The 1153433-nt window shown below is 46.0% G+C and overlaps 1 pseudogene; it reads right to left on the bottom strand.

Annotated features, from left to right (window-relative positions):
- Nucleotides 1-358639: 358639 nt before the first annotated feature.
- Nucleotides 358640-358762, bottom strand: LOC129343749 (U2 spliceosomal RNA; annotated as a pseudogene).
- Nucleotides 358763-1153433: the final 794671 nt, after the last annotated feature.

Raw genomic sequence — 1153433 nt, 5'->3', positions numbered from 1 at the left:
GTTACAAGAGGGAGAAAATATGGAGATGTTGAGAAGGGAAACTAAGTTCTTCATACAACACAATATGAATAGAGAAGTACCAACCAATAAGGTATGGGATACCTATAAGGCAGTAATTAGAGGCATACTAATGGACTTAAATGGAAGAGCCAGGAAAAAAAGAGAGGAGAAGAGACAGGAGATTATGGGGAAAATAAAAGCCAAAGAAATACAACTAAAGAAAAGACCAGGGAAAAAGAAAATATAACAGGACATTAAAATCCTTCAAGAGCAGTTGACGGCAATGAATAATAAAGAATTGGAATGGAATCTTAAGAGAATGAACCAAAAGTCGTTTGAAGGTGCAAATAAACCTGGGAAATATCTGGCGTGGCAATTGAAGAAGAGAAAGGAGAAGAAGACAATAAATAAAATATGTGAGGACAATAAAGTATATTTGGAACAGATGGCTATTAGTAGAGCCTTTTACAAATTTTATGCTAAATTGTACAACAAAAAAGAAGTGAATAAAGACTCAATAGCGGCATATTTGGGGGAAATGAAGCTCCCAGTAATTTCGGAAGGATGGAGAGATGAACTGAATAGTGAAGTAACGGAGGAAGAGATAAGGAAGGCAATACAGTCAACAAATCTGGGAAAGGCACCAGGACCTGATGGACTTACAGCCAAATTTTACAAGGTAATGGTTAATGAACTGGTGCCATTCCTAAAAGAAGTGATCAATGGTGTTATGAGGGATCAAAGGATTCCAGATACTTGGAGTGAAGCTTAACATATCATTGATCCCCAAAGAAGGACAAGATTTGACTAACGTTAAAAATTATAGACCTATTTTGCTACTCAATAATGACTATAAAATTTTTGCGAAGATATTGGCGGAAAGAGTAAAGGGATGGCTATCCGAATTTACTGAGGAGGAACAAGCTGGTTTTTTACCAAACAGACAAATTAAAGACAATCTAAGGACAACTATAAATGCTATTGAATACTATGATAAGCGTTGCGACAAGGAGGTTGGTTTCTTCTTTGTGGACACTGAAAAAGCATTTGATAATTTGAACTGGGATTTTATGTTTGCCACTATGGAACAGCTACAAATGGGGGAAAGATTCATAAGAGCAGTGAAAGAAATCTATAGAGACCAGAGTGCAGCAATTGTGGTGAATGACGAGGTGACTAAGAAACTGATTATAGGTAAAGGTACTAGACAAGGTTGCCCGTTGTCTCCACTGTTGTTCATTTTGGTTTTGGAAATATTGATGATACAGATTCGAGAAGATAATGCAATCCGTGGAATAAAAATAAAAGACTTTTCCTATAAGGTTAGAGCATTTGCGGATGACATAATGTTAATTGTGGAAGATCCAATTGAGAACATGCCAAAGGTAATAGAGAAAATTAAGGAATTTGGAGATCTGGCAGGATTTTATGTAAACAAAAAGAAGTCAAAGATATTATGTAAAAATATGACCAAACAAAAACAACAGTTACTAACGGAAATAACAGACTGTGAAGTAACAAGTAAGGTGAAATATTTGGGAATTGAACTGACTGCAAAGAATATAGATCTATTCAAGAATAATTATGAGAAATTGTGGACTCGGAGCAAGATTTGATTAAATGGAATAGATTGAATTTGTCATGGTTGGGAAGAATTGCAGTAGTTAAGATGAATGTGCTGCCAAGAGTGATGTTTTTGTTACAAACAATACCAATTATTCGGGACTCTAAGCAGTTTGAAAAATTGGCAGAGGAAAATATCAGATTTTGTGTGGGCAGGCAAGAAGCCTCGAGTGAAAATGAAAGTATTACAGGACGCAAAAGAGAGAGGTGGAATGCAACTGCCCAATCTAAGACTTTACTACGATGCAATCTGTTTGGTGTGGTTGAAAGACTGGATGATGCTGAAAAACCGCAAATTACTGGCCTTAGAGGGATACAAAAAAATATTTGGATGGCATGCATATCTGTGGTATGACAAAGTAAAAGCAGACTCTATGTTTTTACACCATTACATTTGGAGAAGCCTCTTCACAATTTGGAAGAAGTATAGAGATTACCTACAGGAAGGAATTCCCTCTTGGGTGGTTCCTTATGAAGTAATAGATCCGAGAACTGTTGATAATGAACAACAGTGCTTAACATATAAGGAGATAACACGAATAGAATTTTCTAAACTAAGAATAAAGACGCAAGATGAGTTGTCTCCAAGTTACGATTGGTTTCAATATAGACAGATTAGAGACCTTTATAACTCGGACTGTGTGAAAGGAGGGGTAAGAATGGAGAATTCGGAATTGGAGGAGGTAATTCTACAAGAGGATAAAAAGGAAATCTCTAAGACTTATAAAGTGTTGTTAAAATGGTACACAGAAGATGAGAGTTAAAGTGCAAATGGTGAAGTGGGTTATAAACTTTAATAAAGAAATAACAATGGAGGCGTGGGAGTACTTGTGGAAAAATACGTTGAAGATCACGACATGCACTAATATTAAAGAGAACGTCTACAAAATGATTTATCGTTGGTATTTGACACCAAAGAAAATTGCGCTAGGGAATTTGAACATGTCTAATAAATGCTGGAAATGTAAAAAGCATGAAGGATCTTTGTACCACATGTGGTGGACTTGTGAGGTAGCTAGGCAGTACTGGGGGGAAATAATAAGAGTGATAAGTGAGATTTTACAATTTCAAGTTAATAAGAATCCAGAACTCCTGCTACTGAACTTGGGAATGGAGGATATTCCAGCACAATACAGGACATTGCTATTTTACATGACAGCAGCGGCTAGACTTTTATATGCGCAAAAGTGGAAAGTACAAGAAGTGCCAACTATCGAGGACTGGATTTACAAATTGCTGTACATGGCGGAAATGGACAAAATGACAAGGAAACTGAGAGACCTTGATCCAGGACAGTTCAACATGGATTGGGAAAAGTTGAAGCAATATTTGGTGAAAAAATGGGAGGTGGGAGGAGAACTGTGGCAGTTTGAAAATTACTGAAATACAACAAAAGAAGAGGGAAGTGACTTTACCGGGGGGAGGAAAGTTAAATGAGAAATTCTAAGCAACTATTTTATTTGATTACTATATATAGTATTAAGTAATAGAGGTGTTATTATAAGAATTATAAGGATAGAAACTAACTGATTTTATTTCTGGCAGATAATTGTATAATGGAGAAACTATATAACTAAAACAGAATGAATATAAGAAAGGCGGAAAGAAATACATAGTAACATACAGAATATAAGTTAAATTGTTTGACTTATGTCGAATGTATATTGAGTTTACAGAGGTACTCAGAACTATGTAGAGTATAGGTTAAATTGATTGATCATTTCCAGCAGACAACTGTATAATGGAAAAATTATAGAATGAATATAAGATAGAAGGAAGTAAAGAGCAATATATAGAGTACAAGTTAAATTGATTGACTTATATTGAATGTATACAATGTTTATAGAAGTATTTAAAGTTATGTAGAATAAGGGACAAATTGTTTGTCCCATATTGACGAGATTAGAATGAATAAGATAGAATATAGAGTACAAAAATTAGACAAATGATTGTTATTATTAATGAATATACGTCAGGAATGGAATACTTAGTTGATAAGTTAAGTGGGAAAGGGAATAGAGATAGCACTGTGTTATAATAGATAAGCTTAGAAGAGAGTGAAAGTATATGCTTAATAGAACAAAATAAGTTTGAAATGAGTAAGGGGAAAAATGGATAAGGGGTTGGAAAACTGTTGTAAGTCAACAAAAGGGGGGGGAAAGGGAGGGGGGTTAGAACTGGAATATTTAAAGGAAATTGATTGTAATGGATATTATAGTGATTTCTAATCCAATAAAAAATTTTTTTTTTTAAAAAAAAGAGTCTCTCAGTTCGCCCTTGCAGCCAAGAAGATTAGAGCTAGGGCAGCACTGACTGGGGCAGTTTCATGATCTTTTGGTCAGAATTGTCTATTTTATTTTTTAAAAGTGTTTTAAACTAATTTTATCACCAGATTTTAAAGTTTTTATTATCTATTGTATCTTATGGTTTTGTAAACTTGTAGTGGCCAATGGCCAAATACAATAAAATTCTGACTCTGCAAGATAAGGGCATGGGGCTTCTCTCCAGCTTAGATGCTACTTAACAGTGGCAGCAGCTAATTTACTGCCACTGTGTGAACAGTCATTTTCAGACCCTGTAGCATTTAAAACACACACACACAAAGTCTGCCATACAAACTAATTTCTGTTTTTTATACACGAAGGATCTCTGCCACTTATTAAATAGTCCTGGAGCTCATTTTTCCACCTGCCTCTGCTAAATCCATTAATTTTGTACTAGTTGCAGAAGCATATATATTAATAAAATGACTTCTTGAAAAGTGAATTAAAGATATGTAATAGAATAAAAACATCCCTGTGGTGCATCTAGTCCAGCATTGTGTTTTGAACAGTGGCCGAATAGTTACCCTTGAGGGGCCAACAAATGAAGCTTAAACACTTAAACACATGAAGCTTAAAGGCATGGTGAATTTGGTTGCAATCACCCAATCTCTGTATCTCAGATATATTTGGAAGCCTGTTCTCTCTAGTCATATATACTCAATGCAGCCAAGGGGAAATCAACACATGTAAAGGGGGAGTGAGAACTTGCATGCTGGTCCCACTCCTGTGTATGTGCAGTAGTGTGCACAGTGTCTCTGTATGCAACATGTTTGCACATAGGTTCCATCTCTGTTGGGGAGATGCTGCTATTTTAAACGTTTGCCATCACAGGGATGGAGGCTATGTGCATATAGTTTATGAGTGTGGTTATTAGGACAGAACCATACACTTGTTCTCATTCCTCCTCTACGTACCGCAAAGTCACCCAGCAAGAGTCTGTTGCAGACTAAGGATTTGAACTCAGGTCTCTCAGATCCTAGTCTGACACACTAGCCAATACATCACACTGGTTTGTACAGGCTAATATGTATGTGTTAACCCTAATAATTGTTTTTAGGTAGCATTTTCATTTTCACTGAAGTCAAAATAGGGACAGGTCTAAAAAATAGGAACCTAGATACTTTTCATACGAGGTAGGCATAAATTGAGGGTAATTTTGGTTGGCAACTTTGTGAGTGTACATGCTTTCAAACATATTTGATTAGCAGGAAGGCAGGAACTGGAAAAAAATTGACATTCACAAATGTCAAAGTCATTCTGATCATCTTGATAGGTCTGCTTCAGATTAAATTAGTTGCAGGGAGCTATGAAAGGTATCTCTGTTGCTAGCATACAAGTGGCACAATCAGCTCTTTTTAGGAGGATTTGGATGACTCAAGTTGTAGAAAAAAAAATTCTTAATCCCAGACTTGGTGGCAGGCAGCTACGTGTCCTAAGATGAATCTTGGCTATTAAGCTCACACCACAGTGTATCCCTAATGGACTTTTCAATAGTTTTGTTTTCTTTCTTCTGGAAAGAAAAACTGTGCCATTTTGAAAAACCAGATTTTAAACTTTGCAGCAGTGAGGTTTTTTAATAATTATTATTATTTATGCCCTGTCTTGTGCTTTTCTGAGGTGTGTGCAGAAATAATCTTCAAAGAACTATTTGTACTATTTGGAATTTCTTAAGTATTTAAGCCTTAGTTTGAAGAAACATCTGGGAAAAAATATAAGCTTGCATTCCAAACATTAGGCTCTGATGATAAATATACCTCATAGGTTTTCTAGCACTTTTAGTTTATCCCCTGGAGAAGAAGGGAAAAAAAGAAACCTGTAATTCTAAGAGATCAGATTTTTTTTAAAAAAAATACTGCTCAATCAAGCTTTTTGAGAGTTCCTTTATTTATGTTATGGTATATGAGAAGTTCTTCTGAGAACCAGGGTAATGTTTCTTGTGCCTAGATATAAATAACCAAGGTTCTTTTCGTACTGAGCATTTCAGTACCTGTTCTGCTTCCCATGTTTGCAGGAGTTTCACAGCTGTAAGGTAGTCATCATGGGACACAGTAATGATGTTTGTCTGCGGTATCCCGGATTCCCCCCCCCCACGGACATATGGCAATTTTATTTTGAAGCTGCTGCCGAGTGACGTCTAGCCCAATTAATGTCTATACTCCCCTTCTGCTTCTCTTCTCCCCCCTCTCCTTTTCCCTGGGAGCTGATTGGTCTGTGCAGAATTAACCACTCCCACCCTCCTAAGCTCTCTGAACTCCTTTTCTGCCATTTTTATCAGTAAAGTGAGGTAAGGGTCATAAGGTGGCTTCTATGTTGGCTTCCTTCCTCCCCAGTATGCACACACTCTCTTATTTTTTTTTAAAGACAGGAACGATTCCTAATGTTGCTGCTTATTCCCTGCTGGTTTCAAAAGCCAGGAAAGGGTTAAATGGCTCCTTTTTCTCTTCCTTTCTCTTCCTTTGCCTCTTCTTCTTCTCTTATTTTTTTTTCCAAAGTCAAGAATGGATTGTAATGTTGTTACTGCACATTCCTCCTGACTTTAAAAGCCAGAAAAGGATTAAATGGCTGCTTTCCTCTCCCTCCTAGGCATGTTTCAGGCTTTACCATAAAGAAAAAAAACCCAAACATTTTGCACAGCCCTTTGGAAACAAAACGTCAGGAGATGAAGTAGCAGCATTTTAACCCTTTCTGGACTTTGCTTTAAAAAAATAAATGAGAGTGGAACAAGCATAGAGAGTACATGTTTTCCCCCAGATTCCACCACCAATTGCCTCTCCAGTGGGCAGGGGACTGCCCAATCTGCAAATACTGGGAGGATGGGTTCCAACATTGCAACATTACTTTTAAAAAGTGTGATGTGAATTGTGAACCCCGAAAGCCCGAAACTGCACTGAGGCTTCAAAGCCCGTCTAAAATGAAAAATGACTCCAAATCGAAACTGTCTTGGATAGTGTGGAATATGGGGATGCCATGCTAAAGCCGTTGTGATTGCAGCAAAAGCTCATAAATGGCAATTTACACTGTAAGTGTGAAAAGAGCCCAAGTTGGGTTTATTCCCAGCCATTTCCTTGGACTACAGCTCAGTTAATATCAAGAGCTAAGTGGAGCCCATTCTACACTCACTCCATTGGCTGCCCGTGAGTTATCAAGTTAAATTCAAGATATTGGCTATCACATATCCCTTCTTGGCCTTCGACACTCATATTTGCATGACCACCTCTATTCTGCTACAACAACTTTGCACAGGGTCTTCTCCTACAAATGAGCTATATCAACAACTGCCTCTGCTGTTATAGCCCCAATCTTGTGGAATGGCCTGCCTGATGAAGTTAGAAGGCTCTTACTCTTCTGGCTTTCCACAAACTATGCAAAACTGAATTATTCAGGTAGGCTTTTTTACAGACAACAGGGCTGTACTACAGAATTTATTCAGGAAGAATTATTACAGAATTTATTCAGGAAGAATAATAAAGTGAACAAGATGGTGCATTATAGTACTGTGTATAGTTCGTACTATCTGTTTTTGTATGTATTATCTTATTATTAAATTTCTGCATTATTTAATTTGCTGGGTTAATAGTTATGGTTTGTTTCAGCTTTCTTTGAGATCTTTCTTTGATTTTTAATTTCTGCATTACTTATTGGATGTCCCATCCTATTGACTACATTGATTTATACTGTGTAATCTGCCTTGAGTCTCAGTGAGAAAGGGAGGCAATAAATAACATAAAGAAATATGGAAGTCAGGTGTTCCCAGCTGGAGAACATGCCTGCAGCAACTGTTTGGTGAGCAATAGACAGGTGGTTTCTATTGCACTGTCAATTCAGTCTAGCCACCCAACACTTTTTTATCCATGCTCAGAGTGGTGTATGTGGTTCTCCCCTCCACTATTTTATCATCACTAATGAGATAAGTTAGGGCGAGAGAATATGACTGTCCCACGGATCACCTCATGAGTTTCAAGACTCAATAGAGTCTTGGTCTCTTGGTCTCATACTCCTACCATTGTACCACATTGGCTTCTCTGATTTGTGGATAGCGTTCTTTGGCTAAGGAAGCCTGATTTCAGAGTTCCACCCATGCTACTAAATGGCCTTGAGAAAGCTACTATACCTCAGTGTAACCCAGAGGAATGTCCAGAGAAACCTGACTAAGGTCTCAACAGAAGTCAGGAGTGTCAGGTTCAGAATGCTTTCTTGTATGCCTTTGCTTAATCGACTCCATTTTTAATCCTTTCAGTGTTTAAGTGCTCTCTTCACAGGTGCCAAGGTTCCCAGGCAGCTATCTCACAGAAAAGGATTGTTTTGGCTACCGATGTTCCACCATGAACCGGCCTTGAAGAACTTTCGCTTTCCTAACTTCAAAAGGCTTGTTTTGAGAACTGTGGGGGGAGGTTGGGCCTGCTGTGATCTGTTACTTTGTACCTCATGCTTTGCCTGTCATTGGTAACAATGCATATGTACCATCCTGAATATTGTATTCAGGCTAGTGGACTATAATGAACTAATTCTTCAGTAAAAACCTTTTGGAAACAATGGACTGTTGTCTGATTGCAGAAGGTAGTCTGGAGTAAGGACATTATTTAGCCACAGTTCTGACATTTTGTTACCAATCAACTTTTCCAATGCCTAAGCCGGATCAGACGGACTCCAAAGCTGTCCCAGTCAGGGATCCTTTGTTTGACCCGTATGCCTCTCCCGGCTCTCAAGGTTTGGAACCTCAAGGACCTGTACCGCGAGGAAATAACTCCTCGGTTACTACGCTTTATACCCTCGCTCCCAGCAGTGCAGATACCCGGCCCAGAGCTACAGCTGAACCACTGTTTTCCGTGCCCACTCCGACGCAGTGGGGCGCGAGACCAAAGGAGACAAGGGAACGGAGGGCCAGTACGATGTTCACGCAAACGCAGCTGGATAGCTGGCGCAGTTTGGAGTCTATACCCGAGCACGCCAGTAGCCGACCGTGGCTTTACTGGAACAGGACAACCGAACAAACGGAATGGGAGACGTCCCGGCGTGGCGCCCTGAGCTGGGATTATTCGGAAGTCACCCCGTGGTCAGGGCAACAAGAAGTAAGTGAGCACCAATGGGTGCAGCTTCAAAGCCGAACGATTGCAATTGACTCTGGAATATCAGCAATCACTGGTTTGGCAAAAGGGATCTTAGCCGCGAGATCTCAAGAAGAACAAGGAGTGGAAATACCCTTGCCGTGGCAACAGACAAAAGCCACGGGACCTCAGGCCGAAAATGTGCTGACCTCGCAGACTACTGGGGCTATGGGGTGCACAGAACAGGAGGAGGAAAATCCTGATAGAGTGCAAGTTTTGGAGACCAGACTAGCAAGCATGGAAGAAAGTTTAGCCCACGCAGTCCACCTGCTATCCGTACTCGTGGCAGGGGACAGTGGTCATGAACCGCCAGCTGGTCTGCCAGACATCAGCCAAAGTTTGTCTAACTTGCAAGATCTTTTGCCCCGTCCGGAGGGCCCTATCCAAACGTGGCCGCAACAGCCACCAGAAACGGGGGATTCTGATTCTGTAACTGGGGAAGGACCCTGCCCCGAAGACCCGTGTCCAGGAGAACCCTGTCCTGAACAACCAATCATACCAGATGCCGACGGAGCCGGTGGAGGAGGTGGAGAACCGAGTCCAGAAGACCCCTGCCCCGATCGTCCAATCATTCCAGCGGACAGTGGAAATGGAGGAGGAGGTGGGGAACCAGGACAACCGCTGGGGCCCGCTTCCTCTATAGTGCCTCCACCCACGACCCAAGCGAATCAGCCTCCAAGCCTCCCGAGAGGAGATACACCGCGAGTTATCCCTGGGACGAGCAGAATCGGAAGAGGTACTGTTCCCAGGCCTCATCCAACCCCGGGGCCACGGGGGGCTACGGCGCCTCTCCAACCCATCTATCCTCACCCATCTCCGTTGCAACCGGCACCCCAAGGGCCGATCCCCGCCCTTCTTATACCAGCGCCTCGAGGCCCACCGCCGACGCAGCCGGCACCCTTATGGCCAGCACCGCTACAACCCGCACCTAGAGGGCCTCCCCAGCCAATTCCAGGAGCGCCTCTCCCGTGACAACCTCAACCTCATCCTCAGCAGCCTCCGCCGCAGCTACCGCCAGCACCGCGACAGCCCCCTTTACAACTTGCCCTGCTCGACGTCTACCCGATGCCAGCACCAGCTCCCAGGCAAGAACTTCCCATGGGTTGGGTTAAGCTGGATGCTACATTTGATGGAGATCCTTCCAAATTGGGATTTTTTCTTGTTCAAGTTGTGCAATTTTTAAATCGATGGGGACATTTATTCGGAAGTGAAGTCAGTCAGATCGAGCACCTGGGATCAAGACTCCAAGGCAAAGCGGCTGACTGGTATGTAGGACTTTATGAAATTGGTGCCCCCGAGTTGGATACACTTCAAGGGCTAGTGGATGCACTTCAAGCCCAATATGAAGATCCCCTGGAGGAAACTAGAGCCCGGACTGAATTGCAGTCTATTAGGCAAGGCAGCATGTCGGCTAGAGACTATGCCACAAAATTCCAACAGCTCGCTGCCAAATGCCCAAGGTGCAAAGAATCCACCAAAATCATTTTAATTAAACAGGGTTTAAACCCTAAATTGTTGGACAGAGCTCTCATGCAAGATAATCCTCCTACGCTGTTAGGTTGGATCCAATTAACTTGCGAAGTAGAAAATCGCATGCTAGAAGTTCGTTTAGTGGAACAACACCAACAACCCACGAGCCAAAGGCGCTCCTCCGCTCTCGTCCGAGGAAGCCGAGGGGCTGGGTATGCTACTCGTGGAGCAAGAGATGCTAGATGGCAACAAGGGTTGTGTCTGCAGTGTGGCCAAAGTGGTCATTTTGCGGCGCAATGCCCATATTGGCCTGTGCAAAGACCTCTGCTCCAGCTAAGACGCCCAGCCCCCGCAGCCTACCCGGTGCCACCGCGCCCTACTCCAGCTCCCAGAACAGCGAGAGGTAGAGGAGCTTCTCGGAGAAACCCTCCTGAAAGAGGATTAGAATTGGAAGAAGTTATGGAATATGATCCAACAGCCCTAATGGGGGGGGGAGAATCCAGAGAGTCCCTCTTCGGGAAACGAAATGGATCTGTCGTAAAAGGACCCAAACGGCAGATCAAACCTCAGTCAGTTCCGGTTTCGAACCGACCCCATGGGTCCATACTCTTCATACCAATAACTTTGGTGAATCCTGACAAGAAAATGCACATCCGCGTGCAAGCCCTAATAGACTCGGGCTGCTCCAGAGACATTATTGCACCAGCTCTAGTAAATGGGCTAGTACTTCCTGTGAAAGAATTGGAAATACCTGTCATTTTTGAGCAAATGGATGGCACTAACATGAATCCAGTCACCACTGAAACCACTCCGGTCATAACGGGCATGGGACAGCATTGGGAAGTAAGAACATTCGTTATTAGTGCCACTGCCAAATACCCCTTGATCCTGGGAAGCCGGTGGTTGTGCGATCACAACCCCTACATCAACTGGGCAGAGGGAAGCATCACGTTCACCCATGAGTCTTGCAAAAATCATCATAGGAATCAAAATTGGGGTAACAACCCTACTATCACAGAGCCTGCTCTCCTCACCCAGGAAGAAATCAACCAGATACCCAAGCAATACAGAGCGTACACCCAAGCCTTCACAGAGGAAGAAGCTAATACTTTACCTCCTCACAGGAGGACGGACTGTGCCGTGGAAATTTTACTGGGCGCCTCGCTGCCCAAAGGCCGTCTATATCCCATGAGCCCTAACGAAAGGGAAGAGCTCCGCAAATTCATTGACCTGAATCTTCAAAGAGGATTCATTCGACCTGCTAACAGCCCCCATGCCGCGCCAGTGCTTTTCGTCAAAAAGAAGGACGGGGGCTTAAGACTGTGCACGGATTTTCAGGGACTTAACGCTGTCTGTTCCAGCAACGCCTACCCCATCCCGCTCATCAGAGATCTACTCAACGTCATGGCTCAAGGTAAGGTCTTTATGAAATTAGATTTAAAAGACGCTTACTTCCATGTTCGTATCAGAGCGGGGGATGAATGGAAAACCGCTTTTAACACGCCCCTCGGCCAGTATGAATATCTGGTTATGCCCTTTGGCCTGGCTGGGGCCCCCTCGGTTTTCATGTCCATGATCAATGAAGTACTGCATGAATTTCTATACAAAGGTGTTGCGGTGTACCTAGATGATGTTTTAATCTATTCGGAGACTGAAGAAGAACACGTAGACCTTGTAAAAAGGGTCTTAACCACTCTCATGAATAACAAACTGCCCATTAAGCTCCCTAAATGTGAGTTCCACAAAACAGAACTCACTTACTTAGGCTACTGCATTTCCCAAGAGGGCTTGAAAATGGATCCAGGCAAAATACAAGCAGTACAAAATTGGCAAACCCCCGCGACCCGCAAAGAACTACAATCCTTCTTGGGCTTTGCCAACTTTTATAGAGAATTCATTGCGAATTTTGCTCAAATTACACTCCCCCTAACCGAACTGTTAAAAACCAAAGACAAGGGGGACCAAGCCAAAAAACCAAGTGCAAGATTGTCTTGGACACCAGAATGCCAAATAGCATTTAATCACCTTAAAACGCAGTTCGTTTCGGAACCCGTTCTACAACACCCTGATGAAAACCGCCCCTTCATAGTGCAGGTCGACGCCAGCGACACTGCAATTGGGGGCGTACTGCTGCAGCGGGGGGAGGATGGGAAGCTCAAACCCTGCGCCTTCCTTTCCAGAAAGTTTTCAGAGGCGGAAAGGAATTGGAATGTTTGGGAAAAGGAGGCCTTTGCCGTAAAAGCTGCTCTCACTACCTGGAGACATTGGTTAGAAGGAGCCGGTCATCCTTTCGAGGTTTGGAAGGACCATAAGAATTTAGAGGCCCTACGCAGCCCCCGTAGGCTAAACGCCAAGCAACTGAGGTGGGCGGAATACTTCTCCAAGTTCAATTTCACATTAAACTTCCTACCGGGCAAAACTAACTTTTTGGCCGACGCTCTATCACGCATGCCCCAGCACAAAAGCAAAAGGGAGGAGACAATTGACACAGTCTTTTCGCCTACGCAATTAGGGGGCGTGGTGACCACACGCAGCCGCACAACCCAACCCCCTTAACCCGATCAGGGGTGGAGACAAAAACTGAAAGCTGAAGTGGAAAAGGAGGGGGGGGACGTGCCCAAAGACAAACTGCAACAATCCGATCAAGGGGAATGGCTTTGGGGAGATCGCTTCTATGTACCCAAAAGTTTAAGAAAAGAAGTTTTACAACGCTGTCACAATGCTCCCACAGCAGGGCACTATGGGTACTTAAAAACGCTCCACTTAGTGCAACGTCAATTTTGGTGGCCGGGCATGCGCAAGGACATTTCCCAATATGTAGCGTCTTGCCCCATTTGTCTCAGCGCCAAATCCCGAAAGGGCAAACCTCCAGGACTATTACAGCCTTTAGAAATGCCAAGTAGACCGTGGGAAATAATTTCTATGGACTTTATCACTGACTTACCCCCCTCAAAGGGGCACAACTGTATTTTAGTCGTAGTTGATTTGTTCTCCAAGCAAGCTCATTTTATACCTTGCACCACAATTCCTTCTGCTAGAAAACTAGTCGACATCTTTATAAAAAACATTGTAAAAATACATTCTTTTCCATCAAAGGTGATTTCGGATCGCGGCAGACAATTCGTTGCCAACTTCTGGCGGGAGCTTTTGCAACTGCTGGGCATTGAACAAGGTTTAAGTTCAAGCCATCATCCGGAAACCGACGGACAGTCAGAAAAAACTAATCAGATATTGGAACAATTTCTGCGCTGTTACATTAATTTCCAACAGGATAATTGGTTTGATTTGCTCCCCCTGGCAGAGTTCTCGTACAATAACAGCGGACACGCTTCCACAGGAGAAACTCCATTCAAAGTCATCTATGGCTTCCACTTCAAACCATTCCCGTTTGAAGTGCTCCCCTCTCCTACTACAGTTTCCAAGGACGTCTCCGAATGGTGGGGGGAAGCAGCTCAACAATGGACTCAAATTAGAAAACACCTCATCAAAGCCAAACAGGATTACAAAAAGTACGCCGACCGCCATCATGCGGCGGAATGGAATTTACAACCTGGTGATCTTGTCTATCTTTCTACAAAGAACCTGAAAGTAACCCAAACCAGCCGCAAGCTAGCGTTAAAGTTCCTAGGACCTTTTCCTGTTCGCAAAGTAATCAACAAAGTGACTGTTGCCTTGGATTTACCAAAGAACTTACGCCACGTGCATGATACCTTCCATGTCAGTCTGTTGAAAAAAGCTCCCTCTGCAGACCAGTGGCGCACCCGTGCCCCTCCAATCCCAACTTTAATTGATGATCAAACCCACTATGAAGTTCAACAAATATTGGACTCTAAACTAAAAAGAAATCAGCTGTTTTACCTTATCAGATGGAAGGACTTTGATTCTGGGTTTGATGAGTGGGTGAATTCCATACATGTTCATGCTCCTAGATTAATTAAAGCATTCCACTCTCGCTACCCACATAAACCTGGGGGAGAAGCATCTTAGAGGGGGCAGAATGTCAGGTTCAGAATGCTTTCTTGTATGCCTTTGCTTAACCGACTCCATTTTTAATCCTTTCAGTGTTTAAGTGCTCTCTTCACAGGTGCCAAGGTTCCCAGGCAGCTATCTCACAGAAAAGGATTGTTTTGGCTACCGATGTTCCACCATGAACCGGCCTTGAAGAACTTTCGCTTTCCTAACTTTAAAAGGGTTGTTTTGAGAACTGTGGGGGGAGGTTGGACCTGCTGTGATCTGTTACTTTGTACCTCATGCTTTGCCTGTCATTGGTAACAATGCATATGTACCATCCTGAATATTGTATTCAGGCTAGTGGACTATAATGAACTAATTCTTCAGTAAAAACCTTTTGGAAACAATGGACTGTTGTCTGATTGCAGAAGGTAGTCTGGAGTAAGGACATTATTTAGCCACAGTTCTGACAAGGAGTAGAGGCATAAGCTCAAAGTGAGCAGGTCACATACGCCAGGCCCTAGGGTGTATTGGCAACATTGAAACAACTGTCAGTTCTCCCATATAAGGAAATATTTGTCTTGTAATGTTTCTATTTTCCTTCTTCCCACTTTTTTATGAAAAAGGTGTAAAAGGTTATGAGGTGACTAGCAACAAAGCCCATTGTGGGAAAAATATAACAGGTTATAGAATCATAGAATCATAGATTCTATAGGTTCTAGAAAGGGGAGGGCTGGCGGGTGGGCATTGCCTCCTGCTCCACTTCTGATCCCCTCTGGGTAAAGGAGGGGGGCATTGCCACTGGCTCTGCTCCTGATCCCAGCCAGGTGAAGGGGGACAGGCATTGCCACTGTCAGGTCAGCGTACAGGCATGGCTGCACTTGACATACTAGTGCCTGTTTGGGGATTTTGGGTGGTGCCTTTGACTTCCTTAGGCTGAGGCCTCTCGACTCCTGCTTTCCCACTACTTGTCAAAGGCTTATGGTCAGCAGCCTGCAGGCCCCAATCGGGCATTGGGTTTATGACTGGAGAGGGGTATACATCACCCTCGCTCCCTCTTGTCCATTCTTCCGCCCTGCCTGCCTCTGGCCAGCCCTCCAACTCCCTTCCAGGTCTGTCATACTCCCTCTCCTCCTCCTCCTGCTGCTCCTCCTCCTCTCCTTCACACGCTTGTACCAACTCCTTAGCCTCTCTCCCCCTCATGGCTAACTCTCTACCCCTGCTTGTGTGTGTGCTTCCCTTATATTCCTTCACCCATTCCTGGTTCCATCTGCCAGCCACACACCCAACACTGTAGCCAGTTCCCTGGCTGGCCCAGGCAGCCACACTTGGGGTTGCTGTGTTGGCTGCTCTGGGCAGCCCCACCAGTGCCTTCTTTGCTGGCTGCAGTGCTTCCTTTGCTGGTTGCCTCAGGCAGCCCCACCTGTGGCTGCTTTGCTCCCAGCCTCTCCTGGTGTTTGCTAACCACTTCTAGCCTACCTGAGAGTTGGGGCGTGGCCTGGTGCTGCCTTGGCTACCTTTCCTCAACTGCCGGTAAGGTTGCTTGCTGGCTTGTTGCTGGCTGGCTGTCCCTGCCTCTTGTGCATTCTCACTCTGGTGGGCCCCCCTCCTGGTTACCCTCACTCTCTCTGCCTGGGCTCCCAGCTTCCCACTGGAGGGTGGGGCTGGCTGGCCTCCACCTGCCCTGTTTGACTCTTGGGTGTCTCTTTACTTCCCTCCATTGCTGGCAAGTTTGGGACTTGGTCTGTCAGTGCAGCTGAGTAGCAGCCTCCTGGCTGTCCCCTGCCTGTTTCTCCCAGCAAGTCCAGGGGCTGAGCCTCAGACCCTGGACAGCCACATATTCCACACCTCATTCCTGCTGAGTGAAGGGGGGTGGGCATTGCCACCTGCTCCATGCCTGATTGCCCCCAGGTAAAGGCAGGGGTCGGGGTGGGAAGGCAGTGCTGCCACCTCCCTGCCCTGATTTCCTCTGAGTGAAGGTTGGGGATGGGAGGGGTGGGCTGCCTTGCATGTGCTTCCCATCATAGTGGCACCCTCTGGAGGTGCACTAGGATAAGAAGTGAGTTGTCAGGAATATGGCTTGCCTTTTTATAATAGGATTTGTTCTAGTAGGAGACTCCCAGAACTCACACACATTAAAAATAAAGCTTTCAGGTTATAAGGAACAGAGTGGCTGTTTCCTGTTTCAGTCTGCCGGGGTAGCCTGGCTTGTCTCAAAGCACAAGTCCTCAGAACAGGGAGAATTCAATGTGAGTACAGGAGGCATAACCTTCTTAGTTATTTTAAAGGGTGAGCCCAGCCTACATAGTTGTTATCACCTTGGATGGCTTCATTTAATTTTCATTCGTGTTAGCTGAACAGTAAATAGTAGGGGTGAGCATCTAGAAAATTTGCATTGTGGTTTTGTACCTGAGGATGTTGAGTGAAATGTTTAACACGATTGAGTGGTTTTCCATTGGTGCATTCCTGGGTCACTGTTAAAATTTATAATTTTTTCCTGTTCCTGTGATTTTTGTGGCCATTCATTTCAAGGGGAAGGGGGATCAATCAGAGTCTCTAGGGCAGCTATTTTTGCACTTAATAGCCACAAAATCGAATAAAACACAGTCTTCCCTCTAATCTAAACAACCCCAGAGTTTCAAGCAGATTGAACAAAGGGGTGGTGGCGGCATTTTTACATACCCTCAAAGTAGGTGTCATGTCTGCACCTCATCCATGCCATTATTTTAAGTTGAGCTGTTACAATGAACCATTGCTGTTACTGTGAACCATTATTTGATGCTGTATCTTGATGTCACATTCCTAATGTCATAATTGCCTTGCTTTCACAGGCCTACTAAAGCTGCAGGTGCCTTATCTAACTGCTTTGAAGCTCCTAGGGCTTCTGACCTGTTCATTCTCATGAATTACTGTGTTTCAACTTTAATCTTATGCCTTCCTAATGTCTAGACTGGGTATCTAAACTATGCGAGGAGTACCAAAGACTGTTTCGTGCTGAAAGCTACATTTTACTAATGGGAGGGGGGATGAGTATCTGGGCTCTATAAGAAGAATGGATTTCACACTTTTAAGTATTCCTGTCAACTTGCTTAACTGCTTGCTTTCCTTCTGAGCAATCCTATGGACATATCTGTGGATTTGAATTGATTCCTGAATAAAAGGGGGTGTGTAACAAAGGGAGGCCCCACTCCACCCCCTAGGGGAAAGGGGCCAAGGTGGCTCAGGGTAACTGAGGGACGCCATTCTCCACCCCCTTGGGGAGACGGGCCAAGGATGCACCCCTGGCTGGGCTGCTCAGCATAACTGAGGGAGGCTCTTTGGGGCAACGGATACACTCCTGGACAGGCAGCTCAGGGTGAGAAATGTAGACCACAAACAAAACACATCATTCTTCCATGGTGGCCAGCAGGAAGCCTGGAAGAAGGAGACCCCCTTGGGGAGAGGAGTCACAGATGCACCACAGGACAAATTGGCCTCCCTCTCAGTGTGTGCTCACCACCAACAGGTTCCTCCCCCCACCTGTAACCAAGTAAAGCCTCTCTACACCCCCTTGGGGAGAAGGGCCAAGGATGCACCCCTGGTCGGGTGGCTCAGGGTAACTGAGGGAGGCCCCTCTCCACCCCCTTGGGGAGAGGGGCCAAGGATGCTCCCCTGGCCAGGCAGCTCAGGGTAACTGAGGGAGGCTCCTCTCCACCCCCTTGGGGAGAGGTGACATGAACACACCCATGACAAGGCAGGAAGGGTCACAAAAAAGCTCCCTTGGGCCAATGGAGGACGTGGCCACTGGCAAAACCCATGGTCCTGCTGTGGCGGCAGAGGTGGATGCCCTCCCCAACCATGCTAAGAAGAGGCTGCCACTAACATAACCCATGGGCCCTAGCCCAATGTGTTCCTTGTCTGAAGGCTCACAGCATGGTTGGCAAAACACTGGCAGAACCCATGGTTCTGCCGTGGTGGTGGATGCCCTCCCCAACCATCCAGAAGGTACTGTCAGAACTGTGGCTAGATAATGTCCTTACTCCAGTCTGCCTTCTGCAATTAGACAATAGTCCATTGTTTCCAAAAGGCTTTTATTGAAGAAATAGTCCATTATAGTCCACTAGCCTGAATGCAATATTCAGGATGGTACATATGCATTGTTACCAATGACTAGCAAAGCATGAGGTACAAAGTAACAGATCACAGAAGGCCCAACCTCCCCCCACAGTTCTCAAAACAACCCTTTTAAAGTTAGGAAAGCGAAAGTTCTTCAAGGCCGGTTCATGGTGGAACATCGGTAGCCAAAACAATCCTTTTCTGTGAGATAGCTGCCTGGGAACCTTGGCACCTGTGGAGAGAGCACTTAAACACTGAAAGGATTAAAGATGGAGTCGGTTAAGCGAAGCAGTACAATACAGCATTCTGAACCTGACATTCTGCCCCCTCTAAGATGCCCCCCCCCAGGAGTTTTTACAAGGTCCACATGTTCTGAAACAAACTGCGTTTTGAGGTGATGGAACGCTGTTTGGCATTCCGGTGTCCAGGACAATTTTGCACTTGGTTTTTTGGCTTGGTCCCCCTTGTCTTTGGTTTTTAACAGTTCGGTTAGGGGGAGTGTGATTTGAGCGAAGTTTGCTATGAACTCTCTATAGAAGTTGGCAAAGCCCAAGAAGGATTGTAGTTCTTTGCGGGTCGCGGGGGTTTGCCAATTTAATACTGCCTGTATTTTGCCTGGATCCATTTTCAAGCCCTCCTGGGAAATACAGTAGCCTAAATAAGTGAGTTCTGTTTTGTGGAACTCACACTTGGAGAGCTTTATGGGTAGTTTGTTATTCATGAGAGTGGTTAAGACCCTTTTTACAAGGTCCACATGTTCCTCTTCAGTCTCCGAATAGATTAACACATCATCTAGGTACACCACAACGCCTTTGTATAGAAATTCATGTAGCACTTCATTGATCATGGACATGAAAACCAAGGGTGCTCCGGCCAGACCAAAGGGCATAACTAAGTATTCATACTGGCCGAGGGGTGTGTTAAAAGCGGTTTTCCATTCATCCCCCTCTCGGATACGGACATGGAAGTAAACGTCTTTTAAATCTAATTTCGTAAAGACCTTACCTTGCGCCACGACGTTGAGTAGATCCCTGATGAGCGGGATGGGGTAGGCGTTGCTGGAGGAGACCGCGTTGAGTCCCTGAAAGTCCGTGCACAGTCTTAGGCCCCCATCCTTCTTTTTAACGAAAAGCACTGGCGCTGCGTGGGGGCTATTAGCCGGGCGAATGAATCCTCTTTGAAGATTCAGGTCTATGAACTTGCGAAGCTCTTCTCTTTCATTAGGGCTCATGGGATATAGCCGGCCCTTGGGCAGCGAGGCGCCCGGTAAAATTTCCACAGCACAGTCCGTTTTCCTGTGAGGAGGTAAAGTATTAGCTTCTTCCTCTGTGAAGGCTTGGGTGTATGCTCTGTATTGCTTGGGTATTTGGTTAATTTCTTCTTGGGTGAGAAGAGCAGGCTCAGTTACAGTAGGATTACTACCCCAATTTTGATTCCAACGATGGTCTTTGCATGATTCATGGGTAAACGTGATACTTCCCTCTGCCCAGTTGATATAAGGGTTATGATCGCATAACCACCGGCTTCCCAAGATCAAGGGGTATTTTGCTGTGGCACTAATGACGAATGATCTTACTTTCCAATGTTGACCCATGCCTGTTATGATTGGAGTGGTTTCGGTAGTGACTGGATTCATGTTAGTGCCATCCATTTGCTCGAAAATTACCGGTATTTCCAAATCTTTTACAGGAAGTACTAGTCCATTAACTAAAGCTGGCGCGATAATGTCTCTGGAGCAGCCTGAGTCAATTAGGGCTTGTATGCGAATATGCATTTTCTTGTCAGGATTCACCAACGTTAAAGGTATGAAGAGTATGGACCCACGGGGTCGGCTCGGAACCGGAACCGCCGAAGGTTTGATCTGCCGTTTGGGTCTTTTTACGACAGATCCATTTCGTTTCCTGAGGCGGGACTATCTGGATTCTCTCCCCCCGTTAGGGCTGTTGGATCGTCCTCCATGATTTCTTCCAATTCCAGTCCTCTTTCGGGGAGGCTTCTCCTCGACGCTCCCCTACCTCTTGGAGCGGTCCTTGGAGCTGGAGTGGGGCGCGGTGGCACCGGGTAGGCTGCGGGGGCTGGACGTCTTAGTTGGAGCAGAGGTCTTTGCATAGGCCGATATGGGCATTGCGCCGCAAAATGACCACTTTGGCCACATTGCAAACATAGCCCTTGTTGCCATCTAGCATCGCTTGCTCCACGAGTGGCATATCCAGTCCCCCGGCTCCCCCTGAGAGGAGTGGAGGAACGTCTTTGGCCCGGAGGTTGTTCGTGTTGTTCCACTAAATGAACTTCTAGTAGACGGTTTTCAACTTCGCAGGTCAATTGTATCCACCCTAACAGCGTAGGAGGGTTATCCTGCATGAGAGCTCGGTCCAACAATTTAGGATTTAACCCTTGTTTGTACAAAATAATCTTGGTGGACTCTTCGCACCTTGGGCATTTGGCAGCGAGTTGTCGGAATTTTGTGGCATAGTCTCTAGCCGACATGCTGCCTTGCCTAATAACCTGCAATTCCGTTCTGGCCCTAGTTTCTTCTAGGGGGTCTTCATATTGGGCTCGGATCGCATCCACTAGCCCTTGGAGCGTATCTAACTCAGGGGTCCCCACGTTATAAAGTCCCACATACCAGTCGGCAGCTTTACCTTGGAGACGTGATCCCAGATGCTCTATTTGACTGGCCTCACCCCCGAAAAGATGTCCCCATCGATTGAAAAATTGCACAACTTGTACCAGGAAGAATCCCAATTTGGAAGGGTCTCCATCAAACGTAGCGTCCAGTTTGACCCATCACATGGGAAGATCTTGTCTAGGAGCTGGTGCCGGCATTGGGTAGGCATCGAGCGGAGCGAGTTGTAAAGGGGGCTGTCACGGCGTTGGCGGTAGCTGTGGCAGAGGATACTGAGGGTAGGGTTGAGGTTGGTGTGGCAGAGGCGCTCCCGGAATCGGCTGGGGAATCCCCGGCGCCCCCGGAATTGGCTGGGGGATTGGCTGGGGTCCTCTTGGTGCTGGATGCACCGGTGCTGGCCCAGAAGGTGTCGGACGCCCCCTCGGTAGGCCCCCAGGTACTGGTTGAAGGGGACTGGGAGCTGGCTGCAACGGAGGTGGGAGAGGAGAGATGGGTTGGAGAGGGACCGTATCCCCTCGTGGCCCTGGTGTAGGAAGAGGCCTGCCAGCTCCTGGAACGACCGGCGGTGTGGTTCCTCCCGGAAGGCTTGGGGGCTGGCTCGCTTGAGTTGTAGGTGGTGGGACTATCGGGGAAGCTGGCTCCAGCGGTTGTCCTGGTTCTCCCCCTCCTCCTCCTCCAGTCCCACTGCCAGCCGGAGTTATAGGGCGATCGGGACGAGGGTCTTCCGGACATGGTTCTCCACCTCCCCCGTCGGCGCCGACATCACCTGATGCAATCGGTTGCTCGGGACGGGGTTCATCTGGACAAGGATCCTCTGGGCAGGGTCTTTCCCCGGTGATGGAGTCCTCGTCTCCCGTCTCTGGTGGCTGTTGCGGCCACAGTTGATTTTGCAGGTTAGCCAAACTTTGGCTGATGTCAGGTAGACCAGCAGGCGGAACACGGCCTCTGTCCCCCGCCACTAGCACTGAAAGCAGGTGGACGGCATTTGCCAAACTTTCTTCCATATTTAGGAGTCTGTTCTCCAACAGCTGTACTCGATCTGTAGTTTCCTCCTCCCGTAATTCCGTGGACCCCACATCTCCCATCGTCTGTGAGGTTGGTATAGTTTTGGGCGGCGGTCCCGTGGTTAATGTCTGCTGCCACGGCAAGGGTGTTTCTATCCCCTGTTCCTCTTGAGATCTCGCGGCTAAAACTCCTTTTGTCAGGCCAGTGATTGCTGATATCCCTGAATCAATGGCAATTGTCCGGCTCTGAAGCTGCACCCAGTGGTGCTCACTTACATCTGGTGACTTCTGCATAATCCCAACTCAGGGCGCCACGGCGGGACGTTTCCCATTCTGTTTGTTCGGTCGTCCTGTTCCAGATCAGCCACAGTCGGCCACCGGTTTGTTCAGGTATGGATTCCAAACTGCGCCGACTATCCAGCTGTAGCTGTGTAAACATCGCGCTGGCCCTCCGCTCCCTCGTTTCCCGTGGCCTTGCACCCCACTGCGTCGGGGTGGGCAAGTTGAAGAGCGGTGCGGCTGTAGCTCTAGGCCGAGTATCAGCGTTGCTGGGAGCGAGGGTATAAATCATTGTAACCGAGGAGCCGTCTCCTCGCGGTACAGGTTCTTGGGCTTCCAAACCTTGAGAGCCGGGAGAGGCATACGGGTCAAACAAAGGATCCCTGACTGGGACAGCTTTGGAGTCCATTTGATCCGGCTTAGGCATTGGAAAGGGTGATTGGTAACAAAATGTCAGAACTGTGGCTAGATAATGTCCTTACTCCAGTCTGCCTTCTGGAATTAGACAATAGTCCATTGTTTCCAAAAGGCTTTTATTGAAGAAATAGTCCATTATAGTCCACTAGCCTGAATGCAATATTCAGGATGGTACATATGCATTGTTACCAATGACTAGCAAAGCATGAGGTACAAAGTAACAGATCACAGAAGGCCCAACCTCCCCCCATAGTTCTCAAAACAACCCCTTTGAAGTCAGGATAGCGAAAGTTCCCAAGGCCGGCTCTTGGTGGAACGTCGGTAGCCAAAACAATCCTCTTCTGTGAGATAGCTGCCTGGGAAGCTTGGCACCTGTGGAGAGAGCACTTAAACACTGAAAGGATTAAAGATGGAGTCGGTTAAGTGAAGCAGTACAATACAGCATTCCGAACCTGACAGGTACTGGATTCAGCACCAGAAAGGGGGGGATCCCAATGTTGTGTGCAGCTGCAGAAACTATGGGCTGACCTTGGTGGAGTGGGAGGGCCATAAGTTCCATGCATACGGGGGCCCTCACACCATACTGTACAGCTACAGGTGCAAACCCTCCCTCATGAGAAGAGGCTGCTACAGGAAATGAGGAAGAAGGCCCCTCTCCAACCCCTTGGGGAGAGGAGCCAAGAATGCTTCCCTAGTTGGGCAGCACAGGATCACCAAGGGAGGCCCCTCCAGCCCTTGGAGGACATGGCCACAGAGAAAACCCATTGTCCAGCCGCGGTGGACAGCAGGAAGCAAGGAAGAAGGCCCCTCCCCACCTCCTGGGGAGAAGGGCCAAGGATAAACTCCTGTCCATGCAGCACAGGAAAGCAAAGGAAGTCCCTTCTCTAACCCCATTGGAGAGAGAGGCTGCGGATGAACACCTGAACACGCAGGACAGGGTCACAAAATACAGGCCTCACACTGAGACCAGGGGACCGTGTCCCTCTCATCTTGCGCATGGGGGCTGTGAAAACTGCGGCCACCAATAAAACCCACTGTCCAGCTGTGGTGTGTGGCAGGAGTGACTGGGAGTCTGGGACAACTGAAAACACACTCAGAACAGCATCACCCCCCCCCCCGCTGCCCAAGAAGACATGGCCTCCGACAAAACCCATTGTCCTGCCATGGTGGACAGATGACAATGATGCAGACCCCATCCAGCCCAGCAGGGAGATGGGTTGATGGACCCGGGGCCAAGCAGGACAGGGTCACAAAATACTGCCTCTCTGGCCCTTGGAGGATGTGGCCACAGACAAAACCCATTGTCCTGCCACAGCAACAGCAGGAAGCAAGGAAGAAGGCCCCTCTCCACCCCCTTGGGGAGAGGGTCCGACTATCTATGAACAAGGCTGGACAGGGTCCCTAAATGAGGCCCCTCTCCACCCCAGTCCAGTCCCAATGGATAGGGGCATTTTGCGCCCAAAAGGGACAGAGACAACAATCCCCGTTGAGTGGGACCCCTATCCCATTACACAGACATCCGACCTGAGAAGGGAGAACAGTTGCACAAAATAAAGAGATAGTAGCCCCCACACACCAGGCCATCACTGAAATGGCACTGTGCCACACTGGGGTCTTTCGGAAAGATCTGGAAGTACAGCCAGAGTGGGAGACTGACAAAGGGAACCAGTGTCAGGATCAGAGGGTTCCTGGTTATGGTGTGGAGTTGTGCCTGGAAGATGGAGAGAGGGTGGACAGCGAGCAGAGACAGAACCAAGAGGAGGAGATATTTGGGGTGGCAGGTTGCTCCAAACCCAAGCTATTTCTCCTGAAGTCCAGAGAGCCCGACCTCCCCACACACAGAGAGACCTGACCTGAGCAAGCAGGACAGGCACAGAAAGAGGAGAGAAGAAGAGGGTGACCTCTCAGCCAAGAAGAAAGTGACCCCTCAGCCAAGGTGGCCACTTGGCTTGGCCACAGAGACCTGGTGGCCCTGAGACCTGGGGGGGTAGACCCCAACCTCCCCACACACAGAGAGACATGACTCAAGCAAGCAGGGCAGGCACAGAATGAGGAGAAAAGAAGAGGGTGACCTCTCAGCCAAGAAGAAAGTGACCCCTCAGCCAAGGTGGCCACTTGGCTTGGCCCCAGAGCCTGGCAGTGGCCTAGAGACTTTGAGCCCGCATTGGAGGAGCTTGGAACTCAAGAACCCTATAGACTGGGGTGGCTCAGAACCCAGATAAGTCAAGGTCCAGGGAGGGATAGCCAAGAAGGTGGAGGTTGACCTTGATGAAAGACAACATGTCCACCAGGTCCGGGTGCAAGCATGCATGGTGGGGACGGAGGAGGTCTCCCAGGTGGGAGAACACCCACTCACTCTGGACACTGGTGGGAGGGCAGGACAGGATGTTAATGGCCACGATGGAGAGGTCTGGCCAGACAGCAGATTTTTGGGCCCAAAAATCCAGGGGATTCAAGTGGGGGGGCTCAGTGGGCTTGGCAAGGTATTTGCACACCATGGCCCCCGCAGAGTCCTCCACAGTGATAGATGCACCTGCTCTGCTGCTGCCAACTGCCCAGCTGACCGACGAGGACTAGATTTCGAATGGGCCCGTTTGAGGTGTGCTCTGATGACCTGGCACGTTTGCCTCCCCCCTCCTCCTCCTCACCCCTGCCCTGTTCCCTCCATCCTGCGTTTTTGGCCTGGAACCTGTGCGCCTGTCTGCAGAGCTTCTTCTTCCATTGTTGCAGCTCGCCCTGCTGCATGGCGATGCTGCCCTTGAAAAGGGGTTCACTGAGGCAGGCTAGTCTGTACAACACCTCCTCACAGAGAGGATGCAAGCAAGTGGCTATGCCCACCTGCAACCTCCTGATGAGGTCCCTGACCCTGGGCAGGAGAGCTCCCTCATGCTCTAGCTCTTTGTTCAGCACCTGGTCCAGCCCATGGATCAGGAGGATGACCTGACCCAGGGTGGCCTGGTTGGAGCAGAGGACCTTGGTGGCATCCTTAAATGGTTTAATGACATGCAAAATCTGGTATAGGACTAGTCAGTCCACAGAGCTGAGGCTGAGCTCCTCTCCCTTCTGCAGAATGGTCACCGATGACATTATCTTCTGGACCGGGGTTTTTTTGCTCCACCAGATGAATGATCATGTTGTAGGTGGAGTTCCAGCGGGTGGGCATGTCCTGGAACAGGTAGTGCTCGGGATAATCCTCCTCCCCCTGCCTCTGGAGCAGTTCACGGGAAGAGTTGATGCTGCAAGAGAAGTGGGCAGCCACACATCAGCAGCTGTCCAACAATTGGTGCAAGGCCAACGTTCCCTCATCCCATGTGTCCCCAGGCTTGCTACCTAGCCCGAGAGCATCCCTCATGACCAGGTGCAACTTATGTGCCAAGCAAACGAGGCCCAGAAGGGAGTCCTCTTTCAGGGCCACCAACATGTTGCTTCCCGCTTCGGTGACCATAAAGCCATGCTCAACCCCTGCCCCGGGCGCCCACTCCTTCAGACCTGCACTGATGGAGGAGGCGATGTTCTTCCCCATGTGCACATCATCCATCTCCTGTGCCTGGTGCAGAACCACCCTGTAGCCTGGCCCCAAGGGTGGCACCTCATTCGGGGGGCCCTGGTCTTGGCCTGGAACAGCAGAGGTCTTCTAGTTGCCACCAGTGGGCTGTCAGGCTGAGGTAACCGTGATGGCAGCTGCTCCACATATCTGCTGTGAAGTGCATGGTCTGGCCTTTAGCACCCGACAGCTCCTGATACACCATGTCCTGCACACACTGGTAGAGAGTGGGCATGACTCAACAGCCAAGGGTGCACTGCAAAGGCATCTGGAACCACGGAGTGAAATGATGGAACAGCCTGCAAAAGCCCACTTCCTCCACGATGGACAGAGGGAGTCCTTCCAGGGCAATCTTCTCTGCCACTATGTGAAAGCCTGCCTCCTCAGTCTTTGATCTCACTCTTTTCAAGGGCACTGTCCCCGACCCTGAGGGAACAACCTCCGCAAGGGTGGCCTGCCTGGGCGTCCCGCTCCCACCCACCGCAGCCTCGGGACAAGGCTTCTTGATCAGTGTGGACTCTCATTTCTCTCCCACTTCTCCCTGATCTGAACTTGAAGCTGCCCTCTTTCTCCCCCTGACGGATGTTTTGCGTGGCGAGGCTGGAGGCAACAGGCTCGGGTGGTGCCTCTGCAGGTGCTTGTGCAGGGCCATGGATGACAGGTGCTTAGGGTTGCAGCCCCTATGTACCACATCATCGCAGGAGCGGCACTGTGCCACACAGGGGTCATTGGGAACGGTCCAATAGTGCTTCCAGATAGCGAGATTGAAATGAGGACTGGCAGGAGCTGGCTCATGAGGATCACTGGCCACGGTGTGGTGTGTGGCCGGGAAGATGGAGTGATGGGTGGACTGCAGTCACTGTCAGTCCTAAGGGGTTGGGATGTGGGTGGGGTGGGGGTAAAGCCCCACCATTCCTCCTGAGATCCCTCCTCCTCCTTCTCTGCAAACAGTTTTCAGGGATCCTCCTCTCCCCCTACCAGTAAGACAGCTTCTGCTTCCTCCACAGGCCCCCCAGGCAGATGTTCTTTAGAGGGAGTCTCTGGTGCCACCGGGTCTTGCCCCTCACCAGTGCTGGTCAATGGGCAACCAGGATAACTTCTGCACTTCCCCCCATGACCACCCTTCTCCCCTGCTCTAAGCCTCATAGTGCTGCTAAGCATGTATAAGTGGAAAGCAGAAGAGTGAGTGTGACCCCTCAGCCGAGGCAGCCACTTAGCTTTGCCCCTGAGCCTGGCAGTGACCCTGTGACCAGGGGAATAGATCCCCACCTATCCATGCAGAGAGACACCTGACCCACCTGAGCAAGTGGGATAGATGCTTATAATAAAATAGAAAGAACTGCATAATAAACTCAAAAAGAAAGGTGGCCTCAGAGCCTGGCAGTGACCCTGAGACCAGTGGGGAGTAGAGCCCTACCTCCCCAAGCACATACACCTTAGGGGCACAAAATTTGGAATTAATAATTAAGCATAGAAGGAATGAGAGAAAGAACCCCCCCCCAATGAGGGTAGTAGGCCTCAGTCAAGCTAGCCCCCAGGCCAGAGCCAAGTGACTCAGACTCTGGGTGGGACTGGGGTGGAGTGGAGGAAAGAAGGCACCCTCCTCAACAATGCAGACTGAAACAGAAGAGGCTTTTCAGTCTCTTCAACCAGCCAGCAGCAGGCAAGTTCCCTTCCAAACCAATCCACTCCCTCTCTCCTTCTCTCCCTCACCCTCCAATTCCAGCAGCAGTTCTCCTCTCTCTCGCACTGCCTGCAGAAACAAAGTAAGAGCCGGTGAAATGTTCCTTTTATAACAAATGCTCTGCAGAGCAGGAACTTTCTGGTTGGCAGTCATGTATGTCTGTACCCATTCATCCATGCCAATTCTAATTCTGATTCTAATTCTGATTCTGAGGCTTAGTCCAGTTATTGTAAACATGATCCTGATGTAACTCTTTTGCTATAACTGTTTCCCAGGTGGTTATCTGTTGGATTCCAATGTTTATGACCTTGTATTTCCTCTCAGACTATGATATGTCTTTATATCATGCGCATATAGCAACGCATCGTGATATCACAAATATGTAAAATGTTCTTACAAAGAAAGAGTGGCAAAAGATTGTTTAGAATTGGGAGGGGGAGGAAAAGTGGACTAGAAAAGAGATGTATTTTTCCCTTGTTGTCATTCCTGTCAATTTTCTACTCAAGCTGCTTAGATGCTTGTCTTGCTCCTAAGTAGACCTATGGACCTGAATATAGAAATGATCTGATTTCTGAATAAAATCCATTTGACTAAGTACCCATGTCTTACTGCAAATGGGCCGGGGATCTGTCTGCTATATCCTGTCATCCATAGTCTGACATTTTGACAGGAATTCTGCTTTTCTTCTGTACCTGTAACCTCTGGCTACTGGATTCCAGCCATTTGAGCCAGCCCCAGGATTAACAACACCAGGAGACTCTACTTCCCACCCAGTCCTGTATCTGGGATCAGGTGCAGATGCTGGAAGAACTCCTATAGAGCTGGGGGCGATCCCAACTCCTAGACGATGGGCACCCAGGAACCAGGAGAAAAAGGAGAGGTGGAGAGGAGTGCTGTTTGGTCACTGCCTGAGTGAGACGGGAGCACCTGACATCTCCGTGGCCTTGCAAGTGACCTCCATCCTGGAGAACGATCAGAAGATTGAGCCCATGGGAGACCTTTCCCTCGAAACAGCCCAGACCACTTCAGCGAGAGGAGTGGAAAATATAGCCGCAAGCTGTAGGCATGGAGTTGGCATGCCACACAGCCTGCGTTAGCTGACTCTTTACATTCCTGGTCTCCTGGTCAGTTGGCATGCCACACAGGAAGAATCAGGGAGTAGTTCAATATGTTTCATCTAAGTCTCTCATCCTTCACAGAGCACAATACTCCCATACACTCTAAGTAATATTCTCATACACTTTAAAGCTCATGATGTACCTTTCGCCATGCTTCACAGATAAGACAAAGCATGATCACAGCATGTTTGCTTAGTTGGCTGTGACTGGTTTGGAATGTGTAACTGTTGCTGTAACTGTTGCTATAGACATATTTGGGCATTGCTCTTTTTCGGGTTCCTGAAAACTTCTTAATAAAACTCTCGCCTCCATGTTGGAGGGACAGACTTTGCATCTGGACCTTGGTCTCCTGTCGTTACTACATCTGGCGCCCGAGACAGGAACCCCTCCCCCAGCTACCAGCGCCTGGAACAGGCCCCCATTGAGTGCACTCCATCGTTCTGCGACCCCTTATCACTGGTAAGCATGGGAAATACTTTAACAGAGCCTCAACAGAGACATGTGGAGGAATTGCAATTCCTGATACAGAAGGCTGGCAGGCCCAGCTCTTCAGCTCGAATAGCTAGTCTCATTCAACATCTTCACCTCCATTGTCCGGCATATCCGGAAGGAGGTTCCCTGAACCTACGGGACTGGGAGAAAGTAGGGAGATTTTTGCACATGGAGCCACGAGCTCCGGTGGAATTATTGCAGACCTGGCATCAATGCAGATATGCAGTGGAAAAGTTTACGCCCTCTCCCTCTCCCACCACTGCTCAATTGTCTAAGGAATGTCCACCAAAGTATGCTGAGGTGCAGTGGCTTCCTCCAGCACCGCTCAGCTCTCCCTCCCCTCCACAACCTTCTGCACCCCCCAGTAAAGATTTTAATCCTCCACCTTCTGCTGGAGGAGTCTCAGTAGGTCTTGTGAGGGGGTACTGGAATGAGATCGCCTCCAGGCTGCTCTAGCCGAGGCTCCCGCTGAAAGCATTCTGGAATGCTGGAATGCTGTCAGTGCAGTCATTTCCAGTGCTGGAAATGCTGTCAGTGAGCTCAGTGCATTTCACGGGGGATGTGGATGCTGCAGAATTAACTGAAAAGCTTGCTGAAATGCCAGTTCATTTAACAGATCAGGCTGATGATCAGAGCCACTACAATACTGAAAGGGATGGATTCCAAAATACCAAGATACAGAGGGAAAACTCCCAGGAACCCCTCAACTGTATACTATATATATCAAAATTTAATTACACTATCGTGGTCCAAATACAAAGATATACACAATTTCATACAGTATTACAATATTACAAAAACTCATTCCATAATACAATCACATATTATACATTTCCCAAGGTGCTGTAATTGACAGGAGCCAATTCTGTTACACAGTTAAATCCTTTCCTATGCCAGTGGCTTGAAAGGAAACAAATCTCTATAGTCAAAGAGGTGTGAATTCCAAATAGCTGCAGATTTCATAGTAGGAAATCTAGATGGCAAATTCCGGAGTACACCATCCGGGTCCCTCCCCGGTTCTCCTGGTAGTTGGCAACGAGCCCACCAGCTAAAACTGCTCGTTTCGGATTCCCTTCTTCTCAGCCTCCTTTATATACATAACTTCCGAAGTCACAGTCTCCAAATTAATGTGCTCACAGCAAGGCTTTCTCTTTCCAATCAGTGATAATACACAGCCCTGACTTCGGAAGTTATGTATATAAAGGAGGCTGAGAAGAAGGGAATCCGAAATGAGCAGTTTTAGCTGGCGGGCTCGTTGCCAACTACCAGGAGAACTGGGGAGGGACCCGGATGGTGTACTCTGGAATTTGCCATCTAGATTTCCTACTATGAAATCTGCAGCTATTTGGAATTCACACCTCTTTGACTATAGAGATTTGTTTCCTTTCAAGCCACTGGCATAGGAAAGGATTTAACTGTGTAACAGAATTGGCTCCTGTCAATTACAGCACGTTGGGAAATGTATAATATGTGATTGTATTATGGAATGAGTTTTTGTAATATTGTAATACTGTATGAAATTGTGTATATCTTTGTATTTGGACCACGATAGTGTAATTAAATTTTGATATATATAGTATACAGTTGAGGGGTTCCTGGGAGTTTTCCCTCTGTATCTTGATGATCAGAGCCACCAGACTGTGGAATATAAGCCTCTCTCTTATACTGTTCTTACTGAGTCGAGAAAAACCACAGAGCCCTATCCAGATTTTATCACGCATCAAGTTAATAACACTGACTCTCAAGAAAAGCTGCTCCTTAACTTGGCTGAAGAGGATGCTACTTCTGAGTACCGAAGGGTTATTGCAGGTCTGGGGAAAAACCCGGAGTTGGCAGACATGGTTAGAACTTGCAAAGAGATAGGAAATCCCTCTCATGAAGCTTTTTTGCTTGCTGCCGCTCTCCCTCAGGGAGAATGCCAGGATCCTGGGGGTGGAGGTGTAAAACCAAGACCTACCAGCCCGACTGGAAATGAACCCCCTCACACACACACTTGTAGCTTTACAACAGCTTCTGGGTACTCTAAATTGGGTCCATCCCTCTTTCGCTCTTCCTACCAGTCTCCTAAGACTCCTGTTCTCTTCACTGACCACTGCAAAAAACATCCAGGTGATGTTATTCAAGTCTTACAATCAGTTAATGGCATTCTGGCTCAGCAGTGTGTTGATCAAATTCTTTCCATGAATTCAGGATTTTCCTTGTGCATTCTTCCTACCCCTCAGACTACTATAGGAGTTTTAGCAATTTCTCAAGAGTCTCTCCAACCTTATGGCCTCATTGGAGCTCCTGAAACGGTGCAAATTGTGGAGCTTTATACCTATCACTCCTTTGCAGCTCTGATAGTTCCTTGTTCAAAGTTCCCATCTCTGCTCACCCTCGTTGCTTTGCAGCAGCTCCTAAGGCAACCTTAATTGGGTGCAACCTTATTTTTCTTTATCTACCAGTCTGTTGAGTCCAGTGTTTTCCTCGCTTACTACCACAAAACATCCCAGCAATCTTATCACTGCTCCTCTGCCAACCTAGGGAGCTTTATAACAAGTAAATGAGATTTTAGCTCAGCAGTGTGCTAACAGAATCTCTGCGGGACTTGATGGCTTTCGCCTTTTCATCCTCCCCACACTCCCACTGGAGTTCTGGGAATACTACATCATGGGAGTGTCTTTCTTGTAAAATGACTGTATATCTCTCTCATGGCTCTCACAAAAATCCGTTTCTCTCCCCTACAATCAGTGCCTGTTTTCCTTTAATCTCCTCAGCCACTGCAGCTACAGTTTTTTCTAATAGTAGCCACTCCAGAGGAGTTATGTTTTTCAGAGCGAAGGTCACTGAATTACTAAATATTCTCTTCAAGCTCACCTCTCACTCACACTATGTTTATAAACTAATCAGCTGTCTTCCTGGTGCTTATTTAGCACCCCTATCAATTCTAATCTTATAGCTCTGTTTCTACACTCCTTCTTTCACTGTTATAAATGACATTCTATCTTAAAATCTTCTGCCTTGTAAGATCAACAGAAATCCTGGTATCAAACTACACAAAGCCTAAGAAATTTCCTGGGAGCTTCTTTGGTTCGGTTGGTTGTCTGTTCCTTAATTATTCACATTATTTCTAGTCTGTCTTTCTCACTGAAACTCCAAGTGAATTACAGCATGGGTCTGTAGATTCTCCTTAAAATCTTAAATATCTAAAGCAGCTCTTTAGCAAGGGTTTACTCTCAGTCAAAAGAAATAAAAGTTCAACTATTTGTGTTACTTATTTGCATGTAACCACTTAGTTTTCTAGTGAGGATTCCCACCATGGAAAGGGGAGTCTCTATTCTTCATGAGGTAGACTTAGAATTCTCTATTAGACCACTCCTCAGAGGGGAAAAACTGCTTCTCATGTTCTTTCCTATCTCCTGGGATATAACACTGACAGTTACTCTGGGATATAACAAAACAAAATAAATGTTTATTTTTCAAGAAGCGTATTGGTTTCATAAAAGTAGTTCTTAGTTCTTAAAGTTACTTCATCCAAACTCATTCATACAGATCTATTGTGAGGCTTTACACACAGCTAGCCTGCTTTCTTCTCACCCCCCTCCCCCACACTTCCACAAACAAAGCTAAGTTAGTGAACATTCCTGAGGTGGGAGCTGCTTGACTCTCAGCTTGCCGGCCACTGTTTCCAGGCTGCTCTACAGCAATCTCTTGCAAAGTCTTTGCATTGCTTCTAGTAATAACTAGAAACTCTTTAACAGCTGTTTGCAAAAACTTACTCATTAAAACCCTTCTCTCTAAACAATTACAACAAGGGGGAGGAGGGTACCAACACTGGGAATGACTATGCAGCAAATTCATAAATGTTTATTCACGTACAATCAGCTTAATTTTTCGCAGCCACAAGCTGCTGCCTCTCCACCTGCTTCTGCCTTTAACCGGCATTTTCGGCAGAAACCACAGCTGCCCACCCTGCAGGTGTTCTATCGGAGCCTGCCAGATAAGACCTGGCTTGGGCCAGTCCCTCTGTTAACGGGGGGGGGGGGAGGGTATGCTTCTGTTTTGTCATCCACAGGTCCTTTGTGGGTTCCTACCAGGCGTATCCAGCCAGCTCATGGCATCAAGTGGCAACCAACCCGAGATGGAAAAAGTCAGCCTGGAGCAAGCTCAGACTGCCAATTCACTTCTCATTCCTTGTGTGCTATGCTGTTTTCTTCCTCGCAAGTTAATGTATCACCTTTTGCCTTGAGGAGTCTGCTGATTAATTCCTCCTCTGTTGAAAAGTGCTATGCTAGATTCCAGCTGTGACTCTACAGTGAATCTCCTAAGTGATGAGAGGCTTTGTCCCTTGCAGCCTCTCTATGTTGGTGTTCCAGTGCTCACCATTGTGAACCATCGAACTCTTAGCAAAATAGCTTGTAGCCTGACTAAGACAATGAATGCAACTTCTATTGTAATTGCTGCCCTGAATGCTGAGCTCATAGAGCTCAGACGTGCTGCTTTGGACAATTGTGCTGCCATCTTTGCAGTTATTACTGCCAATTCTACACTCATTCTGTTTGTGCTTCTCTGTTCTCTGCCAATGACTGTACACACTGACACCCAGCCTCTGCAAGATCATCTTCAGTACAATTTGTGGGAACGGCTGGCTGCACAAGTGAACAGTTCCAACTATTGTCTGCAGAAAACAAATGGCATGAACTTATTGCTAGCTTCTTGCCTTATTCCTGTGTGTACCCCTCTTGCCTTACTTTTGAATGACACATCTTTAAGCATGTTTCTGAAACGTAGTAACATGAAATATACTCAAATGTACAATTGGAGTCCAACTGCGGCCCGTCCTCCATTGTTTGCAATGTCTCTTTACACTCCTTATGTAGCTTCCAATTCATCAGCAAATCAAACTGTTTGTGCTCGAATAGTGAACTGCACCAAGCACCGATCTAAGCCTCACTACCTTTCTGTAGGACCATATGTGCTTAATTGTTCAAAAACAGAAAATGTTACTTTTGCATTTGCATATACCCAATTACCCAAAGGTTGGTTCTTTACCTGTGGCTCAAGAACTTTTAATTACATACCTGCTAATTTGTCTGATTCTCTTTGCTGCCTAAGTCATTTGGCTATTGCTTTACCTTCCAAAGCTATGCTTACTACTTCTTGCGAGCATCGTTCAGTTACCCTTGATGCTACAATGCTCTGAAGAAACCGCTCTTGTTAATAAAGCTGAAGCTGTTGCTTTAGGGGCCTCTCTTATAGGGGTTCCAGCTCCTGCTATACTTAATGCTAACAATTTAAGGCATTTGGCTTGCAACTTAGCTAAAACTATTAATGCCACCTCTGTAGCTTTAGCAGCACTAAATTGTGAGCAACAAGAACTTCGCAATGCTGTTTTAGACAATAGAGCTACTATTGACTATTTGCTGCTTCTTCACCATCATGGATGTGAATCTGAAAAGAATATGTGCTGTTTTTAATTTGTCTGATAACTCTAAAACTATAAGCAAGCAATTGCAACAACTTTCTCACTTACAATCTTTCCTAAAAGAAGATGTCCTACCCTCATGGTGGAAAGCTCTGTGGAGCTGCTTGTCAGGTGGGTTCTTAGGTACCCTTGTGCAATATGGTGCATACGCCCTAATAGCGCTTATTGCAGGATGCTGTTGTAGTCAAAGTATCCCCTCACTTGTTGCTTTAGTAATTCCAAAACCACATCCTGCTGCATATTCAGTTACCACTTCATTGTCTAGTTTCCCAGCCTCCTGGCTTACATCCTCTGATTGTGAGGATGGGGAAGAAGATGATTGCTCTTGGAATGATGCCGAGAACATCCCATTGTTGGCTGCTTAACAAATAAAACAAAAGAGAGTGGAATGTAGACATGGAGTTGGCATGCCACACAGCCTGCATTAGCTGACTCTACATTCCTGGTTTCCTGGTCAGTTGGCATGCCACACAGGAAGAATCAGGGAGTAGTTTAATATGTTTCATCTAAGTCTCTCATCCTTCACAGAGCACAATACTCCCATACACTCTAAGTAATATTCTCATACACTTTAAAGCTCATGATGTACCTTTCACCATGCTTCACAGATAAGGCAAAGCATGATCACAGCATGTTTGCTTAGTTGGCTGTGACTAGTTTGGAATGTGTAACTGTTGCTGTAACTGTTGCTATAGACATATTTGGGCATTGCTCTTTTCCGGGTTCCTGAAAACTTCTTCATAAAACTCTCACCTCCATGTTGGAGGGACAGACTTTGCATCTGGACCTTGGTCTCCTGTTGTTACTAGAGCAAGCGCATCAGAATTTTGGTGGGAGGATGAACTGGGACATTATGTAACCCTCCCCTTGGAAAAGGAGAGTTATGTGGGCAGGGGGTTGGACTAGATGGTCTGTATGGCCCCTTCCAACTCTATGATTCTATGATTCTGTGTCATGGGGGTTGGAGCCCCCTCTGGATCTCCCTCCAGACATTGGCCCTGAGTCACAAAGGGATTTCCAGCGATGGAAAATCATTTGCCAAGGGAGATTGTTCGTTGCCCGGGACTCCCCCGAGATGGTGGATGGGATGGAGTTGAAAGAAGAGGACTGTTTGGAATACCTCAGTGAACAGCTCCAGGTGATGAGATATGACCTGTTGGCATTAACAGGACTTACCCAGGGTTGGATGAGGAGCGCAACAGATGCCCAATGTACCTATTTACAAATAACAGGGGACCCCATATTACCCCCTGGAAATGCTGCAGAGTGTGGTGGATTTACAAGTGACCCACTAAATCAGTGGGGAACGGGAGCTGCGGCTGAGCCAAGCAACCAGGAATGGGGCCAGATGCTGCAACTACCTATGCTACAAGAGGCGACAACACAATCAGTGTTGGGGGATGTACAAATACAGGGGGACCATGGATTAACCCCTGGCAACTGGCAAATTTCCCAGGATTATATGGGCAATGAGGGTGCCTACACCCTAGATTGGAATGTGGCCGGGCAATCAGTCCCATTTGGGGGCCAGATGCCGCAATCAAGAGAGGTGGGGAAAAGGTACCAGATCCTCGAGGCCCAAATGGGAAGGAGGAGAAAAGAGCTGGAGCAAACTGTCCAGCTAGTGAACAAGATGATGAACTTACCAGTGGGATCAAGTGCACAGCTACTGCCAGAGGAGCAGGGGGGAGCTCCACAAATTGGACAAGAACAAAGAAGCGCAAATGGGGGGGGGGGGTCAATTTTAGTGACTCCAGAACATTTTATGGGAACTCAAGCAACCTCCCCCCGCACAGTTTCCTATAGTTACAATGATGGGGGGATCTGTTCCAACCCACACCGTAGCAATGGCCTCTAACATACCCTATTGGGGAGAGGGAATGGGCCCAAGTGGGGCCCCACAGTGTTTGACCGTACCTCCAATTGTGCGAGGCGCAGGAGTGCCTGGTACCACAGCGGGGATGAGAGTATCAAGTAGCCTACCCATGAAAGCTCAGGCAAGCACAGGAGCATCAGTTGCAACCAGTGGGATGAGGATACCCCAAACAGGCCAACCACAAAGATCCCCCATTATTGTCCCTATGGGGGCAGGAGTACAAATAGGGCATACCCAGGGGGGCCCCTCAACCAAATGTCCCCCAGAGGATTCCAAGGGGACACATGCAAAGGGGGGTCCCCCAGTGAACATCCTACAGGGAGCCCAAGGAATCTGGGCATAAAGTTTTCAGCCACAACATGGAGGGACTCTGCAAGCTGCTCCACTGGACTTCGTACAAATTGGGCAACCAGAATATAGAGGGGTTCTGCAAGTTGCTCCATTGGGCTTTGGAGCAACTAGTGCCCACCAGATGCCTCGCATGGCACTGGGACATTTGCAACCACCTCCCTTTGGGGGGACCCCGATCCAACAGGCAGTGGGATACCAAGGAGCAGGAGCTCTCGCACCAGGATTACCGCAAGGATGGGTCAAATTGGAAGCCACGTTTGATGGAAACCTCAGAAATTTGGGATTTTTTATAGTACAAGCTATGGAGTTTTTCCCAAAACTGGGGGCATTTGTTTCCTATGGAGCACAGTCGAGTAAACCACCTGGGATCTCACATGGTCGGAGCGGCAGTTGAGTGGTACATAACCCTATACAACATGGGAGCACCTGAGTTGCATGACTTAAACATTTTTGCAAATGTGCTCAAAGCCTGATTTGATGACCCATTAGAGGGGGAAAGAGCCAAAACACAGCTTAGAACAATCAAGCAGGGGTCCAGAGCTGTCAGAGAATAAGCGGCCAAATTTAGGCATCTAGCCACCAAAGTACTGGGCTATCATGAAAGAATAAAAATTGAACTCTTCTGAAACCGTCTAAATGCTGATCTACTAGACCATGCATTAATGCAAGATGATCCACAAACTTGGTTAGGATGGATTCAATGAGCATGTGAGGTTGAAAATAGAACCCAAATAGTGAAGCTTGTAAGAATGCAACAACAAGCAGGTTCAAGGAGACCCACCACTGCGCCCGTAGGAGTCGCAGCCCGCTGAATTCAAAAGCCCCTATCTCAGTGCTTGGAAGAGAGGCACAATGGAGACAAGGACTATGTCTAAATTGTGAGGGCATGGGACATTTTGTGGTGCAATGCCCCAGGAAATTGGTGCGGGGAGAAAGAGCCAATTCCTACCCAAACCCACAGGGGCCCCTAAACCACCGGGATGGACCCACGGTCTGAAACTTGGGAAACCAGAGGCTGGCTTGGATGCCGATGAAGGTCCTGGATATACGGAGGAACCCACACAAAAAGAAGCAGAGGAGGATTCTACCTCACCGTCGGGAAACGAGGCAGACCTGCCATGAAGAGGCCTCATCGGCAGGTCCCCAAAAAAAGCTGAACCACCAAAGGTGAGAGAAAGGGGGGCCATACTGTTTATGCCCGTGACATTGTTAAACTCAAAAAAGGGGACTCATGTGCGGATGCAAGCTTTAATAGACTCTGGATGCTCACGGGACTTGATATTGCTAACGTTAGTCAATGGACTGGGCTTGGAAATAATTTAACTCAAAGACCCTATAGTATTTGAACAAATGGATGGGTCTAGTATGCACCCCACGCAGCATCAAACAGCACCCACTGTTATGGCCATGGGAGATCATTGGGAGAATGAAACATATATAGTTAGTGATGTAGCCAAATACCCCTTAGTACTGGGAAATTGTTGGCTATGGGATCACGATCTGTACATCAAATGGTCCACCGGGATGGTGGTCTTTAAAGGTGATTGTTGTGCAAAGCATGCATGGTGGGGGAAGGAGGCACCCTCCCCGTTAGAGACTGTACTGTTAACCACAGAAGAGGAAGGCGTCATTCCCTCTGAGTACCATGTTTTAAAACAAATGTTTGATGAAAAAGAAGCAGATGAGCTACCCCCACATAGAAAAACGGACTGGGCTATTGAACTTATTCCGGGGGGAAAGTCGCCTAAAGGTAAATTATATTCAATGAGCTCAGCTGAGATGAAGGAACTGAGAGAGTTCATTGATAAAAGTTTGGAGTGGGGATTCATCTGCCCCGCTAGCTCCACCCATGTGGCGCCTGTGTTATTCTGGAAAAGGAAAGATGGGAGGCTAAGGCTGTGTATGGATTACCTGTCATGTCTGACTGTACCCATTCATTCATGCCAATTATTTTGCTGTAGGCTTTATTCTGTCAGGGGTAACTCCATTTTGTATGCCTGGAAGTATTCTTGTTGCTAACGTTCCCAGGTGGCCGGGTGTTTACCAGTTTACAGACTTTTCCCTGCTTGTGCTATGTCTGTTCTCTGTGTAGCTTGATAACCCGAATATGCATAATGTTCACACACAAATCAAAACAACCCTACGTTGTTGGGAAGTTGGGAGGGGGATGGAACAGAGGGTAGAAGAGGGATGTAATTCTCCTGTGTATTCATTCTGGCCAACTTTCTACTAGAACTGCTCAGGGGCTTTCCTTGCTCTTAAGTAGACCTTTGGATCTGATTATGGAAGAACTGATTTCTGAATAAAAGTCATTTAATCAAGAACCAGTGTCTTGTTACAATGAACCAGGGATCTGTCTGCTGTAAACTATCATCCAGAGTCTGACATTACCAAGGGATAAATGCTGTCTTGTTGCCAAATGCATACCCCCTTCCCGTGATTAGAGACTTGTTCAGTGTAGTGGCATAAGGGAGAATTTTTTAAAAACTGGACTTGAAAGATGCTTATTTCTGAGTGAGGATAAGGGAAGGGGATGAATGGAAAACTGCATTCAATATGCCCCTAGGCCAGTTTGAGTACCTCGTCATGCCTTTTGGGCTACAGGGGGCGCCAGGTGTGTTCATGAACGTAATCAATGGAGTGCTTGCATGAGTACCTGTACAAAGGTGTAGTTGTTTGTCTTGATGACGTGTTGATTTATTATGCTGATAAAGAATCACATGTAGAATTGGTCAGAAAGGTACTGACTGCTCTGAAGAAACACAAATTGCCAGTGAAATTGTCTAAATGTGAATTTCATAAAGAAGAGCTGGATTGTTTGGGGTACCGAGTCTCTCATGAAGGACTGAAAATGGAGCCAGCAAAAATCCAAGCTGTAGTGTGTTGGGATGCCTCCAAAACAAGGAGACAATTGCAGTTGTTTCTAGGGTTTGCTAACTTCTACAGACCCTTCATAAAGAACTTTGTTCAAATCGCCCTCCCCTTGACGGACTTGTTAAAAACAAAGGGAAAAGGACTGCAAGGGAAAAAGCCTAGTGCTAAGTTGAATTGGATGGCAGAGTTTTAAGAAGCTTTTGAAGACCTAAAAAAGTTGTTTGTGTCTGAACCAGTTCTACAGCACCCTGAAGAAAACCAAAAATTTGTAGTGCAAGTGGAAGCGAGCAACTGCCCAATGATGAGGGGAAACTACACCCCTGCACATACATTTCTAAGAAATTCTCTGAGACTGAACACAATTGGAGTGTGTGAGAGAAAGAATCTTTTGCAGTAAAACTAGCCCACGAAACCTGGCGGCACTCACTAGAAGGAGCTAAAGTGCCTTTTTAAGTATGGACTGATCACAAAAATTTAGAGGCACTACGCACCCCCTGGAGACTGAATTCCAAAAAGTTAAGGTGGGCGGAATTCTTCTCTAAATTTAACTTCACATTGAAATACCTCCCTGGGTGACCAAACTTCTTAGCACATGCCCTTTCGCGCATGCCCCAACATGACAGCCAGAGGGAGGAGATAATTGATACAGTTTTTTCACCAGCTCAATTCAGAGGAGTGGTGACAACACGTAGCCAGGCAGCAAAAATGCAAAGCAAACCAAAACCTGATCTCTCAGACTGAAGAGAGAGTAAAAGCAGAAACTGCAAAGGAGGGGGGAAATGTGCGTAAAGGCGAATTGAAACAGGTGGAGGATGGCCACTGGTACAAGGGAAGCAAACTTTATATCCCAATCAGCTTAAGAAAGGAAATCTTGCACCAATGTCATGATACAAAAACTGCTGGACATTTTGGATATCTAAAAACATTACTGTTACAACCCTTACTTTGTCTAGGGTAGATTGTGCCTTTAATCTTTCCCTTAACAGCCTCTGGGTAGTTTGCTGCCACCAGGAATATTATATTCCAAGATATTTTATTTATGTTTTCACTTTTGTAACGTGTCTAAGCCTCAGGCTCCTTTGTGGTTCTATGTGGCCCTGAGGATAGGAATGGGATATAGCAATGACAGCTACTCTGGGATATAACAAAACAAAATAAACTTCAGGTAGATGCCATTCGTCATCTACCTGAAGAGAAAGCTGAGGAAATAAGAGGAGAGACGGCCAGGATTCTACGTAAGGCAAAACTTCCCACCAGCAATATAACACTCATGGAGAGGAACGCCATCAAAACCCTCAATGCGGATCCAGACATCATTATTCTACCAGCTGACAAAGGCAATGACACAGTGATCATGAAAACAGAAGAATACAAAAGGAAGATTAAGGAACTCCTGGACCCTTCCACCTACAAAAAACTAAAACGAGATCCAACCTGCAAAATCACCAGGCTAACAAATGCGCTGATCAAGAATTCCTCACTTCATCCTGACACGCTCAGAAAACTATGCAAGACAGAAGCACAGCCACCATGACTATATGGACTCCCTAAAATTGATAAGGATTCAGTCCCACTCCGACCCATCATGAGTGCCATAGGTTCACCAACATATGAATTAGCTAAACATCTGGCCAATCTTCTACAGGACCACATTGGAAAAACCACATCTTACATCAAAGATTCAGAACATTTTATCAACAAAATCAGTTCTCTGAAACTCAATCCACAGGACATACTTGTCAGTTTTGATGTTGTATCCCTATTTACCAAGGTTCCGGTGAAAGACACAATCGCACTTATTAATCAGATTTTTCCAGAGGATGTAACAGCCTTATTCCACCATCGTCTGACAACCAGTTACTTCAAATGGGATAACGAATTCTATGAACAGATGGATGGGGTGGCCATGGGAAGCCCTCTCAGCCCAGTTATAGCAAACTTCTACATGGAACATTTTGAAAAAACAGCTGTAGAATCAGCACCCCACAAACCTACAGTCTGGTTCCGGTTCGTGGATGATACCTTTATCATTGGGAGCCATGGGGAGGAAGAATTGATGGAGTTTTTAAACCACCTCAACAATATCCGCCTGAACATACAATTCACCATGGAGAAAGAAACCGAGGGTAAACTTCCATTTCTAGATACCTTGGTCATCCGCAAAGTAAACTTTCAGTTAGGTCACAAGGTCTACAGGAAACCAACTCACACGGATCGGTACTTACACAAAAACTCCAATCACCACCCTCGACAGAAAAGAGGCATAATAAAAACATTAGTAGACCATGCAAGACGGATATGTGAACCGCACTTTCTCAACGAGGAAATTAATCATCTAAACCACGCACTTCAGGCAAATGGCTACTCCAGAAATGAAATCAGAAGAGCAAGTAAACCAAGGATAAATCAAACAACTAAGGAAAAACAGTCTCCCACAGGAAAAGTGTTTTTGCCATATATCAAAGGAATCACTGATCAGATGGGAACGCTTATGAAAAAGTATAGCTTACAAACAGTATTCAGACCCACCAGAAAAATACAACAGATGCTACGTTCAGCAGAAGACAGTAGAGACCCCCTCACCTCTGCAGAAGTATACTGTATACCCTGCAGCTGTGGACAAGTTTACATCGGGACCACAAAGCGTAGCATCCGGACAAGAATAAAAGAACATGAAAGACACTGCAGACTTGGACAACCTGAAAAATCAGCAGTGGCTGAACATAGCTTAACTCAAACAGGACACAGTATCCTATTCCAGGACACTAAAATACTTGTCAGCACTTCCAACTACTTTGTCAGACTGCACAGGAAAGCCATTGAAATTCATAAGCATAAGCACAATTTCAACAGGAAAAAAGAGACTTTAAGAATGAATAGAGCGTGGTTTCCAGTCCTGAAAAACACCAGGCTAACAAAACACTCTATACCCGACAATAGCCCTGCAGAGAAGATTAGCACATCAAGCACCAATCCATATGCAAAAGAACCTCCTCAGGATACAGTGAAGCCTCCCTCCATTAGCATTCCACACCCTGGGAAACTCTTGCAGGATGACTCAGCTCAACCCCACCCCTCCTGAGTAGATATAAATGACCTGCCAACATCTTTTCCACACTGTAACACTGAGAGATCTCTGTCTTTTGGTGCTACACCTCTGAAGATGCCAGCCACATCTGCTGGCAAAACGTCAGGAACTACAATGCCAAGACCATGGCTATACAGCCCAGAAAATCCACAACCACCAAAATAAACTTTTATTTTTCAAGAAGCGTATTGGTTTCATAAAAGTAGTTCTTGGTTCTTAAAGTTACTTCATTTAAACTCATTCACACAGATCTCTTCTAAGGCTTCACACATAGCCTCTTTCTCTGACTCAATATTTCTCACAGATGTGCTTAAAGTTACTCAGGCAGCACACAGCTAGCCTCTCTTTCTCTGACTCAATATTTCTCACAGATGTGCTTAAAGTTACTCAGGCAGCACACAGCTAGCCTCTCTTTCTCTGACTCTATATTTCTCTCACAGAAATGCTGAAAACTCCTCAGGCAGCACACAGCTAGCCTGTCTTTCTCTCTGACTGAACCTTGCTTTTCACTCTCAGTCTCAAACTCTATTCACTCCGCCCACACTCTCAGTCATCAACCAATCATATCACTCACTCACCCCCACTCTTCACCTATCTCACACCAAGCATTTAAAGATACAAGCATTTAAAGATACATACTTGAAATCCTTACAGTTACACTTAGTGCAAAGACAGTTTTGGTGGCCAGCAAGGAGAAAGGACATATCTCAATACATATCCTCCTGCCCAGTGTGTATAATGGGAAAATCAAGAAGGGGGAACCCCCCAGGACTATTACAACCATTAGAAACTCCCCATAGACCATGGGCTGTAATTTCAATGGATTTTATTACTGATCTTCCCTCCGCCGAAGGACGCACAGTTATTCTAGTAGGAGTGGATCTCTTTTCAAAACAGGCTCATTTTATTCCTTGTACTACGATACCTACACCCAAGAAACTAGCCAGCCTGTTCCTGAAGCATATAGTGAAATTGCACTCATTTCCTAATAATGTGATCTCTGACAGGAGCCCACAGTTTGTTGCCAACTTCTGACAGGAGCTTCTTCAACTCACAGGAATTGAACAAGGGATTAGCTCCACCTACTATCCACAATCTGATGGGCAATCCGAACTCACAAGTCAGGAACTTATGTCAGGCTATGGCATTCCAGACGCACGAGTCTGCCTTCCTCGCTTTTGCAAGAAGACAAGGTCTTTTGGTTTCAAAAGGTTTTATTTGAAAGACAATATTCAGGCCCAGGTGTCCATACTCCAGGATCAAGTAGATCCTGGCTGAGCAAAGCTTTGTTAGGAATGAGGTACAAAATGAAAGTTGTTACACATCAAGCCCTCAGAACCCAGCCTCCCCCCAGAGTTCACATAGCAGGAACCTTCTCTGTGGGAACGCCAGATACCCAAGGTCGACTAAGAAGAACATAGATAAGAGATGCAGCATCCTCTCCCATGGAAAATTCGGTCCTGGCACTTGGGGGGGACCTGGAGGGAGAGAAAGACTAAACAACTATAGAAATATGGCATTACTTAGGCTGCATTCTCCCAGGATAACAGACCCTGACATTCTGCCCCCCTTAAGACCCCCCCTCCACTCCATCCACCTGGTTGTTCAGGATACCGGTGATGGAATTGTTTCAGGAGCCAGGGGGCTCTAACATGAATTGATTCTACCCATTCCCTATACACGTCCTCAAAGTCTTTCCAGTGAACCAAATAGTACAGCCTACTGTATCGAAGTTTAGAGTCCAAGACTTTTTCAATTTCATAATGTATCTGATCATTGATCATCGTGGGAATGGGAGTTGCAGTTGTAGGATGCCATTTATCTGGGGCAGGAGCCTTTTTAAGTAAGCTGACGTGGAATGTTGGGTGTACATGGCGTAGATTCTTTGGGAGATCGATTTCCACGGTCACATTATTAATCGCCCTTTTGATAGGGAAAGGTCCTAAATATTTCAGAGCTAGCTTCTTGCTAAGTTGCTCTGCTTTGAAGTTTTTTGTAGAGATGTAGACTTTGTCTCCAGGGTGCAATTCCCACTGTGCCGCACGGTGGCGATCAGCATATTTCTTGTAGTCAGCTTTGGCTTTGTCCAGAGCTGTTTGGATTGCTGCCCATTGCTTCGCAATAGCGGTCCACCATTGCTGTAGGTCTCCAGCGGGTGTGCTTCCTAGCTGCATTTCGAAGGGGAATGCTTTACCATCATATCCATGTACTATTTTGAAGGGTGTTTCTCCTGTTGAACTGTGGATGGTTTTGTTGTATGTGTACTCTGCAAAACAAAGGAGGTCTGTCCAATTGTCTTGTTGGAAGTTAATATAACAGCACAGGAACTGTTCTAAGATTTGGTTTGTTTTTTCCGATTGCCCGTCACTCTGCGGATGGAAAGCGGAACTGATTCCTTGTTCTATCCCAGTTAAGTTGGAGAAGCTCCCGCCAGAAGTTGGCAATGAATTGCCCGCCTCGATCTGAAATCACCTTAGAGGGAAAAGAGTGTAGCTTCACAATGTGTTTCATGAATATTTCAGCTAGTTTTTTGGCTGTTGGGATGGTTGTGCAGGGGATAAAATGTGCTTGTTTAGAAAATAAGTCCACAACCATTAAAATACAGGAACAGCCCTTGGAGGGAGGCAAATCGGTAATAAAATCCATGGATATCACTTTCCAGGGTCTACTGGGGGTTTCCAAGGGTTGTAAAAGTCCCGGTGGTTTTCCTTTCCTTGATTTTCCACTTATACAGGTTGGGCAGGAGGAGATATACTGGGGGACATCTTTCCGGATGCCTGGCCACCAAAATTGCCTTTGTATTAAATGAAGGGTTTTTTAATAGCTGAAATGGCTGGCAGTGCAGGCATCATGGCAACGGTGCAGAACTTCCTTCCTGAGGCTGGCAGGTATATACAGCCGGTCATTTTTAACCCAATCTCCCTCCTCCGTTTGAGACATTCTTGCTTTGGGTGCTCCCTCCCCTTCTTTTTCCACCTCGCTTTTTACTTTTGCTCTTCACCCCTTTTTGCTCTGTTTGGGTTTTCACTGTCTGGCTATGAGTGGTGACCACACCTCCTAGCTGACGGGGAAAGAAGACAGTGTCGATGGTCTCCTCCCTCTTGCTCTGATGTTGGGGCCTGCATGATAGAGCGTCCGCTAAGAAGTTGGTTTTCCCTGGCAGAAAGTTGAGCGTGAAATTAAATTTTGAAAAGAACTCTGCCCAGAGAAGTTGTTTGGCGTTAAGTCATCTGGGGCTTTTAAGGGCTTCCAAGTTTTTATGATCAGTCCAAACTTCAAATGGATGCCGTGCTCCCTCCAGCCAGTGGCGCCATACTGTTAGAGCTATCTTAACGGCAAATGCTTCCTTCTCCTACACATTCCAATGCCATTCCAACTCTGAAAACTTTTGGGGCAGATATGCACACGGTCTGGCTTTTCCATCCTCCCCTTTCTGTAGGAGCACCCCCCCCCAACCGCAGTATCGCTGGCGTCAACTTGCACTATGAAGGGGCGATTTTCATCCGGGTGTTGCAGGACAGGCTCGGACGTAAATTTATTTTTAAGCTCGTCAAAAGCCAGTTGGGCATTTTGGTCTCCACTCCAATTTGGAGGAAGGTTTCTTCACTTGATCCCCTTTCCTTTGGTTTTCAATAGATCGGTTAAAGGAAGGGTAATTTGAGCGAATCCTTCTATGAAGTCTCTATAGAAGTTGGCAAATCCCAGGAAGGATTGTAATTGTTCACGAGTGGAAGGAATTTGCCAATCTTGTACTGCTTGGATCTTGGCGGGATCCATTTTCAGCCCTTGTCCTGATATACGGTATCCCAAGTAATCCAGTTCTGTTTTATGGAACTCACATTTAGAGAGTTTGATAGGGAGCTTGTGGCACATTAAGGTGGTCAACACCTCCCGCACCAATTTCACATGCTCTTCTTTTGTTTTTGAATAAATTAACACATCGTCCAGGTAAACGACCACTCCCTTATATAAATATTTGTGCAATCCTTCATTGATCATGTACATGTATACCGATGGGGCTCCAGATAAGCCAAAAGGCATAACAAGGTATTCATACTGCCCTAATGGCATATTGAACGCAGTTTTCCACTCATCTCCTTCTCTGATTCTAACATGGAAGTAGGCATCTTTTAGGTCCAATTTCGAAAAGATCTTACCTTGAGCCATGACGTTGAGCTGATCTCGGATCAGCAGGATGGGATAGGCATTAGTTGCCGATACAGCGTTGATCCCTCTGAAATCTGTACACAGTCTTAGGCCTTCATCCTTCTTTTTGACGAAAAGCACTGGCGCTGCATGGGGGCTGTTTGCGGGGTGGATGAAGCCTCTTTCCAAATTTTTGTCTATAAATTTTCGTAGCTCCTCTCTTTCCAAGGGACTCATGGAATATAGTTTGCCTTTAGGCAGACTTTCTCCCGGAATCAATTCGATAGTGCAGTCCATGGCCTGATGTGGGGGGAGGCTGTCGGCTTCCTCTTCGCTGAAGGCTTGTTTTAGGTTTCTATATTCCTTTGGAATGCGGTTGATTTCTTCTTGGTTTAGGAGAGCCTCCTCCACCCGGGGTGGCTTTACGTTTCCCCATTTCACTTGCCAAAAATGTTGTTCACAATATTCTTTGTTAAACATGACAACTCCTTTAGCCCAGTCTATGTAATGGTTATGATCCCATAATCACCGGCTGCCTAGGATGAGGGGATACTTGGCTGCTTGGCTGACTACAAAGCATCAGCTTTCCAAGTGCTCCCCTATGCCAGTAGGTACTTGCTCTATTTCAAGAGTTACCGGGTTCATGTTAGACCCGTCCATCTGTTCAAAGATGATGGGGGTTTCTAATTCTTTGGTTTCTAAACCCAAGCCATTTACTAGCGCTGGTGCTATAATGTCTCTGGAGCAACCCGAGTCAATTAATGCTTCTATACGGATATGGGTTCCTCTCTTGGGATTTAGTGGAATCACTGGAAGAAATAATACAGACCCTTTCTCTCTCACCTCTTTGCAGGTGTATCTTCCCTTGATCTGCCGGTCGGGTCCCTTTACAACAGATCCATCTCGTTTCCCGACTGTGGGCTAGGGGCTTCTTCTTCACTCTCGGTGGGTTGCATATCTAACTCCATTAGCAGTTCCTCTGCTTCCAGGCCCTTCTCCAGTTGATTTCGCTTCTGCACCCCTCGCCCACGGCTCGTCTTCAGTGCTGGGATGGGTCGAGAAGGAATAGGGGTGACTGGGGCTAGTGTGCGAAAGGGACACTGGGCAGCAAAGTGTCCGCTCCGGCCACATTGGAGGCACATTCCTTGTCACCAACAAGTTTCTTGCACTCCGCGACTTGGAGGACCTGCTTGCCCCCCTTTGGCGATTACTGGGGTCCTTCTCGTCCCCATTGCCTGTTGCTGTTCTACTAACCTCACCTGTTGAATGCGATTTTCCACTTCACAGGCTAATTGTATCCAGCCTAATAGCGTTGGGGGGTTGTCTTGCATTAGGGAGTGATCCAGAAGCCTGGGGTTCATGCCACTTTTAAACATTACTATCTTGGTTCCCTCCTCACAATGGGGACATTTGTGTCAGATTATGGCATTCCAGACACGAGAGTCTGCCTTACTCCCTTCTGCAAGAAGACAAGGTCTTTTGATTTCAAAAGGTTTTATTTTGAAAGACAGCATTCAGGCCTAGACATCCATATTCCAGGATGTGAGACCCCGGCTGAACAAGGCATTGTTAGGAATGAGATACAGAATAGAAGTTGTTACATTTCACACTCTCAGAGCCCAGCCTCCCCCCAGAGTTCACATAGCAGGAGAGTTCTCTGTGGGAACACTAGTCAAGGTCGACTCGGCTTGCAGAAAAGATAAGACAGTGTCTTCTCCTATGGAAACGGCTCCTCGCAGGTGGGGCCTAGAGGGAAAAGAAGACTAAACAACTAAAGAATTAAACATGGCATTAGTCAGGTTGCTTCCTGTCAGGCAACATACAAACAGATCCTGACAATTTGGCTGCTAATTTACGAAATTTGGCTGCATAGTCTCGGATCATTTGCGTACCTTGTCGCAGTGTTTGTAGTTCAGTGCGGGCGTGGTCTTCTTCTAATGGGACCTCGTATTGGGCTCGCAACGTGGAGACAAAACTCTGCAGCGTGTCTAATTCAGGAGCTCCCGAATCATATAAAGTCACGTACCATTCGGCTGCCTTGCCTTCCAGCCTGGAGGCTAAACGATTGATCCGGCTTTCTTCATCCAGAAACAGGTAACCCCAACGGTTGAAAAACTGAAGCGCCTGGACCACGAAGAACCCCAGTTTCTGTGTGTCGCCATTGAATGTGGCTTCTAGTTTAATCCATCCCCACTGCAACTCAGGCGCCCCTTGTCTGTCCGGCGGCATCGGCCACGTAACCAGAGGGGGCCCGGTTGGCACCGGCCCCTGCATCAGTCCTCGAGGCCGGATCTGTTGCACTCATGGTGGGGGTACATGTCCTACAATCCCCTGCAGCTGGGGTCTGGGTGCGCCTCCAGGTGGTGAAGCTCTTGGCCCTTGCCCCGGTGGGCCTGGTGGAAGAAATCCCGGGATCGGCTGTGGGACTAGTTGGGGTCCAGGTAGTGCCGGTGCAGGTTGCACGGGAGGTGGTTGTCTCGGCGGCGGTGGGTGTTGGGGTGTCACCTGTCCAGGAGGCACTTGTTGAGGAGGCGGTGGTGGAGGAACTTGTCGTGGAGGAGGTGGTGGTAACTGCGGAGGAGATGGTGGTGGAATCACCTGTTGTGGAGGTGGCGGAGGTGGCTGAACCACTTGGCCTGGCGTTGGCTGAGGTGGAGGTGTGTGCTGGAGCTGCTGCGGAGGTGTCGGTAATATTTGAGGAATTTGCTGAAGCAGCTGTGGTGCTGGCACCGCCGGTGTTGTCTGGGCCAGTGGTGGCTGCAGTTGGACCTGTGGTGGTCAGCGTGGGGCACTGTTGGTTGAGTTCCTGGAGGAACTTGGCCCTGTGCCGCCAACAGCGTTGGAGCGGATGGGGTTGTCACTTGTCCCGCTGCTGCTGCTGCTTGCGTCTCCCGCTGCTCTTTAACCAACACATGGATAAGATAGATGGCTTGGGCTAGGTCTTCCTCCATTGCTCCCATTCTATCCTCCATCTGGCGGTAGTGGTCCGGAAGCCTCTCTGACGCTCCATCTTCATCGTGGTCGCTGATGTCCGATGGCTCCCGCGACCTCGGAGGGACATGATCCCTGGGCCATGGTCTTATTGGACCCTCTATCCCACCATCGGACCTCCAATCTGGGATTTCTCTAGTTGGTCATATCGGACCTTCCTCTCCTCCCCTTGCTCCTCCTCAATGGTCATGCTGGCAAGTATTCCTTTCAACAAGCCGCTGATGGCCAAAATTCTGGACTCCACCGCCTGGGCCCGACACTCCAGCTGCCGTGTGTGCCCTTGCACCCAGGCTCTGGCTGAATTCACATCTGTATAGTCCCAGCTTATGAGCTCATGTCGTGTGGCCTCCCAGTCCTGGGTATCTCCGGTCTCCCTCCAGGGGTCCCACTCTTCCAGGCGTCCAGATTCTGTGTCCCACCTATACCAATGTTGGGTGCTGGCCTGCACTCCTTCTGGAGTGCGAGCGGATCCAGTCAATTCCCACATGATGCTCAGGCCCTCCTGCTCCATCAACCCAATGGTTCATCTCACATCTATCATCAACCGGGAAAACATGGTGCCGGCTCATCTCTCCCTTGCCTCTCGAGGCCGGGAGCCCCACTGCCACGGCATTGGTAGCAAAATCAGATGATCCCCTCCGGGAATTCCGCGTAGTTTAGGCTGCATTCTCCTAGAATAACAGACCCTGACAACTTGAACAGTTCTTAAGGTGCTACTTTAACTACCAACAAGATGATTGGTTAGATTTTCTTGATTTCACCGAATATATGTATAACAATTCAGTACATTCCTCAACAGGAGCTACACCATTTAAAATAGTACACGGATATGAAGGAAACACTCTGCTTTTCGCTACAGCCCCTGAATCCTCACATTCCTGGAGGAATGGTGGACTAAGTTAACTTCCCAATGGGGAATCATTCAAAACACTTGGACAAAGCCAAAGAGGATTACAAAAAGTTTGCTGATAAATACCGCTCAGAGCAGTGGGAGCTGAAGCCAGGAGATTTTGTATACATCTCCACCAAGAACATAAAAGGGGAACAACCTAGTAAAAAACTTGGATGGAAATATCTAGTTCCTTTCCCTGTAAAGAAAGTCATAAATAATGTGACTGTAGAAATTGAACTCCCAAAGAACTTAAAACAAATCCATCCTGTGTTCCTCTTCAGTCTTTTAAAGAGGGCTCCCACACGAGATGAGTGGCATCCTGAAAAGGTACCCCCTCACCCCATGTTAGTAGATGGACATGTTCACTGTGAAGTGGAAGAAATCCTTGACTCCAAGATTAAACACAACAAACTCTTTTGCCTGGTCAGGTGGAAGGACTTTGATGATTCGTACAAGGAATGGGTAGAGAAATCCCATATGAATGCACCCAGACTGATTTCTAGCTTTCATAGATGCTATCCTGACAAACCAGGCCCTTAGGGAGAAGGGCCATCTTTAGGGAGGCAGAATGTCATGTATGTCTGTACCCATTCATCCATGCCAATTTTAATTCTGATTCTGAGGCTTAGTCCAGTTATTGTAAACATGATCCTGATGTAACTCCTTTTGCTATAACTGTTTCCCAGGCTTTCACAGGTCTGTTGGATTCCAATGTTTATGACCTTGTATTTCCTCTCAGACTATGATATGTCTTTATTCCTAGCAACGCATCGTGATATCACAAATATGCAAAATGTTCTCACAAAGTAAGAGTGGCAAAAGATTGTTTAGAATTGGGAGGGGGAGGAAAAGTGGACTAGAAAAGAGATGTATTTTTCCCTTGTTGTCGTTCCTGTCAATTTTCTACTCAAGCTGCTTAGATGCTTGTCTTGCTCCTAAGTAGACCTATGGACCTGAATATAGAAATGATCTGATTTCTGAATAAAATCCATATGACTAAGTACCTGTGTCTTATTGCAAATGGGCCAGGGATCTGTCTGCTATATCCTGTCATCCATAGCCTGACACTGCCTAACAGGGTTTTGAGGGATGAGATTGGAGTTCCCATGGCTACAGAAGGACTGTCTCCACCCTGCTCCTGGCTACCAGGAAACAGACTGTGTGTCAGGCTATGGCAGATAGATTGCTGTACCATTGCAGCAAAAAATCCAGGCTCTTGGTTAAATGGCTTTATTCAGAAATCAGATCATTTCCACAGATATGTTCATAGAATTACTCAGAAGCAAGGTAAGCATCTAAGAAGTAGGAACAGATTGACAGGAATAGTAACCTGTGGGAAAATCCTTCCAATTAGCACACACGTTTGCTCCTTCCCCCTCCCAACAGTAAAACAGGACTTTTGGCATGAACTCATTCTGAGAACATCTCACATATTTGTATTATCAAGTTGAGACACTGAGAAAGAAAGAGATCAAAGTTGAGACATAGCAGTGCATGGGAGTGAGTGGTGTACAAGGTCAGGAGCACTAAAAGTTTCTACAGTCCATTAGATAAGGCACCTGGAGCTTTAATAAGCCTGTGAAAGGAAACAGTTATAGCATTGGCAATATGACATCAAGTTATAGCATGAAACATTGGTTCAGAAACAACAGGTCAGCAAACAACAGGGCAGCATTGAGTAGTGGCATGGATGGGACACAGACATGACACTGGGAGCTCCACAGTTGGAAGAGAGACCTGCCTATCAAGGTAAGCTGGGCTAAGATTGGGGTTGTCAGGGCTTGTCGCTGCCACCGCTGGGTGGGGCCCCAGCTGGGCCGGCCCTGATGTCAGGGGGGCACCAGGGATGCTGCAGGACCCTGCTCTGTGGAAGGAGGGGTGATATACATCACCCTGACTCCCTCTCAATCCATTCGCTGGCCTGCTCAACCTGGTCTGCTTACCCTCTGCATCCTCCATCATCTCCTTCTCCCAGAACTCTCCTCCAAGCCTCCACTCTCACACTGCTCTCCTCTCACTCCACACCATCTCTCCTTACTCACACCCACCACCTCAGAGCTCTTCCTAGCCACCTTATATAGGGTTTCCTTTCCCCACCCCGCCCTCCTTCTAGGCTTGTTCCCTCTCCTGACTTGGCCCAGATGTGCCTTCCCTCAGGTGTTTCCCTCCTAGCACTAATCCCTTCTTGGCTTCCTTGCCTTGTTGGCAGGGTGGGGTTGAATGTGAGCCATCCCCAGCTGAGGTCTCCTTGGCCTTGCCCACGAGGAGCTGCCCCAGTAGGCCTTTGAACTGCTGAGCTTGCCTGGCCTTGCTCACAAGGAACTGCCCCAGCCGGCTTCTGTGCTGCTGAGCTTCCTTGGCCCTGCTCGCGAGGAATTGCCCTGGCCAGCTTCTGGGCTACCTGCTCATTGATGCTGGGCAGGGCTGCCCATCTCCTCCCCCAGAATGCCTGTGGCAGCTCCACCTGGAGGGGCTTGGCTCCTAGCAACTCCTGAGCCAGGCTATTGTCCTCTCGCTGGGGTGTGGCTCTGGGCTGTAGTGGCTGCTTCTCCTCCTTGGCTGGTAAGGGCTCTGTTTGGGCTGCTGCTGGGTCCCTATTCCCCCTGCCTTGGCCCTTTTCCTGTAGCCTGCTTAGCCCCCTCTCTTCCCCCTGGAGGGTGGGACTAGCTGGTCTCTCCCTGCTCCCTCCAGCCTTCTGAGGCTTTGGCCTTTCGCCCCTTCCCCCTGGAGTAGGCCGGTTCTGGCTCTGTTTGCCAGTCAGAGTGGTTGAACTGCTGTCTCCTGGCTGCCCCCCGCCGCTGCCTGTCAGCAAGTCTGGGGGCTGGGCTGCTGACCCCGGACAGGGGTCTCCACAGCAACTGAAGGTCTGCAGACGTTGCAGGCCTCCATTGCTTGGGAAATTAATGAACTGGCACCAGCCTGTCTGCGCACATGAACCACTCACGGACCAACAAATGGGGCCTGAAAACATCATGGGGATTTATTAACACGCGGCGCCACAAACTGCATGTTAATAAACCACGAACCAGCCCGGTTCATGCATTTTTTTGGGTTGTAATCCGATTTGTGTCCATCTCTAGTGTGAGTTTTTTCTGTTGCCTTCCTTAACTGCTGGGGGAATTTGCTGAGGTTACTGTGTGGGAGGACAGTATTTGGGGCTCTGTGAGAGTGTACAGCCTGCTGGAATGTGTTGCCGGAGTGTTTCTGTTTGTCTTTTTTGCCTTAGTTGGAGCTGATTGCAGAGGGGGATTGCTACTAACTGGAGAGTGTCTGTTTTGCCTGGGGCTAACTGCTGGCACTACCCTCTAATGAGTGAGCTTTGATTGAATTAGGCTCCTCCTCACCAGAGGCACATCAGAGCCATCTGGCCTCTGAGAAGGAGAAGGAAAGGGACCTGCAGCTAGAAGAGTACTTTTGGAATATACTTGGAAGGCGATGATGTCGGCAAAAGGCCCCTGTTTGGGCTGCTGCTGGGCCCTTGTCACCTGCCTGGAGTGTGCCATATTTGTTTTCCTCCCGGACAAGAAGACGGACTTCACCTGTAAGAAGTGTAAGCTGGTCAGGCTTTTGGAGGAGAAGATTCAGAGCTAGGAGGATCACCAGCCTTCAGGAAATCAACGAAAGGGAGGATTTTATTGAGAAGAGCTTGGTGGTTCTGCACAAGCATCAGAAAATAAGTCCAGGAGAAGAAGGAAGATCTCCCTTCTGAGCCTCCTCTTAGTTCTGCAATAGAAACTAGAAGACGTGGACTAAGGCGACGCTCTGGTCCACTGGAGCTCAAGAATCACTTTGAGGTGCGCTTGAGATGTTGACAGAGATGAGAGTGCAAGGAGAACCACAAAAACCTGGAGGAGGGAGTGAAGAGGACATGGGGCCACACGGAAGGGGAAGAAAATGGGAAGGTGGTGGTCATCGGGAACTCTATCTTCAAGGGTATGGAACATCATGTGTCCAGGCCAGATCCCCTACTCTGAGAGATGTATTGTTTGCTGGGAGCCAGAATTCAGGCTATTACAGACCAACTGCTGAAACTGATCAGACCAATTGATAGGTACCCATTTTTGCTGGTTCACATGGGAATGAATGATATGGCCACGAATACTATCACAAGAATTAAAGAGGACTATGAAACTCTTGGAAGGCAGTTGAAGACAGTGGGGGCACAGGTGGCATTCTCTTCTATCCTTCCTGTCAAGGGAAGAGGAATACAAAGGGAGCAGACCATACTCAAGGTGAATCATTGGCTGAAGTGGTGGTGCCAGCAGGAGTGCTTTGGGTTCTGGGACCATGGGATAAGTTTCCTTAGAGAAGGCCTTCTAGCACATGATGGGCTTCACCTCTCAAGGTCAGGGAAGAAAATGTTTGGGACGAACCTGGAGAGCTACATTAGGAGAGCTTTAAACTGATGCCGCAAAGGGAAGGGGATGATCAACATGGGAATTTCAATGAAGAAGTGATAACAGCGGGGCCCCACCTGAATAGGACAGATCCAACAAAGGTACAAGGCTACAAGTGCCTATATACCAATGCCTGAATTATGGGTAATAAGAAGGAAGAGCTTGAGCTTTTTTGCAAACAGAGGGCTACGATATAGTAGGAATTACTGAGACTTGGTGGGATGATTCCCATGACTGGAGTATGGTAGTGGATGGGTACAAGTTGTTCAAGAAAAACTGGAAGGGTAGAAGAGGAGGTGGAGTGGCATTGTATGTCAGGAGAGGGCTTGATTGTCAGCAAGTTCTGGAGAATGTGGTTGACAGCCCAGTGGAAAGTATATGGGTGGAAATAAGGGGAGGAAGGACAAAGGGTATTATTGTTGGAGTCTGCTACAGACTGCCTGACCAGGGAGAGGAAATGGATGCTGCCCTCCTTGAACAGATTGGTAGAGTATCCAGACATCAGAACCTTATAATTATGGGTGAATTCAACTTCCCCGATGCGTGCTGGGAGACAAGCTCAGCAAAGCGACAAGACTCACGCAACTTCCTGACTTGCCTGGCTTCCTTTTTCAAATGGTGGAGGAAGCTACAAGGGGCTCGGTCATACTAGACTTGCTATTAACCAACAGGGAAGAATTGGTAGATGGGGTGAAGGTGGTGGGGACCTGAAGGGGAACTGACAATGTCCTCTTTGAATTCCAGTTGCAGTGGGAGGCCAAGGAAGTTCATAGCCAGACTCGTAAGACAAATTTTCATAGGGCCAACAATGAACTCAGAGGCTTGATGAGAGTCATTCCGTGGGGGACTGTGCTGGAAGGGAAAGGAGCAAGTGAAGGATGGGCCCTTCTCAAACACAAGCTTTTGCAAGCTCAAGCCCTCACTATCCCAGCAAGACGGAAACATGGTAAGGGCTCCCAAAAACCGATGTGGATGTACAGAAAGCTCCAGAATAAGCTAAGGGAGAAAAAGGAAATGTTCAGGAAATGGAGAGAAGGACAGACCTCTAAAGAGGAGTATATGAGGGTTACTAGGTACTGCAGATCAGTCATCAGAGAGGCCAAAGCTCAGTACGAGCTGGGTCTGGCCAGGAGGGCTCGCTACAATAAGAAATACTTCTACAGATATGTGAGAAGCAAATGCAAGGTAAAAGAGGCAATTGGACCACTGTTGGGAGTAGATGGAGAAACTCTGATGCAGGACAGAGAAAAAGCCGACAGGCTTAATGACTTTTTTGCCTCTGTTTTCTCCCTGAAGAACTTGAGCCCATCTAGAGATGGTAGTAGACATGACAGGACACCTGGCTGGCTAGTTGACATTGACAGAGAGGCTGTGGAGAGACACCTGGCTGTACTCGACGAATAGAGATCTCCTGGGCCAGATGGTATGCCCCCAAGAGTTCTCAAAGAACTTTCTAGACAACTTGCAGAGCTTGTCCATCATATTCAAGGCCTCCTGGACGTGTCCAGTGGGGTGCCACAGGGCTCAGTTTTGGACCCAGTAACAATATTGTTATCAATGATCTGGATGAAGGCACTAATGGGTTACTCATTAAATTTGCTGATGATACCAAATTGGGAGGTGTGGCAAACACCCAAGAAGATATAGAGTTAAAATTCAACAAGACCTGAATACTCTGGAGAACTGGGCGCTTGTGAACAGGATGCAATTCAACATAGATAAGTGCACAGTATTACATCTGGGCCACAAAAAGGTGAAGCACAAATACAGGATGAGGGATACACTTCTGGGTAGTAGTGTATGCGAAAGAGATCTTGGAGTAAGAGTGGACTGTAAATATGAGCAGTCAGTGTGATGCGGTGGCAAAAAAAGCAAACTCAGTCTTGGATTGTATCAAAAGGGCCATAGCATCGAAATCGCAGGAGGTCATAGCCCCTCTCTATACTGCCTTGGTCAGGCCACACCTGGAGTACTGTGTGCAGTTTTGGAGGCTTCACTTCAAAAAGGATGTGGACAAAATTGAGAGGATGCAGAAAAGAACAAAGAGAACGATCAGGGGTCTGGAGACTGAGCCTATGGGCCAAGCTACACATGACGAATGACACTTGAACAGCAAGTGGATTGATTGGAGGGCAAGTGAACAGGGAGAAATACACTTGCTGTTCAAGTGTCATTCGTCATGTGTAGCTTGGCCCTATGAGGAAAGGCTGAGGGCCTTGGGAATGTTTAGTTTGGAGAAGAGGAGATCAAGGGGGGACATGATTGCTCTCTTTAAATATTTGAAAGGCTGTCATTTGGAGGAGGGCAAAGAGCTGTTCCAGTTGTTAGCAGAACATAGGACTCGAAGCAACGGGCTTAAATTACATGCAGAAAGGTACTGGCTGGATATTAGGAAAAACTTTTTCATGGTCAGAGTAGTTCAAAGGTGGAATCAGCTGCCTAGGGAGGTGGTGAGCTCCCCTTCACTGGCAGTTTTCAAGAAGAGACTGGATGAATATTTGTCAGTGATGCTTTAGGCTCATCCTGCAGGGTGTTGGACTAGGTCTGCATGGCCCCTTCCAACTCTGTGATTCTGTGAATAAAAATCTTTGAGGAATGAGCACCTGAGTTCCATATCTTGTGCCATTCTTTAAGTGAGAGTTTCCTACCAAGGTCTAGTTCCCATTTCTCCTGTGCAATTGTCTGGCTTTCTATGAAGACCTTTATGAGGATACTATAAATAGAAGCGAAAAGTCCTCTTGAGCCTCCATCATAGTTCTTACAAATAGTCACAAAATCTGAAAGCAGGAACAGGGAGGAAATGTTTAACAGTTTCTATACTATCCCTGGCTCCTGGCTATGATGTTTAAAAAGAACTTTCTCATTCATAGCATCATAGAATCATAGAGTTGGAAGGGGCCATACAGACCATCTAGTCCAACGACCTGCCCAGTGCAGGATCAGCCTGCACTGGGCAGTAATTTGTACTCCTTTCCCTTCCAGCACAGTCCCACATGGAATGACTCTCATCAAGCCTCTGAGTTAATCGAATTTGGCCCTATGAAAATCTAACCTATGAGTCTGGCTACGAACTTCCTTGGCCCCCCACAGCAACGGGAATTCAAGGAAGGCATGGTCACTTCCCCCTAAGGTCCCCAGCACCTTCATCTCATCTACCAATTCTTCCCTGTTGGTTAATATCAAGTCTAGTATGGCCAAACTCCTTGTAGCTTCCTCCACCATTTGAAAAAGGAAGTTATCAGCCAGGCAGGTCAGGAAATTGTGTGATTTATGAAGCTTTGCTGACCCTGTCTCCCAGCACACATTGGGGAAGTTGAAGTCACTCCTCATTACAAGGTTCTGATGTCTGGATACTCTACCAATTTGTAACTGGTTGGCCACTGTATGAAATAGGATGCTGGACTATTAGGAATGGGCCCTGGCTTTGTGGAAGAACATCTGCTTTGCATACAGAAGGTCCTAGGTCCAACCCCCATTATCTTAATTTATAAGGGCCAGGTAACAGGTGATGTGAAAAGCCTCTCTCCAAGAACTTCAAGAGCCACTGCCAGTCAGCATTGACATTATTATCTTTAACAGACCAATAATCTGGCTCAGTCTAAGGTAGCTTCTCATGACTAGATGGATATCTGATCTGATTGAACAGGATATCTCTTATGTTCATACTCTTATGTATTTCTGGCAATAAAATTTCACCTCTCCCCTAACCTACCTCATCATTTTGAAGCTAAAATATAATAATCCTAAATTCACCCCCCAAACCTTTAGAGGAAGGGTGATTGAAAATGGTGTTAATAAGTATATTAATGCACCGAATAATGTCAAACAATTTACTCTAGCACTTCTTACCTGCTTCTTATTCTATATCAATTATTGCCTCTTTTCGGCAGCATTTAAGAAGATAACATAAGAACAACCCTGCTGGACTGAAGCAATGGTTCATCTAGTCTAGCATACTGCGTCACACAGTGGCAACAGACATGGTAGAGAGGTCAAGGTAGGATTGCCAGTCCCTCACTGGGGGTGGGGGATCTGCTGCTCCCTCCCTCCACCCCTCGTCTCCATTTACCTGGCCAGCAGGGAAAAGGGGGAAAAGGTGGGGGAATGCACTTCCTGAGGTGTGCTCCCAGGCAATGCAGTATACACCCATGCTCCACAGTGGGCTGTTTTGGGCACCAAACAGGCTGAATCAGGCCCATTTGTGGCCTAAATTGGCCCATTGTGAAGCATAGGAGCACTCCAGGGCCTTCCCGGCAGCACTTCCTTGTTCTACAGTGGGCCAAATCAGGCCCATTTGGGGCTGAAATTGGCCACTGTGAAGCACGGGAGCACTCCAAGGCCCATCACACCACCCCAGGTGAAGGCAAGGCCTCCAGCCTCCCACCCAGAGGGTGAGGGAACTTGGCAACTAGAGATGGGCACGATCTGCATTACGATAAAAAAACACCCCACGATAATGGCATTCGCACAATCGGGACCTGGTGGGTCGTTGTCTTCCACGGCAAACGATCCAGCGGTCGGGAGGGGGCTGGACCGGGGCTGGACGGGGCGATCGTGATAGGATCAGGAAGCTAGACATTCAGGCGCCAACCATCTATTCCCCTGGCAACGGAGGCAGGAGAGGAAGGGGTTAAGAGAGAGAAAACTTTGAGTGCGGCTATCAGCAGAAGCTGTTTTGCGCTCCTCCTGAGTTCATTTAGTGCGTTGAAAGAGTTAACACTGAGAAGATGTCTCAGTGTTAACTCTTTCAACACACTGAATGAAAACAAAAACCCCTTGCTTTGAGAGCAGCTATCAACTGAAGCTATTTTGCACTCCTCTCCTGAGTTCATTCAGTGCATTGAAAGAGTTAACACTGAAAAGAGATATCTCTCTCCTCCTGGCTTCTCAGCCCAGTGCCTGCTTTTTGCAAGAAGTTGATATGTGATTTGATGTTTCATTTGTTTTTTTCCTATTTAAAAAACCATAGAATCTGCGAGGATCCGTGTGGATTCTGGTTTTACTTTTTTCCTGTTTAAAATATGCTTTTGGAAGACTGGCTGCTTGCTTTTAATATCAGGTGGGGAGGAATGGATTCTATCCCTTTTTTTAAAAAAAAGCTGGCTGAAACTTGTTGACGGGGTGTGTGTCTCTCTCTCTATTTGGAGAGGCAGGGATGGGTTAAAAACTCCCCCCCCTGCTGTAAGTGTGTGTGTGTGTGTGTGTGTGAGAGAGAGAGAAAACATCCCCTCCCTGAGGGGAGGCGGCTCGTCGCCGGGTTAAAAACTTCCCCCCCTTCTGTTCTAAGTGTGTGTGTGTGTGAGAGAGAGAGAGAGAGAAAATGTCCCCTCCCTGAGGGGAGGTGGCTCGTCGCCGGTTTAAAAACTTTCCCCCCTCTGCTCTAAGTGTGTGTGTGTGTGTGTGTGTGTGTGTGTCTGTGTGTGTGTGTGTGTGTGTGTGTGTGTGTGTGTGTGTGTGCAAATGTCCCCTCCCTGAGGGGAGGCGGCTCGTCGCCAGGTTAAAAACTTTTTTCTCCATCTGCTCTAAGTGTGTGTGTGGGGGGGGGGCGCCCCTCCAATCCCAGATCCCAGATCGGAAACGGGACTTGATCAGAGTGAATTGGTGATCTGGGGTCATCACCAGCGCAGATCCACGAACAGCTTGATTGGTATTTTTTTTTTTTATCGTGCCCATGTCTATTGGCAACCCTAGGTCAAGGCCTTCCTCTAGTGTTGCCTCCCAGAACTTGGATTCGGAGGTTTACTACCTCTGAATGTGGGGGTCCCTTTTAACCACCATCACTGGAAGCGAAGAACCTCTCCTCCATGAACCATTCTAACCCCCTTTTAAAGCCATCTGTGTTTACAGCCACTGCTACCTCCACTGGCATTGAATTCTACAATTTAACTAATTTTTGAGCAAAGAATACTGTCTTTTGTCTTTCTTGAATGTTCTGCCCATCAACTTTATTCATTATCCCTGATTCTAGTATTTTGGGAGTGTGTGGGGGGGGAGGTCTCTCTGTCCACTTTCGTCACCCCCTGCATAATTTTATAAATCTCTATCATTTCCCCCCTGAGTGATCTTTTTCTAGACTGAAAAGTCCCAGACTTTCTAGCCTTTCCTCATAGAAAGGTATTCCAAGCCCTTAATTATCTTGCTTGCCCTCTTAGCCTTCTTTTGTACTGTTTCCAGCTTCCCGATATCCTTTTTGAGATATGGTTTAACTTACCCAGCCTTTCTCTTCTATGACTTTCAAACCTCCTTAGTGCCACACACTTCACTTCTGTTTCCCGCCAACTCCTTTCTGTTTTTTCCCCTCATTTGTGTGTTATGTATTCCCTGTCGTATCATTTGCCCCTCATCCTCTTACCATACTGGGTTGTCCTCAGGCTAACATGAATAGCATTCTGTGTGTCTCATGCGAACTAACAGCAAATGCAAGGTAGCTTTTTTCTTTTAGAAGGGAGCTTATAATATCACAGATCTCCATTGAGAATTGTCAAATATGACAGGATAGGAACTATAGAAAATGTTGATTGGCCCAGTAACCCTATCTGTGTTTTATACCTCAAATGAAAAGAAAGGCTATGCTTCCAAAATTACTCACCCTCTGAGGTCCACTTCTACAAAATCAGATCAACGGTACCACTTTGTGCTGCAGGTGAAAGGATGTGCATGTTTACATATTTCTCCATGAGGGGGAGAAACCCTCACCACAGACAGAAATAGACAAGATGGGCACCTGTGAAGACTTATGAGTAGGATTGCCAAGCAATACCTGGCAAATGGTGGGAGGGTAGGGGGGCAGAGTAGCATGCAAAAAAAAAAATTAAAAGGACGGCCTCAGGTGATTACCGTAAGTTTTTACCAGAAATGACAAAGGGTAGCTCAAGGACTCACCAGAAACTCTATGGTTCTACTGTAGGGTTTCCAGCAGTTTGCCACTCCCAGTAAGAACGTTGATTAAGTACATGAAGCTGCATTAAATAAAAATTTTCTCCTGTCACCACTTGAAGTGGTAGCACATAATGGGACCTTGGGGCAGGGGATCCCCAGTCCCCATTAGGGGCATGAGAACCCTATGTGTGAGGGAGGGGAAATCCCCCATGGACTCCACTTTCCTACCTTTGTTTCCAGCATCATTTCCCACCCTCTGGCTGTGCTTCCATCCCAACCCACTCAGCACTTCCTTCCCTCCCTGTTCTCCTTCAGGCTTGCCGAGTCTTCTACCCTCTACTCACCTGCCATTTGGGGGAAGGGTGAAGAAGCTAGAACGGGACTCAGGCTAGAGCTGGCTGTAGCCTTTCCTGCTTGTGGTGGCCACTTCCACAGTGTACGGGAGTTGCTTTAGCAAGTCAACGTACCATTGAAAAACGGTGACTTTTTTTTTTGCAATATGCATTTATGTTTGTCCCCAGCAATTTTTTTTATTAAAGATTTTTTCCCGTCAAGCCTTAAATTGTACTTAGGGCTGGAGGTGTTTTCCAGATTTTTTTTTTATCCATCCAGCAACCAGATTTTGTCTATTAGCTGAAAAGACAGAATGTCAAGGAAGGCTCAATCCTTCTCTCTGACATGTTAGTTTTCCAAGTGTGGGCTGTTTTTCCAATGGGGAGCATTTAAATATATAACTTTTACCACCTGTATCAGAAGTGGTAAGCTAAGCTGAATGCCCCTCAAATTATGACATGTACTCTGCCCAAGCCTGCCTAGAGTGGATTTTGTAGCATGCAAAAACAACACATTTTATGACAGGGCAAACGTTTGAACCCAGTTGTCATGGACCAGCCCAGCCCAGCAGAACAAAGATGCAGAGGACTTCACTGAGAAAGAGGCAGCTGGCAAACTTGACTCAGATCCATGGCCAGTGGCAGAGGCACTGCAAGAGAAGGCAGTCTCTGACATAGACCCGCAGCCCAGTACATTGGCCCCTCCCCCCCCTTGTCACCAGAGCCTTGGGAATGCTGTCAGAGGAAGGCAAAGCGAGCCCTTCAAGCCAGAAGCCGCAGTGCTCGGCTAGCAGCTCAGCACCAGCCCACCATCAACAGTGAGGATGAGTACTTTTGTAGGAGCAGGCTGAGAGAGTAGGCAAGTGCATGATGCAGCACAGGTGGCTGAGCAGTGGGGGGCTTAAAGAAAAGAGTGGCTGTGTGGAAACAATGCACCTGTTTACTACTGACTTTGCTGCTTGCCTTTAGAACTGATTCCCTTGGCTTGTGATTGTGGATGATTCAGGATACTTCCTTTGGACTCGAAGCTGTGAGTGTTGTCTAACCCATGCCTGAACCTTGGAACCGTGATTAGATCTGCTATGACAACTAGGCAACTTCTCCTGCCTGCTGGCTGTGTGAAGCGGTAACCAGGACACTGGGGCTCCCAGATCTCAGTCCAACTTGTACGTGTGGTCATTGTTATGTACTCTCATGGTATATTATTAGAGATATAGGTGGGTATAGGCAAGATCCTAGACTGACACTTGCAAATGACCCCAACTAAAAGGCATATCCCACAATGGGCCCTGTGCCTCTGGATCTCTCTGAGGATTACTATTTAGGAATGATAATTCTCTCTTTGAATACCAAATACAAGGATCCAATCTGATAACAATCCAAAACATAATTCACTTTGTGAATTCACTTTGTGAAACATACAAACACTCACTTTGTATGTTTAGTTCTTGTCTGCTTCTCATTGAAATTACATGCAAGAGGTCGGTCTGCCAATACTGAACCCACTCTTCCTCCCCGTGCTTAGTATTCCTCGGCAGTTGTTTGCAAAACCATCGCTGCAGCTTCATCAACCTCATTAACACAAAGATGTGAGAAATTACTTTTCTAACCAAAGTCTAGCAATAGTTTGGGATGATTTACATTATGATGCAAAGCATAATATGCTTGTGGAAAATCTATACAGCTTTTTAAACATTCAGCACAGCTGCCCTTCTACATTGGAGATCTCTGCTGGTCACTTATTTAACAACTTGAACACATGGTGCATATGGGGAAAGATATCCAGTTGGGCTGATCAAGTGGCATACTGTGATCAAAGCATGGAAAACTATACCCTATACAGTGCAATACTAAGGACATTTTCCTGGGAGTGAGCTCTATTATAAATAAACTTCAGTAGGATTTTAAGTAGACTTTTTAGGATTGCTCTTTTATTCCGCCAACATGATGGACTGGTTAAAGTGCTACACTATGATGTGGGAGACCCAAGTTTGAATTTTCATTTGTCATGGAAGCTCACTGGGTGACTCTGGGCAAGTCACATACTCTAAGCACACCCTACCACACTGGGTGGTTAGTTGTAAAATAAAATGGAGGAGGGGAGGATGTTGTTGTGAGCCATTTTGGAGAGAAAAGCAGGATATAAATATGTGAACAAAAAAGAATAGAAACCTAGTATGAAGGTAGTGACTTGTTCACAATTACCATGGAGTTTTCAGGTTCATTTGGACTTCAATCCAGATCGTGCGCTGCTGGCTTCTTTTGTGCTCATTACTTTGAGGCAGCAGGACATGGGCTGGAATGATCTCTTCAGGTTCTAGCAGACCTCAAGAACACATGAAGCTGCCTTAGAATAAATCGCACCATTGGCCCATCAAAGTCAGGACTGTCTATTCAGACTGGCAATGGCTCTTTAGGCCAAGGTTCACATCACCTAGCAGTTGATTCTTTCAACTGGAGATGCTGGAGATTGAAACTGGGGCCTTCCGTATGCCAATCAGATGCTCTACCACTGAATCACAATGTCCACCACCAACATATCACTGGTTCTAACTGCCCTGGACAAATGTTTCCAGATCATACAAGGGACTTTTCCCTTGGAAACAATTTAACAGGGCAAGTTTGAGGCATTTTGTTACCCTGAGTGAGATAAACCCATTGCCTCCTTTCATAGAATCATAGAATCATAGAGTTGGAAGGGGCCATACAGACCATCTAGTCCAACCCCCTGCCCAGTACTTTCTTCCAGTACTGATGGCAAAGTCTGAGACAAGCCCCTATGATGTTGCCACAGAGGTTTGGTTCAGAGGGGGATGCCTGTCAGCTCGAACTCTGACAAAGAACGGGGGCAGCTGAGCCCCTGAGGCAAACCAAGCTGTTTTTTTGGGAAGTTTGGTTGAAGAACCAGCTGTGCAATCAAATGTAGGCCTTGCCTAAGTTGCTAGTAGGGCTTTTGCCGGCAGACTCACTTTTAAAAAAGTGATATTGGTTACGACACAATGTCACTTCCAGGTCAAACGTGGAAGGGACATCACAATGTAGCTGATGTCACTCCCCCCCCCCCCGCCATTTCCCTGTCCAAGGCAAGGCTTGGTAAACCTATGCAGCAACTTCCACATCTGCTACTGAGGCTTCTTTTAATTGTGGTTTGTTTGTTTATTTACTACATTTATACCCCACCTTGTCCCCCATTCGGGACCAAGACCAACTTACATCATTCTTCTGTCTGCCATTTTATCCTCACAACCTATGAGGTAGGTTAGGCTGAGAGCATGACTGGCCCAATGTCACCCAGTGAGCTTCCGGGGTAGAGGGGGGGGGGGGCGTTGAACAGGAGGTTTTCAGAGCCTGGACTGGTGCTTTAACCACTACACTACACAGGTTCTTCACAGTTTGACACAGTTGATGTTGGATTTCAAAGTGGTTGTTCTAATACATGGAGCTTTTCTGAATCGTTTTAGCTTTGGAAAAAAATGCAGCTATGTTATTTGTATGTCTCCATGGTGTTTTCTGCATTAAATGTGAGGGATAAAGGCACTAATATATATTCATTTATTTACACAATTTTTATTTCCCCTTGTTTGCCCAATCAGGGCTGCCATGGTCCATAACAATTAAAGGCAGAATATTATAAAGATATTATAAAACCAATTTTAATCCAATTTAAACATATACAAAAAAACACAAATCCAGCAATTTAAACCCGTGGTATTTATAGTTTATATAATAAACTAATATTATATAAGAAAATTGGCTTGGCTTCTCACTGTGCCCACACACAGAACAACATATGAATTCATCAACTGAGTGAAAAAAATGTAATCCCAATATAAATGCAAACAACAGATTCTGTAGAAAAGCTACCTCTAGGACAATAGTAGTTTAATTAATGGACTTTTTTTTCCTGGTGGTATATGATGGTATGCAGTACTAGCACCTCTTTCCGTAGTACCAGTACTTCTTTCAGCCAGCATGACTGGCTCCCCAAGGCAGTGAACATCATAAGTACTGGCAAACTCCAAGGACCATTTAGGGAAGACTGGGGCAGTGCTACCAATTTTTTAAAAACCGGTCCCTGCTCCTGTGCTTTTAATAGTCGTTTCATCTGCTGACCTTTGCAGGCAATAATGCAGTGAACAGATTTGTCTGTGGATGCCTACAGATCAAGCTGTGTTTTCACAACCAGTTTTTCGAGCAAGCCACTCAAGGGATCCCCCTGGCCTGGCATGATGAGAAGGCTTCTGATTGTCCACTGGGCACTGACTCACTCCCTGCTGTGGGTGGCATGAGAGACAAATGGGCATTGCCTCCTGCTGCTGATTGGGTCTGGGCTTAGCCAGGCTGCCAACAGGCCAGGAGAAAAATGTCCTGTGCCTTAGTGCGTAGAAATTGGGAGTGAAGACTTTCATGACATGGAGGTAAGTAACATTACCTGTGTGGTATAGTGGTTTGAGTGTCAGGTTAGGATCTAGGATCTAGGTCCCCTTAACCTCTTGGTGGGGGGGGGGAACCTGGCACTTACCTGGGAGATCTTGCATACGCTCTCCAAGCAGGCATGATGATGTCTCTTCTGGAAGTGACATCATTATGCCTGTGAGGAGCATGCCCATTGCGTGCTGACCTGGGAAGTTTCTTGCCCGTTCCCTGGGGCCTTTCCCCCCCACTGGCCAGGTAAATGGCAGTGGGAGGGTAGAGGCTGGGAGTGGGGGATTTTCCGTTCCTACCAGAGGACTGGAAGCCCTACCAGACTTGAACCCCCATTCTGCCATGGAAGCTTCCTGGGAGACCCTCGGCCAGTCTCACGCTCTTGGCCCCATCTACTTCACAAGGTGTTTTGTGAGAATAAAATGAAGGTAAAGCGAATGATGTAAGCTGTCTTGTGTCCCCATTGGGGAGAAAAGTGGGATATAAAATGAAGTAAATAAATAAAGTAACATGGTAAATGACATCCCTCTAAGTCTTTATTATCAGCTCAAATAGCCTAGCTTAGGTTTGGAGCTCAGCAGGTTGGCCATAGTGGGAGATCACCATGGAAGCTTGGGGTTGCTATGTGGAAGAAATGACCTGTGCATGTCTCTTGCCTGGAACACTCTGTGAATGGGGTTGCTGTGAGTCAGTTGTGATTCAATGTCTCTTTCTCTTCCTGCCTCTATTTAAAAAACAGGACTTTTTCAGGCTGTTGTCAACCCTAGAACCAAATTCCTGTGGCAGTGAGGAATGGAAAAGCTGTAGCTTGCTAGTGGGAGATGAAAATTCCTTGCACCAGCCTTTGCTAGGGCTGCCAGCTTTTAAAATGGTCCCTGTTGTTATCCTTATAATGATGATGATGATAAATTTATATACCACCCTTCAGGACAACTTAATGTCCATTCAGAGAGAGGTTTACAAAGTATGTTATTGTATCCTCACGACAATCACCCTGTGAGTTGGGTAGGGCTGAGAGAGCTCTGAGAGAGCTATGACTGACCCAGCTGGCTTCAAGTGGAGGAGTGGGGAATCAAACCCAGCTCTCCAGATTAGAGTCCTGCACTCTTAATTGCTACACCAAACTGGTTCTCAGTTTGGTGTAGTGGTTAAAAGCGCAGGACTCTAATCTGAAGAACTGGGTTTGATCTGCAGCAGATAACCGGGTGATATTATTGAGCTTTGTGCCATTGAAGAGCTTCATTTGCCCACTTCCACTCATTAAGCCTCTATTAGAGGGACAGAACATTTTTTTCTCTTGGCCAGTTGCCAACCCTAGCCCTGACAGTAGCAAATCAGGCTGTTTCTCTTTCTGGTCAGTTCTCAATGTCAGACTTTAGAGTGGAGGAATAGACCCATTCCACACTCCCCCCCCCCATGTTTCCAACCATGTATGATTAGGTGTAGGTATAATTCTGGCCATCTAATTGTGTTTTCACGACAGACAGATGAATGGAGATAGGAGGAGGCTGGTCTCAAACCTTAATTTGTGGGTGTGTTACATATCGAATTTCCAGTATTTAGCCAGTAGTTTGGGATGTGAATATTGGAAATACCAATATTTATGGACTTCCTGATACTTGAATACAAACAAGGCCGATTTTTTAAAAGTGAACATCCCTAGCCATTACTATGGGTGTGATCCAAATGAGGGCCTTTCTGTGGAAAACGTACTTCCATTCCTGTAAGGGAGTGGTTGTCTGCATTTTCTGTCAAGATCCAATTCCCAGTGCAGTCTCCCCAGCTGCATCCCATGCTGTTTCTGGTGGTCTCCCAGTCCTCACTCATAGCTTTTTAGGAGATGCAGAGCCCTTCAACAGGAGGGCAGAAGCAGAAAAGATATATTCTGCAAAGTAGACCACCACTTGCGGATCAAGCTGTAATTAACTAGTTTTGGGATGATTTTGTTGTGTGTTAAATGCCAGTATTAGTATTTTAAATGCTTCTGGGTTGAGATAAATTCATTGTTTGTATACAATTCTTGAGCCCTACCTTCCCTTCAAGAAGCTCAGGATCTCCCATTTTTTCTTACTACAGTCCTGTGAAGCCAAATACTTTGACTGGCCTAAGGACATCCTGTGAGCTTAGCAGGAATTTGAACCACAAAGCAATATTTAATTAATACAAGCACACTGGCTTTCCAAATAAATACAAGAGTAATGGCTTGTAATTTTCTTAATTTTCTTCTGATTAGACAGGTAGTTTTTTATTGGCTATCTTTACTGGACATCATGTCTCTGCCTTTCCCCCACTTCCTTCCTTGCAGAACGTTTTCCCCATGACTCTTTGCATTGTTCTCTGTGAGCCATAATACTTGGGATTAAAGAAGACGTTATAAATTGAAGCAGTCGTTGCAACAGTTAGTAAAATATGGAAGTAACAACATCTTTTTACTGGGGCTGTCATGCCAGATTGAACTAGCAGGGAAATCTGTCTGTTGTGGAGACAGATGGGGGAGCTCTGGGACTCTTTCTGGAATGATGCTGTGGCTGTTGTAGATGCTCTCCCTGCATCCTGACAATAGCTACACTCTGAAAAGCAAGAGTTTACATGTCTGAAATAAATTGTTTTGATTAGAACCTTTAGGAGAGAAAGTCATAAGGTACAGTTTTATTGACTACTTGCCAAACAAGAGAGCCCTGTGTTTGGTGAGCTTGTTTTGCACGTGTAAGTCAAGCTACCAACTGGGCTCCAATTTTTCGAAGGTTATGGGCTTACCACCACAGCACATTATCATTTTGCTTTGAATTATTATAATTATAACCACAGCACATTCAGAAACAAAGCACAGTTCGGATTTTAAATGTAGGTTTATTAAAAGAAAATATTTAAGGCCACTGTGACATTTTCTGTAATTTGTGTGCTCAGAGAGCTGAAAATGAAGTTCCTTTGTATGTCTTTTTTTCTTAATAAAGACACTGGATGAGATGGCAATGGAAGATGACAAATGTTTCTAGTTACTAGCCAGAAACTTTCCTATTTTACAAGTTTGATTTTTAAGTTTGTTTTCATAGCAGCATAGCATGAGGCCTAAGTTGTTATTGTTTCTCTATTTTTGTAGCATTGTCAATTTTGGAGAGTTGCATAAGTCTTGGGACAGGCAGTCGAGGAGCTTACAAGCTTACATTTTGATGAACAAGGAGATAATCCAGGGAGGAGAATAATAAAGAGGGAAGTGTGGCAGGAGAAGATATGCATATACTGTTATGTTTAGTTTCTGAGGAGATAAGGTCTAAAGATTAAGAAAAAAACTTCATGAACGACATGGCTCTTGAGGAAGAGAGAAAGGGATGGCCCAGCACCAGTAGTCTGGAAGGAGATCCAGGTAGGAGAAGCAGCAAGGGAGAATGGCAAGATTTGAAGGGAGTAGTAGGATTTTTGATGGAGAATACAGTTGCAGAGTTTAATATTAATGCAATAGAAATAAGTAGACATAGTTCTGTGGTTTTAGCTCTAGTAAAATACTTTTACTATATATCAGGGGAAGTGTACATTTGATGAGAAAATAAATGAATAGCTAACTAACTCCTACATCTCTAAATCTTGGTGATCAGACTAGAAGAGAAGAGAGACTGGACAAAGACTGAACAGAGAGCAATAAAACCTTAGTATATGTTGCTAGTTAATTGCCCCCCAATAAACTGGTTCACCCAATAGACTATCCTAGATTACTTCATTAAGACTAAAGACTCTCCTTTCTGTGGCAGGAACTTTTACTCAAAGCCCAAGTGGTGGTTCTATGCTAACTAGCTATCTAACTAAACAAACAGAACAATAATTTAACTCTTTCATGATTGAACGTAGGACACTTGCAAAAATCCCAACAAATGGATAGCAAAAATTGCCAGTAGATAAAATGTACAGCAATTTGCTCTGCCTCACAGAAGAATATTCATGCAGAATAGTTCTGCCTTACAGAGTTTCTGAAACATCAACAGGTCCTGGAGAACATGAGTGCCTTCCGACACTGTATTCCAAAGGGAGGGCACCATGATCTAAAAGGCCCTCTTCCTGGTGGAACAATTACATTCAACTACAAAACATATATACATAGAAGAACAATAACATCTCTCCATAACACCCAAGTACAGAGTACCATTCTTATATACAAACAATATGTAACCCCCAGAGCCCCGAGGACCAGGTTCAATGTCTAGAGATATGTTTACAAATTCAAAATATAACTGCAATTTATTTAAACATAGTTATGAAAACATTCCCAAAGTTATTAATACTGGATCAGTAACCAGTGATCCCAGAGCACAGTCCTACTCAGAATCCCTTGGTAAAATGTGCAGACAGTTCTGTGGATTTGGCCAGCGGCTATGCCTGGAACAGTGTCCCAAATATTCAGAAGGCCTTGCCACAGCAGGACGCTTTGTGAGGATGCTGTTTGAATCCTGGAGCTTGCTTGTTGCCCTAGGAGCAGTTCCCCTTTTCTCTTAGCAAGACGAAGTGGGGCAACTCTGTACTAGGGTGCTGGTCTCAAGCAGTCAATGAGTTGAACTGTCAGCCATTCCTGTTCTTTGCTCTTCTTTGCTTCTTCATCTCTTCCCAGCTACTGCAGTTCTCTCAGGGAGAAGGGCTCAGCTCTTCCAGCCAGCAGTTTCAGCTCTATGATCTTCTTCACTCCAAAGCTTGGAAACAAGCTTTGCCTTCCAAAGAGCAGTAGCATCAGCTCTCTCCCCCCTCTCCAGTCTTTACAGCTAGCGTAGTCCTATATTATACCACCTCTCCTAGTCATGGTGACCTCTTTTTTATACACATGCCCCATGAGCCTTTGCAAAACATGTAAACTGATACAACCCTAGGTACAGTTCAGTTATCTGCTAGTCTGGTCTATCCTTTTTCTAGTACAGGCTTACAAATACTTAGAACACCATTCAAATGATGATTAAGATATTCAATAACATATGAACTCCATTAAAATGTTGATTAGAATACACAACTCAACATCATTGAAATGTTGATTAGAATACACAGCTATGGGCATCTGGTAATTTTCCATTTTCAAAGGAAAAAATTCTTCCTCAGGTTTGAAATTCCTCATGTATAATGTTGTGGTGTTCCTGTGCTTATAGTTGTCTTCAGATTTTACAAACATTAGCAGCACAAACCATGCTTGCATTCATGAACATACACTATCACCCATTATTTCATATTGTATAGCATCACTGAGTCATAATCACCACTCATTATTCATCGGCGTAAACCTGTGAAGTTTCCAATGGTTGGCATTTAGTGTGTTCTTGACTTTAGCTGATTTTCTGATGTGTAGTTTACCTTGGAATTAAATATAATTGCACATGAACACTAAGGATTTCATCTTACATATTACAGCAGATATTTCAAATAACATTTATTTATGGTTTATTATACAAATCTATAATAGATTCATTTGCCTGCCTGCAGCAGGTAATTCCCTGCCTTTAAGAAATTGAGGTATTGGAGAATCATAGAATCATAGAGTTGGAAGGGGCCATACAGACCATCTAGTCCAACCCCCTGCCCAGTGCAGGATCAGCCTAAATCATCTCTGACAAGTATTCATCCAGCCTCTTCTTGAAAACTGCCAGTGAAGGGGAGTTCACCACCTCCCTAGGCAGCTGCTTCCACTTTTGCACTACTCTGACCATGAAAAAGTTCTTCCTAATATCCAGCCGGTACCTTTGTGCATGTAGTTTTAGCCCATTGCTTCACGTCCTACCCTCTGCTGCCAACTGGAACAGCTCTTTGCCCTCCTCCAAATGACAGCCTTTCAAATATTTAAAGAGAGCAATCATGTCCCCCCTCAACAACCTCTTCTCCAAACTAAACATTCCCAAGGCCCTCAGCCTTTCCTCGTAGGGCTCAGTCTCCAGACCCTGGTCATTCTTGTCTCTCTCCTCTGCACCCTCTCGATTTTGTCCACATCCTTTTTGAAGTGAGGCCTCCAGAACTGCACACAATTCTCCAGGTGTGGCCTGACCAAGGCAGTATAGAGAGGGGCTATGACCTCCTGCGATTTCGATGCTATGGCCCCTTTGATACAACCCAGGATTGAATTAGCCTTTTTTGCCACCGCATCACACTGACTGCTCATATTCAGTTTACAGTCCACTCTTACCCCAAGATCCCTTTCACATATACTACTGCCCAGAAGTGTATCCCCCATCCAGTATTTGTGCTTCCCATTTTTGTGGCCCAGATGTAATACTGTGCACTTGTCTTTGTTGAATTGCATCCTATTCACAGCTGCCCACTTCTCCAGAGTATTCAGGTCTTGTTGAATTTTAATTCTATCTTCTTGGGTGTTTCCTACTCCTCCCAATTTGGTATCATCAGCAAATTTAATGAGCAGCCTTTCCACTCCTTCATCCAGATCATTGATAAAAATATTGAAAAGTACCGGGCCCAAAACCGAGCCCTGCGGCACCCCACTGGACACCTCCCTCCAATCTGATGAAACCCCATTGACCACCACTCTTTGGGTGTGGTCCACTAACCAGTTCCTTATCCACTGAACTGTCCTATAGTCCAATCCACAGTTGAATTGCATCCTATTCACAGCTGCCCACTTCTCCAGAGTATTCAGGTCTTGTTGAATTTTAATTCTATCTTCTTGGGTGTTTGCTACCACTCCCAATTTGGTATCATCAGCAAATTTAATGAGCAGCCCTTCCACTCAGAGTGTAGTAAAAAAGCTGCAGCTTTCAGGGCACGTGGATACCCCAATTGGGTGATAGAACGCGCTCAAAAGAAATCGGATCTGACCCCCTGCTCCCAGCTATTATCCTATAAGAGACGTAACAGCCTCCCAAATAGGATCACATGGGCTATAGACTATTCCCCACTTTCAGGAGCAATTACAGGCATTATAAGAAAAAAATGGCACATTTTATTAGATGTGCCGGGGTGTGACTATCCACCTCAAATTGGCTACCGTCGCACTAGGAACCTGAAAGATTTTTTAGTACACTCTGACTTTAAGGAGCCAGAGAACACATCTACTTTGCCACGGGGTCACTTCCCCTGTGGTCACTGTAGCGTGTGTAGTTGGAGCGTTGACCTTAAATTCATCACACACCCGACCACTGGTTCGCCCTTGTTTTCGAAGCATTTCTCTACGTGCAGCACTCCGAATGTTATATATCTCCTCCAATGTAACTGTGTCTTTCTTTCCATGGGATGTACCTCTCGATCAGTTCGCCAACGAATTCAGGAACATGCTTCCAGAATTAGAACTCAGACCTTAGATACTCCTCTTTTACCAACACTTTCAGAATCACCATCCCATTGATAAGAATTTTAGGTTCTCAGTTTTGGAAACCTTACAGAGACCTGGCCATGCCAATCGGTTTCTTTTACAAGCCAAGGCCAGATGGATTTTTCAGCTCCAGACTATTATTCCTCATGGCCTTAATAATGAAGTAGAGTTTTCAGCCTTTTTATAATTTTAGGATCTCAATTTATCGTTCCATGACTCATTTGAAAAATATCACAAGTATTAATATATTTCTTTACTTTTGCTTCTCTCCCCTCCAACCCCCACCCCTTTTTTTACCCCCTTTTTATCCTTTTTGCTCTTTTGAAACCCATATGGGTAGTAAATTACACTTTACTTTTTACCAACAGGTCATATTACTATTAATCCCATGGAACGCGTAAACCCTAAAATAGGATTTTAAATGGAGTTCATAGGTTGTTTGATTATTTAAAATCTATTCAATCTTTTAAAACTTTATTTGTAATATATATACACAGCAACCTTTTAAAAAATGTACCTCCTTTTAAAAATTTTTAAAAAAACATGTTATAAATAACAAAATTGTAAAAATGTATTTATGTATTGATGATTTGTATCTATGTACCTATGAAATGTATTTAATAATTCAATGTGTGTGTTTTTGATGAAATGGGTATGTGCAATAACTAATTAATCCCTGTTGGTTACAGGTTTAAGTATTGGGTGTATAATACTTTAAGCACTTGGAGCCTGTCTGCTAATTACTGTATATAGTCTTGGAAGGGTGTTTCCTTATCACCCTTGAACTGAAATACCACCGCGGAAAAACGGACCTCTGAATTTTTTGGCTTTTGACTGTGAGCAATATTGTAAGTAACGTTGCAATAATTGGGGTAGAGTGACTGTTTGGTGGTCCAAAATAGTTTACATGCTTGTGATGACTAACTTTGTAGAGACTATGGCCTGATGAAAGATAACATTATCTGAAATGAGTGAAGAGAGATAAGGCCGGCTTGGCTCGTTGCCTCTCTATCAGCCTTACCTTCCACCCTCCTCCGGTGTTTGTGGCATTTTCCTCCGTTGGTTATCTTTGACCAAAATTCAGCTGACTCACCAGCAGTCCAGAGCTTCGCAACGATTCCTTTACACCTGCAGAAGAATTAATGGGACTTTTCCCTTTTCCTCTCAGATAAGCTGTTGTATAGCTCCTCTCCCTAGATGGAGTTTGCCTAATGTCTTCACTATTGTATTTATGACTTTTCCTTAAACAGTGATATTTATTGATATACGTTGCATTATACCCTTTTGATTGTGGGTGTTGTGACTTTTTCACACTGTTTTTTGTTGAATCCATTTATATTTACACTGTGTCCCAATTGTAGCACTCTTCCTTGTATTGTTGGTTGGTTCCATTGTGTCAGGAAGTGGGTCCCCTTTTTTTTGGTTATCAAAAGTAATCCAAAGGCATGAAAGCTTCTGGCTGACAGCGAAGCTTTGTTGACAATGACGTGTAAGTTACAAAAAGCAATACATCAAAACCTCCCTCTAGGTCCCCCCATCTCCCGGCTACCGTCGATGCCTGGGAAGGCAAGGGATGCTCCTCCAAGTTCGATGTCTAGTCTAGTCCTAGTAGATAAGGCCTCCCTCCCCTCCCTTTGGTTTTTAATAAGTTTGTTAAGGGCAGGGCTATCTGGGCAAAGTTTTCTATAATGTCAGACTATGGAATCCCAGTTATCTAGAGTTCGTCTCCCCCCTTCTGCAAGAACCACAAGGTCTCTTGGTTTCTTCTTCTTCTTTTTTTTTTTTACAAATTTTTATTGGATGGGTCATTATACAAATATAAAAACATACACAGTTAACTTTCCATCATATTGTAATACCCCCCCACCCTTTCCCCCCCTTTTCTGTTGACTTCCGACAGTTTTCCATTCCCTTTATTACCTCTTAAATAAAACCTTAACCAAGCTAAAATATATATAATATAATAATACCTATCTAATGATAAATACCATTATCTAACATTCCATATCCTTTAGTACTATCTATCCATAATATCCAATAACCTACAATATATGTCCCCTATATTAATAGCTATATACTACATTCTAAGAATGAGTCATAGTAATATATTTTATACCATTGCATATCTTTAGATATCACTATTACATATATCTATCATATCTATAATGTTCAAAATTATTAATATCTTTTATATTTTTATCCAATTCATGACGTTATAACCTAGTAAATTATAACATATTGTACCTACACATATCAATAAAATGGTATATTAGCACAAACTAGATTTTTTACCTCTAATATAATATGATTACTACCTCTATATTAATTCAAAGTAACAGAACACTATCCTCCCCTCAGAAAGTATCCAAAGACCACACCTTCCCTTTAATGTCCCACTTTTTTTCTATGTAATTCTTGAATTTCACCCAACTTGTTACATACTCATCCATATCTTACTCTCGAAGTTTCCTCGTTAGTTTATCCATTTCAGCCAAGCTCAATGTTTTTAAAATCCAATCTTCCACCGATGGTATCTCTTTTGTCTTCCACAGCTGTGCATAAATTATCCTAGCCGCCGTAGTCATATAAAATACCATTATTCTGTCCATTTTGTCAAAGTCTTCTAGATTCATACATAACAATAACAATTCTGAGTTTCTAACAACTTTTTTCTTCAATATCTCTGACATAGCGTCTACTATTTCCCCCCAGAAATGCTTAGCTTTTTCACATGTCCACCACATATGATAAAAAGAACCCTCATGCTTTCCACATTTCCAACATTTATCTGACATCTGACTATTTCCATTGGCTAGCTTTTTTGGCGTGAGATACCATCTATAAATCATTTTATACACATTTTCTCTTATCGTGGTACATGTTGATATCTTTATAGTATTTTTCCACAATTTCTCCCAAGCTTCCATCAATATATCTTTATTACAATTTATTGCCCACTTTACCATTTCAACTTTAACTGTCTCATCTTCTGTAAACCATTTCAACAAAATCTTATACACTTTAGATATCAATTTCCCCCCCTTGCAGTAGACATTGTTCCAATTCTGAATTTTCCACTCTAAACCCTACTTTCCTCCGATCAGTGTCATACAAATCTTTTATCTGCATATATTGAAACCACCCATATCGAAATGGCAATTCATCATTATTTTTAATATTGTATAGATTCTGATCCACTCTAAGAATGTTCTGATATGTCATCCACTCCGCTCCTTCATAGTCAGTTTTTGGATTCACAACCTCTGCAGGTACAATCCACATTGGTGTTCTTTCATTCAAATATCGCTTGTATTTAGTCCATACTGCAAATAGACTCCGCCTCACAAAGTGATGCAAAAACATCACATCAGCCTTATTCTTTCCATACCATAAATATGCATGCCATCCAAAGGTTTTATTGTACCCTTCCAATATCAATAATTTATGATTTTCTAACAACATCCAATCCCTCACCCAAACTAAGCATATGGCTTCATGATATAGTTTCAAATTTGGTAATTGGAGTCCTCCTCTTTCCTTTGCATCATATAACACCTTCATCTTCACTCTAGGCTTTTTTCCTGCCCACACAAAGATTAAAATTTTTATTTGCCATTTTTCAAATTGCTTATTATCTATCACAATTGGAATTGTCTGCATTAAAAACATTATTCTTGGTAACACATTCATCTTAATTGCAGCAATACGACCCAACCATGATAGATTTAACTTATTCCACACCATCATGTCTCTGTCTATTTGGTGCCAAAGCTTATCATAATTGTTTTTAAATAGATCAATATTTTTTGCAGTCAACTCAATACCTAAATATCTTATTTTATGAACCACTTCACAATCCGTTATCTTCATTAACTCTTGTTCTCGCTTAGACATATTCTTACAAAGCAGTTTAGATTTCTTCCTATTTATATAAAATTCTGCCAAATCTCCAAACTCTTTTATCTTCTCCATTAACCTTGGCATATTTTGTAGAGGGTCCTCCACTATCACCATCACATCATCTGCAAAGGCCCTCACCTTGTATGTATATCCTTTAATCTTCAAACTTTTAATTTCATCGTCTTCTCGTATTTGCCTAAGTAAAATTTCCAACACCATCACGAATAGTAGTGGAGAGAGTGGACATCCTTGTCTTGTTCCCTTTCTTATGTCCAGCCTTTTTGTTATTTCTTGGTTGACAACTATGGTTGCAGATTGATTCTTATATATCGCCTTAACTGCTTGAGTAAACATCTTACCCATCTGTACTTTTTCCATCTTTGCACACATAAAATCCCAGTTCAAATTGTCAAACGCTTTTTCAGCATCCACAAAGAAGAAACCAACTTGTTTTCCTGGATTTTAATCATAATATTCTATCGCATTCAATACCATCCTCAGGTTGTCTTTTATCTGCCTATCTGGTAGAAAGCCTGCCTGCTCCTCCCCTACAAACTCCACCAGCCAGGCCTTCAGCCTTTCAGCCAATATTTTCGCAAAAATCTTGTAGTCATTGTTTGTTAAAGATATTGGTCTATAATTTTTTACATTGGTTAAATCTTGTGTTTCTTTTGGTATTAATGTAATATTAGCTTCATTCCACGTTTCCAGCAGATCATCACCTTTTAAAATTGCATTCATCACTTTTTGCAGCAACTCTTTCAAATCTTCTGCCATTACTTTATAAAATTTAGCTGTAAGGCCATCTGGTCCTGGCGCCTTTCCCATCTTTGTAGCTTGTATCGCTTCCACAATTTCTAACATTGTTATTTCAGTATTTAATTTATCTCTCAATTTCTTGGGCACCGTTGGTAAAGTCAACTTTTGAAAATAATCCTCTATTGAATTCTTATCAATTAGTTTCTTCTGATACAACTTTGCATAATACTTAAAAAAGCCCTCTCTATTGAATTTTGATCAAACAGTTCTTTCCCATCTTCCACGATTTTACTAATTATTTGTTTCTCTCTTTTCTTCTTTAACTGCCATGCTAAATATTTCCCTGGTTTGTTAGCTCCTTCAAATGATTTTTGTTTTAGCCTTTTCAACTCCCATTCCACCTCCTTATTTTCCATTGCTCTTATTTGTTCCTGCAGTATTTTAATTTCCTGTTGTATTTTCTTTTTACCCGGTCTTTTCTTTAATTGCTGCTCTTTAAATTTGATTTTTTCTTGAATTTCTTTCAACCTCGACTCTTTGTTTTTCTTATCTTTGGCATTTAAGTCCATAAGAACTCCCCGAATCACAGCTTTATACGCATCCCATACTTTATAAATTACCACTCCTTGATCCACATTGTATTGTATAAAGCTTTTAGTCTCTTTCTTAAGAACATCCACATTAACATGACTACTTAACAAATCCTCATTTATTCTCCATCTCCTTTTTTCCCCTCTCATTCCAAATTTCCAGAACACAGGATTATGGTCTGAGCTAATTTTTGGCAAGATATCTGTTTCTTTTGAACATACAGCAAGCTCTTTTGATACCCAAATCATGTCAATTCTTGAAAAAGATTGATGTCTTGCTGAAAAAAAAGTATATTGCTTAGCACCCGGATTCTGTTTCCTCCATACATCCTCTAAACCTTCCTGTCTTTGAAATTCAAAAAAGGATTTTGGGAGCTTACCTCCTTTGTTTCTTATCAAGTTTGTTGTTTTATCAACTTGTGGATCTACCACTCCATTAAAACCCCCCATCACAATCACTTGATCATATGTCATCTGTCCAAATCAATCCTTAATTTCATCAAAAAATTGTTCTTTCGCCCTGTTTGGCGCATATATTCCCACAATCAGGGCTTTTTTGGCATTACAATCAAATTCCACAGCCAAATATCTCCCTCCTTGTCATTAAAAATCAATTTCGGTTGCAGTTCTTCTTTAATATATAACACAATCCCTCTTTTCTTTTCCTTAGTTGTTGCCACAAATTGCTTCCCTAATTTTTTATTTTGTAAATATTTTACATCCTGTTCTCTTATATGGGTTTCTTGTAGACAAATCACATTACATTTTTGTTTGGCCAACCAATGAAATATTGCTTTTCTCTTTGAAGGTGAATTAAGTCCATTTACATTCCATGATATTAATTTGTATTCCATAATTACAGTCTAGTTGATTTTGGTAAGTCCTTTTCAAATTCTGTCAAAAACACATCCATTGCATGTCTTGATTTGATGACTCGCATCACTGATTGAAACTCAGAGCTCAACCCTTCTGGAATTTCCCATCTGTATCTTACATTCATTGTTTTTAGTTTTTGAGTCAGGTCTCTGTATTTTTTTCGGTCTTGCAAGACCGATCTCGGTAACTCCTTCATAATTCGAACACGCTTCTCTTCAAGTACCAATGGGGATCCATAATGCTTTCTGATAATCTCCTCCCTCATTCTCTTGGTGATTAACTGGACAATAACATCTCTTGGCAAGTTTTTTTGCACTGCATACATGGAATTAACTCGGTAGGCAATGTATAGGTTGGCAGCGACTTCTTCCTGCTCTTTACTTAAAAATTCCGTGATTATTTCAGTGACTTGTTTCAATGCAGATCCCGCCATTACCTCTGGAATACCTCGAAAACGAAGCTGTTTTTCCATAGCTCTGCATTCCATTACAACAACTCTATCACTCACTCCTGCTGCCTCTGCTCTTATACTCTCCATTTTCTCCTCCACCTCTTGCACTTTTTGTTTCGTAGTTTGGAGCTCTGTTCTTATTTCATCAATACTCTTTGCCAATTCTGCAACCTCTGATTTTATTGCCTCTTTGATCTCTTTAACTAAATTCAATTGCAAGTCTTTCACTTGCTTCTGTAATTCCTGGACCATTTCTTGTATTTTTTGTATAGTCTCATTTGTTTCCTTATTGCCTTCTGTTATTTTTTTGTCTAAACTTTCAATTGCTGCCTGCCACTCTTTGTCCTTTTCCCCCGCCATTGGACTTGCCTTGGGACCCCACGAATCAGCTCTCTTTCTCAGCTCCGTCTTTTCTATTTTATTTTACTTAATTAGTTAAGTCCAATAATATAAATGGGAAAGAGGAAAAATCATTTAATCTTTTGCAAACTTTCAAAATGTTGGGCCTTTTTTCTCAATGGTACTCTCTATGGTTGCCCTCAATTTTTCCCTTGTCCAAAATGGCATACTCTGCTTCTTCTTTGAAATGTCAGGTACTCTTTCTCTTTACTGAAGCCTTCTGAAGCCTTCTGCCCTTCCCACACTCAAAATGGCTACCTTCCACTTCCTCTTCTGGTCTCTTGTTCTGCTTTGTTTTTCTTCCTCTGTTCCTGCCGTCTTCCTGCCCTTCTAGCCACCACTCACTTGTATTACAGGCGATTACAGGCAGTTCACTTCTCACGATGTTCCAGCCTCCAGCCTCTTCCCAGACTCTCCCCTCGCGTTGTTATCTCCCAAACCACAGGTATGCAAAACAAAAGTTCTTTTTGCTCTTTTAAAGCTCATTAAGTCATTAAAATCACTTTCTTCACTCCCGGCCACTTTTTAATGCCTTTTGCTTTAGGAATTTGTCTCTTTACTTTAAAACGTTTCAGTCCTTGAACAGAAATTAAGTCTGTTAGGGGAGATAGTGCTGTTTACTCTCTCTCACTCTCATAGGGTTGTACTCACAGCCTCTTTTGGCTCCCTTCTGGTTAAAATCTGTTTCTGAAGCTTGGGTACGAAGATCCTATGCCAATTAAATGACTCCAAAGGTTGCTGCAGAGATATTAGCCGCCCCTCTGGGAGGAGATCTTCAAAGCAGATGGAGAATCCTTGATTCAGAACCCCCCCCTCTGCCAACATCACACCCTCTTAGGGCTATCGAGCTTCCTTGCCCAATTTCTACCTGAAATTGGGGGGCTGTGGGTGATCAAAGCACCCCACTAGCCCAAAAACAGCAACCTGGATGGCTCAGCTCCCTGAGACACTTCAGATCTTTATGATCCCAAGCAGGAAGTCAAGGTCTCTTGGTTTCAAAAGGTTTATTGGAAGATTATGCTCAGGATACAGGGGTCCATGATCTAAGGACTTGAGGCCCTTAGCTGAACCAAAGCTTTGTTGAGAATGACACATAAAATGAAAGTAACAACACTTCAAACACCCCTTCCCAGCCTCCCCCCTTAGTCCTGTCTAGAAGGCATGGGAAGGCGAGGACATCAAGGTCGGCTGGACTGATAAGAAGTCTTTGTTCCCATGGATATAGGTGGCCTGGGCAGCACCTGGGCCTGGAGGGAGAGGACTAAATAACTACAGATTATAACAAGAGAACATGGCGTAGCTGTGGCTTGAGAACTTTCTGACATTCTGCCTCCCTTAAGACCCCTCCCCTCACCCTTCTGCCCCTGCTTTTTCTGGGTACTTTTTATGGAACTTAGCAACCAGTGTAGGAGCATTTACATGAGAAGCTTCCACCCACTCACGATACCCCTCCTCAAAGTCTTTCCACCTAATTAGGTAAAAGAGCTTATTGTATCTGCGTTTGGAATCCAAGATTTCCTCAACTTCATAGTGAACTTGGTTGTCTATCATGGTTGGGTGTGGCACCAATTTGCTGGGATGCCATTCATCAGGAGGTGGTGCTTTGTTGAGTAGGCTGATGTGGAATGTTGGGTGGACCTGGCATAGATTTTTTGGTAAATCTAGTTCTACAGTCACATCATTGATCACTTTCTTTATTGGGAAAGGTCCCAAGTATTTCAGGCCCAAATTTTTACTAGGTTGTTTTTTCTGAAGTTTTTTGTGGAGACATAAACCTCATCTCCTGGGTGTAATTTCCATTGTGTGACACGATGGCAATCTGCATACTTTTTGTAATCAGCTTTAGCTTTGTTCAAATTTTTTTGGATTTCCGCCCATTGTTTTGCCAGGGCGATCCACCACTCGTTCAAGTTTCCTGAGCGGTTGCTGGAAGGTTGTTCTTCGAAGGGGAATGCTACTCTGTCATAGCCATGGACGATTTTAAAGGGAGTTTCTCCTGTTGAGCTGCGTACCGTGTTGTTATACGCGTACTCGGCAAGATGCAAGAGCTGGGTCCAATTATCTTGTTGAAAATTAATATAGCATGGAAGGAACTGTTCTAGTACTTGATTAGTTCTTTCAGACTGCCCATCGCTCTGGGGATGGTGGACGGAGCTTATTAGTTGTTCGATGCCTGCCACTTGTAAAAGCTCCCGCCAGAAGTTGGCAACAAATTGAACTCTGCAATCCGATATTACCTTGGAAGGAAAAGAATGCAGTCTTACAATATGTTTTATGAATAGACTGGCCAACTTTCTTGCTGACAGAATACTGGAGCAATGGATGAAGTGGGCTTGTTTGGAGAACAGATCCACCACGACTAGTATACAGGTACAACCCTTGGATGGGGGAAGATCAGTAATAAAGTCCATAGAAATCACTTCCCAGGGTCTGTTGGGGGTCTCTAAGGGTTGTAGTAGTCCCAGGGGCTTCCCCTTCTGGGTTTTGCCATGACACACGTAGGGCAGGAAGCTACATATTGAGACACATCCCTTCAGATACTGGGCCACCAAAACTGTCTTTGTATTAAATGTAAAGTTTTTAGGTATCCGAAGTGGCCGGTGGTCCGAGCATCATGATATTGTTGTAGCACTAGACTTCTCAGACTAGCAGGGATATAAAGCCGATTTCCCTTAAACCATTCTCCAGCCACCGTTTGTGTCATTTTTCCTGTGGGCGCTTGTTCCCCCTCCTTTTCCACTTTGCTTTTCACTTTAGGTCTCCACCCCTTTTGGTCGTTGGACTGTTTGGTTGCCTGGCTATGAGTAGTAACCACTCCCCCTAATTGAGTGGGGGAAAATATTGTGTGAATAGTCTCCTCCTTCTTGCTCCAGTGTTGGGGCATGCGCAAAAGGGCATCTGCCAGGAAGTTAGATTTGCCCGGTAAGAAATTCAGAGTGAAATCAAACTTAGAAAAGAATTCTGCCCAGCGGAGTTGCTTAGCATTAAGGCGTCGGGGCGTTCTAAGCGCTTCTAAGTTTTTGTGTTCAGTCCAGACCTGAAAGGGATATCGTGCCCCCTCCAACCAATGGCGCCAAGAATCAAGAGCAATTTTAACCGCAAATACTTCTTTTCCCCACAAGCTCCAATTCCTTTCTGCTTCTGTAAATTTTCTGGACAAATATGCACAGGGCCGTACCTGACCACTTTCCCCTTTTTGCATGAGGACGGCTCCAACGGCAGAGTCACTGGCATCCACCTGTACTATGAATGTTTTATTCTCATCGGGGTGTTGTAGGACCGGCTCGGTAGTAAACAGATCTTTCAGCGTTTCGAATGCTAGCTGACAGCTTGGGGTCCAAAGGAGTCGGGCTGTGGGTTTGGCTGTTTGCACTCCCCTCCCTTTTGTCTTAAGTAATTTTGTAAGGGGGAGAGCTATCTGGGCAAAGCCTTCAATGAACTTTCTGTAAAAATTAGCAAAGCCCAGGAACAATTGTAATTGTTTGCATGTGGTGGGCGCTTGCCACTCTTGCACTGCTTTGACCTTTGCTGGGTCCATTTTTAGTCCTTGTCCTGATATGAGGTAGCCTAAATAGTCCAATTCTTTTTTGTGAAATTCACATTTGGACAGCTTGATTGGGAGCTTGTGCTGCATCAGGGTGGTAAGGACTTTCCAGACCAATTTTACATGTGCTTCTTTATTTTCTGAATAAATAAGCACGTCATCAAGGTAAACAACAACTCCTTTGTACAAAAATTCATGTACGACCTCATTTATCATTGACATGTAAACCGAAGGGGCCCCAGATAAGGCAAATGGCATGACCAAATATTCATATTGTCCGAAGGGGGTATTGAACGCGGTTTTCCATTCATCCCCCTCCCTTATTCTAACATGGAAATATGCATCTTTGAGATCCAATTTTGAGAAGATCTTACCCTGCGCCACTTCACTTAGCAGGTCACGGATCAATGGGATCGGATAGGCGTTGGTCATAGACACAGCATTGATGCCTCGAATGTCTGTACACAGTCTGAGCCCCCCCCATCCTTTTTCTTCACTAACAACACAGGGGCTGCATGTGGGGAGCTAGCCGGGCGAATGAATCCTCTCTCCAGATTCTTGTCTATGAATTTCCTGAGTTCTTGTCTCTCTGCCAGACTCATGGAATATAACTTTCCTTTGGGGAGCTTCTCTCCTGGGATTAGTTCAATAGCACAGTCTGTGTTCCGGTGCAGCGGCAGGCTATCCGCCTCTTCCTCACTAAAGGCTTGAGCCAAGTCTTGATACTCTGGAGGGATTAAATTTAGCTCTTTAGCGGTTAACATAGCGACCTCTGAATTCGTGGGGGCTACTGCACCCCATTCTGCCTTCCAAGGGTGTTTTTGGCAATATTCCAGATCAAATACTATCATTTCTTTGGCCCAGTTGATGTAGGGGTTGTGATCCCACAACCACCTACTGCCTAAGATGAGTGGGTATTTGGCTGCTTGGCTTACAATAAATGGACGCGCTTCCCAATGTTTGCCCATGCCTGTGGGCACTTGCTCTGTTTCCAGAACCGCTGGATTCATATTAGATCCATCCATTTGTTCAAAGATAATTGGGACTTTTAGTTCATGCGTTCCTAGTCCCAGTCTGTTTACTAGTGCTGGTGCTATAATATCCCGGGAGCATCCTGAGTCAATCAAGGCTTGGACTCGAATGTGGGTCCCCCTCTTAGGATTTACTAGCATAATGGGAACAAATAATATGGCCCCTCTTTCTCTCACCTCCTCCGGGGTGGTCTTCTCCTTGATCTGCCATTGGGGCATCCTCACAACAGGTCCATCTCATTTCCCAAAGGTTGGCTGAGCTCATCGGCCTCCGAGCTCTGGGCTTCAAAGTCTAGGCACACTTTTTCCGCCTCTAAACTGGTTTCTGAGTGCCCCTTCTTAGGTATACCCCTGCCTCTGCTGGATCATGGGGCTGGAGTGGGACGCGACGGGGGCACCAGCGCCTGCACCCAAAGGGGGCATTGGGCTGCAAAATGCCCACTGTTTCCGCATTGGAGGCACAGTCCTTGTCTCCATCTTGTCTCATGGGCTCCTCTCACAGCGGAAGCACCCCGTCTTCCCCGCTGACTTGGTGGGACTCTTCGGGTCCCCGTGGCCTGTTGTTGCTCCACCATTCAAACAACTTGGGTGCGATTCTCCACTTCGCAAGCCAGTTGTATCCACCCCAGAAGCGTTGGTGGATCATCTTGCATTAGCGCCCTGTCCAGTAACCTAGGGTTCATCCCGTTCCGAAAGAGTACAATTTTGGTTCCTTCCTCTGGATGTGGGCACTTGGCTGCCAGCTGACGGAACTTGGCTGCATAATCTCTCACTGATTGGGATCCTTGCCGTAAGGTTTGCAGTTCCGTGCGGGCCCGTCCCCCTTCTAGGGGGTCTTTGTATTGGGCTCTGAGTGTGGCAATAAAGGCTTGCTGACTTCCCAACTCTGGGGCCCCCATATAGTAGAGGGTTACATACCACTCAGCTGCTATGCCTTCCAGGCGGGCCACGAGGTGCATCACTTGGCTTTCTTCATTGGGGAATAAGTAACCCCATTGATTGAAGAACTGCAGGGCTTGTACGACAAAGAACCCCAACTTGCGAGGGTCACCATCAAAGGTAGCTTCCAGCTTAATCCATCACATCGGTAGTTCGCCCTCACCGGCTCCTCCCAAGTCAACCAGTTGGGCAGGTGGTTATCGCGGCGCAGGAGGTATACCTTGGGGATGCGGTTGAACCAGCGCATGTCTCAGAGGTCTGTGTCTTGGTAGTGCTCCTGGAGCAACCGGACGCGGCTGAGGGGGAGGTGGAACAGGGAGTCTCCCTGGTGGCCCAACTCCCCTTGGTCCCGGTTGCGGCGGTGGTGCCGGCCCTCGAGGTTGAGGTACTGCTGCCGCAGGAATGGCAGGCCCTGGTCCCATAGGGGCCGCTCCTCCAATGGTAGGAGCCGGGTGGCCCTGCGCTAGAGGGACTCCCGCTGCTGGACCCTGGGGCACTGTCCCTCCTTGTGCACCAATTGCGGCAGGTGCAACTCCTCCTGGTGGCGGTGGCAACGGGAGTGGTGGGCCTTGAGTGGGCGGGGCGGCCAGTCTTGCATTGCCCCTGGCCGCCGCTAGTTCAAGCAACTAGTCCAGTCCCGCTGGAACATGGGCACCGGTGCGTCCCGCACCTTCCTCCCCTTGGACTAGCAACGCAATCAAATAGGTGGCTTGTGCTAAATCTGCTCGCATCTCCTCTATTTGTGTTTCTAAGACTTGGTAACGGCTTTCTTCCTCTACGTTGAGGTCTGGCTGCATCTCTTCCTCTCCGGGCTCCTGGAGCAAGATCTCCTCCCAAGCTCTCTGCTGGTGGTCGACTCTCTCCACTGCTTCCTCCGTGGCTTGGGATTCTTGTGATTGGGCTTGGGGACCAGACGTCACAGTAGCCCCCGCAGGGCCTGACATCTCAGTCGCGCTGGCCACCCAACCCTTGGCAATTCCCATTGCTGCAAGTATTCCATACTGCATTACTCAGGCTCACTGATTTGCACTGTCCCAATGCCCTTCTCCGCCAGGGGCTGCTGGCTCTCTTCCCGTAGCTCCAGCTGGTTTGGCTTCCTTGCTGCCCCAGCCCAGCTTCGTGCACAGTGCCTCCCAGTCCGGGAGGCCCTCCTGAGCCCAGTAGTCGTGGGGCTGGGGATTGATTCGGAGGGCTTTCCGACCCCCTGGGCCTTCAAGCATGGAGCAGGAGAACGTGCTGCTAGCAAGTCGGTCCTGAGCATCCCGGGGCCTCGGATCCCACTGCCAGGACTTAAGCAGTGGTATTCGTGTACCTCTTCCCACGCTGATTTTTGGCTGGGCCCCCTCTCTAAGTGCTCTGTCCTAATTGGTACCACCATCAGGTTGTAGAAACTGCCCTTCACCCTCCGTGCCTGGCTCAGATGGGTCTGTTGGATGCGATCCGGTATCCATCTCCTCCAGTTGAAGGGTCGGGGAGTTAAAAGGGGATTCTCAACAAAATGTCAGACTATGGAATCCCAGTTATCTAGAGTTCGTCTCCCCCCTTCTGCAAGAAGCACAAGGTCTCTTGGTTTCAAAAGATTTATTGGAAGATTATGCTCAGGATACAGGGGTCCATGATCTAAGGACTTGAGGCCCTTAGCTGAACCAAAGCTTTGTTGAGAATGACACATAAAATGAAAGTAACAACACTTCAAACACCCCTTCCCAGCCTCCCCCCTTAGTCCTGTCTAGAAGGCCTGAGAAGGCAAGGACATCAAGGTTGGCCGGGCTGATAAGAAATCTTCATTCCCATGGATATAGGTGGCCTGGGCAGCACCTGGGCCTGGAGGGAGAGAACTAAATAACTACAGATTATAACAGGAGAACATGGCGTACCTGTGGCTTGAGAACTGACATTCTGACATATAAAGGGCCAATAGAAATTTGCCAATTTCAGAAAGGATTGTAACTGTCTTCGGGTCGAGGGCGCCCTCCATTCACTGACTGCTCAGATTTTAGCCGGGTCCATTTTTAACCCTTGGCTAGATATGTGATAGCCTAAATAATCCAACTCCTGCTTGTGGAATTCACATTTGGACAGTTTGACTGGCAATTTGTGTCGCATTAGTGCTTTTAGCACTTTCTGGACTAGTTCTACATGGGATTTCTTATCTTCTGAATAAATCAACACATCATCTAGGTAAACAATGACCCATTTATATAAATATTCATGTAGAACTTCATTTATGACTGTCATGTAGACAGATGGAGTGCCTTTCAGCCCGAAAGGCATCACTAGGTATTCATATTGTCCTAGGGGTGTATTGAATGCAGTTTTCCATTCATCCCCCTCCCTTATCCTTACATGGAAATATGCGTCTTTGCGATCTAATTTTGAAAAGATCTTACCCTGCGCCACCATGCTGAGAAGGTCTCGGATCAACGGGATGGGGTAGGCATTTGACATTGAGACTGCATTGATGCCATGAAAGTCAGTGCACAGTCTAAGGCCCCCATCCTTCTTCTTAACAAATAGCACAGGAGCCGCATGAGGGGAGCTGGCAGGATGGATAAAACCCCTTTCCAAGTTTTTGTCAATGAACTTCCTTAACTCTTGGCATTCTGCTGGGCTCATTGCATACAGCTTCCCCTTTGGTAACTTCTCCCCTGGCACCAGTTCTATGGCACAGTCCATGGTGCGGTGTGGGGGAAGTCCATCAGCTTCCTCCTCACTAAACGCCTGAGCCAAGTCTTTGTATTCTGGTGGAATCGTGGTCAATTCCTCCTCCGAGAGAAGAGCCACTTCTAAGGGGGAAGGTGCTTCCTTACCCCAGTCCATTTGCCATTCGTAATGTTGGCACTGCTCACGGCTGACCGCCACCATTCCCTCTGACCACTTAATATACGGATTGTGATCCCAAAGCCAGCGGCTCCCCAATATTAGAGGGTATTTAGCAACTTGGCTGACAATGCTTCCCCATGCCAGTAGGTATTGGCTCCGTTTCCCATGAGGCTGGGTTCATGTTAGAGCCATCCATTTGTTCAAAGATTATCGGGTTTTCCAGTTCATGGGTTTCCAATCCTAGCCCATTTACCAACGCGGGGGCTATGATATCTCGCGAGCAGCCAGAGTCGATTAAAGCTTGTACTCTAACATGCATTCCCCATTTGGGATTTACCAGTACCACTGGTATGAATAGTATGGCCCCCCTTTCCCTCAACTCCCTGGGGTTGGACACTTCAATCTGCCGTGGGGACCCTCTTACGGCAGATCCTCCCCATTTCGCGACTGCGAGTACACAACATCAGGCTCTTGGACTTGGTAGGTGGTTTCTTCACTCACTTCCTCCACTTCCAATCCAGCCTCAGATCATCCCCGCCACGCTGGGTTTTTTCTCTCCACATGGCTCGTACGAGGGGTGGGTACCGGTCTAACTTCAGTGGGTGGAGCAGGGGCTTTGAGTGGGCACTGTGCAGCAAAATGTCTGCTACTCCCACACTGGAGGCACAAACTTTGTCTCCAGCAGGTATCCCTCATCCCTCGAATCGCTCCAGGCCCTCCTGCGCCTCTGCCTCTCCCTGGGGCCGGGGGAGGTCATCTGGCTCCTGTTGACTGATGCTGTTTGACTAGGCGGACCATTTGAGTCCGATTTTCTACTTCGCAGGCTAGTTGGATCCACCCCAGGAGGGTAGGTGGGTCATCTTGCATTAAAGCCCGGTCCAGTAACAGGGTTCATTCCATTACGGAACATATCAATCTTCACTCCCTAGTGATAGTCTGGGCATTTGGCGGTGAGTTGCCGGAACTTGACCGCATACTCCCGGACGGATTGGGACCCTTGTCTAATGGCCCTCAGCTCGGTGCGGCCCCATTCGCCTTCTAGGGGGTCTTCATACTGTGCTCTTAAGGACACTATGAACGCTTGTAAATCCCACAGCTCCAGGGCTCCCATATCATAAAGGGTTACATACCATTCCGCCGCTATCCCCTCCAACCAGTACGCGAGATGGCCTACGCGGCACTGCTCTGATGGAAATAAGTGTCCCCACTCGTTGAAAAATTGCAATGCCTGGACAACAAAGAATCCCAGTTTTGGGGGCTCTCCGTCAAACGTAGCTTCCAGCTTAATCCAACCCAAGGGCATTTCAGCTCCTCGTCCCTCCGCCGGGGCTTGTGCTTGGCGTGGGGGAGAACGCTGCTGTGCAGGTATCTGCAGTGCGGCTCTCCGGGGCCCTTGTGCTGCAGGAAGGTTTCCCCTCCCTTGACGGGGAACAGGTCCAGCCATCAGGGGAACCTGGTACCCTCCTGGTAGTCGTGCAGGTGGCATTTGCCGGAGCTGTGGCCTTTGGGCTCTTTGTGCCACCAGGACTAGCGGGCCCGCTCCCCCTGGTTGCGCTGGAGGCGGTTGCGGGACCACAACTGGTGGGGCCGGGGCAGCAGGCATGGCCTGCATCGGGGCCACGGGAACTTGTACCAGGGTGGGTACAGGGAGTGGAGCAACTGCTGGAGGTGGTACAATCGGTGCCGGGATTACGGCAGGAGTAAGCACTAGTGGATAGACCATCGTGGTGGTTGTAGGCGTCGCCATTGCTGGTGAGGTGGCGGTGGCCTGCACTGGGTGAACTGGCCTGGGCTGTGCCGGAGACCCTGCAGCTCCCTGGACCATCAGCCTCATAAGATAGGCCACTTGCGCTAGATCTCCTCTCATGGCCTCCACTCGTGCCTCTAGATCAGCATAGCGGGCGGTGTCCTCTCTTCTTCTATCATCGTCCGCTGCCCTCTCTGCTTCTCGGTGCAGGCCCTCTTCCCATGCCTGTTGCATCTGTTGGGCTTTTTCCAGTTCTCCTTCTGCAAAGCTGATGGCACCTCCTGCTCCCAGGGTCGGGGTCGGGTTTAAGTCCAACAGTGGCTGCTCCCCCACCTCATGATAGCTTGAAGTTGACGAGGCTGAATCAGGGCCCGCTCCTGTCAGGGTCTGTTTGTATGTTGCCTGACAGGAAGCAACCTGACTAACACCATGTTTAATTCTTTAGTTGTTTAGTCTTCTTTTCCCTCTAGGCCCCACCTGCGAGGAGCCATTTCCATGGGAGAAGACACTGTCTTATCTTTTCTGCAAGCCGAGTCAACCTTGAATAGTGTTCCCACAGAGAACTCTCCTGCTATGTGAACTCTTGGGGGAGGCTGGGCTCTGAGAGTGTGAAATGTAACAACTTCTATTCTGTATCTCATTCCTAACAATGCCTTGTTCAGCCAGGGTCGCACATCCTGAAATATGGACGTCTAGGCCTGAATGCTGTCTTTCAAAATAAAACCTTTTGAAATCAAAAGACCTTGTCTTCTTGCAGAAGGGAGTAAGACAGACTCTCGTGTCTGGAATACCATAGTCTGACATCTCCAACTCCTCTCAGAGCTTCCCTCGGGCCCGTTTGCTCCTCCGCAGGAACCTCCTGGTAGGGTTCTTGAACCTCTGTCAGTGTCAGCGGTTGGGTGATCTCCGAAACACTTGCCATCCAGCCTTTAGTGACACCAGTAATGGCTAATAATTCATATTGCATAACATGTACTTTCTCTGAGAGTACACTCCACCGGTCCCCAGTGGCCTGGACCATATCACCTCCCCAGGTTCCGACTGAGCCCATATCATCATTGTCCCAGCTCAGTTGCTCCGTCCGGGGGGTGGGCCAAACTTGGGATCTAAACTCCTCAGGCGTTACGTGATACTCCACTAGGCATCCAGCCTCTTCATCCCACCAGTACTGGGGAATTGTGCTGGCCCACGCCGTGTTTGCGGTAGCAGTGGACGCTTGCAAAGCCTCCCATCCCGGGTCTTCGTGGACACCTATGGTCTCTGCAACCAGGGGTAGCTCTCCTTGGCCACTAGCTCCAGTCGGGCAGGAAAACATAGTTCCCAGTCATCGTTCCCGACTTTCCCGGGGTCAAGGTCCCCACTGATGAGGTGTAGATAATGAAATCACAGGCTGAATGCCTCTTCCGATACTGCTTCAAGGGCAGGCTCCAAGAGTGCTCCACGATACCCCTCCAGGCTGGACCACCTCGACATCAGGTTTAGAAGAGGTCTCTCCACCCTCCGTTCCAGGTACAGGAGGCTCATTCGGATTAGATCCAGTATCCATCCTTCCCAGGTGGGGGTTAGGGAGAGCAGACATGATTCTCAACAAAATGTCAGTTTATGGAATTTAAGTTACTCTGAATTCATCTCCCACCCCTTTGCTGCAAGAAATCCAAGGTCTCTTGGTTCAAAGGTTTTTATTGAAAGATTATACTTTGAAGTACAGGTGTCCAAAAGTAATCCAAAGGCATGAAAGCTTCTGGCTGACAGAGAAGCTTTGTTGAGAATGACATGTAAGTTACAAAAAGCAATACATCAAAACCTCCCTCTAGGTCCCCTCCATTGCCCGGCTACAGTCGATGCCTGGGAAGGTGAGGGACACTCCTCCAAGGTCGATGTCTAGTCCTAGTAAATAAGGCCTTCCTGCCTCCCTGGGAACACAGCTGCGAACCTGTGGACAGAAAACACTGGAAACTACAGCATGAGAAAGCATCTGAAAACAATATGGAGTCACTGTGGATAGCAGGCCTGACACTTGTGTGCAAATTTTCCTTTGCAGTATATTTTTCCCAGCAAAGGAAGTGTTTCTGTCAGTGTGAAGTAACTAGAAATACTTTGTTTTGCATCACACCTGAGTACTGCCTCAATAATGGAGCTAGGCAAGAGTAGCATAGACCATCTGGGGACCCAACTCATTGTATAAGAGGGGAAAAATTGATTTCCTCTAGTTATGTTAGCTAACGAGAATATAAGATTTTTTTTTGTTAGGAAATTAAAGGAGAAAAACTCTTTGGGGGTTCAGATTCCTTGAGAAAGCCAAAAGAGAGATACCATATATTTCAAGATGTGGATTGCTTACTTTGTCTTGCTGTTTGCTATTTTCATTTAGCTTGTTATCCTCTCTAATAGACTTTTGCATTCAAGATGGAGATAAAGCGCCAAATGAGAACTTTGACAGCAGACCCAGGACTCTGTTGAACTTCTAAAATGCAGCAATGGTACAATTTGGAGGACAGAAGTGGTAAAGGTCAACTGCTACCTGCAGCTTCTCCCCTGCAATCCCATGTTCCCATTATTTTCTCTCGGTGTTCCAAGATATGTGTGTGCTGTGTCCAGGAGGGAAGAACAGGGAGAAAAGAAGGTAAGCAAAGAGTTAAGAATCCTTCCCTCATCATTGCACTTCTTCTCCAACTTGTGCTCTCCCATCATCACTTTTTAGTTATTCACTAGATAGTAGGGTTCCCCAATCAGTTCTTAACTAAGTCTCTAATTGAATACAGAAATGGCGGCCTTTTATAGATAACACTGACCTAAATCCTGCACCTCCACTAAGCAAAATGCGAAGACTTCCTCCAGCCCAATGTACCTTCCTCTGACTTGAGAGACACTGCAACGTAGTGTTTAGAATACATACTAGCATCTGGGAATCCCAGGTTCAAATTGCCACTCGGCCTTGGAAACTTGTTTGGGGACCTTTGGCCAGTGGTCCTGAGGATAAAATTGAGGAGATGAGGACAATGTATGACACTTTGGTTTGTCACTAAGGAGAAAGGTCAGGTATAAATGAAGTAAATAAATAACCTTGGCTCTTCCACTGAAGCATTTCCATGGCTGAAAAGGGAAGAAGGGGTCCCCTTTGCCCACCAAAAAGTCTGTGCTAGGGATCATGGGACCTGCATGAACCAAAGCTATGTGGAACTGTGGTGGTAGCAGGGAGGGGAATTAGGTGAGACTGAGTTTAAAAAACTGGCTGGACCCAGCCTCTAACCGAGGAGTAGGTATTACAGATTTGTGAGGGCCAATTAGAGTAAAATTCATAGTGCATGTTCTTTCTCATTACACAATGTGATGGTAGCAGTTAGGGGTGTGCAGTTCAGGATTCCGAATCCCGAATCACCCCGAATCATCCTGAATCGATTCGGGAATCTCGAATCACCATACCCCAAATCGATTCGGGATGATTCGGGATGATTCGGGATTCTTCTTGGCGTCATTTTCCTAGGCGCTTGCTTTGGCAAGCGTCTAGCAAAAGCCTGCAGGAAGCTAAGCTAAGCTAAGGAAGCTAAGCTTCCTGCAGGCTCTTAGAAGAGGGGGGGGGAGTGAGTCACTCACTCCTTCTGTCAACCCCCACCCCTCTTGCAAAGGAGGGAAGGGAATCCTTAGCTTTGCCTTGCAAATGCAAGGTGCACTGCACTTTGCATTTGCAAAGCAATGCCAGCATTCTGTGATTCCCACCCAAATTAACAGGTAGGGGAGGGGGAGCAGCAGGAGGGTGACTGTTGGAGTGTGGGGGGGGGTAAGGCAAGGGAGGGGGGATTTAGGAGTCACCAATCCCACTGCTGCATCCTTCTGCCAGCCAATGGATTCAAATCTTTGGCTGAGGCTGCAGCAGGGGAAGGGGATTTAAATTTGGGGCAAGAGTGGTCTGAACAGTTCTGTTGCTGCGTGCTGACTGAGAGAGGCTGCACCTGGAGGACATCTGCCTGGAGGATCAACTGTGCTTGTCTGGACATCCTGAGAGGAGACCTGGTAGGCCTTTTTTTAATTTTTATAAATTTTTGGATGCTGGCTGGGCAATGTGCTGCTGTGGCCTGCCTATGCAAAATGTTGCTTCAGTTTAGTCTGTCTTGGCATGGCCTGGGGGGACATTTTCAGGTTGGGCAGAAGAGGAGAATGTTTGGGGGTGGGGGGGGGGCTTCCGCATTGGTTGTTGTGCTTTCTTTCTTTAATGTCTCCTTTGTTATGCTTGAATGTGGGGTGGTCTAACTCTTGATCTACTGTTTCCCAGGCCTTAAAAAATGAGTGTGCCAGCTCTGGGCCTACACAGGCTAGAAGCTCTGCTGGGTGGCTTTGGGTGGCTGTTTGCTGGCTGTCCTGGCACTCACAAGCATGCTTCACAAACTGGATTGGTGTGCCTTGCTTTGCTGTTTCTGGTCCCCTTCATCCAATGCTTCCCACCCGGCTCTCAAACAAGTGGGCCAGCCTCTGGCCCACACATAGGTCTGCTGCTCTGGCTTTGGTGCCTGTTTGCTGGCTGGCCTGGCACTCACAAGCATGCTTCACATAACTGGATTGGTGTGTCTTGCTTTGCTGTTTTTGGTCCCCTTCCTCCAATGCTTCCCACCAGGCTCTCAAACAAGTGTGCCAGCCTCTGGCCTACACACAGGCCTGCTGCTCTGGCTTTGGTGCCTGTTTGCTTTGCTGGCTGGCCTGGCACTCACAAGCATGCTTCACAAACTGGATTGGTGTGCCTTGCTTTGCTGTTTCTGGTCCCCTTCCTCCAATGCTTCCCACCAGGCTCTCAAACAAGTGTGCCAGCCTCTGGCCTACACACAGGCCTAATGCTCTGGCTGTGGTGCCTGTTTGCTTTGCTGAATGGCCTGGCACTCACAAGCATGCTTCACAAAACTGGATTGGTGTGTCTTGCTTTGCTGTTTCTGGTCCCCTTCCTCCAATGTTTCCCACCGGCTCTCAAACAAGTGTGCCAGCCTCTGTCCTACACACAGGCCTGCTGCTCTGGCTTTGGTGCCTGTTTGCTGGCTGGCCTGGCACTCACAAGCATGCTTCACAAACAGGTTGCTGACCGTTCGTGGACCTCTTCTGGACTGCACTGCACTGCACTTGGAGGACATCGGCTTGGAGACCTCTGCGTGTGTGGAGGATCAACTTTGCTGCTGGACATCTGGAGAGGAGGACTGGTTGGGTTTTTTTTTTAAAAAATTGTTTTTTGGATTTATTGCTACTGCTGTGGCAATCTGCTAGCATATGCTTTAGTTTGGTCTTTATGGCTTGGGCTAGGAGGGACATTTGCTAGTTGGGCAAGAGGACATTGTTTGGGGGTTGGGGGGGTTCAATATTGATTGCTGTGCTTGCTTTCTTTAATATTTCCTTTGTTATGCTTGAGTGTGGGGGGTGGGCTTGATCTACTGTTTCCACAGAAAAATGAGTGTGCCACCTTCGGGCCTACACACAGGCCTGCTCTGCAGGGAGGATGTGTTGTGTTTTACCACTGGTTGGCCCTAGCCTTTCTGGGGGGAGGTCCTGGATGACCTGAATTTTAACTATGGCACCGCTTCCTCACAATGGCTTCAGGACTGTCTAGGCCGAAAGCAGATCGGGGCCTTGACTTTTGGGGGTTGTGTGTGTGTTCAGCGTGTTATTGACTGTTAACATGATTCAACCTTTCTTGACAGCATAGTGGAGGAGAGGAGGACCAGCTGCACGACCGCCTGAACATCGCTGGACTGCAGGACTGGTGAGTGAGTCTGGGTTTACATTTGGGTGGGCTTAGGGGTGGGTTCTTGCTAGCTTGGGAGGGGGGAGGCACATTTTCAGACCACCACATCCACACCCCACACCGACACACCACAGAAACATTGTTCCCGCTAAATAGTGTCTTAGGTAGGTAGGCCAGTTGGTAGGTATTCAGTGACTAATTGCCCTCAATGTAATCGATGTCAACGGGCTTTTGTCTGATTGCAGAAGGTAGTCTGGAGTAAGGACATTATCTAGCCACAGTTCTGACAATCGATAGGGAAACCAAGTGTAGTTTTTTTTAAAAAACTAAATAGGGACTCAGCAGGAAAAGCATTAGTGAGTGAGAGTTAGGTTTGAATTCTATATATATACACATTTGGAATAGCTGTCAATAGGCTTCCCATTAGTGCCCCCTTAACTAGGGTTCCACTGCCCATCTCTGGCACCCATGGTGGTGCCAGGCCGGCCTGGGCATACTAGTGTGTGAGTGTCTAAGGCTGTCTGTCACCTACTGGGGTTTAGGGCCAGCTCAATTCCGGAGGAATTCAGCTGTTTGGCAGGCTCAGGTTCCCCGACATAAATAGGGTTGCTTAAAAAGGCACTTGATTGTCCATCTCCAAGTCACAGAGCCACTAGAAGCACAGATTTAGAGCAGGTAACTTAGGTCTCGAAAACAAAGTTGACCTTTGTTTTCCCAAGGTTTTCTGAGTGGTTAGTGTAGATTTTGGGAGGGGAAAGTATGTCAGAGAGGAAAGCAGAGAGGGCCCCGTGGGAAAGGCTAGGGAGAAATCTAGATGGGAGGAGGGGAGGGAGAGGGGGACTGCTGCGGCAGCCCCCTCATCTGAGTGGAAGAGGCCCTCCCCTGCGCTGCTGCCGTTCACCAGCCTGGCTTCTGGTGACAGGAAGAGGGTTCGCAAGACTCTCTTTCCTGAGGCAGCTGCTGGAGGGCCACCCCCAACCCAGGTGCGTGAGGCAGGGGCTGGCACTGGGCGGGGGCCTGCTGCTGAGGCTCCTCCTCCTCCAGTGGTTGCGAGCCAGCTGCTGGAGGAGGGGCAGCATGTGGTGTCTCCTGGGATGGACGTGGGGCATGTGACTTTTCCATCCCTCATGATCACCCCAGGAACCCAGAGGATGTTGGAGGAACTGCCTGTGAGACCCCCCCTGGGGCGGTCCACCCCAGTTTCCTCTGAGGCCAGCAGCAGGCCTCTCGCAGCTGTGCAGGAGGAGAGGATGCAGGAGGAAGAGGCAGAGACTGTGGTGGAAGAGCCCACATCTCTGCCCCTTCAGCCTCGTCCATCCCCACCTGCCCGGCCGAGAGTGGGACACGGTGTGTCCAGCCAGAGCACCTCACAGGAGGTGCCTTGGGGTGGTCCCAAAAGCGCTTCTCCTGTGAAGCATGGGATGCCCTTCACCTCCGAATTCTGGAAGCACTTCCAGACAGCGGAGGATTCCCGAACAGCCCAGTGCCTGCATTGTGGGCAGCGCGTCAGCCGTGGCAGAGATGCTGCGCATCTCACCACTTCTGGGATGAGGAACCACATGAAGAGGCACCACCAGGTGGTGCTTCTTCGGGAGGAGAGTTCAAGTGGCGCCACACAGCCGCCAGCTAGCCAGAAGGAGGCAGGCTCCTCTGGTGCTCTCCCCCCCAAGGGTTCCTGCAGGGGATCCGGAGGGCGGGCCGGCACCTCATGCGCCACATCGTCAACATGGTAGCAGTGGATGGGAGACCGTTTTCCATAGTAGAAGTCTTCGGCTTCTCAGGGATGCTCCACGATTTCTTTCCCTGGTACGCCGTCCCTGCTCACACGACGTTGAGCAGATCGGTGGTGCCCTCGTTTTACAGGGCTGCCAGGGACCATGTGAAGGCACAGCTCTCCCGGGTTGCCGGGAGAACTGTGCACTTCACATCTGACATCTGGACCTGCCCAAGTGTGCAGCAAGCATACCTCTCGCTTACTGCTCACTGGTGGGAACCTGAGGCGGTTCTGGGTGGAGGCCGGGGGGAGGTGCCTAGCACAGCTAGCCAGGGAAGGATGGGAGACTGCCAGGCCGGCTACTGCAAGGCCTTGCTTCATGCCGAGGTGTTCGACATGTCCCACATGGCGGAGAACATCGCTGCCACCTTGAGGAGACAGTTGGAAGAGTGGATAGGCCAGGGACCCGCCACCGTGGGATGCATGGTGACGGACGGTGGCAAGAACACGAGGGCAGCGGCGCATCTAGTAAGCTGAGAGTGTGTCTACTGTGCAGCTCACAAACTTCACCTAGTGGTGAGAGATGCGCTGGGGATGGGCTCCTCGAAGGAATCCCTTGATACCCGGACTCGTGAACTCCAGTTACTGATCCAGAAATGTCGGAGGCTCATGGGTTACATCTCGCGCAGCATGAAAGTCATGCACGAACTGCGCCAGACACAGGTCAGGACAGGTGTGCCGGAGCGTGCTCTGATCACTGACGTAAGCACTCGCTGGAACTCTACCTGCGCCATGCTTGAGTGCTTGGTGGAGCAGAAGGCCGCACTCCACGCGTGGCTCTCCGAGAGCCGCAGTGAGAGTCAGATGGGTGAGTTCAGCCGGGAGGATTGGCTCACCGTCACCCAGACAGTGGAGGTCCTGAAGCCCTTCAAGGACTTCACTGTGGCGGTCTCGTCAGACACGGCAACCCTCGGTCTGTTCATTCCCCTAGTGCACACGCTCCAGAGGAATCTGGCCACCCTTGCAGACCGGGTCGCACCCCGTGCTGACCTTGTTCCAGCGGTGCGCGCATTAGTGAGAAGGCTGCAGCAGGGCATAGCTGCCAGGCTAACTCCTCTCACTAAGGAAGAGTCATACATGTTGGCGACCATGTGTGACCCGCGCATCAAGGGCACTTTTGCCGAGCGGGACGGGAACCTCACCCAAGCCAGAGACGGGCTCTGCTCTTGGGTGAGGTGCAGGCAGGCTGCGAGGGGACACCTGTCGACAGGGGGGATGCGAGAGGGGCCCTGCCGTGTGGGTCCCTCTGACACCCCCTCTGCGCAGCCCCCCCCCGCGGCCACCACCGAAGTGCCGATGGAGATGGAGATGCTCCGTTGGGCCCTCATCCCCTCTTGGGTCGTGAGGACCGTGAGAGAGGATCCGGTGGAAGCAATGGTCAGGGACTACCTCGCGGAGCCCTGCGAGTCACTCTCCACCGATCCTCTCAGCTACTGGGCCAAGAAGGAGTCGGTCTGGCCGGACCTCTCCCTCGAGCCACAGCGGCTGCTCTCATGCCCTCTGACAAGTGTGGAGAGCGAGCGCGTGTTTTCTCATGTGGGCGACATTGTCGACCCACATCGCACTCGACTTCTCCCATGGAGAGTCGAGCAGTTGACCTTCCAAAAGGTCAACTCTCGCCTCTTCGATTTCTCAGGACTGGACTTCCAGAGTGACTGAGGTGAGCCCAACTTGTGGCCTGCATCCTCTGCGAGTCCAATCCTTTGGAATCGCGCTCTCCCCTGCATAAAACCCTGTAGACGCAGTTAAAACTGGCCAGTAGAGGGAGGGTGGTTAGGAACCAGTGGCAAAGGGAATCCACCCAGCAATTTGAAAGCCCCCCCCCAAGGGAATTCAAAACATCTCCCAGCACTGAGACAGACCCTGTGGGACCAAATTTATTCTGAAAAATAATGCCCCAGAAACATGGATTGCCACTGGAGGGAGAAATAGGTTAGATAGGGATTGCTTAGGTGGAGATTAGGGAATGGGAAAATGTCAGATCCTTCTGTTTGGAATGTTTAAAATGTTTTTCACAGTTGAAATCTTTGTTTAAAAAAAAAAACCCCAAAAAGTTGTAATAATGTTTTTTCAAAGGTGAAATGTTCAGGTATAAAAAAAAACCCAAAAAAGTTGTAATAATGTTTTTTCAAAGGTGAAATGTTCAGGTATAAAAAAAACCCCAAAAAAGTTGTAATAATGTTTTTTCAAAGTTGAAATGTTCAGGTATAAAAAAAAACCCCAAAAAAAGTTGTTTATGTTTTTTCAAATTTGAAATGTTCATGTAAAAAAACAACCCCCCCAAAAGTTGAAATGTTACTGTTTGGTTTGCGGGGGGGAGGGGGAATGCGGGAAGAGTTGGGGCTGGGCACCAGCCAATGATGATCTCTCACAGATGTTTCCGGGTAAATGCTGAGGCTGGTGTGGGGGTGGGGGGAAACCTCTGCAACACTGCTCCAGAAATACCACTGTCCAGTGCCTGGGCAGTGCCCAGTCCAGCTTTTTGTGGCTGAACTGGAAGCATAGCTGCAGGAAATGACATTGGTTCTGCTGGACCTTGTTGCAGTGGTTTCCCCCCATTAAGTTTGGTTATGGAGGGATGGTTGTATGAAGCTAGTAGTTATGTTAATCTTGTCTAGTGGACTTCTTTTTCCATGCCCTGTTGTGCAGCTCACAAACTTCACCTAGTGGTGAGAGATGCGCTGGGGATGGGCTCCTCGAAGGAACCCCTTGATACCCGGACTCGTGAACTCCAGTTACTGATCCAGAAATGTCGGAGGCTCATGGGTCACTTCACGCGCAGCGTGAAAGCCACGCATGAACTGCGCCAGACACGGTCAGGACAGGTGTGCCAGAGCACACTCTGATCACTTACGTAAGCACTCGCTGGAACTCCACCTGCGTCATGCTTTTTTTTTTTTTTGAAATTTGTTTATTATTTTTTAATATCTAACATAAAAAAACTACAGAAGACTACAAAAGTATAAAGGGGAGGGGGGGAAAGGGAGGGGAGGACTGGGAAAAGGGAAAATCAACATACAAACAACAAACACTACACTACATGTCTTGTATTCCCTTCATGCTGCAATTTTTCTTAAAAGTTAACTTTCTAATATGCTATCAGATTGGTAGGTCTTATACAATACAGATTATATTCAGGATCAGTACTTCTCCCCCCCCCCTTGCGTCTCCGTCTCAATTCTCTCTGCGCAGCTGGAGCAGCTGCGCCCGCTCTTTCCTCCCCCCCACTTTCCCCTTCAGACTTCGAACTTTCTTCTTGCTGAAACTCCTGATGGTTGAACAAAAAGTCTGTCAGCTGCGCGTCCGATGTAATCTTGTAAGTTTGATCTTTATATCTGAACCAGACGCCTTCTGGAAACAGCCATTTATATTTTATATCACATTTCCTCAAGAGAGCCGCAAGTCCTTTATACTTGAATCTTCTTTTACGAGCCAAAAATGGAACATCCTTCAATATTTTAACCTTATTGCCCAAATAATCCAAGTCCACATTATACGATTTGTCTAAGATGGTATCCCGAGTCTTCTTAGATGAAAAGTCAATAATAATCTCGCGAGGCAGCTGCCGCTTCATTGCATACTTTGAAGATGTCCGCCGGACTTCCAAAATATTGCTTTTTAACTCTTGTTTAGTTGCATTTGCGAATGGCGCCAAAAGTCCAGACACCAAATCTTTTAAATTTTCACTTTGCTCTTCTTTTACATTTTAAAGACGCAATACCGTTTGGGCACGGTCCACTTGTAATCCTATTATTTGATTCTCCAAAAGCTTCACTTCCTTACTTGTTGCTTTCATGAGTACTGCATTCTCGTGCGCAGACTGCTCTGCTACGGTCGCTATTTCTTTAATGGCTTTCACCTCGCTCTCCACTGAATCAACCTTTTGCCCCATTTCATTCAGTTTCGCTACAAAGGGCTGCACAGCATCGAAAACTGCTCGTCTCACCATCTCTTCCAAAGTTTCCCCCTTCCCCTGTAACGTCGCCATCACCGATTTACTCATTGCTGGGCTCTGCTTTCTTGTCGCCATCTTAGGGGGGGCGCCAACTAAGTTCCGAAACTCCGCGAAGGGGAAGAAATCCGCGCCTTCTTAGCTTCAACTCCCACCAATCCTTCGCATACGCTTAAAAATCAGAAGGGATTCGCTTACTTACAGGTCTTCACCTTAAATCTGCTTATTGCCGTTCTCCATGGCCCGGCCGCACATGTGGTGCTGCGCAAGTCTGCCGGCCTCCGTTGGAGCAAGCGGGCAATTTACCCCCTGCATTACTTCCAGGGGGTTCTTCCCGCGGCGCCCCGGATCCAGGCTCCCTCACTGGGAGTCCTGGGGGTTAACCCTCCCGGGTCAACCGCCCGGTCAGGCTGCTCAGATGGTTCCCCCCAGACCTGCGGAGAGGAACGTCCGACACGGCTGGGAAAACGAAACCAAATCTCTCCACCTGCGCCATGCTTGAGTGCTTGGTGGAGCAGCAGGAGGCACTCCACTTGTGGCTCTCCGAGAACCGCGGTGCGAGTCAGGTGGGTGAGTTCTGCTGGGAGGATTGGCTCACTGTCACCCAGACAGTGGAGGTCCTGAAGCCCTTCAAGGACTTCACTGTGGCGGTCTCATCAAACACAGCGACCCTTGGTCTGGTCATTCCCCTGGTGCACATGCTCCAGAGGAATCTGGCCACCCTTGCAGACCGGGTCGTGCCTCGTGCTGACCTTGTTCCAGCGGTGCGTGCACTGGTGAGAAGGCTGCAGCATGGCATAGTTGCCAGGCTAACTCCTCTCATGCAGATCGAGTCATACATGTTGGCAACCATGTGTGACCCGTGCATCAAGGGCAATTTTATCGAGCGGGACGGGAGCCTCACCCAAGCCAGAGATGCCTCTGCTCTTGGGTGAGGCGCAGGCAGGCCGAGAGGGGACACCTGTCGACAGGGGGGACGTGAGAGGGGCCCTGCCATGTGGGTCCCTCTGATGCCCCCTCTGTGCAGTCCCCCCCGCGGCCACCACCGGAGTGCCGATGGAGATGGAGATGCTCCGGTGGGCCCTCATCCCCTCTGGGGTCATGAGGACCATGAGAGAGGATCCGGCAAAGGCAATGGTCAGGGACTACCTCGCAGAGCCCTGCGAGTTGCTCTGCATCGATCCGCTCAGCTACTGGGCCAAGAAGGAGTCGGTCTGGCCGGACCTCTCCCTCGAGGCGCAGCGGCTGCTCTCATGCCCTCCGACGAGCGTGGAGAGCGAGCGCGTCTTTTCTCATGCAGGCGACATTGTCGGCCCACATCGCACTTGCCTTCTCCCATGGAGAGTCGAGCAGCTGACCTTCCTGAAGGTCAACTCTCGCCTCTTCGATTTCTCAGGACTGGACTTCCAGAGTGACTGAGGTGAGCCCAACTTGTGGCCTGCATCCTCTGCGAGTCCAATCCTTTGGAATCGCGCTCTCCCCTGCATAAAACCATCTAGATGCAGTTAAAACCGGCCAGTAGAGGGAGGGTGGTTAGGAACCAGTGGCAAAGGGAATCCACCCAGCAATTTGAACCCCCCCCAAGGGAATTCAAAACATCTCCCAGCACTGAGACAGACCCTGTGGGACCAAATTTATTCTGAAAAACAATGCCCCAGAAACATGGATTGCCACTGGAGGGAGAAATAGGTTAGATAGGGATTGCTTAGGTGGGGATTAAAGAATGGGAAAATGTCAGATCCTGCTGTTTGGAATGTTTAAAATGTTTTTCACAGTTGAAATCTTTGTTTAAAAAAAAAACCCCAAAAAGTTGTAATAATGTTTTTTCAAAGGTGAAATGTTCAGGTATAAAAAAAAACCCAAAAAAGTTGTAATAATGTTTTTTCAAAGGTGAAATGTTCAGGTATAAAAAAAAACCCAAAAAAGTTGTAATAATGTTTTTTCAAAGTTGAAATGTTCAGGTATAAAAAAAAACCCAAAAAAAAGTTGTTTATGTTTTTTCAAATTTGAAATGTTCATGTAAAAAAACAACCCCCCCAAAAGTTGAAATGTTACTGTTTGATTTGCGGGGGGGAGGGTGAATGCGGGAAGAGTTGGGGCTGGGCACCAGCCAATGATGATCTCTCACAGATGTTTCCGGGTAAATGCTGAGGCTGGTGTGGGGGTGGGGGGAAACCTCTGCAACACTGCTCCAGAAATACCACTGTCCAGTGCCTTGGCAGTGCCCAGTCCAGCTTTTTGTGGCTGAACTGGAAGCATAGCTGCAGGAAATGACATTGGTTCTGCTGGACCTTGTTGCAGTGGTTTCCCCCCATTAAGTTTGGTTATGGAGGGATGGTTGTATGAAGCTAGTAGTTATGTTAATCTTGTCTAGTGGACTTCTTTTTCCATGCCCTGTTGTGCCCTCCTACTATGTAACCTGAATCTGTTCAAAAATTTAGAGTTTGTTAAAAAAAATTTTTTTAAGATTCTCCGATGTGTAGTGAATTGTGTTGTCCTTTTCTGTGGGGGACGGTTAGTGTGATGATTTGCCGTGATGTGTTTACCTATTGTACTTTGAAAGTGAGAAAATAAAGTTTTCAAACTTGAATCATTGTGTGTTTGTGTGCTTCATTCTTTGATGTGAGGTTGGTTCCCAGCATAGGGAACAATGGGGCAGGCTGGCCAGCCTTCTCTGTAGGTGGTGGGGGTGTCAGGGGGTGGTTGTCTGTGTGTCAGATTCTCTTTCCCAGGGACAAGTTGGCACTCAGAAGTGTGCCCATCATTGTGGCACCCCTGGGCTGTGCAGAATTGCCCTGGGAAAGAGAGTTTAGAAGTTCCCAGCATAGGGAACAAAGGGGGAGGGCTGGTCAGCCTGTTCCTGGGGTTATGGGTGTGGGGAGCTGGGGGTGGATTGGGGTCAGTGAGGGGCTAATGTGGGGATTTGGGTCTGTGTATGGCAGCTTGGGGGAATTGGGTTTGTGTGGGGCAGTGGGGGGTGGGCTTTGGGGGCTGAAAGCACCTACTTGGGGAGGCCATGAGATGCCCCCCCAAGTGGGAGCAGGCTGAGCCTTGGTGGGGGGGTGGGAGGAAAGGTGGGAGAAGGGCCCTGAGGGTAGGGTGGCATTTTGCATGCAAAATGCCACCCCTGGCAAGACAAGCCTCCCCCAGCTGTAAGCGGTAGAGAACAGAGCACCTACTTGGGGAGGCCATGAAATGCCCCCCCCAAGTGGGAGCAGGCTGAGCCTTGGTGGGGGGTGGGAGTAGAGGTGGGAGAAGGGCTCCTGAGGGTTGGGGGGCATTTTGCATGCAAAATGCCACCCCTGGCAAAGGAAGCCTGCCTCTTCATTTTCCCCATAGGAAGAAATGAAGGAAGATCAGCAGCAGCAACCTAAAGCCATGCCCATTTTTAGGCGAGGATAGGGGGACCTGGTTTGGGGGGCCATAACATGGCCCCCCAAAGTCCAATTGGTCTGAAACTTGGGGGGTTGTTAGAGGGGAGTTAGAGGAAGGCCCCCACCAATTTTGGGTTGATTCAGTGGGAAAATGCCTCCCCCAGGCTTCAGAGAAGCCTGGGGAGGCTTTTTCCCATTGAAAAAGCTTTCCCGAATCATCCCGAATCGCCATTTCTGAATCGGCTTGGCGATTCGGGATTCGGGTTATCCCGAATCGGCTTCTCGATTTGGGTATACCCGAATCGGGAAAGCCAAATCGAGGTGCCTTTGCACACCCCTAGTAGCAGTTTCAAAAGTAGTCAGTGGAAAAACTAGAATATGAATCTAAATAATTTATGGTTTGAGAAAAACTAATCAGAAGGCCTCAATTCCCATTGTCCCTCCTCAAGTTCTCAGTTACGACACAGGAGAAGCTAAGAGACCAATAACACGATGTCTAGGATATAAATGAATTTTATTATTAAGGAAGATATTAAAGCTTACATAAATGTACCGAAGTAGCTTATCTAAATTCTACAAAGGTTGTCTAAGAATGTTCATTGTCTCCCCCTCAGGATTATTTCTTCCTTCTTACAAGACTCTGGCCTCAGTTTACAGTAGGCCACACTGCTGGCAGACATGAGGATCGAGTCCTTCCCCCAACCTGCCAAACTCAAATATGCTATTATTATTCTTTATTTAGATATTTATACCTCATTTTTCTGCCCAATGGAGACCCAAAGTGCCCTAAAACATCATTCCCATCTCCGTTTTATCGTCACAATAGCACTGTGGGTTTTTTTAGGCTGAAAGGGTGTGATTGGGCTATGATTACCCAGTGAGTTTCCATGACAGAGTTAGGATTCAAACCTAAGTCATCCAGTTCCTAGTCTGAGACCCTAACCACTATGTCTGATGGCTCTCTAGGCTTACAAATATCATTAAAAGATAGTCCTTGATGTCTTAAACCAAACCTCCAATTCTTGGAGATGGGAAGATTGTAGGAATGAAATTTATAATTATAGTAATTCATATCTGTAACCCTGCCCCCCCACCCTCTCACCTGGCTGATGAGGAAGTATTGCGAGGCTGGCTAGAGCCCCCGAAGCATGTGAAAAAATGAGGTATGCAAGCTCTGTAGGCCTTCACTGATGTCACTTCTTTTTAAAATCTTTTTAAATTTCATTTTTTAAAACTTTATTGACTTTTGAATCTTTAACACACATTACAATTACAAGTCAAGCATTAGAAAAAGAGACCACTAGATTGTGAGATAAATTTATAAATCAATAGACCAACTTTTAGCCTGAAGTACCCAAATAAAAAAACAATAAAGTAACTACACAGTAAAGTACTAATAGTTTTGATATTAATATAGAAATAACTGGATCCCAATACATTTGCATGCACTTAAATTTAGAAAGTAAAGAGTCTCCCATTAAAAAAAACATTTTGAGTAATTTGAGACATAATATAACTTTCCCAAATCCTATCATACCATGTTTCAAGTGTAAGTTTTGCAGAGTCTTCCAACGAGAAGCAATAGTCTGCCTGGCTGCAGCTATAGTCTGCCTGGCTGCAGCTACCAACAATGAAATAAAACTTCTCTTACATTTTTGCACTGGGATATCTGGCCAATGATCTAAAAGCAAAATTTTGGGACTAAGAGGAATATCCACTCCCAACTACTCCACAATTTGGTTCCTAACCTTTAGTCAAAAATTTGCTACCTCCGACATTCCCACCATAGATGAAAATATGATCCCAACTGACCACAGTTTTTCCAACCATATGGAGTGTATTTAGTGCCAGTTCTATGGAGACAAATAGGTGTCACATACCAATTTGCTATAAGTTTTAAAAAATAAGTTTTAACACTAAAAATTGGAGACAAGTTAGATGGTGACTGCCGTATCTTGTCCCAAACATCAAAAGACAGATCTATTGGTAGAGTCTTTGCCCATTTACTTACATAAGCTGGAGTAGATGACATATAGGTGTCCAAAATAATTTTAAAAATGTGAGAAAGAAGACCCTTTATATTTAAACTATATTTATCTATAATGGTCTCAACTCTCAAGAGCAGTCAAAGATTTAAGTGTAATTTTCCTGGGGTATATTTCCAACATGATGTTATGAACTTGAAGGTAATAGAACCAGTGGACCGACTTATGCAGTTTCAACTCCACCTCTTCCTTAGTTAACACTGCATTGTCTTTAAACTACTAAATAGGTTTGTCCAGACCTGCCTTTTGCCATAATAAAAAAGATTTAAAGTCGCTACCTTGTGCGAGTCAATGTAAGTTTAAGATACTCAAAACTGGAGAGAGGGGAGAAATTAGTCTCTTCTTGAGTCTGTCCCAAATTTTAAGAGTATTGCTCAAAGTTGGATTTGCAGCAACTGTATGAGATCTAAGATTTGGTTTTGATCATATTGTTCCTGGCAATGGGAAGAGTAATGTGTAAACTGATTCTATAGCCACCCATTTATCTTCTAGGCTAGAATGTAAAAGTTGTAGTAATTGAGTTATTTGAGCAGTCCAGTAATAACATTTTAAATTGGGCATAAATAGACCTCCCATTTTAATGGATCTACACAAAGTATAAACATTAATCCTCAGCATCCTCCCTCCCACCCTCAAAAAAAAATTATTAAAAGACTTGTCATTTTGCCAGTTTGGATTCCGGAAGTTCAGTTGGTATCATCCGTATAAGGTAAAGACGTTTAGGGAGGGCAAATGTTTTTAAAATTGCCAATCTATCTGCCCATGAAAGATGTGGCTTATTCCATTGCACAAATTTATTAGAAATATCTTGGAACAGTACATCATGATTATATTTAATGATCTTAGAAAAATTAATTGGGACTTTAATGCCAAGGTATTTCCAGCTATCCATAATCCACGTAAAGGGGAAAGCCTTTTTAATATCTGCAGCGGTATCATGGGATAGGTTAAATGGGTATATTTCTGATTTTTGTACATTTCAGGCCAGAAATCCATCCAAACTGTTCCAAAAGAGAAAGCAGGGGAGAAATGGATTCAATTGGAGATGTAATGTACAACACCACATCACTGGCAAAAAGAGAAAGCTTATGCTCTGTGTCACCTATCCTAACTCCTTTAATATCCTTATGACGGCAAATCACCTCAGCCAATGGTTCCATAGATAGAGCAAAAAGCAGAGGGGATGGAGGCAACCCTGACTGGTACCCCTTGTAATTGGAAATATTTGAGATCTTGTATTAACTTTAACTTGAGCTAAATTGTTCTTATATAAGGCTTGAATAGCTTTCTGTTGGTTAGGTCCCAAGTCTATGAAAGTATGACATTTCAATAGTATCAAAGGCTTTTTGCATATCTAAACTAAATAATATTGCCTCCATTTTAGTTATTTTACAATAATGAATTACAATAAAAGTTCTTGTATTATTGGATATATTATGACTAGGCATAAATCCCGTTTGATCTAACTGTATATGTTTAGGAATAATTTTTTCCACTTGTCAAAATAGATGTAAAGATTTTATAATCATTATTAAAAAGTGCAATAGGCCTATATGAGGCTGGATTTGTCGAGTCTTTCTCTAGTTTGTGTATTGGAACCAGTGTGGCATACGGCCAAGAAGGAGGACCAGTGCCAGTTGAGAATATGGAGTTGCATGTGGGGACTAGATGTTTAACTAAGATGTTCTTAAATGTTTTATAAAATTCTGCAGGGTACCCATCTTCCCCTGGAGCAGAATTATTTTTCATATGAGATACAGCATCTAACACCTCTTGTTCAGTGATGGGGAGATCTAACCATTCCCTATCCTTAGGGAAAATAAAAAAGTAGCATTTTGATTCAATAAGAAATCTTTAATTTCATTATGGTCCGGGTTCATAGAAGAATAAAGGTTGGTATAATAATCCTTAAAAATGGTAGCTATATCTTTAGAGACAGTTTTGATATTTCCATCTCCACTCTTAAGCTGGTGAATAGTTCTAGAGCATACCTGTGTTTGTAATTTCCAGGCTAAAATCTTTAAGGATTTAGCTGACCTAGACCAAAATTTTTGTTTAGTAAATATCAAATTCTTTTGTATTTGGTTAATTTCCAAAATATCTAGCAGTTTATTATTCCAAATATCTAGCATCTTATTATTCCAAAATATCTAGCAGCTTCCTTTCTGCTATTAATTTGCAATATACTTTCAAAGATCCCCCGTTTATATTGTTTTTCTAGCTGGTTTATCCATTTAAATATTACTTCTCTAATGTGTTGTATTTCCTTTTTTAAATTTGCAGTCAATTTAATTAATTCCCCTCAATACTGGTTTCCTCGCATCCCAAAGAATAGTTTCGGGCATGTCCAGATTATCATTGTTCTGAAAGTAGGATTCTAATATTCGTCCTATATATTGTTTATGTTCTTCATTTTGCAGTAAAGATTTATTAAAAGACCATCTAACTTCACTGACTTACCCATGCATTTTATTTAAATAGCAATATTAGCAATAAGTGGTCAGTTAAAAATTTAGAACCAATATCTACCAATAAAAGGTTGCCCAGTAGCGATCTCGAAACTAATATAAAATCAATTCGAGTATGAGTATGATGTCTAGGGGAGTAATACAAAAAATCTCTAGTGTTAGGATATAAGTATCTCCATGTATCAAATAAATCAGCTTTCTGGAGGAGTTTAGCCACTGGTGTAAAACTAGATTTCCTTCCCTTTACTGTGTCACACTTTTCAAATTCGTTTTATCTACAATTAAGTCCATAACTGAATTCAAATCTGTCCCGATGATAGTCTCTCCTTCCTGGAATAATCTAAGCTTATCTAAAGTCTCATTCAAAAATTCCCTTTGTCCTCTATTTGGTGCATATACAGAAGCTAACATTAACTTGCACCCTCCAACCTTTTATAAAAATATATCTGATGTCATTTCTAGCAAACCCCCACCCCCCCACAAAAAAACGGAAGCACAGCAGAGCAAAATAGCCCAAAACAATTGCACTATCTTTGGGGGCTGATTTGGCTCCACTGAGTCCCCATTGCTTGCATTTTTTAACTGGAAGTGATGTCAGCAAAGGGCTCTAGAGTATGTGCATGAGAATGAAGAAAAGGCACCCGTAGGCCAGCGCCCCCACCCACCCCTGCTATAAAGGTAAGGAGAAGTGGCAAACCTAGTCTCAGCTCAAATTAAAAACTCTTTGTGTGGGGGAGCATGTACAATCCAAAGATGCATTACCATATCTTGTAGTGTTAATAACCTACACACTACATATTAGTGATGTTATTGTAACTTCTCTTTCTCCTTCAGTTTGGTGTAGTGTTTAAGAGCAGTGGGACTCTAATCTGGAGAACTTTTTAATAATATTTTTTATAATATATGGGGAAGGGGTTACAACAGGCCATAACATTTATAAGATTCACATTCAAGACACATAGTCATCCATCTATATATAAAAAGCCATTATATATGTAATTAACGCCCCTTATACCTTCAAAATTCCCTTTTATTAATTTCTATATTTTAATCCACTTACTCTGTATCTTATATTTCTAGTAATTTTTTCTTTTATGCATATTACAAATAGATCACATTTCACCTCTTTTACCTTCTAATCCAGGATCTTAGATCCATAATCGCTCTAGGAGTGGGGGGTGGATATAGCAAAACATACCATATCAGCAGGACAGTAATATACAACAACTTAGGGATGAGAGCAATTTTTATATTAATTTCCTCTCTTTCTTATATCTGTTCTGGCCATGCCTTCCAAGCTTGTCTGCTTATATTCTCATAATAGTAAGGCTATAAAGGCCAGATCAATATCTAATTTGAGAACACTTTTACATTCTTTCAAAAGAAAAGAAAAAAGCAAGAAATATATGTGTATATATATATGTATGTGTGTATATATGTATATATATATATATATCTTTCCTCTATTTTGTTCTAGCCAAACCTGTTTACTTGGGTTTTCATATTGATAAGGCTAGGATAATCACATAGGTATATAGCTGAGACAATTTTACCTTTTAAAAATAGTAGCTCCTTCATCTATTTTATTTTGACCATCTGTACTTATTTTCTTGGATTTTCATATGCATAGGGTTACAAAGAACAGGTGATCATTTAACTTAGTCAGTATTTTATATTTTGAGAAGGAGTACAGTCTGAGTAGAGTTAATAGAATCCAAAAACCATTAAGCTAAACTATATAGTGTTATATAAAAAAGAGGAGGTAAGGAAAGAAGGGAAGGCTATTTCAGTAAGAGGTTAAATCTGCGTTAATAAGTCCTAATGTGTCCTAGAATTCTGATCGTTGTTTTTTCTTCTCTCTTCATAAAAAGTAGTACATCCAGTCCTTAGTCCCTCTTTCCCCTCTCAGTATTGGCATGTTTAATTCTTTCCATACAGATCTGCTTTTTTCTTCTTCTTTCTTCGTGAGGTGTAGTACATCCAGTCCATATTCTCTCTATACCACCAAATATAGATTTCCTTATCTTCCAGCCATTTCTGAGGGGGATCAGTGTGGATGCAATTACGGCTCTGTTCATTATTCTGTTTTAAGATCGGCTGCATTCTCTTCTCCCCTTTCTGTGTTAGTATGCCTGCTTCGCTCCATGCAGGTCTGTTTCGTGGCCCCAGCTTTTCTTTTGTAGTGATTTGTGTCTTAAAGGGAAAGTCCCGGTAAGATCGCCCATTTTGGAAGTTGTGACGCAGACTACTTTTCCGAGAATTTTGCTCCGTTGCCGTTAATTCTGTCCCTCCAGCAATTTTTTCTGTATTGTGGATCTTTGTAGACCTCTCATCTTTTCCCACTCCCAGTAGTGAATCTGCATTAATTAATAATTCCATCATTATTTTTGACATCTCTTGCAAGCCAGCAAGTATCTCCTCCTCCCACAAAGCCATTTCAGAAGGTGGTAAAAAACTTTGTTTTGGTTAATTATTTTCAAAGGTTTATAGCATTCCAGCAGTTCTGACAATTACTGAGAGAGCCTCTTTAGAATTCCTCTCCTGCCTCTGCCCCTCCCAGCTCACTCGAGCGGCCCACATAGTCTGGCTGGATTGCCCCATATAACCATAAATCTGTCCACTTACTTAATGGAAGGCTGTGGGGTCAGTAAAGAATTGTTTTTTTTTTCTTGTCTTGTTAAGAATCTGATTGATTTGCTATAGTTTCTTTCAGCCTGCTGGACTCCCGGTTAACAGTTAAGTAGCCATGTTGGCTCCTTCTTTGATCCTCGCTTCAGGAACTGGTATCTGGATTTCAGGAGGTTTGCCAGTCCACCTAAGCTCTTCCACCTTGTTCCAGCCTGCCTCCCCTCTCCGGGGGGAGGGCTTGGGGGTCCGATCTCTCAGCTCCCAAGGAACCAGGAAGGTCACGGCAGGGAGCTCATAAAACTCCCCTGTCATGGTTCACTGTCTCATCTGGAAGTCCTAGAGAACTGGGTTTGATTCCCCACTCCCCCACTTGAAGCCAGCTGGGTGACCTTGGGTCAGTCACAGCTTTTCCAGAGCTCTCTCAGCCCCACCCACATCACATGGTGATTGCCATAAGGATAATTATAACACATTTTGTAAACTGCTCTGAGTGGGCGTTAAGTTGTCCTGAAAGGTGGATTCGGTTTCGTTTTCTCAGCCATGCCGGACGCTCCTCTCGGCTGGTCCGGGAGGAAACGACCGGGCACCCTGACCGGGCGGCTGATCCGTAAGGATTAGCCCCCAGGACTCCCAGGGAGGGAGCCAGGGTCCGGGACGCGGCGGGAAGAACTCCCCGAAATCAATGCGGGGGGGGAATTGCCCGTTTGTCCCTATGGAGGCCGGCAGATGTGCGCGGCGCCTCGAGTGCCGCCGGGCAACGAGAAACGGCAAGTAAAAGAAACAGGCGGAAGCCTGTAAACAAGCGAATCCCTTCTGTTCTACAAGCGTTTGTGAAGGAGAGGTTGATCTGAAGAAGACTCGCTCTTCCCCTTCGTGGAGTTCCAGAATTTTGTTGGCGCCCCCCCCCCCCAAATGGCAGCAAAGAAGCAAAGTCCCGCTCTCGGTAAGTCAATCTCGGCCACCTTGCAGAAAGGGGAGTCGCTCGAAGAGTTGGTGCGCAGGGCGGTGGTGGAAGCCATAAAACCCTTTGTTGACAAGCTGAACGAAACTGATCAAAGGGTGGGCTTAATTGAAAGCGAGGTGAAAACCATTAAGGCAGCAGCGGGGGGGGGGGCAGAAAAGTCTGCTCTGGAAAGTGCGTCACTTGTGAAGGCTACAAAAAAGGAGCTGAAGTTGGTGGAGAACCAACTGATCGGGCTACAGGTGGAACGAACGCAGACAACTTTGCGTCTCCAAAACGTGAAAGAGGAGGAAAATGAGGATCTGTGGGATTTGGTCTCGGAACTACTGGCGACACCCGCGAGGACGACTAAAGAAGAGGTTAAAAGCGCCATTTTGGAGGTCCGTCGGGCTTCTTCAAAATATGCAACAAAGCGACAGTTGCCTCGTGAGATCATTATTGACTTTTCAACTAAAAAGATTCGGGACACCATCCTATATAACTCATACAATGCGGATTTGGACTTTATGGGTTTGAAAGTCAAGATTTTGAAGGACGTTCCATTTCTAGTCCGGAAACGGCGTTTTAAATATAAAAAGTTTGCAGCTCTTCTGAGGGACCATGAAATAAAGTACAAATGGTTATTCCCGGAAGGAATATGGTTCAGATATAAAGATCAGGCCTATAAGATATTATCAGAAGATCAACTAAAGGATTTTGAGAATAAAAACCCAGAACTCTGCTGCACCAAGAACGAAGAAAAGGAGGAGCCGGAGGGGGGGGGGGAGGAGGAGAGCATCGCAACAGCAGTTGCACAGAGAGAATTGCGTCCGGGACCTAGAAGGGGGAGGAAAGTTTAATCAGAATTTGAAATGTTTATTTTCTGTATGATTAACCACTCCATCATTATTCTATGGAGCTATTTTTGTATTATGACAGTATGAAGGGAAACATTGAAGTGTAGTGTTTAGTGTTTGTAGTTCATTCCCCCCCCTTTTTCTTTTTCCACTCCCCTTTGTCCTTTCCCTCTCCCCTTTCCTTGTGATAGTCTGGTGTAGTGTTTTGTAGTTATGAAAAATAAAAAAATTTATATAAAAAAAAAGTTGTCCTGAAAGGTGGTATATAAATCGAATGTTATTATTATTCTTATTATTATTCCCTCCTACTTCTTTTAAAATAACATTGGTGATTGTTGTTCCTTTAATTTCCCTTTTGGGGTGATTAATAAAACCTCAGGATCAGGAAATTACTTTGATATGATCCCTATTCATTAAAATTGTTCATGCATTATATTTATGAATATGTGCATATTTATGAGCATGTGCAAAATTGCATTAGAAATATTGAAAAGTTAATTAGATCATCACTTTGGTGGGGTTCTCATTGTCTCAAAGATCCTGGAATTCACTTTCACAATATCTTGAGAAACGTTTTTCTCAAATACCTGTGATCCCAAAATAACAACAACAACAACAAAGCCTTTATTGGCATATCTCAAGTTATCAATACAAGCAGTAAACAAATATAAAGGTAACGAGGGTAATTTGAGTATAAACATTTAGATATTTTTCAATCAATCCTTAATAACCAGACTTAAAAATAGGGCTAACGTTTCAGTTTTTTCAAATGAGTCATTCAAAAGATGGTACACTATCAAGGCCTCCAAATGACCCAGCATATTAAATAAAATTGGGTCTAAGAGATTAGAACTGGGAACAATAGAGTAGGATATGAGGAACCGACTCAACTGAATTTGAATTACAAGCACAGAGTCTTGCAGAATATGTGATCTCTGTTGACGTGATTTATCTGGATTTCAGTAAAGCTTTTGATAAGGTCCCCCATGACATTCAGATGGGCAAACTGGAAGACTGTGGACTGGACTATAGTACAGTTCAGTGGATAAGGAACTGGTTAGTGGACCACACCCAAAGAGTGGTGGTCAATGGGGTTTCATCAGATTGGAGGGAGGTGTCCAGTGGGGTGCCGCAGGGCTCGGTTTTGGGCCCGGTACTTTTCAATATTTTTATCAATGATCTGGATGAAGGAGTGGAAAGGCTGCTCATTAAATTTGCTGATGATACCAAATTGGGAGGAGTAGGAAACACCCAAGAAGATAGAATTAAAATTCAAGAAGACCTGAATACTCTGGACAAGTGGGCAGCTGTGAATAGGATGCAATTCAACAAAGAAAAGTGCACAGTATTACATCTGGGCCACAAAAATGGGAAGCACAAATACTGGATGGGGGATACACTTCTGGGCAGTAGTGTATGTGAATGAAATCTTGGGGTAAGAGTGGACTGTAAACTAAATATGAGCAGTCAGTGTGATGTGGTGGCAAAAAAGGCTAATTCAATCCTGGGTTGTGTCAAAGGGGCCATAGCGTCAAAATCGCAGGAGGTCATAGCCCCTCTCTATACTGCCTTGGTCAGGCCACACCTGGAGTACTGTGTGCAGTGCTGGAGGCACTGCTCACTTCAAAAAGGATGTGGACAAAATCGAGAGGGTACAGAGGAGAGCGACAAGGATGATCAGGGGTCTGGAGACTGAGCCCTACGAGGAAAGGCTGAGGGCCTTGGGAATGTTTAGTTTGGAGAAGAGGAGATTGAGGTGGGAAATGATTGCTCTCTTTAAATATTTGAAAGGCTGTCATTTGGAGGAGGGCAAGGAGCTGTTTCAGTTGGCAGTAGAGGGTAGGACCCGAAACAACGGGCTTAAATTACATGCACAAAGGTACCGGCTGGATATTAGGAAGAACTTTTTCACGGTCAGAGTAGTTCAAAAGTGGAATCAGCTGCCTACGGAGGTGGTGAGCTCCTTTTCACTGACAGTTTTCAAGAAGAGGCTAGATGAATATTTGTCAGAGATGCTTTAGGCTGATCCTGCACTGGGCAGGAGGTTGGACTAGATGGTCTGTATGGCCCCTTCCAACTCTATGATTCTATGATTCTATGATTATTGCCAAAATCATTATTTCTATTTCTTGAATATCCTTATTTAAAGCTGAAGAACTGAGCATGTTGGTGTAGAAGAGGAAGTGCAAATCTCACTTTGGTTCCAAATTTAATAGGTAGCCCCAGGAAAGCCACTCTTCTGTCCACCTCAGTATGATGTCTGCTATGTGGGGCTAAGCTACCTTACAGGGATGTTCTAGAGGTCACTGAGATAACGCATGGGAAGTGCTTTCTACATTCTACAGTTGTCAATGTTAAGCATTATTTCTCTGTGAGCAAAGATTTGAAAGGAGGTCTATATCCAGTAACCCTAACTATTGGCCTGGACATGTTGCATTGTTCAACATTCATTACTGATTGTCATCTAGAAATGGTAATGTAATTTCCTTGATAGATGGGAGCCTGCCTACCAATATCATGCCAATTGATATAGCTGGGGGTGAAAATGGCATGCAACAATTCAGCTGGTACAAGAGTAAGCACTTTAAGTTATTGCCAATATTTACACTTCCATCTACAAACTTTCCATTGCTAGCTAATTCTAATGTTACCCTTTAAAGGGTTTACAGGTCTGAAACCCATTATTAGCTTCATGTAAAGGCTTTCATTAACTGGGAACTTAAGCTTTCTAATAATAGTTTTAAATGACTGTAGTTAGCACTCACGCCATTTTAGAAAGAAATGAAACTGAATGAAATATTCTGTTGTAAATGGAAGGCATAAATCCAACTGTGGCAGGCGAACCTTGGACTCAGTATGGTGGAATGAACTTAATAACTAATGATAAATAAAAATAGTTAAAAACTCCTTCATACTGGATCTGTGACCACCAAACTGAACATTACCTGCTACCCATCTATAACAGCCTGCCAGATGTTTGACAACCTACCTGCACTTTCAGTCTGTTTATTGAGCAGCCAAAGAGAGAAGCATATTGATCTCTAAAGCTGACCAGTAAAATAGTTCTTAGGCTGAATTAGGCTTTGTGTTGGTGTGCAGGCCTGTTATATGCTTAACCAAGTCAATCTTAAATATACATAAGCTGAAGTGCCTTCTTATCAGATGGCAGACTTGAGTATCAGACTGAACTAGGGCTGCCAGTCCCCCAGTGGGGTGGTGGATCTGACGCTCCAGCCTCTGCCACTTCCACCACTTACCTGGATGGCAAGGGGGGAGGGAAAGACCTGGGGAATAGGCATCCTAGGCCAGGGCACAACAGGCACTCTCCTCACAGACACGATGATGTCACTTCTGGAAATGACATTATCATGCCGGGTGGCAGGCATGCTTCTGACTTTCACAGGGGCCAATTTTAGCCAATTTTGGCTCCTGTAAGAGGCAGGAGCATGCCTGCTGCCAGATATAATGACACCACTTCTGGAACTGATGTCACTGTGCCTGCTGAGAGTGCATGCACAAAGAGTACACACAGAAGAATCACTAAGGTAAGTGTCAGGTTCCCCCACAACCGTCACCACCACCGGGAGATTAAGGGAACTTGACAAACCTAGACTGAACATGGATCTTCCAGGAATTAATCCTACTATATAAAAGGCTAACTGTGTTACAGACAACTCACTTCCTACCCTGGTGTGCCTCCAGAGGGTGCTGCCGTGGAGGGAAGCCGAGAAGCGGCAGCACACTGTGGTGGGAAGCCCAGCCTGGGATCAGGTGCAGAGCAGGCAACAATGCCTGCCCCCCTGCCTTCACCCAGCTGGAACCAGGAGCAGAGCAGAAGGCAATGCCAGCCCCCCTTCACCCAGATGAGATCAGGAGCGGAGAAGGTGGCAATGCCTGCACCATGACTTCACCCAGCTGGTATCAGTAGTGGAGCAGGTGAAAATGCCTGCTGCCCCATTTTCATCCAGCTGGGATCAGCAGCGGAACAGGTGGCAATATAAGCTCCACGCCTTCACCCAGCTGGGATCAGAGGCAGAGCAGGTGGCAATGCCAGCCCCCCTTCACCCAGCTGGGATCAGGGGCAGAGCAGATGAAGATGCCCAACCCCGACTTCACCCAGCTGGAATCAGGAGTGGAGCAGGTGGCAATGCCCGCCACTTCATCCAGCTGGGATCAGGAGCAGTGAACCAAAACAAGGCCAACTCCTGGAATACACAACAAGAGAACAAGGAGGAACCACTCCCCAGGAGCACAATATTCACTTAAACCTTTTTTTCTTTTTTTTGTATACTGAACCTTATGTATTCATTAAACTCTACAAGGATGTGTTGAACTGCTTATTATTATTCACACATATCACATTCAGAGGAGCTAATCACAAAAGTACATTCTTTAAATACAGGACATGTATAGTAACACCTGATCAATACAAAAATTAGTTCCTCAAAAGTACATAAGAACCAGGAAGGATCGAGAGCCAAGGGGGAGCAAAGTTAAATTCATTTGTTCCATCAGAATAACATCTCAGTTCTTAAATCCCCCCAAAGGTGGCAGTGTTGGTGTGCCCGAAGTGACGGCGTCGACGAGTTGTTCCGCTCAGCTTTTCGTCTGCGACTTCCTCAGGGGCAGCCACCGTTACCTTATTCCACCATCCAGACCTTTTCTCAACCCTCCAGCAAGAGCGACGTTGCCACCTGCCTTCACTCAGCTGGGATCAGGAGCAGAGCTGGTGGCAATGCCTGCCCCCTGCCTTCACCTAGCTGGGATCAAGCATGGAGCTGAGGGTAATGCCTGCCCCCCTCACCCACCCTGGATCAAGAGCGGAGTAGGTGGCAAAGCCCTCCCCCTTCACTCAGTTGGGAACAGGAGTAGAGCAGGTGACAATGTCAACCTTCATCCAGCTGGGATCAGCAGCGGAACAGGTCTTCACCTAGCTGGGATCAGGAGCAGAGCAGGTGGCAATGCCCGCTCCCCCTTCACCCAGCCCAGATCAGACACAGAGCAGGCAGCAATGCTCGTCCACTTCACCCAGATGGAATCAAGTGCAGAGCAGGTGGCAATGCCGACCCCTTTCACTTGGCCGGGATCAGGCATGGAGCAGGAGGCGATGTCCAACCCCTTTTCATCCAGCCAGGAACAGAAGTGGAACAGGCCTCCTCTCTCATCCCATCAGGTTTGGATGCAGAGCAGACAGCAATGTCCGCCCCCCTTCACCCAGGCGGAATCAGGCACAGAGCAAGAGGCAACCCTGCCAGGATCAGTTGTGGAGCAGGTCCTCCCCCACTTCACATTGTCAGAATCAGGAGCTGAGCAGGTGGCAATGCCTGCCTCCCACCTTCACACGGCCGGGATCAGGAGCGGAGCTGGAAACAATGCCTGCCTCCCACCTTCACACGGCTGGGATCAGGAGCGGAGCCAGTAACAATGCCTGCCCCCTTTCACCCACTCTGGATCAAGAGCGGAGCAGGTGGCAATGCCAGCTCCCCTTTCAACTCACTGGAATCAGGTGTGGAACAGGTGGCAATGCCCTCCCCCTTCACCTAGCCAGGATCTGGTGCAGAGCAGGTGGCAATACCCGCTCCCCTTCACCTGGCTGGAATCAGGCATGTAGCAGGAGGCAATGCCCTCCCCTTCACCCTACTGGGATAAGTAGCAGAGCAGGTGGCAATGGCTGCCCCCTCTTCATGCAGCCAGGATCAGGAGTGGAGAAGGTGGCAATGTCTGCCCCCCTATTGCCTTTACCAGACCGAGATCAATCATGGAGGAGGAGGAGGCAATGCCCTCCTTCCCACCCTTCCCGTTCTAGAGCCTGTTGTATTTTTTCCCATAATGGGCTTTATTACTAGTTTACCTACTAACAGTGTCGTTCATTTTAATATTTATTTATTTAGACTTATATCACACCCTTCCCACGAATGGGCTCAGGGCGTTTCACATCATAATTAAAACATAATAAATTAATAGTCAACTTTAAAAACAGATTTGTTTACCGCTCTGGGCGGTGAACTACAGTTAAAATCAATAAAAACAAGAAAACAATAATTCTAAAATCAACATATAATAAACAATAATAAAATACATTAACCAAACACATTAAGGTGCAATGGTGAGGAGAACCCCCCATCCCAAAGGTGGGAGGCCGACATGGCACCACCCCATTCAACCACCGAACGCCTGGCGGAACACCTCTGTCTTACAGGCCTGGCGGAACAATAATACGTCCCGCTGGGCCCGGGTCTCTATTGACAGAGTGTTCCACCAGTCCTGGCTGGGGCCAGGACTGAAAAGACCCTGGCCCTGGTTGAAGTGAGGCGGGCTTCCTTAGGGCCGGTGACCACCAGTAAACATTTATCTGCTGATCGAATCAGTTTCCGGGGAACATACAGGGAGAGGCAGTCCCAAAGATATGCCGGTCCCAACCCACTCAGGGCTTTAAAGGTAAGAACCAACACCTTGAACCTGATTCGGAATTAAACCAGAAGCCAGTGCAGCTGGCGCAGGACAGGTGTGATACGTGACTGGAAGCATATTTTAAAACTTATATTAAAATACTCTGGTGCTATTATATAGAGGCTACTTTGTTTTTGTTTTTTTAAAGAATTTTTTATTGGATGGGTTTACAAACATACATATAGAAATCATTATCATTATTATTACCATTATCATTATCATTATCATTACCATTGCATTTTCCCCATCCTTCCCCCCCCCCACCTTTTCTGGTGACTCCCAGCAGTTTTCCATACCCAACTTAATCTAAAAAGTATATTATATAAATTCTTAAAGTCTATAATAATAATGTAATATATATCTATATTATACCTATCAAATCTCTTTAATTATCTTAACAATCTACACTAACTATATTGCTTATCTTAGTTAAAAATATAAAAATTATATAAGTAATAATAGGTACATATACTAACTAAAAAAACCCTACATATATATATGTAACATACTATTCCTTACATACCAATTAACTATATTATCTATATTTCACATATACTCCCTATAACCTTATTACTCATAATAATACTCCCCTGTAAATATACTATACTAATCCAATAAAATACAGTAAAATATACCCCTTTTTAACCTTAAGTAAGTTTCTATCTCTCCTACTTCTCCAAAGACCACAGTTTCCCCTTCATGTCCCACTTTTTCTCCACATATTTCTTAAATTTTTCCCAACTTAATGTATAGTCCAATTCTTCTTGTTCTTTCAATTTCCTTGTTAATTTGTCCATTTCTGCCATATTCAAGACTTTCAGAATCCAGTCTTCCATAGATGGTATCTCCTGAGTCTTCCACATCTGTGCATAACACATTCTGGCCGCCGTAATCATATAAAACACCATAACTCTGTCCATTTTATCAAAATCTTCTAGGTTCATACATAATAACAGCAATTCCGGGGTTTTATTTATATTCCTTTGTAAAATATCTGACATAACTTTAACTATATTACCCCAGAACTGCTTAGCCTTATCACAAGTCCACCACATATGATAGAATGAACCTTCATGCAGTTTACATTTCCAACATTTATCAGACATCTGGCTATTACCATTGGCCAACTTCTTCGGTGTTAAATACCATCTATACAACATTTTGTATACATTTTCACGCACAGTGGTACATGCTGAAATCTTAACTACATTTTCCATACCTTTTCCCAAGCTTCCATTGAAATTTCCTTATTACAGTTTATTGCCCATTTGACCATCTGAACTTTAACAACTTCCTCCTCTGTAAACCATTTCAGTAATATCTTATATATTTTAGAAATTATTTTCTTCCCCCCCTGAAGCAAACAATTCTCAATCTCAGAGTTTTGTAGTCTAAAACCATTTTTCCTTTTGTCTTTCTCATATAGGTCTTTTATCTGCATATATTGAAACCATCCATATTGGAATGGCAATTCTTCATTACCTTTAAGCATATAGTTATTCTGTTGTATCTCAAGAATTTCTTTATATGTCAACCAGTCTTCCCCTGCATATTCTGTTCTTGGATTTACTACTTCCGCAGGGATAATCCACATTGGTATAGTCTCTTCTATATATTTCTTATATTTAGTCCATACAGCAAACAATCTTCTTCTTACATAATGATGTAAAAACATAGAGTCTGCTTTTACTTTGTCATACCATAGATATGCATTCCATCCAAAGAGTTTATTATATCCTTCCAGTGCTAACAACTTCAAATTCTTCAATGTCATCCATTCCTTTATCCAGTCCAGACATATCGCTTCATGGTATAATTTAAAATTTGGTAATTGTAGTCCTCTACCTTTCGCATCGCAGAGTACTTTCATTTTAACTCTGGGGTTCTTTCCAGCCCAAACAAAGTTTAACATCGTTCTCTGCCACTTCTCAAATTGTTTACTGTCTTTAACAATAGGTATTGTCTGTAGTAGAAACATCATTCTTGGAAGAACATTCATCTTAATTACTGCAATACGACCTAACCATGACAAGTTCATTTTATTCCATCTAATCATATCTTTCTCTGTTGCCATAACTTGTCATAGTTATTCTTATATAAGTTAATATTCTTCACTGTCACTTCCACTCCCAAATACTTAACCTTGTTCACTACTTCACATTCCACCTTGTTCATCAACTCCTTTTGTTGTTGTTTAGTCATATTTTTGCACAATATTTTGGACTTCACCTTATTAATCACAAAACCCACTACGTCTCCAAAATCCTTCATTTTCTTCATCAATTTTGGCATGCACTCTATTGGATCTTCCACTATCACCATTATGTCATCAGCAAAAGCTCTTACTTTGTATTCAAATCCTTTAGTCCTCAATCCTCTTATTGAGTTTTCTTCTCTTATTTGCCTAAGTAAAATCTCCAGTACCATTACAAACAGAAGTGGGGAAAGCAGACACCCTTGTCTTGTTCCTTTTCTTATTTCCAACTTTTTGGTTACATCCGAGTTAACAATTATATTTGCAGATTGGTTTTTATATATTGCCTTTATTGCTTGTATAAATTTCTCTCCCAACTGCATCTTCTCCATTGTTGCAAACATAAAATCCCAGTTCAAATTGTCGAACGCTTTCTCCTCATCCACAAAGAAGAAACCAACCTGCTTCCCTGGATTTTTATCATAGTACTCAATAGCATTCAACAACACTCGTAAGTTATCTTTTATTTGTCTTTCCGGTAAAAAGCCGGCTTGATCTTCATCAATAAATTCCACTAGCCAAGTCTTAAGACTTTCCGCTAGTATCTTTGCAAATATTTTATAGTCATTATTAGTTAGAGATATTGGTCTATAATTCTTAACATTACTTAAGTCTAATGTCTCCTTCGGTATCAATGTAATATTAGCCTCATTCCATGTATCTGGCATCTCGACCCCTTCCAATATTCCATTCATCATTTTTTGCATCAGTTGTTTCAAGTCCTCTGCCATCACTTTGTAAAATTTTGCAGTAATTCCATCTGGTCCCGGAGCTTTACCAACTGTAGTAGCTTGTATTGCTTGTAACACTTCCATTATTGATATCTCAGCACTAAGCTTCTCTTTCAACTTCTCCGGTACCTTTGGTAAGTCAATCCTGTCAAAGTAGTCTCTTATCTTTTCATGATCCACTATTTTTTTCTGATATAACTTGGCATAATATTTGTAGAATGCTCTCTCAATCAATCCTTGATCATATAATTCCTTTCCCTCTTCTGTAATCTTACTTATTACTCTTTTCTCTCTCTTTTTCTTTAATTGCCACGCCAAATATCTCCCTGGTTTATTAGCTCCTTCAAATGATCTTTGCTTCATTTTCTTCAACTCCCACTCCAGTTCTTTATTTTCCATGGCTCTAATCTGATCTTGCAGTAAATTTATGTCATACAGCAATTTCTTTTTACCTGGTCTCTTTTTCAATTGCTGTTCAACTTGAATAATTTTTTCCTGTATCTCTTTTAATTTCGCTTCTTTTTTCCTCCTCTCTCTGCCATTTAAGTCCATCAAAACACCTCTAATTACGGCTTTATATGTGTCCCAGACCATGTGCGTTGGCACCTCTTTATCCACGTTAGACTGAATAAAAAACTTCGTTTCTCTTCTCAACACCTCAACATATTCTGGGTGACTCAAAAGATCCTCATTAATTCTCCATCTCCATTTCTTGTGTTTCATTCCAAATCTCCACATCACTGGATTATGATCCGAGCTAACTTTTGGTAATATATCAGTCTCTTTTGTAAACACTACCAGTTCTTTAGACGCCCAGATCATATCTATTCTCGAAAAAGATTGGTGACTAGATGAAAAAAAAGTATACTGCTTCAATTTAGGATTATATTTTCTCCAAACATCTTCTAAATATAAGTACTTTTCAATATTTTTATCAATGATCTGGATGAAGGAGTGGAAGGGCTGCTCATTAAATTTGCTGATGATACCAAATTGGGAGGGGTAGCAAACACCCAAGAAGATAGAATTAAAATTCAACAAGACCTGAATACTCTGGAGAAGTGGGCAGCTGTAAATAATATCTTCCCAGCAACAGAAGTCAGACTGACTGGCCTGTAGTTTCCCAGGTCATCCTTCCTCCCTTTCTTAAAGATTGGGATAACATTAGCTCTTCTCCAATCTTGTGGCACATCCCCAGTCCTCCAGGAGGCCTTGAAGATGATGGACAGGGGTTCTGCAAGTTCTCTGGAAAGTTCTTTCAGCATTCTTGGGTGCACCCCATCCGGCCCAGGGGATTTGTATTCATCCAGTGCAGCCAGATGCCTCTCCACTACCTCTCTGTCAATGTCAATTAGCCACTCAGGTGTCCTGCCACATTTTCTACTATCTCTAGATGTGCCTGAGTTCTTCAGGGAGAAAACAGAGGCAAAAAAGTCATTAAGCCTGTCTGCTTTTTCTCTGTCCTGCATCAGAGTTTCTCCATCTACTCCCAACAGTGGTCCAATTGCCTCTTTTACCTTGCGTTTGCTTCTCACATATCTGTAGAAGTTTTTCTTGTTGTAGCGAGCCCTGGCTGATCTGCAGTACCTAGTAACCCTCATATACTCCTCTTTAGAGGTCTGTCCTTCTCTCCATTTTCTGAACATTTCCTTTTTCTCCCTTAGCTTATTCTGGAGCTCTCTGTGCATCCACATCGGTTTCTTGGAGCCCTTACCATGTTTCCGTCTTGCTGGGATAGTGAAGGCTTGAGCTTGCAAAAGCTCATGTTTGAGAATGGCCCACCCTTCACTCGCTCCTTTTCCTTCCAGCACACTCCCCCACGGAATGACACTCATCAAGCCTCTGAGTTCATCCAAGTTGGCCCTACGAAAATCTAACCTATGAGTCTGGCTATGAACTTCCTTGGCTCCCCACAGCAACTGGAATTCAACAAGGACATGGTCACTTCCCCCTAAGGTCCCCACCACCTTCATCTCATCTACTAATTCTTCCCTGTTGGTTAATATCAAGTCTAGTATGGCCAAACCACTTGTAGCTTCCTCCACCTTTTGAAAAAGGAAGTTATCGGCCAGGCAGGTCAGGAAATTGTGTGATTCATGACACTTTGCTGAGCCTGTCTCCCAGCACACATCGGGGAAGTTGAAAGTCACCCATAATTACAAGGTTCTGATGTCTGGATACTCTGCCAATTTGTTCAAAGAGGGCAGCATCCATTTCTTTTCGCTGGTTGGGTGGTCTGTAGCAGACTCCAACAACAATACCCTTTGTCCTTCCTCCCCTTATTTCTACCCATATAATTTCCACCGGGCTGTCCGCCCCATTCTCCATAACTTCTTGACAATCAAGCCCTCTCCTCACATACAACGCCACTCCACCTCCTCTTCTACTCTTCCTGTTTTTCTTGAACAACTCATACCCATCCACTAGCACATTCCAGTCATGGGAATCATCCCACCAAGTCTCAGTAATTCCTACTATATCATAGCCCTCTGTTTGCAATAGAAGCTCAAGCTGTTCTTTCTTATTGTCCATACTTTGGGCATTGGTATATAAACACTTGTAGCCTTGGCTACCAAGGTGCTACACCTCTGAAGATGCCAGCCACAGCTGCTGGCGAAACGTCAGGAACTACAATGCCAAGACCACGGCAATACAGCCTGGAAAACCCACAACAGCCATCGTTCTCTGGCCGTGAAAGCCTTTGACAGTACTTGTAGCCTTGTACCTTTGTTTGACCTTTCCTACCCAGGTGGGTCCCCACTGTGTTCACTTCATCATTGAAGTCGCCATGTTGATCGTCCCCTGCCCCTTGCGGCATCAGTTTAAAGCTCTCCTGATGAAGTTCTCCAGGTTCGTTCCAAACATTTTCTTCCCTGCCCTTGAGAGGTGAAGCCCATCATGTGCTAGAAGGCCTTCTCTAAGAAAACCTATCCCATGGTCCCAGAACCCAAAGCGCTCCTGCCGGCACCACCATCTCAGCCAGTGATTCACCTCAAGTATGGTCCGCTCTGTCAGGGTTGAAGTGTTTGTATGTAACCAAAGAGACTCCATATTAATTCTTTCAGTATTCTAAGTGCTTTGTTCACAGGTGCCAAGATGTTCCCAGCAGCTATCTCACGGAAGAGGATTGTTTTGGCTATCGCTTCTCCAGCCTTGGGAAACTTTTGCTTTCTCATCTTCAAAGGGATTGTTTTGAGAACTATGGGGGGAGGTTGGGCCTGCTGGGTTCTGATACTTTGTAACTCATGCTTTGCCTGTCATTTGTAACAATACACGTGTACCAGCCTGGATATTGTATCTGGGCCCGTGGACTATAATGAATTCTTTCTTCAGTAAACTTCTGAAAACAACGGGCTTTTGTCTGATTGCAGAAGGTAGTCTGGAATAAGGACATTATCTAGCCACAGTTCTGACATTTTGTTACGAATCACCATTTTTCAATGCCTAGGCCAGATCAGACGGATTCCAAAGCTGTCCCAGCCAGGGACCCTTTGTTTGACCCGTATGCCTCCCCCGGCTCTCAAGGATTGGAACCCCAAGGACCCGTACCAAGAGGTAACGGCTCCTCGGTTACCACGATCTACACTATCGCTCCCAGCAGTGGGGATATCCAGCCTAGAGCTGCAGCCGAACCACTGTTTTCCGTACCCACCCCGACGCCGTGGGGCGTGAGACCAAGGGAGGCGAGAGAACGAAGGGCTAGTACGATGTTCACGCAACCGCCGATGGACAGCCGACGGAGTTTAGAGGCGATTCCTGAGCACGCCAGCAGCCAACCGTGGCTCTACTGGAACAGGACAACCGAGCAAACGGAGTGGGAGACGTCCCGCCACGGTGTCCTAAGATGGGATTACTCCGAAGTTACTCCATGGTCGGGGCAACAGGATGTAAATGAGCACCATTGGATGCAACTTCAAAGCAGAACTGTTGCGATTGACGCTGGTATTTCAGCGGTCACTGGTTTAGCGAAAGGGATTTTAGCTGGAAGATCCCAAGAAGAACAAGGCATGGGAGAAATAAAGCCTTGGCCCCAGACAGCTGCGACAGAATCACATGCCAAATATGTGCCGACCTCGCAGGCTACTGAGTATGCTGAGCTCGGGGAAAGAAACCCAGATTGAGTACAAGTTTTGGAGACCAGACTGGCAAGCATGGAAGAAAGCCTAGCCCACGCTGTCCACCTGCTGTCTGTACTCGTGGTGGGGGACGGTGGGCGAGAACCGCCAGTTGGTCTGCCCGACATCAGTCAAAGTTTGTCTACGTTACAAAGCTATATTCCACAGCCTGGGGGCCCGACCCAACCGTGGCTCCAGCAACCCGATGAACCCGGAGACCCTGAGCCTGATACCGGGGAAGGACCCTGTCCAGAAGGACCCTGTCCAGAAGGGCTGGTCGAACCCTATCCCAAGGAACCAGATGACAGGGGAAACGATGGAGACAGAGAAATACCGGAACGTCCTACGGGGCCCGCTTCCCCGGTTGCTCCCCCAATAACGACCCAAAGGAGCGAGCCACCATCTCTACCGAGAGGGGGTACTCTGCATCTCACCCCGGTGATGAGCGCTATTGGAAGAGGCACCCCCCCGACCACTCCAAACGCCGGGGCCAAGAGGGACTCCAACACCGAGTCAACCAGTTCCCGGAGGAACCCCTTTGCCTCTTCAGCCTACATCTCCGCACCCAACCCCGTTACAACCGGCACCCCCAGGATCGACTCCAGCTCCGTTGCTACCAGCGCCCAGATTGCCGGCGCCTCGAGGTACACCACCGGTTCAACCTGTGCCCTTACAGCCAGCACCAGTACAGCCCGCACCCAGGTTGCCCGTACCTAGGGGGCCTCCTCCCCAGCTGATCCCGGGGGGACCTCCTCCACTTCAACCTCCGCCGTGGCCTCAGCAACCTCCGTTGCTACCACCGCCCGCGCCTCAACAACCTCCATTGCAACTCGCCCCGCTCCACTTTTATCCGATGCCAGCACCAGCTCCCAGGCAAGAACTACCCGTGGGCTGGGTAAAGTTAGAAGCTACCTTTGATGGAGACCCTTCCAAGCTGGGATTTTTCCTCGTACAAGCAGTACAGTTTTTCAATCTATGGGGACATTTATTTGGAAGTGAGGCCAGTCAAATCGAACACCTTGGATCGAGACTTCAAGGCAAAGCGGCAGACTGGTATGTAGGACTTTATGATATTGGTGCTCCCAAGTTGAATACACTTCAAGGGCTAGTGGACGCGCTCTGAGCCCAATATGAAGATTCCCTAGAAGAAACTAGGGCCCGGACTGAATTGCAGTCTATTAGGCAAGGCAGCATGTCGGCTAGAGACTATGTTACAAAATTCTGACAGCTCGCTGCCAAATGCCCAAGGTGTGAGGAATCCACCAAAATAATTTTATTCAAACAGGGATTAAATCCTAAATTGTTGGATAGAGCTCTCATGCAAGATAACCCTCCTACGCTGTTAGGATGGATCCAGCTAACTTGCGAAGTAAGGAACCTCAGTCAGTTCCTACTTTGAACAGACCTCAAGGGTCCATACTCTTCATTCCAGTAACGTTGGTGAATCCAGAAAGAAAAATGCACATCCGTGTTCAAGCTCTTATAGACTCGGGCTGCTCTAGAGACATTATTGCACCGGCCCTAGTGAATGGATTAGTACTTCCCATTAAAGAATTGGAAACTCCAGTTATTTTTGAACAAATGGATGGCACTAACATGAATCCGGTCACTACTGAAACCGCTCCAGTCATAACAGGCATGGGGCAACATTGGGAAGTGAGATCGTTTGTAATTAGTGCCACTGCCAAATATCCATTGATTCTGGGAAGCAGATGGTTGTGGGATCACAACCCCTACATAGACTGGGCAGCTGGGAGTATCACATTCACCCATGATGCTTGCAAAAAGCACCGTTGGAATCAAAATTGGGGTACCAATCCTACCCTCACTGAACATGCTCTTCTCACCCAAGAAGAAATCAATCAAATACCCAAACAATACCGAGCTTACACTCAAGCTTTCACTGAAGAAGAGGCCAATACCTTACCTCCCCATAGAAGGACGGACTGTGCCGTAGAGATATTACCAGGTGCCTCTTTGCCCAAAGGCAGACTATATCCCATGAGCCCTAACGAGAGGGAAGAACTTCGTAAATTCATTGACACCAATCTTCAAAGAGGATTTATTAGACCCGCTAACAGTCCGCATGCGGCTCCAGTACTTTTCGTTAAGAAGAAGGATGGGGGATTAAGACTTTGTACAGACTTTTGGGGACTTAACGCAGTATCCTCCAGCAACGCCTACCCCATCCCACTCATCAGAGATTTACTCAACGTCGTGGCACAAGGTAAGATCTTTACAAAATTGGATCTGAAAGATGCTTACTTCCACGTTCGTATTAAAGCAGGTGATGAATGGAAAACCGCTTTTAACACGCCCCTCGGCCAGTTTGAGTATTTAGTTATGCCGTTCGGCCTGGCCGGGGCCCCTTCGGTTTTCATGTCCATGATCAATGAAGTGCTACATGAATTTTTATACCAAGGAGTAGTCGTGTACTTGGATGATGTGTTAATTTATTCAGAAACGGAAGAAGAACATGTAGAGCTTGTAAAAAAGGTTCTGACCACTCTAATGTGTAACAAATTGCCCATCAAATTATCCAAATGTGAGTTTCACAAAACAGAACTCACTTATCTAGGCTATTGCATATCCAAAGATGGTTTGAAAATGGACCCGGGCAAAGTACAAGCAGTACAAAACTGGCAAACACCCTCTACCCGCAAGGAATTACAATCCTTTTTGGGTTTTGCCAACTTCTACAGAGAATTCATTGCAAACTTTGCCCAAATCTCACTCCCCCTAACTGAACTGTTAAAAACCAAAGACAAGGGAGACCAAGCCAAAAAGCTAGGTGCCAAATTACGTTGGACACCAGAGTGCCAGATGGCGTTCAACCACCTTAAAACGCAGTTTGTCTCTGAACCCATCCTACAGCACCCCGATGAGAATCGCCCATTCGTGGTACAGGTCGATGCAAGCGACACCGCGATTGGAGGCATACTTTTACAGAGGGGAGAGGATGGAAAACTTAAGCCATGTGCCTTTCTGTCCCGAAAATTTTCTGAAGCAGAAAGAAATTGGAATGTTTGGGGAAAGGAAGCTTTCGCTGTAAAAGCAGCTCTTGCTGCCTGGAGACACTGGTTAGAGGGGGCCCGCCATCCCTTTGAGGTATGGACGGACCACAAAAATTTAGAAGCCTTACGCAGCCCCCGAAGACTAAATGCTAAGCAACTGTGGTGGGCGGAATACTTTTCTAAATTCAATTTCACTCTAAACTTTTTACCGGGCAAGACTAACTTTCTCGCTGATGCTCTATCACACATGCCCCAACACAAAAGCAAAAGGGAGGAGACAATAGACACCGTCTTTTCACCTACGCAATTAGGGGGAGTGGTAACTACGCGCAGCCGCACTACCCAACCCCCTCAACCCGATCAGGGGTGGAGACTAAAACTAAAAGCTGAAGTGGAAAAGGAAGGGAAAAACGTACCCAAAGACAAACTGCAGCAATCTGAACAAGGAGAATGGCTTTGGGGAGACCGCTTCTATGTACCCAAAAGTCTAAGAAAGGAAGTTTTACAATGCTGTCACGATGCCCCTACGGCGGGACACTATGGGTACTTGAAAACGCTCCATCTAGTACAACGCCAATTTTGGTGGCCAGGCAAGCGCAAAGACATTTCTCAATATGTAGGATCCTGCCCCATTTGTCTCAGTGCCAAATCCCGCAAAGGCAAACCACCAGGACTGTTGCAACCTTTAGAAACACCAAGCAGACCATGGGATACGATATCCATGGACTTTATCACTGACCTACCCCCCTCCAAAGGGCACAACTGCATTTTGGTTGTAGTGGATTTATTCTCCAAGCAAGCTCATTTTATACCTTGCACCACTATACCTTCAGCTAGAAAGCTAGCTGATATCTTTCTAAAACACATTGTAAAACTACATTCTTTTCCATCTAAGGTGATTTCGGATCACGGCGGACAATTCATTGCCAACTTCTGGCGGGAGCTTTTACAAAGTCTGGGTATTGAGCAAGGTTTAAGTTCAAGTCATCATCCACAAACCGACGGGCAGTCGGAAAAAACTAACGAAATACTAGAACAGTTCCTCCGTTGTTATATTAACTTCCAACAGGACAACTGGGTCGATTTGCTTCCCCTCGCGGAATTCTCGTATAACAACAGTGTACATGCATCTACTGGGGAGACTCCTTTTAAAGTCGTTTATGGTTTCCACTTCAAACCCTTCCCGTTTGAAGCGCTTCCCCCTCCTCCTTCTACAGCCAACGACGTTTCGGATTGGTGGGGGGAAGCTGCTCAACAATGGACTCTAATTAAGCAGCATTTAGACAAAGCCAAACAGGATTACAAAAAATACGCTGACCGCCATCGTGCGGCCGAATGGGATTTACAACCAGGAGACCTTGTTTACCTGTCCACAAAGAACTTGAAAGTAACGCAAACCAGCCGCAAACTAGCTTTGAAATTCTTAGGACCCTTTCCTGTGCGCAAAGTAATCAACAAAGTGACTGTTGCCTTAGATTTGCCAAAGAATTTGCGCCACGTTCATGATACCTTTCACGTCAGTCTTTTGAAAAAAGCACCAGCAGCAGACCACTGGCATGCTCGGGCCCCTCCTATACCAACCTTAATTGATGATCAAACCCATTACGAAGTACAACAAATTTTGGACTCTAAACTTAAATGGAACCAGCTGTTTTACCTTACCAGATGGAAGGATTTTGACTCTGGGTTTGATGAATGGGTGCACTCTTCACATGTACATGCTCCCAGACTTATCAGAACATTTCACACTCGTTATCCGCACAAACCTGGGGGAGGGGCATCTTAGAGGAGGCAGAATGTCATGGTTGAAGTGTTTGTATGTAACCAAAGAGACTCCATATTAATTCTTTCAGTATTCTAAGTGCTTTGTTCACAGGTGCCAAGATGTTCCCAGCAGCTATCTCACGGAAGAGGATTGTTTTGGCTATCGCTTCTCCAGCCTTGGGAAACTTTCGCTTTCTCAGCTTCAAAGGGATTGTTTTGAGAACTATGGGGGGAGGTTGGGCCTGCTGGGTTCTGATACTTTGTAACTCATGCTTTGCCTGTCATTCATAACAATACACGTGTACCAGCCTGGATATTGTATCTGGGCCCGTGGACTATAATGAATTCTTTCTTCAGTAAACTTCTGAAAACAACGGGCTTTTGTCTGATTGCAGAAGGTAGTCTGGAATAAGGACATTATCTAGCCACAGTTCTGACACGCTCCCGGTGTGCTCCTCTTCCTGTGACTGGAAGGATAGAAGAGAATACCACCTGAGCCCCCAATGTCTTCAACTGCCTTCCAAGGGCTTCGTAATCCTCTTTAATTCTTGCAACAGTATTCGAAGCCGTGTCGTTCGTTCCCACATGAATCAGCTCAAATGGGTACTTATCAGCAGGCTTGATGAGTTTTGGCAGCCGGTCGGTAATATCCTGAATTCTGGCTCCCGGCAAGCAACACATCTCTCGGAATAGGGGATCTGGCCCAGAGACATGGCATTCCATACCCCTGAGCAAGGAGTCCCCAACGACTACCTCTTTCCGTTTTTTTCCACTTCCATGAGGCCCCATGTCTTCTGCACTCCCTCTTCCAGATCTTTGTGGTTCTCCTTCCACTGTCACCTCTGTCACCATCCCTAGCACTTCAAAGCGATTCTTGAGCTCAAGTGGACCAGAGCATCTTCTTCGTTGATGCCTTCGGGTTTGTACTGTAGATCTGAGAGGAGGCTCAGAAGGGAGATCGGCTCTTTCCCCTCCTCCTTGACTTTCCTCTTCTTGGCTGTGCGGAGCCCCCAGGCTGTTGTCAATAAAATTGTCTCCCTCCTTGATCTCCTGAAGGGTGGTGATCCTTTCCTCCAGGCTCTGAACCTTTTCTTCCAAAACTCTGACCAGCTTACACTTCTGGCAAGTGAACTCTGTCTTCTCCTCTGGAACAAAAACAAACATGGCACACTCCAAGCAGGTGACTGCGAAGGGGGCTTCAGTAGACATGATTGCCTTCCAAATGTACCTAGAGTACTAGCAGAACCAGTATACTATCAGAGTTTCAGGTCCCCCAGGCAGATCCCCAGGCTAAGAGCCACAGGGCAAGAGCCCTTTAGCTCTCGCCCTTCGGCTTGCGCCAAAGGCTCGCACCTCTGGCGAGGAGGAGCCTTTTGTTTCAAAAGGTGTCTTCCTGCCTAGCCCAGCAGGGCCCCAGGACACTAGGGGGCAGGGCTTGTAACCACGAGCAACAGCAACCAGCTGCAAATAACAGCAATTCACTCAGCCCCCAACAGTCTCACACAGAACTTAACCAGAACCACTCTCTAGCAAGCTACCCAGAACCACTCACCCTCAGCTTCTCACACAGTACCTAGGAAAGGCAAAGGGCAGAAAGACAACAAACCCTTACCTTCTAGCTTCAGATCTCCACCATGTGCTCTTGCCTCAGCTCAGTAAAGCCTTTTGAAATCGATGGACTTTTGTCTCATTGCAAGGGGTAGTCTGGATTACAACTTTTATTCAAGCCACAGTCTGACTGACTGTATATACCGGCCAGCCTCAGGAAAGATGTTCTACAACATTGTCATGATGCCCGTACCGCTGGCCATTTTGGCTATTTAAAAACCCTTCATTTAATACAAAGGCAGTTTTGGTGGCCGGGCATCCAAAAAGATGTCTCTCAGTATATTTCCTCCTGCCCAACTTGTATAAGTGGAAAGTCAAGAAAAGGAAAACCACCGGGACTTTTACAACCCTTAGAAACCCCTAGTAGACCATGGGAGGTGATATCCATGGACTTTATTATGGATTTGCCTCCCTCCAAGGGCTGTTCCTGTATTTTAATGGTTGTGGACTTATTCTCTAAGCAAACACATTTCATCCCATGCACAACCATCTCAACTGCCAGAAAACTAGCTGAAATGTTTATGAAACACATTGTGAAGCTGCACTCTTTCCCCTCTAAGGTGATATTGGATAGAGGTGGGCAGTTCGTTGCTAACTTCTGGTGGGAGCTTCTGCATATAACCGGAATAGAGCAAGGAATTAGTTCCGTGTTCCATCTGCAAAGTGACGGGCAGTCAGAAAAAACAAACCAAATTTTGGAACAGTTCCTACGATGTTATATTAACTTCCAACAGGACAATTGGACGGACCAAATTCATTTCGCAGAATACTCATACAAGAACGCGGTCCACAGTTTGACAGGAGAAACCCCCTTCAAAATAGTGCATGGATTTGATGGCAAAGTGTTCCCCTTCGAGATGCAGCTGGGAAGCCAGCCCACCGGAGACCTGCTGCAATGGTGGACCGCTATTGCAGTGCAATGGACAGCAATTCAAACAGCTTTGGACAAAGCCAAAGCTGACTACAAAAAATATGCCGATCACCACCGTGCAGCACAGTGGGAATTGCACCCTGGAGATAAAGTCTACATCTCTACAAAAAACCTCAAAGCAGAGCAACTAAGCAAAAAACTAGCTCTAAGATATTTGGGGCCATTCCCTATCAAGAAAGTAATTAATAAAGTGACCGCAGAAATCGACCTCCCAAAGAATCTATGCCATGTACATCCAACCTTCCATATCAGCCTACTAAAGAAAGCTCCTGTCCCAGATAAATGATATCCTTCAACAGCAACTCCCATTCCCACCTTGATCAATGATCAGATACATTATGAAATTGAAGAAATACTGGACTCTAAAATTAAATACAACAAACTGTACTATTTAGTCCGCTGGAAAGACTTTGAGGAGGGATATAGGGAATGGGTGCAGTCAATTCATGTAAGAGCCCCCCGGCTCCTAAAACAATTCCATCAACAATATCCTGAGAAGCTGAGTGGAGGAGATGGAGGGGGGCCTTAGGGGGGCAGAATGTCAGTGTCTATTATACTGGGGGAATGCAACCTAAGTGATGCCATATTAACTTCTGTAGTTGTTTAGTCTTTCTCTCCATCTAGGTCCCTCCAAGTGCATTTTCCATGGGAGCGGATGCTGCGTCTTATCTGTTTTCTTCTAGTCGACCTTGGACAACCAGCGTTCCCACAGAGAAGTCTCCGGCTATGTGAACTCTGGGGGGAGGCTGGGTTCTGAGGGTTTGATGTGTAACAACTTTCAGTTTGTACCTCATTCCTAACAAAGCTTTGCTCAGCCAGGATCTGTTTGTTCCTGGAGTATGGACATCTGGATCTGAATACTGTCTTTCAAATAAAACCTTTTGAAACCAAAAGACCTTGTCTTCATGCAAAAGGGAGGAAGGCAGACTCGTGCATCTGGGATGCCATAGTCTGACAATGAGATGGATCTGTCGTGAGGAGGCCCCAACGGCAGATCGAGAGGAAAACCACCCTGGAGGAGGTGAGAGAAAGAGGGGCCATATTGTTCATTCCCATTATGCTATTAAACCCTAAGAGGGGGACCCACATTCGAGTTCAAGCCTTAATTGACTCAGGGTGCTCCCGAGAAATTATAGCACCAGCGCTAGTAAATGGACTGGGGCTAGAAACGCATGAACTAAAAATCCCAATTATCTTTGAGCAAATGGACTGCTCTAACATGAACCCAGCAGTCCTCGAAACAGAGCAAGTGCCTACAGGCATGGGCAAGCATTGGGAAGTGTGTCCATTCATTGTCAGCCAAGCCGCCAAATACCCGCTCATCTTAGGCAGTAGGTGGTTATGGGATCATAACCCCTACATCAACTGGGCCAAAGGAATGATAGTGTTTGATCCAGAATATTGCCAACAACATCGTTGGAAGGCAGAGTGGGGTGAAGTAGCCCCCACACATGCAGAAGTTGCCCTGTTAACCACCGAGGAACTAAGTTTAATCCCTCCAGAGTATCAGGACATGGCTCAAGCCTTTAGTGAGGAGGAGGCGGATAGCCTGCCACCGCACCGGAACACGGACTGTGCTATTGAATTAATCCCAGGGGAAAAGCTCCCGAAAGGAAAGTTATATTCTATGTGTCCATCGGAGAGACAAGAACTCAGGAAATTCATAGACAAGAATCTAGAGAGGATTTATTCACCCGGCTAGCTCCCCACATACCACCCCAGTGTTGTTCGTGAAGAAAAAAGATGGGGGACTCAGACTTTGTACTGACTTTCGAGGCATCAACACTGTCTATGACCAACGCCTATCCGATTCCATTAATTCGAGACCTGCTGAGTGTAGTGGCGCAGGGTAAGATCTTTTTGAAATTGGATCTCAAAGATGCATATTTTCATGTTAGAATAAGGGAGGGGGATGAATGGAAAACCGCATTCAATACCCCCCTCGGCCAGTTTGAATACTTGGACATGCCATTTGGCTTATCTGGAGCCCCTTTGGTTTACATGTCAATGATAAATGAAGTCCTACATGAATTTTTGTACAAAGGAGTTGTTGTTTACCTTGATGACGTGCTTATTTATTCAGAATATAAAGAGGCACATGTAAAACTAGTCCAGAAAGTCCTGGCCACCCTCATGCACCACAAGCTTCCAATTAAGCTGTCCAAATGTGAGTTTCACAAAGAGGAGTTGGACTATTTAGGGTACCGTATTTCAGGGCAAGGACTAATAATGGAACAGGCCAAAATTAAAGCAGTGCAAAAGTGGCAGGCGCCCACCACATGCAAACAATTACAGTCGTTCCTGGGCTTTGATATTTTCTACAGACAGTTCGTTGAAGGCTTTGCCCAGATCATCCTCCCCCTAACAGAGTTACTTAAGACAAAGGGGAAGGGAGAACAAGCCCCCAAATCTACAGCCCAACTCCGATGGAGCTCAAGCTGTCAGCTAGCATTCGAAACACTGAAGGATCGGTTTATTACCGAACTGGTCCTACAACACCCCGATGAGAACAAAGCCTTCATAGTACAAGTGGATGCAAGCGACTCAGCCATTGGGGGCGTCCTCATGCAGAAAGGGGAGGATGGGCAGGTGCGGCCCTGTGCATATTTGTCCAGGAAATTTACAGAGGCGGAACGGAATTGGAGTGTGTGGGAAAAAGAAGCATTTGCTGTTAAAATTGCTTTAGACTGCTGGCGCCACTAGTTGGAGGGAGCGCGTCATCCGCTTCAGGTCTAGACTGTTCACAAAAACATAGAAGCACTCCGAATGCCCCGGCGTCTTAATGCTAAACAACTCTGTTGGGCAGAATTCTTTTCTAAATTTGATTTCACTCTGAATTTCTTACCGGGCAAGTCTAATTTCCTGGCGGATGCCCTTTCACACATGCCCCAACACCAGAGCAGGAAGGAGGAGACTATTGACATGGTGTTTTCCCCCACCCAATTGGGGGGAGTGGTTACTACTCGTAGCCAGGCAACCAAGCAACCAGATAACCAAGAGGGGTGGAGAGGTAAAGTGAAAAGCGAAGTGGAAAAAGAGGAGGAGCAAGCGCCCACAGGAAAAATGACACAAACGGTGGCTGGAGAGTGGTTTAAGGGAAATCGGCTATACATCCCTGCTAGTTTAAGATGAATGGTGCTTCAACAATGCCACGATGCCCGGACCACCGGCCATTTCAGATACCTGAAAACCTTGCATTTGATTCAAAGACAGTTTTGGTGGCCCAGTATCCGGAGGGATGTGTCTCAATATGTAGCTTCCTGTCCCACATGTATTATGGCGAAACCCAGGAGGGGGAAGCCCCCGGGACTACTACAGCCCTTGGAAACTCCCAACAGACCCTGGGAAGTAGTTTCCATGAACTTTATTACTGATAAAGTCCCCCATCTAAGGGTTGCACCTGTATTCTAGTAGTGGTGGATCTATTCTCCAAACAAACCCACTTCATTCCATGCTCCAGTATTCCCTCAGCTAAGAAGTTGACCAGTTTGTTCATGAAACATATTGTAAGATTGCATTCTTTTCCTTCCAAGGTCATATCGGATCAGGGAGTTCAGTTCGTTGCCAACTTCTGGTGGGAGCTTTTACAAGTGGTGGGCATTGAACAAGGATCAAGATCCGCCCACCATCCTCAAAGTGATGGACAGTCCGAAAGAACTAATAAAGTGTTAGAGAAATTCCTCCGATGCTACATTAATTTCCAACAGGATAATTGGACCCAGCTCTTGCATCTTGCCGAGTACTCTTACAACATCACGGTACACAGTTCAACAGGAGAGACTCCCTTTAAAATTGCCCATGGCTACGAAGGAGTAGCATTCCCCTTTGAGATGCAACCCCCCAGCACATGTTCGGGGGACTTAGGCGAGTGGTGGACCGCCCTGGCAAAACAGTGGATGGAAATCCAAAAGAGTTTGAATAAAGCCAAAGCTTACTACGAGAAGTATGCAGATCGCCATCGTGTGGCACAGTGGAAATTACACCCCAGAGATAAAGTGTATGTCTCCACCAAAAACTTCAGAATGGAGTAACCTAGTAAAAAGTTGGGCTTGAAATACTTGGGACCCTTCCCAATAAAGAAAGTAATCAATGATGTGACTGTAGAACTGGAATTACCAAATAATCTACGCCAGGTCCACCCAAATTTCCACATCAGCCTGCTCAAGAAAGCACCTCCAGAACAAAAAAAGGGGGGTGGGAGATACTACTTCCTCCACACAGTGCTCAACACAAGAAGAAAAAAGGAAGTATGCCAATTACTTAAGCACAGATGTTTACCTATGCAATGTACAATACTAGTAACTACAATGGTTACAAAAATTATTATTACAATAGTGTAAGTGAGTCCAATATGAACATAGGGAGAGAGAAAATGTCCCAAAAAGTAATGTTCAAAATTATTCCTTCAGGAACTTGCTCACGTCGCCAGAAGATCCCGGTGCCAACGAGAACTGATAAATGGCCTCCAAAGTTGAAAAAGCAAAAAGGTGGCAACGAGCTGTACCGGATAATTTCTTTTTGCTCGTTTCAGAGGGGGGTCCTTCATCAGGCCACCAACAACCTATAATTCATAGTATACATTATAAAAGTCAACTAATTTACAGCCATTTCTATACTCCCGTTAAGCTATCGATACTTACAATGAGCCAGGCAAATTCATGTTAACAATCATATGTACCAATTGAATACAAAGTCCAGCTCCCATATAGCAGGTAAGGGGGGGAACGCACACAGTTCATTATATACAAATCTCATGTCCAATTGCCACCTAACAATCAATTAAGTCCGCAAGACATTTAAAGAAGCATACCTAAATACACGTCACAACATATTTCAAGAGAGAACCCGTTTCTATTGCACATACCTATATTGCACTGATATATCCATTATTACAAATAATCAAGAACAGTAAAATGCCTACAAGGTTCATCTCAGGAAAACGTTAAGAAAAGGAAGAGGGAGGGAGGGAACATCCCAAGGAGGCGCATACTGTCCAAGGTAGAATAGTTGAGAAGAGACTCATTAATTAAAGCAGCTATATGAAATTAAAGGAAGGCTGAATAGTCGACATCGTTATTCAAGCCCTCCGGTAGCAGCGTGTGTAATTTGAAAATCCATCTGATTTCTGCCTGCAAGAGGAGGCGTTTGTTATGGCCAGGTGTGTGCACCACCTCCAATACGGAGTATCTGAAGGTTCTATCACTCCCATGCACACTCCAAAGATGCTGATACAAAGGTGTATCCTCATTCCGAGTTTTAACCCGTGACACATGCTCTTGCATGCGCTGTCGCACTGGCCGGGTGGTACAGCCCACATATGACAGGGGGCAGCTGCACTGGAGGAGATAAACCACATTACCAGTACTGCAAGTGGAAAAGTGCCTGGGTATTAGAGGGTGTCTAAATTTCGGAAATTTCATCTTTCTAAGATCTATACAAAGAGTACATACACTGCAGTGACCGCAGGGAAAATGTCCCTGCGGCAGATTAATTCCACTAGAGGGCCTAATGAGATCTGAATGTACCAGTAGGTCCTTTAAATTTCTTGTTCGTCGATATCACCAGTATGGATAAAGAAAGATGGATAAAGAGGTACATAGAGGTACATAAAGAGGTACATAGATGACATCTTCTGTATAATGCGCAGCTCAGCGGAAGTAGAGGCTTTTGTGGGATGGCTGAACAGCCTGGATGGTAACATACGATTTACATACCAGGGCAGCTTGGATAGTGTTTCCTTTCTGGATGTGGTGGTCTTTAAGCGGTCCGCCACAATGCTGGGTGTGAAGCCCTTCCGTAAAGCTACTGATAGGGCAGCTTACCTGCAGTATTCCTCTTACCACCGTCCGATCTTAAAGAAAAACATACCCGTGGGTCAATTTCTACGTATTAAAAGGAACGCATCGTTCCAACGTGACTACCAGTACGAGGCAACCCGTATGGGGAATGCCTTCAAGGCACGGGGTTACCCGGCTTGGGTGATTTCCCGGGCCAAGGAGAGGGCAGACCGCACTATGCGAGCACAGTTGTTAAATTACAGACAACGTGAGGCTGATTTGACTGGAATAACTTGGGCTATTGATCATTCCCCCCTGGCGGGTTCGATTGTAAGTGTCATCAGGAAATACTGGTGTGTCCTCTCAGACATCCCAGGCTGCGAGGTCCCACCGAAGATTGGATATCGACGAACAAGAAATTTAAAGGACCTACTGGTACATTCAGATCTCATTAGGCCCTCTAGTGGAATTAATCTGCCGCAGGGACATTTTCCCTGCGGTCACTGCAGCATACGTACTCTTTGTATAGATCTTAGAAAGATGAAATTTCTGAAATTTAGACACCGATTTAGATCGGACGGTGGTAAGAGGAATACTGCAGGTAAGCTGCCCTATCAGTAGCTTTACGGAAGGGCTTCACACCCAGCGTTGTGGCGGACCGCTTAAAGACCACCACATCCAGAAAGGAAACACTATCCAAGCTGCCCTGGTATGTAAATCGTATGTTACCATCCAGGCTGTTCAGCCATCCCACAAAAGCCTCTACTTCCGCTGAGCTGCGCATTATACAGAAGATGTCATCTATGTACCTCTTTATGTACCTCTATGTACCTCTTTATCCATCTTTCTTTATCCATACTGGTGATATCGACGAACAAGAAATTTAAAGGACCTACTGGTACATTCAGATCTCATTAGGCCCTCTAGTGGAATTAATCTGCCGCAGGGACATTTTCCCTGCAGTCACTGCAGCGTATGTACTCTTTGTATAGATCTTAGAAAGATGAAATTTCCGAAATTTAGACACCCTCTAATACCCAGGCACTTTTCCACTTGCAGTACTGGTAATGTGGTTTATCTCCTCCAGTGCAGCTGCCCCCTGTCATATGTGGGCTGTACCACCCGGCCAGTGCGACAGCGCATGCAAGAGCATGTGTCACGGGTTAAAACTCGGAATGAGGATACACCTTTGTATCAGCATCTTTGGAGTGTGCATGGGAGTGATAGAACCTTCAGATACTCCGTATTGGAGGTGGTGCACACACCTGGCCATAACAAACGCCTCCTCTTGCAGGCAGAAATCAGATGGATTTTCAAATTACACACGCTGCTACCGGAGGGCTTGAATAACGATGTCGACTATTCAGCCTTCCTTTAATTTCATATAGCTGCTTTAATTAATGAGTCTCTTCTCAACTATTCTACCTTGGACAGTATGCGCCTCCTTGGGATGTTCCCTCCCTCCCTCTTCCTTTTCTTAACATTTTCCTGAGATGAACCTTGTCGGCATTTTACTGTTCTTGATTATTTGTAATAATGGATATATCAGCGCAATATAGGTATGTGCAATAGAAACGGGTTCTCTCTTGAAATATGTTGTGACGTGTATTTAGGTATGCTTCTTTAAATGTCTTGCGGACTTAATTGATTGTTAGGTGGCAATTGGACATGAGATTTGTATATAATGAACTGTGTGCGTTCCCCCCCTTACCTGCTATATGGGAGCTGGACTTTGTATTCGATTGGTACATATGATTGTTAACATGAATTTGCCTGGCTCATTGTAAGTATCGATAGCTTAACGGGAGTATAGAAATGGCTGTAAATTAGTTGACTTTTATAATGTATACTATGAATTATAGGTTGTTGGTGGCCTGATGAAGGACCCCCCTCTGAAACGAGCAAAAAGAAATTATCCGGTACAGCTCGTTGCCACCTTTTTGCTTTTTCAACTTTGGAGGCCATTTATCAGTTCTCGTTGGCACCGGGATCTTCTGGCGACGTGAGCAAGTTCCTGAAGGAATAATTTTGAACATTACTTTTTGGGACATTTTCTCTCTCCCTATGTTCATATTGGACTCACACTATTGTAATAATAATTTTTGTAACCATTGTAGTTACTAGTATTGTACATTGCATAGGTAAACATCTGTGCTTAAGTAATTGGCATACTTCCTTTTTTCTTCTTGTGTTGAGCAAGAAAGCACCTCCCCCAGATGAGTGGCATCCCGGTAAATTGGTGCCACACCCAACCATAATAGAAGATCAAGTTCACTATGAAATTGAAGAAGTCTTAGACTCCAAACACAGACACAATAAACTCTTTTACTTAGTTAGGTGGAAGGACTTTGAGGTGGGGTTTCATGAGTGGGTAGAAGCTTCTCATGTAAATGCTCCCAGATTGGTTGTTAAATTCCATAAGAAATACCCAGAGAAAGCAGGAGCATAAGGGTGAGGGGAGAGGTCTTAAGGGGGGCAGAATGTCAGAGTGTCAGTTTGCTAGTCAGTTCTCAAGCCAAAGTTATGCCATGTTCTTATGTTATAATCTGTAGTTGTTTAGTTCTCTCCAGGCCCAGGTGTTGCCCAAGCCGCATATATCCATGGGAGCGAAGAATTCTTATCACTCCATTCTGGCTGACCTTGATGTCCTCGCCTTCCCAGGCCTTCTAGACAGGACTAAGGGGGGAGGCTGGGAATGGGTGTTTGAAGTGTTCTTACTTTCACTTTGTGTGTCATTCTCAACAAAGCCTTTGTTCAGCCTTGGAATATGGATACCTGTATCCTGAGCATTGTCTTTCAATAAACCTTTTGGAATCAAGAAACTTTGTGCTTCTTGCAGAAGGGGGGAGATGAACTCTGGATCTGGGATTCCATAGTCTGACAACAGGAGGAGGTGTGTGCTGGTAACTGGGGATTCCCTACTGGCTACTGAAAGGGGTAGAAGGTAAAGTGTGCTGACCTGACTTGTCTAGAGAAGTATGCTGTCTACAAGGGGCACACATCCAAGATGTTACAGAAAGGGTAGGAAGGCCCACAGATTATTATCGTTTCTTGTTGATCCATGTGAGAAAAAATGATATTGCATGGCAGAGCCCAGACCACATTAAAAGAGACTATGAGGCTCTGGGTAAAAAGGTTAAGGACCTGGGAGCACAGGTTGTGTTTCTTTCAGTTCTTCCTGTTGGAGGCTATGATTTAGGAAGAGAAAGAAGAATATTGCAAATAAATGACTGGCTACGTAGATGGTGTCACCAGGAAAGGTTTGTTTTTTTGGGCCATGGCTTATGCTTTCGAGAGTTAACTCTTCTATCATGAGATGGTTTGTACCTCATGAAGGTAGGAAAAATGTGTTTGGTAAGAGTCTTGCAAACCTAATAAGGAGGGCTTTAAACTAAATCTTATGGGGGAAAGAGACAAAAATTCAAAGCCTATGACTGGAGATGGGAATATTGAAGATTTGTGGGAAGAGGCACAAATGCTAGGAAAAATTAACTCGCAAGTAAGTACAGAAAAAACCCTCAGGGCATGGATTCTGATGTTTCTACACTAATGTGCAGAGTATGGGAAACAAGCAGGAGGAACTTGGAAGTCCTGATGCAGGAAGGGGACTATGACATAATAGGCATTAATGAAACTTGGTTGAATGACACTCACAATTGGAATAGTAGGAATGAGGGATATAACTTTTTCAAAAGAGATAGACAAATAAGGAAGGGGGAGGAGTAGCATTATATGTAAAGGAGGTATATACTTGTGAAGAAACACGTATCTGGACATAGAAGGTCAGTTGAGAGTCTTTTGGTAAAAAAAGGAGTAAGAAACAATAGTGATATTATGGTGGGGGTCTGCTAAAGCCCACCAAGCCAGGCAGAGAACTTAGATGAGACACTCCTAGAACAAATTACAAAGTTCTCAAAGAGACGGGACACAGTGGTCATGGGAGATATCTGCTGGTAATCTACCTCTGCTAAAATAAAATGTCAAATAAATTCTTGTCTTGCTGACAACTTCCTTTTTCAGAAGGTGGAGAGGGAAACAAGGGGGTCTGCTATCTTGGTCTTGATTCTCACCAACAGGAAAGCATGGGTTGATGAGGTGAAAGTAGTAGGCACCCTGGGTAGCAGTGACCATGTAATTTTGGAATTTACAGTCTTGGGGAAGGGAAAAGCTGTACATAATCAGATATATACATAGGCTGGACTTCAGGAAAGCAAATTTTAACAAATTGAAAGTTATACTGGGTACAATCCCATGGTCAGAAATACTTAAGGAGAAGGGAGTTCAAGAGGGGTGGGAGTTTCTTAAAGGCAAAATATTGAAGGTACAATCACAACCGATTCCTATGATAAGGAAAAACAGGATGACCCTAAAGAAGCCAAAGTGGCTCCATAAACAGCTTTCTAAAGAGGGGAGAAATAAAAAGACTCATTTAGGAAATGGAAGGAGGGCCTTATAACCAAGGATGAATATGAAGAAATAACTAGTGCTTGTAGGTGTCAGGTCTGACTATGTTCTTTGTATGATTTAACCAAACAGACTCCATTTTAATCCTGTCAGTGTTTTAAGCTCTTCTCTTGCAGGTGACAAGCAGCCCAATAACAGTTATCTCAAAGAAGAGGAATGTTATGACTACAGCCTTTCCAGCCTTGGGAAAGTTTCACTCTCTCAGCTTCAAGCCGTTTTTTTTGAGAACTATGGGGGGAGGATGGGACTTGCTGGGCTTTGCTATTCTGTACCTTAACTTTTGCCTGTCATTCGTAACAGTACCCGTGTACCAGCCAAGATATTGCATCTTGGTCAGTGGACTATAATGGTTGTTTATATTCAGTAAAATCTTTTGAAACCAATGGACTCATGTCTAATTGCAAGAGATAGGCTGGATTGCAACTTTTAGTAAGCCACAGTCTGACATTTTGTTACGAATCACATCTGTTCCAATGCCTAAACCGGGGCAGATGGATACCAAGGCCACATCCAACAGGGACCCTTTGTTTGATCCTTATACCTTCCCCGGTTCGGAAGGACTGGAACCTCCACAACCCATTCAGGGAGGGATGGAGTCCAGACGTACTGCGCCGTACACCCTCGCACCTGATAGTAGGCCCAGGGCGGCAGCAGACCCTCTGATATCCCTGCCTACGCCAAGGCAGGGGGGTTCGAGGCCAAGAGACACGAGGGAAAGGAGAGCGAGTGCGGTATTTACTAAGTCGCAAATGGACGGGAAACGAAGTGTCGGCTCGATAGCAGAGCATTCAAGTAGCCAACCGTGGTATCACCGGAATCGAGAAGCCGACCAACTAGAGTGGGACCGAAGAGGTTCGGAAAGTACCCAGGTGTGGGAGACCTCCTGTCACGACATGATGAGTTGGGACTACACGGAAGTTACCCCGTGGATGGGGCAACGCGAGCCAACTGAACAAAGTTGGGTACAATTGCAGAGCTGAACCTTAGAGGTGGATGCTGGAATTTCGGCGGTAACCGGTTTAGTGAAAGGAATCCTGGCGGGGATATCGGAGGAAGACCAAGGTAACGGGGCCCGGGGCATGGGAGAAATTCGGCCATGGCCTCGTGCATTGGCTTCCTATGCGGAACATATGGAGACTACCCAAGTTCCCAATGAACCTCCTCAGCAATATTCGGAAACGGGGGGTGCCACGGCGGCCCCAGGACGTGTTCAAATGTTAGAGGAGAGACTTTGTAGTATGGAGGAGAGTTTAGCGCATGCGGTTCACCTGCTCTCCGTACTCATTGTAGGAGGATCAGAAGAGGGCACCTCACAGGGAGAGGGCGCCCACAGCTGAGTTGTTGGCCAGGGTCTGGCGACCCTGCAGGCTATTGTCCCGGGTCCAAATGTCACCCCGAGGGAGCAACTGCTCGTACTATTAGACAATCTGCAAAAAACGGTGCAACCTCCGGAACAACTGCAGGGGCCAGCAGACGAGAGACCGGAGGAACTACCCCCTGACGCGCCCGGAGGGCCTCCGGGAGGCGAGGAAGAGGCACCGCAGGAGCAGCCACAATAGCAACCGCAGGAGCAGCCACAAGAACAGCCACAAGAGCTTCCGGTTCTCCCAGGAGACCAGCCGCTACAGCCGCAGGAGGAGGCTCCGGTACTCCCACCGCCACCTCAAGGGCAGCCGCTTCTCCCACGACTTCCAGTGCCTAGGATACCTCCACCATTGAGACCGAGAGGTCCACCTCCGCAAGGCCCCCGGCTCCGCAACCGCAGAGACCGCAACTGAGGCCGCAGCATCTGCCAATGTAACCGCCCCCGCATAGACCTGACTGGCAGCCAAGGCAGGAACTGGCACCCGTACCTTACTACCCACTTCCAGCACCGTTTACCAGACCTCAAGAGTTACCGATGGGATGGGTAAAATTGGAAGCTACTTTCGACGGGGACCCAGCGAAGTTGGGATTTTTTCTAGTACAAGCACTACAGTTCTTCAATCATTGGAGACATTTATTTGAACAAGAGGCCAGTCAAATTGAGCATTTGGGGTCCCAGTTGCAAGGAAAAGCAGCAGAATGGTATGTAGCCTTGTACGAATTGGGGGGCCCAGAACTCGACTCCCTACAGGGTTTGGTAGACGCGCTCAGAGCGCAATATGAAGACCCATTAGAGGAGAGCAGAGCCCGAACAGAATGACAATCAATTAGACAAGGTAGCATGTCGGCCAGAGACTATGTTACAAAGTTCCGACAGCTAGCCGCCAAGTGTCCAAGGTGTGAGGAATCCACCAAAATAATTTTGTTCAAGCAAGGCATGAATCCCAAACTGTTGGATCGGGCCCTTATGCAAGATAATCCCCCCACACTTTTGGGTTGGATTCAATTAGCCTGCGAAGTGGAAAACCGCATGCAAGAAGTGCGTCTTGTAGAACAACAACAAACGGCAGGGCAACGGCGAACCTCCATAATTGTAAGAGGGGGCAGGGGAGCAGGATATGCAGCTAGGGGAGCGAGAGATGCTAGATGGCAACAAGGACTGTGTCTACATTGTGGCCAAGGCGGTCACTTCGCAGCACAACGTCCGTTCCGGCCTGTGCAGAGAACTCCATTCCCACCAAGGCGCCCAGCCCCTGCCACTCTTCCCCAGCCATCCCACCCAACACCTGCTCCACAAACTACGAGAGGAAGAGGAACTTTTAGAAGAAATCCCCCTGAGAAAGGATTAGAGCTAGAAGAAATTATGGACTTTGATTCAACCGCTCTAATCGGGGAAGAAGCACCCGAAAGTCCTAATTCGGGAAACAAAATGGATCTGTCGTAAACGGACCCAAACGGCAGATCAAAACTCAGTCAGTTCCCATAGTGGATAGACCTCAAGGGTCCATACTGTTCATGCCTGTTACGTTAATCAATCCTGAAAGAAATACTCATATTTGGGTGCAAGCGCTCATTGATTCTGGATGTTCCAGAGATATTATTGCACCAGCTCTAGTGAAAGGACTAGTACTCCCAGTAAAAGAACTTGAAACGCCAGTCACTTTCGAACAAATGGATGGCACTAATATGAATCCTGTCACCACTGAAACAGTACCTGTCATCACAGGCATGGGTCAACATTGGGAAACAAGATAATTTGTAATTAGCTCTACAGCAAAGTACCCTTTGATTTTGGGGAGCAGATGGTTGTGGGACCACAACCCAGACATAAATTGGACAGTCGGAAGCATCACCTTCAAAAGGGATAGCTGCAAAAATCATCGCTGGGACCAAAATTGGGGCAACAATCCTACCCTCATTGAACAAGCGCTCCTAACGCAGGAGGAAATTAACCTAATACCTAAACAGTATAGAGCCTATTTGCAAGCCTTGACCGAAGAAGAGGCCAACACCTTACCTCCCCACAGGAGTACAGATTGTACAGTGGAAATCATCCCTGGAGCCACATTGCCCAAAGGTAGACTTTATCTAATGAGCCCAAATGAAAGAGAGGAACTCAGAAAATTCATTGACACTAATCTCCAAAGGGGGTTCATTCGACCTGCAAAAAGTCCTCATGCTGCACCAGTATTGTTTGTTAAAAAGAAAGATGGAGGATTGCGACTGTGCACGGACTTCAGAGGACTTAATGCAGTCTCCTCCACAAACGCCTATCCCATACCTCTCATCAGAGATCTACTCAACGTCGTGGCCCAAGGTAAGATCTTTACAAAATTGGACTTAAAAGATGCTTATTTCCACGTTCGTATAAGAGAGGGGGATGAGTGGAAAACCGCGTTCAATATGCCCTTAGGACAGTACGAATACTTAGTTATGCCTTTTGGCTTATCCGGGGCCCCTTCGGTTTTCGAGTCCATGATCAATGAAGTATTGCACGAATTTTTATATAAAGGAGTAGTGGTTTACCTGGATGATGTGTTAGTTTACTCAGAAACCGAAGAAGAACATGTACACTTAGTGCAACAAGTATTAACCACTTTCATGTGCAATAAATTGCCCATCAAATTGTCTAAATGCGAATTTCACAAAACTGAACTTAATTACTTGGGGTATTGCATCTCAAAAGATGGGTTAAAAATGGATCCGGGCAAAGTGAAAGCTGTTCAAGACTGGCAAACCCCCACAAATCGTAAAGAACTGCAATCCTTCTTGGGGTTTGCCAATTTGGATAGAGAACTTATACAAAACTTTGCCCAAATAACTCTTCCCCTCACAGAACTCTTAAAAACTAAAGACAAAGGGGAGCAAGCTAAAAAACCAAAAGCAAAATTGTTATGGACACCACAATGCCAAGTAGTCTTTGATCAGTTAAAGCAGCAATTCATATCCGAATCAGTGCTGCAACACCCCGATGAAAATCGCCCATTCATAGTACAGGTGGACGCCAGCAATACCACAATTGGGGGTGTCCTCCTGCAGCGGGAGACAGACAATATTCTCAGACCTTGTGCATACCTTTCACGTAAATTTTCGGAAGCCGAAAGAAATTGGAATGTTTGGGAAAAGGAAGCTTTTGCTGTAAAAGCGGCACTCTCCACTTGGAGACATTGGCTAGAAGGGGCCCGCCATCCTTTTGAGGTTTGGACAGATCACAAAAATTTAGAAGCGTTACGCAGTCCGCGGAGACTCAACGCCAAACAATTGAGATGGGCAGAATACTTTTCAAAATTCAATTTCACCCTCAAATTCCTGCCTGGCAAAACTAATTTCCTAGCAGACGCCCTCTCGTGCATGCCCCAACTCAAAAGCAGGAGGGAGGAGACAATAGACACAGTATTTTCGCCTACCCAACTGGGGTGTGTGGTTACTACGCGCAGCCGCACAACACAACCTCCTCACTCCAATCAAGGGTGGAGACAAAAACTGAAAAGCGAAGTCGAAAAGGAGGGGGAGAATGTGCCCAAAGAGAAATTAATCCAATCTGCACAAGGGGAATGGCTTTGGGGTGATCGATTTTATGTACCAAATAGTTTAAGAAAAGAAGTACTGCAACGCTGTCACGATGCCCCAACAGCTGGCCATTACGGATATTTAAAAACCCTTCATCTGGTCCAAAGACAATTTTGGTGGCCCGGCATGCGCAAAGACATTTCGCAATATGTAGCTTTGTGTCCCATTTGCCTCAGCGCCAAAACGCGAAAAGGCAAGCCTCCTGGACTTTTACAGCCCCTTGAAACTCCAAGTAGACCGTGGGAAATTATTTCTATGGATTTCATCACAGATCTTCCCCCTTCCAAAAATCACACCTGCATTTTGGTTGTAGTGGATCTATTTTCAAAACAAGCCCACTTCATTCCCTGCACTACTATGCCTTCGGCAGGCAAAAAGATTGGCAGATATTTTTCTGAAATATATTGTAAAGCTTCTTTCTTTTCCATCAAAGGTGATATCCGACCGAGGCGGACAATTCGTTGCCAACTTCTGGCGGGAGCTTATGCAACTCATGGGAATTGAACACGGTTTAAGCTCCGCTCATCATCCGCAAACCGACGGACAGTCCGAAAAAACTAATCAATTATTAGAACAATTTCTCCGTTGCTACATCAATTTTCAGCAAGACGACTGGATTGATTTATTGCCTCTAGCAGAGTTTTTTTTATAACAACAGTGTACATGCATCCACCGGAGAAACACCATTCAAAGTAGTTTATGGCTATCGCATTAAACCATTTCCTTTTGAAGCTCTTCCCCCCGCAACAGCCTCCAATGACGTTTCAGAATGGTGGGGGGAGGCAGCTCAACAATGGACTCTCATTCAACAACATCTTAACAAAGCTAAACAGGACTATAAGAAATACGCTGATCGCCATCGTGCGGCCGACTGGGAATTGCATCCAGGAGACCTTGTTTATTTGTCTACAAAAAATTTGAAAGTCGCCCAAACCAGCCGTAAATTAGCACTAAAGTATTTGGGACCTTTTCCTGTTCGTAAAATCATCAACAAAGTGACTGTAGCACTTGATTTACCAAAGAACCTCCGCCACGTCCATCCTACTTTCCACATCAGCTTGTTGAAAAAAGTTCCCCCAGCAAATCAGTGGCATACCCGTGCTCCTCCCATTCCAACTTTAATTGATGTCCAAATCCATTATGAAGTGCAACAAATTTTGGACTCTAAAATCAAACGTAATAAGCTGTTTTACCTCATCAGATGGAAGGACTTTGATTCTGGGTTTGATGAGTGGGTGGAGGCTATTCATGTTCATGCTCCTAGATTAGTAAAATCTTTTCACAATCTCTACCCTCTCAAACTTGGGGGAAGGGCATTTTAGAGGGGGCAGAAATGTCAGGGCTGACTATGTTCTTTGTATGATTTAACCAAACAGACTCCATTTTAATCCTGTCAGTGTTTTAAGCTCTTCTCTTGCAGGTGACAAGCAGCCCAATAACAGTTATCTCAAAGAAGAGGAATGTTATGACTACAGCCTTTCCAGCCTTGGGAAAGTTTCACTCTCTCAGCTTCAAGCCATTTGTTTTGAGAACTATGGGGGGAGGATGGGACTTGCTGGGCTATGCTACTCTGTACCTTAACCTTTACCTTCATTCGTAACAATACCCGTGTACCAGCCAAGATATTGCATCTTGGTCAGTGGACTATAATGGTTGTTTATATTCAGTAAAATCTTTTGAAACCAATGGACTCATGTCTAATTGCAAGAGATAGTCTGGATTGCAACTTTTAGTAAGCCACAGTCTGACAGTAGGAAGAGTGTGAGAAAAGCTGAAGTTCAGTATGAGCTTAGGCTAGAAAGAGATGCTAAAAGCAACAAAAAAGGTTCTTTGCTTATGTTCAAAGTAAGAAAAAGAGCAAGGACATTGCAGGGAGAGGAAAGTGAAATTATAACAGGTGAAGAAGAGAGGGCAGAACTGCTCAATGCCTACTTTTCCTCAGCCTTCTCCTGTGAGGGAAATGGTGCCCAACATGGCAATAATAGCACATATGATGAGGGAAGGGAATTATAGCCTAGGATCGCCATAAGGGTAGTAAATAAACTCCTAGTGTCTTTAAATGGAGCTAAGTCCTAAGGCCAGATGAATTGCATCCAATGGTACTAAAGGAACTCATGGATGTAATTTCTGAGCCTCTGTCCATTATTTTTCAGAATTCTTGAAGAACAGATGAGGTTCCAGAGCACCCCCCTGTGTACGCCAGCCCTCTCAGGAACAGCTTTTTACCAATCTTTTTCATTCTTTATTTAGTTCATTATAATGTTACACACATTTCCCTGATTTTCATTCAAAAGTTAAGCTTGCCTTTAATTTTCCCCTCTGGAATCTTACTATATAATTGAGTAAGTGTATTTCAGACAACTCACTTTATACCCTGGTGCACCACCAGAGGGCGGTGCCATGGAAGAAAGCCTAGGCAATGCACCATGTCCCTCCAGAAAATATGCCATGGTGGGAAGCCCAGGCCAGTAGCAGGATGAGAGCAGGTGGAAATGCCGGCCTCCTGCCTTCACCCAGCTGGTATTAGGAGTGAGGCAGAAGGCAATGCTCACCACCCAACTTAACCTAGCTGATATTAGGAATGGAGCAAGTGGAAATGCCCACCCTCTGGCTTCACCCAGCTGATATTAGGAGTGGAGCAGCTGGCAATGCCCACCTCCACCTTAACACAGCTGGTATTAGGAGTGGAGTGGGTGGAAATGCCCATCACTCCACCTTAACCCAGTCAGTATTAAGAGCTGACCAGATGGCAATGCCCGTCCCCCTACCTTAACCCAGCTGGTATTAGGAGCAGAGCAGGTGGCAATGCCCACCCACCCCGCCTTAACTCAGCTGGTATCAGCAGCGGAGCAGGTGACAATGCCTAGCCCCCACCTTAATCCAGCTGGTATTTGGAGCAGAGAAGGTGGCAATGCCCACCCCCTCTCTTAACCCAGATGCTGTTAGGAGCGAAGCAGATGGCAATGTCCATCCCCCTACCTTAACCCAGCTGGTATTAGGAGCAGAGCAGGTGGCAATGCCCACCCACCCCGCCTTAACCCAGCTGGTATCAGCAGCGGAGCAGGTGACAATGCCTAGCCCCCACCTTAACCCAGCTGGTATTTGGAGCAGAGAAGGTGGCAATGCCCACCCCCTCTCTTAACCCAGATGGTGTTAGGAGCGAAGCAGATGGCAATGCCCACCCCCGCCTTAACCCAGCTGGTATTAGGAGCAGGGCAGGTGGCAATGCCCACCCCCTCTCTTAACCCAGATGGTGTTAGGAGCAAAGCAGGTGGCAATGCCCACTCCCCACCTTAACTCAGCTGTATTAGAATCGGAGCAGGTGGCAATGCCAAGCCCCACCTTAACACAGCTGGTATTAGGAGCAGAGCAGGTGGCAATGCCCACCTCCCGCCTTAACCCATCTGGTATCAGCAGCGGAGCAGGTAACAATGCCTAGCCCCCACCTTAACCCAGCTGGTATTAGGAGCAGTCGAACACAGAGGGAAACCACACCCACAGGAAACAGGTTAACAATTAGTAGAAAATTTGTAATTATTAAGTGCAATTGAAAGTGCAGAGGGCTACTAATTCATAAATACTTCCATAAATACAGGAGACAATAGTACATTCTTAACAGTCATACAAAAAGACCTTATCAAATAGTTCAACCCTTACAAGAACGTTAAGTTGAAACATGCCTCATTGCAGCTGTGATAATCCTACCGTGTTGAAGGACTGAAAAAAATAGAAGACTTCTGCATTAATGTATTAAAATTGGTTTGATGAATGGAGGTATTTGTATAAAGACTGCTAGGTACCCGGAATTAGTTATTTGATAAGGTCTTTTTGTATGACTGTTAAGAATGTACTATTGTCTCCTGCATTTATGAATGTATTTATGGAAGTATTTATGAATTAGTAGCACTCTGCACTTTCAATTGCACTTAATAATTACAAATTTTCTACTAATTGTTAACCTGTTTCCTGTGGGTGTGGTTTCCCTCTGTGTTCGACAGCTTGATACAGGAGCGGCTGATTTTGTTTGTCAGTATTAGGAGCAGAGCAGGTGGCAATGCCTAACCCCCGCCTTAACCCAGCTGGCATCAGCAGCGGAGCACATGGTAATCCCCACCCCCCTTTGAATCAGTTGGGATCAGGAGTGGAGCAATTGGCAATGCCCGCCCCCTGCCTTAACCCAGCTGGTATTAGAAACAGAGCAGGTGGAAATGTCCAGCTCCCGCCTTAACCCAGCTAGTAACAGGAGTGGAGCAGGTGGCAATGTCTGCCCCCTGCCTTAACCTAGCTTCTATTAAAAGTGGAGCAGATGGCAATGCCCATCCCCCACCTTAACCCAGCTGGTATTAGTGGCAAAGCAGGTGGCAATGCCCACCTTGCACCTTCACCTGGCTGGGATCAGGCACAGAGCAAGTAGTAAAGCCCACCGCCCACCTTCACCTGTCAGGATCAGGCATGTTGTAGGAGGCAATGCCTGTTCCTCCCTTCACCCAGCGGGGTGCAAGTGACAATGCCCACCCTCCTTCATCCAACTGGGATCAGGCTCGGAGCAGGCAACAATGCCTGCTCCCCTTCACCCAGCCATAGTCAGGTGCAGAACAGGAGGAAATGCCCCCCCTTTACCCAGCATGTGTCATGCATGGAGCAGGTAGCAAAGCCCACCACCCCTTCACATGGCTGAGATCAGGCAGATCAGTCATGGAGCAGATGACAATGCCCAGCTCTCTCCTTCACCAGCTGGAATCAGTGGCAGAGGAGGAGCAAATGCCTGCCTGCCTGCCCTCCCCTTTCTAGAGCCTGTTGTATTTTTTCCCACAACGGGCTTTGTTGCTAGTCAATGAATATTAAAGATTGCATCTTTGCCCTGATCTAGCTGCAACAAGGGCACCAGTTTTTGTTTTTGAGCCTGTCTAATCATACAATCCAATGTATGTTTATTCTGAAGTAATCCCCCAACCCACCGAATGCAACGGGGCATTTCATAATAAAGATACCCGCCTGAACTTGTTTTAACTCTCTTTCACATCACTAACATTCATGTGACCTCAAAGCAATTTATGTTGCATTTTGCCGTATGTATTAGGAATAATGAGCTGCTTTTGGACATGTGGAGAAAAGGATGGGTGCTCAAAAAGCCTTTGGTAGCTCCCCCAAAACTTAATTCACCCCCCCTTGCTTGATACAGCCTGGAATAGGCTCTATTAAGTCAGCAAACACATTGTAGAGAGACAAGAAAGGCGGAGGGGAGAGAAAGATAGCTCTTTTACCCCTTGTAACTGCTAGCAGCTGGCAGTGGGGGAGGTACCCGATTGACTCAGTGAAGGATGGGGAAGAAGTATGGGGGAGGTGTGCTTACACACACATAGAGAGGACGCTGCTCTGTGACTGTGCTCCATGACTCAGCAAAACATTACAACCAGCAGAAAGGTGGGAAAATGTTTTACACGGGGTGATAGCAGGCGGGCACCCCCTGTTTTTTGACTGAAAACCTCAAATACACACAGATGGGGAAATCCAACCCCTTCCTCACTTATTCCTGCCAAACATGCTGCAACGCTGATTAAGTTGGTGAGCATTTTTTTTTCTTGTCCATGGCTCCTCCCCCCACCCCCCATAGTGATCTTGTTAGGATTCTCGAAAGCTTATGCTACAATAAAGTTGTTTAGTCTTAAAGGTGCTACTGGACTCCTTTTGTGTTAGCTAAGGTTTCCCCGCCTCTAGCGGTGTGGGCTCTTTTGAAACTGAGAAAGAAAGCTTCTCTCTTTGAAAGACCCTGAAAGTTTTTTCCTACTTTTGTTTTTCAAAAAAAGAAGAAAACAAATCAGAATTATAGAACCCAGAACAAATAAATTATGGAATGGAGGTTGTTCAGAAGCCCTGGATCTGAAACGGAAATAGAAATTTTCTTGCAGCACACCTCTGGAAGCTAGTCACATTAGGAAATCCAGTTCCATTAATGTCAATGGGAAACACACCCTTCCTACATTATTTCTACTGTTTACTGTAACGTAAGCATATCAGGATGTGATGTATAGATGTATGTGTTTTCCTTTAAGTAACCCCTTATAAACTAGTTTCAGTTCCCACCTCCCCAAGGCATATGCAAGAAGGACTTTATTGGAGTCCGAATTCAGTGAGTTAACTACAGCATTCTACGAGTGCCAGTGTTCTTATCTTGTTGGGAGCAATCAAAATGATTGTCTTTGGGACTGCCCAAGGTCCATTCATACACATCCCAAACTAGGGGATACTACACAGGGCACCTAATGAAGTGAATGACCAGTAGATTCAGGACAGCCCAAAGAAAATTCTTCATACAACATGCAACTTGGATCATTCACTGCCCTAAGATGTTATGTGCGCCACTATCACTGAGTCTGCTTGTAGGGAGGGTTGGATATAGATAGATAGATAGATAGATAGATAGATAGATAGATAGATAGATAGATAGATAGATAGATAGATAGATAGATAGATAGATAGATAGATAGATAGATAGATTATGCTTGTCTTTAAAGGGGGGTTACACAGATTCATTGAGGGGATCTATGGTCCTTAGCCATGATGGCTATAAAGAACTCTTGCGTTTCATTGTTGGAAACAAGACAATGGACTAGATGAATCACTAGACTGATCTGCCACACTTCTTACATACTGCAAAACAGTCAACTAGTATTATACAAATCCTGCTCAAAAATGCAAAAGCCATTTCACAGAGTGGTCGATTTGGGACAAGGATTTCAATATAGCTCCAGTAAATGAATACAAAATACATATTTTCTTCCCTGCTGCCAGGATTGGTTATCATCCTTCTGTGGTCTGCACTGAAATTTGCTATCACACAAGCAATTACTTTAATGTCAAGATCAAGTACTTCAATGAGGTTCTTTCTTACAGTACCTGATCAAGTAATTTGTTGTTTTCATCCAATTGCTTCTTAGAGGCAAACATGGAAATTTACTTGCTTTGCCATATAAATTATTTACATCCTATAAATAATATACATGTGTATAAACAATTAAGAACTGTAAATAGAATAAAAAGCATCCATGGAGGCCTTGAACATAACCCTTTGTTTATGTGTTTTAGAGCTTAAATCCTGTTAAGGAATTGCTGAAGCCTTAAGAAAACATGCCTGCTGTTTTCTGCAAAGAGGTATTCACCCTGTAAAAGAGGCATTAAGTTAATAAATATTTTAAAATGAAAACTAAATTATTGATTTTTTTTAAATTCAATAATCTAGTGTGCATTAAAACACTTGTTTTACAAAAACTGTGCGTGGCTATATGGGCAAGATCAGAATTTTATTTCAATATTTATTCCCACTTCCCCACCACTCTGGAAACTCAAAGACCCTTGAAACATCATTCTTCCTTCCTCCATTTTATCCACCCAGCAATAATCCTGTGAGTTGGGTTGCCAGTTCTTCTGGTTTCATCTGCGAGAGGGGGGTCCATTACTCACCTAACCTGACTCCGGACATTTCCACACATCTTCTCCCCCTCCCGAAAAATGGCACAAAATGACTTTGCTTCGTGGTGCAATAACATCAGAAAACGCACCATGAAGCGAATTCATGATGGAAAATTGTGCTATGAAGGTGCCCCGTTCCGAAAGTTTTGTACCATTTTTTTGGGAGGGGGGAATGTGTGGAAATGGCCCCTACCTTGCATGCATGCTCCCGGTGGATGCAATGACGTCACTTCCAGAAGTGATGACATCAGACATCACCAGGAATACATGCACCATGCTTCAACCCAGAGTGCCTGTCAGTGGCAGGTGATCACCAAGCTGTTTGCAACCTCTCACCAGTTGCCAGCAACTGGTAAGCAAGGGAGCAAAATGCCATGGGTTTACCTGCCACTGGTGAGCACGTGAGGACCTTACCTGTGAGATAGGTTAGGCCCAAGGTCACCCAGTGAGCTCGATGGCTAAGTGGGAATTTAACCTGGCTGTCCTGGATCATATCCAGCACTCTAACCATTACACAAACTGGCTCTCAGAAGCACCATAAAAGCAGAGGCTTCCTGTTCTCACTTGTGAGACTAAATTTTCATGCATACCATGGAAAATGATTATGTATTTATGAATGATTCTTTTTCACAAAATCTTTCTGCTGGTCTGAGCTCGACTGTGGCTGGTTCATATGATGGCCGTATTGGAAGAGGAGGATCCAGCGCTGTCGCTCTCCTCAGGTTTCAGAGGGGGACAAACCAAAGAGTTAGAAAGACAGAGAGGTCAGAGCACTCTGTTTACTGTTTACTATTGTTTACTGCTCTGACTGTCCTTTAATATGCAGATTGCTATTCTCAGGATTTCGTCCTCCTGACTTCCTCCCTCTCACTCCTTCTCTTCCTGGATTTCTCCTTCTCTCCCTCCATCTTGGCAGCATGGATGCAGATCTTGTCCTGCCATCTATGTCCATCCTTAAAATTAGATAGGTAGTTAGGAGCTGTCTCTCCTCCTTTCCTATCAGAATATGGAGTTCCTGCAATAAAGAACTCTTATTTCTTTTCTAAATATAAACCAAGTGTATGCTTTTATTATTTTCATTCCTGCACACACACCAGTCTGCAGAACCAGCTCACAACCACCTATAATCTCGCTTCCTATGCCAAACAATAGACTTGGCTAATGGCCCAAACATGGAATCCTTTAATTAGGTTTCTGGGATGTTTACATAACTATTTATTTATCAGGCCACATGGTACATGAGCTTTTATTGACTTTAATTACTGGAGTTGCCATAAATACTATCATTGCAAAGCCTCCCACATGAATCAGGCTTAACCTACACCACTTCCTTCTTACAGGTCTTCTTCCGTCATTTGCTTCCCTCATTAGCCACTTATCCCTCTCCTCCATTCTGCTGTGCAGCTTCTTTGTTTAACCCCCTCCCCATCTGTACTTTTTGTCCCCACTCCAAGCTCACATTTTCAACATATTTGAAGATTATACAATAGGATCTTGACTAGGCCAGTCAGACTCCTTTGTTGCATAAACTCAAATGCCACTGTAGTTGCACATTTTAGGGAAAGAGTGGCACTAGTAGGCAATAAGGTTGCCAACTTCCTGGTTGGGCCTGAATAGGGTTTCCAGGGGCCCCAGAAGCCAAAGTGAGAGTGCAGCAGGCTGCAGGGCAAGGACAGTGGGATACACTTCTCCCCACCCCTGTGCCTCCCCCTGATGGCCAGATGAGTGGGGTCAGGGGTGACAGTTGGGGGGCAAGGATTCTCCCACCCTGAGTAGGCAAATGGCAAGTTTATGTCTGGAAGATCCATGACTCAATATGAATATGGGCAGAATGGGAGAGGGAGGGCAGGAAGGAATGAGCTGGTGCTAGGCTCTCGTGGCCCTTCCTGGAGACTGCAGCTTCAGAAGATGGAGTCTATGACATTACATCCCTGCTAAGCTCCCTCCCCAGACTCCCCAGGCACTATTTGGAAATCTCCGGGAATTTCCCAAGGTGGGGTTGGCAGCTCTGGTAAGCAACTGTCTTTCAAGGAACTTGGGCAGCCATTCCTGTTCTTCTTACTAAAGCTTTCAAGAAACTCAGAGGCTCCCCGTTGAAAACCGTTGAGCTCTTCTCTATATATTTGCACTTGAAAAGTTGATAATCTGATTTAATAGTTTGCTGTCTATACACCATTTTGATTAGGGATTTATGTTGCCTTTGAGATCCATAGGAAGCTCTTCCCAGTACAAAAGCTCAGCTGCTCTACATTAAAAATAATAGCTTGTATAAAATGTGCAGCTGAATTTTCTTGGAAAATTCTATAGGAATTTGGTGTCAGGTGGCTTGAAGTGCAATCCTATACATGTTTAATCAGAAGCAAGTTCCATTTTAATCTATGTCGTTTACTTTCTGGGTAATATTCTTTGGATTGTAGCTGCTATGTAATGACTCAATCAGAAGAAATATTTTGCTGTTTGAAAATAAAGGAAAAATAATTTTTGGTGACTGTATTGATTTATTGATATTGTCAGGTCTTGCTAGGTATTTTCCCCAAGCACTTCACTGCATCACTCAGGTATATGAGTTAAAGTTACTTTAGTAAAGAAGAACACCAGTACCAAGATGGTTAGACAGGATCATTGGCTGAAGTGATGCAAGATAGCAAAGCAAGGTTAATTATAGGGAGCAAGGTTAATTGCCCCTCCAAGTCAAAATAAAAGGCAGACACAAAGCTTGAGTATAAAATTGGGCCACTTTATTAATTTCAACATAAACTGTCAAGGCAAGGGATCTAGCAGTACAGGTCAAGCCATGGGGTCACCCATGACCTCCGCCTTGACCTGTCTGAGTGAGCCCCCACTCCTGTGGGGGTGAGCCATACAACACGTGCCCGATACCCAGCTGGCCAGGCAAATGGTTCCCCCTCCAAGCCTGCAGCACCTTGCCATACTGCAGAAGGGCCTTACTTGTACAGGGGAGCCACGTGGCAGTCTGCCCTCACAACTGGCTGCCGTGGAGCCCACCAGTCGCTCCTGACAGACCCCAATTCCCCAACCAATGGGGATGTGCCAAGGGGGTCACTGTCCCACTCATTTTCCCATCCTAACCTGCCACCGCTAGAGCCAAGCTTCTGCTCAGGCCCTTGCGCTCCACAGGTGGCTTATGGCCAAACTGAGCCCTTGCCATAAATCATCCAGGAATATGTCACAGCCAGCAACCGATAGGTAGACCCCATCCCCTCTGCAGAGGTTGGCAAATTCAGTAAGCCTGAGGGGCAACCAATAATGCCTTAGCCCTCCCCAAAAGTCATTAACATTCAGGTGAATGACCAAAACAGGAGGTGGAGGACTGCACCTCCCCTAGAACCATCAGGCCACTGCTTGCCCGGGCGGTGCAAGCTTGTGTGAGCCTGTAAGGAAAGTGCCATGCCCTGTAATTGAAGGTCAACACCCTTCAGGAGAATGACCAGCACGTGAGGTGGAGGACCGCATCTCCCCTCCTATCACCAGTCCACTCCTTGCCTGGGTGATGCAAGCCTGTGGGAACCTGTAAGGAAAGGGGCCATGCTCCCTTACCACAAAACACTACCACTAAGATCCGGAAACCAAGAAGCATCAGAGCTAACCTGAAAATTCTGCCTCTAAGAGCAGGTCCTCCTTCCAAAAGGCAAGTCCATTAAAGCAGTTGGACAACTTAACTCATCCTACACTGCCAAATCCTCCCTGATATCCCTAAAAGACTTAAGCCTGTGATGAAGAACCTATGGCCTCAAGTAGGGGTCCCAAGAAACTCTCTATCAGGTGCCATCACTCTATAGGCAAAATTAACCCTTGCAATGGCCAGAACCTGCAGAGCCCTCACTTGCAAAAAGAGCTGAAGCGCTCAAAGGCCACTAAAAGACAGAGCACTCCCTCCGAAGACCCCTGACTGTAAGATTGCCCTTATGATACTGCCCTATGAAGGGAAACCCCATGACACAAAATCTCTGAGATGGTGACTGAAAGGCAGCCTCAATGTCACATTTTGCCATTTAATTGCAGACCCCACATCACCAAGCCACCTTGACTGCTGGTCAAAGGACCTATATGAGCTATCACCAGTTGCAAAATAAGGATAAAACCCGGTCGGCCTTCCTTAATGACATTGCATCTCGATATACCATCCCAGATGAATTACTCCAGCCTTCAGGAAGCAATGTTGATTTAAGGGAATAGGGTTACAAAAAGGATGCCCTAATTGATAATTTTTTAATCAGTAAAACAAAATTTGCTCCATGGTATAAAACCTTCAAAAAAGACCATACTAGAGTGTGTTATCTGACTGACATCACAGTCTATAAGCTCAGGGTAGCATTTACGTCATTACACCTCCAGTCTATGCCAACTGAGATGCTACTTGGGTGATTCCAAAAAAACTCCAATTGATCAGCGTATATGTATCTGTGGAACCTCAATTGAAGGTTTACCACACTATGTATTATACTGTCCCCTATACCAGGAACCAAGGGGAAAATTTCTCGTGAATATTTTAGCTGGTCTCCATCTTGTGTCTGATTTTGGTAAACTAAATTTTATACTTTCAGATACAGACCCTTTTATTTTGAACAGGATGGCCCTCTATGCCCTGGCTGCTAGGAAAATAAGGACAAATGTGGCAACCAGGAGAGTAAACATCTAATATAGATTGTTTTATAAGGGGCTAGAATTTATTTGGTTTTAATGTTGTTAACTTTTACATTTTAGGTAAAATGCATTTCATAGTAATTTTACTTATATATATGTAATTATATCTGTATTCTTGTATTTTTTTGCTTTTTGATGGTTTTGGATTGTGAGGGCCTATGTCCATATACATTAAATTCATTCAGTATATGTGGAAAAGGAGGGGCATCAAAAAGGGGGGACACACCTTACCCTCAGCACACTCCTTTGCTATTTTGTACCACGACCCTAAACAGGGATCCAACATCCATGTGAAACCCACTAGGAAATAAAGGGGGATCTGGTGCCTGAAATATGCAGCCTAAAGATTTATGGGAACCTACAGATTTATGGGACAGGTTTCCTCTCCAGTTTGTTGTTGTTGGGACCACTGCTCAGCTTCCCACCAGGCCTACCTCCATGCCCCTGATGTTTGCAGGCCATGAAGGTGTTGGTGGGGGGGGGCCTTCAGATTGGGCATTCCTGGACAGATCTACAGAATTTCCTAGCACTACCCCTTGTGAGGTGAACTCCCAACAAAGCATCCAGGGTTGAGTGGACTGCACCACCAGGGACACAGATACTAGGATCAACAGCAGCCCTATGAACAAGGTGCCCGCTGTCAAAGCGATCCCCGTGTTGGTATTGCAGGAGACATCACCTGCAGCCCAAGCTGCTAGTGTATCCTATCCCAGGGTAAGCCAAGCTTGAGGACAGCCCCCACGCACTGAATTCCTCGTCACGCTGCAACCATGCAGCACTAGGTAGATCCTTATGCCCTTCATATTATATCCAGGTACCAAACAAAAAGATGGGGGGGCAGCCAGGGAGCCATTGAGCCCATTAAGGCCGAACCCTTGACTCACTGCCATGTCACAGGGACTAAAGCTGACCATGTGTGTGAACTGGCAACCTGCCTGCTTCATGACTGCGGCCACAAAGGCCACTGTCCCGACTAGCTCAGGCCCTGAGACATGCTAGCCTGGGTTCTGCCTGAGTGTAAAGCACCAAAGATGTAGGAACAGAGGCTGAACCCAGGGCTCCTACAGCCAAGCATATGACCGCTGTGTTTTAGTGTTCTAACCATCACGCTATAGGGCAGGCCTCTTCAGGCCAGCATGGGTGATCTGAAGCCACATACGCGTCAGCACCATCTGCCACCGGGGCTATGCCCCCACCGCCTTCACCTCTGAATCTCTTCCAGCATATATCCTCCTTCTGCTGGCTCCACAGCAAGCATCTGGGTCCATCGCTGCAACTTCCACCGCTGGCATGTCCCTTTCCTCATGATTGCCTATGGCAGAAGGTCCTTCTAGAGCAGAAAATCTTGTTAACACAGAGCAGCTGACTCCAGCTTCTTGAGCTGACCTGATCCTGGCCTTGAGATCCCTTTGGACTGCACATTGGCTGCAATGCCATCCAGCATATCATGTCTACTAGACAGGGTTGCCAGCTTCAAATTGTGAAATTCTTGGGGACTTTGGCGGGGGGGGGGGGAGCCTGGAGAGGATGTGGCACTAGTTGAGGAGAGACCTCAACAGGGTACAATACCACAGAGTTCACTCTCCAAAGCAGCCATTGTCCCCAGGGGAAGTGAGCCCAGCAGCCTGGAAATAAGTTGTAATTCCACGAGATCTCTCCAGCCACCACCTGTAGTTGGCAACTCTACTACTAAAGGACTCCTCCTATCAGAGGAGGACAGCACCGGCACAGCACTTTCAGGGGCTTGCCTCTTTGCTGGCTGCTTGCCTTTGGGCTTCCTTTGGCCTTTCTAGGGCAGCATGGTTAAACTGGGTACCGAAGTGAAATGGAAACTATTGGGTGACCCACAAAATGGCTGCTGCCCAATGCCCTAAACAAAGATGGCTTTGTTTAGATGCCCTAAACAAAGATGGCTGCCCCAGCATCACATAATGGCTACTGATAACCACACCTCTGTAGTTGCCCTAATAAAAGATGGCCACCAGTCCACACTACCAGTTCTAGCCTCCCTCAAGTAACAAGGCCTGCTAAGGCCAGAAGGGCTGCCATCCTATTTGCTACCCCAAGCCTCCAAAGTGTAAATGGGGGTGGGGGGGGGAGGGAAAAGCCCAGACAGGGAGGGGGGCCACCAGCATCTACCCTGTTAAGCCTGTGGCAATAGGATATGAAGCAATCCACCCCTCAGATGGCTGCAATTCACCCCTGTGGCCTACAGCAAAGCCTATTGCTGCTGCTGTGTCAGAACTGTGGCTAGATAATGTCCTTACTCCAGACTACCTTCTGCAATCAGACAAAAGCCCGTTGTTTTCAAAAGTTTACTGAAGAAAGAATGCATTATAGTCCACGAGCCTGAATACAATATTCAGGATGGTACATGTGAATTGTTACCAATGACAGGCAAAGCATGAGGTACAAAGTAACAGATCCCAGCAGGCCCAACCTCCCCCCATAGTTCTCATAACAATCCCTTTGAAGCTCGGAAAGCGAAAGTCCTTCGAGGCTGGAACAGTGGTAGCCAAAACATTCCTCCTCTGGGAGATAGCTGCCTGGGAACATCCTGGCACCTGTGAAGAAAGCACTCATAATACTGAAAGGATTAAAATGGAGTCTCTTTGGCAATAGCATACATAAAAGCATTCTGAACATGACATTCTGCCCCCTCTAAGATGCCCCCCCCAGGTTTATGTGGATAGCGAATATGAAATGCCCTGACAAGTCTTGGAGCATGAACATGCACAGAGTTCACCCATTCATCAAACCCAGAGTCAAAGTCCTTCCACCTGATGAGGTAAAAGAGCTGATTTTGTTTCAATTTAGAGTCCAAAATTTGCTGTACTTCGTAATGGGTTTGATCATCAATTAGAGTTGGAATAGGAGGGGCACGGGAGTGCCATTGGTTTGCTGGAGGAGTTCGTTTCAACAGGCTGACATGGAAAGTATCATGTAAGTAACGTAAATTCTTTGGTAAATCTAGGGCAACAGTCACTTTGTTGATTACTTTACGAACAGGAAAAGGTCCTAGGAATTTCAGAGCCAATTTGCGGCTGGTTTGGGTTACTTTCAGATTCTTTGTGGAAAGATAGACAAGATCTCCGGGTTGTAAATCCCATTCAACCGCACGGTGGCGGTCGGCATACTTTTTGTAATCCTGTTTGGCTTTGTCGAGGTGTTTTCTAATTTGATTCCATTGTTGAGCAGCTTCCCCCCACCAGTTGGTGACGTCTTGGGATGCTGAAGTAGGAGGGGGAAGTGCATCAAACGGGAAGGGTTTGAAGTGGAAGCCATAAACTACTTTGAAGGGAGTCTCTCCCGTGGAGGCGTGCACACTGTTGTTGTAAGAAAATTCTGCCAAAGGGAGCAAATCGACCCAGTTGTCTTGCTGGAAATTAATATAACAGCGGAGGAATTGTTCTAATATTTGATTAGTTTTTTCTGATTGTCCATCGGTTTGAGGATGATGGCTTGAACTTAAACCTTGTTCAATACCCAGTAGTTGTAAAAGCTCCCGCCAGAAGTTGGCAACGAATTGTCCGCCGCGATCCGAAATCACCTTTGATGGAAAAGAATGTATTTTTACAATGTGCTTTAGAAAGATATCAGCTAGTTTTCGAGCGGAAGATATAGTGGTACAAGGTATAAAATGAGCTTGCTTGGAGAATAAATCCACTACGACTAAAATACAGTTGTGCCCCTTGGAGGGGGGCAAATCAGTAATAAAGTCCATAGATATTACTTCCCACGGTCTGCTTGGCGTTTCTAAAGGTTGCAATAGTCCTGGTGGTTTGCCTTTGCGGGATTTGGCACTGAGGCAAACGGGGCAGGACGCTACATATTGGGAAATGTCTTTGCGCATGCCTGGCCACCAAAATTGACGTTGTACTAAATGAAGTGTTTTTAGGTACCCATAGTGTCCTGCCATAGGGGCATCGTGACAGCGTTGTAAAACTTCCTTTCTTAAACTTTTGGGTACATAGAAGCGGTCTCCCCAAAGCCATTCTCCTTGTTCGGATTGTTGCAGTTTGTCTTTGGGCACGTCCCCTCCTCCTTTTCCACTTCAACTTTCAGTTTTAGTCTCCACCCCTGATCGGGTTGAGGGGATTGGGTTGTGCGACTGCGTGTGGTCACCACACCCCCTAATTGCGTAGGCGAAAAGATGGTTTCTACTGTCTCCTCCCTTCTGCTTTTGTGCTGAGGCATGTGTGATAGAGCATCAGCCAGAAAGTTAGTTTTGCCCGGTAAAAAGTTCAACGTGAAATTGAATTTAGAAAAGTATTCCGCCCATCGCAGCTGCTTGGCATTTAGTCTTCGGAGGCTGCGTAGGGCCTCTAAATTCTTATGGTCCGTCCAAACCTCGAAAGGATGACGGGCTCCTTCTAACCAATGTCTCCAGGTAGTGAGAGCTGCTTTTACAGCAAAAGCTTCCTTTTCCCAAACATTCCAATTTCTTTCTGCTTCAGAAAACTTTCGGGAAAGGAAGGCACAGGGCTTGAGCTTTCCGTCCTCCCCCCGTTGCAACAGTACGCCTCCAATTGCGGTGTCGCTGGCATCGACCTGCACCACAAAGGAGCAATTTTCATCGGGGTGCTGCAGAACGGGTTCTGAGATAAACTGTGTTTTGAGGTGGTTGAATGCAGCTTGGCATTCTGGTGTCCAAGGCAATCTGGCACTCGTTTTTTTGGCTTGATCCCCCTTGTCTTTGGTTTTTAACAGTTCGGTTAGAGGGAGTGTAATTTGAGCAAAGTTCGCAATGAATTCTCTATAGAAGTTGGCAAAGCCCAAAAAGGATTGTAGTTCTTTGCGGGTAGCGGGGGTTTGCCAATTTTGTACTGCTTGTACTTTGCCCGGATCCATTTTCAAGCCATCTTTGGAGATGCAGTAGCCTAAATAAGTGAGTTCTGTTTTGTGGAACTCACATTTAGATAGCTTGATGGGCAGTTTGTTACACATTAGAGTGGTTAAAACCTTTTTTACCAGTTCTACGTGTTCCTCTTCAGTCTCCGAATAGATTAAAACATCATCTAGGTACACCACAACGCCTTTGTATAAAAATTCATGCAGTACTTCATTGATCATGGACATGAAAACCGAGGGGGCCCCGGCCAGGCCAAATGGCATAACTAAATATTCATACTGGCCGAGGGGCGTGTTAAAAGCGGTTTTCCATTCATCCCCTGCTCTGATACGAACATGGAAGTAAGCGTCTTTTAAATCCAATTTCGTGAAGACCTTACCTTGAGCCACGACGTTGAGTAGATCTCTGATGAGCGGGATGGGATAGGCGTTGCTGGAAGAGACAGCGTTAAGTACCCGAAAATCCATGCACAGTCTTAAGCCCCCATCCTTCTTTTTGACGAAGAGCACTGGCGCTGCATGGGGGCTGTTAGCAGGTCGAATGAATCCTCTTTGAAGATTGATGTCAATGAACTTGCGGAGTTCTTCCCTTTTGTTAGGGCTCATGGGATATAGACGGCCCTTGGGCAGTGAGGCGCCCGGTAAAATTTCCACGGCACAGTCCGTCCTCCTATGAGGAGGTAAAGTATTCGCTTCTTCCTCTGTGAAGGCTTGGGTGTAAGCTCTGTATTGCTTGGGTATTTGGTTGATCTCTTCCTGGGTGAGGAGAGCAGGCTCAGTGAGGGTAGGATTGTTACCCCAATTTTGATCCCAACGATGACTTTTGCAAGCATCATGGGTGAACGTGATGCTTCCCTCCGCCCAGTTAATGTAGGGGTTGTGATCACACAACCATCGGCTTCCCAGGATCAAGGGGTATTTGGCAGTGGCACGAATAACGAATGATCTTGTCGAAGGCTTTCACGGCCGGAGAACGATGGTTGTTGGGGGTTTTCCGGGCTGTATTGCCGTGGTCTTGGCATTGTAGTTCCTGACGTTTCGCCAGCAGCTGTGGCTGGCATCTTCAGAGGTGTAGCACCAAAAGACAGAGATCTCTCAGTGACACTGAGAGATCTCTGTCTTTTGGTGCTACACCTCTGAAGATGCCAGCCACAGCTGCTGGCGAAACGTCAGGAACTACAATGCCAAGACCACGGCAATACAGCCCGGAAAACCCCCAACAACCAACGAATGATCTTACTTCCCAATGTTGTCCCATGCCGGTTATGACCGGAGCGGTTTCAGTAGTGACTGGATTCATGTTAGTGCCATCCATTTGCTCAAAAATGACAGGCGTTTCCAATTCTTTAACAGGAAGTACTAATCCATTTACTAGGGCTGGTGCAATAATGTCTCTGGAGCAGCCCGAGTCTATTAGCGCTTGCACACGGATGTGCATTTTTCTGTCTGGATTCACTAAGGTTACCGGTATGAAGAGTATGGACCCTTGGGGTCTGTTCGAAATAGGAACTGACTGAGGTTTGATCTGCCGTTTGGGTCCTTTTACGACAGATCCATTTCGTTTCCCGAGGTGGGACTCTCTGGATTCTCCTCCCCGGTTAGGGCTGTTGGATCATATTCCATAACTTCTTCCAGCTCTAACCCTCTTTCGGGAGGGTTTCTCCGAGGAGCTCCTCTGCCTCTCGCTGTTCTAGGAGCTGGTGTTGGGCGCGGTGGCGCCGGGTAGGCTGCGGGGGCTGGACGTCTTAGTTGGAGCGGAGGTCTTTGCACAGGCTGGTACGGACATTGCGCCGCAAAATGACCACTTTGGCCACACTGCAGGCACAACCCTTGTTGCCATCTAGCATCTCTCGCTCCGCGAGTAGCATATCCAGCACCTCTGCCTCCTCTGACAAGAACTGAGGAGTGCCTTTGTCCCGTATGTTGTTGTTGTTCCACTAAACGGACTTCTAGCATGCGGTTTTCTACTTCACAAGTTAATTGGATTCATCCTAGTAGAGTGGGAGGATTATCTTGCATCAGGGCTCTATGCAACAGCCTAGGATTTAAGTCCTGTTTGAACAAAATTATCTTGGTCGATTCCTCACACCTTGGGCATTTAGCGGCCAGTTGTCGGAATTTTGTAACATAGTCTCTAGCCGACATACTGCCTTGCCTAATCGACTGTAATTCAGTCCGGGCTCTAGTTTCTTCTAGAGGGTCTTCATATTGGGCTCGGAGTGCATCCGCTAGCCCTTGAAGAGTATTCAATTCGGGGGCACCAATATCATAAAGTCCTACATACCATTCGGCAGCTTTGCCTTGGAGTCTCGATCCAAGGTGTTCGATCTGACTGGCCTCACTTCCGAAAAGATGTCCCCATCGATTAAAGAATTGCACCGCTTGTACAAGAAAGAATCCCAACTTGGATGGGTCTCCATCAAAAGTAGCTTCCAATTTCACCCAGCCCATGGGGAGTTCTTGCCTGGGAGCTGGTGCTGGCATCGGGTAAACGTCGAGCGGGGCGTGTTGTAAAGGAGGCTGTCGCGGCGTTGGCGGCGGTGGCAGTGGAGGTTGCTGAGGATAAGGTTGAGGTTGTCGTGGAGGAGGCCCTCCCGGGATCGGCTGGGGAGGCCCCCCCGGTACGGGTTGTAGCGGCGCTGGCCGAAAAGGTGTTGGCTGGACTGGCGGTGTGCCTCGAGGCGCCGGCAATCTGGGTGCTGGTAACAGAGGAGCGGGAATCGGTCCTTGGGGTGCCGGGGATGGGTGAGGAGAAATAGGCTGAAGAGGTAACGGAGTGCCTCCAGGGACTGGCTGACTCGGTATTAGAGTCCATCTCGGCCCCGGCGTTTGGTGTGGCTGGGGAGTGGTGCCTCTACCAATCGCGCTCATCACCAGAATGGTTCGCGGCGTACCCCCTCTCGGTAAAACTGGTGGCTCACTCTCTTGGGTCGTGTGTGGAGGCGCTACAAGGGAAGCGGGTCTCATGGGACGTTCCGGTTCCCCACCTCCTCCGCCGGTTCCGTTGTCATCTGGTATGATCGGATTTTCGGGACAGGGGTCTTCTGGACGGGGGTCTTCTGGACACGGGTCTTCTGGACAGGGTCCTTCCCTGGTATCAGATTCAGAATCTCCAGTTTCGGGTGGCTGTTGCGGCCACGGTTGGATAGGGCCCTCAGGGTGGGGCACAAGGCTTTGTAAGGTAGACAAACTTTGACTGATGTCTGGTAGACCAGCTGGCGGTTCTCGTCCACTGTCCCCCACCACGAGTACAGATAGCAGGTGGACGGCGTGGGCTAAACTTTCTTCCATGCTTGCTAGTCTGGTCTCCAAAACTTGCACTCTATCTGGATTTTCCCCCTCCTGTTCCGTGTACCCAGTAGCCTGCGAGGTTGGCACATATTCTGCATGTGGTCTCGTGGCTTTCGTCTGTTGCCAAGGCAGGGTTTCTTCCATGCCTTGTTCTTCTTGAGATCTTGCAGCTAAGATCCCTTTCGCCAAACCAGTGACTGCTGAAATCCCAGAGTCAATTGCAATCGTTCTGCTTTGAAGCTGCATCCAATGGTGCTCACTTACATCCGGTTGCCCCGACCACGGGGTGACTTCTGAATAATCCCAGCTTAGGACACCGTGGCGGGACGTCTCCCACTCCATTTGCTCGGTTGTCCTGTTCCAGTAGAGCCACGGTTGGCTGCTGGCGTGCTCGGGTATTGACTCTAAACTTCGCCGACTGTCCATCTGTGATTGCGTGAACATCGTACTAGCCCTCCGTTCCCTCGTCTCCCTTGGTCTCACGCCCCACTGCGTCGGGGTGGGTACGGAAAACAGTGGTTCGGCTGTAGCTCTGGACCGGGTATCTGCACTGCTGGGAGCGAGGGTGTAGAGCATAGTAACAGAGGAGCCATTGCCTCTTGGTATGGGTCCTTGAGGTTCCAATCCTTGAGAGCCGGGGGAGGCATACGGGTCAAACAAAGGGTCCCTGACAAGGACAGCTTTGGAGTCCGTCTGATCCGGCTTAGGCATTGGAAAAGGTGATTGGTAACAAAATGTCAGAACTGTGGCTAGATAATGTCCTTACTCCAGACTACCTTCTGCAATCAGACAAAAGCCCGTTGTTTTCAAAAGTTTACTGAAGAAAGAATGCATTATAGTCCACGAGCCTGAATACAATATTCAGGATGGTACATGTGAATTGTTACCAATGACAGGCAAAGCATGAGGTACAAAGTAACAGATCCCAGCAGGCCCAACCTCCCCCCATAGTTCTCATAACAATCCCTTTGAAGCTCGGAAAGCGAAAGTCCTTCGAGGCTGGAACAGTGGTAGCCAAAACATTCCTCCTCTGGGAGATAGCTGCCTGGGAACATCCTGGCACCTGTGAAGAAAGCACTCATAATACTGAAAGGATTAAAATGGAGTCTCTTTGGCAATAGCATACATAAAAGCATTCTGAACATGACACTGCTGCTGCTGCTGCTACTGGAAGAACTCCCTACCAACAGAGTGAAAAAAAGAAGGGGAGAGGAGCCTAGCAGGCCAGAGGCCTACAGGGGCTGGGCCTCACCCTGCTTTAGCCCTCCTGACTGATAGACAACAAGCTCCAAATGTAAATAAGGGAGGGGAATCTCTGCCAAACCACTGAGCCTGGCGCTGGGCCCCGGCTCTCCTCCTGCAGTTTGAAGGTAGCAAGCAGGGGAATAGCACAGCTTCTCCAAGGCAGCTACTGCTGCCTCAAACTGAGGGCCTTCAATAAAACCAGCCTCAGAGGAGCTCAGCTTGAAGTGTGCTCTGCTCAGGCCGAACAACAAAGACAACTGTGTGCTGGGCAAGGGCAGAGCAGGCAAATATGCCTTTAGCTCCACCCATCCAGCAATGCCCTTGGATGCATATACATAGTAGTATATGTGAAAGGGATCTTGGGGTAAAAGTGGACTGTAAACTAAATATGAGCAGTCAGTGTGATGCGGTGGCAAAAAAAAGCTAATTCAATCTTGGGTTGCATCAAAGGGGCCATAGCGTCGAAATCACAGGAGGTCATAGCCCCTCTCTATACTGCCTTGGTCAGGCCACACCTGGAGTATTGTGTGCAGTTCTGGAGGCCTCACTTCAAAAAGGATGTGGACAAAATTGAGAGGGTGCAGAGGAGAGCGACGAAGATGATCAGACGTCTGGAGACTGAGCCCTACGAGGAAAGGCTGAGGGCCTTGGGAATGTTTAGTTTGGAGAAGAGGAGGTTGAGGGGGGACATGATTGCTCTCTTTAAATATTTGAAAGGCTGTCATTTGGAGGAGGGCAAGGAGCTGTTCCAGTTGGCAGCAAAGGCAGCTGTTCCAGTTGGCACCCGAAGCAATGGGTTTAAATTACATGCACAAAGGTACTGGCTGGATATTAGGAAAAACTTTTTCACGGTCAGAGTAGTTCAAAGGTGGAATCAGCTGCCTAGGGAGGTGGTGAGCTCTCCCTTACTGGCAGTTTTCAAGAAGAGTCTGGATGATACTTATCAGAGATGTTTTAGGCTGATCCTGCACTGGGCAGGGGGTTGGACTAGATGGTCTGTATGGCCCCTTCCAACTCTATGATTCTATGATTCTGTGTATTTGGAGGTGGAGCCTGAAGAAAGGAGCGTTTAAGGAGACAAGGGACCTCAGCAGAGTAACGTGACATAAAGTCCACCCTCCAAAGCAGCCGTTTTCTCTAGGGAAACTGATATGTTTGCTGAAGATCAGTTGAAATTCCCTGAGACCTCCAGGCCACACCTGGAGGATGGCAATCCTACCTGAAGATAAACTCTGTTGCAGAGTGAGTGCATTGAAACAAGCTATATATTTTCCATTGTTTAATCTACCCATCTATGCTAGCAGCTCTTATGCAAATTTCTTTGCAAATATTTGTTTCACTGGTAAAATACCCCTCTCCCCTAAAAGTGACAGGCACAGAAAAGATTAGATAATCTAATCACTGTGGGAATACAGGCAGATTTACAGTTTCTGCTAACTGGATATATTAAATCTCCGTGTCTTTCATTATTGTTGTTATGGTTGCTGTTGCTGTATATGAGGGTTGAACTGGATTGTTTCTTCAGTTGTTCTACCTCAAAACTGGCTTAAAAATCAGAGAGAATTAATGTGCTCAAGGAGGGACATCAAATTGAAACCACTGATGGAAACGTTTACATGTATTAAGAAAACAGGATGGCATGCTGTGTCTAATATCCCCTTTGCAGATTACAAAGCAAATTGTGCAGCTCTGTGTTTGGATGTGTTCCAGATCCAGGGTGGTCGCTGGGATAGGCCTAATGGCAGTGATAGATGGACGCTCTTTGAGATAGGAAAACTACACAGGGTGCAGAGCAGAGGTTTGCAGGCAATTAGGTTCAAGTAATTATTGAAAAGACCCTGACGTTGGTAAATGGCATCCTTGGGCCGCCAGCTTTCTCTCTGCTGTGAACAGTTCTCCATGACATAAACCTCAGGTTCTAGAAGAGACACTTGATTATACACCTTATTTGCTAATGTTAATCTCAAAGGGAATTAATCTGAAGGAGAAATGCATGAGTGTTGTTGAAAGGTTCTAAATTTTCAGCTGGAAGTAGCTGGATAGTGTCAGACAAGACTATACTGGGGTGTGTAGAATCTTCCAATTTATATTCATGACTTTTCTGAACACTGGCATTGTGTGCTTGGGACACTAATCTGTCAAAATGGGTAGGCAAGTTTTAAATGCATACTATGCTCACAGTTGTCTAATAATTATTGCTTGCCCTTCTTATAAGCCAAAACACAATTGACTCTACTGTACATTGTTCCCCATTTGAAATTAAAGCACAGCCCCTATTTAATCGTCCACCAGTCACTATTTAAAAGTACAGTTCTAGTATTATTCCAAACATTGGCTTTATTATATTTCATAACTCATTCAAAATAAGACTTTTGTTTTTACATCTATAAAAGCAGCTAATGTGTTCCTTGTCTGGGATGCTTACCAGCAATAGTGACAATGTCATTTTTGTTTAGGAAGTAGAAAATCTGTTGTGACTTGCTTTGTATATGAATTCTGCTGAGAGTGAAGACCACTCTAACACTGCAAATCAGAATGCTTAGTTAATCTAATATGCACAAGTGATGGTGTGTGTGTGTGTGGGGGGGGTATCTGATATTTCCATCAAGTGGTCAACTCCATTTGTACCACAAAAGGGTAATGTGAGTGGTATGGTATGACCTCATTTCACAATGAAAGTAAGGCTGGCAGGATGAAGTATTAAACATGACTGTGCATTCCCCTAGGAGTTCACCATGTTTTTTTATTAGGAGGTGGGGCCAAAGTTGAGAACTTATTTGCATTGCAAGCAGAAGGTCTTTGGTTCAATTCCTGGTATGGCCCGCTAAAGGATAAGTTATATAAAAAAACTTTAGCCTGCTAGAGAGACACTGCCAGTCAGAGTAGATAATGCTGGGCTAGGTAAACCAATGGTCAGACTCAAAACAGAGCAGCTTCATGCACATGTTCATTCCAATTTTTAAGTAATTGAAGCCATCTTCTAAACAGCTCCTTCCTTGTGAATGTTTGAAGCAATGCAGACAAAAGGGCTTCTAAACATGAGACTCATGAGAAAATGCCTCATGATAGATGGGACAGTGTAGTAAGCTTCAATTATTTGTTGCAAGGATTTTGTTTTGGTTGTTGACTAACTTCTTCATGACTACATAAAAGGTAAAGGTAGTCCCCTGTGCAAGCACCGAGTCATTACTGACCCATGGGGGGACGTTGCACCATGACGTTTTCTTGGCAGACTTTTTACGGGGTGGTTTGCCATTGCCTTCCCCAGTCATCTACACTTTACCCCCAGGAAATTGGGTACTCATTTTACCGACCTTGGAAGGATGGAAGGCTGAGTCAACCTTGAGCCGGCTACTTGAACCCAGCTTCCGCCAGGATCAAACTCAGGTCATAAGAGAGCTTGGGCTGCAGTACTGCCACTTACCACTCTGCACCACGGGGCTCTCATGACTACATAGTTATCTGAATTATGATCTTTGTTTCTGAGCTATGAGCAATGAACTATAAACTATGTTTCTGTTTTATGGAACTCACATTTGGAGAGTTTGATAGGGAGTTTGTGGCACATTAAAGTGGTCAGCACTTCTCGCACTAGTTTTACATGTTCTTCCTTTGTTTTTGAGTAAATTAACACATCTAGATGAACAACTACTCCTTTATATAAGTATTTGTGTAATACTTCATTGATCATAGACATGTAAACAGATGGAGCTCCAGATAAGCCAAAAGGCATGACAAGGTATTCATACTGTCCTAATGGCGTGTTGAACGCGGTTTTCCATTCATCTCCCTCTTTAATTCTTACGTGAAAATAGGCATCTTGCAAATCTAATTTGGAGAAGATCTTACCTTGTGCCACGACGTTGAGTAGATCTCTGTTGAGCGGGATGGGGTAGGCGTTGGTTGCTGACACTGCATTGATTCCTCTGAAGTCGGTGCATAGTCTTAATCCGTCATCCTTTTTCTTTACGAAGAGCACAGGGGCTGCATGAGGGCTATTGGCCGGACGGATGAATCCTCTTGCTAAGTTTTTATCAATAAACTTTCTTAGTTCTTCTCTTTCTAATGGACTCATGGAATATAGTTTGCCTTTGAAAGACTTTCTCCCGGAATAATCTCATTGGCGCAGTCTGTAGCTCGGTGGGGAGGAAGACTGTCGGCTTTCTCTTCACTAAATGCTTGTTTCAGACTTCTGTATTCCTTGGGGATGCGATTCAACTCCTCTTGAGTTAGAAGGGCTACATCTAATTGTGGTGGTGCAGGCCTTCCCCATTCGAGTTCCCAATAATGTTGGGTGCAATAGTTAGTATTGAAGTCCACTGTTCCTTTTGCCCAGTCTATACGAGGATTATGATCCCATAACCAATGACTGCCGAGTATAAGAGGGTATTTTGCAGCTTGGCTGATTACAAAGCATCTCCTCTCCCAGTGGTTTTTCATCCCGGTGGGTATGGGTTCGGTTTCTAATGTCACGGGATTCATGTTGGATCCATCCATTTGTTCAAAGATAATAGGATTTTCCAGTTCTCTAGTTTCTAGGCCCAACCCATTTACTAAGGCTGGGGCTATAATATCTCGGGAACATCCTGAATCAATTAATGCTTCTACACAAATGTGCATTCCCCTTTTTGGGTCCGATAAAATTACTGGTAAAAACAAGATAGACCCCTTTTCTCTCACCTCATTTTGGGTGACTTTCTTTTCGATCTGCCGTTCGGGTCTCTTTACGACATATCCATCTCGTTTCCCAACTGGGGGCTGGGTGCTACTTCCTCACTTTCTGGGAGCTGTACTTCGAGTTCCATTAACACCTCCTCTGCTTCTAAGCCTTTTTCGGGTTGGTTGCGTTTGGGCATCCCCCTCCCTCTGCTTGCTCTCGGAGCTGGTACGGGATGCGCCGGGGTTGGGGCGGCTGGTGCCAGTATGCGTGTAGGGCATTGTGTCGCAAAATGTCCGCTTTGGCCGCATTGGAGGCATAGTCCTTGTCTCCAGCGAGTGACTCAAGCCCCACGACTTGGGGGCCCTGCTCGACCTCCTTTGGGTATTATTGATGTTCTTCTTGCTCCTATAGCTTGTTGTTGCTCTACTAACCGCACTTGTTGTATGCGGTTTTTGACTTCAAAAGCCAACTGGATCCATCCTAGAAGTGTTGGCGGATTGTCCTGTATTAGGGCTCAATCCAGTAAGCTGGGATTTGTCAGACAGTGGCTTGCTAAAAGTTGCAATCCAGACTACCTCTTGCAATGAGACAAGAATCCATTGATTTCAAAAGATTTACTGAATATAAGCAACCATTATAGTCCACTATCCAAGATACTAGGATCTTGGCTGATACACTGGTATTGTTACGAATGACAGGCAAGGGCTAAGGTACAGAATAGCAAATCCCTGCAGGCCCCATCCTCCCCCCCCATAGTTTTCAAAACAAGCGGCTCGGAGCTGAGAAAGTGAAAGTTTCCCAAGGCTGGAAGGGTTGTAGTCATAACATTCCTCTTCTCTAAGATATCTTCTACTGAACTGCTTACCACCTGCAAAAGAAGCACTTAAAACACTGACAGGATTAAAATGGAGTCTCTTTGGTTTGCACATACAAGAAACATAGTCAGAACATGGCCAGATTCATGCCTCCTTTAAACATCACAATTTTAGTCCCTTCCTCGCAGTGAGGACATTTGGATGCCAGCTGCCGGAATTTGGCCGCATAATCTCTGATTGGTTGGGCACCTTGCCATAAAGTTTGCAGTTCAGTGCGGGAACGATCCTCCTCCAGGGGATCTTCGTATTGGGCACGCAAGGCAGCCATAAAACTTTGTAAAGTGTCTAATTCTGGAGCGCCAGAATCATACAAGGTTACATACCATTTGGCTGCTCTGCCTTCCAGTCTCGATGCCAGATGATCAATTCTACTTTCCTCGTCCGGAAACAGATGTCCCCAACAGTTAAAAAACTGGAGTGCTTGCACCACAAAGAATCCCAACTTTTGTGTATCGCCATCGAACGCGGCTTCCAGTTTAATCCAGTTTAATGGTAGTTCTGGTTCTCTCCGCCTATCCGGCAGTAGCTGCACAGGGGCAGGTTGCGGCATCGGCCCCTGCATCAGTCCTCTGGGCCGGTCTTGTGGATCTCTGGGAATCCCTAGAGGCCATGGCCTGGGCAGGCTTCCAGGTAACGGGGCTCTTGGTTCTGGAGCCCCGGGGGGAATGTGTGTCAGAGGCAGGGGTTGTAATATTGGGGGTTGCTGGGGCGTCACCTGTCTTGGAGGTATTCGCGGAGCCACCAGTCTTGGAGGAGGAGGGAGTGGTTGCTGTTGAGGAACGATTTGAGGTGTAGGTGGTAGTGGTATTTGCTGTGTGGAGGCTGTCTGGAGTGGCGCTGGTTGTATTTGAGGCCGTACCGTCTGCGGAGGAGTTGGTAGCATCTGCGAAACCGATTGCTGTGGGACAGCAGTTTGGATTGGCATAGCATGGATTGGAGTAGCCTGCGCTTGTGTTGGTAGTGGACCCACTCCTGATCCTGGGGTAGACTGTGTGCCCACAGATCTTGGGTCACCCGCAGGTACTTGTCCTTGAGCTATCGCTGGCACTTGCCGTAATTGATTGGCCACTTCTCGCGCCTCTCTCTGGCGTCTCACCAACTCACCGATAAGGTAGACTGCTTGAGCTAATTCCTCTTCCATCACTCCCATCCGCCCTTCCATTCGGCAGTAATATTCCGCGGCTTCCCTGCTGGCCCTATCATCCCCTCTTTCACTGGGTTCCGTTGACTCTGGAGGAATGTAGTCCGTGGGCCATGGCCTAATCGGCCCCTCTTCACCTCCGAATGTCCTCCATCCTTGGGTTGTAGTTGTAATAATGGAGGGCTGTGTCGGCCCAACCACTGCATCACCTTGTATCACTTGTTCCTCTTCAATAGTCATGCTGGCTAAAATCCCTTTTGTTAAGCCAGTAATTGCCAAAATCCCAGTGTCCAGTACCTGGGTTCGATATTCCAACTGTTGAGTATCCACTACCTGGGTTTGATATTCCAGCTGCTGAGTGCGCCCACGCTCCCAGTTTTTGGCTGAGTTCACATCTGTATAATCCCAGCTCATAAGTTCCTGTTGAGTGGTCTCCCAATCTTGGAGATCCTCTGCCCCCCCTCTGGGGTCCCATTCTTCCAGGTGGCCAGCATCTACATCCCACTTATACCAGGGCTGGTTGCTGGTCCGCGTTTCTTCCGGAGTGCGTGCTGCTCTCCTTAGATCCCAGATGATGCTGGGGCCTTCCTGCTCCGTCGACCCGACGGTGCACCTCACATCGCTCATTGACCGGGAAAACATGGTCCCGGCTCTCCTCTCCCTTGTCTCTCACGGACGGGAGCCCGACTGCCGCGGTGTCGACAGCGAAAACAACAGATTCTGGTAACTTCGCGCACCTTCGGTCATGCACCGGCTACCGCCGGGTCGGCTTGCTCCCCTCTTCCGATGCCTCACCCAAAACGGATGTGTCTATCAAGACCCCTATAGGACACTGGATGTAATAGAAACAGATTGACTATCAGAGAGACAGCAGAAGAGAGGACACCCTTTCCATTTGATTGCAATAATATCCTGGAATATTATGGGTTGGGGGCCTAGAACAAAAGAACCAGATGCAAAAAACCTTATGAAGAAATTTGATGTTATATTGTTGCAGGAGACATGGTGTACTCACTCCCCGATGTTAGAGGGATATAGTTCATATGAGGTACAGGCTGAACCTTCTGTAAGAGGTAGAGCCAAGGGTGGTTTAGGAATATTGGTATGAACGGCCTTGAGAGTTAAGATTATCCAACTCCCTTCGTATGATCAAATCGCGATGGCCTTGATTTTGAAATTTAAAGGAATTGACTGCCTAGTAGTGAATGCCTACACACACACCCATTAAAACTAAAGCTCAAATAGAACAGACATGGGGAGGTTTGGAAATGTATATTTGGCAATTGATTAGAACAAACCCAGCCGCTCATGTTGTAATGGGAGGGGACTTTAATGCTAGACTGGGAAGAGATGATAACACCTTACACAATAGCTACAATGCTTGCCCCCCTAGTTTAGAAACATCCCACTTACCCTATACTAGGTTATCGAAAGATCTAAAAATTAATTATGCAGGATTCATGCTGGCACGTATGACGTATGCCTTGAATTTAAGAATCCTAAATGGTTCTCATATAAATGACCCTCCTGGGGAATATACATACTGGTCTGGCACAAGGTTAAGTGTAATTGACTACATGTTGATCTCAGAAAGTTTGGTTCATTTTGTGGAATCATTTGAGGTGGCCACATATTGTGGTGGCGATCACATCCCTCTCACTTTGATTATGTCAACTTCCAGCCTCAATCCATGAACTGAAGATAGTTATAAGGGCACCATCGAATATGGGGGGAATATCTTAAATTAAGATGGGATGATAAAATGAGGAAATATATGCAAGAGCTTCTTAATCAAGAAACTATTATAAAATTGGCAAGGGAAATCATCACATCAGACAAAGGGGATGAGACTATTAAATTATATGAGGTCCTCATTCACCATTTACACCCCCCATTAGAAGGGCATCCAACTGATCCAAAGAGCAAATCTGGGGTAAAGACAAATGGTTGGTTTGATAGGGAGTGCATACTGGCAAGGAAGGAGCTCGGTAGTACGTATCTGACATACAGATCCGACCCAGGGACTGCGAATAAAGAACAGTTAAAGTCACAGAAAGCCAAATATAAAAAGCTAATTAATAGGGAAAAGAACGAGGCAAGGGACCTGGCTTGGATACAATTGGGGCAGGCAGTAAGGCTAAAAAACTCCTCGCTCTTTTGGAGGATGGTGGCCAACTGTTCTGATAGAACTCCTTCCCAGGTCTCTAATGCTGTTATGCCGGAGGCCTGGAAAAACCATTATAAAGAACTATATGGAACAGCTGAGGAGCCAGTGCCTTTGCTGGAGAATTTAGAAGATTTATCAGAATGGCCACCTGTTAAGCCTTCGGAAGTAAAATCTCTAATTGAAACCTTAAAATCAAAAAAGGCTCCTGGACTTGATTTAATACCGGCCGAGCTGATTAAAGAAAATAGAGATTGGTGGGCTCCACTGCTCGCCAAATTGTTTACAGAAATAGACAGGACAGCAAGAATTCCTACTGGAGTTATAGTTCCTATTTTAAGAAAGGCAACAAAAGTGACCCAAATAACTACAGACCTATCAGCCTCCTAAGTATAGTAAGTAAGTTGTATGCTAGTCACCTGAAAGGAAAACTCTGGGAGTGGATTGAGCAAAATAATATTCTGAGAGAAGAACAGGCCGGATTTAGACCAAGATGCTCAACCTTGGATCACTGTGTAATTTTAGACCATTTGATCACTAAATACGCATCTAATAATATCGTTTCCCTGTATGCAGCCTTTATAGATTTTAAATCTGCTTTTGATATGATACATCGTAACCTACTATGGGAAAAGCTAAAAGGGATGGGTATTGAAAAGAGATTGCTGACCCTAATGAGGGCTCTATACAGGAATACTAAGATCCAGGTAAGGACAGATGCCCAAGGCCACCTTACAGAAGCCATAAAAGCAGAGAAAGGGGTTAAACAGGGTTGTATTTTAGCACCAACTCTGTTCAACCTCTTTATAAATGACCTAGGGAGTACTTAAACTGTCCGGAGGTACATGCCCCCAAGGTTGCTGACAGGCATGTCCCCCTTCTGCTATATGCAGATGATGCAGTATTAATCTCTAGAACCCCCAGTGGCCTTAAACGAGCTATGGAAATATTAGCTCAATACTGTCAGGCCAATTACATCAAAATTAATTATCAAAAATCAAAGGTTCTAGTTTTTGGAAGCAAGTGGCGAACTTACCAGTGGAAGATAGACTCGGTGGATATTGAGCAAGTCCGTTGTTTTAAATATTTAGGAACTGCCTTTCAGGCTTCAGGCTCTAGAAAAGCTCATGTGGACCATGTTACAACAAGCGCAGCTAAAAGTGCACGAGCGATTGAGAAATTTTATTGGTCTTCTGGGGGCAGGAATGTTGCAGCAGCAGTCAAGATTTTCAAGGCTAAGTCTCTTGCCCAATTACTTTATGCGGCGCCCTTGAGCATAACAACACATCAGTCTTATTGGCAGTCACTGGAAAAAGTGCAATCCAAGTTTTTAAGGCACATTTTGCAGGTTCACTTTTGTGTCTCTAATGCACATATTCGTTTGGAATCCGGTACGGTCACTGTAAAAGCACGCCTGTGGATTGCTACCATTGTCTATTGGTTTAAGCTAATAACTAATCCCTCCGGTTTAACCGGTTTAATAGCATGGGATTCTAAAGTACCACTTTGGATCAAAGAAGCGGAGCGCAAATTGGGTTATTATGGTCTTTCCAAACAGTTTTTGATGAATATGGAACATGACTTGGTCAAACCCTTTGTGAAACAAAGAATCCTGGATATTGAAAGGCAGAACGACTTGAGTCAAGTCAAAGGGTATTTCCCGGGAATAGATAGCCTAAACCAAGTGATAATGATGCCTTACTTACAAAGCTTGGATAAAGCAGATTATAGAAGAGCAGTTACCCTCCTCAGAATGGACACGTTACCATCAGCGGTCATGGAGGGCAGATATGCAAAACAACCACTCGAGAAAAGAGTATGTATATGTGGGGCTGGAAAGATAGAAACTAGGGGACACGTACTCTTTGAGTGTGAGCTTTATCAAAATATTAGGGCAATCTTCATAACTCCAATTTGTAATCGGTTCCCAGGTAGAAATGACAGATTCTATCTAGATAAGCTTTTAGCCGATAAGGACCATGAAATCACATTAAAGGTGGCAAATTTTGCAGTGCAAGCCATACGGATTAGGAAGTATTTTACAGGGGGAAATATTTAAATATTTTATAATGTTAAGGATTTTAATATTTAATAATTTGGTCTTAGGCACTCAGGTTTTAATGTTTTAAATATTTAAGACTCTGTACCCTGAAATTTTAGTGAATAGATTTGTAAATAATATGACTTACCATGACTGGGTTGTATGCTATTATTGTGTGGTCTATGACCGTAATAAAGATTGACTGACCCTCTTTCGATGGTCACGGACTCCGTTGGGGTGGCAGGAACCGACTCCGCTCCTTCTGTAGGAACCACTGAGGGCGCTTCAGTGGGTATTTCGCCTGGATCCGGAGCTTCCCCCAGCTCCCTTTCTGGCATCAGTGGTGTGGAGTCATCCCCCTCCTGTCCAGGGTTGACTAGATCAATCAAGGAGTCCTCGGTATCCATCTTCCCTGGGTGAGGGATTGTAGACTTCAAAAGGATGATTCCTAGCAAAATGTCAGGCTATGGCATTCCAGACTTGATAGTCTGTTTCACTCCCTTCTGCAAGAAGACGAGGTCTTTTGATTTCAAAATGTTTATTGTGAAAGACAGCATTCAAGCCCAGGTGTACATATTCCAGGATTAGAGATCCTGGCCGAGCAAAGCTTTGCTAGGAATGATTCATAGAGTAAAGGTTGTTACATTTCACACTCCCGGAGCCCAGCCTCCTCCCCTGAGTTCATACAGCAAAACTTCTCAGAGGCGCTCCGAGCTAGTCGAGGTCAAAACAGCAGATAAGACAGTATCCGTTCCCATGGAACCAGCTCCTTGCAGGTGTTGCCTGGAGGGAAAGAAATCTAAATGCTACAGGATTAAACATGGTGTTACTTAGGTTAAAACAGATTCTGACAAGGGGTAGCCATGGGCTGTTCGGCTGCCCCGAGCATTGCTAATCTCTACATGTCTAATTTGGAACATGTATTTATATTAAAGGAAGATGTAAATCCATTCACTGGGGACATAATTTTATATAAAAGATATATTGATGACTTTTTTTGGTTCTATGTACCACGGAACATGTTGACAGTATTGTACAGTGGGTAAATCAGTTGGATGAAAACATTCGTTTTTCATGGGAAGGCAGTCATTGTCAGATTAATTTTCTATTTTTTTTAAATTTTTATTGGTGAGTACATACAATGTTATTCAATACACAAATTCCCCGTCTTATCTAAATTATATCAGCCCCCCCTTCCCCCCCTTACTGACTTCCAACAGCTTTCCAACCCCAAACCCCTCTTATTACTCAAATTACTCTTAACCATAATTTTTCAAAATCCTATATATGTTATATCACTTATTCTAAGCATGTTCAAATTCTTCTATATCTCCAATTTTCTAATATATCAATCTACATTTCACTGTTTAAACTATCTATTTTTAATACAATCTCCTTATTACTAATATTAGCTTAGATTAATTAATAGCTAAGTTTCCCCATTAATGGTAAAGTTACTTCTCTCTCCCCTTTATAAAGTCACATATTAATAATTCTCAAACTGCCACAATCCTCCTTTCACATCCCATTTTTTTTCTAGATATTGTTTCAATTTCTCCCAGTCTGCAATATATTCTCCTGGATCAAGATATTTAAGTTTTCTTGTTATTTTGTCCATCTCAGCCACGTACAGCAATTTGTAAATCCAATCTTCTATAGTTGGTATTTCTTGCACTTTCCATTTCTGCGCATACAAAAGTCTTGCTACTGTAGTCATGTAAAATAGCAATGTTTTGTACTGCCTTGGAACTTCTTCCATTCCCAAGTTCAGTAGCAACAACTCTGGGTTCTTATTTATATGGGTTTGCAAAACCTCATTAATTATTTCTATTATATCTCCCCAGTATTGCTTAGCTACCTCACAAGTCCACCACATATGATAAAATGATCCTTCATGCTTTTTACATTTCCAGCATTTATCTGACATATTTGCATTTCCATGCGCAATCTTCTTAGGCGTTAAATACCACCTATACATCATTTTGTATACATTCTCTTTAATGTTGGTACAAGTTGAAATCTTCAAAGTATTTTTCCACAAGTATTCCCATGATTCCATTGTTATTTCTTTATGAAGGTTTATTGCCCATTTCACCATCTGGACTTTGACTGTCTCGTCTTCCGTATACCATTTTAAAAGTATTTTGTATATTTTCGAAATATCTTTTTTGCCTTCTTGTAGAATCACTTCTTCTAACTCCGAGTTTTTCAGTCTTATTCCTCCCTTTAGACAGTCCGAGTTGTAAAGATCCCTAATTTGCCTATATTGAAACCATCCATAGTGAGGAGATAACTCTTCTTGTGTCTTTATTTTTGGTATTCTATGTTCTATCAACATTATCTCTTTATAAGTTAAACATTGTTGTTCATTATAAACAGTTCTCAGATCTATTACTTCATATGGTACAACCCATGAAGGGATACCACTTTCCATGTAATTCTTATATTTCTTCCAGATTGTGAAAAGGCTTCTTCTGATATAGTGATGCAAAAACATAGAGTCCGCTTTAACTTTATCATACCACAAATAGGCATGCCATCCAAACAACTTTTTGTGTCCCTTCAAAGTCAGCAGTTTACGGTCTTTTAACGTTATCCAATCTTTTATCCATGTCAGACAAATTGCTTCGTAATATAATCTTATGTTTGGCAGTTGCAGCCCCCCTCTTTCTTTCGAGTCTTGTAATACCTTCATTTTCACTAGGGGTTTCCTGCCTGCCCACACAAAGTCTGAAATTTTTCTTTGCCATTTGTCAAATTGTTTGAAGTCTTGGATAATTGGAATAGTTTGCAGCAGAAACATCACACGTGGTAGCACATTCATCTTCACTGCTGCTATTCTTCCCAACCATGACAAATTTAATTTATTCCATTTTATCAAATCTCTTTCTATTTGTTGCCACAGTTTTTCATAATTATTTTTAAATAAATCTATATTTTTTGCAGTCAACTCAATTCCTAAATATTTCACTTTATTAGCTACCTCACAGTCCTATATCCATTAGTTCTTGCTGTTTTTGCTTCGTCATGTTCTTACACAGTATCTTCGACTTCTTTTTGTTCACATGAAATCCCGCCAAATCACCAAATTCCTTTATTTTATCCATTATTTTTGGCATATTGTCTATTGGATCTTCCACTATCAACATTACATCATCCGCAAATGCCCTGACTTTGTAGGAAAATTCCTTTATTTTTATGCCATGGATTGTATCATCCTCTCAAATTTGAATCAACAAAATTTCCAAAATCAAAATGAACAACAATGGAGATAATGGGCAACTAGTCTTGTACCTTTACCTATTTTCAATTTTTTAGTCAAATCATCATTAACTACAATCACTGCACACTGGTCTTTGTAAATTCCTTTAACTGCCTGTGTGAACTTTTCTCCCATTTGCAGCTTTTCCATAGTGGCAAACATAAAATCCCAGTTCAAATTGTCAAATGCTTTTTCCGCGTCTACAAAAAAGAAACCAACCTCCCTATCACAGTGCTTATCGTAATATTCAATAGCGTTTATTACTGTCCTTAAATTGTCCTTAATTTGTCTATTGGGTAGGAATCCAGCTTGTTCTTCTGCAATAAATTCCGACATCCATCCCTTTAATCTTTCCGCCATAATTTTCGCAAATATTTTATAGTCATTATTCAGCAACGAAATTGGCCGATAATTCTTAACGTTGGTCAAATCCTGTCCATCTTTCGGGATCAATGATATATTAGCTTCATTCCATGAATCAGAAATCTTTTGGCCTTGTAATATTCCATTAATTACCTCACTTAGAAATGGTGTCAGCTCATTGGCCATCATTCTATAGAACTTTGTTGTTATTCTATCTGGTCCCGGTGCTTTCCCTAATTTTGTTGATTGTATAGCTTCTTTTATTTCTTCCTCTGTCACTTCCCTATTTAACTTCTCTTTCCATTCCTCTGAAATTACTGGAAGCTTCACTTTCTCCAAGTATTCCGCTATTGAATCTCTGTTCACCTCTTTCTTTTGGTACAGCTTTGCATAAAATTTAAAAAAGGCTCTACTAATGGCTGATTGATCTGTCAATGTTTTATCTTCCTCTCGAATCTTAGTTATGATTTTCTTCTCCCCTTTTTTTTTAATTGCCACGCTAAATATTTCCCAGGCTTATTTGCACCTTCAAACGACTTCTGTTTCATTTTTTTAAAATTCCACTCCAATTCTCTATTGTTCATTGCTGTCAATTGTTCCTGCAGGATTTTCATATCCTGAAATATTTTCTTTTTTCCTGGTCTTTTTTTTAAGTTGTATCTCTTTGGCTTTAATTTTTTCCATAATTTCAAGTCTCTTTTCTTCCCTACTCCTCCTAGCTCTTGCATTCAGATCCATTAGTGTTCCTCTAATAACAGCTTTATATGTGTCCCATACCTTGTTAGTTGGTACATCCTTATTCAAATTGCACTGTATAAAAAATTTGGTCTCTCTTCATAACAACACCATATTTTCTTCCGTTTGCAGCAAGTTCATTTATCCTCCATCCTCTTTTCTTTTTCTTTTCCCCAAATCTCCACATAACTGGATTGTGATCTGAGCCTACCTTGGGCATTATCTCCACATCTCTAGTCCATACCACCAGTTCTTTGGGGGCCCAGATCATGTCAATTCTTGATATTGTAAAATGTCTTGCAGAGTAAAATGTATATTGTCTATTTTTCGGATTTTGTCTCCTCCACACATCTTCCAGACTTTCTTGTTCCTTAATCGCAAAACACAATTTTGGCAAAAGTCCTCTCTTTTTCTGTGCACTTTTAGATTTCTTGTCTTCTTCCAAATTTGTAACTCCATTGAAGTCACCTGCCAAAATTATTTGGTCATAAGTCACTTCATCTAATTGTTCCTGTAAGTCCTTGAAAAAAATTTCTTTTGCCCCATTGGGCGCATAAATTCCAATCACCAAAATCTTCTTAGAGTTCCAAATTATTTCCACTGCAATATATCTAGCTTCTGTATCACTTAGAACCAATTTTGGCTGTAGCTCCTCCTTTATATATAATACAACTCCTCTCTTTTTCTTTTTGGAAGCTGCTACAAATTCATTTCCAAGTTTTGCAAGTTTCAAATATTTCACATCCTGTTTTTTAATATGTGTCTCTTGCAAACACACTATATTACATTTTTGTTTTAAAAGCCAGTGGAAAGTAGTCTTACGTTTAAAAGATGAATTTAGTCCATTTACATTCCAAGATATGATTTTACACTCCATGATCAAATTTTAGCTCCTTTTGGTAAGTCTTTTTCATTGTCCCTGATAAACCTTTCCATCTCCTGGCCAGATCTGATGATTTTCCTTACACCACCAAATTCGAAAGCCAGTCCTTCAGGTATTTCCCATCTGTATCTGATTTTCATGTCTTTTAACATCTGGACCAGCTCTCTATACTTCTTCCTCTCCAACAACACCGATCTGGGCAGTTCTTTCATGATTCTCACCACTTTCCCATCAACCTCTAATGGGTCCTGAAATTGTTTACTCACAATTGACTCTCTTGTCTTTCTAGTTGTAAATTGCACAATCATATCTCTTGGTAACTTCCTTTGAGCTGCAAATTTTGAGTTAATTCTGTATGACACGTCCAGAAGCGCTGCAATCTCCTCTTCTTCTTTTCCCAGGTATGCCGCCAAAATTTCTGTAATCTGCTCTTGGGCTGTTTTTTCCAAAACTTCCGGGATTCCACAAAATCTCACTTGTCTTTCCATTTGTTTACATTCAGCTACGGCCATTCTTCCCTTCACTCCTTTTTTTTATTGTAAAATTTTTTATTTTTAATATCTAACATAAAAAACTACAAAAGACTACAAAGATGTAAGGGAAAAAGGGGGGACTGGGGAAAAGGGAAGAGCAACATATAAACAAAAAACGCACACTACACTATATGTCTTGTATTCCCTTCATGCTGCATTTTTTCTTTAAAGTTACCTTTCTAATATGCTATCAGATTGGTAGATCTTATACAATACAAGCTATATTTAGGATCAGGTCTTCTTCCCCCCCCCTGCGTCTCGGTCTCTGTTCTGCTGCAACTGCTGCAACAGTTGCGCTCGCTCTCTCCTCCCCCCCACTTTCCCCTTCAGACTTTGAACTTTCTTCTTGCTGAAACTCCTGATGGTTGAACAAAAAGTCTGTCAGCTGCGCGTCCGATGTAATCTTGTGGGTTTGATCCTTATATCTGAATCAGGCGCCTTCCGGAAACAACCATTTGTATTTTACATCACATTTCCTCAGGAAAGCCACAAGTCTTTTATACTTAAATCTTCTTTTACGAGCCAAAAATGGAACATCCTTCAATATTTTAACCTTGTTGCCCAAATAGTCCAAGTCCACATTGTACGAATTATATAAGATGGTGTCCCGTGTCTTCTTAGATGAAAAGTCAATAATAATCTCGCGAGGCAGCTGACGCTTCATTGCATACTTTGAAGATGTCCGACGGACTTCCAAGATATCGCTTTTTAACTCTTCTTTAGTTGCCTTTGTGAATGACGCCAAAAGTCCTGACACCAAATCTTTTAAATTTTCACTTTGCTCCTCTTTTACATTCTGAAGACGCAGTACCATTTGGGCATGGTCCACTTGCAATCCTATTATTTGATTCTCCAAAAGCTTCACTTCTTTACTTGTTGCTTTCATGAGTACTACGTTTTCGCGTGCAGACTGCTCTGCTCCAGACACTGTTTCTTTAATGGTTTTCACTTCGCTTTCCACTGAATCAACCTTTTGCCCCATTTCATTTAACTTCGCTACAAAGGGCTGCATAGCTTCAAAGACCGCTCGTCTGACCATCTCTTCCAAAGTTTCCCCCTTCCCCTGTAACATCGCCATCACCGATTTACTCATTGCAGGGCTCTGCTTTTTCGTCGCCATCTTGGGGGGGGGGCGCCAGCTAAGTTCCGAAACTCCGTGAAGGGGAAGAAATCCGCACCTTCTTAGCTTCAACTCCCACCAATCCTTTGCATACGCTTAGAAATCAGAAGGGATTCGCTTACTTACAGGTTTTCACCTTAAATCTCCTTATTGCCGTTCTCCATGGCCCGGCAGCACGCGAAGTGCTGCGCAAGTCTGCCGGCCTCTGTTGGAGCAAACGGGCAATTTACCCCCTGCATTGCTTTCAGGGGCTTCTTCCTGCCACGCTCCGGACCCTGCCTCCCTCACTGGGAGTCCTGGGGGTTAACCCTCGCAGGTCAACCGCCCAGTCAGGCTGCTCGGACGTTTCCTCCCGGACCTGCGGAGAGGAGCGTCCGACATGGCCGGGAAAACGAAAACGAATCCATTCTTCCCTTCACTCCTCTCAGCTCCATTCTCTGCACATCTGCCAAGGTATCAGCCGCCTTTTCTACTGCGTTAACTCTCTGCTGTGTAACTTGCATTTCTTTTTGAACCTGATCCATATTCTTCGCTAGTTCTGCCATCTCCGATTTAAGTGTCTCTTTAAAGTCTTTCAAATTTTTCGCCATCTCTTGCATCATATCTTTAAGCTCTTTATTCCCTTCCAAAACTTTTTTGTCTAGGTTTTTCAGTGCCATTTGCCATTCCTTCTTTGACATTGTGGGGCTAGCTCTACTTCGCTCCCACGAGTCTGCTCTTTTCCTTAGCTCCGTGGCGCGATTTTATTATTTTCCTTTATTTTTAAAAGTCAAAGTTTAGGTTATTTTTATAAAAACTGATATTTATGCGGTCCAAAATGTCGGGCGTCTTTTCTCTATGGTTTTATTCTGAGGCAACCGCCCTTACCCTTGTCTAAGATGGCCTACTTCTGTTTTTCTTGAAGCTGCAGCTTTGCCCTCTTCAAAAATGGTGATATTCCACTTCCGCTGCTTACAAGCCACTTCTCGCCAAGCTCTTTATGGTTCTGACTCACTTCCTGTTCCTCTCCATTTCACAGCAGTTCTCGCGATGTTGAAAGTTTCTCACAGTCCACTATCTCTCTCTAGCCACAGGTATGTAAACAATAATCATTTTTCCACTCTAACTTTTCTTTACAATGTCACTTTTTAATAATTTATTTGCCGGAGTTTTCTCAGTTATATATCAAGTCTTTTGCAGTTTTCTAGATCTCTTTGTCACTTTATTTCTTATTGTAATCAGTCCCGTAATGAGAGATAGCAATCTTTACCTTCTTAGATGTTTCTCTTGGGTTGTAATCACTGCTTCGATTATCCAATCGATTCAGGTTCCCTTCTTAGTTTGCTGAAGCTTGGGCATGTAGGTCTTATGCCAAAATTTGACTCCAAAGTCGCTGCAGAGATCTCAGCAACCTCTCTTCGGGTGGGACCTCAAGGGTGGATGGGGGCTCGTTATGTAGAACCCCCCTCACACCCGAGATCAATGCGCCCTCAAGGTCTTGAGCGTACTTGCCTGTTCTCTGCCTGAGGACAGGGGGCTGCGGGCAGTTTGCACACCTCCAGCCCTACAAACAGCGACTCGGACAGCCCAGCTCCCTGAGCTGCGTTAGACCTGCATGGATCCCAAGCTGGAAGTTGTCAGATTAATTTTCTAGATGTAATGGTTTACAAAATTGGTGGTATGAGACTAGGGGTGTGTCCTTACAAAAAGTCCACTGACAGAAGAACTTATTTACATTTTACTTCATTTCACCCTAGACCTTTAAAAACCAACATTCCTGTAGGGCAATTATTGCGATTGAAAAGGAACTCTATTGACAAGAGATTTCTTGCAGAGTAGCACAGAAATTATTAAGTCCTTCGTAGACCTAGGTTATCCTAGATGTGTTGTTATAAAAGCACATCAGAGACTCTTGCATATGGATCAAAGTACTTTATTAAAACTCAAAATTTCTAAGGAGCAGGATAACATCAAGTGGGCATTGGATTACTCCTCTCTTGCAATGAAAATCAGTGGCATTATAATAAGACACTGGCATATCATCAACGATTTGCCGAGATGTGGACTTTTGCCCTTTATAGGCTACCGCAGGACCCAAAATTTGAAGGATATTTTAGTGCATTCTAAGTATGAGGACATTAGCACAGTAACACCTGACTATAAAGGACATTTTTCTTGTGGTAACTGCAATGTATGCAGGTTTGCAGTCAAGGCTTCTGATATTATTAACCCTGTCACAGGAATTAGGTTTCAGGATGCTTTCTTTTGAACCTGCACAACCGTGTTTGTAGTTTATGTTATACAGTGCCCTTGCTTGAAATTATACAAAGGCAGTACCTTTAGACCATTGAAGTCTAGAATTCAAGAACACAGATCCAGAATTAAGAACAAAGTTTTGGACACCCCCTTAGTTTCCCATTTTGTAGAAGCCCATGGAGGTAATCAGGGGTGTAAATTTTCAGTATTGTTAGTCCTCAAAAGTAATGAGGTTATATATCCCCAACGAAAACTTTTACAGTACGAATCAGAATGGATTTACAAAACTAATTCCTTGTTACCAAATGGTTTAAACAGCAGCATTGATTTCACTTGCTTTTTGTAAAAATGTCTGTAAAAATGCCTGTTTATTTAGGAGCATATTCTGACATTTGAAATGATTTATGTACTGTTTCTTTAAGTGTACTGACTGACTTTGTAGGTTCAATTAACTGATTTTGCATATTAAGACATGATGCAAGAGGTGCACCATGGTACTGTCCATCGTAAATTAAATATATGGGAAATCAGATGAGATGATCGTGTATGTGAGTAGATGAGGTGTGGTTCTCTGGCAGTACATTGGTGGGGATGAGATTCTTGTATAGGACATTGTTTGATATGTGTCATTATTATTTCTTGAGAGATTGATAAATAATAAGCCTTTGAAAACGTGATTAATACGAAACGGGATGAGAATGCTGGCACACACCCGTTAGGCTACACCCAGCTCAGACCTCGTTCAGCTGTAAATGATTACACATCCCACATGTGTAAAGATAAGAAGCTTTATTACACTATGCTTGTGTTGTGCAAGTCAAGCTGTTTGGACTGCTTACAATGGAACTCTTTCCTCACACCTAAAAGAAAGCATGGAAAAAGAAATTAATTTTCTACAAGTTTTGGAAGGATCCACACTCACCTGAATTCTTTCGGTAGAGCATTGCATTGGGATCTCTGCTTTATTTAGTTTGTATAACTGCTTTTTCTAAAGTACAGCATAGTATTTAAAAATTACTGAGCAATAGCCATAAAAATTATTTGTTAAATTGCTGTTAAGTGTACGGTTTTTTTTCCCTCTGAGAGGTTTGCCTCTTTTTTCTGGACTGTCTGGGTGGAGCTTGCACTTGGGAGTGTGGCTCTGGTCATGGTAGCTCTCCTCCATGTGTTTCTGCAGTGGGAGTCAGCTTGGACTTTCCCCCCACAGTAGGAACAAATGGAATTGCTGGGGGCAGCTTGTGCCCAATATCCCTGAAACTTGGGGGGGGGGATGTCTTTTATTAACGGTCAGTAGTAGGTCCCCTCTAAATTTGGTGGATTTTACTTGCAAAAAGCCACCCCCAGCCCTCTGAATACCCCCCAGATAGTTTTCACCTTAGGGAATAATGGAAATCGGAGGTGGCTGGGGCACGTTTTTTGAGGGGCCATATAATGCCCCCCAAGGGTCCCATCTCCCTGAAAATTGGAGGGTATAGAGGACAGTCAGGAGTAGGTCCCCTGCAAATTTGGTGAAATTCAGTCGAAACCCTAAGGTGGAAGCTTAGCATGTTCTTATGCTAGACCAACCAAGCATCAGAGAAGGCTCACTTTCTGATGGATGGGTGAGATATGCAATAATGGAAACCAGTTAGAGATGTTTGGTAGGTAGCTCTTAAGTTTTAGATAGGCAGTGTTACTATTTAGCAACAGTGGCCATTTCCACATGTCTTACCTTTTGCCGGCACATCATGGAAGACAGTGTCTTCGTGCACAAAATCACGCCAGGAAGACGCTGTTATCGCGGAAGACAGTGTCTTCTCACGCGATTTCATGCGATAACAGTGTCTTCCTGGCACGATTTCGTGCGCGAAGATACTGTCTTCCACGATGTGCCGGCAAAAGGTAAGATGTGTGGAAATGGCCAGTAATGATTTCCTGTTTTAATGCCTGTTGCTTGAGTAAGAGTTTCATGCTTTTGGAGACACTCTTTAATTATTAACTTTTCCTTTTTGAGTCTGGAATTTATGTCTTATGTGTGGGTGCACTCCAGAAATGAACCTGATATTGGAAAGCTTGGCCTTTATGTATTTATGTATTTATGTATTTATTTATTTATATTTCCCCCTCCCTTCATCAGCAGGCTCAGGGTGGATTACAATCAGTATAGTAATTTAAAATACATATAGCTTTAAAACCAATAAAACCACATAAGTATTTAAAACATACAACAGCAGACTTCTCCAAAAACCATCACCCAACCATCTCCAAAAGTATTTAACAGTCTGGGTTAAGGGAGAGCTTTCAGTGAGTCCCTGAGAGGCAGGCACAAGAAAATGGGGAGAAAATGGCATGTTTTGTGTCTCAAGATGGATGTTGCAGCTACAATCTTGTAGCAGTGACAAATTTTGAAGGAAAGGCATTTCTTGGGAAGAGCCAGGAGCAAAATAGGTTAATAAAATTAAGCCCCACCAGTTTCTGCAGTGGGAGTCAGCTTGGACTTCCCCCCACAGAAGGAACAAATGGAATTGCTGGGGGAAGTTTATTCAGGGGCCCAATATCCCTGAGACTTGGTGGGGGAACCTCTCCCTGTATTATAGAATGCAATCACTGACCATTAATGAAAGGGATCTTGGGGTAAGAGTGGACTGTAAACTAAATATGAGCAGTCAGTGTGATGCGGTGGCAAAAAAGGCTAATTCAGTCTTGGGTTGTATCAAAGGGGCCATAGCGTTGAAATCGCAGGAGGTCATAGCCCCTCTCTATACTGCCTTGGTCAGGCCACACAAGGAGTATTGTGTGCAGTTCTGGAGGCCTCACTTCAAAAAGGATGTGGACAAAATTGAGAGGGTGCAGAGGAGAGTGACAAGAATGATCAGGGGTCTGGAGACTGAGCCCTACGAGGAAAGGCTGAGGGCCTTGGGAATGTTTAGTTTGGAGAAGAGGAGGTTGAGGGGGGACATGATTGCTCTCTTTAAATATTTGAAAGGCTGTCATTTGGAGGAGGGCAAGGAGCTGTTCCAGTTGGCAGCAAAGGGTAGGACCCGAAGCAATGGGCTTAAATTACATGCACAAAGGTACCGGCTGGATATTAGGAAAAACTTTTTCACGGTCAGAGCAGTTCAAAGGTGGAATCAGCTGCCTAGGGAGGTGGTGACCTCCCCCTCACTGGCAGTTTTCAAGAAGAGGCTGGATGAATACTTATCAGAGATGCTTTAGGCTGATCCTGCACTGGGCAGGGGGTTGGACTAGATGGTCTGTATGGCCCCTTCCAACTCTATGATTCTATGATTCTATGAAATCTGGATATTAAATGCTCTTTGAAAGCTGATCCGTGATTCAAATCTTCCCATTGTTTCCAAAATTACTGCCACAGGAATGATTCAGAAACATAGAATCATAGGGTTGGAAGAAACCTCTAGGGTCATCTAGTCCACCCCCCTGCACAATGCAGGAAACTCACAACTACCTCCCCCCAAACCCCCAGTGACCCCCTGCTCCATGCCTAGAAGAGTAGTGTTGGCTGCACTACTCGTCCGGTACGATCACGCATCCAAGAACATATCTCTAGATGTAGGAATCCAAATTTGGATCTTCCCCTTTATGAACATCTTAGAGTTCGACATTCTATGGATCGACTCTTCCAATTTACTGTCTTGGAAGTTGTTCCGAGACTAGGATTTCGAAATCGCTTTCTCCTCCAGGCTGAAACTAGGTGGATTTTTAGACTTCATTCTATGATCCCACATGGCCTCAATAACCATCTAGATCTCTCCTCCTTCCTATGAGTTTCCAGCCCCCGACCGTTTCCGGTCGGCTAGCATTCTCCTAAAATGTTTTAATTGAGTACTATTGAGCAGATAGTTATAAACATCATGGCATATGTTAGTGCCTGTCTTTTTTTAAAAAAAATTCTAATTAATAGTACAGTACTGTACCTTTAAATCAATTGCGTTCATGTTGCTATTGACCCACCTCTATGTATTTAAGCGCTTGAATTGTCCCATCCCCCTCACTCCGAAATTTTGGATAGGTTCCTGGGAGAATAAACTTGTGATTTGTAATGTAAGTACCATTTTAATGATTGGGGGACGGTTATGCATGTATTGTTGGATATTACTGCTTTATGTTATCCTCTAGATATTGTGGCCTGACGAAAGATTTACTCAAGTCTGAAACGAGAAAAAGAGAACGATCTGGCCGGCTCACGCTCGTTGCCCCAGTTGCTTTATTTCCGCTCATTTCACAGCGGCTTCCACAAGCGCCGTATTGGGACGGCTTGCCTTTCAGCGGCTCTCACGAGCGCCTGCCTGGGCTCCCGCCCGCCTCGCGGCAGGTTTACAAGCGCCTACAATCTCTCGTTATACAATTGGGAACTATATCGACTACAGTTGACTAATGGTTACACCAGTAGCAATATCTTGGCGTTTACTGGACTTTGAAATTGTTGATATACAGTGATTATTCTCGCATGTAATTTTGTATCATGTGTTTCCTTGCTGAAATTTTGCAAATTTGCCATTAATTCCGCCTTGGGCGTGCTTCCTTTTGTCGTGTTGTGTTGTTCCATGCCTAGAAGATGGCAAAACACCGTCAGGATCCTTAGCCAACTGGCCTGGGGAAAATTGCTACCAAACCCCAAGGTGGTGATTGGCATTACCCTGGGCATGTAAGAAGGGCCACAAGAATTAAGCACTGATGCAACCCTTCCTGTCCTCCCTGTCATGATCTGCCTAGGTTCACAGAATCAAAATAACAAAGTAGAGCTCTACACGTGAAGGACAGTCAGGGAATGTACATCACCACCAAAACAATGTGGAAATACACTTTGCCACAACTATGTAGTCACAATTTCCCCTTCATCAAACATATTCCAGAAATGAGTCACAACTCAAGATAATCATCAAAATATACCATCTATTGCAGTTAATTTAACATAACTAGACAAATTCCCTCTAATGGTCATAAATATATACAATACATATGTCTTTTCATATGTGAGTGAAGGGGCCTCTTACAGATTCTTTCTTTCTAGGTTCACAGAATCAGCATTGCTGTCAGAAAGCCATCTAGCCTGTGCTTAAAATCTTGCAAAGAAAGACAGCCCACCACCTCCCGAGGAATCCTGTTTCACTGAGGGACTGCTTTGTCAGGAGGTTCTTCCTAATGTTTAGCTGAAAACTCTTTTGATTTAATATCAACCCATTGGTTTGGGTCTGACCTTCTGAGACAACCAAAAACAACACTGCACCATCCTCTATATGACAGCCCTTTAAGTACTTGAAGATGGTTCTGATATCAACTCTCAGTCATCTCCTCTCCAGGATAAACATTCCAAGCTCCTTCAACCTTTCCTCACCATCTTGCCATCCTCTGGACACGTTCCAGCTTGTCTTTATCCTTCTTAAATTGAGGTGTCCAAAACTGAACACAGTACTCTAGGTGAGGTCTAACTAGAGCAGAGTAGAAAAATACTATCACGTTGCATGATCTGGACACTATACTTCTGTTAATACAGCCAAAAATCATATTTGCCTTTTTAGCTACCACATCACACTGCTGACTCATGTTCAGGGTATGGTCTACTAAGAAGTCCCCCCACTTTCCTAATATTGTACACAATAATAATAAACACAATAAATAGACATGGGCATGAACCAAAAAAAAATTAATGAACCAGCGGTTCGTGGTTTGGTGCCAATGACGATCCTGAAGTCGCGAACCTCAATGGACATTTTCCATTCCCGAACTGGTTCATGGTTCGTGGGGTGCAGAACAGCCCCTGTGGCACTTAGAGAGCCCATATTCCCAGGGAGTGTTTTGCAGACTCTCCTACAGCCATCACCCAAGTTTGGACAAGATTGCAAAAGGGATCTTGGAGTTATACCTTCTCCAATTCAAGGCCCCCAGGAAACTCCCACTCGACACAATTAGAGCCACTGGTTGACGTTGGCCCAGTGTACAGAAGATGGGTGTTGACGGCAGATGCCGGGCCTGGCAAGCAAGGGGAGGCAGCAACGAGCCACCTCTCCTTTAGGGGTGGGGGGTCTGGCCGCTCACTGGCGGCACCCCCCATGTGCCTGCCCACCAGGCCAAAGAGGAGCATGCTGGTATTCCCAGCATGGGTGGGAAAGGACATGTCATTCAGACGGGGGCCTGATCCCCCAGCAAGTGAGGGTCCTCGCCCGAGGGTCCCACTGAGGAACAGTACAGCAGCAGCCGACAGCACCCACCTTCCTGCCTTGCTGGAAAGGACGGGAGAGGAGATGTCATTTGGCGGGGAAGTGGGAAGATCCACCAACAGCCACGAGGCCTCCTCCGAAGCTCCCACTGAGCTACTCTGTGGCGGCAGCCAATAGTACCCGCCTTCCTGCCTTGCCAGAAAGGACAGGAGGAAGAGGAGATGTTGTTTGGAGGGGTCGGAGTGCTCCAGAGAGGGACAGGTCGAAAGAGGGTCTGTGAAGTCGGAAGATCCTAACAGCCGTGAGGCCTCCTCCAAGGATCCCACTGAGGAACTCTGTGGCAGCAGCCAGCATCAACCACCTTCTTGCCTTTGCGGAAAGGATGGAATAGGACAGGACTGGAGAGGTTGTTGGGAGGGGACTGAGTGTTCCGGAGAGGGCGAGGTGAGAAGAGGGACTGTGTACTTGTGTGGGAGAGGAGGGCCGAGCCTGAGGCTTCCTGGCCACATTGCGCAGCAGGACCGGGACGGAGGGACCCCACATTCACCCTGAAGGAGTGCACAGACTGCTGTGGCAGAGGCTTGTCCACTCCCCCTGTGTCACAGTGGAGGCTGTCACCAGCATCACTCACCTTCCTGCCTTCGTGGAAAGGACATGATTGGTTGTGGTGGCATTACCCATTTACCCCTGCCCAGAGGGTACCATTGCTGCTGTTGGCGGGGGCCACCATGACGTACAATTTTGTATGCAACAGCAGTTGATCTGTCCCTCGTGACCCAAAGCCGAAGCATCATACAGCACCCACCATCCAGCCTTCACGGAAAGGGGTGAGGGTGAGGGACCCATTCCCCCCTGCTCAGAGGGGGGCAGCAGGTGTCCATGGAAAGGGGGGTACTGTGCGGTGCCACACTAACACCAGCAACAGCAGCAGAGCTGCTCCTTGTGGCAGAAAGTGGCATCAGCTTACAGCACCACACCTTCCTGCCTTCATGGAAAGGACATGACTGGTCGTAGTGGCATTACCCATTCACCCCTGCACAGAGGGGACAGCTGCTGCTGTTGGCAGGGGCCACTGTGACATACAATCTTATGTGCAACAGTAGTTTATCTGTCCCTCGTGGCCCAAAGCTGAAGCATCATACAGCACCCACTGTCCGGCCTTTACGGAAAGGGTGTGAGGGTAAGGGACCCATTCCCCCCTGCTCAGAGGGGGCAGTAGGTGCCCATAGAAAGGGCGGGTACCATGCGGCGCCACACTAACACCAGCAACAGCTCCTGAGCTGCCCCTCATGCCCAAAAGCAGCAGCAGCAGACCTCAACCACCTTCCTGCCTTTGCGGAAAGGACACTTGACTGGTCGTGGGTCCCATTTTCCCCATGCACAGAGAGGACAGTAGGTGCACATGGATAGGGGTGCACCATGCAGCTCAAACCTGTCAAACTCAGCAAAAGCTTCTCAGCTGCACCTCGGGGTCCAAAGCGGTGGCAGCCGACATCACCCACCTTCCTGCCTTCGTGGAAAGGGTGGGAGGGACTCATTCCCCCCTGCTCAGAGGGGACACCAGGTGCCATGGAAGGGGGGGTACCATACAGTGCCACTCTCACATCGGCAACAGCAGCAGAGCTTTTCCGCGTGGCCAAAAGCAGCATCAGCTGGCAGCACCACACCTTCCTGCCTTCGCGGAAAGGATGGGATGGGAAAGACAGGAGAGTCTGGGAGGCATCTGAGCAGATCCAGAGAGGGAGAGGTGTGAAGAGGGAATGGGAACTTGTCTGGGAGAGGAGGGCAAAGGGTCACTAGCCATAGAAGTAGCCGCAAGAACTGAGGGAGGCTTGAGCCCGCTTTGGAGGAGTTGGGCCGGCTACAACCCCAGGTGGGCTCAGAGCCCGGGTAGGTCCAGGTCCATGGGAGGGTACTCCAGTAGGTTGAGGTTCACCTTGATGAATGTCAACATGTCCACCAGGTCCGGGTGCAGACGTGCACAGCGGGGATGGAGGAGGTCTCTCAGGTGGGAGAACACACACTCACTCTGCACGCTGGTGGGAGGGCAGGACAGGATGTTGGTGGCAAAGATGGACAGGTCCGGCCATCTGTCAGATTTCCTCACCCAATACTGCAACGGGTTGGCATGGGGGGCCTTGGTGGGCTCAGAAAGGTACTTGTGCACCATGGCCCTTGCTGAGTCCTCCACTGAGAGGGACACGCCCGCTGTGAAGTGGCCAACCATGCAGCCCACTGACGAGGCCCAGAGATCGAATGTGGCCGTCAGGGTGGCTCTTCCCTGGTGTGGCTCTCTTCCCACCTCCTCCCCTCCCCTCCCCCTCCTCCACTGCCTGCACCTCGCCGCTTCCTGGTTCCTTCTCTCCTGCCCTCTGTCCCTGGAAAAGGAACACCGCTCTGTGGAGCTCCTTTTTCCAGTCTGCATCTGACCCGCCTGTGTGGTGATGCTGCCCTTGATGCGGGGGTCACAGAGGGAGGCCAGGACCCTGGGGAGCAGCTGTTGCCATTGCTGGATCTCCTGGGCCAGAAACTGGTCTAGGCCATGGATCAGAGGGAGGACCTGACCCAGGCTGGCCTGTTAGGAGCACAAGAGCTCAGTGGCATCCTTGAAGGGTTTCAGGATCTGGGACATCTGGGCAAGGACTCTCCAGTCCATGGAGCTGAGGCTCAACTCCTCTCCCCTCCTCAGCACATTCAAAGAGGACAGGATGTCTTGCAGCACACCCTTCTGCTCCGCCAGATGACATATCATGTCATAGGTGGAGTTCTAGTGGGTGGGCAGGTCCTGGAAGAGTTGGTGCTCGGGGTAGCCTCCCTCCCCCTGATTCTCAAACAGCTTGTGGGAAGAGTTTACGCTGCGGGAGAAGTGGAAAGCGATGCGACAGCAGCTGTCCAGCACATTGTGCGTCCACAAGGTTCCCTCATCCCAGCTGTTCCTCGGGTTGCTCCCCAGCCCGAGCACGTCCCACATCATGAGGTGCAGCTTGTGCACCATGCACTCCAGGCCCAGGAGGGATGCCTCTTTCAGGGCTGCCAACATGTTGGCTCCCGCGTCCGTGACCATGAAGCCACGGACAAACCCTTCCACCCCGGACGTCCACTACCTTAGAGCCGCCTTTACGGTGGGGGCAATGTTCTTTCTGGTGTGGACCTCGTCCATCCCCCAAGCTTGAAGAAGAACCACCCTGTAGCCCAGTGTCAGGATGGGCACCTTTTTACAGCTGCCAGATCATGGTCTGGGGAGGCAGAGGTCCTCTGGTTGCCACCATTGGGCGGTGATGGCTGCCACTCCACAGGTCAGCTGTGAAGTGCACTGTTCTGCCTTGGGTGGCTGACAAGTCTCTGTGCACCATGTCTTGCACTACCTCGTACAGTGTGGGCACAAAGAGAGAGGCGGTGGCGACAGGCGGCGCAGGCTGTCTGGCCCAGTCAGAGACCGGGACACCAGCGGCTGCTGCGGCGGCCGGCTGGGCGGGTCTCCGGTGGTGTGGGCAAGGCTGGTGCCGCGCAGCCTCCTGGCACTCAGCAGTGCGATGGGCCCGCCCGCCATTCTTGCTGGCTGCACCGGCCGCACCCTGGCCTGAGATGCTGAGGCTGGTGGGTTGGTGGGTGGGGATTGGGACAGGAGGCAGGAGGGATGGGAGAGCACACAGGTGAAGGGGAGGCAGCCAGGTGGAGGAGAACCTGGGAGGCGAGGGCAGTGGAGGGCAGGGAGGGGCCCAGGAGTTTGGCCTCACCTGCTTCAGGTGATGGGTCTGGCCCTGGGGGCAGGGTCTTGGGAATGGGGTGGTGGTAGGCTGAAGGGGAGGGATAAAAGGAAGGGGCTCCAGAAGCCGAGGCCGATGAGGAGTGCTGAAAAGGGTGTAAGAGAGATCAAGCGAGCAAGCTGTGCTGACAGCAGGGGCAAGGTGGCTGAGGCAATCCAGCCCACGCCCCTTTATTCTGAGGCCTGTTAGGATGGAGCCCTCACCTGCCCTGGGCAGAAAAGGAAGTGGCCGGCTGGGCGGCCGACGTCAGGGAGGAAGCGGACCCGTCTGGGGGCGGCCAGGATGGCCACCCCACCCTCGGCTGCGCACGCGACCCCGCCAAACCCTGACAAGAACCATGGGGCAAAGAGCTGGAGCAGCTGTTGGAAGCCCACGCCCTCCACAACTGATAGGGGGAAGCCTTGCGGGGAAATCGTCTGTACCACTACACGAACACCCGCCTCCTGAGCCCCTGACCTCTCCCTTTTCAGTGGAGCCACCTTCGACCTCGATGGAACAACGTCCCCCATGGCGGCCTGCTTGACCCTTCCGCTCCCATCAGCTGCACCCTCAGGGCAAGGCTTCTTGCTCGAAGTGCATTGCGGAGACCCTCCCACTGATCCTGGATCAGAAGAGCTGGTGGCCCTCGGTCTCCCCCAGATGGATGTTTTGCTGGCCGAGGACGGAGACCACAGGCTCAGGTGGTGCCTCTTCAGGTGCTGAGGCAGGGCCGTCAATGACAGGTGCTTTGGGTCATTGCCCCTGCACACCAGGCCCTCACACACACAGCACTGCACCACGCAGGGGTCAATAGAAAGGGCCCGAAAGTGCCTCCAAACATTGAGGTTGAACCGTGGCCCACTAACAGTTCCAGGGGAGGGAGAACGAAGGGTTGCTGCTGGGTGTGCCATGGAGCTGGCAATGGAAGACGGAGTGATGGGTGGACTGCAGGCAGGGACAGCACCACTGGTAGTTTGGGATGGGGATGGGCTGGATGTTTCCTCGAACCCAAACCATTCCTCCAAGGATCCCTCGGCCTCCTCCTCCCCCCAAATTTTCAGGAGTTCCACTTCCCCCACTGGCAAGAGCTCTTTGGACTTCTCCACAGCCTCAACTGGTGATTTTGGGGGAGCAGGAGTCTCTGCTGCTCCAGAGTCCTGCACAGCACTGCTTCCCATGCTACAACCGGGAAAATCTCTGCACTTTCCCCCACAACCACTCTTGTCCCCCACCCGGAGCCTCATAGTGCCAGCAAACAACCACTGAGGGGAAGGAGATGACACTGAGAGCCCTCAGCTGAGGTGCCCACCGAGCTTGGCCCCAGGGCCTGGCAGCAGCCCTGGCACCAGAGGAAAGGAGGGACTAGAGCCCTAGCTCACCACTCCGACAGACCTGAACAGATCAGGCACTAATGTGAGCCCTCAGCTGAGTTACCCACTGAGCTTGGCCCCAGCGCCTGACAGCAGCCCTGGCAACAGAGGGAGGGAGGGACTAGAGCCCTAGCCCACCACTCCCACAGACCTGAACAGATCAGGCACTAATGTGAGCCCTCGGCCGAGGTGCCCACAGAGCTTGGCCCCAGGGCCTGGCAGCAGCCTTGGCACCAGAGGGAGGGAGGGACTAGAGCCCTGGCCCACCACTCTTACAGACCTGAACAGATCAGGCACTACTGTGAGCCCTTCACTGAGTTACCCACTGAGCTTGGCCCCAGCACCTGGCAGCAGCCCTGGCACCAGACGGAGGGAGGGACTAGAGCCCTAGCCCACCACTCCCACAGACCTGAACAGATCAGGCACTAATGTGAGCCCTCAGCCGAGGCACCCACCGAGCTTGGCCCCAGGGCCTGGCAGAAACCCTGGCACCAGAGGGAGGGAGGGACTAGAGCCCTAGCCCACCACTCCCACAGACCTGACCCGATCAGGCACTGATCAATAATCAATGTGATCCCTCAGCCGAGGTGCCCACTGAGCTTGGCCCCAGAGCCAGGCAGCAGCCCTGGAACCAGAGGAGATAGATCCTTATCCCCCAAATCAAAACTGAATTATACTCTGTCTCTCTCCCCAAAGGCTAGCAAGTGGCAAGCAAGAGCTCTGTCCCACTCCACTGCTCTCTGAAAGTGAAACCCAGCCTGGGAGCCCACGGCTATTTATAAGCACAGGTCCCATTGAGCAACACAGGAGGTCTGTGTTTGGCCGTCAGAGCTGCCTATCAGGGTTTGCAGGGATGAGATTGGAGTGCCCATGCCTTCCCCCTCCCTCCCCTGGGTGTCTTCTCCCAACTTGTAACTGCTTTGCAGCTCCGAGGTTGGAAGGAAGACCTGCCAATCAAGGTAAGCTGGGCTTCCATTTGGGTTTCCAGGGCAACAGAAAGAGCGCAGACAGAGTTCAGGCATTCCCCCAGCTCCATTGCCAGGGGAATTGATTGCTGGAGCCTGACTGTCTGGCTTCCTGAACCACGGCCGAACGCACTGAACCAGGACTCTCCCGAACGCTGGTTCGTTGGCCGTGGACAATCACGAACAGCTGGATCACGATCACACGATCGCCAATTTCGTGGGTTTTTGAAGTTCGTAATTCGGTTCGTGCCCATCTCTAACAATAAACCCCATATTCGTCTTTAACCCTTTAAACCTGTTTCGGTTGCTCTTTTCCTGCTGAATCATACTCCTCACAGCTACTAACACCCACCTCATTAGGTAAAGATTCTGGTTCCAACTCCCTGCAGAAACAAGCAAGCTAATTCCACATACCAGTCTGAATATGCAAATTCATGTGTTTGCAGGGCTGTGGTGGTGACACTTGCAAATGGTTCTGATACTTGCGAGTGCATGGTCCCAGGTAAATCAATGGGATAGGACCTGGTCCAACTGAAACCTTGCTAGATAGTCCCTCTACTTCATTTCTATCTTGCTCCTCTGTTTCCCAATCCACATCTCACTTAGGTCCTATGTGAAGGGCAGCATCTCAGATGTGCAGTTGAGCCTGTCACCTGCCATGTACAAGCAAAATCTTTATGCTCTCCCTCCATGCTCTGTTTTCCCAGCCAGCTCAATTAGTATAATTATCTCTGTTCACACCTCAGTTGACAGCAGAGACACTTCCAGTTAAATGGGCTGAGACAGAGATGAACTCAGAAAACAGTTCAACTGATTGTTCTCAGTTTCTAGCTGTTCAGTATATTTTATTCATCACTACCTACTTTAAAAATATCTTTCTTTTCTTTTTCATCCCAGCTTGCAAGTTCTTTCCTTGAGGAGTCATAGAATTAGTTAGACGGAGGAATGTAGGTTATCCAGTTTACACACCAACCACCTCCCTTGCTCCACAAACTCTTTACCCGAAATTCAAAAATTAACATGGGAAATGGTAAAATTTAGAAACAAACTAGTGAGCAGCTGTCTTCAGTGTGGGAATTATTTTGTGGGGTTCCACAGAGCACAGTATTATTCCCCATGTTATTGAATGTCTAAGTTAAAGCCTTTAGGAGAAATAATTTGTAGTTATGGAGTTAGATGCCATCAATATGTGGATAACACTCAGCTGTATATTTCTATTCACATTCCCTGGTGATTCAGTAGAAGTCCTGATCTGGTGCCTGACAGCTGTGCTCAAATGGCCAAAAGCGAACAAATTGAAACTGAACCCAGACAAGATGGAAATTATGCTGGTTAGGAAGTTGGAAATATTGAAGGATTCTGTGCTCTCCACTTTTAACAGGGTTGAGTTGACCCTTGCAGACTTGATAAAAAGCCTAGGGGTTCTACTGCATCCAGCACTGCTACCAGAGACATAATTTAAGGCATCTGTAAAAAAAAAAGCACCTTTATTTGTCTATGGAATGTTTATTTGTGTATGGAATGCTCTTGCACAGTTGTAGTGGAAGGAAGAATTAAATCCCATAGGCCAATGAGAAATGATTCTGCAGATGTCAGACTATGGAATCCCAGTTATCTAGAGTTCGTCTCCCCCCTTCTGCAAGAAGCACAAGGTCTCTTGGTTTCAAAAGGTTTATTGGAAGATTATGCTCAGGATACAGGTGTCCATGATCCAAGGATTTGAGGCCCTTGGCTGAACCAAAGCTTTGTTGAGAATGACACATAAAACGAAAGTAACAACACTTCAAACACCCATTCCCAGCCTCCCCCCTTCGTCTTGTCTGAAGAGCCTGGGAAGGTGAGGACGTCAAGGTCGGCCAGCAGTGGGTGATAAGAGAAGTCTTCGCTCCCATGGATATAGGTGGCCTGGACAGCACCTGGGCCTGGAGGGAGAGAACTAAACAGCTACAGATTATAACATGAGAACATGGCGTAGCTATGGCTCGAGAACTGAACAGCAGACTGACACTCTGACAGCAGAGTTCAGAATCTGAAACTTCTTCGTTTGACCTTGGTAATGGACATAGAAGATAGCTGAATATTCTATATAATATTGCAAATTCATGTATCTTGCAAGGCTTCTTACTTTTGTGCATTGATGATATCATTAGTGACACTTACTTAGTATAATCTGGGTAAAGCATAACCTTCTCTTTGCTGGGACCGCAATGCAGCTTCTATTTCTCTCTTGCCAAGTGCAGATGATCTATCGCGCTCACTCTTAAAACTAAACAATTTCTGGACATGGGTTGTTTGTACTATTAGGTGCACAATGAATCCTGTTAGGTGCATTCCATCTGCAACTGATAGTCAGATGGAAGCTGCAAGATCTACTAAGTAGTTTTCCCATGAATTCTATCAGCTTATTCTGAATCATCTTTTCAGACTCCTCTGAATGTGCAAGGACATGAAGATTAAATAGACAAGCAAAACTCTCAAGCTGGGATATTCAGCTGAATATATGAAGTTGAAACAGCTGTTTCATGAGTGACCATTCAGTCTTCCAAGCCAGCATTTTAGTTTCCATCTGTTGAACTTGTATGCTGATGGATTCAATTGACCCCTGAAGATGTTGAATTGAATTATCTGGTTAAGATGGTGGAGTAATCAGAAGCAACTCTGCGACACGCCTGTCTCTTCTGTGTGTTATATCCTGATTTGGACCTGTCTCATTTAATACCACAGCGATTTGCCTTTGCTGTTTGGTTTCTTCTTTGTTATCATTTTGTGATAAGTGGGCTTATAATCTTAAAATTATGAGCCATAAATGAAAAGAGGCAAAAATGGCTGCCTCTTACCCAGCTGGTGCTGATGCTTGAGAAGAAGTGCTTCCTTTGCTGGAAAAAAATGAGGGTAAGCTGGAAAAACAATCTGAGCAACTAAAACAACATTCTGCTAATGATAAAGCACCACTGGATTTCTGAATACAGTTCTGTTTGAAGGGCAAATGAGCTGCTTCTTGATTTTTCAAGAGCCCAGATCAGTTTCCCAAGGCAAATTCTGAAGCACGCCAAGGCATTGAGTAATTCCGAATGGTCCCAAAGCACAGAAGTCCTTTAGTAATGGCATCTACTACTTGACACGTCTTTGCCTGGCTGTGAGCTTTCCTTTCATTTTGCAGAGCTTTGGGGGTTGGCTTGGATTGTTCTTTTCTGCCGTGCCCTTAAGTTTTGCTAATTTGACATATGTTAGTGCTGTTGCTGTTGTTTTTACAGTGTTTTTTTTCCAGTAGTTGTATGTTTTCTTGTTATTGTATCAGTTTATACTTTATCAGGATTTCCAGGAGCAGCCTTTCTCAGGGTTGCTTTCATTGCCAGAAGAGGGCTAGGGATGTGTAGAATTTTAAAATTGGTTTATGAAAATGTAAGTTGGGAAGGAGGAATTAGAAACAGTTGTGCACCACAAATTTGTGTATGTGTGTGTAGCTGCTTCATCAAAACAATTTGTGATCTCATCCAGTCCTGGCTCCCCTGATTGACAGCAGCCTTCTGAATGCAATCCTTTGACTAAAAGTGCCAGGAACTGGATGGGAGACCTTCTGAAAGCAAAGCAAAAGCTCTACCACTGAAGTGGCCTCCTCCCCAACAGCCATTGCCTCTCTGGAGCTGTTTGTCCTTCAAGGCAACAGTATACCCCCAAATGTCTCTCAAGACTCCTTTTGGACAGACATCCACAATGTTTGGATTTTTAATACAACATCAACTGTATTTCAAACTAAAACAATAACTTTCCTTCAGCAACCACCACCCAAACTGTTACCTGGATGGGACTCCTTGTGAGTAAGAGGAGGGAATTAGTGGCAAGGAGTAGGCAATGCAAGAGGGGTAACAAGGGGATACTCCACCGACTTCTATGGGGTCCCCTCCCCAAGGCATCAGATGAGACCAGTGATTTTGATTAAAGAGTATTTTTATTTAAAGGTATATTTACCTATCCACACAGAGAGAAGAGTAGAGCAATCCATGTAGGAAGAGAGCTTAAAACGTCCTGCATCTTTGGCCACAGGAGGGCTGCGTCTGAGGAGTACTCAGAGAGAGAGACTCTGAGGGCTCTATGCTTGAGTAAGCATGTACAATTTGAATGGGGCAAAGCCCTGGTTTTTATAGGGGAAAACGTGTCCTGAGGCTGGGGAGCCCCCCTCAGCCATTGGGACAAAGACCGTGAAGATTGTCTCCGGGGAATGATAAAGGTTTGATTACTCTTGATTAATGCTACTGGAGTGTGATAAAAGAAATGCATATTTTCTCCTGGTGCTTCACAAGGAAGCAGTTTGCTAATGAATGTTCCCAGAGATAAGTTGATGAATCTGGATCTTGATTACATGTTCCCGGAAAGAAGTTAGAAACTTATCAGAACAGATTGATGGCTCTCAATCACAGAGTGGGGATTCAATCATGGAAGGAGGGGATATCGGAATGTGCTAAGTGGGGTGACTCAGAGAGAACCTTTCTTGTCATGGCTGCATGTCTGCAGCTGGAGGGGCTGTAAACCAATCACGCCTGGTCCTCAGCATTTGCATGAACATTCCATTCATGACTTAATCTCCTGGGCGGGACTCAGCAATGCTCTTCCCAGCTGGCTGGAATTTCCCCAATGCTGATCAAGCTGCATTAATTCAGGGGCTCTGTGATTTTTATATCACAGGCAGCTATTAAACATGGCAGAGACCGGGGTTGACTGCTCACAAAGCATGGGCATGTATGCCCCATATAAGGTTGCCAATCTCCAGGTGGGGCTTGGAGTTCTCCCAAGGAGTTGATCTCTTGCTTACAGAGATCAGTTTCCCTGGAGAAAATGGCTGCTTTGGAGGGTTGACTCTATGGCATTATATACCTGGCTGAGGTCCCTTCCCTTCCCAAACCCTGACCTCACCAAGCACCATCCCCAAATCATGAAGAATTTCTCAAATCAAAGTTGGCAACCCCACATGTTACTATCAAACTTGATTGGGCAGCAAATAGTGCAATTCTAAGCAGAGCTGGAATTTGCTAAATCCAATGAAATCAATGGACTTGGGAGACTATAACTCTGCTTAGGACTGCACTGAAAGTCTTAGAGACCAAGGTAACAATCCTAATCAGGTCTACTCAGAATCCTACTCAAGTTTATTCAGTGGGGCTTCCTACCAGGAAAATGTTCTTAGACTGGCACTGCAAAAATAGTATCTTTTGCTTTTTTAATGGCTCGAGTTATTTGTTGTCTTGAAATAAATAATTTTCTGATGGTGTTGAGATACCTTGTGTGTAGTAGCTACAAGAGGTGCAGAAGGAATAGGAAGGAAAAAGAAATGATGAACTGCCTTTCTCTGGGAAGAAGGCTGTGCAAATATACTTTGAAGTCCCAGTGAGTTGGATCCCACCAATTTTCTCAGAAGTGAAAGAGGGAGGAGGAGCTTAAATCCCTATGCTGGCATTTATGAGACCCACATGGGAAAAAGTTGTGCCGATCAGGGGTTTGGATGAGGTTGAGCAGAAAAGCTGGTAGAATCCAACCCACTGATTTCACAGAGACTTAAATCTTGAGTAAGTGTGCCTAGGATGGCATCCTGAGGGAACTAACCTATGCAGGTCTACTCACCAATAAGTTCTGTTTTATTCAGTGGTGCTTACACAGAGAAAAATGTGCTTATGATTGCAGCCTGAATCACCTACAGCACAAACTGTGAATTTTTTTTGCAGATTTTGCAAGCAATTGAGAGTCAGAAATGTACAATGGACTCAGAGCTGCATGTTTGCTTTTCTATTATTCATAACTACAGTAATAAAATTTGAATTGCATTGGAAATGTGTTTTTTTTAAGCTGAATCAAATGTATGTATTAAATATTAAGAAACAATGGGGGAGGGTCCAGTCTTTGAAGCCCATGTATTTATATGGAATTCTGGCTTTCAAATTTAGCATATCCTGCGCTGCATGGAATTTATTTTGACCTTCAACAGACAGCGGCGCTGGTGATTCTAGCTTTCTACATCTCTTGTGCTGATGGGCGGCAGGGAGGGGGGGGATGTGTAGAAATGCAAAGGGAGCAGCTCAGATTTGTTTTAGATTTGACATTATATGCTGCATAACTCAAGGGTACAAATTTTGATTACTAGGCAAGAATGGATGAATATATATAAAAAAAGGGAAGGAAGAGGCACTCATACAAAAGTTATTTCAATTTAATTGAGTTTTGAAATACTTGCAAATATATGACATACTGTGATGGCCCACACTGTTCTGTGATTCACAGTCTTCCTTTAGCTTTGCCATATGCAACAATGTATGCCAAAGTACGTGCCACCAAGCTACCTTTGGGTACAAAAGAACCATCTGGAGTAGGACTGGCAGGGGGAGGAGGGGGAGGCAGAGAGCTGATTTTAAAGATGCTCAGAAGAAAGTGAAGCTCTGAGTTTGGGGAGCTTAGCAAGCAGGGTGCAGACAAGTGGGGCAAACTGTTCTAGGACCCCTTAAGCTGACCCCACCCCCATTACCTACTGGTGCTTGTTGCCTGAGTTTAGTAGACAAAGTTTCACATGTTCACCTTTGACTAGAAGAGCCAACCAACAGGAGGGGCGGGAATTATCCTGACATTACAAATCATCTTCAGATGACAGAGGCCTGTTCCCCGGGAGAAAATGGCTGCTTTGGAGAATGAACTCTATGGCATTATACCATACTGAGGTCCTTCCCCTCCCCAAACTGAGCCCAATCCAGACTCCACTCCCCAAATCTTCAGGAATTTACCAAACTGGAGTTGGAAACCCTAACTTTGATCTTCAGGAAAGAAGCTTACAGAGCCTGTTTCCCGATCTAGTGAATTGGAATTCATGGATATTAATGAATTCATCATCCTCATTAAAAGCTACATACTAGGATATACCATGTTATTCAATATGCTGTGATAGCTTTTGGTGTAGAATGGAGGAAGAGGGCCCCAAGACTTCAATTTGCTCTGTCTGGGGGCTCTTTTTGCAGCCTCTCTGTACACTGTCAATTATACGGGGATTTATGTTGATGTGGAAATATGGGTTGGATCTAAACTGGCAATTGCCACCAATATCCCCTTTCCAGTGTGCTGCAGATTCCCTTCCCAGGAGCAGCCTTTCATGGAGATCAGTAGGTGAGATAGGAAGGAGCAGGCAGGAAAGTTCTGTTCTACGGATGGAATATTTAATTTGGGTCCATCCCTGTGTGTCTATTGCTACTCTGCCTGTTCAACTTCAATATTTGTGAGCAAGCAGATATTACAAGCTGTCAGTGCTTTTGCTTTACAAGCAAAACTCACTCTGAAAAGCTGTCCAGAGACTTTCTACTGTTTAGGGAAGTCTTTTATGTAGACCAGGTGATCTTGGCCATGTCTTTGGACTAATGTAGACATGTAGAGAACAGGGTGATGTTCTTGAGTTGTTCTTCAATTCACTTGATCATATTTGTGGGAAAGTGGGTTAAATTATTTTAACTCAAGCATTAAATGACTGGCCTAGGCTTGAATCCTGTTCCTGTCTTCATCCGAGTTCTTTTTCACATTTAATGTTTTTCTTTAGATCTTAACCCAGCTTAGCCTGTGCTCATCTGAGCTTGGGACCTAAGGATGGTTGGCCATGGTCAGAACTTGGGATAGGACACCACCAAGGAAGACTACAGTTGCTACATGAAGGAAGGCAATGGCAAGCCACCTCTGCTTGTCTCTTCCATGGAACACCATGACTTATGAAGGATAAGGTTGCCGTAAATTGGTTGAGACTTGACGGCACATTCTTCTGCTTAGTGGAGCTACTGAATTTGCTGTATTATCTTTTGTATTATCTCTTATGTACAGATGCCTGGCCTTTTGTTGTCAAATGATTTGTAATTAGAGTTCCACAAAATATTTTCTGAATTTTTTGAGGATGAAACAAGTATTTTCCATGAGTCGATTCCTCTCTAAAAAACCCCAATAAAATCCTATTTGGGGACATTGTTTTTCTTGGCTGATGCTGTTACAACATCATTCTGGCTGTTGCTGCTCCCTCCTTCCTTGACCAGTCACACTAGTGAATTTGTCAGTTCAGGAATGTGTTAAGGTCACAACACTATGTAGCCAATCAGATAGGCTGTCAATGGGACTAAAGAAAACTGAGGGCTCTGCAAATAGAGAAAAGGAATATTTTGATGTGGAATGCTGAAAAATTCCTGAAGCAGGAAGAACATTTGTGATGTAAGAATTTACAAACTCTAATTGTAGCTTTGCAGGTTATTTTGAGACAATAAGGTAGGGCAATGGTTCATTGACAGAGTATCTGTTTCACATGCAGAAGGTCTCAGTTTCAGTCTCTGGCATGTCCAGTGAAAAGGATCTGAATTGTAGGTGATGGGAAAGACCATGACCTGAGACCCTGGAGAACTGTTGCCAAGCTATTTGGACCTCAAAACAGCGATGGCCTGACTCTGAATAAGGCAGTCTCCAGTTATAATTTTTTTAAAGAGTGGCTAATTAAATGTTTGACTTTGAAATCATCCTTTTGCTTCTTTGAAAATGCTGCAGTTGTTTTAACCAAGCAGGATTCTCCCACTATGCTTCTAAGTTGGAAATTCAGTTTAATTCATTACCAATCTCAGCAAGCCCCCTTCCAAGAAATTAGTTTACTTAAAGCTATTTTTAGCTTTAAGAATATTCCTGGGCAGCAACAGCCAAATTAGCTTCACGTTTTGCTTGAAATGAAGTTTGGTAGCAATTTTAGTAGATATGTATAAAAGCCCAGAATTTCAGCAGGACTCTACAAGTAAATGCCAAGTTCTACACAAAAGGTAGTTGTCTGCTGCACACTGAGTGTAGTCAGCATGGCTGATAACATGTCCTGAAAGCCTTATTTCATTACATATATCTCTCCCTGACAAAAATTTATAGTAGCCAACAGTCAAAATAATACATAGCTTCAAAAGATTGCTGCAGCTCCTGAAAACATTTGACATTCATGGCAGATATTAATGCAAAAAAGAAAGATTGCTTAAACTTTAAATCCAATATTTATTTTTATTCACTCTTAGACTATACACACACATGCGTGCATGTGCGCGCGCGCATGTCTTTGTGAGTGAATTCATGGCTCCTTTATGAAATAACCATTTTAGCCTGCAGTTTTTTGAATTTTGCAAGTGTGTGTTTGTTTAAAATGAAAATGATGACTGTTTACACCAGAAAGTACTGTTTGGAAAAAAAAAACCCCTAGAATTTAATGGTAAAAGAAGAAAAAGGATATTCTTGATCACATTTTAATTTATGGGGTATGTTTGACAACAGCTATGATAACTGAAAAGGTATCATAGCTGACTAGCACTTCCATGATCAGAGGCAGTATATCTTTAAGGACCAAGCGAGGGTGTGTGTTGACATCACCCTCATTCCGGTTTGTGAGCTTTCAGGAAACAATGCAGAACTGAATGGGAATCCAATTCTAATTTAAAAACTCTTAGATCATAGATTTTTAACTTCAACATCCATAACATTTTAAATAGATCTGCTTAATAATTATAATATACAGTTACATCAGTATATATGGTACTTTATAAAGAGGTACAAGTTAGCTACATGAACTAGAAAATATCTTTACTAAAACATTTATATACTGATTTCCCCACCAACCACAGTACAATATATTTAGCTTTAGTGAACAACTATCAAATGTGGGGTGTTACAAAGGGAAATTTATAAGACTGTTTTGTATTTTTGACATATGAAAGGTCAAAGTGGCACTTTGATGGCCATTATACCTTTAGCAGAACTTGGTAGCAGCTCCTATCCAGTATCCCAGAGTACATAGCCATTGTCTTGTGTGCCCAAGTCTCTTCTCTAGCTCAGCAGATCAGTGCTAGACATGGGCACGAAAAGCATTTTGAATGGAAAAAAACCCACAAACAGGCTGTTCGGCTTTTCGCAAATGGGCCATTCGTGAGGCGCTATTCCAGACAAACAGGTGGTCATTGCAAGCTGCGTTCATTGCATTCGGCCACTGTTCGGGAAGCCAGATACTCAGGCGCCTTCAATCAATTGCCTCGGCAATGGAAGGAGGGACTGCCTGAACTCTGTCTGCACTCCCTCTGTTGCCCTGGACACCCCAATCAAAGCCCAACTTAGCTTGATGGGCAGGTCTTCCTTCCAAGTGTGGAGCTGCAAATTGGTTACAATTGGTAACATGGGAGCAGACACCAGGGGGGAGGGAGGGAGGAGACGGGTGTTCTGTAGCCATGGGAACTCCAATCTCATCACTGCAAAATCCTGTTAGGCAGTTCTGACTGCCAACCACAGACCTCCTGCTTTTCTCAATGAGACCTCTGCTTATAAAAGGGCACTACACTCCCAGTTCTGGCTTTCACTTTCAGTAAGCAGCGGAGTGGACAGAGCTGTTGCTAGCCTTTTGAGAGAGAGACAGGGAGAATGCATTGGAGCTGGGGTTTTTTCTGTGTGTGGTGGGTGGGATAGGAATCTATCCCCTCTGGTTCCAGGGCTGCTGCCAGGCCCTTGGGCCAAGCTCAGTGGGCACCTCAGCTGAGGGCTCACCCTGATTATTACTGCCTGATCTGATCAGGTATCTGGGCAGGGAGCTGTTCCAGTTGGCAGCAGAGGGTAGGATGTGAAGCAATGGGCTAAAACTACATGCATAAAGGTACCGGCTGGATATTAGGAAGTACTTTTTCACAGTCAGAGTAGTTCAAAAGTGGAATCAGCTGCCTAGGGAGGTGGTGAGCTCCCCTTCACTGACAGTTTTCAAGAAGAGGCTGGATGAATATTTGTCAGAGATGCTTTAGGCTGATCATGCACTGTGCAGGGGGTTGGACTAGATGGTCTGTATGGCCCCTTCCAACTCTTATGATTCTATGATTCTATGAGTGCTAGGCTAGGGCTCTACCCCCTCCCTCTGATTCCAGGGCTGCTGCCTGGCCCTGGGGCCAAGCTCAGTGGGCACCTCGGTTGAGGGCTCACATTATTACCAGTGCCTGATCTGATCAGGTTTCTGGGAGTGCTGGGCTAGGGTTCTACCCCCTCTCTCTGGTTCCAGGGCTGCTGCCAGGCCCTGGGGCCAAGCTCAGTGGGCACCTCAGCTGAGGGCTCACATTTTTATCAGTACCTGATCTGATCAGGTTTCTGGGAGTGCTGGGCTAGGGTTCTACCCCCTTCCTCTGGTTCCAGGGCTGCTGCCATGCCCTTGGGCCAAGCTCAGTAGGCACCCTGGCTGAGGGCCCTCAGTTTTCTCTCCCTTTCTTTCCTCCTTAATCCTTCACACATCCTAGGGGTGTGCAGAGAGATCAGGTGCAGCATGTTTGATTTTGCTCCCCCCTTGCTGGTAAGCCCTGTACAACAATGCTTGTTTAGCAGCTAAACTTTCAGGCAGAGGCCATTTCCCCTTTCCAGTGCATTGCAAATTCTCTTACATTGTTCATTAGACTCTCTAGGAGCAGCCTTCTATGGAGATCAGTGGGTGAGATAGGAAGGAGGAGGCAGGAAAATTCTGTTCTGCTGATGCAATATTTAATTTGGGTCCATCAGTATGTATTTATTGCTCCTCTGCCAGTTCAACTTGAATATTTGTGAGCAAGCAGATATTACAAGCTTCCAGTGCTTTTGCTTTTGTTCTGGCCAATACGATCTCAAGTAGGACATATGTTAGTCAGGCAGAAACAGTACTAAATTGGTTCTCTGTTTCATATGTGGTGGACTTGCCGTAAGGCTAGAGACTTTTGGGCTAAAATATGTGCTGAGATGTCTTTGATACTCCAGTATAATGTTGTTAAAATCGAGAAATGCTGTTATTATCTTTGCACTTAGAAGATGTTAATAGAAATGATAAGACATTGCTATATTATATGATAACATCAGCAAGAATATTATATGCACAATACTGGAACAAGGAAGAAATACCTGAAATTGAAGAATGGACAAGGAAATGGTTGTACGTGGCTGAAATGGACAAACTAACAAGAAACCTGAAGGATCAAGAACCAAAAACATTTTTGGAAGATTGGAAAAAGCTGAAAAAATATATGGAATAGAAATGGGATGTTAAGGGACAATTATGGTCTTTTGAAGGGTTTTAATGATACTAAGTAAGATAAGATATAGTTAGGATCTTTACCAATAACAAGATAAGAACAACTATAATATAGAAATAATGTGATATTAATAGCGGGGGGTTGGAGTGCTGTTGGAAGTCAACATCGAAAAGGGGGAGGGGAGGGGTGGGGAAATATACTTGTGGGAATTGAAATGGATTGTATTTGTGTTTTAATCTGACTATATATTGAACCATCCAATAAAAATTTATTAATTAAAAAAAAAGAAAAGAAACAGTACTAAATTGGTAAATGTTCCATTGCCATTCAGCCTGCACCTTGTGGGTAGGCCTAGGAGGCTGGAACTGGGGAGAAGGGGAGGGATATAACAGATGCTGAAGAGGCAATGGTGGAGAAGAGAGGAGGCTGGAAGAGGAGAGAAGGGAATGTCAGAGCCAAGCAAGTGTGAGCGGGAGAGTGGGAGGAGGTGTCAGACAGACCAGCCAGCCTGCCTGCCATACCTGTGAATGTATATCTACCATGAGTAGTAGTGTAGCTTTCCTCCTTCACTGTACCTTGGCTATGCTTTGCTTGGGTTGAGTGGTGTTATCAGTGCAGCTGGAACTGAACGTCTGGGAACCGACTTTGGGAAACTCAGCTCTGCATCTCTTTCAGGACTTTCGCTGACTTTAACTGACTCTTGTTTGAACTGAGGGGAGGGGACTGGAGGTATAACCTCTCAGGGAAGACTTTGCTTTGGTATTCCAGGCAATTACTATGTACATGTGCACTTCTAGAGAGCAGTATCTAATAACGACCTTTAACTCTTACAACTGTGTTTGATGAAGTGAAGAGTCTGAGAGAATCCCCTAGCCAGGACTGACAGGAGGCACTAGTGAGGGAGTAAGTAGTTGAGGGAGAGACTGTGAGCCAACTGAGTCAACCCCAGGGGTACCAAGCCAAAGACCAGTGTGACGCCACCCAATCCTCAGCAAAGGCTAGTGAGAGCCAAACAAGGGGCATAGTTGGCCTCCCCGAAGGCCCACAGCCTTTGAACTTAACCAAAAAGCATCAGCCATTAGCCCCATTCCTAGTCTAAACCATTAATCTGCTGAATTTTGCCTCACACACAATAACACACAGCAACAGACCCAAAGAAGGCATGTGTTGGTAGGTGAAGCAGTGGCAATGGATTGTTCTCAAGTAGGAGAACATTCCAGTGCAGCAATGTAGTACAGCGATATTAAAAACATTCCTGCTTCATGATCACCTTTTTCTTTTCCTACAGTGTCAGTGACGTAGTGCTTTTGCATTCTGTTGTTGCCTGTTGATTTATGTTTCCTTGTTCTTTGTGGTTTTGTTTCCACAATGAGGGGCAAATCCAAATCCTTCTATTTGATGCTCAACATTCCACTGCAAAATGGGACATTCTCACTGCCAATCTTCTCCATCACCCAAGCTCAGGCAGGCAGGCAGGCAGAATGATTCATTGAATCTCTCCCCCCCCACAACAGATCTATGTGTTCCCCATCACTTTTCCTTTTGCTGTGTGGACAAGAGGATTGTTTTTGAAAGGGCAGGGGGAGTAGGTACACATTTGCCATTTGACTCAGAAAAAGATAGAGCTCTGAAAGACTATGGAAACAAGCCTAAACAGGTCTACTCAGATATGTGCCATATTATTTAATAATGCTTACTTCCAGGGAAGTGTCTTTTGAATTGCAGCCTATAATTGATGTCTCCCATCCAAATGTTTGCAAGGCAGATAGGAGGGGAAGGGAGGGTTCTTCTCCCTCTTGTGAAGACCTGAGTGACAAGGAGGGAGAGAATGGTATATTCAGGTAGCTATGGAGAGGGGGGTGGGGAAATGCACTTCCATGTGTTGGTTTCATTCTCCCTTCCCTCCAACAGAGTTAATTAATAATGTAAGGTCTGTATCCCCTTGGGATCTGATTGATACTGTTCAGGAAAAAAAAGCTGCTGCTCTGCAAGGTGAGCCCAGTGCCTGCCTGCTGCTGGAAGGTACAAACCAAAATGAAAATCAGTATTCAGCATTCCAGAAGCTGCTTTAACTAGCCAAACCAGAGAGTTCTGTGTATATTTGCATACCCCAATTGAGCCAATTGAAAACAAAGTTGTCAGTTGGAAGGGAAATGGGAAGGCAACCCTTTTTCTTTTTCTTTTTTGATCACTTCCCAGGCAACAGCAGCCAGTGGAAACTGAGGGGAGAACTGCCAGTCTGATCCTTCCAACTGGTCACCTTGGAAGCCTGTCGCCAGGCAGTAACAGAAATAGCAGGGCAGGATGCAAAGGTAATTGTGCAGTGCACAAAACTTAGTGGGTTGATGGAAGAAGAAGGAGGAGTGCATTTGGTGCCATTTTGGAGCCATCCACCCTGAGCCTGCTGGTGTGGGGAGGGCAGAATATAAATAGAATAGAATAGAATAGAATAGAATAGAATAGATAGATAGATAGATAGATAGATAGATAGATAGATAGATAGATAGATAGATAGATAGATAGATAGATAGATAGATAGATAGATAGATAGATAGATAGATAGATAGATAGATAGATAGATAGATAGATAGATAGATAGATAGATAGATAGATAGATAGATAGATAGATTCTGAGCAAAGCTGGCTGCCCCAGAGCACCATTTTCCTCTCCCCCTGCCCTGTTAAGGACAATCAAGGAAGCATCACCCATTTTCCCGCCAGTGTGCGTGCCTGCCTGTAAACACTCACTCTTCTCCGGGGCTTGTTAAATGTATGTGTGTATGTTCTGCTTCTGCAGAAAACTTAGTGGGTCAATGGAAAGAGGAAGAGTGCATTCAGTGCCATTTTGCGGCCATTCTAAGTAAAGCCTGCTGCCCCAGAGTGCTGTTTCCTTCTTTCACCACCACCCCAGCAAGAACAGTTGGGGAAGCAGCAAATCACATGCATTGCTGCTGAAATTCATGTTATATAATGGTAATGAAACAAACAAAATCTGAAATGACACTGGAGCCACCCAAAACAAAATAATAACAGCAGTGGTTTCATTCCAAAACCCCAGAGCCGGATCCAAATCTAAAATGGCAAAATTAAAATTGCACACCCCTAAATCATAGGGCCCTTGGGCAGACCAACATGACTACTATGTTCCAGTCAGATTACTTTTCCTTTTAATTACAAAAGAGTGAGCCTAGAAGGAATTTTATTTAGGCCTGTTTTTACTCTGATCTTGTATGTAACAATAATTTTTGTGTCGTTTGGACTGCATTTCCCTCCTGATCTCTATATAAATATATAGCTACATATAGAAAGCTATGGAAATTATTTAAAGGACAAAAACTATATTTTACCACAATGTCAAAGAACTGTTTTTTCAGTGCTAAGAAAAAAAAAAGAACTGAAGTTGACATTCTCACAGCAATCTTAGCTCTCCCACACACTGCTGCTCACCTTCAATATACTGAATATCTAATTACAATTCAATCCAAATGGCATATTTTATAATACAGAGGACACCGCGCTCTGCCCTAAGGATTGCTCACATGACTGGTTTCAAGGGGAGTTGTATAAATGCAGTTTGGAGAATAGTGAGACTTTTAACTTTTTTTACACTTATTCACTTCAAGATCTATGAAAAAAAAGGAGAACGCATTCTGGATTAATTTCAAATCTAATATATGGTACCACACTAGAGATATACCTAGTAAACATAGTAGGTCATAAATAAATGCAACAGAAATAAAATTAATCGACAGGAGTTAATGGGAGTAATTATGTGAGATCAAAGCACCCTACGCTTGTAGTATAGGGGTTAGAGATGGGCACGAACTCGGAAAATGGCAGTTTGTGGCGGTGCGTGATTCAGCACATTGCATGAACCACAAACCATGAACTTACACAAAATTGCCCAGTTTGTTTGGTTTGTGATTCACCATTTCCAGAGGCCATAGAATGGCCCCCTTGGCAGTCAAAGATGCCAAACTCACAAGGAGTATTCAGCAGGCTCTCCTCCAGTTTGGCAAAGGTTGGATTTTGGATGTCTGAGTTATAGACCCCCCAAAGCAGGTGCCCTCAGGAAAGTTCCATTAGCTATAATGGGAGCCATGAATGCCAATTGATTGATTGATTTTATTTATTTTTATTTACGTCATTTATAGTCTGCCTTTCTCACTGATACTTAAGGCAGATTACACAGTATGAGGTTAACACAATCAGTATCAAGTAAGTACATTTCAATACAATACCATAAGGTAAACATATACAAGTTTAAAGACATAGCATTAGCAAGGATCCAAGACATAGTAGAGATACTGAAGCAAAACATAATCAATTCTAGGACTAACATTAGACAGCATGGAGCGATGGTTGTACATAGGAGTACATATTTAAAGCAGCAGATAATATATGAGGCAAAAATGGTGATGAAGTCTATGATCCCCAACTTGTTAGTGAAGCGCCTGAGACCCCATCCCTACAATGCAGCCCTCCCATTTGAGTAAAAAGCCTTTTGAATCATTCGGTTTTGCATTGTTTACAGAAAGCCAGGAGAGTGGGGGCTCTTCTGACTTCCTCTGGCAGGTCATTCCACAGGATAGGGGACACCACTGAGAAAGCCCGTGTATGGGCTGCTGCTGATTTCACCTGTGTCCAGTCTGGCACCTGCAGGAGACCCTGTTCAGATGAGCGAAGCTGCCATGGAGGAGCATAGGGAGAGAGGCAGTCCCATAGGTATGCCAGACTAAAGCCGTGAAGAACTTTGTATGTAATAACTAATACTTTGAACTGAGCATGGTAAACGATGGGTAGCCAGTGGAGTGACTGTAGGATGGGAGTGATGTTCATGCTCCTGCTCGCTCCTGATAACAATCGAGCTGCAGCATTTTGCACTAATTGGAGCCTCCTAGTTAACTTAGATGGGAAGCCAATGTATAGAGCATTACAATACTTAAGACTTGATGTTACCATAGCATGGATCCAAGTGGCCAGGTCAGCCATGTCAAGATAAGAAGCCATCTTCCAGGCTAGAGTGAAGTTGTAGAAAGCATTTTTTGCCGCTGCCTTAACTTGTTTTTCTAGTAATAATGCTGGATCCAGTATAACCCCTAAGCTTTTAACTGAGTCTGCAAGGGTCAGACAAACTCCATCGAAAGTGGGGAGTACAATGTCCTTCAAGATCTCTGCCTTCCCAACAAGCATCACTTCAGTCTTGTCTGGGTTCAATTTCAATTTGTTGTTTTTCAACCATTTCACCACGGCATCTTGCGGGGACCTGGATAGCGAGATATAGAGCTGGGTGTCATCTGCATATTGATGACATCCAACTCCATAGCTGTGAAGGAGTTCTCCTAAAGGCTTTATGTAGAGGTTGAATAACATGGGAGATAAGATTGCACCCTGCGGAACCCCACAAGATAGTTCCCATTCTGGAGATAGCTGATCTCCGACATCAACCTTTTGAGTCTGTTCTATGAGAAATGATTTAAAACAGTCCAGGGCCCACTTCTGTTTCTAAACGCCTCAACAGGATGGCATGGTCTACTGTATCAAAGGCTGCAGACAGATCCAATAGAAGCAGTAAGGAGGCATGGCCCTTGTCCATATTCAGATGGAGATCATCCACTAATGCTACTAGTGCTGTCTCTGTCCCATGCCCTGGTCTGAAGCCTGACTGGAAAGGGTCCAGAGCGTTAGAGTTATCCAAGAAGGTACTGGCTTCATTGAAATACATTGCAGCACCAAATGTTGCGATGAAAACATGGGATGAAGTTAGAGAATCTTCCTCTGAGATTGGATTATCACCCCCAGAGTGGAATAACAGTCCCTGGGAGCAAGAAAACTGCTCTGAGGCTGGAATGGGGACAGAAATATTCTTTGAGGGGACAGTCAAGGAGATGTTCTTGGGGAGACAGGAATATTCTTTTAAAGGACAGGAGGACAGAGACAATCTATGAGAGGGGGTTAATCTTGGGGAGAAGGAGTAGATGTTCTTTGGGGAGACAGGAATATTCTTGTACAGGAAAGGACAGAGGCGATCCATGAGGGGAGCTTAATCCTGGGGGGAAGGAGACCTTGGTGGAACAGAAATCTTCCTAGCAGGGAGGGGGATCAGGAATGGGGAGCCTGGAAGCCGGAAAGAAAAAGCCTTTTAATGTGGAAACGAACCCTGTGTAGAAGTTGCCGCAACAGCCAGAATCCATCTCCCCAATGGGGTGGCCAAGGGGGAAGCCTTCCACCACCAGAGTCCATCTCCGCAACCCACGGGGAAGGAGGTTAAAATTCCCCTTGTCAGGGGGGATTTGCACCTGGCAAGGACAGAGGGTGGTCCAAATTGCTGACCCACCCAGACACCTTCCCATCCGGGACAAGTGCTCTAAATAATAATGATACTGATAATAAGTATAACATATAAAAGGTTTATGTGAGTCCTCATAGGAATCCACTAGGCTTGGACCCTGGGGCTGGGCAGTGGCACTGAGACTGGTTGGGTCAGAGACCTGGGTTCCTATGACCCTCATAGGAACTCAATAGGCTTGGACCCTGAGGCTGCACAGAGACCTGACCCACAACCCAGGCACCTTCCCATCAGGGACAGGTGCTCTAAATAATAATGATACTGTTAATAAGTATAATATATAAAAGGCTTCTGTGAGCCCTCACAGGAATCCACTAGGCTTGGACCCTGAGGCTGGCAGTGCCACAGAGAATGGGGTGCTCAACATAATAATAAAAGACTCCTCAGATGAGTAACCCACTGTCAGTTCTGGGCAGGCAGATCCCTCAGTCCCTCTCCAGTGAACACACATTGGTTCCAATAGAAAAGGCTTTATTCAGGATTTTACAGTTCAGGTCTGATCACCATCACAGAGCTTGGTAGAAGTGACAATTCAAAACAGCAGGTGAATATTATACTTGAGTTTTCCCGCATTCCAGTAATGGTTACATTTTGGCATGCAGGGGTACACTGGTTCTGTAAGAACCTATTATAGTTATGGCTAAGAGGTGAGTACACAACACTGAATTCCCAGCATCTGGGCAAAGTAACAAAGGCAAGCGTTTGGAGTCTCCAAGGTCGTTTCTAGCTCGGAGATGCATAGTTCTGTAAGATAACAGGAGGCCCATCCTGGCTGGAAGGGATGACAGTTATAATGTGAAAATAATATGGTTACTGAAAGAATACAGCAGGTTAGACATTAGACATTCAATATACTGTGGCATCAGTGCAGAACAAACAAACGAACATGGCATGGATATACAGAGGCATGACACCCACTAGGCTTAGCCTCTGAGCCTGCCTGTGGAACAGAAGCAGGTGCTTCAGAGCATTGAAGGACCAGAGCACAAGCTTCAAATACCTCCCTCTGTGACTGAAAATCCAACCACAGTTCCTCCCTATCTAACTGGAAACTGAAACAAATCGCCTGATTGCTGGGGGGTTATATATCCTTCTGCTCTCATAGAGCAGAATGGGAACTCTCTGGTTGGCAGCCAGAGCTGCCTATCAAGCTTTGGAGGGCTGACTTTGCTGTGGCCAGGGCTGCAGAAGTTCTGCAGAAGTCTATCCCTCCATTACCTAGGGAATAGATTCATCAGTGCCAGGCTGTCTTCAGTGATGAACCAAAAACAAACCAAACGAACTGCCTTAAAAAACAGCAGTTTGTTGTGGTTCATCAGAAATGCCTTCTGATGAACCACTGGTTCATGAACCCAAAAATGGACAAGTTTGTGATGAACTTTGGTTCATATTTCAGTTTGTGCCCATCTCTTATAGGGGTGTAATGTCATAAATCAAGTAATGAAGATTGGACCCAAACCCTAATTGGAATATCAGAAAGGATCCTAATAGACAGAATTCCCTAGTTGTTGCAGCAGAACTGAGGAAGAAATATTCACACACAAAGTCTACTTTTATCATTAGTAAAGACATGAGTCCTCTGCTTAGGAGAGGAAAGGAGTAAAGATAGTATTCTCTTCTGTCTACACTAGGATGGTGAGAGATGCAGGAAGCATGTCCTGCCTTCATAGCTGCAAGATGGAGAAGGGACTAGAGAGGGTGCTAACCAGAAGGAAAGAAGAATCCCTGATAGTAGCAATCTCCACATCAAAGGGACAGCTCCAGAGTAAAGAGAAGGATGGGCAGGTCTCTCTACTTTATGTAGTCTCCTTCTGTAACCTGAGACTAGAGGACAGAGCAGAGTTCTTTACTTACAACAGTTCCTAATCCAGTCACAATTGTTTTTGCCATTAGGAAGTGAGCGGTAGTCATCCAATATGAAAATTCTTCTAGTGTGTTGCAGTTTTATTTGATTTCCTTTGCAATAACATGGGATTTGGCAACAGCATTAGCAGACACGGACATGTCAGGAGCACCATCCAACTAGAAGTCTGTGAAAGATTAGTGAGGGAGAAGGATCAGATCATTCTTCTTTGTGAAAGAAAACAGCATATTCATCAAGATTTGAGACCTCTCAGTGTCTGGTACTGATTGGATAAGCACTGAGCAGTCACATCTTTCTCTTAGTACAAACCTTCTCTGGCTGTTATTACTCCCATGCGAGAAGACAACCCCAGACAAATCCAGATAAGGGAATTCAGTTGGGCTGGGATATGGGGGTGGGGAATGCTAAAAAAATGGAGCTCAGAGTGATAAGACTAGGGGGAAGTGTTCAGGTCTCAGCAGTATGAATCTGACATTTTTACACACCCCTACTGTATGGTATAAAACAATGTTGAATTTAAAGCCCTGACTTGGACAGAAAAAGAACTTGAACCTTCTTACAGGTGGTCCTGCTCAGAATTTCATGGCTGCCATAATAACCATTGTTCCACCTTAGTTCATATGCATGCTTAGTTTGGTGCAGGAGGTGAAACTGGTGATGTGGATGAGGAAGAGTTTGATGTGATTCCAGGATCATGAACAGATCAACACCTGGTGGGGTTTGGACTAATGGTGGCACAGAGCCTGCACAGGGCCAGGGGGATAATTGTAATGCTCCCAGAAAAAAAATTGGGTCCAAATAGTTTTCTGATAGTTCTGGGGGATTCTCCAGTTATTATGTCTGGCAGTTATGCTGAGGAGACTCTTCTTAGTGTGGTGTAGTGGTCGGACTAAGACCTGGGAGACTCAGGTTCGAATCCCAGCTCTGCTATGAAGCTTTCTCAGTGACTTTGGGACAGTCACACTCCCTGTAAGCCAAACCTACCTCACAGGGTTGTTGTGAGGATAAAATGGGGAAGAAAGAATCATGTACACTACTCTGAGCTCCTTAGAAGATGATATATATATGAGGCAGGTACGCAGAAAGGGTGGTGGACTTCTGGAATCAGGAAGTCGCTCATGCAGTAAATACGTTTTTCTCTTGTCCAATCCCACCTGCTAAGTTATATCCAACCCCCTGTTTCTCAGACCAAACTCAATTTTGGGGTTATCTTAGAGCCTACTATGCAGCAGTAATAGAAACAGAGAAAGAATACATTCTTGTGTGTGTCCGGAGATGCTGTCCTAGCAACAGGCCTGTTACCTCTCCACTTCCAGGAGGAAAAGCAGCCCTGGAGGTGCACTGCAACTGATCTACTAACACTTTTTGGATAAAATCAATAATGTCTGATCCCACTTGAACACCCCATTAATTACAAGCGACCTGGATGTCCCCGAAGCTCTGGTGAGACAGGCTTCTAAGGATACTTACAGTTAGTGAAACCAGAGAATGTGAATATTTGTAGATGTGAGGCACACCAGCTTGTTTATTGGGTCTATCCCAGGAGTGGGATGTGTCATTGGGTGTTAAATGTTAGTAATAGACCCTTGACAGATGGCTCAGTTCCTCTGGCTTTAAAATATGCTGTGGGAAGTTCACTGTTGAACAAGCTACCTCTGGCTATTATTCATTTACAAGTGGGGATCTGCAAGGATTTGCAGGAGGTGTCTCATTTTCCACTCCCACACCATGTCTTCTTTCCCTTTCTTAGGCCCCGATAGCCTCCTCCCTTTTCCTGCTTCCTTCACTCCTTCCCACCACCATTGTCTTGCCCTGTTGTCATCTTTCTCCCTTCAACCGCAGGAGCTTCTCTCCATGGCCCAGTTGCATGACGCTGGCTGAGTCAGGACTAGACATGGGGAAAAAATGAACATGCTGTTCATTGTTTGTTGCTGACAACAAACATGAACAGATGAACAGTAACAAACATGTCCCGTTAACGAACAAGTTTGTTGTTCATTGTTCATGGGGGCCAGAACAGCCCCCGTTGGACTTAGAGAGCCCATATTCACAGGGGGTGTTCAGCAGGCTCTCCTCCAGCCATCACCCAAGTTTGGTCAAGATTGCAACAAGGATCTTGGAGTTATACATTCCCAAATCTGACACCCCCAGGAAACTCCCATTTGATACAATGGGAGCCACCAGTTGACTTTTGTCCTGTGTACAAGTGGTGGACTCTAGAGGGCGGGGGCTTTGGCTGCTTACTGTGCCCACCTGCCAGGCCTCCCAGGCCTCCCAGAAGCTACTTTCTGGATGGAAGTAAGATGGGTGATGTCGGTGGCTGCTGGGCCTGGTGGGCTGGAGGAGGTGTTGGTGGGCCACCTCCCCTATAGGGGGTGGGGGTTCTGGCTGCTTGCCAGAAGCACCCCCATGTGCCTGCCTGCCAGGCCTCCGAGGCTACTTTCTGCCAAGATATGATGGTGGGTGATGTCGGTGGCTGCCGGGCCTGGTGGGCTGAGGGAGGCATTGGTGGGCTGCTTCCCCTCTAGGGGGCAGGGGGTCTGGCCACTCGCCAGCAGCACCCCCCATGTGCCCGCCTGCCAGGCCACCCTGAGGCTACTTTCTGCCAAGGTCTGATGGCGGGTGATGTCGGCAGCTGCTGGGCCTGGTGGGCTGGGAGAAGTGTTGGTGGGCCGCCTCCCCTCCAGGAGGGAGAGGGTCTGGCTGCTCACCAGTGGCACCCCCATGTGCCCACCCACCAGGCCTCCCTGAAGCTACTTTCTGCCAAGGTATGACAGTGGGTGATGTCGGAGGCCGCCGGGCCTGGTGGGCTGGGGGAGGCGGTTGCAGGCCACCTTCCCTCTAGGGGGCAGGGGGTCTGGTCGCTTGCTGGCAGCACCTCCCATGTGCCCACCTGCCAGGCCTCCCTGAGGCTACTTTCCGCTGCAAGGCCGAAAGGTGGGTCATGTCAGCAGCCACCGGGCTTGGTGGGCTGGGAGAGGTGTTGGTGGGTTGCTTCCCATCTAGGGGGCAGGGGGTCTGGTCACTTGCCAGCGGCACCGCCATGTGCTCACCCACCAGGACTCCTTGAGGCTACTTTCCACAGCAAGGCCAAAAGGTGGGTCATGTCAGCGGCCGCCGCATAACCAAATGACCCAGCAACAGTCTGTAAAGAAAACCGTCCAGCAAGACATAATGATGAACGCGGAGGCCTTGCACACACAAACACACACCCTGGTGTGTCAGAGACACCAACATATGTCCACCAGATGGGGAAATCATGGCATCAGGGCCAATGCTGCTGTCCACACCTCATGTGGTGCAGAGACTGTTGCTGACAAAACACACTGGCTGAACATGGAGCATTGGATAGTTAGAACATGGGAGTGATAGGTTTCTGGATAGATAGGTGCATAGCTGCATGGGATAGGTGTACAGGATAAAGGGATGCATGGATACATTGAATACCTGTATTGGATTGACAGGAGAGACAGATACGATGTACAGGGATCTAGGGGAGACAGGTGGACTGCATAAATATCTGGGTTACCCCATCATTAGAAAGTTGGAAGGAAAGAACCAAGGGTGGGAGGTGAGGCCCACCCCTAACATGTAAAAGTGGAGGCTCACGTGCTGGCAAGGCAGTAGAGGATGCCTTCCCCTGTCATGGGGGAGGCATTGGTTCCCTTAGGAAAGGGGATTGTGGGCAGACAGGTAGGTGCCCACGTGGGGAGCTGTGGGCTGCCCCCCTCATCATCCACCGGCCTGCCTTCTCAGACCGTACAGAAGACAGGAGTTCCACAGAATCCTCTCCACTCAGAGACACCTTGCCTGTGCAGCCAGTACAGGCACTACTAATAAGTAGTGTAGGCTGCCGCCAGAATCACCCCCCTTCCTGCCTTCGTGGAAAGGACGGGAGTTGCGGCAGGGAACCATTCCCCCATGCTCAGAGGGGACAGCTGGTGCCATTGACAGTGGGTGCCATGCTATACAACCACATGTGCAACAGCTCCTGATCTGCCCCTCATGGCCAAAAGCAGCAGCAGCAGACAGCACCCACCTTCCTGCCTTCACGGAAAGGTCATGAGTCATGGGACCCATTACCTCCTGCTCAGAGGGGACAGCAGGTGCCCATGGATAGGGGGCACCGAGCAGTGCAACCTTATCTGCAACAGCAGCTGAGCTGTCCCTTGTGGCCAAAAACAGCAGCAGCAGACAGCACCCAACTTCCTACCTTTGTGGAAAGGACGTGAGTCGTGGGACCCATTCCCCCCTGCTCAGAGGGGACAGCAGGTGTCTATGGATAGGGGGCACCATGTGGTTCAACCATATCTACAACAGCTTTTGAGCTGCCCCTCATGCCAAAAAGCAGCAGCGAACATCACCCACCTTCCTGCTTTTGTGAAAAGGACGGGATGGACAGGATGGGAGAGGTCTTAGGGAGGAGTCCATGCGGTTCCAGAGATGGGGAGGTTGAAAGAGGGACTGAGAATTTGTCAAGGAAAAGAGGAGGACCAAGGCTTCATGGCCGCATTGTGCAGCAGGACCGGGAAGGAAGACCCCCACATTCACGAGCCATGAGCCGAGAAACCCACTGATTTTCTCAGTGGTGGCAGCGAACATCACCCACTTTCTTGCCTTTGCAGAAAGGGCAGGATGGACAGGACGGGAGAGGTCGATGGGAGGAGTCCATGTAGTTCCAGAGACTGTTGAAAGAGGGACCGGGAACTCATCAAGGAAAAAAGGAGGACCAAGGCTTCATGGCCGCATTGCGCAGCAGGACCGGGAAGGAAGACCCCCACATTCACGAGCCATGAGCCGAGAAATCCTCTGATTTTCTCAGTGACAGCAGCGAACATCACCCACCTTCCTGCCTTTGTGGAAAGGGCGGGATGGACAGGATGGGAGAGGTTGTTGGGAGGGGTCTGTGTGGTTCCAGAGACCGGGAGGTTGAAAGAGGGACCAGTAACTCATCAAGGAAAAAAGGAGGACCAAGGCTTCATGGACTCATTGCAGAGACGGACCATGAAGACAGACCCCAGCATCCACCGTGCTGGATTCCGCAGACTGCTCCGGGAGAGGCTTGTGCGCCCTTCCAGTGTCAAAGTGGAGGCTGTTGCCAGCATCACTCACCTTCCTGCCTTCGCAAAAAGGACGGGATGGGCAGGACAGGAGAGGTCATTGGGAAGGGTAGTATTGGTTCCATTCAGAGGGGGAGAGGTTGAAAGAGGGAATGTCCAGGACCTTGTCAGGGAGAGGAGGAAAAAGGGTTGTTTCAGCCACATTGTGGAGTGGGACCAGGAAGGCCCAAAGGCAGCAGCAGTGCCGTGGTAGTCCCTTGTACCAACAGCAGTGGCTGCAGACCACATGACCCACTGTCCTGCCTTCGTGGAAAGGATGGGATGGACAGGATAGGAGAGGTCATTGGGAAGGGTCGGAGTGGTTCCAGACAGGGAGAGGTTGAAAGAGGGACCAGGAGCCCCAAGAACTGAGGGGAGGGGGGTTGAGCAGTTCCACAAAATCCACACCACTCAGAGACACCTTACCTGAGCAGGCAGTACAGGCACTACTAATAAGTAGTGTAGGCTGCCGCCAGCATCACCCACCTTCCTGCCTTCGCGGGACCCATTCCCCTCTGCTCAGAGGGGACAGCAGGTGCCTTGGATCAGGTACACTGTACTGTACAACCACATGTGCCCAGCATCACCCACCGGCCTAACCCTAACCGTAATCCTAACCCTAACCCCCCTGTGTCGAAGTGGAGGCTGCCACCAACATCACCCACCATCTTGCCTTCGTGGAAAGGATGGGAGTTGCTGGACCCATTCCCCCCTGTTTAGAGGGGACGGCAGGTGCCATGGATAGGGGGCACTGTGCTGTATAACCATATGTGTAACAGCTCCTGAGCTGTCCCTTGTGCTCAAAAGCGGCAGCAGCTGACATCACCCACCTTCCAGCCTTCGACTAAAGGACAGGAGTCACGGGACCCATTCCCCCCTGCTCAGAGGGGACAGCAGGAGCCATAGATAGGGGGGCACCATGCTGTATAACCTATGTGCAACAGCTCCAGAGCTGACCCTTGTGACCCAAACAGCAGTAGCAGACAACACCTACCTTCCTGCCTTATTGGGAAAGGTTGTAGTGGTTCCATCTAGAGAGGAAGAGGTTGAAAGAGCGACCGCCCTGGAACTTGTCTGGGAGAGGAGGACAGAGTTACCAGCGGCATTGCAGAGCATGACCTGGAAGACCCAAACATTTGTGAGCCATCAACCAAGAAACCCACTGAGCTTGGCACTGGACTATGGAACCAGCCTCGGGAACTGAGGTGTGCTAGAGCACGACACCACCACACCCAGATACCTGACAAGATCAGGCACAGACAATACTCAATGTAAGCCCTCAGCAGAGTTGGCCACTGAGCTTGGCCCCCAACCTTGGAAGCAGCCCCATGAATTGGGGGGGGGGGGGCTAGAGCATGACACCACCACTCACAGAAACCTGACCTGAGCAGCCACAGGACAAGTAATAGCATTAAGTTGCCTTGTCCTGGAGCCAGTCAGCGGGCCAGAGATCTTGAGGCTGCTACAGAGAAGCTTTGCCAAGAACCACAGTAGACTGGGGTGGCCCAGGCAGGTTAAGGTCCACAGAGGGATATCCAAGCAGGTTGAGGTTGACCTTAATGAAAGTCAACATGTCCACCACGTCCGGGTGAAGAAGTGTGTGGTGGGGACGGAGGGGGTCTCCCAGGTGGGAGAACACCCACTTGCTTTGCACACTGGTGGGAGGACAGGACAGGATGTTGGTTGCCACAATGGACAGGTCCAGCCATATGGCAGATTTATTAGCCCAATATTCCAACAGGTTGGATTGAGAGGGCTTGGTGGGCTCCAAAAGGTACTCTCGTACCATGGCCCCTGCTGAGTCCTCCACTGCAAGAGATGCACCCACTGTGCTGCAGCCAACCACACAGCCCACCAACAAGGCCCAGAGATCAAGTGGGGGCGTTTGGGTGGGTCTCTTCTGGCGTGGCTCTCTTTCCACCTCCTCTCCCTCCCTCCCTCCCTCCTTCCTCCTCCTCCTCCTCCTCCTCCTCCTCCTCCACCGCCTGCCCCTCGCCCCTGCCCAGTTCCCTCCATCCTGCCTTCTCTTTCTGGTAGTGGAGGACTGCTGTGCGGAGCTCCTTTTTCCAGTGCTGCATCTGACCTGCCTGCAGGGCGATGCTGCCCTTGATCTGGGGATCACAGAGGGAGGCTATTTGGTATTGGACCTCATGATGCAGAGGATGCAAGCACTCAGCCACACATGCCAGAATCCTCTGCACAATGTCCCAGACCCTGGGGAGCAGCTCTTGCTCATGCTGGAGCACCTTGGCCAGGAACTGGTTGAGCCCATGGATCAGGGGATTACTTGAACTGGCCTGGCCTCATACAAGCACAAGAGCTCGGTGGCCTCCTTAAAGGGTTTCAGCATCCGGGACATCTGGCCAAGGACTCTCCATTCCATGGAGCTGAAGCTCAGCTCTTCTCCCCTCCTCAGAATGTCTGTAGATGACAGACCGTTCTGCAACGGGCCCTTCTGCTCCACCAGATGACATATTATGTCGTAGGTGGAGTTCCAGCAGGCGGGCAGGTCCTGGAAGAGTTGGTGCTTGGGGTCCCCCCTCCCCCTGCCTCTGAAACAGCTCGCGGGAAGAGTTGATGCTGTGGGAGAAGTGGGAAGCGATGCGCCGGCAGCTGTCAAGCAGATTGCGCGTGCACAAGGTCCCCTCGTCCCAGCTGTCCCTTCATTTGCTCCCCAGCCTGGGCACATCCCTCATCACCAGGTGCAGCTTGTGTGTCATGCACACCAGGTCCGGGAGGCATGCCTCTTTCAGGGCTGACAAAATGTTGCTTCCCGCGTCCGTCATCATGAAGCCATGGACAAACCCTTCCCCCCTGGCCATCCACTCCCTCAGAGCCGCCTTTACAATGGTGGCGATCTTCCCAGTATGGACCTCATCCATTCCCTGGGCCTGGAGAAGAACTACCCTGTAGCCCGGTGTCAAGCATGGCGCCTTTTTCTGGGGGCCAGTTCTTGGCCTGGGGCAGCAGAGGCCCTCTGGTTGCCACCAGTGGGTGGTGATGGCAAGGTACCCATGATGGCAGCCACTCCAGAGGTCAGCCCTGAAGTGTACAGTACGGCCTTTGTTGGCCGACAGCTCCCTGAGCACAATGTCTCACACAGACTGGTAGAGGACAAACAGGACTCAACACCCAATGCTGTGCCGTGACGGCATGGAGAACCATGGGGCAAAGTGCTGAAGCAGCCTTTGGAAGCCCACACCCTCCATGACAGATAGGGGGAATCCTTGCAGGGCAATCATCTCCGCCACCACACGAATGCCTACCTCCTGAGCACTTGACCTTACCCTTTTCAATGGCACTATCCCTGACCCCAATGGAACAACGTCCCCAAGGGTGGCCTGCCTGACAATACTGCTCCCTCCAGCAGCACCCTTGAGGCAAGACTTCTTGCTTGGGGTGGATTCCGGTGACCCTCCCACTAATCCTGGTTCAGAGGAGCTGGTAGTCCTCTGTCTTCCCCTGCCGGATGTTTCGCCTGCCAAGGACGGAGACCACAGGTTCTGGTGGCATGTCTTCAGGTGCCTTGTCAGGACCATCAATGACAGGTGCTTCAGGTCATTGCCCCTGTGCACCAGGCCATCACAGACATGGCACTGCACCACACGGGGGTCATTTGGAAGTACCCAGAAATGCCTCCAAACAGGAAGTTTGAACCGTAGCCCACTAACTGTTTGTGGGGAGGGAGGACGAAGGGTTAGTGGCTGCGGTGTGGAGCTGGCAATGGAAGACGGAGTGAAGGGTGGACTGCTCAGGAGGGGTGGGGTTGAGCTGAGTCATCCTGTAAGAGTTTCCCAGGGTGTGGAATGCTAATGGCAGGAGGCTTCACTGTATCCTGAGGAGGTTCCTGAGTAGATACAAATGACCTGCCAACATCTTTTCCACACTGTGACACTGAGAGATCTCTGTCTTTTGGTGCTGCACCTCTGAAGATGCCAGCCACAGCTGCTGGTGAAACGTCAGGAACTACAATGCCAAGACCACGGCAATACAGCCCGGAAAACCCACAACAACCATTACTTTTATCTGCCCCTCATTTTCATCTATATTTATTAATTTGCTTCATTTATATACTGCTAGTTTCCACAATGGGGACCCAAAGTAGCTTACATCATTCTCCTTGTCTCCATATTATCCTCAAAACCTTATACCCTGAAAATCTTGTTGGTCTTTAAGGTACTCCTTGGTTTTGATTACAAGTTGTTTCTTTTTTTCCCCCAACTAGGCCAAGTTTGCTTTGCATTGACAGTAGGTTATGTAGCATTCATATGAAGAAGAATTCTTTGGTGCAATTCTGCCAGCTGCATTGGGGTTTAAAGGTAAGTCACCTCAATCTTTACTTCCACTAACTGCTGCCATCTGCATAATGCTGGTTCATAACATTTATCTTTTGATTTATTGATTTGGAGCTTAGTCGACTAAGAATCAAAGTCTTGGACCTGAAGATGCTTTTGCCTTTTGATCCTGACTGGTGTTTTCCTGCTGTTCTCTATCATTTTGAGAGAACATGTGCTCTCATCACTTTTAGTGCTTGTCAGTCTATTTAGTGTATAAGAAGCTGCATGTTTCTTCCCTAAGGTGCATCAAAGAGCAATCAAATCTCATAGTGCTGTAGATTATACATAATTCATAGGCCAGAATTCAGATGAACATACAGGGGGAGATGGTGATCTGGCAAAATGGATGAAAGTGATAAAGGTCAAGACCATCCATTCAGTATGTATGGAGAAGGCTCATGCTGAAGACACTGATATTTAATCTGGATGATTAAACTTGACTCCAAATTGGAACTGTTTGCATTCTGAGAAATATGCTAAAAACAAGACCTCTTTCAAGCAACTGCTGAACAGTTTAGTGGTTTTAAAGCTGTGTTTCACAGTCCAGGGTTACTCAGAAAGCAACCAGAACTTATTTGATAAGAAGACTTGCTTGCCCACCACTACTTTTCCATCCAGTGTACTTTCAATTCGTGAGACTTAATGATGTGGACAAGCTGCTTAGAAGTGTGTGGCCCATCACATATAGACTTAACCCTTATCTTTTATAGCTATTGGTGGCAAGCAGGCTTGGGCTGGTTGCGTGGGTCCAGGATACAAAACATGTCTCTACATTAAGGTTTGAGTCCAGTGGCACCTTAGAGACCCACAAGATTTTCAGGTATAAGCTTTCAAGAGTTAAAACTCCTTTCATCAAATACCTGGTAGGTATGTGGTATCGGACATAAGGAGCTTTAACTCTCCAAAGCTCATACTCTGAAAATCTTGTTAGTCTCTAAGGTGCCACTCAACTCAAATCTTGCTGTTCTACTGCACACCAACATAGCTACCCATCTGAAACCTCTCTAAATACTTACCAGTGGCTAACATTCCTTGGGAGGAGGGGAGTATCACACACAGCAAAGCAGTGGACTCCTGATTGTCAATAAACAATCATGTGGGTTAGTGGACTACACAAGGAGGGTGGGGACAAAATCACCCCTCTTCCGTCTTCTGTAAATGGGGTTTTGCTGACAGAGGGAAGAGGGCCCCTGTCATGGCCAAAGGCCCCTGGTGCCTCAACCTAGCTGAGTGGGAAAGCCAGCAGAAGCCTATACGCCGGGCTAAACAAAGTTACCAAACTAGCAAGAGAAGAACAGCCCTCCAAATGCCCTCAATTCTGCCACCAGTACAACAGGGTTTCTCAAAGCTTTAGGAGGGGAGGAACACCGCTCCTAGCCTATAAGGGAACTAAAATAAGCAAAGTCTACCCTGCAAGAGTATTGTTGCAGGTAGAGGTCACAGCAAAAGGTATTTACCTGGTAGGTGGTTCACGAGAACTAGCAAAAATAGGTTCAGCAAAAGCACTTAGAGTTTTGAGACCCCAAAGTGACAACCCACACACAAAATATAATATAATTATTTATTAAAGTGCAAAGTCACATTACAATGTGCAAGACAGACTGTGAGGAATAAAATAACAAAACCTATAGCTTTATTAGCTCTACCTAATACATACCAATGTTATAGCAAAAGATAAATCTCAAAGTCGAAGACAAAGGCAAAAGGGAAAATCTCTGGTTGAGAGGCAAAAGTCAGTCAGGCTTCACAGCACAGCAAAATGGAAGGCCTTGTGAGCATCCATCCCCAGTCAGAGCCAGATTCTGAGACGCTGGGCGAGTTACAATGGAGGTCACTATAACCCACACAGGTCTAAGGACTCCATGATAGGTATTGAGGTTTTATGCCATTCTCACCACCTGGGGGGGGGGGCTGCTCCAATCAACAGGCGAGAAAACAATATCATAGTCAAAGGAGACTACATGCAGAAAGAGCCTAAGCACGAAGGCTGCAGTCCTTGGCACCCAGGTCCCTGTCTTGCAGGTGCAATTAGTTTCACAAGGCAAGAATGTTAATTGGCCTACTGAATGGCCATGGAGGCTCTCTAGCTCTCAGTGCCTTCTCTAATCACCAAGGTCAGAGTGTTGGGGAAGCAGGAGACAGCATCTTTCCCAAGAGAAGCTGCTAGGAACAGGAAAGAGGAGGGGTGTTTGGGTTAGGGGTGTGGAAGGCCAGCCTGATTCGGTAAACCCGATTCAGGAAACCGATTTGGCATTAAGGTATACGCATTTTGGCTTTGATTCAGGCTTGATTCAGCTTGATTCGGCCATTGTTTTCAATGGGAAAACCTGCTCCCAGCTTTCTGGGAGCCTGGGTGTGTGTGCATTTTCTCTCTGAATCAAGCCAAACTTGGGGGGGGGGGAACCTTCTCCTAACTCTCCTCTAACTACCCCCCAAAGTTCAGAATGTCAGACTGTGGTTTACTAAAAGTTGCAATCCAGCCTATCTCTTGCAATTAGACATGAGTCCATTGGTTCCAAAGGATTTTACTGAATATAAACAACCATTATAGTCCACTGACCAAGATGTAATATCTTGGCTGGTACACGAGTATTGTTACGAATGACAGGCAAAGGTTAAGGTACAGAATAGCATAGCCCAGCAAGTCCCATCCTCCCCCCATAGTTCTCAAAACAAACAGCTTGAAGCTGAGAGAGTGAAACTTTCCAAAGGCTGGAAAGGTTGTAGTCATAACATTCCTCTTCTTTGAGATAACTGTTACTGGACTGCTTGTCACCTGCAAAAGAAGAGCTTAAAACACTGACAGGATTAAAATGGAGTCTCTTTGGTTAGATCACATAAGGAACATAGTCAGACCTGACATTTCTGCCCCCTCTAAAATGTTCTTCCCCCAGGTTTGAGAGGGTAGAGATTGTGAAAAGATTTTACCAATCTAGGAGCATGAACATGAATAGCCTCCACCCACTCATCAAAACCAGAATCAAAGTCCTTCCATCTGATGAGGTAAAACAGCTTATTACGTTTGATTTTAGAGTCCAAAATTTGCTGTACTTCATAATGGATTTGGTCATCAATCAAGGTTGGTATGGGAGGAGCACGGGTATGCCATTGATTTGCTGGGGAGACCCTTTTCAACAAGCTGATGTGGAAAGTAGGATGGACGTGATGGAGGTTCTTTGGTAAATCAAGTGCTACAGTCACTTTGTTGATGATTTTACGCACTGGAAAAGGTCCCAAATACTTTAGTGCCAATTTACGGCTGGTTTGAGCAACTTTCAAATTTTTTGTAGACAAATACACAAGGTCTCCTGGATGCAATTCCCAGTCGGCCGCACGATGGCGATCAGCATATTTCTTATAGTCCTGTTTAGCTTTGTTAAGATGTTGTTGAATTAGAGTCTATTGTTGAGCTTCCTCCCCCCACCATTCTGAAACATCATTGGAGGCTGTTGCGGGGGGAAGAGCTTTAAAAGGAAATGGTTTAAAGTGATAGCCATAAACTACTTTGAATGGTGTTTCTCCGGTAGACTCATGCACACTGTTGTTGTAAGAAAATTCTGCTAAAGGCAATAAATCAATCCAATTGTCCTGCTGGAAATTGATGTAGCAACGGAGAAACTGTTCTAATAATTGATTAGTTTTTTCGGACTGTCCGTCGGTTTGCGGATGATGGACAGAGCTTAAACCTTGTTCAATTCCCATAAATTGCATAAGCTCCCACCAGAAGTTGGCAACGAATTGTCCGCCTCGGTCGGATATTACCTTTGATGGAAAAGAATGGAGTTTTACAATATATTTCAGAAAAATATCCGCCAACCTTTTTGCCGAAGGCATAGTAGTGCAGGGAATGAAGTGGGCTTGTTTTGAAAATAGATCCACTACAACCAAAATGCAGGTGTGATTTTTGGAAGGGGGAAGATCTGTGATGAAATCCATAGAAATAATTTCCCACGGTCTACTTGGAGTTTCAAGGGGCTGTAAAAGTCCAGGAGGCTTGCCTTTTCGCGTTTTGGCGCTGAGGCAAATGGGACACAAAGCTACATATTGCAAAATGTCTTTGCGCATGCCGGGCCACCAAAATTGTCTTTGGACCAGATGAAGGGTTTTTAAATATCCGTAATGGCCAGCTGTTGGGGCATCGTGACAGCGTTGCAGTACTTCTTTTCTTAAACTATTTGGTACATAAAATCGATCACCCCAAAGCCATTCCCCTTGTGCAGATTGGATTAATTTCTCTTTGGGCACATTCTCCCCCTCCTTTTCGACTTCGCTTTTCAGTTTTTGTCTCCACCCTTGATTGGAGTGAGGAGGTTGTGTTGTGCGGCTGCGCGTAGTAACCACACACCCCAGTTGGGTAGGCGAAAATACTGTGTCTATTGTCTCCTCCCTCCTGCTTTTGAGTTGGGGCATGCACGAGAGGGCGTCTGCTAGGAAATTAGTTTTGCCAGGCAGGAATTTGAGGGTGAAATTGAATTTTGAAAAGTATTCTGCCCATCTCAATTGTTTGGCGTTGAGTCTCCGAGGACTGCGTAACGCTTCTAAATTTTTGTGATCTGTCCAAACCTCAAAAGGATGGCGGGCCCCTTCTAGCCAATGTCTCCAAGTGGAGAGTGCCGCTTTTACAGCAAAAGCTTCCTTTTCCCAAACATTCCAATTTCTTTCGGCTTCCGAAAATTTACGTGAAAGGTATGCACAAGGTCTGAGAATATTGTCTGTCTCCCGCTGCAGGAGGACACCCCCAATTGTGGTATCGCTGGCGTCCACCTGTACTATGAATGGGCGATTTTCATCGGGGTGTTGCAGCACTGGTTCAGATATGAATTGCTGCTTTAACCGATCAAAGGCTAATTGGCATTGCGGTGTCCATAATAATTTTGCTTTTGGTTTTTTAGCTTGCTCCTTTTTGTCTTTAGTTTTTAAGAGTTCTGTGAGGGGAAGAGTTATTTGGGCAAAGTTTTGTATAAATTCTCTATAGAAATTGGCAAACCCCAGAAAGGTTTGCAGTTCTTTACGATTTGTGGGGGTTTGCCAGTCTTGAACTGCTTTCACTTTGCCTGGATCCATTTTTAACCCCTCTTTTGAGATGCAATATCCCAATTAACTAAGTTCAGTTTTGTGAAATTCACATTTAGACAATTTGATGGGCAATTTATTGCACATGAGAGTAGTTAATACTCGTTGCACTAAGTGTACATGTTCTTCTTTGGTTTCTGAGTAAATTAACACATTATCCAGGTAAACAACCACTCCTTTATATAAAAATTCATGCAATACTTCATTGATCATGGACATGAAAACCGAAGGGGCCCCAGCCAAGCCAAAAGGCATAACTAAATATTCGTACTGCCCTAAGGGCGTATTGAACACGGTTTTCCACTCATCCCCCTCTCGTATACGAACGTGGAAATAAGCATCTTTTAAGTCCAATTTTGTGAAGATCTTACCTTGGGCCACGACGTTGAGTAGATCTCTGATGAGAGGTATGGGATAGGTGTTTGTGGAGGAGACTGCATTAAGTCCTCTGAAGTCAGTGCACAGTCTTAACCCTCCATCTTTCTTTTTAACAAACAATACTGGTGCAGCATGAGGGCTGTTTGCTGGTTGGATGAATCCCCTTTGGAGATTAGTGTCAATGAATTTGCGGAGCTCCTCTCTTTCATTTGGGCTCATTGGATAAAGTCTACCTTTGGGCAATGTGGCTCCAGGGATGATTTCCACTGTACAATCTGTCCTCCTATGGGGAGGTAAGGTGTTGGCCTCTTCTTCGGTGAATGCTTGCAAATAGGCTCTATACTGTTTAGGTATTTGATTAATTTCCTCCTGGGTTAGGAGTGCTTGTTCTATGAGGGTAGGATTGTTACCCCAATTCTGGTCCCAGCGATGATTTCTGCAGCTATCTTTTTTGAAGGTGATGCTTCCGGCTGTCCAATTTATGTCTGTGTTGTGGTCCCACAACCATCTGCTCCCCAAAATCAAAGGGTACTTCGCTGTAGAGCTAATTACAAACGATCTTGTCTCCCAATGTTGTCCCATGCCTGTGATGACAGGTACTGTTTTGGTGGTGACTGGATTCATATTAGTGCCATCCATTTGTTCAAAAATGACTGGAGTTTCAAAGTTCTTTTATTGGGAGTACTAATCTGTTCACTAGAGCTGGTGCAATAATATCTCTGGAGCATCCAGAATCAATAAGCGCTTGCACCTGAATATGAGTCTTTCGGTCAGGATTGATTAACGTAACAGGCATGAACAGTATGGACCCTTGAGGTCTATCCACTATGGGAACTGACTGAGTTTTGATCTGCCGTTTGGGTCCGTTTACGACAGATCCATTTCATTTCCCGAATTAGGACTTTCGGGTGCTTCTTCCCCGATTAGAGCGGTTGAATCAAAGTCCATAACTTCTTCTAGCTCTAATCCTTTCTCGGGAGGATTTCTTCTGAACGTCCCTCTCCCTCTTGTAGTTCACGGAGCGGGCGTTGGGCAGGATGGCTGGGGAAGAGTGGCAGGGGCTGGACGCCTTGGTGGGAACGGAGTTCTCTGCACAGGCCGGAGTGGACATTGTGCTGCAAAGTGACCGCTTTGGCCACAATGTAGACACAGTCCTTGTTGCCATCTAGCATCTCTCACTCCTCTAGCTGCATATCCTGCTCCCCTGCCCCCTCTTACAATTATGGATGTTCGCCGGTGCCCTGCCGTTTGCTGTTGTTCTACAAGACGCACTTCTTGCATATGGTTTTCCACTTCACAGGCTAATTGAATCCAACCCAAGAGTGTGGGGGGATTATCTTGCATAAGGGCCCGATCCAACAGTCTGGGATTCATGCCTTGCTTGAACAAAATTATTTTGGTGGATTCCTCACACCTTGGACATTTGGCGGCTAGCTGTCAGAACTTTGTAACATAGTCTCTAGCCGACATGCTACCTTGTCTAATTGATTGTAATTCCATTCGGGCTCTGCTCTCCTCTAATGGGTCTTCATATTGCGCTCGGAGCGTGTCTACCAAACCCTGTAGGGAGTCGAGTTCTGGGGTCCCCAAATCGTACAAGGCTACATACCATTCTACTGCCTTTCCTTGGGAAGTCATGGGAGAAGCGGTTGCCCTTGAGGTTCCGGCGGTGGCGGTAGGAGTACCGGAGTACCGGAGCCTCCTCCTGCGGCTGTAGCGGTGGTTCTCCTGGGAGGACCAGGAGCTCCGGCGGCTGTTCTTGTGGTTGTTCTTGTGGCTGCTCCTGCAGTTGTTCTTGTGGCTGCTCCTGCGGTGCCTCTTCCTCTCCTCCCGGAGGCCCTCCTGGCGCATCAGGGGGTAGTTCTTCTGGTCTCTCATCTGCTGGCCCCTGAGGATGTTCCAGTGGCTGCACCGGTTGATGCAGATCGTCTATTAGTAAGAGCGGTTGCTCCCTTGGGAAGGTACATGGTCCCGGTACAATAGCCAGACCTTGGCCGACAACTCAGCTGCGTGCACCCTCTCCCTGTGAGGGGCCTTCTTCTGATCCTCCGACAACGAGTACCGAGAGCAGGTGAACAGCATGCTAAGCTCTCCTCCATACTACAAAGTCTCTCCTCTAACATTTGTACACGTCCTGGGGCCCCCATGGCACCCACCATTTCAGAATACTCCTGAGGAGGTTCATTGGGAACTTGGGTAGTTTCCATATATTCTGCATAGGAAGCTGTTGCCTGAGGCCATGGCCGAATTTCTCCCATGCCCCAGGTCCCGTTACCTTGTTCTTCTTCCGATATCCCCGCCAGGATTCCTTTCGCTAATCCGGTTACCGCTAAAATTCCAGCATCCACCACTAAAGTTTGACTCTGTAATTGTACCCAACTTAATGTTTGCATTGATGGAGAACATGAATTTAGGTAAAGAATTTATAAAAGCAATAAAGTCAATATATAAAGAACAGACAGTGACAATTTGTGTTAACAACGACTTGACAGAGAAGTTTGAAATAAGAAAAGGAACAAGACAAGGATGTCCACTATCACCATTGTTGTTTGTTATGGTCTTAGAAATATTATTATGGCAGATTAGAGAGGATGAGAATATAAAAGGAATCAAAATAAAAGGATCTTCATATAAGTTAAGAGCTTTTACAGATGACGTGATGTTTATAGTAGAAGATCCACTATAAACTCTGCCAAGATTGCTGGACAGAATTAAAGAATTTGGAGACTTGGCAGGTTTCTATATAAATTAAAAAAGTCCAAAATAATAACCAAAAACATAACAAAGAAGAAGCAACAAGAATTGAGGGAAGTAACAGAATGTGAAGTGGTACACAAAACTAAATATTTGGGAATAGAACTGACAGCCAAAAATATTGCTTTATTTAAAAATAACTATGAAAAGCTCTGGACACAAATTGAAAGGGATATGATAAAATGGAACAAATTAAACTTATCATGGTTAGGTCGGATTGCCACAGTTAAAATGAGTGTGTTGCCTAGAATTATGTTCCTTATGCAAATGATACCAATTGTTAAAGACAAAAAACAATTTGAAAAATGGCAGAGGAAAATATCGGAATTTGTGTGGGCAGGAAAGAAACCTAGAGTAAAAATGAAAGTACTCCGTGATGCTAAGGAAAGAGGTGGAATGCATTTACCTGATCTTCGACTATACCATGAGGCAATATGGCTAAAAGAATGGGTGTCTTTATCCAATCATAAACTGTTAATATTGGAAGGCTACAACAAACTTTTTGGATGGCATGCATATTTGTGGTACGATAAACACAAAATGGACGCAATGTTCCAACACCATTATTTGAGAAGAACTTTGTTTTTAACCTGGCTGAAATATAAAAAATACATTGATCAGGAGAAGCCACTGTGGATTGTATCAGCTGAAGTGATTAACCCGAATTTGGAATACAAAGGAAAAGAATGGCTTACCTTTAAAAAATTAACAGAAACAGAAGATAAGGAGCTAAAACTCAAACCAAATAAGGAATTGCCATTCAAATACGGCTGGTTACAATATCGACAGATCAAGGATTTATTTGACTCAGATCAAAGGAAGACAGGTTTTAGAATTAAAAATGCAGAATTAGAAGAACTTTTGTTAGGGGATAATAATAAAGCAATCTCTAAAATGTATAAACTGTTATTAAAGTGGTTTACAGAAGATGAGACAGTCAAGGTCCAAATGATAAAGTGGGCGATAAACTGTAATAATGAAATAACGATGGGGGCATGGGAGCAATTGTGGAAAAATACCTTAAAAATTTCAACATGTACCACTATTAAAGAGAATGGCTATAAAATGTTATATAGATGGTATTTAACACCGAAAAAATTAGCCATAGCTAATAAACAGCAGTCTAACAAGTGTTGGAAATGTAAGGAGCATGAAGGTTCTCTATTTCATATGTGGTGGAATTGTGGCAAGGCTAGAAACTTTTGGGCTAGAATATGTGCTGAGATGTCTTTAATACTCCAGTATAATGTTGTTAAAAATCCAGAAATGTTACTGTTATCTTTACGTTTGGAAGATGTTAATAGAAATGATAGGATATTATTGTACTATATGATAACAGCGGCAAGAATATTATATGCACAATACTGGAAGAGAGAAGAAACACCTGAAACTGAAGAATGGATACGAAAACTGTTGTACATGGCTGAAATGGACAAATTAATGAGAAAACTGAGAGATCAAGATCCAAAGGGATTTTTCGAAGACTGGGAGAAAATGAGAAAGTACTTAGAAAGAAAATGGGATGTTAAGGGACAATTGTGGTCTTTTGAAGTATATTAAATAAGATAAGATATATTTTAGATCTTTACCAATAGTAACAGACTAATAATTATAGCGTAGAAATATGATCAGAAAACGGGGGGTTGGAGTGCTATTGGAAGTCAACATTGAAAAGGGGGAAGGGTGGGGAACATATACTTATGGGAACTGAAAAGAAATGTAGTTGCTTTTAATTTGATTGTATGTTAACCCATCCAATAAAATTTTATTTTAAAAAAAAGGAAAATGTTACTCCCTCCCACCCAGACAAGCAAGGACCCACCCCTATGCCCACCCAAATGTAAAACATACAAGTCACAGACTCACTCACCAGTCCTGCAGTCCAGCGATGGTCAGGCAGACAGGCAGGCAGGAAGTCCTCTCCTCATCAGCAGCAGGCGAGACGAGGCTCTGCAAGCTGCCGCAGCAGCGAGAGTCTCAAGTCTCTCTAGGCCAGGAACAGAATGGTGGGAGGTTAGCAGAGATGCATAAACTGCACTCTCCCCAAAAGTTAAAAAACACCAGGCCCTGGCATAGGGGTGACCTGGCAAGGCCCAGAGCCACTGTGCACAGGCAGGCCACAGAGTTAAACAGAGCAAACATGCAAGCAGTGTGTCCAATCTTCCAGTAAAAATGCTCCCCCTTTGCTTCCCTGGCACCAAAAGATAAAACAGAGGACAATAATCCAGGCCTCAAGAAGACCCAGGCCCCCTTTGTAGGCAAAGCCAGTGTCACAGTGAAGCATTTTTAACCAGACACAAGCAGAGTGGCCCAGCATCAATTTAAACTCTGTCCCTTCCCTTCCTCCCATCTCTCCCCTAAATAAAAAATCTCTCCTACCTGTCCTCTCCTGATGTCCAGCCCTGAGTGAGATGATCCACAGGCAGAAGTCCACAGGCAGAAGTCCACTCCAGTCCAGTCCAGGAAGGTCAGGCCAAGGCAGAGACAGTGAGAAGAAGCAGTGTCTCTCTCACTATCTCTCTCCAGCAGCAACAGAAGCTGTCCCAAAGTCCAGCCTCTATTTTATATCCCCTGCTGCATCTTCTTCCAGAGAATCCATTGGCTGGAAGGAGGATGCCGCAGTGGGATTGGACACTCCTAACTCCCCCCTCCCCTGCCTGATCCCCCTCCCTCCTCCCCCTTGTACTCCTACTCCACTCATCCCCTCCCCTACCTGAAATTGTGGTGGGAATCTCTTGCTTGCTTTGCATTGCCTTGCAATGCATTGCATTGCCTTGCAATGCAAGCAGCTTGCAAAGCAACCAAAGATTCCAGCATTTTCTAGCAAGAGGGGAGAGGTGAGGAGGAGGTAGTGAGTCACTCACTCCTTCTACCCCCCTCCCCTCTTGAAAGTACCAGCAGGAAGCTGTAGCTTCCTGCAGAATTTTGCTAGCCACTTGCAAATGCAAACGGCTAGCAAAATGGCAATTCTTTGACTGCCAAATCGACCCGAAACATACCGAATCAATTCAGCAATCCCTGATTCGGTATTGCCGAAAATTTTTCAGAAAATTTTTATTGGTGAGTATACTTTTCAAATTCAATACACACATTCCCTCAATATCTAATTAACCCTATCCCCCACCCTTTTCCTCCCCCCTCTCTATTGACTTCCAACAGCTTTCCAACCCTTACCCCCTCTTATTACTTGATAATTCCCTTAGTCTAAGCACATTCTAATTTTTTTCCAGGTATTCTATCATATATATCAAATATCCTATCAATATAGCATGCTTCTATCAATTATACTATCAAATATTCTATCAGTATAATATACATCTATCAATTATACTATCAATATAGTATAAATCTTATACCCCTCAATATAGCAGACCAGTATAATATAATATAATATAATATAATATAATATAATATAATATAATATAATATAATATAATATAATATAATATAATATAATATAATATAATATAATATAATATATAACAAAAGTCTTAGTTTAAACATATTCTATTTCTTTTAAACAATATATTCTATTGTCATTATAATATGTATTAACACCCCTACTGTGCGCCCTGCCACCAATGTGGCACCGCACACAGCACCATACTGCACATTCATTATATAATATACAATCTGATCTACCAACATAATAGTATATATAGTATGCCCCATCAGTATATTTGTTTAACTATTCCCTTATTCATATACTCTGATAAAGGTATTACTTATCGTAACCTCCCTATCTTATTCTTTAAAAAATCAGTTCTAAATTTCACCCCTCTTCTGCTATATTATAATCCAAGCTTAGATTAAAATAGATATAAATTCTTAATGGTAAAGTCACTTCTCTCTTCTGATTAAAATGTCTTATTTCAAAAGTTCTCAAACTGCTACAGTTCTCCTTTCACATCCCATTTTTTTTCCAAAAATTGTTTCAGTTTCGCCCAGTCCGCCAAATACTGTCCCGGATCCAGGTCTTTAAGTTTTCTTGTCATTTTATCCATCTCTGCCATGTACAGCAATTTGTAAATCCAGTCCTCTACAGTAGGTACTTCTTGCACTTTCCATTTCTGCGCATACAGTAATCTTGCTGCAACTATCATATAAAATAACAATGTTCTATTTTGCACTGGAACATTCTCCATTCCCAAGTTTAGTAGCAGCAGTTCTGGGTTCTTATTTATTTGGGTTTGTAACACCTCATTAATTACTTCTATTATATCTCCCCAGTACTGCTTCGCTACTTCACAAGTCCACCACATATGGTATAATGATCGTGCTTTTTGCATTTCCAGCACTTATCTGACATTTTAGCGTTCCCCAGTGCAATTTTCTTCGGTGTTAGGTACCATCTGTATATCATCTTGTATACATTTCTTTAATATTCGTACACGTTGTAATCTTAATTGTATTCTTCCACAAGTGCTCCCATGCCTCCATTGCTATTTCTTTATGAAAATTTATTGCCCACTTCACCATCTGTACTTTCACTGTTTCATCCTCAGTGTACCATTTTAGAAGTATCTTATAGATCTTTGAGATTTGTTTCTTGCCTTCTTGTAGCATTACTTCTTCCAATTCTGTATTTTCCATTTTTATTCCTCCCCTTGAACAGTCCGATTTATAAAGATCCCTTATCTGTCTGTATTGAAACCAACTATAGCAAGGAGACAATTCTTCTTGTGACTTTATTCTTAATGTTGAATATTGTATTTGTGTTATCTCCTTGTAAGTTAAACGTTGCTGTTCGTTCTCGACAGTTCTCAGGTCTATTACTTCATACGGGACCACCCAAGAGGGGATTTGATCTTCCAGATACATCTTATATTTCTTCCAGATTGTGAAGAGGCTTCTTCTAATATAGTGATGCAGAAACAGAGAGTCCGCTTTTATTTTATCGTACCATAGGTATGCATGCCATCCAAATATTTTCTTATAACCTTCCAATGCCAGAAGCTTGCGATTTTTCAACGTTATCCAATCCTTTATCCATGTCAAACAAATTGCTTCATAATACAGTCTTAAGTTGGGCAGTTGCAAGCCACCTCTTTCTTTCACATCCTGTAACACTTTCATTTTAACACGTGGTTTCTTGCCTGCCCACACAAAATTCGAAATTTTTCTTTGCCATTTTTCAAATTGTTTAGAGTCTCGAATAATCAGAATCGTTTGTAACAGAAACATCACACGAGGTAAAACATTCATTTTTATTGTCGCGATTCTGCCCAGCCATGATAAATTCAACTTGTTCCACTTTATCAAATCTCTCTCTATTTGTATCCACAATTTCTCATAGTTATTCTTAAATAAGTCTATATTTTTTGCGGTTAGTTCAATTCCCAAATATTTTACTTTGTTTGTTACCTCACAGTCTGTTAATTCCATCAGTTCTTGTTGTTTCTGTTTGGTCATATTTTTGCCGAAAATTTTTCAGTATGCTGAAAAAGTTTCTGTAATACTGAAAAAGCTGAAACGAGCCTGATTCAGGTATTTTACCCGAATCAAAATACTGAATTGTACACCTCTAGTTTGGGCTAGAGGAATGTGTTAACAAAACAGCAGAGCCCAACAGAGCCTCTTGACCAAAGTTTTATGGAACCTGGAAAGTTTAATTTAAAAAATTAAGCATTTTTCTCCACAGCCCGTTTCCTCTCTTCACTACAATCTCTAGCTGTTTGTGCAAACAGGTTCTCTTATTCCAATAAGAAACTTTTTTGGTGTCAGAAAGAATTGCTGGTAGGAGGGGAGTTGGCAAGTGCCTTCTGCTGATAGACTTCTGGATCCAAGCCTTTTAAATATAACACCATTGATCTTTCTGTATTTCCAGAAATATGATATCCTTATAAAGAAGAATAAAAGAAAATGGATGCAAGAATTTTTAAAAGCACGAAAATAAACCAAAACCCCAAATAAACAAATGCACAAAATAAATAAATGCAGTGGTGGGAGATTTACCCATGTGTGTGTGTGTGTGTGTGTGTGTGTGTGTGTGAGTGCATCAACAACAATTACACCACAGATGAGACCCTGAAGTTACTCCTTTTGCACCTGGAAGTGACATCAGTGCATTATCTTGGATGCTTTAAGCATTTGAGCAAAACTCTATGGAGTTTTGCACATAGAGTTTTGCCCAAATGCTAGAACATCCCTAGCAATGCCCTGATGCCACTTCAAGTGCATGGGTGGGGACTTCCATCAGCATGTTGAGACTCCAATTGTCTTCCCATTTTCCTACCTTTTTACTCCTGTTGCTGAGATGAGCAGTAATTGGAAGTGGCCTCTAGTGGCAAGGGATCCCCCACCATCAGCAGGAACTGGCAAGTCCAAGCCATCCTTAGATGATTCCCATCAGGTTGCCAATCCACACATTGCCATCCTCCCCAGCATGAGGCCTCTTGGCATTCTTTTAGTCACACCTCAGTTGCACGCAGAGTCACACCTCTCTAAGCCCATTGACTTTAATGGACTTAGAAGGATACAAAAAGGTATTAATAACTTAATTAGGGCCTGTATCTCTTCCAATATGGCTGCAGGTGTTAATTACAGTTGCAATTTTCCATGTATTAAACCTTGTTGTGTCAGATATATGACCTAACAGGCTTAGTCAGAGATCTTTTGCATTTTTTCCTTAAAGGTCCACATTTGTCTAATAATATCATTTTTCATGTTTTGTTTCACTGGCTATGAAAAACTTGGGACAATTCTTTTCTTTAAAAGGAACATAAAAGCAGGATGTATGAAAGAAAAGAATCATACACTGGAGAGAGAGAGAACTCTGCTGTTAATATTGCCACTGCATTGTTAGTTATTTCATAAATGCATTGAACTTCAAGGGAGCGAAACCAGCAAATACAACAGACCACTCTAAATGCCAGCTTACTACTGTGTGTGAGCATTGTAAGTACCTGTCCTTGACAAGGCAATTCTAGAGAGAGAGAGAGGGAGGGAGGGAGGGAGGGGGAGGGGGGGAGAGAGAGAGACTCTTTCAACATGCCTGGCTTCACCTAAGCCAGAAGGACTGTGTGACATGTGAAAGGAATATACTATTAAGTGTGGGAATCAACTCCATTATTTCTCTAACAGATTCATTTCTCTGCTTCCACATTCTTTTTTTATGATGTCTTTTGCATTGGTTTGCCTTGTAAAAATGCTCACAGGGTAACTGTCATTATGTTGTGACTGCTCCCCCACCTCAAAGATATCTCTTTGGACCTGCCATGATAGAAATTTCTTTTCTCCTTAACCTGAGGTGTCATTTTTTGTAGGCTTGCACTAAAAAAGAACACAATCTTCACTGACTTTTTATGAAGTATTCTTATTTTTCTTCTTCAGGGCATCTCACAGTGGTCACATATAATATGTGCATATGGTTGTGTTAAGAGATATTAGTGAGTTGCTATGAAATCATCCGAGGAAGGCAGATAGAAGATTCAATGGGGTTATTCAGATGTCACGTCAACCAGGATGAAGACTGAATGTGCATGAAACATCTCCTGTGCCAGATACACTCTTCAGACAGCCTTCTGCTTATGAAGCAGAGGGGTTTTTTTTGACAGACTGTCAGTTCCTCGACCCTTGCCTGGTTTTGTGGCAGTTTAAACTATTTTTTCTAACCCTACAGTCAGTCTATTGAGCATATGCATTCTCAAACAGTCCCTCACTCTTGGTGCACCGCTGTCATATAGTGGTTTAAATATACAGGTCATTCATTCATTCATTCATTCATTCATTCATTCATTCATTCATTCATTCATTTATAATCTGCCTTTCTCACTGAGAAAGTCTGTCACTGACTCAAGGCAGATTACACATTGCAAATGTTCCAATCAATGGACAAATACAATAGGGTATGGGTTGCAGAAATTTAAAAAAAGGCATAAATCTGAATACAGAGATCAAACATTGCAGGAAAAAAGAATAAGTAATTTAACATGACATCTTTTAAAATGTGGAAACTACCTAGTTTGTCCATATCTATATCAACAGAAAGTACCCAGTAGAATAGTATACAGTCCGTGCCCCTTACAAAGGAATCTCTCAGGGACATTTCTCAGCCCTTATTACCTGAGTAAAAAAAAGCCCTCCCAGATCATTCAGATTTGTACAGTTTTCAGAAAGTCAGCAGAGTGGGAACTTTCCAGACCTCTTCAGGCAGGTTATTCCATAGGTGGGGGCTGCCACAGAGAAAACATGACTATAGGCAGCTATAGATTTTGTCCAACTGCGGATGGCACCTACAGAAGGCCCTGCTCAGATGAGTGAAGGTGCTCTGGCAGTGCATAGCAAGAGAGGCATTCCTGCAGATATGAATGACCAAGGCCATGAAGGGCTTTGTATGTGGGTAGCCAAAATTTTGAATTGAGCCCAGTAACTGATGGCCAGCCAATGGAGTGACTGCAGAATGGGAAGAAATATGCATACTGTGCCTAGTTCCTGATAAAAACTGAGCTATGTCATTCTATACCAACAGAAATCTCTAAGTTGACTTTGAGGGGAGACCTATGTAGCATTCATTGTAGTAGTCTAGTCTCTATGTTGTGGCATGAATCCAGGTGGCCAGATGATCAGTGTCAACTTATCATATAAATGAAGGCTATTTGTTAAAAAAAATATTGTTTGGTGTTCATCTAAGTACCCGTTTGTGCTGATTCATGTGGGAACGAATGACACGGCTGCGAATACTGTCACAAGAATTAAAGAGGATTATGAAGTTCTTGGAAGGCAGTTGAAGGCATTGGGGGCACAGGTGGTATTCTCTTCTATCCTTCCAGTCATAGGAAGAGGAACACGCAGGGAGCGGACCATACTTGAGGTGAATCGATGGCTGAGATGGTGGTGCCGGCAGGAGCGCTTTGGGTTCTGGGACCATGGGATAGGTTTTCTTAGAGAAGGCCTTCTAGCACATGATGGGCTTCACCTCTCAAGGGCAGGGAAGAAAACACTTGGAACGAACCTGGAGAACTCCATCAGGAAAGCTTTAAACTGATGCCGCAAGGGGAAGGGGACGATGAACATGGGGATTTCAATGACAACGTGAAAACAGTGGGGACCCACCTGGGTAGGACAGGTCAAACAAAGGTACAAGGCTACAAGTGTCTATATACCAATGCCCAAAGTATGGGTAATAAGAAAGAAGAGCTTGAGCTTCTATTGCGAACAGAGGGCTACGATATAGTAGGAATTACTGAGACTTGGTGGGATGATTCCCATGACTGGAATGTGCTAGTGGATGGGTATGAATTGTTCAAGAAAAACTGGAAGGGTAGAAGAGGAAGTGGGGTGGCGTTGTATGTGAGGAGAGGGCTTGATTGTCAATAAGTTATGGGGTGGACAGCCCAGTGGAAAGCATATGGGTAGAAATAAGGGGAGGAAGGAGAAAGGGTATTATTGTTGGAGTCTGCTACAGACCACCTGACCAACGGAAAGAAATGGATGCTGCCCTCTTTGAACATATTGGTAGAGTATCCAGACATCAGAACCTTATAATTATGGTTGACTTCAACTTCCCTGATGTGTGCTGGGAGACAGGCTTAGCAAAGCATCATGAATCACGCAATTTCCTGACCTACTTGGCCGATAACTTCCTTTTTCAAAAGGTGGAGGAAGCTACAAGGGGCTTGGCCCCTTGTCAGAGCTGCTTTAGGCTAATCCTGCACTGGGCAGGGCATTAGACTAGATGGTCTGTATGGCCCCTTCCAACTCTATGATTCTATGATCGAAGTCATCCTTAGTGGAATTAATGGCTGCTGATTTGTATGGATTTGTGGCAAAACGAAACTGACAGGCCAAGGATATGCACAGAAATCACTGTTCCAAATCATTACCTCAATTATCCAGAATGATAACACAAATTCAAGATGCTTTCAATATTGAAGCCCCTCCCCCTTCAAATCCTTTGTTTTTTTCATATTTCTATGCTCATCAGCTTAGCAACACAAACACATTTTTTCTCTGTATTGATTTTCTGGAAATAGCATCTTTCCCTTCCAATCAGACCTTTCAAGGGAGGAACAAAGAGCATTCCTAGCCAATCCAAGCTTCAGAGAGCTGCCACTCTCCCTCCCATAGAGTGGCCAGGTCCCTAAACCCTCCTAGCAGGAGCAGGAGACCTGGCACTTACCTTGTGCCATGTGTATGCCTCCTTGCACTTGCATGATGATGTCACTTCCAGGAAGTGGAGTCATCACACCGGCCATGGGCATGCTCCCATTCTTTGTGAGGGGGAAATACAGCCCACTGGGGAGGGCAAAATTGGCCCTAGCTAACTGCGGAAGCATGCTAGCTCCTCCACTTGGAATACCTGAGCAAGGTGGCCCACTGCAGCAAGATTGGGATCGCATAAGGCTCCAGCTGCCACTGCCCTTCCTCCCCTCCTTCTCCTTCACCTTTTCTATTTTTAAACTTTTAAGTTTGGTGGGGGGCAGGGCCCTCTGGGACTCCAGTTCAGAGTCCTTATGAGGCAATCACCAGCACCCAGATCCAGATCAGACAGAGTAATTCCTTTTGCAGAGGGTCACTGAAGTGCACAATTCCCTCTGGATTTCAACAGAGATGTAGGAACTCAATCGTTTTCCCAAGCAGAATCCCTCCTGGTTCAAAGGTGTTCATTGGAAAAATACCTCAGGTGTCTGTGGGCAAAATCCCACAGAATCTGTATGAGGAAGGCCCTACAAAGCCAACCTAATGAAGAATTCCATATCCATATGGATCTAGGATTCTTACCCACAAGGGGTTGTGTCTTTATATGGACTGCCTTGCTTGGTTCTGAAGGCTGGCACCAGCCTCGCATGGAGCTGGCCCCCTATCCATGGAATCCCCTCATCTTCCCTTCATCTGGCCAGTCACTGATGCTTCAATTTTGAATAGCCTCACCCTTCATCTTGAGCAGTCCATTTTGGTCTCTTGCTAAAAACCTCCTAGCTTGCCCGTTTTTGCTCCTTTTCTCAATTTTTTGGGCACACACTACCTAATTTGCATATGAGCATGCCCAAGGATGGAACAAAACCCTGATCCTTCAAGGCTCAGTGACACCCCTTTCATTTCACCCTTTCCCACCTAATCTCATTGCCACTGCCCTTTCAACCTTGAAGGAGACTAGTCACTAGACATGGGCACTGTCCGGGTTCTGAGGCTCAGCCCCCAGACTTGCCAAAAGGAACAGGTGGGGCACAGCCAGGAGGCAGCTACTCTGCTGCCCCAACAGACCAGGTCCCAAACTTGCCAGCATCTGAGGGAGGTAAAGAAGCACCCAAGCCTCAGAGGGCTAGAAGGGGCAGGTGGAAACCAGCCAGCTCCACCCTCCGCTGGGAGGCTGGGAGCCCAGGCAGGGAGAGTAAGGACTAGAGATGGGCACGGTCAGCATTATGATTTGAAAAAAACCCCGATAATGGCGTTCGCACGATCGGGACCCCGGCTAATCGGTGCTGTCCACGGCAACCGATCCAGCGGTCGGAGGTTTGCTTGTTCGGGGCTTGATTGGATCAATCAGTTTCTGTTCAGGATTGCAGACACTCAGGTGCCAGGAATCAATTCCCCTGGCAACGTAGCCAGGGAGAAATGCCTGAGCTGTGTTTGCCCTCCTTCTGTCACCCTGGAAACGCAAATGAAAGCCCAGCTTTCCTTCATCAGCAGGGCTTCCTTCCAACCACAGAGCAGCCAGCAACGCATCACCATTTGGGAGAGGAGAGTGGAGGGACGGGGGAAGGGGGTGTTCTGTAGCCACGGGCACTCCAAATGCTTTTTTGCTTTTTAAAAAAATGGGGCTTTGTAGGAGGAATGGCTGTTTTTCTGTCTGTCACTCTCTGTTTTTAACCAGCTTTTAAAACACTGTATTTTGTGGGAAAACCTCATTCACGGCTCTGTGTGTGTGTTTAAAAGGGAGTGGGTAAAAGCTGGATCCAGATGCTTTTAAATGGATACTCATGAATTCATATGATTTTTATATTGAAACAAAACAAAAAGGCTGTCATATTATAGATCATGTCCTAGTCTACAGACAGCAACAAAACAATCATGCATCCATTAATCCGTGGTGCTGCCACGGCACAAAAACATGCTAAAAAAGCACGGATCCGCATGGATTCTCTTGATTTTTAAGTGGGGCCACCCAAAATCCACCACACAATCACAGACCATGTCTGTTGCCACAAATGGGACCAAAAATTCAGCCATCCACTACTTCGTGGAACCGCCACAGCACAAAAATACGGTTCAAAAGCACGGATCCACATGGATCCTCTAGGTTTTTACATGGGACCACCTAAAATCCACCATACAATCCCAGATCATGTCCATTGCCACAAAAGGGGCAAAAAAATCAGTTATCCACTGCTTCATGGCACTCCCACGGTGCAAAAACATGGTCTAAAAGCATGGATCCTCATGGATCCTCGTGATTTTTACATGGGGCCACCCAAAATCCACCATACAAAACCAGATATGTCCATATCCCCAAATGGGACCAAAATAACATTCATCCACAGCTTTGAGGCAGTGCCACAGTGCAAAAACCTGGTTCAAAAGCACGGATCCTCATGGATCCTCTTGATTTTTACAAGGGGCCACCCCAAATCCAACATACAATCCCAGATCATGTCCATTGCCACAAATGGGACCAAAAAAATCATTCATCCACAGCTTTGTGGCAGCGCCATGGTGCAAAAACATGGTACAAAAGCACGAATCCTCATGGATTCTCTTGATTTTTACATGGGGCCACTGAAAATCCACCATACAATCCAAGATCATGTCCATTGCCACAAACAGGACCAAAAGATCTAAAATATGACAGCCTTTTTGTTTTGTTTCAATGTAAAAATCATATGAATTCATGAGGATCCATGTCTCAGATTCACGTTTTTTCACCGTGGCAGCACCAAATATTTCTGGATCTGTGTTTTTTATATTTCAGTCTGTGGACCTGGCTGTGATATGTGATTTGATGTTTCATTTGTGTTTTTCCTATTTAAAAAACCATAGGATCCGTGAGGATCCATGTGGATCCTGGTTTTACTTTCTTCCTGTTTAAAATATGCTTTTGGAAGACTGGCTGCTTGCTTTTAAAATCGGGTGGGGAGGAATGGAGGATTCTATCCCTGCTTTTTTAAAAAAAGCTTACAACCAACAGGAGCTGCTCTGGAAATACAATTGCTCACACAAAAAAACCAACTATCCGGAGTAAACCATATATAATCCAAATATCAAGCATTTAATAATACATATAAAGTGCAGAAGTGCTTCAGTGCTAACAGTCAATGACATTAATCAATACAATTCTTAACATATCCAACTGGTGGGAAAGTACAAAGACAGTACAAAGATATACTCACCACAAGAAGATTTAGGATGGGGTATGCCACAATTGGAAAGCTATTGTGAAGCGTTCCAAATAAGGATGTTGTTGGAAATTGATGGAAAAGGCTTGGATAAATGGGTGAGATGGGAGGACACTATAAATAGAGGAGCAGGCAAATTTGGAATATTTACACAGAAGGTGAAGAATGAAATTAAAAATACAATAGGCCCAAGACAAACAGCATTAAAAGTCTGGGGGAAACTGCAAACTAATTGGATGCCAAGACTTTCCAAATGGACCCCACTAGAATCCTTAAGTGAGGAATTTAAAAATGTTGAGAAAACATTCTGGAAGAAGTTAAAGGAAAAGGGTTATTTCAGAGTGAAGGATTTATACAATACTCAGGGGATATTGATACCAGTACAAGAAGTATTAGGGAAAGTGGGAGAACAATATTGGCTAAGGATCATGGCTTTATATAATATTTTGAAACAGAGAAGGCATTGTAGAATACTAAATAAGGAGGATACTCCACTCAAAAAGATATATTGTATTAAAGAGGGTAATAAGAAGGGTATTGCAAGGAAGATATACAACTTAATGAATAAAGACAAAGATTACATGACTGGGATAATACAAACTAAGTGGGAAAGAGAGGTGAATTTGACAGTACAGGAGATAGATAAACTAATGAAAGGAATATTGGAAATAAAAATAGAAAAATTTAGAGAATTGGAGATGAAATTAATATTGAAATGGTATAGCAGATTCCCAATTGTCCTATATGATGAAGGGAATGAATTCAAACTGTTGGCATTGCAAGAAGACAAAGGGATATTATGTTCATCTTTGGTGGGAATGCCCTAAAGTAACTGAATTTTGGCAAATGGTTCTGGAAAATTTGGAGGATTTATGTAGAGTTAAATTAGAATTGACAGGGAAGGTATTGTTTATGGGAGTTCTGGGGAATAATAAAGTAGATAAGTCTAAACAGGAGTTGTTCAAAACAATGATCTTTGCTGCACATGCAGTCATAGCTTATGGCTGGAAGGATGCGGCAAAGTGGACTATGGGTAGATGGAACCTGTATTTATATCAAATGATCCAATCAGACATTCTGTCCATATTAAAACAAGAAAAGACATGGGAGGATAATATATTAGAGATAAGGAAGAAATGGCTTGGGTATATAAATTGGGTAAGGGAAGGGGGGGCAACAAAGATACATTTGACAAAATCCAAAGGGCGTGCTTATGGTTGCAAGTATAAAGTATTATTTTTCAATTGGTCGCTTATGGGAGGGGGGGAGAGTAACATAAAGGGGAAAAGGTTGTATTGACATAGGATTATGTTAATGTAATGGAAGTGACTATGTATGGCTATGCAAATAAAGACATCAATACAAAAAAAAAAAAAGACAGTTTCATATACTCTCCAGAATGGTGCACAGGCATTCAGTAATACTGAATGCCTGTATTACTGAATGCCTGTGCACATTCTAGAGAGTATATGAAACTGTCTTTGTACTTTTCCACCAGTTGAATATGTTAACAATTGTATTGATTAATGTCATTGACTGTTAGCACTGAAGCACTTTTGCACTTCATATGTATTATTAAAGGCTTGATATTTGGATTATATATGGTTTACTCCAGACAGTTGGGTTTTTTGTGTGAGCAATTTTTTTAAAAGCTGGCTGAAACATGTTGACGGGGTGTCTCTCTCTATTTGGAGAGGCAGGGACGGGTTAAAAACTCCCCCCCCTGCTCTAAGTGCATGTGTGTGTGTGAAAACATCCCCTCCCTGAGGGGAGGCGGCTCGTCGCCGGGTTAAAAACTCCCCCCCTGCTCTAAGTGCATGTGTGTGTGTGAAAACATCCCCTCCCTGAGGGGAGGCGGCTCGTCGCCGGGTTAAAAACTCCCCCCCCCTGCTCTAAGTGCATGTGTGTGTGTGAAAACATCCCCTCCCTGAGGGGAGGCGGCTCGTCGCCGGGTTAAAAACTCCCCCCCTGCTCTAAGTGTGTGTGGGGGGGGGCGCCCCTCCGCTTTGGCCTCCCCGATCCCTGATCCCAGATTGGAAATGGGACTTGTTCGGTGTGGATCAGTGATCTGGGGTCGTCGCCGGCACAGATCCACGAACAGCTTGATTGGTATTTTTTTTTTATTGTGCCCACCTCTAGTAAGGACAGCCAGGAGGAGATCAGACCAGACGGAGAAAGCCCAGGAAACAGAGACAGACAGACAGCAGCAAGACAGTCAGCAGCCTTACCTGCAGCAGAGGAAGGGCAGCACAGGGCCACGCCCCAGCCTGCAGGCAGGCTAGAAGGAATCAGCCAGAGCCAGGTGGGGCTGAAAGCAAGGCAGCCACAGGTGAAGCTTCCTGAGGCCCTTAGCAGAGACAGCCAAGGCAGTCAGCAAAGCATCCACAAGTGTGACTGCCTACAACAGCCAAGGCTGTGGCTAGGGTGCTGGGGCCATGGCTGAGAGGTGGAGCCAGGAAGGAGGAAAAGGATATAAGGAAAGGCCACCCACAGGGCAAGGTGGGTTGTTGTGTAGGAGGGTGGTGGAGAGCAAGCGTGAGCGTGAAAGAGTGAGTGAGTGAGTGAGTGAGTGAGTGAGTGAGTGAGTGAGTGAGTGAGAGAGAGAGAGAGAGAGAGAGAGAGAGAGAGAGAGAGAGAGAGAGAGAGAGAGAGAGAGAGAATATGAGTGAGCAGTGGACAGGAGGAGGAGGAGGGGGAGGAGGAGGAGGAGGAGGAGGAGTAAGGCCAACAGCTGGATGGGGGCAGCTGTCATGGAAGGCTGCCAGGACAAGGTCAGGTTGAGGGGACCTGCGAGTGGACTGAGAGGGTGTGAAGGTGAGGTATACCCCCCCTCCTTCCACAGAGCGGGACCCCACATATTCCCTGAAGGTTCTTCAAGGTGGAGGTCAGGCAGGCCGGCAGCTCACCAGGCGGTGCCCTTGGCAGAACCTGACATCCCTGAAGGTCGTTTAGGGCGGCAGTCCAGCAAGGTGGCGTCTCACCGGTCGGCACCCTTGGCAGAGCCTGACAGGTATGAACAGCATTACGAACGAAAAAAACAAACCAACAGGCTCCTTGGCTGCTCGCGAATGGGCTGTTCGGGATGTGCCATTCCAGCTGAACAGGTGGTCAGCGCAAGCCTCGTTTGTTGTGCTCGGCTGCTGTTTGGGAAGCCAGACGCTCAGGTGCCTTCAATCAATTGCCTCGGCAACAGAGGGGGGTGGGGAGTGCCTGAACTCTGTCTGCACTCCCTCTGTCACCCCGGACACCCCAATCAAAGCCCAACTTAGCTTGATGGGCAGATCTTCCTTCCAAGCGTGGAGCTGCAAATTGGTAACAATTAGTAATGTGGGAGCAGACACCAGGGGGGGAGGGGGGGAGGGAGGAGGGGGTGTTCTGTGGCCATGAGAACTCCAATCTCATCCCTGCAAACGCTGTTAGGCAGTTCTGACTGCCAACCACCGACCTCCTGCATTTCTCAATCAGACCTCTGCTTATAAAAGGGCGCTATGCTCCCAGTTCTGGCTTTCACTTTCAGCAGGCAATGGAGTGGGACAGAACAGTTAATAGCGTTTTGGGAGAGCTGGGATTTTTTCTGTGTGGTTAGATAGGGATCTCTCTCTCCACTGGTTCCAGGGCTGCTGCCAGGCTCTGGGGCCAAGCTCAGTGGGCACCTCGGCTGAGGGCTCACATTATTATCAGTGCCTGATCTGATCAGGCTTCTGGGAGTGCTGCTGGGCTAGGGCTCTAGCCCCTCCCTCTGGTTCCAGGGCTGCTGCCAGGCCCTGGGGCCAAGCTCAGTGGGCACCTCGGCTGAGGGCTCACAGTGTTGTCTCCTTTTCTTTCCTCCTTCTTGTTTGCTGGCACAATGAGGCTTCAGGTGGGGGCAAAGGATGCTCGTCGGGGGAAGTGCAAAGATTGTCCCAGTGGCCCCACGGGAAGCAGTACTGGGCAGGGCTTTGCGGCAGCAGAGACTCCCCCTCCCCAAAAATCACCTGTGGGGGCTGTGGAGGAGGCCAAAGAGCTCTTGCCGCTGGGGGAAGAGGAACTCTTTCAAATGTTTGAGGAGGAGGAGGAGGAGGCTGAGGGATCCATGGAGGAATGATGTGGGTTCGATGAAAAATCCATCCCGTCCCCATCCTAAACTCCCGGCGCTGTCCCTGCCTGCAGTCCACCCCTCACTCCATCTTCCATTGCCTGCTCCACGGCGCAGACAGCAACCCTTCGTCCTACCTCTCCCAGAAGAGTTAGCGGGCCACGGTTCAAATCAGCTGCATGGAGGCACTTCTGGTCCCTTCCAAATGATCCCCATGTTGGGCGGTGCCATGTCTGTGGTGGGCTGGTGCGCAGGGGCAATGATCTGAAGCACCTGTCATTGATGGTCCTGACCAGGCACCTGAAGACACACCACCCAAGCCTGTGGTCTCTGTCCTCGGCCAGCGAAGCATCTGGTGAGGAGAGACAGAGGGCTACCAGCTCCTCTGAGCAGGGATCAGTGGAATGGTCACTGGAATCCACCCAAAACAAGAAGCTTTGCCTCGAGGGTGCTGCCGGTGGGAGCAGAATGGTCAGGCAGGCCACCCTTGGGGAGGTTGTTCCATCAGGGTTGGGGATAGTGCCATTGAGATGCTTGAGGTCAAGGGCTCAGTAGGTGGGCATTCGCGTGGTGGCAGAGACGATTGCCCTGCAAGGATTCCCCCTATCTGTCATGGAGGGCATGAGCTTCCAAAGGCTGCTTAAGCACTTTGCCCCGTGGTTCTCCATGCCGTCACGGCGCACCATTGGCCATTGAGTCCTGCCTGCCCTCTACCAGTCTGTGTGAGACATGGTGCTCAGGGAGCCGTTGGCTGCCAAAGGCCGTACCGTCCACTTCACAGCCAACCTCTGGAGTGGCTGCCATCATGGCTACCTTGCCATCACTGCCCACTGGTGGCAACCAGAGGACCTCCGCCACCCCAGGCCAAGAACTGTTCCCTGGAAAAAGGTGCCATGCTTGACATCAGGCTTCAGGGTGGTTCTTCTCTAGGCCCGGGGGATGGATGAGGTCCATACTGGGAAGAACATTGCCACCACCATGAAGGCTGCTCTGAGGGAGTGGATGGCAGGGGCAGAAGGATTTGTCCATGGCTTCATGGTGACGGATGTGGGAAGCAACATGTTGGCAGCCCTGAAAGAGGCATCCCTTCCTGGCCTGGTGTGCATGGCACACAAGCTGCACCTGGTGATGAGGGACGTGCATGGGCTGAGGAGCAAGCCAAGCGAAAGCTGGGATGAGGAAACCTTGTGGATGTACAATCTGCTGGAGAGCTGCCGCCACATCACTTCCTACTTCTCCCTCAGCAACAATTCTTCCCGCAAGCTGTTCCAGAGGCAGGGGGAGGGGGGACACTGAGTACCAACTATTTCAGGACATGCCCACCCGCTGGAACTCCACCTACGACATGATATGTTGTCTGGTGGAGCAGATTACAGGACATCCTGTTGTCCACGGACGTTCTCAGGAGAGGAGAGGAGCTGAGCCTCAGCTCCATGGAATGGAGAGTCCTTGCCCAGATGTCCTGGATGCTGAAACCCTTTAAGGAGGCCACTGAGCTCCTGTGCTCCTATGAGGCAAGCCTGGGTCAGGTCATCTCCCTGATCCATGGGCTCGACCGGTTCCTAGCCAGTGAGCTCGAGCATGAGAAAGACCTGCTCCCCAGGGTCTGGGACTTTGTGAGGAGGATCCAGGAGTGTGTGGCCGAGCACTTGCATCCTCTGTGCCATGAGGTGCCGTACCAAATGGCCTCCCTCTGTGACCTCCAGATCAAGGGCAGTATCGCCATGTGGGCGGGTCAGATGCTTCACTGGAAAAAATGAGCTCCGCATAGTGGTTCTCCATTACCAGAAAGAGAAGGCCAGCCTGAGTGAACCGGGCAAGGGCAAGGGGCGGGCGGCGGAGAAGGAGGAACAGGAGGAGGAGGATGGGTGGGGGGAGTTGGGAAGAGAGCTATGTTTCAGACTATGGATGACAGGATATGACAGGTAGATCCCTGGATCATTTCAGCAAGACAGGTCCTTGGTTAAATGACTTTTATTCAGGAAATCAGTCTTTCCCATATACACAGGTCCATAGGAGTACATGAAGTAAAATGCATATGAGCATGGCAACTTCTCTTTGAAAGGAATAAGTATTAAGGCAGTTACAAGGCTATATACTCAAACAACCCCCTCCCCCCTAAACCACAAGTTTAGAGGCAGCCTGCGAAACGTTTTCAGAGTTCACACACTAGGCAGACTGAGAACTGCAACATTTCAGACACCCAAGGTCAGTCCAGAAAATATCAACGGGAGAGATTGTCCACAGCTTTGCCATCTGCCTGGCTATGCTGTGGAAATGAGAAAATGAAAGTGATTTTCAAATGCTAAGGAACTTACTCATAAGTTACAAGATGAGATCAGGTACAATACTTAGGCAACTCAGGACAATAAGCATCAGACTTAACAGTGGCATGGATGAATGGGTACAGTCAAACATGACACCGTGCCAGATGAGACCCGCCCAAATGGCTCCATTTGATCTCTGGGCCTTGTTGGTGAGCTGCATGGTTGGCCGCAGCACAGTGGGTGCATCGCTCGCGGTGGAGGACTTGGCAGGGGCTATGGTGCGAGAGTACCTGGCGGACCCCACTGAGCCCCCTGACTCTAATCCCTTGGAGTATTGGGCGAGACCTAGAATCATAGAATCTTAGAATCATAGAGTTGGAAGGGGCCATACAGACCATCTAGTCCAACCCCCTGCCCAGTGCAGGATCAACCTAAAGCATCTCTGACAAGTATTCATCCAGCCTCTTCTTGAAAACTGCCAGTGAAGGGGAGCTCACCACCTCCCTAGGCAGCTGATTCCACTTTTGAACTACTCTGACCGTGAAAAGGTTTTTCGTAATATCCAACTGGTACCTTTGTGCATGTAGTTTTAGCCCATTGCTTCACATCCTACCCTCTGCTGCCAACTGGAACAGCTCTTTGCCCTCCTCCAAATGACAGCCTTTCAAATATTTAAAGAGAGCAATCATGTCCCCCCTCAACCTCCTCTTCTCCAAACTAAACATTCCCAATGCCCTCAGCCTTTCCTCGTAGGGCTCAGGCTCCAGACCCCTGGTCATTCTTGTCGCTCTCCTCTGCACCCTCTTGATTTTGTCCACATCCTTTTTGAAGTGAGGCCTCCACACAATACTCCAGGTGTGGCCTGACCAAGGCACTATAGAGAGGGGCTATGACCTCCTGCGATTTCGATGCTATGGCCCCTTTGATACAACCCAGGATTGAAATAGCCTTTTTTGCCACTGCATCACACTGACTACTCATATTCAGTTTACAGTCCACTCTTACCCCAAGATCCCTTTCACATATACTACTGCCCAGAAGTGTATCCCCCATCCAGTATTTGTGCTTCCCATTTTTGTGGCCCAGATGTAATACTGTGCACTTATCTTTGTTGAATTGCATCCTATTCACAGCTGCCCACTTCTCCAGAGTATTCAGGACTTGTTGAATTTTAATTCTTCTTGGGTGTTTGCTACCCCTCCCAATTTGGTATCATCAGCAAATGTAATGAGCAGCCCTTCCACTCCTTCATCCAGATCATTGATAAAAATATTGAAAAGTACTGGGCCCAAAACCGAGCCCCACTGGACACCTCCCTCCAATCTGATGAAACGCCATTGACCACCACTCTTTGAGTGCGGTCCTCCAACCAGACAGACAGACCTGTTTGTCTGGCCGGACCTGTCCATCGTGGCAACCAACATCCTGTCCTGCCCTCCCACCAGTGTGCAGAGTGAGCGGGTGTTCTCCCACCTGGGAGACCTCCTCCATCCCCGCCATGCATGTCTGCACCCAGTCCTGCTGGACATGTTGACCTTCATGTAGGTCAACCTCAACCTCCTAGGGCATCCCTCCTTGGACCTGGACCTATTGGCCCTCTGAGCCTCCCCAAGTCTATTGTGGCTCTCGACCAAGGTGCTGTGCAGCGGGCTCAGCACTTCTCAGTTCTTGGGGCTGCCTCCATAGCTGGCAACCTCTGGTCCTCATCTCCCAGACAAGTTCCCAGACGGTCCCTCTGTCTACCTCTCCCTCTCTTGATGGCAAGGACACATCCTGTCCTCTAGCTGACAATTCCCAGGATGGTCCCTCTTTCATCTTCACTGTCTGCGGTTGCAACTGCTCTGACCCCTCCCAACTACCTCTCCTTTCCTGCCCACCCCATCCTTTCCATGAAGGCCAGACAGTAGGTGATGCCAGCTGCTGCCGCTTTTGGCCACTGGAGACAGCTCTGCTGCTGCTGCTGATGGTGGTAGGAAAACACAGCCCGGGGGCCCCTATCTATGGACTCCCGCTGACCCCTCTGGGCATGGGGGGATGGGGCCCTCCCACCTACCCTTTCCACAAAGGCAGGAGGGTAGGTGCTGTTCACTGCTGCTGCTGTTGGCCACAAGTGGCAGATAAGGAACTGTTGCACATGTAGTTGCGGAGCACAGGCCCCCCCATCCATGGACACCTGATGTCCCCTCCCCTCTGAGCAGGGGGGTGGGTCCCCGCCGCAACACTTGTCCTTTCTGTGAAGGCAGGAAGGTTGGTTATGCTGTCAGCAGCCTGCCTGAACTGCCTTGACAGGTAAGCTGTCTCTGATTGGAGCAGATTCTGTGGAACTGCAGTCCTCTGTTGGGGAAACTGTTCCCCTTCCCTTTCTCAACCTCTCCCTGTCTGTATGGTGCCAATACCACCCCACCCCACAACTTGCTCTGCCCATCCCATCCTGTCTGCGACAGCAGGAGTGTGGGTGATTTCAGCTGCCGCTGCCTTTGGACACGGGGGACTACCACGCTGTGGCCGCCATCTTTGGACCTTCCCAGTCTCCGCTCTGCGATGTGGCTGTGACAAGTGACCCGTTGTGCTCCTCTGCCCAGCAAGGTCCTGGACATTCCCTCTTTCGACCTCTCCCTCTCTGGAACCCTCCGGCCCCTATGAACCTCTCCTTTCCTGCCCATCCCGTTCTTTCCATGAAGGCAGGAAGGTGGGTGATGTCAGCTGTCTCGAACTCTCCTCTCCTTTCCTGCCCACCCCATCCTTTCCGTGAAGGCAGGAAGGTGAGTGATGCCAGCTGCCACTGCTACCCAGCTCTGCTGCTGCTGCTGCTGCTGATTGTGGTAGGGCAACACAGCATGGGGGCCCCTATCTATGGGTTCCTGCTGACCCCTCTGGGCACTGAGGGGAATGGGTCCCTCCCACCCTTTCCGTGAAGACGGGAAGGTGGGTGCCGTATTGCTGCTGCTGCTTCTTGGCATGAGGGGTGGCTCAAAAGCTTTTGCAGATACAGTTTTGCAGAAAGGTAAGGTGCGCCCCCATTCATGGGCACCTGCTGTTGCCCTTGTGCATAGGGGGAATGGGTCCTGCAACTCACTTCCTTTCCGTGAAGGCAGGAAGGTGATGCTGGCATCAGCCTGCACTGTGACACAGGAAGGAAAGTGGGTGCTGCCTTGTGCTGCTGGTTTTGGCCACAAGGGGCAGCTCTGAAGCAGTTGCTGTATGTTCTGAGCAGGGGAAACAGATCCCACACCATGACAACCATCCTTTCCACAAAGGCAGGAAGGTGGGTGATGTGGGGGGCAGCCTACAGCTGTACATGTGGGCACCTACCTTTTTCCCTACGAGGGGGGGAGGGCATCCTCCACCTCCTCGATGGCCAGCATGTGAGCCTCAGCTTCTATATGTTAGGAGTGGGCCCCACCTCCCACCCTTCGTTCTTACCTTCCAACTTACTTTCCAATGACGGGATAATGCAGACAGTAATGCGATCCACCTGTCTCCCCAATATCCTTGAACACGGTATCGGTCTCTCCTGTCTATCCAATGCAGGTATTCCAGGTATCCATGCATCCCTCTATCCTATACACCTATCCCATACAGCTATGCACCTGTCTATTGAGAAACCTATCTACCCCTTGCACCTAAACATCCAGTGCTCCCTGTCTAACCAGTGCATTTTTGCAGTGACAGCCTCTGCACCATGCGTGGCATAGACAAGAGCATTGGCTCCAATGCCATAATGTCCCCATCTGGTGGATGTGTGTTGGTGTCTCTTACCCACCAGGGTGTGTGTTTGTGTGTGCAAGGCCTCTGCGCATGCCATCATGTCTTGCTGGAGGGTTTTCTTTGCAGACTGTTGCTGGGTCATTTGGTTATGCAGTGGCTGCATACAAACTGCCTTGGCGGAAAGTAGCCTTGGGGAGGCCTGGCAGGCAGGCACATGGGGGGTGCCACCAGCTACCAGCCAGACTGCCTGCCCCCTACATCGGAGGCAGCCTGCCTTTAGGTCCACCGCATGGGGCCAAAGTGAACTGGGGAGTGTGGCTCCATTTGTATTGAATGGGAGTTTCCTGGAGGCATCAAAGTTGGGAACGTATAACTCTGAGATCCATACTGCAATCTTGACCAAACTTGGGTGATGGCTGGAGGAGAACCTGCTGCACATTCCCTGTGAATATGGGCTCTCTAAGTGCTAAGAGGCCGACGAATCTCTGGAGCCGATGAATCCCGAACCTCAAACATTCGTTAACGGGACATATTCGGTTGGCTGTTCATGTTTGTTGTTGGGAACAAACAACGAACAGACTGTTTGGGTTTTTTTCCCCCATTTGTTCCTGTGTCTACTGGTCACCCAAAGGCCTCTGATCTCCAACAACTCCTACTTCAGCAGTGCAGCACTGGCTGTGTGGGTGTGGGAGGACCTTGCTAACTCTCTCTTAGATTTGCTCCCAACTTGCAGGCACCCCAGTGATGATCTGAAGCCTGCAGAACTGGGCTCCTGCAGCCAATGGCAGCTAGCTTCCATATGCCACCTCCTGGCTTTGAAAGCCTTGACCCAGTCAATTGCAAACCTGCAAGTGCCCAGCTGATTTGCCACAACTTGCAGCCACTGTGTAACCTCAGTGCTCTGGGCCTGGAGCCAGTGTTCAAGCTGCCTTTCTACAAGCCCCGCCGGCCCACACTTTGCCAGCAAACCTGCTGCTAGCCACTGACACTTCCCGCAGTTCCCTAGAGGCCATCCAAAGTTGCTTGGGGGTGAATCTACTGTGTGCCCCAATCACTGGACTCATGGGGGAGACAAGCAAGCTTAGGAACCTGTGAGCACTGGACTCCATAATGCCTAATCCACCTGATTCCCTTTTGGATACAGGGGGGGGGGCGGATTCCAACAGACATATTTCCTGTGCAGATTGCCTGCTTTGTTTCCCTTTGTGTGTGTTTGGATTTGATTATTTGCCTCTATTGATTCAAACTTGATCACTTTGTGTTTGCATTTTTCGATCATTTGATTACTTATGTATGACTTGTTTTGAAGTGATTGCCAATACTTTGATTACTTGTGTGACCGTGTTTTATGCTACATTTGTTTTTGTATTTATGCTGTGTGATTTATTGCATGCCTTTATTGTTTAATATTTAACATTTTGCATTAAAGTAGAATGTTAGAGATTCTTCTTCCTCTTGTCTCCTTAGTCTGAGAGAGAGCAGCTCTTGGTTTCCAAAATTATTTTTGCTTTTAATCAGACTTATTCTAAATTCTCCCGTTTTTCTGGTTGATGACTCTGCCTCCCTATTCCTCCTTCCTACACCCTCCTCCCTTTTTCCTCCCTGCTCGGAACTTCTGGTGCCAATGCCACTCCATGAATGTGAAACAAAGAACACCCCATGATCATGCAGTTCCTTTGTTGGTGGGGGGATTGTTAATGGTCAGGCTTGCCCTCACAATATTAAGAAGGCTTATGAATATGGCACTATCATTAGCTCCTCTCTGTATTTGTTTTAAAACACAAATTGCTGCCCAAACCAGGCAGAAAAATAGAAGCCAGATCCTGGCCAGGAGACAGAATATTACTAGCATGTGAAGTGTCAGGCAAGACCAGCTTCCAGCCCCTGTGCCCTGGAGATGTGCAAAGATCCTAGGGTCTTCCTCGAGTTCCTGAATTAATCAACTTAACATACCCTACTGATCTTCCCTTATCCCCTCTCCCAATTTCAGGTGATCAAGGGCTCTGATAGTCTTACCCGTCTATCCATCACGGACAGTCAGTCACCACTGATAACATTGGTTTCCCCTAGGAAAACTTTATCAAACCTTCCCATTTTATTGTCTAACCCCATAGACAGCTCCTGTTCAATTTCCCACCCTGGAGCTAACCTTCCTGTTCTTTGTCTCATCCCTGAGACAACCATTAAATTATTGTTCTGGGGGCAGAAGACATAATCTTGTCCCAGGTCATATTCCACAGTATAATTAGACTACCCCTCCACCATAGTTGTGTACATGCCCTCGGATTCAGCATCCACCCCTGGACCTCCATCTGAGCTCTTCCACACACACTCTTGACACACTGGTCACTCAACGTTCTCTTTCCTGAACACCCTCTTCTGGATGGTAACTATCACCCAATCTGTCAAACTCTATCCAATTGTCACTACTGCTTTCTAGATAGTTCTGTGTGTGTTGTGCATTTTTGTGAGCCATTGATCTTTATTCTTTTCAATAAAACCCCTTTTGATAGAACATCTGCCTATTTATCAAAAGAATTCGCTAGCAGGGGCAATCCTCGTATATATATATATATATATATATATATATACACACATACGCTAATTCCCCCAACTCTCAAAGAGACCTCTTTAGGGTAACAGGGTGGGCCCCAGTGGAGGATTGGCCCCCCTTTCCCTCACCTCGGGTGGGGTGGATTCATTTGCGACCTGATGCCGGGGTCTTCCTATGGCAGATCTTCTGCATTTCCCTGCTGCGTGGTCACCTCACCTTCTTGGGGGTGGTAATTCATCTCACCTGGCAGATCCTCCACTTCCAGCCCGGTGTCCTGCCTCCTGCACTGGGGTAGAGGTTTGCGTTTGGCTTTGGGGGCTTGAGGCACCGGTGTGGGTCGGGGGGCCCTCTGTCAGGCATGGGCTTAAGGGGGCACTGCGCAGCGAAATGCCCACTATTTCCACACTGCAGGCATAGGCCCTGTCACCAATGGGTGTCCCTTACTTCATGGCCGGGTCCAGGTCCTCCAGAGGTTGCTCAGCCATGGCTAGAAGAGCTGGGAGCCTGCTTCACTCCCGCGAGCTGTTGTTGCTTCACAAGGTGGACTACCTGGGTGCAACTTTCCACCTTGCACACCAGTTGAATCCAGCCCAGGAGCATTGATGGGTCATCTTGCATCAAGGCCCGATACAGCAGCTCAGGATTCAAGCCATTTTGGAATAGTTCAATCTTGACTTCCTCGTGATAGCTAGGGCACTTGGTGGCTAGTTGATGGAATTCAGCAGTGTGGTTCCTTACTGGTCAGGCACCCTGCCGGATGGCTCGGAGCTTGGTGCGAGCCCTCTCCCCTTCCATCGGGTCTTCATATTGGGCTTGTAAGGCAGCAAGGAAGGCTTGCAGGTTGAACAGTCTGGGGGGCCCGGTATTGTGAAGGGTCACGTACCATTCTGCCGCAGCTCCCTCCAATCTGGACCCCAGATGGATGTGGCTCTGTTCAGAGGGGAATAGGTGGCCCCACTCATTGAAGAACTGCAGCGCCTGTACAATATATATATATGTCCATAGGTTACACAGAGGCAAGTAAAAGCGTCTCGCTGTACACAGGTCTCTTGTTGAGAATGACGTACTGAGTGCTTGTTGCAACATATCTATCCCTCTACACAGGCCTCCACCCTCGGTGCCCATCCAGCTGGGTATAGTCAGTGGGAGAGCAAGAAGGAGCTGTCCCAAGGCCGCTGTGGTGAGCCATTCCAGATAAGAGCTCAGCTGTCCCAGGAACTAGACAGCAACTGTGGAAAACAGACACATGAGACTATTGCAACATACTCAGAGTAGGCAATATGGAGGGACTGTGGGCAACAGACCTGATGCATCCATGGAGAAAAGGATCAAAAATCAAAAACAGTGAAAGAGACAAACAGTACAGAATGTATCAGTATAATGCAAAAGACACTAGAATGTATGCACCAACATTAGAGAATGAATGTTACAGTTAGAGAATGGTATATGGTTGGAGAACTGTATGTAGAGACAGCTAGAGATTCCCGGCCCCTCCACACCGGGAATACCTGCAAGCTCCTCTTTGGCCTGGAGGTTGCGGGGAGGATCTTCCCACTTACTCCCCACATGACAGGTGCTCTCCCTCCCATCTTTTCCGGCAAGGCAGGAAGGTGTGTACTGTTGGCTGCCACTGCCGCACTGTTCCTCAGTGGGACCCTCGGGTGAGGACCCGCGGATGCTGGGGGATCTTCTCCCGCCCCTCCTCATGATGATAGGTCCTTTCCCACCCACTCTTGGGAATACCAGCGTGCTCCTCTTTTGCCTGGAGTTTAGGGGGGGTCTTCCCACTTACCCCCCACATGACAGGTCCTCTCCCTCCCATCCTTTCCGGCAAGGCAGGAAGGTGTGAGCTGCTGGCTGCCGCCACCGCACTGTTCCTCAGTGGGACCCTCGAGTGAGGACCCGCGGATGCTGAGGGATATTCCCCCTCCCCTCCCCCTCCTCATGATGACAGGTCCTCTCCCACCCACTCCAGGAATATCTGCGCGCCAGGCCTCCATCCTTCTTTTTGACAAATAGGACAGGGGCGGCATGCGGGGAGCTAGCTGGTCGAATGAAGCCTTGCTCCAAATTTTTATCTATGAACTTTCTTAGTTCCTGGCGCTCTGCTGGGCACATTGAGTAAAGCTTGCCTTTGGGAAATTTCTCTCCGGGAACTAGTTCGATAGCACAGTCAGTGCTGTGCGGCGGGGGGAGTTCATCCACCTCCTCCTCGCCCAGGCGGAGATCCCTGTACTCATGGGGGATGGCTCCCACCTCTTCCTCAGTTAGTAGGATGACATCTAAGGGAGAAGGCGCAGCCCCACTCCATTTCTTCATCCACACATGCGTGCTACACTGATTCCCTTTGAAGGTGATCATCCCCTCCGACCATTTGATGTAGGGGTCGTGATCCCAGAGCCAGCAGCTACCCAGAATTAAGGAGTATTTGGCTACATTACTGACTATGTAGGGGCGGGCTTCCCAGTGTTTTCCCATCCCGGTTGGCACCAGCTCCATTTCATAGGGGGCTGGGTTCATGCTTGACCTGTCCATCTGCTCAAAGACAATGGGGTTTTCTAGCTCGTGGGTTTCTAAGCCTAGTCCATTTACTAAGGCAGGTGACATAATGTCGCAGGAACATCCTGAGTCTATGAGGGCTTGTATCCGCACACGAGTCCACCATTTTGGATTTACTAGTATGACAGGCATAAACAGTATGGCCCCCCTGAACAGATCAGGCAGTTATGTGAGCCCTCAGCTGAGGTGCCCACCGAGCTTGGCCCCAGGGCCTGGCAGCAGCCCTGGCACCAGAAGGAAGGAGGAACTAGAGCCCTAGCCCACCACTCCCACAGACCTGACCCGATCAGGCACTGATCAAAAATCAATGTGAGCCCTCAGCCGAGGTGCCCACTGAGCTGAATTAGTCTCTCCCCAAAGGCTAACAAGTGGCAAGCAAGATCTCTGTCCCACTCCACTGCTTGTTGAAAGTGAAACCCAGCCTGGGAGCCCACAGCTATTTATAAGCACAGGTCCCATTGAGCAACGCAGGAGGTCTGTGTTTGGCCGTCAGAGCTGCCTATCAGGGTTTGCAGGGATGAGATTGGAGTGCCCAAGGCTACAGGACACCCCCTTCCCCCTTCCTCCCCTGGGTGCCTTCTCCCAACTTGTAAACGCTTTGCAGCTCTGTGGTTGGAAGGAAGACCTGCCTATCAAGGTAAGCTGGGCTTCCATTTGGGTTTTCAGGGTGACAGAAGGAGGGCAGACAGAGTTCAGGCATTCCCCTGGCTCCATTGCTAGGGGAATTGATTGCTGGTGCCTGAGCGTCTGGCTTCCCGAACTGCGGCCGAACGCACCAAACCAGGCCTCTACCAAATGCTGGTTCGTTGGCCGTGGAAAATCATGAGCCGCTGGATCGCGATCGCCATTTTCGTGGGTTTTTGAAGTTCGTAATGCGGTTCATGCCCATCTCTAGACAGAAGCACTGAGAGCTTCTACAGTCCGTTAGATAAGACACCTGCAGCTTCAATAAGCCTGTGAAAGCAAAACAGTTACGGCATTGGCAATATTACATCAAGTTATAGCGTGAAACATTGGTGCAGAACAACAGGTCAGCATCAATTAATGGCATGGATGGGGCACAGACATGACATGACCACGTGGCTTGACTTGTACCGCTAGGAGGCCCTTGCCACAGTTGTTAATAAACTTTGTTAGTTGAAGTTAATTAATAAAGTGGCCCTTAGAGCCAAGCCTGGCATCTGTCTCTTCATTCCAACTGGGGTTTGCAAATGACTCCCTATGGCCTTTCAGACAGGGGGAAAGGATGCAAAGGAAGACTTAAGCCCCTTGCTCCATGTGCCATCATCCCATTCCAAATTGGCTCCTTGCACGCCGGTGAACTCAATTTTAAAAATTGCTGGGAGTGCTGAGCATAGAACTCCCAGCACACATCCAATCTGGGACCCCTATGGACTTAACAAACCATCTTTCTTAGGAACATACTCTTTGAAAATAAAGCAGAGCAAAGCAAAAACCTTGCCCAAAGCTAGCCTCATGATCCTTATTATGTAAAATATTGTATCAGGTATTTTTAATATAGGTTTTTATATTAAGGTGAAGCCTTACAAAGAACTGGCTCTTCCCATTTCAGCCCATTTTCAAGTTTCATAAGAGCTTCTTTAAATATTTAAACTTAGAGTACCTCACCTCTTTCCTCTGGCTGATGAAAGGAGTACCTGCTTTTCATGTGTGGAAAACATGGAAGGATTGAAATCACTAAGAGAAATCCCTTCTTCCAAAAACACAGGCTTGCCACAGTAAACACAGAGCAGACAATTGCTATTCTGCGTCTTGGAAGCCTCCAAATTAGTTTTTTTTTAAAAAAAAAAACCTCCACCACTGCTCTTTTGTAGATCTGGGAGGAATTAAAGCCCCATATGAGCCCAAACATCTTGTGCAACATCAGGTGGCTAAAAGTAGAATGTGTTTTCTGGTCTGAAGTCTTGAAAGAGCTTTTCTGGGCTTTCTCGTATTCATGATCTGGACCCTTTTATGTTTTCTAAAGAACTGAAAGCAAGTGCTCATATGGTGCTTTAATCTCAGTAGACTTAGAATAGAACAGGATTGGAGGGGTGTTATTTTAAAATAACAGGGAAGTTTCTATGGCACAGAATAGTAATTGTCTGCTCTGTGTTTACCACACAGTTTGGCAACTATATAGGCAAGTCTGCCACACACACACCCTGGAGTTTTGCCAGTCAACTCCTACTCTGTTTCCCAGATCCTAGTCCAACACTCTAACCACTACAATACCTTCCTGCTGCTTTCCAGGTGTACCATGAACTCCCACTGCCTGTCTCCCAACATGCACACTATAGGCTCAGCATGCTTGTCTCTCAGCATGCACACTTAACATACAGTTAAAGTATCCTTTAACATGCATGAGTTACAATTGCAACAAAATACTACCTTTTTATAAATGCACTAAACTTGTTTTGAATCTCCATTGAATAATCAGCAACTAAGAAGGTTATTTTCACATATAATATTTTACATACACAGTTTCTCTCAGAGTCTCTACACAAGACGAATTACACGAAGATGCTCAGGTGAAGGAAGACACAATGTTAGCCAGGAAGCTGAGTTTTAAAAGACAGATCAGAAGACTCTGTCAGTTTCACATCTCTAGAGCAGGCATAGATCGTGCTTCAGAGGGTTTTTTATTTCTTCTTCACCACCTTGAAGGCTCTGTCAATTTCACTTTCCCTTAGGAGAGCAAAGAGGAAATTATCAAACCCTCTGAGGAGCAATCTTTGCTGGCACTAGAAAGGTGAAACTGACAGAACCTTGTGATGAGTTTTTTAAAACTCAGCTTCCTGGTTAACATTGTGTCTCCCTTCACTTGAGTGTCCTCGTGTAATTCATCTCATATAGAAAGACTCTCAGTGCTTTGAAAGTAGAAACTTGGTTTAATTTGTTCAAGTACTTTAATCAGATCCCTATTTCTATTCCTATTGTTTGTCCTTGTGAAGTAGTTCATGACATTGCCATTTTACTGGTGGACAATTGAGCCTGAAAACTTCTTTGCACTTTCCTTCAAGTTGTGTGACCCAAGCTGAATCATAGCACTTGGTGAACACAAGGAACAAAAGGAGACAAGGAGACAATACAAGGCAGGAATTTTAATAATAGGTTTTATTCTTCTGTCCCTCTATTCTGCTTTCTCCTCTATCTCCACTCATTTGCCATGGACAAATCCTGCAGTACATGTTTGTATGATTGTAAGTTTTCCTATACAGCCTAGCAAAGCAGCCTAGCAAAGCAGGGTGGCAATCCTCGCTCGAGAGTCTTTCTCCTTCAAGCTGCTCCCCACCCCTGAGATCTCTGGCATTGAATGTGTAGGCCTGGTGTGGGGTGCAGAGGAGAGTTTGGCCATCTGTCTGGTGTACCGTCCGCCTAGCACACCAGCAGATACCCTGTCGCGCCTGCTAGAGGTGGTAGCAGGGTGGGCCTTGGAGTTCTCCAGAGTGTTGGTCTTGGGGGACTTCAACATCCACACTAAAGAAGCCTCCTCTGCACAGGCTGTGGACCTAGTAGCTTCCATGGCAGCACTGGGACTCTCCCAATTTGTATCGACCCCCACACACAGAGTGGGCCACACGTTAGACTTGATCTTCGGGATGGGCCTTGATGTGGATCTAGAGGCAATAGAACCAGTGCCATGGTCAGACCACGCAGTTTTGAGAGCTCGACTGGAGATGCCACCCCCCCTCGCAAGGGTGGTGAGCTGATTTATGCTCGCCCGTGGAGACTTATGGATCCAATTGGTTTCCAGAATGCTCTGCAGGATCCTATGCTCCACGGTGGTTCGTTAGATGAGCTGGTGGAGGACTGGCAATGCCGGCTCTCTGAAGCCATCGATGAAATTGCTCCCTGTCACCCTCTTTCACCCATGTAAGACGGGCTCCCTGGTATATGTCATGTTCAGAATACTTTCAGGTATGCTAGTGCCAAAGAGACTCCATTTTAATCCTTTCAGTATTATGAGTGCTTTCTTCACAGGTGCCAAGATGTTCCCAGGCAGCTATCTTACAGAGGAGGATTGTTGTGGCTACCACTGTTCCAGCCTCGAAGGACTTTCGCTTTCCGAGCTTCAAAGGGATTGTTATGAGAACTATGGGGGGAGGTTGGGCCTGCTGGGATCTGTTACTTTGTACCTCATGCTTTGCCTGTCATTGGTAACAATTCACATGTACCATCCTGAATATTGTATTCAGGCTCGTGGACTATAATGAATTCTTTCTTCAGTAAACTTTTGAAAACAACGGGCTTTTGTCTGATTGCTGAAGGTAGTCTGGAGTAAGGACATTATCTAGCCACAATTCTGACATTTTTGTTACCAATCACCTTTCCAATGCCTAGGCCGGATCAGACGGACTCCAAAGCAGTCCCAGTCAGGGACCCTTTGTTTGATCCGTATGCCTCCCCCGGCTCTCAAGGATTGGAACCTCAAGGACCTGTACCAAGAGGCAACGGCTCCTCTGTTACTACGCTCTACACTCTCGCTCCCAGCAGTGCGGATACCCGGCCTAGAGCTACAGCCGAACCACTATTTTCCGTACCCACCCCGACGCAGTGGGGCGCGAGACCAAGGGAGACGAGGGAACGAAGGGCTAGTGCGATGTTCACGCAACCACCAACGGACGGCCGACGAAGTTTAGAGTCAATACCCGAGCACGCCAGCAGCCAACCGTGGCTCTACTGGAACAGGACAACCGAGCAAACGGAGTGGGAGACGTCCCACCGCAGTGTCCTAAGCTGGGATTATTCAGAAGTTACCCTGTGGTCGGGGCAACTGGATGTAAGTGTGCACCATTGGATGCAACTTCAAAGCAGAACTGTTGCAATTGACGCTGGTATTTCAGCGGTCACCGGTTTGGCGAAAGGGATCTTAGCTGCAAGATCACAAGAAGAACAAGGCATGGAAGAAATCTTGCCTTGGCAACAGACGAAAGCCACGAGACCACATGCCGAATATGTGCCGACCTCGCAGGCTACTGAGTACACAGAACAGGAGGGGGAAAATCCAGATAGAGTACATGTTTTGGAGACCAGACTAGCAAGCATGGAAGAAAGTTTAGGCCACGCCATTCACCTGCTGTCTGTACTCGTGGTGGGGGACGGTGGACGAGAACCGCCAGCTGGTCTACTAGACATCAGTCAATTTTTGTCTACGTTACAAAGCCTTGTGCCCCGTCCTGAGGGCCCAATCCAGCCATGGCCACAACAGCCAGAGGAACCTGGAGATCCTGAGCCTGATACGGGGGAAGGACCCTGTCCAGAAGACCCGTGTCCAGAAGACCCGTGTCCAGAAGACCCCTGTCCAGAAGATCCGGTCGTACCAGATGACAGCGTAACCAGCGGAGGAGGTGGGGAACCAGAACGTCCTATGGGGCCCGCTTCCCCTGTAGCACCGCCACCCACGACCCAAGAGAGTGAGCCACCAGTTTTACCGAGAGGGGATACGCCGCAGCTCATCCCGGGGATGAGCGCGATTGGAAGAGGCACCACTCCCCGGCCACTCCAAACGCCGGGGCCGAGAGGGACCCTAACACCAAGTCAACCAATCCCTGGAGGAACTCCATTACCTCTTCAGCCTATTTCTCCTCACCCATCCCCGTTACAACCTGCACCACAAGGACCGATTCCTGCTCCTCTGTTACCAGCGCCCAGATTGCCGGCGCCTCGAGGGACACCGCCGGTTCAGCCAGCACCTTTTCGGCCAGCACCGCTACAACCCATACCTAGAGGGCCTCCCTAGCCGATCCCGGGGGGGCCTCCTCCACGACAACCTCAACCTCGGCCTCAGCAACCTCCGTTGCCACCACCCACCCCACAGCAACCTCCGGTACAACTCGCCCCGCTCGACATTTACCCAATGCCAGCACCAGCTCCCAGGCAAGAACTCCCCATGGGCTGGGTGAAGTTGGAAGCTACCTTTGATGGAGACCCATCCAAACTGGGATTCTTCCTCGTACAAGCGGTGCAGTTCTTTAATAGATGGGGACATCTTTTCGGAAGTGAGGCCAATCAAATCGAACACCTTGGATCGAGACTCCAAGGCAAAGCTGCAGATTGGTATGTAGGACGTTATGATATCGGTGCCCCCGAACTGAATACTCTTCAAGGGCTAGTGGACGCACTCTGAGCCCAATATGAAGACCCTCTAGAAGAAACTAGAGCCCGGACTGAATTGCAGTCTATTAGGCAAGGCAACATTTCGGCTAGAGACTATGTTACAAAATTCCGACAGCTAGCTGCTAAATGCCCAAGATGTGAGGAATCGACCAAAATAATTTTGTTCAAACAGGGCTTAAATCCTAGGCTGTTGGATAGAGCCCTTATGCAAGATAATCCTCCTACTCTACTAGGATGGATTCAATTAACTTGTGAAGTAGAAAACCACATGCTAGAAGTCCGTTTAGTGGAACAACAACAACACACGGGACAAGGGCGCTCCTCAGTTCTTGTCAGAGGAGGTAGAGGTGCTGGATATGCTACTCGCGGAGCGAGAGATGCTAGATGGCAACAAGGGTTGTGCCTGCAGTGTGGCCAAAGTGGTCATTTTGTGGCGCAATGTCCGTACCGGCCTGTGCAAAGACCTCCGCTCCAACTAAGATGTCCAGCCCCCGCAGCCTACCCGGCGCCACCACGCCCAACACCAGCTCCTAGAACAACGAGAGGCAGAGGAGCTCCTCGGAGAAACCCTCCCGAAAGAGGGTTAGAGCTGGAAGAAGTTATGGAATATGATCCAACAGCTCTAACTGGGGAGGAGAATCCAGAGAGTCCCACCTCGGGAAACGAAATGGATCTGTCGTAAAAGGACCCAAACGGCAGATCAAACCTCAGTCAGTTCCTACTTCGAACAGACCCCAAGGGTCCATACTCTTCATACCGGTAACCTTAGTGAACCCAGATAGAAAAATGCACATCCGTGTGCAAGCTCTGATAGACTCGGGCTGCTCTAGAGACATTATTGCACCAGCCCTAGTGAACGGATTAGTACTTCCTGTTAAAGAATTGGAAACGCCTGTCATTTTTGAGCAAATGGATGGCACTAACATGAATCCAGTTACTACTGAAACCACTCCGGTCATAACCGGCATGGGACAACATTGGGAAGTAAGATCATTTGTTATTAGTGCCACTGCCAAATACCCCTTGATCCTGGGAAGCCGTTGGTTGTGCGATCACAACCCTTACATCAACTGGGCAGAGGGGAGCATCACGTTCACCCAGGATGCTTGCAGAAGTCATCGTTGGGATCAAAATTCGGGTAACAATCCTACCCTCACTGAGCCTGCTCTCCTCACCCAGGAAGAAATCAACCAAATACCCAAGCAATACAGAGCTTACACCCAAGCCTTCACAGAGGAAGAAGCTAATACTTTACCTCCCCATAGAAGGACGGACTGTGCCATGGAAATTTTACCGGGCGCCTCGCTGCCCAAGGGCCGTCTATATCCCATGAGCCCTAACGAAAGGGAAGAACTCCGCAAGTTCATTGACATCAATCTTCAAAGGGGATTCATTCGACCTGCTAACAGCCCACATGCTTCGCCAGTGCTCTTCGTTAAAAAGAAGGATGGGGGCTTAAGACTGTGCACGGATTTTCGGGGACTTAACGCTGTCTCTTCCAGCAACGCCTATCCCATCCCGCTCATCAGAGATCTACTCAACGTCGTGGCTCAAGGTAAGATCTTTACGAAATTGGATCTGAAAGACGCTTACTTCCATGTTCGTATCAGAGCAGGGGACGAATGGAAAACCGCTTTTAACACGCCCCTCGGCCAATATGAATATTTAGTTATGCCATTTGGCCTGGCCGGGGCCCCTTTGGTTTTCATGTCCATGATCAATGAAGTACTGCATGAATTCTTATACCAAAGGGTTGTGGTGTACCTAGATGATGTTTTAATTTATTCGGAGACTGAGGAGGAACACGTACAACTTGTGAAAAAGGTCTTGACCACTCTAATTTGTAACAAATTGCCCATCAAACTATCTAAATGTGAGTTCCACAAAACAGAACTCACTTATTTAGGCTATTGCATCTCCAAAAATGGCTTGAAAATGGACCCGGGCAAAGTACGAGCAGTACAAAATTGGCAAACCCCCGTTACCCGCAAAGAACTACAATCCTTTTTGGGATTTGCCAACTTTTACAGGGAATTTATTGCAAACTTTGCTCAAATTACCCTCCCTCTAACTGAACTGTTAAAAACCAAAGACAAGGGGGACCAAGCCAAAAAACCGAGTGCCAGATTGCCTTGGACACCAGAATGCCAAGCAGCATTCAACCACCTCAAAACACAGTTTGTTTCAGAACCTGTTCTGCAACACCCCGATGAAAATCGCCCCTTTGTGGTGCAGGTCGACGCCAGCGACACCGCAATTGGAGGCGTACTTTTGCAAAGGGGGGAGGACGGATAACTCAAGCCCTGTGCCTTCCTATCCCGAAAGTTTTCTGAAGCAGAAAGAAATTGGAATGTTTGGGAAAAGGAGGCTTTTGCTGTAAAAGCAGCTCTCACTACCTGGAGACATTGGTTAGAAGGAGCCCGTCATCCTTTCGAGGTTTGGATGGACCATAAGAATTTAGAGGCCCTACGCAGCCCCCGGAGACTAAATGCCAAGCAGCTGCGGTGGGCGGAGTACTTTTCTAAATTCAATTTCACGTTGAACTTTTTACCGGGCAAAACTAACTTTCTGGCCGATGCTCTATCACGCATGCCCCAGCACAAAAGCAAAAGGGAGGAGACAGTAGACACCGTTTTTTTGCCTACGCAATTAGGGGGCGTGGTGACCACACGCAGTCGCACAACCCAATCCCCTCAACCCGATCAGGGGTGGAGACTAAAACTGAAAGCTGAAGTGGAAAAGGAGGGGGGGAACGTGCCCAAAGACAAACTGCAACAATCCGAACAAGGGGAATGGCTTTGGGGAGACCGCTTCTATGTACCCAAAAGTTTAAGAAAGGAAGTTTTGCAATGCTGTCACGATGCCCCTACGGCAGGACACTATGGGTACTTAAAAACACTTCATTTAGTGCAACGTCAATTTTGGTGGCCAGGCATGCGCAAAGACATTTCCCAATATGTAGTGTCCTGCCCCGTTTGCCTCAGTGCCAAATCCCGCAAAGGCAAACCACCAGGACTATTGCAACCTCTAGAAACTCCAAGCAGACCATGGGAAGTAATATCTATGGACTTTATTACTGATTTACCCCCCTCCAAAGGGCACAACTGTATTTTAGTCGTAGTGGATTTATTCTCCAAGCAAGCTCATTTTATACCTTGCACCACTATACCTTCCGCTCGAAAACTAGCTGATATTTTCCTAAAGCACATTGTAAAAATACATTCTTTTCCGTCAAAGGTGATTTCGGATCACGGCAGACAATTCGTTGCCAACTTCTGGCGGGAGCTTTTACAAATACTGGGTATTGAACAAGGTTTAAGTTCAAGCCATCATCCTCAAACCGATGGACAGTCAGAAAAAACTAATCAAATATTAGAACAATTCCTCTGCTGTTATATTAATATTACACAGAGGAGCTTCGAGAAAAGAAGCGGGAGCTAAGATGGCTTGAACTAGTGTGGCGGTGATCTCGCGATGAAGAGGCAAGATCATCTTATAGGACGTTTATGAAAGCCTATGAGATGGCAGTGAAGGCTGTGAAGAAGGAGTTTTATACAGCCTCCATCGCATCAGCTAGCTCACGTCCAGCAAAAATGTTCAATGTGGTTCGGTCACTAGCCTCTCTTCAAGGGGGAGACTGCCAAATTCAGAATTCGGACATCAGCTGTGAGGCTTTGGGGAGCTTTTTTCTGAAAAAAATTTGTCTCTCCGCCGTGACCTGCCAGCCACAGTTGATACAGTGAAGGAACTAGAGACCCCTTGGCCGTCTTTAGGGTCAATATTTAATCAGTTCAGTCCACTCTCCGGGGAAGAGATTGACAGGACCCTGCAATCTGTTAGGCCCACCATGTGCCCTCTGGACCCTTGCCCATCGTGGCTTGTAAAGGTCTATGGTCTATGGTCCTCACTGGAGGCCATTGTTAACACATCCTTGGGCACTGGGGTTTTCCCTGGGCCACTAAAGGAAGCCGTGGTGAGACCGCTCCTGAAAAGACCATCACTGGACCCCACTGACCTGGTCAATTATCACCCAGTCGCGAACCTCCCATTTCTGGGAAAGGTGATTGAGCAGGCAGCGGTGGGACAGATGATGTCTGAATGATGTCTCGGCCCTAGATCCCTTTCAGTCTGGGTTCCGGTCAGGACCTGGGACAGAGATGCTGCTGGTCGCCCTCACGGATCACCTTCGCAGACATCTGGACCGAGGTGGTTCAGCACTGCTGATATTATTGGATTTGTCAGCAGCATTTGACACAGTCAATTACGATCTTCTGACTCACTGCCTCGCCGATGTGGGGATACGAGGGACTGCCTTACAGTGCCTTGTCTCTTTTCTCCACAGTCGGGGACAGAGGGTGGCGCTTGGGGAGAAATTGTCACCCCGTCCCCCATTGGTGTGTGGGATCCCACAGGGGGCAATACTCTCCCCTTTACTGTTTAACATCTATATGCGCCCCCTTGCCCTGCTGGTGCGAAGTTTTGGGCTTGGTTGCCATCAATATGCAGATGACACCCAGCTGTATCTGATGATGGACGGCCAGCCCGGCTCAGCCCCAGACGTCCTGGAACATGCATTTGCAGCCGTGACTGATTGGTTGAAACAGAGTTGACTGAAACTGAACACAACAAAGACAGAGGTCCTATACTTGAGCCATGGGGGACTGGATTCGGGACTCCAGCTCCCAACCCTCGATGGGGCACAGCTTGTGCCTGTTCCAAGGGTTAAGAGCCTGGGGATGATCCTAGATGCCTCCCTGAAAATGGAGGCACAGGTCACAGCGGTTCTCAGGTCTTCTTTTTTCCACCTGTGGCAGACCAGACAACTTGTCCCTTACCTGTCTACCTGTGACTTAACTACAGTGATCCAGGCAACGGTCATCTCTAGATTGGATTACTGTAACTCGCTCTACGTGGGCCTACCCTTGTGCCTGACCCGAAGATTACAGCTGGTGCAAAATGCAGCAGCGCACATCATTATGAAAGCACCAAATTGGGCACATATTACACCAGTATTGTGAGAGCTGTATTGGTTGCCAGTGGAGTAGCAGATCAGGTTCAAGGTTTTGGTATTGACCTATAAGGCCCTGTGCGGGCTGGGACCAGCATACCTGAGGGACCGTCTCTCCCCGTATATTCCCCAGAGGACTCTCTGATCAGGAGAAAAGAAATTGCTATCAGTCCCTGGCTCCAAGGAGGCCCGCCTGGCCTCAACTAGAACAAAGCTTTCTCAGTCCTGGCTCCTACCTGGTGGAACACTCTGTCTACCGAGACCAGGGCCCGGCAGGATCTAATATCTTTCCGCCGGGCTTGTAAGACAGAGTTGTTCCACCAGGCTTATGGCTGAGGCTGGGCCTCCACCGGCTGGAGGATATAACATCTACTCCCCTCCCTATGAAAGCTGCCCACCACTGTTCTGAAGCTGCTGCCATTTTCAATTGCACTGTTGCACTTTCTGTAATCAACGATATTGCCGCCACCAAGAAAAGAGTGCTGCTATTTTTAATATCTTTATGCAATGTTTTTAATGTTTTATGTTTAATGTTTAATGAAATGTTTTAAATGTTTTGATGTTGTTATCTGCCCTGAGCCTGCTTGCGGGGAGGGCGGAATATAAATACGATAAAATAAAAATAAAATAAAATAAAATATTTGTTCTGCAGTGAGTGCCTTCAAGTATTGGTTAAGTCTGCCACTTCAGTGTATTCTTTATATTTTTTCAATCTCACAGTATAGTGCTCTGGAGTTTATTTCTGAGTTCCAGTGTTCCTTATTATCATTAGCATTACTGTTGTTGTTATTTACTAAGAAGGTTGAGGTTATGCCACCACTCTGTTTTGTCTTCTTACAGGCATACTTCTAATTGAAAAACAACCTCCACTTTCTACTTTTGCTCACAGGCTTTTTCCTTTAAATCCATCTCTGCTTGTTTATAATGCACTCAGCTGCTGTCTCTCTACTTCTGACCTCCAGCATTCAAGTGTGTTTAAACAGCACAGGTAGCTCAGCAGGAAGCAACTGAATTGAGACAAATGAGACATAATGAATGAAGAAATCCCATCCCTGAAACACACAATGTTTGAGAACTTCTCTGAAGCTAATTTCATTCTGTAATGATGTTGCAAAGCCAGATAAATACCATCAGGTCATCTAGTTGTGTAGTGGGAAAAAATAGCTAATAAGCAAAGCTAAAGAGAGAAAAAAATTGCTGAGTGGGTGTTGGTAACTTTATGAAAATGCCTGCCTCACATCTCTCCTTTTCTGATATCAGGAGGTATTTTTATAAATCACATGTAGACGTACATCTCAAAATTAGATGTGTGTGTGTGATTTAGACTTGTTTACAAATATGGTTATCATAGATGTAAGAGCCCTGAGGCACAGAGTAGTAAGCTGCAGTACTGCAGCCCAAGCTCTGCTCAGGACCTGAGTTCGATCCTGGCAGAAACTCAAGGTTGACTCAGCCTTCCATCCTTCCAAGGTCAGCAAAATGGGTACTGAGGTTCCTGGGGGTAAAGTGTAGATGACTGGAGAAGGCAATGGCAAACCAATGCCAAGAAAACGTCATGATGCAATATCCTCCCCTGGGTCAGTAATGACTCAGTGCTTGCACAGGGAACTACCATTACCTTTATCATAGACTGGTCAAGCATCTGTGACTGGCTGCAGGTCTTTGAGTGCCATCCTGTTCATAGTCAATAGCTTAGAAGAGTCTAGCTCTGTTTATGGCGCCGTTAGTGGTCAATCTGTATTTGTCTCAGGATTAGGTGTGCAATCGCCCACCATAGCTTCTCCCAGCTTGATAATTTCACCGGTCTAACAGTTCTGTAGCTTTGGATGAGGCCTCAAGGTAGTGGAGTGGCAAAGAATGTGAGCCTAGAGGTCCCCAGTCCAAATCTCATTTCAGTCCTGAAGTTATTAGGTAGCTTTGACAAGCTGTTGTGATCTCAATTTCTAGGGGTTCTTATCAGAATGGTGCCATCAGGACAATGTCAAGGAAGCACAAATCTCAACACTCAGGGCTAGTCCATCCATCAGGCCAGGTGATTGGCTAGGGCACCAGGTGTTCAGGAGTGTCCAAAAGACCTGCTGTTCCTTTTCTCCTCCAGATTCAGCAGTTTGTCAGGTTCTGGCAGTTAGATCCCCATGGTACTCCACTGCACACACTCCGGGGTATGAGTTAAAGTTACTTTATTAGAGATCCATCAATATCAGCATACACAGACAAGGGTATTGGCAGAAGTGACATGTATAAGGTTGGAGGGGTTAGTTATAGGGAGAATTCCTGCCTTTAGGATATAAATGGTTAGGATTCTGGTGAGAAGAAGCCAGAAGTGGGGAGGGGGTTTGAGACAGGAGGAGATACGATGTCAGTCTATGGAAGGCAGGATATTCTAATTTCATCTCCCACCCCTTGCAGCAAGAAATCCAAAGTCTCTTGAGTCAAAGGTTATTTATTGAGAGAATATATATTCAGAATATGCAAGTGTCAATAGATAATCCAAAGGCTAAGAGAAGCTTTGGCTGTACACAGAACTCTTGTGGAGAATGACGATCTGCATCATATAAGTCTTTAATTTGTCTATACTGAAACCAACCATACTGAAATGATAAATCTTCATTAGTTTTCATAATATATGTATTTTGCTCCACTCTTAAAATTTCTTTATACGTCATCCACTCCTCTCCACCATATTCCGCATTCAGGTTTACGACTTCAGCTGGTATAATCCACAATGAAGTCTCTTCCTCAAAATATCTTTTATAATTTTGCCACACTCTAAATAAACTCCATCTCACAAAATGATGCAAAAACAGCATCCATTTTAATCTTATCATACCACAGATATGCATGCCATCCAAAAATTTTTTTATATCCTTCCAAAGCCAATAATTTGTGGTTTTTCAGTAAAATCCATTCCTTCAGCCAAACTAAGCAAATGGCTTCATGATAAAGTTGTAAATTTGGTAATTGTAATCCACCTCTTTCCTTGGTGTCATATAACACTTTCATTTTCACTCCAGGCTTCTTCCCTGCCCAAACGAAGCTCAAAATCTTCCTTTGCCATTTATCAAACTGCTTATTGTCTTTCACGATTGGTATTTTTTGCATCAAAAACATTATTCCAGACCTGATGGTCTGTCTCACTCCCTTCTGCAAGAAGACAAGGTCTTTTGTTTTCAAAAGGTTTATTGTGAAAGACAGCATTCAAGCCCAGATGTATATATTCCAGGATTATAGGTCCTGGCCGAGCAAAGCATTGTTAGGAATGAATCATAGAATGAAAGTTGTTACATCTCACACTCCCTGAGCCCAGCCTCCCCCCCAAGTTCACACAGCAAACTTCTCAGAGCTAGCCAAGGTCGAGATGACAGTTAAGACAGTATCCTTTCCCATGGAATCGGCCCTTTGCAGGTGGTGGTGCCTAGAGGGAAAGAAGACTAAACACTACAGGATTAAACATGGTGTTACTCAGGTTAAACAGGTTCTGACAGGAAGTACATTCATCTTAATCGCAGCAATACGACCCAGCCATGATAATAATAATAAGACCAGTATGCTGCGTGATACTTTTATGGCAGCTAATATGGACCTGGTATGCGTGACCGAGACTTGGGTGAGGGAAGGAGAAACAGTTGCTCTTGGTGAGCTGACCCCCCCGGGTTATGCGGTCCTTCATCAGTCACGAACTGAGGGTCGGGGGGGAGGGGTGGCAATCCTTGTCCGGGAGGGTTTCTCCTTCAAGCCGCTTCCCGCCCCGAAGATCTCTGGCATTGATTGTGTGGGCCTGGTGTGGAATGCCGAGGAGAGTTTGGCTGTCTGCTTGGTGTACCGACCGCCCAGCGCACCAGCAGACGCCTTACCGCGCCTGCTAGAGGTGGTTGCTGGGTGGGCCTTGGAGTACCCCAGGTTGATGGTGCTGGGGGATTTCAATGCCCATGTAGATGATGCCACCTCGATACAGGCCACGGACCTGGTGTCAGCCATGGCAACACTGGGACTCTCCCAATTTGTATCGGCACCCACACATGAAGCAGGCCACACGCTAGATCTGATCTTCGGGATGGGATTGGATGTGGTTCTGGATAAAGTAGAGTTGGTGCCATGGTCAGACCACGCGGTTGTGAAGGCCCGGCTGGGCGTGCCACCCCCCTCCTGCAAGGGCGGTGAGCAAATTTATGCTCGCCCACGGAGACTGATGGACCCAATTGGGTTCCAGAATGCTCTGCGGGAACCAATGCTCCACGGTGGTTCATTAGATGAGCTAGTGGAGGGCTGGCAAGTCCGGCTCTCTGAGGCCATCGATGAAATCGCCCCCCGTCGTCCTCTTCGCTGCCGGAATCGCCGGGCTCCTTGGTATACGGAGGAGCTGCGGCAACAGAAACGGGAGCTAAGACGACTTGAACGCGTGTGGCGGCGATCTCGGGACGAGGAAGCAAGAACATCTTATAGGCTGTTTATGAAGTCCTATGAGATGGCGGTGAAAGCTGTGAAGAAAGAGTATTATGCAGCTTCCATCGCATCAGCTAGCTCTCGCCCAGCTAAATTATTTAATGTGGTCCGTTCATTGGTCTCCCAATCAGGTGGAGACCATCAAAAGTTGAATTTGGAGATAAGCTGTGAGGCTTTTGCGAGCTTTTTTACTGATAAGATCTTGCTTCTCCGCCGCGACTTACCAGCCACAGTTGATACAGTAAATGAACTAGAGGCCCCTTGGCCGTCTTCGGGACCCATATTAGATCATTTCAGCCCTCTTTTCGGGGAAGAGGTGGACAGGATTCTGCAGGTGGTACGGCCTACCACATGCCCCTTGGACCCGTGCCCGTCATGGCTGGTGAAAGCCAGTGTTGACGGGCTTCGGAATTCCTTGGAGGCGATTATAAACCTGTCCTTGAGCTCTGGGGTTTTTCCCAAGGCGCTGAAGGAAGCTGTGGTACGGCCTCTTCTGAAGAAATCATCATTAGATCCTGCTGACCTGCTCAATTACCGACCAGTTTCCAACCTTCCGTTTTTGGGGAAGGTGATTGAGCGGGCGGCAGAGAAGCAACTGCAGAATTTCCTGAAGGAGACCTCAGCCCTAGACCCCTTCCAGTCTGGTTTCCGCCCGGGACATGGGGTCGAGACATTGTTGGTCGCCCTCACAGACGATCTCCGCAGACATCTGGATCAGGGCGGATCAGCACTGCTGATTTTGCTGGATCTGTCAGCAGCGTTTGATACGGTCGATCATGAGCTTTTGACCCACCGCCTTGCCGATGTGGGGATTCAGGGGACAGCACTGCAGTGGCTGGTCTCCTTTCTCCACGATCGGGGACAGAGGGTGGCGCTCGGGGAGAGGATGTCATCTTGTAGGCCACTGGTTTGTGGTGTGCCACAGGGAGCGATACTCTCTCCATTATTATTTAATATCTATATGTGCCCCCTCGCCCAGCTGGTGCGGAGTTTCGGGCTTGGGTGTCACCAATACGCGGATGACACCCAGCTTTATCTGTTGTTGGACGGGCAGCCTGGATCGGCCCCTGATGCCCTGGAGCGTGCTTTTGAGGCTGTGGCTGGTTGGTTGAGACAAAGTCGGCTGAAATTGAATCCCACGAAGACGGAGGTCCTGTATGTGGGTCGTGGGGAGATGGCTTTGGGACCCCAGCTTCCTACACTTGATGGGGCAGCACTTACACTGGCCCCGAGGGTTAGGAGCCTGGGGGTGATTCTGGATTCCTCCTTGAAGATGGAGGACCAGATCACTGCAGTTGCCAGGTCTTCCTTTTATTATCTTCGGCAGGCCAGGCAGCTTGCCCCTTATTTGTCTCCCCGTGACATGACTACAGTGGTCCAAGCAATGGTCACCTCTAGGTTGGATTACTGTAACGTGCTCTACGCTGGGCTTCCCATGGGCCTGATCCGGCGGTAACAGCTGGTACAGAATGCAGCAGCGCGGGTCATTGCTGGAGCACCGGTGTGGGAGCATATTACACCGGTGCTACGCCAGCTGCATTGGCTGCCAGTGGAGTACCGAATCAGGTTCAAGGTTTTGGTGTTAACCTACAAAGCCCTACGCGGACTGGGACCGACATACCTGAGGGACCGTCTCTCACCATATGAGCCCCGGAGGACTCTCCGCTCTGGCGGAAAACATCTTTTAAGTGTCCCTGGCCCTAGGGAGGCCCGCCTGGCGTCGACCAGGGCCAGGGCCTTTTCAGTCCTGGCCCCGACCTGGTGGAATGCTCTGTCTTGCGAGACAAGGGCCCGGCAAGATTTGCTTGCATTTCGCCGGGCCTGTAAGACAGAGCTATTCCGCCAGGCATATGGCTAACGCCGGGCAGTGCCCGCCCCCCCCCATGAAGGGGGGGTTAAACCATCACCCCTATGCAAACACAGAGGCATGTATGAACCACTGGGCAGCATGAATTGTTATATTTAATGTTTTTAAATGTTTTTAAATGTATTATTTAATGTTTTTAAATGTTTTTAAACATGTTTGTATTTGTTATCCGCCCTGAGCCTGCGAAAGCAGGGAGGGCGGAATATAAATATAATAATAAATTAAATTAAATTAAATAAATTCAATTTATTCCATTTCAACGTATCTTTATCTATCTGTTGCCATAGCTTGTCGTAATTGTTTTTAAATAAATCAATGTTCTTCAGTTAATTCAATGCCTAGATATTTTGTTTTATGCACCACCTCACAGTTCGTTATCTCCATCAATTCTTGTTGTTTTTGTTTAGTCATATTTTTACATAGTAGCTTTGATTTATTCTTATTAATATAAAATCCTGTAAGGTCACCAAATTCTTTTATTTTTCCCATTAATTATGGCATATTTTGAGGGAGAACTGGTGATTCTCAACAATATGTCAGTCTATGGAAGGCAGGATACTCTAATTTGATCTCCCACCCCTTGCAGCAAGAAATCCAAAGTCTCTTGAGTCAAAGGTTATTTATTGAGAGAATATATATTCAGAATATGCAAGTGTCCATAGATAATCCAAAGGCTAAGAGAAGCTTTGGCTGTACACAGAACTCTTGTGGAGAATGACATGTTAAGGCTGGTTACAGTATATCAAACCCTCCAAACCATCCCCCCCCCCCCCGTCTGCCCAGCTAGGATAGAATGTGAAAGTAACGGCTCCAAGGTCACTGCGGCGAGCCATCCCAGATAAGACCGTCTTGGGAACCAAGCTGCTCCTGTGAACCTGCAGACAAAAACAAATGCTGGAAAATTACAGCAAGGGAGGAAAGCAAGATGGAAGCTCTGTGGGTCACTGTCCTGACATTTCTGCCTCCCCAAAGGCCCCCCTTCACCCCCCAGACCCCACCTTGTCCAGGTATTTTTTGTGAAATTTCGTTATGCGTTTTGGGGCGTTTACATGAGAGGCTTCTACCCACTCTCGGAAGCTTTCATCAAAGTCTTTCCATCTGATAAGATAATATAGTTTATTATGTTTTCGTTTGGAGTCCAGAATCTCCTCCACCTCATAGTGCACCTGTCCATCAATGAGGGTAGGATTGCTTTCTCCGGATGCCATTCGTCCGGCAATGGCGCTTTCTTTAAGAGGCTGAAGTGAAATGTGGAGTGCATTTGACGTATGTTTTGGGGTAATTCTAATTCCACTGTCACATTGTTAATCACTCTCTTGACTGGAAAAGGACCCATATATTTCAGTCCTAATTTTTTACAAGGTTGTTCACTTCTGAAGTTTTTGGTGGAAACATAAACTCGGTCTCCAGGCTGCAGTTTCCACTGTTCCACACGATGGCGGTCTGCATATTTTTTGTAATCCTCTTTGGCCTTTTTAAAGGTTTTTTGGATGATTTTCCATTGTTCTGTGAGAGAGGACCACCATTCTCCCAGGTCTCCTGGTTTCTGGGTTTCTGAAGTGGTTTCAAAAGGTACAGCTTGCCCTTCATATCCTTGCACTATTTTGAAGGGGGATTCTTCAGTGGAGCTGTGAACAGAGTTGTTGTATGCATATTCGGCAAAATGAATAAAGTCCCCCCAGTTATCTTGTTGATAGTTAATGTAGCATCGGAGGAATTGTTCTAACACTTGATTTATACGTTCCGATTGGCCGTCGGTTTGAGGATGATGGATGGAGCTTAAACCTTGTTCAATGCCCACCACTTGAAGTAGCTCCCGCCAGAAGTTGGCAACAAACTGTACGCCTCGGTCGGATATCATCTTGAGGGGAAACTAATGGAGTCTTACAATGTGTTTCATGAACAAGCTAGCCAGCTTCCGTGCAGTGGGGATCGTGGGACATGGAATGAAATGAGCTTGTTTGGAGAATAAATCCACCACCACTAAGACACAAGTGAACCCTTTGGAAAGCGGCAAATTGGTTATAAAGTCCATTGAGATTACTGCCCTGGGACGGGAGGGGGTCTCCAAGGGTTGTAACAGTCCAGGTGGTTTCCCCCTCCTAGTTTTAGCCATTATGCATATAGGGCAGGAAGATATATATTGGGAGACATCCCGTCTCATAGTTGGCCACCAGAATTGTCGTTGAACTAGGTGGTGGTGGGGTTTAAATAGCCGAAATGTCCAGCTAGTTTGGCATCGTGGCATTGCTGAAGTACTTCCTTCCTTAAACTTAGGGGTATGTACAGCTTAGCGCCTTTGCGCCATTCACCCGCTTCTGTTTGGTTGAGCTCTGTTTTGGGCGCTTCCTCCCCCTCCTTTTCCACTTCGCTTTTCACTTTCTCCCTCCACTCACTGAGATCGGGTTTCACTTTGTTTTGCTCTTTCACTGCCCGCCTGTGAGTAGTCACTGCTCCTCCCAATTGGGTGGGCAGAAAGACAGTGTCGATAATCTCCTCCCTCTTGCTATCATGTTGGGGCATGCGTGAAAGGGCATCCGCTAGAAAGTTAGTCTTTCCCGGAAGGTAATTCAGAGTATAGTCGAATTTGGAGAAAAATTCTGCCCACCGAAGTTGCTTAGCATTGAGCCAGTGGGGAGTGCGGAGTGCTTCTAAATTTTTATGATCTGTCCAGACCTCAAAAGGATGGCGAGCTCCCTCCAACCACTGTCTCCACGTTGTGAGTGCTAACTTAACCGCAAAAGCCTCCTTTTCCCATACACTCCAATTTCGCTCTGCCTCTGTGAATTTCTTTGAAAGGTAGGCACAGGGGCTTAATTTTCCAGACTCGTTTTGCTGCAACAGCACCCCCACACACACCATTGCCATGTCGCTCGCATCGACCTGCACCATGAATTTATGATTTTCATCCGGATGCTGTAGCACTGGCTTGGAGGTGAATTTGGCTTTCAACCCCTTGAAGGCATGCTGACATTCTAAGGTCCAGTTTAGTTTGGCATGAGGTTTGCTCGCTTGCAACTCCTTTCCCTTTGTTTTCAACAAGTCAGTTAAGGGTAAGGCAATTTGAGCAAAGTTCTCTATGAACGGCCTGTAAAAATTTGCAAATCCTAAGAAGGACTGTAGTTGCTTCCTAGTGGAGGGGGGCGCCCAACTATTAACGGCTTGGACCTTCGCAGGATCCATTTTCAGCCCCTGACCTGAAATGTGATAGCCAAGGTAATCCAGTTCCTCTTTATGGAACTCACACTTTGACAATTTCACAGGCAATTTATGTTTCAGTAATGCCTTTAGTACTTTGCGGACTAATTTCACATGAGACAATTTAATTTGTGTATAAATCAAAACATCATCTAGGTACACCACCACTCCCTTGTACAGGTATTCATGTAGCACCTCATTGATGAGCGTCATGTACATGCTTGGAGCGCCTTTCAAGCCAAAAGGCATGACTAAATATTCATATTATCACAGGGGTGTATTGAAAGCGGTTTTCCATTCATCCCTCTCCCATCTTCTTACATGGAAATATGCATCCTTCAGATCTAATTTAGAGAAGACTTTACCTTGAGCCACCACGCTAAGCAGGTCTCTGAGCAGAGGGATGGGGTAAGCGTTGGACATGGATACAGCATTAATTCCCTGAAAATCCATGCAGAGTCTTAATCCCCCATCTTTTTTTTTTTACGAACACTGGTGCTGCATGGAGAGAACTGGCAGGGCGGATGAATCCTCTTTCCAGATTTTTGTCAATGAACTTCCTCAACTCCTGGTGTTCCGCCGGGCTCATAGAATATAGTTTGCCTTTGGGCAGTTTCTCCCCTGGTACAAGTTCAATGGCGCAATCCAAGAGGCGATGTGGAGGAAGTTCATCTGCTTCTTCCTCACTAAATGCTTGGGCCAGGTCTCTATATTCCTCCGGGATGCTCACTAGCTCTTCCTCTGTGAGTAGTGCAGCTTCCAAGGGGGAGGGCGCCTTCTCACCCCATTTTTTATCCCACTCATGGTGTCGGCATTGGTCCCGGCTGAAGATCACCATCCCCTCCGACCATTTTATGTAGGGGTTGTGGTCCCAGATCCAGCGACTACCCAAGCTTAAGGGGTATTTGGCTACCTGGCTAACAATATAGGGCTGGCTTTCCCAGTGCTTTCCCAAGCCCATGGGTATGGGTCCGGTTTCATAAGCTGCGGGACTCATGCTGGATCCATCCATTTGTTCAAAGACTATGGGGTCCCCCAACTCATGGGTTTCCAAACCTAACCCATTCACTAAAGCGTGTGATATAATATCCCGAGAACACCCTGAGTCTATGATGGGCTTGCACCCTTATGTGCATTCCCCGCTTCGGGTTCACATGTTCAACTGGCATGAATAATATGCCCCCCTTTCTCTCACCTCTGCAGGGGTGGGTTCCTTCTCGCCCTGCCGTTGGGGCCCTTTCATGGCAGATCCTCCTTGTTTCCCAACAGCGGGTATTGCGAACTCTCTTGAACTTGGTAGATGATCTCCCCTGGGATTTCTTCAGCTTCCAGCCCCGTGTCTGCTTTTCCTCATCTTGTGGGAAGAAAACCAGATGGCGTCTCCCGTAAGCAGACGAAAAAGAAAGAGAGGAAACCCTCACAGGAGAAATGAAATGCACTGAAATCTATGCAACAGCATTTGGCTAGTAGTATTCAATACACAAAAATCAGGAAAACTCCTTTTTCTATGCAACAGCATTTAACTAATATTAGTCACTACACAAATCAGGAACACTTCCAGTACATATTTAAATTTCACATCTGTTCGCACAAGAGTGCTTAATGTCCATACAGTTTACAAAATAAAGTCTCTAACAGTCCAAAGTAAGGTGTCCTGCGTCTTCTTCTTTAGTCCGACTTGAATAACCGCAGACTGTTATAATTCAATAATAACGAAGTCCGGGCCGTGCACCCAATCCGGGACCGGCTACAAGCTCAGATTTTGCAACCTTCTTCCTCAGGGGCGTGGCCTAATCAAACAAACGATAAATTCTCACGTAATATTCTATACCTCACCTATCACGCATCTGACGAAGAGAACTTGATTCTCGAAAGCTTATGCTACAATAAAATTGGTTAGTCTTAAAGGTGCTACTGGACTCTTTTTGGTTTTGCTACCACAGACTAACACGGCTAACTCCTCTGCATCTATTTAGCCTTATAAACACAGATATAATAATACAAAAATATACTAGTATCCATAACAGACCTGCACGGTTAACTTCTTAATGAGTTCACACAGACACTCCTAGGACATGGCGGCTGTATCTTCTTTAGTGCGCCCTTACTATGGATCATGAGCCAACTTATGTACCCGTGGGCAGCTTATGCTCAGCTCTGCCCGTGCAAGGGGCTGGGATCGGTCTAGGAGCTGTTGGCTCCGCTGAAGTTCTCAGAGGGCATTGAGCCACGAAATGTCCACTATTCCTGCACTGTAAACAGAGGCCGTGCCTCCAATGGCTATCTCGAGTCCCTCAAGCTACCCCCGTCCCCCCTGGAACTCATCGGCCTCTTGCCGGGACAGGGGCAGATCTCTGAGCACCATCTAGTTGGTGTTGTTTCATGAGGCGGACGACTTGAGTACAATTTTCAACTTCATATGCCAGTTGAATTCAACCGAGGAGCGTGGGGTGGGTCGTCTTGCATTAATGCTCGATCCAGAAGCTCTGGATTTAATCCGTTACGGAATAGTTCAATTTTAACTCCTTCATGGTAATTGGGGCATTTCGTTGCTAGCTGGTGGAACTTAGCTGCATATTCCCTCACTGGTTTGGAGCCTTGTCTAATGTCTCTTAGCTCTGTGTGAGCCCTCTTGCTTTCCAGGGGTTCTTCGTATTGTGCTCTCAGAGCAGCTATGAAAGGCTGTAAGTCCCAAAGTTCTGGCGCCCCCATATCATAAAGGGTTACATACCATTCTGCTGCTATCCCCTCCAGCCTGGAAGCCAAATGAATGATCCGGCTCTGCTCTGTGGGGAACAGGTATCCCCACTCATTGAAAAACTGCAATGCTTGCACAATGAAAAATCCTAACTTTTGTGGCTCACCATCAAAAGTTGCTTCCAGCTTAATTCACCCCATCAGCACATCCGCCCCCCGGGCTCGAGTTTCGGGTGGTCCTCCAGCTAGGGGTGGGTGCACTCGGGGTGGGGGTGAGCGGAAAAGGCCTTTTAGTACCGGTCCAGATGGTATATGTGGCATCCGTGGAACTTGCGGTGCCGGTCCTGGTGCTGGCATTGGTGCAGGCCCCAAATGGGGAATGGGTGGTTGTCCCGGAGGAGCAGCTGAACCCTGTAGTTGATCTCTTGGCCTAGCCAGTTGGGAGACGGTGGGAGCTGCTGGCTGTCAGGGCTGCTAAGCTGCCACACTCCTCCCAGCAGGAGGCCCTATAGCCCCAGTTTGAGTGCCCGCTGGCACGAGTGGAGGTGGTGGGGGCAACACCAGGGCTGGTGTGGGAGGTCCCCTGGGCTGGGCAAGCATGAGTTCCATTAGTTGGGCCACCTGGGCTAGTTCCCCTCTCATGGCCTCCACCTGGTCCTCTAAGACAGTGTAACAAGCCATATCCAGAGCCGACCCGGTCCTCCCATCCCCTGGGGCCATCATAGCTGCCCGGCAGAGCTCCTTCTCCCAAGCTTGTTGCGTCTGCCTTGCACGCTCCCAGTCTTCAGCCACAGAATCTGGGGCAGTCGCTGCGCCCAGCGTCGGGGTGGTTTGCAACCCCACATTGCGAAAGTCTCCGGTAGGAGTTCCCGATGCATTGTGGTAATCACTGGAGCATGATGAGACGGATTCCAGGGAGCCTTCGAAGGGGTCCGGCCCAATTTGTACATCCCACGGAGCCAACTGCACCACACTTAGACGGCCTATTAAGGCCTCCTGACTCAGTCCTGCGGCCTCTAAGGGTATTAGCAGGCATTGAACTCCCGAAACGCTGTCCGCCCAACCCTTGGTAAGGCCAGACACTGCTAACACATCGTAGCGCATCACCTGGACCTTTTCCATGAGAATGTCCCAACAATCCTCTGGCTGGCCAGGTCCGGCCTCCAGAGTAGACAGATTTGCCTGACCTGTCTCCAGGCTGTCCCAGCTCTGAAGTTCTTGTGGCAAGATCCGTAAATCATGAGACGCCCCCGTCTCACTGTCGATTCGGCCCAGCTCCTCCACAAAGCACCCTGCCGCCTCATCCCAAACATAATTCGGGGCCACACTGAGTCTTGCGGGGGTGGTTTCTGCTGTAGATGCTTGTAGCGTTTTCCACACCGGATCCCCCCCAGTAAACCTTCCTTGGGCTTCTACAATAGGGGAAAGGTGTGGATCCAGGCTGCTGGGACCCATTCCAGCTGAATAGCGCGTAAAAGTCATCCGCAGATGCCACTCTCTATCCTCTCTGGTCCTCAGGCCCCATTGTCTGGGTGTAGGTATAGACGTCCACATCAAATGGGAAGCTCCACTCTGGGGAATGGCTCCCAACTCGGTCCACAAGACATCTCCTGCCAGTGCCGGTTGAAAGCTCCCAGAAGGCAGAACCAAAGGAGTCTCTCCAGCCACCACTCCCGGAGCAGACGGTTCAATCGGTGTATATCCGGTAGCCATCCTTCCAGGGTGTGGGGTTAGGGAGAGCTGATGATTCTCGCTTTCTCTCTCTCTCTCTCTCTCTCTCTCTCTCTCTCTCTCTCTCTCTCTCTCTCTCTCTCTCTCTCTCTTTTAAAGTTTTTATTGGATGGGTTAACATATATCACTCATAACATTCAATTAACATCTCCATCCCATTTCGGTTCCCCCACCCATTCCCCCCCTTTTTATAATAGACTTCCAACAGTTTTCCAACCCCCCCCCTATTTAAATTGCAGTCTATCTGCTATCTCTTCTATTAAACTATATTTAACAATAGAAATCCCTTATCTATCATTATCTATTGTTTAAATATTTCAACTATCGGCAAAGAACTACCTTTCCCCTTTACAAGTTATCCAAAGACCAGATTTTCCCCTTCATGTCCTCCTTTCTTTCCATATAGTTCTTAAGTTTCACCCAGTTCATAATAAATTCTTCTATATCTTGTTCTTTAAGTTTCCTTGTTAATTTGTCCATTTCTGCCATGTTCAATAACTTCTGGGTCCAATCTTCCACCGATGGTATCTCTTGTGTCTTCCAAAGTTGTGCATATAACATCCTAGCTGCTGTCACCATATAAAACACCATTGTTCTGTCCATACTATCAAATTCTTCTAAGTTCATACATAACAGTAACAGTTTTGGGTTTTTAACATTTTTCTGCAAAATATCTGACATAACATCCACAATATTCCCCCAAAACTGCTTTGCCTTTTCACACGTCCACCACATATGATAAAAGGAACCTTCATGTTTCTTATGTCAGGGTTGAAGTGTATGTATGTAACCGAAGAGACTCCATTTTAATTCTTTCAGTATTCTAGTGCTTTGTTCCCAGGTGCCAAGATGTTCCCAGCAGCTATCTCAACGAAGAGGATTGCTTTGGCTATTGCTTCTCCAGCCTTGGGAAACTTTCGCTTTCTCAGCTTCAAAGGGATTGTTTTGAGAACTATGGAGGGAGGTTGGGCCTGCTGGGTTCTGATACTTTGTAACTCATGCTTTGCCTGTCATTCGTAACAATACACGTGTACCAGCCTGGATATTGTATCTAGGCCCATGGACTATAATGAATTCTTTCGTCAGTAAACTTTTGAAAACAACGGGCTTTTGTCTGATTGCAGAAGGTAGTCTGGAGTGAGGACATTATCTAGCCACAGTTCTGACATCTTACATTTCCAACATTTTTGTGACATTTGGCTATTACCATTAGCTAGCTTTTTTGGTGTAAGATACCATCTGTAAATCATTTTATAAACATTTTCTTTTATAGTGGTACATGTTGAAATTTTTACTGTATTTTTCCACAATCATTCCCAAGCTTCCATCGTAATATCTTTATTATTGCCCATTTAACCATTTGAACTTTAACCACCTTATCTTCTGTATACCATCTCAACAAAATCTTATATATTTTAGATATCAACTTTTTCCCTTCTTGAAGTAAACATTCCTCTGACTCTGAATTTTTAACCCTAAATCCTACTTTCCTACGATCTGCATCATATAAGTCTTTAATTTGTCTATACTGAAACCAACCATACTGAAATGATAAATCTTCATTAGTTTTCATAATATATGTATTTTGCTCCACTCTTAAAATTTCTTTATACGTCATCCACTCCTCTCCACCATATTCCGCATTCAGGTTTACGACTTCAGCTGGTATAATCCACAATGAAGTCTCTTCCTCAAAATATCTTTTATAATTTTGCCACACTCTAAATAAACTCCATCTCACAAAATGATGCAAAAACAGCATCCATTTTAATCTTATCATACCACAGATATGCATGCCATCCAAAAATTTTTTTATATCCTTCCAAAGCCAATAATTTGTGGTTTTTCAGTAAAATCCATTCCTTCAGACAAACTAAGCAAATGGCTTCATGATAAAGTTGTAAATTTGGTAATTGTAATCCACCTCTTTCCTTGGTGTCATATAACACTTTCATTTTCACTCCAGGCTTCTTCCCTGCCCAAACGAAGCTCAAAATCTTCCTTTGCCATTTATCAAACTGCTTATTGTCTTTCACGATTGGTATTTTTTGCATCAAAAACATTATTCCAGACCTGATGGTCTGTCTCACTCCCTTCTGCAAGAAGACAAGGTCTTTTGTTTTCAAAAGGTTTATTGTGAAAGACAGCATTCAAGCCCAGATGTATATATTCCAGGATTATAGGTCCTGGCCGAGCAAAGCATTGTTAGGAATGAATCATAGAATGAAAGTTGTTACATCTCACACTCCCTGAGCCCAGCCTCCCCCCCAAGTTCACACAGCAAACTTCTCAGAGCTAGCCAAGGTCGAGATGACAGTTAAGACAGTATCCTTTCCCATGGAATCGGCCCTTTGCAGGTGGTGGTGCCTAGAGGGAAAGAAGACTAAACACTACAGGATTAAACATGGTGTTACTCAGGTTAAACAGGTTCTGACAGGAAGTACATTCATCTTAATCGCAGCAATACGACCCAGCCATGATAAATTCAATTTATTCCATTTCAACGTATCTTTATCTATCTGTTGCCATAGCTTGTCGTAATTGTTTTTAAATAAATCAATGTTCTTCAGTTAATTCAATGCCTAGATATTTTGTTTTATGCACCACCTCACAGTTCGTTATCTCCATCAATTCTTGTTGTTTTTGTTTAGTCATATTTTTACATAGTAGCTTTGATTTATTCTTATTAATATAAAATCCTGTAAGGTCACCAAATTCTTTTATTTTTCCCATTAATTATGGCATATTTTGAGGGAGAACTGGTGATTCTCAACAATATGTCAGTCTATGGAAGGCAGGATACTCTAATTTGATCTCCCACCCCTTGCAGCAAGAAATCCAAAGTCTCTTGAGTCAAAGGTTATTTATTGAGAGAATATATATTCAGAATATGCAAGTGTCCATAGATAATCCAAAGGCTAAGAGAAGCTTTGGCTGTACACAGAACTCTTGTGGAGAATGACATGTTAAGGCTGGTTACAGTATATCAAACCCTCCAAACCATCCCCCCCCCCCCTTGTCTGCCCAGCTAGGATAGAATGTGAAAGTAACGGCTCCAAGGTCACTGCAGCAAGCCATCCCAGATAAGACCGTCTTGGGAACCAAGCTGCTCCTGTGAACCTGCAGACAAAAACAAATACTGGAAAATTACAGCAAGGGAGGAAAGCAAGATGGAAGTGCTGTGGGTCACAGTCCTGACAGAAGAACTGGAGGAGAGATGAAGTCATTTTCAGTTCCCAGAGAGAAGCCGGCACTCACAGACATATTCTCAAGCATCTGCGGAAACGAAAGTAGACATCACAGTAGGCACCTGTTGTCAGGATCTAATATATTGGTCAGAGTTACGCCATGTTTAATCTGTAGTTGCTAGTCAAGTACACTATGAAATAAAAGAGATCTTGGACTCAAAACGCAAACATAAACTCTTTTACCTAATCAGGTGGAAGGACTTTGAGGAGGGGTTTTGGGAGTGGGTGGAAGCTTCCCAGGTCAGAGCCCCAAGGCTCCTCGCTAAATTTCATTCTAAGTATCCTGAAAAGGCGGGACCAGAAGGGTGAGAGGAAGGGTCTTAAGGGGGGCAGAATGTCAGGATCTAATATATTGGTCAGAGTTACGCCATGTTTAATCCTTAGTTGCTAGTCTTTTTCTCCATCCAGGTCCAGGTGTTATTTTGACCGCACTTTCCATGGGAGAGAATACTCTTATCTGTTTCTACAGCCAGAGACTTTGACAGGCCAAGCCTTCCCACAGCAAAGTTCCCATCTCCCTGGAAGATGGGGGGGGGCTGGGAGTGAAGGGTTTGATATATCACCAGTTTCGCTTTCTTCTCTCATTCTCAACAATGTATGTGTTCAGCCAAGATCCTTTCTAGGCCTTGGAATATGGATACTTGTGTCAGAGCCTAGTCTTTCAATAAACCTTTTGAAACCAAGAAATTGTGCTTCTTGCAGAAGGGGGAGATGAACTCTAGATAACAGGGATTCCATAGTCTGACACCGTCTGATAAGTAGCTCCCAGCCAAACAGGCAACCAATATGCCACTTCCCATACTCTCAGAGGTTCAGTATAGAATACAGAGCACAGAAAATACCTATGGCATATATGTAGACAGACATATATGACACAGTTGCTCTCAGCTTTGTGCCACTGAGATGCCATCTGCAACTGTACACCCAGCAGGGCTGGGAGGCACAAGAGAGGGAGGGGCACTGCTGCTGTGCCTGTACCCACAACTGAGCCTGGTCAGTTGAGAGGAGCCTCCACAGCTGCTCTTGTCCTTGGCATGCCCAGATGTCAGTAGCCAGTGGCTCCTGGTTGTTCAGCTTGGAAGGGTTAAGCAGTAGGAAGAGGCATGTACTGCTCAGGGCACCTGGCAATGAAGGAGAGCCGCTCAGAATGAGAAGCTTTCTCTAGGGAAACAGTGTCAGAACACTCCTTTCTGCTCACATATGAGTGAAAAAATTCTGCAGCCATCCCAGGAGATCTGCCGAACAAGCCTTCTCCTTCTCCACTTCCTAATACTCTCTCTCTCTCTCTTTTGGGGTATTGCTGCCACCACCAAGCCAATAATTATGCCACAATCCACCTGAGGGTTTGAGCTCAGGCACCCTCTGCGAATTTACTTTTAAAGGTGCCTCTCTGTGTATTGTCACACTTCTCCCTCCACACTCACTATTAAGGGGTGTACATGCTTAGTTGAACATTCTAGAGGAGGAGATTTAAGTATTACTTACATACTGCAATGGAGATCAAAATGGCATGCATCATTTGCCTCTCCTCCATTTTATACTCTCAACAGCCCTGTGAGGTGGGTTAAGCTAAGGGTGTGACTGGCCCAAAGTCACATAGCAAGCTTCCACGGCAGAATGGGGATTTGAACCCGAATGCCCCAAATCCTAGTTCAACACTCTATTTACTCCACTTTAGCAAATACTTGTACATAATGCAAATGACATAATGCAAGCAATACTCCCCTGCCGTGGGAGTAATGAAATGTTCCACAAACACAATTGATGCCACCCAGGTTACATGATTTATGTTGTTAATTCTTCTGACAGTTTCAGATTATACATCCTTATATGCTATTAGTGGTAAATTATCATGAGATGTATATTGGTACTATTCCATGTTAATTGTTTGCATTTTATTGTGTTTACAAGGCCTACATATTTGTTTCTATATGGATGGCTTCTAAATAGCTAGAGTACAATACTCTTAGTAAAGGAATAGCATAGTATTTATTTATTTACTTTATTTATATCCCCCTTTTCCTCCCTAGCTGTAATTAAAAGCCACTTACATCATTCTCCTTTCTTCCAATTTTTTCCTCACAACAAACCCAGTGAGGTAGGTTAGGCTGACACAGTGTGATTGGCTCAAGGTCATCCAGTGAACTTCCATGGCAGAGCAGGGATTTGAACCTGGGCCAGATCCTATTCTGACACTCTGAACAGTACACCACACTGGCTGTCATTAGGGGTGTGCACTAGAGATGGGCATGAACAGCAATACAAACAAAAAAAAAAAGCCATGAACAGCCCATTCTGCTATTTGCGAGCAAGCTGTTTGTGAGGCCCTGTTCCAAATGAACATCTGTTTGTTCCAATCCCTGTTCATTGCGTTCGTCTGTCATTCGTTAAGCCATACAGTCTGGCACCATCAATCAATTCCCTTGGCAATGTAGGCAGGGACTGTCTGAACTCCTTCTGTTGCCCTGGAAACCCCAATCTAAGCCAATTTACCAAGTGTGGAGCTCCCATATTTTTACATGGGAGCATAGAGCAGGGGGGAAGGGAGTGTTCTGTAGCCATGAGAAAACCATTCTCATCCCTCCAAACCCTGTTAGGCAGTTCTGACTGCCAATCACAGACCTCTTGTATTGCTCTATGGGACCTCTGGAAAAGGCACAGCGCTCCCAGCTCTAGCTTTCAGTTTCAGCAGAGAGCTGTTGCTGGCATTTGAGAGGGAGAGAGGGAGAGTGCATTGGAGCTTGAATTTTTTCTGGAAGTGGTTGGTGGGGATCTACCCACCCTCAGGTTCCAGGGCTGCTGCCAGGCTCTGGGGCCAAGCTATTATTTATTATTGGTACCTTTCCTGGTGCCTGCTCCTATAGTATCGAATGGGAGTTTCCTGGGGACGCCAGCTTTGGGAATGTATAACTCAAATATCCATATTGAAATCTTGACCAAACTTGGATGATGGCTGGAGGAGAGCCTGCTGAACACTCCCTGTGAATATGGGCTTTCTAAGTCCCAAGGGGGCTGTTCTAGCCCCCACGAACATCCAACCACAAGCATGTTTGTGAACAGGTCATGTTCATAAATGTTCATGAGTCCCTGTTTGTGGGTGGCAATGAACAACGAACATCATGTTTGTTTTTTTCCCTGTTCGTGCCCATCTCTAGTGTGCACCAAGAAAAGTTCTGTTTCAGTTTTGGTTCTGGGGGTTCCAGAATAATTCTGTTCCATTACTAGTTTGATCTGGATGGGTCAGCACCAGCTTGGATCCAATCCATTTTTTGTTTGTTCGTTTGTTTTCATGAGTTTTGGTCCATTGAGTGGGTATTGGCTGCACATGTGTAGATGCATGCTGTTCTTTTCATGGGTGGGTGGGCAAACAAGGCTCTGGGACAGTTGCTTTTGCATGCAATAGCACCAAGAACACACAGAACAGAGTCCTCCCACTAAACCGTTGACACACTGAGTTTGACAGCACTCAACAACAGGGTTCTGTGTTTATGGACCCCAAAGAATGCTTGGGAAAGGCACACGTCAAGGTGAGCATTGGGCAGCTGTGCACACATGCACACACTGTTCTTTTCAACGGGGGAGGCTTGGGGGAAATGAGGCTCTAGTTGCTCTTAACAAAAAAATGCATAATTTAAAAACAAATCTATCTAACAAGTTTCTCCTTTAACTCATGAAAACACACACAACAATGGACCCAAAAGATGGCCAGTGTTGGTGGATGTGCACAATAGCAGGAAACTTACTGGAAATGGTTCAGAGGCACACCAGGCTGACACGTGGGAAGCAGGAGACCATTCAGTTGCCAACCGGCACAGTGCAATGAAGTAAAAAATAAATCCTGCTTTATGATAGTGACAAAGCCAAAAAATTATGACCTTTGAGTCCTGCTGTGATGTTATGTTTCCCTGTGTCTTGTAGTTTCATTCTCGTGATGAGGGGCAAATCCTCACCATAAATCTACTTAAGCCCAGGACTCCTTCTTTAAACCCGAAAAGATGCCGCTGTCCTCCAGCCTGTCCTTTCACCCTAATCTGCATAACATGAGCCTTTGTGGCAGCTGGGGCTTCAGAAGCTGCAGGAGACCTCCCCCTCCTCAAATCCACATGAGTGCATTTGGCGTGGATGTTACCAGCCTTTCCTTCCATTGTGAGTAAAAACACATATAGAAAGGGAGGGCGATGGTGATTCTGCCGCCAACGACACTGAGCCATCTGCTGCTACTCTTCTCGGATCAAAGCAAACCTTTTGCAATTCGATCCCTATGATCCACTCAATGCCAATGCCATTTTCCCAGAAGCATTGAAGAAAAATGCACTCAAGCATGCTGCGCACATCCCCTTCCTGCCAATGGAGTTAACGCTAAGGGCTCAGTCTCTTCTCTTTGGATACCATCAGTTGCATGCTGGGTGCAGATAGACTTGCTGATAGGGGGAAAAAATGCTACCAGATGGCCCACCACTGCCTGCCCTGCTTGCACAGCTGCAGTGCAGATAAGAATCAAAATGAAACACAGACTTTTCGGCAGGGGGAAGTCATTATAGCCTTGTTTCCCAAAGTTGTTCTATCATTCTGGAAGTTGCTTTAACAAATGAAACCAGCAATTTCTGTGTGTATTTTTGGCTCATTCTTTCATTATGCACACCTGTAGCTGCTAATATGTAATGTGACTTAAAAAATAAGATTAGTAAAATGACATAGCCCAGGCCCAGGCAGACTTAGCCCCACGGTGGCTGAAGCCATCCTCCCACCAGGAGCCGATAACCCGCCTGGCCCCTGGCCCCTGAGCTGGCCAACATGGCTGGGGGACCTGGCAAAGACCCCACGGCCACTCGGCAGCCCAGCCACGCCATCACAGAGCAGGGAGGCCTCGGCCCAGGAGGAGCCTCCTCCCACTGATCAGCTGGTGAGCACGCCACTGCTGCCGCCGCTCCACTTGTGACGGCGGGGCCCAGAGCAGGTGGAAGAAGCCCCACCGATGGCCCTCGGAGTCCGGCCAGCCCTTTCAGTGGCCTCCACGATGGAGGGGCCTTGACAGAGCTCAGCAATGGGCCATGCCACCACCATGCTGCCTGGACAGAAGAGGCTGCACCTGGAAGAGAAGGGGTGAGCTCAGCCAGGGCAGCAGAGGGGTGGGAGGCAGGAAGCAGAGGGAGGACCCGAGGGCTGTAACAAGGCTTCAGATTGGCCACAGGGAAAGGAGGATGGTCAGAGGGGCAGGCTGCACCTATCGGGGGAAGAGGGGAGGGGTCACCATGAGAGGAGAGATCAAGAGGCAGGTGGAGGAGGTTGGCACAATTGATGGAGGTGGTGGGGGAAAGTGGATAAAAAGGGCCTTCCCAAGGAACCCGGAGAGGAGACGGCTGAGGCGACTGGAGAAACCCAGAGTTGAAGGGAAGTCAGAGCATAGCAGGGTAGGAGGTGGGTTGGGGGTTGCTTAACCCCCACCCCTATCTCCATCTGAGGCTGAGGAAAGGCCCCAAGGGGGTGACTGCCATGGAGGAAGGCGGCACCAGTGCAGCGGGCCAGGGAGGGGTGTACAAAGTGGTGGAGAATGTGGGCAGCAGCCTTGCAGTGAGCTGGCCCCTCCCCCACCTCCCAAAACCCACGGGCTGGACGAGCTCGCGGACGCTACTGCGACCCGCCACCCTCCAGGCGGAGCCTGCCCCTACTGCAGGAGATACTGCTCGTGACTTGCTAATGATGGATCTGACCCAGTTAGGCCAATGGATGGCCGAGCACCAGGGCCAACTCTTGCAGAAAGTGGCCCAACAGCAACAGGAGGCCCAGGTGGCACTCGCACAGCAACATCAGGTGACTCAGGCGGCCCTGGTGTGAGACTTACGCCAGGCCTTGGACACTGGCCGAGCGACTGGAGGTGCACTCGGGGGTGGCGGCCGGAACCCCCCTTTCACCTGGCTAAGTTGGGCCTGAATGACAACGTGGATGCATTCCTCGATGCCTTTGAGCAAACTGTGGAGGCCGCTCAGTTGCCCCGGTGTCAATGGGCCTTCATCCTGGGCCCCTACCTCACGGGAGAGGTGCTAGCAGCCCTTTGGGCCCTGACAAAGGCAGAAAGCATGGATTATGCTATGCTGAACACTGCCATCCTCGACCGCTGCGAGATTACCCCAGAAACTTACCGACAGATGTTCCGCAACCTGACCTACCATAAGGCAGATCAGCCATGCACCGTGGTGGCAGCACTGAAGGATGCCACCTACCGCTGACTTCAACCCATTACCCCTGAAGGGGAGCGCTTGGCAGACATGATAGTCCTGGAACAGCTCCTCCAGGTGATACCCCCCGGGCACAGGTGTGGGTGTCGTGCAGCAAGCTGGCGGACCTGAAGGAGGCCACCATGCTATGGGAGAACTTCATGGCCACTGAACCCAAGGAACCAGAGGGGGCTGAGGCAAAAGGAGGCAAGTTGGGAGCAGCCCACCAGCCTGAGGGGGGCCGGGGCAGGAGAGCCCGGTTCAGACCCCGCCCCCTGGCTCCAACTTGCCAGATTAGAGCAGGTCCCCACCCCACAGGCTACCCCAGGCCCCCAACCTGGGGGCCCTGTGGTCCCTGCAAAAGGGGGACAGCCCCAGGCCCTCCAGGGAGGATGCAGCCTGGGGCCCCTGCTTCACCTGCGGCAAATGAGGCCATTGGCAGCAGGAGTGCCCCCTTATGGTGTGTGACCTCAGGTGGGACTCCAAACTGCAAGTGGTCTCCCGGTCCACCAGACAACCCCCCCTGGTGACCATGGTGATCATCGCTGGCCACCTTGCTTGACAGTGGGAACTCCGTCTCCATGATCCAGTGTCACCTGCTGCCACCGGATCTCCCCGTCATGTGCAAGGCCATTATCGCTTGCTTCCACCAACATGTTGAGGAGTGCCCCGTGGTGTGTGTTCTGGTGGAGTATCAAGGGCATTGGTATCGGCTGACACAGGGACACACGGGTGAGGTGTACCAGCTGCTGGTCCCCACCAGGCACTGCTCCCAGGTGTTGGCTGGGTGGGGCACCATGGGGCCCAGAAGACTGCAGAGTGGGCTGCGGCTCACTTCTTCTGGCCAACACTGTCAAAGGACACTGGACAGTACTGCCAGGCCTTCCCCTGCTGCCAATGGCTGTCCACCTGGGGGGGGGGCAAGGGCCCCATTGTCTCCCCTCCTGGTGATTCAGGAGCCGTTCGAATTGATAGCTATGGACTTTGTGGGGCCCCTTCCCCGCACAGGCCGAGGGGCCTAGTACCTGCTGGTCCTGATGGACTATGCCACCCGCTACCCCGAGGCCGTGCCCTTCAGAGATATGATGGCCCCCAGCATCACCTGAGCCCTGACCCGGTTCTTCACCCAGGTAGGCCTGCCCTGGGAGATTCTGACAGATTGCGGACAACCATTCACAGTGAAGATTACCCGACAGCTGTGCCAAACCCTGCAGATCCGGCAAATCTTTACCAGCATATACCACCCCCAGACCAATGGGTTGGTGGAGTGCTTTAATCAGACATTAAAGACCATGCTGTGGAAGGTGGTCCATGACAAACCCACCCAATGGGGCCTCTTCATGGCCCCACTCTTGTTTGCGGTACGGGAGACACCCCAGGCCTCGACCGGCTTCACCCCATTCGAACTGCTCTATAGACGTAAGCCTCGTGGCATATTGGACCTGGTTGGAGAGCAGTGGCAGCCCCGGGGGCAGATGGACCCTCAACTGATACCCACCTATGTGCAGGAGTTGCAGGCCCGCCTTGAGAGGGCACGGGAGGAAGCCTGAAGGAATTTGGAGGCCATGCAAGAGTCGCAGAAGGCCTACTATGACAAAGGGACCCGAGTCTGCAGCTTTGAGAAGGGAGACCGCGTACTGGTGGGTCTACGCATGATGGGCCCAGGCCCGGGGGATCCTTGGCAAGGACCCTTTCAGGTTATCCATGTACTGGGGCCTCTGTCCTATGTGGTCCAATGCGGCCCGCTGTGACATCATTGTAAGCGGCTCCATGTGAATGACATGAAGAAGTGGGTGGAGGAGCCAGCGGCCTCCAAGCCCTGCGGCATAGCCAAGGAACCCCTCAAGCTCCCTGAGGAGAACCTCCCCTGGATGCCAGAGGAGCATTCCCCGGAGCTACCCATCCTTGACCTGGGCCTGATGGAAACTCAACAGGCTCAGGCATGGGAAGCAATGAGCAGCCACCCCAGGGTCTTCTCGCACCAACCAGGATGCATGATACTGTTGACCCATGCAATCGACACCCCCCCCCCTGTGGAAAGAGGCATGGGCCCCGTGGTGGCCCCTCCCACAGAAATGATGGGAGATCATGGACCGGGAGGTGGAAGACATGCTATGGCTCTACGTTATAGAGCCCTCCCAGAGTGCGTGACAGAGCCCCATCGTGCTAGTCCCCAAGCCCGATGGCTCCATCCACTTCTGTGTGGACTGTTGCCAGGTAAATGCGTTAGCTAAGTTCGACGCCTACCCAGTGCCACGGGCCAACCTCCTGATCAATCAACTCGACACGGCCCAATACATATCAGCTCTAGACCTCACTAAGGTACTGGCAGGTCCCCATGGCCCCGCGGACAAAGAGAAAATGGCTTTCGCCACTCTGCAGGGCCTGTATCAATTTAAAGTGATGCCCTTCAGCCTACACGGGGTGGCAGCCACGTTCCAGAGGCTGGTGGACCATGTGTTGACCTGTTGCCAAGGATTCGCCAGGGCCTATATCGATGATTTCATCATCTTCAGCACAGACTGGCCCACCCACTTGAAACACCTGGCGGAAGTATTACAAGCTCTGGCAGAGGGGGCTACAGGCCAACCCCCGCAAGAGCTGCATTGGATTTAGGGAACTTACCTACATGGGATACCGGGTGGGCCGGAGGCTCCTGCAACCAGTACCGGACAAAGTGCACACGTTAGAACAGAGTCCGCAGCCCCGAACCAAGCAGCAGATGAGATGGTTTTGGGGCCTGGTCGGCTACTACAGCAAGTTCATCCCCCATTTTGCCATCCAGGCCAGCCCCCTGTCAGAATGCTGGAGAAAGGACCAGCCGGCCCTCGTACGCTGGACACCAGAACGCCAGCAGGCCTTCAAGGCTTTATGCCACGCGTTGTCCCTATCACCGGTGCTCCGCAATCCCGACATTGCTAAGCCCTTCATCGTCCACACCAATGCATCCATGGTGGGCCTTGGGGCAGTGCTGTCCCAAGTGTCCGAAGGCCAGGAGCATCCTGTTCTCTTCATCAGCCGTAAACTACAGCCTGCGGAAACCCGCTACACCATGGTCGAGAAGAAGGTGTTAGCCGTCAAGTGGGCCATTGGGGCCCTGCAGTTCAACTTGACATACAACCCCTTCACCCTTGTCACCGACCATGCCCCCTCCTCTGGATGGCTTGCATGAAAGAGCACAACCCCCGCATCTTACGTTGGTACTTCTCTCTTCTCCCTTTCAGCTTTACCCTGCAGCATCAGCCTGGCCGCCAGCATGTGAATGCGGACTACATGTCCAGGGTCTATGATGATTCCACGAGCAACTCCTCACTGAATCCCAGGGAGGAGGTGTGTCCGGCCCAGCTGGACTTAGCCCCACGGCAGCCGAAGACACCCTCCCACTGGGAGCTGATGACCCACCCGACCCCCGGCTCCCGCAGCTGGCCTACCTGGCCGGGGGACCCAGAAAAGACCCCACAGCCACTTGGCAGCCCAGCCATGCCACCACAGAGCAGGGTGGCCTTGGCCCAGGAGGAGCCTCCTCCCGCCGATCAGCTAGCAAGCGCACCACCACCACCACCACCACCGCTCCACTCACGACTAACAGGGTAGGAGGCGGGCTTGGAATGGCTTAACCCCCGCCCCTACCCCATCTGAGGCCGAGGGAAGGCCCCAAGGGGGCGAGTGCCAAGGCGGAAGGCAGCACCGGCACAGCGGGCCAGGGAGTTACAATGTTTCTTCAGGCTGAGAGAGTTAAGACCACACATCTAGGTCCATCTATAAAATGCATGTGTGAGGATCCTACAGCTTCAAATCACTTTGTGGCCATGTAGGAAAGGGGTGGAGTGTATTTAACTCTTCAGTTTCCATTGTTTCACTTTTTGAAACACTGTCCCATTTTGCTATTAGCATTTTAAAGGGAAAAAATGCTCCTAAGGCTCCATAAGTCTGCCATTTGAATTTTATGGATGGATCAAGACTGCAGCATCTTTATCTCGTGTGTGAGCCTCTTGGTATGGAGCTGACCTAGGTTCAAATCTCTGCTTGGCCAGAAAACATTCTGGGTAACCATGGAGCAAGTCAGCCTGACCGATCTTGCAAACATTATTGAGAGCATAAAGTGAGATAACTCCTTCTGCGCTCCTTGGTGGGATGATGAGTTATAACTGGCAAATGAGACATGCTTTGCAAAGGCTGAGCTTTCCTGTATTCAAAGTTGTTTTGTCCGCCAGCTGACTCATTAACAAGGCTTCCATGACCTGACTGATACGTCTCAAAAAATAATTTAAAAACAGTATAAAAATGGCAGTAATCAATATCTAATTTCAAGACTTTCCTTGTTTAAAATTGTATGTAAGTATATAGCATGCTTATTTTTATTTTATTTATTTATATTTCAATTTATATACCGCCCATCCCCAGGGGCTCTGGGCGGTGAACAGTTAAAATCGATAAAAACAAGAACTAAAATCAATATACAAACAATAAAACAAATTAACAAAGTGCAGTATAAATAACATGTTCTTTCTACAAATGAAATGGCTGTCCCTTTTTCTATTCATTCCCTTCCATTTTGGGGGAGGTAATGGTTGTATAATAAGGGTAGCTTTAGGCTATAAAACTCTGACATTTGCTGAGAGAAACGAAGGAGGAGAAAGAGAGAAATCTTCCCATCAAAATGGATGACACCTCACTGTGGTCCAGAACATTCTTAGAAGCAGGAAGGATTCAGAATATGCTTAGCAGATATTGTTTAAGGCTATTTTTGATGGCATGAGAATTTATGAGTGGTATTAATAATGAATAAGCCTGTGTTGCAGCTTCTGGAGTTTGCAAACAACCTCATCTGACCACTGCAAAGACTTATCCTTTTCAGCAATAATGAAAGTACATAAATATTAATAACTTTCTTGAAGGAAAAAGAGAGAGCCTGTCACAATCCGCTTGTTGACTAAACCTAAAGATTAATGAAGACAATGAAAACAAATGTGTGTTGCAATTTTGGGAAGTTTGGTATGCTTAAGCATTTACTATCAGGGGAAGCTGCCTCCAGTAGCGCCATCTATGACAAGAAGCATTAAATATGTAGCTTTGAACCGATTACTTAACCAAGAGCATTGATTGCTTATTGGACCATAATGCAGGTGAAATATATACATGCACAATGACTTAATAACTCTTGGCAAGGCATCCCTTAAATGTGCTGTCTAAATGATGGCTAGAGGTGGCAGATCTACTGTTGACATTAAATGTCCTGAAATTAACCTTCCATTGCCATTCCCACAAATAACCAGTTACAATGCATTCACCATTAAGTTTGTTTTTAAGGGTACATGCAATTATAACCTAGAGAAACTGGGAGCAATCTGAAGCAACTCTATTCAGAAATAAGCCCCATGTGCTTCATTGGGGCTCACTCCAAGGATATGATTGCAATCATATGATCGCAGCCTTTCCAATCATATGATTGCAGCCTTTGGCTAACACCCAAAGGACATCTTCTTGGGAGTAAGGAAACTTGCTGGGTGACCTTGGGCCAGTCACATACTCTCACAAGGATAAAATGGCACAGAGAATGATGTCAGATGCTTTGGGTCCCCACTGGGTAAAGTAAAATAATTAATTATTCAACAATTAAATAAATGATTAATTATTCAATAATTAATTAAATAAATAAATAAATAAGATATGAATCCCTATTGAATCATATGGGACTTACTTCTGAGGAGACCTGCTTAGGATTGCTACCTCTACTGCCTTTGGAAAACATGCATGGAACATTCTGTCTCAATTATTTTCTCAAGGGTGGGTCATTGAGGAATTCTGAGTTGTATTGTCGAAGGCTTTCACGGCCGGAGAACGATGGTTGTTGGGGGTTTTCCGGGCTGTATTGCCGTGGTCTTGGCATTGTAGTTCCTGACGTTTCGCCAGCAGCTGTGGCTGGCATCTTCAGAGGTGTAGCACCAAAAGACAGAGATCTCTCAGTGTCACGAGATCTCTCAGTGACACTGAGAGATCTCTGTCTTTTGGTGCTCTCAGTGACACTGAGAGATCTCTGTCTTTTGGTGCTACACCTCTGAAGATGCCAGCCACAGCTGCTGGCGAAACGTCAGGAACTACAATGCCAAGACCATGGCAATACAGCCCGGAAAACCCCCAACAACCACAGAATTCTGAGTTATTCGGCCATCTACCTCTAAATATGTTTTTGAAAAATATTCTTAACATTTTAATATGGGAAACTTTGTGAGCTATTGAAGGAAATGTAACAAAACTCAGAATAAATTAAAATCAGTGCTAGAAGGAATTTTTTTTTCATTCCCAATTATAATACTACATCAACAGCAAAATTTGTCTCAAAATAAACACACCAGTTAAAACTTGCCCTTATTAAAGCAATGACTTTTTAAAAGAGTTGGACAGATTGGTGGAATATATGCCCATTAGTGGCTACTAGCCAGGGTTAGTAAGGGGAACCTCTAGAAACCTCTGAAACCTGGGGGTAGGACACATCAGGGGAAGGCCTTGGCCTCAGTGGCCTGTTTGTTGGCTCTTCGGGGCAACTGAGTGAAACAGGATTTGGGAATAGATGGACCACAGGTCTGATTCAGCATAGCCCTTCTTATGTTATTAAAATGTCCCCTTTTATAGAACAAGGTGGGTCGCTATGTTAGCCTGTCTGTAGCAATAGAAAAGAGCAAGAGTCCAGTAGCACTTATAAGACTAACATGAGCTTTCGCAAGCTCAAGCCCTCACTATCCCAGCAAGAAGGAAACATGGTAAGGGCTCCAAGAAACCGATGTGGATGCACAGAGAGCTCCAGAATAAGCTAAGGGAGAAAAAGGAATGTTCAGGAAATGAAGAGAAGGACAGACTTCTAAAGAGGAGTATATGAGGGTTACTAGGTACTGCAGATCAGCCATCAGAGAAGCTAAAGCACAGTATGAGCTGGGTCTGGGCAGGGGGGCTCGCTACAATAAGAAAAAACAGATAAGGGGGGAAGCAAACGCAAGGTAAAAAAGGCAATTGGACCACTGTTGGGAGTGGAATTAGAAACTCTGATGGAGGACAGAGAAAAAGCAGACAGGCTTAATGACTTTTTTGCCTGTTTTATCCCAGAAGAACTTTAGTCCATCTAGAGATGGTAGTAGACATGACAGGACACCTGGGTGGCTAGTTGTCATTGACAGAGAAGCTGTGGAGAGGCACCTGGCTGCACTGGACGAATACAAATCTCCTGGGCAAGATGGTGTGCACCCAAGAGCGCTCAAAGAACTTTCTAGAGAACTTGCAGCGCCTCTGTCCATCATCTTCAAGGCCTCCTGGAGGACTGGGGATGTGCCACAAGATTGGAGAAGAGCTAATGTTATCCCAATCTTTAAGAAAGGGAAGAAGGATAACCCAGGAAACTACAGACCGGTCAGTCTGACTTCTGTTGCTGGGAAGATATCAGAACAGATTTTAAAGAGATCAATCTGTAAGCATCTGAAGGACTGCTCAGTGATCCGGGGAAGTCAGCATGGTGTTGTTCCTAACAGATCTTGCCAGACCAACCTGGTTCCCTTCTTTGATCGAGTGACCAGCTTACTGGATTGGGGGAACTCTGTTGACATAATTTATCTGGATTTCAGTAAAGCTTTTGATAAGATACCCCATGACATTCTGATGGGCAAACTGGAAGAATATGGACTGGACTATAGGACAGTTCAGTGGATAGAGAACTGGTTAGAGGACCGCACCCAAAGAGTGGTGGTCAACGGTGTTTCATCAGATTGGAGGGAGGTGTCCAGTGGGGTGCCGCAGGGCTCAGTTTTGGGCCCGGTACTTTTCAATATTTTTATCAATGCTCTGGATAAAGGAGTGGAAGGGCTGCTCATTAAATTTGCTGATGATACCAAATTGGGAGGAGTAGCAAACACCCAAGAAGATAGAATTAAAATTCAACAAGACCTGAATACCCTGGAGAAGTGGGCAGCTGTGAATAGGATGCAATTCAACAAAGACAAGTGCACAGTATTCCATCTGGGCCACAAAAATGGGAAGCACAAATACTGGATGGGGGATACACTTCTGGGCAGTAGTATATGTGAAAGGGATCTTGGGGTAAGAGTGGACTGTAAACTGAATATGAGCAGTCAGTGTGATGCGGTAGCAAAAAAGGCCAATTCAATCTTGGGTTGTATCAAAGGGGCCATAGAGTCGAAATCGCAGGAGGTCATAGCCCCTCTCTATACTGCCTTGGTCAGGCTGCACCTGGAGTATTGTGTGCAGTTCTGGAGGCCTCACTTCAAAAAGGATGTGGACAAAATCGAGAGAGTGCAGAGGAGAGCAATGAGGATGATGAGGGCTCTGGAGATTGAGCCCTACAAGGAAAGGCTGAGGGCCTTGGGAATATTTCGTTTGAAGAAGAGAAGATTGAGGGGGGACATGATTGCTCTCTTTAAGTATTTGAATGGCTGTCATTTGGAGGAGTTCGAAGAGCTGTCCCAGTTGGCAGCAGAGGGTAAAACCCGAAACAATGGGCTTAAATTACATGCACAAAGGTACCGGCTGGATATTAGGAAGAACTTTTCACGGTCAGAGTAGTTCAAAAGTGGAATCAGCTACCGAGGGACGTGGTGAGCTCCCCTTCACTGGCAGTTTTCAAGAAGAGGCTGGATGAATACTTGTCAGAGATGGTTTAAACTGATCCTGCACTGGGCATGGGGTTGGACTAGATGGTCTGTATGGCCCCTTCCAACTCTATGATTCTATGATAATACTTAACTTGACAGAAAAGTTGACTAACTCTTTAGGGCAGATTAATGCGTGTTCTGAACATTCGCTTTTGGGTTCCTTTTCTCTTTCCAACAGCTGAAGTTTACAGTTTACAGTTCCTGGAAGTTTGACATGGGTAGACCAAAATCTGAACTGTAAGCAAACACTCAGAAATGCAACACCACTGTGCAGTGTACTATGGCATTGTTTTTTGGGTTCAGACAGGCACAGGGGTTTAGAAAGAAAGAACAATAAAGAATGCCAGATTGGCTCTTTGATATTATATAAGTGAGCTGCAGACTCAGTAAACTTGTTGGCTAAGTTGCAGACCTTCAGTGTGAGTTTGGGAAGGGTTGTTGTATTTCTTATAGTTGTGAAATGACATTGGGATGTCTGTTCTAACCTCTTGAATGTTTCTGGAGGCTATAAAAATAAAGAAAAATGGGACATTGATGCAGAATGCAAAACATTATCAAAACAGCACAGGGAGCTATCAGAATATATTGGGCATGATGTCCCACGGTCTTATGCTTGCTTAAAATAAAACAGAATAGGAAATGTCACTTCATTTTTCTATGCTTGAGACAAAGGCAAATGCAATAGTCAGAAATTCCAGTCAAGGTAGCTACAGTGGGGAGATTACATTGCTGTCATCTTCCCTAAATGCTGTAAAAGCTCCTATTTAAACATCAGTTCAATTAACTAATTAGTTTTAATTTTTTAATTAATTTTAGTTCACTGACCCATGGGGTATGTCGTATCATGACGTTTTCATGGCAGACTTTTTATGGGGTGGTTTGCCATTGCCTTCCCCAGTCATCTACACTATAACTGACTTGGCATTTAAAAGCAAGATATTATACCCTGGTGGCATATTGTTATGGACACCAGCATCAGTCTGACTGGAAGAAGCAGCAGAAAGGGCAACAGCCTGCAAATGTCTGTTGTCCCTTCTCTTTACCTGTCTTGTTCTTCTCCCACCACAGTTTCTCCCCCTACCCAACACAGGCCGTTTTCACACGTCTTATCTTCTGCCGGAACATTGTGGAAGACAGCGTCTTTGCACACGAAATCATGCCAGGAAGACGCTGTCATTGCAGAAGACAGTGTTTTCTCATGCGAAATCGTGCTAGGAAGATGCAATTTCATGCAAAAATCCCATATGACAGCGTCTTCCTGGTACGATTTCGCGCACAAAGACCTGTGTTCCAGCAGAAGGTAAGATGTGTGGAAACAGCCACAATATTGATCATGGCACCATCCCCTGTATCATTCTGTTCCTCCAAGCACATCCCCAGCCAGTAGGTAACACAAAGACAGTGACAACACTTGAACACTACAGATCTCACTGGTTCTGGACTAAACAAGAACACAAAGGACAACCAGCTGTCACCTGGTACAAGGCAACACAGAATCCCCTCCCCCCCAGGATAGACTCTAGCTTTTCTTCTGCCAGACACGTGCAGAGTCTTCAAAAACTTTTCTGAAGTATAGAATTATGTCTCGAACATGCAAACCAAATCCCTTCCTGATCACTCTTTGTCCAAGGGCAATGTCATATTACAACAAACTCACTCCCACAGAATGTCAGATTCAGCCAGGTCTCACCCAGCCCTCTACAGATCATTGGCATGCTGAAACAGGAAAGCTTACAGAGGAATCTAAATGTTAGCTCTGATGTTGCCATTAGCCTGGCTTCTTAACATCAGAAAGAATTTTTAGTGTCTGTGGGTTCCAAAAGATTAATTAGATATATATATCTAAAAGAAGAGGATGCAGTATTTAACCACAAAGGAAAGATAGATTCCCAGGAGGTAGTGCTAGTAAACTTTAATAACAAACTATGTGGTATCTCTGGCCCATTTCCTGAAGCAAATGTCTCCCTCTTCTGCATTGAAAAGAATATAAAGAAAACTTTCAAAAAATAACACTAGAAAGAAAAAAAACACACATCAGAAATGCAATCCTGGAACTTCTATTAACTTTTCAGAAGGTCTGCAAATACTTATATTCTAGCTTGACTAACCATTTTTTTTCTTGGAATATTTTCCTCAGTGCTAAAAAAATAATATCCCTTTTTGGATGATCTTTTTTCAGCATTGTTTGGAAAAATATTTGAAATGATCCTTCCCCAAAACGTCACATTCCAGCACAACACTTAGAGAACCACTGTTCCCTTCTTCCATTCAGCTAAGATGATTTGATGCACATTTTATACTGTCCTTTCCCCAAAGAGCTCAGGCCACTATAAATGAGTTCCTTGCCTGTAGTAATTTTTATTACAACTCAGTGGATTTAACTTACTGTATTTAATTACCTAAAATATACAGAAGAAAATGTAATGATTTACTTATATTCTTCACTTATGAGAGTGATGGTTTGCTGATCATAGACAGAGGAGCTTTTATGGGAAATACTAGCATCATAATCTAGAAGAAGGCTGTCAGCTTCAGAAGTGACAAGGAAGAGCAAGAGAGATCTAATTTCCTGCTAGATAATCCTCTTAAGCAAAGTACAATTTATTTGACATCTCTATGACAATAGATCAGAGCATGGTGTTTTGTTTTTGAATCCTTGGAAATAATTTGACTTGGCAGTGAGTCATTACTGAAGTCACTGGAAGGATAGAAAAGAAAGATTTCTGTCCAATAGAGCAGATTTGGGGTTCATCATACTGGGGGGAGTGGAAGAATATTCTTATGTATTATAACATTGGAGATGAAATGAAAAATTCATTATAAAACTAATTTTGTGGACTTTGTGTTTAATGTTTGCTAATCATTGCTAGAGATGAGCATAGAAAAGGCCAAATCTTATCTGAGTCATTGCACTAGTATTTTCAAAGTTCTCTCTGAATCCATTTGAATTGCTAGTGTGCTTCATCAGAATATGAAGGTCTTTCAAATTTGCCTCTTATTTTGTTTTAGCTGAAGATTGGAGGCACATACAGCTCTGGTTGTATAGCTCATGGCTGAGCTGTACCATTTAGGACCACATGGTCTCAAAGGACTGATTACTCCTCCATACAAAAATTGAATCCTTTTGTGTAGAAAAACTGAGGCCAGAAAGAAGGGCAAGAGCCTAGATTTCTCCTTGACATTGTTACAAGCAGGGCCACTCCTCCCCACCCCCCACCCCCCGGACCCCTTTAGCTTCTCACCCTCAAAGATCCTTTCACCTCCCCAAAGTAAGTGAAATTGACAGAGACTTTGGGGAGGTGAAGATGAAATTAATAAACCCTCTGAGGAGCAATCTCCACCGGCTCTGCCTTTTTAAACTGCACTTCTTGGCTAACATTGCATCTCCCCCCACATGTGCATCCCTGTGTAAGATGTCTCTCAGGTTTGCTGTTTGATAAAGGGCATCTGCAAATTCACCGGGGGCCATGTTGTGGTGTGGGGGAGATGGGGGGGTCCTCCCCCGCCCCCGTGGATGCTTTGCCGCTGCTGCAGCTTGGCCAGCTTCTCTGCTCATTTTCAGCCATGGTGGTGCCTGGTGTCAGAGCTGTGGCTAGATAAAATCCTTACTCCAGTCTGCCTTCTGCAATTAGACAAAAGTCCATTGTTTCCAAAAAGCATTTAATGAAGAAAAAGATTATTATAGTCCACTGGCCTGAATGCAATATCCAGGTTGGTACATATGCATTGTTACCAATGCCAGGCAAAGCAAGAGATACATATTAAATATCATAGTTGACCCATCCTCCCCCCCCCCCCAGTTCTCATAATATTCCCTTTGAAGCTGCAAAAGCGAAAGCTTCCCCAAGGCCGGTTCTTGGTGGAACGTCGGTAGCCAAAACAATGCGAGTCTGTGAGATAGCTGCCTGGGAACCTCTGCACCTGGGGAAGAAAGCACTGAACACTGAAAGGATTAAATATGGAGTCGGTTAAGCATAGGTATACAAAAGAGCGTTCTGATCCTGACATTCTGCCCCCCCTAAGAAGCCCCCCCCCCCCGGTTTATGTGGATAGCGAGAGTGGAACGCTTTCACTAGTCTAGGGGCATGAACATGTACAGCACTGACCCACTCATCAAACCCAGAATCAAAGTCCTTCCACCTAATTAGGTAAAACAGCTGGTTTCGTTTAATTTTTGAGTCCAGTATTTGTTGTACTTCGTAGTGGGTCTGGTCATCAATTAATGTTGGAATAGGGGGGCCTTTGATGTGCCACTGGTTATCTGCTGGAGCCCTTTTTAGGAGGCTGACATGGAACGTATCATGCACGTAGCGTAGGTTCTTTGGCAAATCTAAAGCAACAGTCACTTTGTTGATTACTTTACGCACTGGGAAAGGTCCTAAGAACTTCAGAGCTAGTTTTCTGCTGGTTTGGGATAACTTCAGGTTTTTTGTGGACAGATAGACAAGATCACCAGGTTGTAAATCCCATTCCGCCGCACGGTGGCGGTCTGCGTATTTCTTGTAGTCCTGTTTGGCTTTGTCGAGGTGTTTTTTGATTTGAGCCCATTGCTGAGCTGCTTCCCCCCACCACTCGGTCACGTCTTGAGAAGCGGTAATAGGAGGGGGGAGCGCTTCGAACGGGAACGGCTTGAAGTGGAAGCCATAAATTACTTTGAAAGGAGTTTCTCCGGTAGACGCATGTACACTGTTATTATAGGAGAACTCTGCTAGCGGGAGCAAATCAATCCAATTGTCTTGTTGGAAGTTGATGTAGCATCTTAGAAATTGTTCTAATATCTGGTTAGTTTTTTCGGATTGTCCGTCTGTTTCTGGGTGGTGGCTTGAGCTGAGCCCTTGTTCAATTCCCAGTAGTTGCAAAAGCTCCCGCCAGAAGTTGGCAACGAATTGCCCGCCGCGATCCGAAATCACCTTGGATGGAAAAGAATGTATTTTCACAATGTTTTTCATAAAAATATCAGCTAGTTTTCTAGCGGAGGGAATGGTGGTACACGGTATAAAGTGTGCTTGCTTGGAAAACAAATCGACCACGACCAAAATACAATTATGTCCTTTAGAGGGAGGGAGGTCAGTAATAAAGTCCATAGAAATAATTTCCCACGGTCGACTTGGCGTTTCTAAGGGTTGCAAAAGCCCCGGCGGTTTGCCTTTTCGGGATTTGGCGCTGAGACAGATGGGGCAAGAGGCTACGTATTGGGAAATGTCTTTGCGCATGCCTGGCCACCAGAATTGGCGTTGCACCAAGTGCAGCGTTTTTAGGTAACCGTAGTGTCCCGCTGTGGGGGCATCGTGACATCGTTGTAAAACATCTTTTCTCAGACATTTAGGCACATAAAAACGGTTTCCCCAAAGCCATTCCCCTGTGGCGGATTGTTGTAGTTTGTCTTTGGGTGCCTCCCCCCCCTCCTTCTCCACTTCGGCTTTCAGCTTTTCTCTCCACCCCTGATCGGGTGACGGGGAGGGCTTAGCGCGGCTGCGCGTAGTCATCACACCCCCTAATTGCGTAGGCGAAAACACCGTGTCGACTGTCTCCTCCCTTTTGCTTTTATGTTGGGGCATGCGTGATAGAGCGTCCGCGAGGAAGTTAGTTTTGCCTGGTAGGAAGTTTAATGTAAAATTGAACTTCGAGAAGAATTCCGCCCATCGCAATTGCTTGGCGTTTAGTCTGCGAGGGCTGCGCAGGGCCTCTAAATTCTTGTGATCCGTCCAGACTTCGAACGGATGTCGGGCTCCTTCTAGCCAATGTCTCCAATTTGTGAGCGCCGCTTTAACAGCGAAGGCTTCCTTCTCCCACACATTCCAATTTCTCTCTGCTTCAGAAAACTTTCTAGAAAGGAAGGCGCAAGGTTTGAGATTCCCGTCCTCTCGTCGTTGCAATAACACACCCCCAATTGCCATATCGCTGGCATCGACCTGTACTATGAAGGGGCGGTTTTCATCGGGGTGTTGTAGGACGGGTTCTGAGACAAATTGCTCCTTTAACTGATTGAATGCTGCCTCGCATTCGGGTGTCCATGAAAGCTTTGCACCAGGTTTCTTTGCTTGCTCCCCCTTGTCTTTCGTTTTTAACAGTTCAGTTAAGGGGAGCGTGGTCTGGGCAAAATTAGCAATGAATTCTCTATAGAAATTGGCAAACCCTAGAAACGACTGCAATTCTTTTCTGGTGGAGGGGACTTGCCATTTTAATACCGCTTGTATTTTTTCTGGGTCCATTTTCAAGCCCTCTGACGATATACAATAGCCCAGATAATTGAATTTCGTTTTGTGAAACTCACATTTGGAAAGTTTAATAGGCAGTTTGTTATTCATGAGGGTAGTTAGGACCTTTTGTACAAGTTCCACATGTTCCTCCTCCGTTTGCGAGTAAATCAACACATCATCAAGATACACCACTACACCCTGGTACAGAAATTCATGTAGGACTTCATTGATCATGGACATGAAAACTGACGGGGCGCCAGTCAAGCCGAAAGGCATTACTAAATATTCATATTGTCCGAGTGGGGTATTAAACGCGGTTTTCCATTCATCCCCTTCTCGGATACGGACATGGAAGTAAGCATCTTTTAAATCCAATTTAGTAAAGATCTTACCTTGGGCCACGACGTTGAGTAGATCTTTGATGAGAGGAATGGGGTAGGCGTTGCTGGCGGACACAGCGTTCAGTCCCCGAAAATCAGTACACAGTCTCAAGCCCCCGTCCTTCTTTTTCACGAACAAAACGGGGGCTGCATGGGGAGTATTAGCTGGGCGGATGAACCCCCTTTGCAAATTGAGATCAATGAACTTCCGAAGTTAGTCTCTTTCATTGGGGCTCATAGGATATAACCGAGCCTTTGGTAGTGAAGCCCCTGGTAAAATTTCCACAGCACAGTCTGTCCTCCTATGCGGAGGGAGAGTATTGGCCTCTTCTTCTGTGAAGGCTTGAGTGAATGCCCTATATTGTTTAGGTATTTGGTTAATTTCTTCTTGGGTGAGTAGAGCTGAATCAGATATAGTGGGATTCCTTCCCCAGTTTTGATCCCAACGATGATTTTTGCAAGATTCATGGGTGAAAGTAATACTCCCTTCTGCCCAATCGATGTGGGGGTTGTGATCACACAACCATCGGCTTCCCAGTATCAGGGGATATTTAGCTGTGGCACTAATGACAAAGGATCTGATTTCCCAATGTGATCCCATGCCGGTTATGATCGGAGCAGTCTCTGTGGTAACCGGATTCATGTTAGTGCCATCCATTTGTTCAAAAATGACAGGTATATCCAAATCTTTCACTGGAAGTACCAGTCCATTAACTAAGGCAGGTGCAATAATATCTCTAGAACAGCCCGAATCAATAAGGGCTTGCACACGGATGTGCATCTTCTTGTCCGCATTTACTAACGTTACAGGAATGAACAGTATGGACCCCGGGGGTCGGTTTAACACCGGACCAGACTTACGTGTGATCTGCCGTTTGGGTCCTTTTACGACAGATCCATTTCGTTTCCCGACTCCGGGCTCTCGGGATTTCCTTCCCCGATCAGGGCTGTTTGATCGTCTTCGGTGATCTCCTCCAACTCCAGTCCTCTATCTGGGAAACTTTTTCTGGGCGCTCCCCTACTCCTCGGGGCAGCTCTGGGTACCGGAGAAGGACGCGGCAGCGCCGGGTTGGTTAGGGTAGCTGGGCGTCGTAATTGGAGCGGAGGTCTTTGGACAGGCCGATATGGGCATTGCGCTGCGAAATGGCCACCCTGGCCGCACTGTAAGCACAATCCCTGTTGCCATCTAGCATCTCGCGCTCCCCGGGTGGCATACCCAGTTCCCCAGCTCCCTCTCAGAGACAAAGGTGTGGAGGAGCGTCTTTGACTCAGGGGTTGCTGATGTTGTTCCGCTAAGCGAACTTCCAGGAGCCTATTTTCCACTTCGCAGGTCAACTGTATCCATCCTAAGAGTGTAGGCGGATTGTCTTGCATGAGCGCTCGGTCTAGTAATTTTGGATTCAATCCTTGTTTATACAAGATGATCTTGGTGGACTCCTCGCACCTCGGGCATTTGGCAGCGAGCTGTCGGAATTGTGTGGCATAGTCTCTAGCCGACATGCTGCCTTGCCTAATTGCTTGCAACTCCGTTCTAGCCCGAGTTTCCTCCAAGGGATCTTCATATTGCGCCCGAATAGCATCCACTAGCCCTTGGAGAGTTTCTAACTCGGGGGCCCCCACATTATATAGTCCCACGTACCAGTCAGCCGCTTTACCTTGGAGACGCGATCCCAGATGCTCTATCTGGCTGGCTTCGCTTCCAAACAGGTGTCCCCAATGATTAAAAAATTGCACCACTTGTACCAGGAAAAATCCCAATTTGGAAGGGTCTCCATCAAAAGTAGCGTCCAGTTTGACCCATCCCATGGGTAAATCCTGTCTGGGGGTTTGGTCTGGCATGGGATAAACGTCCATTGGCCCCAGTTGCAGTGGAGGCTGGCGCGGGTGGGAATGCGGCTGAGGTTGGGGGACCGGTTGCCTTGGCGTTGGCTGCGGGTGCAGAGGTTGTAGAGGCGGAGGGGCCACCGGCCCCGTTAGCGGTATCGACCCCGGAGATGGCAGGGGTCCCCTCGGTGTCGGCTGGCGCGGCGTCGGTCAGGTTGGCTCTGGTCGGGTGGGGCGAGGTCCCCTCGGCGAGGTCTGCGTTCCTTGAACCACCCGCAGGGTAATTGGTTGAATCGCTTGAGTTGTCGGTGGGTAAACTATAGGGGAGGTCGGCCCGCGTGGTTGTGTCAGCAAAGTTCCTGGAACCACCGTCGGTGTGGTGGGCTGACTCGCTTGGGTGGTTGGTGGAGGAATTATAGGGGAAGCCGGTCTGCGTGGCGGTTCTTCCTCCTCCTCCTCCGTCTCCTCGCTGCTGCTGGTATCAGTGGTTGCGGGCTGGTCTGGGTACCGGTCATCCGGACACGGTTCACCACCTTCTCCCGCCAAGAGGGATCCCCCTCCAGTGGCCCCAATCTCCTCACCCATTTCCGACGGTTGCTGCAGCCATATCTGTTCTTGCAAGTTAGCCAGACTCTGGCTAATTCCAGACAGGCCCATTGGCGGGGCCCGGTCTCTGTCTCCCGCCACTAAAACTGAAAGCAGATGCACAGCGTTGGCTAGACTCTCTTCCATATTCTGTAGTCTATTCTCCAATCTCTGTACTCTGTCTGTGGACTGCTGCGGATCCCCCGTATCCCCAGTAGTTGGAGGGGTTGTCGGGTGGTCCGTGCTCAGCGTCTGTTGCCACGGCAGGGGTGCTTCCACCCCTTGTTCCTCCTGCGACCGCGCAGCAAGTACACCTTTGGTTAATCCAGTGATTGCTGAAATCCCAGAATCAATGGCAATGGTTCTACTCTGGAGCTGTGCCCATTGATGCTCTCCAACATCTGGCTCCCCCTCTCTCGGGGTGACTTCGGAATAGTCCCAGCTCAGAGCACTTCGTTGGGAAGTATCCCCTTCCGTTCGCTCGGCCGTCCGGTTCCAGAACAGCCATGGACGGCCCTCAGCTTGCTCCGGTATAGATCCCAGGCTACGCCGGCTATCCAACTGTATTTGGGTAAACATCGCGCTGATCCTCCGCTCCCTCGTTTCTCTGGGCCGGGCGCCCCACTGCGTCGGGGTCGGTACGCTGAACAATGGAACGGCTGATGCGCTGGGCCTCGTTCTCTCCGTACTGGGAGCGAGGGTAAAAATAGTTGTAACCGTGGACCCTTGTCTCCTTGGCACAACTTGAGACGATTCCGAGCCTCGAGGACCGGGAGAGACATACGGATCGAACAAAGGGTCCCGGGGCGGGACAGCTTTGGAATCCGTTTGATCCGGTTGAGGCATTGGAAAGAGGATTGGTAACAAAATGTCAGAGCTGTGGCTAGATAAAATCCTTACTCCAGTCTGCCTTCTGCAATTAGACAAAAGTCCATTGTTTCCAAAAAGCATTTAATGAAGAAAAAGATTATTATAGTCCACTGGCCTGAATGCAATATCCAGGTTGGTACATATGCATTGTTACCAATGCCAGGCAAAGCAAGAGATACATATTAAATATCATAGTTGACCCATCCTCCCCCCCCAGTTCTCATAATATTCCCTTTGAAGCTGCAAAAGCGAAAGCTTCCCCAAGGCCGGTTCTTGGTGGAACGTCGGTAGCCAAAACAATGTGAGTCTGTGAGATAGCTGCCTGGGAACCTCTGCACCTGGGGAAGAAAGCACTGAACACTGAAAGGATTAAATATGGAGTCGGTTAAGCATAGGTATACAAAAGAGCGTTCTGATCCTGACACCTGGGAGGGGCAAGGAACAGGCTTCTTTTCCCCACACTTCTGGGCTGGCCTATCAGTAGTGGCTGCAATGTGGTAGATGGGCAAAGAAGGCGAGCGTTAAAGGCCCTCTCTCACAGCCTCCTCACCCCTTTATCCGTCTATCTTGCTCCTGCCCTCTCACCCTTTTCTGCCTCTTTTGTTGGGTTTCCTCTTTAGTTTTTCATCACCATGACTTGTGTGGGGTGGATTCTGGGACATTGGACTGGATACATTGGGGGAAAACTGTTCCAGGGGGACCACCTCACCCCCATGTTCAGGATTCCCTTTAATGCATCCAGTGAGAAACCAAGTGGGTGTGTGCCCACCTCGGAGGCTATCATCTGCCTTTGCCCCAGGTGACAGGGAACTGCAAGGGTTGAGCTATGGGGGCGGGGGCACATATTTTCTACTAGCTTGAAACCCTTGCTTTGCTATGGTGTTTAGCTATTTTAAATCCAGTTATAATCCAGTTATAATACGTAGGGCTATGTAACATTTTATGGTTTGTGGGTTTGTTTGGGTTTTTTTGAGTTGGCAACCTTAGTGAACTTTGGGGGGAAGACTGGGAGATGCATTTGACCTCGGGACACATTCAGTGACTCCCAGTAGCAACTGAAAACTGTTTGGTGCAGTGGTTAAGAGCGGCAGGACTCTAATCTGGAGAGCCGGGTTTGATTCCCCACTCCTCCACTTGAAGCCAGCTGGGTGACCTTGGGCTAGTCACAGTTCTCATGCATCATTCTACTAGGAACTAAACACTAAGCAGCTGGGCTACCAATGTGAGTGATGCACATCTGTTGTTCTTTCATTTAAAGGGAAATTATTAATATCCCATTATAAAACATTTACTTTTTCATTTTTAATGCCCTGACAGACATTGAAAAGCAACACATGTCATGACTAATTCAATTTCTTATTTTATTAATCTTGTTATAAAAGGAGAAATTCAGTCTCTTCAAACAGCTTGATATAGTCAGATTAATACCCATGACTATAAATTTTTTATTACAAATGAGATGTCTTCAGTGTCTAGCATTTGTGAAGTAAAGAGGAAGAAATCATCTTGCAATTTATGCAAGGTTAAGCTATAAAGCCTTGTCAAATGTTCCACATACTTAAAACATAGAATCTACATCTTGTCTGACTATATATGCTCAGAACATGCTTTTATATACTATTAAATTCTTTCCTTCATGTACTCTCTAACTTGATGCCAGTTTTCTATTCTATTTCTCTCCGTATTTTTCTCGCTAGATAAGAAGAAGTTTCCAGAACAGGTTATGACATGTCAAGGTCCATGGATACTTTTCCCCCTCTAGTTCATCACTGCCTCAATGAGGAAAAGTTTTTCTTGTCAGCATGTATCTACGGGAACAGTGAATCTTGAACAATCTCTGTTTAAGAACAATTAAATTTTCTCGTTTGTGGCTTGCCCTCCCTCTAAAAGGTCAAGGCAAACATTCTTTTTCATTTTATCATCAAAGTCTCCCAATGAGGAAGGTTGGGCTAAGTCTGACCCAAGGATGCTCAGCCTGCATTTACACATAGCCATACTGTAGCAATCTGTACAACTGGATTTTTTCCTGCAGAAAAATCCTGGAGGTGTATGATACAATAGCATAATAATAGGTTGGATCTCATACGGTTTTTATCCGTTCCTGTTCCATGATCCCCTGATAGCCTTTTTGGTGGTTAGTGAATTCCCTCTTTTTTAAAAACCTGCAGAAAACCTGCTCGGATACAACCCAATAGTGCCATAATTTACCATTTTTAAAAACTTCATTTCTTCAGCAGAGTCCCAAAACAACCTACATCATTCTCCTCACCTACATTTTTTCCTCACAACAACCCTGTGAAATAGATTAGGCTGAGAGTGTGTGACTGGCCCAAGATTACCCAGCAAGCTTCTATGGTAGAGCAGGAATTCAAACCTGGATCCCCCAAGTTCCTAGTCTGACATTTTAACCACTACATGACACTGCATCTCTTCTTGCTGGTGCATACAGCCTTGGTGAGTTTCATGACTTGGTAGGAAACTGAGCTCACATCGTCCCCGGTCATATCCAATACTCCTATCCTCTCATGACACTACACTGGCTTAATTTAACATACCTTGTTTTTACAGCAGCGATAGACCCGCTATGTGCGATACAGTGCATAACTCTGTATATCATCATCAGTGAAGGAGGCCACACACGTCTCTTTCTGTCTTCAGAGAACTGGCAAAAAATGGATTCGCAAGAAGCAGAAGCAGCAGGGGCTTCCACATAATGTTGAAAGGGAAAATATATGCCTCTCCACCAAGAGGTAGCAAGATGCACTAGTTCCAGAGGCTCATACACAGAGCTAGTTTCAGCTTTGGAAGGAGGGGGCTGGGCAGAGAGTACCTAGGGAATCCCATGCCCATTACCAAGCCCCCTTCTTGCCCCATTCATGTGCATCCTTCCTCTGCCCACTCAAAACTTGCCCCACTGTCTGCTATCACACTTGCCTACTGCTATCACGTATCCCCTTCTCCTGATGGCAATAGGTTGGTGGGTGCAACTGGAAGTGCCACTGCCATGGACACAAGGAGCATGGCTGCTATGCACTACTCACACACCCTTTCCTGGCAGTGATGGGCAGCATTTGCAGTTGGGAGCATGGATAACAAAGCACATGCAAGCAGGAAAGGGAAACAGATGGGAAGGAGTTGGTTCCCAGCAAATTCAGTGAGGTTTGCTTGAAAAATGCACCCCTAAACCCCCAGATAGTTTTCCTCATAGGGAATAATGGCTGGATAAATTCTGGATCCTCTAACCTACAAAACCAGATTAGGGAATCTGACCCAGATTTCACAGATATGAATTTTTATGGTATCCCTGAAACCCAGATCTGGATTGAAAAATATTTTTCCTGGTGCACACTCCTAGTATAAATTAAGATTCTAAAATTATTTAGAATCAGGCAAATTAAGTGCATGAATTGATGATTGGTAAAGCCAGCATTTATTACTTACTTAAATGTGGTGAAATCAAGTATGGAGAAAGTCTTTCCCTTCACTCTGATATCACTGCTGTGGTGTTCTGAAAGTCTGTGAACATGTGCATGACAAATAACGTCCATTCATTTTGCTTCAGTAGGAAAAATGAGCCAATTTTCCTAGTTTAACTCTTTTTCTTCTAGTTCATGTTCTTGTCATCAGTTTGGATTCTTTGCTGTTCATTGTGTGAAATTGTTTGTATTATGCACATATATAGCTTTTAGATCTTGTTTATACTGTATTTATATGTTCAATATACGTAATCTATATAATACTGATTTATTGACACACAAGTAATATTAACAATGGTATATTTTATGGGGCAAAGTTTGGCATGAGGAAATAAAAAATTGGGTTTAAGTAAAGAACTGCAGGTTTGACTTGCACAAAGGAAAAGCTAGATTAGAATGGGTGTCGCGCTCAGGGCTGGCCACGACAGGAAGGTGGCTCACTGGTACTGCAGTGGCTCACTGGTACTGCAGTCCCAAGGTTAGTTGCCAGGAAGTCAGTAGCCAAGGAACTGGCAAACGAGAGTCCAGAAGTCATGCCAAGTGCTGGCTCTTCTTGCTCGTCCTCTGAGGAGGACTCTGGGGCAAGAGGTAAGGTGGCCAGTCGAGGCTGAGGCTGACTCATGACACCAGGGATTTTTTTCAGGTTGAGATGAGAGGGATGATGAATTTGAAACCAGCACTAGATGCAGAAAAGATACTATTAGAAATCTGAGAGAGAGGAGAAAGTATAGCGCCTGTTGGGGGAACCAATGAGAATTTGGGAGAGAGCCCAAATATCCCATTTTCTTAATGATAATGTATTTCAATCGAATCTGTTAATACTACCTGAGGGTCACTATGACATCAGTGCCTCCTTGCCCAATCATCTTTCATATTTCCATGTTATGCAAATACTTTTTTAATGTTATGTAAATTCTACAGTGAAATGGCAAGACAGACATATTAGCAGACTTCAAGCTCTTCTATAATGTAGTGGGCATTCCTTAAATTAATTAATAATGTCATTAGCAACTTTCACTAACAAAAAACTGACTGCATCACAGCAGTCAATACATTTCCTGTTTGAATTTCTCTTTTCACTTGAGTGAACAGTAACTGCCACTTCCAGACCTGTTAGGAAGTGGCAGTTTTTATTATTACCGCAGAGGGTGTTCGTGCATCAAAGTATATGAACGTTGGCAGAGCTCATTCATCAAGCCAAGAAATCTACTTCCTGCATTCAAAGAGAGACATGGAAACACAGGAAAGCAATAGATGGAGAGATAAGTAGATATAAAAAGGATGGACAGCAATGACGAAAATTCAATTTCTCCAACGAAACATGCACAAACTTGTTTCTCCGCTGTTATCTGCCAAGCCTGTTGTCTATTATAGGTGAACAAAAATTGAACAGAGTATCTAAAATACTATTTAGAACAAGATTTTTAAAGGCAGTAAATAAGCTTTCATTGGCTTTCACTAAGCTATCAGATAGATTGGTGTCTTGATAAGGGAACAGTCTCAGAAAGAGGGGTTAGAGTTATCATCTACAGTGTTTGGGTTTTTTTTCCCCAGAAAGAGGTTGATCTTAACATTCATCTGGAAATAGCTTCTTACTACTGCTGATCTAAAAGAATTTACTTGTTTCGTATCTCTTTTCATGAGGATCAAAAAGCATTCACTATTTGGGCATTTGGGGGGACCAATTAAAAACTTACCCTGTTCTCAGTGACATTTTCTGCTCTTCTTTGAATGTCTTTATTCAGGCTGCCATTTTGTTGAGGATTCCCCTATGTGCCAACTATACTCTGCAGATAGCCTTCTTCTTGTCGTGCTTTCTCTTATAATAGTTCATATGGTAACAGGTCACAGGCTTTTCCCATCCTCTGTAATTGGCTTTCCAAGGTGTGGAGAGTGTTTTCATCCAATGCCCTCCACAAGGGGTTCGGCCATACTAGACTTGATAGTAACCAACAGGGAAGAATTGGTAGATGAGATGAAGGTGGTGGGGACCTTAGGGGAAGTAACGATGTCCTTCTTGAATTCCAGTTGCTGTGGGGAGCCAAGGAAGTTCGTAGCCAGACTCGTGGGTTAGATTTTCGTAGGGCCAACTTCGATGAACTCAGAGGCTTGATGAGAGTCATTCCATGGGGGAGTGTGCTGGAAGGAAAAGGAGCAAGTGAAGGATGGGCCATTCTCAAACACGAGCTTTTGCAAGCTCAAGCCTTCACTATCCCAGCAAGATGGAAACATGGTAAGGGCTCCAAGAAACCGATGTGGATGTACAGAGAGCTCCAGAATAAGCTAAGGGAGAAAAAGGAAATGTTCAGGAAATGGAGAGAAGGACAGACCTCTAAAGAGGAGTATATGAGGGTTACTAGGTACTGCAGATCAGCCATCAGAGAGGCCAAAGCTCAGTATGAGCTGGGTCTGGCCAGGAGGGCTCGCTACAACAAGAAAAACAGGCAGGCTTAATGACTTTTTTGCCTCTGTTTTCTCCCTGAAGAACTCAGGCACATCTAGAGATAGTAGAAAATGTGGCAGGACACCTGACTGGCTAATTGACATTGACAAAGAGGTAGTGGAGAGGCATCTGGCTGCACTGGATGAATACAAATCCCCTGGGCCGGATGGGGTGCACCCAAGAGTGCTGAAAGAACTTTCCAGAGAACTTGCAGAACCCCTGTCCATCATCTTCAAGGCCTCCTGGAGGACTGGGGATGTGCCACAAGATTGGAGAAGAGCGAATGTTATCCCAATCTTTAAGAAAGAGAGGAAGGATGACCCGGGAAACTACAGGCCTGTCAGTCTGACTTCTGTTGCTGGGAAGATATTAGAACAGATTTTAAAGGGATCAGTCTGTAAGCATCTGAAGGACCGCTCAGTGATCCGGGGAAGTCAGCATGGTTTTGTTCCTAACAGATCCTGCCAGACCAACCTGGTTCCCTTCTTTGATCGAGTGACCAGCTAACTGGATCGGGGGAACTCTGTTGACGTGATTTATCTGGATTTCAGTAAAGCTTTTTTTTTTTTAATAAAATTTTTATTAGTGAGTGGTAAAACAACGAAAATTTTGCAAATTTGACACAAATAATCCCATTTTACCCCTTGCTCTATCCCCCCCCTTCCCCCCCCATTCCCTATTTACTTCCAACAGCTTTCCAACCCCTAACCCTTCTTATCACTTAAATCTATTTCATTTATATTTCCCTACCAACTTTAATTCGTAATATCTCTTATTCTAAGTACATTCTTATTTTTTACATAACCTCTATCAAACCTACTATCAATATAGTATATCTCAACTCAATATAACATACTAATATAATATAATATATAGCAAGGATCGCCCTATCTCTTACTTTAAACTTATTCTATTTCTTTTCTTTTAAGTATATACTCCATCAAATACACTATCAATATAGTATATATCACAATAATATATTATATATATGTTGTATGCTATGCCACCAATGTAGCATAGCACACATCACCACACCACACAACCACATATTATGTTATATGTAGAGTCTGATCTACTAACCCATTGTTTTATGTCATATATCATATATAGTATACCTCATTGAAATATCTGTTTACCCCTTCTCATTATCCCATATACTCAATGTAAAATCCCCTTAAATATTGTATAAGCTTAGATTATAATTACATTCCCCCTAAATGGTAAGATCCCTTCTCTCTTCTCATTACAACACTATTCTTTAAAAATTTTCAAACTGCCACAGTTCTCCTTTTACATCCCACTTTTTTTCCAAAAATTGCTTCAGTTTCCCCCAATCAACAATATATTGTCCTAGGTCAAGATCTTTAAGTTTCCTTGTCATTTTGTCCATTTCTGCCATGTACAGCAATTTGTAAATCCAGTCTTCTACAGTTGGTATTTCTTGTGTCTTCCATTTCTGCGCATACAAAAGTCTTGCCGCTGCTGTCATGTAAAATAACAATGTTCTGTGCTGCATTGGAACTGTCTCCATTCCCAAGTTCAGTAGCAACAGTTCTGGGTTCTTATTTATTTGTATTTGTAAAATCTCATTTATTACTTCAATTATTTCTCCCCAGTACTGTTTAGCTACTTCACATGTCCACCACATATGATATAATGATCCTTCATGCTTTTTACATTTCCAGCACTTGTCTGACATATTGGTATTTCCTAGCGCAATTTTCTTTGGTGTTAAATACCATCTGTAAATCATTTTGTACACATTCTCTTTAATGTTCGTACAGGTTGAAATCTTCACTGTATTTTTCCATAGGTATTCCCATGCTTCCATTGTTATTTCTTTGTGAAAATTTATTGCCCACTTCACCATCTGGACTTTTACTGTTTCATCCACCGTAAACCATTTTAAAAGTAATTTGTAAATCTTGGATATTTCTTTCTTGCCTTCCTGTAATAACACTTCCTCTAGCTCCGAATTTTCCAATCTTATTCCTCCTCTCTGGCAGTCCGCATTATAAAGGTCTCTAATCTGTCTGTACTGGAACCATCCATAACAAGGAGACAATTCTTCTTCTGTCTTTATTCTCAGTTTTGAATATTGTATTTGTGTAATCTCCTTGTAAGTTAGACATTGCTGTTCATTGTCGACAGTTCTCGGATCTATTACTTCATACGGAACCACCCATGAAGGAATTCCATCTTCCATATGCAACTTGTATTTTTTCCAGACCGTGAAGAGGCTTCTCCGAATGTAGTGATGCAAAAACAAAGAGTCCGCTTTTACTTTGTCATACCACATGTATGCATGCCATCCAAATATTATTTTGTGTCCCTCCAGGGCCAGTAACTTACGGTTTTTTAAAGTTATCCAGTCTTTCAACCATACAAGACATACTGCCTCATGATACAGTCTTATGTTGGGCAGTTGCAAGCCACCTCTTTCCTTCGCATCTTGTAAGACCTTCATTTTCACTCGTGGTTTCTTGCCTGCCCACACAAAGTCTGAGATTTTCCTTTGCCATTTGTCAAATTGTTTGGAGTCTCGGATAATTGGTATAGTTTGCAACAAGAACATCACACGTGGTAGAATGTTCATTTTTACTGCTGCAATTCTTCCCAGCCATGATAAATTGAATTTGTTCCATTTTATTAAATCTCTCTCTATTTGTATCCACAATTTCTCGTAGTTGTTTTTAAACAAATCTATGTTTTTCACAGTCAGTTCAATGCCAAGATATTTTACTCTATTAGTCACTAGGGATGTGCGTTTCGGCATTCAGAATGCCGAAAGAATGCCGAAACAAAAGTGTTTCGGCTTCTTTCGGGTAACCCGAAACGTTTCGGGGAATGCCGAAACGTTTCGGCATAGCCGAAAGAAAAAGCCGAAACGTTTCGGGATTCTTTCGGGATTCTTTCGGCATTCGAGAATCGCCATTTTGTTTTTGCTAGCCGTTTGCCTTAGCAAGCGGCTAGCAAAATCCTGCTGGAAGCAAAGGCTTCCTGCAGGCTCTTAGAAGAGGGGAGGGGGGGAGAAGGAGTGAATCACTCACTCCTTCTGTCACCCCCCACCCCTCTTGCAAAGGAGGATAGGGAATCCTGCTTTGCCTTGCAAATGCAAGGTGCAAGCATTGCATTGCACTTTGCATTTGCAAAGCAGCAGAGATTCCCGCCAAAACTAACAGGTAGGAGAGGGGGAGCAGGAGGAGGGTGGCTCTTGGAGTGTGGGTGGGGAAAGGCACGGGAGGGGGGAATTTAGGAGTCACCAATCCCTCTGCTGTATTTTCATGCCAGCCAATAGATTTAAATCTTTGGCTGAGGCTGCAGCAGGGGGTTTAAATTTGGAGCTAGACTGTCTGGAGCACCTCTGTTGCTGCTGCTGCTGACCGAGAGAGGAGAAGAAGAGAGACTGCACTGCACCTGGAGCCTGGAGGACATCTGCCTGGAGGATCAACTGTGCTGCTGGACATCCTGAGAGGACACCTGGTAGGCCTTTTTAAAATTTTTGAAAATTTTTTTGATGCTGGGCAATGTGCTGCTGTGGCCTGCCTCTGCAAAAAGGTGTTGCAGTTTATTCTTGGCATGGCCTGGGGGACAGGTTGGGCAGACAATGTTTGATGGTGGGGGGGGGGGGTTCAGCATTGGTTGTTGTGCTTGCCTTCTTTAAGCTTGATCTACTGTTTTAAGATTAAAACAAGAGTGTGCCAGCTTTGGGCCTACACAGGCCAGAAGCTCTGCTGGGTGTCTTTGGTGCCTTTCTTCTGGCTGGCTCTCACAGTTATGCTTCACAATCTGGAATGGTGTGGCTTGTTTTTCTGTGTCTGGTCCCCTGCTTGCAAGGATTCCCAACAGGCTCCGTCCTGAACAACTGTGCCAGCCTGCGGCCCACACACAGGTCTGCTGCTCCGGCTTTGGTAACCCTTTTTGGTTGCTGGCCTGGCACTCACAGTTGTGCTTCACAAACTGGAATGGTGTGGGCTTTTTTCCTGTGTCTGGTCCCCTGCTTGCAAGGATTCCCAACAGGCTCCGTCCTGATCAACTGTGCCAGCCTGCGGCCCACACACAGGTATGCTGCTTTGGCTTTGGTAACCCTTTTTGGTTGCTGGCCTGGCACTCACAGTTGTGCTTCACAAACTGGAATGGTGTGGGCTTTTTTCCTGTGTCTGGCCCCCTGCTTGCAAGGATTCCCAACAGGCTCCGTCCTGATCAACTGTGCCAGCCTGCGGCCCACACACAGGCCTGCTGCTCCGGCTTTGGTAACCCTTTTTGGTTGCTGGCCTGGCACTCACAGTTGTGCTTCACAAACTGGAATGGTGTGGGCTTTTTTCCTGTGTCTGGCCCCCTGCTTGCAAGGCTTTCCAACAGGCTCCGTTCTGAACAACTGTGCCAGCCTGCGGCCCACACACAGGCATGCTGCTCCGGCTTTGGTAACCCTTTTTGGTTGCTGGCCTGGCACTCACAGTTGTGCTTCACAAACTGGAATGGTGTGGGCTTTTTTTCCTGTGTCTGGCCCCCTGCTTCCAAGGCTTTCCAACAGGCTCCGTCCTGAAGAACTGTGCCAGCCTGTGGCCCACACACAGGCCTGCTGCTCCGGCTTTGGTAACCCCTGCTGCTCCGACTTTGGTAACCCTTTTTGGTTGCTGGCCTGGCACTCACAGTTGTGCTTTACAAACTGGAATGGTGTGGGCTTTTTTCCTGTGTCTGGTCCCCTGCTTGCAAGGATTCCCAACAGGCTCCGTCCTGATCAACTGTGCCAGCCTGCGGCCCACACACAGGCATGCTGCTTTGGCTTTGGTAACCCTTTTTGGTTGCTGGCCTGGCACTCACAGTTGTGCTTCACAAACTGGAATGGTGTGGGCTTTTTTTCCTGTGTCTGGCCCCCTGCTTGCAAGGCTTTCCAACAGGCTCCATCCTAAACAACTGTGCCAGCCTGCGGCCCACACACAGGTATGCTGCTTTGGCTTTGGTAACCCTTCCCGTTTGCTGGCCTGGCACTCACTGTTTTGCTTCACATTCAGGTTGTTTATCGTTGGTGGACCTCTTCTGGACTGGACTGCACTTGGTGGACATCGGCCTGCAGATCTCTGCGTGGAGGATCAACATTGCTGGACATCTGCAGTGGTGGACTGGTAGGGTTGTTGTAAAATTTGTTTTTTGAGCTTATGTCTGCTGCTGTGCCTACCTGCGAGCATATGCTTTGGCTCGGTCTTTATGGCTTGGGCTAGGGGGGGCATTTTCTGGTTGGGCAAGAGGACATTGTTTGGGGGTTAGGGGGGGCCAGCATTGATTACAGTGCCTGCTTCCTTTCATGTTTCATTTGTCAAGTTTGAGTGTGGGGTGGGCTTGAACTACTGTTTCACAGGACTAAAAAATGAGTGTGCCAGCTTTTGGCCTGCACAGGCCAGAAGCTCTGCTGGGTGGATGTGTTTTGTTTTGCTGCTGGTTGGCCCTAGCCTTTCAGGGGGGGGGGCTGACTTGGCTTGTGCAACGGGGCCTTGAATTTTGGGGGTTGCGTGTGCGGCGTGTGGTGTTGACTCTGTTAACATTTCCAATTTTCTTGACAGCATCGCGGAGGAGAGGAGGACCAGCTGCAAGACCGCCTGAACATCGCTGGACTGCAGGACTGGTGTTAGTGTGAGCGAGTCCGGGTTCACATTTGGGTGGGCTTGGGGGTGGGTTCTTGCTAGCTTGGGAGGGGGGAGGCTCATCTTCAAAACACCACATCCACACCCCACACCGACATACCACAGATACATTGGTCCCGCTAAATAGTGTCTCTTAGGTAGATAGGCCAGTTGGTAGGTGATCAGTGGATAATTGCCCTCAACATAATTATTAGGGAAACCAAGCCTAGTTTTTTTAAAAAAACTAAATAGGGACTCAGCAGGGAAAGCATTAGTGAGTGAGTGTTAGGTTTGAATTCTATATATATATATATATATATATATAAATTTGTAATAGCTGTCAATAGGCTTCCCATTAGTGCCCCCATAACTAGGGTTCCACTGCCCATCTCTGGCACCCGTGGTGGTGCCAGGCCGGCCCGGGCATACTAGTGTGTGAGTGTTTAAGGCTTAGTCACCTCTGTTATTGGGGTTTAGGGCCAGCTCAATTCCAGAGGAATTCAGCTGATTGGCAGGCTCAGGTTCCCTGACATAAATAGGGTTGCTTAAAAAGGCACTTGATTGTTCATCTCCAAGTCACAGAGCCACTAGAAGCACAGATTTAGAGCAGGTTAGTTAGGTCTTGAAAACAAAGTTGACCTTTGTTTTCCAAATCTTTTCTGATTAGTTAGGGTAGATTTTGGGAGGGGAAAGTATGTCAGAGAGGAAAGCAGAGAGGGGCCCCGGGGGAAAGGCTAGGGAGAAATCTAGAGGGGAGGAGGGGAGGGGGAGGGGGACTGCTGCGGCAGCCCCCCATCTGAGCGGAGGAGGCCCTCCCCTGCGCTGCTGCCGTTCACCAGCCTGGCTTCTGGTGACAGGAAGAGGGTTCGCAAGACTCTCTTTCCTGAGGCAGCTGCTGGAGGGCCACCCCCAACCCGGGTGCGTGAGGCAGGGGCTGGCACTGGGCGGGGGCCTGCTGCTGAGGCTCCTCCTCCTCCAGTGGTTGCGAGCCAGCTGCTGGAGGAGGGGCAGCATGTGGTGTCTCCTGGGATGGGCGCGGAGCACGTGACTTTCCGTGTGCTCCCGCTCACCCCAGGAACCCAGAGGATGTTGGAGGAACTGCCCGTGAGACCCCCCCTGGGGCGGTCCACCCCAGTTTCCTCTGAGGCCAGCAGCAGGCCTCTCGCGGCTGTGCAGGAGGAGAGGATGCGGGAGGAAGAGGCAGAGACTGTGGTGGAAGAGCCCACATCTCTGCCCCTTCAGCCTCGTCCATCCCCACCTGCCCGGCCGAGAGTGGGACACGCTGTGTCCGGCCAGAGCACCTCATAGGAGGTGCCTCAGGGTGATCCAGAAAGCGCTTCTCCTGGGAAGCGTGGGATGCCCTTTTCCTCCGAAATCTGGAAGCACTTCCAGACAGCGGAGGATCCCCGAGCAGCCCTGTGCCTGCATTGTAGGCAGCGCGTCAGCCGTGGCAAAGATGTGTGGCATCTCTCCACGTCTGGGATGAGGTACCATATGAAGAGGCACCACCAGGCGGTGCTTCTTCGGGAGGAGGGTTCGAGTGGTGCCGCACGGCCGCCAGCTAGCCAGAAGGAGGCAGGCTCCTCTGGTGCTCTCCCCCTAAGGGTACCTGCAGGAAAGGGACACCAAGCCTCTCTCCCGGAGATGCTTGGTATGCAGGGCGCTAGTGTGGCCAGAGAGGGGATCCGGAGGGCGAGCAGGCGCATCACGCGCCACATCGTCAACATGATAGCAGTGGATGGGCAACCGTATTCCGTAGTTGAAGACTTCGGCTTCTCAGGGCTGCTCCGAGATTGCTTTCCCTGGTACGCCATCCCTGCTCGCACGTCGTTGAGCAGATCGGTGGTGCCCTCGTTTTACAGGGCTGCCAGGGATCATGTGAAGGCACAGCTGTCCCGGGTTGCCGGGAGAACTGTGCACTTCACATCGGACATCTGGACCTGCCCAAGTGTGCAGCAAGCTTACCTCTCGCTTACTGCTCACTGGTGGGAACCCGAGTCGGTTCTGGGTGGGGGCTGGGGGGAGGTGCCTAGCACAGCTAGACAGGGAAGGATGGGAGACCGCCAGGCCGGCTACTGCAAGGCCTTGCTTCACGCCGAGGTGCTCGACGTGTCCCACACGGCGGAGAACATCGCTGCCACCTTGCGAAGACAGTTGGACGAGTGGATGGGCCAGGGACCCGCCACCGTGGGATGCATGGTGACGGACGGTGGCAAGAACATGAGGGCAGCGGCGCATCTAGTGAGCCGAGAGAGCGTCTACTGTGCCGCTCACAAGCTTCACCTAGTGGTGAGAGATGCGCTGGGGTTAGGCTCCTCGAAGGAACCCGTGGATACCCGGACCCGTGAACTCCAGTTACTTGTCCAGAAATGTCGGAGGCTCACGGGTCACTTCTCGCGCAGCGTGAAGGCCACGCACGAACTGCGCCAGACACAGGTCAGGACAGGTGTGCCAGAGCACGCTCTGATCACTGACATCAGCACTCGCTGGAACTCCACCTGCGCCATGCTTGAGCGCTTGGTGGAGCAGAAGGCCGCACTCCACGCGTGGCTCTCCGAGAACCGCGGTGCGAGTCAGGTGGGTGAGTTCAGCCGGGAGGATTGGCTCACCATCACCCAGACAGTGGAGGTCCTGAAGCCCTTCAAGGACTTCACTGTGGCGGTCTCGTCAGACACGGCGACCCTCGGTCTGGTCATTCCCCTGGTGCACACGCTCCAGAGGAATCTGGCCACCCTTGCAGACCGGGTCGCGCCCCGTGCTGACCTTGTTCCAGCGGTGCGCGCATTAGTGAGAAGGCTGCAGCAGGGCATAGCTGCCAGGCTAACTCCTCTCACTAAGGAAGAGTCATACATGTTGGCAACCATGTGTGACCCGCGCATAAAGGGCACTTTTGCCGAGCGGGACGGGAACCTCACCCAAGCCAGAGACGGGCTCTGCTCTTGGGTGAGGCGCAGGCAGGCCAAGAGGGGATGCCTGTCGACAGGGGGGACGCAAGAGGGGCCCTGCCGTGTGGGTCCCTCTGACGCCCCCTCTGCGCAGGCCCCCCCGAGGCCACCACCGGAGTGCCGATGGAGATGGAGATGCTCCGGTGGGCCCTCGTCCCCTCTGGGGTCGTGAGGACCGTGAGAGAGGGTCCGGCGGAGGCGATGGTCAGGGACTACCTCGCGGAGCCCTGTGAGTCGCTCTCCACCGATCCACTCAGCTACTGGGCCAGGAAGGAGTCGGTCTGGCCGGACCTCTCCCTCGAGGCGCAGTGGCTGCTCTCATGCCCTCCGACGAGCGTGGAGAGCGAGCGCGTCTTTTCACATGCGGGCGACATTGTCGGCCCACATCGCACTCGCCTTCTCCCATGGAGAGTCGAGCAGTTGACCTTCCTGAAGGTCAACTCTTGCCTCTTCGATTTCTCAGGACTTGACTTTCAGAGTGACTGAGGTGAGCCCAACTTGTGGCCTGCATCCTCTGTGAGTCCAATCCTTTGGAATCGCGCTCTCCCCTGTATAAAACCCTGTATATACAGTTAAAACCGGCCAGTAGAGGGAGGGTGGTTAGGAACCAGTGGCAAAGGGAAAACACCCAGCAATTTGAAAGCCCCCCCCCCAGGGTATTCAAAACATCTCCCATCACTGAGACAGACCCTGTGGGACCAAATTTATTATGAAAAATAATGCCCCAGAAACATGGATTGCTACTGGAGGGAGAAACAGGTTAGATAGGGATTGCTTAGGTGTTTTTATCAGATGAAATCCTTGTAAAAAAAAATTGAAGAAGAATTGTTGTACTGTTTTTTGAAAGTTGATGTTCTGTTCATGTAAAAAAAAGAAAAAAAAACCCAAAAAATGTTGTGATTATGTTTTTTAAAAGTTGATTGAATGTTCATGTTTAAAAAAAAAAATTGTTGATGTTAATGTTGGGTTTGCATGGTTGGGGGATGCGGGAAGAGTGGTGGATGGACACCGGCCAATGATGATCTCTCGCAGATGTTCCCAGGTAAATTCTGAGGCTGGTGTGGGGGTGGGGGAAGACCTCTGCATTACTGCTCCAGAAATACCATTGTCCAGTGCCTTGGAAGTGCCCAGTTCAGCTTTGTGTGTCTGAACTGAAAGCACAGCCACAGGAAATGATATAGGTTCTGCTGGACCCTGTTGCAGTGGTTCCCCCCCATTAAGTCGTTTTATGGAGGGAGAGTTGTATTAGGCTGGTAGTTATGATCATCTTCTGTTTCCATGCCCTGTTGTGCCCGCTCACTATGTAACCTGTGGAAATGTTCAAAACTTTACAGTTTGTCCATTTCAAAAGAAAAATTGTTGTTAAGATTCTCTGATGTGTAGTTAATTGTGTTGTGTTGTGCTGTGAGGGACAATAAGTGTAATATGTTGTGTGATTTGTTGACCACTTGTAATTTGAAAATGATAAAATAAAGTTTTTTTTAAACTTAATGATTGTGTGTCTGTGTTCCCTTCTTTGATGGGAGGTTGGTTCCCAGCATAGGGAACAATGGGGCAGGCTGGCCAGCCTGTTCCTGGGGTACTGGGTGTGGGGCAGCTGAGGGTGGTTTTGGTTCTGAGAGGGGCTGAGTGGAGGATTTGGGTCTGTGTGTGGCAGCTGGGGTGGGGGAACTGGGTTTGTGTGGGGCTGTAAGGAGTGGACTATGGGGGATGAGAGCACTGGTCGTCCTTTGTGCCCAAGTAGGCCCCTGCTACTGTCCTGGTGTGGGCTTCCATGCCTCTATCAGTTGCTGGCCCTCCTTTGCCATCTTTTTCAGAAATTTTCGTAGGGCTGCCAAACTCCTGGTTGGGCTTGAGTTCAGGTTAGAGAGAGTTGTTCCCTACAGAGAAACTGGCTGCTTCCAAGGGCAATCTCTTTAGAGGGCAAATGTGGACCATGGATTCTGGGGGAGATCCCTACTCAGATTTCCCTTTCCACAAGTCCCACCCCCAAATTGCCAGTAACTTCCAAGGCCAGAGTTTGCCACCCCAGAGAGATCCCGTTCCCACCCTCTTAGCCTTGGCATGAAAGTTGTAGCCCCCATGGAACACTTCCAGGTTCCTGATTCCAAGCCCAATGACACCAATGTAAGACAATCCAGACCTCCATCAAAAATGGATTTTAAGTAGCAGTGGGATTGGGCTGCATTTCAGTCATTCACATATCTGGTTGTGTTCCCAAACATTTAGCTTATGTTTTTTTAAATCAGCGTATGGCACTTAAAGACACTTTTAAATGGTTTTAAAAACATATTTTTATTATGAAGTATTTAATGTGGCATTGCTCAAGGGCAGGCCTTTTGGCCAAATGAGCAGTATCAGTACAGTAAAATTTAGACAAAGCTCATAGGAAGAAAACGCATTCATACTGTCAAGTGGGAAGAAAGTTTTAATTTACATGTACCATGGACTCTGAAAAAGACATATAAGTGGCATCCAGACCAAATCAGGCCTGCTTTCTCCCTTGAAGATATCAGTTGATGATAGTGCTTACTGATTAATGTCACATCATGAGAAGACAAGGTTCACTAGAAAAGACAATAATGCTGGGAAAAATTGAAGGCAGTAGGGAAAAGAAGAATACCCTAGATGTGGTAGATTGACTTCGGTTTGCAATACATGGACAAGGCTTTTAGGATATTTTGGAGCTCAATAATTCTAAAGTACACCATAAGTGATTTGAATGCATAAAACATACAGACACATACACATAAAATGTATATACCCCCTCCCCACCAAATTAAAGGTTTATCTTATGCCCCGGTTTTCTCCCCCATGGGAACCTATAGTGGTTTACACATTGCTGTTCTCCCTTGATTTGTTTCACCCTCATCACAACCAGGCTAACAATAGACAGCTGCTCCATGCCTCACATTGGAGTGACTACATCCACCGATGGCCTTCTTAGTTGTTGGAGGGGGTGGAGGGGGGGGAGGAAGGAAACAACGCACTCCTGCCCACTCTATCTGGGGCCTAGGTGACCAAATTGCTTGGCCTTGGCAAGGAGCCAGTGGTGGGGCGGCACTGGTTCTGGGGCCTCGTCCAGAACATTTGTCTAGGGCCCCAAAATCACCTAGACTGCCTCTGGAAAACACAACACAATTGTTTACTTAGGCTGAGCCAAGAACATCCATCAAGCCTACAAGGCACAGAATCAGAGTCTGCCAGATTCTAGACCAACTCTCTAGCCATTGCACTACAGTGGATATCTAAAAATTGTTCATACCCCCACCAGCAACTTGAACATTTTTCTCCAAAAGGCACACAACTTGGCTGGGTCTCAAAAAGGACTATGATGCATGGGCCTGTCAATGCATACTGTTACTAAGGCTCTGGCCGGGGGGAGGGGGGCATTGTGCCAATGCCACCCTGGCTTTGGAAGGGGACAGTAAAATAGAAGAAATAATCTAGGTTCAGTGCCTCCCCCCCTTCTCTGTCTCTCTCTCTCTCTATAATGTGTGTGAAAACATTACTGACAGACTATACCATCACTGAAGCCTACAGGATACTTAGGGTCTGTTCACACACGCATGATCATTTCATGGCAATGCTCTGGCATGATGATGTCTGTTCTAGGAAGTGATGTGATCATCACACAAGGCTGGGGAGCACGCACAATTCACAGCAGGCAGATTTGGGCCACAAGGGATCCTGCTTTGGCCTGTAGGGCCCAAATCAGCCCACTGCAAAGCACAGGAATACTCTCAGGGCAGCCAGATAACATCAGTGACATCACAGCAGCAGCCCCAGGAGCGTACCTTGAAGGCTCATTCCCTGACTTTCCCCCTTCCAGCCAGGTAAGCAGTGACAGGGGGTGATAGGTGAGAGTGGGGGATCCCCCACCAAGGGGAAACGGATCCCTAATTGTGTCTGAGGTTGTGGAAATCAAATGGGTCATTACCTCCATATTGCTTCTGTCTTTGAGGGACTTACATGCACATTATATTTAACTCCAGATTTCTTGATTGTCAAGGAATGCATGTGGTGGGGGGTGGTAGGAAGGGTGGGAGAAGGGCCCCTGAGGGTAAGGGTGGCATTTGGCATGCAAAATGCCACCCCTGGCAAGACAAGCCTCCCCCAGCTGTCAGTGGTAGAGATGAGAGCAGAGCACCTACTTGGGGAGGCCATGAAATGCCCCCCCCAAGTGGGAGCAGGCTGAGCCTTGGTGGGGGGGTGGGAGGAAGGGTGGGAGAAGGGCCCCAGAGGATTGGGGGGGGGGATTTTGTTGCAGTGGTTCCCCCCCATTAAGTCATGTTATGGAGGGAGAGTTGTATTAGGCTGGTAGTTATTATGATCATCTTGTCTAGTGTGGGCTTCTGTTTCCATGCCCTGTTGTACCCGCTTACTATGTAACCTGTTGTAATGTTCAAAACTTTACAGATTGTCCATTTCAAAAGAAAAATTGTTTTTAAGATTCTCTGATGTGTAGTTAATTGTGTTGTGTTGTGCTGTGAGGGACAATAAGTGTAATGTGTTGTGTGATTTGTTGACCACTTGTAATTTGAAAATGATAAAATAAAGGTTTTTTAAACTTAATCATTGTGTGTCTGTGTTCCCTTCTTTGATGGGAGGTTGGTTCCCAGCATAGGGAACAATGGGGCAGGCTGGCCAGCCTTCTCTGCAGGTGGTGGGGGGGTCAGGGGGGTGGTTGTCTGTGTGCCAGGGCAGGTGCTCTTTCCCAGGGACGATTTGGCACTGCCACCATTGTGGCACCCCTTGTCTGTGCGGAACTGCCCTGGGAAAGAGAGTTTAGGGGTTCCCAAAAGGGGAGGGCACGCCAGCCTGTTCCTGGGGTTATGGTGGGTGTGGGGCAGGTGGGGGTTGATTTGGGTCTGTGAGGGGCTACTGGGGGGATTTGGGTCTGTGTGTGGCAGCTGGGGGGGAATTGGGTTTGTGTGGGGCTGTGAGGGGTGGACTTTGGGGGCTGAGGGGACCTACTTGGGGAGGCCATGAAATGGCCCCCCCAAGTGGGAGCAGTCTGAGCCTTGGTGGGGGGTGGGAGGAGGGGTGGGAGAAGGGCCCCTGAGGGCTGGGGGGCATTTTGCATGCAAAATGCCACCCCTGGCAAGACAAGCCTCCCCCAGCTGTCAGTGGTAGAGATGAGAGCACCTACTTGGGGAGGCCATGAAATGCCCCCCCCAAGTGGGAGCAGGCTGAGCCTTGGTGGGGGGTGGGAGGAGGGGTGGGAGAAGGGCTCCTGAGGGTAAGGGGGCATTTTGCATGCAAAATGCCACCCCTGGCAAAGGAAGCCTGCCTCTTCATTTTTTCCCCATAGGAAATAATGAAGAAAGATTAGCAGCAGCATGCTAACAATATGCTGCTCCTTCGCTTTCTTATGGGAGGATGGGGGGACCTGCTTTGGGGGGCCATAACATGGCCCCCCAAAGTCCAATCGGTCTGAAACTTGGATGGTTGTTAGAGAAGGGTTAGAGGAAGGTCCCCACCAATTTTGGGCTTATTCGGTGGGAAAATGCCTCCTCCAGGCGTCCTGGAAGATGGAGGCATTTTCCCATAGAAAAAAGCCGAAAGAATGCCGAAAGAATGCCGAAAGAATGCCGAAAGCCGAAAGCCGAAAGAGATTCTTGTTTCGGCTTTCGGCTTTAACGGTAGAGAATCTTGTTTCGGGTAATGCCGAAACAAGAAAGCCGAAAGTTTTTTCCTTGCACACCCCTATTAGTCACCTCACAGTCTGTTATCTCCATTAGCTCTTGCTGCTTCTGTTTAGTCATATTCTTACATAAAATCTTTGACTTCTTTTTGTTCACATAAAATCCAGCCAAATCTCCAAACTCTTATTTTCTCTATTACCTTTGGCATATTTTCAATTGGATCCTCTACTATTAACATTATGTCATCCGCAAAAGCTCTGACCTTGTAGGAAAACTCTTTTATTTTCATACCTCGGATTGTATCGTCTTCACGTATTTGAATCATCAATATTTCCAAAATCAACAATGGAGACAATGGGCATCCCTGTCTAGTTCCTTTGCTGATTTTCAATTTTTTTGTCAGATCCTCATTCACTATGATTGCTGCACTCTGGTCTCTATAAATTTCCTTGACCGCTTGTATGAACTTTTCTCCCACTTGCAGCTTTTCCATGGTGGCAAACGTAAAGTCCCAGTTCAGATTGTCAAATGCTTTTTCCGCGTCTACGAAGAAAAAACCAACCTCTTTCTCACAGTGCTTGTCATAGTATTCAATAGCGTTTATTACTGTCCTCAAATTGTCTTTAATTTGTCTGTTAGGTAAAAATCCCGCCTGTTTTTCAGCAATGAATTCCGACATCCATCCTTTCAGCCTCTCTGCCAACACCTTTGCAAATATTTTATAGTCATTATTCAGCAACGAAATTGGTCTATAATTTTTAACATTGGTCAAGTCCTGACCTTCCTTCGGTATCAGCGATATATTGGCTTCGTTCCATGAGTCATCAATCCTTTGGTCTTGCATCGCTCCATTCATTGCCTCTTTCAGGAATGGTGCCTGTTCGTTAGCCATCACTTTATAAAACTTTGCCGTTAGTCCATCTGGTCCTGGCGCCTTTCCTATCTTCGTTGATTGTATAGCTTCTTTTATTTCTTCTTCCATCACTTCCCTATTTAGTTTCTCTTTCCATTTTTCAGGAATTGTCGGGATTTTCATCTTATCCAGGTATTCCGCTATTAAGTCTTTACTCACTTCTTTTTTTTGGTACAATTTTGCATAAAACTTAAAAAAGGCTCTACTAATAGCCGCTTGGTCCATAAGCACCTTATCATCTTCTAGGATTTTACTTATGACTTTCTTCTCCTTCCTTTTTTTCAGTTGCCATGCCAAATATTTCCCAGGTTTATTTGCACCTTCAAAAGACCTCTGATTCATCCTCTTTAAATTCCACTCTAATTCTTTATTGTCCATTGCTGTCAATTGTTCCTACAGAATTTTAATATCCTGATATGTCCCCCCCCCCTCCCGGTCTTTTCTTAAGTTGTATCTCTTTGGCTTTTATTTTATCCAAAATTTCAGATCTCTTTTCCTCCTTTTTCCTCCTAGTTCTTGCGTTCAGGTCTATTAGTATGCCTCTTACCACTGCTTTATATGTATCCCATACTTTGTTGGTTGGCACTTCTTTATTCAGGTTATATTGTATGAAAAATTTGGTCTCCCTTCGCAGCAACGCAATATTTTCCTCTATTTGTAACAAGTCCTCATTTATTCTCCATCCTTTTCTTTTATTATTTTTCCCAAATCTCCACATGATTGGATTATGATCTGAGCCTGTCTTTGGCATTATCTCCACCTCTCTAGTCCATAACATCAGTTCTTTAGAGGCCCAGATCATGTCTATTCTTGATAGTGTAAAATGTCTTGCAGAGTAAAATGTATATTGTCTATTCTTAGGGTATTGTCTCCTCCACACGTCTTCTAAACTCTCTTGTTCCTTAAGCATAAAGAACGCCTTTGGTAATAGTCCTCTTTTTTTGTGAGCAGCTTTAGACTGCTTGTCCTCTTCCAGGTTTGTGACACCATTGAAGTCACCCACCAGTATTATGTGATCATAGGTCAATTCATCTAATTGTTTCTCTAAGTCCTTTAAAAAAATTTCTTTTGCACCGTTAGGTGCATAGATCCCGATCATCAATATTTTCTTAGAATTCCAAATAATTTCCACTGCTAAATATCTGGCTTCTGCATCTTTTAAAACTAGTCTGGGCTGCAATTCTTCTTTTATGTACAATACAACTACCATCCTTTTCTTTTTAGAAGCAGCAACAAATTCTTTTCCCAATTTAACAAATTTCAAATATTTTTCGTCCTGCTTTCTAATATGTGTCTCTTGCAGACAAACTATATTGCATTTTTGCTTTGATAGTCAGTGGAAAGTAGCTTTGCGTTTACAAGGTGAATTTAGTCCATTAACATTCCAAGATATAACTTTACATTCCATGATCACTTTCTTATAGTTTTTGGTAAGTCCTTTTCATTTTCCCTAATAAAAGTCTCCATCTCATGTCCAGATCTCACGCTCTTTCTAACTCCACCAAACTCAAATGTCAGTCCTTCTGGTATTTCCCATCTGTATCTGATTTTCAGCTCCTTTAGCATCTGAACCAGTTCTCTATACTTCTTCCACTCAAACAACACCGATCTGGGCAACTCTTTCATGATTCTCACCACTTTTCCATCGACTTCTAATGGATCTTGAAATTGTTTGCTCACAATTAATTCTCTTGTGCTTCTAGTCATAAATTGAACAATCATATCCCTTGGTAACTTCCTCTGAGCTGCAAATCTGGAATTGATTCTATACACCACGTCCAAGAAAGCTGCAATTTCTTCCTCTTCTTTCCCCAGGTATTCTGCCAAGATTTCTGTAATCTGTTCTTGGGCTGATTTTCCCTCTACTTCTGGGACCGAGCGAAATCTGAGTTGTTTTTCCATCTGTTTACTTTCTGCCACAGCCATTCTATCTCTCATCCCCCTCATTTCAGTCTTTTGCACATCTGCTGAAGTTTCCACCGTTTCCTCTACTGCGTTGACTCTCTGCTGTGTAACTTGTAGGTCATTTTGTATTTTATCCATGCCTTTTGTCAGTTCTGCCATCTCCAATTTAAGGGTCTCTTTAAAGTCTTTTAATTCTTTCGCCATCTCTAGCATCATGTCCCTAAGCTCTTTATTTCCCTCTGAAGCTTTTTTATCGAGATTTTCCATCGTAGCTTGCCACTCTTTCTTCGACATCGTGGGGCTAGCTCTGCTTCACTTCCACGAGTCTGCCCTTTTCCTTAAATCCGTGATGTTGCTTTTTTACTTTCTTTTATTTTTAAAAGTCCAAATCCAGTTTATTTTTCTCAAATGCTGTTTTAAACTGTCCAAAATGTCGGCCGTTTTTTCTCTATGGTTTTATACTGAAGCGTTCGCCCTTAGCTTCTTTAAAGATGGCCTACTTCCGTTTTCATTGAAGTCACCAGTTGCCCTCTTTCAAAATGGCATCTCCCTGCTTCCGGCGTTTAAGAGAAGGGCCCTTCTCTTCTGTCTCTTTATGGTTCTGACGCACTTCCTGTTCCTCTACGTTGCACAGCAGTTCTTGCGATTTTTAAGCTTTCTCACAGTCTATTATCTCTTCCCAGCCACAGGTATGTAAACAATAATCCAATTTCTGCACTAGCTTCCCCTTACAAATTTACTTTTTCAAATTTTTTCTTGCCAGAATCTTCCCCTTATATAACTAATCTGTTGCAGTTCTTAAATCCACTTTTGCCTCTTATTTCTTTTTAAAATCTGTCCCGTATTGAGAGATAGCGATCTTTACCTCCTTCAGCGTTTTCCTTGGGTTGTAATAGCTGCTTCTGTTATCTGATCGAATCCAGCCCCTTTGCTGTTTGACTGAAGCTGGGCATGTAGGTCTTATGCCAAAATTTGACTCCAGAGCCACTGCAGAGATCTTAGCAACCTTTCTTCGGGTGGGACCTCAAGGGTGGGTGGGAGTTCATTGTGTAGAGCCCCCCCTCACCCGAGATCAACGCGCCCTCAGGTTCTCGAGCGTTCTTGCCTGTTCTCCGCCTGAGAACAAGTGGCTGCGGGCAGTTTGCACCCCTCCAGCCTCCAAAACAGCGGCACGGACAGCTCAGCTCTTAGAGCTGCGTTAGACGTTCATGGATCCCAAACCGGAAGCTTTCAGTTAAGCTTTTGATAAGGTCCCCCATGACATTCTGATGCACAAACTGGAAGACTGTGGAGTAGTCTATAGGACAGTTTGGTGGACAGGGAACTGGTTGGAGGCCCGCACTCAAAGAGTGGTGGTCAACAGCGTTTCATCAGATTGGAGGGAGGTGTCCAGTGGGGTGCCGCAGGGCTCAGTTTTGGGCCCAGTACTTGTCAATATTTTTATCAATGATCTGGATGAAGAAGTGGAAGGGCTGCTCATTAAATTTGCTGATGATACCAAATTGGGAGCGGTAGCAAACACCCAAGAAGATAGAATTAAAATTCAACAAGACCTGAACACTCTGGAGAAGTGGGCAGCTGTGAATAGGATGCAATTCAACAAAGACAAGTGCACAGTATTCCATCTGGGCCACAAAAATGAGAAGCACAAATACTGGATAGGGGATACACTTCTGGGCAGTAGTATATGTGAAAGGGATCTTGGGGTAAGAGTGGACTGTAAACTGAATATGAGCAGTCAGTGTGATGCGGTGGCAAAAAAGGCTAATTCAGTCCTGGGTTGTATCAAAGGGGCCATAGCGTCGAAATCGCAGGAGGTCATAGCCCCTCTCTATACTGCCTTGGTCAGGCCACACCTGGAGTATTGTGTGCAGTTCTGGAGGCCTCACTTCAAAAAGGATGTGGACAAAATCGAGAGGGTGCAGAGGAGAGCAACGAGGATGATCAGGGGTCTGGATACTGAGTCCTACGAGGAAAGGCTGAGGGCCTTGGGAATGTTTAGTTTGGAGAAGAGGAGGTTGAGGGGGGACATGATTGCTCTCTTTAAATATTTGAAAGGCTGTCATTTGGAGGAGGGCAGGGAGCTGTTCCAGTTGGCAGCAGAGGGTAGGACGCGAAGCAATGGGCTAAAACTACATGCACAAAGGTACCGACTGGATATTAGGAAAAACTTTTTCACGGTCAGAGTAGTTCAAAAGTGGAATCAGCTGCCTAGGGAGGTGGTGAGCTCCCCCTCACTGGCAGTTTTCAAGAAGAGGCTGGATGAATACTTGTCAGAGATGCTTTAGGCTGATCCTGCACTGGGCAGGTGGTTGGACTAGATGGTCTGTATGGCCCCTTCCAACACTATGATTCTATGATTCTATGATTCTATGAAATAAAATGGGTTTACATGCATTCTTAGATGCAGGGAATGTAAACCAGTTTTCTTGGGTGGAGGGTAAACCTTTTTGTTTGTCAGACTATGGCATTCCAGACCTGATAGTCTGTCTCACTCCCTTCTGCAAGAAGACAAGGTCTTTTGTTTTCAAAAGGTTTATTGTGAAAGACAGCATTCAAGCCCAGATGTACATATTCCAGGTTTAGAGGTCCTGGCCGAGCAAAGCTTTGTTAGGAATGAATCATAGAACGAAAGTTGTTACATCTCACACTCCCTGAGCCCAGCCTCCCCCCCCCCCGAGTTCACACAGCAAACTTCTCGAGATGACAGATAAGACAGTATCCTTTCCAATGAAATCGGCCCTTTGCAGAAGGTGGTGCCTAAAGGGAAAGAAGACTAAACACTACAGGATTAAACATGGTGTTACTCAAGTTATACAGGTCCTGACATTCTGCCCCCCTTAAGACCCCTCTCCCCCCAGTTTGTTTGGGTATGCTTGATGGAATTGTCTAATTAGTCAGGGGGCTTTTACATGGATGGACTCTACCCATTCTTTGTACCCTTCCTCAAAGTCTTTCCAGCGGACCAAGTAAAACAGTTTGTAATATCTGATCTTAGAGTCCAGAATTTCTTCAATTTCGTAGTGAACTTGGTAATTGATCATGGTGGGAATGGGGGTGGCTGGTGAGGGATGCCATTTGTCTGGTGCAGGAGCCTTTTTCAAGAGACTGACATGAAATGTTGGGTGGACGTGGCGTAAGTTTTTTGGAAGACTGATTTCTACAGTCACTTGATTAATCACTCTCTTGACAGGAAACGGTCCCAAATATTTTAAGGCAAGCTTTTTGCTGGCTTGGTCCATTCTAAGGTTTTTCGTTGAAATGTATACTTTGTCTCCTGGATGCAATTCCCACTGTTTCGTACGGAGACGATCTGCATATTTTTTGTAGTCTACTTTTGCTTTGTTGAGTGTGGTTTGGATGGCTGTCCACTGTTCACTGAGGGTAGTCCACCACTGGTGAAGGTCTCCTGCGGGTTGTTTTTCCTTGCGCAGTTCAAAGGGGAATGCTTTGCCATCATAGCCATGCACAATTTTAAAGGAGGTTTCACCGGTTGAACTGTGGACTGCGTTGTTATACGAGTATTCGGCAAAATGGAGAAGCTCCGCCCAGTTGTCTTGTTGAAAATTAATATAGCAGCGGAGGAATTGCTCTAATATTTGATTAGTTTTTTCCAACTGTCCGTCACTTTGCGGATGAAAAGCAGAACTGATTCCTTGTTCCATTCCAGTTAATTGCAGTAGCTCCCACCAAAAGTTGGCAATTAATTGTCCGCCGCGATCCGATATCACCTTCGAATGAAAAGAGTACAGCTTCACAATGTGTTTCTTAAATATTTCAGCTAGTTTTTTGGTGGTGGGAATGGTTGTACAGGGGATAAAATGTGCTTGTTTGGAAAACAAATCCACAACCACTAAAATACAGGAGCAACCCTTGGAGGGAGGTAATTCTGTAATAAAGTCGATAGAAATTATTTTCCAGGGTCTATTGGGGGTTTCCAATGGTTGTAAAAGTCCTGGTGGTTTTCCTGTTCTAGTTTTGGCGCTTATACAGGTTGGGCATGAAGATACATACTGGGATACATCCTTTCGGATTCCAGGCCACCAAAATTGTCTCTGTATTAAGTGGACGGTTTTTAGATAGCCGAAATGGCCCACGGTGCGGGCATCATGACAATGCTTTAGAACCTCATTTCTGAGACTGGCTGGTATATACAGTTTATCCTCTTTAATCCAGTCTCCCTCTGCCATTTGGGACATTTTTGCTTTGGGCGCTCCCTCCCCTTCTTTTTCCACTTCGCTTTTCACTTTTGCTCTCCACCCCTGCTCCTCTGCTTGAGTTTGCGCAGTTTGGCTGCAAGTAGTAACCACTCCTCCTAGTTGGTGGGGAGTGAATACTGTGTCAATGGTTTCTTCCCTCTTGCTCTGATGTTGGGGCATGCGCGAGAGAGCGTCTGCTAAGAAGTTAGTCTTTCCTGGTAGGAAGTTGAGTGTGAAATTAAATTTGGAAAAGAATTCCGCCTATCTGAGTTGTTTGGCGTTAAGGCGCCTAGGGTTTTTTAGTGCTTCTAAGTTTTTGTTATCAGTCCAAACCTCAAAAGGGTGTCGAGCCCCTTCCAGCCAGTGGCACCATACTGTGAGAGCAACTTTTACGGCAAAAGCTTCTTTTCCCGATACATTCCAATGCCGTTCAGATTCAGAAAATTTTCTAGAGACATAAGCACACGGTTTGGCTTTCCCGTTTTCCCCCTTTTGCAGAAGCACTCCCCCTATGGCCGCATCGCTGGCATCGACTTGTACTATGAAAGGGCGATTTTCATGGGGGTGTTGTAAGGTTCTGAGGTGAATTTAAGTTTGAGTTCATTAAAGACTGTTTGGCAGTTATGATCCCACTCTAATTTAGAAGTGGGCTTTTTTGCTTGCTCCCCTTTCCCTTTCATTTTGAGGAGTTCAGTTAAAGGCAACGCAATTTGGGCAAACCCCACTATGAAGTCTCCGTAGAAGTTGGTAAATCCTAGGAAAGATTGTAATTGTTTACGGGTGGAGGGGATTTGCCAGTCTTGTACGGCTTTGATTTTGGCAGGATCCATTTTTAATCCCTGCCCTGATATACGGTAGCCTAAATAATCCAGTTGTTTTTTGTGAAACTCACATTTGGAGAGTTTGATAGGGAGTTTATGGCACATTAATGTGGTGAGTACTTCCTGTGCAGATCTTTTTGATCTGCCGTTCGGGCCTCTTTACGACAGATCCATCTCGTTTCCTGACTGGGGGCTGGGCACTTCTTCTTCACTCTCTGGGAGTTGTACTTCGAGCTCCATTAAAACCTCCTCTGCTTCCAAGCCTTTTTCCGGTTGGTTGCATTTTGGTATTCCTCTCCCTCTGCTTGCTCTTGGAGCTGGGATGGGTCAGGCCGGGGTAGGGGCAGCACGTGCCGGTATGCGTGTAGGGAATTGTGCTGCAAAATGCCCGCTTCGGATGCATTGGAGGCAAAGTCTTTGTCTCCAGCGAGTGTCTCTAGCTCAGCAACTTGGGGGGCCCACTCTACCACCTTTTGGTACTACTGATGTTCTTCTGGCCCCTATAGATTGTTGTTGTTCTATTAACCGTACTTGTTGTATGCGGTTTTCGACTTCGCAGGCTACCTGGATCGACCCTAGAAGTGTTGGCGGATCGTCCTGAATCAGGGCTCGGTCTAGCAACCTGGGATTCATGCCTCCTTTGAACATCACAATTTTAGTCCCTTCTTCACAGTGGGGGCATTTGGCCGGTAGCTGCTGGAATTTGGCCGCATAATCCCTGATCAGTTGAGTACCTTGCCTTAAAGTCTGTAATTCTGTGTGGGAATGATCCTCCTCAAGGGGATCTTCATATTGGGCATGCAACGCAGCCATAAAACTTTGCAAAGTGTCTAATTCTGGAGCACCAGAGTCGTATAAAGTTACATACCATTCGGCTGCTTTGCCTTCCAATCTCGATGCCAGGTGATCAATTCTAGTTTCCTCATCCGGAAACAGATGTCCCCAACGGTTAAAAAACTGAAGTGCTTGTAGTACAAAGAATCCCAACTTTTGTGTATCTCCATCAAACGTGGCTTCCAGTTTAATCCATCCCCATGGTAATTCCGGTTCTCTCCGTCTGTCCGGCGGTAGCGGCACCGGGGTGGGCAGTGGCATTGGCCCCTGCATCAGTCCTCTAGGCTGGTCTTGCAGATCTCTGGGAATCCCTGGTGGCCACGGTCTGGGCAGGCTTCCAGGCGGCAGAGCTCTCGGGATTGGCCCTGGGCCCCCTGGAGGAATTTGTGTTGGAGCGGAGGTCATAGTATTGGTGGTTGCTGGGGTGTCACTTGCCTAGGAGGTATCTGCAGAGGTGGCGGCGGAGGTACCAGTCTTGGAGGGGGAGGAAGTTGTTGCTGTAGAGGAATGCCCTGAGGTAGAGGTGGTGCTGGTACTTGCCGCGGGATTGTCCGATGCAGTACTGGTTGAATTTGGGGCTGTACAGCCTGCGGAGGGGTTGGTAGCGTCTGCGGGACCAGCTGCTGTGGGGCGGCAGTTTGGGCTGGCGTAGTTTGGGCTGTCGGCTGTTGCATTTGTATTGGCAACGGGACCACTCTGGACTCCGGAGTGTATTGTGTGCCCACCGATATTGGATCACTCGGAGGTACTTGTCCCTGCGCTACCGCCGGTAATTAACATAACTGATTGGCCGCTTCTCACGCCTCCCTCTGACCTCTCACCAACTCACCAATAAGGTAGACGGCTTGAGCTAATTCATCTTCCATCGCTCCCATCCGTCCTTCCATTCGGTGGTAATATTCTGCGACTTCCTGATTAGCCCCATCTTCCCCTCTCTCACTGGATTCAGATGTTCCCAGAGGGATATAGTCTGTGGGCCATGGCCTAATCAGCCCCTCTGCACCCCCGATTATCTTCCATTCCTGGTCTGTACTCCTATTATCATAGGGTTGTGTCGGACCTACTGCACCACCTTGTAAAATTTGCTCCTCCTCTATAGTCATGCTGGCTAAAATCCCTTTTGTTAAGCCAGTAATCGCCGAAATCCCGGTATCAACTACCTGGGTTCGATATTCCAACTGCTGGGTGCGTCCACGCTCCCAATTTTTGGCTGAGTTCACATCCGTATAATCCCAGCTCATGAGTTCCTGCCGGGTGGTCTGCCAATCCTGGAGATTCACAGCCCCACCTCTGGGATCCCACTCCTCCAGGCAGCCAGCATCTACGTCCCACTTATACCAGAGTTGATTGCTGGCCCACATTTCCTCCGGAGTGCGTGCTGCTCTCCGTAGATCCCAGATGATGTTGGGGCCTTCTTGCTCCGTTGACCCGATGGTGCATCTCACATCGATCATCAATTGGGAAAACATGATCCCCGCTCTCCTCTCCCTCGCCTTTCAAGGTCGGGAGCCCCACTGCCGCGGTGTCGGCAGCGAAATCAACTGATTCTGTCCGATAGCTTCGCGCACCTTCGGCCGTACGCCTCCTATAGCCTGGTCAGCCTGATCCACTCCTCCGGCGGGCACGACCCTTGTCTGGTTGGTGGGAACTGACACTGCTCCTTTGGTAGGAATCACAGAGGGCACTTAGATATGTATTTTGCCTGGGACTGGAGTCTCCCCCGGTCCTCTCACTGGCACCAACGGTGTTGAGTCATCCTCCTCCTGTCCAGGATCGACTAGATCAATCAAGGAGTCCTCGATATCCATCCTCCCTGGGTGAGGGGTTGCAGACTCCAAGGAAAGGATTCCTAACAAAATGTCAGACTATGGCATTCCAGACCTGATAGTCTGTCTCACTCCTTTCTGCAAGAAGACAAGGTCTTTTGTTTTCAAAAGGTTTATTGTGAAAGACAGCATTCAAGCCCAGATGTACATATTCCAGGATTAGAGGTCCTGGCCGAGCAAAGCATTGTTAGGAATGAATCATAGAATGAAAGTTGTTACATCTCACACTCCCTGAGCTCAGACTCCCCCCCCCCCCCCGAGTTCACACAGCAAACTTCTCAGAGCTGGCCAAGGTTGAGACGACAGATAAGACAGTATCCTTTCCCATGGAATCGGCCCTTTGCAAGTGGTGGTGCCTAAAGGGAAAGAAGACTAAACACTACAGGATTAAACATGGCATTACTCAGGTTAAACAGGTTCTGACATTGTTTACCCTCCACCAAATGTGCTGTTTTTACCTTGCTAATTTTACTTTGCTAAACTGTGTACAGTTGTTAGCTTGCTAATTGATAATTATGTCACCTTTGTGTCCTTGCCACTTATTCTGTCTAAGGAAGGATATAAGTGTTTTAAATAAATTAATTAATGATGTCCCAGTGTTCTGTTGGATGTGATGAATTGATGGATGCTGCAGGAAGACACTTTCCAAGTTTTATTCTTGGAAGAATCGTGGTAGAATCCTGCCCTACTTAGGCAGGTGGGACGTGAGTAAAAGTGAGAAGATCATGGAGATATAGGAAGGCTCGGTGCCCTTCTAAGCTATGTCCCTTCTCAAGAGACACTGGTATTGGAGCTAGGAAAATTAGCCCTCCTTCATCACTGATGTTGTCCATTGTCTGTAAATAATAAGACCAATAATCTGCAAGATGTTTTGCAGCAATTGACATGGACCTGGTATGTGTGACTGAGACCTGGGTGAGGGAAGGTGAAACAGTTGCCTTGAGAGAACTGACCCCCCCCCCCCGGGTACTCAGTCCTCCATCAGTACTGAATGGGTGGGGGGAGCGGTAGCACTTCTTACTCGAGATACCTTCTCCTTCAGGCTGCTCCTCACCCCTGGCATTGATTATGTAGGCCTAGTGTGGAGTGCTGAGGAAAGTTTGGCTCTCTGTTTGGTGTACCGACTGCCTAGCACACCAGCAGATGCCCACAGAGACTTATGGATCTGATCGGATTCATAGAATCATAGAATCATAGAATCATAGAGTTGGAAGGGGCCATACAGACCATCTAGTCCAACCCCCTGCCCAGTGCAGGATCAGCTTAAAGCATCTCTGACAAGTATTCATCCAGCCTCCTCTTGAAAACTGCCAGTGAGGGGGAGCTCACCACCTCCTTAGGCAGCTGATTCAACTTTTGAACTACTCTGACCGTGAAAATGCTTTTTCTAATGTCCAGCCCGTACCTTTGTGCTTGTAAATGAAGCCCATTGCTTCAGGTCCTACCCTCTGCTGCCAACTGGAACAGCTCCTTGCCCTCCTCCAAATGACAGCCTTTCAAATATTTAAAGAGATTAATCATGTCCCCCCTCAATCTCCTCTTCTCCAAATTAAACATTCCCAAGGCCCTCAGCCTTTCCTCGTAAGGCTCAGTCTCCAGACCCCTGATCATCCCTGTCGCTCTCGTCTTCACCATCTCGATTTTGTCCACATCCTTTTTGAAGTGAGGCCTCCAGAACTGCACACAATACTCCTGTGATTTTGATGCTATGGCCCCTTTGATACAACCCAAGATTGAATTAGCCTTTTTTGCCACCACATCACACTGACTGCTCATATTTAGTTTACAGTCCACTTTACCCCAAGATCTCTTTCACATATACTACTGCCCAGAAGTGTATCCCCCATCCTGTATTTGTACTTCCCATTTTTGTGGCCCAGATGTAATACTGTCCACTTGTCTTTGTTAAATTGCACCCTATTCGCAGCTGCCCACTTCTCCAGAGTATTCAGGACTTGTTGAATTTTAATTCTATCTTCTTGGCTGCTTGCTGTTCCTCTCAGTTTGATATCATCAGCTAATTTAATGAGCAGCCCTTCCACTCCTTCATCCAGATCATTGATAAAAATATTGAAAAGTACCAGGCCCCAAACCGAGCCCTGTGGCACCCCACTGGACACCTCCCTCCAATCTGATGAAACACCATTGACCACCACTCTTTGGGTGCAGTCCTCTAACCAGTTCCCTATCCGCCCAACTGTCCTATAGTCCACTCCACAGTCTTCCAGTTTGCCCATCAGAATGTCATGGGGGACCTTATCAAAAGCTTTACTGAAATCCAGATAAATCACATCAACAGAGTTCCCCCGACCCAGTAAGCTGGTCACTTGATCAAAGAATCAAACTCGACTCTCCGGATTACAGTCCTGATGCTCTTAACCACTACACCAAACAGTTGTCCAGCACTGATTTCCTCTGTAACAGCTTCAAGAGACCATTGAGTGTAAACCAGAATATGTGTAAACCAGAATATGTGTGGCAAAATCTAAGAATTTTGTGCATTGCCCACATTATCTGAGCATGTACCCGGGAATGCCCCCTTTGAGGTGCAGAGAAAGTGATGATGGAGTTTTGAGTGTAGGGAATTTGAGCACCACTATTTTATCAGAATCTTTTACTGGGTGCTCCTACAGGATGGAATCTTCCATGGAGGCATCTACAAGGAGATCCACATACAAAACATAACAGAATAATCACTGTTCTGTTCCCTTGAAATATTCCATTCCAAAACATATCAGCCTTGTTAACAGCTATTTGTTTTATGCATTAGATGTCCCCTTTACCCAAAGAAAGCTAACATTTCTGCATTAATTATGACTCCATTGTTTAGAAAGGTAGTTAAAGCAATCAGTGAATAATGCCATTTGCTATTTAGGCTTGATTAACATAATTCACTCTTTTGTTACAATCAAATGTTCTTGTTGCTTTTTTCAGTTTACCTGATTTAGAGGTGTTTTGTATTTAAAGTCTACCATGCAGCTTGTTTTTTTCTGTAAACAATTCATTGTTTTTATTTTTTCATTGATGGGAAATACTCCCCCCTCAATAAATTTCATGTATCACAATATATGAACTGCTATATTCATAAAGACATCAAAGAGCTAAAGGATTATTAAACTGATAAGAACAGATTGACTTAACTCCGCCTCAAAGAGACGGTAGCTAATGTTTGCATCGCCTCTTCTCAGCGCAGTTGTAGTAGGAAAGTGTATATGTGAAGATCATATGTGCAGTCCGAACCACCAGCCAATGGGGGACATGCCGCCCTATTGAACTGATAAGAACAGATACTACACTTGATCTTAGCCAAAAGGCCGAGAAGTGATAAGAGCTAAAGGATTATTAATCAATGGAAGCTAAAGATCTGAATCCTTTAAAAAGTTGCTCTCTATAATTATAGGGGGAGTGTAGTGTGGGGATTGCATTTGGCAAGCCTGGGCCCTTTTAGGGACTGTGCATCTTCATACGTTCTGAAAACACAGATTCACATTCCCCACATCTCGCCTTCTCCTTCTCTTCTTTTTGATGGCATACCTGGAAAAAAACTTAGTCTTGCATTTGAGTAAAAGTAAAGGGACTGAGATTTGAGTGCAGCAGCACCTGAAAGACCAATAAGATTTCCAGAATATAAACTCAGTCAATGCTCCTTCCATCAGATACTTTCATAAGTGAGTTTTAACTCTCAAAAACTTATACCCTGGAAATCTTGTTGGTCTTTAAGGTGCTACTGGAGTCAAATCTTGCTCTTCTACTGCAGATTGACCTGCTTGAAACAGTAAATAGAATGTGGCTCTGTATGGTGCCAGTTTGGTGGTGCCAGTTTGGTGGAGAGTAGGGGTGTGCAAAGGCACACCATTTTGGTATTCTCGTTTCGGTTATTACTGAAACGAGAATCTGTTTTGGTAATCACTAATACTGAAACAGCAAGCCGTTTCAGTATTCGCGATTTGGTAATCATTTCGGTATTTCAGCTTGTTTCGGTAATGTATTACAATGGGGAAAAGCCTCCCCCAGGCTTCCCGGAAGCCTGGGGGAGGCACTTTCCCACCGAATCAAGCCAAACTTGGTGGGGACCTTCCTCTAACTCCTCTCTAACAACCCCCCAAGTTTCAGACAGATTGGACTTTGGGGGGGCCATGTTATGGCCCCCCAAACCAGGTCCCCCTATCCTCACCTAAAAAGGGAAAGGTTTTAGCTTGCTGCTGCTAATCACCTATTTTGTGCTTGCTGCTGCTGATCTCCATTATTTCCTATGGGGAAAAAATGGAGATGCAGCCATGCAGGCTTGTCTTGCTAGGGGTGGCATTTTGTATGCAAAATGCCCCCCAACCCGCAGGGGCCCTTCTCCCACCTTTCTTCCCACCCCCCACCAAGGCTCAGCCTGCTCCCACTTGGGGGGGCAGTTCATGGCTTGTTGCCAAGTAGGCACCCTCCCCTGCTTTAAAGCCTGCCATGAACTGTGTTAAAGTTTCCTGCGTTACTGTTTTACTGCTGCACCAAAGACTGCTCTGCACGTGTGTGTTCTGGTACACGTGTCAGTTTCCTGCCTGCGTGTTAATTACCTTGCTGCTGCAATAGACTGTGTAGTTTACTGATTCCATGTTTGGTTAACTGCACAAAGGACTCTTTTTCTGGGCAGCCCTGCCCTGACCTATATCTGGACTTCCCAGTGTGTGTTTGGACTGTGTTACAAGGGTGCCCCGTGCCTGCATTGCCATCTGCCACGGACCGTGCCTGTTCCCTGCTTTGGACTGTGTTTTAAGTGCTGTTACCCCTGCCTCCATGGGAGCCTGCCTCATATGGGCCCAAGCCGCTGCTAGCAGCCGGGCGCCTGCCGGGGAAACCTCCAGCGAGCCTGGCTAGGCGCTCCCTGGTCAGTTCCCGCCTGGAGACTCCCGCGGGCCGGTCGCCGAGCTTGCCCTCGCTACCGGGCAGCCTGCTATCCAGCCCCAGCTATGCCCCGCCGGCATCCATGTTCTCAGGCACCCAGAAGACCCAGGGAAGAAGCCTGCTTTGGGAAGCCATTTCGGCGAAGTGGGCACACCACGTCCGCAGCGAGAGTACCTCGCCCCGCTCTGCATATCTTAGGAGCTGCCCAGAGAAGGAACTAAGTGCCGACCATCCCAAGCACTTAGAGAATGCATCTCAAAGAAACCTCCGCATTCCAGAGCTGATGACATCAGGACAAGCCCTGTCCACTGGAACATCCTTTCAGCCCACTCGGATTTCCCCCTCCCTCTTTTGTCCCCTCTTCCTGAGGTGTCACTTATCACAATCTGATTACTAAAGTGGCCCATCCAAGCCATTCAGTAGCCCATTAGACCCTTTGTTTTAAACTGTGAGAACCACCAAGTATAGCACCAGCCCCAGGGTACGTTTTGGGGTATTTAAGCTGGTCTCCCAGACCACTCGGTGCTCGTGCCACCCTATCCAGAATTCCTTGCTGTCCGTCAGTGGTCCCAGTGCTGGCATTGGGCCACCCTCGCTGTTGTGTCTCTGCTTCGCTTCAGGATAAGTGAGTATTCCCTCTATCATCGTTGGGAACCTGCTAATGCGAAAGTCTCTATATTTCCTACTCTGTATTTCTTAGGTCTTGTATGTTCTTTGTATGCTTGTGCAAGTTTAGGCTTACGCCACACTGAATACACGTGTTTGGAACCTATTTGTAGTCTGCCTCTTTTTCACTAGAGTGTCTGGGATCGGGACCTCCGTAGACATAGGTTAAGATCCGCGCTAATTTTAAGTTACAGACTGCTATAGCTAATTCCCCATTATAATAAAGAGCAGTTCTGGTAACAGGCTTCCCAAAGTAGGTGCTCTCAGCCCCCGAAGTCCACCCCCTATAGCCCCACACATACCCAATTCCCCCCCAGCTGCCACACACAGACCCAAATCCCCATATTAGCCCCTCACAGACCCATATCCACCCCCAGTAGCCCCACACCCATAACCCCAGGAACAGGCTGGCCAGCCCTCCCCCTTTGTTCCCTATGCTGGGAACTTTCAAACTCTCTTTTCCAGGGCCATTCTGCAAAGCACAGGGGTGCCAAAATGGTGGGCACACTTCTTAGTGCCAGCTTGTCCCTGTGAAAGAGCACCTGACACACAGACACCCTCCCCCTGACACCCCCACCACCTACAGAAATGGCTGGCCAGCCTGCCCCATTGTTACCCATGCTGGGAACCAACCGCTCTCACATCAAAGAATGAAAAACGAAAACACACACAATGATTCAAGTTTTAAAAAAATTATTCTCACTTACAACTGGGCAAAGCATCATGGCAAATCACACTAGCCATCCCCCATACAAAAGGACAACACAATTCACTACACATCAAAGAATCTTTAAAAATTTTTTTTAACAAACTCTAAATTTTTTAACAGATTTAGGTTACACAGTAGGAGGGCACAACAGGTTATGAAAAAAGAAGTCCACTAGACAAAATTAACACAACTAACTTCAAATCAGAGATTCAACAAAACCACAAGACATTTCAAAAACACTTTATTTCATGAACAGCTTAAAATTACACAGCAGTAGGGCACAAAAGGGCATGATAACAGCATGATAGCAGTGAGTCACACTACACAAACATAACACAACTCAATATCAGACAATCACCAAAACCTCAATCACTGCTACAAGCACTTTATTTCTGTACAAGATGTGGGTTACACAGCGGTAGGGTACAATGGGGCATGAAAGCAGTTCACCAAACAAAAGTGACACATCTCACTTCGGATCTGAGAATCACCAAAAACACAATTCTGCTCAAAAACACTTTTTTTCTTGAACAGATTTAGGTTACACAGTAGCAGGGCACACCCACAGGCATGACAGTATTATCTTAGTCAGAAAATAACACAACTCACTTCACATCAAGTGGCACAACACAAATCCTGAAAAAAACAACTTGTTTGCTTAACCTCTCTACACCTCCTCCAGAATAACAAAAACCACACACAGACATTTTTTCATTCAAAATCTCTTTATTTCTATGCGCGTGAGCCCATCTCCCAACCATCCCTCCATAACCAACCTTAATAGGGGGAAACCATTGCAACAAGGTCCAGCAGAAACAATGTCATTTCCTGCGGCTATGCTTTCAGTTCAGCCACACAAAGCTGGACCGGGCACTGTGGTGGGCACTACACAGTGGTATTTCCGGAGCAGTGTTGAAGAGGTTTCCCTCCACACACACACCAGCCTCAGCATCTACCTGGAAACATCTGCGAGACATCATCAGCTGGTGCCCATCCCCAACTCTCCCCCAATCCCCCCTAAGCAAACCCAACCATAACATTTCAACTTTTTTTTGTTTTGTTTTTTAAAACATTTCAACTTTGAAAAAACATTTTAAACATTAAAACAGCATCTGACATTTTCACACTGCATCCCATTCCCTAATTCCCAACTAAGCAATCTCTATCTCACCTATTTCTCCCTCCAGCGGCAATCCATGTTTCTGGGGCATTATTTTTCAGAATAAATTTGGTCCCACAGGGTCTCTCTCAGTACTGGGAGATGTTTTAAATTCCCTTTAGGGGGGGCATTCAAATTGCAGGGTGTGTTCCTTTTGCCGCTGGTTCCTAACCACCCTCCTTCTACTGGCCGGTTTTAACTGCATCTACAGGGTTTTATGCAGGGGAGAGTGCAATTCCAAAGGATTGGACTCACAGAGGATGCAGGCCACAAGTTGGGCTCACCTCAGTCACTCTGGAAGTCCAGTCCTGAGAAATCGATGACGCGAGAGTTGACCTTCAGGAAGGTCAACTGTGTCAGGCTATGGCATTCCAGACCTGATAGTCTGCCTCACTCCCTTCTGCAAGAAGACAAGGTCTTTTGATTTCAAAAGGTTTATTATGAAAGACAGCATTCAAGTCCATATGTACATATTCCAGGATTAGAGATCCTGGCCAAGCAAAGCTTTGTTAGGAATGAATCATAGATCGAAGGTTGTTACATTTCACACTCCCAGAGCCCAGCCTCCCCCCCCCCGAGTTCAAACAGCAAAACTTCTCAGAGGAGCACTGAGCTGGCCAAGGTCGAGATGACAGATAAGACAGTGTCCTTTCCCATGGAATCGGCTCCGTGCAGGTGATGTTGCCTGGAGGGAAAGCAGACTAAACACTACAGGATTAAACATGGTGTTACTCAGGTTAAACAGGTCCTGACAAACTGCTCGACACTCCATGGGAGAAGGCAAGTGCGATGTGGGCTGAAAATGTCGCCCGCATGAGAAAACGCGCTCGCTCTCCACGCTCGTCGGAGGGCATGAGAGCAGCTGCTGTGCCTTGAGGGAGAGGTCCGGCGAGACTGACTCCTTCTTGGCCCAGTAGCTGAGCGGATTGGTGGAGAGTGACTCGCAGGGCTCCGCGAGGTAGTCCCTGACCATTGCCTCCGCCGAATCCTCTCTCACATTCCTCACGATCCCAGAGGGGCCAAGGGCCCACCGGAGCATCTCCATCTCCATCGGCACTCTGGTGGTGGCTGCGGGGGGGGGGGGCTGCTCAGAGAGGGTGTCAGAGGGACACACAAGGCAGGCCCCTCTCGCGTTCCCTCTGTCAACAGGTATCCCCTCGTGGCCTGCCTGCACCTCACCCAAGAGCAGAGCCTGTCTCTGGCTTGGGTGAGGTTCCCGTCCTGCTCAGCGAAAGTGCCCTTTATGCGTGGGTCACACATGGTCGCCAACATGTATGACTTGTTCTGAGTGAGAGGAGTTAGCCTGGCAGCTATGCCACGCTGCAGCCTTCTCACCAGTGTGTGCACCGCTGGAACGAGGTCAGCACGAGGTGCGCCCTGGTCTGCAAGGGTGGCCAGATTCCTCTGGAGTGTGTGCACCAAGGGAATGACCAGACCAAGGGTCGCTGTGTCTGACGAGACCGCCACAGTGAAGTCCTTGAAGGGCTTCAGGACATCCACTGTCTGGGTGATGGTGAGCCAATCCTCCCGGCTGAACTCACCCACCTGACTTGCACTGCAGCTCTCGGAGAGCCACGCGTGGAGTGTGGCCTGCTGCTCCACCAAGCGCTCAAGCATGGCACAGGTGGAGTTCCAGTGAGTGCTTATGTCAGTGATCAGTGCATGCTCCGGCACGCCTGTACTGACCTGCTTCTGGTGCAGTTCGTGCGTGGCTGTCACGCTGTGTGAGAAGTGACTCATGATCCTCTGACATTTCTGGAGCAGTAACTGGAATTCACGAGTCTGGGCATCACGGGGTTCCTTCGAGGAGCCCAACCCAAGCGCATCTTTCACCACTAGGTAAAGTTTGTGAGCCGCACAGTAAATGCGCTCTTGGCTCTCTAGATCCGCTGCTGCCCTCATGTTGCTGCCACCATCCGTCACCATGCATCCCATGGTGGTGGGTCCCTGGCCCATCCACTCTTCCAACTGTCTCCTCAGGGTGGCAGTGATGTTCTCCGCCATGTTGGAGACGTCGAGAACCTCAGCATGAAGCAAGGCCTTGCAGTAGCCGCCCCGGCGGTCTCCCATACTTCCCTGGCTAGCTGTAGGCACCTCCCCCCGGCCCCCACCCAGATCCACCAGTGAGCAGTAAGTGACAGGTACGCTTGCTTTACACTTGGGCAGGTCCAGATGTCGGATGTGAAGTGCACAGTTCTCCCGGCAACCCAGGACAGCTGTGCCTTCACATGGTCCCTGGCAGCCCCGTAAAACAAGGGCACCACAGATCTGCTCAATGTTGTGCGAGCAGGGACTGCATACCAGGGAAAGAAATCGTGGAGCAGCCCTGAGAAGCCGAAGTCTTCCACTATGGAGAACGGTCTCCCATCCACCACTACCATGTTGACGATGTGGCACATGAGGTGCTGGCTCGCCCTCTGGATCCCCTCTCTGGGCACACTAAGGCCCTGCTTACCAAGCATCTCCGGCAGAGAGGCTTGGCATCCCTGCTCTACAGGAACCCTTGGGGGGAGAGCACCAGAGGAGCCTGCCTCCTTCTGGCTAGCTGGTGGCCGTGTGGCGCCACTTGAACTCTCCCCCCGAAGAAGCACTGCCTGGTGGTGCCTCTTCATGTGGGTCCTCATCCCAGACGTGGAGAGATGGTTCACATCTCTGCCACGGCTGATGCGCTGCCTACAATGCAGGCACTGGGCTGCTCGGGGATCCGCCATTGTCTGGAAGTGCTTCCAGAGTTTGGAGGTGAAGGGCTGCCCACACTTCACAGGAGAAGCACTCACGGGCCCACCCTGAGACACCTCCTGTGAGGTGCTCTGGCCGGACACACCATGTCCCACTCTTGGCCGGGCGGGTGGGGATGGACGAGGCTGAAGGGGCAGAGATGTGGGCTCTTCCACCACATTCTCTGCCTCTTCCTCCTGCACCCTCTCCTCCTGCACAGCCGTGAGAGGCCTGCTGCTGGCCTCAGAGGAAAGTGGGCTGGACTGCCCCAGGGGGGGTCTCATGGGCAGTTCCTCCAACATCCTCCGGGTTCCTGGGGTGATTGTGAGGGATGGAAAAGTCACATGCCCCACATCCATCCCAGGAGACACCACATGCTGCCCCTCCTCCAGCAGCTGGGTCTCAACCACTGGAGGAGGAGGAGCCTCAGCAGCAGGTCCCCGCCCAGTGCCAGCACCTGCCTCACGCACCCGGGTTGGGGGTGGCCCTCCAGCAGCTGCCTCAGGAAAGAGACTTGCGAACTCTCTTCCTGTCACCAGAAGCCAGGCTGGTGAACGGCAGCAGTGCAGGGGAGGGCCTCTTCCACTCAGATGGGGGGGCTGCCGCAGCAGTCCCCCTCTCCCTCCCCTCCTCCCATCTAGATTTCTCCCTAGCCTTTCCCCCGGGGCCCCTCTATGCTTTCCTCTCTGACATACTTTCCCCTCACGAAATCTACACTAACTAATCAGAAAACCTTGGGAAAACAAAGGTTGACTTTGTTTTCAAGACCTATCTACTCGCTTCTAAATCTGTTCTTCTTGTGGCTCTGTAACTTGGAGATGGACAACCAAATGGCTTTTTAGGCGACCCTATTTATGTTTGGGAACCTGAGCCTGCCAAACAGCTGAATTCCTCTGGAATTGAGCTGCCCCTAAACCCCAATAACAGGTGAAAGCCTTATACACTCACACACTAGTATGCCCGGGACGGCCTGGCTCCACCATGGGTGCCAGAGATGGGCAGTGGAACCCTAGTTATATGGGGGCACTAACGGGAAGCCTATTAACAGCTATACCAATATATATATTTATATATATATAATTAGAAATCAAATATACCCTAACTCTCACTAATGCTTGCCCTGCTGAATCCCTATTTACTGTTTTAAACAAGCTACGCTTGGTTCCCTATCGATTAAGTTGAGGTCAATTAGCCACTGAATGCCTACAAACTGGCCTACCTATCTAAGACACTATTTACCAGGAAAAATGTTTCTGTGGTGTGTCTGTGTGGGGTGTGGATGTGGTGTTCTGAAAATGTGCCTCCCCCTCCCAAGCTAGCAAAAATCCACCCCTAAGCCCACCCAAATGTAAACCCACAGACTCACTCCACAGTCCTGCAGTCCAGTGATGTTCAGGCAGTCGTGCAGCTGGTCCTCCTCTCCTCCTCGATGCTGTTAAGAAAGGTAGAATGTTAACAGAGAGTCACACATGCTGCACAACCCCTAAAAGTCAAGGCCCAGATCTGCTTTGGGCCTGGATAGGCATACAGCCACTGTGGGAAGCCGGGCAAGAGAGTTAAAAGTCAGGTGACATGCAAGCAGTTGTCCCCCCCCCCCCAGTAAACAAAATCCTGGACAGTTTCGTTCCATTGCTTTTCCTGGAAGATGAAACAGGGAGCATTAATCCAAGCCCCAAGAAAAATGAGGCCTACCCTGCAGTGCAGAGCGAGCCTGAACTGGATTCGGCCTAGCCAGGCCCACAGGGTCAAACCCACTGTGCGGAGCCAGGCCACACGTTTTAAACACAGGAAACATTAAATCAAGCAAACAACCCTGTTTCTCAAGCAGAAATGGTAGGCCCAGCCACAGGAAACACAAACGCCCACCCTGCAGAGGAGGCCTGCAGGGCCAATGAAGCACAGGCCAGAGCCAGGTCCACATGTTTTAAAGGCAGGAAACATTAAATCAAGCAAACAAACCTGTTTCTCAAGCATAGATGGTAGGCCCAGCCATGGGGAAAACAAAAGCCCACCTTGCAGAGGAGGCCTGCAGGGCCAAGGAAGCACAGGCCAGAGCCAGGCCCACATGTTTTAAAGGCAGGAAACATTAAATGAAGCAAACAAACCTGTTTCTCAAGCATAGATGGTAGGCCAAGCCATGGGAAAAACAAAAGCCCACCTTGCAGAGTAGGCCCAAGGAAGCACAGGCAAGAACCAGGCCACAGGTTTTAAAGGCAGAAAACATTAAATCAAGCAAACAACCCTGTTTCTCAAGCAGAAATGGTAGGCCCAGCCACGGGAAAACAAAAGCCCTCCCTGCAGAGGAGGCCTGCAGGGCCAATGAAGCACAGGCCAGAGCCAGGCCCACATGTTTTAAAGGCAGGAAACATTAAATGAAGCAAACAAACCTGTTTCTCAAGCATAGATGGTAGGCCCAGCCATGGGAAAAACAAACACCCTCCCTGCACATCAGGCCTGCAGGCCCAACGATGCAGAGGCCAGAGGCAGGCCACAGGTTTTAAACACAGGAAACATTAAATCAAGCAAGCACAAGCAGTGTTGAACCCCCCACCCCCAAACATTATCCTCTTGCTCAACCTGAAAATGTCCCCCAGGCCAAGCCATAAGAAGTAAAGACTAAACTAAAACATTTTTAGCAGAGGCCAGCAAATTGGCCCAGCATCAATAAATTAAAAAACATTTAAAAAAAAAGATTCCTACCAGTCCTCCTCTCCTGATGTCCAGTACAGTTGATCCTCCACAGGCAGAAGTCCAGGCAGAAGATCACCAGGTGCAGTACAGAAGAAGTCCACGAAGGCAGTCTCTCTCCTCTCTCAGTCAGCAGCAACAGAGGCTGACCCAATCCCTGCCACAAATTTAAATCCCCTGCTGCAGCTTCTGCCAAAGATTCAAATCTATTGGCTGGAAGAAGGATGCAGCAGTGGGATTGGTGACTCCTAAGTCCCCCCTCCCTTGCCTTAGCCCCCCCCACTCCTACAGTTTCCCTCCTTCCTGTTCCCCCACCCCTACATGGTAATTTTGGCGGGAATCTCTGCTTGCTCATTGCTTTGCAAATGCAAAGTGCAATGCTAGCAATGCACCTTGCATTTCAAAGCAAAGAGGATTCCCTCCTTCGCAAGAGGGGTGAGGGGTGAAATAAGGAGTGAGTCTCCCCCCTCCCCTCTTCTAAGAGCCTGCAGGAAGCTGTAGCTTCCAGCAGGATTTTGCTAGACGCTTGCAAACGCAAACACCTAGCAAAACAAAAATGGCAATTCTTGGTCATGGATACCGAAACGATTACTGAAACATACTGAAACGTTTTGGTAATTGCTGTTTTGGTATTACCAAAACTGAAACGTTTCAGTAATACTGAAACAAACCAAAACAGGTTTGTTTCGGGTTTTTTTCCGGTAACCTGATTACTGAAATGCACACCCCTAGTGGAGAGCCAATTTGGTGTAGTGATTAATAGCACGGGACTCTAATCTGGAGAACCGGGTTTGATTCCCCACTCCTCCACTTGAAGCCAGCTGGGTGACCTTGGGTCAGTCACAGCTTCCATGAGCTCTCTCAGCCCTGCCCACTTCACAGGGTGATTATTGTTGTGGGGATAATAATGACATACTTTGTAAACCACTCTGAGTAGGCATTAAATTGTCCTGAAGGGTGGTATATAAATTGAATGTTGTTGTTGTTGTTATTCAAATTATTCTAAACACAATCAACAATAAGCAGAGGTAACATGTTATTATTGATTGGCCTTCCTAAGCTGATACAAGTTTCCACTGGAGACCTAAGTATCAACCAGATATTGGCGTAATATGTATGCTGTTCCAAGTAGCACCATCTTTTGCAGTTCTGTAGGTGTTATGTTAGAACGCTGCAGTTCTTCCATATGAATTGTAAATTTTTTCAAGATGGTGCCTCGATGACAATGGGGACTACGGTTGCATTCTTCTTTCATAGTCGGGTGGTTTCTATTGCCAGATCTCTATATTTGATCATTTTTTCTTGTTCTTTTTCTTCGACTCTGGCATCCCCAGGAACTGCAATGTCAATTATCAAGACTTTTCAATTTTCCACGGCTGTCTAGCTTGGTAGTCCGTCTGTGCAATTTGCTGCATTCAGAGACAGTGGGACAGCCTTCGTGGGGGCACACCGTCTGCTGTGACTGCAGAGGGGGCTGGCCGGGTGCCTGGTTTTCAATTCAGCAAAGTTTGCCTTGGTCTTTTGGATGGCCCAAAATGAAGGCAGTGTACACATCCCAGAACTTCCTGCCTCTGAAGAAGGGAAGATTCCAAGCATCAAAGTTTGTTCAGATAACGAGATGACTGAGGGAGAAATGAAGTTTCTTGCAAATGCATCATCCCTAGAAAGTGCTGCTCCGGGAGACTTCCAGTTTGGGATCCATGGAGGTCTAACGCAGCTCTAAGTGCTGAGCTGACCGGGCTGCCGTTTCAACAGCCGGCGGGGCAAAAGATCCCCGCGGCCAACTGTTCTCAGGTGGAGAACAGGCATAGAACGCTCAAATACCTCAGGGCGCGTTGATCTCAGGCGAGGGGGGGTCCTGCGCAACGGACTCTCTCCCGACCCTTGAGGTCCCACCCGAAGACAGGGCGGCTAAAATCTCTGCGGCAGTTCTGGAGCCAATGCGGTTGGCATAAGACCTATATGCCCAAGCTTCAACAGGGATAAGAAGAATTGATGGGAATTTGAGATTGAAACAGCGATTACAACCCAGGAAAAGTGTTTGAGAAGGTAAAGATCACTATCTCTGGAAACAGGACAGATTACTTAGAGTAACGAAGCATTAAAGTAGACTTTTAAACTGCAACAGATTGATTAAAAGGAGGGGAGGATCCGGCAAGAACTATTTTAGAAAAAGGACTAAGTTAAATGGAGTAACTAAAGAAATTGGACTGTGGTTTCAAAGAGATATCAGGCTGTGAGAAAGTTTTACCATCGCGAGAACTGCTGTGGGAAGTCGGGAAACAGGAAGTACGTAACAGTGATAGAGTTGCTGGAGAGGAGCGGCCCTTGCTGGATGACAGGAAGAAGGGAATCGCCATCTTTGAAAAGGGAACAGCTGCGGCTTCAGCGGGAGAGGAAGTAAGCCATATTGGATTACAAAAACCATAGAGGAACCATAGAGAAAAAACGCCTGACATTTTGGACTCTTTAACCGATTTTTTTTTGCAAAAAGAGCAGGAAATTTAAATTAAAAGGACACTAAACCAAGCGCCACGGAGTTAAGGAAGCGAGCGGACTCGTGGGAGCGAGGCAAAGCAAGCCCCACGATGTCGAAAAAAAAGTGGCAAACGGCGATAGAGAACTTGGACAAAAAACTGTCAGAAGCGATTAAGGAGCTCAAGGATATGAAGCCTGAGCTGGTGAAAGAGGTTAAAGAGACAGTAAAGAATGAACTGGCAGAAGTGAAGAAGGGAATGGAAACAATACAAAATGACTTGCAGGCGACACAGCAAAGAGTCAATGTAGTGGAAAATGCGGTGGAGACCCTAGCTGACACGCAACGAACAGAGATGAGGGTGATGAGTAGGGGTGTGCAAGCCAAAAATTTTTGGCTAAAGCCGAAAGCAGAAAGCCGAAAGAGGATTCTCTTTCATATAAGCCGAAAGCCGAAACGGCCAGCCGTTTCGGCTTTCGGCTTTCAGCTTACTTTCGGCTTTCGGCTTTCGGCTTTTTCAATGGGAAAATGCCTCCGGCGTCTTCCCGGACGTCTGGGGGAGGCATTTTCCCTCCGAATCAGCCCAAAATTGGTGGAGACCTTCCTCTAACCCCTCTCTACAAATCCCCCACGTTTCAGACCGATTGGACTTTGGGGGGCCATGTTATGACCCCCCAAGGCAGGTCCCCCTATCCTCCCATAAGAAAGCGAAGGAGCATCATATTGTTAGCATGCTGCTGCTCATCTTCTTCATTATTTCCTATGGGGAAAAATGAAGAAGCAGGCTTCCTTTGCCAGGGGTGGCATTTTGCATGCAAAATGCCCCCTCACCCTTAGGGGCCCTTCTCCCACCCCTCCTCCCACCCCCCACCAAGGCTCAGCCTGCTCCCACTTGGGGGGGCCATTTCATGGCCTCCCCAAGTAGGTGCTCTAATCTCATTCTCTACCACTGACAGCTGGGGGAGGCTTGTCTTGCCAGGGGTGGCATTTTGCATGCAAAATGCCCCCCAACCCTCTGGGGCCCTTCTCCCACCCCCCACCAAGGCTCAGACTGCTCCCACTTGGGGGGGCCATTTCATGGCCTCCCCAAGTAGGTGCTCTCATCTCTACCACTGACAGCTGGGGGAGGCTTGTCTTGCCAGGGGTGGCATTTTGCATGCAAAATGCCCCCCAGCCCTCTGGGGCCCTTCTCCCACCCTTCCTCCCACCCCCCACCAAGGCTCAGACTGCTCCCACTTGGGGGGGGGCATTTCATGGCCTCCCCAAGTAGGTGCTCTCAGCCCCTAAAGTCCACCCCTTACAGCCCCACACAAACCCAATTCCCCCCCCAGCTGCCACACACAGACCCAAATCCCCACATTAGCCCCTCACAGATCCAAATCCACCCCACCTGCCCCACACCCATAACCCCAGGAACAGGCTGGCAAAGGCCAGCCCTCTCCCTTTGTTCCCTATGCTGGGAACTTCTAAACTCTCTTTCCCTGGGCAATTCTGCACAGCCCAGGGGTGCCACAATGGTGGGCACACTTCTGAGTGCCAGCTGGTCCCTGTGAAAGAGCACCTGAACCACAGACACCCTCCCTCAAATTCCCCCACCACCTACAGAGATGGCTGGCCAGCCAGCCCCATTGTTCCCTATGATGGGAACCAACTGCACAACAAAGAATAAAACAAGAACAACACAAAATAAAGTTTTAAAAAAAATTTCTCCCTTCCAAAGTACAAGTAGGCAAAGCATTATGACACATTACACCAGCAGTCCCCCACACAGAAAAATAACACAACTCACTTAACATCAGAGAATCACAAAGCACGATTCCTGTCAAAAACACTTTATTTCTTGAACAGCTTTAGGTTACACAGCAGGGGGGGAACACCAAAGGGCATGGAAGCACTATCTTACACAAAAATAACACAACTCACTTAACATCAGAGAATCACAAAGCACGATTCCTGTCAAAAACACTTTATTTCTTGAACAGCTTTAGGTTACACAGCAGGGGGGAACACCAAAGGGCATGGCAGCACTATCTTACACAAAAATAACACAACTCACTTAACATCACAGAATCACAAAGCACGATTCCTGTCAAAAACACTTTATTTCTTGAACAGCTTTAGGTTACACAGCAGGGGGGAACACCAAAGGGCATGGCAGCACTATCTTACACAAAAATAACACAACTCACTTAACATCAGAGAATCACAAAAACACAATTCCTGGCAAAAACACTTTATTTCTTGAACAGCTTTAGGTTACACAGTAGGAGGGCACAACAGGGCATGATAGCAATGTACTACAAAAAATAATACAACCCACTTCACCGTTTTTGACAGCAATTGTGTTCATGTGATTCTCTGATGTGAAGTGAGTTGTGTTATTTTTGTGTAGTACACTGCTTTCCTGCTCTGTTGTGCCTTCCTACTGTGTAACCTAAAGCCGTTACTAGGGGTGTGCAAGGAAAAAACTTTCGGCTTTCTTGTTTCGGGATTACCCGAAACAAGATTCTCTACCGTCATTAGCCGAAAGCCGAAACAAGAATCTCTTTCGGGATTCGGGATTCGGCATTATTTCGGCATTCTTTCGGGATTCTTTCGGGTTTTTTTGCTGGGAAAATGCCTCCGTCTTTCAGGACGCCTGGAGGAGGCATTTTCCCACCAAATAAGCCCAAAATTGGTGGGGACCTTCTTCTAACCCTTCTCTAACAACTACCCAAGTTTCAGACAGATTGGACTTTGGGGGGCCATGTTATGGCCCCCCAAAGCAGGTCCCCCCATCCTCCCCATAAGAAAGCAAAGGAGCAGCATATTGTTAGCATGCTGCTGCTGATCTCTCTTCATTATTTCCTATGGGGAAAAAATGAAGAGGCAGGCTTCCTTTGCCAGGGGTGGCATTTTGCATGCAAAATGCCCCCCAGCCCTCAGGGGCCCTTCTACCACCCCTCCTCCCACCCCCCACCAAGGCTCAGCCTGCTCCCACTTGGGGGGGCCATTTCATGGCCTCCCCAAGTAGGTGCTCTAATCTCTACCACTGACAGCTGGGGGAGGCTTGTGTTGCCAGGGGTGGCATTTTGCATGCAAAATGCCCCCCAACCCTCTGGGGCCCTTCTCCCACCCCTCCTCCCACCCCCCACCAAGGCTCAGCCTGCTCCCACTTGGGGGGGCCATTTCATGGCCTCCCCAAGTAGGTGCTCTCAGCCCCTAAAGTCCACCCCTCACAGCCCCACACAAACCCAGTTCCCCCACCCCAGCTGCCACACACAGACCCAAATCCCCCCAGTAGCCCCTCACAGACCCAAATCCACCCCCACCTGCCCCACACCCACCATAACCCCAGGAACAGGCTGGCCTGCCCTCCCCTTTTGGGAACCCCTAAACTCTCTTTCCCAGGGCAGTTCTGCACAGACAAGGGGTGCCACAATGGTGGCAGTGCCAAATCGTCCCTGGGAAAGAGCACCTGCCCTGGCACACAGACAACCACCCCCCTGACCCCCCCACCACCCGCAGAGAAGGCTGGCCAGCCTGCCCCATTGTTCCCTATGCTGGGAACCAACCTCCCATCAAAGAAGGGAACACAGACACACAATCATTAAGTTTAAAAAACCTTTATTTTCTCATTTTCAAATTACAAGTGGTCAACAAATCACAACATATTACACTTATTGTCCCTCATAGCACAACACAACACAATTAACTACACATCAGAGAATCTTAAACACAATTTTTTTTTTGAAATGGACAAACAGTAAAGTTTTGAACATTACAACAGGTCACATAGTGAGCGGGCACAACAGGGCATGGAAACAGAAGATGATCATAATAACTACCAGCCTAATACAACTCTCCCTCCATAACATGACTTAATGGGGGGGAACCACAGCAACAAAATCCCCCCCCCAACCCTCTGGGGCCCTTCTCCCACCCTTCCTCCCATCCCCCCACCAAGGCTCAGCCTGCTCCCACTTGGGGGGGCCATTTCATGGCCTCCCCAAGTGGGTGCTCTGCTCTCATCTCTACCACTGACAGCTGGGAGAGGCTTGTCTTGCCAGGGGTGGCATTTTGCATGCCAAATGCCACCCTCACCCTCAGGTGCCCTTCTCCCACCCTTCCCCCCACCCCCCACCACATGCATTCCTTGACAATCAAGAAATCTGGAGTTAAATATAATGTGCATGTAAGTCCCTCAAAGACAGAAGCAATATGGAGGTAATGACCCATTTGATTTCCACAACCTCAGACACAATTAGGGATCCGTTTCCCCTTGGTGGGGGATCCCCCACTCTCACCTATCACCCCGAAGGGGGAAAGTCAGTGAATGAGCCTTCAAGGTACGCTCCAGGGGCTGCTGCTGTGATGTCACTGATGTCATCTGGCTGCCCTGAGAGTATGCCTGTGCTTTGCAGTGGGCTGATTTGGGCCCTACAGGCCAAAGCAGGATCCCTTGTGGCCCAAATCTGCCTGCTGTGAATTGTGCGTGCTCCCCAGCCTTGTGTGATGATCACATCACCTCCTAGAACAGACATCATCATGCCAGAGCATTGCCATTAAATGATCATGCGTGTGTGAACAGACCCTAAGTATCCTGTAGGCTTCAGTGATGGTATAGTAATGTTTTCACTCACATTATAGAGAGAGAGAGAGACAGAGAAGGGGGGGAGGCACTGAAGCTAGATTATTTCTTCTATTTTACTGTCCCCTTCCAAAGCCAGGGTGGCATTGGCACAATGCCCCCCTCCCCCCGGCCAGAGCCTTAGTACCAGTATGCATTGACAGGCCCATGCATCATAGTCCTTTTTGAGACCCAGCCAAGTTGTGCCTTTTGGAGAAAAATGTTCAAGTTGCTGGTGGGGGTATGAACAATTTTTAGATATCCACTGTAGTGCAATGGCTAGAGAGTTGGTCTAGAATCTGGCAGACTCTGATTCTGTGCCTTGTAGGCTTGATGGATGTTCTTGGCTCAGCCTAAGTAAACAATTGTGTTGTGTTTTCCAGAGGCAGTCTACGTGATTTTGGGGCCCTGGACAAATGTTCTGGACGGGGCCCCAGAACCAGTGCCGCCCCACCACTGGCTCCTTGCCAAGGCCAAGCAATTTGGTCACCTAGGCCCCAGATAGAGTGGGCAGGAGTGCGTTGTTTCCTTCCTCCCCCCCCTCCACCCCCTCCAACAACTAAGAAGGCCATCGGTGGAGTCACTCCAATGTGAGGCATGGAGCAGCTGTCTATTGTTAGCCTGGTTGTGATGAGGGTGAAACAAATCAAGGGAGAACAGCAATGTGTAAACCACTCTAGGTTCCCATGGGGGAGAAAACCGGGGCATAAGATAAACCTTTAATTTGGTGGGGAGGGGGTATATACATTTTATGTGTATGTGTCTGTATGTTTTATGCATTCAAATCACTTGTGGTGTACTTTAGAATTATATTGAGCTCCACAGTATCCCAAAAACCTTGTCCATGTATTGCAAACCGAAGTCAATCTACCACATCTAGGGTATTCTTCTTTTCCCTACTGCCTTCAATTTTTCTTAGCATTATTGTCTTTTCTAGTGAACCTTGTCTTCTCATGATGTGACATAAGCACTATCATCAATTGATATCTTCAAGGGAGAAAGCAGGCCTGATTTGGTCTGGATGCCACTTACATGTCTTTTTCGGAGTCCATGGTACATGTAAATTGAAACTTTCTTCCCACTTCACAGTGTGAATGCTTTTTCCTCCTATGAGCTTTGTCTAAATTTTACTGTACTGATACTGCTCATTTGGCCAAAAGGCCTGCCCTTGATCAATGCCACATTAAATACTTCATAATAAAAAAATGTTTTTAGAACCATTTAAAAGTGTCCTTAAGTGCCATACGCTGATTTAAAAAAACATAAGCTAAATGTTTGGGAACACAACCAGATATGTGAATGACTGAAATGCAGCCCAATCCCACTGCTACTTAAAATCCATTTTTGATGGAGGTCTGGATTGTCTTACATTGGTGTCATTGGGCTTGGAATCAGGAACCTGGAAGCGTTCCATGGGGGCTACAACTTTCATGCCAAGGCTAAGAGGGTGGGAACGGGATCTCTCTGGGGTGGCAAACTCTGGCCTTGGAAGTTACTGGCAATTTGGGGGTGGGACTTGTGGAAAGGAAAATCTGAGTAGGGATCTCCCCCAGAATCCATGGTCCGCATTTGCCCTCTAAAGAGATTGCCCTTGGAAGCAGCCAGTTTCTCTGTAGGGAACTACTCTCTCTAACCTGAACTCAAGCCCAACCAGGAGTTTGGCAGCCCTAGGAAAATTTCAGAAAAAGATGGCAAAGGAGGGCCAGCAACCGATAGAGGCATGGAAGCCCACACCAGGACAGTAGCAGGGGCCTACTTGGGCACAAGGGACAACCAGTGCTCTCATCCCCCATAGTCCACTCCTTACAGCCCCACACAAACCCAGTTCCCCCACCCCAGCTGCCACACACAGACCCAAATCCTCCACTCAGCCCCTCTCAGAACCAAAACCACCCTCAGCTGCCCCACACCCAGTACCCCAGGAACAGGCTGGCCAGCCTGCCCCATTGTTCCCTATGCTGGGAACCAACCTCCCATCAAAGAAGGGAACACAGACACACAATCATTAAGTTTAAAAAACCTTTATTTTCTCATTTTCAAATTACAAGTGGTCAACAAATCACAACATATTACACTTATTGTCCCTCATAGCACAACACAACACAATTAACTACACATCAGAGAATCTTAAACACAATTTTTCTTTTGAAATGGACAAACAGTAAAGTTTTGAACATTACAGCAGGTTACATAGTGAGCGGGCACAACAGGGCATGGAAACAGAAGATGATCATAACTACCAGCCTAATACAACTCTCCCTCCATAACATGACTAAATGGGTGGGGGAACCACTGCAACAGGGTCCAGCAGAACCTATGTCATTTCCTGTGGCTGTGCTTTCAGTTCAGACACACAAAGCTGAACTGGGCACTTCCAAGGCACTGGACAATGGTATTTCTGGAGCAGTTCTGCAGAGGTCTCCCCCCACCCCCACACCAGCCTCAGAATTTACCTGGGAACATCTGTGAGAGATCATCATTGGCCGGTGCCCATCCACCACTCTACCCGCATCCCCCAACCATGCAAACCCAACATTAACATCAAATTTTTTTTTTTTTAAACATGAACATTCAATCAACTTTTAAAAAACATAATCACAACATTTTTTTTTGGTTTTTTTTCCTTTTTTTTACATGAACAGAACATCAACTTTTAAAAAACATAATCACAACATTTTTTTGGGTTTTTTTTTTTTCATGAACATTCAATCAACTTTTAAAAAACATAATCACAACATTTTTTTTTGGTTTTTTTTCCTTTTTTTTACATGAACGGAACATCAACTTTCAAAAAACAGTACAACAATTCTTCTACAATTTTTTTTTACAAGGAGTTCATCTGATAAAAACACCTAAGCAATCCCTATCTAACCTGTTTCTCCCTCCAGTAGCAATCCATGTTTCTGGGGCATTATTTCTCATAATAAATTTGGTCCCACAGGGTATGTCTCAGTGATGGGAGATGTTTTGAATACCCTGGGGGGGGGCTTTCAAATTGCTGGGTGTTTTCCCTTTGCCACTGGTTCCTAACCACCCTCCCTCTACTGGCCGGTTTTAACTGTATATACAGGGTTTTATACAGGGGAGAGCGCGATTCCAAAGGATTGGACTCATAGAGGATGCAGGCCACAAGTTGGGCTCACCTCAGTCACTCTGGAAGTCCAGTCCTGAGAAATCGAAGAGGCGAGAGTTGACCTTCAGGAAGGTCAACTGCTCGACTCTCCATGGGAGAAGGCGAGTGCGATGTGGGCCGACAATGTCGCCCGCATGTGAAAAGACGCGCTCGCTCTCCACGCTCGTCGGAGGGCATGAGAGCAGCCGCTGCGCCTCGAGGGAGAGGTCCGGCCAGACCGACTCCTTCCTGGCCCAGTAGCTGAGCGGATCGGTGGAGAGCGACTCGCAGGGCTCCGCGAGGTAGTCCCTGACCATCGCCTCCGCCGGATCCTCTCTCACAGTCCTCACGACCCCAGAGGGGACGAGGGCCCACCGGAGCATCTCCATCTCCATCGGCACTCTGGTGGTGGCCTCGGGGGGGGCCTGCGCAGAGGGGGCGTCAGAGGGACCCGCACGGCAGGGCCCCTCTTGCGTCCCCCCTGTCGACAGGCGTCCCCTCTTGGCCTGCCTGCGCCTCACCCAAGAGCAGAGCCCGTCTCTGGCTTGGGTGAGGTTCCCGTCCCGCTCGGCGAAAGTGCCCTTTATGCGCGGGTCACACATGGTCGCCAACATGTATGACTCTTCCTTAGTGAGAGGAGTTAGCCTGGCAGCTATGCCCTGCTGCAGCCTTCTCACTAATGCGCGCACCGCTGGAACAAGGTCAGCACGGGGCGCGACCCGGTCTGCAAGGGTGGCCAGATTCCTCTGGAGCGTGTGCACCAGGGGAATGACCAGACCGAGGGTCGCCGTGTCTGACGAGACCGCCACAGTGAAGTCCTTGAAGGGCTTCAGGACCTCCACTGTCTGGGTGATGGTGAGCCAATCCTCCCGGTTGAACTCACCCACCTGACTCGCACCGCGGTGCTCGGAGAGCCACGCGTGGAGTGCGGCCTGCTGCTCCACCAAGCGCTCAAGCATGGCGCAGGTGGAGTTCCAGCGAGTGCTGACGTCAGTGATCAGAGCGTGCTCTGGCACACCTGTCCTGACCTGTGTCTGGCGCAGTTCGTGCGTGGCCTTCACGCTGCGCGAGAAGTGACCCGTGAGCCTCCGACATTTCTGGACAAGTAACTGGAGTTCACGGGTCCGGGTATCCACGGGTTCCTTCGAGGAGCCCAACCCCAGCGCATCTCTCACCACTAGGTGAAGCTTGTGAGCGGCACAGTAGACGCTCTCTCGGCTCACTAGATGCGCCGCTGCCCTCATGTTCTTGCCACCGTCCGTCACCATGCATCCCACGGTGGCGGGTCCCTGGCCTATCCACTCGTCCAACTGTCTCCTTAAGGTGGCAGCGATGTTCTCCGCCGTGTGGGACACGTCGAGCACCTCGGCGTGAAGCAAGGCCTTGCAGTAGCCGGCCTGGCGGTCTCGCATCCTTCCCTGTCTAGCTGTGCTAGGCACCTCCCCCCGGCCCCCACCCAGAACCGACTCGGGTTCCCACCAGTGAGCAGTAAGCGAGAGGTACGCTTGCTGCACACTTGGGCAGGTCCAGATGTCCGATGTGAAGTGCACAGTTCTCCCGGCAACCCGGGACAGCTGTGCCTTCACATGATCCCTGGCAGCCCTGTAAAACGAGGGCACCACCGATCTGCTCAACGACGTGCGAGCAGGGACGGCGTACCAGGGAAAGCAATCTTGGAGCAGCCCTGAGAAGCCGAAGTCTTCAACTACGGAATACGGTTGCCCATCCACTGCTATCATGTTGACGATGTGGCGCGTGATGCGCCTGCTCGCCCTCCGGATCCCCTCTCTGGGCACACTAGCGCCCTGCATACCAAGCATCTCCGGGAGAGAGGCTTGGCGTCCCTTTCCTGCAGGTACCCTTGGGGGGAGAGCACCAGAGGAGCCTGCCTCCTTCTGGCTAGCTGGCGGCCGTGCGGCGCCACTCGAACCCTCCTCCCGAAGAAGCACCGCCTGGTGGTGCCTCTTCATATGGTACCTCATCCCAGACGTGGAGAGATGCCACACATCTTTGCCACGGCTGACGCGCTGCCTACAATGCAGGCACAGGGCTGCTCGGGGATCCTCCGTTGCCTGGAAGTGCTTCCAGATTTCGGAGGAAAAGGGCATCCCACGCTTCCCAGGAGAAGCGCTTTCGGGACCACCCTGCGGCACCTCCTGTGAGGTGCTCTGGCCGGACACACCGTGTCCCACTCTCGGCCGGGCAGGTGGGGATGGACGAGGCTGAAGGGGCAGAGATGTGGGCTCTTCCACCACAGTCTCTGCCTCTTCCTCCCGCGTCCTCTCCTCCTGCACAGCCGCGAGAGGCCTGCTGCTGGCCTCAGAGGAAACTGGGGTGGACCGCCCCAGGGGGGGTCTCACGGGCAGTTCCTCCAACATCCTCTGGGTTCCTGGGGTGAGCGGGAGCGCAGGGAAAGTCATGTGCTCCGCGCCCATCCCAGGAGACACCACATGCTGCCCCTCCTCCAGCAGCTGGCTCGCAACCACTGGAGGAGGAGGAGCCTCAGCAGCAGGCCCCTGCCCAGTGCCAGCCCCTGCCTCACGCACCCGGGTTGGGGGTGGCCCTCCAGCAGCTGCCTCAGGAAAGAGAGTCTTGCGAACCCTCTTCCTGTCACCAGAAGCCAGGCTGGTGAACGGCAGCAGCGCAGGGGAGGGCCTCCTCCGCTCAGATGGAGGGGCTGCCGCAGCAGTCCCCCTCCCCCTCCCCTCCTCCCCTCTAGATTTCTCCCTAGCCTTTCCCCCGGGGCCCCTCTCTGCTTTCCTCTCCGACATACTTTCCCCTCCCAAATTCAACCCTAACTAATCAGAAAAGATTTAGAAAACAAAGGTCAACTTTGTTTTCAAGACCTAACTAACCTGCTCTAAATCTGTGCTTCTAGTGGCTCTGTGACTTGGAGATGAACAATCAAGTGCCTTTTTAAGCAACCCTATTTATGTCAGGGAACCTGAGCCTGCCAATCAGCTGAATTCCTCTGGAATTGAGCTGGCCCTAAACCCCAATAACAGGTGACAAAGCCTTAAACACTCACACACTAGTATGCCCGGGCCGGCCTGGCACCACCACGGGTGCCAGAGATGGGCGGTGGAACCCTAGTTATGGGGGCACTAATGGGAAGCCTATTGACAGCTATTACAAATTTTTATATATATATATATATATATGGAATTCAAACCTAACACTCACTCACTAATGCTTTCCCTGCTGAGTCCCTATTTAGTTTTTTAAAAAAAACTAGGCTCGGTTTCCCTAATAATTATGTTGAGGGCAATTATCCACTGATCACCTACCAACTGGCCTACCTACCTAAGAGACACTATTTAGCGGGACCGATGTATCTGTGGTATGTCGGTGTGGGGTGTGGATGTGGTGTTTTGAAGATGAGCCTCCCCCCTCCCAAGCTAGCAAGAACCCACCCCCAAGGCCACCCAAATGTGAACCCGGACTCGCTCACAGTAACACCAGTCCTGCAGTCCAGCGATGTTCAGGCGGTCTTGCAGCTGGTCCTCCTCTCCTCCACGATGCTGTCAAGAAAATTGGAAATGTTAGCAGAGTCAACACCACACGCCGCACACGCAACCCCAAAATTCAAGGCCCCGTTGCACAAGCCAAGTCAGCCCCCCCCCCTTAAAGGCTAGGGCCAACCAGCAGCAAAACAAAACACATCCACCCAGCAGAGCTTCTGGCCTGTGCAGGCCAGAAGCTGGCACACTCATTTTTTAGTCCTGTGAAACAGCAGTTCATGCCCACCCCACACTCAAACTTGAAAAATGAAACATGAAAGAAAGCAGGCACTGCGATCAATGCTGGCCCCCCTAACCCCCAAACAATATCCTCTTGCCCAACCAGAAAATGCCCCCCCCCCCGGCCCAAGCCATAAAGACAGAGCCAAAGCATATGCTCGCAGGTAGGCACAGCAGCAGACATAAGCTCAAAAACCAAATTTAACAACAACCCTACCAGTCCACCAGTGCAGATGTCCAGCAATGTTGATCCTCCACGCAGAGATCTGCAGGCCGATGTCCACCAAGTGCAGTCCAGTCCAGAAGAGGTCCACCAACGATAAACAACCTGAATGTGAAGCAAAACAGTGAGTGCCAGGCCAGCAAACGGGAAGGGTTACCAAAGCCGGAGCAGCAGGCCTGTGTGTGGGCCGAAGGCTGGCACAGTTGATCAGGACGGAGCCTGTTGGGAATCCTTGCAAGCAGGGGACCAGACACAGAAAAGCAAGCCACACCATTCCAGATTGTGAAGCACAACTGTGAGTGCCAGGCCAGCAACCAAAAAGGGTTACCTTGGCCAAAGCAGCATACCTGTGTGTGGCCCACAGGCTGGCACAGTTGATCAGGACGGAGCCTGTTGGGAATCCTTGCAAGCAGGGGACCAGACACAGAAAAGCAAGCCACACCATTCCAGATTGTGAAGCACAACTGTGAGTGCCAGGCCAGCAACCAAAAAGGGTTACCTTGGCCAAAGCAGCATACCTGTGTGTGGCCCACAGGCTGGCACAGTTGATCAGGACGGAGCCTGTTGGGAATCCTTGCAAGCAGGGGACCAGACACAGAAAAGCAAGCCACACCATTCCAGATCGTGAAGCAAAACTGTGAGAGCCAGCCAGAAGAAAGGCTTCTGGCCTGTGTAGGCCCAAAGCTGGCACACTCTTGTTTTAATCTTAAAACAGTGGATCGAGCTTAAAGAAGGCAAGCACAACAACCAATGCTGAACCCCCCCCCCACCATCAAACATTGTCTGCCCAACCTGTCCCCCAGGCCATACCTGTGTGTGGCCCACAGGCTGGCACAGTTGATCAGGACGGAGCCTGTTGGGAATCCTTGCAAGCAGGGGACCAGACACAGAAAAGCAAGCCACACCATTCCAGATCGTGAAGCACAACTGTGAGAGCCAGCCAGAAGAAAGGCTTCTGGCCTGTGTAGGCCCAAAGCTGGCACACTCTTGTTTTAATCTTAAAACAGTGGATCAAGCTTAAAGAAGGCAAGCACAACAACCAATGCTGAACCCCCCCCCCCCACCATCAAACATTGTCTGCCCAACCTGTCCCCCAGGCCATACCTGTGTGTGGCCCACAGGCTGGCACAGTTGATCAGGACGGAGCCTGTTGGGAATCCTTGCAAGCAGGGGACCAGACACAGAAAGGCAAGCCACACCATTCCAGATCGTGAAGCACAACTGTGAGAGCCAGCCAGAAGAAAGGCTTCTGGCCTGTGTAGGCCCAAAGCTGGCACACTCTTGTTTTAATCTTAAAACAGTGGATCAAGCTTAAAGAAGGCAAGCACAACAACCAATGCTGAACCCCCCCCCCCACCATCAAACATTGTCTGCCCAACCTGTCCCCCAGGCCATACCTGTGTGTGGCCCACAGGCTGGCACAGTTGATCAGGACGGAGCCTGTTGGGAATCCTTGCAAGCAGGGGACCAGACACAGAAAAGCAAGCCACACCATTCCAGATTGTGGAGCACAACTGTGAGAGCCAGCCAGAAGAAAGGCTTCTGGCCTGTGTAGGCCCAAAGCTGGCACACTCTTGTTTTAATCTTAAAACAGTGGATCAAGCTTAAAGAAGGCAAGCACAACAACCAATGCTGAACCCCCCCCCCCACCATCAAACATTGTCTGCCCAACCTGTCCCCCAGGCCATACCTGTGTGTGGCCCACAGGCTGGCACAGTTGATCAGGACGGAGCCTGTTGGGAATCCTTGCAAGCAGGGGACCAGACACAGAAAAGCAAGCCACACCATTCCAGATTGTGGAGCACAACTGTGAGAGCCAGCCAGAAGAAAGGCTTCTGGCCTGTGTAGGCCCAAAGCTGGCACACTCTTGTTTTAATCTTAAAACAGTGGATCAAGCTTAAAGAAGGCAAGCACAACAACCAATGCTGAAACCCCCACCCCACCATCAAACATTGTCTGCCCAACCTGTCCCCCAGGCCATGCCAAGAATAAACTGCAACACCTTTTTGCAGAGGCAGGCCACAGCAGCACATTGCCCAGCATCAAAAAAATTTACAAAAATTTTAAAAAGGCCTACCAGGTGTCCTCTCAGGATGTCCAGCACAGTTGATCCTCCAGGCAGATGTCCTCCAGGCTCCAGGTGCAGTCTCTCTTCTTCTCCTCTCTCGGTCACAGCTCAGCAGCAGCAGCAACAGAAGTGTTCCAGACAGTCTTGCTCCAAATTTAAATCCCCTGCTGCAGCCTCAGCCAAAGATTTAAATCTATTGGCTGGCATGAGAATGCAGCAGTGGGATTGGTGACTCCTAAAGTCCCCAGTCCCCTGCCTTTCCCCACCCACACTCCAAGAGCCACCCTCCTCCTGCTCCCCCTCCCCTACCTGTTAGTTTTGGCGGGAATCTCTGCTGCTTTGCAAATGCAAAGTGCAATGCAATGCTTGCACCTTGCATTTGCAAGGCAAAGCAGGATTCCCTATCCTCCTTTGCAAGAGGGGTGGGGGGTGACAGAAGGAGTGAGTGATTCACTCCTTCTCCCCCCCTCCCCTCTGCTAAGAGCCTGCAGGAAGCCTTTGCTTCCAGCAGGATTTTGCTAGCCGCTTGCTAAGGCAAACGGCTAGCAAAATCAAAATGGCGATTCTCGAATGCCGAAAGAATGCCGAAAGAATCCCGAAACGTTTCGGGTTTTTCTTTCGGCAATCCCGAAACGTTTCGGCATTCCCCGAAACGTTTCGGGATTCTTGAAGAATGCCGAAACACTTTTGTTTCGGCATTCTTTCGGCATTCTGAATGCCGAAACGCACATCCCTAGCCGTTACAGAAATAAAGTGCTTTTGACAGCAATTTTTTGGGGTGATTCTTTAATGTGAAGTGAGTTGTGTTATTTTTGTGTAAGATACTGCTTCCATGCCCTTTGGTGTTCCCCCCCTGCTGTGTAACCTAAAGCTGTTCAAGAAATAAAGTGTTTTTGACAGGAATCGTGCTTTGTGATTCTCTGATGTTAAGTGAGTTGTGTTATTTTTCTGTGTGGGGGACTGCTGGTGTAATGTGTCATTATGCTTTGCCTACTTGTACTTTGGAAGGGAGAAAATAATTTTTTAAAAACTTTATTTTGTGTTGTTCTTGTTTTATTCTTTGTTGTGCAGTTGGTTCCCATCATAGGGAACAATGGGGCTGGCTGGCCAGCCATCTCTGTAGGTGGTGGGGGAATTTGAGGGAGGGTGTCTGTGGTTCAGGTGCTCTTTCACAGGGACCAGCTGGCACTCAGAAGTGTGCCCACCATTGTGGCACCCCTGGGCTGTGCAGAATTGCCCAGGGAAAGAGAGTTTAGAAGTTCCCAGCATAGGGAACAAAGGGAGAGGGCTGGCCTTTGCCAGCCTGTTCCTGGGCTTATGGGTGTGGGGCAGGTGGGGGTGGGTTTGGGTCTGTGAGGGGCTAATGTGGGGATTTGGGTCTGTGTGTGGCAGCTGGGGGGGAATTGGGTTTGTGTGGGGCTGTAGGGGGTGGACTTTGGGGGCTGAGAGCACCTATTGGGGAGGCCATGAAATGGCCCCCCCAAGTGGGAGCAGTCTGAGCCTTGGTGGGGGGTGGGAGGAAGGGTGGGAGAAGGGCCCCAGAGGGCTGGGGGGCATTTTGCATGCAAAATGCCACCCCTGGCAAGACAAGCCTCCCCCAGCTGTCAGTGGTAGAGATGAGAGCACCTACTTGGGGAGGCCATGAAATGGCCCCCCCAAGTGGGAGCAGTCTGAGCCTTGGTGGGGGGTGGGAGAAGGGCCCCAGAGGGTTGGGGGGCATTTTGCATGCAAAATGCCACCCCTGGCAAAGGAAGCCTGCTTCTTCATTTTTCCCCATAGGAAATAATGAAGAAGATGAGCAGCAGCATGCTAACAATATGCTGCTCCTTCGCTTTCTTATGGGAGGATAGGGGGACCTGCTTTGGGGGGTCATAACATGGCCCCCCAAAGTCCAATCGGTCTGAAACTTGGGGGATTTGTAGAGAGGGGTTAGAGGAAGGTCTCCACTAATTTTGGGCTGATTCGGAGGGAAAATGCCTCCCCCAGACGTCCGGGAAGACGCCGGAGGCATTTTCCCATTGAAAAAGCCTAAAGCCGAAACGTTTCGGCTTTTTTTCTTTCGGCTAGCTGAAACGTTTCGGCTTAGCCCGAAACGTTTCGGCTAACCTGAAAGAAGCCGAAACACTTTTGTTTCGGCTTTCTTTCGGCTTTCAGAAAGCCGAAATGCACATCCCTAGTGATGAGTGGAAGAATGGCAGTTGCGGAGAGCAAGCATATGGAGAAGCAGCTGAGGTTTCGTGGATTGCCGGAAGTGGAAGGAAAGACGACCCAAGAACAGATTACTGAGGTGTTAGCTGAATACCTGGGGAAGGAGGAGGAGGAAATTGTGGCTATCCTAGATGTGGTGTACCGTATAAATTCAAGATTTGTGACCCAGAGGAAATTACCAAGAGATGTGATTGTACAATTTACGACTAGAAATATAAGAGAAATGATTGTGAGTAAACAGTTTCAAGATCCATTGGAGATTGATGGCAAGAGGGTTATTATTATGAAGGAACTACCCAGATCGGTGTTGTTAGATCGGAAAAAATATAAAGCTTTAGTTCAGATTCTGAAGGACTTGAAAATAAGGTATAGATGGGAATTACCGGAAGGAGTGTCCTTTGTATTTGGAGGAGTGAAAAAGCACATCAGATCTGAACTAGAAATGGAAAAATTTATAAGGGACAATGAAAAGGACTTACCAACAACAAGGCTATGAATATGGAGTGTAAAGTTTTATCTTGGAATGTAAATGGACTCAATTCACCGAATAAGAGAAAAAGTATATTCCACTGGCTATTAAAACAAAAATGTGATATTGTGTGTTTGCAAGAGACTCATATTAGAAAGCAGGATGTAAAATATCTTAAAATGAACAAATTGGGCAATGACTTTGTAGCGGCCTCAAAAAAGAAAAAAAGGGGAGTGGTATTGTATATAAAAGAGGAGCTACAGCCAAAACTAGTGGTGAGGGATGTGGAAGCCAGATTTTTAGCAGTGGAATGTACATGGAACTTAAAGAGAGTGTTGGTGATTGGAATTTATGCACCTAATGGAGCAAAAGAAAGCTTCTTTGAGGATTTGAGGAAGCAATTAGATGAACTTTCTTATGACCAGATAATTCTTGCAGGAGACTTCAATGGAGTTACAAACTTAGAACAGGACAAAATATCAGTAACTGTACAAAAGAAAAGAGGACTATTACCAAAGACTTTCTTTGTATTAACACAACAGGAAACCTTAGAAGATGTATGGAGAAGACAGAATCCCAAAGGCAGACAATATACATTTTTCTCCGCGAGACATTCTACGTTATCAAGAATTTTTAAAAAAATTTTTTTTATTGGATTAGAAATCTCTATAATATCTATTACAATCAATTTCCTTTAAATATTCCAGTTCTAACCCCCTCCCTCCCCCCTTTTGTTGACTTCCAACAGTTTTCCAACCCCTTATCCGTTTTTTCCCCGTACTCATTTCAAACTTATTTTATTCTATTAAACATATACTTTCACTCACTTCTAAGCTTCTATTATAACACAGTGCTATCTCTATTCCCTTTCCCACTTAACTTATCGACTAAATGTTACATTCCTGGCATATATTCTTTAATAATAACAGTCATTTGTCTACTTTTGTACTCCATATTCTATCTTATTTCATTCTTGTCTCGTCAATATGGGGCAAACAATTTGTCCCTTATTCTGCATAACTTTAAGTACTTCTATAAGCATTGTATACATTCACTGTAAGTCAATCAATTTAACTCATACTCTATATGTTGCTCTTTACTTCCTTCTATCTTATATTCATTCTATCTTAGTTATATAATTTCTCCATTATACAATTATCTGCCAGAAATAAAATTAGTTAATTTCTATCCTTATAATTCTTATAGTAACACCTCTATTACTTAGTACTATGTATAGTAGTCAAATAAAATATTTGCTTAGAATTTCTCATTTAACTCTCCTCTCCTCGGTAAAGTCACTTCCCTCTTCTTTTGTTGTACTTCAGTAATTTTCAAACTGCCACAGTTCTCCTCCCACCTCCCATTTTTTCACCAAATATTGCTTCAACTTTTCCCAATCCATGTTGAACTGTCCTGGATCAAGGTCTCTCAGTTTCCTTGTCATTTTGTCCATTTCCGCCATGTACAGCAATTTGTAAATCCAGTCCTCGATAGTTGGCACTTCTTGTACTTTCCACTTTTGCGCATACAACAGTCTAGCCACTGCTGTCATGTAAAATAACAATGCCAGAATATTGTGCCAGAATATCCTCCATTCCCAAGTTCAGTAGCAGGAGTTCTGGGTTCTTATTAACTTGAAATTGTAAAATCTCACTTAGCACTCTTATTATTTCCCCCCAGTACTGCCTATCTACCTCACAAGTCCACCACATGTGGTACAACGATCCTTCATGCTTTTTACATTTCCAGCATTTATTAGACATGTTCAAATTCCCTAACGCAATTTTCTTTGGTGTCAAATACCAACGATAAATCATTTTATAAACATTCTCTTTAACTACGTTATCAAGAATTGATATGATCTGGGCCTCAAAAGACTTAGTGCTTTGGACTAAGGATGTGGAAATAATGCCTATGGTAGGCTCAGATCATAATCCAATTATGTGGAAGTTTGGGAAAAGAACTAAAAGGAAAGGATGGAGAATAAATGAGGATTTGTTGCAAGAGGGAGAAAATATGGAGACGTTGAGAAGGGAAACTAAGTTCTTCATACAACACAACATGAATAGAGAAGTACCAACCAATAAGGTATGGGATACTTACAAGGCAGTAATTAGAGGCATACTAATGGACTTACATGGAAGAGCCAGGAAGAAAAGAGAGGAGAAGAGACAGGAGATTATGGAGAAAATAAAAGCCAAAGAAATACAGCTAAAGAAAAGACCAGGGAAAAAGAAAATATATCAGGACATTAAAATACTTCAAGAGCAGTTGACAGCAATGAATAATAAAGAATTGGAATGGAATCTTAAGAGGACGAACCAAAAGTCGTTTGAAGGTGCAAATAAACCTGGGAAATATCTGGCGTGGCAATTGAAGAAGAGAAAGGAGAAGAAGATAATAAATAAAATATGTGAGGACAATAAAGTATACCTGGAACAGACAGCTATTAGTAGAGCCTTTTACAAATTTTACGCTAAGCTGTACAATAAAAAAGAAGTGAACAAAGACTCAATAGCGACATATTTGGGGAAAATGAAGCTCCCAGTAATTTCGGAGGGATGGAGAGATAAATTGAATAGTGAAGTAACGGAGGAAGAGATAAGGACGGCAATACAGTCAACAAATTTGGGAAAGGCGCCAGGACCTGACGGACTTACAGTCAAATTTTATAAGGTAATGATTAATGAACTGGTGCCATTCCTAAAAGAAGTGATCAATGGTGTTTTGAAGGATCAAAGGATTCCAGATACTTGGAGTGAAGCCAATATATCATTGATCCCCAAAGAAGGACAGGATCTGACTAATGTTAAAAACTATAGACCTATCTCGTTACTTAATAATGACTATAAAATTTTTGCGAAGATATTGGCGGAAAGAGTAAAGGGATGGCTTTCTGCAGTTATTGAGGAGGAACAAGCTGGTTTTTTACCAAATAGACAAATTAAAGATAACTTAAGGACAGTTATAAACGCTATTGAATATTATGACAAGCGTTGCGACAAGGAAGTTGGTTTCTTCTTTGTGGATGCTGAAAAGGCATTTGACAATTTGAACTGGGACTTTATGTTTGCCACCATGGAACAGCTACAAATGGGGGAAAGATTCATAAGAGCAGTGAAAGAAATTTACAGAGACCAGAGTGCAGCAATTGTGGTGAATGACGAGGTGACTAAGAAACTGACTATAGGTAAAGGTACAAGACAAGGTTGCCCGTTGTCTCCACTGTTGTTTATTTTGGTTTTGGAAATATTGATGATACAGATTCAAGAAGATAATGCAATCCGTGGAATAAAAATAAAAGACTTTTCCTATAAGGTCAGAGCATTTGCGGATGATATAATGTTAATTGTGGAAGATCCAATTGAGAACATGCCAAAGGTAATAGAGAAAATTAAGGAATTTGGAGATTTGGCAGGATTCTATATAAACAAAAAGAAGTCAAAGATTTTATGTAAGAACATGACTAAACAAAAACAACAGTTATTAATGGAAATAACAGACTGTGAAGTAACAAGCAAGGTGAAATATCTGGGAATTGAACTGACTGCAAAGAATATAGATCTATTCAAGAACAATTATGAAAAATTGTGGACTCAGATAGAGCAAGACTTGATTAAATGGAATAGACTGAATTTGTCATGGTTGGGAAGAATTGCAGTAGTTAAGATGAATGTGTTGCCAAGAGTGATGTTTCTGTTACAGACAATACCAATCATTCGGGACTCTAAGCAGGTTGAAAAATGGCAGAGGAAAATATCGGACTTTGTTTGGGCAGGCAAGAAGCCTCGAGTGAAAATGAAAGTATTACAGGATGCAAAAGAGAGAGGTGGAATGCAACTGCCCAATCTAAGACTTTATTATGATGCAATCTGTTTGGTGTGGCTGAAAGACTGGATGACGCTGAAAAACCGCAAATTACTGGCCTTAGAGGGATATAAAAAAATATTTGGATGGCATGCATATCTGTGGTATGACAAAGTAAAAGCAGATTCCATGTTTTTACACCATTATATTCAGAGAAGTCTCTTCACAATTTGGAAGAAGTACAGAGATTACCTACAGGAAGGAATTCCCTCCTGGGTGGTTCCATATGAAGTAATAGATCCGAGAACTGTCGATAATGAACAACAGTGCTTAACGTACAAGGAGATAACACGAATAGAATTTTCTAAATTAAGAATAAAGACGCAAGACGAGCTGTCTCCAAGTTACGATTGGTTTCAATATAGACAGATTAGAGATCTTTACAACTCGGATTGTGCGAAGGGAGGGGTAAGAATGGAGAATTCGGAATTAGAGGAGATAATTCTACAAGAAGATAAAAAGGAAATCTCTAAGACTTACAAAGTGTTGTTAAAATGGTACACAGAAGATGAGATAGTCAAAGTGCAAATGGTGAAGTGGGCCATAAATTTTAATAAAGAAATAACAATGGAGGCGTGGGAATATTTGTGGAAAAAAACGTTGAAGATTACGACATGCATTAATGTTAAAGAGAACGTTTATAAAATGATTTATCGTTGGTACCTGACACCGAAGAAAATTGCGCTAGGGAATTTGAACATGTCTAATAAATGCTGGAAATGTAAAAAGCATGAAGGATCTTTGTATCACATGTGGTGGACTTGCGAGTCTTATGAGGCAACTCCGCCCAGCCGGCTGGCAGTTGCTCTGCATGCTCGGCCTGATCAGAGCTCATCTCAAGCTCTCTCAGTCAAGCTCCTCTGAGGCTGTTTTTCCGAAGGCCCTCATGGTTATGCAGTCCTAGCTGCCTTGGAGAAGCTGTGCTATTCCCCTGCTTGCTACCTTCAAACTCCAGGAGGAGAGCCAGGCCCAGCGCCAGGCTCAGTGGTTTGGTAGAGGCTTTTTTCTTACTTACATTTGGGACCTGTTATCTATTAGTCAGGAGGGCTACAGCAGCCCTTGCAGGCCTTGGGCCTTCCTAGGCACCTCTCCCCCCCATTTTACTTTATTGGGAGAGAGTACTTCAGGCAGCAGCAATAGGCTTGGCTGTAGGCCACAGGGGTGAGATGTAGTCATCTGAGGGCTGGATTAATGCATACTTTATTACTACTGGCCTAGCAGGGTGGATGCTGGTAGCCCCCCCTCCCCCTGTCTAGGCTTTTCCCTCCCCTGCCATTACACTTACTTGGGAGGGAGTGTTACCTACAACAATAGCTCGGCCTAAGGCTTTCAGGCAGCAGGGTCCATTTTGTGGGAGGGCTTGGCAGTTTATTCAGTTGTGTATGGCCATATTGAGAGTGGCACCTGGGGGCCTGCTTAGCCTCCTGGCAGTAGCAGCCATGTTGTGAAGGCATCTACAATATGTCCATTTTGAGTGTGGCATTTGTGTGGACTGATTTACCTCCTGCTTACTGGCAGTAACAACCATTTTAGTGGGGCTTTTGCAGCTTGCCTGTTCTATGGTGGCCATTTTGAGAGTGACACCTTTGCTTAGCTTTCTGGCAATGGCAGCCATGTTGTGAAGGCATCTGCAATATGCATAGCACCAGGGATGGCCATTTTGAGTGTGGGCTTTGTGTGGGCGGATTTGCCTCCTGCTTACTGGCAGTAGCAGCCATTTTAGTGGGACTTCTGCAGCTTATCCTGTGCTAGGGTGGCCATTTTGTGAGTGGCACCCAGTGGTCTGCTTAGCTTCCTGGCAATGGGCCATATTGTAAAGGCATCTGCAATATGCACAGCAGCAGTGGTGGCCTTTTTGAGTGTGGGCTGTGTGTGGCCTGATTTGCCTCCTGCTTACTGGCAGTAGTGGCCATTTTTGTGGGGGTTTTGCAAGTTATCCTGTGCTGGAAGTGACCATTTTGAGTGTGTCTCACAGTGGCCTGCTTAGCCTCCTTGCACTGGTGCCCATTTTTAGAGGCCTCTGCAGCCTTACACAGTGTTTGGGATGCCATTTGGGGGGTGCTGTGTTCCTATTGGGCTTTGAAGTTCTAAACGCAGTCATTTTAGAGTACATTACTTTACTTTACTGTATGTTTCCATCATGCCACCCAGAAAAGGGTAGTAGCCAAGGGCAAGCAGCCAGCGAATAGGCCTCCTGCAAAACGGCCCTGCAGACTCTGCCTGTGAGGATGATGAAGCAGCCAAGGACAGGAGGGAAATACTGCTATCAGTGTGTCTCAGTCAGGAGGGTTGAAGCAGGGTTAGGCCCAGCCCCTGCAGGCCTCCAGTCTATCTAGGCTCCCTCGCTGTTTTCACTTTATTTGGAGAGGGTACTTACTGCAGTGAAGGCCTGGTTGAAGCTCGGGTGGAGGGGGCTTGCAGTCATCTGAAGGGTGGTTTGCTGCACACTTATTTCTACTGGCTTAGCAAGGATCTACAGTCCCAGGGTGGTAGCTGGTTAAACCCCTCCCCCTTTTCCCTGCCCAGTTTGCAGCCTTTGTGGGCCTAAAGAGCTGTTTTTGTTTTTTAGGTTTTCTCACTCAGGCCAACTAATGGCATGCTGTGCTGTTGCAGCTGTCATGCAGGGCACCGAAGTCTATGATGTGATCTGATCTTTCTACCAGATTAGCACCGTTGATGGTCAGTAGCAGATCTGGCCTAGGCTGCTGTAATCCAGTCATGTTGAAGTGACTGTGCATGTTACTGACAAGGTAGGTAAGTCCACTGGCCTCTAGTGCCTGGCTGTGGGGGCTCCAAGGGGTCAGGCGGCAGTCTCTTAACTCCCATGTTTAGGATCCTGGGTTGTATCACCTTGGGTCTTGCCTTTGGGTTTTGCAGTTTGGCCACTGGGTTGTTACTTGACTCAGTACTAAAGGGACAGTCATACAGGAAGCAGCGTGTTGGGGGTTAACTTTCCTCTTCAGGAAGCAGAGGAGAAGGATGAGGTGGACCTGAGGAGGGGACAAGTAAATGAGACTTAAGAAAGTTTACTGCACATGGGCCAGTCGGCTGTTAGCCGGCCTTTCTTTATGGGAGCTCCAGCAACTGGCAGAGCATCGAGCCTTATCTCCAGGGTGTTGGCACCTAGAAGTGTCCTTGGAGTTTCCACTGCCTTGGGGCCCAATGGCTTCTGGGTTTAGTTCAGGGGCACTGGTGGGCTGAGCAGTGGCCCATTTACCAGTCAGTACAGGAGTCTTACTGTAAACCGTATATGATTGGAATTTTCCAATCCTCATGGCAGTTGGATTGTGGGGGAGGGAACTAGATAACCCCTCTGCCCTCTTCATGCGGACAATTAGGCAGTGGTGCCCATACCTAACCCTCTTTCATCCAAGTGGCATAGGATTTTGAGGAGGGTTCTGGAGACTGGTCCTGGCGTTTATGTTTTAAGGCAGAGCCCGGTCTTGCCTGCCGATGGAATGGGACAGCTTGTCCCTCGGGTTTCCTCTGAGCTATGCCCCCAGGGAGGGCTATTGATTTTTGGCAACCGGGTGTGGCCGGCAGTCTCTAGGCTGGGGTACCAGTTGGTCTGTAGGAATTATGGCTGAGTTGGTGGATCTCTCCCAGTTATGAGGGAGTGGACTGTTAGGGCCTTGCCTCATATCCAGTGGCAGCCATCAGGAAGCTTAGGTGCATTTAGGTTCACCAGTAAACCTCTCGGTTTGATGTACGGCCAGGCAGCTTCCAGGGTCGCACAACATTAATGGTGGGCATGAGAGTTAAATCCTGAGTGTTAGCACAGTGATGACCCAAGCCCTTAAGGAAGGGTCTGGTCGACTCCGCATTAGTCATGGGGAAAGTGATGGCTGAGCTGCTATTTCTGTTTGATGGGATGTGGGGTCCTTTGCCTCACTCCTGGTCATGCACTTGGGGTAATGAGCTGAGCTTCCCATGGGCACGACCCTTCCATTACAGGCCCAGCAGATGTGCACGCATTGGCAAGGAGGCCCAGTGTGCTCAACGGGAGGAGCAGCCCCACACCTCATGTACAGGTCAGTCACTTGGGCACTAATGACCTTGGCTGCGGGGCATGGCTGTTCCGGTATAGGCTCACACAGATTTGCACACATAAACATGGTGCTCGTGAGCTGGAGAGGGGAGGGGCCTCCATTTCATGTTCAGGTCATTCACTTGGGTGGTATGACCTTGTCTCACAGGGCATGGCCCTTTCCTTACAGACTCACACAGGCTTGCAGCGCCCAGGCAAGTAGTGGCCTGATGGTCTGAGGGGAGGTGCGGACTTCCGCCTCACGTCCTGGTCATTCGCCGCGTGGTGTTGACCTTGTCTCACAGGGCATGGCCCTTTCCTTACAGGCTCACGCAGGCTTGCAGCACCCAGGCAAGTAGTGGCCTGATGGTTTGAGGGGAGGTGCGGACTTCCGCCTCATGTCCTGGTCATTCGCCGCGTGCTGTTGACCTTGTCTCACAGGGCATGGCCCTTTCCTTACAGGCTCACACAGGCTTGCAGCGCCCAGGCAAGTAGTGGCCTGATGGTTTGAGGGGAGGTGCGGACTTCCGCCTCACGTCCTGGTCATTCGCTGCGTGGTGTTGACCTTGTCTCACAGGGCATGGCCCTTTCCTTACAGGCTCACACAGGCTTGCAGCGCCCAGGCAAGTAGTGGCCTGATGGTTTGAGGGGAGGTGCGGACGTCCGCCTCACGTCCTGGTCATTGACCGCGTGGTAATGACCTTGGCTTGCTGGGCATGACCTTAGCTGCAGGGCATGGCCCTTTCGTTACAGGCTCACACAGGCTTGCGGTGCATTGGCAAGTAGTGGCCTGGTGTATTGATGACTGGTCCTCAATGTTTCCATGTTGGTGTAGTGGGAAGCTTGGGACTCTTTAGTTCCTGTGAGGGCTAGGTAAAAGGTCACAGAGCCATAGAGAAAGCTTTGGGGGAGGGTCTGGGCATTTATTTGCCACACCCCTACATACTAGGCTGAATTTGCCAACCTCTACCGAGGTAATGGGGGTTCACGTGGCCACTGAAGGCAAGGACATCTTCCTCAATGACCTACGGCAAGGGCTGAGGTTGGCACTAGGCCACCCGTGGGGCGCTAGGGCCTAAGCAGAGGCTTGGCCCTGGCAGTGGCAGGAGACAGTTTGGAAATAGGGAGCGGGCCGGTGAGTAACCTAGGCGCTTCTCCACTGATGGGGAAGAGGGGTCTGCCAGGAGCGGATGGTACTGCTTGTGACGGCTGCCATGCTGTGTGGGCAGACTGCCTTGGGGAACCCCATGTGCAAGTCCTTCCCTCACTGCTGTACGGCTGAGGCTTAGGAGCTTGAGCTGGGGGGATCCATTTTGCCGGCTGGCTGGGTCTTAGCCATCCATAGGATGGCTTGCACCTGGGGCTTCGGGGCTCGCCCAGACAGGTCAAGGAGGAGGTCCAGGGGTGACCCCGTGGCTTGACCTGTACCGCTAGTTGGCCCTTGCCGTATTAATGGTTGATGTTATGTTTAATAAAGTGGCCCTTTAGTTCCAAGCCTTGTGTCTGTCTCATTATTCCGACTAGGGTGGCAATATGGCCCTCCCAGCCAGCAGCTTCCACTGATAAGGCTGGGGGCCACTCTTTGGCTCCCTGGAAGGAGAAGGAGACAGAGCATTTCCATGGTATCTGGGTCTCAGGCCGGAGGGGCGGAGAAAGGAGTCTTATGAGGCAACTCCGCCCAGCCGGCTGGCAGTTGCTCTGCATGCTCGGCCCACCCACCTCACCCTGTAGTAGTGCAGGACTAGCCGGCTGCTGTTGCCAGAGCCAGGTAGGAATTTTTTCCCCTTTTCCCTAATTGGCATGGGGAAGAGGCAGTTTTTTGCCTACCTTGTACTGCTTGCAGAGGTTTGAGGTAATTGGCAAGGTGGAGCCACCTTAGGATGGTCACTGGCAGGAGACAGTTTGGGAATAGGGAGCGGGCCGGTGAGTACCCTAGGCGCTTCTCCACTGATGGGGAAGAGGGGTCTGCCAGGAGCGGATGGTACTGCTTGTGACGGCTGCCATGCTGCGTGGGCAGACTGCCTTGGGGAACCCCATGTGCAAGTCCTTCCCTCACTGCTGTACAGCTGAGGCTTAGGAGCTTGAGCTGGGGGAATCCATTTTGCCGGCTGGCTGGGTCTTAGCCATCCATAGGATGGCTCACACCTGGGGCTTCGGGGCTCGCCCAGACAGGTCAAGGCGGAGGTCCAGGGGTGACCCCGTGGCTTGACCTGTACCGCTAGTTGGCCCTTGCCGTATTAATGGTTGATGTTATGTTTAATAAAGTGGCCCTTTAGTTCCAAGCTTTGTGTCTGTCTCATTATTCCGACTAGGGTGGCAAAACTTTATTCCGAATAATGAACCGTCTTTGATCCATTATTCTTTGCTCTGTTATACTACTTTGTGGGTGATTTTTTTTCCAAATTTGAATCATTCTTTTCTGGAAACCATGGGGAGATGGGTTTGTCTTATAATAACATTTCATTATTTCTTGATTTTTGACAGTTGTCCAAATTTTGCGCTTACTTTGTTCCAGTAGCACTACAGCAGTCTGTCCTGGTTCCTCAACAATCTGCTGAGCCCTGTAGCCCATTTGTCAACAGGTGTCCAGAAGCCATAGCACCTGCCACAGTCCTTGTTGACCCGGCCGATGACCGATCTGGTACGGATTTCTGTTTATTTTGTCTCATCATGATTGATGCTTGTTCGGTGCACTTAGTCTGGCTCCTCAGTCGAGACCTGTCTGGTTTGGGTGACCCTACTGGTAGCAACACTACCACCAGCATAGCTCTCAGCATCATCAGAACACACAAGCCCCACCACCACTGCAAGTAGGGACTGGTCTCAAACAGAAATGTGCCAAGCAAAGACCAAACAGTCTACAGAGACCTAATTAATAATAACAATAATACAATTTTAATGAAAGTGCTAGTGCAATAAGTGCAAAGAGTACAAGGTAAGTATTCCAATATATATACTCCCAAAATACCTGGGACTATCTATCTACACGCATGTAGCCCCAACGCATGGAATTTGGTTCATACAACACATATATTGTAACATGCAATATAAATACAATGTTCATATTTCAAAGTGCACGATTCCAAAGGGTTGTTTTTTCTTTCTTGCGGACAAAACTGCCAACGAAGGACAAAGGGGGTCTGATGGGAGCCAGAAGGTAGATAAGGAAGCTCCCAGGCTGTTGACAACGGATGCGCTAGCAATTGAGACAGCCTGTTTCGTGGTGTATTGCTTTATCAAGCCATTCCTCAAATGCCTATAACATAAATGTTAACACTAATACAATTTAAGGAAATATCACATATGAGTCAGCAACTCATATGTCAGTACTACATGTTGCAGTATCTCCGCCGAGTGCAGCCATTCACAAATTTTTATTGGGCATGGAAGCAGAATGGATTTTTAGATTGGGCAGTTTAGCTCCTGCAAGACTAAACAATGAAATAGATTTTACAGCTTTTTTATAATAAGTTATATTAACACTTAGCTAGCAGCACCAAATTGCTGACTCATATGTGATATTTCCTTAAATTACCCGCCCATCAATTGCCTTAGGTGAGTCAATATAAGAGGTTGACCTCCCACTAACTCATGACTCCGGAAGAAACTTAGCAATGCTGGTTGAAATGTTGTTTGGTGAAGATGATGTAAGTAAATGTATACAGACATTTTCATTTGTACGATTCATTGTTTATTGTATACATGTACTCTTGTACTCTTTGGGGTTATTGCTGCTGCTGCTTCTGCTGCTGCTGCTGCTGCTGCTACTACTACTATTATAGAATCATAGCATCATAGAATCATAGAGTTTGAAGGGGCCATACAGACCATCTAGTCCAACCCCCTGCCCAGTGCAGGATCAGCCTAAAGCATCTCTGACAAGTATTCATCCAGCCTCTTCTTGAAAACTGCCAGTGAGGGGGAGCTCACCACCTCCCTAGGCAGCTGATTCCACTTTTGAACTACTCTGACCGTGAAAAAGTTTTTCTTAATATCCAGTCGGTACCTTTGTGCATGTAGTTTTAGCCCATTGCTTCGCGTCCTACCCTCTGCTGCCAACTGGAACAGCTCCTTGCCCTCCTCCAAATGACAGCCTTTCAAATATTTAAAGAGATTAATCATGTCCCCCCCTCAGTCTCCTCTTCTCCAAACTAAACATTCCCAAGGCCCTCAGCCTTTCCTCGTAGGGCTCAGTCTCTAGACCCCTGATCATTCTCATCGCTCTCCTCTGCACCCTCTCGATTTTGTCCACATCCTTTTTGATGTGAGGCCTCCAGAACTGCACACAATACTCCAGGTATGGCCTGACCAAGGCAGTATAGAGAGGGGCTATGACCTCCTGTGATTTTGATGCTACGGCCCCTTTGATACAACCCCGGATTGAATTAGCCTTTTTTGCCACCGCATCACACTGACTGCTCATATTCAGTTTACAGTCCACTCTTACCCCAAGATCCCTTTCACATATACTACTGCCCAGAAGTGTATCCCCCATCCAGTATTTGTGCTTCCCATTTTTGTGGCCCAGATGTAATACTGTGCACTTGTCTTTGTTGAATTGCATCCTATTCACAGCTGCCCACTTCTCCAGAGTATTCAGGTCTTGTTGAATTTTAATTCTATCTTCTTAGGTGTTTGCTACCCCTCCCAATTTGGTATCATTAGCAAATGTAATGAGCAGCCCTTCCACTCCTTCATCCAGATCATTGATAAAAATATTGAAAAGTACCAGGCCCAAAACTGAGCCCTGTGGCACCCCACTGGACACCTCCCTCCAATCTGATGAAATGCCATTGACCACCACTCTTTGAGTGCGGTCCTCCAACCAGTTCCCTATCCACCAAACTGTCCTATCGTCTACTCCACATTCTTCCAGTTTGCCCATCAGAATGTCATGGGGGACCTTATCAAAAGCTTTACTGAAATCCAGATAAATCACGTCAACAGAGTTCCCCTGATCCATTAAGCTGGTCACTCGATCAAAGAAGGAAACCAGGTTGGTCTGGCAAGATCTGTTAGGAACAAAACCATGCTGACTTCCCCAGATCACTGAGCAGTCCTTCAGATGCTTACAGATTGATCCCTTTAAAATCTGTTCTAATATCTTCCCAGCCACAGAAGTCAGACTGACAGGCCTGTAGTTTCCCGGGTCATCCTTCTTCCCTTTCTTAAAGATTGGGATGACATTCGCTCCTCTCCAATCTTGTGGCACATCCCCAGTCCTCCAGGAAGCCTTGAAGATGATGGACAGGGGTTCTGCAAGTTCTCTGGAACGTTCTTTCAGCACTCTTGGGTGCACCCCATCCGGCCCAGGGGATTTGTATTCATCCAGTGCAGCCAGATGTCTCTCCACAACCTCTCTGTCAATGTCAATTAGCCACTCAGGTGTCCTGCCACATTTTCTACTATCTCTAGATGGTGCCTGAGTTCTTCAGGGAGAAAACAGAGGCAAAAAAGTCATGAAGCCTGTCTGCTTTTTCTCTGTCCTGCATCAGAGTTTCTCCATCTACTCCCAACAGTGGTCCAATTGCTTCTTTTGCCTTGCATTTGCTTCTCACATATCTGTAGAAGTTTTTCTTATTGTAGCGAGCCCTCCTGGCCAGACCCAGCTCGTATTGAGCTTTGGCCTCTCTGATGGCTGATCTGCAGTACCTAGTAACCCTCATATACTCCTCTTTAGAGGTCTGTCCTTCTCTCCACTTCCTGAACATTTCCTTTTTCTCCCTTAGCTTATTCTGGACTCATGGTAAGGGCTCCAAGAAACCGATGTGGATGTGGATTTGCACCTCTGGCGCAAATAGGAGGACAGTTGGTCCTGGTACCAGCGGGAGCCTCACGATCCAGGCCTCAACCTAGGCCCATGCCACAACTGAGGGCAATGCCTCCGCCGTGGCTGCAGAGGGTTTATCAAGTTCCCCTAGCAGCTGGGCCTATCCCCCGCCAAGGAATCATTCTGGTACCTACTCTCCCAGCACCATATGCACCTAGGAGGCCTGCCCCACAAATACCCTTCCGTAACCCTCCTCAACGCATAGTTCCAGCAATGGATGAAGGGTGAGGGATGGCGGTACCTATGGGATGGATCAAGTTGGAAGCTACTTTTGATGGGGAGCCCAGAAAATTGGGATTCTTTATAGTGCAAGCACTACAGTTCTTCAATGAGTGGGGACATTTATTTCCCACAGAGCAAAGCTGCGTCATTCACCTACCATCAAGGCTGGAGGGAATATCGGCAGAGTGGTATGTTATCCTTTATGATATGGGGGCACCGGAACTTTGGGATTTACAAGGATTTATTGCCACGCTGAGAGCCCAATACAAAGACCCCCTAGAAAGCGAGAGGGCTTGCACGGAGCTAAGAGCGATCAGGCAGGGCTCCAAACCAGTCCGGGAGTACTCAGCCAAATTCCGTCAGCTAGCAGCCAAATGCCCAAATTACCACAAAGGAGTAAGAACTGAACTGTTTCGCAATGGACTGAATCGAGAATTATTGGATCAGGCTTTGATGCAAGATGATCCACCCACTTTGCTAGGGTGGATCCAGTTGGCATGCGAAGTTGAAAACTGCACCCAAGTGGTCTGTCTAGTAAAACAGCACCAAGTGGGTGGTGTCCAATGACCTCCCCCTCCACCCTCTGGAAGAGGCAGAGGAACACCGGGAGGGCCTGGAATAGCCCAAGGGATATGAGACACATGATGGAGACAAGGATTGTGCCTCCAGTGTGGGAGTAGTGGGCATTTCGCAGCACAATGCCCACTTAGAGTTCCCCTCAAGCCAGCTACTCAGAGACCAGTTCCAGCCCTGTGCACGGGAAGGATGGAGCAAAAACCTCCCGCACAGCACGGACACTCTGAAGCTGGACTGGAAGCCAAGGAAATACCTGGAGAGAACGCCTCCCAAGCCCAAGAACCAGGTACATCCTACTCACAGGTGGGAAACGAGGAGGATCTGCCGTAAAAGGGCCCCCACAGCAGGTCGAAGAGAAGTCCACCCCAAAAGAGGGGAGAGAAAGGGGGGCCATACTGTTTATGCCAGTAGTACTGGTAAATCCTAAACGTGGAACTCATGTAAGAATACAAGCCTTGATAGACTCTGGCTGCTCCAGGGACATTATATCACCAGCTTTGGTGAATGGACTAGGGTTGGAAACCCATGAGTTAGAAACTCCCATTATATTCGAGCAAATGGATGGATCTAATATGAACCCTGCCACTTATGAGACTGAGCCGCTCCCTACTGGCATGGGAAATCATTGGGAAAGCAGGCCCTATATTATAAGTCAAGTGGCCAAATATCCTCTCATTCTGGGCAGCCGCTGGCTCTGGGACCATAACCCGTACATGAAGTGGTCAGAGGGCATGGTGATATTCAGCAGAGAGCAATGCCAGCACCATGAGTGGAGAGTTAAAGAGAATGGCCGTTTCCGTAATGAAAGTTATAGCAGCATAGACAGAAAGTGTCCAAAAGTATGCACAGACTACAGAGGTAAACCCCTCCTAATGACGATGTTCTTGCTGTCCTTTATTCCATATTCTTCCAACAGGGATATATAAGAAGCTAAGACCTTTATCCTCCACGCTCAATCTGGGGCCGGCTGCAAATCACAGATTTCGTGCCCACTTCATCAGGAGTGTGATTTCTATCGTGAAAAAGATTATATCAATCACTCCCCTCAATATATCAACCTAACCCAATTCTCACTGTTCCCAATTCATTTCCATACTCACATATCCCATCCATTATTCTTATTCACAATCAAGATTACTAATTAGGCAACCTGGAGTCTGGCTGCTGCCTGTTCTTTAACGCGTGCATAGTCCCCTCATTAGACCTTTTTATCTCTACTCCTTGATTGGAAACTCACAACTTAAAGGTACAGGCTTACAAAATACAAGTCAACTATGATGTGCAACTTACAGGTAACAGTTCAGTAACAGCTCATTATTCAAGCCCTTTGGTTTCACACAGTCAAATTTGAATATCCAGTAAGCCTCCCGTTGGAGAAGCCACGATTGTATTCCCTCTCGTTCGCCCTTGGCAGCCACTTCTAAAATTACAATCTTAAGGCTATTAGCTTGGTGCTTTTGCTCCTTAAAGTGCTGAGTCAGTGGTGCTTCTATGACATTGTTCCGAATACGTGCCATGTGCTCCAGTATCCTGACCTTGACGGGTCTGAGCGTGCAGCCGATGTAAAACAAGTTGCAGGGGCATTCCAGAGCATAAACCACTCCTTTACTCTGGCAATTGGCAAAATGGCCAAAACTATGCTTAAATCCCCTGATGAAGATCTCTTTACCCTCCACAAACAGATCACAAATCTGGCAGTGCCCGCATTTGAAATTCCCCTTAGGGAGGCGGCATAAGTTGGTCTCACTGCAAACATCAGCCCTAACTAATACATCCTTAAGATTCTTAGTTTTACGGAAGCCTACCCTTGGTTTCAATTCACAGCCTTTGATGCTCTCTATAATATTCCAATGGTGGGAGATACTGCACTGGCACTTTAAGAACTTTCAAAGTTTATTAACTGATTGGTGTTTTGTTTGGTTTCCGTGGGGGTTTCCCCTCTGTGCTGCTCAGCTTTCATTACGGAAACGGCCATTCTCTTTAACTCCTCACTGTGATTATGGCTTCTTTCAAAGAAGTTTTGGCTTTCTCTACAGAAGATAGGGAAGAAATTTTGGCTGGCATGTCCTCTATTATGAAAGATCCGGAGAGTTCTCCTAAGGATGATTGGGACTCTTTAAAATTTCTCAAATGCAAAAAGGTTAAATTTGAACTGCATGCGGCCACCCTGTTTGATTATTTACAGGCTTCACGAATACCACGAGGCTTGAGGATCCAAAAGTCCCCAGGCATGTTTGGGTTTGATGAAGGTTTTAAATCAGACTGGGCAGCTATTCTAAATAAGTGCAGCTTGGATTTGATGTTGCTTATAGTTAGAAGGAGTAAGAAGGAGTGCGCAGAGCTTACCAAAGATATAGAGAAGATGACGGAGGCGATCCAGACGCCTTTACCTTCCTCAGAATTTGAGGCACGACTTAAGGAAATAGAACAGGAAGTCAAAGCGTTTGAAGCCCGTACCAGGGAAATTAAAATCAAGAAATATAAGAGGGACACCCTTGATTATGCCAACAATAGGGTATATTATTGGTGGGACAACTCGAATACTAACAAAGATACTCAACGCAGGGTGACCTGGGCAGAACCGATTAGATCCTTTTCGGACTTAGAGACATCGGGACTCTCTGATAGTTCAGGAGATGAGGGTCCTAGTGGACGTCATCTCCGGAGTAGAACTATATATTCCAACAGCAGGCAGCCTTTTTTGGGCAAAGGCAAGAGGAGAGGTTTCCACAAACCGAGATAAATAATTTAGTTATCAATTTATCAGGACGCCCGCTCTCCCCTGCAGAAGAATCTGTCCTTAATAAGGGTCTGGGATATGTTCCTACACCTATTTACTATCCCTTACAAACGCGTTTGGATCTGTTTAAGCTGATTCGCCAAATCAAACTAAAGGCGTTTTTTAGCAAAGTAGGAAATGACAGGTCCGACTCGGAGCTCACTGTGCCCAAACGACTTATACAGAAATCTACTTTCATGCCCCCGGTATCTGACCACAGAATTGATACATTCGAATTTATGGTAATGAGAGATGTGGCTAGATTAGAGAAAGAACCTTTACGATCTTGGAAGAATCTCACTGGGGCGGAGTTCAGAGCAATTAGGACATTGAAAGAGGATAATACCATTGTCATTAAACAAGCCGACAAAGGGGGAGGAGTGGTTGTTTTGGATAGGGAAGTGTATCTAGGAGAAGCTAGGAGACAACTGGCAGATGCATCCAGCTATGTGAGAATACCATCAGATCCAACAGACCACATTAGAAACATCATTAAGGTGGTCCTTAATGAAGCACGGGAGTCGGGAGAAATAGATGAGATGCTTTTTAAATCTCTGTGGATTAAGAATCCCCGGACTCCTTTATTTTACATTCTACCCAAAATACACAAAAAAGTGGACCCTCCCCCTGGTCGGCCAATTATTTCAGGTTGTGGATCCATTTTGGAGCCATTGGCAATATTGATTGACTCTGTACTTCGTCCAGCAGTGCTTAATATACGTCCCCTTCTGCAGTACACTAGAGATTTCATTAAACGTATAGAAGGCACGCATCTAGAAGAAGGGGCTGGATTCCTCACCATGGATGTGTGCTCCTTGTACACAATCATCCCGCATGAATCAGCTAGAATGGTGGTGGAGGATGCGCTGATTAGGGAGCAGGGCCATGGGCATTCTAGGGCTTTTCTGTTACAATTGCTGGACTTGGTACTTGAGAAAAACTATTTCCGCTTTGAGAAAGATTTCTATTTTCAATTGAGAGGGGTAGCGATGGGCAGCTCTGTGGCACCCAGTATAGCCAACTTATTCATGGGCAGCTGGGAGAATCACTTTATACTACATCCTTCAAACCCATATAGAGAACATATTGTCCAATATTTCCGTTTCATAGATGACCTTTATTTCATCTATAGGAATATGGAGGGAGTGGAAGAATTTTGTGAGTGGCTGAATAGTCAGGATCCTAATGTCAAGTTCACGTGGCAACATAATGAACAACAAATTAACTATTTGGATGTGGTTACATACAGGAGTGGGGACCATTTGGTTAAAATTAAGACCTACAGTAAGGAGACAGATAAAAATTCATATTTGGATTTCCAATCCTTTCACCCCCGGCATCTAAGGGAGAACATCCCCTTTGGGCAGCTGCTCAGGATCAAACGGAATTCGTCCTGTGCAGTGGATTTTGACAGAGATGGTAGATCCCTCTGTAGGCAGTTTTTGAGGAGGAATTACCCAGAGAAAGTGGTGGAGCATGCTTGGCAGAGAGCAAGAGTGAGAGAGAGAAGATCCCTGTTTGAATCAGAAAGAAAAACACAGGAAGATAGGATAGTCTGGGCTTTGGACTTCACTCCCAGGGCTAACCAGATAAGTAAGATCATCTCCCACCATTGGAATATTATAGAGAGCATCAAAGGCTGTGAATTGAAACCAAGGGTAGGCTTCCGTAAAACTAAGAATCTTAAGGATGTATTAGTTAGGGCTGATGTTTGCAGTGAGACCAACTTATGCCGCCTCCCTAAGGGGAATTTCAAATGCGGGCACTGCCAGATTTGTGATCTGTTTGTGGAGGGTAAAGAGATCTTCATCAGGGGATTTAAGCATAGTTTTGGCCATTTTGCCAATTGCCAGAGTAAAGGAGTGGTTTATGCTCTGGAATGCCCCTGCAACTTGTTTTACATCGGCTGCACGCTCAGACCCGTCAAGGTCAGGATACTGGAGCACATGGCACGTATTCGGAACAATGTCATAGAAGCACCACTGACTCAGCACTTTAAGGAGCAAAAGCACCAAGCTAATAGCCTTAAGATTGTAATTTTAGAAGTGGCTGCCAAGGGCGAACGAGAGGGAATACAATCGTGGCTTCTCCAACGGGAGGCTTACTGGATATTCAAATTTGACTGTGTGAAACCAAAGGGCTTGAATAATGAGCTGTTACTGAACTGTTACCTGTAAGTTGCACATCATAGTTGACTTGTATTTTGTAAGCCTGTACCTTTAAGTTGTGAGTTTCCAATCAAGGAGTAGAGATAAAAAGGTCTAATGAGGGGACTATGCACGCGTTAAAGAACAGGCAGCAGCCAGACTCCAGGTTGCCTAATTAGTAATCTTGATTGTGAATAAGAATAATGGATGGGATATGTGAGTATGGAAATGAATTGGGAACAGTGAGAATTGGGTTAGGTTGATATATTGAGGGGAGTGATTGATATAATCTTTTTCACGATAGAAATCACACTCCTGATGAAGTGGGCACGAAATCTGTGATTTGCAGCCGGCCCCAGATTGAGCGTGGAGGATAAAGGTCTTAGCTTCTTATATATCCCTGTTGGAAGAATATGGAATAAAGGACAGCAAGAACATCGTCATTAGGAGGGGTTTACCTCTGTAGTCTGTGCATACTTTTGGACACTTTCTGTCTATGCTGCTATAACTACTACTGTAGAGTTTATCTGAATGTTTACAACTACTACTGTAGAGTTTATCTGAATGTTTATGCTACTGTACATGAATGTAATTTGAATGAATTTGATACTTTTCATGTTAAAAGTTTGCACTGCATATTGCACTGGCACTTTAAGAACTTTCAAAGTTTATTAACTGATTGGTGTTTTGTTTGGTTTCCCTGGGGGTTTCCCCTCTGTGCTGCTCAGCACCATGAGTGGAGCTTGGAGTGGGGAAAAGAAGCCCCCTATCCTATAGAGGTTGCTCTACTCACAGAGGAAGAACTAGACCATATTCCACCCGAATATAAAGACCTAGCACAAGCTTTTAGTGAGGAGGAAGCTGATGAACTTCCTCTGCATCGCACCACGGATTGTGCCATTGAGTTAGTACCAGGAGAAAAATTACCCAAGGGTAAACTTTATTCGATGAACCCAGCGGAACGTCAGGAGCTATGAAAGTTCACCGACAAAAATTTAAATAGGGGTTTCATTTGCCCAGCCAGCTCCCCCCCACGCAGATCCCGTGCTATTCGTGAAGAAAAAAGACGGGGAACTTAGACTGTGCACCGACTTCCATGGCATCAATGCAGTCTCGACGTCCAATGCCTATCCCATCCCTTTGATTCGGGACCTACTCAGTGTGGTGGCGCAGGGTAAAATCTTCTCGAAGTTAGATCTCAAAGATGCTTACTTTCATGTGAGAATTCAGGAGGGGGATGAATGGAAAACTGCGTTTAACATGCCTTTGGGACAATATGAATATTTAGTCATGCCTTTCGGCTTAAAAAGGGCCCCATCCGTATACATGATGGAAACAAATTGCGAACTTACCAGTGGAAGATAGACTCGATGGATATTGAGCAAGTCCGTTGTTTTAAATATTTAGGAACTGCCTTTCAGGCTTCAGGCTCTAGAAAAGCTCATGTGGACCATGTTACAACAAGCGCATTTAAAAGTGTGCGAGAGATTGAGAAATTTTATTGGTCTTCTGGGGGCCGGAATGTTGCAGAAGCAGTCAAGATTTTCAAGGCTAAATCTCTTGCCCAATTACTTTATGCGGCGCCCTTGAGCATAACAACACATCAGTCTTATTGGCAGTCACTGGAAAAAGTGCAATCCAAGTTTTTAAGGCACATTTTGCAGGTTCCCTTTTGTGTCTCTAATGCACATATTCGTTTGGAATCCGGTATGGTCACTGTAAAAGCACGCCTGTGGATTGCTACCATTGTCTATTGGTTTAAGCTAATAACTAATCCCTCCGGTTTAACCAGTTTAATAGCATGGGATTCTAGAGTACCACTTTGGATCAAAGAAACAGAGCGCAAATTGGGTTATTATGGTCTTTCCAAACAGTTTTTGATTAATATGGAACGTGACTTGGTCAAACCCTTTGTGAAACAAAGAATCCTGGATATTGAAAGGCAGAACGACTTGAGCTAAGTCAAAGGGTATTTCCCGGGAATAGATAGCCTAAACCAAGTGATAATGATGCCTTACTTACAAAACTTGGATAAAGCAGATTATAGTGTCAGGTTCTGACTATGTTTTATGTATGTTTAAACCAAAGACACTCCATTTTAATCCTGTCAGTATCTTAAGTGCTTCTTTTGCAGGTGGTAAGCAGTTCGCTGGAAGATCACAGGGAGAAGAGGAATGTTTGGACTACAGCCTTTCAAACCTTGAGAAACTTTCACTTTCTCACCCTCAGGCCGATTGTTTTGAGAACTGTGGGGGAGGATGGGGCCTGCAGGGAATTGCTATTCTGTACCTTTGCTTTTGCCTATCATTCGTAACAATGCTTCAGTATCAGCCAAGATCCTTGTATCTTGGATTGTGGACTATAACAGTTGTTTATATTCAGTAAACCTTTTGAAATCGATGGACTTGTGTCTCATTGCAAGGGGTAGTCTGGATTGGAACTTTTAGCAAGCCACAGTTTGACATACAGAAGAGCAGTTACTCTCCTTAGAATGGACACATTACCATCAGCGGTCATGGAGGGCAGATATGCAAAACAACCACTCGAGAAAAGAGTATGTATATGCGGGGCTGGAAAGATAGAAACTAGGGGAAACGTACTCTTCGAGTGTGAGCTTTATCAAAATATTAGGGCAATCTTCATAACTCCAATTTGTAACCAGTTCCCAGGTAGAAATGATAGATTCTATCTAGATAAGCTTTTAGCCGATAAGGACTATGAAATTACATTAAAGGTGGCAAATTTTGCTGTGCAAGCCATACAGATTAGGAAGTATTTTACAGGGGGAAATATTTAAATATTTTATAATGTTAAGGAGTTAAATATTTAATAATTTGGTCTTAGGCACTCAGGTTTTAAGGTTTTAAATATTTAAGAATCTGTACCCTGAAATTTTAGTGAATAGATTTGTAAATAATATGACTTACCCTGACTATAGGTTGTATGCTATTATTGTGTGGTCTATGACCATAATAAAGATTGACTGACTGTATACATGACGGTCATAAATGAAGTATTACATGAATTCCTATAAAAAAGGGTCGTTGTTTACTGTGAGGCCCCACCCCGCCGACCGCGCCCTCCCCTCGTCCTGCCGTCCTCCGTGTCGCCACCAGGGGGGGTGCAGGAGCTCCCTCCGCCTCAGACTGGTTAGGGGCAGTGGTTCTGGCACCAAGCTCTGCCTCCTAGCCGCTGCCCTGGAAGTCTCTCCCTCTCTCTCTCTCTCAGCCACACCTTCCAGGCAGTCCTCTCCTCCTCGGTGTCATTGGGAGCTCTTCTTTTATAGTTCCCCTGGTGGTCCCACCCCTGACTCTACACCAATCCCCTCCCCGGTGCAGCTGTCTCTTGTCCCGTCACCCGTCCGCTCCCTCCCGATTGGACCCAGCTTCCTTCTGTCTCCCTCACTGCCCTCGCCTCCTCCCCTGAGCCATCAGACCCCCTCCCCCATCCCCCTCCAATCCCCGGTGGCGTCTCACACCGGGGAGCCCTCCCTGGAGCCATCCAGCCAATCCAGGGCAGGGATGGCTCGTTGGGATTCCCTCCCCTCGGCCTCGCTCCCTCGGCCCTCCCCCTTCCGGCGCTCGGCCGCGCCCGTCCCTGGGATGCCGCCCGGGGCGGCCGTGGCGGGAGCAATGCTGCCCTCCCCACCTCGCCAGTCGCGTCCTGCAGCCCCGCCATCGGTGCGCCGGGCACCCTGGCCGGCCCCGGTTGCTCCGTTGCCACGAGAGGCGGCGGCGGCGGCGGGCCTCGCCGCTCCAGTGGCGGCAGTGGGCCGTGTTGCTCCGCCGGTCGCGGCGGCGGGCCGTGCTGCTCCGGCAGCGTCGGCAGGCCCCGCAGCTCCGGCAGCCGCGGCGCCAACGTTGGGCCGGGCCACTCCGGTGGCCGCAGCAGTGGCGGCAGGCCTTGCCGTTCCGGCGGCCGCGTCGGCGGTGGCGGGCCCTATTGCCCCGGTGGCCGCGCCAGCTTCCGCGGGCCCCGCTGCGCCGGTGGAGGTGCACCCGGGACTTCCCAGGCTGCGGCCGGCCGCAGGCTCGCTACCCCCGGGCCCCGAGGTGAGTGGGGGCTGCTGGCAGGGGTCTGGGGGATGGTGGCGGGGTTCCAGGGGGTCGGGTGGTGGGGCTGGGTGGGCCCAGTCCGGGACGGGAGGGGCCCGCCCCAGACACACAACCCCCCTGGGGCCGGGCATCTCCTGGTCCGGTTGGTGTTCCGAGATCCGTGACATATAGTCCGCATTCAGATGGAGCCGGCCTGGCCGATGTCGCAGCTTGAAGCTGAAAGGGAGCAGAGAGAGGTACCATCTGAGAACCCGTGGATTGTGGTCCTTCATGCGGGCCATCCATAGCAGGGGGGCGTGGTCGGTGACCAGGGTGAAGGGATTGTTGGCGAGGTAGAACTGGAGCGCGCCTACCACCCACTTTACAGCTAGGGCCTCCTTCTCCACCGTGGCGTACTTGACCTCAGCGGGTTGCAGCTTCCGACTGATGAACAGCACGGGGTGCTCCTGGCCGTCGACCTCCTGGGAGAGGACTGCCCCCAGCCCGACGTCAGAGGCGTCCGTCTGAACCAGGAAGGGCCGCCCGAAATCGGGGTTCCGCAGCACGGGGGCCCCCGACAGGGCTCCGCGCAGGGCCTTGAAGGCCCGGAGTCGGGCTGGGTTCCAGCTAATCGTAGCGGGTTGGTCCTTCCGTAGGCAGTCAGAGAGTGGGCTGGCTTGGCTGGCGAAGTGGGGGATGAACTTACTGTAGTAGCCCACCAGCCCCAAGAAGCGCCACATCTGGCGCTTAGTCCGGGGGCGGGGGCTTTGTTCTAGCGTAGTGACCTTGTCGGGTACAGGACGCAGGACCCCACGGCCCACCTGGAACCCGAGGTATGTGAGTTCCTGGAACCCGATCCGGCTTTTGCACGGGTTCACTCGCAGGCCCGCGCTGGCCAATGCAGCCAGGACCGCGGCTAGGTGTTCCAAGTGTGACGGCCAGTCGGGGCTAAAGATGATGATATTATCGATGTAAGCCCGGGCAAATCCCTGGCAATGGGCCAGCATGTGGTCTACGAGGTGCTGGAAGGTGGCTGCCGCCCCATGCAGCCCGAAGGGCATGACCTTGAACTGGAACAGGCCCTGGGGTGTCGCGAAGACCGTCTTCTCCCGGTCCTCCGGAGCCATGGGTATCTGCCAATACCCCTTCGTGAGGTCCAGGGCCGACAAGTACTGGGCGGTTCCCAGTTGGTCAATTAGCACGTCGGCCTGGGGCATGGGGTAGGCATCGAAGGTAGCAATGGCGTTGACCTGCCAGTAGTCTAACAGAAACGAACGGAACCATCCGGCTTCCCTACCAACACGATAGGGCTCCGCCATGTGCTGCAGGAGAGTTCTATCACGTCGAGGCGGAGCATGTCCTCTACTTCCCAGGCTACGACTTCCCACCGTTTCAAGGGCAGGGGCCTCCAGGGGGCCCGCACCACTTGGACGGGAGGGGTGGGTATGTGGTGGGCCAACATGGCGGTCCGGCCTGGATGGCATGAGAAGAGGCCTGGGTTCTGGCAGATGACTGCCCTCACCTGCTCCAGCTGGTCCCCCCGGAGGTCCGGGTCCAGGACGGGCTCCTCCTCAGTGGGGCCCCCCAGGGTCCACGGTAACTCTCCGGCTGGGAGCTCGAGCGGGTCGGGGGACAGGTTGCACTGAAGTGGCATTGCCTCGTGCCATGCCTTCAGATCATTGACGTGCAGCCTCTTCTGGTGCCGGGGACTCAGCCCGCACTGGACCTCGTACGACAGGGGCCCCCGCACTTTGGTGACGGGGTAGGGGCCCCTCCACGGGTCGCCCGGCCCCAGCCCCATGACCCGGTGGTGGACCAAGACCTTCTCCCCCACCTGGAATGCTCGGGTCTTGGCCCCCCGGTCATAGTAGGCCTTCTGGGCCTGCTGGGCCACCAGTAGGTGCTTGCGGGAGGTGGTGCGGCAGATCTCGAGCCATTCCTGGAGGTCCCAGATGTACTCGGGGGCGGGTCGCCCCTCGGGAGCGACCGGTGGGGCCCATTGCTCTTCCACCAGCCCCAGTATCCCGCGGGGGCAACGCCCGTACAAGAGTTCGAAGGCGGAGTACCCCGTGGAGGCCTGGGGCGTCTTGCGGACGGCAAAGAGTAGAGGATCTATGTACAAGTCCCACTGTTGGGGGCGGTCGTGGGCCAGCTTACGGATCATCGCCTTCAGGGTCTGGTTGAACCTCTCTACCAGCCCGTCGGTCTGGGGGTGATAGATGCTGGTGAAGATCTGACGGACGTGTAGCGTGCGGCACTGGTGTTTAGTGAGCTGGACCGTGAAGGGCTTCCCGCAGTCCGACAGCACCTCCCGGGGCAGCCCCACTTGGGCGAAGAAGCGCAGTAGCACTCGTGCGACGCCCGGGGCCTTCATGTCCCGGAGGGGGACAGCTTCGGGGTACCGAGTCGCATAGTCCATCAGGACCAGGATGTAACGGGCTCCTCTCGGGGTCCGGGGGAACGGGCCGACGAAGTCCATGGCGATCCGAGAGAAAGGTTCCTCGATGATGGGCAGGGGGGCCAGCGGGGCCCGGGCCGGACGGCGGGTGGCTTGGCGCTGGCAAAGAGGGCACGCCTGACAATATCGCCTGACCTCCTTGGCCAGCCCAGGCCAGAGGAAATGGGCTTTAATCCGGGCCGTAGTAGCATGGGTGCCTTGGTGACCTCCCCAGGGATGATCGTGGGCTGCCTTGAGGACCTCTGGGCGGTAGGCGGCTGGGACCAACAGCTGGGCCACTTCTCCCTGCTCTCCCTTCACCAGGCGGGTACCAGCGCCCCCCTTGACGGATGACCCGCGGCAGCCGTCCCTCCCGCCAAGGATCGAGGACCTGCCCCTCACTTACCGTGGTCAACCGGCGCAGGCCCTCCAGTGAGGGGTCTTCGGCCTGGGCGGCCGTGAACCGGGGCTCCGTCCTCCAACCCCAGCAGAGTTGGGCTGGGCCCCCCATCTTCCCCTTCTTCTGAGGGCTCCCCGGCCTCTCCCCTGTCACCCCCGGCCAGGGCTTCTTCCACTTCTTCCTGGTCAGGGGGGATGGCAGTCCTCATGGCAGGGCGGAAATGGGTGGAATCTCTTCCGAGGAGGACCGGGTAGGGCAGAGCCTGTACGCGGGCCAGGGGTGTCTCGCAGGTTCGGTCGCGGTAGGTCACGGGGGCCAGGACGACTGGGCACTCCTCCACGTGGTTGTGTACGCAGGCGATAACGGCTTGGTGGACCACCGGTAGGTCAGAGGGCAACAGGTGGGAGCGGATCATCGACACAGAGCTGCCACTGTCGAGGAGCGCCATCAGCCTCCTCCCCATCACGGACACCAGGACAAGCATGGGGGGGCGGGGGGCCCGGGCGGTCGCGTGCAGGGTGGTATCCCACCCCCAGTCTCATTCCATGAGGGGGCACTCCCTCTTCCAGTGTCCCCGTTGCCCGCAGGTGAAACACGGTCCCTTGTCTCCCGGCTCCTGGACCGGGCCAGCCGGCTTAGGCGAGGGGGTCACTGGCGGCGGTAGGGCCAGCCGGGGTCCCGGCGGGGGTCCCCCGGCTGCCTGGTCCAGTGAGGTGGGGGTGGGCGGACACGGACCCGGCCGGGCCCGCCACCCCTTTCCACCCGTGCCGACGTTCCCGCTGCTGCCGGGGCAGGGTTCTGGCTTCGGGGGTTCCCGGGTCTCCACGGCCATCACATTCTCCCACAACACGGTGGCCTCCTTCAAGGTGGCAGGCTTGTTGTATGCCACCCAGTTCCGGGCCCGAGCGGGGATCACGTTCAACAACTGCTCGAGAACCACCTGGTCTGCGATCCTCCGGCACTCATCCGACGTGGGTTTCAGCCACCGGTAGGCGGCATCCTGGAGCTTAGCCACCAGGGTGCGAGGCCAGTCTGTTTTTTGGAAGGCGATGGTCCGGAACTTTTGTCTGTAAGTCTCCAGGGTGATCTCATAGCGGTACAATATAGCCTCCTTAAGTTTGGTGTAGTCGGCGCTCTCTGCCTTGGGGAGGGCCTTCAGAGCGGCCTGCGCCTCCCCTGTCAGGTAGGGCCCCACGATGAAGGCCCAACCCGCCGCCTCTGCGGTGCGCTCGAAGGCCTCCAGGAACACGTCCACATCGTCCTCGGGGCCCAGCTTGGCAAGTTGGAACGGCGGGCGGGGGTTGGGCCCGGCGCCCCCTCCGGCTCCCGCGCCGGCCAGCGCCTATTGGAGGTCTCTGATGAGGGTCGCCTGGGCATCTTGCTGCTGGCCAGCCAGTGTGGCTTGTGCGTCCAGCTGCTGCTGAGCCACCTCTTTCAGCAACTGCCCCTGGTGCTCGGTCAGCCACTGGCCAAATTGTGCGAGGTCCATGGTGGAGCTGACAGCCTCCACGGAGGGCTTGGCACTTCCTGCCTTCAATACCGCCGGGCGTATAAGAGGCCGGGTGCTGCTCCAGCCGGCGGGGGGTGGGGATGTGCGGGCGCGGGTGCCTCACGGGGCTGCTAGTGCCTGCATTCTCCACCAGTTTGTGAGGCCCCGCCCCGCCGACCGTTCCCTCCCCTCGTCCTGCCGTCCTCCGTGTCGCCACCAGGGGGGGTGCAGGAGCTCCCTCCACCTCAGACTGGTTAGGGGCAGTGGTTCTGGCACCAAGCTCTGCCTCCTAGCCGCTGCCCTGGAAGTCTCTCCCTCTCTCTCTCTCTCAGCCACATCTTCCAGGCAGTCCTCTCCTCCTCGGTGTCATTGGGAGCTCTTCTTTTATAGTTCCCCTGGTGGTCCCACCCCTGACTCTACACCAATCCCCTCCCCGGTGCAGCTGTCTCCTGTCCCGTCACCCGTCTGCTCCCTCCCGATTGGACCCAGCTTCCTTCTGTCTCCCTCACTGCCCTCGCCTCCTCCCCTGAGCTATCAGACCCCCTCCCCCATCCCCCTCCAATCCCCGGTGGCGTCTCACACCGGGGAGCCCTCCCAGGAGCCATCCAGCCAACCCAGGGCAGGGATGGCTCGTTGGGATTCCCTCCCCCCAGCCTCGCTCCCTCGGCCCTCCCCCTTCCGGCGCTCGGCCGTGCCCGTCCCTGGGATGCCGCCCGGGGCGGCCGCGGCGGGAGCAACGCTGCCCTCCCCACCTCGCCAGTCCCATCCCACAGCCCCGCCATTGGCGTGCCGGGTGCCCTGGCCGGCCCCGGTCGCTCCATCGCCACGAGCGGTGGTGGTGGCGGCTGCAGCGGGCCCCACCGCTCCAGCGGTGGCGGCGGGCCGTGCTGCTCCGGCGGCAGCGGCAGGCCCCGTGGCTCCAGCGGCCGCGCCGCCAACGTCGGGCCGGGCCACCCCGGTGGCCGCAGCAGTGGCAGCAGGCCTTGCCATTCCGGTGGCCGCGTCGGCGGTGGTGGGCCCCATCGCCCCAGTGGCCGTGCCGGCTTCCGCGGGCCCCGCCGTGCCGGTGGAGGTGCACCCGGGACTTCCCAGGCCGCGGCCGGCCGTGGGCTCGCTACCCCAGGCCCCGAGGTGAGTGGGGGCTGCTGGCAGGGGTCTGGGGGATGGCGGCGGGGTTCCAGGGGGTCGGGTGGTGGGGCTGGGTGGGCCCAGTCCGGGACGGGAGGGGCCTGCCCCGGACATTTACCTAGATGATGTTTTGACCTACACACAAGATAAAGCATCCCATGTGGAGCTAGTACGGAAAGTACTAAAAACCCTGATGCATCACAAATTGCCTATTAAACTGTCCAAATGTGAATTCCATAAAGAGGAGTTGGACTATTTAGTCTACCACATATCTGGCCAAGGTTTAAAAATGGACCCGGCCAAGGTTCAGGCAGTTAATAGTTGGGCAGCTCCCACGACCAGGAAACAACTACAGTCATTCGTGGGATTTGCCATTCTACAGACCGTTCATAGAAAATTTTGCACAAATTGCCCTTCCCCTAACCGACTTGCTGAAAACAAAGGGGAAGGACCAACAGGCAAATAAGCCACAAGCAAAATTAAATTGGACCCTAGAGTGTCAGCAAGCCTTTAATAACTTAAAGGACAAGTTATGGTTTTCACCCTGGTAAGGCAGGGTTTCACCCTGGTTTTCATCAGGGTGCTGCAGTACTGGCTCTGAAGTGAACTATGCTGGGGGTTATTAGGAAGGGAATTGAAAACAAAATATCTAGTATCATAATGTCCCTGTATAAATCAATGGTACGGTCTCATTTGGAATACTGTGTACAATTCTGGTCACCATACCTCAAAAAAGATATTATAGCATTGGAAAAAGTGCAGAAAAGGGCAACTAGAATGATTAAAGGGATGGAACACTTCCCCTATGAAGAAAAGTTAAAGTGCTTGGGGCTCTTTAGCTTGGAGAAATGATGACTGAGGGGTGACATGATAGAGGTTTACAAGATTATACATGAGGTAGAGAAGGTAGAGAAAGAAGTATTTTTCTCTCTTTCTCACAATACAAGAACTCGTGAGCACTCAATGAAACTGCTGAGCAGTCGGGTTAGAATGGATAAAAGAAAGTACTTCTTCACCCAAAGGGTTATTAACACATGGAATTCACTGTCTCAGGAGGTGGTGGCAGCTTCAAGCATAGACAGCTTCAAGACAAGATTGGATAAACATATGGAGCAGAGGTCCATCAGTGGCTATTAGCCACAAGGTATAGATGGAACTCTCTGTCCAGGGCAGTGATGCTCTGTATTTTGGTGTTTGGGGTGGGCAATCAGTGGGATGGCTTCTAGTGTCCCTTCCCCACTGGCAGACCTCCTGATGACACCTGGATTTTTGGCCACTGTGTGACACAGAGTGTTGGACTGGATGGGCCATTGGCTTGATCTAACATGGCTTCTCTTATGTTCTTATGTTCATGTTGTTAAGTAAAATGTTAAGAGAAATTCTCTTAATTCTTCTTTACCCAAATTCTCCCTGAATCCAACAGTCTGTTTATTTAGTTCTTATTAGGAATTTGGAATCAGTTTCTAATCAATTGCTTTTTGGTCAAAGAGAAATTTGAAGCGTGGAGGGGTTGGGAACATGGGGGTGAACCAAAAAAATTTAATGAACCAGCGGTTCGTGGTTCAGTGCCGATGATGATCCCAAGATCGCGAACCACAATAAACATTTCCCGTTACCGAAACGGTTCACAGTTCGTGGTTCGTTGGGCGCGGAATGGCCCCCGTGGCACTTACAGAGCCCATATTCCTGGGGAGTCTTTTGCAGCCTCTCCTACAGCCATCTCCCAAGTTTGGACAATATTGCAAAGGGGATCTTGGAGTTATACCCTCTCCAATCCAAGGCCCCCAGGAAACTCCCACTCGACACAATTAGAGCCACTGGTTGATGTTGGCCCAGTGTACAGAAGGTGGGTGTTGACGGTGTCCGCTGGGCCTGGCGGCCATGGGGTAGCAACAACAAGCCACCTCCCCTTTAGGGGCGGGGGGTCTGGCCGCTTGCTGGTGGCACCCCCATGTGCCCACCCAACAGGCCAAAGAGGAGCGCTCTGGTATTCCTGGCGTGGGTGGGAGAGGACATGTCTTTAGGATGGGGACCTGATCCCCCAGCAAGCGAGGGTCCTCACCCAAGGGTCCCACTGAGGAACAGTGCGGCAGCAGCCGACAGCACCCACCTTCCTGCCTTGCCGGAAAGGATGGGAGGGAGAGGAGATGTAATTTGGAGGTGAAGTGGGAAGATCCACCAACAGCCGCGAGGCCTCCTCCGAAGCTCCCACTGAGCTACTCTGTGGTGGCAGCCGACAGTACCCACCTTCCTGCCTTACCAGAAAGGATGGGAGAGAGAGGACCTGTCATGTGGGGGTAAGTGGAAAGATCCCCCTGCAACCGCCAGTACAAAGTGGAGTGTGCTGGTATTCCCGGCGCAGGCCAGAAGAAGAGCGATGACTGTGGCTGCTGGGCCTGGCAGGCATGGGGAGGCAGCAATGAGCCATCTCCCCTTTAGGGGGTGGGGAGTCTGGCTGCTCACCGGCGGCACCCCCCATGGAAGGATGGGGGGGGAGAGGAAATGTTGTTTAGAGGGGTCGGAGTGCTCCAGAGAGGGACAGGTCGAAAGAGGGTCTGTGAAGTCAGAAGATCCTAACAGCCACAAGGCCTCCCCCGAGGATCCCACTGAGGAACTCTGTGGCAGCAGCCAGCATCAACCACCTTCTTGCCTTTACAGAAAGGATGGAATAGTACAGGAATGGAGAGGTAGTTGGGAGGGGACTCAGTACATCATACAGCACCCACCATCCAGCCTTAAAGGAAAGGGTGTGAGGACAAGGGACCCATTCCCCCCTGCTCAGAGAGGGCAGCAGGTGCCCATGGAAAGGGGGGGGGTACCGTGCGATGCCATGCTAACACAAGTAACAGCAGCAGAGCTGCTCCTCGTGGCAGAAAGCGGCATCAGCTCGCAGCACCACACTTGCCTGCCTTCGCGGAAAGGACATGACTGGTCGTAGCAGCATTACCCATTCACCCCTGCCCACAGGGGACAGCCGCTGCTGTTGGCAGGGGCCACTGCGCCGTGCAATCTTATGTGCAACAGTAGTTGATCTGTCCCTCGTGGCCCAAAGCTGAAGCATCATACAACACCCACCATCCGGCCTTCATGGAAAGGGTGTGAGGGTAAGGGACCCATTCCCCCCTGCTCAGAGGGGGCAGCAAGTGCCCATGGAAAGGGGAGGTACCGTGCGGCGCCACACTAACACCAGCAACAGCTCCTGTGCTGCCACTTGTGCCCAAAAGCAGCAGCGGCAGACCTCAACCACCTTCCTGCCTTCGCAGAAAGGACACGTGACTGGTCGTGGGTTCCATTCCCCCTGTGGTGGAACAGGTGCTGGCTCTCAGTCCAGGCAACTGAGCCGCTGTCAATGGCCTGCTACCCCGCTATCCACCTCCCACTGTCCCTGGTGGGCATGGCTCACCCTCTTCGTCGCTGCCACCACTCACTGATTTGTACACCGCCTGACTGAGGGGCAGTGAGACCCCTCTGGCTGAATTTCCCTGCTGGGAAGTGAATTCCCCAATCTTTGGGTGGGCCCTGGAGAATTGGCAACCCACCAAGGTCTGGCCTGATCAGTTCTCCCGGGCTCCCTCCCTTCTTGTAGCATGCCAAGTGGGGGAGGTTATGTAGTCAGAGCACCACAAGGTCCTTTTTATTCCAAAAAAGTGTAATTTATTAACTATATACAGAGCACTATATACAAAGCAGGTAAAGGCACAACACATAGGGGTAGACCCCCCCTGTTCAGAACTCATAGGGCAGAAAATCAAAGTGAAGAGAACCGCTGTCTGCTTTCCATACCACACTGTTCCCTACTCTACCTTAAGGGGGGGGGGTCTGAGAGAAGGTTCACCTTTTATTTCCTTTGTGCTGCCTCCCAGGCCCTCCACATTTAGGCCTAGGCACCTGGCTTTCACCCAGCAGCAGGATCCTCTCCTTCTTCAACCAAGAAAGTAACTAACTGACTTTTTCCCCTCAGGATCGGCTGAGTCTCTCAATTCCGGCTCCACCCCTTATTTTTCCCGCACTTTCTTGGCCCGGGGCAGCTGGAGTTGTAGTCCAGGAAGAAGGGCGTCCCACACCAAAACTCCTGCAGGCCTCTCCCTGGCCCCACAGCCCATCAACCCTCAGGGGGAACATTTCCTCCCCTTTCTTTAAAGACAGATTAGCAGCAACTGGCACTCATTTCACCCCTGGAAACCATTTCATTACACCCCCCACCCCATGCACAGAGAGGACAGCAGGTACACATGGATAGGGGTGCACCGTGCAGCTCAAACCTGTCAAGCTCAGCAAAAGCTTCTGAGCTGCCCCTCAGGGTCCAAAGCTGTGGCAGCAGATGGCACCCAACTCCCTGCCTTCATGGAAAGGGTGGGAGGGACCCATTCCCCCCTGCTCAGTGGGGACACCAGGTGCCATGGAAGGGGGGGTACTGTATGGTGCCACTCTCGCATCAGCAACAGCAGCAGAGCTGTTCCTCGTGCCCAAAAGCAGCATCAGCTGGCAGCACCACAGCTTCCTGCCTTCACAGAAAGGATGGGACGGGAAAGACACGAGAGCTTGGGAGGCATCTGAGTAGATCCAGAGAGGGAGAGGTGTGAAGAGGAAATGGGAACTTGTCTGGGAGAGGAGGTCAAAGGGTCACCAGCCATGGAAGCAGCCCCGAGAACTGAGGGAGGCTTGAGCCTGCTGTCGACGAGCTGGGCTGGCTACAACCTCAGGGTGGCTCAGAGCCTGGGTAGGTCCAGGTCCACAGGGTGCCCCAGTAGGTTGAGGTTCACCTTGATGAACGTCAACATGTCCACCACGTCTGGGTGCAGACGTGCGCAGTGGGGATGGAAGAGGTATCCCAGGTGGGAGAACACCCGCTCGCTCTGCACGCTGGTGGGAGGGCAGCACAGGATGTTTGTTGCCACGATGGACAGGTCCGGCCATCACTATGAAAAGCTCTGGACTCAAATTGAAAGAGACTTGATAAAATGGAAAAAAAAATAAATTTGTCGTGGTTAGGTCAAATTGCCACAATTAAAATGAATATACTGCCCAGAGTGATGTTTTTAATGCAAACAATTCCAATTGTGAAAGATAAGAAACAATTTGAAAAATGGCAGAGGAAGATATCAGAATTTGTCTGGGCAGGAAAGAAACCAAGAGTCAAGATGAAAGTTCTTTGTGACGCTAAGGAAAGAGGAGGAATGCAGCTACCTGATCTAAGACTTTACCATGAAGCGATATGTTTGGTGTGGCTAAAAGAATGGGCGTCTTTAACCAATCATAAGTTATTAACATCGGAAGGACATAATAAACTATTTGGATGGCACGCATATATCTGGTACGGGAAGCATAACATGGATGTAATGTTTCAGCATCACTACCTGAGAAGAAATCTACTGTCAACTTGGCTCAAGTATAAGAAATTGATAGAGTTAAAGAAACCACTTTGGATTGTTCCAGCTGAAGTAATCAACCCAAATATGGAACATCAGGGAAAGGAATGGCTTACCCTCAACAAATTAAGAGTTTTAGAAAATGATGGGTTGAAACTTAAGAGAAATGAGGAGTTGCCATTTAAATATGGTTGGTTACAATATAGACAAATTAAAGATTTATTTGATTTAAAATATAGAAAGAATGGTTTTAGAATTAAAAACTCAGAACTAGAGGAACTATTATTGGGGGACAATAGTAAAGCAATATCTAAAATGTATAAGTTGTTATTGAAGTGGTTTAAAGAAGATGAAACAGTCAAGGTGCAAATGGTAAAGTGGGCCATAAATTGTAATAAGGAAATAGAGATGGAAGTTTGGGAACAACTATGGAAAAATACCTTAAAAATATCAACTTGTACCAGTATTAAAGAGAACGGTTATAAAATGTTGTATAGATGGTACTTAACACCGAAGAGATTAGCCATAGCTAACAAACAGTTATCGAATAAATGTTGGAAATGTAAGGAGCATGAAGGTTCTCTATTTCACATGTGGTGGACTTGCCAAAAGGCTAGAGACTTCTGGTCTGGAATATGTGCTGAAATGTCTTTGATATTACAATACAATGTCCCTAAAAATCCAGAAATGTTATTACTATCTTTACATTTAGAGGATGTTAATAGAAATGATAAGATATTATTGTATTATATGATAGTAGCAGCAAGAATTTTATATGCTCAATACTGGAAAAAAGAAGAAGTACTGAATATTGAAGAATTGGACAAGGAAGCTGTTGTACATGGCCGAAATGGACAAATTAACTAGAAATCTGAAAGAGCAAGATCCAGGATTTTTTCTGGAAGACTGGAAGAAGTTTAAGAAATATTTGGAAAAGAAATGTGATGTTAAAGGACAATTGTGGTCTTTGGAGGGATTTTAAATTTTACTAAGTGGGAATATATATAAGATCTTTACCATGAGTAACATAATATAATTGTATTATACTGAAATAACAATTTCTATGAATAAACGGGGGGTTCGAATGTTGTTGGAAGTCAATAGAGAAAAGGGGGAGGGGTGGGGTTATATATTTAGAAAGGTTTAATTTGGATAAGTTGTATGTATTGACTAACTATTTTATATCACCTCATCCAATAAAAACTATTTTTTTAAAAAAAGACAGGTCCGGCCATAGGTCCGATTTCCTCGCCCAATACTGCAACGGGTTGGCATGGGGGGGGGGGGGCTCGGTGGGCTCAGAAAGGTACTCGCGCACCATGTCCCCCGCTGAGTCCTCCACTGAGAGGGACGCGCCCGTCGTGCAGCGGCCAACCACGCAGCCCACTGACGAGGCCCAGAGATCGAATGTGTCCGTTGGGGTGGCTCTTCCCTGGCATGGCTCTCTTCCCACCTCCTCCCCCTCCCCCTCCTCCTCATCCACCACCTGCCCCTCGTCACTGCCCGGTTCCTTCTCTCCTGCCCTCTGTCTCTGGAAATGGAGCACCGCTGTGCGGAGCTCCTTTTTCCAGTGCTGCATCTGACCCGCCTGCGTGGCAATGCTGCACTTGATGCGGGAGTCACAGAGGGAGGCCAGTTGGTAAGGTGCCTCGCAGCATAGATGATGCAGGCATTCAGCGACGCAGACCTGGATCCTCCAGACAAAGTCCCGGACCCTGGGGAGCACCTTTTGCCCTTGCTGGAGTTCCTGGGCCAGAAACTGGTTTAGGCTGTGGATCAGAGGGAGGACCTGTCCCAGGCTGGCCTGGTAGGAGCACAAGAGCTCAGTGGCATCCTTGAATGGTTTTAGGATCCGGGACATCTATGCAAGGACTCTCCAGTCCACAGAGCTGAGGCTCAACTCCCCTCCCCTCCTCATCACTTCCAAAGAGGGCTGGATGTCTTCCAATCCGCCTTCTGCTCCACCAGATGACATATGTCATAGGTGGAGTTCTAGCGGGTGGGCAGATCCTGGAAGAGTTGGTGCTTGGGGTTCCCTGCCTCCCCCTGCCTCTCAAACAGCTCATGGGAAGAGTTTATGCTGCGGGAGAAGTGGGAAGCGATGCGACGGCAGCTGTCTAGCAGATTGCGCTTCCGCAAGGTTCTGTCGTCCCAGCTGTCCCTTGACTTGCTCCCCAGCCTGAGCACGTCCCACATCATGAGGTGCAGTTTGTGCACCATGCACTCCAGGCCCAGGAGGGATGCCTCTTTCAGGGCTGCCAACATGTTGGCTCCCGCATCCATGACCATGAAGCCATGGACAAACCCTTCCACCTCGGACGTCCACTCCCTCAGAGCTGCCTTGACAGTGGTGGTGATGTTCTTTCTGGTGTGGACCTTGTCCATCCCCTGGGCCTGAAGAAGAACTGCCCTGTAGCCTGGTGTCAAGCTGGACACCTTTTTATGGTTGCCAGATCTTAACCTGGGGAGGCGGAGGTCCTGTGGTTGCCACCAGTGGGCAGTGACGGCAAGGTCCCTGTGATGGCAGCCGCTCCACAGGTCGGCCGTGAAGTGCACTGTTCTGCCTTCGGCGGTCGATAGGTCTCTGCGCACCATGTCTCACACTGCCTCGTACAGGGCGGGTGTGACTCGGCACCCAACGGTGCACCGTGATGGCATGGAGAACCATGGATCAAAGTGCTGGAGCAGCAGTTAGAAGCCCACGCCCTCCATAACTGATAGGGGGAAGCCTTGCAGGGCAATCGTCTGAGCCACCACATGAACACCCACCTCCTGAGCCCTTGACCTCACCCTTTTCAGCAGAGCAACCCCTGACCCCGATGGAATAACTTCCCCCAGGGCAGCCTGCCTGACCCTTCCCCTTCCACCAGCTGCAACCTCGAGGCAAGGCTTCTTGCTCGGAGTGCATTCCGGAGACCCTACCATCAATCCCGGATCAGAAGAGCTGGTGACCCTCAGTCTCCACCCGACGGATGTTATGCTGGCTGAGGACGGAGACCACAGGCTCAGGTGGTGCCTCTTCAGGTGCTGAGTCAGGGCTGTCGATGACAGGTGCTTCGGGTCATTGTCCCTGCACACCAGCCCCTCACACACACAGCACCGCACCAGACGAGGGTCAGTAGGAAGGGCCCAAAAGTGCCTCCAAACATTGAGGTTGAACCGTGGCCCACTAATGGTTCCAGGGGAGGGAGGATGAAGGGTTGCTGCTGGATGTTCCACAGAGCTGGCAATGGAAGATGGAGTGATGGGTGGACTGCAGGCAGGGACAGCACCACCGGTAGTTTGGGATGGGGACAGGATGGATGTTTCCTTGAACCCCAACCCCAAGGATCCCTTGGCCTCCTCCTCCCCCCAAATTTTCAGGAGTTCCTCTTCCGCTGCCGGCAAGACCTCTTCGGCCTCCTCCACAGCTGCAACTGGTGGTTTTGGGGGAGTAGGAGTCTCTGCTGCTCTAGAGTCCTGCACAGCACTGTTTCCCTGATGCAACTGGGACAATCTCTTCACTTCCCGCCAGGACCAGTCTTGTCCCCCAACTGAAGCCTCATCATGCCAGCAAACAACAATAGAGAAGAATGGAGATGACACTGCGAACCCTCAGTCGAGGTACCCACCGAGCTTGGCCCCACGGCCTGGCAGCAGCCCTAGCACCAGAGGGAGGGAGGGAGGGACTCTAGCCCTAGCCCACCACTCCCACAGACCTGAACAGATAAGGCACTAATGTGAGCCCTCAGCCAAGGTACCCACCGAGCTTTGTCCCAGGGCCTGGCAGCAGCCCTGACACCAGAGGGAGGGAGGGACTAGAGCCCTAGCCCACCACTCCCACAGACCTGAACAGATCAGGCACTAATGTGAGCCCTCAGCTGAGGTACCCACTGAGCTTGGCAACAGGGCCTGGCAGCAGCCCTGGCACCAGAGGGAGGGAGAGACTAGACTCCTAGGCCACCACTCCCACAGACCTGAACAGATCAGGCACTAATGTGAGCCCTCAGCCAAGGTACCCACCAAGCTTGGCCCCAGGACCTGGCAGCAGCCCTGGCACCAGAGGGAAGGAGGGACTAGAGCCCTAGCCCATTACTCACACAGAACTGAACAGATCAGGCACTAATGTGATCCCTCAGCCGAGGTACCCACCAAGCTTGGCCCCAGGGCCTGGCAGAAGCTCTGGCACCAGAGGGAAGGAGGGACTAGAGCCCTAGCCCACCACTCCCACAGACCTGACCCGATCAGGCACTGATCAATAATCAATGTGAGCCCTCAGCCGAGGTGCCCACTGAGCTTGGCCCCAGAGCTAGGCTGCAGCCCCGGAACCAGAGGAGATAGATCCCTATTCCCCAAATCCAAGCTGAATTATACTCTCAGTCTCTCTCCCCAAAGGCTAGCAATTGGCAAGCAAGAGCTCTGTCCCACTCCACTGCTTGTTGAAAGTGAAACCCAGCCTGGGAGCCCATGGCTATTTATAAGCACAGGTCCCATTGAGCAATGCAGGAGGTCTGTGGTTGGCCATCAGAGCTGCCTATCAGGGTTTGCAGGGATGAGATTGGAGTGCCCGTGGCTACAGGACACCCCCTTCCCCCTCCCTCCCCTGGGTGTCTTCTCCCAACTTGTAACCACTTTGCAGCTCCGTGTTTCGAAGGAAGACCTGCCGGTCAAGGTAAGCTGTGCTTCCATTCAGGTTTCCAGGGCGACAGAAGGAGCGCAGACAGAGTTCAGGCATTCCCCCATCTCCATTGCCAGGGGAATTGATTGCTGGTGCCTGAGTGTCTGCCTTGACGAACCGCGGCCGAACACACTGAACCAGGCTTTTACCGACCACTGGTTCATTGGCCGTGGCCGATAATGAACAGCCGGATCACGAACGCATGATCACCATTTTCGTGGATTTTTGAAGTTCATAATGCGGTTCGTGCCGATCTCTAGTTGGGACTTTCTGCAAAATGTCTTAATTTCACTCTGTAGATGCTCAGAAGTCCTGTTCTCCTGATACAGCGCCACCTTATGGTTGTTAATTTAAAAAAACCCTGCTAGGGCTGAAAGGTGCAGAGAGCACCACCTTGTGGTGTATCAGAAAATTACAAAGAGAAATTAAAGTAAAATGAAAGAGAAATTCATCTTTTGAAAGAAGAATCAATCACTACATCTACAAAAGTGAATCTCAGAAAAAGACATTCCACTCGTAATAACAATGCTAGACTTAGATACATCCAGCTGAAATTCAGAAACACCATTAAGGTAAACATGTTCGTTGCGGCCAGTGACCCCAGTCAATGGGAATCATTTCTGCTCATGCATAGCACTCCTCCAGGGTTCCCTGTCTTGGTCACACTGCTATACTAATGCTTCTTTCTTCATCATTTAATTTCAAATAGGGGGATTTGAAATGTATAGAATATGACTGTAGGGCTATATACAGTTTATGTTTGTTCAATGGCACTTGCTTTCTTTGCAAAGCACAAAATAATGTCCCTGTATTCCCATCTCTTTCTACTGAGATATGTTTATGACCAGTGGGCAACTGGTAGGATTAAACCCACACATTGCATTTTATTCAGGATGTGAATGTTTGAATGCAAATGTTTCCAAAAATGTACTGTTGAAGCCTCACCTGGGTGATGCCCTGTTGAATCTATGTCTATGTGGATGATATGAGAGTTTCTTCTGCTAATGAAGTCCTGTGTCGAAAATTAGTCTGTGTGACTGAGTCTGTGAACATACCTTTAAGAAGATAGAATTACTTTGAAACCACAAAGCTTAAGAACTATTCTGAAACCAATAATATGCTTATCAAAACTCTGCAACCGTCACACTTATAACTAAATTCTAATTTTGTTTAAACAAGAAAGAGCACTTTTTTACTTCATAACCATCCTCATGAACAGACCATTCTGTCAAACTACCATCTGTAACAAGTTTCCTATATTACCAGTTAAACTAAGGAGGTTTAAGGATAAAAAGTCTTTAGTAGCAGCAAAAATGTTTTGCAGGAGTCAGGGACACAGCAGTATATAGGTCACACAAAGATAAAAGGGAAGGTATTCTCGGGGGAATGAGCCTGGGTAAATTAGAGAACACCAGAAGCACTTGTGTGTGTGTGGAAATAAAAAGAGTGCTAAGTTTGACTAGAGCCCTCCTGAGGAATAAATTTAAGGTAACAATGTGCAAAACATACCTAAAAGCAGAGTACCCAAACTCTGAGATACTTAAATTTATAGTTGAAGCCTAGTGTTTCAGAAACATACTCAACAGCATGTGGGTATCCTGTCTGTAATTCCACAATCATTGATAGTTAGTACAGGGATAGGAACTGCAGACTATACTACTGCATATTTCCTGTTGCTTTAAGGATGGTCCTCCTGGATATTTTCATGCTGTTTAATGTTTTGTTTCAGCATTATTCCCAATATGGTATTTCTGCTATCCTTGCCCTATTGAATTGTTTATGGAATGCCAATGTTCATATTGAATACTATGAAATTCACCTTGAGTCTGAGGGAGAAAGATGGACTATAATGTAAATAAACGTAAATAAATCGGTTTGGGAAACATTTGTATCAAAATGGATACCCATTCATCTAATTCCAAGCAAATTGTCTGTTTTCTTCCAGCTGTGCTAAAAAAACAGACAATTTTGGTTCCTTCTCAGGAACTTGAAAGAAGTAGGCTAGGATCAAAGGATCCCAAAGTCTCTATTTTTATGTTTGTATTTTGCTTTTTGAATTTTAGATGTCGTTTTTAAAAATCTAGATATTATAAAGCAATGAACAAATAAGCAACCTTGCAAAATAAAAGTGCTAATTATTTGTACTACCAGGATCCCCTGACAGAATGACACCAAGCCCATCTCTAGTTGCTACTGTATTAACTTTCTTCCTTTCTGTAGAGCTTGCCATATATCAAAAGCCTTTTTTTAACCAGAGGTCCTGAGAAGCTGGCTTGGCCAAGCCATCTTCAAGCTACTACACAACCCATAATGTTTCTAGCTGGATATGATGTTTTGTTCCTGTGTCCAGAAAAGAAATCCCCACACATAGAAAAAGTGCATGTCATAAAGGAAAGCTGGGCTACAACTCTGCTCCCTGAGGTATTAGTTTTCTAAGTGTAGAGAAACATACAGACTCTCCCCACCCCCACCCCAGTTTGAAATGGTATAACTTTGACATGTTTACCATCTCACCAGATGGCTGTGAGAATGAAATCTTTGTTCTATAAAAAGTATAATGCCAAGCACTTTGAAAACATAATATTTCTGAACTGAACTGAGCTGATGTTGGTTGAGTGTTAACCTAGTAAATGTCTGCTTTAGCTTATATAACAACCACTTTACTGTAACTGTTCTTCAACTGTCCAAGGATTCTACAATTCCTTCATGATGGAGATAGATTATGTTTTGGTTTTACAATAGTCAGAATTGTAATTAACCATTTGGATCTTTGAACTGATTGTATACTGGTTGTATTGTTCACCTGAAAAGAAGATGAAGTGCTCTGTGTTTTTATATAGGCATTTTATTTTGATGTAAATTGTTTACTTTTACTTTTTTTTAACTCTTTTTTTATTTTTTTTGGTTTTTGTAACAGAATTAAACACAACAATCCACAATGGACTAACAATACTTATCTAAATACAACATATAGTCCAAACAGGTTAAACATAAATAATTAACTATATTACAGGTATGTAGTTAAGGCAGTTTGTTAGATATTCAAGGGATCTAACGGATAAGGTTTACACGGATTTATTTCATGAGCAATCATATTGTTGTGGCCCAGTCTGGACTCAGTGAGAGTAAATTCTCCTCTGGAGGAGAGGAGCCTCGTGTAGCCAGCCAGGACTCCTCAGGAGAAGAGGAGTTCTGTGTAGCCAGCCCTAGCCCTGACTTAGCAGAAGCTGGTGATCAGGAACAACAGCTGTTGGACTATCAGAGCTTACTGCCAGCGGCTGAGGCAGACACCAGCACCTTCTGGCCCCAATACCACAGGGGAAGCTCAGCCAGGACATCCAAGGCTACAGGTGCAGTGCAGCCAAGGGCCTCCACCACCCCCAGGTTCACCCACGCCGAAAGAATGCTGCAGACAACACCAGAGATTGTGACTGCAGGAGAGACGGCACAATGCTCATCTCCTGAGCCAATGCCAGCTGCTGGAGAGCGATGATGACTAACATCAGGATGGAGCCCCAGCAGCTCACTGAAAACCACCCCTGACTGTAAAAGCCAGTCTGGAGAAACTGCCAGGTGTGGAAACAATGTGTTGATTACCTGTGATCACTTCCTTGAACCTTGCATCTTGTTCTTACCTGCACCTTGACTTGACACTCTTGTATTTTGACCTACGGACTGGACTTGACTTGGCTTTTGGACTCCGGACACACCCCTGGTGTTTACCTTGTGCTCTGACTATGGACTGGACCTGGCTTTTGAAACTTGAATGCTGCTTTGGCTTTGTGTTAGTGCTTGGACATTCAGCTTGGGCGAGCCCAGCACATGACACATATAGTCCAAGACTGGTAGCCAATCTTCCCAAAAGCTAGATTGTAAGTTAATTGAGTTAATCAAGTGCTCAAACGTATTTCTGCTCTTGAGTGTTCAGCATCCCCTATGGAAGAAGGAGCCTGCCATGCCCTAGAGGGAACTGAGCCCATGGCTCAAGCGTCATCAGGACAGCTGAGCAGGATGGATCCCAGTTGGCTCCGCCAGTCGTGGTGGTGGTGGACATCACAGAGGGTGACAGTAAGTCATCTGTACCTCAGCAGGTGGCCACTTGGCCTTCGGGTGCTTGGGGACAAGCCTCTGCCCCTGATCCTGGTGCTTCTAACAGCTTATGCTGGCACCCCCCTACTGGCCCACACCGCCCTCCAGCCAACATGGGCCATTGGACCCCTATGGGAAGACCTTCCCAGGTGCAGTACGCTGGGGGCACTTGTCCACAGTGGAGTCAACTGGCATTGCCTATGGGTAGTGAGGGTCACCCTCCCTTGCAACAGGTTCTGTCCACACGAGCAGCCTGGTTTTGGAGGCTCCAGCTTTAATTGGACCGAGCAAGCTCAGCTTCCTTCTCTCTATGGGATAGTCCAATTTAAGGCTTTCCCCTATGGTGATACCACCTTACCCTTGGGGGACCACTTGACCCTCACCACAAGGGAGAAAATCTTGAAAGGGAGGTATATTGATATCTTCATTCTTCTCTTCAGGGAACTGGGGAAGTACAGATGAAAGGGAAAAGGAAAGGCTGAAATGTAGGTGGGTGGATACGACTTGGTTTAACTAGCTCTCAGGGCTTTTCATATATGCCGCGGTGCTGGCTTGGGCACAGCCTTGGAGGGCAGCCTCACTTATACAGTATATGGATATCATTTACTAAGGCTACTTGGACTTCAGTGGTGCTGCTTGGATGCAGTACAATGAGGAGTTCCATATGCGGGTGATCAAGAACACCAACCTACCTTGGAACCAGATACACCAGCAGTTATGACTGCAGGTGATGTCACTAGTGAAACTGAAATCTGGGGATAGGTTGGATAGGGGCCACCTTGTACACAAGGTTTCCACTTCTTCTGGCACCCGTGCCTCCATGGGGCAGTCAGTTCAGACACAATTGCTTTGCATCCCAAGGAGTGTGTGCCAGGAAGTCCTGTCCATACAGTCATGAGTGCACCATGTGCGCTGGCCCCCATGCATTCACGGCTTGCCCTAGGTCCAAGTGCAAAGGGAGTGGCAAGCGCCCATGGGGGGAGGAAATCAGCATTGGGCTGGAAAAGGGTCCCAGCCCAATAAGGGTGAGAATCCAGACTGAGTTGTTGAGGGATTATCCCCGATGCGAAGATGCAGCATATCTGTTATCTAGGTTCATGTTTGGGTTTAGGATACTGTTTCAGGGCCCCAGATCCCCTTTCATGTCAGCGAACCTTAAGTCAGTTGCTGGTAATGGAAGGGGTGGTCGAGGACAAAATAGCCAAGGAAGGTACAGCCGTTAGAGAATACTGCCACCCCCAATCAACTGTGTATGGTGCGCTACACGTTGTTTGACCAGGCAATGTGCATTGTCTGGCAATATAGTGTGAGGGCAGAGATGGCCAAATGCGGCATTAAGTCTGCCTTTCGCCTTCTCCCTGTGCACCCTGAGGATTTTGACCTGCTAGACTTTGCCTTCGAGGGCCAGTTTTACATGGACTGGCCAGGCCCTGCCCATGGGCTGTTTGGTGTCATGCTCTGCCTTTGAACGCTTTAGTTCCTTTCTGGAATGGGTTGCCATGACACCACACATTACCTTGATGGTTTTCTTTTTGTAGGCCCAGCAGGCTCCAGGCAGTGAGCTCATCTCTTGGGTTGCTTCATCCAGCTGGCACAGCAGTTAGGGGTTCCATTGGCCCAGGAAAAGACCAAGGACCTGCAACCGTCTTAACTTTCCTGGGGATTGAACTTGACACGGTTCAGCAATCCTTCCAGTTACCAGAGGAGAAGGTCCAGGACCTTCAGGCTCAGCTGACATCATTTAGGGAGAAGCAGAAAGTTTCTCTGATAGAATTACAACAGTTAGTGGGGCACATAAACTTCACTTGTAAAGCGATTGCCCCAGGAGGGCCTTCCTTCAGCGGCTTTGTGATGCTATGGCATCCTTGCATTTGGTGTATCATAGGCTCCACATAAGTCACAGCATCAGGAAGGACTTGGAGGTCTGGGAGGCTTTCCTCACCTCGTTTAATGGGGTTGCCTTCTGGAGGGAGGACTTATTGATCAAGGCTGAGCTCCAAGTCACTTCTGACGCTTCTGGGGCTACAGGTTTGGGGTCTATTTTTGGAGGCACGTGCACTGAAGAGTGGCCAGCTTATTGGCACGACAGTGACCTTACCAGGGATCTCACCTTTTTGGAATTTTTTCCTATCTTGGTAAGTGGTTTGGCTGTGGGGAGATGAGTTGGCCAACCATACGGTGCACTTTTGGTGTGACAATTTAGTAGTGGTACATGTGCTTAATTTCCTCACATCCAAATCACCCAGAGTTATGAGATTGGTCAGACCATCCATGCTCCGGTGCCTCTGACTGAACATTTTGTTCCTGGAAAAACACGTTCCTAGGGTCAACAATGGCGTGACAGATGCTTTGTCTCACCAACAGATGGAATGGTTTCACCAGCTTGCCCCTGAGGCTGATCAGCAACTGGCCCAGAGGTCCACAGAGCTGTGGCATCTTGGGAAGTCGAGGTACAGCAGGCTATCATGCTAGCCATTGCCCCCAGCATGCAGTGCTCCTACGACCAAGTGGTATGGCAGTTTGCTGGTTTCAGGAGGGATAGGCAGGGGCATGTGTCTATGGGGAGTGGCTCCAGTTAGTCAAAAGGGTTCAGTGTGAAGGTGGGCGTCACCAGCCAGTGACCAAGCATTATTTGTTGTGAATCTGAGTGCTGGGACGCAGTGAGTACATGAGACTATTATGCCATACAATACTTGTTACGTTTATGAACTTGGTAGATTTCTTACACAATACTACTTTGCAGAAATGACCTAATTTCCTGTGATAAAGAGGATTACGAAACAGAACAACAACTGGAATCCTGTCAGAAGCTTTAATCAACAAAGGATTTCCCAGGGAGAAGTTAAGAATCCCCCCTTTTCCAGCTGTCGATATAGTGGGACATATACTTTGTATTCGGATATCTGCTCTTGAGCTAAGCCGTTCATCTATTGTTGCAAAGACTTTACACTTGGATATCTGCTAATTGGCAACTTTTGTTGCAAATTGTAATTAGTGTACATATGTTTGTATGACTGAGCTAGGATGTTCTAGCTCCAATACATTTAGTTCTGTTTGCTCATTTGTGTATTCATATGTTTATTGCCCAAACTCAGGGTCGATTTAAACAAGTCAGCGTTTACTGTTGTATATTCTATTTGTCAATTGCTATTTTTGTGTTAATCTGTATTACGGGGACTTTGTCTTCTTTTGCTATCCATACCCATAATTGCCTCTTTACTATTTGCGATTTCAGGAGGGAGGATGGCCTGTAGCAGATATGGCCAATTCCTGCCGAACATATCATGCAATTTTGTGTCAACTGCAGCAGTAAGGGCTGTGCTTCCAAAACTATCCGGGGTCAATTGGTGACCTTGGCCTTTGTTAGCAAGGCCCACAGTTTGCCTGATGCCATAGGCAACTTCAGAGTCCACAAAATGCTAGAGGGTTGGGCTCAAGAACAAGGTACACGGGCTGACAACAGGGAGCTCATTTCCCCAACATTTCTTAAAGGGTTGAATGTAACCTGGGCAAGTATGTGTCACTCTGATTTCGATGCCAAACTCTTCCATGAGGCTGTCATCACAGCTTTCTTCAGTGCTCTTCGGGTCAGCAAGCTTGTGGTCCAGTCCACTGGGGATAAATCAAACTGGGCCCTGTTGGCTTAGGATGTTAAGCTTGTGGGGGATGCTGTGGCTATCACAATTTGGTGATCCAAGACAGATCAGCTACAAAAGGGGTCTGTGATGCACCTTGGCTCCTGTTCAGACAGGGAGCTGTGCCCAGTGCTGGCACTAAAATGGTACCTAGAGGTATGCAGCGAGGAGGTGGGGGTGCAGTTCCACCACTGCAATGGGGCACCCCTTACCCACTACCAGTTTGGGGCAGTAACAGAAAGGGCCCTTGTCAAACTTGGTTTGGCAGGGGTCAAATTCAGTACCCATTCATTTCAGATTGGGGCAGCCTCCACAGCAGCAGCTTTGGGATACCCTGGCCTGGATATCCAGCGGGTAGGTCATTGGAGATCCTTGGCTTACAAGTTGTATGTGCGCTCCCCTTCCTGGGCATTTCAAGTTCACTAAGTGTCATTTTCTCTTAGGTGCTGTGGTGTGTCAAGGAAGGTCATATCCTCCTCTGTGGGCTCAGTTTTGTCTTCTGGGCAGCCCATCAGGCCAAGAGGATGCCAATCGGATCCCAGCTTGGCCTGAGTTATTGGGCTATGGTGGAATGGCAGGGCCGTCGTGGGCTGAGGTGGCTGGACCTGCTTCCACTGCTGTTCAAGGGGAGGAGTGGCCCTCTGCCTCATGTCCTCATCATTCAGTTGGGAGGTAATGACTTGGGATTGGTGAAGAGCAAAGCCCTGTAGCTACAGGCACAAGCAGACTTGCAATTGATAGGCAAGTACTGGCCTGGCATCTTGATTATTTGGTTGGACATACTTCCCAGGAGGGTTTGGCAGGAGGCCCTAGATCCTAAAGAGATAGAGCTCTGGGTCAGTGAGCACCCTAGGCATAGCCCTATTGGTGGGGCATTGAGGTCTATCAGGAGCGGCTGTGGATTTACGGCCCAGCTGTGAGGGCAGACTGCCTGATGGGACCTCCCAGACAAGTCCTTCCCTCAGGCTCTACAGCTTGGGATGTTTGGAGGTTTATGGGGGAAACCATTTGCCTGGCCGTCCAGGCCCAAGCCATATCTCATGGATGGCTCACACCCAGGGCATTGGGTCTTGCCCAGACAGGTACAAGGAGGAGGTTTCATGGTGATCGCTGGCTTGACCTGTACTGCTAGTTAGCCCCTCTGTTGCCGCAGTTATAATGTTGTTGCTTTAATAAAGTGGCCCTTAGTACCTAAGCCTGTGTCTGCCTCTTACTTCTGACTAGCATAGCAAGGCAGCAATCTCTGCCTCAGCTACCAGCCATTACAGCTGGGTGCCGTATTTTGCTACCCTGGAAGAAGGGGCAGCTCCCTCTTTCCAAGGCATCTGAGAGGGGTGGAGCTGCATGTGTTATAGCATGCGCTGCCCATAGTTCCCTCATTCAGTGCCTCAAGATCTGCCCACCCTCCACACCCTGTAGCAGGGCAGGATTAGCCAGTCGCATTTACAAAGGGGCCAGGTAGGAATTTTTTTCCCTTATACCAAATTGGCTGCGGTGAAAGGGTTTTTTGGCCTACCTTGCTCTGCAGCCGGTGGTTGCGGTAACTGGAATTGGTGGTGCCATAACATAATTAGGTCACTGGCAGGTTAGAGTTGGGGAAATGAGAGTGGGGTGGTGAAACTGGGCCTGATTTCTAAGTAAAGTCTCTTTGGATTGCTACCTCAGTGTTGCTCCACAGTATTCCAATGATCTAATTTCATTGTGCCAAAAAAATAAAATCAGTCAGGGAACATACTGTTAGTTGGGGAAGTGAACCTCCTCTGATAAAAATACAAGATGACAAGCACCATGTTTCTCTTTCTACTGCTTTCACTCAGGGATAAATGCAGCAGTGAAATGGAAGAGGGGGTAAAATGACATATTTAATAGACAGTGGCAAGCCACACAAAAGCGTATTAATTTCAGGGTTTTTTAATGTACTTGAACCTAACATTCTTGATTTCAATATCACTTTTCTTCTATCATGCTAACCTAATTTCAGAGAAAAAGGACATTGGCAGTGAATTTCCAGTACGGTTTATGACACAAGGGATTTATAATCATTTACATGTCCTCTTTGGCACTTCCTTGCATTGTGAAAAATCATCAGTTTGCATTGGTATATAAGCAATAACCTGTTTATTTCTTTTATGTAATATTTCATTTATTTAAACAATAAAGAAAAAAAACAAAATCATCTAACAAACCAAACTAACAATACATATACACAGAGAAAAAAGAAAGGGAGAATAATGAGAAGAAAAAAGAAGACATATAGGGAAAAAAATTAAACAGACTAAATAAGCTACAAGCAGGGTTCTGATTTTCTCCATGACAAATATGTATCTTTTTCAACTTTTCACTTACTCTATATGTAACTATATAATGGAGTAAGTGTATTTCAGACAACTCACTTTATACCCTGGTGCACCACCAGAGGGCGGTGCCATGGAGGGAAGCCTAGGCAAGGCACCATGTCCCTCCAGAAAACATACCATGGTGGGAAGCTCAGGCCAGGAGCAGGATGGGAGCAGGTGGCAATGCCGGCCTCCCGCCTTTGCCCAGCTGGTATTAGGAGTGAGGCAGAAGGCAATGTTCACCACCCAACTTAATCTAGCTGATATTAGGAATGGAGCAAGTGGCAATGCCCACCTCTTGCCTTCACCCAGCTGGTATTAGGAGGACAGCAGAAAAAGACAAAGTCCCCATAATACAGATTAACACAAAAATAACAATTGACAAATAGAATATACAGCAGTAAACGCTGACTATTTAAATCGACCCTGAGTTCGGGCAATAAACATATAAATACACCAATTAGCAACACAGAACGAAATGTATTGGAGCTAGAACATCCTAGCCCAGTCATACAAACATCTGTACACTAATTACAATTGCAATTTGCAACAAAAGTTGCCAATTAGCAGATGTCCAAGTGGAAAGTCTTTGCAAAAATATGAACAGCTCAGCTCAAGAAAGTCTGTGTCCCGCTGTATCGACAGCTAGAAAAAGGGGGGGGGGATTCCCAACTTCTCCCTGGGAAATCCTTTGTTGATTAAAGCTTCTGACAGGATTCCGGTTGTTTTCCTGTTTCGTAATCCTCTTTATCACAGGAAATTAGGTCATTTCTGCAAAGTAGTATTGTGTAAGAAATCTGCCAAATTCATAAACGTAACAAGTATTGTATGACATAATAGTCTCATGTACTCACTGCGTCCCAGCACTCAGATTCACAACCACAAATAATGCTTGGTCATTGGCTGGTGACGTCCACCTTCACCCCAAACCCTTTTATCTAACTGGAGCCAGGTGGCAATGCCCACTCTCACAGGGCAGGAGTGGAGCAGGTGGCAATGCCCACCCCCTGCCTTAACCCAGCTGCTATTAGAAGCAATGCAGGTGGCAATGCCACCCCTGCCTTAATCCAGCTGGTATTAGGAGCGGAGCAGGTGGCAATGCCTAATCCCTGCCTTAACACAGCTGGCATCAGCAGCGGAGCACATGGCAATGCCCGGCCCCCTTTGAGCCAGTTTGGATCAAGAGTGGGCGTTGGGTATGTTGCCACCCCCCCCGGGGGACTTTTAACTGCACTCATTGTGCAGCTTGTAAATTCATGCTGCAGGGGGAGACAGTGGATTTACCAAGCAAAAAGATTATAATTAATTTGAAACAATTCATAATGTGTCAAACTGTGGGAGTGGTGTACTTAATAATATGCCCTTGCCCAAAATTATATGTGGGTAGCACAACTCGACCTCTGAGAGTACGTATTCTGGAACACGTATCCAGAATACGTAATGGGGTGAAGGAAGCCCCTTTAGCACAACATTTTTTAGATAAGAAACATAAGGCAGAGGAGATAAAAGTAGCAGGACTTTTTACTACCACCAAAGAATCTCACTCGCGCAACTAACTCTATTGAGAAAGGAGGCGAGGTGGATTCATATGCTAAAAACCTTATCACCACGGGGACTTAATAATGAATGACCACTGAAGAGCTTTTTGGTTTGAGTGTAGTGCCTTTGTAGAATGGAATCCACATTGCTTTTAGTAACCATTATAGGCATTATGTCATTGCAGGTTGTAAGTTGTTCCGGGATACACTGAGAAATTGAGGTTGTAACTTGCAGGTGTCACCGATTTGGGATGAGATCATGGATGTTATTGGCATCTCCCTGTATTGTAAATCTTATTTTGATCAATGCTAGTATAAAAATGTGAACACCAGGAACTGCATCACGTAGGAGTTTTCCACGTCATTGGGCGAACTGACGGTGTGCCTGTTAAATGACTTTGGATGGGTGAGCATATGTAGATGCTTTAGTAAGACCATTGGTATTTTGTAATATATATAAAAAACAATCAATCAATTGTTAGCTTTGCCTTTAGCCAACAGTTTACTATGCGAAAGGGGGGACCTTTAACATATCTTCAACTGAGCCAGATTTTTCCCAAATGAAGAGAGAGCAAGGATACAACACAGGCCTGGGCATGAATTTCAGTAAGTTTTATTCAAATCTTTTTGCATAGGTTACATAGACTTTGAGTATCATGGTACAGCATGGTCTTAGCAATACAATAGCTTAATTAACAATGCAACAAGAATAAGGCATAGTGAATTATCTTACCAATCCTGGAGATGTCCCAGAGATTCTCGTTGATGGAAAGAATGGGAGAGCGCTTTGCCAATCTGAAAGGGAAAGGAGAGAGATAGCAAGGAGGTATTCCTTACTTTCTCTCCTCCTAGCTTCTTAGACTCCATGGTTTTTGCTGCTCGTTTATATATGATTTTGGCCTACATCATCCCATTCAAACTCACCAATGAGATCCCTCAGAGTCATTCCTGGCACTGGAAATCATCTAAAAATTGTAACATTTGCAGAATTTGCGCTGAGATCGTGACATCTGTAAAACGGTCAGGTCATTCTGATCCCTTAATATTTGCTATCATTACTCATATGAATAACATGTATCAGCAAAAATCACCTAGATTTTAGCTTATTGCCATGTATCTATTCAAAGGTTCATTTAGACTCCATTTCGTTTGGTTCAGTATATCCTTAGTTCCTTATGATTAAGGCCTATGTGATTGATCTATGTATAGTAATTGCTGAGTTATTTCATGTAGAGCTATAGTGAGATTGATTGAACTGTGAATATATGGATATATGCATGCATGTATATGTGTTTCCAGCAAAACAATCATATGGTTAGTGTCAACGTGATGTTATAGTCAAGGCAGTGTTCCTAAGTGACTTGGACTAGCATTTCTAAATGTACTGGACTGGACTGTTAGTTGGACTGTCAGAGTTTCCTCTTAAAACCAAAAGAAGCTCTTAAAAGAATCTCTCTTGCTGTGGATTTTGCTCTTTTTCCTCTCTTTAATTGTGTTCTCATGATTGCTAATGTGTGCACAGTGTTCTCCTTCTCCAGACATAAGTGTAGATGTGAAAGTTACTGTGTTTTAACGTCTTGAATCTTAAGAGTCAGAAAAAGGAAAAAAAGATTGTCCGTTTGAAATCTGCATTTGTCATCCGTCAGCCCCCCCTCCTTCTCTTCTCCTAGGTTTTGTGACATGTTTGACCGAATCTGGCCCTCTTCCAATTATTGATTTTCGTCTTAGTCCACATAAGCTAATGCAAACATCGGCAAAAGCAAACATCACTTGTTCCTTTCTGTTCAGAGAACATATCATTTGGAATGTTTCCAGTGACACATAGCTTTGTGTCTGAAAAATAATATTCTGGTGCTTTCCATACTTAAAATGGAGTCCAGGATTAGAGAAATAGGCTGGCTTCACTATACAGGAATACAACACAATGTACTATTAGAGAATATATAAATGATCCAAACTGAATCTATGTAATATTTATTCATTTTTATGTAGTTGTAAATGGTTGCTCCTGAGGAAGTCCGTGAGGACGAAGAACTAATTGGAAATTGCCGGCCTTAGTTCCAGGCACCATTGAAGGTTCCACTTTTCATCTTGGAACAAACCATGAACCTGTCTAACCGGCTCCTGAAACAAATAAGAAGATTTATGTCACTTTAAAATGTTTCAAGGACTTTGATATAGTACAAGTCATTAATTTGCTGCTGTACCCCTTGATCCTCCTGGGGAGGATTCTTGAATGTTATATATGTTATATAAGTTATATGCTGAAACCTGTAAAACGGAGAAAAAAATTGGCTGCAATATTGTGATATGTGATATTAAAAGAATGATTATGTATATGTAATATATGATTGATAACTAATTGTTTTCCTGTTGGTCTTAGGACCCATATTTCTGGAAGAATCAGGAGCAAAGCAGGTGGCAATGCCTGCACCCCCTTCACCCAGCTGGGATCAGGAGCAGAGCAAGTAGTAAAGCCTGCCACCCACCTTCACCTGTTAGGATCAGGCATGTTGTAGGAGGCAATGCCTGTTCCTCCCTTCACCCAGCAGGGTGCAGGTGGTAATGCCCACCCTCCATCCAACAGGGATCAGGCTCGGAGCAGGTGGCAATGCCTCCCTCCCCTTCACCCAGCCATAGTCAGGTGCAGAACAGGAGGCAATGCCCCCCCTTTACCTGGCATGTATCATGCATGGAACAGGTAGCAAAGCCCACCACCCCTTCACATGGCCGAGATCAGGCAGATCAGTCATGGAGCAGATCACAATGCCTACCCCTCTCCTTCACCAGCTGGAATCAGTGGCAGAGGAGGAGCAAATGTCTGCCTGCCAGCCCTCCCCTTTCTAGAGCCCGTTGTATTTTTCCCCACAATGGTCTTTGTTGCTAGTTAAGAATAAAAGCCCTCTTTTTCATATCCCATAATTTATAAATCCACATACCATCAAATAATTATTATATATTTCATGTATGAAGTCTATAAACGGGTTTCCATTCAACCAAAAATGTAGATATTGTCTTCTGTCTAATCAGTGAAGCAACTTTTGCCATTGATGCAAATTCCAAGACCTTTATTAACCATTCCTCCATTGTAGGCAATTTTGGAGTTTTCCAGTTTTTGCATACAGTAGTCTTGCTGCTATAATCATATTTAAAAATAAAGTTCCAAAATTTCTTTCCAACTGACTGTCCATCATTCCCAGCAAGAACGTCTCAGGTTTCAATTGAATTTTAATCTTCAAAATCTTCTGATCTAATGATTGTATCTGTGACCAAAAGGTTTTTGCTTTCTTACATGTCCAACACATATGATAGTGTCACAAAATATAATTAAAATGCTATGTTTTGGGCTGTGTTCTAAAGAATCAGCCCTGGCGTGACATCATCACTTCCAGATTGCACAAAGGAAGGAAATACATGTCTCTCCCACTCCACTGCCCCCCCCCCCGGGGGTTGGATGTCAACCATACATTGCTTGAATTTTTCCTCCTTTCATAAATTTAGAGTTCAAGAACAAAAAGATGGTCTTTTGCCAATATGGTGCATAGTTAATGTATGGAATTAGTAGGGATTTGAACCTGGATTTCCCAGTTTGGTGTAGTGGTTAAGAGCAGATGAACTCTGATCTGGAGAACTGGGTTTGATTCCCCACTCCTCCACTTGAAACCAGCTGGATGACCTTGAGTCAGTCACAGCTTCTTTGAGCTCTTTCAGCTCCACCCACCTCACGGGGTGATTGTCATGAGGATAATAATAACACACTTTGTAAACCACACTGTGTGTGGCATTAAGTTGTCCTGAAGGGTGGTGTATAAATCAAATGTTGTTGTTGTTGTCGTCATCATCATTGTCATCATCCTCAAATCCTAATCCAATATTCCAAACAGTAAAAATATGGGAGGGGTGTTGTCTTCATGCTCTACTTCCTCAAAACATCTGGATGTTCAGTGTTGTACATTTGTTTTGTCTTACCTGAGACACCAATAGGAACACTTGTCAGATTGTAAAAGACTGAAGGCCTCAAATTAATTTCATAACCATTCCTCACTGGAAGGGGTGCTGCTTGAGACAATGCTCAGGCAGCACCATATAATGCTCTGTTCTAGCCCAGAGGCTGTCAGAATTTGGCCCACCAGGACAGCAGCACCGCAGCTTGGACAGGGGCCATGTTTGCAGCCCCGGAAGAAGGAAAGGCAGTTGGGCATTTCCTAGGCATCCGAGGGCTTTGATGGATGGGCGGAGCCCAAGGCATCTTTGCCTGCTCTGCCCTTCCCCAGCACACAGTTGTCTTTGTTGCTCGGCCTGAGCAGAGCACCCTTCAAGCTGAGCTCCTCTGAGGCTGGTTTTATTGAAGGCCCTCAGGTCGAGGCAGCAGTAGCTGCTGTGGAGAAGCTGTGCTATTCCCCTGCTTGCTACCTTCAAACTCCAGAAGGAGAGCCGGGGCCCAGCGCCAGGCTCAGTGGTTTGGCAGAGATTCCCCTCCCTTATTTACATTTGGAGCTTGTTGTTTATCAATCAGGAGGGCTAAAGCAGGGTGAGGCCCAGCCCCTGTAGGCCTCTGGCCTACTAGGCTCCTCTCCTCTCCTTTTTTTCACTCTGTTGTTAGGGAGTTCTTCCAGTAGCAGCAGCAATAGGCTTTGCTGTAGGCCACAGGGGTGAATTGCAGCCATCTGAGGGGTGGATTGCTTCATATACTATTGCCAGGGGCTTAGCAGGGTGGATGTTGGGGGCGGGGCTCCCTCCCTGATTGGGCGACCCTCCCCCCATGCCCTTTTACACTTTGGGGGCTTGGGGGAGCTCATGCAGATAGGATGGCAGGCCTTCCGGCCTTCTCAGACCTTTTACTTGAGGGAGGCTAGTGTCAGGTCCAGAATGCTTTCTTGTATGCCTTTGCTTAACCGACTCCATTTTTAATCCTTTCAGTGTTTAAGTGCTCTCTTCACAGGTGCCAAGGTTCCCAGGCAGCTATCTCACAGAAAAGGATTGTTTTGGCTACCGATGTTCCACCATGAACCGGCCTTGAAGAACTTTCGCTTTCCTAACTTCAAAGGGGTTGTTTTGAGAACTGTGGGGGGAGGTTGGGCCTGCTGTGATCTGTTACTTTGTACCTCATGCTTTGCCTGTCATTGGTAACAATGCATATGTACCATCCTGAATATTGTATTCAGGCCAGTGGACTATAATGAACTAATTCTTCAGTAAAAACCTTTTGGAAACAATGGACTGTTGTCTGATTGCAGAAGGTAGTCTGGAGTAAGGACATTATCTAGCCACAGTTCTGACATTTTGTTACCAATCACCTTTTCCAATGCCTAAGCCGGATCAGACGGACTCCAAAGCTGTCCCAATCAGGGATCCTTTGTTTGACCCGTATGCCTCTCCCGGCTCTCAAGGTTTGGAACCTCAAGGACCTGTACCGCGAGGAAACAACTCCTCGGTTACTACACTTTATACCCTCGCTCCCAGCAGTGCAGATACCCGGCCCAGAGCTACAGCCGAACCACTGTTTTCCTTGCCCACTCCGACGCAGTGGGGCGCGAGACCAAGGGAGACGAGGGAACGAAGGGCCAGTACGATGTTCACGCAAACACAGCTGGATAGCCGGCACAGTTTGGAATCTATACCCGAGCACGCCAGTAGCCGACTGTGGCTTTACTGGAACAGGACGACCGAACAAACGGAATGGGAGACGTCCCGCCGTGGCGCCCTGAGCTGGGATTATTCGGAAGTCACCCCGTGGTCGGGGCAACAAGAAGTAAGTGAGCATCAATGGGTGCAGCTTCAAAGCCGAACGATTGCAATCGACTCTGGAATATCGGCAATCACTGGTTTGGCGAAAGGGATCTTAGCCGCAAGATCTCAAGAAGAACAAGGAGTGGAAGAAATCATACCTGGTCTACCAAGGCCACATACCGAAAATGTGCCCACTTCGCAAGCTACTGGTTATACAGAACAGGAGGAGGAAAATCCTGATAGAGTGCAAGTGTTGGAGACCAGACTAGCAAGTATGGAAGAAAGCTTAGCCCACGCAGTCCACCTGCTATCCGTACTCGTGGCGGGGGACGGTGGTCGTGAACCGCCAGCTGGTCTACCAGACATCAGCCAAAGTTTGGCTAACCTGCAAGATCTTTTGCCCCGTCCGGAGGGCCCTATCCAACCGTGGCCGCAACAGCCACCAGAAACGGGGGATTCTGATTCTGAAACCGGGGAAGGACCCTGCCCCGAAGACCCGTGCCCAGGAGAACCCCGTCCTGAACAACTGATTATACCAGATGCCGATGGAGCCGGCGGAGGAGGGGGAGAACCGAGTCCAGAAGACCCCTGCCCCGATCGTCCAATCATTCCCGCTGACAGTGGAAACAGAGGAGGAGGTGGGGAACCAGGACAACTGCTGGGGCCCACTTCCCCTATAGTGCCTCCACCCACGACCCAAGTGAATCAGCCTCCAAGCCTCCCGAGAGAAGATACACCGCGAGCTATCCCTGGGACAAGCAGAATCGGAAGAGGTACTGTTCCCAGGCCTCATCAAACGCCGGGGCTGCGGGGGGCTATGGCGCCTCTCCAACCCATCTCTCCTCACCCATCCCCGTTGCAACCGGCACCCCAAGGGCCGATTCCCGCCCCTCTTGTGCCAGCGCCTCGAGGCCCACCGCCGGCATGGCCGGCACCTTTATGGCCAGTGCCGCTACAACCCGCACCTAGAGGGCCTCCCCAGCCGATTCCAGGAGCGCCTCTCCCGTAGCAACCTCAACCTTATCCTCAGCAGCCTCCGCCGCAGCTACCGCCAACACCGCGACAGCCCCCTTTACAACTCGCCACGCTCGACGTCTACCCGACGCCAGCACCAGCTCCCAGGCAAGAACTTCCCATGGGTTGGGTTAAGCTGGACGCTACATTTGATGGAGATCCTTCCAAATTGGGATTTTTTCTTGTTCAAGTAGTACAATTTTTCAATCGATGGGGATATTTATTCGGAAGTGAAGTCAGTCAAATCGAGCACCTGGGATCAAGACTCCAAGGCAAAGCGGCTGACTGGTATGTAGGACTTTATGAGATTGGGGCCCCCGAGTTGGATACACTTCAAGGGCTAGTGGATGCACTTCGAGCCCAATATGAAGATCCCCTGGAAGAAACTAGAGCCCAGACTGAAATGCAGTCTATTAGGCAAGGCAGCATATCGGCTAGAGACTATGCCACAAAATTCCGACAGCTCGCTGCCAAATGCCCAAGGTGCGAAGAATCCACCAAAATCATTTTATTCAAACAGGGTTTAAACCCTAAATTGTTGGACAGAGCTCTCATGCAAGATAATCCTCCTACACTGTTAGGTTGGATCCAATTAACTTGCGAAGTAGAGAATCGCATGCTAGAAGTTCATTTGGTAGAACAACACCAACAACCCACGGGCCAAAGACGCTCCTCCGTTCTCGTCCGAGGAAGCCGAGGGGCTGGATACGCTACTCGTGGAGCGAGAGATGCTAGATGGCAACAAGGGTTGTGTCTGCAGTGTGGCCAAAGAGGTCATTTTGCGGCGCAATGCCCATATCGGCCTGTGCAAAGACCTCTGCTCCAACTAAGACGCCCAGCCCCCGCAGCCTACCCGGCATCACCGCGCCCTACTCCCGCTCCCAGAACAGCGAGAGGTAGAGGAGCTTCTTGGAGAAACCCTCCCGAAAGAGGATTAGAATTGGAAGAAGTTATGGAATATGATCCAACAGCCCTAACGGGGGGGGGGGGAGAACCCAGAGAGTCCCTCCTCGGGAAACGAGATGGATCTGTCGTAAAAGGACCCAAACGGCAGATCAAACCTCAGTCAGTTCCGGTTTCGAACCGACCCCACGGGTCCATACTCTTCATACCAATAACTTTGGTGAATCCTGACAAGAAAATGCACATCCGCGTGCAAGCCCTAATAGACTCGGGCTGCTCCAGAGACATTATCGCACCAGCCCTAGTAAATGGGCTAGTACTTCCTGTGAAAGAATTGGAAATACCTGTCATTTTTGAGCAAATGGATGGCACTAACATGAATCCAGTCACCACTGAAACCACTCTATATAACAGGCATGGGACAGCATTGGGAAGTAAGATCATTCGTCATTAGTGCCACTGCGAAATACCCCTTGATCCTGGGAAGCCGGTGGTTGTGCGATCATAACCCCTACATCAACTGGGCAGAGGGAAGCATCACGTTCACCCATGAGTCTTGCAAAAATCATCGTTGGAATCAAAATTGGGGTAATAACCTTACTATCACTGAGCCTGCTCTCCTCACCCAGGAAGAAATCAACCAAATACCCAAGCAATACAGAGCGTACACCCAAGCCTTCACAGAGGAAGAAGCTAATACTTTACCTCCTCACAGGAGGACGGACTGTGCTGTGGAAATTTTACCGGGCGCCTCGCTGCCCAAAGGCCGTCTATATCCCATGAGTCCTAACGAAAGGGAAGAGCTCCGCAAGTTCATTGACCTCAATCTTCAAAGAGGATTCATTCGCCCTGCTAACAGCCCCCATGCCGCGCCAGTGTTTTCGTCAAAAAGAAGGACGGGGGCTTAAGACTGTGCACGGATTTTCGGGGACTTAACGCTGTCTCTTCCAGCAACACCTACCCCATCCCGCTCATCAGAGATCTACTCAACGTCGTGGCTCAAGGTAAGGTCTTTACGAAATTAGATTTAAAAGACGCTTACTTCCATGTCCGTATCAGAGCGGGGGATGAATGGAAAACCACTTTTAACACGCCCCTCGGCCAGTATGAATATCTGGTTATGCCATTTGGCCTGGCTGGGGCCCCCTCGGTTTTCATGTCCATGATCAATGAAGTACTGCATGAATTCTTATACAAAGGTGTTGTGGTGTACCTAGATGATGTTTTAATCTATTCGGAGACTGAAGAGGAACACGTGGACCTTGTAAAAAGAGTCTTAACCACTCTCATGAATAACAAACTGCCCATTAAGCTCTCTAAATGTGAGTTCCACAAAACAGAACTCACTTACTTAGGCTACTGCATTTCCCAAGAGGGCTTGAAAATGGATCCAGGCAAAATACAAGCAGTACAAAATTGGCAAACCCCCGCGACCCGCAAAGAATTACAATCCTTTTTGGGCTTTGCCAACTTTTATAGAGAATTCATTGCGAATTTTGCTCAAATTACACTCCCCCTAACTGAACTGTTAAAAACCAAAGACAAGGGGGACCAAGCCAAAAAAACAAGTGCGAGATTGTCTTGGACGCCAGAATGCCAAATAGCATTCGATCACCTTAAAACGCAGTTTGTTTTGGAACCCGTTCTACAACACCCCGATGAAAACCGCCCCTTCATAGTGCAGGTTGACGCCAGCGACACTGCAATTGGGGGCGTACTGCTGCAGCGGGGGGAGGACGGGAAGCTCAAACCCTGCGCCTTCCTTTCCAGAAAGTTTTCAGAGGCGGAAAGGAATTGGAATGTTTGGGAAAAGGAGGCCTTTGCCGTAAAAGCTGCTCTCACAACATGGAGACATTGGTTAGAAGGAGCCCGTCATCCTTTCGAGGTTTGGACGGACCATAAAAATTTAGAGGCCCTACGCAGCTCCCGTAGACTAAACGCCAAGCAACTGAGGTGGGCGGAATACTTCTCCAAGTTCAATTTCACATTAAACTTTCTACCGGGCAAAACTAACTTTTTGGCCAACGCTCTATCACGCATGCCCCAGCACAAAAGCAAAAGGGAGGAGACAATTGACACAGTCTTTTCGCCTACGCAATTAGGGGGCATGGTGACCACACGCAGCCGCACAACCCAACCCCCTCAACCCGATCAGGGGTGGAGACAAAAACTGAAAGCTGAAGTGGAAAAGGAGGGGGGGGGGACGTGCCCAAAGACAAACTGCAACAATCCGATCAAGGGGAATGGCTTTGGGGAGATCGCTTCTATGTACCCAAAAGTTTAAGAAAAGAAGTTTTACAACGCTGTCACGATGCTCCCACGGCAGGGCACTATGGATACTTAAAAACGCTTCACTTAGTGCAACGACAATTTTGGTGGCCGGGCATGCGCAAGGACATTTCCCAATATGTAGCGTCTTGCCCCATTTGTCTCAGCGCCAAATCCCGAAAGGGCAAACCTCCAGGACTCTTACAGCCTTTAGAAACGCCAAGTCGACCATGGGAAATAATTTCTATGGACTTTATCACTGACTTACCCCCCTCAAAGGGGCACAATTGCATTTTAGTCGTAGTTGATTTGTTCTCCAAGCAAGCTCATTTTATACCTTGCACCACCATTCCTTCTGCTAGAAAACTAGCCGACATCTTTATAAAAAACATTGTACAAATACATTCTTTTCCATCAAAGGTGATTTCGGATCGCGGCGGACAATTCGTTGCCAACTTCTGGCGGGAGCTTTTACAACTGCTGGGCATTGAACAAGGTTTAAGTTCAAGCCATCATCCGGAAACCGACGGACAGTCAGAAAAAACTAATCAGATATTGGAACAATTTCTGCGCTGTTACATTAATTTCCAGCAGGATAATTGGCTTGATTTGCTCCCCTTGGCAGAATTCTCGTACAACAACAGCGTACACGCTTCCACAGGAGAAACTCCCTTCAAAGTCGTCTATGGCTTCCACTTCAAACCATTCCCATTTGAAGTGCTCCCCCCTCCTACTGCAGTTTCCAAGGACGTCTCCGAATGGTGGGGGGAAGCAGCTCAACAATGGACTCAAATAAGAAAACACCTCATCAAAGCCAAACAGGATTACAAAAAGTACGCCGACCGCCATCGTGCGGCGGAATGGGATTTACAACCTGGTGATCTTGTCTATCTTTCTACAAAGAATCTGAAAGTAACCCAAACCAGCCGCAAGCTAGCATTAAAGTTCCTAGGACCTTTTCCTGTTCGCAAAGTAATCAACAAAGTGACTGTTGCCTTGGATTTACCAAAGAACTTACGCCACGTGCATGATACCTTCCATGTCAGTTTGTTGAAAAAAGCTCCCTCTGCAGACCAGTGGCACACCCGTGCCCCCCCAATCCCAACTTTAATTGATGATCAAACCCACTATGAAGTTCAACAAATATTGGACTCTAAAATAAAAAGAAATCAGCTGTTTTATCTCATCAGATGGAAGGACTTTGATTCTGGGTTTGATGAGTGGGTGAATTCTGTACATGTTCATGCTCCTAGATTAGTTAAAGCATTCCACTCTCGCTACCCACATAAACCTGGGGGGGGGGAGCATCTTAGAGGGGGCAGAATGTCAGGTCCAGAATGCTTTCTTGTATGCCTTTGCTTAACCGACTCCATTTTTAATCCTTTCAGTGTTTAAGTGCTCTCTTCACAGGTGCCAAGGTTCCCAGGCAGCTATCTCACAGAAAAGGATTGTTTTGGCTACCGATGTTCCACCATGAACCGGCCTTGAAGAACTTTCGCTTTCCTAACTTCAAAGGGGTTGTTTTGAGAACTGTGGGGGGAGGTTGGGCCTGCTGTGATCTGTTACTTTGTACCTCATGCTTTGCCTGTCATTGGTAACAATGCATATGTACCATCCTGAATATTGTATTCAGGCCAGTGGACTATAATGAACTAATTCTTCAGTAAAAACCTTTTGGAAACAATGGACTGTTGTCTGATTGCAGAAGGTAGTCTGGAGTAAGGACATTATCTAGCCACAGTTCTGACAGCTAGAACTGGTAGTGTGGGCTGGTGACCAACTTTTATTAGGGCAAATACAGAGGTGTAATTATCAGTGGCTATGATGTGATGCTGGGACAGCCATCTTTGTTTAGGGCATCTTATTGGGCAGCAGCCATTTGGTGTGGTGGGCAGCCATTTTGTGGGTCACCCAATAGTTTCCATTTCACTTCTGTACCCCGTTTAACCATGCTGCCCTAGAAAGGCCAAAGGAAGCCCAAAGGCAAGCAACCAGCAAAGAGGCAAGCCCCTGAAAGTGCTGTGCCGGTGCTGTCCTCCTCTGATAGGAGGGGTCCTTTAGTAGTAGAGTTGCCAACTCCAGGTGATGGCTGGAGAACTACCAGAATTACAACTGATCTCAAAGCCACTGTGCTCACTTCCCCTGGGGACAATGGCTGCTTTGGAGGGTGAACTCTGTGGTATTGTACCCTGTTGAGGTCTCTCCCCACCTAGGGCCACACCCTTTCCAGGCTCCCCCCCCCCAAGTCTCCAGGAATTTCACAATTTTAAGCTGGCAACCCTATCTAGTAGACGTGATATACTGAATTGCATTGCAGCCCATTTATAGTCCAAAGGGATCTCGAGGCCAGGATCAGGTCAGCCCAAGAAGCTAGAGTCAGCTGCTCTGTGTTAACAAGATTTTCTGCTCTAGAAGGACCTTCTGCCATAGGCAATCATGAGGAAAGGGACATGCCAGCGGTGGAAGTTGCAGCGATGGACCCAGATGCTTGCTGTGGAGCCAGCAGAAGGAGGTGTATGCTGGATGAGCTACAGAAGTGAAGGTGGTGGGGGCATAGCCCCGGTGGCAGACGGTGCTGACGCGTATGTGACTTCAGATCACCCATGCTGGCTTGAAGAGGCCTGCTCTATAGCATGATGGTAAGCACACTAAAACACAGCGGGCAAATGCATGGCTGTGGGGGCCCTGGGTTCAGCCTCTGTTCAGAGCTGGATTTAGATGAAGAGAGGCCCTAGGCTACTCCACTTGTGAGGCCCCTCCCAATCCCCCACCCTCATGACTAGAAGAAAATGGAAGAGTGTTATAAACAAAATTGAGTGAAGCCAAGGATGATGACGGGTATTTAAAAATCTGCAATTCACAATTTCTCCTCTAACAGACATAAGACGTTATTATTAAATACCATAGTGATTGTAAAAAAATGCATAAATGTTAAAATTAACACTGAAAAACCTTTGCAATAACTGAACTTTGTAAACCTTTTGTGGAATAAGCGTTAATTTTTAGGAAAATGAAGTTGTAATGTTATTCTTAAAAAAAAACGCTTGAGTTTACAAATTATATTGCCTGGGAAGTGTAAATAATATGATCATGATTACGTGACAGTGTGGCAGTTTTAGAATCAACTTTATGTTGTCACTAAACAGTCAGTTTTAAAATACATATTAAGAAGTAAACTACAACCATCAAATACAGTAAGATTAAAAATGTTTTTTTCTAGCCTTCCTCATAGCAAAATCATCCAAAATTTCATCAAAATTTGTTTGTCTAAGTTTGTCACTTTCAATGTACAGAATGCTCAGTGCGGACAACCTCTCTTGAGACATCGAGGCCCTTAATTCATTTTTAATTCTTTTGAGTCTTGAAAAACTCCTCTCTCCCAAACATTTAGTGACCATAAAGCTAAGAAACAGCCGCAAGATTGCTTCCACATTAGGAAAGGCCATCTGAATTGTTTCCTTCTATATAATTTGATAAAGGTCTGTATGAGACAGAGAGTGCTCTTCTGTAAGCCTATGGCTTTGTCTCATGAACAGGAGAAAGTGCAGAAGTTCATCAATAAGTTTCAGGTCAATATCTTCTGGGTATGCTTCCATCAACAGTTCAACACCTTGCTGAATTTCTTGCTTAGATGCTGTCAGATTAGCAAGAATGGGAAACAATTGTGCAACATCACTGTACACAGTACTTCTTCTCTTTAAATTGGCTTCAAGTGTATCTAATATAGGAATAAAGGATTTTATCCTAAACTTATCTCTTGAAGAAAGTGCATCTAAGGTATCAGGTGCACTTCTGTCATTTCTTTGCCGTTCCCTTATTCTTTGTCTCCTTGTTTTGTAGTTAACATTTGGCAAGTTGGCTTTTGCTTGTTTCTCAAGCTCATCAAAATCTTCTCTAATTTTCCTTAAAAAATCCAGAAGTGAACTGTACAAACTTGCACAAGAACTCAATAACAGGTCTGATTTCTGAAGGGCTTTGCTGACCTTGTGAAAATGACCTAGCACACGGGTCCAAAAATGCAGCATAAACACAAATTCCAGTTCTTCCATTTTCTGCAAAAGATTGTTAGCTTGAAGCCTGGTCTCCCCCTTCCCATTAACGTCAGAGTACAAATGACTGAGGGCATCAGTGATAGCACTGTGACTTTCCAAAACAGCTTCTGTGGCTTTTGCATGTGCGTCCCACCTAGTGTCTGACAAATATTTAGGCACTTTAGACTGAGGTTGCAAAACTGATTTTAGAACTATTGTCGAAGGCTTTCACGGCTGGAGAACGATGGTTGTTGTGGGTTTTCCGGGCTGTATTGCTGTGGTCCTGCCATTGTAGTTCCTGCCGTTTCACCAGCAGCTGTGACTGTCATCTTCAGAGGTGTAGCACCAAAAGACAGGGATCTCTCAGTGTCAAACTGTGGAGGAGATGTTTGCAGGTGATTTATATCAGTTCTCTGAAACTCAATCCACAGGACATACTTTTCAGTTTTGATGTTGTATCCCTGTTTACTAAGGTTCCAGTAAAAGACACTATTGTACTTATTAATCAGATTTTTCCAGAGGATGTAACAGCCTTATTCCACCATTGTCTGACAACCAGTTACTTCCAATGGGATAACGAATTCTATGAACAGATGGATGGGGTGGCCATGGGGAGCCCTCTCAGCCCAGTTATAGCAAACTTCTATATGAAACATTTTGAAAAAACAACTCTAGAATCAGCACCCCACAAACCTAGTGTCTGCTTCTGGTTTGTGGATGATACATTTATCATTTGGAGCCACAGCGAAGAAAAATTGATGGAGTTTTTGAACCACCTCAACAACATCCACCTGAACATAAAATTCACAATGGAGAAAGAAATCGAGGGTAAACTCCCTTGGTCATCTGCAAAGCAAACTTTCAGTTAGGTCACAAGGTCTACAGGAAACCAACTCACACAGATCGGTACTTACACAAAAACTCCAATCACCACCCTCGACAGAAAAGAGGCATTATGAAAACATTTGTAGACCGTGCAAGACGGATATGTGAGCTACACTTCCTCAATGAGGAAATTAATCATCTAAACCATGCACTTCAGGCAAATGGCTACTCCAGAAATGAAATCAGAAGAGCAATTAAACCCAGGATAAATCAAACAACTAAGGAAAAACAGTCTCCCACAGGAAAAGTGTTTTTGCCATATATCAAAGGAATCACTGATCAGATGGGAAAGCTTATGAAAAAGCACAACCTACAAGCAGTATTCTGACCCACCAGAAAAATACAACAGATGCTACGATCAGCAAAAGACAGTAGAGACCCTCTCACCTCTGCAGGAGTATACTGCATACCCTGCAGCTGTGGACAAGTTTACATTGGGACCACACAGCGCAGCATCCAGACAAGAATAAAAGAACATGAAAGACACTGCAGACTTGGACAACCTGAAAAATCAGCAGTGACTGAACGTAGCCTAACTCAAACAGGACAAAGTATCTTATTCCAGGACACCAAAATACTGGACAACACTTCCAACTACTTTGTCAGATTGCACAGGGAAGCCATTGAAATTCACAAGCATAAGCAAAACTTCAACAGGAAAGAAGAGACTTTAAGAATGAATAGAGCATGGTTTCCAGTCCTGAAAAACACCAGGCTAACAAAATACTCTATACCTGACAATAGCCTTGCAGAGAGGATTAGCATATCAAGCACCAATCGATATGCAAAAGAACCTCCTCAGGTTACAGTGAAGCATTAGCACTCCATTGGCATTCCACACCCTGGGAAACCCTTACAGGATGACACAACCCAAACAACCTTTCTGAGTTGCACCTGCAAACATCTCCTCCACAGTTTGACACTGAGAGATCCCTGTCTTTTGGTGCTACACCTCTGAAGATGCCAGTCACAGCTGCTGGCGAAACGTCAGGAACTACAATGCCAAGACCATGGCAATACAGCCCGGAAAACCCACAACAACCATGATTTTAGAACTGCCCATCTCTTTGTGGAGGATGAAAAGAAGGTATAAATTTTATTGATAATGCCAAAACAGTTTACTGCATCAAGGCAGCAATCCACATCTGAACGGCCCACCAGATTTAAAGAGTGACCTGCGCATGGAATAAATTTTGCAAATTGGTTTTTTTCAATGATTTTTTGCTGTTGTTTTGCCATACCGTTGTACTTACCAGCCATGTTGGGGCCCCTGTGGAGCGCGGGAGCATTCCTGCGCTCCGCAGGGGCCCACAATGGGCCCAATCCACGCCAAAATGGGCCCAATCTGCGCCAAAACGGGAACGGATTGGGCCCGTTTTTTGTGCAGATTGGAGCCATTGTGAGCCCATGCGGAGCGCAGGAACGCTCCCACACTCCACAGGGGCCTAAAACGGGCCCAATCCACGCCGAAATGGACCTGATCCGTGCCAAAATGGGTGGATCAGGGGCCCCGTTGTGGGCCCCTCAGGAATGCTCCTGTGCTCCACAGGTGTCAGGGTCTGTTTGTATGTTGCCTGAAAGGAATCAACCTGAGTAATGCCATGTTTAATCCTTTAGTTGTTTAGTCTTCTTTTCCCTCTAGGCCTCACCACCTGCGAGGAGCCGTTTCCAGGGGAGAAGACACTGTCTTATCTTTTCTTCAAGCCGAGTCGACCTTGACTAGTGTTCCCACAGAGAACTCTCCTGCTATGTGAACTCTGGGGGGAGGTTGGGCTCGGAGAGTGTGAAATGTAACAACTTCTGTTCTGTATCTCATTCCTAACAATGCCTTGTTCAGCCAGGGTCTCAAATCCAGTGACGTCATCACGCTTACAGGAGCGCGAGCGTGCGTGCTCTGCATGCACGCACCCCCCCTCCAGGTAAGAACCAGGTCTCAATCTCCCGCTGGGAGATCGAGGGGGCCTGGCAACCCTAAATGGAAGGGACTTGGGAGAGCTTGCTTGCCTGATCTGTCTGCCCCAGTCGGCCCCCCATTCGCACTCTCCCACTGATTAAAGTGCAGCACGTACCACTACTGTTGTGGCCTCTGAGTCCTCAGAGGATGAAGACCTCGGGGAGGACGACAGGAGTGGGACTATTCCAAGCCCCTCCAGAGGCAGATGCTTGGAAGACCAGCAGGGAATGGAGAAGCAGGAACCCTTGCCAGAGCTGGTTGAGGAATCTAGGGCAGACTCAGGGACAGAGGCTGTTCCCTTACCTGTACCAGCTCCTGAGTCCAGGGCAGAATCTCCACCCAGCTCCCCTGAATCTGATAGGCAGCGCAGAGGGAGACAGTGTCTTGCTGCACAGGAAAGGAGGCGAAGTGCAAGGCTTCAGGCACTCAAACAACGACGTAATGACCTTGAGTTGTAACAGGGTGCAGCACTGCCCTGCAGGTGAGAGCTCTTAAGCCAGGACACCCTTTCCCTCATTGCAGAAGCACCTGTGCACAGAGCTGCCCGGTTCTACTGCAACTCAGGTCTGCTCTGACTGCTCTTCGGCTCCTTGGACTACGCTTCCTGCCTGCTCCCCCATTGGCTTGGTTGAACTCCGGACGTTCAGAGAGGCTCGTGGCAGACTCCCTGCCTGCATTCCAGCACAACTACTGACCTGACCCTGTGCAGCTGGTTGTTGACTCTAGGCTGCTGGCTCCGGAGTCCTGGAGTCTGTACTCTGAATAGTGGGACCAGGGACCTAGGAGTGGCAGGGCTTGTCAGTCCAACCCCTGTACAGTCTCATCAGGGCTGGCCTTAAGGCAATTGGAGCAATTTGGCCAAATTGGGCCCTGCGGGCCGCTCCTAAGGGGCCCCCTGCAACAGGGCAATCTAGATGGATTTTATTTATATCACTAAGATTCTGCAAACTTTAGCTGTGAACTGCCCCCCCCCAAATTTTATAGTTGGGCCCCAGAGTTTCAAATTGGGCCCCACTTGCTGGCCCTGAGTCTCATAGTTGCTGGGCCCGAGTTGCTGGCCTCTGCCCTCGCAGGAAGTCTTGGGTTTGCAATTTTGGGAGAGGGGAGACTGCCCTCTTGGTAGGCGGGCAGGGCTGTGGAGGCCCCCTAGATATAGAGGCCCTAGGCTTCAGCCTACTTAGCCTATACATCAATCCAGCACTGCCTCTGTTCCTACACCTTTGGTGCTTTACACTCAGGCAGAACCCAGGCTAGCACGTCTCAGGGCCTGAGCTAGTTGGGACGGTGGCCTTTGTGGCCGCAGCCATGAAGCAGGCAGGTTGCCAGTCCACACACACGGTCGGCATTAGTCCCTGTGACACGGCAATGAGTCAAGGGTTAGGCCTTAATGGGCTCAATGACCCCCCTTTTTGTTCGGTACCTGGATATAATATAAAGGGCATAAGGATCTACCTAGTGCTGCATGGTTGCAGTGTGATGAGGAATTCAGTGCGTGGGGGCCGTCCTCAAGCTTGGCTTACCCTGGGATAGGATACACTAGCAGCTTGGGCTGCAAGTGATGTCTCCTGCAATACCAACATGGGCGATCGCTTTGACAGCAGGCACCTTGTTCATAGGGCTGCTGTTGATCCTAGTATCTGTGTCCCTGGTGGTGCAGTCCGTTCAACCTTGGATGCTTTGTTGGGAGTTCACCTCACAAGGGGTAGTGCTAGGAAATTCTGTAGATCAGGCTATGAACACCAAATCTGAGGTCCCCCCACAACACCTTCATGGCTTGCAAACATCAGGGGCATGGAGGTAGGCCTGGTGGGAAGCTGAGCGGTGATCCCAACAACAACAAACTGTACAGGGGACCTGACCCATAAATCCGTAGGTTCTTAGTGGTTGCTGGCTGCATATTCCAGGCTCCAGGATCCCCCTTTATTTTCTAGTGGGTTTCACATGGATGTTGGATCCCTGTTCAGGGTCCTGGTACAAAATAGCAAGGGAGTGTGCTGAGAGCAGGGTGCTGCCCCCCCTTTGGATGCCCCTCTTATTCCGCATATAGGTCCTTTGACCAGCAGTCAAGGTGGCTTAGTGATGTGGGGTCTGCAATTAAATGGCAAAATGTGACATTGAGCCTGCCTTTCACTCACCATCTCAGAGACTTTGTGTCATTGGGTTTCCCTTCATAGGGCAATATCATAAGGGCAATATCTTACAGTCAGGGCTCTTCTAAGGGAGTGCTCTGTCTTTTAGTGGCCTTTGAGCACTTCAGCTCTTTTTGCAAGTGAGGGCTCTGCAGGTTCTGGCCATTGCGAGGGTTAATTTTGCCTATAGAGTGATGGCACCTGATAGAGAGTTTCTTGGGACCCCTACTTGAGGCCAGAGGTTCTTCGTCACAGGCTTAAATCTTGTAGGGATATCAGGGAGGATTTGGCAGTGTAGGATGAGTTAAGTTTCCCAACTGCTTTAATGGACTTGCCTTTTGGAAGGAGGACCTGCTCTTAGAGGCAGAATTTTCAGGTTAGGTCTGATGCTTCTTGGTTTCCGGATCTTAGTGGTAGTGTTTTGTGGTAAGGGAGTTTATGCTTTTTATGCTCCATTTATACTCTTGTGCTGCAGTTCAGGTGGCAAGGGGGGGGGGTCACCTGGGTGACTGCTGGGTCATGGCATACCCATTTCCCATCGGCTTACATGGACTTGCTGCACTCTGGCCGGGAGTGGGCTTAATGGCTCAAGGGGAGTTGTGGTCCTCCACCTCAGGTCATCTCACAGGTCATGTCCTCCTTTCCCTACAGGCTCATGCAAGCTTGTACCACCCAGGCAAGTAATGGCCTGATGCCTCAAGGGTAGGTGTGGACCTTCGCCTCACATCCTGGTCATTCACCTGGGGGGTGATGACCTTGGCTCACTTTCCTTACAGGCTCATGGAGGCTTGCACCACCCTGGCAAGGAGTGGTCTGATGTTCCAAGGGGTGGTGTGGACCTCTGCCTCATATCCCGGTCATTCACCAGGGGGGTGATGTTCTTGTCTCACAGAGGATGGCCCTTTCCTTACAGGCTCACACAGGCTGGCACCGCCCAGGCAAGTAGTGGCCTGATGCTTTGAGGGGAGGTGTGGACTTCTGCCTCATGTATTGGTCATTCGCCTTTAGGGCGTTGACCTTGAATTACAGGGCTCAGCCCTTTCCTTACAGGCTCACATAGGCTGGCACCACCCAGGCAATTAGTGGCCTGATGCTTTGAGGGGAGGTGCGGACTTCTGCCTCACGTCCTGGTCATTTGTCTGGAGGGTGTTGACCATGAATTACAGGGCATGACCATTTCCTTATGCACTCACACAGGCTTGCACCACCAAGACAAGTAGTGGACTGATGCTTTGAGGGGAGGTGCGGACTTCTGCCTCATGTCCTGGTCATTCGCCAGGAGGGTGTTGACCATGAATTACAGTGCACGGCCCTTTCCTTACAGGCTCACACCAGCTTGCAGTGCCCAGGTAAGTAGTGGCCTGCTGGTTCTAGGGGGGTGCAGTCCTCCGCCTCCTGTTTTGGTCATTCACCTGGATGGTAATGACTGGCTTTTGGGGTGGGCTGGTGCATTATTGGTTGCCCCCCAGCTTACTGAATTCTCCACCCTCTGCAGAGGTGATGGGGTCTACCTATCTGTTGCTGGCTGTGACATATTCCTGGATGATTTACGGCAAGGGCTCAGGTTGGCCATAAGCCACTTGTAAGGTGCAAGGGCTTAAGCAGAGGCTTGGCCCTCGCAGTGGCAAGTTAGGATGGGAAAATGAGCATGACGGTGACCCCCTTGGCACATCTCCATTGGTGGGGAATTGGGGTCTGTTAGGAGCAACTGATGGGCTCCACGGCAGCCTGTTGCGAGGGCAGACTGCCATGTGGCTCCCTTCTGCTGTATGGCAAGGTGCTGCAGGCTTGGAGGGGAACCATTTGCCTGGCAGGTCGGGTCCTAGCCATGTGTCACCCCCGCAGCAGTCAGGACTCACCCAGACAGGTCAAGGCAGAGGTCATGGGTGACCCCATGGCTTGACCTGTACCACTAATTAGTTAGATCCCTTGCCGTATTGACAATTTATGTTGAAATTAATAAAGTGGCCCAATTTTATACCCAAGCTTTGTGTCTGCCTTTTATTTTGACTGGGGAGGGCAATAAGTTGTCAGCCTGGGAGATGTCTATAATCCTATGTGGCTCCAGTTGATTATTTCTTTTCCTAGGGTTCTGTACCTTGCTGTCTGGGATTCGACCAGCTACAGTACAATGTCTACAGTGAACCAGGAGTACAGTACTAGGAGCAAGCTGTGGAAATGGTTTCACAAACCAAGGTAATTCTGTACAAATTGACTGATTGATTGGTATCTGGCTTGAAGACTATTTTATAGAGTACAAATGTACTTAATCGCAAGTGTTATAACCTCCCTAGTGAAAGTGTAAGCCTCCAAATGGAGCTGTGCAGAGTACAACAGATCCAGAAGAAATATAAACCAATTTCTTCTTTGTTTTAATGTCCCCTGCGAGAGTCATACTTCACAAGTGGTTTTCTTCTTTTTTTTCATCCATATTAGATATTTGCTTCTTTAGTGGGCTATATTTTCTCAGTCTAATATGCACATTAATAAATAGCCTTACCTGGTAAAACCATCTGCATGTCAATAAATATTAGAAAAAATGCAAACTGTATTAGAAGGGTAGTGCTGCAGATATATTACGAGGGGAGTTGTTGTATCAAAACAATTTTGAAATTATGAGGGTAAGAGTGCTCATTTTGGAGAGGTTGTAAACTGTTCGGGGTAGGGACCTGCCCTTTTTGCTTCTGTTATTCTGAATACCAAGGAAACCAAAAACTAGAAACAATGCCCGTTGTGTGAACAAATGCATCAGGCTATAGAAAACAGATTCAGCGGGCCTCCTCCCAGCGGCAAATGGCCTCTCAGGCTAGGCCTTGCCATTGCACCTGTAGGGATGCCTCGGCCTTCCAAGGCCCTGCAGCAGCTGCAGAGATGGGGAGAGGCCACTTCTGCCAAGTTTGGCATGGAAAGTTCCCCTCCGCTAGGGGAAGAGGCGCTCCTCTACTTTCCCTCTCCCTACTTTCCCTTTCCCACCCCAGTCCATGCGGCATTGAGTGGCTGCTCCGGGCAGGGCCAGAGGCCTGAGGATGGACCTAATGATTACATCTAGCTTTTCATCTAATGATTACATCTAGCTTTTCATCTAATGATTACATCTAGCTTTTCTCTATTAGTGTTTAGGTAGGATGAGGAGTTTCAAAGATTAGCACACACAGAGATGCACACCCTCTTATGCCCACACTCACCAAGGCTTCCCTCAGCTCACCTCCTCCTCCAGCTGGCTCCCTCCTTCCTCCCCATTTCACAGAATCACAGAGTTGGAAGGGGCCATACAGACCATCTAGTCCAACCCCCTGCCCAATGCAGGTTGAGGCTAAAGCATCCCTGACAAAGATTCATCCAGCCTCTTCTTGAAAACTGCCAGTGAAGGGGAGCTCACCACCTCCCTAGGCACCTCCACCTTCAAACTACTCTGACCATGAAAAAGTTTTTCCTAATATCCAGCCGGTACCTTTCTGCATGTCATTTAAGCCCATTGTTTCGGGTCCTGTCCTCTGCTGCCAACTGGATCATCTCCTTGCCCTCCTCCAAATGACAGCCATTCAAATATTTAAAGAGAGCAATCATGTCCCCCCTCCAAACTAAACATTCCCAAGGACCTCAGCCTTTCCTCATAGGGCTCAGTCCCCAGACCCCTGATTATTCTCGTCACTCTCTTCTGCACCCTCTCAATTTTGGCCACATCCTTTTAGAAGTGAGGCTTCCAGAACTGCACACAGTACTCCAGGTGTGACCTGACCAAGGCAGTATAGAGAGGGACTATGACCTTCTGTGATTTTGATGCAATGGCCCTTTTGATACAACCCAAGACTGAGTTTGCCTTTTTTTGCCACTGCATCACGGTGACTGCTCATATTTAGTTTACAGTCCACTCTTACTCCAGCATCTCTTTCTCATACACTAATACCGAGAAGTGTATCCCCCATCCGGTATTTGTGCTTCACATTTTTGTGGCCCAGTTGTAATACTATGCACTTATCACTGTTGAATTGCATCCTGTTCACAACCACCCACTTCTCCAGAGTATTCAGGTCTTGTTGAATTTTAACTCTATCTTCTTGGGTGTTTGCCACTCCTCCCAATTTCTCCTTCCTCTGCCTTTGAATGTTGTAGTAAGAGCCCTTCTTCTTTTGTAGTCCCTGATGATTGGCAGGGATGACAATGATGGTCAGGGTGCTGCCATGGCAATGCAACAATGACACTCAACAGACCAATAAAAAAGCAAAAGAAAATGCTTTGATGCTGTACCTACTGCGGATTTAAGAGGAAAACCTATTCCCAGGAGGCAGTCATTCTACTCTGCGACCTGTCATTCCAGTCCAAGAACACTTCAGCTACTACCCGTCCCAGAATAGTCTATCTGGTCCCAGAGACCTTTATGGAAAATCAGTTCTGCATCTTCTTTGCCAATTTTTTTGTGCTGTAATTCTTTTGAATGGAGCCCATGCATGTAAATTGGCATTTTGGGCTCCCATTTTCTCCAGCCTCTCCCATTATTTTCAGTGGGCAACCCTATCATTCCTTTTAGTACCTCCATGGCTGGCTGCCACTGCCTTGCCGACTCCTCCTGAGGGCCTCTTTGTGTGCCTCTTTTGGAAGCTGTGCCAGGTCTCCTCCCCCCCAGCCTTGGCAATCCTCTCCTCCTGGGAACCATGAGGATGCCTGTGGGGATGAAGGAGGGCCAGGAGGGGCTAGACTACACTGGACTCTATGCAGCTGAGTGCAGCTGTCCAGAGGGAAGGAGGGGGAGAAGCCCAGGCTCTATGCTCTGGATGCCAACTGGGCTGGCATCAGCCCCAGGGCCTTTCCTCCCACCCTCCTGCTCTCCGCTTGGTCCCTGCCAGCTCGAGGGCCTGAGGCATGACTGCGGTTGCCCATCGCACTCCTGGCCCATTGCGCTGGGCCTTGCTGAGCCTCCAGAGAGCCACACTGGGCCTTTCCAAGACTACTCCCTGCCCCCCCATTGCCTGTGGATCAGCTGGGCATGGAGAAAGCGAGTTCACCTTGCTTTCTCCCTGTACAGCTGAGTGGCAGGCAGGCGAGTGGGCTCTTGGGTGGCAGGGAGTAGGCTTCTCAGCATTGGTGGGCAGCTGCAGTGGGCTCCTTGGTGGTGGGCCATGGTGGAGGGCTCCTTGACAGCAGGAAGGCTCGGTGCCAGGGCTGGTCCAGGTCTACCCATTGCTGGGTCAGGTTTTCCTGGACCTCCAAAATCCCTGAGACAGTGGGAAGGCCTGGTGATGTGGCGCCAGGCCTTCCCACTGCCATGCTGGGCCTTTCTGGGCCTGTGGAGGCTCCAAGGAGGTGGTGGGGAGGCAAACCGTTTTGCCCCCACTTGCTTCTTATCCCTGTGTACTGCACATGTGCCGTGTACTGCACATGTGCAGGGATAAAAAGTGAGTTGTTGGCAACAAGGTTAGCCTCTTATATATTAGAGATAATTTATCATAATAATTCTTTATAATAAGGGTCCAAAACTCTAACTCTGCCTCGGCACATACAGTACAACATGATCTCCACTTCTTGATTAACAGCAATAAGACCATGATCAGAATACTTTCCTTATAATTTGTCTGGAGTGCAATGGGAAAATATTTACAACGTGGTGGCATTCCTCACTGTGGAAATATACATGTTGAATGGATTGGGATTGTGGCTGCTGACTATATCTAAATCTACACACAGTCAAGGGTCTAATTTTCAACGAGCTTATACACATAAGCTTCTGCATATATTTAGACTCATACCTGTGTCCTACAAAAATCTCTGCAAATGGATAGGCTTTCCATCAGCAGAGCAGGACTTCCTAATCTCTCTTTTCTTGCTACAGCTCAAAATTCACCCCAATGCTACTGCTAGGGGGCAGGGGCCTCCCCCATGAATGATATGCAGGGTGAGTTGGAGATCTGCAGTGGAAGGCGGAAATAGTGTGTGCTGACGTTGAGAGAGTCAAGCTGACCAACTCTTATAGTCCCCTGTATGATTTCCTGGAGGCAATATAATAAAGACCATGGGAGGTGTTGTTTTAGTGCCTTGAGGGGTCTTTCTTTTTCATACCACAGTCTACGTATTCTTCAAATCCCTGCCTGTGCAACATGTTCCCAGGGCACTGATAAGACTCTTCATCTTTGCAAAACGATCTGCCCAGTGAGAGACACAACTTACCTGGGAACTTACAAAAATTAATTAATTGTTTGAAATTGTAGATGAAACCACCATTTTCTCAACAGGGAATGTTTTTTAATTAACACTACATACAAAAAACACTAATGATTAATAATGCATATCCAAGATGCCACTGAATTTATACAACAGTGCTTTCACTCTGGGAGGAACATTAATGTTTTTTCTGTCTTGGATGAAGGGGCACTTGTATTTTTTAAAAGGACCTAGGTTTGCCACTGGATTGTGTGTGTGTGTGTTTATATAAAATTTATACTTCACATTTTTTCCTAAAGGAGACTTTAAGGGGCTTAGAATAACAATAGCAACAGCTGAGCATATATATCCCTCTTCTAGACAGTAAGCAAGGTCAGTGTTATTATTATCCCCACAATATGGCTGGGAAGCTGGGACAGAGAGGGATATTTTACCCAAGGCCCCCTGCTGAGCTTATAGCAGTAGTGGGATCTGAACCAGCAGAATGCTGATTCACAGCCCAGCCAATTAATCACGATGCTACAGAAACTTTCTACATTCATTCTCCCTTCCTGTAAGCTGATCAGTTTATAACATGACTTCAAAGTCATGTGATAATACGCAGGGCAGTTTGTATGGTGTGATGCTTGCAGGAACACAGTGAAGTTGTACATATAATAAAGGGATCCACGGAAAATTTGTATGGATGGATTTTCACTGATCCTGTCCCCCCTCCAATACTGTTCCTCGGGGCCACATTGTCAGGAGTGGTATTTAGGGGAGCAATTTAGACTATGGAGAGAGATGTGGGAGGTAAAAAAGTCTTGCTCCACTGATGAAAAGCCCATGGAAGATTTTCCAAAGAATCTAAGCCAATAGCTGCAGAATGTAGCTTCTTAATAAACTGATTTTTTTTCAAAGCAACACTCTAGTTCTTATGGTTCCAGATATATGCTTCAAAGTACACAGTTAGCAAGTCTCAGAAGCCAGAGGAATTGCCGAATAAGATTTCCATAACTAACAGAAACAGAATAAATTGTGGAAAACAGTAAAAATTTAGAATAAATTGTGCAAATTAAAAGAGCAGTTCTTCAAGTTTGCAGCATTTATGCAGGGATAGTGTTCATTCTCAACAAGAGTTCTGTGTACAGCCAAAGCTTCTTTTAGCCTTTGGATTATCTGTGGACACTTGTATAAATAACCTTTGAATCAAGAGACCTTGGATTTCTTGCTGCAAGGGGTGGGAGATGAAATCAGAGTATCTTGCCTTCCATAGACTGACAAGATTTATTTAAATTTGTGGCGTAATTTAGTAAGTACTTCCAAGAAATAAACTCAAATTGTCTTGCCATCCATGCTAATTTGAATCACAATTTTATTTCATATTGCAATCAGAAACCATGAACACTTGAAAACAATGTGTTTCTATTCGATCAATAACAAGTGGGGGCCTGCAAAAATCCTAAGTACCTCTTCTTTTTTCCTCCCCCTTCCAAGACGCTTCCCAGTTTCTCCTCCACCCTCCCTCCCAGGTTACCCCCCCCCCCCATATATTCTCAATCCTCTCTCTGGCCTTGGTTGGCTTGCCTGACCAAGTTGGGTGGCTTGCTGCTTGCCACTCTTGTCCTTTGGTCATCGCACTGCCTCCTCATCCAGGCCACTGGTGGCTTGCTGACTCTTTGCCCAGGCCTTGGGCATCTCACTGTTGCCTCACTCATGCTTGGAGCAGCTTGATGCCTGGGCCTTGGGTGGATGGAAGGTTTGTTGCCCAGGCCTTTGATGTCTCGGTGCTGTTGCATTTGGAACACATGTGCCGACATCAAGTAAGTGTTTTAGGGAGATTTTAATCCCTCAGTTAATTGGGGGGTTAGATTTTTCTGCAACCCTGGGGAATCCCCTAAGGTTGCAGGAGCATCTTCAAACAACAGGATTGAGCATCCACAGGGGGAGCATTTGGCTACTAGTACAAAGGATACTTTGTGCGTGCACTTTTTCACTGTGCTTTGCCTATTCCTATCATTCTCTTGTCCTGTTTGCGGCTTTTTTTAAAAAAAAAAACAAGTTTTTATCCTTTAGTAATGAGGATGGAAGGAAGAGCTGTGTGACTTGTATCTCTATTCTAACCGTGGCCATTTCCACATATCTTACCTTTTGCAGGCACATCGCGGAAGACAGCGTCTTTGTGCGAAATCGTGCCAGGAAGACGCTGTTATCTCAGAAGACAGCGTCCCTTGTGCAATTTCACGCAATAACAGCATCTTCCTGGTGCGATTTCGCGTGCGAAGATGCTGTCTTCCGCGATGTGCCGGCAAAAGGTAAGACGTGCGGAAACGGCCAAGGTCTTCCTTTTCTCACATGATACTATATTCATTGAGAGCTGTTGTAGCACAGTGGTTAAGTAGTTCAGCTAAGAAACAGCATTTTACTGGTTCAAATCTCTCTACTGCCATGAGCTCAGTAGGTGGCCTTGGGTAAGCCACTCATAGAATCATAGAATCATAGAATCATAGAGTTGGAAGGGGCCATACAGACCATCTAGTCCAACCCCCTGCCTAGTGCAAGATCAGCCTAAAGCATCTCTGACAAGTATTCATCCAGCCTCTTCTTGAAAACTGCCATTGAGGGGAGCTCACCACCTCCCTAGGCAGCTGATTCCACTTTTGAACTACTCTGACCATGAAAAAGTTTTTCCTAATATCCAGCTGGTTCCTTTCTGCATGTAATTTAAGCTCATTGCTTCGAGTCCTACCCTCTGCTGCCAACTGGAACAGCTCCTTGCCCTCCTCCAAATGACAGCCTTTCAAATATTTAAAGAGAGCAATCATGCCCCCTTCAACCTCCTCTTCTCCAAACTAAACATTCCCAAGGCCCTCAGCCTTTCCTCGTAGGGCTAAGTCTCCAGACCCCTGATCATCCTCGTCACTCTCCTCTGCACCTTCTTGATTTTGTCCACATCCTTTTTGAAGTGAGGCCTCCAGAACTGCACACAATACTCCAGGTGCAGCCTGACCAAGGCAGTATAGAGAGGGGCTATGACCTCCTACAATTTCGATGCTATGGCCTCTTTAATACAACCCAAGATTGAATTAGCCTTTTTTTTGCCGCCGCATCACACTGACTGCTCATATTTAGTTTCCAGTCCACTCTTACCCCAAGATCTCTTTCACATATACTACTGCCCAGAAGTGTATCCCCCATCCAGTATTTGTGCTTCCCATTTTTGTGGCCCAGATGTAATACTGTGCACTTGTCCTTGTTGAATTGCATCCTATTCACAGCTGCCCACTTCTCCAGAGTATTCAGGACTTGTTGAATTTTAATTCTATCTTCTTGGGTGTTTGCTACTCCTCCCAATTTGGTATCATCAGCAAATTTAATGAGCAGCCCTTCCACTCCTTCATCCAGATCATTGATAAAAATATTGAAAAGTACCGGGCCCAAAACCGAGCCCTGCGGCACCCCACTGGACACCTTCCTCCAATCTGATGAAACGCCGCTGACCACCACTCTTTCGGTCCGTCCACTAACCTGTACCCTATCCACCGAAGTGTTGTATAGTCCAGTCCACATTCTTCAAGTTTTCCCATCAGAATGTCATGGGGGACCTTATCAAAAGGTTTCCTGAAATTCAGATAAATCACAGCAACAGAATTCCCCCAATCCAGTAAGCTGGTCACTTGATCAAAGAAGGAAACCAGGTTGGTCTGGCAAGATCTGTTAGGGACAAAGCCATGCTGACTTCCCCAGATCACTGAGTGGTCCTTCAGATGCTTACAGACTAATCCCTTTAAAATCTGTTCTAATATCTTCCCAGCAACAGAAGTCAGACTGACCGGCCTGTAGATGTTCCTGAGTTCTTCAGGGAGAAAACAGAGGCAAAAAAGTCATTAAGCCTGTCTGCTTTTTCTCTGTCCTGCATCAGAGTTTCTCCATCTACTCCCAACAGCGGTCCAATTGCCTCTTTTACCTTGCATTAGCTTCTCACATATCTGTAGAAGTTTTTCTTATTGTGGCGAGCCCTCCTGGCCAGACCCAGCTTGTACTGAGCTTTAGCCTCTCTGATGGCTGATCTGCAGTACCTAGTAACCCTCTTATACTCCTCTTTAGAGGTCTGTCCTTCTCTCCATTTCCTGAACATTTCCTTTTTCTCCCTTAGCTTATTCTGGAGCTCTCTGTACATCCATATTGGTTTCTTGGAGCCATTACCATGTTTCCATCTTCCTGGGATAGTGAAGGCTTGAGCTTGCAAAAGCTCGTGTTTGTGAAGGGCCCACCCTTCACTCGCTCCTTTCCCTTCCAGCACACTCCCCCATGGAATGACACTCATCAAGCATCTGAGTTCATCCAAGTTTGCCCTATGAAAATCTAACCTACAAGTCTGGCTATGAACTTCCTTGGCCCCCCACAGCAACTGGAATTCAAGGAGGACATGGTCACTTGCCCCTAAGGTCCCCACCACCTTCATCTCATCTACCAATTCTTCCCTGTTGGTTAATATCAAGTCTAGTATGGCCGAGCCCCTTGTAGCTTCCTCCACCTTTTGAAAAAGGAAGTTATTGGCCAGGCAGGTCAGGAAATTGTGTGATTCATGACACTTTGCTGAGCCTGTCTCCCAGCACACATCGGGGAAGTTGAAGTCACCCATAATTACAAGGTTCCGATGTCTGGATACTCTACCAATCTGTTCAAAGAGGGCAGCATCCATTCCTTCTCACTGGTTAGATGGTCTGTAGCAGACTCCAACAATAATACCCTTTGTCCTTCCTCCCCTTATTTCTACCCATATGCTTTCCACTGGGCTGTCCGCCCCATTCTCCATAACTTCTTGACAATCAACATACACATACAACGCCACTCGACTCCCCTCAGCCTCAGCTCCCCAGAGCACAGATTTGTTTACCACACTGGGTAGGGCACTAATCTGTCTAGAAGAGCAGCATATAAGCGCAGTTGTTGTTGTTGTTATGTGTTCAGTAACTGGATCCAGATTAAAGGTGGGCACGAACCCCCCCCCCCAAAAAAAGAACCATGAGGTCTGTGGTTTATGGATTTTCACGAACCAGGAACCACAAACTGGCATGGAACTGGGCCTAGTTATGAACCAATTTGTGGTTCGTGGGATTTAAATGCCACTTTCCGGCCACTGCGGCAGCCATTTGAAGGGCAGGGAGGCCATTTTTGGCCTCCTTCACCACCCTGTGGGCCCTCAGAGTAGTAGAGAATGCCAAAAACTTCCTCCCTGCCCCTCAAATGGCCACCGTTGTAGCCATTTGAGGAACAGCAAGGCTGTTTTTGGCCTCTTCCACCACCCTGCGGGCCCACGCAGTGGCAGAAGAGGCTGAACATGGCCTTCCCACCCCTCATGGGAGGAGAAAGAGGATGCCGCAGACCCACAGGCCAAGGTAAGCATGGAGTTGGGGCTAGGGCTGGGGCTTGGGACAGGTGGGGGGTCTGGGTGGGGTTGGGGGGGTTGGGGCTAGGGTTTGTGGGCCATTTAAAAGGCCCTGCCACTTTCAAGTGGCAGGAAAAGTTTAAATGTCCATTTCCTCAAGGCCATTTCCTCAGCACTCCCCCAGCCAGCACAATGGCCCCCAGGGCCATTTCCTCAGCACTCCCCCAGCCAGCACAATGATGTTACTTCCAGAAGTGACATTGTTGCACAGAGACCAGGAGCACACACACTGCACATTTGCCATTTTGCACAGATACCTGGAGTACACACACTGCAGCTGGCCATCACCAGGTGGATTGCAAACTCCTACTGATTACTAGCAATTAGTGAGCATGTGGGCAAACCACCAGGAATTTGCATGCAATCATCAGGCACCTGGGAACCATAAGTGAGGGTGTTTGACAGTTCTGCCATATCAAAAGAGAGGAGAAAAGAAGGCAGGCTCCCACAGCCACTTGTGCCTACCTGTCTGGGACTCAAGCAGCTGGCTTCCAGCAGCAGCTGTCACCTGACTTGAAAGGAGCAAGGACCACTCCTTGCTTGCTTAGCCTCATTGAGATGGGGTGGTGGTAGCAGTGATTTGGGGCCCACATCTTGGATTTTTGCCCAGGTACCCGGGATCACTAATACCACCCTTGGCCCAATGTGTCCAGTAGTCAAAACATTTACTAACATTTACTAACAAAAACGTGATTTTGTTGGTTGTTTCAATCCTGCTGGACAGGGTAGATGAAGAAGTCTATGTGGCTCATCTCTGTAACATTTTAGCCTTGCTTGCTTTGCTTGTCTAACTATCCATATCTGAAATGTGTTTGATTGCAAAATATTTAGTCTTGCACTGTCATCTATGAACTTTTTGTATCTGACAAAGTGAGCTTTGACTCAAAAAACATATACCCTGGAAAATATTGTTGATCTTTAAGATCAAGTAGACAACTACTAGACTCAAATCTAGGGACTATGATTACTCTAAGTTCTGATTAAGTGCCAACATAGTGAACACTGCTGACTAATGCAACTGCAAAAGCAAAGCAGATTCTCTAAAATCATTGATTTAAAATGATGCATAATCAACCCATGATGTCCCAAGAGCATACAGAATCCAAGAGTTCATTAGAAACATGGAGCTACCCGGCCAGAAACCACATGGAATGACAGCCATATGCAAAATGTGAAACTATTTAAAATACTGTTTGAATTGTTAGCAAGATGTTGTAAATCATTGTATAAAGTGTTCAACACTTTATACACCGGGAACAAGGTAATTCCAGTTTTCGAATAGCTATTCTGCAAACATTAAGTCAACCTTGCAAAGGGTCTCTCCTTTCTGAAAGCAAAGATCAGTCATATTTTAATTTAAACTTTATTTATTTAAAACATTTTTATCCCACCTTATCTCTTTTGACTCAAGGTGGCATAGCCTCAGATAAACAAAATTGTTATTTCCTGAAACCCATCTTAAATCCTACCTTAGCCTCTAACCATCGTCCCTTACAGTGGAGTTCCTCTAATCTAAGCCCATTGATCAGCCTCATCTAATAAAATGGCACCACAGTGCCTAAGGACAATGACTCTCTCCCCTCATCATGGAGCCTGTTCTACAAGGTGGGAGCCACTATGGAAAAGACTTGACTTTTTAAAAATTCACATCTCCTTGAGTGTTGTTGAGTTGCAGGCTGGTGGCGTCCCTCTACGCTCCCCCATTCCTGGCATGAGGGTTGCTATTAGACTTACATTGAGCTTGAAAGTGTATACATAACAAAGGAGGGAAAAATGATCACAGGTGCAATCCCCTTATCACTGGTGGTATTTGATCAAGTTTATTGATCTTGGAGTTCTGGAAAATCATAGGGAATTATACTCATCTACCCTTGAAATAATAAAGATGTTTACCACCATTTCCAGATCATTCTCTCATTCTCGCTGAGCCAGAGGTCTCAAGCTGGCAATATTTCTAAGGTAATAAAAGAAGAGCTCTTGCAAGCGTCTGAATATTGTTGGCTTTTTTTCACCATAGATAAATCAGACGACAGTGTAGCACCGGGGACTTAATGTTGTCTGATGGGATTAAGAGAGCATTATAAAGTGGAATCATCAGAAGAGGAATCTTGCTCAGCAAGTGTGTGGAGCCAAGTAGTATATCTTCTGCTCTTCTTAGGATTAGATTTGTAAAAGTGTAGCTTACTCATTTTTGTGTAATATAGCATAGACCCTGTGGGTGATGGTTTAAAAGAAAAGCAGGATGATTTAAGTAAAGTGGCAAAAGAATAAGAAAGATTAATGAGACAGAGGTGAGAATTAAAGCTCTCCTAGCTCCCCTGCCACTTTCCCCCAAGACAGCTGAAACCAGAACATAGGTTTGGAGACCCATCGAGGAGGAACATGCCATGGAAAGGGTTAGACACCTATACACACATACTTTGCTGCTTCATATTGCCTGCTCATCTTCTCCCTACTGCAGAGAAGTAGCAGCCATTTGGGTTTTAGCCCCGAAGTGATAGTGTAATGTGTAAGTCCATCCTGAATAACTAAGACCTAGTAACAACTAACTTTGGATACATTAAGGCAGAGTACGGAAGTCATGCCTGTATAAGTAGTGATCCATAGTACACATCCCTAACAATGGGCACAGAAATTTGATTTCAGCAGTATTATGGGTGGGGAGGTTGGCAGTGGTTTCTTGAATATTATAATTCTGGAGAAATTTTCTGTTGTAGCAAAAATATCCAGGGTCCTTGTGGTACTTTAAAGATTAAGTTTTCATTCTTCATGCTTTATTATGCACTCTGAGACACAATGTGGTATAGTAGTTAGTATACCTGACTAGAATATGGGACACCTGGGTCTGAAATGGCACTCTGCTGTGGAAACTTGCTGAATGATCTTGGGCCAGTCACTTTCTCACAGCCTGATTTATTATTATGAAGATAAAATGGAGGAGCAGACAACACTGTTCTATGCTACTTTAGGTCCCCCACATTGGGAAGAAAAGCAGGGTATAAATATTTATTTTATTTGTTTTTATTTAAAACATTTTCCAGTTGCTTTTCCACTCAACTGAGGGTCCCTAAGGCAGCAAACAATAAAAACATTAAAACAAGATTAAACATACATGCAAATACATAAAAACAATTAAATGCACTTCAAATGGCACTCATAAGAAACAGATGAACAGGAATGTCAATGAGAATCAAAAAGAGTCCAGTAGCACCTTTAAGACTAACCAATTTTATTGTAGCATAAGCTTTCGAGAATCAAGTTCTCTTCGTCAGTATCATGCATCTGACGAAGAGAACTTGATTCTCGAAAGCTTATGCTACAATAAAATTGGTTAGTGTTAAAAGTGCTACTGGACTCTTTTTGATTTTGCTACCACAGACTAACACGGCTAACTCCTCTGCATCTATGACAATGAGAATCAGAGTGGCAATACCAAATATCTAAATAAATAAATAAATAACATTTGATATAATGATTTAACAATGGTGATTTTTAAGGTTTGTAAAGCGGCAGCAGTTGCTGAAGAGTGCTAAGAAAGAGAGGGCTGCAGGGCAGGCAGAGGGGGTGGGGCTGAGGTTATTCCTCGTATGTGCAGAGGACAGCAGTGGAGCAGCCTGCAGGCACCCCTGTGAGCAACCAAGGAGCAGTGCCCCCCCCAAATGGCACTGCCACTGCCTGGCATAACCGAGGCTTTGCTGGCCTGTGTGCTAGCCAGGTGAAACAGCTTATGGTCTAGGCAGGGAAATAATACTGTGTTGTGTGCAATTCTGTTGGTATTAAGTGCAAAAACAGCAACCCCAGAGCTTTGTTTCCCTCCCTTGAAAAGAACAGTATGCTTCTATGCCTGCGCAGCCAACACTTGTCTTGTACATGCACAATGGGCCAAAATTGATAACAGAAAAATACAAACTGATTAGCTTTGAAAAGGCAATGGCCCATCCAGAACCAACCAATCATGGAACGGAGTTCGTTCAGAAGCCCCAGATTCAAAACTGAAACGGAAAATTTTCTCAGTGCACACCTCTGATTGCCAGCTCTGCTCCATCCCTGGTCTAGTACCTTTTAAGGAATCAAATATGTCAATTTTTTATATGCTCATCCAGACTGCATTTATAGCTGAATTACGAACTCACTTCAGGGGTAAAGCAGCATTCTCTTTTATGCCTGCTTCAAGCTCCAGTCAGAAATTTATAGACTTGAGTCTAACAGAAATCTATCAAGTATTATATCCTGTGAAGCGAACAGTATCTGTCATACAAACAAGCTAAGGAAAAATAATAATTGAAAATGGATCTGGTCCCATTTGTTTTGCTGCTCATTTGCAGAACATGCTTTTGGCAATTGGCATCAACCCTTCTGGCCCTTAGTCATTCTGTACTCAGGGGCTTGTTTTTCTAAAGAGACTTGCATGTAGAGAGTTCTTACAGAAGAAATAGTTTGACTTCCTCAGAAATGATGAAAGAAAATAAGAGAAGCACAGGGTTCTGTCACTGAGATATTTTTGATAGGTGTAATCTGAACTGTACTTAGGGTATCCAGCGATCCTTAACAAATTCTGCACATGTTAGTTTGTTTTAATTAGCAATTACAATGGAATATATTTTTGCCTTTCCCCAAGGTATGCCTTGGCATATTCCCTATTCATTCTAAAATGTTTAAACTTTCATATTGTGAGCAATACTATTACCAATACTGTTTCAGGTGGGTAGCCATGGCAGTCTGTAGTAATAGTAACAAAATAATAATATTTGATTTATATACCGCCCTTCAGGACAACTTAACACTCACTCAGAGTGGTGTACAAAGTCAAGTCAAGCAAGCCTTTATTGGCATATATAAAATATAATTTTTTTAAATACAGAGACTCCATACAAAATGAGATTAAAATACAGATAGGAGCAGGGCAACAGTGCAGCAAAACCAGTACAGAATATTACTTGTCATGGCATATAGCCATGGCACTGTACAGAAACTTAGCTACTATTTCAGTTATTTCCCCATCTGGGTTGTCAAGCAGGAACTGAACTTTAAAATCATCAGAAAACTCTGAAAGTTGGGCTAATATAGGATGTAGAAGATCCCAGTGTGGCACCAGATAAAAAGGGCACTGGAGAAGAACATGGGAAACAGTTTCAACACAGTCCATCAAACAAGGACAACACCTGCTATAATAAGGAATCCCATGAAATCTGCCAGATAAAATGACTGAAGGAAGAACATTAAATCTGGCCAGAGAAAAGGCTCTATGTAGATTGGGAGCCAGGAGTTGGTAAAGGTATACTGCTGGGAAACTTACATTAGGGAAAATCCCCAAGTTTAGGGGAGAACAAGTTCTATTAGCAGAACTATAGAGAGTTTATAACTCTAATCCCAAAAGACTGTATTTTATTTTTGAGAAGGCCTCAGACTCAGATAGCAGGGATAAAGATTCTATAGATAAGTTCAAGGAACTTATTTTACCTTCAATACAGGCTGACCAACTAGAGTTAGCAAATTCCGATAATAAATGGTACGTATAACTGGGGAGATCAGAATTAAAATGGAGTTTCAACCAATATTTAATAGTGTGAAGCCATGCCTTGGTGGAGTGGTGTACAAAGTGTATTATTATTATCCTCACAACAATCACCCTGGCAGTTTCCACATGGCTTACCGTGTTCTGGAAAACAGCGAAATCTCACGTGAGAAGATGCTATCACGATAACAGCGTCTTGCGAGATTTTGCTGTTTTCCGGAACAAGGTAAGCTGTGTGGAAACGGCCCCTGTGAGGTGGGAGAACTGAGAGAGCTCCAGAGAGCTGTGACTCACCCAAGATCACCCAGCGGGCTTCAAGCAGAGGAGTGGGGAATTAAACCCGGCTCTCCAGATTAGAGTCCCATTACTCTTAACCACTACGCCAAACTGGCTCAAGATTCTTTTTTTTCAAAAATGTATTGGTGAGTGCATAAAGTATTATTAAATACACAAATTCCCCATCTTATCTAAATTATATCAGCCCCCCTTCCCCCCTTCCTTATTGACTTCCAACAGCTTTCCAACCCCTAACCCATCTTATTATTTAAATTACTCTTATCTATAATTTTTCTAAATCTAAACTGGCTCAAGATTCAAGAGCAGTAGAGGAGCAAGATTCAAATCCAGTAGTGCCTTGTCAATTTATTTATTTATTTGATTTTTAGACCACAATTTATTTATTTATTTGATTTTTAGCACACTCTCCCTGCAAGTGGGCTCAGGGCGGGTTACAACAGAATATAAAATACATTTAAAAACAGAGTAAAACCACATAATCATCACAATTCATATGATACAAGAAAACAGAGTTCCTGAGATAGCGGTCCATACCCTTCACTCCTGCCAATAAAATACTAAGGGGAAAGGAAGAGGAAAGAACAACCATCATTGATCAGATTATGATCCATGTGTGTGTGGGGGGGGGGGTTGAGATAAACATACAGCCCCCCTTCTGACAGGAGACTGGTAAAGAGACTCACCAGATGGATTCAAGACTGGCCTTTACCATATGCCTGGAAGAACATTTCTGTTTCACAGGTCCACCACAAGGATAAAAGATCTAGGTGGGCCCAAGTATCTGCAGACAGAGAGTTCCACCAGGTTGGAGTCAGGGCTGAAAATGCTCTGGCTCTGGTCAAGGCCAGTCAAGCCTCCCTAGGGCCAGGGATCACCAGTAGATGTTTATCCACTGCTACTGAGTCCAAATCTTGCTCTATTGCTAATACTAGTGGGTCAAGCCACAGGGTGAGATTCTTCCTATTATGTTACTTGCAAATTTGTATGACAGAACCCCAGTTGCATATTTGGGAACTCAATAAGGAGAAAAGAGGTTGGATATAATTGGAGTGGAGAAGTTGCAGGCAGGAAAAATGGTGTCCCCTCTGCCCCCTACCCCAGCTACAGTTTGCTCCCTCTGGAAGTGGCTGTTCCTGAAAGCCAAAGGCTGCTGAATTTCAGTTGCACGTATTTTCATGCAATCCATTTTGAGCCCCCAGGACTTCACTTAACAATCCAGTTTTTATTTAGTATTTTTGTATCTCGCAATCCATTCTTATGTAGAATTGAGTACAAGTAATCCCTTGGATTTTGGTGGATTTAGGTAAGTCTAACTTTGCATAGAATTGAGCTGTAAAGTATTAAAATGCTGAACAAAAATTATTTCATATGCGTTAATCCCCCAAACCTAGTTTATTATTTCTGCTATGTTTAGAGTCCTTGGCAATTAAAATAAGGTGTTATCCAAGTAAAACAGAGCTAGAAGGCTTCGAAACTGAGTATATATGAGGACGATATTTCTTTGTCTATTATTGACCTAATTAGATCACCTTTCTTGTTAGAAAAATTGTTCTGTGAACTTGAAGCCACTGCAGAACAGAACATAAACAGAATAGAATTCATAAGTATCAGCATGGTACTGCTGATACAAGAGAATATGGTGGTGAGCTGCTGCTAGAAGGTAAGGGTTTTTTGTCTTTCTGCCTTTTGCCTTTCCTAGCTACTGTGTGAGAAGCTGAGGATGAGTGGGCTCTGTGTAACTTGCTAGAGAGTGGTTCTGGTTAAGTTCTGTGTGGGGCTGTTGGGGGCTGAGTGAATTGCTGTTGTTTGTTGCTGGTTGCTGTTGCTCTTGGTTACAAGCCCCGCCCCTACTGTCCTGGGGCTCTGCTGGGCTAGGCAGGAAGTAACCTTTTGAAACAAAAGGTTCCTCCTCGCCAGAGGCGAGAACTAAAAGGCTCTTGGCCTGTGTTTCTTAGCCTGGGGATCTGCCTGAGGGACCCGAAACTCTACTGAGAGTACTCTGGGTATGTATTTGGAAGGCAATCATGTCTACTGAAGTCCCCTTCGCAGTCACCTGCATGGAGTGTGCCATGTTTGTTTTCCTCCCAGAAGAGAGGATGGAGTTCACTTGCCAGAAATGTAAACTGGTCAGACTTTTGGAAGAAAAGGTTCAGAGCCTGGAGAAGAGGATCACCACCCTTCAGGAAATCAAAGATAGGGAGGATTTTATTGACAAGAGCCTAGGGGCTCTGCACAGCTAAGAAGAGGGAAGTCAAGGAGAAGAAGAAAGAGTAAATCTTCCTTCTGAGCCTCAGATCTATGGTACAAACCCGAAGACATCAACAAAGAATACGGTCTGGTCCACTTGAGCTCAAGAACTGACTGTGGAAACTCATCAAGCCTGCTGATAAGTACCCGTTTGTGCTGATTCATGTGGGAACGAATGACATGGCTGCGAAGACAAAGAAATATCATCCTCAAAGGCGCCAGGACCAGATGGACTAACGGTAAAGTTTTATAAAGTGATGGCTAATGAACTGGCGCCTTTCCTGAAAGAGGCAATGAATGGAGTGATGCAAGATCAAAGGATTCCTGATTCATGGAATGAAGCCAATATATCGCTGATTCCGAAGGAAGGTCAAGATCTGACCAATGTTAAAAATTACAGATCAATCTCGTTGTTGAATAATGACTATAAAATATTTGCAAAGGTGTTGGCAGAGAGGTTGAAAGGATGGATGTCGGAATTCATTGCTGAAGAACAGGCAAGATTTTTACCTAACAGACAAATTAAAGACAATTTGAGGACAGTGATAAACGCTATTGAATACTACGATAAGCACTGTGACAGAGAAGTTGGTTTTTTCTTTGTAGACGCGGAAAAAGCATTTGATAATTTGAACTGGGACTTTATGTTTGCTACTATGGAAAAGCTGCAAATGGGAGAAAAGTTCATCCAAGCGGTCAAGGAAATTTATAGAGACCAGAGTGCAGCAATTATAGTGAATGAGGATTTGACAAAAAAATTGAAAATTAACAAAGGAACTAGACAGGGTTGCCCTTTGTCTCCATTGCTGTTCATTTTGATTTTGGAAATATTGATGATCCAAATACGTGAGGATGACACAATCCGAGGTATGAAAATAAAAGAGTTCTCCTACAAGGTCAGAGCTTTTGCGGATGACATAATGTTAATAATAGAGAATCCAATTGAAAATATGCCAAAGGTAATAGAGAAAATAACAGTGTTTGGAGATCTGGCTGGATTTTATGTGAACAAAAAGAAGTCAAAGATTTTATGTAAGAACATGACCAAACAGAAACAGCAAGAGCTAATGGAGATAATAGACTGTGAGGTGACTAATAAAGTAAAATATCTTGGCATAGAATTGACGGCAAAAAATATAGATTTGTTCAAAAAATACTATGAGAAATTGTGGATACAAATAGAGACTTAATAAAATGGAACAAACTGAATTTATCATGGCTGGGAAGAATTGCAGCAGTAAAAATGAATGTTTTACCACGTGTGATGTTCTTGTTGCAAACTATTCCAATTATCCAAGACTCCAAACAATTTGATAAATGGCAAAGGAAAATCTCAGACTTTGTGTGGGCAGGCAAGAAACCACGAGTGAAAATGAAGGTTTTACAAGATGCGAAAGAAAGAGGAGGCTTGCAACTGCCCAACATAAGACTGTATCATGAGGCAGTATGTCTTGTATGGCTGAAAGACTGGATAACGTTAAAAAATCGCAAGTTGCTGGCCCTGGAGGGACATAAAAAAATATTTGGATGGCATGCATACATGTGGTATGATAAAGTAAAAGCGGACTCTATGTTTTTGCATCATTATATTCGGAGAAGCCTCTTCATGGTCTGGAAGAAATATAAGGTGTATATGGAAGATGGAATTCCTTCATGGGTGGTTCCGTATGAAGTAATAGATCCGAGAACTGTTGATAATGAACAGCAATGCCTAACTTACAAGGAGATTACACAAATACAATATTCAAAGCTGAGAATAAAAACAGAAGAAGAATTGTCTCCTTGTTATGGATGGTTTCAGTATAGACAGATTAGAGATCTTTACAATGCGGACTGCCTGAGAGGAGGTATAAGAATGGAAAATTCAGAGTTAGAGGAAGTGATATTACAAGAAGGCAAGAAAGAAATATCTAAGATTTACAAACTACTTTTAAAATGGTTTATGGTGGACGAAACAGTAAAAGTCCAGATGGTGAAGTGGGCAATAAATTTTCATAAAGAAATAACAATGGAGGCATGGGAGTACTTATGGAAAAATACAGTGAAGATTTCAACTTGTACGAACATTAAAGAACTGTGGAAAATTGAAAATTTTTAAAAGAATAATGTTGTAATGGGAAGAGAGAAGGGATCTTACCACTTAGGGGGAATGTAACTATAATCTAAGCAAATATAACATTTAAGGGAATTTTACATTGAACATACGGGATAAGATATAAAGTGCGTAGTATATAGTATAAAACAATAAGGTAGCAGATCAGACATTATATTATATCATATTATTATATTATAATATATTATGTGGTTGGGTTATATTGTGTTGTGTGCTGTGCTACATTGGTGGCAAAACATACAATCTATGTCTTGTGATATATACTATATTGATAGTATAATTGATGGAATATATGTCTAAAAGAAGAGAAATAGAAAATGTTTAAAGTAAGAGACACTGAGATCCCGGTTATATATTATACCATACTGTTGTGTTATACTGATGTGATATATACTATATTGATAGTATGCTTGATGTAAAAGAACAAGAATGTGCTTAGAGTAAGAGATATTATGATCTAGAGGCGGCAGGAAAATATAAATGAACTAGATTTAAGCAACAAGAAGGGTTAAGGGTTGGAAAGCTGTTGGAAGTCAATAGGGAGGGGGGAAGAAAAGGGTGGGGGATAGAGAAAGGGGAATAATGGGATTATATGTGTTAAATTTGGAAAATATTTTTTTTCTTTTTCGCTCACCAATAAAAATTTTATTAAAAGAAACAAAGAAATAACAATGGAGGCGTGGGAATACTTGTGGAAAAACACGCTGAAAATTACGACATGTACCAATATTAAAGAGAATGTTCATAAAATGATTTACTGTTGGTACTTGACACCAAAGAAAATTGCGCTAGGGAATTTGAATATGTCTAATAAATGCTGGAAATGCGAGAAACATGAAGGATCTTTGTATCACATGTGGTGGACTTGTGAGGTAGCTGGGAAGTACTGGGGGGAAATAATAAAAGAGATACGCGAGATTTTACAATTTCAAATAAATAAGAACCCAGAACTCCTGCTGCTGAACTTGGGAATGGAGAGCATTCCAGCACAATATAGGACATTGTTATTTTATATGACAGCAGCGGCTAGACTTTTGTATGCGCAAAAATGGAAAGTGCAAGAAGTGCCAACTATTGAGGACTGGATTTACAAATTGCTGTACATGGCGGAAATGGACAAAATGACAAGGAAATTGAGAGACCTTGATCCAGGACAGTTTAACACGGATTGGGAGAAGCTGAAACAATATTTGGTGAAAAAATGGGAGGTGGGAGGAGAACTGTGGCAGTTTGAAAATTACTGAAATACAATAAAAGTAGAGGGAGGTGACTTTACCGGGGGGTGGAGAGTTAAATGAGAATTTCTAAGCAACTATTTTATTTGACTATTATATATAGTATTAAGTATCATAGGTGTTATTATAAGAATTATAATGATAGAAATTAATTAATTATAAGAATAGAAACTAATTAATTTCATTTTTGGCAATAATTGTATAATGGAGATATTTTATAATTGCAATGAAGAAACCTAAGCAAGGGGGGAAAATACATAGTAATAGACTATATGTATAGTATAGACTACATGTTAAATTGACTGACTGAGGTATATATGGGTCAAATTGGTTGACTACTTTTGGTGGATAGCTGCATAATGGAGGAATTATATAATTAAAATAGTACAAAGACAAGATGTGCAGAAAAAGTAATATATAGAATATAAGTTAAATTGGTTGACTTATATTGAATGTATTGTTTATAGAAGTACCTAAAATTATGCTAAATGAGGGATAAATTGTTTGTCCCATATTGAAGATGAGATTATAAGATAGAGAATAGAGTACCAAAATTAGTTAAATGACTATTATTAAAAGAATATATGCCAAGAATGTATTATTTAGTTATGCATTATTTAGTTGTTAAAGTAAGTAAGAAGACAGAGGATACACTGTGTTATATAGATAAGCTTAGAAGAAAGTGAAAGTTAATGTTTGACAGATATAATAAATTTGAAATGAGTAAGGGATAAGGGACAAGGGGTTGGAAAACTGTTGGAAGTCAACAAAAGGGGGGGAAAGGGAGGGGGTTAGAACTGGGGAAATTAAAGGAAATTGACTGTAATGTACAATTCAATGATTTCTAATCCAATAAAAATTTTAAAAAAAATTATTAAAAGAAAAAAAAGAAATATTGCCCTCATATATACTCATTTTCTAAGCCTTCTAGCTCTGTTTTACTTGGACAACACCTTATTTTAATTGCCAAGGACAATAAAGAGGATTATGAAGCTCTTGGAAAGCAGTTGAAGGCATTGGGGGCACAAGTGGTATTCTCTTCTATCCTTCCAGTCATAGGAAGAGGAACGGGCAGACAGTGGACCATACTTGAGGTGAATCGCTGGCTGAGATGGTGGTGCCGGCAGGAGCACTTTGGGTTCTGGGACCATGGGATAGGTTTTCTTAGAGAAGGCCTTCTAGCACATGATGGGCTTCACCTCTCAAGGGCAGGGAAGAAAACGTTTGGAACGAACCTGGAGAACTTCATCAGGAGAGCTTTAAACTGATGCCACAAGGGGAAGGGGATGATCGACATGGGGATTTCAATGACGAAGTGAAAACAGTGGGGACCCACCTGGGTAGGACAGGTCAAACAAAGGTACAAGGCTCCAAGTGTCTATACACCAATGCCCAAAGTATGGGTATTAAGAAAGAAGAGCTTGAGCTTCTATTACAAACAGAGGGCTACGATATAGTAGGAATTGCTGAGACTTGGTGGGATGATTCCCATGACTGGAATGTGCTAGTGGATGGGTATGAGTTGTTCAAGAAAAACCAGAAGGGTAGAAGAGGAGGTGGAGTGGCATTGTATGTGAGGAGAGGGCTTGATTGTCAAGAAGTTATGGAGAATCGGGCAGACAGCCCGGGAAAGCATATGGGTAGAAATAAGGGGAGGAAGGACAAAGGGTATTATTGTTGGAGTCTGCTACAGACCACCTGACCAGCAAGAAGAAATGGATGCAGCCCTCTTTGAACAGATTAGTAGAGTATGCAGACATCGGAACCTTGTAATTATGGGTGACGTCAACTTCCCTGATGTGTGCTGGGAGACAGGCTCAGCAAAGCATCATGAATCATGCAATTTCCTGACCTGCCTGGCCGATAAGTTCCTTTTTCAAAAGGCGGAGGAAGCTACAAGGAGCTCGGAAATACTAGACTTGATATTAACCAACAGAGAAGAATTGATAGATGAGGTGAATGTGGTGGGGAACTTAGGGGGAAGTGACCATGTCCTCCTTGAATTCCAGTTGCTGTGGGGGGCCAAGGAAGTTCGTAGCCAGACTCGTAGGGTAGATTTTCGTAGGGCCAACTTCAATGAACTCAGATGCTTGATGAGAGTCATTCCATGGGGAGTGTGTTGGAAGGGAAAGGAGCGAGTGAAGGGTGGGCTCTTCTCAAACACGAGCTTTTGCAAGCTCAAGCCCTCACTATCCCAGCAAGACGGAAACATGGTAACGGCTCCAAGAAACCAATATGGATGTACAGAGAGCTCCAGAATAAGCTAAGAGAGAAAAAGGAAATGTTCAGGAAATGGAGAGAAGGACAGACCTCTAAAGAGGAGTATATGAGGGTTACTAGGTACTGCAGATCAGCCATCAGAGAGGCCAAAGCTCAGTACGAGCTGGGACTAGCCAGGAGGGCTTGCCACAATAAGAAAAACTTCGACAGATACATGACAAGCAAACGCAAGGTAAAAGAGGCAATTGGACCGCTGTTGGGAGTAGATGGAGAAACTCTGATGCAGGACAGAAAAAGCAGACAGGCTTAATGACTTTTTTGCCTCTGTTTTCTCCCTGAAGAACTCAGGCACATCTAGAGATAGTAGAAAATGTGGCAGGACACCTGAGTGGCTAATTGTCATTGACAGAGAGGTTGTGGAGAGGCATCTGGCTGCAATGGATGAATACAAATCCCCTGGGCCGGATGCAGTGCACTCAAGAGTGCTGAAAGAACTTTCTTAGATTGGAGAAGAGCGAATGTTATCCCAATCTTTAAGAAAGGGAAGAAGGATGACCCAGGAAACTACAGGCTGGTCAGTCTGATTTCTGTTGCTGGGAAGATATTAGAACAGATTTTAAAGGGATCAATCTGTTACCATTTGAAGGACTGCTCAGTGATCCGGGGAAGTCAGTATGGTTTTGTTCCTAACAGATCTTGCCAGATCTACCTGGTTTCTTTCTTTGATCGAGTGACCAGCTTACCGGATCGGGGGAACTCCGTTGACGTGATTTATCTGGATTTCATGAAAGATTTTGATAAGGTCCCCCATGACATTCTGATGGGAAAACTCGAAGAATGTGGACTGGACTATACAACAGTTCGGTGGATAGGGAATTGGTTAGAGGACCGCACTCAAAGAGTGGTGGTCAGCGGCGTTTCATCAGATTGGAGGGAGGTGTCCAGTGGGGTGCCGCAGGGTTCAGTTTTGGGCCCTGTACTTTTCAATATTTTTATCAATGATCTGGATGAAGGAGTGGAAGGGCTGCTCATTACATTTGCTGATGATACCAAATTGGGAGGAGTAGCAAACACCCAAGAAGATAGAATTAAAATTCAACAAGTCCTGAATACTCTGGAGAAGTGCTCAGCTGTTAATATGATGCAATTCAACAAAGACAAGTGCACAGTATTACATCTGGGCCACAAAAATGGGAAGCACAAATACTGGATGGGGGATACACTTCTGGGCAGTAGTATATGTGAAAGAGATCTTGGGGTAGGAGTGGACTGGAAACTAAATATGAGCAGTCAGTGTGATGCGGCGGCAAAAAAAAGGCTAATTCAATCTTGGGTTGTATTAAAGAGGCCATAGCATCGAAATTGTAGGAGGTCATAGCCCCTCTCTATATTGCCTTGGTCAGGCTGCACCTGGAGTATTGTGTGCAGTTCTGGAGGCCTCACTTCAAAAAGGATGTGGACAAAATCAAGAGGGTGCAGAGGAGAGTGACGAGGATGATCAGGGGTCTGGAGACTGAGCCCTATGAGGAAAGGCTGAGGGCCTTGTGAATGTTTAGTTTGGAGAAGAGGTTGAGGGGGGACATGATTGCTCTCTTTAAATATTTGAAAGGCTGTCATTTGGAGGAGGTCAAGGAGCTGTTCCAGTTGGCAGCAAAGGGTAGGACCCCAAGCAATGGGCTTAAATTACATGCACAAAGGTACCGGCTGGATATTAGGAAGAACTTTTCACGGTCAGAGTAGTTCAAAAGTGGAATCAGCTGCCTAGGGAGGTGGTGAGTAGAGATGGGCACGATCTGCATTACGATAAAAAAAACCCCACGATAATGGCGTTTGCGCAATTGGGACCTGGTGGATCATTGTCTTCCTTGGCAAATGATCCAGCGGTCAGGAGGGGGCTGGACCGGGGCTGGATGGGGTGATCGTGATAGGATTGGGAAGCTAGACATTAGACGACAAAAATCTATTCCCCTGGCAACGGAGGCAGGGGAATGCCTGAGCTCTGTTTGAAACTTGATAATATTTCCCCTAACGAGGAAAAGCAAACAGTTGTGAGTGAAAAGGTGGCTTCTTGAGAAAAATATAAGCAAAGTGATTTGGAGAGGAAGGGGTTAAAACTTAAGAGAGAGAGAAAACAAGAGAGCCGCTTTGAGCGTGGCTATCAGCAGAAGCTCTTTTGCACTCCTCTCCTCAGTTCATTCAGTGCGTTGAAAGAGTTAGCAACACTGAGAAGAGATCTCTCCTCCTGACTGAGTTCATTCAGTGCGTTTTGGAATACTGGCTGCTTGCTTTTAAAATCGGGTGGGGATCCATGATTAGCTTGATCGGTATTTTTTTTTGGTTCATGCCCATGTCTAGTGGTGTGCTCCCCCTCACTGGCAGTTTTCAAGAAGAGGATGGATGAATACTTTTCAGGGATGCTTTAGGCTGATCCTGCACTGGGCAGGGGGTTGAAATAGATGGTCTCTATGGCCCCTTCGAACTCTATGATTCTATGATTCTATATCTGTACTACATCTCAAACAAAATTTTTATAATAAATGTAACCAATTAGATAGAAATGAAAGAAAAGGCTATGGTAAAACCTACATGTATTTTGGAACTGGGCCAAAAATACGACTCTTCCACTTGATTTAGAATTCTCTTAAAATCCAAATTAGGAGGTTAGACTCACCACAGTTCACACTTTTATATCTGAAATCTGATATCAGCAAGTTACAGACAGAATGCAATCAACTGTATATATTAACACGTATTTGTAAAAATGTCTGCAGGTAATAACAGGAACAAAATGGTAATGAACAATTATAATGAATGTAAAGAAAAGCATGTTAAAGAGTTATATGGTCAAAGGGATTCAGGATTTGATGAATATAGAGCAGTAACTGTGACCACACTTAGGAAACAATTGTATCAAACTATAATTTAACGAGCATATGGTTGAGCCATAAAGATCATACAAGGCAAAACAATGGATGTCAACATAATGAAGCTTCAGAATGACTTCCATTGTTTTTCCAGTGGGACAACTTTGATCAAAGGTGTGCACTACCGCCAGCAGGCTTTGTGTAATGAAGTTTAACTAACAAGCGAATCAAACTTGAAAATTATAATGGATTTGCTGACGGTCTAAAATTAAATATTAATCCCCTTATTTTTTTTAATGAAAGGAGTAAATTGGGCCATGTCAGTTTTCTACAAATTAAAAGTTAGCTTGCATTGGCTTCTGAGTCATACAGCTTTTGTAACTATCATGTATTGTCTGAAATTATATGAAAATTACATCAATTTGATACATTTCATGCCTCACTAAGATTTCAAGTTTGAAGATTTGACAACACAGAGAAGAAAGAGTCAGAAACTGAATAACAGAAAACTTGAAAAGTTCTAAAGAAAAGAAGAACTTTAAGAAACTTTCCTGAATGTATCCGTTTTTTTGTTTCAGTGGATATCCTATAGCAGTGTAAATAAATCAAGATAAATCTTTTAAAGTAGAAACTTGAAATCCTCGTTTTTGACTTCTATATAGTAATTTTTATGATTTGCGGGGGAGGGGATAGTGAAAAAGAGAAAAATCATCCTCTAAAAAGAACTAAACTACTATTCAGAGTGTTGTGAAAAGAAGCAAACACTTTGAAATGCAATTGGTTTATATCCAGTGGGTACGGTTGCCAATATTGGTTTGGAAATTCCTGGAGATTTGGGAGTTGAGTTGGAGAGGGCAGAGACCCTAGCAATATATATTGCCTTAGAGTCCAGGATCCAGGGCATAATGCCATAGAATGAAGATCAATTGTAATTCTAGGAGATCTCCAGACCCTACATGGAGGTTGGCAACCCTGCCAGTGTGAGATAGAGAGTCAAAAGTTGAGATCACGAAGACCAGGGATGGAGTCAGACATAGTCATTGCCATATGTCTGGCTTATTACTGTGCAAACTATTGTGCAACTCTGTGTTCTTCCTTACAAGAAGATAGCTCAAGATGGGTCACCGTGTTAGTCTGTCTGTAGCAGTGGAAAAGAGCAAGAGTCCAGAAGCACCTATAAGATTAAAAAACTTAGTGGTAGGGTATGAGTTTTCATGAGCCACAGCTCACTTCTTCAGATACAGCTAGAATGTGAGTCCATGTGTCCTTATATTTTGGAGAGTGGAGTTATTACAGAAGCCGAATGATAATAGTCGGTGAATGACAAAGGCAGGCAAGATTGAATAGGGTGGGGATGCAGAGGGGTAGTGGGTGTGCAGAAATTAGCATTGGTAATGAGACAGGAAGCCTAGATCTCAATTCAATTCAGGTGGATGCATTGTCTTGAGCTTTGTTATCAGTTGCAAATCAGCAGTCTTTCTAATCTCCCTTTGAAAATCCTCTGCAGGATAACTGCTACTTTTAGGTCACCAACTGAATGTCCTGGAAGGTTAAAATGTTCTTTTTTACAGCAACTAAATGTCTCTACCAGCTTTGTAATCCTTCTCTAGGGTATCAATTTCAAGCTGCTGTCCTCTGTGCAACTCTACTATGGTTTACCAAGGTGGGGATTGGAGATTTCCCAGAATTACAACTGATCTCTGGACTACATAAATCAAATCCATTGCAGGAAATGGCAACTTCAGAGGGCATCACAGCTCTTGGAGCTGATCCCTTCTTGTAGCTCCACCCTTCCAGACAGCACCCTCAAAATCTCCAGGAATCTCCCAAGCCAGAATAGGCAACAACACTAAACTCTGCCTAGGAGTCACTAGTGTTTGATTTGTTTGCTGTGCCATATAACTCTCTCTACACAAATGTTAACCTTTGGATAAATAACTTTCTAGATGACAGTATATCCAGCTTTTGTCCCCACTTTTGTCCCCCACTTGTCCTCCACTTGAAGCCAGCTGGGTGACCTTGGGCTAGTCATGGTTCTCTGGAGCTCTCTCAGCCCCACCCACCTCACAGGGTGTTTTGTTGTGGGGTAATAAAAGCATACTTTGTAAACGGCTCTGAGTGGGTGTTAAATTGTCCTGAAGGGCGGTATATAAATCAAATGTTGTTATTATTATTGTTAATAGCAGTGCTTTATTTTAAATTGCCTATAAAACATAGACCTTTTCACCTCTCTCTCCTTCAATTTCCATTGGGCTAGCCCCTTGAGCAAGAGGTATTCTTGAGTGTTTCATCAAAATTTCATAGAAAGCAAAAGGATCACTGCTGGAAATGTGAGTTGAAGAAGCTCACTTTGTCAGATATGTCATCTGTATCTGTGAAATGAGCTTTGTCTCACAAAAATTATTAAGATGCATCTGGGCCATCATAAATTAGGAGGGTAGCCGAGTAGCATCAATTACAGGGACAAATGTGTTGGGTGTAGGAGCTTTGGCTGGCTAGTGTATATGTGTGAGAGAAAATAACAAACTTACACTTAGCTTAGGTTTAGTAAAGAAACTAGAGTTCTTTATTGCAGGACCTCCATGCACATGCAACCAGATACAACCAGAAAGAGGAGAGAGAGATTTCTCTATATTTATCTAGTCTACACAATCCATGATGCAAGATGAAGAGCAGAACTGGATGTCAAGGAGGAATCCTGAGGTTAGCAATCTAATAATAATAATATTTGATTTATACACCACTCTTCAGGACAACTTAATGCCCACTCAGAGCAATTTACAAAGTATGCCATTATTATCCCCACAGCAAAACACCCTGTGAAGTGGGTGGGGCTGAGAGAGTTAGAAGCTGTGACTGACCCAAGGTCACTTAGCTGGCTTCAAGTGGAGGAGTGGAGAATCAAACCCGGTTCTCCAGATTAGAGCCCCGCGCTCTTAACCACTACACCAAACTGGCTTCCAAACTGGCTACACATCGAAGGACAATTCCAAGAAGTCAAGAGTAGAGAGTAAACAAATGCCCAGAGGTTTCTGCTTTTCTGACTTTCTGGTTTGTCCCCTCCTAACAAAATTCATACCCTGGAGAATTTTGTTGGCATTTAAGGTGCTATTGGCCTTGAATTTTGTTCTGCTACAATTGAGTAAGAAAATAAGAACACAAGAACAGCCTGCTGGATCTGACCTGTGATCCACCAAGTGCAGCATCCTTTTGCCTACAGCAGCCCATCGGTTGCCCTGCAGGGCCAAACCAATAGGAATTAATATGGCTACCCACACAAAACTATCTGCCAGAAATGTGTTCTGCATTTAGTTGTCCATAGAGGGCCATTCTCCTATCGGTCTCAAATTTGGTTTTCGGGTGAGTTGCAGGTTCTCTACAAATTTCATCCGCACTTGATGAAAAAACAAAGAAGATGCAACCAGAAATGCTCTTCCCACCGTTTCCTATGGTAATGAAGCTGGACATGAATTTATAGAATAATGAATGTAACACTTGTGAATAAAGTTTTTGAAATGAATCACCCCCCTCTAAAATGCATATTGTTATGTTGATGTTAGGGTGCAAGGTGGGCTGCCTTCATATGTTTTAATGGTACTGTAGTTTTAAATTTAACTATTTCACTGTTTTATTGCTTGCTGTTTTATTGTATTTATATCCATGTGTTGTGAATCTGCTCTGAGCCCGCATGCAGGGAGATCGGACTACAAATAAATTAAATATATCTGTATTCCAAGTGAATTCAGTGGTGATGGTGAGGCACAGAGGGTTGCCAGCTATCCGCAGCAACTGGTGGGAGTTGGGGGGGCAGGTGCTTACCTCTCCTCTCCTCTTGAGCACGCCTGTGGCTCTGATCATTAGCGTCACATGCAGCACAACCTGGAAGCAAAAGTGTCATGCCAGGCTGTCACTTTGGGGTCACACTGGAAGTGAAGACTCTGTCCCAGCACATCCACCCATTTCCCTGTGGGATCTCATGCCACCATTGTGGGGATCTGGCAAGCCTACACAAAGTGGAAATACTTCAGCTGGAGGAAAAAGAAACCTCTTCCTCTCTTGCCTCTCCTATCCATCTAGGTGACTGACTGTCGCTGTTCTTTTGAATGTTGGGAGAAAAATAACTTAAAAATTTGCTGTTGGCACAACAGTATTATGTCAGTTCTGAAGAAAACTTGTCACAGCTCTCTCTAAATCATCAGAAACTCTTTGGCTTTACCTTAGAGTGGCATGACATCACTTCCAGTTTTCCTAGAAGTGGTGTAATGCTGTCACATGTCCCTGCTGCCCAGACTCCTGCTGGTTGCCACTGGCAGGAACCCAATTCCATCTCATTGATCTATTTCTAAGGAAGTTTGGCATTGATGCTGCAACCTGTATCCATCTTAGACACACCACTGATATGCAGGGGCACGCTGTCCACTGCAGTACCTTTCAGGACATTTTGAAACTCCTCAGAAAATGAATCTTTTAAAAATAGGCCTCCATATGTAAACTCCAACAGAGGGAGTCTCAAATTGAAATTATTCAATATACAAATTGAGCAATTAGGGTATATGCAAACTGGTGTTTATGCATTTAGGTCACCACCACACAGATCTTATAATCAACACATGGGTATCAGATACTATGGAAACCCCAGACCTACACTGAAACCATGAAAACACTGTCTACATTTTCCCATTCTCCCTCTGTATATATGGTTACCAGGTGACCAGGAAATAAAAATGTCCTCTCCCTTAAATAGAAGTTTTACAGTTGTCAATACTGTGTGTATGTAGCAAGAGCACCAATTTGGTTTATACTCCTTGCTTGTCAATGATTAACTGCCCTTTTGTCACATAGATACAAAAAGTATATCAGATTTACCAGAAGAAAGCCATAATTATTTTTTTGAAGGAGATATAAAAATAAATGCCAGCTCAATCAACTGCTTGGACAAATCAATACAAATACCTTCATGGACTGGCACCTGTCCAAAGCTGTGAACACAGGATGGTTTCAGTAAAGTTTCCTTTAAGGTAGGATGTGAGGGACGTTCTTTGGAAGTTCTTATTCATACACACCTTATGTCAGACTATGGCATTCCAGACCTGGTAGTCTGTCTCACTCCCTTCTGCAAGAAGACGAGGTCTTTTGATTTCAAAAGGTTTATTGTGAAAGACAGCATTCAAGCCCAGGTGTACATATTCCAGGATTAGAGATCCTGGCCGAGCAAAGCGTTGTTAGGAATGACTTACAGAATGAAAGTTGTTACATCTCACACTCCCTGAGCCCAGCCTCCCCCCTTGAGTTCACACAGCAAAGCCTCTCAGAGCTGGCCAAGGTCGAGACGACAGATAAGACAGTATCCTTTCCCATGGAATCGGCTCCGTGCAGGTGGTGGGGACTAGAGGGAAAGAAGACTAAACACTACATAGTTAAATATGGCGTTACTCAAGTTAAACAGACTCTGACATTCTGCCCCCCTTAAGATCTCTCCCCCCCCCAGTTTATCAGGATATGCTTGATGGAAGCATTTTAGTAGACGGGGTGCTTTCACATGGATTGACTCCACCCACTCCCTGTACCCTTCCTCAAAGTCCTTCCAGCGAACTAAGTAGAAAAGCTTGTGGCATCTGATCTTAGAGTCCAAAATTTCTTCGATTTCGTAGTGGATTTGGTCATTGATCATGGTGGGAATGGGGGTGGTTAGTGATGGATGCCACTTGTCTGGTTCAGGAGCTTTTTTCAAGAGACTTGACATGAAATGTCAGGTGGACGTGGCGTAAGTTTTTTGGAAGAATGATTTCTACAGTCACTTGGTTAATTACTCTTTTGACAGGAAACAGTCCTAAATATTTTAAAGCAAGTTTTTTGCTGGCTTGATCCATCCTAAGGTTTTTCGTAGAAACATGTATTTTGTCTCCTGGGTGTAGTTCCCATTGTTTCACATGGTGGCGATCTGCATATTTTTTGTAATCGGCTTTGGCTTTGTTTAAGGCAGTTTGAATGGCCGTCCACTGTTCACTAAGTGCAGTCCACCATTGGTGAAGATCTCCTGTGGGTTGTTTTCCTAATGGTATCTCAAAGGGGAATGCTTTGCCGTCATAGCCATGAACAATTTTGAAGGGGGTTTCACCTGTTGAACTGTGGACTGCATTGTTATAAGAGTATTCGGTGAAATGAAGAAGCTCCACCCAGTTGTCTTGTTGAAAATTAATATAGCAGCGGAGAAATTGTTCTAATATCTGATTAGTTTTTTCCGACTGTCCGTCACTTTGTGGGTGGAAAGCGAAACTGATTCCTTGTTCTATTCCAGTTAATTGTAGTAGCTTCTGCCAAAAGTTGGCAATGAATTGTCCGCCACGATCCGATATCACTTTAGACGGAAAAGAGTGTAGCTTTACAATATGTTTCATAAATATTTCAGCGAGTTTTTTGGCACTTGGAATGGTTGTACAGGAGATGAAATGTGCTTGTTTAGAAAACGAATCTACAACCACTAAAATAAAGGAGCAGCCCCTGGAGGGCGGCAACTCCATAATAAAGTCCATAGAAATTATTTCCCAGGGTCTATTGGGGATTTCCAGCGGTTGTAAAAGTCCCGGTGGTTTTCCCTTTATAGTTTTGGCACTTATACAGGTTGGGCATGAAGATACATACTGGGACACATCTTTTCAGATTCCAGGCCACCAAAATTGTCTTTGTATTAAGTGGAGAGTTTTTAGATAGCCGAAATGCCCCGCTGTACGGGCATCATGACAACATTGTAGAATTTATTTTCTGAGACTGGCTGGTATATAAAATCGATCATCCTTAACCCAGTCTCCCTCTGCCGTTTGAGACATTTTTGCCTTGGGCGCTCCCTCCCCTTCCTTTTCCACCTCGCTTTTCACTTTTGCTCTCCACCCCTTTTCTTCTGCTTGAGTTTGTGCAGTTTGACTGCGAGTCGTAACCACGCCTCCTAATTGGTGGGGAATGAATACTGTGTCAATAGTCTCCTCCCTCTTATTCTGATGTTGAGGCATGTGTGATAGGACGTCAACTAAGAAGTTAGTTTTTCCTGGCAAAAAGTTGAGGGTGAAGTTAAATTTGGAAAAGAATTCTGCCCATCTGAGCTGTTTGGCATTAAGGCGTCTTGGGCTTTTTAGTGCTTCTAAGTTTTTGTGATCTGTCCAAACTTCGAAAGGGTGTCGGGCCCCTTCAAACCAGTGACGCCATACTGTGAGAGCTACTTTAACAGCAAAGGCTTCCTTTCCCCATACATTCCAATGCCGTACAGATTCAGAAAATTTTCTAGAGAGATATGCACACGGTTTGGCTTTCCCGTCTTCTCCCTTTTGCAACAGCACCCCCCCTATTGCCGCATCGCTGGCATCGACTTGCACTATGAAAGGGCGACTTTCATCGGGGTGTTGTAAAATGGGCTCAGATGTAAATTTAGCTTTGAGTTTTTCAAAGGCCAGTTGGCATTGTGGGCTCCACTCTAATTTGGAGGTGGGTTTTCTTGCTTGCTCCCCTTTATCTTTAGTTTTTAGGAGCTCCGTTAGTGGAAGGGCAATTTGAGCAAAACCCTCTATGAAGTCTCTATAGAAGTTGGCAAATCCCAGGAAAGATTGCAATTGTTTTCGAGTAGAAGGAGTTTGCCACTCTTGTACCACTCATATTTTGGCGGGATCCATTTTTAGCCCTTGCCCGGATATACGGTAGCCTAAGTAATCCAGTTCCGTTTTATGAAACTCACATTTAGAGAGTTTGATAGGGAGCTTGTGGCACATTAAAGCGGTCAGCACTTCCCACACTAATTTTACATGTTCTTCCTTTGTTTTTGAATAAATTAACACGTCATCTAGGTAAACGACCACTCCTTTATATAAATATTTGTGCAATACTTCATTGATCATGGACATGTATACTGATGGGGCTCCAGATAAGCCGAAAGGCATAACAAGGTATTCATATTGTCCTAATGACGTATTGAACGCAGTTTTCCATTCATCTCCCTCTTTAATTCTCAAATGAAAGTAGGCATCTTTCAAATCTAATTTGGAGAAGATCTTACCTTGCGCCACGACGTTGAGTAGATCTCTGATGAGTGGGATGGGGTAGGCGTTGGTTGCTGACACTGCATTGATTCCTCTGAAGTCGGTGCATAGTCTTAAGCCTCCATCCTTTTTCTTTACGAAGAGCACAGGAGCTGCATGAGGGCTATTGGCCGGACGGATGAACCCTCTTGCTAAATTTTTATCAATAAACTTTCTCTACTCTTCTCTTTCCAATGGACTCATGGAATATAATTTGCCTTTAGGTAGACTTTCTCCTTGAATAATTTCGATGGCGCAGTCGGTAGCGGGATTGGGGGGAAGACTGTCGGCTTCTTCTTCACTAAAAGCTTGTTTCAGACTTCTATATTCCTTGGGGATGCGATTCAACTCCTCTTGAATTAGGAGGGCGACGTCCAACTGTGGCGGTTCAGCCCTTCCCCAATTTGGTTGCTAGTAATGTTGACTGCAATAATTCTTGTTGAACTCCACTGTTCCTTTTGCCCAGTCTATGTGAGGGTTATGATCCCACAACCAACGACTGCCGAGGATAAGGGGGTATTTTGCAGCTTGACTGATTACAAAGCATCTCCTCTCCCAGTGGTTTTTCATACCGGTGGGTATGGGTTTGGTTTCCAATGTCACAGAGTTCATGTTGGATCTGTCCATTTGTTCAAAAATAATAGGATTTTCTAGTTCTCTAGTATCCAGACCCAGTCCATTTACTAAAGCTGGGGCTATAATATCTCTGGAACATCCAGAATCAATTAATGCTTCTACACAGATATGTGTTCCCCTTTTTGGGTTTACTAATATTACAGGCAGAAACAATATGGATCCCTTTTCTCTCCCCTCTTTTTGGGTGATTTTCTTTTCGATCTGTTGTTCGGGTCTCTTTACGACAGATCCATCTCGTTTCCTGACTGGGGGCTGGGCACTTCTTCTTCACTCTCCGGGAGTTGTATGTCGAGCTCCATTAAAATCTCCTCTGCTTCCAAGCCCTTTTCTGGTTGGTTCCGTCTTGGCATTCCCCTTCCTTGGCTTGCCCTCGGAGCTGGGATGGGACAGGCCGGAGTGGGGGTGGCAGGTGCTGATGTGCTTGCAGGGCATTGTGCCACAAAATGTCCGCTTCGGCCGCATTGGAGGCAAAGTCCTTGTCTCCAGAGCAAGTCTCTAGCTCTGCAACTTGGGGGACCCACTCGACCCCCTTTTGGTACTACCGGTGTTCTTCTTGCCCCCATGGCTTGTTGCTGTTCTACTAACCGTACTTGTTGTATGTGGTTTTTGACTTCGCAGGCTAGTTGGATCCAACCTAGCAGTGATGGTGGATCGTCCTGCTTCAGGGCTCGATCTAGTAACCTAGGATTCAAGCCTCCCTTAAACATCACAATTTTAGTCCCTTCTTCGCAGTGAGGGCATTTGGCCGCCAGCTGCCGGAATTTGGCCGCATAATCCCTGACCGGTTGAGTACCTTGCCGTAAGGTCTGCAATTCTGTGTGGGAGCCATCCTCTTCGAGGGGATCTTCGTACTGGGCACACAACACAGCCATAAAATTTTGCAAACTGTCTAATTCTGGAGCGCCAGAGTCGTATAGAGTTACATACCATTCGGCTGCTTTGCCTTCCAATCTCGATGCCAAATAATCAATTCTACTTTCCTCGTCCGGAAACAGATGTCCCCAACGGTTAAAAAACTGGAGTGCTTGTACTATGAAAAATCCCAACTTTTGTGTGTCGCCATCAAAAGTGGCTTCCAGTTTAATCCATCCCCATGGTAATTCCAGTTCTCTCCGCCTGTCCTGCAATAGCTGCACCGGGTTGGGCGGTGGTAACAGCCCCTGCATCAGTCCTCTAGGCCAGTCTTGAGGAACTCTGGGAATCCCTAGCGGCCGAGGTCTGGGCAGACTTCCAGGCAGAGCTCTCGAGATTGGCCCTGGGCCCCTGGAGGAATTTGCATTGGAGGCAGAGGTCGTAGTGTTGGTGGTTGCTGGGGTGCCAATTGTCTAGGAGGTATCAGTGAAGGCGGTGGCAGAGGCACCCGTCTTGGAGGGGGAGGAAGTGGTTGCTGTTGAGGAATGATATCTGAGGCAGAGGTGGTGGTGGGACTTGCCGCGGGGTTGTCCGAAGCGGCACTGTTTGAACTGGGGGCTGTAACGTCTGCAGAGGGGTTGGTAGTACCTGCAAGATCAACTGCTGCGAGGTGGGCGCCGCCATCGTAGTTTGGGTTGGCGGCCGTTGCGATTGTATTGGCGATGGGCCCATGCCAGATCCCGGAGTGGATTGTGTGCCTACCGATATTGGACTACTCGTAGGTACTTGTCCCTACGCTACTGCCGGCACTTGCCGTAATTGATCGGCTGCCTCTCGCTCTTCCCTCTGTCCTCTCACCAACTCACCAATAAGGTAGACGGCTTGAGCTAGTTCATCTTCCATCACTCCCATCCGTCCTTCCATTCATCGGTAATATTCTGCGACTTCCCGATTTGCCCCATCTTCCCCTCTCTCACTGGGTTCAGATGTTTCCCGTGATCTCAGAGGGATATAGTCCATGGGCCACAGCCTAACCGGCCCCTCTGCATCACCTTGTAAAATTTGCTCCTCCTCTATAGTCATGCTGGCTAAAATCCCTTTTGTTAAGCCAGTAATTGCCGAAATCCCGGTATCCACTACCTGGTTTCGATATTCTAACTGTTGGGTGCATCCACGCTCCCAAATTTTGGCTGAGTTCACATCCGTATAATCCCAGCTCATGAGTTCCTGCCGGGTGGTCTCTCAATCCCGGAGATCCTCGGCCCCACCTCTGGGATCCCACTCTTCCAGGCGGCCATCATCTACATCCCACTTATACCAGGGTTGATTGCTGGCCCGTGTTTCTTCCGGAGTGCGTGCTGCACTCCTTAGATCCCATATGATGCTGGGGCCTTCCTGCTCCATTGACCTGATGGTGCGTCTCACATCGATCATCAACCGGGAAAACATGGTCCCTGCTCTCCTCTCCCTCACCTCTCGATGTTGGGAGCCCCACTGCCGCGGTGTTGGCAGCGAAATCAACTGATTCTGTTCGGTAGTTATGCGCACCTTTGGTCATGCGCCTGCTATAGCTGGGTCAGCCTGCTCCACTCCTCCGATGGGCACGACTTCCGTCTGGTTGGCGGGAACTGACACTGCTCCTCCGGCAGTATCCTTGCCTGGATCCGGAGCCTCTCCCGGCCCCTTCACTGGTACCAATGGTGTTGAGTTATCCTCCTCCTGTCCAGGGTCGATTAGATCAATCAAGGAGTCCTCGGTATCCATCCTCCCTGGGTGAGGGGTTGCAGACTTCCAAGGATGATTCCTAACAAAATGTCAGACTATGGCATTCCAGACCTGGTAGTCTGTCTCACTCCCTTCTGCAAGAAGACAAGGTCTTTTGATTTCAAAAGGTTTATTGTGAAAGACAGCATTCAAGCCCAGATGTACATATTCCAGGATTAGAGATCCTGGCCAAGCAAAGCATTGTTAGGAATGACTTACAGAATGAAAGTTGTTACATCTCACACTCCCTGAGCCCAGCCCCTTGAGTTCACACAGCAAAGCCTCTCAGAGCTGGCCAAGGTTGAGACGACAGATAAGACAGTATCCTTTCCCATGGAATTGGCTCCATGCAGGTGGTGGGGCCTAGAGGGAAAGAAGACTAAACACTACATATTTAAACATGGCGTTACTCAGGTTAAACAGACTCTGACACCTTCAATCTCTCTTGTAACCATTTGGCTTTGGGTTGTGTTGAGCATTAGCAGCCTTTTTATTTCTACTGCAGGCCGGACACCTAGGCAATTCTCCATAGAGCCCTGTTCCCTTCCCAACCTCAATATTATTTATCATATATTTGTTTAATTTAGAACCAGCATTTCTCCCCAATTGGAACTCAAATCATCACACACACCTCTCTATTTTATCCTTACAACCACTCTATGAGGTAGGTTAGGTTGGGAGAGAGTGACTGGCCCAGGGTTACTCACAAAGTTCCCATGGAAGATTGGGAATTTGAACCTGGGTGTCTCAAACTGAGCCCTGACCTGGGTAGCCCAGGAGATCCTGATCCCATCAGATCTCGGAAGCTAAGCAGGGCCAGCCTTGGTTAGTAGTTGGATGGGAGACCTCCAATGAAGACCAGGGTTGCCGAGGCAGGCAATGGCAAACCACTTCTGTTAGTGTCTTGCCATGAAAACTCCACCAGGGGTCCCAATAGGTCAGCTATGGCTTTAGGGCATTCCACCACAATTCCTGGACTAAAGTCTGATGCTCTAACCACTACACTGGCTCTAATCAACACATAACACTATGAGAAGAACAGGGAGATCTGAGCATGCTTCCCATCTCCCTAACTAGCTTTTTCTCTGTATGCCATGAAAGGGAAGAGAGAAATGAGCCACTGAGTCCTACGGGAATCCTCTGTGTATGACTCAGGCATCTGGGGAGGGATTGGAACATGCTCATAATTTTTTCTTGTTTCTGGTTGCCATGGTCATTGAAGATCTGCACTCCCTAATCCTTGGAAATCTTTCTGTATTCATTAATTAGCATTACATTACATTATTTAACTGTATAATCGTAGAGCATTTTCATGTATTTTTCAGTTTTATATGATGACTAGTAGAGATATATGAATATGTCCATTTTTGATTGTTTAGTTTTTGTGCATGTTTGGGATGGGCATTTTTATCCTTTCTTTTTTTCTTTTGCAAAGTTCCCATTTTTGTAATGCTGTTAGGGAGAAGGGAATCCCCCCCCCCAAATTTTCTTTTTGAGATACAGCTATTGATTTTTCTTATTATTTTTTTATCTTTTAAAATATATTAAATAAAATATTTAGCTTTCTTTTCTTTTGATTTTGAAGAGAAATCAATAACCCTTTTGTAATGTCAGGCCTTGCAGTTGTTTTATATTGCACACCATAGAGTGGTGTGCAATATAAAGGAGGATATGAAGGTCTTGGAAAAGGATATGAAGGTCTTGGAAGACATTGCCTGCCTCTGAATATCTACATTGAGGAATTCTGAAGTTTTGCAGAAACTCCCATCCTACCTCTCCTCACTTTAAATTTCTCTGACCGAGGGCCAGTCCCACTGAGACTCTTAACTTTGGGAGTACTGCTAGAGAGCTGGCATGTGCTTGCACCACCACATACATGCTCCCTCCTCCCCAGACATAACAGGGGGGCAACACACCCCTCCATCTCTTTTCTTTGTAACTCCTTTGATTAACAGTCCCAGTAAGAATGGGGGAATGATAGGCAGCCACCTGTCCAGACCCCCCCCCCACATTCACTGATAAAGAGAAAAACCTCCCAGGGCAGGGAGTTCTGTCATGCAGGTGTGTCCTTGCAGAACATGGACAGGCCTGCCCCCTCCCATTGACTATTCTCACCCCCCTGACCACCTCAGCCATCTGCCTGGTGCCTCAGACACCAGTGGTGCTGAAGGCAATGATGGCCTTCCCCCTGCACGTGGGTGGGATTCTGCTTCCTACTCCATTTGCCATGCTGCCCTGTGAGTGGGGCTGGGAGGGATGGCAGCTCCAACAGGATCAATGGCTCCCTGCTCCATTCGGGGACTGAGCAACCCAATGAGGCAGAAGTGCCTGGTGGATCCTTGGGGCCGCCACTTTCCAGGAGGCTCAGGGTTGGGAACCATATAGAGGGATGTGCTGTGGGGCTTCCCCAGAGGAAGGAGAGTGGGGCTGGGTAACTACTATCAGCTGCAGGCAAACAATGAGGCAGGGAGGGACTAGTTGTTCAACACAGACTTTATTGAATTGCCAACAGTGAAGAGGATGTCTTGCCACATGTTGCCAACTTCCCTTAGCCGGAATGGGAGCTGCACCTGTTTGCAAGGCAGTCAGAGCCATGAAGGCTGTTCCTCATGCTGCCTTCTCAGGAGCGGTGTTGAGTTGCAGGCTCCCCAGGGAATGACTCCAAGGGCTGGGCTTAGATGGCAGCCAGGAAGGATCACCAGAGGCTGGAACAGCCATGCTCCCTGGCCTCCCTGATGGGTTGTGACTGGAGATGGGCACAAACAGGGGGGGGGAAGGAATATATTCATTGTTCGTTGCCATCCATGAACAGGGATTCATGAATAACCATGAACATGGCCGTGTTCATGAACATGTTCATGGTTGGCTTTTCGTGGGGGCCAGCAGGCTCTCCTCCAGCCATCATGCAAGTCAAGATCCCTACTGCACCTCTCCCAGAAACCTTACTTGAGCAGGCAGCAGGGAAGTTACCAATAATAAATAATAGCTTAGCCCAGAGTCTGGCAGCAGCCCTGGAACTTGAAGGGGTAGATCCCTATCCCACCACACACAAAGAAAATTCCAGCTCCAATACACTCTATCAAAATGCCAGCAGCAACTGTCTCTCTACTGTCTGCAAAGTCAGAGCTGGGAGCCCCCCTCCCCCCTGGTCTTTGCTCCCTTGTAACAAATTTGGAGCTCCACACTTGAAAGGAAGACCTGCCTATCAAGCTAAATTGGGCTTAGATAGGCAAAAGCAGGAGTTCAGAAAGAGTGCAGACAATCCCTGCCTAATTTGCCAAGGGAATTGATTGCAGGTGCCAGACTGTCTGGCTTGATGAACAGCAAGGAACAACTCAAAGAAAGTTATTCCAGGGACAAAAGATGTAAGCCAAAAAAAATCCCAGAGTTCACAACAATCAATCTAATAATTGTAAAGTTTTATAAACCTTTTTAAAGTGCTATAAGTGCAACAGTGCTTGGCTTATCAATGATTGTTAAAAATAAATACAATAAATAACAGACTGTAACAACACATATACCACTCTTTACAAAGTCTTTACATGAATATCCAAATGGTGGGGAAAATCTACAACAATAATTATTAATCAGTTCCTTTAAACCAGTTCATTTACGTTGGTGCACACAGGCACACAAGTCAGATGCTCAAAATCTTGAGCCAGGAATGTAGACTTGCTAGATAGAGTCAGAGAAGCAACAAGGCTGAAAATGCCACGCCTACGGGTTTTGCCAGCATAATTAGTACCATCCCGTTTCGTGTTGACACTTCTTTACAGGCAAGTTTTTATAGCAAATGCTTCTAACAGTTTCACACCACCATGTCAGTGTTTGCAGGATGGTCTGATGCCATGTCAGTGTTTGCAGGACAGTCTGATTTTTTCTTGGCATAGAACAGCAAGGAACAGCAACAAACAAGGCTTGCAACTGTCAGAGTCTGTTGTCTAGAGAAATGCAACCTGAGTAACGCCATACTTATTTCTGTAGTTGTTTAGTCTTCCTCTCTCTCTAGGCCCATGGGATGCCAAGAGCCATTTCCATGGGAGAGGATTCTGCATCTTATCTGTTCTCTTCTCAGCTGACCTTGGCTGGCCAGTGTTCCCACCAAGAAGTTTCCTGCTATGTGAACTCTGGGGGGAGGCTGGGCTCTGAGGGTTTGATGTGTAACAACTTTCGTTCTGTATCTCATTCCTAACAAAGTCGTGCTCAGCCAGGATTTGCTTGGTCCTGGAATGTGGACACCTGGGCCTAAATGCTGTCTTTCTAATAAAGCCTTTTGAAATCAAAAGACCTTGTCTTCTTGCAGAAGGGAGGAAGGCAGACTCTAGCCAACTGGAATGCCATAGTCTGACAGCAACGACCACCTGTTCATTTAGAATCGGGTCTTACCAGGGGTCATTTCGTAGAAAAAGAACTGCAAGAACTCATTAGCATATCTCATTAGCATATCTCATTAGCATTTGCCACACACCCTGACATCACCTGAAGTGTGTCAGAAGGCAACACCCACCCCTCAGGCCCCTTTCCCCAAAAATCTCCAGGTATTTCCTGAAAATAAAGCAGAATGAACTCAAAGCAACTTACCCTCCTCTGGAGAGCCAGACCCAGCAGCCCTACTTGCATGGACACACTAACTCACTAATCATGAATGAAAATAAAGCAGCAGAATGAATTGAAGCAGCTTACCCTCTTTTGGAGATCCAAGCCCAGCAAGCCAGCTTGCACTCACTCTCACTCTCACTCTCACTCTCACTCTCACTCTCACTCTCACTCTCACTCTCACTCTCACTCTCACTCTCACTCTCACTCTCACTCTCTCATGAATCACAAATGAAAATAAAGCAGCAGAATGAATTGAAGCAGCTTACCCTCCTTTGGAGATTGCAGCCCAGCAGCCCAGCTTGCACTCACTCACTCACTCTCATGAATGAAAATAAAGCAGCAGAATGAATTGAAGCAGCTTAGCCTCCTTTGGAGGGGAGGCAGAGGGGAAGAAAAGGAATCACGAGGGTGGGGCCAAAACCCACGTGACCACTTTTCAGCTCTACCGGAACACTGTTCCGGTGCGTTCCCCCTCCAAATGAGCCCTGGGCCTCATGAACAGCTTGTTTGCGAACAGCAGATTGGGCTGTTTGTGGCTTTTTTTAGTTCGTATTGCTGTTCGTGCCCATCTCTAGTTGTAACCTGCCTAAAAGGGAAACAGACACGTGTGGTGAGGGTCTGAGCCTTGTCCAGGCCACGGCTGGGTCTGCCACATCCTGGGAGGGTGTCCATAGTCAGGAGCCGCAGCAGCTCCATCATCACAGGTACTGCCAGCAATCAGTCAATGGATCCTCCTCTGGCAGGAAAGTGCTCCTCGTCCATATCTGGCTGATCTGCTCCTATGGCTGTTTGGAGTTCTGATCCTGAGAGATCAGAGGTTGCACGCACACCATCACAGGGGACTTACAAGAGCAAGCACCTAATCACTCCGACTCTCAGCCCCACTCTCTCCTCTTTCTGAGGGGAGAGCCCAGCCAAGGAGCCCTGACATGGGCTGCTTGGAAGCTCCACCTAGAAACACCTGTGTTGAGTGTGGTTTCCTGGGTGACTGCCTCTGTGGTAAGCATGGGCCATGCCAGCTCATGGGCGGGGCCATGCCCCCCAGTGAGCCTCAACTGCAGAGGCCAACATTTGTGAGGGTCCAGGTGAGAGGCCAGTGTGAACAAACAAGCCAGGACAGCTACCTAACCAGCTCCTTCTTACCTGTCAGTGCACTTTCACCTCTCCTTGAACCAGGAATCAGGTAACCTGTAAGGGAACTTGGGTGGTAGTTAGAGATTCTGGATGTGCTCTTCCCCCTTATGTGAGTGCAAGGCATGCTTCGAATTTTACAAAGTTCCCCCTGCACATTCTTGCCCCACCATAGCAAACACCCTCTCTTGCCTTGCATTCTAAGTCTCCACAGCAGGGGCCTCTCAGGCAGAGCCTCCATCTGCTTCCCTTCTTATCTGGGGTCTTGGGTGCCCTGGATGGCGGTTATGTAAGGTGCCCAAGGAGCTGATTGGGCATAGAGAAGGAGTCTCAGCTGCCGCAGGGACATGTGAAGATTAGTTCCCACAGTAGTTGACATCCTATGCTCCACTGGGCCACTGGAGTGTGGCCAGGTATGGAGGGGTGATGGATTTTTCTTGTACAATGGGTGCCTATGGGTTATGCTGTTGTTTTTCATGGCATAACTTTCCACTTCTGCTGGGGGCATTCTTGTGCTTGGAATGGTTTAGGGAGCCAACTAACTCATGCCCCCCTGGCCTGCTACCTAAGCCATCCAGCACAGGGACTTATGCCCTGGTTATGTCTGCACCCAGCTGCCAGGGCCAGGTGCTGGCAGAGGACTCAGGCAGAGCAGCACCAGGATACTGTTATGCTGGCGTAAATTCAGGATATGCCAGCATTGCTCCTAGTTGGTTCCCAGGGTGCTTTTGCCATCCAGTCCCCGCTGAGGATTGCTCCATCCATTTCTGATGCTTTCTTTTACAGCTCTTCAGTTTCCATTTTACATCTCAGGACCTATTTAGTGTTTTTCATATAACAGTGGTGAGTTCTCTTTCTGTGTCAAACATTAACTTCCTTCACTTTTGCATTGTTTGTATTTAGAAAGCATGCATAAATTGATTTTCAGTTTTAGCTTTCCGTAGTGAACTTTTTTTTTTTGGCCTTAATTTCGGATGATGTGCATGTGTGTGGTGGGGCTGTCTGCTCTGGAGAGTAAACCTAAGGCCACAATCCCAGGTACACTTGTTGAATAAGATGAGATTTACTTCTGATTACTCCCTTAGTAAGTCTACTTTGAATCCTACTCAGCAGACATCAGACTCAGATGTTTTTTCTGCTTCTTGTTTTTTTGCTTTTTTAAAATAATGTGTTTTTGTAAACTTTAGTGGATTTTATAAGCCACTTTTCATCCCTCTTGTAGAGAAAAGCAGGATCAAAATATACCAAATAAAGAAATAACATTAAGGAAATATCTTTGAAACAGGTTATAGACAGACTTACACATGCAACAGAATGAGGTGGCAGAAACTGGTAGTGGTAAAATGAGTTGTGCCACTTCAGACTGCAGGTGAGGGGAGCCAGTTTGGGATAGTGGTTAAAAGTGCAGGACTCTAATCTGGAGAGCTGGGCTTGATTCCCCACTCCACTTGAAGCCAGCTGGGTGACCTTGGGTTAGTCACGGCTCTCTCAGAGCTCTCTCAGCCCCACCCACCTCACAGGGTGTTTTGTTGTGGGGATAATAATGGCATACTTTGTAAACCACTCTGAGTGGGCATTAAGTTGTCCTGAAGGGCGGTATATAAATCGAATGTTGTTGTTGTTATTAATTTTTATTTTTTAACATTCTTTATAGACTTTCTCAGAGGGTCTTGAGGTGGATTTCATAGGGTAAGTCAGTACAAGCAACAGGATGGGCTTGTATAAAAGTGCAATAGGATTTGATTTGTAAAAATCGGAATGAACTGGAAATCTGAAACAGATTTCCTTGTATTTTGTGTGCTGTGCTAGCTTTCCAATTTCAAGGAGTTATTAATGAGAAGGTTTGAAAAATGCCATCCTTCCCCAGTAGTTTGAAGTGGTGCAGTCCATTCTACCACTTCAGTGCCTTGCCCGTTCATTGTGATCAGAAAAAAAAAATAAACTTAAGTTCTGAACCAAATCAAATGTATACATGATTTTGTTAACACTACTACTGAAGACTTTGTAAACTGTCCTGAGCCTTCTAAGGCAAGGAATCTCCATTCTAAGTGCATGCTTTATGAAATTCCTGAGCTAAAAATATACATGAAAATCACTGTTTCTGGTTGTTACAGTGATTTCCCAGAATGTTAATGAATCCAAGCAGATTCTTTGGTATTACAACCTCCCTCCAAAAAACACTTCTTTGTTACTTTTTGTGTTCAGGTGCTTATCCTCAGCAACGCAGCAGACATTTTTTTATTCTATTAATTTCCCAAGCAACAGCATCTCTACCTCCCAATTCGATCCTGTCCCAGATGCTAGTAGACATTCCTCATTCCAAATAATGGTCCTGAACTCTGGAATGCAAAAGATCATAGAGATTTGAATCCCAAACGGATAATGTCCTACTCAGAAATAAGTAACCATGGTAAAAATCCCCCTCCCCTCAAAGCTCAGATCTGAAATTATAACAATTTTTTTCTTGGAGTAGGTACAAAAGTACATATATAAGTAAATAAATATACATGCTTCTCTAGAGGTTGCCCAATACTTGGAAGCCACCTGAATGAAAGTCTGGATTCTCAAAATGCTGAATTCTGCAGCCAAGAGCAATTATTTCTGTGCTTGCGTAACATCATAGAATGTGGGCAGCCCGTAGGATAACAAAGTGCATTCACATTAAAACATAGAAAGCAGCTTTACAGCCGTAAAGTCTGTTAACACAGCTAATGTTCACTTTACTGCCTTTTCTTCATCGGAGGTGGTTTTTAACATAAAGAGCTCTAAGCGCAGCATGAATCCTTAAATCATTATAATTGGGCCTTCTCGGAGGTGAGGGCCAGCCACAGCAGCCTGCTGGATGGCCCTACAGACAATTGGAAACTACTGTGTGGCTATTTATGAAGGAGTTTTTGACCTCCTTCTTCCTCGCAGTGTGAATGGTTCTTTTAAAGTGCTTTAAATTAAAATGCTACATTTACAGTGTTTTAAAAAATTGGAAGGAACAGAGTCTGGAGTAAACAGAATTTCAAATGAACAGCTTTACAGAGCAAAGCAAAACAGAGTGGAGATGGTAACGGCTTTTAAAATTAGAGTTCAAAGTGTTGTGACAGAACCAGGCCAGGGGCATTCAAAACTGATGGGGTGCAAATGACAGGCATGGCCTCTTTGCCCTACTTGTCTGGCCCCCTCCATAGTAACTGGCAATGGCCACTGTGCAAAACAGGATGCTGGACTAGAAGAACCACTGGTCTGATCCACCCAGCTCAACTTAGGTTCTTACGTCATTGTCTTCATATTTGCAATGGCTTGATAGCCACCTAGCTTGATAGCTGCACATGGAGGCACTGTATGCATGTGCAGCAGCAGAAACGGAAACACTCCCCCTGCCCCCGCGCTGTTTTTGCCCAGGGAAAAATGCTTGGGGGAAAGGCAGGAGCTTTCCTTTCCCTGGCAGCAGCTTTCCAAGCCCATTTGGGCTCTCCTTTTTTACTGCAAGCCATTCCTCAGAGGTGCTGTGTTATCTGTATGAGCCCAGATTGTCTCCTTGGCAAACTTGTGAAGGAAGTAACATTTAGAGTGACCCTTTTTCCATACTCCTTCGTACACTTCATACACTTGGGAAGAACATTTTGCTAATAGTTTTTCTAGTCTTTGTAGTAACTATGAATATCAGAGCAATTGGAATTTAGTTGAACTTAAAACTAATAAGGTAAGAAGCAGTATGAGACAGAAAGAGAGAGAGAATAACAGAACAGAATTCATTTAAGAAACCCCAGATTCCAAACTGTAATGAAAATCTTCTCAGTGCACACCCCTAGTGCTGATGGTGGAATTGCTCAAAGGCTCTATATATCTGCAAATGTAAGTACTGATTGTTTCTGAGGTATGGTGGCAATCATTCCATTTGACTGAATGTTATTTACTGAAAATAGGCAGTGAGGAGAAAATCTTGTTTCAGGGTATGGCCAAGCACCATCTTGTAACAGGAGCTGCCCACCACAATATCACAAAAATCGTGATTTTGTTTTGGACATAATAATAATAATAAATAATAACTGAACTTATATACTGCTCTTCTAGACAGATTAGTGCCTCACCCAGAGTGGTGAACAAGTTAGTGTTATTAATATCCCCACAATACAGCTGGGGAGCTGGGGCTGAGAGGAGTGGCTTCCCCTAGGCCACTTCCTGAGCTCATAGCAATGGAGGGATTCAAAACAGCCAAGTGCTGATTTGCAGCTAACATCCTTAACCACTGTGCTACATTAAAGCATTTTAAAACTAATTTAAATTTAAAACACTTAAATAGTACAAAATAATTCAATATAAACACCAAAAACAAGGAGAAGGGTCTGTAACAGTTATTGGGGTTATGCTAAACAAAACAAAAAAGTCTTCACCCACTGACAGAAGAAAGCAAACTGACAAATTTCCCTGGGGACAGAGTCCCAAAGTTTTGGTGCCATGACTGAGAATGCTCTTTTTTAGCTTGCCATCCATCAACCTCAGATGCTCGGGGCACCCAAAGCAGAGCCACCAAAGAAGACCAGAGTGAATGGGTAGGTTCATGTGGGAGAAGGTGGTCTGTAAGGTATGCTGGTCCCAAGCCTCATAAGGCTTTAAAGATCAGTATCTGCACATTGAATTAGGCCCAGAAGTAAAATAGGAGTGGGTATAGATGGAATAAGACTGGAATTGAATGGTCCCTATTATCCACTCCAATCAGCATTCTGGCCACAGCATTCTGCACCAACTGTGGCTTCCAGACAGTCTTCAAGGACAGCCCCACATAAAGAACATTGCAGTAATCTAATCTAGATGTTACCACAGCAAGATTTTTTCCGCCCAGAAGGACCACAACTGGCTCACCCACTGAAGCTGATGAAAGGAACCCCTGAAACCTCTATCATCTGTTTATTCAACAGGAGGCTCAGGTCCAGCAGCACCCCCAAGCTACAAACCTGCTCCTTTAGGGGGATTGCAACCACATCTAGAACAGTAGATAGTCCATTTCCTGGGTTAGACTCCCCTCCCCCACATCAATAGCACCTCCATTTTGTCAGGATTAAGTTTCAGTTTGTTAGCCCTCATCCAGCCCCAAACTGCCTCCAGGCACCTGTTCACAGTTTCCACAGCTTCCTGGGGATCTGCTGGAAGCATGAGATAGAGTTCAGTGTCATCTTCATATTGGTGGCAACTCAGTCCAAACCTCTGTTGGGTTTAGTTAAGGATGGCTGGACCAGTCAGACAGCCCTTCCTTTCCTTATTAACAGAGTTCTCCTCCTGAGCTTCAGCACATCAGCGTGGCCTAAACTAATATTTACCACACTATCTTACAAATTGTACACAGAGAGCCTCTCCCTTGAGTTAAAAAACCAATAATGGTTTGTTTATTTAAGAAGTACATTAACCTAAGTATAGTGGGGAGAAAAAGTGACTAACTAATCTAGCTAACTAGGATGGCTTCAGATTGATATCCATTTGTCCCAGGAGGAGATACCATGCTGCTTCTCCTGATGCATGCAGGGAAGAGAGGGGGGAAGAAGAGGAATGAAGGAAGTTCCCTTGGACTACTTTCTACCAATCAGAGAAAGTGAGTGATAGTAGAGTAGGCAGGAAGGAGACTGATATTAGTCTATCTATCTGTCTAACTCTATGGTTCTTGTCTTGAAGGTTTGAGCCAGAGACATTGCCAGTTCCTTTTTCTAACCTCTGGATGAGCTCTCCCAGCAGTTGTGCATCTATGTTGAAAACATGGGGGACAAGATGAAACCCTGGGGCACCCCATAGGCCAGAGGGCAAGGGGCAGAGCAGCAGTCCCCCAGCACCACACTCTGAAACCTACACTTGAGGTAGGACTGGAACCACAGCAAAACGGTGCATCCCAGTGCCAATCCCAAAAGGCAGTCCAGAAGGATAGAATGATCAATGGTATCAAAAGTCACTGAGAGGTCCAGGAGACCCACACCAGGGTGACCAAAGATGTTTCAATCCTATAACAAGTCTTGAAACCAGATTGGAATGGATCTAAACAATCCTCTTCATTTGGGAATCCCTGGAGCTGGCCAGCCACCACTATTTCAATTGCCTTGCTCAAGAACAGTACACTTAAGACTAGGCGACAATTATTCAAGGCTTCTCCTGTAGGTCACAACATATTAGTCCCCTGTCCACCTGGAAGAGTCCCACAGGTCTACACTGTGCAGATGCAATAGCGGCGGAGAAATATTAATTCTTTGCCACCATCACCAATACAGAGTAGGCTTTAAAAGGAGTTTTAGCCCAAGCACTCTTGTATTCTGCCCAAGTCTTTCTTCACTGCCCCTACCAAGGAGCTGCCCAGGCTCTCAGACCTGAAAGAGGGGCCAAGGTGTGATTGTGTCAATTGCCTGGGTCATTTCTCCATTCCAGAGGTCAATCAAGGCATTGACAGGGGTGATGACCATATTGAGCAGAAAATTCTCCTAGTGCATAGAGATTCATGGAGTGATTTTAAGTATGCCCTTCAGATCTGCACCTCATGGGGACCCCCATTTTGTTCCCCATTTTATTTAGAAGTAAAAGATGGAATCTACATTAAACCAGTGATCAACAGCAGTGAGTCACACCAAGGATGTAACATAACACAGGGCACCTCCTCCATCAAACCTGGGGGAAATACAGGGTCAAATTACAAACTAAAATGAAAACATATTCCAATAAGTATTTATTATGAGTGTACACAAGGTTGTAGTTAAAAACTAGTTAAAAGCATAGGACCTAAATTACAGGCTACATGCATATGTTAAAAATAACTAAAACATTCTCCATATACAGATGATGCTATAGTCCAATGACCGACACAAAGATAGACCAGACACATTTCGGCCCTCAGGCCTTCCTCAGTGGTCAATTGTATGATATTTAAGTTAAACAAACACACCCACACAACCAGTATAAAAATACTTCTGATGCTCTTGTCTAAAATGCAAAAAGAGAAAGGAGGGAGGAAAAGTGGTTTTAGTGTTGGCAACCACTATACTCAAGAAATATATATATATTTTAAAAAGCACGACCACTTTTACCTCTTGTATTGCGTGGTATAATTCAAATGGTTGTAACAGGCTGTAGACTGCACTCAGACAATGATCTTCACTTGATATGGTATTCTATAGTTTTTTTTTTTTAAATGAACTAGATATTCCATATAAAACTTTTAACCCCCCCCCAAACAGGACTCTCCAATTTTCAACAAACCTGAGGCTTGGTTTCCAATGTCTTTGGATGTGTGTCATCAATCTGCAGTTATAGTGAAGTGGCACTTTAACCTCACGAAGTTCAGCTATATGAAAAAGTAGAAGGGTGATGCAATATCTCCCACATGATATGGAGATATGCTCCTCCATCAAACATGCAGCTTCCATCCCAAGATAGATTCAACCGGAGGGCCATTTCCCCAAGGATCACAGAGCCTCCTTCATGAATAATTTGATGCTCATGAATGACCTAGATTTACAAAACAATAAGCAATGGACCGATTCCAGCCAGTCCCCCTGCCCATCTTAACAAATGCCTTTTCTTGATCATGTCCTTCACCCAGCCATGGTTGTACATTTCCAAATATCCTCAAGGGAGCATTCTGGACACTTTTATACAAACCAGGAAAACTCCCCTTTACAATATTAACAAAATTTCATTTTCAAACTTGCCCATCTCCAAGAAGATTGAATTTTTTATCATTCTCCCATTCAGGTGCCAACACCATCCTCATTTCTGGAAGAAAGGTATAAAATGTTATCCCTCAGCCCCAAATTTTGTACCTGGTTTGGAACTCCTACAGTTACCCCAACTTCACCTTTGTTCTCTCTCAGACCTGCTTTGCTGAGCTCTCTTCCCCTCCGTAGTCAATTTCCAAACTCCAACGCTGCTTCACTGCTGTCACGGAATCCCTCCCTCCTCCCTTGTCCAGACCAGGTTTGTATGTCTTTGGTTCTTCCCTTTTGTTTTTCCCTATAGACAGGTAGCAGTTAGGGAAAGATTTTAGAGTTTTCTTTTTTTAAAAAACTGTCCCTTTCCCCCTCTCTTTTTTGTAAGTTATTTAATTTGGCTTCTTCTTGTTAATTCAATAAAAACCTTTTGTTTATGAAGACTTATCACCTCTCATTCTTTCAGAGGTTGTGCTGAATCTAGACATTCCTATATACTAGTTTAAGATTATAAATTGTCATTTTAATACCGCACTATACAAGAGTTTGCTCCAAGCCAGAAAAAGGGACACCTTTACTTGTTACAGGGCCTTCATGCAAATAATGATTTGGGCAGCAGCTAAGTGATTTTCTTTTTGAAAATTATTTTTATTTCAATTATTAACAAAACTGTTTACAATATGAAATACAACATGGGTAAATTGTTGAAAACTATATAACAGAGAAAGGTAAAACATGGAAAGACAAATTCAAGTTGAATGATGTGATATATTTTGGATTATAGATTCAGGATTGTTTGGTATATTTTATTGGGAGGATATAGATTTTCTTTAGAAATGTATTCAAAAAAGGGGAGCCATTTTTCCATAAAATTTGTTGTTTTGGGGAAATTTTCAGCTTGATAGATTCCATCATTTTGTAAAGATCTTACCTTGGGCCATGACGTTGAGTAGATCTCTGATGAGAGGTATGGGATAGGCATTCGTGGAGGAGACTGCATTAAGCCCTCTGAAGTCAGTGCACAGTCTTAGCCCTCCATCCTTCTTTTTAACAAACAGCGCTGGTGCAGCATGAGGACTGTTTGCAGGTCGAATGAACACCCTTTGGAGATTAGTGTCAATGAATTTTCTGAGTTCCTCTCATTTGGGCTCATTGGATAAAGTCTACCTTTGGGCAATGTGGCTCCAGGGATGATTTCCACTGCACAATCTGTCCTCCTGTGGGGAGGTAAGGTGTTGGCCTCTTCTTCGGTGAAGGCTTGCAAATAGGCTCTATGCTGTTTAGGTATTAGGTCAATTTCCTCCTGCGTTAGGAGTGCTTGTTCTATGAGGGTAGGATTGTTGCTCCAATTTTGGTCCCAGCGATGATTTTTGCAGCTATCCCTTTTGAAGGTGATGCTTCCGACTGTCCAATTTATGTCTGGGTTGTGGTCCCACAACCATCTGCTCCCCAAAATCAAAGGGTACTTCGCTGTAGAGCTAATTACAAATGATCTTGTCTCCCAATGTTGTCCCATGCCTGTGATGACAGGTACTGTTTCATTGGTGACTGGATTCATATTAGTGCCATCCATTTGTTCAAAAATGACTGGAGTTTCAAGTTCTTTTATTGGGAGTACTAATCCATTCACTAGAGCTGGTGCAATTATATCTCTGGAGCACCCAGAGTCAATAAGCGCTTGCACCCGAATATGAGTCTTTCGTTCAGGATTAACTAATGTAACAGGCATGAATAGTATGGACCCTTGAGGTCTATCCACTATGGGAACCGACTGAGTTTTGATCTGCCGTTTGGGTCCGTTTACGACAGATCCATCTCGTTTCCCAAATTAGGACTTTCAGGTGCTTCTTCACCAATTAGAGCGGTTGGGTCAAAGTCCATAACTTCCTCTAGGTCTAATCCCTTTTCGGGAGGATTTCTTCTGAACGTACCTCTCCCTCGCGAAGTTCGCGGAGCTGGCGTTGGGCGGGACGGTTGAGGAAGGGTGGCAGGGGTTGGACGCCTTGGTGGGAACAGAGTTCTTTGCACAGGCCGGAGTGGACATTGCGCTGCAAAGTGACCGCTTTGGCCACAATGTAGACACAGTCCTTGTTGCCATCTAGCATCTCTCGCTCCTCTAGCTGCATATCCTGCCCCTCTGCCCCCTCTGACAATTATGGAGGTTCGCCGGTGGCCGGCCGATTGCTGTTGCTCAACCAGACGCACTTCTTGCATTTGGTTCTCTACTTAGAATCATAGAATCATAGAATCATAGAGTTGGAAGGGGCCATACAGACCATCTAGTCCAACCCCCTGCCCAGTGCAGGATCAGCCTAAAGCATCTCTGACAAGTATTCATCCAGCCTCTTCTTGAAAACTGCCAGTGAGTGGGAGCTCACCACCTCCCTAGGCAGCTGATTCCACTTTTGAACTACTCTGACCGTGAAAAGCTAATTGAATCCAACCCAAGAGCGTGGGGGGATTATCTTGCATAAAGGCTCGATCCAACAGTCTGGGATTCATGCCTTGCTTAAACATAATTATTTTGGTGGTTTCCTCACACCTTGGGCATTTGGCAGCTAGCTGTCGGAATTTTGTAACATAGTCTCTAGCCAACATGCTACCTTGCCTAATCGATTGTAATTCTGTTTGGGCTCTGCTCTCTTCTAGTGGGTCTTCGTATTGCGCTCGGAGCGCATCTACCAAACCCTGTAGGGAATCTAATTCTGGAGCCCCCAAATCGTACAAGGCTACATACCATTCCACTGCTTTTCCTTGCAGACGTGATGCCAAATGCTCGATTTGACTAGTTTCCTCTTCGAACAAGTGTCCCCAACGATTGAAAAATTGTAGTGCTTGTACTAGAAAAAATCCCAACTTCGAGGGATCTCCATCGAAAGTAGCTTCCAATTTTACCCATCCCATTGGTAGCTCTTGTGGTCTGGCAACTGGTGCTGGGAGTGGATAATATGGTACAGGTACCAGTTCTTGCCTTGGCTGCCAATCAGGTTGGCGCGGTTGCGGTTGCATCGGAGGATACTGGGGCCTTGGTTGCGGGATCCCTTGGGGTCTCAGTATTGGAGGACCTTGCAGCCTCGGCTGTGGTCTCTGCGGTCGCAGAGCTGGAGGGCCTTGTGGAGGTGGACCTCTCGGTCTTAGCGGCGGAGGAAACCTAGGCGCTGGACGCCGTGGGAGAAGCAGCTGTCCCCGCGGCGGCAGTGGGAGTACCGGAGCCTCATCTTGCAGCTGTAATGGTAATCCTCCTGGGAGGATCGGAAGCTCCTGCGGCTATTCTTGGGGCTGCTCTTATGGTTGATCCTGCGGTTGTTCTTGAGGCTGCTCTAATGGTGACTCTTCCTCTCCTTCCAGAGGTCCTCCCGGTTCATCAAGGGGAAGTTCCTCCGGTCTCTCATCTGCTGGCCCTTGAGGTTGTTCTGGTGGTTGTACCGGTTGTTGCTGATTGTCAACGGGTATTAGCGGTTGCTCCCTCGGGATCATAGCCTGCAGGGCAGCCAGACTTTGCCCGACAACTCGGCTGGAGGCACCCTCTCCTTGTGAGGGGCCTTCCTCTGATCCTCCTACAACAAGTATGGAGAGCAGGTGAACCGCATGTGCTAAGCTCTCCTCCGTACTACAAAGTCTCTCTTCTAATATTTGTACACGTCCTGGGGCTGCCGTAGCCCCCGCCGATTCAGCATACTCTTGAGGAGTTTCTTTGGGAAGTTGTGTAGTTTCCATATATTCTGTATAGGATGCTGTCGCCCGAGGCCAAGGCCGAATTTCTCCCATGCCCTGAGCCCCGTTACCTTGTTCTGTTTCCGTTCTACCCGCCAATATTCCTTTGGCCAATCCGGTCACCACTGAAATTCCAGCATCGACCACCAAAGTTCGGCTCTGTAGTTGTATCCAACTCTGTTTGGTCAGCTCGCGTTGCCCCATCCACGGGATACTTTCCGCGTAGTCCCAACTCATCACATCGCGACGGGAGGTTTCCCACATCTGGGTACTTTCCGAAGCTCTTCAGTTCCACTCAATTTGATCAGCCTCTCGATTCCAGTGATATCACAGTTGGCTATTTGGATGCTCTGGTATCGAGCTGATGCTTCGTTTCCCGTCCATTTGAGACTTAGTAAACACCGCACTCGTTCTCCTTTCCCTCGTCTCTCGCGGTCTCGAGCCCCACTGCCTCGGAGTAGGCAGCGAAATCAGAGGTTCTGTCTTTGCCCTGGGCCTAGCTTCAGCTCTATCAGGTACCAGGGTAATCAACGCAGGACGTCTGGACTCCGTTCCTCCCTGAACGGGTCTTGAAGGTTCCAGTCCTTCCGAACCAGGGGAGGTATGGGGATCAAACAAAGGGTCCCTGTTGGGAGCGGCCTTGGTATCCATCTGCCCCGGTTTAGGCATTGGAACAGGTGTGATTCGTAACAAAATGTCAGACTGTGGCTTATTAAAAGTTGCAATCCAGACTATCTCTTGCAATTAGACATGAGTCCATTGGTTTCAAAAGATTTTACTGAATATAAACAACCATTATAGTCCACTGGCCAAGATGCAATATCTTAGCTGGTACATGTGTATTGTTACGAATGAAGGTAAAGGTTAAGGTACAGAGTAGCATAGCCCATCAACTCCCATCCTCCCTCCACAGTTCTCAAAACAAACGGTTTGAAGCTGAGAGAGTGAAACTTTCCCAAGGCTGGAAAGACTGTAGTCAAAACATTCCTCTTCTTCGAGATAACTGTTACTGGACTGCTTGTCACCTGCAAAAGAAGAGCTTAAAACACTGACAGGATTAAAATGGAGCCTCTCTGGGTTAGATCACACAAGGTACTTATGTCAGACCTGACAGGAGGTAGTGGTCAGAGACTACCTTGCGGAGTCCTGCAAGTTGCTCTCCACTGATCTGCTCAGCTACTGGGCCAAGAAGGAGGTGGTCTGTCCGGACCTCTCCCTCGAGGCACAGCAGCTGCTCTCATGGACTCTGACAAGCGTAGAGAGTGACCATGTCTTTTCCCATGTGGGCGACATTGTCAGTCCACATCACTCTTGCCTTCTCCCATGGAGAGTTGAGCAGTTGACCTTCCTGAAGGTCAACTTTCGGCTCTTTGATTTCTCAGGACTTGACTTCAAGAGTGATTAAGGTGAGCCCTCCTTGTGGCCTGCATCCTCTGCAAGTCCAGTCCTTTGGAATTGCACTCTCCCCTACATTATACTTGTTAGATGTAGTTAAAACCGGCCAGCAGAAGGAGGGTGGGTACCAATGGCAAAGAGAATGCAGCCTGCAATTTGTCCCCCCCCCCCAAAAAAAACAGGAATTAAAACACTGACCCAAACCTGTGACAGACCCTGAGGGAACAAATTTATTCTGAAAAATAATAACATGCCCCATAACTGTTGATTGCCACTGGTGGGAGAAATAGGTTAAATAGGGCCTAGTTAGGTTAGGAATGCTCATACTTTGCTCCTGTTTACTGTTTACTGTTTTCGATGTTTTCCAATGTTGTTTGATGTTTTCTGATGTTATTGCATGCTGTTAAAATGTTCATGTTGAGGGGGTGTGGGTTGTGGGGGTGGGGGCAGTTGGGGACATTGCAGGTGGCCAGCTGATGATGAAGGCTACATCAGTGTCTTACAGATGTTCACAGGTGCAGCCTGAAGCTGGCAGGGGATGGGGGGAACCTTTGTAACTGTGCTCCGAAAATGCCATTGTGTTCTGCTTGTGGCTGTCCACGGTTCTGTTTTGTGGTGTTTCCCCACTGGCTGAACTGAAAGCACAGCTGCAGGAAATGACAATGGTTCTGCTGGACCAGGTTGCAAGAGTTTCCCCCTTTCATTTTGGTTTGGGAGGGATGGAGGCTTGCCTTCATGCTGTGCCAAGAAATAAAGTGTGTCGAAAGAAACTGTCTGTGTATTGTTTTTGTTATTCTGTCCTTGGTTTCTGGAATGTAGGTTTTCACCGGAGAAATTCAGTTGGCTTGGGGTGAGGGGACAGAAGTTGGCCCCCCATGGTATGATTGCCTAAAGTGACAGATGTGAAGTGAGTTGTGTTATTTTTGTGTAGGAGATTGCTGTCATGCCCTGTGGTGTGCCCTCCTGCTGTGTAACCTAAAGCAGTTAAAGAAATAAAGTGTTTTTGACAGCAATTGTGTTTTTGTTATTCTCTGATATGAAGTGCATTGTGTTATTTTTGTGCAGGAGAAAGCTGTCATGCCATGTTGTGCCCTCCTGCTGTGTAACCTAAAGCAGTTAAAGAAATAGTTTTTGTCAGGAATTGTGTTTTTGTGATTCTCTGACGTGAAGCGAGTTGTGTTATTTTTTTGTGGGGGGGACTGCTGTTGTGATGTGTTACAATACTTTACAACTGTATTTTGAAAGTTAGAAAATAATTTTTAAAAAACTTTATTCAATGTGTGTTTGTGTGTTGTTCTGTGGTGTGCAGCTTCCCATCATAGGGAACAATGTGGAGTGGCTGGCCAGCTTGCTTGAGGGTTGGTGTAAATTTGAGGAGGGTGTCTGTGTGATTAAGGTGTGCCTTCCCACAGACATGCTTGCACCCAGGAACGTGCCCTCCAAAGTGGAACCCCTGGCCTGTGCATAATTGCCCTGGGAAAGGGAGTTTAAGTTCCCATCATAGGGAACAATGGGGTATGGCTGGCCAGCCTGCTCTTGGGGTGGTGGCCAGTGTGGGAATTTTGGTGAGCGTGCCTTTGGGTCTGTGTGGGGCTGTTGGGGGGTGGATTTAAAGGGGGACTGTGCCTGTGGCCATAGATGCCACATTCCATGTGTTCCTGCTGAGGGAGTCTGGATTTTCCCATAACAGGAACCAAAGGAGAGTGGCTGAGCAAAGGGGAGGTTAGGCTTTGGGGAGGGGGTGTGTGGTCTTTGGCAATTTTGGTATAGCTGGTCTGTGGCTGTGGCCATTGGCAGCCCCAATCCCATGTGTTTCTGCTGTGTGGAAGTCTTCTCCACAGTAGAAAGACAAAGTGGTGTGGCAGAAGAACCATCTTTGGGAGGCTGTAAAATGGTCCCCCAAATGGCAATCTGCTTGAGACTTGGGGGAGGGTGGGAGGACAGGTGGGAGCAGGTTCCCTGAAGTTTGGGTGCATTTTGCATTCAAAAAGCCACCCCTAGGCAGACAAGCACCATTTCCCCCCCCATAGGAAATAGTGGAGTGAAGGAGGAAAGGAGCAGCTTCTTTGGGGGTCCATAAAATCCCCCCCAAAGTGCCTTCTCCCTGAAACTTGGGGGAGGGTGGGAGGACAGGTGGCAGCAGGTCCCCTGAAGGTTGGGTGCATTTTGCTTGCAAAATGCCACCCCAACCCACCTAGAAATGACTTGTTTTTCCCCATAGAGAATAATGGAGAGTGTCGGAGGATGGGGGCACCTTCTTTGAGGGGCCATAACATGGCCTCCAAAGTCCAATCTTTCTGAAACATGGGGAGTCGTTAGAGGAGAGATAGGAGAAGGTCCCCACCTAGTTTGGTTTGATTCGGAAAGAAAATACGCCCCCCAGGCTCCCAGAAACCCGGGAGCAAGTTCCCCATTGAAAATAATGGCCAAACCTTTCAAAATCAAACCCGAATCTTTCCGAATCGAGTATTCCGAATCAGTTTACTGATTCAGAATCCCCTTTATAATGAATCGGTTTCCTCATTCAGGTAAACCTGAATCACAAATCCTGAATCAGGCTGGCCCTGCACACCCCTAGTCCTGATGCTTTGTTGTTACTTTTTGATTTTTGTATGACTGCTGCAATTTCTTCTGTGGTGATTGAATTCTCCAATTTTGATTGGTGTGTTTTTTCTAATTTTTTAAGATTTTTAAGTGATTGCAAAAAATGGGATATGTTTTCTGTTTTTGGTGTTTTTGATGTATATAATTGATTATAGTAATCTCTGAAGATATTAGTTTTGTCTTTTGATGGGCAGCCCAATCCTAACCCCCCAGGCAGCGCTGTTGCTCATGCGCCGGTGTAAATGGGGCAGTGCTACATGGCACCCTATGGACTTTTGCAGGATAGTCCCACCGACACCCGAGCATGGAAAGGTGAGATGCAGCGCCCCCTGGGAGGTCCTGCCCACAGTTCCCCTGACAACCCTGCTCACACCAGCCAATGGCCACACCCTCCCCTGACATTCAGGCGAGAGGCAACCAGTGGCATGCCAAATGGGGAGGGCCAGACTAGTGGCTGCAGCTCAGTGCACCTGAAAATACCCACCGCTGCTCCCACCACCAAAAGAAAAAGGTTCCTCCTCCCTGAAAAATAGGGCCAGATATTAGGGAGCTGATCTCTGTTGCCTGGAGATCAGCTGTAATTCTGGGAGATCTCCAGCTACCTCCTGGAGACTGGCAACCCTAAGTAGTCCCCAGGTTCTGGAGAAGCAGGTGGGGGGAGGCAGGGCTTGTAATGAGTGACAGGAATGCCCACTGGCAACCATGTGGGAGGCCGGGAGGCCATTTGGAAACGAGGGGAATGAAAAGCTCGCTCAGACTTGATGCTGCGCAACTTGAACACATCGCTGCATTTCTACAAAGTGAGAATGGGGGACAGACCTTGACAGCTATGTCCCAGTACTGGGGAGATGCAACCCCCCCGAGTGAACTGACAGACCCTCCCCACGCCAAGTCCATCCCTGCTTCTGCAAACACATCCCCCACAGCCTGGCAGCAGCTTTCCACCTACAGCGACCATCTTCCTGGCTTATCAGATGCCAGCAGCTCAGCCTGTCAGAGAACGAAAGTCCTCAGTGCCTCTCCCCCACCCTGCATACATTCATGGGCCACAGTTCAATTCCAACCACACATTGAAGGGAAGAAGGGGGCAGGGAGGCTGGATGGGGCACCACTTGATACATTTGTGGGGATGTGTGAGTGGACATGTTTGACAGGGTGTTGAGAGAGGGGATAATGACAATGTCAGTCAGGCATGCAAACACAGAAGTTTGTTGTTTTTCAAAACGTTTTATTAAACTTAACGAAGTGCCACCGTCCCTTGTTAGCCAACACATTTTGAGCAGCCCTCATTTGCGCTCCCAGGGGTGGGGCAGAGATGCTGACTGCCTTGAGATATCGCTTCCTGGGCTGGATCTGACACTTGCAGAGGATTGGGGGGGGGGCTGAAGCAGACATGCTTGGTTGTCTCCCGGACAGTCGCAATGTGCCTGCAAGGGAAAGACATAGATGTGCAGCAAGGAACTCAGCCGAACCAAAGCCCACACTCCAGCATCTGATATGATGCACATATTAGAGAGCAGCAGCAGGAGCTCCACCGGTGCAGCTGTCAACCAGCTGATGCACGACCCTCTAGCATGGAAGCACTCTGCCTTGGGGTGATTTTACCTTTAAGGGAGAGAGTTAGCAGGTATTACAAACACCTGGTCAAGAGTAGTTTTCTGGGCAATCGCCTCTGGGGCAGGCAAGGGCTGCCGCCATCACCCCCTCCCCTGCCGAGCATCAACTGAAGAGGCTAGTGGTCAGGCTAGTTCAGGTGATGGGGCAGTTAGCACAAATCAGTGGGACGAGTTAGCCATCGCCCCAACTCCTTCTTACCTGTCAGTGCTCCCTCGCTCCTTACTGAGCTGGAACTTCAGAGTCAGATAACCTGCAAGGAAACTTGAGTGGTTTTTGTTAGCCAGACATTCTGGACTTTGCCCTTCTTCCCTTGTGCAAGTGCAAAGTTCTCCCAGTTTTCTTGCAAGGTCCCTAAAGTGCACACAGTGCCTGCCACCGTGGGTACCCTCTCTCCCGCCTTATGTTCGAAGTACTCACAACAGAAAGCAAACAGGCAGAGCTTTCAGTCACATGCTAACTTACCTGAGGTCGGGCAGCGCAGCCAGATGCTTTGTAGGATGCATCTGCAGGTGATTGGTTGCAAGGAGGAGGGCTCATCCATGCTGGAAGCGCACATGGATTGGCCCCCATGATAGTTCCCATCCTATGCTCCTTTAGGCTATGGGGGCAGGGCTGGGCGTTTGGAGAGGGGGCCAAGTTTTCCCCGTTCAATGGGTGCCTATGGGCTATGCCAAGTTTTTTCGTGGCATAGCTCTTTTGCACCACTGTGGGCATTCCTGCTTCTGGAAGGGCTTAGGGAGCAAACTAACTATGGCCCTGCCCTCTGCCCCACCCCCTCCTGCACCGATGTGGGGCCCTAAGCCTCTTCTCTGCCTCCGCCTGGCTGTCTCTCACTCCTGGTGGTGGCGGCCTGGTAGTGGTAGTATGTCTCATGCTGCCGCCGACAGAAGGGCATTTACGTCCACTTAGGAGCCAGTTCCACCGGCGCAAGCCTTAGTTTGCTTCCTATTCACTCCCCCCCCCCCTTAGGATTGTGCTGTGAGCGTATACTTGTCCTTTTTTATCTTGGATTACCCTGATTAATTTTGCTATCTTCTTTTCTTTTATTCTCCAAGAGAGAATACGTAAAGTCTTTGGTGTATTAAACCAGTGTTTCTGTTTTATATATATGAGATTTTAAAAAATATTATCTGATTCTATGGTTTCTAAAAGTTTGCGTTCATTTATTAGTTTCTGGTATACTTTTTTACTACCACTCTGTTTATGTAGGAATTCCAAGTGTTTCATTTTCTCTGTAATTTCTTGTTTTTGAGCTTTCTTATCCTTATGAATTCGTGATGTTAATGCTATTAGATGTCCTCTAGTGACAGCTTTTAAAGCATCCCAAAAAACATGTTGTTTTGTTTCTGGAGTTGTATTTTCTTTCATGTATTGTTTGATGATATTCTCAATTTCCTTAACATGATTTGAATTGTACAATAGTGATTTACTAAATGTCCAGTGTTTTTCTGTTTTTGTTTCTAACTTAAATGAAATGGTGCAAGTAGTCCAAGTGTGATTTGAATGGATCATGTTACCAATTTTGGTTGAGTTTACCTGATTAATTAAATTTTATGAAATTAAAATAAGATCAATTCTGGTTTAAATATGATGTCTAGGTGAGTAGTAAGTAAAGTCTTTTTCTGTAGCATGAGTTTGTCTCCATATATCCATTAAATTGTGATTTTAATCAATGTTGCCAATTTAGTATTGTGATATTTCTTATTGGATATTTTGTAGTCGGATCTATCTAATTTGTGATTCATTATGAAATTAAAGTCTCCACCCACAATCAGTTCACCTTCCTGAAATTTTTCTAGATCAATTAATAGTTCTTCTATAAAGGTCATTTGCCTTTGGTTAGGTGCATAGATAGATGCCACCGTAAGAAGTTGATTGCCTACAGTTCCTTTTACAAATATATATCTACCCAGAGGATCAACTTTTGTAGCTTTATGGAAAAGGAGTATTTTGGGATATTATAATTGCAACCCCACATGCTTTAGAAGTGCCGTATACATGGTATTGTGTCTGAATCCATCTTTCAGTGTTAAAGGATTACCAGCATGAATATGTGTTTCTTGAAGTAGAATGACATCTAGTTTAAGTTTAGCTATATATATATTCTCTTAATTGGATTCCCCAAACCTCGAACGTTATAAGAAATTACTTTTAGTTTAGAACACGTATTGTAACTTCTCCCTCCAATTTCTTCTTAGAGATAAATTATTTTCTGTTTTAAAGAATTAGCTTTTAAACAACTTATTTAATAACAGTAATGCTATTTAGTATATAAAATCTGGACAATAAGACAATTTTCTGATGACAATATAATTAAATTTTGATTATACTTAACTGTGTATTGTAAACAGTAATACTTCTAATATCAGTAACGTAACAATATAAACATGAAGTAGTAATGTAACTTTCTAATAACGTTGAAACTCTTCTATAACTCTAAACTTTGTTTATAACTAATTATATGATATAAAATAGTAACACTATAAGAACAATAACAATCCCTATTATCAAAAAAATTCTATTTAACTTGAATTCGATTAATAAGCCAAAAGGAAAAAAAATAAATGAAAGAAACTGAAACTTATCCTAAATAGAATCATAGAATCATAGAATCATAGAATCAGTCTCCAGACCCCTGAACATTCTTGTCACTCTCCTCTGCACCCTCTCGATTTTAGCCACATCCTTTTTGAAGTGAGGCCTCCAGAACTGCACACAATACTCCAGGTGTGGCCTGAACAAGGCAGTATAGAGAGGGGCTATGACCTCCTGCGATTTCGATGCTATGGCCCCTTTGATACAACCCAAGATTGAATTAGCCTTTTTTGCCACCGCATCACACTGACTGCTCATATTCAGTTTACAGTCCACTCTTAACCCAAGATCCCTTTCACATATACTACAGCCCAGAAGTGTATCCCCCATCCAGTATTTGTGCTTCCCATTTTTGTGGCCCAGATGTAATACTGTGCACTTGTCTTTGTTGAATTGTTCAAGAAAAACCGAAAGGGTAGAAGAGGAGGTGGAGTGGCGTTGTATGTGAGGAGAGGGCTTGATTGTCAAGAAGTTACGAAGAATGGGGCAGACAGCCCAGTGGAAAGTATATGGGTAGAAATAAGGGGAGGAAGGACAAAGGGTATTATTGTTGGAGTCTGCTACAGACCACCTGACCAGCGAGAAGAAACGGATGCTGCCCTCTTTGAACAGATTGGTAGAGTATCCAGACATCAGAACCTTGTAACTATGGGTGACTTCAACTTTCCTGATGTGTGCTGGGAGACAGGCTCAGCAAAGTGTCATGAATCACGCAATTTCCTGACCTGCCTGGCCGATAACTTCCTTTTTCAAAAGGTGGAGGAAGCTACAAGGGGCTCAGCCATACGAGACTTGATATTAACCAACAGGGAAGAATTGGTAGATGAGATTAAGGTGGTGGGGAACTTAGGGGGAAGTGACCATGTCCTCCTTGAATTCCAGTTGCTGTGGGGAGCCAAGGAAGTTCATAGCCAGACTCGTAGGGTAGATGTAGGGCCAACTTCGATGAACTCAGAGGCTTGATGAGAGTCATTCCGTGGGGGAGTGTGCTGGAAGGGAAAGGAGCGAGTGAAGGGTGGGCCATTCTCAAACATGAGCTTTTGCAAGCTCAAGCCCTCACTATCCCAGCAAGACAGAAACATGGGAAGGGCTCCAAGAAACCGATGTGGATGCACAGAGAGCTCCAGAATAAGCCAAGGGAGAAAAAGGAAATGTTCAGGAAATGGAGAGGACAGACCTCTAAAGAGGAGTATTTGAGGGTTACTAGGTACTGCAGATCAGCCATCAGAGAGGCCAAAGCTCAGTATGAGTTGGGTCTGGCCAGGAGGACTCGCTACAATAAGAAAAACTTCTACAGATATGTGAGAAGCAAATGCAAGGTAAAAGAGGCAATTGGACCGCTGGTGGGAGTAGATGGAGAAACTCTGATGCAGGACAGAGAATAAGCAGACAGGCTTAATGACTTTTTTGCCTCTGTTTTCTCCCTGAAGAACTCAGGCACATCTAGAGATAGTAGAAAATGTGGCAGGACACCTGAGTGGCTAATTGACATTGACAGAGAGGTTGTGGAGAGACATCTGGCTGCACTGGATGAATACAAATCCCCTGGGCCGGATGGGGTGCACCCAAGAATGCTGAAAGAACTTTCTAGAGAACTTGCAGAACCCCTGTCCATCATCTTCAAGGCCTCCTGGAGGACTGGGGATGTGCCACAAGATTGGAGAAGAGCGAATGTTATCCCAATCTTTAAGAAAGGGAGGAAGAATGACCCGGGAAACTACAGGCTGGTCGGTCTGACTTCTGTTGCTGGGGAGATATTAGAACAGATTTTAAAGGGATCAATCTGTAAGCATCTGAAGGACCACTCAGTGATCCTGGGAAGTCAGCATGGTTTTGTTCCTAACAGATCTTGTCAGACCAACCTGGTTTCCTTCTTTGATTGAGTGACCAGCTTACTGGATCAGGGGAACTCTGTTGATGTGATTTATCTGGATTTCAGTAAAGCTTTTTTTTTTAAAAAAAAATTTATTGGGTGAGTAATAAAAGACAGGAAAAAATTACAGATTTTCCATTAATTCCCTTGTTTTCTTATTCCCCCACCCTTTCTCCTCCCTTATCTTAGACTTCCAACAGTTTTCCAACCCGCTGTCCACCTCTACATCTAATATCTCTATTTAACTTCTATAATTAATTCTTATAGCCTTAATTACCTTCTTTAAATGCTTTCCGTATTAAAATACATTTCTAAACCATAAATTACATTTCTAACTTATCTATATTTCTTGTAAAGATCAACATCTCCTCTCTAGTTATTCAGTTAATAATTATCTAGCCCCCATAACTCCCCCTTCACGTCCCATTTCTTCTCTAAAAACTGTTTCAATTTTCCCCAGTCATTAAAAAATTCTTCTGAATTCTGTTCTCTTAGCTTCCTCGTTAGTTTGTCCATTTCTACCATGTACAGCTATTTTTGTATCCAATTTTCTATGCATGGTATTTCAGTAAAGCTTTTGATTGTCAACAATGCCTATGTTCAGTCAAGATCCTTTTTTAGGCCTTGGAATATGGATACTTGTATCAGAGCCTAGTCTTTCAATAAACCTTTTGAAATCAAGAAACCTGTGCTTCTTGCAGAAGGGGGAGACGAACTCTAGATAATGGGGATTCCATAGTCTGACATTTTGTTGAGAATGAGAGACAAAGTGAAACTGGCAATACATCAAACCCCTCATTCCCAGCCTCCCCCCACAGTCTTGTATGATGAGAACGTAGACATGGGAAGGCTCGGGTTGTCAAGGTCTTCAGCTGAAGAGACAGATAAGAAGTATCCTCTCCCATGGAAAATGCGGTCAAAACAACATCTGGACCTGGAGGGAGAAAAAGCTTAACAACTATGATTTTACACATGGCGTAACTCTGGTTAAGAACATGAGTGTTAAAAGAGATCCTGACATTCAGCCCCCCTTAAGACCCCTCCTCTCATCTTTCTGGTCCCACCTTTTCGGGATATTTAGAATGAAATTTAGCTAGGAGCCTCGGGGCTCTGATCTGAGAAGCCTCCACCCACTCCCAAAACCCCTCCTCAAAGTCCTTCCATCTGACTAAGTAAAAAAGTATTATATCTGCGTTTTGAGTCCAACATTTCTTCTATCTCATAGTGCACTTGACCATCAACAAGAGTTGGATGGGGTATTGGTTGTTCCAGACGCCATTCATCTGGAGGTGGTGCTCTTTTTAGTAGGCTGATGTGAAACGTGGGGTGTATATGGCGTAGGTTCTTTGGGAGCTCGAGTTCTGCAGTCACTTTGTTATTACTTTCTTAATTGGAAAAGGACCCAAGAATTTCAATCATAATTTTTTGCTGGTTTGTTCTGTTTTAAAGTTTTTGGTAGAGATGTAGACTTTGTCTCCAGGCTGCAATTCCCATTGCTCTACACGATGGCGATCAGCATACTTTTTATAATCTGCTTTTGCAGATTATCATCTTGGGTGTTTGCTACCCCTCCCAATTTGGTATCATCAGCAAATTTAATGAGCAGCCCTTCCACTCCTTCATCCAGATCATTGATAAAAATATTGAAAAGTACCGGGCCCAAAACCGAGCCCTGCGGCACCCCACTGGACACCTCCCTCCAATCTGATGAAACGCCGTTGACCACCACTCTTTGAGTGCGGTCCTCCAACCAGTTCCCTATCCACCAAACTGCCCTATAGTCCACTCCACAGTCTTCCAGTTTGCCCATCAGAATGTCATGGGGGACCTTATCAAAAGCGGTCATCTTTCCGCTTTTGATTGGCCTCTCCACAACCTCTCTGTCAATGTCAATTAGCCACTCAGGTGTCCTGCCACATTTTCTACTATCTCTAGATGTGCCTGAGTTCTTCAGGGAGAAAACAGAGGCAAAAAAGTCATTAAGCCTGTCTGCTTTTTCTCTGTCCTGCATCAGAGTTTCTCCATCTACTTCCAACAGCGGTCCAATTGCCTCTTTTAACCCTCCGTAATTCAAGAGATAAACTTCTCTCCTGAATTACTGGAAAATTCCAGAATATCTGGATAATTCTAATTCAGAAGCTAATTAAATTACTGAATTTTATAATCCCCCCCGAACCCTTTGTTGATATTTTGACGGTATGAATGGCATTTGTTTCAGTTATTGGAATTAGAACTTCTATTATCTCTAATGCAGAGTTTGAGACTTTAATTGTGTCTATTCTGTATCTTGCTTCCTTTTTGCGGGGTTGAAAGATATGATCTCTTTCTTTTGTTATGTTGTCTAACTCCATAGGCAGTTCCAGGTTAATGCTTTGTAACAGGTATAAACCAGTCTCTTGGTTGTCTGCTGTGTAGGTCTCTCCTTGTTTTACTGGGAGTTTAGTAAAGTTTATCCATCTATAGTTGATTTTAGCTTTCCTTAAGGCCTCTGTAATTGGTTTAAGTTCCTTTCTTTTATTTAAAATATCCTTTGGCAGATTAGTTAACACTAGGATAGAAGCTCCTTTGTATGTAAAGGCGTTTTGTGATCTTGCCACCTCCAAGATTTTTTTTTCTTGTTCTCCAGTCAACAAAAGTTGCTACAACATCCCTGGGACATCTTCTTTTGGGATGATTAGGGTAGCCAAGGCGATATGCTTTAGAAATTAGAGGGCTGATGCCCTCTTCTAATTGAAGGCATGTGGCTAGCCAGTTAAAGAGGAAAGAGATTAAATCTGCATTTATTATTTCATATTCTTCAATCCCTCTAAATTTTAAGTTCTGCTGACGGTTTGCAAGTTCAAGGGTTTGAATTCTATTTTGCATGTGGTCATTCTCTTTTTGTAAGTCTTGCACATCTCTTTGCAAGGCAATGCTAAGATCGATGGTTGCCCAAAACCATCGTTCTCCGGCCGTGAAAGCCTTCGACAATACAATGCTAAGATCCATTGCATTTTCAGCTTTTAGCACTGCTTTATTGATATCTTAATTTCTGCAATTTGCTGTTAAATTGGAAATTCTTTGAAGGATTTTATACTCCATAGCTTGAAGTAAGGCTGGTAAGCTTAAGTCTGATGAAGAGTTACTTACTCTGCTTTCCTCGGCAGCCATTTTGAATGTGTCTTCTTCAGCGCTGATTTCTGCTGCTGATGTTTGGGAAAACAGGAAAAAATCTTGAAGCTTTTTAGCAGCCTTACTGTTTGCTTTCTTCTTTTCTGTTGTTTGTTTGTTCATAGCATTCATTTTAAAGTTGTTAGATTGTTTAAAGGGCTCAGGGTGAGACAGAGCTCAGCTATAGACGTCCATCTGCTTTTGCTGCGAAGCCACACCCCTCCACAGCTAAGTGATTGTGACTGATTTACATTGTCCTCTTCTCCATTTTATGCTTACAAAATCTCTTTGAGGTAAAATAGTAAAGAGTCCAGCAGCACCTTTAAGATGAATCAACTTTACTGTAGCATTAGCTTTCGAGAACCACAACTCTCTTAATCAGAAGCAGAGAGCTGTGGTTCTCAAAAGCTTATCTATATATATCAAGACAAGTGTCCTGATTGACTCATCAATGCCCAGGCCAAACTCCTGGACCTAGAAACATAGAATTTGGGGAGAACATTCCTTTCACAATATAAACACCCACTAAGAAGAGATTTTAAGAAATTTGCCCTCTAAACGGGTAAAAATGGCCTGTCTTCACATGGATCCGGGAGGGGTGAGGGTGGGGTGCAGCCCAGCTGATCACAAGCCATGGCCTGGGCTGAGTGGCACAAGCTCACTCAGCGGCCACCTCATGCTGCCGAGCCAAGAGGAGCTGGGAGTGCTGCCAGGGCCATGCTCCCTTAACAGCTGCCTCCGAGGTGTGGCAGCTGGATGAGGAAGCCCAACTGATCGTGTTTGGCCTGCTGCTGGGCCATGAGAGAATGGAGCAACTGCCAGGCAAGCATGCCCGGGCTAGAGCACAGCTTGTTCCCCACCGAAGGGCAGTGGGGCCAGTGTACACACTGCTTGATGGAGCTGCGGGCCGAGGCCCCCACTCCTGGTGGTGGCAGGACAAGGCCACAGCTGTGAGGGTGGGGGTGGTGTACAGTCTCTGCAGTGAGTGGCTCTGTCCATGCTCCAGCACCCAGGCACCTGAGCTGGGGAGCCAGGAGGGCTGCCTGGCAGGGTCCTCTCTCAGGTGGGGGAGTTCCATCTCTTGTGTGGGCAGCGCAGCCAAGCAGCCTGTTCCGGCAGAACCCTCGAGCTGCAGGAGGGCCATCAGGGTGAACGGTGAGTAGGGAAGTGCTCACTGAACAACAACTTCCATCAGCCCTACCCAGTTCAACTCTTAGAGCCAAGCTACAAGCCAGACAGGATGCCTACACTTCCCATCAAAACTTGTGGGAAACTGACACAAGTTCTCCTTGTGTCAGGCGTCACTTGTAGGTTGACTGTTAGTCTTAAAGATGCTACTGAACTCTACTATTTTGCAACTACAGACTAACAAAACTAACTCCTCTGGACTTTTAAGGTAAGTTAGGCTGAGAGAGAGTGACTGGCCCAAGGTCATAAAGCATGCTTCCACTGCAGAGTGGGGATTTGAACCCATATCCCTAAGACTGTAGTCCCATACTCTAACAGTGGCTCCCCAATATTTCTGAGCCAGCAGGCACCTTAGGAATTTTAAGCATGGGTGATGAGCACCATGCTATGCTATAATGGCTGCCATAACAATTGGAGCCAAATGGAATAACTCCCTACTCACACCTACTGGGAGGAAGGAAAGCCTGAAGGGGACATGGAACCATACAGAGTTTTTTTTAAAAAAGCCCAGGTACTTACCAGTCCTCCCAATCCTCCAGTGGAAAATCCTTTCATTTGAATGAGGGCAGCTATGGTCCCACCCACTTTCTGAAATGTTTAGTAGGTGCCAAGAGAAATGCTGGCAGGCTCCATGACACCCATTGATGCCACATTGAGGAATCCTGCTCTAACCAGTATACTATGCTGGCTCTCCAGTGCCTTTGGGCTGTAACAGAATTCACTTAAGGAAAAAAAGATTTCAGTTGCCCTGGCCATGTACCAAATGTTTGCTATGGATAGTTTTGAATGGATTTGTATTCTTATGGAACAAAGGAACAAAAAATAGATTCCTCTTCAAAATTAACATTTTTGTGTAGAGAAACATATTGTCAGACTGTGGCTAAATAAGGCACTCACTACAGGGTTCCCTTTAGAAGCAAACACAAGTCCATTGTTTGGAAAAGGAAACTTTACTGCAGAAAAGGTCCATTATAGTCCACTGTCCTGAATAGGAGAATCAGGATGGTACATGATCATTGTTACCAATGAAGAGCAAGCATAAGATACAGAGTAACAATACCCATCTGGATCAGCCTCCCCCCACAGTTCTCAAAACAACATCTCTCAGTCCTGGGAAGCTGCTCTCCTTCAAGGCCAATGCTTGGTGGAACGGTGTTAGACAAAACAGTCTCCTCCGGTGGGAATGCTGCCTGGGAACTGGTGCACCTGGGAAGAGAATACTCAAACACTAGAAGCATTAGAAAATGGAGTCAGTACAGTTTAGATATACACTGGACCTGACATTCTGCCCCCCTTAAAACAAATCCCCCCCTGGCTTATATGGATAGCGAGTATGAAAAGCTTTGGTTAATCTAGGAGCATGAACATGTGCAGAGTTCACCCATTCATCGTAACCAGAATCAAAGTCCTTCCACCTAATGAGGTAAAAAAGCTGATTTCGTTTAAGTTTAGAGTCCAAGATTTGTTGTACTTCATAGTGTGTTTGGTCGTCAATTAACGTTGGAATGGGTGGAGCTCTGACGTGCCATTTGTTGTCGGTGGGAGCTCTTTTTAGAAGACTGACATGGAACGTATCATGCACATGGCGCAGGTTCTTGGGCAGAGTTACAGCAACAGTCACTTTATTTATTATCTTGCGCACAGGAAAAGGTCCTAGGAATTTCAGAGCGAGTTTGCGGCTGGTCTGAGCAAGTCTTAGATTTTTTGTGGAAATATACACATGATCTCCGGGTTGTAATTCCCATTCGGCCGCACGATGGCGGTCTGCGTATTTTTTGTAATCCAGTTTGGCTTTGTCAAGGTGCTTCTTAATAAGATCCCATTGCTGCGCCGCCTCCCCCCACCACGAAGATACATCTGGCGATTTAGAGGAATGGAGGGGGGGGCATCCAACGGGAAGGGATTGAAGTGAGTCCCGTAGACAATTTTGAAGGGGGCCTCCCCCGTTGAAGCGTGTACACTGTTGTTATAAGAGAACTCGGCCAGAGGGAGAAGGTCCACCCAATTATCTTGTTGAAAATTAATGTAGCAACGAAGAAACTGTTCTAAAATTTGGTTTGTTTTTTCGGATTGCCCGTCGGTTTGTGGGTGGTGGCTTGAACTGAGGCCTTGTTCAATATTCAACATTTTCAAAAGCTCCCGCCAGAAGTTGGCAACGAACTGTCCGCCGCGATCCGAAATCACCTTGGACGGAAAAGAATGTAATTTTACGATGTGTTTTAGAAACAAATCTGCTAGTTTTCGAGCGGAGGGTATAGCAGTACAGGGGATAAAATGAGCTTGTTTGGAGAACAGATCTACCACCACTAAAATGCAATTATGTCCTTTTGAGATAGGTAGATCAGTGATAAAGTCCATAGATATTATTTCCCAGGGTCTGTTTGGCGTTTCCAATGGTTGCAGGAGACCCGGAGGCTTCCCTTTTCTGGTTTTGGCGCTGAGGCAAATAGGACAGGAACTAACGTATTGGGAAATGTCTTTGCGCATGCCCGGCCACCAGAATTGTCTTTGGATTAGGTGCAAAGTTTTTAGATACCCATAATGTCCAGCAGTGGGAGCGTCATGACAGCGCTGCAAAACTTCCAGTCTGAGGCTGTCTGGGACATAAAATTTGCTCCCGGCTAGCCAATCCCCTTGTGGGGCTTGGGTTAGTTTGCTTCGCGGAGCCTTATCCCCCTCCTTCTCCACCTCAGTTTTAAGTTTCGATTTCCACTCTTGGTTGGCCGGGAGGGGCTGCTTGGCACGGCCGCGAGTAGTCACCACGCCCCCAAGTTGCGTAGGCGAGAAGACAGTGTCGACAGTCTCCTCCCGTTTGCTCTTATGTTGGGGCATGCGCGATAGGGCGTCTGCCAAAAAGTTAGTTTTGCCTGGGAGATAATTTAGAGTGAAGTTGAATTTGGAAAAGAATTCCGCCCATCGCAATTGCTTGGCATTCAGTCTGCGTGGGCTTCGGAGGGCCTCCAGATTTTTATGATCCGTCCAGACCTCGAAAGGGTATCGCGCCCCCTCCAGCCAATGTCTCCAGTTAGTAAGGGCCGCTTTTACGGCAAAGGCCTCCTTCTCCCACACATTCCAATTCCTTTCCGCCTCCGAAAATTTTCTAGACAAGAAAGCACACGGCCGCAGCCTGCCATCCTCCCCCTTCTGCAGTAAAACCCCCCCTATCGCCGTATCGCTGGCGTCAACCTGTACTATGAAAGGGGAATGTTCGTTTGGGTGGGAGAGGATGGGTTCCGTTACAAATTGCTTTTTTAGACAATCGAAGGCCGTTTGGCAATCGGGGGTCCATTGCAGTTTGGCAGAGGGTTTTTTAGCTTGGTCCCCTTTATCTTTGGTTTTCAGCAAGTCTGTTAAAGGGAGCGTGATTTGGGCGAAATTTGCTATGAAGTCTCTATAGAAGTTGGCAAAACCCAGGAAGGATTGCAGTTCTTTACGGGTGGTGGGTTTCTGCCAGTCCTGGATCGCCTGTATTTTGGCTGGATCCATTTTCAGGCCTTCTTGGGAGATACAATACCCGAGGTAAGTGAGTTCGGTTTTATGGAATTCACATTTGGACAGTTTGATGGGCAGCTTATTCTTCATCAGGGTGGCTAAAACTTTTTGTACCGTTTGAACATGTTCTTCCTCGGTGTCTGAGTAAATTAACACATCATCAAGGTACACTACCACCCCTTTGTACAGAAATTCGTGTAGAACTTCGTTTATCATGGACATGAATACGGACGGGGCTCCCGTCAAACCAAAAGGCATAACTAAGTATTCATATTGTCCGAGGGGCGTATTGAAAGCGGTTTTCCACTCATCCCCTGCCTTGATACGAACGTGGAAGTAAGCATCTTTTAGATCTAATTTCGTAAAGATCTTACCTTGGGCCACGACGTTGAGAAGGTCTCGGATGAGCGGTATAGGATAGGCGTTGTTGGTGGACACTGCATTCAAGCCTCGGAAATCTGTGCACAGTCGAAGTCCCCCATCCTTCTTTTTCACGAAGAGGACTGGCGCGGCGTGGGGGCTAGCGGCTGGGCGGATGAACCCTCGTTGGAGGTTGGTGTCGATGAATTTCCGGAGCTCTTCGCGTTCATGGAGACTCATGGGATAAAGTCGTCCTTTGGGCAGTGAGGCTCCGGGTAAAATTTCTACCGCACAGTCCGTTCGTCGGTGCGGGGGTAGAGTATCTGCTTCCTCTTCAGAGAAAGCATTTAGAAAAGGCCAGTACGGTTCGGGTATTTGGTTGACTTCTTCTTGGGTGAGAAGGGCCTTTTCTTTATGAGTCGGATCTTCGCCCCAGTTTTGATTCCAACGGTGATTTTTGCAGTTGGTATGACTGAAGGTAATACATCCTTGTGCCCAGTCTATGTAGGGATTGTGATCACACAGCCATTTGCTGCCTAAAATTAACGGGTACTTGGCAGTCGAGCTGATGACAAAGGACCTCTTCTCCCAATGTTGTCCCATGCCTGTGATCACTGGGATGGTTTCAGTTGTTACAGGATTCATGTTGGTACCATCCATTTGCTCAAAGATTACTGGGTTTTGTAGATCCCGAGTAGGTAGGACTAGTCCATTGACTAGAGCAGGGGCAATGATGTCTCTTGAGCAGCCCGAGTCAATAAGAGCTTGCACCCGAATATGCATCTTCCTCTCTGGGTTGATTAAAGTCACTGGCATGAATAAGATGGACCCAGGCGGCCGGTTCCGTGCAGGGACGGGCTTAGGACGGATCTGTCGTTTGGGTCCTTTCACGACAGATCCATTTCGTTTCCCGACTGGGGACTTTCTGGATTAGCTTCTGCGGTTGGGGAAGCGGGATCGTATTCCATGACTTCTTCCGCTTCCAGCCCTCTCTCCGAGGCTGGCCTTTGGGAAGCGCCGCGGCCTCTATTTGCTCGGGGTGCTGGAGTCGGGCGTTGGAGCGTAGGAAACGGAGCAAGGGTTGGACGCCGTAATTGGAGCGGAGGTCTTTGCACAGGCCGGTAAGGGCATTGTGCTGCAAAGTGACCAGCTTGTCCGCATTGCAAACACAGCCCTTGTTGCCATCTAGCATCTCTCGCTCCACGGGTGGCGTAGCTAGCTCCCCGTGTTCCCCTTTGTAAGGTCAATGGCCTTCTTTGTCCCGTTTGTTGTTGTTGTTCAACCAAACGGACTTCCAACATGCGATTTTCTACTTCGCAAACAAGTTGGATCCACCCTAACAACGTGGGGGGATTGTCTTGCATGAGGGCTCTGTCCAAAAGTCTCGGGTTAAGGCCTTGTTTGAACAGAATAATTTTGGTGGACTCCTCACACCTAGGGCACTTGGCTGCTAATTGCCGGAATTTTGTGACATAGTCTCTTGCTGACATGCTGCCTTGTTTGATGGCTTGCAACTCTGTTCGGGCCCGGGTTTCTTCTAAGGGGTCTTCATACTGCGCTCGGATAGCATCCACTAACCCCTGAAGAGTATCGAGTTCTGGGGCCCCAACATTGTATAGTCCTACATACCAGTCTGCTGCTTTGCCCTGTAAACGAGATCCAAGATGTTCGATTTGACTGGCCTCACTGCCGAAGAGGTGCCCCCACCGGTTGAAAAACTGTACCACTTGGACTAGGAAAAATCCCAATTTGGATGGATCCCCATCGAAGGTGGCTTCCAGCTTCACCCAACCCATCGGGAGTTCCTGTCTCGGAGCAGGCGCTGGATAAAAGTCCATCGGCAGTCTTAGTTGCGCCTGAGGAACAGGAGGAGGTAACTGGAGTCTCGGTCGGGGCAACGGTGCCTGCTGTACGGGTGGCGGTTGAACTTGCGGTGCCGGCTGGGGTTGGGCTGGTTGTGCGGGCGGAGGTTGCCGTGGTTGCTGTGTCGGGGTTGGTCTTGGTTGGGCCGGAGGCTGTAGTGGCAGGCGAGCAGGAGGCGGCAGTCTCGGTCTGGCCGGTAACACGGGAGGCGTTAGTGGCAGCTGTCGAGGTGGAGGAGGTTGGTGTGGGAGAGTGGAAATCGGCCGCTGAGGAGGGGGTTGAAGGTGTCGTAGTGGTGCAGGCCGTCCCGGTTGGTTCGGGGGTGGTAAAACGGGCTGGTCCTGAGGCTGCTGCAATAATATGAGCTGCGGTCGAGGTGAGAGAGGCCGCAGCGGCGAGGGTTGAACCGGTGGAAGGCCGCGCGGGCTTGCCCCTCCGGGTGTTGTTAATCTGGGAAGCAGCGGCTGGCCTCTTGGCGCTGTTAGACCGTCCCCCGTAGGTTGCCCGGCGGGGACAATGTCTCGCGGTTGACGAGGGGCTCCCTCCTCAGAGGGAGCCGCGTGTGCTCCCTCTTGGTCCGGCCGGACCGTTATAGAAGAAGTAAGAGGGGGTCTCACCGGTGTATCACTGGGCTTTTCTTCCCCTTCCGTAGGCCTCTCAGCGGGAGTCCCGTCTGGCGGCACATCTCCTGCCTGGTTAGGAAGTTCGGTGGGGGTCTCTCCGGGTGGCTCAACCGGGTCTCCCTTGCTCGGTGGAATTTCCTGCTGCGCTGGAAGTTCCTTGGGTTGCTCTCCCGTCTCGCCCGGATGGGTGTCCCCTTCGCCGGTAGGTAACGGCCGCTGCTGGACATTCTCCATCGGGTAGGAGATAACACTTTGAAGGGTAGCTATCTGTACCGCCATCTCTTCAGCGGACAGTCTTTCCCCTGCTCCCATTGCCGAAATTAAATGGATGGCATGGGCCAAACTTTCTTCCATATCCATCAGTTTAGCTTCTAGCTGTTGCATTCGACTTGCCCCCGGTTGCTCGCTTATGGAAGCTTCATTCGTTGCACTCACCGGGGACAAGGGGCCCCAAGGAGGAGGGTCCCCTTGGACGACTCTCGATCTCGCAGCTAGGATTCCCTTGGCCATACCCGTCACGGCCGAGATGCTGGTATCCACCGCATAGGTGCGACCTTGTATCTGCTCCCAACTTTGTTCAGGGACCTCCGTTGGCTCTTTCCACGAAACAAGTTCGGAGTAATCCCAACTCAGGGCGCCGCGGCGAGACGTGTCCCCCTCCGCCTGTTCGGACGTCCTGTTCCAATATCGCCATGGTTGGCTGCTGTCTAGCTCCGGGACGGTTCCTAGGCTTCGGCGCCCTTCCATCGAAACTAGTGGATGAAGTCCACCTGCCCGACGCTCTCTGGTTTCTCGGGGTCTGGCTCCCCACTCCGACGGGGTGGGTACCGAAATCAAAGGGAGAGCAGTCGCTTTCGGCCTTGCCCCGAGGTTGGCTTCGGTCTCGGCCCGAGTACTGAGGTCGATGAGAGGCGGGGTGGAAGTGGAGGCTCCGGTTCCGTTCCCGGCTGCTCCCAGCTCCTGGGAGTCTTGGGCTTGCACGGGTTGCTCAGGTTGATTGTCGGGAGACGCATACGGATCAAACAAAGGATCCCTGTCCGGGACAACCTTGGATTCCGCTGGGCCCGACTCAGACATGATTGGTAACAAAATGTCAGACTGTGGCTAAATAAGGCACTCACTACAGGGTTCCCTTTAGAAGCAAACACAAGTCCATTGTTTGGAAAAGGAAACTTTACTGCAGAAAAGGTCCATTATAGTCCACTGTCCTGAATAGGAGAATCAGGATGGTACATGATCATTGTTACCAATGAAGAGCAAGCATAAGATACAGAGTAACAATACCCATCTGGATCAGCCTCCCCCCACAGTTCTCAAAACAACATCTCTCAGTCCTGGGAAGCTGCTCTCCTTCAAGGCCAATGCTTGGTGGAACGGTGTTAGACAAAACAGTCTCCTCCGGTGGGAATGCTGCCTGGGAACTGGTGCACCTGGGAAGAGAATACTCAAACACTAGAAGCATTAGAAAATGGAGTCAGTACAGTTTAGATATACACTGGACCTGACACATATTTCTTTAGAGGTTTATTTTTGGCACAAAAGACTAATTTTAAAAGGCTTTCTGGATTTAAGCTTTATAGGTGCGCTGTCCCTGGATCCCCAATTTTTACAACTGTGAAAGGTCACACCTATGAAACCTTTTTTTAAAAAAATCCTTGATCTCCTTAGACATTGCAAACACTTCAGGAATGGGAGGGTCTTGCTCTTCAGAATTCTTTGAAATTCAATGGAAGATGGTTGAAGTAAAAAGAAAGAAGAAATAGAAATCAGAATGGAGCTGGGAGAATTCACTGCCCCAATTTTTTGCAATAGAATCGTAAAGATCACAGATATCTGCAACAGGAAGAGAGACAGACTCTTCAATCTTAAATATTAGTGACACACACACACACACACTGAAAATCCATGAAGCTGTCATCAGCTGCATGCTGTAAGTAACATTCCTTCAAGACATTTTCTTTTTGCCATTATGTTTGACATTTCTGGTGAAGAGCTGTGTTTCAGATTTTGTAAGACATCCCTCAGTTACTAATTTGGAAATGTCATTTGTCCAATAAAATCCAAAATGCCACCACGAGGGTTTCTTTTTGTACCCAGCAGTTTTGTTTTCAAATGTCTGAAAAATTCCAAATGACACTTTTTGTTTTAGCACAATCAATATTTTTACCTAATCTACAATATTGCCCAGAATAATTCCCTTTGCCTGAGCCATATAAAAGATAATAAAATATTTTGTGTTGCCTGTTAGGAGATGCTTGTGACCAATTCACATGAAACAGATTCCATCCACTTTGCTAGCCTAGGCGCAACATTTTCTGTGCTTCTATTGCTCAGGAAACCAAAAATTTTTTAAAAGTTGTCTTCTGAATAAGGTTTAATTTTTAAAAGAAATGACGTGTATTATAAAAAGAAAGAATTATCTCTTTGGTTCAGAGCTAGCATAAATAATCGAAAATAATATAGATCTCTAATGATGTCCTCCCCCAATACTCCTCAGCAGTTTTCTTTTCCAATTGTGTGTCAAATATTCTGCAGAAATGCTCGAATGTTCCCTGACTCTTTCCCATATTTATATTCCATAGCTCATTTTAATTTTTTGTTGTTTTTGTATTGTTAACTTATTGTTTTATTCGTCAGCCACATTGAGCAGGACTCTGAAGTGGCATAGAAATCTAAATAAATAATAAAATATTTCTAGATATTTGTTTTATGCATTCAGTAATCGGGTGCCAATGACAGCTGATATCTGATAATTTGTAACAGAACTTGGTAGCTGGCATGAAATGTTAGTCAGAATTTGACAATAGTCAGGGTAAAGTAGATCAATGTAGCTTTCACATTTTCTGCCTTCAGGGGACACTTTCCAGACTGGTGTTCATAAATAATAGCAGTTCATTTGTATACCTCTCTTCTGGACTGATTAGTGCCTACTTAGAGAGCTATGAACAAAATCTGGGTTGTTATCCCCAGAATACCATTAGAGAGCTGGAGCTGAAATGAGTGGCTTACCTAAGATCTCCTAGTAAGTTCATGGCAATAGTCAGATTCGAACCAACAAAAGTGCTGAATCACAGCATTTAACCACTATGCAACACATCACAAAGGACCCCTTGTATATCTGTCACATCATCCTTACACATTGCAAAGGATTATGTTTTAGGTTATAATGCTTTGCTACTACAAAGCTGGGCCTTACCATTCCACTTTGTGAACTGAGAACAGGCATAAAACACACCCCACTTTCTAACCTAGGGTCACACTTTTACAGCAGATGAGCTACAGGGAAGAAAACTTTTTTTCTTTCAGAAATCCCCAATAGGCATCCAAAGAATCAAGACTTCTCTGGAAGATAGTTTGAAATTAGACATGGGCACAAACGGGGGGAAAAAAAACCAAACAGGCTGTTTGGTGTTTGTTCCTGACGACGAACAAGAACAGATGAATGGAACCAAACATGTCCCATTAACAAACGTGTTTGGTGTTCAGTGCTCGTCAGTGCCAGAGCAGCCCCCTTAGCACTTAGAGACCCCTTTTTAAAAGGGAATGTGCAGCAGGCTTTTCTCCAGCCATCATCCAAGTTTGGTCAAGATTGCAGTATGGATCTTGGAGTTACACGTTCCCAAATCCGATGCCCCCAGGAAACTTGCATTCAGTACAAATGGAGCCACCCTCTTCAGTTCACTTTGGCCCCATGTGGTGGACCTGAAGGTGGTCCACCTCCCCTCTTGTGGGTGGGGGTCTGGCTGCTGGCCGGCAGCACCCCCTATGTGCCCACCCTCCAGGCCTCCAGGCCAGAGGACACTTATCCGCTCACGCAGGAGGTGGTTGATGACTGTGGCCACTGGGCCTGGCAGGCTCGGGGAGGCAGTGGTGGGCCACCTCCCCTCTCAGGGGTGGGGGGTCAGCCACTTGTTGGTGGCACCCCCATGTGCCTACTCACCATGCCTGCCCACCAGGCCTCCAGGTGGGAGGACACTTATATGTTCATGCAGCAAGGTGGGTGATGCCTGCGGCCGCAGAGCCTGATGGAGTCAATGAGATGGTGGTGGGCTGCCACCCCTCTTGGGGGTGGGGGGTCTGGCTGCTGGCTGGTGGCACCCTCCATGTGGCCACCCGCCAGGCCTCTGGGTGGGTGGACACTTATCCACTCATGCAGCAAGGTGGTTGATGCCTGCGGCTGCCGGGCCTGCCAAGCTCAGGGAGGTGGTGGTGGCCCACCTCCCCTCTCAGGGGCAGGGGGGTCTTGCTGCTCACCAGTGGCATCCCCCATTTTTCCACCTGCCAGGCCTCCAGGTGAGCGGACACTTACCCGCTCATGCAGCAAGGTGGGTGATGCCTGTGGCCACCGGGCCTGATGGGCTCAAGGAGGTGGTGGTGGGCTGCCTCCACTCTTGGGGGTGGGAAATCTGGCTGCTCACTTGCAGCACCCCCATGTGCCCGCTCACCAAGCCTCCAGGTGGGCGGACTCTTATCTGCTCATTCAGCAAGGTGGTTGATGACTGTGGCTGTCGGGCATGGTGGGTTCAGGGAGGTGGTAGTGGGCTGCCTCCCCTTTCGAGGGTGGGGGGTCTGGCCACTGTCCGGCAGCACCCTGATGTGCCCACCCAGCAGGCCTCTGGGTGGGAAAACACTTATCCACACATGCAGCAAGGTGGTTGATGACTGTGGCCACTGGGCCTGGCAGGCTTGGGGAGGTGGTGGCGGGCCACCTCCTCTTGGGGGTGGGGGGAGTCTGGCCTCTTGCTGGAAGCACCCCCCATTTGCCCATCTGCCAGGCCTCCCGGAGGGTACCTTCCAGAAGGTATAAAAGGTGGGTGATGTCATTGGCCACCACAGACCAAAATGACCCAGCCACAATCTGCTAAGAAAATTCTCCAGCAAGACAAGTTGGCATACATGGAGGCCTCGTGCACACAAACACACAACATGGAGGCTCAGACATCGACGTATGTTCACCAGATGGGGTAATTCATGGCATCGGGGCCGATAGTGTTGTCCGCTCCTCGCGTGGTGTAGAGTCTGGACAAAGCACACCAGCTGGACATGCATGGAGCATTAGATGCCCCTCCAGTGTCGAAGCAGAGGCTGGCTCCGAGATGACACACCATCCTGCCTTCATGGAAAGGACGTGAATTGTGGTGGGACCAGGGGGAATTGGTCAGGGGGCCAATTGCCCCTGGTCAGAGGGGAGAGCTGGTGCAATGGGCAGGGGGCACTGTGTTGCACTACCATATGCACAAGAGCAGCTGAGATGGCCCTGTTGTTCAGGCGGAACCAGGAGAAACCAACCATGTTCCTGCATTCATGGAAAGGATGAGATGGACAGGACAGATAAGAGAAGTCCCCTAAGGGTCAGTGTGGTTCCACAGAGGGAGAGAGAGAAACAGGGACCATGAAATTGTGAAGGGGGAAAGGGATACAGGATCGGGAAGAACCCAAATCAGCAGCTGTTGGCATCACCCACCTCTCTGCTGTCATGGAAAGGACGGGATGGGGCAGTGCAAGTGGTTGGGAAGGGACTCATGGAAGTACCTGAGTGGGAGAGGAGGAAAGAGGGAATGTGAAGTGGTCAGGGAGAGGGGGACCAAGGGGTTCCAGCCACAGCAATGAGCCATACCTGGAAGATCCTGTGAGAGGGATGGGAATAACCCAAATCAGCGGCTGCTAGTATCACCCACCTCTCTGCCATCACAGAAAGGAGGGGACAGGGCGGTGCAAGTGGTTGGGAAGGGACTCTTGGCAGTGCCTGAGAGGGAGCGGAGGAAAGATGAAACGTGAAGTGGTCAGGGAAAGTAGGACCAAGGCGATCCAGCTGCAGCAATGAGCCATACCTGGAAGATCCTGTGAGAGGGATGGGAAGAGCCTGAATCAGTGGCTGCTGGCATCAACCACCTCCCTGCCATCATGGAAAGGAGGGGACGGGGCACTGCAAGTGGTTGGGAATGGTCGTGGCAGTACCCAAGAGGGAGAGGTATGGACCAGTAACTGGAAAGCTCCAAAGTGACAGGTAGTTGGCAGGGGTCGGAGTGGTCCCAGAGAGGGAGAGGAAGAAATATGGCAGCGGTAGCAGCTGCCATCACCCACCTTCCTGGCTTTGCGGAAAGGACGAGAGTTGCGGGACACATTCCCCCCTGGCTCAAAGGGGTCTAATCAGTCCCATTGACTGGGGAGCCACCATGCTTTGCAACCATGCTGTATCCCTATATGGTACAATCAGATGTGCAATTACAGCCGAGCTGTCCCTCGTGACCAAGGAAGTAGTAGTAACATGATAATCCCTCTTGACATGGCCTGCCGTCCTGCCTTCGTGGAAAGAAGGGGATGGGCAGGACAGGAGAGGTCGTTTGTAAGGGTTGGAGTGGTTCCACAGAGGGAGAGGTAGAAAGAGGGACCAGCAGCCCTGAGAAATGAGGGGGACCAGACCAGTTCCACACTGCTCCGCGACACCTCACCTGTGCAGGCAGTACGGGCACTACTCATAACAGTTTGGGCAGCACCGCCAGACACCAACTGACTTCCAGCCTTCGTGGAAAGCATGGGATGGACTGTACAGCAGAGGTCTCCAAAGGGTTTGTAGAAGTAGAAATGGGGACCGTGTGAGTGATGATGAAATGTGCAGACAGGAACAACCTTCCTGCCTGCGTGGAAAGGATGGGAGAGGTCGCTAGGAACGGTTAAAGTGGAAGCAGCCCCGAGAACTGAGTGGGACTGGTGCGGTGACTAACCACTCAGATACCTAACCTAAGCAGGTACTACTCATTATTATTATTATTATCAGTTTAATGTTTACATTTTAGGCAAAATGCATTTTACAGTAATTTTATTTATATGTATGCAACTATATCTGTATTCTTGTATTTTTTGTTCTGTTTTTAATCAATGATTTTAGATTGTGAAGGCCTATGGCCACATACAATAAATTCCTCTCTCTCTCTCTCTCTCTCTCTCTCTCTCTCTCTCTCTCTCTCTCTCTCTCTCTCTCTCATACTCACTACTGAGAGCCTTTCCTGCTTTTGCGGAAAGGACAGAAGTCGAGGGCCCCATTCCCCCCTGCTCAGAGCGCACAGCGTTTGCAATGGATCGGGGCACCGTGTGGCTCAAGTACATGTGCAACAGCTCCTGAGATGTTGCACAAGTGCCCAAAGAATTATGGCAATTTGAAAATTATTAGAATAGCTTTTTATATTGGAAGAGACAGAATCTTTACCATATGAAGTGAAGTATTAGCTAATTGTTAGACTAAATTTAAGTAGATTTGGAGTTAATATATATTGGTAAAACTAATAAAGTAGATATTTTATTTAATTGTTAGTTTAAATTTAAATATATTTGAAGTTAACAGATAGTAATAGATAATAGATTTTAAACTAATAATAATAGATTTGAAGCTAACAGATAGGGTTTAGTTTAACAAAACAGAATGTAAACATGATATAATGAGTTACAGAAAAAGGGGATAGATTAGGAATAGATTAAGACATAGGGTTGGAAAGCTGTTGGAAGTCCTGAAAAAAGGGGGGGAGGGAAAGGGTGGGGGGAAAATGATATTGAGATGTTATTTGAAAGTTGTATGTATTAATATTCTCACCTAATAAAAATTTCTTTAAAAAAAAAAGTGCCCAAAGGAGGCTGCCGCCAGCACCACCCACTTTCCTGCCTTCACAGAAAGGAGGTGTCATGATGATCTGGCTGTGCCAGGAAGGCCTAGCAAGGCCTCAGAAGCCTGTTAGCAGTGGGAGTAGGCCTGCCTAAACCTGACCCCATCGTGCCAGCCCTCATTTGAGATACCTGCTGGACTCGAAGGGCAAGGGTGCATGGTGATGGCATGGATAACTAAGGGGCAAGATGTTTTAGTAGCCTGTGGAAGCCCACCCACTACACCATGGATAGGGTCAAGCTATCTAGGGCAATCGTCTCTGCCAAGACGTGAAGGCCTGCCTCCTGAGCCCTCAACCTCACCGTTCTAAGTGGCGCTGTCCCAGACCCTGAGGGAACAACCTCCGCGAGCGCGGTCTACCTGAGTGTTCTGCTCCCACCAGCATCACCCTCAGGGCAAGGATTCTTACTTGGGGTCAATTCTGGTGCACCCTCCCACTGATTCCTGCTCAGAAGAGCTGGTTGCCCCCTTTCTCCCCCCAACGGATGTTTCGCTGGGTGCAGACAGAGGCTAGAGTGGTACTTCTTCAGGTGCCTAGTCAGGGTCGTCAATGACAGGTGCTTCGGGTTATTGCCCCTGCGCACCAGGACATCACAGGCACGGCACCGACCAACACAGGGGTCATTAGGAAGGGCCCGAAAGTGCCTCCATACAGAGGCATTGAAACGTGGACCACCAACTGTCCCAGAGGAAGGAGGATGAACAGTTACAGGCTGCGCTGCAGAGCTGGCCACAGACAACAGAGTGAGGGGTGGACTGCAGGAAGGGACACCACTGAGAATTTGGGATGGGGACGGCACGGATGTTTCATAAAACACAAACCATTCCTCCAGGGATCCGTCACCAACCCCCTCCTCAAAATGTTGAGAGAGATCCTCTCCCCCCAGCGGAAAGACCTCTTTGGCCTCCTCCACAGCCCCCACAGGTGAATCTGGGGGAGTGGGAGAACTCTCTGCTGCCCCAAGCCACACCCAGTACTGCTTTCCACAAGTAAACCAGGAGGACTGCATTTGCACTTCACCCCATGACCACCTGTGGCAGCCACCACAACATGAAGACTCACTGTGCCACCAAACTAGAATTAAGGAGGATAGAAAAGGAGAGAACACTGTGAGCCCTCAGCCTAGGTGCCCACAGAGCTTGGCCCCAGAGCCTGGCAGCAGCCCTGGAACCAGAGGCTGGGGCTAGAACCCTAGCCCAGCACACCCAGAAGCCTGACCAGATCAGGCACTGATACTGATAATAATACTAGTCAGGGTGAGCCCTCATCCAAGGTGCTCACTGAGCTTGGCCCCAAGGCCTGGCAGCAGCCCTGGAACTGGAGGCTGAGGCTAGAGCCCTAGCCCAGCAAACCCAGATGACTGACCACCAGATCAGGCACTGATGATGTTGATGATGATGATGATGATGATAGTCAATGTGAGCCCTCAGCCAAGGTGCCCACAGAGCTTGTCACCAGAGCCTGGCAACAGCCCTGGAACCAGAGGCTGGGGCTAGAGCCCTAGCCCAGCACTCCCAGAAGCCTGACCAGATCAGGCACTGATACTAATAATAGTAATAGTCAGGGTGAGCCCTCAGCCAAGGTGCCCACTGAGCTTAGCCCCAGGGCCTGGCAACAGCCCTGGAATCAGAGGGAGGGGCTAAAGCCCTAGCCCAGCACTCCCAGATAACTGACAAGATCAGGCACTAATAATAATGTGAACCCTCAGCCGAGGAGCCCACTGAGCTTGGCCCCAGGACCTGGCAGCAGCCCTGGAACCAGAGGCTGGGGCTAGAGCCCTAGCCCAGCACATCCACAAGTCTGACCACTAGATCAGGCGCTGATATTGATAATAATAATACAGTGAGCCCTCAGCCGAGGTGCCCACTGAGCTTGGCTCCAGGGCCTGGCAGCAGTACTGGAACCAGAGGGGATAGCTCCCTATCCCACCCACCACAACTAGAAAAAAGCCCAGCTCTCTCTCCCCCAAAAGGCTATCAACAGCTCTGTCCCACTCCAGTGCTTGCTGAAAGTGAAAACCAGAACTGGGAGCGCAGTGGCCTTTTATAAGCAGAGGTCTCATTGAGAAAGGCAGGAGGTCTGTGGTTGGCAGTCAGAACTTCCTAACAAGGTTTGCAGGGATGAGATTGGAGTTCCCATGGCCACAGAACACCCCCCTCCTCCCTCCCCCCTGGTGTCTGCCCCCATGTTACCGATTGTAACCAATTTGCAGCTCCACACTTGGAAGGAAGACCTGCCCATCAAGCTAAGTTGGGCTTTGATTGGGGTGTCCGGGGCGACAGAGGGTGCAGACAGAGTTCAGGCAGTTCCTCCCTCTGTTGCCGAGGCAATTGATTGAAGGCGCCTGAATGTCTTGCTTCCCGAACGGCGGTCGAGCACAACAAACAAGTCTTGCAATGACCACCTGTTCGGCTGGAGTGGCGCCTCACGAATGGCCCGTTCATGAGCAGCTGAGCGGCCTGTTCGTGGTTTTTTTCTGTTCATAATGCTGTTCATGCCCATGTCTATTTGAAATCCCCTTGGACATCAGATTTGACAGCATGTGGTTATTGCATGTGGCAGATACCATTAGAGAGCCAGTTTGGTGTAGTGGTTAAGAGCGTGGGACTCTAATCTGGAGAGCCGAGTTTGATTCCCTGCTCCTCCACTTGAAGCCAGCTGGGTGACCTTGGGCTAGTCACTTCTCTCTGGAGCTCTCTCAGCCCCACCCACCTCACAGGGTGTTTTGTTGTGGGGATAATAATGGCATACTTTGTAAACGGCTCTGAGTGGGCATTAAGTTGTCCTGAAGGGCGGTATATAAATAAAATTTTATTATTATTATTAGATAGCTGCGATGTACTAGTATCTGGCAGCATTTCATAGGTAATAGATTGGTTCTGTTCTGCTAGTGGGATTCTTTTCTCCCCTAAAAGGAGCCTTCTACCAGAGGAAAGCTCTGCTGATAGTGGAATGGGCCTATGGGGTAAAGGTAAATGTAGTCCCCTGTGCAAGCACCAAGTCATTACTGACCCATGGGGGATGTTGAATCATGACATTTTCTTGGCAGACTTTTTATTACAGGGTGGTTTGTCATTGCCTTCCCCAGTCATCTACACTTTACCCCCAGGAAACTGGGTGCTCATTTTACCAACCTCGGAAGGATGGAAGGCTGAGTCAACCTTGAGCCAGCTACCTGCACCTGGCTTCCACCAGAATCGAACTCAGGTCGCGAGCAGAGCTTGGGCTGCAGTACTGCAGCTTACCACTCTGCACCACAGGGCCTATGAGATCAAACCCAAAATGAATTTTATATTTATTTATTTTATTTACTTCATTTTTACCCCACCTTTCTCCCCAATGGGGACTCGAAGTGGCTTATACTATTCTCCCCCATTTTCTCCTCACAACAACCCTGTGAGGTAAGTTAGGGTTAGGTGTGTGTGAGACTAGCTCAAAGTCACCTAGCAAACTTCCATGGCATAGGAGGGATTCAAATCTAGATCTCCCAGGATGCCCGGGTAATTAGTGTTTGACAACTTATAATACATTGAAAAGAAGCCCATCATAATTGTAACAATCAGGAAGCACATAAGTTTAAAGTAATCAGATTTTCAGTTTTAAAATTCAAACTTTGTTTTTAAAAATGTGGAGAAACTGGAAAGGGTAGCAAATTTCAAAGATTAATAAGAATTCACTTCAGCTTTACAAAATGTGTTTATAGGCAGTACTATTTGAATGAGACCCTTTGGGGGCAGTATATGCAATATATAGGTCATGACACTTTGTGGTGTCCCAGACAAGTGTGCCCAGCAAGGGATCACACAGATGCAGGCCTGGTGTCAGCATATGCTGCGGGGGGAGGCCCAGGGCTTCTATGGGCACCTTATACTGCTGACCCTGCATGTGCACACCTCCCCTGTCTGCATAACAGTCCCTTGCCTGCTCCTGGCCATTCCACTACATGTGGCCCTGGTTGCATGTGCTGCCTAGCCTCGTTGGGGAAGAGCATGCAGGTGGTGCAAAGCAGTTGCATTCCCAGCTGCACACACCAGCTAGCACTATTTAGGAAAGGGCATATGGATGGCTGTGGTACGGCAAATGGGCAGGGGAAGAATGCCCTCACATGTGGGGGACACGAGTGGCTGGGCAGGAAGAAATGCACAACTGGAACCTGCCCAGGACAGATGAGTAGTTTGTTGCCAGTGTGAAAGATTAGGGATGGTGAAGAAACCTTGGTTTGCAGAATGCCTGCTCTTGAACTCCAAGGTTATTAGACTTTGCTGACCCTGCCCAATTACAAAAACTTCTAGGGCTATGCCTTAGTAATAGGTCATATAGGAATTTTGAGACTGGCATGTTCATACCTCTCCTTCTGAGGAATTTCTCTCATTTTATTAAAGTTCATTTAGTTTCCCTTAAAATTTCTCAAACTCCGTTCTCAAGAATGTCTTTCAATATGAGTGATACTTAACAGTATTTTTGTATGCATTTTATTTCTATAAAACATTTATGCTTTCAATTCTTTTGACAGCCAAAATCTACATAATAAGAATACTTTTCTGTATCAAAATAGAAAATTTTCAGCTACTGTATTACATTCATATCTCACAAATGGTTGAGATGTCAGCTGAGTAAAGAAAGAAATGATGGCTGAAGACCTAGCCATCTTAGACAGTAATGAACTTTTGTTAAAAATACAACATTGGAAATTTTGAAAATGAGAATTTTATAAGGAAAGCATAGAAGCTGTATGTACATGGGAAATTCCTCATCCTTCCAGCCATCTGTAGCAGCACAAGTAGTTTCTGAAATTTGTTAATTACTTCCTGTTTAATGGGTATGTTACTGCTTCCTCCTCAGCCTCTGTCCACTTAGACAGAATGGGATAGAATGGGGTCTGGATACTGTAGTCTATTAAAGCCTTCTTCAGAGGAGCGAACTCCACTTGTTGTATAAAGGCAGTCAAAGATGATGCATTACATCTTATTGTGTGTTCTTTCCAAAGGTTTCACTTCATTGTGTGGGAAATGAAGAGTTGGTTATCAAAGTGAGAAAACAATAGGGTTCTTAAGGGTTCCAACTTGGAGCACAAGAACACCTAACCATCGTTCATTTTCTCAGAAGATGCAAGAATTATCAACTAGGATAAGAAACATACGTGATCATTACTACCATGTGACTCAGCATCAGAAAGACAGTTTTTAAGGCATTAACTCCAACTTGGTAGCTCAGAAACCAAAAATTGGCTATTCACAGATTATCTCTTGGCCATCTGAAAGATTCTGAAAAATGGACAGGAAAGCAATTAGTATTATCAGCAATAGTGGCCATATTGTCGATACTTGCAGCCCATCTTCCTTTGGAAAGCCAGAGTAGCTACCACATGATTTCCTATGGTCTGCTATTACAATTCAGTCTTAAATTGGAAGTAAGTGCCATTCAGTGTAACTTCTGAGTAAAGGTGAACTGGCACAATTTAACAGATGGAGAATGCAATCTCATGCAAAGTTACTCCACTTTAAGCCAACTCCCCTCCTTTTTTGTAATTTTTCCTGTAAAAATGTTGGCTATGATTTCTTCTTCATACCGTCTAAAGAAGTGAGCTCTGACGCATTAAACCTCATGCTGGAGTAAATGTTGATAGTCCCTAAGGTGTCATGGGACTTTGATTTAGGTTGTTAAAAGTAGCATCCATTGGCAATGAATTGTGCCCTCTCTTTAGCCTGGCCTACACATGCAACAGAAGGAAGAGTTAGAATGCTGATGTGCCAGTGTGGAGTGGATCAATTCAGAATGCAGATGAGAGGTTACATTTTGCAACCTGGGCTCTTCTTATGTTCTTATGCCTTTAAACAGTTTTAGCTGCTACATTGGCAGCTGTGATTTCTCCTTGAAAAGCAAAATTAGGTGACCCTGGACCAGTCACACATTGTCAGACTAATCTATCCCACAGGATTTTTGTGAGGATAAAATGGAGCAGATGAGAAATATGTAAGCCTCTTTGAGTCCTGGCTGGGGAGAAAGGCAGACAGAATATAAATGAAGTAAATTAAAACTAACAGACTACACAAAGGCTTTGGCTAGAATGTTCCACTCTGTTATGCTAACTTTTCAGTTTCAGGGAATTTGTACTTACCTGAATATTTAAAATGTCACTCTCCCCACCTGTAGTCTGAAGTGGTACAGCCCATTTGACTACCTCAGCCTACCTCAAGCACAGACAGATACCTGCATTGACTTCTTACAGATTGCACTCGCTTTCAATGCTCTGCCTTGGTATTTTTGGTAGTTATTTTTGGTTTTACACTAAGTTGCAAAAATCATAATCCATCTTTAACACAGCTATCCAAGTTCTCATATGAAAGAAGAACAGAATGTGGAAAGAATTAATTTTGTCAAGTGACTTTGTTCTGCCTACAAAGTAGATATTGTCATCAATTACATTTTCCTCTTATTTCTGTCAACAACATGAATTTCATCAAGCCTCTGAGTTTTTTTCCTTGAAAATATTTACTCTAGTCTGTCAAATATTTCACCCTATTCCATCAATTAAAACATATTTGTGTTCATTCTTTCAACATTAATCTATTCAATATTGCTACTTTTCTTCCCCCAAGAATGTCATTTTCTCTAAAAGTTTCTTCCCCAGCATTGACTGTGATTTCTGCTGAACTTTAATCTTAGCCATATTTATTTAATAAATTGCAAAAGAGATGCTGGGCACCTTTATTTTGAATATTTAGATATTAATATCCATACTTTCCTCCAAAGTTGATGTACAACATTATTCTCTCCACATCCATTTTATCTGTACAACATCTTATCTTCATAACACCAAACCTGTGAGGTAGGTTAGGCAGAGAGAATGACAAGCCCAAAGTCATTCTCTAAGCGTTTATAGCAGAACAAAGTTTCAATTCTGCATAGCCCAGATCATAGATGCTGTAACCAAGACAGCACACTAGTTGTACCTACAGTGTTTGATGCAGACGATATAAAAGACAGAATCAAGAGAACTGAGTGCAGTTGGCTAAGGAAGGCAATAAACTATGGATATATGGATATTTAATAGTCCTCAAATCTGCATGCAAAGGATATGCTCTACTCCCAAGGTAGGGCTGCTTGTTACTTTTAAATAGTTATAAAACCACATGAAGCACATCTAACCATATTTAACCTTAATGTGAACAACTGCATAAATAAAGTCATTTTTCCCTAGGATGGAGCACATGTAGCATACCAACCAAAGTTAGTATTTTATTTATTTATTTATTTATTTATGTCATTTATAGTCTGCCTTTCTCACTGAGACTCAAGGTGGATTACACAGTATGAGGTTAATACAATCAGTATCAAGTAGATTTGAATACAATACCATAAGGTAAACAGATACAAGTTTAAAAGACATAGCATTAGCAAGGATCCAAGACAGAGTAGAAAAAATACTGGAGCAAAACAATCAATTCTAGGACTAACAGAATTTCATACAGTTGCTGGTTCAACTTGAACTTTGATGGTTTGAGTGGATTCTTTTAAGTGGAAGGATGAATCAGAAACTGCTATACAAGTCTGATATACAAATGTCAACAGAGAAAGCCAGATACCAATACAGATGGCTGTTTATATTGCAATTGTAAGCAAATTTTGACTTCAATAGCTCAAATCGATGTCTGGGGTTGGCAGCCCACCCTTGCACTTACTGGGATGGGCAGCTGGGGCACCAATAATGACTGGGTCTGCTCAAAGACCACTGGAGTCCAAGCCCTGGCTCGGAGTCAGGGGCGATGTCAGGCTATGAGTGACAGCATATGGTAGACAGGTCTCTGTACCATTGCAACAAGAAGTCCAAGCTCTTGGTTAAATGGTTTTATTCAGAAATCCAATCATTTCCATATATATGTCCATAGAATTACTCAGAGGCAAGAAAGCATCTAAACAGTACACGCTTCCTTGATAGGAATAGAAACTTGAAGAAAGTACAGCTCTAAATACTCAATCATTTCCCCCCTTCCACTTAGACCACAGGTTTGTGTGGGAAAGGGTCTGGGAATTTCTTCTAGGGTTTATACATCAGCCTAGACAGGACAAAAAGGCATAAGAGTAAACTGTAACATTTCAGACAGTACAAGGTCACTTCTGTGAGCTTCAAAGAAAAGAAGACAGCTGTGTTCTCAGGATGCTTGAGAAATGAAAGTGATGGTTAGAGTATTTGCAAAATGAAATTAAGATACAGCATTAGCAATGGTTCACCACCTAGAACAATGACATGGATGTAGGGGTACAGACATGACAGGGGATGGATCAGGAGAGCAGCTACACAGGGAGATGTGGCAGGGCTGACCTCAGAACCAGACAGACCTGCTTTGGGGCCCAGGGAGAGGAAGGCCTCTGCTGGCAAGCTGCAGCAGCAGGGAGCCCAGCAGGCAAAGTTGGCCGGGGCTCCAGAATTCTTAGGCATGAGTAGGTTGAGGAAGCTGCCCAGTGTGGAAAAGATGTTGGCAGGTCATTTATATCTACTCAGGAGGGGTGGGGTTGAGCTGAGTCATCCTGTAACAGTTTCTCAGGGTGTGGAATGCTAATGGCGGGAGGCTTCACTGTATCCTGAGGAGGTTCTTTTGCATATGGATTGGTGCTTGATGTGCTAATCTTCTCTGCAGGGCTATTGTCGGGTATAGAGTGTTTTGTTAGCCTGGTGTTTTTCAGAACTGGAAACCATGCTCTGTTCATTCTTAAGGTTTCTTCTTTCCTGTTGAAGTTTTGCTTATGCTTGTGAATTTCAATGGCTTCCCTATGCAGTCTGACAAAGTAGTTGGAAGTGTTGTCCAGTATTTTGGTGTCCTGGAATAAGATACTGTGCCCTCCTGAGTAGATATAAATGACCTGCCAACATCTTTTCCACACTGTGACACTGAGAGATCTCTGTCTTTTGGTGCTACACCTCTGAAGATGCCAGCCACAGCTGCTGGCGAAACGTCAGGAACTACAATGTCAAGACCACAGCAATACAGCCCAGAAAACCCACAACAACCATCGTTCTCCGGCCATGAAAGCCTTCGACAATACATCTCTCTTATGCTGACAAGTTTAGATGTCAGATGCTTCCACAGACTGCCTCAGTCAATCACTGTATTGATATTTATTGTATAAGTTGGTAAAGAAGCTGGAGAATCATGAGATTATAATAGGTTCATGCCTTATTCCCTTTATCATAGAATCATAGAATCATAGAATCATAGAGTTGGAAGGGTCCATACAGACCATCTAGTCCAACCCCTGCCCAGTTCAAGATCAGCCTAAAGCATCTCTGACAAGTATTCATCCAGCCTCTTCTTGAAAACTGTCAGTGAGGGGGAACTCACCACCTCCCTTGGCAGCTGATTCCACTTTTGAACTACTCTGACCGTGAAAAAGTTTTTCCTAATATCCAGCCGGTACCTTTGTGCATGTAGTTTTAGCCCATTGCTTCTCATCCTACCCTCTGCTGCCAACTGGAACAGCTCCTTGCCCTCCTCCAAATGACAGCCTTTCAAATATTTAAAGAGAGCAATCATGTCCCCCCTCAACCTCCTCTTCTCCAAACTATACATTCCCAAGGCCTTCAGCCTTACCTCATAGGGCTCAGACTCCAGACCCCTGATCTTTCTCGTCACTCTCCTCTGCACCCTCTCGATTTTGTCCACATCCTTTTTGAAGTGAGGCCTCCAGAACTGCACACAATACTCCAGGTGTGGCCTGACCAAGGCAGTATAGAGAGGGGCTATGACCTCCTGCGATTTCGACGCTATGGCCTCTTTGATACAACCCAGGATTGAATTGGCCTTTTTTGCCACTGACTGCTCACATTTAGTTTACAGTCCACTCTTACCCCAAGATCCCTTTCACATATACTACTGCCCAGAAGTGTATCCCCCATCCAGTATTTGTGCTTCCCATTTTTGTGGCCCAGACGTAATACTGTGCACTTGTCTTTGTTGAATTGCATCCTATTAAGAGCTGCCCACTTCTCCAGAGTATTCAGGTCTTGTTGAATTTTAATTCTATCTTCCTTCGTCAAATGATTCCGCTTTCTGAGTGTTATCGCACAGAATTTTGCAATTGCGTAAGATACAGTTCTCTGGCTATCCTCTAAAAAATATACCCGAAGTGTTTCAGGACTAAAATCCATATAACAGTCCAATGGCTTAAATCTATAGAGTAGTGGGATAATTAATTGTATCCAAATAAACCCAGACCCTTGTGAGGGTGGGGACTCTCTTGGGGAGAGCAGTATGTCATATATGCCTCCTGCATATCTGCCATGATTGTATGTTGTTTCTGACTTTGATCTCTGAGGGTATGGGAAGTTCTTTATTGCTACAATGCTAAAAGGTTATCTTACAAATATTTATTTTCACTTTCTCGCTCCACAGAGCCAGTGTCCTTGAACGCCAGCTGAAACTTGCTCGAGGTGTATCCTGCTTGAGAACTAGAGATAAGTTCATCTTTCTCACTGTATAGTCTCACACTGTCTCACCCCAACCTCCTCTCCCCCCCCCCCCAGCTAATGGTCCTTTTCCCCAAAAGGCGGGAATATCTCCTATAACTAACCCTGCTGGCCCCATATACGTCACTTCTGCCAATTCCACTGTCTAAGCACCTTGTACTGAATGGATCACTAATAAAGTTACTTCAACTGGAACACCTGTGTGTTAACTGTGGAGAACTTGGGGATCTAACTGCCAGGGACTGACACTTCCCCTCTAGGATTGCCAATCTCACTGTGGGGCCTGGCTTTCCTGTGTGGCTGGGAGGCTGATGGGTCAGCTGTGGAACTCTGTGTTCTGAGGTAAAAATCAGGTAAAGGAAATTGCAAACAGTTGAATAAAGACAGTACAAGACTCCTGAAAAGGGATTTTATATAAAAGTCAGTATGGCAATTGAGTTTTTAAATGTTCATGAAGAGATGGTGCATGACCTTTCTAGGGGCCATTTCAATTTGAACCTTTCACATGAACCTGCCGAAGTGTCCACTACACCACCCCTACCTCAGTCCAACTCCATCTCACACCTCTTGCAGCCGTCACCTCTTTCTGTTCCCTAGAAGCCTCCTGGCAGACGTTGTGCAAGATATACCAATGCTAAAAGGAGGAAACAATTTAGAGATGTGGCAAAGAAATATGCACATTGTATTCCTGCAGTGCACTGAGCAGCAGTGGCCAAGTACCAGCAAGTCCTGAGTCCAAGGGAAAGATGACGATCCCTGCAGGCCTGGGCACAGTAGTGATGAGCAGACCTAACAGCCAAGATATACCCTGATATCACCACTATCACAGAGAAGTCCGTGGACTGGCTGGGAAAGCGTGCCATTCTGACTCCCAAGAACAACAAGGCTGCCATCACTAAAGAAACAGCTTAACTCCCTCAAATGGGCAGAAATGGAGTACAGATCTGTGGATTCAGTGATGCAAATGGATGACACAGTCCACTACCCCACTGAGTTCCCCAACATGCTCAACCCTTCTGGCTTTCCAGCCCATAAGCTTCTCTTCAAAGTGGGGGCTCCACTGATGCTGCTCTGGAACCTCAACCCAACCAAACTCTGCAATGGCACCAGACTGCGAATGAAAGTCCTCCACAGGAACGTCAGGTTCGGAATGCTGTCAGGTTCGGAATGCTGTATTGTGCTGCTTCGCTTAACTGACTCCATCTTTAATCCATTCAGTGTTTAAGTGCTCTCTTCACAGGTGCCAAGGTTCCCAGGCAGCTATCTCACAGAAGAGGATTGTTTTGGCTACCGACGTTCCACCAAGAACCGGCCTTGGGAACGTTCGCTATCCTGACTTCAAAGGGGATGTTTTGAGAACTATGGGGGGAGGTTGGGCCTTCTGTGATCTGTTACTTTGTACCTCATGCTTTGCTAGTCATTGGTAACAATGCATATGTACCATCCTGAATATTGCATTCAGGCTAGTGGACTATAATGGACTATTTCTTCAATAAAAGCCTTTTGGAAACAATGGACTATTGTCTAATTGCAGAAGGCAGACTGGAGTAAGGACATTATCTAGCCACAGTTCTGACATTTTGTTACCAATCACCTTTCCAATGCCTAAGCTGGATCAAACGGACTCCAAAGCTGTCCCAGTCAGGGATCCTTTGTTTGACCCGTATGCCTCTCCCGGCTCTCAAGGTTTGGAAGCCCAAGAACCTGTACCGCGAGGAGACGGCTCCTCGGTTACAACGATTTATACCCTCGCTCCCAGCAACGCGGATACTCGGCCTAGAGCTACAGCCACACCACTCTTCAACTTGCCCACCCCGACGCAGTGGGGTGCAAGGCCAAGGGAAACGAGGGACCGGAGGGCTAGCGCGATGTTTACGCAGCTACAGCTGGATAGTCGGCGCAGTTTGGAAGCCATACCCGAACAAACCAGTGGCCGACCATGGCTGTTCTGGAACAGGACGACCAAACAAACGGAATGGGAGACGTCCCGCCATGGCGCCCTGAGTTGGGATTATGCGGAAGTCACCCCGTGGTTGGGGCAGTCAGATGTAAGTGAGCACCAATGGGTGCAGCTTCAGAGCCGGACGATTGCCATTGATTCAGGAATATCAGCAATCACTGGCCTGACAAAAGGAGTTTTAGCCGCGAGATCTCAAGAGGAACAAGGGATAGAAACACCCTTGCCGTGGCAGCAGACGTTAACCACGGGACCGCCGCCCGAAACTATACCGATCTCACAGACGATGGGAGATGTGGGGTCCACGGAATTACGGGAGGAGGAAACTACGGATAGAGTACAGCTGTTGGAGAACAGACTCCTAAATATGGAAGAAAGTTTGGCAAATGCCGTCCACCTGCTTTCAGTGCTAGTGGCGGGGGACAGAGGTCGTGTTCCGCCAGCTGGTCTACCTGACATCAGCCAAAGTTTGGCTAACCTGCAAAATCAACTGTGGCCGCAACAGCCTCCAGAGACAGGAGACGAGGACTCTATCACCGGGGAAAGACCCTGCCCAGAAGATCCTTGTCCAGATGAACCCCATCCCGAACAACCGATTGCACTAGGAGATGTAGGTGCCGACGGGGGAGGAGGAGAACCGTGTCCGGAAGATCCTCGTCCCGATCGCCCTATAACTCCGTCTGGCAGTGGGACTGGAGGAGGAGGGGGAGAACCAAGATGACCGCTAGAGCCAGCGTCCCCGATAGTCCCACCACCTACAACTCAAGCGAGCCAGCCCCCAAGCCTTCCGGGAGGAACCACACCTCCGGTCATTCCAGGAGCGGGCAGGCCTCTTCCTACACCGGGGCCACGAGGGGATACGGTCCCTCTCCAACCCCTCTCCTCTCCCACCTCCGTTGCGGCCAGCTCCCACTCTGCTCCAACCTGTACCCGGGGGCCTACCGAGGGGGCGTCCGACACCTTCTCGGCCAGTACCAGTGCATCCGGCACCAAGAGGACCCCAGCCAACCCCCCAGCCGATTCTGGGGGCACCTGGGATTCCCCAGCCGATTCTGGGAGTGCCTTTGCCGCACCAACCTCAACCTTATCCTCAGCATCCTTACCCTCAGTATCCTCCGCCACAGCTACCGCCAACGCCGAGACAGCCTCCTTTACAACTCGCTCCGCTCGATGCCTACCCCATGCCGGCACCAGCTCCTAGACAAGATCTTCCCATGGGATGGGTCAAACTGGACGCTACGTTTGATGGAGACCCTTCCAAATTGGGATTCTTCCTGGTACAAGTTGTGCAATTTTTCAATCGATGGGGACATCTTTTCGGGAGTGAGGCCAGTCAAATAGAGCATCTGGGATCACGTCTCCAAGGTAAAGCTGCTGACTGGTATGTGGGACTTTATAACGTGGGGGCCCCTGAGTTAGATATGCTGCAAGGGCTAGTGGATGCGATCCGAGCCCAATATGAAGACCCCCTAGAGGAAACTAGGGCCAGAACGGAATTACAAGCTATTAGGCAAGGCAGCATGTCGGCTAGAGACTATGCCACAAAATTCCGACAACTCGCTGCCAAATGCCCAAGGTGCGAAGAGTCCATCAAGATTATCTTGTACAAACAAGGGTTAAATCCTAAATTGTTGGACCGAGCTCTCATGCAGGATAACCCTCCTACGCTGTTAGGGTGGATACAATTGACCTGCGAAGTCGAAAACCGTCTACTAGAAGTTCGTCTAGTGGAACAACATCAACAACCCCCGGGCCAAAGACGTTCCTCCACTCCGCTCAGGGGGAGCCGGGGGGCTGGGTATGCCACTCGCGGAGCAAGAGATGCTAGATGGCAACAAGGGCTATGCTTGCAATGTGGCCAAAGTGGTCATTTTGTGGCGCAATGCCCATATCGGCCTGTGCAAAGACCTCTGCTCCAACTAAGACGCCCAGCCCCCGCAGCCTACCCGGCGCCATCGCGCCCCACTCCAGCTCCGAGAACCGCTCCAAGAGGTAGGGGGGCGTCAAGGAGGAACCTCTCCGAAAGAGGACTGGAATTGGAAGAAGTTATGGAGGACGATCCAACAGCCCTAACGGGGGGAGAGAATCCAGAGAGCCCCGCCTCGGGAAACGAAATGGATCTGTCATAAAAGGACCCAAACGGCAGATCAAACCTTCGGCGGTTCCGGCTCCGAGCTGACCCCGTGGGTCCATACTCTTCATACCAGTAACGTTGGTGAATCCTGACAAGAAAATGCATATTCACATACAAGCTGTAATTGATTCAGGCTGCTCCAGAGACATTATCGCACCAGCTTTAGTGAATGGACTAGTATTTCCCGTAAAAGATTTGGAAATACCAGTAATTTTCGAGCAGATGGATGGCACTAACATGAATCCAGTCACTACCGAAACCACTCCAATCATAACAGGCATGGGACAACATTGGGAAGTAAGATCATTCGTCATTAGTGCCACAGCGAAATACCCCTTGATCTTGGGAAGCTCCAGAGACATTATGCGATCATAACCCTTATGCGATCATAACCCCATGCGGTTATGCGATCATAACCCTTATATCAACTGGGCAGAGGGAAGTATCACATTTACCCATGAATCATGCAAAGATCATCGTTGGAATCAAAATTGGGGTAGTAACCCTACTGTAACTGAGCCTGCTCTACTCACACAAGAAGAAATTAACCAAATACCCAAACAATACAGAGCGTACACCCAAGCCTTCACAGAGGAAGAAGCTAATACTTTACCTCCTCACAGGAGGACAGACTGTGCTGTGGAAATTTTACCGGGCGCCTCGCTGCCCAAGGGCCGTCTATATCCCATGAGTCCTAACGAAAGAGAAGAGCTCCGCAAATTCATAGACCTGAATCTTCAAAGAGGATTCATTCGCCCGGCTAATAGCCCTCATGCAGCGCCAGTGCTTTTCGTCAAAAAGAAGGATGGGGGTCTAAGACTGTGCACAGACTTTCGAGGACTCAACGCGGTCTCCTCCAGCAACGCCTACCCCATCCCGCTCATCAGGGATCTACTCAACGTCGTGGCGCAAGGTAAGGTCTTTACGAAATTAGATTTAAAAGACGCTTACTTCCATGTCCGTATCCGAGAGGGGGATGAATGGAAAACCGCTTTTAACACGCCCCTCGGCCAGTATGAATATTTAGTTATGCCATTTGGCCTGGCCGGAGCACCCTCGGTTTTCATGTCCATGATCAATGAAGTGCTGCATGAATTTCTATATAAAGGCGTTGTAGTGTACCTAGATGATGTGTTGATCTATTCGGAGACTGAAGAGGAACACGTGGACCTTGTAAAAAGGGTCTTAACCACTCTCATGAATAACAAGCTACCCATTAAGCTCTCCAAGTGTGAGTTCCACAAAACAGAACTCACTTATTTAGGCTACTGTATTTCCCAGGAGGGCTTGAAAATGGATCCAGGCAAAGTACAGGCAGTATTAAATTGGCAAACCCCAGCGACCCGCAAAGAATTACAATCCTTCTTGGGCTTTGCCAACTTCTATAGAGAGTTCATAGCGAACTTCGCTCAAATCACACTCCCCCTAACCGAACTGTTAAAAACCAAAGACAAGGGGGACCAAGCCAAAAAACCAAGTGCAAAATTGTCCTGGACACCGGAATGCCAAACAGCGTTCCATCACCTCAAAACGCAGTTTGTATCAGAACCCGTCCTACAGCACCCCGACGAAAATCGCCCCTTCATAGTGCAGGTTGACGCCAGCGACGCTGCGATTGGGGGGGTGTTGCTACAGCGAGGGGCGGACGAAAAACTCTGACCCTGCGCTTTCCTCTCCAGGAAATTTTCTGAAGCAGAAAGAAATTGGAATGTTTGGGAAAAAGAGGCCTTTGCTGTAAAAGCGGCTCTCACTACCTGGAGACATTGGTTAGAAGGTGCCCGTCATCCGTTCGAGGTCTGGACGGACCATAAAAATCTAGAGGCCTTACGCAGCCCTCGCAGGTTAAACGCCAAGCAATTGCGATGGGCGGAATACTTCTCCAAGTTCGATTTCACTTTGAATTTTCTCCCAGGCAAAACCAACTTCTTGGCTGACGCTCTATCACGCATGCCCCAACACAAAAGCAAAAGGGAGGAGACAATCGACACAGTCTTTTCGCCTACGCAATTAGGGGGCGTGGTGACCACACGCAGCCGCACAACCCTCTCCCATCCACCCGATCAAGGGTGGAGACAAAAACTGAAAGCTGAAGTGGAGAAGGAGGGGGAGGATGTGCCCAAGGACAAACTGCAACGTTCCGACCAAGGGGAATGGCTTTGGGGAGATCGCTTCTATGTAACCAAAAGTTTGAGAAAAGAAGTTTTGCAACGCTGTCATGATGCTCCCACTGCGGGGCACTATGGGTACTTAAAGACGCTTCACCTAGTCCAACGCCAATTTTGGTGGCTGGGCATGCGCAAAGACATCTCCCAATATGTAGCATCCTGCCCCATTTGTCTCAGTGCCAAATCCCGAAAAGGCAAACCTCCAGGACTTTTACAGCCGTTAGAAATGCCAAGTAGACCGTGGGAAATAATCTCTATGGACTTTATCACTGACTTACCCCCCTCAAAGGGGCATAACTGTATTTTGGTCGTGGTTGATTTGTTCTCCAAGCAAGCTCATTTTATACCTTGCACCACAATTCCCTCTGCTAGAAAACTAGCTGACATCTTCCTAAAAAACATTGTAAAAATACATTCTTTTCCATCCAAGGTGATCTCGGATCACGGCGGACAATTCGTTGCCAACTTCTGGCGGGAGCTTTTGCAACTGCTGGGCATTGAACAAGGTTTGAGTTCAAGCCATCACCCAGAAACAGACGGACAGTCGGAAAAAACTAATCAGATATTAGAGCAATTTCTACGATGTTACATTAACTTCCAACAAGATAATTGGTTTGACTTGCTCCCCTTGGCAGAGTTTTCATATAATAACAGCGTACACGCTTCCACGGGGGAAACTCCGTTCAAAGTCGTCTATGGCTTCCACTTCAAGCCATTCCCGTTTGAAACGCTCCCCCCTCCTATTGCAGCTTCCAAAGACCTCTCCGAGTGGTGGGGGGAGGCAGCTCAACAATGGACTCAAATTAGAAAACACCTCATCAAAGCCAAACAGGATTACAAAAAATACGCTGACCGCCACCGTGCGGCGGAATGGGAATTGCAACCTGGTGATCTCGTTTACCTTTCTACAAAGAATCTGAAAGTAACCCAAACCAGCCGCAAGCTTGCATTAAAATACCTGGGACCTTTTCCTGTTCGCAAAGTAATCAACAAAGTGACTGTTGCCTTGGATTTACCAAAGAATCTACGCCACGTACACGATACCTTCCATGTCAGTTTATTGAAAAAGGCCCCTCCTGCAGACCAGTGGCACACCCGTGCTCCTCCCATCCCTACGTTAATTGATGATCAAACCCACTACGAAGTTCAACAAATATTGGACTCTAAAATAAAACGTAATCAGTTGTTTTATCTCATTAGATGGAAGGACTTTGACGCTGGGTTCGATGAGTGGGTGAATTCTGTACATGTACACGCTCCTAGACTAGTTAAAGCATTTCACTCTCGTTATCCACATAAACCTGGGGGGGGGAGCATCTTAGAGGGGGCAGAATGTCAGGTTCAGAATGCTGTATTGTACTGCTTCGCTTAACCGACTCCATCTTTAATCCATTCAGTGTTTAAGTGCTCTCTCCACAGGTGCCAAGGTTCCCAGGCAGCTATCTCACAGAAGAGGATTGTTTTGGCTACCGACGTTCCACCAAGAACTGGCCTTGGGAACGTTCGCTATCCTGACTTCAAAGGGGATGTTTTGAGAACTATGGGGGGAGGTTGGGCCTTCTGTGATCTGTTACTTTGTACCTCATGCTTTGCTAGTCATTGGTAACAATGCATATGTACCATCCTGAATATTGCATTCAGGCTAGTGGACTATAATGGACTATTTCTTCAATAAAAGCCTTTTGGAAACAATGGACTATTGTCTAATTGCAGAAGGCAGACTGGAGTAAGGACATTATCTAGCCACAGTTCTGACAATCGAGGCCACATTGTTCACCAGCAGTGCTTGGGGGAGAGGGACTGGTGTTCATATCATGCATACCACTCATACCATCAGAGAACCCCTCCGAATTCAAGGGACTGCAGTTCCCTCTCAAGGCCTGCTTTGCTATGACAATCAACAAGTCCCAGGGCCAGATGCTGAAGGTGGCAGGAATTGACTTGAAGGAGGACTGCTCACATGGGCATTTCTATGTGGCCTGCTCCAGAGTGAGCTCACCCAGCAACCTGGTGATCCTAGCACTTGAGGGGAAAATCACCAAGAGGTCCTTCAGTAAAAAAACCAGATTGTACATATTTTTCACTTTATTTATTGCACTACAATCATTTGCTTTTAAAAATCTCTTTAATAAATGTTACATTTCAAAATTCACTTCATCAATTTTAGGCATCAACATGCTTTGCTTTGGTTGTTGTGGGTTTTCGGGCTGTATTGCTGTGGTCTTGGCATTGTAGTTCCTGACATTTTGCCAGCAGCTGTGGCTGGCATCTTCAGAGGTGTAGCACCAAAAGACAGAGATCTCTCAGTGTCACAGTGACACTGTGACTGTGACACTGAGAGATCTCTGTCTTTTGGTGCTACACCTCTGAAGATGCCAGCCACAGCTGCTGGCGAAACATCAGGAACTACAATGCCAAGACCACGGCAATACAGCCTGGAAAACCCACAACAACCATCGTTCTCCAGCCGTGAAAGCCTTCAACAATACATGCTTTGCTTTATTCAAACACTTTTGTAAAGTTCGGGTACTATGCTATTATACTACAAAACCAACTCAACCCCCCCCCCCCAAACCAAATACTTAAACATTATAACTGGATTTAAAGTAGTTAAATACCATAGTGAAGCACAGACATTAAGCTAGTCTATATATATAAAGACAAGTGTCCTGACTGACTCATCAATGCCCAGCCCAAATCCCTGGACCTAGAAACATGAAATTTGGGGAGAACATTCCTTTCATGATGTAAACATCCATTGAGAAGGGATTTTAAGAAATTCACCCCCTGATAGGATAAAAAAGGGGTAAAATGTGTTTTCCCAAAAGGGATACAGCTTCCCCGTGTGGCTGGCAGGCTGCTGCCTGCTCACGCCCCTGCCACTGCCAGCCTGGCCACTCTTCTCTGATTGGGCCAGCCTTTCAAGGTCATTTGCATATGCAGGCTGATTGGGGTTGTCACAGCTGCTGGTGCCCAGGGTAGCTGTCTGTAGGCCGCCACCACTCTGGTACAGGTTTCCAAAAGAAGGGCCCAGAGCACCCCACTAACACCTTTTGTTGATTCTTTCCCAGTAGGTTTGATTTAGTACATAACCAAATGAGGCATGAGGACCCAGGCAGAATAATAAAGAACTTTATTTAAAAGGTTTATTAATAACGGTTCTTAAACTTGGTAGATTAAAGAAAATAGTAAAGGTTGGTGAACAAACAAAAATAAAATGCCCTAACACGTCTAACTAGACTGCTCTTAACTGTCCTCTGGTTACTGGCTTCCAACTGTCTCACCCCTTCTGGATGAGGGAACACTCCGTCTGCAGCAGCCTCTCCTCAGCTGTGCTCCCTAGAAGTGAACACACACCCCCTGTGATGAGGCCTTTTATCTCTTCTCTCAGGAACCATCTCCCTCCTTTCCTATTGGTGCAATTTTCCCCTCAGAATCCCCTCTTACCCAATCACAGGGGCCAAAGGGAACCTGGGAAATGTAGGCCTTGCAGTAACTTGAGTGCAGGCTTCCCCAGAGCCACTAGGCCTCACTAGGCCGAGGCTCATAACAGGGGCTCACAACATTCCACATCTCATCCCCCCCCCAAGACAGTTGGAACATAGAGGTCATTTGAATATTCAGCCTGATTGGTCCTCACCCTCCACATTCTAAACAGTATGCAGTTGCTATTGGGAGTCATTGAATGTGTCCTGAGGTCAAATGCATCTCCCAGTCTTTCCCTCAAAGTTCACTAGGGTTGCCAACTCCAACCCCCCCCCCCAAAACCCACAAACAAAAAAAGTAAGTATTATAACTGGATTTAAAGTAGTTAAATACCATAGCAAAGCACCGGTATCAAGCTAGTTATACTATAATAATAAAGGCTTAGAATGGAAGTAGAGACTCTATAATTGTATTACTTGTGTACTACACTGTAACTTACATAAAACATTATTTGTGGTGTACCTCTTGCCCTAAGTTAAGTGATACAGTATTAGAAAGCTAATTAGACTCTTAGGGCTTCTTAACTGTGCACCTATATTTGAATCAGGTCTGACCAGGGTCATCCAGTAGGGTTGGTGGTGGAATGAGGATTCATGGCTGGATCTCCCAGACTCTGATCTAACACTCTGGCCACTACACTGGTGTTTAAATGGGGTAAATAGCAACTGATTTGGCAATTTGAATCTGTGGCACAGATTAGTTCTTTCCGTCGACACTATTTCTCCAGCCTCAACCTCCACTCTTATATCAACTATTTGTTGCATGGAGAGATATAGAGTGCCTGTTGGTTTCCCCTGTGAGCTAATTAGCAGCTTTGGATTGAAGTTGGGTTGAGATCATGAGATTGGTAAAGGGGAAAGCACTGAACTACTCTTTACTTTGGGGTCGTTATTTTGTTCCATTGGCTTTGATGTTAATTGCTCCTGGCTCCTTCCTTCATTCTTGATTATTTTATTCATTTAGTTAGTAAGGTCTTCATTTTATTGCTTTATTTCATTGAGCTGGGGAACGGTAGTGGTGTAAAGAAACAAATAAATAAATTACATTTGCAGTGAGGAAGGTCAGCCCATAATGCTCTCTATACCTCATGACTAGGGTGAGACGCTGGAGTTTTCTTCAAGGTATGTTGTTATTAGTGTAATTCTTTCTGGCTTTTTTGTAGCTGTTCTAATGAATTAACATTTTAAAAACTCCTGAGGACTATGAGCCACCTCAGTGGAGTGGGTAGAAGTTTTTTCACCCACCCCTTTAGAGCTTCTCTTCACAGCCTGTAGGCTGGGAATGCTAGCCTTTACTTTAATTAAGAGTTACTTCTGAGTAGCAACAAACAGCGCAAGCTACACCCCACTAGAGATGAGCACAAATTGGAATACGAACCCAAAAAAACCATGAACTGGCCCGGTTTGTGGTTTGCGAACCAGCGGTTCGTTGAAGCTCATTTCCATGAACGTCTATGAACTGGTCTACTGGTTTGTTTGGTTCATTTTAAACACCAATGTCCTTTTCCGTGCCGCTGCAAAGTGGCACAGAAAAGGACATTTAAACCCCTGGATCAGCTGCTTGTCGGGGAGATCCCCGACAAGCAGCTGATCATTTAAACAGTGGGGTTTGGCTGCTCAGCCAGGTGTTCCCAGCCAGCTAGCCAAGCCCGACCCGCAGTTTAAATGGCCATTTCCCCGCCACTCAGAGTGGCCATTTAATCACCCCGCTGTTTAAATGATCAGCTGCTTGTTGGGAATCTCCCCAACAAGCAGCTGATCCGTGGGGTTAAATGCCCCTTTCCCTGCTGCTGCTAAGTGGCTGGAAAGGGGCATTTAAACCCCATGAACCACAAACCACTAACCAGTTTGTGAACTTGCCCCAGTTCATGGAAATTCGTGGTTCCTGGTTCGTGAAAATGCCACAAACCACGTATGTCATGGTTCGGGTTTTTTGTGGTTCATGCCCACCTCTACTCCCCACCCCTGTCATGTTACCAAGTTTTTATCTGCCCTAGAGGCAGCCCTGGGATTAGAAAAAACGCCTGAAGTTAAGCTATCAGCGAAGCAGCATGGAGAAAAATCCTATGAAATAAAACCGTTTTAAAAACCCTACAGCATATCTTTCCAGGCCTTTTATCGGTTCTTCTAAGGGATGCATGAGCTACTCTGCAGCAACAGAGGAAACAACCAGGAGCTTGTGAGTTACCTGTTGGAGAACCCTCTTCTTGGGCCTTTCTGAAGCTCTCTGCTTCTCAGCCGGCTCAGTGGTCAGCCTTCATATCTCCTTCTACCAGAAACTCCAGAGGCATCTTGGGCTCCCCTGGCCCAAGGAGTCTCCCTCTCTGTCAGTTTCCATGGGATAGCCATTGATTTCTCTGTACGGAGTCAATAGATAGCTACCCCACTATTGTGTTATTGTATGACCAATATTTATCCAGTTTACTGACTCAGTTATCCAGTTAACTGACCCCCTTTTAAAACTAGTAATGTGTCATTAAGGACCTAATCCAGAACAGCAAATGCTCATGATAATTTTGCTGGTTATTTGGGAGATGGGTCTAGATTTCTTTTTTTTTAAGAAAATGTTGATACAATTGTACATGTTTTGATTTGTTTATCACTGTCACAGCAGTGATGAACCAGCAAGCCAAAAGCCCTTTAACTCTGCAGACAGCAAGGAATGCATACCTTTGTAAAGAGGTGCATAATGTATTAATTTCTGCAATATTCTCTTGCTTACTTGTAGAGAAGGGCCTGTCAGCATTTTTACAGACTGTAATGTTTTTACTTCTCAATGATTTTTTTAACTCAGATCTAAACATTATCTGCAGGCTAATTCTTTTTAAATAAAAAGTTGCAGCTTGGAAACAGGCTCTATGCCAAATTTTATTTCTTTAAAACAAAAGTCTTGACCTTTTTATGTTAAAGGCCCTAAACCCTAAAAGTTTTTGCACTCATGCAGCACAAACAATTCCTGTCTGTTTGGAAAAGTTTTCCTAATAGGTTGAGAAAAGTTTTTGTATTTTGATAAAATCTGAATGACACTGAATCTAAGGCTGCTTATATTTTCATTCCCAAGCTGTGTAATGAGACCTTAATTGATATGCAGGCAATACGAAGTGACACTCAGTCCACAGGTAATGTGTATGCAAAATCTGCAGTTTGGGGAAAGACAAGTTGAATCGGGCACTGTGCTGGCAGAGATTATTCTACAAGAGCTGTTCTGGGTAGAATAAACAGGGTTGCCAACCCCAGGTTGGGGAATTTCTGAAGATCTGGGGATGCAGCTTGAGTAGGACAGGGTTCAAGAGATTTCAGCCAGTATACTGCAAGGCAGACCACCCTCCTGTCAGGTCTATTGCCCACAGTCCCTCCATCTTTCTGAATTATTGCAATCATCTCCTGTGTGTGTGTCTATTTTTCACATAAGCTGTCCAGCTCCTGGGAAGGCTGCACTCTTATCTGAGATGGCTCACCACAGCGGCCTTGGGACAGTTCCATCCTACTCTCCCACTGACTGTACCCAGCTGGTTGGGCACCGAGGGTGGGGGGCTTACAGAGAGGAACTGAAACTTTGTAGCAAGCACTCCATACATCATTCTCAACAAGAGACCTAAGTACAGCCAGATGCTTTTACTTGCCTCTGTGTAACCTATGGACATATATATGCTGATGCTATGGTAGCTCATAAAAGAACCTTAACTCAAGAGAGCTTGGATTTCTTGTTGCAAGGAGTGGGAGTCAACTTCAACGTATCCTGTTCTCCATAGACTGACACCTCCAAAGCAGCAATTTTCTCCATGGGAACTGTTCTCTGTTGCCTGGAGAACAGTTGTAATTCCAGGAGCTCTTCGGGCACCACCTGGAGGATGGCAGACTTAAGGACAAAAGCTGTCAAAATAAGCATACCTAGTTTGTTTTAAGTTAGGAAGTGAAACTTAAAAAAAGAATCTTTATGATCTTTACAATCACACAATCTATAGTGGTGTTTGATAAATAAATTGTATGTTGGCCCCAGAAACCTAATTAAAGGATTCAATGTTTGGGCCATTAGCAGAGTCTATAGTTTAGCAGATGAAGTGTGATTATAGGTGGTTGTGAGCTGGTTCTGCTGGCTGGTGTGAGTGCAGGAGAGAAAATAACAAACCATAAACTTGCTTATATTTAGAAAGGAAATACATATTATGGTTGTTGTGGGTTTTCCGGGCTGTATTGCCGTGGTCTTGGCATTGTAGTTCCTGACGTTTCGCCAGCAGCTGTGGCTGGCATCTTCAGAGGTGTAGCACCAAAAAACAGAGATCTCTCAGTGTCACAGTGTGGAAAAGATGTTGGCAGGTCATTTATATCTACTCAGGAGGGGTGGGGTTGAGCTGAGTCATCCTGTAAGAGTTTCCCAGGGTGTGGAATGCTAATGGCGGGAGGCTTCACTGTATCTGGATGCTACGCTTTGTGGTCCCGATGTAAACCACGCACTTCAGGCAAATGGCTACTCCAGAAATGAAATCCAAAGAGCAATCAAACCCAGGATGAATCAAACAACCAAAGAAAAACAGTATCCTACAAGAAAAGTGTTTTTGCCATATATCAAAGGAATCACTGATCAGATGGGAAAGCTTATGAAAAAGCATAACTTTCAAGCAGTATTCAGACCCGCCCGAAAAATACAACAGATGCTACGATCAGCAAAAGACAGTAGAGACCCCCTCACCTCTGCAGGAGTATACCGTATACCCTGCAGCTGTGGACAAGTTTACATCGGGACCACAAAGCGTAGCATCCAGACAAGAATAAAAGAACATGAAAGACACTGCAGACTTGGACAACCTGAAAAATCAGCAGTGGCTGAACATAGCCTAACTCAAACAGGGCACAGTATCTTATTCCAGGACACCAAAATACTGGACAACACTTCCAACTATTTTGTCAGATTGCATAGGGAAGCCATTGAAATTCACAAGCATAAGCAAAACTTCAACAGGAAAGAAGAAACCCTAAGAATGAACAGAGCATGGTTTCCAGTTCTGAAAAACACCAGGCTAACAAAACACTCTATACCCGACAATAGCCCTGCAGAGAAGATTAGCACATCAAGCACAAATCCATATGCGAAAGAACCTCCTCAGGAAACAGTGAAGCCTCCCGCCATTAGCATTCCACACCCTGGGAAACTCTTACAGGATGACTCAGCTCAACCCCACCCCTCCTGAGTAGATATAAATGACCTGCCAACATCTTTTCCACACTGTGATACTGAGAGATCTCTGTCTTTTGGTGCTACACCTCTGAAGATGCCAGCCACAGCTGCTGGCGAAACGTCAGGAACTACAATGCCAAGACCACGGCAATACAGCCCGGAAAACCCACAACAACCATCGTTCTCTGGCCGTGAAAGCCTTCGACAATACATCGAAATACATATTAAATCCTGAAATAGTTCTCCTCTCTTTCTGGGCTTTTTGGTCCCAAGGTTCAAAGGAAGATCAAAGCACTGGGAGAACTGATCTGAGTCTGATTCTACTGGCTCCTTTTCACTCACGGGTTAACTTAAAAAGTAAAACGAGAACTGGGAAATCCACCAGGATGAGAGCAAAGGATCATCCATTTATGGAAATCAAGGGGTAATTGTATCCTGGAAGGGAAAGGAATGAAGGTCTCCTGAAGGGAAGATGCAGGTTGTTCAGAGAAATGCACCACTCAAGCAGCACCATGACACTCCCAGGAGAAAGCCAGAAACCAGATTCTATGATATTGTCACATAACAAAATGACATTGGCTTCATGACACTGTGATGTCATCACTGATGGTTCCATGATCTCTTATTGGCTGGATCTTGTAGCTAGTAATGAAGGAGTTTTTCTTGTTTTTTTTAATGGCAAGACATAAAGCAACTGTTAACAGGGGAAGTTAATAGGAACAAAGGAAAGGTGGAAAGGGTAAGTTCTGATGACCTTTTGGAGAACTTCTCAACTCTCCCTTCCCCCACATCTTTTTGTCACAACACACACAGACACACATAGAGACACACACAGACACAGACACACACACACACACACACTAACTGCAATAGATGGATAATTGTTTGTTTCTCCTTTTCCATGATTATTCAGCATGTGTTGAGACACTGTTCACGTATTTGTTTGTAGGATTCTTCAATGTATGCAAATCCATTGAGAAAATAAAAATGTGTACAGTCGGCATGCCAGAACAGTTGTTTCTAAAGTGTTAATTTCAAACAAGAATTGTCCCCAATCCCCAGTACAAACTTAAAACATACCCTAAGCTAACAATTGTATTAGATAATTAGTTCTGGTATCTTTAAATATTAATACCATTTAGATTAGATTCCTTTTCAGTGACAGTTCAAATTTCAGAGTGAGATGTTAATTATGTATGATGAATGGTATTTTTATATCTCTCCTCCTGTTTTCGATTGACCAGTTTCTCAAATTAGGCTTTCATTTCCTTTAAGTGATATTATCTGAGAAAAGATGTAGATTTTCTGCAGCTACTAGTGGTTATGCTTCCAGAGAGTCACTGCAAAAAGACAATAGAATTCTGTATTTCTCACAGTACCTACAATTGATGCATATGAATAAAGTGATGTCAAAGTTTCTACTAGATATGGTTTTGATCTGCTTCAGGGCAGTTCTCCATACCCCTCAGTTAAGGAGTGTTGAACCAGATACAACTGGTATTCCAGACAGTTTTAAACAGGAGTCCACCAATTTTCTAATCCCTTTGTTACCAGGGGAGAACTGCAGTGAGTTCAAACTAAGAATGCTTGACTGGTTTGCCTAACTTTCTGTCAATGCTTGGTAACAGAGAGGTGAATTTTTGATGCTCAGATTGACTGTTTGTCAATTATTCGTGGCTGTTCAGCAGGTTGCTTCAATGTATTCCTTTCTAACAGTGCAATCCAGCACAATTACCTTTTCACACATGTGCAATCTCCCACAGCCTGATTGACTTCTACTCCCACCTTTTCTTGCTGTGTGACTATTGCGCTCAGCAGACAACTGTTTAAATGTCCTTCTGTCAGCATTTTGTGGTTGCCCTTCTCTGTCATGCCATTGGAGGGCTTCTTGAAGTCTACAAATCTACTTGTTCCTCTGAATTCCCAGATTTCATTACAAAAAGTAAGAGTCTAGTCATTTCTCATTGAACAAAGAGGGTTAGAAACTTTTTTTTTAATGAAAGCTGGGAATTCAGATGCACTAGTAGACAATGGTAATAGATTATGTTAGTGCATACTTTCACAACATTAATTACCAATTATATGAACATTCTCCAGTGGTGTGGCAGAGAGAAAATGCATGGAAAATAGGAGAAATTAACTTACAAAACTCCCATGTGGATGCTCAGCCATAAATAAACATGTTTTGAAAAATCCTACCCTGTGGTATTCATCTAAGTAGGCTTTAGAAACATTATCTGTTTGAATTGTCAGCATAGAATCATAGAATCATAGAGTTGGAAGGGGCCATACAGACCATCTAGTCCAACTCCCTGCCCAGTGCAGGATCAGCCTAAAGCACCTCTGACAAGCATCTTGCGCATGTGCAGTTTTGCAAAAACCCAATAAAAACCTGTTCAGCAGGCCTTCTTAGTCATAATCCCTACTGGTCTTAAGACTGGTGATTCAGTTTCTAACAGTGCTATTACAGATTGTAAAACTCCAAGGTCTGCAAAGGGCTCTCAGTTCAGGAAGCATGATGCTAAGGACAGTGTAGAGCTAAATGTCAAGTAGCAGATATGGGCCAGGAGATGTGGGCAGCACAATGCAGAAACACTTTCCCAGGCCAAAATAAACCAACATCTATGAAAAGGACTAAACTGGAGTAAATCACTGTCTCCAGACATTTTGTAGGAGAACTTCCATTATCAAATGCTTGTAAAAAATTCTAGGAGGATTCCAATACAAAGTCACCAAATGAGCACTTATTAGCCAACTCAGTACCATGGAACTGGCTCACAACAAAACCTGGGAAGTAATTGTCTCTCTCTCCAGGTGTTCATTTACACTATTGATCTTCCCATGCTGATTCGTGACCGTGGGCCCTTAGCTCAGAGAAGTGGTTCACATTTCATGTGATGGCATGTGTGTTCTTTTCTGCTATTCAGAGGAAGTAATATGTTGTACTTACTGCATTATTTTTGTTTGCTTGACCTTTTAGTCTCACTTTGTAAACAGAACACATTTTATCCTTCTCTCTGTATTCAGGGAATATCTAACTTCCCACTTCAGTTAGCCCTTCCCACAGCCAATGAAGTACATTCTTGCCTGTAAAAACTTATGGCACAATAAATTAGTCTTAAGAGCACTGCAGGATTCCTTGTTATTACAATCAAAGGCTCTTGGGTTTTTTTACAACAGCCACCCTTGCTGATTTTTTGAGGTTATTCACAGGTTGCTTGGTTTATCTATAGAACATGCAAACTCTACTGACCTGAGAGCGAAGAGAGACCATACATCTGGAGTGTGGTGGAAGTGGTTTCAGAGCACATTTGTGGATTCCAAAGCCTTTGTTTTCAGGGCCTACCATTACCTCACTTTAGAAAGCATGCTTGTGTTTATCTGGAGATGATCATTTCACTAGTGTTTCCTTAGGTGAAGAAAAGATGGTTTGCCCCCCCCCCCCCCAGTCAGGAATAAAGAGGCAGACACATGGCATTTGGGTATCAAAGGGCTACTTTTATTAAACAATTAACAACTGCAAATATGACAAGGGATCTACAGGTTAAGCCCAGCGTCCACGCCAGGACTGCCGCCTTGACCTGTCTGGGTGAGCCCCACTGCCCTGGGTGTGAGCCATCCATGCGCATGGCTGCAACCCGGTCAGCCAGGCAAATGATTCCCCCCTTGCAGTTCCAACCACTCCGCCATACAGCCCGAGTGAAGGACTTTTACCGGGGGTCCCAGCAGAAGTCTGCCCTCTCAGCTGGTCGCCATAAAGCCCACCAGCTGATCATGACAGACCCCAATCCCCCTAATGGGGATATGCCAAGGGTGCTCGCCGACCCACTCCCTTTTTTCAACTCTATCCTGCCACGGGCAGGGCCAAGCCTCTGCATAGGCCCTTGCTCCCCACAGGTGGCTTAAGGCCAACCTGAGCCAGGTGGTGGATTAATCGGAACTCCCCTGCTGCCTTTTTAGGCACAACACCCAGGGGGGAAACCCGCAATCAAGGGACTGGAGGGGACGAAAGTGGGCCTAGCACCCCCCCAGCCCTCAGCACATTCTTTGGCAGTTTTTGACCGCACAACCCCCTCCATGTGCCAACTACAGACTTCACGTTGGATGACAAGAAGGGGGCTCTGACACCCTGAAATGGAATTTGGAAGCCAAACTGGAAACCCTGCAATAAAAACAATGCATCCCTTCGTCTAGGATAATATTCCAACAGCTGTCTAAGGGACCTCAGTCTTATTGGACGGGCCCCTTTGTTAAGAGGCCGCTGTGAACCTCGGCCCCTGCCTCCACCACACCTGCCCCCTCTTTTAGGTTGCTGAGGGCACGCCGTGAAGGAATGGGGACCCCCACAAAAGGGGCATTGACGACGGAAAGAGCAAGATTTCCTTGAGCACACCCCTTGGGACCCAAACTCCCAACAGAGCAGCCGGGGTTGAACCACCTGCCCCGCAGTGGTGTGGGAGCCTGCAGAGGGTTGGGACTTGTGCAGCAAGTGACCACTATCCAATTGGTCACCTAGGTTTGGTTTAGCAGGGGACATAACCTGCTGCCACAGCTGCTGGTGAATACGGTCCCACTGCATGGTTGGATTGAGGGCTGACCTCATACGAAATTCCTCATCATATTGGAGCCAGGCTGCACCAGAGAAATCCATATAGCCCTTGTAAATAATGTCCATATATTGAAAAAGAGGGGCTGCTCGCCAGGGCTGTGCCCGAGCAATGACCCCCGCATAAATGAACATCCCCAGTAACCAATTGGATCAATTCCTGTCCACCTTCCTAAACTTAAGCTTTTCTTTCTCCCTCTCCTCTAAATCCTCTTTATCGTACTTCTCTAGTTCCCTAAAGAGAAGGGTGAAGACATCAACATATCCACCATGCAGGATTTTATCCCTCATGGCCTGTGTCAAATGGTCCCCGAGGGGGAGCGCCGTGTCCCCAAATGGTAGTGCACTGAAGGGGACCATCCCATAACCAACTGTGCCCTGGAGTGGGTTCCAATAACCAGGTGCATAATTTTACCACGCTGCAGCGTGCCCAGGTGTCCCTTGATTTACTCCCCCATACCAACTAATGGGGGCTCCCACTGGTTGCCCCTGTACCGTCAGTGCATTAGCCCCGTATAGCCCCCAAGCATTAGGCTGGATCCAAGGTGAAGTACCTGCAGCCGTGGCCGGGACTTGAGAAGGACCCGCCTGTATGCCTGGGGCCTGTATCTGACTTGGCAATGCCGGGTAAGCCCCTGTATGCAAAGGACCCCAAGGCTGTGTGTAGTTCTGTGGTGCATGAGTGCGCTTACCAGCATCTTCAGCCGGCTCCATCACGGGTGGTTCCATGGCCAGCGCAAGAGGCCCAACTTCCTCCGCCCAAGCATGTTCTTCGTCCCCCACTTCCTGAGACTCCAACGCTTCTCCAGTTGTTTGGCTACCACCACTCCCCATGCCAGTCGCCGGAGCTGCTGACTCTTCCAAAGCAGAAAGGTGTGTTAGAACATCACGGCAAAAAGCTGATTTTGCAGCCAATCTTCCTGATTTCTGCCACACAGACCCCCCAGATGCCGCAAGGGTAACACCCTTGGCCTTTTCAATTGTGGCAATATGTGCCAAAATGTCAGAAGTGGACACTCCCCCATCCTCATCCTCCGATGAAGACAATACAGGGGCAATGTGCATTGGAGCAGACCTCTTTGCAGGCTGCTTGCTCTTAGATGGGCCCTTGGTCTTCCCTTTAGGCATTGTGAAATTCAAAATGGCTGCTAGATCAGCTACCGCAAAATGCCCACCACAAGGTAAAACAAAATGGCTGCCGGGAAGAAAGCCTTCCCCAAATGCCCCCTAGAGTGGCCCTTGATAAGGGGCTAGATGCAAAATGACCTAGGCAAACACCGAGGGGCCCCCAAGCCCTAACCAAGCCCAAGTTTCCCTGAAATGTGGCTGCCCCTAGATAAGGTGGCTATTAAGCTGGTTCAACACCCTTAGTACGAACCAATATACAGCTAGCTGCACCCACACCCACCATGAAAAGCCACGGCAGGCACTCATCAGCAAAGAATAGGAGGGGGGGAATCTCCCCACAAACGCCACCGCAGCCCCCCAAAACCCCTCCAGCCGGTGGGTTTTGGGCGCTCAAAAACGCTGCTCCTGCAGCAGACACTCAGGGCACCCACCCACACTTAAAGAAGAGTGCCCTCCAAGCCCAACACAGGACAAACACGGGGTGGGGGGGGGGCATGCCGGCTTATACTGAGCATGTTCCGCGCCGCCTCCCACACGCGCCGCAGCGGGTGACGCTGCAGCGGACTGCGCACACCGCGCCACACCTTGCCGAGCAGCGCCGCACCAGTTGACCTCTGGGTGCTCGCCACCGCGTGCCGCACCTCGCTGCTCCACTCCAATTGATGTCTCCCCCACCGCAGCTACTACTGCTGCTATGCTGCTGCTGCCTTGGCTGCAGCGCCTCCACTGCAGCCGCCATGCCGCCGAGGCCCCTTTGCCGCTCAGAGAGGAGAAGCCGCAGCTTGCTGCCTTCCTCCCAAGCGTCCAAAGCTAACTGGAAGGGCTAAGGGGAGGCGCCGCCGTCTTGTGGAGGCTTAGCCCTGCCCCCCCCAAAAGCCCATGCTTGGGAAGGAGCAAAGGAGCTGCTTTCTCCTTCCGGGGCTGCAAAAGCGGCCCCCATCCCCAGCAGCCTTCAACTGCCGTCTGGGAGGACCGTATTCTCCCTATTTTGGCTCACTTCCAACTCTAATTTCTTCTGCCTATAAACAGATGTAAGATTGAAGCAAGTTCAAGAATTGTTACAGTAGTCATCCTGTAAATTACTGTCTGGCTAATATGCATTGTTTTATCTTTACAACAGCTTTGGATTTATTTATTTACTTTATTTATAACCCACCTGTCTCCCTAATGGGGAACCAAGGTGGCTTACATAATTCTTCTCTCATACATTTATCCACACAACAACCCTGTGGGGTAGGTTAGACTGAGTGTGTGTGACTGGTCATCCAGCAAGCTTCTGTGGCAGAGAGGGGATTCAAACGTGTTTCTTCCAGTGGTTAAGGGTGTGGGACTCTAATCTGGAGAGCCAGGTTTGATTCCTCACTCCTCCACTTGAAGCCAGCCGGGTGACCTTGGGCGAGTCACGGCTCTCTGGAGCTCTCTCAGCCGCACCCACCTCACAGGGTGTTTTGTTATGAGGATAATAATGGCATACTTTGTAAACTGCTCTGAGTGGGCATTAAGTTGTCCTGAAGGGAGGTATATAAATTGAATGTTATTATTGTTATTATTATTATCCTAGTCCAACGCATTAACTACTATATCACACTGGCTCTCTGATGGTTGAGTCAGAAGCAGGACCATTATGAGTGCACTTCCCAAATTATCGAGTACACGCCTTAAAGAGATTAGAAAATAGACCACTCTACTGATATTCTGGGAAGTTTGTAAGAGCTTTCTCTTTCAATAGCTATTTTATTGTGATAGGGTGATTTTTCTTTTTAAAATGAATCTTAAGTCTGTTTGAACCCATTGCTTCTGACTACCATGGTAACTCTTTTAACCCTCCATTTCCAGCCAACTCCAGCTTCCCCCAAATTTTTCATATGATGAATTGTAGCATGGATGATTGGCTGTTACACTCCATTACAATCTGACACTGGACTGCTTTGCCTGGTGTAACGTGCTGAAAAAATAAAGAACAATATATCATCTTGATGGCCATTCATGACTGCAGACTTGGGGAAGATGTGGTTCATTGCAAGTCACTGTTAAAATGGGGGTGGTTTTGGTTGACCTTTGCAATACAATGAAAAGGCTGCTCCAGAAAGAAAAGGAATCCTGTATCACAATATGTGACTGCACAATAAAACCCTGATGCACAAACAAATGAGCCTAGCCAAGTGAATGGGGAAAGAATCACACGAAGCTATTTTCCCCAATCCCAGCTTGAGAGACATGCATTATAAAAATTGGACCATTACCTAGAAGAGATATCTGCCTCCCATTTTTCAGTCAGGCCTCTCTCTTGCCTAATGCAAGCTTTTCATACCCAGGAACCCATGTTTTTTCAGGAAGTGCCTTGGACCAGGGTAGAGACACTCCCAAAATTAACCTCATCCAATTTCTACCTCAATTTTGGAATTCTAAATTGCTTGGTCTTGTTTCTAATGAAGAACTGATGTGTCAAGCATTCTCCTTTAATGTATTTTATTTCTAAATTGTGTATGGATCTCTTTCCATGCGCAGCTTGCAGTAGGTTTCACATTTTACTTCTGCATGTGTGTCTAGTTTTCCCTCTGTGTCACTCAAGTGTACATGCAAATGGCATGAAACTCAACAAAGAGCAATCTTGATGTGATTGCATGAAGAGTGAGATGTCTTTTTGTGTAATTCCCAGGAGCACATATTCTCCCAGATCCTGGTCCAACTTTTCTCCAGGATCTGGGACAACAGGTCCTGGTCTCCAGCACAGTAAAGTGCAGCATGGTGCAATCATACATACAAGCACACCAAGCTAACCTTTTTGCAATGTTGTATCCTTGCACATATGTACATTGGCAACACAGAAGCAGGGAAAGGCACAAATAAAGAGAAGGAACTGAACTCTGTTCAAGATCCAATTTTTACACTATTTAAACTTATTAAACTGGAATTAAGGAAGAGTGAAAAACAAAGCATAGAGAGAAAATTCAATTCAATAAAACAACAGAACAGGGGAAATACACATCTCTGGACTGGGGGATTTCTATGTAGACAGTGCCATCTTCCGACTCTAGAGGAGATCCTGCTGGCCCTTCCTGCTCATCTTCTGAGGAGGACTCTGAGGCACTAAGTAAGGTGGCCATTCGGGACTGGGGCTGACTCATGACACCATCCCCCCTCCCAAGGCCCCCTCCACCCGAGGGTCCGGGTTTGCTGGGGTAGGTCCGATGGAACTGGCGGATGAAGCAGGGTGCATGGAGGTTCTCGGCCGGTTCCCATGATCTATCCTCGGGTCCATAGCCCTTCCATTCCACCAGGTACTGCAGATGGCCCTGGTGCCAGCCAGAGTCCACGAGCCGTTCTACTTCATACTCCTCCTGTCCGTCCACCAGGACCGGGGGAGGTGGTGGTACAGGTTCATGGAGGGGGTGTGGAGGTGCTACCGGGGTGAGCAGGGAGCGATGGAAGATGGGGTGGATCCGGAGCATTGGCGGGAGCTCCAATCAGTAGGCCACAGGATTGATCTGGGTGGTAATTTGGTAGGGCCCGATGAAACGGTGGTCCAATTTCTGGGAGGGCCGCTGTGACCAAATGTGCCGAGTGGAAAGCCACACCGAGCCCCCCACCTTCAAAGGGTCCCCTTCCCGCTGTCGCCGGTCTGCAGTTGCTTTGTAGGCCCGTTTGGCTCAGTCTAACTGTTCCCGCAGAACCAGGTGTAGGGCCTGCAGCTCCTGGACAAAGGCATCTGCTGACGGTACCGATGAGTTTGGCATTGTTCTGGGAAAGTAATGTGGGTGGCATCCGTAGGTGGCCAGGAACGGGGTCTGGCGTGTGGAGTTGTGCACTGAATTGTTATACACGAACTCGGCCATGGCTAGGAGGTCCACCCAGTCATCCTGCTGGTAGTTTATGTAGCAGCGCAGGTATTGCTCCAACGTGGCATTGGTCCACTCCGTCTGCCCATCGGACTGTGGGTGATGGGCCAAGGACAGGTGAACCTGGGTTCCGAGCAGTGTCTGGAAGGCCTTCCAGAAACGCGAAGTAAATTGCACCCCCCGATCTGAAACCAGGTGCCGTGGAATCCCATGGTGCCGGAACACGTTTTGGACATACTGGTATGCCAGATCTTTGGCTGTAGGCAGCGATGGGCAAGGTACAAAGTGGGCCAGCTTGGTGAACAGGTCAACAAACACCGCAATGCATGTATGCCCTTTAGAGGGTGGCAGGTCCGTGACAAAATCCATGGAAATGGTTTCCCAGGGCCCCTCAGGTGTGGGCAGTGGTTGTAACAGTCCTGTTGGCTTCCCTGGAAGGTCCTTGGCCCGCCGGCATGTATCACAGGACTGCACGTAGCGAAACACGTCCACCTGCATACGGGGCCACCAGAAATCCCTGGACAATAGGTGCAAGGTCTTGTATCTCCCAAAGTGACCAGCTGCTAGGGTGTCATGAGCGAGCTGCAGTACCTCCCCTCGTAGCGCACCTGGGGGAACATAGACTCTGCCTTCATATGTAAGGAGGCCCTGTTGCAGGAAGTAGCCTGGGGGGTCTGGCTGCATGGGATCCTGTAGTCCCTGGGTGATGCGCTGTGTCCAGGGGTCTGTGCTTTGAGCTTGCTGGACCCGGTCCTGCAGGGCATCTGGGGCATTGGTGGCTGTAAAGAACTCAGGGGCCAGAATGGTTGTGGCTGGCGGCTTCTCTCCTGCCTGCCGGCTGAATTCGGGTTTCCGGGACAGGGCATCCACCAACTTGTTCTGTGAGCCAGGGATATATTGGATAGTAAATTAAAAGCGGAAGAAGAACAACGCCCATCGGATTTGGCATTGCATTAGGTTCCGGGTGGTTTGCAGATGTTCTAGGTTACGGTGGTCTGTATACACCACCACCGGGTGCCGAGCTCCCTCCAAATGGTGCCGCCAGGTCTCAAAGGCAGCCTTGATGGCCAACAGCTCCCTCTCCCAGATAGTGTAATTCTGCTCGGCTGGGGTGAGCTGTAGGGAGTAGAAGGCACATGGTTGGGACAGCTCGTGGGAGGAGCGTTTTTGTGCTAAGACTGCCCCCAGAGCAGTGTCAGAGGCGTCAGCCTGCACGATGAACGGGAGGCTCAGATCTGGGTACAGAAGGACCGGTCCGGTCGTAAACCGGGTCTTCAGGGTTTGAAAGGCCTATTGGGCTTCCTGGGTCCATTGGAATGGCAGGCGGGGCCGTGTCAATCGGGTCAAGGGGACGGCTAGTGCAGCAAAGTCAGGGATGAACTGTCGGTAGTAGTTCGCAAACCCTAAGAAGCGCTGAACCTCTTTACGGTTTCGGGGGGCCTGCCAGGAAAGTACCGCCTCGACCTTAGCGGGATCCATCTGTACTCCTTGGTTGGACACTTGGTGTCCCAGGAACTCAACTTCTTCCCGGTCAAATTCGCATTTCTCGAGCTTGGCATACAACCCATGCTGTCTAAGTCTCTCCAACACAGAACGCACATGCTCCCCATGCCTGGCGGGGTTGTGGGAGTAAATCAGGATGTCATCCAAGTACACAATGACATAGTGGTCGAGGAGGTCCTGGAACACGTCGTTGATGAAACGCTGGAAGACCGCTGGCACATTACATAGGCCAAAGGGCATTACGAGGTACTCGAACTGGCCGTAATGAGTCCCAAAAGCTGTCTTCCATTCATCCCCTGACCGTATCCGGATGAGGTTATATGCTCCCCGCAGATCTAGTTTAGTGAACCGAGTTGCTCCTTGGAGCCGCTCTAAGAGGTCAGGGATCAGAGGTAGTGGGTAGCGGTCTCTGACTGTAATCTGGTTAAGGGCCCGGTAATCGTTGCATAAACGCAAGTCCCCTCCCTTCTTTTTGAGAAACAGGACTGGTGCAAATGTCGGAGAGGCTGAGGGTCGGATAAACCCCCGCGCTAGGTTTTTTGCCAAAAAGTCCTTTAGGGCCACTCGTTCTGGCTCCAATAACGAGTACAGGCGTCCATTGGGAAGGGGTTTATCAGGAATCAGGTTGATGGCACAATCGTAGGGTCTGTGTGGAGGTAGTTGATCAGCCCCCTTCTCCTTGAACACGTCCGCAAACTCTGCATAGTGGGGTGGCAGCAGGGATCCCTGGACCTTGGCGTCTGCGCTGGCGAGCAGCTTTGGGAGGGGATCCGGCTTCCTGGTTGGGAACTGGACGACTTGGCGCTTCCAGTCGATGAGCGGGTTGCTGCCCATGAGCCAGGTCAGCCCCAGCACCACTGAGATGTGCGGCATGCAGACTACATCGAACTGGACTCGGTCCCGGTGGCCTTCCACAACTACCTCCACCGGCTTAGTCTCGTGGGTCACTGGACTGGATTTCAATAGCCGCCTGTCGATGGCCTCCACTAGGGCAGCAACGGGTTTCTTGCGCAACAGGATGTGGTGCTGGTGGGCAAACTGCCCGTCCATGAAATTCCGGGAAGCGCTGGAGTCAACCATGGCGCGGGTTTCCACGCGTCACCCATCTGGCAATTGGATTTCTAGGTGGAGGAGAAGGTGTCCCCCTCCGACGACGAGGGCCCCATTGGTGTAAACCTCTCACCCCGGTCCATGTGGGTCGCCGCGAGCCGGGGCAAGTCTTTTGCTGCACCTTCTGGGTGGCGCTTTTCCGGGCAGGCGTTGGCATAGTGGCCGGCCCCGCCACAGTACAAGCAGAGCCCCTGGGTGCGTCACCTTGCTTTCTCTGTGGCCGTAAGATGCAGTCGGGCACCACCCAGCTGCATGGGCTCCTCCCCTTCTGCCCCCTTTGGAGCGGTGGGGGCAGAGTAGGGGCCTGCAGGCACCTGCCGGGGCACCCCTCCCCACCGGGCCCCTTCACTGCGCACCTGTCTCCGGGCTTCCAGGCGCTGGTCAATGCGCTGGCACAACACCACAAGGTTTTGAAAGGAACTGGGGTGTTCTGTTCGGGCCAGCTTGTCTGCAACCTCATCGGACAAGCCCTCCATGAACTGGTCCTGCAGCGCTGCCTCATTCCACACAAGGTCCTGAGCCAGTAGCTGGAATTCTGTCACATAGGTGGCCACAGACCCCCATCCCTGGTGGAGCCGTCAGATGCGCTGGTTGGCGCTCTTAGCCTTGACGGGGTTGGCGAAAGTTTGCTGGAGCCGCTCCACAAACCCGGTGTAGTCTTGCAGCAGCGGCGACGGTTCCAGGAGCAGAGGGGTAGACCATTTGGCAACCTGGCCTTTCAAAAGACTCAGGATGAAGCCCACCTTGGTCTTATCATCAGGAAAGTCTCGTGGGTGCAGGCTGATGTACAGCTGGCACTGGGCTAGGAAGACAGGAAACTCCTCCACATTGCCAGCGAACTTTTCTAGCGTGCTTACCAGGCACTTGGGCATGGCCGGTGGTGGTGCTGCCGCAGCTTGCTGCTGAAGCTGTTGCTGAAGCTGAGCCACAGCATTGCTCAGTTGGGTTACCGCCTGCTGCAGCGTCTGGTTCTCAGATACAAGTGCAGCAGCTGTGGCTGCATCCATGCTGCCAGTAGCTGCTGTGTTAGGGGTGGAAGCAACGTGTCGTGCACTGGGCTGGGCACAGCAGGCAGGAGGCTCACTGGTACTGCAGGGCTGAACACAGCAGACAGGAGTTCAGGATTACAGAAGACAGCAAACCAGGGTCCGGGAGTCAGGCCAGGTGTCAGGGTCAGTAGGCAGGCCAAGGTCAAAGTCCAAACAAGCAGTAGAGCAGGGTACATGAACGTCCAGGTAGCAGGGAGTGGCGAGCTGAATTGCTTCCACGCTTGGTTTCCTCAGCGTCTTCCTTTATTGCTGTCCTAATGAGGGACAGCTGTTGCCTCTCCCTCGAACAGCTCAGCTTGGTGTTGTGCTTGCAGACGGCCACTCCTACGCCTCTCCAGCAGTGCTGCCTTATCTCTAAGTTTCCTCCTTTCAGCTGGCCCCAGAGGCTCGGATTTCGCTCTTGCCCTGGGGGAGTCTTCGTCTCTTACAGCCTCTGTGGAGGTTTCTGGCTGTTCCTTGTCCCTGACAGTCTCTGCAGAAGCTCCAGGATGTTCTTGCTGAATTACCTCTGGAGCAGCAGCAGTGGTTTCTGACTGCTCCTCCTCTCCCATAGCTTCTGCAGGGGCTTCCGACTCTAGAGGAGATCCTGCTGGCCCTTCCTGCTCATCTTCTGAGGAGGACTCTGAGGAGGACTCTGAGGCACTAAGTAAGGTGGCCAGTTGGGGCTGGGGCTGACTCATGACAGCCGCCCTGGCAACCAGCCCAACCTGTTGAAGTGGTGGCAACTGGTGGAACCGATCTACCTATGGGATGGATTAAGCTGGAAGCTACTTTTGATGGAGAGCCACGTAAATTGGGATTCTTCATGGTACAAGCCCTACAATTCTTCAATCAGTGGGGACACCTCTTCCCTAATAAAGAAAGTCGAGTTATGCATTTGGCGGCCCACCTGGAAGGCATAGCAGCCGAGTGGTATGTAACTCTTTACTATATGGGGGCCCCAGAACTGGGAAGTTTGCAAGCCTTCATCGCAGTGCTAAGAGCCCAGTACAAGGATCCCTTGGAAGGCGAGAGGGCTCACACCAAACTCCAGACCCTTCGACAGGGATCCCAATCTGTGAGAGATTATGCTGCCAAATTTTGCCAGCTGGCTGCGAAGTGCCCGCTTTATGAGGAGGGAATGAAGGTGGATGAACCCTAAACTGCTGGATCGGGCACTGATGCAAGATGACCCCCCAATGCTCCTGGGATGGATTCAACTAGCATGTGAAGTGGAAAATCGCACCCAAGTTGTCTGGCTAGTAGAGCAACAGCAAGCTATGGGAACCCAGCGGGCCCCGCCAGCTCCACGAGGGGGACGGGGTGCTCCTGTGGCAAGAGGGGCCAGAAAGTCGCGTTGGAGACAGGGACTGTGTCTCCAATGTGGAAGTAGTGGACATTTCACAACACAATGCCCTCTCCAAGCACAAGTTCCGCAGTCACCGCCGGCTCATCCTGTTCTGGCCCCACGAGCCAGCAGAGGTCGGGAAATGGTTCCGTGGCCGCACGGAAACGGGATTAGAAGCTGAGGAGATGTTAATGGAGTTTGACGCCCAGATCCTGGGCCCCGAAACCACCGGCCCGCAGCCAGGAAACAAGATGGATCTGTCGTGAGGAGGCCCCAACGGCAGATCAAAGAGAAGACCACCCCGGAGAAGGTGAGAGAAAGAGAGGCCATATTGTTCATCCCGGTTACGTTAGTGAACCCAAAAAGGGGAACCCATGTTCGAGTGCAAGCCTTAATTGACTCAGGGTGCTCCCGGGACATTATTGCGCCAGCGCTGGTGAATGGTTTGGGGTTGGAAACCCATGAGCTGAAAGTCCCCATGATTTTTGAACAAATGGACTGCTCTAACATGAATCCAGCCGTTCTAGAGACAGAGTGGGTGCCCACGGGAATGGGCAAACACTGGGAAAATTGCTCATATGTTGTAAGTCAAGCAGCCAAGTACCCACTCATCCTGGGTAGTAGGTGGTTGTGGGATCACAACCCCTATATCAACTGGGCCAAAGGGATGATAGTATTTGATCGAGAATATTGCCAAAAACATAGTTGGAGATCGGAGTGGGGCGGGGAAACCCCAACGAATTTGGAGGTCGCCCTTCTATCTACAGAAGAGCTAGATCTAATTCCACTAGAATACTGGGATATGGCTCAAGCCTTTAGTGAGGAGGAGGCGGATAGCCTGCCGCCTCATCGGAATATGGACTGCACCATTGAATTAATCCCGGGAGAGAGACTCTCCAAAGGGAAGCTATATTCCATGAGCCCAGCAGAAAGGCAAGAACTCCGAAAGTTCATAGATAAGAACCTGGAGAGAGGTTTTATTCAACTGGCCAACTCCCCACATGCTGCCCTGGTGTTGTTTGTGAAGAAAAAGGACGGGGGGCTCAGACTTTGCACAGATTTCCGAGGCATCAATGCTGTATCCTTGTCCAATGCCTATCCCATTCCATTGATTCGAGACCTGCTCAGTGTGGTGGCGCAGGGTAAGATCTTTTCAAAATTAGATCTCAAAGACCCTTACTTTCATGTTAGAATAAGGGAAGGGAATGAACGGAAAACGGCGTTCAACACCCCCTTAGGCCAATTTGAATACCTCGTAATGCCTTTCGGCTTAAAAGGGGCCCCTTCGGTTTACATGACGATGATCAATGAAGTGTTGCATGAATTTCTCTACAAGGGGGTCATTGTTTACATTGATGATGTGTTAATTTATTCAGAAAATAAAGAAGCACATGTAAAATTGGTCCGGAAAGTGTTGGCCGCCCTGATGTGCCACAAACTGCCAATCAAATTATCCAAATGTGAATTCCATAAAAAGGAATTGGATTATCTGGGATATCGTATCTCGGGGCAAGGGCTAAAAATGGATCCTGCTAAAGTTAAGGCAGTACGGGACTGGCAGGCGCCCGCCACCCAAAAGCAGTTGCAATCTTTCCTGGGCTTTGCGAATTTCTACAGACTGTTCATTGAGGGTTTTGCCCAGATTGCCCTTCCTCTAACTGACCTGCTGAAAACAAAAGGGATGGGAGAGCAAGCCACTAAACCGATTGCCAAACTAAAGTGGGGGCCAGATTGTCAGCTAGTGTTTGAGAAACTGAAGGACCAATTTACTACAGAGCCAGTCCTTCAGCACCCCGATGAGAATCGAGCCTTCATAGTGCAAGTGGAGGCCAGTGACTCAGCCATTGGGGGGGGGTCCTTATGCAGAAAGAAGAAGATAATAAGGTGCGGCCATGTGCATACTTGTCCAGAAAGTTTGCCAAAGCAGAACGAAATTGGAGTGTGTGGGAGAAGCAAGCGTTTGCAGTAAAGGTTGCTCTCACCACCTGGCGCGACTGGTTGGAGGGAGCTCGTCACCCCTTTCAGGTGTGGATGGATCACAAAAACCTGGACGCACTTCGCATTCCCCGGCGCCTTAATGCCAAGCAACTCTGCTGGGCTGAATTCTTTTCAAAGTTTGATTTCACTTTAAACTTTCTACCTGGCAAATCTAACTTTCTGGTGGACGCTCTTTCACGCATGCCTCAACATCAGAGCAGGAGGGAGGAGACTATCGACACTGTATTCTCTCCAAGCCAGTTGGGAGGTGTGGTAACTACACGTAGCCAGGCAATCAAAGAGCAAATGGAAAAACAAGTTAGCCTCAAGGGGTGGAGAGCAAAAGTCAAAAGCGAGGTGGAAAAGGAGGGGGAGCAAGCACCCACAGGAAAAATAACACAAACGGCGGCCGGAGAGTGGGTTAAAGGAGACAAGCTATACATCCCGGATAGCCTAAGGAAAGAGGTCTTGCAACAATGCCACGATGTCAAAACCGCCGGCCATTTCGGATACTTAAAGACCTTGCACTTAGTACAAACACAGTTCTGGTGGCCCAGTGTCAGGAAGGACGTGTCCCAATATATAGCTTCCTGTCCTACTTGTGTAATGGCAAAGCCTAGGAGGAGGAAACCCCCGGGACTTCTACAACCACTGGAAACCCCCTCCCGACCTTGGGAAGTCATTTCCATGGACTTTATCACAGACTACCCCCCTCAAAGGGTTGCACATGCATTTTAGTAGTAGTTGACCTGTTTTCAAAACAAGCTCACTTTGTTTCCTGCTCAACTGTACCGTCTGCAAAGAAACTTGCCAGCTTATTCATGAAACACATTGTAAAGCTGCATTCTTTTCATTCCAAGGTGATTTCGGATCGAGGAGTACAATTCGTTGCCAACTTCTGGCAGGAGCTTTTACAAGTGGTGGGCATTGAACAAGGATTAAGCTCCGCCTATCATCCTGAGAGCGACGGACAGTTGGAAAGAACTAATCAATGTTAGAACAGTTCCTCGGGTGTTATATTAATTTCCAACAGGACAATTGGACCCAACTCCTTCATTTGGCCTAGTACGCCTATAACAACTCGGTTCACAGCTCAACAGGGGAGACCCCGTTTAAAATTGTACATGGATATGAGGGGCTGGCATTCCCCTTCCTGACCCCGCCAGAATCCAAGCACTCAGGGGACTTGGGGAAATGGTGGACCTCCCTCACCGAACAATGGAATGTAATTCAAAAAACTTTAACCAAAGCGAAAGCAGACTACAAAAAGTATGCTGATCGGCATCGTGTGGTGCAGTGGGAATTACACCCTGGGGACAAAGTTTACGTTTCCACCAAGAATTTCAAAACAGAGCAATCCAGTAAAAAACTGGGGTTAAAGTATTTGGGACGCTTCCCAATAAAAAGGGCAATCAATAATGTAACAGTAGAACTGGAATTGCCAAAGAATTTGCGCCAAGTTCACCCTACTTTTCACATTAGCCTGCTCAAAAAAGCACCTCCCCCAAATGATTGACATCCGAAAAAGCCAATGCCCCACCCAACGGTGATAGACGGCCAAGCGCACTACGAAATAGAAGAAATTTTGGATTCCAAGCACAGGCACAACAAGATTTTCTACCTGATCAGGTGGAAGGACTTTGAGGAGGGGTTTCGTGAGTGGGTGGAGGCTTCCCATGTAAATGCCCCTAGGCTAATTGCTAAGTTTCATAAAAAATATCCTGAAAAAGCCGGGGCTAGAGAGTGAAAGGGGGGTCTTAAGGGGGTAGAATGTCAGAGTGTCAGTATTCCTGTCAGGTTTCTAGCCAGAGTCACGCCATTTTAACATGCTATATTCTGTAGTTGCTTAGTTTCCTCCCTCTAGGCCCAGGTGGTACCCAGGCCGCATATATCCATGGGAGCGAAGAGTCCTTATCAGCCCGTTCCGGCCAACGACCTTGATGTCCTCGTCTTCTCATGCCTTTGCAGACAGGACTAAGGCGGGAGGCTGGGAATGGGTGTTTGAAGTGTTGTTACTTTCATTTTATGTGTCATTCTCAACAAAGCTTTCATTCAGCCAAGGGCCTTCAGCCCTTGGATTGTGGACACCTGTATCCTGAGCATAGTCTTTCAATAAACCTTTTGGAATCAAGAAACTTTGTGCTTCTTGCAGAAGGGGGGAGACGAACTCTAGATAACTGGGATTCCATAGTCTGACACCAGTCTTGCTAAGGACTACCTTGGCCATGTCCCCCTTTCTTGTGAAATTATTTTTATTATTGTCTTGCATTACTTACTGTATATTTTTAGTAGACAGAGAGAGTAAAATAATATCGTCAATAAAATTTATTGTATATTGCCAAAGGCAGTTACAATATAACAAAAACAACCACCCAAAATAAAACAGCAATAAAAGCAAAATAAACCTGAGAGCAATGTTACAATTTCCAGGGCCAAAGCATAACGTAAGTTGCAGGGTATTCACTCTTAAGAAAAAAATTTAGTTTGTATTTTCATATCAGCAAGTGTATACAAAGCTATAATATGGGCAACATACAGGTCATCATCAAAAAGACCGTAGCTTATTTTATATACCATTGAGTGCAAAGTTAGCCTGGCTATAATGGCTGCAAGAAACTTAGGCCTTGGAGCCAAATAAAGATGGCAAAACAGAATGTAGTGAGGGATGCCCTACAGTTCCAGAGCTCCACAAACACACACTCACTGAGATACTGTTTTTTGCAAATAGCCTAAACAAAGTCAACTAATATGTATTGTCGAAGGCTTTCACGGCCGGAGAACAATGGTGGTTGTGGGTTTTCCGGGCTGTATTGCCGTGGTCTTGGCATTGTAGTTCCTGACGTTTCGCCAGCAGCTGTGGCTGGCATCTTCAGAGGTGTAGCACCAAAAGACAGAGATCTCTCAGTGTCACAGTGGGGAAAAGATGTTGGCAGGTCATTTATATCTACTCAGGAGGGGTGGGGTTGAGCTGAGTCATCCTGTAAGAGTTTCCCAGGGCGTGGAATGCTAATGGCAGGAGGCTTTGCTGTATCCTGAGGACGTTCTTTTGCATATGGATTGGTACTTGATGTGCTAATCTTCTCTGCAGGGCTATTGTCGGGGATAGAATGTTTTGTTAGCCTGGTGTTTTTCAGAACTGGAAACCATGCTCTGTTCATTCTTAAGGTTTCTTCTTTCCTGTTGAAGTTTTGCTTATGCTTGTGAATTTCAATGGCTTCCCTGTGCAGTCTGACAAAGTAGTTGGAAGTGTTGTCCAGTATTTTGGTGTCCTGGAATAAGATACTGTGCCCTGTTTGAGTTAGGCTATGTTCAGCCACTGCTGATTTTTCAGGTTGTCCAAGTCTGCAGTGTCTTTCATGTTCTTTTATTCTTGTCTGGATGCTACACTTTGTGGTCCCGATGTAAACTTGTCCACAGCTGCAGGGTATACAGTATACTCCTGCAGAGGTGAGGGGGTACAGCTGTATGAGTTAAAGGTCTTTTTTATAGGATTTCCCCTACTAGAACACTGTACAGAGCAATTGCCTAGAATGCCAAAGTGAAACCCTTTCAGAAGAGTTATACCCCCAGTCTCCTTCCCACTAAGTTGAAAGAAAGTTGGTTGAAGTCAGTGCATAGTTGCTAAGAGATGCAGAGCTGAGCCCTCAAAGCAGATTGGTTCCCAGATGCTCACTCTCACATGCACTGATAACTCAGTTCTACAGAGACAGCAACAGAAACCCAGCAAAGGAAAAGTGAAGCAGCGAGGAGGCTAGTTTACTTCCCATCCCCCCAATAGTTAGATACCCCATGTATGTCAGGCAGGCTGGCTTGCTAGACTGTCTGACATTATCCCCCCCCCAAACAACATTTATATTACAATCACCCCTCCCTTGGTTTATCAGGGTATCGTTTGTGAAAAGCTCTGATCAGTTTGCAAGCCCTGACATCTTTAGACTGAACCCATTTGTTTTGGCTTTGGTCAAAGTACTTCCACTGGACCAGGTAAAACAATTTTCCCCTTTTCCATTTTGAGTCCAATGCAGCTTCTACTTCATGATGGGGTTGCCCATCTACCAAGGGGGGGGGAGGAATTCCTGGTTTCAGGTACCAGACATCTGTCTCTGGGGCTTTTTTCAGTAAACTGCAATGGAAGACAGGGTGTATGTGCATCAAATTCTTGGGTAGGTCTAGTTTAAGAGTCACCCCATTTATTATTTCGAGAATCGTAAATGATGCTATGAACTTCCGGCGAAGTTTTTTGCTTGGTTGTTCCCCTCTGAGGTTTTTCGTTGACACATACACTTTATCTCCAGGTTATAGATCCCATTGGAGGGAGAGTTTATGGTATGCATGTTTCTTATAGTCCTCTGGCCTTTTCCAGGGTTTTCTTAATCAAGTCCCATTGTTCCACTATAGAGTTCCACCAAGTGCTGAGGTCCCCTCCTATTCCCAGGCGGGGGTCTTTCATCTGGGAATGTGTGGCCCCATTCTCTTAGAAACTCCTCTGCTTGCATCAGGAAGTAGCCCAATTCCTCGGGGTCTCCATCAAAATGGGCTTCCAGTTTATGCCAAGCCAGGGGTGGCAGGTTCCAGTCCCTTTGGACCCTCGCTCCTCTAGCGTATGGCCTTGGGGCCCTCCTTGGAGCTGCTGGGAGGACACGTGCTGCTGGGCCTGCTGGGAAGGCAGATGCTGCTGGGCCCACTGAGAGGGTAGATGCTGCTGGGCCAGGAGCCCCTTGCGGTATCCCATCTGCCCCCCACCTCCTTGGAGCTGTGTGGCTAGGTACAGTTCTCACAGCCCATCCATAATCTCCAGTATTGTCTGCCTGACCTCCTCCACCTCTTTGTGTAGCTCCTGCAGGACGTGGTATCTATCCTCAGGGCATTGTACCCAGCCAGTGAAGGAAACTGGCCTCTGACTTGGGAATTGCCCTGGCCCTGCATGCCTCACCTGTCCTAGGCTTTGCAATTCCTGCAAGGTCTTTAGGTAGGCCTTTGGGTTTCACAGGGGATCCATTGTCCGCTCCTACTGCCATGCTGCAGGTAGGGGAATCTCACCAGTTTCCCCTGGTTCTGAGAGAATGAAGAGGATTCTAGGCAAAATGTCAGGCCTAGCTAGAGGACTCACTCAGATTCTTCACTTCATCAGGCACAGCTGTATGAGTTAAAGGTCTTTATTATAGGATTTCCCCTACTAGAACACTTTATTTATTTGTTTGTTTGTTTATTTATTTATGTTAGTCTATGTAAAGGAGGATACTCTGATTTAATCTCCCACCCCTTGCAGCAAGAAATCCAAGGTCTCTTTGTCAGGGTCTATTATACTGGGGGAATGCAACCTAAGTGACTATTATACTGGGGGAATGCAACCTAAGTGATGCCATATTAACTTCTGTAGTTGTTTAGTTGTTTCTCTCCATCTAGGTCCCTCCAAGTGCATTTTCCATGGGAGCGGATGCTGCGTCTTATCTGTTTTCTTCTAGTCGACCTTGGACAACCACAGAGAAGTCCCACAGAGAAGTCTCCGGCTATGTGAACTCTGGGGGGGGATGCTGGGTTCTGAGGGTTTGATGTGTAACAACTTTCAGTTTGTACCTCATTCCTAACAAAGCTTTGCTCAGCCAGGATCTGTTTGTTCCTGGAGTATGGACATTTGGATCTAAATGCTGTCTTTCAAATAAAACCTTTTGAAACCAAAAGACCTTGTCTTCTTGCAAAAGGGAGGAAGGCAGACTCGTGCATTTGGGATGCCATAGTCTGACACTCTTGAGTCAAAGGTTGTTTATTGAGAGAATATATATTCAGAAAGAACAAGTGTCCATAGATAATCCATGTCAGGTTCAATGTGTATATGAGCTGTACTGACTCCATTTTCTAATGCTTCTAGTGTTTAAGTGCTTTCTCCACAGGTGCACATGTTCCCAGGCAGACTTCTCACCGAAAGGGGATGTTATGTCTCACCGTTCCACCCCAGATTGGCCTTGGAAATGTCCAGCTTCCCAAGTCTGGAAGCGGTTGTTTTGAGAACTGTGGGGGGAGGCTGGTTCAGCTGGGAACTGTTACTTTGTACCTCATGCTTTTCTCTTCATTGGTAACAATGCTCTTGTACCAACCTGAATCTTCTATTCAGGCCAGTGGACTATAATGAACTATTTCTGCAGTAAAGTTTCCTTATTCAAACAATGGACTCTTGTTTGCTTGTAAAGGAGAATCTGTAGGAAGGACATTATCTAGCCACAGTCTGACATTTTGTTACCAATCATGTCTCAGCCGGGCTCATCGGAATCCAAAGCAGTCCCGGACAGGGACCCTTTGTTTGATCCGTATGCTTCTCCCGGCGATCAACAGTTGCAACCTCAAGGCCCTGCACTGGAGGGGACCGGAGCTTCAACTACCACCCCTCCTCTCATCGATCTCGGCAGTGAGGGTGAAAAGCCGAAGGCCATCACCATCCCACTGTTTTCAGCGCCTACACCCTCGGAGTGGGGACCCAGGCCGCGGGAAACGAGAGAACGCAGGGCCAGCGGGATGTTCCATCCGTTACCTTTGGATGGGCGCCGAAGTCTAGAGACAGTCCCTGAGCAGGACAGCAGCCAACCATGGCTATTTTGGAACAGGACGACCGAACAGATGGAATGGGAAACGTCCCATTGCGGCGTCCTAAGCTGGGACTATTCGGAAGTCACCCCGTGGTCGAAACAACCAGAGATTTCCGAACAACGTTGGGTACAAATGCAAAGTCGTACCCTGGCTGTGGATTCTGGCATTTCCGCAGTTACTGGATTGGCCAAAGGAATTCTAGCAGCGAGGTCGCAAGACAACCAAGGAGACCCTCCACCATGGAGACCGAGTACCCCGGTGACCACCACCGCAGGAGACTTAACGACACTAAGTGAAAGACCAACGGACCAACAGGGTCCAAGTAGAGTTCAGTCATTAGAAGCTAGGTTAGCCGATATGGAAGAAAGCCTAGCCCATGCCATACATTTACTCTCAGTAATGGTAGCGGGGAATGGGGAGAGGCCATCGCCCGAAGAAATGGCTCTACAAATAGCTACCCTCCAAAGCGTGATCTCCCACCCGCGGGAGCCTGCCCCATCTCAGTCGGCCACCAAGGACAAACCAGGGACAGGAGGTGAAGGGGATTCCTGCTCCGATAACCAGTGCCCAGACGATCCTGAGGGGTCTACATCTGACTCGGAGGAAGAGGAAGATTCCTGCCCTGGAGATACTCCAACAGAAGTCCCTAAAGATGCCAGCCCTGGAGATACTCCGACAGAGGTCCCGGGAGCGGGCGGAGATGAACCAGTGCGCCCGACGGGATCAACTACTCCGGTAATACCCCCCCGGCTTCTCCGGTAATCCTCCCACCGGATCAGCAAGAAGAACTTCCAGCTCCTCCGAGGGGGGGGACACCACACCAAACGCCAACAACAACCCCCTTGCAACATCCTCCGGGACGGGATCAACCTATGCAGACCATACCCCGAGGACTTCTTCCAAGTCCGAGATTGACGACGCCGGGAGGGGCAAGCCCGCGCGGTCCGGCACCTATCAGGCCCTCACCGCAGCGGCCCCTTCCGCTCTGACCTCAACAAATACCACCATCGCAGCCTATAAGGCCACCTCCAGCTCAACCGCTGTTACCACCTCCCGATCAACCGGTAAGGCCTCCCCCACTTCAACCGCTCCGACCCGCACCCCAGCGACCACTTCCGGCCCAACCTGTTCGGCCACCCCCAACCCAACCGGTACGGCCACCGCCAGTTCAGCCGGTGAGACCGCCACCAATTCCATCGATCCCGCATCTACAGCCGCAGCCGGGGGGGCCCAGGCAACCATTGCCGCAGCCACAACCCTGGCCCCAACCGCTTCCCCAGCAACCTCCTATCACACCACAGACGCAGCTATCCATCCCGGTGGACTACTACCCCACCACCACCACAGTCCCACGGCAAGATCTCCCGATGGGCTGGGTGAAACTGGAAGCCACTTTTGACGGGGATCCTTCCAAGTTGGGATTTTTTCTGGTACAAGTGGTGCAGTTCTTCAATCGATGGGGACATCTATTCGGGAGCGAGGCTAGCCAGATCGAACATCTCGGATCCTGACTTCAGGGGAAAGCGGCGGACAGGTATGTAGGACTGTATAATGTTGGGGCCCCCGAACTTAATACCTTACAAGGGTTGGTGGATGCTATAAGGGCGCAGTACGAAGACCCGTTGGAGGAAACTAGAGCCCGAACGGAACTTCAAGCAATTAAACAGGGCAGCATGTCGGCCAGAGACTATGTTACAAAATTCCGACAACTAGCTGCCAAATGCCCCCGGTGTGAGGAATCCACTAAGATAATATTGTTCAAACAAGGGCTAAACCCGAAACTTTTGGACAGAGCACTCATGCAAGACAATCCTCCTACGCTGCTGGGATGGATTCAATTAACTTGTGAGGTTGAAAATCGTATATTAGAAGTCCGATTAGTTGAACAGCAACAACAATCGGCACAAAGATGACCTCTAACTTTGCAAAAGGGTGGACGAGGCCCTGGATATGCTACTCGGGGAGCAAGAGATGCTAGATGGCAACAAGGCTTGTGCTTGCAATGCGGACAAGGTGGTCACTTTGCAGTGCAATGTCCATACCGGCCTGTGCAAAGACCTCCGCTCCAATTACGGCGTCCAACCCCTGCTCCGTTTCCACTATCTCAACGCCCAACACCCGCTCCCAGATCGGGCAGGGGTCGCGGCACTTCTCAACGAAATGTCCCCGACAGAGGGTTAGAGGTAAAGGAACTCATGGAGTACGACCCTACTGCCTTGAACGGAGAGGAGAATCCAGAGAGTCCCCAGTCGGGAAACGAAATGGATCTGTCGTAAAGGGACCCAAACGGCAGATCCACTCTCGGTCCGCCCCAACGAGGGACCGGCCACAAGGGTCCATACTGTTTATACCAGTGACTTTGTTAAACCCTGAGAGAAAGATGCATATCCGGGTACAAGCCCTCATTGACTCAGGCTGCTCTAGAGACATCATTGCCCCCGCTCTAGTTAACGGACTGGTATTGCCAGTGCGGGAATTGAAAAACCCGGTCATCTTCGAGCAAATGGATGGCACCAACATGAACCCTGTCACCACTGAAACAATCCCGGTGGTGACGGGCATGGGCCAACACTTGGAAAGAAGATCTTTTGTTATTAGTACCACTGCCAAATACCCGTTGATCCTGGGCAGTAAGTGGCTATGCGATCACAACCCCTACATAAATTGGGCTGAAGGAAGCATCACCTTCAGTCATGCCAATTGCGAAAACCATCGGTGGGATCAAAATTGGGGTACCAATCCGACCCACACCGAAAAGGCCCTCCTTACACAAGAAGAAATAAACCAGATACCTGAACATTATTGGGCTTACCTACCGGCCTTCTCCGAAGAAGAAGCCGACACCCTACCCCCGCACAGATGAACCGATTGTGCGGTAGAGATCTTACCCGGAGCCTCGCTGCCAAAAGGCCGACTCTACCCCATGAGTCTCAAGGAAAGAGAGGAACTCAGAAAGTTTATTGACACCAATCTCCAAAGAGGATTCATCCGTCCAGCCAATAGTCCCCACGCAGCACCAGTTCTTTTCGTAAAAAAGAAAGACGGAGGACTCCGACTATGCACGGACTTTAGAGGACTTAATGCTGTTTCAACCAACAACGCCTATCCCATCCCGCTCGTCCGGGATCTTCTCAACGTCGTGGCCCAAGGTAAGATCTTTACAAAATTAGATTTGAAAGATGCTTACTTCCACGTTCGTATCAAAGCCGGGGACGAGTGGAAAACCGCTTTTAATACATCCCTTGGACAGTATGAATACTTAGTTATGCCTTTTGGATTAACGGGAGCACCATCTGTATTCATGTCCATGATAAATGAAGTACTACATGAATTTCTGTATAAAGGAGTGGTGGTGTATCTAGATGATGTGTTAATTTATTCAGATTCGGAGGAAGACCATATACAATTGGTCAAAAAGGTCCTGGCCACCCTAATGAGTAACAAACTGCCTATTAAACTGTCTAAATGTGAATTCCATAAAACTGAACTCACTTACCTTGGTTACTGCATATCCCAAGATGGCTTGAAAATGGATCCAGCCAAAATACAGGCGATCCAAGAATGGCAAACTCCCACTACCCGTAAGGAACTGCAATCTTTCTTGGGATTTGCCAATTTTTACCGGGAATTCATTGCAAATTTTGCGCAGATAGCACTTCCCCTGACGGAACTATTAAAAACCAAAGACAAAGGGGATCAAGCTAAAAAGCCCAGCTCCAAATTATCGTGGACACCCGATTGCCAGATAGCCTTTGATCGCCTGAAGATGCAGTTCGTAACAGAACCCATTCTCTGTCACCCTAATGAAAACTACCCCTTCATAGTGCAGGTCGACGCCAGTGATACTGCAATTGGAGGTGTATTATTGCAGAAAGGGGAGGACGGGAAGCTTCGACCTTGTGCATTCCTATCGAGAAAGTTTTCGGAGGCTGAAAGAAATTGGAATGTGTGGGAGAAGGAAGCCTTTGCAGTAAAGGCAGCCCTCACAAATTGGCGGCATTGGCTAGAGGGGGCACGCCACCCATTCGAGGTTTGGACAGACCATAAAAATTTGGAAGCCCTCCGAAGTCCCCGCCGGTTAAATGCCAAACAATTACGGTGGTGCGAATTTTTCTCCAAATTCAATTTCACTTTGAACTACCTGCTGGGCAAAACCAATTTTCTTGCAGACGCCCTATCGCGCATGCCCCAACACAAAAGCAAACGGGAGGAGACTATAGATACAGTCTTCTCACCTACGCAATTAGGAGGCGTGGTAACTACACGCAGCCGCACACGTCAGCACCTTCAGCACAGCCCCCAAGAGTGGAAATCGAAACTTAAGGCTGAGGTGGAGAAGGAGGGGGAGAAGGCACCCAAATCCAAACTGCATCAGTCCCCGCAGGGGGAGTGGTTATTGGGGAATCGCTTGTATGTACCCGACAGTATGCGGAAGGAGGTTTTACAGCGGTGTCATGATGCCCCCACCGCAGGACACTATGGCTACCTAAAAACGCTACATTTAATACAATGGCAGTTCTGGTGGCCGGGCATGCGCAAAGACATTTCCCAATACGTTGCCTCCTGCCCCATTTGCCTCAGCGCCAAAACCCGGAAAGGAAAGCCACCGGGTCTGTTGCAACCCCTGGAAACGCCCAGTAGACCCTGGGAAACAATATCGATGGATTTTATCACTGATTTACCAGTATCCAAGGGACACAACTGCATTTTAGTGGTAGTGGATCTGTTTTCCAAGCAAGCTCATTTCATCCCATGTACCACTATACCCACCGCTCGAAAACTGGCAGACCTATTTCTAAAGCACATTGTAAAATTACATTCTTTTCCGTCCAAGGTGATTTCGGATCGCGGCGGACAGTTCGTTGCCAACTTCTGGTGGGAGCTTTTACAGATGTTGAATATTGAACAGGGAATCAGTTCAAGCCACCACCCACAAACCGACGGGCAGTCGGAAAAAACTAATCAAATTCTAGAGCAATTCCTTCGTTGTTACATCAATTTCCAACAAGACAAGCTGGGTGGACAACTGGGTGGACCTCCTCCCTCTAGCAGAGTTTTCATACAACAACAGTGTGCACGCATCCACAGGAGAAGCCCCATTTAAAGTTGTGTATGGGGCCCATTTTAATCCTTTTCCACTAGACGCCCCCCCTTCCTCCGCGCTGGCTTCGCCAGATGTATCTTCATGGTGGAAGGGGGCAGCCCAGCAATGGACTCTCATTAAGAAACACCTAGAGAAAGCCAAACAGGATTACAAAAAGTACGCAGATCGCCATCGTGCGGCCGAATGGGAATTACAACCAGGAGATCATGTTTATATATCCACCAAAAATCTAAAACTAGCCCAACTCAGCCGCAAGCTGGCATTGAAATTCCTCGGACCTTTTACAGTACGCAAAGTAATTAACAAAGTGACTGTTGCTGTAAATTTACCCAAAAATCTTCGCCATGTCCACGACACCTTCCACGTCAGCCTGCTGAAGAAAGCTCCAACAGATGATAAATGGCACGTCAAGGCTCCACCTATCCCTACTTTGATAGATGACCAAATACACTATGAGGTACAACAGATTTTGGACTCTAAAATCAAACGCAATCAGCTGTTTTACCTCATCAGATGGAAGGACTTTGACTCTGGGTTCGATGAGTGGGTGAATTCTGTACATGTTCATGCACCTAGATTAACCAAAGCTTTTCATGCTCGCTATCCATATAAACCTGGGGGGGATCTATTTTAAAGGGGGCAGAATGTCAGGTTCAATGTGTATATGAGCTGTACTGACTCCATTTTCTAATGCTTCTAGTGTTTAAGTGCTTTCTCCACAGGTGCACATGTTCCCAGGCAGACTTCTCACCGAAAGGGGATGTTATGTCTATCAACGTTCCACCCCAGATTGGCCTTGGAAATGTCCATCTTCCCAAGTCTGGAAGCGGTTGTTTTGAGAACTGTGGGGGGAGGCTGGTTCAGCTGGGAACTGTTACTTTGTACCTCATGCTTTTCTCTTCATTGGTAACAATGCTCTTGTACCAACCTGAATCTTCTATTCAGGCCAGTGGACTATAATGAACAATTTCTGCAGTAAAGTTTCCTTATTCAAACAATGGACTCTTGTTTGCTTGTAAAGGAGAATCTGTAGGAAGTAATTATCTAGCCACAGTCTGACAATCCAAAGGCTAAAAGAAACTTGGCTGTACACAGATCTCTTGTTGAGAATGACGTGTTAAGTACTTGCTACAGTCTATCACCCTTTTTGTCCAGCCCCCACCCTCGGTGTCTACCCAACTAGTATGAAGGTGGGAAAGCAAAAGGAGTTCTCTCAAGGTCTCTGTGGTGAGCCATCCTTGATAAGGCTGTCTCGGGAACCAGGCTGCTCCTGTGAACATAAACAATACTGGAAAAATACATCAGGCAAGCAAAATGGAAGAGCTGTGGGTAACATACCTGACATTTCTGCCCCTCCAAAGGCCTCCCCTCACCCACCAGATCCCACCTTGTCAGGGTATCTTTTGTGGAACTTGGTTATGAGTTTGGGGGCATGTACGTGAGAGGCTTCTACCCACTCACTAAAGCTTTCATCAAAGTCTTTCTACCTGATAAGATAAAAAAGTTTTTTATGTTTTATTTTGCAGTCCAGGATTTTTTCCACTTCATAATGGACTTGTCCGTCGATGAGGGTAGGATGTGGGACTCCTTTCTCAGGATGCCATTCATCAGGTGGAGGTGCTTTATTTAAGAGACTGAAGTGGAAAGTGGAGTGCATTTGGTCTAGGTTCTTTGGTAATTCAAGTTCCACTGTCACATCATTAATCACCTTTTTGACTAGGAAAGGCCCCATATACTTAAGTCCTAACTTTTTGCAGGGCTGGTCACTTCTGAAATGTTTTGTGGATACGTACACCCTGTCTCCAGGTTGCAGTTTCCATTGTTCCGCCTGATGGTGATCTGCATATTTTTTGTAATCCTCTTTGGCTTTTTTCAAAATTTTTTGGATGATTTCCCATTGTTCTGTAAGGGAGGACCACCACTCTCCCAGATCCCCTGGTCTTTGCGTTTCTGGATTAGTTTCAAAGGGTATGGATTGTCCTTCATATCCTTGCACTACTTTGAAGGGGGAGGCTCCTGTAGAACTGTGTATGGTGTTGTTATACGCATATTTGGCAAAATGAAGAAAATTGACCCAGTTGTCTTGCTGGTAGTTGATGTAGCATCAGAGGAATTGTTCCAGCACTTGATTTGTGTGTTCCGACTGGCTGTCGGTTTGAGGATGATGAGTGGAGCTTAAACCCTGTTCAATGCCCACCACTTGCAGTAGCTCCTTCCAGAAGTTGGCAACGGATTGTACACCTCAGTCCGATATTACCTTAAGAGGGAATGAATGCAATCTGACTATGTGTTTCATGAACAAGCTAGCCAGTTTCTTTGCAGTGGGAATAGTGGTACACGGGATGAAATGAGCCTATTTGGAGAATAAGTCCACCACTACTAGAATACAAGTGCACCCCTTCGAGGGGAGCAGATCTGTTATGAAGTCCATTGAAATAACTGCCCATGGTCTAGAGGGGGTCTCTAATGGTTGCAATAGTCCAGGAGGTTTTCCCCTTCTAGATTTGGCCATTATACAAATGGGGCAGGAGGAAACGTACTGGGAGACATCTCGTCTCATGTGTGGCCACCAGAATTGCCGTTGGATGAGGTGGAGGGTCTTAAGGTAGCTGAAATGACCAGCCAACTTGGCGTCATGGCATTGCTGGAGAATTTCTTTCCTTGAAGTTAAGGGGATGTAGAGTTTCGATCCTCGGCGCCATTTGCCCGCCTCCGTTTGCTTGAGTTCAGCTTTGGGCGCTCCCTCCCCCTCTTTTTCCACCTCACATTACACTTTCTCCCTCCATTCACTGAGATCAGATTGTTACTGGACCTGCTCTTTTGAATGGGGAGTTAGCTTAGCAGTCCAGAACTAAATTTAGTGTGGATCTAACCATCTATACCAAGGTCCCTTCTCCAGACACTCACATAATAAAGAGGCAGACTACAAATATTCAATCAATAACGTGTATTTACTAATAGTGTGGGGTAAGCCTGAACTTGCACATATACACAAGATAGCATACAAGGACTAGGAAACATAGAGTAGGAAATATAGAGACGGTTGCATGAGCAGGTACCTACGATGATAAGGGATATACTTACAATCCTGAAGTGGAGTAGAGACACAGCAGCGAGGTGGTCCAATGCCAGCACTGGATCCACAGAGAGACAGCAAGGGGTCTGGACAGGGAAGGCGTAGACACCATGTGGCTGGGGTGGCCAGCTTAAATACCCCAAAACGTACCCTGGTGCTGGTGCTGTACCTTGTGGTTCTCACAGGTTGAAACAAAGGTCTGAATGGTTTTCTGAATGTCTTAGATGGGCCACTTTAGTAATCTGATTGTGTTATAGTGACACCTTAGGAAGAGAGGACAAAGGAGGGAGGGGGAGATCCGGGTGTGTTGAATGGATGTTCCAGCGGACAGGGCTTGTCCTGATGTCATCAGCTCTGAAATGTGGAGGCTTCTTTGAGATGCTTTCTCTAAGTGCTTGGGGTGGTCGGCACTTAGCTGCTTCTCTGGGGCAGCTCTCAAGATATGCAGAGCGGGGCGATGTTCTCTCACTGCGGACATGGTGTGCTCGCTTCACAGTAATGGCTTCCCAGAGCAGGCTTCTTCTCTAGATCTTCTGGCTGCCTAAGAACATGGCTGCCGGCTGGGCATGGCTGGGGCTTACTAGCAGGCTGCCTGGTAGCGAGGGCAAGCTGGGTGACCAGCCCGTGGGAGTCTCCGGACGGGGACTGGCCAGGGGGTGCCTGGTCAGGCTCGCTGGAGGTCTTCCCCGGCTGGCACCTGGCTGCTAACAGCATGGCTGGGGCCCAGGTGAGGCAGGCTTCCATGGAGGCAGGGAGACAGCTCGTAAAACACAGTCCATAGCAGGGAACAAGCACAGCCCATGGTGGATGGCAAGGCAGGCACGGAGCACATGTGTAATAAAGTCCAAACACACACAGGGAGGTCCAGATATAGGCTTGGGCAAGGCTGCCCAGAAAGAGAGTTCTTAGTGTAGTTGTCCAGACATGGATTCAGGAAGCTAACACAGTCCATTGCAGTGGCAGGATAATAAACAAACAGGCAGGAAACTGACACGTGTACAAAGATGCACACGTGCAGGGCAGTCTTTGTTGCAGTAGTAAATCAGCACCGCGGGAAACTCCAACACAGTTCATGGCAGGCCTCAAAGTGGGAGAGGAGGCTGCTTGGCAACAAGATTTCAGGCTGTTTTGCATTTTGGCTGCTTTGCTGCGAGTAGTTACCGCCCCTCCCAATTGGGTGGGTGAGAATACAGTGTCAATGGCTTCCTCCCTCTGACTCTCGTGTTGGGGCATGTGCGAAAGGGCATCCGCTAGGAATTTGGCCCTCACCGGGAGATAGTTTAGAGTGAAGCTGAATTTGGAAAAGAATTCTGCTCACCGAAGTTGCTTAGCATTGAGACGGCGGGGTGTGCGGAGAGCTTCTAAGTTTTTATGATCTGTCTAGACTTCAAATGGGTGGTGGGCTCCCTCTAACCATTGTCTCCATGTAGCGAGGGCAAGCTTAACGGTGAAAGCTTCCTTTTCCCACACACTCTAATTCCTCTCCACATCAGTGAATTTCTTTGAGAGGTAGGCACAGGGGCGTAATTTTTTGTCCTCATCCTGTTGTAGTAATACCCCTCCCATTGTGGTGTCGCTCGCATCGACCTGCACAATGAACTGCTTTTCGTCCGGATGCTGTAGCACCGTTTCGGATGTGAATTTGCTCTTTAACAGCTCAAAAGCTTGCTGGCACTCTGGTGTCCAATTTAATTTGGAATGCGTTTTTTTTGCATGCACATCCTTTCCCTTTGTTTTCAATAGATCTGTCAAGGGTAAGGCTATTTGTGCAAAGTTCTCTATGAAGGGTCGGTAGAAGTTAGCAAATCCCAAAAACGACTGTAGTTGCTTTCTAGTGTTGGGGCAACCCACCCATTAATGGCTTGAACTTTTGCTGGATCCATTTTCAGCCCTTGGCTGGAAATGCGATAGCCTAGATAGTCTAATTCTTCTTTGTGGAACTCACATTTTGATAATATCACCGGCAATTTGTGCTTTATTAATGCCTTTAGTACTTTGTGGACCAATTCCACATGTGACTTTTTATCTGGCGTATAAATAAAAACATCATCTAGGTAAACCACCACTCCCTTGTACAGGTATTCATGTAGCACTTCATTGATGAGCATCATGTACACGCTGGGGGCCCCTTTCAGACCAAAAGGCATGACCAGATATTCATATTGCCCTAATTGGGTATTGAACACTGTCTTCCATTCATGCCCCTCCCTTATTCTCACATGAAAATATGCATCTTTCAAATCCAATTTAGGAAAGACTTTACCTTGAGCCACCATGCTAAGCAAGTCTCGAATCAGAGGGATGGGGTAGGCATTAGACATGGATACTGCATTAATTCCCCAAATGTCTGTGCAGAGTCTTAGTCCCCCATCTTTCTTTTTTACGAATAGCACTGGAGCAGCATGGGGAGAGCTAGCAGGTCGAATGAATCCTCTTTCCAAATTTTTGTCAATGAACTTCCTTAATTCCTGGCGTTCTGCAGGGCTCATGGAATATAACTTGCCTTTGGGCAGTTTTTCTCCTGGCACAAGTTCAATGGCACAGTCTGTATTACGATGAGGAGGAAGTTCATCCACTTCCCTTTCACTAAATGCTTGTGCAAGATCTTTATACTCGCAGGGAATGCTTACTAGCTCTTCTTCCATCAGTAGGACAACTTCTAAGGGGAGGGGCGCCGTCCCACCCCATGCTTTCTTCCACTCATGTAGGTGACATTGTTCTCTATTGAAGACCACCATCCCCTCTGACCATTTGATGTAGGGGTTGTGGTCCCATAGCCAGCGACTGCCGAGGATTAAGGGGTATTTGGCCACCTGGCTGACAATATAGGGTCAGGCTTCCCAATGTTTTCCCATTCCCATCAGCACAGGTTCCGTTTCATAGGCTGCCAGGCTCATGTTGGACCCGTCCATTTGTTCAAACACTATGGGATCCTCCAATTCCTTGGTTTCCAAGCCCAACCCATTGACCAAGGCGGGTGAAATGATATTACGGGAACACCCCGAGTCTATGAGGGCTTGCACTCTTACGTGCGTTCCTCACCTGGGATTTACTAGTACGACAGGCATGAACAATATGGCCCCCCTTTCTCTCACCTCCACAGGGGGGGATTCTTTACTGACCTACTGTTGGGGCCTCATTATGGCAGATCCTCCTCGTTTCCCGACTGCAAGGACATCTCGCCTTCTCTGGCCTGGCAGATATTCTCGCTTATTAATTCTTCTGCTTCCAGCCTGGTGTCTGGCTTTCCCCACCATGCAGGAGGTTTCCGATCAGTTCTGACTGTGCGCGGGGCCAGGGTTGGCCTAGTTGTTGCTGGTTCCGAAGGAGCTCTGAGAGGGCATTGGGCTGCGAAGTGCCCACTACTCCCGCACTGTAAACACAGGCCTTGCCTCCAACGGGTGTCTCTGGTTCCCCGAACTATCCCTGTTCCCACAGGGATTCCTCGGCCTCTTCCCGGAGCGTTTGGTGCTCTTCTCGCGCCACCTAGCTGGTGTTGTTTTACAAGGCGGACGACTTGGGTGCAATTTTCCACTTTACACGCTAGTTGAATCCAGCCTAGAAGTGTGGGGGGATCATCTTGCATTAAAGCTCTGTCCAGAAGCTCTGGGTTTAAGTCATTTCTGAATAATTCAATTTTGACCCCCTCGTGATAGGTTGGGCATTTGGATGCCTGCTGGTGGAATTTAGCTGCATATTCCCTTACTGGTTTGGAGCCTTGTCTAATGGCTCTTAACTCCATGCGAGCCCTCTCGCTTTCCAGTGGATCCTCATATTGGGCTAACAGTGCTGCTATAAAAGCTTGTAAATCCCAAAGTTCAGGAACCCCCATATCGTAAAGGGTCATGTACCATTCAGCTGCAATCCCTTCCAGTCGGGATGCCAAATGGATGAGCTGACTTTGCTCAGTGCGGAACAGATGCCCCCACTCATTAAAGAATTGCAAATCCTGCACAATGAAAAATCCTAGCTTTTGTGGCTCACCATCAAAAGTAGCCTCCAGCTTAATCCATCCCATGGGTAAGCCCATCCCCCTGGCTCTAGCATCTATGGGCGCTCAAATGGGGGCTGTGATCTGTCTTGGCTGAGGGGGGCCACATGGCCCCTGTGATCCTGCAGGGCAGGTCCAGGAGGTACGCAACTTGGGATCGGTTGGTTTCGCGGTGCTGGTACTGATGCTGGGGCTGGTGGATCAACTGGAGCTGGGCAGGGAATAGGTGGCTGCCTGGGGGCCACAGCCAGCCCACTTAGCCGATCTCTTGGCAGGCCAGGATAGGGTGCGGGTGGCACCACCGGCAGCCGCAGTCTGGGTACTGCCTTGCTTCTCCTGCCAGATGGTGCTGATGCCCCTGAGGCCCGCAGGTCAGCCTGGCCAGCAGCGTCTGTTTGTGTGCTCACTGGTACCAATGGGGGTGGAGGCGGTAATACTGCAGGCGGGTGTTGAGGGCCAGTCGGTTGGGCAAGCATTAATTCCATCAGTTGGGCAGTTTGGGCTAGTTCCCCCCTCATGGCCTCCACTTGAGCCTCCAGAGTGGCATAGTGGGCTGCCTCGTCAATAGGTCCTAGTGGCCTTCCATCGCCAGGATTTCCTGGTACAGTCACTGCAGCTCTGAGGAGTTCCTCCTCCCAAGCTTGTTGCATCTTTAAGGCCCGGTCCCACTCCTCGATCAGGATCGTAGGTTCCATCCCTGCTCCAGAATCTGGCGTAGTTCCTGTCGGGTTTGCTAGTACCCTTGAATCCTGGGGAGTACCCGCTCTGATAGGAGTCCCAGAAGTGTCATGGTAGTCACTGGAGCTGGACGATGTAGATCCAGGGGCACCCTCTGTGAGGTCTCCCCCAACTTGTACATCCTGAGGCACTGATTTCATAGTTTCCACCGTGCTTAGGCAGCCTGCTTGAGAGTCCTGAAACACTGTCCCTCCAGCCTCTAAAGGTATTAATGGGTGTTGGATTCCAGAAACACTGTCCGTCCAACCCTTAGTAAGGCCTGATACCGCTAACAGATCATAGCACATAACTTTGACTTGCTCCATAAAGATATCCAAACGATCCTCTGGTTGGCGTTGTCCCGCTCCCAGAGTAGTGGGGTCTGTGCATCCTACCTCCACATGTTCCCAACTGTGGAGTTCTTGCGGCGAGACCCACTGTAGTTGTAAGAAGGGGTTTCCCTCCCCATCTCAGTCTCAAGCAGTCCCTGCTCCTCCATGTAGCAGCTGGCCGACTCATCCCAACAGTAATTAGGGGCCACACTGTGCATCACCGGGGGAATTGCAGCAGTAGACGTTTGCAACGTTTCCCAAGCACGATCTCCTCCTTGACTTTCCACGATAGGGGTGAAGTGAGGGTCTAAGCTGCTGAGTCCCATCCTGGCCGAATAGCATGTAAACAGAGTCCCTCTGCGCCACTCTCTATCCTCTCTTGGTCGGGGGGCCCACTGTCTTGGTGTGGGTAAGGAAGTCCACGTTAAGTGGGAAACTCCACTCCGGGGAATAGCTCCCAATTCAGCCCACGACACATCCCCAGCCAGTGCCGGTTGATAACTCCCCTGAAGTTGGATAGAAGATCCTCCTGCCACCTCTCCTGGTGCAGACGGTTCAGTTGGTGCATAACCGGTAGCCATCTCTCCAGGGTGTGGGGGTTGGGAGGACAAAGACGATTCTCAACAATATGTCAGTCTATGGAAAGCAGGATACTCTGATTTCATCTCCCCACCCCTTGCAGCAAGAAATCCAAGGTCTCTTGAGTCGAAGGTTGTTTATTGAGAGAATATATATTCAGAAAGTACAGGTGTCCATAGATGATCCAAAGGCTAAAAGAAGCTTGACTGTACACAGATCTCTTGTTGAGAATGACGTGTTAAGCGCTTGCTACAGTATATCACCCTTTTCGTCCAGCCCCCACCCTCGGTGTCTACCCAACTAGTACAAAGGTGGGAAAGTGAAAGGAGTTGTCTCTCAAGGTCTCTGTGGTGAGCCATCCTCGATAAGGCTGTCTTGGGAACCAGGCTGCTCCTGTGAATATAAACAATACTGGAAAAATACATCAGGCAAGCAATATGGAAGAGCTGTGGGTAACAGACCTGACATTTATTTATTTATTTATTTGTTTGTTTGTTTATTGCCTTTCTAGACTGCCCTCCCTGTCAGACAGGCTCAGGGTGGTGTGACAACATACAATTAATGACATAGTTTAAAAACAATAAAAACATTATAAATAAACATTAAAACACTATTCCATATACAGTAAAAATTTCTCAATTGGTGGATATAAATATTAAAATATGGCATTTTAGACGCAGGGCTTGGCTCTTACATCAAGCCCTGCATCACACTTATGAGCTCCTGCATGGGTGGTGGATGGTCTTCAGTGGTATGGCCGGTGAGAGGACAGCCTAACCCCCACCAAATGCCTGGCGGAACATCTCTGTCTTGCAGGCTCGGCGGAAAGATAACAAATCCCGCCAGGCCCTAGTTTCCTCAGACAGAGACAGAGCAATTGCCTATAATGCCAAAGTCAAACTCTTTCAGAAGAGTTATAACCCCAGTCTCCTCCCCCCCCTAGGTTGAAAGAAAGTCAGTTGAAGTCAACACATAGTTGCTAAGAGGCACAGCGCTGAGCCCTCAAGGCTGATTGGTTCCCAGACACTCACTCCCACCGGCACTGATAATAACACAGCTCTGCAGAGACAGCAGCAGAAACCCAGCAAAGGAAAAGTGAAGCAGCGAGGAGGCTAGTTTACTTCCTATCCCCCCCCCCAATAGTTAGACACCCCCATGTATGTCAGGCAGGCTGACATTAGGCAAGCTTTCGAGGGAGAGGTGAGATTTGTCTAGGTTGTTGGATCCTACAATTAATTACATTGATCCCTTAACCTTAGAATCATAGAACCATAGAATCGTAGAGTTGGAAGGGGCCATCCAGACCTTCTAGTCCAACCCCCTGCCCAGTGCAGGATCAGCCTAAAGCATCTCTGACAAGTATTCATCCAGCCTCTTCTTGAAAACTGCCAGTGAGGGGGAGCTCACCACCTCCCTAGGCAGCTGATTCCACCTTTGAACTACTCTGACGGTGAAAAAGTTCTTCCTAATATCCAGCCGGTTCCTTTCTGCATGTAATTTAAGCCTGCTGCTTTGGGTCCTACCCTCTGCTGCCAACTGGAACAGCTCCTTGCCCTCCTCCAAATGACAGCCTTTGAAATACTTAAAGAGAGTAATCATGTCCCCCCTCAATCTCCTCTTCTCCACCGCACCTGGAGGACATCTGCCTGGAGGATCAACTGTGCTGGACATCCGGAGAGGAGGCCTGGTAGGAATCTTTTTTTAATTTTTTTTTAAATTTATTGATGCTGGGCCAATGTACTGCTGTGGCCTGCCTCTGCAAAAAGATGTTTCAGTTTAGTCTTGGCATGGCCTGGCGGGACATTTTCAGGTTGGGCAAGAGGACAATGTTTGGGGTGGGGGTGGGGGGTTCAATGATGCTTGCTGTGCTTGCTAGATTTAATGTTTCCTTTGTTATGCTTGAGTGTGGGCTTGATCTAATGTTTCCCAGGCCTAAAAAACCAGTGTGCCAGCTTCTGGCCTACACAGGCCAGAAGCTCTGCTGGGTGCCTTTGGTGCCTTTCTGCTGGCTGGCACTCACAATTTTGCTTCACAGACAGGATTGGTAGCTTGCTTTGCTGTTTGTGGTGCCCTTGAGCTAATGCTTCCCAGGCTCTTAAACAAGTGTTCCGGCTTCTGGACTACACACAGGCCTGCAGCTCTGCTGGGTGCCTCTGGTGTCTTTCTGCTGGCTGGCCTGGCACTCACAATCACTATTTTGCTTCACAGACAGGATTGGTAGCTTGCTTTGCTGTTTCTGGTGCCCTTGAGCTAATGCTTCCCAGGCTCTTAAACAAGTGTGCCGGCTTCTGGACTACACACAGGCCTGCAGCTCTGCTGGGTGGCTCTGGTGTCTTTCTGCTGGCTGGCCTGGCACTCACAATCACTATTTTGCTTCACAGACAGGATTGGTAGTTTGCTTTGCTGTTTCTGGTGCCCTTGAGCTAATGTTTCCCAGGCTCTTAAACAAGTGTGCCGGCTTCTGGACTACTCACAGGCCGCCCTGCAGCTCTGCTGGGTGCCTCCGGTGTCTTTCTGCTGGCTGGCACTTACAATTATGCTTCACAAACAGATTGCAGTTGACTGTTGCTGAGAGACTGCCTTCGTGGACTTCTTCTGGACTGGACTGCACCTGGAGGACATCGGCCTGGAGACCTCTGAGTGTGGAGGATCAACTTTGCTGCTGGACATACGGAGAGGAGGACTGGTAGGGATTTTTTTAAAATCTCCTTTTGGAAATTCATTGCTGCTTCTGGGCCAATCTGCTAGCATATGTTTCAGTTTGGTCTTCATGGCTTGGGCTAGTAGGGGGACATTTTCTGGTTGAGCAAGAGGACAATGTTTGGGGGTGGGAGGGGGGTTCAGTACTGCTCGTTGTGCTTGCTTGATTTAATGTTTCCTGTGTTATGCTTGACTGTGGGCTTGATTTAATGCTTCCCAGGCTTAAAAACGAGTATGCCAGTTTCTGGCCCACACAGGCCTGCTCTGCAGGGTGGGTGTGTTGTGTTTTTCCACTGGCTGGGCCTAGCCTTTCGGGGGGGATTCTTGCATGCCACCTGACTTTTAACTCTGGCACAGCTTCCCCACAGTGGCTTCATGAGTGTCTAGGCCCAAAGCAGATCTGGGCCTTGACTTTTAGGGGTTGTGTGTGTAGCGTGTGTGATTCTGTTAACATTCCAACTTTCTTAACAGCATCGCGGAGGAGAGGAGGACCAGCTGCACGACTGCCTGAACATCGCTGGACTGCAGGACTGGTGAGTGAGTCTGTGGGTTTACAGCAGTGTGGGCTTAGGGGTGGGTGTTTGCTAGCTTGGGAGGGAGAGGTACATTTTCAGAACACCGCATCCACACCCCACACAGACACACCACAGAAACATTGTTCCCGCTAAATAGTGTCTTAGGTAGGTAGGCCAGTTAGTAGGCATTCAGTGGCTAATTGCCCTCAACCTAATCGATCAGGGAACCGAGATTAGTTTTTTAAAAACATTAAATAATAATAATAATAATAATAATAATAATAATAATAATAATAATAATAATAATAATAATAATAATATGATTATTGCTTTTCTGGCCGAAGCCATAAGCCATACAAACACCAACAAAATATGAACTGTACACTTGAACATACCCAATTCACATAGACATAACTTGTCATTATCACTTTAAACTATCTAAACTCATGAAAATCTTGTTTCTTTATCACCGTGGCTAAAAAGGAAGCCACTATAGCAGAGGTTTGATTGTCAGGAAAGTTATCAGACAATAACACTGAGATTGCCCAAGGAAGGAAGGGAAGCTTTTCTTTTAACACAATAGGAATAATAAATCTCTCTCTTTCCTTACTCCACTTAGGGCAAAAAACTATTATATGATCCAAGGTCTCTAACTTTCCTTGTCCACAGTCACAAACTCGTTCAGAATAAGGGAGTCCAGAGAAATGACCAGAAAGCACTTTAGAGGGGAAGGAGTTAAGTCTAACCAATGTGAAGGCTCTGCGTTGAGCTGGAATCTTTAAAGAATAGCAATAAGATGGAATAGCCTCTGGGGGTGAAAGTCCCAGGGATAAGCCCGAACATGTACGTCTGGCTCTCTGGAGAGTACTGCTGTAATCGAGATCCTTTAGTTTTAATTTTATAACTTTGAGGGCCTCATTTGTCTGTAAAGATGTTATATCAATATCCAGAATTTTTAGTTTCTGGTTAATTAAATTAGTTCGGCTACTCTTATAGGTATCCTGCGAGATCAAATGTGCAAAACCTACTTTCCCTGAATTGTCCTTGTAAATTTCCTTGTTCAAGAACAACTTAAAGGCTGTAATCCATGCTCTCTTCTCAATTGAGGGTTGGGTGAATTCCACCCTAAGTGCAGTACCTGCTACGCATCTCGGGACTGCTGCTATCTCCCTCAAAAATGTGTGTAGAGGGGTGTCAAGGTTGTCGGATACACCTTCAATCCACACTCCACACCCTAATGGCTGCTGGTATATGTTTTGTTCCTTTGGAATAAAAGAATTTTTAAATTGCCATTGATGAAATGTTTGCGGCCTTCAGAGCAGCCTGAATATGTGGTTTCCATGATAGATTGTAATTAAAAGTGATACCAAGATAACTAAAGGAGGGGACTCTCTCCAAAGCCCCTCCCAGTACTCTTATCAATTTGGAGCCGTTATGGAAGGACCTGGAAAATCTCAGGACTTTTGATTTATCATAATTAACTTTAAGTTCCTCATTATTACAATATGTAATAAATGCGTTAATTAGTGATTTTAAACCTAATTCTGTTTTGGAGATAAGGAGAGCATCGTCTGCGTATAAAAGAATCGAAATTGGAGTATTTGCTAGATAAGGGGGGTGTCTGGTATGTGATTTCACAAATGGAATCATGTCATTAATGAATAGATTAAATAAGGATGGAGCCAGCAAACAACCTTGTTTCACACCTTTATCGGTTTGAAAACTTGGAGTTAATTGACCCTGCCAGTTGTACCTAATTTGGGTGGAAGTGTCAGTATATAAGTTCATTATTAAATATAAAAGTCTTTTATCTATTGTAGATTCTGACAATTTACACCACAATCTACAATGATTAATAGAATCAAATGCTGTCTTCAAATCCATGAAGGCCGCATAGAGTTTACCGCCGGGGGGTGCCAAATATTTGCTTGCTAGATGGTGTAAAACCAAACAATGATGCATAGTCAAGGCCCCTGTATGGAAGCCTGTTTGTTCAGGGTAGAGTACTGCTTCTTGATCCATCCAATCCGTTAACCTATCAAGAAGTTGTGCCGCAAAGATTTTCCCTGGAATAGAAAGTAGACTTATAGGACGATAGTTATGAGGGTCGGACCTATTACCTTTCTTATAAATTGGGATTATAATTGAACGCTTCCAGTCAGACAGCATGGAACCTGAACTATTTATTGATGAAAAGATGGGAGCTAAACAAGCCCCCCACCAATCAGGGTTCATTAGGAACAATTGCGGGAAATATTGTACCAGCACATCCTGGACATTTAGCCAGTCGCTCTCAGCTTCAAACACCTATAAAATCTGCTACTAAGTTGTCACCCCTAAAGACTATAAAACAGGCTTCCCCGCATAACATAGGGGGAAGATCGAAGCCTCTCTGTAGAAGCGATACTAACAAGAAACATTAAATAGGGATTCAGCAGGAAAAGCATTAGTGAGTGAGAGTTAGGTTATATTTGATTTCTACATACAAATTTTCAATAGCTTCCCATTACTGACCCCCTAACTAGGCTTCCACTGCCCATCTCTGGCACCTGTGGTGGAGCCAGGTCGGCCCGGGCATGCTAGTGTTGTTAGTGTATAAGGCTTTCATTTGTTCTTATTGGGGTATAGGGCCAGCTCAATTCCAGAGGAATTCAGCTGTTTGGCAGGCTCAGGTCCCCCAACATAAAGAGGGTTGTTTAAAAAGAGATTTGAGTGATCATCTCCAAGATAAGTTACAGAGCCACAAGAAGAACAGATTTAGAAGCAGGTAGATAGGGCTTGAAAACAAAGTGCACCTTTGTTTTCCCTTGGTTTCTGAGTAGTTAGTATAGCTTCCATGAGGGGAAAGGATGGCAGAGAGGGAAGCAGAGAGGGGCCCCGGGGGAAAGGTTAGGGAGAAATCTAGACGAGAGGAGGGGAGGGAGAGGGGGACTGCTGCGGCAGCCCCCACATCTGAGCGGAGGAGGCCCTCCCCAGCACTGCTGCCGTTCACCAGCCTGGATTCTGGTGACAGGAAGAGGGTTTGCAAGGCTCTCTTTCCTGAGGCAGCTGCTGGAGGGCCACCCCCAACCCGGGTGCGTGAGGCAGAGGCTGGCACTGGGCAGGGGCCTGCTGCTGAGGCTCCTCCTCCTCCAGTAGTTGCGAGCCAGCTGCTGGAGGAGGGGCAGCATGTGGTGTCTCCTGGGATGGACGTGGGGCATGTGACTTTTCCATCCCTCACGATCACCCCAGGAACCCGGAGGATGTTGGAGGAATTGCCCGTGAGACCCCCCCCTGGGGCGTTCCACCCAAGTTTCCTCTGAGGCCAGCAGCAGGCCTCTCGCAGCTGTGCAGGAGGAGAGGATGCAGGAGGAAGAGGCAGAGACTGTGGTGGAAGAGCCCACATCTCTGCCCCTTCAGCGTCGTCTATCCCCGACTGCCTGGCCGAGGGTGGGACACGGTGTGTCTGGCTAGAGCACCTCACAGGAGGTGCCTCAGGGTGGGCCCGAAAGTGCTTCTCCTGTGAAGTGTGGGCCGTCCTGTTACTCTGAAATCTGGAAGCACTTCCAGACAACGGAGGATCCCCGAGCAGCCCAGTGCCTGCATTGTAGGCAGCGTGTCAGCCATGGCAGAGATATGTACCATCTCTCCACGTCTGGGATGAGGACCCACATGAAGAGGCACCATCAGGTGGTGCTTCTTTGGGGGGAAAGTTCAAGTAGTACCACACGGCTGCCAGCTAGCCAGAAGGAGGCAGGCTCCTCTGGTGCTCTCCCCCCAAGGGTACCTGCAGGGAAGGGATGCCAAGCTTCTCTCCCGGAGATGCTTGGTATGCAGGGCCCTAGTGTGCCCAGAGAGGGGATCCAGAGGGCAAGCCGGTGCCTCACGCGCCACATCGTCAACATGGTAGCAGTGGATGGGAGACCGTTTTCCATAGTAGAAGACTTCGGCTTCTCAGGGCTGCTCCATGATTTCTTTCCCTTGTACGCCATCCCTGCTCGCACAACGTTGAGCAGATCAATGGTGCCCACGTTTTACAGGGCTGCCAGGGACCATGTGAAGGCACAGCTGTCCCGGGTTGCCGGGAGAACTGCACACTTCACATCCGACATCTGGACCTGCCCAAGTGTGTGTCAGATCTGTGGCTAAATAATAGTTGTAATCCAGACTACCTTCTGCAATCAGACAAGAGTCCGTTGTTTTCAAAAGATTTACTGAAAAAGGCAACCATTATAGTCCACTGGCCCAGATGCAATATCTGGGCTGGTACACATGTATTGTTACGAATGATAGGCAAAGAACAAGGTACAGAGTATCAAATCCCAAGGAAAGTTTCCCAAGGCTGGAAAAGCTGTAGTCAAAACATTCCTCTTCTGTGAGATAGCTGCTAGGGAACATCTTGGCACCTGTAGAAGAAGCACTCAAAACACTAGAAGAATTAAAATGGAGTCTCTTTGGTTACAACATAGGAGAAAGCATTCTGAACCTGACATTTCTGCCCCCTCTAAAACGCTCCTCCCCCCAGCTTATGCAGATAACGAGTATGGAATGCCTTAACTAGTCTAGGAGCATGAACATGTACAGAGTGCACCCATTCATCAAACCCAGAGTCAAAGTCCTTCCATCTGATAAGATAAAACAACTGGTTTCTTTTAAGTTTAGAGTCCAAGATCTGCTGCACTTCATAATGGGTCTGATCATCAATCAATGTTGGAATAGGAGGGGCATGGGTGTGCCATTGATTTGCTGGGGGGACTTTTTTCAAAAGGCTGACATGGAATGTATCATGTGCATGGCTCAGATTTTTGGGTAAATCCAGGGCTACAGTCACTTTATTGATTACTTTACGAACGGGAAAAGGTGCTAAAAATTTCAAAGCTAATTTCCGACTGGTTTGAGTAACTTTTAAATTCTTTGTAGACAGATAAACTAAGTCTCCTGGTTGTAAGTCCCATTCGGCCACACGGTGGCGATCAGCATACTTTTTGTGATCATGTTTGGCTTTGTCGAGATGTTTTTTAATTAGAGTCCATTGCTGAGCTGCTTCCCCACACCATTCAGACACATCTCGGGACGCTGAAGTAGGAGGGGGGAGAGCTTCAAATGGGAAGGGTTTGAAGTGGAAGCCATATACTACTTTGAAGGGAGTTTCTCCAGTGGAGGCGTGTACGCTGTTATTGTATGAGAATTCCGCTAAGGGAAGCAAATCGATCCAGTTGTCTTGTTGAAAATTGATATAACAGCGGAGGAACTGTTCCAATATTTGATTAGTTTTTTCAGACTGTCCGTCGGTTTGAGGATGATGACTGGAACTTAAACCTTGCTCAATTCCCATAATTTGTAGAAGCTCCCACCAGAAGTTGGCAACAAACTGTCCGCCGCGGTCCGAAATCACCTTTGACGGAAAAGAATGCAGTTTAACAATGTGTTTTAGGAAGATATCTGCTAGTTTTCGGGCCGAGGGTATAGTGGTGCAGGGTATGAAATGAGCTTGTTTGGAGAACAAATCTACCATGACCAAAATGCAAGTGTGGCCCTTAGAGGGGGGAAGATCGGTGATAAAATCCATGGAAATGATTTCCCATGGCCTGCTTGGCGTTTCCAAAGGTTGCAACAGTCCGGGTGGCTTGCCCTTGCGTGATTTGGCACTGAGACAAATGGGGCATGACGCTATATATTGGGAAATGTCTTTGCGCATGCCTGGCCACCAAAATTGCCATTGTACTAGATGGAGTGTTTTTAAGTACCCGTAGTGGCCAGCTGTGGGGGCGTCGTGACAACGTTGTAATACTTCTTTCCTTAAGCTGTTGGGTACATAAAATCGATCCCCCCATAGCCACTCTCCTTGCTCAGATTGCTGCAATTTTTCCTTGGGTACTTTCTCCCCCTCCTTTTCCACTTCAGATTTCAGCTTTAGTCTCCACCCTGGATCTGATTGAGGAGGCTGGGCTGTGCGACTGCGTGTTGTGACCACTCCTCCCAATTGCATAGGTGAGAAGACAGTGTCTATTGTCTCCTCCCTTTTGCTTTTATGTTGAGGCATGCGCGATAGGGCATCGGCAAGAAAGTTAGTTTTGCAGGGGAAGAAGTTCAAAGTGAAATTGAATTTAGAAAAGTATTCCGCCCATCTAAGCTGTTTGGCATTTAATCTTCTAGGGCTGCGTAAGGCTTCTAAATTTTTGTGATCCGTCCAGACTTCAAACAGATGACGGGCTCCCTCTAACCAATGTCTCTAGGTGGAGAGTGCTGCCTTTACGGCAAAAGCCTCCTTTTCCCAAACGTTCCAATTTCTTTCAGGTTCAGAAAATTTTCGGGACAGGAAGGCGCAAGGTTTAAGCACACCATCCTCCCCACGCTGCAAGAGGACGCCCCCTATCGCAGTATCGCTGGCGTCCACCTGCACGATAAATGGGCGATTTTCATCAGGGTGTTGCGGTACTGGTTCAGAAATAAATTGCTTTTTGAGTTGATCAAATGCTGATTGGCACTGTGGTGTCCAAGTTAATTTAGCACTTGGTTTTTTGGCTTGTTCCCCTTTGTCTTTGGTTTTTAGCAGTTCAGTAAGGGGAAGAGTTATTTGAGCAAAGTTAGCTATAAATTCTCTATAAAAGTTGGCAAACCCTAGAAAAGATTGTAGTTCTTTACGAGTACTGGGTGTTTGCCATTCCTGGACAGCCTGCACTTTGCTTGGGTCCATTTTCAAGCCATCTTTGGAGATGCAATATCCCAAATAAGTGAGTTCTGTCTTATGAAATTCACATTTGGACAGTTTAATAGGCAGTTTGTTACACATCAGAGTAGTTAAGACTTTTTTCACAAGTTCTATATGTTCCTCTTCAGATTCTGAGTAAATTAGGACATCATCTAGATACACAACTACTCCCTTATATAGAAATTCATGCAAGACGTCATGGTCTTCATGGTCATGAAAACCGAAGGTGCCCCGGCCAGGCCAAAAGGCATAACGAAGTATTCATACTGGCCAAGGGGCGTATTGAACGCGGTTTTCCATTCATCGCCTTCCCTTATACGAACGTGGAAGTAAGCATTTTTTAAATCCAATTTTGTAAAGATCTTACCTTGAGCCACGACGTTGAGTAGATCTCTGATGAGTGGTATGGGATAGACGTTGCAGGAGGAGACTGCATTAAGTCCCCTGAAGTCCGTGCACAATCTCAATCCCCCTTCCTTTTTTTTGACAAATAGCACTGGAGCAGCATGGGGGCTATTCGCGGGTCGGTTGAACCCTCTTTGTAGATTGGTGTCAATGAACTTGCGGAGCTCCTCCCACTCATTTGGGCTCATGGGATACAATCTGCCCTTGGGTAAAGATGAACCCGGTAAAATTTCCACAGCACAGTCCGTCCTCCGGTGGGGAGGTAAGGAGTTGGCTTCTTCTTCAGTGAAGGCTTGGACATAGGCTCTGTACTGTTTAGGTATTTGGTTAAGTTCCTCCTGAGTTAATAGGGCTTGCTCAATGAGGGTAGAGTTAATAGGGCTTGCTCAATGAGGTGGGGTACAGTTCTGGTCCCAATGATGATTTTTACATTTATCATGTGAGAAGGTAATGCTTCCGACCGTCCAATCTATATATGGGTTGTGATCCCACAACCATCTGCTTCCCAAAATTAATGGGTATTTGGCTGTAGTGCTAGTTACGAACGATCTCGTTTCCCAATGTTGTCCCATACCTGTGATGACAGGTATCGTTTCGGTAGTGACTGGATTCATATTGGTGCCATCCATTTGTTCAAAAATGACTGTAGTTTCCAGATCTTTTATTGGGAGTACTAGTCCATTCACTAAAGCTGGTGCGATAATGTCTCTGGAGCACCCTGAGTCTATGAGTGCTTGCACACGGATGTGTGCTTTTCTTTCTGGATTGACTAACGTAACTGGTATGAATAGTATGGACCCATGAGGTCTTTCCGGAATTGGAACTGACTGATTTTTGATCTGCTGCTTGGGTCCTTTTACGACAGATCCATCTCGTTTCCCGAGGCAGGACTTTCGGGGTTTTCCTCACCGATTAGAACTGTTGAATCATAGTCCATAATTTCTTCTAGCTCTAAACTTTTCTCGGGAGGATTTCTGCGGAAGGTCCCTCTGCCTCTCGTCGCTCTTGGAGCGGGTGTTGGGCGGGCCGGCGTAGGAAGAGAGGTGGGGGCTGGATGCCTTGGTGGGAACGGATTTCTTTGCACAGGCCAGAACGGACATTGTGCCGCGAAGTGACAGCCTTGGCCACACTGTAGACACAATCCTTGTTGCCATCTAGCATCTCTCGCTCCTCTAGTTGCATATCCAGTACCCCTACTTCCTCTCACAAGTACGGATGAGCGCCGGTGCCCAGCGGTTTGTTGCTGTTCAACCAAGCATACTTCTTGCATATGATTTTCAACTTCACAAGCTAATTGAATCCACCCTAAAAGTGTGGGAGGATTGTCTTGCATAAGGGCCCTGTCCAACCGTCTGGGATTCATGCCCTGTTTGAACAGAATTATTTTGGTGGACTCCTCACACCTTGGACATTTGGCGGCCAGCTGTCAGAATTTTGTAACATAGTCTCTAGCCAACGTGCTGCCTTGTCTAATTGATTGTAATTCTGTTCTGGCTCTACTTTCTTCTAGGGGGTCTTCGTATTGGGCTCAGAGTGCATCTACTAGACCCTGCAATGAATTCAATTCGGGGGCTCCAATTCGTTAAGGGCTACATACCATTCTGCTGTTTTTCCTTCTAAACGAGACCCCAAATGTTCGATCTGGCTGGCTTCATCTCCGAACAAATGTCCCCAACTATTAAAGAATTGTAAAGCTTGTACTAGGAAAAATCCTAATTTGGAGGGGTCCCCGTCGAAAGTGTCAGGTCCAGTGTATATCTAAACTGTACTGACTCCATTTTCTAATGCTTCTAGTGTTTAAGTGCTTTCTTCCCAGGTGCACCAGTTCCCAGGCAGCATTCCCACCGGAGGCGACTGTTTTGTCTAACACCGTTCCACCAAGCATTGGCCTTGAAGGAGAGCAGCTTCCCAGGACTGAGAGATGTTGTTTTGAGAACTGTGGGGGGAGGCAAATCCAGATGGGTATTGTTACTTTGTACCTCATGCTTTGCCCTTCATTGGTAACAATGACTGTGTACCATCCTGAGTCTCCTATTCAGGACAGTGGACTATAATGGACCTTTTCTGCAGTAAAGTTTCCTTGTTCAATCAATGGACTCCTGTTTGCTTTTGAAAGGGAACCTGTAGGAAGAGCCTTATCTAGCCACAAGCTGACAGAAAGTGGCTTCCAGTTTTACCCACCCCATCGGCAATTCTTGAGGTTTGGCGACCGGTGCAGGCAGTGGGTAATATTGTATTGGAACTGGGACTTGCCGAGGTCTCACATCAGGGTATTGTGGAGGAGGTTGCACAGGAGGTTGCTGGGGCCTCGGTTGAGGGATACCTTGGGGTCTCAGTATAGGCTGTACTGGCGGAGGGGGTCCTCTCAGCACAGGCGGTACTGGCGGAGGGGGTCCTCTCGGTCCCGGCTGCAGTATTGGCCGAGGAGTGGCACCCCTTGGAATTGGTCCCGGCTGCAGTATTGGCCGAGGAGTGGTGCCCTGTGGAATCGGTGCTACAAGTCTCGGCAGGAACAGCTGTCCTCGCGGCTGGGTTGGGGGCGGTTGGGGGATTGGCTGTCCTTGCGGCTGAACTGGTGTCGGCAGAAGGGCCGGAGCTTCCCCCTGCGGCCACTGTGGTGTACCCCCGGGCTGAGTTGGGGTCTCTATAGGCTCATCTCGCGGTTGTTCCCCTCCTCCTTCTTCTACTTCCTCTTCTTCTTCTTCTTCTGTTTCGTCTGATTTCTCCTCCACGGGCCTTGGCGGTGGATTTGGTGGCTGTACAGGTTGTTGCTGATCATCCGCTAACAGGAGCTGCTGTTCTCGCAGAGCGGTGCCTGTCCCCGGAATAATTCTCTGTAAATTTGACAAGCTCTGACTGATGCTCTGTATGCCAGCAGCCCTCTCTTGGTTCCCATCTGATCCTCCGACCACGAGTACGGAGAGCAAATGAACTGCATGGGCCAAACTCTCTTCCATACTAGACAGTCTCTCTTCTAGTATGTGTACATGACCTGGGGCCACCGCGGTGGCCTCAGCTTCTGCATATTTATGGGGAGGTTCATTAGGGACTTGCGTAGGCTCCAAATATTCTGCATAGGACGTGGCTGCCCCAGGCCAAGGCCTTATTTCTCCCATGCCCTGGGTCCCGGTACCTTGCTCTTCATTCAATCTCTCCGCCAGGATTCCTTTTGCTAATCCTGTGACCGCCAAAATTCCGGCATCTATGGCTATGGTTCGGCTTTGTAATTGTACCCACGTGTGCTCATTTGGATCGTGTTGTCCCGTCCACGGAGCGACTTCTGCATAGTCCCAACTCATCATATCGCAGCGGGACGTTTCCCATGTTTGGGTACTCTCCGAACCTCTTCGATCCCATTCCAACTGGTCGGCCTCACAGTTCCAGTGATACCAAGGTTGACTACTGGGGTGCTCTGAGATCACTCCCAAGCTCCGTTGGCCTTTGAATGGGGGCTGTGTGAACATCGTACTCACTCTCCTTTCCCTCGCATCCCTTGGCCTCGATCCCCACTGTGTCGGCGTCGGCAAGGATATCAGTGGGTCTGCTGCTGCTGTGGGTCGAGTATCAGTTCTACTAGGAGCGAGTGTATAAATCGTAGTAACTGAAGACCCCGTTCCCCTTTGAACGGGTCCTTGAAGTTCCAGTCCTTCCGAACCGGGGGAGGCATAAGGATCAAACAAAGGGTACCTGTCAGGAGCGGCTTTGGCATCCGTCTGCCCCGGCTTAGGCATTGGAACAGGTGTGATTCATAACAAAATGTCAGATCTGTGGCTAAATAATAATTGTAATCCAGACTACCTTCTGCAATCAGACAAGAGTCCATTGTTTTAAAAAGATTTACTGAAAAAGGCAACCATTATAGTCCACTGGCCCAGATGCAATATCTGGGCTGGTACACGTGTATTGTTATGAATGATAGGCAAAGAACAAGGTACAGAGTATCAAATCCCAGCAGGCCCAACCTCCCCCCATAGTTCTCAAAACAAGCTGCTTGAGGCTGAGAAAGTGAAAATTTCCCAAGGCTGGAAAAGCTGTAGTCAAAACATTCCTCTTCTGTGAGATAGCTGCTAGGGAACGTCTTGGCACCTGTAGAAGAAGCACTCAGAACACTAGAAGAATTAAAATGGAGTCTCTTTGGTTACAACATAGGAGAAAGCATTCTGAATCTGACAGTGTGCAGCAAGCGTACCTCTCGCTTACTGCTCACTGGTGGGAACCTGAGGTGGTTCTGGGTGGGGGCTGGGGGGAGGTGCCTAGAACAGCTAGCCAGGGAAGGATGGGAGACCACCGGGCCGGCTACTGCAAGGCCTTGCTTCACGCCGAGGTGCTTGATGTGTCCCACACGGCAGAGAACATCGCTGCCACCCTGAGGAGACAGTAGGAAGAGTGGGTAGGCCAGGGACCCGCCACCGTGGGATGCATGGTGACGGATGGTGGCAAGAACATGAGGGCAGTGGCGCATCTAGTGAGCCGAGAGTGCGTCTACTGTGCGTCTCACAAACTTCACCTAGTGGTGAGAGATGTGCTGGGGTTGGGCTCCTCGAAGGAACCCCTTGATACCTAGACTCATGAACCCCAGTTACTGATCCAGAAATGTCGGAGGCTCACGTGTCACTTCTCGTGCAGCGTGAAAGCCACGCACGAACTGCGCCAGACACAGGTCAGGACAGGTGTGCTGGAGCACGCTTTGATCACTGAATTGAGCACTCGCTGGAACTCCACCTGTGCCATGCTTGAGCGCTTGGTGGAGCAGCAGGCCGCACTCCACGCATGGCTCTCCGAGAGCTGCGGTGCAAGTCAGGTGGGTGAGTTCAGCCGGGAGGATTGGCTCACTGTCACCCAGACAGTGGAGGTCCTGAAGCCCTTCAAGGACTTCACTGTGGCGGTCTCATCAGACACGGCGACCCTCGGTCTGGTCATTCCCCTGGTGCACGCGCTCCAGAGGAATCTGGCAACCCTTGCAGACTGGGCCGCGCCTCGTGCTGACCTTGTTCCAGTGGTGCGCGCACTGGTGAGAAGGCTGCAGTAAGGCATAGTTGCCAGGCTAACTCCTCTTGTCAGGGCTTGTTGCTGCTGCCGCTGGGCGGGGCCCCAGCTGGGCCAGCCCTGACATCAGAGGGGTGCCAGGGATACTGCAGGACCCTGCTCTGTGGAAGGAGGGACGGTATACATCACCCAGACTCCCTCTCAGTCCACTCGCTGGCCTGCTCAACCTGGCCTGCTTACCCTCTGCATCCTCCATCATCTCCTCCTCCCAGAACTCTCCCCTAAGCCTCCGCTCTCACACTGCTCTGCTCTCACTCCACACCATCACTCCTTACTCACACCCACCACCTCAGAGCTCTTCCTAGCCACCTTATATAGGGCTTCCTTTCTCTACCCCGCCCTCCTTCTAGGCTTGTTTCCTCTCCTGACTTGGCCCAGCTGTGCCTTCCCTCAGGCATTTCCCTCCTACCACTAATCCCCTCTTGGCTTCCTTGCCTTGCTGGCAGGGTGGGGTTGAATGTGAGCCATCCCCAGCTGAGGTCTCCTTGGCCTTGCTCATGAGGAGCTGCCCCAGCCGGCTTCTGTGCTGCTGAGCATGCCTGGCCTTGCTCGCGAGGAGCTGCCCCAGCCGGCTTCTGGGCTGCCTGCTCATTGATGCTGGGCAGGGCTACCCATCTCCTCCCCCAGAATGCCTGTGGCAGCTCCACCTGGAGGGGCTTGGCTCCTAGCACCTCCTGAGCCAGGCTGCTGTCCTCTAGCCAGGGTGTGGCTCTGGGCTGTAGTGGCTGCTTCTCCTCCTTGGAAGGTAAGGGCTCTGTTTGGGCTGTTGCTGGGTCCCTATTCCCCCTGCCTTAGCCCTTTTCCTCTAGCCTGTTTAGCCCCCTCTCTTCCCCCTGGGGGGTGGGACTAGCTGGCTTCTCCCTGCTCCCTCCAGCCTTCTGAGGCTTTGGCCTTTCACCCCTTCCCCCTGGAGTAGGCAGGTTCTGGCTCTGTTTGCCAGACAGAGCAGTTGAACTGCTGTCTCCCGGCTGCCCCCTGCCGCTGCCTGTCAGCAAGTCCGGGGGCTGGGCTGCTGACCCCGGATACCTCTCACACAGATCGAGTCATACATGTCGGCGACTATGTGTGACCCACGCATAAAGGGCAATTTCGCCGAGCAGGACAGGAACCTCACCCAAGCCAGAAACACCCTCTGCTCTTGGGTGAGGCGCAGGCAGGCCGAGAGGGGACAGCTGTCGACAGGGGGGACACGAGAGGGGCCCTGCTGTGCGGGTCCCTCTGACGCCCTCTCTGAGCAGCCCCCCCCCACGGCCACCACCGGAGTACCGATGGAGATGGAGATGCTCCGGTGGGCCCTCGTCCCCTCTGGGGTCGTGAGGGCTGTGAGAGAGGATCCAGCAGAGGCAATGGTCAGGGACTACCTCGCTGAGCCCTGCGAGTTGCTCTCCACCGATCCGCTCAGCTACTGGGCCAAGAAGGAGTCCATCTGGCCGGACCTCTCCCTTGAGGCGCAGCGGCTGCTCTCATGCCCTCCAACAAGCGTGGAGAGCGAGCGCGTCTTTTCTCATGCGGGCGACATTGTCGGCCCACATCGCACTCGCCTTCTCCCATGGAGAGTCAAGCAGTTGACCTTCCTGAAGGTCAAAGGTGACCTTCCTGAAGGTCAACTCTCGCCTCTTCGATTTCTCAGGACTGGACTTCCAGAGTGACTGAGGTGAGCCCAACTTGTGGCCTGCATCCTCTACGAGTCCAATCCTTTGGAATCGCGCTCTCCCCTGCATAAAACCCTGTAGACACAGTTAAAACCGGCCAGTAGCGGGAGGGTTGTTATGAACCAGTGGCAAAGGGAATCCAACCAGCAATTTGAAAGCCCCCCCCAAGGGAATTCAAAACATCTCCCAGCACTGAGACAGACCCTGTGGGACCAAATTTATTCTGAAAAATAATGCCCCAGAAACATGGATTGCCACTGGAGGGAGAAATAGGTTAGATAGGGATTGCTTAGGTGGGGATTAGGGAATGGGAAAATGTCAGATCCTGCTGTTTGGAATGTTTAAAAATTTTTTCAGAGTTGAAATCTTTGTTTAAAAAAAAAAACCCAAAAAAGTTGAAATGTTTTTTAAGAGTTCATTTTCTTTTAAAAAAAAAAACCAAAAAAAAAAAGTTGTAATAATGTTTTTTCAAAGTTGAAATGTTCATTTATAAAAAAAAACCAAAAAAAAAAGTTGAAATGTTACTGTTTGGTTTCCTTGGGCGGGGAGAATGCGGGAAGAGTTGGGGCTGGGCACCAGCCAATGATGATCTCTCGCAGATGTTTCCAGGTAAATGCTGAGGCTGGTGTGGGGGTGGGGGGAAACCTCTGCTACACTGCTCCAGAAATACCACTGTGCAGTGCCTTGGCAGTGCCCAGTCCAGCTTTGTGTGGCTGAACTGAAAGCATAGCCGCAGGAAATGACATTGGTTCTGCTGGACCTTGTTGCAGTGGTTTCCCCCCATTAAGTTTGGTTATGGAGGGATGGTTGGGAGATGGGCTCACACACATAGAGATAAAGAAATTTTGAAACAGAAAAAGTCTTTGTGTGGTTTTTTGTTGTTATGGCAGAGGTGTTGAGGGGTTAAACAAATATGTTTTTAATTTAATGATAGTTGTGTTGTTTTCTGACCAAGACAATGCTGACCTGCCTGTGGGTGTGCCCTGCAACTGTGTAACCGAAATCTGTTCAAGAACGAAAGTGTTTTTGACCCATTTTGCCCTCCCGCTGTGTAACACACATCTTGTACAGATGTTTTTTTTTTAATTTATTGGTGAGTACATAAATTTTACATAAATTCCCCATATTACCTAAATTATAACAACCCCCACCCTTCCCCCCTCCTTATTGACTTCCAACAGCTTTCCAACTCTTAACCCATCTTATCGTTTAAATTATTTTTAACTATATTCTTCTAAATCTTATATATATTGTATCCCTTATTCTAAGCATGTTCAAATTATTCTGTATCTCAGATTCTCTAATATATCCATTCTATTCCTAACTGTTTAACCTATCTATTTTTAATACAATCTTCTTAATAATAGTGTTAGCTTAGATTAATTAATGACTAAATTTCCCCATTAATGGTAAAGTTACTTCTCTCTACCCTTTATAAAATCACAAATTAATAATTCTCGAACTGCCACAGTTCTCCTTTCACATCCCATTTTTTTTCTAAATATTGTTTCAGTTTCCCCCAGTCTGCAAAATATTCTCTTAGATCCAGATCTTTCAGTTTTCTTGTCATTTTGTCCATTTCTGCCATGTACAACAATTTGTAAATCCAATCTTCTATAGTTGGTATTTCTTGCACTTTCGATTTCTGCGCATACAAAAGTCTTGCTGCTGTAGTCATGTAACATAGCAATGTTCTATACTGCATTGGAACATCTTCCATTCCCAAGTTCAGTAGCAGCAATTCTGGGTTCTTATTTATTTGGGTTTGCACCTCATTAATTATTTCTATTATATCTCCCCAGTATTGCTTAGCTACCTCACAAGTCCACCACATGTGATACAATGATCCTTCATGCTTTTTACATTTCCAGCATTTATCTAACATATTTGTATTTCCAAGTGCAATCTTCTTAGGCGTTAAATACCACCTATACATCATTTTATATACATTTTCTTTAATATTGGTACAAGTTGAAATCTTCAAAGTGTTTTTCCACAAGTGTTCCCATGATTCCATTGTTATTTCTTTATGAAAGTTTATTGCCCATTTCACCATCTGGACTTTAACTGTCTCGTCTTCCGTATACCATTTTAAAAGTATTTTGTATATTTTTGAAATGTCTTTTTTACCTTCTTGTAAAATCACTTCTTCTAACTCCCGAGTTTTTCAGTCTTATTCCTCCCTTTAAACAATCAGAGTTGTAAAGATCCCTGATTTGCCTATATTGAAACCATCCATAGTGAGGAGATAACTCTTCTTGTGTCTTTATTTTTATTATTCTATGTTCCATCGACATTATCTCTTTATAAGTTAAACATTGTTGTTCATTATAGACAGCTCTCGGATCTATTACTTCGTATGGTACCACCCATGAGGGGATGCCACTTTCCATGTAATTCTTATATTTCTTCCAGATTGTGAAAAGGCTTCTTCTAATATAGTGATGCAAAAACATAGAGTCTGCTTTAACTTTATCATACCACAAATAGGCTTGCCATCCAAACAATTTTTTGTGTCCCTCCAAGGCCAGCAGTTTACGGTCTTTTAGCATTATCCAGTCTTTTGCTTCGTAATATAATCTTATGTTTGGCAGTTGCAGCCCCCCTCTTTCTTTCGAATCTTGTAATACTTTCATTTTCACCCGGGGTTTCCTGCCTGCCCACACGAAGTCTGAAATTTTTCTTTGCCATTTGTCAAATTGTTTGAAGTCTCGGATAATTGGAATAGTTTGCAGCAAAAACATCACACGTGGTAACACATTCATCTTCACTGCTGCTATTCTTCCCAACCATGACAAATTTAATTTATTCCATTTTATCAAATCTCTTTCTATTTGTTGCCACAGTTTCTCGTAATTATTTTTGAATAAATCTATGTTTTTCGCAGTCAGCTCAATTCCTAAATATTTCACTTTGTTAGTTACCTCGCAGTCTGTTATCTCCATTAATTCTTGCTGTTTTTGCTTCGTCATATTCTTACACAATATCTTCGACTTCTTTTTGTTCACATAAAATCCAGCCAAGTCTCCAAATTCCTTTATTTTATCTATTATTTTTGGCATGTTATATATTGGATCTTCCACTATCAACATTACATCATCCGCAAATGCTCTGACTTTGTAGGAAAATTCCTTTATTTTTATGCCACAAATTGTATCGTCCTCTCGTATTTGGGTCAACAAAATTTCCAAGATCAAAATAAACAACAATGGAGACAATGGGCAACCTTGTCTTGTACCTTTGCTTATTTTCAATTTTTTAGTCAAATCATCATTAACTACAATCACTGCACACTGGTCTTTATAAATTCCTTTAACTGCTTGTATGAACTTTTCTCCCATTCGCAGCTTTTCCATCGTGGCAAACATAAAGTCCCAGTTCAAATTGTCAAATGCTTTTTCTGCGTCCACAAAAAAGAAACCAACTTCCCTATCACAGTGCTTGTCGTAGTATTCAATAGCATTTATTACTGTCCTTAAATTGTCCTTAATTTGTCTATTAGGTAGGAATCCAGCCTGTTCTTCTGCAATAAATTCCGACATCCATCCCTTTAATCTTTCCGCCATAATTTTCGCAATTTTTTTATAATCATTATTCAGCAGCGAAACTGGCCGATAATTCTTAACATTAGTCAAATCTTGTCCATCTTTCGGAATCAGTGATATATTAGCTTCATTCCATGAGTCCGGAATCTTTTGGCCTTGCAAAATTCCATTCATTACCTCTCTTAGAAATGGTGTCAGGTCATTGGCCATCATTCTATAAAACTTTGCTGTTATTCCATCCGGTCCAGGCGCTTTCCCTAATTTTGTTGATTGTATGGCTTCTTTTATTTCTTCCTCTGTCACTTCCCTATTTAACTTCTCTTTCCATTTCTCTGAAATTGTTGGAAGCTTCATTTTCTCCAAATATTCCGCTATTGAATCTCTATTCACCTCCTTTTTTTGGTACAGTTTTGCATAAAATTTAAAAAAGGCTCTACTAATGGCAGATTGATCCATCAATATATTATCCTCTTCTCTAAGCTTAGTTTGGTTTTCTTCTCCTTTTTTTTCTTTAGCTGCCACGCTAAGTATTTCCCAGGCTTATTTGCACCCTCAAACGACTTCTGCTTCATTTTTTTTTAAATTCCACTCCAATTCTTTGTTATTCATTGCCATCAATTGTTCCTGCAGGATTTTCATATCCTGATATATTTTCTTTTTCCCTGGTCTTTTCTTAAGCTGTCTCTTTAGCTTTAATTTTTTCCATAATTTCAAGTCTCTTTTCATCCTTTCTCTTCCTATCTCTTGCATTCAGATCCATTAGTATTCCTCTAATCACAGCTTTATATCTGTCCCATACCTTATAAGTTGATACATCCTTATTCAAATTGTACTGTATAAAGAATTTGGTTTCTCTTTGTAACAACGCAATGCTTTCTTCCATCTGCAGCAAGTCTTCATTTATCCTCCATCCTCTTCTTTTAGTATTTTTCCCGAATCTCCACATAATTGGATTATGATCTGAGCCTACCTTAGGCATTATCTCCACATCTCTAGTCCATACCACCAGTTCTTTGGAGGCCCAGATCATGTCAATTCTTGATAGTGTGAAATGTCTTGCAGAGTAAAATGTATATTGTCTATTTTTAGGATTTTGTCTCCTCCATACATCTTCCAGACTTTCTTGTTCCTTGATACCAAAAAACGATTTTGGCAAAAGTTCTCTTTTTTTCTGTGCACTTTTAGATTTCTTGTCTTCTTCCAAGTTTGTTACTCCATTGAAGTCACCTGCCAGAATTATTTGATCATATGTCAGTTCATCTAACTGTTTCTGTAAATCCTTGAAAAAAATTTCTTTTGCCCCATTAGGCGCATAAATTCCAATCACCAAAGTCTTCTTTGAATTCCAAATTATTTCCACTGCTATATATCTGGCTTCTGTATCACTTAAAACTAATTTTGGCTGCAGCTCTTCCTTAATATACAATACAACTCCTCTCTTTTTCTTTTTGGAAGCTGCTGCAAATTCATTTCCAAGTTTTGCAAGTTTCAAATATTTTACATCCTGCTTTTTGATATGTGTCTCTTGCAAACACACTATATTACATTTTTGTTTTAAAAGCCAGTGGAAAAAAGTCTTACGTTTAAAAGGTGAATTTAGTCCGTTTACATTCCAAGATATAATTTTACACTCCATGATCAAATTTTAGCTCCTTTTGGTAAGTCTTTTTCATTGTCTTTAATAAAAGTTTCCATCTCCTGGCCAGATCTGATGTTTCTCCTAGCTCCACCAAATTCGAAAGCCAGTCCTTCAGGTATTTCCCATCTGTATCTGATTTTCAAGTCTTTTAACATCTGGACCAACTCTCTATACTTTTTCCTCTCCAACAACACCGATCTGGGCAGTTCTTTCATGATTCTCATCACTTTCCCATCGACTTCTAATGGATCATGGAATTGTTTACTCACGATTGACTCTCTTGTATTCCTAGTTGTAAATTGCACAATCATATCTCTTGGTAACTTCTTTTGAGCTGCAAATTTTGAATTAATTCTGTATGCCACGTCCAGAAGCGCTGCTATTTCCCCTTCTTCTTTACCCAGGTAACCCGCCAAGATTTCTGTAATCTGCTCTTGGGCTGATTTTTCCAAAATTTCTGGAATTCCATGAAATCTAAGTTGTTTTTCCATTTGTTTACATTCAGCTATGGCCATTCTTCCCTTCACTCCTCTCATCTCCATTCTCTGCACATCTGCCAAGGTATCAGCCGCCTTTTCTACTGCGTTAACTCTCTGCTGTGCGACTTGCAAGTCTTTTTGAACTTGATCCATGTTCTTAACTAGTTCTGCCATCTCCGATTTAAGTGCCTCTTTAAAATCTTTCAAATTTTTCGCCATCTCTTGCATCATATCTTTAAGCTCTTTATTTCCTTCTGAAACTTTTTAATCTAAATTTTCCAGTGCCGTTTGCCATTCCTTTTTCGACATCGTGGGGCTAGCTTTACTTCGCTCCCACGAGTCTGCTCTTTTCCTTAACTCCGTGGCGCTACTTTATTATTTTATTTTATTTTTAAAAGTCCAAATTTAGGTTATTTTTCTAAAAGCTAGTGTTTACGCAATCCAAAATGTTGGGCGTCTTTTCTCTATGGTTTTATTTTGAGGCAACCACCCTTACCCTTGTCAAAGATGGCCTACTTCCATTTTCCTTGAAGTCGCAGCTTTGCCCTTCTTCAAAATGGCGATATTCCACTTCCATTGTTTACAAGCCACTTCTTGCCAGTCTCTTTATGGTTCTGACGCACTTCCTGTTCCTCTCCATTTCACAGCAGTTCTCGCGATGTTAAAACTTTCTCACAGTCCGCTATCTCTTCCTAGCCGCAGGTATGTAAACAATAATTGTTTTTCCGTGCAAACTTCTCTTTAAAATGTCACTTTTTAGTAATTTATTTGCCAGAGTTTTCCCAATTATATATCAAGTCTCTTGCAGTTTTCTAATTCTCTTTGTCACTTTATTTCTTGTTGTAATCTGTCCCGTATTGAGAGATAGCAATCTTTACCTTCTCAGATGTTTCTCTTGGGTTGTAATCGCTGCTTCGATTATCCAATCGATTCAGGTTCCCTTCTTAGTTTGCTGAAGCTTGGGCATGTAGGTCTTATGCCAAAATTTGACTCCAAAGTCGCTGCAGAGATCTTGGCAACCTCTCTTCGGGTGGGACCTCAAGGGTGGATGGGGGCTCATTACGCAGAACCCCCCTCACACCCGAGATCAATGCGCCCTCAAGGTCTTGAGTGTACTTGCCTGTTCTCCGCCTGAGAACAGGGGGCTATGGGCAGTTTGCACCCCTCCTGCCCCTACAAACAGTGGCACAGACAGCTCAGCTCCCTGAGCTGCGTTAGACCTTCATGAATCCCAAACTGGAAGTCTTGTACAGATGTTTTGAAGCTTTGGTGATTGACTGATATTTATTGAGTTGTGTTATGTTTGAGTAGTGTGACTCACTGCAAGCATGCTGTTATCATGCCCTTTTGTGCCCTACTGCTGTGTAAATTTAAGCTGTTCATGAGATGTTTTTGAAAGGTCTTGCGGTTTTGTTGTATGAAGCTAGTAGTTATGTTAATTTTGTCTATTGGTCTTCTTTTTCCATGCCCTGTTGTGTCCTCCTACTATGTAAACTGAATCTGTTCAAAAATTTAGAGTTTGTTAAAAAAATTATTTTTAAGATTCTTTGATGTGTAGTGAATTGTGGTGTCCTTTTGTGTGGGGGATGGTTAGTGTGATTTGCCATGATGTGTTGACCTATTGTACTTTAAAAGTGAGAAAATAAAGTTTTTAAAACTTGAACCATTGTGTGTGTGTGCGCTTCATTTTTTGATTTGAGGTTGGTTCCCAGCATAGGTAACAATGGAGCAGGCTGGCCAGCCTTCTCTGTAGGTGGTGGGGGTGTCAGGGGGTGGTTGTCTGTGTGTCAGGTGCTCTTTCCCGGGGACAAGTTGGCACTCAGAAGTGTGCCCACCATTGTGGCACCCCTGGGCTGTGCAGAATTGCCCTGGGAAAGAGAGTTTAGAAGTTCCCAGCATAGGGAACAAAGGGGGAGGGCTGGCCAGCCTGTTCCTGGGGTTATGGGTGTGGGGCTGCTGGGGGTGGATTTGGGTCTGTGAGGGGCTAATGTGGGGATTTGGGTCTGTGTGTGACTGCTGGGGGGGAATTGGGTTTGTGTGGGGCTGTAGGGGGTGGACGTTGGGGACTGAGAACACTTACTTGGGGAGGCCATGAAATGCCCCCCCAAGTGGGAGCAGGCTGAGCCTTGGTGGGGGGTGAGAGTAGAGGTGGGAGAAGGGCTCCAGAGGGTTGGGGGGCATTTTGCATGCAAAATGCCACCCCTGCCAAGACAAGCCTGCCTCTTCATTTTTTCCCCATAGGAAGTAATGAAGAAGATTAGCAGCAGCAAGCTAAAAAGATGTTCACGTTTCCCTTTTTTAGGCGAGGATAGGGGGAACTGGTTTGGGGGGCCATAACATGGCCCCCCAAAGTCCAATCGGTCTGAAACTTGGGGGGTTGTTAGAGAGGAGTTAGAGGAAGGTCCCCACCAATTGTGGCTTGATTTTGTGTGAAACTGCCTCCCCCAGGCGACCGGGAAAATGGAGGCATTTTCCCATTGAAAACAACCCGAAACACCCAGAAACAACCCGAATCGATATCCGAATTGCTAAACCCGAAATGGCTTGCCATTTCAGGTTTTGCTGTTTCCGAAACGGATTCTCGTTTCGGGTATACCCGAAATGAGAAACCCGAAACGGTGTGCCTTTGCACACCCCTCCCCCTGATCATTCTTGTCGCTCTCCTCTGCACCCTCTCGATTTTGTTCACATCCTTTTTGAAGTGAGGCCTCCAGAACTGCACACAATACTCCAGGTGTGGCCTGACCAAGGCAGTATAGAGAGGGGCTATGACCTCCTGCGATTTCGATGCTATGACCCCTTTGATACAACCCAGGATTGAATTAGCCTTTTTTGCCACCGCATCACACTGACTGCTCATATTCAGTTTACAGTCCACTCTTACCCCAATATCTCTTTCACATATACTACTGCCCAGAAGTGTATCCCCCATCCAGTATTTGTGCTTCTCATTTTTGTGGCCCAGATGTAATACTGTGCACTTGTCTTTGTTGAATTGCATCCTATTCACAGCTGCCCACTTCTCCAGAGTATTCAGATCTTGTTGAATTTTAGTTCTATCTTCTTGGGTGTTTGCTACTCCTCCCAATTTGGTATCATCAGCAAATTTAATGAGCAGCCCTTCCACTCCTTCATCCAGATCATTGATAAAAATATTGAAAAGTACCGGGCCCAAAACCAAGCCCTGCGGCACCCCACTGGACACCTCCCTCCAATCTGATTAAACACCGTTGACCACCACTCTTTGAGTGTGGTCCTCTAACCATTTCCCTATCCACCGAACTGTCCTATAGTCCAGTCCACAGTCTTCCAGTTTGCCCATCAGAATGTCATGGGGGGCCTTATGAAAAGCTTTACTGAAATCCAGATAAATCATGTCTACAGAGTTCCCCCGATCCAGTAAGCTGGTCACTCGATCAAAGAAGGAAACCATGTTGGTCTGGCAAGATCTGTTAGGGACCTTATTGTAACCCAAAGCATCACTAAGCAACTGAAAAAAAAAATAAATGGGGATTTTCTTTCAAGAACTTATCCCCCTCCCTAGAAATCATGACAAGCACACTAATCAACTCTTCTATTTTAATAGTGTCTTCCTAGTCGCTCAAAGGCAGCATGAATAATCGTATGCCGTCTGTATCTTTTCACTTTCATAACAAATCTCAGTTACTGAATTGCAAAGTACAGTTGCTGATCTGTTCATTGCACTGAAATCATGCCTAAAATGCAAGAGAAGGCTAGAATGCAAGCATTTATTTACCTGTCCCCAAGAGAAGGTTTAGCATGTTTAGCTTAAGGTTGCAAAGGCTTTCTTTTCTCACTTGGAGTAGAAAATGAGGGAGTAATGGATTGGATCCAACCAGCTTTCCCATTGGTGGAAAAGGGAGAAGGGAGTTCTTCTAGTGATCATGAGACCTGCATAGGGGTCCTGCATTTATTATTATCATATTTATGCCTCACCTTTTCTTTCGGCTCAATTAGGTGAGCTCAACCGCAAAGCTTCCAGGAGTCAACCCTATGTGGTCAGTTCAATATATATTTCTGCTCAATGAAAGAGGTGACCCACCTAAGATTCTGCCTTCGAAAAGGATGGGGAAGGATAGAGAAGGGAAACAAAGTGGGCAACACCAGGCTCTATGATTGGCCATCTCTATGAAGCCGCTAGATTGGCTCACCCTGGTATAAGTACCACATACCTGACATTCAGCCTTTATGTGAGCATCAGGGAAATATCTTCTGCTTCTACTTCTTCATCATCTGCTCTCTTCAGTCCCCAAAATCACCACCCAAGAGTATGTGCAACCGGGGCATAATTTTGGAGCTGTTTTTCATGTGGTGTTTTAAAGAAATTTGATCCACTGTTTCCTGTAATGAAAAAAGCTATATATTTTGCTATGATTACATTTGCCTCTGAGTGTGGTGGTAGTATTGGGGAATCCTTCGTGCTTGCTGTGAATTTCACATTCTCTCAGCCAGTAGTAATATGAGACTGTATTCTCTGGAATGATGAATCTCTGGAGTGATATGAGGAACTGATTTTGGCCTGTTTCCCCTCATGTCATTTTGGGAGTATAAAGAAAGTTTATTTTGGTGGTAAAAATGGAAGTAGAAGATGTATATTATGTTAGAGCAGCCTGGCAGATTAAACTGTGGATAAGAATATCTACCGTCAGGAAAGATTATAAAGGAATGGCACATACAAGAGTCATTTTCTGCAAACAAATTGCATTTTATTCAGAATTCTTGTGTGACACTATTTCCCCTCAAATGCTATACACTCTTATTTGAGATCCTTATGAAGTTAATGCTGTTCAGATGGTTGCCTTTAATACTCAATATTATTTTGCTTCAGTTAGCACAATATAATCTACACAAAATATAGAGATAGGGACTGTCTTTTGCTACATTTTCAAGCAATTTCTGCTTCTTTTTACAGAAGCCAATACATTTTTTCTTTAACACATTAGATGCTGTTCACTTGTTACTGTTATTTATAGAAGGTGCACCAAAACATTGCACAGAAATAAATGAAAGCACAGTGATAGAAAAGGAGCATTCTAAAAGTGGATTTCTTTATCTGTCTATCCATTCTTATTCTATTTTAGTGAGCCAGTGATGTATAATGGTTAGAGCACCAGAGTAGGATCTAATTGAGTTAGGTATAAATTTGCATTGTGCTGTGAAATCTTCCTGGGTGACCTTGGGTCATTCACTCCCTCTCAGCCCAACCTAAATTGCAGAGTTCTTCTTATTGGTTTCTTGATATTAGTTGGCTAATGCAGAATTGCATAGACAGGAAAGAATGGAATCATGTGGTGAAACACTCTCCAAAACAGTATATTGCAATATACTTTTATTGAAGCTGAGTCACATTCACTTCCAGTTTCATAGTAGTGGTGGAAACTTCCTTCAAGTCATAGCTGACTTATAGTGATCCCTACTGGGTTTTCAAGGTTAACAGAGATGATTTGCCATTGCCTGTCTCTGCATACCCGGTCTTTGTTAGAGGTCACCCATCCAATTACTAACAAAGACCAACTCTGCTTAGCTTCTGAGATCTGACAAAATCAGGCTTGCCTGGGTTATCCAGGTCAGGACATATTTTCATAGTAGGAGAAGAAAAGGAGAAATATAATCTAAATAACACCATTCCTGATTACAAGTGGCCAGCTAATGTGGCGGCACATCTGCAGGAGTATGGCCTCTTGTAGGCTTGCACAGGAGAGCTTTGCAGAACCATCTCGTTTCTTTAGATACCACAAGGACAAAGAGAACAAAGATATAGAAACAAAAAGAGAAGTCAGATAGAAGCTTCCGGATCAGACTAAGAGAAGTATAACACAAACATGGAGTTACACAGTCTGGTTCTAGTAAAAGGGAAAATATAGCATACACACACACACCAGTATCCAGGCATGCTGAGACATCTCAGTTCCAATGGTGAAATAGAGGAGGGCAGGCTGATGTATACTTCCCTGATATCCTTTTAGGAACAGCAGGTTAAATATGTACAAAATAAAATATACCTCCTCCAATGAGCTGTATACCAGCCTTATATTTAGCCTATATGGCTGCAAAGAAGTGGCTAATTTTATTTGCTCTTTGCTCTCCCTAACCTTAGGGAGAAATAGACTTGAAGAAGAGAAGTAAGAAGATATAGATACAGAGGCAGCACAATCTCTGAATGCCAGTGCCAGGATGCAACATGAAGGGAAGGGCTCTATTCTCTGTATGTTTGGCCCTCCAAGACATCTGGTTGATCACTGTGTAAAACAGTAAACTAGACTAGACGTACCACTGGTCTGATTTAGCAGGGGTCTTTTTATGTTCTTACGAGATAAAGGACAGTCTGATTAAAAAGCTCAGTTTCTCCCTCACTATGTGCTTGATATCCATGTTTTCCAGCTTCCTTTGCCTATTAGTAGCAGAGCCTTACTTCTCAACAAGTAGCATTTTTACATAGGGAGGATGCTGTGGTGTGGTTGTTGTTGGGTTACTGCAGTTGGGAGCAGGTGCTGGCTCCACTGGCTCAGGGGAGAGAAGTCAATATAAATAATAGTAATTTTTACTCTGATCCCCGCCAGCTTTCCATACCTGTTGGTGAGGTGCCTTCTGAATCCTAAAGAGGCAAGTATGTATTTAAAAATGTGCTTAACACACTCCCATTGAAAATGAATGGAACACACCCCAATCACACCCACAGATTTTCTGCAGCTTAATGTTGCATACGAGAACGAGTGTTTGAATCAAGCAAAATCTCCTTTCTCACTCCACTGAAATTTCTCATGCCTTTCCCTTGTGAAAACAGAAAATTCTGCCCCTGAACAACTGGTTGCACATTCTATCTCATCTAGGCAAAAGCAAATGTCATGTTTGATGTTTCCATTTGTAGTTGGCTGAAGGAATTAAATCTCAAGGCTGCCCCTTCAAGTACTGCACAGAGCAATTAGATTAAAGACAATTGGATTATTCTTCCATTGGTCTCCTATCTTGCATATTAATGAAAAGCTCTGCTTACAAAAGTTCAGTCCTAGGACCTCCATCAAAAACGGGGAAGAAAATATGTCATGGCCTATGAAAATGAGTGTCTCTTATATTGCCAGCCGGTTTATTTTTGAGCTAGTGTGGCAAAACAGTTAATGTGTGGGGGTAGGATCTGTGGGACCCAGATTTGAATCCCCCCTCTGCCATGGAAACTCAGTGATGTGTAGCCTCGTGGGACAGACAGGAACTAGCAAATCTTGCCCTTGCTGATTATGGATTGCTTTTGTAGCATCTAGCCCTCAACGAGATAAGAGCTGGAATCTGACAATACTGTTGAACCTGCACAGCCGGCTGAGCTAATGATGTGGTACTCTCGGGCAGAGACACAATATATAAAGGTAGCCCTAGACTGGTTTTCATGTGATGGGATAAACAAACTGTTGCTTGGTATTGATTTGTGCATGGGGAATCTGGGTCTGCCTGATAGTGAATCAAGCTGATGGCAATCATGTTTATCGGCCAAAATAAATCATATTGGTTTCTTGTGAGCCAAGCTGTTTTGCATTTAAATTATATTGGCCTGGTCTCTTTATATTGGCATGTGTGTTTTAAGTTATTGGCTGGAAATACACTGATTTCAATAGCAAATATATATTTCAAGTCCATGAATTACACTTGGCGTTAGTAAATCCTGTGGGTTCCTTTGCAAGGAAGCCTCCTCATCCTTTAATGCACGGCAGCTGCCTTTTCTTTTATTGGTACATACACATATTGGGTCCGGATGAGTTACTGTATGTTAGATTAAAATGGGAAGCCATCAATGGATTGTTGACTTGTTGACATTATGTGGGGTTTTTTTTTCATCACAAAATGAAGCAGTAAATTGCAGCTAAAAAGACATGGCATGCTAAGCAAAACGATCCTTGAAAAACTGATTTATAACACCAGTACTTTAGGATCATAGGAACCAAGATTGCCAAAGATGCCACCATACTTTGCTCAAAGAGAAATTTTGGAACTTCCTGCTCAGAAATATCTGAGGAATGTAGAGGAAAATGCAGTGTACATACATAATACAGATCCATAGTTTAATTAAACTAATTATGATTTGTGCCAAGATGTTAAGATGAAATCAGACATCTTGGCCCAGTCCTGGTTTGTTCCTTGTCATACCTAGAGATGGGCACAAACAGCAATACGAACAAAAAAAAAAGCCACTAACAGCCAAATCTGCTGTTCACGAACAAGCTGTTTGTGAGGCCCCATTCTAAACAAACAGATGGTCGTTGCAAACCTTGTTCATTGCTGTTCATCAGGCCAGACAGTCTGGCACCTGCAATCAATTCCCTTGGCAACTTAGGGTGGGATTGTCTGAACTCTGCCTGAACTCCTGCTGTTGCCCTGGAAACCCCAATCTAAGCCCAATTTAGCTTGATAGGCAGGTCTTCCTTTCAAATGTGGAGCTCCAAATTTGTTACAAGGGAACAAAGACCAGGGGGAGGGGGGCTCCTAGCTCTGGCTTAGTTTGCAGACAGTGGAGAAGGAGAGACAGTTGCTGTTGGCATTTTGATACAGAGAGTTTGGAGTTTGAATTTTCTTTGTGTGTGGTGGGATAGGGATCTACCTTTTCAAGTTCCAGGGCTGCTGCCAGGCTCTGGGCCAAGCTATTATTTATTATTGGTACCTGTCCTGCTGCCTGCTCAGGTAAGGTTTCTGGGAGTGGTTCAGTAGGGATCTACCCCTTCAAGCTCCAGGGCTGCTGCCAGGCTCTGGGGCCAAGCTATTATTTATTATTTGTACCTTTCCTGGTGCCTGCTCAGGTCATGTTTCTGGGAGTGGTACAGTAGGGATCTTGACTTGGATGATGGCTGGAGGAGAGCCTGCTGGCCCCCACGAACAGCCAACCATGAACATGTTCATGAACAGGGCCATGTTCGTGGTTTTTTTCTGTTCGTGCCCATCTCTAGTCCTACCTCATGTATTCCCCAACAACAGATGTGCCAGATCAGAATGAAGTGATGAAACATTTGTTAAGGATATGGATTTGACTGAATGTCTGCAAGCTGCATCCTAGCTTCATAAATGGACTGCACTTAAAATAAACCATGGTTTTAATGAAGAGTCTAAACCAAAATTCTCTCTAATTTTAGCAAAGAAATAAAGTCACCACCAAACTCTATCTAAAGTAGAACTTTGAATAGATTTTGGAAATTGCTGTTCTGGTTAAAAAAGGTAAAGGTAGTCCCCCTGTGCAAGCACCAAATCATTACTGACCCATGGGGGACATCTCATCACATTTTCTTGGTAGACTTTTTATGGGGTTTGCCATTACCTTCCCCAGTCATCTATACTTTACCCCCAGGAAACTGGGTACTCATTTTACTGACCTTGGAAGGATGGAAGGCTGAGTCAACCTTGAGCTGGCTATTTGAACTTGGCTTCCACCAGGATCGAACTCAGGTTGTGAGCAGAGCTTGGGCTGCAGTAACTGCAGCTTCCTTGCTTTATTAGAAACAAGTAAAAATGAAACCAGAGAGCATCAGGAAGCATTCAAATCCATGTTAAGCCATCCGTGGACTTGCATTTGAGCCTCGCATAACAAAAGACTATGTAAAATACACTCATGAGCTAAAAAAAATGGGGTTTTGTGCCATAAACTCATGATGTTGCCCCCAGTGCAAGCCCTTTGGATGAAAATGTTATTCTATCATACATTCTATTCTATCAAACATTCCTACTTTTAGGAAGAGGTTTGTAATTCATCCTGGTTCATATTGCCTTGATATGGCTTAGGAATAGGCAGGAGCCCCTGGAACTTACAAGTGTGCCTTAAACCAAGTCAGACCATTATTGCCTACTCTGGCTGGCAGTTCTCCATGGTCTCAGGTTGAAGTCTTTCACATCACCATGGAGGGAAAGATACAATGGGGAGGACCATCTTTGCTAGCGCTAACATTTAGATGCACGTTTTTTCCTTTGCATTTTGTACTTTTTGTTAATTTGGTACATATTGGCCAACAGATTGACCCAATTACATCCTCCATTTTTGGACCCTGACTTTCATAGAATCATAGAATCATAGAATCACAGAGTTGGAAAGGGGCCATACAGACCATCTAGTCCAACCCCCTACCCAGTGCAGGATCAGCCTAAAGCATCCCTGACAAATATTCATTCAGCCTCTTCTTGAAAACTGCCAGTGAAGGGGACCTCACCACCTCCCTAGGCAGCTGATTCCACCTTGGAACTACTCTGACTGTGAAAAAGGTTTTCCTAATATCCAGCCGGTACCTTTCTGCACGTCATTTAAGCCCGTTGCTTTGGGTTCTACCCTCTGCTGCCAACTGGAACAGTTCCCTGCACTCCTCCAAATGACAGCCTTTCAAATACTTAAAGAGAGCAATCATGTCCACCCCTCAACCTCGTCTTCTCCAAACTAAACATTCCCAAGGCCCTCAGCCTTTCCTTGCATCACACTGACTGCTCATATTTAGTTTATAGTCCACTCTTACCCCAAGATCCCTTTCACATATACTACTGCCCAGAAGTGTAACCCCCATCCAGTATTTGTGCTTCCCATTCTTGTGGCCCAGATGTAATACTGTGCACTTGTCTTTGTTGAATTGCATCCTATTCACAGCTGCCCACTTCTCCAGAGTACTCAAGTCTTGTTGAATTTTAATTCTATCTTCTTGGGTGTTTGCTACTCCTTCCAATTTGATATCATCAGCAAATTTAATGAGCAGCCCTTCCACTCCTTCATCCAGATCATTGATAAAAATATTGAAAAGTACCGGGCCCAAAACCGAGCCCTGCGGCACCCCACTGGACACCTCCCTCCAATCTGATGAAAAGCTGTTGACCACCACTTTTTGAGTGCCGTCCTCTAACCAGTTCCCTATCCACCGAACTGTCCTATAGTCCAGTCCACAGTCTTCCAGTTTGCCCATCAGAATGTCATGGGGGGCCTTATGAAAAGCTTTACTGAAATCCAGATAAATCACATCAACAGAGTTCCCCCTGTCCAGTAAACTGGTCACTTGATCAAAGAAGGAAACCAGGTTGGTCTGGCAAGATCTCTTAGGGACAAAACCATGCTGACTTTCCCGGATCACTGAGCGGTCCTTCAGATGCTTATAGATTGATCCCTTTAAAATCTGCTCGAATATCTTTCCAGCAACAGAAGTCAGACTGACTGGCTTGTAGTTTCCCCGGTCACCCTTCTTCCCTTTCTTAAAGATTGGGATAACATTCGCTCTTCTCCACTCTTGTGGCACATCCCCAGTCCTCCAGGAGGCCTCAAAGATGACGGACAGGGGTTCTGCAAGTTCTCTGGAAAGTTCTTTCAGCACTCTTGGGTGCACCCCATCTGGCCCAGGGGATTTGTATTCATCCAGTGCAGCCAGATGCCTCTCCTCAACCTCTCTATCAATGTCAACTAGCCACTCAGGTGTCCTGCCACATTTTCTACTATCTCTAGATGTGCCTGAGTTCTTCAGGGAGAAAACAGAGGCAAAAAAGTCATTAAGCCTGTCTGCTTTTTCTCTGTCCTGCATCAGAGTTTCTCAATCTACTCCCAACAGCGGTCCAATTGCCTCTTTTACCTTGCATTTGCTTCTCACATATCTGTAGAAGTTTTTCTTATTGTAGCGAGCCCTCCTGGCCAGACCCAGCTCGTACTGAGCTTTGGCCTCTCTGATGGCTGATCTGCAGTACCTAGTAACCCTCATATACTCCTCTTTAGAGGTCTGTCCTTCTCTTCATTTCCTGAACATTTCCTTTTTCTCCCTTAGCTTATTCTGGAGCTCTCTGTACATCCACATCAGTTTCTTGGAGCCCTTACCATGTTTCCATCTTGCTGGGACAGTGAGGGCTTGAGCTTGCAAAAACTCATGTTTGAGAAGAGCCCACCCTTCACTCGCTCCTTTCTCTTCCAGCACACTCCCTCACAGAATGACTCTCATCAAGCCTCTGAGTTCATCGAAGTTGCCCTATGAGTCTGGCTACAAACTTCCTTGGCCCCCCACAGCAACTGGAATTCAAGGAGGACATGGTGATTTCCCCCTAAGGTCCCCATCACCTTCACCTCATCAACCAATGATGGTTAATATCAAGTCTAGTCTATCAAGACTTTGTGCAGTTTGCCATTTGGAATTTGTGACTTTTAACAACACTGCAACCAGGGCTTTTTTTCTGGGGAAAGAGGTGGTGGAACTCTCTATTATGCCATGTGTGCACGCTTTGCATGCACGCACTGCCGGAAGCAAGCAATGGCATCACTTGCAGGAAGTGATGTCACTTCTGGAAGTTACACCACTTCCAGAAGTGACACTGCTTCTGGAAGTGACGTCGCTTCCGGAAGTGACGCCCCTTCCTCTTTGCTATCACATGAAGTGGCAACTGTTAGAGGGTGTTAAGTATTTGAAAATGATTAGAGAAATGTATGGATGCAAGGTCTACTCACAGTTATTTTAGCATAACTGGAGCAGTATACCACTCAGACCAGGACAACCCAGGTTAGCCTGATCTTAAATTTCAGAAGGTGAACCCTCTAGAGGTGAACCCTCCAGAGTTGTTTCGCAGAGGCAGACAATGGCAAACCACATCTCTTGTCTTTAAAATCTTGCAGGGTTGCTATTCAATTTTTTTGTTTGCCTTTTCTGGGAAAAGAGGTGGTGGAATCCTCAAGAGGGAAATAAGAGAAACACATGGGATTGGCTCCCCCCGCCCCAGTCGGAAGAAGGAGATGGACACAAGGGTTGGAACTAAGGGCCACTTTGTTAAACACTACATAAGCCATAAACTGCAGCCAAGGACAACTTGTGGTACAGGTCAAGCCACGGGGTCAGCCCACCACTGGGAAATTGGCAAGGGGGTGCTCCCCAGCCCACTCCCTAAACACCAAAATCTCTCCTGCCCTTGGTAGGCCTATCCAGCACCATCCAGGCCAATTCCTCAAACCTCTGCTGGCAGTACAAGGTAGGTGAAAAACCTCTTCCCTCCTTTGCCAATTTTGGGAAAAGGAAAAAATTCCTACCTGGTTCTGTAACAGCAGCTGGCTAATCCTGCACTGCAACAGGGTGAGGTGGGTGGGCCAATCGCATGGAGGAACTGCTGGCCAGAAGGGTGGAGCTGCTTGCTAAGGTACATGTCTCCACCCCCCTGGCCAAGACCCTGGATGCCTTGGGAAGAACCCCTCCTTCCCCCAAATGGTATGCAGGGGAAACCCACTCCTCCCCCAAACCACAGCCCCAAACTGGGATCTGACCAGTATCCTGCTGGCTGGTGGGGTGACCAAAACACCATATGGTGTCCAACAATGGATTGTCACTGCCTTGGCAAGTTAACCATCAAACAGGAACAGGCACCAGGAGGAAGTGTTGTGATGTAAGGAAAGGTTGTGGGGCCCAGGGACCCGTAGGTTTGATCCCAGGGTCCCCATGGCCCGGTGAATGCCTGCTGCGGTAGGGTGGACTTACCCCCCGCCACATTGAGCTCCACTGTAATGGCTACCTGACCTCTTTCACCTTGTCCTGTAGTCTCTGGTTCCAACACGATGTCATCCTCCATGGTATCATATGCCTCCAACATAGTAGTAACAGAAAAGAGAGAGAATTTTCTCGTGGGAACCAAAACAAGGATTAATACACTTTTTATATAATATTATAAAGTAATTTCAAAGGCAATTACAAGAAAATTATACAAACTGTTTATGTACAGCCAATAAAGATGTCCAGGAAGTCTATCATCTGTGTGTATTCCTTAATGTGTATTCCTTAATCGCAGTATTACCACGGTGTGCAGATGAGTCTTCACAAAGTCTTTGTCAGGTCCAGTGTATATCTAAACTGTACTGACTCCATTTTCTAATGCTTCTAGTGTTTGAGTGTTCTCTTCCCAGGTGCACCAGTTCCCATGCAGCATTCCCACCGGAGGAGACTGTTTTGTCTAACACCGTTCCTCCAAGCATTGGCCTTGAAGGAGAGCAGCTTCCCAGGACTGAGAGATGTTGTTTTGAGAACTGTGGGGGGAGGCTGATCCAGATGGGTATTGTTACTCTGTATCTTATGCTTGCTCTTCATTGGTAACAATGATCATGTACCATCCTGATTCTCCTATTCAGGACAGTGGACTATAATGGACCTTTTCTGCAGTAAAGTTTCCTTTTCCAAACAATGGACTTGTGTTTGCTTCTAAAGGGAACCCTGTAGTGAGTGCCTTATTTAGCCACAGTCTGACATTTTGTTACCAATCATGTCTGAGTCGGGCCCAACGGAATCCAAGGTTGTCCCGGACAGGGATCCTTTGTTTGATCCGTATGCGTCTCCCGACAATCAACCTGTGCAACCCGTGCAAGCCCAAGACTCCCAGGAGCTGGGAGCAGCCGGGAACGGAACCGGAGCCTCCACTTCCACCCCGCCTCTCATCGATCTCAGTACTCGGGACGAGACCAAAGCTGACCTCGGGGCAAGGCCAAAAGCGACTGCTCTCCCTTTGATTTCGGTACCCACCCCGTCGGAGTGGGGAGCCAGACCCCGAGAAACCAGAGAGCGTCGGGCAGGTGGACTCCATCCACTAGTTTCGATGGAAGGGCGCCGAAGCCTAGGAACCGTCCCGGAGCTAGACAGCAGCCAACCATGGAGATATTGGAACAGGACATCCGAGCAGGCGGAGGGGGACACGTCTCGCCGCGGCGCCCTGAGTTGGGATTACTCCGAACTTGTTTCATGGAAAGAGCCAACGGAGGTCCCTGAACAAAGTTGGGAGCAGATACAAGGTCGCACCTATGCGGTGGATACCAGCATCTCGGCCGTGACGGGTATGGCCAAGGGAATCCTAGCTGCGAGATCGAGAGTCGTCCAAGGGGACCCTCCTCCTTGGGGCCCCTTGTCCCCGGTGAGTGCATCGAATGAAGCTTCAATAAGCGAGCAACCGGGGGCAAGTCGAATGCAACAGTTAGAAGCTAAACTGATGGATATGGAAGAAAGTTTGGCTCATGCCATCCATTTAATTTCGGCAATGGGAGCAGGGGAAAGACTGTCCCCTGAAGAGATGGCGATACAGATAGCTACCCTTCAAAGTGTTATCTCCTATCCGATGGAGGATGTCCAGCAGCGGCCGTCACCTACCAGCGAGGGGGACACCCATTCGGGCGAAGCGGGAGAGCAACCCAAGGAACTTCCAGCACAGCAGGAAATTCCACCGAGCAAGGAAGACCCGGTTGAACCACCCGGAGAGACCCCCACCGAACTTCCCAACCAGACAGGGGTTGCGCCACCAGACGAAACTCCCGTTGAGAGGCCTACGGAAGGGGAAGAAAAGCCCAGTGATACACCGGTGAGACCCCCTCTTACTTCTCCTATAACGGTCCGGCCGGACCAAGCGGGAGCACACGCGGCTCCATCCGAAGAGGGAGCCCCTCGTCAACCGCGAGACCTTGTCCCCGTCGGGCAACCTACGGGGGACGGTCTAACAGCGCCAAGAGGCCAGCCGCTGCTTCCCAGATTAACAACACCCGGAGGGGCAAGCCCGCGCGGCCTTCCACCTGTTCAACCCTCGCCGCTGCGGCCCCTCTCACCTCGACCGCAGCTCATACTGTTGCAGCAGCCCCAGGACCAGCCCGTTTTACCACCCCCGAACCAACCGGGACGGCCTGCACCATTACGACACCTTCAACCCCCTCCTCAGCGGCCGATCTCCACTCAAACACTCCAACCTCCTCCACCTCGACAACTGCCACCAACGCCTCCCGTGTTACCGGCCAGACCGAGACTGCCGCCTCCTGCTCGCCTGCCACTACAGCCTCCGGCCCAACCAAGACCAACCCCGACACAGCAACCACGGCAACCTCCGCCCGCACAACCAGCCCAACCCCAGCCGGCACTGCCGGTTCAACCGCCACCCGTACAGCCGGCACCGTTGCCCCGACCGAGACTCCAGTTACCTCCTCCTGTGCCGCAGGCGCAACTAAGACTGCCGATGGACTTTTACCCAGCGCCTGCTCCGAGACAGGAACTCCCGATGGGCTGGGTGAAGCTGGAAGCCACCTTCGATGGGGATCCATCTAAATTGGGATTTTTCTTAGTCCAAGTGGTACAGTTTTTCAACCGGTGGGGGCACCTCTTCGGCAGTGAGGCCAGTCAAATCGAACATCTTGGATCTCGTTTACAGGGCAAAGCAGCAGACTGGTATGTAGGACTATACAATGTCGGGGCCCCAGAACTCGATACTCTTCAGGGGTTAGTGGATGCCATCCGAGCGCAATATGAAGACCCCTTAGAAGAAACCCGGGCCCGAACAGAATTGCAAGCCATCAAACAAGGCAGCATGTCAGCAAGAGACTATGTCACAAAATTCCGGCAATTAGCAGCCAAGTGCCCTAGGTGTGAGGAGTCCACCAAGATTATCCTGTTCAAACAAGGCCTTAACCCGAGACTTTTGGACAGAGCCCTCATGCAAGACAATCCCCCCACGTTGTTAGGGTGGATCCAACTTGTTTGCGAAGTAGAAAATCGCATTTTGGAAGTCCGTTTGGTTGAACAACAACAACAAACGGGACAAAGAAGAGCATTGACCTTACAGAGGGGAACACGGGGAGCTAGCTACGCCACCCGTGGAGCGAGAGATGCTAGATGGCAACAAGGGCTGTGTTTGCATTGCGGACAGGCTGGCCACTTTGCAGCGCAATGCCCTTACCGGCCTGTGCAAAGACCTCCGCTCCAATTACGGCGTCCAACCCTTGCTCCATTTCCTACGCTCCAACGCCCGACTCCAGCACCACGAGCAAATAGAGGCCGCGGCGCTTCCCAAAGGCCAGCCTCGGAGAGAGGGCTGGAAGCGGAAGAAGTCATGGAATATGATCCCGCTTCCCCAACCGCAGAAGCTAATCCAGAAAGTCCCCAGTCGGGAAACGAAATGGATCTGTCGTGAAAGGACCCAAGCGACAGATCCGCCCTAAGCCCGTCCCTGCACGGAACCGGCCGCCTGGGTCCATCTTATTCATGCCAGTGACTCTAATCAACCCAGAGAGGAAGATGCATATTCGGGTGCAAGCTCTTATTGACTCGGGCTGCTCAAGAGACATCATTGCCCCTGCTCTAGTCAATGGACTAGTCCTACCAACTCGGGATCTACAAAATCCAGTAATCTTTGAGCAAATGGATGGTACCAACATGAATCCTGTAACAACTGAAACCATCCCAGTGATCACAGGCATGGGACAACATTGGGAAAAGAGGTCCTTTGTCATCAGCTCGACTGCCAAGTACCCGTTAATTCTAGGCAGCAAATGGCTATGTGATCACAATCCCTACATAGACTGGGCACAAGGATGTATTACCTTCAGTCATACCAACTGCAAAAATCACCGTTGGAATCAAAACTGGGGCGAAGATCCAACTCATAAAGAAAAGGCCCTCCTCACCCAAGAAGAAGTCAACCAAATACCCGAACCGTACTGGCCTTTTCTAAATGCTTTCTCTGAAGAGGAAGCAGATACTCTACCCCCGCACCGACGAACGGACTGTGCGGTAGAAATTTTACCCGGAGCCTCACTGCCCAAAGGACGACTTTATCCCATGAGTCTCCATGAACGCGAAGAGCTCCGGAAATTCATCGACACCAACCTCCAACGAGGGTTCATCCGCCCAGCCGCTAGCCCCCACGCCGCCCCAGTCCTCTTCGTGAAAAAAAAGGATGGGGGACTTCGACTGTGCACAGATTTCCGAGGCTTGAATGCAGTGTCCACCAACAACGCCTATCCTATACCGCTCATCCGAGACCTTCTCAACGTCGTGGCCCAAGGTAAGATCTTTACGAAATTAGATCTAAAAGATGCTTACTTCCACGTTCGTATCAAGGCAGGGGATGAGTGGAAAACCGCTTTCAATACGCCCCTCGGACAATATGAATACTTAGTTATGCCTTTTGGTTTGACGGGAGCCCCGTCCGTATTCATGTCCATGATAAACGAGGTTCTACACGAATTTCTGTACAAAGGGGTGGTAGTGTACCTTGATGATGTGTTAATTTACTCGAACACCGAGGAAGAACATATTCAAACGGTACAAAAAGTTTTAGCCACCCTGATGAAGAATAAACTGCCCATCAAACTGTCCAAATGTGAATTCCATAAAACCGAACTCACTTACCTCGGCTACTGTATCTCCCAAGAAGGTCTGAAAATGGATCCAGCCAAAATACAGGCGATCCAGGATTGGCAGAAACCCACCACCCGTAAAGAACTACAATCCTTCCTGGGGTTTGCCAACTTCTATAGAGACTTCATAGCAAATTTCGCCCAAATCACGCTCCCTTTAACAGACTTGCTGAAAACCAAAGATAAAGGGGACCAAGCTAAAAAACCCTCTACCAAACTGCAATGGACCCCCGATTGCCAAACGGCCTTCGATTGTCTAAAAAAGCAATTTGTAACAGAACCCATCCTCTCCCACCCCAACGAACACTCCCCTTTCATAGTACAGGTTGACGCCAGCGATGCGGCGATAGGGGGGGTTTTACTGCAGAAGGGGGAGGATGGTAGGCTGCGGCCGTGTGCTTTCTTGTCTAGAAAATTTTCGGAGGCGGAAAGAAATTGGAATGTGTGGGAGAAGGAGGCCTTTGCAGTAAAAGCGGCCCTTACTAACTGGAGACATTGGCTGGAGGGGGCGCGATACCCTTTCGAGGTCTGGACGGATCATAAAAATCTGGAGGCCCTCCGAAGCCCACGCAGACTGAATGCCAAGCAATTGCGATGGGCGGAATTCTTTTCCAAATTCAACTTCACTCTAAATTATCTCCCGGGCAAAACTAACTTTTTGGCAGACGCCCTATCACGCATGCCCCAACATAAGAGCAAACGGGAGGAGACTGTCGACACTGTCTTCTCGCCTACGCAACTTGGGGGCGTGGTGACTACTCGCAGCCATGCCAAGCAGCCCCTCCCGGCCAACCAAGAGTGGAAATCGAAACTCAAAACTGAGGTAGAGAAGGAGGGGGATAGGGCTCCGCGAAGCAAACTGACCCAATCCCCACAAGGGGATTGGTTAGCTGGGAGCAAATTTTATGTCCCAGACAGCCTCCGACTGGAAGTTTTGCAGCGCTGTCATGATGCTCCCACTGCTGGACATTATGGGTATCTGAAAACTTTGCACCTCATCCAAAGACAATTCTGGTGGCCGGGCATGCGCAAAGACATTTCCCAATACGTTAGTTCCTGTCCTATTTGCCTCAGCGCCAAAACCAGAAAAGGGAAGCCTCCGGGTCTCCTGCAACCATTGGAAACGCCAAACAGACCCTGGGAAATAATATCTATGGACTTTATCACTGATCTACCTATCTCAAAAGGACATAATTGCATTTTAGTGGTGGTAGATCTGTTCTCCAAACAAGCTCATTTTATCCCCTGTACTGCTATACCCTCCGCTCGAAAACTAGCAGATTTGTTTCTAAAACACATCGTAAAATTACATTCTTTTCCGTCCAAGGTGATTTCGGATCGCGGCGGACAGTTCGTTGCCAACTTCTGGCGGGAGCTTTTGAAAATGTTGAATATTGAACAAGGCCTCAGTTCAAGCCACCACCCACAAACCGACGGGCAATCCGAAAAAACAAACCAAATATTAGAACAGTTTCTTCGTTGCTACATTAATTTTCAACAAGATAATTGGGTGGACCTTCTCCCTCTGGCCGAGTTCTCATATAACAACAGTGTACACGCTTCAACGGGGGAGGCCCCCTTCAAAATTGTCTACGGAACTCACTTCAATCCCTTCCCGTTGGATGCCCCCCCTCTCCATTCCTCTAAATTGCCAGATGTATCTTCGTGGTGGGGGGAGGCGGCGCAGCAATGGACTCTTATTAAGAAGCACCTTGACAAAGCCAAACTGGATTACAAAAAATACGCAGACCGCCATCGTGCGGCCGAATGGGAATTACAACCCGGTGATCATGTGTATATTTCCACAAAAAATCTAAAACTTGCTCAGACCAGCCGCAAACTCGCTCTGAAATTCCTGGGACCTTTTCCTGTGCGCAAGATAATAAATAAAGTGACTGTTGCTGTAACTTTGCCCAAGAACCTGCGCCATGTACATGACACGTTCCATGTCAGTCTTCTAAAGAAAGCTCCCACCGACAACAAATGGCACGTCAAAGCTCCACCCATTCCAACTTTAATTGACGACCAAATACACTATGAGGTACAGCAAATCTTGGACTCTAAACTCAAACGAAATCAGCTTTTTTACCTCATTAGATGGAAGGACTTTGATTCTGGTTACGATGAATGGGTGCACTCTGCACATGTTCATGCTCCTAGACTAACCAAAGCTTTTCATACTCGCTACCCATATAAGCCAGGGGGGGATCTGTTTTAAGGGGGGCAGAATGTCAGGTCCAGTGTATATCTAAACTGTACTGACTCCATTTTCTAATGCTTCTAGTGTTTGAGTGTTCTCTTCCCAGGTGCACCAGTTCCCATGCAGCATTCCCACCGGAGGAGACTGTTTTGTCTAACACCGTTCCTCCAAGCATTGGCCTTGAAGGAGAGCAGCTTCCCAGGACTGAGAGATGTTGTTTTGAGAACTGTGGGGGGAGGCTGATCCAGATGGGTATTGTTACTCTGTATCTTATGCTTGCTCTTCATTGGTAACAATGATCATGTACCATCCTGATTCTCCTATTCAGGACAGTGGACTATAATGGACCTTTTCTGCAGTAAAGTTTCCTTTTCCAAACAATGGACTTGTGTTTGCTTCTAAAGGGAACCCTGTAGTGAGTGCCTTATTTAGCCACAGTCTGACAGTCTTCTCATATAAATTCAGCTAAACAGCTTCTCATATGAATTCAGCTTAGAATATAATCAACAAAAGTCTTCTCATATAAATTCAGCTAAACAGCTTTCCATATACATTGCCACGCCCAATCTGGGGCCGGCTACAAACAGATTTCGTCCCCTTCTTCAGGGGCGTGGTTTATAGCTGTAAAAAACAACATTCTTACTTTAATATACAATAACCAACATTTAAGTATTATTGCAATCCCCCAGACGGAACTGACCTGTTGTATTCACACAGCATAGGGTATTTGAATCAATAATTATTGTGGAAACGTGTGTCTCCAGTATCACAGTCACAGCAGCTGTATCTTCTCCTGCTTGTGGCCAAACCCTTCAGCTGCGGTTTAAATCACATACTCATTATCCAATCTCAAAACTTTAAAGCAACATAACTGATTATAAAAAGCAATTCAATGATAGTTCCGTATTGAGGCCGTGCGGTCTGATCGTCTGCAGAAAGACAATCCAAAATGCTTCCCTCCTCAGTAGCTTAATTTGATTTGCATGTCCCTTAGTTACAACCTCCAGTACCGCTACTTTAAAGGAATTTTCTTCATGACGATGCTCGATAAAATGTTGTACCAGGGGTGCTTCCATTGCTCTGTGTCTAATTCTAGACATATGTTCAAAGATCCTAGTCTTCAATGGTCTTATCGTACAACCCACATAAAAAAGAGCGCAGGGACATTCAAGTAAGTATATCACACCCGATGTGTAACATGATGCAAAGTGTTTAACTGTCAGTTTCCGTTCCTTAACAATAATCTCCTTCCCCTCTAGCATAAATTTACACAAAGTACATCGGCCACATTTAAAATTTCCCACAGGTAAGGATGTTTCCTGAAGTTGAGTGCGCATCATAGCATGAACTAAATCATCCCTTAGGCTCCTGGATCTTCGTAAACCACATAACGGTGGTTGTTCACATCCCGCAATCTCCTCAATAAGGGGCCAATGGCGAGCTACGATTCTTTTAATTTTATATGTTAAGGGTGTGTAGTCCAATGCCCATCTAATTCTTTGATCTGGTAGGACTTCCCGAGTCTGAAATAATACAGATCTATCTATAGCTCTAGCCTTAAAAAAGGCTTGAGAGATAATTTTAGATGGGTAATCTCTATTAGTAAACATTCGTTCCATCTGCCTACCATCCCTGTCGAAATCAGTTATTGTGGTGGAATTCCGTCTGATACGCAAAAATTGGCCATATGGTATATTTTGTCTAAGGTGCCGAGGATGGAAGGAACCAAATTCCAAATAAGAATTCCGATCTGTCTCTTTACTGTAGGTTCTAACCTGTATCTTTTGGAAGACATCCCGATATGTAACTACATCCAAAAAATTAATTTGGTTGGGGTCTGACCGCCAGGTGAATTTAACATTCGCATCCCGTTCATTAAGCCATTTACAAAAATCCGGTATCTGGGCGGCTCCCTGAAATAAAAAATATAAATCGTCCAGATATCTACAAAAGAAAACAATATTACCCCTGAAGGGGTTGGTGTCTTGTAAAATGTGAAATCTCTCCCATCGGGCCATAAATAAATTTGCGATGCTGGGTGCCACCGGGGACCCCATAGCAACGCCTTTTTTCTGAAAGAAAAATTGATCATCAAAACAAAAATAGTTTTTTTCCAAAACTAAATCGAGAAATTGTAGTAGGCAGGATGATGGGATAGTGTTTTCTGTAGTTGTAAGAACTTCTTCTACTACCTCTCGGGCTTCCTGATGAGGAATGATGGTGTATAAAGAGTTAACGTCCATCGTTAAAAATACTAAGCCTGCCGACAAGGGCGGGGGTATTGTGATCATGGATAAAGATATGTATGTTAATGAGGTTCACAGACAGCTTAGGGATACTACCTTTTACACACGGATCTCTTCGGATCCAACTAATCACATTAAAGACCTAATTAAGATTGTCTTGGATGAGGCAAGAGAGATGGGGGAGATTACAGATACCCTCTATTATGCTTTACAGGTTACTTCACCTAGAATCCCATTATTCTATGTACTTCCAAAAATTCACAAGAAAACAACGCCCCCGCCAGGTAGGCCAATCATATCTGGTTGCGGCTCAATTTTGGAACCATTGGCAATCTTATTGGACTCTTTTTTACAACCGGCTGTTACTAAAATTGAAGGTCTATTGCATGATACTCGTGATTTCATTAAAAAAGTTGAGAACATCACCCTGTCGGAGGACACAGTATTTTTAACGATGGACGTTAACTCTTTATACACCATCATTCCTCATCAGGAAGCCCGAGAGGTAGTAGAAGAAGTTCTTACAACTACAGAAAACACTATCCCATCATCCTGCCTACTACAATTTCTCGATTTAGTTTTGGAAAAAAACTATTTTTGTTTTGATGATCAATTTTTCTTTCAGAAAAAAGGCGTTGCTATGGGGTCCCCGGTGGCACCCAGCATCGCAAATTTATTTATGGCCCGATGGGAGAGATTTCACATTTTACAAGACACCAACCCCTTCAGGGGTAATATTGTTTTCTTTTGTAGATATCTGGACGATTTATATTTTTTATTTCAGGGAGCCGCCCAGATACCGGATTTTTGTAAATGGCTTAATGAACGGGATGCGAATGTTAAATTCACCTGGCGGTCAGACCCCAACCAAATTAATTTTTTGGATGTAGTTACATATCGGGATGTCTTCCAAAAGATACAGGTTAGAACCTACAGTAAAGAGACAGATCGGAATTCTTATTTGGAATTTGGTTCCTTCCATCCTCGGCACCTTAGACAAAATATACCATATGGCCAATTTTTGCGTATCAGACGGAATTCCACCACAATAACTGATTTCGACAGGGATGGTAGGCAGATGGAACGAATGTTTACTAATAGAGATTACCCATCTAAAATTATCTCTCAAGCCTTTTTTAAGGCTAGAGCTATAGATAGATCTGTATTATTTCAGACTCGGGAAGTCCTACCAGATCAAAGAATTAGATGGGCATTGGACTACACACCCTTAACATATAAAATTAAAAGAATCGTAGCTCGCCATTGGCCCCTTATTGAGGAGATTGCGGGATGTGAACAACCACCGTTATGTGGTTTACGAAGATCCAGGAGCCTAAGGGATGATTTAGTTCATGCTATGATGCGCACTCAACTTCAGGAAACATCCTTACCTGTGGGAAATTTTAAATGTGGCCGATGTACTTTGTGTAAATTTATGCTAGAGGGGAAGGAGATTATTGTTAAGGAACGGAAACTGACAGTTAAACACTTTGCATCATGTTACACATCGGGTGTGATATACTTACTTGAATGTCCCTGCGCTCTTTTTTATGTGGGTTGTACGATAAGACCATTGAAGACTAGGATCTTTGAACATATGTCTAGAATTAGACACAGAGCAATGGAAGCACCCCTGGTACAACATTTTATCGAGCATCGTCATGAAGAAAATTCCTTTAAAGTAGCGGTACTGGAGGTTGTAACTAAGGGACATGCAAATCAAATTAAGCTACTGAGGAGGGAAGCATTTTGGATTGTCTTTCTGCAGACGATCAGACCGCACGGCCTCAATACGGAACTATCATTGAATTGCTTTTTATAATCAGTTATGTTGCTTTAAAGTTTTGAGATTGGATAATGAGTATGTGATTTAAACCGCAGCTGAAGGGTTTGGCCACAAGCAGGAGAAGATACAGCTGCTGTGACTGTGATACTGGAGACACACGTTTCCACAATAATTATTGATTCAAATACCCTATGCTGTGTGAATACAACAGGTCAGTTCCGTCTGGGGGATTGCAATAATACTTAAATGTTGGTTATTGTATATTAAAGTAAGAATGTTGTTTTTTACAGCTATAAACCACGCCCCTGAAGAAGGGGACGAAATCTGTTTGTAGCCGGCCCCAGATTGGGCGTGGCAATGTATATGGAAAGCTGTTTAGCTGAATTTATATGAGAAGACTTTTGTTGATTATATTCTAAGCTGAATGCATATGAGAAGCTGTTTAGCTGAATTTATATGAGAAGACTTTGTGAAGACTCATCTGCACACCGTGGTAATACTGCGATTAAGGAATACACATTAAGGAATACACACAGATGATAGACTTCCTGGACATCTTTATTGGCTGTACATAAACAGTTTGTATAATTTTCTTGTAATTGCCTTTGAAATTACTTTATAATATTATATAAAAAGTGTATTAATCCTTGTTTTGGTTCCCACGAGAAAATTCTCTCTCTTTTCTGTTGGTACATTTTGTGGGGATAGCCTTCATTTCTTGTTTCCAACATAGTAGTGGCATCAGCTGCCACCTGCCCTGCTGTGGACTGGAGAGCAGAAAGACGCTTTAGAACCTCATTTTGAAAAGCCAACTTGGATGCAGCCCTCACCGGTCTGGCCCACTTGGCTACACCTGCTGTGGGGGCTATGGTCCCTCTTGCATTTTCTAGAGCCAACACACGCCTCAAAATTTCAAAGCTAGCACTAGTGCCCTCATCCTCATAAAAAGAGGAGCATGCCAGGAAGGGGCCGCATTCGGTTTGAAATGATAATAATATTATTTTCATGTGCAATGAACTTACATCAACTTTAAAGCAGTTTCCAAACTTTAGACATGTCACCAACTTCTTCAGTTCTTTTTCTGGTCTTGCTTTTGGTGTCTACCGCTGAATGATGACCTTGAAGCAACCATGTTTTGACATACTTTGTTGGATCAAACATTGTCAAGGGAGGTCCAACAATTCTTATAAACAGTAAAGATGTAATGGTTTTGACTGACAAGGAGGACCTTTCTGGAGTCACAATAATGTTCATCTGTGAAAATCCCCTTTCACACTCACTGGAGGTAATGGCTATTGTGTTGAGGGTGCACCGAATCCGAGAGAGTTCCCTGGGCATTACTTCTCTTAGATGTTCTCTGAAGGTTTGAATAGCTTCTCTTTCATTGAGCTGAAATCTTCTTGCCAGTGTGTTTATTTCTTCTTCCCCATAGAGGACATTTTCCCTTGGGTTTGCTGGCCAATTCTTGGAATCCAGAACTCTTCCACACCTTGACAATTCCTTGTCCTCCTTTGAAAGCAGTCTTTTCTGAAGAGAAATTTTAAGTTGTTCATAGAATGCAACTGGGGAGATTGGTGGGTCATTAATTCTATTTTTTCTGTGCAGTGGGACACCCTTAAATTGCAGATCTTCTGCTGACTTGAGAGGTTCCTTATTATAAGGACCTGGAACAGTGCCTCTCTTCCCACAAACATCAACCAAACACTCAGTCTTGCAATGGGCTTTGTAAAGATCAATATTTCTCCCCTGAAAATCTAAACTTAACTCTGAAAGTTCTTGCAAAGCATCACAGATCAATCCAAGATCCATAATAAATTCCACCAATGTGACCTTTCTATGAAGTCCATCATATGTGCTCTTCTCCTTTCTGTCTCAACTATCTTCTGATCTACCTTTTTCAAAACGAAGTACTAGGGCTTCCTAATCCTGCCACACAGCCAAAACAGTTCTGTAGCTAGATGCAACCCATCTTGTAGACAAAATCCTTCCAATTTTTAAAATCTCCATCTCCAATGTAGCTGCACATGACTTGAGCTGCCTTGCATTTTTTGGGAGATGCAAGCAATACATGACATACAACTTGTCCATAAAACTCTTAAATCTATTGATGCCAGAAACTTCTGGGACAACATCAAGTACTGATAACTCCAGCCGATGGCTAGCACAATGCCATACAACAATGGCAGGGAATCTGTCTCTGAAAAGTTTTGAAACTCCTCCACGAGACCCCAGCATCACTGCAGCACCATCACATGTCAACGAAACTAGATTTTCCTGTAGGAATCCCTCAGTGAACCCCAGTGACTCAATATGAGACATCAGACTTTGGTATATATACCATTTGCTGTTACGTCTTCCAGCTCTATCAAAGCAATGAAGAGATTTACAGGCTCTTCCACATCTATTTCCTCAATGTGGGTGCAAATATATACTATCAGTACAGATTTCTGACTCACAGTTGTAGATTCATCAAGTATCAGTGAGATTTTACTCTTTGATTCAGTGATCTTTCTGATCAATGTGGTTCTCATTTCACTGCCAATGTGATTCACGATATTTGTACAGGCGTTAGTTGAGTGCAAAATTCTCCCCATATCAACACCATTTAGTTCTTGTAAATCAATTTCAGCTTCAAAATCATTAAAAGACTGGTTATTCTTAGCCAACTTATATGCAGTACGGAATATCTTGTTGGTAATTTCTTTCTCTCTAGCTAGTGACTTCAGACATACTGTTTTGAGCCTTTCCTTTTTTCCTTCTTCAATTATCTTTAGTGCAGCTTTATGACCTGCAGTTTCTCTATGCTCAAAAATCTTTTCCCTCAAAGACGTTGATTGCAGTTTCCTAGTTTCACCATAAAGTATTAACTCACAATGCACCCGTTCTCTAGGAAGTCACATGCCCACATTCTTCTCTGTGCCTAAGGATCCAACATGTTTGCACACTGAGCAACCCAACTTGCCATCATGAAAAACTAACCAATCATTTTTTTCACAAAATCATTCTTCTGCTCTAAAGTCCAACAACTGGGCCAGAAGCTTCCACTAACTTCAGAGACCGAAGTGGAACTCTCTGAGGGCCAAGCTACAAGTGACAAATGACACTTGAACGGCAAGTGTATTTCTCCCTGTTCACTTGCGCTCCACTCAATCCACTTGCTGTGCAAGTGTCATTCGTCACTTGTAGCTTGGCCCTGAGTCACTTGTCACACTTTGAAGTTCCAAACCTGAAGTCGAAATTTCAGCTGGATTAATCGATGCTGATGAACTGGTTTCATCCCTTGATGTTGATGAACTGGCTTCAATTGCTTGACGCTTCCTTGAAGCCTCAGGAAAAAAGTCTGTAATTCTTTTCATGGTTTTTGTCATTGGTCTGAAAGAGGTTTGAAAGAGGACATTAATGTACAAGCTTTGCTTGTGTTAATATGTGTTTCATTTTGGTCCACAATGCAGGACTCGTTCCTGGCTAAACCAGCCTGCCAACCTCGTGGCCGCTCTCCAGCCTTTGATCTACAAATCTGGCAAATTCCCAGGGTGTACAGAGAATTCTGACAGTGAACAATAATGTGGACTCACTTTCTGAGTAGATCTACTTAGGCTTGCTTCTAAAGAGTTGATGGTTGCACTAGGCAGGCTGCTACCAATGCTCCTGTGGAAGAGATACAGAAGAAAAGAGTTGAAGTTCTTCCTACTCCTTGAATGAAACAGTGCAGTGTAGGTTAAAAAAATTGCCAGGAAACTTGTTGCAAATATAGAAATGAAATAAGCACCTGGGACAAGATTGAAAGGAAAGAAGTGACACAATTGGAGTTAAGAGTTCTTTGCTTGGGGTCAGTCCTTAACCGGCAGTACAGCTAAAATAGAACTTTCCAATGCTGTAGGCAGTGGGGCATTTGCTTGGAGCAGCCAGATAAAACCAGTTCATTAAATTACTTTGCTTTAATTCATTTGCTTAAAAATGATTAGAGGAGACCAGTTCAACTTCTTATAACAACTACAACATTCGATGCATATACCACCCTTCAGGACAACTTAATGTCCACTCACAGCAGTCCACAAAGTATGTTGTTATTATCCCCACAACAATCACCGTGTGAGGTGGGTGGGGCTGAGAGAGCTCTGAAAGAGCTGTGACTGACCCAATGTCACCCAGATGACTTCAAGTGGAGGAGTGGGGAATCAAACCTGGAGCTCCAGAATAGAGTCCTGCACTCTTAACCACTACAGCCAAGTGGTTTTCAACCACTACACCCAATATTGGCCAGACTTCATGGAAATAACAACTACCTTTGCCCAAGAAAGGCCAACCAGTGGTACAGTGAGCTGCCTCTTGAAATGTTTGCCTGTTTGTCTTCTGCTTCGTGAAGATAAAAATCTGGAAAATAGAGTTTTTAAAAAAAACAAAAACAAAAAAACCCCGATGGATTCAATCCTTTCTTGGCCTATCATTTTATTTGTTTTAGTTGGAAACACACATTTATCTGTGACTTTGGTTTTGTTTTTCACCTAATTGGAATCCCATTCTCCACTATTGGATTGGGGTGTGTATTTTGGGGTGTAATGTGTCCTTGCCCTGCTGAACAGATGTAGAATGAATGAGTGTGTGAATTCACTAACAAAACATACATTTTTTAAAATTCATGTTAAAAGTGTCCACTGTAGAGGTGGGGAGGGGGGAGATAATAGCAACAACAACAGTATGTTTATATGCAGCTCTTCTAGACAGATTAGTGCTCAAATCACCATGGAGAATAAAGTCAGCAAACACACAGACTTTTTAAAATTCATATTAAATGTACCCATGAGTCCTCCACTGGTTTCCAGGCCATGAAGAGAGGATGCACTGGCTTTGGATCTATGCTGGCTTGTAGTGGGCACTGGCTCCGATACCAGTGAGTCCTCCAGTGGCTTGCAGGCCATAAAGAGAGCCTGTGCCCACCTCAGAGCTGCACCCGCTTGTAGCGGGCGCCGGCTCCAACGCCAGCAAGTCCTCCAGTGGCTTGCAGGCCATGAAGAGAGGATGCACTGGATTCGGATCTCTGCTGGCTTGCAGGCTGGGAGGAGAGCCTGCGCCAGCCTCAGAGCAGCACCGGCTTGCAGCAGGCACCAGCTCTGAGGCTGGCGAGTCCTCCACCCAAGCCTGCTGCAGCCTGCATGCTGCCTCCACCAGCTTCCAGGCTGGGAGGAAAGCCCATGAACAGGGCCGGCGTGCCTATTAAGGCCAGGTAGGCGGTGGCTGCAGGCGCGGGGTGCCGGAGGGAGCGCCGGAGGAGGCGCGGCGGGCAGGAGCGCACACCACAAAGCACCAGCCTCCTATCCCTCCCACCCTGCGCCGCTGCTGCTGCCAGCACAAGCCCCCAGCCAGGCGCAGCCACCGCGGGCAGGTATCTGCGGCAGCACAGGCAACCGAGTGGGAGAGCTCGGAGGCCGCCCACTGCAGCAATCAGGCTGGTGGTGGCGCAAGCTCCTGTGATGACGTCGTGACGTCATCATGCAGGCCAGTGTGTGCACACGCGTGCGTGCGCTTGTGCACACGCAGGGGTGCCCGGCCAGCCAGCCGCGAGCGCGGCAGACCCTTGCACCGCCCCTGCCCATGAAGGGCCCAAGCTTTGGTTGCCCACAGCAGTCGCTCGCTCTACCACCCACATGCTGCCTCCAGCTTCCAGTGGCCAAGCAGTGGGCACAGGAGAGACCGGGCCCTGCTCACCACTGCATCTCAATGCCACGGCCACCCCTCCTCCGGCTTCCTGACTCACCAAGGCATTGAGGTGATGATGGTGAGTTGGGGTGAAGGATCTTTTTTTCTTTCTTTTTAACAAGTCTCTGCTGCTGCTGCTGCTGCTGCTGCTAAAGAAAGAGGCAGTAGGCAACACAGAAGGAAAAGGAATCACGTGAGTGTGGCCACCACCCACGTGATCGCTTTTCAGAGGTTCCGGAACGGCGTTCTGGAGCATTCCCCCTGAAAAAAAGGCCTGACTGCAACAATACAATATGTCATATATTCAATGTCTTATAGTTGTTGTAAACACTGCAAAAGCACTTCTCAGTATTGAGAGAAAACTTTTTGTTCAGGGAAGCAGCTTATGTAAAGCTTGTCCAAATGGATTTTTACATCACAAGACCCCTCTCACCAGATGGCTTCCAACTATGTTTAACCCTAAATGATATTATGGGGTGAGCAAAAGCATTGATTGTTGGATTATTGATGTTATTTGTGTGATTGTTCCAGTAGCTTTGCAAGAATCTGTGGATTCAGCTGAAGGGGCCCAGAAAGGTGAGGTGGGATATTAATTTTGCCAATTGAATCTTAATAAGCAGCTGCTGAGATGCCACGAGAATCAACCATGTTCCACACATAAGAAGGACCTCTCCCCTCAACTGTTTGCACACACAATCATGCTATATGGGAGAACTTTCCATGGAACCCCAGCCTGAAGCCCCTCACTAGAAATCTCCAGAATGCTTTGCAGATTGCTGAGGAAGCAAGAAGTCTTCGGACACAAGTGCACTCTCACCGACAAGCAGCCAGTCTCAGGACTGATAAGAAGAGGTCCCACGAGCATGTTGTGTTGATTTCCTGGAATACGTTATGGTTATTGGGGTTTCCTGTCCCCTGGGTGCCAAAGTAAACAATTACTACAGGGAAGGGGGGAATGAAGCTCATGCCTTTCTCTCCACTTCTGAGGAGCGGGCTGCCACCATGGCACTGCCCTGACCCAAGGTAATGGTAGAAAAGTCAAGGGGGAAAGGGGCTTGGGGGGTCAGCTTTTCTCTTTTTTTGGCCAGAAACAACATTTGAAGAGGGGCGGTAGCAGCCTGTTCTGTCTAGGGTCTGCCTACTTTGAGAATATCTTGAGGACTTTTGGCCTCCAAAAGCCTCCCCTGCTCCCCCTCCTAATTCTCAGGAGTTTGAGCATTGAGAGTCCCACAAGCCTGTGAGGGTCTTGCCTCTTCTACCTGCCTGGATGTGTGGATAGGTAGCTATGAAACTGCATCCACTTGTTCACTAGGAAATAAGCAGTATGTAGAAAGAGAGGAGGGTGGTAATTAGAAAACTTTTAGATTTACATTGGTTAACGTGCATTAAGCTTGCTCTCATGTTTGCAACCTTTTGTTTCACACATATGCACTATGCCTAGTAGTTGATGGTGCATCTCTCCACTACCTGTTGGGTCCTCTATCAGGAACCAATTTAGAATATATTATAGATTCATGTTTTATTTGGTCATGCTTATGCACTGCCTGTTTGTGTACCTCATGTTATTTGGCGTAGCCTTATACATCTCTCTGATGGTTTTGTATCCATGTATTTTTATATGTATTCATGTATAATGCACCTGATTCAGTTTGCAGTTTGCTTTTGTGATATATTATGCAATGGCACCTTCCAATAAACTGCTTAATTCATACCAGTAACATATTGGAGTCTTCAGTAACCTTGTGTTTTTCATTTAATATTTCTTATCATGAACAATTATTATTCTATTCATGGTAAGCTTGGTGATTTGTTTTGATATGATATTTGGGTTGGATCCAGGTTATATGGGAGGTGGGTTAGCAGATAGAATCTTTGTCTGTGGATCCATGGTGGCTCTTGGTGTGTGAACAGGGATTCCTGGTTTGGAACAACTCAGGTGCTGTGCACATTTAAGTTGAATTGTAGGTCATAATTCTATCAGTATTTGCAACATCATGAGCTTATACCTTGGGAAAAGGCTACAACAACACTGTAAAAGTAACAAGAGCACATTTGAAATCCACTGAATTCTTTTTCAAGAAAAAAAATAGCATCCCTTCATAGAATCTTTTCATTTACCAAGTTTGTTTTTGCATGAAAACAAAAATTAATGATAGTATCATCTTAGGATGATAGGTAGCTTTCAAGTCCCCACACCAAACGTCAGTTACCTGATGAGCAGCTCAGTCCTAAGCCCTGAGGCAGCACCTCCACCCATGTGTCAATGTAAATGCGGTGTGGCTCCACCACTCCCTATGGATTTTTACAGGACAGTCACAGTGGCACAAGAGCTCGGCACAATGAGGTGCAGCTGCTGCCAAGAGCATCCACTCTCACTTTCCCCTGACAACCATCCCACACTAGCCAATGGCTGCATCACTTCCCTGACAGGTGAGATAGGATGCAGCCAAAGGGGAGGCTGTGATCTGCACTGCTCATCAACAATCCCCCCGTCAGGGAGTGGGCATCCCTGCTTGGGGGGGGGGAGAAGAGGTAACATTGAAGGGGTGTATAAGACACCCATCCTCTCACTGGTCTAGCCCTCATTTCTGCTGAGAGCCAGACCGGTGGCTGCAATTCTGCATGGCTGCAAATCCCACCACCATCACCACCACCACCACCACTGTGAGAAGCAGCTTCCCTCTCCCTGCCAAGTGGGACCAGAAAGGCGGCAGGACCTGGCAAGAGTCGCACTCACAGCCTGCAGCACTTGAAATCACAGATGCACGTGGGAGGGGCCAGTTCTTTAATGAGTGACAGGTGTCAGACTGTGGCACTTTCACGAGAAAGTGAAAGTTTCTCAAGGCTTGAAAGGCTGTAGACAAAACACTCCTCTTCTCCCTGCAATCTTCCAGCGAACTGCTTACCACCTGCAAAAGAAGCACTGAAGATACTGACAGGATTAAAATGGAGTCTCTTTGGTTTAAACAGACATAAAACATAGTCAGAACCTGACAACAGGAATGCCCATTGCAAACCACACGAGAGGGGATGGGAGTGAAAAGCACCCAGAGACTTGTGGTGGCTCCATTTGAACACATCACTGCATCACAATGAAGCAAGAACGTGTGTTGGACCTTGAGAGCCATGCCCCCATCCTGGGCTGAAGCCCCCCCCAGAGTGGACTGACAGCCTGAGGGAGCAGAGAAACTGCATGGTGGGCTGTTGTCCACCCCCTTCCAACACCAGATTTCCTATGTCCCCTCCCTGCTTCTGGAAACAGTGAAAAGCAGGGTGGACCATCCTCCTGGAGGAGCAGCCCCCAAGATCCCAAGATGTTGGTTAACGTCTCCCGCCTCCCAGCAGCAACTTCCTCCCTCCCTCACATGCAGCAATCATCTGCCTGGCTTACCAGATACCAGCAGCTCAGTCCATCAGCAAAAGAAAGTCCTCAGTGGAGCCCCCTTGCCCAGCCAGACATTCAGTGGTCATACTTCAAATCCCACCCCACTGCCTGAAGTTACATTGAGGGAGGGAAGGGGGTAGGAAAGTGGGATGGAGTGCCACTTGACACCTGCTCCTCCTGGCAGCAGAGCCCACCCTATCCAAATTAACCATCATCATCATGCCCTTCTTTTGAAGATCATTTAAAGTACAGACTAGAGTACAAAACTATATGGAGTCTTGGACTGATATATCAAAGCAGTTTTTATGTTGTAGAAAGACCACTATGTTACTTATGTTCATTTATAAGAACAGGCAACGAATGAAAAAAACTATATTTCTTTCCATGTCTATAGTTGTCTCTACTAGAGGTGGGCACGAACAGGAAAAAAACAAACATGATGTTCGTTGTTCATTGCCATCCATGAACAGGGAATCACAAACAACCACGAACATAACCCTGTTCACGAACATGTTCATGGTTGGCTGTTCATGGGAGGGAGTGGGGAGACTTGGAAGGGAAGAAAGTTCCTTGTGCTGTTTGCAAATGGCTTGGGGAACCTCCTTCCCTTCAAAGTCTCCCTCCTTCCAGCTGGCTAGAGGGGGGAGACTCAGAAGGGAAGAAGGTTCCCCACGTTTGCAAACGGCGCAGGGAGCTTTCTTCCCTTCCAAGTCTCCCCCTCCCTCCAGCCGCCTGGAAGTAGGGAGACTTTGAAAGGAAGTAGGTTCCCCATGCCATTGGCAAATGGCATGGGGAACCTTCTTCCCTTCAGAGTCTCCTCCCTTCCCTCTAGCCAGCTGGAAGTAGGGAGGCTTTGAAGGGAAGGAGGTTCCCCACACCATTTGCAAACGGCTTGGGGAACCTCCTTCCCTTCAAAGTCTCCCTCCTTCCAGCTGGCTAAAGGGAGGGGGGAGACTCTGAAAGGAAGAAGGTTCCCCACGGTGTTTGCAAAACCAAGCAGCTCAAAGTCCTTGGAATGAACCAGGAGGAGGCCAAATGCCGACTTGATGTTGCATTTGACCATTTCAGCACTGACCCCACAGTGCCTCATGACCTTGACAGCCTGGTGAAAGAGAGTCTAGCACACAGAGCATGAATGCTTGAGAATGATAGAGAGTGAAGACATGGATATACTCCCCATGCAGAATCTTGTCCCTAGTGGACAGGTCAAATGATCCCCTAAGGGCATTGCTGAGTCCCCAAATGGCAAGGGCCTGAAAAGTTTTGAGCCATATGCAGTTAACCCCTGTTGGGTAGAGGTACCAGGATAACCACAGCTTGTCCCATGAAGGACTGCCCTCCCTGTGTACCATGTGACTGGGCCTGCTGCTGCCTGCATGGGTAGCACACGAGCCAGCCCTCCATATTGCCCCAGCCAGGCAGGATCACACCAGGGGCCCCCATTTGGCATTATAGCCAGGGCCTCTGATGGGCTGGCTTCCATGTAAGGTGAGCATACGTGGCTCATAGGGATGGAGGCAGTCCTATGACCCCAGGGTCCCCAAGACCATGCATATCCCTGTTGGGGCAAGGTGGACTTACCAACATACTTGAGTGGGTCCAAAGCTACTGGGTCCACCTCCAATGCCACAGGCCCAGGCTCCATTGGCCAACAGTGTTCAGTAGCCACAGTACCCTCCACAGCCACTCCTTCAGCTGTCAGGACTCCACTGCTACCTTTGCTTCCAGAAGGGCCAGATGTCCCCTCGATGTCCCCTCAGCCTCTTAGCCCCACCCATAGCAACCGCCGAGGCACCCCTCCAAGGCAGCCAGGTGATCCAAAATTTCCCTCCTGTCAAAGAGTCTCATTATCATCAGAGGTGCCGACTGCTTAGGAGCAGGCCTCTTAGCAGGCTGCTTGCCCTTGGCAGGCCCTTTCCCCTTCCTAGAATGCATGCTGCATGCTGCACAATTACCTAAAATGGCTGCCAACAAGGAAGCCTAAAATGGTCACCTAACAAAAAACTTAAAATGGTTGCCAAATGTAAATAAAACTAGCCAAGATCTAAGAAACTATCTAGTTAACTCAACCCTCCCAGTTTGCTTAAGCATGGGCTTCCTGGTATATATGCCAACAGCTAAGGCTAGGGCCTGCCGTGCCACCCACTGGACTGCCTGCAAGATGGCACCCCTTGCCAGTGGCTGGCACTAGAGTGGTAATAAGAGTTGGGGTGGGTGAGCTGCAAGTGCTTGCACTGTAGGCCTGGTAGGAAAGCCTAGGCCCTACCACATACCAGAAAACAAGAGAGTACCATGGTAAAATGCAGGAAAACAATGTACATGTGATTAATTTTTTCATTGATATTTAGTACTATTGTTAGGCACAAGCACTTTACATCTTTACCTACATAGGAATTTTGTTGACCTTGTTATTAAAATATGCCCTGCCTTTTGCACATGTAACCTACTTCTATGCATATACTATTTGTATACTGATACTAATGCTGCTACTGTAATACGGTTTGCTTTATATTCACATATTGAATTTATTGGCATCTAACTGTTTTTGAACATATCAAGTAAATTTGATTTGACTCCTTTGGTGCTAGTTAGTTTATCACTGCGTGTTTGTTAGTTTTCCCACCACAAACCAGGCTACTGCTGCTGTGAATGAAGCTGGGCTGCAGAAGCCAAGGACACCTCCTCCTTAGAACTAAAAGGGGCCTTGATCCCGCAAAACACACAGCTGAAGCCGCCGACCCAGTGGGCGAGGGTAGGTGCACACTGAGTGGCTTGTGGCCAGTTGCTGCATTGCCACTGCCACCGCAGGTTGGGAACTCCTCGAGGCACAGCTGGAGCAAGCCAACATGCTCCTTCCAGTCTGAGCACGAGGAGCTGATTGAAGGCCTGAGGGGTGGACCCACCTTATAAGGCTCTCAGCTCTACCTCCAGGCAGAAGCTCGGATAGGAGACCAATGCTGCGTTCTCCTTTCAGGGCAGCAAACATGGCCTCTGGCCCCAGCAGCCTTTGCCTGCTGCCAGGAGGACCAAATTACATACTTGTCTTTAAGAGCTTGTCATTTCATTGGGAGGATGTTTATCGTTATCCTGTTTCATATCATCCCAGGACTTGTACTTATTTATCTAACCATTTTTATCCTGCCATTCTTCCAAGGGTCTCAGGTTGGTATACATTGCTTTCTCCTCCAACTCTCATTTTATTCCCACAACAACCTGGAGAGATTGGACTATCTGAGAGAGATGACTGCCCCAAGATCACTGTTGTCTGGAGTCTGAGGCTCATCACCCGGACTTACCAAGAAGCTGGGGTCGGAGACAGTTGGAGGACCACTACCCAGCCACCCCAATGGACACCCTGGGCCAGCACAGACCAACAATAGAGGGGGAGAAAGAAGCAACCCAGCCACAGGAAGGTGGAGCAGCTCCCAAGACCCAGAGGATCAGGAGCAGGTGGAAGCTAGCCAGCCCCACCCTCCAGTGGGAGACTAAGAGCCCTGACAGGGGAAGTAAGGGCAGCCAGGAGGGGGCCAGGGCAGAGGGAGAAGGCACAAGAAATAGGGACAGCCAGCAATCAGACAGCTACCTTATCAGCAGGACAGCAGAAGCAGCACAGGGCCATGTCCCAAGCTGCAAACAGGGAGGAAAGGAATAATAGAGACCAGCTGAGGCTGCTGGAAGCTCAGAGCAGAGGAAGCTTGGCAGCCAGCCAAGAGAGCACAGCTGTAGCTGTCCAATGCAGCCAAACTAGTGACCCCAGGTACAACTGCTTGAGTCAGCCAAGGCCAATGCTAGGAGGCAAAAGAGGGATGCAGCCTGGCAGGTGGAGCCGGGAATGAGGGACAGGATATAAGAGAAGTCAACCCACAGGGTGGGGTGGGTTGTGTAGGAGTGTGATGGAGTGGAGGAGAGAAGAAGAAGGAATGAGAGAACAGCAGAAAGGAGGTGGAGGAAAGGAGAGGAAGAGGAACAAGACCAAGACCAAGACCAAGACCAAGACCAAGACCAAGACCAAGACCAAGACCAAGACTGACAGCTGGGTGGGGACAGCTGTCATGCAAGGCAGCCAAGACAATGTCAGGTTGAAGGGACCTACGAGTGGACTGAGAGGGTGTGAGGGTGAGGTATACCCCCTCCTTCCACAGAACGGGCTCCCTCAGATTCCCTGAAGGTCCTTTAAGGATGAAGTCAGGCAGGCTGGTGCCTCACCGGGTGATGGCCAAGGCAGAACCTGACAACTGTGACTGTCTTTCACACTGCCATCCACCTTAAACCTCCATATAAAGTTTTGCAGGTTCACAGGCTATTAAGGGCAGTCACAGCACACCACCTGTATAATGTCAGACTATGCTACTTCAGAGCGGATAGTCTGGTTCACTCCCTTCAGCAAGAAGACAAAGTCTTTCTATTTCCAAAGGATTTATTGTGAAAGACAGCATTCATCTCTGAGCATACACAATCCAGGATAGGGATCCTGGCCAACCAAAGAATTGACAAGAATAACTCATGAAAGGAAAGTGGTTACATTTCCCACTCCTTAGCCCAGCCTCCCCCCCGAGTTCACATAGCAAAGTTTCACAGAGGCACGATGTGCTGGCCAAGGACGAGTAGACTGATAAGAGAGGTTCCTTTCCCATGGCATCGGCTCCCCGCAGGTGTTGAGGCCTGGAGAAAAGACTGACTAAACACTACAAAGTTAAACATGGCTTCACTCAGGTTAAACAGGTTCTGACATATAACCTCTATTTGTCATGCAGAGAGTCCTGACTCAAATTCACACTGAGTCCCTTCTCTCCTCTTCCCAGAAGCTCTGCCAGACAGGCATCCAGCTCCCTATATTTACTTCCCCTCACCCAGTTACTGCCCAGGGCTATCGGGGAAAGAGAACTTAGTGTTTACTTTTCTTATATACACTGCCACAATTCTTAAATTTGGCTCATTTGTCATGACCAGAGAATTTGAGTTTCATCTGCATGCATTTTATTTCCCCTCAGCCAGCAACTTCAAGCCGGCCAGGGTTAAAACAGAAACAAGAATAACTTTTATTTACAACATAGAATGTAGGAGTGAATGAATCAAACAGTGAATGGTTACTATCTGTTAGACCAGCTTTTTAACAGCAAGTAATATCTCTACTGCCTCTTCTCAGCAGCAACAAAATCTTCCCTCCCAGTAACTATCTTCAAACGGACTCCCCACTGTCACTTGCCCAGCATTCCACCAGCCCTTATTGGCTGTTTCCCAGAAGGGGATGAGCTGGAACCAGTTCTGTCTGCCACAATCACCCAAGTTGCTTCTTGGGTTTTCAGTTCTAAGAGCCAAGGATAGCCTACCTCTTTAATGTTTCATACTTTGTAATTTCCCTGTTTGGATTTTTAAAAATGAAATTTCCCAGCTCTGTATGAAGGAATATGCCCTATAAATGCATTCTGGAGACTGAGCAATAGGATAGTGTTGGGACCCTCTTGTAAAGTAAAGTATATTTTCAATCTCAGGCCATGATCTTGGGAATAAAGTAGCTCCTGAGAATCTACAAATTGGCCTGTGTTGTTCAGCAAAAACAACACAATTGCCCAGAATTTACGATTGGCTCATTTACTCAGTACAATGAACTGCAGGTGCAATTGTTCATCCGAGCAGCCGAGACAACTGAATGACCAATACCACTGATCATCTGATGAAATAAATGCCAACCTTTGCATCCTTAATGGGAGAGATAATGAGCCATAAACAGAGAACACCTTAATAATCACCCCACAATGAAATTACAATTAATTTAACACGACACCATCAACTTTCATGAAAGAATCACTCTTCTCTGTCTCCCCATTTCCATTCTGAGTGCCATTCCATTCTGAATTCTGCCCTCATATTCAGGTAGCCACTCCACAGCCTCCTTGCATCTCATCACGCACAAAATCCATTATTGCAATTTTGGTGAACATCTTGTACCAACTGACAGCTCTGCCTGTCCCGGTTATTCAAAATAAATAAACTCATAATTCAGTGTACATGGTTAAAATGCAGTCATTTTAAGTACTTTCTGTATCAAAGCTAGTGAATAAAACTCACTAGGTATATGCACCAAGCCAAAATAGAAGGTAGCAAAAGAAAAAAGGCATTCCCTTTTTATGTATTTAATTAATTATTCTATAGGGTAACTTACCTCACAAACACAGTTTCAGGTAGATAGCCATGTTAGTCTGTAGTAGTACAACAAAATGTAAGTCCAGTAGCACCTTAGAAACTAACAAAATTTTCCAGGTGTTTATGAGTCAAAATGTACAAATTATGTGATTCTATGGTGTTACTAGACTAACATTTTGTTTAGGTGCTACTGGACTTGAATTTTGTTTTACCTCATAAAAGTACCATTACCACACTGAGTACATTTACTTCATCAAGTACATTTTTATTCTGACTCCCTCTAATGAACCTCAGCATGGCACACTTCACATTTTATCCTCACAACAACCCTGTGAAGAAGATAAGACATAGCGATCAAGACTGGCCCCAGGTCATTCAGAAAGCTTCATGAAGGCATGCAGATTTGAACTCTAGTCCAGAATTTTAACTGTTAAACTATACTTGACTAATTATATGAAGATCTTATGACTGTGTGTAGCATACACCCTCTGTGCTTTAGATTAGAGACAATGCCTAGTAACGACCATTGAATGACTGACCAAGTTGGTCTTCATTACCCCCAAAAGTAGATAATTATATACTACCACTTGATAACCCACAAGGCTGTTCAACTCCAGAAGGGCTCCAATGTTCAGTTGTAGACCAGCTGATTCTCTAGATCAGGACTGTAGGTTTCAAAGGGGCAGCCAACACATATACGCCATTTACTGACCAGATCTCACATACAGCAAAATGTGGAGGTAGAATTCTGAGGTGGTAGAGTGAACTATACCATTTCAAACTGTAGGTAAGGGATGCATTTTAAAAAATGCTTCCTCACATAAAAATCTGCCAGCAAAAAGTAAAGGGGGGGGGAGGAATCCCTACATTCAAAGCCTTTCCTCACAATCTGTTGTGCATGTTTTTCATATCATCTGGAATCTTCTTTATCTGAGGGAACATCTTGCTGTGTTTTTGACTCTTTCCTGTTTGCATCTTGGACAGGCCAGAGAGGTATAAGCCCTTGGGCAGGATCCAAAGGGCTCTTGGCCCTTTGGCTGTTAGCCTGTGTCTTGCAGTCAATGGCTTTGTATGAGGCAGCCACTGAAAACTGGATCAGCCCAACACACACACACGCACACATGCACATGCACATGCACATGCACGCACTCACACACACAGATATGAGCCTTTGTGGAGCCCTCCAGGGAGAAAAGAAGGATACAAATATTTAAATAAATAAAAGAAAATGTTGGGGGCAGTTACATGTTCCTTAACCCAGTATGCCTTCTCTGTCTCAAATAATTATAATAGTCATTTTGTTTAATCCACTGTCTCCTTCCTTTAATTTCCAAATATGAATATTCCTTGTTTTTGTTTTGTGTCTTTGTTCTGTCATGCCTCAAGAACCAGAACTGAGGCTGGGGCATCTTCACAATCTGGCTTTTGAGTCTATTTGGGAGCTGAGGAGAATGATAACCACGTCACATTAAAAATTATGATGACAACAAGAGGATCCATTCATCCAAACATTACTACATCTTCCATTTCTGTTTGTTATGTAACTTGCTTTTTCATTTATATCTCTACATACTTATTGAAAAACCAGCTGCCCCTGTGTATTTTCCATATCTCATTCATTAAAAAATACCTCCTGTCAAGGCATGTCATGTTTAAGCTGTTTAAGGTTAGGGTTGCTATGCCCCTCAGCAACCAGTGGGGAGTAGGTGGCCTTACCTTATCAAAGGGGCTTCCTGGCAATACCATCATGTCACCATCAATGTGCTAATGTTGCCTGTGTGCCTGGAGGTTTACATCAGTACCACATCATAGGATGTTTGGTATTAGCTCTGGTATTTGGGCAAAGCTCTATGATTCCCCTCATTTCCCACCCTTTCCCCCCAGCTGGCCAGCTGAGTGGCGTTTGCAAGTGCCCAGTGGTGGCACAGGATCTTCCGCCACCTGCAGGGGAACGGTAAGCCTGGTGACAGCACATGCAGTAATTGGATCCATTTTCTACTCTTTCTTCAAATAAATAATTCTGGATAAATTATTAAAATATGTAACGAAACTTAAGCTATGTTCAGTGTTTAATTAACTTTGTAAAATTGAATTGAATACCCAATTGTTCCTTCATCATGAATTTTTAAAAAGCTTATTGTTACCTACAAAACAAGTTATGTTATTTGTGTACAATGAAATAAAATGGATTCTCATTTTGTCTGAGTAGGTTTGGGGAAAACTGCTTGTTTGTGGACACTTGTGGGGGCACAGAGATGCTGTGCTGGTGTGCATGCAGCCTAAGGAGCCAGTTTGCACAGTTACAATACTGTGATACAGCATTTTGCTTTGTGCAGATGTGAGAGTGACTATCAAGCTGAAGACATAGCAGGCTGAAATGGTACCATATAGTTGCTCAAAAGAAATCAGCTATCTGTAACAGAATATCCAAGAAAGAGAGAGCAGGTAACAAAACACTATACAAACAAAACCTCCACAAACATTTCTTTACATGCATGTTTTTACAGAATACATAAGTAGAGGCAGGTGATTATTGTTTTCAGCTAAAGTAACAGAGGCAATGTGTTCTGTGTGTGATCATTTGTGAAAGTGCAAATCAGTCATTAGAATTGTATCTTCAGTTTCAATGGGGCCCCATTCCATACACCTATGTATATTAACTGAGCCAATACACTTCAGAAAGAGCAGCTGGATCAAGATTTTAGTAAAGTAAGAAGGAACAAAGTGGTACCCATAGCAAAGTGTACAAACTAACAAAACTTTTCAAAGTATTTTTGTAAGGACCAGTGAAAGGAGGCAGACTAGAACACCGGTAATCTCACACCTGCTTAGGATACCTGGAACTGTGCGGTGGCCAAGGGAATGAGCCATGATCCCAGAGGCTGACAGTTCAAATATTATCTGGGCCACAAACCTATCAGAGAGCCAATTTGGTGTAGTGGTTAAGAGTGCAGGACTCTAATCTGGAGAGCCGGGTTTGATTCCCCACTCCTCCACTTGAAGCCAGCTGTGTGACCTTGGGCTAGTCATCATGGCTCTCTAGAGCTCTCTCAGCCCCACACACCTCACAGGGTGTTTTGTTGTGGGGGTAATAATGGCATACTTTGTAACCCACTCTGAGTGGGCATTAAGTTGTCCTGAAGGGCGGTATATAAATTGAATGTTGTTGTTGTTGTTGTTGTTGTTATTTATTAGTAGACATGGGCACAATCCAAAAAATAATCCCGATTTAGCTGATTGTGATTCCGCGGCGGCGCCAAACCCAGGTACCTGAACCTCGCCGATCAAGTCCCATTTCCGATACAGAATCGGGAATCGGGAAGGCCGATGCGGGAGGGCGCCCCACCACCAACACTCCCCCAGTCCAGAGTGACCAGGCACTAGAGTGTGTAATACTGTGTGAGCCCTCAGCCAAGGAGGTGCCCACTGAGCTTGGCCCCAGAGCTAGATGGCAGCCCTGGAAGCAGAAAGAGAGAATAGGAATAGAGCCCAACCCCAGACCTGAAACACTCCCCCCCAGACCTGAGTCCTCAGCCGAGGTGCCCACCGAGCTTGGCCCCAGAGCCAGGCGGCAGCCCTGGAACCAGAGAGCTCCCTATTCCCTAATTCCCTATCCACTGAAGCCCAAAGCTAAAGCTCCCTCTCTCTCTCTCTTGCGCTTTCTCTCTACAAAAGCGGCAAGCAAGAGCTCGCCTCTCTCCCACTCCACCCATGAGCGGAAAGTGAAACTTTGTTGCACAGCACATGGCTATTTATAAAGCCTGGGTCTGCTACGCAGGAGGGCTGTGTTTGGCCGTAAGAGCTGCCTCTCAGGCTTTGCAGGGATGATATTCGAGTGCCCATGGCTACAGAAGAACACCCCCTTCCCCCGCCCTCCCCTCTCTTCTCCCAAATGGACAAGACAGGCACGCGCTTTTCTGGCTGCTCCGTGGTTGGAAGGAAGCCCTGCTGATCAAGGAAAGCTGGGCTTCCATTCGCGTTTCCAGGGTGACAGAAGGAGGGCAAACAGCTCCGGCATTCCCCAGGCTCTGTTTCCATGGGGCTCCGTTCCCTCAGGAACAGATGGCTGGCGCCAGACTGTCTGCAGACTGCAATCCCAAACGTAAACCGATTGATCTGATCGAGACCCGATAGAGTGCCCCACCCGTGCGCTGAACCGGGAGCCGTGGACGGAACCGATCAGCCTGGTCCCGATGGCGCAAACTCCAAAATCGGGGCAATTTTCAGACCGTAATTCCGATCATGCCCATGTCTATTTATTAGTAGGTGGCCATAGGGAAGCAACTCTCCTTCAGCCTTTGTCTGAAATAGAAAGTAATACTGGTATAACTTATAGGTCTAGTAATATCTTACAGGTCTGTTGGAAATATCACTTTGATAATCTATATTGAACAGTAAAGATTATATAAAAATCTAAGTACTAATATTATATGTGGATAACTATCAAAATTGATCAAAACCAAGGAAGAAGTTAGTCACAATTTGTTCTATGCAACTTTTTCCTCTTGAGAATATGAGAAAAAGTTCTGCTGACACAGGCCAAGAACCACATAAATCAGTACTCTGCATAGAGGCCAGCTAAGTGTTGCTGGGAACTCAAAAGGAGACCATAAAAAGTATCTGAAAAATTGTGTTAAACCGTGGTATCTGACAAATTTTGTGTCAAACAAGTAACTCACAAATTAAATTCCAAACCACGTTGATTTTATAACTTAAAACAGACATATCAGCTGCTTCATCACTCAGTTAGATAGTCTAGGCCAAACCTCCCCTCTCCTACTTTGTGTTGCCTGTCTTGTCAGGCTATAGCTTCCAGCTTGCTGTGCTTCCAGACAATGTTGTTTAGAACCTCTACTTTAATGAGGATGTCACCAATTTGCCCTTGAGATGTTGTTCAGGCCCAGCTGCTGTAGTAGTACAAGAAGAGTGGACAGGTGTAGACTTGGGTTGTTATTGGGTGGTGAATTTCTTTTTCTGAAGCTCACTTTTTAGATATAGCCGTTCCTCTTAGTTCCCTTTTTTCTGCTTTCAAGAGCAGGATTTCTTATTCATGCCCTTTTGTAACTTCAGCCCTTGCTGTTGTTTTATGTTATACACTCCATGGTGGTGCTCTAGCAGGAAGATAGGAAGGCTTGAGAAGACATTTGCTTCATCTGAGCATCTACAGAGTGAGATTATGAACTTTTGCAGGATTTCCCTTCCAGTCCCTCATCTCTTCCAATTTCTCTTTGATCAAAAAGGAATTGATTAGAAACTGACTCCAAATTCCTAAAAAGAGGAAAAGAAAGGGATTGTTGGATTTCAGGGAGAAACTGGGTAAAGAGGAATTAAGAAAATTTCTCTTAATCCTACTGTAGACTACACCTACTGTTGCCCCTGGACTTGTGCCACTATAAGTTGCATTTCAGATGAGCCTCTTAGGTTCTGGCAATGCCATTGCATCTCAGCTTTCCCCTGGTCAGTGTTGGCAAAGGAAGAAGCAATAGATATACCTTTAAATTGCATTATGGTAACATGGCGACATGGAAGAAATTTCAGGTGCAAATTTCAACATGAAAGAAATGTAAGTTTCCCAAAAGTAGTTTAATTGGTTAAATGAAGGAATACACAGACACGCGTGCATGAACACCAAGGGAATGTAGGAATATCTGTACCTGAGTTTGTTTTACTTGTTCTAAGGGAGATATAAAAAGAATTTTCCATCTGTCTATAAATACATGAGATTCTAAATCTGAACAGCTTTCTTCCAGGAGTGTCATAAAACGGAAGGGTAAAAAGAAATCCCAGCACTATGAGTCCCTATTCATTGAACCTTTCTGTTCAAGTAACAGCTGTCTGTAGTGGTGGGTGATGACAGATAAAGCCCTAAAGTCAAAGCATTAAAAAAGGGGACTTCACTTAAGGGCAATTAGAACGCTAATGTGTGACACTTAGTGGGTTGTCACGGCAGGTTTGAGGCATAATAGTTGAGGCCTTGCTATTAAGAGGTGTCCTAGAAAAGCAACTCTTTGAACAACCTTACCTTTTGAGGTTGCTTCCCAGCAGGCAAATGACAGGCAGCAGATATTATGTGACTGGAAACTTTCAGAGAGCAGCAAGGGAGGGAGGCTGTAAGCTCACTTGCTTGTTTAGTAGTTCCTTGTCTGAATTCTGTTTCTAAGCAGCCATTGTTTGAACTACAGAGACAGGCAGTGACTCTCGGAATGGAAGGGTTTGCTCAGCTTTTCGCTACTGAGGTCAGTTATGACATTTTTATGAGCAAGGTCCTGGCATGAATGAAAAAGACTTCTCAGGAGGTTGGCTAGTTATATCCAGTAACCATAACTAGTGTGGTTAAAGAAGTCACTTGGCTTGCTGTTGAGCTAAACAGAATCTGATATGACACAAAAGGCCAACAACAGGAAGCAAAGTTTGTCTAAAACAGAATAAATATCTCAAAGGTGCCTTCTAGTAACATGAGCGTGAATTATTGCAAAATGGGATTGATGATTGTTTAGTTATGCTTTTAAGAGCTTATACACACAATCAGCATGAGGCGCATATATACAGTCTTAAGAAATGTTATACATCTTAGCATTAACTCCGTTTTGCTTCTTTCCAAAATTTTTGGATATTTTTGAGTCTTCTAGTGTTCAGCACAGAAATTTTGCAAAAATTTTTCCAGTAGGACATGGTAACAAATGCCAAATTAGTGCAATTTCTCAGAGGTGTCCTACAGAACCCTAGGTGGTCACCACAGTGTGCCCAATGGAAAACACAGATCAAATTCAGAGAGAAATGTCAAGGGAAGCCAAAAGGGTTTTGCCAAAACTCCCACTGTGGGGTCTGTGCATGTTATATATTTCATAAATTCTTTCCCACTTGAGAACCTCCATATTTTCTCAAAACGAATAGCAATTTAGGAATATGCTCTTCATCTCTGCTCCTCCAAGTTTATTGTTTTCAAATCTCTATGACCTACCATCTACATGTCCCCTACCCTCCTCCGCTGTCACCACTCAGAGCAGCAACTGAAGAAAAAAAATTAAACCCAACAGCACCACATGTAGTGTCACTGTCAAGTCACTTCTGGTTACATTTCACAATCCAGTTTTACCACAGAGTTTCTGGTTATTCCTAGAACTATCTATGTCACTTCTGTCTCTGTGTGTTTTACCACACACTAGTGCTGTGGCCACCCCACATCCCCACCCATAGCCCTCCCACTACCTCTACCTCTACAACCCCCAGGTATTACACACAGCTCAGACCTGTGCTTGTGCTTGGCCATTTCAGCAGGGCTTGCGTAAAACAAGCACCTTGTGGGCAGTTCCCTAACTGAACAACTCATTTATTTTTTACTGAGAAAGTACTGAACAACTGCTTCTTTTCACATTCAGACACTACCACACAGTAAATCATAGTTTGCTGTATTTATTCTGCTTTCAGGAAGGGCTCTGTAAAATAATGCATCTGTCCCTTGTACTATGCAATACCACTTTAAATCTGAAAGGGAGCCATTGCTTTTTGTCACTTTAATGCCTTGTGTCAGTGGTAATTCAAATGCAAATGTGAAGTCCTTTTCTGTTGGAAAATCATTGTTTACATAGCACAGGAAATTACAAGCACAGAGCAGGCAGTCATTGTAAGCAGTCAGCCCTTCTACAAATCAAAGAACACTCCTCTCCCTTTGTTTGTTAAACTTAATAAACTGTATATTTTAAAAAGTAAGGGCAGCAATGAAATTAATAGGTGTAATAGTTCACTTCAATTTAAAGTAATTTGCCTGTTTACTCAGTTAATGCCTCGTGTCCTTCAATGTATGACTTTTTGTGATTTTTGACCTTAGATAAACTTGTTTGCCACATATCCCAGCTAATCCCCATTTAAACTTGAGAGTAGACAACATTGCAACTGCTGACCAGTCAGAAATATGCCATTGCTCCACAGGGTCATGTATAACTGGCCATTGGTTCTACAGAACTAGGGTTGGATCCAGCCAGTTTTTTCATTCAACCAATTCCCTTGTGATCACAACCCCTGTGATGGTTTTTCCTGTGCATGCCCTGTGATCATAGAATCATAGAATTGGAAGGGGCCATACAGACCATCTAGTCCAACCCCCTGCCCAGTACAGGATGAGCCTAAAGCATCTCTGACAAGTATTCATCCAGCCTCTTCTTGAAAACTGCCAGTGAGGGGGAGCTCACCACCTCCCTAGGCAGCTGATTCCACTTTTGAACTACTCTGACTGTGAAAAAGTTTTTCCTGATATCCAGCCGGTACCTTTCTGCATGTAATTTAACCCCATTGCTTCGAGTCCTATCTTCTGCTGCAGTGCCAACTGGAACAGCTCCCTGCCCTCCTCCAGATGACAGCCTTTCAAATATTTAAAGAGAGCAATCATGTCCCCCCTCAGTCTCCTCTTCTCCAAACTAAACATTCCCAAGGCCCTCAGTCTTTCCTCGTAGGGCTCAGTCTCCAGACCCCTGATCATCCTCGTCGCTCTCCTCTGATCCTCAGAGGGAAACTTCACAAGATGCCTCAGGCGCATGTTAGGTCCTGCAAGCGAGTCCATGCTGTGATTCTCCATCTAGGAGAAGAGCAGTCGGGAGGGGGAGATTCTCATTCTCTCTCTCTCTCTCCCTCCCTCTCTCTCTCTCTCTCTCGCACGCGCATGTGCATGTGCACGCACATGCGCGAGCGCACGCAAAAAGCTGCACTGGATTTCCTGCCTTCTGTTATGTCCACCCCCCTGCCCCTGAGCTCCTAGAGGAAAACCCAAGCAGAGGCTTTTTGCAAAAGACAGAGAGAGAATCCCCCCCCACACACACACATGCACCATTGCTGCTCCCCTAGTGGACAATTGCATGGAATGGCTGTTCTTTGTAAGACTACCCAGGGAACCTTGCGGGACCCAACACATGAAGAACACGTTTTGGGTGTCTCGTGTAGTTTAGCTCTTAGCAGAGCCTTTTAGATGGTCAGAGGGGACCACCCTTCATCTCCAAGCAGATAAGTAGCTTGGATCCAACCCTAAATAACTATTACAAATTTAAATGGGCTTTGGCTATGCATGCCAAAGAAACAAATAATACCTTTTTTGTTTTTTAAAAAAGAACCTGCCTGATCTCTCTTGGTAACATTGCTGTAGTTATTATGAGGCAAAAGAAAGAAAGAAAGAAAGAAAGAAAGAAAGAAAGAAAGAAAGAAAGAAAGAAAGAAAGAAAGAAAGAAAGAAAGAAAGAAAGAAAGAAAGAAAGAAAGAAACCCACATTGAATGCTCTGTTTTTGCTGGTGATGGTAATATTTCCAACAGCATGAAACTTGCTCTGAAGCGGCTATTGCTCCCTTCCACAAAACAAATTTCCCTCCTGCCACTGAAATTAGAAGTGGTATCCCCCCATTGGCTCTTCTGTGATTTTTCTCCTCTACAGTGGAAGCAGAATGGTATGATGAAGTGCAAGGTCATTCTGTTTTTCTAGTGATAACTTCACCCCGGGAAAGGGGGTGGAGGGTAGAAAGGCCTGTGCAGGAAACCACAATCATCAACCTGAGAGTTAAAAAAAAAAAAAGAGCCATTTTAATTTTCTGCACATTGTTTTTCCTCTGTGTCTGCTGTCCTCATGGAAGTTGCAAAATTTGTACCACTCACTTCACAGCACATGCATCTTACATACATCAGCACAAGACCCACATTTGGGATGTGAAAATTCACTGCTCATTTTATTTCAGGTATCACTGACCTGAAACTAAACAGGGAATTTTGTGCACTGTTTCAGACTGGAAATATCTGAATGCACACCCCTAACCCAGAAACAGTCTTCCAGAGAGAAAGAGCAGGGAAAACTTATTTCTTCTGTCATCATGCACACAATCATGTGAGTCGCTATATTTTCTTTTGGTGGCAGTAATTTCTCTAACTGCTGTATTCCGGGGAGACTTTCACACTTTGCAACAAGTACGGCACTTAAAATTCAAGCTGTGTTGAACATTGAGACTAAAAGAAGTTATACCTGTACTAAGAGGTTGCAGTGTAGCTTATTTTTCTGCAGCCAAAAAAATAGGCTGGATTTGAAATAGCCAAACATTAAATATTATATACATACAAGTGGGTGACCCCAAGGACTTATGGAGGACATCTAATTTTATCCTCCCCTTCTCTTTCTGGGCATTGAGCAGGGGTCACTGGGGTGGTTGGGATGGGGTAGGTGTGAATTTCCTGAATTGTGCAAGGGGTTGGACTAGATGACCCTATAGGTACCTTCCATGCCTATGATTCTATGATTTTTTCTTCTCTATCTCCATAGCCTCTCTCTTTTTCCTGCTTCCTTCTTTCCTTCCTACTCCCGTCTTCACCTTCTCCCATCCCCAACAGTCTCTCCCCTATGACCCACTTGCATGGTGCTGGCTGAGACGGGCCCAGCTGCATGGTGGGAACCTGCTAGGACTTGCAGAGGGTACTTCACTTTTTCCTCTATCCTCTTCCCCACACTATTTGCTCTTTCCCTCCTCCTAGCAATCTCCTTTCCCAACATCCTTCTTTCCTTCAAACCCACTAAAAACTTAACTTTTATCTGCCCCCCCTCATCTTCACCTATATTTCTTAATGTACTTCATTTATATACTGCCTTTTTCACAATGGGACCCAAAGCAGTTTACATCATTCTCCTTGCCTTCATATTATCCTCACAACAACCCTGAGAGGTAGGTTAGACTTGAGACTGTGTGACTGATCAAAGTCAGCTTCCACAGCAGAGTAAGGATTCGAACTTGGTTCTCCCACATCCTGCTCTGAAATGACTATACTGCACAGGCTTTTGTTGAGCAGCAGTAAAAAGCTGGGTCTGTGCTAGTCATGCAAGTCATGTGGTACTAAGTCATCCATTGGTCACTTCTGGACCCGGCCCCAATGAGTCCTTCCTCAAAAGCCCAAACAACTCTGGAAAGGGCCCTGCCCGTGTTACTGGAACTGCTTTTTATTTGGATGGGGAATTAGCTTAGCAGTCCAGAACTAAATTTAGTGTGAATCTAGCCAGCTATACCAAGGTCCTTTCTTCAGAAACTCACGTGATAAAGAGGCAGACTACAATTATTCAATCAATAAAGTGTATTTTCTAATAGTGTGGCATATGCCTGAACTTACACACACATACAAGTTTACATACAAGAGCTAAGAAATACAGAGTAGGAAAGTAGAGATGGTTGCATGAGCAGGAGCCCCATGATGACAAAGGCATACTTACAATCCTGGGGTGGATCAGAGCTCTAGCAGTGAGGTGATCTAGTGCCTGCACCAGAACCACGTACGGAGAGACAGAAATGGGGTCGGGATGGGGATGGCGTGCACACCATGTGGGCTGGGAGGCCAGCTTATATACTTTCAAATTACCCAGGGGCTGACACCCCGTTCAGTGGTTCTCACGACTTAAATCAAAGGATTTGGGGCTATCGGAATAGCCTTGGTTGGACACTGTTTGAAGTCTGATTGATATTATGACACCTTTGGGGAGAGGGGACGGGGGAAGGAAGGAGGTCTGAGTGGTTTGCACGTTAACAGCGCTCATCCTGGTGCCATCAAGTCCGGAGTGCAGAGGTTGCTTTGATGTGCGCTTGTTGATTGCCTTGGCTGACCAGTGATCAATCTTCATTCTGGATAGGTGTTAAGATATGCAGAGGAGAGTGGAGCTCTCTTGCTGTGTACATGGTCAGCTCGCTTCTTCAAAATGGCGTCCCAAAGCAGGCAGTTCCCCTCAGTTTCCTGGCTGCCTGAGAACATGATTGCTGGTTGGGCACAGATAGGGCTTACTAGCAGGCTGCCCAGTGGCGAGGGCAAGCTTGGCATTCAGCCTGTGGAAGGCTCCAGGCGGGGACTGGCCAGGGGGTGCCTAGTCAGGTTCGCTGAAGATTTTCCCTGGCTGGCACCTGACTGCTAGCAGCATGGCTGGGGCCCAGGGTGAGGCAAGCTCTCATGGCAGGCGAGGAAGCAGCATTTAAGACACAGTCCATGATTGGTAGCAGGGTAGAACCACAAGGGAAAGTCCAAATATAAGCTTGAACAGGGCTGTGCCACACAAGGGTCCTGAAAGCAATTGTCCAGGAAACTGACACAGTCTGTTGCAGCATCAGATATGAAACTGACACGTGTATTAGAGGCACACGTGCAAGGCAATCTTTTAGTGTAGACTTCAGACACAGTTCGTGGCTGGCCTCAGGGCAGGAGGGGGGGCTGCTCGGTAACACCCCCTTCCCCCTGCCTTTTCCTGCCAGAAACCAAGCCTGGTATACAGGTATACTGACCTAACTGTTACTTGGTTGCTCAGTAAAAGCCACTGAGGGCAGGTGGTTAAAGTTATAGGAGCACTTTTAATCATTTTTTAACCCCAATGTATGTTTTAGATTTTTTTTTCAGCAAAGTGGATCATTTTTTTTCATGGAATGTAGGAAGATCTGTCTTGTCTGTTCATGGCTCCAGTCTCTGATTTTAAGTATCCTCAGATCAAGGTCACTTCATTATTAGTATATACAATGGTTTCATGCATGAAAAAAGGAAAATAAAAATCTCTCTTATTTTTCTCTTGTTATTGTGAAAATTTTGGTGATTACATTTCTATTCATACCACAGTTTCATTTTCAAAATAAAGCATTTTTTTATTTTATCAAAAAATAAAAGGATATAGAAAGAAAAAAGGAGAGAAGGAAATAATAAGGTCAAGAAGATTTTACAATTGTTCGCTACCAGAATTATTAGAATACAGAGTGCACAAAAACTTAATCTTTTTCAAAAATAAAGCAAATGTTGATTCAAATGTCATGAAAAAGTTTTGGATTATGTATATAGTATTTCTCCCAGCTTGGGTGCAAATGGCTACCATAAAGCTGAATTGGGCTAAAATACTCAGAAAAAAAATCCCTAACTACTGGGTCAGGTCCCTTTGATGTAACATGGTGCTCCTTTAAGATAGGTTGGTGGATGTTGGTACAAAAGAGCTGGCATGTGATCCAATACATATTACTGCAGAAGATCCTTGTTTCTTCACCCTTTTTCTTCCTGGACAAGCATTAGTACTAAAGAAAAAGAAAATTAGAGTTCTTTTGAGAGTAGAGAAGTTGTTGTGTAGGAGTTAGTATTGCATTGCAGATGACCTGAGTCTTCTGCAATGCATGTCACTGTACCATAAAACTTGCTTGGTGACTTTGAGCAAGTCAGATTAACCTATCTTACATAGTTGTTATGAGGATAAAAATAATGGGGAAAGAACCATGCATTCTACCCTGAGCTCCTTGGTGGACAGGTGAGATAAAAAAATATCAGAGAGATTTCCACCGGAAGGAATTGTGAAATGAGCATGGTTGCTGAAGACCGTACAAAAGGGAGTAGCAATCAAAATGCAAGAAGCTATTCAATGCTGATCAAACCATGTCCTGAGTATGTTCCATTTAGTTTAATGCTTAAAGTAGTAAGAGAAATACCTAGACCACTACCATCATTGGAGAAATTTCACAAATTTTATCAGAATTCTTTCCATGTTCTGTAGAAATTCTACAGGTGTGTCTCAGGAGAAGAAGCTTTCAATTTTACTTTTAAAATTTCACTTCAAAAATGAGTGAAGATGGGGGGCATGGCATCAGCGTGGAGGAGAATGGATGCTCAATGCTAGAGCTCCATCCCTCCCTGACCCAATTTCCTGATTAAAAGCAGCACAACAGAATGAACAGCCTAAAAAAATGAAAAAACAGATGCCAGACAAAAAGAAGCAACAGGAAAAAATCTTCAGGAATTTTTCCTGAACCAGGAAACAAGCATTAAACCTGGTAAAATGCAGAGGGAGGAAAACAAAATGGCAGGCACGATGAAAACCATGGAAATAAGCCTATCCCCCCCAGTATGATAGCAGTATTACTGATCTAATAAAGTAAGTGGAACATAACTTGTTAGAAAATATGAAAATTCTGTTGCAGCAATTTACTGAGCAATTTGCTGAAATGAAAGTAGAAATAAATAAAGCAGCTAAAAATGTGAGCAATACTATTGAACTCAGCAATATGACTCAAACAAAAGTTAAATAAATCAAATGAACAAACATATTTGCTGGACAGAATACTAAAATTGGAGATGGTTGTGAGGCAGAGAAATGCTAAATTCCATGGTTTTGAAGGAAATATTAGCATAAATGGAGATTTGACTATCTTCTTAAAGTCTTGGCTATCCAAACAGCTACAGCTGGAAAAGGAAGAAGCCATAAAGATAGAAAATGCCTATAGAGATCAATAAATCAAGCAAAGAGAAAGTTCCCCAGAGACATCATATTTACAATTGCAAAATACCGGACAAATACCCCCATCATGGCTCACTGCAACGATCATAGTAATCCCTAAACCAGGTAAAGACTCAACTAAAACAACTTCTTACAGACCTATTTCATTACTAAATCAAGATTATAAAATTTTTACAGCTATACTAACTAAAAGGTTGAATTCATTTATTACACATTACATACACCAAGATCAATCAGGTTTCATTCCAAACAGAGATTTAACTAATAACATCTATAAGACACTCAACTTAATTTCACACAGTCAAAAAAAACAGTTAGAATCAATATTTCTATCTTTGGACATAGAGAAAGCGTTTGATTCTTTAGAAATATCGTACTTAAAACAAGTTTTACACTGCATGGGATTTGGAGAGACATTCCTCAAAATAATAAATGCTATATACTCACAAGCAACTGCCCAAATAACAATTAACAATCATCTATCCCACAAAATATTAATCCAAAGAGGCACGAGACAAGGGTATCCTCTCTCACCAATCTTATTTGCGTTGGCTATCGAACCGTTGGCTATAGCTATTAGGGAAGACCCCAAAATACAAGGAATTAACATAGAGAACAATCAATATAAATTAAGCCTTTTTGCCGATGACATGGTTGTATATATTACAAATCCCATAGATTCTCTATACCCACTCCAAAATAAACTACTGGAATTCGGCTCAATTTCGGGCCTTACAGTCAATCAATCCAAGTCACAGCTCTTTCCAATATTTCACCACGCAAACACTGTTACACATATCAAACAATCTAGTCAGTACCACTGGAACCATAAGCAAATGTCATATTTAGGCATAACCATCCCTAATAACCTTAACCAATTGATGGAACTAAACCACATCAAAACAATCAACCAAATTAAAGCAAATCTACATAAATAGGGAAGGATTACACCCTCATGGTTAGAACGATACCACCTAATTAAGTCATTTGTACTTCCAAAATTAGTCTTTTTTATTAGGGCAATACCGTTAACAATTCCACAAAAGAAAATTAAATCATGGCAACAATTATTAAACCAATTCTTATGGGGGAAGAAACATCCAAGAATAGCCTTTAAAACTCTTAAGCTAAGAAAACAGCAAGGAGGCTTTAAATACCCTGATCTAGAACTCTATCAGACAGCCACCAGACTATTCAATACATTACAAATTTTAATTACAGCAAATAAGACTGACTGGATCGCAATCTTGGAGTCAGAACTTAAACATTGCAATATACAAAATATGTTTTGGAACACAAAAAAAGATCGACCCCACAAAATAAATAACCCTTTTCTAGAATCAATAATCAATACCTGGGATCGTACAAGATTCAAACTTATACCACAATTCTCAAGATTCTCTTCTTTTATAGAACAGCATTGGTTCCCTCCAGGGCAAACTAAAGCCTTTAAAAATATATGGCTCCAAGCAAATATGATCCGCATAATTGATATAACAACAACAAAGGGAATCATAAACAAAATAGAATTAGAACAAAAAATAAAACACAAGATTCACTGGTTTACCTATTTTCAACTCTCAAACATGCTACAACAAATAAAAATACAAGAATTACTTAAAAAGAACGCAACCGATTTTGAACTCCTACTTGATACCAAATCACTCAAACAAAAGGGATTAATTTCTAAACTATACAACATCCTTTTATCTCTCAACCAAATTAAAACTCTAAAATGCCAAACAAATTGGCACTTAGATTGCAACATAGAGCTAACACCTGAACAATGGAGAGAAATATGGACTGCAAACATTCTAAAACCTAAGACAGTTACCTCCCAAATCCAAAATTACAAAATCATTCACAGATGGCACATAACACCAAGAAAACTTTCACTAATAACTAAAACAAATCCTCCGCTCTGCTGGAAAGAGTGTGGAAATATAGGAACGTTTAAACATTGCTGGTGGGAATGCCCCCGAATAGAACCTTTTTGGAATGATATATTATGTTATATAAAAGAAATAACGGGCTACAAAATCCCCCTTGATCCAAAGATCATATTCTTGAATGTATGGGATACTTTCGAAATTCCACAAATAAGAAAAGATCTAATTAGCAACCTTTTGGTTGTAGCTAAGAACTTGCTAGCTTTACATTGGAAATCAAAGACGGTTCCCACAGCAGAAAAATGGTTAGAAAAAATATGGGACCACTATATACAAGAAAAAATACATGACGAATTATACCAGAGTGAACACTATTTGAAAGAAACTGATTTTATTGCAAAATGGTTACCATTCATTGAATTCATTTCCAATACAAATCACTCTCCACCTAAGCATTTACTTTTTGTTACTCAGATTTGAAGCAACGACTATCAAATAATTGAAAAAAAAAATGCTAGTTGTCTTTGTTTTAACTATATTGGCATGACGTTTATTATCTAATTTCCTTATTCCTGTATAAAAACTAAAGCATTTCACAAATTTCACATCTATGCATATAATTGTATATAGTTCACTAAGACTTTGTTGTTGTTCTATTTTACTTCTGTACATTGTTTTTGTTTGTTTGGTTGGTTTTTTTAAAAAAATAAAAAAAATTGTTAAAAAAAATATTTACAATTGCAGATGGCACAACTAGGAAGATCTTTAAGGGGGAAGTTGGATTATAGTGGGACTCCAATACTTACCACCAGAAGTCTTGAATAAAAGAAGAGAACTGAAAGAAGTGACTGCAGCATTAAGGAATGCACAAATAAGCTACAATTGAATTAACCTCACTACTTTACAGATTAAACACAAGGACAAAGTATATAAAGTTACAGACTAAGAATCAGGAACAGCTCTCTGGGAATTGAAACTACAATGGATGTGGAGAGGAACCCACAAAAAAGTAGAATGCAAATAGATCTATCTCCACATAAGAACACTAAAATACCAGTTCGATGGAACTAACTGGTTAGACTCAAGGTCAAGTTTTAGAAAGCATGTTATGAGGAAAACAGTGCATCACAAAGGAAAATACATAGGGAGTTAGGGGAGGGGAGGAATGGGAGGGTATAGTATTAACCTCCACTGTTGTATTTTCTGTTCTCTGAGTTGGTTAGTATACCAATAACTTGTGAGGTGTGATCCTACAGATTAGTGAGGCCAGAACTGTTATATGTTATTTAGATAAGGCAAAGAGGGGGGGGAGAAGGGGAAAACAGTAAATTTAAGAAATCAAAAAGGGAGGGTGGGTGGGAGGGCGGGAAAGAGGGAGGTGAGTGAACAATTGGAGTGGAAGGAAACTTAAAGAAACTTAAACTTAAAGGGGGGCAGGAAACTTAAAGAAAGGGAAGATGGGGAGTGTTCTGTATAATAACTCACTGTATAATAACTCACTAATGAGGCAAAGGAAGGAGGGGGAAACAAAGGGAAGAGGATAACATACATTTATTGCTTTATTTATGTCATTTATAGTCCACCTTTCTCACAGAGATTCAAGGTGGACTATAGTACAGTATAGTATGAGATCAGTAGAATCAGTACCAAGGACAAGGGTAGGCATTTCCATACAGTGTCAAGGACATTTCCATATACTGGTCTATATACTGGTGTCATATACTGGTCTATATCATTACTGTAACATAGTTACTATTTTGCATTGTTTTTGTCATATAGGAGTTATTTATTATATCTGTGTTGGGCAGTGCAATCCTAAGGGGGGGGGAGTGAATAGGTACCGAATTTAGGCTTGCGCTGGTGGAACTGGCTCCTACATGGGCATAAATGCCTTTCCGGCGGTGGCAGCACGAGGTGTACTACCGCTGTTGAGCCACCACCGGCAGGAGTGAGAGGTGGCCGGATGGAGGCAGGGCACCGCACTGGCATAGGAGGGGGCAGGGCAGAGGGCGGTACCAGAGTTAGGTCGCTTCCAAAGCCCTTCCAGAAGCGGGAACACCCACAGTGGTGCAAAAGAGCTATGTCACGAAAAAACAAGGCATAGCCCATAGGCGCCCATTGAACGGGGAAAACTCGGCCTCCTCTCCAAGCACCCAGCCCCACCCCCACGGCTTGAAGGAGCATAGGATGGGAACTATCACAGGGCCAATCCACGTGCACTTCTGGTGTGGACAAGCCCCCCTCCTCGCACCCAATCACCTCCAGACGCACCCTACAAAGCATCTGGACGCTCTTCCCATGACCTCAGGTAAGTTAGCACATGGTTGAAAGCTCTGCCCATTTGTTTTCTGCCATGAGTACTTTGAACACAAGGCAGGAGAGAGGGTACCCACAGTGGCAGGCACTGAGTGCACTTTGGGGACTTTGTGAGAAAAGTGGGAGAACTTTGCACTCGCTCAAGGGAAGAAGGGCAAAGTCCAGACTGTCTGGCTAACAATAACCACTCAAGTTTCCTTGCAGGTTATCTGACTCTGAAGTTCCAGCTCAGTAAGGAGCAAGGTAGCACTTACAGGTAAGAGGGAGATGGGGCGGTTGCTAACCTAGCTCACTGATTTGTGCTGGCTGCCCCATCACCTGAACTCCCCTTGGCTAGCCTTCATGGGGGAGAGGACAGTGGCAGCAGCCCCTGCCTGCCCCAGAGGCAGATGCTCAGAAAACTACTCTTGACCAGGTTTTTGTAACTACCTGCTCACTTTCTCCCTTAAAGGTAAAATCACCCCAAGGCAGAGCACTTCCTCACCAGAGGGTCTTGCATCAGCTGGTCGCCAGCTGCACCTGTGGAGCTCCCGCTGCTGCTCTCTACTATGTGCATCTTCTCAGATGTTGGAGTGTGGGCTTTGGCTCAGCTGAATTAATTGCTGCACATCTGTGTCTTTCCCTTGCAGGCATGTCGTGACCTGTTCAGGAGACAACCAAGCATGTCTGCTTCAGCCCCCCCATCCTCTATGAATTTCATTCAGATCCAGCCCAGAAAGCAATATCTCAAGGCAGTCAACATCTCTGCCCCACCCCTGGGAGCGCAAATGAGGGCTGCTCAAAATGTGTTGGCTAACAAGGGACGATGGCACTTCGTCCAGTTTAATAAAACGTGTGGAAAAACAACAAACTTCTGTGTTTGCTTGCCTGACTGACATTGTCATTAGCCCCTCCCTCAACACCCTGTCACACATGTCCACTCACACATCCCCACAAATGTATCAAGTGGCACCCCATCCAGCCTCCCTGCCCCCTTCTTCCCTTCAATGTGGGGTGGGAATTGAACTGTGGCCTGTGAATGTATGCAGGGGGAAGGGAGAGGCACTGAGGGCTTTCATTCTCTGACAGGCTGAGCTGCTGGCTTCTGATAAGCCAGGAAGATGGTTGCTGCAGGTGGAAAGCTGCTGCCAGGGTGTGGGGGATGTGTTTGCAGAAGCAGGGATGGACTTGGCATGGGGAGGGTCTGTCAGTTCACTCTGTGGGGGCATCTCCCCAGTACTGGGACATGGCTGTCAAGGTCTGTCCCCCATTCTCGCTTTGTAGAGATGCAGTGATGTGTTCAAGTTGCGCAGCAGCAAGTCTGAGCGTGCTTTTCATTCCCCTCATTTCCAAATGGCCTCCCGGCTTCCCACGTGGTTCGCAGTGGGCATTCCTGTCACTCATTGATGGCCCCGCCTCCCCCCACCTGCTTCTCCAGAACCTGGGGACTACTTAGGGTTGCCAGTCTTCAGGTGGTAACTGGAGATCTCCCAGAATTACAACTGATCTCCAGGCAATAGAGATCAGCTCCCTACTATCTGGCCCTACTTTTCTGGGAGAAGGAACCTTTTTCGTTTGGTGGTGGGAGCAGTGGCGGGTATTTGCAGGCTCACCGAGCTGCATCCACCAGTCTGGCCCTCTTCATTGGCTGCGTCACTGGTTGCCCCTCGCCTGAATGTCAGGGGAAGGTGTGGCCATTGGCTGGTGTGAGTAGGGTTGTCAGGGGAATGGTGGGCGGGACCTCCTAGGGGCCACTACATCTTGCCTTGCCACGGTCGGACGCTGGCAGGACTATCCTGCAAAAGTCCATAGGGTGCCGGGCAGCACCGCCCCATTTACACTGGTGCATGAGTGACAGCACTGCCTGTGGGGTTAGGATTGGGTTGTAAGAGAAGAAATTACAAAAAAGATTTCTTCTCTTAAACACAGATAATAAAAAACTTCTATATGACATAAACCAATGCAAAATAGTAACTATATTACAGTAATTATATAGACCAATGTAATATTTATGCTACCCCCTTCCCTTTGTTTTCTCCTCCTTCCCTTGCCTTATTAGTGAGTTATTATATAGAACACTCCCAATCTTCCCTTTCTTTGAGTTTCCTGCCCCCCTTTTCCACTATTCGCCAAGCTTCTGTGTTTAAGAGAAGAAATTACAAAAAAGATCTGACATTATATTTCATATATTAACTTAGAGTTATGTACCAAGAACAGGGAGGGAGAAAAAATATATAAAGACATATGCAAATGACTACGAAATGAAGTAAATGGTAAAAGTGATATCATATAATGCACGAGGACTTAACAACCCAATTAAGAAAAAATGTATTATGGATAATTTATTGAAAATAAAACCAACTTTAATTCTTTTCCAAGAGACACATTTCAAACATCCAGACAGGCAAGAATTTAAGACAAATTGGATTCAACAGCAAATTCATGCACAAGTTTCAATCCTTATATCTAAACGCACAAAATTTACAATAAAAACAATTTATTGTGATCATTTAGGGAGATATCTTTCCATTAAAGGACATTTTGAAGGAAAACTGTACACCATAGTCTCACTATATGCTCCTAATACAAACCAAATAAACTTTCTTGAAAAAACTTTAACTAAGCTAAAAAACTTTCAGGAAGGAGAATTAATAATCGGAGGGATTTTAATTGTATAATTATTCACAATCTATTTTTTTAAATAATATTTATTGTTTTTTTTTAAGTATAATTTCCAGATAGTAAAGAAAAGGCTATCACAAGTTATAAGGGCGGGGGAGAGTTAGGGTTACGAGGGATACAGTGAACCAAAATAACAAGAATATATGAAAAAAACACAGGGGGGGAGTTCTTTACGTTGCTCTGCTTACAATCGCATCTAATATATCCTTCAATCTTCTTAATAAGCACGTTATAATACTTATAATAAAACATATAGTTCCTTGTACCTTTTACAAAGTAACAAAGTTCATCAAAGAATAAAGACAAGAAGACAAGAATAAAAGAACATGAAAGACACTGCAGACTTGGACAACCTGAAAAATCAGCAGTGGCTGAACATAGCCTAACTCAAACAGGGCACAGTATCTTATTCCAGGACACCAAAATACTGGACAACACTTCCAACTACTTTGTCAGACTGCACAGGGAAACCATTGAAATTCACAAGCATAAGCAAAACTTCAACAGGAAAGAAGAAACCCTAAGAATGAACAGAGCATGGTTTCCAGTTCTGAAAAACACCAGGCTAACAAAACACTCTATACCCGTCAATAGCCCTGCAGAGAAGATTAGCACATCAAGCACCAATCCATATGCAAAAGAACCTCCTCAGGATACAGTGAAGCCTCCCGCCATTAGCATTCCACACCCTGGGAAACTCTTACAGGATGACTCAGCTCAACCCTACCCCTCCTGAGTAGATATAAATGACCTGCCAACATCTTTTCCACACTGTGACACTGAGAGATCTCTGTCTTTTGGTGCTACACCTCTGAAGATGCCAGCCACAGCTGCTGGCGAAATGTCAGGAACTACAATGCCAAGACCACGGCAATACAGCCCGGAAAACCCACAACAACCAGAGTTCATCATTGTTGTTCACATTTGTTATCTTTCAAATTATAAGGTAGTTTCTACCATCTAGCTATTTCCTCTATCTCTCTTGGTCTTTATAATCTTTGTTTGGGGAGATATATCAATAACAAACGGGTCTGTCTGTCCGGGGTCAGCAGCCCAGCCCCCGGACTTGCTGACAGACAACGGCAGGGGGCAGCCGGGAGACAGCAGTTCAACCACTCTGTCTGGCAAACAGAGCCAGAACCTGCCTACTCCAGGGGGAAGGGGCAAAAGTCCAAAGCCTCAGAAGGCTGGAGGGAGCAGGGAGAAGCCAACTAGTCCCACCCCCCATGGGGAAGAGAGGGGGCTAAGCAGGCTAGAGGAAAAGGGCCAAGGCAAGGGGAATAGGGACACAGCAACAGCCCAAACGGAGCCCTTACCTTCCAAGGAGGAGAAGCAGCCACTACAGCCCAGAGCCACACCCTGGCTAGAGGACAGCAGCCTGGCTCAGGAGGTGCTAGGAGCCAAACCCCTCCAGGTGGAGCTGCCACAGGCATTCTGGGGGAGGAGATGGGTAGCCCCGCCCAGCATCAATAAACAGGCAGCACAGAAGCTGGCCAGGGCAGCTCCTCGTGAGCAAGGCCAGGCAGGCTCAGCAGCACAGAAGCCGGCTGGGGCAGCTCCTAGTGAGCAAGGCCAAGGAGACCTCAGCTGGGGATGGCTCGCATTCAATCCCACCCTGCCAGCAAGGCAAGGAAACCAAGAAGGGATTAGTGGTAGGAGGGAAACACCTGAGGGAAGGCACAGCTGGGCCAAGTCAGGAGAGGGCACAAGCCTAGAAGGAGGGCGGGGCGGGGAAAGGAAGCCCTATATAAGGTGGCTAGGAAGAGCTCTGAGGTGGTGGGTGTGAGTGAGGAGTGATGATGTGGAGTGAGAGCAGTAGGATGCAAGGGTGGAGGCTTGGAGGAGAGTTCTGGAAGGAGGCGATGAAGGAGGACGCAGAGGGTAAGCAGGCCAGGTTGAGCAGGCCAGCGAGTGGACTGAGAGGGAGTCTGGGTGAGGTATACCGCCCCTCCTTCCACAGAGCAGGGTCCTGCAGAGTCCCTGGCCCCCCTGTGATGTCAGGAGCAGACCGCCCAGTGCCATGCCCAGTGGCAGCCGTGGCAAGCCCTGACACTGTCTTCAGAAATATATGTGTCTATATAATATGGATTAATATATATATGGTCTAATATTATCTGATCTCTATATAAACCTTTAAAAAATTGTCTGGAGCTTAGTATAGTTGCTCTTTATACTACCTAAATTTTATATAGTTTCCATTTTTTCCCCTAACATTTACTTCAAGTAATCTTATACCTTTTACCTCAATTATTCAAACATGTAACATCTGTCTAATCTTTTTTTTCTTTTAACCTCTTATTTGTTATTATCTTAGATTTCTATCTTTTATTCCATTATATTGCATCTTTCTCATAGTTTACTTTTTAGAAGTACTTAATCATTGAATATGGCTTTTTTCTTTTTATCATTACATCCAAAACATATCACACTGGTTATTATGTTCTTACATTGATCCAACATATACTACTACTATCATTTTTCTATACCAAAATTATGTGGTTCTTACAATTAATTTTCTAAATTTGTATAACTTCCCATTGTATCTTGTTCCAAGAATATACATCTAGTAATTTTTTAAATCTTAATCTTCAACTATCCATTATCATCATTCCAGCTAAATTTATTGTTTACAAAACTGAATGCCTTAACTGTTTTTTTTCTATACCCAAAGGGTAGGGTTCTTGCAATTAATATTCTAAGTTTTTAACTTCCCATTTTATACTATTTCACAAGTATATATCTAGTAATTTTTAAGTCTTCATCTTCAAATATCCATCATCACCATTTCAACTAATTTGTTGTTTACAGAGATGGGTGCCATGACTGTGTTTATATATCTAGTAATTTTTTAATCTTCAAATATCCATCATCACCATTCCAGCTAACTCATTGTTTACAAAGATAGGTGCCATGGTTGTGTTTTTTTCTTTTTTTTCCAATATGCTTTCAGTTTAATTTTCAATTTTTCTCTTTGGTAGATGAACTTTGCAGTTGAGTTATTCGAATCCTTAATCCAATGTTGGTTGATGTAGCTTGAAGTGGCTTGAAGTTGAGATGTGTAGTCTAACAGAGTACCTTGCCATTTGCCTTTCTTCACGTCATCCAAGGGTTCTGTTGTCCTCTTCTTTGTCTCTTTTCTTTGCTTTCCAGGTCCTTTTTGTAATCTTTATTTATTTATTGATCTGTCTGTATCCCATTCTTTTTCATAATTTCATTTAGGTTTTTGCTGAGGAGCTTTCATTTCATATATTTGTGTATCAATTTCCAGTTTCACTTCTGCTGCCTCTTGGATTTCAATGAATTGTGATTGCTTATTGTTCATTATATCCTTCATCTCCACCATTTCCATTTTCAAGTCAATAACTTGATTTAAAACTTTCTCCAAGGTGTTGTTTATCTGTCTCATAGCTGAATGTATGATCCATTGTAGAGGCTTTTCTAAGTCATCCATCTGCATCATCAATCCTTTTCCACAAAGTGGCAGTAGATGAACAAAAAACAAAATTCTCAATAAAGTTGGCAAAATCCCAAAGGTTACTCTCGGGCAAGAAACAGCTGCATGTACACAGTTTTTCAATATATGGGGGAAGCAGGAATCTGGATTCTTTCCAAAACAAATGGACAGGAAGGATTTTTCTTTTTTTCCCCTTCCAGTAATTTTTAAGACTTTATTTTTGAGCTCACATCTCCAATAAATCTAAAACATTAATTTCACTCCCTCTCCAGCATCAACTTTTGCATATTCAAATATGTAGCACCAATGAAGTAGCAGAAATAGATGAATGCACAAAAACAATAAGAGCCACAATGTCTTAAGTCATAATATGCACCAGTAATTTCAATTAGTTGTTATCTTGCAAAGAATTCCATCTTATCAAATTATTTTCATATTAACTTGATCAACGACACTGCTAAACGAAGGCATCTTCTAGTTAACAATACCAAAATCCCCAGCATCTTCCTTTTCTAATCAATAAGGTTAGAGTGTCTACTACTTAAGCCATAGAGTCAGTTTCCAAAACAATTCATGACTAATTAAGGAAATTCACACCTACAGAGAGGAGGTTATCTAAAGCAGTTGTAAACAGAAAGTTGTTGCAGTTAGAAGCTATGCCGGAGGCTAGAAGCTGATTACCAAAATGGTTCTGTGTTGTCTTGAGTGAAAGGATTTTGTTTTGGAGAGATTATTCTCAGCTGCATCCAAGAATCTCTCCCCAAATAGCATCCCAGGTTTAGTGGTCTTCTTCAAAGTCCTCATAGGAGTCCAAAAGCCTCTGGACACCTCCAGATGATTCAGATCAGATTATGTCTTGAAGAATTCTCCCCAGACACAACTGACTCTCACTGCTGCTGTTCTGGAAGTCCAAAATTAATCACAATCTAGATAGACAACACCCCAATAACAAAGTAAAAAAACTAAAAATAAATCCCAAATGGAAAAACTCTTGAACAGGTTCCAGTTATTGGATATTTGGTGATAGTTACATGACCAAGAGAGAGATTACACATATTACTCACCTAGACATGATGTTCACACCAGGATAGATTTCATATTAATAACTAAGGGCCTATTAAAATGCATTCAACCCTGAAATAGGGGAAATAATCTGGTCTGATCATGCTTGGACAAGCTGTACCTTCTCAATTGGAAGTGAATATACTCCCACAAAGCATTGGACATTTAATAAAGGTCTTTAAAATAATGATTATACTAGTAAACTAATAGAACAGCATATTACTCAATATCTAAATGACAACAGCAACAAAGATATATCAGCTCACATGAATTGGGATGCATTTAAAGCAACCTTGAAAGGTCAAATTATCTCTCTATAAGCACATTTAAAGAGACAGAAAAAGAAACAAAAAGCAGAGATACTAGACAGAAATAAACAACTAGAAACAGCACAAAAAACTGGCAGTAAAAATTTTATAGAGCATTGTTAAATGAATGAAAACTATTAGAAACTCTAGAAACTAAACAAAAAGAAATCTTTTATTTCTAAAGCAAAGACACTGGTACAATTCCTCTAAGAATTTGAAAGTCCTCTCTTGGAAAGTTAAGGACAAAGTCATCAAAGCAAATAATAACAATACAAAATAGCAAAGGACAAGTCGTATACAACCCAGAAGATATAACTAAAACATTGGAGGAATTTTATAGAAAATTATACACAACCACCAATCCACCCATAGAAAGAATTGATCGATATTTACGACAATATAAACAAATTAAGAAACTTTCCGATGCACATAAACAAATATTAGAAAATCCAATTACGACACAGGAAATCAGAGAAAGAGCACAGAAATTAAAAAATAATAAAGCAGCAGGACCAGATGGTTATCCCCCAGAATTTTATAAGTAATTTACCAATAATATTATACAATTATTAACAGAAGCATGTAACACATTTCTTGGTACAAGTCAACAACCACAATCATGGAAGGCAGCATCAATTATACTCCTACATAAACAGGGAAGGAATCTGAAAGACCCAGCTTCATATTGACTAATATCTCTTCTAAATCAAGACTATAAAATATATACAGCAATAATAGCCAAAGAATTAATTCATTTATTAAAGAATATATCCATTAGGATCAAACAGGGTTCGTCCCAGGAAGAAATTTAATGGAAAATATTTATAAAACAATCAGCTTGTAATGACCAAAATTTAGAAGCTTTATTGTTATCGCTGGATATAGAGAAAGCATTTGACTCATTAGAAAGAACATATTTAATGGAATTGCTAAAAGTTATGGGTTTCGGTACCAACTTTATAAACTCAATAAAAGAAATATATACACAAGCTATGGCACAAATAAAGATAAATAGAATGTCAAATGTTTACACTGTCAAGAGGAACAAGGCAGGGGTGTCCCCTATCTCCAACACTCTTTGCATTAGCTCTAGAACAACTAGTGACTTCAATCCCTCAGAATGAGAAAATACAAGGATTAGAGATAGCTTCGAAAACGTATAAGCTTAATTTATTTGCAGATGATATGTTACTTTTTGTTACCAATCCAGAAAGCTCTTTACTATAATTACAAGTACCATTACAACGGTTTGCACAAGTGACCAGTTTAAAACTAAATCCATCCAAATCAAGTATACTACCTATATATATATAAATATATATATTGCCACAGACAAAACAACAATTACTCATAAAATTTAAGTCTTGCTGGATGGATAAAATGCTACCATATTTGGGTATCAACATTCCAACAAATCTAAACTCTCTAATGAAATACAACCATTTCCAAAAATTAAAAGAAATTCAACAAGAGCTAGCTCAGAAAAATAAACAACAACATTCATGGCTGGACAGATTTCACCTTATAAAATCATTTATTCTCCCTAAAATTCTATTTCTTTATAGAGCAATTCCCTTAACTCCACCATTAACAACGGCAAAATATGCTCAATAAATTTCTATGGCACTATAAAAATCAAGAATCTCATTCAATGTTGAAGGCAAAAGCTCATCAAGGAGGCTTTAATTACCTGGCTTTAAGATCATACACAATTGTATCCAGATTAACAAATGCTCTACAAATGCTGCAAGCTGAAGTAAACCATGACAGGATTCAGACATTGACTCCTCTGTATTACCCATACGCTATTCAAGAAGTTATATGGAGCAGAAATAGGAATCACCTCCCCAAAATAAAGCAAAACAGATTTCTAATGGACATCTTAAAAACATAGGACACACAGAAAGGGAAATTGCTCCCTGAAATCTCCTGTTATTCAATATTTACAATGCAAGATTGGTTTCCCCAAGGGAAAACACAGCAAATAAACAAATTTTGGAAACAAGCCAAATTAACAAGATTAATAGATATATAATCAAACAAGAGAATCTTGACAAAGGCAGAGCTAGGGAAAAAAGTCCACTCAGCATATCCCTTGGTTTACATATTTTCAAATTAACTATATGGCATCACAAATACACCTCATGGACATTCTTAAAAGACCAAAAACAGATCTGGAAAAAATACTAGAACAAGAATACTAAAAACAGAAAAGACTTCTTTCTAAGATTTATACTATTCTACTAACAATAGGAGGTACCAAAAAAATTACATATCAAACGAAATGGGAACATGACTGGGAACTAACAATTACTTCAGACCAATGGAATGAAATTTGAACATCAAAATTATTTAACTCATCAGTAATAAACACTAAACTACAAACTTTTAAAAACATATCTTATTGGTACTACACTCCCAAAAAATTAGGAATAATAACAGTGAAATACTCTCCACTATGTTAGAGGGATTGTGGAGAAATAGGTATTCATTGTTGGTGGTCATGCAAAAATGTATCGACTTTTTGGAAGGAAGGAACAGAAACTATTAATAGAATAACTAACTATTCCGTACAGTTACAACTGCCAATAATTTTTCTAGATCTATGGCAAGACAACACTGTCCCCCCAATTAGAAAAGAACTAATCAGTAGTTTTCTTGCAACAGCAAAACCAGCAATCACATTAAGATTGAATGCTAAAACAACGCCAACCACAAACCAGTGGTATGAAAAAAATATAGGACCAAATCATTATGGAAAAAATCACAGAAGACATACAATGTTCTCTTGGAAAAGAAAAAACAATAGGATTCTATGAAACGTTTTCTTCCCTGCCCTTGAGAGGTGAAGCCCATCATGTGCGAGAAGGCCTTTTCTTAGAGAAGGCCTTCTAGCATGTGATGGGCTTCACCACTCAAGGGCAGAGAAGAAAACGTTTGGAACGAACCTGGAGAACTTAATCAGGAGAGCTTTAAATTGATGCCGCAAGGGGAAGGGAACGATCGACATGGCGATTTCAATGACTAAGTGAAAACAGTGGGACCCACCTGGGTAGGAAAGGTCAAACAAAGGTACAAGCCTACAAGTATCTATATACCAATGCCCAAAGTATGGGCAACAAGACAGAAGAGCTTGAGCTTCTATTGCAAACAGAGGGCTACGATATAGTAGGGATTACTGAGACTTGGTGGGATGATTCCCATGACTGGAATGTGCTAGTGGATGGGTATGAGTTGTTCAAGAAAAACCGGAAGGGTAGAAGAGGAGGTGGAGTGGCGTTGTATGTGAGGAGAGGGCTTGATTGTCAAGAAGTTATGGAGAATGGGGCAGACAGCCCGGTGGAAAGTATATGGGTAGAAATAAGGGGAGGAAGGACAAAGGGTATTATTCTTGGAGTCTGCTACAGACCACCTGACCAGTGAGAAGAAACGGATGCTGCCCTCTTTGAAGAGATTGGTAGAGTATCCAGACATCAGAACCTTGTAATTATGGGTGACCTCAACTTCTCTGATGCGTGCTGGGAGACAGCGTCATGAATCACGCAATTTCCTGACCTGCCTGGCCGATAACTTCCTTTTTCAAAAGGTGGAGGAAGCTACAAGGGGCTTGGCCATACTTGACTTGATATTAACCAACAGGGAAGAATTGGTAGATGAGATGAAGGTGGTGGGGACCTTAGGGGGAAGTGACCATGTCCTCCTTGAATTCCAGTTGCTGTGGGGAGCCAACGAAGTTCGTAGCCAGACTTGTAGGTTAGATTTTCGTAGGGCCAACTGCGATGAACTCAGAGGCTTGATGAGAGTCATTCCGTGGGGGAGTGTGCTGGAAGGGAAAGAAGCGAGTGAAGGGTGGGCCCTTCTCAAACACGAGCTTTTGCAAGCTCAAGCCCTCACTATCCCAGCAAGACAGAAACATGGTAAGGGCTCCAAGAAACCGATGTGGATGTACAGAGAGCTCCAGAATAAGCTAAGGGAGAAAAAGGAAATGTTCAGGAAATGAAGAGAAGGACAGACCTCTAAAGAGGAGTATATGAGGGTTACTAGGTACTGCAGATCAGCCATCAGACAGGCCAAATCTCAGTACAAGGTGGGTCTGGCCAGGAGGGCTCGCTACAATAAGAAGCAAACACAAGGTAAAAGAAGCAATTGGACCGCTGTTGGGAGTAGATGGAGAAACTCTGATGCAGGACAGAGAATCAGCAGACAGGCTTAATGACTTTTTTCCCTCTGTTTTCTCCCTGAAGAACTCAGGCACATCTAGAGATAGTAGAAAATGTGGCAGGACGCCTGAGTGGCTAATTGACATTGACAGAGAGGTTGTGGAGAGGCATCTGGCTGCACTGGATGAATACAAATCCCCTGGGCCGGATGGGGTGCACCCAAGAGTGCTGAAAGAACTTTCCAGAGAACTTGCAGAACCCCTGTCCATCATCTTCAAGGCCTCCTGGAGGACTGGGGATGTGCCACAAGATTGGAGAAGAGCGAATGTTATCCCAATCTTTAAGAAAGGGAAGAAGGATGACCCGGGAAACTACAGGCCGGTCTGTCTGACTTCTGTTGCTGGGAAGATATTAGAGCAGATTTTAAAGGGATCAATCTGTAAGCGTCTGAAGGACCGCTCAGTGATCCCGGGAAGTCAGCATGGTTTTGTCCCTAAGAGATCTTGCCAGACCAACCTGGTTTCCTTCTTTGATCGAGTGACCAGCTTACTGGATCGGGGGAACTCTGTAGACATGATTTATCTGGATTTCAGTAAAGCTTTTGATAAGGTTCCCCATGACATTCTGATGGGCAACTGGAAGACTGTGGAGTGGACTATAGGACAGTTTGGTGGATAGGGAACTGGCTGGAGGACCGCACTCAAAGAGTGGTGGTCAATGGCGTTTCATCAGATTGGAGGGAGGTGTCCAGTGGGGTGCCGCAGGGCTCGGTTTTGGGCCTGGTACTTTTCAATATTTTTATCAATGATCTGGACGAAGAAGTGGAAGGGCTGCTCAGTAAATTTGCTGATGATACCAAATTGGGAGCGGTAGCAAACACCCAAGAAGATAGAATTAAAATTCAACAAGACCTGAATACTCTGGAGAGTACTCTCCAGGCAACCACGTCGAGCAATGCCTAATGGTGACTTGTTTTCTACCCACTAAAATGTCTATATGATCTCCTTCAAGGATCAAGGGGCAAATAGTGCAGTGCCCACATTTGAAATTGCCAGTAGGCATAAACGATGTTTCTGTGGTTATGGCTATATCTGAGTGGACTAAAGTATCTTTGATATTTCTCGTCCTCCTATAGCTCATCATGGGAGGTGATTCACATCCCTGTATGTCTGACACCAATGACCAATGTTTACGTATAATTCCATGCAAAGACTTAGCCAAGGGGGTGTAGTCCATAGCCCAATGTAATCTATTCACTGTGGATCTCGACCTATCTATGGAGAGACTCTCCCTGGGTGTCTTCAATGCTCTGGATTGTGCCTTCTGAAGGACATTTCTCGGGGAGCCCCTTATTTCAAAGGATTTGCAGATGTTAAGACAGCCTTTGATATAGTCCTCCTCCAAAGTCGAGTTATGCTTCAGTCTCAGGAGTTGGCCATAGGGAATGTTATTCCTCAGGTGTGCTGGGTGGAATGATTGATAACTTAAATATGAATTTCTAACTGTCTTATTTTATAGGGCCGTATCTGCACCTTATTGTTGCTGCCTCTAAATACTGTGACATCTAGAAAATTGATCTCTTTTGTACTACTCTGACAAGTAAATTGAACATCTAGATCCAAGGTGTTAATCCATTTACAAAAGTCATCAGCAGCTGAACTCTGGTCAAAAAGGAAAAACAAATCATCTACAAATCTTTTAAATATGCAGGTGTGTGTGTAGAAAGGATTTGTCTGGTTTGAAATATGCTTGGCTTCCCACTGAGCCATAAAAAAAATTGCAATACTGGCAGCCACTGTGCATCCCATTGCTATGCTTTTTGTTTGAAAGAAAAAAGAATCATCAAACCTAAAATAGTTCTTTTCCAGTATAAGTTCTGCTAGCTGGAGCAGAAACCTGAACTCGGTTCAGGATTTTCCCTAATCCTTAATACATCCTCTATCACTCTCCTAGCCTGTTCATGAGGTATGGAGGTGTAAAAGGAATTCACATCCATTGTGATGAAAGTGCTGTTCTCCTCCAAAGGGTTATTCTCAACAGACTTAATAAAGTCCCGTGTGTCTTTAATATAGGACGGGATATTAAATATTGCTGGTTGCAGAAACATGTCTAAGTATACAGCCAGCGGCTCCAGAATAGAACCACAGCCCGACACAATGGGTCTACTTTGTGGTGGGAAGATATTTTTGTAAATTTTGGGAAGGACATAAAAAAACAGGCACCCTACCTGTCTCGAAGAGTGTATCCTGTTTCCTTTCAACACATGGTATGGGAGAGTGTTGTCCTTTGCAATAGGAATATTGTTATGTCGTAATTATTGTAAATGTTCTGCATCAACTTTATGAGAAGCGTACATCAACTTTATGAGAAGTGTATAAGACTTTTGAATACTGACATGGTAAAAGTTTGAAGTACTATCTTTTGTCTCTTCATTCCCGGGTGGTTTCCCACTTTCGGTTTTTGCATTATACCAGGAATCGCCCCATTTTTGTATCAGAGATCAGAAAGATGGCAACAAGGAAAAGGACCTTCTTAGTTGTGGCTACAAAATTCTGGAACTCTCTCACTAGGGAGACTCATCTGTCTCCTCCTGTTGCCATCTTCCACAGGTGAAGACTTTTTTTGTTTCATTTGGCTTTCCTCAGTGATCCCTCCATCCTGTCCAGTGTTTTAGTTGTAGTTTTTATGTTTTTCTCTATATATTTAACTCTGGTTTTAATTCTTTTTTAATAGTTTTTAAGATGTAGTTTTAACCTGTTTACTGTCTTGGGGGCCTTATGAGGGCAGGCAACCAGGGTATACATTTTGCAAATAAAATAAAGATACATGGAGTCCTCTTGTGAAATTCTCTTTTGGCTTATGGAAACTCATTTTGCTTCCCTTGAAATGTAGTTTCCAAGAAAGAACTTCCAAAAGCAGAATCAAAATAAAGATGCTGGGAACTTCGCAGTGAACATATTCAAAAGGGGAACATACTCCTTCTGACAGAGTTTGCCTGTCTGTCACATACCTTGAATGGCCTTGCAGCTGTCCGGTAGGTCAGAGGCTTCTACCCAGGGCTGTTGTTGATGGAGTCAAGTTGTTAAAAGACCTGCAGGGGGCTATGTCTCTGATAAGGCTGTGCAAAATTGCACATGTGTGAAACAATGTCAAAACATAGACTTAAATGAACAATAAGTGAGATTTCAATAGGGTTTTTTGAATCACTGGTTGATTTGAAGAGTATTTATTTGTAGCTGCTGAGCAGTTTGTGCAACAACAACAGGTCTGTAGAGCAGTAGGATACCCACTGTATGAAAATGTGCATTTGTGAAACACTGCCGATTGAATTGTACTGTACTGTTTGAATCTGGTAAGAAACTAAAAAAACAGCCTCAAACTGATCAATGAAAAATCAGCTCCCTGTTTGCAGGTAGCAAAACTAACCATGAGGTGACCCGGCAAGTGTTCAAGAATTGCTTCTTCAAAATAGTGGTAGAGGCAAAATTTGATACATAATTCATACTTTTAAAAAAATCAGCCCCAACATCATTGTTACATGGAGTAATAGGAACTGGGCATCTTAATCTTAGGAGGCTCTACTCACAAGATTTATCTTTTACCATCACCTTTTCTGAAGAGGACTTCTCATCACAGATGTCACATTTGATAGATTATCCTCACCCCACCCCCATACAAACTCTGAACAGGACATTCAGTACTGGAGAGACGAAAATGGTGAGTGAGATTTTTAACTACCGGTGTTACCTAATTTTGTGATGAGATATAGCATAGGACAAAATGGGGAAATTTAATAGAACATATATAGTGATACATGGGTCTAAGGCTCACAGATCTCTTCTGCTTTCACCTCCTCCCTGCATTTCTTCGGAGTCCTGCAAAATACTATTCCTGGTGTCATGAAATTTGTATATAGCCCTATCGACCAGGAATCAAGAAATCTATTGCAGTGTATGCTTAACTACTGTTGAATTTGTAATTGCTTATCTTAGTAGATTTCTTGATTCTGATAGGCTTTGTTGATTAATTTCTTTTTTGCTCCTGCTTGCAGTTTATTCTGCCTCTCTTAGACATAGTATTTGTGGCGGATCCTCTCTGATAGCAGCGTATAAAATAACTAGAAGCACCAGCAAGAAAAGCAAGTGAAACAAAAAAGTTCACAATGACAACATATGAAAACACAAAGAAATTAAATGAGCATATTCATACTTCTTGTTTTCCAACATATTAACATACTTAGTAGCAATTTTAATTATTAACATCATCCACTAATACGGTACATGATCAGTTCAAAAACTCATCAGCTCTGGCGCTCAATAGGATATCCAGTACTGAAGAGAAGAAAGCACGGGGACTTCCTCAGCTCAACTTGCTTAAGACCTGCAACATCACTTTCTGTGCAGCCTAGGAATGGAAATGTAGAATCCACCTGAGGGATCACCCTAATAACAACAATATGTATGTTTGATTTCCCTGGAATTCCTCAACTACTTCAGCAAAGGAAGAAGTTCCAAGTTCATTTGGTAATTTCTCATTTGGTTATACCACCCTTGAGTTTGGCTCACATCCTGCTTGGGGAATCAGTTTTCCAAAGGGCTGTTTGTCAACCTGCTTGTGGCATTTTGGCAGCTTAGTTCAACTTTTCTCTTCTAGCAGTATAGTAAGTGCAACCAGCTTTTTGCACACGTGTTCACATACAGCATAATGTTCTACTCCCCCCTAAATGAGGATAGGCAAGTGTTTAAATAGACATTAAATCAGTCACAAATCATATAAATCAGTCATAATAAACAAATGCTGTGTTGAAATAAAATCCTACCACTTGGCTGTACATCTAAGTAGTCCATAGTGACATTAGTGGCTGCTGATCTATTTGGATCAACAGCTTTTTGGGACATATGCAGTATCGAACAAACTTTATACAACCTGTTTGGCAAGAATTCAGGGCCTTTGGTGCCGAACTGACCAGTCCTAGTGATTCACTCATATTTGATCTATACAATTGAACATAGAAAGCAGAATTTTGTCCCTAACAGATCTTGCCAGACCAACCTGGTTTCCTTCTTTGAACGAGTGACCAGCTTACTGGATATGGGGAACTCTGTAGATGTGATTTATCTGGATTTCAGTAAAGCTTTTGATAAGGTCCCCCATGACATTCTGATGGGCAAATTGGAAGGAATAGCAAACACCCCAGAAGATAGAATTAAAATTCAACAAGATCTGAATACTCTGGAGAAGTGGGCAGCTGAGAATAGGATGCAATTCAACAAAGACAAGTGCACAGTACTACCTCTGGGCCACAAACATGGGAAGCACAAATACTGGATGGGGGATACACTTCTGGGCAGTAGTATATGTGAAAGAGATCTTGGGGTAAGAGTGGACTATAAACTAAATATGAGCAGTCAGTGTGATGTGGTGGCAAAAAAGGCTAATTCAATCTTGGGTTGTATCAAAAGGGCCATAGCATCGAAATCGCAGGTCGTAGTCCCTCTCTATATTGCCTTGGTCAGGCCACACCGGGAGTATTGTGTGCAGTTCTGGAGGCCTCACTTCAAAAAGGATGTGGACAAAATTGAGAGGGTGCAGAGGAGAGCGACAAGAATGACCAGGGGTCTGGAGACTGAGCCCTACGAGGAAAGGCTGAGGGCCTTGGGAATGTTTAGTTTGGAGAAGAGGAGGTTGAGGGGGGACATGATTGCTCTCTTTAAGTATTTGAAAGGCTGTCATTTGGAGGAGGGCAGGGAGCTGTTCCAGTTGGCAGCAGAGGGTAGAACCCAAAACAATGGTCTTAAATTACATGCACAAAGGTACTGGCTAGATATTAGGAAGAACTTTTTCACAGTCAGAGTAGTTCAAAAGTGGAATCAGCTGCCTAGGGAGGTGGTGAGCCCCCCTTCACAGACAGTTTTCAAGAAGAGGCTGGATGAATATTTGTCAGGGATGCTTTAGGCTGTCAACTCCCTGCACTGGGCAGGGGGTTGGACTCGATGGTCTGTATGGCCCCTTCCAACTCTATGATTCTATGAATTATCTAACACAGTTGTCACACAAGTTAGAGCCTTCCTATTTTTGGCAAAGCTTGATGTTGACTCATGTCTGCTCTGAAGTAGTCTGATGAACAAAATCAAAGCTGACGGACATATCAAATATCTGTTGAGCTTTATTTCTCTGCTAGGAAACCCTGCCCAGTGTTACCAGAACTGCTTTTTATAATGGGGAAATTATCTTAGCAGTCTGGAACTAAAATTAGCGCAGATCTAACCAATGTTTACAGAGGTCCCGATTCCAGACACTCTAGTGATAAAGAGGCAGACTACAAATAGGTTCAATAAACACATGTATTTACTAATAATGTAGCGTAAGCCTGAACTTGCACATACATACAAGAAAGCATACAAGGACTAGGAAATGCAGAGTAAGAAATAGAGAGACGATTGCATGAGCAGGTACCCACGATGATAAGGGTGATACTCATTATACTGAAGCGGAGCAGAGACACGACAGCAAGGTGGTCCAATGCCAGCAATGGATCCACAGACAGACAGCAAGGGGGTCTGGATAGGAATGGCACGCGCACCGTGTGGTCTGAGGGACCAGCTTAAATACCCCAAAACGTACCTTGGGGCTGGTGCTGTACTTGGTGGTTCTCACAGATTAAGACAAAGGCTTTAATGGCTCACTGAATGGCTTAGATGGGCCACTTTAGGAATCTGATTGTGTTAAGTGACACCTCAGGAAGAGGGGACAAAGGAGGGAGGGGGAAATCTGAGTGGGCTGAATGGATGTTCCAGCGGACAGGGCTTGTCCTGATGTCATCAGCTCTGGAATGTGGAGGTTTCTTTGAGATGCATTCTCTAAGTGCTTGGGATGGCCGGCACTTAGCTTCTTCTCCAGGGTGGCTCCTAAGATATGCAGAGCGGGGCGAGGTTCTCTCGCTGCAGACGTGGTGTGTCCGCTTCTCCAAAATGGCTTCCCAAAGCAGGCTTCTTCTCTTGGTCTTCTGGCTGCCTAAGAACATGGTCGCTGGCTGGGCATGGTGGGGGCTGGTTAGCAAGTTGCCCGGTAGTGAGGGCAAGCTCAGGGGCCGGCCCGCGGGAGGCTCCAGGCAAGAACTGACCAGGGAGCGCCTGGCCAGGCTTGCTGGAGGTTTCTCCGGCTGGCACCCGGCTGCTAACAGTGGCTTGGGCCCAGATGAGGCAGGCTTCCATGGAGGCAGGGGGAACAGCACGTAAAACACAGTCCATAGCTGGGAGCAGGCGCGGTCCGTGGCAGATGGCAATGCAGACACGGGGCACACTTGTAATAAAGTCCAAACACACACTGGGAGGTCCAGATACAGGTCTGGGCAGGGTTGCCCAGGAAGAAAGTCGTTTGTGGAGTTATCCAGACATGGAGTCAGGGAACTAACACAGTCTATTGCAGCAGCAAGGTAATTAACAAGCAGGCAGGAAACTGACACGTGTATCAGAGCACACACGTGCAGGGCAATCTTGGTGTAGCAGTAAAGCAGCAACGCAGGAAACTTTAGCACAGTCCATGGCAGGCCTTAAAGCAGGAGAGGGGGCCTACTTGGCAACACCAGTAAGACATGAGGGGTAGGGAAATACAACAGTAAGAGAAGCTAATTAATTAAGCAGGTTTGGGCAGAATGGCATGAAATAGCCTATTTCCTACCCCCCACCCCATACTTTTTGTACTGTGGTGAGTGTCTAATGTTTATTGATTCCCCCTTGTGAGACACTGAATGATACTTCCATAGGATCCCATGCTGTTTTAAAAGCTCATGGTAAAGTCGACTCCCACTGAGCTACATTAAAGGGCACCGAATATTATCCACGGATAATAGCTCCATTAACATGATACCCACTGTGTATATTTGTGAATGGGGATGTTTCCTTGTTAATGAAACGGAAGAACTTTTTCCAACATGGCAAACAACAGTTTAACACCATTTACTTAATCAAGGGGGAGTAACCTGAATCTAGCACAAATTCATAGCAAGTTCCTTGTTAAATAAATTGCCAAAAATAGAGCCATTCTTTTATAATCCAGTTGTATTATCCATGTTGTCACCAAAGCTAGCTAATGTAGCAGTTATATCCAGTAACTGAACTTCCTCCTGCTGTAAGAGGCACTCAAGAATATAGCTTTCTTAAGTAATTAGAGTATAACTTTATTCTGACTAAAAGAGTATGAAATAAGGAAAGGAGAATGAGGCATAACAGAGAGTCTCTCGATACGTTACTAAGTACCTAGGGACACTCAAGCCCTCAATTCACATGCAGGCTGTTCTTGCTTAGTGCACAGGAATGCTGCTTTCACTGGAGCTCCGTTTGCGTGGCTGCATCTGCAAGTAATTCTGAAGGGCAAAGCACCAATTCAGCTCTGTTTTTGCTGCGAGAACAAGTACTGTGGGCTTCTTTGAATTGCCAATTTTCATTTCTCTAAGGTGTGAGAAAATGCCAAAATCTACCCTTGAATGAATGGATGTGGGGAAAACTGGGATTCTTTTAGCAATTGAGGAAGAACTGATATGAAATGTGTGAATGTACTCATGGGGAGCCAAAGTGTTACTGTGTGATCGAGTGCATGGAAAATTGGAGGGGAGACACGTGAAATGAGGTTCACTTGAGCATCCCTAGGTACTTAGTAATATGTAGAGAGACTCAGAGTTCTTCATAGCTGCTTGCTTACACCTAATTTATCTTGAGTAGTGTGTCCAGATTTTCCCCTATAGCAGAAGACCTCCTGCAAATCCTGCTGCTGCTTAGTGGGGCAGCGGTAGCAAGACTGGGGTAAAATTGATATGTCATGCCAATGCCAGGACATCATTTGTAGCATGAACCCAGAAGTGCCAGGGCAGCACTCTAGGATTCACCCAAAAGTCTACAGTAAAACCATTGAGTTTGGGGTGAACCCTAGTTTGTCACTTTCAGGTTCATGCAGCATTGGCACAACACCAATTGTAAGGACTCTCCTCCAATCCGTCAATCACAGTCAGTGTGATGTGGTGGCAAAAAAGGCCAATTCAATCCTGGGTTGTATCAAAGGGGCCATAGCATCGAAATCGCAGGAGGTCATAGCCCCTCTCTATACTGCCTTGGTCAGGCCACACCTGGAGTACTGTGTGCAGTTCTGGAGGCCTCACTTCAAAAAGGATGTGGACAAAATTGAGAGGGTGCAGAGGAGAGCGACGAGGATGATCAGGGGTCTGGAGACTGAGCCCTACAAGGAAAGGCTGAGGGCCTTGGGAATTGTTAGTTTGGAGAAGAGGAGATTGAGGGGCGGGGACATGATTGCTCTCTTTAAATATTTGAAAGGCTGTCATTTGGAGGAGGGCAGGGAGCTGTTCCAGCGGGCAGCAGAGGGTAGGACCCGAAACAATGGGCTTAAATTACATGCAGACAGGTACCGGCTGGATATTAGGAAGAACTTTTTCATGGTCAGAGTAGTTCAAAGGTGGAATCAGCTGCCTAGGGAGGTGGTAAGCTCCCCTTCACTGACAGTTTTCAAGAAGAGGCTGGATGAATACTTGTCAGAGATGCTTTAGGCTGATCCTGCACTGGGCAGGGGGTTGGACTAGATGGTCTGTATGGCCCCTTCCAACTCTATGATTCTATATATGATTCTATGATTCTATGAATCCAACATCTCCTGAGGTTGCCAGTGCTGGACTGACAATACTAATTTAGAACAATAAGCAAAATCTGACCTGGAATAGCTCCAAGATTCTTGTAGCCTGAAGCTACAATAAAACATGGATTAGACTTCTGAATATCATACTACCTGCTTTTTTGACCTAAAAATCCCCATTTTGATTTTGCTTCTTTGCACTTTTTAAAATATTATTTTTGTGCATCACAGGTGGGAGTGGTTCCACTAGCATAGCTCATATAGAGCCACAAGCTAAGAGCCAAAAAGATAGAAGCCAAGCTCAGGCTTCAAATACCTGCAAAATGGGGAGGGACAGATACTCAGCCCAGGTCTGGCTCATCCAGTTCAGATATTCCCAATTTCCTCTCTTCCTTCATCTGCAAGTTTGTAGTTTACTCACAAGATCAGTCTTTCTCTAATAGCATTCAAAGCACATGTGGAGGGGTTTTTTTACCATTAATTATCTGTAGGAACTTTAAGAAAAGCCAAGAGAATTGTTCTGTACATTCTCAGGCTTAGCCAAGGCCATTGAGAGCATTATCCATTGGGAGCATGACTTCCAGGCATAAGTTCTCTGACATCAGTTGCTTGAACTAGAAGTGTTGGAGCCTGAGAAGGTCCAGGCAAAGACAGGCTCCTAGTATTATAACAAGTCTGTCCAGCCCAGAGGCTTCATACTGCCTGTTAATAGCAGTCATCAGGTTTCAGGCTCTAATTCTCCTTAACCTCCTCTGTGAGTTGCTGGAAACAAGTAGGATGCACTTCAGAATGAATTGTGTTTTCTTCTGCTACCTCACTAATACGGTCAGCTGTCAAACCTCAAGCAACCCTCAACAGATTCAAATCCCAGTTAAGAAAACAAACACATGCACAGTAGCAGCTGGATTGTAGGTTGTCCCAAAGGTTCCTGCTGCGTATTTCTGAGAGTATGTATGTGTGTATCATTAGTGAAGATGGTGGAGCTTGGGGATTCATGGTGGGTGCCTGAACAGTTGCTAGGTCCCAAGAATTGCCCAGCCATACTCACTACTGGCTTCTGCCTTCCCCATGAGCCCTAACTCATTTTCACTCTTTTTTTTCTTTTTTAAAATTTTTTATTAAACATTCAACAAGATAGATACATAACAAAGAAATAGTTCTGTTACAGTAGTCTGTAGCTATTGTTAGAAATAGTTCTAACTGTTACAATAGTCTGTAGCTTTTTTAACATGCTCAACCATAGTCATTAGAGGCGTTTGTTCCTTATTATGTATTTTTTACAAATTTCTTTTTACAACAAAGAGGGAAAAGAGAGTTACTATACTTGATATTAAAACATAGGTAAGCTGTACATATTACAATGTTGTTTATGCATTTAGTATTGACGGATAAATGGTACTTGTTGGATGCAAGTCATTTGCTGTAATATACTCAATAAATGGTTGTCATTTTTCATAGAATCATAGAATCATAGAATCATAGAGTTGGAAGGGGCCATACAGAATCTGATCCGGAAACAGCAAAATCCGAAATGGCAAGCCGTTTCGGGTTTTAAGTTTCGGATATTGTTTTGGGTTGTTTTGGGTTTTCGGAAATGCATTTCAAAGCATTTCAATGGGAAAAAGCCTCCCCAGGCTTCCCAGAAGCCTGGGGAAGGCATTTTCCCATCAAATCAAACCAAAATTGGTGGAGGCCTTCATTTAACTCCCCTCTAACAACCCCCCCAAAGTTTCAGAAAGTTTGGACTTTGGAGTGGCCAAGTTATGGCCCCCCCAAACCAGGTCCCCCTATCTTCGCCTAAAAAAGGGAAACACCTTTTTAGCTTGCTGCTGCTGATCTTCATTATTTCCTATGGGGAAAAAATGAAGAGGCAGGCTTGTCTTGCCAGTGGTGGCATTTTGCATGCAAAATGCCCCCCAACCCTCAGGGTCCCTTCTCCTACCTTTCCTCCCACCCCCCACCAAGGCTCAGCCTGCTCCCACTTGGGGGGGCATTTCATGGCCTCCCCAAGTAGGTGATCTTTTCTCTACTACTTACAGCTGGGAGAGGCTGGGAGAGGCTTGTCTTGCCAGGGGTGCACAGCCCTCTGGGGCCCTTCTCCCACCTCTACTCCCACTCCCCACCAAGGCTCAGCCTGCTGCTACTTGGGGGGGGGGCATTTCATGGCCTCCCAAAGTAGGTGCTCTCAGCCCCCAAAGTCCACCCCACAGCCCCACACAAACCCAATTCCCCCCCAGCAGCCACACACAGACTCAAATCCCGATTCCCCACATTAGCCCCTCACAGACACAAATCCACCCCCAGCAGCCCCACACCCATAACCCCAGGAACAGGCTGGCAAAGGTCAGCCCTCCCCCTTTGTTCCCTATGCTGGGAACTTCTAAACTCTCTTTTCCAGGGCAATTCCGCACAGCCCAGGGGTGCCACAATGGTGGGCAAAGTTCTTTCTTTCTTTTTTTTAAATTTTATTGGTGAGTACAAAATTAATACACATATTCCCCATCTTACCTATATTATATCAACCCCCACCCTTTCCCTCCCCCCTCCTTATAGACTTCCAACAGCTTTCCAACCCTTAACTTATCCTATTACTTACCTTATTTTCAACTAAATTCTTCTAAATCATATATGTATTATGTCTCTTACTCTAAGCATTTTCAAATTCTTTTATATATACTTTATCAAATCCACTAATATATCCATTCTCTACATCACTATTTAAACTGTATATTTTTAATACAATCTCCTTAATAGTAATACTAGCTTAGATTAATCAATAGCTAACTTTTTCATTACTGGTAAAGTTACTTCCCCATTCTGTTTATAAAGTCACAGATTAATAGTTCTCAAACTGCCACAGTCCTCCTTTCACATCCCATTTTTTTTCTAGATATTGCTTCAATTTCCCCCAACCTGCAATGTATTCTCCTGGATCAAGATCTTTCAGTTTTCTTGTCATTTTGTCCATTTCTGCCATGTACAACAATTTGTAAATCCAATCTTCTGTAGTTGGTATTTCTTACACTTTCCATTTCTGCGCGTATAAAAGTCTTGCTGCTGTAGTCATGTAAAATAACAATGTTCTGTACTGCATTGGAACATCTTCCATTCCCAAGTTCAGTAGCAACAATTCTGGGTTCTTATTTATTTGGGTTTGCAAAACCTCATTAATTGCTTCAATTATATCTCCCCAGTATTGCTTAGCTACCTCACAAGTCCACCACATATGATATAATGATCCTTCATGTTTTTTACATTTCCAGCATTTATCTGACATATTAACATTTCCAAGCGCAATCTTCTTTGGCGTTAAATACCACCTATACATCATTTTAGATACATTCTCTTTAATATTGGTACAAGTTGAAATCTTCAATGTATTTTTCCACAAATGTTCCCATGATTCCATTGCTATTTCTTTATGAAAATTTATTGCCCATTTCACCATCTGGACTTTGACTGTCTCGTCTTCCGTATGCCATTTTAAAAGTATTTTATAAATTTTCGAAATGTCTTTTTTACCTTCTTGTAAAATCACTTCTTCTAATTCCGAGTTTTTCAGTCTTATTCCTCCCTTTAAACAGTCCGAGTTGTAAAGATCTCTGATTTGCCTATATTGAAACCATCCATAGTGAGGAGATAACTCTTCTTCCGTCTTTATTTTTAATATTTTATGTTCCATCGACATTATCTCTTTATAAGTTAAACATTGTTGTTCATTGTAAACTGCTCTTGGATCTATTACTTCATATGGTACCACTCATGAGGGGATACCACCTTCCATATAGTCCTTATATTTCTTCCAGATTGTGAAAAGGCTTCTTCTGATATAGTGATGCAAAAACATAGAGTCCGCTTTAACTTTATCGTACCACAAGTAGGCATGCTATCCAAACAATTTTTTATGTCCCTCCAGAGCCAGCAACTTACGGTCTTTTAGTGTTATCCAATCTTTTAGCCAAACCAAACAAATTGCTTCATAATATAATCTTATATTTGGCAATTGCAGTCCTCCTCTTTCTTTTGAATCTTGTAGTACTTTCATTTTCACATGGGGCTTCTTGCCTGCCCACACAAAGTCTGAGATTTTCCTTTGCCATTCATCGAATTGTTTGAAGTCTCGGATAATTGGAATTGTTTGCAATAAAAACATCACACATGGTAACACATTCATCTTCGCTGCTGCTATTCTTCCCAACCATGACAGATTTAGTTTATTCTATTTTATCAAGTCTCTCTTTACTTGCAGCCACAGTTTCTCATAATTGTTTTTAAATAAGTCTATGTTTTTCGCAGTCAATTCAATACCTAAATATTTCACTTTATTAGATACCTCGCAGTCTGTTATCTCCATTAATTCTTGCTGTTTTTGCTTTGTCATATTCTTACACAGTATCTTCGACTTCTTTTTGTTCACATAAAATCCTGCCAAGTCTCCAAATTCCTTTATTTTATCTATTATTTTTGGCATGTTACATATTGGATCTTCAACTATTAACATTACATCATCCGCAAATGCTCTAACTTTGTAGGAAAATTCTTTATCTTTATGCCTCGAATTGCATCGTCCTCTCGTATTTGAATCAACAATATTTCCAAAATCAAAATAAACAGCAATGGAGACAATGGGCAACCTTGTCTTGTACCTTTACTTATTTTCAGTTTTTTTGTCAAACCATCATTAACTACAATCGCTGCACACTGGTCCTTGTATATTCCTTTAACTGCTTGTATGAACTTTTCTCCCATTTGCAGCTTTTCCATAGTGACAAACATAAAGTCCCAGTTCAAGTTGTCAAATGCTTTTTCAGCGTCCACAAAAAAGAAACCAACTTCCCTATCACAATGCTTGTCATAATATTCAATAGTGTTTATTACTGTCCTTAAATTATCCTTAATTTGTCTATTAGGTAAGAACCTGGCCTGTTCTTCTGCAATGAATTCCAACAGCCATCCCTTTAGTCTTTCCGCCAAAATTTTCGCAAATATCTTATAGTCATTATTCAACAACGAAATTGGCCGATAATTTTTCACGTTAGTCAAATCTTGTCCATCTTTCGGAATCAACGATATATTGGCTTCATTCCATGAGTCAGGAATCTTTTGGCCTTGCAGAATTTCATTCAATACCTCTCTTTAAAAAGGTGCCAATTCATTAGCCATCATCATGTAGAACTTAGCCATTATTCCATCCGGGCCTGGTGCTTTCCCTAATTTAGTTGATTGTATAGCTTCTTTTATTTCTTCCTCTGTCACTTCCCTATTTAACTTTTCTTTCCATCCCTCTGAAATTATTGGAAGCTTCATTTTCTCCAGATATTCCGCTATTGAATCTCTATTCACCTCCTTTTTTTTGTACAACTTTGCATAAAATTTTTAAAAAGCTTTACTAATAGCTGATTGATCCATCAATATTTTGTCTTCTTCTTGAATCTTAGTTATAGTTTTCGTCTCCTTTTTCTTTTTTAGTTGCCGCGCTAAATATTTCCCAGGTTTATTTGCACCCTCAAACGACTTCTGATTCATTTTTTTCAAATTCCACTCCAATTCTTTATTATTCATTGCCGTCAATTTTTATATCCTGATATATTTTCTTCTTCCCTGGTCTTTTCTTGAGTTGCATCTCTTTGGCTTTAATTTTTTTCATAATTTCATGTCTCTTTTCTTCTTTCCTCATTCTGTCTCTTGCATTCAAGTCCATTAATATTCCTCTTGTCACAGCTTTGTAAGTATCCCATACCTTATAAGTTGGTACATCTTTGTGCATATTGTATTGTATAAAGAATTTGGTCTCCTTCCGTAGCAACGCAATGTTGTCTTCTATCTGCAGCAAATCCTCATTTATCCTCCATCCTCTTCTTTTAGTATTTTCCCCAAATTTCCACATGACTGGATTGTGGTCTGAGCCTACCTTAGGCAATATCTCCACATCTTTAGTCCATATCACCAATTCCTTGGAGGCCCAGATCATGTCAATTCTCGATAATGTCAGGTGCCTTGCTGAATAAAATGTGTATTGTCTATTTTTGGGATATTGTCTCCTCCAGACACCTTCCAGACTTTCTTGTTCTTTAATCCCAAAAAAAGATTTTGGTAAAAGTCCTCTTTTTTTTGCGCAGTTTTTGATTTCTTGTCCTCTTCCAGATTTGTAACTCCATTGAAGTCACCTGCCAAAATTATTTGAGCATAGGTCAATTCATCTAACTGTTTCTGTAAATCCTTGAAAAAATTCTCTTTCGCACCATTAGGCGCGTAAATCCCAATCACCAATGTCTTTTTTGAATTCCAGATTATCTCCACTGCTATGTATCTGGCTTCTGTGTCACATAAAACTAATTTAGGCTGCAGCTCCTCCTTTACATATAATACAACTCCTCTCTTCTTCTTTTTGGAAGCCGCTACAAATTCATTTCCAAGTTTTGCAAGTTTTAAATATTTTACATCCTGCTTTTTGATGTGTCTCTTGCAAACACACTATATTTCATTTTTGTTTTAAAAGCCAGTGAAATACAGTTTTACGTTTAAGAGGTGAATTTAGTCCATTTACATTCCAAGATATAATTTTGCACTCCATGTTCAAATTTTAGCTCTTTTAGGTAAGTCTTTTTCATTGTCCTTAATAAACGTTTCCATCTCCTGTCCAGATCTGATGCTTCTCCTAACTCCACCGAATTCAAAGGCCAGTCCTTCTGGTATTTCCCATCTATATCTAATTTTCAAGTCTTATAACATTTGGACCAGCTCTCTGTATTTTTTTCTTTCCAACAACACCGATCTGGGCAGTTCCTTCATAATTCTCACTGCTTTACCATCGACTTCTAATGGGTCTTGAAATTGTTTGCTCACAATTGACTCTCTAATACTTCTAGTTGTAAATTGCACAATCATATCTCTTGGTAGGTTCTTTTGAGCCGCATATTTTGAATTTATCCTATACGCCACATCTAGAAGAGCTGCCATTTCCACTTCTTCTTTTGTCCAGGTAACCTGCCAAAATTTCTGTAATATGCTCTTGGGTTGATTTTTCCATAACTTCCGGAATCCCACAAAATCTAAGTTGTTTTTCCATTTGCTTACATTCAACCGTGGCCATTCTTCCCTTCAGTCCTCTCATCTCCGTTCTGTGTACATCCGCCAAAGTATCAGTTACATTTTCTACTGTATGACTTGCAGGTCATTTTTGACTTGCTCTATATTCTTGGATATTTCTGCCATCTCGGATTTAAATGCCTCTTTAAAGTCCTTCAAATTTTTCGCCATCTCCTGCATCATGTCTTTAAGCTCTTTATTTCCTTCTGTAACTTTTTTCTCCATCTCTTTATTTCCGTCTGTAACTTTTTTATCCAGGTTTTCCAGCGCTGTCTGCCAGTCCTTTTTCGACATCGTGGGGCTGGCTTTACCTCGCTCCCACGCGTCCGCTCTTTTCCTTAGCTCCGTGGTGCAGATTTATTCCTTTCTTTAATTTTAAAAGTCCGAATTTAATTTATTTTTTCAGGATTTGGTTTTTACGAAATCCAAAATGTCGGGCGTCTTTTCTCTATGGTCTTATTTGAGCCAAATGCCCTTATCCTTATCCAAGATGTCTTACTTCCGTTTTCCTTGAAGCCAAAACTTTGCCCTTCTTCCAAATGGTGACTTTCCACTTCCGTTGGTAACAAGCTGCTTCTCGCCTGTCTCTTTATGGTGCTGACGTACTTCCTGTTCCTCTCCTTTGCACAGCAGTTCTCACGATAATAAAACTTTCTCAGAGTCCGCTATCTCCTCTTAGCCACAGGTATGTAAACAATAGTTGTTTTTCCATGCTAACTTCTCTTTAAAAAGTCACTTTTAACCAATTTATTTGCCAGAATTTTCTCCATTATTTATTGAGTCTCTCGCAGTTTTTTAATTCTCTTTATCACTTTATTTCTTATTATAATCTGTCCCATAATGAGAGATAGCAATCTTTACCTTCTTAAACGTTCCTCTTGGGTTGTAATCGCTGCTTCAATTATCCAATCAGTTCAAAATCCCTTCTTGAGTTGTTGAAGCTTGGGCATGAGGGTCTTATGCCAGAAATTGACTCCGGAGCCGCTGCAGAGATCTTAGCTACCTGTCTTCAAGTGGGACTTCAAGGGTGGATGGGGGACCATTGCGTAGACCCCCCATCACACCCAAGATCAACACACTCTCAAGGTCTTGAGCGTACTTGCTTGTTCTCCACCTGAGAACAGAGGGCTAAGGTCAGTTTGTGCCCCTCCAGCCCCTACAAACAGCAGCATGGACAGCTCAGCTCCCTGAGCTGCGTTAGACCTCCATGGATCCCAAACCGGAAGTCTCAATGGTGGGCAAAGTTCTGAGTGCCTACTTGTCCCTGGGAAAGAGCACCTGACCTGACACACAGACAACCACCCCCTGACACCCCCACCACCTACAGAGAAGCCTGGCCAGCCTGCTGCACTGTTTTCTATGATGGGAACCAACTGCACATCAAAGAATAAAACACGAACAACACAAAATAATTTTTTTAAAAATTATTTTCTCACTTTCAAAGTACAAGTAGGCAAAGCATTATGACACATTACACCAGCAGTCCCCCACTCAGAAAAATAACACGACTCACTTAAGATCAGAGAATCACAAAAACACAATTCCTGTCAAAAACACTTTATTTCTTGAACAGCTTTAGGTTACACAGCAGGGGGGCACACCAAAGGGTATGCCAGAAGTATCTTACACAAAAATAACACAACTCACTTCACATTAAAGAATCACCCAAAAACACAATTGCTTTCAAAAACACTTTATTTCTTTAACTGTTTTAGGTTACACAGTAGGAGGGCACAATAGGGCATGAAAGCAGCGTACTACACAAAATAATACAGCCCACTTCACCTTTTTTGACAGCAATTGTGTTTGAGTGATTCTCTGATGTGAAGTGAGTTGTGCTATTTTTGTGTAGTAGACTGCTTTTACGCCCTGTTGTGCCTTCCTACTGTGTAACCTAAAGCAGTTAAAGAAATAAGGTGCTTTTGACAGCAATTTTTTGGGGTGATTCTTTAATGTGAAATGAGTTGTGTTATTTTTGTGTAAGATACTGCTGCCATGCCCTTTGGTGTGCCCCCCTGCTGTGTAACCTAAAGCTGTACAAGAAATAAAGTGTTTTTGACAGGAATTGTGTTTTTGTGATTCTCTGATGTTAAGTGAGTTATGTTATTTTTGTGAGGTGGAATGCTGGAACGCCCTTTGGTGTGCCCCCTGCTGTGTAACGTAAAGCTGTTCAAGAAATAAGGTGTTTTTGACAGGAATTGTGTTTTTTTCCCCCCAAATTTTTTTATTGGATGGGTTAACACACATAAACATGATAATCATTATCATTTTCCACCCCATTACATTTTCCCCATCCTTGCCCCCCTTCCTTATCTAGTGACTCCCAACAGTTTTCCATACCCAGCTTAACCTAAAGAATATATACTATAAATTCTTAAAATCTATAATAATATGTATAATATATATCTATATAATACATACTAATCTAGTCTATTTAATTGTGTTAACTATATTAATATAATACTTATCTAACTTAAGAGTATACAAAATATATAAGTATATAATGGGTACATATACTAACTAATATATATATATGTAATATACTAATCCTTAAATACCTAATATCTATATTATAAATCTATTGCTTCTAATACATCACAAACATATTATATATACTCCCTATTACCTATTCAACCGTATTATTCAACCTTATTACTTCCCAATATGAATACACTATCTTACTCTTAACTTTATAATACTATAATACTATAACTCTATACTAATCTAATAAGATACAGTAAAATATACCCCCTTTTAACCTTAAGTAAAGTTCTATCTCCCCCTTAACAACTATCCAAAGACCACAATTTCCCCTTCATGTCCCACTTGGTGGGGGGTGGGAGGAAAGGTAGGAGAAGGGCCCCTGAGGGTTGGAGGCTTTTTGCATGCAAAATGCCACCCCTGGCAAGACAAGCCTCTGTTATTTCCCAGCTGGAAATAGTGCAGAAGGGGGGGGAAGAGCACCTACTTTGGGAGGCCATGAAATGCCCCCCCCAAGTGGGAGCAGGCTGAGCTTTGGTGGGGGGTGGGAGGAAAGGTAGGAGAAGGGCCTCTGAGGGTTGGGGGTATTTTGCATGCAAAATGCCCCCTTTAGAAAGACAAGCCTGCCTCTTCATTTTCCCCCCATAGGAAACATGGAGATCAGCAGCAGCATACACAACGTAAGAGATCAGCAGCAGCAAGCAAAAACCTTTCCCTTTTAGACGAGGATAGGGGGACCTGTTTTGGGGGGCCATAACTTGGTCCCCCAAAGTCCAATCTTTCTGAAACTTGGGGGTTTGTTAGAGGGGAGGGAAGCCTGGGGGAGGCTGGGGGAGGCTTTTTCCCATTGAAATGCATTACTAAAAAGCTGAAATACCAAAATGTTTCAGAAATCGCTGTTTCGGATTACCCGAAACATTTCGGGTTTTCTGATACGTTTCAGAAAAACCTGAAACAACCCGAAACAGGTTGTTTCGGGTTTTTTTTCGGGTATCATATACCCGAATTGCACACCCCTAGTACAGAGTAATTGCCTGGAATGCCAACGCCAAGTCTTCCCTGAGATGTCATACGTCCAGTCCCCTCCTGTCAGGTGTGCCCTGCTTATCTGCCATGTATGTCTGTTATTATTTGTACTCTGGGCCTCTGAGAATGTGTAAAGAACTATCTGTGTAACTGTCTGCTTATGTTTCCAAGAGTAGCTTGTCTTGCAGGTGGCTGCTTTCACTTTCTCAACAGGCATGGGAAAGTGTCCTTGAAATGCCTGGCAGAGCCGTATCTCCCTGAGACATGAAATGAACTCATCATCTTCCCCTTTCCTACCCCCTCCAACCTCCTAGGCCCTGTGTGCCTAAATTCTAATGGTTTTTATCCCAAGGCAGGAATCCTACCCTATAACTAACATTGCTTTGCCCATTTATGTCACTTCTGCCAATGCTGTAGTCTGAGTGCACTGATACTTATGGATCTCTAATAAAGATACTTTTACTGTACTCTTGAAATGTCTTCAGTGAAGTAACTGGGGATCTAACTGGCAGAGCCTGACACCTCCCCCCCAGTCTAAACAAGAGTAAGTTGAAGTTGGCATGAAAGTCCTGAAAGAAATGCAGAGCTGAAATTCCCAAGGTCTGTTCCCACATCACTCCATCTGCACTGATAACACCGCTCCGCTCAGCCCAAGCAAAGCAAGACGTTATGTGTTGGGCTAACTTCAAGGAAAGCAGGGCTCCTCAGGTAGCCAATCCTATTGAGAATTAGGGTTATAAGCAACCTTTTCCCTGGATATGAGCCAACTGCGGTCTTTTAAAGATGTTACCTTTTGTTTAGTGCAAGCAAATGAAGGATCCTAGTGCCTGTGTTCTTATTGGAGAGTTACTGAAATGGGGTGGAGTTGGAGGTGTATATATCTGGTTCCCTCGGAAGCCACGTTGTTCTTTTTGCAAATAAAGTTACTATCATGAGCTGAAGTTACTGCCTGGCTGACATCACTTGAGCACAAAGCTGAATATTTAATACTAGCAACAAAGCCTGTTGTGGGAAAAAATACAACGGGCTCTAGAAAGGGGAGGGCTGGCAGGCAGGTATTTTCTCCTCCTCTGCCACTGATTCCAGCTGGTGAAGGAGAGGGATGTGTTGGCGCAGTGTGGTTTGAACTGTAGATGAGCTATAAATAAGGCTTCCACACACTTATAGCATTTAAGTGTATGTACAGTTTATTTACAGTGACTTATATACAGAATCTTGTTCTCAGTGTCAAAGTGCTTTGCCAAGCACCTAATGGAACAAGCTCCACTCCAGCACAAGACACTGCTGGCTTATATCCTCCCACAGCACCCCCCAGTGTCCAATCACAGCACATCAGGTGAGGTGACGTAGGTTGTTTCTCTGCTCTTGCATCATCCAAGGACCTGTCAAATAGATCTTTTACATCAGTAGTGACATGACAGATACAAACAGCAAGACATAGACATGCTTCTTGGCTCACTATGTCAACAGGATGGGCATTGTCATATGCTTCATAACTGATCTGCCTGATCTCAGCCATGCTACCTGCTCCATGCATGATACATGCTGGGTAAAGGGGGGCATTGCCTCCTGTTCTGTGCCTGACTATGGCTGGGTGAAGGGGAACAGGCATTGCTGCCTGCTCCAAGCCTGATCCCAGTTGGATAAAGGAGGGTGGACATTGCCACCTGCTCCCTGCTGGGTGAAGGGAGGAACAGGCATTGTCTCCTGCAAAAAATTTCAAGGGAAACCCCATATAGAGCACATTGCAGTAAACTAATACAGATGTACCTAGGGCATGCACTACAGTCGCCAGAATCTTCCTGCCCAGGAAATGCCAAAGCTGGCTAACCAGTCGAAGCTGATAAAAGGCACCTCTAGCCACAGTTCCCATCTGCTAATCTAGCAGGATTCAAGAGCACCTCCAAATTATTTTTATTTTTATTTATTTATGTTATTTATATTCCTTCTTTCTCACTGAGACTCAAGGCAGATTACATAGTGTGAGATTAGTACAATTAGTGGCAAGGACAAGGGCAGGAATTTCCATAGAGTGTTAAGAACATTTCCATAAACAATGTCATGGGGTAAAAGAATATAAATTTACAAAGATATAGTATTAGTAAGGATCCAGAATGGGGTTGAGGAATTGCTGGAACAGAACACAATCAATTCTAGGACTTACATTGAACAACATAAAGCACAGGTAGGATATAGGAGTACATATTTAAAGCAACAGATAATACATAAGGCAACATAATGGTGAAATCTATGGTTTCTAACTCATTAGCGAATCACCTGGGATCCTGTCAGACTATGGAATCCCAGTTATCTAGAGTTCATCTCCCCCCTTCTGCAAGAAGCACAAAGTTTCTTGATTCCAAAAGGTTTCTTGAACGACAGCGCTCAGAATACAGTTATCCATATTCCAAGGACTAGGCAAGTTTTGGCTGAACAAAAGCTTTGTTAAGAATGACCCACAAAGTGAAAGTAACAACACTTCAAACACCCATTCCCAGCCTCCCCCCTTAGTCCTGTCTAAAAGGCCTGGGAAGGCGAGGACATCAAGGTCGGCCGGAGTGATAAGAATTCTTCGCTCCCATGGATATATGCGGCTTGGGCAACACCTGGGCCTGGAGGGAGAGAACTAAACAACTACAGATTATAGCATAAGAACATGGCGTAGCTTTGGCTTGAGAACTGACTAGCAAACTGACACTCTGACAGTTGTTTCCTACAATACCACCCTCTTAGCTGAGAAAAAAGGCTTTTTTGAATAATTTTTGAATAAAATTACAGACCTATTCCTTCAAGGGGAATGCAAACCCATCCAGAATGGGTGACACCTTAAATCTCTGGTCAGGGTTAAACTTCAGTTTATTAACCCACATCCACTCCAAATCCTAGCCACCCATTTGGTCTGCTCCCCTTTGAGTGTTATGGAAGATATGGGGGAGGAGATATGATAAAGTCCCTCTTGGACCACCTGCTTATTCCAGGATATCTCCTATCTCTTCTCCCTCCAAAACCCAACTCCCCTTTTTCAGTTGGTCATTGGACATTAAACTAGCTCAGTTCTCCCCCTTCACTTCAAACATTCCATTCAACATTTCAAATATGATTGGTTCAAGCTGAATGGAGAAGAAATGAAGGCAGAATCTTCGCCTGTCTATGAGCTGAGCCACAGATTACAGCCACAGATGTTGTGATTACTTTGTTACCTTGTTAACTTGCCACCAACATCTATTTGATCATCTAACCAACAGTACTAAAAGCACCAGCAATCGCTCCCTGACTGACCACCTTTCAAAGCAGAGAGCAGAGTTTGACTGTTCCAGCCTCTGACAGTAAAGCAAACTACAGCAGGGCCTTGAACAAGAAGAAGATACCACTAAATGGGACCTCACAGTATTGCTGAAAATATGCTGCTTTGTTCTGTGATGTCCCTTTTGGGGAGGCAAAGACGAAATAAACAAATCCTCTGTGGAGCAATCTTTGCTTGCTCTGGAGAGGAGAAATTAACAGAGCCTTCCAATTTGTCTTTTAAAACTCAGCTTTCCAGCTAACATTGAGTCTCCCTTCACTTGATTGTCCTTCTGTAATTCATCTTGTGTGGAGAAACTCTGAATCCAGTCCCCAAAGCAGCTGACACTTGGGTGGGGGGGGGAGGGATCCTCAGACCTACCTAATTTGCACCTTAAATCCTTGTTTTAAACTACCTCACTTATTGATTATTCATGCTAGCAGCACAAACCCCATTGAAAAATACTAGGGGGTTGAAATTAGGGTCATTTGTTTGAAAACACATCAAGCTCTTTATTTGCCCTATAGGATTGTTCCAGCCAGGTTATCATACCTTTTCAATTGTTTACCCATAAGTTTTGAGGAGATGCAGTTTTGAGTCAAGAAGTCATGCCCCGTTTTCTCCTTTCCAGATTTCAGCTTCCAAATGTAGTTGTTAATAGTATGCTGATATTCCTTGAGGCAAATTATGTTATGTCATGAAAACTCACCCAGCATTAAAAAAGAGAAAAGCAAGACATATTCTAGGCTATTTCCCACTTTTGAGAATGACTGTAGTGTGAACACAGTTTCATCATTGCAGTCACCTGTATGTAACTCTCAAAAAAACTTCACTACATGAGTTAAAGAATTTTGTTGATAAGCTACCAGTGTCAGGATCTTATGCCATCTTTGCCAGGAATGATGTTTCTCTACAAGCACAAGACATATATTGGATTCTAAGTACGGGTGAATTCCCACCCCCTTAAGGTAACAGTCAACTAAATTCAAGAGGAGACATCTGGGCGGGAAAAAGCAGAGCTGATGTATGAGGAGTTTCAAGGTCATGAGTGTCCATGAAAGCATCTCTTCCCAGGCTAAGGAGAGAGGAGTTTAGAAGAACATCCAGATAACTGTCGAGACAGTCCCCTCTTGCAAACTTTCACATCACAATCAAGAAATAGTTATACCAATAGCATCAGAGCACAAACATTACATAGGGTCTTGTTGGATATGACAGGTAATCATAGAATCATAGAATCATAGAGTTGGAAGGGACCATACAGACCATCTAGTCCAACCCCCTGCCCAGTGCAGGATCAGCCTAAAGCATCTCTGACAAATAATGCTAAGCACCACCTGAAACTGTACTATTGTTTCCTGGTCTGATATTATCTTTCAGTTACTTTGGGGGGGTTGGTTTGTTTAGGAGACAATGAGCAAAACATATCTGACATTTGAAAACCCCATTCCTTCATTTCCAGACTGGCTACTCCCTAGAGATATGCAAAACAAACAAGCGGGCTGAAAATACAGCCAGAAATTGCTGGTTCAGTTCGTTAAAGCAGCTTCCAGAATAGTGAAACAAATTTGAAAACTGAAATGGTAACAACTTCCCCCCTCTAAAAGGTTCATGATTTTCATCAGCCCTCTGATGATGCAAAGGCTCATGTTATGCAAATTAGGGTAAAAATTGAAAATAATAAAGAATGGTTCAGAGACAGCCACTCTGAAGAGGACCCAATCTTGTGTGGAGCAGGTTGCTACCCATTCAGTGGTCCTATGATGTTTCTGCCCTTTGCTCACTGGCCACCACTGTGACTAAATAAGCCCTCCAAAGATAATCACAGAATCACAGAGTTTGAATGGTCCATACAGACCTTCTAGTCCAACCCCCTGCCCAATGCAGGACGAGGCTAAAGCATCTCTGACAAATATTCATCTAGCCTCTTGAAAACTGCCAGTGAAGGGGAGCTCACTGTCCGGGGTTGAGCAGTCCTGGCACCCCAGACTTGCACCCAGAACCCCTACCTGAAAGCTGATGGGATGCCAGTGGCAGGCACAGGGAGCACCTGGGAGGGGAGAACAGATCTGGCCACCCCCAAGAAGGTAGCCTCAATAGGGGATGTGCCCCAACCACAAACCAAGCACCAGCTCCAGCGGTTTCTGGGACTCCTCACATATTATGGGCACTTCATTCCCCATTTTGTGACCTGCTCAGTCCCCCTGACAGATTGCCTGAAAAGGGGCACCCCCAACCGCATCAGCTGGACCGCGGCACAGGAGGCCGCCTTTGCTGACCTACGCACTGCTCTTTTGGACACCACGAGACTCTGGAATCCGGATTTTGAGAGGCCGTTCATCCTGGTGACTGAAGCATCAGCCTCAGACCTCGGGGCTGTCCTGATGCAGGAGCAGGATGGAGCGAATGTACCAATCCTGTTCCTAAGTCGCAAACTCCAACCTGCTGAGCAAAAGTAGACAGTAGAAAGGGAAGCTCTTGCCATCAAGTGGGCTGTGGGGGCCCTACAATATTACTTGATCAACAACCCTTTCACGCTGGTGACAGACCACGTGCCTCTCCAGTGGATGCACTGAATGAAAGAGCACAACCCCCACGTCCTGAGATGCTCCCTGCTCCTGTACCAGTTCTCTGTTAAGTACCACCATGGGGCCAGTCACCTTCATGCGGATTTCATGTCAAGGCTCTTTGAACCAGATCCCGCCAAACCAATGTCCAGGCTAAGAGGGTGTGTGTGTCCGGGGTTGAGCAGTCCTGGCACCCCGGACCTGCCCCAGCACCCCTACCAGAAAGCTGATGGGATGCCATTGGCAGGCTCAGGGAGCACCTGGGAGGGGGCACAGCTCCAGCCAGCAGAAAGGGAAGGGAAGAGGGAGCCAGGGGAAGAGACCAGCCAAGGGCACGCCACCCAACCCCACCCCAAAGGGCAACAGGCATCCACACCAGTCCAGAGTGCCAACAAGGGGGTAGAGGTGCTGGAAGCCCCTGCCCAAGCCCTAGGGGAGAAAGAGGCAACCCAGCCACAGGAAAGTAGAGCAGCTCCAAAGCCCTAGAGGATCAGAAGGAGCAGGTGGAAGCCAGCCAGCCCCACCCTCCAGTGGGAGACTAAGGGCCCTGATAGGGGAAGTAAGGACAGCCAGGAGGGGTCCAGGACAGAGGGAGAAAGCACAAGAAATAGGGGCAGCCAGCCAGCCAGCCACCTTACCAGCAGGACAACAGAAGCAGCATAGGGCCATGCCCCAAGCTGCAAACAGGGAGGAAGGGAATAATAGAAACCAGCTGAGGCTGCTGGAAGCTCAGAACAGAGGAAGCTTGGCAGCCAGCCAAGAGAGCACAGCTGTAGCTGTCCAATGCAGCCAAACAAGCTACCCCAGCTGCAACTGCTTGAGGCAGTCCAGGCCAATGCTCGAAGGCAAAATAGGGGTGTGGTCTGGCAGGTGGAGCCTGGGATGAGGGGCAGGATATAAGGAAAGTCCACCCACAGGGTGTGGTGGGTTGTGTAAGGGTGAGAGGGTGAGGCGGAAAGTTGATGAAGGAGGAGTTGGAGGAGAATAAGAGTGGTGACGGGGTCAGGTTGAGCAGGCCAGTGAGTGGACAGAGAGGGAGCCAGGGTGAGGTATATTGCCCCTCCTTCCACAAAGCTGGGTCCTGCAGTATCCCTGACACCCCCTTGAAGTTAGAGCCAGGCACGAATTCGGTTTCGTTTTCCTGGCCATGTCAGACGCTCCTCTCCGCAGGTCTGGGGGGAATCGTCTGAGCAGCCTGACCAGGCGGTTGACCCGCGAGGGTTAACCCCCAGGACTACCAGTGAGGGAGCCTGGATCCGGGGCGCCACGGGAAGAACCCCCTGGAAGTAATGCAGAGGGTAAATTGCCCGCTTGCTCCAACGGAGGCTGGCAGACTTGCGCAGCACCTCATGTGCTGCCGGGCCATGGAGAACGGCAATAAGCAGATTTAAGGTGAAGACCTGTAAGTAAGCGAATCCCTTCTGATTTTTAAGCATATGCGAAGGATCGGTGGGAGTTGAAGCTAAAAAGGCGCAGACTTCTTCCCCTGCACCGAGTTTCGGAACTTAGTTGGCACCCCCCCCCCCAAGATGGTGATGAGAAAGCAGAGCCCAGCAATGAGTAAATTGGTGATGGCGACATTACAGGAGAAGGGGGAAACTTTGGAAGAGATGGTGAGACGAGCAGTCTTCGATGCTGTGCAGCCCTTTGTAGCGAAACTGAATGAAATGGGGCAAAAGGTTGATTCAGTGGAGAGCGAAGTGAAAGCCATTAAAGAAACAGCGACCGGAGCAGAGCAGTCTGCGCACGAGAACGCAGTACTCATGAAAGCAACAAGTAAGAAAGTGAAGCTTTTGGAGAATCAAATAATAGGATTACAAGTGGACCGTGCCCAAACGGTATTGCGTCTTCAAAATGTAAAAGAAGAGCAAAGTGAAAATTTAAAACATTTGGTGTCTGGACTTTTGGCGCCATTCACAAAGGCAACTAAAGAAGAGTTAAAAAGCGATATTTTGGAAGTCCGGCGGACATCTTCAAAGTATGCAATGAAGCGGCAGCTGCCTCGCGAGATTATTATTGACTTTTCATCTAAGAAGACTCGGGACACCATCTTAGACAATTCGTATAATGTGGACTTGGATTATTTGGGCAATAAGGTTAAAATATTGAAGGATGTTCCATTTTTGGCTCGTAAAAGAAGATTCAAGTATAAAGGACTTGCGGCTTTCTTGAGGAAATGTGATATAAAATATAAATGGCTGTTTCCAGAAGGCGTCTGGTTCAGATATAAAGATCAAACTTACAAGATCACATCGGACGCGCAGCTGACAGACTTTTTGTTCAACCATCAGGAGTTTCAGCAAGAAGAAAGATCGAAGTCTGAAGGGGAAAGTGGGGGGGGGAGGAAAGAGCGGGCGCAGAGAGAATTGAGACCGAGACACAAGGGGGGGGGGAAGAAGTCCTGATCCTGAATATAATCTGTATTGTATAAGACCTACCAATCTGATAGCATATTAGAAAGTTAACTTTTAAGAAAAATTGCAGCATGAAGGGAATACAAGACATGTAGTGTAGTGTTTGTTGTTTGTATGTTGATTTTCCCTTTTCCCAGTCCTCCCTTCCCTTTTTTCCCCTCCCCTTTATACTTTTGTAGTCTTTTGTAGTTTTTTTTTGTTAGATATTAAAAAATAATAAAAAAACTTTCAAAAAAAAAAAGATGTGAGCCCTGACTCTCATCACTTCCCTAGGCAGCTGATTCCACCTTTGAACTACTATGACTGTGAAAAGGTTTTTCCTAATATCCAGCCGTTACCCTTCTGCATGTAATTTCAGCCGGTTGCTTCGGGCCATATCCTCTACTGCCAACTGGAACTCCATACCCTCCTCCAAATGACAGCCTTTCAAATACTTAAAGAGAGCAATCATGTCCCTCCCTCTTCTACAAACTAAACATTTCCAAGGCCATCAGCCTTTCCTCGTAGGGTTCAATCTCCAGACCATTCTTGTTGCTCTCTTCTGCACCTTCTCAATTTTGTCCACATCCTTTTTGAAGTGAGGCCTCCAGAACTGTACACAGTACTCCAGGTGAGGCCTGACCAAGGCAGTATAGAGAGGGGCTATGACCTCCTGCAATTTCAATGCAATGGCCCTTTTGATACAACCCAAGACTGAGTTTGCCTTTTTTGCCACCACGTCACATTGACTGCTCATATTTAATTTACATTCCACTCTTACCCCAAAATCTCATTCTTATACACTAGTGCCCAGGAGTGTTTCCCCCATCCTGTATTTGTACTTCACATTTTTGTGGCCCAGATGTAATACTGTGTAATTATCTATGTTGAATTGCATCCTGTTCACATCCACACACTTCTCCAGAGTATTCAGGTTTTGTTGAATTTTAACTCTATCTTCTTGGGTGTTTGCCACTCCTCCCAATTTGGTATCATCAGCGAATTTAATAAGTAGCCCTTTTACCCGTTCACCCATTTACCCAGATAAAAATATTGAAAAGTACCAGGCCCAAAACCGAGCCCTGCGGCACTCCACTGGACACCTCCCTCCAATCTGATGAAGTGCCGTTGACCACTCTTTGGGTGTGGCCCTCTAACTAGTTCCCTATCCACTGAACTGTCCTATAGTCCAGTCCACAGTCTTCCAGCTTACTTATTACAATGTCATGGGGGACCTTATCAAAAGATTTATTGAAATCCAAGTAAATCATCTCAACAAAGTTCCCATGATCCAGTAAGCTCCTCACTTGATCAAAGAGGGAAACCAGGTTTGTCTGACAAGATCTGTTGGGGACAAAACCATGTTGACTTCCCTGGATCATTAAGCAGTCCTTCAGATGCTTACAGATTGATCCCTTTAAAATCTGCTCGAATATCTTCCCAGCAACAGAAGTCAGACTGACCAGCCTATAGTTTCCCAGGTCATCCTTCTTCCCTTTTTTAAAAATTGAGATAACATTAGCTCTTCTCCAATCTTGTGGCACATCCCCAATCCTCCAGGAGGCCTTGAAGATGATGGACAGGGGTTCTGCAAGTTCTCTAGAAAGTTCTTTCAGCACTCTTAGGTGCACCCCATCCAGCCCAGGGGATTTGTATTCATCCAGTGCAGCCAGATGCCTCTCCACAACCTCTCTGTCAATGTCAACGAGCCAATCAGGTGTCCTGTCACATTTTCTACTATCTCTAGATGTGCCTGAGTTCTTCAGGGAGAAAAAAGAGGTAAAGAAGTCATTAATCCTGTCTGCTTTTTCTCTATCCTGCATCAGAGTTTCTCCATCTACTCCCAACAGTGGTCCAATAGTCTCTTTTACCTTGTGTTTGCTTCTCATGTATCTGTAGAAGTTTTTCTTATTGTAGCGAGCCCTCCTGGCCAGACCCAGCTTGTACTGAGCTTTAGCCTCTCTGATGGCTGATCTGCAGTACCTAGTAACCCTCATATACTCCTCTTTAGAGGTCTGTCCTTCTCTCCAGGGCTGGGCATTTTCACCTGCTCTGCTGCTGATACCAGCTGGGTTAAGGCGGGGGTGGGCATTGCCACCTGCTCTGTTCCTAATACTGACTGGGTTAAGGTGGAGTGATGGGCATTGCCACCTGCTCTGCTCCTAATACCAGCTGAGTGAAGGTAAGGGGTGGGCATTGTCACTTACACCACTCTTAATATCAGCTAGGTTAAGTTGGGTGGTGAGCATTGCCTTCTGCCTCACTCCTAATACCGACTCAGGGGGAAAGGGAGAAAGTATACTTCCTCAATACAAGATATACAACAAGAGAAAGGAAGTATGCCACAAAATATATATTACAGTACCACTGCGTAATCTGTATTACAATAATTCCATTCACTTCAATGTATCTATAGTGAATACAGTTCAATACATATACAATAATTCCAAGGTGCATATAATGAGAGAGAATAAAGTCCCAATCTGGTAGAAAACTCGCAGACTTGATTCACAACATCAAAATGCAACGGTGCCAGTAGAAGTCAGAGATTAGCTGGTGAATGGCATCCAAAAGTGCAGATTACAGGGTGGCAACGAGCTGTACCGGTCTAAGGAATTCAAAAGGAATTAGACCGGTACAGCTCGTTGCCACCCTGTAATCTGCACTTTTGGATGCCATTCACCAGCTAATCTCTGACTTCTACTGGCACCGTTGCATTTTGATGTTGTGAATCAAGTCTGCGAGTTTTCTACCAGATTGGGACTTTATTCTCTCTCATTATATGCACCTTGGAATTATTGTATATGTATTGAACTGTATTCACTATAGATACATTGAAGTGAATGGAATTATTGTAATACAGATTACGCAGTGGTACTGTAATATATATTTTGTGGCATACTTCCTTTCTCTTGTTGTATATCACTCCTAATACCAGCTGGCTGAAGGCAGGAGGCCGGCATTGCCACCTGCTCCCATCCTGCTCCTGGCCTGAGCTTCCCACCATGGCACGTTTTCTGGAGGGACATGGTGCCTTGCCTAGTCTTCTCTCCATGGCACCACCCTTTGGTGGTGCACCAGGGTATAAAGTGAGTTGTCTGAAATACACTTACTCAATTATATAGTAAGATAACATGAGGTCCATCCTGGCTGGAGGAATAGCAGTTATAATATGAAAAGGACATGGCTACTGAGAGAATACTGAGAGCCACTTTGGTGTATTGGTTAAGAGCGCAGGATTCTAATCTGGAGAGCTGGGTTTGATACCCCACTTCTCCACTTGAAGCCAGCTGGGTGACCTTGGGCTAGTCACAGCTCTCCAGAGCTCTCTCAGCCCCACCCACCTCACAGGGTTTTTTGTTGTGGGGATAGCGATATACTCTGTAAACTGCTCTGAGTGGGCATTAAGTTGTCCTGAAGGGCGGTATATAAATCAAATGTTATTATTAAATCAAATGTTATTATTCTCTTAGTACATATGGATGTAACAAAATTTAGCCTGATGTATCCATACAAGTTATAGTAACACATCAGAAATTGCAACAGACAATGATTCTGCAATGAGCAGTAGAATGCTTAAGATGAGAATGCTTAAGCTGAAAACAACCAGTACTCACCTTCTCCCCTTATTTGTGCAATAACCATACCCTACCACACTGCTATATCCTTTTGCAGGCTATCCTTTAGGCAGGCTATTAAAAATGTAAATAAATATATAAATGATGTTCCTTGTGTTATATATCTATGGATATATCCCCAGTGTGTATGTGGCTGTTTCCATTGTATATATCTACTGCAATAGATTCTGTACATATTTGGAATTGGATTGGGCAAGCTGTTAATTTTCTGCCTTGCAAGTATCTGTTCTAGCATGAACCTTAACACATTGATAAAGGGAATAAGGCATGAACCTATTACAATCTCATGATTCTCCAGCTCCTTTACCAACTTATACAAAAAATATCAATACAGTGAAGCATCTGACATCTAAACTTGTTAGTATAGGAGAGATGCATTATACTTTATACTGATGTGTCAGGTAGAGATTCCACTGGTTTGCAAAAAAGTATCATGTTGCTATTATCATCATCATCATCATCATTAGACATTAGACATTCAAGACACCGTGGCATCAGTGACATAACAAACAAGCAAACATGGCATGGAGATACACAGACATGACACACCAGTTCAATTGCCTCTTTTACTTTGTGTTTGCTTCTCACATATCTGTAGTAGTTTTTCTTATTGAAGTAAAAACCCCTGACGAGACCCAGCTCATACGGAGCTTTGGCTTCTCTGATGGCTGATCTGCAGTACCTAGTAACCCTCATATACTCCTCTTTAAAGGTCTGTCCTTCTCTCCATTTCCTGAACATTTCCTCTTTCTCCCTTAGCTTATTCTGGAGCTTTTTGTTCATCCACATCAGTTCCTTGGAATCCTTACCATGTCTCTGTCTTGCTGGAAAAGTGAGGGCTTGAGCTTGCAAAAGCTCATGTTTGAGAGGAGCCCACCCTTCACTCATTCTTTTCCCTTCCAGTACCCTCCCATGGAATGACTCTCATCAAGCTGCTAAGTTGATTGACGTCGATCCTACAAAAATCTAACCTACAAGTCTTGCTATGAACTTTCTTCGCCCCCTACAGAAACTGGAATTCAAGGAGGACATGGTCCCCACCACCTTCACCCCATCTACTAATTCATCGTGGTTGGTTAATATTAAGTCTAGTATGGCTGAGCCCCTTGATGATTCCTCCACCATTTAAAAAAGGAAGTTATCGGCCAGGCAGGTCAGGAAGTTGCGTGATTCTTTTCGCTTTGCTGAGCTTGTCTCCCAACACACATCATGGAAGTTGAAGTCACTCATAATTATAAGGTTCTGATGTCTGGATTGTCAGGTCCAGAATGCTTTCTTGTATGCCTTTGCTTAACCGACTCCATTTTTAATCCATTCAGTGTTTAAGTGCTCTCTTCACAGGTGCCAAGGTTCCCAGGCAGCTATCTCACAGAAAAGGATTGTTTTGGCTACCGATGTTCCACCATGAACCGGCCTTGAGGAACTTTCGCTCTCCTAACTTCAAAGGGGTTGTTTTGAGAACTGTGAGGGGAGGTTGGGCCTGCTGTGATCTGTTACTTTGTACCTCATGCTTTGCCTGTCATTGGTAACAATGCATATGTACCATCCTGAATATTGTATTCAGGCTAGTGGACTATAATGAACTAATTCTTCAGTAAAAACCTTTTGGAAACAATGGACTGTTGTCTAATTGCAGAAGGTAGTCTGGAGTAAGGACATTATCTAGCCACAGTTCTGACATTGTGTTACCAATCAACTTTTCCAATGCCTAAGCCGGATCAGACGGACTCCAAAGCTGTCCCAGTCAGGGATCCTTTGTTTGACCTGTATGCCTCTCCCGGCTCTCAAGGTTTGGAACCTCAAGAACCTGTACCGCGAGGAAACAGCTCCTCGGTTACAACGCTTTATACCCTCGCTCCCAGCAGTTCTGATACTAGGCCTAGGGCTACAGCCGAACCACTGTTCTCCTTGCCCACTCCAATGCAGTGGGGCGCGAGACCAAGGGAGAAGAGGGAACGGAGGGCCAGCACGATGTTCACGCAAACACAGCTGGATAGCCGGCGCAGTTTGGAATCTATACCCGAGCATGCCAGTAGCCGACCGTGGCTGTACTGGAACAGGACGACCGAACAAACGGAATGGGAGACGTCCCACCGTGGCACCCTGAGCTGGGATTATTCGGAAGTCACCCCATGGTCGGGGCAACAAGACGTAAGTGAGCACCAATGGGTGCAGCTTCAAAGCCGAACGATTGCAATTGACTCAGGAATATCAGCAATCACTGGTCTGACAAAAGGAGTTTTGGCCGCGAGATCTCAAGAGGAACAAGGAGTGGAAATACCCTTGCCGTGGCGACAGACGGAAACCACGAGACCACAGGCCGAAACCGTGCAGACCTCGCAGACTACCGGAGCTATGGGGTACACAGAACAGGAGGAGGAAACCACGGATAGAGTGCAAGTGTTGGAGACCAGACTAGCAAGCATGGAAGAAAGTTTAGCAAATGCCGTCCACCTGCTTTCAGTACTCGTGGCAGGGGACGGAGGTCATGAACCACCAGCTGGTCTACCAGACATCAGCCAAAGTTTGTCTAACCTGCAAAGTCTTCTGCCCTGTCCGGAGGGCCCTATCCAACCGTGGCCGCAACAACCACCAGAAACGGGAGACGAGGATTCTGTCACCGGGGAAGGACCCTGCCCAGAAGACCCGTGTCCCGGAGAACCCCGTCCCGAACAACCGATCATACCAGATGATGAGAGAACCGGCGGGGGAGGTGGAGAACCGAGTCCAGGAGACCCCTGCCCCGATCGGCCAATCACTCCCGCTGGCAGTGGGATCGGAGGAGGAGGAGGGGAACCAGGACAACCGCTGGAGCCTGCTTCCCCTATAGTGCCTCCACCCACAACCCAAGCGAACCAGCCCCCAAGCCTCCCGAGAGGAACTACACCATGAGTCATCCCCGGGACAGACAGGCCTCATCAAACGCCGGGGCCGCGGGGGGGTACGGCTCCTCTCCAACCCATCTCTCCTCATCCATCTCCGTTGCGGCCGGCTCCCACTCCTCTCCTACCAGCGCCTCGAGGCCCACCGCAGGGGCGGCCGGCACCTTTACAGCCAGCGCCGTTACAACCTGCACCTAGAGGACCTCCCCAGCCGATTCCGGGAGCGCCCCCACCGCACCAACCTCAACCTTACCCTCATCAACCTCCGCCGCAGCTACTGCCAACACTGCGACAGCCTCCTTTGCAACTCGCCCCGCTCGATGTCTACCCAATGCCAGCACCAGCCCCCAGGCAAGATCTTCCCATGGGTTGGGTCAAGCTGGACGCTACATTTGACGGAGATCCTTCCAAATTGGGATTCTTCCTTGTTCAAGTAGTACAATTTTTCAATCGATGGGGGCATCTATTTGGGAGTGAAGCCAGTCAAATCGAGCACCTGGGATCACGTCTCCAAGGCAAAGCAGCTGACTGGTATGTAGGACTTTATGAGGTTGGGGCCCCTGAGTTGGATACACTCCAAGGGCTAGTGGATGCAATTCGAGCCCAATATGAGGACCCCCTGGAAGAAACTAGAGCCCGAACTGAATTGCAGGCTATTAGGCAAGGCAGCATGTCGGCTAGAGACTATGCCACAAAATTCCGACAACTCGCTGCCAAATGCCCAAGGTGCGAAGAATCCACCAAAAATCATTTTATTCAAACAGGGCTTAAACCCTAAATTGTTGGACAGAGCTCTCAAGCAAGATAACCCTCCTACGCTGTTAGGTTGGATCCAATTAACCTGCGAAGTAGAAAATCGCCTGCTAGAAGTTCGTTTGGTGGAACAACACCAACAACCCACGGGTCAAAGACGCTCCTCCACTCCCGTCCGAGGAAGCTGGGGGGCTGGATATGCTACTCGTGGAGCAAGAGACGCTAGATGGCAACAAGGGTTGTGTCTGCAGTGTGGCCAAAGTGGTCATTTTGCGGCGCAATGCCCATATCGGCCTGTGCAAAGACCTCTGCTCCAACTAAGATGCTCAGCCCCCGCAGCCTACCCCGCGCCACCGCGCCCTACGCCAGCTCCCAGAACAGGGAGAGGCAGAGGAGCTTCTCGGAGAAACCCTCCCAAAAGAGGATTAGAACTGGAAGAAGTTATGGAATATGATCCAACAGCCCTAACGGGGGGGGGGGGGAGAATCCAGAGAGTCCCTCCTCGGGAAACGAAATGGATCTGTCGTAAAAGGACCCAAATGGCAGATCAAACCTCAGTCAGTTCCGGTTTCGAACCGACCTCACGGGTCCATACTCGTCATACCAGTAACTTTGGTGAACCCTGACAAGAAAATGCACATCCGCGTGCTAGCCCTAATAGACTCGGGCTGCTCCAGAGACATTATTGCACCAGCCCTAGTAAATGGGCTAGTACTTCCTGTGAAAGAATTGGAAATACCTGTCATTTTTGAGCAAATGGATGGCACTAACATGAATCCAGTCACCACTGAAACCACTCCGGTCATAACAGGCATGGGACAGCATTGGGAAGTAAGATCATTCGTTATAAGTGCCACTGCCAAATACCCCTTGATCCTGGGGAGCCGATGGTTGTGCGATCACAACCCCTACATCAACTGGGCAGAGGGAAACATCACGTTCACCCAAGAGTCTTGCAAAAATCATCGTTGGAACCAAAACTGGGGTAACAACCCTACTATCACTGAGCCTGCTCTCCTCACCCAGGAAGAAACCAACCAAATACCCAAGCAATACAGAGCGTACACCCAAGCCTTCACAGAGGAAGAAGCTAATACTTTACCTCCTCACAGGAGGACGGACTGTGCCGTGGAAATTTTACCGGGCGCCTCACTGCCCAAAGGCCGTCTATATCCTATGAGTCCTAACGAAAGGGAAGAGCTCCGCAAGTTCATTGACCTCAATCTTCAAAGAGGATTCATTCGACCTGCTAACAGCCCCCATGCCGCGCCAGTCCTTTTCGTCAAAAAGAAGGACGGGGGTTTAAGACTGTGCACAGATTTTCAGGGACTCAATGCTGTCTCTTCCAGCAACGCCTACCCCATCCCGCTCATCAGAGATCTACTCAACGTCGTGGCTCAAGGTAAGGTCTTTACAAAATTAGATTTAAAAGACGCTTACTTCCATGTTCGTATCAGAGCGGGGGATGAATGGAAAACCGCTTTTAACATGTCCCTCGGCCAGTATGAATATCTGGTTATGCCATTTGGCCTGGCTGGGGCCCCCTCGGTTTTCATGTCCATGATCAATGAAGTACTGCATGAATTCCTATATAAAGGTGTTGTGGTGTACCTAGATGATGTTTTAATCTATTCGGAGACTGAAGAGGAACAAGTGGACCTTGTAAAAAGGGTCTTAACCACTCTCATGAATAACAAACTGCCCATTAAGCTCTCCAAATGCGAGTTCCACAAAACAGAACTCACTTACTTAGGCTACTGCATTTCCCAAGAGGGCTTGAAAATGGATCCCGGCAAAATTCAAGCAGTTCAAAATTGGCAAACCCCGGCGACCCGCAAAGAACTACAATCCTTTTTGGGCTTTGCCAACTTTTATAGAGAATTTATTGCAAATTTTGCTCAAATTACACTCCCCCTAACCGAACTGTTAAAAACCAAAGACAAGGGGGACCAAGCCAAAAAACCAAGGGCAAGATTGTCTTGGACGCCAGAATGCCAGATAGCATTCGATCACCTCAAAATGCAGTTTATTTCGGAACCCGTTCTACAACACCCCGATGAAAACCGCCCCTTCATAGTGCAGGTCGACGCCAGCGACACTGCAATTGGGGGCGTACTGCTGCAGCGGGGGGAGGACAGGAAGCTCAAACCCTGCGCCTTCCTTTCCAGAAAATTTTCAGACGCTGAAAGGAATTGGAATGTTTGGGAAAAGGAGGCCTTTGCCGTAAAATCTGCTCTCACCACATGGAGACATTGGTTAGAAGGAGCCCGTCACCCTTTCGAGGTTTGGACGGACCATAAAAATTTAGAGGCCCTACACAGCCCCCGTAGACTAAACGCCAAGCAACTGCGGTGGGCGGAATACTTCTCCAAGTTCAATTTCACATTAAACTTTCTACCGGGCAAAACTAACTTTTTGGCCGACGCTCTATCACGCATGCCCCAGCACAAAAGCAAAAGGGAGGAGACAATTGACACAGTCTTTTCGCCTACGCAATTAGGGGGCGTGGTGACCACACGCAACCGCACAACCCAACCCCCTCAACCCGATCAGGGATGGAGACAAAAACTGAAAGCTGAAGTGGAAAAGGAGGGGGGGGACGTGCCCAAAGACAAACTGCAACAATCCGATCAAGGGGAATGGCTTTGGGGAGATCGCTTCTATGTACCCAAAAGATTAAGAAAAGAAGTTTTACAATGCTGTCACGATGCTCCCACGGCAGGGCACTATGGGTACTTAAAAACGCTTCACTTAGTGCAACGACAATTTTGGTGGCCGGGCATGTGCAAGGACATTTCCCAATATGTAGCGTCTTGCCCCATTTGTCTCAGCGCCAAATCCTGAAAGGGCAAACCTCCAGGACTCTTACAGCCTTTAGAAACGCCAAGTCGACCATGGGAAATAATTTCTATGGACTTTATCACTGACTTACCCCCCTCAAAGGGGCACAATTGCATTTTAGTCGTAGTTGATTTGTTCTCCAAGCAAGCTCATTTTATACCTTGCACCACCATTCCTTCTGCTAAAAAACTAGCCGAAATCTTTATAAAAAACATTGTAAAAATACATTCTTTTCCATCAAAGGTGATTTCGGATCGCGGCGGACAATTCGTTGCCAACTTCTGGCGGGAGCTTTTACAACTACTGGGCATTGAACAAGGTTTAAGTTCAAGTCATCATCCAGAAACCGACGGACAGTCAGAAAAGACTAATCAGATATTGGAACAATTTCTGCACTGTTACATTAATTTCCAGCAGGATAATTGGCTTGATTTACTCCCCTTGGCAGAGTTCTCGTACAACAACAGCGTACACGCTTCTACAGGAGAAACTCCCTTCAAAGTCGTCTATGGCTTCCACTTCAAACCATTCCCATTTGAAGCGCTACCCCCTCCTACTGCCGTTTCCAAGGACGTCTCCGAATGGTGGGGGGAAACAGCTCAACAATGGACTCAAATAAGAAAACACCTTATCAAAGCCAAGCAGGATTACAAAAAGTACGCTGACCGCCATCGTGCGGCGGAATGGGATTTACAACCTGGTGATCTTGTCTATCTTTCTACAAAGAATCTGAAAGTAACCCAAACCAGCCGCAAGCTAGCATTAAAGTTCCTAGGACCTTTTCCTGTTCGCAAAGTAATCAACAAAGTGACTGTTGCCTTAGATTTACTAAAGAACTTACGCCACGTGCATGATACCTTCCATGTCAGTTTGCTGAAAAAAGCTCCCTCTGCAGACCAGTGGCACACCCGTGCCCCTCCAATCCCAACCTTAATCGATGATCAAACCCACTATGAAGTTCAACAAATATTGGACTCTAAAATAAAAAGAAATCAGCTGTTTTACCTCATCAGATGGAAGGACTTTGATTCTGGGTTTGATGAGTGGGTGAATTCTGTACATGTTCATGCTCCTAGATTAGTTAAAGCATTCCACTCTCGCTACCCACATAAACCTGGGGGGGGGGAGCATCTTAGAGGGGGCAGAATGTCAGGTCCAGAATGCTTTCTTGTATGCCTTTGCTTAACCGACTCCATTTTTTATCCTTTCAGTGTTTAAGTGCTCTCTTCACAAGTGCCAAGGTTCCCAGGCAGCTATCTCACAGAAAAGGATTGTTTTGGCTACCGATGTTCCACCATGAACCGGCCTTGAGGAACTTTCGCTCTCCTAACTTCAAAGGGGTTGTTTTGAGAACTGTGGGGGGAGGTTGGGCCTGCTGTGATCTGTTACTTTGTACCTCATGCTTTGCCTGTCATTGGTAACAATGCATATGTACCATCCTGAATATTGTATTCAGGCTAGTGGACTATAATGAACTAATTCTTCAGTAAAAAACTTTTGGAAACAATGGACTGTTGTCTAATTGCAGAAGGTAGTCTGGAGTAAGGACATTATCTAGCCACAGTTCTGACATGGATACTCTACCAATCTGTTCAAGGAGGGCAGCATCCATTTCCTCTCCCTGGTCAGGCGGTCTGTAGCAGACTCCAACAACAATATTCTTTGTCCTTCCTCCCTTTATTTTCACCCATATACTTCCCACTGGGCTGTCAACCACATTCTCCAGAATTTACTGACAGTCAAGCCCTCTCCTCACATACAATGCCACTCTACCTTTCCTTCCACCCTTCTGTTTTTTCTTCAACAACTCATACCCATCCACTACCACATTCCAGTCATGAGAATCATTCCACAAAGTCTCAGTAATTCCTACTGTATTGTAGTCCTCTGTTTTCAAGAGAAGCTAAAGCTCTTCCCTTCTTATTACCCATACTTTGGGCACTGGTATATAGGCACTTGTAGCTTTGTACCTTTGTTTGATCTGTCCTACCCAGGTGGGACCCTGCTGTTATCACTTTTTCATTGAAATTCCCATGTTGATCACCCCCTTCCCCTTGCGGCACCAGTTTAAAGCTCTCCTGATGAAGCTCTCCAGGTTCTTTCCAAACATTTTCTTCCCTGACCTTGAAAGGTGAAGCCCATCATGTGCTAGAAGGCCTTATCTGAGAAAACTGATCCCGTGGTCCCAGAATACAAAGTGCTCCTGCCCACACCACCACCTTAGCCAATGATTCACCTTGAGTATGGTCTGCTCCCTTTGTATTCCTCTTCCCTTGACAGGAAGGATAGAAGAGAATACCACCCACACCCCCACTGTCTTTAACTGCCTTCCAAGAGTTTCATAGTCCTCTTTAATTCTTGCAATGGTATTCACAGCCGTGTCATTAGTTTCCACGTGAACCAGCACAAACAGGTACTGATCAGTCGGTCTGTTCAGTTTCAGCAGTCAGTCTGTAATATCCTGAATTCTGACTCCTGGTAAGCTGCACATCTCTCAGAGTTGGGGATCTTGCCTGGACACATGATGTTCCATACCCCTGAACAGAGAGTCCCCAATGACCACCACCTTCCATTTTCTTCCACTTCTGTGTGGCCCCATGCCCTCTTCACTCCCTCCTCCAGGTCTTTGTGGTTCTCTTTCCACTCTCGTCTCCATCACCATCTCAAGCACTTCAAAATGATTCTTGCACTCCAGTGGACCAGAGCGTCACCTTAGTCCATGTCTTCCGGTTTGTGCTGCAGAGGTGAGGGGGGGCTCAGAAGGGAGATGGATTCTTCCTTCTTCTTCATGCTTGTGCTGAGCCCCCAGGCTTTTCTCAATAAAATCTGCCCCTTCCTTGATTTCCTGAAGCATTGTGATCCTCTCCTCTAGGCTCTCCTTGTTGCTCTCTGCTTCTGCTGCTTCTGTTTCCTGATGTTTCCGTTGATTTAATTTAATTCTTCTGTCTTCTTTAATACTGTAGCTATCTCAGTAAACAGTAGACAATGGTAATGGTAATAAGCAGTAATTCACATTTGTAGAAAAGTGATACATTTGGTCTGTAATATCTTGAATTCTGGCCCCTGGCAAGCAATCCATCTCTCGGCGTAGGAGATCTAGCCTGGACACATGATATTCCATACCTCTGAGTAGAGAGTCCCTGACGACCACCACTTTCCGTTTTCTTCCACTTCCGTGTGGTACCGTGTCCTCTTCACTCCCTCCTCCAGGTCTTTGTGGTTCTCCTTCCACTCCTGTCTCTGTCACCATCTCAAGCACCTCAAAATGATTCTTGAGCTCTTTGACTTACTTCTTCATGCTTGTGCAGAACCCCCAGGCTCTTGTCAATAAAATCCTCCCCTTCCTTGATTTTCTGAAGGGTGATGGTCCTCTTCTCCAGGCTTTGAATCTTCTCTGCCAATAGCCTGACCAGCTTACACTTCTGACAAGTGAAGTCTGTCTTCTCACTGGGGAGGAAAACCAACATGACACAGTCCATGCAGGTAACTGGAAAGGGGCCTTCTTTCGACATCATCACATTCCAAATATATTCCAAGAGTACTCTGAGCAGAGTTTTTGGGGCCCACAGGCCAAAAGGAAGAAAGACAAAAAAATCCTTTACCTTCTAGCAGCAGCTCACCACATACTCTCCACTCCTTGCCTCAGCCCAGCTGTTACCAGAACTGGTCTCCTTGCAATAAAATGATTTGTGGGGGAATTAGCTAGCACGGAAAATGGCTATGCAGGAGGCTGGAAACTGCAGGGATCTATCACCAGTTTCTACCAGATCCCTTCCCAAGATAGCAAGTGAAGCTGGTTCTTGAAGTCAAACAATAACTTTTATTAACAAAATGACATGTGCATACACTCAGAATTATGGGGTAAAAATAATTACACGCACACAGAGCCCTAGGAAGCTTAGTCAGAAATTGGGTTTAGAGAAAGAGGGAGCAAAGAAGAGGGAGCAAAGAAGGGTCTAGGCTGTGGGAGAAGAGAGTAGCTTCGAATGTCAGCATCCTTGGCTAGGAGAGCAAGAGCCTTGGGCAAACCTCGAGGGAACATCGCTTATTGATCTGGAAGCGTGTACAAAGAGAGAGAGGCTTAGAGAAGTGACCCTAAGGGAGCAGCCTGACAGCTTGCATGATTTGAATGAGGCCAGGGCCCTACCTTTATAGGTAAAATGTGCCCTGAGGTAGAAGAGCCCACCTAGCCATTAGATCAAAGACTCCAATGGTCAGTTCCTGGGTTTGACAAAAGGTTTGAGTACCTTGATTGGTAGCTGCCAGGGTGTGTGAAAGCAAATGCAAAACATGTTCTTGCGCTGTACAAAAGGGATAGTTTGTTAGTGAATTCTACCGGAGCTAAGTTGATGGGTTTTAGGTAGGGACTGTACTTTCCCAGGAACAACTGTATATACTTATGAATGTCATTTGATTAGCTCCTCAATCAAGGACAGAAGATCTCGTCATGGAAGAAGGGAATGTGTTAAGTGGGGATGACTCTGCGAGACCTTTGTTGCACTGGGCACCTTCGGGGCTGGAAGGATAGTAAATCCAATTGCCTCTAAATCACTCTGCATTCCTGTGCAGCATTCCATGCATGCCATGTTCTCCTGGGCAGGACTCAGCAACTGTTAGAGGCTCTCTAGTGGCAATACCGAAGCCATTTTAACTCTAGAGGCCTGAATGTTTTTAATATCACCAGCAGCTATATATAAAACTGCTATTAAAATGGTAGAGGCCGGGCTGACCACTTACACAGCTGTCTCAGGAGAACCAGGAGGAACTGGGTCAAGGAGAACCAGGAGGAAGTTTATCCTGCCCGGAAAACTTCTGTCTTTTCTGGACTATTCTGATTAAAACTGTTCACCTGGCATTGAATCATGTGGAGAATAGTAGCTCTGCACACAGTCACACACACACATGATCCGTATATTTTGGCACTCACTTTGCCTCCTCCTTCAACTCTGGGTTCACAGTTTTAGTTAGAAAGGGATATAGTGTCTCATTTTTACTGGTAAAAATAGAGAAAAGAGCCATCCCTGAACTTACCTAGCCTTGAAAGGAGGCAAAGTTCGATCCCTTCCTGTCTATGCCCTTTTAAGTGCAATGCAAGGAAACGCTGGTGGCTGGTGGCAACCACAATGTAGGGTGATTGTACCTTCATGTGGGTTTAAAGAGGGAGACGGCTCTGAGTCCCCAGAGGCTGCAAAGGCTCATGTTATGCAGAAGATTAGCATGAAAATTGGAAATAATACAGAATTGTTAAGGGAGAACTGCACTGAGGAGGACTTAGGCATGTGTGGACCAGGATGTTTCCCATTCAGTGGCCTTCAGCTGCTGCTGTGCTTTGCTTAGGTGCCACTGCAAGCCAACTGGGACTCTAGAAGTCAGCCAAAGGTAGTGGGTAAAGGAGCATAAGGACACACTTCATCTTGCCCAGAAAATGTTTCCTTGTCTTTATGTGCACTGCGCACAGTTTCTTCCTTCCTTTCCTTTTCAGAACTCCTATGCTCAAGTGATCTTGAGCAATGACAAATACAATAATAAATTAATTTCTAAAAGAAAATATGCTAGACAGAAATGATTAACCAACAAGGTTATATTTGGATCACTATCTGGCATCAGATAAGGAAGAATCTCCACCTGAGAATTAATAATCGGAGCAAAAGTTAAAAGAAGTAAAATTCTGAAATTCCTAAAAACAGTAAAAAGAGGACATTCCAATATTTTATGAGACAGCGTCAATTTTACCCTAATGATAAGAACAAAGGCAATTTGAATAGGGAATCTATTCAGTACTTAAGAGGGGTTGGCATTCAATTGAGCTAGGGAAAATGCCCGGACATAATGAAAAGTGGTTAAATATCTCATGTAGGATGATAAGGACTGTGGAGGTAAGTTAACAAAAAATTGGGTTGAGTAAACTTTACAAACCCGTATCATCATACTATTGTAATCAAAGCAGATAAGATAGCCATATGACAGCAATGCTGTTTCTGTGAATCTGGGCAGATCGTGAAGGGGAGGGCAGAAGGGGTTGCATCAGTGTTTGGTTTTCGTGGCCCTTCTTACATGCCCAGGGTGGTACCGATTGCCACCTTGGGGCCAGGTGGCGGTTTTCCACAGGCTGCTTTGGCTAGGGATCCTGGAGGAGTTTCGCCATCTTCTAGGCATGGAGCAGGGGTCACTGGGGCAGTCGGGGGGTATTTGTGAATTTCCTGCCCTATGATTCTATGAAGATGATGCTTAACAGTAGACAGGGTCTCTGTCTCACCCAGCACAAATATGTCTTCAGTTGTAAGCCCCAACTGTTGTAACCTGGCAACAGCAATCCTCATCCAAGCAAAAGAGTAAATATTTTGTTTAAGAAAAAACAGCAAACTTTCAATTTCTGTGGCAAAGATGGCCTTTATTCTTAACTTAAAAGCACTGAGCCATGCTCCAGCTTCCAGTGACTTTATGCCTAATTCAGCCTTGAAAGATACATTTGAGACACATTGCCTATTATCCTGTATGTGAATTGGCAAAGGGAATGATCAAAAAGGTTATGTAATCACTGAGATCCAAATAACAATGCCAGAGTAGCTGTGGGATTATTTTTGAATTAAACACCTGGATTGCACCTGGAATATATCCTCCCCCCCCCTTAAAAAAGAAGTGAGATATCGCTCCACCCATAGACTTGATCTTATTCAGTGAAAACCTATGCAGGGGGAGCCAAGACAAGTTTGAGGAGAAAACAATTCTCAAATAATGAAATCTCTGAACTTGATCAATATCAAAATCTGCTACAGTTCATTTGAAGAGACCTAAGCTGCAATTTTTGGAGAACAGCATGATTTTAGATTTGTTGTAATTTATTTTTTAAGTCCCCATCTAGGCAAAAATTTGAAAAGCATCTCAATAGTCTCTTGAGGCCAAACTTAGTTTGGGATATAAGAATTGAATCTTCAGCATGGTAATTCCAGCATGCTGGTAAAAATCAGCAATGGTAATTCCATCAATGCCAGTCTGGGGGCGTGAAACTCTGGAGAGGAAAGGTGCAACATCTGATCGTTTAGATATACATTGAAAAGAAGTGGGGCAAGCAAACAACCTTGCCAAACTCCCCTGGCAAAGCTAAAACTTTCTGAAAGTTGCCCTTCTGCACTGTAGTGAACCTGTACAGAGGTCATAGTATATAATGCCTTGAGTAACCAGAGTAGTCTTTTATCAATTGTTGAGCACTCCAGTTTCTCTCATAGCTTTGTCCTATTAACTGAGTCAAAAGAACCCTTGACATCCATAAAGGCAACATACAGCTTTCCTCTGAGGAAACTGTATACTTTTTGGCTAAATGAGTGCGCAGTTCCATATGAACACTGATGTCTTTCTAGATCATTATTCTACATGGACCAATCTGGTTAAAACTGGATCCCTTTATTTTTTCATCTAGATTTTGGCTTTGGCTTCAGGTTAACTTTGGGCTAACAGTTTTAATCAGAAAATGGTGAATGGGTGACCTGTTCAGTCTCCCTCCTTTATTAGTAAAAAATAGAGAAAAGAGGGTCATAATTAGAGATGGGCATGAACCGCATTATGAACTTCAAAAACCTACGAAATTGGCAATTGCGATCCGGTGGTTCGTGATTGTCCATGGCCAACGAACCAGTGTTTGGGAGAGGCCTGGTTCAGTGCGTTCGGCTGCGGTTCAAGAAGGCAGACAGTCAGGCACCAGCAATCAATTCCCCTGGAAATGGAGCCAGGGGAATGCCTGAACTCTGTCTGCGCTCCTTCTGTTGCCTTCTGTTGCCCTAGAAACCTGAATGGAAGCCCAGCTTACCTTGATCGGCAGGTCTTCCTTCCAACCACGGAGCTGCAAAGTGGTTACAAGTTGGGAGAAGACACCCAGAGGAGGGAGGGGGAAGGGGGTGTCCTAGAGCCATGGGCACTCCAATCTCATCCCTGCAAACCCTGATAGGCAGTTCTGACGGCCAAACACAGGCCTCCTGTGTTGCTCAATGGGACCTGTGCTTATAAATAGCCATGGGCTCCCAGGTTGGGTTTCACTTTCTGTGAGCAGTGGAGTGGGACAGAGCTCTTGCTTGCCACTTGCTAGCCTTTGGGGAGAGAGACTGAGAGTATAATTCAGCTTGGATTTGGGGGATAGGGATCTATCTCCTCTGGGGCCAAGCTCAGTGGGCACCTCGGCTGAGGTGTCACATTGATTATTGATCAGTGCCTGATCTGTTCAGGTCTGTGGGAGTGGTGGGCTAGGGCTCTAGTCCCTCCCTCCCTCTGGTGCTAGGGCTGCTGCCAGTCTCTGGGGCAAAGCTCGGTGGGCACCTGGGCTGAGGGCTCACCAAACGACTCTTATTATTATCACAATCATCATCATTTTAATTCTGATTCTTATTATTACTATTATTATTCTTAGTCTCTGTGCCTGTTCCGTCCAGACATCTTGGTGTGCTGGGCTATGGCTGTAGCCCCAGCCTCGGGTTCCAGTGCTACTGCCAGGCCCTGGGGTCAAGCTCAGTGGGCACCTCAGCTGAGGGTTCACACAGTATTATTAGTGCCTGATCTAGTCTGTGGGAGTGGTGGGCTAGGGCTCTAGTCCCTCCCTCCCTCTGGTGCCAGGGCTGCTGCCTGGCTCTGGGGCCAAACTCAGTGGGCAACTCAGCTGAGGGCTCACAGTATTATTTCCAGTGCCTGATATGGTGGTCAGGCATCTTGGTGTGCTGGGCTAGGGCTCTAGCCTCAGCCTCTGTTTCTAGGGCTCCTGCCAGGCCCTGGGGCCAAGCTCAGTGGGCACAGCGGCGGAGGGCACACAGAGTCATCTCCTTTCCTGTCCTCCTTAATTCTAGTTTGGTGGCACAATGAGTCTTCCTCTTGTGTTGGCTGCCAAGGGTGGTTGTGGGGTGAAGTGCAATGACAGTCCTCCTGGTTCAGTTGTGGAAAGCAGTATTGGGTGTGGCTCAGGGGCCACAGAGAGTTGTCACACTCCCCCCAATTCACCTGTGTGGGCTATGGAGGAGGCCAAAGAAGGGGGGAGAGAATCTCTCTCAACATTTTGAGGAGGGGAGGCAGGCAATGGATCCCTGTAGGAATGGTATGTGTGTTATGAATGATCCCTCCCATCCCCATCCCAAACTCTCGGTGGTGTCCCCGCCTGCAGTCCACCCCTCACCCCGTAATCCATGTCCAGCCCCGCAGTGCAGCCTGTAACCATTCATCCTCCTTCCCCTGGGACAGTTAGCGGTTGATGTTTCAATGCCTCTGTATTGAGACACTTTCGGGCCCCTCCTGTTGAGCCCCGTGTGGTGCGGTGCTGTGCCTGTGATGTCCTGGTGTGCAGGGGCAAAAACCTGAAGCACCTGTCTTCGACGGCCCTGACTCAGCACCTGAAGAAGCACCACCTGAGCCTGTCTCCCTCCTCACTCGGTGAAACATCCATTGGGGGGAGAGAGGGGTGACCAGCTCTTCTGAGTGGGGGTCAGTGCAAGGGTCGCTTTGCCCTGAGGGTGACACTAGTGGGAGCAGAGCACTCTGGCAGGCCACGCACGTGGAGGTTGTCCCCTCGGGGTCTGGGACAGCACCCCTTAGAACCTCGAGGCTGATGGCTCCGGAGTCAGCTGCTGCTGCACTGTTCCTCAGTGGGACCCTCGAGTGAGGACCCGCAGTGGCTGGGGGATCAGGCCCCTGGTCCGGATGGCACATCCTCTCCCTCCCACACTGGGAATACCAGCATCCTCCTCTTTGGCCTGGTGGTTGTGGGGGGATCTTCCCACTTACCCCCCACATGAGACGTCCTCTCCCTCCCATCCTTTCCATCAAGGCAGGAAGGTGGGTAATGCTGATGGCAGCCTCCTTTGGGCACTTGCGCAGCAACTCAGGAACTGTTGCACATATAGTTAAGCCACATGGTGCCCCTATCCACCGCAAACGCTGAGCCCTCTGAGCAGGGGGGAATGGGTCCCTCGAAACATGTCCGTCCCGCAAAGGCAGGAAGGTGGCCGATGTCAGCTGCTACTGCTGCTGTCACGTTTCCGTCTCCCCCTCTCAGAAACCACTCTGACCCGTCCAAACAAAGCCTCCTGTCCTGCCCATCCCCTACTTTCTGCAAATGCAGGACGGTGGGTCATGTCAGCCCCTGCTTCATGAGAGACTATCCTGTTACTGCTCCCTCCTTGGCTACACAGCTCAGTTGCGATCGTGCAGCTGATTGTATTGTGTATGGATACAGTCGGTTGACAATATGGTGGCTCCCCTGTCAACGGGACTGATGGGACCCCTTTCAGCTGGGTCAGAATGTGTCCTGAAACTCCTGTCCTTTCCTTTAAAAAAAAAAAATTATTGGATTAGATGTCATTAAATTGTACATTACAATCAGTTTCCTTTAATTTTTCCAATTCTAACCCCCTCCCTTTCCCCCCTTTTGTTGACTTCCAACAGTTTTCCAACCCCTTGTCCCTTTTCCCTTACTCATTTCAAATTTATTCTATCTATCAAACGTAAACTTTCACTTTCTTCTAAGCTTATCTATATAACACAGTGCTCCTTCTGTCTTCCTTAAATTCAATCCATTTAATACATGATCTATACATTAATATATATTTTCCCACCTTACTTAAATTCCTTCATTGCAATTATAAAATTATCTCCATTATACGATTATTGCCAGAAATGAAATTAGTTAGTTTCTGTCCTTATAATTAGTTAATTTCTATCATTGTAATTCTTATAATAACACCTATAATACTTAATGCTATATATAATAGTCTAATAATAGTTGCTTAGAAATTCTCATTTAACTCTCCACTCCCCGGTAAAGTCACCTCCCTCTACTTTTATTGTATTTCAGTAATTTTCAAACTGCCACAGTTCTCCTCCCACCTCCCATTTCTTCACTAAATATTGTTTCAGCTTCTCCCAATCCGTGTTCAACTGTCCTGGATCAAGGTCTCTCAATTTCCTTGTCATTTTGTCCATTTCCGCCATGTACAGCAATTTATATGTCCAGTCCTCAATAGTTGGCACTTCTTGCACTTTCCACTTTTGCGCGTACAAAAGTCTAGCCGCTGCTGTCATGTAAAATAGCAATGTCCTATATTGTGCTGGAATGTCCTCCATTCCCAAGTTCAGTAGCAGGAGTTCTGGGTTCTTATTAATTTGAAATTGTAAAATCTCGCTTATTACTCTTATTATTTCCCCCCAGTACTGCCTAGCTACCTCACAAGTCCACCACATATGATACAAAGATCCCTCATGCTTTTTACATTTCCAGCATTTATTAGACGTGTTCAAATTCCCTAGCGCAATTTTCTTTGGTGTCATATACCAACGATAAATCATTTTGTAGACATTCTCTTTAATATTGGTGCATGTCGTGATCTTCACTGTATTCTTCCACAAGTTTTCCCACGCCTCCATTGTTATTTCCTTATTAAAGTTTATAGCCCACTTCACCATTTGCACTTTAACTGTTTCATCTTCAGTATACCATTTCAGCAGCACTTTATATACCTTAGAGATTTCCTTTTTGTCCTCTTGTAAAAGTGCCTGTTCTAATTCCGAATTCTCCATTCTTATCCCTCCCTTCACACAGTCCGAATTATAAAGATCTCTGATTTCTCTGTACTGAAACCAATCGTAACTTGGAGACAACTCGTCCTGCGTCTTTATTTTGGGTTTAGAAAATTCCATTCGGGTTATCTCCTTGTATGTTAAACACTGTTGTTCATTATCGACAGTTCTCGGATCTATTACTTCATATGGAACCACCCATGAGGGGATTCCATCTTGTAGGTAATTTCTGTACTTCTTCCAAGTTGTGAATAGGCTTCTCCGAATATAATGATGTAAGAACATAGAGTCCGCTTTTACTTTATCATACCATAAGTATGCATGCCATCCGAATATTTTTTTATATCCTTCTAAGGCCAGTAATTTCTGGTTTTTCAGCATCATCCAATCTTTCAACCACACTAAACAAATTGCGTCATAATAAAGTCTTAGGTTGGGCAGTTGCATTCCGCCTCTTTCTTTTGCATCTTGTAACACTTTCATTTTCACTCGAGGCTTTTTGCCTGCCCAAACAAAATCTGATATTTTCCTCTGCCATTTTTCAAACTGCTTAGAGTCTCGGATAATTGGTATTGTCTGTAACAGAAACATCACTCTTGGCAACACATTCATCTTAATTACTGCAATTCTTCCCAACCATGACAAGTTCAGTCTGTTCCATTTAATCAAGTCTTGCTCTATCTGAGTCCACAGTTTCTCATAGTTGTTTTTAAATAAATCTATATTCTTTGCAGTCAGTTCAATTCCCAGATATTTCACCTTACTTGTTACTTCGCAGTCTGTTATTTCCATTAATAGTTGTTGTTTTTGTTTAGTCATATTTTTACATAATATCTTTGACTTCTTTTTGTTTACATAAAATCCTGCCAAATCTCCAAACTCCTTAATCCTGTCTATTACTTTTGGCATATTCTCCATTGGATCTTCCACAATTAGCATTATATCGTCCGCAAATGCTCTGACCTTATAGGAAAAGTCCTTTATTTTTATTCCACGGATTGCATTGTCTTCTCGTATCTGTATCATCAGTATTTCCAAAACCAAAATAAACAACAGTGGAGACAACGGGCAACCTTGTCTTGTTCCTTTACCTATAGTCAATTTCTTGGTCACCTCGTCATTCACCACAATTGCTGCACTCTGGTCTCTGTAAATTTCCTTTACTGCTCTTATGAATCTTTCTCCCATTTGTAGCTTTTCCATGGTGGCAAACATAAAGTCCCAGTTCAAGTTGTCAAACGCTTTTTCAGCATCCACAAAGAAGAAACCAACCTCCTTGTCACAACGTTTGTCATAGTATTCAATAGCATTTTTAACTGTCCTTAAATTGTCTTTGATTTGTCTATTTGGCAAAAAACCAGCTTGCTCCTCCTCAATAACTTCAGAAAGCCATCCCTTCACTCTTTCCGCCAGTATCTTCGCAAAAATTTTGTAATCATTATTAAGTAACGATATAGGTCTATAATTTTTCACGTTAGTCAAATCTTGTCCCTCTTTGGGGATCAGTGATATATTAGCTTCACTCCAAGTGTCTGGGATCCGTTGATCCTTTAAAACACCATTAATCACATCTTTTAGGAATGGTGCCAGTTCGTTAGCCATTACCTTATAAAATTTGGCTGTAAGTCCATCCGGTCCTGGCGCCTTTCCCAAGTTTGTTGACTGTATTGCCTTTCTTATTTCTTCCTCCGTTACTTCATTGTTCAATTTGTCTCTCCAAGCTTCCGAAATTACTGGGAGCTTCATTTTCTCCAAATATGTTGCTATTGAGTCTTTATTCACCTCTTTTTATTATACAATTTGGCATAAAATTTATAAAAGGCTCTGCTAATAGCTGTCTGTTCCAGGTACACTTTATTGTCCTCACAGATTTTATTTATTATTTTCTTCTCCTTTCTCTTCTTCAATTGCCATGCCAAATATTTCCCAGGTTTATTTGCGCCTTCGAACGCCTTTTGATTCATTCTCTTAAGATTCCATTCCAATTCTTTGTTATTCATTGCTGTCAGCTGTTCTTGAAGAATTTTAATGTCCTGGTAGATTTTCTTTTTCCCTGGTCTTTTCTTTAACTGTATTTCTTTGGCTTTTATTTTCTCCGTGATCTCCTGTCTCTTCTCCTCTTTTTTTTTCCTGGCTCTTCCATTTAAGTCCATTAATATGCCCCTAATTACTGCCTTGTAGGTGTCCCATACCTTGTTGGTTGGTACTTCTCTATTCATGTTATATTGTATGAAAAACTTTGTTTCTCTTCTCAACATCTCCATATTTTCTCCCTCTTGCAGCAAATCCTCATTTATTCTCCATCCTTTCCTTTTACTCCTTTTCCCCAACTTCCACATAATTGGATTATGATCTGAGCCCACCATAGGCATTATTTCCACATCCTTAGTCCAAAGCGCTAAATCTTTTGAGGCCCAGATCATATCAATTCTTGATAGCGTAGAGTGTCTCGCGGAGAAAAACGTATATTGTCTGCCTTTGGGATTTTGTCTTCTCCATACATCTTCTAAAGTTTCCTGTTGCATCAATACAAAGAACGTCTTTGGTAATAGTCCTCTTTTCTTTTGTGCAGTTGCTGACTTTTTATCTAGTTCCAAGTTTGTCACTCCATTGAAGTCTCCTGCAAGAATTATCTGGTCATAAGAAAGTTCATCTAATTGCTTCCTCAAGTCCTCAAAGAAGCTTTCTTTTGCTCCGTTAGGTGCATAGATTCCAATCACCAATACTCTCTTTAAATTCCATATACATTCCACTGCTAAAAATCTGGCTTCCGCATCTCTCATCACTAACTTTGGCTGTAGCTCCTCTTTTATATACAATACCACTCCCCCTTTTTTCTTATTAGAGGCCGCTACAAAATCACTGCCCAATTTATTCAATTTTAGATACTTTGCATCCTGTTTTCTAATATGAGTCTCTTGCAAACATACAATATCACATTTTTGTTTTAATAGCCAGTGGAAAATACTTTTTCTCTTATTCGGTGAATTAAGTCCATTTACATTCCAAGATAAAACTTTGCACTCCATATTCATAATCTTGTTGCTGGTAAGTCCTTTTCATTGTCCCTTATAAACTGCTCCATCTCTGATTCAGATCTAATGCGCTTTTTCGCTCCTCCAAATTCAAAGGACACTCCTTCTGGTAATTCCCATCTGTACCTTATTTTCATGTCCTTCAGAATCTGAATTAGAGCTTTGTATTTTTTTCGATCTAACAACACCGATCTGGGTAATTCCTTCATGATAATAATCGTCTTGCCATCAATCTCCAATGGATCTTGAAACTGTTTAGTCACAATCTTCTCTTTTATATTTCTGGTCGTGAATTGCACAATCACATCTCTTGGTAGTTTCCTCTGGGTCACGACTCTTGAATTTACACGATATACCACATCTAGGATAGCCACAACTTCCTCCTTTTCCTTCCCCAGGTATTCAGCTAACACCTCAGTGATCTGTTCTTGAGCTGTCTTTCCTTCCACTTCCGGCAAGCCGCGAAACCTCAGCTGCTTCTCCATATGTTTACTTTCCGCAACCGCCATTCTCCCCCTCATCGCCCTCATCTCCGTTCGTTGCGTATCTGCAAAGTTCTCCACCGCGCTTTCCACTACCTTGACTCTTTGCTGTGTTCCCTGCAGGTCATTTTGCATTGTTTCCATACCTTTCTTCACTTCTGCCAGCTCATTTTTCACTGTCTCTTTAACCTCTTTAACCTCTTTCACCAACTCCGGTTTCATGTCCTTGAGCTCTTTAATCACTTCTAAAAGTTTTTTATCCAAATTCTCTATCGCCGATTGCCACTCTTTTTTCGACATCGTGGGGCTTGCTTTGGCTCGCTCCCATGAGTCCGCTCTCTTCCTTAGCTCTGTGGCATTTAATTTAATGTCCTTTTAGTTTAAATGTCCCGGTCTTTCCAAAAAAAAACTTTTAAAGAGTCCAAAATGTCGGGCGTCTTTTCTCTATGGTTCCTCTATGATTTTTGTAATCCAATATGGCTTACTTCCTCTTTCGCTGAAGCCGCGGCTCTTCCCCTTTCAAAAATGGCGATTCCCTACTTCCTGCCCTCTGGCAAGGGCCGCCTCTCTCCAGCAACTCTATTGTTGTTACGTACTTCCTGTTTCCTGACTTCCCACAGCAGTTCTCGCGATGGTGAAACTTTCTCACAGCCTGATATCTCCTTATAGCCACAGGTATTCAAAACAATAGTCCAATTTCTTTAATAACTTCATTTAACTTAGTCCTTTTTCTAATATAATTCTTACCGGGTCCTCCCCTCCTTATACTTGGTCTGTTGCAGTTTAAAAGTCTACTTTAATTCTTCTTTAAGTAATCTGTCCCGTTTCAAGAGATAGTGATCTTTACCTTCTCATTCACTTTCCGTGGGTTGTAATCGCTGTTTCAATCTTAGATTCCCATCCACTCTTCCTTCCCCTGTTGAAGCTTGGGCATGTAGGTCTTATGCCAACCGCATTGGCACCAGGACTGCCGCAGAGATTATAGCTGACCTGTCTTAGGGTGGGACCTCAAGGGTTGGGAGAGGATCCGTTGCGTAGGACACCCCCTCGCCCGAGATCAACGCGCCCTGAGGTGCTTGAGCGTTCTATGCCTGTTCTCCGCCTGAGAACAGTTGGCCGCGGCCTTGATTTTGCCCCGCCGGCCGCTTAAACGGCAGCCCGGTCAGCTCCACGATTAGAGCTGCGTTAGACCTCCATGGATCCCAAACCGGAACTCCTGTCCTTTCCGTCAACGCTGGAATGTGGGTACTTTCAGCTGCCACTGAAAGTAGGCAGCCGAAAGTAGAGGGACCCTTGGGTGAGGACCCGCGGCTGCTGGGGCATCTTCCCCCTCCTGCTCCTCAGGATGACAGGTCCTCTCCCTCCCATCCTTTCTGGCAAGGCAGGAAGGTGGGTACTGTTGGCTGGATCCGCCGCACAGTTCCTCAATAGGACCCTCGGGTGAGGACCCGCTGTTGCTCAGGGATCTTTCCCCTCCCCTTCCTCATGATGACATATCCTCTCCCTCCCATCCTTTATGGCAAGGCAGGAAGGTGGGTACTGTCGGCTGCTGTTGAAATTTTCCTTAGTGGGACCCCAAGGTGAGGACCCACAGTTGTTGGGGTATCAGGCCCCCATCTGAATGTCATGTCCCTTCCCACCCACACTGGGAATACCAGCTTGCTCCTCCTTGGCCTAGCGGCTGTGCACATGGGGGATGCCGCCGACAAGCAGCCTGCAGGCCTGGTGGCTGCAGCCGGTACCCAGCTTTCTACATCGCTGGGAATACCAGCGAGCTCCTTTTTGGCCTGGCAGGCAGGCACATAGGGGGTGCTGCCAGTGAGTGGCCAAACCCCCCGCCCCCTAAGGGAAGGCAGCTTGCCGCCACATCCCCGTGCCCACCATGTCCAGAAGCTGCTGCCAGTACCCACCTTCCTACATTGCTGGGAATACCAGTGCACTCCTTTTTGGCCTGGTGGGCGGGCACATGGGGGGTGCTGCTGGTTAGTGGCCAGAAACCCCACCCCCTGAGGGGAGGCAGCTGACCACCACCTCCCCATGCCCACCAGGCCTGGCGGCCGCTGCCGCTACCCACCTTCCTACATCGCTGGGAATACAATTTTGGGCCTGGCGAGTGGGCACATGGGGAGTGCTGCTGGCAAGCAGTTAGACCCCCTGGTCCCTGAGGGGAGGCAGCTCACTGCCACCTCTCTGTGTCTGCCAAGCCCGGCCGCTGCCACCAGTACCCATCTTCCTACATCGTTGGGAATACTAGCACAGTCCTTTTTGGCCTGGCAGGTGGGCACATGAGGGGTGCCGCTGGCAAGCGGCCAGACCGCCCGGCCCCTGAGGGCAGGCGGCTCACCACCGGCTCCCTGTGTCCACCAAGCCTGGCCACCACCGCCGGTACCCATCTTCCTACATCACTGGGAATACCATCGTGCTCCTTTTTGGCCTGGCAGGCAGGCACATGTGGGGTACCGCTGGCAAGTGGCCAGACCCCCCGGCCCCTGAGGGGAGGTGGCTTGCTGCCGACTTCCCATGCCTGCCAAGCCTGGCGGCCGACGCCAGTACCCACCTTCCTACATTGCTGGGAATACCAGTGCAATCCTTTTTGGCCTTACAGGCGGGCACATGTGGGGTGCTGCCGGCAAGCAGCCAGACCCCCTGGCCCCTGAGGGGAGGCGGCTTGCTGCCAACTCCCTGTGCCTGCGAAGTCTGGCGGCCGCTGCCGGTACACACCTTCCTACATCACTGGGAATACCAGTGCGCTCCTTTTTGGCCTGGGGGGTAGGCACATGGGCGGTGCCACCGCTGAGTGGCCAGACCCCTGCCCCCTGAGGGGAGGCAGCTCAGCACTGCCTCCCTGTGCCTGCCAGGCCCAGAGGCCGCCGCCGGTACCCAACTTCCTACATTTTTGTGAATACCAGTGCGCTCCTTTTCGGCCTGGCAGGCAGGCACATGAGGAGTGCCCCTGGCAAGCAGCCAGAACTCCCATCCCTGAGGGAAGGGGGCTTTCCACTGCCTCCCTGTGCCCACCAGGTCCGGCGGCCGCTACCAGTGCCCACCTTCCTACATCGCTGGGAATACCAACGCACTCCTTTTTGGCCTGGTGGGTGGGCACATTGAGGGTGCCACTGGTGAGTGGCCAGACCACCCACCCCTTGAGGGGAGGCAGTTCGCCACCACCTCCCCATGCCTGACAGGCCCAGCGGCGGCCGCCAATATCCATCTTCCTACATCGCTGGGAATACCAGCGTGCTCCTTTTTGGCCTGGCGGGTGGGAACATGGGTGCTGCCACCTACGATCAGCCAGACCCCATGCCCCCTGAGGGGAGATGGCTTGCTGCCACCTCACCATGCCCACCAGGTCCGGTGGCCACTGGTACCTACCTTCCTACATCGCTGGGTGGCTCTAATTGTATCAAGTGGGAGTTTCCTCGGATTGGAGAAGGTATAACTCCTATTCTTCTATCCTCCCTCTATATAGTAACTTTTTTTACATTTATAAACTAAATACTTTCCATTATCTTTAAATCTATCTAAAATTTAAATTCTACCGCAACCCAAACAAGTGCCTCAAGATCCACTCACTACAGCTCAGCCAGTGTTGGCAACCCTGGTGGTCACCACAACTGTAGCACCAGCAGTGCCACTGCCCATCGCCACTCCAGCACCAATTGCGCCACCTCCAATTCCTCATCCTGTGGCTGTCCCAGCCCCCATCCGGCCCATCTCCCCATGCCCGCTCTGATGCAAGTCCCCGCGGCCCCGGCTCCAACAGCTCCAGCTGCACCGGCGCCCCCAGCAGCGGTCATTCACCCACCTCCAGCGCAGCCAGGGGGTGTGGGCCCACTAGTTCCGGTGATGCAGGGGCCCCAAAGACCACCACCCAGGCAGGTGGCACCACCTCAACCTCCAAGAGCCCCCCCAGCCCCCCAGCTGGCAGGAGCTGTGCCCCAGCCAGGGGGCAGAGGACTTCCAGTCCCGCAGAGGCAGTGGAGAGCCATGCCCCAGTTGTTCAGACAACAACCCTTGCCGTGCCAAGTCCCAGCCCTGGTGGGAGGTCAGGGGGTGGAAATGCCAATAGGATGGATTAAACTGGAAGCTACCTTCGATGGAGAGCCCAGGAAACTCGTATTCTTCATTGTCCAAGCCCTGCAATTTTTCAATTAATGTGGACACCTGTTCCAGTCAGAGAAGTATAAAGTGGCCCACCTCAAGTCCCGTTTGGAGGGGATTGGGGCGGAATGGTATGTAATGCTGTACGATATGGGCCCCCTGGAACTTTGGGAATTACAGGCGTTTATAGGGGCCCTGAGGGCGCAGTATGAGGACCCCCTGGAAGGCGAGTGTGCTCATACTGAACTAAGAGCCATTAGACAGGGGTCCCAGCCGGTCTGGGAGTACGCAGCCAAGTTTCGACCGCTTGCAGCCAAATGCCCGGACTATCACGAAAGCACAAAAATTGAGTTGTTTTGGAAAGGGATGAACCCCGAGTTATTGGATAGAGCTTTAATGCAAGATGACCCCCCTACCCTCCTGGGTTGGGTCCAACTGGCCTGTGAGGTGGAGAACCGAACCCAGATGGTCAGACTAGTTAAACAACATCAGTCCACTGGGACCAGACACACTATCCTGATGCTGGCTAGAGGAAGAGGATTCCGAGGCCCGAGAGCTGCCTGGGGAATGAGGGATACCCGCTGGAGGCAGGGACTGTGTCTCTAGTGTGAAAGTAGCGGACATTTTGCAGCTCAGTGCCCACTGCGCGCCCCTGCTCCTGCCTCAACTGCCTGACTGATTCCTGCTCCTCACACAGGCCGTCTGAAGAGGAAAGCCTCAGTGAGGAAGGGTCGCCCTGACACCGGTTTAGAAGCGGAAGAGTTAAATGAGAACACAGGCTACCCCATACAGGAGCCCGAGGTGGCATACATGCAGTTAGGAAACGAGGAGGATCTGCCATAAGTAGGCCCCTGTGGCAGATCAAGGTGTCCACCCCCAAAGAAATGAGGGAAAGGGGGCCCATACTATTCATGCCAGTAATCCTTATGAATCCTAAATGAGGAATGCATGTCAGAGTTCAAGCCTTAATAGACTCTGGTTGCTCACACAATATTAAAGCCCCCGCATTGGTGAATGGGCTAGGGTTGGAAACCCATGAACTAGAAAACCGTATCATCTTCGAACAAATGGATGGCTTGAACATGAACCCTGCCTCGTGGGAAACTGAACCGATACCCACTGGGATGGGAAAACACTGGGAAGCACGACCTTATATTGTGAGCCAATTTGCCAAATACCCATTAATACTAGGTAGCCACTGGCTGTGGGATCATAATCCCTATATAAACTGGTCAGAGGGGATGGTAGCATTCAGCCAGGAGCACTGCTGGCACCATGGTTGGCAAGCAAATTGGGGTAAAGAAGCTCCATCCCCCTTAGAAGTTGCACTCCTGACCGAGGAGGAGTTAACTGTGCTCCCTGAGGAGTACCAAGACTTGGCCCAAGCCTTTAGGGAGGAGGAGGTGGACGGACTGCCCCCCATCTTAGCACAGACTGTGCCATAGAATTGGTGCCAGGAGAGAAACTACCAAAGGGAAAACTATACTCCATGAGTCCAGCTGAATGGCAAGAGTTAAGGAAGTTCATCGACAAAAAGCTAGAAAGAGGATTCATTCGACCCGCCAGTTCCCCCCATGCTGCACCTGTGTTGTTCATTAAGAAAAAGGATGGGGGCTTAAGACTATGCACTGACTTTCGAGGCATCAATGCAGTCTCCATATCCAACGCCTACCCCATCCCATTGATCCGGGACCTCCTGAGTGTGGTGGCACAGGGTAAGATATTTTCAAAATTGGATCTCAAAGATGCCTATTTCCATGTGAGAATAAGGGAGGGGGATGAATGGGAAACAGCATTCAATACGCCTCTGGGACAATATGAATATCTCGTAATGCCATTCGGGCTTAAAGGTGCACCATCGGTTTACATGACGCTCATAAATGAAGTGCTGCATGAATATTTATATAAAGGGGTCGTTGTTTACCTAGATGACGTGTTAATTTATACAGAAGATAAAAAACTCATGTGGAGCTGGTCCAAAAAGTGCTAAAAGCTCTCATGCGGCATAAATTACCAGTCAAACTGTCTAAATGCGAGTTTCATAAACAAGAATTGGACTATCTAGGATATCGCATATCCAGCCAGGGGCTAAAAATGGACCCAGCAAAAATTCAGGCTGTTAATTATTGGAGGGCACCCCTTACCTGAAAACAGCTGCAATCCTTCCTGGGATTTGCCAATTTCTATTGACCCGTCATTGAAAACTTTGCCCAAATAACCCTACCCCTAACGGACTTGTTAAAAACCAAGGGGAAGGGAGATCAAGCTCTGAAACCGCAAGCAAAGTTGAGTTGGTCCCTTGAATGCCAGCAGGCGTTTGACACCTTAAAAGCTAAATTTGTCTCAGAGCCTGTGCTACAGCATCCGGACGAAAATAAGCAGTTTGTCGTGCATGTAGATGCCAGTGACACAGCCATTGGGGGGGGGGTGCTTATGCAGCGAACCAAGAATAAACAATTACATCCGTGTGCCTATCTCTCTCACACATTTACTGGTGCAGAAAGAAATTGGAATGTGTGGGGAAAGGAAGCTTTCGCCGTTAAAGTAGCGCTCTCCACTTGGAGACAGTGGCTCGAAGGAGCCCATGTCCCTTTCAAAGTATGGACAGATCATAAAAACCTAGTGGCACTCCACACACCCCGCCGACTCAATGCTAAACAACTTCGGTGGGATGAATTTTTCTCAAAGTTTAACTTCACACTAAACTACTTGCTGGGCAAATCAAACTTTCTAGCTGATGCGCTTTCACGCATGCCCCAACACGAGATCCAGAGGGAGGAGATAATAGACACTGTCTTTCCCCCCACCCAACTGGGAGGAGCTGTAACAACGCGGAGCTAAACAGCCAGGATGAAGTCAGAGCAGTCACTTGATCCCAGTGGGTGGAGAGCAAAATTGAAAAGCAAGGTGGAAAAAGAAGGGGGGAAATGCCCAAAGCGGAGCTCACAAAAACGGCGGCTGGAGAATGGTGCAAAGGCACCAAACTCTACATTCCCTTTAGCCTCAGAAAGGAAATCTTCCAGCAATGCCACGACACCAAGCTCGCCGGCTACTTCAGCTATCTAAAAACTCTTCATTTAGTGCAGAGATAATTCTGGTGGCCACATATGAGACGGGACGTCTCCCAATATGTCACATCTTGTCCCACCTGCATAATGGCTAAAGCCAGGCGGGGAAAAACCCCCAGCCTCCTACAACCCTTGGAAACTCCATCCAGGCCCTGGGAAGTGATTTCTATGAACTTTATAACAGATCTACCCCCCTCCAAAGGGTGTACGTGTATCCTAGTGGTGGTGGACCTCTTTTCTAAGCAAACTCACTTCATTCCCTGCACCACCGTCCCTACAGCAAAGAAGTTAGCCACTTTATTTCTGAAACGCATTGTAAGATTTCATTCTTTTCCCACCAAGGTAATATCTGACAGGGGGGTGCAATTTGTTGCCAACTTCTGGCGGGAGCTTCTACAAGTAGCCGGCATCGAATCGGGAATAGGCTCCGCCCATCATCCCGAGACCGCCGGACAAACTGAACACGTAAATCAAATCTTAGAACAGTTCCTTAGATGCTATATCAACTATCAACAAGATAACTGGGTCAGTTATCTTCCTTTCACCGAATATGCTTATAACAATGCGGTCCACAGCTCGATGAGGGAGACCCCCTTCAAAATAGTGCATGACTGCGAAGGGCAAGCTATTCCTTTTGAAACAGACTTACGATCCAAAAAACCTGGAGATCTAGGAGAATCGTGGATATCTTTAGCTAAACAATGGACTATCATCCAGCAAACTCTAAACAAAGCCAAAGAGAACTACAAAAAGTATGCTGATTGCCACCGTGTGGAGCAATGGAAATTGCAACTTGGAGATAAAGTGTATGTTTCCACCAAACATTTCGGAAGTGAGCAACCCAGCAAGAAATTGGGATTAAAATACATGGGACCTTTCCCAGTAAAACGAGTTATTAATGAAGTCACAGCAGAACTTGAATTACCAAAGAACCCACACCAAATGCACCCCACGTTCCACTTCAGCCTTTTTAAAAAGGCCCCAACACCTGATGACTGGCATCCTGACAAGCCCATCCCACATCCGACCCTCATAGATGGGCAGATACACTATGAAGTAAAGGAGATATTGGACTCCAAAATAAGACATAATAGGCTGTTTTATCTTATTAAGTGGAAGGAGTTTGAGGATAGCTTTAGAGAGTGGGTAGAAGCCCCCCAAGTCAATGCTCCCAAACTAGTAGCTAAGTTCTACCGCAAATATCCTGAGAAGGTGGGGCCTGGAGGGTGAGGGGGGCCTTAAGGGGGGCAGAATGTCAGGATCTGTATCCATTGTGACTCCATGTTGTATTCAGATGCTTTCTCATGCTGTAAGTTTCTAGTGCCTTTCTGTCCGCAGGTTGCAGACGGCCAGCTGCGTTCCCAGGGAAACAGGAAGGCACCTTATCTCCTAGTCTAAACAGCATCCTTGGAGGAAGTTCTCCCTCACGCTCCCAGGCTTCAACTGTAGCGGAACAATGCGGGGGAGGATTCTGAGGGACTGTGTGATATACTGCTTTGGGTATCTATCAAGTCATTCTCAACAAAGCTTCCCTGTCAGCCAGAAGCTTTGATACTTTTGGATTAATTATGGACACTTGTGCTATGAATGTAATCTTTCAATAAAGAACCTTTTGATTCAAGACCTTGGATTTCTTGTAGCAAGGGGTTGGGAGATGACTTCAGAGTAACTTGAATTCCATAAACTGACAGCAATGGAGTGTTCTCATTCTTGGGCGCCAGCCTGTCACTACCACTTTGTCAGCCAGTTTCCCATCATTGTGTGCACCTGCCGACACTTGCCTTCTTTGGCATCCATTTTTGTGTGTGTATATTGTGCTTGAGAAGAAGCTTGTTGGATTGATGTGTTTTTGGACTAGGAGGGGACCTAATGATTAACAATGAGGATTTTGATTAAAAGCTAATAATGCCTCATCCCACCCACCCACCCACCCCGGAAAAACAGTGTGTATGTGTGCAGCTGCCCAATATATGCCTCGACACCTTTCCCCAAGCATTATTCGGGGTCTGTAATCACTGAACTGTGCTGTGTGTGTGCTGAAACTCAGTGAGTCAATGATGTGGAGGGAAGACTATGTTGCCAGCTTACCCGGAATAAGAGACAGACACAGGCTTGGAGATAAATGGCCGTTTATTAATATAAAAAGAACATAGCATAACTGTAACTACGGCAAGGGCCAACTATGCGGTACAGGTCAAGCCACGGGGTCACACCTGACCGCCGCCTTGGCCTGTCTGGGCGAGCCCCGAAGCCCCGAGTGTAGGCCATCCATAGAATGGCTGCAACTCGGCCAGTCAGGCTAACGGATCCCCCCATCAAGCTCCTAACACTCCAGCCGTACAGCATGAGGGAAGGACTTGTTCCTGGGGATCCCCGCAGGCATCTGCCTATGCAATGGTAGCCGTCACAAGCATACCACACTGATGGCAGACCCTGTTTCCCCACCCATGGGGAAGTGCCACTGGGTGGTCACCGCCCCCCTCCCTATTCCCCAAGAATCTCCTCCCATTGCAAGGGCCAAGCGTCTGCTTAGACCCTCACACCCCACAAGTGGCTTAAGGCCAACCGAAGCCCTTGCTGGAGGTCATCAAGGAATATCTCATTGCCCTCAGGTGACAGGTGTACATCATCATCCCGATAAAGGTGGGCAAATTTGGCCCTGATCCTAGGGTGCGGCAAGTAAATCCCCAAGCCTTCCCCTAGGGGTTTCTTCATGGCCCTATTGGCCTTGCACCAGGCCTCTTCAATGGCCCAGGGGTCCAAGGCCTCCTGCCAAACCCGCCGTTGCAGTATTTTGGACCAAAATATAAGCAAGCCTGGCCAATGGCTGCTTATTTCCCGAAGGTCCTCAGTAGCCTGTAGTAACAGGGCCTTTCCCTGCACTAGCCCGAGGTCATTTCCTCCTAGGTAAATGACCAGTACATACAGGGGCGGAACAATCCACCCCCCCCAAACAAGAGTAATAGTAAACCTGGCCACCAAAGGCCACACCAACCTAGCTAACCATGGCCACAGTACTGAGCCCCAACTGGGATCCAGTCGGAGTCCTCCTGGCTTGGAAAGCAGCCCAGAACACCATGCTGTGTTCACAAATCAAGATACTGCGCTTTCCTGGGCCCGACACTGCACCTAAAGAAAGAGCAGTTAGTATGGGTAATTAATACTATGGCAGAGGGCAGATATAAGATCAAAACGCACCCGACCACCACCTGACAACACACTGTGTAGCCCGCTGAGGGTATCCCATAGCCAGTAAATAGGTGTGGTAAATAGATCCCCAGGCCGCCCCCCAAAGGTTTCTTCATGGCCCGATTGGCCTTACGACGAGCCCCTTCAATAGCCCGCGGGTCAGAGGCTTCACGCCACACCCAGCACTGCAACATTTTGGACCAGAAAATAAGCATGCCTGGCCCCGACAGCTTATTTCACGGAGGTCCACAGTCGCCTGCAGTGACAGGGCCTTTCCCTGCACTAAACCAAGGTCATTACCACCCAGGTGTATGACCAAAATATGCGGGGGCGGACTTATCCGCCCCCCCCAAAAGGAGTGGTAACAAGGCAGGCCATCGAAGGCCACGCTGTCCCAGCCACTCGACCATGGTCACATCACTGAGCCCCAGCTGGGATCCAATCGGAGTCCGTCTGGCTTGGTGGGTGGCCCAGAACACCATGCTGTGTCCACAAATAACGATCCTGCGCTTCACATTGCCAGGCACCGTACCTAAGAAAAAGCAGTTAGCAAGAGCTGTCAACAATGGGACAAAGGGCGGATGTAAGATCGAAATGCACCAGACCGCCACCTGCCCACCCATTGTATCGCCCGTTGAGGGTAACCCAAAGCCGCGGCAGTAGATGCCGCCCCAATCCGAAAGGAATGGATGCCGAATTTGACCCCTGCTAGCCCGAACCTACAAAGGGCCCTCTCAGTAACAGCCCAGACCTGATAATGGGTCAAAGGAGCCCCATCAATGTGCCGAAACAAGGCCCCTTGGGCGTCACCTCACAGCCCAATATAATCCCTAAGAGCTTTTACAGGGCAGAGCTCCCGGTCAGAACAGGAGCCCAAAACTAAAGTGGCACCCAGCTGCCTCTGGTCCGTCTTGGAGCAACGGATCATAATGGACACCTTGTCCCCCACAAACTTAATGTCCCTAGCCAGCAGGGCCCTGCTGGACATGTCCCTACGAGCCTGAACCACTAACTCACTAACATGCAATGCCCCAAAAAAGGCCACTAAAGACGCTGCATGAAATAACTTCTGCTCATAGGGGGAGGAACATGTCAGGCCAAATAGCTTCCAACCCTTTCAGGACAGCAGGGGAAATGGGCTGCCGCTGTTCCCTAGGAGCACCAGCCTCCCTGGACCAGCCCTCAAGCATCTTCCATACCCTATAGTCTCTAGTGGCTTCAGTAAGGCCACGGGACTTGCTGACGAAAGCCAGCGCTGCCAATTGGCCCCTAATGGACTTGACAGAAAGACCACATCCATGCTGCACTACGCAAAAATGCATAAGATGCTCCGGCGGAATGGGCCAAACATCCGGAAGACCCACAGTCCCTCTGAACTCCATAAACTGCCCTACCGCATGGTCATATGCCCTCCGGGTACTAGGGGCTAAAGCTGACTGGATCGCCCGGTTCACTTCCACCTTCCAAGTCACCACAGTTCGCTGGGCATCTGCGCCAGAAAATTATCGGCCTCTGGGGCAAGGAGCCAAAACTGTTTCATCTGTTGGCGAAACAAAGCATCTGCCACACCGTTACTAATCCCTGGGACATGTCTGGCTCTAAACAATATATTCAGCTGAAGACACTTGAGGGTGAAGGCCCGCACCAACCACATAACCCTAGGTGACTTTGAAGTCAAGGAGTTAACCACATGAACCACCGCCTGGTTATCACAACAGAAGTGTACCGTGTGGTTTGCCAACTCCTCCCCCCACAGCCAAACTGCCACTAACAGGGGGGGAAATTCCAAAAACGTCAAGTCCTTAGACAAACCTTCGGCTCGGCTTCAAGCAACAAATCATCCCTCCAGAACGTGACCCCATTAAAGGACCCCAAGAAATCCCTCCAAACCTGCAGGTCCTCACGCATGCCCTTACTGAGACGCACGCGGTGATGGGGCAATCTCAGGGACCCCATGGCATCACATAAACGCCGCAGAAAAGCCCTACCAGGGGCAACAGACTTGCAATCAAAATTCAAATGCCCCACAAGCTGCTGCAGTTCAAGGAGGGAAACTTTATTCCGCCCCCTAAGGTCCTCTCATCACCTCCCTAGATTCTCAACCTTGTATACAGGGAGCCTCAAGGCCTGCTGTATAGTGTCCAACTCAGTTCCCAAAAAAGTCAAAACCGTGGAGGGGACCTTGGTCTTCTCATGAGCCCGAGGAACCCCAACCTCTTTTGCCATGGAAACAAAGCTGGCCAACAACCTGGTGCTCTGACCAGTGCCCACAGGCCCCACAAACAAAAACTCATCTAAATAATGGCAGGTGTCCGAGCAGGCTGTGCGGCGACACAGCTCCCATTCCAAAAAGGAACTGAAGTGCTCAAAGGCTGCACAGGAAATGGAGCACCCCATGGGAAGGACATGATCCATATAGAACTTGCCCTCAAACGCAAAGCCGAGAAGCTCGAAGTCACCCGGGTGAACCGGGAGAAGACGAAAAGCTGACTTAATGTCACACTTTGACATTTCAGCACCCACTCCGCAACGGCGCACAACCTTGACTGCCTGGTCAAAGAACGTATAACGCACCGTACACAGATCCTCCGGAATGGCATCATTCACGGAACTGCCCCTGGGAAACGACAGGTGGTGAATGAGGCGAAACTCCCCGGCCGCCTTTTTTGGCACCACCCCAAGCGGGGAAACCCGCAAACAGGGAATGGGGGGGGGGCATCGAATGGGCCAAGAACACGGCCCTCTGCACACTCCTTAGCAATCTTAGCCCGCACTACATCTTCCATGCCAGCCACAGACTGAAGGTTGGCTGCCATGAAAGGTGTGCGCTGGCCCTGAAACGGAATACGGAACCCAAACTTAAACCCAGAAACTAAATACTCAGCGTCAATCCGCCGTGGGTAAAGGGACAACAGGCCCTCAAGTACCCTCAGATTTATTGGGGAGGGTCCCTTTTCCAGGCCCCTGCTGATTACCTCTGCCCCCGAACCGCTTGCCCCTGCCACCAGGCCTGGCCTTGGGACAGGCTGCATAAGAGTGGGGCCCCACGCAGGCAGGGCACTCGTGACGATACTTGCAAGGCTTACGGTTGCATTGCCCCTTGGATGTGAAATCCCAGCAGAGCAGCCGGAGTTGAACCAGCTGCCCCATGGAGGCACGGGAACCAGGCATGTTTTGAGGGCGGAAAATCAAATGGCCACTATCTGACCTATCCCCCGCATTTGGCTTAGCCGGGGTCATAACCCGCAGCCATAGCTGCTGGTGAATCTGATCCAACGGCAGGTTCGGGTTCAGGGCCACACACATCCTGAACTCCTCATTGTACTGGAGCTAGGCAGACCCAACAAAAAACGTATAACCTTTGTAGATTATATCCAGGTATTGAAAAAGCGCAACAGCACGCCAAGGCTGCACTCGCGCTAATACGCCCGCATAGATCAGAAATCTGGGCAACCAATTTGACCAATTTCGGTCCACCTTGCGCTGCCTGATTTTCTCCTTATCTCTCTCATCCAAATTGTCTTTGTCCTTCTTCTCCAGCTCCCTGAAGAGAAGGGCAAAGACATCTACATACTCCCCGTGAACTATTTTGTCCCGAGTGGCCTGAGTCAAATGGTCACCAAGCGGTAAGGCAGTATCTCCAAATGGCAGGGCCCTATATGGCACCAAGCCGTACGGAGAGGGCCCATAAGTAGGGAAACCCCCTTGTCCCCCATAGCCATAAGGCCAACTTGCAGGTGGAAGGCCAGAGGATGTGGACAGGACCTGGAGTGGGGCCTGGCCCAAAGGAGTGCTAGCACCGCCCTGCCAGCCAGGGGGTGCAACCGGAGGCCATGCCAGAGCCGACTGTGTTGAAGTCTCAGGGGAGGCTGGACTCCAAGCTGAAGCAGTACGTGGCATGATCGGAGCAGTGTAGCCGGGAGGCATGGAGGCAGCAGGCTGACCCCAGGGCCCCCACGGCCAGGTGCATGGCTGTTGAGGCACAGCCAACTTACTCTCCTGTAGCACTGGTTCCACTGCTATGGCAACCTGCCCGCCATCAGCAGCTGCCTCCTGTTCAGCCTCATGCACAGGCACTTCCTCCGCAGGTTGGGACGGTCCCTGGATGCCACTGGATTCGCCATGCTCACCTACTGAAGCCACCTCCAACTCAGAAATGCGCTTCAGGATGTCTTTCTGAAGAACAGAAGGAGCAACTTTTTTAGTAGGCCGACAAACCCTATTTCCAGTAACTCCTTGTTGAGTTTCACCCCAAGCCTGCTTCAAAGCCACCAAGCGGTCAAGTACCTCCCTCATGCTAGATCCCCCATGGTCCTCATCCGAGGATGCCAGAGTGGGGGGATGAGGCCTCTTGGCAGCTGTCTTTTTTGCAGGCTGCTTGCCCTTGGACGGGCCACCCCCTTTTTTGGGAGGCATCCTAAACACTAAGATGAGAGTTAGCCCAATAAGGTGACCAAGGCTAACTATCACAAGTAAAAGAGAAGGGGGGGCAATTGAGTAACAGGCCTTCAAACAAAATGGCCACCGATAAGGCCCAGCCACAAAATGGCCACCAAATACCCACTACCTTCACCAATGCCCCCACTAATGCTGCAAGGGAAACCTTGCTTATGCCACCAATGAGTAATAGCACACAGCCACCCCAGCCCTCAAGCCCATGGGGTACCTGTGCAAAAGAGCCGCCCAGACAGCCCCCACGATAAACAGCGCCAACAAATCGCCCCCTACCCTCGTTCCTCTCCTTAATATAGTGTGGGGGGGGGGCGCAACTAATGCAATGACCCTGGGGCAATGAACGGGGGTGGTGGTACCAACCCCACCCAATACCACCCAACAGAAAGGCGCATCACAGAAAACTCCCAACAGGTGCAATGCCAACCCTCAATTCAGCCTCTAAGGCTGCAGAAAAAGTGGGGCCAGCAAGGCAACAGCCAATCCGCACTGCTGCGCCGCAGAGGGACCGCCCACAAGGCAAGCAAGCGGGCAAGCTCCGGAGACCGGGGCTGTGCCTACATCCGATGAGGGCTGAGCGGCTACCACCTCACCGCCGCACCACTGTGCAAAAGCCTGGCCGCAGGCAGGTGCGGCAAGAGAAGGCCTTCCAAGCTTCCCGGAGGCCGCTATGCCGATTGCTGCCGCCGCGAAGCGCCACTGTGCTCCGAGCCGCTGCGCTCCGAGCCGCAGCAACAATGATTCCCTCGCTGCTCACCGCTCGCCCATTCTGTTGCTGACTCCGCTCAAAATGTAGGCCCTTCCAAATGCTCAGAGAGCAGGAAGGCTTCCTTCCTCCCCGAGTGAAGCCAGCAACTGACTTCTAAGGCACTGGCTCCGCCCCCGGCCAATACCTGTATGCCCGGGAAGGGAGTCTGTCTCTCTCCCAGGCAAGCTTGCAAACCATGGCCCCCAGCTAATGCAGCATTGCTGCAGCCGGGAATGCCAAATTCTGTGCTATTTTGGTGCTATTAAGTGCACAAACAGCTGCCCCAGAGCCTTGCTTTCTCAACCTCTCTTTGAGAAGTACAGCATGTATGTGTACAGCCAACACCTGCCTTGTGCGCTTTGCTTGCATGCAATGGGCCATAACCCGTGATAATGAAAAATTCCAAATGTGTTAGATTTGATCTGGTATCAGCCCACCCAGAACAAACCAATTACTCACAGCAGCTTAATAACTTGGCTGTTCAGTGTTACACTAATATGCAATGTCTCTTCTGGCAAAAACACTCTGAAAGTAACATTATGCCATGGTTGATGCTCTAGGATTCACCCAAATCACAATGGTTAAAACATACAATTTGGGGTGAATTGTAGAGCATCACCATCGCATGATGATGTCACATTCGGTTTTTCACCAGAAATGATATTGCACATTGGTGTGATATTGAGATTGTCCCCACTCCCAAACTTTCCTGGCGGCTTCCTAGAATCAGTTGGCAACCCTGTCTTTTACTCTACATGGTCATGTTTCAGTGTCTATAACAACAGCAACAACAAAACAATAACAAAACAATAACATTATTACCACCCTTCAGAATGACTTAACACCCACTCAGAGCTGTTTACAAAGTATGTCACTATTATCCCCACAACAATATCACCCTGTGAAGTGGGTGGGGCTGAGAGAGCTCCTCGAAGCTGTGACTGACCCAAGGTCACCCAGCTGGCTTCAAGCAGAGGAGTGGGGAATCAAACCTGGTGTCAGTCACTACACCCTTGTGAATGACATTGTTTAAGCTTGATATGAATGCAAGCAGTTGACCATTTGGTCTTCCCTAGCTGCTTGCTTCACTTCTAGCTCGTAAGTGGAGCTACCAGAATCAACCTTAGGAACCCTGCATTGAAGAAAAGCCTGGCTTGGAGCCCACTTAGAATTTCTATATTGGAGCAGGGTTTTTTTGCCAATTTCCTGCAGGAGTTATTCCTGGGGATTCCCTGTCTTCCCTTTCCATCAGTATATTGTTTTGGGCTGCTGCAGAATGACTGGATAGGCAAAGATGTACCCCCTTGTTGCACTAATGGAAATTCCAGGTGGGATCCAAGCCCCTGTATCATCATCGTGGGGGTGATATTTCTCAGTTCATAAATCATCATCAGAGAAATGGAAGGTGAGGGGCTGTGGCTCAGTGGCAGAGTAGCTGCCTGGTATGCAAAAGGTCCCTGGTTCAATTCCCAGCACCTCTAGTTAAAGGGACCAACTGGAAGGTGATGTGAAAGATTTCTGCCTAAGATCCTGGAGAGTTCCTGCAAGTCTCGTTCAATATAGAGCACTTTAACACGCTTATGTGCGTGGAATCCCTCTACGTGTGGAAACGTATTCTACTTTATTATAAACTAGCTACAGAGCCCATTGTGTGGAAAAATACAATGAGCTCTAGAAAACTGATTTGGCGAGCCTCATCTCCACCTTCGCAACCACTGCGGGGCCTTGAGAGGACTGCACTACCGCTCTGGGCCTCCCCGTCACCTCTACAGCAACTGCAGGATCTTGGGAGGGCTGCATCGCCACTTTGGGCCTCCGTGCTGCCTCAGAGGTCTGGTGTAGGAACACCCACATGCCCCTCAGTGCACCTGCACCAGGATAAAAGATTAGTCATCGGCAACACGGCTTGCCTTTTATATATTAGAGATTCCGTTCCCCAGTGTGAACTCTAAATCACAAGTAGTAACCTCTTCAGTCCCCTTCGTTCCAAACCTTTACCCTTGAGAATATGAATGCTTCCCTATATATCATCACAGCAACCAGTCAGTAGGAGGAAAGAGATTTGTTACAATAAACAGATTATCAGTGGTCATTTTAAGAAATGGCAGCCAGAACTCTAACTGCAGTGCTTCTGTGACATCTCAGCAGCACAATCAATAGCAGGATAGGGTTTGCAAAATGGTAACTGCCATCATATGTTTACTTGTGGTTTCCCTTTCCACTCTGATTTTGTAAATGTCTTTGGTTCTTATAGAATGCCTGCAAGTTCTTCAGAAACAACAAGAATTGCTCCCCCCACCTGCAAATACACATATTCTGTGCTTTAATTTGATGCCACATCGACATGTCTATAACTATAAGTGCTCTAAAATAATGTTCTTGTAGCATATATGAGTTGAGAAAATGGAATGGAATAATTTCCATTTGGTGCTGGATAAAATGCATTCTATTTCATTGTTAATATTTGAACTTTCTGAACACAGATTTAGACTTAACTAACTTCACAGTAAAACAAGAATTTGAGAATGCTGATTTAATTTATGCTAAATGATTTTAAATGATGCTTTTGTGCGTGCTGCTCTCAAGCTTATCAAGACTGAAAACAGTTTGCTGACCGGATTCATTAAAATATGTTAGCCTTTATGAAAAGAAAAAACACCATTTGAATTGTTAATAATACACATGCATTATTTTAATTACTTACAATCATTTACTGAAATAGTGCGTTACTTTCCCACTTCAAACAAAATTGTCAACATGTGCTTCAACTGATAAGTTAATCTTTTGTCCTCTTCAGTGTCATGCTTCCTTTCTATGGAATACACTTTTATTTTCAACCCAATTCCGCCACCCCCTTTTGTTTGAAATGTGCAATTATTTGCTTATATTAGTATCCTCTATTGACTGGATTCACTTTGCAGAGAGAAAATTGGGTGTAATTGTGAGAGGGTGAACTGCATTTAAGTTCCTTTTTCGGCAGCTTGGTGGTATTAAGCTTTTAATGGCTGTTCTGTGATCTTTCTAATGCAGCAAATTGATTTATCCACAAGACTAAAGGGTGCAGTTGTTGTCTTATACACCAACTGACTGGGGGCAATATATGTGAACTACGTTTTCTTTATCTGCATAGAATTGATGGTACACATCAAATTACACAATTTAAGGGAACATTCACTATGGTTTTTTAAAAAGATACTTTGTTGTTTCTTCTTAGAATAGAGTTTAGGACAAAGAAAGCCTAATTAAGAACCTGACAGACACATGTTTTTTTTCTAAATCATTTGGGTCAGACTGCATGATAAGAAGTACAGTATTTATTCAAAATGAAACTAGATTTTCCTCAAAGGAGCATTATCAAGAAAAAGATGAAAAGTCCTCAGTCAGCAGCTGAGTCAGGGGCACCCATGCCCTCCAGCTCCAACACCACTGGTGAAGCACAGCCAAGGATGCCCAAAATTCTAGCCTCACCCAGAGAGCGCCGCAGACAGAAACAGGAGAGGTGGCAAAGTGCATGCCTCCTGGCCAGATGCCAGCTGCTTGTTGAGAGCGATGAGGAGCGAGCACAGGATAGCTCCCAAGCAGCTGGCTGCTGTCAGACTATGGAATCCCTGTTATCTAGAGTTCGTCTCCCCCTTCTGCAAGATGCACAGTTTCTTGATTTCAAAAGGTTTATTGAAAGACTAGGCTCTGACACAAGTATCCATATTCCAAGGCCTAGAAAGGATCTTGGCTGAACACAGTCATTGTCAAGAATGAAAAAGAAAGCACAACATGTGATACATCAACCCTTTCATTCCCAGCCTCCCCCCCATCTTCCATGGCGATAAGAACTTTGCTGTGGGAAGGCTCTGCCTGTCAAGGTCTCTGGCTGTAGAAACAGATAAGAGAATTCTCTCCCATAGAAAGCGCGGTCAAAATAACACCTGGACCTGGAGGGAGAGAAAGGCTAACGATTATAGTATTAAACATGGCGTGACTCTGACCAAGGAACCACAGAACATATTAGATCCTGACAGCTGCAAGCCCAGCCTGTCTATAAAACTCAGCCACAGAAGACAAAGAGGTGTCAAAGGAACACATCAGAATCCTGTGACCACTCTGCTGAATCTTGCCTTGCCGTGTGACGCCTGCCTGGACTATGCCATGACCTTGTTTCTGGATCACCCTTACTCTGATTGGTAACTGACCTACAGACCTCCTGACGTGGTTTTTGGATTCTGGACTTTGGACTTACTCCTGGCTTTGGACTTGTGCTCTGACCTCAGACTGAACTTGGACAACTCTGCTTGTGCTGTCCTAGCTCACGACAGTATATAAGCAAGTTTTATATAGATGTATGATTTAATTGATGAAAATATGATTTAGATTATTGTAGTTTATTCATTATAAGTAGTGGATGATTATAGAGATATGATTTAGATGATGGTATGATATAATTCATGTTTTACATGTTTTTGTTTGAGTTTATTGTTTGAAATAAATAAAAAGCTAAAAAAGAAAAAAGGGGAAGTTGTTTTCCCTCGACATGCAAGTTACAAGTGTGTTCATAATTTTAAAAGAAATGTTTTCTGAATGACATTTTTGGGTAGAGTCTTCTTACACTTCTTATCCTTTCTGATAATTGGGTAGAATGAGAGTTGATGACATACATGGTTGGTGCCACAAGCCTGTTGGCCTATCTTCTGACTTTCCCAGCAGTCTCACATAAGGTGAAAAAAATCCACTCATTCATCTTGGTGGTTAAGGAGGAACACCAGTATATCTTGCCTATGTCACCCCAAAATCCGAGCTCTACATGTGAAGATTAATCATAGAATCATAGAGTCATAGAGTTGGAAGGGGCCATACAGACCATCTAGTCCAACCCCCTGCCCAGTGCAGGATCAGCCTAAAGCAACTCTGACAAGTATTCATCCAGCCTCTTCTTGAAAACTGCCAGTGAAGGGGAGCTCACCACCTCCCTAGGCAGCTGCTTCCACTTTTGAACTACTCTGACCATGAAAAAGTTTTTCCTAATATCCAGCCGGTACCTTTGTGCATGTAGTTTTAGCCCATTGCTTCGTGTCCTACCCTCTGCTGCCAACTGGAACAGCTCCTTGCCCTCCTCCAAATGACAGCCTTTCAAATATTTAAAGAGAGCAATCATGTCCCCTCTCAACCTCCTCTTCTCCAAACTAAACATTCCCAAGGCCCTCAGCCTTTCCTCGTAGGGCTCAGTCTCCAGACCCCTGATCATTCTTGTCACTCTCCTCTGCACCCTCTCGATTTTGTCCACATCCTTTTTGAAGTGAGGCCTCCAGAACTGCACACAATACTCCAGGTGTGGCCTGACCAAGGCAGTATAGAGAGGGGCTATGACCTCCTGCGATTTCGATGCTATGGCCCCTTTGATACAACCCAGGATTGAATTAGCCTTTTTTGCCACCACATCACACTGACTGCTCATATTCAGTTTATAGTCCACTCTTACCCCAAGATCCCTTTCACATATACTCCTCCTTCACTCCTCATATACTACTCATATATCCTACACTCCACATATACTACTGCCCAGAAGTACTGCCCCATCCAGTATTTGTGCTTCCCATTTTTGTGGCCCAGATGTAATATTGTGCACTTGTCTTTGTTGAATTGCATCCTATTCACAGCTGCCCACTTCTCCAGAGTATTCAGGACTTGTTGAATTTTAATTTTATCTTCTTGGGTGTTTACTACCGCTCCCAATTTGGTATCATCAGCAAATTTAATGAGCAGCCCTTCCACTCCTTCATCCAGATCATTGATAAAAATATTGAAAAGTACCGGGCCCAAAACCGAGTCCTGCAGCACCCCACTGGACACCTCCCTCCAATCTGATGAAATGCTGTTGACCACCACTCTTTGAGTGCGGTCCTCCAACCAGTTCCCTATCCACCGAACTGCCCTATAGTCTACTCCACAGTCTTCCAGTTTGCCCATCAGAATGTCATGGGGGACCTTATCAAAAGCTTTGCTGAAATCCAGATAAATCATGTCTACAGAGTTCCCCCGATCCAGTAAGCTGGTCACTCGATCAAAGAAGGAAACCAGGTTGGTCTGGCAAGATCTGTGAGGGACTAAACCATGCTGACTTCCCTGGATCACTGAGTGGTCCTTCAGATGCTTACAGATTGATCCCTTTAAAATCTGTTCTAATATCTTCCCAGCAACAGAAGTCAGACTGACCGGCCTGTAGTTTCCCGGGTCATCCTTCTTTGTGGCTGCATACTAAAATTTTTACCTTGCTTATACCCCATCTTTCTGCCCAACAGGAACCCAAAGTACTTTACATTGTTCTCCTACCTCATTTTGTCCCCCAAACAATCCTGTGAAGTGGGTTAGGCTAAGTGAACTTGACTGGCCCAAGGACAGCCAATGAACTTCCATGACAGAGTGAGGATGTGAACCTGTCTTGTCCAACTCTTTAATCACTGCACTATACTCTGGCCTGGGGTGTGATCGGTGAACATGATAACTAATTAGTGCTTAATCTTTGGGAATGTATAAATATGAGAATTTTATTTTCATCCATTGTAGTTGTTAGTATTTCAGATTTGTTCCATCATGTATTCAATTGACACAAAAGCAATAATCAATTTTGAGCATAAAAATTTGAATATTGTGAGTATAGTCAGGAAAAAGGATGGCTACAGCTTCATTCTGAGCAGGGAGACACAGGTGAGTTCCATAGGACTGGGTCCAACTATTTATCCTATATAAATCATACCATGGACAGTCGAAAATCATATGAGCCAGTGTGTCAAGCTTTCTCCACTCACTATCCTGAATTGTGACCTCCTTGTAATGGGTCCTCCAAATTGCTGATGGGAGCACTTTCATCCTAGCTACGAAGAAGGCTCGACTATAGGTGGGAATCATTAAAAAAATCACATAAGGTGGAAACACACGTAGGGTCACAAACCAAATGAAAATAACAAGCAACCCCTATGTGTGCTAAAAGAGGTACTTATCCTACTGCCATCCTGCATATCTGCCATGTACATATTCTGTGTTACGTGCTGATCCTTTGAGGGCATGGGAAGTTTCTTATTGATGCTAAGACAGTGGGTTATCTTGCAAGTATTTTTTTTCCCTGCCGCTTTGAACAAGTGTCCTTGAATGCCTGCTGCAGCTGGCTTGAGATGTATCCTTCTTGGGAACTGAGATGATGTCATTCTTTGTTCTGTCTAGCCTAAACCTATTTTCTCCCCTTCAAGCCCCCTGGCTCCTTCGCACCTGAACTTTAACAGTCACTGTCCTGAAGGCGGGAATCTTCCCTATAACTAACACTACCAACCCCATTTACATCACTTCTGCCAATCCTGTTGTCTGAGCACCTTGAAGGTGATGGATCTCTAATAAAGTTACTTCAACCAATACACCTGTGGGATTGCTGTAGAGAACCTGGGGGATCTATCTGCCAGGGACTGACACCTACCTAATTCAAAAGAGAAATCGCTGCAGCTTCACCTAATTCCTGCAGAATTTCCATTTTTACTGTGGACTTGGAGCCAGCTTGAGGGGTGAAGGGCAAGGGTAATAAAGACAGTTATCAGATGGAATTCAAAAGGACACAGCTTTATTGATTACACTTTTAGCAGAGCAGTGGTGCCTCATGGGGTTCAGATCCAAGCATCGGACGACCCTCCCACTGACCAATGATCCCCACATCCCCTCAGTTTGCATGCTGAGTGGGAAACTGTGGAAACAAAGGAGGGGCACCCCCGGTGCAAACGCAAGCGGAAGGAAAAAAGAAAACCGAAGCCTCAAAATGAAATGTGTACAATGAGCACACAATGAAGCCACAGAAACAGAAATATATCAAAAGTGTGAATATAATAAATATCACAATTGATGTATACTAATTAAACATCAAATTGTATGTACATAAACTACAACCATGCCAATAAATGCAAGTCCTATGAACACCAAGGTGCTCACAGGCACCAAAAGGGGTAATACCAATATAAGGGTGTACGCAGGCACTTCCTCACAAGTAATCCCCAAAAATACAATGACAAAGGGGTAATACCAGTATCAGGGTGCACGCAGGCACTCACATAAATAAGAGACAGTAAGGGTGGTTGGAAGGAAACCACCCCAAAACAGAAGCGGCTATAATGTCCAAAAGTAAGTGCAGTATGAAGAATGCAGAGGATGATGGAAATCAGATGTCCAACGTGCAGTCAGACTTCATATGCCACGCCTACGGGATTTGCCAGCATATAAGATCTCACCCAGTTTTGTGATTACTTCACTTCTTCAACAGGCACATATTTCTACATTCAAATGAATATCATAGTAAATATCATGTTACATAAAAACCATGTTACATAAAAAACTTTTTAACCAACATTATAACTGTCTATCCATGTTACCTTGTATACAATGTTGCAACCAAACCAATCTCAAAAGTCTGCCTCAATGAAAACGCTCATAATGGTTTTAATGTGGTGGGTTCCCCATCTATCCGTTGCTGTTATATAAGGTATGTCCTAAAGACGCCGAAGCCTCTTAAAGTGAAAGGAGGTAGATACTACATGGCTCATATCCTGAAAGGGAAACAGTTGAGTCACCAGCAAACGGGAAAGGGGAAAAGGGGGGGGGGGAGGAAAGGGGGGAGAAGGGGGAGAAAAATGCCAGTAGGAAGGGGAGGAAGGGAAAAGGGGAAAGAGAGGGTGGTGGGGGGAAGTCTGTAGAGCATCCTAACCATCTGTCATATTCATAAATAACACATAAGATCCACAGAATTGTTCAGGCCAAAGGGTGTCAGTGTATTGAGCTTGTATATCCACCGCGATTCCAATTGCAGTAATCTCTGGTGTGCATTACTAGAGTTGTGATCTAAGACTGTCAACACTGACACCCTTAAATCTCTCTGCCCCCCCCCCCTCCGTGGGACTGCCAAAAGTGTTCTGGTGCACTCTTCGTTTGGCACGGTGGTAAAAGAAGGGCAATTCCCTAAAGGATTTTTTCCTTGTGGAAATTGTAACATCTGCCCATTTGCAATGAAGATATCAGAGATCACAAACCCTCATACAAAACAATCCCTACGTCCTTACACTTTTCAACATGTAATACATCTATGGTAGTATATCTAATTAGGTGCGGCTGTGGTTTGTTATATGTTGGAAGTACTACCAGGCCCCTGAAGGTGCGCATCCAGGAACATCTGTTGCGCATTAGGCATAAAATCTTGGAGGCCCCCCTGGTTGAACACTTTTGGTAGTCCCACGGGGGGCAGAGAGATTTAAGGGTGTCAGTGTTGACAGTCTTAGATCACAACTCTAGTAATGCACACCAGAGATTACTGCAATTGGAATCGCGGTGGATATACAAGCTCAATACACTGACACCCTTTGGCCTGAACAATTCTGTGGATCTTATGTGTTATTTATGAATATGACAGATGGTTAGGATGCTCTACAGACTCCCCCCCTCTCTTTCCCTTTTTCCCTTCCTCCCCTTTCTACTGGCATTTTTCTCCCCCTTCTCCCCCCTTTCCTCCCCCCCCTTTTCCCCTTTCCCGTTTGCTGGTGACACAACTGTTTCCCTTTCAGGATATGAGCCATGTAGTATCTACCTCCTTTCACTTTAAGAGGCTTCGGCGTCTTTAGGACATACCTTATATAACAGCAACAGATAGATGGGGAACCCACCGCATTAAAACCATTATGAGCGTTTTCATTGAGGTAGACTTTTGAGATTGGTTTGGTTGCAACATTGTATACAAGGTAACATGGATAGACAGTTATAATGTTGGTTAAAAAGTTTTTTATGTAACATGGTTTTTATGTAACATGATATTTACTATGATATTCATTTGAATGTAGAAATATGTGCCTGTTGAAGAAGTGAAGTAATCACGAAACAGGGGCCGAATCCACATTACCTCCGCGCATCCCGGTGTTGCACTAAATGTCCGCGAAACACCCGGAAGTATAGCGTCTTTCAAGCGCGATTTCTGAATCGCGCTTGAAAGACGCTATACTTCCGGGTGTTTCGCGGACATTTAGTGCAACACCGGGACGCGCGGAAGTAATGTGGATTCGGCCAGGGTGAGATCTTATATGCTAGCAAATCCCGTAGGCGTGGGATATGAAGTCTGACTGCACGTCGGACATCTGATTTCCATCATCCTCTGCATTCTTCATACTGCACTTACTTTTGGACATTATAGCCGCTTCTGTTTTTGGATGGTTTCCTTCCAACCACCCTTACTGTCTCTTATTTATGTGAGTGCCTGTGTGCACCCTGATACTGTTTCTGTCATTGTATTTTTGGGGATTACTTGTGAGGAAGTGCCTGCGTGCACCCTTATACTGGTATTACCCCTTTTGGTGCCTGTGAGCACCTTGGTGTTCATTGGACTTGCATTTATTGGCATGGTTGTAGTTTATGTACATACAATTTGACGTTTAATTAGTATACACCAATTGTGATATTTATTATATTCACACTTTTGATATATTTCTGTTTCTGTGGCTTCACTGTGTGCTAATAGTACGCTTTTTTCATTTTGAGGCTTCGGTTTTCTTTTTTCCTTCCGCAAGCGGGAAACTGTGGCATGACAATATGTGGGAATCCACATGGGCGTAAGCCTTGGGGTGGTTCCCTGACATCTGGGAGCAAGAACACCCCGGTAACCCCCGAGCTGGGCTTGCCCCTTCTGTGATGCACTCCCGTGATCCATTAAGTGGATCCAAATCTATGGGGAAACAGTGCTAACGGGCCATGTTTCCCCCTAAAGGATCTGTTCTCATGCCAAACTGTCACAAGAACCCCAAAGCAGCTCTCGCCAAAATTCCTAAAGCTGCAACCAATCCTGTAGCCCATCCTGCATATCCTGCAGCCAAAGATCGTGCCCCCAACTGGACAGGTGCACTCCATTGAGCAGGAACAACACTTCCATGTGGAAGGAAATCACAGAATCAAAGAATCACAGAGTTTGAAGGGGCCACACAAACTTTCTAGTCCAACTCCCTGCCCAATGCAGGATGAGCCTAAAGCATCCCTGACAAAGATTCATCCAGCCTCATCTTAAAAACTGCCAGTGAAGGGGAGTTCACCACCTCCCTAGGCAGCTGATTCCACCTTTGAACTACTCTGACCATGAAAAAGCTTTTCCTAATATCCAGCCGGTGCCATTCTGCATGTCACTTAAGCCCGTTGCTTCGAGTCCTATCCTCTGGTGCCAACTGGAACAGCTCCTTGCCCTCCTCCAAATGACAGCCTTTCAAATATTTAAAGAGAGCAATCATGTCCCCCCTCAGTCTCCTCTTCTCCAAATTAACATTCCCAAGGCCCTCAGCCTTTCCTTGTGGGCCCCAGTCTCTAGACCCCTGATCATCCTCGTCACCCTTTCCTCGTAGGGCTCAGTCTCCAGACCCCTGATCATTCTTGTCACTCTCCTCTGCACCCTCTCGATTTTGTCCACATCCTTTTTGAAGTGAGGCCTCCAGAAATGCTCACAGAACTCCAGGTGCAGCCTGACCAAGGCAGTATAGAGAGGGACTATGACTTCCTGCGATTTCAACGCAATGGCCCTGTAATTATTCCAAGTAAATGTGTGCATGTGTCTTTAAATGCTTGGTTTGAGCTAGGTGAAGAGTGGGGGTGACAGAGGGAAGAGTGAGTGATGTGATTGGTTGATGACTGAGAGTGTGGGCGGAGTGAAGGCAGTTTAGACTGACAGTGCAGAGAGAAAGGTTTCAGTCAGAAGAAAGTAGGCTAGCTGTGTGCTGCCTGAGTATATTGAAATATTCATGAGAAAAATATAACCTGTGTGGAACCTGAACTGAGCATGTTTGTGAAAGGACACTCAGTCAGGGAAAGAGAGGCCAGCTGTGTGCTGCCTGAGCAGGTTTAATATTTCTGTGAATAGGAGTCAGAGGAAAGCAGGCTAGCTGTGGGCTGCCTGAGGAGTTTTAAACATTTCTGTGAGAGAAATATTGAGTTGAAGAAAGAGGCTAACTGTGTATGATGCCTTAGAAGAGATCAGTGTGAATGAGGTTATAGGAAGTAACTTTAAGAACCGAGAACTACATTTGTGAAACCAATACGCTTCTTGACTAAATAAAAGTTTGTTTTGTTTTGTTTTGTTATAGCCCAGTGTAGCTGTCATTGCTATATCCCATTCCTATCCTCAGGGCCACATAGAACCATGAAGGAGCCTGACGCTTAAACACGTTACCAAAGGGAAAATTTAAATAAAATATTTTGGAATAATAGATTCCTGGTGGCAGCAAACTACCCAGAGGGTGTAAGGGGAAGATTAAAGGCAAAATCTACCCCAAAGAAAGTAAAGATCGTAACAGGCCCTTTTGATACAACCCAAGACTGAGTTTGCCTTTTTTGCCACCGCATTACACTGACTGCTCGTATTTAGTCTACAGTCCACTCTTACCCCAAGATCTTTGCTTTCGGTTGCTTTGGGTGAGCTGACCCCCCCCCCCAGGATACTTGGTCTTTCATCAGTCCCAAACGGGTGGCTGGGGGAGGGGTGGCAATCCTTACCTGAGAGGCTTTCTCCTTCAGGCCACTCTCTGTCCCAGAGATCTCTGGCATTGATTGTGTGGGCCTAGTTTGGAATGCCGAGGAAAGTCTGGCTATCTGTTTGGTGTACTGACCGCCTAGTGCACTAGCAGATACCCTGTCACACCTGCTAGAGGTGGTGGTAGGGTAGGCCTTGGAGTACCCCAGGCTAATTGTGCTGGGGGACTTCAATGTCCATATCGATGATGCCACCTCATTGCAGGCTGCAGACCTGGTGTCAGCCATGGCAGCACTAGGACTTACCCAATTTGTATCAGTCCCTATATGTAATGCAGGCCACACACTGGATTTGATCTTCGGAATGGGGATGAATGTGGTTCTGGATGGGACAGAATCATTACCATGGTCAGACCACTTGGTCCTGAAGGCTTGGTTAGATATGCCACCACCATACACACACAGACACACACCCAAGGGTGGCAAGCTAATTTATGCTTGCCCGTGGAGACTTACAGAGCTCATTGGTTCCCAGAATGCTCTGCGGGAACCAATGCTTGATGATGGTACGTTGGATGAGCTGATGGAGGACTGGCAGGTCCAGGTCTCCGAAGCCATTGACAAAATCTCACCCCATCATCCTCTTCACCTCCATGCTTGCCAGGCCCTTTGGTATACAGAGGAGCTACGGCAGAAGATGAAGTGGGAGCTAAGACAGCTTGAGCGCGTGCGGCGGCGATCTCGGAACAAGGAGGCAAGAACATCTTAAAGGTCACTTATGAGATGGCGAGAGGGGTGTGCATTGTCATCTGCTCTATGACTGATCTGCCTGATCTCAGCCATGTGAAGGGGTAGTGAGCTTTGCTACCTGCTCCATGCATGATACATGCCGGGTAAAGGGGGGGCATTGTCTCCTGTTCTGCGTCTGACTATGCCTGGGTGAAGGGGAGCAGGCATTGCCGCTCCCCTTCTCCAGCATGGTGAAGATAGGGTGGGCATTGCCGCCTGCTCAGTGGCTTATTCTGGTAGGTTGAAGAGGGCAAGCATTGCCACTTGCTCCTCTCCTTATCCCAGCTGGGTGAAGAGAAGAAGAGCATTGCCTCTTGCTGTGCACCTGATCCCAGCCAGGTGAAGGCATGAGGTGGGCATTGCCATCTGTTCCACCACTAATACCAGCTGCGTTAAGGTGTGGGATGGGCATTGCCATCTGCTCCACTTTTAATACCAGCTGGGTTAAGGCAGGGGGCAGGCATTGCCACCAGCTCTGCTCCTATTACCAGCTGGGTTAAGGCGGGGGCTGGGCATTGCCTCCTGCTCTGTGTCATGTTCTGACTAGGTTTCATGTATGATTTACCACACAGACTCCATTTTAATCCTGTCAGTGTTTCAAGTGCTTCTTTTGCAGGTGGCAAGCAGCTCAGTAGAAGATATCTTAGAGAAAAGGAATGTTATGACTACAACCTTTCCAATCTTGGGAAGCTTTTCACTTTCTCAGCTTTGGGCCGTTTGTTTTGAGAACTGTGGGGGAGGATGAGGCCTGCAGGGGTTTGCTATTCTGTACCTTAGCCTTTGCCTGTCATTCGTAACAATACTAGTGTATCAGCCAAGATCCTAGTATCTTGGATAGTGGACTATAATGGTTGTTTATATTCAGTAAATCTTTTGAAATCAATGGATCCTTGTCTCATTGCAAAAGGTAGTCTGGATTGCAACTTTTAGCAAGCCACTGTCTGACATTTTGTTACGAATCACATCTGTTCCAATGCCTATGCCGGAGGAGCCGGATACCAAGGCCGCGTCCAACAGGGACCCTTTGTTTGATCCTTTTGCCTCCAATGTGGAAGGACTGGAACATGCAAATCAACCCGTTCCAGGGGGAACGGTGTCAAGCCGTACAACGGTGTACACCCTCGTGCCTGACGGAGCGGGAGCTCAACCAAGGGCGATGGCGGAACCCCTGATATCACTACCTACACCGAGGCAGTGGGGATCGAGGCCGAGAGAAACGAGGGAGAGGAGAGCGAGTACGGTGTTTTCCAGATTGCAAATGGATGGGAATCGAGGGGTCGGTTTGTCAATGGAAGTGTCCAGTAGTCAACCATGGTATTACTGGAATAGAGAATCCGACCAAATACAGTGGGACCTGAGAGGTTCGGAAAGTACCCAGGTATGGGAAATCTCCCGTTGTGATCTGATGAGTTGGGACTACGCAGAAGTCACCCCGTGGACGGGACAGCACGAGTCAAGTGATCAAAGTTGGCAGCAGTTACAAAACCGAACTTTAGCAGTGGATGCTGGAATTTCAGCAATAACAGGACTAATGAAAGGAATCCTGGCAGGCATATCTGAGGAAGGAGAGGGCACTGGGGCCACCGGAATGGGAGAGATTCGGCCGTGGCCCCGAGCTGCCGCTTCCTGTGCAGAATATATAGAGACTACACAATTTCCAACCGAACAACCCCAGGATGCATCTGAGGAGAACGGAGACACTACAGCTCCAAGACATGTACGAAGATTGGAGGAGAGAATCAGTAGCATGGAGGAGAGTTTAGCACATGCGGTTCATTTGTTGTCAGTGTTGGTCGTAAAAGGCTCAGGAGAGGAGCCTCCGCAAGAAGAGCATACCAGAGTTTCGATCACTCGAGGGGTGGCAGCTCTCCAAAGGATTTTACCGGGAATATGCCCGGACCCGATTCCTCAGGAAGAGCAACCGGTCTTGCCGGCTGATGATCAGCAAGAACCAGTGATACCACCACCTGAGCAACCCCAGGATCTCCAGGATGAGACGCCAGAAAGGCCCCTTCCAGAAGGTCCACCGGGAGACGAAGGAGGAGGAGGTCAGCCAGATCAACCTCCTCTCCAGCCGCAAGAGCCACCAATCCTTCCAGGAGAACAACCTATACAACCAGAGGAGATTCCTCCGGGCCTCCCACCACCTCTCCAACCTCTTCAACCACAAGAACAGCCACCCCTTCAACCTCTCCCGCGAGGTCCAGCGCCAGGGCAAGTACCGCAAGGTCCTCCACCTTTGCGACCACAAGGCCCCCCTCCACTTCCATGAAGTCCTCCGGGCCTGAGACCGCAAGGACCACTGCCGAGGCCACAAGGTCCTCCACCCCTGAGACTGCAGAGGCCCTCTCAACCAACACCCCAACCACTTCCAATGCAACCCATCCCGCGCAGACCTGATTTACAGCCAAGACAGGGGCCAGCGCCTTTACCGTACTACCCACTTCCGGCACCAGTCGCCAGGCCTCAAGAGTTACCGATGGGATGGGTAAAGCTAGAAGCTACGTTCGACGGGGATCCTACGAAGTTGGGATTTTTTCTCGTGCAAGTGCTACAATTCTTCAATCGTTGGGGACATTTATTTGAGGACGAGGCTAGTCAAATTGAACACCTGGGGTCCCAGTTGCAAGGAAAGGCGGCGGAATGGTATGTAGCATTGTATGAATGGGGGGCCCGGAATTAGAATCCTTACAGGGATTGGTAGCAGCACTCCGAGCCCAATATGAAGATCCCTTAGAGGAGAGCAGAGCCCAAACAGAGTTACAAACTATTAGACAAGGCAGTATGTTGGCCAGAGACTATGTTACTAAATTCCGACAACTAGCCGCCAAATGTCCAAGGTGTGAGGAATCCACCAAAATAATTTGAATCCAGCAATCTGGCATGAATCCCAGATTGCTGGATCGAGCACTTATGCAAGATAATCCCCCCACACTCTTGGGTTGGATTCAATTGGCATGTGAAGTAGAAAACCGCATGCAGGAAGTACGGCAGCAACAGCAAGCGACAGGGCACTGGTGAACTTCAATAATTGTGACAGGGGGAAGGGGAACAGGATACACAGCCAGAGGAGCGAGAGATGCTAGATGGCAACAAGGACTATGCCTACATTGTGGCCAAAGCGGTCACTTCACTGCACAATGTCCACTCAGGCCTGTGCAAAGAACTCCGTTCCCACCATGGCGAACAGTCTCTACCACCCCTCTCCCACCATACCGCCCAACGCCGACTCCACGAACAGCAAGGGGGTGAGGTACTACCCGAAGAAATCCTCCTGAGAAAGGGTTAGAGCTAGAAGAAATTATGGACCTTGATCCAACCGCCCTAACCAGCGAAGAAGGACCCGAGAGCCCCAACTCGGGAAACGAGATGGATCTGTCGTAAAAGGACCCAAACGGCAGATCAAGCCCCAGTCGACTCCCACAGTGGAAAGACCTTGAGGGTCCATATTATTCATGCCTGTTACATTGGTTAATCCTGAAAGAAAGACTCATATTTGTGTACAAGCCCTCATCGATTCCAGCTGCTCCAGAGACATTATTGCACCTGCTCTAGTGAATGGATTAGTACTCCCAATGAAAGAACTTGAAACTCCAGTTATTTTTGAACAAATGGATGGTACTAATATGAACCCAGTCACCACTGAAACAATACCTGTAATCACAGGCATGGGACAGCATTGGGAAACAAGATCATTTGTAATTAGCTCTACAGCTAAATACCCTCTGATTTTGGGGAGCAGATGGTTATGGGACCACAACCCAAACATAGACTGGACAGCTGGAAGCATTAGCTTTCAACACAAGAGCTGCAAAAATCATCGTTGGAACCAAAATTGGGATAACAATCCTACCCTCATGGAACAAGCACTATTAACCCAAGAAGAAATTAATCAAATACCTAAAGAATACAGAGCTTATCTGCAAGCCTTCACAGAAGAAGAAGCTAACACTTTACCTCCACATAGGAGGACAGATTGTGCAGTGGAAATCATTCCAGGAGCCACCTTGCCCAAACGCAGACTATATCCCATGAGCCCAAATGAAAGAGAGGAGCTCCGCAAATTCATTGACACTAATCTTCAAAGAGGATTCATCCGACCAGCAAACAGTCCTCATGCCGCTCCAGTACTGTTTGTTAAAAAGAAAGATGGGGGATTAAGACTGTGCACTGACTTCAAAGGACTTAATGCAGTCTCCTCCACAAACGCTTATCCTATACCTCTCATCAGAGACCTACTCAACGTCGTGGCACAAGGTAAGATCTTCACAAAACTGGACTTAAAAGATGCCTACTTCCACGTTCATATAAGAGAGGAGGATGAATGGAAAACCGCATTCAATACGCCCTTAGGGCAATACAAATATTTAGTCATGCCTTTTGGCTTGGCTGGGGCCCCTTCGGTTTTCATGTCCATGATCAATGAAGTACTGCACGACTTTTTATATAAAGGAGTAGTTGTTTACCTAGATGATGTCCTAATTTACTCTGAAACAGAAGAACACGTAAATGTAGTACAAAAAGTCTTAACTACTCTAATGTGCAACAAATTGTCCATCAAATTGTCTATATGTTAATTCCATAAAACTGAACTCAGTTATTTAGGATACTGCATTTCAAAAGATGGGCTAAAAATGGATCCAGGCAAAGTGAAAGCAGTCCAAGAATGGCAAACCCCCACAAACCGTAAAGAACTGCAATCCTTTCTGGGGTTTGCCAATTTCTACAGAGAATTTATACAAAACTTTGCCCAAATAACTCTTCCCCTCACATAACTATTAAAAACAAAAAACAAAGGGGAACAAGCAAAGAAACCAAATGCTAAACTATTGTGGACACCACAATGCCAATTAGCTTTTGATCTCCTAAAGCAGCAATTTATATCCGAGCCAGTGCTGCAACAACCCGATTTAAATCGCCCATTCATAGTGCAGGTGGACGCCAGTGATGCAGCGATTGGGGGTGTCCTTCTACAGCGGGGGGAGGACAATGTTCTTAAACCTTGCGCTTATCTTTCTCAAAAATTTTCTGAACCAGAGAGAAATTGGAATGTTTGGGAAAAGGAAGCTTTTGCTGTAAAGGCGGCACTCTCCTCTTGGAGGCATTGGTTAGAAGGGGCCCGCCATCCTTTTGAAGTCTGGACAGATCACAAGAATTTGGAAGCTTTACGTAGTCCTCGGAGACTAAATGCCAAACAGTTGAGATGGGCGGAATACTTTTCAAAATTCAATTTCACTCTCAAATTCCTGCCCGGTAAAACAAATTTCCTTGCGGATGCCCTATCGCACATGCCCCAACTCAAAAGCAGGAGGGAGGAGACTGTGGATACAGTATTTTCGCCTACGCAACTAGGGGGAGTGGTCACAACGTGCAGCGGCGCAACGCGACCTCCTCAGTCAGATCAGGGGTGAAGACAAAAACTGAAAAGCGAAGTGGAAAAGGAGGGGGAGAGTGTGCCCAGAGAGAAGCTAATTCAATCCGAACAAGGGGAATGGCTTTGGGGTGATCGATTCTATGTACCAGCTAGTTTGAGAAAAGAAGTATTGCAATGCTGTCATGATGCCCCAACCGCTGGCCATTACGGATACTTAAAAACGCTCCATCTGATCCAAAGGCAATTTTGGTGGCCAGGCTTGCGCAAAGATGTTTCACAATATGTGGCTTCATGCCCCATTTGCCTCAGCACCAAAACACGAAAAGGCAAGCTTCCTGGACTTTTACAACCTCTTGAAACCCCACGTAGACTGTGGGAAATTATTTCTATGGATTTCATCACAGATCTCCCCCCCTCCAAAAATCACACCTGCATTTTGGTTGTAGTGGATCTGTTTTCAAAACAAGCCCACTTCATTCCTTGTACCACTATGCCTTCAGCAAAAAAGTTGGCAGACATTTTTCTGAAATATATTGTAAAACTCCATTCTTTTCCATCGAAGGTGATATCCCACCGCGGCGGACAATTCGTTGCCAACTTCTTGCGGGTGCTTCTTCAACTTATGGGCATTGAACAAGGTTTAAGCTCCGTCCATCATCCGCAAACCGATGGGCAATCAGAAAAAACAAATCAAATATTAGAACAATTTCTCCGCTGCTACATCAATTTCCAACAAGACAATTGGATTGACTTATTGCCGTTAGCAGAATTTTCCTACAACAACAGTGTGCATGCTTCTACCGGAGAAACACCTTTCAAAGTAGTTTATGGCTATGACTTTAAACCATTTCCTTTTGAAGCTCTTTTCCCCGCTACAGCTTCTAAAGACGTTTCAGAATGGTGGGGGGAGGCAGCTCAGCAATGGACTCTTATTCAAAAACATCTTGACAAAGCTAAACAGGATTATAAAAAATATGCCGATCGCCATCGTGTAGCTGAATGGGAACTGCATCCTGGAGATCTTGTCTATTTGTCCACAAAGAATTTGAAAGTTGCACAAACCAGCCGTAAATTGGCGTTAAAGTTTTTGGGACCTTTCCCTGTCCGTAAAGTAATCAACAAAGTAACTGTAGCACTTGATTTACCAAAGAATCTACGTCACGTGCATCCTACTTTCCACATCAGCTTATTAAAAAAGGTCCCCCCAGCAAATCAATGGCACATCCATGCTCCTCCCATACCGACCTTAATTGATGATCAAATCCATTATGAAGTATAGCAAATTTTGGACTTTAAAGTCAAACGTAACAAGTTGTTTTACCTCATCAGGTGGAAGGACTTTGACTCTGGGTATGATAAGTGGGTGGAGTTCGTGCTCCTAAATTGTTAAAAGCATTTCACACTCTGTACCCTCTCAAACCTGGGAGGGAGCATTTTAGAGGGGGCAGAATGTCATGTTCTGACGAGGTTTCATGTATGATTTACCACACAGGCTCCAGTCAATCTTTATTACAGTCATAGACCACACAATAATAGCATACAACCCAGTCATGGTAAGTCATATTATTTACAAATCTATTCACTAAAATTTCAGGGTACAGAGTCTTAAATATTTAAAACCTTAAAACCTGAGTGCCTAAGACCAAATTATTAAATATTAAAATCCTTAACATTATAAAATATTTAAATATTTCCCCCTGTAAAATACTTCCTAATCCGTATGGCTTGCACAGCAAAATTTGCCACCTTTAATGTAATTTCATGGTCCTTATCGGCTAAAAGCTTATCTAGATAGAATCTGTCATTTCTACCTGGGAACCGATTACAAATTGGAGTTATGAAGATTGCCCTAATATTTTGATAAAGCTCACACTCGAAGAGTACATGTCCCCTAGTTTCTATCTTTCCAGCCCCACATATACATACTCTTTTCTCGAGTGGTTGTTTTGCATATCTGCCCTCCATGACCGCTGATGGTAACGTGTCCATTCTGAGGAGGGTAACTGCTCTTCTATAATCTGCTTTATCCAAGTTTTGTAAGTAAGGCATCATTATCACTTGGTTTAGGCTATCTATTCCCGGGAAGTACCCTTTGACTTGACTCAAGTCGTTCTGCCTTTCAATATCCAGGATTCTTTGTTTCACAAAGGGTTTGACCATGTCATGTTCCATATTCATCAGAAACTGTTTGGAAAGGCCATAATAACCCAATTTGCGCTCTGTTTCTTTGATCCAAAGTGGTGCTTTAGAATCCCATGCTATTAAACCAGTTAAACCGGAGGGATTAGTTATTAGCTTAAACCAATAGACAATGGTAGCAATCCACAGGCGTGCTTTTACAGTGACCATACCGGATTCCAAACGAATATGTGCATTAGAGACACAAAAGGGAACCTGCAAAATGTGCCTTAAAAACTTGGATTGCACTTTTTCCAGTGACTGCCAATAAGACTGATGTGTTGTTATGCTCAAGGGCGCCGCATAAAGTAATTGGGCAAGAGACTTAGCCTTGAAAATCTTGACTGCTGCTGCAACATTCCGGCCCCCAGAAGACCAATAAAATTTCTCAATTGCTCGCGCACTTTTAGCTGCGTTTGTTGTAACATGGTCCACATGAGCTTTTCTAGAGCCAGAAGCCTGAAAGGCAGTTCCTAAATATTTAAAACAACGGACTTGCTCAATATCCACCGAGTCTATCTTCCACTGGCAAGTTCGCCACTTGCTTCCAAAAACTAGAACCTTTGATTTTTGATAATTAATTTTGATGTAATTGGCCTGACAGTATTGAGCTAATATTTCCATAGCTCGTTTAAGGCCACTGGGGGTTCTAGAGATTAATACTGCATCATCTGCATATAGCAGAAGGGGGACATGCCTGTCAGCAACCTTGAGGGCATGTACCTCCGGACAGTTTAAGTACTCCCCTAGGTCATTTATAAAGAGGTTGAACAGAGTTGGTGCTAAAATACAACCCTGTTTAACCCCCTTCTCTGCTTTTATGGCTTCTGTAAGGTGGCCTTGGGCATCTGTCCTTACCTGGATCTTAGTATTCCTGTATAGAGCCCTCATTAGGGTCAGCAATCTCTTTTCAATACCCATCCCTTTTAGCTTTTCCCATAGTAGGTTACGATGTATCATATCAAAAGCAGATTTAAAATCTATAAAGGCTGCATACAGGGAAACGATATTATTAGATGCGTATTTAGTGATCAAATGGTCTAAAATTACACAGTGATCCAAGGTTGAGCATCTTGGTCTAAATCCGGCCTGTTCTTCTCTCAGAATATTATTTTGCTCAATCCACTCCCAGAGTTTTCCTTTCAGGTGTCTAGCATACAACTTACTTACTAGGTTTCATGTATGATTTACCACACAGGCTCCATTTTAATCCTGTCAGTGTTTCAAGTGCTTCTTTTGCAGGTGGCAAGCAGCTCAGTAGAAGATATCTTCCACTGTCTGACACTCTGCTTCTAATACCAACTGGGTTAAGATGGGGGTGGGCATTGCCAATTGCTCCACTCCTGATCCCAACTGGTTCAAGGGGGGGTGGCCATTGCCATATGCTCCGCTGCTGATACCAGCTGGGTTAAGGCAGGGAGTAGGCATTGCCACCTGCTCCTCTCCTGATCCTAGCTGAAGGTGGTGGACATTGCCACCTGCTTCACTCCTAATACCAGCTGGGTTAAGAGAGGGGGTGGGCATTGCCACCTTCTTCGCTCCTAATACCAGCTGGGTTAATGTGAAGGCCGGGCATTGCCACCTTCTCTGCTCCTAATACCAGCTGGGTTAAGGTGGGGAATGGGCACTGCCACCGGCTCCGCTCCTAATACTGACTGGGTTAAGGCAGGGTGGGCATTGCCACCTGCTCCACTCCTAATACCAGCTGGGTTATGGCAGGGGGATGGGCATTGACACCTGCTCCACTCCTAATACCAGCTGGGTGAAGGCAAGGGGTGGGTATTGCCACTTGCTCCATTCCTAATATCAGCTAGGTTAAGTTGGGTGGTGAGCATTGCCTTCTGCCTCACTTCTAATATCAGCTGGCTGAAGGCGGGAGGCCGGCATTGCCACCTGCTCCCATCCTGCTCCTGGCCTGAGCTTGTCTGCCTTCTCTGCAGTTGGGGACAGAGGGTAGAGCTGTGGGAGAAACTGTCATCCCACCACCCGCTGGTACCTGAGGTACCACAGCAGGCAATACTCTCTCAATTATTGTTTAACATCTATATGTGGCCCCTTGCCCAGTTGGTGCAAAGTTTTGGTCATGGGTGTCCACAGTATGCTGATGACACTCAACTATATCTGTTGATGGACAGCTGGCCTGGCTCTGCCCCGGATGTCCTGGGGCACACTTTTGAAGCTGTGACTGGATGGTTGAAGCAGAGTCGGCTGAAATTAAACCCCACAAAGATGGACATCCTGTACTTGAGTTGCTGGAGTGTGGATTTGGGACCTTGGCTCCCTAACCTTAATGGGGCAGTACTTATGTAGCCTGGGGGAGCCTGGGGGTGATCCTGGATGCCTCCCTGAAAATGGAAGCCCAGGTCGATGTGGTTGCCAGGTCTTTTTTCCATCTTTGTCAGCCCAGGCAGCTTGCTCGCTATCTTTTTAGCCGCAATTTAACCACAGTGATCCAGGCAATGGTTATCTCTAGGCTAGACTACTGTAACACGCTCTACGCATGGCTTCCCTTGGGTCTGACCTGGCAGTTGCAGCTGATTCAAAATGCAGTGGTGCATGTCATCACCAGGATGCCAAGCACTGCACATATAACACTGGTATTGCACCAGCTACATTGGCTGCCAGTAGAGTACTGAATCAGAGTCAAGCCCTATAAAGCCCTATGGGTCCTACGTATCTATGGGACTGCCTCTCCCTATATGTGCCCCAGAGGATGCTCCAATCTAGTGATAAACATCTATTAATGGTCCCTGGCCCCAGGGAGGTCTGCCTGGCCTCGACTAGAGCCAGGGCCTTTTCAGTCCTGGCTCCAACCTGGTGGAATGCTCTGTCTAATGAGACCAGGGCCCGGTAGGATCTGTTATCTTTCCTCAGGGCCTGTAAGACAGAGCTATTCCACCAGGCATATGGTTGGGACTGATCTGGGCCTCATTGACCAATTTGGAAGGAGTGTGCCCCCCCCAAATTAGGAACATTGACCATCAGACTGTTTTTATTTACTTATCTGTTTATCTGTTGAAGTAGTTTTTCCCTTTTCTTTTTCCTTTTATTTTTAATTTAATCATATAAACAATGATACAAACCAAAGGAAACCATAAAACCATAATATACAGAGAGGAAAAAATTGTAAAATTAAATCATGGAAAGCAGTAAAAGAAAATACGCTTCACAATCTTTTATAAACCCAAGAATCACAATGAACAAACATCTAAACTTTGTTTCATCAAAGGAATCACACCTTTAGCACATATAAAATCCAGAGCTGGTTTCCATATTTTATCATACTCGAGTAAAGGAATTACCATACCTAAGTCCCCAAAGAATGGATTATGCATAATCCTACCCATCAAGTATTGCTCCCAGATTTTCTGGTACCATATTTTGAACAATGACCCCGTTAGGGATTTCCAGTTCCTAGCAATAACCAAATGAGCAGAGGCAACCAATATTAAAGCTAGAGATTTAATATTTTTATCAAGCAGAGAATCAGCCCAGAAATCTATTATCAAAAATTCCGGGGAATATGGCAATGAAAGATCCACCATGTTGGATATCTCCTTGTGAACCACCTTCCAAAAATCCTGAACCAGATGGCATTCCCACCACCTATGTAGAACTGTGCCTTCCTGCTTACAAGATCACCAACATAATGAGCTGAAAGACCTGTTTATCTGGCTCAATTTGTGTGGTGTTAAATACCAGTTGGACAACTTGTAAAATTGGGATTTAATGTTCCAACAACAGGATTTGTTGGAGGGGGAATTACGTATCTGTTTCCAATCAGATTCTGAAAAGGCCAGTTTTAAAGAGTCTGACCGGTCTTGCCAGATAAATCCCCAAGCACTTCACTGCATCATTCAGGTGTGTGAGTTAAAGTTACTTTATTGAAGAGAAATACCAGTATCAAGAAGTTCAGTGCAGTCTCTGCTGTACTTCAAGGTCACTTTCTCAGGCCTGCCAGGAAACCATTACCCAAACACCTGCAAGATAAGCAACTAGCAGTCCTTCAGCAAAATAGGTTTTACTCTGCATGTTCTCAGAGGCATATTAATCCAGCTAGCATGCTTCCAGTTTGGGATCCATGGAGGTCTAACACAGCTCTAATCGTGGAGCTGACCGGGCTGCTGTTTAAGCGGCCGGCGGGGCAAAATCAAGCCCGCGGCCAACTGTTCTCAGGCGGAGAACAGGCATAGAACGCTCAAGCACCTCAGGGCGCGTTGATCTCGGGCGAGGGGGGGGGTCCTACGCAACAGATCCTCTCCCGACCCTTGAGGTCCCACCCAACTGTGGGTCCTCACCTTGGGGTCCCACTAAGGAAAATTTCTTTTTTTTTTTTAATAAAATTTTTATTGGATTAGATATCATATTATCCACATTACATTCATTTCCCCTATTTCCTATTTCTAACCCCCTCCCTTTCCCCCCTTTTTATTGACTTCCAACAGTTTTCCAACCCTTTGCCCCTTTTCCCTTACTCATTTTAAATTCATTCTGTCTAACTAACGTATACATTCAATTCCTTCTAAGCTTATCTCTATATTCTTTCTATTCTCATATTTACTTACATTAACTACTACATAATAACAGAAATAATAACTAAATAATATCTTCCTTCTAATTGTAATTCTTTAACTATTTTAGTACTCTATACTCTATCTTTTGGTCCCTTATTAGACAAACAATTTGTCCCATTTTGCATAATTTCAAATATTTCTATAAACAATTCATATAAGTCAACCAATTTAACGTATACTCTATATATTACTTTCCCTACATATCTTAGCTTCATTCTACTTTGGTTATATTATTTTGCTTTGATTATGCAATTATACGGCTGTCATCAAGAATCGTCAATCAATTTGACCTAGATAACTTCAGACCAAGTCATTCAGTTTAGTATATTATACAATTACCAAAAATAGTATTAATCAGTCTATCCTTATACTTAATTGCTTTCTGTCATTATTCTATATGTATATATATTTATAATAATCTAATAAAATAACTGCTTAGAAATTCCCATTTGCCTCTCCTCCCACCGGTAAAGTCACTCCCCTCTGCATTTTATTATATTTCAATAGTTCTCAAACTGCCACAGTTCTCCTCCAACCTCCCACTTCTTTGCTAGATATTGCTTCAGCTTCTCCCAGTCTGTGTTAAACTGTCCTGGGTCAAGGTTTCTCAGTTTCCTTGTCATTTTGTCCATTTCCGCCATATACAGCAATTTGTATATCCAGTCCTCGATTGTTGGTACTTCTTGTACTTTCCATTTTTGCGCATACAGAAGTCTGGCCGCTGCTGTCATGTAAAATAACAATGTCCTGTGTTGAACTGGAATACCCTCCATTCCCAAATTCAGTAGCAGGAGTTCTGGGTTCTTATTAATTTGAAATTGTAAAATCTCACTTATTACTCTTATTATTTCACCCCAGTACTGCCTTGCTACCTCACACGTCCACCACATGTGGTACAGGGATCCCTCATGTTTTTTACACTTCCAGCATTTATTAGACATATTCAAATTCCCTAGAGCTATCTTCTTTGGTGTCATGTACCAACGATAAATCATTTTATAAATGTTCTCTTTAATATTAATACATGTTGTAATCTTCATTGTATTCTTCCACAGGTATTCCCACGCCTCCATTGTTATTTCTTTATTAAAATTTATGGCCCACTTCACCATTTGCACTTTAACGATTTCTTCTTCAGTATACCATTTCAACAATACTTTGTATACCTTAGAAATTTCCTTCTTGTCTTCTTGTAGAAGTATCTGCTCTAGTTCTGAATTCTCCATTCTTATCCCTCCCTTTACACAGTCCGAATTATAGAGATCTCTGATCTGTCTATACTGGAACCAATCATAATTTAGAGATAACTCATCCTGCATCTTTATTTTAAGTTTGGAAAATTCTATTCGTGTTATCTCCTTATATGTTAAACACTGTTGCTCGTTATCCACAGTTCTCGGATCTATTACCTCATATGGGACCACCCACAGGGGGGTTCCTTCTTGCAAATAGTCTCTATACTTCTTCCAGGTTGTGTATAGGCTTCTCCGTATGTAGTGATGTAAGAACATAGAGTCCGCTTTTAATTTATCATACCATAAATATGCGTGCCATCCGAATGTTTTTTTATATCCTTCTAGGGCCAATAGTTTCCGATTCTTCAACGTCATCCAGTCTTTCATCCACACTAAACAAATTGCATCGTGGTAAAGTCTTAGATTGGGCAGTTGCATTCCACCTCTTTCTTTTGCGTCTTGTAAAACTTTCATTTTCACTCGAGGCTTCTTGCCAGCCCAAACAAAGTCTGAAATTTTCCTTTGCCATTTTTCAAACTGCTTGGAGTCTCGAATAATTGGTATTGTCTGTAGCAAAAACATTACTCTTGGTAACACATTCATCTTAACAACTGCGATCCTCCCCTACCATGACAAATTCAATCTATTCCATTTGATCAAATCTCGCTCTATCTGAGTCCATAATTTTTCATAGTTGTTCTTGAATAGATCTATATTCTTTGCAGTCAGTTCAATTCCCAAATATTTCACCTTACTTGTTACTTCACAGTCTGTTATTTCTGTTAACAATTGTTGTTTTTGCTTAGTCATATTTTTACATAATATCTTTGACTTCTTTTTATTGATATAGAACCCTGCCAAGTCTCCAAACTCCTTAATCTTCCCTATTACTTTTGGCATGTTCTCCATTGGATCTTCCACAATTAACATTATATCGTCCGCAAATGCTCTAACCTTATATGAAAAGTCTTTTATTTTTATTCCACGAATTTCTTCATCTTGTCGTATTTGTATCATCAGAATCTCCAACACCAAAATGAACAACAGCGGAGACAACGGGCAACCTTGTCTTGTTCCTTTACCTATAGTTAATTTCTTAGTAACCTCATCATTCACCACAATTGCTGCATTCTGGTCTCTATATATTTCTTTCACGGCTCTTATGAACCTTTCTCCCATTTGTAGCTTTTCCATAGTGGCAAACATAAAGTCCCAGTTCAAATTGTCGAATGCTTTTTCAGCGTCAACAAAGAAGAAACCAACCTCTTTATCACAATGCTTATCATAATACTCAATAGCGTTAAAAGCCAAAGAAGTACAGTTAAAGAAAAGACCAGGGAAAAAGAAAATTTATCAGGACATTAAAATACTTCAAGAGCAGTTGACAGCAATGAACAACAAAGAATTGGAGTGGAATCTTAAAAGATTGAACCAGAAGGCGTTTGAAGGTGCTAACAAACCTGGGAAATATTTGGCATGGCAATTAAAAAAGAGAAAAGAGAAGAAAACAATAAATAAAATCTGTGAAGATAATAAAACGCATTTGGAACAGACAGCCATTAGTAGAGCCTTTTACAAATTTTATGCTAAATTGTATAATAAGAAAGAGGTGAACAAAGACGCAATAGTGACATATTTGGAGAAAATGAAGTTACCAGTAATTTCAGAAGCTTGGAGAGACAAATTGAATAATGAAGTAACGGATGAGGAAATAAGAAAGGCAATACAGTCAACAAATCTGGGAAAGGCGCCAGGGCCAGATGGACTTACAGCTAAATTTTATAAGGTAATGGCCAATGAGCTGGTACCATTCCTAAAAGAGGTGATCAATGGTGTTTTAAAGGGTCAACGGATCCCAGATACTTGGAATGAAGCTAATATATCATTGATCCCCAAAGAGGGACAAGACCTGACTAACGTGAAAAATTACAGACCTATATCGTTACTCAATAATGACTACAAAATCTTTGCGAAGATACTGGCGGAAAGAGTGAAGGGATGGCTTTCGGAAGTTATCGAGGAGGAACAAGCCGGTTTTTTGCCAAATAGACAGATTAGAGCCACTAAGGAAAATTTCGACAGCAGCCGACAGTACCCACCTTCCTGCCTTGCCGTAAAGGATGGGAGGGAGAGGATATGTCATCATGAGGAAGGGGAGGGGAAAGATCCCTGAGCAACAGCGGGTCCTCACCCGAGGGTCCTATTGAGGAACTGTGCGGCGGATCCAGCCAACAGTACCCACCTTCCTGCCTTGCCAGAAAGGATGGGAGGGAGAGGACCTGTCATCCTGAGGAGCAGGAGGGGGAAGATGCCCCAGCAGCCGCGGGTCCTCACCCAAGGGTCCCTCTACTTTCGGCTGCCTATGGTGGCAGCTGAAAGTACCCACCTTCCAGCGTTGACGGAAAGGACAGGAGTTCCGGTTTGGGATCCATGGAGGTCTAACGCAGCTCTAATCGTGGAGCTGACCGGGCTGCCGTTTAAGCGGCCGGCGGGGCAAAATCAAGGCCGCGGCCAACTGTTCTCAGGCGGAGAACAGGCATAGAACGCTCAAGCACCTCAGGGCGCGTTGATCTCGGGCGAGGGGGTGTCCTACGCAACGGATCCTCTCCCAACCCTTGAGGTCCCACCCTAAGACAGGTCGGCTATAATCTCTGCGGCAGTCCTGGTGCCAATGCGGTTGGCATAAGACCTACATGCCCAAGCTTCAACAGGGGAAGGAAGAGTGGATGGGAATCTAAGATTGAAACAGCGATTACAACCCACGGAAAGTGAATGAGAAGGTAAAGATCACTATCTCTTGAAACGGGACAGATTACTTAAAGTAAAGAAGAATTAAAGTAGACTTTTAAACTGCAACAGACCAAGTATAAGGAGGGGAGGACCCGGCAAGAATTATATTAGAAAAAGGACTAAGTTAAACGACGTTATTAAAGAAATTGGACTATTGTTTTGAATACCTGTGGCTATAAGGAGATATCAGGCTGTGAGAAAGTTTCACCATCGCGAGAACTGCTGTGGGAAGTCGGGAAACAGGAAGTACGTAACAACAATAGAGTTGCTGGAGAGAGGCGGCCCTTGCCAGAGGGCAGGAAGTAGGGAATCGCCATTTTTGAAAGGGGAAGAGCCGCGGCTTCAGCGAAAGAGGAAGTAAGCCATATTGGATTACAAAAATCATAGAGGAACCATAGAGAAAAGACGCCCGACATTTTGGACTCTTTAAAAGTTTTTTTTGGAAAGACCGGGACATTTAAACTAAAAGGACATTAAATTAAACGCCACGGAGCTAAGGAAGAGAGCGGACTCGTGGGAGCGAGCCAAAGCAAGCCCCACGATGTCGAAAAAAGAGTGGCAATCGGCGATAGAGAATTTGGATAAAAAACTTTTAGAAGTGATTAAAGAGCTCAAGGACATGAAACCGGAGTTGGTGAAAGAGGTTAAAGAGGTTAAAGAGACAGTGAAAAATGAGCTGGCAGAAGTGAAGAAAGGTATGGAAACAATGCAAAATGACCTGCAGGGAACACAGCAAAGAGTCAAGGTAGTGGAAAGTGCAGTGGAGAACTTAGCAGATACGCAACGAACGGAGATGAGGGTGATGAGGGGGAGAATGGCGGTTGCGGAAAGTAAACATATGGAGAAGCAGCTGAGGTTTCGCGGCTTGCCGGAAGTGGAAGGAAAGACAGCTCAAGAACAGATCGCTGAGGTGTTAGCTGAATACCTGGGGAAGGAGGAGGAGGAAGTTGTGGCTATCCTAGATGTGGTATATCGTGTAAATTCAAGAATCGCGACCCAGAGGAAACTACCAAGAGATGTGATTGTGCAATTCACGACCAGAAATATAAAAGAGAAGATTGTGACTAAACAGTTTCAAGATCCATTGGAGATTGATGACAAGACGATTATTATCATGAAGGAATTACCCAGATCGTTGTTGTTAGATTGAAAAAAATATAAAGCTCTAATTCAGATTCTGAAGGACATGAAAATAAGGTACAGATGGGAACTACCAGAAGGAGTGTCCTTTGAATTTGGAGGAGCGAAAAAGCGCATCAGATCTGAATCAGAGATGGAGCAGTTTATAAGGGACAATGAAAAGGACTTACCAGCAACAAGATTATGAATATGGAGTGCAAAGTTTTATCTTGGAATGTAAATGGACTTAATTCACCGAATAAGAGAAAAAGTATTTTCCACTGGCTATTAAAACAAAAATGTGATATTGTATGTTTGCAAGAGACTCATATTAGAAAACAGGATGCAAAGTATCTAAAATTGAATAAATTGGGCAGTGATTTTGTAGCGGCCTCTAATAAGAAAAAAAGGGGAGTGGTATTGTATATAAAAGAGGAGCTACAGCCAAAGTTAGTGATGAGAGATGCGGCAGCCAGATTTTTAGCAGTGGAATGTATATGGAATTTAAAGAGAGTACTGGTGATTGGAATTTATGCACCTAACGGAGCAAAAGAAAGCTTCTTTGAGGACTTGAGGAAGCAATTAGATGAACTTTCTTATGACCAGATAATTCTTGCAGGAGACTTCAATGGAGTGACAAACTTGAAACTAGATAAAAAGTCAGCAACTGCACAAAAGAAAAGAGGACTATTACCAAAGACGTTCTTTGTATTGACGCAACAGGAAACTTTAGAAGATGTATGGAGAAGACAAAATCCCAAAGGCAGACAATATATGTTTTTCTCCGCGAGACACTCTACGCTATCAAGAATTGATATGATCTGGGCCTCAAAAGACTTAGCGCTTTGGACTAAGGATGTGGAAATAATGCTTATGGTAGGCTCAGATCATAATCCAATTATGTGGAAGTTGGGGAAAAGGAGTAAAAGGAGAGGGTGGAGAATAAATGAGGATTTGCTGCAAGAGGGAGAAAATATGGAGATGTTGAGAAGAGAAACAAAGTTTTTCATACAATATAACATGAATAGAGAAGTACCAACCAACAAGGTATGGGACACCTACAAGGCAGTAATTAGGGGCATATTAATAGACCTAAATGGAAGAGCCAGGGGAAAAAAAGAGAAGAGACAGGAGATCACGGAGAAAATAAAAGCCAAAGAAATACAGTTAAAGAAAAGACCAGGGAAAAAGAAAATCTACCAGGACATTAAAATTCTTCAAGAACAGCTGACAGCAATGAATAACAAAGAATTGGAATGGAATCTTAAGAGAATGAATCAAAAGGCGTTCGAAGGCGCAAATAAACCTGGGAAATATTTGGCATGGCAATTGAAGAAGAGAAAGGAGAAGAAAATAATAAATAAAATCTGTGAGGACAATAAAGTGTACCTGGAACAGACAGCTATTAGCAGAGCCTTTTATAAATTTTATGCCAAATTGTATAATAAAAAGAGGTGAATAAAGACTCAAAAGCAACATATTTGGAGAAAATGAAGCTCCCAGTAATTTCGGAAGCTTGGAGAGACAAATTGAACAATGAAGTAACGGAGGAAGAAATAAGAAAGGCAATACAGTCAACAAACTTGGGAAAGGCGCCAGGACCGGATGGACTTACAGCCAAATTTTATAAGGTAATGGCTAATGAACTGGCACCATTCCTAAAAGATGTGATTAATGGTGTTTTAAAGGATCAACGGATCCCAGACACTTGGAGTGAAGCTAATATATCACTGATCCCCAAAGAGGGGCAAGACTTGACTAACGTGAAAAATTATAGACCTATATCGTTACTTAATAATGATTACAAAATTTTTGCGAAGATACTGGCGGAAAGAGTGAAGGGATGGCTTTCTGAAGTTATTGAGGAGGAGCAAGCTGGTTTTTTGCCAAATAGACAAATCAAAGACAATTTAAGGACAGTTATAAATGCTATTGAATACTATGACAAACGTTGTGACAAGGAGGTTGGTTTCTTCTTTGTGGACGCGGAAAAAGCGTTTGACAATTTGAACTGGGACTTTATGTTTGCCACCATGGAAAAGCTACAAATGGGAGAAAGATTCATAAGAGCAGTAAAGGAAATTTACAGAGACCAGAGTGCAGCAATTGTGGTGAATGACGAGGTGACCAAGAAATTGACTATAGGTAAAGGAACAAGACAAGGTTGCCCGCTGTCTCCACTGTTGTTTATTTTGGTTTTAGAAATACTGATGATACAGATACGAGAAGACAATGCAATCCGTGGAATAAAAATAAAGGACTTTTCCTATAAGGTCAGAGCATTTGCGGACGATATAATGCTAATTGTGGAAGATCCAATGGAGAATATGCCAAAAGTAATAGACAGGATTAAGGAGTTTGGAGATTTGGCAGGATTTTATGTAAACAAAAAGAAGTCAAAGATACTATGTAAAAATATGACTAAACAAAAACAACAACTATTAATGGAAATAACAGACTGCGAAGTAACAAGTAAGGTGAAATATCTGGGAATTGAACTGACTGCAAAGAATATAGATTTATTTAAAAACAACTATGAGAAACTGTGGACTCAGATAGAGCAAGACTTGATTAAATGGAACAGACTGAACTTGTCATGGTTGGGAAGAATTGCAGTAATTAAGATGAATGTGTTGCCAAGAGTGATGTTTCTGTTACAGACAATACCAATTATCCGAGATTCTAAGCAGTTTGAAAAATGGCAGAGGAAAATATCAGATTTTGTTTGGGCAGGCAAAAAGCCTCGAGTGAAAATGAAAGTGTTACAAGATGCAAAAGAAAGAGGCGGAATGCAACTGCCCAACCTAAGACTTTATTATGACGCAATTTGTTTAGTGTGGTTGAAAGATTGGATGATGCTGAAAAACCGGAAATTACTGGCCTTAGAAGGATATAAAAAAATATTCGGATGGCATGCATACTTATGGTATGATAAAGTAAAAGCGGACTCTATGTTCTTACATCATTATATTCGGAGAAGCCTATTCACAACTTGGAAGAAGTACAGAAATTACCTACAAGATGGAATCCCCTCATGGGTGGTTCCATATGAAGTAATAGATCCGAGAACTGTCGATAATGAACAACAGTGTTTAACATACAAGGAGATAACCCGAATGGAATTTTCTAAACCCAAAATAAAGACGCAGGACGAGTTGTCTCCAAGTTACGATTGGTTTCAGTACAGAGAAATCAGAGATCTTTATAATTCGGACTGTGTGAAGGGAGGGATAAGAATGGAGAATTCGGAATTAGAACAGGCACTTTTACAAGAGGACAAAAAGGAAATCTCTAAGGTATATAAAGTGCTGCTGAAATGGTATACTGAAGATGAAACAGTTAAAGTGCAAATGGTGAAGTGGGCTATAAACTTTAATAAGGAAATAACAATGGAGGCGTGGGAATACTTGTGGAAGAATACAGTGAAGATCACGACATGCACCAATATTAAAGAGAATGTCTACAAAATGATTTATCGTTGGTATATGACACCAAAGAAAATTGCGCTAGGGAATTTGAACACGTCTAATAAATGCTGGAAATGTAAAAAGCATGAGGGATCTTTGTATCATATATGGTGGACTTGTGAGGTAGCTAGGCAGTACTGGGGGGAGTAATAAGCGAGATTTTACAATTTCAAATTAATAAGAACCCAGAACTCCTGCTACTGAACTTGGGAATGGAGGACATTCCAGCACAATATAAGACATTGCTATTTTACATGACAGCAGCGGCTAGACTTTTGTACGCGCAAAAGTGGAAAGTGCAAGAAGTGCCAACTATTGAGGACTGGATATATAAATTGCTGTACATGGCAGAAATGGACAAAATGACAAGGAAACTGAGAGACCTTGATCCAGGACAGTTGAACACGGATTGGGAGAAGCTGAAACAATATTTAGTGAAGAAATGGGAGGTGGGAGGAGAACTGTGGCAATTTGGAAATTACTGAAATACAATAAAAGTAGAGGGAGGTGACTTTACCGGGGGGTGGAGAGTTAAATGAGAATTTCTAAGCAACTACTTTATTAGACTATTATATATAGCATTAAGTATTATAGGTGTTATTATAAGAATTATAATGATAGAAATTAACTAATTATAAGGATAGAAACTAAGTAATTTCATTTCTGGCAATAATCGTATAATGGAGATAATTTTATAATTGCAATGAAGGAATTTAAGCAAGGTGGGAAAATATATATTAATGTATAGATCATGTATTAAATTGATTGAATTAGTTTGGAGGTATATATGGGTCAAATTGGTTGACTATTTTTGGTGGATAGTTGCATAATGGAAGAATAATATAATTATATAATTAAAACAGTATGAAGATAAGATATGTAGAAAAAGTAATATATAGAGTATAAGTTAAATTGGTTGATTTATATTGAATGTACTGTTTATAGAAGTATCTAAAATTATGCTAAATGAGGGATAAATTGTTTGTCCCATATTGAAGATGAGATTATAAGATAGAGTATAGAGTACCAAAATTAGCTAAATGATTATTATCAAAAGAAAATATGCCAAGAATGTATTATTTAGTTATGCATTATTTAGTTGTTAAAGTAAGTAGGAAGACAGAAGGAGCACTGTGTTATATAGATAAGCTTAGAAGAAAGTGAAAGTTTACGTTTGATAGATAGAATAAATTTGAAATGAGTAAGGGAAAAGGGACAAGGGGTTGGAAAACTGTTGGAAGTCAACAAAAGGGGGGAAAGGGAGGGGGTTAGAATTGGAAAAATTAAAGGAAACATTGTAATGTACAATTTAATGACATCTAATCCAATAAAAAAATTTTATTAAAAAAAAAAATCCAGCTAGCATGACAGACAGTAAGAAATTTAACACATGGCAGATATGCTGGGGCTTATCTGACAGAGTCAGACCACTTTTTTTGATATGGTAAAGGATCCTTATGTATTGTCATTAGTAAAAGTTTATAAAGGGTGGAAATCATGCCCCATTTACCATCATTTCCATTCCAAATTATTTCCTCAAACGGGGTTAGTGGCAGAAGCAAATCCTTGGACCTAATCAGATTAGTAATCAGATGTTTTAACTGAAGATATCTAAACCAAGAAATCTTAATTCCAAATCTTTCCTCAAGTGTGGATTTATCTAGGATTGCCCCATCTTTAATCCAATTAATAATCATCGACAAACCAGAGTGTCTCCATTCCCTAAATTCACTTAAATCCTTTCCTGGTGGAAACCAGTCTTGACTAATGAAGGACGTTAAGGGAGAAATACCTGGAGCTAAGATTTTCCTATATTTTCCCCAGGTTTTAAGCATGTTATCTAATAGGAGGTTGGAGGAAATCAAATCAGGCCTGTTTTTAGCAGGGGACTAGATGGTTACTGATAACGAAAATGGTGAGGAAAAAAAAATTCTACAGAGATCCAGGTTTCTGTTTGGTTAAATTTTAAAACCTGAATCAATGGAGCCAGAGAAGAGGCAACATAATATAAAGACAGGTCCAGGACATTTAGACCACCTAAACTTGAGGGCCGATGTAATGTCTGAAACCTGACTTTCAGTTTGCGACAAGACCAAACAAATTCATAAAAAGCCCTTTGCCAAAGCTGTATTTTCTTTGGAGGTATCTTAACTGGGAGGGAATGGAACAGAAACATGAATTTAGGGAGAATAAAAGATTTAACCAATGAGATCCTATCGAACCATAAACAACATTGTTTTTTCCATTTAGAAAAAAAGATCAACACATTTAAAAAGTTCATCAAAATTTACCTGGACAACATCATTCATTTGTACAGGAATATAAACTCCTAGGTATCTCATCATCTTAGTAACCCATTTGAATGCAAATCGTGTTAGTAACTTGACTACTGAACTAGGGGTCAAGTTAATGGGAAACAGCTCCGATTTTGATTAACTGCTAAACCCGAAATTGAACTATACAAATGTAAGATGTGCGAGATTACTTCTAAAGAGTCTACCGGTGAGGAAGTAAAAATCAGAATGTCATTGTCATAAAGCGAGACCTTACATTCATAGTCCCCCCCTTGAATGCTGTGAATCTGAGGATTCTGCCTAAAGGCAGTGGCTCTACAGCAAGCACAAAAAGGAGAGGAGAAAATGGACAGCCCTGACGGGTACCTCTATTTATATTGAATAAACTGGATTTCAAATTGTTTGCCTTGACTAGGGCTTGAGTGGAAGAGCAAAGAGTCTGCAAAGCACGAAGAAACCTAGGGTCAAATCCCATATGTCAAAAAAGGGTAAGAAAATAGGACTTTTGTATGGAATCAAAAACTTTGGCCACATCAAGGCTCAATACAATTGCCTCTGTTTGCTGAATTTTACAAAAGTTTATAATATTAATCGTCCACCTAACATTATCTGTTAAATTTCTATTGGGTATAAAACCTGTTTGGTCTGGTTTGATTAGCTTCTCAACAATTCTTTTCAAATGGTTGGCCAATACTGAGGTAAAAATTTTACAGTCCGTATTTAACAACCTATTGGGCGGTATGATGCCGGATACAAGGCGTCTTTACCTTCTTTTGGAATCAGAACAATAGAGGTTATTCTCGTATTTGAATAACCATATGAAGTAATAGATCCGAGAACTGTCAACAATGAACAGCAACGTTTGACCTACAAGGAGATAACACAAATACAATATTCAACAATAAGAATAAAGACAGAAGAAGAGCTGTCTCCTTGTTATGGATGGTTTCAATATAGACAGATCAGAGATCTTTTCAATTTGGACTGTTTAAAAGGAGGAATAAGAATGGAAAACTCAGAATTAAAAGAAGTGATATTACAAGAAGGCAAAAAAGAAATTTCAAAGATTTATAAAGTACTTCTAAAATGGCATACGGAGGATGAAATAGTAAAAGTCCAGATGGTGAAGTGGGCAGTAAATTTTAATAAAGAAATAACAATGGAGGCGTGGGAGCACCTGTGGAAAAACACATTGTAGATTTCAACTTGCACGAACATTAAAGAGAACGTATACAAAATGATCTATAGATGGTATTTAACACCAAAGAAGATTGCGTTAGGAAATACTAACATGTCAGACAAATGTTGGAACTGTAAAAAGCACGAAGGGTCACTGTATCATATGTGGTGGACTTATGAGGTAGCTAAGCAATACTGGGGAGATATAATTGAAGCAATTAATGAAATTTTACAAATGCAAATAAATAAGAACCCAGAATTGTTGCTACTGAACTTGGGAATGGAAGGTGTTCCAGTGCAGTATAGAACATTGCTATTTTATATGACTACAGCAGCAAGACTTTTGTACGCGCAGAAATGGAAAATACAAGAAATACCAACTATAGAAGATTGGATTTATAAATTGCTGTACATGGCGGAGATGGACAAAATGACAAGAAAACTTAAAGATCTTGATCCAGGACAATTTATTGCTGATTGGGGGAAATTGAAACAATATTTAGAAAAAAAAATGGGATGTGAAGGGAGAACTGTGGCAGTTTGAGAACTATTAAAATGTGATGGTGTAAATAGAAGAGATAAGCGACTTTACCATTAAGGGGGAATTTAATTATTATAATCTAAGCTAGTATTATGTCTAAGCAAATCTTACTTAGAATATAGAGTTTAATCAAGGAAGAGTAAAATGGATACATTGGTGGATTAGTGATTTTAATATATTATATATAAAAAACAATTTGAATATGCTTAGAGCAAGAGATATTACGATATATGTGTTATAGAAGAATATAAGTGAAGTTAAGTTAAGTAATAAGAAGGGTTAAGGGTTGGAAAGCTGTTGGAATTCGATAAGGAGGGGGGAGGAAAGGGTGGGGGTTAGAGTAAATTAGAGATGATGGGAATGTATGTAATAACATGAAATATAAACTCACCAATAAATTTTTTTTAAAAAAAGAACAATAGAGGTTATTCTCCATGAGGGAGGGACTTCCCCCCTCTGGAGAATCTCATTACATGCATTAGTCAAGGGGGCTAATAAGCTAACAGAAAATGCTTTATAAAACTCAGCCCTAAAGCCATCAGATCCCGGAGCTGAAAGCCATATTTTTCATAGCATCTAAAATTTCTTGCGTGGTTATGGGAATCCCGCCATATCCAAAGTTTGTTAGATGCTAAGAAAGAAAAAAAACACTCTTCCAGGGAGATGGTGAATACCTTTGCAGAATATTACGCAAAGTTATATTCATCTTCAAGACCAAAAGAACAAGAAAGTGATGATTTTTTCTCCTCTAACACTTTTTTTTCTACCTTATCAGACTCGAATATCCATTGAAGTAGTTTAGAGATGGTTAGGTGAGAAACAGATGGATTTTTGTGCTGCTGTTGAAATTTTGTAATTTTGCAATTTAATAATTTTTAAATATTGATATCGTACTATTTGTGCTTTTAAATCTTTTGAAATGTAATGTTTTATTGAAATGTTTATGCAGTGTAATCCTCTCAGAGCCTGTTGATGTGGGGAGGGCAGAATATAAGTTGAAGCAAATAAATAAATAAACAATCTCTTTCACATACACTACTACCCAGAAGTGTATCCCCCATCCAGTATTTGTGCTACACATTTTTGTGGCCCAGATGCAATACTGTGCACTTATCTAGACTGAATTGCATCCTGTTCACAACCACCCACTTCTCCAGAGTATTCAGGTCTTGTTGAATTTTAATTCTATCTCCTTGGGTGTTTGCCACTCCTCCCGATTTAGTATCATCAGCAAATTTAATGAGTAGCCCGTTTACCCCTTCATTCAGATCATTGATAAAAATATTGAAAAGTACTGGGCCCAAAACTAAGCCTTGAGGCACCCCACTGGACACCTCTCTCTAATCTGATGAAATGACATTGACCACCACTCTTTGGGTGTGGTCTTCTAACCAGTTCTCTATCCACCAAACTGTCCTATAGTCCAGTCCGCAGTCTTCCAGTTTACCCATTAGAATGTCATGGTGAACCTTATCAAAAGCTTTACTGAAATCTAGGTAAATCATGTCGACAGAGTTCCCACGATCCAGTAAGCCTGTCATTCTATCAAAGAAGGAAACCACGTTGGCCTGACAAGATCCGTTGGGGACAAAACCATGTTGACTTCCCCAGATCACTAAGCAGTCCTTCAGATGCTTACAGATGGATCCCTTTAAAATCTACTCTAATATCTTCTCAGCAACAGAAGTCAGACTGTAGTTTCCTGGGTCATCCTTTTTCCCTTTCTTAAAGATCAGGATAACATTTGCTCTTCTCCAATCTTGTGGCATATCCCCAGTCCTCCAGGAGGCCTTGAAGATGATGGACAGAGGCTCTGCAAGTTCTCTAGAAAGTTCTTTGAGCGTTCTTGGGTGAACAGCATATGGCCCAGGAGATTTGTATTCGTCCAGTGCAGCAAGGTGCCTCTCCACAACCTCTCTGTCAATGTCAACTAGCCACCCAGTTGTCCTGTCATTTATTCTATCATCTCTAAATGGACTCGAGTTCTTCAGGGAGAAAACAGAGGCAAAAAAGTCATTAAGACTGTCTGCTTTTTCTCTGTCCTCCATCAGAATTTCTCCTTCTACTCCCAACAGCGGTCCAATTGCCTCTTTTACCTTGAGTTTGCTCCTCACATATCTATAGAAGTTTTTCTTATTGTAGTGAGTCCCCCAGGCTAGACTCAGCTCATACTGAGCTTTGGCTTCTTTGAAAGCTGATCTGCAGGACCTAGTAACCCTCAAATATTCCTCTTTAGAGGTCTGTCCTTCTCTCCATTTCCTGAACATTTCCTTTTTCTCCCTTAGTTTATTCTGGAGCTCTCGGTTCATCCACATGGGTTTCTTGGAGCCCTTCCCATGTTTCCGTCTTGCTGGAATAGTGAGGGCTTGAGCTTGCAAAAAGCTCATGTTTGAGAAGAGCCCACCCTTCACTTGCTCCTTTCCCTTCCAGCACACTCCCCTATGGAATGACTCTCATCAAGCCTCTGAGTTAATTGAAGTCGACCGTATGAAAATCTAACCTATGGCTACGAACTTCCTAGCAACTGGAATTCAAGGAGGACATGGTTACTTCTCCCTAAGGTCCCCACCACCTTCACCCCATATTCCAATTCGTCCTGGTTAGTTAATATTAAGTCTAGTATGGCTGAGCCCCTTGTAGTTTCCTCCACCATTTGAAAAAGGAAGTTATCAGCCAGGCAGGTCAGGAAGTTGCATGATTCTTGTCATTTCGCAGAGCCTGTTTCCGAGCACACATCGTGGAAGTTGAAGTCTCCCATAATTATAAGGTTCTGGTGTTTGGATACTCTACCAATCTGTTCAAGGAGGGCAGCATCCATTTCCTCTCCCTGGTCAGGTGGTCTGTAGCAGACTCCAACAACAGTACCCTTTGTCCTTCCTCCCCTTATTTCCACCCATATACTTTCCACTGGGCTGTCAACCATATTTTCCAGAACTTGCTGACAATCAAGCCTCACATACCATGTCACTCCGCCTCCTCTTCTACCCTTCCGTTTTTTCTTGAACAACTTCTACCCATCCACTAGTGCATTCCAGTCATGGGAATCATCCCACCAAGTCTCAGTAATTCTTACTATATCGTAGTTTTCATGAGAAGCTCAAGCTCATCCTTCTTTTTACCTATACTTTGGGCATTGGTATATAGGTGCTTGTAGCCTTGTACCTTTGTTTGATCTGTCCTACTCAGGTGGGCCCCTGCTGTTATCACTTCTTCATTGAAATCCTCTTGTTGATTGTCCCCTTCCCCTTGCCACATCAGTTTGAAGTTCTCCTGATGAAGCTCTCCAGGTTCTTTCCAAACATTTTCTTCCCTGACCTTTAGAGTTGAAGCCCATCATGTGCTTGAAGTCCTTCTCTGATAAAACTTATCCCGTGGTCCCAGAACCCAAAGCGCTCCTGCTGTCATCACCACCTCAGGCAATGATTCATGAATATGGTCTGCTTTCTTCACCTTCCTCTTCCTTGGACAGGAAGGATAGAAGAGAATACCACCCATGCTGCCAATATCTTCAACTGCCTTCCAAGAGCTTAATAGTGCTCTTTAATTATTGTGATGGTACTCATGGCTAAGTCATTCATTCCCATGTGAACCAGCACAAATGGGTAGTGATCAGTTGGTCTGATCAGTTTCAGCTGTCAGTCTGTAATATCCTAAATTCTGGCCCCCGGCAAGCAACACATCTCTCAGAGTAAGGGATATGGCCTGGGCACATGACATTGCATACTCCTGTGCAGAGAGCACCCAACAACCACCACTTTCCATTTTATTCCTCTTCCGTGTGACCCCATGCCAGTCCAATTGCCTCTTTTACTTTGTGTTTGCTTCTCACATATCTGTAGTAGTTTTTCTTATTGTAGCAAAAACCCCTGACCAGTCCCAGCTCATACTGAGCTTTGGCTTCTCTGATGGCTGATCTGCAGGACCTAGTAACCCTCATATATTCCTCTTTAGAGGTCTGTCCTTCTCTCCATTTCCTGAACATTTCCTTTTTCTCCCTTAGCTTATTCTGGAGCTCTTTGTTCATCCACATCGGTTCCTTGGAATCCTTACCATGTTTCTGTCTTGCTGGAAAAGTGAGGGCTTGAGCTAGTAAAAGCTCATGTTTGGGAAGAGCCCACCCTTTACTCGCTCCTTTCCCTACCAGTACCCTCCCATGGAATGACTCTCATCAAGCTGCTAAGTTGATTGACGTCGATCCTACAAAAATCTAACCTACAAGTCTTGCTATGAACTTTCTTCGCCCGCTACATAAACTGGAATTCAAGGAGGACATGGTCCCCACCACCTTCACCCCATCTACTAATTCATCGTGGTTGGTTAATATTAAGTCTAGTATGGCTGAGCCCCTTGATGCTTCCTCCACCATTTAAAAAAGGAAGTTATCGGCCAGGCAGGTCAGGAAGTTGCGTGATTCTTTTCGCTTTGCTGAGCTTGTCTCCCAACACACATCATGGAAGTTGAAGTCACTCATAATTATAAGGTTCTGATGTCTGGATACTCTACCAATCTGTTCAAGGAGGGCAGCATCCATTTCCTCTCCCTGGTCAGGCGGTCTGTAGCAGACTCCAACAACAATATTCTTTGTCCTTCCTCCCTTTATTTTCACCCATATACTTCCCACTGGGCTGTCAACCACATTCTCCAGAATTTGCTGACAGTCAAGCCCTCTCCTCGCATACAATGCCACTCTACCTTTCCTTCTACCCTTCTGTTTTTTCTTCAGCAACTCATACCCATCCACTACCACATTCCAGTCATGAGAATCATTCCACAAAGTCTCAGTAATTCCTACTGTATTGTAGTCCTCTGTTTTCAAGAGAAGCTAAAGCTCTTCCCTTCTTATTACCCATACTTTGGGCACTGGTATATAGGCACTTGTACCTTTGTACCTTTGTTTGATCTGTCCTACCCAGGTGGGACCCTGCTGTTATCACTTTTTCATTGAAATTCCCATGTTGATCACCCCCTTCCCCTTGCGGCACCAGTTTAAAGCTCTCCTGATGAAGCTCTCCAGGTTCTTTCCAAACATTTTCTTCCCTGACCTTGAAAGGTGAAGCCCATCATGTGCTAGAAGGCCTTATCTGAGAAAACTGATCCCGTGGTCCCAGAATACAAAGTGCTCCTGCCCACACCACCACCTTAGCCAATGATTCACCTTGAGTATGGTCTGCTCCCTTTGTATTCCTCTTCCCTTGACAGGAAGGATAGAAGAGAATACCACCCGCACCCCCACTGTCTTTAACTGCCTTCCAAGAGTTTCATAGTCCTCTTTAATTCTTGCAATGGTATTCACAGCCGTGTCATTAGTTTCCACGTGAACCAGCACAAACAGGTACTGATCAGTCGGTCTGTTCAGTTTCAGCAGTCAGTCTGTAATATCCTGAATTCTGACTCCTGGTAAGCTGCACATCTCTCAGAGTTGGGGATCTTGCCTGGACACATGATGTTCCATACCCCTGAACAGAGAGTCCCCAATGACCGCCACCTTCCATTTTCTTCCACTTCTGTGTGGCCCCATGCCCTCTTCACTCCCTCCTCCAGGTCTTTGTGGTTCTTCTTCCTCTCTTGTCTCCATTACCATCTCAAGCACCTCAAAATGATTCTTGAGCTCCAGTGGACCAGAGCGTTGTCTTAGTCTATGTCTTCCAGCTTGTATTGCAGAACCGATAGGAGGCTCAGAAGAGAGATCAACTCTTCCTTTTTCTCTTTAACTTACTTCTTCAAGCTTGTGCAGAGCCCCAGGTTCTTGTCAATAAAATCCTCCCCTTCCTTGATTTCCTGAAGGGTCCTCCAGACTCTCAATCTTCTCCAAAAGCTCTTCTGACAAGTGAGGTCTGTCTTCTCTTCTGGGAGGAAAATAAACATGGGACATTTCTTGTAGGTGACTGGAATGGGACCTTCTGTCAACATCATCACCTTCCAAGTATATTCCAAGAGTACTCTGAGTAGAGTTTCGGAGCTCACAGGCCAAAAGGCAGAAAGCCAAAAAACCCTTAATCTTATAGCAGCAGCTCACCATGTGCTCTCCACTCCTTGCCTCAGCCCAACTGTCTCAGCTCTGCCTCTGGTGAGGAGGAGTCCTTTGTTTGAAAGGTTCTCTTCCTTTTTTTTAATAATAAATTTATTCCACATTAACTTAAAACATAACCATACAAAACCCAAAATATAACAATCCCTGAGGAGTTCCATACATCTAGAAATTCAATAGTTCTTGACAATGAATGTTAGAAAAAACAATTTCTTTTTCCTGCAAATATTGCACAATATTGCTTGGAAATTTTTTTGATAGGCTTCCAAATTCTGAATGCCTGTAGAGCAATCCACTTTATGCAATATAAAATGGTTCCAGAAGGAATCATACCAATTTCGTAGTGAGGGCCCTTTCTTATTTCTCCAGTTCTTGGCAATTGCGAACAAAGTTGTTATTGTAACCAGCTTGTTTTTAATCTACTTGTTTTAACAAATCTATTTCTAGAAAAATATTTTCTGGATTTCTTGGAATCTTTTGGCCCACTATACTTTCTATTTGCAATAATACTTTATTCCAGAATCTTTTAATGGTGGGGCAAAGCCAAAAACAATGTAAAAAGTCTCCTGTCTGTCCACAACCTTTCCAACATTTTAAGTTCTTTTTTTTTTAATTTAGCAATTCTCATTGGAGTTAAATAGCTTCTAAGTAATATCTTAAATGAGTTAAGATGAATTGTTAAAATCTTAGAATTAAAACTTAGGGCCTTCCATACTTTTTCAAACTCCTCTTTGAAAATTCTGCCTTCACAATCTCCCATCCAAGCTCTTTCAGCTGTTATAATAGGTTTATTACATGTTGATAAGGTCACCCAGTTGGCTTCAGGTGGAGGAGTGAGGAATCAAACCTGGTTCTCCAGATTAGAGTCCTGTGCTCTTAACCACTATGCCAAACTGGCTTTCTAAGACCAACCAGTGCACTACATGCATGACCCTCTCAGAGTGTGAAGACCACCTTTTAAGGACCCAGACCACTACCTGGTTGTCACATCAGGAGTGCACTCATTTGTCCTTGAGCTGCTCCCGCCATATGACAACCACCACCACAACTGGGAACAGCTCAAGGAGGGGAGATACCAGCTATTCTCAGACCTACCCCAGTGTTCAGGCCACTTCTGGACACACCAGTAACCCTGAAGGTAACCCCCAAAATCCACACTGCTAACAGCATAAGAGTGCACCTGAAGCTTTGGCTCTAGCTCTGTGGAGTTCTGCCAAAGTGAAAATCCATTGTCATCAGATGGGAATGAGATCTAGACCTCTAGGTCCTTCCTAATCCCCTTGGAGACCCTGATGTAATACTGAGGGGCAATGCCCCCAACAGTTATCAGAGGAGAGGCAAGAACACTCAGCCACCAAGTCCGGCTGGATGCCCAGGTAGGTCAAGCAGGGAAATGAACCCTCATTCTTTTCACAGGGCTATGGGATCTTCAATTCACAGGCCAGTGCCTGAAAAGTGCACAAGTGGTCAGCACAGGTGATACTGCCCACTGGGACAGCTATGAGGAAATCACTCAGCTAAGGTGTTATGTGTGGGCACCCCATGTGGTACACTGACACCTATTCAATGAATGTGTTACCAGAACTGCTCTTTTGAATGGGGAAATTAGCTCGGCAGTCTGGAACTAAAAATAGCGTGGATCTAACCAATGTTTACGGAGGTCCCGATTCCAGACACTCTGGTGACAAAGAGGCAGACTACAAATACATTCAATAAACACGTGTATTTACTAATAGTGTGGCGTAAGCCTGAACTTGCACATACATACAAGAAAGCATACAAGAACTAGGAAATGCAGAGTAAGAAATACAGAGACGGTCACATGAGCAGGTACCCACGATGATAAGGGCGATACTTACAATCCTGAAGCTGAACAGAGACACGACAGCGAGGTGGTCCAATGCCAGCACTGGATCCACAGAGAGACAGCAAGAGGGTCTGGATAGGAATGGCACGAGCCTGGCTGGGAACAGGATAGGAATGGCACGAGCACCATGCGGTCTGAGGGACCAGCTTAAATACCCCAAAACGTACCCTGGGGCTGGTGCTGTACTTGGTGGTTCTCACGGATTAAACAAAGGCTTTAATGGGTCTTGGATGGGCCACTTTAGGAATCTGATTGTGTTATAGTGACACCTCAGGAAGAGGGGACAAAGGAGGGAGGGGGAGATCCGAGCATGCTGAATGGATGTTCCAGAGGACAGGGCTTGTCCTGATGTCATCAGCTCTGGAATGCGGAGGTTTCGTTGAGATGCATTCTCTAAGTGCTTGGGATAGTCGGCACTTAGCTTCTTCTCCGGGGCGGCTCCTAAGATATGCAGAGCGGGGCGAGGTTCTCTCGCTGCGGACGTGGTGTGTCCGCTTCTCCAAAATGACGTCCCAAAGCAGGCTTCTTCTCTTGGTCTTCTGGCTGCCTAAGAACATGGTCGCTGGCTGGGCATGGTGGGGGCTGGTTAGCAGGCTTCCCGGTAGTGAGGGCAAGCTCGGGGACCATCCCGCGGGAGGCTCCAGGTGGGAACTGACCAGGGAGTGCCTGGCCAGGCTCGCTGGAGGTTTCCCCAGCAGGCGCCCTGCTGCTAACAGCAGCTTGGGCCCAGATGAGGCAGGCTTCCATGGAGGCAAGGGGAACGGCACGTAAAACATAGTCCATAGCAGGGAGCAGGCGCGGTCCGTGGCGGATGGCAATGCAGGCACAGGGCACACTTGTAATAAAGTCCAAACACACACTGGGAGGTCTAGATATAGGTTCTGGGCAGGGCTGCCCAGGAGGAAAGTCCTTTGTGGAGTCATCCAGACATGGAGTCAGGAAACTAACACAGTCTATTGCAGCAGCAAGGTAATTAACAAGCAGGCAGGAAACTGACACGTGTATTAGAGCGCACACGTGCAGGGCCATCTTGGTGTAGCAGTAAAACAGCAACGCAGGAAACTCTGGCACAGTCCATGGCAGGCCTTAAAGCAGGAGAGGTGACCTACTTCGCAACAATTGTGCTAAATGTCTTGGAACAGTCCAAAGGCATGGCCTTGTCTACATACCAACAGCCCCCAAATTTGAAACATAGAAGGCAAAAGTCCTCTGCAAGCACTGAGAGGAAAGCTGGCTGCACATTATACTTGGCTATGAGGGCCCCAATGCCACAAGACCTGAGATGGACTACCTGATCAAATGATGCATATTGGATGGAGTAGTACTATGCCAGGATGGCCTCATTCACTAAACTGCTCTATGGATATGACAGCTGGTGTATTAAGTGATACTCTCCCATGTTCTTCTTTGGAACAACACCCAGAGAGGAAACCCTCAAAATGGGGAGAGATGGGCTGTGGAAGGGTCCAACAACACTGCCAGCCACCAGTTCCTTGTCAATTTTACTGGCCACAATGCACTGCAGTTCCCTGGCATATTTGAGGTTGTTAGAAGTGGTGGCCAGCCACAGGCCCACAAAGGGGATACAAAACCCCATGCCAAACCATCTCACAAGTAAGCCGCCACAGCCCTGTTAGGGTAGCAATCAAGGAGGGGATGTAGAGCCTCCTTCCAAATAGGATTGAGCAGCAGCCCCAACTCTGCACTAGGGCAGCTATTTACTGGCTGCGGCAGACTGGGTAGCAGCGTTATTGGACCCTCCCTCCTTGTGGGCACTGGTGGAGGAGCATCAAACAGTCCAAAAAGGCTGTTATAGTCAGCTGTGGCATTGTCACCCATGAGAGCCTCAGCATAGAGCACATTAGACCAGTGGTGAGACAGCTACCATCCCTGCTCTGGGTAAGCCACCTGAACCACACCTATAAACACAGTGTATCCCTCCATCCAATTGGCGAACATGTGTCCAGCCGCCTCCCCTATAGCCCTAGTTCTATCTTTTCTGGACCGGATGGGGGCACTCCTGCTGCTCTCCACCTCTGTTCAGAACAAGGAAAAGATATTCATGTAAAATCCCTCCAAGATTCTATTTCAGACCTTGTGAGCCAGGTGGATGCCTGGGGGGGTGTTCATCATCACTGTACATGGTGGGGGTCAACTGAGCACCCCTGCTTGCCTCATCTGCTCAAACCACCACAGGGCTGGCACCCACCACCCCCTTGCCTGACCATCATCAAATAGCTCAGGCTGGTCAGCCAAGAACTTGGGCCACCTCTCCCCATTCCCCCTCCTCCTCATCAAAAGAGGACTCACTGGAGGGTCCAGCACTGTCTGAATCCTGGTGGCATGACCTTAGGGACTCTCGGGAATGGTGGCAATGCTTCTTTGCTGGCCTCATTGTCCTTCAGGGGCTCCTGGAGGTAATGATGGAGGGGGACTGGGTGCCCTATTGCATGCCCTGTTGCATGCCTCACCCCGCCTAACAGTCTCAACAGGCTCCGGGACTCAACAGGCTCAGGGAGTGAAGCTTCTGTCACAGCTCTGGACCCAGAGGTGCCTAGATGCTCCACACGCTCTGTGAGTAACTCCAGGGCGTTGGACAGGCCTTGCAATGTGAAGCTGCCTTGTGCAGTGCCAGTTCCTCTTGGGGAAGACTAGGCCCATCTCCATTCCCTTTTCTGATCCCAAGATCACCTTAGTAGGAAATGAATGCAATCTAACCATGTTTCATAAACAGGCTGGCTAATTTTTTAGCTGTGGTGATAGTAGTACATGGAATGAAATGGGCATGCTTAGAAAATAAGTCCACAACCACTAAAATGACTGTATATCCTTTTGAGGATGGAAGATCAGTGCTAAGGTCCATTGAAATTACAGCCCATGGTCTAGGAGGGGTTTCTAAGGTTGCAATAGTATAGGGGGTTTTCCTCTCCTAGTTTTCCCCATTATACATACTGGACAGGAAGATACATATAGAGAGATATCCTTCCTCATATTTGGCCACCAAAATTGCCTTTGCACTAAGTAAAGGGTCTTCAGATACCCAAAATGACCAGCTAATTTTGAGTCGTGACATTGCTGTAAGATTTCCTTTCTTAAACTGACTGGTATGTAAAGTTTATTTCTCCTGTACCAGTGGCCATCTTTCTCTTGATTCAGTTTGGTTTTGGGTACGTTTCCCCCCTCCTTTTCAGTTTCTGCTTTTACTCTCTCTCCCCATTCTGAGAGATCAGGTTTTGTGTGGTTTTGCGGTTTTTCAGCTTGCCCACGTGTTGTCACTGCTCCTCCCAACTGAGCTGGTGAGAAAACTGTATCAATAATCTCCTCCCTCTGGCTGTCATGTTGGGGCATGCACCAAAGGGCATCCGTTAAGAAATTGGACTGCCCAGGGAGGTATTTCAACATGAAGTTGAATTTAGAGAAGAATTCTGACCACATTAATTGTTTGGCATTCAATTTCCGGGGCGTGCATAGTGCCTCTAAGTTTTTATGATCAGTCCATACTTCAAAAGGCACTTCAACCCCCTCTAGCCAATGCCGCCAGGTTTCAAGGGCTAGTTTTACCGCAAAAGATTCTTTTCCCCACACGCTCCAATTGCGTTCAGTCTCAGAGAATTTTTTTGAAATGTATGAGCAGGGGTGCAGTTCCCCCTCCTCATTTAGTTGTAAGAGCATGCCCCCCACTGCTGTGTCGCTCGCATCCACTTGGACTATGAATTTCCGATTCTCATCAGGGTGCTGTAGAACCAGTTCAGAAATAAACAGCTTTTTTTAGGTTTTCAAAAGGCTCTTGGCATTCTGCTGTCCAGTTCAATTTTGCACTGGGGTTTTTCCCTTGCAGTCCCTTCCCCTTCGTTTTTAACAAGTCTGTTAAGGGGAGGGCAATTTGAGCAAAGTTCTTTATGAAGGGTCTGTAGAAGTTAGCAAACCCTAGAAATGACTGCAATTGTCTTCTTGTTTGGGCGGTCTCCCACCCCACTATGGCTTGGATTTTTGCCGGGTCCAATTTTAGTCCTTGGTGAGAGACTCAGTACCCCCCCAAAATCCAGCTCCTCTTTATGAAATTCACATTTAGACAATTTTACTGGCAGTTTGTGCTTCTTTATCAACAGAATAGATCAATACATTGTCTAGATAAACAACCACACCTTTGTACAGGTATTCATGCAACACCTTATCAGGTTCATGAACACCCCTGGCTCCCCCTGTAGGTCAAAAGGCATTAGGAGGTATTCGAACTGTCCTAAGGGGGTGTTGAATGTGGTTTTCCACTCATCCCCCTCCCGTATCCTCACTTGGAAATAAGCATCTTTTAAATCCAGTTTTAAAAAGATTTTTTCTTGTGTTACCACACTGAGCAAGTCTCTAATTCAACATGGATACTGCATTTATTCCGTGGTAATCAGTTCATAGTCTCAGCCCCCATCTTTCTTTTTGTGAAATAACACAGATGCCACATGGGAGGAGCTAGCCGGGTGGATGAATCACTACACCCCCTAGCAGTGGCAAACTGCACAATTCTAACCTGATAAATTCCCTTATGAGACCACCTAAATGAGGTCCATGTTATATAATAGCACCTTAAGGAGTCAGGGTTTAATTCAATCTCCATAGTTCAGTTTAGTTACCCTGATCAATGACCCTACCCCCTCCTTTTCTAATTCTAAGCTCCCAGTTCTAACAGTTTCCATCTAATTCAATAAGTCCAATTTGCAGCAAAATTCCCTCTCCTTTTTATTTTTATTTATCCCCCCCCCCCAATTAATTTCAGGAGAAACTACCTCTTGAGATTCTTTAATAGGGCCACAATTAAACTGACCCATTAGGGTCAGCAATCAATTAGTACTGGGGTAATATCCTTCCATAAGGAATTATATAGTTAACAAGCCATTTACACCCCCCCCTGAAAAAAAGAAACTCAAGACCTAATCCTATCACTGTTACATATGCCATTAATTCCTCAGGCAATTAAATCAGATCACAGTTCAATAGCTCCCCATAGCTGGTCAGGATCCCCTTCAAAGGTCCCAACCCCACTGTATCCCTCTCAGTCCTGCTTCAACTGAACCAAGATCGGCAGCTCCCTGTAGCCAAATACCCCTCGGTACTGGGAAGTCGTTGACTATGGGATCCCTTCATGACTCAGGGCCTCTTTCTGGAGGGAAGCCCGGAGAGGGCTCCAACTGCCACGGCAAATAACTCTCCTTTTGCAAGGGGAGGCTTACATAATGTCCCAACTCATCATCCCACCAGAAAACCGATGCACTTGTTGCTGTATTTTCCACTCCTCTCTCTGAAGTGGTCTGGGGTGTTCCAAAGGAAAGTTCCCCCATGGGCTCGATTCTTGGGTCATTCTCCAGGATGGAGGTCAGCTGTGAACCCATGGAGATGTTGGGTGCTCCTGTCTCACTCAGGCAGTGACCAAACAGTGCTCCTCTCCACCTCTCCTTCTTCTCCCGGTTCCGGGGTGCCCATTGTCTGGGAGTTGGTAAAGTAGTCCATGTAAGATGGATGACCCCTCTCCTGGGGATCACCCCCAGCTCTGTAGGAGTCCTTCCAGTGTCTGCACCTGATCCCAGATCAAGGACTGGGTGGGAAGTAGGGCCTCCTGGCACTGTTAATCCTGGCTCTGGCTCTGATGACTGGAAGTTGGTAGCCATTCTCCAAGGTTACAGGTACAGAAGAAAATGGTGATTGCTGTCCAAATGTCAGGCTATGGATGACAGGATATGGTAAACAGGTATCTGTACCATTGCAACAAGAAGTCCAAGCTCTTGGTTAAATGTTTTTTATTCAGAAATGCAATCTTTCCATATATATGTCCATAGAATTACTCAGAGGCAAGAAAGCATCCAAGCAGTACACCCTTGATAGGAATAGAAATTTGAGAAAAGTACAGCTCTAAATACTCAATCATTTTCCCTCTCTCAAACCACAAGTTTGTGCGGGAAGGAGTCTGGAAACTTCTGCTGGAGTTTATACATCAGCTAGACAGGACAAAGAGGCATAAAAGAAACGGCAACATTTCAGACAGTGCAAGGTCACTTCAATGAGCTTCAAAGAAAGATAACACAGCTGGCTTCTCAGGCTGTGTGAGAGAGAAACGAAAGTGATGATTATAGCATTTATAAATTGAAATCAAGTTACAGTATTAGCAATGGTTCAACACCTAGAACAATGATGTGGATGTAGGGGTACAGACATGACACACCCTCTCTATTCCCTCACTGAATGGTTCCTTGTTAAAAAATTATGATCAGTTATGGCTAGGTTGCAAGGGCAAGCCTCCCTGACAGCCACCCACTGGCTGGCTCCTGCCACCAACTGTGCTGCTCTACCCAGACCTGGGCTGCTGCCACTGAACTGGGCTGTCACAGGTGTTCCTGCTGCTGGGGAGGACTGCCACTGAGTGAAGCTGCTGCCACTGAAACCACCATTGCTAAAGCTTCCTCTATAGAGAGTAAAGGAGTCACTGCTGTGAGGCTGGAGCCACCACCACTGGCAGAGAGAGCCATGAAGGGGTGAGCCATCTCTGCTGGAGGAGAGCTCCACCAGAGAAACTGCCACAGTGAAGAGAGCCACTGAGCCTGGAATTGTGCAATGCCAATTGTAGGCTACTGCACACTAGGCCGAGCTGGTTCCCCTATTTAAGTGCCGCCTGCAGACCTGGCTGGAGCCTGCTCAGAACAGATCCATCTATTAGCAATCAGACTTACTGCCACAATATTGGAAGGCTTATGAATATAGTTATGTCATAAGCCCCTTCTCTGAAGCATTAAACATATTGCCCAAGAAAGCAGAAAAATGGAAGCAAGAGCCTGGCCAGAAGATGGGATGTGCAAGCATAGGGAGTGACAAGCAAGGCCAGCTCAAGCCCTCCCATGTCCAAAAGATGAGCTAAGGATCCTGATACAATAGGACCTTTCCCTGAATTAATCACTGCAACTACCCGACCAACCTGCCCTTAACCACTTTCCAATTCTTAGATGGTTCAGGGAGCTGATAACCTCACCCATCCATACTTCGTACATCATCAGTCATTATTGATAACTTTTGTTCCACCCAAGAAGACTTAATCAAACCTCCCTAGTTCATTGTCACACCCTGGAATTGGTTTACCGGTTAATTGTCTCACTTCAGAGACAGTTTGCCAGTTCTTTGTCTTGCCCCAGAGATAACTTCACGATCCTTTGTCCCACCCCAGGAACAACTATTGTTTGGGGGGCAGAAGCTGCAATCTTGCCCCTGGGTAAGATCCACAGTATAATTGGACTGCTTCTCTGCCATAGCTGTGTGCATGCTCTTGGATCCAGCATCCACCCTTGAACTCTGTTCAAGTCCTTCTGCCTTGACATGCAGGTCACTCAACGCTCTCTCTCCCAGATGCCCTCTTCTGGTTGGTAAATATTCTTTAAACGTTCACTGCTTATTTTCAGTTGACTCTGAGTGTATTTTGTGTGCTGTTCATCTTTGTTATTTTCAATAAAAATCCCCTTTTTGGTTGAAACCTCTGTCTGGTCATTGAAATAGTTCTCTAGCTGGGACAATCCTTATATACACTGGTGGTGATCCTGAAGCTACCACCTCTCCCTGTCTCTCCTTGCATGCTTATTTCCCCAAACTTGCAAGGAGACCTTCTCATTGGGTAACATACCGACAAGGGGCCCTCCTACTGCTTGGCAGGGCTGCCGTTGATGGGCTGACTGGGCTGTTTGATCTCATTGGTCCCCATGCCTTGAGAGGGGGTTGCTGGGAGTCTCTCAGGCTGAGCAAGCTTGGAAGCTTCCTTGTCCCAGGCCCTGCACTCCATGGTCCACAAAAGGTACCCCTGGTGAATCTGGGGGCTTAGGTTTCCTAACGTTCTTATTTTCCCATCAATTAGTTGGAACCACTCACTCTCATGATAGCCCTGCTTTACTCTGGCTAATAGTCGAAGGCCATCAGTAGAAAATAGAATTTTCATTCTCATATCCGTGGCTTGGAGCCAGGCCTGCACCTCCAGCTATCTCAATAAGTGTTCTTCCCTTGACAAGTTTTTCCCTTACTCAACAAGTAAAAATCATTACCTTTGATTTATCATAATTAATTATTAATGCCTCATCTTGACAAAATTCTGAAAAAAACCATAGAGCTTTGAGTAAGCCAATTTTTTTTCAAGAAAGCAGAACCGCACTATTTACATAAAGCAGAAATGCTACCTTCTTATTGACAAGCATGTGCAGATGGTAACTCTTATCACCAAAATAATATGGAAGATTATTAATGTAGAGATTGAATAATGTTGGTGCTAGCATGAACTCTGCTGTACTTCCCTCGCTTGCATGATCTTTTTCAATAGGTTACCATAGAGCTCAGGTCTCACTCCTGGATAAATGCCATTCTGCATCCCCCCCCCCATTAACAATAGAAGCTTGCAGGGGATGGAGGATTTGTCCAACTTATCCACAGTCTCTCTTGTGAGATCAAATCAAAGGCACTCCATAAATGCTGCATATAAGCATTCTCCTCTTGTAGATATAAATTTCTTGATGAAAAAGAGCATGATCTGTGACCCCTAAACCTCTTTGAAATCCTGTCTGTTCTTGAATAATTATGTGTTCATTCACCACCCATTCCTGGAGCTTAGCATTTAAATAAGCAGAGTAAAGTTTGGAAATTGCTGGTAGTAAACAAGTTGGTGTATATTTAGCTGGTTAGTTTGTTAAGCCGGTTTGTATAAACTAGAACAAGAATGTAGACTGCTTCCATTTCATTGGGAATTTTCTGGTTTCATTGTAAATAGTAAGGCTAAAATTATTGCCCACCACCCACAGTGTCATGGCCCAGTCTGAGAGTGAGGTCTCCTCTGGGGGAGAGGAGCCTCGTGTAGCCAGCCAGGACTCCTCAGGAGAAGAGGAGCCCTGTGTAGCCAGCCCTAGCCCTGATTCAGCAGAAGCCAGCAATCAGGAGCAACACCTGCTGGCTGATCAGAGCTTGCAGCCAGCAGCTGAGACACCAGCATGCTCTAGCTCCAATACCACAGGGGAAGCTCAGCCAGGGACTTCTACAGGTGCAGCACAGTCAAGAGCCTCCACCCCCCCAGGTTCACCCACGCCCAAGGAACGCTGCAGGCAGCACCAGAGACTGGAACTGCAGGAGAGACAGTGCAGTGCTTGCCTCTTGAGCCAACGCCAGCTGCTGGATAGTGACGATGAGTAGCGTCAGGATGGAGCCCCAGCAGCTGGCTGAAAACCACGCCTGGCTATAAGAGCCAGTCTGGAGGAACTGCCAGGTGTGGAAACAATGTGTCTACTGTCTGCAACCATGCCATGTGCCATGTGCCACGTGCCACGTGCCACGTGCCACGTGCCACGTGCCACGTGCCACGTGCCACGTGCCACGTGCCACGTGCCACGTGCCACGTGCCACGCGCCACGCGCCACGCGCCACGCGCCACGCGCCACGCGCCACGCGCCACGCGCCACGCGCCACGCGCCACGCGCCACGCGCCACGCGCCACGCGCCACGCGCCACGTGCCACGCGCCACGTGCCACGTGCCACGTGCCACGTGCCTGCTTTTGGACCTGATGCTATCGGTAACTGACCTTGGACTGTGCCTGACCTTGCTCTTGGACTCTGGACTCACTCCTGGTGTTATCTCATGCTCTGACCACCGGTTTGACCTGGCTTTAGCTCTTGGAACTCCCCTCAGACTCTGGCATTAAGGTTTGGACTTGAACCACCCTGCTTGGGCTGGCCCGGCCCAGCCCATGACACACAGTCTACTTTCAACAGTTCTATCAAAGTCATATTTGGACTAGGAGCTTTCCCTGGCTTTCTCCTTTTTATTAAAGCACATAGTTCCTTTTTAGTTACAACTTGCCAAGTTTCCAGATCTCCTTCTTTACTATCCAACCCTGTTTCTGTGCTACCTCTCCTTCCATATAGATTCCCATAAAATCTTTCCCATATCACAGCTGTTTTTACACTTAATGGCACCAAAATCACACAAAACATAGTCCTTCCTATAAATCATCAACCTACCAAGGTTTTCTTCAGTTACACTACACTACACACACGTACAACAGACCCTGTAGAAAGCAAGTGTTTGCAGGTGCACATTATGGCAAGAAACTGACTGGCTAAAGGGAAAGTTGGGTGGAGATGGCAGCATTAAAAACAATCCTGCTTTATGTTCATTTTTTTTCAGACTTCCGCTTGGGGATTATGGCAGTCTGACGTGACCCAGGGAGCTGGATCATCCGAGGTGCTGTTTTTTGGCTGGTGAGGTGCCTCGACCACCCAGAGCCCCCTGATTTCAGCTGGAAATCAGGCAGGAATGCTTGTGGCCCTAAGAGGGATTGATCTCGGCAGGTGGGGGGTTCTGAATTAAGGACTCTCCCCCCAGCCTTGAGATCTCCTCGTTGAAGGGTGGCTAATATCTCTGCAGCAGCTTTTGGAGCCATTTAATTGGCATAGGACCATCGTGCCTCAAGTTCTAGCAATGGACTTAAGTAGAGCTGAACAAAGAAAACAGTGAATACAACCCAAGAGAAGTTTGAGAAGTAGAGATTACTATCTCCCCTAACGGACTCAATTGTTACGCAAAGGCAAGAAATTAAAGAGTTTAAAAGACAAAGACCTAAAGCGGAGAGTGTTTACAACAAAGCGGAGTGTTAAAGTGTGACTTTTAAATTGGGAAAGAGCTAAAAAGAGTGAAAAGGAAGATTTGTTTTGCATACCTGTGGTCGGGGAGATAGCGATAGGAAGAGAAGGATCGTGGGAAGCAGTGGAAAGCTCGTGAAAAGAGATCTGTCTACAATACCAGTGAGGAACAGATAGAGCAGCAAGAGGCAGGTCAGGAAGAGGCGGAAGGAAAACAATGTGGAGAAGAGGAAGTGGAAAGCCCGCCATTTAGATCATAGAGAGGAGAAGATATGATGTCACTACCATAGAGAAAGATCACCCGACATTTTGAAGCTAGAAAGAAGCATAAGTCGCCATTTTGAATGAGGGCAGACTCATTGACTATACTATAATGAAAAGATGCCCGACATTTTGGAAAAGGGAAAAAACTTTTTTATTTCATTTGTACCTTTTGGAACCAATTGGACTTAAGCTAAATAAGTGAGCTAAGAGTAACGAAGTGAAAATGGAGTTAAGAAAGAGAGCAGACTCATCGGGTGCAAAGGTAAACTCAATGACTTCAAAAAAAGATAAGGATAAGGACTGAAAAATTGCCATTGAGAATTTTGATAAAAAAGTAACAGAAGGCAATAAAGAGACTCAAGAAATAGTTAAACAATTACAACATAATTTAATGAAGGAAATTAGAGAAGATATTAAAGCAGAAGTGGCGGAGATGAGGAAAGAAATGGATGAGTTAAGAATGGAGCAACAAGTTACACAACAAAAGGTGCAAGATGTAGAAAAGAAGATAGAGGGACTAAAAACAGATATGACTGGCATTTGTGATAAAATGGTGATGATGGAATGTAAAGCAACGGAAAAACAATTGCATTTTAGGGGCATTCAGGAGAAAATGTGTGGATCAGCCCTGAAGCAAATTACAGAAATAATAGCAGAATTCCTGGACCAAAAGGAAGAAGAGGTGTTGGCGCATTTGGATATAGTGTATAGAGTTAATTCAAAGTACGTGAAGCAAAAAGATTTGCTGAGGGATATAAATGTCCAGTTAACTACAAAGAGAATGAAAGAAGAAATTATTAGAAAGCATTTTGAGTCCCCACTGGAGATTGATGGGACACGGATCCGGATAATGAAAGAAGTACCGAGGAAAGTGTTACAGGAGCGGAAAAAATATAGAGATTTGATGCAGAAATTGAAGACAGCAGATATTAGGTATAGATGGGAGCTACCTGAAAGTTTGAGTTTTGAATTTCAATCTGTGAGACACGTGATCAAGACAAAATATGCAATGGATGTGTTTTTGAAGGACAATGAAAAGGACTTTCCCAGTACAAGTAAATCTTAAATATGGAGTACAAATTATTATCGTGGAATGTTAATGGACTTAATTCTCCCTCTAAACAAAAAGCAATAAATCATTGGTTGGCCAAACAAAAATGTAATTTGATTTGTTTACAAGAAACCCATATAAGAGATCAGGATGCGAAATATTTATTAAATAAGAAATTGGGAAAACAGTTTATTTTGGCAACAAAGCAAAAAAAGAGGGGAATTGTGATTTACATTAAAGAAGAATTGCAACCTAAGTTAATAGCCTGTGATCAAGAAGGTCGGTAGAATTTCAGTGTAATGCTAAGAGGGCGCTGATACTGGGAATTTATGCACCAAATGGATCAAAAGAGCAATTTTTTAAGGATTTAATGTGTCAAATGGAACAATGGACTTACGAACAAATAATTTTAACAGGGGACTTAAATGGCATTGTGGATTTACAAATGGACAAAAGAACTGTTATGACTAAAAAAAGAGTTTGGAGTCCTAGCAGGATTTTATATAAATAAAGAAAAATCCAAAATATTATGTAAAAATATGACCAAACAACAGCAGCAAGAATTGGTGGATTGTATAGAATGTGAAGTAGTTCATAAAGTTAAATATTTAGGTATAGGGGTGACAGCTAAAAATATTGATTTGCTAAAGAATAACTATGATAAATTATGGCAACAAATAGACAAGGATATGGTGAAATGGAATAAGATGAATCTGTCATGGTTGGGGTGTATTGCCGTGATTAAGATGAATGTACTTCCAAGGATAATGTTTCTACTACAAACAATACCAATTGTTAAAGACAATAAGCAATTTGAAAAATGGCAAAGGAAGATTTTGAAATTTGTTTGGGCTGGGAAAAAACCTAGAGTGAAAATGAAGGTAATGTACGATGCTAGAGAAAGAGGTGGACTGCTGTTACCGAACTTAAAACTATACCATGAAGCTATATGTTTGGTTTGGTTGAGGGAATGGATGGTGTTGAAAAATCATAAACTCTTGGCTTTAGAAGGATATAATAAACTCTTTGGATGGCTTGCATACTTATGGTATGATAAGGTGAAAGCAGATAGTATGTTTTTACATCATTTTGTAAGAAGAAGCTTATTTGCAGTATGGACAAAATATAAGAAATATTTGGAGGAGAAAACCCCAATGTGGATTATACCTGCAGAAGTCGTGAATCCAAAAACAGAATATGAGGGGGAAGAGTGGCTGATGTATAAAGCAATTCTTGAAATTAGTCAGAATGTGTATGTTCTTAAAAAGAATGATGAATTGCCATTTCAATATAGTTGGTTCCAATATAGACAAATAAAAGACTTGTATGATGTGGATCGTAGAAAAGTAGGTTTTAGGATGGTAAACTCAGAATTAGAAGAATGTCTACTCCAAGGGGGGGAAAAGATGATTTCTAAAGTATATAAGATTTCGTTGAAATGGTTCACAGAAGAGGAAGTTGTGAAAGTTCAAATGGTTAAATGGGCAATAAATTGTAATAGAGATATACCGATGGAAGCTTGGGAAAAGTTGTGGGAAAATACAATTAAGATTTCAGCATGTACCACTGTGAGAGAGAATGTATATAAAATGATGTATAGATGGTATCTAATGCCAAAGAAATTAGCCAACGGTAATAGCCAAATGTCAGATAAATGTTGGAAATGCAAGAAACATGAAGGTTCATTTTATCATATGTGGTGGACATGTGAAAAAGCTAAACAGTTCTGGGGGGAAATTATAGAGGTTATGTCAGATGTTTTACAGAAAAATGTGATTAGAACCCCAGAATTGTTATTATGTATGAACCTAGAAGTGTTTGACAAAATGGATAGAGTAATGGTGTTTTATATGATTACTGCGGCTAGAATGTGTTATGCTCAACTATGGAAGACTCAAGAGATACCATCAGTGGAAGATTGGATTTTGAAAATATTGAACATGGCAGAAATGGACAAGCTAATGAGGAAATTGAAAGAACAAGATACATTGGAATATGCTTTGAGTTGGGAGAAACTTAAGAATTACGTGGGGAAAAAGTGGGACATGAAGGGTAAAAAGTGGTCTTTGGATAGCTGTTAAGGGGGGAAGATAGATCTTTACTTGATATTAGTTAGAAATTGAATTATGATATTGTATAGTTAAGAGTGATATAGTATATTTTATAGTAATGTGGAAATCTAAATAAGAGATGTATTTCAAAATTAGTAGATGTAGATGTATACTATATATTACAATGTAGAAATAGGTGTTAATAAAATAGGAGATCGGGAAGTAGTATATATAAAGGGAATGGAAAACTGTTGGAAGTCAACTGAAAAGGGGGGGAATGGGTGGGATTATTATAACGTGATGGATATTGAAGTTATGTATTATGATTGGTGTATTTTGACCCATCCAATAAAAATTCTTTAAAAATATATATATATGTTCATTTTTTTTCTTTTTCTAAGGTGCCAATAGACCTTTGATGCCATGTTTTCTTGTGCTTACTCCCAGGGAAATGTCTTTAGAATTGCAGCATATGATTGAAGTATTTCAGGGCTTTTATCAAGTTTGATTGATTGAACAGATCTGATCTCCACCCCTCACTCCCCATGCACCCCCCGGCAGCAATGAGGCATCTGTACAGTAATGGAAGTGCACAATATCCATTTGGAAATTATATGATATTGACCATGACAACAGGGACATAATTTAGCTTTTCAACTTCCTAAAATCTCGTCAGCTACACCAAAGTGCCATGATTTAAGGAAGTTATCAACAACCTGCACAACCCTCAGAACATGATGAACATCAAAAGATCCATATAATGTTACTACACTATTATTGTCTTTTGAAACAGCTGATTTTACTATTGTGTTTGTATATGATAAAAGCTTGAAAAAAGAGGGGTGCATAGTCCACAAGGCCTCAAACACATGCACCAATCAGGCCCAAAGGGGCAAGCCAGCTGTCCCACCACTTAGTCAGCTCTAATGGAGGCCAAGGGGTGGTAACAAGGCTGCTGCCACCAAAACAATCAACGTCCAAAGGGGCAAAGAATCCTACTGGCACCAGTGCTTAGCTGGCTATAGACGAGGCTGGGAAAGAGAGAGGAGTGTAGGCACAAGGCCACCACCACTTCCCCAGTCAATTCAGGCTCCAAGCTGCCCAACCAATGCAGCCAAACAGATTTGGAGCAAAGCTGATGCCTCCCGATAGGCCACTGCAGCTGCTGCAGCTGCAGTCACCTAACCAGCTGCCACCGAACTCATCACCATTGGTGTGGGCCTCATCACTCAAGGAGAGAGCTGAGGGAATATGCTCACTCCTGTACCTTGAGCGTGAAACTGTGGAGCAGGGCAGGGTGGAGCCACCTTTCAAGGCATCAGACTCCATTCTCCTGCTCAAATGCCCAGATGGCTGGGAAAAGCGTGCTGCCTCTTCCTCCAGTGGGGCAACAAAGTTGGCCCCCGGCCTTAAGCAGCTACACTGCTGGCCAGGAGGGCTGGATTCTTGGTTAAGATCTTCCCTTTGTGTCTCATCTTCCTAAGGATTGCTAGAAAGTGATCTGTGTATGCAACAAATTGATACGATCACAAATACTTACAATAGAACATGTATATAAATTAATATAATATATAATATAAATTAACTTTGTTCTTGTAATTTACACTTTATTGTATTAAACTATAACTAGCAACAAAGCTTGTTGTGTAAAAAAATACAACAGGGCTCTAGTAAACTGTAGTTGTTTTTTAAAATTTTTAAATTTTTCATATTTGTATCCTGCTTTACTTCCCCTCAGCATCCTCCCCCTCTGGCCTGGGGGCCATTATGAAGTGCCTGCTTGCCACCATGAGGGCATCCAGCAAATCAACGGCCTGAGCACTCCTCCTGACAGCAAGCGGGTGCTTCGCAGCAGCCTGAAAGTGAGAGCAGAAGGGGGCTGAGGGAAGGCATGAGGAGGACTGCTTAGGCCATTGATGTGATAAAAAGTGAGTCATCGGCCTTATGGCTTGCCTTTTATATAGTAGGATTATAAGAGCTGAATTGAGCTGCAGTTTACTAGTTGACATTATGTTACTGTCTGGGTTCTGAGGCACAGCCCCCGGACTTGCTGGGAGGAGGGGACAGGAGAAATCCGGGAGACAGCTGCCCAGCTGCCCCAACAGACACCCAGGGCCAGAACCTGCCAGCACCCGAGGGAGGGAAAGAAGCACCCAAGCCTCAGAGGGTTAGAAGGGGCAGGTGGAAGACAGCTAGCCCCACCCTCCAGTGGGAGGCTAGAAGTCCAGGCAGGGAGAATGAGGGCAACCAGGAGGGGACCAGACCAGTGGGAGAAGGCACAGGAAGCAGGGACAGCCAGCCAGCAGCAAACCAGCCAGCAATCTTACCAGCAGTAGAGGGAAGGCAGCCAAGGCACCAGAGGGCCACACCCCAACCTGCAGGCAGGCTAGAAGGGATTAGCCAGAGCCAGGTGAGACTGGGAGACAAATAGCCACAGGTGGGGCTGCTTGGGGCAATTACCTGCGAAGGCCTGGCAGCCAGCAAAGGAGGCACAGGTGTGGCTGCTCAGAGCAGCCAGCAAGGCAACCACAGTTGGGGCTGCCTAAGTCAGCCAGGGCCCTGGCTAGAAGGCTGGGGGCCTGGTTAGCAGGCGGAGCCGGGAATGGGAAAAGGGATATAAGGGAAGTTCTCCCACAAGGTGGGGTAGTGAGTTAGGAGCAGGATGTGGGAGAAGGAGGATGGTGGGCTGTTTAGGAAAGAGATGGAAGGAGGAAGAGGGAGAGAGAAGAAGGAGGGAAAGAACAACAAACAAGGAGGAGGAGAGGAGGGTGAAGGTTTGGGAAGCTGGAGACAGGAGGCAGCAGCTGGTAGTCAGCCAGGTTGAGCAGGCCTGCAAGTGGGTTGAGAGGGAGCAGGGGTGAGGTATACCCCCCTCTCCTTCCACGGAGCAAGACCCTGCACCATCCCTGATGGCTTTCCAGAATTGAAGTCAGGTGTGCCAGTGTACAGCACCATGGTGCCCGCGGTAGAACCTGACAGTTACCTTTTGTAGACATTTCATTAAACATGTAGTCCCATTCTGGTTTTGCAATTTGGGGGGGGGCGGTTGGAGCCAATAATTTTTTCCAGGGCTCAAAGATTTCTGTAGGTCCTTGAAAAGCTTTTAGCCTCTAGGCACTGTGCTTCTTGGGCCTAATGGTTAAAACAGCCCTGACTGGTAGTGGGACGTACCCGAGTCACAGCCCTACTACTTACCTAAAACATCAATAATATGGTAAATCTAGTAACAAAGCCCATTGTGGGGAAAAATACAACGAGCTCTAGAAAGTGGAGAGCAGGCAGGTGGGCATTGCCTCCTCCTCCATGACTGATCCTGGCCAGGTGAAGGGGGGTGGGCATTGCCACCTGCTCTGCTATTGATCCTTGCCAGGTGAAGGGAGTGGGCATGGCCACCTGCTCAACTCCTGATCCCAGTTGGGTGAAAGCAGGGGGTGAGCATATCCACCTGCTCCATGCCTAATCCCAGCTGGGTGAAGGCGGGGGCAGCATTGCCATCTGCTCCACTCCTGATCCCATCTGGGTGAGGGGGGGGAGGCATTGCTGCCTGTTCTGCACCTGATCCCAGCCTGGACTTCCTGCCACAGCACATTCTCTGGAAGGACAGGCTCCCTCGCCTGGGCTTCCCTCCATGACAGCATCCTCTGGAGGCACACCAGGGTAGGAAGTGAGTTGTCAGGAATTTAGTTTGCCTTTTATATAGTAGAATATACAATTAAAAATGAACAATAATTCTAGAGAATAAAGAATTGCAAATATGTATGGTAGCCATCAAACATAGATCTAAAACAGCAGAACCAGAATTAAGCCGTTAAAGTGCTTCTTGGAACATGCAAGCCATGAATTCTATTGTCTTAAAGAGAATAAAAAGGTTCCACAGGTATTTCAATAGAGAATTCATTCATTTAGCCTTCCAGGTAATAACAGGAAAGACCTTCTTGTGCTAAGCCAAAATCAGGAAGCCATTTTTTAACAAAGTGTCATCATAATACAAAGACCTCCCAATTTTTCAGAGGCCATTGAGAAGGGGCTTCATGTCTTCATGTCTTAAAACGAACTATGATTGTCTAGAATATAGGAAATAGTGATTTCCCTACCCTAATGGGCCTCATTAGTGTCATACAGTTGGATCTAGTGCAAATTTTCCACTTGCACTAGAGCTCTGACACAAGCCGGAACACAAGAAAAGGACCACAGTAACCACTTGCAGTAAGTCAAAATCTTGCACAAGTGGAACTGCACTAAGTCTGTTTATGTTTCTACTTGTGCATCACTGGATCCACCCACAAGGAACCAATCTTAAGCAGTACTACTCAGAAGTAGGTCCCACTCAGTTCAACAGGGCATACTTCTAAAGAGGGTTCTTATTTTTGTAGCTCATGGCTAAATCTAGTCAGTGTATGTGATCTCTGATTGGGATCACTAATTGTGATCTTTGATTGGGATTGGGAGAGCATTTCACGAGGCTAGTGCCATATTTGAAGCTATCAACTAGGGGTGTGCAAAGGCACACTGTTTCGGGATTCTCATTTCGGATAGATCCGAAACGAGAATCTGATCCGGAAACAGCAAAATCCGAAACGGCAAGCCATTTCGGGTTTTGAGTTTCGGATATCGTTTCGGGTTGTTTGGGGTTTTCGGAAATGCATTTCAATGCATTTCAATGGGAAAAAGCCTCCCCAGGCTTCCCAGAAGCCTGGGGAAGGCATTTTCACATCAAATCAAACCAAAATTGGTGGGGGCCTTCCTCTAACTCCCCTCTAACAACCCCCCAAGTTTCAGAAAGATTGGACTTTGGGGGGGCCAAGTTATGCCCCCCCAAAACAGGTCACCCTATCCTCGTCTAAAAGGGAAAGGTTTTTGCTTGCTGCTGCTGATCTCTTACGTTGTGGATGCTGCTGCTGATCTCCATGTTTCCTATGGGGGAAAAATGAAGAGGCAGCCATGCAGGCTTGTCTTGCCAGGGGTGGCATTTTGCATGCAAAATACCCCCAACCCTCAGAGGCCCTTCTCCTACCTTTCCTCCCACCCACCCACCCACCAAAGCTCAGCCTGCTCCCACTTTGGGGGGCATTTCATGGCCTCCCCAAGTAGGTGATCTTTTCTCTACTACTTACAGCTGGGAGAGGCTTGTCTTGCCAGGGGTGGCATTTTGCATGCAAAATGCCCCCCAACCCTCTGGGGCCCTTCTCCCACCTCTACTCCCACTCCCCACCAAGGCTCAACCTGCTGCCACTTGGGGGGGCATTTCATGGCCTCCCCAAGTAGGTGCTCTCAGCCCCCAAAGTTCACCCCCACAGCCCCACACAAACTCAATCCCCCCCCAGCAGCCACACACAGACTCAAATCCCGATTCCCCACATTAGCCCCTCACAGACACAAATCCACCCCCAGCAGCCCCACACCCATAACCCCAGGAACAGGCTGGCAAAGGCCAGCCCTCCCCCTTTGTTCCCTATGCTGGGAACTTCTAAACACTCTTTCCCAGGGCAATTCCGCACAGCCCAGGGGTGCCACAATGGTGGGCAAACTTCTGAGTGCCAACTTGTCCCTGGGAAAGAGCACCTGACCTGACACACAGACAACCACCCCCTGACACCCCCACCACCTACAGAGAAGCCTGGCCAGCCTGCCGTACTGTTTCCTATGATGGGAACCAACTGCACATCAAAGAATAAAACACAAACAACACAAAATCAATTTTAAAAAAAATTATTTTCTCACTTTCAAACTACAAGTAGGCAAAGCATTATGACACATTACACCAGCAGTCGCCCACTCAGAAAAATAACATGACTCACTTAACATCAGAGAATCACAAAAACACAATTCCTGTCAAAAACACCTTATTTCTTGAACAGCTTTAGGTTACACAGCAGGGAGGCACACCAAAGGGTATGCCAGAAGTATCTTACACAAAAATAACACAACTCACTTCACATTAAAGAATCTCCCAAAAACACAATTGCTTTCAAAAACACTTTATTTCTTTAACTGTTTTAGGTTACACAGTAGGAGGGCACAACAGGGCATGAAAGCAGTGTACTACACAAAATAATACAGCCCACTTCACCTTTTTTGACAGCAATTGTGTTTGGGTGATTCTCTGATGTGAAGTGAGTTGTGTTATTTTTGTGTAGTAGACTGCTTTTACGCCCTGTTGTGCCTTCCTAAACCTAAAGCAGTTAAAGAAAGAAAGTGCTTTTGACAGCAATTTTTTGGGGTGATTCTTTAATGTGAAGTGAGTTGTGTTATTTTTGTGTAAGATACTGCTGCCATGCCCTTTGGTGTGCCCCCTGCTGTGTAACCTAAAGCTGTTCAAGAAATAAAGTGTTTTTGACAGGAATTCTGTTTTTGTGATTCTCTGATGTTAAGTGAGTTGTGTTATTTTTGTGAGGTGGAATGCTGGAACGCCCTTTGGTGTGCCCCCCTGCTGTGTAATGTAAAGCTGTTCAAGAAATAAGGTGTTTTTGACAGGAATTGTGTTTTTTTCCCCAAAAAATTTTTATTGGATGGGTTAACACACATAAACATGATAATCATTATCATTTTCCACCCCATTACATTTTCCCCATCCTTTTCCCCCTTCCTTATCTAGTGACTCCCAACAGTTTTCCATACCCAGCTTAACCTAAAGAATATATACTATAAATTCTTAAAATCTATAATAATATGTATAATATATATCTATATAATACATACTAATCTAGTCTATTTAATTTATTTATTTATTTATTTATTCAATTTATATACCGCCCATCCCCAGGGGCTCTGGCGGTGAACAGTTAAAATCGATAAAAACAAGAACTAAAATCAATATACAAATTGTATGAACTATATCAGTATAATACTTATCTAACTTAAGAGTATACAAAATATTTAAGTATATAATGGGTACATATACTAACCAACTAATATATATATATATATATATATATATATATATATATATATATATATATATATATATATATACTAATCCTTAAATACCTAATATCTATATTATAAATCTATTGCTTCTAACACGTCACAAAAATATTATATATACTCCCTATTACCTATTCAACCTTATTATTCAACCTTATTACTTCCCATATGAATACACTATCTTACTCTTAACTTTATAATACTATAATACTATAACTCTATACTAATCCAATAAGATACAGTAAAATATACCCCCTTTTAACCTTAAGTAAAGTTCTATCTCCCCCTTAACAACTATCCAAAGACCACAATTTCCCCTTCATGTCCCACTTTTTCTCCACATATTACTTGAATTTTTCCCAACTTAATGTGCCCCCCTGCTGTGTAACGTAAAGCTGTTCAAGAAATAAGGCGTTTTTGACAGGAATTGTGTTTTTGTGATTCTCTGATCTTAAGTGAGTCGTGTTATTTTTCTGTGAGGGGGACTGCTGGTGTAACGTGTCATAATGCGTTGCCTACTTGTACTTTGAAAGTGAGAAATGTTTTTTTAAAAACTTTGTGTTGTTCGTGTTTTATTCTTTGTTGTCCAGTTGGTTCCCATCATAGAGAACAATGGGGCTGGCTGGCCAGCCATCTCTGTAGGTGGTGGGGGAATTTGAGGGAGGGTGTCTGTGGTTCAGGTGCTCTTTTGCAGGGACAAGCTGGCACTCGGAAGTGTGTCCACCATTGTGGCATCCCTGGGCTGTGCACATTTGCTCTGGAAAACAGAGTGTTATAGTTCACAGCATAGGAAACAAAGGGAGAAGGCTGGCCAGCCTGTTCCTGGGATTGTGTGGGGCTGCTGGGGCTGGATTTGGGCCTGTGAGGAGCTACTGTGGGGATTTGGATCTGTGTGTGGCAGCTGGGGGAGAATTCGGTATGTGTGGGGATGTAGGAGGTGGACTTTGGGGGCTGAGAGCACCTACTTTGGGAGGCCATGAAATGCCCCCCCCAAGTGGGAGCAGGCTGAGCCTTGGTGGGGGGTGAGAGGAAAGGTAGGAGAAGGGCCCCTGAGAGTTAGGGGAATTTTGGATGCAAAATGCCCCCCCCTAGAAAGACAAGCCTGCCTCTTCATTTTTTCCCCCATAGGAAACATAGAGATCAGCAGCAGCATCCACAACGTAAGAGATCAGCAGCAGCAAGCAAAAACCTTTCCCTTTTAGGCAAGGATAGGGGGACCTGTTTTGGGGGGCCATAACTTGGTCCCCCCCAAAGTCCAATCTTTCTGAAACTTGGGGGGTTGTTAGAGGGCAGTTAGAGTAAGGTCCCCACCAAATTTGGCTTGATTCAGTGAGAAAATGCCCCCCCCAGGCTTCCGGGAAGCCTGGGGGAGGCTGGGGGAGGCTTTTCCCCTTTGAAATGCATTACTAAAACAAGCGGAAATACCGAAACTTTTCGGAAATTGCTATTTCGGATTACCCGAAACGTTTTGGGTTTTCTGAAACGTTTCGGAAAAACCCGAAACAACCCGAAACAGGTTGTTTCGGGGTTTTTTTCGGGTATCATATACACGAATTGCACACCCCTACTATCAACACAAAATTGCAGTTGGAGATAATCATATTAGCTTCATCCTATGCAAACACTTAGGACAGATTCACACATGTATAATCACAATGACTTTTGTGTTTGAGTGAGCCAATAGTCTTTAAAGCCCAACAGTTTTCAGTGGAATCAATTCACACATTCAACTGACTCACATCATTCCATACTAACAAATTATTATGAGAACGCAAGTGACAAGGCTGCATGTGTGAACCATGTCTGAAAGCCTGGCTCTTATTGGTTATGTATTTAAAGCCATATCTCATATTTGGAATGATGCAGAACTACAGTTTCTGCACAGAAGAGGATGTGTGTAGATTATTTTTAGACATTTCTGTGGCACTTAACATCTTACCATCTAAATTCTTAGGAAAGATTGGCTATGACCCAAACACTTTGATAATATTTGCAAATTACTATTCATTTCTCCCCTTGCATGCTGAATTCTAAAATAGATCTTTTCTCCCAGTTATAATTTTTTCACATCTTCAGCCTTGGCTAGACACAAAAGAAACTCTTTTATTTAGGCTCAGAAGTTAAGCAAATTTAATGGGTACAAAGCACCTATTTGTTCATTCTGAACCAGTTTACATCTTCCTTATGATAATGTAGTTCAAGTCAATAACTGAAGTGCTGGCATCTTTTTTCCCCTTTATGAATCCCATTTGAAAGATTTTTAAAGATGAAAGGAGGCTGAACTGAATGTATTGGTGGTGGGGGGAACACATCTTTAGTAGTAGCAAAAAACACAACTATTTTGTCTGAGCCATACCTGAAGTGACTGCTTGTGACTCATGGAAGCTCATACCCAACCACAAATTTTGTCAGTCGTATGAGCACTGCTGGACTCTTGCTCTTTTCTACTGCTACAAACAGACTAACACGGCTACCCATCTTGATCCATACTTGAAGTGTTCAGCTATTCATTTGCATTTCCCCCTTTCCCACTTGCTCCAGGCTTTGTCACAATGTTATCGCACTCATTGTATGACCCCTGCTTTTCTTGGATTAGTCATGCGCTGATCCATCCATCCATCCATACAACTAGGTACAGGAAAACATACTTTGCTAAAGAGCAGCAGATAATTATACAGTGCAACTGAGCAGAATTAGAAACAAGGTAAATATTCTTCCTACCAAAATGCCCCCCCCAATATTTCTGTCATTTTCTCCTGATATTGCTGTTCTTGTCATGAACATCAAAACAGGATTGTATCCTGCCTTACCCTAGAATGAAGAGAGATTTTGCTATATGAATACTGTAAATAACAGCGGACCTGAAAAAATGAGAGGCCAAATCCAAACATTCTTTCTGCTGCACTGCAGTTGCTGAATACTGTAGCCACACACATGGAATTTGTCGTAGCCACATGTATAGAGTTCCATCTAAATGAGATGAAATATGCACAGCTCCAACTGATGGACATGTATGAAAATCATTTAGACTTCATTAAAGGATATGCATATCTTGACCCCAATAACTGTACAGGGAAATATTTTCTTTTTCTGACAAGTTTTGAGATACATTTTTTCCCATGAGATTTAATGTTTCAAGTTAAAATTAGACACTTGGAACTGCTTGCCTTACCCAACAGAGAGGGCTACAAAGATTCTGAAGTGATGGCCATTGAGCTAGTTGACATTCTTGAAGTCAAATTTCTGTTTCAGTCATTGTTTTGTAGGGGGTTTGAGCCAATATGGCCATACCGGCCGGCAGCATAAGCTGCTTGGGGCGGGGCCCAAGTTTGCAGCCCCGGGGCGTGGCGTCGGAGCCTTCGGGTATGGACGCACATTGAAAGATCTCTGTCTCCTTCCTCCCTGTAAACCCTGGAAAACAGCTGATATCGCTTACCCTGCATTATATATTTGAGAAAGCAGACGCAGAGGGAAAAGAAGATCTATCCAAAATCAGCAAGAAATTTGCAGCAGCTCTTTTACAGCACAACTCAAACTATGCCTCAGGAACGCAGCAAGGCCGAGCTATCCAAAATGGCCGACAGGAAACTTGTAGAAACAAATGCAGCAGCAAAAACTAATAACCACTCCCTTGAGGCACAGTTTGCAAAATTTGAAGAGAACCTGCTCAAGCAAATGACGCTGCTCATCCAACCGCTATCTACACAATTAACAGAAATCAAATTAGAACTTCAAAAGACAAATCAAACAGCTGAAAGTGCTATGGAACTCAGTATCATGACTCAAAGAGACGTAAGAGAAATATATAATAAACTAGAACAGCAGGAGGAAAGAATTCTTCACCTGGAAGTGTCAGCTCGTTACAGAAATCTCAAGCTCCGTGGGATTGAAGTGTCCCTTATAGAAAATGAAAATATAATCAGAACATTAACACCTTGGCTATCTAAGCTGCTGGGCATTAAGGAAGGCACAAGCCAACTCATAACAAAAGCTTATCGCATCGGATCTTTAAGCCAGCAGAAAAAAAGAAATATGCCGAGAGATATCATTATTGAAGTACCAGATACTAACATCAGGAAGAAAATAATCAATGAAGCAAGATCCAAAGGCTTTCTATTATTCAATAACACCCAGATACAAGTATACAGTGACCTGCCTAATGAAGTTCTCTTAAAGAGAAAAGAACTTAAACCCACAACCGAGACTTTGAGGAGAGCAAAAGTACAATACAAATGATGGAATTACACGAAACTACTGGTCTATCACAAAGGACATCGTCTTATTGCTTCGGACTACGACTCTGCAGCATCAATGTTAAATGAACTGAACTTAGAAGAACCGATGGAAACAAGCAACCCAAGTCAAAAAAGAAAATTTTCTCAGTCAACATCTTCATCCCCTTAGAAGGGAAGTAAAATTTCAGTAAGAGACAATTGATTTAGACACTTAGCCACAATGCTAAAATTTAAGGGAAGCGTTATCATAATACTCTTTATTGAAGATTCAAAACGGGGTAAGAAAGGGAGGGGGGAGTTCGGTCCTTTCAATGTAACTCCTTTTTTAGTTAAGCCCGGTAAGTTTTGGTATATACCAAACTAGTGTGTGAATAGAACACACTAGCTAAAAGGGCTTTGGGGAACAAATCTATTATTTTTGTGCAGTTTGTAACAACTGGCCAGGGGATTTGTGGGAGGGAAAGGATTAGAAATAGATCTCCCATTATTGTGATCTTAGAGCTAATCAACCAAGAGTTCCGTGGGAGGGAAAGGTAAGATAACTAGGGAAAGGGGAAAGGGAAACATCCAGGGAGGGGGAGAAATTTGTAAAGCTCATTTGTATTGCTAATTCAGACTTAAAGGGCAAAGTTGGGTGGGTTAGGGAGGAGGAGGGAATAGAAAGGAAGAGAGAGGTGGGAAAGGAGGGGGGAAAGGGGGAAAATTAAACGAAATAAGTTGATTTATCTAAACAAAGGATATAAGAAAATAGAACAGAGTAAGGAGTTAGAGAAAAGGAGTGGACAGCTAGGGAAAATCAAATAAATCCTTCTATATTACATTCAAACTACTTAGTGTGAAACTACAACACTGCAAAAAAGAGGGAAAGAAAAGGGTAAGAGGTCAGTGGAAAGGAAATCAAACAATTTATTTTCAATAACTATTTGAAGTGTGAATAAAACACTTCACTAATAGAATCATTTCTCTTATTTTATTTTGGCCTATTTTTGTCTTAAAATAAACAAAAGAGAGAAAAGAGAAAGAGGCAAAGCTTAGAAACGTTCAAGGGTAATTGCTAAGTTATATAAAGCTGAATTCATTGTTCAAGTTAATAAAAATCTCCATAAGTTATAAACACAGAAAATCATTTAACTTTTACTTGTTTAAATTTACTTGATACCTGTACCAAAGAACACTCTAAAGATTATTTATAGATCCTATTGATATAGTCACTACTGCAGCAATCTGTGATCTCTTCAGACAAGGTTAGAAGGGAAAGTATATACACCAAGCTTAACAAGTCAAAATAAAACTTTTCAAGTGAACAGGAATTTACTAATCTATTAAAACCTTTAATACTAAGTATCCACAATTCATCTTAGCTACTAAAGATCCTTCATATAAAGCTAGCAAGTTCTTCTATAAATTGAATCCTACCAAACAGTACAAAACTACTACCTATAAATTAATTGCCATAATTGGAAGAAAATTGATTGGGGGGAGAAATACCACATCATCATTTAATTAAACCCTTATTCTTGATTTTATCAATCTACCTTGAGATAGTGCTATTACCAAATAATTAATTAAAATACATTTTAAAAAGAGGGGGGGAATTCATCTGAACAATTCATTAGATTCAATATGTCATCAAATATTAAAATCACCTCTTTTAATGTTCGTGGTCTAGGTAACCCCATTAAAAGAAAACGCATTTTGGCAAACTTAGCTAAAACAAGGTCAGACATCATCTTTCTTCAAGAAACACATCTCCACCCCATAAATAGTCAAAATCTAAAAGCAAGCTGGATACACCTTCAATACCATGCAAAAGGCACTTCTAAGGCGAGGGGAGTAGCTATCCTAATCTCTAGAACCATTTCTTTTCAACATCAAAGCACATTAAGTGATCCCAAAGGGAGATTCATTTTAGTAAAGGGCAAAATAGGATCACAAACTTACACCCTAGCTTCAATTTACGCCCCAAATTCAAATCAAATTGCGTTCTTGGAAGACAGTTTAAACAAACTGACTTCTTTTCAGGAAGGTGAACTGATCTTGGGAGGAGACCTGAACTACACAGTAAACCCAAAATTAGACAGATCCAAACCTAAAAACAAAAAATGTAAAAAAGAAACTTCAAATACTAAGCTAGCAAAGCTTCTAGACAATAACTTTCTAACAGACGTATGGAGACATTTACATGGTATAGAAAAGGATTTCACATACTATTCATCTAAATATAACATCTATACTAGAATAGATTACATTCTAATTTCCAATACAGCAATAAATAGGCTACTTTCCTCTGAAATAGGTAATATCACCATATCAGACCATGCCTGGACTAGTTGTACACTGATGGCCACCCAAGACGCATTGAAACAAAGGCATTGGTCATTCAATAAATTACTCATTAACAACCAAAATGCTATCAAAGAAATTAGCAATAACATTGAGCTGGCTATAAAAGAAAACACAACAGATGATGTTAATTCATGCATCGTGTGGGATACAATTAAAGCAGTTACTAGGGGCCATATCATTTCTTTATCATCACAACTAAATAAGAAGAGAAATGTCATGAAACAGGAATTAATAGAAAACATCAAAGCACTAGAACTCAAGCACAAAAAAACTGGTAGCAAACAGACATATAAAAAGTTATTGATTCAGCGTAAATTATTAGAAACCTTAGAAACGAACAAAATTTTGAAAAATCTCCAATATGTTAAGCAAAACTACTGGTATAACAATCCGAAATCATTGAGGTTACTATCATATAAAATAAAAGAAAAAAAATCATCCAATATCATTAAACAGATATATGATAAAAATGGGAAACTACAATTCAAAACAAAAGAAATTCTTGATACTTTTGTCAATTATTATAAACAACTTTATTCATCTAAAATACCAAATGAAGAGAAAATTACACATTTCTTAAAATCACTCAAGAATTTAAAACAATTGGATGACGAACACCGTTTACTCTTAAACAGCCCCATCACACATCAAGAAATACTTGATGTTATTAAATCACTCAAAAATAACAAAACTCCAGGACCTGATGGCTACCCATCAGAATTTTATAAAAAGTTTGCCACACTAATTGCTACTCCACTAATGCATGCTTGCAACACAGTTTTAAATACCGGACAAATACCCCCATCATGGCTCACTGCAACGATCATAGTAATCCCTAAACCAGGTAAAGACTCAACTAAAACAACTTCTTACAGACCTATTTCATTACTAAATCAAGATTATAAAATTTTTACAGCTATACTAACTAAAAGGTTGAATTCATTTATTACACATTACATACACCAAGATCAATCAGGTTTCATTCCAAACAGAGATTTAACTAATAACATCTATAAGACACTCAACTTAATTTCACACAGTCAAAAAAAACAGTTAGAATCAATATTTCTATCTTTGGACATAGAGAAAGCGTTTGATTCTTTAGAAATATCGTACTTAAAACAAGTTTTACACTGCATGGGATTTGGAGAGACATTCCTCAAAATAATAAATGCTATATACTCACAAGCAACTGCCCAAATAACAATTAACAATCATCTATCCCACAAAATATTAATCCAAAGAGGCACGAGACAAGGGTATCCTCTCTCACCAATCTTATTTGCGTTGGCTATCGAACCGTTGGCTGTAGCTATTAGGGAAGACCCCAAAATACAAGGAATTAACATAGAGAACAATCAATATAAATTAAGCCTTTTTGCCGATGACATGGTTGTATATATTACAAATCCCATAGATTCTCTATACCCACTCCAAAATAAACTACTGGAATTCGGCTCAATTTCGGGCCTTACAGTCAATCAATCCAAGTCACAGCTCTTTCCAATATTTCTCCATGCAAACACTGTTACACATATCAAACAATCTAGTCAGTACCACTGGAACCATAAGCAAATGTCATATTTAGGCATAACCATCCCTAATAACCTTAACCAACTGATGGAACTAAACCACATCAAAACAGTCAACCAAATTAAAGCAGATCTACATAAATGGGGAAGGATTACACCCTCGTGGTTAGAACGATACCACCTAATTAAGTCATTTGTACTTCCAAAATTACTCTTTTTTTTGAGGGCAATACCGTTAACAATTCCACAAAAGAAAATTAAATCATGGCAACAATTATTAAACCAATTCTTATGGGGGAAGAAACATCCAAGAATAGCCTTTAAAACTCTTAAGCTAAGAAAACAGCAAGGAGGCTTTAAATACCCTGATCTAGAACTCTATCAGACAGCCACCAGACTATTCAATACATTACAAATTTTAATTACAGCAAATAAGACTGACTGGATCGCAATCTTGGAGTCAGAACTTAAACATTGCAATATACAAAATATGTTTTGGAACACAAAAAAAGATCGACCCCACAAAATAAATAACCCTTTTCTAGAATCAATAATCAATACCTGGGATCGTACAAGATTCAAACTTATACCACAATTCTCAAGATTCTCTTCTTTTATAGAACAGCATTGGTTCCCTCCAGGGCAAACTAAAGCCTTTAAAAATATATGGCTCCAAGCAAATATGATCCGCATAATTGATATAACAACAAAAAAGGGAATCATAAACAAAATAGAATTAGAACAAAAAATAAAACACAAGATTCACTGGTTTACCTATTTTCAACTCTCAAACATGCTACAACAAATAAAAATACAAGAATTACTTAAAAAGAACGCAACCGATTTTGAACTCCTACTTGATACCAAATCACTCAAACAAAAGGGATTAATTTCTAAACTATACAACATCCTTTTATCTCTCAACCAAATTAAAACTCTAAAATGCCAAACAAATTGGCACTTAGATTGCAACATAGAGCTAACACCTGAACAATGGAGAGAAATATGGACTGCAAACATTCTAAAACCTAAGACAGTTACCTCCCAAATCCAAAATTACAAAATCATTCACAGATGGCACATAACACCAAGAAAACTCTCACTAATAACTAAAACAAATCCTCCGCTCTGCTGGAAAGAGTGTGGAAATATAGGAACGTTTAAACATTGCTGGTGGGAATGCCCCCGAATAGAACCTTTTTGGAATGATATATTATGTTATATAAAAGAAATAACGGGCTACAAAATCCCCCTTGATCCAAAGATCATATTCTTGAATGTATGGGATACTTTTGAAATTCCACAAATAAGAAAAGACCTAATTAGCAACCTTTTGGTTGTAGCTAAGAACTTGCTAGCTTTACATTGGAAATCAAAGACAGTTCCCACAGCAGAAAAATGGTTAGAAAAAATATGGGACCACTATATACAAGAAAAAATACATGACGAATTATACCAGAATGAACACTATTTGAAAGAAACTGATTTTATTGCAAAATGGTTACCATTCATTGAATTCATTTCCAATACAAATCACTCTCCACCTAAGCATTTACTTTTTGTTACTCAGATTTGAAGCAACGACTATCAAATAATTGAAAAAAAATGCTAGTTGTCTTTGTTTTAACTATATTGGCATGACATTTATTGTATATAGTTCACTAAGACTTTGTTGTTGTTCTATTTTACTTCTGTACATTGTTTTTGTTTGTTTGTTTGGTTTAAAAAAAAAATTTAAAAAAAGTCAAAAAAAAAAGTCTGTAAACAGAGAGGTAAATCAGTCACAAAGCATATAAATCAGTTGTGAATAAAAAAAAAAAAAAAAAAGTTTGCAGCCCCGGATGAAGGGAGGCAGACCCTCCTTTCCAGGGTATCCGGGGATTTTCCAGGGGGGGGGGGTGGAGTAAAAGGCATAAAAGCCGCTCCGCCTCTCAGGACGCAGCCTTCTTTCTTGCTTGGCATGAGTGCTCTTGGTGCTGAGTGTTGTTGGAGCTGCGGAGGGCCTCAGCAGAGCAGGGGCAGTGGCGGCATTCAGGAGGGCTTTGATGGCATGGGAGATGGCTACTGCAGTGCTCTCTCTCACCTGAGGTGCTCCTGGCACTCCCGGAGCCACGCTGAGCATTTTGCGGCCATGGTGTTTGCCGTGGCTGCATGCCTAGCTTCAGCAAGGCTTTTGCTTGCCTCATGGGCTATGGTGGCAAGGAGACTGGGGCACTTGAGCAGCTGCGGCGGCATCCCTCTGTTGCGCCAGTGGCAGCAGGGTTCACATTCGTCCCAGCTTTGCCAGCGGTGTAGCTTGCCTTCCCCCAAATAGTTGGGGCTGGGAGGGGGTGTGGGAAGGAGAGTTGAGGGCTCCCTCACCCTGCACGGCCAAGCGCAGGGTTGGTACGGCGGATAGAAAGGTCCCTTGTCAGGGGCCTTGGCCATCCCTTTTTCCTGTGGGTTCTGATTGGTGGCAGGCCTGGGTTGTTAGGCTTGTTGAAGCCATGGCAGCAGGCAGTTGTCACTCCTGCCCCCCATGTTAAAAGAGCAGGGCCACCGGCCTGGTGCCAATACCTGCCAGTGTTGCTGTTGCTGGGTGGGGGTTTACTTAATCAGCCTTGGGCTGGCAGTTTGTAGGGTTTGTAGGGCATACTGGTTAGGTGGTTTGGCTGCAGGGGGGACACCCCTGCTCCAAGCTCTTCTGCCTTTGTTCTTCCCTGGTGCTTGCCACTGCTAATCGAATTGGTATATTTGGCTTGGGCTGGGGTTTCTGCCCTTGGGTGCTGGGGGTGGGCCTTAGTTCTCCCCCTACCCCCTCCTCTGTTTAGGTGTGCCCTTGTGGACATTTTGGGATTGGGAGGACATTTTGGGGTTGAGTGCTGGTTGCGGTGCTGCTGGGGTGTGTTACTGGTTGGTCACCGTGCCAAAGGGAAGGGCCAGTGGGTCCTCCAAGGGCAAGCAGCCAGCAAAGAAGGCACCCTCAAAGCGGCCTGCACCACCAGCATCTTCCTAAGAAGACAAGGAGGAGGTTTGGACAGGCAAGACATACTTAAGCGCTTGGCGGCTTTGGAGAAAGCCAAGAGTGGTTCATCCTCAGGACAGGGCAGAACAGAAAGAGCAGGGGCTGTCAGTCGTGCTTCCAATACAACATTCTTAAGGGAAGTGCTAAACCATATCTCTGCTCTTGAAGGGGGTCGTGACGGCCACGAGCTTGTTTCCACTGCGGTTGTAGACAGTGCTAATGTACAGCAAGCTGAGTCTGTTGAGTGCGAAGTGACGGTGGACTTCAGACCTGTGATGTTTGCTGTGGAGCTGGCAGATTGAAATAGTAAGCCCCCCTCAACTCATGGGTTCATGGCCATGGGGGTCATGGGGGGGGGGTCTGTGCCCTCAGGGTAGGTAACAGGCTTGCAAACCACTTCCCCAGCACCCTTTTACTCAGGGGGACAGGCTTTGGCATCTGCACCTCCCCCGTGGGGACAATCAGGTTGGGCTGCCCAGAGTAGGGACACCAGCGGCACCCAGTCCTCACAGGAGTCTAGTAGTCAGGTGCCATGGGCAGGGGGTTTGGCACCATTTCCCCTGCCCAGCCCTCATGGTGGGTCTCCTACCCAGGGGTGTTGTGGTATCCCTCGTGGTCAGGAGCAGCAGCCTATGGATCTGTTCCTTTTCGTGCCCTTCCATTTGGGGACATGGCAATGCCATTGGGCGATCATCTCACCCCATCCACCAGGGAAAAGATTCTGAAAGGGGAGTATGTGGATGTTTTTTACACTCCTCTTCTGAGAGTTAGAAAAAAAGGAGAAGGAGGATTTGGATGACTGTGAGAAGGAGCACTTAAAGCGTAGGAAGGTGGATAGGACATGGTTTAATGGCTTCCTGGGATGTTGATCTATGCTGGAGTTATCGCCAGGGCACAACCATGGCCAGCTGCCCCACTTTTTCAGTACATTGATATTATTTACTGGGGCTATACGGACTTCGCTGGAGCTGCTTGGCTCCAGTATGACGAGGAATTCTGTATGAGTGCCACAATGAACCCAAGCCTCCCTTGGGACCAAATTCATCAGCAGTTGTGGCTGCAGCTGATGGCCCCTGCAAAGTCAAACCTGGGGGAACGTTCTGATAGTGGACATATACTTCAAAAATAGCAGACTGTCCAAGGATCCCCCCCACCCCCTGCTGGGCAGCCAGTTCAACCCCAGCTGCTCTGCTGGGAGTACTGCTATCAGGGAGCCTGTTCCAGGAAGGCTTGTTCCTTTAAGCACCAGTGCCCCATCTGTGGGGGATCCCACCCCGTCGCAGTCTGCCCTCGGCAACCCAAGAAGCGGAGTAAGCGGGGTGGTGGAGGCGGGGCTTCTCAGCCAGGTGGTGGAGGTGCCTATGCTTTTGCTGGAAAAAGGACCCAGCCCCATAAGGCTGAGGGAACTTAAGAGGCTTCTTGACACTTACCCAAAGCGCTCGGATGTGCGTTACCTGTTGGATGGTTTTGAGTTTGGTATTCGAATTCAGTTTCAGGGCCCTAGGGTACCTTGCATGTCATCTAATTTACATTCTGTTGTTGGCATGGAGGGTGTGGTTAGGGCCAAGATCGCCAGGGAGTGCGCAGAGGGGTGTGTTTTGGGTCCCTTTGCAACCCCACCGGTGCCCTGTTTGCAGGTTTCTCCTCTGGGGGTGGTTCCCAAGAGAGTGGGGGGGGGGAGTTTAGGCTTATTCACCATTTGTTCTTTCCCAGGGGAGGCTTGGTCAACGATGCAATTCCGGAGCACTTGTGCTCATTGAGGTACACTTCATTTGATCAGGCAGTTGGGGTGGTCAGAAGATGTGGGGTCAGCACTGAATTGGCCAAATGCAACATTAAGTCAGCATTTCGCCTATTGCCAGTACACCCAGCTGACATTGAACTCCTTGTTTTCTCTTTTGAAGGTCAATTCTATATGGACTGTGCATTTCCCATGGGATCCTCAGTGTCTTGTGCTGCATTTGAGCGATTCAGCACTTTCTTGGAGTGGGCGGTGCAGTCCTGCCTTCAGTGTCAGGACACCACCCATTACCAGCTAGCCCATCTGCTAGCTGGGTTTATGAGTCTGGCCAGGGAGTTGGGCATGCCTTTGGTGCATGAAAAGACAGAGCGGCCGGCCATGGTTTTAACTTTCCTAGGTATTGAGCTTGATATGGTGCAGCAGACTTCTCGGCTGCCAGAGGATAAATTAAACGACCTTAAGGAGCGCTTGGCTGAATTTTGTAAGCTGTACAAGGCTTCCTTGGGGGAGTTGCAGCAATTAGTGGGCCATCTTAATTTTGCCTGCCATGTGGTCGTACCTCAGAGGGCGTTCCTTCGGTGCCTCTGCAACCCCATGGCTAGTTTGTGACTGCCTCATCATAGGGTTAGGATCAGTGCTGGGATGAGGGCTGACCTGAGTGTGTGGAAAGAGTTCCTGCATGCCTACAATGGGGTGACTTTCTGGAGGGAGGAAGTTCTCCTGGAAGGAGAGTTACAGGTGACATCTGATGCCTCGGGGTCTATCAGTTGTGGGGGTCTATTTTCGGGGTCATTGGTGTGCAGAGCAGTGGCCAGCCTGGTGGGCGAGTAGAGGCCTCACATCTGATCTTCCCTTTTTGGAACTATTTCCCATTCTGGTGGTGGTCCGATTGTGGGGAAGGGAGCTTGAAAACAACACAGTCCACTTCTGGTGCAACAACTAAGCTGTGGTGCACGTTCTCAACTCACTCTCCTCCAGATCTGTGCAGGTGATGGGGTTGGTTAGGGTGTTTATGCTCCATTGCTTGTGGCTGAACATTTTGTTCTGGGCAAGGCATGTTCCTGGCGTCACTAATGGCATGGTAGTTGCACTGTCTTGCTTTCAGATGGAACAGTTTTGCCAGCTTGCACCAGAGGCCAACTTGCAGCTGGCCATGATGCCCCTGGACCTGTGGAACCTTGGATGCTAGAGGCAAGAAGGGCAATTAACTAAGTGATCGCCCCCAGGACAAGGAGATCCTATGATTGGGCGGTTCGCCAGTTCTCGGATTTTCGGCAGTCTAAGGGGCTGCAGCAGGTATGGCCCACCCCCATCCCACACTTAATGCAGTTCTGTATGGAGCAAAGAGGTAAGCGTCTTTCTGTGAAGTCCATTAGGGGCCAACTTGCGGCTTTAGCCTTTGCCAGCAAAGCCCGGGGGGTGCCTGAGGCTACAGGGGACTTCCATTTGTGGAAGATGTTGGAAGGCTGGGCCCAAGAGGTGGGTGCGAGGAAGGATGACCAGCAACCTATCTCACTGGCGGTTTTGCGGGGCCTGGGTGCTAAGTGGAGCACGGTCTGTAGTTTGGAATTTGAGGCGACCCTTTTTCATGCCACTGCCCTCACTGCCTTTTTTGGGGGCACTGCGGGTCAGTGAGTTGGTTGTCTATTCCGGCTTGAATGTGTCTTACCAGGCTTTGCAGGGGCCAGACATTAGTTTTGTAGGTGATAAGGTATCCCTTCTGGTGTGCAAGTCCAAAACTGACCAGATTGGGGAAGGAGCAACCATTTTGCTGGGCCCTTGTGAGGAGCTGGGACTGTGTCTGGTGCAGGTGTTGAGGAGTTACTTAGATGTCCGGGGAGAGGGAAGTGGCCCTCTCTTTAGGCACGAAAATGGGTCACTGCTGACTAGGTATCAATTTTGGGCGTTCACCGGGCAAGCCCTGAAGGGTTTAGGGTTGCCAGGGGTCCAGTTTGGGACCCATTCATGTTGAATTGGGGCAGCCTTTACTGCAACAGCTATGGGCTACCTGGTGACTACAATTCAGAGAGTTGGCTGGTGGCAGTCCTCTGCGTACTGCTCCTATGTGCACTCCTTGGTTGGTTTATGAATGTATATTGAATTTGTTTTCTTTTCAGGTGCTGGGGCTCACCAAGGGAAACTGCGTATCCTCATCTGCGGCCACAGTTTTGTTTTTTGGGCAGCTCATCAGGCCAAGAAGACAGCATTTTGCTCCCAACTCAAACTTAGAGAGTGGGCCACGGTGGAGTGGCAGGGGCGTCAGGGCTTAAGGTGGGCTGGCCTGCTGCCACTTCTTTTTAAGGGGAGGTCTAACCCACCTCCCCACTGGTTAGCCACCTTGGAGGTAAAGATCTTGGCTTGATGAAAGGCCATGCACTGTCGGCGCAGGCTCAGGCTGATTTAGGTTTGGTTTAGGAACACTGGCCTGGTGTTCTTCTAGTGTGATTGGCGATGATCCCAAGGCAGGTCTGGCGGGAAGCATTGGACCCTAGAGTCATTGAGAAGGCCCAATGAAAAGCTGATAGAGCCCTTGAGAAGACCATGGCTAGGGGTTTGGGGATCTATTTACCCCACCCCAGGATTCGGGTAGAGTGCCCCAACCACTATCGAGGTGATGGGGTTCACCTTTCGGTGGCGGGCAATAACATATTCTTGGAGGATATTCAGCAAGGGCTCAGGTCAGCCATAAGCCGCCTCTGGGGTGTGGGGGTCTGAGCAGAGGCTTGATCCCCGCAGTGGCAGAATAGGATGGATTTGTGCAGGATGGTGACCCCCTTGGTGCATTCCCTTAGGGGAATTGGGGGTCTGTCAGGAGTAGCTGGTGGGCCACTTGCGAGGGCAGACTGTCCAGTGGGACTCCTAGACAAGTCCACCCCCATGAGCTTCATGGCAGTGGGGGATGGAGCTTTAAAGGGGAACCACTTGCCTGGCTGCCAGGTACCAGCCATCCTTCAGAGGGCTCACCCCCGGGGCAGTGGGGGATCATCCAGGCAGGTCAAGGCAGAGGTCTGGAGAGACCCCGATCTTCACCTGCACCGCTAGTTAGATCCCTTGCCAATTCCATGTTTATGTTTATTTAATACAGTGGCCCATATTTTATACCCAAGCATCTTGTCTGCCTTTTATTTTGACTGGGGCAGCAATGTGGCCCTCCTGGCTAGCAGCATAAGCTACTTGGGGTGGGGGCCAAGTTTGCAGCCCCAGATGAAAGGAGGCAGACCCTCCTTTTCTGGGCATCCGGGGAATTTCCTGGGGGGTGAAGCAAAAGGCATAAAAGCCGTTCCACCTGTCAGGACACAGCCTTCTTTCTTGCTCGGCCCACCCACCCTCCCCATTTCAGTGCAGGATTAGCCAGTCGCTGTTTACTAAGGGCCAGGTAGGAATCTTTTGCTCCTATCCTTATTGGCACCATGGCTGGGAGTTTTTTTCACCTACCTTGCACTAGGTGGTGGGGTTAACTAGGGGGTTAACTGTTTAGATGGTGGAGCTGTAAATAGTTGGTCACTGGCAGGATAGGATGGATTTGTGCGGGATGGTGACCCCCTTGGCGCATTCCCTTAGGGGAATTGGGGGTCTGTCAGGAGCAGCTGGTGGGTATCACGGCAGCCACTTGCGAGGGCAGACTGCCCAGTGGGACTCCTAGACAAGTCCACCCCCATGAGCTTCATGGCAGTGGGGGATGGAGCTTTAAAGGGGAACCATTTACCTGGCTGCCAGGTACCAGCCATCCTTCAGAGGGCTCACCCCCGGGGCAGTGGGGGATCATCCAGGCAGGTCAAGGCTGAGGTCTGGGGAGACCCCGATCTTCACCTGCACCGCTAGTTAGATCCCTTGCCAATTCCAAGTTTATGTTTATTTAATAAAGTGGCCCATATTTTATACCCAAGCATCTTGTCTGCCTTTTATTTCGACTTGGAGGGCAAACTGCTGCCCTGACTTCCGAAGCATATGAATGGAGGAAGATTTCTGTCTAGAATACATTATGAAATTCATTAGGGATAAAGAATGAGATATTTTCCTGCTCACACACCACTGGATTTTCCATCTGTTTCTTCTTCTTCCTCCACCAAATGGAAAACAAACAAACACCAAAAAGAAATTGGAGGGGGGGGGGTACTGATTCATGAAGACCTAGAATCAATATTTCTGCCCAAGTAACCATTTTAATATGTATTTTCAACAAAACAATCTTATTTGCATTTCAGGCTCTCAAAATATATGCAGCTATTTTATGGTCACAGTCCATTTTTTCTGCAACATCTCATTGATCTAATAAGCAACCCTCCTATCTTTAATAAAGCTAGCAAAAGCTCAGTCTTTTTCTTAGGTCATCACAAGAAAGCAAACATTTTTTTTTCACTCATCCATATTCTTTCAATGCCTCTCATGAGCTTGCAAAAGAAAGGTGTCTTTTTATACTAATAGTGTCATGTGATGCAGATTGACCCACAAATTAATTCTGTTAGAGTTTCCCACCTTCCCTTTGCAGCAAATGTGCAAATAGAATTTCTTGAATACATTTTGCAAGTTTCTGCCATCTTTCAGAGTTGGTTCCCCTTTATGGTAAATAATTCCTAAAGCCATATGTATACGAATAATCATCCAGCAACTTTCAAAGTCATCTTTAGCCAGAAGGCAGAAGAAAATCTTCAGAGGTGTGTCGATTTCTTTGCAAGATACTGCTGTAGCATCTTTTTGTTTATTCTAAAAATTATTTTTATGGTCTTTTAGTCCCAAACCTTTTATGGTCTTTTAGTCAGCAAATTTAAATTGTTCTTTCTTTCCTTCATCCAGTCCCTTTATATTCACTCTCTTTTGCACACTAGAATACTTCTTTGTGTGTAAGATCTCATTGGCGAGAAGCAATATCTGATCTTAATGGACTTTTTATAGTCACAGTGAGTATAACATTTTAGAGGGAAAGGGCTTTCTACAGTGCCAGAAACTGTGTGTCAAATATTGATCTAACCTAATCCAAAACTACAGAGTTAAAAAGGTAGCAAAAATCTATTTATGGGGTATGGAATTTACTGAACAAAATGGTAGAAGGAATATTCAAAATTTCACATATTTAGAGAGCCAGTATGTTGTGGTGGTTAGTATGTGGACTAGGATCTGGGAGATCCCAGTTCAAATCCCCAGTCTGTCACCAAGCCTACTGCGAAAGCCTTGGACCAATCACTGTCTCTCTCAGAGTCCAACTAGACCTTACACTGTTCACAGGTTCACCCCATGGTCACTTCAAGCAGATATATTCTGGGGGTTCCCTGTTGGAACTTAGATTCTCTGGAACACGGGGGCTCAATTCTGATCAGGACCATGACTCGTTTTGAGAGAAGGCTCAAGCTTTTCCCTCACACCATTTTCCTGACTTGAAAAGGACCTGGGCGGGGGCACTATTTACCCTGTCAGAGAAACTTATGTTTATCTCATTGGTATACATTTAGCCCACTAGTACCTGCCAGTCTCCTTAGTAGGGTAAAAATTGGCTCTTTGGGGCCCTTTCAGCCCTCTCTCTGCATATGTCATGGTTCCTCTCTGAATTGCCCCCCCCCCATATTTTATCCTCAAAATGACTATCTGAGCTCAGATCAAGATGGGTTAGTTTGTCTGTAGCAGTGGAAAAGAACAAGAGTCTAGTATCTGAAGAAGTGAGCTGTGACTTCAGATACAAAGAGTCCAGTAGCACCTATAAGACTAATAAAATTTGTTGTAGGGTATGAGTTTTCATGAGTCACAGCTCACTTTTTCAGATACTCGAAGAAGTATTTGAAGTATCTGAAGAAGTAATCTGTGGCTCACGAAAGCTCATATCCTACCCCAAATTTTGTTATTCTTATAGGTGCTACTGGACTCTTGCTCTTTTCTATCTGAGCTCAGTTTGGCTGAGAGGGCTATGGTGAGCATCATTGCAGAATCGAACTTGGAGCCCAGGTATCCCTAATCCTAGTCCAACTGTACTATTCTACATTGACCCCTTAGCGCATACGTAAAGTTTCATTTGGGCTAATACTGTGGACATTGGAAAGATGCACCCTTAAGAACATAAGAGGAGCTGTTCTTGATCAAACCAACTGTTCGTCTAATTCAGCGTCATGTTTCACATACTGGCGAACCAGTTGCACTGGCAGGCTAACAAACAAGGCCTTCCCCTTTTATTGCTTCTTTGCACTCCTTTTCAAAGTTCACTGCCTCTGAATATGGAGGTTCCCTTTGGTTAATAGCCATTGATGGATGAGAAAAATATCCACTGTCAGTTAATTTTTTTTAAAAAAATAATTGAGTAGCTTTGTTTAGAACACGGGAAGCTACTTTACACTGAGTCACATCGTTGGTCTCAGAGGGCCAAGCTACAAGTGATGAATGACACTTGAACAGCAAGTGAACAGACTCACATGTGATCAAGTGGCGTGCAAGTGCAGTGCAAGTGAACAGGGAGGAATACGTGTGAGTCTGTTCACTTGCCAGTGTCATTCGCCACTTGTAGCTTGGCCCTCAAGGTCAGTATTGTCTGCTTGACTGGTGGCAGCTCTCCAGGGTCTCAAGCTGAGCTTTGCACAATCCATACCATCTGATCCTTTTAGTTGGAGGTGCTGGCAGCTGAAACAGTCACCTTTGAAATTCAAAACAGATGCCCGGCCACTAATCCCCCAAACTTCTTAGAGGTGAGCATTCAGATGTACCCAAACCAAAACAACCTGAAAATAACTATTTCAGATCTGAAATAAGACAAACGTTCCAGGAATATTGGGAGTAACTAGAAGTTCAGGAGTTTTTCGAGAAGCAGGGAAGAAGAGAAAGCATAAAGCAAACTAGGTCACATTTTGTCCTTTAATATTTTAAAGATATGAGGCCCAACTAAGCTGATACTTTCCTTGCCTCTGGAGGCCAGGTCTACAGGGCCCTTTAAATTTTTTAAATGGAAAATGGTCTCCTCCATGGTACTTTACATTTTAACAATCTGCTCTGGCCCCCAACAGCCAGAGAAAGGCTGCCAGACTGCTGGACTGGTGAGTGGGTTCCTGCTGTCATGTGAAGATACAGGAACGTGCCCACAGATTCCTGCATAGCAGCAAAGCCTCATGGTAGGGGTGTGCATAATGGGGAAAATGAGCCAAAATTACATACGAATTGTGCTGATTCAGCTCTTTATGGTGGATTCTGGAACACTGAACCAAATTCAGGAAACAAAGTTGTAATGAAACCAACCCCCGATTTCTTTGTGTGTTTTTGTGCCCTGTGTTTCGGCTTGGTTCTTATCAGTGGATTGGGCAGCAGGCAGGCCAGCATCATTATGGAGGGAGGGGGAATGAGCCAATTGCAAAAAAAAGGTCCTCCATTGGATGGGAGGAGGGAAAGTGAACTTTGCGGAGGGGGGGGGGAGTGGTTCCATGGAAATAGCATTTTCTTTCAGTCAACGGAAACTCAGGGGAGAACTGCCACTCTACTCCTTCCAGCCCATCGCTACGGAGGGGAGGGCGAAGGCAAATCTTTTTTTTTTTGGTTGGGGATGAGGAGGGAGGATGGGACCCTGGTAGAGCAAGCAGGGAGTGCCAGGCAGTACCAGGAAATAGCATGGAGGACACAAAGTTAATTGTGCAGTGCACAAAATGAGTTGGTGGAAGGAAGAGGATGAGTGTGTTCAGTGCCATTTTGTAGCCATTCTATGCAAAGCTGGCTGTAGAGTGCGCCATTTCCTTCTCTCCCCCCCCACCTGTCCTGCTTCCAGAGGTTGCCGAGTCTGCAGAGTGCTGCTGACAGGTAACGAGGTCCAGCTGGCAAGGCGAGGAATGTGCAAAGTCCGTAAATCAAGGGAGTAGTCGAGGACAGGCCGGGTCAGAGATCAGAGAGACAGTTCCAAGGAGCAAACACAGGCAGTACAGTAGCAGCTTAGAGAACTCGTTGAAGCCATGCTGAAGGGAGCCCTCCCTCTGGCTTTTATACTGTAAGGGCATTCGGTCAGCTCGCACAGCTGCTTCTAGTCTCCTCCTCTGAAGCCCCTCCTTCCTCTGAGAAGGCTGGCCTGTTCAGAGCCCGGAGGCGTGCAGATTGACGTCAGGTCTGTAAGTCTCTTCTGTCCCTGCTACGCCGACGTTGCTCTCGATAGTCTGGAGATGTTGGAGGGGATAAGGAAGCTGGCTGCATCTGGGCCGGTGGCTCTGGGTGGGGAAGGGGAGCTTCTGGCTGGGATTCAGCCTCTGACTGTTCAGCTGTGGTCGGCTGCTGGGAGACAGGCTGCTCCTCCTCAGGAGGAGCAAGGCTGTCAGCAAGCGTCAGCTGTTCCAGTTCCTCCTCCTCAGAGGACTCGTCAAGCTCAGGCTGTACTATGACACCACCCCAGGGAGGACAGCTGGGGAAGCATCATCCATTTTCCCACCAGTGTGCATGCCTGCCTGTTGACACACACTCTCCCTGGGGGGTTTGTTAAATGTGTGTGTGGATGTTCTGCTTCTGCAGAAAACTTAGTGGGCCGATGGAAGGAGGAAGAGTGTGTTCAGTGCCATTTGGGGGACATTCTTAGCAAAGCCAGTTGCCCCAGAGTGTTTTCCTCCCCCCCCCCCCCTTGGCAAGAGCAGTTGAGGAAGTGGCAAAGCGCATGCATTGCCCCTGCCAAAATTCACAATATATAACAGTAACAAAACAGACAAAATCCAAAATGGCACCAGGGCCACCAAAACCAAAACAATAACAGCAGTGGTTTATTCCGAAACCCCAGATCCAAATCTAAAAAAGGCAAAATTAAAATTGCACACCCCTAACTAATGAGATTTCAGGAGCCTGCCCAGGGGCTTGGTACTCATTCTATGGCTGATGGAGGTCATGGAGATGTCTGCTAACCAGAGATGGGTCTGCATCATGACCCCAGAAAGCAATTCCAGTTGTCACAGTAGGTCCTGGGTTCATTCTTCAATTAAAAAAATGGTCAAGTGGGGATAGGTGGGTTGTAGAGACCTGGCATCCCTTTTCAATTTTAAAAATATAGACGGTCATGCATGGCAGGGGAAGGGGGGGCTGGCTAAATTTCTGGAACCTGAAAATTGTGCAGGAAACTCTAGGTACAAAGTTGTTCAGTGACACTTTGTAGCGGAAATAATGGCCAGAGGTCCACATAATCCATGTCATGCAAAAACACCTGTTGCTGAATATCTACTAAGTGCTCTATATCCTTGCCCACATTTGGTATGTTGTTTTATGCAAAGTGATACTGATTTAATTGATTGAAATACATATGATTAATCAACTAAGATTTTTTTAATCACATGACTTCCCTAGCATATATGTAATCAATAATAAGATTGTGAAATAGTCACTAGGCAAATACACCACTTTGCTTTTTACAATCTTAGCAGATACCCTTTGCAAACCGTGTTCTTGTAGTGGATACCTTTGTAACAAATAGGAAGAAGACAATTTATTTTCCTTTTCTATATCAAGTATTTAATAGATTTATCCTGCCTAAAAATTTTAATGGCATTTGTTATTTGACAGGGAGCAAACTACAAGGCATACAGCTCACCAAAATCTCTCTTGTCGTGTGATGGCTTGATTATTCTGCATTTTAAAATAGTCCATGCCAAGGCTTTGATCCTCTGAGAGTTGGCACAGCAGTGCTGAATTTCTGAAAGAGAACAAACGGGATACTCTGGAAACTACAAAGTAACAACAACAAGTGTCTCTTTTCCAGAGTACTCAATCAAAAGTGTATAGACATATGAAGACAATTTATATATAAAGTTCTATAGTGTTCAATTCCAAAAAATATCTTCAATAAATATAACACAGTATACATCACAATGTTCTAACATCCAACTGGTGGGAAAAGTAGTGATACAAAAGTTATAACATTGCCAATTCAGAAATGAAGAACAGTAATTCATTCATTTGAAGTTCACATCCAGTATTCAAATCAGTTTCTACAATATAAGGATAATAATGCAACACAAAAATAGTTCATTAGTCTGTAGTGCACAATGAAAATCAATTCGTTTACAAAAGTCCGACATTCATTGTTTAATGCTGCTTAGCTGCCTGTAGATGTTTATGAAGCCGTGAAGCTTCCAAGTGGGTTTTGCCTATGGGTTTTGCTGGCATATGTTGTCCAATCCCGTTTCATATAATCACTTCTTCATAGGCATTTCTTCAATCTGTTTTACAGCATAAATTCAATATACAAACCATTCAAATAATCCAAATATCTGTCTGAAGGAAATTCTTACAGAATAAATCTCTCTTACTTACTGCAACTGCTTCAATCAGAAACACACCACCATATTGGCAGGTATAGGGAGATAATCTCTCCTGTCTGATAACTGCCTTTCAGTCTCCTGTACATAGTCTGTCACATTTTGGATAACAATACTGCCCCCTTTATCTGCCAGCTTTATAACGATATTCCTGTCCTTTTGCAAACTGTCTATAGCTTTAAGCTCTGAATTTGATAAATTATGCCATGGATGCCTAGCATTACTTTCTAATCTTTTAATATCCCTCAGTACCACCTTTTCAAAGGAATCAATGACAGGATCATTTATTTTGGGTACAAAGGTGGATTTCTGTCTATGGATAGGGGCTTCAGAAGTGTCTAGTTGTTTACCAAAGAATTTTTTTCAATTTTATAGACCTAAAGGGGTTATATCTAGGTGTAGGTACAAATCCTAGCCCTTTATTCAATACTGCTTTTTCCAAGGGTGTGATTTGTCTGTCAGAGAGATTGAAGATTATGTTTTCATTTCCCCCCAATTCTGGGGCCGTTGCTGTCCTCCCCCTAAAAAACATCCTGAGGCACCTCTGGGTCTGCTTCTGCTCCTTAACGAATGGTTCCGATTTCCCTCATCTCCTGATGCCTGATTCAGATGGCTTGGTAGTGTCAAATTTTGAGAGAGTCCCCATGGGGCATGCCCATGTAACTTTTTCTAGGGTTAGGATCATCCCTCCACAAATAAACCTTCCCATTAGTATAATTTTTCTTATCTTGATTGAATTTTTTAAGCTTTAAGTCCCTTAACTTACCTTCAAACTCCTTGATCATTCTGTCCAGATCTTTTTTTCTACTTTCAAATTCCTCCATTGTTACTGTGCCTTTAATTGTTTCCTCAATCTTTCCAATCTCTACTGTGAATTTCTCTACCTTGGAGTTGGCTGTTTCTATTAATAAGAGCATCAAATCAAAAGAACAATGGTTCAGAATAGCTACCCAGCGTGTCTTGAAGTTTTCATCATTGGTGAACATATCTGGTGGCTTATGAATACGGAGCCCCCTCGGTATGTACTTATGCAAAGAATAGTCAATTAAAGAGGCTGTGTGTAGTTCCGTTTTACATTTTTTCAATTCCAAAGTTCGTAGGGAGTTTGTGGAGGAATTTAAAGGATCTGTTAGTCCACTCTGCAATGAAGGTAACAAGTGAGACTACACAACTACCCAGAGGACAGCTATTACAGTGGCAGCTGTAATATCTGTCCTTTTACTATAAAAGTTTCAGAAGTCATCAATCCCAACACTAACAAACCTTTATTTTCAATTTCTTTCTCTATGTGCAGGACATCACATGTTATATATTTAGTACAGTGTAGTTGCCCTTTAATATATGTAGGCAGTACAGTATGCCCTTTGAAAGTGCGTATCCAGGAACATTTGTCTTGTATAAGACACAAGATAGTGGAAGCTCCTTTAGTAGAACACTTTATTCAATACCATGATGTGCAGAAAGACTTTAGGGTTACAGTTCTACAGGTGCTTGATACAACACAACATGTAGATATCCAGCTGAAATTGCTACCGCTGGAATCTAAGTGGATCTTCCAGCTAAACATTATGGACGTAATAACATTTTGGATCTTAGTTATTATTTGCAGAGTAAACTTAATTGAGGGAAAATGTGCTGCTGACTGTTTAAATAACAGTAGGTTTAAATAATGGTTAGAAGAGGGGCCACCCATGGTGTCAGACCATCCTGGAAATGCCAATATGGTGGTGTGTTTCTGATTGAAGCAGTTGCAGTAAGTGAGAGAGATTAACAGTGCAATCCTATGCAGAGTTACTCCAGTCTAAGCCCATTGAAGTCAATGGCATTAGACTGGAGTAACTCTCCATGGGATTGCACTGTTCTTATGTAAGAATTTCCTACAGACAGATATTTGGATTATTTGAATGGTTTCTGAAAGAATTTCTGAAAGAAGCAGTCCTCCACTCTGTCCAGAAGCCACACCCCTAATCTAGAAGCATTTATGGAAATTCAGGTGTGTGAGAACTGTGTGTTTAGGGGGCCCTTTGGATTTGACCTTTGCAATGTGAGCTGTCCCTCACACGATAGTCTGATAATATTAGAGAAGCATGGCTCTTTCCCTTGGTAGCTTTTTGCTTAATTCCTGTTCATAAATAAATTTACCAGCAGAGTCCAGATACGATAAATGCACTATCTGTCCAACACACAGAAATTCGCTGATACCAAGGAGGTGAAACTTGCACCCTCTAGATTCTTGTTGCTTAAATTCATATAATATCCATTCCAATAAAAGCAATAATCCTTCCAAGGTAAGAATGTAGTGATCTGAGATTCCTCTTGCTAAGACTGCATATTGATGTGCCTGTGAACAGAAGTGGGTGTGGGAGTTTGTGCCCCAAGGTGTAAGAATGGCATCTTGTCACTCTTGTAAAGACATAACATACAGCCTCCTCATCGATTGTCTTTTCCTGTTTGCTGATTCTTTAAGCTTCAGGAAGACTGTTTCCTTCAGCAGCATTTCCTCAAGCATCTGCATATTTATTAGATTAAAAGTTTGTTTAGCATTTTATTTTTGTAAAGTCTGATTCGTTCATTCATTCATTCAATTTAATCACTGCCCTGGAAGGAGCTGACTTTCTGACTGATGCAAGGGCCAATCCAGTCAGTACTATACAGTCCTGCTGGAAAGGGACACATAACTGTAACTGACACAAGACCTGGCCAATCAGTATTGGACATATTTCTGTTCCAGGAAGGCATATAATTTGATTGCTCAAGGTCCAGCCAATCAGCATTTTTCATTCATGAAAAAAGTTCCTCCCTCACCTATGGTGAAGACCTTTCCATCCACACCATTACTTGGAAAATAGAGGCTACATATGTAGGTGTCCCATCAAGTTCACCTCCCTCAGCTCTAGCTTTTGTTACCCAAATGACTACATATATTTATACTCTGGCCCCAGAAACGTCCCTTTGGACAAGTCCAAAGTGCATATTGACACCACTACGGATATTTTCCTGTTTATACCAGGGTACTTGGGGTTGAGCTGCTAGTATTAGAATGGGGGTGGTCTCACTTTGGTAAATATCTGGGGAATAGCCAACCAAACACTCAGGGCCAAACTACAAGTGACAAATTACACTTGAACGGCAAGTGGATTGAGTGGAGGGCAAGTGAACAGGGAGAAATACACTTGCCGTTCAAGTGTCATTCGTCACTTGTAGCTTCGCCCTCAAGCATGCTAATGGGGTTTTATTACTAACAGATAGATGAAGAATATAATCACCACAAAAGCACAAACTAAGAGCTCAACTACAAAGAAAACAACAAAATGAGAATATTAACTTGTGCTCACTCCATATTACACTATATTAAAGATTGTACATATACCTAACTGTAATGAGATATAGGGCCAAGCTACACATGACGAATGACACTTGAACGGCAAGTGGATTGAGTGGAGGGCAAGTGAACAGGGAGAAATACACTTGCTGTTGAAGTGTCATTCGTCATGTGTAGCTTGGCCCATAGACTACCTCTAAATGTACCTCATGTTCCTAAGCATCTGGGTGTATGTGTAGGCGTGGGTGCAGTAATAAATTGTGTAACCTGTCCTGAAGGATGCTGGTTCAAGAAGGCAGTGTTCCAATATGCAGTAAAAAGTAACAACAACAACAACATTTGATTTATATACCGCCCTTCAGGATGACTTAACACCCACTCAGAGTGGTTTACAAAATATGTTATTATTATCTCCATAACAACAAACACCCTGTGAGGTAGGTGGGGCTGAGAGAGCTCTGAGAGAGCTGTCACTGACCCAAAGTCAAACCAGCTGGCTTCAAGTGGAAGAGTGGGAAATTAAACCTGGTTCTCCAGATTAGTATCTCGCTGCTCTTAACCACTACAACTACAACAACAACAACTGTGCCTATATACCACTCTTCTAGACAGATTGGTGCCTCACCCAGAGCAGTGAACAAGTTAGTGTCATTATTATCCCCACAATACAGCTGGGAAGCTGGGGCTGAGAGGAGTGGCTTACCCAAGGCCACCTACTGAGCTCATGGCAGTAGTGGGATTCAAACCAATAGAGCGCTGATTTGCAGCCGAACCACTTAACCACTGTTCTACAGCAGCTCTGTGTCCCCTACACACTCATAGCAATTGAATGCAAAAAGGTGCTAGAGCAGAGTAAGCCCAAAAGTGAACACTTTGCCCCTTTTGGGGTGCTATGTTTATACTAAAGTTATATGCACAATAGGTAAACCAGGGTAATGAATATGGAGAGTAAGGCAGTGTCTTGAACAGGATTGGATTGTGGCCAATAATCCTGAAGATGATTGGAAATCTGGGTCATTGAGGATGCTGTTGGAAAATAAACATGGTGCAAGATTGAGGAGGGAGAAGTCTGAGAGGATACAGAAATCTGGATAACTGGGGATTGAAGTTGCCAAATTTGAATGGCAAAGGTACTTATTTGCCAGTGACATACTTCTGATACAACTAGTCATTTGGTATGAGAATATAAACAGAACCTGAGAGGGTGAGACTCGTAACCACTGGGCAATTCACTAAGCCTTTATAATTTTGATGTACAAATTACCCACCTACAAGTTGTGGGAAACTTTGAAATTCATCAGACTAAGAGATCAAATACTCTATTTGAGTATAACATGGAAATCCCCTTTTCAAAGACGCCTTAAATGTAGCCAGGCAGCTTCCCCAAAAGGCAGGTGTAATTACAATAATAATGGGGAGAGATTGAGGCAGGAAAAAGGATTGTTTGCTTCAAGCTGATGAGTTTCCTGTGCAGGTGAAACTAAGGTCATGTGTACAGAACACACTTTCCCCATAGCTCTCTGCTTACAGACTCAGGCCACGCGGGTCTGCACACAAACATACATGTCAGTACAGATTAGGGCCATCACTGAGGTCACAGCTTCTCTGTGGACAATGCACATTTCATGATGCTGTATTCACAGTAATGCATTAGCGCTGCAATACTGATGATTTGATGTCACATTTAGGGATTAGGGATCTCTGTATACACAGTCATTTGGCTGGAGTGATATTTTAGAAGCAAGACAGAGACACTTGTAAGTAAAAAGATCAATTTTATTGGCTATAAAAGAGGATATAAAAAGCAAGATAGAAGCAATAATAATTTGCAATTTAGAACACAGCACCTTAGGACAATCCTCGTCACTGTACTTACAGTAGCCAGATGTTCCTCATCTACTCCAAAACAGATCCCACCTGTGTACCATGTCCCCAAGAAGAAAAGAGAGAAGCTACTGGTAGAGAATAAATTTGATTCACAAGAAGGAGAAAGGGAGGGCAGTCATGAGAGGAGGGGAGTGTATGTGAGGATAGTGTGTTGAGGAAGGAAGGCTGAGGTGGGCTGGTTACAAAGTGAGCAACCAGGTGGGCAGGAGAAAGGAAAAAGGCTTGGACTAAGAGGTGGACAAGGGGAGGGGAGAGTCAAATTACTTACCTCCTGCTCCTGAAGGATGAGTATTGTCACTTGTCATGGTGATGAAGGAATTTCTGGGGTGAAAACTGAGCTTAAGCCACCATTTTATAATGAGTCTATTTAACCCTTGAATTCACTTGCATTCTGAGGGCCAAGCTACACATGACGAATGACACTTGAACAGCAAGTGTATTTCTCCCTGTTCACTTGCCCTCCGCTCAATCCACTTGCTGCTCAAGTGTCATTCGTCATGTGTAGCTTGGCCCTGAGTCTTGTGATAGTTGGGGGAGTTCAAAAATTATCTCACTGAGGGCCAAACTACAAGTGATGAATGACACTTGAACGGCAAGTGGAGTGAGTGGAGGGCAAGTGAACAGGGAGAAATACACTTGCCGTTCAAGTGTCATTCGTCACTTGTAGCTTCGCCCTGAGAGTTACTCTGGGACTATGCTAATTGTGACTGGTCCCTCTGCTGATTGTCTTCAAAATGTGGCTTTATCGCTCCATCAGAGGATTCACTTTTATTTTGGAAATTTATAAAGTGTGCTGGAAATGTCTCACAAGCAACGACCATTCTGTTACTCTGGTTTTATGTTACCTGGAAACATAAACTCTCATTCTGAGACGGCATTTTGTTTCTCCGAGGATTGATTAAAATTACTTGGCCATTCCAAAAGAGATTCCGCTTACACCTTTGGCATGTTAACCTTAAGTTATTGTTACAATGCACAAAGAGATTTTGTGGTGGTTGTGTTGAAGTGTCTGGTAATGATATGAGAATGGGGTTGTGGACGTCAAGGTTTTAAATTACATTTAAATAGAGGAAGTGTGATGTGAAGTTTGACCAACGTGTCCTCTACTTGAACCTCCACCTGACAGACGGCTCCCAAGTGGCTTCTAAATGGAGTCATTTCGGCTGAGGCATGCAAATTAGGACAGCTCTTTTCCACTCTTGGGAGAGGTCACAATGATGGCTCTAATGGTTCTTTCTCTGGAGAGCAGCTGCCGGAGAGCTCAGCAGCAAGTCTGTATTGCGTTCTAAGACAGATCACAATATCTGATGCATCGTTAGACAGTTTTCTCACTTGGCACGAGAATACTTAAGGGTATCACTGAGTAATACAAACCTGTCATGTAAGATTTCAAAACATACATACTTTTACATTTCTGTTCCTTTTCCACTTACAATTTTTTCATCCTGAGTGAATACCCATCTGTGCCCTTGTGCCTCAGAACTTCCCTGAACACTCTATCATTATGATATTTATCATATTGTCATCTTGGAGTTCTCAGATAAGACAATTTTTTTTAAAAAAGCTTTTCTATGCAGCGATTTCTAATTTTATTTCCATTCACCAGCAATATTTAATTATTTATCATCTCATTATCATGTCTATTGTTGCGAAATAAAAAGTTAGAGAATATGTTAGTTTACAAAATATTTACTCATCCTTTGATCTCTCTCACCTTCCCCTGTGCTCATTACCATAGCTCTCTGGGACCCCATTTTTTTAAAAACGTAGAGACTCCCAGACAAGATTCTGTGTTTCCTGGATATAGATATAATAAAATAAGAAAGAAAAAGGTAAAACCAAAAGTACATTTCTTGACACGAAAGAACAGCAGCATTCCAAGGGTGTTAGATTCCCTTAGGATTATGCAGCAGTTAAGCAAATAAAACAAATTTAATCCACTGACTCCCCAAAGTAAAGAACTCCAAGCAGCTTTACAATTTATTGACATGTTGCAGCATCTAGATGGGGAGAAAAATATATTTTCTTCAACTGCTGCAGGATGCCAGAGGCCATTTGTATGTATAGCATTAAACTTTGGGGGATTGATTATTTATTTGTTGACAGAGTGCCTAAAAATGTGTATATGGTGTGCTTATTGGGCAAGGATGGATCAGAGTATACATGCCAATCATCTTTTTGTAAAAAGTATTTATAGAGATTATGGAAGCTTGACAAAGTGGAGTTGCTAATATTACTCTGTCTAAAAACAAAACAAAATTATTCAGGCAATATCTACAAACGAATGCATGTAGTCATTGACTCGGCATTTAACATCTTCAGCAGGTGTTTTATTATTTATTTAGAAAATTTGTATGATGCTTCTCTAGAACCTTCTTAACATGCCTCACCAGTAAAAAAAGAAACAAAAAAACCTACAGGTAAATAAAAAAGCCAACGAAACAATAAAACAAGTCAAGCCAATAAAAACAGGTCAACAGTAACACGTCAGATCATAAAACCGGCACAAAACAGAGCAGATTAAAAGCGTATTGATATAACATAAGGTTGCCACCCTCAAGATAGGACCTGTATATCGCTTGGAATTACAAATGATCTCCGGAGTACAGAGAGCAGTTCCCCTGGAAAAAAATACTTGCTTTGGAGGGTGGATTTTATGGCATTATTTCCTGCTGAGTTCCCTCGCCAATCTCCACAATCCATGAATTTCCCACCTAGAGTTAGTGACCATAACAAAACTGTCCTCAGGCTTAGAATAGACCATAACACAGCTGAAAATGTTGGAACTAGACATGGGCATGAACCAAAAAAAAATTAACGAACCAGTGGATTGTGGTTTGGTGCATACCATGATCCCGAATTAGTGAACCACAACGAACATCTCCCATTGCCGACCCAGATCATGGTTCGTGGTTCGTGGAGGACAAAGCGGGGCGTGCTGGTGTTCAAAGTGATACAGGAACGGTGGCTGATGCTGGTGGCCACAGGGCCTGGCAGGCACAGGGAGGAGGCGGGGGTTTGGCCACTCGCTGGCGGCACCCCCTATGTGCCCGCCCGCCAGGCCAAAGTGGAGCGCCTTGGTATTCCCAGAGAGGGCAGGAACGTGGTTGAGGCTGGCGGCCGCCGAATCTGGTGGGCACAGGGAGGCAGCAACGAGCCACCTCCCCTTTAGGGGGCGGGGGGGTCTGGCTGCTCGCTGGCAGCACCCCCCATGTGCCTGCCCGACAGGCCAAAGAGGAGCACGCTGGTATTCCCAGAGTGGGTAGAAGAGGACATGTCATTCGGACGGGGGCCTGATCCCCCAGCAAGTGAGGGTCCTCACCCGAGGGTCCCACTGAGGAACAGTGTGGCAGCAGCTGACAGCACACACCTTCCTGCCTTGCCGGAAAGGACGGGAGGGAGAGGAGATGTCATTTGGAGGGGAAGTGGGAAGATCCACCAACAGCCGCGAGGCCTCCTCCAAAGCTCCCACTGAGCTACTCTGTGGCAGCAGCCGACAGTACCCACCTTCCTGCCTTGCCAGAAAGGATGGGAGGGAGAGGACCTGTCATGTGGGGGGTAAGTGGGTAGATCCCCCTGCAACCGCCAGTCCAAAGAGGAGAGCACTGGTATTCCTGGTGCAGGCCGGAAGGAGGGTGATTACTGCCGCCGCTGGGACTGGCAGTCACGGGGAGGCAGCAACGAGCCACCTCCCCTTTATGGGGTGAGGGGTCTGGCCACTTTCCAGCGGCACCCCCCATGTGCCCATCCAACAGGACAAAGAGGAGTGCGCTGGTATTCCCGGCGTGGGTGAGAGAGGACATGACATTTGGACGGGGGCCTGATCCCCCAGCAAGTGAGGGTCCTCACCCGAGGGTCCCACTGAGGAACAGTGCGGCAGCAGCCAACAGCACCCACCTTCCTGCCTTGCCAGAAAGGACAGGAGGGAGAGGAGATGTCATTTCGAGGGGAAGTGGGAAGATCCACCAACAGCCACGAGGCCTCCTCCGAAGCTCCCACTGAGCTACTCTGTGGCGGCAGCCAATAGTACCCGCCTTCCTGCCTTGCCAGAAAGGACAGTAGGGAGAGGAGATGTTGTTTGGAGGGGTCAGAGTGCTCCAGAGACGGACAGGTCGAAAGAGGGTCTGTGAAGTCGGAAGATCCTAACAGCTGCAAGGCCACCTCCGAGAATTCCACTGAGGAACTCTGCGGCAGCAGCCAGCATCAACCACCTTCTTGTCTTTGTGGAAAAGATGGAATAGGACAGGACCGGAGAGGTCATTGGGAGGGGATTCAGTGTTCTGCAGAGGGCGAGGTGAGAAGAGGGACCGTGTACTTGTGTGGGAGAGGAGGGCCGAGCCCGAAGATTCCTGGCCGCATTCCTCAGCAGGACTGGGATGGAGGGATCCCACATCCACTCTGAAGGAGTGTGCAGACTGCTGTGGCAGAGGCTTGCCCGCTCCCCCTGTGTCACAGTGGAGGCTGTCGCCAGCATCACTCACCTTTGTGTCTTCGCAGAAAGGACATGACTGGTCATGAATGGGCATTACCCATTCACCCCTGACCAGAGGAGACCACTGCTGCTGTTGGCAGGGGCCACCGTGACGTGCAATTTTTTATGCAACAGTAGTTAATCTGTCCCTCGTGGCCCAAAGCTGAAGCATCATACAGCACCCACCATCCGGCCTTCACGGAAAGGGTATGAGGGCGAGGGACCCATTCCCCCCTGCTCAGAGGGGGCAGCAGGTGCCCATGGAAAGGGGGGGGTACCGTGTGGTGCCAAACTAACACCAGCAACAGCTCCTGAGCTGCCCCTCGTGCCCAAAAGCAGCAGCGGCAGACCTCAACCACCTTCCTGCCTTTGCGGAAAGGACACGTGTCTGGTCGTGGGTCCCATTCCCCCCATGCACAGAGAGGACAGCAGGTACACATGGATAGGGGTGCACCGTGCAGCTCAAACCTGTCAAGCTCAGCGTGAGCTACTGAACCGCCCCTGGTGGTCCAAAGTGGCGGCAGCAGACAACACCTACCTTCCTGCCTTCATGGAAAGGGTGGGAGGGACTCATTCCCCCCTGCTCAGAGGGGACACCAGGTGCCATGGAAGGGGGGGTACCATACAGTGCCACTCTCATATCGGCAACAGCGGCCGAGCTGTTCCTCTTGGTCAGAAGCAGCATCAGCTGGCAGCACAGCACCTTCCTGCCCTCACGGAAAGGACGGGATGGGAAGAAAGAAGAGGTTGGGAGGCAACTGAGCAGATCTGGAGAGGGAGAGGTGTGAAGAGGGAATGGGAACTTGACAAGGAGAGGAGGGCAAAGGGTCACCATCCATGGAAGCAGCCCCAAGAACTGAGGGAGGCTTGAGCCCGCTGTGGACGAGCTGGGTTAGCTACCACCCCAGGGTGGCTCAGACCCTGGGTAGGTCCAGGTCCACGGGAGGGTGCCCCAGTAGGCTGAGGTTCACCTTGATGAACATCAACATGTCCACCAGGTCCGGGTGCAGACATGTGTGGCAGGGACGGAGGAGGTCTCCCAGGTGGGAGAACACCCGCTCGCTCTGCACGCTGGTGGGAGAGCAGGAAAAGATGTTGCTGGCAATGATCGACAGTTCTGGCCATCAGTCAGATTTCCTCACCCAATACTGTAACAGGTTGGCATGGGGGTCTCGGTGGGTTCCGAAAGGTACTCGTGCACCATGGCCCCCCCAGAGTCCTCCACAGGGTGGGACGCACCCACCATGCAGCGGCTAACCACGCTGCCCACTGACGAGGCCCAGAGATCGAATGTGTCCGTTGGGGTGGCTCTTCCCTGGCGTGGCTCTCTTTCCACCTCCTGCCCCTCCTCCTCCTCCTCCTCCACCGCCTGCCCCTCGCCACTGCCCAGTTCCTTCTCTCTTGCCCTCTGTCTCTGGAAATGGAGCACCGCTCTGCGGAGCTCCTTTTTCCAGTGCTGCATCTGACCCGCCTGTGTGGCGAAGTTGCCCTTGATTTGGGGGTCACAGAGGGAGGCAAGTTGGTAAGGCACCTCGCAGCAGAGAGGATGCAGGCATTCGGCAATGCACGCCTGGATCCTCCAGACAAAGTCCCATACCCTGGGGAGCAGCTCTTGCCCTTGCTGGAGCTCCTGGGCCAGAAACTGGTCAAGGCTGTGGATCAGAGGGAGGACCTGACCCAGGCTGGCCTGGTAGGAGCACAAGAGCTCAGTGGCATTCTTGAACAGTTTCAGGATCCGGGACATCTGTGCAAGGACTCTCCAGTCCACGGAGCTGAGGCTCAACTCCTCTCCTCAGCACATTCTCTGCACCAGATTACATATCATGTCATAGGTAGAGTTCCAGCGGGTGGGCAGGTCCTGGAACAGTTGGTGCTTGGGGTCTCCTTCCTCCCCTCCTTCCTCCCCTTGCAGTTTGCGGGATGAGTTGATGCTGCGGGAGAAGTGGGAAGTGATGCGATGGCAGCTGTCCAGCAGACTGCACGTCCGCACGATTCCCTCATCCCAGCTGTCCCTCGGCTTGCTCCCCAGCCTAAGCACATCCCGCATCACAAGGTGCAGCTTGTGCACCATGCACACCAGGCCCGGGAGGGATGCCTCTTTCAGGGCTGCCAACATGTTGGCTCCCGCGTCCGTGACCATGAAGACAAACAAACCCTTCCACACCGGACATCCACTCCCTCAGAGCCACCTTGACAGTGGTGGCAATGTTCCTGTGTGTTTGGACCTCGTCCATCCCCCGAGCCTGAAGAAGAATCTCCCTCTAGCCCGGAGTCAAGCTGGGCACCTTTTTACGGCTGCCAGATCTTGGCCTGGGAATGCGGAGATCCTCTGGTTGCCACCAGTGGGTGGTGATAGCAAGGTACCCGTGATGGCAGCTGCTCCACAGGTCGGCTGTGAAGTGCACTGTTCTGCCTTGGGCAGCTGACAGGTCTCTGTGCACCATGTCTCACAATGCCTCGTACAGGATGGGCACAACTCGACGCCCAACGGTGTGCCGTGACTGCATGGAGAACCATGGATCAAAGTGCTGGAGCAGCAGTTGGAAGCCCATGCCCTGCACGACCAATAGGGGGAAGCCTTGCAGGGCAATTGCCTGCACCACCACATGAACATCCGCCTCCTGAGCCCTTGACCTCACCCTTTTCAGCGGCACCACCCCCGACCCTGATGGAACAACTTCCCCCAGGGTGGCCTGCCTGACCCTTCCGCTCCCACCAGCTGCACCCTTGGGGCAAGGTTTCTTGCTCGGGGTGCATTCTGGAGACCCTCCCACCGATCCCGGATCAGATGAGCTGTCGGCCCTGGGTTTCCCTCCAACAGATGTTTCGCTGCCTGAGGATGGAGAACAAAGGCTTGGGTGGTGCCTCTTCAGGTGCCGAGGGCCGAAGATGACAGGTGCTGCGGGTCATTGCCCCTGCGCACCAGACCCTCACACACACAGCACTGCACCACACGGCGGTCACTAGGAAGGCCCCGAAAGTGCATCCAAACATTGAGGTTGAACCGTGGCCCACTTACGGTTCCAGGGGAGGGAGGATGAAGGGTTGCTGCAGGCTGTGCCATGGTGCTGGCAATGGAAGAACGAGTGGTGGGTGGACTGCAGGCAGGGACAGCAGCACCGGTAGTTTGGGATGGGGACGGGCTGGAGGTTTCCTCAAACCCAAACCATTCCTCCAAGGATCCCTCAGCCTCCTCCCCCCCAAAAATTTTTAGGAGTTCCTCTTCCGCCGCTGGCAAGACCTCTTCGGCCTCCTCCACAGCCTCAACTGGTGATTTGGGGGGAGCGGGAGTCTCTGCTGCTCCAGAGCCCTGCACAGCACTGCTTCCCGTGCTGCAACCGGGACAATCTCTGCACTTCCCCCCACGACCACTCTTGTCCCCCACCCGGAGCCTCATAGTGCCAGCAAACAACCACTGAGGAGAAGGAGATGACACTGAGAGCCCTCAGCTGAAGCGCCCACAAAGCTTGGCCCCAGGGCCTGGCAGCAGCCCTGTCACCAGAGGGAGGGAGGGACTAGAGCCCTAGCCCACCACTCCCACAGACCTGAACAGATCAGGCACTAATGTGAGCCCTCAGCCGAGGTACCCACCGAGCTTGGCCCCAGGGCCTGGCAGCAGCCCTGGCACCAGAGGGAGGGTAGAGCCCTAGCCTACCGCTCCCACAGACCTGACCAGATCAGGCACTGATCAATAATCAATGTGATCCCTCAGCCTAGGTGCCCACTGAGCTTGGCCCCAGAGCCAAGCAGCAGCCCTGGAACCAGAGGAGATAGATCCCTATCCCCCAAAGCCAAGCTCAATTGTACTCTAGTCTCAGTCTCTCTCCCCAAAGGCTAGCAAGTGGCAAGCAAGAGCTCTGTCCCACTCCACTGCTTGCAGAAAGTGAAACCCGGCCTGGAAGACCACAGCTATTTATAAGCATGGGTCCCATTCAGCATCACAGGAGGTCTGTGTTTGGCTGTCAGAGCGGCCTATCAGGGTTTGCAGGGATGAGATTGGAGTACCCATGGCTACAGAACACCTCCTTCCCCCTCCCTCCCCTGGGTGTCTTCTCCCAGCTTGTAACTGCTTTGCAGCTCCGTGTTTGGAAGGAAGCCCTACTGATCAAGGAAAGCTGGGCTTCCATTCGGGTTTCCAGGGCGACAGAAGGAGGGCAGACAGAGCTCAGGTATTCCCCTGGCTCTGTTGCCAGGGGAATAGATTGCTGGCGCCTGAGTGTCTGGCTTCCCGAACTGCGCCCGAACACCCCGAACCAGGACTCTCCCGACCGCTGGTTCATTGGACATGGAAAAGCACGAACTGCCGGGTCACTATTCCGTGATCGCCATTTTCGTGGGTTTTTGAGGTTCGTAATGCGGTTCATGCCCATCTCTAGTTGGAACCCCTTAGTTAAAAACCTCGATAAAATTGCTTTTGTTCTAGCACCTAAAACAAAGTCAGGCACTAGGAGAGTCTCACAGCCAAGCTACAACACACAGCACGTGGAGGGTTCGCACAAATTTACTTGGGAAGTGTAGTTGGGCAAGCAGCAGCAGCAGGGGCAGAAGGACAGGCGGGAAAGAGTCAGTGAGGGGATCCTGAAGCTTGTAGGTGGCTAGCAGTGGGCTCTCTTTATTGACTTTTCCCTCCCATCCTTCTGGCACTGCTGCTGCTCTGACATGCCCTCTGACATGCCCTCCCCAAGCTCACAGAGGAAAACCTGAGTGGAACAGATCTGCTCTGGTTTTCCTCCAGGAGATTGAGGGAGGCATGTCGGAGGAGTACCAGCAGCACCAGAAGGATGGGAGGGAAAGAGTCAATGAGCGGAGCCCAAAGAGAGCTGAGCCCCAAACTGACAGGTGGCTAGCAGGGGCAGAAGGCTCTTTTCAGGCTCTGTTTGCTCACTCTTTCCCTCCTGTCCTGTCAGACTATGGAATCCCAGTTATCTGAGTTCGTCTCCCCCCACCTTCTGCAAGAAGCACAAGGTCTTTTGATTCCAAAAGGTTTATTGAAAGACTATGCTCAGGATACAGGTGTCCATAATCCAAAGGCTATAGAGGCCCTTGGCTGAACGAAAGCTTTGTTGAGAATGGCATGTAAAATGAAAGTTACAACACTTCAAACACCCATTCCCAGCCCCCCCCCCCCCAGTCCTGTCTGCGAAGGCATGAGAAGACGAGGACATCAAGGTCGTTGGCTGGACTGGATAGATAAGGCTCTTCGCTCCCATGGAAATGAGCGGCCTGGACGACACCTGGGCCTAGAGGGAGGAAAACTAGACAACTACTGATTATAACACGAGTTGACATGGCGTTACTCTGGCTAGAGAATTGACATCCTGACACCCTGCTGCCACTGCTCGTCCAACTACATTTCCCCGGTAAACTTGTGCAAACCTCCATGTGCCACATGTTTCATGTAGCTTGGCTGTCAGTGGTGATAGTGGGGGAGCATTCCCAAGCCCTGTCTCTGAGTGCCAACTACTTCTCTTCATTTGTCATCACAGAGACCAGGTCTTGAGAAGAGAATTAGCAGACTGAACAATAGGGAAGGAAGTCATCCTTTTAAGTTTAGATATGTGACTATAACATTCGAGGAAGGGATTCATGGAAGATCATTGATCAGCTTCCACATGTGAGGAGTATATCAGGGACTTGTGGAACTGAAGTCAGAACCTCATGGCCCAAGGCAGGGACCTAGACTAATAGGCCTTTAAGGGTAAGAAGGGAATAAAGCACCTAGCACCTTCTCTTTCCGCAAGGTTCAACAGTTTTAACAGAGAGTGTGGTTTCAAAACACCGGTAATGGTCAGGCACAGTCTCTTTCTTGCTACCAGGGATACATCCTAAGAGGTAAACTCCAAACAATGCCCTGGTCATTTGGTGTCCCTGCTCCCTGGCTGCCAGTCAGGCACAGTCTCTTTATCTTCACTCTTAGCCATCACAGTTCTTCTTGCTCCCTGTTCTGTGTCAGCTGAGGAAGTGGAACCGTGCCTGTATCTTCCTTTACATATACAAATTGACTCCCAGTAATGGAATGAAATGGAATCCCATTCAGATAGGGCTGTGACTGAGTGCACAGAGATCTCATGATGATACATAGTGAAAACGAAAAGACTTTGGTGCATGTAGATAAAGATGATGTTCTTTCTTACGGCTGCCGCCTGGATGACTCCCTGTCTTTGAGCCCTCGAGAGTCTTTCTAAATAGAAGGCTGTAAAAAAAAAAGATGTTTACAAGTTGATTATTTACATGTCAAAGCACAATGATAAACCCTCTTCCCAGAATGCCCTTCATTCTGAAAGTATCAAGGTAGAAATACTTTTCCTTTAGCCAACCTTGTGTTTTGTGTGCATGCAAAAGAGAAATCTTAAAACTCTTTTTGAAAGTATTTGATTGCACCTTGACATGCTCCTGATACCTAATATTTGCCGGTGTTTCTAATACACACACACTAGCCAATTCTACTTGTGTTCTGCAAGTACAGTGAGAGCTCTATTTCAAGTTGCTATTGAAAGAAGGTGGGAGGGGAAGCTGTCAAGTTTAATTCAAGTGCATTAAGGGGCAGTGAAAACCCCATACCACAAAATCAGAGGACTCTTCGCTTGAGCGATAAACATTTTTTAAAGATCCCTGACCCTAGGCCGTCTGGCATCGACCAGAGCCAGGACTTTTTCAGTCCTGGCCCCAGCCTGGTGGAACGTTCTGTCTAATGAGACCAGGGCCTGGCGAGATTTGTTAGCTTTTCACTGGGCCTGTAAGATGGAGCTGTTCCGCCAGGCATATGGTTGATGCGAGGCGGTGCCCCCTAGCTGGGGGAGTACAGCACATGCCCTCCCTTCCAGTGACACCTTCCATCTCTCACATATTTCCCTGCCAAAATGCTCTGGAGATGGCTAAAAAGGTGGTCATCCAGATTATGTGCTGCTGTGTCTACGTTTATATATATATATATATATATATATATATATATATGTATGTATGTATTTTAATCTATGGTATTTAAGGTGTTTTATGTTTTTAAATGGTATAAATTGTGAAATGTGATCTTAAAGTTTGTTGTAATCCGTCCTGAGCCTGCTGATGTAGGGAGGGTGGAATATACATTGAATATAAATAAATAAACAATGTGATAATATCATACAATTTTTCTCTTTCCTTGAATAGGCAAGGTAGTGAACATTAACACCTAAATCCAGAATTTATGCCTAGATCTAGACACACACACACACACACACATATATATGCATTCATCATAGCAATATATTATATGCCTCCAATACCTTGGTCTTGATTTTCATGTGGGTTATAGTTTATATATAATCCTATATTACTTGGCTGGTGGGTTGCAATTTGACAGATTTATTGTTTAAGGTGATTTTCTTTCCGATGCTTAACAGCAGGGGTCATTTCTTAGAAAAAGAGCTAGACGAGCTCATTAGTGTAATTCATTAGCATAACTCATTAGCATATGCCACGCCCCTTGCCATCACTGGAAGTGTGTCATTAGCATAACTGATTTGCATATGCCACACCCCCTGATATTACTTATCCTGCCTGTTTTGGACCCATTCCTGGCCATTTAGGGCAGAAACTGGGCCCAAAATGGCAAAAAGGGGCTGAAAATGGCCGAAAAGGGGCCTCAAATGGTCAGGATCGAGCTGCTGCTGAGTGGGAGAGTGATCCACCACCCATCAGAGGCCTGATCCAGGCCGTTTTGGCCCCAATCCAGGCTGAATCAGGCCCAAAATGGCCAAGAGTAAGGTGGGTGGGGCCACCTGACATGTGAACTCTTTGGGGAACTGCCGGAACTATGTTCCTGCGTGTTCCCCCTCAAAATGAGCCCTGCTTAACAGGTGTTATCAGTGTGGGGTGTTCTGTTCCTTTAACTCACTGATTGTTTTGATTCAAATTAAGCCAAGCTATGCTTTTCCGCGTATTCACACACAGTGGGTTTTCTGGGTGTTCAGCCCATCAGGATCAGATATGCTTTGGGCTTCTTTAATTTTGCACTTGAGGGAGTTGAACTGAAGTGGTGTCTGGTTTTTATTTCTGCATTTAAGAAAACTGCCCTGTTTCTGCTGCAGTCTTCCTGGGGGAAGACAATGTCAGCAGTTTCATCAATGTGTTTGTTTATTTGTTTTTTGCATATGCATTACAATGCTGTCAGGTTCGGACATTAGCCAGGGTTGTGGTAAAGCTCTACCTCACCTCATATGTGTCTGTCAATGATTGAACAGTGTTGCTTGAGCACCAAATTTGACAGAATTTCTCAGTGTTAATTGGCTGAGGAATTCTGGTGGGAAACTAAAATATTAAGAGGGATTTATTTAAAAAACAATAACAACAACAAAAACATTGCAATGCTGCAGCATTGTTGTTTAAAACATAGGAGGGAAAAATGGAAAAAATTACAGGAAATATATAACAGTAAAGAGTCCAGTAGCACCTTTAAGACTAACTAACTTTATTGTTACATATGCTTTCAAGAACCACAGCTCTCTTTGCCAGATGCATGGAGGGTATGAAGAAACTGGCCAGAGATATATAGGTGGTGAGGGGGGAGGGGAGAGTTTGCAGAGAGTAAGAGTAATGTAAATGTAAATAAATTGTAATCCAGGATGGGTGTGACCCCTTCCCTACATTGCTGAATCTGAATGAAATGCCTGAAGGCAGTTACTTCTGGTAATGAGATAACCATCCAGAGTCTCTATTCAATCCAAGTCTGACTGAGTCAAATTTACATAATAAATCTAAATGAATAATATGCTGCTTTATTTTATATCTCTGCATTTATGATTGTGTACTGAATTTTGTATGAGACTGTAAATTATATATTTATTGTTATTCATCTAGAAATTAAATGCACTAGGTCACTTAAATATTTAAATAACATATTTATAAAATTATTAATATTTAGTCACATTATTGAATGTTTTTTTGGGTCCCTTAGGTGTGGTTTTCCGCTTTGAGTTTGGCGTTAATTCTAAGGGAGCTTCTTTTGCTAGTGCAACTCAACTGTTAGCAGGAGCGAGCAGGAGCATGTACATCACTCCCATTCTACAGTCACTCCATTGGTTACTTGTCACTTATCATGCTCAGTTCAGGGTATTGGTTATCACCTACTAAGCTCTTCACAGCCTGGGTACCTATGGGACCACCTCCTTCACTGTTACTCCCTGGCAGCTTCACTCATCTGAACAGTCTCCTGCAGGTGCCACCTGGCACATGAGCAAAATCAACAGCAGCCCATACACAAACATTCTCTGTGGTGGTCCCTACCCTGTGGAACAGACTGCCTGAGGAGGGCAGAAGAGGCCCCATCTGCAAACAATGCCAAAACAAATTATTCAAAAAGGCTTTTTACTCAGACAGGAGGGCTATATTGTAAAGTGGAGTTCTCAGATGCTTTGCTAATGAGTTAGGGACCATATACTTCACCACCATGTTGCCTTAAATACTATCTGTTGCCTTAAGTATGTGCTCCTATGTGCTACCTGTGCTTCAAGTACGATCCTACTGGGTTGTCAAATGTCAGCCCTAAAATTGTTTATGTTCTGTTTTAGCATTTCTCCAACTCTGTACTGTATTCTTGCTAATGCTACATCTTTGTAAACTTATATTTATTTACCCTATGGCATTGTTTATGGAAATGTCCTTGATATTGACTGTACTGATCTCACACTATGTAATCTGCCTTGAGACGTAATGAGAAATAAACAAACAAACAAAGTTCGTCAGCTTGTTCCTCTGCTGCTAAGCTCCATATATTGACTCTGTTCCTACTGGGCTAAACTAACTAGTTCTTGGAGGTTACACTAAGAGTGGAAATATGTGTTACTAAGTATCTAGGGATGCTCAAGTGTACCGCATTTCACGGGTCCCCCTCCAATTGTCCATGCACTCACTGATACAGTCAAACTTCAATTTGCTCTGCGTGAATACATTCTCGCGTTCAATATCAGTTCCTCCTCAACTGCTAAAAGTACCGCAGTTTTTTCCACCTCCTACTTCAATTCATTGAAATGCAGATCTTGACTCTTTCTCACACCTTAAATAAATGCAAATTGGCAGGTCAAAAAAGCATACAGTTCTTGTTCTTGTAAAGAAAACAGAGCTGAGATGCAATCACACAAAGTGAGCTCCTGTGAAAGCGGCATGTGTGTATACTGAGCAAGAACAACCTGCACGTGAATTGAAGACCAGACATAAAATCCTGCACTTGAGCATCCCTAATTACTTAGTAACATGCATTTCCATCCTAATAGGACTGTCTGTTGTTATGCTTCCCATTCTCCAAGGAGTTGAAGACAGCTTTCAGGATTCTCTCTGAGAACCCTATGAGGTAGTTTAAGCTGAGACAGGAGGAATGCCCCAAGGTTACACAGTGAGCTTCATGGCTGTGTCAGGGTTTGAAGGTGGGTTCCGTTACCACAGTCTAAACACAATACCTCTATAAAATTACGTGTGCATTGGCCCTGTCTCTATTTAAGACATTTGTCAAAATTTTGCATGAGCAAAAAGTAAAACTATATTTCACTCCTCCAAGGAAATCAGAGGTTAAGCTACCCCAGATAGATTCATAACATCCCAAGGTGGTATGAGTTTTTTCAAACCAACATAACTCCCATTTCACATTGAATATTGAAAGCAATTGTGGAGCTTCCTCTTTGTTTAATGCTGAAAATATACAGATGCCGAATAGTACTGCAGCCCTCATGAAAGGACGAAGACCATCTTAGCAAAGAAAGGCTAAATATCAAATATCTTAATAGCTCCTTGGAACATTTTTAGATACATATCCGGCAGTGATTTTCAGCCTAGAGTAGGTAAAAACCCTCCAGTGCAAATGAGCCCCTGTGCTTTCTATTCATCCTAATGATGTCTGTGCGGCTATACAATAATGTAGTGGAAGCACAACAGGGTTGCTGCTCTACAACTATGAGTTGTACTTTCAGAATATTATTTTAATATTTAATCAGCCTGTTTTCCTTTTTTTGCAGAACTGAGGATGCTTCCAAGACAGCAGCAGTTGCTAGGGGACTGTGCAAATTTGATTCACAGGAGTAATAAACTAGGGTTTGGGATAAATGAAATGTGGCCGAGATCAGAGATTTCCCACTGACTTTCAAAGACAATCACAGCCACATAGTGGCCCTGTTTGCATTGGGACAACACAGACAGGGAGTTTAACCCTTTCATGGGTTACCCATTGATGTGTTTTTCCTTCTATACTGCTGATAGTCTTTTAAAGGAAAAAAGGCAGCCTTTTGGATGTCTTTTTTTAAAAAGGTGTTAAAACATGGCAGTAGTCAGAGATTGGTTTCAATTCATGAAAAAATGCAAGGTGGATGAATAGCCCCATTGCTTGGCACTTCTTGGAGTGACAGAGGGAGAAAAATAAAATTAGAAACAGTGAGATCACTGGCATCAGTATGTTACTTCTGGGTACAACCTGAGATTGACAAAAGATAGCTCTAGGAATCACCAGAAACTCTATGGTGATATAGCAACTGTGGTGATGATGGCAATGTCACATGTAAGCCCCCTTGTCCACTCCTGCCCTCACACTGGTTGCCATGCTCACTGTGGCAACCCTACTCATCCAGCCCCAATGTAAATCAAGCCCCCTGTGAAGTTCTAATGTTTTTTAAAGGTGGAAAGATCTGAACACAAATTTCTGCAATGTTTCACCTATTTTAACCCTTAAACTACTTTGGGGATTAGGCAGCAAAAAGCTTTCTTATGTACCACCATTTAAGAAATCTCCATATCTTCATGTAAATTCACAGATGGGATTACTAGTTTATATGTTGGACAGCACTGTTTGTGTTAGCAAATGCATTTACTGCATATTTTGCTGCATAAAAGAGCTAGAATTCATTGGAACAGTGGCCACTCATTTGGGTTAAGGAGATGGATCAAGAAGGACCTCCCTAGCAATGGGAACCCTTCCTAAGTTACATTCTCCTTTCCTAAATGGCACTTCTCTCCAGAACTCACATGTTCAGCTTTTTATTTCCCCCCCCAAAGAGAATTTCAGGGGGACTTTGTATAAAATCTTTGTATAAAGTATTTTTCCTCAGTGGAACAGGCTTCCTTGGGAGGTGGTGGACTTTTCTTCCTTGGAGATATTTAAGAAGAGGCATGATGGCCACCTGACAGCAATGATGATTCTATAACTCAAGAAGAATGTAGGCAGATTGGGAGGGGGAGGGCATGAAGTTATTAGCTGCTGGTAGGCTCTCATGGTCCTTTCTTATATGCCAAGGGTAATTCTGATCACCATGTTGGGGTCAGAAAGAAGGATTCCTCCAGGCAGATTGACAGGGAATCTTGGAGGATTTTTGCCTTCCTCTGGGCACAGAGCAGGGTTTGCTGGGGGGAGGGGTAGATGTGAATTTCCTGCATTGTGCAGGGGGGTGGACTGGATGATCTTTGGGATATATTCTGGCTGTATGTTTTTATGTTTTATATTTCTAAAGGGTTACCCTCTAGAGAATATGGAAAACACAGCAGTTATATTTGAAAAACAAACGTCAGTTCCCCAAACTAGTTCTAACTCAAGATTTTCAAAAACTTGTGGAATTCTGTGTGCCTTTTGAAACTAGCCAAAACTTTTTCAAATGGAGAGTTTACACAAGCATATATGATAAGCCAAAGGTAGGGTTGCCAAGCTCTATATAGGGCCTGGAATTTTTACAGAATTACAGCTACCCACCAGGCTAAAGAGACCAGATCCATAGGAAGCAATGGCAGAATGGGAGGATGGAAGCTGACATCAGTTCCTCACTGAGATCTCTCATCTGGGGTGGGGTGCCGCAGGGCTCGGTTTTGGGCCCAGTACTTTTCAATATTTTTATCAATGATCTGGATGAAGGAGTGGAAGGGCTGCTCATTAAATTTGCTGATGATACCAAATTGGGAGGGGTAGCAAATACCCAAGAAAACAGAATTAAAATTCAACAAGACCTGAATACTCTGGAGAAGTGGGCAGCTGTGAATAGGATGCAATTCAACAAAGACAAGTGCACAGTATTACATCTGGGCCACAAAAATGAGAAGCACAAATACTGGATGGGGGATACACTTCTGGGCAGTAGTATATGTGAAAGGGATCTTGGGGTAAGAGTGGACTGTAAACTGAATATGAGCAGTCAGTGTGATGCGGTGGCAAAAAAGGCTAATTCAATCCTGGGTTGTATCAAAGGGGCCATAGCATCGAAATCGCAGGAGGTCATAGCCCCTCTCTATACTGCCTTTGTCAGGCCACACCTGGAGTACTGTGTGCAGTTCTGGAGGCCTCACTTCAAAAAGGATGTGGACAAAATCGAGAGGGTGCAGAGGAGAGCGACGAGGATGTTCAGGGGTCTGGAGACTGAGCCCTACGAGGAAAGGCTGAGGGCCTTGGAAATGTTTAGTTTGGAGAAGAGGAGGTTGAGGGGGGACATGATTGCTCTCTTTAAATATTTGAAAGGCTGTCATTTGGAGGAGAGCAGGGAGCTGTTCCAGTTGGCAGCAGAGGGTAGGATGCGAAGCAATGGGCTAAAACTACATGCACAAAGGTACCGACTGGATATTAGGAAAAACTTTTTCACCGTCAGAGTAGTTCAAAAGTGGAATCAGCTGCCTAGGGAGGTGGTGAGCTCCCCCTCACTGGCAGTTTTCAAGAAGAGGCTGGATGAATACTCGTCAGAGATGCTTTAGGCTGATCCTGCACTGGGCAGGGGCTTGGACTAGATGGTCTGTATGGCCCCTTCCAACTCTATGATTCTATGATTCTATGATCTCCCCAAAATATGCCCTCTCCAGGCACTACCCCCCCCCAATCTAGCCACAAGGGTCTAACTTTTGGCTTGGGTGCCCACTTTAAAAGTCTATTATGGACTATGGATTGTATTCACTAGAGACTTATTCAAGTGACAGAACTAGAGTGTGCATCATCCCTCTAGAAGAGTGTTGAAGATCCTAACTAGTCAAGATTCAGAGAGAATCATAAATTGACCCCTCCAAGAGTTTTTTTTAAAGTCAAATAGCAGGTATGTGGGTGTGGTCAGGAGGAAAAAGTTTAATCTTTTGATGAATTTCCTTGGATTGCAGAGTATTAAATCAGTAACAGGCCAAGAGGAGTCTGCATTTCTCTGTGGCAACTGCACTAACTCAGGTATGTACTTCAGAAAACAACCAAACGCAAGAAGACATTTTTTGTCCGTATTGAAAAGAAGCATTTTTAAACATAAACCTCTAACAGACTTTTAAAGCAGGAGTCCAAGTCAAAGGTCAGACAGTTCTGGCTTATCATATATATGCTTTTCATACTTCCTTTTGCCTTCATTTATTGAAATTAAGTTAAAACTTCAAAAGACCATCCTCAGAGGATGTCACAAACAAGTAGAGGTAGGGAAGTTGTACAAAGAAGGACATTGGTTAAAAGGTGCAAATTGAAGTCAAGGGGGGAGTTTTAAAGGACCTTTATTTAAATTCTTGGGCTTATACTGCACCCTAAATTCTCCAAGTAAGTAACAGAATGTTAATTACCCACTACCATAAAATGCTAACTCTACCCACTACCATAAAAAACCACACTTGAATAAAAATATCTGCCACTGCTGGCTTAGTATATGGTAGTTCTCCAGAGTATGAGCATTCCAAAGAATGATTCTCTGCACATGATTTGGTACACTGCCCGGGGTGGTCTCTTCAGTATGCTGGGCTCACTTGTTTGTATTTTTAACAAAGTGATTAGAATCCTACTATGTAAAATAAAACCATATTCCTGACAACTCATCTCCTACCCTGGTGCACATCCAGAGGGTGCTGACATGGAGGGAAACCCAGGCGAGGCAGCCCATACCTACAGCGAATGCCCTGCGGCAGGAAGCCAAGGCCAGGATGAGGCATGGAGCAAAGTCTGCCCCCCTTCAACTACCCAGGATCAGGAGCGAAGCAGGCTGCAATGCCTACCCCCCTTCATTCAGCTGGGATCAGGAGCAGAGCAAGTGGCAATGCCCATCACCGCCTTTACCCAGCCCGTATCAGGAGTGGAGAAGGTGGCAATGCCCCCCCCCCACATTCACCCAGATGGGATCAGGAGGGGAGCAGGTGGCAATGCCCCCCCCCACATTCACCCAGCTAGGATCAGGAGTGAAGCAGGTGGAAATGCCCACCCCCTTCACCTAGCTGGGATCAGGAGCAGAGCAGGTCACAATGCCCATCCCCCGCTTTCACGTAGCTGGGATCAGGCACAGATCAGAAGACAATGCCCACTCCCCCCTTCACCTAGCCGGGATCAGAAGTGGAGCAGGTGACAATGCCCACTCCCCCTTCAACCCGCCAGAATCAGATGTCGAGCAGGTGGCAATTCCCACTCACCCCCTTCACCCGGCCGGGATCAGGAGGGGAACAGGTGGCAATGCCCACTCCCTCAGCTTCACCCAAATGGGAGCAGGCATGGCACAAGAGGCAAAGTCCAACCTCTCTTCATGCAGATGGGATAGGAGCAGAGCAGGAAACAATGCCCACCCCCACCATCACCGGCAGGGATCAGGCACAATGCAGAAAGCAATGCCTGCCTCCCTTCACCCAGCTGGGATCAGGAGCGGAGCAGGAGGCAATTCCCACCCCTCTTCACTCTGCTGCAATCAGGCTTGGAGCAGGAGGCACCCCCGTTCACTGGCCAAGATTAGGAGTGGAGAATGAGGAAATGCCTGCCTTTCTAATTCTGTTTTTCTATTCTTATTGCAATGTTCATTGGATGTCTTATGCTGTCTGATTAATCATTTTTATAATTCACCTTGAGTATCAGTGAGAAAGAAGGGTTTTCACTGAAGTAAATAAATAAATGAAATTTGTATTAAAAGCTAGCAAGGTGGCTCTGGGAAGTCCATTTTCTTTTAAATCTAAAAACAGCAAGAAAAATCAACATAAAAGAAAAACAAGGATCCCCACTACTACCCCCAAAATTATTCTTCTGCCAGAAAGTTAAGTGTACATATTGAAAAGACTTGGAGTTAATTTAACAACTTGTTAAGTTAGCACTGGTTGTGGGTTTTCTTTCCATTGAATTACTTTCCCTTAATCACAAAACATCTGTTTCAGGAAAATGCTTGACTTGATTGACAATGGCAACAGATGTTGCTCTGGCAGCAGAGGCTTTTAAGTGAGAGATTTTTTTTCCAGGATCAAAAATAGCACTTTAAAAAAGACATCTGCCCAGCCTCTATATGAGGAGTCAATAACTGGAGGCTTTTGTATCACATCCAGCCACCTCAGTGGTGCTAACTGCCCCCAGTTACCAAGCTATAAGTAAAAGAGGTGCGGAGCGTGTGATATCTGTGGCCTACGTAAAACTCTCGCTCTCTGGGCTGTACCACTTCAGATTGCAGCTATGAATGGTTCTCCAGACAGTAATAATATCCTTCCAGACAGAAAACCAGGTAAGAGCTGTTGGGGTCTGAGCCTCAGCCCCTGGCCTTGCTGGGAGGAAGCCAGGGGAGGCAGCCAGGAGACAGCTGGCCTGACATCCCAGCTGGCAACCAGGGCCAGAACCTGCCTACACCAGGGGGAAGGGACAAAGGTGCAGGGAGAGGCCAGCTAGTCCCACCCTCCAGGAGGAGGATAGGGGGCTAAGCAGAGCAGAGGGAGAGGGCAAAGGCAGGGGGAATAGGGACCCAGCAGCTGCCCAAACAGGGCCCTTACCAGCCAAGGAGGAGAAGCAGCCACAACAGCTCAGAGCCACGCCCCAGCCTATACCTTAGCTAGAAGACAGTAACCTGGCTCAGGAGATGCCAAGAGCAAAGCCCCTACAGGTGGAGCTGCTGGAGGCATTCGGCTGGAGAAGCTGGGCAGCCAGCCAAGGGGCTACAGCTGGGCCTGCCTTCAGCAATCAGCTCAACCAGAGAGGCCTGGCAGCCAGCCAACAAGGTACAGCTGTTGCCGGCCTATGTAGCCAAACCAGCTACCCCAGCTGCAACAACTTGAGGCAGCCCAGGACAATGCTGGAAGACCAGGGAGGGGTGTGGCCTGGCAGGTGGAGCCTGCAAGGAGGGTGGGGTGGAGAGAGAAAGTCCTATAAAGGATGGCTCAGTAGGGCACTGGGGTGGTGGGTTGTGTAGGAGGAGTTGGAGAGCGGAGGAGGAGTGGTTGGAGCTTGAAGAGAGGGAGAGAATGAGTGAGCAAGGGAGGAAGGTGATGAGGGAGTTGGAGGAGGAAGATGGACACTGGAGCAGGGCTAGGTTGAGCAGGCTTGCTGGTGGCTTGAGAGGGTGCAAGGGTGAAGTATACCTTCCCTCCTTCCATGAAGCAGGACCCCGCATAATCCCTAGCAGCATCCAGGTGCCAAAGTCAGGTACCATGGCGTCTGACACCGCAGTGCCCGGGAGAAAACCTGACAAGAGCCTTTTATCCTGATCTTCTCCTTAACATGCTTGTTTCTATATGAAAATATATAATAATAATAAAAACATTTGATTCATATACCTCCTTTCAGGACAACTTAACCCCCACTCAAAGCACTTTACAAAATGTATTATTATTATTCTCACAACAATCACCCTGAGAGGTGGGTGGAGCCAAGAGAGTTCTGAGAGAGCTGTGAGTCACCAAAGGTCACCCAGCTGGCTTCAAGAGGAGGATTGAGGAATCAAACCCAGTTCTCCAGATTAGAGTCCTGCCACTCTTAATTACTACACCAAACTGGTTCTCCTGTATATTTATGGAGGAGTGTGCAATCATATGAGTTTCCACCTGCAGTTGTGAAGTGGTACAGCCCAGGTTCCTATTTTAGGTTGTAAAAGAAAGACTCACACAGCAGATCATCATTTGCTCTGAGTACCAAGGCTATGACAGCTCCCTTTGAGCAGAGGCTGAGCTATTGGGCTGCAAGTCCAAACTTCATTTTCAAAATGGCCTTGCTAAGTTGATAAATAAATTGAGCAGGTGCAGAAGAGAGTGACGAGAATGATCACGAGTCTGGAGACTGAGCCCTCTGAGGAAAGGATGAGGGCCTTGGGAATGTTTAGTTTGGGGAAAAGGAGATTGAGAGGGGACAGAGTGGCGCAGAGTGGTAAGCGGCAGTACTGCAGCCCAAGCTCTGCTCACGACTAGACATGGGCATGAACAGCATTACGAATGGAAAAAACCAATGAACAGGCCACTCGGCTGCTTGCGAACAGGCCATTCATGAGGTGCCATTCCAGCCAAACAGGTGGTCGTCGCAAGCCTTGTTCGTTGTGCTCGGCCACCATTCGGGAAGCTAGACACTCAGGCACCTTCAATCAATTGCCTCAGCAATGGAGGGAGGGACTGCCTGAACTCCAATCAACTCCAGACACCCCAATCAAAGCCCAATTGAGCTTGATGGGCAGGTCTTCCTTCCGTGTGGAGCTGCAAAATCGGTTACAATCGGTAACATGGGAGCAGGGGGGAAGGAGGGAGGAGGGGTGTTCTGTGGCCATGGGAACTCCAATTTCATCCTCGCAAATCCTGTTAGGCAGTTCTGACTGCCAACCACAGACCTCCTGCATTTCTCAATGAAACCTCTGCTTATAAAAGGGCACTGAGCTCCCAGTCCTGGTTTCACTTTCAGCAAGCAGTGGAGTGGGACAGAGCTCTTGATAGCCTTTTGGAAGAGAGAGAGGGAGAGTGCATTGGAGCTGGGCTTTTTTGTGTGTGTGGTTGGTGGGATAGGGAGATATCCCCTCTTGTTCCAGGGCTGCTGAAGGCCATGGGGCCAAGCTCAGTGGGCACCTCAGCTGAGGGCTCACCCTGACTATTATTATTATCAGTGCCTGATCTGGTGGTCAGGCTTGTGGGTGTGCTGGGCTAGGGCTCTAGCCTCAGCCTCCGGTTCCAGGGCTGCTGCCAGGCCCTGAGGCCAAGCTCAGTGGGCACTTCGGCTGAGGGCTCACATTATTATTAGTGCCTGATCTGGTCAGGTTTCTGGGAGTGCTGGGCTAGGGCTGTAGCCCCTCCCTCTGGTTCCAGGGCTGCTGCCAGGCCCTGGGGCCAAGCTCAGTGAGCACCTTGGCTGAGGGCTCACCATGACTATTACTATTATTGGTATCAGTGCCTGACCTGGTCAGGCTTCTGGGTGTGCTGGGCTAGGGCTCTAGCCTCAGCCTCTGGTTCCAGGACTGCTGCCAGGCCCTGGGGCAAAGTTCAGTGGGCACGTCGGCTGAGGTCTCACATTATTATTAGTGCCTGATCTTGTCAGGTATCTGGGAGTGCTGGGCTAGGGCTGTAGCCCCTCCCTCTGGTTCCAGGGCTGCTGCCAGGCCCTGGGGCCAAGCTCAGTGGGCATCTCGGCTGAGGACTCACCCTGATTATTAGTGCCTGATCTTGTCAGGTATCTGGGAATGCTGGGCTAAGGCTCTAGCACCAGCCTCTGGTTCAAGGGATGCTGCCAGTCTCTGGGGCCATGCTCAGTGGGCACCTTTTCTGAGGGCTCACAGTGTTCTCTCTGTTTCTGTCCTCCTTAATTCTAGTTTGGTGGCACAATGAGTCTTCATGTTGTGGTTGCTGCCACAGGTGGTCATGGGGTGAAGTGCAAATGCAGTCCTCCTGGTTTACTTGTGGAAAGCAGTACTGGGTGTGGCTCAGGGGCAGCAGAGAGTACTCCCACTCCCCCAGATTCACCTGTGGGGACTGTGGAGGAGGCCAAAGAGGTCTTTCCGCTGAGGGGAGAGGATCTCTCTCAACATTTTGAGGAGGGGGTGGGTGACGGATCCCTGGAGGAATGATTTGTGTTTTATGAAACATCCCTCCTGTCCCCATCCCAAACTCTCAGTGGTGTCCCTGCCTGCAGTCCACCCCTCACTCTATTGTCCGTGGCCAGCTCTGCAGCGCAGCCTGTAACCATTTGTCCTCCTTCCCTTGGGACAGTTGGTGGCCCACGTTTCAATGGAAGGGCCACTTTCAGGCCCTTCCTAATGACACCCATGTGGTGAGGTGCCATGCCTGTGATGTCCTGGTGTGCAGGGGCAAAACCCTGAAGCACCTGTCATCGACAGCCCTGAGTAGGCACCTGAAGACACACCACCCGAGCCTGTGGTCTCCATCCTCGCCCTGTAAAACATCTGTTGGGGGGAGAAAGTGGGCTACCAGCTCTTCTGAGCGGGGATCAGTGGGAGGATCACCGGAATCTACCACAAGCAAGAATCCTTGCCCTGAGGGTGACGCTGGTGGGAGCGGAGTGCACAGGAAGGCTGCGCTCACGGAGGTTGTCCCCTTGGGGCCTGGGACAGTCCACTTAGAATGGCAAGGTTGAGGGCAAGGGCAAGGTTGAGGGCTCGTGTCTTGGCAGAGACAATTGCCCTACATGGCTTGCCCGCCCCTATCCATTGTGGAGTGCATGGGCTTCCACACACTAGTAAAGCATCTTGCTGCTTGGTTCTCCATGCCGTTGCTGCGCACCCTTGCCCATCGAGTCCTGAGGGTATCTTGAATGAAGGCTGGCACATTTGGGTCAGGTTTAGCCAGGCCCACTCCCACTGGTAACAGGCTTGTGAGGCCTTAATAGGCCTTCCTGGCACAGCCAGATCATCACGACACCTCCTTTGTGCGACGCCAGGAAAGTGGGTGATGCTGGCGGCAGCCTCCTTTGGGCACTTGTGCAACAGCTCAGGAGCTGTTGCACATGTAGTTGATCTGCAAGGTGGCCCTATCCATTGCAAACACTGTGCCCTCTGAGTAGGGGGGAATAGGTCCCTCGACTCATGTCTTTTCTGCAAAGGCAGGGAAATGGCTGATGTCAGCTGCTGCTGCTGCCCCGTTTCTTTCTTTCCCTCTCTGGAACCACTCTGACCTGTCCAAGCAACCTCTCCTGTCCCGTCCATCCCCTCCTTTCCACAAAGGCAGTAAGTCGGTTGGTGCCTGGCAGTGCCACCCAAACTGTTGTGAGTAGTGCCCATACTGCCTGCACAGGTGAGGTGTCTTGGAGCGGTGTGGAACTGCTCTGACCCCCCTCATTTCTCGGTGCTGTTGGTCCCTCTTTCTACCTCTCCCTCCGTGGAACCACTCTGACCCTTACGAACGACCTCTCCTGTCCTGTCCATCCCCTTCTTTCCACAAAGGCAGGATGGCGGGTCATGTCAGCCGCCACTTCATGAGGGACTATCCTGTTACTGCTCCCTCCTTGGTCATGAGGCACAGCTCGGCTGCAATTGCACAGCCAATTGTACCGTATAGGGATACAGCACGGTTGCACAGCATGGTGGCTCCCCTGTCAATGGGACTGACTGGACCCCTTTGAGCTGCGTGGGGATGTGTCCCATGATTGCCGTCCTTTCTGCAAAGCAATCAACGAATGGCTGCTTCCTTAGAAATTGGCAAGAATGTTGGGACTAACCCACGGGAAGCATTCAACAATATCAATCATCCACTTAAATAAATTTTTATAAATTTTCAGTTTTTAAAGTGCAAGTGCTATAAACAAGGTTAGTGCAATACATTAAGTGTAATAAATATAATAAGTAGCTAACTCTTCATAAAAGCAATATAGCAGCAACGATTCATGTACAGTTTAAATACATTCTACTGGAACAACCGGGAACTATAAGGTTAATGTCCATGTCCTGTCTCCGTTGTCATTTCTTCCAACAGTTATCTTAAGGTGTCTCCTCCAGATGGTAGAAAAGCCGCAAGGTTGAGACTGGCAAGGCGAACCTTTTCACCCTATCAAAATAGGGGTAAACCTATTGTATTTTGAGATGGTTTTAGAGTGTATGCATGTGTTTTAATAGAGCAGTTACTCCTGAGGAAGCTTTTGTGAAATCTGTGCTTCAGCCGGCCCCAGATAGGGTGAAAAGGTTCGCCTTGCCAGTCCTTTCTGCAAAGGCAGGTAAGTGGACCACTCCGACCCCTTCCAACTACCTCTCGCTTAGGAGCATTTCAGTCATTCTGCCCCGCTAAAAATGACCCTCCCCCTCTTCAAGGTCCTGGTTTATCAGGATAGCATTTATGGAAGTTAGAAATGAGTCTCTGGGCGTTCATATGGGATGTTTCCACCCATTCCCTGGGGAGAGATTCGGTACCCCAAGAAATCCAGCTCCTCCTTATGGAATTCACATTTAGACAATTTCACTGGCAGTTTATGCTTTCTTAAAGCGGTTAGCACTTTTCGGACAATCTCCACATGTGATTTCTTATCAGCAGAATAGATTAACATGTCATCTAGGTAAACAGCAACACCTTTGTACAGGTACTCATGTAACACTTCGTTGATGAAGTTCATAAACACGCCTGGGGCCCTTTGGAGCCCGAACGGCATAACGAGGTAGTCAAATTGGCTGAGGGGCGTATTGAATGCCGTTTTCTATTCATCCCCCTCCCTTATTCTCACCTGGAAGTAAGCATCTTTTAAATCCAACTTAGAAAAGATTTTTCCCTGTGTCACCACACTTAGCAAGTCTCTAATCAAGGGTAGGGTGTACGCATTTGACATTGAAACCGCATTTAGACCTCGGAAATCCGTACACGATCTTAATCTCCCATCCTTCTTTTTTTGGAACAACACCACGCCACATAGGCAGAGCTGGCGGGGTGGATGAATCCCCACTCCAGGTTTTTATCAATAAATGCTCTAAGTTCCTTCCTCTCTGCTGGGCTCATTGAATACAATTTACCTTTAGGTAACTTTCCCCCTGGGATAAGTTCAATAGCGCAGTCTGTTTTTCTATGGGGAGGTAATTCATCGACTTCCTTTTCATCAAACACTTGTTTTAAATCATGATACTCGGGGGGGGGGGGGGCGCGGATGCTCCCATCCTCCCCTGAAGTTAACAGTACGGTATCTAAGGGAGAGGGTGCTGCCTTTCCCCATACCTTAGTTCATGCATGTTTAGCACACAGGTCACCTTTGAAGACTACCATTCTGGTGGACCATTTGATATATGGGTTGTGATCCCATAGTCACTGACGTCCCAGCACCAAGGGGTATTTGGCTGCGTCACTCACTACATAAGTCTGATTTTCCCAATGGTCTCCCATTCCAGTAGCTGTAGGTTTGGTTTGAAGTTGTGCCGGTTGCATACTAGATCCATCCATTTGTTCAAACACTATGAGGTCTTTGAGTTTGGTTACTTCTAAGCCCAGTCCATTTACTAGTGCTGGCAAGATTAAGTCTCGTGAACAGCCAGAGTCTATTAATGCTTGCACCCGAATATGAGTTCCTCTTCTTGGGTTTAATAAAGTCACCAGCATAAACAATATGGTCCCTCTTTCTCTCACCTTTGGGATGTTGGATTCTTTAGAGACCTCCCATTGGGAGCCTTTTATGACAGGTCTTCCTTGTTTCCCGCCGGGGGAGGGAGTTCTTTCTCAGCTTCTGTGGATGAGGCACTTTCAGTAATTTCAGGGGTATCCTCAACCTCCAACCCGGTCTCTGGCTTTCCTCTTCTTGTGCCTCCTCTTTGGCTCAGTGGTTTGGGGGCAGTTTTGGGCTTAGGTATGTTTTGGGTTTCCCCCCCTTGTACTGTTCTCTTAGGGCACTGTGCAGCAAAATGGCTCCTACTTCCACAGTTTAGACATAATCCTTGTCTCCATCTAGCTTCTCTCTCAGTGACGGGAATAGAGACTCTGGGACCTAGCGTTATGCCTCCTTGGTCCCCTTGGGTTGGCTTTCTTGCCCTGGCTAACTGTTGCATTCTGACCAGTTTCACTACTTGGGTTCTATTTTTGACCTCACATGCCAGTTGGATCCAGCCCAGTAGGGTTGGTGGGTCGTTCTGCATTAGCACTCTATCCAGCAAGTCAGCATTTAATCCATTGCGAAACAGTTCAATTTTTACTTCCTCATGGTATCCTGGCATTTTGGATGCTAGCTGTCTGAATTCGGCAGCATATTCCCTGATGGCACGGGACCCCTGTTTAATGGCTCTGAGCTTTGGTTGAGCTCTTTCTCCTTCAAGTGGGTCCTCATATTGAGCTCTAAGCACATTGGCAAATGTGTTTAAATCTTGTAGTTCAGGCGCTCTCATATTGTGTAGAGTTACATAGCATTCTGCAGCCACCCCTACCATTCGGGATCCCAAATGACTCACCCAACTTTGCGCCGAAGGAAATAAATGTCCCCATTTGTGGAAAAATTCCATGGCTTGCACTAAAAAGAAACCCAGGTTCCAAGGTTATCCGTCAAAGGTGGCGTCCAACTTGAACCATCCCTGGGGCAAGCCCAGTGGTGACCCTGGTGCTGAAGTTCCGGCTTGAGGGACCACTTGTGGCATGGCTTGCGGGATCGGGCTCCCCACCAGGGGTTGGGTTGCCAATATCCCTGTGCCCCCAGAGGTATCTGGTAGCCTCCGTTGGCTTCCACACCAATTGGAACAATTCGTGGAACCCCTCTGTAATAGAGTTGACCAAATGGGACAAAGTTCAGTGGGGTGGCTTGCGGGATCCCTCCAGGTTGTGGCTGAAAAGCTTGTGCCGGAATTCCTGGCGCTCCTGACGGGGTAGTGTCGGGGGGCCTTCCTCCTTGCCAGGGTCCCAAGTGCACCCCCGGGGCAATATTTACTCGGGGCCCTCCTGCTTGGCTCTACCCTCCTTGTCCTCCTGCCCCCATTGGGATAATGATGGGGGTTCTCTGTGGTTGGCTTGGTGGGGCCATCCCCAGCCCACTAGTTGCACCTGATGCTCCTGTGCATGTTTGGGCTTGCACAGGTAGGTTCCGTGGCTCTCTCCTCCCCGTTGTGGTCTTGGGCATTCCTGCACCTCTCACAGATGGTCTGTGCAAGGCCTGCGGGGCCCCTCTCGATTGAGGTCCCCCCTGGAGTGATAACTTGGAGCTCAGAGGTGCTGTTGCGGGAAGCTGACTCTGCAAGGTCGTTTGCACTCTCACCCCCATTTGTGGCACCTCTGCACCTTTCGAGGTTTGGGAAACTGTCAACGGTTGCACTTTCCCAGCTGGTACCGCTCCTGCTCCCTGAGGCAGTATGCTTTGTGCTGTCTGGGAACGTGGTGGGATACTTCTGTCCATCTCATCCACTATGGAGTAATACCCTACAGTGTATTTGTTTTCAGGGGTTAATCCACGACCCCCTGGTTTTTGTAACTCCAGCAACACCACTTGTGTTGCTTTCTCCTGTGGCTACTGTGGCTGCAACGTCTGGCCCCAATCCTGGTATACATGCCTGGCTGCTGCCCCCGCTCACAGGGTTCCCAAGCACTGATGCTCAGGTGGACAGTACTGCTACAATGCTCAATGGCATTACTTGGGGATAGTCCAGGGTCCCCCTGTATTTGTACATCCTCCAGCACCGCTTGTATATAGAGCATAGAGAGCGGCAGTGTCTGGCCCCATTCCTGGTTGTTCAGCCCAGCTGCAGCTCCCATTTGTACATCCCCCAACACCGGTTGTGCTGGTGCTGCTTGTAGTGGCAAGAGCTGTGGCATCTGGCCCCATTCCTGGTTGGTTGGCCCAGCCGCAGCTCCCATTTGTACAACCCCCAACACCAACTCTGTTGGTGCCTCTTGTAGCAGAGGTAGCTGAGGCATCTGGTTCCATTCCCGATAGGGTGACCCAGCCACAGCCCCCCCGCTCACAGGCGTCCAAAAGATCTGTGCCTTGGTTGAGGGTACTATCTAGATTTTCCATGAGGTTAGCTTGAGTCTCTCCTCAAACCCTGAGCCTCTGCAGCTTGTCCAACAAATCTTGGATACGTGAATTGGCATACTCAGGGATTAACCTCTCTACATATCCTTTTAATTCCTCCAGACTCATCTCCATTTCACTTTCGCTGTCCCTGGACTCTACCACGTTCTCCTCCCTGCTCCATGCTTGCTCCCTCTCCCAGTCCATCTCCTGATACTGTCTCCAAAATTTCTTCCAAGGTGAGGGTTGCCAGCAGCTCCTCTATGAGGGGGCCAAACTGTGCCCCCCAATGCCTCTCCTTCACCTCCAGAGGCTGTGGAGCTCATTGCCGGGTAGTGGGTAAGGTAGTCCATGTAAGCTGCGTGATCTCTCGCCTACGGATCATCCCCAGTCCTCTAGGCATTAATTCCAGATGCAAAATCTCATGATTGCAATACAGCAGGACTGTACTAGCCGTGTTAAGTCCCCTCGCAGCAACCAAATTATGGTCCATGGTAAAATCTTTGATATAACTTTGATAGATGATATCAATGTACTGGAATAAAGGGGCAGACCTCCATGGCTGCACCCTAGCAATTACTCCAGCATAGATCAGCATACCAGGGAGCCAATTAGCCCAGGTCCAATCTATCTTCCTGCACTTGAAGCACTCTTTCTCATGCTCATCAAGGTCCTTCTTCTCTTTCTTTCCCAATTCCCTAAATGGAAGACCGAAAACATCTACATATTCTCCTTTCAGTATTTTTTCTCAAGTGGAAGGGGTTAAGTGGTCCCCTAATGGCATTGTTGGATCCCCAAATGGAATTGCCCTACAGGGGACCATCCCATAAGCAGACACATAAGGAATTGAAGAACTCCAAGGGTAACCTGAGTAGCCCTCCCCCCACATGGCTTGCTGCCCCAAGAATTACTGGTGCTGACTGTTGCCAACAAGCCTAGCAAACAGGCTAGAGACCACCTGTGCAGCATGTGGGCTGGCAGAAAACTGCCCATAAAAAGGCAATGCTGAGGGCAGGCCTTGTACTGCCGCGATGCCACTAGATGTGTGTGGTGCTTGCATCACTGTTGTTGGCATGGGGTCAGGAACCTGGCCCCATGGCCAACAAAGTGCAGGAGTTAATTCCCTGCTGAATGTAGATTATAAAATCTTTGCAACTATATTATCAAGGAGAATGAAGAAACTAATGGACCAGATGATCCACCAAGATCAGGCCAGCTTTTTAACGGGACGACAGACTAGCTATAATATAAGAAAAATACTAAACATTTTGGAGTATTAGGAAGCCCATCCAGAAAAACAAATGGCTCTGATGTTCCTTGATGCAGAGAAGGTGTTCGACAATGTTTAAACAACTAGATGAGATGCAGTGTGGAGAAAACTTTCTTAGAATAATACGAGGAATTTATGATAAACAAAGGACTAGAATCTCAATTAATGGCCAACTAACAGAACAAATAGAAACTAACAAAGGAACAAGACAAGGTTCTCTCCTCTCTTGTTTATACTGACACTGGAACCACTTATGGACAAGATCTCAGATGAGATCAGAGGAGCCAAAATTAAGAAGCAAGAATACAAATTACAAGCATTCACAGATGACTTAGTTTTTATTTTAAAAGACCCTTTAACTTCAATACAGAAGCTCTTGCAGGAAATCAAAGAATATGGAGCTTTGGCAGGATTAAAAATAAATATTCAAAAGACAAAGTTGATTACTAAAAATATCCAAAAACGACAGGTGGAAGAATTAACTCAAAAATTGCAACTAGTAATTGAAAAGAAGAAAAAATATTTAGGAATTTGGACGACTAACAGATGTAGCTCCTTATATGAAGATAATAATGGGATACTGATAAAAACAATAAAAAAAGACCAGGAAAGATGGAAAGATCTTCAGCTATCATTGACAGGAAGAATAGCAGCGATAAAAATGAATGTTCTCCCAAGAGTTCCATTTCTGTTTCAAAATATTCCATTAGGAATACCCCAAGTATTCTTTAAAGACCTTAACCAGGCTGTACAATCTTTTATCTGGCAGAACAAAAACCACGAATTAAGCTGAAAGCCCTACAAGATACTAAGGAAAAAGCAGGCTTAGCCCTACCAGATTGGCTCCTATATTATAAGGCTTGTGTGCTGACCTGGCTGAGAGAGTGGATTACTTTGGAAAATGAAAGACTTTTAAACTTGGAAGGACATGACCTATTGATGGGCTGCCATGCGTTTCTCTGGTATAAAAAATGGGAAAATCATAAATATTTTAAAAATCACTGGATAAGGAAAGCACTAGTACTGGTCTGGGAAAGAATAAGATCTACTTTTTATGAGAAAATTCCCCAATTGAAGCTTTTACACATCCTTCGTTGAAAAAAGAGGGAAAAACTCCTACCTTTAAGATCTTACTGAAACCAGCTGGGCTATTAAAAAATCCAAAAGAAATGGCAGAGTTAGACATTGAGCTGGGATGGTGGGGCCAGGCACAACTGGAATCTAGATATAAAAAAGACAAAACAGTGGGTTTTTACAAAAAGTATGAAAATATTGATTTGATACTATGTGGTACCAATGTTAAAATGATAAAGAAAATATATGCTATACTTATAGAGGCAAAATTACAGGGAGAGGAGGTCAAAGATACTATGATAAAATGGGCCAAGAATGTGGGACATACAATAGACTTAGAGCAAAGTTAGAGCAAAGAAACCTGAAGACTTGGGGTTTTTAATAGTACAAGCCATGGAATTTTTCCAAGATTGGGGACATTTGTTTCCAACTGAACAAAGCTGAGTGAGCCATTTAGGATCACGATTAGGGGGCCCAGCAGCTGCATGGTCTGTGACCTTATATGAATTGGGAGCACCTGAATTATATGATTTAAATACTTTTGTGTATGCTATAAGAGCCCAATTCGAAGACCCGCTGGAAGAAGAAAGGGCCCAAACAAAATTCAGGACCATAAGGCAGGGGGTCCAGATCCATAAAAAAGTATGCTGCCAAATCCAGGCAATTATCCACCAAAGTTCATGACTATAATGAAGGAGTTAAAATTGAACTTTTCTGAAACTGACTAAATGCTGACCTGCTAGACAAAGCAATAATGCAGGACAATCCACAAATTCTGTTAGGATGGATCCAAATAGCATGCAAGGTCGAAGACAGAAACCAAGTTGTGAAACTCGTACGAATGCAGCAACATGCGGGGCCAAGGAGGCCAACCACCGAAGGAAGGGGACGTACCCAGCTAGCGCCAAGGGCCCACATCCCAGGGACTGGGAGATATTTATGATGGAGAAAAGGACTCTTTTTACAATGTGGGGGTGTTGGGCATTCCGCAGCCCAATGCCCTGTATGGCCAGCGCCAGGGGGAAGAGGTCAAGTCGCACCAAAACCCATTCCCCCCCTTAACTCCTGGGCTGAAGATTGCCTCCAAAATGGGGAAGGCCTGAAACCGGCTTGCATGCTGACAAGGGTCGTGGAGACGCTGAGGAACCTGCACCACGAGGAGGTAAGGATTGCCTCGCCCCATTGTCAGGAAATGAGACAGACCTGCCATAAAAAGGTCTCGACGGCAGGTCCCAGAAGAGCCCAAGCCGCCAGAGGTAAGAGAAAAAAGGGGCCTACTGTTTATGCCAGTAACTTTACTTAACCCAAAAAAAGGGATGCATGTGCGAGTGCAAGCTTTAACAGATTCAGGATGCACTCGAGATTTGATGTCACTGGCCCTAATCACAGGATTAGGGCTAGAGGTTATAGAACTCAAAGAACCCATTGTGTTTGAGCAGATGGATGGGTCTAGTATAACTCCTGCTCCTTATAGAACTGAACCTACCCCAACGGGCATGGGAAATGATTGGGAAAATAGAACGTATATTGTCAGTGATGTGGCCAAATACCCCTTGGTACTGGGGAGTTGTTGGCTTTGGGACCATGACCCGTGCATCAAATGGTCCACTGGAGAAGTGATTTTCAGAGGGGATCATTGTGCAAGACATGTGAGGACTCAGAGATGGGGCCGGGAAGCACCCTCCCCTTTAGAGACAGTGCTATTAACTGCTGAGGAGGAAAAAGCCATTCCCCTCGAATATCGAGATTTAAATCAAGTGTTTGATGAAAAAGAAGCTGATGAGCTTCCCCCTCATAGAGACATGGACTGTGCTATTGAATTAATTCCAAGGGAGAAGTTGCCTAAAGGAAAATTGTACTCTATGAGCCCAGCAGAAAGAAAGGAGCTAAGAGAATTCATTGATAAAAATCTGGTGTGAGGATTCATCCGTCCTGCCAGCTCCCCCCATGCTGCACCTGTATTATTTTGCAAAAAGAAAGACTGAGGCTTTTTACTGATCATCGTGGGATAAATGCTGTGTCCATGTCAAATGTGTACCCCCTCCCCTTGATCAGAGACTTGCTCAGTGTGGTGGTGCAAGGAAAAATCTTTTCAAAATTGGACGTAAAAGATGCTTACTTCCAAATAAGAATAAGGGAGGGAGATGAATGGAAAACTGCCATTAACACTCTCCTGGGGTAGTTCAAGTATCTCATGATGCATTTTGGCCTGTAGGGCGTGCTGGGTGTGTTTATGAACTTAATTAATGAAGTCTTACATGAATACCTGTACAAAGGGGAGGTTGTTTATCTAGATGATGTGTTGATTTATTCTCCTGATAAAAAATCTCATGAGGAGTTGGTCAGAAAGGTGCTAACCGCGTTAAAGAATCACAAGTTGCCAGTGAAATTGTGTAAATGTTAAATCCATAAAGAGGAACTAAACTTTTTGGGATATCAGGTCTCAAATCAAAGATTAAAATGGACCCGGCAAAAGTTCAGGCCATAGTGGGGTGGGAACCCTCCAAAATGAGAAGGCAGTAGGGGTGTGCAAAGGCACACCGTTTCGGGTTTCTAGTTTCGGGTATACCCAAAACAAGAATCTGTTTCAAAAACAGCAAAACCCGAAACAGCAAGCCGTTTTGGGTTCAGCTATTTGGATATCGATTCGGGTTGTTTCGGGTTGTTTCGGGTTGTTTTCAGTGGGAAAATGCCTCCGTCTTCCCAAACGCCTGGGGGAGGCATTTTCACACCAAATCAAGCCACAATTGGTGGGGACCTTCCTCTAACTCCTCTCTAACAACTCCCCAAGTTTCAGACCGATTGGACTTTGGGGGGCCATGTTATGGCCCCCCAAACCAGGTCACCCTATCCTCGCCTAAGAAAGGGAAAAGTGAATGTCTTTTTAGCTTGCTGCTGCTAATCTTCTTCATTATTTCCTATGGGGAAAAAATGAAGAGGCAGGCTTGTCTTGCCAGGGGTGGCATTTTGCATGCAAAATGCCCCCAAACCCTCTGGGGCCCTTCTCCCAAGTTTCCTCCAACCCCCCACCAAGGCTCAGCCTGCTCCCACTTGGAGGGGCATTTCATGGCCTCCCCAAGTAGGTGCTCTTTTCTCCACCAATTCCACCAGGGGGAGGCTTGTCCTGCCAGGGGTGGCATTTTGCATGCAAAATGCCTCCCAACCCTCTGGGGCCCTTCTCCCACCTCTACTCCCACCCCCCACCAAGGCTCAGCCTGCTCCCACTTGGGGGGGCATTTCATGGCGTCCCCAATTAGGTGCTCTTAGCCCCCAAAGTCCACCCCCCCCACAGCCCCACACAAACCCAATTCCCCCCCAGCAGTCACACACTGACCCAAATCCCCACATTAGCCCCTCACAGACCCAAATCCACCCCCAACAGCCCCACACCCATAACCCCAGGAACCGGCTGGCCAGCCCTCCCCCTTTGTTCCCTGTGCTGGGAGCTTCTAAACTCTCTTTCCCAGGGCAATTCCGCACAGCCCAGGGGTGCCACAATGGTGGGCACACTTCTGAGTGCCACCTTGTCCCTGGGAAAGAGCACCTGACACACAGACAACCACCCCCTGACACCCCCACCACCTACAGAGAAGGCTGGCCAGCCTGCCCCATTGTTCCCTATGCTGGGAACCAACCTCACATCAAAGAATGAAGCACACACACACACAATGATTCAAGTTTTAAAAACTTTATTTTCTCACTTTCAAAGTACAATAGGTCAACACATCACGGCAAATCACACGAACCGTCACCCACACAAAAGGACAACACAATTCACTACACATCAAAGAATCTTAAAAAAAAAATTTTTTTTTAACAAACTCTAAAATGTTGAACAGATTCAGGTTACATAGTAGGAGGGCACAACAGGGCATGGAAAAAGAAGTCCACTAGACAACATTAACATAACTATTAGCTTCATACAACAAAACCACAAGACCTTTCAAAAACACCTCATGAACAGCTTAAATTTACACAGCAGTAGGGCACAAAAGGGCATGATAATAGCATGCTTGCAGTGAGTCACACTACTCAAACATAACACAATTTAATAAATATCAGACAATCACCAAAGCTTCAAAACATCTGTACAAGATGTGTGTTACACAGCGGGAGGGCAAAATGGGTCAAAAACACTTTCGTTCTTGAACAGATTTAAGTTACACAGTAGCAGGGCACACCCACAGGCAGGTCAGCATTGTCTTGGTCAGAAAACAACACAACTATCATTAAATTAAAAACTTATTTGCTTAACCCCTCAACACCTCCGCCATAACAACAAAAAACCACACAAAGACTTTTTCTGTTTCAAAATTTCCTTATCTCTATGCACGTGAGCCCATCTCCCAACCATCCCTCCATAACCAAACTTAATGGGGGGAAACCACTGCAACAAGGTCCAGCAGAACCAATGTCATTTCCTGCGGCTATGCTTTCAGTTCAGCCACACAAAGCTGGACTGGGCACTGCCAAGGCACTGCACAGTGGTATTTCTGGAGCAGTGTTGCAGAGGTTTCCCCCCCACCCCCACACCAGCCTCAGCATTTACCTGGAAACATCTGTGAGAGATCATCATTGGCTGGTGCCCAGCCCCAACTCTCCCCGCATTCTCCCCCCCCCCAAGCAAACCAAACAGTAACATTTCAACTTTTTTTTGGTCTTTTTTTTTTTTATAAATGAACATTTCAACTTTGAAAAAACATTATTACGACTTTTTTTGGTTTTTTTTTTAAAGAAAATGTCAACTCTTAAAAAACATTTCAACTTTTTTGGTTTTTTTTTTTAAACAAAGATTTCAAATCTGAAAAACATTTTAAACATTCCGAACAGCAGGATCTGACATTTTCCCATTCCCTAATCCCCACCTAAACAATCCCTATCTAACCTATTTCTCCTTCCAGTGGCAATCCATGTTTCTGGGGCATTATTTTTCAGAATAAATTTGGTCCCACAGGGTCTGTCTCAGTGCTGGGAGATGTTTTGAATTCCCTTGGGGGGGGCTTTCAAATTGCTGGGTGGATTCCCTTTGCCACTGGTTCCTAACCACCCTCCCTCTACTGGGCGGTTTTAACTGTGCAGGCCACAAGTTGGGCTCACCTCAGTCACTGGACTGGAAGTCCAGGACTGGAAGTCCAGTCCCGAGAAATCGAAGAGGCGAGAGTTGAACTTCAGCAAGGTCAACTGCTCGACTCTCCATGGGAGAAGGCGAGTGTGATGTGGGCCAACAATGTCGCCCACATGAGAAAACATGCGTTCGCTCTCCTTGCTCGTCAGAGGGCATGAGAGCAGCCACTGCGCCTCAAGGGAGAGGTCCGGCCAGACCGACTCCTTCTTGGCCCAGTAGCTGAGCAGATCGGTGGAGAGCGACTCGTAGGGCTCTGCGAGGTAGTCCCTGACCATTGCCTCCGCTGGATCCTCTCTCACAGCCCTCACAACCCCAGAGGGGACGAGGACCCACTGGAGCATCTCCATCTCCATCGGCACTCCAGTGGTGGCCGTGGGGGGGTCTGTGCAGAGGGGGCATCAGAGGGACCCGCACAGCAGGGCGCCTCTCGCATCCCCCCTGTCGACAGGTGTCCCCTCTTGGCCTGCCTGCACCTCACCCAAGAGCAGAGCCCGTCTCTGGCTTGGGTGAGGTTCCCGTCCCGCGCGGCGAAATTGCCCTTGATACACGGGTCACACATGGGTTGCCAACATGTATGACTTGATCTGCGTGAGAGGAGTTAGCCTGGCAACTATGCCATGCTGCAGCCTTCTCACCAGTGCACGCACCACTGGAACGAGGTTAGCACGGGGCGCAACCCGGTCTGCAAGGGTGGCCAGATTCCACTGGAGCGTGTGCACCAGGGGAATGACCAGACCGAGGGTCGCCGTGTCTGACGAGACCGCCACAGTGAAGTCCTTGAAGGGCTTCAGGGCCTCCACTGTCTGGGTGATGGTGAGCCAATCCTCCCGGCTGAACTCAACCACCTGACTCGCACTGCGGTTCTCGGAGAGCCACGAGTGGAGTGCGGCCTGCTGCTCCACCAAGCGCTCAAGCATGGCACAGGTGGAGTTCCAGCGAGTGCTCATGTCAGTGATCAGAGCGTGCTCTGGCACACCTGTCCTGACCTGCCTCTGGCGTAGTTCGTGCGTGGCTGTCACGCTGCATGAGAAGTGACTCGTGAGCCTCCGACATTTCTGGATCAGTATCTGGAGTTCACGAGTCCGGGTCTCAAGGGGTTCCTTTGAGGAGCCCAACCACAGTGCATCTCTCACCACTAGGTGAAGTTTGTGAGCCGCACAGTAGATGCACTTTCGGCTCACTAGATGCGCCGCTGCCCTCATGTTCTTGCCACCGTCCGTCGCCACACATCCCACGATGGCGGTTCCCTGGCCTACCCACTCTTCCAACTGTCTCCTCAAGGTGGCAGCGATGTTCTCCGCCGTGAGGGGCATGTCGAGCACCTCGGCGTGAAGCAAGGCCTTGCAGTAGCCGGCCTGGCAGTCTCCCATCCTTCCCTGTCTAGCTGTGCTAGGCACCTCCCCCCGGCCCCCACCCAGAACCGACTCGGGTTCCCACCAGTGAGCAGTAAGCGAGAGGTACGCTTGCTGCACACTTGGGCAGGTCCAGATGTCCGATGTGAAGTGCACAGTTCTCCCGGCAACCCGGGACAGCTGTGCCTTCACATGATCCCTGGCAGCCCTGTAAAACGAGGGCACCACTGATCTGCTCAACGACGTGCGAGCAGGGACGGCGTACCAGGGAAAGCAATCTTGGAGCAGCCCTGAGAAGCCGAAGTCTTCTACTATGGAAAACGGTCTCCCATCCACCGCTACCATGATGACGATGTGGCGCGTGAGGCGCCGGCTCGCCCTCCGGATCCCCTCTCTGGGCACACTAGGGCCCTGCTTACCAAGCATCTCCGGGAGAGAGGCTTGGCATCCCTTCCCTACAGGAACCCTTGGGGGGAGAGCACCAGAGGAGCCTGCCTCCTTCTGGCTAGCTGGTGGCCGTGTGGTGCCACTTGAACTTCCCTCCCGAAGAAGCACTGCCTGGTGGTGCCTCTTCATGTGGGTCCTCATCCCAGACATGGAGAGATGATACACATGTCTGCCACAGCTGACGCGCTGCCTACAATGCAGGCACTGGGCTGCTCAGAGATCCATTGTCTGGAAGTGCTTCCAGATTTTGGAGTAACAGGACGGCCCACGCTTCACAGGAGAAGCGCTTTTGGGCCCACCCTGAGGCACCTCCTGTGAGGTGCTCTGACCGGACACACCATATCCTACTCTTGGCCGGGCAGTCGGGGATGGACGAGGCTGAAGGGGCAGAGATGTGGGCTCTTCCACCACAGTTGCTGCCTCTTCCTCCTGCATCCTCTCCTCCTGCACAGCTGCGAGAGGCCTGCTGCAGGCCTCAGAGGAAACTAGGGTGGATCACCCCGGGGGGGGGGGGGTGTCTCACGGGCAGTTCCTCCAACATCCTCCAGGTTCCTGGGGTGATCGTGAGGGATGGAAAAGTCACATGCCCCACATCCATCTCAGGAGACACCACATGCTGCCCCTCCTCCAGCAGCTGGCTCGCAACCAGCTGCTGGTTGGAGGAGGAGGAGCCTCAGCAGCAGGCCCCTGCCCAGTGCCAGCCCCTGCCTCACGCACCCGGGTTGGGGGTGGCCCTCCAGCAGCTGCCGCAGGAAAGAGAGCCTTGCAAACCTTCTTCCTGTCACCAGAAGCCAGGCTGGTGAATGGCAGCAGTACTGGGGAGGGCCTCCTCTGCTCAGATGTGGGGGCTGCCGCAGCAGTCCCCCTCTCCCTCCCCTCCTCTCGTCTAGATTTCTCCCTAACCTTTCCCCCGGGGCCCCTCTCTGCTTCCCTCTCTGCCATCCTTTCCCCTCATGGAAGCTATACTAACTACTCAGAAACCAAGGGAAAACAAAGGTGCACTTTGTTTTCAAGCCCTATCTACCTGCTTCTAAATCTGTTCTTCTTGTGGCTCTGTAACTTGTCTTGGAGATGGTCACTCAAATCTCTTTTTAAACAACGCTATTTATGTTGGGGGACCTGAACCTGCGAAACAGCTAAATTCCTCTGGAATTGAGCTGGCCCTATACCCCAATAACAACAAGTGAAAGCCTTATACACTAACAACACTAGTATGCCCGGGCCGGCCTGGCACCACCATGGGTGCCAGAGATGGGCAGTGGAACCCTAGTTAGGGGGTCAGTAATGGGAAGCCTATTAACAGCTATTCAAAATTTGTATGTAGAAATCAAATATAACCTAACTCTCACTCACTAATGCTTTTCCTGCTGAATCCCTATTTAATGTTTTAACAAAACTAATCTTGGTTCCCTGATCGATTAGGTTGAGGGCAATTAGCCACTGAATGCCTACTAACTGGCCTACCTACCTAAGATACTATTTAGCGGGAACAATGGTTCTGTGGTGTGTCTGTGTGGGGTGTGGATGCGGTGTTCTGAAAATGTACCTCCCCCCTCCAAAGCTAGCAAAAACCCACCCCTAAGCCCACCCTGCTGTAAACCCACAGACTCGCTCACCAGTCCTGCAGTCCAGCGAAGTTCAGGCAGTTGTGCAGCTGGTCCTCCTCTCCTCCGCGATGCTGTTAAGAAAGTTGGAATGTTAACAGAATCACACACGCTACACACACAACCCCTAAAAGTCAAGGCCCAGATCTGCTTTGGGCCTAGACAATCATGAAGCCACTGTGGGGAAGCTGTGCCAGAGTTAAAAGTCAGGTGGCATGCAAGAATTCCCCCCCCCACACCGAAAGGCTAGGCCCAGCCAGTGGAAAAACACAACACACCCACCTTGCAGAGCAGGCCTTTGTGGGCCAGAAACTGGCACACTCGTTTTTAAGCCTGGGAAGCATTAAATCAATCCCACAGTCAAGCATAACACAGGAAACATTAAATCAAGCAAGCACAACAAGCAGTACTGAACCCCCCTCCCACCCCCAAACACTGTCCTCTTGCCCAACCAGAAAATGTCCCCCTACTAGCCCAAGCCATGAAGACCAAACTGAAACATATGCTAGCAGATTGGCCCAGAAGCAGCAATGAATTTCCAAAAAGAAATTTTTAAAAAATCCCTACCAGTCCTCCTCTCCGTATGTCCAGCAGCAAAGTTGATCCTCCACACTCAGAGGTCTCCAGGCCGATGTCCTCCAGGTGCAGTCCAGTCCAGAAGAAGTCCACGAAGGCAGTCTCTCAGCAACAGTCAACTGAAATCTGTTTGTGAAGCATAATTGTAAGTGCCAGTAAAGTAATTTATATTCTTTGTAAAATATCTGACATAACTTTAATTATATCCCCCCAGAACTGCTTAGCCTTATCACAAGTCCATCACATATGATAGAATGAACCTTCATGCTGTTTACCTTTCCAACATTTATCAGACATCTGACCATTACCATTGGCCAACTTCTTTGGTGTTAAATACCATCTATACAGCATTTTATATACATTTTCATGCACAGTGGTACATGCTGAAATCTTAATTACATTTTTCCATAACTTTTCCCAAGCTTCCATTGAAATTTCCTTATTACAGTTTATTGCCCATTTGACCATCTGCACTTTAACAACTTCCTCCTCTGTAAACCATTTCAGTAATATCTTATATATTTTAGAAATTAATTTCTTCCCCCCCCCGAAGCAAACAATTCTCAATCTCAGAGTTTTGTAATCTAAAACCATTTTTCCTTTTGTCTTTCTCATATAGGTCTTTTATCTGCATGTATTGAAACCATCCATATTGGAATGGCAATTCTTCATTATCTTTAAGCATATAATTATTCTGTTGTATCTCAAGAATTTCTTTATATGTCAACCAGTCTTCCCCTGCATATTCTGTTCTTGGATTTACTACTTCCGCGGGGATAATCCACATTGGTATAGTCTCTTCTATATATTTCTTGTATTTAGTCCATACAGCAAACAAGCTTCTTCTTACATAATGATGTAAAAACATAGAGTCTAGAAGCTGGCACACTTGTTTAAGAGCCTGGGAAGCATTAGATCAAGGGGACCAGAAACAGCAAAACAAGCTACCAATCCTGTCTGTGAAGCCTAATTGTGATTGTGAGTGGCAGGCCAGCCAGCAGAAAGACACCGGAGGCACCCAGCAGAGCTGCAGGGCGGCCTGTGGGTAGTCCAGAAGCCAGCACACTTGTTTAAGAGCCTGGGAAGCATTAGATCAAGGGCACCACAAACAGCAAAGCAAGCTACCAATCCTGTCTGTGAAGCAAAATTGTGATTGTGAGTGCCAGGCCAGCCAGCAGAAAGACACCAGAGCCACCCAGCAGAGCTGCAGGCCTGTGAGTAGTCCAGAAGCCGGCACACTTGTTTAAGAGCCTGGGAAGCATTAGCTCAAGGGCACCACAAACAGCAAAGCAAGCTACCAATCCTGTCTGTGAAGCAAAATTGTGAGTGCCAGCCAGCAGAAAGGCACCAAAGGGATCCAGCAGAGCTTCTGGCCTGTGTAGGCCAGAAGCTGGCACACTGTTTTTTTAGGCCTGGGAAACATTAGATCAAGCCCACACTCAAGCATAACAAAGGAAACATTAAATCTAGCAAGCACAACAAGCATCATTGAACCTCCCCCCCAAACATTGTCCTCTTGCCCAACCTGAAAATGTCCCCCCAGGCCATGCCAAGACTAAACTGAAACATCTTTTTGCAGAGGCAGGCCACAGCAGTACATTGGCCCAGCATCCTCTCCGGATGTCCAGCACAGTTGATCCTCCAGGCAGATGTCCTCCAGGTGCGGTCTCTCTCCTCTCTCAGTCCTCTCTCAGTCAACAGTCAGTGAGCAACAGAGCTGTCCCAGTCTTGCCCCAAATTTAAATCCCCCGCTGCAGCCTCAGCCAAAGATTTGAATCTATTGGCTGGCAGAAGGATGCAGCAGTGGGATTGGTGACTCTTAAAGTCCCCCCTCCCTTGCATGACCTCCCACACACTCCTACGGTCACCCTCCCTCCTGCTCCCCCTCCCTTACCTGGTCATTTTGGCGGGAATCTCTGCATGCTGTCATTGCTTTGCAAATGCAAAGTGCAATGCTAGCAATGCACCTTGCATTTGCAAAGCAAAGGATTCCCTCCTATGCAAGAGGGGTGAGGGGTGAAAGAAGGAGTGAGTCTCTCACTCCTTCTCCCCCCCTCCCCTCTTCTAAGAGCCTGCAGGAAGATTTAGCTTCCAGCAGGATTTTGCTAGACACTTGCAAAGGCAAACGCCTAGCAAAATCAAAATGGCGATTCTCGGTTTCCGAAAAAAAACCCAAACAACCCGAAACATTTCAGGTGTTGTTGTTTCAGGTTACCCGAAATGACCTGAAACGTTTCGGGTTTCCCGAAACGTTTCGGATAACCTGAAACAACCCGAAACAGGTTTTTTTCAGGGGGGGGTTGGGTATCTGAAACCCGAACTGCACACCCCTAGAAGGAAGTTTCAATCATTTCTAGGTTTTGCTAACTTTTACCAACCCTTCATAAAGAACTTTGCTGAAATTGCTCTCCCCTTAACAGATTTGCTAAAAACAAAGAGGAGGGGACTGCGAGGCAAGAAGCCTAGCGGCCTGGCTCTGCCCCAGATGTCCTGGAGCGTGCCTTTGGAGCTGTGACTGGATGGTTGAAGCAGAGTCGGCTGAGACTGAATCCCTTGAAGATGGAGGTCCTGCATGTGGGTCTAGGGTCCATGGGTGCGGGACTCCGGCTCCCTGCTCTCAATGGAGTGCCACTTATGCCGGTGTCGAGAGTGAGGAGCCTGAGGGCAGTCCTGGATGCTTCCTTGTCTATGGAGGCACAGGTCGCAGAGGTTGTTAGATCCTCTTTCTTCTATCTAAGACAGGCTCGACAACTTGTCCCCTACCTATCAACCCATGACCTTACAACAGTGATCCAGGCAATGGTCACCTCCAGATTAGACTACTGCAACTCACTCTATGCAGGGTTTTCCTTGGGCTTGATCCAGAAACTGCAGCTGGTTCAGAATGCAGCTGTGCGGGTGGTTGCCAGAGCACCAATCATGGCTCATATAACACCTATCCTCTGTCAGCTGTACTGGTTACCGGTTGAGTACCGGGTCTGGTTCAAGGTTTTGGTGTTGACCCATAAATCCCTATGTGCACTGGGCCCAGCATACCTTCGGGACCACCTCTCCCCATATGTTCCCCAGAGGTCACTTCGATCAGCCACTAAGAACTTGCTGATGGTCCCTGGCCCCAGGGAGGTCCGCCTGGCCTCTACCAGAGCCAGGGCCTTTTCAGTTCTGGCTCCGACCTGGTGGAACTCTCTGCCTGAGGAAACTAGGGCCCGGCAGGATTTGTTATCTTTCTGCCGGGCCTGCAAGACGGAGATGTTCCACCAGGCATTTGGTGGGGGCTAGGCTGTCCTCTCACCGGCCATACCACTGAAGACCTTCCACCACCCATGCAGGAAAATGCTGTATTTTAATATTTTATACCCGCCAGTTTTAATTGTTTTGATATGTTTTAATGTTTTTATAATGTTTTTACTGTTTTAAACTGTTGTTAAACCACCCTGAGCCCGTCTGATGGGGAGGGCGGTCTAGAAATGTGATTAAATAAATAAATAAAAAGTTGAATTGGACTATAGAATGCCAGGAAGCTTTCAACAAGTTGAAAAAGTTATTTATTTCAGAACCGGTTCTACAGCACCCAGATGAGAACCGAAAGTTTGTGGTCCAGGTAGACGCAAGTGATACTGCCATTGGGGGTGTGTGTTCTATTGTAATTGAATAAAGAGGGGAAATTGTACCCCTGTGCATATATTTCTAAAAAATTCTCCGAGATGGAACGCAACTGGAGCGTATAGGAAAAGGAAGCCTTTGCGGTGAAATTTGCACTCACCACCTGGCAACATTGGTTAGAAGGGGTGAAATTTCCTTTTGAAGTATGGACTGATCAAAAAAACTTAGAAGCATTACACACACCCTGTAGACTGAGCGCCAAACAGTTAAGGTGGGCAGAATTCTTTTCCAAGTTCAACTTCATGTTGAAGTACCTCCCTAGCTGATCAAATTTCCTAGTGGCTGCACTTTTGTGCATGCCTCAACATGACAGCCAGAAGGAGGAAATAACCGATACAATTTTCTCACCAGCTCAACTGGAAGGAGCAGTGACAATATGCAGCCTAGGTGTGAAACCACAGAACAGCCCAAAACCTGATCTCTCAGAGTGGGGAGAGAGGGTGAAAGCTGAAATGGAAAAGGAGGTGGAAAATGTGCCTAAAGCCGATCTAAAACAGGAGGGAGATGGGCACTGGTACAGAATGGGCAAATTATACATCCCAGCCAACCTAAGAAAAGAAATTTTGCAGCAATGCCATGATGCCAAAACTGCTGGACATTTTGGATATCTTAAAACCCTGCACTTAGTACAAAGACAGTTTTGGTGGCCAGCCATGAGAAAAAATGTTTCTCAATATGTAACTTCATGCCTAGTGTGCATAATGGGGAAATCTAGGAGGGGAAAAACCCCTGGACTATTGCAACTGTTAGAAACCCCTCCTAGACCATGGGATGTGATTTCAATAGACTTTTTTACTGACCTTCGCCCTTCAAAAGGATATATAGTGATTTTAGTGGTGGTAGATTTATTCTCAAACCAATCTCATTTTATTCCATGTACCACAATGCCTACAGCTAAAAGACTGGCCAGACTTTTCATGAAACACATGGTCAGACTTTATTCGTTTCCTAATATGGTAATATCCGACAGGGGCCCACAGTTTGTTGCCAACTTCTGGTGGGACCTTCTTACATTTGCTGGGATCAAACAAGGAATTAGCTCCGCCTATTATCCCGAGAGCAACGTGCAATCAGAATGCACAAACCAAGTGCTGGAACAGTTCTTAAGATGTTACATTAACTATCAATAGGATGATTGGATTTATTTTCTTGGTTTTGCCAAATATGTGTATAACAACTCAATACACAGCTCTACAGGAGCTACTCCTTTTAAAATAGTACATGGATATGAAGGAAATGCCTTGCCTTTTGCTACAACCCCTGGCTCCCAACAGCCAGCAGATTTAGGAGAATGGTGGGTTGATTTAACTTCCCAATGGGGAATAATACAAAAAACTCTGAATAAAGCAAAAGTGGACAATAAAAAGTTTGCAGATAAAAAATGTTCTGAACAATGGAAACTACAACCAGGAGATTTCGTGTACATCTCCACCAAAGACATTAGAGGGCAGCAACCCAGTAAATAACTAGGGTGGAGATATTTAGGACCTTTTCTTGTAAAAAGATTGATCAATGAAGTAACTGTGGAAGTAGAACTCCCCAAGAACCTAAGACAACTCCACCACATATTCCACTTCAGCCTTCTAAAAATAGCTCCTCCATCTGTCCAATGGCATCCAGATAGAGGAGCCCCACATCCGATGCTAGTAGGTGGACAAATTCATTACGAAGCGGAAGAAATTTTGTACTCCAAAGTGAAACACAAACTTTTTTATTTAGTGCGCTGGAAAGAATGTGATGAATCTCAAAAAGAATGGGTGGAACAATCACATGTGAATGCTCCAAAACTTGTATCAAAGTTTCACAAATGCTATCCTGACAAACCTGGCTCTTGAGAGGAGGGCCCATCTTTGGGGAGGCAGAAATATCATGTCTGTACATACATATCCATGCCATTCTCTAATGTTGGCCTGATATTTTAAACCATTGCTGTACCCCGATGTCATATTGCTAATACCATAACTTACTTTCACAGGCCCTCTGAAGCTGCAGGTGTCTTATCTAACACTATGAAGCTCTTGGTGCTTATGACCTTGTACACTGTTCGCGCCCATGAATTACTGTGTTTCAGCTTTAATCTCATGCTGTTTTAGTGTCTAGACTTCATAGGTAAAATATGTGATAAGTCCTCAGGACTGGTTCGTGCCAAAAGTTATGTTTTACTATTGGGAGGGGGAAAGGAGTAATTGTGCTCTATAATAGAATGATTTTCACATCTTGAGTATTCCTGTCAACCTGCTGTTACTGCTTAGTTGCTTACCCTGCTTCTGAGTAATCCTATGGACATATCTGTGGAAATGATCTGATTCCTGAATAAATTGTTTTAACCAAGAACCTGGATTCTTGCTGTGATGGTACAGGGGTCTATCTGCCATAGCCTGTCATCAATACCCAGACAGCAAGGACGAAAAAAGGTGGGGTTGGGGGGAAAAGAGCACATGGTGGCAAGAGCACATGGTGGAGAGCTGCTGCTAGAAGGTAAGGGGTTGTTGTCTTTCTGCCTTTTGCCCTTTGCCTTTCCTAGCTACTGTGTGAGAAGCTGAGGGTGAGTGGGTTCTGTGTAGCTTGCTAGAGAGTGGTTCTGGTTAAGTTTTGTGTGGGGCTGTTGGGGGCTGTGTGAATTGCTGTTGTTTGCTGCTGGTTGCTGTTACTCTTGGTTACAAGCCCCACCCCCTAGTGTCCTGGGGCCCTGCTGGGCTAGGCAGGGAGTGACCTTTTGAAACAAAAGGCTCCTCCTCACCAGAAGTGCAAGCCGAAGGGCGAGAGCCAAAGAGCTCTTGGTCTGGGGATCTGCCTGGGGGACCCTGCTGATATACTGGTTCTGCTGGTACTCTAGGTATATATCTGGAAGGCAATCATGTCTACTGAAGCCCCCTTTGCAGTCACCTGCATGGAGTGTGCCATGTTTGTTTTCCTCCCAGAAGAGAAGACAGAGTTCACTTGCCAGAAGTGTAAGCTGGTCAGAGTTTTGGAAGAAAAGGTTCAGAGCCTGGAGGAGAGGATCACCACCCTTCAGGAGATCAAGGAGGGAGAGGATTTTATTGACAACAGCCTGGGGGCTCTGCACAGCCAAGAAGAGGAAAGCCAAGGAGGAGAAGACAGAGTCGATCTCCCTTCTGAGCCTCCTCTCAGATCTACGGTACAAACCCGAAGACGTCAACGAAGAAGATGCTCTGGTCCACTTGAGCACAAGAATCATTTTGAAGTGCTAGAGATGGTAACGGAGATGAGAGTGGAAGGAGAACCGCAAAGTGCTGGAAGAGGGTGTGCAGAAGACATGAGGCCACATGGAAGTGGAAAAAAATGGAAGGTGGTAGTCGTTGGGTACTCTTTGCTTAGGGGTATGGAACGCCATGTCTCTGGGCCAGATCCAATATTCCGAGAGATGTGTTGCTTGCCGGGGGCCAGAATTCAGGATATTACTGACTGGCTGCCAAAACTCATCAAACCTGCTGATAAGTACCCATTTATGCTGATTCATGTGGGAATGAATGACATGGCTGCGAATACTGTTGCAAGAATTAAAGAGGATTATGAAGCTCTTGGAAGGCAGTTGAAGAGATTGGGAGCTCAAGTGGTATTCTCTTCTATCCTTCCAGTCACAGGAAGAGGAACACGCAGGGAGTGGACCATACTTGAGGTGAATCGTTGGCTGAGTTGGTGGTGCCGGCAGGAGCGCTTTGGGTTCTGGAACCATGGGATAGGTTTTCTTAGAGAAGGCCTTCTAGCACATGATGGGCTTCACCTCTCAAGGGCAGGGAAGAAAACATTTGGAACGAACCTGGAGAACTTCATCAGGAGAGCTTTAAACTGATGCCGCAAGGGGCAGGGGACGATCAACATGGCGACTTCAATGATGAAGGGAACACAGTGGGGACCCACCTGGGTAGGAAAGGTCAAACAAAGGTACAAGGCTACAAGTGTTTATATACCAATGCCCAAAGTATGGGCAATAAGAAAGAAGAGCTTGAGCTTCTCTTGCAAACAGAGGGCTACGATATAGTAGGAATTACTGAGACTTGGTGGGATGATTCCCAGGACTGGAATGTGCTAGTGGATGGGTATGAGTTGTTCAAGAAAAACCGGAAGAGTAGAAGAGGAGGTGGAGTGGCGTTGTATATGAGGAGAGGGCTTGATTGTCAAGAAATTATGGAGAATAAGGCGGACAGCCCGGTGGAAAGCATATGGGTAGAAATAAGGGGAGGAAGGACAAAGGGTATTATTCTTGGAGTCTGCTACAGACCACCTGACCAGCGAGAAGAAACGGATGCTGCCCTCTTTGAAAAGATTGGTAGAGTATCCAGACATCAGAACCTTGTACTTATGGGTGATGTCAACTTCCCTGATGTGTGCTGGGAGACAGGCTCAGCAAAGCATCATGAATCATGCATTTTCCTGACCTGCCTGGCCGATAACTTCCTTTTTCAAAAGGTGGAGGAAGCTACAAGGGGCTCGGCCATACTAGACTTGATATTAACCAACAGGGAAGAATTGGTAGATGAGATGAAGTTGGTGGCGACTTTAGGGGGAAGTGACCATGTCCTCCTTGAATTCCAGTTGCTGTGGGGGGCCAAGGAAGTTCATAGCCAGACTCGTAGGTTAGATTTTCGTAGGGCCAACTTCGATGAACTCAGAGGCTTGATGAGAGTCATTCTGTGGTGGAGTGTGCTGGAAGGGAAAGGAGCGAGTGAAGGGTGGGCCCTTCTCAAACACGTGCTTTTGCAAGCTCAAGCCCTCACTATCCCAGAAAGACAGAAACATGGGAAGGGCTCCATGAAACTGATGTGGATGTACAGAGAGCTCCAGAATAAGCTAAAAGAGAAAAAGGAAATGTTCAGGAAACTGAGAGAAAGACAGACCTATAAAGAGGAGTATATGAGGGTTACTAGGCACTGCAGATCAGCCATCAGAGAGGCCAAAGCTCAGTACGAGCTGGGTCTGGCCAGGAGGGCTCGCTACAACAAGAAAAACTTCTACAGCTATGTGAGAAGCAAACGCAAGGTAAAGAGGCAATTAGACCGCTGTTGGGAGTAGATGGAGAAACTCTGGTGCAGGACAGAGAAAAAGCAGACAGGCTTAATGACTTTTTTGCCTCTGTTTTCTCCCTGAAGAACTCAGGCACATCTAGAGATAGTAGAAAATGTGACAGGACACCTGAGTGGCTAATTGACATTGACAGAGAGGTTGTGGAGAGGCATCTGGCTGCATTGGATGAATACAAATCCCCTTGGCCGGATGGGGTGCACTCAAGAGTGCTGAAAGAACTTTCCAGAGAACTTGCAGAACCCCTGTCCATCATCTTCAAGGCCTCCTGGAGGACTGGGGAGATTGGAGAAGAGCAAATGTTATCCCCATCTTTAAGAAAGGGAAGAAGGATGACCCAGGAAACTACAGGCCGGTCAGTCTGACTTCTGTTGCTGGGAAGATATTAGAACAGATTTTAAAGGGATCAATCTATAAGCATCTGAAGGACCGCTCAGTGATCCAGGGAAGTCAGCATGGTTTTGTTCCTAACAGATCTTGCCAGACCAACCTGGTTTCCTTCTTTGATTAAGTGACCAGCTTACTGGATCGGGGGAACTCTGTTGACGTGATTTATCTGGTTTTCAGTTAAGCTTTTGATAAGGTCCCCCATGTCATTCTGATGGACAAACTGGAAGACTGTGGAGTGGACTATAGGCCAGTTCGGTGGATAGGGAACTAGTTAGAGGACCGCACTCAAAGAGTGGTGGTCAACAGCATTTCATCAGATTGGAGGGAGGTGTCCAGTGGGGTGCCGCAGGGCTCGGTTTTGGGCCTGGTACTTTTCAATATTTTTATCAATGATCTGGATGAAGGAGTGGAAGGGCTGCTCATTAAATTTGCTGATGATACCAAATTTGGAGGGGTAGCAAACACCCAAAAAGATAGAATTAAAATTCAACAAGACCTGAATACTCTGGAGAAGTGGGCAGCTGTGAATAGGATGCAATTCAACAAAGACAAGTGCACAGTGTTACATCTGGGCCACAAAAATGGGAAGCACAAATACTGGATGGGGAATACACTTCTGGGCAGTAGTATATGTGAAAGGGATCTTGGGGTAAGAGTGGACTGTAAACTAAATATGAGCAGTCAGTGTCATGTGGTGGCAAAAAAGGCTAATTCAATCTTGGGTTGTATCAAAGGGGCCATAGCATCCAAATCGCAGGAGGTCATAGCCCCTCTCTATACTGCCTTGGTCAGGCCACACCTGGAGTATTGTGTGCAGTTCTGGAGGCCTCACTTCAAAAACGATGTGGCCAAAATCGAGAGGGTGCAGAGGAGAGCGACGGGGATGATCAGGGGTCTGGAGACTAAGCCCTATGATGAAAGGCTAAGGGCCTTGGGAATGTTTAGTTTGGAGAAGAGGAGGTTGAGGGGGGGGCATGATTGCTCTCTTTAAATATTTGAAAGGCTGTCATTTGGAGGAGGGCAAGGAGCTGTTCCAGTTGGCAGCAGAGGGTAGGACGCGAAGCAATGGGCTTAAATTACACGCACAAAGGTACCGGCTGGATATTAGGAAAAACTTTTTCACGGTCAGAGTAGTTCAAAAGTGGAATCAGCTGCCTAGGGAGGTGGTGAGCTCCCCCTCACTGGCTGTTTTCAAGAAGAGGCTGGATGAATACTTGTCAGAGATGCTTTAGGCTGATCCTGCACTGGGCAGGGGGTTGGACTAGATGGTCTGTATGGCCCCTTCCAACCTTATGATTCTATGATTCTTTTATAGATGTGCACCAATTTGGATTAAAAACAAGTTTAAAACATAAGGCCTGAATGCAGGCTACATATACATACCAAAACTTGCTACAACATCTCAAAATGCAGATGATGGTACAGTACAATGACCAACACAAATAGACCAAGGTACAGGAAAAACCGATCAGAAGCCTTCCTCAGTGGTCAATTTTAAACAATTTATGATCAAACACACCCATACATATAAAAAACAATCCTGCAATGCTCCCGGTGTTTTATCTAGAGCTGAAGGGGGGAGGAAATTTTTTAATACAATAATAATCCATTATTAAGTGCTAGAACTTTCTACGTAAAATACTGGATCAGAATTTACCTCTAGTATTGTGTGATAAACTGCAAATATTACAGTAGATCCGGGACTGCATTCACACAATGCTCTTCGTTTATTGTCGCAGTCTAAAGAATAAATGTACCAATTTAGAAAATTATTCCCTAACATGCTCTTAATTGACCACCCAGGTTATCCAAACCCAATCCCAAACCAACCTGAGGCTTGGTTTCCAATGTATATTAGTTGTGGAAGTTATACAGAACACATCTTCAGGCTCTCATAAACTCCTGCAGAAAAAATGAGTGTTTTGGATTCACCACCTCCTGACCTTGATGCCTTGGGGACTTAATGAAGAAGAGGACTGGACTTGCTGTGTCTGAGATGGATATGATTTGATTTGGACTATTGCCCTAACTGAATATGTGCTGTGTCTTTGCCATTCCAGTGTTCCCTTCCTTCTCTCTCTTCCTTCCCCCTCCTCCTCTCCACCTCCTTTGAGAGCATATCTTCTTATCACATGGGAGACATGGCATCACCCTTCTACCTTTTCATGTAGCTGAATTTTCTTAGGTTAAAGTGCTAGTTTATCTTTACTGCAGATTGATGTAACACACTCCTATACTTTGGAAACCAAGCCTCAGGTTGGTTTGTGATTAGGTTGGGAGAACCTGGGAGTCAATTAAGAGCATGTTAGGGAATAATTTTCTAATTTGGTACGTTTTTTCTTTAGAATCAGAGGGAGGGGGTAGAGCCCTAGCCGAGCACGCCCAGATACCTGATCAGATCAGGCAGTAATAATCAGGCTGAGCCCTCAGCCGAGGTGCCCACTGAGCTTGGCCCCAAGGCCTGGCAGCAGCCCTGGTACCATAGGAAAGGGGTAGAGCCCTAGCCCAGCACTCCCAGATACCTGACCAAATCAGGCACTGATAATAATGTGAGCCCTCAGCTGAGGTGCCCACTGAGCATGGCACCAGGGCTTGGCAGCAGCCCTGGAACCAGAGGGGATAGATTCCTATCCCACCCACCACACACAGAAAAAAGCCCAGCTCCAGTGCAGTCTCCCTGTCTCTCTCCCAAAAGGCTAGCAACAGCTCTGTCCACTCCACTGCTTACTGAAACTGAAAGCCAGAACTGGGAGTGCAGTGCCCTTTTATAAGCAGAGGTCTCATTGAGAAGAGCAGGAGATCTGTGGTTGCCTAACAGGGTTTTGCAGTGATGAGATGGGAGTTCCCATGGCTACAGAACACCCCTCTCCTCCCACCTCCCTCCTGGTGTCTGCTCCCATGTTACCAATTGTAACCAATTTGCAGCTCCACACTTGGAAGGAAGACCTGCCCATCAAGCTAAGTTGGGCTTTGATTGGGGTGTCCAGGGTGACAGAGAGAGTGCAAACAGAGTTCATAGAATCAAAGAAGCCTCTTTCAAGAAGAGGCTGGATGAATATTTGTCAGAGATGCTTTAGGATGATCCTGCACTGGGCAGGGGGTTGGATTAGATGGTCTGTATGGCTCCTTCCAACTCTATGGTTCTATGATTCTATGTGATTCTATGACTGCAACAATAAACGAAGAGCAGTGTGTGAATGCAGTCCTGGATCTACTGCCATATTTGTAGTATCAAACAATACTAGAGGTAAATTCTGATCCAGTATTTTACACAGAAAGTTCTAGCACTTAATAATGGACTATATTATATTAAAACATTTCCTCCCCCCTTCTTCTTTTGTTACAGCTCTAGATAAAACACTGGGAGCATTGCAGGATTGGTTTTTATATGTGTGGGTGTGTTTGATCATAAATTGTTTACAATTGACCACTGAAGAAGGCCTTAGGGCCGAAACTTGTCTGGTTGGTTTTTCCTGTACCTTGGTCTATTTGTGTTGGTCATTGTACTGTACCATCATCTGTATTTTGAGAGGTTTTAGCAAGTTTTAGTATGTATATATAGCCTGCATTCAGGCCTTATGTTTTAAACTTGTTTTTAATCTATATTGGTGCACATCTATAATAAATACTCTCTAACACACACACACACACACACACACATATATATATTTAGGTTGTTACTTAACCCCTCTATTTTGTATCCATAGCCTGAAAACATGTCTCTATTCAGTGGTCCCAACAAGGTCTTTGTGAGGAAGATTCCTTTTTTGTCCCCATCTGCAAAGGTGAGACAGGTGGCAACCAGAGCCATGGCTTTTTCAGTGGTGGGGCCTTGCCTTTTGAATGCCCTCCTTCTTGTGGTGTACCTGGCACCTAATGTTAGGTGCCCCATTTAGGTGCCAGGCCAAAACATTCTTTCTTTTTTTCATTTCAGGCCTTTAACTGAAGAGTTACATCGTTTATAGCTGTTTTTATGGTCTGCTTCTGGTCCAAGGACCATTTTACTGCTTGTGAATTTACGGGTTGTTGAGCTGTGGTTTTTATGATTTTATTTTCTTGTTCTTTATCTTGTAAGTTGCCTCAAACAGTAGAAGAAATATATCCATTCTGTAAACAAATAAATAATGAGCAATTTCCATCAATGTTTTGACAGTGTGTGCATTTGCGATTGCAACCGGAGACAAGAAATGAGCCAACATCAACAGGAAGCGATTGAAGTAGCATGGACGTGAGACTTGGCATTCTCCCACATAGAAGTTTTTCCACAAATGCTACTCTAACCTTCCTTGGTGAAGTAGGTGCCCTACATTTTGGTGGTAATTTCTTGGCAAGGGAATGACAAATATGGCCCAAAGTTTAAGGACAAGTGGTGACAAACACTGCCATCTTCAACAGGGAGCTGATCCTGTCCCTTTGCATCTTCTAATTTCATTTGGTTTCTAAATGAGGACAGAAACACCTGTTCCTGCAGCAGGCGGTATTTGTTTATTATAGCTGTTCCTGCTGAGTTTTAATCAGGCTGCAGCTGCAGCAAGCAAAGGAAGTAACTGTTTTATAGTCTCAGGTTTTCGGTGAACTGTTGTCTTGATCCAGAAGAAGGAGAAGAAGTGGGGAGAAAGGTGAAGTTTCATATTTCATTCCCATCATACGTTAGCAATCACATAACCCTTGCCATCTTATGTTTTGGAGTCCCAAATTAGAAAATGAATGCATTGGTAATGGTAGCAAATGAAGTTTTTGAACATTATGCCCTGAGGGTGACATTTAATTATATTCTCTCGTTCCTTACAGTTTCTATTTCTTGGAAGAAAATTCCATCTTCTTGCCAAATTGCACTATTGCCATTCTTTACTTCTTTTTTTCCTTCTGCTGAGAAGTGTTATAGAGGGAGACTCCCTAGGTTCCAAATCCTTTCCTGCTCTGAGAAGGAGCAGGAAAGGGAGCTGCTAGAGTGGTGAGACTTTTTCTGTTGCCTTCCTTAACTGCTGGGGGCATTTGCTGAGGTTACTGTGTGGGAGGACAGTGAATGTGTGAATGTGTCATGCCTGCTGTAAAGTGGTGCCAGTTGAAGTAAATGTTTCTATTTGTCTTTTTTGCCTGAGTTGGAGCTGATTGCAGAGGGGGATTGTTACCAATTGGAGAGTGCCTGTTTTGCCTGGGGCTAACTGCTGGCCCCACCCTCTACTGAGTGAGCCTTGATTGAATTAGGCTCCTCCTCATCAGAGGCACATCACAGCCATCTGGGATCTGAGAGGGAGAAGGAAAGGGAGCTGCAACTAGAAGAGTACTCTTGGAATATACTTTGGAGGCAATGATGATGACAGAAGGCCCCTTTCCAGTCACCTGCATGGAGTGTGCCATGTTTGTTTTCCTCCTGGAAGAGAAGACAGACCTCACTTGTCAGAAGTGTAAGCTGGTCAGGCTTTTGGAGGAGAAGATTCAAAAGCCTGGAGGAGAGGATCACCACACTTCAGGAAATCAAGGAAGGGGAGGATTTTATTGAGAAGAGCCTGGGAGCTCTGAACAAGCATGAAGAAATAAGTCCAAGGGAAGAAGGAAGAGTCGATCTTGCTTCTGAGTCTCCTCTCAGTTCTTCAGTACAAACAGGAAGACGTGGACTAAGGTGATGCTCTGGTCCACTGGAGCTCAAGAGGTGCTTGAGATGGTGATGGAGATGAGAGTGGAAGGAGAACCACAAAAACCTGGAGGGAGTGAAGAGGGCATGGGGCCACACGGAAGTGGAAGAAAACGGAAGGTGGTGGTCATTGGGGACTCTCTGCTCAGGGGTATGGAACGTCATGTGTCCAGACCAGATCCCCTATTCTGAGAGATGTGTTGCTTGCTGGGAGCCAGAATTCATGATATTACTGACCAACTGCCGAAAATGATCAGACTGACTGATCAGTACGCATTTGTGGTGGTTCACGTGGGAATGAATGACACCGCCATGAATACCACCACAAGAATTAAAGAGGACTATGAAGATCTTGGAAGGCAGTTGAAGACAGTGGGAGCACAGGTGGTATTCTCGTCTATCCTTTCTGTCAAAGGAAGAGGAATGCGAAGGGAGCAGACCATACTCGAGGTGAATCATTGGCTGAGGTGGTGGTACAGGCAGGAGCACTTTGGGTTCTGGGATGATGGGATAAGTTTCTTCAGAGAAGGCCATCTAGCACACCTCTCTAGGTCTCTCTGATAGAGAGCTTCATCAGGAGAGCTTTAAACTGATGCCACAAGGGGAAGGGGATGATCAACAAGGGGATTTCAGTGAAGAAGTGACAACAGCAGGGGCTCACCTGAGTGCAACAGATCAAACAAAGGTACAAGGCTACAAGTGCCTATGTACCAATGCCAGAAGTATGGGTGACCTTGAGCTTCTCTTGCAAACAGAGGGCTACGATGTAGTAGTAATTATTGAGACTTGCTGGGATGGTTCCCATGACTGGAATGTACTAGGGGATGGGCACGAGTTGTTCAAGAAAAATCGGAAAGGTAGAAGAGGAGGCAGAGTGGCATTGTATGTAAGGAGAGATCTTGATTGTCAGGAAGTTCTGGAGAATGTGGTTGACAGCCCGGTGGAAAGTATATGGGTGGAAATAAGGGGAAGAAGGACAATGGGTAATGCTGTTAGAGTCTTCTAGAGATCAACTGACCAGGTAGAGGAAATGGATGCTGCACTCCTTTTTTTTTTTAATAATTTTTATTGGGTGAGTTAACATACAAATTAATTAATATACATTCTATTGCCCCACCTATTCTGTTTCCCCCACCCACTCCCTCCCCCCTTTTCTTGTTAGACTTCCAACAGCTTTCCAACCCATTATCTAATTGTATCTATTATTCTATTCAATACATTGTCTAAAAAAAAAAAGAATATTAGTTCACACTATTAACTTATTTTAGCTTTCCAAATATTATTTCCATTGGTAAAGACAATCTACCTCCCCCTTTAATAATTGTCCAATGACCACACTTTCCCGCTTACGTCCCATTTCTTTCCCAAAAAACTTTTAAATTTCCCCCAGTCCATAACAAATTCTTCTGAATCTTGTTCTCTCATTTTCCTTGTCAATTTGTCCATCTCTGCCATGTACACCAATTTCTGTATCCAATCTTCTATTGTCGGTATCTCTTGTGTCTTCCATAATTTTGCATATAACATCTTTGCTGCAGTTGTCATATAAAACATTAACATTCTATCTTGGGTCGCAAAATCTTCTAACCCTATACATAGCAATAACAACTCTGGATTTTTACTCACTTTTTTCTGTAATATATCTGACATAACATCAACAATATTCCCCCAAAATTGTTTTAGCTTTTTCACAAAACCACCACATATGATAAAACGACCCTTCATGTTTTTTTACATTTCCAACGTTTATCCGATATTTGGCTATTCCCAAAGGCTATTTTTTTGGGTTTTAAATACCATCTATACATCATTTTATAAACATTCTCCCTTATATTAGTACATGTTGATATCTTTAATGTATTTCTCCACAAATGCTCCCATGCTTCCATTGTAATATCTTTGTTACAATTTATTGCCCATTTTACCATTTGCACTTTTACTACTTCATCTTCCGTAAACCATTTTAACAGAATCTTATATATCTTAGCTATCATTTTTTCCCCTTCTTGTAGTAAACATTCTTCCAATTCTGAATTTTTTAATCTGAATCCTATTTTTCTATGATCTGAATCATACAAATCTTTAATTTATCTATACTGGAACCACCCATAATGAAATGGTAATTCTTCATTTGCTTTAATTGTAACTGTTTTTTGTTCCATTCTCAACATTTCTTTGAACGTCATTCACTCCTTGCCATTATATTCCGTTTTAGGATTCACAACTTCTGCCGGTACAATCCACAATGGGGTTTCTTCATCTAAATATCTCTTATATTTTTGCCAAACTATAAATAAACTCTGTCTCACATAATGATATAAAAACATAGCATCTGCTTTGACCTTATCGTACCATAGATATGCATGCCCTCCAAATATTTTATTGTGTCCTTCCAAGGCTAGTAACTTACGATTCTTTAATAACAACCAATCTTTCAACCACACTAAACAAATTGCTTTGTGGTAAAGTCACAGATTAGGTAGTTGTAATCCTCCTCGTTACTTGGCATCATACAGCACTTTCATTTTCACTCTAGGTTTCTTTCCTGCCCACACAAAATTTAATATCTTTCTTTGCCATTTTTCAAATTGCTGTTTGTCTTTTACTATTGGTATTGTTTGTAGTAGAAACATCATCCTTGGAAGTACATTCATTTTAATCACTGCAATACGGCCTAACCATGACAAATTTAGATTATTCCAGTTCATCATATCCCTGTCTATTTGTTGCCACAGTTTGTCATAGTTATTCTTAAATAAGTCAATATTCTTAGCAGTGAGATCAATCCCTAAGTATCTTACTTTATGTACCACCTCGCAATTTGTTATCTCCATTAGTTCTTGCTGTTTTTGCTTGGTCATATTTTTACATAACAGCTTAGATTTGCTTCTGTTGATATAGAACCCAGCAAGGTCACCAAATTCTTTTATTTTGTTTAACAGCTTTGGCATATTTTGAATTGGATCTTCAATTATAACCATCATGTCGTCAGCAAATGCTCTTACTTTATATGAAAAACCTTTAATTTTCATTCCTCTTATATTGTCATCTTCCCATATCTGTCTTAATAAAATTTCTAGTACCATTACAAACAACAAAGGCGATAGTGGGCAACCTTGTCTTGTACCTTTTCTTATCTCCAGGCTTTTTGATAATTTTGTTATTTACCACAACTGCTGCACACTGGTCTTTGTATATTGCTTTCACTGCTTGTATAAATTCCTTGCCCACTTGCATCTTTTCCATAACTGCAAACATAAAATCCCAGTTCAAATTATCAAAGGCCTTCTCTGCATCCACAAAAAAAAAAGCCAACCTCCTTCCCCGGATGTTTTTCGTAATATTCTATTGCATTTATTACCACTCTCAAATTATCTTTAATTTGTCTCTCTGGTAAAAAATCTGCTTGTTCTTCTGCCACAAATTCCATCAACCAACCTTTTAGTCTTTCTGCTAATATCTTAGCAAAATTTTTATAGTCGTTATTTGTTAGAGATATTGGTCGATAATTCTTCACATTCAGTAAATCTTGCTCCTCTTTTGGTATCAATGTAATATTTGCTTCATTCCACGTATCGGGCAATCCTTTTCCTTCCAATATTCCATTCATTACCTTCTGCAACAATGGTGCCACATCTTTAGCCATCATCTTATAAAACTTGGCAGATATTCCATCTGGTCCTGGTACCTTTCCCAATTTTGTTGCTTGTATTGCCTCGGTAATTTCCAGTTCTGTAATTTTAGCATTTAATCTCTCTTTCAATTTATTCGGTACAATTGGCAAATTTGTATTCTGAAGATATTAATCAATCAAATTGATGTCCACAAATTTTTTCTGGTACAACTTGGCATAAAATTTATAAAATGCTCTACTTATTGCTGGTTTTGTATAAATATGTTGAAATAGCTATGAGCACCTTGCACTTTGCATATTTTGTAAAATACATGGAATTGTTTGTCAATATATGAAATTAATTTCTGGTATCCTGTGGGTGTTGTCCCTTATTTACTGATAACTTATTACAGGTACAGCCATTTTATTTTGCACAAGGTATTAGGAGCGGAGCAGGTGGCAATGCCCACCCCCTGCCTTAACCCAGCAGGTATTAGGAGCAGACCAGGTGGCAATGCCCACCCCCCACCTTAACCAAGCTGGTATCAGCAGCGGAGCAGGTGACAATGCCTAGCCCCCACCTTAACCCAGCTGGTATTAGGAGCGAAGCAGGTGGCAATGCCCACCCCCCTTAACCCAGATGGTGTTAGGAGCAAAGAAGGTGGCAATGCCCACTCCCCACCTTAACCCAGATGTATTAGGATCGGAGCAGGTGGCAATGCCTAACCCCCACCTTAACCCAGCTGGTATCAGCAACGGAGCACATGGTAATGCCCACCCCCCTTTGAACTAGTTGGGATCAGGAGTGGAGCAATTGGCAATGCCCGCCCCCCGCCTTAACCCAGCTGGTATTAGAAATGGAGCAGGTAGAAATGTCCAGTCCCCGCCTTAACCCAGCTAGTAATAGGAGTGGAGCAGGTGGCAATGTCTCCCCCTTGCCTTAACCCAGCTGCTATTAAAAGTGGAGCAGATGGCAATGCCCATCCCCCACCTTAACCCAGCTGGTATTAGTGGCAAAGCAGGTGGCAATGCCCACCTCATGACTTCACCTGGCTGGGATCAGGCGCAGAGCAGGCAGCAATGCCTGCTACCTTTCACCCAGCCATAGTCAGGTGCAGAACAGGAGGAAATGCCCCCCTTGTACTTGTTGGGACTATGTATCATGCATGGAGCAGGTGGCATGGCCAAGATCAGGCAGATCAGTCATGGAGCATGGAGCATATGACAATGCCCACCCCTCTCCTTCACCAGCTGGAATCAGTGGCAGAGGAGGAGCAAATGCCTGCCTGCCAGCCCTCCCTTTTCTAGAGCCCGTTGTATTTTTCCCCACAATGGACTTTGTTGCTAGTTCTATAATATTTACTTAAAATAGAACTTGGAGTGACATTAGGGGCCTACAAAGGCATTTGAACAGTAGTATAATGGAAGAGCACATGAGACCATTTCTATAAGGGATAGTATTGTACTCTACTGCAACATTTATTGTATATATCATCTCTTTTTGCCCCCCCCCCTCAGCTGGACACAAGACTTGGAACTAAAGGGCCAGTTTATTGATATATAACATCAACCATTAAATATGGCAAGGTCCAACTAAATGGTACAGGTCAAGCCATGGGGTCACCCCTGGACCACCACCTTGACCTGTCTGGTCTAGCCCCACAGCCCTGGGCGTGGGCCATCTATGGAATGGCTTGGATCCCCCCTTCAAGCTCCTAAAACCTCAGCCATACAGCATGAGGGAAGGACTTGCACATGGGCTTCACTGTGGCAGTCTCCAGTTGGTGGTAGCAATCACAAGCATACCCCTGCTCCTGGTAGATCCTTTCTTTTTTATCACTTCAGGCAGTCTCCAGTTGGGGTAGCTCTCACAAGCATACCCCATGCTCCTGGTAGAACCCATTTCTCCACCAATGGGGACGTGCCAAGGGGTGCTCACTGGCCTGCTCCCTACCCCCAAATTCCCTACCCCCAAACTCTCTCCTGCCACCACCAGGGCCAAGCCTTTTCTTAGGCCCTAGTGCCCCACGGAGGCCTAGAGCCAACCGAAGCCCTTGCCAGTGGTCATCTAGGAAGATGTAATTGACCCCTGCAGAGGTCAGCAAAATTGGGCCATAACTTAAGATAAAGTAAGTGGGCAAGTGAACCCCCCATCACCTCTGTAGAGGTCAGCAAATTCAGCCTTAATGCTGAGTGCGGCAAATAAATGCCCAGACCCTCCTAAAAGCTTTTTCTATTTTTTTTTAAAATTTTTATTGGATTAGAAATCATTGAATTGTACATTACAGTCAATTTCCTTTAATTTCCCCAGTTCTAACCCCCTCCCTTTCCCCCCCTTTTGTTGACTTCCAACAGTTTTCCAACCCCTTGTCCCTTATCCCTTACTCATTTCAAATTTATTATATCTGTCAAACATTAACTTTCACTTTCTTCTAAGCTTATCTATATAACACAGTGTATCCTCTGTCTTCTTACTTACTTTAACAACTAAATAATGCATAACTAAATAATACATTCTTGGCATATATTCTTTTAATAATAGTCATTTAACTAATTTTGGTACTCTATTCTCTATCTTATAATCTCATCTTCAATATGGGACAAACAATTTATCCCTCATTTAGCATAATTTTAGGTACTTCTATAAACAATACATTCAATATAAGTCAACCAATTTAACTTATATTCTATATATTACTTTTTCTGCACATCTTGTCTTCGTACTATTTTAATTATATAATTCCTCCATTATGCAGCTATCCACCAAAAGTAGTCAACCAATTTGACCCATATATACCTCAGTCAGTCAATTTAACATGTAATCTATACTATACATATAGTCTATTACTATGTATTTTCCCCCCTTGCTTAGGTTTCTTCATTGCAATTATAAAATATCTCCATTATACAATTATTGCCAAAAATGAAATTAATTAGTTTCTATTCTTATAATTAATTAATTTCTATCATTATAATTCTTATAATAACACCTATGATACTTAATACTATATATAATAGTCAAATAAAATAGTTGCTTAGAAATTCTCATTTAACTCTCCACCCCCCGGTAAAGTCACCTCCCTCTACTTTTATTGTATTTCAGTAATTTTCAAACTGCCACAGTTCTCCTCCCACCTCCCATTTTTTCACCAAATATTGTTTCAGCTTCTCCCAATCCGTGTTAAACTGTCCTGGATCAAGGTCTCTCAATTTCCTTGTCAGTTTGTCCATTTCCGCCATGTACAGCAATTTGTAAATCCAGTCCTCAATAGTTGGCACTTCTTGCACTTTCCATTTTTGCGCATACAAAAGTCTAGCCGCTGCTGTCATATAAAATAACAATGTCCTATATTGTGCTGGAATGCTCTCCATTCCCAAGTTCAGCAGCAGGAGTTCTGGGTTCTTATTTATTTGAAATTGTAAAATCTCGCGTATCTCTTTTATTATTTCCCCCCAGTACTTCCTAGCTACCTCACAAGTCCACCACATGTGATACAAAGATCCTTCATGTTTCTTGCATTTCCAGCATTTATTAGACATATTCAAATTCCCTAGTGCAATTTTCTTTGGTGTCAAATACCAACGGTAAATCATTTTATGAACATTCTCTTTAATATTGGTACATGTCGTAATTTTCAGCGTGTTTTTCCACAAGTATTCCCACGCCTCCATTGTTATTTCTTTGTTAAAATTAATAGCCCACTTCACCATTTGCACTTTGTCTCATCTTCAGTATACCATTTCAGCAGCACTTTATATACCTTAGAAATTTCCTTTTTGTCCTCTTGTAGGAGTGCCTGTTCTAGTTCCGAATTCTCCATTCTTATCCCTCCCTTCACACAGTCCGAGTTATAAAGATCTCTGATCTGTCTATACTGAAACCAATTGTAGCTTGGAGATAACTCGTCCTGCATCTTTATTTTGGGTTTAGAAAATTCCATTCGGGTTATCTCCTTGTATGTTAAACACTGTTGTTCATTATCGACAGTTCTCGGATCTATTACTTCATATGGAACCACCCATGAGGGGATTCCATCTTGTAGGTAATTTCTGTACTTCTTCCATATTGTGAATAGGCTTCTCTGAATATAATGATGTAAAAACATAGAGTCCGCTTTTACTTTCTCATACCATAAGTATGCATGCCATCCGAAAAAATTTTTATATCCTTCTAAGGCCAGTAATTTCCGGTTTTTCAACATCATCCAATCTTTCAACCACACTAAACAAATTGCATCATAATAAAGTCTTAGGTTGGGCAGTTGCATTCCGCCTCTTTCTTTTGCATCTTGTAACACTTTCATTTTCACTCGAGGCTTTTTGCCTGCCCAAACAAAGTCTGATATTTTCTTCTGCCATTTTTCAAACTGCTTAGAATCTCGAATAATTGGTATTGTCTGTAACAGAAACATCACTCTTGGCAACACATTCATCTTAATTACTGCAATTCTTCCCAACCATGACAAGTTCAAACTGTTCCATTTAATCAAGTCTTGCTCTATCTGAGTCCACAATTTCTCATAGTTGTTTTTAAATAAATCTATATTCTTTGCAGTCAATTCAATTCCCAGATATTTCACCTTACTTGTTACTTCACAGTCTGTTATTTCCGTTAATAGTTGTTGTTTTTGTTTAGTCATGTTCTTACATAGTATCTTTGACTTCTTTTTGTTTACATAAAATCCTGCCAAATCTCCAAATTCCTTTATTTTCTCTATTACCTTTGGCATATTTTCCATTGGATCTTCCACAATTAACATTATATTGTCCGCAAAAGCTCTGACCTTATAGGAAAAGTCCTTTATTTTTATTCCACGGATTGCATTATCTTCTCGTATCTGTATCATCAATATTTCCAAAACCAAAATAAACAACAATGGCGACAACGGGCAACCTTGTCTTGTACCTTTACCTATAGTCAATTTCTTGGTTACCTCATCATTCACCACAATTGCTGCACTCTGGTCTTTGTAAATTTCCTTTACTGCTCTTATGAATCTTTCTCCCATTTGAAGCTTTTCCATGGTGGCAAACATAAAATCCCAGTTCAAATTGTCAAACGCTTTTTCAGCATCCACAAAGAAGAAACCGACCTCCTTGTCACAACGTTTGTCATAGTATTCAATAGCATTTATAACTGTCCTTAAATTGTCTTTAATTTGTCTGTTTGGTAAAAAACCAGCTTGCTCCTCCTCAATAACTTCAGAAAGCCATCCCTTCACTCTTTCCGCCAGTATTTTCGCAAAAATTTTGTAATCATTATTAAGTAACGATATAGGTCTGTAATTTTTCACATTGGTCAAATCTTGCCCTTCTTTGGGGATCAATGATATATTAGCTTCATTCCAAGTATCTGGGATCCGCTGATCCTTTAAAACACCATTGATCACTTCTTTTAGGAATGGTGCCAGTTCATTAGCCATTACCTTATAAAATTTGGCTGTAAGTCCATCCGGTCCTGGCGCCTTTCCCAAATTTGTTGCCTGTATTGCCTTTCTTATTTCTTCCTCTGTTACTTCATTATTCAGTTTGTCTCTCCAAGCTTCCGAAATTACTGGGAGCTTCATTTTCCCCAAATATGTCGCTATTGAGTCTTTGTTCACCTCTTTTTTATTATACAATTTGGCATAAAATTTATAAAAGGCTCTGCTGATAGCTGTCTGCTCCAGGTACACTTTATTGTCCTCACAGATTTTATTTATTATCTTCTTCTCCTTTCTCTTCTTCAATTGCAATGCCAAATATTTCCCAGGTTTATTCGCGCCTTCAAATGCCTTTTGATTCATTCTCTTAAGGTTCCATTCCAATTCTTTGTTATTCATTGCTGTCAGCTGTTCTTGAAGAATTTTAATGTCCTGGTAGATTTTCTTTTTCCCTGGTCTTTTCTTTAACTGTATTTCTTTGGCTTTTATTTTCTCCATGATCTCCTGTCTCTTCTCCTCTTTTTTTTTCCTGGCTCTTCCATTTAAGTCCATTAGTATGCCTCTAATTACTGCCTTGTAGGTATCCCATACCTTATTGGTTGGTACTTCTCTGTTCATGTTATATTGTATGGAAAACTTTGTTTCTCTTCTCAACATCTCCATATTTTCTCCCTCTTGCAGCAAATTCTCATTTAATCTCCATCCTCTCCTTTTACTCCTTTTCCCCAGCTTCCACATAATTGGATTATGATCTGAGTCTACCATAGGCATTATTTCCACATCCTTAGTCCAAAGCGCTAAGTCTTTTGAGGCCCAGATCATATCAATTCTTGATAACGTAGAATGTCTCGCAGAGAAAAACGTGTATTGTCTGCATTTGGGATTTTGTCTTCTCCATAAATCTTCTAAAGTTTCCTGTTGCGTCAATACGAAAAACGTCTTTAGTAATAGTCCTCTTTTCTTTTGTGCAGTTGCTGACTTTTTATCTAATTCCAAGTTTGTCACTCCATTGAAGTCTCCTGCAAGAATTATCTGGTCATAGGAAAGTTCATCTAATTGCTTCCTCAAGTCCTCAAAGAAGCTTTCTTTTGCTCCATTAGGTGCATAAATTCCAATCACCAATACTCTCTTTAAATTCCATATACATTCCACTGCTATAAATCTGGCTTCCGCATCTCTCATCACTAACTTTGGCTGTAGCTCCTCTTTTATATACAATACCACTCCCCTTTTTTTTTTATTGGAGGCCGCTACAAAGTCACTACCCAATTTATTCAATTTTAAATACTTTACATCCTGCTTTCTGATTTGAGTCTCTTGCAGACACACAATATCACATTTTTGTTTTAATAGCCAGTGGAAAATACTTTTTCTCTTATTCGGTGAATTAAGTCCATTTACATTCCAAGATAAAACTTTGCACTCCATATTCATAATCTTGTTGCTGGTAAGTCCTTTTCATTGTCCCTTATAAACTGTTCCATCTCTGATTCAGATCTAATGCGCTTTTTCACTCCTCCAAATTCAAAGGACACTCCTTCTGGTAATTCCCATCTGTACCTTATTTTCATGTCCTTCAGAATCTGAACTAGAGCTTTATATTTTTTCCGATCTAACAACACCGATCTGGGTAGTTCCTTCATGATAATAATCGTCTTGCCATCAATCTCCAATGGATCTTGAAATTGTTTAGTCACGATCTTCTCTTTTATGTTTCTGGTTGTGAATTGCACAATCACATCTCTTGGTAGTTTCCTCTGGGTCGCAAATCTTGAATTTACACGGTATACCACATCTAGGATAGCCATCACTTCCTCCTCCTCCTTCCCCAGGTATTCAGCTAACACCTCAGCAATCTGTTCTTGAGCTGTCTTTCCTTCCACTTCCGGCAAACTGCGAAACCTCAGCTGCTTCTCCATATGTTTACTCTCCGCAACCGCCATTCTCCCCCTCATCGCCTTCATCTCTGTTCGTTGCGTGTCTGCTAAATTCTCCACCGCACTTTCCACTACCTTGACTCTTTGCGGTGTTCCCTGCAAATCGTTTTGCATTGTTTTTATACCTTTCTTCACTTCTGCCAGCTCATTTTTTACTGTCTCTTTAACCTCTTTAACCTCTTTCACCAACTCCGGTTTCATGTCCTTGAGCTCTTTAATCACTTCTAAAAGTTTTTAATCCAAATTCTCTATCGCCGATTGCCACTCTTTTTTCGACATCGTGGGGCTTGCTTTGGCTCGCTCCCACGAGTCCGCTCTCTTCCTTAGCTCCGTGGCATTTAATTTAATGTCCTTTTAGTTTAAATGTCCCGGTCTTTCCAAAAAAAACTTTCAAAGAGTCCAAAATGTCGGGCGTCTTTTCTCTATGGTTCCTCTATGGTTTTTGTAATCCAATATGGCTTACTTCCTCTTTTGCTGAAGCCGCAGCTCTTCCCCTTTCAAAGATGGCGATTCCCTACTTCCTGCCCTCCGGCAAGGGCCGCTTCTCTCCAGCAACTCTATTGTTGTTACGTACTTCCTGTTTCCCGACTTCCCACAGCAGTTCTCGCGATGGTGAAACTTTCTCACAGCCTGATATCTCCTTATAGCCACAGGTATTCAAAACAATAGTCCAATTTCTTTAATAACTTCGTTTAACTTAGTCCTTTTTCTAATATAATTCTTGCCGGGTCCTCCCCTCCTTATACTTGGTCTGTTGCAGTTTAAAAGTCTACTTTAATTCTTCTTTAAGTAATCTGTCCCGTTTCAAGAGATAGTGATCGTTACCGTCTCATTCACTTTCCGTGGGTTGTAATCGCTGTTTCAATCTTAGATTCCCATCCACTCTTCCTTCCCCTGTTGAAGCTTGGGCATGTAGGTCTTATGCCAACCGCATTGGCACCAGGACTGCCGCAGAGATTATAGCCGACCTGTCTTAGGGTGGGACCTCAAGGGTTGGGAGAGGATCCATTGCGTAGGACACCCCCTCGCCCGAGATCAACGCGCCCTGAGGTGCTTGAGCATTCTATGCCTGTTCTCTGCCTGAGAACAGTTGGCCGCGGGCTTGATTTTGCCCTGCCGGCTGCTTAAACGGCAGCCCGGTCAGCTCCACAATTAGAGCTGCGTTAGACCTCCATGGATCCCAAACCGGAAGTCAGAAGCAAGAACATCTTATAGGTTGCTTATGAAATCCTATGAGATGGCAGTGAAAGTTGTGAAGAAGGAATATTATGCCACTTCCATTGCATCAGCAGTGAAAGCTGTGAAGAAGGAATATTATGCCACTTCCATTGCATCAGCTAGCGCTCAGCCGGCTAAATTGTTTAATGTGGTATGTTCACTGGTCTCCTATTCAGGTGGACATCGGCAAAATTTGAATTTGGAAATAAGCTGTGAGGCATTTGTGAGCTTTTTTGCTGATAAAATCCTGTCTCTCCACCACGACCTACCAGCCACAGTTGATACAGTACACGAACTAGAGGCCCCTTGGCTGTCTTCGGGGCAGATATTTGATCATTTCAGCCTTATTTCTGGGGAGGAAGTGGACAGGATTCTGCAGGTGGTGAGGCCTACCACATGCCTCCTGGACCCGTGTCCGTTGTGACTGGTAAAAGCCAGTGTCAACGGATTACGGGGATCCTTGGAGCCGATTGTAAACTTGTCCTTGAGCTCTGGAGTTTTTCTGAGAGCATTAAAGGAGGCTGTGGTATGGCCCCTTCTGAAGAAATCATCACTAGACCCCGCCGACCCACTCAGCTACCACCTGGTCTCGAGCCTCCCATTTCTGGGTAAGGTGATTGAGCGGGCGGCGGAGAAACAATTGCAGAATTTTCTGAAGGAGACCTCGGCCCTAGATCCCTTCCAGTCCGGCTTTCGCCCAGGACATGGGGTGGAGACATTGCTAGTCACCCTCACAGACGATCTCCGCAGACATCTGGATCGAGGTGGATCGGTGCTGTTGCTTTTATTAGATCTCTCAGAAGCATTCGATATGATTGATTATGACCTCTTGACCCACTTAAACGGCAGCCCGGTCAGCTCCACAGTTAGAGCTGCGTTAGACCTCCATGGATCCCAAACAGGAAGTCCTAAAAGCTTTCTCTATGGCTCTGTTAGCCTTTTGCCTAGCTCTTTCAGGGGGTAATGAGTCCCAAGCTTCCTGCCGCACCAATGCAGAAGCATTGTGGACCAGTCATCAACACACCAGGCCACTACTTGCCAATGCACTGCAAGTCTGTGTGAGCCTGTAATGAAAGGGCCATGCTCTGCAGCCATGTTCATTACTTTGCGGTGAATGACAAACGTGAGGCACCTCATGACCGCACCTCCCCTTGAGGCATCAGGCCACTACTTGCCTGTGCATTACAAGTCTGTGTGAGCCTGTTACAAAGGGGTCATGCCCTGTGAAACAAGGTCAACATCACGTGGCAAATGACCAAGATGTTAGGTGGAGGACTGCACCTCCCCTCAAACAATCAGGCCCCTACTTGCCTAGGCACTGCAAACCTGTGTGAGCCTGTAAGGAAAGGGCCAAGATCATACCACCCAGGTGAATGACCCGATTGTGAAATAGAGGCCGCTCCTCCCCTCCAGCTCATGAGGCCACCTTGCTTATGTGTGCAAATCAGCATGAGCCTATACTGGAATGGCCATGCCCTGCAGCCAAGGTCATTACTGGCCAAGTGAATGACCAATACGTGAGGTGGAGGACTGCTCCTCCCCCTGAGTGCACTGAGCCACCTCACCCATGCATGCGCATCTGTGGGGCCTGTAACAGAAGGGCTGTGCCCTTTGGAAGCCCAGCTCATTACTCCCAGGTGAATGACAAGGAGTGAGGCAAAGGACCCCACATCCCATCAAACGGAAGTATCAGCTCAGCCATCACTTTCCCCGTTGCTAATGTGGAGTCAACCAGACTCTTCCTTAAGGGCTTGGGTCATCACTGCATTAACACTCAGGATCTAACTCTTGTGCCAACCCTGAATGTTGTGTGACCCTGAAAACTTACTGGGCTTACATCAAACTAGGAAATTGCAGCAGATGCCATAACACAGCATGCCATTAAGTAGCATGAGTGACAAAACCTAAAAACAGCTCTTTAAGCCCACAGAGGCTGCAAAATGGAGCAGGGGAAAGGGGGAGGGGTTTAACTAGCCACCGCCCTGGGACTGTAGATCCTTGCTAAGCCAGCAGAAATAAAGTGTGCAGCAAACCACCCTTCGGATGACTGCAAGTTCCCCCCCCCCACTCTGGCCTCAGCCAGGCTTTCATTGCTGCTGCTGCTGCTGCAAGTACTCTCTCCAAATAAAGTGAAAACAGTGAGCAAGGCCTAGATAGGCTGGAGCCCTGCAGGGGCTGGGCCTAACCCTGCTTCAGCCCTCCTGACTGATAGACTCTGATAGCCCAGTATTTCCCTCCTCCCCTTGGCCACTTCATCATGCTCAAAGGAAGAGACTACAGAGCTGCTTTGCAGGAGGCCTATTTGCTGGCTGCTTGCCCTTAGCAGGGCTACTACCCCTTTTGGGTGGCATGATGGAAACATACAGTAATGTAATGTAATGTACTGTAAAATGACTGCTTTTAGAACTTCAAAGCCCAATAGGAACGCAGCACCCCCAAAATGGCAGCCCAAACACTGTGTAAGGCTGCAGAGGCCTCTATAAAATGGGTGCCAGTGCAAGAAGGCTAAGCAGGCTGCCGTGAGACACACTCAAAATGGTGTGTGCACAGGATAACCTGCAAAAAAACCACAAAAATGGCCACTACTGCCAGTAAGCAGGAGGCAAATCAGGTCACACACAGCCCACACTCAAAATGGCCACCACTGGTGCTGTTCATATTGCAGGGGCTTTCACAATATGGCCACCATTGCCAGGAAGCTAAGCAGACCACTGGGTGCTACTCTCAAATTGGCCACCCTAGCACAAGATAAGCTGCAAAAGTCCCACTAAACTGGCTGCTACTGCCAGTAAGCAGGAGGTAAATAAGGCCACACAAACGCCACTCTCAAAATGGCCACCCCCAGAGCTGTGCATATTGTATCCCTTCACAACATGGCCACCACTCCCAGGAGGCTAAGCAAGCCACTACCACTCTCAAAATGGCCATAACCAACTGAGTAAACTGCCAAGCCCTCCCACAAAATAGCCCCTGTTGCCTGAAGGCCTTAGGCCGAGCTATTGCTGCTGGAAATACTCCCTCCCAAGTAAGTGTAAACAGCAGGGGAGGGAAAAGCCTAGATGGGGGGGGGGAAGGGGGCTACCAACATCCACCCTGCTAGGCCAGTAGCAATAATATATGAATTAATCCAGCCCTCAGATGGCTGCAATTCACCTTTGTGGCCTACAGCAAAGCCTATTGCTGCTGCTGCTGAAGGTACTCTCTCCCAACAAAGTAAAATGGGGGGGAGAGGAGCCTAGGTAGGCCAGAGGCCTGCAGGGGCTGGGTATAACCCTGCTTTAGCCCTCCTAACTGATAGACAACAGGTCCCAAATGTAAATAAGAAAAGGTCTCTGCCAAACCAATGAGCCTGGAGCTGGGCCCTGGCTCTCCTCCGGGAGTTTGAAGGTAGCAAGCAGGGGAATAGCACAGCTTCTCCAAGGCAGCCATCACTGCATAATCATGAGGGCCTTTGGTAAACAGCCTCAAAGGAGCTTGGCTGAGAGAACTTGAGATGTGCTCTGCTCAGGCCAAGCAAGCAAAGCAACTGCCTACTGGGAGGATGGAGCCACCTTCTAAGGACTCTGGCTCCACCCCCAGCCAAATCCCCGTATGTCTGAGGAATGCCTCTGTCTCATCCTGTTACCAAAACTGCTATTGTCAGGGGAAATTAGCAAGCAGTTTGGCTTAAGTTAGTGCAGATGTTTACCAATGTATACCAGAGTCCAACTTCTGGATTGCTCACACAATAAAGAGGAGGCGACTAATCAATACAAATTGTGTTTACTAAGATGTTGCATAAGCCTACAATAACATGTACATAAAAGAGACATACAAGGGCTAAGAAATAAAGGTTAGAAAAATAGAGCCGTTTGCATTTGCAGGTACCCACTTGAGATCAATGGAACGGGGTGATACTTCACCTGATCACAGCGAGAAGCAGGGATGGTAGCAGCGAAGCTGGGCAATATCTAATGCCTGTACTAGATATGCGGAGTGTCGGTCGGGGTCAGGAGAGGAATGGCTCGCACCTCATGGCAGGCAGAGCCTGCTTAAGTACCCAAAAATGTACCCTCAGGTAGGAGCCTCCCAGGTGGTTCTCAGGAGGTGAAACAAAAGCTTGGTGGCTTTGTAACTACAGTTAATGGGCCACTTTAGGGTCCGAAGTTATGATTGTGAGACCTTAGGAAGAGGGGACAAAGGAGGGGAGGGAGTGCCAAGCGGGTTGACCAGATCGGATCTGTCAGGAAGCTGGAGTTGTCTTGATGGGATCTGCCTGGAATGCGATGGCTGTATTGCTATGCGTCCATTAGGTGTTCTGGACAGTTGGCACGCAGTTCCCGTCTCAGGGCGGCTTCCAGCGATATGCATATCAGGGCAAGGCTGGACTCCATGAATGTGACAGGAGACTGGTCTTGGAATGGCAGCCTCAGAGCAAACTGTCCATGGTGACTCTCTGCTGCCTGGGAACATGGCTTCTCCCCTGGCACTCATTGTGGGCTGGCTAGCAGGCTGCTCAGTGGCGGGGGCAGACCCAGTGGCCGTCCTGCGAGGAGGTCCCCGTGGGAACTGACTGGGGGTGCCTGGCCAGGCTCACGGAGGGTCCTCCCAGATGACACTGTGCTGCTAGTGGCATCATTCTGGGCCCATGTAGGGTTCGTGTTCAAGGAGGCAGGAAACAGATGTTGGTGACACAGTCCATAACAGCAGAGAGGCAGGAGGCAACACTGCCCCTAACAGAGTTCTTGGCAAAGTCTTAGAACAGCAAAGCAGGAAGCTGACATAGTCCATAGCAGACTCCATAACGGGGCGGGGGGGTGTCATTGGCAACATCCTCCTTCCGAGCGGGCAAAGTATGCCCCCCAGCTTAAGCCACTGCGTGGCAGCTGGGAGTGCCGCATTTTTACTGCAATGTCCTCTACCCTTGTAGAGGGTAAAGGATACCCTTGTATCCTTTTTTCATGATGGTATATCATGCCTCAGATAGCTTTTCATTTGCTTTGTTTTTCAGTCCTAGACCTACTGTATAGTTTAATGGAGAGTTTTGTTGTCTGATTGAAATGCTTTTCATGTTTTGTAAACCATTTTGAGTCCTGGTGAGAGAAGCAGGATATAAGTTAAGTGATAATGTCCCCATCCACATTTATACGTAGATTTGGGAAGCAACTCCATCTTTAGAAGCCCTTTAAAAGCCTTCCAGAATCAGCTGAAAAGGTTTTTTATTATTATTCTGATAGGCCTTTTAAAGTTAATTTTGTCCCTGGAGCTTACAGGATTTTAATGTACGAGGTTATTTGTTTTTATGGATTTTATTATTTTAAGCTGCCTTGAGTACATATTTCAGTATACTTGAGTATACTTGAATAGTACTAGAGTATAAATTTCAGTATACTTTAATTCATAATCGAGTAGACTCAAATAAAATAAATACTTGAGTATTTATATGAGTATTTTTAAATAGAAAACAGGTTATAAATTCCTCTTGTGTCAGTATATCAGCAACATCTGCCATCAGTGAAGTGGGCTGGGAGGGATCAGACCCTGTTACACTCCCCAGGCTGTAGCTGGGAGTGGGTCAACATCCAATTTGGCTCATAATGACTCAGAATAATGATTGTTGAGGAGAGTGAAAAGCTTGGTTTATCGAACCAGGTTGGTAGTAATGATTCACTATCACTATTTTCTTTGAATGATACTGAAATGATCCTGGCTTGATTGTTTTTTTTAAAAAAATCTGCTCTTCTCCTATGGTTGTATACTTTTTATTCTTTCGGTGAGAAAACAGGGCACCCTGCTCATTGAAGGACATACAGATATGTTGGACACAACTGGTGTCCTGAATGTCCCTTTAGCCAATCATAATAAGAGACAGAAGTGGAGTTCTGCGGCTGAAGCAAACTATAACCGTTTATTAAATGATGGAAGAACGAAGGTAACACAAAGAGTGAAAGGTCTCCTTATGCCCAATGCTAATCAAAGCTACAATAGCAGTACAAAGCAATTAATACCTTTTGGTTGATTATAATATTTGTTATTCTATTCGCTCAGAAAATACAGTGGCCTCCATTGGCTCAAGTGGGTGACCACCTCTCATGATACAAGTGTTTAAGGGTATTCTTATTGGAAGAAACAACTTAGGTTAACAGCACAATTACAATACTATCCAATTGCCATTGTTTATCTTATCTGCCTTTGGTCTATCTCTTGAAGGACCATCTCCCTTCCTTTCCCACACATCTCTCTCATAGGCTTTTCATTCATGCCCATTCCTTTGGTCCATTTAACAGTTAGTCAAGGTGCCCCACTGTCACTTTTGGCAACCTTGTGGGTTTCAAGCGGAGAATATTTCTCTGGGTTCCATGGGAGAGAAGCGCTCTCTTCCCTAGGAATGTTCTGAAAGTTACATTCAGCACCCCCTTCCTCTGCTTTGTTGTTTTCTCTCAGCCTTGAAAGGTTCTGCTAATCTAGTTAGCTTTCATTGCAACATTTTACATAGTCAGTTTCACAAAGGGCTTTCTGTATCAAGTAAAGAACAGGTGTCGAGGCATAAGCAGGTGCTTGTTAAGCGCATTCTACCTTGTAGCAAGCTTCACAGTACATTGATCTTACTTCTCACAGTGATTTACATGTATAACATACATTCTGCTTTGATCTTTTCTTGTCTCATTTTCTTGCAAGTTGTGTTCCAAATGCTACATTAGCTCCTGAGAATAGTAAAAGTGCATAACAGTAATAAAAGGCACATAAAGGTACATACAATCTCTTTCATTAAATCCACTTTCCACAGATGCTTTGTAAATGCTAACCGACCTAAAAGAATTCCTACCTTTTTAAAGTGACCATGTTTATTAAGAACAAACATGCCCTTTCAGACACTGTGATGTGTTTGTGAGGGAGATAATCAATTGTCTGTAATTGTAGTCTCATGATTTATGAATTAGACATGTTAATTTTAAGAGAGCAAAACATAGGTATCAGTATCCCCATCTCCATTGTTCACGAAAAGTTGCATTGTTTATGCAAACACATCTGTACCAGAGTGTGGACTGAATATTTTTGGTAACAATTCTGAATCTGGAGTTTCTTAACAAACTCCATTCCATTAATGGTTTGTTTTGGGTAGGCCATTGCTGGTTCGGATCTAATATGTTTGGGTTTTCTGCTATCACGTGTTTCAGCCCTGTTGCACGTGCAAGTTGAGTGCTGGCTGCACATGCATAGTTTCACACTATTCTTTTCAAAGGGGGTTGGAGTAAGATGGCTCTGGGGATCCTGTTTTTGCACTTAATGGCACCAACATTGCACAGAGCCCAGGCCTCCCTCTAAAACCATCTGCCCACTGAGTATTCCCTCAACCCACATATACAACAATGGAGTCGGAAGAAGGCGAGTGTCAGCGGGCACAAAATATAGCAGGAAACTGGGTTGCAAAGTGTTAGTCATCATGATGCAGCAGTAGAAGGACAGTGCCCATGTAGGAGAGCACTCCAAGCACAGCACTGCAGCAATGGGATTAAATAAAAATCTTGCTTTTGTGTACGTTATTCTTTTTCCAAGTGATGATCATGCCAATAAATTATTTGTACTTTTGTGTCCCTCTGTTGCATGTTGCTGCCATGTTTCCCTGTACTTTGTGGTTCCATTCCCATGATGAGGGGCAGCCAGCAGCAAATCCATGCTGATTTCAGAATCACAGAGTTGGAAGGGGTCATACAGACCTTCTAGTCCAACCCACTGCCCAATGCAGGATGAGCCTAAAGCATCCCTGACAAAGATTCATCCAGCCTCTTCATGAAAACTGTCAGTGAAGGAGAGCTCACCCTCTCTCTAGGCAGCAGACTCCACCTTCAAACTACTCTGACCATGAAAAAGTTTTCCTAATATCCAGCTGGTACGTTTCTGCATGTAATTTAAACCTGTTGCTTCGAGTCTTATCCTCTGCTGCCAGACGGAACACCGCCTTGCCCTACTCCAAAGGACAGCCTTTCAAATATTTAGAGAGCAATCATAGAATCATAGAGTTGGAAGAGTTGGGCCATCTGGTCCACTCTTAATACTGACTGGGTTAAGGTGGGGTGATGGGCATTTCCACATACTCCCCTCCTAATACCTGCTATGTTAAGGTGGAGGTGGGCATTGCCACTTGCTCCACTCCTAATATCGTCTAGGTGAAGCCAGAGGGTGGGCATTGCCACTTGCTCCATTCCTAATATCAGCTAGGTTGAGTTGGGTGGTGAGCATTGCCTTCTGCTTCACTCCTAATACCAGCTGGGTGAAGGCAGGAGACCGGCATTTCTACCTGCTCTCATCCTGCTACAGGCCTGGGCTTCCAACCATGGCACATTTTCTGGAGGGACATGGTGCATTGCCTAGGCTTTCTTCCATGGCACTGCCCTCTGGTGGTGACCAGGGTATAAAGTGAGTTGTCTGAAATACGCTTACTCAATTATATAGTAAGATGATAAGGAAAGGAGGTACAAGTCACTAGTGTTCATGCATCAATATAGGTAGCCGAGTTAGCCTGTCTGTAGCTGTAGAAAAGAGCAAGAGTAGCACCTATAAGACTAACAAAATTTATGGTAGTATATGAGCATTTGTGAGTCACAGCTCATTTCTTCAGATACCGTGAGAATGTGAGGCCACCTGTCATGTCTTGGAGAATGGACAGATGGAGTCACATTCTAGCAGTATCTGAAGAAGTGAGCTGACTCACGAAAGCTCATACCATACCACAATTTTTGTTACTGAGTTCTTGCTCTTTTCTAGTGGACATATGTTTAAGATCATGTATATTCTTTTCCTTTACAGAGTACATTTACATGTGAGCATCGTAACACAACGTTCTAGTAAGGCTACTTATTTCCTTTCATCTTTCCATAATATACAGGTGTTATTTTGTTCTCTGTCTTGTTGAGAAACGTTCCCCCTCTCCATGTTGTTCCTCCCTAAAGGGTTTTGTTTTATCCTCTTCTCTTTTAACCGAATATGAAAAGAAGGACTCATGTTACCATAATCTGTTTCACAGAATCACAGAATCACACAGTTGGAAGGGGCCATACAGACCTTCTAGTCCAACCCACTGCCCAATGCAGGATGAGCTTAAAGCATCCCTGACAAAGATTCATCCAGCCTCTTCTTGAAAACTGCCAGTGAAGGGGAGCTCACCACCTCCCTAGGCAGCTGATTCCACTGTTGAACTACTCTGACCGTGAAAAAGTTTTTCTGAATATCCAGCCGGTACCTTTGTGCATGTAGTTTTAGCCCATTGCTTCGCATCCTACCCTCTGATGCCAACTGGAACAGCTCTTTGCCCTCCTCCAAATGACAGCCTTTCAAATATTTAAAGAGAGTAATCATGTCCCCCCTCAACCTCCTCTTCTCCAAACTAAACATTCCCAAGGCCCTCAGCCTTTCCTTGTAGAGCTCAGTCTCCAGACCCCTGATCATTCTTGTCTCTCTCTTCTGCACCCTCTCGATTTTGTCCACATCCTTTTTGAAGTGAGGCCTCCAGAACTGCACACAATACTCCAGGTGTGGCCTGACCAAGGCAGTATAGAGAGGGGCTATGACCTCCTGTGATTTCGACGCTATGGCCCCTTTGATACAACCCAGGATTGAATTAGGCTTTTTTGCCACCGCATCACACTGACTGCTCATATTTAGTTTACAGTCCACTCTTACCCCAAGATCCCTTTCACATATACTACTGCCCAGAAGTGTATCCCCCATCCAGTATTTGTGCTTCTCATTTTTGTGGCCCAGATGTAATACTGTGCACTTCTCTATGTTGAATTGCATCCTGTTCACAACCATCCACTTCTCCAGAGTATTCAGGTCTTGTTGAATTTTAACTCTATCTCTTATTGGATGTTTGCCACTCCTCTTGATTTAGTATCATCAGCAAATTTAATGAGTAGCCCATTTACCCCTTCATTCAGATCATTGATAAAAATATTGAAAAGTACTGGGCCCAAAACTGAGCCTTGAGGCACGCCACTGAACACCTCTCTCCAATCTGATGAAACACCATTGACCACCACTCTTTGGGTGTGGTCCTCTAACCAGTTCTCTATCCACCGAACTGCCCTATAGTCCAGTCTGCAGTTTTTCAGTTTACCCATTCAGCAACAGAAGCCAGACTTACCAGCCTGTAGTTTTGCGGGTCATCCTTCTTCCCTTTCTTAAAGACTGGGATAACATTTGCTCTTCTCCAATCTTGTGGCACATCCCCAGTCCTCCAGGAGGCCTTGAAGATGATGGACAGAGGCTCTGCAAGTTCTCTAGAAAGTTCTTTGAGCACTCTTGGGTGCACACCATCAGGCCCAGTTAATTTGTATTCATCTAGTGCAGCCAGGTGCCTCTCTACAACCTCTCTATCAATGTCAACTAGTCACCTAGGTGTCCTGTCATGTCTTCTACCATCTCTAGATGGGCTCAATTTCTTCAGGGAGAAAACAGAGGCAAAAAAGTCATTAAGCTTGTCTGCTTTTTCCCTGTCCTCCATCAGAGTTTCTCCTTCCAATCCCCAAAGCAGTCCAATTACCTCTTTTACCTTGTGTTTGCTTCGCATGTATCTATAGAAGTTTTTCTTGTTGTAGCGAGCTCCCCTGGGCAGACCCAGCTCATACTGAGTTTTGGCTTCTCTGATGGCTGATCTGCAGTATCTAGTAACCCTCATATACTCCTCTTTAGAGATCTCTCCTCTCCATTTCTTGAACATTTCCTCTTTCTTCCTCAGCTTATTCTGAATATTTCTGTTCATCCACATCAGTTTCTTGGAGCTGTTACCATGTTTCTGTCTTGCTGGACTAGTGAGGGCTTGAGCTTGCATAAGCTCATATTTGAGAAGAGCCCACCCTTCAATCGCTCCTTTCTCTTCCTGCGCACTCCCCCATGGAATGACTATCATCAACCCTCTGAGTTCATTGAAGTCGGCCCTATGTGTAAAGTGGGCAATAAATTGTAATAAAGATATATTGATGGAAGCTTGGGAGAAATTGTGGAAAGATACTATAAAGATATCAACATGTACCACGATAAGAGAAAATGTGTATAAAATGATTTATAGATGGTCTCTCACGCCAAAAAAGCTAGCCAATGGAAATAGTCAGATGTCAGATAAATGTTGGAAATGTGGAAAGCATGAGGGCTTTTTATCATATGTGGTGGACGTGTGAAAAAGCTAAGCATTTCTGGGGGGAAATAGTAGACGCTATGTCAGATGTATTGAAGAAAAAAGTTGTTAGAAACCCAGAATTGTTACTGTTATGTATGAACCTAGAAGACTGACAAAACAGACAGGATAATGGTATTTTATATGACTACGGCAGCTAGGATAATTTATGCACAGCTGTGGAAGACAAAAGAGATACCATCGGTGGAAGATTGGATTTTAAAAACATTGAGCTTGGCTGAAATGGATAAACTAACGAGGAAACTTCGAGAGGAAGATATGGAAGAGTATGTAACAAGTTGGGAGAAATTCAAGAATTACATAGAAAAAAAGTGGGACGTTAAAGGGAAGGTGTGGTCTTTGGATACTTTCTGAGGGGAGGATAGTGTTCTGTTACTTTGAATTAATATAGAGGTAGTAATCAATATATTATATTAGAGGTAAAAAATCTAGTCTGTGATAATATACCATTTTATTGATATGTGTAGGTACAATATGTTATAATTTACTAGGTTATAACGTCATGAATTGGATAAAAATATAAAAGATATTAATAATTTTGAACATTATAGATATGATAGATATATGTAATAGTGATATCTAAAGATATGCAATGGTATAAAATATATTACTATGACTCATTCTTAGAATGTAGTATATAGCTATTAATATAGGGGGCATATATTGTAGGTTATTGGATATTATGGATAGATAGTACTAAAGGATATGGAATGTTAGATAATGGTATTTATCATTAGATAGGTATTATTATTCTATATATAGTTTAGCTTGGTTAAGGTTTTATTTAAGAGGTAATAAAGGGAATGGAAAACTGTCAGAAGTCAACGGAAAGGGTGGGGGGGTATTACAATATGATGGAAAGTTAACTGTGTATGTGCAGTGGCTGCAGCCAACAGTACACACCTTCCTGCCTTGCCGGAAAGGATGGGAGGGAGAGGACCTGTCTTGTGGGGGGTAAGTGGGAATTCCCCCCCAAAAAAACTCCAGGCCAAAGAGGAGCTCACTGGTATTCCCAGCGCAGAGGGGCCGGGAATCTCTATCTGTCTCTAAATACAGTTCTCCAACCATATACCATTCTCTAACTGTTAACATTCATTCTGTAATGTTTGTGCATACATTCTAGTGTCTTTTGCATTATACTGTTACATTCTGTACTGTTTGTCTCTTTCTCTGTTTTTGATTTTCAATCCTTTTCTCCATGGATGTGGTGTGTTCTGTTCGATTCTATATCTCCTTGATGCATTCACATTCCATTCCTGCTTCTAGAACGGTTGATATCTGTGTGCCCCTTTCTATCTGATTCTCTGTTTCTCTCTCTCACTGTCTATTTGCAACTTTCTATCTCTCTCTGTCTCTTCCTATGAGATTCCACCACTATTTTTCTGAATCTATCTCTTTCTACGTATATATCTGTCCTTTATTATTTCTTTCCATCTCTAGCTGTCTTTTTTCTCTTTCAATAACTATGTTGTTTTCTATTTTCCTTTTTATATCATCATCCACATGTAGGTTTGTGTGTCCATCTTTTTCCAATGTTTTTGTTTTTGTTTTTCAATACATCTTTCTATCTTTCTCTCTGTCTTGTTCTGTCCGACATGAGGAGGGGGAGGGGGAAGATCCCTCAGCAGCTACGGGTCCTCAACCGAGGGTCCCACTGAGGAGTAATACGGTGGCAGCCGACAGTACCCACCTTCCTGCCTTGAGGGAAATGACGGGAGTTGCAGGACACATTCCCACCCAGCTGAAAGAGGTCCCGTCAGTCCCGTTGACAGGGGTGCTGCCACATTGTCAACCGACTGTATCCATACACAATACAATCAACTGTGTGAGTGCAACCGAGCTGTGTAACTAAGGAGGGAGCAGTAACAGGATAGTCCCTCGTAAAGCAAGGGCTGACCTGGTCCGCCATCGTGCCTTTGTGGAAAGTAGGGGATGGGCAGGACAGGAGGCATTGTTTGGATGGGTCAGAGTGGTTCCTGAGAGGGGGAGATGGAAACATGACAGTAGCAGCAGCAGTTGACATCGGCCACCTTCCTGCCTTTGTGGGAAGGACATCAGTTGTGTGACCCATCCCCCCCTGCTCAGAGGGCTCTGCATTTGTGATGGATGGGAGCACCGTGCAGCTGAACAATATATACAACAGTTCCTGAGCTGCTGCGCAAGTTCCCAAAGGAGGCTGCCATCGGCAGCATCACCCACCTTCCTGCCTTGCCTGAAAGGATGGGAGGGAGAGGTGCTGTCATGTTGGGGGTAAGTGGGAAGATCCCCCCTCAACCGCCAGGCCAAAGAGGAGCATGCTGGTATTGCTGGTGTGGGAGGGAGAGGACGTGTCATTCGGACCAGGGGCCTGATCCCTCAGCCACTGCGGGTCCTCACCCGAGGGTCCCACTGAGGAACAGTGCGGTGGCAGCTGCCTCTTGAGCCATCAGCCTCGAGGTTGTAAGCGGCGCTGTCCCAGACCCCGAGGGGACAACCTCCACCAGCATGGCCTGCCGGAGCACTCTGCTCTCACCGGAATCACCCTCAGGGCAAAGTGATCCTCCCACTGACCCCCGCTCAGAAGAGCGGGTGGCCCCCTTTCTCCCCCCAATGGATGTTTCACTGAGTGAGGAGGGAGACAGGCTTGGTGGTGCCTCTTCAGGTGCTGAGTCAGGGCCATCGAAGACAGGTGCTTTGGGTTTTTGCCCCTGCACACCAGGACATCACAGGCACAGCACCACACCACACGGGGGTCATCAGGAAGGGCCTGAAAGTGCCTCCATACAGAAGCATTGTAACGTTGACCGCTAACTGTCCCAGGGGAAGGAGGACGAACGGTTACAGGCTGCGCTGTGGGGCTGGATACGGACGATGGGGTGAGGGGTGGACTGCAGGAGGGGACACCACTGAGAGTTTGGGATGGGGGCAGGAGGGATCTTTCATAACACACATACCATTCCTCCAGGGATCCATCGCCCGCCCACCCCTCCTCAAAATGTTGAGAGAAATTCTCTCCTCCCTGCGCAAAGACCTCTTGGGCCTCCACAGCCCACATAGGTGAATTGGTGGGAGCGGGAGGACTCCCTGTGGCCCCCGAGCCACACCCAATACTGCTTTCCACAACTGAACCAGGAGGACTGCCATCACACTTCACCCCACAACCACCCTTGGCAGCCAACACAAGAGGAAGACTCATTGTGCCACCAAACTAGAATTTAGGAGGATAGGAAAGGAGATGACTCTGTGTGCCCTCCTCCACTGTGCCCACTGAGCTTGGCCCCAGGGCCTGGCAGCAGCCCTGGTACCAGAGGCTGGGGCTATAGCTATAGCTATAGCCCAGCACACCAAGATGCCTGGGCAGAACAGGCACAGAGACTAAGAATAATAATAGTAATAAGAAGAATCATAATGAAAATTATTAGGATTGTGATAATAGTAAGAATCATTTGGTCAGCCCTCAGCCGAGGTGCCCACCTAGCTTGGCTCCAGGGCCTGGCAGCAGCCCTGGCACCAGAGGGAGGGAGGGACTATAGCCCTAGCCCACTGCTCTCACAGACCTGAACAGATCAGGCACTTATGTGAGCCCTCAGCCGAGGTGCCCACTGAGCTTGGCCCGAGGGCCTGGCAGCAGACCTGGCACAAGAGGGAAGAAGGAACTAGAGCCCTAGCCACAGACCTAGCCACCAGAAGGAGGGAGGGACTAGAGCCCTAGCCCAGCACTCCCAGATACCTGAACAGATCAGGCACTGATTAATAATAATCAATGTGGGCCCTCAGCTGAGGTACCCACTGAGCTTGGCCCCAGAGCCAGGCAGCAGCCCTGGAACCAGAGGAGATAGATCCCTATCCCCCAAATCCAAGCTGAATTAGTCTCTCTCCCCCAAAGCTAGCAAGTGTCAAGCTCTCCCTAAAAGCTAGCAAGTGGCTGTCCCACTCCACTGCTCACTGAAAGTGAAACCCAACCTGGGAGCCCACGGCTATTTATAAGCACAGGTCCCATTGAGCAATGCAGGAGGTCTGTGTTTGGCCATCAGAGCTGCCTATCAGGGTTTGCAGGGATGAGATTGGAGTGCCATGGCTACAGGACACCCCCTTCCCCCTCCCTCCCCTGGGTGTCTTCTCCCAACTTGTAACCGCTTTGCAGCTCCGTGGTTGGAAGGAAGACCTGCCAATCAAGGTAAGCTGGGCTTCCATTCAGGTTTCCAGGGCGACAGAAGGAGCGCAGACAGAGTTCAGGCATTCCCCCGGCTCCGTTGCCAGGGGAATTGATTGCTGGCGCCTGAGTGTCTGGCTTCCCGAACCGCGGCCAAATGCACCGAACTAGGCTTTTACGGACCTCTGGTTCGTTGGCTGTGGCCGATAATGAACCGCCGGATCGCAATCACGCAATCGCCATTTTCGTGGGTTTTTGAAATTCATAATGCGGTTCGTGCCCATCTCTAATCATAACACACCCTTTTGTAAGCTCTTTCATTTTACCATATGTAATTAGGCTGCTTCTATGCACAACTGTTCTTTTAAACTCATTATATAGAAAAATGAAATTAAAAACAACAACAAAGGGTTTCCTTTTATAAAGCAAAGGAGAAAATGCAAGGATGTAAAAACTTGTATGCATCTACTGGTCACACTTGTGACTCAGACAGATGACAGAGACATATGTGTGCGTGCACGCACGCACACACACACACACACTCATCCTCCTGTCTCTACAAATAGCTCAAGGGATTTATGTTAATTCAGTATCAATCCCTTACTTCGGCAGATTCTGGGCTTGCGGTAGAAATGCTGACATAAGAGTTCTTGGGAATGCAGCATCAGGAGCACACTGCTGTGTTAGCTTGAATTAATTTAGGATACTTGTGTTTGTAGCGTTTCCTGCTAAGCCCTTATATTGTGATGGAGCATCCCCCTGTTTGCTATTGTGTTTTCCCTAAAGGGCAATGGAAAGACATTATTTTCCTCATTATAAAAATCTTCCAAAGATTGAAAAAAGTGTGATTGAAAAAGCTGATGCTAGGTGATGTGAAAATTGTTTGCCTTGAAATAAAAATTAAACTAAATACCATTCTTATTTTTTTTCTTATTTATACTAAGCAGAGTTATGCTCTTTTTTTTCTTATTTATACTAAGCAGAGTTATGCTCTTTCAAGGGCCAATCTACATGACGTTGTGTCTGAGGTTGGTAGCCCCCCAACCCCTGTTTACCTTGCTGGTGTATGTGTGTGTTCGGGGACAGTGTTGGGAGGCTGGCTGAAACATCTGGAGCATAATAACATTCTAACATTCGATTTATATACTGCCCTTCCAGACAGCTTAACACTCTCTCAGAGCGGTTTTCAAAGTATTTTATTATTATCCCCACAACAATCATCCTGTGAGGTGGGAGGGGCTGAGAGAGCTCTGAGAGAGCTGTGACGGACCCAAGGTCACCCAGCTGGCTTCAAGTGGAGGAGTGGGGAATCAAACCCAGCTCTCCAGATTAGAGTCCCACTGCTCTTAACCAATGGCATGCAGCAAAATGGCACATGCATCTGCTGGGGGCCTTCCACAGATCTCAGTTCTGGCCCCAAAATAGCAACTTCACCATGTTTGTGCTGTTTTAACCTCATCGAGCCCTTGTTGCTTCTGTTTTAAACTGGAAGTGATGTCAGTGGAAGGCCCCAGAAGCACCAGCACTGCTCTGCCAAGCAGCACCCTCCCCACCCACCCTTTGGAGGTAAGGGGGGGCAACCCTACTCCATCTCAGTTTCCCGGCAGTCACATAGCAGATGCAGGAAACAATATTATAAAGAAACAATATTATAAGCAGATACAGGAAACAATATTATAAAGATCACTGGGTGCCCTTTTCCACTTGGAACTGTGGCACAGGAGAAATGGATCTCCTGCCTCCCTCCATGCCACTTTGTGAAACTGTAAGAGCCCCTGAACCTTTATGCACATAACTTTGGAGTAGCACATGCTTGGATTACACCATGTGCAGATTCAAATTTATGTAAATAACTCTGTGCTGGGGGCCACTTCACCTTCACAAAACAGTTTGCGTGTGGGGAGGGGCAGGATCCTCTAGTCTCCCCATGCCACAGTTCCAAGCAGAAAAAGGGCACCCTCTGATCTTTAAACGTGAAATTTGCAACATCTGTTATGTGATTACAGGAAAAGCAAGTTTGGTTGGAGGTATCCAGACACAATGTAGCAAAATTTATGACTAGTTTGGCCCCCAAATGACGCTACTGGTGCCCCTCTGTTTCCTGGAATGGCAAATATCAGCTCCAGGGAAGCCAATTTAACTCATGCTTCTGATTAGGAGGGTGCAATTTGGTATTTCCAAGACAAATATATACCTGAAAAATACTTGTTTGGTATTATTTGGTTATATCTAGATAGATATGCCTTATTTGGGTATATTCTAAGTAAAATAAAACTAACTAAAACTATTCCAACATCCCTGAACATATAGTATATCTGGGAAGATATGGGAATTGCAGCTTGCCCACCCCCCACCCCCATACTTGAGGGCTTCCCAGGAAGCCTGTTGAGGAAGGAGGAGGAGGCAGCATTACTCTGTGTGTGTCTGTGTTGCTTGCATGCCATATGCCATTGCCCCGTGGCACAGAGTGGTAAGTGGCAGTACTGCAGCCCAAGCTCTGCTCACGACCTGAGTTCGATCCCAGCAGAAGCTGGGTTCAGGTACCAGCTCAAGGTTGACTCAACCTTCCATCCTTCCGAGGTCAGTAAAATGAGTATCCAGTTTCCTGGCAGTAAAGTGTAGATGACTGGGGAAGGCAATCGAGTCAAATGTATTTGGATTCCCAAATACAATACAAAAGCTATACTGGTATTTTTGGACCTGAATATGAGGGATACTAAATATATATGGTATTCTGAATACCTGGATCAAAATACCAGCAATTTTTTTTAGTGCACCTCACTGCTTCCAAACCATATCACAGTCTCCCAATGCTGTTACTTACTCTCTTAAAAGCTGTACGAGATCAACGAATGGATCTCCCAGCATCATACCTACTTGGACCCTTGTATAAATGGTCAACTCGTATCCAGCTGTATCATTTCATTTGGCATCTGGGGACTTAGTGACTGAATAGTCCACTGTGTGAAAACTTTCTTTCACATAGAATACAAGTGAGCCATTGAGAAATTTAGGCTTGAAAGCTTCTCCCCACTTTGTTAATTTGGGGAGGAAGGAATTTGTTTTGGGATGCTGTCACAGACAGCAGGCTGTATTGGCTATTATGTTCGCTGGGACTTCTTCTGGTTGGCCAAAAGCCTGCCTCTCTACTTGGGCAGGGCCAGACATGTGACAAGAAGGATGGCACATGGACAAGCCCCACGTAGTGTGGGGCTGTCTGGGTAGACAGTCAGGCAGGCAGGCAAGCCTTTCTCTCTCCCTCACCAGAGGACACTCAGATCAATGGATAAACATCTCTTTGTGGTCCCCAGCCCCAAAGAATTGCCTCAACCAGGGCCAGGGTCTTCTCAGCCCTGGCTCCCACCTGGTGGAATTCTGTCTGCGGAGACCCTGGTCCAGCATGGATTGTTATCTTTCCGCCAGGCATGATAAGACAGAGACGTTTAGCCAGGCATATGGTGGTAGGCTGTGAAACTGGCCTCTTGCCATGGGATGATTTACCCCATGTTATCTTAACGTCTAATACTTGGCCACCTGGCCCCTGTTTGGGTTGTGCAGTATGTGTACTGCAGTCTTTTAGAAATTATGTTATATATTTATTGATGTTTTTATCTGGTTTTAAATTAACATGTTTATGTATTTTATATATGTTATATTCCACTCTGAGCCCATTTGCGGGGACAGCAGATTAGAAATCATCATCATCATCATCATCCCTTGGGGAGAGCCAGGACAGAGGTGGTGGTTCTCTTTTCCTGGGCCATTTTTTCCTCTCAGTCCATTCTTGACAAACAGTATACTTTCACTGTGGAAATGCCAGTTCTATTGCTGTCTTTAATTGCCATTTTAATCCTAGTCACATTGTTTTAAAACACCATTTTGAAGCTAGGGCACCAAACTTTCTCCTCTTCATTTGTCAGAGGGCTGTTGACTGATAGATGAAATGCCAATCTGCCTTTGGCTTTGTTGAGGTGTGATGCAAAACTATGGCACAAATCTATAATTTTGTTCATTTATAAGGGAAAAAAATCATATGGAGTCCTAATTCAAACTATTTAATTCAGGCAGTGCACCTTTTTGTCAGCACAAGGGTGCTTTTACCTTTGTTGAGTGCATTCTCCCCACCCTTCCTATAAGAAGCTCAGAGTGGTATTGATTATTAACTCCTCCGTTTCAACTTCTGAGCAACCCTTTGAAGTAGATAAGGCCAAGATAGAGTGACTGGCCCCAAACCACCCAGTAAGCTTCTAGGCAGAGTGGGAATTGGAACTCAAAACTCCCAGGTCATAGTGTGACTGTAATGGCAATACCACACTGACTTTCGGTAAGTACCTTTGAACTTTGCCTAAATTTATAACTGATAATAAATCTATATAAAAATATTTGCATTAAAAATTAATACATTTGAATGTATTCTACCCTTTTACTAATGCCATATATATTTCTGATTTGTCTTTTGTAATCAATATCTTACTTTTTGAAAGCAAAATTCTGCCTTCACCTTCTACATACCTGCAGTACATGTTATTACCAGGTTGTTTCCCTCTTATTATTTGGTGTTTTTCCTTTTTATAGAATAAATGTGCTGGGTACATGCACACAGGATATTAGCAACATTCTGATATTTAGGGAAAGATATGTCCATTTCTAGATTTTTGGGGTGGAAGAGTACTTAGTTGCGACACCCCCCACACATGCTTGTCTTCTGTGTAGTCCAGACTAGAGATGGGCACGAACAGCAATACGAACTAAAAAAACCCACGAACAGCCCAATCTGCTGTTCGCGAACAAGCTGTTCATGAGGCCCCATTCTAAACGAACAGGTGGTCGTTGCAAGCCTCATTCATTGCTATTTGTTGCTGTTCATCAAGCCAGACAGTCTGGCACCTGCAATCAGTTCCCGTGGCAACTCAGGCAGGGTTTGTCTGAACTCTGTCTGAACTCCTGCTGTTGCCCTGGAAACCCCAATCTAAGCCCAATTTAGCTTGATAGACAGGTCTTCCTTCCAAGTGTGGACTGGAGCTCCAAATTTGTTACAAGAGGAAAAGACCAGGGGGGAGGGGGTCTCCCAGCTCTGGCTTTCAGGGAGAGACAGCTGCTGTTAGAGAGACAGGGTGAGTGCATTAGAGCTTGAATTTTCTTTTTGTGTGGTGGGATAGGGATCTACCCCTTCAGGTTCCAGGGCTGCTGCCAGGCTCTGGGGCCAAGCTATTATTTATTACTGGTACCTTTCCTGCTGCCTGCTCAGGTAGGGTTTCTGGGAGTGGTGCGGTAGGGATCTACCCCTTCAGGTTCCAGAGCTGCTGCCAGGCTCTGGGACCAAGCTATTATTTATTATTGGTACATTTCCTGCAGCCTGCTCAGGTCAGGTTTCTGGGAGTGGTGCAGTAGGGATCTTGATGGCTGGAGGAGAGCCTGCTGGCCCCCACGAACAACAAACAATGAACATGTTCATGACAGGATCATGTTCGTCAGTGTTTGTTGTTCATGGATGGCAATGAACAACGAACACCATGTTCATTTTTTCCCCAGTTTGTGCCCATGTCTAGTCCAGACACAAACTTACCTTTGTAGGGCAAAAAATAGACAAGGTAAAAATTAAGCATCTCTGTCCGTATATAAATCACAATCTGTGGCCACATGATGCCCCAATTTGCATGAATATCATGCAGGGAAGGAAGAGGTGGTTGAACACTTTCACTCCACTTGTTTTTGCTTATAAAATCAAAGCCCTCATTTTAAAGTGAAAAAATGCTTGTTTTAAAAGGGCATGTCTTGTTTCTTTTAAAATGGTAATAGGAGAAGGGGGGAGCTTGTTTAGAATAGTGAACTTGAATGGAGGTTTGACAGGTAAGCCCCCTCTCTCTTCCTGATGTGCTACAAATGTAAATTGGAGCAGCACAAACCTGAATTTTGCATTTGATAAATGTGCATTTGTGCACATTTATCTGTAGCTGGCTTCATCACTTCATCATTTATCTGTAGCTGGCTTCATCACTGTAGCATAGTGCACCAGTCCAATGGCTTTAATATGTGCTTGTACACATGCCCACCAAATTCTTCATGCACATTGAAATCTAGCCTGGTAAGCTGAGGGCATGTTCAACTAGAGTTGTCAACTAGGATTTATATTATAGGTGCTAAATATTCTAAGAAAGCTGAACTATAGGAGATGACAAAAACATGGCCTTTTGTGGTTGAAACAACCCAGGTACTTTCCACCCAGAGATACTGTGCCCCTAATTTTCTTTTGGGATCCTGACTTAATATTTAAATGCTGATGGTTAAAAATGTCTTTGGATTTTTCATTCCTATTGTTGCAAACTGAAAATCCCTATTTTGATTTTGTGTCTTCTTTGTTCATATCAAACTATGAGCCTTCATTGTCCCACTATTTTCTGTTTTCTCACACAATTGTTCCAAATTAAATGTGTGTATATTTCAACCTCACTGGTGTTTCAGTAAACAATTATTATATACACACAGGATGTATATATAAATACCTATAAACTAGGTTTGAACACTAGGCATCATGCAACCATGTGATAGAAACTCATCTACACATGACATATAAAAAGAAATTAAGCAGGGAAAAATTGAGCACCTAAATGATATAAAGAACAGCATTTTTAAAAGAAGCATTTAAAAGACTGAGTATAGAAGAATTTAATCATTTACTTGTTTGTATTGTCGAAGGCTTTCATGGCCGGAGAACGATGGTTGTTGTGGGTTTTCCAGGCTGTATTGCTGTGGTCTTGGCATTGTAGTTCCTGACGTTTCACCAGCAGCTGTGGCTGGCATCTTCAGAGGTGTAGCACCAAAAGACAGAGATCTCTCAGTGCTCTCATTTACTTGTTCTCTCATTTACTTATAGTGTGCCTTTCTCACTGAAATCCAAGGTGGATTACAATAGAGTGAGTGAAAATACAATACAAATGACAGCTAGGACATTCATTGAGCAAAGTACAATAATGAACACCACTTAGGACGTTTGGGGAAACAGATACAATTGGGAATGGTAGCAGAAAAATATTAAGCAAACATAAAGCTAAGCACAGAGATGAAATCTATCTGAAATAAAGCATAACTAATTTCAATAGCATGTTTAGCTGTGTAGAAACTCCCTAGTAGGTGCATATCTACATCAGCAGACAGTACCCAGTAGCATAGTGTTCAGTCCCCATTCCAAGGCATCTCTCTGAGCTATTTCTTATGACACAATCTTGTAATCTAGGTAGAAAGCCCTCTTGAATAATTCAGTTTTGCATGGTTTGTGTAATGTCAGGAATGTCGGGGCTTTCCTGACCACCTCAGGGGTGGACTACCACACAGAAAGTACTTGTGCAGGCAGCTGTTGATTTTGCAAAAGGCTCTAACTAGATGAGTGAATCTACAATCAGTAATAAAAGTATTTGAGCAGCATTAGAATGAATATTATGGGGGAGGTCATCAGAGAAGACAATACTGACTGAGATAGATGATTTAACTCAGTAAGAGGCCCGTGGCTCGGTGGAGGAGCACCTGATTGGTATACAGAAGGTCCCGGGTTCAATCCCCGGCATCTCCAGTTAAAGGATCAGGTGGTAGGTGATGTTTGTGAGACTCCAGAAACCTGCTGCCGGTCACAGTAGATAATACTGACCTTGATGCACCAATGGTCTGACATCATGCACTACCTTTTAGCTAGAGATGCTGGGGATTGAATCTGGGAACTTCTGACTCACTCCCTGAATATCAAATTCATTCATGTTTGTAAGAAAGAACCAATGTGCTTTCCCTTTACAAATGAAAGTTGGGTAAAGTGGTGCTGCCTAACCCAAAAGCTTGCCATTAATATCAGCTATCTGAAAAGGACTAGGGAAGGCAATGGCAAACCACCCTGTAAAACGTCTGCCAAGAAAATGTTGTGATGCAACATCCCCCCATGGGTCAGTAATGACTCAGTGCTTGCACAACAGACTACCTTTACCTTTTATCTGAAAAGGATTCCTTACCCTACATAAAACCAAAGGCATGGGTTAGCATTCTTCACATGGACATTAAATCATCAGGAGTTCAAGATCCCAATGCCCCAAGAATGCTTAGCCTCAAGATCTCAGAGTGAAGGGAAAGGCATATTTTAATATTTTGATCAAGAGTTATAAGTAAGAACTCTTGATAAAAATAAAGAATTGATTAAAGGCATTCTCTACATGGGAACAGCTTAATATCCCCAATGACCCAGAAATATATCAGTCAAAGCCCTTTTTGAACCTCAAAAGGTCCCTCACACCTTCTTGGTCCTAAAGCACAACACAGGTTTTGCAAAATAAATAATAAAAGTTACTGGATTTTTTTTGCTGTTGTTGCAAATGCAATTCTAGGAACATTATAGTCAAGCCAGGAAGGATGATTTGGTCATATCTCTGACACCATCAGCACATCTATAATACCTTCCCCATATTTGCTTCCCCATATTCGCCAATGGGGAGGCTGCGATCCCCACTGCTGCCAATACCCCCCCCCCCCCCCGGAGAGCAGGCATCCCTGCCAGGGAGTGGGGCAGAGGTGACAGTGAAGGTCTGGTTCGAACACCCACCCTCTCGACCATCCAGCCCCCATTTTTGATGAGAGCCAAGGTGGTGGCCACAGCTTGGTGTGCCTGCAAATCCCCGCCACCACCGCTACTGCGAGAAACACGTCCCCCCTCCCTGAAAAGTGGAACCAGAAAGCCTGCAGCACTTGGGAGCAGCCTCCAGAATCCGGAGAGGCAGGTGGGAGTGGTGGGTTCTACAATGAGTGACAGGAATGCCAATTGGAAACCACACAAGAAGCCAGAAGAGAGTGCAAAGAGCCCACAGACTTGTGGCAGCACCATTTGAACAATCACTATATCACAACAATGCAAGAACGTGGGTTGGACCTTGAGAGCCACGCCCCAGTCCAGTCCAGTCCAGCCCAGCCCCCCATGGACTGACAGCCTGCAGGAGCAGAGAAACTGCTCCGGGGACTGCCATTCACCCCCTCCCCGTGAAAGATCTCCCAAGTCTATCCCTGCTTCCGCAAAGAGCAAAACAGAGGATGGTCCTTTCCTTCTGCAGGAGGAGGAGATCTGAAGATGTCACTCCACATCTCCCACCTCCCTGCAGTAACTTCTGCCTTCCCCTCTGCCTGGCTTATCAGATGCCTGCAGCTCAGTCTGTCAGAGAATAAACATCCTCAGTGGAGTAACCCCCCCACCCTGCCAGATATTCATGGGCCACACTTCAATTCCCACCCCACTGGCTGAACTTACATTGAGGGGAGGGAATGGGGCAGGGAAACTGGACAGGGCACCACTTGACACCTGCTCCTCCTGGCAGCATCAATCCCAGCCTCAAGCCAGGAAAAAATTATGGGAATGTGTGAGAAGATGTCCCAATGGGGAGTTGGGGACGGCGGCAGCTTTTGTCAATGTCATAGAATCATAGAGTTGGAAGGGGCCATACAGACCATCTAGTCCAACCCCCTGCCCAGTGCAGGATCAGCCTAAAGCATGTCAGGGGAGCAAGCAAACAGACAGCAGTTTCTTGTTTTTCAACATGTATTTTACTAAACTGGAAAAGGTGCAGAGGTTCTCTGGAAGTATTTCCTGCCAAAGTGGCTGAGCCATGGGCTGCCTTGGTAAACTGCTCTCTGGGCAGGATCTGACTGGCACTTGCGTAGGCTTACAGGGATCTCAGACAGCCATGTCTCGTGGTCTCCTAGACGAGTGGCGATCTGCCTGCAAGGGAAACAGACATATGTTGCAAGTGATCCAGACCAGTGCGCGACTGATACCAAGTCCAATCTGCAACGTCTGGGAAGGTGCCCTTTGGTTAAGAGCTGTGGTGGCAGCTCCAGAGGTGCAGCTCACAACCACATGTTGCATGACTCTCTGGCATGACAGTGCTCTGCCTTGGAATGATCTTATCCCATGAGGGAGAAAGTCAAGTGACTGAGCACCCTTCAGCAACAGGGTGTTATGAACACCCAGTCACCTCAACCACTGGCCACACTTCCTCCTCTGCCAGGAGGGGCCCCAGCTGAGGGAGTCTGAAAAGAGCTCCCACATGGGTAGCGCCCATTCCCCCCCCCCCCGATTGGCTGTGTCAAATGTAGTTTTCTGGGCAACTGCCTCTGGGACAGGCAGGGGCTGCCTCCACTGATCCCTCCCCACCAAGCCTCATCTGAAGAGGCTGGCAGTCAGGTGAATTCAGGTGAGGGAGCAGCTGGCACAAATCAGCGAGCTGGGTTATCCGCCACTCCATCTCCTTCTTACCTGTCAGTGCTCCCTCATTATTTACCGAGCTGGAACTTCAAAGTGAGATAACTTGCAAGAAGATTTGGGTGGTTATTGTTAGTCAGACATTCTGGACTTTGCCCTTCTTCCCTTGAGTGAGTGCAAAGTTATCCCAGTTTTCTTGCTAAGTCACCCTCCCCAGTGCACTCAGAGCCTGCCATCATGAGTACACACTCTCCCACCTCATGCACAAAGTCCCCGTGGCAGAAGGCTGATGGGCAGAGCCTTCGGCCATGTGCGCACCTACATGAGGTCACAAGCAGCATGGCCAGAGGTTTTGTAGGGTGTGTGGGCAGGTGATTGGGTGCAGAGAGGGGGGCTCATCCTCCCCGGAAGCGCATGCGGATTGGCCCCCATGGTAGTTCCCATCCTGTGCTCCTTCAGGCTGTGGGGGTAGGGCTGGGCGCCAGGAGAGGGGCCCAAGTTTTCCCTATTCAATGGGCGCATATGGGCTACGCCTCCTTTTTCATAGTGTAACACCGTTGGAGGGTGTGTTCCTGAGCCTGGATTGACTTTGCAAGCGGACTAACTCGCAGCCTGCCCCCACCCCCTCCCTCGCCGGTGCGGGAACTTGCGCCGCATTTGCACCTCCGCTTGGCTGCCAAGCATGCCCACCGGCAGCAACCCGTCTGGAGTAGTCCGCCTTGGGCAGGTGCTGGTGGGGAGGGGTTTATGTCGATGTAAGAACCAGTTCTGTGTCATGTTCAGAATACTTTCAGGTATGCTGGTGCCAAAGAGACTCCGTTTTAATCCTTTCAGTATTATAAGTGCTTTCTTCACAGGTGCCAGGATGTTCCCAGGCAGCTATCTCACAGAGGAGGAATGTTTTGGCTATCGCTGTTCCAGCCTCGAAGGACTTTCGCTTTCCGAGCTTCAAAGGGATTGTTATGAGAACTATGGGGGGAGGTTGGGCCTGCTGGGATCTGTTACTTTGTGCCTCATGCTTTGCCTGTCATTGGTAACAATTCACATGTACCATCCTGAATATTGTATTCAGGCTCGTGGACTATAATGCATTCTTTCTTCAGTAAACTTTTGAAAACAACGGCTTTTGTCTGATTGCAGAAGGTAGTCTGGAGTAAGGACATTATCTAGCCACAGTTCTGACATTCTGCTGGTGTTGGACTTAGTTCGTTCCCTGAGCACTTTCCACCACCACCTCTTAGGATTGAACTGCCAGAATAGCAAGTATTTTAGGCTCAAGCAAAAGTGGAAAAAAAATTGTAGATCCTTACAGGAAAGTGGATATTCCTTAGTTTTTAATCCTGCCTGATTGGGAATGATATTTATGGTGAAGAATTTTAATTACAAGTTTCAACTGTGGTGCCAGTTGCATGGATGTTGAGCAATGCAATTGCATTTATTACATTCTGCTAGCAATGATTCCTTTGATACCAAAGCAGTACATGGCTGACAGTAAGGTAGTAATTTTTTCTGGTCTTGAGCTAAGTCTCAAGTGGGAATCTGACATCACAGGCCTGAAGCTGCCTTGTACTGAATCAGGCCATTGATTTTCTCAGGATCAATATTGTCCACTCTGATTGACAGCCCCTCAGAGGTGGATCTTTCACATTTTCTACTCCCTGATACTTTTAACTGGAGATGCCAGGAATTGAACTGGGAATCTGCTGGCCAAGCAGATGTTCTGCCACTAAGCGATAACCCCAGCCTAAATGACAACCCACAGAGCAAACAATATGGCTTAGGCCGCAGGGATTCTCAGTTACGTTTCTTTTTAGATTTTACATGTTCATTAACCATTGTGGTTCTCTGCCTCTCTCAGCAGGCTTTGTAGCTCAGATTGTACTATGAAGTTAATGTTGTATTATTTTTATACACAATTGATTATCCATTCAATATGCCTCATTTATATTATAACATATAACGCCGGCTTATGTACGGTTTATAGGTAAAATGTGAGGAAAATGACATAAAAAGGAAAGAATTGCAGGATTGATTTACGCATTGAAGAAGCTTAATTGAAGTGGAGTTTTTTGCAGTTGAAATAAGAGGAATGAGAAAATCAGAATCATTCCCATTAGGCCTTTCTTGATATGGACAATAGCAGTCTAGTTATCATGTACTTGGACAGCAAATCTCCTTTCTTGTAGTTAAGTGGTTCGGCTGTGAATCAGCACTCTACTGGTTTGAATCCCACTACCGCCATGAGCTTAGTAAGTGGCCTTGGGTAAGCCACTCCTTCAAGCTCCAGCTCCCCAGCTGTATTGTGGGGATATTAATAACATTAACTTGTTCGCCGCTCTGGGTGAGGCACTAATCTGTCTAGAAGAGTGGTATATAAGCACAGTTGTTGTTGTTGTTGTTGTTGTTGTTGTTGTTGTTGTTGTTATATCCCTTACTCATCTGCAGTTCTCGTGGAATCTATGACAACCCAGCCAAATATATGCAAAAGGTCACAGGAACCACATACTCTTCAGTGTTTTGTAGAGAAAAAAAGATTCGCTCTTGCATGTTCATACCTCTGTCCTCAGCAAGGATGAAAAAGGGGGGTTGTGGGAAACCCCCCACAAACTCAACCCAAACAAGCAGGGGAACAAAATAGAGGGGTTAAATAACAACCTAAATATATATCTATATTAGAGAGTATTTATTATAGATGTGCACCAATATAGATTAAAAACAAGTTTAAAACATAAGGCCTGAATGGCAGGCTACATATACATACTAAAACTTGCTAAAACATCTCAAAATACAGATGATGGTACAGTGCAATGAACAACACAAATAGACCAAGGTACAGTACTTAACTTAAAGTCTCTATTTTGTTCCCCACACCTCTGTCCTCCTCATACTAAGAATCACCACCTGCAAATCACCTCCCTGCCCCAATTATACAAGGATGAATCTGCTGTATTAATTTATTCTGCCACAGCTTGTTTTGTGCTTGCTTGTGAAATATGGCTAGGGTTGCTGTTCCTCTAGTGGGGATGAGGGAGCCCCTGCTCCCAGTCTCCTCCCCCCCCCCACTGCTTACCAGGCCAGCAGGGGAAAGGGTGACGGAATGGGTCTCCTGTGGTTCTCTCCCAGTGCAGCACAATATTTATGTCTGTAACTTAACTTGCTTCCCACCCTTAAGGAACGTATAGGTTGTGATGCTACCCAGCCAAGTTTAAGTAGAAGGAAAGACGGGTTTACGTTTCCCTTAGAAATGAAACTGGCATATGAGGTTTATTGAAGTTTAAAAGATAACAGGTTTATTCACTGGTAGGTTGGATAGGTAGAGGTGTAGCAGGGACTTAAAAGATACAGGAAGCAGGTGGGTTTTGCACAGATTATTTCACTTGCGTGAGGCACAAAACACTTCATATGGTTGAGTTTAGGGGTGTGCAATTCGGTTATCAGATAACTGAAAAAATCCCGAAACAAACCTGTTTCGGGTTGTTTCGGATTTTCCAAAATGTTTCGGGTTTTCGGAAACATTTCGGGTAACCCGAAACAGCGATTCCCGAAATGTTTCGGGTTGTTTCGGGAATCGTTTCAGGTTCCGAGAATCGCCATTTTGTTTTTGCTAGGCGTTTGCGTTTGAAAGCGCCTAGCAAAATCCTGCTGGAAGCTAAAGCTTCCCGCAGGCTCTTAGAAGAGGGGAGATTATTTCACTTGCGTGAGGCACAAAACACTTCATATGGTTGAGTTTAGGGGTGTGCAATTCGGTTATCAGATAACTGAAAAAATCCCGAAACAAACCTGTTTCGGGTTGTTTCGGATTTTCCAAAATGTTTCGGGTTTTCGGAAACATTTCGGGTAACCCGAAACAGCGATTCCCGAAACGTTTCGGGTTGTTTCGGGAATCGTTTCAGGTTCCGAGAATCACCATTTTGTTTTTGCTAGGCGTTTGCGTTTGAAAGCGCCTAGCAAAATCCTGCTGGAAGCTAAAGCTTCCCGCAGGCTCTTAGAAGAGGGGAGGGGGGAGGAGTGAGAGACTCACTCCTTCTTTCACCCCTCACCCCTCTTGCATAGGAGGGAATCCTTTGCTTTGCAAATGCAAGGTGCATTGCTAGCATTGCACTTTGCATTTGCAAAGCAATGACAGCATGCAGAGATTCCCGCCAAAATGACCAGGTAAGGGAGGGGGAGCAGGAGGGAGGGTGACTGTAGGAGTGTAAGGGAGGTCATGCAAGGGAGGGGGGACTTTAAGAGTCACCAATCCCACTGCTGCATCCTTCTGCCAGCCAATAGATTCAAATCTTTGGCTGAGGCACCTGGAGGACATCTGCCTGGAGGATCAACTGTGCTGGACATCCGGAGAGGAGGCCTGGTAGGAATTTTTTTTAATTTTTGTAAATTTATTGATGCTGGGCCAATGTGCTGCTGTGGCCTGCCTCTGCAAAAAGATGTTTCAGTTTAGTCTTGGCATGGCCTGGGGGAACATTTTCAGGTTGGGCAAGAGGACAATGTTTGGGGGTGGGGGGGTTTCAATGATGCTTGTTGTGCTTGCTAGATTTAATGTTTCCTTTGTTATGCTTGAGTGTGGGCTTGATCTAATGTTTCCCAGGCCTAAAAAATGAGTGTGCCAGCTTCTGGCCTACACAGGCCAGAAGCTCTGCTGGGTGGCTCCGGTGTTTTCCTGCTGGCTGGCCTGGCACTCACAATCACAATTAGGCTTCACAAACAGGATTGGTAGCTTGCTTTGCTGTTTCTAATGCTTCCCAGGCTCTTAAACAAGTGTGCCGGCTTCTGGACTACACACAGGCCACCCTGCAGCTCTGCTGGGTGGCTCTGGTGTCTTTCTGCTGGCTGGCACTTACAATTATACTTCACAAACAGATTGCAGTTGACTGTTGCTGAGAGACTGCCTTCGTGGACTTCTTCTGGACTGGACTGCACCTGGAGGACATCGGCCTGGAGACCTCTGAGTGTGGAGGATCAACTTTGCTGCTGGACAAACGGTGAGGAGGACTGGTAGGGATTTTTTTAAAAAAAATTTTTGAAATTTATTGCTGCTGCTGGGCCAATCTGCTAGCATATGTTTCAGTTTGGTCTTTATGGCTTGGGCTAGTAGGGGGACATTTTCTGGTTGGGCAAGAGGACAGTGTTTGGGGGTGGGACTGCTTCAGTACTGCTTGTTGTGCTTGCTTGATTTAATGTTTCCTGTGTTTTGCTTGACTGTGGGCTTGATTTAATGCTTCCCAGGCTTAAAAACTAGTGTGCCAGTTTCTGGCCCACACAGGCCTGCTCTGCAGGGTGGGTGTGTTGTGTTTTTCCACTGACTGGGCCTAGCCTTTCGGTGGGGGGGGGGGATTCTTGCAAGCCACCTGACTTTTAACTCTGGCACAGCTTCCCCACAGTGGCTTCATGACTGTCTAGGCCCAAAGCAGATCTGGGCCTTGACTTTTAGGGGTTGTGTGTGTAGCGTGTGTGACTCTGTTAACATTCCAACTTTCTTAACAGCATCGCGGAGGAGAGGAGGACCAGCTGCATGACTGCCTGAACTTCGCTGGACTGCAGGACTCGTGAGCGAGTCTGTGGGTTTACAGCAGGGTGGGCTTAGGGGTGGGTTTTTGCTAGCTTGGGAGGGGGGAGGTACATTTTCAGAACACCACATCCACACCCCACACAGACACACCACAGAACCATTGTTCCCGCTAAATAGTATCTTAGGTAGGTAGGCCAGTTAGTAGGCATTCAGTGGCTAATTGCCCTCAACCTAATCGATCAGGGAACCAAGATTAGTTTTTTAAAAACATTAAATAGGGATTCAGCACGAAAAGCATTAGTGAGTGAGAGTTAGGTTATATTTGATTTCTAAATATATATATACATACAAATTTTGAATATCTGTTAATAGGCTTCCCATTACTGACCCCCTAACTAGAGTTCCACTGCCCATATCTGGCACCCGTGGTGGAGCCAGGCCGGCCCGGGCATACTAGTGTGTGAGTGTCTAAGGCTGTCTGTCACCTACTGGGGTATAGGGCCAGCTCAATTCCGGAGGAATTCAGCTGTTTGGCAGGCTCAGGTCCCCCAACATAAATAGGGTTGTTTAAAAAGAGATTTGAGTGACCATCTCCAAGACAAGTTACAGAGCCACAAGAAGAACAGATTTAGAAGCAGGTAGATATGTCTTGAAAACAAAGTGCACCTTTGTTTTCCCTTGGTTTCTGAGTAGTTAGTGTAGCTTCCGTGAGGGGAAAGGATGGCAGAGAGGAAAGCAGAGAGGGTCCCCGGGGGAAAGGTTAGGGAGAAATCTAGACGGGAGGAGGGGAGGGAGAGGGGGACTGCTGCGGCAGCCCCCCCATCTGAGCAGAGGAGGCCCTCCCCTGCGCTGCTGCCATTCACCAGCCTGGCTTCTGGTGACAGGAAGAGGGTTCGCAAGGCTCTCTTTCCTGAGGCAGCTGCTGGAGGGCCACCCCCAACCCAGGTGTCTCAGGCAGTGGCTGGCACAGGGCAGGGGCCTGCTGCTGAGGCTCCTCCTCCTCCAGTGGTTGCGAGCCAGTTGCTGGAGGAGGGGCAGCATGTGGTGTCTCCTGGGATGGACGTGGGCCATGTGACTTTTCCATCCCTCATGATCACCCCAGGAACCTGGAGGATGTTGGAGGAACTGCCTGTGAGACCCCCTGTGGGGCGTTCCACCCCAGTTTCCTCTGAGGCCAGCAGCAGGCCTTTCGCGGCTGTGCAGGAGGAGAGGATGCAGGAGGAAGAGGCAGAGACTGTGGTGGAAGAGCCCACATCTCTGCCCCTTCAGCCTCGTCCATCCCCACCTGCCTGGCCGAGAGTGGGACACGGTGTATCCAGCCAGAGCACCTCACAGGAGGTGCCTCAAGGTGGGCCCGAAAGCGCTTCTCCTGTGAAGTGTGGGCCGTCCTGTTACTCTGAACTCTGGAAGCACTTCCAGATAACGGAGGATTCCAGAGCAGCCCAGTGCCTGCATTGTAGGCAGCGCGTCAACTGTGGCAGAGATGTGCACCATCTCTCCACGTCTGGGATGAGGTCCCACATGAAGAGGCACCACCAGGTGGTGCTTCTTCGGGGGGAAAGTTCAAGTGGCAGCCAACGGCTGCCAGCTAGCCAGAAGGAGGCAGGCTCCTCTGGTGCTCTCCCCCCAAGGGTTCCTGTAGGGAAGGGATGCCAAGCCTCTCTCCCAGAGATGCTTGGTACGCAGGGCCCTAGTGTGCCCAGAGAGGGGATCCAGAGGGCGAGCCGGCGCCTCACACGCCACATCATCAATATGGTAGCGGTGGATGGGAGACCATTCTCCATAGTGGAAGACTTCGGCTTCTCAGGGCTGCTCCACGATTTCTTTCCATGGTACGCCGTCCCTGCTCGCACGGCGTTGAGCAGATCGGTGGTGCCCTCATTTTACAGGGCTGCCAGGGACTATGTGAAGGCACAGCTGTCCCAGGTTGCCGGGAGAACTGTGCACATCCGACATCTGGACCTGCCCAAGTGTGCAGCAAGCATACCTCTCACTTACTGTTCACTGGTGGGAACCTGAGGCGGTTCTGGGTGGGGGCCGGGGGGTGGTGCCTAGTACAGCTAGCCAGGGAAGGATGGGAGACCGCCAGGCCGGCTACTGCAAGGCCTTGCTTCTTGCCGAGGTGCTCGATGTGTCCCACATGGCGGAGAACATCGCTGCCACCCTGAGGAGACAGTTGGAAGAGTGGGTAGGCCAGGGACCCACCACCGTGGGATGCATGGTGACAGACGGTGGCAAGAACATGAGAGCAGCGGCGCATCAAGTGAGCAAAGAGCGCATTTACTGTGCTGCTCACAAACTTCACCTAGTGGTGAGAGATGCGCTGGGGTTGGGCTCCTCGAAGGAACCCCTTGATACCCGGACTCATGAACTCATCCAGAAATGTCGGAGGCTCACGAGTCACTTCTCACGCAGCGTGACAGCCACGCACGAACTACGCCAGAGGCAGGTCAGGACAGGTGTGCCAGAGCACGCTCTGATCACTGACATGAGCACTCGCTGGAACTCCACCTGTGCCATGCTTGAGCGCTTGGTGGAGCAGCAGGCCGCACTCCACTCGTGGCTCTCCGAGAACCGCAGTGCGAGTCAGGTGGTTGAGTTCAGCCGGGAGGATTGGCTCACCATCACCCAGACAGTGGAGGTCCTGAAGCCCTTCAAGGACTTCACTGTGGTGGTCTCATCAGACACGGCGACCCTTGGTCTGGTCATTCCCCTGGTGCACACGCTCCAGAGGAATCTGGCCACACTTGCAGACCGGGTCGCGCCTCGTCCTGACCTCATTCCAGTGGTTCACGCACTGGTGAGAAGGCTGCAGCATGGCATAGTTGCCAGGCTAACTCCTCTCACACAGATCGAGTCATACCTGTTGGCAACCATGTGTGACCCGTGTATCAAGGGCAATTTCGCCGCGCGGGACGGGAACCTCACCCAAGCCAGAGACGGGCTCTGCTCTTGGGTGAGGCGCAGGCAGGCCACGAGGGGACACCTGTTGACAGGGGGGACGCGGGAGGGGCCCTGCCATGCGGGTCCCTCTGACACCCCCTCTGTGCAGCCCCCCCCTCCGTGGCCACCACCGGAGTGTCGATGGAGATGGAGATGCTCCAGTCGGTCTTCGTCCCCTCTGGCGTCGTGAGGAACGTGAGAGAGGATTTGGCGGAGGCAATGGTCAGGGACTACCTTGCAGAGTCCTGCGAGTCACTCTCCACCGATCTGCTCAGCTACTGGGCCAAGAAGGAGTCGGTCTGGCTGGACCTCTCCCTCAAGGCGCAGCAGCTGCTCTCATACCCTCCAACGAGCGTGGAGAGTGAGCACGTGTTTTCTCATGCGGGTGACATTGTCGGCCCACATCGCACTCGCCTTCTTCCATGGAGAGTTGAGCAGTTGACCTTCCTGAAGGTCACTCCGGTGGTGGCCGTGGGGGGGGGGCTGAACAGAGGGGTTGTCAGAGGGACCCACACAGCAGGGCCCCTCTCGCGTCCCCCCCGTCAACAGGTGTCCCCTCGTGGCCTGCCTGCGCCTCACCCAAGACTTCCTGAAGGTCAACTCTCGCCTCTTAGATTTCTCAGGACTGGACTTCCAGAGTGACTGAGGTGAGCCCAACTTGTGGCCTGCATCCTCTGCGAGTCCAATCCTTTGGAATCGCGCTCTCCCCTGCACAAAACCCTGTAGATGCAGTTAAAACCGGCCAGTAGAGGGAGGGTGGTTAGGAACCAGTGGCAAAGGGAATCCACCCAGCAATTTGAAAGCCCCCCCCCAAGGGAATTCAAAACCTCTCCCAGCACTGAGACAGACCCTGTGGGACCAAATTTATTCTGAAAAATAATGCCCCAGAAACATGGATTGCCACTGGAGGGAGAAATAGGTTAGATAGGGATTGCTTAGGTGAGGATTAGGGAATGGGAAAATGTCAGATCCTGCTGTTCGGAATCTTTAAAATGTTTTTCAGAGTTGAATTCTATTTTTTTTTAAAAACAACAACAACAACAAAAGTTGAAATGTTTTTTAAGAGTTGACATTTTCTTTAAAAAAAAAACCAAAAAAAGTTGTAATAATGTTTTTTCAAAGTTGAAATGTTTATTTATTTAAAAAAATCCAAAAAAAGTTGTAATAATGTTTTTTCAAAGTTGAAATGTGTATTTATAAAAAACAAAAACAAAAAAAAGTCAAAATGTTACTGTTTGGTTTGCTTGGGGGCGGGGGGGATGCGGGAAGAGTTGGGGATGGGCACCAGCCAATGATGATCTCTCGCAGATGTTTCCAGTTACATGCTGAGGCTGGTGTGTGTGGGGGGGGGGGGAACCTCTGCAACACCACTCCACCAATACCAGTGGTCTGTGCCTGGGCAGTGCCAGCTCCAGCTTTGTGTGGCTGAACTGAAAGCATAGCCAAAGGACATTGGTTCTGCTGGACCTTGTTGCAGTGGTTCCCCCCATTAAGTTTGGTGATGGAGGGGTGGTTGACAGATGGGCTCACGCGCCTAGAAATAAAGAAATTGTGAAAGAGAAGAAGTCTTTGTGTGGTATTTTGTTGTTATGGAGGAGGTGTCGAGGGGATAAGCAAATGAGTATTTTATTTCATGATAGTTGGGTTATTTTCTGACTAAGACAATGCTGTCCTGCCTGTGGGTGTGCCCTGCTGCCGTGTTGCCTACATCTGTCCAAGACAGAAAGTGTTTTTGACCCATTTTGCCCTCCCGCTGTGCAACCCACATCTTGTACTGCTGTTTTCAAGTTTTGCTGATTGTCTGATATTAATTGAGTTGTGTTATGTTTGTGTAGTGTGACTCACCGCAAGCATGCTGTTATCATGCCCTTTTGTGCCCTACTGCTGTGTAAATTTAAGCTGTTCATGAAGTGTTTTTGAAAGGTCTTCTTGTGGTTTCATTGTTTCTCTGATTTGAAGCTAGTTATGTTAATTTTGTCTAGTGGACTTCTTTTTCCATGCCCTGTTGTGCACTCCTACTATGTCACCTAAATCTGTTCAAAAAATTTAGAGTTTGTTAAAAAAAAATATTTATTACAAATTCTTTGATGAGTAGTGAATTGTGTAGTCCTTTTGTGTGGTGGACAATTAGTGTGATTTGACGTGATTTGTTGACCTATTGTACTTTGAAAGTGAGAAAATAAAGTTTTTTAAACTTGAATCATTGTGTGTGTGTTTCCTTATTTGATGTGAGGTTGGTTCCCAGCATAGGGAACAATGGGGCAGGCTGGCCAGCCTTCTCTGTAGGTGGTGGGGGTGTCAGGGGGTGGTTGTCTGTGTGCCAGGGACAGGTTGGCACTCAGAAGTGTGCCCAGACCACCATTGTGGCACCCCTGGGATGTGCAGAATTGCCCTGGGAAAGAGAGTTTAGAAGTTCCCAGCATAGGGAACAAAGGGGGAGGGCTGGCCAGCCTGTTCCTGGGGTTATGGGTGTGGGGCTGCTGGTGGTCGATTTGGGTCTGTGAGGGGCTAATGTGGGGATTTGGGTCTGTGTGTGACTTCTGGGGGGGAATTGGGTTTGTGTGGGGCTGTAGGGGGTGGACTTTGGGGGCTGAGAGCACCTACTTGGGGAGGCCATGAAATGCCCCCCCCCAAGTGGAAGAAGGCTGAGCCTTGGTGGGGGGTGGGAGTAGAGGTGGGAGAAGGGCCCCAGAGGTTTGAGGGGCATTTTGCATGCAAAATGCCACCCCTGGCAAGACAAGCCTCCCCCAGGTGGAAATGGTGGAGAAAAGAGCACCTACTTGGGGAGGCCATGAAATGCCCCCCCCCAAGTGGGAGCAGGCTGAGCCTTGGTGGGGGGTGGGAGGAAAGGTGGGAGAAGGGCGCCTGAGGGTTAGGGGGCATTTTGCATGCAAAATGCCACCCCTGGCAAGACAAGCCTGCCTTTTCATTTTTTCCCCATAGGAAATAATGAAGATCAGCAGCAGCAAGCTAAAAAGGCGTTTCCCTTTTTTAGGCGAGGATAGGGCGACCTGGTTTGGGGGACCATAACATGGCTCCCCAAAGTCCAATCGGTCTGAAACTTGGGGGGTTGTTAGAGAGGAGTTAGAGGAAGGTCCCCACCAATCTTGGCTTGGTTCGGTGGGAAAATGCCTCCCCCAGGCATCCGGGAAGACGGAGGCATTTTCCCATTGAAAAGCATTCCGAAACAACCTGAAATACCCGAAACGATACCCGAATCGTGTATCCCGAAATGGCTTGCCGTTTTGGAATTAGCGATTACCGAAACAGATTCTCATTTCAGGTATACCCGAAATGAGAATCCCGAAACAGTGTGTCTTTGCACACCCCTAGTTGAGTTTCCTATGGTTGCTGACTTCGGTGAGAGAGATTGATGTTATCAAACTTGATCTCTTTTAACTGGAGTTCCTCCTTTGTCATCTCATTTCAGATCTGGTGCCCCAATTTATGCACACACAGCACTCCCTCCCTTTTACTACAGACCTCAGAGAATTAAAACCCTCTCCAGATACTGGGTAGGAAGTATACTTTTATCAAAGCTATAACCCTGTTCCTTTGGATGAAGGGAAGACTCCTTGCTACCACTTTCTGGACAAACTACAAGTTCCCAGATCTCTTTTGTCTCAGTAAAATTTAGGGCTGGTTGTCTTACTCTAGTACTTGGACTAAAAGTGCTTCATAAACTTTGTGTTTTCACAGACCAAGGACTTCTTCAGACCAAGGACTTTGAGTCTGACCCTCTCTGGTCAGAAACTACCCTCCAACTCTCCAGGATTTTTCCCCCTGTCACTCCCCCCCCCATTAGTACCAAACATGAAGATTTGTGTGAAAAATTACTTTGTGTTACTGAGTCTGTGAAAATACCACTAAGGTTAAGAAGTATTCTGAAACCAATACACTTATCAAAACACAGCAATTTATGAACCTGCAAATAAATTCTACTCTGAAGATGCCAGTCACAGCTGCTGGTGAAACGTTAAGAACTACAATGCCAAGACCACGGCTAGACAGCCCGGAAAATCCACAACAACCAAATTCTACTTTTGTTTACAGGGAAAAAAAGGTTCCTTTGTACCTTACAACCACGCTGATGTGCTGACTGTTCTGTCACACTACCATCTGTAACAAAGCCTTCCTGTAATACCAGTTAAGCAGAAGAGATCTAAGGTGAAAGCCTTTAGTAGCAGGGAAACCCTTTTCGGGAAGGTAGCAATATACAACTCACAAAGAAACAAAAAGGAAGATGTTATCAAGGTAAAAGCTTGGGTAAAGTAGAGAACACCTATGAGTGAAACTAAAAGGTGTCTTGAACATGAATGGAGCCCTCCTGAGATATAAGTTTATAATAATGTAAGGTAGAGCTAAATTTAAAGTCCAAAACCAAAGGGTGATATGTTCCTATTTCAAGTGCTTTCTACTGTGGCTCCTCACATCTGTGTAAAGGCACTTCTCAGTTACTGATTTCTTTTTCGATTCCCCCCCTGCCCCAGGATTCCCACCCCCTCTGCCCCTGGCAATGAACCACGTTTGTTCCTTCCAGTCTGAGAAATCGGCACTGGAGCTGTGCCAGGCAGTCACCAAAGCCTTAGGTGGGTATGAAAGGCAAGGCATATCTTGCTTTTCTGTTCTAATTCCCCAGGCCATTGGCCGTATTTCTTCCTTCTAATTAGATTAACGAGCCAGAGCTGTGCCAACCAATCAATCAGTTGGAGCAGAACGTTGAGTGTCAGATGTAGTTGGATATCGCACCTACTCAAATGCAAGAACTGCACATGGGAACCTTTTTTTCCTGTCCTCTTAAAGGGTGTAACGAATTATAGTTTCCTTGCCCCCTTGCAGGGTCTAAGCTCTTCAGAGGAGCAGGAATGGGAAAAACCCCTTCATTCTCATCTTGGTTCTAAATGCCTGGAACCCAGAGGAGTCTTTTCTTTAACCCTGGCAAAGCCACCAGACAACCAATGCTGAGTCCCAAGGTGGTCTTACTCAGAAATAAAATCTACTGCTTAGAAATATAGCAATTTTTATTAATTAACACATGAAGAAAGTAATTAAATGTCGGTACAGTCTCAGTAAACCTGTAAATGGTTAAACAAGAAAGCTATCTGTCGAAGGCTTTCACGGCCAGAGAACGATGGTTGTTGTGGGTTTTCCGGGCTGTATTGCCATGGTCTTGGCATTGTAGTTCCTGATGTTTCGCCAGCAGCTGTGGCTGGCATCTTCAGAGGTGTAGCACCAAAAGACAGAGATCTCTCAGTGTCACTGTCTCAGTGTCTCAGTGTCACTGAGAGATCTCTGTCTTTTGGTGCTACCTCTGAAGATGCCAGCCACAGCTGCTGGCGAAACGTCAGGAACTACAATGCCAAGACCATGGCAATACAGCCCGGAAAACCCACAACAACCAAGAAAGCTATCTGATCTAACTAATAGAGTTGTTACCTGGAGCTCAGCTGGTAATCCATTCCATAGCAATTAGTTGACCAGTAGCAGGGCATTCAGGCCAACATCACGTAGAGAGACAGGAAATGCCTCATACAGATTTATAGTTGCTCTACCATTTTACTGGTGTTACCCAATGGAATGCCCCGCTTCAGGGAATCTTCCAGAATTGTCACATCATGTCAGTTCCTGGCAGGTAAATCCCTCAGTTCCTCTCCAGTGAACACACATTGGTTCCAGTAGAAAAGCTTTATTCAGGATTTTACAGTTCATGTCTGCACTCCATCACAGAGCTTGGTAGGAGTGATAAGGCAAGGCATGCAGTTCTATGTTATACTTGATTTTCCCAAGCTCAAATAACTGTTAAGGTTTGGGCATGCAGTATACACGGGTCCAGTGAGAACCCTTTTTAGTTATGGCTAGACATTCAGTATACAATCATACATTCCCAGCATCTGGGCAAAGTAGCAAGAGCTGGCATCTGGACACTCCAAGGTCAGTGCTAGCTTAGAGGAGCATATTTCTAGAAGATAACAGGAGAAGCCCACTCTAGGTCTCAAAAAATAACACTTGCACTGAGAGAATACATCAGGTTAATAATGAGCATTGTGGTTCCAACATACAGACAATCATGGCATGACTGAACACAGACATGACACATCAGTTGCTCCTTTCTTCCCCCTCTCAACTCTGAAATTTATTAGTGCTGTTCTCCTTGCTAAAAAGCCTTAAGAAGATAACTGTGAAAAAGAACATTTCAGACCAGGTGTGTCTTGTTAACAGAACTGAGCAGTTAGTTTCTGAGTTGACTTTTAGATGGAATAGGGCTCTATTTCATCACAAAGGGACTTCAACAACAGGACACTATGAATTAATCATTTTTTGCCACTATCTCAGTAAAACAAGACAAAAAAAGTAAACATAAAGCAGGATTTGTTTTACAATATCACTGGCTAACACAAACTGATGGTGTTCTGTTCTCCTGCTTAGGTGCCAGTCCACTGCTGCATACTTGCAGTTTCCTACCATAGAAGTCAATGAAACAATGTACCTGCACTACCACTACTTGCCCAATTAGGGGCATGGTAACACCAAACCCCTTGTTTTTGTGTGCTGGACACTCAGTGAGTTGATGGTTCAGAGGTAGGACTATATTCTGTGCAATTTTGGTGCTATTGAGTGCAAAAACAGCTTCCACAGAGCCTCCAATTCATCCCTCCCCCTGTCCATTGAATAAAATGGCCACAAAAACCATGAGAGCAAAAGAAAACTAACGAATTTCAAGTCCGGCCCAGTAGTGCCCCACTGGAAAACCATGCAATCACAGTAGACATTTCACACAACAGCCACTGATTTGAAAACGGAAAGTTAATTTTCAAAATGCACACCCCTTATCACTGATAGAGCCCTGGATATGTAGCTATGAATTGCTTGGGACACAAAGAAAACCTAGAAGACTTAGCTTGCTTTGGTTGATGCTAGTTCATTAACTAGATGGGCAAGAGAAGAGAAGATTTGGCCATTCATTCAGTAAAGCCAGTTGCCATTGTAAGGTTGGCTGATATTGTACATTTGGTTGGATAGTGTGAACGTGACTTAGTGCAGGTTAATTGTCTACTGTTTAGCTTGTTTAACTTTAAGGTTCATGTCTCCTCTATTTAGGTGTTATGTTTAATAAGTTGGGTATTTTACCATTTCATTACTCTACTATTTGCTTTGTATGTTTTGCTGCTTTTGGCATTTCATTCTTTTTATCTACATTGTGCTTTAATAAATTGCTATGATTGGTTTCAGTTTAACTGTTGAAGTTGTATCTTTTTACTAGTTAGTCATTACTCTCCAGAGTGATAAAGGATTAGCAAGATTAACAAATGCAAGCTCGTAAGAGCCCTGAAATCTTCAGAATAACCTTATGCATAACATTTTCCCACTTAGAATACAAATAAATGTATGCCAAGTACAATCTCAAGGGCTAACATTATATAAATATATATATATTTGCTTGAAGTGGATATGAGGGAAGATGTTTGTGTATGATTTTGGCAAGATGCAAGGAGAAACCACTGTTTGATTTCCCACCTCCATATTAGTTGAAATAATTGGGTTTTCAAAACATCTTAAAGCTAGGGCCACTGACAACTTCAATATGAATGCTTGATTCAAACCCTGGTGAATCTTCTCAGTGTGTCTGCTTGAAGATAAGGTCAAATGCAGCTCCAAGCAGCATTGTTTCTGGGAAATAGCTTTCTATGCTACAGGGCAGGTCATACACTACATGGGCAGTTCATACTCTGGTAAATAAGATACATTCATAATTTAAATCTAGCAGCTTGTGGTCACTTTTGAGCCTACATGGTTGGCATATCACCACTACCTGAATGCCTGGGCACAGGAAGCTGCCTCATACATTAGTCCATCAAGTTCAGTATTTTCTACTCAGACTAGCAGTGGCTTTCCTTGGCCTTAACTAGAAGTCTTTCCAACCACATACTACCTGCTTCTTGTAACTGGAAATGTGGGGGACTGAACCTGGGACAAGCAGATGCTCAACCACTGAGCTACACCTTCTGCTCATTATGCTTGCACCATTGAAATAACTGAGCCATTGAGCACAGAATCAGTAAGATTTCTCTACCACCCCCTCTTGAGGAAGCCAGGAACTTGCTGGTTGGAGGATTCCCTGGATGGTTGACTGTTTGACTAGGCCATTTTCTTGCAAGTTTGCTCACCCCCCCCCTTTACGACTGGTAAGGTCTTGGCATCATTGCTATGTACTGCATAGAAAGACAGTAGCTAAGATAAGCTTGGTTTATTCTTGAAAATTCTTTTTTGCAATGGGGAAGCTGGTGAATCATAGAAATTCTCTCAAGTGAATGGAGAGAGAGTGATTGTTAAGCCTATGTGTCAATATTGTAAAATTTAGATATTATTCCATGACCTCTTCTTTTTCCTGAATGTATTATTTTGCTGCCTAAGATTTAAAAGATCCCTTTTGAGAATCTACCTTGCCTGAAAACCATACAAGCTAACATCTCCTTGTTGTTAGGGGTGAAAAACAAAACCTCATGGCCTATTAAGTTCCAATATGTTATTGCATCTGAGATTTCCACTTATATGGCACACAGTCTACTTTACGGATACTCTTCTGCTTGGAATTCATACCTTGCCTAACATGGAATCTCTACTTTTCAGAATAATGATCTGGCTTGAGAGTTCCTATAATAATCATCTGCTGATAAATTATTGCAGCTGCAAAAATTACACACGCATTCATCTGCAACAAGGCCTATTAAATCCCCTGGCACTCAATGAATCATGATTTTGGTTTATATAATTCTTTCTACTCAAACTTTTTTTTAAAATAAAGATGAGCTTGTTAGTGAAACACGATGAAATCATAGATTCCTGGAACTATGTTACTTTAAAGGGCAAAGCTATTATTACTTAAATACCATCATGGTATATGTTTTCCATGGCTAACAACTGGAAATACATACATCACTCTTCTCTTAGCCAAACCAACCATTAAGGATTAGACAAGGTCATGATAATCAGACATCTTTAATTTTGTTTTGTTCAAAGCAGCATCCTCTTCATGACACAAGAATGGCCAGACTCTTGCATATGAGGTACCTGCCCTTTTAATGCACAACAGTGACATCCTCCAAAGTAGAGTGACACACTTGAAGGTACAATGGCTTGTGGATGAGAGATATAAAGATGCCCATTAATTGAACCCCCAGGAAATCAGAACCTGGGGAGACTCTTTTTCAGGAAGAATAATAGGGTTGAAAAGGACCTCTAGGGTCATCTAGTCCAGCCCCCTGCACAATGCAGGAAATTCACAATTACCTCCTCTCCCCACACCCCCAGCGACCCCTGCTCCATGCCCAGAAGATGACAAAACACTGTCAGGATCCCTAGCCAAACTGCTCTGGGGAAAATTGCTTCCTGCCCCCAAAGTGGCCATCGGCCTTACCATGGGCATGTAAGAAGGGTCCACAAGAACTATGCACTGATGTAACCCTTCCTGCCCTGTAAGACAATAAAGTTCTCACATTGCCTTAGAGTGGAGATAAACTCCAACCATTTGGCTGAACTGTTAACCTGGACCAGAATGATGATTGTTTGTGTAACCTTTGATGGTCATAAAGTCTCTGGTGATGTGTAACTAAAATCTTGTTAATGTCAAAGGTGCCACTGGAGGTGCCACTGGACTAAAATCCTGTTTCCCCAAATTATTGGAGATAGATGTCACGGGACTCATGAGTCCTTCCTCTTTCAAACCACAGGACTAGAGGGAAGAGAATCCTCCCATTGGCAGAAAGAGTTCAAAAGGTCTAGAAGAAGTGAGCTGTCACTCACAAAAGCTCATACCCTATCACTAATTTTGTTAGTCTTACAGGTGCTACTGGACACTTGCTCTTTTCCACTGCTACAGACAGACAAGGCTATCCATCTTTAAAAAGGTCTGCAGTTCTTTTGTGTGTGTGCTTATTCTTGACCAGGAGCAAGAGGATTAGGGGGGCCACATTCTCCTATCTCCTACAGTTTGGGGAACATTCATCGGCCCATGCTGGATTGGGATGCCAAAGTAACATCATAGTAAATCTCAAGTTAGTTAGTAGAACCTGTCTTGCCTTTATGCCACAATATTGCCTTCCTTGCATTTCTGTGCTCTGTAATGTATCTTGTGTAGTACAATAAAGATCTTTCTCTGTTTAAGAAGAAGGCTGTGTCAAAGTGCCTCCCTGTGTGTCTAAATGCATGTTCATGCTTGGCACTCTGCATGTCCTCAAAGGCTCACCAGTGCCAAACTGCTGGCGAAAAGGAAGCCCCTCTTGCAGCAGTATCAAATGCTCCTGTAGTGGAAATCTGCCCATCGATGGGAATGATCCCACGGATGCAATGGATCCAAGTCATTGATTTCAATGGACTTTGGTGGATGTAACTTTGCTTAGGTTTGCACTGTAAAGCTCCTTGTGTGTGGCTTTTGTGTTTGTTACACAACGATAGTCTCTGTTCCCTCTTCTGCTTGGTAGCCTGCAGGGTAGCCAAGTTGTTTATCACGGACAGGGGCCTTTGTTCCAGCCAACAGGTGCAGCCTCAGAGAACGTCATCCACACAAATACATGACCTATGCTTATATAGAATCTGATAGTGTGTGCTGTGTTGTAGGACAAAGAAAGGAGGAACATAACATTTTCTGATCTCTGATAGAGATTTGTGTATGTGTGTGTATATTATGTATATGTATGTATAAGTGTGGGGGGGGTTGTTAGGGGGGGTGGAATTTCTTTTTTCAGAAATTTTCTTTTCAGGTAAGTTCCTCCTATTCTCCTTTCCTCTTTCAAAAGAGAAATTCTCTTTGATTTCTCATCAATTTATTGTCACCTGTGGATTTCTTCCTGTTGTTGTGTAATATGTAATATGATTGTCCGGAGGTGGCTGCTGTGCACCGGACAAATGGCCACTTGCCGCCTTCCCCCGCCCGCACTTACCTGAGGGAGGCCAGGCCAGGCACGGCCAGGAGTCCACCATCGACAGTGGCGGCGGAGAGGCCCAGCGACGAGGCAGGCGCTGCGCAGCACGCCCGACCACCAAGGCTTCAGCGGCGCCAACATTGGCTCCCTTCCAAGCAGCAGGGAAGCGGGGAAGGCACGGCAGTGCGACACAGCCCTGGAGCACACCGCGGAGCGCCGCCCGGGCCAACGCCAGCCACGCCCTGACCCAGGATGCCAAGCCCTCTCCTGGACACGCCCCCACCATGCCAGAGGCAGGCTGCAATTGGGCTGGGGAGTGGGTGGCTTGGACGGGAGCACCGGGTAGGGGAGGACAGCAGGGTGGAGGGAGGGCCAACCCTGGGAGGCAGCATAGGCCAGGACGGGGCCTAGACATCTGGCCACACCTGCTCCAGGTAGTGGGCCTTACCGTGGGGGCAGGATCCTGGGAACAGGGGTGGGGCTAGGAATAGGGGGAGGGATAAAGGAGGGCTCTGGAACCCAGGCCAAGGAGGAGTTCCACGGAGAGGAGAGTCTGTCTCTGAAGTGAAGAGTCCACTTCCTCCAGATGCCCTTGGGACATATAGGCTCAGGCAGACCTAGTCCTAGTCCCTGGGCTCACCTAGATTCTGAGGCCAAGTGGGGAGGAGCCCTCACCTGCCGCAGGCTGGTGGGAACTCTGCCAGCCAGGCGGCTGACACCAGGAAAGGAGGCGGACCCGCTCGAGGAGGAGGCTTGGATGGCCACCTCGACACCGTCGGCATCAGCGGCCCCTCCCGAGCCTGACAATGATACAAATGGTATAAACACTGTAATATGATACAAATGGTGAAAAGCAGTCTGATGCAGCAAGGATATGTTCAGACAAGTCCCGACTTGTGTTTAATTGTTTCTTTAGTGTTTCACCTTGTTCTTAATTTTTCAACTATGCTTATAGTATATAAATAAATAAATGCATTACTTCTTAGAAATCTAAATTGAAGCGTCCTCTTTCTGAAAGAGAAACTGATTCAAAACTGACTCAAATTCCTAAAAAGAGGAATAGAAAATTATTGCTGAATTTCAGAGAGAAATTTGGCAAAGAAGAATGAAGGGAATTCCACTTAACAACCTTATATATTTTTATTTTGCACTGCTTAGATAGTATTGTAGTTGGGTTTTTTCCCTTCGCACTACATAAGCTGTTCAGAAGTAGCTTGCAAAAGTGTTTTTTAACACAATAAATAAATCTTTGTCCTTCATACCCTTCAGGTTTTTTTCCGTACATGGGAACTATATTTCCTAGGATATCAAAAAGTCTGGGCATGTAGAGAGACCCCATGTCTTAACTAAGATTAATTTGCCTCATTATATCAGGGAATAATGGCAATTAATTTGGACTCCACCGTTGTGTCTTAATTAATAGTAATTCAGGACCACAATACAGAAAAATGTGTTATGGACCAGAAGTTTCTCCCTATCTTTGAGCTAAATTAGGACAATGCAAGGAGACTGCCCATACCAGCCAGGAATCCAATTAAAAACTATATATATATGTGATAAAAGTTAAATTTGGTTATACTGCATGAATGCTTTGATATATATGTGTTAATGCTGTTTAATTGTTAGTAACTTTGGTTTCACATGGCTCACAACATTGCAACGGAGAGGTTTGTAGCACCGCTCCTAATGCAATGGTCTTTAAGGGTGGGACATGTGACGGACTCAGCTTCAGAGGCTGAGATTTCCAGCCAGTGAGCTATGATTGACATGTCTCCTTCCCCCTAAGTGGCTAGCCTGAAATGGCTAGCCTGAAATGTTGGGGAAGCTGTCAGTTGGAGTTGGAGAGTAAACAAGAGAGTGGATAGTAGAGTTGGAGTCTGGCTTTTGAACAGAGAGGGTTATCCAGAGAATCCTCTCTGTGAGGAAGAAATTTGTGAAGCACTGTTAGTCCTCAGACTAAAATGAGAAAAACCAGCAATAACTCTTACTTAGACTCAAGAGATCTGGGGATTATAGAGGGCCAAGGAAGTGGGTAGAGAGGAGTCTCCCCTTCAGTGCCAGGAACAGGGTTATAGCTCATAACTATAACGCCTGCCCAGTATCTAGGAAGGGTTTGTCTCAGTGGAGCACCCTTAAGTCTGGAGAGGAGGGAAAGTCATGCTGTGTTTGTGTTTGAGTGTAACATCTGTGAAGCAGAGTCAACCTCTGAAAGAAGCCAGCAACCTAGTGTTATTCCAAGTGTTTTGTGCCTCACAGCAGTGAAGTAGCTGTATAAAAATCTTTCTGTTACTTTGGTTCAAGCACCTGCCTACCTGCCTTCTTACTTTCCCTACTGTAAATAAACCTTCAGCTACATTTTGAACCTCCAAAAAAAAAACACTCTAGACTGGGATAGTGGGACAACTTTAAAGGTTTCAGTGCCAGGCTAGATTTCAGGTCTGAACCACTGGGAGAGTCAGTGCTTGCAAGTGTTTGCACTGGCTACAGACCTCCTTTGCATTGCATCTTCTCCCCTTGCCCTGATGCTAGCTTGACAGGGGATTGGTCTGACAGTCTGCTGTAGGAAAGCACCCAAGACCTTTAACTGCAGTGAGTAATTGAGAGAGGAAGAAAGAGGAATGTCTTATATACAGAGTTGACATCTGCCACTTGAGGGTGGAAAAAAGGAATAGCAAATGACATGTTTAACTGTAGGTTTTCTGTGCTCTTTGTTCTGCATTCCATAACTAAATGCTACAATATTAACAACTATGGCAAAGAAAAGCTTGTGCTTTTATGCTCATTTACAGAGCAAGCCTAACTAGACACATAGATCAGGTGTGGTGCATTAGAGTGGAGGGTGGAGGGACCTCAGCTGTGTATAATGCCATAGAGGCTAACTTTCAAAACAGCCATTTCTCCAGGGCAACTGATCACTGTTGTTACCTGAAATGGTCTCCTTGCATAAATTTATGATTTATGGGGGGAATTAGCTAACAAGGAAGACAGCTATACGAGAGGCGGTAACTGCAATCGAATCACCTGTGTCTACGGGGTCCCAATCCCAATAAGCCAAGCGAGTCTGGTGCTTCAAATCAATCAGTAACTAAAGAACAGAACTTTGTGCACATACACACCAATTACTGGGGGGGAAATAATCATGCACACACAAAGAGAGAGAGACCTAGGAAATATAGCCAGAGGTACGGGAATAGAGCAAGGGGGAGTAATTATATCTACCTATCCTGGAGAAGGGGGTCCAGTCCATAGGAGAGAAGCTTCAAACGTCCTGCGTCGTCAGCCCAGAGAGAGAGATGTGGAACAGTGCTTGTGGATCCAGGAGAGTAAGCAAGCATGAACAAACATGGATTTAGGGATCAATTTTTCTTCCAATGCAAGGGAGTCGCTATGGGGTGTCCCGCTGCCCCAAGCATAGCAGTATTATATATGGCAGACTTGGAGGATTTGCACCTTTTGAATTCAGAAGTGAATCCTTTCTATGAGGAAATCATTTACTACAGGAGATGCATTGATGATGTGGCCATGATCCTGAGGGATAACACTTGCGTAGATGCCTTAGGTGAGTGGATGAACTCAGTGGACAATAACATCAAATTTATATGGCAATCTCACCAACACTGTATTAATTTTTTGGATGTTGTGATTTATAAGAACACATTAGGTGTTAAACCATACAGAAAACCAACGGATAGGTGGGCTTACTTGCACTATTCTTCCCATCACAACATAAGTTTGATCAGGAACATACCCTTTGGTCAACTCTTGCGGATCAAACGCAACTCCACTGACAGGCAAGATTACAATAGAGAGGCGGTTAGATTACAGAGGGCATTTATTGAGAGGGGTTATCCATCTAACGTAGTCAATAGAGCCAGATTAAAAGCCAGTAGGGTCTCTAGGCATTCTTTATTAACCCCTACTGGAAAGAAAGGACTCAGCAGCATAGCATGGTCCATTGACTATTCTCCCTTAGCCATGCCAATCGCCAAGAGTGTTAGACGCAATTGGCATATTATTCAGAGTATAACTGGTTGTGCTCAACCTCCTGTCATTGGTTTTCGGAAATCCAAGAGTATAAAGGATTTAGTGGTGCACTCTGACTTTAGGAAGACCATGCCCGTTGTTATGACCCAAAGACCAGTTGGCCACTTTAAATGTGGCCACTGTAACATTTGTCAGTTCTCTGTAAATGTGGACACTATCAATCATCCAATAACTGGGAATAAGTTGTTCACAAAAAGTTTTTCCACATGTAGTACCTCAGGGGTAGTTTATGCCATTAAGTATACCGGTGATCTGCTTTACATTGGCAGCACCATTCGACCTGTGAAGCTCCAGATTCAAGAGCACATGTCGAAAATCAGGAATGTTGCTATTGAGGCACCACTCACTGAACATTTTATGGCACATCACAAAAATGAGCGTGAATTTTGTTACACCGTACTCCAAGTTTTCGACATGAGAGGGAGCAATGTAGATCGTAAAACTCTCCTTCGTTTGGAAGCCAAATGGATTTTTAATCTTAGGACTGTGGCACCCAGTGGTCTCAATCAGGAGATAGATTTTTCTCCATTTTTGGCATGATGGGATCTTTCACTGGCTTTGTTGATTTTTGGTTCCTGTCCAACTTCTTCATTAAGTTTTGTGCATTGGTGCTATGTGCCCTTTAATTTGTTGGGGCTGTCTCTATTAGGTATGCTGGGCGTTCTATTTAGGTTACACCCACGTACTAGGGTTTGCAGATGGATGGGAGAAACTACAGCTAATTTGAAACTGAGAAGAAACGTTTATTTCCTGTCTGCCGGCCAGCAACTTTTATTTGTTATGTAGAATCACATGATGTAATGGTAAATATGTACACAAAATAATTTCATGATGTTGTTATATTCTTACTGTTTAATTGAGGCTCACTATGTAAAGCATTGTGTTTTGTGTGTTTTCAGGAATTTTTGATTTTGGCTGCTGAAGAAGCTTAATTTTGTGCGAAACGGGATAAAGTATAGCCTGGCAAGCCCGTTGCCATTTTCCCGTTGGGAGTAGCCGAGAAACCCCAGTGCTCTCCCCTTGCTTTCTGTTCTCCTTATCTAATTCCTGTTGAAAGCAGCCGCCAAGTCGGGCGCTTTATTTGGGAGTAGCTGAGAAATTTGAGTACTCTCCCTTTGTTGTTTTGTCCTCGCTTAATTGCTGTTGAGAGCAGCCGTGAAATCCGGGCGCTCTCCCTTTGTTTTCCCTTGCCCAAAGCTTTTTTTGTGCCTCTAACAAATACAATTGAAGCTGTTCTATACGGTCTCTTGACTCGTTTTTCGACGTCTCTCCTTTTTGCCATAGGAGAGAAGCTTCAAACGTCCTGTGTCATCAGCCCAGAGAGAGAGATGTGGAACAGTGCTTGTGGATCCAGGAGAGTAAGCAAGCATGAACAAACATGTTCAGAGGAAGAGAGACTTAGGGAAGTGACCCTAAGGGAGAAACCAGGAAGCTTGCATGATTTGAATGGGGTCAGGACCCTACCTTTATAGGTAAAATGTGCCCTGAGGCAGAGGAGAGCCCTCCTAGCAGTTAGGACAAAGACTCCAATAGTTAGTTCCTGGGTTGCTAACAATAACAAGGAGGGACTCTGCAAAGCAATACTAACAACGACAGGGAGAAACCCCTAAGAGTCCAAACAAAGCACTACCAGGTGCAATTGATCTATCATTCAACAATTTAAAGTGCTAAATGCTAATGTATTTCACACAAAGATAATGCACATTACCAAAAATAACATCATTTCATACTAGTACATAGTTCATGCCCAAGACAATATCGTCCCATATAACTTTTTGCATATATGGATATAAGGTTCAGTCCCAAAAGTCTCTTTTGATGTAACAATTGGCAATAATTTGTATATTTGAATTGCAACAGGTAAGTAAGTTCCACACACACCGCCAAAATGTTGCCCACGGCCTTTCAAAAGGCCCTGAAAAATTCCATGGAGCAGAAGCATCCAGAGTCAAGGGCTTCCAGAGAACGGATCTGGAGTTGGCTAATAAGCATGGGTAATATAACAATTGACAGTAGTTGGCAACGAGCCCGTCAGCAATTGAATTTGCTCATTTTGTGAAAGTCTTCTTCCCGGCCAAACTATAATTACGGACTGTTACAACCAATGTGTTCACCATTCAACTCCCAAGTCATTCTCACGAGCAAATTCAATTGCTGGCAGGCTTGTTGCCAACTACTGTCAATTGTTATATTACCCACGCTTGTGTACTGGGGGAGGCCGACGGGCTTGGTGGGCATGGCCACTGCCTCCCCTCAGGGGGCGTGGGGTCAGGCTGCTTGCCGGCAGTACCCCCCATGTGCCCGCCCGCCAGGCCAAAAAGGAGCGTGCTGGTATTCCCGGCGCAGGCTGGAAGGTGTGTACTGGGGGCGGCTGCTGGACCTGGTGAACACAGGGAGGAGGAGGCGGGCTGCCTCCCCTCAGGGAGTGGGGGTTCTGGCTGCTCACTGGTGGCACCCCCCATGTGCCTGCCCGCCAGGCCAAAAAAGAGTGCACTCGTATTCCCGGCAACGGCAGGAATGTGGGTGAGGACGGCAGCCACCGGGCCTGGCGGGCATGGGGGTCTGGGTGCTCACCGGCGGCACCCCCCATGTGCCCGCTTGCCAGGCCAAAGAAGAGCGTGCTCGTATTCCCTGCGACGGCAGGAATGTGGGTGAAGACGGCGGCCGCTGTGCCTGGCGGGCACGGGGAGGTGGTGACGAGCCGCCTCCTCTCAGGGGGTGGGCGTCTGGCCACTCACCGGCGGCACACCATGTGCCCACCCGCCAGGCCAAAAAGGAGTGCACTGGTATTCCCGGAGCAGTTAAAATAAACGCAGTTACGTTTGAGGAACTACGTTCTGACTAACAAAAGTTTTCTGAAATAAATTGTGATAGTCTCTTACGTACCACTGGACTCCTATTTTATTTTGCTTCTGCAGACTAACACAGCTAACTCTCTGGAATTCTCTCTCTCGTGTTCTCATCCCTATCCACTGTCTTTTTCTCATCTGAGTTTTCCCCTAATGCGTTGAAACCTCTTGCTCACAATTTTCAGCTATTACTTTGTATGCACTTTTGACAAATACCAATCAGTGAACAGAAAAATGTCATGCTCCCCACACAAGTTCCCCTAACACAGCATGACTTGACATATTTTTTAAAAAATTGAACCTCTGTGGTCACGAGCTCCTGCCATCTCCTCCTGTTTTGCAATTCCGCACCATCTCTTGCTGCCTGTCTTTTTTTTTGTAATTGAAATTTCTATTGTCTTGGCATACAACCCCAGAAGGTCTTCATCAGAGGGTAAGCAGTTTTGAATGCACTGTGAAGTCTACAGGGTAATCCAATTTTGGGAGAGAATGATTGGGAATCATTAAATTTTCTCTTAATGTTATAACACTTTGATGACTTGATCAGATTTTCTTCATGACACTTTCTTCTGCATGCTATTGCAACTTTTGAAATCGACTGCATTCAGGTCTGTGGCTTGGAAATAAAATGCTGACCCTTCTTGTGAAAGAGTCTGATTTCTCTGCTGTTAGTCAGCTAAGGAATTAGTAACCCAGTTTTATTTATTAGAAATATTTATATACCACTTTTTCCACACTGCAGGCTCAGGGTGGTTGTGTTTGGCTTGTAGGGCCAGTTTTGCAAAATGTAAGGTGCTGTCCGTTTGATGGGTTTGATGGCAGTAAAGTGGAACAGATGATAGGGCTCTGGGATTGAAAAGGAAAAAGCAGAGGAGGAAAAGGTAGTAGAAATGTATAATATAAGGTTGATGAACCTTTCTTCTTCCACAGAACACAAGGTGTGCACTATGTGCCATTAAGTCACTTCCAATTTATGGCAACCCTATGAATTAACAACCTCTAAAAATATCCTATAATTAACAACCTTATTCAGGTCTTGCAAACTGAAGGCTATAGCTTCCTTTCTTGAGTCAATCTATCTCATTTTGAGTTTTCCTCTTTTCCTACCTTCTACTTATCCTATAATTATTGTCTTTTCCAGTGAGTCTTGTCTTGTCATGAAATGAGCAAAATATGATAACCTCAGTTTAGTCATTTTTGCTTTAAAGGAAGAATTCAGGCTTCATTTGATCTAGAACCCACTTATTTGTCTTTTTGGCCTTCCCTGTCAGCTCCTGTGAAGCACAGCAGCATGTCCACCACTGGGCATGATGACATCACTTCCAGGAAGTGACATCATTGCACATGTGCTAGAAGATCTTCATGGTAAATGCCAGGTTCCTACCACCACCACCAGGGGGTAAGGGAACCTGGCAACCCTAGAATGGCCTGCCTGCCAAGGTCAGGAAAACTTCCATACTTTTCTTATTCTGCAAAATACGTAAAACAGAATTGTTCAAAAGGCCATTTGTTTCAATACAAAGTTGCCAGTAAAATGGAAAATGTTTGGGAAAATGGACTTTTTATAAATGAAATAACGTTATCGTTCCAATGTTTGAAAAATTTAGACAGTTTTCCCCTTCCTTTCTATTGTTTATCTGATCTATTATACTGTTTTACTTCAGTGTTCTCTCATTTTGTAGTTCATTTTTATTGTACTGTTTGCTGTATCCATTACATTGGTCTTTAATGCATTATTTTCCAGTTCTGTAATCTGCCTTGAGTCTCAGTGAGAAAGGTGGATTATAAATGAAATAAATACACAAATAAGAAACCATCAAGAATATGGCCCTCCCAGCTGGTAGTCTGAACTGCTAGACATTCCCAGTCATTGGGGAATTGCAGGGAGGGGGCGGAGCCAGAGGCTTTATAAAGCTGCTCTGCTCCTTCTTGTGCTCAGTTTGTCTCATGCTCAGCCCACCCACCCATCCTGTGACAGTGCAGGTTGTCCGGGGTCTGTGTCCCAGCCCCCAGACTTGGTAGGAGGGAACAGCAGGTCACCCAGGCTGATGGACAGACAGAGGGGGCAGCCAGCAGCCAGCAGGTCAACTGGTCAGCCAGCAGACAGCAGGTCAACTGGTCAGCCAGCTGACAGCAGGTCAACCGGTCTGACTGGCAGGCAGAGGGGGCAGCCGGAGGACAGCAGGTCAACCCTTCCCATGGGCAAGGGGAGCCAGAACCTGCCGGTGCCAGGGGCAAGGGGCAAAGGCCCAGGGCCTCAGGAGGCAGGGGGAGACAGAGAGAAGCCAGTGAGTTCCACTCCCCTGAGGAGGGAAGGGGGACTAAGCAAGGCAGAAGGGGGCAAGGGCAGAGGGATTGGGGGCCCAGCAGTCACCCACCCAAAGACCTTACCTGAGGAGGAGAAGCAGCAGCAGCCCCAACAACCCAAAGCCACGCCCCAGCTAGAAAATAGTAGCCTGGCCCAGGAGTTGCCAAAAGCCAAGCCACTCCAGGTGCGGCTACTGGAGGCACTCTGCAGGAAGCCCTGGGCAACCAGCCAAGGAGCCGCAGCTGGACCCACCTTCAGCCATCAGCTCAGCCAGGGAGGCCGGGCTACTAGCCAGGGGACTGCAGCTGGACAGGCCTTCAGCAATCAGCCAAGGCAGGGAGGCTGGGCAGCCAGGGAACAAGGCACAGCTGGTGCTGGTCAGTGGGGCCAGATCAGCTACCCCAGCTGCAACTGCTTGGTGCAGCCCAAGACCAGGCTGGAAGAGGGGTGGGACAGTAGAAGGAAGCCCTATAAAAGCTGGCTGGGAAGAGCCCTGGGGTGGTGGGTGTGAGTGAGGAGTGATGATGTGGAGTGAGAGCAGTAAGATGCAAGGGTGGAGGCTTGGAGGAGAGTTCTGGAAGGAGGAGATGGAGGACGCAGAGGGTAAGCAGGCCAGGTTGAGCAGGCCAGCGAGTGGACTGAGAGGGAGTCTGGGTGAGGTATACCGCCCCTCCTTCCACAGAGCAGGGTCCTGCAGAATCCCTGGCCCCCCTATGACGTCAGGAGCAGACCGCCCAGTGCCACGCCCAGCGGCAGCGGCGGCAGGCCCTGACAAGTTGGTGGCCCGTACGGGGAGAGACGTTCCAACGCAGACGCCAGTCAAGGGGCGGCCTCCCAAGGCCGCCGCCCCAGCGGAGCTCGGACCGCGGCTGGAGGAACCCCTGGATGGGATGTGGGGAAAGTTGGAGACAGCTTACAAAGCCGCTCCGGCGGAACTAGCACAGGCAGTGGAGCCGCGGATGCAAGATGGCGCCCTCATAGAGCCCTCGCCAAGGGTTTGCGCCCTCGTTTGGGAAAGTAACCCACCGCCCGACAAGCAGGAGCTGGATCTATGCGCCACCGTGAGGATAGGCCGGCTGATCCTACAAGCCCTGTTGGACTCCGGGAGTGCAGTCTCAGCGATTCGGCCCCAACTCCTCCCAGCTGCCACCCCAGTGCACCGCTGGATCCCGGTGACGGATGTGATGGGCCGCACCCAGCCGTACCCTACGGTCCTAATCACGGTAGAGTACCTAGGGGTCTGCCACCAAATGGAAGTTGCCCAGGTAGCTCACCTACCCGTGCCCATGCTGCTGGGAAGGGATGCCCCTGGGTTCTTCAGGCTCCTCCAGCAGGCAGCGGCGAAATTGGGAAGAGACGCCCCAGGGATCGCCAGGCCTCAGCTGGAGACGGCAGGGGAATTGACAGACCCACAAGTTGTCACCGCTCTGCAAGTGGAGGAGGCCGATGACCCGGGAGAGGGTCCCTCCACCAGACCAGGGGCAGAACCACGGACTGAAGACCCAGCTGGACCGCCGGCAGACCGCCCATTCCGCGAGGCCCAAGGGTCAGATGAGTCCTTGCAGCTCTTGCGAGAGACAGCCGCCCGTGAGGAGGAGCTGGTGCGGGATGAGCGGAGGTCTCATCGGCTTCCTCGCATCGAGAGGCAAGGGGGTGTGTGGGTCCGCCTTGCCCGTGCCCCAAATGGCCAGGGAGAGGTCCGCCAACTACTTGTGCCAGCAGCCTATCGGGCGGAAGTCCTCCGCACGGCCCATGAGCACGCTTGGGCCGGGCACCTGGGGCACCACAAGACCCTGAGGAAGGTTCTTGAGCAGTTCTTCTGGCCCTCCGTGAATGCTGACGTGAAGGCCCACTGCCGCTCGTGTCCCACCTGTCAGCGGGTGGCAGCCCGCCGCCCGCCAAAGGCCCCCCTCTCCCCGCTGCCCGTCATGGAGACGCCCTTCCAACGCATCGCAATGGACTTCATCGGACCGCTGCCACGCACACCCCGGGGCCATCGCTTTGCCCTGGTGATTGTGGATTATGCGACACGGTTCCCCGAGGTCATCCCGCTGAGGACCATGCAGACCCCGGGTATGGTACGGGCCCTGTCCAAGTTTTTCGCGATGGTGGGGCTGCCAGACGAAATTTTGACGGATCGGGGGGGGCCGTTCCGTGCCACAGCCATGCGCCAGCTCTGCCGGAATTTGGGGATCCGGCAGGTGTTCACCTCGGCTTACCACCCTCAAACAGACGGTTTGGCAGAGCGGCTGAACCAGACCGTCAAGGAGGCCCTGCAGAAGATGACGCGGGACAAGCCTCACCAGTGGGACTTGTACATCGACCCGCTTATGTTCGCCCTGCGGGAGACCACGCAGGCCTCCACCGGCTTCAGACCATTCGAGCTGCTATATGGGCGCAAGCCAAGGGGGATGCTCTCCCGGCTGACGGAACGCTGGGGGCCCCAGGCCAGCAGCCCCGCGCCCCCCATACAGGAGTACGTGAGCCAGCTCCGTGACCGGGTGCAACAGTCCCAAGCGGAGGCAAATCGCAGACTGACTCGCACCCAGTCAAAGCAAAAGGCCGCCTATGACCGTGGTTCGCGGATGAGGACTTTCCAGGCCGGAGAGAAGGTCCTCGTGCACCGCTCGGTGTTCCCAAGAGAGGAAGGGGACCCATGGAGGGGTCCCTACCAGATTCGAAGGGTGCTGGGCCCCACCACCTATGAAGTCCAGTGTGGGGTCGGCCGGCGTCGGCGGAAGACCCTGCATGTGAACCTCCTAAAGCAGTGGCACGAGCGCCCAAAAGAGGAGTGTGGCGTGGCGGAGGACCCACTAGAGCTCCCTGACAGTGCGCTGCCTTGGACCACTGATGCCCCGGAGTTCGAGGAGCCCAAGGTGGACCCTCAGCTCGACCCAGCTCAGAGGGCCCAGCTACAAGACCTCTGGGCCCGGATTCCTGGGGTCTTCTCCCGCAGGCCGGGCAGCACAAGCCTGATCCAACATGCCATCCCAACGGACCCGGGGCAGACAGCACGGGCTACCTGGCGCCCCATCCCCAGGAAGCGGTGGGAGGCAGTGGAAAAGGAGACTGACGAGATGCTCAAGCTTGGGGTAATAGAACCCTCGCGAAGCGCATGGAGGAGCCCGATAGTCTTGGTGCCCAAGCCGGATGGGACCACCCGATTCTGCATCGACTATCGTGAACTGAATAAGGTGGCCCAGTTCGATGCATACCCCATGCCCCGAGCAGATGTGTTGGTAGACCACCTAGGGTCCGCCCGCTACCTGTCGGCCCTGGATATGACAAAGGGCTACTGGCAAGTGCCCGTGCGGCCAGAGGACCGGGAGAAGACAGCCTTTGCCACCCCACGAGGCCTCTTCCAGTTCAAGAAGATGCCATTTGGTCTACACGGGGCAGCTGCCACATTTCAGCGGCTGGTGGACCAAGTGCTGGGAGAGTGCCGGGCGTACGCAATGGCGTACATAGATGACATCATCATCTTCAGCCCGGACTGGCCCACCCACCTCCAACACTTGGAAGCTGTCTTGAAGGCCCTCCAGCGAGCTGGACTACGGGCTAACCCGAAGAAGAGCCACCTGGGGTTCCAGGAACTCCAGTACCTGGGCTTTGTGGTCGGGGGAGGCCAAGTTCGCCCACCACCAGACAAGGTGGCCTCGATAGCTGATGCCCCACAGCCCCGGACCAAGAAGCAGGTCCGACGTTTCCTGGGACTACTGGGGTATTACGGGCGGTTCATCCCCCACTTTGCCTCCCGAGCCGCCCCCCTGACAGACTGCTTAAAGAAGGGGCTGCCCAACCAAGTCCGGTGGACCCCAGTGCTAGAAGCAGCTTTCAAGGACCTGCGGTCGGCCCTCTCTAATACCACAGCCCTGTGGAACCCGGACTTTGACCGACCCTTTACGCTGGCCACAGATGCTTCTGACACCGGCCTTGGGGCTGTCCTGACTCAGGAACGTGACGGAACCGACGTCCCCATCCTCTTCCTGAGTCGGAAGCTGCAGCCCGCGGAGAGGCGCTATGCAACGGTGGAGCGGGAGGCCCTAGCAGTCAAATGGGCAGTGGGGGCCCTGCAATACTATCTGGCCAATAATCCCTTTGTCCTACTAACGGACCATGCACCCCTGCAGTGGCTCCACCGCATGAAGGCACACAACCCCCGTGTGCTGCGGTGGTACCTCTCCCTCCTCCCCTTCCGGTTCACCATCAAGTACCGCAAGGGGGCGCAGCATGTGGATGCGGACTTCATGTCCCGCATGTTCGAGTCGGACCCTGACCCCCACAACTCAAAGCTAAGTGGGGGTGTGTGTCCGGGGTCTGTGTCCCAGCCCCCAGACTTGGTAGGAGGGAACAGCAGGTCACCCGGGCTGATGGACAGACAGAGGGGGCAGCCAGCAGCCAGCAGGTCAACTGGTCAGCCAGCAGACAGCAGGTCAACTGGTCAGCCAGCTGACAGCAGGTCAACCGGTCTGACTGGCAGGCAGAGGGGGCAGCCGGAGGACAGCAGGTCAACCCTTCCCATGGGCAAGGGGAGCCAGAACCTGCCGGTGCCAGGGGCAAGGGGCAAAGGCCCAGGGCCTCAGGAGGCAGGGGGAGACAGAGAGAAGCCAGTGAGTTCCACTCCCCTGAGGAGGGAAGGGGGACTAAGCAAGGCAGAAGGGGGCAAGGGCAGAGGGATTGGGGGCCCAGCAGTCACCCACCCAAAGACCTTACCTGAGGAGGAGAAGCAGCAGCAGCCCCAACAACCCAAAGCCACGCCCCAGCTAGAAAATAGTAGCCTGGCCCAGGAGTTGCCAAAAGCCAAGCCACTCCAGGTGCGGCTACTGGAGGCACTCTGCAGGAAGCCCTGGGCAACCAGCCAAGGAGCCGCAGCTGGACCCACCTTCAGCCATCAGCTCAGCCAGGGAGGCCGGGCTACTAGCCAGGGGACTGCAGCTGGACAGGCCTTCAGCAATCAGCCAAGGCAGGGAGGCTGGGCAGCCAGGGAACAAGGCACAGCTGGTGCTGGTCAGTGGGGCCAGATCAGCTACCCCAGCTGCAACTGCTTGGTGCAGCCCAAGACCAGGCTGGAAGAGGGGTGGGACAGTAGAAGGAAGCCCTATAAAAGCTGGCTGGGAAGAGCCCTGGGGTGGTGGGTGTGAGTGAGGAGTGATGATGTGGAGTGAGAGCAGTAAGATGCAAGGGTGGAGGCTTGGAGGAGAGTTCTGGAAGGAGGAGATGGAGGACGCAGAGGGTAAGCAGGCCAGGTTGAGCAGGCCAGCGAGTGGACTGAGAGGGAGTCTGGGTGAGGTATACCGCCCCTCCTTCCACAGAGCAGGGTCCTGCAGAATCCCTGGCCCCCCTATGACGTCAGGAGCAGACCGCCCAGTGCCACGCCCAGCGGCAGCGGCGGCAAGCCCTGACACAGGTTTAGCCAGCTGTTGATTACCAGGGCCAGGTAGGAATTTTTTCTCCTTTGCCCACAGTTGGCAAATGTGCGAGAAGATTTTTGCCTACCTTGTACTGTTTGCTTGGGTTGTGGTAATTGGCTTGTGGTGGATCTGTGAGGGATTCTCTAATGGCAGGTTAGAAGTTGGGGAAAGTAAGCAGGCAGGTGAGCATCCTTGGCATATCTCCATTGGTGAGGAATTGGGGTCTGTCAGGAGCTGCTGGCTGCTTCATGGCCCAGTTGCTAGGACAGACTGCCTGGTGGAGAACCCCCAGACAAGCCAGCCGTCCCCCTGCTTCAGAGCTGGGGAGGTTTCGGGGGGGGGACCACTTCACCTTGCCATCTGGGTCTCAGCCTTGTGCATGAATGGCTCACAACTGGGGCAGTGGAGCTTATCCAGGGCGAGGTCCATGGGTGATCCTAGGGCCTGACCTGTACTGCTATTTAGGCCCTTGCTGTGTTGACAGTTGTGTTGTTGTAATTTAATAAAGTGGCCATTTAGTTTCCAACTCCTGTACTTGCCTCTTCATTCTGACAGGGAGGGGGTGGGGGAATTTAATGACTTCATATCACCATGGAACCTTTGATTTCAGTAGAATTAGTTAATGTGTGTTCCTGGCTGTATATTGGTGGGATAGAGGCCTGAGAACTCACATACAGGCCTGGATGATCCCCTTTGCACAGTATTTATTCATTCTGAAATAGAATTTGTGAATATAAAATTTATGAGCAAGCTGGTCCTGCTCATATGTGGGAAAGGAATGGATAGAACATACAACAGATCATTACTTTTATTTCCAAATCAGAACTTCTATTTCCAAGGAGAATAAAAGCATCTAGTTTATTGTCTCCAAAAAAGCAGTGCAGAATGGAATATTTTTTAGTCCTACCAATGATATTTTACTTGAAGAAAAAACAAAGATGATAATAAATAAAACCGCTTAAGCAAGCTTGGTACATCTTCAAAACAACCAATACAAAATTAATTGAATACATGATTGGAAGGTTATAGTCTTTCAGGTGAAATGAATAAAATCAATTTGACTCCATATTCAGGGCTGAATCCACACTCATCAGTACAGCACTAAACAGGTGGAGTGAGAGAGTCTTTCTGGTGTGTTTTATGACATCATCACACCACGAGAGCGGCATCATGGGGCGATGACATCAAAAAATGCACCAGAAAGACGCTCTCATTCCATCTGTTTAGCGCTGTGCCGGTAAGTGTGGATTCAGTCTAGCAAAGACCATTGCGAGTTTTGAATGCTTGAACAAATAGTAATAAAAAATGGAAACCTGTTTGTTTAAATCCCTACCACTGGATCAAACAGAAGGGGGCAATGAAACATAAAACCAGGATACAAAAGAAAAGCCATTCCGAGAACGATAGGAAACATAAATAACTTATTATGCTATGAATAGTGTTTGCCTTTCAGTGACTATTTTATCGACATGTGAATACATTGGAGATCTTTATGGGTGAGAGAGAAAGAAGGAAGAATATGTTTTTTAAAAAATATATGTTATCAACAGAAGCAGTTGTCCAGAAATATGTGTAATATTTATTCCCTTGTGAAATGTCAGAAACTCAATAAAGATTCTCTCAGTATTTAGAATGTACTTTTAAGTACTTAACAGTTTCAAGGCATCTGAAAATGCTTCTCGTATCCTTTATGTGTGATATTTTGGTTAGTTAAATATTTCTCATGATTTAAAAAAAACAAAAATAGCAGAGGAGAGAGAATCATATTCTTTTAATTACTTGCCACTCTTTGAGAGTAGCATATGTTTAGTGTGTGTAATTATATATTTTTGTTCATTTCAGATATTTATACAAAACACTTCAATGCTTTAGACATTTGAGAGCTTTATTTATTACCAAAAAGTGCTAAATAGATTCACATTGAAATGTAATTACCCTGTAAGTTGCCGCTACTTGGTTTCACAGCACATATTTCAAAATTTAAATGTATAATTGTACTTCTTTTTTAAAAATTATCAGCCCAGTAATGGCTCTTCCATTTTTGCATCCAGGAAATGTATTTTAAATTTCTGTATGGCATTCCATGCTTAATGGGAGTCTTTAAAAATACCTTCTTGCTTCTATATTTACGTGTCTTTTTGTTTACAGAGCTGCAGTGATGGACATCCAGGATCTGGAAGCCGTCCTGACTTCTTTTCTGCCTTGTGTTTTTACACTGATTTTTAATATCAGAACAGAGATCTGGAGCTGACAGGAGGGTACTAATTCTGAAAATTAACCCCATAGATCCCAAGGCCATCATTGCACACGTCTCCAGTTGCAGCTTCATTGTTCCTGGACTTCACAGTCTGAATGTTGAGAGACTGCCACCCTTTTTGGTCCATAATACCAGTTCATTTTCTACAGAGATGTTTCAGTAGCCCTAGATCAGAATTTGTGGATCGGATATGAGGTTTATGTGACAGAACTGTAGGATTAGATGACTGTCATTTGTTCCTTTCACTACTTGTTTTGCAGTTTTGCAAGGTTTCTACTCATCTTTACATGAATTTCTAAATACTTCATTTGTGTTAAGTCAGGAGTCCCTAAACATTTGAGCCTGCAGGCACTTTTGGAATTTTGACACAAAGTTGTGGGCACAACCACAGAAGGGCTACCACTGGTGTCAGGCAGGCAGGCAAGCCAGCCTGCCTGCCATAATAACTGTGAATGCATGTCTACTGGGGGGGATGGGCTTTCTTCCTGTAGTGTAGCTTCTTTCACTATGCTTGGCTAAGAGACCTTATCAGTGCACCTGTGTGGGAACCAGGCGTGGGAACTTCAGCTGGGAATCTTTTGCAGGACTTTCACTGACTACAACTGACTTATTTGGACTGGGGGAGGGGAACTGGAGTATACCTCTCAGGGAAGACTGTACTTCAGCATCCTGGGCAATCTCTATGTTAACAGAGCAATTCTAGGGAGTTTTATCTGAATAAAGATCTTTAACTCATGCAACCATGTTGGATGAAGTGGAGAGTCTGTGAGTCAAACCACATGATATGAATTTCACGCAACTGTCACATGAACGAACTTACATGGGTCTCAAGGTTGATTTCCTGTACACTCGCCAGCTTGCAGCACCTTAATCAAACCTGTGTTGGCATTGGCACGGGTTTTCTCGGCATTCCACCAAGACACGTGAATGATATCCCATCATGCATCTTCAGTTGACACAAGCTCAATACATTCCTTTTAACTGCTCTCTGTTCCCTCATAAACTGTATCAGTAGTAAGAATTGTTCCTCAATTAGCCATCAGGTGGAGCACCTAAAAATTTTCTGTTTGTCATTGTGTGGGCTTATCTATCGTCTGGCAGTCGGCTATAAGTTATATCTAACACGTGCACTATAATTCAAGAAATGTTTTGCATTGCCCACAAGCTCCAAATAAAATAATAAAGGAAAATCTTTCATGACCTTCAGTCAGTCTGTTTATTAAGATTTTTGCAATGAAATTGTGCTAAGGAAGTTCGCCGATGGATTTTGGCGGGAAGCCGCATATCCAGATACCATTAATTCCTGTTGCATCGAAATCTGATAAATGATAATAGCTTTTCTTAGCATGACCTCAATTTCATTATTTGTTAATTCCTGGATGGGGTGTTCTGACATGACACGGTGTGTTGCTTTCATGCTTTACCGGGTGCAAATCGTGTTGCGCTTGGTAGGACAGGAAGCTGTAAGTTTCGATCCAAGGTGTGAAGAAGACTGTGCAGCAGGCAGACAATCACACTGGAAAATAGATGTGCAACGTGCCGTGTTTGGGCAGTGGGCGGAGCATATCAGGTTTCTGATTTGTATGATGGGAACAACTCGGAAAACCTAGCCTAATACAATTTTTTGGCTTCGAGAAAGTATGTAGGATGACTGGTGCTTTCGGTGGTCAGAGGAGGTTGATGAGCTGATGGCCAACATGGACATATCAGAACTGGAGAGGGAGGCTGCCGGGGAGGCCATGGGGCCATTCCGGATTGAACGTTTGTACGGTTGGGCAGAGGAGGTGGAGATGATTAGACAGTCAATCGATAGATGGGTTGAGGGGATATATCTGGATATGATGGTGGAGGAGGCGTTGGGCGACAGACAGTGCAGTATGTACAGAGAGCCACATTTCATTTTAAGTTTATAATACATGGGTTTATGTTGCTCTGCTCTCATTGTTGGGCCATCTAAGTGCAGCATTATGTAGTTGCAAAGTTGAGCACAGTACTGGATAAAAAGATTTCCCTTAAAAAAACACGAAAAAAATTATTCACAAGTGTCCTCAAGGCATCTAACAACTTGTGTTTCTTTACCCTTGAATCAAAGCTGCAAGGAAGATAGAAACTATGACCAATGACAGCTGTGTTAATAATCCTTTTGGGTTGTTGGGGGTGGATTTGAGCACTGCAAGCATGCTGTGTTGGCCTGTTATGACCCTTTCTTTCTCTAGGGTTGATATTGCCTTTAATCTTTCCCTTAACACCCTCTGGATAGTTTGCTGCCACCAAGAATATTATATTCCAAGATATTTTATTTAAGTTTTCCTTTTTTGTAACGTGCCTAAGTGTCAGGCCCCTTCGTGGTTCTATGTGGCCCTGAGGATAGGAATGGGATATAGCAATGACAGCTACTCTGGGATATAACAAAATAAAATAAACTTTTATTTTTCAAGAAGTGCATCGGTTTTATAGAAGTAGTTCTTGGTTCTTAAAGTTACTTCATTTAAACTCATTCACACAGATCTCTTCTAAGACTTCACACACAGTTAGCCTCTTTCTCTGACTCAATATTTCTCACAGACGTGCTTAAGGTTACTCAGGCAACACACAGCTAGCCTCTCTTCCTCTAACTCTTATTCACAGAAATATTAAACCTGCTCAGGCAGCACACAGCTGGCATCTATTTCCCTGACTGAGTGTTCTTTCACAAACATGCTCAGTTCAGGTTCCATACAGGTTATATTTTTCTCATAAATACTTCAACATACTCAGGCAGCACACAGCTAGCCTGCTTTCTTCTGCCTTCCCCTTTGCTCTCCACTGTCAGCCTAAACTGCATTCACTCCACCCACACTCTTAGTCATCAACCAATCATATTGCTCACTCATCCCTCACTTTCACCCCCACTCTTCACCTATCTCACCAAGCAGTTAAAGATACATGCACACATTTACTTGAAATCATTACATGGCCGGTTAAGGCACTAGTCTCCAAAAAATTAAATTAAGTGATAAACACAATATAGTTAAATGCAACGGGGACTGCAGTAATGGCAATTTAGCTTTCATCTGATTGATCTATTGATCACCCTTGATGTGATCATCATGTTATCAGCGTGAACACCACCAACCAAGTCTCATATGTTCACCTCGTTTTTAAGTTTGCAGGGGTGGGCTGGGGTGGGGTGTTATCTTTAGCAGAAATGAATATTGCTCATTTGTTGAGAGCAGGAATTGCCAGATATACCCACTAAAAGAATACTTCAAGCCTTGGAACTACCGAGACAATGTTTGCTTTTGGGATTGATTGCTGCACACTTTTAGCTGTGCTGTGTCATTATAAGGTGAGGATATCTTCTCTCTCATGATTATTATTGATGTTGAAGTTTTCTTGCGGCCTGAATGCAAATACTGGACCCGACTGGGTTGGTACTAAATTTCACCATCCTTCTTGTACTAAGTGCAAGAAGGCGGGTGGAATATTTTGGTCCAGTTGGAACACAGTAACATGGGAATGATTTAGAGTGTGGCAGAACCGTTCCTTTGGTTTGATTGGTGAGTTTTTTTTTTAAAAAATCACAGCCTCAGATCAACAACGAAGGATGGATGTGGTAGACAGAACTCATGCCCAATTTCTACGCGCTAGGGATTCCTTCGGTGGTGAGCATCCAATCTTTCCTTAGTAGTCTGATTGGACAGTTGTTCATGCTGATTTATTAAGAGATTATGCTTTTTATACCTGGGTCTCTCATTACATAGCAGAACGAAGTTATTATAAAGTGATGTTTTCCTATCTGATTCTAGGGGGCAAAAAAAGAGATTGAGGACGATACCGAGCTGGATCCCATCGATGCTGGATTGAGCCCCACAGCGGTGTTTGCCAAAGTATCACTCACAGTCAAGGGAGAAGCTGAACCCATAATGTGCAGAGGAGCAGACCCTCTCCAACCAAAAGAGCCAGAATTTTCACCTCCCCCACCTTTGTGGATTTTCTTGGCGGTGGACATGGTCATCCATGCAACCCTCAGGAATAATGTTTAACATGGTGTAATGCAATGGATGGGAGCAAAACTCTGATTTAATTATTGGAATTCTAGATCATGTGTTTTGGACAACATGTTAATGTTAATAAATGTTGTTTTTAAAATTAAATTGAAGTTAGGTGCTCTCTCCTGTGTTGTTTCAACATGAATCCTTGGTGATGCTGCCAACTTCCTACTCACATGGCTGCCTTGCCACCCATCAGTGCATCTTTCCTCCAGTCCATTGTGGATCACTCTGCAACCTCTGTTTTCAGCTGTGTGTACTGCCCAGCGCTGCTGGAGAAGGTTGTGCAGGTGACATATGGTGGCGGCAGTATTGGCACCCGCAGCGGCGGCAATCCTTGCCTTGTTCTGTCTGGTAGCAAGGGGCAAAGAAGCCAGACAGTCAGGCACATTCAATCCATTCCCTTTAGCAATGCAGGCAGGGACTGCCTGAACTCTGTCTGCACTCCTCCTGTTGCCCTGGAAACCCCAATCAAAGCCCAACTTAGCTTGATAGGCAGGTTTTCCAAGTGTGGAGTTCCAAATTGGTTACAATTGGTTACATGGGAACAGAGTCCAGGGGGGAGGGAGGGGGAGGGGTGTTCTGTAGCCATGAGCACACCAATCTCATCCCTGCAAACCCTGTTAGGCAGTTCTGACTGCCATCCACAGACCTGCTTTTCTCTATGAGACCTCTGTTTATAAAAGGGCACTGTACTCCCAGTTCTGGCTTTCAGTTTCAGCAGACAATGGAGTGGGACAGAACTGTTGCTAGCCTTTTGGGAGAGAGACAGGGAAAGTGGTTTGGAGCTTGGCTTTTTTCTGTGTGTGGAGGGTGGGATAGGGGTTTATCCTCTCTGGTTCCAGGGATACTACCTGGTGCAGGGGCCAGACTCAGTGGGCACCTTGGCTGAGGGCTTACACTGATTATTAGAATCATAGAATCATAGAATCATAGAGTTGGAAGGGGCCATAGCCTATTGCTTCGCGTCCTACCCTCTGCTGCCAACTGGAACAGCTCTTTGCCCTCCTCCAAATGACAGCCTTTCAAATATTTAAAGAGAGCAATCATGTCCCCCCTCAACCTCCTCTTCTCCAAACTAAACATGCCCAAGGCCCTCAGCCTTTCCTCGTAGGGCTCAGTCTCCAGACCCCTGATCATCCTCGTCGCTCTCCTCTGCACTCTCTCGATTTTGTCCACATCCTTTTTGAAGTGAGGCCTCCAGAACTGCACACAATACTCCAGGTGTGGCCTGACCAAGGCAGTATAGAGAGGGGCTATGACCTCCTGCGATTTCGACGCTATGGCCACTTTGATACAACTCAAGATTGAATTAGCCTTTTTTGCCACCGCATCACACTGACTGCTCATATTCAGTTTACAGTCCACTCTTACCCCAAGATCCCTTTCACATATACTACTGCCCAGAAGTGTATCCCCCATCCAGTATTTGTGCTTCTCATTTTTGTGGCCCAGATGTAATACTGTGCACTTGTCTTTGTTGAATTGCATCCTATTCAGAGCTGCCCACTTCTCCAGAGTATTCAGGTCTTGTTGAATTTTAATTGGTAACATCAGCAGATTTAATGAGCAGCCCTTCCACTCCTTCATCCAGATCATTGATAAAAATATTGAAAAGTACTGGGCCCAAAACCCAGCCCTGCGGCACCCCACTGGACACCTCCCTCCAATCTGATGAAACGCCGTTGACCACCACTCTTTGAGTGTGGTCCTCCAACCAGTTACCTATCCACTGAACTATCCTATAGTCTACTCCACAGTCTTCCATTTCGCCCATCAGAATGTCATGGGGAACCTTATCAAAAGCTTTACTGATATCCAGATAAATCACATCAACAGAGTTCCCCTGATCCAGTAAGCTGGTCACTCAATCAAAGAAGGAAACCAAGTTGGTCTGGCAAGATCTGTTAGGAACAAAACCATGCTGACTTCCCCAGATCACTGAGTGGTCCTTCAGATGCTTACAGATTGATCCCTTTAAAATCTGCTCTAATATCTTCCCAGCAACAGAAGTCAGACTGACCGGCCTGTAGTTTCCTGGGTCATCCTTCCTCCCTTTCTTAAAGATTGGGATAACATTCGCTCTTCTCCAATCTTGTGGCACATCCCCAGTCCTCCAGGAGGCCTTGAAGATGATGGACAGGGGTTCTGCAAGTTCTCTGGAAAGTTCTTTCATCACTCTTGGGTGCACCCCATCCGACCCAGGGGATTTGTATTCATCCAGTGCAGCCAGATGCCTCTCCACTACCTCTCTGTCAATGTCAATTAGCCAATCAGGTGTCCTGCCACATTTTCTACTATCTCTAGATGTGCCTAAGTTCTTCAGGGAGAAAACAGAGGCAAAAAAGTCATTAAGCCTGTCTGCTTTTTCTCTGTTATTATTATTAGGAGTGCCAGATCTGGTCAGGTTTCTGGGAGTGCTGGGCTAGGGCTCTAGCCCCTCCCTCTGGTTCCAGGGATGCTGCCAGGCCCTGGGACCAAGCTCAGTGGGCACCTCAGCTGAGGGCTGACAGTGTTCTCTCCTTTTCTTTCCTCCTTAATTCTTGTTTGCTGGCACAATGAGGCTTCATGTGAGGGCCTAGGGTGGTCATGGGGGGAACTGCAAAGATTGTCCCAGTTGCCCCACAGAAAGCAGTACTGGGTAGGGCTCTGGGACAGCAGAGACTCCTGCTCCCCAAAAATCCCCTGTTGGGGCTGTGGAACATGCTGAAGAGCTTTTGCCGCTGAGGGAAGAAGAACTCTTTAAATGGTTTGAGGAGGAGGAGGGATCCATGGAGGAATGGTTAGGGTTTGATGAAACATCCATCCCGTCCCCATACCAAACTCCTGGTGCTGTCCCTGCCTGCAGTTCAACCCTCACTCCATCTTCCGGTGCCAGCTCCACAGCGCAGCCAGTAACCCTTTGTCCTCCTTCCCCTGGAACAGTTAGTGGGCCACGGTTCAAACTCTCTTTATGGATTTACTTTCGGGGTCCAAATGACCCCTGTGTGGTGTGGTGCTGTTTCTGTGATGACCTGGTGTGCAGGGGCAATGACCCAAAGCACCTGACATTGATGGTCCTGAGTAGACACCTGAAGATGCACCACCCGAGCCTCTGGTCTCCATCCTCAGCCATCAAAACATCCATCGAGGGGAGACCGAGGGCTACCAGCTCCTCTGTTCCAGGATCAGTGGGAGGCTCACCAGAATCCACCCCAAGCAAGAAGCCTTACCTTGAGGGTTGTTACCAGAACTGCTTTTTATAAGGGGGAAATTAGCTTTGCAGTCTGTAACTAAAATTAGCGTGGATCTAACCTGTGTTTACGGAGGTCCTGATTCCAGACACTCTAGTGACAAAGAGGCAGACTACAGATAGGTTCAACAAACACGTGTATTTACTAATAGTGTGGCGTAAGCCTGAACTTGCACATACACACAAGAAAGCATACAAGGACTAGGAAATACAGAGTAAGAAACATAGAGACTGTCGCATTAGCAGGTTCCCAATGATGATAAAGGGAATACTCACTTATCCTGAAGCGGAGCAGAGACACAACAGCGAGGTGGTCCAATGCCAGCAATGGATCCACAGACAGACAGCAAGGGGGTCTGGATAGGAATGGCACGAGCACTGTGTGGTCTGAGGGACCAGCTTAAATACCCCAAAACGTACCCTGGGGCTGGTGCTGTACTTGGTGGTTCTCACAGATTAAAACAAAGGCTCTAATGGGTCACAGAATGGCTTGGATGGGCCACTTTGGTAATCTGATTGTGATAAGTGACACCTCAGGAAGAGGGGACAAAAGAGGGAGGGGGAAATCCGAGTGGGCTGAATGGATGTTCCAGCGGACAGGGCTTGTCCTGATGTCATCGGCTCTGGAATGCGGAGGTTTCTTTGAGATGCATTTTCTAAGTGCTTGGGATGGTCGGCACTTAGTTCCTTCTCCGGGGTGGCTCCTAAGATATGCAGAGCGGGGCGAGGTACTCTCGCTGCGGACGTGGTGTGCCCACTTCGCCGAAATGGCTTCTCAAAGCAGTCTTTTCCTCTTGGTCTTCTGGCTGCCGAAGAACATGGTTGCCGGTTGGGCATGGCAGGGGCTGGCTAGCAGGTTGCCCGGTAGCGAGGGCAAGCTCGGGGACCGACCCGCGGGAAGCTCCAGGCAGGACCTGACCAGGGAGTGCCTAGCCAGGCTCGCTGGAGGTTTCCCCGGCAGGCACCCGGCTGCTAGCAGCGGCTTGGGCCCAGACGAGGCAGGCTTCCATGGAGGCAGGGGGAACAGTACGTAAAACACAGTCCAAAGCAGGGAACAGGCACGGTCCGTGGCAGATGGCAATACAGGCACGGGGCACACTTGTAACAAAGTCCAAACACGCACTGGGAAGTCCAGATATAGGTCTAGGCAGGGCTGCCCAGGAAGAGAGTCCTTTGTGCAGTTAACCAAACATGGAGTCAGGGAACTACACAGTCTACTGCAGCAGCAACGTAATCAACAAGCAGACAGGAAACTGACACGTGTACCAGAACACACACGTGCAGGGAAATCTTTGTGTAGCAGTAAAACAGCAATGCAAGAAACTTCAACACAGTCCATGGCAGGCCTTAAAGCAGGAGAGGGGCCCTACTTGGCAACAGTGTGCTGCCGGTGGGAGTGGAATGGTCAGGCAGGCCGCTCTTGGGAAGGTTGTTCTATCGGGGTCGAGGGTAGTGCCTCTGAGAAGGGTGAGGTCAATGGCTCATTCGTGTGGTGGCAGAGATGATTTCCCTGCAAGGATTCCCTCTATCTGTCATGGAGGGCATGAGCTTCCAAAGGCTGCTTCAGCACTTTGCCAGAAGGTTCTCAATGCTGTCATGGTGCGCCAGTGGGCATCGAGTCCTGCCTGCCCTCTACCATTCTGTGCATGACATGCTGCTTAGGGAGCTGTCAGCTGCCAAATGCCGTACAGTACACTTCACGGCCGACCCTGGAGCGGCTGCCATCATGGCTACCTTGCCATCACTGCCCACTGGTGGTAACCAGAGGACCTCTACCACCCCAGACCAAGAACAGTCACCCAGAAAAAGGTACCATGCTTGAAACCAGGCTACAGGGCAGTTCTTCTCCAGTCCCAGGGGATGGACGAGATCCATACTGGGAAGAAAATCACCACCACTGTAAAGGTGGCTTTGAGGGATTTGATGGCTGGGGGGAAGGGTTTGTCCATGGCTTCATGGTGACGGACGCAGGAAGCAACATGTTGGCAGCCCTAAAAGAGGCATCCCTCCTGGGCCTTGTGTGCATGGCATACAACCTGCACCTCATAATGAGGGACATGCTCTGGCTGGGGAGCAAGCCGAGGGACAGCTTGGATAAGGGAACCTTGCGGATGCGCAATCTGCTGGACAGCTGCCCTCGCATCGCTTCCCACTTCTCGCACAGCATAAACTCTTCTCGCGAGCTGTTCCAGAGGCAGGGGGAGGGGGGACCCCAAGCACCAACTCTTCCAGGACCTGCCCACCTGCTGGAACTCCACCTACAACATCCATACGTTCTGAGGAGGGGAGAGGAGCTGAGCCTGAACTCCATGGAATGAAAAGTCCTTGCCCAGATGTCCCAGATGCTGAAACCCTTTAAGGATGCCACCGAGCTCTTGTGCTTGTATGAGGCCAGCCTGGGCCAGGTCATTCCCCTGATCCACAGGCTCGACCATTTCCTGGCCAAGGAGCTTCAGCACAAGCAAGAGCTGCTCCCCAGAGTCAGGGAATTGGTGAGGAGGATGCAGGCATGCGTGGCCGAGCACTTACATCCTCTGCGCCACAGGGTGCCATACCAAATGGCCTCCCACTCTGACCCCCAGATCAAGGGCAGCATCGCCATTCGGGCAGGTTGGTGGGCTGTGTGGTTGGCCGCAGCACAGTGGGTGCGTCTCTTGAAATGGAGGACCCAGTGGGGGCCATGTTGCGTGAATACCTTGCGGACCCTGCAGACCCCCCCCATTGCAACCCATTGGAGTATTGGGTGAGTAAATCTGCTGTATGGCCGGACCTGTCCATTGTGGCAACCAACATCCTGTCCTGCCCTCCCACCAGTGTGCAGAGCAAGCAGGTGTTCTCCCACCTGGGAGACCCTCCTCTGTCCCCACCACGCACATCTGAACCCAGATCTGGTGGACATATTGACCTTTGTCAAGGTCAACCTCAACCTACTAGGGTATCCCTCCATGGACCTGGACCTACCTGGGCTCTGAGCCACCCCAGTCTACTGTGGTCATAGGCCAATCTCCTCTGCAGTGGTCTCCAGCTCCCCTCAATTCTCAGGGCTTCTTCCATGGCTGGTAAACCTTTGTCCTCCTGTCCTTGACAAGTTTCCGGACAGTCCCTCTTTCAACCTCACCTTCTCTGGATGGAACCACAATGACCCTTCCCCACAACTTGTCCTGCCCATCCTGTCCTTCCCGTGAAGGAAGGAAGGTGGGTGATGCCAGCTGCAGCAGCTTGCGGGTGCGAGGAACAGCTCAAAAGCTTTTTCCGATATGGTTGTGCCCCCTATCCATGGGCACCTGCTGTCCCCTCTGATCAAGGAGGGAATTGGTCCCTCCCATGCACCCTTTCCATGAAGGCAGGAAGGTGAGTACTGTCTGCTGCTGCTGCTTTTGGGCATGTGTAACATATCGTTGCACAGTATGGAGCCCTCTATCCTAGGCTCCTGCTGTCCCCTCTGTGCATGGGGAGTATGGGTCCTGTGACTCCCATCCTTTCTGCGATGGCAGCAAGGTGGGTGATGTCTGCTGTTGCCGCTGTCAATCACGTCCTTTCTGCAAAGGCAGGGACCCTCTTTTCCCTGGCTGATTCCGCACACATTGGATAATGCACTTTCAATGCACTTTAGCAATAATTTGAGGTGGATTTTTTGTTCCACACACAAAAATATCCATTCCAAATGATCTATAAAGAGGATTGGAAGTGCATTATCCAACGTGTGTGGAATCACTCCCTGACAAGTACCTGGTCCCTCTTTCGACCTCTCTCTCTCTGGAACTGCTCTGACACCTTCCAACAACCTATCCTGTCCTGTTCTGTCCCTCAAGTCCTTTCCGTGAAGGCAGGAAGGTGAGTGATGCTGCCAACAGCCTCCACTGTGACACAGGAGGGGTGTACAAGCCTCTGCCGGAGTAGTCTGCGCAATCAGACACGGTGGACGTTGGGGTTCTCTTTGTCCTCCTCTCTCTGTCAAGCTCCCTGTCCCTCTTTGAACCTCACCCTCTCTGGAACCACTCCGACCCTTCCCAATGACCTCTCCTGCCCTGTCCATCCCGTCCTTTTCATGAAGGCAGGAGGGTGGGTGATACCTCCTTCTGCCACTGACAAGATCAGTCAGTTTCAAAGATGAAGGCTCACAAATGTTCGGGTGTTTCCCGGTCCTGCTTCACAAGGCAGCCAGGAAGTGGTAACCCTCTGTCCTTCTCTCCCTGACAAGTTCACTATCCCTCTTTGAACCTTGCCCTCTCTGAAACCATTACGATCCCTCCCAATGACCTCTCCTGTCCTGTCCATCCCATCTTTTCTGCAAAGGCAGGAAGGTGGGTTATGTCGGCTGTTGTAGTTTCTGGGCGCAAGGAACAGATCAGTTGCTGTAGTGCATGAAATTGTGCGGTACAGTGGGCCATCTCAACGGAACCAGCTTTCCCCTCTGGGCAGGGGGAAATGGGTCCTTTCAGCAATGGAAGGAAGGTGGGTGATGTTAGCTGCCACTGCTGAGTACCTTAGTGGGATCCTCGGATGAGGCCTCAATACTGTTGGGATCTTCCCAGTTCCTGGTCTGACCTCTCCCTCTCTGGAATACTCTGACCCCTCCCAATACCCTCTCCCATTCTGTCCTTTCTGGAAAGGCAGGAAGGTGGGTGGTGTTAGCTGCCACCACTGACTACCTTAGTGGGATCCTTGGCTGAGGCATCGCAACTGTTGGGATCTTCCCAGTTCCCGGTCCAACATCTCCCTCTCTGGAACACTCTGACCCCTCCAAACGACCTCTCCTGTCCATCCTGTCCTTTCCATGAAAGCAGGAAGGTGGGTGATGTTAGCTGCCGCTGTTGAGTACTTCAGTGGGATCCTTGGCTGAGGCCTTGCAACTGTTGGGATCTCCCCAGTTCCTGGTCCCTCTTTTGACCTCTCCCTCTCTGGAACACTCCGACCCCTCCAAACAACTTCTCCTGTCCATCCTGTCCTTTCTGTGAAAGCAGGAAGGTGGGTGATGCCAGCTGTCAGTGGCCAGACCCCCCACCCCCTAGAGGGGAGGCGGCCTGCTGCCACCTCCCTGAGCCTGCCAGCCCCGTCGGCCACACACAGCACCCACATCCCTGTCTGCGCAGGGAAGTACGGTACAATATTCTGAGGCCTGGTGGATGGGCGGGCACATGGGGGGTGCTGCCAGTGAGTGGCCAGACCCCCCTCCCCTTAGAGGGGAGGTGACTCACCACCACCTCCCTGAGCCCACCAGACCTGGCGGCTGCACTCATCACCCACATCCCTGTCTGCGCAGGAAAATACAGTACAATAACTCTTACAGGATGACTCGGCTCAACCCCACCCCTCCTGAATAGATATAAATGACCTGCCAACATCTTTTCCACACTGTGACACTGAGAGATCTCTGTCTTTTGGTGCTACACCTCTGAAGATGCCAGCCACAGCTGCTGGTGAAACGTCAGGAACTACAATGCCAAGACCACAGCAATACAGCCCGGAAAACCCACAACAACCATCGTTCTCTGGCCGTGAAAGCCTTTGACAATACATCGAACAAAGGGGTACATGAGAAAAAACCCCACGCCAAATTAAAGTGGACCCTCGAGTGTCAACAGGCATTTGAGGCACTTAAGAGTAGGTTTGTCTCGGAGCCAGTACTACAGCACCCAGACGAGAACCGCAAATTCATTGTGCAAGTGGACACCAGCAACACGGCAGTGGGCGGGGTGTTACTGCAACCCGATGAAGAAGGCAAATTACACCCCTATGCCTACCTGTCTAAAAATTTACTGATGCGGAATGCAACAGGAGCATGTGGGGAAAGGAAGCTTTCGCTATTAAACTTGCGCTCACTACGTGGAGGCAATGGCTAGAGGGAGCCAGAAATCTGTTTGTAGTCTGGACTGATCACAAAAATCTAGAAGCTCTCTGCACCCCCCGGAAGCTGAATGCTAAACAACTCCACTGGGCCAAGTTCTTTTCCAAGTTCGATTTCACGCTCAATTACCTTCCAGGGCGAATCAACTTCCTGGTGGATGCACTTTCATGAATGCCTCAACATGATAGCCAGAGAGAGGAAATTATTGACACCGTGTTTTCACTAGCCCAACTGGGAGGGGCAGTGACAACCCGCAGCCAAACGGTGCGATGACAGCTCAATGAGGAACTTGATCTCTCAGTCTGGAAGCGGCGGGTAAAAGACGAAGTGGAAAAGGAGGGGGAAGACGTGCCTCGAAGTGAACTCACCCAAACGGAAGAGGGTGAGTGGTACAAAGGCAGTAAACTCTATATACCACGCAGTTTACGCAAGGAAATTCTCCAGCAATGCCACGATGCCAAATTAGCTGGCCACTTTGGCTGCCTGAAAACCCTCCACCTCATCCAGCACCAATTCTGGTGGCCCAACATGAGACGGGACGTCTCCCAATACGTGTCCACTTGCCCAATCTGCATAATGGGAAAATTCAGGAAGGGAAAACCCCTGGGACTACTCCAACCACTAGAGACTGCCTCCAGACCCTGGGCAGTAATCTCTATGGATTTCATCACCGATCTACCACGCTCGAAGGGGTGCACGTGTATACTGGTAGGGGTGGACTTGTTTTCCAAGCAAGCACACTTCATCCCTTGCACTGCCATCCTAACAGCCAAGAAACTGGCTAAATTGTTCATGAAGCATACAGTGAGGCTCCACTCCTTTCCCCTTAAGGTGATCTCGGACCGGGGAGTACAATTTGTAGCTACTTTCTGGCAGGAGCTCCTCCAAACTGCAGGCATTGAACAAGGAATAAGCTCCGCTCATCATCCTCAAACTGACAGGCCATCCAAACACACTAATCAGGTGCTGGAACAATTTTTACTCTGCTACGTCAACTACCAGCAAGACAACTAGACAGACTTTATCCATTTTGCTGAATATGCATACAACAATGCAGTGCACAATTCTACAGGAATGTCTCCCTTTAAGATAGTACACGGATACGAAAGACAAGCCCTACCCTTCACCACAAAACCAGAAACTGTTAAGCCAGGAGACCTAGGAGACTGGTGGTCCTCCTTAATAGCTCAGTGGCTTTTCATCCAGGAGACATTAAAGAAAGCCAAAGAGGATTACAAAAAGTATGCAGATCGGCATCACACAGAACAATGGAACCTACAACCTCGAGACCGAGTGTATGTCTCCACAAAGAACTTCAAAAGTGACCAGCCATGCAAAAAACTAGGACTCAAATACATGGGTCCCTTCCCAGTCAAGAGGCTAATCAACGACGTGACAGTAGAACTCGAGTTGCCAAAGAACCTACGCCAAATGCATCCAACCTTTCACTTTAGTCTGTTGAAGAAAGCTCCCCCCCAATGAGTGGCACCCAAAGAAAGACATTCCACATCCTACCCTGATTGATGGCCAAGTCCACTATGAAGTGGAAGAAATTTTAGACTCTAAATGGAAAAACAAAAAACTCTACTACTTAATCAGGTGGAAAGACTTTGATGAATGTTTCAGGGAGTGGGTCGAACACTCCCATGTGAACGCTCCTCGCCTTACAACTAATTTCCACAAGAAATACCCCGACAAGCCGGGGCCAGGGGGGTGAAGGGGGGCCTTTGGGAGGGCAAAATGTCAGGTCTGTTGCCCACAGTCCCTCCATCTTTGTGAACTTTGCAATCATCTTCTGTGTGTGTGTGTAGTTTTTCACATAAGCTGTCCAGCTCCTGGGAAGACTGCACTCTTATCTAAGATGCCTCACCACAGCGGCCTTGGGACAGCTCCTTCCTACTCTCCCACTGACTATGCCCAGCTGGTCTGGCACTGAGGGTGGGGGCTTACAGTGAGGGACTGAAACTTTGTAGCAAACATTCCATACGTCATTCTCAACAAGAGCCCTGTTTACAGCCAGACGCTTTTAATTGCTTCTATGTAATCTATGGACATATATACGCTGTAGTTATGATTTCTCATTAAAAACCTTGACTCAAGAGAGCTTGGATTTTCTTGCTGCAAGGGGGAGTCAGCTCCAACGTATCCTGTTCTCCATAGACTGACACCCAGCTTTGAATAGCCATTCTGCCATGGACGCTTGCTGGGTGACCTTGGGCCAGTCACGTACACTCAACCTAACCTACCTCTCAAGGTTATTGTGAGGATAAAATATATAAATTGTAAATGACAAATTCCCATTCAAAACCATGTATGTCTCTATAAACAGTGTAAAGTCTCTCTGAATCATTACTGTGCATTGGATATGGCAGGTTGGGGAAAATATACTTGTTTCAGGCTGCAATTCTTAGAACAGATCCCTAGTAGTAAGTCCAATTGACATAGCAAGACTTACTTCAAGGCAGATCTGCTTAGGGTTGCTGTCTTAGATACTTATCTACTACATTTAGAAGGCAGTTTTTGCTTTAGATGCACTACATTTCAGATATTTGCAGCACCACTCTTTTATACCCTATTTTTTCTAATGTTGCCACTGCACTTGTGAACCAAACAGGAGTTTTGCTATTGAATATCATAGCATGTCATATGTCACAATTCTTTTTATAGTACTCTTGGCATTCTAGTGCAAAGCCCGAGTGGTGTCAAATTACATATTTAGCTTCTGGGATTGATTGATGGCTTCAGTGAGGAGTGGGTATGGTATTCTGCTGCTTATCTGAGTCACTGTTTTTCTCTCAGGAGTGTGAAGTAAATTAAAATAAAGTGTTTTAATCTACTGCTTATGATAAAGAAGACCAAATCTCATTCCAATAAATGTGAAATACAGCTTGTCATGTTCCTTTCACTTTGTGGAAATGCTACCACAAGGCTCAGCCATTTAAGTCTAATATGTTGACATTTATTTTTGCTGCAATAAATGTTAGGATTATATTTTTGCATTAAATTCTGGCATTTTTAAAGATCACCATGACAAGTAATTTATTCTTCAAAACGCTTTTTTTAAAAAAAAAAACTTTTTGAATATGGATTTGGCCATGTATCTCTGAGGCATGTTACAAAGCATATTTTGTGTATTTTGGAAGCTATTAGTTTGATTTAAATCCACTTTTTCTGTCAGGATTTATGCAAGGTTTTTTTCTTGATGTTATTTGCTCTGAATTACTGCCCAGAAATAATCACACTGAATCCAATTTCACACAGACTGTGTGGCCTATGAAGTCTGTCACTGCAAAGCTTTTAAAGCTTTTTATGTATTTTGTTTCAGTGAAGATAATTCTTTCCATTTACAGAATCTATGAAGAGCATGGCTACATGTGTTCACTGGCACATGAGTCCTACAGCCATTTCACCAACACATTACAAACTGGATTGCTTCAGAAGTGCAGCCTTTAGGCAAATGTAGACTATTTCACAACCATTTTAAATGCTTTGTAATATTACAGTTCTTGTTCATTTCTGCCTAGTGGCCACATGACAAACTAGGCTTGCTCCTGGGGAAGATGGAGCTTCTGCATTTCTCCTTAAAAGGTTGACTGGCTGAGCCTTTACCTGCTATGACTCAAATAAAGTAAGGTTATACCATTGCTTTGCTGGTGTGGACTCCAAACATTACACTAATAACTGTGTGAGTTACCATTCAAAAAGAAACTCTCTCCCTCATCTACAAAAAGGAGATTCCCACTATCCATTTCTGAGTTGCCAAAGGTTATGGTAGACCTGCTCTAAATTCTTCCAAAAGCTTAGCTCAGTATCATGCTGAGGACTTCTTAACTGGAGTGACAGCCATGGAATGTCCCAAAACATCCTACTGCCCATCCTATTGCTCTGGATAGAAAGGGAAAGGTACATTTGTCCCTCTCCACCACGGGTAGGCTTACTTTTTGGCACTTGCAGCAGGCGAACACCCACTCCACTCTTCAGTGTCCCTGCGTAATCAAGTGAGAAGTGGAAGAAAATCAAAGGACAATGTTGCAGATGCTGTGAAGTCATTTCTGGGTCACCCATAAGTGACATCACAGCATCCACAAATCTCCTCCCCAGACAGTGTCCTGCCAAAGCTCCTGGAATTGCCAGGCACAGGGCTGGCAACACTGCAAACAACAATGTTTGTCTTGCACCCCATGACAACAGGTAGTGCTGTAGAATGGGGGTGGAATAGAGAGAATGCTACACTTACAGTGCAGAACTTTTCTCCCCCACCCTTAGGCATGAACTCATGGACTAACACCTTAGGAAAAAAACAAAAACAAATGAGTGTCACAGAGCAGTACTATGTCACCCAAGCCATAGAGAGCCATGCTTATAGAGATCAGGTCCTTATAGATATTATCTCATCTCCTTGCAAACCATGGTATGTGACAGAATTTTTATTCATTTTTTATGGCCATGTAACCTGCTTCTTTAGCTGGCAGACACCTTTTTATACCCACTTCGTAAGCAGACATGGGCACAAACGGGGGGAAAAAATTAACAGGCTGTTCATTGTTCATTGCTGATGACGAACACAAACAAACGAACAGAAACGAACATGTCCCATTAATGAACATGTTTGGTGTCCATTGTTTGTCGGTGCCAGAAAGACCCCCTTAGCACTTAGAGAGCCCATATTCACAAAGAATATGCAGCAGGCTCTCCTCCAGCCATGATCCAAGTTTGGTCAAGATTGCAGTATGGATCTCAGAGTTATACATGCTCAAATTCGACACCCCCAGGAAACTCCCATTCAATACAAATGGAGCCAACCTCCCCAGCTCAATTTGGCCCTGTGTGATGGACCTGAAGGCGGGCCACCTCCCCTCTTAGGGGGGGGTCTGGCCACTGGCTGGCAACACCCCCATGTGGCCATCCACCAGGCCTCCCAGAGGGTACCTTCCTGAGGGTCAGCAAGGTGGCTGTCTGTGGCTGCTGTGCCTCGTGGGCTGGGGGAGGTGGAAGCAGGCTGCCTCCCCTGTAGTGGGCATGGGGTCTGGCCACTCATCAGTGGCACCCCCTATGTGCCCACCCACCAGGCCTCCCTGAGGCTACTTTCCACCAAGGCAGTAATGTGGGTAATGCCTGCAGCCACCGCATAACCAAATGACCCAGCAACAGTCTGCAAAGAAAACCCTCCAGCAAGACATGATGATGCCTTACACACACAATCACACACCGTGGTGCATCAGAGACACCAAGAAACATCCACCAGATGGGGACATTATGGCATTGGAGCCAAGGCTCTTGTCCACACCGCGTATGGTGCAGAAGCTGTTACCACACAAACACACTGGCTGGTCATGGAGCATTGGATGTTTTGCTGCATGGGATAGATAGGTTTATCAATAGGCAGGTGCATAGCTGTATGGGATAGGATAGAGGGATGCATGGATACATGGAATACCTGTATTGGATTGACAGGAGAGACAGATAATGTGTTCAGAGATATTGGGGAGACAGGTGGATTGCATGACTATCTGTGTTATCCTGTCATTGGAAAGTTGGAAGGAAAGAGCCAAGGGTGGGAGGTGGGGCCCGCCCCTAACATGTAGAAGCAGATGCTCACATGCTGGCCATCGAGGTGGTGGAGGATGCCCTCCCTCCCTCCCTCCCTCCCTCATGGGGGAGGCATCATTTCCCCTAGGAAAGGGGATTGTGGGCAGACAGGTAGATGCCCATGTGTGCAGCTCTAGGCTTTCACAGGAAGGACGGGAGTCGTGGGACCCATTCCTCCCTGCTCAGAACAGACAGAAACTGCTTCAGAGCTGCCCCTCGTGGCCAAAACCAGCAGCACCAGACAGCACCCACCTTTCTGCCTTCACGGAAAGGTCTGGATGTGCAGGACAGGAATGGTTGGGAAGGGTCAGAGTGGTTCCGGACAGGGAAAAGTTTAAATAGGGACTAGCAGCCCCAAGAACTGAGTGGTGATAGAGCAGTCCACACCACTCAGAGACACCTTTCCAGCGCAGGCAGGACAGGCACTTCAAGTAAGTGGCGTAGGCTCCCACCAGCACCACCCACCTTCCTGCTTTCACAGAAAGGACGGGAGGGACAGGACAGGAGAGGTCATTGGGAAGGGTTGGACTGGTTCCAGAGAAGGATAGGTCAAAAGAGGGACAAGGAACTGGGAGATCCCAACAGTTGAGTGGCCTCAACCAAGTAACCGACTGAGGCGCTCAGCGGTGGCAGATAACATCACCCACCTTCCGGCTTTTGTGGAAAGGACAGGAGGGAGAGGAGATGTTGTTTGGAGGAGTTGGAGCGGTTCAAGACCAGGTGAGGTTCAAAGAGGGATGATGAACTTGTCAGGGAGACAGGGACAGAGGGTTACCACTTCCTGGCCACCTTGCGGAGCAGGACTGGGAAACACCCAAAGATTTGGGAGTCTTCGTCTTTGAAACCCACTGATCTTGTCAGCGGCGGAAGCAGCCATCACCTGCCCTCCAGCCTTCATGGAAAGGATGGTATGGACAGGTCAGGAGAGGTCATTGGGGAGGGTTGGACTGGTTCCAGAGCGGTTCAGTTTCATAGAGGGATAGGGAGCTTGACGGGGAGAGGAGGATGAAGAGGACCCTAGCATCCACCGTGTCAGATTGTGCAGACTGCTCCGGAAGGGGCTTGTCCACCCCTCCTGTGTCACAGCTGAGGCTGTCACAGGCATCACCTACCTTCCTGCCAAGGTTGCCGCTGGCTGCAGCATGGTGCAGGACTGAGAATACCCCTTTGTTGGAGAACCATGAGCTGAGAAACCCACTGAGTCATGGGGTGGCGGCGGCAGCTGACATCACACACCTTCCTGCCTTTGCGGAAAGGATGGGGTCGGCATGGCCCGGAGAGGTTGGGAGGGGTAGGAGGGTTCCAGAAAGGGAGAGGTCAAAAGGGAATGTCCAGGACCTTGCCAGGGAGAGGAGGACAACAGGTTGCTTGTCACAGCCACATCACAGAGCAGGACCGGGAAGGTCCAAAGACAGTGGCCACGGCAGCCGCAGTCATCAACCACCTTGCTGTGTGAGCAGATAAGTGTCCTCCCACTCGAAGGCCTGGCAGGCGGGCACATGGGGGGTGCCACCAGTGAGGGGCCAGACCCCCACCCCCAAGAGGGGAGGCAGCCCACCACTGCCTCCCCGAGCTGACCAGGCCCAGTGGCCACGGTCAACACCTACCTTGCTGCATGAGTGGATAAGTGTCCTCCCACCCAAAGGCCTGGTGGGTGGGCACATGGGGGGTGCTGCCAGCAGGCATGCAGACCCCCTGACCCCAAGAGGGGAGGTGGCCCACCACCACCTCCATGAGCCTGCCAGGCCCAGTGGCCGCAGTTATCAACCACCTTGCTGCGTGAGTGGATAAATGTCCTTCCACTAGGAGGCCTGGCCAGTGGGCACATGGGGGTGCCTCTGGGGAGTGGCCAGACCCCTTACCCCCAAGAGGGAAGGCAGCCCACCACCACCTCCCCGAGCCTGCTAGGCCCGGGGGCCGTAGGCCTCACCCACCTTGCTGCATGAGCAGATAAGTGTCCGACCACCTGGAGGGCTGGCGGCCAGGCACATGGTGGGTGCCGCTGGCCAGCAGCTAGACTCCCTGCCCCTGAGAAGTGAGGCAGCCTGCCACCGCCTCCCCATGCCCCCCATGCCCGTCGGCCGCAGTCATGATCCACCTTGCTGCATGTTCGGCTAAGTGTCCACCCATCCGGAGGCCTGATGGGTGGGCACATGGAGGGGTGTCACTGGCAAGCAGCCCACCACCGCCTCCCCAAGACTGTTAGGCCCAGTGGCCGCTGGCATCAACCACCTTGCTGCGTGAGTGGATAAGTGTCCTCCGTCCCCGAGGCCTGGCGGGCTGGCACATGGGGGGGTGCTGCTGGTCAGTGGCCAGACCCCTCACCCATGCAGTGGACCTGAAGGTGGCCCACCTTCAGGTCCACTGCATGGGGCCAAAGTGAACTGGAGAGGGTGGCTCCATTTGTATTGAATGGGAGTTTCCTGGGGGCATCAAATTTGGGAATGGATAACTCCGAGATCCATACTGCAATCTTGACCAAACTTTCATGATGGCTGTAGAAGAGCCTGCTGCACATTCCCTGTGAATATGGGCTCTCTAAGTGCTAATGGGGCAGCTCTGGTGCTGACAAACCCCGAACACATTAGTTAACAGGACATGTTCAGTTCCATTCGTCAATTCGTGTTCATCGTTGGGAACGAACACCGAACAGCCTGTTCAGGTTTTTCCCCTGTTCGTGCCCATGTCTACTCTACACATCTACATATCATATCCTACTACAGTTCAGTCAACTGTGATAGTTGAAAACAAGTTACATTAGAGCCTTCATTTCCTTAATACATTCAGGTCCTTATAGTTATTTTTAACCCAATTTTAAAATAGAGTCTATGGTCCAGCAAACTCCTCTTCTATTTGTCCTTTCAATAATGAAGTTAATTTGTCCATTTCTGCACTTTCCATTATCTTCACTACTAATTCTTCTTGCAAAGGTGTTATTTGACGTTTCCAGTAATACGCTAATAGAATTCTAGCCGCTGCTGACTAGGTAATAGATTCAATACCCAGAGTTTAGATGGTAGTTCACTCCTGAACAAACAGCAGATACCTGAGTTTTAACATAGGCACATGAGCCGGCACAGTGAAAAGTAACAACTGGAAGGCTTGGTAGAGATGAAGATGGTGTCCCATAGAGCAACAGGTAGGTAGAGAGTATGTAGGAAACCTCATATACTGAATCATGCTCAATTAAAGGATGTAGGCTGCTCTACCAGATGCCCTGTGGCAACCAACAGAATCTCCTGCTTCTGGGATCTTTCCAGAAGTCTCACTTCATTACTCCTATCTTTCCCCCTCTCAACTTTCAAATCTATTAAGGATGTTCTCCTGAATGTATGATCTTGGGGAGATAACAGGGGAACAAGAGGCCAGGGGTATTTCATCAAGGAAGCTAAGAAACTAATATTTAAGTTAGCCCTTTGGTGCAATGAGGTTCCTAGGATATTTGCCCTTGTTTTATACACTTTATGTTGTCTACCTCGGCTTACCACCACTTGAGAGATGGTGTGACTGGCTAGGTGCATGAATTAATTTCCCCCTTTTTTTCTAAAGGAGAATATTGTTCCTTGAAAGAGATGGTCATGAAACTTCTCCTGAAAATGCCCCCCCCACCCAGGCCAAACCAATGTTCCTCTTCATATAGGATGACAATAGAGGATCTACACGTCAGTGCTATATAAATAAATCACCTCCTGGATTTCCCATCCATACATAGACTGGTTTTGTTCTGATCAAGACTCCATGCTTCCCATACAGTGTTCATCATTATGAACTTAGGCAGTACTCTGTTATCTTTTTTTTAAATGGTGAAGCAATTTGCACTGTAATTTTCTGGTTCTATATCATTACACCCTATCTATATACCTCTACTGAACTGGTTACATATCACTATGCCCCTATTAACACACATCTACTGAAAAAGAAATCCAATCAGGAGGTTCTCAGGAAAGAGAACCTCCTATCCACAAGGGTGCACCCAAATTTTAACACTTTGGTTAGGAAGTCCAAATGCTTCTCTCAGATTTCCCCTCAGAAATCATATACTCAGCAATGGCACTATTTCTTCATGGTGTTATAATGCCAATGAATTGTTTGCTTAAAAAAGAAAAGATGGCTGAGCCAGCTGTTGCTGCACTAATCGGAAGTAACAGGTAACAAGCCAAAAGGTTGCAACAAAGAAGAAAAATCACCCAGAGTAGTAGTGCAAACCAGGGAGCTGTGCTTCTGCCCTGCAATAATTGTAAAGCATTGCAACAACTCTGCTTCTGGAAAACTCAACAGTATAATAAAGACCGGAAGAACTGAGGATTGTTACTGATGTTTTCTGAAGTTATCATTCCATGTTCAGCTGATGGTAATTAAGTCACAGTTAACTGGTGTGGAACCACCCTTGTGTCCCATGGAGGGTAGGGGTGCCAGACCAAGTGTGAGGGTTAGGGTGGGAACATGATGGAGGTGGCATTACAAGGATGATGACATCACTTTCAGGGAAAGACCCTATAGAGGTTACTATAGAGTTTCTGGTGATTCCTAGAACTACTCAACTTTACTTCCAGGATGTCCCTGGAAGTAATCAACATGCTAACAAGACTGCAGTTTTTTACACTCCCTTCCCCCAACAACAGCTTGGAGCAACAGTAGGCAATGGGAGCTTGGGGCAGGGTATCACAGATATAGCTAGAAACTGTTGCTGGATTTGACCAAGAAGATCAAAGAAGATGTCTTTACACAGAGAAACAAGGCTAGCCTGGCTTTTCAGCTAGACATACCAGGACGGGAGTCCAAGAATAGAACAAACTTTGCAGGGGGTATGAAACTGAGGAGTCACACAGTTGTACGGCCTTGTGTAGATTAGAAAAGCCATCTAGTAGATACAATTTGTTGAAGTCCAGGTGCAGGGAGTATCTGAGAATGGCAGGAATGTCCAGCTTCATAGGAGTGACGATATGATTCAAGGGCAAATGTATTGGTTGAGGATCAAAAGATATTCATATATATGAGAAAACTGTTATCATTAATTTTACGTAGACTTTGTTAAGAGAAGATGTAGTATAATATTTATGTACTTCAAGAAGATGTTTCAAATAGACTTCTGGCTTGGGGTAATGGAGAGACCGATGTGATTCGGAGCTTCGGATCATCTGAGGTGCTGTTTTTTGGGCTGGTGGGGCTTCCAGATCGCCCACAGCCCCCGGGTTTTAGTCAGAAATCCGGCAAGAACGCTTTTAGCCCTGAGAGTGAAGGGTCTCGGCGGGTGGGAGGCTCTGAATTAAGGGCTTCTCCCCCAAGCCTTGAGATCCTCCATGGAGAAGGGCGGCCAAAATCTCTGCAGCAGCTTCGGGAGTCATTAAATTGACATAGGCTCTTTATTCCCCGAACCTCGGGAACGGATTTGAACAGATTTGGACGTTTGAAGCAGTGAGTACATCCCAAGAAGTCTGTATTAAGTTAAGATTACTATCTCCCCCAACAGACCGTTTTACTGAGTAAAGACTTAAATTTTAAAAGAACTAAAGACTGAGTTACCAAGCTGAAAAAGTATATTAAAAGACTGAGCAATTTAATTAGAGTTTTGAGAACGAGAAAAAGCTAAAAAGAGCTAAGAAGAATATTGTTTTGCATACCTGTGGTTGGGGAGATAGCGACGCGGTGGGCGGATCGTGGGAACTGGAAGGTGTGCCGTGAGACAGGAAGTGGAGAACAATAGACGGAGAGGAGATAGAGAGAAAGAGCGGCGAGGGAGGTTAGGAAGAACAGGAGGACCCGGAAGAAAAACAAAGCTGGAAGAGGAAGTGAAGTACCCACCATTGAAAGTAAGGGAAAGGAAACGGAAGTAGAGGATTCGCCATTGAAAGTAAGGGAAGATTATCGGTGTGACTGTATTACCATAGAGAAAGATCGCCTGACATTTTGAACCATAGAAAAACATCGCCCGACATTTTAAGGGTAAGGGAAGCCTCAATTGCCATTTTAACTGAGGGCAAACGTCAAAAACTTTTGATATATAAAAATAGAGATTTGAATTAAAAAGAAGATGGAGCTAAGAAAGAGAGCTGATTCGTGGGGACCTAAAACAAGTCCGACGGCCTCCAAAAAAGAAAAGGACTGGCAGGCTGCCATTGAGAATTTGGATAAGAAAATAACAGATGGAAATAAAGAGATTCGGGAGATGATACAAAAATTACAGCAAAATCTAATGATGGAAATGAAAGAAGCAATCAAATCGGAAATTATGGAAGTTAAAAAGGAGATGGAGGCAATAAAAACAGATTTACAGAATACGCAACAAAAGGTGCAAGAAACGCAGCAGTTGGTGCAGGATGGGGAGAAAAGAACAGAGGCTATACAGAATGAGACCATAGGTATGGGAGAAAGAATAGTGATGATGGAATGCAAAGCAATGGACAGACAGATTCGCATGAGGTCAGTTCCAGAAAAAATGGATGGATCTGCCCTTAAACAAGTAGCTGAAATATTGGCAAAATTTTGGGGGCAAACAGAGGAGGAAATGATGACTCATTTGGATATCGCGTATAGAGTCAATTCAAAATATGCGGAACAAAAGAACTTACCAAGAGATATTATTGTCCAATTGACCACAAGGAGAATGAAGGAGGAAATTATTAGAAGACACTTTGAAACTCCACTGGAGGTAGCCGGGACACGGATTCGAATTATGAAAGAAGTACCACGTAAAGTACTCCAGGATCGGAAAAAGTACAGAGACCTAACACAAAAGCAAAGGGCAGCGGAAATCAGATATAGATGGGAGCTACCAGAAGGAGTGACTTTTGAATTTCAATCAGGGAGACAAGTGATCAAATCGAAATATGCAATGGATGTCTTTCTGATGGAAAATGGAAAAGACTTTCCTAGCTCAACCAGATTATAATTATGGAGTACAAATTAATTTCATGGAATGTTAATGGACTTAATTCACCCTCTAAACGTAAAGCTGTGTTACATTGGTTAGTTAAACAAAGAAGTAATTTGATTTGTCTACAAGAAACTCATATTAGGGATCAAGATGTTAAATATTTGATTAACAAAAAGTTAGGAAAACAATTTGTCTCGGCAACAAAGCAAAAAAAGAGGGGAATTGTTATATATATAAAGGAAGAGCTACAACCCAACTTAATTGTGTCTGACAAAAATGGAAGGTACCTGGCTGTGGAATGTTTATGTAATGCAAAGAAAACTATGGTACTTGGATTATATGCGCCAAATGGCTCCAAAGATATATTTTTCAAAGACTTACGAGAACAAATGGAGCAGTGGACTTATGACCAGGTAATTATAGCTGGAGACTTTAATGGAGTGGTAGATTTGCAATTGGATAAACGTCTATCGACAAGTAAAGTAAGGACGGGGAAATTACCGAAGTCTTTTTTTGAAATTCAGGAACAAGAAAATTTAGAAGATGTTTGGAGAAAATATAATCCTAAACTGAAGCAGTATACATTTTTTTCATCTAGTCACCAATCTTTTTCAAGAATAGATATGATCTGGGCGTCTAAAGAACTGGTAGTGTTTACAAAAGAGACTGACATATTACCAAAAGTTAGCTCGGATCATAATCCAGTGATGTGGAGATTTGGAATGAAACACAAGAAACGGAGATGGAGAATTAATGAGGATCTTTTGAGTGACCCGGAATATGGTGAGGTGTTGAGAAGAGAAACGAAGTTTTATATTCAGTCTAACGTGGATAAAGAGGTGCCAACGCACATGGTCTGGGACACATACAAAGCCGTAATTAGAGGTGTTTTGATGGACTTAAATGGCAGAGAGAGGAGGAAAAAAGAAGCGAAATTAAAAGAGATACAGGAAAAAAATTATTCAAGTTGAACAACAATTGAAAAAGAGACCAGGTAAAAAGAAATTGTTGTATGAAATAAAGTTACTGCAAGAACAGATTAGAGCTATGGAAAATAAAGAAGTGGAGTGGGAGTTGAAGAAAATGAAGCAAAGATCATTTGAAGCAGCTAATAAACCAGGGAGATATTTGGCGTGGCAATTAAAGAAAAAGAGAGAGAAAAGAGTAATAAGTAAGATTACAGAAGAGGGAAAGGAACTATATGATCAAGGATTCATTGAGAGAGCATTTTACAAATATTATGCCAAGTTATATCAGAAAAAATAGTGGATCATGAAAAGATAAGAGACTACTTTGACAGGATTGACTTACCAAAGGTGCCGGAGAAGTTGAAAGAGAAGCTTAGTGCTGAGATATCAATAATGGAAGTGTTACAAGCAATACAAGCTACTACAGTTGGTAAAGCTCCGGGACCAGATGGAATTACTGCAAATTTTTACAAAGTGATGGCAGAGGACTTGAAACAACTGATTCAAAAGATGATGAATGGAATATTGGAAGGGGTCGAGATGCCAGATACATGGAATGAGGCTAATATTACATTGATACCGAAGGAGACATTAGACTTAAGTAATGTTAAGAATTATAGACCAATATCTTTAACTAATAATGACTATAAAATATTTGCAAAGATACTAGCAGAAAGACTTAAGACTTGGATAGTGGAATTTATTGGAGAGGATCAAGATGGTTTTTTACCGGAAAGGCAAATAAAAGATAACTGACGAGTGTTGTTGAATGCTATTGAGTATTATGATAAAAATCCAGGGAAGCAGGTTGGCTTTTTCTTTGTGGATGCGGAGAAAGCGTTTGACAATTTGAACTGGGATTTTATGTTTGCAACAATGGAGAAGATGCAGTTGGGAGAGAAATTTATACAAGCAATAAAGGCAATATATAAAAACCAATCTGCAAATATAATTGTTAACTCGGATGTAACCAAAAAGTTGGAAATAAGAAAAGGAACAAGAAAAGGGTGTCCGCTTTCCCCACTTCTGTTTGTAATGGTACTGGAGGTTTTACTTAGGCAAATAAGAGAAGACAATTCAATAAGAGGATTGAGGACTAAAGGATTTGAATATAAAGTAAGAGCTTTTGCTGATGACATAATGGTGATAGTGGAAGATCCAATAGAGTGCATGCCAAATTGATGAAGAAAATGAAGGACTATGGAGATGTAGCGGGTTTTGTAATTAATAAGGTGAAGTCCAAAATACTTTGCAAAAATATGACTAAAAAACAACAAAAGGAGCTGATGGACAAGGTGGAATGTGAAGTAGTGAACAAGGTTAAGTATCTGGGAGTGGAAGTGACAGTGAAGAATATTGACTTATATAAGAATAACTATGACAAGTTATGGCAACAGAGAAAGATATGATTAGATGGAATAAAATGAACTTGTCATGGTTAGGTCGTATTGCAGTAATTAAGATGAATGTTCTTCCAAGAATGATGTTTCTACTACAGACAATACCTATTGTTAAAGACAGTAAACAATTTGAGAAGTGACAGAGAACGATGTTAAACTTTGTTTGGGCTGGAAAGAAACCCAGAGTTAAAATGAAAGTACTCTATGATGCGAAAGATAGAGGAGGATTACAATTACCAAATTTTAAATTATAACATGAAGCGATATGTCTGGACTGGCTAAAGGAATGGATGACATTGAAGAATTTGAAGTTGTTAGCATTGGAAGGATATAATAAATTATTTGGATGGCATGCATATCTATGGTATGACAAAGTAAAAGCAGACTCAAGGTTTCTACATCATTATGTCAGAAGAAGTTTGTTTGCTGTATGGACTAAATACAAGAAATATATAGAAGAGACTATACCAATGTGGATCATCCCTGCGGAAGTAGTAAATCCAAGAACAGAATATGCAGGGGAAGACTGGTTGACTTATAAAGAAATTCTTGAGATACAGCAGAATAACTATATGCTTAAAGGTAATGAAGAATTGCCATTCCAATATGGATGGTTTCAATACATGCAGATAAAAGACCTATATGAGAAAGACAAAAGAAAAAATGGTTTTAGACTACAAAACTCTGAGATTGAGGATTGTTTGCTTCAGGGGGGGAAGAAAATAATTTCTAAAATATATAAGGTATTATTGAAATGGTTTACAGAGGAGGAAGTTGTTAAAGTGCAGATGGTCAAATGGGCAATAAATTGTAATAAGGAAATTTCAATGGAAGCTTGGGAAAAGGTTTGGAAAAATGTAGTTAAGATTTCAGCATGTACCACTGTGTGTGAAAATGTATATAAAATGTTGTATAGATGGTTTTTAACACCGAAGAAGTTGGCCAATGGTAATAGCCAGATGTCTGATAAGTGTTGGAAATGTAAACAGCATGAAGGTTCATTCTATCATATGTGGTGGACTTGTAATAAGGCTAAGCAGTTCTGGGGGGATATAATTAAAGTTATGTCAGATATTTTACAAAGGAATATAAATAAAACTCCGTATGAACCTAGAAGATTTTGATAAAACAGACAGAGTTATGGTGTTTTATATGATTACGGCGGCCAGAATGTGTTATGCACAGATGTGGAAGACTCAGGAGATACCATCTATGGAAGATTGGATTTTGAAAGTTTTGAACATGGCAGAAATGGACAAATTAACAAGGAAATTGAAAAAACAAGAAGAATTGGACTATACATCAAGCTGGGAAAAATTTAAGAAATATGTGGAAAAAAAGTGGGACATGAAGGGGAAATTGTGGTCTTTGGAGAAGTAGGGGAGATAGAAACTTACCTAAGCTTAAAAAGGGGTATATTTTACTATATGTTATGGGATTAGTATAGTATATTTACAGGGGATAGGTATGTAATTTTGTTTTACTTAGTTAGCATATGTACTTATTATTACTTATGTAATCTTTATATTTTTAACTAAGATAAGTAATATAGTTAGAGTAGATAGTAGGTATAATATAGATATATATTACATTAGTATTATAGATTTTATGAATTTATATGATATACTTTTTAGATTAAGTTGGGTATGGAAAACTGCGGGGAGTCACCAGAAAAAAGGGGGGGGATGGGGAAAATGCAATGGGGTGAATAATGATAATGATTTTTATGTTTATGTTTGTAAACCCATCCAATAAAAATTCTTTAAAAAAAAGAAGAAGAAGATGTTTCAAATACAGATACTCTTGTATGGTATTTGGAGTTATAAATTAATTAGTTAGCCAAGAATGTGAACCTTTATCAAGAGGACAACTATTTATTGTTAGAAGATGGTTCTGAAACCCTATAAATATCAGAAGTTGAATTGATTGCAAGCAACTTCTTAGAAGGGGCTCCTTGCCCTAATTAACTTTAGGTAAGATACTTTCTTGGGATCATGTAATTGCTCTCCTCAAATGATCTATGTATGTCAAGTCTGTTACCCACAGCGCTGCCATCTTGCTTTCTCACTGCTGTACTGCTGTATTTTTCCAGTGTTGTTTTGTATGCAGGTTCACAGAGGCAGATGTGGTTCCCAAGACAGCCTTATCTGAAGAGGCCCGCCACAGAAACCTTGAAACAATAACTTTCGCATTCCCCAGCTCCTATACTAACTGGGCATACGGGGGTGGGGGGGATGGAACGGAGGGTTAGATATACCGCTACAAGTAACTAACACGTCATTCTCAACAAAGGCCTTATGTTCAGCCAGAAGCTTCTATCACCTTTGCATTATCTATGGACACTTGTATCTTGAATATATACTCTTCCAATAAAAACCTTTGACTCAAGAGACCTTGGTTTTCTTGCTGCAAGAGGTGGGAGAATAAATCAATGTAACTTGAACTCCATAGACTGACAATGTAGCTATTAGAGATGTACAAAATGAAACAAACAAGCCAGAAATACACCTGGAAATCACTGTATTGTTTGTTTGCAAAATGCCCCCAACCCTCAGGGGCCCTTCTCCCACCTGTCCTCCCACCCTCCACCAAGGCTCAGCCTGCTCCCACTTTGGGGGGCCATTTTATGGCCTCCCCAAGTAGGTGCTCTCATCCCCCAAAATCCACCCCACACAGACCCACATAGACCAAAATCCCCCCAGCAGCCCCTCACAGACCCAAATCCACCCCCAGCAGCCCCACACCCGCCAGAACCCCAGGAGCAGGCTGGCCAGCCATCCCCCATTGTTCCCTATGCTGGGAACTTTTAAACTCTCTTTCCCAGGGCAATTCTGCACAGCCCAGGGGTGCCACAATGGTGGGTACACTCCTGAGTGCCAGCTTGTCCCTGTGAAAGAGCACCTGAACCACAGACACCCTCCCGCAAATTCCCCCCCCCCACCTACAGAGATGGGTGGCCAGCCAGCCCCATTGTTCCCTATGATGGGAACCAACCTCACAACAAAGAATGAACCACGAACACACACTGAATCAAGTTTTTTAAAAAAATTATTTTCTCACTTTCAAAGTTTGGGCAAAGCATCATGGCACATCACACTAGCAGTCCCCCACACAAAAGAATAACACAATTCACTTCACATCAAATAATCCCCCCCAAAAAACAACTTTTGTAAACATTTAATTTTTTGAACAGCTTTCGGTTACACAGTGGGAGGGAACAACAGGGCATGAAAAAAGCAGTCTACTAGACAAAATTAACACAACTAACCTCAAATCAGAGAATCACCAAAAAAACAAGACCTTTCAAAAACACTTTATTTCTTGAACAGCTTTAATTTACACAGCAGTAGGGCACAATAGGGCATGATAGCAGCTCATTACACAAAAATAACACAACTCAATTCATATCATAGAATCACCAAAAACACAATAACCATTATAAGCACTTTATTTCTGGAAAAGATGTGGGTTAAACAGCGGGAGGGCACAATAGGGCACGAAAGCAGTTCACCACACAAAAGTAACACAACTCACTTCAGAGCAGAGAATCACCAAAAACACAATTCCTGTCAAAAACAATTTATTTCTTGAACAGATTTAGGTTACACAGTAGTAGGGGACACCAAAGGGCATGCCAGCATTATCCTAGCCAAAAAATAACACAACTCACTTCACATCAAGTAAGCACAACACAATTCCTGAAAAATACAACTTGAACCCCTCTAGATAACACATCCTCCTTTTCAGAAAACAAGAACAGAATAACAAAAACCACACACACACATTTTTTTTCAAAATCTCTTTATTTCTTGGTGTGTGAGGCCATCTCCCATCACTCCCAAACCAAACTCAATAGGGGGAAACCATTGCAACAAGGTCCAGCAGAACCATTGTCATTTCTTGCAGCTATGCTTTCAGTTCAGCCACACAAAGCTGGACCGGGCACTGCCACAGGCGCTACACAGTGGCATTTCCAGAGCAGTGTTGCAGAGGTTCCCCCCCTCCACCAGCCTCAGCATCTACCTGGAAACATCTGTGAGACATCATCATCAGCTGGTGCCCATCCCCAACGGTCCCCCAACTGTCCCCCAACTCCACCAAGCACACCCAACATTAACATTTCAACTTTTTTTTTGTTTTTTTTGTTTTTTTAACATTTTAACTTTGAAAAAACATTTAAAACATTCAAAAACCATTTAACATTTTAACACTGCACATCAGCATCCCTACCTAAGCAGTCCCTATCTTAAACTATTTCTCCCTCCAGCGGCAATCAACATTACTGGGGCATGTCATTATTTTTCAGAATAAATTTGGTCCCACAGGGTCTGTCACAGTACTGGGAGATGTTTTAAATTCCCTTTGGGCGGCGGGGGGGGGGGGGGGTGTTCAAATTGCAGGGTGGATTCCCTTTGCCACTGGTACCTAACCACCCTCCTTCTGCTGGCCGGTTTTAACTGCATCTACAGAGTTTTATGCAGGGGAGAGTGTAATTCCAAAGGACTGAACTCGCAGAGGATGCAGGCCACAAGTCGGGCTCACCTCAGTCACTCTGGTAGTCCAGTCCTGAGAAATCGAAGAGGCGAGAGTTGAACTGCAGGTAGGTCAACTGCTCGACTCTCCATGGGAGAAGGCGAGAGCGATGTGGGCTGACAATGTCGCCCGCATGAGAAAAGATGTGCTCGCTCTCCATGCTCATCAGAGGGCATGAGAGCAGCCGCTGCGCCTTGAGGGAGAGGTCTGGCCAGACTGACTCCTTCTTGGCCCAGTAGCTGAGCGGATCGGTGGAGAGCAACTTGCAGGGCTCCACAAGGTAGTCCCTGACCACTGCCTCCACCGAATCCTCTCTCACATTGCTCACGATCCCAGAGGGGCCGAGGGCCCACCGGAGCATCTCCATCTCCATCGGCACTCTGGTGGTGGCCGCGGGGGGGGGGGGCTGCACAGAGGGGGCAAGAGAGGGACCCGCACGGCAGGGCCCCTCTCCCCTCCCCTCTGGTGACAGCTGTCCCCTCTTGGCCTGCCTGCACCTCACCCAAGTACAGAGGGCATCTCAGGCTTGGGTGAGGTTCCTGTCCCACTTGGCGAAAGTGCCCTTAATGTGCGGGTCACACATGGTCGCCAACATGGATGACTCATTCTGAGTGAGAGGAGTTAGCCTGGCAACTATGCCATGCTGCAGCCTTCTCACCAGTGCGTGCACTGCTGGAATGAGGTCAGCATGAGGTGCATCTGTCTACAAGGGTGGCCAGATTCCTCTGGAGTGTGTGCACCAGGGGAATGACCAGACCCAGGGTCACCGTGTCTGACGAGACCGCCACAGTGAAGTCCTTGAAGGGCTTCAGGACCTCCACTGTCTGGGTGATGGTGAGCCAATCCTCCCGGCTGAACTCACCCACCTGACTCGCACCGTGGCTCTCAGAGAGCCACACATGGAGTGCGGCCTGCTGCTCCACCAAGCGCTCAAGCATGGCACAGGTGGAGTTCCAGCGAGTGCTGATGTCAGTGAACCGTGCGTGCTCCAGCACGCCTGTCTTGACCTGCTTCTGGCGCAGTTTTTGAGTGGCTGTCATGCTGCGTGAGAAGTGACTCGTGAGCCTCCGACATTTCAGGAGCAGTAACTGGAAGTCACAAGTCCGGTGATCACGGGGTTCCTTCGAGGAGCCCGCCCCAAGCTCATCTCTCACCACTAGGTGAAGCTCGTGGGCCACACAGTAAATGCACTCTTGGCTCACTAGATCCGCTGCTGCCCTCATGTTGCTGCCACCATCCGTCACCATGCATCCCACGGTGGCGGGTCCCTGGCCTATCTACTCCTCCAACTGTCTCCTCAGGGTGGCAGCGATGTTCTCCGCCGTGTGTGACACGTTGAGAACCTTGGCGTGAAGCAAGGCCTTGCAGTAGCTGGCCCAGCGGTCTCCCATCCTTCCCTTGCTAGCTGTAGGTACCTCCCCCCGCCCCCACCCAGATCCGCCTCGGGTTCCCACCAGCGAGCAGTAAATGACAGGTACGCTTGCTGCACACTTGGGCAGGTCCAGATGTCAGATGTGAAGTGCACAGTTCTCCCGGCAACCCGGGACAGCTGTGCCTTTACATGGTCACTGGCAGCCCTGTATAACGAGGGCAAAACCTATCTGCTCAATGTCGTGCAAGCAGGGATGGCGTACCAGGGAAAGAAATCGTGGAGCAGCCCTGAGAACCCGAAGTCTTCAACTATGGAGAACGGTCTTCCATCCACATGTACCATATTGATGATGTGGCACGTGAGGCGCCGGCTTGCCCTCTGGATCCCCTCTCTGGGCACACTAGGGCCCTGCTTACAAAGCATCTCTGGCAGAGAGGCTTGGAGTCCCTACCCTACAGAAACCCTTGCGGGGAGAGCACCAGAGGAGCATGCCTCCTTCTGGCTAGCTGGCAGCCGTGTGGTGCAACTCGAACTCTCCCCCCGAAGAAGCACCGCCTGGTGGTGCCTCTTCATGTGGGTCCTTATCCCAGACGTGGAGAGATGGTTCACATTTCTGTCACGGTTGATGCACTGCCTACAATGCAGGCATTGGGCTACTCGGGGGTCCTCCGTTCTCTGGAAGTGACTCCAGAGTTCGGAGCTGAAGGATTGCCCACGCTTCACAGGAGAAGCGCTCATGGGCTCACCCTGAGCCACCTCCTGTGAAGTGCTCTGGCCGAACACACCATGTCCCACTCTCGGCCGGGCAGTTGGGAATGGACGAGGCTGAAGGGGCAGAGATGCGGGCTCTTCCCCACAGTCTCTTCCTCTTCCTCCTGCACCCTCTCCTCCTGCACAGCCACGAGAGGCCTGCTGCTGGCCTCAGAGGAAACTGGGGTGGACCGCCCCACAGGGGGTCTCACGGGCAGTTCCTCCAACATCCTCCAGGTTCGTGGGGTGATCGTGAGGGATGGAAAAGTCACATGCCCCACGTCCATCCCAGGAGACACCACATGCTTCCCCTCCTCCAGCAGCTGGCTCGCAACCACTGGAGGAGGAGGAGCCTCAGTAGCAGGTCCCTGCCCAGTGCCAGCCCCTGCCTGAGACACCTGGGTTGGGGGTGGCCCTCCAGCAGCTGCCTCAGGAAAGAGAGCCTTGCAAACCCTCTTCCTGTCACCAGAATCCAGGCTGGTGAACGGCAGCAGCGCAGGGGAGGGCCTCCTCCGCTCAGATGGGGGGCTGCTGCAGAAGTCCCCCTCTCCCTCCCCTCCTCCCATCTAGATTTATCTCTGGCCTTTCCCCTGGGGCCCCTCTCTGCTTTCCTTTCTGCCATGCTTTCCCCTCGCGGAAGCTACTCTGACTATTCCGTAATCAAGGGAAAACAAAGGTGAACTTTGTTTTCAAGACCTATCTACCTACTTCTAAATCTGTTCTCCTTGTGGCTCTGTAACTTGTCTTGGAGACGGTCAATCTAATGTCTTTTTAAACAACCCTATTTATGTTGGGGGACCTGAGCCTGCCAAACAGCTGAATTCCTCCGGAATTGAGCTGGCCCTAAACCTCAATAACAAGTGAAAGCCTTAGACACTTACAAGACTAGTATGCCCGGGCTGGCCTGGCTCCACCACGGGTGCCAGGGACGGGCAGTGGAACCCTGGTTATGGGGGCACTAACAGGAAGCCTATTAACAGCTAGAAATGAAATCAAATAGAAATAGAATATAAATCAGAAATAGAAATCAAATATAACCTAACTCTAACTACTGTTTGTCCTACTGATCCCTATTTACTGTTTTAAACAAGCTACGCTTGGTTCCCTATCGATTAAGTTGAGGACAATCAGCCACTGAACTCCTACAAACTGGCCTACCTTCCTAAGACAGTATTTAACAGGAAAAAAATTCTGTGGTGTGTTTGTGTGGGGTGTGGATGCGGTGTTCTGAAAATGTACCTCCCCCCTCCCAGGCAAGCAAAAACCCACCCCTATGCCCACCCAAATGTAAACCCACAGACTCACTTACCAGTCCTGCAGTCCAGCGATGTTCAGGCAGACAGGCGTGCAGCAAGTCCTCTCCTCCTCAAGGCTGGGAACAGAAAGGTGGGATGTTAACAGAGATTCATAAACTGAACAACCCCCAAAAGTCAAGGCCCAGGTCTGTTTTGGGCCTGGCCAGGCCCACATCCACAGTGGAGAGCCAGGCCAGAGAGTTAAAAGGCAGGAGACATGCAAGCAGTGCCCCACCCCAGTAAACATGCTCCCAGTTCGGTTGCACTGTGCTGGCCGAGAAAGATGAAACAGGGAACAGTGATCCAAGCCATGAGAAAGGCAAGGCCTACCCTGCAGTGCAGAGCCAGGCCTGGTTCCGGCCTAGCCAGGCCCACAGGCCACAGCCACAGTGCAGAGCCAGGCCAGAGAGTTAAAAGACAGGAAACATGCAAGCAAGCAGTGTTGAAAGCCCCCCCCCAGTAAAAATAATACTCTTTCTCAACCTGAAACAGTAATCCAAGCCATAAGAAAACCAAGGCCCACCCTGCAATGCAAAGCCAGTGTCACAGTGAAACATTTTTTAGCAGAGGCCAGCAAATTGGCCCAGCATCAATTTAAACAAACTCCGTGCCTTCCCTTCTTCCCATTTCTCCCCTTTAAAAAAAGAATATATCCGACCAGTCCTCTCCTGATGAATGTCCAGCCCTGAGTTGATCCTCCACAGGCAGAAGTCCACTCGTGGAATCATAGAATCATAGAGTTGGAAGGGGCCATACAGACCATCTAGTCCAACCTCCTGCCCAGTGCAGGATCAGCCTAAAGCATCTCTGACAAGTATTCATCCAGCCTCTTCTTGAAAACTGCCAGGGAAGGGGAGCTCACCAACTCCCTAGGCAGCTGATTCCACTTTTGAACTACTCTGACCGTGAAAAGTTTTTCCTAATATCCAGCGGGTACCTTTGTGCATGTAGTTTTAGCCCATTGCTTCGCGTCCTACCCTCTGCTGCCAACTGGAACAGCTCTTTGCCCTCCTCCAAATGACAGCCTTTCAAATATTTAAAGAGAGCAATCATGTCCCCCCTCAACCTCCTCTTCTCCAAACTAAACATTCCCAAGGCCCTCAGCCTTTCCTCGTAGGGCTCAGTCTCCAGACCCCTGATCATTCTTGTCGCTCTCCTCTGCACCCTCTCGATTTTGGCCACATCCTTTTTGAAGTGAGGCCTCCAGAACTGCACACAATACTCCAGGTGTGGCCTGACCAAGGCAGTATAGAGAGGGGCTATGACCTCCTGCGATTTTACAGTCCACTCTTACTCCAAGATCCCTTTCACATATACTACTGCCCAGAAGTGTATCCCCCATCCAGTATTTGTGCTTCTCATTTTTGTGGCCCAGATGTAATACTGTGCACTTGTCTTTGTTGAATTGCATCCTATTCACAGCTGTCCACTTCTCCAGAGTATTCAGGTCTTGTTGAATTTTAATTGGTAACATCAGCAGATTTAATGAGCAGCCCTTCCACTCCTTCATCCAGATCATTGATAAAAATATTGAAAAGTACCAGGCCCAAAACCGAGCCCTGTGGCACCCCACTGGACACCTCCCTCCAATCTGATGAAACGCCGTTGACCACCACTCTTTGATTGCGGTCCTCCAACCAGTTCCCTATCCACCGAACTGTCCTATAGACTACTCCACAGTCTTCCAGTTTGCCCATCAGAATGTCATGGGGGACCTTATCAAAAGCTTTACTGAAATCCAGATAAATCATGTCAACAGAGTTGCTATGCCCCCGATCCATTAAGCTGGTCACTTGATCAAAGAAGGAAACCAGGTTGGTCTGGCAAGATCTGTTAGGAACAGAACCATGCTGACTTCCCCAGATCACTGAGTGGTCCTTCAGCTGCTTACAGATTGATCCCTTTAAAATCTGTTCTAATATCTTCCCAGCAACAGAAGTCAGACTGACCGGCCTGTAGTTTCCCGAGTCATCCTTCCTCCCGTTCTTAAAGATTGGGATAACATTCGCTCTTCTCCAATCTTGTGGCACATCCCCAGTCCTCCAGGAGGCCTTGAAGATGATGGACAGGGGTTCTGCAAGTTCTCTGGAAAGTTCTTTCATCACTCTTGGGTGCACCCCATCCGGCCCAGGGGATTTGTATTCATCCAGTGCAGCCAGATGCCTCTCCACTAATCCTCTGTCAATGTCAATTAGCCACTCAGGTGTTCTGCCACATTTTCTACTATCTCTAGATGTGCCTGAGTTCTTCAGGGAGAAAACAGAGGCAAAAAAAGTCATTAAGCCTCTAATTTAAATCCTCTGCTGCAGCTTCTGCCAAAAATTTGAATCTATTGGCTGGAAGAAGGATGCAGCAGTGGGATTGGACACTCCTACGTGACCCCTCCCTTGCCTTACCCCCCCCACATCCCCCTTGGAGTCCTACTCTATCACTCCTTCCTGCTCCCCCCTCCCCTACATGGGAATTTTGGCGGGAATCTTTTGCTGCTTGCTTTGCATTGCATTGCAAAGTGCAATGCTAGCAAGCAAGCACCTTGCAAGCAAGGATTCCCTCCTTTCCTACCAAGAGGGGTGAGGGGTGAAGAGGAGGTAGTGAGTCACTCACTCCTTCTCCCCCCTCCCCACTTCAAAGAGCCTGCAGAAAGCTGTAGCTTTCTGCAGGATTTTGCTAGCCGCTTGCAAATGCAAACGGCTAGCAAAATGGCAATTCTCTGATTGCCGAAATGATTACCGAAACATACCGAAACGTTTTGGTAATCGCTGTTTCGGCATTACCAAATCGTTTTGGTAATCAGAAAATGTTTTGGTAATGCTGAAACAAGCTGAAACAGGTATGTTTCGGTAATTTTTCGGTAATCAGATTACCCAAATGCACACCCCTACTAGATTCTCGAGACTTACAATTTGGAAGGTTTGTGTTAGTTTTTATAATTTGGACCCCATGTTTTCTTTCTTTTTCTTTCACAGAATTTTTAGCACTAGATTGTATTTCTGGAAGTTCGGTTCGGCCAAAAATATACTGTCATTTCATGCCCAGTTTAGCTCCTGGCAGACTTTAAAAACTGTGTTATGGTCTCAAACTTCAAAATCTTTCTTCTTTCTTTGTATGATAAGTATTCTTCTTAATCAGGCAAAGTTGCTATTATTTTAACCAGCTAAAATGGCTGGCTGAACAATAGGAAATTGTATGTCAATCATGTTGTAAAGAAAGTGAAATGAAGGACAAAATGACATGCCATTACATTTCTAGGTGTATTTTTAAACATTCAGCTCATCAAGAAAAATTACATTATAAAATGTCTAAAAATGTCACCCGTGGTATGAAGCAACTCCATTGTGTTAGCCTGTAGGCAAATTTTCAAAGTTTCAACCGTAGTCTCCAAACAGAAGGTATAAAAGATGACAAATACTGTGATCTAAAATACATTTACATAAAGGTAAGTTCCCATTGATTATCAAAGAAACATGTTTTGGATTGGGTAGTAAGAAGTGTGCTATATTACTCTTTATTTGAGGAGGAAGATCATACAGTTCTCCCTAGCTACCCTTGTATCTCAGATTTTAGGGACTATCTCTATAATACACAAAATTACCCTACCAAGATGAGGTCTGAAACTTTTCACCCAACAGGTTGAATCTGTTCTAAAAGGCAGGGGTGAATTATCCCCGGAAATTTGATAGACCTCTTATTTTTCTTCCTGTTGAAACTGCAAAAATGTGGAAGGTTATATAGCAGGTGAAAGACTTCAGAGCATAACTGGTGAGTTAACTGGAAAGTGCATTTGGCACTCAGTTGTGCAGGTATAGAGTAGGGTAAAGAGACCACATCACATGGCAGATTTGGGAAGTTGAGGCCATTATTGTTCTGTCATTTTTCAAAGGTTTTTAATCTATGTATCCTTTTATTCTCTTCTATAAAATATGACAATTTTGTGTTATTAAGTTGATTTTTTGTTTGTGAGGTGATCAAGGGGAAGCCACTCTTGTCTGCTTTGCCACTGATACAGCGACAGATAGATTTGTGCACGCCACCATTTTTAGAAGGAATCAGAAATCCATTCTGGAAGATGGGGTTGTGACTTTACTTGGTGTAATTTTTATTAAGATGATATTCGTCAAAATTTGGGGAATATGACCCTCCTGGCCAATGGCATGAGCTGTTATGGCTGGGGACCGCCCTTTGCCTCTCTGGAGGAGGAGGAGGCAATTGCACTTTCCTGGGCATCCAGGAATTGCATGAGGGGGTGGAGCTGGAGGCCTTATAAAGCTGTTCTGCACTCTAAGCGCTCAGTTGTCCCTTGTGCTTGGCCCACCCACCCGCCCTTTGATAGTGCAGGTTTAGATGGTTGCTGATCATCAGGGCCAGGTAGGAATTTTTTCTCCTATTCCTCCTATTGTCTCATGATTGACAAGCAGGTGAGGAATTTTTCGCCTACCTTGCACTATTTGCATGGGTTGTGGTAATTGGCTTCTGGTGGGTCTGCGAAGTATTCTCTACTGGCAGGTTAGAAGTTGGGGAAAGTGAGTGGCCCGGTGAGCACCCTTGGCATATCCCCATCAGTGGGGAATTGGGGTCTGTCAGGAGTGGCAAGCTGCTTCATGGGCCAGTTGCAAGGACAGACTGCCTGGTGGGGAACCTCTGGACAAGCTGGTCCTCCCCCAGATTCATGGCTGGGCAGTTGGAGTTTTAAGGGGGTAGAACCACTTCAGCTGGCTGGCCGGGTCCCAGCCACGTGCAAGGATGGCTCGCACCCAGGGCAGTGGGGCTCACCCAGACAGGTCAAGGCGAAGGTCCAGGGGTGACCTCAGGATCTGACCTTTAGTGCTAGTTAAGCCTTTGCTGTGTTGACAGTTGTGTAGTTGTAATTTAATAAAGCAGCCCTTTAGTTCCCAAATCTTGTGTCTGTCTCTTCATTCTGACTGGGGAGCCAAAGAAGGTAATGCCCACAATGTACTCAGATTGCACATATTGCATATTACAATCAGCATGTGATGGGGGATGTTGATTTTAACTTCTTGTCTGGCTTGTGAATGGAAGAACAAAAAGAGTGCTCTGTTGTGTAGAGTTCTGTTGTTTTTTGTGACTATTAAAGCCCAGTGATGCAATCCTAAACAGAATTAAAACTGTCTAAGTAGTGCTGTGAAGAGAAATTCTCTTAATTCCTCTTTACTCAATTTCTCCCCCAAATTCAACAATCCATTTCTTTCTCTCCTTTTAGGTTTTTGGAGTCATTTTCTAAACAGTTCCATTTGGGAGGGAGTACAAAGGGAAGTTCTGCAAAAATTCAGAATTATACTCTGAAGATGCTCAGAGGCAGACAATGTCTTCCCAAGTCTTCCTATCTTTCTGATAGAGCACCTCCCCGATGTGTAAAACATAGAACAACTGCAACAACTAAAGTTGTAAAAGGGCACCTTGATTTCTCAACAAAAATAAATCAAATAGAAATTAAAGAGAAAAGGATAAAAGAGAATAAGAAGGATCAGTGGCTGTATCTCAAAAGAAGTGAATTTTGGAAAAAGAAATCCCCCTCCATGACACAACACTACATCTAAGTTAGAGCAGAACCACAAGTGACAAAAGGTACAGATTGGACACTTGTCAGCTTCCCTCAAGTTTTGATGGGAAATGTAGGCATCCTAGTCTTGCAGCTTGGCTCTCTGACTGCTGTCCAATGGACTTTTCAACTGTCACTTGTCCAACATTCCGCCAAGCTGCCTACATTTCCCATCAAAACTTGAGGGAAGCTGACAAGTGTCCAATCTGTGCCTTTTGTCACTTGTGGTTCTGCTCTCTGTTGAAGTCCATGTATGGCTGCCAGTAGATGCTTGAATGGTTGCTGTTTACTATGTTAATTGCGTTATTCATGTGGTGACTGATTACACAGATTGGTTATATTGAAGTAGCATTTATTGAGTGACTTAAGTTACAATGTTGGTTCCTTGCTGGTTTCAGCTCTTTGCACTTCAGGTTGCCATGACAGGCAACCATCCATGCCCATGCTACCAGCTCCTGCTGCTGCTTGATGAACTGATGTTGTATTATGACTTGACATCACTTTTGGTTTTGTACCCGGAAGTGAAGCCATGGCATCATGTGATGCTGTAGTAATTTCCCATATCTCTATGGTAGAGATCTCAAAAATGTCAGTAGTATTGTTGACATTGTGATGTCACTTTTAGTTATGCAACTGGGAGTGATATTATAGCATAGCATGATGCTGGTTTCCAAATTCCTGCTCCCTCCCAATGCTCATTGTCAGTGTAATTAGTATAATTCTGCACCATTAGTCCCATAGCCTTTAAATTTTGCTTTATGCATACGTTTTCCTATTGTCTCAGCCTGATGAACCAGACCCAAAAATAGCTGCTAAATTGCAACAGATGATTCTGGAGTACATCAAATTTCTGAAAGAATCAGTTCAAAATGCAGTGCCAGGTGCTATCTTGATAAATGAAGCAGTCAGAGACTATCACTGGAGCTTCTTGATGAATGACAAAGCACAAGGAGCTTTCCACAGATGCTGGAAATTATGAAGGAGCAAAGCAGGTGCTTAAATCCTATTTACTAAAAATAGGAACAATGATCAGGCTACAAAAGAAGCCTGCATTTCATCTGTCAGATGTCAACTGGAGCTGCTCTGCGCTTACCAATCGGCTGTTTTACAATGAACCAAGCATCCTTTGCTTTGTTTTTTTAAAATTCTTTGTCATTTAGTTAAGTTGCTGTGGAAGCTGCTGTTTGAAACTTGCAAGCAGAAGGCTTCTGGATAGTTGATACTAGGGGGTTCAGACCCATGTGTCCTCTGTAGGGATTAAAGACCAATTTAGAAAGCCCACTTTAAAATAAATCACATAAATGTGCTGATTATATGTCAGATGTAATATTTATTTTACGCAACTCATAACTGTCTGTCAGTCCTTCTTCAGAAAATGAAACTGCTTTCCAAGTACGACCTCCAAACCTACTGATAATACCTACATTAGTTATTTCTAGGATGCTAAATTTACTATGCATTAAAACTCACAGATGCTTGAATGGTTGGAGGAGGCAATAGAAGCCAAATTGTCCCAGGGCCACACAAAGATGAGGTCCACCAGTATTAATGAACAAACAAGGTTATGCCCATCTGACCTTTCACCTTTGACATTTGTGAGTAGATACTAGCCAATAGGAAGCCTATCTAATGAATTGGCATTTACAGCTGTTATGGAATTTATCGTTTTTAAATACTCAGCTGTAAACAACGTAATACAATTACTGGGCTGGGTCCAGATTAAATTGGAAATATCCACTGATTCCTCTTCCCATCGCAGATCCACCTCATGTAAATCTTCTGGGTCCCCTGTCTCCTAAGAGAAGCAGTTCATGAAGATCAGTTGGCCATGGAAGGGGAAGAGGCAGGAAAGTTCCAAAGTGGATGCAACCCATTATATGGATATTCCATGTATTAATACACTTGTTTATCTACTGACAGCAATGGGATGGGGAGGCGATAACGTAAGAAGTGCCTCAAAATTATTTGTCCTACATCCCAACTTACCTGTTTGTGGTCATTAGCCTCTCTATAACTTTATATAGTTCCAAGCAGGCAGCAAAGCCAGGATGTTAATGGGCCTCATAGGACACCCATACATTTTTAGCGGGCTAAATTTGGCACAGTGGATTGCCGGGGTACTCTTGCAGTCAGCTTTTGAAGGAGTCTGTACACATGAAAGATTCATCTGTTAATATGTAGTTTCTTGTGTGCCTACATCCTGCATATCTTATGTTTGTCCTAGGCATCATGCGTTTAAAATTACTGCAGTGACATAAAGAATAATTTATATTTCAAATGGCTCATTTGCACAGTCCTTTGAACATGATGGGTTCTAGGTTGAAATCCATCTAGTGACTTCAAATTGGTTTGCCACGTATCTAGATACTTAGCAGTCCTCTGATATTCAAGAACACACCAAGCTGCCTTATCAGATCATTGTCTGTCCAAGTAGTCCTGTGAGTAGTCTGACTGGCAGGACAGGTCAAGGTCTTCCATGTCCTCTACTACCTGATGGTTTAAACTGGAGATTCCTTGGACTGAACGTGGGGCCTTCAGCACCCAAAGTAAATGCTCTACCACTGAGCTAGAGCTCCTTCTTAAATAATGACAAGCCAGTTCATCCTAAGTTCTCTTGTCAGTTCAGACACATGGTGGACCACTCCTATGATAGATTTGCCTCTCATAAAGTTAATTCAGCTTAATGTTAGATCAAACATAGTGGCATGAATCCATGGAACCAACGTCAGCATTAGTAAAGGAACATGCTGTAACAATTCATTATATCCTTTAAGCTCTTTAACCGCTTCCTCCTACGAGCCAGATGCTTAAAGCCTACGACAAGAACAGTTCAATCCGTTGCTAATAAAGGTTTGTTCAAAATTGGAATTTTTGAAACTGGTCCGTCGTCTTGTGTTTGTATTGTGGGATCTGCTGTGGTGCTGCTCTCGTATAATTTGAGCAATATGGAAAATCCTAGGACAAGGGTCCCTGACATAGTGCCTACGAGTGCCATGGCACCCACTAACACCTTTCCTGATACCCACCACTTGTTTTTTAGAATGTGGGCAGAGCCAGATGGAACTTCAGCCCAGCAGAGCTTCTGATTGGCTAAGCAGATTTTTAAAAATATTGGCTTTGGGAGCAGCTGCCACCACAGTGCAAGGATCTTTACTGTCTGACAGAAGGTAAGCTGCGTGTATACAAGAAAAGTATTTTAAAACAGTATGGTCATTTTAAAAGGCATCTTCTTAAACAGGGCTTCTGCCTGAAATGTTGAAGAGTTACTATTAGAGATACAAATAATCTTGCTCCCTGCCAATTTGTAGTTGGCCCCAACTCCTGTGGCAGCCATTTTGTAGTTGTGCCCACCATGTTGTGTCAGCATTCCAAAGGTGCCCATAGGCTCAGAAAGTTTGAGGACTCCCACCCTTAGTCATGTGGAAAGAGCTTATACTGTATCTTCATTCTGGAGCGAGGAGCTTAACTGTTTGCTATTATTGACTATTTTCCCTCCAGCTAGGCTTCTTAAAAGCATCTTCCCCCCCTCTCTTATACATAGTATCATCTGTCAGTCATTGCATCCCTAGTTTTTCTTCAAGTTTTCCTCATCGTTTTTTTAGACCACTTTTTGCTGAGAACTTCTCTTAACACCCTAAAAAAAATACTGGAAAAAACAAGGGGGGGAGGGAATGGAAGAGCAACAACTGAATTATGATACTGTGTGTAATGGGGGGAGGGGAATGATGTAGTTAAGACGCCAAGCTGGAGCACTGTCGAAAAGCTCTGAAATTCTTACCTACAGAATGTGCGCATGTGTATGTTTGTTCAAGTCACAACTGATTTATGGTAACTTCAAGAAGGGGATGTCAAGGCAATTGAGAAGCAGAGGTGGTTTGCCATTGCCTTCCTCTGCAGAGTCTTCCCTGGTGGTGTCCCATCCAAATGCTGACTCTGCTTAGCTTCCGCGATCTGATGAGATCGGGCTATACCATGCCACCTTCCCTCCCCATCTACAAAACAGGAACTGGCAAAAAATTGTCAAGCCTAATGACTGAGAGAACGAAACATCTACAGAAGGACCTCTTCATTTCCATAGAAACATTAAGAACAGGGGACAGGTCAGGCTTTTGTCCAGCAGGACATCTAGTGGGCCATTGGAGTGCTGTTTGGTGGTGCAGATTTTAAACAATGTTTCAGTGGCAGTATCTATCAGTATTGGTTTTATTTTCTCTCTCTCTCCTATTTCTTGGTGTATTTTTTAAAAAATTACCTCTCTTTTCCCCTTTGCTTGGATGTCCCCAGCTTCTGTGGCTCCACCTCCTGAGGCAGCCATTTTGTGCATGCTCCAACCACACTGTCTTGGAATTCCACATGTGCCTGAAGACTCGAAAAGGTTGTGTACCTTACATTTAAAAACTTTATATATCCACAAACTTCTTATGTGACTTACCACATAAAACAAATAAAAGAATTCAACTTAAGTAAAGCTAACCCTGCCAGCAATAAAACAGTTTCAGTGCAATAGCCATCAAACCAGAAATACATCTTCAGAAAAACAAAGCTTTAATGGTTTATCAAATAAGGATGCTTTCCCTCATACCTTTGAAGCAAGATTTTGAGTTCTTCAAGATTTTAATATGGATAATATATACAAGAATCAGTATGGAGAAGACCAAGGTACAATGCATAATAGTATCTATTAACTTCCTTGAGATGTTATAAATCTTTTATTTTTGTCTCAATGTGAAGATTTGGACAAGATTTCATGCCACTTATCAAACGTGAGGAACTGATGAATGGATTCTTGTTTGCTCCATGTTACCGAGGATTCAGTGGGTACACTGAGGATAGAGGGCTGGGGGGAAATTCCAGGGTCTGTGATCATCTTGAGAACCTATGGAGTTGATTTCATGTGATTTTATTTTCCTGTGATGTTTAGGTTGCCTGAGTGATACAAGCAGAGGCCCTGAGGGAATCTTTGCCTAAGGAGGGTCTATGGTATTTCCTGATTGCCCCAAGTGGATATTTTTATTTGCTTCAGTACCTATGTATTTTGTCATAATCTATCATGGCTTACAATAATGACAACAACACTGACACTGACTCTGACAACGGCAACGGCAATGACAACGACAACAACAAAAACAACAACAACATTCGATTTATATACCGCCCTTCAGGACAACTTGACTCCCACTCAGTGGTTTACAAAGTATGTCATTATTATCCCCACAACAAACACCCTGTGAGGTGGGTGGGTCGAGAGAGCTCCTAGAAGCTGTAACTATTCCAAGGTCACCCAGCTGGCTTCAAGTGGAGGAGTGAGGAATGAAACTCTGTTCTCCAGATTAGAGTCCCACACTCTTAACCACTACATTAAACTAGCCAACCCCTTTTTCTGTATAAAATACAGGAAGCCTGGCCACTGAGTTCTTGGGTGACTAAGGGCACAATCCTAAGCAGGTCTACTTGGAAGTAAACCCCATATTATTCAGTAGGGCTGAGTCCCAGAAATGTGCCATCAGAATTGTATCCTTAGGAATTTTATTAATGAATCAGCTACAAACACCAACACCAACACCACCACCAACACCAACAGCAACAAATGTATATACCGCCCTTCAGGACACTATCAGTTGTCTGTATTAATATCCCCTTGTATTGCTGGGAAAGGTCAGTTGATTATACAATAAAGCATTACTCTATTTGATTGATTTATCATGATTATTGTTAATACATTTAATAAGCTTGTTATTCAAATATCTATATGGGCAGTTGTGGTTTTGTGTTTGTAGCACCACCTTTATTCTCATCTCTTGCTAGCAGAGGACATCAACAATTCACTGTGATGCTGCAGGCAGATACCAGATAACCACCCATCTACTGCACAGGTTAGTAATTTGGTAAGGCCCCACACTGTCTGAGGAACACAATGCATCACAGTTTCCAAAAGAAAGAATCCATATAGCTTATTTTTAAATTAACAGCCTTCATATGACCACTTGCTCCAGAAAACTGTTCCTTATACTGTGCCTCGAGAAAGAATGATAAATAGCCTTGGCAGAAACCATATTTTTTTGTGATGGATAAAATCAGTCTTTGTTTTTCAGTGGTTTCTTCCATTTTACCAATTATGTGAAACTAGCAACAAAGCCTGTTGTGTGAAAAAATACAATGGGCTCTAGTAAACTATTGTTGGATTTTTTTTATTTTTCAGTTTTTCATATTTGTATTCTAATCTTCTTCCCCTCAGCAACCTTCCACTCTGACCTGGAGGCTGCTGTGAGGTGCCCACTTGCCACTGTGAGGGGGCCCCAGCAAATTGACGGCCTGAGCACTCCTCCCAGCGGCAGGTGTGTGCTTAATAGCATCCTGGAGGCCAGAGTGGGAGGGTGCTGAGGGGAGGCATGGGCAGGAGTGTTTAGGCCATCAATTCAGCAGTCCCCCTCCCAGTGGCAAGCAGTCACTTCACAGTGGCCTCAAGGCCAGAGTCGTCAGCAATGCACCTGTGTGAGGATAAAAAGTGAGTTGTCGCCAATATGGCTTGCCTTTTATATAGTAGGAGTAGGGGGACTTTTCATAACAGCTGTCTGACAGCATAGGATAACATTGGGGAAATATTTTCAGGTGGGTGTCAGTTCTAGGGATGGCAGTCCATGGCAAATAGACCCCCCAACCCCTCACAGCAAGCACTCCAGTGCATTGGATGAAAAGGTTTTATTTAGAGATCCATTAAGTTTATGGGTACATCCATAGATGAGTAAGTTGGCAGGAATGGTTATACAAGTATATGCACAATTGATATATGGAGCACAATTCCCCCCTCCCTCTGAGCAATTAGCTTTTAGGCACAAAAATCCTAAAAAGTTCCATGAGAACGTAATAGTTTTGTCTGGACAGAGAAAGGCAGAAGATTACAAGGAATCAAAACTCCCTCTTTCCCCTGTGAAGCGTTACAGTACAGCTGTAAGGTCAACAAGCATAGATAATAGGCTGGTTACTTTCTCTGTGAAATCAGCATTAGTACTTTAATTTTCAGGCAGGCCAAGGATGGCATGATTATAGTGGCTACATTATATGAGCATGGCATGAAAGTATACAGTATATCAATACAGTGAACAGATCAGATACATGAGTGGCATGGATGAGTGGCATGCAGACATGACAGTGGGTCACCAAGTTGGTCTACAGTCAAAGAGCAAGAACTGGTTCCAATAAGGTCTTTAAGGTGCTATTGAACCCAGATCTTTTTATTCAAGAAAGATTAAAGACTTGTTGCTCATTTTAATTTTGAGGTTTGCAAACTGTTCCAACCAATATCATTACAACTTCACCTGTTTGCACTATTTCTTCTGTCTTTGTAGAATGGCAGGTGTGCATGTGTATAATAGTAACTACATAAGAACATGAGAACAAAAGAGGAGCCCTGCTTGATCAGACCAGGGTTCCATCTCATCCAGCATCTGGTCACACACTGGCCAACCAGTTACTCTTAAGAACCAACACCAGGGCATAGAGCCTGAGGCCTTCCCCTGATTTTGCCTTCTGGCATGGGTATTCAGAGGTTCACTGCCTATGAATGTGGAGCTCCCCTCTAGCTACCATGGCCAGTTGCCACAGATCTCCCATCTATCTCCCATGAATTGGTCTAATCCCCTTTTAAAACTGTCAGTGCCAGTGGCTATCACTGTGTCCTCTGGCTCTGGCACTGAATTCCACATCTTAATCACATGTTGTATAAAGAAGTATTGCTTTTAGTCTGTCCCGAATCTACAGCCCATCAGCTTCATTGCATGCCTTCAAGCTGTAGCATTTTCAAAGAAGGTGAAAAGGTTCTCTCTGTTTACTCTCTCTATCCCATGTAGCTCTCTATATTGCCCGTCCCGCCCGCCCCCGGTCATCTCTTTTTTACACTGAAAAGTCCTAGACTCTTCAACATTTCCTCATAGGAAAGATGCTCCAAACCCCTAGTCAACTACACTAATTTGAATTATATCATCTTTTAAGCCTAACTACTTTAGGTGCAAGCCTAAGAACTCTGGCTAGAATGAGATTTACTTTTGAGTAGATCTGTTTAAGATTGCTCCCTTAAGTAAGTACCAGAGTTGTGCATAAACTTTCTGTGCAAGCACAGAGAAAGGTGATGCTAGCCACAGAATTCAGCACCCCCAAAATGTTCACTTTTGTGGAAACATGCATAAAAAGGGTGGGACCCTGCAAAAATTGTTTGCAAAGCTCTGCAAGCAAATTATAGTCTCCATGAACAACACACACAAACACAGATGAAGCTGCTTAATTGGTCTTTCAAGGTCAATACTGTCTATTCTGACTGGCAGTGGCTCTCCAGTGACTCAGGAATGATCATTACCTTCACCTATTACTTGATCCGTTTCACTAAAGATGCCAAGGATTGGATTTGGGACACTTTGCATTCAAAGCATGTGCTCTGCCACTGCGTCATGTATTCTTCCCTCCAAAGACTGCAAGTACACGCTTGCGGTTCTGTTTGCAGACTTGTAGATTAGAGCCGCTGTCTCATGTATCAGCCAAAAGGATCTTACACATGTGACTGGGCAGTCTTTGTCCTGGAACTTGTTTCTGCATATGGATAGAACCTCATTGGATCACAGCCAAGTTTTCCATTCTGCCTTTGTTCTAGGTTGCTTATTATACCCTTCACTTGAATTGCATCTGCATTGTTGGCTGAAGATATTATTATTCTCATTTTAAGTTTCTCCAATGCCTATATTCTTGGATGAATAATAATAAGAAATCTAAATTATAGGTCATAAAAATGTAAATAGCATCCTTGTGTCTCAGTAGTTTGGTTTTGCATATTTACATAATAATCTAATAGCTGTAAACAAGTTTTTAATCCTATTGCTGTTTTGCAATGAATATATTCCTCTTTACGGCTGCTATCTGTGTCCCAGGGCCTGGTTAGACACATGAGGTAGCAGGTCTTGTTGAAGTTAAGCAGTTCTGGGTGTGGATAGTGCTTATATGAGAGTCTGTTTACCAGCCCTATGCATACCACCTTGAGTTCAATCACAGAAAGAGAGATGTATATACATTAGGTACACAGCAATGTTGTTTAGACTGGACTTATTTTGTTCATCACAATTTTTTGGGGATTCTTTAATAATGCTACCATTAGGCATGTTTGATGACCTTCTGGTTTGGCCCAAATCCTAATCACCAGTCATAGACAGGGTTGCTGATGGTTCAGCGAAGTCTTCAGATATGACCAAATGCCCATTTATATGATTACATTCTTATGCCCACAATGTCAGTGCTTTTTCATAGCAACTATCTACCACTCCTCATCTGCTGTTGCCTCCAATTTTAAAAAGCACATAGTTAAAGGGTGGGGTGGGGGGAGAGTCTGAGATTTTTACACTGAGACTTGCTGTTAATGCCTTTGCTTGTCTTTGGGGCCTGCCCATGAATCCAGTTAACATTGTGACCATTTCTTGCAATCATATTTCAAAATACTGCAGGCAATATAACCAAGTCAATAGATCCAGAGGAGTTAGCCGTGTTAGTCTGTAGTAGCAAAATCAAAAAGAGTCCAGTAGCACCTTTAAGACTAACCAACTTTATTGGAGCATAAGCTGGGACTGAATAGGGACTATGAATGGTTATCTCATTATCAAAAGTAACAAGTCAATAGGTCAATTTAAAGGATGTTTTTGGCTGTGTAAGCACAAAGTGAGAACAAATTACAAGTGTTTTCCTGCTTTACAATACAAATAAGTCACTGGACTGTAACTCAGAGGGGTACAGGCCTTTTATTTGTAATTCATTTGTCTCTTTTATGTCATTTTTATACCATGGATAAGTTAAATGCCATTCATTAATAACTGGCTCAAAACCATTAAAATGGCAAATATTTAGTAACTCCTTCTTTAGCATATATTTATGCTGCTTCTCTTTACAACAGGGACCCAAAGCAGCTTACAAAAATTACTAATACAATTTTAAATCAATTGTAAGTAAATAAATTTCAAATAAATGTAAACAAGCAAATGTAAACAGTATAAAGGAGCAAGACAAAAACAAAATGCACACAAAACATCTTGGGATGGACTGGTATGCACCAGATTAGTCTATCACATCACAGGCTGTGAGCCGTGGGCTAAAAGCCAAGGTCAAGAAGAGCCTTTTGGCTCGTACCCTTTTGTTAGCAGTTGGACCCCTTCATGCAGAAAGGGCAATTTATGAGTATAGAATATCATAAACCCCTTTTTTCTCATGTGCCTTCAGCACAGCACACTTCCTGGCCAGGCAGAACAGATGCCAATCCCAGCTAGAGTTGGAAAATTCCTAGAAAGTGTGTCAGATTGACTAACAGCCCCTTGGCGCCCCAGAGAAGCACTTAAGTGAAATAAAGAGTTCCTACTTTATCTCATCAATACCTTTCCATACCTTCCCTCAACCACCTTCCCAATTAGGGCTATTCAGGGACCTAATAACCTCTTCCCATCTGGCAATCATGGGTCAACAAGCACCCCTCTCACCTATAGTTCCTCACAGATATGTACGATCAAGACTTGCTCGCTTTATTGTCTCACTTCCAGAAAAGCTATGAAGCTATTATTTTGGCAGCAGAAGATGTAATTCTGCCCCAGGGTACACTTTGCACTATAACTAGGCTGCTCCCAGCAATGTACTGTGTGTGTTCCTTGGATTCATATACACACCCTCAGATGCGTGACTGATCTTCTTTCTTCTTGCCACTCATGCTGGCCACTCATGCTGGTGCTTCTACAGATATCCTCCCTCTTCTAGACTGGTAAATATCACCATCCTGAATCTCTCTCCCTCTTCCTTCCTGATTTCCTAGTTAGTCTTGTGTGTGTGTTGTGTGTATTCTGTGCCATTGCTCTTCTAATAATAATGGTTAATAAAAACCATTCTTGTTGAACACTTGCCTGGTTCATGCAGAGAGTTCTCTAAGAGAACAAACTGGTATACATTGGTGGAGATCTCATAGTTACCCCCTTTCACTGCATCTCCTTAACTCTCAAGGACACTACCCTATTTAGGGTAACACTTTGGCTTGTCATCAAGGGCTTCCACTCCCCAGTCACATCTAGACTTTAAGTACCTACACCAGGAGACAGAAAAGCACTGCCTAGATATTACAAACTGCAGTGAATTGCAGTGGCATCCCTAGTTTAAATAGGAACCACATTTCCACCCATTACATTTTTGTTCCCCAACCACATGGGACAAACATCATAGGACTTGCAACCATCAGTCCAAAGATTCTCCCTTCAGGCCACCACTGTTGACGAAGCAATTAAAACCTCATTTACTGACCAGGGTGAGAGAAAAATGAAATGGTTTCTAACAGCTAAGGGTTCAGCTGCATGCTTCATTTTTGGGAAAAAAAAAAAAAGATTTATTCACTTGGTAGGTAACAGGTAGGCTTGCACATATTGGGTCTTCACACAAGTGCTAGTTTTAACTACAATGTAAAAAGATAATGGAGAACTCTCAGGTCCTGAATCAGTAGTGGGTTTTTAAAAATGAGATTATCTGATCTTTCATTGTTATTGATGCAATCAGTTAGGCCCACCACATGTCCCTTGGACCCATGCCCATCGTGGCTGGTAAAGACCAATGCCGAGGGGCTGCGATCCTCACTGGAGGCCATTGTTAACCTATCCTTATGCTCCAGGGTTTTTCCTGGGCCGTTAAAGGAAGCTGTGGTGAGGCCTCTTTTAAAGAAACCATCTCTGGACTCCATTGACCCGGACAGTTACCGCCCGGTTTCAGATCTCCTGTTTCTGGGAAAGGTGATTGAGCAGATCATCCTTCTTAAGGATGTCTTGGCCCTAGATCCCTTCCAGTACAGGTTCCGTCTGGTACATGGGACGGAGACGTTGCTGGTCACCCTCACAGATGATCTTCGTAGACATCTGGACTGAGGCAGCTTGGCGCTGCTGATATTATTGGATCTGTTGGCAGCGTTCAATACAGACGATTATGATCTTCTGCCTCACTGCCTCACTGATGTGGGGATATGAGGGACTGCCTTACAGTGGCTTGTCTCTTTCTCCATGGTCAGGGACAGAAGGTGGCGCTTGAGGAGAAATTGCCACAGGGAGCAATACTCTCCCCATTATTGTTTAACATCTATATGCACCCCCTTGCCCAGTTGGTGTGAAGTTTTGGACTTGGGTGTCATCAATATGCAGATGACACCCAGTTGTATCTGATGATGGATGGCCAACCTGGCTCAGCCCCAGATGTCCTGGAACATGCTTTTGCAGCCATGACTGGTTGGCTGAGGCAGAGTTGGCTAAAACTGAACCCGATGAAGATGGAGGTCCTGTACTTGAGCCACGGGGGATTAGATTTGGGATTCTGGCTCCAAGCCCTCGATGGAGCACTGTTAGTGCCACTTCTGAGGGTTAAGAGCCTGGGGGTGATCTTGGATGCCTCCCTGAAAATGGAGGCACAGGTCACAGCGGTTGTCAGGTCCTCTTTTTTCCATCTGCAGCAGACGAGGCAACTTGTCCCTTACCTGTCAACCCGTGAATTAACTACAGTGATTCAAGCAACGGCCATCTCTAGGCTAGATTACTGTAACTCACTCTACCTGGGGCTGCCCTTGAGCCAGACCTGGACATTACAGCTGGTACAAAATGCAGCAGCGCGTGTTATTACGAGATTGAGAAATAAGGTGCATATAACACTGTTCTTATGTGAGCTGGATTGGTTGCCAGTGGAGTACCGGATCAGAGTCAAGGTTCTGGTATTGACCTATAAGGCCCTGTGTGGACTGGGACCAGCGTATCTACGGGACCGTCTCCCCCAATATATTCCCTGGAGGACACTCTGATTAGGGGACAAACAGCTGTTGGTGGTCTCTCGCCCCACGGAGGCTCACCTAGCCTCGACTAGAGCCAGGGCCTTTTCAGTCCTGGCTCCCACCTGGTGGAACGCTCTGTCTGCTGAGATCAGGGCCTGGCAGGACCTACTATCCTTTTGCTAGGCCTGCAAGACAGAGTTGTTCTGCCAGGCATATGGCTGAGGCTGTGCCTTCGCCGGCCTGAAAAAAGGGTTGTATAAAATCTTAACCCTCCCTGTGAAGGCTGTCCACCATCCTGTTTTAAATGTGTATTAATACACTGTTGTTTTAATGTGCCCGGGGTCTACAGCCCAGCCCTCGGACTTACCTGGAGGAAAGGACGGGAGACCCCCGGGAGACAGCAGCCCAGGTGCCTCAGCAGGCAGCCAGGCCCAGTAACAGCCAGCCACAGGGGGAAGGGAAGAGGCACCCAAGCCCCAGCCAGCCACAGGGGGAAGGGAAGTGACACCCAAGCCCCAGCCAGCCACAGGGGGAAGGGAAGTGACACCCAAGCCCCAGCCAGCCACAGGGGGAAGGGAAGAGACACCCAGGCCCCAGCCAGCCACAGGGGGAAGGGAAGAGACACCCAAGCCCCAGCCAGCCACAGGGGGAAGGGAAGAGACACCCAAGCCCCAGCCGGCCACAGGGGGAAGGGAAGAGACACCCGGGCCCCAGCCAGCCACAGGGGGAAGGGAAGAGACACCCAAGCCTCAGAGGGTTAGAAGGGTCAGGTGGAGACCAGCCAGCCCCACCCTCCAGTGGGAGTCCAGGGAGCCAGCAGGGGGCCAAGCTGAAGCCATACCAGCCAGGGAGGAGAAGCTGCCTCAGCAGCTCAGAGCCACACCCAGCCTGCAGCCCTGCTGGAAAGCATTAACCTAGCACAGGGGATGCTAGGAGCTAAGCAGCTTCAGGTAGAGCTGCCTGAGGCATTCTGTGGGAGGAGATGGACAGCCGGCCAGGGAGGCTCAGCTGTGCCTGCCTTCAGCCATCAGATCAGCTAGGGAGGCTGGACAGCCAGCCAACGAGGCACAGGTGGACCAGCTCAGTGCTTCCAGCCAAACAAGCCCAGGTGCAGCTGCCTAGGCCAGCTAGGGCCCTGGGTGGAAGGCAGCAGGAGGGCATGGTTAGCAGGCAAAGCCTGGCTAGGCTGAAGGGATAAAAGGGAAGCACGCCCACAGGGTGGGGTGGGTTTAGAGTAGGAGTAATGGAGTGGAGTGGGAGCAGAGCCAAGCAAGAGCAGAGGCAAGGAGGAGAGTGGATGAAGGAGGAGGAGATGGCAGAGACCAAGCGGAGTGAGTGGCACAGGTTGAGCAGGCCAGTGAGTGGAGTGAGAGGGAGTCTGGGTGATGTATACCGCCCCTCCATCCACAGAGCAGGGTCCCGCAGAATCCCTGGCCCCCCCTTTGACATCAGGAGCAGAATGCCCAGCACCCCACCCAGTGGTGGCCGCGGCAAGCCCTGACATAATGTTTTAATGTAGATGAATTTTTATTGTATTTTAATATATTGTTATCCGCCCTGAGCCTGTTCATGGGGAGGGCAGAATAGAAATGTGAAACAAACAAACAAACAAATGTCTCCTCCTTGTGTGCATATGTCTTTGCTTGCATTCAATAAAGAAAGAGATACCTTTATTTATATTTATTCAGGTGCTTTTCACCCTGGTTTGCTCCCCAGATGATTTGGGTCTCATCTTACAAAAATACAAGTTGATTAATCAGAATAAGTTCAATAGTGATAATAGAAGCTGTAAAAAATAAAGATAATAAAAACAGATGATATCCTTGACTGTTCCTGGATCTGCAGGGCTGGCTCACTTGGGGCCTTGGCTGTGTGCCATGGGTTTATTCCTCTGGTCATGCCTAAGAAGATCAGTCCAGTTCTTATTAGCTATAGTTCTTGGGTCAAATGTCTATGTGGTATAGACATGGTGTCAGGGCTTGCCGCCACTGCCGCTGGGCGTGGCACTAGGCGGTCTGCTCCTGACATCACAGGGGGGCCAGGGATTCTGCAGGACCCTGCTCTGTGGAAGGAGGGGCGGTATACCTCACCCAGACTCCCTCTCAGTCCACTCGCTGGCCTGCTCAACCTGGCCTGCTTACCCTCTGCGTCCTCCTTCATCTCCTCCTTCCAGGACTCTCCTCCAAGCCTCCACCCTTGCATCTTACTGCTCTCACTCCACATCCTCACTCACACCCACCACCACAGGGCTCTTCCCAGCCAGCTTTTATAGGGCTTCCTTCTACTGCCCCACCCCTCTTCCAGCCTGGCCTTTGGCTGCACCAAGCAGTTGCAGCTGGGGTAGCTGATCTGGCCCCACTGACCAGCACCAGCTGTGCCTTGTTCTCTGGCTGCCCAGCCTCCCTGCCTTGGCTGATTGCTGAAGGCCTGTCCAGCTGCAGTCCCCTGGCTAGCAGCCCGGCCTCCCTGGCTGAGCTGATGGCTGAAGGTGGGTCCAGCTGCGGCTCCTTGGCTGGTTGCCCAGGGCTTCCTGCAGAGTGCCTCCAATAGCCCCACCTGGAGTGGCTTGGCTTTTGGCAACTCCTGGGCCAGGCTACTATTTTCTAGCTGGGGCGTGGCTTTGGGTTGTTGGGGCTGCTGCTGCTTCTCCTCCTCAGGTAAGGTCTTTGGGTGGGTGACTGCTGGGCTTCCAATCCCTCTGCCCTTGCCCCCTTCCGCCTTGCCTAGCCCCCTTTCCCTCCCTAGGGGAGTGGGACTCGCTGGCCTCTCTCTGTCTCCCCCTGCCTCCTGAGGCCCTGGGCTTTTGCCCCTTGCCCCTAGCACCGGCAGGTTCTGGCTCCATTTGCCTGTGGGAGGGGTTGACCTGCTGTCCCCCAGCTGCCCCCTCTGCCTGCCAGTCAGACCGGTTGACCTGCTGTCAGCTGGCTGACCAGTTGACCTGCTGTCAGCTGGCTGACCAGTTGACCTGCTGTCTGCTGGCTGCCCCCTCTGTTTGCCCGTCAGCTCGGCTGACCTGCTGTTCCCTCCTACCAAGTCTGGGGGCTGGGACCCAGACCCCGGACACATGGTATTGACATGCCAATTTCATTGGGTATGGACATGGGTCTATGTTGGGGGTTGGACAAGCCTGGACATGTGTGTGTTGGGTCACTCCAACATGCTGGTAGGATTTATCCCTCACAAAAACTCCCTTCTCGCATCCCAAAAGCAAAGACAAGAAACACAACTACACAACAAGCTAATATCCCCTGGCACAGGACTCCACAGCCTTCTTCAGCTTGTGGGCTGTGGGCAGAGCCAATCACAGCAGTTTGGGAAGATTCTAAGTCAAGCAACATCCTATGATGAAGGCAGTGCTTCTGAATGAGGGCTCATGAAGACACAAATGTGATAGTTCCTGACCTCTTCTGGAGCACTTCCTCCAGCAATTATATGGTGATTGGTTCTTTGCTGTGGGGTAGAAGTTTGCTCCCTATCCAACTACAGGAAGTGGTTTCTAAGTCCATAAATGCCTGTGTCAATGGCTATGCTGAGGGAATGTTCGAACTCACTGCTTTGCCACTGAGTCAAGTGGCAGCAAATGACCTGAAGATCCCTGGGTTTTTTTCCTGTTCTTTGAGTCCCCTAAGACTCAAGAAGCTGATGGGTAACAGTAAAAACATTGGTGGACATCATGGCACACATGCCCACCACATGGAAGATCTTAATTCATCTGAACATGTGCTAAATGCTCTTTCTCTCACAAAGAAATGACTTTACACATACATATTCTTTCACCATGAAATATTTTCCTACTTTTATAGCCAGCCTAAGAAGAAAAACCACTTGTGGTAAACTGGACGGTATATGGGATTGGTAGAGTTTCTTGGGAAGGGAAGAGAAGCAGAGAGAAGGAGAGAATGGGGAGTTGGGAGGTCTTGGAATACAGCAGGTTGGCTGCTTCTAGCAGAAAGAAGCCTTGGACCTCCCCCCTCCCTCATTTTTCCTCTTCATCATCTCAGTAACTGGAATTGGGCAGTCATATAATTACATCTAATTAATTATATTGTAATTTATTTCTTGTGTCTTCTTACGTCTGATTTATATGTGAGAAAGAACATACGGGGAAATAGGTGCTTCTCTGGTGAAACATTCCACGCTTCCGTGGTCAAATTTCTATCCACTTATTGTATTAATGGTCCTGTTTACATGTAGATAACTAGTGGGCCAGGTTACATATCAGTAGACCAGTGTACATGGAAAATACATTTAAATGTAGCAGAGCATGCATGCCGCATAAATACAGCTCAGAACTTTGTTGCCCACATTAAGCATAAATTTGGTCTGAGAGCACTGGTTACTTACTAGCTACTCCTATATCATTGGACTTCTATAAAGGAACTACAAAGAAGGTCAAAGCACATTTGTAAGAGAAAATTGAACAAATTCTCTCCCATGTCAGCGCAAGGGAGGAAAATAAATAAATAAATAAATAAAAACATTCAGTATATGAAACAAAGCTAGAATGCATTACTTTGAACTTTGGTAAGATTATTGCACTTTAGAGCAAAACATACTGGGAATGATTTTCAATGATAGCTGAAAGTAAAAGAGAGAGAGAAAATTGTGAAGGGTCTGAGATCAAAGACTTTCTGTGAGAGATCATAATGCATTACCTCAAAGTGGGCACAGCAACCCTTTTCTGTTTCATTTTTTTTCGCTCAGATCAAATCCTTACCAGCATTTGAAAGGAAGCTTGAAAAGTATGTAGAAGCAATCTTCAACATGAGGCAGATATTAGACTGCCTAGACAAATGTAGCTACTGAAGTCTAGTTTGCATAAAGGATACTCAAATCCTGTGAAGTCAACAAGACACAATGACCCTTGACCTTTACATTCTTCCAGATTTACACCTGACCCCCTTATGCTTCCTCTGGGCTGGATCCAATTTTTTATCCAACTCTACACCACCCTTTCACCCCTCTCACTGCAGCCCATATCCCATTCCATGTGGTGTGGATCCTACAAATCCTGCCATTGTCTTTGGTGGTAGAGAGTGGCATCAAGGCATAGCTGACTTCTGACGAGCCATAGTGGAGTTTTCATGGCAAAAGACTAACAGAGGTGGTTTTCCTTTGTAACCCTGGTCTTGGTTGGAGGTTTCCCATCCAATTACTAACAAAGGCCAATCCTGCTTAGCTTCTGAGGTCTGACAAGATCAGGCTCACCTGGGCTATCCAGTTCAGGGTGCCATTGTCTTTATAGTGGTCAAAATGGTCCTTTCCTTCTTATTTTGTTAAAGGAAAACATTGGAGGATCCAGCTGTGTACCAGATGCACCAGATTGTTTTCTTTCTATGACAATAGAGGTCATATCTTTCAGGATGCTTTACCATCTAACCTAGAAAACTGTAAGGATCTGCCAAGCAACTCTCAAGAGACTTCACTGCAGGCAGTAAAAGATCTTTATTGAAAAGCTGCTAGTATCATGAGCTTACACCATCTTTGCCAGGAATAATGTTCACATGCAAGCATCAAACATATATAGGCGTTCAAAGCCCAGGCAAATCCTAAAACCTGTCAGAATGTCAGTATTCTGGTCAGTTTTCTAGCCAAAGTTACGCCATATTAACATGCTGTAATCTGTAGCGGTTTAGTTTTCCTCCCTCTAGGCCCAGGTGGTACCCAGGCCACATATATCCATGGGAGCAAAGAGTCCTTATCACCCCGTTCCGGCCAACGACCTTGATGTCGTCTTCTCATGCCTTCGCAGACAGGACTAAGGGGGGAGGCTGGGTATGGGTGTTTGAAGTGTTGTTACTTTCATTTCATGTGTCATTCTCAACAAAGCTTTCATTCAGCCAAGGGCCTTCAGCCTTTGGAGTGTGGACACCTGTATCCTGAGCATAGTCTTTCAATAAACCTTGTGGAATCAAGAAACTTTGTGCTTCTAGCAGAAGGGGGGAGACAAACTCTGGATAACTGGGATTCCATAGTCTGACATTTTGTTGAGAATCTCCTTTTGACTCCCCCAACCCCTCACCTGGGAAAGATGGATACTGGTTCTAATCCGACAGACCCATCTGATCCTGGAACGGAGGGAGCGGGGCTATCTGCACTGCCTGACGGTGGGACCGAGCAGGTGAGAGTGAGCAGGGAAGGTGCCCGGCCCAGAGTCAGCATGGGACGAGGCTTCAACACCCTAACGTCCATACCGACACCTCGGCAGTGGGGTCCGAGACCCCAGGACACCAGGAAAAGGCATGCAGGCACCATGTTTTCCCGCTCCATGATCAACTCAAATCTGGCCCCAGTGTCGGAAGACCTAGGGGCAACAGGAGGCCAGGTTTGGGAAACCGGCCAGCTGTCCACTTTCTCCGTGGGAGCCACCAGAGCCAGCACCCAGCCCTGGTACCGCTGGGATGAGGAGGCAGGCTGCCTCGTGGAATGGACTCCACCTATGAGACTTGTAGTCTCCCGGATTGGACGCCGCCATGCACGGAACTAATGCGCTGGGACTATGCGGAGGTTGATTCAGCCAGAACCTGGGAGAGCGAGACGGGAGTTCCGGGGGGAGAGGGACATTGGAGTAACTTGCAAGACCAAGACCAAGTGCTGCAGTATGGAATACTTGCTGTGACTGGTATTGTCAAGGGACTCAAGTGCACCGGGCTCGCAAGGAATGGGACTCGACCTGTCGGAGGAGGTGAAGGAGAGGGCCGATCGTGCACAGAGAGCCTGGGAGGAGAGTTTGCTCCAGCAAACTGGAGAAGAAGAGCGGGAACCGGACTCCAGAGGCCCGGCTGAAGATCGCTACCAAGCCTTGGTGGCACAAATGGAGGTGATGCGAGAGGATTTAGCACAGGCCACCTATCTCATTGGTCTGATGGTCCAGGGAGAAGCGGGAGAGTCAGGGGCAGCGCAGGGAGTTGATACGGGGCCGCCCGTGCCACAGGTAACTGGGTCCGCGGTTGGGCCAATACAACCTTGTGGCCTGGCCCCGACAGGACCCCAGCTGCTCCTCGCCTTGCTGGCTCCAAGAATTTGTACACAGTCACCTGCCCTGCTAGCCCCAGGCCCGCCAATCCCACTGCCACTGCCACCGGGACCCGTCAGCCCCACGGCGCCTGGAGGGGCAGTTCCAGCGCCGGGCGGTCCTGTGTGTTGAATGGTGCACAGTTAGCGTGACTGTACCAGCTTTGAGGAGAACCCAGAAAGAGTCCACACCTTGCTTGTCCGGTAAAGGTGTATAATACAATTTATTTACAGGTGGATAAAGAGCAATAAATATACAGTTTATAGTCCAGAGAGACAAAGTGCTTCACCTACAACTGGACTCGAAAGAAGCCAAACCATAATGTACACAGTAGCAATTTATACATATAGACAACCAATCAGATGCATGAGTGAATATAGCTGAGTCATTCCCTCACGGTCTCCTGACTTCGGAACTTGACCACCTGACTCTCAGTCACCTGATGTGTTTAACTGTCACACAGATCATTTTGATCTAGAGCCTCTGCACACTGGCTTTTGACATTTGGATTACAACACTGTGGTTCCTCCAGCCGGCCCCATGGTACCAGTTGGGGTGGCTGCTCCAACAGGACCGGGACCCACTGCCCCGAGGGCGACCGCGCTGCAGCCTCGAGAACCAGTGCCGCCGCCGCCGCAACCAAGGCCGCAGCCAGGTCCGGCAGGAGCTGGGCTGCCGGGTCTATCACATGCCCCGTTCCAGCCACAACTGCACCCTGGGGGGGCAAGGGGGCTGTTAAGACCTACACCAGGAGCAACAGCAGCATTCCAACCACAACAGCCAGTCTTGCCTCAGGCTAGGGGCCCTGCACCGCAACTGCCTCCCTGGCAACCAGTCCAACCAGTCAATGCGATGGCAGCTGGTGGAACCGAGCTGCCCGTGGGATGGATTAAGCTGGAAGCTATCTTTGATGGAGAGCCACGCAAGTTAGGGTTCTTTGTGGTACAAGCCCTACAATTCTTCAATCAGTGGGAACACCTCTTCCCCAATGAAGAAAGTCGAGTAATGCATTTGGCAGCCCGCGTGGAAGGCATAGCAGCTGAGTGGTATGTAACTCTTTACTATATGGGGGCCCCAGAACTGGGAAGTTTGCAAGCCTTCATTGCGGCACTAAGAGCCCAGTACAAGGATCCCCTGGAAGGTGAGAGGGCTCGCAATGAACTCCAGACCCTTCGACAGGGATCCCAGTCCATGAGAGACTATGCAGCCAAATTCTGCCAGTTGGCTGTGAAGTGCCCGCATTATGAGGAGAGAACGAAGGTGGAACTATTTCGTAATGGGATGAATCCTAGACTGCTAGATCGGGCACTGATGCAAGATGACCCCCAACACTGCTGGGATGGATTCAACTAGTGTGTGAAGTGGAAAACCGCACCCAAGTTGTCCGGCTAGTAGAGCAACAACAAGCCACGGGAACCCGGCGGGCCCCACCAGCTCCGCGAGGGGGATGGGGTGCTCCTGCAGCAAGAGGGGCCAGAGAGTCACGTTGGAGACAGGGACTGTGTCTCCAATGTGGAAGTAGTGGGCATTTTGCAGGACAATGCCCTCTCCGAGCACAAGCTCTGCAACCGCAAGCAACTCGTCCCGTCCCAGCCATGCGAGCCAGCAGAGGTCGAGGAATGGCTAAGAGGGGGCGTCCTGAGATGGGGTTAGAAGCTGAGGAGGTGTTAATGTAATTTGACGCCCAGATGCCAGACCCTGAAACCACCAGCCCGCAGTCAGGAAATGAGATGGATCTGTCATGAGGAGGCCCCAATGGCAGATCGAATAGAAGACCACCCCGGAGGAGGTGAGAGAAAGAGGGGCCATATTATTCATCCCGGTTACGTTAGTGAACCCCAAAAGGGGAACCCATGTTCGAGTGAAAGCCTTAATTGACTCAGGGTGTTCACGGGACATCATTGCACCAGCACTAGTGAACGGTTTAGGTTTGGAAACCCATGAGCTGAAAGTTCCAATAATTTTTGAGCAAATGGACAGCTCTAACATAAATCCAGCTGTTCTAGAGACAGAGTGGGTGCCCATGGGAATGGGCAAACATTGCGAGAATCGCTCCTATGTTGTAAGTCAAGCAGCCAAATACCTGCTCATTCTGGGCAGTAGGTGGTTATGGGATCACAACCCCTATATCAACTGGGCCAAAGGGGTGATAATCTTTGATCGAGAATATTGCCAAAAGCATCATTGGAGAGCGGAGTGGGGCGGGGAAGCCCCAACGAATTTGGAGGTCGCCCTTCTATCTACAGAGGAGCTAAATTTAATTCCACTTGAATACCGAGATTTGGCTCAAGCTTTTAGTGAGGAGGAGGTGGATAGCCTGCCGCCTCATTGGAATACAGACTGCGCCATTGAATTAATCCTAGGAGAAAGGCTCCACAAAGGGAAACTATATTCTATGAGCCTGGCAGTAAGGCAAGAACTCAGGAAGTTCATAGATAAGAACTTGGAGAGAGGTTTCATTTGTCCGGCCAGCTCCCCGCATGCAGCCCCGGTGTTGTTTGTGAAGAAAAAAGATGGGGGGCTCAGACTTTGCACAGACTTTCGGGGCATCAATGCTGTGTCTATGACCAACGCCTATCCGATTCCATTGATTCGCGACCTGCTTAGTGTGGTGGCGCAGGGTAAGATCTTTTCAAAATTAGACCTCAAAGATGCTTATTTTCATGTCAGGATAAGGGAAGGGGATGAATGGAAAACTGTGTTCAATACCCCCTTAGGCCAATATGAATATCTCGTAATGCCTTTCAGCTTAAAAGGGGCCCCTTCGGTTTACATGATGATGATCAATGAAGTTTTGCATGAATTTCTCTACAAGGGGGTCGTTGTTTACCTGGATGACATGTTAATTTATTCAGAAAATAAGGACGCGCATGTGCAATTGGTCCGGAAAGTATTGGCCGCCCTGTTGCACCACAAGCTCCCAATCAAGTTATCCAAATGTGAATTCCATAAGAAAGAGTTGGATTATATGGGCTACCGTATCTCGGGGCAAGGGTTAAAAATGGACCCCGCTAAATTTAAAGCAGTGCAGGACTGGCAGGCGCCTACCACCTGGAAGCAATTGCAATCTTTCCTGGGCTTTGCTAATTTTTACAGACAGTTCATTGAAGGTTTCGCCCAGATTGCCTGCCCTTTAACGAACCTGCTGAAAACAAAGGGGAAAGGAGATCAAGCCACTAAACCGATGGCTAAGCTCCGTTGGGGGCCAGACTGTCAGCTAGTATTCGAAACACTGAAGGACCGTTTTACCACAGAGCCGGTCCTACAACATCCTGATGAGAACCGAGCCTTCATAGTGCAGGTGGATGCCAGTAACTCCGCCATTGGGGGGGGGTCATCATGCAGAAAGGGGAAGATAACCAAGTGCAGCCGTGTGCATACTTGTCCAGAAAATTTACAGAAGCAGAACGAAATTGGAGTGTGTGGGAGAAGGAAGCGTTTGCCGTAAAAGTTGCTCTCACCACCTGGCGCCACTGGCTGGAGGGAGCTCGTCACCCTGTCCAGGAGTGGACTGATCACAAAAACATAGAAGCTCTCTGTACGCCCCAGCACCTTAATGCTAAGCAACTTCACTGGGCTGAATTCTTTTCAAAGTTTGATTTCATTTTAAATTTTTTACCTGGCAAGTTGAACTTTCTGGCAGACGCTCTTTCGCGCATGCCCCAACATCAGAGCAGGAGGGAGGAGACTATTGACACTGTATTCTCTCCTAGCCAGTTGGGAGGTGTGGTTACTACTCGTAGCCAGGCAACCAAAGAGCAAGTAAAAGAACAAGGTAGCCTCAAGGGGTGGAGAGCAAAAGTGAAAAGCGAAGTGGAAAAGGAGGGGGAGCAAGCGCCCACAGGAAAAATGACACAGACAGTGGCTGGAGAGTGGGTTAAAGGAGACAAGCTATACATCCCAGCTAGCTTAAGGAGAGAGGTGCTGCAACAATGCCACAAAGCCAAAACCGCCTGCCATTTCGGATACTTAATAACTCTGCACCTAGTACAAAGACAGTTCTGGTGGCCCAGCGTCAGGAAGGACGTGTCCCAATATGTAGCTTCCTGTCCTACTTGTATAATGGCAAAACCCAGGAGGGGAAAAACCCCGGGACTTCTACAACCTCTGGAAACCCCTCCTGGCCTTGGGAAGTCTGTCAGCAAAGAAACTTGCTAGCTTGTTCATGAAACACATTATGTGGCTGCATTCTTTTCCTTCCAAGGTGATATTGGATCAAGGAGTACAATTTGTTGCCAACTTCTGGCGGGAGCTTTTACAAGTGACAGGCATTGAACAAGGATTAAGCTCTGTCTACCATCCCAAGAGCAACGGACAGTCAGAAAGAACTAATCAAGTGTTGGAGCAATTCCTCAGGTGTTATATTAATTTCCAAAAGGACAATTGGACTCAAGTCCTTCATCTGGCCGAGTATGCCTATAACAACTCAGTTCACAGCTCAACAGGGGAGACCCCATTTAAAATTGTGCATGGATATGAGGGTTTGGCGTTCCCCTTCGAGGCCCAGCCAGATTCCAAATGTTCTAGGGACTTGGGGGAATGGTGGACCTCCCTCACCAAACAATGGACTGTAATTCAAAAAATTTTAACCAAAGCGAAAGCAGACTACAAAAAGTATGCTGACAGCCATCGTGTGGTGCAGTGGGAATTACACCCCAGGGACAAAGTATATGTTTCCACCAAGAATTTCAAAACACAGCAGTCCAGTAAAAAACTGGGGTTAAAGTATTTGGGACCCTTCCCAATTAAAAGGGTGATCAATAAGGTGACAGTAGAACTAGAACTGCCAAAGAATCTGCGCCAGTCCACCCTACTTTTCACATTAGCCTGCTCAAAAAGGCACCTCCCCCAGATGAATGGAATCCTGAAAAGCCAGTGCCCCACCCAACTGTGATAGATGGCCAAGTACACTATGATATAGAAGAAATCTTGAACTCTAAACGCAGGCACAACAGGATTTTCTACCTGGTCAGGTGGAAGGATTTTGAGGAGGGGTTTCGTGAGTGGGTGGAGGCTTCTCATGTAAATGCCCCAAAGCTAATTGCTAAGTTTCATAAAAAGTACCCTGAGAAAGCAGGGGCTGAAGAGTGAGGGGAGGGGTCTTAAGGGGGGCAGAATGTCAGAGTGTCAGTATTTTGGTCAGTTTTCTAGCCAAAGTTACACCATATTAACATGCTGTAATCTGTAGCGGTTTAGTTTTCCTCCCTCTAGGCCCAGGTGGTACCCAGGCCGCATATATCCATGGGACTGAAGAGTCCTTATCACCCCGTTCCACCCAATGACCTTGATGTCCTCGTCTTCTCATGCCTTCGCAGACAGGACTAAGGGGGGGAGGCTGGGAATGGGTGTTTGAAGTGTTGTTACTTTCATTTCATGTGTCATTCTCAACAAAGCTTTCGTTCAGCCAAGGGCCTTCAGCCTTTGGAGTGTGGACACCTGTATCCTGAGCATAGTCTTTCAATAAACCTTGTGGAATCGAGAAACTTTGTGCTTCTAGCAGAAGGGGGGAGACGAACTCTGGATAACTGGGATTCCATAGTCTGACAAAACCCTTCCTCCCAGTCTAATGGTCAGCTAAGCTCAGCGGAAAGTATCAGAACTGATGTATGGGATTTTCAAGGTTATGGTGCCTGTGCAGGTGCCTCTTCCCAGACTAAGGAGAGAGGGCCCTGGTGCAGTCCGGAGGAGCATACAGATAACAGCAGGAACAAACACCTCCCTTGCATAGTTTCACATCACAGGTCTGAAAGACAAAGAGAGTAACATTTGTAGTCTAGTCAAAGAATAGCATCAGTATTTAACAATAACCATAACACAAAGCATTAGACTATAACCATAATGGCAGAGTGTTGCTGGGTATTAAGATACTAACAAGTCTCCAGTAAATAACAAAACATAAAGGGACCGAGTCCAAGGAGACTATCTAAACCAATCCTTTATCACCAATAAAAATCTTAATCAAACACCAAAATAGTAATAGCAATTATATATAGAATATAATGCTTTTAACATGGAGGCATTCAATTATAAATCACCATTCCACAATTATCTGAGGGCAGAACCAATGCTTCACACATATAACCAGCTACATAGAAAAGCCCATAGTGATCCACCAATTGTCTTTTTGTACTTTGCAGGCAACAAACCGTCGTGGGCAAAAGATCCCAACCAACAGAAGCTAAAGTTCTTGGAGAGTTGGCAATGGGTGTGCCAGCATCCAAGACATCCTGTTTTGCACTGCTTCTTCACCAGCCTCTTTTGAGTGCAAGTAATTGGTAGAATTGGTAGATGAGATGAAGGTGGTGGGGACCTTAGGGGGAAGTGACCATGTCTTCCTTGAATTCCAGTTGCTGTGGGGGCCCAAGGAAGTTCATAGCCAGACTCATAGGTTAGATTTTCATAGGGCCAACTTGGATGAACTCAGAGGCTTGATGAGAGTCATTCCGTGGGGGAGTGTGCTGGAAGGGAAAGGAGCGAGTGCCCTTCTCAAACACGAGCTTTTGCAAGCTCAAGCCCTCACTATCCCAGCAAGATGGAAACATGGGAAGGGCTCAAGAAACTGATGTGGATGCACAGAGAGCTCCAGAATACGCTAAGGGAGAAAAAGGAAATGTTCAGGAAATGGAGAGAAGGACAGACCTCTAAAGAGGAATATATAAAGGTTACTAGGTACTGCAGATCAGCCATCAGAAAGGCCAAAGCTCAGTATGAGCTGGGTCTGGCCAGGAGGGCTCGCTACAACAAGAAAAACTTCTACAGATATGTGAGAAGCAAACGCAAGGTAAAAGAGGCAATTGGACCGCTGTTGGGACTAGATGGAGAAACTCTGATGCAGGACAGAGAAAAAGCAGACAGGCTTAATGACTTTTTTGCCTCTGTTTTCTCCCTGAAGAACTCGAGCCCAGGACACGTGGGTGGCTAGTTGACATTGACAGAGAGGTTGTGGAGAGCATTGGATGAATACAATGGACGAATACAAATCCTGATTATTGCTGCGTAGCATGATTAGGATTGATGGAACTGAAATAAAAATTTGGCCTGAGGAAAGATTACGTTTAATCTGAAACGAGCAAACAGGGAAGTGGCCGGCGGTTGCTCGTTGCCCATCCAACTACCCTTGTCCAATGCTGTCTCGTATTCAGCCTGACATCGTGACTGCTTCGCTTTATCGTCCATATACTGACGGCCTGTTGAATGCCATATGCCATAGACTTATGGGACTCTTTAATTAATTTTGATATTCTTTCAATATTGTGCAGAATCACTTGTGTCCTAATTGCACGTTGACATTTAATACATTATATGAGACTGTTCACGTATATATGTATTGTATTGTGTCCAATTTGGTGCACTTCCTTTTTTGTTTTGTTTGGAGCTGCTATTGCTGAGGAAGTGGTTTCCCTTTTGTTGTGTTGCTGGGAAGATATTAGAACAGATTTTAAAGGGATCAATCTTTAAGCATCTGAAGGACCATTCAGTGATCTGGGGAAGTCAGTATGGTTTTGTCCCTAACAGATCTTGCCAGACCAACCTGGTTTCCTTCTTTGATCAAGTGACCATAGAGTTGGCCCCTTCCAACTCTATGATTCTATGACCAGCTTACTGGATCGGGGGAACTCTGTTGACATGATTTATCTGGATTTCAGTAAAGCTTTTGATAAGGTCCCCCATGACATTCTGATGGGCAAACTGGACTATAGGACTGGACTGGACTATAGGACAGGGGCCATACAGACCATCTAGTCCAACCCCCTGCCCAGTGCAGGATCAGCCTAAAGCATCTCTGACAAATATTCATCCAGCCTCTTCTTGAAAACTGCCAGTGAGGGGGAGCTCCCCACCTCCGTAGGCAGCTGATTCCACTTTTGAACTACTCTGACCGTGAAAAAGTTTTTCCTAATGTCCACCCTTTTTGATGTGGTGTGATGTTGAAGTGCCCTCCTCCCTCAATTCCCCCCCCCACTGGCCTGTCAAGTGGCAATGGGGATGGATGTCTCAGATGGAATAATGGGACACCTGACCTCTGTATTCAGTACAGAACCAAATATGTCTCTTTAAAAAAGAACATGAAAAGATATATTGGATGTGCTGGTGGGAAGCTAGAATGACCAGTATGAGAAGCGATGGCAGGCAAGGTTTTTATGGGACTAACTGGCTTCTTGGAGATGCTTTACAGAAAAGAAAAAAATAGATGTGAAAAGTTGCCAGTAGTCCAAGTGTGAACCATGCACAGATCTATGCCAGGGCACTAAAATGATAACTTATTTTGAGACCTCATGTGTGCCACTTTACTATTAAGATAAAGGACTCCCAACAATGAGTGTTTGGGCTGCAGAAATGTGTATATTAAGTTGTATATTTTCAGTTACAGAAATGGGCTGAACTTTGAATTAAGACTAATATGTTGTGGGTTTTGATTTAGAAAAAAGTAATCGACTACACTCTTGTCCTCATGTGCAAATTGTCAGTTGCTCAAGATATGTCATGAGTCGCAGGCTGCTAGTTTAGATGGACACTTGATCTCATTCCACAAAACAATGTTTTTGTTCTAAGGAACTTTGTTGCAGATTTCAGAGTGACAGTGCTGGACAAATTCATCAAGGATAGGTCCATCTATTACTGTTAGCCATGATGACTGAATGGAGCCTCTAGGAGCCAAGCTACAAGCACCGAATTACACTTGCCTAGCAAGTGAACAGACTCACGTGCATTCCTCCTTGTTCACTTGCCATTCACTTGCTCTCTACTTGATCAAGTGGAGCGCAAGTGAATGGCAAATGAACAGGGAGGACTTCATGTGAGTCTGTTCACTTGCCAGGCAAGTGTAATTCGTCACTTGTAGCTTGGCTCTTCATCACTTGTAGCTTTGATGGCATGACACTGTTGAATGCCAGTTTCTAGAGAACAACAGCAGAGGAAGGCTTGGGCATTTGGTTGGTCACTGTGGCAGACAAGATGCTGGACAAATTGAATATTGGTTAGATCCACTAAGACTCTTTTTACATGATGAATTTGGAAATATTAATGGTAGAAGAGAGACTCCAGCTATTTAATCAGAACAATAATTTCAGGACAGAAAGGTTCTCTGCTTGGTGGGTGCCTTTGTAAGCAATTTCCTTCCCAACTTCAGACTAAACTTTTAAAAGCTAAGCACATTGTTTGAAACTGTAGGATGTTCCTGTCATTTAGACATGACACAAAATTGTATTCCTGCCTGCATGGGAAGAAGTCAAGCCAACACTTGTCATGTCTGTGCCCCATCCATGCCACTACTTCATGCTGACCTGCTGTTCCTGAACCAATGTTTCATGCTACAACTTGATGTCATATTGCCAATGCCATAACTGTTTCCTTTCACAGGCTTATTGAAGCTCCAGGTGCCTTATCTAACTGACTGTAGAAACTTGCAGTGCTTCTGACCTAGTATATTGCTCACTCCCATGCACTGCTACGTCTCAACTTTGATCTCTTGCTTTCTCAGTGTCTCGACTTGATAGTACAAATATGTGAGACGTTCTCAGGACGAGTTCACGCCAAAAGTCCTGTTTTACTGTTGGGATGGGGAAGGAGCAAACGTGTGTGTTAAGGGGAAGGATTTTCCCACAGGCTCCGATTCCTGTCAATCTTGATCTTACTGCTTAGATGCTTACCTTTCTTCTGAGTAATTCTATGGACATATCTGTGGAAATGATCTGATTTCTGAATAAAGCCATTTAACCAAGTGCCTGGATTTCTTGCTGCAATGGTACAAGGGTCTATCTGCCATAGCCTGTCATCCATAGCCTGACAACTCTTTAGCCTGTCATCCATAGCCTGACAACTCTTTAGATTTTAATATGTTTTATCATCTGAAAGAGTTTATATTACAATTTACTCTGACAGTGTTGCCTCCCCCCCCCTAGTTTTCTACACACCGCTTTTTGACAAGTCCCTGAAGAAAGGGCTGACCTCAACTCCAATACTCTTTTCCTGTGGAACTCTCAGTCATTTTATAATTTTAAAAGACCTCACAAGACTCCAACTGAAGCAACTTTATGTTATACAAATCTTATCACAGTTTAGTCTTCCTTTTCTTAAGCCACTAACTTGCAGTTCTAAGAGAAAATATCATTAATAAAGGCTTTCTATTATTCATAAGAATGGAACCCCACAAAGAAACCTGATAATACTGATGAAATGAAACTACAATTTGGAGAACATCTTGAATATAGAAGTTTGGGTGATTTAAAGATAGAAATTCAGTAACAAATAAAAGCGACTGTTGCATTTACATAACAAAGACCAAGGATGGAAGGTAGGTTTTTTAAAAAAACCAAGAAATATCCTGTTTCTTTTGGTGTTAACTGCCTGAGCTTCCCACAAAGCTAGCCAGCTGTTGAGTGGCAACAAAGGGGGAAGGTAGATGGGTGAGTCTCCTAGAGGTGGCTGGGATGGGGGGGAGAGCCAATTTAACTGCCCTGCCTACCATTCCTTGCCACTATGAGTGGATTGGCAGTAGCTGAAGTTCCTCCCATCTCCCCTCCGCTCTCGCAGTGACAAGAGCCAAATGACTCCTCCTGCTTTCCAAAATAAGTGTGTGTGAGACAGTAGGGATTGAGGGAGGAAAAATGAAAGAGAAAAGAGAGACAGAAACTGAGAGGAAGGCTTGGGAAGGGAGCAGTAGTGGTGGGGATGAGATTCCCCTGCCCCTCAAGTTCTTTGCAGTTTCCCACTCGTTCCCTAATTCTGTAATCCTAGTCCTACTGTATCGTTCATTGATTGTTTTATGCATCTATCTACACTAGATTTTGTTATCATTTGTCTATACTGTAACCTGCCTTGAGTCTCAGTGAGAAAGGCATAGAAGCAAAAAAATAAATAAATTCAACTCAATGCTATTTTAAAATGGAGAAACAGACCCATTTCAAATTTTCCTAGATTGTGCTGTAGTCCACAGCAAATTTTGTGCATGTAGAACTTCAGCCTCTGTGCAAAGAGGTCTGGACAACAATTGCTCTTAACATGTGACTGACAATGATGAGTATCTGACCACAAATTAGAACTCAGGACATGCAGGAATACCACATGCCATCCAAACGGGCAAGTTTAGCAACAGGAAGGAAGGAAGGCCATTCTCAAATTCTTATTTTTTTCATTGAAATTATGAGATTCTCAAATACCCACCAGTTCAGTTCACATCCTGTTCAATAGTCACAAACTGGAACCTGATGTTGCAATCATCAGTTTGATTGTGCATCAATCCATTTGCAGCTGATTGGCTGGTTGTGTCACTGTATCCCTTCTTAACAGTACAATTGACTTTTTGTACACACGTGTTCAACTTCTCACACTGCCCAAATGGAGTTTTACTACCTCCTGTCCTTGCTGCATAACTGCTTAGCTCATTGGATAGTTGTTTAAATAGACAGTTAAATCAGTAACAAATCTTATAATCATCAAGAAGCGCTGTTCATATATAAAATCCTACCATTCATTGTTCTTTAAGTAGTTCCTAGTGATGGTAATGGCTGTTGATTGGTTTGAACTGGTAGTGTGCGTGCACAGTTTTTCAAAAACCCAATGCAAACCTGTTCAGGATGTGTTCATGGCTATACAGTACAAATCAGGCTGGCTGGGTGATCAGCTCATGTCTGACCAACACCTTCAAAGGCAGTGCCATTGTTGAATACATTTGTGGTAATGGCTGTAGCCTTCCTAACGATGACTTTACTCAGTTTCACTTGGTTGATGGGAATTTCTGGGACTATCATAAAAGATAATGGATGTTTTTGCAGAGCAAAATATATACTTCTGAAATATATTTGTGGCTGATTTGTTTGAACTTCTACTTTCTCATCCTTTCCTAATATTTTCTGGATCTCCAACTATGTCACAAAGAAGTCATTTCATGGTGTGCTGTTTCTTCATGTACTACACTAAGGCCTGGACCTCCTATGTATATTTGTCACTTGTGGGCTTTCTTTTAAGTACCCCTTTATCCCACCCTTATTCCAAGTAGCTGAGGGTGGTACACATGGCTTTGTTCCCCAATTTTGTCATCACAGCAAGAAGTAGGTAAGGCTGAGACAGAGAGCGGGGAAGGGAGGGAGATCACACATTCTGTGGACATTCCTTTTCAGATGGCATATTAACGTGACTAAATACATGGATAGGAGAAGGAATGAGCAGACTGGCTTTACCCTACATGCATTAGGACTGAAAAACAGACTGTGTATATGGCTGTAAAAGGAGCATATGCCCATCATACATATTTTGCATGTGCTTACAGCTTCAGTACATGGGGACCCTGTGTGGAGAGGGCCCTGCATATGTACATATGTAGGTTGTAATTCTGAAGTTTAGATCTTCCCTTGAACTTGTAGAGGTCATGGATGCAAAGCACACAAACAATCCTGCATATTCCATCCTCCTTGTGTACAATTGCCCAAATGTTTCAAACGAATAGGATCCACGTATACAGTAATCATGAGATGAATATGCCTACATAACCTAGGCCTTGATGACAGGCTAGCGAATGTTAAGAAATGTGTATATTGGAACACTACATTTAATATAAGATGAACTCCCTGCTGCCAGTGGGCTACAATTGACCCTTGCAGACATGTTTAAGAGTCTAGGGGTTATAGTAGATCCAGCATTGATGCTAGAGAAGGAAGTTAATGAACCTGCCCAATAAGATCTTCTTCCAACTCAATCTAGACTGGAAGATGGCCCCCTACTTTGATGTGGCAAATCTGGCCACCTGGATCCACGCCATGGTAACACTGAGACTAGACTACAGAAATGAACTCTACATAGTTCTCCCCTTAAAGTCAGAGATTCCAGATGGAGCAGAAAGCCATGTCTGATTATCAGGAGCTAGGCAGAGCATGCATATTACTCCCATTCTGCAGCCACTTCACTGGCTACCCATCACTTATCAAGCTGATAACCCATCAGTTATCAGTGTTTTGACTATCACTTAGAAAGCCCTTCATGGTCCCTCATATCTATGGGACTGCCTCTCTCCCTGTGTGCTGTCCTGATAGCTTCATACATCTGAACAGGGCCTTCTGCAGTTGCCACCCTGCAAATGGGCAAAATGAACAGCAAAATGAATACATACACATTCGCTATGGTGCTCCCCCTACCCCCGATCCCCTGCACCTTATGAAATGGCCTGCCTGCAGTGGTCAGAAAATCACCCACCCTCTTGACTTTCCACAAACTATGTAAGAATGAATTATTCAGGAAGGCTTAAAAGGGCTGTGCTATAGGAAAATAATTCAGAGATGCTTTGGTAAAAGGAAAGAGACTGTATACTACTATGTACTGTCTGTTGTTGCAGGAATGTGTCTATTGGTAGTTTCTGGTTGTTTAATATGCCATGTTTAATTGCTTATGCTCTGTTTCAGCTCTGATGTGGAAATTCTATCTGTAGTAGAGATGGGCACAAACCAAAATAGGAACCAAAATTTATCACAAACCAAGGCGGTTCGTGGTTTGCAACCCAGCAGTTTGTCAGAGCCCATTTCTGGCGAACTTTAGGCCAGTTTGTTTGGTTCATTTTTCAGTTCGTCACTAGAGGTGTGCACCCCCTTGGGTTTCCAACTTCAAATTTACCAAAGCTCAAAGCTGCACTTTTCTTTCCATTTGCAAATGGCAAGAAAAATGCTGCTTTCAAACACCAGCTGCTTTTCAGCTAATGGGAGGGGGATCCCCATCAGCTGAAAAAAGTAGTGAGTGTTTGAAAGCAGCAACACTTTTCTTACATGGGAAGAAAAGCCTTGCTGCTTTCAAACGCCAGCTGCTTTTTTCAGCTGAGGGGTTTAAAAGCAGCTTTTTTCAGCAGAGGAAAGCCGCTGGCTTTTGAAAGCAGCTTTTTTCAGCTGATGGGGCTGTTTTCAAATACCAGCAGCTTTTTTCAGCTAATGGTAGATCAGCTGGTGATCCCATCAGCTGAAAAGCGGCTGGTGATTGAAAGCAACACTTTTCTTGCCACTTGCAAGCAGCAAGAAAAGTGTTGCTTTCAAATTTCCTGAAGGGTGGGAAGTTTGAAACTTTTCTTGCTATTTGCAAATGCAAAAGTGCTAGGGCTGCTGCCGCTTTGCGGGCTCCAGGAAGTGACGAACCAGGAAGTGAATGAACTGGTTTGCAAACTGGGCACATTCATGGTGGTTCATGGTTCATTGGTTTTCATGAACCACGAATTGCCAGAAACCACCATTTATACAGTTCATGGTTGTTGTGGGTTTTCCGGGCTGTATTGCCGTGGTCTTGGCATTGTAGTTCCTGACGTTTCGCCAGCAGCTGTGGCTGGCAGCTGGCAGCCACAGCTGCTGGCGAAACGTCAGGAACTACAATGCCAAGACCACAGCAATACAGCCCAGAAAACCCACAACAACCATCGTTCTCCGGCCGTGAAAGCCTTCGACAATACATTATACAGTTCATGTTCATCTCTAGTCTGTAGTATTAGGTATGTGATGGCTCATTCTTATATGGTGGTCATCACTGGATAGTACAAATAATCAAGGTATAAACATGTAGTTATAGATTAACCAGTCCTTGATGATATGGCATTTGCCAGAGTTCCTGCAGGAAATGTGATTGGTGGGTCACAGCACAGATCAGAAGATGGTATTAACCTATAAAGTGCTATGCGGACAGAGACTGGCGTATCTATGGGACCACCTCTCCCTATATGAGCCCCAAAGGACGCTTCCATCTAGTGACAAACAGTTGTTACTGGTCCCTGGCCCCAGGGAGGCCTGTCTAGCATTGACCAGAGCCAGGGTCTTCTCGGTCCTGGCTCCAACCTGGTGGAATGCTCTGTCTAAACAGATCAGGGCCCGGCCAGATCTGCTATCTTTCTGCTGGGCCTCCAAGACAAAGCTGTTCTGCTAGGCATATGGCTGATGCTCCTGAGACTCCCTGCCGGCCACCTAGAAAAAGCTGTGCCCCTACAAAGGGTATCCACCACCTAGCCCTTGCCAAATACTTTTGGAGGTGGTTAGGTGGTGGTCGCTGGAGAAATCTGCTGCTATATGTCCTTTAAATCTGCTGCCGCATTGTTTTGTTGTGTGTTTTTAAATACTTAAGGAGTTTTGTTTTTAAAGTTATATGTATTTTATACTATTGTATTAATTGTAATCCGCACTGAGCCTGCTGGTGTCGGGAGGGTGGAATATAAATTGAATAAAATAAAATAAAAATAAATAAAATAAACGTTCCCCTTTAAAAAATATAGAGTTGAAGAGTTCAGGGGGTTGGCAGTGTTTCATTGCATGAATGGGTGTACTAAAGTGATTTTAACCTGAGAATTGGAAAGGGAAATAAACTACCACAATTTACATTAATTTCCCACTTAGACCAAAATGATCCAATAGAAAAGAGCAAGAATCCAATAGCACCTATAAGACTAATAAAATTTGTGGTAGGGTATGAGCTTTCATGAGTCACAACTCACTCATTCAGACTCATGAAAGCTCATACCCTACCACTAATTTTGTTAGTCTTATAGGTGCTATTGGACTCTTGCACCACCACACTTGCTGTAGCCATCTCAACTCCTGCTCATCAACTGTAGCTCCTCACTATACCATAGAGCTAACCGACCGTGAGAGTGTAGAGAGCATGTGACTTGTCTTGAAAGTTAGAGCATTTAACTAGTCAAAAGCGTAGTTGACATTTAGAGTATGTGAGGTATGTGTAAAGCCTCTAGGAGATCAGTTGTAATTCTGGGAGATTTCCAGCCACCAGCTTGAGATTGGGAACCATACTGAAGTGGTCTGTTATCTTCACCACAACATTGCAGAACCTCAAGACCTTGCTAGCTGCCCTACCCTTACCCATCATATTTCTCTTTCCACTTCCTTCCTGCCACACCTACTTCCTGGCTGTCTTGGCCTACTCTGGAACTGGGCTTTATTCCCAAAGATGCCTCTGTTCCAGGAGAGGCTAATGCCAGTCCTTACTCTCCCATCTGCTTTTTAGTTAAAGTTAGGGCTAGGCCTTGCCTTTGCTTCTTCTCAATGGCTAATTTGCAGCCTCCCTTGGGACTCTTCCCAGTAGAGTTGCCAACCCTTGGGTGGGAACCTGGAGATTTGGAGATGGAGCCTGGGGAGGGTGGTGTTTGAGGAAGAGAGGGAGGACAGTGAGGATGTGGTACCATAGAGGCTGCCATCTGAAGCTGCCACTTTCTTCAGTGGAACTGATATTGACCATCTGGAAAGCAGTTGTAATTCCAGGAGATCTCCAGCCCCTACTCAGAGTTTGGAAGCCCTAGTTCCCAGGCTCCCCACAGCAGAAAGCACCTGGTTTGACGTGCTTTGTGGTGTGACAGAATGGAGCTCATTTTACTGAAGAAGATAACATGTATGAACATTTTTTTAGTTTGTAACTTCTCCACCCTTTTACAAAATGACAGTTGCCTGCTTAGAGCTCTGGATTTCAAAATGACTAATAAATTAGTAGTTTTCTTCTCCTGCATTATTATTTTAACAACACCACTCTACTACAGTTCTTAATGAGAAGGTAAGTATAAAACATGGTTTTATTAAAATATGATCAAAAACATCATCGCGTAGCTCTACCTAAGATGGAAATGATTCATTAAAAATGATCACAGATTTCCTGTCCTGCTGTCTTTGATGTGCAACTTATCTTATGTACAAGACTTTTATCCTTTCAAAAAAGAGAGAGAAATCTTTCCTAACAAACATGATGTGTGTAAGTGGGGGGGGGGGAGTTAATATTTAAAGTGAAAAGTTTTTGTTAGTGATCTCTTTAAATACTGTGCTTTACTATAAAAGAGCTACTTTTTATTAATAAATTTATGTTTTAGATTTTTATACAGTAAGAAAAAATATGCTAAATTTTGATTTAACATTGTTGCTAAAATTGCAGGTACGAAAACAGAATTTGTTGAATCAAAATGCAATCTGTTTCCAGTGTAGAACTCAAGCTTTTCACTATTCCAAAGCTTTCTTTGAGGCATTGATTTTCACCAATCCCCCCCCCCCGGGGCTGGGGAGACCCCCCAAAAAGTTTCTGCTACTCACTACTGCTGAGTACCTCCACAAAAAAAGTCCTGCACTAAACATCAATTGGAGAGAGGGGGGCCATGGCAAAGTAGTAGAGCATCTGGCTGGCAAGCAGTAGGTCCCAATTCAATTCCTCAGAATCTCCAGTTTAGAAGATCAGCCAGTAGGTGATGTAAAAAGCTACTGCTGCCAGTCAGAGAAGACAATACTGACCTTGACAGACAAAGGTGCAAGGCAGCTTCATGTATTTATGTGCTGTCACACCCAGGGGTCATTTTGTAGAAAAAGAACTGCAGGAACTTTAGCATAATTCATTAGCATATCTCATTAGCATACGCCACACCCCCTGACATCACCAGAAGTGTGTCAGAAGGCAACACCCACCCCTCAGGCCCCTTTCCGCAAAAATCTCCAGGTTTTTCCTGAAAATAAAGCAGAATGAACTCAAAGCAGCTTACCCTTCTTTGGAGAGCCAGCTCCAGCAGCCCGGCTTGCACTCACTCACTCACTCACTCACTCACTCACTCACTCACTCACTCACTCACTCACTCACTCACTCACTCACTCACTCACTCACTCATTCCCCCATGAGTCACAAATGAAAATAAAGCCGATTCAGAATGAATTCAAAGCAGCTTACCCTCCTTTGGAGAGCCCTCACCACTTGCAGGCCTGGAGGATGGGCCACGTAGCCACCCCTCCATGTGGCCACTCCCCTGCATGCCCCCCACATGGCTGCACCCCCCGGGTTCCAACCAGGGAATCCAGGAGGTAGTGATGGGGGGTGCTGCCTGCTGCTAAAGACATGGGCAGTGGGGAGGCAGCGGGGAGGAAAATGAATCACATGGGCGGGGCCAAAACCCACATGACCTGTTTTCAGATGTTCCAGAACACCATTCCGGCATGTTACCCCTCCAAATGAGCCCTGAACACATCCCCTCTTTCCATTATGTAATGTTTAGATCAACTTCTCTCATTTTCTCCACTAGGGGCCTTTAACTTGGCTTACAATTGTAAGGTGTTTTAAAGTAAAGGCTGATATTTTTCAGAAATGTAGAATACATAACAGTAATTTCAGAATTTAGACAAACTTTTTTCATGACTCTATGCATGGAATGAAGGATTGTGGTGTTGGTGTGGATGTAAGTATGCTATAGGTGACATATCAAAGAAAAATTCAAGGTCGCAGTGAGTCATGATAGAAAGTAAGCATTACAAATCACTGGAGGTGATCTTCCAAGCCCAGTGAATGAAGTTTTGATGCCATATCTGCTTTAAAACCCCAGATGTTTGCCAAGGTTGCTGCTGAGCAGGATTGCTTCAGCTGGCATTTTCTGCCAATAATTATACCATCTCAGCGCATTCTTGTATATAAGCAAGAATATTATTTGCTTAAATTATTTCATTCAGTGGGGCTGTGTCAGTTAAGCTGGGTCAAAACTTTGTTCTTACCATCTGGCAAGCATGTAGGGCTGTATAGACTGAGAGGCAGAGGTTCCTTCCTTCCCCTTTCTCCTAGTGATAGGTAGCCAAAGAGGATAATGGAGGCAAACACTTTTCTTTTACTAGCTCGCCAGCCAGAGAGATAGTATGTATAGGTGTAAGGAATTAGACTCTTTCCCTATGATTTTGTAGTGCTTGAAGTATTTTTCTCTTAGGGCCAAGCTACACATGACGAATGACACTTGAACGGCAAGTGTATTTCTCCCTGTTCACTTGCCCTCCACTCAATCCGCTTGCCGTTCAAGTGTCATTCGTCATGTGTAGCTTGGCCCTTAGCTGGTCTCTTCATGGCTGCTCCTTGTGGAGATATTTTGTGCATGTGCAGCAGCAGAAAGGAGAAGACTCCTTCCCCACAATGTTTTTGCACAGGGGTGGGAAAAAGCTTGGGAGAAAGGCAGGAGCTCTCCCTCCCTTGGCGGCAGTTTTCTGAACCTATTTGCATGTTCGTTTTTTTAAATAGAAGCCGAGCCCTGAGGTGATGTGGGTCTGTGAGGAGCATAGGTTGGCTTCATGCAGAACTCATAAAAGAAGTAGACTGACCAGTCAGCCAGTAACATGGAAGTCCGGAAAATCAAAGTGGGAAGAATCAGTATTTAGTTAATTTTTTCTGCATTCTCCAGTTTAAAAATAAATCTCTTACCCTCTTCTTAGGATCCCAAGAAATGATGAGGAACTAGCTGTCCAATTCATGATGTCAGATACACCCCTGTATATCTGCCATGGTTGGTTCTATGCATGATGCTCTGATCCTCTGAGAATGTGTAAAGGGATCTTATTAATTGCTGCTTGCTGCTAGTGGCTTATCTTGCAGGTGTTTTGCTATTGTTTTCCCAGCTGGCTTGAGAACATGGTCTTGGAGTGCCGGCTGGAGCCAGTCCTCCCTGAGAGCTGTGATGCACTCATTCCCTCCTGTTCCCTTCTCTCCCACGCCTGGACCCTTCGTGCCAAAACCTTAACAGTCTCCCATTCCTAAGGGTGGGAACGTTCCCCTATAATTAAGACTGCTCTCCCACCTTTTATCACTTCTGCCAATGACCCTGTCTGTGTACCTTGATACTGATATATCTCTAATAAAGCAACTTTAACTTTTGCACGTGTGTCTGGAGTGAAGTGCTTGGGGACTTATCTGGCAAGACCTGACACATGGTTTCCTATGTGTGCCAGGCAATTGGGAGTTTTGATTACACATAGATTGGGAAAGCTGATTGGCGAGGAGTAGCATCCCTGAGAATTCCATCCCAATTAGATGGAAGATATTACAACATCAGAAATGCATTTACTTTGAGGCCAATGGGGAAAAGGAAAGGGAGGTGGGGGGAATTGGAGGTGGGGGGAATTGAACAGGTGTAACAATTATACAGCACATTTTAAAAATACAAAACAAAATTACCTGAAAACAACTTGAATAAAATGTCTGTTCGCATCCCTATTACATTGGCAAAAGATGGAATTTCTTTGAGAGGGGTTCTGAGTGGATTTAAGTGACAGTTCTCCCCAGCAAGGGGGACTAACTCCTTAGATAGACTCTTCAATGAACGTATGAAAACTTTGCCAAGCACTGGGTGTATTATTATGCTTACATTGTAGTTTCCCAGTTCATATTGATCTAAATATTCTAAATAAGTTGCAAAACAAGTTGCAAAACCAGCACCTGTTCACGCAGCAAGAGGAAAAGGAGGTACAATTTCAGGAGGAGGTTCTACTCTGTTTATTGCTTAATTTAAACCCTTCCACAAAGCAGAGCATCTGCTTCTACAAAAGCTGTTGACAGTTGAGGCATTTCCCCCATTGTGTTTTAACTCTGTTGAGACCCTGGCATCTGCTCACACACAGAGGTATTGACAATTTGAGCTTTAGCACTTTTCTGTTGTTCCTGAAACTGTGCCAAAACCAGGCAGCATCTTGCACAAAGAGCTGTAGGAAGCTTACATCACAGCCAATGTGTTCTACCATACTTCAGAATATATAGAAATGTGGGGAATGGATGGCCTCTTAACTTTCCCCTCCCTTCATTATGTAAGAAGTACTTTACACTGTCCCTTGTCTCAGGTTACAGGGATGTACAATAGAGAGGCAGAGAGGTTAGAGCCTGCCCATCTCAGCTTCCTACTGGAGCTATCCTGGTGACAGGGTCTTCCTTTCTTCCTCTTTCACCATCGCTTGTTATAATCTCTTCTCCACCTTACCACCATGGAGTCAGGACGTGCTTCCTGCATCCTCTGGCATCCTAGCTTAAACAGATAGGCAAGATTTTCTCTCTTCTCTTTCCTATCCTAAGCGGATTTACAAAAATAAAAGGACTCTTTTTTTCCTTACTCAAGTAAAGCAAGTTTCGTGTAAGTTTATAATCTCAACAGGACCCATCCACACAGTTAGGTGTGCTGACTAAGATACTCTAGTAACATATTACAGTGGTTTTCAGGACATTCTCTTGTTTCAAAGATGTCTACCAAAAGTTCTTCAATGAGACAATTAGTATTGAGGAGAACATGTCTTGTACAACTCAAGCTGCTATTCAAGAAGGATGTTAAAGGCCAGTGCAAAAGGCTGAAAACATTTCAGAAGGCCTCCTTAAGGGAAACTAGAAATATTTCCTGATAGCCTACTGTCCTTCTGTTTGGGGAAATATAAAAGTCCAGAAACATATTTAGGGATGCTCATGCATGCACCAGATCAGGTCACATTCTGTTTGCCTGACCATGTTGAGTCATATTGTCGAAGGCTTTCACAGCCGGAGAACGATGGTTGTTGTGGATTTTCCGGGCTGTATCGCTGTGGTCTTGGCATTGTAGTTCCTGATGTTTCTCCAGCAGCTGTGACTGGCATCTTCAGAGGTGTTCTTTCAGTGTCAAACTGAGAGATCTCTCAGTGTCAAACTGACACTGAGAGATCCCTGTCTTTCGGTGCTACACCTCTGAAGATGCCAGTCACAGCTGCTGGTAAAACGTCAGGAACTACAATGCCAAGACCATGGCGATACAGCCCGGAAAATCCACAACAACCATGTTGAGTCAGTTTGTCATTGAGCATTCAACTCTTATTAAGCAGCTGGAGCTCACTATCCTCAGTGTAGGAATTATCTTGTGGAGTTGCAAAAGGTGCAATCTTATCCCCAGTGTTATTCAACATGTATGTAAAGCCTTTAGGAGAACTCATTTGTAGCTATAGAATTGGATGCCATCAGTATACAGATGACCCTCAGCTCTATATCTTGTTATCCAAATCCTCTGGTGATGCAGTAAAGATACTCAATAATTGCTTGATAGCAGTCATCAGTTAGTTGAGAGCAAACAAACTGAACCCAAACAAGATAGAAGTGCTGCTGGTTGGTAAAGCAGATATCTTAAAGGACCTGGTGCTTCTGACTGTTTGATGCACCCTGCTTATCTGCCATGTATGTCTATTTTTCTCTGTACTCTGGGCCTGAGAATGTGTAAAGAACTATCTGTGTAACTGTCTGATTATGTAGCCAAGAGTAGCTTATCTTGCAGGTGGCTGCTTTCACTTTCTCGACTGGAATGGGTGTCATGTCTGAGCCCCATCTATGCAAATGTGAATGATCCTTCTGTGTTGAATCACAGTATCCTGCTATAACTCAGTGTCATTTTACCAGTGTCATAACTATTTCTCTTACAGGCTTCCCCGGGTGTTTATCTGATGGACTGTAACAGCTTCCAGTGTTTATGACCTTGTACTCTCAGCCTTTGCTACATTTTGCTTCTTAGTGACTCACTTGAATATTACAAATATGTGGAATGTTCTGACACCAGGAGAGTGCCAAAACCTTGTTTATGGTTGGGGGGGATAGCAGACTTGAATGTTAAAAGAGAAGTCTCTCTCACATGATGTCACACACACACACACACACAACCTTTATTGGTGTCAGATCTGTGGCTAAATAATAGTTGTAATCCAGACTACTTTCTGCAATCAGACAAGAGTCCGTTGTTTTCAAAAGATTTACTGAAAAAGGCAACCATTATAGTCCACTGGCCAAGATGCAATATCTTGGCTGGTACATGTGTATTGTTACGCATGATAGGCAAAGGACTAGGTACAGAGTATCAAACCCCAGCAGGCCCCAACCTCCCCCCATAGTTCTCAAAACAAGCCGCTTGATGCTGAGAAAGTGAAAGTTTCCCAAGGCTGGAAAAGCTGTAGTCAAAACATTCCTCCTCTGTGAGATAGCTGCTAGGGAACGTCTTGGCACCTGCAAGAGAAGCACTCAGAACACTAAAGGAATTAAAATGGAGTCTCTTTGGTTATAATATAGAAGAAAGCATTCTGAACCTGACAATTGGTTGTGAAAAAAGGCACAATAAAATTAGTTGATAGCTTCCCTGATACAGATTGCAGATTGAAGAAAACTAGCCACGTTAGAGGTTATAGAAAAGTTGTGACCAGATAGTAATCGCTGGACCTTGACATTATCAGAAAGGCCACACCATGAATAAAGAAGGGAGTTCAAAAGTTTGTCTTGGATCTTAGAATAAAGATGTATCATGCATCTGACAAAGAGAACTTGATTCTCGAAAGCTTATGCTACAATAAAATTGGTTAGTCTTAAAGGTGCTACTGGACTCTTTTAGAATAAAATAAACAGTATAATAGAACATGGGAAACAGATTCAATGACACCCAGGCCACAAGGGCATTTTCTGAGTTCATAAGGGGTCCCTTAGCATCTGCCAACATAAATGGCCGAAGACAGTATGTTGAATCTGGCCAGCATTAGTGCCCTTCTTTGATGGGGACCAGTTAGAGAGCTGAAATAGGCGGCTAACTGGCCAGATGACAGAGGCAGTTCCAGGTGAATTGGGGAACAGGTTTTCCTAGCTGCCTCAGTCAGGTGCTGAAACTGAATGTCTTATTTTGAAATGCTGTTGAAGCAGATGGAAGGTAAAGTGATTTTAAAGATATACCCATACACCTAACTTTTTTGTGGATTAGCTCCAACCACTTGAATTCGTGGAAGTCTGAGAGCATTAGAAAAGTAAAGGAATTTGAGTTGGAATTAAATAGAAGGCAAAGCTAGAATTTGATTGTTAGAAGCCAGGCCCGAGTTTCCAACAACATCTGTCTGGTTTCAAGACAGATTGCAGTGTATGGGACACAGTTAGAAAGACCCAGATTTTTCTGTAGGAAATAAAATTGTACCCCCTCTATTGAGTGATTGACTGCACTAATCCATACAGGCACTCCATAAAGGAGTTGAGAGCTCGATTTGGCATTAAAAGCTTTTAAAGCCATGGGAACGTACCTATTGCCTCTCAGATAGAAAAATCGGGTGATAGCGGCTGCACTATTTCTTGCTACATTGATAACACCTTTGCGGTGTGTAACCCATCCCCCCTTGTAGAAAATGTTAATCCCCAGATATTTAAAGTTTTGTACCTGCTCAATAGGATTTCCTTGAATTGACCAAAATGGTGGAAACCGGGCCGACCTCTTACAGGGTCTAATATGCACCCCGCACAGCATAAAACAGCACCTACTCCTACAGGTATGGGAGGCCATTGGGAGAATCGGACATATATAGTCAGTGATGTAGCCAAATACCCCTTAGTACTGGGAAGTCATTGGCTATGGGACCATGACCCATACATCAAATGGTCCCATTTGATGGTCCCAGGATGGTGGTCTTTAAGGGAGATCATTGTGCGAAGCATGCATGGACTAAAGTGTGGGGCATGGAGGCACCCTTACCATTAGAAACTGTACTATTAACCACAGAAGAGGAAGGAGTCATTCCCTCGGAGTACTGTAGCGATGAACCAACAGGATGCAAGTCTGACCCTACAACTGGATGCGAGTGCATTATTGAGAAGTTTTTCCGGAAGTCCCGGAAGAGAGCATGCACAATTAAGGCAATAGCAAAGTTACAATAGCAAAGTTACAATATTCTGAGACCGTCACAGACAACTGGGCAAACATGCTGCAGTCAGTCTTTTGTCTTATCGGTGAAGCATAACAAAGCACATTGTGAGCTGTATATGGTACAACTCTCTGAGGGATGAGAGAATATGTTGAGATATGCTGAGAATGGCCCCAGGCCAAGATGTACTCCGTTCTAAGTCCTGATCACAGCGTGCCTACTGATCAAGACATGCAGAGCGGGGCTGCCAAGGCTGGCTGGTGTGCCAGATCCAGCCCACATCCCACTCTCTTTTGTTTATTAAGCAGGCAAGAAAGGGCCGGTCTCAGCATCATCCCAAGAGATGTCTTCTTCCTCATCAGAGGATTCAGGCCACAAGGCTAGGAAATTGGATGGGGGAGCAGTGACAGAAAATGTGGCAGGATATTTCTTTGGAACCATTAAGGCAATAAGCGAGAGGATGCACTGAATACAGCAGCATCCTGCAATAAGCACTGCTAGGGTGTATGCACGGTAGCGCACCAGCGTACCAAAGAGCCCACCTCACAGCCAGCTCCAGAGAGCCGACCACCAGGAGGGAAGCACATCCTCCTTTACAGAGGACGCTAAATGAGAGAGCTGTTGCATTTGCTTGTTCACAGCCTTAGAATTATCAGACAAGTTAAAACAACACATATTTCTTACAGTTCACAACCATGATGGTGAAGAAGCAGTAAATAATCAATGGCTGCTCGATTATCTAATATAGCATGGCGAAGCTCTTGCTGCTCAGAATTGAGGGCTGCTAGAGCTACAGAAGTGGTGTTAATGGTTTTAGCAAAGTTGCAGGCCAAATGCCTTAAATTGTTAGCGTTAAGCACAGCGAGAGCAGGGACCCCTATAAGGGAGGCCCCAAGAGCAACAGCTTCTGCCTTGTTGATGAGAGTGGTTTCTTCAGAGCATGTAGCATCAAAAGTAACCACGCAGCCTTTGCGAGAAGCAATAATTGTATCTTTAGAAGGTAGGACAATGGATAAATGGCTCAAGCAGCAAAGAGAGTCAGACAGATTAGCTGGTATGTAATTAAAAGTTCTCGAGCCACAGGTAAAAAACCAACCCGAGGGTAACTGAGTAAATGCAAATGCAAAGGAAACATTTTCTGTTTTTGAACAATTAAGCACATTCGGCCCCACAGAAAGGCAGTGAGGCTTAGAACTATGAGTGGTACAATTCACTATTCGAGCACAAACAGTTTGATTTGCTGAAGAATTGGAAGCTACATAAGGAGTGTAAAGAGACATTGCAAACAACGGAAGCTGGGCCATAGTTGGACCCCAATTGTACATCTGAGTATATTTCATGTTACTACTGGTTAAGAACATGCTTAAACATGTATCATTTAAAAGCAAGGTAAGGGGGGTGCATACAGGAATGAGGCAAGAGCCTAGCAATAAGTTCATATCATTTGTTTGCTGCAAACAAAAGGTGGAACTGTTCACTTGTGCAGCCAGTCATTCCCACAAGTTGTACTGGAGACAATCCTGCAGAGGATGGACATCAGTGTGTACAGTCAGTGGCATGGAACAGAGAAGCACACACAGAATGAGTGTAGAATTGGCAGTAATAACCACAAAGATGGCAGTGCAGAGGTTCTCGGGGGTTTCCTCCTTGCCGTTCACCCTCAAGATGTGCTGGGCTTTGCTGGTCATCCTCTTGACCGCTCCCCATGTTATCAGAGGGGCGCGTCGCTGGGCCGCAGCGTCCTAGCGGATCGGTGGGCACGCCATCTCGAGGGTCACCTTCTCCATTTCCAGCAGAGGGTTGGTCGCCACTTTGTGCCACGATGCCATGAGCTGGCCGGATGCACCTGGTAGGGACCCACAAAGGACTTGTGGATGATAAAACAGAAGCATACCCTCTCCTCCATGTCAACAAGGGGACTGGCCCATGCCAGGTCTTGTCTGGCAGGCTCCTATAAAACACCTGTGGGGTGGGCAACTGTGGTTTCTGCCAGAAATGTCGGTCAAAGGCAGAAGCAGGTGGGGAAGCAGCAGCTTGTGGCTGCGAAAAATTGAGCTGATTATACGTGAACAAACATTTATGTATTGGGGCCCAGCATTGGGGCCCTCCTCCTCCTTTGTTGTAATTGTTTAGAGAGGAGGGTTTTAATAGAGTGATTTGCCCGCTCCACAATCACTTGACAAGTGGAATTGTATGGTATCTCATGAGTAAGAACAATGTCCCATTGGGTGCAAAAGGAGGTAAATGCCTGGGAGGTATAGGCGGGACCATTGTCTGTCTTCAGCTTGGCTGGCTTTCTCAAAACTGCCATAGTGGCCAGTAAGTGGGAAATGGCATGGGAGGCCGTCTCACCCAGGAGGGGGGTGGCCCATAAAGCTCAAGAGAATGTATCGACACATACATGCAAATATTTCCAAGGGTTGAGTTGGGGAACATGCATAACATCCATTTGCCAGAGTTGGCAGGGGCCAAGACCACGAGGATTAACTCCCTCCTGTTCCGGGGCAGAAGAGAAGCCAGCGCAGTGTGGGCAAGCAGAAACAATTCCCTGTGCTCGAGAATGGGGGAGATGAAACTGAGCAGCCAGGCCTTTAGCGTTCTGGTGGAAAAATTGATGGCTTAAAAATGGGTCACTGAATAGGGAATGGACCGCTTGGTCGGCCATAGCATTCCCTTTGTTCAGAGGCCCAGGCAGTAAGGAGTGGCTGTGAATGTGTGCCACATAGAAAGGATGGTAGTGCTGAGAAATGCACTGCTGTAATGTGAGGAACAGAGCCATAAGGTTGGAGTCTATATATGGAGCCAAATAGGCCCCAGGTAGGGAAGCAATGACACGGGATACATAGTGAGAATCAGTTATTAAATTAAAAGGGCTTGAGTCAAAAGTGCGAAACGCTAGGATCACTGCAGCGAGCTCAGACTGCTGCAGGGAAGCTTGTGGCAGCGTATATTTGGTAGTCCAAGGTGCATAGGAAGCAAGTTGATAAACAATGGCACCCTGGGAGCGACCCCTGTCACTAAAGACGGTGGGAGCCACCACCAGGGGTTGGGAACTATTGAGACTAAGAAGACTGAAGGGGACTGTGCGAAACAAAGAAAGCTGCCGATCTTGGGGGAGATGATAAGAGATTTTTCCTACAAAGTCAGCTAGGGCCAGCTGAAAGAAGGCAGCTGTCTGATGAAGAAAATCAAATTCCCGCTTCGGAAAGGGACTCACAATCTCAGACAAATCATAGCCTGTGCGGAGCAATGCTCGCTCCCGGGCCATGGTGCACAATTCGGCCACCGCCTCAGGATAAGGAAGAATATTTCGGTGACTTCCATGCCAAAGATAAAGCCACTCACACAAGTAAAGCTGAGTGCCTTGCAGGACGCCCAAGACTCCCATTGGGGTCATGGGTGTCGGGATAATAAACAATTGCAATGGAGGGAACGCTTCAGGTAAGTGGTCCATACACTGTGCCACCAGCAGGCTATTGACCTGCTGGAGGGCAGCTCAAGCGGCTGCAGAGGGGTGGATAATGTCAGCCGGGGACTTTCCCAAAGAGAGCATTTGGAAGACACGACTTAAGAAATGCGTAGGTAGAGATACAAAAGGATGAGCCCAGTTAAGGGTGCCCAGAAGTTGCTGAAGGGCCACTAACATGCATGGCTGTGGGAAACGCAGAGAAGGGACAACGGGAGCAGCATGCATAAGCAACATCTGATGCCCCAAATAGGTATAGGGATGGTGAGATTGGACTTTGTCCGGAGCTACTGTGAGTCCGGAGCACTTTAGTCTTTGGGTTAGTTTCCCCACCCATGCGGGGGGAACTTCGGGGGCCGCCACCAGAATGTAATCCATATAATGCTATACCAGGGCTTTGGGGTGCTGCTTGCGGAACCCTTGAAGGGCTCTATCCACAAATAGCAGGCACAAGGTTGGGCTATTGAGCATTCCTTGTGGGAGCACCATCCATTGAAATTGCTGGGTAGGCGCTTGGTGGTTTCGGACAGGAACGGTAAACGCAAACCATTGCCTGTCCCTAGCACAGAGAGGGATGGAAAAAAACAATATTTTAAATCTACCACAAAAAGTTGATAATCTCTCGGAATCAGATTTGGATTCGGGGTGCCACATTGTAGTGCCCCCATGGGTTGAATGCAAACATTTACCGCCCGCAAATCATGGAGCATTCGCCACTTGCCACTCTTTTTCTTTATAACAAAAACAGGAGTGTTCCACAGGCTCGTGGAGGGCTCCACATGGTGGGCTTGCAGCTGCTCCTGGACTAAGTTATGTAACGCATCAAGTTTGTCCTGAGGAAGGGGCCATTGGTCGACCCAAACAGGTTCATCAGTCAACCAGGTGAGCGGGAGGCCATGGAGCCCTACTTGGCAAAAGAGAGAGAAGCTTGGAGTTGGGACAGTAAGTCCCTGCCCCACAAATTTACATGAACTGGAAGCACAAACGGCCGGAGGGGCACCGTTTGTGTCGAACCGGGCAGTGAAACTTGTATGAAGCTAACACTCTGCTGCGCTTTTTGCTGTCCTCCAACCCCCCAGACAGTTGGACAGTCCTCTAAAGGCCACTCTGGGGCCCACTGTTGCGCACAAATTATGGTGACATCTGCCCCAGTGTCAAGTATACCTGAGAATGAGCGACTGTTAAGAAGGAAGCGCTGTTGCGAGCGGGCTCTGGAAATGGAAGCAGTAAGACCCACCAAGGTCTCTTGACTTCGGTCAGTGGACCCAAAGCCTCCCTCCCCATGATCGCGATCTTGTCCCCCTGCGGGGAGAAAATAGGGGAGGAGAATCAGCTGTGCTACAGAGTCACCAGCTGCTAGAGACTGTGGCAAATTAGTCCACAGTTGAATTTGAATAACCCCTTGATAATCACTATCAATGACCCCTGGGACCACAAAAATACCCCTTTTGGAACTAGAAGACCTGGGGAGGACTAGACCTATGGTCCCCGATGGAAGAGGGCCCTTTAGTTGGGAAGGAGTGACCAAGACTTCCCCTGGAAATTTGAAAGTTAAAGCACTCTGTAAAATAAGATCCAGACTGGCACTACCCCAGGTGGCTGACACTGAGAGATGAGGCGGAATTAGTCGAGGGCTAGGTCCAGCAATGTCTCGTAGGAGATTGGAGTCTCTGTTTGAACCAGGGCCAGAGACCTGCCTGCTCTTGGGTTTCCCGATTGTGGGACAGAGCGGCACTCGCTAGCCCAGTGAAAACCTTTTCCACATTTTGGGCATTTGGTTTTTGGCCGCTGAGCGGACCGGCCACCACCCCCAGGGGGATGAGGCTGAACCGCGCCCCCTCCTTTAGCTCTGCACTCTGCTCGAAAATGGCTGGGTTTCCCACAATTATAGCACTTCCCTGATGGTTTAGTTGCTTGGTGAAGTGCTGCTGCGAGCAAAGTTACATTGTGAGAGGCAGAGCCAACATCTTGACAAGCTCGAATCATATTAGCCAGGCTGGGACTGTGACCTAAGCCCTGAATGGCGCGCCGACATTCAGGAAGGGCATTCTCTTTGGCTAATTTAAGCATGAGTTCAGTTTGTGCTTCTTCATTATTAATTTGCCTTTTTATTGACTCTTGGAGTCGATTGATGAAATCAGGGTAAGGCTCATTAGGTCGCTGTCTAACCGTGGCAAAGGAGGGTTGAGACTTCCCTGAGGCTGGGACTCGTGTAAGAGCCCGGTATGCAGCCAGAGCTGACTGTTCGAGCATCACTGCAGGCAAGACTATTTGTTCATTTGGTTGGGCAAAAGCTTCAGCTCCGTAGAGCTGGGCTGCAGTGTATGCCCCGCCGGAATTGGCCCCGTGGGTATAACACTCCTGCCAGAACTCGCTTTCCCATACCACAAATTGTGCAGGGGTTAGAAGCATCCGGAAAAGATGCTTCCAATCCTCTGGGACCATATGAGTATTCCGAATCATGGCTTCTAAAAACCCAGTGGTATAAGGAGAGGTTAATCCTGTATCCCGAATAGCATTTTTTAGCTGGAGAAGGACCTTATACTCAACTGGCCTGTACTTTACTATGGGGTGGCCAGCATTGTCCTCATTCCCAGTATAGTGTACTGGACAGAGGGCCAACATTTCTGTGAGTTCTGCAGTATGTTCTTCTGCAGCTTCTGCTAAAGCCGATTGCAGCCTATCCCGGAGAAACCCTCCCCCAGGCTGAACCCGAGGCAGTTGCTCCGAGAACTCCCTGGCTGGCATTTCAGATTTGGGGACTTTGGCAGGAGGTGCCGAAGGAGGTAGAGGGGCTTTTGATGGTGATGGACCAAAGCGCTCCACCGCATGGCGACATTTGTGCCAGGTGTGCAGCTGTTGAACAGATGCCCAGGGTTCCTTATGTAGAAATCTGCCCACCTGTTCCCAATCCTTGAGCTTCAATGTCCTAGCTTCCGGGTAAGCCGGACAATGAGTAGAAAGGTGGCGCAGGGGACTTGCGATCTCTGCAGAAGTGCTAGATCCGCCAGACTTCTGAACCAGGAATCGCAGTTCCTCCACATGCCTTTACTGAGGCTGTGTTAATCCATTACCCATACTTACCAGTGAGACGGGGTCTTTGTAGACGGGTGCACTCTAGGGGCCTCTTTCAGGCGTTGGTAGTATGGGGGGGTGTCCCTGTTCGGGCGCCAGATGTAGCGATGAACCAACAGGAGACGAAGTCAGGATGCAAGTCTGATCCTCCAATTGGAGGCAAGTGCTTTATTGAGAAGTTTTTCCGGAAGTCCCGGAAGAGAGCAAGCACAATTAAGGCAATAGCAAAGTTACAATAGCAAAGTTACAATATTCTGAGACCGTCACAGACAACTGGGCAGACATGCTGCAGTCAGCCTTTTGTCTTATCGGTGAAGCATAACAAAGCACATTGTGAGCTGTATATGGTACAACTCTGTGAGGGATGAGAGAATATGTTGAGATATGCTGAGAATGGCCCCAGGCCAAGATGTACTCCCTTCTAAGTCCTGATCATGGCGTGCCTACTGATCAAGACATGCAGAGCGGGGCTGCCAAGGCTGGCTGGTGTGCCAGATCCAGCCCACAGAGTACTGAGATTTAAAACAAGTGTTTGATGAAAAAGAAGTTAATGAGCTGCCCCCTCATAGGAGCATGGACTGTGCTATTGAACTTATTCCAAGGGGAAAGTTGCCTAAAGGAAAATTGTACTCAATGAGCCCAGCTGAAAGAAAAGAACTGAGAGAGTTCATTGATAAAAACTTGGAGTGAGGATTCATCCACCCTGCTACCTCTACCCATGTGGCACCTGTGTTATTCCACAAAAAGAAAGATGGGGGGCTAGACTGTGTACTGATTACTGAGGAATAAATGCTATATCCATGTTGAATGCATACCCCTTACCCTTAATCAGAGAATTGCTCAGTGTGGTGGCTCAAGGTAAAATATTTTCAAAACTGGATTTGAAAGATACTTATTTCCAATTGAGGATAAGGGAGGGGAATGAATGGAAAACAGCATTCAACACCCCCTAAGGGCAGTTCGAGTACCTTGTAATGCCTCTTGTTCTACAAGGGGCACCAGGGGTTTTTATGAACCTAATCAATGAGGTGCTACATGAGTACGTGTACAAAGGTGTAGTGGTTTACCTAGATGATGTGTTGATTTATTCTGCTGATAAAGAATCTCATGTGGACTTGGTCAGAAAGGTGCTGACTGCGTTAAAGAAACACAAACTGCCAGTGAAATTGTCTAAATGTGAATTTTATAAAGAAGAGCTGGATTTTTTCGGGTACCAAGTCTCTCACCAAGGACTAAAAATGGACCCGGCAAAAATCCAAGCGATAATGGGGTGGGAGGCCCCCCAAACAAGAAGACAATTGCAGTCCTTCCTAGGGTTTGCTAACTTTTACAGACCCTTTATAAAGAACTTTGCTCAAATCGCCCTCCCCTTAACAGACTTGCTAAAAATGACGGGGAAGGGGCTGCAAGGGGAAAAGCCCAGTGCAAAATTGAATTGGACGGCAAAATGCCCAAGATGCTTTTGTAAACCTAAAAAAGCTGTTTATTTCTGAACTGGTTCTCCATCACCTTGATGAGAACCAGAAATTCGTAGTTCAAGTGGATGCCAGCGACACAGCAGTGAGGGGCTTACTCTTACAGCTCAGTGATGAGGAGGAATTGCACCCCTGCACATACATTTCTAAAAAATTCTCTGAGACTGAACACAATTGTAGCGTGTGGGAGAAAGAATCTTTTGCAGTAAAATTAGTGCTTGAAACCTGGCGGCATTGGCTAGAGGGGGCTAAAGTACCTTTTGAGGTATAGTCTGATCACAAAAACTTAGAAGCACTATGCAGCCCCCATAGACTGAATGCCAAACAATTTAGATGATTAACTAAAAAGAGGGTAGAATGCGTCACAAGAGTTCCAACAGCACAACACGCAAAGGAAGCACACCCGAGGCGGAATTAATTAAAGACAAATTTACAAAATTTCAGCAAAGATAACACCTAATACAAAGTTACATACGAGAGTAATCACTATATATCAGCAAATTCAAAGTCCGGTGAACGCCAAAATATTGTTGCTGGCATAACCATTAATCAGCTATAGTCCAAATCGTTCCCAATTGTATAGCGAAAGCTTATAGTCACTTGCACCCCCGCCGCAAAGCGGGCGGGAGCCCAGGCAGGCACTCGTAAGAGCCGCTGAAAGGCAAGCCGTCCCAATCTGGCGCTTGTAGAAGCCGCTGTGAAGTGAGCGAAAGTAAAGCAACTGAGGCAACGAGCGTGAGCCGGCCAGATCGTTCTCTTTTTCTCGTTTCAGACTTGAATAAATCTTTCATCAGGCCACAATATCTAAAGGATAACATAAAACAGTAGTATACAGCAATACATACATAACCGTCCCCCAATCATTAAGGAAATACTTACAATACAAATCACAAGTTTATTCTCCCAGGAATATATCCAAACTTTCGGAGTAAGGGGGATGGGACAATTCAAGCGCTTAAATACATAGAGGTGGGTCGATAACAACATAAACGCAATTAGTTTAAAGGTGCAGTACTATTGATTAAAAGGGCAGGCACTACCACATGCCAGGTTATTTATAACTATCTACTGAGTAATACTCGGTTCTAACATCCTAAATTAATGAATGAAAAATTTATTTTAGAAGGATGCTAGCCGACCAGAAAAGATCCGGGACTGGAAATTCATAAGAAAGAGGAGAGATCTAGATGGTTATTGAGGCCATGTGGGATCATAGAACGAAGTCTAAAGATCCACCGAGTTTCAGCCTGGAGAAGAAAACGATTTCGAAACCCGGGTCTCGGAACAACTTCCAAAACAGTAAATTTAAAGGGTCTGTCTAAAGAATGTTGGACTCTGAGGTGTTCGTAAAGGGGAAGGTCCAAATTTGGATTTTTACATCTAGAGATATGTTCCTGAATACGTGATCGTACTGGACGAGTGGTACAGCCGACATAGAACTGATTGCACTCGCATATCAGGAGGTAGACAACATTTGGGGTGCTGCAAGTGGAAAAGGATTTGGAATAAAGATATTTACCTGATGCTGGATTTAAGATTTTTGTTAGTTCTATACTCAAAGAGCAAACGTTACAGTGCCCACAGGGGAAATGCCCCTGTGGTAATTCGGATCCGTCAGACTTAGATCTAAAGTCTGAGTGGACCAAAATGTCTTTAAAGTTCTTAGTACGCCGGTATCCAATCTGAGGTAAGTTGTTACATCCCGGCAAATCAGATACTATATGCCAATTTCTACGAATGATGTTAGAGATGGCGCCTGATAGAGGTGAGTAATCCAATGCCCAAGTAATTTTATCTGAAGATAGGTCCCGATGACGATAGCTCAATAATTTAGACCGGGGGGTAACATCAGCCTTCTTCCTGGCTCTAGTAATGACCCAAGGGGGATAACCCCGCCTTGCGAAAGCCGAACTCATGCGAGCCGCCTCCATGCAGTAATCCTGCCAAAACGTAGCGTTCCTCCTAGCCCGCAAGAACTGACCCACCGGGATATTTCTTTTTAAAGTGGGTTGGTGATGGGAAGTATATTGAAGATAGGCTGATCTATCTGTAGGCTTTCGATAGGGTTTAACCCCCAGACCCCCCGAGGGCCGTTTAAAGACGATCACATCAAGAAAGGAAATACTATCAGGACTGCTCTGATGGGTAAACTTAATATTGGAATCTAATCCATTGATCCATTCCATAAATTCTGGAATCCTATTGGACGTGCGCAGCACACAGAAGACATCATCAATGTACCTCCGAAAGCAGACCATTTCTGAATAGAAAGGGTTAGCTGCTGTGTTAAAGATAAATTGCTCCTCCAAATTGGCCATGTACAATACTGCGATAGAAGGGGCTGCCGGGCACCCCATGGCAACCCCCCTAACCTGATAGAAAAATTGGGAGTCAAATCGAAAATAGTTTCTCTCCATGATGAGATCTAACAAGTCAAGTAAAAAACTGGTCGGTGGGAACTTACAAGTACGTTGGTCTAATGCGCCTTCAATGACTGTCCTAGCATCTGAATGAGGAATAGAGGTGTATAGGGCTTGGACGTCCATGGTTAGGAGTACAATTCCATGTGGTACGTCCATATCCTCTACCAGTTGAATAAGGTCAGTGGTATCTTTAATAAACGATTTCACTTGAGCCACTAGGGGTTGTAAAAATTGATCAAGGTAGAGGGCCAGAGGTTCCAGGAGGGAATTACATGCTGAAATAATTGGTCTACCCGGGGGAGATATCAATGATTTATGGATCTTAGGAAGACAATAGAAGACAGGAGTTCTAGGTTCAGTAATAAGTAGGGCTTGATGAACAGATTGACTAATAAAACTGCTCCCTAAGGCATTATCAACTATTAACTTGATCACCCGCCCGATCTCTTCCGTAGGATCATGGTCTATAGGACGGTAAAATTCCCTGTCAGCTAGTTGGCGCAAGACTTCCTTCTGGTAATCTATTCTGTCAAGTAGAACAATACCTCCCCCTTTATCAGCGGGTTTGATGACCAAATTAGAGTCCCGCTGTAAGGAGCGTAAAGCTGCTGACTCCTGGCGTGTCATGTTATGCCACTGAAGGCAGTCTCTCCTTTCTAGTTTCTCTACATCATTAAGAACTAATTTTTCAAAGGTATCCAACCGAATGTCAGATACCTGAGGGGTGAAGAGGGATCTACTCTTGAGGCCATGTGAAGGAGCCGAGCCAGTGTTGCCAAAATATTTTTTTAATTTCAATTGTCTGAACAATTTAAACAAATCAACACGAGTATTGAGGGAATTGTATTGTGGGGTCGGAACATAGCCTAAACCTTTATTCAAAACCTTACATTCAACAGGGGAGAGAGTACGAGAAGACAAGTTAAAAACTATGTCTTGTATCTCCCCCTGCGGGATAGACGTCCCTTGGTCAAAAAAGGCCGTCTGGATTGTGGGGTAGGGATTATACGATTCCTGAGGGTACGTCCCCCTCTAGATGTAAAAATCCAAATTTGGACCTTCCCCTTTACGAACACCTCAGAGTCCGACATTCTTTAGACAGACCCTTTAAATTTACTGTTTTGGAAGTTGTTCCGAGACCCGGGTTTCGAAATCGTTTTCTTCTCCAGGCTGAAACTCGGTGGATCTTTAGACTTCGTTCTATGATCCCACATGGCCTCAATAACCATCTAGATCTCTCCTCTTTCTTATGAATTTCCAGTCCCGGATCTTTTCTGGTCGGCTAGCATCCTTCTAAAATAAATTTTTCATTCATTAATTTAGGATGTTAGAACCGAGTATTACTCAGTAGATAGTTATAAATAACCTGGCATGTGGTAGTGCCTGCCCTTTTAATCAATAGTACTGCACCTTTAAACTAATTGCGTTTATGTTGTTATCGACCCACCTCTATGTATTTAAGCGCTTGAATTGTCCCATCCCCCTTACTCCGAAAGTTTGGATATATTCCTGGGAGAATAAACTTGTGATTTGTATTGTAAGTATTTCCTTAATGATTGGGGGACGGTTATGTATGTATTGCTGTATACTACTGTTTTATGTTATCCTTTAGATATTGTGGCCTGATGAAAGATTTATTCAAGTCTGAAACGAGAAAAAGAGAACGATCTGGCCGGCTCACGCTCGTTGCCTCAGTTGCTTTACTTTCGCTCACTTCACAGCGGCTTCTACAAGCGCCAGATTGGGACGGCTTGCCTTTCAGCGGCTCTTACGAGTGCCTGCCTGGGCTCCCGCCCGCTTTGCGGCGGGGATGCAAGTGACTATAAGCTTTCGCTATACAATTGGGAACGATTTGGACTATAGCTGATTAATGGTTATGCCAGCAACAATATTTTGGCGTTCACCGGACTTTGAATTTGCTGATATATAGTGATTACTCTCGTATGTAACTTTGTATTAGGTGTTATCTTTGCTGAAATTTTGTAAATTTGTCTTTAATTAATTCCGCCTCGGGTGTGCTTCCTTTGCGTGTTGTGCTGTTGAAACAATTTAGATGGGCGGAATTCTTTTCTAAATTCAACTTCACATTGAAGAAGCTCCCTGGGCGGTTGAATTTCTTAGCGGATGCTATTTCATGAATTCCCCAACATGACAGCCAGAGGGAGAAGATAATTGATACAGTTTTCTCACCAGCTCAATTGGGAGGAGCGGTAACGACACATAGCCAAGCTGCAAAAATGCAAAGCAGCACGAAACCTGATCTCTTGGAATGGGGAGAGAAAGTAGAAGCAGAAATTGTAAAGCAAGGGGAAAATGTGCCCAAAGCCAAACTAAAACAGGAGCGGGATGGCCACTCGTATAAAGGAAGCAAACTTTACATTCCAACCAGCTTAAGAAAGGAATTTTTGCACCAATGTCATGATGAAAAAACTGCTGGACATTTTGGGTATCTTAAAACCTTACACTTAGTGCAAAGACAATTTTGGTGGCCAGCTATAAGCAGGGATCTGTCTCAATACGTATCCTCCTGCCCAGTATGTATAATGGGATAATCAAGGAAGGGGAAGCCCCCTGGACTTTTACAACCATTAGAAACTTCTCCTAGACCATGGGCTGTGATTTCAATGGACTTTATTACTAATCTTCCTCCCTCCAAAGGTCAGACATTTTAGTAGTGGTGGTGGATCTCTTTTCAAAACAGGCTCATTTTATTCCTTGTACTACAATTCCTACAGCTAAGAAGCTAGCCAGCCTGTTCTTGAGGCACATAGTAAAACTACAGTCATTTTCTAATAAGGTAATATCCGACAGAGGTCCACAATTCGTTGCCAACTGAACAAGGAATTAGCTCCGCCTACCATCCCAAAAGCGATGAGCAATCCGAACACACAAATCGTGCTTGAACAATTTCTAAGATGCTACATTAACTATCAACAAGATGATTGGTTGTATTTTCTTGATTTCACAGAATATGCATATAACAACTCAGCACATAGCTCAACAGGGGCCACCCTGTTTAAAATTGTACATGGATATGAAGAAAACGTCTTGCCTTTCTCTGCAACCCCTAACTCCTCACAGGCAGGAGAACTGGAGGACTGGTGGACTAATTTAACTTCCCATTGGGGAATCATCAAAAAGACTTTGGACAAAGCAAAAGAGGAGTACAAAAAGTTTGCTGACAAGAAACACTCAGAACAATGGAAACTACAACCAGGAGATCATGGCCATTTCCACACATGTTGAATAATGCACTTTCAATGCACTTTAGCAATCCTTTGGAAGTGGATTTTTTGTTCCACACATGGAAAAGCAGTTCCAAATGTTCACTAAAGAGTATTGAAAGTGGATTATCCAAAATGTGTGGAAGCAGCCTTCATGTACATCTCTACCAAAAACATAATGGGGGAGCAACCTAGTAAAAAAGTAGGATGGAGAAATCTAGGTCCTTTCCCTGTAAAGAAGTTAATCACTGATGTAACTGTAGAAATTGAACTCCTGAAGAACTTGAAACAAATTCATCCAGTATTCCACTTCAGTCTTCTAAAAAAGGCTCCCCCACCTGATCAGTGGCATTCAGAAAGGGGACCCCCACATCCAATGTTGGTGGATGGACATATTCTCTATGAAGTGGAAGAAATCCTTGACTCTAAAATTGAATACAACAGGCTCTTCTACCTAGTCAGGTGGAAAGACTTTGATTAATCTTATCGGGAATGGGTAGAGCAATCCCATATGAATGCCCCCAGACTGATTTCAAACTTCCATAAATGCTATCCTGACAAACCTGGCCCTTAAGAAGGGGGGCCATCTTTAGGGGGGCAGAATGTCATGTCTGAGCCCCATCCATGCCAATGTTAATTATCTTTCTCTGCTGAACCACTGTATCCTGCTGTAACTCAGTGTCATTTTACCAGTGTCATAACTATTTCTCTTACAGGCTTCCACAGGTGTTTATCTGATGGACTGTAACAGCTTCCAGTGTTTATGACCTTGTACTCTCAGCCTTTGCTACATTTTGCTTCTTAGTGACTCACTTTGATATTACAAATATGTGGAATGTTCTCACACCAGAGCGCCAAAACCTTGTTTATGGTTGCGGGGGGGAGCAGACTTGAATGTTAAAAGAGAAGTCTCTCTCACGTGATGTCATTCCTATCAACTTTCACTCTTGCAACTTAGATGCCTACCTTGCTTCTAAGTAGTCCTATGGACATATATATGGAAATTATCTGATTTCTGAAGAAAAGCCATTTAACCAAGAACCTATGTCTTGCTGCAATGGTGCAGGGATCTGTCTGCCATATCCTGTCATCCATAGACTGACAATGGGAAAGTGTCCTTGAAATGCTGACTGGAGCTGTATCACTCTGAGACATGAAATGAGCTCATCCTTGTCTTCTCCTTCCCTACCCCCTCAGAACTTATAGACCCTGCATGCCTAAATTCTAATGGTCCTTATCCCAAGGTGGGAATCCTGCCCTATAACTAACATTGCTTTGCCCATTTATGTCACTTCTGCCAATGCTGTAGTCTGAGTGCACTGATACTGATGGATCTCTAATAAAGAAACTTTTACTGAACTCTTGAAGTGTCTTCAGTGAAATAACTGGGGATCTAACTAGCAGAGCCTGACACTGACCTTTGATGGGATCCAGTTCACCCTCGCTGACTCAGTTAAGAGCCTCGGGGTTATACTAGACCTAGCACTGTTGCTAGAGAAGTAAGTAAATGCAGCTGCTAAAAAGGTCTTCTGACACCTCAGACTAGCCTGGAAGATGGTCCCCTACCTTGACGCAGCCAATTTGGCCACCTGGATTCATACCACAGTAACATCGAGACTAGACTACTGTAATGCACTCTACATAGGTCTCCCCTCAAAGCTGACTAAGAGACTCCAGCTGCTGCAGAACGCTGCAGCTCATTTAATTTCAGGAGCTATGCAGAGTATGCATATTTTTCTCATTCCCAGTCACTCCACTGGCTTCCCATAAGTTACTGGGCTCAATTCAAAGTCATGACTATCCAATTTAAAGCTCTTCATGGCCTTTGCCCCTCTTATCTGTGTAACTGCACTCCCTTTGTTCTGCCATTGCGGCTTTGCTCATCTGGACATGAACTTTTGCAGATAGCACCCGACAGTTGGGCAAAATCGACAGCTCCCAGCACTCTTACTTTCTCTGTGGTAGCTCCCACTCTTCTGGCTTTCTGCAAATTATAGAAAACTGAATTATTCAGGAGGAATTTCTATCCAGATTATAGGGCTGTGTCAGGTCTGTTACCCACTGTCCCTCCATCTTTGTGAACTTTGCAATCATCTTCTGTGTGTGTAGTTTTTCACATAGGCTGTCCAGCTCATGGGCAGACTGCACTCTTATCTAAGATGCTTCACCACAGTGGCCTTGGAACAGCTCCTTCCTACTCTCCCACTGACTATGCCCAGCTGGTCAGGTGCCGAGGGTGGGGACTTACAGAAAGGGACTGAAACTTTGTAGCAAGCATTCCATATGTCATTCTCAACAAGAGTTCTATGTACAGCCAGACACTGTGCATGCTTATTGGATCAGAAGTGTTGCTCCCTTGAGAACCTCTCGCTCTCCTGGCCGAGAACACTGGATGTTTGAAGCTACTCTCTTCCTCCGTGAACTGTTCTACTCTCAAGGATAGGTAGATATACTTCCCCCCCCTCATTCTATTCCAACTTCTGGCTAGCTTCCTAGGACTATTTGTGTGCAACCATTTTATTATTTACTCATGTGTGTGTGTATGTTTATGCATTTTCCTCTTTTAATAAAATATCACTCTTTGCACCTAAGCACCAGCCTCATCTGCTTTCTTGGGTAAGGGACTCTGTAAAAATTGGTGAAAGATCCCATCATTGCCTCTCTTGCATAGCTGTCTTCCTTGCCGCTAATTCCCCCATGATTCTCTTACTTGCAAGGAGACCAATTCAGGTAACAGATATGTTACTCTGTTGAGAACTGCTGAGTGACTCATTTGCTCACTCTCTCATTAAAAAATGAATGCAGAGTGATATGTGGAGAGGGAACCAGGACTCTTATCCGGCTGTGTGAGAATTATTATTTATTCATTTATAGTCTGCCTTTCTCACTGAGATCCAAGGTTGTTTATACAGTGCAAGGGAGATGCTATGTAATCAACAGTTAGAATGTTTGCTGAGTAAGTATCATAATGAACAACAGTTCAGATAATGATTCAATAGATACAATAGGATATGGTAGCAGGAAATTTGAAAACAAGCATAAAGTTGAGCATAGAGATAAAATATTCTGAAACAACTCATAATTAATTTACATGGCATGTTTAGCAATGTGGAAACTCCCTAGTGGTGTTTATCTGCATTAGCAGATACGTCATAGCCCTATAATCTGGGTGGAAAGCCATCCTGACTAATTCAGTTTTCCATAGCTTGCAGATAGCCAAGAGAGTGGGAGCTTTCCTGACACCCTCAGGCAGGCCATTCCATAAGGTGGGGGCCACCACGGAGAAAGCAGATGTATGGGCAGCTGTCGATTTTGCCCAACTGCAGGGGATATCTGCAGAAAGCTCTGTTCAGATGAGCAAAGCTGTCACGGCAAAATATCGGGGGAGAGGCGGCCACACAGATATGAAGGGCCAAGACCATGAAGAGTTTAAAATGTGATAGTCATGACTAGACATGGGCACGGACAGCATTATGAACGGAAAAACCCCACGAACAGGCCGCTTGGCTGCTCGCAAACGGGCTGTTCGTGATGCGCCATTCCAGCCGAACAGGCAGTTGGCATAAGCCTCATTCGTTGCGCTCAGCTGCCGTTCGGGAAGCTGGACACGCACTTTCAATCAATTGCTTCGGCAAGGGAGTGGGGGAGTGCCTGAACTCTGTCTGCACTCCCTCTATTGCCCCGGACACCCCAATCAAAGCCCAACTTGCTTGATGGACAGGTCTTCCTTCCAAGTGTGGAGCTGAAAATTGGTTTCAATTGGTAATGTGGGAGCAGACACCAGGGGGGAGGGAGGGGGGAGGGAGGTGTTCTGTGGCCATGGGAACTCCAATCTCATCCCTGCAAACCGTTAGGCAGTTCTAATTGCCAACCATAGTCCTCCTGCGTTTCTCAATCAGTCCTCTGCTTATAAAAGGGCACTGCGCTCCCAGTTCTGGCTTTCAGTTTCAGCAAGCACTGGAGTGGGACAGAGCTGTTGCTAACCTTTTGGAGGAGAGAGAGGGAGAGTGCATTGGAGCTGGGCTTTTTTTCTGTGTGTGGTGGGTGGGATAGGGAGCTATCCCCTCTGGTTCCAGGGCTGCTGCCAGGCCCTGGGGCCAAGCTCAGTGGGCACCTCGGCTGAGGGCTCACATTATTATCAGTGCCTGATCTGTTCAGGTCTCTGGGAGTGTTGGGCTAGGGCTCTACCCCCTCCCTCTGGGAATGTATAACTCCGAGATCCATACTGCAATCTTGACCAAACATGGGTGGTGGCTGGAGAAGAGCCTGCAGCACATTCTCTGTGAATATGGGCTCTCTAAGTGCTAAGTGGGCTGCTCTGGCACCGGCGAACACTGAACACCAAACACGTTCAGTAACGGGACATGTTTGGGTCCTGTCGGCTGTTTGTGTTAGTCATCAGGAATGAACATTGAATAGCGTTTTGGGGTTTTTCCCCCTGTTCGTGCCCATGTCTAGTCATGACCTTTTTAGCAGCTGTATTTACTTACTTCTCTAGCAGCAGTGCTGGGTCTAGTATAACCCCTAGGCTCTTTACTGAGATAGCCAGAGTCCACTGAAACAAATCAAAGGTCAGAAGCACAACATCCTTCAAGATCTCTGCTTTTTTTCCAACCATCATCACTTCCATCTTGTTTGGGTTCAATTTCAATTTGTTTGCTTTCAGCCAATTGACCACAGCTGTTAAGTAGCTACTCAGTATTTCTTCTATATCACCAGGGGATTTGGACAACGAAATATAGAGCTGAGTGCCATCTGCATATTGATGGCATCCAATTCCATAGCTATGAATGTGTTCTTCTAAAGGCTTTAGACAGAGGTTGAATAGCATGGTGGATAAGATTGCGCCTTGTGGAGCCCCACATAATCATTCTCACACTGAAGGTAGCTGGTCTACAATAACAAACTTTGAGTTCATCCCATGAGGAATGATTTAAACCAGTCCAACCACATTCCCCGATACCTACTTCTGCCTCCCCAAGCCTCAGCAGAATGGCATGGTCTACTGTTTTGAAGGCTGCAGATAGATCCAGGAGGAGCAACAATGAAGCCTTTGTCTACATTCAAGCGGAGGCAATCAACTGGAGCTACCAGAGCCATCTCCATCCCATAGTCTGGCCTAAAACCAGACTGGAAAGGATCCAGAGCACAAGAACCATCCAAGAAGTCTTCATCCTTTTTGTCTATGGAAGGTTTTTAAAGTAGTGGTCAGGTGACTGCCTCTTTGAGAGGCTGTGTCTACTCAGCAGTTATCTTCTCTCTTAGTTCCTTTAGTGTCATGGCTGCATACCATTCATCCATGCCATTCATATTTTCTATGATTTCTGTATTGACATGCTCAGTGTATTGATATCTTGTGTGCTTTCATGTTATGCTCATATACTGTAACCATTATAATCATGCCATCCTTGGCCTGCCTAAAAACGAAAGTACTAATGCTGAGCCTGTTATCTCTGGAGTCTGCTTGTTGACCTTGCAGCTGTACTGTAACTTTTCACAGGAGACAGAGGGAGTTGGGTTCCTTGTAATCTCTACCTTTCTCTGCCCAGACAAAGCTATTGTGTTCTCATGAGAATTTGGGATTTTCGTGCCAAGTTGCTAACTGATCAAGGGGAGGGTGGAATCAAGCTTCTTATATCAAAGTGCATATGCTTGTAACCCCATTCCTGCCAAATTACCCATCTTTGGATGTACCTGTGAACTTACTGGATCTCTAAAATAAAACCTTTTCATCCAATGCACTGGAGTGCTTGCTGTGAGGGGTGTGGCGATCTATCTGCCATGGACTGCCATCCGTAGAACTGACATTTAGTCTCCATTTCTATGCTAACTCCTAGTCATTTTTCCAGATATACCATTCTATTTTCCTCCCTCAACTTTAACAAATACTCAGCAGCCTTCAACATTCTATGCCTTGTGAAGGGCAATGAACATGCATCATGTTCATTGAAATCTGTGGTGGTGGTTGTGGTTCTCCTCCTCTTCCTTTAATGTAAACATGTATATTTTTTCTGAATAGTTGAGGACACTTGTGACTATGTAGATACCCCTAACTTCTCTGGAGCAGCCTTGTTTTGATGCCCTACTAATACACCTGGAACTGATCAATCTCCTTATTAAAAGGAGTGATTCATTAAAAAGCCTATTACCTGATCTGTGACAGAGCATTGAAACAAACAGACCCATGTGATACTTTTAAGTTGTCATTTAGTTAAATCAGTTGGCTCAGTTCACCTGTTAGGGTTATTTAATAGTCAAAATATCTTTTGGAATAAAAACATCTTTAATATTCTACACCAAATGAGCAAAGTTATGTATTCTAACATATAGGCAAGCTGCAGAAAGTTGTCCATTTCCAGCAACGGAATTTGACATGGCTCAAGCAATCTGAAACAGCTAGCTGTCATTCAGATGCCAGACACTGCAGAAGATTGCCCACAGACATCACAATGTAGTCTCAATTTCTCCCAAATGATCCTAAAGCAGCCAGCAGTATAGCTGAATGCTGTGTGACCTCTTAGTTTGTAATATCGTAACTGCTAAACTAATGGCAGCTCGCAAGTGCAGCACTGGGCAGCTAACCCAAAGTCATCAGATTCATGTACAGTTTAGTCTGATGCCCCATTAAAATGCTAAGTCATGGGACCCCAGTACATTCCCAGTTATTCCCTCTGAGTATTTGAAGGGGATATATGCACAGATGTTGTATTCAATAAGTGTGCTGTATTTTTGTATGCATGTTTTGGTACAAACTGTAAAGTAAGAATTGGCCCTTGATGATCAAACTGTAAAGTAAGAATTGACCCTTGATGATCAAAATAACAAAGGCTGGCTGTGATATCGGAAAATCTTCTCTTGCAATCCCCAGGTGAGCTAAGACTGCTGATTACATTGTATTGGCTTTTTGGAACTCACTTGATGGCACTTCAGAGCCAGATACAAAGGAGATGCAAAAAGAAGAGAGAAAAGGGGAAGCTATTGATGTGAGTCACTTTGGGAAACAAGTGCCGGAAAATTGGGATGTATTTAAAGGATCACTTCTCCCATATTATCCAGCCCATTGGTTAAGATCTCCCACTGAAGGCTTGCTGTTTGTACCCCAGTCTCCAAAGGCTAGACAGATGGCAGATTGGTTTTTGCATTGCCCACCCCATGAGAGTTACCTGGTGCCTGTCATACTTTGATTTAGGTGCTAAGCTAAAACATTCTTTTTTATCTTGGTGCTTGCTTAACTAAAGGGTTCTGTCTCTCTGCTTCTAGCCCAAGGTTCATGTAATATACTGTATTGCTTTGGTGTCTTAATTGATACTAAGAGGAATCATCCAACCCTGAATCCAAGTATTCAGACCTCTGTCTCCAAACAATTCTTATGGTTAATCCATCATGTACCCTCAGTTTTCCTGCTGCATACTCAAGCACCCCAACTTCCAGTCTCAGCCCAAATGAACCCTAAATGCCCAACTGGCGCGGAGGCATGTACCAAGTATCTATATTGATTAGCCTCACTTACATGGTGTGCAGGTTGCCCTGGGTATAAAGGTAACCTCCAAAAGGACAGCCTTTGCCTTGCTCGAAGGTCATACTCTACTTACCTAGGAAACTGCAACTCTTTGTCTATCTACCCATTCTCTGGTCCATTCAAGGCTTGCCTTTGCGAAGCCCAGTCTGCCCAACTGGAGTTCTATTGGAGAGCATCCCATCTGCTCCCCACTTAAGGAGAGATCGTATGATTTCTCTTTTGTTCTCACATTTAAAAATACTTTAGGAAACTCACAGCCTCAAATAGACATAATAACATCAATGGTGTATGGTGGAACTAAACCTATATGGGAATGTGTGCAGGTCAACATTCCTCTTTTTGCCAAGGTTTTCTTCATTGTAGTCTTTTTGATTTTTTGCTCTGGTTTCCATTCCCTTTTTATTGTTTATATTGATAAAGACTCACATTAGTTCTTATGAGTTTTAAGGCTCTGTTTTGTGTTATGGGAATCTGGAAGCCTGATGTTTGTTGCTGTTGCTCTGCAATTGTTTTGGGGTTGCTTTGACTTTTGGCAGTTATTGCTATCCCTCTTTTCATTTATCTTACCATAGAAAATCCTCACTTCTTGACTCTAGAGTGCTGAATTCCTTCACAGATGCTATGAATCCATGGGTGGAGTGGGGGGGTCCTCCAGCCCTAAATGTGCAAACCACTGGGTTGGGGGGAGGTGACAATGAGCATGCCCTATCTCCCTATGCCCCATGACTGCATTGTAGACAGGGCTATTCCCTGGAGGTATCAGCTTCTCTATGCCATCTCTTTGCTGGCTTCAGTTTAAAATAGCTTAGCTTCTAGTACAAAAATGGAGGCTGTGATGTCACAATGCCTTTTAAGGAGGAGGGAGGGGATGATAGGAAGTGTCTGCAAAAACATGGAGGTTTTTAAAAGGCATTGTGCTATTCCTGTACAGTTATACTCATGCAGTTCAAAAAAAAAAACCAGGGTGGGCAGAGAATTCTGAGGATCATGTGAGGACAAATTGCAGGGGTGTAGGGGAGCTCTGAGACCTGAATGCACAAAGTCTATCTTTATTGGCCCAGCTAAATTCTAGCCCTCAAGGCTCCCTGTGCAAACAATGAAGTTCCTGACTCACTGCAGTAAGGAGAGCAAAAACTCTTCTCCAATTCTGGGTGATCTAACCTCTGGCAGAATATAAAGTGGCTTTTCTTTTCAGCACATATCAGGAAACTACACATAGATCCCCCTAACGTACCTTGGGATTAGCATGCTGCTATAGGATGGTATATTATTTAGTATATCCAAACAAAAAATATCTATGAAAAGTTCATGCCCAACATACTGTCTTTGTGGTCATCTAAAGTAACGTTTCTTGTTTTCTGCTTCTCATTCATGCTGGAATGAGGAAATTTGGGTGTTAATTATTCTGGAGCTCTTTTTCAGAAATGGTTCAAACAGACTGTTACCACCCGCTACCAAGTTGGACAGTTGCCCAGAAACTACTACTGATCCCATTGCATAGTCTATATTTTTAAAATATGGAGATATTTAAACATTTTCCTTCCGATAAAAGGAGAGAAAATTGAGCATTTTCTAAAAATGAAGCACAGACCAGGTTTGTTTGTGTTCCCCCAAACTGCATGCAAACAAGGAGTTGCCCTTTGAATGATCAGAAGGTGGTAGCTGCATCTGTTGTTAAAGAAATTGCCATATTTCAGTAAAGTTGTTTCAGCTCATGAGTAAAGCCAATACATTCAAAATATAGGTAACCTTAAATAAAACACCAACAGTTTCTGTCCTCTGAGTAGTATAACATGTTACAACACCTATGGGGTATTTTTTTTTGCAAAAAAGAAGGCAGCTCACTAGTATAATATTCTCCCAATCACCTTTCAAACTGAACACATATTTCATGAATTAATATGGGAGGCACAGCTTTGAGACTAACTCCATGAGCCAAGGTATTGCATGTAGTATAGACATGGGCACGAACCACAAAAAAAGCGAACTGTGCGGTTCATGGTTCATGGCGTTTTCACGAACCAGGAACCATGAACTCCCATGAATTGGGGCAAGTTCACAAACCAGTTCATGATTCGTGGGTTTTAATGTTGCTTTCCGGCCGCTTAGCAGCAGCAGGGAAAGGGACGTTTAAACCCACGGATCAGCTGCTTGTCGGGGAGATCCCTGACAAGCAGCTGATCATTTAAACAGTGGGGCTATTTAAATGGTCGCTCCCAGCAGCAGGGAAATGTCAGGCTCTGGATGACAGGATATGGCAGACAGATCCCTGGATCATTATAGCAAGACACAGGTCCTTGGTTAAATGACTTTTATTCAGAAATCAGATCTTTTCCATATTCAGGTCCAAAGGTCTACTTAGGAGTAAGGCAAACATCTAAGTAGCTTGAGTAGAAGTTTGACAAGAATGGCAACATGGGAAAAATAGATCTCTTTTCTACCCTGCTTTTCTTCCGCCTCCCAGTTCCCAAACACTTCCTGCTTTTTTGGTGTGAGAACATTTTGCATATTTGTGCGATCACACTGCACCACTAAGAAGAAAAACATATCATAGTCCGAGGGGAAGTCCAAGGTTGTAAATAGTTGAGCTCAACCGATAGCTGCCTGTGAAAGCCTGAGAAACCATTGGGTACTAGCAACAGGAAATTGAGTTACACCAGGATCATGGTTACAATAACTGGCATTAGAACATAAGCATCAGAACTAACATTGGCATGGATGAATGGGCACAGTCATACATGACAGGAAATGGCCACTAAAACTGTGGGTGGGGCTTGGCTGGCTGGCAGGAGTTCCTGGCCAGCCAGACAAGCCCCACCCACAGTTTAAATGGCCATTTCCCCACCACTCCAAGCGATGGGGAAATGGTCATTTAAACATCGGGGTTTGGCTGGCTGGCTGGCTGGGAACTCCTGGCCAGCGAGACAAGCCTCACCCGCTCTTTAAATGAATTAATATGGGAGGTACAGCTTTGAGACTAACTCCATGAGCCAAGCTATTGCATGAAGTATGGACATGGGCATGAACAATGAAAAAACCGAACCATGCGGTTCGTGTTCATGACATTTTCACGAACCAGGAACCACGAATTCCCACGAACTGGGGCAAGTTCACAAACCAATTCGTGATTCGTGGTTCGTGGGTTTTAAATGCCGCTTTCCAGCCACTTAGCAGCAGCAGGGAAAGGAACATTTAAACCCCTGGATCAGCTGCTTGTCAGGGAGATCCCCATCAAGCAGCTGATCATTTAAACAGTGGGGCTGTTTAAATGGCCACTCCCAGGAGTGGGGAAATGGCCATTTAAATGTGGGTGGGGCTTGGCTGGCTGGCTGGGGCATTTAAAATTACAGGCATTTAAAATTAGTGTACCCTCCAGACAGTGACGAAAGTTTTATTTTATTTTCTTGGGTTGGCCAAGCCAGGGAAAGTTTAAGTTAGTTAGGATGGATCCTGCCAAGATACGGGACATTCTAAAGATGACAAAACCCCAGCTCCAGGAAGAATGCACAAAGCAGAATCTGGAGTAAAAATATGTCTGTGGCAGATTTGCAAGCCCTCCTGATAGATCAGAACCAGCAGGCAGGGACATCTGCAGATGTGCACCTAAACCAGCCAGAGGCAAACTTCCAGCTGCAACTGGAACTATTCAGGCCAAGAGGGAGTGGAGAGAAAGAGAAGCAGAGCTTTGCAGCAAGAGCTAGAAAGAGAGGCAGAGACCCGCAGGCAGGAGTGGGAGGAGCAACGGAAACACAAGCTCGAGATTCTGCAACTGAAAGCAGCCCAGAACAAGAAAATACAAGTCACCCCCAAGGACTTCATGGCATACAAGGAGGGAGAAGACTCCTCAGTATACCTTTCCATCTTCGAGAAGGCGGCCAAGCAGTGGGGAGTTGCAGAGGAAGACTATATGTCTTACCTTTGTAGTATCCTGACTGGGGAACTTGCAACTATTTATCTCAGCATGCCTAAGGGGGATGGTGGGATAACTTTTGCAGCATATAAAGCCACTGTCTTTAAAAGATTTAAACTAGGGGCAAACCACTTTCGGAAGCAGTTTCAGGGCTTGGCCCCACAACACTGTAAATCGTATTATGAATTTGGGGTAAAGCTAAATGAGTTGGGGAGGAGATGGGCAGAGGAGGCAAAAGCCCAGAATTATGAGGCTTTGTTTCAGTTGTTGGTTTTAGACCAATTCTACTTTAAAATCCCCAAGGAGTTAAAATGTCTGGTAAAAGATAAGAAGCCAAAAAACATTGAAGATGCCTCAGAACTGGCGGATGAGCTGGTGCTGAACAGGGATGGGTTAGGTTGGAGGACTTCCCATTTGGGAAGGGAAGAGAGGGGTTCCCAGAGGAGTGGGAAAGTACAACCTTCCCCAAAAAGGGATGGGGCACCTGCCAAGGCAGAGGGTAGGAAGTCCCCCGATTTGACAAATTGGAAATGGCCCCAGGTTTGCAGGTGTTACAAATGTGGGGAGGCTGGGCACCTGAAGTCAGCCTGCCCACAGTTGCAAGCCAAGACCTCCAAATCCCATTCAAACATACCAGTTATGCAAAAGGGGATAGAGGAGAAGGTGGCAGAGGTAAGCCATGAGTGCCTCTTTACCCGAATGAAGCCAGCAGAAAACTGGAGTGATTTTGTGGAACCAGTAAGATTGAAAGACTGGTTGGTTTTGGGACATGCTGACACGGGCTCCTCGGTAACCTTGGTGAGGGCAGATTTGGTGTCTGAAACTGATATTGTCCCTGATATGGCATACAGAATCCAAGGGGTTCTGGGACCACCTGCCATGATTCCTGTGGCCCAGATACCAGTGGAATGGTGAGGGTCAGTAGGTCTCACCAAGGTGGGAATAATGAAGGAACATGTGGTTCCAGTGTTATTGGGCTGGGATTTGTTGGCTGGCCAGTATACCATTAATACAGTGACACACAGCCAAACCCTCAGAGGGAGGTGGGAGGAGGAAAGCTACTTCTCAGAAGCCAAATCTCCACCAACCCGGGAGGAGGGAGTGACCCAGGGTACAGAGGTTGAAGAGAGGGTAATCTCCCAGGAGGGGGAGAACCAGCCAGTCTCCAGCCCTTAGGGAGATTGTTTCAAAGGAGAAGAAAGGTTCCAGTCCACTCAAGAGCAGCTGGAAACTGTGGAGCCTTCCAGACTGGAAGGGGGGTCAGTTGAATAATGCTACAAACCCAACTGAAGGAACTGAGGACACCAACCAAATCTTTGCCAAGGGTCCTGGAAACAGTGGGACTAGGAGTGGTCTAGAGGAACAGATGGTAGAAAGTCTGGGGGATCCAGAAATGTTTCTGTCAGAGGTTCAAGGAGACCCTAGTCTGGAACCACTGCACAATGTGGCAAGGGACTCAGAAGTGGAGTTCTCAGACGCCCTTTCTGAGCAAGTAGTATGGAAGCAGGGTCGATTATATAGGCTCTGGTTACCACCTAATAGAAAAGTGTCTTGGGAAGCAGTTCAACAGATTGTGGTTCCAGAGAAATACAGGCCCGAACTCTTAGAGTTGGCTCATGACATACCCTGTGCAGGGCACTTAGGAGTTAACAGGACCAGGCGAAGACTCCTGCTAAACTTTTACTGGCCAAAGCTGGCTCAGGATGTGAGGGACTACTGCAAGTCATGTCCAATACGTCAAAAGGTGGGCAAGAGTGGGGGTAAAGTCCGGGCCCCTTTGCAGTCCCTTCCTATCATGGGAGAAGCATTCCAACGGGTAGAGATCGTCATAGTGGGCTCATTCCCAAAGCCTACTCAGAGGGGCAAATGGTTTATTCTGACTTCAGTGGACCATGCAACGAGGTACCCAGAAGCAGTGCCTCTAGCCCCCATTGAGGTTCCAGTGGTAGCCAAAACCCTGATCAAGGTATTTTGTCAACTGGGATTTCCCACAGAAATTCTGACAGATAGGGGGTGCAACTTTTTGTCTGAACTGATGGAGTGTTTGTCGAAATTCTGTGGAGTGAAACACCTGAAAACTACAGCTTACCTTCCTCAATCCAATGAGTTGACTGAGAGGTTTAATGGGACATTGAAGGGAATGCTAAGAGCTTATGTGGACACTCACCCCCAAGACTGGGATGAAAAACTACAGCAATTGTTATTTGCATATAGGGAGGTACCCCAAGAATCGACAGGGTTTTCCCCTTTTGAACTTATGTTCAGCAGAAAGGTCAGAGGACCTCTATATCTGGTCAAGGAAAGATGGGAGGAGAAAATCCCAAAGGCAGAGCAATCAGTGGTGGACTATGTACTATCCTTCAGAGAACGTTTGAAGAGGGTGATGCATGTTGTTAAAGAGAACTTGGCCAATGCTCAAAGCAAGCAGAGCAGTTGGTATGACAAAACAGTGAGGTCTTGAACTTTTGAGATAGGGGACAGGGTAATGGGTTTTCTGCCCCTTCGCACAAATAAGTTTAAAGCTGCATGGGAGGGACCCCATTTAATTGTGGATAAACTGGACAATATTACATATGCTGTGGCTATGGAGAGGTCTGGACACAAAACTAAAGTCGTGCATGTGAACATGCTGAAACCATTCTTCAAGAGGCCCATAGGGTTGCATGTTACTAGAAAGGAAGGAGAAAATGAGATGCTGGATGAGGACCCCTTAGACATTCTGGCACACTTCTCAGAGCCTGCACAATGGGAAGAACTACTGTGGTCTGCGGGAATGTCCAGGCATGACAAGGAAAATACCCTTTCAGTGTTACATAAATCTGAGGATATTTTCAAGAAAGAACCAGGGAGAACAGACCTGGCAAAGCATGGAATTGACACTGGCTCTCATGGTGCCCCCGTTACAGAGTCAACGGTAAGGTGTTGGCAGATATTCAGAGGGAGGTACAAGAAATGCTGAGGATGGGAGTTATAAAACCCTCACTAAATCCCTGGGCAGCTCCTTTTGTGCTAGTCCACATAAGCTCCTTTTGTGCTAGTGGCCAAACCGGATGGCTCAATTAGGTTTTGTGTGGACTATCACAAAACCAGATGCTTATCCTATGCCCAGGACAGATGTTCTGCTAGATACGCTAGGTTCCTCCAAGGTGGTATCTACGGTGGACTTGTGTAAGGGTTATTGGCAGATGGAACTAGAGCCTGAGGCAAGGGCTAAAACAGCCTTCGTTACTCCAGATGGACTAAACAAGTTCATTGTGATGCCCTTTGGCCTTAGAAATGCCCAAGTGTCCTTCCAAAGGCTAGTCAACAACTTGCTAAGGGGCATGGCAGATTGGGCGGTGGCTTACATTGATGACATTGCCATTTTTAGCAACGACATAGATTCGCACCTGGAACATTTAGCTAAAGTGTTGAAGGCCATACAACAAGCAGGCCTCACCATCAAGCTGAACAAATGCCAGAGGTGGTGTACCTTGGACATAAGGTGGGGAGTGGGAGAATCACCCCAATGTGGGACAAGGTGGAGGGTATTCAAAAGTAGGAGGCCCCAAAGACTAAAAGGCAGGTCAGAGACTTCTTAGGACTGGCTAACTACTACAGATGGTTTGTCCCAAATTTTGGACCGATTACAGACCCACTCACCTCTCTCACCAGGTAATCAGCACCCAACAAGGTGGCTTGGACTCTTAGCTGTCAGGTGGCTTTTGAGCGGCTGAAGGCAGCTCTGGTCGCTATGCCGGTACTCAGAGCCCCTAATTTGGAGAAAAGGTTCATTGTTGCCACAGATGCTTCAGACTATGAGATTGGGACTGTTCTAATGCAGGACTGGGACGGAACCAAACATCCTGTGGCCTACCTGAGTAGGACTTATTCCCCGAGAGAAGAACCTGTCCTCGGTGCAGAAGGAATGTCTGGCAGTGGTATGGGCTCTGGACAAACTTCGACCTTATTTGTGGGGACAAGAGTTCACCCTCCTGACTGACCATTCCTCTTTGCAATGGTTGCAGACCATGAAAAACATCAATTCTAAGTTGCAGAGGTGGTCTTGGAGGATCCAGGAATACAGCTTCAAAATTGAGCACATTGCTGAACGGCATAACATGATTGCAGACTTTTTGTCCAGAACAAACGTGGGCACTTAGGGTGTCAGACCTTGTGGGTTGGGGAAACTTCCTGATTGTTACACATGCTATGTTTTGTTAATGGGTTTCTCCCAGGCTAGTTGGATTCTGTTATGGGGTTCTCTCTGGATGAGAATACCCCTCCGGCTTAGAATCTAAGGAGGGAGAGGTGTGGAGAAATGCCCCTGTGCTTTCTGGAGTTACATTTCTATGGGCTGCAGAGGGGAGGGGTGAGCTCTGGAGTGGAATGTGATTGGACGAAAAGTGAGGCTGTGGGAGTTGGAAGTTGACAGTTGGTGGCTGGAGATTTGAGGGAGAGATGGCTCTGAGGGGAGAGGTAGATCTAGTGTAACCCCACATATCAAAGAATTGGGCCCGGCCTATACTACATCTAATTAGGGCATGAGGGAGATAGAGTAGGAATTTCTGTTTAGGTTTTACTAGTCCTTCTGTTCACTGTTTATTTACCTATGTATAGTTAGCAGTTCAATAAATGAGTTTTGGAATTGATGACGGAGAAAAGCTCTTCTATTCGACATAGTCTCCCAACTGCTTGGGCCCACTAGCAAAGAAGGGCGGTTAGGAGGCTGTCCCACCTAACCAGGACCCCATATAGGGACAGTGGTGGCAGCGAATACCCGGAGACAGGGAAGGGAGACAGCCCCTTCAGGTGCCTGGCCAGAGGCAGAAAGGGAGGGATAGGCAGAGTGGGGTCTACCAGTGGGAGGAAAGACCCCATTCCACCACAAACCCTAATGCCATTCTTAAAGGATAAAGAAACACCAAGGGTAGGACAGGTTTTTGAGTAGAGAACAAGAACGGACTGGGACATTAACATAGTCCAAGAGCAAGCAGGGCCAACCAAGGGGTTTTTTTGCAAGCTAGGTACATTATGACTTCAGCAGTCCTATTCAATTGAGAAAAAAGTGAAAAAGTCCAGAAGGAACATTTTAGTTCCCGGCCATTCAAAATGAACAATGTAAAAATAATTTTAAAATTAAGCCTTTTGAAAACTCTCCATGTTCCATCTTGGTCTCTATAGAAGATCAGAGTCAAAAGCTATGGAGAGTCTAGAAGCCGGTTAACACCAAATGCCCTTCAAGCCATTCCTCAAAATCTAGCACCCTAGGTGATTGCCTAGGTTTGATTAGTAGTCTGGCAGGCCCTGGGAACAACCTTAACCAAGCAGACCGATCCACACTGGTAGCTTATCAGGGGTTGTTTGTCTTTGACCTGGCAGGACAAAATCCTAAGTAACCCTTTGCCTTTGCTGTAAATGAATGCTGAGGAATAAGCTAGACATGCAGATTTTAAAGAGTTGGGTTTGGGTTCCTCAGACCAAACTTGAGTTCTCTGCAGCCACACAACAGCATTGGCGAATTGCTGTTAAAAAAATAAAGGAGAGCCCAAACAGCCTCCAAATGCTTCAGGCAGAAAAAAAGGTCAGAAAAATCAGGGGGGAAACATCCTTCCTGTGCTATTTTGACACAGGGAAATGGCTTTAGGGGGGAAGGAGGAGCCCCCCCTCCCCCACAGAAGCATTATGAGGCTGTTTGGGCTCTCCTTTATTTTTTTTAACAACCATTCTCCAAAACTGCTGTGTGGTTGCACGGAACTCAAGTTGGGTCTGGGGAACCTGCACATCTAGCTTGACCCTAAGTCAGGGGGCCATAACCGACAGAAAATCATGGCTCCCAACTGTAAGTCACTGACTGAGTAACATTCAGTTTTCGTGTACAAGATTGTGGCAAGTAGCCAATAGGGAGGAAATGCTGTGGCTGTGGCAAAGAAGAAAGCCATGTGGGGGGAAAGAACATGGGAATTAATCCTGATCATGAATCTTTTGAATCACATTTAGTTTGGCCCAAAGCAACAAGTCACAAAAAACACACTCTGCAAGCTGCAGTTGGTGCTGTGCTGTCCTGAAGGCTAGGTTAATGCTCTTACATCCCTCTGCTTTTATTGATGGCAAAACCTGTTCTTTTATTTTGCCTAACACTTCCACCTCTTCACTTCCTGGCATTGCATATCTGGCTCACTTTTCCAGCAGATGTGTAATTTTTGAAATATCAATCTGAGTCATTCTTACACATTGTATGTTTATTAGCATGCATTGTGAGTGTACTACTCAAAAGAACAGACAACCCTCTAAACTGTCCAATGCAGAGCTGAACTCTAGTCGTACCTTGAATATATCTTTAGTTTAATTGTTCATCTACTTATTCATCCAGTTGCTGCGTATTTGTGCTTTCTTTTTTCTTTTTCTTTTTTTGCAGATACAGCAATAACATTTTCAAACCTTCTGGTTCATTGGCAAATATGCCTTCAACAGCCAGTATGTAGGAAATGAAAATCTGGATTTGCAGTGTTCTTATTGCAGGTCTTAGGCAAATGGATCAAAGGCTAATAATAAACATACATTTCTTCCTTTCTGTTCTTGCAAGACACATTCAAAGATCAAAATTTTCAACTGACTGGGCATGAGTTTATCAACAATTCAAGACTCTTTTTATTTGGGAGAACTATTTATTTCCTTTTCCTGAAATAACACCAATACATTCTTTCTTTTCTGGCTTCCCAAAAAGACTTCAAAAGGGAGGCTGAATGCATTTGTCTCTGTGGTTTTTGTCTTCTCTGTGTGAATGCAAAAAGACACTAGTGTTTCTGCCAGAGTTTTTCTTCATCTCTCTCTCTTTTCTCCATTGGATTTCCACTGACACTGTCAGACTATGGAATCCCAGTTATCTAGAGTTCGTCTCCCCCCTCTTGCAAGAAGCACAAGGTTTCTTGATTCCAAAAGGTTTATTGAAAGACTATGCTCATGATACAGGTGTCCATAACCCAAAGGCTTTTGAGGCCCTTGGCTGAATGAAAGCTTTGTTGAGAATGGCATGCAAAGCGAAAGTTACAATACTTCAAACACCCATTCCCAGCCTCCCCCCAGTCCCGTCTGCGAAGGCATGAGAAAATGAGGACATCAAGGTCGTTGGTTGGACTGGATAGATAAGGACTCTTCACTCCCATGGGTATGAGTGGCCTGGATGACACCTGGGCCTGGAGGGAGGAAAACTAGACAACTACTGATTATAACACGAGTCAACATGGCATAACTCTGGCTAGAGAACTGACATCCTGACATTCTGCCCCCCTTAAGACCTCCCCTCACCCTTCAGCTCCTGCTCTTTCAGGGTATTTTTTATGGAATTTAGTGACCATTTTTGGGGCATTTACATGGGAGGCCTCCACCCACTCTCTGAACCCCTCCTCAAAGTCTATCCACCTGACCAGGTAAAAAATCTTGTTATGCCAGCGTTTTGAGTCCAAAATCTCCTCTATTTCATAATGTATCTGGCCATCTATAAGAGTTGGATGGGGCACCGGTTTCTCACGATGCCAGTCATCTGGGAGAGGTGCCTTTTTGAGGAGACTGATGTGAAACGTAGGGTGGACTTGACGGAGATTCTTTGGCAATTCTAATTCCACAGTCACCTTATTGATAACTTTTTTATTGGGAAGGGCCCTAGATACTTCAGTCCCAATTTCTTACTGGCTTGCTCTGTTCTGAAGTTTTTGGTGGAAACATATACTTTGTCTCCGGGGTGCAATTCCCATTGCTCCACACAATGGCAGTCGGCATATTTTTTGTAGTCCGCTTTAGCTCCTACAGGTGGTGGCAGAGTCCTTGGCTGCAGCAGGTGAGGCACCGGGAAGTGGGGTGGAAACATGCAAGGTGCTGGTGCCACTGTGCAGCAGGTCCTGGTCCCACTGGAGCAGTTGGTTCTATTGGACCTCCCGCCGCCAGCACCACTGGGTCCACCGACAGAATCATGGGGCCTGCTGGCCTGGCTGGAGCAGCTGGTGCTGGACCTCCAGGTGCAGCGGGAGTGGCTGAGCCCAGTGGAGGTGGCGGCGGAATTGGTGCCCTCGGGGCAGGCGGGGCAGGCAGCAGGACAGGGGCTGGTGGAGCCGGCAGGGCAAGGAGCAGGCGAGGCCGGCCTTGCAGGTTGCACTGGTCCGGCTGCACTATCAGGACCCTGAAGGCCCATTGCCCCCGTAGCATCTCCCGGTGCCAACTGTGAGGCCCCGCCCTACCCGCCGCCGGCCCCCCCTGCTCTGCCGTACCCTTGGACCCCGGTTGGGGTTGTGGCAAAGGAGTTCCCTCGGCCTCAGACTGGGCAGGGGCAGCAGTTGAGCCACTGGCTTCTGCCTCCTACCAGCTGCCTGGAGAGCCTATGGCCGTTTCCCCTCTCTCTGTCGCTTCCTCGCTCTGGCCATATGCGCTCTCCCTGCCAGCTTCTCCTCCTCGGCGTCCTCGGGTTCTTCCCTTTTGTGCCACCGCCTCAACCCGCTTCTCCCCTCTCCCCCAATCTGCCACCGTGCTCCCTCCTTTCCCCGCCCCGTGCTCTGCTGTCCGGCCTGTCACTGGTGCCTTCCCTTATCTGTTCCCACCCCTTTCCTCTCAGCTCGCCTGCCTCCTCCGTCTTCCTCCCTTCCCTGTGCTCCGCCGACCCCCTCTCCTTCCCCCTTCTCGTGCCAGTCTCTTCATACTGGGGAGCCCTCCCAACCTTCTGCTCCCCAATCTGGCTCCGCACTGCCCCGGGTGCCCACCTCCCTTCCGCTGCTCGCACCCACGCCCTCCCCCTTCCCGGCCCGGGCCTGGCCTGCCCAGCCACCATGTCTCTGCCCAGCCGCCTCCTCGGCGGAGGCCTTTCCAGGTTTTCCCCGCCCGCCGCCGCCCGCGTTGTCGGGGGCGCCGGTCTGGTGCCAATCTGCAGGGGTTGCGGTGGCGGTGGCAGTGGCCCGGCGTTCCCCGGCCTGGCCGCTTCCTCCGGCCTGTGCCGCGCCCGGGCACTGCTCCGCCGCCGTGCCCATCAGCGCTCCTTCGAGCCGGTTTCCCCCGGGTCTTGAGGTGAGCGCTGGGGGTCTGGCGAGTGGGGGGGCATTGGCGGGGCCTGGCCTCGGTCCAGGGGGGGGCCCTGGGTGGGCCCAGTCTGGGGCGGGAAGGTCCCGCTCCGGACACCAACCTAGTATCTCCTGTAGAATCCTGGACCATCAGACCTATGAGTTAGGTGGCCTGCGCTAGATCCTCTCGCATCGCTTCCATTTGTGCCTCCAAGACTTGGTAGCAGTCTTCTTCTTGGCCACTCGGGTTCTCGTCAGCATCCCATTCAGCTGTCTGCAGTAAAACCTCCTCCCAGGCTCTCTGTGCACGATCGCCCCGCTGCACCTCCTCCTCCGGAAACCTGGAGCCTGCAACCTGTGGGCCTGGGGCTGTGGGGGTCTCAGAAGCAGACAGACCAGGCATCTCCAAAGTACTTGTGACCCAGCCTTTGTTGATCCCAGTCACGGTGAGCAATTCATATTGCAGCACCTGGGCTTGGTTTTGTAGGGTGCTCCAACGCTCCGGGGCTCCTGACTCACTATCCCAGGTTCCGACCAATCCCACATCGACATAGTCCCAGCTCATTAGCTCCATCTGGGGCATGGTCTAATCCTGGAAACTGCCCCCCTCTCCCGGCAGGGAACACTCCACTAAGCAACCTGCGGCCTTATCCCAGTGATAGTGGGGAAGCGTGCCTATTTTGGCAGCTCCTGCAGACAACGTAGATGACGTCTGGCTGGTTTCCCAAACCGGACCTTCAGTGGTCCCCAGGCTTTTCGACACTGGGACTAAACTCGAGTCAATCATAGAGTGAGAAAACATAGTTCCACGACGTCTTTCCTGGATATCCCGGGGTCACAGACCCCACTGCCGGGACGTAGGCACAGATGTCACAGGAATGAAGCCTCATCCCGCGCTGACTCTGGGTTGTGCTCCTTCCCAGCTCGCTCTCACCTGTGCAGTCCCACCGTCAGGCAGCGTTAATGGCCCCGCACCCTCCGTTCCAGGATCAGACGGGTCTGTCGGAGTAGCTCCGGTATCCATCCTTCCTAGGTGAGGGGTCGGGGGGAGTAAGGGGATTCTCAACAAAATGTCAGACTATGGAATCCCAGTTATCTAGAGTTCGTCTCCCCCCTCTTGCAAGAAGCACAAGGTTTCTTGATTCCAAAAGCTTTATTGAAAGACTCTGCTCATGATACAGGTGTCAATAATCCAAAGGCTTTTGAGGCCCTTGGCTGAATGAAAGCTTTGTTGAGAATGGCATGCAAAGCAAAAGTTACAATACTTCAAACACCCATTCCCAGCCTCCCCCCAGTCCCGTCTGCGAAGGCATGAGAAGATGAGGACATCAAGGTCGTTGGTTGGACTGGATAGATAAGGACTCTTCGCTCCCATGGGTATGAGCAGCCTGGATGACACCTGGGCCTGGAGGGAGGAAAACTATACAACTACTGATTATAACACGAGTCAACATGGCGTGACTCTGGGTAGAGAACTGACATCCTGACAGGCACCTTGTTCCTTAGTGATACCATAGCTACATTTTACCCTTTTCAGAGGTAACTCCACTAGCTTTTCCTGAACCATCGACACATCTTCTCCAGGCATTATCACTGTACTCTAGAAGGGACTGGAATATTTAGATTGTTTTGATGCACTTACCTTTAAATGCCATTATGTGCATTTTTACTGCTTTCTGTGCTTTAGAGTAAGGAATGGGTTGGATCCAATCAGCTTTTCTCCTGATGACAAAGGGAGGATGGGGTCCCCTTTGAACACCAAAAAGGCTATGCCAAGGATCATGGATCTGCATAGTCAAAAGCCACAGGAAACAGGGGCTGTATTAAGGAAAGGAATTGGGGTGAGATTGAGTGGAAAAGCTGACTGGATCTAACCCTTGGATACAACAAGCTTTTTTGCACAATCTCACTTACTTTCCCTGTCTACTACAGCATGATCCATATGGCTTTTGTCCATGCAGAGTATCTGATAGTTTTCTATTTTTTTTTTACATGGAAGCCATTTTGAGTTCACATTAATGAGGGGAAAAGGAGTAAAAGGAGCCCTAAATACATACATACGTACGTACGTACGTACGTACGTACCAACCAAAATATATATCTTACTATATAAAAGGATAATTGTGTTCCAGACAACTCATTTCCTACCCTACTGTGCCTCCAGAGGGTGCTGCCATTGAGGGAAGCCCGGAAGAGGAAGCTCATCCCTCTGACAGTGTGTCATGGTGGGAAGCCCAGACTGGGATCAGGAGCGGAGGAGGTGGCAATTCCCACTGCCAACCTTATAGAATCATAGAATCATAGAGTTGGAAGGGGCCATACAGACCATCTAGTCCAACCCCCTGCCTAGTGCATGATCAGCCTAAAGCATCTCTGACAAATATTCATCCAGCCTCTTCTTGAAAACTGTCAGTGAAGAGGAGCTCACCACCTCCCTAGGCAGCTGATTCCACTTTTGAACTACTCTGACCGTGAAAAAGTTCTTCCGAATATCCAGCCGGTACCTTTGTGCATGTAATTTAAGCCTATTCTTTTGGGTCATACCTGTCAGAACTGTGGCTAGATAATGTCCTTACTCCAGACTACCCTCTGCAATCAGACAACAGTCCATTGTTTCCAAAAGGCTTTTACTGGATAAAAAGTTCATTATAGTCCACTAGCCTGAATGCAATATTCAGGATGGTACATATGCATTGTTACCAATGACTAGCAAAGCATGAGGTACAAAGTAACAGATCACAGTAGGCCCAACCTCCCCCCGTAGTTCTCAAAACAACCCCTTTGAAGTCAGGAAAGCGAAAGTTCCCAAGGCCGGTTCTTGGTGGAACGTCGGTAGCCAAAACAATCCTCTTCTGTGAGATAGCTGCCTGGGAACCTTGGCACCTGTGGAGACAGAGCACTAAAACACTGAAAGGATTAAAAATGGAGTCGGTTAAGCGAAGCAGTACAGAACAGTATTCAGAACCTGACATTCTGCCCCCTCTAAGATGCTCCCCCCCCCAGGTTTATGTGGGTAGCGAGAGTGAAATGCTTTAACTAATCTAGGAGCATGTACATGCACAGAGTTCACCCACTCATCGAACCCAGAGTCAAAGTCCTTCCATCTGATGAGATAAAACAACTGATTCCATTTTATTTTAGAGTCCAGTATTTGTTGAACTTCATAGTGGGTTTGATCATCAATTAACGTAGGGATGGGAGGAGCACGGGTGTGCCATTGGTCTGCAGAAGGGGCTTTTTTCAATAAACTGACATGGAAGGTATCATGTACATGGCGCAAATTCTTTGGCAAATCTAAGGCAACAGTCACTTTGTTGATTACCTTGCGAACAGGAAAAGGTCCCAGGTACTTTAATGCTAGCTTGCGGCTGGTCTGGGTTACTTTTAGATTCTTGGTAGAAAGGTAAACAAGATCACCAGGTTGCAATTCCCATTCCGCCGCATGGTGGCGGTTGGCGTACTTTTTGTAATCCTGTTTGGCTTTGATGAGGTGTTTTCTAATTTCAGTCCATTGTTGGGCTGCCTCCCCCCACCATTCGGAGACGTCTTTGGAAACTGCAATAGGAGGGGGGAGCGCTTCGAATGGGAACGGCTTGAAGTGGAAGCCATAGACGACTTTGAAGGGAGTTTCCCCCGTGGAAGCGTGCACGCTGTTATTATATGAAAACTCGGCCAAGGGAAGCAAGTCACACCAATTATCTTGTTGGAAATTAATGTAACAGCGTAGAAATTGTTCTAATATCTGATTAGTTTTTTCCGATTGTCCGTCTGTTTCTGGGTGATGGCTTGAACTCAATCCTTGTTCAATGCCCAGCAGTTGCAAAAGCTCCCGCCAGAAGTTGGCAACGAATTGTCCGCCGTGATCCGAGATCACCTTGGATGGAAAAGAATGTATTTTTACAATGTTTTTCAGGAAGATGTCGGCTAATTTTCTAGCTGAGGGAATGGTGGTGCAAGGTATGAAATGAGCTTGCTTAGAGAACAAATCAACCACGACCAATATACAGTTGTGCCCCTTTGAGGGGGGCAAGTCAGTGATAAAGTCCATAGAGATTATTTCCCACGGTCTACTTGGCGTTTCTAATGGCTGTAAGAGTCCCGGAGGTTTGCCTTTACGGGACTTGGCGCTGAGACAAATGGGGCAAGACGCTACATATTGGGAGATGTCTTTGCGCATGCCCGGCCACCAAAACTGGCGTTGGACTAGGTGAAGCGTCTTTAAGTACCCATAGTGCCCCGCAGTGGAAGCATCATGACAGCGTTGCAAAACTTCTTTCCTTAAACTTTTGGGTACATAGAAGCGATCTCCCCAAAGCCATTCCCCTTGGTCGGAACATTGCAGTTTGTCTTTGGGCACATTTCCCCCCTCCTTCTCCACTTCAGCTTTCAATTTTTGTCTCCACCCTTGATCGGGTTGAGGGGGTAGAGTTGTGCGGCTGCGTGTGGTCACCACGCCCCCTAATTGCGTAGGCGAAAACACTGTGTCAATTGTCTCCTCCCTTTTCCTTTTGTGTTGGGGCATGCGTGATAGAGCGTCGGCCAAGAAGTTGGTTTTGCCTGGGAGAAAATTCAAAGTGAAATCGAATTTGGAGAAGTATTCTGCCCACCGCAGTTGTTTGGCGTTTAGCCTGCAAGGGCTGCGGAGGGCCTCTAAATTTTTATGGTCTGTCCAGACTTCGAACGGATGTCGAGCGCCTTCTAACCAATGTCTCCAGTTAGTGAGGGCCGCTTTTACAGCAAAAGCCTCCTTTTCCCAAACATTCCAATTCCTTTCCGCCTCTGAAAATTTCCTGGAGAGGAAAGCGCAGGGCCTGAGTTTATCATCTGCCCCCCGCTGTAGCAACACCCCCCCAATTGCAGCATCACTGGCGTCGACCTGCACTATGAAGGGGCGATTTTCATCAGGATGCTGCAGGATGGGCTCTGATACAAACTGCGTTTTGAGGTGATGAAATGCTGTTTGGCATTCAGGCATCCAAGACAATTTTGCACTTGGTTTTTTGGCTTGGTCCCCCTTGTCTTTTGTTTTTAACAGTTCGGTTAGGGGGAGTGTGATTTGAGCAAAGTTCGCTATGAATTCTCTATAGAAGTTGGCAAAGCCCAAGAAGGATTGCAATACTTTGTGGGTCGTGGGGGTTTGCCAATTTAAGACTGCTTGTACTTTGCCGGGATCCATTTTCAAGCCCTCCTGGGAAATACAGTAGCCTAAATAAGTGAGTTCAGTTTTGTGGAACTCACACTTCGAGAGCTTTATGGGCAGTTTGTTATTCATGAGAGTGGTTAAGACCCTTTTTACAAGGTCCACGTGTTCCTCTTCAGTTTCCGAATAGATTAACACATCATCAAGGTACACAACAACACCTTTGTATAAAAATTCATGCAGCACTTCATTGATCATGGACATGAAAACCGAGGGTGCCCCGGCCAGACCGAATGGCATGACCAAGTATTCAACTTGTCCGAGGGGCGTATTAAAAGCGGTTTTCCATTCATCCCCCTCTCGGATACGGACATGGAAGTAAGCGTCTTATAAATCTAATTTCGTAAAGACCTTACCTTGTGCCACGATGTTGAGTAGATCCCTGATGAGGGGGATGGGGTAGGCGTTGCTGGAGGAGACCGCGTTGAGTCCTCGAAAGTCCATACATAGTCTTAAGCCCCCATCCTTCTTTTTCACAAAAAGCACTGGCGCTGCGTGGGGGCTATTAGCCGGGCGAATGAATCCTCTTTGAAGATTCTGGTCTATAAACTTGCGGAGCTCCTCTCTTTCATTAGGGCTCATGGGATATAGACGGCCTTTGGGCAATGAGGCGCCCGGTAAAATCTCCACAGCACAGTCCGTCCTCCTGTGAGGAGGTAAGGTATTAGCTTCTTCTTCTGTGAAGGCTTGGGTGTACGCTCTGTATTGTTTAGGTATTTGGTTAATTTCTTCCTGGGTGAGGAGAGCAGGCTCAGTTATTGTAGGGTTATTACCCCAATTCTGATTCCAACGATGGTCTTTGCATGATTCGTGGGAGAAGGTGATGCTTCCCTCTGCCCAATTGATATATGGGTTATGATCGCATAACCACTGGCTTCCTAGGATCAAAGGGTACTTCGCTGTGGCACTAATGACGAATGACCTTACTTCCAAATGTTGTCCCATTCCTGTTATGATCGGAGTGGTTTCGGTAGTGACTGGATTCATATTAGTGCCATCCATTTGCTCAAAAATCACCGGTATTTCTAAATCTTTTACAGGAAGTACTAGTCCATTTACTAGCGCTGGTGCGATAATGTCTCTAGAGCAGCCCGAATCAATTAGGGCTTGTATGCGAATGTGCATTTGCTTGTCAGGATTCACCAACGTTACCGGTATGAAGAGTATGGACCCACGGGGTCGGTTCGACACCAGAACCGGCGGGGGTTTGATCTGCCGTTTGGGTCCTTTTACGACAGATCCATTTCGTTTCCCGAGGCGGAGCTATCTGGATTCTCTCCCCCCGTTAGGGCTGTTGGATCATGTTCCATAATTTCTTCCAATTCTAGTCCTCTTTTGGGGAGGTTCCTCCTTGATGCTCCCCTACCTCTTGGAGCGGTTCTTGGAGCTGGAGTGGGGCACGATGGCGCCGGATAGGTTGCGGGGGCTGGACGTCTTAGTTGGAGCAGAGGTCTTTGCACAGGCCGATAAGGGCATTGTGCTGCAAAATGACCACTTTGGCCACATTGCAAACATAGTCCTTGTTGCCATCTAGCATCTCTTGCCCCACGAGTGGCATATCCAGCCCCCCGGGTCCCCCTGAGAGGGGCGGAGGAGCATCTTTGGCCCGGAGGTTGTTGGTGTTGTTCCACCAGGCGAACTTCTAGCAAACGATTCTCAACTTCGCAGGTCAATTGTATCCACCCTAACAGCGTAGGAGGGTTATCCTGCATGAGAGCTCGGTCCAACAATTTAGGATTTAAACCTTGTTTGTACAAAATAATCTTGGTGGACTCTTCGCACCTTGGGCATTTGGCAGCGAGTTGTTGGAATTTAGTGGCATAGTCTCTGGCCGACATGCTGCCTTGCCTAATAGCCTGTAATTCCGTTCGGGCCCTAGTTTCTTCTAGGGGGTCTTCATATTGGGCTCGGATCGCATCCACTAACCCTTGGAGCGTATCTAACTCAGGGGCCCCCACGTTATAAAGTCCCACATACCAGTCGGCAGCTTTACCTTGGAGACGTGATCCCAGATGCTCTATTTGACTGGCCTCACTCCCGAAGAGATGTCCCCATCGATTGAAAAATTGTACTACTTGTACCAGGAAGAATCCCAATTTGGAAGGGACTATCGGGGAAGTTGGCTCTAGCGGTTGTCGCGGATCTCCCCCTCCTCCTCCAGTCCCACTACCAGCTGGAGTTATAGGGCGATCGGGACGAGGGTCTTCCGGACACGGTTCTCCAGCTCCCCTGTCGGCACCGACATCTCCTGGTATGATTGGTTGATCAGGACGGGGTTCGTCTGGACAAGGATCTTCTGGGCAGGGTCTTTCCCCGGTGACAGAGTCCTCGTCTCCCGTCTCAGGTGGTTGTTGCGGCCACAATTGATTTTGCAAGTTAGCCAAACTCTGGCTGATGTCAGGTAGACCAGCTGGCGGAACACGGCCTCTGTCCCCCGCCACTAGCACTGATAGCAGGTGGACGGCATTGGCCAAACTTTCTTCCATATTTAGGAGTCTGTTCTCCAACAGCTGTACTCTATCTGTAGTTTCCTCCTCCCGTAGTTCAGTGGACCCCACTTCTCCCATCGTCTGTGAGGTCGGTATAGTTTCGGGCAGCGGTCTGCTGCCACGGTAAGGGTGTGTCTATCCCTTGTTCCTCTTGAGATCTCGCGGCTAAAACTCCTTTTGTCAGGCCAGTGATCGCAGATATTCCTGAATCAATGGCAATCGTCCGGCTCTGGAGCTGCACCCATTGGTGCTCACTTACATCTGACTGCCCCGACGACGGGGTGACTTCTGCATAATCCCAACTCAGGGCTCCACGGCGGGACGTTTCCCATTCCGTTTGTTCGGTCGTCCTGTTCCAGAACAGCCACGGTCAGCCAGCGGTTTGTTTGGGTATGGATTCCAAACTGCGCCGACTATCCAGCTGTAGCTGCGTAAACATCGCGCTAGCTCACTGGTCCCTCGTTTCCCTTGGCCTTGCACCCCACTGCGTCGGGGTGGGCAAGTTGAAGAGTGGCGCGGCTGTGGCTCTAGGCCGAGTATCAGCGTTACTGGGAGCGAGGGTATAAATCGTTGTAACCGAGGAGCCGTCTCCTCGCGGGTACCAGTTCTTGGGCTTCCAAACCTTGAGAGCCGGGAGAGGCATACGGGTCAAACAAAGGATCCCTGTCTGGGACAGCTTTGGAGTCCGTTTGATCCGGCTTAGGCATTGGAAAGGTTGATTGGTAACAAAGTGTCAGAACTGTGGCTAGATAATGTCCTTACTCCAGACTACCCTCTGCAATCAGACAACAGTCCATTGTTTCCAAAAGGCTTTTACTGGATAAAAAGTTCATTATAGTCCACTAGCCTGAATGCAATATTCAGGATGGTACATATGCATTGTTACCAATGACTAGCAAAGCATGAGGTACAAAGTAACAGATCACAGTAGGCCCAACCTCCCCCCGTAGTTCTCAAAACAACCCCTTTGAAGTCAGGAAAGCGAAAGTTCCCAAGGCCGGTTCTTGGTGGAACGTCGGTAGCCAAAACAATCCTCTTCTGTGAGATAGCTGCCTGGGAACCTTGGCACCTGTGGAGACAGAGCACTAAAACACTGAAAGGATTAAAAATGGAGTCGGTTAAGCGAAGCAGTACAGAACAGTATTCAGAACCTGACAATACCCTCTGCTGCCAACTGGAACAGCTCCTTGCCCTCCTCCAAATGACAGCCTTTCAAATACTTAAAGAGAGAAATCATGTCCCCCCTCAATCTCTTCTTCTCCAAACTAAACAATCCCAAGCCCCTCAGCCTTTCCTCATAGGGATCATTCTCCAGACCCCTGATCATTCTCGTCACTCTCCTCTGCACCCTCTTGATTTTGGCCACATCCTTTTTAAAGTGAGGCCTCCAGAACTGCACACAATACTCCAGGTGCGGCCTGACCAAGGCAGTATAGAGAGGAGCTATGACCTCCTGTGATTTTGATGCTATGGTCCCTTCGATACAACCCAGGATTGAATTGGCCTTTTTTGCCACTGCATCACACTGACTGCTCATATTTAGTTTACAGTCCACTCTTACCCCAAGATCTCTTTCACATATGCTACTGCCCAGAAGTGTATCCCCTATCCAGTATTTGTGCTTCCCATTTTTGTGTCCCAGATGTAATACTTTGCACTTGTCTTTGTTGATTTGCATCCTATTCACAGCTGCCCACTTCTCCGAAGTATTCAGGTCTTGTTGAATTTTAATTCTATCATCTTGGGTGTTTGCTACTCCTCCCAATTTGGTATCATCAGCAAATTTAATGAGCAGCCTTTCCACTCCTTCATCCAGATCATTGATAAAAATATTGAAAATTACCGGGCCCAAAACTGAGACCTGCGGCACCCCACTGGACACCTCCCTCCAATCTGATGAAACGCCTTTGACCACCACTCTTTGAGTGCGGTCCTCTAACCAGTTCCCTATCCACTGAACTGTCCTATAGTCCACAGCCAGTTTGCCCATCAGAATGTCATGGGGAACCTTATCAGAACCTTTACTGAAATCCAGATAAATCACGTCGACAGAGTTCCCCCGATCCAGTAAGCTGGTCACTCGATCAAAGAAGGAAACCAGGTTGGTCTGGCAAGATCTGTTAGGAAGAAAACCATGCTGACTTCCTCGGATCACTGAGCGGTCCTTCAGATGCTTAAAGATTGATCCCTTTAAAATTTGTTTTAATATCTTCCCAGCAACAGAAGTCAGACTGACCGGCCTGTAGTTTCCCGGGTCATCCTTCTTCCCTTTCTTAAAGATTGGGATAACATTTGCTCTTCTCCAATCTTGTGGCACATCCCCAGTCCTCCAGGAGGCCTTGAAGATGATGGACAGGGGTTCTGCAAGTTCTCTAGAAAGTTCTTTCAGCACTCTTGGGTGCACCCCATCCGGCCCAGGGGATTTGTATTCATCCAGTGCAGCCAGATGCCTCTCCACAATCTCTCTGTCAATGTCAATTAGCCACTCAGGTGTCCTGCCACATTTTCCACTATCTCTAGATGTGCCTGAGTTCTTCAGGGAGAAAACAGAGGCAAAAAAGTCATTAAGCCTGTCTGCTTTTTCTCTGTCCTGCATCAGAGTTTCTCCATCTACTCCCAACAGCGGTCCAATTGCCTCTTTTACCTTGCATTTGCTCCTCACATATCTGTAGAAGTTTTTCTTATTGTAGCGAGCCCTCCTGGCCAGACCGACCTCGTACTGAGCTTTGGCCTCTCTGATGGCTGACCTGCAGTACCTAGTAACCCTCATATACTCCTCTTTAGAGGTCTGCCCTTCTCTCCATTTCCTGAACATTTCCTTTTTCTCCCTTAGCTTATTCTGGAGCTCTCTGTGCATCCACATCGGTTTCTTGGAGTCCTTACCATGTTTCCGTCTTGCTGGGATAGTGAGGGCTTGTGCTTGCAAAAGCTCATGTTTGAGAAGAGCCCACCCTTCACTCGCTCCTTTCCCTTCCAGCACACTCCCCCATGGAATGACTCTCATCAAGCCTCTGAATTCATCGAAGTTGGCCCTACGAAAATCTAACCTACGAGTCTGGCTATGAACTTCCTTGGTCCCCCACAGCAACTGGAATTCAAGGAGGACTTTCAACCTTAACCCAGCTGGGTTCAAGAGCAGAGTAGGTGGCAATGTCTGCCCCCCATCTTCACCCAGCTGGGATAAGGAGTGGAATAGGTGGCAATGCCCACCTCCGCCATCACCCAGCCAGGATCAGGCATGGAGCAGGAGACAATGCCCACTCCCCCTTCACCTCATGGGAATCAGGTGTAGAGCAGGTGGCAATGCTCATCTCTTCACTCAGCTGGGATCAAGAGTGTAGCAGGTGGCAATGCCTACCTTCCACCTGCACCCAGCTGGGATCAGGAGCAGAGCAGGTTGCAGTGCCTGCCCCTCCTTCACTCAGCTAGGATCAGGCACTGAGTAGGTGGCAATGCCCACTCCCATCTTCACCCAACTGGCATCAGGAGCAGAGCAGGTGGCAAGAAGAAGAAGAAGAAGAAGAAGAAGAAGAAGAAGAAGAAGAAGAAGAAGAAGAAGAAGAAGAAGACCACCACCACCACCACCAACAACAACAACAACAACATTCAGGACAATTTAATGCCCACTCAGAGCAGTTTACAAAGTATGTCATTATTATCCCCACAACAAAACACCCTGTGGGGTAGGTGGGGCTGAGAGAGCTCCAGAGAGCCGTGACTAGCCCAAGGTCACCCAGCTGGCTTCAAGTGGAGGAGTGGAGAATCAAACCCGGTTCTCCAGATTAATGCCCTGCACTCTTAACCACTACACCAAACTGGCTCCAGCTCCTTGCCATCACTTGGTTGGGATCAGGCACAGAGCAAGAGGCAATGCCCACTCCCCTCTTCACCTGGATGGAATCAGGCATGGAGCAGGTGTTATGCCTGCCCCCCCTTCAACCCATTGGAATCAGGTGCAGAGCAGTTGGCAATGCCTAACCCCCCTTCACCTGGATGGAATCAGGAGCAGAGCAGGAAGCAATGTCTGCCACCCCTTCACCCGGCAGGGTCAGGAGTAGAGCAGGTGGCAAGGTCTGTCCCCTGCCTTCATCTGGCCAGGATTAGTCACAGAGGAGGAGGCAATGCCCACTTGCCCGTCCTCCTCTTTCTAGAGCCCGTTGTATTTTTTTCCACAATGGGCTTTGTTACTAGTATATATATGTACGTTGTAAGCTGCCATTGCAATTTCTGTGGAATGCACAGCATTTTCCTGTTGCTTGTAGAAACTTCCACTTCCTGTTTATTGACCGGATACTTGTAAAATGCAAAGCACTGAAGAGCCAGTCCCACAGTGGACTCCTAAACAGAGTTGACTACAAGGGGCTACGGATGTAACTTACAATCACACTTGGAGTGATTCCGCATACGTTGAATAATGCACTTCCAATCCTCTTTATAGATTATTTGGAACAGATTTTTCTGTGTGTGTGGAACAAAAAATCCACCTCAAACGATTGATAAAGTGCATTGAAAGTGCATTATCCAACATGTGTGGAATCAGCCTTTATGTTATTTCCAGTTAGACAAGACAGCTAGTGTTGTGCTGGGGTTAGGTGTCAGATTTGGATCTAGGAGGCCCACATTATGGATGTCATTTTAAAATAAAAATAACTCAATAAATATAAATGTCTCTTATTTTTACTACAGAAACTATGCCTTGTCATTTCATTCCATTTTCATTTTTTGTACTTTTGAGAGGCATTACGTATTATGTGGAGCTTAAAATGGAGCCTCTTCTCTTTAAACTCCACTTTTCACGCCATTATTTCAGCTGGCAAATTCTTACTCAGTAGATCCCTCACTTCCTGTCACATCTGTGTCTGCTGATTTAGGTTACTAAAGTAAGCATTCTTCAGTCCGTGATAGTGTGTGGACCCTGCAAAGTGATCACCTCCACTGAGACTATGAGTATCTAACTCTGAATATCTGTCACTGCTCTCTGTGAATATCACTGCTCTCCCCACAATTAAACTTATCACCAGTTTTCAGATATCTGTTCCCTGGCAGCTTCTAAGGGTGGATTTTAAGGCATCACATCTCTGCTGAGCTTCCACCCTAAACTCCAAGCTCCCCAGGCTCCTTCTCCAAATCTTCAGGAATTACTCACTTGCAGTTGGCAGCCCTAGGAACAACCCACTTTTAGTTCTTCTCAGGCCAGCCTTTATTCCTGTCTTAAAACTAGAGATGGGCATGAACCTAAATACAACCCCCAAAAAACCCAAGAACCAGGCCGCTTCGGAATTTGCGAACCAGGGTTCATGGAAGCTCCTTTTCATGGAACTTCCATGAACTGTATACTGGTTCATTGGGCCATATTTACAGGGGCAGTTTAAATGGACATTTCCCCAGGGAAACGGCCATTTCAACTGCCCCTTTAAAGGACTTGCAAGGGCAGGTCCCTTTAAACTATCAGCTGGCAGGTGGCAGGGGGGATCCCCCCATCAAGTGCCAGCTGATAGTTTTAAGGGACCTGCTGTGGCAGGTCCCTTTAAACTGCCCAAACCCCAGCCTCCTACCCCAGCCCCAGCTCCACCCCAGGCCCCACACTTACCTTCCCCTGTGGCTTGGTGTCCTTCCTCTCCCCCCAGGAGGGGCGGGAAGTCCGTTTTCAGCCTCTTCCGCCACCTGGAAGAGGCTGAAAATGGCCTTCCCACCCCTCCTGGGAGGAAAGGAAGGACACAAAGCCACAGGAGAAGGTAAGTGTGGGGCTGGGGCGGGGTGGGGTTTAGGGGTGTAGGGGACTGGGGTTTGGGCAGTTTAAAGGGCCCTGCCACCAGCAGATCCCTTTAAGCTATCAGCTGGCTGGTGGTGAGGGGGGCATCCCCCCTGCCACCTGCCAGCTGATAGTTTGAAGGGACCTGACGCTTGCAAGGCAGGAAAGAGCCCTTTAAACTGTTAAATGCCCCTTTCCTTGCCACTGTTAAGGTCAGAAAGGGGCATTTAAACCCCATGAACCACGAACCATGAACTGGTTCATGACTGGTCCAGTTCTGTGGTTCGTGGTTCATGAAACCCACAAACTATGAACCTCCTTTTTTTTTTTGATCCGTGGCCATCTCTACTTGAACCTCCTGTCGCAAAATTAAAGCCATGCCTCTTAGCCTTCATTTCACAGGCAAGCAAAATATTGAAGCATTTTCTCAATAAAAGCAACTTGAACGTGTCTGCAAGCCATTAATTATTAAGACCCAATTAATTGCAAAGATAACTGTTAGAAAAATAATAAGCTGTTCAGTCCCAGAAGTGAAGCTACATTATTATTATGATTGGATAGTGTATTGACTATAAGAAGTCAATGGATAACCTCATTTGCTCTAAAAATCCATCAGACTGGTCTATTAAACACAAATAAATTAGTCTTATATTATGGATTATTCATTACATATAATTAATTGTTCAGTGGCAATATGACACTATTTGAAAGAGTCAAAAAGTATACTAAATAAACTGAAATAAGGTGGGGCTTTTTGTAATTTGCTTTAGCTGTTTTATTCTTACCTAAATGAGAAATAGTACAGGCATCTCTAGATGTTGATGGCAGCCCAGTTCTCCACAGTAAAAGTAATGGACTGTACTGACCTCACTGAATTTTTTTAAAAAAAGAATGTAAAGAGGAAAACAGTGAATATTTATTTAATAACACTAGCAAATTTGATCAGATTAAATTTGAATAATGATGAAATTTTAAGTTGTCTTTTGTGTTCTATCCCATATCAAACATGAGACAACTAGAATGTTTAAAGAACTTAGTTTATATAGAATCAGGTTAAAGATATATGGTTAGATCCGTAGATCTATTATGCTAACTATGGTGATTTTTCTGGAATCAAAAAGTTTTCCCTTGATTCAAGAGTCTCTTCCAGATCTGGAGCTGAGGAAGAACTTCTTTTTAGAGCTTATTTTCAACCAATCCCTCTCCTAGACTATCCCTTTAAAAAAATCTACAGCTGTGGCCCTTGAAAAATATTTCGTCATGATTAATTAAGCCAATTTTTTTTTCAGAGATGTATTAATGGTGTTTTGCATAGTGGTTAGGAACAGCAGAACTCTAATCTGGAGAACCAAGTCTGATTCCTCCACTTGAAGCCAGCTGGGTCAGTCAGAGCTCTTTCAGAGCTCTCTCAGCCCTACCTGCCTCACAGGGTGATTGTTGTGGGGATAACAATAACATACTTTGTAAACTGCTCTGAGTGGGTGTTAAGTTGTCCTGAACAGTTTGTTTTAGGAATTAACCTCCAAAAGCACAGGAAAGCCAGCTAAATGTTGGATAAGTAGGGTCACTAACTCCAGCTTGTGAAATTCTTGGAGATTTGGGGGTAGTATCTGTGGAGGGCAGAGTTTGGGGAGGGAACTCAGTAGGAACGTGATACCACAGGACTCTTCCATCCAAAGCTGCTATTTCTTTCAGGGGTACCCTGAAGATTAATTGTAATGTTAGTGTGCTGGAATGCAGGCAGGGAGACAGCCATGAGCCTCTCCAGCAGTCTGAGTTCAAACAAGCCGATAAGGGAGTGAGCCAGGAGTGTAGTCCAAGGAGCCGAAATGCGGGGGTCAGAGCCGAAAAGCAGTCAGAGCAGAATGGAGTCGCAGTGGAACCAGGCAGGTCTGTGAACAGGTGCTTCTGCACTGAAGGGGAGGGCGTCCTGGCTTAAGAGTTCTCACCTGCAGGACGGGGCTGCACTCTGTTACAACTCAAGGTCGTTCCGACGCTGCTTGAGTGCCTGAAGCCTTGCACTTCGCCTCCTTTCCTGTGCAGCAAGCCGCTGCCTCCCTCTGCACTGCCTATCAGGTTCGGGGGAGCTAGGTGGGGATGTTGCCCTAGCCTCAGGAGCTGGTGCAGGTAAAGGGGCAGCTTCTGTCCCTGAGTCTGCCCTGGATTCCTCAGCCTGCTCTGTCAGGGATTCCTGCTGCTCCAGTCCCTGCTGGTTTTCCAAGCAGTTGACGCTGGAGGAGCTTGGAGTATTCCCACTCCTGTCGTCCTCCCCAAGGTCTTCGTCCTCCGAGGACTCAGAGGCCACGACAGTTAGTAGGGTTGTTAAGTGGAATTCTCTTAATTCAGTTTGGTGTAGTGGTTAAGAGCAGCGGGACTCTAATCTGAAGAACCGGGTTTGATTCCCCACTCTTCCACTTGAAGCCAGCTGGGTGATTTTGGGTCAGTCACAGCTCTCTCAGAACTCTCTCAGCCCCACCCATCTCACAGGGGGATTGTTGTGGGCCGAGTCAACCTTGAGCTGGCTACTTGTCCTGAAGGGTGGTATATAAATAAAACATTATTATTATTATTATTATTATTATTATTATTATTATTATTATTATTATTATTATTATTATTATTGATGATGATGATGATGATGATGATGATGATGATGATGATGATGATGATGATGATGATGATGATGATGATGATAATAATAATAATAATAATAATAATAATAATAATAATAATGGTTGTTGGGGGTTTTCCGGGCTGTATTGCCGTGGTCTTGGCATTGTAGTTCCTGACGTTTCGCCAGCAGCTGTGGCTGGCATCTTCAGAGGTGTAGCACCAAAAGACAGAGATCTCTCAGTGTCACAGTGTGGAAAAGATGTAGGTCATTTGTATCTACTCAGGAGGGGTGGGGTTGAGCTGAGTCATTCTGTAAGAGTTTCCCAGGGTGTGGAATGCTAATGGCGGGAGGCTTCACTGTATCCTGAGGAGGTTCTTTTGCATATGGATTGGTGTTTGATGTGCTAATCTTCTCTGCAGGGCTATTGTCGGGTGTGGAGTGTTTTGTTGGCCTGGTGTTTTTCAGAACTGGAGCCCATGCTCTGTTCATTCTTAAGGTTTCTTCTTTCCTGTTGAAGTTTTGCTTATGCTTGTGAATTTCAATGGCTTCCCTGTGCAGTCTGACAAAGTAGTTGGAAGTGTTGTCCAGTATTTTGGTGTCCTGGAATAAGATACTGTGCCCTGTTTGAGTTAGGCTATGTTCAGCCACTGCTGATTTTTCAGGCTGTCCAAGTCTGCAGTGTCTTTCATGTTCTTTTATTCTTGTCTGGATGCTACGCTTTGTGGTCCCGATGTAAACTTGTCCACAGCTGCAGGGTATACGGTATACTCCTGCAGAGGTGAGGGGGTCTCTGCTGTCTTTTGCTGATCGTAGCATCTGTTGTATTTTTCGGGTGGGTCTGAATACTGCTTGAAGGTTATGCTTTTTCATAAGCTTTCCCATCTGATCAGTAATTCCTTTGATATATGGCAAAAACACTTTTCCTGTAGGTGACTGTTTTTCCTTGGTTGTTTGATTCATCCTGGGTTTGATTGCTCTTCGGATTTCATTTCTGGAGTAGCCATTTGCCTGAAGTGCGTGGTTTAGATGATTAATTTCCTCATTGAGAAAGCGCGGCTCACATATCCGTCTTGCACGATCCACTAATGTTTTCATTATGCCTCTTTTCTGTCGGGGGTGGTGATTGGAATTTTTGTGTAAGTACCGATCAGTGTGAGTTGGTTTCCTGTAGACCTTGTGACCTAACTGAAAGTTTGCTTTGCGGATGACCAAGGTATCCAGGAATGAGAGTTTTCCCTCACTTTCTTTCTCCATTGTGAATTGTATGTTCAGGTGGATGTTGTTGAGATGATTCAAAAACTCCATCAATTCTTCCTCCCCATGGCTCCAAATGATGAATGTATCATCCACAAACCGGAACCATACACTGGGTTTGTGGGGTGCTGATTCTAGAGCTGTTTTTTCAAAATGTTCCATGTAGAAGTTTGCTATAACTGGGCTGAGTGGGCTCCCCATGGCCACCCCATCCATCTGTTCATAGAATTCGTTGTCCCATTGGAAGTAACTGGTTGTCAGACAATGATGGAATAAGGCTGTTACATCCTCTGGGAAAATCTGATTAATCAGTGCAATAGTGTCTTTTACTGGAACCTTGGTAAACAGGGATACAACATCAAAACTAACAAGTATGTCTTGTGGATTGAGTTTCAGAGAACTGATTTTGTTGATGAAATCTGCTGAATCTTTGATGTAAGACGAGGTTTTCCCGATGTGGTCCTGCAGGAGATCTGCCAAATGTCTAGCTAATTCATATGTTGGTGAACCAATGGCACTCACAATGGGTCGGAGTGGGACTGAATCTTTATGTATTTTGGGGAGTCCATATAGTCTAGGTGGCTGTGCTTCAGTCTTGCATAGTTTGCTGTGCGTGTCGGGATGTAGTGAGGAATTCTTGATCAGCGCATTTGTTAGCCTGATGATTTTGCAAGTGGGATCTCGTTTTAGTTTTTTGTAGGTGGAGGGGTCCAGGAGTTCCTTAATCTTCTTTTTGTATTCCTCCGTTTTCATGATCACTGTAGCATTGCCTTTATCAGCTGGTAGAATGATGATGTCTGGATCTGCATTGAGGGTCTTGATGGCATTTCTCTCCTTGCGTGTTATATTGCTGGTGGGAAGCTTTGCCTTTCGTAGAATCCTGGCTGTCTCTCCTCTTATTTCCTCAGCTTCCTCTTCAGGTAGATGCCGAATGGCAGCTTCTACATTTGCAATGATGTCTTCCACAGGAATTCTGGTGGGGGTGACTGCAAATTTTCCTCCCTTTGCCAAGATGGAGGTTTCTTCTGGTGAGAGTTGACGGTCTGTCAGATTGATGACAATGCGTGCATTGTCGAGCATTGGGCTTGTCTGTCTTTTTTCCTGTAGTTTGTTAAACTTCTGCTTCTGTCTGGATGTGTGGTTGGTAAACACTTGTTCCATCTTCCTGTAGGTGAGATTATCGACCTTGTCCCAATCCTGACTTCTCATTTTATGGCTGGTGTTGATATGCAAGCAAAATAGCTCCTTGTCTGTGGCAGCAAGTTCTCTGCGGGTAGTGTGGATTCTCTCACGTAAGAGGGCCTGTTCTAGACGGTCATAAATGCGGTTCGCCTGTGTGGTTTTGAAGATTCTTTTAGTTGTGAGAAAAGATGGAATGGTTCTTGTGTCCCTGCAGCGTAGAAGAAAGGTCAAAGAACAGAGTAGATGTGCAAGGAGAGAAATGCCATCAAGACCCTCAATGCAGATCCAGACATCATCATTCTACCAGCTGATAAAGGCAATGCTACAGTGATCATGAAAACGGAGGAATACAAAAAGAAGATTAAGGAACTCCTGGACCCCTCCACCTACAAAAAACTAAAATGAGATCCCACTTGCAAAATCACCAGGCTAACAAATGCGCTGATCAAGAATTCCTCACTACATCCCGACACGCACAGCAAACTATGCAAGACTGAAGCACAGCCACCTAGACTATATGGACTCCCCAAAATACATAAAGATTCAGTCCCACTCCGACCCATTGTGAGTGCCATTGGTTCACCGACATATGAATTAGCTAGACATTTGGCAGATCTCCTGCAGGACCACATCGGGAAAACCTCGTCTTACATCAAAGATTCAGCAGATTTCATCAACAAAATCAGTTCTCTGAAACTCAATCCACAAGACATACTTGTCAGTTTTGATGTTGTATCCCTGTTTACCAAGGTTCCAGTAAAAGACACTATTGCACTGATTAATCAGATTTTCCCAGAGGATGTAACAGCCTTATTCCATCATTGTCTGACAACCAGTTACTTCCAATGGGACAACGAATTCTATGAACAGATGGATGGGGTGGCCATGGGGAGCCCACTCAGCCCAGTTATAGCAAACTTCTACATGGAACATTTTGAAAAAACAGCTCTAGAATCAGCACCCCACAAACCCAGTGTATGGTTCCGGTTTGTGGATGATACATTCATCATTTGGAGCCATGGGGAGGAAGAATTGATGGAGTTTTTGAATCATCTCAACAACATCCACCTGAACATACAATTCACAATGGAGAAAGAAAGTGAGGGAAAACTCTCATTCCTGGATACCTTGGTCATCCGCAAAGCAAACTTTCAGTTAGGTCACAAGGTCTACAGGAAACCAACTCACACTGATCGGTACTTACACAAAAACTCCAATCACCACCCCCGACAGAAAAGAGGCATAATGAAAACATTAGTGGATCGTGCAAGACGGATATGTGAGCCGCGCTTTCTCAATGAGGAAATTAATCATCTAAACCACGCACTTCAGGCAAATGGCTACTCCAGAAATGAAATCCGAAGAGCAATCAAACCCAGGATGAATCAAACAACCAAGGAAAAACAGTCACCTACAGGAAAAGTGTTTTTGCCATATATCAAAGGAATTACTGATCAGATGGGAAAGCTTATGAAAAAGCATAACCTTCAAGCAGTATTCAGACCCACCCGAAAAATACAACAGATGCTACGATCAGCAAAAGACAGCAGAGACCCCCTCACCTCTGCAGGAGTATACCATATACCCTGCAGCTGTGGACAAGTTTACATCGGGACCACAAAGTGTAGCATCCAGACAAGAATAAAAGAACATGAAAGACACTGCAGACTTGGACAGCCTGAAAAATCAGCAGTGGCTGAACATAGCCTAACTCAAACAGGGCACAGTATCTTATTCCAGGACACCAAAATACTGGACAACACTTCCAACTACTTTGTCAGACTGCACAGGGAAGCCATTGAAATTCACAAGCATAAGCAAAACTTCAACAGGAAAGAAGAAACCTTAAGAATGAACAGAGCATGGGCTCCAGTTCTGAAAAACACCAGGCCAACAAAACACTCCACACCCGACAATAGCCCTGCAGAGAAGATTAGCACATCAAACACCAATCCATATGCAAAAGAACCTCCTCAGGATACAGTGAAGCCTCCCGCCATTAGCATTCCACACCCTGGGAAACTCTTACAGAATGACTCAGCTCAACCCCACCCCTCCTGAGTAGATACAAATGACCTACATCTTTTCCACACTGTGACACTGAGAGATCTCTGTCTTTTGGTGCTACACCTCTGAAGATGCCAGCCACAGCTGCTGGCGAAACGTCAGGAACTACAATGCCAAGACCACGGCAATACAGCCCGGAAAACCCCCAACAACCATCGTTCTCCGGCCGTGAAAGCCTTCGACAATACAATAATAATAATAATAATAATAATAATAATTCCTCTATGCAGAATTTCTCCCTGAAATCCAGCAATCCTTTTCTATTCCTCTTTTTAAGAATTTGAATCCATTTTGAATCAATTCCTCTTTCATGAAGAGGAAGATTTGATTTAGATCTTTTTTATTTAATTTATATGCTACAAGCATGGTTAGAAAATTAAGAACAGAGTGAGCCCTTAAGCAAGTAAACAAATAAAGTAGGAGACCTATCTGAATATATCTTTTCTGCTTCAGACTGCCCTTGGTCTCTTTGGTATCATATTACAGTGGCACAACAAAAGGCAGAAATCCACAAGAGATGAAATCTACACTATTACATGGTGAAAAAAACCTCAAAGCTAAATTGAGAAACTAAAGAAAAATCCCCTTTCAAAAGAGGAAAAGGGAATAAAAGGAACCAGCTGCTGTATCTAAAAAAGAAAATACTGAAAAAGAAATCCCACCCCCATAACAGACCAATATAATAGGAGAAAACCAGGCCCCACTTTCTAAGGCTTCCTTAGCTTGCTGTTCCATCATCTTCTGGCAGAACAGAATGTGCATCCTGAATAGGTGTGAGCCCTGTACACTGAATGCCTGTACATCCTGTAAGAAACATCCAATGCTTGTTCGTTTTCCAAATGAAATCAGGGACTGGCAACTGGAAAAATGCAGAGTTCAGCTGCACATGCATTGAAAGGATGAAGAAAAATCAAATGTGCATGAAGTGTACATACAGTTCACAGGTTATAGTGAATGTATCGTACAATTCCCCCAACCTCTGTTCTTTCAGCAATCCTTCTAAGCAACTGGCTCAAAACCCACATAAGTAGCCAATCCTTGAGGGACTCAGTCCTGCTTTCCTTTTCTTCCATGATCCCTGTCAACTATGCCCAGTGATGGTATCAAGGCAGAGATGCTGAAATATCTACATTCATCATAATCAGTGGCTTGTATCCTACAACTCTGCTCAGCAACATTGGAAGCCTTCCTCCAACATAGGAAGCCTTCCTCTGACTGAACTGCCTCTCCAGAGGGAGAGGTAAAGCCACTTCTGTTAGTAGCTACTTCAGCTGGAGGAAGGCTTCGAAAGCTTTGTAAAGTGGGTTGAATAGAAGTCTTTGTCTGTCTGTCTGTCTGTCTGTCTGTCTGTCTGTCTGTCTGATTCACATTTTTATTCAGTCCTTCTTCCAAGTATCTCAGGGCAGAACACTGGATTCTACCCTCCTCAAGTTTTCCTCACAACCCTAACAGAGTATGACTAGCCACTCAGTCAGATTTTCTTAGTGAAGTGTGGATTTGAAGCCATGTCCCTCCTGTTGCAATCCAGCACTTTTAACCTCTACTACACCATATTGGCTGTTCCAGTAATCTCCCAATGAGCTGGAAAAGTAGGTGCTTCAGTGTTTCTCCTCACACCATCCATATCATATTTCTAGCTAGCAAAACTGTCCTGTTTGCGGGTCCTTACTGCTTACAGTGATTAGAGGACTGAATGACAACATGAGGGGAGAGGCAGCCAGTGGCTCTATGAGCCAGAAAGGAAAGGGGATTAAGCAGAAAATGACCTTTTGCAGCTGCTCTGTGGCAATGCTTCCTTATTCTTATTAAAGCCTAAGAACAAGGCAACCGCCCTTGGTGCTCCTAAATGCCCTTTTAAACTGTGAAATGTGATGCAGCACAATAAGATTGGATGTCTTGGTACTTTCTTGGGCAATTTAGTCTTGGTTGAAAAGATGTCAGTCAACAAGATATACCCTTTAAATATAATGTTAGACTGACATGGAATAGTTTCATGATTAGGGGAAATTTCCTGTCTTTGATGCAACATGCCTCAAGTTGATTGTATTGTTGTATTTATTGTATATTTTATAAGTGAATCTTTTAAAATTTATTTATGGTTTTATATCAGATAAACTAATTTTAATGTGTTTTAACTGTGTCATTACTGCCCTAGCCCTTCGTGGAGAGGGCAGAATAGACATTCAAAGTAAATAAATAAAAATAAGTAAGTGTAAAGTGCAGAGGACAAAAATCTTAGGCTTCCTTCCCATTTGTGACACAGGCAGTATTACGTGGGGTTGCCAAGTCCAGCTTGGAAAATTCCTGGAGATTTTGGAGCCATGCTTGGGGAGGGCTGAGTTTGGAGAGCAGAGGGAGCTCAGCAGGAATGTGAAACCAGACAGTGTGTCCGCTGAAGCTGCCATTTTCTGATCTTCACAGTCCAGGTGAAAGCCAGAATCTCAGGAGATTGGCAACCTGCTTCTAAACTCTTCCCTGACTCTATAGGAGCACTCTTGATCACTCAGCAATAGTCAATGAGTTTTGTTGCTCCATCCCTGGGCACAACACTGGCATTTAGACAGTCCGACACTCAAACCCTTGCATCTCCCATTAAGAATTTCAAGTTGCAGAGTTGTGAAAGACCTATGCCTAGGCCAGTATATTGTACAGTCCTAGTAGGCTGGCACAGTGTGAAGCAGCTTCCTATGTTAGTCTTCTGTTGTGACAAAAGGTTAAACTAGACATGACAGCATCCTCGTGGCCATCACAGGGAGACTGCTGCCTTTTCGAAGTGATTAAAAATCAAGTCCATAGTGCAGGTTATGGTGGTCTTGTTTCCCCCCACACCTTATCAAATGCTGAAAAAGCCACACACCCCACATATGGCTGTTTCTACGCCCGAAAAAGTCTTCAAGGGGAAACAACAGCATAGTTCTGTGGGCCCAATCAGAATAAGACCCTGATGGCATTTTAAAAACACTTTAGAATGGTGGCAGCATCCTTGGGGTGGACAGAATGATGCTGTAACATTTGTTTTGCCCAGAAGTGCTATAACTTTGCCAAATCTGTCTCTGTGTCAAATACAGTTATATGAAATAGGGTGACCAATAGATTAATTGATTGACTTATTGTTCACCTTTCTTACTGAGATCCAAGGTGGATTACAACAGTGCAAGTGAAATATGATATAAGCAACAGCTAGGACGTTCACTAACCAAAGTACAGTAATGAACAGCAGTTAGGACATTCAGCGAAACAAATGCAATTGGGAATGGTAGGAGAAAATATGAGAAAGCATAGTTTTTTAAAAATGTATATTATTTATTCATTTAGGACATTTCTATGCCACCTGTGAACAGTCCTGCTTGAGGTGGCTTATAATTAAAAAAACATTAGGACTTCCACTCCTCCTTCTGTGGTGGGACATCTCCTAGCAGCAGCTCTCTTTTTCCACTTCCACTAAGAGCAGCAGTGGGAGAATTTTTTAAAAAGGCAACGTCACCAATATCACTGTCTCCATGTTTTACCATAGAGTTTCTGGTGATTCCTAGATCTACCCTGTGTTTTCCCCAGAAGTTATATAACAACATTGGTGGGAAAAAACTCAAATATTGATGTGATTCTATGTATCATTGTATTAAATTTCTTTGGGCATGGTATTTTGCCAATGCACAAAGTCTAGACTGAATGATATTCCTTTCTGACATCTGATTTTGCAAAGTTCTGAGAGACCAATCCCTATGATGCATTCTGCCAATGTTCTGTTCCCACTATGTAACTAGGTAAAAAGAACCAGTTTGGTGTAGTGGCTAAGAGTGCAGGACTCTAATCTGGAGAACCAGGTTAGAGTCCCCACTCCTCCACTTGAAGCCAGCTGGGTGACCTTGGGTCAGTCACAGCTTCTCAGAGCACTCTCAGCCCCACCCACCTAACAGGGTGATTATTGTTGAATAATAATGACATACTTTGTAAACTGCTCTGAGTGGGTGTTAAGTTGTCCTGAAGGGCAGTATATAAATTGAATGTTGTTGTTATTTAAGATGCATATTTCCCTGAATTTCTGGTTTATGATACAATGAATGGAAATGATGGTAATGACTTTACAATCCTTGAAGAATGTGTAGCATCCTGTCTGCCTTACAGAGTGTCTAAATGTATTTTCCTGAACTGAAATCTACTGTATTTTAATCAATGTTTAAATACTGGTGTGAAATGTTGTGCGTGAGAATTATAACTTGATAAATGGGCACATTTTCACTCCCACATTGAGTCCAGATGGTGACAGATTCCCCGTATAAGTTTCCCATTTGGCACTGGAACATTTGGGTATTGCAGTCTTTTATTCTCATTTATGTTTAATGATGGATTTAATCCAAACAATACAAGATGTTATCCAGCATGTTAAGCTTTTGCTAAGTGGACAGAAAGTAGGATCCTTCTGTTCGAGATCTTTTGTGTTCTCAGCATGCAGGCATACAGAATAATTTAGTTGTCTTGGATTTCACATGCAATCAAATAATACATTACAGAACCCCCTCCTAACATCTAGACAGAAAGAGACCTTGAGCGGACAATAAAAGGAAGCACTTGCTTGAAATTCTATCAGCTAAAGCCTAATATTTATTACAATGGGCAGGGGATGTGCATGCACACAAATGCACACACATGCACATAGGATGTAACACCCCGAGGCCAAGGCAATAGGATTTGGACTATAGGAATCTGGAACCAACAAAAAATATAAACATGACAGAAATGAAACATGAGTATTGATATGACTTGTTAAATGATGCAAAAGATACATGATTGCCAATGGGGGTCGTGGTTAGGGTAATGGACTAGGAACTGGGAGACCCAGATTTTAACCCCAATTCTGCCATGGAAGCTTGCTGTGTAACTTTGCGCTAGTCACAGCCTACCAGCCTAACCTTCCTCACAGGGTTTTCATGACGAGAAAAGGGAGAAGAAGAGAATGATGTAAGCCTCTTTGGAAACCCATTGGAGATAAAGGCAGGGTATAAATGAAGTAAAATTTTTAAAAATTTAGGATTGTACTTACATCAACAGACAGTACAAATTATACACCATAGTACAGACCATAGTCCCTAACTCTATGCCCAAGTAGCTTTCTGAACCCTGTTGTTACAATAAAGCCCTTTTGAATAATGTAACAGTAAAGTGGTGAAATGGAGGAGGGGGTTTCAGAAGGCTTCCTTTTTGTAAAGGAAAAACTCTTTAATTCAGTAATGTGCTTATTTATTCATTTAGAAAATGTAAATTCACCTCTTCAAGACCTGCTTGAGGCTGCTCACAAATTAAAATCAATGCACTAAAACCACAAAACTACAGAATAAGCATTATTAGTACTAAAAAAAGGCTATAGGAACAAGCAGGAGCATGAAGCAACATTCAGCTGCCTAAAAATGGTAACCATAAAACTTTCCTCAGGCATTAAAAAGCTACAAAATTAAAAGGCCTGGGAAAAAATAAATGTTTTGGGCTAGCATTCCAATTTGAGGCACCACCACCGAAACCATCCTGCCATTTCTTCAGTCTCCCACGTCATTCTGTTTAATGTGTGGAATGGCTCAGAGATCCTCTTCTCTCATTGCCATCATGGTATGGGAATCACTAATGTGTAGTTCATCCCCATGACACAAACATAATGTCAGAAGCCTCTCTGCAAACCAGCATCACACCTAAAACTGGTGCCGTGATGAAGTGATGAAAAGTTGTCACCTATGTGCTACGTCAGTCTGAGTTCTGGCAAATAACACACAGACACCTTCCTTGGGTTGGAATGGCCACAACTTTATTGATTACAGCTAGATGGCGCATTGGCCAGGCATGTGGGCATGGATCCCCATTGGCATTGGAAGGCCCACTCACTGTCCGATGCATACCACACCAGCCCCATGCTGGTGCACCATAGCAAGCGTTCTGCCACCAGCCATGCTGGATGGCCATTGCCTCCCACTCCATCAGGGTGAGCTGCACAAATGCCCCACTCACCCTATTAGGATCCAACCCAATGCCTCAAACCCACCAAACCCATAAAGTTGTGACAGCCCTCCCTTCTGCCCCAAGAGTGGAGGGTGGGCAAGGAACGTGCTGCTCCTGCCAGGAATCCTAAGGGAAAGGCGCTGACCACACAACTGGACTGGAGGAGAGATGAATGCTCCTCCTCTTCCAGACTGACCACACCTCCACTGCATCCTTCCCTCAGTGCCAACTCAACCTGCTGGTGAGTCAGCGAGTTTCCCTTGTCACTTATGTGCTATGTCAGTCTGAGTTCCAGCAAATAACACACAGACACTGCCCTTGGGTTGGAATGGCCACAACTTTATTGATTACAGGATGGAAGCTGGCAGAATGGTTTACCACAGAGCTGGCTGACCTGAAGAGGGCTGGAAGACATCTAGAAAGATGTTGGCATAAAACATGCACAAAAACTGATAGAACTTACGACAGAACACATTAGAGGATCTATAAGGTGGAAATGAAAGCAGCAAAGAAACATTACTTCTCGGCCACCTTTGCATCAGCTAGTCCACAACCATCCCAATTGTTCAGGGTATCCAGACACCTTCTAACCCCTAAATCTGAACCTTTACAAACCCAAGAACAGAAAATTAGCAGTGAGGCTTTTGCTAAGTTTTTTGCTGATAAAATAGCACAAATACGCTCTGATCTAGATGCTAGCTGCAATGAAAACGAGATAGAAGAAATGCTTAATACACCATCTGACCTATATTTGAACTGCTTTGAACCAATTACAATGACAGACCTTAACAGGATCCTGGCATCTATGAAAGCCTCTACTTGTGCACTTGATCCTTGCCCATCTTGGCTGTTAAAATCAAGTAAAGTTCACATAAGTGAACCACTGAGATATATTGTAAATCAGTCACTAACTCAGGGCACCTTCCCCCGACCACTCAAACAGGCAGTTATCCATCCACTAATTAAAAAAAACATCTCTAGACAAAGCTGATGTGGCCAATTATCATCCAGTCTCTAATCTGCCCTTTCTGGGCAGTGATTGAGAGAGCAGTAGCTGACCAACTCCAGAACTTCTTGAAAAACTCTAGCACTTTAGACCCTTTCCAGCCTGGATTCAGACCAGGACATGGGACAGAGACAGCACTAGTAGCGTTAGTAGATGATCTCCATCTAAATATAGACAAAGGCAACACCTCCTTATTGCTCCTCCTGGATCTGTCTGCAGCCTTTGACACAGTAGACCATGCCATCCTGTTGAGGCATTTAGAAACAGAAGTGGGCATCAAAGGATGTGCCCTGGACCGGTTTAAATTGTTTCTTATGGAACGGACTCAAAGGGTTGCCGCCAGAGAATGGCTATCTCCAGAATGGGCATTATGTTATGGGGTCCCGTAGGGTGCAATCTTATCTCCCATGTTATTCAACCTCTATGTAAAACCTTTAGGAGAACTCATTTGCAGCTATGGAGTTGGATGTCTTCAATATGCAGATGATACCCAACTCTATATCTCACTATCCAGGTCCCCACAGGATGCAGGAGAAATCTTAGATCACTGCCTGACAGCCATATTAAAATGGCTGAAAAATAGCAAATTAAAATTGAACCCAGACAAGACTGAAGTGATGCTTGTTGGGAAGTCAGAGATCTTTTTTTTTATAATAAGTTTTTATTTTTTTACGAAGCAGTAAAAGATACAGAATAGAGGGGAAGGGGAAAAGAAATTCATATTATACAACTCTAATACATTGCACCGTTCAATCTAGTATATTTCTTGTTACATCAGGGCTCATTTGGAGCTGGAACTCACAGGAACGGCGTTCCGGTAGGTCTAAAAAGAGGACACGTGGGTTTTGGCCCTGCCCACGTGATTTCCTCCGAGTGCAGGCCAAGTGGTGCTGGGCTCCAAAGGAATAACCAACAAAAAAGGAGGGGCCACCCCCGTTGTAGCTAACAATATAAAGGGAAACCCACGGGGGTTGTTAAGACTACTACGCACAGAATGCAAAAGCTTACTTTATACAGTAATTGTTTACTTGTAACTCAACATGCAAAATTCATAACATGAAAATTAATTTGTACATATTCAATGAGAGTATACATAGAATGAACCTGCAAAGTAAATATAAGTTAACCAGTGTCCAACTCGTGTCTTCTTAAGTATCACAAACTGCACCAACATAAATGATGTCTTCTCTGAACGCGAAGCAGCAAGGGGTTAAAGTGTCCATGTATATTCCACTTCACTGCAAGTTGCTCACTCGGAAGCAAGAGACATGCCCAATCTGGGGCCAGCTGAAGCTCAGATTTCGATAACGCCTCATCAGGGGCGTCAGTCTCAACATTATTTTACTCCCAGCTGTGTGCGTCTGAAAATAAAGATACCCATAAACCACCAAACTGTCTTCTAAAAATCATCAAACTCACTATAAAGCAGTTTGTCACTTACTTGGGCATACAGTTCTTATTGTCTCAATCCCAATGGACCATGTCAAAATATCCCACTGGTAACAATCGGCGGCCGTTTATTCTCTAGCGAGCCCCATCTGAGATAAGCACAGCTTATCCATTGGTCCAGACCAAAGCATGCATGGAGTTTGAAGCACAGATATCGGAGGCCGATGAGATCAGCCAGCCATCGGGAAACAAGATGGATCTGTCATGAAGAGGCCCCAACAGCAGATCGAGGAGAAGACCACCCTGGAGGAGGTGAGAGAAAGAGGGGCCATATTATTCGTTCCCGTTATGCTAGTAAATCCTAAGAGGGGGACCCACATTCAAGTCCAAGCATTAATTGACTCAGGATGCTCCCGGGATATTATAGCACCAGCACTAGTAAACGGACTGGGTCTAGAAACACATGAACTGAAAGTCCTAATTATCTTTGAACAAATGGACAGATCTAATATGAATCCAGCGGTTCTGGAAACAGAGCAAGTGCCCACAGGCATGGGCAGACATTGGGAAGTGCATCCATTTATTGTAAGCCAAGCAGCCAAATACCCACTCATCTTAGGCAGTAGGTGCTTGTGGGATCACAACCCCTACATCAACTGGGCCAAAGGAATGATAGTATTTGATCCAGAATATTGCCAAAAACACCGTTGGAAAGCAGAATGGGGTGCATTAGCCCCCACGAATTCAGAGGTCGCTCTGTTAACCGCTGAAGAGCTAAATTTAATCCCTCCAGAATATCAAGACCTGGCTCAAGCTTTTAGTGAGGAGGAGGCGGATAGCCTGCCGCCGCACCAGAACATGGACTGTGGTATTGAATTAATCCCAGGAGAGAAGCTCCCCAAAGGAAAGTTATATTCCATGAGTCCGGCAGAGAGACAAGAACTCAGAAAATTCATAGACAAGAATCTGGAGAGAGGATTCATTCGCCCGGCTAGCTCCCCACATGCAGTTCCTGTGTTGTTTGTGAAGAAAAAGGATGGGGGGCTCCGACTATGTACAGACTTTCGAGACATCAGTGCTGTTTCTATGACCAATGCCTATCCAATACCATTAATCCAAGACCTGCTGAGTGTAGTGGCGCAGGGTAAGATCTTTTCAAAATTGGATCTCAAAGATGCATATTTTCATGTTAGAATAAGGGAGGGGGATGAATGGAAAACCGCAGCCAGTTCGAATACTTGGTCATGCCATTTGACTTATCTGGGGCCCCTTCGGTTTACATGTCAATGATAAATGAAGTCCTACATGAATTCTTGTACAAAGGGGTTGTTGTTTACCTTGATGACGTGTTTATTTATTCAGAAAATAAAGAGGCACATGTAAAATTAGTCCGGAAAGTCCTGACCACCCTGATGCACCACAAGCTTCCAATTAAGCTATCCAAATGTGAGTTTCACAAAGAGGAGTTGGACTATTTAGGCTACCGTATTTCAGGGCAAGGAATAAAAATGGACCCGGCCAACATTAAAGCAGTGCAAGAGTGGCAGGCTCCCTCCACACGCAAACAATTACAATCGTTCCTGGGCTTTGCTAATTTTTACAGACAGTTCATTGAAGGCTTTGCCGAGATCGCTCTCCCCCTTATGGAATTACTTAAGACAAAAGGGAGGGGGGAGCAAACCGCCAAACTCACAGCCCGACTCCTTTGGACCTCAAGCTGTCAGCTGGCGTTCGAAACACTGAAGGATCGATTTACTACCGAGCCGGTTCTACAACACCCCGATGAGAATAAAGCATTCACAGTACAAGTGGATGCCAGTGACTCTGCCGTTGGAGCCGTCCTCATGCAAAAAGGGGAAAGTGGTCAGGTACGGCCCTGTGCATATTTGTCCAGAAAACTTACAGAAGCAGAAAGGAATTGGAGTGTGTGGGGAAAAGAAGCGTTTGCAGTTAAAATTGCCCTTGATTCTTGGCGCCATTGGTTGGAGGGGGCACGACATCCCTTTCAGGTCTGGACTGATCACAAAAACTTAGAAGTGCTCAGAACGCCCCAACGCCTTAATGCTAAGCAACTCCACTGGGCGGAATTCTTTTCTAAGTTTGATTTCACTCTGAATTTCTTACCAGTCAAATCTAACTTCCTGGCAGATGCCGTTTCGCACATGCCCCAACGCCAGAGCAAGAAGGAGGAGACTATTGACACAGTATTTTCCCCCATTCAATTAGGGGAAGTGGTTACTACTTGTAGCCAGGCAACCAAAGAGTCAGACAACCAAAAGGGGTGGAGAGCTAAAGTTAAAAGCGAAATGGAAAAGAAGGGGGAACAAGCGCCCACAGGAAAAATGACAAAAACGGCGGCTGGAGAATGGTTTAAGGGAAACTGGCTGTATATCCCTGCTAGTTTGAGAAGGCTGGTGCTACAACAATGTCATGATGCTCGGACCGCCAGCCACTTCGGATACCTAAAAACCTTACATTTAATACAAAGACAGTTTTGGTGGCCCAGTATCTTTTTTTTTTTTTTTGAAAAATTTTTATTGGGTTAGGATCAATTATTTTCACATTACAATCAATTCTCCCATTTTCCAATTTCTAACCCCCTCCCTTTCCCCCCCTTTTTGTTGACTTCCAACAGTTTTCCAACCCTTTGTCCCTTTTCCCTTACTCCTTTTAAATTCCTCTATCTAACAAATGTATATTCTCCCTTTATTCTAAGCAATACTTCTTTAACTATTTTTAATACTCTGTACCCAAACTATGAGTCCTTATTTCCATATTGGATAGACAATTTATCCCATTTTTCATAATTCCAATTTCAAATATTTCTATAGATCATAAACCATATAAATCATACATTCATATAAATCAAACAATTTGACTTATACTCTATATGTTACTCATTCTATCTTCTTCTTTCTATTTTAGTTATATTTAATTACATTAATATTTCTATTCCCCTTCAATAGTAAATCTATATAACTATCATCATATAATCAATCAATTTGACTCATATATATCTTCAAATAAACATATTCAGTTTGGTACATTATACAAATCTTACCAGAAAGAAAATATTATTAGTTAATCAGTCCTTATAGTTAACCCTTATGGTTAGTTATTTTCTATCAATATTCTATTTGTTATTCTATATATATCAATCTATTAACCTAACTGCTTAGAGATTCACATTTACCTCTTCTCCCCCCCGGTAAAGTCACCCCCCTCTACATTTTATTGTACTTCAATAGTTCTTAAACTGCCACAGTTCTCCTCCCACCTCCCATTTCTTCTCCAAATATTGTTTCAGCTTCTCCCAGTCTGTGTTAAACTGCCCTGAGTCCAGATTTCTCAGTTTTCTTGTCATCTTGTCCATTTCTGCCATATACAGCAATTTGTAGATCCAATCTTCAATAGTTGGCACTTCTTGTACTTTCCATTTTTCCGCATACAAAATTCTAGCTGCTGCCGTCATGTAAAATATCAACGTCCTATGATGGGCTGGAATTCCCTCCATTCCCAAGTTTAGTAGCAGGAGTTCTGGGTTCTTATTTACTTGAAATTGCAAAATTTCACTCATTTCTCTTATTATTTCCCCCCCAGTACTGCCTAGCTACCTCACACGACCACCACATATGATAGAGGGAGCCCTCATGCTTCCTGCATTTCCAGCATTTATTAGAAGTGTTCAAATTCCCTAGCGCAATCTTCTTTGGTGTCATGTACCAACGATAGATCATTTTGTAAATGTTCTCTTTAATGCTAGTACATGTCGTTGTCTTCATTGTAGTCTTCCACAAGTATTCCCATGCCTCCATTGTTATTTCTTTATTGAAATTTATAGCCCATTTCACCATTTGTGTTTTAACTATCTCATCCTCAGTATACCATTTCAACAGTACTTGGTATACCTTAGATATTCTTTTCTTGTCCTCTTTAAGAAGGGTCTGCTCTAGTTCCAAATTCTCTGTTCGTATACCTCCCTTTACAGAGTCCGAATTATATAAATCTCTAATCTGTCTGTACTGGAACCAGTCATAATAAGGTGATAGTTCCTCCTGCGTCTTTATTCTAAGTTTAGATGCTTCAGTTCTAGTTATTTCTTTGTAAGTTAAACATTGTTGCTCATTATCAACAGCTCTCGGATCTATCACCTCATATGGAACTACCCACAAAGGGGTTCCTTCTTGTAGATAAATTCTGTACTTCTTCCAGATTGTATATAAACTTCTCCGTATATAATGATGCAGGAACATCGAGTTCACCTTTACTTTATCATGCCATAGGTATGGGTGCCATCCGAATATTTTTTTGTATCCCTCTAGGGCTAGTAATTTCTTGTTCTTTAACGTCATCCACTCTTTCAACCACACTAGGCAGATTGCGTCATGGTAAAGTCTCAGATTGGGCAGTTGCATTCCGCCTCTTTCTTTTGCGTCTTGTAGAACTTTCATTTTCACTCGAGGCTTCTTGCCTGCCCATACAAAATCTGATATTTTCCTCTGCCATTTTTCGAATTGCTTAGAGTCTCTGATGATTGGTATTGTCTGTAGCAAAAACATTACTCTTGGTAACACATTCATCTTAACTGCTGCAATCCTACCCAACCATGACAGATTCAGCCTATTCCATTTAATCAAGTCTCTCTCTATCTGAGTCCATAGTTTTTCATAGTTGTTTTTAAATAAGTCTATATTCTTTGCAGTCAGTTCAATTCCCAAATATTTCACCTTACTTGTTACTTCACAGTCCGTTATTTCCGTTAACAATTGTTGTTTCACAATTTGAACACTTCTAATAAATGCTGGAAATGTAGGAAGCATGAGGGCTCCCTCTATCATATGTGGTGGTCGTGTGAGGTAGCCAGGCAGTACTGGGGGGTAATAATAAGAGAAATGAGTGAAATTTTACAATTTCAAATTAATAAGAACCCAGAACTCCTGCTACTGAACTTGGGAATGGAGGGAATTCCAGCCCATCACAGGACGCTGGTATTTTATATGACGGCAGCAGCTAGACTTTTGTATGCGCAAAAATGGAAAGTACAAGAAGTGCCAACTATCGAAGATTGGAGCTACAAATTGCTGTACATGGCTGAAATGGACAAGATGACAAGAAAACTGAGAAATCTGGACTCAGGGCAGTTTAACACAGATTGGGAGAAGCTGAAACAATATTTGGAGAAGAAATGGGAGGTGGGAGGAAAACTGTGGCAGTTTGAGAACTACTGAAGTATAATAAAATGTAGAGGGGGGTGACTTTACCGGGGGGAGAAGAGATAAATGTGAATTTATAAGCAGTTAGATTAACAGATTGACATATATATAGATATATATAGGTTAATAAATAGAATATTGACAGAAAATAATTAACTATAAGGATTAAATATAAGGATTGAGTAACCAACAATATTTTCTTTCTTTGATAAGATTTGTATAATGCACCAAACTGAATGTCTGAAGGTATAGACGAGTCAAATTGATTGACTATGTGATGTTATATAGAATTACTATAAAAAGACAGAATGAGTAATATATAGAGAATAAGTCAAATTGTTTGATTTAAATGTGTAAGGTTTTTATGGTTTATGATATATAGAAATATTAAAAATTGGAAAATGGGATAAATTGCTTATCTAAGATGGAACAAAGACTTACAGTTTGGGTATATAATAAGAAAAATAGTTAAGGATGTACTGCTTAGTATAATGGAGAATATATATTCGTTAGATAGAGGAATTTAATAGAAGTAAGGGAAAAGGGACAAAGGGTTGGAAAACTGTTGGAAGTCAACAAAAGGGGGGGAAAGGGAGGGGGTTAGAAATGAAAAATTTGGGGAAAATTGAATGTAAATGTAAAAATAACGGATTCTAACCCAATAAAATTTTTTTCAAAAAAAAACAACAATTGTTGTTTCTGCTTAGTCATATTTTTGCATAATATCTTTGACTTCTTTTTATTAATATAAAAACCTGCCAAGTCTCCAAACTCCTTAATCTTATCTATCACTTTTGGCATGTTCTCCAATGGGTCCTCTACAATTAACATTATATCATCCGCAAATGCTCTGACCTTGTATGAATAGTCCTTTATTTTTATTCCTCGAATTTCTTCGTCTTGTCGTATTTGTATCATCAGGATCTCCAATACTAAAATGAACAACAGTGGAGACAGCGGGCAACCTTGTCTTGTTCCTTTACTTATAGTCAATTTCTTAGTCGCTTCATCGTTCACCACAATTGCTGCAGTCTGGTCTCTGTAAATTTCCTTAATTGCTCTGATGAATCTTTCTCCCAATTGTAGCTTTTCCATAGTGGCAAACATAAAGTCCCAGTTTAAATTGTCAAACGCCTTTTCAGCGTCAACAAAGAAGAAACCAACCTCTTTGTCACAACGCTTGTCATAATATTCAATAGCATTAATCACTGTCCTTAAATTGTCTCTGATTTGTCTGTCTGGCAAAAAGCCTGCTTGTTCCTCCTCTATAACTTCCGAGAGCCACCCCTTCAGTCTCTCCGCCAGTATCTTTGCAAAGATTTTATAGTCGTTGTTAAGTAACGATATAGGTCTGTAGTTTTTCACATTAGTCAAGTCTTGGCCCTCTTTTGGGATCAATGATATATTCGCTTCATTCCAGGTATCTGGAATCCTTTGATCCCTTAGAACTCCATTAATCACCTCTTTTAGGAATGGTGCCAGTTCATTGGCCATTGTCTTATAAAATTTAGCCGTAAGTCCATCTGGCCCTGGCGCCTTTCCTAGATTTGCAGATTGTATTGCCTTACTTATTTCCTCCTCCGTTACTTCACTGTTCAATTTATTTCTCCAAACTTCCGAGATTACTGGAAGTTTCGTTTTCTCCAAATATGATGCTATTGATTCTTTATTTACCTCTTTCTTATTGTACAGCTTAGCGTAGAATTTATAAAAGGCTCTACTAATGGTAGTCTGTTCCAAATACGTTTTATTGTCTTCACAAATTTTATTTATTATTTTCTTTTCCCTTCTCTTCTTCTTTTTTTTTTTGAAAAATTTTTTATTGGGTTAGAATCCGTTATTTTTACATTTACATTCAATTTTCCCCAAATTTTTCATTTCTAACCCCCTCCCTTTCCCCCCCTTTTGTTGACTTCCAACAGTTTTCCAACCCTTTGTCCCTTTTCCCTTACTTCTATTAAATTCCTCTATCTAAAACAAATATATATTCTCCATTATACTAAGCAGTACATCCTTAACTATTTTTTCTTATTATGTACCCAAACTGTAAGTCTTTGTTTCCATCTTAGATAAACAATTTATCCCATTTTCCATTTTTAAATATTTCTATATATCATAAACCTATATATCATAAACCATAAAAATCTTACACATTTAAATCAAACAATTTGACTTATTCTCTATATATTACTCATTCTGTCTTTTTATGGTAATTCTATATAACTCTCATCACATAGTCAATCAATTTGACTCGTCTATACCTTCAGACATTCAGTTTGGTGCATTATACAAATCTTATCAAAGAAAGAAAATATTGTTGGTTACTCAATCCTTATATTTAATCCTTATAGTTAATTATTTTCTGTCAATATTCTATTTATTAACCTATATATATCTATATATATGTCAATCTGTTAATCTAACTGCTTATAAATTCACATTTATCTCTTCTCCCCCCGGTAAAGTCACCCCCCTCTATATTTTATTATACTTCAATAGTTCTCAAACTGCCACAGTTTTCCTCCCACCTCCCATTTCTTCTCCAAATATTGTTTCAGCTTCTCCCAGTCTGTGTTAAACTGCCCTGAGTCCAGATTTCTCAGTTTTCTTGTCATCTTGTCCATTTCAGCCATGTACAGCAATTTGTAGATCCAATCTTCGATAGTTGGCACTTCCTGTACTTTCCATTTTTGCGCATACACTAGTCTAGCTGCTTGTAAATTGTAAAATTTCACTCATTTCTCTTATTATTTCCCCCCAGTACTGCCTGGCTACCTCACACGTCCACCACATATGGTAGAGGGAGCCCTCATGCTTCCTGCATTTCCAGCATTTATTAGAAGTGTTCAAATTCCCTAGCGCAATCTTCTTTGGTGTCATGTACCAACGATAGATCATTTTGTAGATGTTCTCTTTAATATTTGTACATGTCGTTGTCTTCATTGTAGTCTTCCACAAGTATTCCCATGCCTCCATTGTTATTTCTTTATTAAAATTTATAGCCCATTTCACCATTTGTGTTTTAACTGTCTCATCCTCAGTATACCATTTCAGCAGTACTTGGTATACCTTGGATATTCTTTTCTTGTCCTCTTTAAGAAGGGTCTGCTCTAGTTCCGAATTCTCTATTCGTATACCTCCTTTTACAGAGTCCGAGTTATACAAATCTCTGATCTGTCTATACTGGAACCAATCGTAATTAGGTGATAGTTCCTCTTGCGTCTTTATTCTAAGTTTAGATGCTTCTACTTTAGTTATTTCTTTGTATGTTAAACATTGTCATTCATTATCAACAGCTCTCGGGTCTATCACCTCATATGGAACCACCCACCAAGGAGTTCCTTCTTGTAGATAAATTCTGTACTTCTTCCAGGTTGTGTATAGACTTCTCCGTACCCTTCTCTTCTTCAATTGCCATGCCAGGTACTTCCCAGGTTTATTTGCGCCTTCAAACGCTTTCTGATTCAGTCTTTTAAGGTTCCACTCCAATTCTTTGTTACTCATTGCTGTTAACTGTTGTTGAAGTATTTTAATTTCCTGATATAATTTCTTTTTCCCTGGTCTCTTTTTTAACTGTATTTCTTTGGCTTTTATTTTCTCCTCAATCTCTTGTCTTTTCTCCTCTTTCTTTTTTCTTGCTCTACCATTTAAGTCCATTAGTATGCCCCTTATAACCGCCTTATAAGCATCCCAAACTTTATCAGTTGGTACTTCTTTATTCACGTTGTATTGTATGAAGAACTTTGTCTCTCTTCTCAGCATCTTCATATTCTCTCCTTCCTGTAGCAAGTCCTCATTTATTCTCCATGCTTTCCTTTTTCTCCTTTTCCCTAATTTCCACATAATTGGATTGTGATCTGAGCCTACCATCGGCATTATTTCTACCTCCTTAGTCCATAACGCTAAGTCTTTTGAGGCCCAGATCATATCAATTCTTGATAATGTAGAGTGCCTTGCAGAATAAAAAGTAAACTGTCTGCTTTTGGGATATTCTCTTCTCCATACATCTTCTAGAGTCTCCTGTTGTATCAACTCAAAAAAGAGCTTTGGTAATAGTCCTCTTTTCTTTTGTGCCGTTATTGTCTTTTTATCTAGTTCCAAATTTGTCACTCCATTGAAGTCTCCAGCAAGAATTATCTGGTCATATGAAAGATCGTCTAGTTGCTTCCTCAAATCCTCAAAGAAGCTTTCTTTTGCACCGTTAGGTGCATAGACTCCGACTACCAACACTCTCTTTAAATTCCAAGTACATTCCACTGCTATAAATCTGGCTTCCACATCTTTCATTGCAAACTTTGGCTGTAGCTCCTCTTTTATATACAACACCACTCCTCTTTTTTTCTTATTTGAGGCCGCTACAAATTCCTTGCCCTATTTTCCCAATTTTAAATATTTTACATCCTGCTTTCGAATATGGGTCTCTTGCAAACAAACAATGTCACATTTTTGTTTTAATAGCCAGTGGAAAATATTTTTTCTCTTATTCAGTGAATTTAGTCCATTTACATTCCAAGATAAAACTTTACACTCCATACTCATAGTCTTGTTGGTAAGTCTTTTTCATTGTCCCTTATAAATCGCTCCATCTCTCGCTCAGATCTAATGCGCTTTTTGGCCCCTCCAAATTCAAAGGACAAACCTTCTGGAAGCTCCCATCTGTACCTGATTTTCATGTCCTTCAACATCTGGATTAGCACTTTATATTTTTTCCGATCTAGTAACACTGATCTGGGTAATTCCTTCATTATGATAATTGTCTTGCCATCAATCTCCAATGGGTCTTGAAACTGTTTAGTCACAATCTTCTCTTTCATGTTTCGTGTCGTAAATTGCACAATCACATCTCTTGGTAATTTCCTCTGGGTTGCAATTCTCGAGTTTACGCGATATGCCACATCAAGGATAGCCACAACTTCCTCCTCCTCCTTCCCCAGGTATTCAGCTAACACCTCAGTCATCTGTTCTTGCGCTGTCTTTCCTTCCACCTCCGGCAGGCCGCGAAATCTCAGCTGCTTCTCCATGTGTCTACTTTCCGCAACCGCCATTCTTCCCCTCATCAGTCTCATCTCTGTTTGTTGCGTGTCTGCTAGATTCTCCATCGCTCCTTCTACTGCTTTAACTCTCTGCTGCGTTCCTTGTAATTCATTTTGTATTGTTTCCATACCTTTCTTCACTTCTGACAGCTCTGATTTTACTGTCTGTTTAACCTCTTTGATCAGCTCCAATTTCGTGTCTTTAAGTTCTTTAATCACCTCTAAAAGTTTTTTATCCAGGTTTTCTATTGCCGATTGCCACTCTTTTTTCGACATCGTGGGGCTTGCTTTAGCTCGCTCCCACGAGTCCGCTCTCTTCCTTAACTCCGTGGCATAAAATTTAATGCCTTTTTTGTTTCAAATGTCCCGGTCTTCTTGCATAAATTAATTTTTAAAGAGTCCAAAATGTCGGGCGTCTTTTCTCTATGGTCTCTCTATGATTTTGTAATCCAAAATGGCCTACTTCCTTTTCCGCTGAAGCCGCGACCCTTCCCCTTTCAAAGATGGCGATTCCCTTCTTCCTGCCCTCCAGCAAGGGCCACTTCTTTCCAGCCACTCTATTGTTATTACGCACTTCCTGTCTCCCGACTTCCCACAGCAGATCTCGCGATGGTGTCTTTTTCTCACAGCTCCATAACCGCAGGTATTCAAAACAATAGTCCAGTTTCTTTAATAACTTCTTTAAACTTAGTCTCTTTTCAAATACAACTCTTGCCGAATCTTCCCCTCCTTTTCATTAGCCTGTTGCAGTTTTAAAATCTACTTTTATTCCTCTCTGCTTTTATCAATCTGTCCCGTATCGGAAGATAGTGATCTTTACCTTCTCATTCACTTTTCTCGGCTTGTAATCGCTGTTTCGATTTTAGCTTCTCCTCTCCACTTCTTCCCCCAATCGAAGCTTGGGTATGTAGGTCTTATGCCAGCCGAATTGGCCCCAGAACTGCCGCAGAGATTGTAGCCAACCTGTCGCAGGGTGGGACCTCAAGGATCGGGAGGGGACCCGTTGTGTAGAGCCCCCCCTCGTCCGAGATCTAACTCACCCTAGGGTCTTGAGCGTTCTTTGCCTGCTCTCCGCCTGAGAGCAGTCGGCCGCGGGCTATTTTCACCCCGCCGGCCGCTTAAAACGGCAGTCCGGTCAGCTCCGCAAATGGAGCTGCTTCAGACCTCCATAAATCCCAAACCGGAAGTCCCCCTTGGTGGCCCAGTATCTGAAGGGATGTGTCTCAATATGTAGCTTCCTGCCCTACGTGTGTCATGACGAAACCCAGAAGGGCGAAGCCCCCGGGACTACTTCAACCCTTAGAGACCCCCAACAGACCCTGGGAAGTGATTTCTATGGACTTTATTACTGATCTTCCCCCATCCAAGGGTTGCACCTGTATTCTAGTCATGGTGGATCTGTTCTCCAAACAAGCCCACTTCATCCCATGCTCCAGTATTCCGTCAGCAAAAAAGTTGGCCAGTCTATTCATGAAACTTATTGTAAGACTGCATTCTTTTCCTTCCAAGGTAATATCGGATTGCAGAGTTCAATTTGTTGCCAACTTCTGGCGGGAGCTTTTACAAGTGGTGGGCATTGAACAAGGAATAAGCTCCATCCATCATCCCCAGAGCGATGGGCAGTCCGAAAGAACTAATCAAGTACTAGAGCAGTTCTTTTGATGCTATATAAATTTTCAACAAGATAATTGGACCAGCTCTTGCATCTTGCTGAGTACGCGTATAACAACGCGGTACACAGCTCAACAGGAGAAACTCCCTTTAAAATTGTCCATGGCTATGACAGAGTAGCATTCCCCTTCGAAGAACAACCTCCCAGCAACCGCTCAGGAGACTTGAACGAGTGGTGGACCACCCTGGCAAAACAATGGGTGGAAATCCAAAAAACTTTGAATAAAGCCAAAGCTGACTACAAAAAGTATGCAGATCGCCATCGTGTGGCACAGTGGAAATTACACCCAGGAGATGAGGTGTATGTCTCCACAAAAAACTTAAGAACAGAACAGCCTAGTAATAAGTTGGGCCTGAAATACTTGGGACCCTTCCCAATAAAGAAAGTAATCAATGATGTGACTGTAGAACTAGATTTACCAAAAAATCTACGCCAGGTCCACCCAACCTTCCACATCAGCCTACTCAAGAAAGCACCACCTCCTTTTTTAAATTTTTTTTTAAATTGGATTAGAAATTATGTAAATATTCCATACAATCATTTCCCTTTAAATAATTTCAGTTCTAACCCACTCCCTTCCCCCCCTTTTGTTGACTTCCAACAGTTTTCCAACCCCTGTCTATCTTTTTTCTTACTCATTTCAAACTTACTTTATACTATTAAACCTACTTTCATTCTCTTCTAAGCTTATATATTATGTTATAACACAGTACTACCTTTATTCCCTTCCCCTTTTACCTTATAAGACTAACTATTACATTTCTAGCATATATTCTTTAATAATATAACATTTTATCCATTTACTATTCTCTTACTTAATCACGTCAATATGGGTCAACCAATTTGACCCATACTCCACATACTTCTAAATGCTTCTATACCGCTGTATACATTCAATATATGTCAATCAATTTAACTTATAATCTATATGTTACTATATACTTCTTTCCCTTTTTTAAAATATAATTTTTCTATTATACAGTTATCAGCCAGAAAAATATTTAGTTAACTTATATCCTTATAATTCTTATAATAACACCTCTATTATTTACTACTATATGTGGTAATCAAATAAAATAATTGCTTAGAACTCCTTGTTTAAATTCCCTCCCCCCGGTAAAGTCACTTCTCTCTTCTTTTATTGTATTTCAGTAATTTTCAAACTGCCACAGTTCTCCTCCAAACTCCCATTTTTTCCCCAGATAATGTTTCAGCTTCTCCCAATCCGTGTTAAACTGTCCTGGATCGAGATCTCTCAGTTTCCTTGTCATTTTGTCCATTTCCGCCATGTACAGCAATTTATAAATCCAATCCTCAATAGTTGGCACTTCTTGTACTTTCCATTTTTGCGCATATAAAAGTCTAGCCGCTGTTGTCATATAAAATAACAATGTCCTATATTGTGCTGGAATATCTTCCATTCCCAAGTTCAGTAGCAGCAGTTCTGGGTTTTTATTAACTTGAAATTGTAAAATCTCACTTATTACTTCTATTATTTCCCCCCAGTACTGCTTAGCTACCTCACAAGTCCACCACATGTGATACAAAGATCCTTCATGCTTTTTGTACTTCCAGCATTTATTAGACATGTTCGGATTCGCTAACGCAATTTTCTTTGGTGTCAAATACCAACGATAAATCATTTTATAGACGTTCTCTTTAATGTTGGTGCATGTCGTAATCTTCAATGTATTTTTCCACAAGTACTCCCACGCCTCCATTGTTATTTCTTTGTTAAAGTTTATTGCCCACTTCACCATTTGAACTTTGACTGTCTCATCCTCCGTAAACCATTTTAACAACACTTTATAAGTCTTAGAGATTTCCTTTTTATCCTCTTGCAAAATTACCTCCTCTAATTCCAAATTCTCCATTCTTATCCCTCCCTTCACACAGTCTGAATTATAAAGATCTCTAATCTGTCTATATTGAAACCAGTCATAACTTGGAGACAACTCCTCCTGCG

The sequence above is a fragment of the Eublepharis macularius genome, chromosome 15 (genome assembly GCF_028583425.1).
Source record: "Eublepharis macularius isolate TG4126 chromosome 15, MPM_Emac_v1.0, whole genome shotgun sequence".
Lineage (NCBI taxonomy): Eukaryota > Metazoa > Chordata > Lepidosauria > Squamata > Eublepharidae > Eublepharis > Eublepharis macularius.
This window is presented reverse-complemented; position numbering and strand designations above follow the sequence as displayed.